Consider the following 1,115,602-nt stretch of genomic DNA (forward strand, 5'->3'; position numbering starts at 1 on the left):
AAAATTCAAAGTGGGAGGGAAGATTCAGGATGCAGAACTGTCAACCCAAAAGAGAATCCCTGAACTAGGGGCACCATCTACAGGGGAACAGACTGACGCTGACTCAGATCTGTCCTTGCACTACGCAGCTGGCATCTGTGCAAAGCATATGCAGGTTGGTTTGATGACACTTGAACACTCCCTCGTAAAAGAGTATTTCCATTTTCATTTATGCTGCCACAGTGTCCAGGAGCCCTGGGCAGAGAGCAGGAGCTCTCTGTCAGCTGCTATACAAATGCAGATGAAAAGAGACCATCTCTGCCTAAACAACCTAGAAGAAGCAGCAGATGTGTACAGATCAAACACAAGAAAACAATGAAAGCAAATGACACATTGAGACAAACGTCAGTGGACTAACAAGTTCTTTGATTTTACCCTTTGATTTTTAGCTGGAATTAAATCCAAAACAAAACCCCAACACTTGTTCTCCACTCCCTCTAACTCACAATCTCGCACATTGCTCCAAAAATCATCTTCAAAGACTTACTTCATATGACGCTTTTGTTAGTTGTGTACAGCTAAATAGTTACTCCAGTATTTATTCATTTTACTGAAGGTTAATTCTCACTTTTGGGACCTAGCTTTCTCACTTGGCTTTCATGTCTTTCATGTTCTCCTGATGGAGGCTTGGCTTCCTGACTAAGAATTTGCCTTCTAAATACATCATCATCACCCGGTATATGCTGTGGAAAATTCACTGAAATCAAGGGTAGGATGACAGTGCCCTAAAACAGGATTCTGAGTTTTTAATTTTCAGCTGTACGTACCAGCCCTTGGATTCCCAGCCAACTGGGGAAAAAACCAATCGACAACAGGTGTTTCATTTGCTAAAAGAAGTTTCAGAAATGTGTGCTTGAACTCATACAGTTGGAACTTCGTTTCTCCCATCTCCCTAAGCAAAAGCCAATTCCTTTGTCTTAAAGCATACAAACTACTCTCAAAATAAAAAACTTGATGATAGAAAAGACCAAAACAAAAGAAAAACAGGAAGAAAATAACGTGGCAATGAAGAACAAAGTAAAAGAATCTTTCCGTTAAAAATAGGTACCTGTGATCTTGTACGACACAAGGTCAGTGAATAATTCCATCGTGATGGTCACAGTTCAATCCCTGTTAGTTTACAGTCCTGAACTCTGCTGAAAAGTAAATTAACATGCCACCAATATCATTTACTCATTCACCTGCTGCTGATTTTCCCTCATGATTTGCCCGACTTCCCATCTTGTACATTTAATTGTGGTGGTTGTGATACTTGGTCACACAAAGGCTGATGCACAAACAAAACCTTGGGCCCAAAGCCAGAGCCCTGACTGCTGGTTTTGATGTGTTACAACTGCTGTGGCTCCTGAATTTTTCTCAGTTCAGTGACTGTCATTCTAGTATCTGCTCTTTATATGCCATAAAACTTGCCAGGACAGGCCTGGGAATATTTCGGTTTCATTGGCTTTGGCCCAGGCTTTCTCCTTCTTTATGGAGCAAGCAGGAGTATTTTACTTTCAAAACCTAGTTTTTATGGCTCATATTGCTTTCTAATCTTGAGGTTTTATCTTGAAGTCATAGTATACTTATACAAGTCTAATCTTGAGGTTTTATCTTGAAGTCATAGAGAGTAAAAAATAAAAATGGCAAAGACAAACATTGCATCATTTCTGCTCTTGCTTTTTTATTCAGAATCTTCCCAGATGCTCCTGTATCTCTGGCTCAGTCAAAGTCTAAATGAAAAACAAGGGATATGAAGGATATAACAGAGTCTAGTTCTCCATTTGTACTTAGCAGGATCCTGGTGGAACTTCTGAATGGTAGACACCGTTTAAAATTCTCTTTTGAGGTACTAATGCACATTAAAAAAAAACCAAAACAAAATAAGCCTCAGGTTTAGAACATCATTTCTTCTGGCTTTGCATTTTTCTTCTTTTTTTCTCATGATAGGATACCTTCTTCTTTCCTTAACACAACTGTGGAAGACATAACAATAATAATAATAATAAATAGAATGATCTGTGTTTTGTGAGTTTAGTGGCTAGCATTTGCCTAGCACTCCAAGCATTCATCAAACAGCTCCTGAGCTCTTCTAGGACATCCTTGCCCATTCAGGACATGTATGTCATCCCTCAAGTTTCACAGCTTCCTTCGGTTTAATTAACCACCATGCCTAGACAGTAACGACTATTTCCTTGTGGATGCTGTAGAGAAATAAAAGTTGCTCACAGGACTGGAGACCTCTTTCTGTATGAATAAGCTTTTGGCCCTGAAAGGAACCGATGGAAGTATGTGTGCTAGAAGCAATGCAACTTTTGCAGCAATTTCTCCATTGCAAACTACCAAGTTCAGAAAAGATTAGGTGAAATCTCTCCCACTACCCTCCTAGCCCCTACCACACCTGCCCTTTTATTCTTATTTATTTTTTTAATCTAGCAGAAAAATCATGCATGGACTACCACAGTAGGAGAGTGAGAAAGCGCTGGTATACTCTTCAGGGCTACTGCTAGACAGCATTTCTGTTCCTTACACTAAGGAGAGAGCCACTGGGCTTAAAAGATGTTTCTTGTCTTTGCTCAAATACTAAGACAGGGTACGATGTGTCATGCCTTGCGAATGCCAGACTCCCACAGACTTCTGGCTGTGTGGCTGTTAGGAACACAGCATCAGGTCCTCATAATTATTAGCATTGAAATGTGTCGGTTTTTAAACTGACCAGATAAATGATCCTAGAGAAAATAGTTCTTGGTATCTATTGTATCGGGAGATAGAAAACAGACACATTTTTAAATCGTAAAGGGGTAATCTGGGCACAGGTGACCATTTCTGCATATGCAGTTTAAATCACGGTGGCTCCTTCTTTCCGTAGCTTAGCAAGAGCCGCTATTTGCTTTCCTTTTCCCTTTTCCCCTCTCATGGCCTAATGTCCTCACACAAGAAAAACTCATATTGTGATTAACAGACCTAAGAATACATGTCCAGCACTGACGTGATCAGAAAATGTGTATTATTTGAACTGGACTGAAAAGGGCTGTGATTTTCAGAGGCAAATCCCACCACAAAAGTATGGGTGGGGAATGGCAGGACTACATTCTGTCGAAGGCATAGGAAGTCACTTATGGGATGTGCCGGGGAGCTTCTGGTTACCTGCTAACGATGGCATAGGGGCTCCTCTCCTTGCCAACATTTGCTATTTATCATATTAAGCTATAATTTAGATAACTTTCACTCTCGTGTAGTAAGTGAAACGAACTAAATGGTTGTGGAACACCTAACTAAGTTCTCTTAAACCAACTGAAATTCAGCAGCATCCTGTACCACTGTGCATCAAGCCTGGGCTAGAACCTGTACGTTCGGTACCCTGTGACCAATTAAGGGTTATGGGAAACTCTTACATAAATACCACACTATTATTTTTACAATTTTGCAGATAAAATTATGTTTTCCTCCTGTGCCTTTGAGGGTATAGATGCAACAATAATATATGCTGAGGAACAAAGAACTTTAGCCCGTTGTGTTTTTAAAAGCTAAACTTACATCTAAATCTGTTTCCATTTCCCTCTGGAACCTGAGCAGCTTTTTATGTTATATTAAACATTAGACAAATAGGGTAGATCTAATTAAAAGTTGAAGAAATATGCTTCCCTTAATTGAATTTGTTACAGTTACATTTTGCAGACCAATGTTAATCAAAGCTCCGGTTCAGAGTGGATGGATCAAGGGAATTGAGTTAACCCTTGCACGCCCTTACCTGAACACGCGACTCAGTCTGCTCTCGCCTAACAACGCCAGTTACGACGCACCGCTCAGTCGCGACTGCCCGAGGCGGGCTGCCCGCGGGCCCGCCGCAGCGGGAGGGCCGCGCACCGCAGGCTCGCTGAAAGTACCGAGTACCGGGGGGCAGCAGCAGCAGCGCCTGCCGGGGGACGACGCCGCCTCCGCTTCCCACCGCCCCGGGGCCAGCGCCGCGCCCTGCCCGGAGAACCCGGGTCACCCGACGGCCGCTGTGTCGGTGGCACAGCGCCTCGTGCCGCCCGACGTCGTCCCCGCGGCAGCCCCGGGGGCTGCGGTGCCAGCCCTGGCCGCCATGCGCGGGGATGCCCTCCTCATCCTCATCCTCCTCATCCCTCTCCTCCTCATCCTCCCCCGCCCGCCGCTGCCGTCCCCGCCCGACGGGGCGGACAGGGACCGCGCGGCCGCGGGATGGGCGAGGCCGGCGCGGCGGCTCCACCCATGCTGGGCGCCGGGCGATTGGCTGGCGGAGCCCGTCTCCCCGCCCCCCAGCCAATGAGGGCGGCGGGCCGGGGGTGATGGGCTGCCTCTCGCGGGAGGGATTCCTGGAGACGCTGCAGTGTGGCGGCGCTCCCGGCGCCGCACAGCCCCCGTGCCGCCTCCGCCTTCCCGCCCGCCTTGCCCTGCCCGGCTCTGCCCTGCCCTGCCCGCCGGCGGCCGCCGCCGCTGCTGAAACTTAACGCCCGGCGCGCCGCCAGCCCGCCGAGCGCAGGGGGCTGGGGCAGCCTGCCTACCGTGCGCGGGGGCGGTCCGCCGCGCACCCCGCCGTGCACCGCAGCCTCGCCCCGGGAGGGGCACGGGCGCGCCTGGTGCCGCCGTGGGGAGAGGCTGAAGGACGAGCCGGCTGCGCCCGCCCCGGTTGCCAGGTAAGGCAGCGCTCCGGGGCCGCCCGCCGCCGCGCCCGGGCGGTGTCGCCTCGGGCGGGGAGGCTTGCCGGGCGCGGGGGCGCCCGCTGCGCGGGCGGGGGAAGAGCACATGCTCCGGGGGCGGCCGGCGGCGCCGCCTGCCCAGCGGCTCTGCCCGCAGCTGCCGGCGGGCGGGGGCCCGCCCCCGGGGCGCTCCCGGCGGGGAGGGGGGGAGGTGGTGGTTACGGGGGGGAGGGGCTCAGACAAAGGGGGCGCCCGAGCCCCCCGCCGCCTCCGCCGCGGTGGTTCGCCACCGCCGTGCTCCGCCGTCGCCCCCCGGCTGCGGGAGCGGGGCGCCGTCCGTCCGTCCGCCCGCCTGCCCTCCATCCCTCCCCGCCGCTGCCCGGAGCCGGGGTCGAGGCGGCCGCCGGGCCAACTTGTTTCTCCGGGTTTCCCCTGGCTGCTGCCGCCGCCGCCGCCGTGCCCCCGCCCTCGGCAGGGTGGTCTGTCCCGGCGGGGGGGGGGGGCAGGGGGTACACCGGTGTGCTTTCCCCGGCCCCCGAGCGCTGACCTCTCCTCCTGCCCGCAGGGCAGCGTCTGATAATTTCTGTATCCGTTTACAAAGAGCCTTTCCTCCATTACTTAGAAGGCTGTCAAGCTAATGCCTTTTCTTTCCGTGCAATTTCATTTTGTGTCCTCGGACATTATTTCCTTCATCTTGTTTAATGCCGTTTGCCTTGCTTTGATTTCGGGTGTGTTATGGTGTGGTTCATATGCGCACACGGTATGGATAGCGGATCAGCGCTCTGTTTAAAAGTTAATTTCGCCTATCAAACTCTACTAGGTAGAGTAGTAAGAAAGTGGCGAAGAATGCTATTATTTCTTTTGTTTCCAGTCTTCTGAAATAAAGATATCAAACGATTCCCAGCTTCTGGTAGTCAGTATAGTAAGTAAATTAAATGTAGTCGTTGGAATGAGCCTTTATGGCACTTTCAACAATCTGTAATTCAATCATCTCTGATACAAGCTGCCTTTTGCTATTATTCATCAGACCCAGCTGAGTGATTTCTGTCAGATGGGAAGTGGTAGAGAGAAATCTCTAGGTAAATGTAACTGAAAAGCTTTCCAAGTGGAGTCCTAAATGAGCACAGAAAAACACTTGGCCACAATCTCGAGACAGATGTTAGCATCCAAATAAATCATTTCTTTTGATTGTCCGGGGGATGTCAAGTCTTATTTTCCTTATTTAATAGCCATTTGCGGGTGAAGAAGAAGGAGCTCTGTGTTTATTACCTTGTAAACTCAATGCAAAATGCTGTAGTGCAATAATATTTCACTGTCTCTGAAATAATATTCTCCGTACAAAGGTCAGTAGAGTAATTTTAGATACACATACATGTTGTAGACCACAACTAGACTACTAATCAGCAGCGGCGATATTGATCTTCTGAGTGGCTATGCAGTGTGCCATCCGTGTTTTGTGTTAATCTGTTACGCGCTGTTTAAACTGCTTTATTGTCCGAGAGAGTTACTTCACCCTAAGAAACGGGAGGTGATAGTTGTAGACCCAAGGGGAGACTCCTTTCCCTGGTGGGTTGACATCCAGAGTAACAGATGAGCGATTGTTTTAGGAGTCACCCTGAGAAGAGGAGGGGGGGAGCTTTTGGGTACAAGGACAAGTAGGCAGCAAACTAATTTGCTTTGTGAGGATAGGAAATGACATCTCCTGCTATGCTTAAATAAACCTGCTCAGGGAAAGTGTAAGGAGATTCCACATGTCTAGAATAGTATTTTCCTGTCTCTCTTGGAAACAAATGACCTGATTTTATGTCTTGCGTGTTGAATATGTATCTTTTTTTTTTTTTCTTCCAAGCTTTTTGGAATTGTAGTTCTATTAGTAGTGTCTGAGGGGAATATACTTTAATGTGGTCTATTACTTGACTTGTGGTATAGTTGCTCAAAATTTGCATGCATGCATGCAATTCATAAATTGAAAACTATATAGCTTAAAAACATAGTGTAGGCAGCTTGAGTGAGAAAAGATAATTTAAAAAAGAACCACAGGGCAGAAGATAATGACATACTGTAGGAAATAATCATACTCCTGCACTTGCAAAAGCATGAAATGTTCCAGTGTAGCCATTTCATACAAGCCCAATTTTCCTTCACATTAAGAGTGCCTAAGTGAGCCTTATTAATGTTTGATGCAAAAGATGCTAAATCCATTTTAAGGATTGATACTGGAATTTAAAGAGGTAGCTCACGGACAAACAGTGCAGTTCTAACACTTCCCCAGAATAAATGTGAAAAATAATCATTTACCGTGTATGCCATAGCAGCGCAAGTGGGATATAGCCTTCTCTGTAACACTGAGAGAAGCCCTTTAAAACCATAGATACAAAACAGTGTTTGATTTAACAATCTGAAACATTCTCTTACCCTAATCATAACTTAAATCAGATATAAGAGCCCAGAAGATGTTCAGCGTCAGTTAGCGTGGTAGTTGAGAAGGTGTGAGATAAGGGAAGGTTCTGTTTGTCAGAAACCTAGAGGAAAAAAAAAAAATCTATACTCTTCCAGCTAGCATGGAGAGACCGGAAACATAAAATCAATTTTTATGGTCTTTTGGCAGGGTTGGCTGTAATAAGTAAAAAGGAGCAGCAGCTTAGGGTCTTGGCAGAAGTTTTTAAGCCACTCAGCCGTTCAGAACTCAGTTAATTGATGTTTCCTCCCATGAAAATGAAGCTCATATTTAGTATATCGCAATCTTTTCTTGTCATTCAGCAGTCTGATTACAATTTTAAAAATACTTTTGTGTGAATGTGTGTGGTTTTATATTTATAGATGCATTTAAACACACAGATAAATTCTTACTGGGATCTGCGTTTGAAGTAGAGTGCACGCAACCTTGTATTGCTGCTGTGGAAGAGACATCAAAGTTTGCAATACAACTGAAAAGGACAAGAAAATATTTCTACATATCCAGAAGAAAAGCATGGAGGAATTATTACACATGAATACCATGATCTCCTTCTCTCGGCTCGTGATGCCCACATAAATGTGCAGTTTCACAAAGAGAAATACTTCGTCGTTTGATTACTTTGATTCTCAATATAATGTTTGTTTTAAACATTACTTGGTATCTAGGAAGAAGCTTAATTAGAAATACACATAAGGGAGGCTTGTTAGCCAACTATGAATTTGTGTTTACTGCTGACATTTACTGAAGATACTTGAGGTTAAAATAAAAGCGTTTGCTGGACTGAATAAACAAAGCATTATGTTGACAAATATTTTCAGGATCGTTATGTACAAATGTCCTCTTTGCTAGAGTAGGTTTTACTCCTTCCTAATACACCCCAGTAAGAGAGGGGATTAGGAAATGCTGGTTATACTGTTATATCTCTTACAGAAACACCAGATACCAAAGCAGAATGCATTAGGAGGAGGACAACTGACAAGGGCTCTTCATGATTTCCTCTGGCGAGAGGATAAGAGCAGGCTACAGGCAATCTCTTTAAGGGACTTTGTGAACTAGCAAAGTGATTTGTTTAAGCAGCGTGTGGAAAAAGTTGTCTGGTTTAAATAAAAAAAAAAATATTTTTTTTTTCCCTAAGGCATATAATGACCAAAAGCTAGATGGGAGTTGTAATAAAAATGTCTCCTTAAGTATTACTTTTGATGGATGTCTAATATGTTTTAGAGGCTGACTTTTTTTCTATTTTTTTTTTCCCCCCTCAGTGACTTAATGAATAGCACTTCATGGGTCTTCCGTTCACTATAAATGCTTATAAGAGTTGATTATTTTTCATAACCTGTTTTCTTATCACTACTAATTGGGAAGTATTTCCCCAGAACAGCAGGCACTGAACACTTCTCCTTCTTCATCCTAGAGGGAGTGATGTTGCCATCTTTTAAATTCTCAGAGATTTGCCAACTCAGGATGCCACTTCTTTTCTTGCCATCCCTAAAGATGCTAAGAGAAATGTATCAAAACACAAAGTAAATCTAGAATGTTTCCTGTGCGGTGTAGTTACCTGATAGACTACTAATATTTATATGGTTCTTCTAAATGGAACACCATACAAATTTAAAAAAGTGTCACCAGAAATTATCCAAACAAGCTATTTGTTATTTATCAATGCTGAATAATTAAATAATATAATATTTCAGGAAAATAAAATTTTATTTAGAAGTAGCTAAAAACAATTTGGTTACTTTAATGATGCTCTCTGTAAGTTTCCCAGGCATTATTCAGGATTTTTGGTAGTAGCCAAATGTACTGTAGTAGTTTTAATACTGTAGGCATGGTTGTAGTGACTAGGTGGTACAGTGCCTCAAAAACATGAGCTTATCAAATACATGAGGATACATGCCTCAGAGCTGCTCAGTGATGACTTAATGAAGTTGATTAAAAACCCATTTACAAGTTCTGTTTTGTACCTTTATCTTGAGGGTACTGTTTTTCCATGTGTGGTTGGAAAATCAGTGCATCAGTTGCAATATGGGAAAACTGGTAACCATCACCCAGCTTGGCTCAGAGACGTAAGATTGGCTGCAAACTCCCTCATCTCCACATGTTTGAATAACCATGCAGATATGGCAGCTTAAAATAATTGGAGCGCTTTTGTGGAAGGTACTGTGGAAATAAAGATTCCTTGACAAATGGTTTATCTGTTTCAGGACACTGTCTCTAACAGTAATACTTTTTCTGGAAAATGTGTACACGTACATCATTGACAGGTGGACAGTAGACCTAATTCCTTATTTGGAGCACTTAATGACCACTTGTGATGTCTAGTTTTAATCATAAATTTTTTTTTTAGTTCTTTCCAAAACTATGAAGAGTATTTCTTTTTAATCATTGATTTCTATCATCAAATCTTAGAGTTTGGAGGAATTTTTAGAAGAATATGTGACAGTTACTATTAGATTTATTTATTTTTTTTTAAATGCTAAAGGTGGTAACTCAAGGAAAACTTAGTGCAGTGGTGGTGTTTTGATAGAAGACACAATCTATTAGCGAATAGTTGAGGGTTAGAGATCGATACTGTAATACATCCCAATCAAAATAGTTTTGAAAGTGGCCTTTTTATTAAAACAGGACTCTCTCTTTCTTGTTGAAATTGTAAGCGTTGTGTTTTGACTTCACTGAGGCATTTGATTTAGCTTAGGGTGATGTTCTGATTGTAAGAAATAATACTGTAGAAGGACACCATTGTCCATGTGAACAGATTAAAATTTTTTTTACTTAATAGATTGCAGAAGAGACAGTGTGTGGGGAATTGCCATCTCCATTATCCCAACTCTATTCATTACCTTTAACAATGATCTGGAATAAACCACAAAATCCATATTCATGAGAATACTTCTGATTATTTTTTTTTGTGCCAATTTTAATAAATAAAGTTGGGAAAAGTGCTATTATAGACTGATTTCATCTGGTTTTTCATCCTACTGCATCTGGATAGGTGTTTTAACAAAGTGAACTGTTAATACATTTGCCTACTTCCAGTAAAAATACCGTGATTTCCCTCTAAAGAGTGGCTCTGAGAAAAGACTTGGGGATTACATCCAGGGAACATCATCTGTCATTTAAAGAGCAGAGAAGCCATATGCAGCTGTAAACACTGAAGTGTTGAGAGTAGGGAAGGTGCCCAACTTCAAAAAGGATGCTGGAAGACTAGAATTAGTTTAGAGAAGGGACCCAGGAGTTGCGTCATTTGGGATATGCCAGATCTGCTTTTTCATGAGACACCTAAAAGCTTACCTTTCTCTTTGGAAGGATGTGTGTGCTGAGAGCTTCCTTCACCCCCATACAGTGAAAATACTGGTATTAAATTGTGCTCTGGTGTGTAAAAGTTCACGCCGGAGCCTGGGTGGGTGTGCAAACTACAAGAACTCAGACTGGAAATAACGTATCAATTTTTTGTCTCTCGGAGTAGCAAGCATATGGCCCAGCTTACTGAGGAGGTAACACCTTTCTACTTGAAGTCTTGAGATCACTATTTCCTTTCCTTTTAACTAGACCAGGTACAAGATCCAGATTTGATGTAGAAATTGCTGGATTTCCAATTTGTGTTAATCCATGAGAACAGGGTAGATAATCAGCCGTCCTCCTGGCCTTAAAATCACCAACCCATTGAACTTGCTGCCATAAACTCGCATTGAGTCTCTAGGATTAAATCGTGTTTTTTGTAAAAGGTGTTGTGACATGTTATTCTTGCAGTGTGAAGAGGTTCTGTCTGAGCTTTTCTTAAGCCGCCCTTGTATGTTATAATTCTATTTTGTCCCACCTTACTGACAAGTAATTTCTGCTTACTTATCTAACTGGTGTTAATCTTTGAGACCTGAGTTAAAGCCCGCTGAAACTGATAACTGTTCCTTCCATTTGTTTTGTTCCTCTGACGTGTCTTAAAACCACAAATTGTGCTTGTTAATAGGAATTCTGTTGAAAAAGTGAATGCCAGTTACTCTTTCAAATGTGAGAGGACCAAGATCATGTGTCCCATCAGTATGGCCTGCCCTTAATTAGTCTACAGATGCCCATCAGTCAGACGGTACCTGAAGGACTGTGTTCTGCCAAACCTGTTCGGGACCTGGCCTTGCAAGTGGCGATCCTTGTGCCTGGCATCTGAGCCAGGGAACCTTGTCAGGCTTCTGCATTGCACCAGGATCAGCTTGTCCTGCTGAGAATCTTCTGTGTCCTCTTTCCACATGCCAAGTCATGGTTGGCTAATTGGTGGTAACACAATTGGTAACACAAGAGGTGTCTCTTGTGAGAGGGATACAGGTCTACTGAAGTGGCAAGTAAGAGTTATCTTTGAGAGGGTCCTCCCGCTGAATAGACAAAGATATGTCCTTGAGTAGTCCAGGCAAGGGTGGAAGACAAACACATTTTTGACTGGAGTGATGGTTGAATTGCAGGCTTTCTGGATCCTGAAATTAAAGTTTACCTCTTCTCTAGCAGCCCAAGTGTTTAAAGACGTGATTGTTAAACTGTTGCGTTGGATAACTTTATCTGGGACATACTAATATTTCCTCAGGAAAAGTCTCCCAGTAGATGCCTTTTTATCTTTTCTGTAGTTTTAATTTCATCATAGTTGTTTTTCATATACTAATAACAAGGACTTATCTTGCACTTGCTCTTCAGATTCAGCTTGCTTTCTTTGAGATTTCTTAGCTTACTCAGCTGCTAGTTAGAGCAGAGAAACACCAGGAAATCTCCATGTGACCTTGACAGAGGTCGGTTGCTTCTTCATGAGATGCTGTAGCTGTGTGCAAGGCCTTCACTGCTCTTGTCTTGTATATTTGTTTTATTTTTGTAAATCCTGCATAATAGGATTGAAAGGTTGTTTTCTGTATTAATGTGTATTATATTTAGTGCTCTTTTAGCTTGCTGAGAAGATGCTAAAAGTGAAAACTTCAAGAAAAATCATCTGGGACAAAAACACCTGAAGTCACGTGCTATAGTTCTTTCCTGTATCTGTTATTTTCAAAATATATGTCCACTTTTAATAATGACTTGGACCTACTTTAATATTTGATATGCAAATATTTGCTTTACAAATCGTACACTGGCTAATAATTGTGAGCTGTTTACTCTAGAAAAAATTATTCTTTATAAATATTGATGGAAGTTCTGTGTTGTTATAGGTGAGCAAGGCATAAAACTCGCTATGCAAATCAGTATTTTTAGAATAATAATAATAAATATTTTATCTCCGTATCAACTCAGACTTTTGAACTGAACACTGTTTGTCCATGTAGTTTCAATTGGCTTCCACAGCAACAAACAGGCAAATGGCAATTAAAGGTGATGAACCAGACTTCTGCAGCCACGGTAGAGGCTGTCTACACTGTTACTGAAGGGTTCAAACGTATTCCTAAAGCCAAAACCTTATTCTGCCTTTCCAGGTAGCTCATGGATATCTGTACCCATCAACAGGATTCCAAAATGTATGTATTGCATGTAGGTGAAAAGAAAAAAAATTGACACAATTTTAATGGAACTTGTTAATGTTACTCTAGGTACAGCTTTTTGAATTTCCTTTTAGTATTAACATGAAACTGTGAGCATTTAATTTCCTTTGGGTTGAAATCTGGCTCTTAGAATGGCTCTGCTCTTCAACTACTTTTATCTTAAAACGACTTGAGTTCAGTGGTGTTAACTGATTTCACAGAATAAAGCTAAATTATTTGCTGGAAGGGATTATCACCTGGCATCACTTAGTCTGTGGTGTTACTACGTTCTCCCACTTATTTCTGTGTCCTTTTTTTGTGATGAAGAAAAGTAATCTCTTCCGGGGAGGTAAAAAACCCAACCTCTTAGCATAGTTTGCAGTATTGGCTTTAGATGTTTTAAGTAGGTGAATGTGTGAATTTGAAAGAATGAACACGAGGGTGGACAGAAGGCCATAGGTGGATGCAGTGGGTACTGAGCCTAGTTGAAGACACATTCAGATTGTTATAGTTAACAAATTATTCAAGGGGGTTTTAATCTTCCTTTAGGCCAGATATTGGCTATTTCATGGGTCATTTTGGGATAAATGTATTGATTTTGAATAGCTTATAGGAGTTATGCTGATGAGGCAACGTAAGCACTTATCCTTAAACTGTGAAAAATACTAGTTCAGCCTGTTCTACTTACAGCTGTAGTGCTGGTAAGATACTTAAAGGTAGTTGCTTCAATCAGGCTTAGAGATAATTGTGGTGAATAGATTCCAAGTACAAAGTTTGAGAGGTGTGTTGTAAATGTAGAACTGTGTTTATGTCACATTGTAGTGCTTAAAAAAAAAAATAGTGGGGGAATGTACTGAAATTTTCTCACCCTTAAAGACCATTAGCAAGTCTATAGACTCTGATACTCAAGTTTTGTTTTTTTTTTAGTTTAAAGCTATTGCCCCATTATTATTGAGTGTATAAGTCTTCTGTATGCACGTGAAACTAGTAGGAGTGAAAGGAACTAAAGGATTAGTAGTGAAGTGTGCAAGTGGAGGGGCTGTATGTTGTTTAGTGATGGGCAAAAACTCTGTACATGTAGGTACCGAGATAAAGATGATGTCCTGCATAATCCATGCATAGCAGAGATGGAACCAATGTTAGCTAGTTAGTCGCAGCAAGTTAATCTAGGACTAACATGCAATTAGTATATTCACCGTAGGGGCCAATATCCTTGCAAATGTAGATACAGTCAAAGCAAGTACAATAGCTATCAGTTGCAATGGTAGTAAATAAATGGGTTTTTTCCTAGATAAGGTGCACAGAGCTAGCCTGCAATGGACACAAGCTGAAATTTTGTTTCCTGTTACAAAGCAACTGCTTCAGGCCACATTAGTTTTTCCATTGGACTTGGCCTAATATTGTACATCCAATTCTGGCTTGCTTAGACCAGAATTCTTGTTAACGTATTGCTCAGTAAATCATATTTCCTTTTATCAGATGAGCTGAATTAGATCCCAGAAATTTAGATATTTCTTTTTTTCTTCAAAGCACTTACAGTTGGAAAGCAAGATATAAAGTCATTTATTGTCACCATCATTTAGGATAGCTAGTTAGGCTTTTAAACCTATCTTGTTTTTGTAGGCTGCTTTCTTGCCTGCACACATGGGAAAAATCAAAACCAGTATTTTATTTTTTTTGGCAAACATCCTAGTGTATGATGGGCAAGTTTCTCCTTTATTCCATACGGGGGGAGGGGAAGATCCAGGGACTATCTATGGCTCACCTTTCCACATCCTCTGTTAACATGGAGCATTCCAAATGTGGGTTGTAACCGGTGACAGCTGTTTCATCAAGAGCTGCTCCATGTTTGTGAGAAGCAATGTTTGCTCTGCAGTCTCTTTAGAACAAGCCCTGACATATCTTGTAATGTGTTTATACTGTGCCTAACATAATAGGATCCAGATCTTTGACTGGGACTGTGGACTGTTGTGCAAAACAAATAGTAATTAGTCCAAATGTTAAAAAAGTGCCATTATTTAAGGGCCCCAGAGATCAACGAACAATTCATTGCTGTAACCATATCACCCTTCTCCTTCAAAGGGATTTTAATTGTATCGTGGAAACTTCATACTTAAAAATTTGAGCAGAGGTCTGTCAGGCACTCTGCTAGATAGAAGTATATTTTGCTGGTCATTAAGGCTGTACGGTTCCTACTAGGGGACTTGGACACTCAGTTTAGAGCTCTAACTAGAAACTAGGTTGAATTGCTCTTTACAACCTCTTTAACTTCACCCTAGTATAACTAATGAATTTATCAGTTTTAAATAGAAGAAAGTTTCCTGTTTCTCAGTATTCTGGTTTGCCACTTTCCAGTTGAGAACTGGGTAAACTGTTTGGCTTGCTACTGAAGAAAGCTATTTTAAGCATAATGTCATGCTCACAACTGGGATTTGAATTATTTGCAGGTGGGCTGGTACAAAGGGGCTGGATTTTAGCCTTATGTGGCCAGGAGGGAATTTATCTGGCATAAAGGAGATAAACTAGTTCCAGCTCCAGTAATACTTAAGAGACTAGCTACTTCATGCCAGAAAGCAATTTCTGAAGGTCTCTGTGATAGAGGAATTAGCAAAGTTCTGCTCCATCAGCTTCCCCTATACAGAAGCTAGTTTATCTGTCTGGAGGTTGATGTAATTATTGGAGATTTCTGCACCCCCCCTTTAAATGAGAAGATGATACAGGAGAACAACCTGTCCTACTCTGATATGTCATGGCGTTAATGGGCAAAACATATCCAAAGCCAAAACTGTAAGTGCCCAGGTAGCCTGTCTTAGAGGTAGACCTGAAGATTTCAGGTAAAGATTTTAGGATTAGCTTTTTGTGAAGTGTACAAGTGTGTACACATCAGATGGTCATTTACATTACGTAGGAGCCAATCAAAGTAGTGTCCTATTGATGTGGTAAAACATAAATCCCGTATGACAGATGGGGATCAATGGCAGAGGGAGATTAAGGATGGGATTCAACTCATTTAACTTTAAATACCCTCAGAAGGTGATTCATTTGACCTACCTTAGGCATCTGTCTTGGTGTGAGACGGACTGCTCTCTGGAGGTATCTGTTACTTTCCAGTGACTGTAAAAAATCTGGGATCAGTAGATGAGACTTAATCAGCTAATGTTTAGACACCTGACATGAGACACTTGACTCCTAAGTGATGTGCCTGAGGCCTTACTTGGGGAGCCTGTAGCAAGACTGGAAAGTGAACCCAGGTTTTCTGAATCCAAATTAATAGTGCTAATCACAATACCATCTTTTCTATGAAGAAAATTAGATCTGTGTCTAAAGCCAGTGTGTGGTGACTGTTTAAAATTGCTTTTAATAGTTGTAAATAAAAAAGTAATTGGTCCAAAGTGGGGTGGTGGTGTATTTGGAAGTACCCAATTAAAACTGAGCTCAAAGTGTTTATTTCATTGCAGTATTACTGTATGTGATTCACAGGAATGTGTCAAGCTCAGTAGTGCAGTAACTTTGTGTAAGAGACTAGATTTTAAAAGAATATTTGGAGATATACGTTTTGCAGTATAGAATAGCAAATTTGTCTGTCTGCAGAATCTGCGCAGTGCTGTCAGGAAAGACTAGACTGTCTTGAAGTAGAGTTCTTGATAATAATGAAAACTTTACCATAGGCTCCGCAGAAAGGTGGACATCTTGTCAATAAAACTGTGAATAAAGGTCCATTGTATTGGGGGTGACAATATTTTATTCATGGTTATGGACAGTTTGTTGGTCTTCTTGTCCAGTCTGGTGCTGATGAAAGTGGGCTGGCACGAAAGGAGACACCTTACATTACTGTGAATCACAACAGTTAAGAGAGATAATATTTTCTGAAACCTAAATACTAAAGCTGATATGGAGAGCGCTATCAGCTTCGCCAGGCTTTGGATCTTGCCTGAAGCACGCAGGGCACCAAGCGCGTCTGCACAAATGGTAGTGATGGAAAGAATCATGCTTAGCAAAGTACAGGAGGGCTTGTTGTGTCGCTTCTCCTCTGGTCAGCAAAGCTCTCGGAGGAGAGAGGAAAAGCAGCAGCTCAGGTGTTGCTGGAGTGTGTGCTTTCCCCCTCTGAACCGCAGTAAGTTTTGCACCTGAACGGGCATGGTGCTTTTGGGGGTCAGCTTCGTTCTTCCTTGCTTATGTCTGCACACACCTGCCCCCCCTTCCGCCTTAACGTTCTTTAATACTGTAGTTTTGGTGTGGTTTGTGACTGAGATGAAATGATGTTTTGTGAGCTGTAGTGCAGAATCTGTTTAAATAGCTTTGTGTAATTTGTATGTAGAAATTTGCTCAGATTATCCTGGCAATATGTGACACACACACCCCCCACCACCCTTAAATTCATGGTGTCACATCTCTTTACGTGGGAATGTACTGTGATGTTAAAGCTTCAGGGTGTAAAATGTTTTGGGGTGGGTTTTGTTTTGTTTTTTCCAATGAAGTGCTGTTGGAAAAAAGCAGGGGAAAAATTCTGCTATATTAAGATAAAACAGAAGCTGGTAATGTCGAGAATAAAATAGGATGTATATTTTAACCTTACAGAATTTCTTCCTCTAAAAATTGGGAATTAGCTGTTGGTTTCATAGTACTGTGTGTAGTAGGAATTGTATCTTCATGTTAGGTCCAAAACAAAATTAAATTAGATGGTCTAGAAATGATTTTTCCAGAGCACTGGATTTTTCTATCACAGCAAAATGGTTGTCTTGTTGACATCTTTGGTCATGATAATTTCTCGTTCCTTTCTATCCTCCTTTGAGTTAGCAGCTAAACATGATGTTTTTATACCTAAATCAACCTTTATAAGCTAGACATCAACTATATATAAATTCAGAACAGTACATCTAAAATCTGTCATGCTGTCAGAGTACCAGTGTTTTCTCTACGAATATGGAAATTGTCACTTATCTGCATTCTCTCCCTGCCCTACTTTCCCCCCCATATGTTGATATTCACCCATGTGAAAGAGGCCAATTATACTTTGGCCGTTGTATAAATAATGCAGAAGTTGTCCGTAGCAGAGGAAAATTTATGTTAGAAAACTGAGGGAGTGAATAAGGAAATAAAAGCACCTATTAATGAGGCAACTGATCTCTGTTTCTAATCACTTAATGTTAAAAAAAGTATTTTTTTAAAAAAAAAAAGCTTTTAGCCATTATACTTCTTCATCTGAGGACTGGCTTTAATAAAATTCCGGTTCAATCTCCCATCACAATATTTTGCTGTGCACTATTTCTATTTTCCCTTTTGATTCTTAACTTTTTTGATTTTTTTTTTTTTTTTTTTTTTTTTTTTTCCTCCCAGGCCCTGTTGGGAGCAGGCACTGGGTCTTTCCTCTCGGCCAGGAGAGGTGCTGAGTAGCGCCTGAGCTGGAGGGATGCCCTGGGATCTTGGCGAGTCTTGAAGGGAGTGTGCATCTCTTCCTCTGGCTTTATAGAAAACATTTGGAAAATACAGTGCAATCTGGAGTCAGGCTACCTTGAAAGTAAATTAATTAGGCTCATTAAAGGTGGACTCCTGAACTTCAGAGCAGCTGGGGATGGCTCTTGGTAGCTGTTGTTGGTAGAGCCAGGACCCGGACGCTTGCTGGGGCACAGGCTGGCTTGGAGTTGCTGTGAAGTTGGCCAAGCTCAATAGCACCTTGTTAGTGTGGCTTATCGATGGCCAGCTCTTTGGGGAGGTGGTCAAAGTGTGATCCCAGATGTCATACAGAATTTGTTTAACTTCTCGTCTCCTTCCTCCAATTGCTGTTTCTCTTGAGTATCATTCTGAGAGACAGAGGGAGGATGCTGTGGCCTTAAATTAAATTTCATGTAAACAACCACTTGGAGGGTCTTGCCGACCTGACAGCAGTCTTCAGTGAAACTTGGTGGGTCTGCGATGTCTCCGACTAGGGCATCAACAGCAAATGAACAACTCACTTGTTTTCCAACGGTGATGGTCTCAATGTAGTTGTTAAAAAGGATACTTACAGGGGGAGGTGAAGAAAAGCCTGCATCTTAGGTGAGGCTTAAAACAGGAGTAAAAAGGAGATAAGCAATTATCTCCTATGTGTCTTGATCAGGGAGCTGAAATTTTCCTCGTTATCTTTCCTTTTGCATGACAGAGCTGTTTGTTTCCAGATGGCTCCTACGCACATGAGGACGGGGACGCGCGTGGTCCAGTCTGTTCGGCTGCAGGGTTCTCATCAAACACAGCCCAAGGTGCTGGGCACGCTGGCCTGTTCAGAGCAGTTTGGCCCATCCTGTAGCAATTACTCTGGTGCTCTCATTTCCAGATACAAAGGCTTCAAAGCAGCATCCTTTTGTGGAAGCAAGAGATTTCAAGGTTCAGAAGCTGAAATGCAAAACTGCAGCCACCTATCGCCTTTCTATTGAAACTGAATTTATCAATGTTTCCAAATGTGTCCGCAGTACCAAAATATTTTGAACTTTTTTGTTCCAGGTGTTGATTTCAATAATCTATTTCTCTTTTCCATTCTGCTATAGCAGAGTTCTTAGTGTAACATCAGGTATGTCAGGTGAAATATGTAAATAAATATTTTTTTCACTTTTGACAAAAGTCCTCACCAGAAAGAGAGATGGTATGTAAAAATACGAAGTCTGCACCATGTGTTTAAGGATACAATGTCACTCTTGCGGAGACCTTAAACAACACTTGCTCTTTTTTTGGAACACGGAAATATAATTCTTGAATTGGTTTTACCTATGGCTGTGTTTAGGATTTGAACTGACCAGACATTTTCCCCACACTTTTCTTCCCATACATGTTCCCTTCTCTTCCATGCTTTTTAAAAAAACTGTGAGGGCAGAAAGATGGGAAATATAATTAAACACAGGTATCTGCAATGAGCTCTGGTTAGAAGGCAAATAGCACTTAACATACTGGACAAGCTAAAGGGGTGTCCTGTACATAATAAAAAAACCCCTGTCATTAATACAATAGAGAAGGTGATTAGGTATCACCTTATTGACCCTGTGTTTATCACTGATTCAGTGGGTTAATCAACCGTTCTTCAGTGATTAAAGTCTGGATTTCTGAATGTTCCTGTTGCGTTCCCCTAGAAATTGTGGTGGTGGTTGGGTAAGCCCTGAAGTCCCTACAGTAAAGCACTCATCCTGTACAGTGCTCTGTGTGTGTGTCAATCTCTGAGCATCTGGAAATCCCTCTGACAAAGTAATCTGCATAAGTGAAAGTGTAGTCCTATTACAAAACCAACCAAACAAAACCCGCCAAATCCCCCAAAAGTTCTGAAATAAAAGCATGAGGTACTGCTATCAAATGGCTCCTGTGTGTAGACTCAGTTTTGCTAGGAAGAGATCTTGGGGAAATCTTTCACCATACCAGATTATTTTTGTAAGAGAAATAGGGTATATCTGAGCTGAGAATCTCTTTAGATGACACATTATTGATATGTCTGCTTGTGAGGTTATACCAGATTAAAAGAATTCTATGAAATACTTCAAATAGCTTATTAAAAGGGCATAATTTTCTGTGGATTTTTCCCAAATAACTCTTCTAAACAATTACAGAAGCACTTACTGCTTTAGTCTAAGCGATGCTATTGAAGCCTAGCACTTCTCATTACGGTTTATTAGCAAATGTGTGGTTTTCTCAAACATTAGTCACCTGGTCGTTACTGTAGCAAGATTTTTGTCTCCAGACTTTTGTGTGGCTTAAATTTTCTGAAGTTTGTTTAGAAGCTTTCACTTGGAAATGAAAGTTGTTTTTACCTCCACTGTATTAGTGGTGTTTAAAAATAACTGTGTGTAGGTTCAGCTGGCTATCACATCAAATAGCTGCAAAGGCAAGAAGAAGTCCCATGTGGAAAACATTATCATTGGTCACATGATCTAAACGCTTTGGAGAATGCTGATTTCTTTTTTTTGACCCCTTAATACTGAATACTAGTAAAATAAAGCATTTAGAAATAATTTTCTGTTGCTTAAATAGCTTTAGTTTCTGTTCAGCAGCAGAAAACCAGTCATTACTCATCTCACTTGATGACACTGAACACTTTAGACATATCAATCTTTGTCAAAAAGAGTAGTCATTTTTAATTCTGCATATTATAAAATAGAATATAACCCTCTAAATTTTTCTTGTCCACATTTTAATTTGTACAATGCTGTTCACCATGAGTTCATTAAAACTTCCAAATTCCTATTATGCAAGTAATTGTGCCTTAAGATTACTATCCTTATTGTGGAGCAGAATGTCTTAATACCTTCTGTTGACAACTGAACAAAAACTAGGTGTACTAAAAGTATAAATAGTTCGTACTTTAAGAATGTCAAAATAGGCTGGGTTTTTTTCCCCTGCCTTTTTTCATATTTTGACTTTCTGATCTGACTTCATTGTAACATTCATAGAAATAGGTGATGGATGGGGTTGAGGGGAGCAGAGAAACTTGGAGCAATATAGAAACCTAATGCAAAATAGTATCTCCAGTTTTTACATGGAAACTTTTCAATACTGTTTCAGTAAATTGATTATTTTTTTTCTTCTGAAAATATAATTATGCTGACAATAGCAATAATCACATTACATGTAAGGAGTTCAAAGGTTACTTTCCCACAAAGAATAGAAGAAAAAAAACTGCACAGGAGTTCCTTTCCATGGTAGAAGATAGTGACATATTATTCCATTCAATTTTAGGTTGTGCTTCATTGCTTTAGAAATAGATCTACTTGGGACATATGCCCAAACTCAAGATGTGGTCAATGTGCTACTACGATTATTTCGTTGTTGAAGAGCTTTTTTTGCCAGAGAAGGAATTATCTAAGACAGATGCTACTGTGACAAACAGCTTGACACTCACTACAATAGATGCTGAAAAGTTTAATATGACAAGAATATAACAGTGTCAAGATCATAAATACTTAACAATCTTGGCCATTTTAAGCATATATGAGAGGCACTACTTGCCAGAAGATCTCCCCAATTTTTTGGGGTGAAGAACAAAACTGAATAGCTAAATGAGTACTATTTACGGAGGTCAGGATTTGTAAATGACCGATTTTGTCAGTAGTGCCCAGCTTGAAGCACGTTTGGGAAGTGCCTTGTTTTCAGCATGTGCTGGGCATGCATCCTGCTAAAATCAGCCTTTATCCACATTTGATCCAAAGCAAGGTTTAATCATATGTTAGAGAAACTACGAGACAGAGGCACTTGGAGCATATGGCTGATATGACTATAGAGAAAGTTGCCTGATGGAAAGCCTCATCCTGTGTTAGACCTATCTTCCCATCCAGGACGTCCTGGGTACTGGTCAGATGCATCCCATGTAAGGTCTTTGAGATAAGCGTAGCTGTACAGCGTAGCATGTGACTAATAGGTAAAACGCGCTTTGCTAGACCAGTACTGTGGCTTTTAGGAGTTCTTTCAAGTTGGCACTGAGCCCTTTGTCTTCTCGGTATCCGTTGAGTAGATGCATATGAAAGTATTACTATAAATTTTGATATGTCCTCAGTGTCATCTGACATAACTATCTTAAAGGTAGCTGTCTCGTCCAAGCTGTGAAGGGTGACCTGCTGTCATTAAAAGACACAGAAGAAGAGATACTTCATTGTCCCCATTTTCAGATGGCCATTTTAGGATGACGAATCATCCTTTAATGCTGGAGCTCCTCTACTGTTGCCTACAGCAGGAGCCGAAGTAGCTACTGTTGGTCTAGGAGGATGCAATGTCTGCATCAAAAAGACTCATTAATTCTCACCATTTTAGGGGGGAAAAGTTAAATGGAATTTTCGAAGTGTTCATTTAGGTAAACATTTTTGAAGAATTTCCCTAATCTATCTGTGAAAACAGGTAGATGGTATTGACTTCTGTTTAGGAAGAAGAGTTACTTGAGGGTAATTTTCATGATAAAATGCTTTGTGGAGAGTCATACTGAAAGTATAAATGGATAGTGAAATGAAGGCAATAAGGTAGTTTCTTTTTTTTTAGTTTACATGTATGTTTTGATTCGGGATTTTTATCAAATGAATATTGCTTTCTTTTATTTATGCCTCTTGGACTTTGGGTATAGTGTGTTAAGGCATGATATTGAAGATGGCTTTGAATAAGGAAAAATTCAATTTAATCAGTGCTAGTTGTAGTATAACCATTCTACTGTATCTGATTTTTTTTTTAATCTGAGCAATCTTCCTGACTTCAGTGTGTGCTTTACTTTGCTATGTCTAATCATCACTTGGAAACTTCTTTATGCAGTCTAAAACATGGACTAAGTAGATTTCTACTTACTCACTATCACAGAACACTATTGAATAAAGATGAAAAACATGTCCGTAATACATAATTGGTGATCAGGATGCATGTGTCTTGTGTCCATGTAATTTTGTCTTTATTCATACTTGTAGCTGATGTGTACTCCAGTTGGTGTTCAGGTACAGATTCTCACATGTGATATTTGGGTTCTGCAAACCTGAATGAGTTACTAAGTCTGCTAAGGAACAAATAAAAGGCAAACTGTGTGGTGACATAAAATGTTACTAAGAGGTTTCTGTTGAGTACCTTTCAGTGTCCTGCTGTTTACACGATCGCTTAATGGGATCCAGAGAGACCAGCCATTAAGCATTTTTTTTCTTCAGGTTTTGGAAGCAGGATAGCTGGTGCACCAAAACAGATTTCTGAAAATTGTATAAATTCTTGGCAGAAATCTCTTGTTCATGCTTCTTCTTTTTCTAACTGCATATATGTTACTGTGAATCCCACATATTTAAGTAATAGTGTTACTACTTTAGCTGAGTTGAATGTGCACACATGACTATATATATCTGTGTACACTATACATTGATATTGCACAGCTTGCACACGTCTGCTAATAATAATGCGTTTGTCCTGGCAGGGACATGTTTTTTCTGGCCCAGGGTATGTATTTGCTATTCTTAGGAGCCCGTGCCTTCCCTCATATTCTCTGTCATTCCATGTTTGTGGGAGAGAACTCGCAGATGCTAAATAAGCATCACTTAGCCAGGATAACTTCAGGAGTGTCCTTGAAGTACTGTCTTGGGTAGCCACACTCTTGAGCATTTAAGTATTATGCATGCAAACAATCTTTCCAGTTCTTCAGAGCTGAGTCTTTGTGTATAGAATTTTTATGGATATACAGACTTGAGGGTGAGTATGGGAATACGTGTATGTAAATATGTGTGCAAATACTGTATATTTTGAATCCTTAAGGTTAGTCTGAACATGTGTAATTGTTCTATTCAAATTATCTGTATTAACTGGCCATCAGTTAAGTTAAAAGAAAAAAGGCTAGAATAACTAATGCTTTAGAGCTGCTAAATTAATTTTTTATGCAAATAAGATGTTCTTTTAACAAAACACAATAAAATGACATGTCAAGAAGCAACTACAAAGCCTACAAATTGATGATTGTAATGCCAATGTGAAGCACCAAAAAAAATGAAGAAGCCTCTGAAGAGTTATCCCCTGCCACTTGCTATTTCTTTCCCAAACACAGATTTCCAAGCTCTTCTCCAGATCAAGTGCTGAAACCCTTTTTTGTCAATTCTGTTAGTGGAGCTTTGGAGGAGGAGGATCAGATCTCAAGTGTGAGAATACTATAAAATTCCAAAGAATAACTGTGCAACAAACTTTAATTCCCTATATGTTCCCCAAACAAAGATAAGTCCTTAGGCTTTTGTTCTTAGTGGTAACAAGCAAGCTTTGGAAAATAGTTTCAAAGATTTAAGTGATAACTTCCATTAATAGTGAAAGACTTTAAGTTAATACCTCATAATAGTTAAAGAAAACATTAAAAGAAAAAATCAACCAAAAAACCCCCAAATAGCCAACCAACTCTTTTTTTTTTTTTTTTTTTTTTTTTTTTTTTTTTGATGTCCCCGTAACAGGACACTGGTCCCTAGCAACATAGTGATGCTGGTAGAGGACATTGATTTTTTTAAGTGATCAAATAGTGAAATATTTGGACAATTGATGGTTGGGGTGGCTGTTGTTTGTTTAACCTTGTGCTCAGGTTGCTTAGTCCTGTGTCCTCAAAGAATCTTAAACACTGTGATGCGGAAAAATCATAATTATCTTGCCATTAGGCACTTGTCACCTAGTATGGGGTTTAGAAACTTAGCACAGGGCCCTTAACTCCATATACAGTGAGTTGGGCATCTCAGAGTGTGTTTTACAAAAGCTGGAATGATAATTCTCAGTGCTGCAAAATGCTGTAAAGACACTTCTGTCTTGGTGCTACCACCTAGCTCCTATCTTTGGGCTGCCTGCAAGTGTCCTCGATGACTTGGGTTTCAGCAGCCCTGAGCCCTCTTCTGAAAATAAGTGTGTATGTATCATTTCCATAAAGATATCTTTGTCTGCTCTCCTTTCCTTAGGGAAGGAAAAGACCATGGTGAATATTCCTCGTACAGTGGTCTGTGGTCTTCAAATGAGTCTTCTCCCAGAAGTAGTTCAGAATGAAGATACTTTGCTTTCCAGTCTTGTTCTTAAGATTGGTTTTTGGTTTGTTTTTTTTACATTTTTTAAGACACTGGATAAGATATGGAAGTGATCACTATTCCTTTGGTTATTAATTAAAATGGGAGATAGAGTCCTCTTACTTCCTCATCTAACCATGGTTTTGGATCAAAAATATTGCCTACAGGTGAGCACTACAGGTGCTCAAAACCTACCCTTAGGAGATAGTTAAGTCAGTGCTTAGCATAGGTGTCCCAAGCAGGGTAAGAAGGCCACCAGACAAACCTTGGTAAACAGAAGCAGCTCTGATGTATTCAGAAATTTTTAAGTTGTAGAGCTTAACTGAAGGATGTAGATGCCAAACCCTTTGGTAAAGAGATTGGGAATTGCATTCCTAACCTGTCATCCATTTCTGAAGTGGTCATATGCAGCATTAGAAATTCTTTGTGGCCTTAAGGCTATTTTTACTAAGATACCAAAAGCCATTAGTCTAGAAGAGCAAGCGAGCAAAAAGGATCTGTTGTGCATGTTTGTTCCTGAAAAGAAGAATAAATCTTAGTAGAAGTGAAGTATCTGTAAGACTTAGCAGTTTCAGCATAGAGACCAAAGAAGAGAGCTGTCAGAAACTTGAGGAAGGTTGAAGTAAATTGAACTGGGATTTAAAATGAACTTTCAGAACTGCAATATGAATAAGAAAGGGTTGAGTTAAATATATTCCCTGTCTTCTCTTCAAAAAGAAGTGCCTTACAGGTCTACATTTATTTCAATAAAGCTTGGAAGCTTTAGCCAATATAAGTCTATCAAATAGTATGCAAAAAAAAAAAAGTGATTAAAACTGTGGAATGTCATAATTTAGCAGTCAGTAGTTCTGGTGACATATGTTGTTTCTTGTCATGTTGCTCATAATTTGAGATGTTCGATATCTAGCCTTGTTATCTTGTTTTTATGAGCTACTTAAACCCTACAGATTTAATGAATCTCTCTAAACCATTCACTAGAAAGAAGCCATTTTAATGTGCCTGAGACTTACCTAATAGGAAAAAAAGTTGAAAAATTGTTTAGATCAGTCAGATTAGAATGCAGGTTCACAAAGTTAACTTTATAAAAAGCAGAATATATTATTGGTGTATGACTGACTTTCTAAAAGGTTCAATTTAACAAATACATGGGTTTGACTTCCTATCTCAATTTCTTGCTATTATGACTTTGCTGTGTACAGGTTCTTTGTAGGAAAGTTTCACAAAACCAGTTGAATATAAAGAACAGAGTTAGTGTGAGTATTTCAGGTATTTAATGTTGGCTAAATGCTATAGTAGAAAGGGGAACTAAAAATGGTGTTTGGAGACAAACTTGAAACACTGTAAGAGGGAAGAATGAAGACATGTAAAAGAAATTAAATATCTTATTAGTTGATAGCATTGCTTAAAAGGATGTTGTAGTTTTCAAGTTTGCTGGAAACCGGTATTACATGTGAACAGATAGATAAAGGACTCACAAACCTGAGGAGCAGAAGTTTAAAGTATAGGCCTTCCAGGGTGGCATCTGAACCAGCACTGAAGCTGCTCACAACTGTGGGAACATGTGAGTCTGGAGAACGGTATACAACAGATGTACCGTGTACATGATGAGTGAGGGAACGGGTGCGTGATATGACATCCAGGAGCGCAGCGTTCCCTAAGGGTGCCAGTCACCAGGGGTGTAAAAGCTGCAGCGTGGTAAGCCTTATTATGCAACAATGTAGATGAAGTGGTAAAGTCAATAGTGAAACCTGACTACTTTAAGAATATTTATCGTTGGTTTTTAAAAAAATCATGAATTAGACCTAAAATATGAAAATGACAGAAAGTTCTGTTTTAAAAATTACTTTAAGTGTTTGTGCTCTTTGAGTTGAGGACTAGAAACCCTATTACATGATGAAAAGTCATGTAGTCATGATTCATGGAGTTTAAAGGTTTCAGGGGAAAAGACCCCAACCAAGTGTTATGATTACCATACTGTATTTTAAACTTGAAACATATGTTGAATGGCATCATTTAGAAATGTAGGAATAGAGCTATAGTATATGCTTTTGCTAATCCAAAATTTGAGTGCAAGGAATAAAAACAAACTGTTTTTTCAGACTAGCCAGCTGCTATTCCTGCCCACTGCTCTAGCGGCATACAGTGCCGAGGTATGTGACTGAAATATGTCACATGAGAGTTTCAGCTAAACCGAGTTCAATTAGTAGGAGTCCCTGTATATACTGTTCACTCCCACAATTGCATATTGATCTGTTTGTGATTCTAATTCTCAGTAATGACTTTGTGCTTCTGTCGTTGCCACCTACACCTTGGCAAACTCAATGTTGCATCTGGGCACATAAAGACGACTGCTACCCAATTTCTTTTTCTTGATGTGGTAGGTTCAAAGTGAATAACTCTTCTTAAAAGTTTACTGTATTACTAGTGGCAATTACTTCTTTAAGTAAAAGCTGTATCCAGTTGTTCTGGTGGGGTCATGCATAAAACTGACATTGGGCAGTAGCTAGTTCTTAACATTTATCAATTCAGAAATCTTTGCTGTGATCTGTCAATGAATAAAAGTTGAAATAGTTATTGTAATAAGAGTAAGTTTATTAAAATAGTATAGTGTTAGTAATAATTTTGAGGTATTTCTAATGCACATGTCCAGCAAGGCTGAATTTGGTTAGTTGTCTCCATGAACTCAATAGCAAAGCACCTGAAGGAAAATGAGGACATGCCCAGGGTCTGGGAGCTATGTCCCACCAAAACAGGTAACAGCTATTCTGCCTTACTGTTCGTATATTAGTTATCTCAGGATCTGATGGTAAGCTGTCACAACAGTTCATCTTGACCAGTGACCCTGGGTATGGTAGCTGCTTATCAGTTTTCTCCTGAGCTTGAGCTTTACCAGCCAGCGTGGGGAGAGAGCCTGTCCCCGTTGTCCACCTTTAGGTGATGGCACCAACCTGGAAGCAAGTGCCATTTTTGGAGATGAGACGTTGTAGGGTAAGAGGTGAAAAGCCTGGTGAAAGGCGTTGCAATTTGGGGCAGCGAATATAAGTCAAGGAAATAGGAAGGAAAGGGGAATGGATCTGGGAGTGAGTGATGGAAAGGAAGGGATGGAGGCACTCGCCTGCTTCATTTACTACACAGTTTCCTATTACCGCAGCAAATGAAGCTGGAATTCTACTGACAGTCTACTTCACTACATAACCCAAATTAATCCCCAGAGCATCCTGTGCACTAAATGAAGCAGGATCCTGTGGAGAAAAATAGTAAAGCCTTAAAAAAAATATTAAAGACTGTTGCACTAAGGGGCTGAATTAACTTTGCACTAGCATTCTCACTTCTGGCTTTCTGTAACTTTAGAGTGCTTAGCAACTGTAGCATTATTTTAATCTGAGTTTGGGGGAGAAGAGGGTTGTGATAAATATAGACGAATTATATGCACAAATGTAGAATATGCAGGAAACATTCAACCTGCTGTATTCCTATGGAAGTACAGCTCTTCCTGACCTCATTGTGTCACTGATTTGAGGAGACAATTTGCCCACTACTTAATAATTTTTACTTTCTAAATACCCTTGGAGGGAGAAGACTCACGGACAGAAATCTAAGAAGGGGATTTCTTAGAGAGGGAGTTGTGGAAGGGAGATACTTGCAAAATAGCTGTTACAGTTACCATGAAAACGATTTCTAAATCGTAGCACATCTCTTCAAGGGTTTCATCTGAATTATGTAAATAGCTATTGCTTCCAGGTGTGTTGACCCACCTAGCAGTCTGAGAGTGAGCGCTCTTTGTGAATTATTTAATAGTTGGATTACAAATATTAATCATGAAAAGGACTGAAGCATTTTCTTAGAACACTTTTTGAATCCGAAGCTTTGTTTGCAGGTCTCTTAATGCAGCCTGGGACTGTAACTAATAGGTGCGCATGAAGAAAAACATTTCACTCTGCAGCCTTTTCCGCCCACATCTTTAGGGTTCCCAGAAATCCTGTCTGTCAGCTAAAATGATGTTAAAGTTCTACACTGCTCTAATCCAAATATGACAGAGAATAGGATTAGCAGAAGCTGTTCAAATGTGATAAATGAATAAAAATGAGTTGAAAAGCATGATATTAGTGGAATGTGACCCAATTATATATGTAAAAATATACTCAAAATAGGTCAGAAGTACTTGACTAGATGCATTCACATGCTGTTTTGAATGTGGAGTCTCTGTGTAGTCGTAATAGTATTATATAACATTTTGATATCTGTATGTTTATCTATAATGAACTCCCATAAATATATGTAATTGAAGTGAGACACTGCAGTCTGTCTCTTCCAGAATATGAGACCACATAAACCAGGACGTCAGATTCCTGCATCGATGCAGGCTTCACATCGCTGCTTCTTTCTCTTCTGTAACTCTGACAATAAAATTTCAGTAGGTAATTTATATAAATTGAGAAAATAAATTTGTTGATCTTAAAAGACCTGGGGTGCAACCGAAAGAAAAACTGAAGTTAATTCTTCCAATAATGAATTTCCCAAGAAACAAGCTTTAATACTACTTTCAGATTAATAACACAATCTCAAAGGTAGGCATAGCTTCCTAAACAGAGGTTGAATGTAACTCTTTAACTCTCTAATTGTGTTGTGAATTTTTTTATACTGAAGAAATTTAAATTAACCTGCTAATAAAGAGGCAACGTGCATGGCTTACAATTAGAAGTTGTTACCCAGTTCTCCTGGCAATATTAAGATATATTCCAATTGGCCGCTGTTTTTCTCTAATGATAATAAAGGAAATACCTGATGTGGACTGAAAAAGAGAAATGATGTTCAGATCAGATGTAACTATTTTTCATTCCCTTATTTTCTTATCATGTGAATGACCCATCTCTCTATGTTGATTAGAAAAGTCTAATTTTTTGTAATCTTAAAATTAAAATGTCTTTAGATATTTTTAGGTAACCAGAACTATTACTATTAATTGAAGACTGTGGTAAATTAGAAATTTAAAGGGCATTTGCTGGGATTTGTCTAAAAATCTGGGCTTATTTTCTTTGTTCTATAAATAAAAGTAGTCTGAAGATCAGTGTCTTTAAAATAGCCATTGAACTTAAAGTCAGAATTAGTTGAACAAGCAAGTGACCTTTTAGTGTATTATGAAGCTAGTTGAAAATGGTCTTTAAATCCTGCTTTATCTTTCTTTAGCTAAAGAAAGCTCACAATTAGAGGCTGGGTTAACTCTTTCCTCAAGCAAGGGGAGAGCAAATGAGACAGCAGTGAACAAGAGACTAGCAGTAGGGAGAAGGAGATTTATCTTGTCGATCTGCTAAAAACTGAGCAACATGAATTGCTTTTATAGATAAGACTTCTTCTAATGTAAGGAGGCTTTAAAATATTAGTACTGGTAAATTCCTGTTTCCTGTATTACAAGGTCTTTTTGAAACATTCAGAAGAAGAATATACTTTATTGTTTTATGGATGACTATTTAGGATAACTAGCTCTAGCTAAGAAACCAGACGTATATTTTAAATAAGTGTTTCATAGCTTCAATCTGACTTGGTATCATTTGAAATACTTTACCAAATGGTACAAATCTATAGGAATTCATTATCTTATCCACTGGAAATCCAGATACTAATAATGAATGGTCTTTTTCTGATGTGAATTTAGTTGACTGTAGCTAATTACAGCGGGCAGAGGTCATATGGTTTGACTGTTAATAGCCATCACACCAAATTTATGAAATGTATGTTTTAGAAGTGACTTTCTCCAGTTATACCAGGATTGGTATCTATTTTTTCAGTCGCTGAATTTGTCTCCCTAGATGTAATAACCATAGTATACTATACAGTTTTTTCTTGTGATGTGGTATCTAGGAGACATCCTCCACCAGAACAGGGGGAGTGCCAACCTGCAGTAGCTCAGCCTGGAGTGCCGTTGAACTTTCCCTCCTCCCTTCCTCCCCTGACTTTTGTGGTCCTGCCTCCTCTTATGCCATTTCTTGCTCTTCTGTGACCAGATGGTAAGTCAGTTTAAGGAACTGAGCCAACAGAAAGTGGATCCGGGAGGGGAAAAATAGTAGTTATTTTGGCTGGCTCACTGGACTTGCTCATAACCCGCTCATTTAAGCGTGAGTGCCAGTGCAAAGGAAGAGGCATGACTGCATGGCCAAGGGCAGGGAGAGGAGCAGGAGGCTGGAAGCCTTCATTTAGCTGCTGCTATGGAGCTGTACAGTGACTAGTAACTTTCTAGATGAGTTGAGGGGATAATAGCGGTCAGGATTGATTTTTCCTTGTTATGTGGTTGTGTGTGGGGAGGGAGATGGTTGTTTCTCCTTGTTGCAAATCTACATTTAGCCATTTCTGGTAGAGCAGAGTACACTTAATCTTTTAATGCTAAATTCTGTCTGTTGAAAGAGTTGATTTGGGACTTACCGTGAAAGAAGTACCTTGCATTACATTTGGGATATCACGCTTTCCCAGTTTGTCATTCCCAAATGTCTTCCCCTACATAACTGCATCTGTAAAGAATCTTGATTTTTTTTGATAGTCATTCTTCCTGTGCAATACATAGACTAATAACTTATAATTCATTAGATCAGTACATTCATCCACAGAAGTAAAGCGGATCTAGTATTCCCTTCTGTAATGTATCCTGATCATGTTATTGATCCAGGCATTAGTGTAAGGCACTAGGCAACTCAGCACTTGATGGTGCAAAACACTAATTTCAAAGGGAGTTCCAGATTTTATGCCTTAATACAATTCCTCGTAAAATTAAATACATATTCAGAAAGATGGAGGAAAACACTAAGTTCTTGCCTGTACACTGTCAAATGTCACTTCATAAAGTTTCTGATGTCAGGTGACCAATAATGAGTATGTTCACACAGTATAAATGGCCAAAGTCACTTCTGTCCACTGGTCTTTCATTTGCTTCAGTAGATAGCAGCTGAGAACTGGGATTCTTGGGTTTGGACCAGTGCACAACAGAAGAAACAGGATGGATAAATAAATAGCTTTTTATCATCAAACTTTCAGTTTCCAGTCTGTCTTCTCAGAAGAAACTTGTATGGGTCATTCCTTTATTTTACCTTGTTGTGCAAATATTAAATATTTACTCTGCTAGGAATATCAACAACTTCTAGTGACCTTCTTAGCCGAAGCTCTGCTGTGTCTGTGTTGTAGTTGGACTTGAAATCTGGCTTATGAATAATTGTTAGTGGATAGGCTTGAAATCAATGGGAATTCTGTTTCTAAAATACTCTTGCATCAAAGCCTTAGAGTTTAGCAGTTAACACTTTCTTATCATTGCATTCATGTTGCATGTGCCCCTTACTGGTATGATTTGGACTTCCTTTGCAGGTAGGCCTCTGTGTTTTGTGGTTGTTTTTATTTGGGGTGTTGGAAAAGTTGTGTTTCCCATGATCTTAATGAATGACCCCATCTTTCTGGGCCTTGCTGAGAAGGAACAAGGTAACTGAGAACCAGATAGCACCCACCAGATAGGTGGGATACATGGGAATGAGTAATCCTAAATTACTCTGTAAAACTTTGTTTTTTGGTTTGTGGAGGTTTTTTAGGGTTTTTTGGGGTGGGTTTTTTTTTTTTTTTGGATGGGGGAATCTAGAAATCTTCTTTAAGTTTAATGTGATGACATTAAAAAGTCATTACAAACTACTGAACTGGATCATTGTACCTGCTGTTGCTTCACCTGGGGAAAACTGTAATTTAGAGTTCTCTTGTCACAGATATCTCAAAATAACTGGGCATTCTTTATAATAATACTCTACACTCTACAATTTTATTTACAAGTTTTATATGACATCTGAGAACCTGACAAACACTGAATTCTAACGCCCCAACTTCAAGGTGTGATCTCTTTGTTCCATCTATGTCATGAAACCTCAGCTCCTGTGAGAGTCAGATCCACTGGTGTGTCTAGTTCCACACTCAAATGAGGCATTCAAAATCTATTATTACTTATTTAATCCTAGTTTAACGGGCTTTTTGAAGGCCATCTGGTGAATTCCTTGCAGGGTTGGGAACAGGCTCCACATTTAAGTCCAATTTCAAAGACTTTTCCACTTAGATGTTATCTCAGTGTTGAAGTATTTAACAAATATAGTGACATAAACCTTGCAAATACCTATCGGAGCAAGCAAGTACTATTAGCTGTGGTTTAACAGATGGATCATCTTAGAATGTGTTCTTTATTAGTACCACAGACAGCTTTGCTACTGTTGAGTAACTTCTCTCTGGTAAAACTGGGGATGGGGTTCACATTTTCAGCTGCTGTTCTTCTGAAGCCAAAGTTTAACTAATTGTTGAATAAGTTCTTAGTGTTCAGCCATCTAACATCTATACTGAAACTAAGGTGAGATGCTTCACTATTCAACAAATTTTTTTAAAAAATCCCCAGATTACTGAATCAAAACAGCTAAAGGTTTTCTACAGTGATTTATATATTATTATTTTTTTAGATCTTGAAACTTTTAAAACCTGACAGACCTGAAGAAAATATGTGGCTTAAAATATTATCTCCCAGTAATTTATTAAGCTAAGTTGTAGCTATTTCATCTAGTCAAGTACCTTGTCCTGCCTAAAATAAACTTTGATAATGTTACCCATCAAAAACGCTGACAGAGCTACTGGCTGCCTGGCAGTGAAAGAACTAGATCTAATAAAATGTTTCTAACACAAATAAAAGGAAAATAGGAAAAGGAGCACCTCTTCTAGGAAGAGACATTTGAGGTATGCCACAGTCTTGTTTGGTTTTGTTACTTGGTTTGTTTTCTTTTTTTACTAAAGTACTGATTTTACGCTTAAAGAATCTGAAAGAGGGGAAAGCAGGAATGTGCCTTGAGCATGTGTGGTATGGAGTTTTTTGGGGGCGGTTGTTTTTCTTCTATGTATTAAAACCCCACCACCGAGTAGTATTTTGATGCTGAATGTTTCTTCTCTGTCTGTAGTGGAAATGTAGAAACTTGGAAGGCTAAATAAAAGGGTAATTGAGCTTTGCAAAGCTAAAAAGCAACTATGATGTCATATGGGCCAGGGCATGAGAGGCGGTTGAAAATGGCTTGTGGTTTTGCTTTGTTTGTATAGCTTGTGGTGGTTTGCTGTTGTTATAGTGCCTTTTATCTCATAGACCATTTGACTGAGTGCTCGCATTGAAAGTGGTCCTTAATGGAAGATGGTGAACGTTTATCTTGCTCTGTTTGGACAGCAAGTCTCAGAAAACGGATGAGAACAATACACTGGTGGCAGTGATCGATTTAAGACTTAGGATCCTTTCTTATTTTTTATTTTTGGTAAACAAAAATGTTGACGTTATTGAAGTTTTCCTCCCTTAGACAAGGGCGGAAACAGGCACCGTAAATCCAACCTGATGTTTGGGTTGCGCTTGTGCGAGAACTCAGTTTTTCATGCAGCGGTGAAATGGGGCAGGACAGACACCTCCTCACCAGACCAACTGACCCTTTGGTGAGTGCCTCCACGTGAAGCTGATTCGTCTTCACCTTGAGGGTGAAATGTGCAGAGCCAGCAGAAGATTTGTCGTCCAAGTACTGCATAAATGCTGTTCCAAGGGCTTATGCCTTGAGCTTAGTGATTTATTTAAAATACTTTTTTTAAGTTTCATTAATGTTTTAAAACTGATGATAGATTTTTAAGACTAGGTTCATATGCAGAAATTATTAAAACTAAAACCTTCTTCCCAGTTTATAGCCTATTATTCTTATATATATATATATAAAAAAAAATGTGTATATATACACTTTTGCAGCAGTACCAGGCTGACAGACCACACTTTAAAATTCAGAAGTATACATGGGATTTGGAAACAGCATAATTCTTTTATATCTTCTTCTTTATTCCTTTCTTCTTTCCAGTATGTCGTTTCTATCTTTTCATCAGTGAAATGGGGTTGTTAAAGCATTGTTAGTAATGATATTGTTAATGCTGCTTGTTAAAACATTTTGTTCCACTCACTCACACGGAGCCAAAACAGGTTGTAGGATGAGAAAGTAACTAGAAACATGTAATTACCATCAATACTTATGTTTTCTGTCGTGTGGAAGATGGAGATCAAGCCAAAACATAATGATGTCTTCTCTGCCTCTGAAGTCCTAGGAGGTCTGGTTGCAAGGTTCCACTGAAGAGATGGGTGGTGTTATACCTGGTGTCAATTATTAGCTGTTATAACGTGTCCATTTATGGACACCGGTAGTTAGTTTCAGATACTGGATTTTAGCTCAAGGTATAATGCTTACAATCTTAATTAGGCCAGTGTTTTTACTGAGTTGGACTGAAAGTGGCATTTACTTATAGCAACTATAACGTTTAAGTGTGTGTGTGTGTGTATTTGTGATTGGAATTACAGAGAATCAGCACCGGAGATCTATAGCTCCACTGGAAGCTTTTGGGGCTTTTTATAAATAGGGGAAATCACTCACCTTTGTATCAAAGAGTAGAGGAGCCTTCCTCAAAAGTCAGCTTCTCTTTGAATGAAGAAAATACTACAGAATTTCATATTACCATTACCATACCAATAGTGAATGGCTGAGTCCTGGAGCAGGTACCAGAAGCCATGAAACCAAAGCTCTACCAGAAGGAAAATGGTAGACAGACGCTGTTCTTCACACAGCAGTTACCAGGTTCAACGCGGCTGCTGTTCTTTGCAACGCTGCTACCCCCTTCAACGTGAAAGTCATTAAAATACGCTGACTACTGTTTGACATAGAAGATAGCTTGCAAAGAGATTATCAATACTGTATCTACTTATAAGACTGTAGTTCCAGTCTCAGGTTTACAGTGCAGCCTTGAAGAACAAAAGAATGGTTACAGGTTATTAGTTCATAAATCCTCATTTGAGGCTGCATGGGCTTTTGAACTACACTTGAGACTATTCTATTTATTTTAAGTTCATTTATTTCACTCACATCTACCTTTCATCCAAACATCCTCTGACAAATTTATTTCACTTAACAGTGCATATTGTAATTTGGGCTGCTGGATTGCTGATGAATGTTTGGATTTATAAAATAATACTTTCATCTGTATCTTATTTCAGCCCATTTAAAGCCTATGTCTCAACAAACAACCCACACCTTCTTTCCAGTCAGTAAATCTGTCACTTGTCTGGAGTCTGACCTATCCTACAGAAATCTTAACTTTCTTTGTAGAGAAGAAAAGTAACATTTTGTGTGTATAGACATAAAGTATGTATAAAATAACAATTAAAATCCTTGTATGCCAAGAGGAAAGTTTTTTTTTGTGTTGTAGCACTTGAGATAGAGTTTAACTCCATCTTGAAGTCATAGGAGGCGTAGCAGTTCTGGGATGTGTTTGAAGCACATTGCATATCCTGCCCATGAAAGGAAAACAGAAAGGTATGTCATGACACAATCTTATCTCAGGTAATCTCTGAGATGGTAGCATCAGTGGTAAGAAGGGAGAGAACTATAAAACTTTAAACAAATACTTCTTAGAATTGTCTGTCAGGAAGGTCTTGTTGATGATCACTCAAGCTTTGATTTAATGAAAAGCAAATTCCAAATAAAATACTTTGTAATTATATTTTTGTGGAAGACTGATTTATCTGAGGAAAAGGAATGTTTTTGTGGCAACTTAAATTAGCTTTTCTTACTTAACTTTGAGTTCTTTGACATGATTTACAGAGTCAATTAAAATAATTGTGTAACTTACAGGTTAAGTATTATATCAATGTTTAGGAAACATGAATGTGAGCTTTGATAGAAAAGTTACACGCTGCTACTGCTAGGTTTTACTGAAGTAATTAAAATTATCAGAATAGGGATTTACTTAGGCCATGTGTAAAATGATCAAAAGTATATGCTTTTTTCCTTAGAAAAAGTAATGCATAGAGAGTTACTTTATTTGTCAGTGTCTTCACAGAGCTTTTTGTCTTCAGCCACAATAGCTGACATGTTGTGGGATTCACCTTCTTTTATAATTCTAACTTGCTATTTGAAATAGTGCATTTTTAAAGAAGTCACTGATCAGAATAACTGTTTGACAATATTGATTCATCTTGGTTTTACTTCTAGGTGGGTCTTTGAAAATGACAATCAACTTGTTTAAACAAAAAAACAAAAAAAAAAAAAAAAAAACAGACAAAACCTTTCAAAAGCACAGGGACCAGCAGGATATTAATGTCTGTAGATGATTAGCAATCAACTTGGAGAAGTAACAAATGCATCACAAAGCTCATTTATGGGGGGGAGCCTTGCAACAAAACACTTGATATGCACACCCCACAATGCTACCCAAAATGTGTTGTGAGATATAAACATCTCTTCTAATCTTTCTGCCCAAGGCTGATTTTCGTTTGGAAAGCGTAATAAAGTAGCAGAATAATTAAAACTTACAGTACAAAAGATTAAGCAACACAGGATTCTAGATTAGTTCCAGTTGTTCCAATTTCAACATCAATAACCTGCAGTAGTATCTAACTGTTCTAAAGATGAAGTATACCCTCTGAAAATCATAACAGAATTAGCCAACCAGAAAAACATTAAACTAGAGATAATTCTGGTTGCTATTTTTCACTAGGTTTCAGAATGCCAATGCTTGGGTTAGTAATAGGATACCAGAGTAGGTAATAGTGATGCTGAGGGGGCTATTAAGCTGTCACCTTTTTTTTTCCCTTGTCAGACAAAAACTTTTATTCATGTATTTATACTAATCAAGAAATGCATTTTAAAGCAATTATGCCATCTACAGAATTGTTTGTAATTATGAAGTGCATTAATCAACAGTTCTGATCTGTCTGATTAGTAATTTTTAATCATAAGCAAAGAAGAAAACACAGATGTATTGTAAATAAAAGTAATTGAACTCCATATTCTGGGTTGTGTTCTGATGTATGCGAAGAAACGCTCAGTGTGGCCTTGACTGGTTGATGGAAGATGTAAGAGCACAGTGGTTTGTCCAGGTTTTAAATGAGGTGGGCACACGCGGAAGGCTTTCAGTTAGCCACCCCTCCGTGCTGCTTCATTACTGTCCAGTCTTCCACCTAGTACGGTCAGCACTGAAATAACCTTTGATGGTGGTTACCTGAATATGTGTGTGATGGTGTTTTGTAATAAAACCACCTTAAAAAAACCCAAACCCCAAACCTTGTCTTGTCCTGTTTAAGCACCCAGTTTGAGTCGCCTTGAAACCACCTTGCAACTGGTTTCTCCTCCTTTGCAGTCAGGCTGCCTTCTCTGATTTAGGGGCGAGGGGAAACAAGTCTTTTTCGACATGTTGGTGGAGATGGACTTGGCCAAAAAGTGTATAGAGAGAATAATTTTATTTACTTTTAAAATAACTATACTTCTTTATTTTCTCACTTCCTCACACATTCCCTTAATCATCTACCATGCAATGGGAGAGAGCTATAAATAAAATGTGGTATGTTGGCTATTTATTTTAATACTTTGCTATAGTACTGGTAAATATTTAGCTTTATATTACACTTATTCTTTTTCTCAGGAAGCCTTTGAAAACAGAATTTACCCTAATCCAATGCATGTAATTTTTCTGACAGAGAATGACTTGGTAATGTCATCACATTAATAAACAGTGATTGAAAACATCCATTAGAATTCACATATCTAATGAAGATATATTTGTTTTATTTCTCTGATTATTTTAATGAATTTTGTGCTGCTTTCTGAACTGACAGCAAATATCTATTTATTTGGCTATTACTAAATACCATTCTAGAAGTTAAGTGATGTTAAGATCTAGTCTGGCAACTCCCCCATGTTCACTTGCACTGTTTTTCCACAGTTGTAAAGTAACGTAGTGAAGGCCTCTTCTAATCCCTTGTGAAGACGACGACATTCACTGAATTCAGCACAAATAGGTAAACAGTACCCAGGTCTTGACCAAAACAAGTGTCACAGTGCTTATGAGTAAGAAAATGTCAATATTGCTAACAGATTTTGATCACAATCTATCTGTATGGCATGTTTTGGAATATTGAAGGGCAATTTTGGTAACTACTTCCTCGGATCATCCCCTTGACTAAGTTGAGACAAAAGGGGAGTACGAATGGTCAGTAGCATAAAAATGCCTCAAAACCCTTATGCTTTATAACTAAACTTATTTCATAGTAGGAAAATTATCTCAGATGTATGGTTTTGATTGAGTATAAAAATGGAAGAAAGGAAAACCAAGCTATGTTTCTTTCTTAAACTGATGCATTGCTGTGTAACTTGAATTTTCTTTTCCCCTCAGTCTTTTATATAAGCACTATTTCCTTAGCACTTTACGTAGTGCTTTTCAGGTTCAAAGCCCTTTACACAAATTATTTTAATTAGCTTTCACATCTCCTCCGAGAGAGGTAAGTAAATATCATTATCCTCATTTTTACAGACAGGGACTCTCATCTGGAGAGGTTAAGTAACTTGCCCAAGGCCACAGGGGGGAATGTTGTCATAGCTGGTCCCGGAAACTCAAGAGCTGTTATATCCTCATTCCTTTACTTTGTTTGCTGGATGGCAACTTGAGTTGTTAATGGTTACTCCTGCATTACAGAATTAATGTTCTGTGATTTTTTTTGTCTCTTTGGTCTGAGTGGTAGCTTAAGCAAGGAAGAAATAAAATTTTCTATAGCTGGATTATAGCATAGTAACGCAGTCTCCCCCAACAGAAATGTCAAGTTACTTTCCTGCTATGTCTAAAATTAAGTAGGAAAGGTAGTCGGCAATGCCCGTTACAGTTTTTCCATGGGATGCTGCCCAGTCCACAGTCGCTCTGTCAGTTCAGGTCATGATATGCCTGCAGCTCTAGTTTATGGGAGATGGACAAAACGCAACCTATGGAGATTTTTCCAAGCTACCTGTGCTGGACCTCAGAAAAATACAAATACTGACAGTGTGTGCTTCCTAAGAGAACTTTTTACTTACATAAAGAAGATACAGAAGCAGGGATCGGTGAGTTTGTATTCAAGTAATTCAAAATGCCACACCGCTTTTGTTATCACGGTTTGGAGGCTATTGTACTGCGTGTCTGCAAAAAGACTTCTGTCTCTTGGTCTCATCCTCAGCTAGAGGATGTTTAAGGAGCTGAGTTTGCTGATTGAATTTTCTCATTCTTTAACTTTGTGACTAACCTTCTCTTAATGTAAAGCATGTAAGGACTCAGAAGACTAGTCAATATTATATTTTAAAAGGATATCAGATGGAAAAGAATGTGAAGGAACCTTAATACTTCAGAAATGTATTACATGTCTCTAACAGCTATACCATAACAAATGGAAATGTAGCCAAGATATATATTATGTATATAATGTTACTACAACTAGTGAGCCTTATTCTCTACAGAGAGCCACTCACTGTTAAAGTGTGCAGGATGCTGAACCTCAAGTTACCAGTAAATGGGGAAATGAGTGAACGCTTGCAGATGTCCAGTCAGACAAAGAAGTGATGGAGGACAAACGGGAAGGGGAAGGTCTTTTATGGAAGCTTCTCTGAGCAGCAGTTGTAGTGATTATGACGAGAGCTCAGACTTGGGAGAGAGCTCATGCCGTCTCTTGTCCAAACGGAGGCAGGCCTTTTCTTTGCTAACTTGAGCTTGAATTATTGTGAGATTTTTCTGTCACGCTTTCCTTGTTTCACAAGGAGAGATGTTGAACTTGAATAATTTACACACACAGAGGCACTTGCTTCTTTCTGAGATGTCTTAGATGCTGTGAGATTTCTCCATGGGGCTGCCAGGTGCTACACAAGAACCATCCGAAATCTGCACCCCACTGTAGCGGCGGGTGGGGTCCTGGGAGATGCTTGGCATACCTGAGGGTGTGGGTATGGCTGGTAGCACCCTGCGCCTCTGATTGTGTTTTCTAAGTCCTGTAAAACAATTAACAGATTGCAAACCTCTTTCTCACTTACCTTGCACAGACATTTATGCCAGAACAGAAAGATGCAAAAATGGAAGGAGCCCAAGCAAGACAGTGACATAACACGCTTTATGAATCCAAGTGAAGGAAAAAATACTGAGTGTTTTGCCAGACATTCTGGAAGCTATGTGTTCAGCATATGTGTGGCAAGAGAGATTTGATCAACTACCAACGGGGTGGCAAAATTAGTCATCAGTGGAAGTGTTAGGTAATTCTTCATGATAATGATTAAACTAATCAGTCTTTACACATAGTATGTAAAGCTTGAAAAAATAAATTGTTGTTGGCTAGCATGCTATCCCCCCTTCCTTCCAAACACACATATTCCCTTTTATACTGAGCTGTGGATTATTTTGTCTTTAAATTCAAACAAAATCTGTCCAGCAAGAATCAAATAATACGTGTTATCAGAAGCATCTTCTCCTGAACAGCTTCTCACTCTTTGGTTTTAAAACATATGCATTTATTCAAATAGCATTTGCAAGTGTCTTATTCTATTACCTATATTGAAAACATTGATCCTTTTTATTTTTTCGCAGTATGAATACAATTAATGAGCAAGGATTATCTTAAACTATTTGTGGGACCCAAAAGTAAATAGTTTCTCTGTTGTTGGATTTTACCGATTATGGGAATTAACTATACAAATTAATTATTAAAATTTCCCCTTTTCCCAACACTGGAGTCCCCCAGGTTTGGTTGCTTCTAAAGCAACATCTAGAAATTTCCTTAGTAAAACTTCAGTGATACATAATTCATTTCGTAAATATGAACTAAGGGTATCTTCCACTTTCCGTTGCCGTAGTGGCTTGCATAGCTTTCTGTGAGATTACTGCAAACAGTTCAAGACTTTTATTTACTTTTTTTCTTTTGCAAACTCTTTATTTGGCAGTATTTAGCTGGTGAATATGCCTCCGTTAGCAAGAAGCTGAAGATTTGTGTGTTAGCGGTGAAGAGGTCGGAGTGATATCATGTTCTCTGACTTCTGACCCTCTCTCTCTTCTGGCTCCATGTCGTCACTGGCAGTACAAACTGGAGTTTTGTCAGCCTCGTGTGTCCTACAGTCATATTTTAACTACTCAAAATCTATGAAACTTATTTTGTTTGAATTTTGAAACTTTAAATCTGGCCACCTGTGTAACTCCTATGTGTTTGTACCAGTATGCAGCAGAAGGAGATATACTTTTCTAGGGCTACTGGAAAAATGAAGGAGAACGTAAAATATAGAGGTGTGTGAAAGGCAAAGATTGTTTAAAAAAATGTTGAAGGGTATATTTTGGGAACAGTATAGCCTTATGCTTTGTTTTAAACAGAAAAGAGAATTTAGAAAAAAACCTATGTATTCCTGTTGTCTCCTTGCTTTGAGCTTTTTGCAGGTGGGGAGGAAGGCTTGTTGATTAGGAAAACCAGCATCTCGCTGCCAAATGCACCATCAGAATCAGAAAGAGAAGCCAGGGAGCCGCAGCAGAAAACAGAATAGTGATGATACCAAGATCAGGAGTCCTTGATAATGGATCTGTAGTTTAAATCAGAGCAAGATATAAGCTAAGATCGGAAGTCAGATACCTGCAGCAGGAGCAAACACTGGAATTGAAGGAACTAGGTGGTGAACTCATCCTGCTTCCACGTGGCAGCCTGCTGACTCCTTGGGGTAGGTCCACTTCTTGTAGGAGAAGTCACAACTATGACACCTGATTCACCCCCAAACAGACAATAATTCATTATTGTCCATGTGTGATAGGGTCTTTATAAGCCATGATACCAGACGAAATTACTGCAGGATTGCAGAAGAGAGCAATGTCCATGCAAAACCCAATTCTGGGCTACTGCATGCAGTTCTGAACAAATGCTTAGAAAAAAAAAGAAATGTTTTCAGCATTGTTCTTTCTAAAGCAAATAGTATCTTAGGACAAATAACCAAGGAGAGTAACAGGACAAAGTCGTGAAAATCGCGTTGCCATTTTCAATGCTATCTTCACTTCTCACTGAAGCATTACGTTCCTATCATGTTCACTGCTGAAGTTTAACTAAAGACTTCCTGGGAAGTCTTGTCTCTTATTTAAATCTGCCATGCTGCGTTGTTATGCTAGCTGAGTAATAGCAAAAATCTGGCTTTGAAATTGAATTGATTGTAAGCTACACAAAGGGTAATTCGATTCAGTTTTTAGTGTCTAAATATTCGTGGCATGGTAAACGATTGCATCCTTCCAGATGACATTTTCTTGGGTGGTAATACTTGAATAAAAGGTAAAGCAAGCTAACCTGACTCTGTAGTTGCTGGAATCGTCTTCCCTTTCGTTAAGGTCACTTTGTTTTAGTGCAACTGATGCTGTTCATCTTGGATAAGGCACAGGAAGACATACTCCTCCTATCACCTTACTTCAGAGGTAAAAATATCCAAAAATCTATTCATTTGCATATACAGGAGTGATGGATCAGCCAGTCACTTTTTAGACCTAAAGGACCAATCCAAATACTCTTAAAGATGGCTTGACTTTTTCCCTTGTTTTTAATGAAAAATGGATCAAACTTCAAATGAATCATTTCTGAGAGAAAAACAAAACAACTGAAAAATAGGCAAATATTATGAAATATATACTAAACTTACAAAAATGAATCATGTAGCAACAAAAGTGGGGCCTATGATTACTAGCTTTGGCAAGGAAATTGCTGTTTCTAGGAAGAGTCCAATTACTTGAACAACTCTAGTACATAAGCATAAATCTTCTTCCCCCTTTTTCTAATAGGATGGGGGAAGGTGAGGTTTCAACTTGAAGCTAGACCATAAGTAGTCTTTTAAGTAATAGTCTTCAGTTTTCTCATATAAAAACTTAATTTGGTGTGCATTATGGATGAAGTCTTACCTGCCGCAGGAATGATATCCTATGGTAATATTGGATGATAATTACACTACTGATGACTTTAAAGGGTTTACCATATGATATAGCTTTGGCGGGTAAAACTACATCTTGTAACGTGCACTAAATTAAGGTTTTATATGCATAGGGAAAGGGGAGATAGAGCTTTTTCAGTGCCTTGTTTTACAGTCTTTTGCTTCAACATAATAATCTTAATTTTTTCATGACAGTGAATTTTTCCAAACATGAAATACACAAGTTTAAATTAAGCTTCATTTATGTAGCTAAATGGTGACAAAAAGCAATTTTGAAAACCTGGTTATATGATATATCTGCAAGCTAAACTCATGCTTTTTATTAAAATGAAGTGTTTTTTTTTTTTCTTTGCAAGTAAAATTTGAGGGTTTTTAGCAGAAAGGCAGAACATGGAGCAGCATCGCACTTTATTTGAATATAAGCCAAAATACAGTCTTCAAACAGCTGGGCTCCAGACTTAAGGTACAGTTCACCTTTTACTGTGGCAGGTAAGCTAGGTACCATTTTGCAGAATAGAGATACAAGCCTATATTGATCTCAGGTGGTTCTTCTCACAATTTAGCATTCATATACCGGATAAAATTACAGAGAAGATTAATGTTAAAGCTATGAAGTCAAGCACTAAAACCTAGGCAGTGCTTATTATAATGTTGCCCAGGCAACTTTATTTCCATTATCTTCGTATGTTAGGATAGGGGTTTTTCCCCAGTACCATACAGGAATAGAAGAAACAAAGTTCTTTTTTTCTTGATCAGTGTCTCTAATCTCCAAAGATTATTCTCAGTCTTCTTGCAGTCCTCTGTGTGTCATTGTCCAGCCGAGACAGAGGACTGAAAGCTTAATATATAATTAAAGACCCACAAGAAGGCTAAATTAATGTTGTATTTTGCTCTATATGGTACAGTAAGATGCAAAACATTATTGATACAAGTATTGGAGGAAATGGATGTGGAATTCATGTTGTCATTAGTTTTATATGAGCTTTCTCCAGCAAGAATAACAGGTCAGATTTAGGATCAGCCACAGCTAGCACTTTTTAATAGCTTCAGCCTGACCAAATTTGCATGTATTTTTGTGGGTCAGTGCTTTTGACTCCTTTTCTGTATCCCCTCCTATTCTAAACAAAACCAGTGGACTGGAAAGAGAAGGTGGAAGGGGAAGGCGAGAGAATGCTAGCACTTAGAAAATTGTGTATTTATTCCTCAGCGTAGTTTTTGAAACCCAATATTTCAATTTAAAAGCTTGTTGTTTCTCTCCCACCCCCTCCCCAAAGACTGGCAGAGTAGGAGATGAAGCATAGATTATTTTAGCCCCATTGTTCAGTCTGCCAAGGCTATAAGCAACTAAACAATGACTGTCTAATTAAAAAACATTACCTAAATATAATGTGGGTGTTATGAGCTCTGTATTATCAATGATTAATCAACTAGATTAATCAACTAGATACCAGTTGACAAACTTGTTTCTTTTAAGAATGAATGTCAAAAAGAGGAGAATAGCGTAGATTCATTTAAGCCAATCCCAAAATAATATTGCTTAAGGAGAAAAAGGAAATTAAATGCCAGGTATGATTATTTTGGAAGTCATGGAAAATTGTTTATGTGACCTTACAAGTCATTTAATAATCAACGAGACTAGAGAACAGTAAATGTGTTTATTGATCGAACATTAGTAATTTAGTTTCAACACGCTGTGTTTAGGATCTGATTCATGGTGCACTAAAGTGGAAACTTTTCAATAACAGGTATGGAACCATCTGTAATAGTTGCGGAATACTTAATTTTGGTGTAGCCATTGCAGTGTTATTTCTTAAACAAATAGGTTAGTTTAACTCCATTATGTATCTTGTTCAGATGCAAAGGGGAGAATGGTTTTAGATAGCTGGTTCTTAGTCAGATGCAAAATGCAGCTGAACTTTATTACACCTGATTAGCAAAACAGCAAACGCTGAAAACTTGTGAAGAGACTGTGCCAGGATCATTAACACTGACAAGTCCTATCTTCTTGTTTCTGGCCAATCTGCAAATCTAAGGTGAGAAAGAAAGGCAATAAACCACAAAACTCCAGAGCAGTCCTGCTGGGTTTAAAAAGTACGTGTGAGGGGAAAGGGAGGAGCAGAGGACGTTGGCAAGTGTGGAAGAAGCCAGGCCTTACTCTGGCATCTTAGTGGGATGGAGAATACACAGCTGAACGCAAATACTGAAATACACTGTTGAAACAGTATCTTCTCTACGGATTTGCTTTTGTTTATAAGTAAAACAGTTTCTCCAGAGGAACGCTGTTGATGATGATTTGAGAGCCAGATTCTCGAAAAGAGACTAGCTGAAACTTTGGCTCCTTCTTACAGTGGTGGGAATAGACAGGTCACTTTGCCTAGATTATTTCTAAATTTGGAAAGCTGTGAAATTTCCTATTAAAACATGAGTCCAAAACTGTTAAGCTTATCTGAAAGACCCCCCACCCCAAACAAAACAACAAACCCAAACCACTCAGATCATGCTGGTGGGGGAAGCAATGCAGGTAGTCCTACCATTATAATAAGCCCCTGCAGTCCATGGAGCTTGGACCAGCCTTTAAATTATTATGGCCAGGTAGGCAAAATTAAGGTAACTTAATTGAATTCAGACCATAACATCTAATCACAAGGTATCTGAACTTTGGAAAAGCTGGTCTCCAGGTAAGAAATTCACACCTTAGTACATTTTGGTCACATATAGAGCAGATGAAATTGGTTACGCTATGTAGCTGGTGCTTCAAAAGCTGTTCTCAAAAACTATTTCTAGACAACATAATCCACCTGACTATGAAATGCAATAGCAGCTGTGATTTCTAATAATAATACTTTTTTCTGTACACCAGAACACATTTATGTTGACATTTAAGTATTGCTCAGCTAAGATGTTTCACAGCTTGAGGGAGAGGAAAATTTTCTCTTCCTTAACACATCATGATTCTTTTTTCTGAGTGACTAACTTCGACAACAGGGAAGGGGAAAGGACTGAGCAGCCGCAGCAGAAGGGTCACTGAAGGATGACCGTTCCAGTACAGCCTTCTTCCTCGTGTGCCGTTTTCCATTTGAGTTCCACGGCTGCTCTGTTCTGGCTTACTAATTGGCCCCAGTGCCCCATCAAGATCCCTCTCTGTGATAACTCTCCCCAGCGTCCCACATCATCGTTTGAAAGGCTGGTGCCAGCAGTCAGAGCGTTTTATCCAAATGCTGTATGTCGTTGCTTAGAGAGGCTGGTGACTCCAGGCAAGGAGAGAAAATGGTGTAAGACCTCAGTAAACCTGGCCACCACAGCACTGCCTGGCCACCTGCGGCTGGCACAGTGCTCCATCATATCTCCAGGCTCCAGAAGGTGTTTTGGAAGGCCCAAAGAGTGGCTCATGACCTTTTTGCACCCATGTGACCTCACAGAAATACTTCATTCAGAAATACAAGAAAATGTTAGGGTTTTCCCCAGTCTCTTTTGTTTATGGTCAATATTTGCCACAAAATTTTGAGTCCATAATTGATAGTGTTTGCCAATATCTGATTTCCTCGATGTACCCAATGAAATATAGTGCTTAGTGCTTTTATGTCCTTGGATAAAAAGATTCTTAGCCTGGGCATAATATGCTTCACTCTGAGAATACAACATTGAAATAACCTCACTTATTAGCTGGGGCATTTTAGGCTGATGTCAAATATGATCAATAGGCTGTACACGCTGCAAGGATGCCACCTCTCTGAACTACTCCTCAAGGAAGGGACAGTAGCAAAATGACTTCATGTCATTTCTCAGACATGAGAAATGCTCAGAGTGAGTTACGTAGACTGATCGTTACTGTGAGTTACTGCATTTATAAGCCCTTTTTAAAGTTGAGATAACAGCTCGCAGTGGCATCTGCAACTCCTCTTGATTTCCTCAGTGCACTCATAAAATCTTTGGAGAGTAACCTGTAGCACCATTCTGTTATCTACATTGAACTTGATCTGTTTTTTGTTCCAAGCTAGCAGTTACACAGTGTCGTAGGAATATCCCCAAGGCAGTGTCTGTTGGAGTTACTAGTAAAATTACATCCTTTTTTTTTTCTTTCTTTTAAACTGAGAGGATGTTTTTCAAACCTATAGCAAACGGGAGGGATAAGGAATACTTATTAGTCCCTCTTGTGCATGTGGCCCGAAAGTTTTTGTCTCCTCCTTGTGACAAAAGCTTCACATAAGCTGATAAATTAATATTGCTGAGGCCTCATTCAGCTGAAATAATGGTAGTCTGAGGTCTGATTAACTTGCACAGAGTTTGTCAGTGACCCTGACATAATTTACACCAAGGCTACGCTTTCTGGAGAGCCACCAGCAACTGTGTTTTCAAACATGTAGAGTCAATAACTCATCTTTTTTTTTTTTTTTTTTATGCCATGTTCATTTGTTGTGCACGCGTCCTGTGAACTCGTAGATGGTGTGATATAGAATACTGGGACACAAATCTCAATCTGCAGGGAGAGATTCGGTTAATCCAGACCTGCCTCCCCTCACTGCAGCAGAGCTACGGTTTGTGCGTTCCCAGCAGAATGGCAGAGGTTTTCTAAGGCCAGAAAAGCGTTTTGCAGCGTGAGCAGCTGTAGGCCGTGTCTTCTGGCGTGTGTCACTAGGAGATACATCATGCAATGCAGACATCCTACGTATGCTCAGACCGCTCCCCCCACCCCCCTTTCCTCCCCCGAGATAGGTGAGCCTTTCCGTGGAGTCTCACATCACCGCATAGGAAAGGGGAAGGTTCCTGAAAGGATGCAGACGCTTTTCCATGAGTGATTTCTGGAAAAAGTGACTAGGTAGAAATTAGTGCAATAAAATCTATATTGACTTTTTTAATTTAAATATCCCACTTCTAGCTTAAGTATTTTCATTGTCTTGTAACTCTTTAACTTCCTAGCAGGCAGTGACAGTAACGAATAGCAGTTGTCAGCCTGTTCATTTTCAAATACGTTCAAGTAAAATTTATAGGTCTGAATTAAGATGTCTTGTAAAGCTTTGAGGTTTTGACAGTTTAATGTGGAGAGGAATAAGTAGACAGTCTCAGGAAACTTGAGTGTTTTTTTTTTAAAATAGCAGCTCTGCTGTTCTTATAGATGGGTTCACTAAAGCTATTTACTAAAATGATACTAAATTTTAAGAAACAACATGATAAAGTGCATGGGTGAGGACTTTATTTCTAATCTTCTACCATGTTCTCTCATTTGGAAGAAGCTAGGAATTTTTTTCTTTTTTTTTTTTTTTTTTTACTGTATGAAAGTGTAGAATAAACAGGTGAAGCCTAACAGTATGATATTTGTCTTTATCAGATCTTTTAAGTTTTTTGGCCAGTCTCCCTGATTTTATTATTCATTGTCTGTCCCCTTTGATTTAGAGACCTACATGAATAGTTTACCTTAAAAAAATTTTTTTAAAAGCAATTTTACAGTTCTTAAATGATGTATGCACTACCAGTGTACCGGGAGGCCATTTTATAAATGCTAAATCTGCAAATGTCCTTTTTTCAGTTAGCAAAATAAAACCTGGAATGGTAAGAGCTTTAGGAAAAAAAAAAACCAAACCAGCTATTTCTTACCATGAGCTGAAAAGTTAAACATAATAATTTCCTAATTAAAATACATTTGGGCAAAATTGAGCCTCTGCCATTTTTGCAAAGCAAACTCTCTTATCACATTTTTATTTTTCTCTACCGCTAATATTTTGTCTCTGGTTGTTGACATTATCTGTGCGATGATTTTAAAAATTTGCCAGAGTTGTCACATGTGACTCTTGTTCAAACCTCATATCCGGTATTTTGTTCATGGGAAAACTGTAGGATATTGAGTCCAGGCTTAAGGAGATAAACTTTCTGTGACCCTTGCTTCCAGCTGGAACCAGCGAAGGCCTCAGGATGCATAGGTGTGAGGTCTAGGTGACTTATACCAAGCTACTTCATAAGTATGTTGCAGGCTATAGACAATTCCATGAGTCTTGCTTGGAAATCCTGAATTCTCCAAGCTGTGGCAGGGAACGGACTTGAGCTCCTCCTTCTAGTCTACGTTGCACCGTGATAAGAACCTGGAGGAGTAATAGGACAAAAAGGGCCGTGGCTGAAGGATTGTTTCCAGGTAGTTGGCGTGAGCTTTGGAAGAGTTAAGCGGGGAGGTGAGGCTACCGTGTGTTCATAACTCGCCCTGTTGTGTCTAGGTAATAGAGCACATATGGCCTTCTCTCAGGAGCCGTGGGAACAGTGGGAGAGCGTACGTGCCATATGTTCTGCTATACCTAGTCACTTGCAGGAAGTTAGGGATGATGTGGCAGCTTTAACTTATAATTTCCTTTTATTGGTGTGTGTCTCAACTTTAATGTCCTCATTTGCATAAGTTTAAATAACTATGTAAATTATAGCTTTAAAACTGACATATGGTATTTTATGTGCACATCTATCCTCTAATGTATACTTAAGGAATACAACACTTTGACTAATAGAGCCCAAATGCTGCACTAGAGACATGTTGCCTGCTTCTAGCGTTCCTACATTTTATGCCTGAAAGAAAGAAGGAAAAAAAAAAAAAAAGTCCTTTTATTCCAGGACAGTTACATTATGTAGGAGGCTGTTGAGTCTATCTGGAATTCAAACTGAACACAGTATAGCATAAACAGTGTGTCACTCCGGAGCTTAATGGTTTTAAGATGTCCAATTATTTAGATTTTTCAAAGCCCAGGTGAAACTAAAATTTCCAATGCCTGAATTGTTGAGGAGGTTATTGATATAAAATAATCATTTTGGTGCTCTTGACAAATCCTTAGTCATCTCTTTTTCACACTTGTGAAATTACAGTAGAAAGCAGTACTAATTCCTGGTATAATGCTGCATACAATTTCTACTGTGCAAAGACACAATCGTAGTAAGGGGGATTCCGTGATGTTTAGTTGATGCAACCACCTTTATTCTTTTTAAAATGGCAATTAACTATATTTAGGGTCTGCAGGACAGCTTATGCTTGTTAGATGGGATGCACTAACATCATCGAGTTGCTTTTTTTTTTTTTGTTATACGCAACCAATACCATGAATAGCTTACAAATAGGAACTAAGTACATACAACATTTATATTTTATATTCTGATGTTACAGCATTTTTTTTTTGCACGTATTATGCTATTATTCAGTTTGCTATTTCATCTCCTAATGATGCTGCTGCTGAGTAATTTCTTAAGCAATCACAGGAATGTTGCAGAAGACTTTTACAACTGACGCCTTTGCTGGAACTTCACAGTGTCTTTGTCTGTACTCCTACTGCTGATCCTGTGTAGGCTGTGAGACTCTTCGAGCTGCATCCCTTTACTGTATTATCCAGTCACTTGCAAAGCCCTAACACAATTCCCTTGGGACCCTCACAGGTTTGGCACACTGTGCGCCAGGGACCCTCGCAGTTTATCACCGTTAGTGCACCAACAGTTCTTCTGGACCAATTTGATACCAATTCTCCATCTATCCTTCACAGCGTGTGTGTGGGCACACTCTTTTGTGCTTCGGCTACTTGGAGAATAGGAGCTGGATACCTGGATGTGAAATGCTTATAAGGTGTCTATAAAATATTTATAAAAGATATGAAAGAAGTGAAAGATAGGTGATGCTAGGTCTCTTTGTTACTAAAACTAAATTGGAAAGCTCCCTCTCCTTCCCTCTCCTTCTCCCCCTTCTACCTTCTTCCAGCAGACTTGCTGTGTACTTCTGAGGTTTCTCAGCTCACCAGGAATTCTGTATTTCTGTAAGCCCTGATTGCATCCATCTTCCTGATTAATTTCCTTCTTGAAATCCTTGAGGAGATCAATGCAGATTGATATTTTCTCCCCAAACTTGTCTTTTTCTTTGATCAGCATATTTCTTAACTGCAATAAAGATCCTTCTTTTCCTTTGGAGACATAAATGCCTGATTGTTAGACACAGCGTTACTTTCTGTATTGATTAAACAGTTAACAATTCATCAACTCGATGAGAGGTAATAGTCTCCGCATATCTCCTCTTTGAGACTTAGGGCAGGATTCCAGACGAGTCATTGGAAACAATAGGAGACATTTCTGTTCATCATCTCTGCTTTTTCTTTCCTCCCTGTTCCCAGTGCTTAACTTGGGATGGGTATGGTACTGACCAAGAACTGGTTCATCCCAGTTAATAAGTTTACTTAACATGGTAATAAATGTATATAGCTTCTCATTGACAGAAGGCGTGATGATAATTAACCGCTTTGGGATGACGCTGGGTTTAGAATGACTGACATTGTACATCTTCATTTGCAGGATTCCGTGGCACTAGGATAAAGGCAAAGAAAATAGCAAGTGAAATATTTTACGTTCTTCCTTATATTAGCTGTAATGTTGTTTGCTAAACAGGTCTAGAACTTGCTGCTTAAAAATCCAGAGTGGAAGAAATGCCTGCTTGTGACTTCTATGAATGAAAACTGGCACTTTGCCCATAGGTGACACATTCTTAAATTCCATCGCGGTCCCCATACAGGGAGGGATATGCAACAACCAGTAAGTCAAAGAAAGGCCATATTAAACGCACTTACTCTATTTGTCAGATAAGAATTTCGTTTCAAGTGAATATGGTTATTTAATTTAGTAAATGTGACTATATTATTATTCATCTATGTAAAAAGTTGTAAATATAATTTGAATTTCTCAGAATATGAGTGGCAATACGGTATTTATGTGTAACATTTAATCTGACCTGTATTTGTTGTAGTAGACTGTTTCTGTACTATACTTTGATTATATTGTAAGAAGGGGACTGGGAAAAGAGGAGATGGATTATAAGTTTGACGAGAAGACTACTGACGTGTTGCTTCATGTCAGCAAAGCAACTTGTGAGCGTAAGCATTGAGCATCACAACAGTAGCATTTTCTTCAAATTCATACTATTGTAGCTGAAAAGAGAGATTGACCCAGCCTTGGTTTATTTTCCAAAGTCTGTCAAGTAATAGCATGACTATATCTGCTGAAAAATGAACGTGAATTCAAGTAGCCCCCAAGGATCTTTAGCTGTTTTTTTTGTTTTGTTTTTGGTGTTTGTTTTTTTTTCTGAAAGATTATGGCAGTGTAGTATTTTTAATTTAAGTGAGATATCTTAGTGATCTGAGAACTCGTATACCCAGAAAGCACAATAAACTAGACACTTTTCTGTGGATTGTGTTTTAAGTAAGAATCCATATTTAAGTGTTTAAAATCCAGATTATAACGACAGCATCGAGTCAATAACAAACGGTTGTTTTTCTGCTATATTCTGTAGGTATTGTAACATGATTCATCATGTGTATTCAATGTGTATATAACTTTCAGATATTATATGATGAAAGAAAACACTTGGTGTTTGTTTTGATCTAGTTTTATGATCTGTTAGTGTACCAGGCTGGTACTCAGGAGACTTGAGTTACAGTCCCAGCTCTACCACTGGCCTGGACTGACTCTGGGCAAATTACTCACCGTCTCCGTCTGTGCTGTTGAGAAAGTGGTGCGTCTCTCCCTGGTAAAATGCTTTGAGACTGACTGGTAAGTGCCACTGGAGAGTGAGTTGCTGCTGCATGTGAGCCAACACACACGTTACTGTCTTTTAGGATTAGTAGGTAGTGTAGCAAAGGGGTTACCTCTAAAATGTACCAGTTTGGGTTTTTTCCTCTATATTTACATTACCGAGTCAGTGACGTGACACTGGTATTAAGATGGACGAACAGAGATTGGTAGGTTAAGCCTGTACTCATCCAAATTATGATCAAAGTGGTGCATTGCTCTGTGTTACGCATCATCTATATTATTCCTTCTCTCTTCTTGCCCACCATCATTAAATGAGCATTTATTTTGCTTGTAGCATTAGTAAGAGGGAGGGAGCGAAAAGGCTCAGATTTGCTGTCTTTCCCATAAATAATGATATTCCTTTGATGAGGACTGAAACGATCCCTAGCCAGTTAGGTAAAGGAGTGCAGAGAAGTTTTCCCACCCTACCTTGTCCTGCGATTGCCTGTGCGTGGGAATGCCAGCTGCCGTAGGTAGATGGACAAGTAGTGCAGAAGTACGGCTTCACACATTCCTCCACATCCCTGGCCTACTTAAGCAGCCTCCTTGGGACATAAGTGGCTGGGTTGTTGATGAGCAGCTGCTTTTTCATCTTTCTGATGCAGTGGATATCCACATTGGTTCCCTGCATGGTATATGGTGTGCCTGGGCAAATTTTACCTAGGTTGTAGGTACTACATTGCAGTGTAGCCTGTGCTTTATTAATTTCAGTATTTTTTACGGTTACATTTAAAATGAGCAGAACACACTTTGATTAGGAACAAGCTTGATTAGCTCTGCCCATTATGAAGCAATCAAATGCTTTTAATTACTTCCATGACTATATGTTTGTTTGATAATATTCTTCCAAGCTGAGGCTTTTAATTGCTTCTTTAGTGGTTCATTTCTCTAGAAATGTCAGTTGTATGAATCTCTCCACTTCCCACCTCCTTGTGCTTCTACATAAATCTCTGAAGTGTGACTTCACAATGACTTGTATGTATGCCTAAGTCAATATTTTTTTTAATGGCACTAGCTTCTGCTGCCTGTTACCTTTCCTTGACAATGATTATAGAAGTACGCACTGTAAAAACCATCTGCGAGACTGCAACTAGCTTCTTTGTATCAGCTGTCCGTTGAAAGTCCCTTGTCTAGCATATGCTGCTTCCAAAGCTCTGTCTCGTGTTTTTCTTTCTGTTCTCCAGGGAAAACTCCCCTATGGAGCAACCTTCCTTTCCACTTCGGAAGCCAATGACTTGCTTGTAAACATTACAGTCTTTACGAGTACCGCTAGGAAGAAAAAACCCCAACAACAACATCTACCAAAAAGCCCTGTAATTTATCAGATGGTGTGAGACTGTGACCTTAGCTTCCTATTATTCCAGCCTTGGAGTCAACACAAAAGGTGCCACCAGGAAACGAGATCCCGACTGGCCGATTCCCACTGGTTTTGCACAGTGCTCGGTAAAGATCACTTATCATGTCACCAATTTGAAGGGACTGAGAAAACAAATTTACCCAGCCGAGAACTGTGCAAAACAGATATGACTTCTCCAGTCTTTTGAGTAGTCTTCCAGTGAGACAACCGTGTAATGGTGCAAAATTACCCCAAGTCTTGGAGTTAGATACTTCAGAAAGGGAAATCTGAATCATTCTGTCAGGGATACCTGTATCTTGAATGCTCAGCCAGTTTTGTGTATTAAGAAGTATTTCATTTAAAAGCCTGCCTGTTTTTTATGAGAAATATACCAAAAATATGTGTTTATTTTTTTCAGGTTTTGTATTTTTCAGGTCCCAAGTCTACTTGGGACAGATTCTCGTTTTTTAGCACAGGTACACTCTACTCTGTAGGTGTGCATAAATTCATCTGTTTCTCCATTCCCATACAACTTAAATGCCTGGGGATGAGCTGGGTTGATGTCTAGCTCCATTCTGGGTACACTGTTGATGTTCACCTTTCTGAGAAGAGGTCTGAGATCTGTCGTATCTGTGCTGTGCATTAGAGCATGGACAAGAAGATGCACCGATATTCTGTACCTGCCAGTTAAGAACGATGAAGTATTCCCATTCTCTCTGGTTTCCCTGCAGTGCATGTGTACAAAACCAAGAACATGTTTTACTCTGATTTTTTTTTTAAGCAATAAAATGTTCTTTGTGCTTTCATATAGATAACTTGACCAAGAGCTTAAATGAAAGAATTAAATACCTATTTATAAGAAGATCTCAAATATTAGTGCAAAGTCTTTCAGACTTCACCTTGCTCCCCTTTCAGATTTCACCTATCAAGATTTAATGAAGTGTGTGGTGTTCAGAATTACTCTAACACATTTGCAGTTTCCATTATTTTCTGTGCATGCGGAAAGTTTCTACTGGAATTCCTCTTTGTGCTTATTTTAGTCTGCTGATGGAGGGGCAAGTAATACTTAATTTCTTTGAATTAGGACGGTAACTGCTGGCGTTTGCTTAAAACGGATGCAGATTAGTTGTTACAATTTATTTTAAGTCACTCAGTCTCATCTGGGACTAATTCTGACCATGATACAGGAAAATGTCTGCTGTCAGTTGGTTGCACACTGATCCCATTTCGGATGTAACAGCGCAAATGCCCGGAGAAGGACCATTAAGTGTTCCTTCCATCGCCATCAGGGATGTATAGAAGCCCAACCATAGCTAATGTTAAGGGGGCAGGGGGAAATGAACGTTTCATTCCTATAGTGATACACACCATATAAACATTCTGAATAGAAAGATATGGGCAAGACACACTACAGCTACAAAATTCGATTAATACAAGTGTTAAAAGGAAATCTGAGATGGCTAATGCATGCATTTTCTGCTTCTGTTGCAAAGGCACTCAAGCTATTTTAGAACCTGGAGAGTTTGAGGAGCCGGATTGAGTTATAGAAGCAGACAGTACAAAAAAAGATTATCTTGGCAGTGTCTCTCTCCATGGCAAGGTGTAACAGTGGTGTAAGTTAGTAGTTCAATAAGAAATCGTATTTGTGTGATCTGGGTGTCCAGCCTAAATCATAAAAAGCATATGTGGTTTGTCTGTAATCTATAGGGTATCATCACAGTGTTGTGCTTAATCAAATTTCCTAGAAAGTGTGATTAGTTCCAGAGTACTTCGAATGTTTTCTTATTTTTTACTGAGAGCTTCACTCACTAAAGGTGGTAGCAATGTAAGAAATATGTGTAAAAATGGTGTCAAACATGAGTGCTGGAAAAAGAAGGGAGTAGAAGTAAAGCACTAAGAAATATCCCTGTGTAGTGAAAGGATGGATAGAGAAAAGAGAGAGTAAACAAGGACAGTTGGGGGGGGGTATTGCTGAGGGTCAGCACACTTTTACAGCAAAAGAGAACAGTCAGTTCTTCTAGATTGAACAAAAAATAGAAAGCAAAATTGCCCTGAAATACACTAATGAGCAGACACCAAAGCTTGAGGTTGTTTTGTGGAGAGACACTGCTTTTGACCAGTTTCTCGGGTAAAATGGGAGGGGTTTGGAACTTGCAGAACTTTTCTACTTTGATTTTTCCAGTTGTGACATTTTGGTGGAGGGAAGAAACAGTGAATGTATTTGGTTTATGAAAATTTATGAGCACCTAGAAAATAAAGACAAAATAGTGCCTCCTGTGGCCAGGAGTAAGGGCTCTCAGTGCTCTTGGAGCTAATTGAGTGCAAGCTCACTGACACAAGGAGACTTGATGGCTTCCTTGAGACTGAGAGACACGGAGTGAGTATTAATGGTGGGTAAGTGCTCTCCTAACTGCACCTTGCCTCGGCTGTTTCGTTGATGGGGTTGGGAGAGAGGAAAAAAAAAAAGGCAGGTAAAATGCTGGCAGCAGCAAAACTGGCAATGAACACAAGGTATTAAATCATTACTGGGACTTGGAATATGATTAGGGAAAGTTAATGGAAAACTAAGCCGCTGTGCCAAATGACTGTTGCTGGGTTAAAGGAGGCTAATTTGCAACACCGTAATGAAATTAGGCATGCTGCCTTCGTTTCTGACACTGAACAGTGGGGGGGGGGGGGGGGAAGTTGTGTGTGTTGTGCATTTGCGGGCCCTCAACTTCTTTGCTGGATTTGAAAGCTGGAGCGGTGCTGCCAAGCTTGAGTAACAGTGTTTCTGGTGGGCTTTGGAAGGTTACTGGGGATAGATGGGTGTGTAAGATGGACGCTGAACCCATCAGCCAAGGACCGCTGTGAAGGCGCAGGGATTAGTAAGACATTTTCTTGTCTGTCCCCTACCTTTTAAACAGAAATGATTTCCAAGAGATGTCAAGTCCTTCAGAAAAATTCAGAGGGGTAAAGATTTCACAGCCTTCTTACGGAATCTGTTTAGGCTTAGACAGCAGTTAACTGACCACTAGAAAGTTTGTCCTAACGGGAGGTCTAAATCTGCATGACTGCGATTTAAACCCTCTGCTGGATGTTCTGTCCTGAGTGAAGGTGGAAGATATTTTATCTCTCATTTTTTTGCAGGAAACAGTGCATTCTTATTGCACCTAAGTCTTGCTATCTATAAATAAGCAAGTGCTCCTTATCAATAATATTGTTTGAAACTTCACGGGAAGGAGGAGTGTTCTCTTTCGGGGTTTTTTGGGGTTTTTTTGCTATCATCTGGAAACTGTGGGTGGAATTCAACTTATCTTTTGGATATCTGCAATTACCACCATCAGACTGTGATCTAGCATCTGTTTTTAGTCAGAGGAGAGAAACGTTCGCTTCTAAAGTCAGTTCCTCTTGACCTAAAATAGCTGCCTGAACTAAGTCAAAAGAACCAGCTCTGAGTTTATTCCTTTCTGACTGTAAAGGGAGCCCGAAGTGCAGATGTCTATATTGTTCATTTGTTGATTCTTGCGCTTTACTACCCTTCAGTCCTATTTACAAAACTCCTGAGGAGCATTTTAGCTCTTTTTTATTTAATAGCCTTCATTAAATGAGCAATATTTTATATTGATTTTCCAATATATATAATACTCTTCATGTAAATAGCAGAGCAGCAAAAGCCAGCCTCTTCAGCATAGGTCATTGGACTGTAAAGAATTTAGTATTAATATATAATATGCTTTGTTGGAATACAATACAAATATAATTAGTATTATAATGCATCATATGTATGTGTGTCTGTTAAGACTTGTTTTAAGTAAAATTAGGTAATGGTCAGTATATACAATTTTGTTTATTACTAAGCTTGACCTATTGTATAATCTTCCTCAGATTTAAAGCTGCTGCTCCTAACCATCATTTCCCATCTTAAATAATAATGAAATGGCCTAAATGTTTTAAACAGTTTAAATATTTCATTAGACTTGAGTGATTATATCAGAGGAGTAACAGAGGTAGATGTTGAAGTAGAATAACTCTCTTGCAACTTCCCCAAAAGGCGAATCGCTTGACCCAGTGCACAGTTTCTCTAACAAGGGACTAATGTTTGTGTAGAACGTTTCATCTTCTTGTATGCGGATGCTCTCAGCTCTTGCTGTGTCAGATGAGTTGTTTGCCTGCTGGGTTGTACAGAAAATGTGTGTGAGTCTCTTCACAGAGACAGGTTCAAGCTAACCAGATTTTAGGATGGGAGTTAGGATAGGAGGGCTGAGGAGAACATTTCAGCTAATCATAGAATGGTTTGGGTTGGAAAGGACCTCAAAGATCACCTAGTTCCAACCCCCCTGCCATGGGCAGGGACACCCTCCACTAGACCAGGTTGCCCAAAGCCCCATCCAACCTGGCCTTGAACACTTCCAGGGATGGGGCATCCACAGCTTCTCTGGGCAACCTGTTCCAGTGCCTCACCACCCTCACAGTGAAGAATTTCTTCCTAATATCCAAGCTAAATCTACATGTTTCATTAATAAACTCCAGAAAGCAATCATGAGTTTTGCATGGCAAAGAACTGTGGTTTTCAGAGAAACATGGGTGAGATTTATGCATACGCATGGTCCGAGACACAGAGAATGTGCTGCTGGTTTTTCAGTGTCTGTGCAAAACGAGTATCGGAGCAAGAATGACAGCCAGACCAGATTATAGCTCAACAGGAACAGTGCCGGAAACTCAGTAGACTTTATGCAACTCTGTAATTTATCATACTTTTTTGTCTTTTCCAGGGAGGCTTTGTAGATCTAACTGTGTCCTTACCCACGGGCTATTGCCTAGGCAACATTCCCACTCAGAAATTACCACAAAAAATTACTTTGTGTCACGAGCATATACTTTGCATAATTTTATTTATATTCTCACTCAAATAGAATGTATTTTAGATTTTATGTATATTCCTCGCACTGAAGGTGGCATAGTATCATTTGCTTTAGGGGTCTGATTCTCTCCTTCATTATATCAGCTAGTGTAAATGGAAAAAAAATTATTTTGGTCTCATACAGAGCCACTCAAGGCTCTCTAGTACATAGATAAAAATTATATTTCCTGCCTAAAGATGAAGGGTTTGTGTCCTTGTGTGGATAAGAGAAGGGAGCGCGGGGAGGAAGGAGCAGAGCTGCGAACATCTGGCTGGAGTCCTTTCCTGCTGCCAGGGAGGTGGGAGGAGAGCGTGCCCCGGCAGCTGCTCCAGCCGCCCCGCGCTCCTTCCCAGTGCATCACCTGAGGCCTCCTGGGGCAGGCAGGGCGGCTTTCCAGGCAGAGGAGGCGTTTTCCAAGTGGGATCGGCTCTGGTTGTGTCGCTCAGGGCCTCTCGGAGTGCTGGGCGGTGAGTTCCCAGGACGAGGAGCTGGGCTGTTCGCCTCTGGCGGTGGCACTTGGCTGAGCGGTGCCGGAGGAGGCTGTCACCTGGGACGTGGACCACGCCTTGCTAGACGTGTGCAATTGCAGCCTTCTCACATGTAATTACTCTAGAAATAGATAGTTAAGTACAGGTTTGCTATACATAACGTAACGCTAAATACTAGCAATTAGCGTAACTGCCTTCTATTTGTGATATCTGGGGATACGGAATTGTATAGGCGACTGATTTTTTTTTTCTTGGTACAAAATATTCCTTTTAACAGTGTTAAGTCTGTCTTGTCTCAGTGAAACGGGTTATTTTAATTTATAATTCACTGTAATTATCAATAGCAGCAATTATGTAGGTAACAATGTAAGTTTACTTCATTGAATTCAAGATGCATGTGGATTCAAGTCCTACAGCGAATTTTTATTGTGCTTTAACTTGGTGTTTCAGACATTCCACTATTCAGTATCTTGCTTTCTGCTTTTGTATATTTAATATATGTAACTTTGACAATCTACTGCTATCAAATAAACTGAATTAGGAAAAGTCTACATACTGTTCAAATAATTTGGCTTGATGACTAGGTTAAAACCTGCAGAAAATACAGTGAGAATGCTTAAATTCTCCTTAAAATCTGTCTAATTTCTGTTTTACTCAATTTTGCACAGTGATACAAACTAAAGCCATTATTAGATAATTTCTTGGGCAATTTTCACAGTGACGACATGGTTATCTATCTTTTATTCTAGGTATGCTTTACTGTAAAACATACTCTGTAAAAAGCTTCTTTATAAACAAACCCAGAAGTATTCATTTTAAGCCCAGGTGAAGTACCAAGCACAAAAAAAATCAGAAGATATCCAAGTAAATAATATCTCTCTGGTAAAAAATGCTATTCACATGAGCACCACGTTAGCTTTTTAAAACGGAGGATCATATGTCTTCCTTGGGAACTGAATAGCTATATGAAGGTTTCATTTCCTGAGTAGTAGAGGTTTGGACCAAGGTACTTCAAATTAATCTGTATGGCCATAAATCTTGGTCTGTTGTGGAGCTCTGCCGACACAAGGGGTCTTCACTGGGGCAAAGCACAAAAAGGCAGGTTTCTTGCTTGGGAAGGAATAAGCTGTTTTATTTGAAAACCCCTGGGAACACTTAAAGTATTGAAACTTCCTTGAAGTCACTGACTTTGTACTCAGGATTTTGTATTTTAACATGCTCAACTGGTGGTACTTTAAAGAAGCAGCACACCAACAACTTCCATTTAGAACCTCTGTTCATATCCATGAATGTCTGAGCACTAAACCTAATTCTCCCCTTCCCTCCTTTTTTTGAAACAAAATTTAGAATACTGAGGAAATTAGATATAATAGGTAATGCTTATTTGAAAATTGTTGAAGTGTTACAAGGTGTAATGAAGGAGTAGCAGCCTAGATGTTCCATTTTAATTTTGAATAATCCTGGTTTTGTGCCCATTCCTTAATACACCCTGTACCTTTGACTTATGATTTAGAAAACACTCTATTTTTGTTTATCTTGGTGGATACATCTACCTTTAGGTATTACATGTAATTTTGTTAATTACATTCTGTTACCAAATATTTTGGTGCTTATAATAGCATGAAAAATACCAAATTTTTCTCTGTTAAATTTTTTTAAAGCAACCTCTGTGTCTTTAGCTTATACTCATATTGAAGTCACATTTTTTGAAAATGTTTTGGGTTTTCGTGAGGTTGACACCTATATTAAACAAAATGCTGATAGGACTTGGGGTTAATCACGCCATAGGGTGAGAGTTATCCCAGAGGAGAAGCATTTAGTTTGGGGTGCAGGGAGGTCTTGGCGGATGTTAGCAGCCACTTCTGGGTAGCGCCTCAAACAGTGTTTGCCCAGGGAGCTGCACGTTTGCAACAGCAAGGGAACAGCTGCTCTCTTTGTGTGCTTTTGCAGTTCCCTTAACAAACGGCTGATTAGAAATTGAGCAAAAAACCGATATTCAGCACAAAACAGGAAGGTGTCTTGTGTTTCTGAAGTGTGCACATGGCATGGTGAGAGGAAAAGGAGATGCAATAGGAAGAAACGTTGTCTCCCTAAAGAGATTTGGCTTTTCAGAGGCATGGAAAATCAGTCTTGCTTATATCATGGAAAGTCAGGCACTGCAACCCATCAGCAGCTTCTTGGTTTTTCTTGGGGGGAAAAAAATCAAATCAAGATCTGTAATTGCTTGGCTGAGACTGTGTTTTAGGGCCCACTGCTGTGAATTGCTATAATTAATATGACCGTTCTTTTAAAATGTTTAATTCCTTCTGTTACGTGAAGATACTCTTCGAGATGAGCACCAGTAGTTCAAGTTGGAGGTTTATTGCGAGTTCTGGTGTAAACAACACACATCAAATTAATTACTAGAGAGCTAACCTTCATCTTGTGGGTTGTTTCCAAGCATTGTCCCAGGTACTTGTGGGTTCCAGCTAAACTTTGGGGAAGCCACGGTGGTAGGTGCCTGCAGTTGGTAGGGGATGGCAACCAATTAGCCTTTATGTGGAATAGTAGGGGATGAGGTCAACGAAACAGCTGCTTTTGGCATAGGGCTTCTCCCCATTAATCCACCCAGGCAACTGATATGCCTTTTGGCAACAGAAGCAGTAGAAGATACATCCTGGTGGAAAAGAGAGGTGTGAACAAAAGCACTCTTGCTTATGAATACTAGGGATTGCTGTCATGCCTTATCTGTTCACCTTCTGCCATCACCTTTTCCTGTCAATCTCCCGTGGAAGCGGCAACACCACTTGCCTTTGTGATGGAGATGCTGTGATGACTACATTAAAAAGACAATTTAATTTTTTTTAGAAATCTTTGGTGACCCTCAGGCCATAGGCCTGCAATTAGTTGAAGAGATTTTTTCTTTGAAAACTGTTTTCATTATTGGCACTTGCGCTTTCATGCATAATCAATGGGGTCCCATTTATGTTTCAGCTGAGCCGCCTTTTGATAGGCAAGTAAGCAGCACCTTTAGTAACATGGAATAAATTGTTGGCACCCAATGCTAATTCAGAATTAGAATTATTTAAAAATAATGGCCTGTAATCCTGACTGTGACTGCACAGTCTACTTCTGTGGCACAAAAGCTATTGCAGAAAGTAGGGCAAGTGTGGAGAACGGTTTTGCAGCCCCTCTCTCGTGCCATCCCCTTCTGTGTACGAGAAGTCCTTCCTCAAAAGCCAGACCTCAGTATGAACGTAGTCCAGGCTATGTACAATGAGAGAAGACCTCAGTTCAAACAGCTGTCAGGGAGCAGGTATTAATCATGCCAATATTCAGCAAGCCATGTCCGAGAGCTTTCTTGTTCCTTTGAGCTTAATATGGATAAAGCCAGTAGAGAAAGAGAAATTGGAAAAGGTGGCTTCACTGATAAGAAAACCTACCATAAACTTTGAATTAGTGACAGTGTGTACCAGATTTGCCTCTGGAGTGTTTCATTAGTATTGTGTACTGCTTCTACTGCATGTTAGCTTTCTGCTGACATGTCACCTGCGATAACAACATCATCTGTTTAACAGGCCCGGGAAAGAAACAAATTAGTTTCCCACCATCCTAAGAAAAATGTGAACACTCAACACATTTGCAGTGTTGCCACACTCACTGGGAGTTGTTCTACGTTTATGATTTACGCATCTTTCTTAAGTAAACAAAAAAAAATATTTTTATTTGTTGTTTTTTGTTTCCCCCAAATCATATGAGAGATTGGATCAGGGAGATAAATCTCGTTCAGGAGGTGAAGCAACATACAGTAACATCATGCAACCAGCTGCTCTCTTTGTACGCTTTCCTACGTAGAGTGCTTTTGCTGAGCCCAACAAGGACAAAACCAATTAGCTGATTAGAACGTGCCAGAAATAAGAGGGAATGCTTAAGTGACAGCAGAAGTAAATGCAGTTCTCCGGTCATTTTGCTCAGTAATACCGATCTAAGGATTTCTAGGGAGATCACTGTGCAGTATATCATGTCCAAGACTATATTTATTCAACACCTTTTTTTCTAAGCTTATTTAAGAGATCTTGATGAAACTGCAATACTAAACAAGTTCAAATTTTGCAGACGAAATGGCAGGTTTTAGTAAATGGAACAGCTGAGCACTGATCAAAGTCAATACTCAAGAGCTACTTAAAGAAGGGAAGATCTAAAACTGAACTTTTTAATAGTTTTAGAGTAACATGAGATATTACTTGAAAAAATAACTATCTCATTTAAATGTAAATTTGGGGTTCAGTTATCAAAGTGATTTTTTTAATCATTCTACATTTCTAGGGATCTAGGATCAAAGTCATATATTGCACTTGCAAGCCAGCTATTCAAGAGGGCTGATGATGAGACATGAATTACCTTGAAGGTAGCGTTCAGCGCAAATACTAAAAGAATGAATGAACAGAAAGTGCATTCTGGAGGGTTCCATGTTTTAAAAATACAATTTGTACTTCTCAGCTCTCAAATGAGCTCACGAAAACTATCATTCATCAGATTCTGTCTAGACTGGTGCAGAAAAGCCCATGGGTGGGAGAGAAATTGGGAATGATGGTGGGTTTTGCACTTAGATGGTGCAAAAGCACAGCAAGGCATCCCATGACACCACTTATGTCAATGGGCATGGAGCAGGCCATACCTTGGGTAGGAGAAATGAAGGCAGTTGAGTATAAACAGAAGCATTTATAGCTCTCCCTTCGCAGGTAGCATGGTGACTGCAGCGTAGCTGTTAACACATATCCTTGAACCCTGCTAGAGCAGAATGTCTTTCGTTAAACTTGGCGCACGCATCCTGGATCTACGTGAAGCTCTGTAGGATGGATGCATCTGTAAGCCAGGTCCAAATGGTTTTTGCAAGTTTTGTGATAAAGGAGGGCGACCAACGTTTTATACGGAGCCGGCTGAGCTGAAGGCACTGAGCTGAATTCTTTTATCCCTTAATACATATAAATCCTGTGTAACTTCACTGCAGTCAGGAAGTATTGGAAAATAACTGTCATACTAATAATAAAGGCACAAGTTGGAATGCTTCTTTGTTGCAGGGCAGTATTGGAAACAGAGTATACTTGTGTATAGTCAACCAGATAATAGTTTTCTGAACGAAGTTATTTATACATAGTTGTTTATTTTTTTTCTTTTGTATTTGTGTACAAATAGTGGATCTCTGATGCTGCAATTAATGTTACCTTTCCTCATTTACATTATGCTAGGGTTGAAACAAACTCTAATTATCACTACTGGTAATGGTATATTTTCTCAGCATCTGTTTGGTTTTTGATATAGGTGGTTTATTATGGATTTACTTAAATAAATTTTAAATAACTTATAAATAAAAGAAGCAACCATTGCAATAGGCAATTGAACTAATGCATGTGCTTACGCTGAGAAGTGTACAGTTGACTTATAATATTGATGTCTAATGATAGCATATGAATTTGCAAACTAATTTTGGGAGCAGTTTACAGCCCTTTCAGTCAGGTGCCTGGAGCTGTGAGCAGCACGAGCTGGTAAAAGCTCCAAAAATATGGCAATGCAAAATGTAAAGAATGGGAAATGTACTGTTCTGTGATGGCCCAGATGCTGAGCTGGGATGATTAGCCAGGATGCTGTTCAGTCAATAGCTGTGTTACTGACTTAGCTTTGAAAATTCGTTATCAAGCATCTCCTGCGATGGCTTTCCCAGCCAGTTGTTGGCTCTTCATTTGGTCCAATAAAGAGTCCTGACCTTATCATTAAAGCAAGGACTGCCAAGGTCTTGCTGACACTTACTCCTCCTTGCTCCTCAGTCATTTCTGTTCAGACAAATGAAAAGGTTACTGCTCTTTAAATATCCTTTCACAAGGGTCTATGATAATTGAACTGTCTAAATTCATGTATCTAGTTAGATTAGACTCTTTCTTTACAAAAAATAAATACTTGACTTCTGTCAGTTCTTACCTCCTTAGGAATAAATCACACGTATGAGCCCGTTGTGGAAAGTGGCTGTTAATGAAAGAGCAGCACAGATACGCAGTAGCGTTATGAAAGTTCTTTTTCCCCTCTGTTCATTCAGACTGCATCAACTAAGTGCATCTTTTATACTATGTCTGAATAGAGTTGTAAAAAACAAAGCAAAATTATTATGCCTGCATAGTTTTATGTCTTTAAACAAGTAGGAATGTATATATATTGCGAAGAGGATAAATTATAGATTTGTGATCTGAGAAATGGAATTCTTCATGGCTGGCACTAGATGGTATTATTCCTAGGTATTTTGCTTTATTTAAGGCAGAGTTGATATTCAAGTATATGAAAATGTCACTTAGTTCAGTAATAAAATGCAGTTGAAGTGGAAAGATCACAAATGTCTCGGGGGCATGCAATAGTGAATTCCTTAAAAATAGATTGTTTTCATTGGCACATTTAGTCTATGGAAAAACAGTGTATGATTCTGTAAAAAAATACAGCTGCTCCTGAAAAATGCTCGTTGCTATATAAGGAATTTTTGAGACGTAAGATGGGTAGGATCTTCTTGGTTGCGAGCTCCAGCTCCTTACTGTTTCAAGTAGCACTTTATACTGGCCCACCTTAGGAGCTTTAAAGCATGGTGCAGCTAGTTGTTAGTCTGGGGAGGGGATGGGAGCTGCATCCATTTCTTCTATTCCAAGGCTGTTGCAGATTCTCATTGTTCTAATGTTTAGACTTTATTTTTTAATTTACAGCCTAACTTTATTCATGGCCATCTTATATTCATTCTTTCTTGTGCCAGCTGTGGCCCCTAGACTGAATAATTTTTCTTTTCTTTCACTGTTCAGTTCCCTGGCATATTTTCTCTCAGCTTCCATTTCACCAGACCAGATATGCTTAAGCACTTTTAGTCTCTTTTTGTCAGATGGATTTTCCATTTCTCTGATCACGTTGCCACCTCTTTTCTGCACCTCTTCCAATTTAAGCTTATCATTCTTTAACATGAGTGAACAGGATTCTATGGCATTAGAGATGCCAATGATTAGATTTCTCCCACATCTTGTACAATAGCATCAGTATTTCCTTCTCTCCTGAGAAATCTTTTTCGATGCAGCTTAGAGTTGCATTGTCCATATAACACTAATGACTCTTAAATCCTGTGACTGATCCTTTTCCACCTCAGTCATTTTCAGCTGATGAACTTTTGGCTTATGGAGGAAATGTTTTTATTAGTCCTTAGGGGGATGGTCTTGCCATATGTATGATAGATTTTTATTTAATTTATATTATTAGGGTTCTCAAGGCTATCAGGTTTTTTGCGTATGGATATCCTAATGCTCCTCAGTATTGATTATCTTCCCAAAAATGAATTACCATAAGATTTCACCAGTAGAGTACTGATACTTTGGCCGAGGTCATTATGAAAATAACACGATTTCTCCCAAGACTGATGATTGAGGAACTCTCTTAACAGCTTCCCTCTTGCCTGAAACTTTTCAACACTAAGCACTTTGATTTTCCCTTTAGTTAGTTTCTTATTGACCTAATATTTCTGGTATTAATCCTAATTTCCTCTAGACTGAGTTATGATTTCCCATGTGGCATCATATGAAAAATGCTTTTCTGAACTTCAGATATGTGATGTCTTTCACATTCCTAATGTCTTAACCCCCCCAGAACTTTGAAGAAATCTATTGAATTGATGTAGTGTGATCAACCTTCTCATCTTAAATTATGTCTTTAAATATACTTCCTCTGAAAACTTCCTCTAAAAAACATACACATTACTGAAAAGTGTATTGAAACCAGGCTTACTGACCATGGGGTGCTCAGATTGCTTTCTCTTCTCCTACTCTGCTGCTCTATGCAATTCTACTTTCTCCTGTGTCTATCGGACAAGATGTGGATCTTGCTACCTGAAATATCCTGTTCCTGTTCTTCCAGAATTTGGGCTGGAGGCTGTCATGTCACCCTCAACTTAATCCTCTTGAGCTTTTCTTCAGAGTTGGATCATTAACATAACTGATAATGTCTAATTTTTACTCCTGTTGTCCTTCTTCATCCCCATATTAAATATTTTCAGCATAATCCTAAATTCTGCACCATATTTACTCCCTTTCTTATTTTTTTGCTTGTATTTTATTCATATAGGTGAAAAATATTTTACTATTCATACTTAAATACACACTTTTTATCATCATCTATTTCAACTGCCATGGGAACAAGATTAGTGTATTTATTTATTGCTAATTCCACCTCATATATATGTATATATGTATATACAAAGACCAAATATTTTGGAGTAATAAAATATACTTAAATCCAACATCAGGACCCTCAAATTTTTGTCCTTCTATCCATACACAAACCTCAAAGTAACTTTTGACTTAAAATACACTGCATAAGGTTAGGCAGATACTCAAACGAGCAGCATAATTTATTTGCTCAGGTTTTAACCTACCCTAACTTGTGCCAATAAGATGAAATAATAGATTTAAAACTTCATAAAATGATCTATGTTGAAAGATGGCATTGGCTTCTCTTTTTTTGTTGCTTAAGTCAAGTTAGTGTTCAGATTAAGTGGGGTTTAGGAAGACTGAAAGGAGGAAATGGAAGATACCAGTGTGGTGGTAGTTGGGCACCTGTCCCCAAAGACAAGTTGAATGTGTGAAATCAGTAAGGAAGAAGTAAAGCACTCCGGAATGAAAACTTGTAAGTTGAACACAGAGAGCAGAAATGAATGCAAGAGGAGAAGAGAAGAAAAGAAAAAAGCCACGAGGAAGACCATCACTAGGCAGGCACGGACAGTGAAGAAGAAGAGAGCGCCAGGCAGATCAGGGGGTTTAGGTATTTCAGGGAATGACAACGGAGTTCTCCACTATGAGAAGAGCAATGACTGAAATTTCCCACTTAAAGCAAGGTGAAAAGGCAAGGTGAAAAAAGGAAGAGTAAAAAGATTTTGAGCCTGGAGGAGAAAGATGTACGCTCACTGGAGGCAACCACAGCTTCAGTGATGCAGAAAAATAGAAGACTAATACAAAGTAATACAGGGTACTAATACATTGTAATCATTCGTTCAGCTGAGAAAAGACAGTGGCAGTGCATGATTTCGGCCATGTTTGGGTTAAGTGAAAAAGTTTGAAAGGGAAAGAAAAAAAGAGTGGGAGGTCAAAGTTTAATTTGTATTTAGATTTTTTTATTTGTTTACCCACCTTTTGGTAATTTTACATTAGGGTAACTTCTGCTAACTTTCTTGACCTCCTTTGTCTGTATAATATGATTATTAATGGGGGTCTATTTTGATTTTTGGAAGGAGTACAGTACTTTTCAAGCTTACGAATAATTCAGGTACTTAATGTGTTGCATTACTTGCCATATGCTGGATCACTAATGTAATTCAGCTTGCTGTTTAAAAAAAACCAAAAAACTAACTAGTTAAATTGCTGATAGAGTTCAGTACTATGAAAAATTCCTGCTTCTTTTGCATGGATTTTGATAATAGATGCTCTAATCATACAGTGTTAGAACTCTTCAGTATCTTAATTTTACTAATATACAGCAAAGCCCAGAACTGCAGATCTCAAGAGATCATAAAGTTTCTTTTGAGGTTTCCTTTTTTTTTTTTTTTGTTTTGGTTTTTGTTAGCTATAGATGACTTCTATAATTTTTTTACTTGTATGTAAAGCAAACAAAGGTCTTGATTTGTTTGCAATCTGGTGTCTGAACTAAGATATTGATAATACCAATACCAATATACTGAATTAGTATATAAATATATATAATTGGTATATAAATATACCAAATTGGTATAAAATTGGCTGGGGTTAAATCATGACATAAACTCTGGGAATAATGCTGTTTGTTTACACCTGCATGGCCAAGAAAGGGATCATGAAAGTGTCATGGGTCACTTGGGTTGCTGAGGGCTTATGTGCATGAGTGTATGTGTGTGGGCATGCATTTGCCAAATTTCTGTTGAATAACATCTACTGTGAGAGGGCAGGATCTGGGCATATGTTTTAGAACAGAGATTGCCAATCTTTCACAAAGCCCTGCTGGCTCCTTGTTGTGGCTGGAAATCTGGTGTAACTTAGAACGGCCCTTAACTTGCTCAGGACTGCATACCATAAGCAATCCATCACGGGACCTCTTCATCCCCTTTGAAGTACCAGCTCATTCCTCCAAGCAAAAGCCAAGGAGCTGTGATAGACGTGTAGCTACTGGGTAATTACCAAGGTGAGCCACTTCTGTGTCTTCTTGAGTGGTAGAAAACAGTTCTGTAAGTTTTAGTGAAACTGAGAGTCTGATCTTCCAGATAGAACCAAACATCCTACATTTTGGGAAATAAGTGGATGAAAAGTTTAAAACAGAAGCTTAACTCTCGCGCTCGTTGGAGTACCTGATGAAGCTCCCACCTAATTCTACTGTGGGACTGCTCTAACGCCTAGTCAAGAAATGTAGATCCATCATGAGGGATGTTCAGTGTATGTAATGATAAAGACACCACTGGCAAAGAGTCCAGTCAGCAGATGGATATAATAGTAAAAGGGGGTATAAGTCCCAGAAAATCGATTTTAAAGAATGTGTAACTATTAGGTCAGTTTTGATCATAGCCAAAGTTAAACAGCTCATTTCTGCAGCCTTTTGCTTAATGCGGTTTAATCGGGTTAGTAGTACCACTGACTGCTTCAGTAAGTACAATTCGTTGCAGACACTATGGATTGAAGCTCTAAAATTAAAGTCAGGAGCCACTCTTTTGATTTTTGAAATTTTGTGGCCTCTACACAGATGAGAGAACTCAGGAAATGTGGCTCTATTCCTTGTAAACTTTGGTTTCATTCTCAGCTATTTCTTCAAAAATAAGTTCATTTTTGAAGTTTCATTTCAACAAAAAAAATAACTAGTGAAGGCTGTGAAATGTGGTGTCACAGCCTCTGTTATTAGCAAACTTTTAATATTTTTATTAGGAGAATGTATTCTCAGTAAGCGATTTGTTACTTTCATTATTTTAAGTATCTAAAGAATCCCTCTAAGGGTTAGTTAAGCTCTGAGGGGGGGGGGAAAGTGTTGCACAACAAGTGATTTCCCAGAGGAACAATAACAGCAAGTAAGAAACCCTGTCATGGTAATAGAAAGGTTTATAGCCATATGGGTCTATATGGGAGTCAACGCAAATTTGTTCTCTCATTAATCAATGGAGGTAGTAGATTTAGGTGAAAGGGAGGAAGATGCTCAGCTGACTAGATTTTCAGCTATATCAGTAGTTAAATCCATGCTAAGGAATTATATAGATGTTTAAGTGATTTAAAGAAATAGGATAAAAATACTGTTATCTCAATGGCATGCCAGTTTAATGAGTAATATTGAGAATGGTTGTAAAGAAACAATATGTAATTAAATAAATTCTCTTCACACAGCTTTAACAATGTAATTAAAACATAAATGGTATTTATGGAAAAAAAAACTTGTTAGAAACAATTACAATAGTTTTTTTATTGTATTCTTTCATTGAAAGACAAGACAGACTGGTATTCAATTTTCCTATTTTCAACTAAAATGCTATTGAGTTTTCTTATGTGGTCATTTTGCTCTTTTTCTCTTCTTGTCTATATATTTCACATTTAAATTAAGAACTTCCCCCCCAAAAAAAAGAATTGGGTCATTTTTAATTACTGTCAGCAGTTTGTTAGTTGGAATAAAGTCTACTCTGGTTTCAGTCATGGCTCCATGAAAGCTTCCAGTATTACCTGCTGCAAATAGCTTTAGTGGCAGCCCGCTGCCGCCTTCTCCAGCACAGCTCGTTGGACATCTGTGTCCTCTGCCACATAAATACAGGTGGAACATCCTGCCCCGAGATGTTCAAATTCTCGTAATATTAGTTTTGTTCTGAACATGGGTTTCAAAGAATACACAAACCTATGGCGAAATAGTGATGGGTATAAGTATATGCAAGACAGCAAATGGATCTTAAGTTATAAATTCTTATTTTCATATATTAGAATAGCCATAACAGAAGGGGTCAATGTTTTCAAATGGATACATTTAAAAATAATCTCTACACGAACATGACATTGTCACAAGTTAATATGTCACTGCTACACTGTTTTGTTTGTTTGTTTTTCTACCGCCTTGATAATTATTGTGGTGAGATGATCTGCTTATTTACTGGCAATTCTGTAGGATCATACCAGTAATTCACCTGAAATGACTGTCTTACAGGGTCTTACTGCAGAGGTTGTTTGAATGCTGATGTAGGTCATAATTAATCAATAGTGATTGTGCAAAACATAAAGCATTTATATGATGTTCATAACTGACACCTAAATTCTTCACAAGAGACAGTCTGAAATAGTAGTAAAACTTGGCCTCGCATCTCTTTGTTCTAGGCTCGTCCCATTTGATGTGCGAGCGTGCATGCCTTAAAGTAGCCTCCGAGGTGAGTTGTTCAGATGTGTCATTTGAACTGATTATAGTTTTGCATGCTCCTATGGTATATCAAAGAACAGAATACCAAAAGCAATTCTAAGTAGCGTACAGCAAAAATTGAAATACTATTCTTTCCTGATAATCTTCTCGAAGATTAGAATTTTAATGTACCAATAAATATTATTTCTTGAAATACTATTTTGAGGAGTTAATAAAGAATAAGGAGTTAATAAAGCTGTATGTGCTTATTGAAAGACTCCTGGTTTGCTTCCTTTCCATATATAAAATACAGTCTTTTTCTTAACCTTCTCCCAATGTTAAGAATGAGTGCATTTTTTTTCTCAGCTGTTTTTTACGTTTTGTCTTTACCCTTGCATTTGGATGAGTTTATAGCTTACATTCTCTGTTCTACGATTCTTACTGAACTGTCTCTGCTGGGTAGGAATTATAGTAGATTTTCCAACAGAAGTGGGACTTCTACTTAAATGTGGCAATTTCTGAAAGTAACCAGGTACTGTGTCCTGACTTTTAACTGCCAATATGTCAGTAGCATGTTTAAACTCTTTGGCTTATTGCTGAAATGGTTTTCTTTCTTTTGACCGCATATTTGCACAATTTCAAGGACGCTGAGACTCTGATCTTAACTGAACCGTGGGATTTAGCTGAAAAAAGAATGAGTATCAGTTACCGGGGGAAAATGTGGCAGAGGAGGATCTGTGATCCCATAAATACACATAAGATGAAGTAACCAATTCCCTCCTCGCTCTCTTCTTCATCCCAAAACTCAACCCACCAGCAATTAGAGGAACAGTTAAAAAAGATTCATTTAGGTCTTTGATTCCTTAAATGAACATGTGAAACCAGGTGGTTAGCAAAGTTCATTAGTGTCATTTTGTGTCAGCAATGACATAAATCTACAATACTGTGACTACAAAAAATGATCATCTATACGGTTCATTTGTAGCTCTTTTAATTCAGAGTGAGCCAAAACCTGAAATCACATGAAGATGGGGGAAAAACTTGATATATCGTAAACATTATATAGTAATATATTGTGTAAAGGTAGTTTTCTAAAACTGTATGTGCCAGGAAGAGTAACCTTGCAATTACAGAACCTGGTGATGAAGCTGATTCTGTTACCTAAGATGTTATTTTTGTTAAAAGATAGAGCTAATAGCTTTTTTTATACCCTGCTTTTAAGATTTGCTGTATTGCTTTGAATGTTACATTTTGATGGTTGCCTTTTGGAAAAAGAAATTTCTGATTGATGCTTTTAAGGGTATTGTTAAGAAATACTTGGAGGTGACCACAGCTAAAGGGAAACATATAGTAGGTTTTACTGAAGTGACTAAGCATAATAGGTGCCTGACTCCCATGAAAGTCCATGGAAATAAGGTCCTTATTCATTTAGATGCTTTTATAAACTCCATTAGGTGCTTTTGTGCATCTTTGGGCATCTGAATACCTCATCCACTGGTCTAAACAAAGAAGTGCGTGCACTGGCAACATTTACAGTGATGGAAGTCGGATATGCTTTGACTCGAATCAATGGGCTATGTTCATTTATGCCTCTGTCTGAAGATATTCTAGCTGTAATCTGTTTGGTTGCCAGCTGACGGGTAAAAAAAAAAACCCTCAACTGAAAAATTACATTTCAAGAGGACTAATAAATGTATTTTGAAGATGGGGAGACAAAAAGTAAAATTACTTCCATATGACACAAAGCTATTAGAGGTCTGATAAATCTGGATTAGTTTCAGCTATAACAATGGCTGATATTAAAGCCTTGGCCAAAAAATAGGTAATTGGAATCACACAATACAGAGCTCTTCAGTTTGGCATCAATTTCATAATACAATAAAACTTATCATTTGTAAGCTTGTCTGGTTTTCAGAAAAAGGCTGAGAACAATTTGATCTGTCCTGGTACATCAGACAATACGGTGCAGGTGGTTTAAAAACAAAACAGTTAATCAAGCAAAATTTTACTTAAACTACCTGATGATTCATCATCCAGTCTATGCACACTGTCAATTGTGCCTTTCTGAGCAATTATTTATGGAATATTTAAATAGCCTGGACAGCATGTGCAACTGCTGGGAACGCTATTTTATTATGAATTACTTCTTCAATTTGTTTCCGTTCAATATAGGCTGACAACATTGGAGTGAGTCAACCTTCTGTTTTCCTGAATGTAATGCAATATACCATTTATACTGGAAGTTAAGTTTTGCCTCCAGTATTACTTTGGCCATGTTATAATATTCCTGATGTAAACTTTGAAATGGTGTGAAAGTCAGAATTATTAATCATCTTTCCACTTCTTTTTACATACATATTATCAGAAACTCTAGAAGTTGTGTTTATGTCAGTAAGGACCACTATTAAGCTCTTACCTGCATGACTCCCATTCAAGTACAAGATTGCTTGGAAACACCAACAGAGAATATGACAGAATAGTTCCTTAGTGGGCTGGGTGTTACTTGGATTTTTTTAGAGAAATTGAAGAAATACGTAGAGTAGAAGAAAGCTGAGAGATGTCAAATACACCAAGAATGAGATTGTCAAAAACTTGACAAGCTTTGACAGGCTCTAAATTAAGGGGAAGAAATTGCAGAAAGTAGAAAGACAAAAAAAAAAAAAAAGCAGGGAGAAGGGTGATGTTACAATTATGGAAGTTATGGACACGAGGTCTTTATAGAGTTTGAGACATACCACCTGGAAGAGAGACAGTTAAGTAATTTTTCTCGTGCTGGAATTTGGAGAGTGAAACATCATGGGGATGGAAGTGAGACTGGTGGCCGCAGCGGTGACATCTAGTTTGAGCACCATGACCTCAATAGCTACATCTAACTGTATGACTAGTGCTTTCAAGGATCCTGGTTGCTTGTTCGTCGGTGTGCCTGGAAACCAGGGTGGAAATGATAGGAGAAAGAAAATGGGGAGAGACCGTTGTGTGCAGTTGGATCTCATCCTGGCAAACCGGGACACAAACTGTGATGTGTATCTGTATGGGGTCTGGCTGGGATGGAACTCACTCTCTTCATTGCAGCTCATATGGTGCTGATTTAGATTAGCGACTAAAACAGTGATAACACACCAGTGTTTTAGCTGTTGCTGAACAGTGCTTGCACAGCGTCAAGGCCTTCTGTTACTCTGCCCCCAGCAAGTAGGCTGGGGATGGGGAAGAGGCTGGGAAGGGACACAGCCAGGAGAGCTGACCCAAATGGTCCAAAGGCATATTCTGTACCTGATAATGTCATGCTCAGGAATAAAAACTGGGGGGTAGTCTTTCCAGAGCGGTTGTCGCTTGGAGGCTGCGTGAGCATTGGGCTTCTGGTGGAAGGTAGAGAGTAATCGCCTTTGCTCATTTGTGTATTCTTTCTCCCTTGTTTTTTGCTTCACTTGTTAAATTGCCTTTATCTTGACCAACGAGTGCTTCAAATTCTCTCCTTCATGCGGTGAAGTGGAGTGAGTCAGTGGCTGGTGAGTGCTTCCTTTCTGGCCAGGTTCAGCCCACCACAATATCTGAAACTTGAGAGTCCTTCTGAATCCCACTGTTTAGAGATAGCCAAAAAGCTGCCAACTGGAAATGAAGTGTTAGTGTGGGTTTATCTGTAGTTAAAATAAAAATATTTGATTGAAAATTTGAAAACAAAACAAAAAAAGTGTAATATTGATGCAAACGTAGTCTGATAAACAGATTATGTCAATGGCCATTTGGGGTTTTTTTGAAGTTTTTGAGGCACTGTGTAATTACCTTTCTGATATGATCTGTATCACTCAATATTCTGTTGGAGGTTCTCAGAAAACACTTGAGTTTATGGCACAAGTTACTTCACACCTTTTAAGCCTAATCACATAATATTGACAAAACTCAGGAAATCCTTAGAAAACTAGACTTTTCACATGTTTTTAATGGATTTTTTTGGGAGGGTATTTTTGAAGTAATTGCTTGAAGGCTTATGGAGCCATTGGTCAGGACATTTTGCTCATCACATGGGGGCTATTTCAATGAGTATGAACTTACTTTCAGCACTAAAGTCCTCAAGCGAGAGTAAATTTGTATCTGGTTATTTACTTCACTTTCACTTTTTTGAGTCTTGAGAGAAACAAAAGTATCTACAAATAAAGTCACGTCTTTCAGAATGTCTAGTCTTAACTAGAAACTTTAGTGAAAAGTAAAAGAGTATAAAACTGCATTTCACCTATACCCACGCAGAGACAATATGGACTAGTTTCCTCTCCTATTAGGCTTTTTATAGGCATTTCCTTACAGTTAAGAAAGTAGTACTTCAAAGACAAATGAAAAATGGTATCTTTACCACATCCTGGCTTGTCTGGAATTATGAACATTATAATACATTAATGTTCATTAATTTATATGCATATAATACATGTGAAAGTTAAAAATAAAAGATGCAGATTGAAAAAATACGCTGGCCTTAGACTCTTTCCTCTGCCAGTGTGGAATTAACCGTGCTGTGTATTTGGTTGAACTCATTTAAAAATCACATGTGTGTTGTAATATACGTCATTCCTGCTGAAAACCTGGATTCACTTTTTGAGTTGGCTGTGATGTTCCTATGTTTTTCTGTTTCCAAATAAATGCAACTGTAAAAACTCGTTAAGTTGCCATTGGGCAATAGGAACTTGAAGCTTAAAATGCAAAGCTCTCCCGTTCTCAAACAACTCTTTGTTGTAACTTACCGTGATATAACTGCTTTGTGTGTTCACGTATTCATTGCTTGAGTTTAGAGTTTTAGTGCATATTCTGACAAGGAAGCTTCCTGGATAGTGGATGAAAAAGAAGTGGTGATGAACTTTTCATTCATTCTAAATGCGAACACCAATTTTCAAGGGAGCTAATTAAAATCTTTATCTGATCCCTAGCTGTGAGAGAGCTCTGCCTGGATGCACGTGATTAGTTCATGCCTTTTGAGATTTCTAATTTGATTGTATTTTTTTTCTCTGGTGTTATGGATACAGCATTTTTTTATGTGCATAAGTTTTTGACAGAGGAAACAGCAACATTCCCTTTAAATATTGCAGTTGGGAAACAATGCTTTGCAAGTGGATTTTTTTTTTTTTCCTTTGTGTATTCGAGAAGAATGGTAACTCAACTCGTTAAAGCTGTTTGTAGGGGAAAATGCTTCCTTCCAACCTAACTGGCTAACAAACTATTGTTTTGAAGACAGTCCAACCTGAGCTAATGGACAGGATCTCGATAAACTGTGAGCTCCTATTGCCAAAGCTTTGTGAAGATTGTTTTGTGATCTTAAAAAGGAGATGCTGAGTTTTCTAGGTACAGAGTGGCACATTGTACATCAGCTGGATGTCGACAAAGAACATTAAACTCTTAATTTGGCATTACAGTTTGTCAGCTGGTCACATCAGTTGACTTTAATAATTGCTAATTGAGCAAATGCACAGATCTGGAAGACAGAACCTCAAAAACTTACTCTGTCAGCTTGTTAGTTTTAGGTGTTTGGGTTATTTTCACTTGTAGCATGAAAAAAAATGCTTAGTTTCCTTTTGCAGTGAGTTCTATACCTACAGATTGATCTTGTGTTTGATGTCTTTCATAAATTGAAGGTCATACTCATAGTTTAAGCTTGAAATTGTTCCTTAGTAGCAAGTAAATGAGTTGATCAGTATGGAATTGGGTTGGTAAGAGAGGTCAGAATGAGAGTTTGAGGCTAGAGCTTGCCACAATATAAGGAAATCATATAAAATTGATGTGTTCACTCTGTAGTGAACTATTGATTCTTACTTTTTGTTGCATGCTTCAGCATTCATGTGGAGGAAAAAAGTTTATAGCAAAGCAAGATGTCTGTCACAGTCTGCTTTTGCTATAGTAGAAAAATTAATGATCTGAGATGTAGCTAAAGCAAAAGAATGTTAGTAATATCTTTACATAAATGAAGTGGAAGAAGGAGGGTAATAGTTATATAGAATTGTTCAAGGCAACCAATAAGATTGGGAAGTACTTGAAATACTTTTTTTGGCTTCTGTCAGTTAAGTGACAAGAGCAAGAGTGATACTTTTGCCAGTGCAAACCAAAGTGTGCATCTGCATGTATTTATTGCCTGCTGCTTTCGTTTAGGAAGAAGAGAAAGGGACTTGAATTTACTTCCTTAAATGTGTATAACTAATATGAACAAAAATTTCAGTTCAAATTCTCCCGGGGAAAAATATCCCCAAATAGAAAGTTAAAAAAAAAAAAAAAAATCCTACTCATATCCTGCAAAGAGACTAGAAAACACATAATGAGCTTGAATATGACCTCATGTGAGGACAGCCACATTCTCTTGAAGGGTGACAATTCAAAGATGTTGGCCATATGTCACCAAGGTCAGTTTTTTACGAATATCTAGCTATGTGCTACCATATGGATACCTAAAACAACATGCAGGGGAAGAACAAATTTGCCTACATTGCAATTAGCAGATGAGACGGTTATAAGTCTTTGTGTTCACACGACTCTGCACTGCAGTCACAATATGTTCTGCACTGGCTTTACCAGGTAAGATGAAGTGGAGTTCTTCATAGTTTTTAGACCATCCTGTTGGATTCTGTGTTTACACTTTCCTGCCTTAGACAAGCATATGCCACATAAGGATATAAAATTGATGATATTATTGTTGTTGTTGTTGTTATTACCTTTTCCCTACACTATTCTGAGTAACAGGAAAGGTGGGCATGTTGAAATGATCTTGCAGATTTTAAACCCAAAGTACTAACTGTTAGGAAGGTTCGGATACATTTCACTTGTAGTATAGTGTGAAACTTTCTCATACGTGTTTTTTGAATCATGTATTTTTCTAGATGACTAAGTACTTGTACTCTAGGTGCAGTTGCACTACTGCTAATGGAATTACTATCATGGATATACCAAGTTTAAGCCATACAAATTTGTTCAGTAGAAATGGACTCACATGCAATACTGAGGATCAGTGGGTGATGCAGATGCGTCATGCACTGTTTTTCACTAATTCCTGGAATACGAAAGCATCTATTTCCTTGCCTTTGCTTATGCAAAATTATAGGTCAAATTCAGAGCATCTCTTGTTAGAACAGAATTCCCAAGAATTCAGACCAAGGATTCTTATAGCCTGGGACTTATACAGTCCAGCATCCTGTCTCCAACAAGCCATAACAGATTTCCAGAGAAGAGAAGAATAGGGTGAGAATATATCACACGTTTCTTAAATTCGCAGCCTCCACCTGTTTTCAGCTCAAGTGATTTCCTGGACCTGGTGTGGTTTGTCTAACTGTCAGTGAATCGTTCCTCCAAGTACTTGTTCAGTTTTGTAGAATCATAGAATGGTTCAGGTTGGAAGGGACCTCAAAGATCATCTAGTTTCACGCCCCCTGCCATGGGCAGGGACACCCTCCACTAGACCACGTTGCCCAAAGCCCCATCCAACCTGGCCTTGAACACTTCCAGGGATGGGGCATCCACACCTTCTCTGGGCAACCTGTTCCAGTGCCTCACCACCCTCACAGTGAAGAATTTCTTCCTAATATCCAAGCTAAATCTACCCTCTTTCAGCTTGAAGCCATTACCCCTTGTCCTGTCACTATACTCCCTGATAAACAGTCCCTCTCCATCTTTCCTGTAGGCCCCCTTTAAATACTGGAAGGAAATGCTACTTTTCCTATGTAACTTTTAAAAATTTTCTTGTACCCCCTAATATGTTTCTGAGAGTTTCATTGATCTTCCACCTATTGGATAAAGAGTAACCTTCTTTGGTTTGTTTTGCGCTTTGCTCTTACCAGCTTCCTTTATGGCTGACCGTTTTCCTATATACAAGAATATACCGAATTCTAAAATGACATCAAAGTACAGTTTGAGCCCTCTGTTTTGATATGAATTATTGCAGAAGATCACAGAAAGTCAGCTTTACAAGTGAATTTATTTACAAACAGCCTTATAGAAGGAGAATATAATGTCTACAGCAGTGACAAGATAGAAATTGTCAGTTGATACTTTTCCTCACAAAACTCTGTTGTGTATGTGATCTGTATGGACATTGTATGATATCCCTTACCCAGATTGGTAGAGAAGGTTACCAGGATGCTTGGAGACCCCGTTTGAACAGCAGCAAAATGCACTGAGATCATAAAGCCCATGTTTTTATTAGTACTGTGATAGGTACAAATATTTAACCTAAGTTACGTTAGGAAGCTACAAGGATAGTAATAGAAGCTGGCTTTTGCTGATAGTTTGCATAGCAGCCAGAATTTAAAATGGAAGGTCAGAGTGAGACCTGATACACGTAACATGGGCTGGAATGATGTCTGTGTGTTGCAGTTCTCATTTAAGGTCATTTATCATGTAGCACAAACACTAACATCTCTTGAGTTGAAGCTTAAAAATTGTGCTGCAGTGTAATTAAGAATCATTTGCAGTAAAATAAAGAGATCATCCAAATCTCTACATATGTCACCTAATAAATTTAGGTCAAGACGGACTGAAAAATCTTGCTTTGTCTACAGATGCCAGGTTTTTAGAGACTCCTGTGGTTGTTGCAGAGTGGAGATAACTTTAATATGCTTCTGAGTGAAAGAAATATTTTTTTCGTTAGTACAGGAGATAAAAGTACAGTTAGAAGTCAGTGAAAATATAAAGAAATATCATTACTGTCTTCCAGAATTAGAAGGTTTTGGGTTTTGTGGGTTTTGGTTCTTTGTTTTTGCTGAATAGTGATGCTCCATGAAATTAGTTAGTATCTTTCTATGATTCTAAAAATTCTGAACTTTAAACAAGGGAAACCAGTGCACACAATGTAGAGATACATTTTGAAAATTAGCTGAAGAGATTAAATAATTTCTGGATCTTGAACCTCTACAGTTTGTGTTGGTAATAAAAATATTCTGCACTACTAAATTGCACTGTGCACACTAAATAATAGGAGTCTGTAATAGTCAAAGATGTGGTAGGCAGGCTACAGCTGTAGCATTAGCATCAACAGTGGAATAGACTATTATATTTAGCAACAGGTGCAGATAAATTAGTTAAATAGTTTTCTGAACATTAGTTAAAATTACTTTGTTGACAGGATGTCTTTATATTGTGATCACAGGTAGTGTTTCTGCTTCTTTCAAAAACATCGAATAAGTTTTCTAGTGAAAAAGAAAAAATCTCAGCTGTCAGAAAATAAGAATCCAAAGGCATTTTAGCCTAATCATTTCTGGTAGAGGAAGGCAACAGGATGACATTGTAGAGTTGCTCTGATTGATACTTTTTCTTTCTGAATCTGCTTGTTCTTTATAACATAACTGGGGGCAATCCCATAAGTTTGCAGATGTGAATAGCCAGTGCCAGTGGGTGTTGCATGCAGAGCAGAGTTATACCTTCAGCCAAGAAATACCTCTTGAGGAGAAGCTGCCTGGTAACCCTCATTTTACCTCAAATTGTAGAAATGAACAGTTAATCTTTTCTGTGGATAGATTTTTTTTTTTCCCCAGAAAGCAATGAGAGCAAACTGATTTTATCTTCATGTTCCTGTGTTTCTGGTAGCATCCTTCATAAGTTGGTTGACCTTTCTTGATAAGAAAGCCTTTTCCTATCATCTTTTAATACCTGCTACCTTCCTTCTCTGTTTTCCCCCAAATGTTCATACTCCTGGGGAGGTCTCTGAGAACCAGACTCTTGGTGGGGAAGGCTAGTTCGTTAAAAATATACCACTAGCTTAAGTATCTTTTTATGCAATTAAAAAAGCAAGACACAAAATGCAAAAGGAAACTCCCCCCTCCATTTTGTTTGCATTTTGCATCCCTATGGAAAAACACACAAAGGTTTTCCACAGAGACTATTAGTATTCTGGCAAGCTCTCACTTGCGATCCGTAGAACCATCAAAGCGCTGACAGATGCAGTGTTATATAGAAATGCAAAGATTATATTTGTGTTTCTGCATGTATCCTGCAAAAACCCCAAACATTCAGATCTCTCCTTGCTATTCTATTCCAGCATGCTCAAACCATCTGCTTGGTTTTCCTGCTGCATTTGGTCTCATTAGTCATGTTCACATATATTTCAGGCTGCTTAATTTCATTACGCAAAGTATTATGCACTGTTCATCCAGTAAGTGAGAGTGGTTCGTTTGGCTCCCCAAGGGACTTGTAAAAAGAAGTTTTAAATCTCTAAGAAAACCTGAAAATTCTTGTTGAAACATAGATCACGTTTCACTGTTACCTTTATTAACATACCAAAACTTACCTTATTGATTGAGTTATCCGTCTTTTCCTGACTCCCAAAGGCTAACTGCTGTCTCCTTAGAAATATTTGCTTCTAACTAGGATTTTTTAACACAATTAAGATCTCGACACAAAGCTAAGTGTGATATTGGAAAGTTTCCTTTTTGGTGGAATTAATTTTACAGCCTTGTAGTGAAGTTGCCTATTCTGAACAGAACGTGCTTGTGGCTATCCCTGTGAATATCCAGTAGAATTAGCAAAATCATAAGCCTTTTAAACATCATCAGAATTCGCAGAGAAAAGAGAGATCTGTTAATGCCAAAGATGTAAAATCTCCATTTGTGGTCATTGCTGAGTGCACTCAAGCTTCTCTAAACTCCTAAGGCTGACTATGATAAACTTGAAGCATTCCCATGGTGTGAATCGATATACTTGTGTTGCAAGATGGAAAAGACAGAAAAAGAGTTTCCGTGATGGCTTTTGATAGCTCCTCTGTATGATGAGAAGGAACCAGCCTCAGCAGTGAGAGCTGGGACAGTGTTGGGAGCCAGTGGGCCGAAGAGTACCAGTATGGGAGGAGAACGCTCGGCGTTGGGCTGAGAACAGAGCGACCGAGGCTTGGTGGGCAGAGGCAATGGATTAATAGTCAACCTGGAGAATGGGAAGGGACATAAGAACTGGACAGGGAGTGGGAAACTGGGAGTGACCAGACAAAAAAGAATGAGAACTGGCAGGGAGCTCTAGGGAAGACAGATTTAATAAGGAATTGGATACCCGGACAGCAGAGGTAGAGCTGCCGACATACTGTCATTAGCATCAGCCAGTAATCCTAGCTGGAGAGAACTGAGAGTGCTTGAGAAATGAGCCGGGAAGGTAGGAAAATGGAATTCGATAGGAACTGTGCTTGGGTATATAGGAACATGCAGTATATACTATGTGCTCTAAATTAAAAAAAAAAAGGGGGGGGGGAAATTACACCCATTATTGGGTATATAAAACAAGTGGATTTTTTTATCTTGAAAAAATTTCACCATGCATGAAAATCATCATTTTAAGAATGTACTCTATGTGGTGTATAAATTGTAGAACATTCACAGAATACGAGATGTGGACCCTTTAAATTCCTTAAAAAAACCCAGCCAAGGCACTGGATAAGCATGGCTCCCCCCAAAAAATATGTGATTTAGAGACTGTCATAACGCGTCAGAAAGAGGCTGAATTAAACTTTGAGTGCTTGACATTGCAACGATGTTCTTTTATTAATGTTGTGGTTTGCACCTAATGAGTTTAATTTTACTTTGTTGTTTTGACAAAGAAATATATTCTATTCAGACAGCCACAAGGTACAAAATAATTGTCGACTGTGAAAGCCGGAACATTTTTAACCAGCTTTTCCTGGTGTTTATTTCATTAAAACCCTAGGTCCTGGAGTCATTCAAAGGATTTAGCCTTTCTTTTCTTTTCAGATGGAAAAGGGACATTGTGTGGTGGTGTAAATTCTTGTTGCTCCATGACTTTGGTGACTGTAAATTGAATGCAATGCACCTTCTGGATATGGGCTTTATTTCCTAAAAAATTAGAAAGCAAATTAAAGGTATCCGCATTTATAGAAAATTCCATTGTTTTTACTGTTGTGGTTAACAATATTGATTTCTTAGTACTGAAGTAGTGAAAAATGACAGCTTCCAAACTTTTCAAAATAATGAACTTTAGAATTATGCAGTGCTTTTGTTGCTTAAAAAAAAGTATCTTTTATTTGTAAAAATTTTTGCTGTTTTAACTATTACCAAGACCAGCAAGATGAAATGATGGTATTTCATACTAAGGAAAATAATCAAAAGTGCTACATGTAAGATACAGGGACTGAGGACAGCTTTTACAGTATACGATTAAGGTATTGGGCAAGGATTCAAGACATTTAAGGATGAGAAGGTTCCTTAAACCAGAGTCATTGTGTGACATTCAGCATATTATTTGATTTTGTGTACCTCAGCTTCCATCTGTAGGACAAATATGTTGATAGAGCTTTAGTCCTATCCTTTGCGTGTCTCAGAGATTTGATTTATGAAAATCTTAAAGATCTCTAACAGTCTTGTTCAAACAACTTCCAGCGCAGTAAGCATTCAGTCTTCACTGCAGCTTCTGGTCAGAGCTGTGGGGAAAAAAACGACATGAATTCTCTTAATTTGCCAGAATAGGAGACTCTATAGAAGAAAAATAGAAGAGCTGAGAAGGAAAAAGAAACCCCAAAATAAACCTACAGTATAATCTGAATAGTTCTATGAAATTGTTCAAGTCTAAAGATTGGATCTACTTATGTCATTTTTGCCCCTTAATGCAAACTGTTTTGAAATTTTCTGGTTGTGTATAGAGGAAGTTAAACAATGTGCAAGTATAAATCCACATCTTTTTGGTATCAAAAGACTTCACTGAGCATGCTAAGTTAAGGAACGTTGTGGGATACAGCAGTAGGAAAATACGATGTGTGTGAGATCACTACAATTCACCGTACTTGGCTCACTGATGAGATCTATAGAAATATATAATATTGAAGCACACTAAGAAAATAGTCCAAATGAGTCCATGATGAAGAAAACTTGTTCATGTATTTTTTTTCTGTGTATCTTAACAATCTGATTAACTCTCATGATAATCAACTTCTGCCAATCAGCAGCTGAGGGGCACTGAACAAGCCAAGTATAATTAAAGGAGTTTTTAAGCAGCAGTTGTTTCTGAACAAAGATGGAAAATACAGCTGCATAGGTACAGGCAAGTGTTTACATGGAATGCCTTTCTTTTAAAGGGAGAAAAGGGATTTTTTCTGAGCTCTGAAGAGACTAGAAACTGACTGATAAAGCCTTCATTCAAGATTTCCCTGTGAAAAGAAAACTGCATTGATGCCAATCATATAAGGTATTTTAAACAAACATGGATTCTGTTGCCTTCCATACCCTGTTAAATGCTTTAATGCATGGTGCTTTCCAGGAAATAAAATGAAGGTAGTAAATAATTTAAAGAAATATCTTTACCTGATACGAAGTCTATTAGATAGTGAACGTATCATTTCGTGGTAATACGTCATATTTTGTGCTGACATTAAAGATGAAAAAAAACCAGTTTAAATACATTTGTTGACTGTTCAGATAGTGGTTGTATTCCTTGCCTTCTTTCACCATCAACTTGCATTTTATCAAATCCCAAGCTGTCATGGTTCATTATCCATAGATGATCTTGAGCAGCCTTGCATCAAAAAAAAATATGCTGTGGCATCTGCCATTGTGCACCACTATACAGATCACTTCTGAGTAAGGTTTGTCTTTGATTTATACAGTCAGTAATGCTTGTTCTTATATTTTTGCATATGAATATCTTAACCAATGAAAGCTGCATATACCATGTTTCTGTGAATTTTCAGGTCGTAGATAGAGCATCTACCGTGCTTTTTATCTAAGGAGTTCCATTTGAGTTAATGCTTGTACAACTTGATCTCCACCAGGCAGTCGCATCGCTTCTGTAGTCATTTTGTAAGCTCCTGTACCAGTGATGTAGACAGCACGTTCAAATTAGCAGCTGCAATTATACTATCAATCTTGCATTCTAGATCCTATATTTTGACTTTTCTGATTTTAGTAGCCAGAAAAGACATTTATGTCATGACAGTATTAATAGAGAGCAATAATGTCCCAATACAATATATTTACTAAGGAAGTCTTTCTTTCCTGAAAGGTAATTACATTGGTAAGAGACTATTATTCTTTTTCAAAAAACAATTAGTAAAAATGCTCAGTGCTCATAGGTATTAATAAATAAAAGTCCTCTTCATTCCTCTAATTTCCATTGCTGTTTAACTATTATTGTGAGGGGAAAATGAACAGAGATTTTTTTTAGGGATATTCTGAAGTAATTTGCTGTTATTTTTTTTTTGGTGATATACCATTTGGAAATTAATTTATTATACTGCTACTGGTACTCCTTCATCTGAAAATATTTGTTTCAACAATCAACAGTGAAAATTTACTACCCATTTTAGGTTTGTTTCAGTACTTCTTGACTTGATAACTATTTGAAATTTATCGAAGAAGCTGTTTTTAGGAAATTGCATAGACATTTTTCTGAATATGTTAAATCTAAATAGCATTTCTTGCTATAGCCTAGATGGGCTGTGTTCACCTAGTAGCTTTGATGTTTTCTCCAGGGATGAGGAGAGTAAGGGAAACAATCTTGTTCTGTTAAGATTCCTTATAATTGCCAGGCTTGATGCAATTTCAGTGAAACATTACGCTAAACTCACTCCTTTTAATAGAGGAAAAGATTTTATGTATAGTTTGACGATATTTATAGGACTTCTGTTTGCATGTCATGGTTCCCATACCAATTAAGTGGTTATACTTGCAAGGGCGTCAAGGGCTTCATTTGGGTTAGAGCTTTTCATGCTTTTTCTGTTTGTGCAGATGTTTCACAGAGAGCTTGGGGAAGTGGAGATCATTTGCAGGTCGAATGAAAAGCAACAACGTATAAAGACAATGAAATGTCAGGGCAATTCTCAATGAAAGTTCACAAAAAAAGTGAAAAGCCACATGAAAATGCAAAGCAATATGTCCTTAAAGTAAATTGTCCCCACAATAAAAAACTCACTTGGAAAGAATGATACTATTCTTTTGTGTTGCAGAGCAGACTGTTGTGAGACTAACTCTCAATGTGTGACTTTAGCAGTGGCTGTCATTCTGCCCAAAGCCTACCTTTTATTTTTGGTAATAAAACACAGTACAGCTCTGTGCTGAATGTGGGAAAAGGGGAGAGCGAGTGAGAGAGAGATTGAAAAAATATTTTATTTTCTAATTCCCCTGCATCTGTTCCTGTTCCACCAAAACTTGCAAATGAATTTTGATTGAAGTAGCAGTGTGTTCATCACAGAGATAAAATTAATTTCCATCTCTGTTCACTATCATGTGTGTCTCAGTTACAGACAGTTTCTTCTGAGAATATGAAATACTGCCTATGAATGTGTCTGGGAGTAAGTCACCAATGTTATAACTCAAACTAATTTAAATGAAGGCAAATGTTTGGGGATCTGAAAGTTGAATTTCCATTTGAACAATAGCTTCAAGGGCTTGCATGCACATTTGACTGTCTCATGCCCTGAGGTGGATTGCTACTAAAGAGATTATCCACATATACCCATGAGCTACAATAAGGTTCACAGGAATGTGAAATAGAATAAAGTTGTCTGTAAGGTAAATATGAAGTGGAAAAGCAAATCAAAGCAAAATGCAGTAAGAACGAATCCAGAGAATTTAAAAAAATCCACACTAGGACTTAAGGATGCAACACCACTTGAGGATCTGATGCGCAAATCTGAACTAGAAAAGCTTCTTAATTGTCACCCAAGTCATAGAATTTGTTTGGTAGGTCTCTCAGTGTTGTTGATGTCTATATAATACATTACAAATTGGGTTAAAGGGGATACTGTAATAAACAGTCAGTAGGAAATATCTTCTGCGACTTTTTGAGTATTAGGAAGTGCTTACTGAAACACAACATTTCAGATGGTTAAGCATTAACAAGGAGTCTTCCTATTTAAAAAAATCCATTAAGTTGGCAAAAATATTCCTTTAAGTGTTTTAGATGCAATTTATCTTTAATACTACTTTCCATTTAGAAATATTTATGGTGTGTTGATTTTGGTGTTATTTTTTGCTTGTATTTGATGATAGTAAGGATGAAAGCAGTTGCTATTACTTCCACTGTAGTTGCTTTGGACATTCTAGAAATGCAGAGTGGTGCTCAGGCCAACACTGAGGGAATCTCCACAGAGCACAGAGGAAGGCTGTACGTAGTACCGGTCCAAAATCAGGAGGCCTCAGACCAACCAGTTGCAATGATCTGACCCCATTTAATTCAAGACACCATGCCAGTTGATAGCAAAACACTCATGAGTTCTTTCTCCTTTTCTTGCCCCAGCAGTATTTTGATTCTAGCCCATTTATGAAAACAAGAAATCCTGGAGTCCTCGTTTGATTCTCATGCTTGTAAAACTCCATTAACCGTGATGGAGCATGTAGGACTACAAATAAAATTCCATTTCAGTCACTGAGCTTAGCTGGTGGAAAAAACTGCTGATTAACTCTAAGATTTATGCTCAGCATACCTCAGTAAAAGAAAATATCTTATAAACTGATGTTAATATCTCCCCACAAGGTAGAGAATGTTACCCATGTGTTCTTTAAATTCTTTGAGAAAAATTATGCTTTCTCAACTTATTCCAGGGTTTGTTTTTTTGGTTTTTTTTTGTCTTTTAAATAATTTTAGTATGTTTCTATAGTTTCTGGTCAGCAAAGTCCTGTCTACTGGGAAGATATTCACATATTATCATGGGACTGTTCAAGAATCAAGGACTAAGGCATTGTTGCAATGAACACCAAAATGATGCCACAGTTTGCCAACTTGTCTCAGAGCAAAGGTTGATAGCCTGTAAACCTGTCTCTGAAAATATAACTTAATTTTTTCTGAACTAACACGTCATTCCTCATTTGAGAGCCAACATTCCACTGATAAATGAAAATCTCTAGGCTGTAGATGGGTACATCTTACCTCTTTTAACCACTTCCATCTTAAAGGCAAACCATTAAGCAACAGTGAAAATTGAATTTTACGTAGATCTGTGGTGCATGCATCCATTAAAAAGAGGGAGAACAATAAATGCCAAAATTACTTTAAATAATTTGTTGAAATTTATTAAACTGTGTATAACATCCTTAGCTGAAAGTAACTTCAACTGTCTTATACTGGTAACATAGGCTGCAATGAGATCTCTGGGTTGTGGCAATTGAGGATGAATCAGACATACGAAAGGCTTTTTTGGGGAAAATAAAATTTCACAAAGTAATATAGTTAAGTGCAGGTCTTACTCTCCCTATAAGAAAGAGAATAAAATTACTGGTGCAAAAAAGGCTTCTTTCTTCCCACAGTGCTGCATTTATTGTGTTACAGTCTAAACCAGCAGCAAATTATACATTAAGCTGTTTAAACAAAATGAGAACAATCAAACAGTCGACTCACTGAGCCAGAGGTGGTACTTGGAGTCCTTGCTGTTTCTCCCAGTCAATCTCAGCATCAGTGATGGTCAGAAAATAGATGCTCATTCTCCTGCATATGTTTCTGTGGCAGGGGGGACATGACTTTCCTTTTTGGCAGGCAGAAAAGAAACTTGGAAAAACTTAGATCTATGAACAAAATACACACCTGCAAGCACACACCATACCTGGGATGAGTATTGTGGTTTTTAACTGGTTGGATAAAAGACCCGCCAGATTACTACAGGATGAAGGCCAGAAGCTGCCAAATTTAAAACAGTTTCAAATTTAAATGGCAGTGAGAATTGTAGTGGTAGGTTCTTGCAATATTTTAGAGGGAAGAAAGAAAACACATGTAGGGCAAGACAGATGGGTAAGTTGGTAGGACATTCGTGGAGCAAATTATGTTCCAGATAACTGCTGCAAGAGGTCACACACTTTTTTTTTAAATAATGGATGCTGTCGCTTGTCAGGAAGAGGATACAAGGTTAGGTAGGCCATAAATTTAGTTTGGTTTAGAAAGTACTCTGATCCTGTCACAGGTTTGGTCAAGTAATATAGATTAAATTTCATGACAAATTGGCTCGCAAAAACCCAACAGGGTATTTCTTGCCATCTTTACATCTGAATAAATCAGGATGGACATTTTAAGAAACTCCAGTGTAAAGGTAGGGGAAGAGCTGTGATCCAAGTCTAATCTGAGGTACCTTCAAATCATGAGCCTGAAACAGTTCACGGGTGCAGTTTCATGATAGCCTAAAGCCACATTTTTGCTGGACATGATGATCTTGTGGTTTTTTGTTCCAGCACTAAAGAGTAGTTTTCAGTCACATCAGCCTTATTGCTGCTACACAGGAATACTGCAGTGATGTGCACGTGAGAAGTGGGGCAGGATCTCTCTCTTTTGGCAGCAGCAAAGCCGTAAATCAGTTTAAGCAGCTTCTGAAACCACTCCAGAACTTTGAGCCTCCACAGGGGCAGTAGGTGGTGACACCACCATTTACTTTCTATGTAGCAAATACTACTCCCTTCACTAATGGCAAGTGTGCTTAGCATTGTAATAAAGAAGGAACTTCAGTCACTTTCTATAATCGGACTACCCAAGTTTGTATAAATCAGTTTCCAAATTTGATCCCCAAGTGTGGTGGATTGACCTTGGCTGGCTGCCAGGCCCTCACCCAGCTGCGCTCTCACTTCTTAGCAGGACAAGGGGAGAAAATAAGATGGAAAAGCTAGTGGGTCGTGATAAAGACAGGGAGATTGCTTACCAGTTAATGTGATGGGCAAAAAGGACTCAACTTGGGGAAGATTGCCAATTGAAATAGATTTGGATGGTGAACGCCTTCTTCCCTTGTTCCCAGGCTCAACTTCACTTCTTCATTCCCAGCTCTTCTGCTTCCCCATACTGAGGAGTGCTGTGGTCCGTTCATAACACTTTGTCTCACACTTTTTCCGTTCTCCAGCATGGGGTCTTCCATGGGCTGTACCTCCTTCAGGGCTCCTCCACCTGCAGCAGCATGAGGTCTTCTGTGGGTTGCAGGGGACAACCTACTGCACGGATCATGGTGTGACAGAATTTTGCTTGTAAGCTTTCATACATGGCATTGAAAAGAAATTAAAATTATTTTCCTTCCTCTAAAATATTTAAAAATATTTGCCTTCCGTGTCACTCTGAATCCAAAATTTTTATGTCTGAGATACATAAAATGTGGAAAAGAGAGAAATGGGTGCCAGAGAACAGGCAAGCTCCAGACCCTGGCAGGCAGGAGGTGGATGGTCCCGTCTGCAGTCTGAGTTAGGCAGATCTGCCGTGCCCGCCTCTACTTTTGGGGCTAAAACCTCTGCTTTTGGGGCTGCCTGTTCTCCAGACCGTTGGTTAGATAAATCCTAAGATAAATTCATCCTCTGCTCTTCTCCTGCTATTTCTTTGGTAAACTGGGTGAATACCAATTCCTGCTTTATTATTTATAACTTCTGTCTCTCAGTGTCAAAAAGGTGGTGGCCCAGCCAGAGTGATACATTGTCCTTTACACTATGACAGACTGGTTGGAACTGTTGGCACAAACAACTGGTTTATTTTGTTCTCACATTAAAAAAATATGCGATATGAAACCCTGCATTTTTTTAATATATGAACTCTTATCTGAGTCTGACAGATCACATCACCATGAGAGGTCCAAAATTTGTGGATCTCTCAAAAATTTAATTATCTGGCACTTTCCAATAGCAGCTTGTCTACTACTGACATGCAGAATTTCCTTTTGTTCAAACATCTTTTGTGTGTATGTCTCCTTGATATTGATAACAGTGGCTCATCATAATGCTTATCTCCTTTTGATTCTGAACATGTAATGAAGAAGGAAAATACAAAGTAATAGCTACATGCATTAGTTAGTTAGGCAGACATCCGTCAAGTCTTTGCATCACACTTGGCTTTTCAGATATCTCAAGAAACAGAGATCATAAAAGCAGCTTTAGTGTGGCAAACATGCCCACAAAACCAAATAAATCATTGTCCAAACAAGAAATGAACCAAGGCATATCTTTCTTGTTCACTTGTGAGTTTCTTTGTTCCCTTTTCCAGACAGTTTTCTGAACAAATTGTCAATTACTAATTGCCATAGTTATCTGTCTTCATAGCTACCATAATTGGACTCTTCAAGGCATGTGAGGCTTGGGTCCATTCCCCAAATTCTCAGGGATGTGATGGGGATAGGAAGTCAATGCAAAGAGGGAAAACAGGTTGTAGTAATCTGTTGTTTACAGGTAAGAGTAGTCACCTGGAAAAAGTGTAGAATTGCAAACATGAAGAACTCTATCTCATCTCTAAAGAAATCTCTCATTAAAGAACTAGGGATATAAATACAAGCAACTGTAGACATAACTCTTGCTTTGTAGTTTCCAGTTTAAATGACTGAAAATACTGGATATTTGTATGTAGAACATGTTTATATACATGACTTTGGTCTGTACTTGTGAATAATGAAATGGGCAATAAGTACATCCTGGTGTCCTTATATGTTCATATTGCAAGTATTTGGGGTAAGATGTAAATATGTCATAGAAAAATAAGAAATTGTGATGGTGTTTCTGTTCCAATATAGGCAGTTTTATTTGTACAATATTTGTTTGCAAAACACAGTATCTTTTTTTTTTAACATACATTTCTTGATTGTACAGCGCTATATGTGCACAATGATCCTGTTACAGGGCTTTGACTTTGTAACTCTTGGTCTGAGCAGCCAGATTCAGTGCTGACTGAAGATTGCATGGAGAAACATGTATTTGTCATTAGCAGGATATCTGATTTGAGGAGAACAACAGTGGCAATCTGCTCTACATTGTGAGAAAACTGAAAGTATTTTTGGCTTTCTGATGGGCTGTCAATAGCCTTTGATAGAAGCAGTAAACAAGTTGAAGCTATGCTGTGTGCCACAGAAGAGTCTGCGCGGTGTGGCCTGCTTCTCAGGAGAAGCAGAGAGAGAAGCCAGGATTTCCTGAGCTTATCATATGATTACTTAACAGCTTGTATGAAAGAAAAAGCAAGGTGGGTACACCTTCAGTGAAAACCACGCCCCTGACGATCAGAGCACAGGTGAGGAAGATGTATACCCACTGATCAGGGATTATGTATTTTCTCTAAGCAGAGGAAGCTCATATTGGATGAGGCTTTGGGCAACCTGGTCTAGTGGCGGGTGTCCCTGCCTGTAGCATGGGGCTTGGAACTAGATGATCTTTTAGGTCCCTTCCAACCCAAACCATTCTATGATTCTATGATTCTATGATAGTGACGCAGATGAGGTCCTGCTTGTGTGGTGGCTTCCAAGCCAGTTATTATGGTATTATCAACAGGGAACCTCCTGACCAAAGTATGCAAGACTGTGCAGCTTGTACTAAAAAAAAAAAAAAAAAAAAGCTCTGAAACAAATAACTATCACTCCTCATATACCCCACACAGTGTCCCAGAGAGGACATGTCATGCACACCGTCAAGTGCCTTTTTTATGTATGCATATCTAAGAGAGGGTGGACAGGAGGATCAGTTACGGCAAGTGTCAGCACAGCTAGCAGGTGGGACAATCAAGGACATCTGGTGTATTGGCTTTTGTAAGTAAGGTTTACAGTCTACTAGAATAGTACTAAAAAAAGTTACAGAGGAAGCAGGTGGAGACAGGAGAGCAAGCTTCCATCTTGTCATGCCATTCTATCTCTGTGTTAGGAACAGATGGCTGCAGTGAAACGGGATTCCTTTCCATTCTGTAACTCTGAATGCCTTTTTTTTAAAAAAAAATTATAGTTTTTGTGGAGAAATTACCCACATAGAGGTAGAGAATGCAGCTCTACTTTTCAGGGACAGAAGAAGAGAGATATGACAGCATATGGACATCCTTAGAATGTGTGATTCATTTTGGCAGGGAAGATGCAAGCTAGCTTTACTGTGTTTTGTGAAAGACAGCTGTTACTACTTTTATTTGACAGCAGAAGTCTAACCTGCATCAGTTAGAATTTCCTTGTACTGCAGCAAATAACGGCAGTTAAATAAGATTGACAAATTGTTTCAGCACAAACTAGTTATATGTGAAGGGTGTTGGCTGCAAAATTTCATTCCACTGCTGCAGAACTATATGTAGTTCAAACACAAGGGTAGGCCTGACATATTTTTAAGCTCAAACTGATTTTGCAAATAAACCATTGTTTACCACACAGTAATGTACAGATTTTCAGAAAATCTTTTCAATCTGTCTACTGCTATGAATTCTGCCGCTTCTTTTTCCACTAGCAAACAAATGGTTATTTCTGTATTAATACGTTCCCCGTATGTCCTGCTGAAAGAGACATAGATTCAGATCATGCTACAAGTGAACAGTGTTTTAAAATGTGCATTTTATTGTCATTTATAAATACCATGGAAGGCAACCAAGGTTGCAAGTCTCTGTCCTCTGTTCTTGTGTGGAGAATGTTATATAATAAATGTGAGAAACATATATTTCATGCATGCAGCTGTACGCGTATAATGTAGGCTCACGCTTATGGCTGCTCAGGCGTGTTTGTTCTTGAGCAGCATGAGGAAGTTGGGTAGATAATGCTAACCTGCCAGTTATTCAGTCAGTTCGGTGTCGGTGAGTCTGCTGCTTCCATTGCAAATCAATACATTCTTCATAAATAGGAAGGACATGAAAGACATTATTTTGAGTTGGGTAATTTTTACATTAACTTATCCATCCTACACTTTTGCATGTCTGTGTAAGACTTCACTTACTATTTTTTACTAGCAACCTGCAATTTGATGACAGCATTAGAAAACCTCTTTTCATGTTGTTTTGTCAACAGTAACACAGGATATGCTATTAATCCAGCTTTTGGAAAAAAAATATATTTGTTGAGATTAAAAAGTTAACAGTGACACGGTAAGAGTGGCACTGTGAATAAACTGGGTTTAATAAAGCGAAAGTTGATTCAAACTCTTTTTTCCATAGAAAATATGAAAATATAAGTGTTCAAGCATACAGGTGAAGCAAGCGTTGAGGCCACATTCCGCCACAGTTGGGTGGTGGCAACAGAACTCAGCAGCCCTTCCTGGCCTTTACTACCATATTTTGAGAGGTACAGGTGCCTGGTGGAGCATCTTCTACATAGCTTGTATCTGGGGTATTCTTTTGAATCTGTAACTTCCCTGATTGGGTATTTCTTGGATTGCAAACTTTTTATAGGGAAGGAGGATGCTTTACTCATATGTAAGTGGTTTACAGTGAAATCCAGAATTTCCTTTCTCTTTTCAAATACAGGTTAGCAGTGGTTGAATTGTGTTTCACATAGGCATCACAGCCAGCCCTTCTGATCTACGCTGAGGTTTACAGACAGGATATGTGTCTACAAATTAGGAGCATAAAAGTTTCCAAAATAAGTTTTCTTAATCAAATTCAAGTGTTGTATACAGATCTTGTGAAAGGATGACACCTTGAAATACACATTGTATCCCACCTGAGAATTGTTGAGCCAACTTTTGCATGTTTGGTTATGTTAATTTTAATGGAACAGTTTTGTGGATTAAGATGCTAGCCAAACACACTAGTCACTGTCAGCAACTAATGAACTCAGTGCTTGGCTAGGACTGGAGATAAATCTGAATCTAGTTAAAATTGCAACATGATGTTCATTAGCTTCAGCAAGGGTAATTTCTGAGATAAAGTGTTGCTATCACCCAACGTGTTAAATAAGCAGTTGGGCTAAGCAGGTGGTGGGCAGAGATCAATGACTTTCCATTAAACAATAGGTAATTTCTCAGTTGGAAATTACTCACATTCCCAAAAAGGGTCGCATACCAAATTTCTTATGCTGGTTTATAGTTGTAAGAAATCTGCTGGTCAAGTATGTGCGCTCTAGAAACATGAAGAGGCAGAAAACCTTACAGACTTTTTGAAGGGTGATCCTATTTATTCTGGTATAACTCAAGGCTTCATTGGGCTTGCTGCTGCATGTACATAAGGTCTCAGCTTTACAGTGAAGTTTACCACTAAATCATTCGTGGTGATGAATGTTTCCCCAGTACTACAGCGAAGCTGTACTGCTCTAAAATGCCACCCTTACGTGTGTTATTAAGTCTATAGAAGATTGACTTCTTCATGTACTTATGTCTGCTTACCTAGGTTTTTGTGGGAAAAGGTAAAATGGATAAAGCTGCAGATATGGATACATTACTCAGCCTTTTGATTAAATCTTATACAAAACCCTCTATATAATTTGAGGAAAAAAATTCATTATCTTTGCTTTTCATTTAGCCACATCATGGCCTATTTCAGATTTAAAAACAGAAGTGTTAATGTTGGGAGTTGTTTTCCCAACATTTCTAATTTAGTTATTTCAAGTTTTACATGCTGTATTTTTTTGTTCTGTATCTCGAGCTTGATTCAGCGGTTCCTGAAGTTGTTCTTCCACTAACATGTAATCTAACAGTGGATTGATGTGAGATGACTTGAGGAGGGTCGTGTCTTGACCCTTACAATAGATGGTATCTTCCCCAAGAATGTCATGTCCAACCTGTTCATTTGACCTTGTCTGTCTTTGGTTTACCACAATGCATTGGTGTTAAAAACTGGTTGCCATTTCAGGAGCTGGCTGATGTTGTCCTCGCCTGGAGGGTAGAAAAAAACATCTGAAGAGCAGAGTGGAGGGCTGGAGGTGATTATACTTTCTGCCATCCAGTTTTTCTATCTAGCCATCACAAGTATGTGAAACTGGATAAGACCTCCTGAATTTTTAAACACAAGTGGTTGTTTATGTCTGTAAAGATTCCTGTCTTGATTTGATAGTATCTTGCACCTACCCAACAGAGTAATTTACAGAAGAGGGTAAAAACAGTCTGGTATAATGGGATATGAATGAGGGATAAGAAAAAATAGATAATTATAATAGATAAATAATAGATCGTTATTGTTTCCTGAGGGTTTTACAAATATATTCGATAAATATAGATGGGTCTAGATGGTGCCTCTACATGTTGATGCTGCTTTCTGCCAACCAATTTCTAGTCTGCTTCATGTGTAGACACTAAAGAAAAAAATGAATATAATTGTGAATTGCTGTAGGAGTGGTTTTAATATTAAAAAGGAAACAATTTTTAACCATGTTAAGATGACAATATAATTTTTTTCTCTCATGATGCCAAGCTTACCTTATCAATATTTTACTTTTTTTTAATATTGTGGTGTTTTGGTGTTTTGTTTTGTTTCATCCAAACTATGTTTTTTTTTGGGGGGGAGAGACTTTTATTCCATTTTAAAAAATGTAAGAATGTTTAATTTGCATGGATTAAGATGAATGGTAGGGTTAACCAACATGTTTGCATTAGAAAATGTCAAGGTTTTATAATTTTTCTTTAAGTAAATCTTCTCCTTTAATGTTCTACATAAAAAAAAAGAGTTCACATATTTAGGATGCAGGGCACAGTGGAAAATTTCCAAATTACTATTTTATAACTCCTGTATATATAGTATCTGTTATGCTACAAAAATGCTTAATTAAAACCACTTTAAAATACTTTCACTCTAGATGCAAATTTTTGGAAGAAATTGTATGGAAAGAGTCAGTTTCATAAGGGAATGAAACATGTCAGAGCAGTGTCCCAATAGGTTAGTTGGAGTAGTAAATTAGAACTTGTCATGCCATATGCTTTCTACTCATTTGTCATAATTTACTTTCATGAATAACTTTGTCTTGTAAGTATGGTTTTGGAGAAGGAATAGAATATATTTCTAGCTTCAAGATTGAGTATGCTGCATCTAACCCTCAAAGACTTTTCTGTCTATGCCTATTTTCGAGAGTATGCTTAGAATCTTTTTTTTTCCCCAGTAACTTCTTTGTTTGTTGATCTTCAAACTATGTGGCTCTTGAACGTCAGCTTCAAAATACAGGTGATTATACTGTAAACAATCTGATTCTGTATTTATTGAGTTGCCCTGCACTCTTGCCTCCAGCTGATTCAATTTATATTCCTTGTCAACATTAGCAGTGCATGCGGTATATAGCCTTGGTAAACACTACGTTTATGTGATGATTACATTCTCTTTGCTGCTAAATTCTTATAGGAAACTCAGAAGAATGTCATCCTTTGCCCATCGTTAGAAACCTGAGGAAAAGAGTAACAGTAATTAAAGTTCTTTATAAATCATTAATTTGTTCATTAAGATCATGTTGATGTCTCTGTGTGTATATATTTTGAACACTTCTGTAGTTGCATTTTTTTCTACGTTTGCAGAAAAAGGGTGTACGTATATATATAGAGATGTTTCCACTTCATGTACGTATGTGTGTATATATATATGTATATGCATGTGGCAATCTTTAACAGTGTGTTGATTATATAGGGATAAATCTGGTGTGCAATATTGCAGACATCATTCCTGAGATTGTATTAGAAGTTTTCTCTATGGCAACCACAGCCATAATGTATCTCACACCATATTTATAGAGTCAACAATACAGAAAACAGGTAGTGCTTAATTTTTGTGGTAGATTTCAAAACAAGTTCAGCAATGGGAGTATCCACTTCAAATAAGTGTGAAATAAAAGTACATCATTTTATAGGAGCTCACTTTTCTCTTGGATAGGCTTCACAACATTAAATAGATAGTGATAGGCTATCTAATATGGTGCTAGCATTCAGTGTACATTGAATTTTAGACTGTTCAAGCATGAAACTTAGCTTTTGAAAGTTTGAAGTGAAGAGGTGCCTACATCCAGTCTATCTATTAAGCAGCCACTCAATTTACATTTGAAAAAAAATTAAATGTGAAATATGAATCTAGTAAATTAAATAAATCTAGTATGAATCTAGCTAATTAAGATGGCTATAAAGTAAAAAATATTTTGTCTAATTTTTTTCTTTTTTAACATTGTCATTTTGTTTGCGGTGGAATGAGAACTGTTCACGTTTATGAGCAGAAAGCTCAGTAATATTTTCAGTAATATTTTCAGAGTAGGAAAGAAAGAGCCAATATTGTCTTGCATCTGCTGAGAGTTCTAGTCTCTAAAAGTATTTTACAGGTAAGGATAACTTTTTATATACTGCATGGGGCCATTCATAGTATTTTGGCAGAAGACTACAACCTAATATGAAATAAGAATAGCGGACAAAATATATGAAAAGGTTTGTGGATACAGAACTATTAGAAAGTGTTAACTAACGCACAGATAACAACAGATCCCTCGTGGTATTGCCTCCCAGTTAGAAGTGAGTGGTGTCACTCACTTTTAGAAGCATTTTTTTATTCATTTCTTTCTGTAGCAGATGATATTTCTTACTAGCAGTGCTTCTCATAGGAATGTATTTCTAATCTGATTTTGGTTTTCCTTCTCATTTATAATAATAATCTTACTTGATGGTCTGACCTTAAAACCAAGGGTTTTTTCCTTCACTCTCCCTCTTGTGTGTTCTTTTCCTTTCACTTTAACTGATTGTAGTTAATTTTTAATTTGAAGTACGAACACCTCTGTTAATGTCTGGCAGCTTCTGTTGCGAGTGCTATTAAAGATAAGACTGTGTGTGAAGAGAAAGCTTTTCAAATCCCCTACACGCTTTTTCCCTGTAGAGACAAAAGTTCTCTCTGGCTTTTGTATTTCTAAGGTAAACTCTTACCTCCCTTACTTCTGAGTATTTGTGAAGTGCCAAATACACTCCAGAACAAGTAGATGTAGAAAGTATCCATGAATTACTTCAGACTAGTATTAGAAGGTTGCTTGCTATTAGTACAATTGGAATAGTCTTCTAACACAAGCAATAATATGTTGGAGCATCATTAATCCATGAAATGGATTTTTTAGAAATTATATGAATATGTTTATGTTGGGACTAATAAAGATCACATTGTTTATGAGCAGCTTGAAAGAAGTTACAAAATGAAGCACGGAAAGAGAAATGATGATTTTGATAGGACTGTTGGATGTATAAGAAACAAGATCTGAGGAGTAGATCAGGAGAGGCTTATGACAGGTGAGCAAGAGGTGAGAAGGCAAGAAAATCATGATTACCAGGAAAGAAAGAAGTTAGACAGTGGACAGCGTTTTTCACTTTGAAGAGAAAAAGTGCTGTTTGGTTGTTCGATTTTTGTAAAGGAAGAATTTAAGTGAAGGTCAAAAGTTAATAAATGTCCTGAGCCACAGCAGAAACTTTCCTATTAATGAGGCTAAGCACAGAAGAATAGATGAGCCAGAATATGCGTAAAAGATTTAGAGAAGTCAAAGTTGTTCTGGACTAGCCATAGTAAGTTTGAGCTGCTAACAGGCCGTTTAGAGTAATGCATTGGAAACAAAGTCAAACATGCGGAACAGGGAACTGTCTGGTTGTGAAAAAGAGATGAGTCATTGACTCACAAATTATAGCTGAATCCACATAATATTCACCAGAGATAAGATTAAAAGGTAGGAGAGTACAGTACAATAGAGAAAAGAAACTATAAGGCAAAAGCTGGATGAGTGAAAACTAAACTACAGGACCACAGAAACAGGTGTTAAGAAAAGGAGTGTAGACAGTAATATGAAAGGCCGTAGAGGTTAGGATGGCAGGATTTAAGACTTGGCTAAGAATTGATCAGTGTAGTAGAAAACAATGGTAAGGAAAGAGCAGGAAAGGAGAGAATAAATAAGTCTAAATCTATTGGATTTTCTTTCAGTTAAAAGCCTGAGATCCTGAATAGGTTACAAGAGATGGTACGGTAATGGGTCCTGCTTTTCAGGGTTCAGCCATGAAAAGAAAGTTTTGAATTACCAAACAACTATTGTGTGGCTCAAGATTCAGGCATGTAATAGTCTGCTCAACCAACCAACCAACCAACCCCAGTCACTCTGACTATATTTTAGCACATGTGGAAGTTGAGGAACAATACAGATTCACCAAGTGAGTTGTCCTCCAAGTTGCCTTTGGACACGTGGAGCCAGTTTACTAGCTGGCAAATAGCAATACTGAATATTCAAGCAGCTGTGAATCCTCTTACTAGTCTTTTCACTACCTTCATATGTTCTATTGCTTCTTGTGCAACACAGAGAAGTATTGTTTCCCTTTCCTTTGGTGTATTAGTTCCTTGGTCATCTTCCTATCCTTATTTTTCATTCTGCTGCATTTATAATCTGTACAGTAGTACTTCAAGTTCACCTATGATAATTTTATTCTTCTTTCAAATACTGAACAGATTCAGAACTCCTGAAGCCTTTCATCATAAAATAACGTTTTAATCTCCAGATAAGCTCTCCAGGTCCTCTCTGTTAACGAATTGGAATGTTCTCCACTTTAGTGTCCTGAACTGCTAATGGCATTTCAAGTTCAGCGTATAAGATATGTCTATAGCTTGCATTTTGGATTTTTGTAAAAACCTTTTTTTCTTAATTACCAGCTCTGCTGCAAAAATACAAATTCTACCATCTTATTTTAGATTTTGGTTAACCAGCTATTTCTATTTTCTTTGCCTCAACAGCAGTGTTTTCTTACTAACTCAAGTAGCAAAGTCAATTCCTAGTCAAAGTCATCCATTTCTACAAATGGGTAGAACATTCTGACAACTAATAGGGCAAAAGCTAGCAAAAACTAACTAGGTTGTGCTTACAGCATGAGCTTAAACATCAGTTACTGAAAATTTTAATACCTGAATTTATTGTTACCTGCTAAATGAATATGCCTTCTGGAAAAGTTTGTCTTCAGAGCAAGAAATATTTTGAGCATGGGGAAAAGTAGCCTGTATGTAAAAGGCTGAACAGTTCAATTTGTCAAAAGATGTTTCCTTTGCAATATTCTTATTTAATTTTTGAAAAGATACTGGCCCATAACTTACTGACATAAACTTTGGTTGTGAGTTCATCAGATTTCCCTTTAATAAATCCTGCTATGTCTTTCTTTCTTGAAATTATTTCAACTCACACATTCCTCCTCCTTGCAGAATAAGCAAGTTTCTTCCATTAAGTTTGATCCTTTCTTGAATCTTGTCTATTAGAAAATTGCCTTGGCCACATTTTTTCCCATTGAAAAGGTAAATGGCTAAGTCGTTTTTATCTGCTTTGTGTTAAGGAAAGCTCAAGCTCAGAAACTAAGCCTTTAAAAATCATATACGCAGGTATTGCAAAGATTAAAACCCAGAGAAGTTAGATATAGCCTCTGACACGAGGATTTTGTTTAATGGAACCATTCTTTCTCTTGATTTAGAAATAACCCCCTTACTTAAGCACCCTGAGACCATAGTAGCCTTTTCAAACAGCTGTTAGGCATGGCTCTGTACAGATGACCATTACTGCTTTTTGCCATGTTACCTGAAACATGATATACATGTCTACGTTAGTCTTGGTTTCCTTTCACCAAATGTATACTACTTCCTATCTTAAATTTCATGCTACTATCATCGCGTAGTCTGCTTAGTCTTCCTCACTGGCAATATTTTATTTCTTACATTCTTTTATTTACAAATCGTATTCACAAAGTTTATTTAATTGATTTTAGCCAGTTTTTAATGTATTAATATGAATGATAAATAAAAATGTTACAACACATTAGAGTATTATAAACCCAAGGCTGTGCTAAGGAAGGGGTTTTATCAGCTGATAACTTTATATGGTTTATGGGAAACTAATTTGAATAGCAAATTTGGAATAGCAGCAGTTTTAATATTTTTCTATTTTTTCATTTTTTAATACTTAGGATATTTTCTTCAAAATGCATAAATAAAATCAGGAAATGTTAAGTTCTTCCTTCAGCATGTTAGCTACTCAAGTATTGTTGTTACTGCACAAGTTGGAGCGATGCCAGTGTCAAACACACTAGTGCATATCATCAAGCACCTCTCTACAAGCTCTGTGCTAATATCTGTGCTGATAACTCTACCTGTTACTGAAGCCAAGGGAGACTTGTAACTGGGATTAAAAGTGTGATGTTGGGCTTTGGGTTTTGGGTTTAGATTTGTTTGGATTTTGTTTTGTGGTTTTGGGGGTTTTTTCCACAAAAAATATGTCTGTCCTTTAAATAGCATTGTCCATATGTAAAACAGCTGTGATTTTCAGCTGAGTATCTTTTGTGCTGTTTGTAATTACAATGCTGTACAAAATGGCTGTTCCCTTTAAAATGATTTGTGATATATGAGGGTAACTTTTAAAGTAAATAGGCAGGTTTTTCAAAATCAGAATAAATTTAAATATTAGGTAACAACAGCAGTGACAGAAACATGGGCCTGTGACTGAGTTGCATGCATAAAATAAAAACTGCATTTCTAAAATTAATGAGTATTGGAGTAGATGCATTGGTCTTTGCTAGCGTGACTAGATTTTGAATTGGAAATATTCTTTACTTGAAAAAGGAAGTGTAAAATCTTGTCTTTTACTTAGATTCTGAGTTATTTTCCTTGATGGCAGTTTTTGCAATGATTCTCAAGTTTTATATTTAGGCATGTGCTTGGTGTTTTAAAGGCAGTAATCACAAGTGAAATCTGCTGCCTCTCTAACTCTATAGAAGCATAATCAATAGCTGCCAAACTTGTTGGCTAATAGCTTTCTTTTACTTTTTTACTAATTCCACTGAGGAAAACCAAAACCACTGAATGACTTTCTTTTCTCAGAAATATAAAATGTAAAAAAAATTCTTATGCAACCTCCCCTTACTCTGTTCAGAAAATTTCCTTCCCCTTTGTAATACATCTCTACCTTTTCACTTGTCTCTGCTCTCCTCTACAATTTAGTGTCACGTTTCTAATAACTGCTAAATTCCTGAGCTAAACTGTTTCTTCCTGCTCCCCTAAATAGCTTTCACTTGTTCCCTAGTATTTTAGCTTTTAGTACTTCTATTCATAAACTAATCTTAAGGGCCTAAAGAAGAACTTCTTCATTTGTCCTTTGAAATGCTCCTCAAGTTTGATTGAAATACAGTCTATTAAAATTACCCTTTTGCTGCTTCCTTCTGCTGAAAGAATTGGAAGCTCACCAACCTGGCTCAGTATTCCCAGCCCAAGTTTGACTGTGCTGTGGTTGCAGTCAAGTGCCATAATAAGTACAGCAATTTAAAGTGTTTGATGAATGTCAGTGGTATAAAAAATCAGATTTAATGTCAAAGACACTTTTTCCCAGTGTCCTGTATTTTAAGTACTGGTATTCTGGTTTAAAACCAAAAAAGACCCAGCACAGGCAGAATGCTATGGTTGAAGTCAAAGTCAAAGTATTTTGAATTAGCAGTTTTCAATGAACTTTATTCAAGTTCATTCAGGTATTTGTGATGTTCATGGAATTCTTGGAACTGATTTGGTAGAATAAAACCTTACCCTAAAAATAAGATGGAGCTTGTAGACATCTTGAAAGCAAAATTTTTAATTTTCTGTTTGTTTAGAATCTCACAATATATATTTAAACTTTTTAAAAAAAGTTTTGGGTAACCATAATAAAAATGTTTCTTCTGTAGCTCAAACTAAATTGAATTTCTGTTCCCTCCATTTTGAATTTTTATTTTTTTTTCAGTTTTGCCAGAAATTTCCATGGTGTTAGTATCCTTTCTAAGAGCTTTTCTGGTAGTTTTTTGTGATGTGACACATCCACTCTGAAACAGAAGAGCTGCATAGAAATACAGCGAGAATACGTTGAGACTGCCCAGAAGCTGCTGAAGCAATCCAGTCAAGTAGATTCCCCATGGTTTCTTTCTGCCTATCTGCTTAGTGTCCACCACATGACTTCTCTAAAACCGTGCTTTTGTTCTCCTCTCTCCCATCATCTAGTGGATCTTCCAGGTGGACACAGAACTCTGCCCCAGCCCCTCTCAGCTGGAGTATCAGCTTTCATCTCTCAGTGGGGTAAATACAGCTCACAGCAGCAGTTCAAGTGTATAGAAAAAAAAATCTCCCCTGCAGGTTTTGAACAGTTTGAACTTCAAACTCTGCTTGTGATACATATTTATTTACCTGCTTTAAAAAAAAATTGAGAATGACTTTTTATGAACTGCTTTAACCACTCAAACATATCCTCCGAAACATTCCTGTTCTCCATTGTGGATATTAAATTCTGATGCCATATTAATAATTTAATGTGACAGATGGATTAGCTGGGGGCAAAACATTTCTAGGGGATCAACTAGGGGCTACAACATTTCTAACTTTCAGCTGCTTGACTTTGCAGCTTTGACAAACCCATTGCTGAATATTTGTTTAATCTGTACGTGTGAGTCTATAAACAATTCTGCATGTTGATTGAGTAACCTATATATTAGACTAAGAGCTTCCTTTTGCTTCTCTATAAAATATAATCTCCTTAAGGTAACTAATAAATGACTGCAGTTGAACAAGTAGCTAACTTAAGTCCTGTAGTTCATTAGATGGGTAGGTAAAAGAGTTACGGGAGCCTGCAGTAACATAGCTCATCAGCATAAACATTACAAATCAAAGCATGTTACCAGTGTCTGACGGAAGTGCTGTATCTGCATTAAACAACTTGATGAATACTTACAGAATGCTGTAGTGCTGTCTCCAAGTCTATCCCCAACTGTTTTCCTTAAGCAACTTCTTCCTTGTATTGCAGCAGGGACAGAATGTGGGAAAGAATACAGAAAGGTTATTTGACTCTCTTTATTTGTGCAAAATATTTTCCTCTTTTGTACATCATTTTACTAGCAGCTATTCCACATTGGCATAAACAGAATAATCTTTTCTACCAATAACTTTACAAATTGCTTTAGAATGCCACACTTCACTGTGTAGTGACACTTGCACTCTGAGCTGCTGCAAAACCTCATTTTGTGAAACAAAACCCATGTCGCTTTACATGGCAAGGGAGTGAATACTACATTCATAGCTCATATAGAACCTGACAGTTCAAAACTAAAACAAATTATTTGGAAGGTCAACTCTCTTCTTCATTGACCTTGATATTAATAATGTTTGTGCCCTGGAATGTAAATGAAACACGTTACCAAGGTCCTTCTCCATCAAAATAAATTAACAGCTTTTTAATTTACCTATCTATGAACTCTGGTTATTTTCAAACATGTAATTTCAATCTACCTAAATCAATTTAACCAGGGACAAGGCTAGGATGTGACTCATTTGCTTCATGCCAGTGGGTAGCATTATGCTGCTAAAGGAAGAAATTCTGACAGATTTGTGTGTCTGAGAACCTTCTTGGCTATTGCCAGTTGACAAAATTTCCACAGCAGCTAATGTCCAAGCGTGGGATCCAGTGTGTGCAAAAGATCTCATCTGAGGGAGATGTACACATTATTCATGCTCAAAGCTATTGGGACAATTCCTTCCAATAATTCTTCCTTTAACCCCAAGAGATTCTTTATTTCTGATGTAGCTCTACTTTGTAACAACAAGAAGAACCCAAATTATGAAATGTAGGTATTTGTAGAAATAAAAGATGGCAATATAAAGAACTGTTCCTCAATTACCAGCAGATTAAGAAATGCAATTACATGAAGTCAGTACAGAGTCAAACTATGATACCCGTTCTCACTGCTTGACTCTACAGAGAGCAAGTTGAAAGGGATTCAGTAATTCTGAGGTGGAAGGCAGTCAGGACTTCTTGTAAAGAGCTTTCAGGCTTTCAATTAGGAAATTTATTCTTGTCTTTACCTTGTTCCATCCCTTCTTTCACGGCAGTGAGCTGGAATCCTGGCCTGAAAAACAGTACAATTTCTGTATTTGGTATCCTAAGTCAAGCTTTCCTTACGTACACTACAGTATATATATAAAACAGCAAAATATTAGCTAGGGCTGGAATATAACTATGCTATAAGGTGCAAAAATGCCAAGCAAAAAATTGCTTTTATTTTTTTGTAATCCAGCATTGCCAGAATCAGAGGTTATATATTACAAGATCAGTGTTCTTAACTGTATGCTGAAGTGAACAACTTTCTTCTTGTGTCCCCTAGTTTTTCAATAAAACTTGCATCACTTGCATCCACTTGGAAATGGAAATCAGTATGGTCATATCTGAAAGAATAGGCTAGTATATTAGGAAAAGCTATTTTACTTATGTGTTTTGAATAGATTTTTGATTCATGTCCTTTTATTAAGCAAATTCTTGAGAATGAAGACTCCTAGATGGGAAGCAAGAAAAAATATAAATGCAAGTGCTCTTGAACTCAAGCAAAAACAAATTGAATGATTCTTTGGGGTGGCTTGAGACTATGAATATGAACTGCACTTGATTTTAAGATGTGATATTATGATCCCAACATGGCCCTCAGTGAAGGACTGGTTAATGTGCAGCCTGAGTTGAGTTGTTCACTTTTCATTTTGAAGATCCAGAAGCAAAAAATAGTTATATATCTTGGCGGGTTTGATTCTGTTCCCTACCACATATTACAGGCCACAAAAAAGAGAATAATGGTTGTATTGTCACTGTTATGCAAAATCAGTTTAATGTGAACATGACCTCTAACTAGAGAAGTATGTTCGCAGACTCAGAAATGCTCCATATTGTTAGTTCTGCCTCCTGCATCCCCTTGTAGTGTACCTTTACAGTCTGTTGGCCTCTCTGGTCGCTCAAAATTGCAGGCTGATTATAATCTTTACTTCCAAGGTAGATAGTAGTCGCATGGAGCTAACAACATCAGTCTTGAAGTGCCGTGTCTGCTGAAGGAACTTCATGCTTTCAGATGTGCTGTCAGGGTGATAAATACTTGTTACCCATACTAAAATCTATTGCTTGATTAAAAAAGTAATCCATATGTTAATATATACCCGCTGTGATTTTCAAAAGGTCTAGTGGTTCAGGATGATGATCTTTTCCATGTCCAAAAATAAACCAGCATTTTTTTCTGCTGGGGAAGGGTGCTTAATATTCTGAAGTCAGGCATTTTTAAATAATTTCAGAACATAAAACCAAACTGTGAGAAATGCAAAATCATTTGTCGTCACTTGTGGTTACTGTATGGAGAACTGAACCACTTGCAGGGATAACAGTAAGTATGAACTGCAAACACTTCTGGCTTTGTAGGTTGACATTACTGACCAGAAGTCTCTCAAGTATGAATTAGGATGTTGAAGCATCCGCACTTTTACATTGCAGTAGCTGAGACATATTTTCAGTAGTATAATCATATGAAAAAAGTACTGGAACTGGAAATTGCCTCATTCTTCCTGAGTATTTGAAACCAATCAGTCGGAAAACCAGAAGAGATCAGGATGTCAAAGAGCAGGGGGAAAAATAACAGGAGAATTAAGCTGAATGAAATAATTGGGAGAGGGGTTGGAAACTGGACAGAAGATTCAAAAAGGACAACTGCATTTTGCAGCATTGTCAGGGGATGAAAATTAGAGACAAAGTGATATGGAATAGATTAAAGAATAAGAGTTTAAGAAGGATTTGACTTGGAAGCAGGAGAAAGGAAGGCAAATGGAAGAAGAAAAGTGAAGAGAAGGTAGGAAGGAGATAGAAAAGACCCAAAGGGAAGGACGATTCCTGTTGAACTGACTGAAGAAGTTCATACATCACATGATAGCAGAAGAGGCAGAGGTGAAGTGAAAACTGTATGTAAGTAGAAGGTGTGATAGTCATTAGGCCCAGAAAATAATTGTTTCTTGGCCAAGACAGAAACTGAGCTGAAGGAGGACAGAACAGTTTTGTAGTGAAAGAAATTGATTTGGTCCCATCATTTCACCCAAGGGCATTCAGACTGAACAGAAATAGGAAATGGAATTTGGAGGTTATAGGTCAGAAGAGGAATGGAGGAGGAGGAGGGATTGCAAAATATATGTTGATTGAGCTGAAAATAGTTCTATATTGTTTTAAAAGGTATCTCATATTTCATGAAATCCATCAGCTTTGTCCTGACCTCGAAACATAAATCTCTTGTAAAAACTGACCTAGCAGAGAACTAACGGGCGATTTACTTTTTGCAGCGTACAAGATGTCCTTTCAGTCCCTGAGCAGTGTTGTCAGTGCTATTAATACATTGATCTGAAAGTATTTATTTTCAACAAAATCAAAATAGAAATTACTTTGCAAGCTTCCTTTAAACAAAATCAGCCAAATTAGCTTAATAAAAAGAAAACAATTTTTTCCTATCACAACACATACAAACTTCTGTTTCTTAAAAATCAAGAAAATTAATAGCTAAGAGAGCAGAAATCTTTCATTTTTCTGTCATGAAACTGTATAAAGTGCAAAGCTAAGTATTCAAAGAAAGTGAAAGGTCTTTGGGCAATTGATAGCAATGAGGAGGATGATAATTATCCTGTAGAATCCATTCCTGCTATGGCAGTGACTAAGACTCTGCATTATGAACCAACCTTGTTTGTACAAGGGGAACATACAAACCCAAGCCAAAAAGACCATCCTTACTTCCAGCAACTTTTCAGTTAGTAGGTTAAATGCAAAGCATTCCTCAGGGCTTAAGATTTATGGTACTTCTTATCCAGTAGGTAGCTAGAGAATGAAAGCATACAAGATTGTTTAAAGTGGTGTCTGCTTTCAAATAACAATAAATTTTATAAACCTTCCATTAAAAAATCCTCATGGAATCAGTGTCAGCATTAGAAATGTACTTTCAATGTATAGCAAAAGGCATGCTGGAAGAATTGGATGAAGGAGCCATTTTATATTAAATACTACTTTATTTCTTAAACTTAAATGTTCTAGTTGTCAATGTAGTAATTTTTCAATCATTAAAGATTACTTTTTTTCAGTATCAGTTTGCACAGCTCACCAAAAGACCCCTTTGGGTATCAAAATTAGTTATGTGAAATACTTTTCATGTATTTGAATATTTACAGTTTTCATTACAGAATGTCCTTTTTTACTTAGAAAGGAATGAGAAATGACCTGATAGCAAAACCAGCCTTTTTTTTCCTAAAAGAAGTGATTTGCCAAATCTGATTCTGCTAAGGTTGAAATGAGTTTTAATGAATTTTGCTATTCTTATTGGCTTCCCTGGTATAGGGTGAGGTTTTTTCACATTTGGAATCTCTTCTTCCTTCTTTAATTCTAGAATAGAGGAACCATTTTAACTTCTTTTCATCTCTTCCCCAATTCAAGACAAATGTGAAGCAGTAGCATTTGGGAGATAAAAGGTATTTACTAGCAATGCAGTTTTGTAGGGTTTCTTTAAATTTGGTTACTAATACAGTTAGAGTTCATCTGTAGATGAAGAAAGGATTGACAAGTAGGTTTATTTTCTTGAAGATTCAAATTTAAGTATAAGAAGATAGAAGATATATCTTGTATAAGAAGATAAGATTCAAATATGTGTATACACCTGTATTATTTATTTGTATTTTATAACTCAAGTACTTTCCTATTAACACATCAGATACTTTTGCCAATGTTAATTTCAATGACAAAGAACTATGGATAGTTCTCAAATAGGGTAATAGATCATTACAGAAATAGATGAATAGGGATAATTTAGAGGTGAAAGACCACACAAAGCAATTGAGGGTATTGGAATCTGCCCTGTAATATTTATTTTCTTTTTTATAATATACCCAAATTTACTTATAATTGGCTTAAGAAAGTGGAAGACAGACTTTTTAAGAAAAGCCCAGTTACTTTTTGAAAGTTTTTTACTTTCAAAAGGTACTAATATTTCTTTGGAATAGCAAGATTAATTGTTCCAGAGCATTTTAAAATTTAACTTTTAACAACATGGGACATGGGATCATTTTTAGTTTTGGAGTTAGATGCTAGTTGAGATAAGTGTTTACTTACAATTTTAACAACATTTTGAAGAGAGAAAAAGTGAATCTCTAATCTAAAAGCACTTCTTTTTATCTCTATGATCATTAGAGAACAATGGTAAGACATTTTGTTCAACCTGAGATATCAAGGAGCGTAGTCAAAAGTTAACAATGAAACTACGTGGTGAGCCTAAGAGGCGGCACATAACCAGTACTGACATAACCAGGAGCAACGGGGTGTTCAGAGTCTCCTTAAGGAAGATCCAGGAGATGATCCAGCCTTTGTTGCATGCTAGTGTTACGGGAATTTTGTCATTTGTTTGTTTGCCTTTTACTGACATACTGGGAATGGAATTAATTTCAAGATGAGACAAAAGCATGCAGAAACTAATGTGTTTGTCTCATGTGAAAACTGTGTCTGATAGTGCAAGATAATAATAGGTGAGATAGATTACCTGTCTCAGGGCGTGCTTGGTCCATGCACAGAATTGAATTAACATGCAGCCATCAAAAATCAAAACTGTAAGCATCCCTGAGTAGCACAACAGAGCATAATTAAAATGCTGTGATTTTATGGTTGATTTATTGTCAGGAAGCATCTGGGCCTTTTCCACCAAATTTTACCATTATGGCTCTCTTCTAGCCTGACTGTGAGTACTGTTCATTGATTCAGTTATACAAACATATGTTTAACTTTGAGTACAGAAGTAGTCTCAGAGGTTTTCAGACTAGTAAAAGTAGTTGAGTATGTGCTTAAGCATCTTGCTGAGTGTCTGTCTCTCTACAAGCTATAGCTATTGTTTAGGGAATTTGGCATCTCACAGGAAAATGCCTTCTGATCATGTTAAACTGACTAAATATAAAGCAAATAGCTGTTTCTTGATCTGAGGGGAAGCATGTATGTTTAGAACTGAGCAGCAAATGAAGTTAACCTGCCAAATATAAAGCGAACAAACCAAACGTTTAGTTTACTAACTCCTTAAAAAATGAGGAGGAATATTACCTAAGGAAAGGAACAAAGAGAGCCAGTGCAAGGCACAAGGGAAGCTTTGAGATGCAGTGTTATGCCATATGAAAACTGCGCAGACCAGTTTTACTGGCTCGTGAAGCAACCCAGGTCCTCTCATTTCCACTGAGCTGAATAAAAACTCACAAAAGCTACATCGTCCCCGTAGAAGGGCAAAGCTAATACAAACAGGTCCATTTTCTCTTCCACCCCACAAACAGTAGAAAAAGACAGTAGAAAAAGTAGAAAAGTCCTACACCCCCCACTCTCCCCCCGTGCTACCCTCTGGCTATTTTCACCTAACAAATTCTTTTGTTATTGCAGAGCCTTATGAGATTTGGGTGTTCTTGAGCTCTTCTACATCCTTCCAGTGGCTTAGAGATTTATGTAGCTTTTGGCTCCTTGCATGAAAAGTGTCAAGTTGTTTCAGGGTAGTAGGGTGTGTTCTGCAACTTGTTGCCTTGGCAATGTGCAGAATATTCAAGGCCATCCTGGCCTAAGGCTTTTCCCAGGGTTGTCTGTGATTGCAGAAGGCTGCACTTGGTGACCGGGGTGATGATCCCTTCCATACTCTCGGGTGGTTCATTTCCTTGTTCTGATATAGTTCCTTGATAAGTATGAGAAGTCCTGGGGCTTTCTCATTTCATTCTTTGTCATTTCAAAGTATTGGTATCTTAGGGCTGGTTATGCAGGAAATTGTAAAGTTACACAGAATCGTCTGGCTTTACTTTAAACAAGGTAGGTTGGACTAACCAGGAGGATGAATGAGGCTGTCCCAGCCAGAAAATGTCAGATCCTCTACTTTTTTTAGTAATTCTGCTACTTTGATTCTCAGGGATGAAGTTTTTTTTCCATTCTCTACCAAAAATTTCAGACCAGCTCAGTCTTCAGGTCCAAGGACTAGCTAAGGCCAGCAGTCTGGCCAATTCACTGCTATCCCTGGAGCCCACAGAGGTTGAAATCCTTCCTGCAAGGTTCTTGACCCAGCTGAACATGACTCCGTTTTGTCTTGCCTTTCTAATCTTAAGATGGTACATGCCTTTGGCCACCCTCCTTCAAGGGGAAATCCCAACATTCTTCATAGGTTTGGTGGAACCGCCATCTCCAGTGCAGGGCTACCTGTTACCTTCAAGCGGAAAACCATGCTATATGGTACCTAAGTTTGAGTAGGTCTAACTCATGTTTTTCTGCATAGCGTTGCCTCATGGATATACTCTTGATGCACAGACAGTAACTGGCATCTGATAATTTAATTTGTTTCTGGCTCCTTCCTTATTTGAAATGAGTTAGCCACTTCATTCTGGGCACTGTAATGGAAAAAAATAGGAAGCTGTTATTTGCATATATTACATTAAATGAAAAAATTCAGACATGAAGTTTTCTATTGATATTTGGAAGACTAGTGTAAGTAAAGTGCTGTTTTTAATAAACAGGCTTGTGGTACAGAATATGCCAAATCAATATATTTAGCAGACTTCCAAAAGAGATGTTCCTGTACTCCTGCAGCACAACCTTTTGCCTCCTGCCAAGGTAATTATCACTATCAATGACAATGTCTTTCAACCTCTATTTTAGTTACATTGCTTAAGACTTCACAAGGCATCCAGGCAAAATAAAGACCTAGAACCCTGTTAAAGAACATCTCTCACTGAGTCTCTGTGTGCATTATCCAGACTGGAGCACACCATCATCCTTTCTTATTATTATGCCATAAATTACATAGTGTTTGTTACGGTTGTTATTTCAGAATGGTACACTGATCTAACTGAAGGTTTTCACACAGCCTGGGCATCAAAGGCCTCACTGGTTTTGCTCAGAGTGATATAAATCTCTTAAATGCTACTGTGGAGGCTTCTAAATTGGGATCATTTCCCCTCTTCCCTTGTGTAATTCAGGACTCTCTAGCCCAGTATCTGAGATACGGGTGATTCTTTGACAATGTATATTTTGTGATGTAATGTTGCATGACATTGTATTCTAAAGACTATACCTTTCTATATATTCAGAAATGACAACAATTAAATTTTTAATGTGTTGTTTATTCACACATTCAGTTTTATGCCCATACGGGTGTGACTGCAATGTGTTATCCAAAGTAAATATTTCTGCCTCAATCTTTTAATCATATAAAGAATATAATTTATGTCTGTCATAAGCATATGTATGGACTTTATCCAATGCTTGTTTGGTGCATTGTAGTTCGTAACCAAAAATCCCCAAATAAATCCAGAACAGCTATATGCAATAGGGTAGGAGCTTTGTTTTCTGAGGGCACTGTGTCAGGAAAGGGGGGGTTCTATGTGTGAGTGGATATAGCTTGACAAAGGCATATGCGCGTGCAAATACAGATACATGCCTATACATGTGGTAGTGTGGTTTCATTTAGGGCTACTGAACATAAAAATTCTTTATCTTCGTATTTTAATTATGTAAAACAGTAAGTGCAACTCGTAAAAAAAATAAAGGCAAAAAAAATTCTTTATGAGAATGAAACATGGAACAGTAAACAATTCAGAATTGTTACTGAATTCACTTTATTATAGTCAAGCAATCCAGCAAATATTGTCAACTGACAGAAAATACTGTTAACAGTCTTGCAGTCCTTTGGTCCTGTACTACTACTTCATCTTTGTTTAAACCACTCAGTTTAAAAGCACATTGACTTTTTGGTTGAATAATTTCTATGCCGGTGAAGAGATACTACTTTGGGATTTAGGAGGATAAATGTAGTATTAACAGTAGTGGCAGGTGAGCCACGTTAAATGTATTATCAAACACGTTGTTTCTTTGTATTACAGCCTTGCCCACAGAGTCAAATGTGATGAGCCCTCGACGGATAAATAGTGAGAGGCATTTGTAGCTTGAAAGAATTTTGTAAAACAAGATGGTACAAAAAAAATGAAGAGAGGGATCAAAATTTTCCTGTTTACAGTGCCTTATAAAAGCAATCTTAAGGTGTTAGGGCCAAAGGAGAACTTAGATTGTCCTGTAATTTAATTCTGGAAATCAAACAAAGTCCAAGAGGTGCAAACATTCAATCCCCATGGCAAACAGTAATGCAAAGGTGAAATTCTTAAAAACACTCAGGGTTGCCTTGATTCTCTCCTACTGAGGTCAGTGTTTTTATAGACATAAGCTAAGACCCAGTCCTATAGTCTGATCCTTATAAGTACTGCAGGAAATTTAAAAGTGGCAGCATTTATTCAAAATTCTGCGGACTTTAATTAATCCTCCAAGCTCCTTCATGAGTTTGATATTATTGTCTCTGCATTATTAGTAGGGAAACTGAACAGCGATGTAAACATGGTATCAGAGCAAGTCAGAGACCAATCCAGGATTACAGCTCTAGAGTTCTTGACTTCTAACCCCGTATTAGCTCTGGTAATTCCACTCGCCTCCACAGTAACAGCTTGGTATTCACTGAGGGGAAGGGTGAAACCAATAAAATAAATATTTAGTTCAACTAGTCCTCAGTTCAACTAATGTAAGATGATTTCAGGTACCTACTTTATCAGGCTTTTCATAGTCCAGCTTTAAGTTTCACATATAGCTGAACTTTACTATTTCCCTTAAAATATTTTAGACCAAAAGAAGAGAGCTTTGGTACCAGCCAATGCTTTCTTGCCCTGTTCTATGCTGTTCTGCTTGCTTACAGCGCTGGTCATGTGCCAAATAGTCTCCAAATGTCAGTCTTTCAGATACTTCCTACTCTCTTTTCAGTCTTTTTGTTTTTTAACACAGTATCTGTCTGCCTGCCTCATTTCTTTAACATCTACCTTCTGATGGTCCTCTTTGCTTTTCTTAACATTTTCAGTGATCTGTTCAAATGCTTTACTTCTTTGTATTGGCAAAGCAAAAACTGAAAACAGATGTATTTTTTCAACAGGCCAAGATAACAGTATTATCTGTAATATGCATGCAAGACAGGTAGCAGTTGAAAGACCAAAAATCACATTAGTCTTTTTTGTTATATCTCATTGCAAACTCCTATTTAGGAGAGAGCACTGGGTAAATTACAAGACAGTAGATATGGATTTTGTGTCAAGCGAGAATTGCTTTGCAGTTAGGCTAACCTAACCTCTTGGCTTCTTTTTTACCTATTCTGAGGGGTGTTGCAAGATTCAGTATGAAAGTACTTTAAAGAAGTTTCTTACCGTATGCTCAAACGAACTGTCTAGGTGCAAAGAAAGGCAAGTATCAACTCTGATGCCCATTTTAGTTTACAGAGAAGGTGCAGAAGAAGGAAGGAAAGCACATCACAAAGGAGCAAATGAAGCCAGGGCCAGAGGAGGAGATATTTGATTTCTTTGGTATTTCTTACTGGTTTCTAATCTTACACAGACTTAGTGTCTTGAATTTTCTGATGTATGGACTGAGCTTTAAGAAAACAGTTAACAAGACCATTTGATTTATTGATATATATCCATGTACCTGAATGCACCCCTAATGTTCCTGGTTGAAGCTGTCAGGTTGTTCTGTTCATAAAGCAACATTTTGCATTCTATCTTAAAATCTCCATGTATCACAGAGCTTTGCTGAAGACCGACACTGCTGTGGATTGTGTTATTGTATTCTAGGGGAATTAATTTTGCCTGAGAGCTCACACTTCAGTTATTCTTGAGACAGTACTGTAACCTTATAGGCATAATGCTGATTTTTGTCAAAAGAAAAAGAAAGTGACAGCTTTGCCAGAGTATGTTGAACATGCATATTTAATGTCACTGCAAAGCATAGATTAGAAAATTGTCTGCATACTTCATAAGTGATAGTAGAAATTGATTAAAGCAATTGATTGTACCCGGTGCAAGGAAGTATTTACGGTCATTACATTAATGCCAAAAAGCACCTGTCAGCTTCAGAAAGGGCATCTGCTGATTTGTTGACAGGCAATTTCAAGTTCTTTTTTTACAGAAACTCACATTAAGGGCTTCCTTGAACTAGATGATCTTTAACAGATATTTCCTTTTGCCAAATGCTGAAATGCAATTTTAGATACATCATGTGGTGTTTTCTTGATTTGTTTAAAATCCATGCTGAGAGGTGCTGAAACAATCATTCTGCGTAACGATGTCTGTTAATGCAGATGTCCCTTCCTATCCATGAATGCAGTTATGCTCTCATCTGTTTACCAAAGCTACATTCACATGCACCTTCCTACTCACAATATATTCCCTTACATACTCTATGTTTAAAAAAAAAAATAAAAAATCTCAAAATCTGATTAGTGAGACCTGCTAAATTCTGCATTGGATCATTCAGCAGAGAACTTCAGCATTTCAGTGCTAAGCAGCTTCCCTCTTTTGGGGTTGCTGCGAGATCTGTGGCATTATAACAGTTTGGGATAGAAAGAAGAAAGGGAAATAAATCCCCCTCCAAAGCCAGACTGACTACAGAATTGAGGATGGAATTGAAGGAAGTAGACAAAGGGGCTAGAAGAATTCTCATAACCTAACTGCATTTGCTCCCCTGAATTAGTCTAGCATAAGTTTGCTTTCTCTAGGCCCCTCCTTAGATGTCTAACACAGCGAGTTTTAAGAATATATTGCAGTAGTAGGTGTTCAGTGGCCAGGCTTGCTTTGTCAGTTAGAAAAATAGATGAGGCACATTTCGGGTAATGATGTTCTGTGTTGAGGTAGAGTGTGTCCCTGCCCCAAGATGCTGCAGCCATTTGTTATGTTTTCTTTCTAACTTTCTGCTTCTGCCTCTTCTGGGCCATGGGTAGTACAGATTGCTTTTGTTTTATAGTCTTAGCTAATGTGTTTGCAAATTGCAATGAAAGAATCTCAGAAAATTACGCTATACATCAGCTGAGACAGAACAAATGGTTTTTCCCTTCAAACTGCTCCAGTGTGCTATTTGAGTGCAAATCAGTTTTCATGAAGTGGCTAAAGTTTGGTCTGAATAAGCTATATTTCAGAGAATCTAATAATCAAAAATTAAACAGGTTTCCTCAAGATAGATAGGAAGATTAAATTAAAGGATGGTTTACATATAACATTTGGCTCTACAAAGAGGGAGAAATATTGCGATGTGGAATACTTAGCTTCATTAGCAAAAATAGCCCAATTAAAATATTTGCCATATGGGTTTTTTAGGGATTTCAAATAGACCTTTCCTGAATTTTCCTTGATTCAGAGATGCTAACATTAAATGTGACACATGAGGTGGTAATTACAAGGTAATTATTTGATTTTCACTAAATAGACATTTCCATTAGATTCCTTCTGGCAATATCTAGCTGAGGAAGTAGATTTTATAGCCAAATACAATATCAAGATGTCTTTTCTTTACTCAACAATGTAAGGAACAATAACGATAACTACCTCTTTTAATGTTGCTAGCCATCTGTACCTCGACACTCTGCAATGTCTGATGTGTTACTTTTTGATTAGGCTATCAGATTTGCTGAATGTGGACTTGATGCTTCCTTTTTTCCCTTCATGTAGACTTGCAAAACCACCACTTGCCTTTTATCCTGCTTTTTGTAATAATATCTTTGCATGTAATCTGCAAGGATTGCCTGTTAAGCTCTTCTGTCACAGCCCAGGGTGACACCTGTGATTAAAAGGTCTGCCTGAATTCCCCGGTCTCTAGGTTTTTGCTTGTAGTTTCAAGATGAAAAAAGTCATGATGCTTCAAAGTTTCATCTCTAGGACTGCAAAATCAGACGCGTTTGTCAGGCGCGTCTTTGTGTAAAGAAATGGTTTAAGATACTGAAATGATATCTCTAGATGATGTTATATAATTACGAATTTAGACCCAAATCCCAGCAGCAATAGGCTAGTTAAAACTTTTGCTGTGCCTCCATAAGTGTGGAGATGAAATTTACTTTAGATGCCAGTCCTACCGGCTTTGTTGACCAGGGAAGGAAGCCACGGTGGCCAGGGAGTGTGTTACTGTGTGCCACTAACCGTGGATAGTAGCATGGCTTAGCCACGCTACACCGGGACCTCACCTGCGCTTGCTTAGGAGCTCTGATGACTAAATGCTCTCCCTTGCACAGCCAGCCGGGCTGACCACCATTTATCTCAGGGGTATGAGACATTTCTGCTGAACTGTGCAGCTGCTGCTGAGCTGTCTTTGCAGCTTCTGAGAATCACGTTTGCAACCGTGGCCGCTTAGGTACCCACCCAGCACTTCTCACAGGCCGGTGTCATTTGTCACTCAGGGTTCACTCTGGTCACTTAGGTTTTATGTTTCTTCAGCAAGTTGTAGCCTGACTGCAAACCCCAGTTTGCATTGCTCTTGGCGTTCACGTATTTTATAGCCAGACAATGCTTCTCTCTGCTGTTTTTTTGTTTGGTTTGGTTGATTTGTTGGTGTCTGTGTGATTGCTCCTCTGTGTCTAGGCAAAAGGAGAACCACTGAAGAACCAGAAAGATCTACTGACTGGTCATCTCATTACTTTTATTGGAGGACCAGTGATACTGATCAGCGCATCTCGTTTTTACTTCTGTAGCGGCGCTCTATACTGCCCTTTCCAGGAGACACTGCTGTCTGCTGCAATGACAGTCACTGAAAAAATAATGTTCCTTACAGTACTAAATAAGAAAGACACTTGACAGTGTCAGAAGTAGACTGTGACAACTGTGACAAATGTGTGGGGTTTTTTTACTAACTGTAAGGAGGGCTAATATTCTAATATGCTGAGGAAGACAAAGAATGTGGCACAAGATGAATTCGTATTTTCCAACAGACTTTGTGATGTTTATACAACAGACTCATGATAGTAATCCATTCTTTTGACAAATGTATCAAAGACAGAAATAGCACAGTTGATTTTTTAACATAAAGAATTAGAAGGCTGCAAACATTTTTGGATTTTTTAAGTAATTGCTCATGATTTTGTCATCCTAATTGTCTACTCATAAGGTTGTAAAATATTTCCACTGATGATGGTATAACTGTTTGCTTGCTGGTTTCTTATGATAAAGTTAATTCAATGCTAAACCATAGTAGAGTGATTAGAAATAGTTTTTTGGTAAATGAATTAATAAAGTATTGTATGTTTTAAGTGGAAAGAAATCTTTAAAATCTTCAAGAATGCTTACTTCATTTACTGATCTTATTATTAATAAATTCTAGTATCTGTACAAATGATCAGTGCTTTCCGGTTTGGTTTTTAATTTTTTCATTCTTTGCTGCTGCTGACCGCAGAAAGGCACAACGTATCATCTCTTCTTGTAAAGAAAAATCTTCATTAAAGTTGATGACATTTCATTCCCTTACTAGTTTAAAATGTGATTCAACAAAAAGGAAAAACCAACTGTGACGATGAGAGTAGAGGAATTTCACACGAGGGTAAAGCAGTAGTCTTGGGATATGAAGCCCATGGATAATTACAAAGGTGAAATGGAGCAGGGAGCAGTTGGTGTAGAACAAGGGATGTTGCATCGTGGGCGCAGAGCAAGCAGTGTTAAAAATAACGTGAGGCATCATGGATAGCAGCTTCAGAAATTGATATACCTGTTTTTGTAAGATTTGTTTTGCTGCTTACTAGAAATCTGAGCAGTATGTAGGCCGTTACTTCTTGGATTAGTAAAGGAAGGGATAGGCAGTAACTTGGGTTTGTCTGTATTTAGACTTGATAGACTTACATATTTCTTTTTAATAATTTTCTTTAGGAGAATTAAAACAGCAGCATGAATAAAACTTACAGTATATGAGAGAAAGTGTGGGCTAACATTGTACCAAAGGTGAATTATCATCTTTCAGCGTACACATCCAGGTGAACCTCAGAATAAGTCTGTTTAGGATTTTCTCTTACTCTAAACATTTATCTTCAAAGGGATGCATTTAAATGGCCAGCAAATATTGAAGTTGTTGCCACTGTAAGTCTCTTTAGGGTAATATAGAAAGGTTGTTAGAACAACTGATCCATAGATTACATTGCTTAATCTGCTGAGGTGCTGATACTCAGTATCAGTTTTTATGTGTGAATTGCTTGCCCACATTAGTGCGTTTTTGTAAAGCAGAATTGAGAAATAAATTAAAAACTCCTCACTCCAAACTTCCATAACAAAAAGATCAGCAGCGTTACGTAATGTATAATCACTTCCTGCAGTGGATATTGCAGCAGGTTCTTTTGTCCTGTGACAAAAGCAATTAGATTTTGAATCTCCAAACACTGGAATGCAGCCGAGTGTGTATCGAAGGTACTGAAGTTCTTTGAAGTGTTTACAGTTAGATGGCTCGTGTTAGTTCCATAAAATACACCAGCTATTAGTGTAAAGATCTATGTTATCTTTCTGGGAAGAATTTGGGAGACTGATTAAAAACCTTCACTGTGCTTCTAAATAAATCTTGGTCTATAGCTGTAACAAACAACCTAAATATGACTTCTGAAACCAATTTTCCTAGCAACGATTTCCCTATCATTTCATACAATCCAAGAAATCTGGTCTAAATAGTGTTATGAAGCAACTCATGGAAAACTGGATTTCTTTTTTTCTAAAATGAATCAGAAGATAATGGTAGCTCTTTGTCTTTTTTTGTCTAGGAAAGCCTGAAAATATTTGGAATTAAATTTGATGAAATGCCATTGTCAGGAGTGCTGGTTGTTTCAGCTGAAGCCTTGAAAACTTTCATTTAGGAAAATGAAGTTACTCTGATATATAAAGTTTTTAGGGCTTCTTATTATTAATAAATGTTAGTAGTATTCTCATGTGTTCATATTTGCAAATGGCAAAATGTAGGCTTCATGTAAAGTCTGAAAATTCTGTTTTCTAAGAAAATGGCTTAGACACACCCAGCAATCACAAAGCAGGAATGACAGGCTATGCACTGCGAAGATTCTTCCCAGAGCAGCTCCACAGTTACTACATGGCAGATGTAGTTGAAGTGTCCCTGTATAGTGTGAACACATCCAACTTGTCTACTTTAATGGTCTGTCATATGCAAAGATTTCCTGGGAATCTGTGCCACATTTGGTGTACATCCACATTTCTGGCACATCTGACATCCCGTTTATACAGCAGAACTACAGTAGTTTCACTGTGAAATGGGTGTTAGTAGAGGAAGAGACATATATTGTCCTAGATAGATACTGAGGGGAATGCTAGTGCTGCCTGTAATTCAGATAATCCTTTGGCATTCCTGCATATGGCCAAGAGTTGTTGTAAGAACATAAGCTGAAGTTGATTCAGATACCAATTTGTGACTCTATTGTTACTGGCCCTATTATCACCATTAATAGCTTTTCTTTCATGAAAAGAGAATCTTTTAGTGCCCACTGATTCATATGATTGTTTATTGATCACGAAGTTATGATACTGACCTAAGTGTGGTTGATATTGAAATATCAGAGTGGATGGCTCTTTTAACATCAAACCGAGCGTGAGGATAAAGCAGAAGCGGGAAAAGGCTGTTGATGAGCAGCAGGAGATCTGAATCCACCAGGACTGAGAACCAAGGTGAGCAGCAAGGCATGTCCTGGCAGCGCTGGTAGGAGAAACAGAAGGTGAGAACGTGAGAGGCATCACACAGCTGGGAGAGAGATGCAGGGGAACCTGAGGAGCAGCTCACACTTACTGAGGGTTAGTAGCTACTCTTTAGCGTGTGTTTGAGTTGTGTGTAGCTGAAGCACAGTATGTCTGATGGAGGTGTGGAGTATAAGCAAGAAAAGACTAGTCAGTTTGCTATGGAAAAAGGACCGCAGAGCCTCCATGGAGTTGAAACCCTTGGATCTTTAATCTGCTAAGAACTGAAATTTTGAGGAAGCCACGAGTGAGCAGCATCTTTGAACATTAGGCAGCAGGTAGCAAGTGAAAAGAGGCCAAAAAAAGCAGCTTCATGCCAGTATTGTAAAAAGTACTCCCAGACACAAATTCTGCAGTAAGTAGAGTTCTTCCCTAAGTAGAGAAATCTGTAGAGCTGCAAACCATGTTCGACTTTAACCACGTGGGTGACAGGGTAGGGATGGCCGAACCACAGATTGAATGGCAGAGGAAGCAGGGACTAAATACCATTTTACCACTAGCGGCAACAGTGACACTGCATGTGTATTTTGCTAAACTGTAGGCTGAAATATTTAAATACTATGTGTCAAGACCTAAAAAAAGCTTGCAGTCTAGGTAATATCTGTAAACTTAAATGGCTGTCCAAATGGCAGCTCCCCAATATAGCTACTCTCTCTTTACATACTGTGCTCATGTGTATGAGCGAGGATGGGAGAATTTCTCGTGCCCCACCAGGAAAGGTGTGGTACAATCACTATCTTTTCTTTTTCATTCTATTGCTCTAAATGTCTCCCTTGTCTTAAAAAATGGCTCCTTGTCTTTGTTTGTCTTTTCTCTTTCATTGCCTGTTTCGATAGTTGTTTCCTTTTCCATAGGAAAAACAGCAGCATGCATCCATATTTATCCCTTTCCACAAACTTACTCCTTGTCCTGGATTTTCCTCCTAGTTCAAGAGGACAGAGGATCTGGTGACAAGCTCTTAGAAGGCAGAAGTTTTTGGCTTCTCTGTACACTGACATCTAATGGCAGGCACACATCTGAGAATTTACTTTTTTTTTAAAGCCTTAGGTTGTTTTAAAACCTTTTGGACAGTTGCAATCCAAAGTGTGAGAGCTGGTGAATATATTATTGTGTGGCACACACTGTGTTAATCCCAGTCTGTGTATGGTTTGAGATACTTTCCAGAAAAGGGGGCCCATAGAAGTGCTTAACTTTCCTACCACTATTTATTCCCTTATCAGACTTCTCAGGAAATTTGCAATAAGATGGCAATAAGTACTTTTTTCCTGGGTTTTTTTTTCCTGTTTTAGTTATTTGCTAGAGAACTTTTCATTCTAGGTTTCGATTTACAGAATATCAAAGACTACCGATTCATTGTTCTGCAATTAACTTGTTTGTGCAGTCACCCCTACTATGATATGTGTATCTCTTTATCAAATAATATGTGTATTGCTTTTTTACTTGTACTGTTCTCCATCATTTCTTACTGGCAAGGAGGCAGGGTGATGGGTGTGAGGGGAAGAATGCTGTCATCTAATATATGGTAACTTAGAGGAGTGCTGTTTAGGGGGTTTTTTGTGGAGGTATATTTAAAATTAGTTTCTGTTTTGTTATATTACAGGCCTGAATTCAGTCAGTAATGACCTCAATAGTGCCTGTTTTAGTGTAATCCCTGCTTGCTGACTGCTGTTCCAAGAATAAAAATTTAAGCCAAAAGATTTAATGAAATCCTTTGGGATTAGTGCTCACTGGGCTGGGGAAATTGCATATCAACCTTTTCTCTGTACTCTAACCATACGGGTTGGTATTTGAATAGGAGGGTGTCCAAGAGAGACAACTCTGAGTTCATCAATAATTTACATTTTTGTTAGTTACAAACCTGGTATTTGGGATTCTGTTGCCATAGCAATCCATCTGGGCCTGAACGGATACTGTTTTAAGTGGTGGTTGTATAGGGATTCACAGTGTGTGCTTTAAATCCCTTCTAAACTAATCCTCAGATCTGTTCTGTGACTTATTTGAGGTTTTTGACAAAATCAATGTTACTCACAGTAAAAAATTTATGCTGAGCAAATTGAGCCCAAAACTATTAGAATATGCATATGATTAAGGACGGTAAAGTTCATGATGTATGACAATTTCTGTTTCAATATGTGAAGCAATTAATAAATGCCCACAACTCCATTTTTTTCAAAATACATTTAATTTGTTGCACATTATGCAACTAGAAATTATCCAGACTCTGTACTGGTAGTTAGCTAATTTAAACTTCATAATCGAATGCTAGCCTCATTTTCCCAGATGTCAGTTCTATGTTTTACAGGATGTCAGTCTATTCATAATACTGAATAACTTCCACTTTTAATTAATCTGATATTCTCTCTTATAAATAATTCTAAAGCAGAGAATAAAATTTGAAATTCCCATTTTTGTTTTTAACACTACTGGAGTTGGGTTTTGAGGCTGCGCCGCTAAATTCAGTAGGCTAAACACCAGCTGCTTTTTGTTTGAAGTTTGGTTTATGTTTTCTCATTTTGCCACCCAAAATTTCAAAACGGTTTATTCAAATCTTCCCAGGTATGCCACATAAAGGGATGTCCTCAGGTTTGAAAGATGATTGATAAACTCCTCGGCAAACCTGGGCTAAGTTTCAGCTCTGTCAAAACCTTCTGAAACAGATTTCCAGAGCTTTTAGTTCTTCGTAACAAAAATGTTGTCCAGTTGCGCTCTCAAACTGTCACTAAACCATAATGATGATGTATTAGCAGCTCTTTATTACTCCAGAGCATAGAGATTCAGTTTGCAAAATTATTCCTCAATGTTTGAAAGGAGAGAAGAATATTCAAATAGCAGCCATATGTTCTACTAATGAGTGTTTAGGCCATAATCCTGAACAGACAAAAATTGTTTCTTCACGGAGTTTGTAAAAGATCACACGGTTCTTCCTGGCTGTAAAAATAGTAATAGAATAAAGAAACTGCAGATGGGCTAAGAAATCTTGAGAAATCTTTAATTACCATCCAACTTCCCTTTTGTCTTTTATATGACAGTTCGCAATCAGTAGTGAAGCATGTGATAGAAGGGCCTTAGTTTTGCCATGATTCTGTGATGCTAAAAAAGTTCTTTGTCACCTGTAATAAACGTAAATCTGCTCTGTTTCTGTAGGAGTTAAACACGAGTTTCCTGAGAAAAACTGCAAAGAATCCCTTCCTTGCAGTGGAGTAGGGTTTAATGTCATGAGCAAAGATGTATGTATATATGTATGTATGTATATATATTCTTAAATTCAGTGTGGCTGACTGAACTTTGTTTATTTTAGAGGCCTGGTTCTTCTACCCCAGCTTATTGGGACTGTTTCCATAATTGGTTACCACTAAAGGTAACTGGGAACAGAGAGCTTAGAATTAACTAACAAAGGCTTTGTTTTGATTGCTTTTGCATATCTTTATGACTAACCGAAGTAAAAGTTGCGGATCATTTACATGATTGCTTACCCTAAAATTACATGCCCCGAAGTGTCTTCTGTAGATACCATTTGTAAAATATAGATTACACTTCAAAGGGATATTAGAAGATGTATTCAGGCATATCAAAATGTGTTTCTGTTGATATTTCCAATGGTTTCATTAGGAAAAAAGTCTTCCCTTGCAAATATTATTGAAATGAAAATGGAGCCTTGGAAGATAGTGGCGGTATGACAGATGCTATTTGTAGCTCTGGAAATATAGTTGTCACTGCAGGGGATCTCCTGCACTGAAGACCCACAGGAGTCCATAACCAAGGGTGAACGAATTAATCTTCCAACACATCTCATAAAAAATTGCCTGTGTTTAATAGTAAGTGATAGAAACACAGTTGAATTTCTCTGGTAATTTTTTTGATCTTTCTCGAGAAATGCAAATCTTTCATGTCTATTTCTCTCTATATATTTTAGCTCTGCAAATCCTTGCAAAGAGTGCTGATACTTAGTCTCCTTGATTACTTTTGGTTTTTATTGATTGGTTTTTACTTATTTATTCCAGATCTGCATTATGTTTTTCATATGTTTCGGAAACGCTGTCTGTCAACTTCAAGGGAGCAGGCGGGCTGTCTCTGTTTGCACTTAATGAAGCACCACACTTACGGTTTTGCTTAAATTTGCTTCTCCAATCTAGCACATAACCTGTATCTTTGTTCCGTTATTTCCAATTAATACTCAGGTAAACATCCGTCTTTCCATTTTCTGTCTTCGCAGCAGAAGGAAATCGGTAATCTTCTGAAAGGCTCAGTAATAATATGACACAGCTTGACACAGACAGCTTAGAGAAACAGGGGAAGATTGAGACCATGTACCGCAGAGCAGGTGTGACTCTCTGTGGTGATTTCTCTAAGGCACTTGCAGCTACCTCAACTCAAATGCAAGATGTACACAGAGACCTGAACCAAAACCCTGGCTCTGAACCCCAGGAGAAAGGGTGGGATTAGAGTTTTTAATTGAAACCTGTCTCTGAGTGTGTCTGAATTTCAAATCGCTCCGTTTGGGAGGGTTTGAATGACAGGGAGAAGCAAAGTTTTGGTTGAATCTCTTCAAGAGGTATTTGGCCACAATAGTTTAGATTAGGTCTGTCATGGCTTGTACCAGGACATTTTATGCAGCTAATAAGAAGCACCAAGCTATGTAAGGCTGCTAAGACAATTGTCGGATGTATTACAGACTCTGGGCAAGAAGTGAGTTGATCCCACAGCTGTGTTTTACACCAGCATCTGAATTATTCTAAACCCTTTTGATATAAGGGTTTCATATCATTGTCCAGCTAACTTTGCATTGTTCATGTGCTCCACAACTCTCCACTGACATCTAGGAAATAACGAAATAGACTGTTAGGTAGAAGAGCTAATTCATGCAGTTCAAAAAATTTTAAAACTTAATAACAACATAATATTGTATGCTTTGGACTCACGGACTATATAGCCCTCAGCTCAAAGAGCTGTAATTTGTTGCCTAACAAGTTTCTTCAGTGGACTGGCATGCAAGTGATTGATTTCTGGGGTATCAGAGACACTGACAGAACTATACAGAAAGCAATATTAATTTTTTAATAAAAAAGAAGGGAAAATTAGGGTTTTTTTTTTAATGAGTTATGTTCTGAATCCTTTGCTATTTGGGTCGTGAAAGATGGTAGCCTGGTTAATTTAGAGTGAGATGCTGGATGGAATCATGATTTGCTTTTTTTTTAGAGACCAGAGTAAGGGTTGATGTGATACAGTTTGACAATTTTAGGTAACAGCAGTTTCATTTTCCTCTGACAAAGTGATGGAAAATTAAAAATACATTTACCTATCTTCGTAACCGTGCATTTGGCTCCCTTTTTTTAACTGCAACAAAATCGGTTGTCTTTGCATTTTAAGTGCCTTCACAGCTTGATCCTGCCTGCTCTTTCACGTCAATGTTGCCCTTCTTGCAACCCTTATTGCCCATCAGTCCCAATTTCCTGCAACCTTTATTCATGAAAATTGTTAACAGTAAAAATCTGCAAAACCAAGTATGCTGTGTTCCTTCAAATCCTGCCTTAAAAGCCACCTCTGTTGTGATGCCTGTAAACTGCCCAAGAAAGGCTAAGCAGCTGGTGTGCTGTGATCAGTGCTTATTATGCTAATTGTCTGCACGGAACAGTGGGAGTGAGGCATCAAACACCCCTCCGCAGCATGTCCCGCTCTGCTCCAGAAGCGGTGAGGGAGGCTGTGGAGGTACACGTTGTTTCTTCCTTAACTCCTCAGCCTAATGGGGTCATCCAGCCAAGATCTAATACAGCATGAGAATTTAATTTTGAGCAGAGGATTGCCAGCCTCACAGGTGTGAAAGCCTGTCGCCTTCCCTAAATTGGGGAGAGCTGCAGGTGCCCAGATGCTATTCAGATGCCCAGAATTTGGGATGAGGTTTCAGAAGAGATTTGTCCCCTGAGCCTGTGGATTTCCCATCTCTGCTGCTATTGTAGTACCTAAGACTGGAAACTGCCTTTGAAGGAAAAAGACCAATGTGAATTTTCTCTCCTGGACGATTTCACAAAAACCCAGGGCTTTAAATCTTGCAGTAAACCAAAACTAAATGCGAAAATGGCAAACTTTTATGGCAGAAATGAAACTAGGTAATTTATTTCCTGTAGATGATAAATGCGTGTATTTGTTTTTCTTACAGAAACGCGGAGTCCTGAATAAACAAAGAGAAGAGAGTTAAGCACACCGTCTGTATTGTGAATAGTAAGTGACCAGATTATATACTGTGAAGCTGAACACTATTTATAGTTCCATTTTTATATTTTTTCTTATTCACAGTTCTTTTAACAAGTGTACAAAATTAGTGCAGTGAGCATTTCTGCCTTTTATCCAACACAGTTTCATTTCACAGGGGTAGACTTTTATTAATCCTATAATCACCTTAGGTAAGAGGCCCAGATAATCCACACGATGTGTCTTCATCGCTGCCCATACTGAACATACTGTCTTTTTCTTCTCAGTAAAAGTGAATTGTAACACCAGAAGATACCAAGCTAAAAGTACTATTAACACTAACATTTGCTCACACCTGAAATTTTGCAGAAAAACGCTTAGGTTTTGGATCAGTGTAGTCAGATTCTGTTGGTTCAGGGCACGAGTAAGAGAGTTTTAAGGTTTTTTGTTAACCACTTAATCACTGATTAATTGTTCTGAACTGCCCTGGTCAAGAGCTGTGCTGTTCACTGTACCGTATGACCAGTCACAATGCGTGGCTGCACTGGCCTGTAATAACTACAGCTTTATAAAACATCAAGAAATTAAAACTACTTGCTGAGACAAGAACATGAGCCATGGTCATGTTGTGGATGATATTATTGATGCTGTCCTTTGAAAAAAAAAAATGCCTGGCTGCTGGTAAAGTACCAGTCATGATATAATAGAGAACAGACGCTGCTTTTATTGCCGATCCTAAGTAATGTGCCCTGGGAAACGTAGCAGGGTGTATGGGTTTACTGCATCACTGGGTATTCACAGGTGGCCAGATCCTCTGAGAACCAAAGCGGGTGAATGTGTGTTAAGGCATTTCTGTTAACAGTTCCAACAAAACAGCTCCTCTATGCTAGGTGCTAATAGAGCCTGCTTCTTTAGGGCGGAAGATTATGGACAGTAAGTAATATACAGAGAATATGTACTCTTCAGCATTGTTCTACTTATAGAATATACATTGGACAGTATACCATGCAGTAGAATTGAAGGAATTTTATTGTCATATACAAAATTTCTATTTGTTTAGCCAAACTGGTGTATGAAACAGATTAGTTTTGGGTAGAAATAAATCTTGGATATTTTTTGGCAAGCAGTAAAAATAAAACTCTTTGGTTGAAAAGATTATGTATAAATCTCAAAAGCCAAAAAATGCCGAGTATCTTTCTGGGCAACCGAGTTCAATGATGAGTTTTAACATTACGTTTAATCAGACAACATGAAAGGAAATGTGTGACATTTCACTGAAGCTGAGGGCAACATAATGCTTGTTTGAATCTGTATGGTTACTTATACAGTGTACTAAACTGTGCTATCAGTAGGCATTTTTTAGACATATAACAAATCATACATATGTTCCAGAAGATCATTAGAAAAAAAATCAGTTTTAAAAAACCTCAAAACTCTTATTTATCTATTCCTCTTTAACTTTCCATTGCTGCTTCTGTCAATCGCACTTTCCTTCCGTTTTCTCTTCTTTCCCCTCGTGACTCTTGTGGTTTATATTCCCCACATGCTATCACACCTCTCTTCACCCTTTATCTTTCCAGTCATTTACCTACACAGCTAATCTGCTCCAACTTCATAGTTTCTCCTCACATCTCCCACACAGGGCCATCTCCTCTTCCTCTTGGCAGAGCTGCATTGCAGAATGTTCCCGATCTTTGGCAAATTTTGAGCTTGCTGTTTCTAGTATCGCATAGATACTCTGCAGACCAAGAGCATTTTTGGTATTGTCGGGTAATAACACACAGAATAATGCCGTATGCCTGTATCTAAAGAATTTGCAAAGAGTTCAACATACTATGAAATGAGTCAGCTCTTGCAAATTTTATTTGATGTGCGGAAAGATACGTTGGAACTTTGGGGAGTTGTTATTTAACGCATGGGAAACCTTCAACCAAATTAATTATGCTTTCCCCCGGATCTTAAGTTTTGGCAGCAGATGACTGATTGTTACATGCATAAATATTAGCAATTTGTATAATTCAACTGATGCATGTATACAAAAAATCCAGCAGTTGTTATAAACCAGTTTGTAGAAAGTAAATTTCACTACTGCAGGCACTCAAAGATTTTCTCCTCACTTGTATAGTGGCCAGAACTCACAGGCAGCTGTTTCAAAATAGTGAGGATTTATTTATGTATAGTGAGAAAAAATTGATCAACTATTATTGGTACTCCATCACCTATAAATTCTGTCTTTCCTGCTGTCAGAAGAGGTTGACAGAACCTTCTCATAGTATCCATCAGTTAATTTTATCAGTCATGGTATTATGATTATAAAGTACAGATGATCTAACAATTAATATATAATGACTGAAATGAAACTGTACAGTAGTTAACATTTGTAATGTGTAATTTATTTAGAATAATAAATAAAATTACATTCATCTGTCATCCATCATCAATGAGGAGCAATGTTACTAACTTGATCACACTATACATTCAGCCATATAGGGAATTCATGTATGCCACCTTTGGGCGGGCTTATAACACCCTTGTGAGCTGTATGTTATTCATACACTAAGGAATAAGTCATTCTTCTGACACTGGGATTGATAAATTGTGGATCTTTGTTTTAAAATACTTCTTTTTCTTGACCTGAATTAAAAATAAAATTTAAAATTTCCAGTGCTGAGAGGCAAAAATACTGTATTCCAGATATAGGAAGAAGATAAAAGTAATAATGTTCTTATTAAGAAAGCGATAAAATAAAAGTGATAATATATGCTACATTTGGTAGATTGGAATTGTTCTCATCTTTGTTTCAAATGCAAAAGCCTTTGTCATTTGGCTTTGATATTGCAAAAGATCACAGTTGTCCTTTGTGGAGGAGGGAAAAAGTCTTGCAATACCTGTTCCAAAAAAAGGTGTCCATTGTCCTCACATAGTCAGCAGCAATCAAATTTCATCTGCCACATACTTTGGTTTATCAAATAATTGACATCTTCAGTGCCTGCTGGTTAATAACAGTTTTTTCATTATTCTTGTTTAATAAAAATAAGTTCAGGTAATGTGACATAAATTAGGAGACTGCACAAACGAAGAGCTAATACAGGAGGAGGAGGATGGCCAAACCGCGCTCTGCTGCGAGTGATGAGAGGAGGTTTGACCTGCTGGAAACGATTGTACAGGCAGTTGGACTCCACTACATGTAGAGGAGCTAAATTCATCTTAAACTTACCATTAGCTCATGAGCATACAATATTACTGTTGTTTACCCTAACATCTGTTTCAAAAGCTACCATGTTTTCTGTTTTATCATTTACCATATCATATCCGTAGGTACGTAATGTACCAGAGATGAAGTAGCTAAATGAAGGGCTCCTTGGTTTTGGAAGGGTCAGTTTTGTAAAAGTTGAATTTGTGACCCTTCAAAAAGAAATGAGCCTGTGGTTTCTGAATGTTCTCTACTAATTACAATAATCTTTACATTACGATTTCAATCTTTCATTGCAATATAGTAATCTAGAAGCAGCATGGAAGTGCCGTCATTCCCTGTGCTGCCAGGTTTTTTCATTGCCCATTAAAATTCATGTGCATATACTGCAAGCTTGGATAAAATAGTTCATTTGAGTGTTCACACTACCTGAATTCTTTAATGAGGTCTTCCCCTAAATTAGTTTCACTTTTTCTGGCCCCCTCCCCCCAGTGGAGGTGTGAACCTCTGGTAAATTATATAGTAACATTTGCATAGTGTAAAGGGTTTTTATTTTATCTCTATGTTGGTTATCATGTTAAGACTATTCAGAGTAGTATATTCTCTGTGACTCATATGCTTACAAATTTTTGTGCCTCAAAACCTCATTTTTCTTTCTTTTTACCGATCTTGTATTACAGACACAGCTTTGCATTTTTTAGTGTGAGATCTCTGACACGGATTTAGATTCTGTACTGCTTTGAGGTATGCTAGTTATGCAACCTAATTTTGCAAAATGGCTCTGTGTTTGTACTTCCCTGGGGCTTCAGTTTAGTTGTCATCTATCATTTTAGCACCGTGATTGATTACTCACCACTATTTAATTTATCTGCTGCAGCTTCTCAGCTTTTTCTTCAATTGGTAAACACATCCTTTTCTAGACACATTTTCAAATGATGTGTTTTCCAAGTGCCCCAGAAGTCATGTAATCATATTTTTCTCAGCTAGGAATTTAACCATTTAAGCCATTTAATGGTTTCAATAAATTATTGGCTTATGTGTTGTCTATTACTTGGAAGTTTTGCACTGGAAATCTGGGTTGTATTTTCCATTTTTTCAATGTTATTATATATATTTATTCTGAAGTACATGTGTATTTACCAACTTCTTCTTTGTCCACCAAAAAACAGTGAAAGAAATGAGCACCCTTTCTAAGTGTAGGAGCCAAATGCACGGGCTGATGCTGATGCAGTAGACTTTAACCACTTTACACATTAGGTTTCAAAAGCAAAATATTTATTAACTTAATTTGCTCGTTGGAATTTCACAAGCCAGCTTCAGTCAGTAGGGTTAACATGTGCTTGTTTTCTTGTCTTGTATACTGTGTTCTTGTACTGTAATTTGCTATTTTTAAACATTACATTGAATATCAACTTGGCTATGATTTTAAATCAAGCTCTTTCAGACTAACATCAAGCTTCTATTTACAAAAGGTGGGGTTTTTGCATGAAGTCACACTGTGTATACACATGGCAGCAGTCTTACACAATTACTGAGGCAGCTTCCAAGAAGCTACTATAATGAACTGCTTCTATGATCCACATATCAAAGAAGTTTTAATGTCAAATTTCCTTTTCTCCTGCAGTTTTTATTATGGCTCTATGTGTTTTTGAATGGGGAGGCTGATAATTTGTTTTGATTTTTTTTACTTTTTTGGTTACTGACTGTATTTAATATTTGTGATTAAAATCTCTCAGTAAGAAGAATTATACTGTGTCATCATAATGCAGCTTTGCTGACGTTGGTAACTGCTATTGTAGTCCTGTCTCTAAATACAATCAAACAAAATGAATAGACATCTGCAGTGTGGCGTGCTTTTGGGGAGCAGTTTGGTGTTCTTTTTTGGTGAAGGCGAGCTTTAATCAGTACTTACCTTTTGTTTGTAATTCTTAATCTCTTTACACAATCCTCTTTTAAAGACTACCGGGTTAGCTTCGGATACGTATCTTAGTAATTCCTGGTAGGTGAATTACAGCCCAGATTTCATTAGAGAATTGGAGATAGCCAGCTCTGTTGCGGTGCTGTCACTGTTCTTGTAGTGACTTATGCTTTGATTAGGAACCAAGAGGATAGACTTTCTTGTCAGCTCCGCTATTTCGCATTTATGGTACATGAAGGTTAACTCAAAAAAGTAACTAACATGATATAAGTGATTATATACATAGAGGTTAAGGTGACCCCCCCAGTATGGAGTCGGTGATAGCTAAGGAACACTATATGGCAGGTTTGGCTCCTCTCCAAGTATGAGTTCGTTCCTCAATGGTGATTTGCTTTGTTTCCTTCTTTTAAAGTTTCGCACTATAAATCTTATTATGAAGACATATAGCCATCATAAACATCAGATTTTGACAGTTTTTCATATGTGAATGAAACTCATTTAAGTAAGTTTATCCTGAAATGAGAAAGATGTGTCTTAGACCTGTTTACAATCATATCTTTAAGTTACTAGTATATTGACAACATTTGTCTCTGAAAATGCAGAGAATAGGGAATTCGGTTACCCACTTTCCCATGTAAATAATAATGTTTGGTGAAGCCACCAAAGATAGCACATAAAAATATATTTTATGATGTTAATCTGTTGTGTTTATATTGATATCTGACGTGCCTGAAAATGGGCACTGCAGAATTTTTCTTGCAATAAATAATTTTGAAAGCACAAAATTCAAAATTAAGTATATTTGGAAAAACATGATTCCTTGGATTAGGATTTTTGGGTGGGGGGATATACTTTAAAACAGCTAGAAATTAGGAGTCATTAGGGGTGCACTGGAATATATCAAATATATTAGCAATGTGTCTGCAGTGTGGTTCTGCAGCTCTGCCTTCAGCTTTGTACTGCAGGCTAAAGAGGCAAAGACATGGTTTTACTCTGAGAAGAGCCTCTGCACGAGGGCTCTTACAGCAATGTTTATTGATGTATTTCATATTCGTGACTCTTGTAGCTACGCTAATAAATGGAACAGCAGTGATTTGAGCTGAAGGCACAAGTTTTTGAACATGGTGGTCATAAAGCACATAACATATAGGCCATGTTTCCAATCTCACCAATTAAAATCTTTAGTTGAGCCATTAAAGATATTAAGGTTCTGTTTTTGCTATGAGCCATATATTTGGGAGATTTTCTCATTACTGCCCGATTTCCATGACTGCTTCAGTCCCTCCAAAATCTCAAGGTTTAGAAGCGTATTTTTTTATTGAAAGGGGAGATTTTCACACAGTCACGTGGATCCAGGAGATGGAGCTTCCAAGGCTAACACCCAAACATTTGTCTGGCAATACTGTGTAAAATGCCTGGAGGTCTCTGCTAGTACTGCACAGCAGTACACTTTCATCTTTCACATAATAGGTCTCCCAATACCTTTTCATTTCTAACAGAAGTAGTACCCAGGCTGCTTTTATACCATAAGTCTTTTTAACTCATCCTTATAAGTTGCGATGCCAAGTGAGAACATTTGTTTTAGAAAGAAGGATGAGAAAAAAGGAATAAGATGTTATTTAGACTGTGCAGCCTTAACCAGTTTGATGGGATTTTGCTCTTAGAAGTGTGTCTCAGTGTTTGAATCTTTAGTTTAAATGAAATACTTACCACCAACAGAGTTTATTTAAAGATCTAATTTTACTTCAGGGATAATAACTTTAAGAACTTTAAACTGCATTAAACCATTAGTTAATAACCCACTAGCTATTAAACTGTTAATAGTTTATCCTGCAGATAACAATGATTCCTTTTGGAGAGTTATGGTCTATTGGGCAAATATGCATTTAGAAAGGTTTTAAAATGGGAATTACATCTAAACTTTATAATTATGTACTTAGACATCTCTTAAGGAGAACAGAATCAGTGGCTTTTTATATATGAAGTCATACGCTCCTCAGAAAGTTGTAAATGTTTGCAGTACACAGCTATGCTTATAATAAGGAATTGTTACATCTCAGTTGCTGTATGGTCATAATTTTTGTATTTTCTCTGAAATTTGACTGTTTGCAGCCTCGGTGTCTGCTGCTATGACATGTCAATGTAGAGACTCCAGTTGCACTCTAGAAAACCAGTCCACATCCCAATCCTTGTGGACTAGTTCCATATCCATTCAAAAAGAATTAAGGATTCAAAACCTGACTTCCTTTAAAAAACAGTTGTTCAAAAAAAGATAGGTTACGTGTAACTTATATGAAGCCATTGTTAATGCACAAGAGCTTTGCAAGCCCTCTCTCTGTTCTATTTTCACATCTATTTTAAAGACTGTTTCCTCCAGAAGTCATAATTGTAATTTATATTAATAATCTGCTGAGTAGGCTCATTATATTAAATCACAACTAGAATTCTACTTACACTAACTGCCTCTGAAGTGGAACCAGTGATTTTAAGCATGTGGAAAGCAGGGTGATGCTATCCAACCCCATCATGGATCATATACAATGGCTTTCACAGCTTTCTGGCATTCACGAGTGTGTGACAGCTGTACTTTCCCATTCGTATGTGGGCTGTCCTTCGTGACTGATCAATAGCGAGACTTCATTTCCTCCAGTCTCTTTATGGCAGTACTAGTAGGGATCACACTGTTAATTAGAGGGAATTAGAATTAGAATTAGAGGGAAGTGTTTCTTGTACTCGTCAAGCATTTTTGGTGTGATTGTTGGAAGTTTGTTTTTCATTAATGTGTATCTCCTGTGTCACGTTTCTACTGCGCTATTCCGAAAAAGAACTTCACTTAACTAACTTTACTTCTAAGTAGTTTGGGGATCCTTTTTCCTGTTAAATTTTGCTTCACAGCTTGAGGAATGCTTATGTAGACCCTCCCCCCCACCCCCCCGCCAAAGAAAAAAAAAAAAGAATTAAAAAAAAAGAAAAGGCATGGAAGAAAATCCAGATGTCTGATACTGAAGGATCAAGGATATGTTTTCCAAGGATATGTTAATGGATATGAGCAACTTAAACCCTCTTGAGTAACTTTCCTTTTAAAAATGGATATGGTGGCACATAACAACTTTCCAGGAGGGTCGGAATTCACTCCTGTGGTGAAATTGTTAGTACTGTTACTGGCATGACAAGAACGAGCTGATACCATCCCGGTATTGCGAAGACCTTCAAGAATGACGGAACTATGTACTGCTGTTACTTAGCATTATTCTTTCAGACTCTGAGACTGTTCTGAGTATTGATTTGTCCAGCAGCACATATTTCTTAAAAGGTGCCAGTGAGTTTGTTTGATAAATGTGTTCATCAGTGCCTAATTATTTTTGAGGTATGTTAAAAGAAACTGAGATTATATCTATTGTTAAGTAACTATGGCTTTAAAAAAATTGGTTTGCTTGGTGTTTTCTAATCTTGAAAATACCTGTATAAGACAACAAATCCTACAGAGTTTCGTGGTGCATTTTTTACCAATATAAACTCTCCCTGCCTCCCCTATTCATTCTCCTGGGAAAAACCAGCAGACTTTACAAACCTGAATAATGAGATGGGGCTAGGGAAGAGGAAAGCTCTGGTGTAATTATCCTAATCTGCTACATACTACTATGACATCTAGCCCCATATTGTTTCTGATTCTCCTTTCTCCTTTGATTTATTGTTTATATTCCCATATTTCTCCCTTTACTACTGTCTTATTCGTAGCTCTACCTAAATCTTAGTTTCCCTTCTAGAGCTACCTCTTCTGGAGAAGATCCCTCATTCCCCAGTGTCACCTAATTTGTTTTCTTGTAGTTTCCGTAGTCTGCAATCTTCTTCATAACAGTGCTTTCCAAAGGGTAACAACAGGGATAAAATATGCATTCTTTCACTTACATCTCCTGGAGTGCTGTAACTAGGTTGTGACTGACCTTGCAAAGAGATACTCAGGCTGGGATGGTACCCATTTGTGTGATCAGCGATGTGTCTAGACACAGAGAAAGTACTTGCTTCTATATGTATGTTCCTTCCTCCCCATGCCCAGATATCTTACTGTCGTACTACAGAACAATGAGGGAACCTGGGGTTTGTATCTATTCGCTCTGTTTGTTTCCTTGACATAAGCTCAGAGCTCTTTGGGCGTCTCTTTATCCCACGCAGCCAATGGTCTTTGTAGCTTTGCTTCTGCTTCTTCCTTTTCTACGCACTGTGGGCATGGGGCTATGAGGTTACATAGCTTCAGATAGAACATGCGAAATTTGCTTATAGATGATACATGAACACATTATATCTCTGCCTTTTTGTTGGTTGTTAAACCCTTAGCTTTAGCGTAGAGTACTTTCTCCAAATTATCTGCCTGTAGCACGCTATGTCTGATCTGTTTGAAGAGCTTCTGTTTTCTGCTGATTAGATATTTTACTAAGAGCTCAAAAAAAAAAAAACCCCATGTTTGTGTTTTTTCCTCTTCTTCTTGCATGCATGTGTGCGTGCTCTCTTGCTTTTGCTCTCTGTCTCTCTTGCTTTTTTTTCCTCTGTTTTGCTGGAACATTATGTCCTCCATTGTCAAATAGCTTTCTCTCAGCTGAAGTTCCAATGCTGAATTGAAAAAAATCAACCAGAAGCTCTGTAAAATTACTCATTTTTACAGTGAAACTGAATATTATACATTTTGAATGAAGAAAAGAGTATTATTGAAAATACATTATTAGGCTTGTGAAAAGGAATCTCTAAGATTTAGCATATAAAACCAGAAATGTTATGATAAGATTATGAAACCTTGAGGGGTTATTTGAATGATCTGCTTGTTTCTACAGACTAAATAAAGCTCTGTTTTATTAATCCTAAGTGTCCTTTTATTTGTTGCAATATATTAAATCAGGTTTACAGCATCTCTTCAACATTAGCTTCCCACGAACTACGCCACCAAAGCGCAACTGTCAGTCAGCTGAGTGATACAGCTACAACGCTGAAAATAAATATGGACGATTAAGCGAGTTGTTATTTTTCAGAAACAGCACATCCATTCCTGTGCACTGTCAATAGGAGATTTAAAAAAATGTGTACAGGGTTCAATAAAGTGTTGAACAATCTGTGTTTACTGACTAATAAACTGATTATTGTTCAGTAAAGGAGAAGGAGACAGGTTATGAGTTATAGAGTATCGTGAACTGCATGGTGCGGGGAAAGCAGTTAACACTAGAACTGTGTGACAGTTGTGAATCATCGCTGCTTAAAACCATCATGGCTACGAGGACACATTAAAGTCTTCTCTAAGGAGTCTCTATAAAGTTGATGATTGAGATATGAATAAAGGCATTTCGATAGCGCTCAGCACCACTGTGTTGCCCGTGTGTGGCTGTCAGTGAATCAGCATGCAGCATACCTATCCCTGTATAGCCTTGCCTACTCCTACGAGTGCTTACGTTCTACTTAGCAAAATGTTGCTTCATCAGTTTTTTATCTCAGGTGTACAATATAATACAATTTCTTTAGCAGAAAGTTATGGCAGGGTAGTTGGACAATTCATTTAACAACTTGAAACTCAGCAATTCAGAATGACCGGAGCTATGTCAGTTGATCCAGTATTGTGGTGCAACCTGCCTTATGGAAGTTACTTCAAACTGGGAATTTAGAATTACTTTTCAGGAGATTTAGATAATGTTTATATGTACGCTTTTTAAGTTAATTGAAGTATAGTTACTACTTCTCATGGGAATAAGCAGGAGGAGCAGATGAACCCTGGGTTCCAGTCACAATTTTAGATGTCACAGACAAACACCCGATGCATACCAAAAAAACCCACCAAAATTGGAGAACAAGAGATGTCAGAATGTTTCTAAATAAAAGCATTGATCAGCTGTCACGTTGCTGACTTCTTCAGTTCAGTTACCGTGTTTGGACTTAGTGTGGTGCCAGTAGAAAGAAGGATTTGCTAATTTATTTTTCAGGGGCCAGAATTTTTTTTAGGCTACGTGTAGAAATAGTTATACTCAGAAAAAATAGTATGCTGTACTGGATAGAAAGAAAGAATTAGGGACTTGCAGTGATAATACAGAAGAGGAAGGACAAAAGATCTTAGTTATTTAGATTTAAAAGGGATCTCCATAGTAACTGCATTCATTTAAGATACTTAATACGTGTATTGTTACCTCTTACATCCCTGATTGGGTGAAATTTATTTGGTCGCCTAGAATTTGATGTGACTTGTACCATCGATTTATCTCAGAACGGGCAAGAGACTGAAATTAGAGAAATAAGGGTGAGCAGTGTGATACAAAGGTGATGTTCTTTGGTAAGTTAAGAGCTAATAGCAGTATATGTAAGAAAAGAAGAGGCCCAAGAATTACATTCTGAAGGCAGAATATTTATTTATTTAAGGCTGAATATTTATTTATTTACATCTGAAAGATGTAAAAAAGGTGTAATGAAAAGGATATTTGTTGCTGGTATGTTAGCTATATTGGTAAACAAGAGCAATGGCAATTTAGAGCTAGAAAAATGAAAGTACAGATTTTATCAAGATACTAGTAAGCTCCTCTAGATACCCTGATGAAAAGCTGCCGCTAGTTGTTTTTCTCTTGTGGTTGCCTTGACCTTCTGTATATTTTCTGTAGAACTTCCATCATTTTCACCCAAAATATGAGTAGCCATTTAGAAAGCTTTACATTTTTCTTCTAGATTGTGCCTGGTTAAAAAAAGTAGAAATATTTGGCAGTGACAAATGGTGTGTGATCTGTAGGCAACAGTTGTTGTACTCTGAAATGATGTAGAATGCTTTCTCAGATGTTTTCACAGTTAGATGTCTGTGGTTTATATTGATGCTTGTTCACAGATTAAATGGTTTCAAGTGTGTTTTGGATGTGCAGTTTTCGTGCGCTATTAATGAACAATTATAATTCCATTGGGTTTTTTGGAAATTGATGACAGTACAAGCCTATCACTCAATTTCAGTACCTTTATGGAGAGCATGCTGAAGCAGCTTGACTACATAAGAGAATAGACTTGACTGTCTATTATACAGATATGTTTTCCTTGGTAAGCAAAATCTTCTGTCACTTTTAAGGCTTTTTGACAGGATCATATCCACAGTTTGGTTGCCTTGTCATTTTCTGATGTTGCAGGGGCAGTGATGCTTCTCCGTTGGGTGAAATTTCCTGGCACATCACTTTTTATCCCCCTGGAACAATAAGTTCCAATACAAGACTTTCCTCCAAAGAAACATGGAGTTTTGTTGCTTTGCCTTTGGATGGGGTTTCATATATCAATATTGCTAATTACCTTACCACCTTCTGATAGGATCACCAGTAAAAATACAGTACAGTCCATAGAAAATTCAAAAGCATTTACATAGTTACTGTAAACTTATCATGTACCCTGCTTTGATTCTCTCACCTTCCTTGGTCGTGTATACCCAGTGCCTTACCAACTCATAAAAACAAGGTGGTCTCTACCTTAGCAGTTCTAAAAAATAACCTATGAAATCAATTACAGTCTTGTACAGAAAAGGCAAATGCTTTGAGTGGTGCTGAGCTACACTTCTCATGTATGAATGACAGTCTGGCAGATAGATACCTTGCTAATGAAAGAGGGGGATCTGTGGCAAGGAGTGATGCTACACAGCACATAATCTGCCGGCACAGCTCACAGTCTACAGAAATGGCCACTGGGAAAATGCTGCCTGGTATGGGGAAGTTTTGTCGATAAAGATTCCAATTCTATTTACTTTTGGCTTTTTCATGAAACTCTCATTTTCTAAGAGAAGAAGTTTTTCTCTTGCAATGGAGAATAAAGCACATTTCTATTGTAGTTAATTGTTGTTGCTAGGTAGGATGTGACTTCTAGCTAGGTAAACCTTGCTAATAAAGAAGAAGATGAGTCAGTTCTGGAGGATCTTACTCTCTTTGTTGCGATATGTGGGGGTTTTCCTCCTTGGTTGTTTTTGCATTTTTTCTTTTTTTTTCTTTTTATTTATGCTTGTTGTTATGTTTTTCTTGGTGTTATGCATCTTACTATGTATATTTTTTTATATTTAATGTTTTATTCTATGTTTATTTATTGTATTTGGATGTGCGGGTGTCTAGTAAATATTTGTTAGTGTCTATATTGTCTAACCTTATAAGCCTTGAAATTTGAGACCTTGAAAATAGCTTCAAGAATTTTTCATGATCATCGTATGTGCCAGGAGACCCTGTACTTTAAGAAACTTGGCTTTCCATCTCTCAGTCACCTCTATAAGATGGGCGGTTGCCAAACCTGTCACATCCAGAGCAGGAAGTCAGACAACACATTGTAGTCTACTTGCGTTTGCTCCTGCACTCTTCTACCACTTACACGATTTGTCTTTAGGCCTGGTTGTGGAAACTCAGCGTTTTCTCTAGTGCTTACAGTGAATAACACTTGTTATCAGGGCAAGCAATCAATTCTCCCCCGGGTTACAGTATTGCTACTTTTTAAACTAGCAGCTGAGTGTTCCTCAAGGAGAGCCCATCAGATGGCGCTTCCCCAGCGACCGAGCCTATCCGATTCCAAGTGCCGTGTGGTGCCTTTGAGATGTAATTACTAAAATGCCATCCATTTATTCCAGTGGAGTTGTTGAGATACACAGGTAAATTTTTTAGCTTTTTAATTAAAGATGCATATCTGAGGTAACCTAGCAAAAGGAGTTTGTATAATTAACTCCCTTTAGTTCACCATTCTGTCAGTTGCTGGTGATTAGTAAAGATTTCTTTTTCTAATTTCTCTAGGTGGGTGATTTAGATATCTATAATTATGGAAAAAAAGATCAGTTAATTTCCATGTCTTTTATCATGATATCTACCTGGACTTTCCAGGTCACAGTGTAGCTTAAACAAAAATATTGAAGGAATACAGAGTGGTTCACACATGGATATGTGAAACTTTGAATTTTGCCCCAAGATGACGTTTTAGCTACTGACTGTGCAGATCAAAAAATTACCTTTCCATATAAAATAGTTAAATTCTGTAGTTCTGTAGTCATCTGCAAGTGACACTTGAAAAGGTGTAGGTTTATTTTTCTAAATTTACAACTATGTTTTTTAAAAGTCTATTTACTGTAGGGCATGCTCATGGTCTCTTGAAACTTCACTACATGAAAGGGAGTGAATAATGGTCTTTAATAGAATTGGGAATAATATGTAATAGCCTTATATCAAAAATCACTATATAGTGCAGTTGTTTTCTGGACTGTGTATAATTATCCCAATTTCAGTGGGGGTAACAGGCAGCTGTGAAAATGATCAATTCTTATTGCCTACACTGTTATTTTCTATTCCACAGTAAAAGTTAAATTCATTCTTTATACCTAAATTAATATTTTATGTCAAAGCTTGAGGAACAAAGAAGGGGGTTTGCGGGGGGGGGGGGGCGGGAAGAGATGAAGTTTATATGTATAATTGAAAGCTGCACTGAAAAGGACATTTTGGTTAATGCCAGTTCCCATGGTTACTTGCAAGTAATTACGCAGTTTTAAAACCACAAAACTTTTTTTGCAGTCTTACTTCCAGGCAGATAAGTGTCCAGCAGTTAGTTATAATTAGCTATGTAAGAAGTAAATTATCAGCCTTGATCTTCAAAATTCATCTTAGCCTACATATTTTACACGTGTGCGCACTGCATTTTTATGGGCTTCACTAAGATTAGATTTCCAGGTTAGGCAATTCTGTCTGGCTTGAGTAATCTTATCAGGTCACAATCATAGTTTATCCTTGCCTCCACAAGTTTTATGGTACGCTATGAAAGCCGTTAGAGAAACAGTTACTGTTTTCTAAAACAGCTTCTATTTTACATTCAGGAGTTTTGCTCTTTTCTCTTAGGGCTTTTTTTATTGTCTACCTAATTTTATTAAACCCATTCAGATCATGGAAACCACAATGATGAAAATACAGCCTGCCATGAATATTGATCATAAGAGATCACCATTCTGTGTTTCATTAATAACAAATGTAACTTTACCTTATTAATAATAGTAGTAATATGATTGTTGTATTTGTAATACCATATTAGCATGATGTGAAAAATAAACAGATTAGATTCAACTGCCCAGGTTTTTCTAAATTAAGCAGAACTCTGCCACTGTTTTATTTGCATAGCTGCCTTACATTGCCTGCCTTAGAACTGCACAGTACGCGTCATTGCAGAATTAGGGAAGCAAAACATATAGCTTAAAAGTTATGTTGATCACAATTCTGAACTTCTGAAAAGATTTTGACACTCATGTGTGAAGCATTTTCAGATAATTTTTTGTGTTTATGTGTGTGTGTGATTTTTTTCATGTTTGCAGCATTATTTTTCTGATTTGTCAGAAATAGATATAACAAGACATGTCGTTTCATAGTAGCCCTACTGGTTTCCTGTTTGTCTTGTCATTTTTTCGTCAAAGCATTTTGGTATTGGGACAATAAATCACTATTTTTGTAATTAATACTGGTGATAAAATATTCTATTTAACCATTTTATATAATTTTATTTTTAAAGTATAATAAGCACTGAGTTTATAATTAGATTAACCTCTCTTGTCTCTTTCAGCGTAACACAGAGGTCTGGAATACACTAATAATTCACACAGCACTTTGATTATTTTATTTTCTGATTCAAAATCTTAGTATCAAACTTTCTCATTACCATGAGTCATGATGGTGAAGATGAGGGTGAACCATAAAACAATGAGGATAAGGAAATACTACTTAGTCACAATACTTGTTCCTCGTTTTGCACACTCAGAGGGGAGCTGGTATCAGCAGGTATCTGGCAAAGGAAGCAAGAGAAACGGATTGACTCTGAAACTGTGGAATCACATAATCATTGAGGTTGGAAGGGACCTCGAGAGGTCTCCCAGCCCGGCCTCCTGCTCAAAGCAGGATCAACACTTGAGTTTAGACCAGGTTGCTCAGCACTTTCTCCAGGCAAGTCTTGAAAACCCCCAAGGATGGAGTTTCTGCAGCCTCTCGGGGCAACCTGGACCAATGCTTAATTATCCTTTTGTGGAAATATTTTTCCTCACATTCAGTTAGAACTTCCAACTTTCAGTTTATGATTATTGTCTCTTGTTCTCCCACAGAGCACTTCATGTACAAATAAAAATCATTGTGGTCCATAAATACAACTGACTTAAATTAGTATTACATGCAACAGCAATAACAAAAGCCTGTCGTGTCATGTTATGATCTGAATTCATATACAAAATGTATGAATTGATGTGTATAATGTATAGAATTAAGAACAGCTTTTAAGACAAAATCCAGAAATCTTCTCAATATAAAACTTTCAAGAATGATATTTTGATTTTAAATTTTCCTTATTTAATTTTCAAATCTCTTTATTTTAGGGCAGCTTTATCAAGGTCAATATAATATCACAAACATGTGCTTTTTTCCTCTCCAGTGAAAGAGTTCCCTGGCTAAAATGCGCACAAACAGATTCGCAGAAAGATGCTCCTCTTACAGCTTCTCAGACCTGCTGCTTTATGAGAGTACAACATCTGGGCTGTATTATGAAAAATATATTTGGAATTGCCATTCAAGCAAAATGAAAGTTCTTTATCACCAATAGATCCTTTATCAGTCTGGAAAGCTTCCATTCTCAAACACTGGAAAAACAGATGTAAATCATGTTTGGAGTTTAGTCATATTAATGATCTTGAAAGGGGATTATAAGCTTTGCTGTCTTGTCAGTTCTTCAAGTAGGGGATAATAAGAGTGACCACACAGCTATGTAGAGTCCATTCCGGGGGAAAATGTGTCCTTTGTCTGTCAAAAGTCATCAGTCTTCTTATGCCTTTGTTACTAGAAGTAGCTAAGTTCATAATAAGTCTTAAATTCAAAGGCAACTTCCTCTAAAAAAAAAAAAAAAATCATCACTTTCCCTATTCTGCCTTTGTTTTTCTACATCATTCTGCTCTTCTTCACACCAAATTTCCATTGAGGAATCTTTTTATCCCATTTTCAGTATTCACTTAATGGTCTCCCATTTTTCCTTATTCTTACTTCTATGCTCAGTACTTTCTCCTTCCATCCTGTCTTGGTTCCAGTTTCTTGTTGCCACTTCCCCTTCTCCAGTCACGTTTCAGCTAAAACATGAGCATAGAGACTTACCCGTTTTGCCCCTAAAGCTGTTGTGAGCTTGAATTTTCCTGAGCATAAGAATTAGCTTGCAGACTTCCACAGAGCTGACTCAGAAAAATCTTGTTGTCTGCAAGGCTGGAACAACCAAACCCAGTTTGGGTATATGAAATTACGATACACTACATTGGGCAACAGAAATGTATTCCAGAATCCTCCATGCATTGATTGACGACTACTTGTCAAACCTAAGGCTGAAATGAAAATGAGCTTGCCACCTCAGTTCCCTTATAAATGCTACTGCATGTTTAAAGCACAGGATTTGTTCAGCTAACCAGTTGCTCTGTTGTAAATGCTTATTGTCTGTTCTGTCCATTCTGTTCCCGTTTTTACCATGGAAAGAAGAGCATCTCACTGGCGTTGGTTTCCCCTAGGTTTTTCAATGGACCATAACTCTTGCTTCTTTGCATGTATCAGGAAAGCCCAAGCCAAGGTGGAAACTGTCTTTTTCAGCTACCACTTCAACACAAGTCAAGCCATTCAAACTTGGCAGACTAAGGCCGGTTCAGGTTCAAAGGACTCATGAAGAAATGCAATATTCTTTGGTTAAGTGTCCATAATTTGAATTGGAGTTGTTTGGGTTGAAATTATACTTGGACAAATTAAATGTCTAAAATGAGCTAACAGGTTACAAATCAATACATTTTTAATGGCTTGAAAAACCTAGCCTTCAGCTTTTTATTCATGTCTGAATAAATGAAATAATAATCTGATGCAATGACTGCTACAGGTGAGAAAACACATGGAGCAGTCTCCAAAAAAATCTGAATACGTGAGTTCAGTATTGTCTAAAAGTAATGCAAGTGAATTCTGTGCTGTCATAACTTATTTCATTGTGAATTAGTGTTATTCTTCGTATGAGTAGCCACAAAGTAGAATGGAAGGTTAGTGAATATATAATAAGTATGAAAAGGCCACCAATACAGATAAGAAACTAATTTTTTGCAAAATATTCTTCGTGTTGCTGGATTTTTAAATGTCCATCCTGAATTCTGCAATTCAGACCCTGGGCCTGGGTATAACATGTCATAACAGACTGCATTATCAAGTAATGTTCTCTAGATGATTCAAAGTGTTATATTTATAAATAATGCTTTCATCATATTATAATATTTCACTATTCATTGTGGATCCAACAAGTATTCTCAATGAAAAGGACAACGGTGTTTTTAACATAGGAAGCAAAACACATTTTCAGACCTGTGCAAAAAAAATTCATTGTTCATATACTTACAGTTGTCCTTGGAAAAAGATTAAATTTGGATTGCTCTGGTGGTTGTGAACGAAAAGTGCTCTTTTTCCCATTTGGATACATTCATATAAAATTGTGGCTGAAGTGGATGGGGGGGAGAGAGAGAGAAGTTATTGCACATTTATTTTTCTGTTTCTAAAAATATGTATGCTTATATTAAATTATGTGTATGTATCTTTATGTTTGTGTATAGTGGTATGTGTAGGTTCATGTCCATAAGAATGAATACTTTCTCCCATTTTCACATTAAAACTCTGAAATAATAAGCTATAGCTATGCAATGGTGACAATACTAAAAGAAGCAGTTCTTAATATTTAGTGGCCACAAGCCAAAGTCTGGAATGGAAATAATTTATCATGAAAAAGCCTCCAACAAATTTTTCATGTATTTTTTATACAATTAATTCAATCTCATCATAATGTTGTATAATTGTAGATGCATTGTAGGTACCCACACATGGGTAGACTAAAAACTACATTGGAAAATAAGAATTGCTAGGAATAAACAAGCCTTTCCACTGGCTACAACATATGCAATTTTAGTTGCATGATCGTTTCCTAAAGTAACTGAGGCAGAGGATTCCAGAATATAAGCAAATTCAGAATGCTTGGGGAAACAGCGGATACTCAGACTTTGGTTTCATCCTCATTGTTTAGTGGGATATTTACATGTGCTATTCGAATCTTTCTCTGAAGATGGAATTATTATTTTTTTCTGTGGGCTTTTCAGTGATACTTAATGTTGTTATCTAGTAAGGGTAATGATATGGTAATTGGATAGTAAGAAACTTGCAGCACCCATGTGAAAAGAGGAAGAAGTTTTAGTTCCAATTTATAAATGGGTCAGTAAGGCACATAATGCACAGGAGTGTCCCTTCATTTTGTGTGTCCAATGAGCACAAGACCTGTAACATCTTGATTCTTTCAGAATGCTACATTTTTTGTAGCAGATAATGCATTAAAAGCCTCCCATGGAGGGACTTAAAACTGGAAGGAGGCAAGACATACTGTTAGCAGATTTCAGTTATTTGTGGAGAGCAGAAAAGTACTGAGAAACTGAGTTCAAAGCCAGATACTGGTGGGGGAGTGCCTCTATATGACATTCCTCTTTGCTTCCATTTCCACAACTGCTGATGCTTTTCTCTGAATTTCTTCCACCTATAACAGTTCTTGTCTTCTCCACACACACAGTCTTCCTTGAGTTCTTCATGCTAGTGTGCCACATCCATGTGTGCTCTTTTCTAGTCTCTATCTAGTATCTATATGTTACGGTTGCACTTGATGATCTTAAAGGTCTTTTCCAACCTAAATGATTCTGTGATTCTATCCACCTGTCTGCTCCTTCATGCTTCTGCCCCAGTTCCTTCTGTCCCTTCTCTCACCTTCCTGCCTGGGCTGTTGGGCTGGCCGTGCCCACTCACACTGCCTCCAGTCTCCATCCCTTCTCCCTATCCAGTCTCCTCGCCCAGGGTAGGTCCCAGGGCGTACAAACATACACACTGTGACCAGCCATCCCCTTAGGGGATGATTTTGACCTTCATCTGTTCCTTTCTTTCTGATTGAAAGCCAATCAAGTCTTTGTCTTTCATACTTTTTCATACTGGCTGGTTGCCTGTAAGGCTTCATATAGAAAAGATGGTCCTTTTATTCTGAGTTCCTGTATGTAGCACTGTGGCAATATTCCTAAAACTTCCTCCTGCTCTACAGTAGAAATCCTTGACCTTTCCAGTTCTTAGCTGCAACAGGTTGATTGCAGATGGAAATGTGGTGATAGGGATGTGGCTGGTGATCTTTAGTCTCTACTGCAAATAGACAAACTGAGAATATTTTTTTTTTTCTGAAGGCTCATTGATTAGACCGATTTAGACACTTCAGAGAAATCAACACATTTCTGGTGCCAGGGTGAACCTTCTGCCAGACTGGAAACAGGTGGGGAAGTAAAACTTCTTCTTGAAAGATTTGTGAGAAATTTTTTTTCCCCTAGTATTATATTTTTAATCAATTTGAGGAAGATATGCAGTGTGAAAATTTCAATGGCAAACAGATTTGGCACAGTAAACAGACTCACACAGTCAGAAGTACTGACAGCTCTTAAGAATAGGCCTGAGGTTGTTGCCTATCACACAGTGTTTAAAATAGTTTCTTCTAGATTTCTTCATATGACAAAATTCATAAGCTGTGGATTGAAGATAGACATCTTTTACAGTAAACCACTGAATTTACTTCTTTATTAAAATCAGTATATAAATCATACTCATTAAGCTGGAGGACAAAACAAGAAGAAATTCAATTATAGAATCTAATAGAGCATTGTGTTGACATTTAAATGAGTGCCATGAAAGGATAGATGAAGTATTTGTTAGACTTCCAATAAGTGACAGTTTACTTCTATTGAAGAACTTAAGCCTATTTTCATAAACTCATTTAATATTGTGCCATCTTCCTTTCTCAAATCTGGTTAGTATGTGTTTACAGCAAGCTGTTTTGCTATTTTGATTGTCAGAACCTTGGAAAATATCAAGGTCAAATATAGAATTGCAAATTAATGCAAAAATTCTTTTAATATACTGATAGATGATCTACTCCAATGTTCCTATTTTTACACTTATAATTTTTTAATTGTAAAAGAGAGAGGTGAATTTAATGAGCTGAGAATGATGGCTTTGTGTTGCTAGTTGGAGTTGGAACACTTCACTTGGGTGATATGCAGGTTTTCTCACAGAACTCTGCCAACATAATTCAGTCCAGAACTGGAAAAAAAATTACCAACCAAACTAATATTTAACACTCCTGGTCCAGTATTGGCTCAACAGACGATACCATTCACTGAACATCGTAAGTGTTGTAGGAAAGGAAGAAACAAATGAGTAGTAAGTTAATATAGGTCATAACACTCACTAGTGGGTATTTTGATAAGGCTGAAGTTAGAAGTGTTTTTATTAATGGTAGATACTAAGTCTAACAACTTTCTCTGTCCTAAGGAAAAACTCCTTTTTCCTTTTTATTTTCCAAATCTCCTCTTGAAAATTTACTATTCTGTAGAAGTGTGTTGTAGAAGATGCTGTGTTGGCTTCTTACACACATGCACACACGCACACGCTTAGTGTATTTTAAGGTATGTTTCAGTTAAGAATGTCTTTTCTGTCAAGGTAAAAATGTTTGAGTCCATGTCTGTGAGTTTTTCTCCTTTCCATATTTGAAGATACAAGTTAAATAAAATGTCTAGTTAATTATTTGGTGTCTCAAGGAGATCCTATTATGGTGTCTTTCTATATAAAAATTGTAGTTATGAATCTATGGTAATACCAAGCTATTTTCCTTTGTTAATTTTTAAACATAAAACCAAAATATTAATTAGAAAGTAACTTGAAATATGTTATCCTACAGTGGCAATTGTGTTGCAGGCTTGGACAGCATAATGTCAAAGGAGATGTGTAAGTAAATGTAAACAGACATCAGCTTGGGATTGATTTAGCAAAAATTCTTTTTGGAATATACTGACTGAAATCCTCCCAGCAGTACAAAGGCTGCAGGTAGGATAGTAGGAAGTGATAAAACTGCTGATGCATGTATCACAGAACAGTGGGAGGTTAGAAGTCAAGAGACTCAATATCAGACTCGGAACAAAGCTGGCAACATTTTGCTCCTTGTATTAGCTCCTCCTGCTCTCTTTTGTGCTCTAATTCCTGGAGACAAAAAAAAAAAAAAAGTGAGCTGTTTGACTTGTCAAAAGAATCGTCATAAATGAAAACCTGGTTTAGCAATTTGCTGTGGTGATCTTCGATTATCTTTGATTATGGGCTCTGTAGCTAAGGAAGATGAACAGCTCCACAACAATCCAAACAGTTAATCAGTGCAGCACTTTCATTTTCACCTCATCTTTTCATTTAAACCCTACATCCTTGTTTGCCATATGTGACAGTGAAGCTGGGAGGGAGAACTGTGAGAGCGTCCTCGTAATGACTGTCTGAAAGTACGGACTGTCCTCAGCCAGCAGACAGATTGAGGCTGGGCCGTCAGTCAGAATACAATTTTAAGTCAGAGACAGGATAATTTCAGACAAAATGGAGAACAAAATCACTTGGGCACAGGTCAGATGCCTTTTCCTGCTTCTCCCACAAAGAATGCACGATTTCAGTTTCCGGGTACACCTTGTGGTCTCGCCCCTCTCCTTTCCTGCTGCTCCCTTCTCCCGCAGAGCCTTTCATGCCATTTCAGTAGGGGAAGCTGCACAACAGAACTAATCTTAGCCTGCCATGACCTTAAACAATTCTGGAGGAAACACCTAGTAAGTCTGTGCTTCACTGTAGCTGGATGAATTTTACCGAATAACCTGTCTCCAGAAATACTGTGAGCCTCTGGTCTCTGTCATCAACCAACACAGTCAGCAAAAACCCAAAGGTAATTCTTCTCGACTGTTTCTGATCATGGTTAAGCTGGTTAGATCTCAGGGGAAGAAGTTAGGCCCAAATTTCTGTAGTCCCACTTCTCATGCAGGATTCAGCCTTCCTAGAATGAGAGCTCCATGAAAATGATGTAATCTAAGTTACTGTTAAATTTTTGTGATTATGTAATAGTATTAGCTACCTGATGCCATTTTGATAAAAAGTAAATATAATTAATTTTAAGTTCCATGGGGTGATTTGAAAGGATACGGTGTGGTAGCTTAATGCTGATTATTATTTATTGGAACATGAGTTTGAAGGGGCTGCATATAGTACAACACTGTTTTGTGTCCATGCATGAAGGAGTGAAGATGGGCAGGAAGGAAGAGGGAGATCAAATCTGAAATTTGACGCACCTCTTGAAATATAGCTGGGCCCTCTTTGGCTCCACACGTATGGATAAAATGTAGCACAAGAGGAGAGGTTTCCTTCAGCCTGGTTGCATTTGGGACCCACCATTACTCTCCAGAGTTGCAGGGTGGGGGCAGCAGAATAGGATTCCCAGATGGATGGGGCAGAAGAGTTGGGAAGAAGCTGTACTGGGATCTGTCACTACATCGATTATAAAGGTTGGGTCTTTCCTCTCTCTCCCCTCACCTTTCAGGAGAACACTAGCTACTGCTAAGAGAGGAAAGGGCAACAGGGAACAGAGATGAGAAAGGATTGATTTACAGGATATTTAGAAATAAGTTGTACTTTCTGAACAGTGAGAGCCTGAAGCACCACATGGACATGGTGGGTGGTGGTGGGCTGCATGGTCGAACGGTTTATACCAGACACAGGCTTTTGAATCCTCTGCTTCTCCAGCTGAATGGTTAGTCATATAAGCATTGCCACTGGTTTCAGTTGACAGGATCATGAAAAGCCACACATGAGTTGCATTTGAATTCTTGGAGCTTGGCTACTATTTAAGTCTGGGCTATCTAAAGCTAAAGCTCAGGCCAGAGGGCTTCCGTGCCAAGCCTGGAGCTCTGCGGCACTGCTCCTGTGCAGCTGAAGAAAGGCTTGTGGGTGTGGAGGCTTTCCCAAGGTACAATTGCAGAGGTGAGACTGAAGATTGAAAGAAATCATTGGTACTGAGAGCAGTTTAAGCATCTCTCTCTTTGATTTGCTCTGAAGTCGTATAGGAGAGCTTACACATCATCGCAATCCCCACACTATAACAGAGGTGTGATAACTTTTAAAGTTCAACCAAAGTTTCTCAAAGGACTTCAGGAGCTCCTGCAACTCTTCGTTGATGTGCTGGTTCAGAAGGAGCTCAGTCTCTGCCCAGAGCAGTAAGGCTGTGATCTCTTGCTGACTTGCCCTTCCTGGCTGGGCTAAATGATGTTTAGTGGCTCAGACCAAGATGTTTGGCATGGGGAGGGACAGTGCCTCTGGACTGAAGCCCTGGTCAAACATCCAGTGTCTCCATGCTCCTCCACTGACTCCAAAAGAAACAATATGTGAAACAAGATAGGGAAACCAAACTGTACGCGCTGCAGCCCAAGAAGAGAAGTACTTTTGTTGAAAAGAAACCAAAGTGATTCGTTGTTGTGCCTGTAGAAGTTGTGGAAGAAGCCTGGCCCTTCTTGACTTCCGCATACATCGTTCTCATAATGCATATTCATTCCTACCAACAGTTAGGAAAATGTAGCTACCAAACTCAGTGCTTTGAGATGTATCTACTTTTGGTTGTCCGATGTAAGACATTTTTATTCAGAACTCTGTCCAGATGCAGGAACTGTGCTCAGTAGTTGCTGGGGGGGGGGGGCAGGGGGAAGTATGTTGGAAGCACTGTTGGAGAAAAATAAGTGCTTACTGGACATTACAGTTGAATGTCAAGCTAACTGCTGGTAATTTTGTTTTCAAATTATGTCTTTTTGATGACCCAAGGCTAGTAGATTTCTCTTTTTCCCCTTCTTGTTATTTCATTAGTTCAAACCTGAAATGTGAAGTATGTTTATTAGGAAACCCGTGTGGTCACTGCTTTCAAAGGATGATGCTGACAGTGTAGCTCTTATAAACTATTTGTGTGTTGTTTTGCCTGGAATTTGGACAAGCTAGCCACTGAAGCAGAAAAAGCACAGCCAGTGTTGTCAAGTATTATTGGTGCAATGTGCCTTTATATGTGCCTGGCTGAGCAGCATCGAATGGCATTTGACATGGTTCTTTCCCAAGGCCATAGCTTACTGCATACAGCAGACTCTCAGTTAAATCCTTTTTATATTTTATATTTATACACACACATGCGTGCATTGTGTTTATAATCCATCAGGGTGATTTGCATGAATTTGTAAAATATTGCTCCACCTACGCTACTTAATTTTTTTCATTTCATATTAATAAGTCGCTTTGAAAAAATCGTGACATCTTTCCCAAAATAGTATCCTGGAGTTAAATAAGCCTCGATGCATCTATGATATACAGCAATCACAAATGGTTTCTGATGTAGTAAAAAAAGGCTTAAAATTAGTGATTTAGCAGCTGTTAAATTATACAAGTGGTTTGGATTTTTTTCTCAATTATTTCTTGGATGAAGATTTTCAGACCTGTAAGTTTGGTTTTTATGAAGCACTGAACTCTTTCTGTTAGCTATAGTTCTGAGGAAATACAAACAGCATTTGTTGTCTCTGGCCTCAATGCAAACAGAAGTCCAGCTCCATTATGTAACATGTTGTACGCAGAAATCAGGGGGAAATGCCACAGTGTGTTTAAGTAGCGTTGCTTTTGAACAAGTTGACGCTTTAACAGCATTTCTTTTTTTTTTTTTTTAAATACTACTGTCCTGTCTTATTAGGATCCTTCTGTTGAATATTTGTTTTGCAATTCATAAAAATAGTATTTCAGAGGCATAATAACTTTGATGCCCTAGATGTGCAAATTTAAAATGAAATACATGTTTGCTTCTCATATTTTACTTTTTGTACTAGTCTCCTTCTACCCCAATAAATGATGCAAAGAACAGAGGTTGGCAGTGAGAACAGGCATCTGATACAGGTGTGAAGAACTCACTATGTATTTCTGTTGTAGCTGAATTTTGACTAATCTAGACCAAATAATAGTGGCATCTTTTCTGCATGCTGTTTTTATTTTTCTGTTCACGTTAGGCTGAGATGAAAAACACCTGCCAATCCATATTGAAACGTTTGTGTTTCATTGATTGCTACCTGCAGGGACTATCCCAGTAACGACTGTGTAACAACTTGGGGGTGAAAATGATCTCTCTGTCTAGTCTTGTGTGGGATAACTCCCTACGGAGAAGAACAAAATGGCCAAAGCCTCACTGCTACTTTGCCCTAGACATGTCTTTTCAGTAAGATTTTGTTCACCATACCTCCTGCTTGCTGCTGGCAGCAAACATGGGTTTTTTTAGCCCTGGCTTATGAAATTACGGTTTTATTAAAGCCTGTGCAGTATGTTGTTAACTTGGTAAGAAAAATCTCTGCATTAACTTTTAACTCAGATAATAGCCTAGCCTGTTTTGTTTTAATTCTTCCAAAATCAAATTCCAAGGAAAGAAATATGTAATAGATTTTTTTACAAGCTAGAAATTAAGTTTAGTGGGGATATCTTGTCTGCCTGTTTAGGATTTATCATCTTGTCACCTGTTCGCTCAACTGAATTACAAGTTGGTAATCGTAAGTACACTGTTAGTATATAATACGTTGCCAATTTAATGTAGTTTCGAGAACACCACTGCTACTTGAGTCTCCCTCCTAATTTAGGCAAAATAATTCATTGTTTCCATGTTCCTTTTCTTCCCTTGAAGAGTGAAAGAGGTAAAGGAAGGGGAGAGGAGGGAAGAGGAGGAAAGGGGAAAGAGTATATGGTAGAGAAACTATTCATCAGCTGTTGTCAAATGCACAGATGTGTTGGTTTTGCGTGGCAAGGTTTTGGTAGCGGGGGGGGCTGCAGGGGTGGCTTCTGTGAGAAGCTGCTAGAAGCTTCCCCTGTGTCTGACAGAGCCAATGCCAGCCGGCTCCAAGACGGACCCGCCGCTGGCCAAGGCCAAGCCAATCAGCGCCTCTGTGATAACATATTTAAGAAAGAGAAGAAAAACAGTTAGAGAGAGCTTTTGCAGCCAGAGAGAGGAGTGAGAAGATGTAAGAACATCTGCAGACACCAAGGTCAGTGAAGAAGGAGGGGGAGGAGGTGCTCCAGGCGCCAGAGCACGATTCCCCTGCAGCCCGTGGTGAAGACCATGGTGAAGCAGGCTGTCCCCCTGCAGCCCATGGAGGAAGGATGAGGGGGTGTAGCAATTCCACCTGCAGCCCGTGGAGGACCCCACGCCAGAGCAGGTGGAGACACCTGAAGGAGGCTGTGACCCCGTGGGAAGCCCGCGCTGGAGCAAGCTCCTGGCAGGACCTGTGGATCCGTGGAGAGAGGAGCCCACGCCAGAGCAGGTTTGCTGACAGGACTTGTGACCCCGTGGGGGACCCCACGCTGGAACAGTTTGCTCCTGAAGGTCTGCACCCCGTGGAGGAGACTCATGTTGGAGAAGGTCGTGAAGGACTGTCTCCCGTGAGAGGGACCCCACGCTGGAGCAGGGGAACGATGAGAGGAGTCCTCCCCCTGAGGATGAAGAAGCGGCAGAAACACCGTGTGAGGAACTGACCGTAACCCCCACTCCCCGTCCCCCTGTGCCGCTGAGGGGGGCGGAGGTTGAAGCCGGGAGTGAAGTTGAGCCCGGGAAGATGGGAGGGGTGGGGGGAGGTGTTTTAAGATTTGGTTTTATTTCTCATTCCTCTACTCTGTTTTGCTTCATAATAAATAAGATGAATTCCCTCTCTAAGCTTGGTCTGTTTTGCTCGTGATGATAATTAGAGAATGATCTCTCCCTGTCCTTATCTCGACCCGTAAGTTTTTTTTTCATTGTACCTTTTCTCCCCATCTAATGAAAGAGGGGAGTGATAGAGCAGCTCTGGTGGGCACTTGGCCCCCAGCCAGGGTTGACCCACCACAACAGAATAAGCCACTGGATCAGAAGCAAGATTAGAAACCTATAATCTTTTTCAGTTATAGAAATATTGGAACATTGGTTCTAGAGTTAGTTAAAAATATTTCAGACACAAACTTAGTGTTCTCTTTGTAGATCCTGATAAGTATTGAAATAGAAATAATTATTCTGTAGTTTGAACTTGCTGTGGTTCAATTTTCTTTAAAAGGAGCACATACAAACGGTGCCACTGCTGAAGTTTTGTATGCAGTGTTTGCTTAAAGAAGAGGTAGTGGCTCATCCCGTCCAGAAGATACCAGCATTTCCAGGCAATCTTTATTCTAAGGATAATGACTGTTTTCAACTTCTCTTTTAACAGAAAATCATGCTTTCTGAATGCATCCTCTTAATGGCAGTTACTTTTTTCTTTTCTAGGTGATACATGTTTTATTTTCATAATTTAACCTTTCTAACTTCTAAAATTGACCAATTTAGATTGAATTCAAGCTTCACAATTCTACTTCTTTCCTTTGGGCTTCCAACATAGTAAACATGTTTCCATTGGACATATTTTGTTACTGTTTTTGTAAGTGGGCATTTGTGCATGAGAATTGTCATAACAGTTTATAAACTGCCATTGTCTCCGCTATTCCTATGAAACTGTATTTTTAAAAACAAATGGCATTATTTTGTTTTAAATTTCTCTCCCTACTCCATTGTTCCCTTCATCTGCCTGCCCCCGACCATTATGGCTTGGTCTCCACCAAGAGATGATTTCATTTTCTTTGTTTTCTAATCACTTAAGGGTTAGGCATACTTGCCAAGATGTTCAGAAAATGTAGTGATTTGTGAGTATCCTGCTTCTGAGGGTTTAAAGGAGCATGATTGTCAGCGCACACTGAACATTAGTTCTATGAAAAATAACAGCTCTTTAACATGAGTGAAATGGTGCTGACAGTCATCAGTTCAGAAAGTCGTGGATCTACCCCATTTATTGTCATTCAGGTGGAGAACTACATCATGTCAGTGGTGGCTGCTTAATGGTTTTGTAATTCTGTTGACTTCTTCTGTTCTTCTCTGAGCTAATATGCATTTTCCTAAGATGGATCTGATGTCAGAAAACGAAGACTTTTTGTAATCTCAAAATTGATGGGTTGCCACATATGATTTCAGAGTATGTGAGCAGCACAATAAACAAGATATTCTGGAGAACAATTTTGAATTGCTCTACTATATTAGTATTGATTAGTTTTGTCCTTTTGAGCTTCCCTGATATAAAGGTGGAAATAACTGCATGAAGCTCAAACCAGAAGCCACTGTCTGTGTAAGTACACTACTTAGTGGTGGTCTGCTTATGTTTAATACTTGTTTGATATCAACACAGCAATAAGATTAAATCAGGATTAGTATTCATTCCAGCTCAAAGCAGGGTCTTCAGCAACTTCCATTGATTTCAGGCTGTCATATATAACCAGAGTATTGAAGACTGCTTGCTTTAACAGTGTAAACATTTTTTCTTTCATTTCATGAAAACAGTTTATCCTAGATGACATGTAATGCGAAGTATTCTATTACTACATTCAAATATTGCCTCCCATCGAAATCCTCAAATCTGCATTGAACTGAAAATTGGAAATAATTTGCCAAAAAACCTCATCATTGCACATGTGCTATTTTAAGAATAAAAAATTATATGGAGTTCATTATTTTTTTCATTCTATAGGACCAAAGCTTAAAGTATGTGATTTCCAGGTCTGGAAACTCCTTCTAGACTTGCCCTTGTAAGTGCATAGAAATTTTAAGTAATCACTCACCCAAGAATGCATTTTTGGGAACATAAATATATTTATTATAGCAAATAATTTCTTGCATCTGAACAGTGAGTTTGGAGTGACTTATTTTTTTCTAATTTAATTTCAGTCATCAAATCTTCTATGATTCTAGAGTACCTTTTATGAAATACATTAGAGAAATAGGTCAGAAATGTAGAAATACATTGTAGAGGAATGAACTTCTATGATTAAATTTCAGGTTTGTTTTAATAACTCAGACCAAACAAAATAGAGTAAACATCATTCTTTTCATTACTGAAATTACTGAATTCATCACTGAATTAACTTTAGTATTTGTGAAATTGTAAAATGTGTAATTCTTCTCCTTTACATCTGAATATTGCAAAGCTTTTCCATCCCTATATGGATCGGCCAAGCTTAAACTTCCCTTTATACATTGCTCTGAAATAAAAGGTAAAAATACAAGAATGTAGCTACCTGAAATACTCTCATGGTAATATTTAGTGTTTGCTGGTTTTGAAATACAGCTATGAGTTTGGGAAGAATGTAAAAATCAGTCCATAAGGACATACAATTCTTTTTTGAAGGAAGTTAAAATACCTTGTTCTTTCCATTCAGGGCTGGCTTGAGTGCTGGACAGGCTACTGAGTTTTCTGCAGTTGCATTGCTTCAGGGTCTATCAACATGGGCTGGTGAAGGACTTAGAGGACTTTAGAAGCATTTCACATGTTCAGTGGGGTACCTTCATATTCCTCAAGACTTTTTATCCCTAAAAAGGGTGCGTCAGAGGATTGAGTATCAATTGCTGTTAGAGATCTGAGCATGCATCTATATATTTTGTACATCATGTTAATATTTGTATATCTTAAAAACGAAAAGGAAAAGATCACTGTAACTAAATAAGATTAGCTGTTTTATAAGGCCTTCACTTGTGTGAAGCTTATTGTTTGACCACGACTCAGAAGTGCTCTGAGACAAAGCACACTGGCTAGTGATCTCCTTTCAAATAATTACATTTGTGTTCTCTAGTGATTAACAGATGATCGTGTCGCTCTTATTTGTGAGTTCCTAATCCTCTTCATGTGTTTCGGGATTGTGTTGGGTGTCAGCAAGTACCAAGGAACTATCTTTGTGACAGAAATTTGTTCTGGACTGAGTGGATCCAGAATGTTATGTTCTGGCAGTAAACCAGAACATTACCTGTCTCATAATCAACACTGCATCCAGTAATGGCCTAAAAAAAAGGAACCAAGATCGACAACAGTAAGAAGACATGACAAGAGAAAGGGTTAAAGGCAGTCAGACCTTGTAGAGCCAATTCTGTTTGGTCTGGAAATCTTTTATACTCTACCTCGTACTTCTTGTGTGAGGATTAGACTTAGAAGTTTCTTGGGGGAAAAAAAAAAAAAGAGCAGGCTGAAGAGAAAATAGCCCCACAGAATATTGAAATTTTACTGTACGGACAGTAGGTGGATTTGTAAAGAGACTAAGAGCAAGTTGACTCATAAAATCCTCTTATCAATTAATCATTTAAAAATATTTAAATCCTGAAACATGTATGAACACTAAAATTCAGCATCTTATCCAAATTATTAATTTATCAAGTTTTCTTAGGTTAAGCCTGGTTTTGATGAACTGATTTAATATTTCAGTACATATATTTATTGCAGTATTACTCAGGTATCCCATTCAAATTTAAAATAAATATTTCATGCTGGCTTGCAGACTTAAAAATCAAGTACTAATGGAGCTGTCCATACAGTTATTACAGAAACACTAGATACTAACTGTTCAAGGATTTGGGGGAGTGCGTATTAAAGACTAAGTAAGTTCTTTAATTGAATTGAAATATATGAAACTGCTTTGATTTAAATTGCCTAGGATAGATTTTTTTTTGGTACTTTTTGAGGCTATTGCATACCATAAAATATCACTTAAAATAAACTGTAATTAAACAGTGTGGAAGAGAGTGATGAAAGGAGTTTGAAATATTTCTGATGGAAGGAAAAAAAATCTAACATTCAATGTGAAGCAACGGCAATGTTGGCAAAAAAATGATGTCTGAATGAGTCCGTAGCCCTTTTAAGCATGTGGTGATATTCACCGTTATTGCTGTTGTAATTCCATTTCACAGTAAGAAGAAGGTGGAGGTTAAAACTGCAACTTTCAGTATTTCAGAAGAAAATTATGTTAGCCTAAGTCCAAAAGTTGTTCAGCCCTGTGTATTTTCAGGGATTTCAGATGAATTATGTCATACCAGAATTACAGTTCTGAAGAGAACTGGGTTTATCGGAGCCAGGTAGAGCTGCTCCTCTGTCTCCTGTCTCTCATTATTCAAGGACAATAGTTGGACCACTCATGAGTTTCTACTGTTAGACTTAAACAAGATACTAGGTACAGTGGAAAATGTGCTTTCTAGTAAACTGCTGTAATCCACAATACTGTGGCAGTCTTCCTGTAGCTGATGTTGAGAGTGCTCTCTGTGTATCCTTCACGTGACAAAATCCATTTGGCATGTGGGATTTTTCTCTGCTGTCTGTCCTTGTGCTTTCCTTCTGGAGTGAGATACTGAGCTCTCATTAAACATGATGCTCCTTTATTTACTTGGAACCCCCACTACAAAAAGGTGGAAGCCACACGCATCAAGCTAGTTTTTCAAGTTTGCACTTTGGTGTGTTGATAACTAAATAACAGATCACCTGATGGGAGACTTTGATTGCCTGTCAAGACCAATCAGGAGTCACTGGCAGAGAAAACACTTATTCCAGCAAAGTATTTCTAGTGTAGATACGGTCGAGTAATCACAAAGACCCTCTGAGATGAAAACAGCTTCCATGCAGGGTACTGTAGTTGTTAGCAGCTAGCTTTAAAGGAATAGGCATGGAGACAGTGCTTTTGCTATGACTCATCTACCGTTCTGGGTAGATGAAAGGCTGAAGATGGACCTTCATCTTATTCTTGGCCTTACTCAGTTGAAGGCAGGGCAAAAAATACATTTTTTAAATCAAATTTACCAAGATAATGGTGATAATTGTAATGAATTACCAGAAGAAGGAAGTCAACATCTGTCTTCATCATAAGCAAAGCAGAAAGGTCACAGAGTGAACACGGAAGAAAGTTACTGCTGGCAATTTTCTTCAATCAGCACTAAAGAACAAGGTCACTTTTGAGTGGAGAACATTTGCATTTTGGATCTCCAACCAAGACCCCAAGCTGGAGGCCTGGCATTTCATACATTTATTACTCCAGAGTCACAGGAGTACCAGATTCTCTTCTTTGTTACATATGAATAGGTAAGTTTTCTCCTGAATGAAATTTCACTGTGATCTTTGTTCTTTACTGAAATTTAAAGTAAAAGGTGATTTAGGATTCTTATGATGACGCTGTGCTTGCTTTTTGTTCCAAGCCTGTTGTAAAACCAGCATAAATGTCTTTCAGCAGAAATTCAGTAGTTGGGCAGAATTTTACCTCCGCTACTGCTTAATGAAATTTGATAGTAAGCAAAGCACTCATTACAGATCAAGAGCCAATCTGTTCAAATACTATAGAGCTTGAAACAAAAAATTCAATCCCTATCTGAAAGAATTTGATGCTGAAGTACACGTGTTACAGACAAACGCTGTATTAGGACTTGCAGGAGGGTGTAGGGAGACGGTGAACTGCTTCCTCTGTGATGGTTCCCAGATCACAGGTAGCACCATGAAAGGGAGGATGGCTTCAGTCCTGCCAAGTTGCTGCATCTCTTTGTAGAGTCATGGGCAGATAAAATGGGCATCATATGGATCAAGCATGACTTGCTGGCACTTTTGGCAGCCGGCACCTACAGTGCTAATGTCGTTTTGTAATGTCATGATCCAGACCCATACAAATGACATGTAACAGGATTTGGTACCTTTGTTGCCAGTCTGTCTTTAGGATCTTTGTTATTTTATTGTTATTTTAGGACACAGATAATCAATCAAAACTTTTTTATAGTTTCTTCTACAGGGCTGCTGCCATGCGTGAAAGTTACAGTTATGTATGATTATTGAGATCTACCTTTTTGGATTACAAGAGAAGCAAGTACAAGAAAGCCACAGGATGCTGTTGCCTCTAGCAATTATTTGTTTGAACTGTCCAGGTGGAAAATTGCCTAGAGACTTCATGGTCATTTTTGCAGATTACGGCAGCCTAAAGGTGAAGGTGTGAGGTGGAATATCTTAGACTTTGTCACTGTTCCAATGCCTGTTTGCTACTGAAGACAGTTTCTTTCTTGGTGAGAAGATAGATGAAGTGGAAAAATCCATAAAGTATTCTCTATGACAACGAGAATTCTTATCAAAGGGGGGTGGTGGTAGCTAACCATTTCTGAGTGTATAGACACTACACTGCACATACTGTTAGAATGTGAGAGAGGACTAAGATGTTTGTGCAGTGGAAGCCAAAAACTTTTTTCCAGGTTAGTTATTTTTCTCTGGCTTCTGTATTAGTTTCAGAACTATTTGCATAATGGGTTTTTTTCCTGCCTGGATTAATAAAAATTACTTTTTTGGTAAAACCACAATCTGATTTGTTCAGAGAGTAAATTACAAGAACCATGTAAAGAAGGGAAATAGAGTTGGGAAAAATGTAAATGGGGAGACAAACAACTTGGACTAGAAGAAAGATATCTATTGTGAAAAGTGAATGAAATACTTTGCATTTAGGTCAGACTATTTTAACTTAAACCTAGTGTCAAAATTCAACCAGCTTTCACCAACTGTAATAAAATTTTGAAGTTTACTGTTCTGAGCTAGAGAAACATTTTTGGTTACATGGACAGAAAAACATTTGTGAAAAACATTATATAGACATTTAGAATAACAGACTGTCCCTTCTGTTATGTAATTTAGTAAATAACAACCTCAACTGATGACAACTGAAATTATCTCTCTATTATCTGCAGAACAATTTCACTATAAACAGTATTAATACAAGCTTCTGCTGATTGCCATAGCAATATGCTTCATCTTTGTTCTTTAGGTTCAGCTCTTGATGTGAAAATAGGTCAGTTTTTGTTCTCTGCTATCTATCAGCATGTGTGTCAATCAAGCAGGTGATGAGCATACACCCGTTAGGGGTTATATTTAAGATCATCAACTCGTTTCATGTAGGCTTCTAAACAGATGGTTATTCTTGGGCCCCAGAAACATTATCTGGATTTCAACCGCTGATATGTGTGAAAGAATCTGTTTATATTCACCAATCTCCTCAGCCTTCTATCTATTAAAGTTTTAAAGGCACAGATTTTATTCTATATGAACAAAGCATATGAAAAATCACTGAACTAGATTAATAAGTAATTAGTGGAATTTCCTTCAATTAAAACTGAACACACAAGCCTGCAGCCTTGCATATTGAGAACATTCTTTAAACCCAAGTAGGCACCAGTATAACTTGAGACATAGCTGTGATACAAAGTTTCCCAGCATTTATTAGTCTGATAAATTTTGAAGGTGATTTGCTTTTTATGCCTTTCTTTTCGTGCTGGTTCTTCTTAAGCTTTTCTAGGTTGTTTTCCACTGGATTTTATTAAGTTTCTCAACCATTTGGCAAATAAGAAAATAGCATTACACTCAGAACAGAAATATGCTGCCTAAATTATTTCCGGTAATGCAAATAAAATATCAGTCCTGTCATGGATTTTGCTGTGAATGAGAAACCTCGTATTTTGATTATGGATACTCCTACCATCCAGTGATCGATTTAATTTACAAAGCATGGTCCACATTTTTTGTCTCCTGATTTTATTTTTTGCCTCTCTCTCCACTAGCAGTGCAATACTCTCAAATATTATGACTACTGTTTGATTTGCTGTACCTCTTAAAAGCCATAGTCAGGATTAATGTGCATAGTTAGTCTATGTTGCTGGATGTAGTGTAATATAAAGACACCAGAGCTAGATTTAAATGAGTTATTGAGGCTACCTGGAGCAGTCTATCAAGAGAAGCATAGGTCTTTATCTGTAGTTATTTAGTCCCCTTAGCTTGATACAGACATGCTGTCAATACAATTCCTGTGAGACAACCTTATGGTTTACTTTTATGTGCATTACACATAGACGAATGCAAAAGTGTTTCTAAATTGCATATGCTACATGTATTTATTTCACTGTACATTTATTGTAAAATAATACAGCATCTTGACTGTTCATGTGAGATTTATTCTATCTAAACATCAGCCCTGAATATCAGAACTTCTCAAGCATTCCAAGTAGCAGAGGCTACTGTTACTGCTGTTCTAATGGAAATCAAATCTTCTGGTGGAAAGTAGTTAGTAATGACGACAAAATCATTATGACAGAGCACATATACCTGGAACTGTCGGAAAGAGAAATTCAGTTAAAATGCATGCTCCTAACATTAGCACTTACTCAGACAACCCTTCTGTGTGAAAAGTGTAGGTACTATGTCAAAGTCAGAAGGATAAGTCTGGGTATACAAATAAGGGATTGATACAGGACTGTATTCATAATTAAATCTACAGAGTGTTCTAGGTTGATTCTGGCAGGCAAAGAAGATGAGATTTCTCTGTTGATAGGCTAATGTTTGGGAAGCTCAGCCAAAAAAAAAAAAAAAGAGCACTTGCATGTAGAGCAAGTAAAAAATTACAGTTTTAAAATTGCATTGATGTGGGGTTTTGTTTTGGTTTTTTACTGAAATATATGTTTTGGTGTTTAAAAAAAATTTAGAATCTAGAATTTTGGGGGGTTTTGCTTTACTTAGCTAAATGAGGTTTAAATACTAAAAAACCCCCAACCCATTTCTCCGGATATTGTATCTAATTAGCCTTGCTTTTGCAATTAGGACTTTCGTCCTAGGGCAAGATAAAAGTGGTTCTCAATCACAGATGAATGGAGAGGATATTATTTCTTACCAAATGCAGAGGAACTTAATACGGTCATTGTTGGCAGAAATCAAACATACGTCGTTTGTTATAAACCTCTCAGTATTTGGGGTGAGAATATTTTTAAAGCCTCACGTCCTGGAGTTAAATTCTTTACGTGAGAGTCATTTCTCTCTTTTAAGGTAATTTTCTAGTTCTTTCTGGGAAAAAAGAAAAAGGAAACAAAACTTTTTAGTCTGTTTTTTTACAGCTCAAAATCCTTTTATGATGTGGTAAGTGATCACATGGTTACTGCTTTAAAAAAAAAAAAGTTTCAGTATGCCAGTCTCATGATTTTGAGATTCCTTAAACATAGCTTCTAAATACGTGGGGATGACAGTACAGTGCAGTTTTTCTTCTCTTCGCAAGTATTTCAGCATTCACGGTTTGAGTAGAAGTCGGGAGAGCACTGAAACTACTTGTTAAAGGACATCCTCCTAAGAAGCTTCTGCAGTGAAAGGGTTTCCTATGGCGTGTTGTGTATTTTAATAGTTAAGCTCTGCTCAAGGCAGACCACAATGTGTATTTATCATAGTACTGCTTCTTGCTATGGAATAACACTCAGATACCATACTTACACTGTAGTCAGTAAGCCATTTCTGCTTCTGGAGGATGATATCTATGTATAAGGAAGGATTCAGCACCTGAACCATTTTTTTGGTTTACTTAAATGTTGGCTTAGTGAATTGGGAGACTTATCAGTGCTGGGGTGAAAATATCCAGATCTAAGATATTATGTGGTGATAGGCTGTGAAGCTATCACTAGGAAGCTTTTCCACACTACACTACTAGAAGTTGTGGTTGATTGATGATACTTCACCCTTTACAGCTGTGAGGGATCTCTTTAATTTTCTTGTCACAAACTGAAGCTGTAAACTTTTTTCCTTCAGTAGAGTCCTGATTTCTGACTAGAAAGGAAGTTTTCATTTAAAATCCTGAAACAAAGTCAGAATGATCATTCTTTTCTTACTTTTCCTTTTTTTCCTTTGGTCAGAATGCAGGAAGATAGGGAAATGAAAACAAGAGGGATCAGCAGTCTTAAAAATGTTCACGTCTGTTATTGTTCAATTTGGATTGAGTAGAAAACAAGGTTTTACTCTAAACTAGAAGTCATTGTCCCTACAGAAGCAACAGACTATCACTTCATAAGGATTCATAGTTGTGGACTTTAAGGCAGACATTTTTCAGTGCATGGGATACATACATGAATTGGTCACCCATAGTTTCTTTCATAGTCGGTAGAGAGAAGTAGGCACTTCAGTGGCACCTCTGCTTTTGATATCTACTTTAAGAAGAGAAAACTATGCCCTAGAACTCAGCGGGTTGGTCCAATATAGTCAATACCAACTCTATAGTCCATTAACTGTAAAGATCCCCTTGGATGACTAGGTCAGATGAAAATGCCTGTATTGTTCACATCTGTGGGGAAGATAGGGACTTCTCGATTGAATTAATCACCCTGTCTTAGATGTATTTCTTACTTACAATGAGAGGAATTGTGTTCTAGGCACTATTAAATATATTGCTTAGGCTTCTATTAGTCACAGTGGTGACTAGTCCAGCTGTAAATGTCTATATGGTAGGCATCTAAAATTAAGAAAGATGAATTGTTGACTCTTCTATTGTATACTTAAGTCCTTCTGACCTCTTTGAAAATATTCATTATTTTACTGTAAGGCTTTGTAATAATAGCATTTAGCTTATTTGTCTTAATCCATTACAAAATTCTGTGGCTATTGTAGCCACTGCTGGTTCAGAATTCAGGGTACTGTTCTTGTGTTTATGTATATTGCTGTAAGTCCATAGTCCTAACTCACTTCTAGCCAAGTTTACTTCATCCTTGGCTTGTCTTGATGCTGCTTCAGTAATGTATGCTGTCATGCTATGTCCAGCACTGATTTGCTTTTAAAATCTTGCTTCTACCACATTAGAAGTGGGTATGCTTTGGAAATGGGCAAGTGTCAGGAAGATTATATTGAAATGAATTGTCCTGTTCTTTAGCATATTCAGAGCATATCTCTTCTCTTCATCTTCACCATAGATGAGAAAAAGTTCTTTTCTTTCTTTTGTTCCAAAGCATAAAGCATTGATTCTCTTTAGTCACCCCCAGAAAACATGTTTCTTACGGTGATCACCTCCTTTCTTTCCTCCGCATCTGGCTCTACTTTTCTCATTTTTCTTTTTCGTTTCCCAGAAGAATTCCACAATGTAAGGGCTTTGGTCCACAGATGTGCAATTATTTTTGACACACCAGGTAAAGTAACTTTGGCCTTATAGGCTAGACCCAGCTATCCAGTTTTTGCTCTGAGTTATCCCAAGGTTCACATTAGTGAGACACAATTTTTGTCTCAGGATGGAAGGAAGCGGGACCTGCTGCCTCCTGAGTTAACTTAGAATTTAAATGATGACATGTTAAGGTGCTAATGCCTTTTGAGTCTCTGTCTAGCTAGTATCGCTCATCAGAGTGGTAAATGAAAGAATATGCTGCTGCCTCTTGAGTAATACAAGTAACTGAGCTCACCTCCAAACTGAACGTTACTGGTTGTCTTTGTTTTAAATTTCTCCGTATGTCACTCAATATTGTTAAGCACACTTGATTCTTCAAGACTGTACAAGAAGAAGTACGAATGTACTGCTTGTGTCGATAATTGTATAGTACTGACAATTGTCGTTGAGGATGTCTTTAAGCTATCTATCCTTTTAAGAATGCATTCTGTTTGGTAATCTAGTTCATTCCCATAAAAGACATGAACTAGACTTGAGAGTCTTTCCATTAATGAGTTTTCCAGGCTGTACAGAATAGCTATTAAGATGAAAAAACTGTGACTTAGTGAGGTTAAATTAGATTTGTTACTTCTCACAACTGAACTCCCTTTCGGTAGCTGGAGCGAGCTTCTAAAGCAGATGAAAAGAATAGAGCATGAGGCACACAGCAATTTTTCATTGTTATTACAGGTGACGTATCTAAACTGGCAGTATGCTGGCATAGGAAGGGCATATAAATTAGACCAAAAGATTTCTTTAGACTTTTTCAAAAGCATCAACAGAAATAAGAAAAGGAATGAACTTCAGTGGGATGTGTGAATGAACATCTTCATCATCTTTACCTAGCTGTCTTTCAATGCCAAAGGAAAAAAAAAACTACTGGAGAGAAAAGTAGTTTTGGACCTTTGTTCTGCAGTAAGTCACAAAACAAATATGACATTCAAGGAGAATCTGTACAAACTTGCCTTAGTTCTTAATATCGTGTGCATATTACAGTCATTTTTCATTTTGAAAAGAATGAGATTACTAACGACCAATTCAAGGAAAACATTTTTCATAGTGGGCTGGTTCTTTCTGTTCCACGGGTATTACTAAAAAACTGTGGATTTCCTGCCACCTTAAGTTTCAGTAATATTAGCTCAGAAGTAAAGTTTGTTGGGTGCTAAGAACTACTAATTTCTGCTGTTGGAAGATAGACTCACTTGGCACCTTTTGGGATAATGTTTGACGGTTACAGTAGAGGACTCCTGGCAAAACTGGGCAGTGGCTAATTTAGGTACCGTCAGTGCTGTTTCACTCTTTCCTTAAATACCTAATTGTAACTGAAATGAGGCTTCTGTGGCACGAACACCTCTACAGTACTTGATACAAATGTGTAATTAGGGATCAGATAGATTTGTACAAACCAGACAATGGCTTTTGTACAGTAAATGAAGAAAGGATTTTTCCTCATCTTGTTGTTAACTTGTTATTAGGTCAGGCACACACGATCTTCATGTGCTGAACTGGTACAGTTATTGTGAAAGACCCTTCTGTCCTAATCACCTTTTCTGTGTCCTGCAAGAGGTTATAAAGGAATCTATCGTATATAGTTATGTTTTTTACCAGAGCATCTTCTGAGTATATATGGAGGCAATCTCCTTAACCTGGCAGCTTAGCCCACTGCTAGTTTCTGAAAAGGTTTTACTTTTCAGTGTATCAGACCTAGACAAGGAAGAAATTGTGTCCAAGAAAGTAGGAAAGTGCCTTCATTGCAAGTATGAAACCAGAAATCACAGCCTTGAAGCCATTCTCTTCATTTCTGCAGCATTGTCCTTTCTCCCTTTTCTCAAATCCAAGTATTTTACCAAACAAAAGGGGTAATATCTATCTTTGTTCGGTTACTGTCATAGCAGTGCTTGAAAATGATAGTGTTTGGATTGTAACTGTTCCTGATAAAGGACAGGGTGATAAATTTGTCATGGGTGAACATGAAAGTTTCACAGTAACAGTAGTAGGGTGAGAAATGCGAGACCTTGCTGCAGGTAGCCAGCCCCCACCATGTCACAGGGCATCTGCAGGCCGCTGGCCATCACTGTCACTGCCCCACAGGGCGCTCGTGGGCCTGGCGCACAGACATCGGTTTGCAGCTCTTGATCATCTTCAGCACCTTCCACCCACACAGCGTACACCTGATGTCATGGTGTACTGTGTGGGTGAGGCCATGCCAGTGACAGACAAGCTCTTGCTTAATTGAAATATTTGTTTTATTAACTAATATTAATAAGATAATGATATCTAAAACTAGTAAAGCAATAATACTCAGAGAAACTCTACCTACAACAGCCATTACAAATAATAGCACTTACACACAAACACATACCCCTCACTCACTCACAGCCTGCTAGAGGTGCATGGTGCCTATAGCCCACGCGCCAGTGACACCAGGGAAGCCGTGGACCACGCATCTATCTCAACAGGTGAGGCTCCATGCTCCCTCCTGTGAGGCCATGCCTCCACACAGCTGTCGTGCCTACAGGAGGCTGTTGCTTTGCGGTCTTCAGATGATCTTCCTAAATACCTCATGGTCTCATGAACATACTATTTGCTTTACCGTGCTGTGTTATATCACCAGCCTCCTGGTCTAAGCATGTCATGGTTTGCTGAATCAAACATCTGATCATTATTCCTTTCATCTCCTGCTGCAGTTTCTTCCTCATGTTAACTCTGAGTAGCAGTCTCCAGGCAGAGTTCACTTCTTCCTGTTACTCTGTCATCTCTGCTACCATCAGTCTTGAGAAAAACACAAGTTATTTCCTCCTGCCAGCTGCACGCCAGGTCAGACCTAGTTCTCCCTTCTTACAGCTCCGCGCTGCTGAGGTGAGTACGCTTGCCTCTGTGGGAACCCCTCCTCAGACAGCTCTGGATGAGCTTGTCAGGGGGTACCCATGCCCCGGGCTGTAGGATTCTGGGGGTGCAGGAGTGGGAGTGAAGTAAGGGATGTATTTATTTGAACATACAGTCTTACTGCCTTTGCCAGAAGGATGGGAAGTTGAGAAGGTGGATTAAATGGTTTAAAAGTGGGTTTGTTGCCACTTTACAGCCTAATGATGTTGCAAGAAGTCTCAGCAATTAACCTTACTGGGAGAATTTCAATCCATCAGTCAGTTTTTAGCCTTAGCTTTGTATCTCAGGTACTCAGAAGACAATATAGTCTCAAAGAAGAATTAGCCAGAGTTTCTGTGAAGTTCTGCAACTGGAAATCAACGTGGTAGTTAGATCTTGTTCTGACTTTTTCTATTAATACAACTTATTTTAAAAAGTAATCCATCAATCCATTTCATTCCATAGTCATAGCATCAAATTATAGCCCTTGTGTTCTCATCTGCTGTTTCATCAACACAAATGTAAACCAGCCTGATAAGATGAAATCTCACACTGCTAAGGAACTACTGCTTCCTAAGAAAAATGGAATAAAAAAACCTGGCAGTTGCATCAGTTTTCCAGGAGTGAAGAACTTTTAAACTTGTACTGAAATGCATTATAAGCAACTTTTTTCCCTGCCAAATACTTGCAGCATAGTGGCAGATTGGCTGTTGATTTACAAAATATTTTTACCCAGTTTATTTTAAAATAGAACCATAATTCTTTTCCTGTTGAGTGGCACTAAAGCAATATTACATGATGTAAGCAATTAAAAATAATTGCAAAGGCTTGAAAGCTAAATACTAACACGTAAAGGCCAAATTCTAAAGTTTTTGCTTCACTTCCTTAGACAAAATTCCTACTTGTTTCACTGCAGTTTTCACCTTGCACTTCCTTATTTAAAGCACACACAGGCCCAGATTAATAAAACAGATAATTGTTCTTTGTCTGTCATTGCATGTGGTTATCAGTGCAGTTTTATGTGTAAAATAGCCAAGCGTGAGCAAAAAGTGTTGATATGCGACTCCATATTTTGTATTTTCAATTTACCTTGCCTGCGTCCATTGTCAACTCACCGCAGAAATTCTCACCCAATATGATTAAGTTCTTTTACGAAAAGTATTGATTACTGATGCATATTTCTGATAGATCTGAAACTAACTACTTTGTTAGTGCAATATATTAGAAGAATGTTCTGTCCCTTCTCCAACAGCATCATGTTCTAGAACACTTACACATCTTGCAATGCTTTTGCAACATCTTTTCAGCCATTTTGTTTCCATAGGTCAGCTTCAGTTGCACCTCACCACGCTTCTGGAGCATGCTGATATTGGAACATGGATGGGATCAGATAGCAGTGCTGGCTTGACGTATTTTAATATATGAAGCGTGAAGGTGAAAACTGCAGTCAGCAGTGCCAGTCACATGGATGAATACTGTTGCTGAGACAGGAAAAAAATAACTAGGGCAGGGTAAACTGATCATCTGCAGTACATTTTAAAAAATCATTGTGCTCTCTCATCTTAATTTTAATGATTTGAGATCTGAGGAGTGGGATTCGTTTTGTCCAGTTGTAGATACCTATAAGTCAGCCGTGTGAGTTTACAGTATGGACCTCAGCTGGTAAGCCAGTGGAAGGACAATTCATCTTATTTTATTTCAACCTCTATTATAGGATGGGATGACTCATCTTAGAAGGGAGCTGTTACTCGCCATTGACTGTGAAGGAGCATAGTGTCTGTCAATTAAATTACGACAGAAGAACTTGCCATGCAGCTTGCTGTGTCCACCTCCTGGAAATATAAATCATATCTGAAACTCAAAATACTTAAGGGGAATACACAATTAGTTCACGGAAGTGGAAACAGCAAATGTTTTGGTGGAGTTGTATGTGCACTGGTAGTGAATCAAAACTTTAGGTTAATATTTCTAGTTAAAGATTTTATTTGTTATGGTTATCTGGTTTTCCCCAGTAAATGGTGTATGGTTTTTATATCAGGAGAAAAGGAAGATAAGATATTTTTATTCAGTTAAGCAGATGGTTCAATGAACGGGTCAGACATGCTTTTGCCCCATGGATGTATGGTATTCTGAAAAAAGATATGGGAAAATATCTGAGAAGTGTAAAAGGATTTTGCTTGATGCTGGCATATGACACCCTCATCTAGTGTAAACATTAACTACTTTTTTGCCAAACCAAGTGGAGGTGTTACTTTAAGAAAACAGGTCTTAGAAGCAAAAATCCTTCAAGATTTTATCAGGTATTTGGTAAAGTTTAATATTTAGATCACAGTGATCAATTTCCTAAAAACGTATGCCCAATAATCTCTTAAGACCATATCCATTTAATGTTTTTCGTAGAGGAAATTTCAAATAAAGATAATTAAAATTACCTTTAAAAACATTGCTATACAGATTTTGGTATCAACAAGAGATCTGGCTCCAACGTGACCTTATTCTTGTTTTTCATGGGAAGTGATTGTGCAGGTTACTGCAAAGCTGTGAGTCTGAGGGGATGGCTTTATATTTATATTAGAGCAATATCATAATTAGAGAAAAAAACCTTCTACAATCTGACATATCTTAAATTAACCTTTCAAAGTATTTTGTGGACAGGCAGGGTTCACAAATCATTTGATTTCTCACCCATTTCTTCTCTGTGGAATTTTGATAAGGGAAGTTCATTAAATAATAAAAAAAAATCTATTAGGAATTGTGTATGATGTATGCTAGTAGAAATAAAGACAAAGCTAATGTTGCTAGCACTCTATTTATGAAATCAATCATACTTATAATTTGATTTTTTCCTCATGCCTTCTCAGAATCATTTTACTCTCTTTAATTTTACTTGCTGTTCTCTGTTTTGTTATCACTGAACATTTTTCTCCTGCCCCTTTTCTGCCTTCTATTTTCAATTTCCTAAACAGATTATGAATCCAGTTAGAATCAAGGTGAACTTTTGAACTTAGTGTTCTTCAGCTGATTAGAAAATGGGCATAATAGGGAATCTCATTTTTGACAATGATTTCATGAGAGTAATTGAATAGCATCTTTCAGCTGGAGATCCCAAAGTGCTTTGTAAACGTGAGGTGGTATTATTATTGTTCAACAAATAATGGAAGAAGTGGAACAGATAAATTTAGGCATGCTTTTGAAAAATACTCACCTTTGAAGTAGGGTTCTGAGCCCTTTAGGCGCTCATATTCTAGGTCGAGCTTTACCAAGGTAACTACCTCGAAGCTCCCTCTGAACCTGCTGAGAGCTGTGGGAACTCAGTATGCCTAAAAATCAGGAAAAAAAAAGATGAGGAGAGAACAATCCCACGTTTATGGAATGAACAGATGAACTCAATATACAGGAAGTCTTCATTTTCCTGATGTTTACATTTGTCTTACCAGCTAACTTCTTCATGGTACCATTATCCTCAGATGCTGGACTATGGCATTAGAATGGCATTTCAGACACTTCCTTTTCAAGGTCTTCACCAAAGTAGTTTTCCTCAGGTCCCAGAGACCTCAGGCACACAGGAACTTTGCATCTCTGTTTTTCTTTAAAGGCATAAGGTACAAAGCATCTTGGAGAGTTTGATGGATTAAAGAAAGAATATGGCTTATTACTGAGCCATAAACATTTCACTTTACAAGAAAGAGACCTGGCTGATTTAATTAAGAAATTAAATAATGCTGTATTGGAGCTGTGATGATGCAATGGATTTGGGGTGCCCATTCAGATCAGCTTCTGTTGGGATCATTCAGAGATTATTATGTTTTCAGTTGGGACAGAAACAGAGACAATTTTAGTATTATTTTGTTTTGTATTGCCATGTAAAGTACAGTACGATGTTATAGTGCAAAGTATTTATAGGAACAGTAATGATGTCTCTCACTTTATGGTCAGAGCACTTATCCAGTTGCAATGCACCAGTTCCCATAAATCTACCATTTATCACGTTGTAACTTACAAAATACATTTACGTTCCTCCCAGAGTAGATGTGTGTCTATGTAAAGAACTAGAGCATGTAAGTCCAAAACCTTTGCAGAAAGGTTTATTGTCTGCTTAAGAGAGGAAATTTTGAAGCGATGGACAAACTAGTCTTTTTTTTGTGTGAAAAGTTAGTTAAATATTTTTGATTATTAAAGAACTCTTTGTACTTGAGGGGAGAGAGAATTTACAAAGATAATGGACAAGCTAAATTGTCCAGTAATGAAATATTTTCTTTCCATGTAATTCCTGTTGTTGTTTTATATGTTTATTCATCATTTTTAGGTGACTTGTCCGATGTGAAAAACCTTTCACTAACTGTTGTTGCTTCCCTTGTCTCTAGCTAACATCTAATAGCAAGCAATTACTTTTATTTCCAGATCGTTAGAGGAGACAACCCCCTCTTTAAAGCAGTGTTTGGCTTTGAAGGTATTAATGATGAGAGAATGCTTTTTAAAACATGAGATGCTAAACAGGGAGTCTGACCTATGTTTAATCCTCTGCCATGAGGCTGTCACAAAAAGGACTTTCTTCTGAAAGAAAAGTATTGCAGATAGTATTTAATGTTCTTTGTAAATACATTAACATTTGCATGTTGTGCCCCCCGAATTCATCAAGACATTTGTCATTGACTTCAGCAGGGTCAATATTCCTTGAATAGTGTATGTTTGGTGTAAAGAACATACATGGAATTATTCTGTGTGGCATGTGCAGCAAAATTTAAGAAACAGATTTGATTTTCCCCACCTATATCTTGTCCTCCTTTGCTCAGTATTTTATTTTTACATGCGTACTTGTAACTCCAATACCTGGCAGTGATACTTAGCTCAAGTATTACAAAGGATGTGTTTTAAGATTTAATCTACATACAAAAATAATCCTATCAAAGAGTCAAATGTGACTTGAAAATATAGAACCTGCAGGTCTGATTCAGAATGAAAAATAATTCCACCTGATTAAAAGACAGATTCAGAGTGCTTGTGTTGTATCTTGAATATTGGTGAATTTTTTGTTGCATGCTCAAGTGTCAGTGTAACCTAGAAGAAATTAGGGTAATTATTCAGAGGAAATATATCCATAAGCAGTGATAAAACCTTTTTATTGCTGTTAGTAAAAACTAAAACTAGTGGAAAATGAAAATATACTTATAATTTTTTTGGACAATATGAAACAATATTGTAGAGTTCCAGCACTTCAGTTGAAGAGCTAGATTTCACATCCGTGTTTCCACTGCAGTACTGTCTCCCCAGCACATACTCACTTGCAGCTGAGTGTTCACCCAAGTCATCTGCAGAGATCCGCACTCCTGCCCGCTGCTGTAGGGGCATCTTACCCTGCTGGTCCTCTTCTCCAGCAGTTCACCTTGTCCCACCGCAGTCACCGTGGCCCTTCGTACTGCCGGCCCACCTCTCTGTCCTTGTTTTTCTACTGCATAACTCTGACCTGCCCATTCTCTCAATGCATTCATATGGATACATTAGCGAAATGCCTTTCCAATTTGATAATTCAAGTGTAAATATTCACGTAAAAGTATTTGGTTTCAAGAAAATTTGATGGAGCCTAACTTCAAAATTTAAATTCTTAATAGATTAATTTAACTTTAAAAAACGGGTCAGAGTTTATTTACTTGCTTCCTCCAAATAATATATTGGAAAAGAATGAAAGGACACAATTTTCTTAAAGACTTTGTAAGGCATAACTAATTTTTATAGTTTCCTGTTTTTCCCTATGCAAAAAGAAAAATACATTTTGAATATTTTAATCAATTCAGTAAGGTAATATTAAATCTGCCAAAAATATAGAAGTAGAAAGCTGTCACCTTTTTGAGTGTTAATCTCCTGGTGGTAATACTTTTTAATTTTTTTTTCCACATGGTATTCTTAGTAAAAATAAAATATTCTCCCATCTGGCCTGGTTTCAACTGCTGTTACCTGTGGCAGCTTCTGAGAGTGTTTGTGTTTGGGAACATCTTTCTGTAGAACAATCCTTCAAAGGAACAATGTGTCACTCGAAGCCAAGTGCATGCAGGTGCACCTAGAAAAAGGTGTTTACTGATGTTTCTGCCTCGTCACTAACAGTTGACACTCGCATTGTGAGATTAAAAGCTTAACAGCTTAAAGCTCAAAAAATAACACATCATCAGATGAATAGACTGGGAACCAGAATGGTTCTCTAAATCTTTATATTCTTATTGTTGCCGATGGCTATATTAGCAAGTTTGCTGTTGTCAATATTCTGTTACTAGGTAATAACTGAGGGGACAAAATTTAAAGGCAGAATTGCAAGTAGTAAAGAAGTCATTAATTCAAGCAGTTGAAATCTTTTTGTATTAAAATGGAATAGTATCATACAAAAGGTCAGAAAATTATGTCAGTGAATATGTCTAAGGTTATATGTAGACTCTGCATGTGCTCTCTGTTTGATTTCCAGGGAATACTGAGGGAGGGTGCTTGAGAATACCTGTAGCAGAATAATGCTCCGTTCTTAAAAATATAACCTTGCACTTGTATGCATAGGTCTAAATCTCCAACCTAGGATAGCAATTTCTTCTGCTTACAGTTTCAGTGAAAACTGAGGGATTTCAGGATCCATTAAAAAGATTTTTGAACATCATGGAATCAGCCTATTACAGCTAATTTTTCTGTGGAATGATTGTTTATTTTTCCACCATTTGTAATGAATTCTTTACCATTTGCATTAAAAAAAATTAAATACATTGTTGACAAACTTTTGTCATTCTTGCTGCACATCATGGGACCGACATTAGTCCAAAGATTTGTCTATTAAACATACCTACCACTTGTGAATGTCACCAATTCCATGCAAAGGTAGTTGTTTCCATGGTACTGCATATCTGTTCTAAAAACTTTTCATAGAATCACAGAATGGTTTGGGTTGGAAGGGACCTTAAAGATCATCTAGTTCCAACCCCCCTGCCATGGGCAGGACACCCTCCACTAGACCACATTGCCCAAAGCCTCATCCCTGACTGTTCAGGCATTTTGAATTTGCAGACAGGAAAGACACATGGATTGTTATTGAAAGAGTTATCTTTTTCAACACATTCTCTCCAGCTGTGTGTTGCCAAGAATGTCTTGAATTTTGAAGTGCTTTCTATGCCTCTGGGACCTCTTTACTTACCATTTCTCAGTGCTAAAGGTCCAGCATGAGATACTATTTTGAACCTTCTATGAAATTCACTTATCTGGCTGTAACTTTGTGATAAATTTACTGCTATTCTGCTAGGTAGAATCTTGAAATATTTGCCTTTTTTGCTTTCATAGATAATTAGGTAAGGGTTTAGCTCTTGGGAAGGAAGAGTGTAATCTTTTGCAAAAGTAAAGAATGAGCATAGAACTGCCTGGCCTGGACTCCAGAGTTCTTGTGGAAAAGCTTCTTGGATACTGCTTTTTGTCATTAAAGTCTTTCTTCTCCCTTAAAAATATCTTTAATTATGGTTTTCTGTGGCTAACCCCTGCCACTTGTATGTTATCACATGCACATACATGTTTAGTGTTTACCAAGTTTGATCTACTTTGGTCCCATTGCTGAAGGATATTAAGCAATAATAATTCAGCCAGCATTATAGAATTGGGGCTCTGACTGAATGAATACAGAGTCTGTGACAGACAAAGAGGAGCTAAAGCCAGGAGTGTTCATAAATTCTTCTATTCTGTATGTGAGGATAAGCAGGTTGCCATACTCTTATGAAATTCTTTCTGCTCCAACAGTGACTAAGGCTACTAATGCTGGAAATCTTAAGTCAGTACATTTGGGTAACTTATATTTAAATATTTTTGAAAGATTGGCAGAACTCTCTGGATTTTTAATACTGATTTTCATTATAGCTTGGAGCACTGGGGATGTTCCAGAAGCTTGTGGGAGTTAAGGTCGTGCTAACACTTTTTTTTTTTAAATGAGTGAGATAACCTAGGTAATTATAAGCCTGTCAGTCTGACATCAGTCTCAGGCAAAATAATGGAAATGCAGGTGTGGGACTTGAATAATAAAGGACTGAACTCTGCTGAGGCAAACAATATGTTTTATAAGCACAACTGGTAAGATACAAGGAAGGTAGCTCGAGTTATAGAAGAGGGGGTGCTACCCGGGAAAAACATTTAGGTGCCATAATGGATAATAATAATAATGGATAGAGCTTAAGTTTTTCATGCAGAACATAGCCAACAAGAGCTAACGTATAAACAGGGCAATACAGAATAAAACTAAGGAGATCATTTTATCTGTTCTGCACTGTGCAGCTAGTGAATACAAAACCTAATGCTATTTTCCATTGTTCAGCAAGGATGTAGGAAACCTGAAGAAGGCTTGAAGAGTCACAAGACTCATTAGAAAATGTTCTGTATAGTGATACATTATCTTGAGGAGTTTTATTCAATTCACTTAGAAAAAAAAATCGTTAAAGGAAGACTTTATATTAATGTATAACTGTATACATGGAGAATGGAAAACTGGAAACAGAAAGCTTAAAACCTAGCAGTCAAAGATATAAACAGATTAGCAATTGAAAGTAGATGAATTCATACCATAAATAAAAAACCATGGTGACACCTCTGAAAATAGCGACCGTGAATTCTTTAAGATGGTAAGTCTATAAATCAAAGTCATGATTTTCTAAGACAGATTCTCTGCTACAAATACGAATTTCTTCTGGGAATTCCCAAGCCCTTTGTAATACTGCAGGTCAGACTGTGTGATAACAGTAGTCCCTTCTGGCTTTCTAATGTGCCTCTGTGAGTCAGCAAAGCAGGTATGGTTTGAGTTGTGCTGACAGTAATGCGTGTGGCTGTAAATGGGTCTCTGAGCACATGGTGTCGTGCTGGAATAGGCCTCTGTACAGACCCACTGGCTCATGGGGTGATGCCCTCCAATGGGCTCTTGGTCGCAAGAATAACACTGGAAAATCATACTGGTTTAGCATTGACAATAAAGCCAGTATTTTAATTTCAGCAATTTACTTGCAGAGCCAAGAATAAAGACAAATCTGGAGTTCTGTGTCCAGTTCTGGGCTCCCCAGTTCAAGACAGACAGGGTACTACTGGAGAGACTCCAGCGGAGGGCTACAAGGATGACTCGGGGACTGGAGCATCTTTCATATGAGGAAGGGCTGAGAGAGCTGGGTCTGTTTAGTCTGGAGAAGACTGAGAGGGGCTCTCATCAAATGCGTATAAATATCTAAAGGGCAGGTGTCAAGAGGATGGGGCCAGACTCTTCTCAACGGTGCCCAGTGACAGGACAAGGGGCAACGGGCACAAACTGGAACACAGGAAGTTCCATCTGAATATGAAGAAAAACTTCATTACTCTGAGGGTGACTGAGCACTGGAACAGGCTGCCCAGAGAGGTTGTGGAGTCTCCTTCTCTGGAGATATTCAAAACCCACCTGGACGTGATCCTGTGCAACCTGCTCTAGGTGATCCTGCTTTAGCAGGGGGGTTGGACTAGGTGATCTCCAGGGATCCCTTCCAACCCCTGCCATTCTGTGGTTCTGTAAATAAGAAATTTGAATCGAAGTAATGATGTGACAAGGTCTGCTTACTCTTGAAGAAGGTTTTTCAAGTATCAGTACCACCTTGCAGAAGGATAGTGTAGTGTAGTTTACTGTACTTTACTTTACTTTTACTTTACTATGACTAAGTATCTCTACAATTCTGCAGTGACCCTGCTACCAAACCTTTTCGTGTACTGTGTAAGGAATACTTGGTCATTTTACAAGACCTATTTGATGTTACCTTCCACTGTACAGTTACCAGGCTGTGGCATTTAGAATATGACATTTTCAGTCATTACTACTTATATCACTTCCAGTAAATTATTTAAAAATTATTATGAGTTCTTATTGATAACAGTACAACATTAAAGTCAAAAGTGTTACAAAGAGCAAAACTGAACACATTTTACTTTGCTTACAGAAATATTTTAGGTTATCAGAGTAAGCAAAAGGTATATTTTAGTTGAAATTAAATATTTTAATATTTTTAATTTTTAGCCTAATATTATAATGCTTTTTCTTTACAAAGGAGTTTTAAATAGTACCATTGCAAGTATCTACATAGATCTCTGAAAATGTGCGTAAACACAGAAAGATAAAGAGCTCACAGCAGCATTAAGAACAAACTACATTTTATCGTTCATGGTACAGAGATTTGCAACCATTTGCTTTAAACTACAGACTTCAAATACAGAGTGTATATTTCTGCTCCATTTAAAAAATACTTTTTTACTTTAATGTTTATTTTGTTTAATTTACCATATGACAAAACCAGAAATGCACAATGTAATGCTTGTGCCTATGTGTTTATATTGCTGTACCTTTTAAATGAATCAGAATATATTCCAAGGTATGAGTTAGCATTTTTAGGAATTTTCTTTTGCCCTGTCCTATTTTAGATCTTTGTAAGAATTCTGCAAGCGGTTAAGTGAGCACGATCTCGAAAAGACTGTGGTAAGTAAATGCGCTAAAGTGAGAAAATAACCAAGAATGTTTCAGGTTTGTATGGACTTTATTTTTCCACTCACTTTCTTGGCTCTTAAGTAAGAAAGGGTAGTTAAATGACTTGTACTATTAATGTGTCATACTAATTAAAAGGTATTTGAGCATTCTGCAGATTAGTGTTGTCCTTGATGTGAGAAAATCCATTGGGTTAGCACACTTGATTATCATTAATAGAATTTTACTTTTTATTATCTGTGTTAACTTTTTTGTGTAGAAACCTGCCACAATTAGGACTTGACTCTACTGATGTCGCTGGTGTAACGGCAGCGCTCCAGCTCTGGGGGCAGATCGAGGCCGTGCTGAAGCTGAGTGTAGGTCTGAACGTGAGGGGGACTATATTAATTCATGCCACCTGGCCCTAATGCCATCACATATGTGCGAGCTGGTGTGAGGTTTGCTCTCCCTGCTCTGCTGATAGCAACAGGCAGGAGCTATATGAAAGTGAGGAATGGGAAGGGAATTCACACTTGTCCACATCTGGTTGCTGTTGAGCTTTTTCGTACTGCTCAGGCAGGTGGACCTTATGCTTGGCCATTTTCTGCATCGATTCTAAAAATGACTTAAGATCATGTGTGTTACCACTGGCATCTTTATCTACCTTATGTACTCTGTTTACCAAACAAGAACTTAATGAAGAAGGAGCACTGCAAGAAAAAAGGAGAACCTGAAAAAGAATAGAAGATAACAAGATAATGCTTAAGAAGAAATAATCCTGCAATCTCTTGGGGGTTTTATTGTCATTATTATTACTGAATTATTACTGAATATTCCCTCCTTGATTTCAGGTTCTGCAGAAGACATACGTATAGTTGCACATGATCTCTGACTGGTTAAAAAAAAAAAAAAAAAAGAAGAACCCAAATTACTACAAAAATATCTGTAGCATAATAAAAAACTTCACCCATTCATCTAACCTTGTCTCTAAGTAGCTAACAGATTCTCTGTGGCACAAAATGGGATGATATGAGTGACAATCAGAATTGGATAGTTATTGCCTCAGTATGCAAGACTTTCTCCGGATTCCTTAGCTCTTGTTGGTGCTTCTTTTGTGAAGGAGACAGATAAAGTGTAAATTAACAGTATTTCTGATGTTTTTGTCCTAATTCCATTTCCCGATGCTGTTAGTTGAGAGGGAAGTGGGTAGGGGGTTAATGTTAACATCACCAGTCACAGCTGCAGGTCTGGCACAGGAACTATAAAACCCATGATGACTTGCCTTAGTTGAATTGTTATAGAACCCATGGAGCTGTAGGACATGCTGTAGGGCCCTGCGTTTTCTCCTCAGCTACTTGGCTTTTTTTATTAATTCTCACAAAACTCGATCTGAGCATGTAGCCTATGACAAAGCTTTTAAGGGGATATAAATGGATATCTTAGATGTATAAAGCACTATGGAAGAAAACAATGTTTTTAAGATCTCATGATAGCCATTGATAAAACACTGAAATCTTTGCCATAGACTATGATTTGAAGCTACTGGAATGGTTGAGCCATCTAGTGTACAGCAAACATGAAACCAAAACAGTGTTTCAGCTAACAACAAACTTATCTGTATCAGCAGCACAGGAAAAGCCCTTCCCTGAAGCTCTCCGAGTTGCCCCGTTTTGGTGAAAAACCACGGAGGGACAGGCTCAATTGTGGCTCTTCTTGTTATGGGATGAATGTGGTCAAGTGAGCTTATCTCCAGTCTTCTCTACTTCTCTAGCTGTAGAAGATGCAGACTGACTTCCTGACTCCCCACAATGTATATTTTATCTATAAAGACATGATACAGAGACTGCTTTGTTCACTTGAACTACAGCATGCTTCACAAAAGAGCCCCAGACTTCTGCAATATCTGTTCTATGCAAATAATTAAGATATTCTTAATCATGGCACTTCATTGTATTAATTAATTTTAAAGAGTAATTACTGTAATAAGTGGCTGCTTACTTAAGTATTATTAAAAATAAGAACGTTTGTGAGAGAAGGCTAACAAAATAATAAAATGGAGGAAGCAGAATGCAACGTAGTGAAGGCAAAAAAAGAACAGAAAAGGTTGAACACTGCAAATGACGATTGGGGTTACTTACGATACATCTTTGATTCTCAGTGGTTGATGTTTTGTTTGAGTGATAAGAAAAGTATTGAGACTGTGTAAGTTGATATAAAATTTCAACTGTGGTACATCCCAGGTGTGAGAATAAATCCACAGCTTTCTTTTCAAACAGAGCAGCCAGCAGCAACGTGCAGCGTTCTGCTCTCGTGCAAAGTGGCTGTGTTTGCTTCGTACACTTCACCGCCACGTGGCAAATCCTGATGCAGTGTCATGACATCTTAGCTCACTGTAACCCAGGTGCATCAGCACGGCCCTGGGAATGCATGGCTCTGTTCGACTTAGTATCTGGCTTCTCATATCTTTTCACTCTCCTTCCTGGCTGAATAAAAGGGAGAAAAGAGACTTCACTGAGTTTGTATCATCTCATGTTTGGTGTCTGGCGGGATGGTCCAAGCCCTTCATCTGTTTTCCTGAAGAAGTGCTGTGAGATTGCTAAGAATTACATGCAACTGGAGGGCTCAGGATAACTCTGGACAGGTGTCCACGGTGTAACGGGTGGGGAGGTTTACAGGGCATGACTCAGAATACACAAAATCCTAAGACATTTTTTACATCACTATGTATTGTTCCCGATACCAAGAAAAAGAAGTATCTCCCCATCCTCCCTTCTGTTAAACATTTGCCAATAGATATAGAAGTTATTAACATTAGTTGATACTTAATGTTATTTCTCTGTTTATTTGTCCTTCATCGATTCTGTCTGTGATCTAACAACTCCCAGCCACCAAAGTCAGGAGTATCTAGTGTCCCTGTCTCTCGTAAATCTGGGACTTCCCGTGAGCCAAGGCATTTTACTAATCCAGCAAAAAAATAAGCTAGCAGAAGAAGGTGGATAGTTTACAGCTGTACTAGTGAGTAGAATTTTTTCATAGCAGGGGAAATGGAACAACAAGGAGAATGGAAAGAGTTTATTGGGCTACATAGCCATTTTGATCTTACATATCCAAAATCATAGATCCTTTTCTCTGTTGACCCAGTTTGTCTCCTGAAAGCTATTTCCTCTCAATGCACTGTATGCCTCTCCTTCCATTTTCCACAGTTTTGGTACTACCCCCTTAAACACTAGAGGTCAAGACAGGCGCCGCAGTACAGTCAATGTATTTCCTTCTAGCAATAATTACATTTTTTTTGCATTCGTAACCAGATGTCTGGAAAATAATCACATCATTAAGAAGACACAGCTGTAGTTTTTACCAGACAAAAATAATTGTTCCTTGTTCTGGTGTCAGCTATGGGATTGCTAGTTAGAGAGTACATTTTTTAGGTTTGACCACAGGGTCAGTCTTTCGCATGCAAATGACCTGTGCTGCATCACTGAAGGAACAGGCTCTGTTTCCACGAGTTCTCTATCGAGTCCTTACATTGCTCTGTACTTTTCTACCCTTGTCTTGCATGATTTGCTAGTCCTACGGCTTACAGTTTTTATCCCTATGCATAGGAGTGTGTAGTTTCCTGAAGAAAAGAATTCCTCAACTTTTTTCATCATAAAGTACCTTGGTTTACTGTTCCTTGTGTCTGTGCATATTCATACCACTGCAACAGTGTTCAATAACTGTTAATATAAAACATAGGTGGGCTTAAATATGAAACATAGAGACAACCTCCAAAAGAGAATAAAACCAGCCAAAAATAGGCTGATGCTTTACCTCAATATAAATATTGAGGAATTATGAATTTGCTGCAAGACTGTAGTAAAACCTTCAGAATAATGTGGGGTTTGTGACTTTGATATTAAAATGGTAACGTCTCTAAGTTTTATGGCTTAAACAAAAGTTGTGCATTGTAAACGAGTGGACTAAAATCAGATCTATGCTAATTTTGTAGTAAATCTATAGTATAGCTTTGCGCTCTTTGACGCAATTTTACTTCTTCATCACTAAAGGATATCCATATTGGCATGTGTGTATGTATGTGTAATATGTGTGATGATATGGTAATAGTATATTACCTTGCCAGTACAGTTCATTATGATACACAGCCTGTGTCATTGATTTTACTTTCCTGTGTTGATGTATTTGGACGTGCAGCAGGACCCAGCTTTGCTAGAGATATGGAATTAGCATATTGTTTCTTGGGGAATGCCCTGGAATGTGCTGGAGTAGCTGCCTTGTGTGAGACGTGAGCAGCCTTGCTTGCAGAAAAGGTGAAAGTTGGTTTCAGGCAGCATGCAGTAACCCTGTGTTGCTGTGCCTGCTGTAAAACCTCAGGAAAGCTCTTCAGACTGCCGGCATTGTTGTTGAGTGAGTAGCAAGCAGCAGTGACGGGCAGGTTTGTCACCCAGCAAGTCAGTGCAAGGTCACTTTACAAAATGTTTTGGTAGAGCTTCAAACAGGGTCCGCATGGGAGGCCAGGTAAGAATCTCATCTCGCTTTGTGGCCTGAGGGTATCACCAGGGAATGAAAAGCAAACCGAAGGCCTGTCTGTTGCTTCTGTACAGAGGGTGAGGGCAGGGTGTGATGTGCTGGGGGAGGCGTGCAATGTAAATTATCTAAATTTGGTGCTTTTTTCCATAGATGTATTTATTTTCACAAGTTTATTTCAAATTTAAAGATGTGACTGACAATCTAACTGAATATTAAATCCTACCAAAAATCAACCTTGGTGTAACCAACCAAGAGAGACAGGCAACATGACTTTTTATTAATATCACATGCCAAGGAACATTGTGTCACTTGCTAAGATGAATGGCACAAAATGTTGCTTTCTGGCACAAAGCTTAGAAATGGAGAAAATTGCAATCAATCACACACAGCAACATTAGTGAAACTTGGGTGAAAAATCTAGTAGAAACCTAGGAACGTAACTGTGTAACTATCTCCCATTATTGCTCATTCAGCTCATGTGCAATCCCATTGTGAGATTTAAGTTTTATTCTCATCACACTTTTAATCAAGACTTTATTGTGAAAAGTAGAATTCCATTGAAATGTCCATGAACTGTTCCTTGAGGGCTTCTTTTCCCCCCCCCCAGTGTTTTTTCTGTCATTTATATTTGAGAATCTCTGCATGAGCATACAATGTAGCATATTTTAATATATTTATTTATGGTAGTCATGTTAGACATAGCAGGAAGTAAAAAATTTTCCTTTGACCTTGGTAATAAGAGATGATGTGCTGCAAAATTGCAAGGAACACTGGTCCATATCAACAAAGGCCATTTTACACCTAAGGTAAACCCAGCCAATGAGAACAGATTTGGGTACAACAGAATTATGGACACACAACAAAAAGCCAATCATAGAATTTGTTTATATAGTTACTTCTCAGCTGATGAGATCTTTTATTGTTGTATAAGTTATTTGAAACACATTTTGCTGTATCTACACATATACATGGCATCCTAAGCAGGTTGTGCTCCATGAAGTTTGTAGTAAATAATATTGCCAGGACCTTTTTATATCCCACATAAGGAACAGCAGCTGTGTGTGCACGTATGCCTTTCTGTGTGTTAAATCGAATGTTACATATAACACTGTCTTGTATGCTGTGTTTTCAGTATTTCTTCCTGTTTAAAAATTGTCATCACACCTAGGAGGGAAAGAAGAGCTGATACTCCATAAAAGTTGCAAACAAATAATGGTATTTTGTTTTACTTTTATTTTTTCTTCTTTAATACAGTAACTGTTTACTGATCATAGATTTTACTTTTCTTAATGAAGAAAACATCTCTGCCATTATAGTCTACTTGTGGTCAATAGCCTTGGACAGAAATCAAAGCAGTTGTCACTGATGAAACTGCAGCCACCATTTTGGCCTTTTTGTCTTGAAAAACTGAACATCACTTAGCTTTTTCTTTGTCCACAAAAAAGTAAGAACAAGAATCATAAGAGCTGGGAAAACTGAAATTAAACTGATGAGAGAAAATGCATTAAGGCTCAGACTCGCAAGGCATTTCTAAGTCTAGATGCAGTGGATTTTAATAATTCCTTAAATGCCTTTGTAAATATGGGTCATAATGGTCTGGGAGCAAAAAACTACATTTCTAGTAAAAGACATTTTGACAATTGCTGTGGAACAAATGCTGGTCTCCGTGACACCAAAAGAATCTGAAGTTACCATCTTGAATTAATTGGTTTTTACTTGGGGTTTTTTCCTTAGGGTGAATAGGAACAGCTCTTAGACTAGTAAGTGTTATTGCATTGATTACTGATTTTAATTACTCCTTAAAAAGAATGCAATGTTACAGAAAGTCGTTCATGTACAGATGAAGTTCCGATTCTCTGTCAGACCATATGTAATATACTAGGATAGATTTTGCTCTGAGTTATATATATAAGTATAAATCTGGATTAGCTCTATTGAAATCAATGTCATTTTTTCAGTTTATGTGTTTTAGCAATATTTCTGAGAAAAGAATGTGGCCTGCATGTTTTCAGATGAAAAATATAAAAGGAAACTCTAGAAGCAGCATCTAATATTTACTCCCTCATAATCTCACTTGGTTAAATTAAGTAAAGAAACAGGGGTTTATATCCTTTTAAGTATCTACTTTCATTGCTGTTAAGCTGGTTTTACAAGCACTGAGACCCAATAAAAGTGCTTTTTTCCTTCTTTCTGTATTATAGAGTTCTACAGAAGGACTTGCTTTTTCGCCCTACAGAATGTTTCTCTCATTTGAAAGTTTATTTTTTATTTATCTAATCATTTTATTTGCCTGTTCATCATTGCTGAATAACTCAGAGAAGTCTTTCACTTAATTTCCTGTGTGACATCCATCTCGTAGCCTCTACCTCCAAATCAAAGTATTTCCATTAATTTCCTTCACCGATTTGTTTATTCTGTTACAAAACAGGAGGAATCCTTGCCTATGGGAAAAGCCTATATTAAAAAACAATGAACTTTATTTTATCTGATATTTATCCTTTCCTATCCGCTTCCATACAAATTCTAGTTTACTTTGGTCATATACTGTAGGTTGCTTATAACTTTGGTTATAAGCTATGTATGAAGTGGGTGTATATGTATATAAGTTTAGCGTGGCATCCAGTGATTTCCACTGCCTCACCAAATGGGACATCAAGTTTTGAGCTGTGTCAGTCTGGCCAAGTGTAAAATAGATCCATTCATGGAAGTTTAGGGGGAACTTTTACTCCTTGTTTACAACATCATTAGTAAACACAGATTTTATTAGATGTATTCTGAGGTTTTGTTAGATGTATTCTGTGTAAAATAAGTGAATAAACATACGTATATACACATACATACATACATACATTTTTATTTTACTTATATATTTATACAAAAATACTTTTAAATATATATTCCTTTGCCTTCTAATAAGAGCCTTTCATCCACAGTTTCATTTAGCTTTTGCAGAAGACCATATGTAGCTGAAATATTGGGAGGTACTAGACTCAGGGATATGAACACTGGCAACAAAAATTTGAGGTATTTTAGCCATGTATCACCAGTCTGCAGGAACTTCTGAGTATTATTATTACCTTATTGTCTGTCTCACTTAATCATCCCCCTAACGTTTATATATAGTCTATTTTTCTCAGTTTAAAGACAATTAAGTCTGAAACAAATCTGGTTTGCATTTTGTAATATGAAATATTGTTTTATATTGAAAGATAAATTGGAAGAAAAGTATAGCAATAAAAGTTACCCTTGAAATAATATTTAATATTGTGGTATGCATAAGCTGTAATAAATAACAGTAGTCTTAAAAGTTAAGTATTGGAACAAAGAGGGAAATTGGAGGAAAACAGTAAATATTAAAGTAAAATATATTGGTCTCTGACCTTTTTTATAAAGGTCCAGATGACTATGAATTCTGAAATGTCTCTCCTAATTCTGAAAGCCGACAGATGAGAGGATTTTAAAATCTCTTTTGAAAGATCATTTGTTGGTTATACTGAGTTCTAAGAGCTTATATTTAATTTTTTTGAAAATCAGAGGCAAGGAACTCAAAAACGTTTAGACAAATGATGGAGAACCTGTCTGCTTATGGTACTATTGCATGTTGAAGAAGAGCAACGCAATTGTTATTCAAAATATGGCATGCTGCCTAGTGAGATAATGAGAATCAATGGAATATATGCTAAACTTTATAATCTCAAATTTTTTTTCATACATGAAATTTTTTGAGGGGAGAAAAATAGAAATGTGAGATTCACATGTAAAGTAAGACAGTCCCACTTAGCAAAAGCAAGGCAAGATATCAGCAGTCTGTGCATGCTGTGGGAAGGACAAAAAAGTTCTTCCTGTGGAAAGATCCATATGAAAATCTTTTTGGTGATAGAGGAGGAGGAGGAGGAAAAATTAACATCAATATTAAAGTGCAATTGGGTTGGATCAGAAGTCCTGATGATGCATCTGGGAGCAGAATAATGTAAATCACTGCAGGTATAATTATGAAGGTAATTGCAATGCAGTATAAGTAGTACCAAAAAATGAAATTAAAAAATTGCAAAGCAAATAAAATCACAAGCAGCCAAAAGACAAAAAGTTTGTGATAAATGGTTCATTTAGACCTGCAGTGCTGTGTGGGCAAAATTGGATTGCAATCACAGCCATTTCAAAAATGAAAACATTAAGAGAAAAGGAAATTGGACAGAAATGGCATGGAAATTACAGCCTTTGATCCATTTTTGAAGAACCTTTTATGAGACATCATCGTGAGTGGGCAGCAAATTCTTTCCAATCTCCTCTTAAAGCACTTGTGAAAGCTTGGAGACCATAAGACTGAAATAAACGTTTTAGTGTGGATTGTGGGAGTGTATCTCTCTCTGCTGACCTTTTTTAGCTTTTATAAGCAGCACAAATTTGCACTGAATGTTTAGTGCAATAATGTAGATTGTATATAATGTATGCAATTATATAGAACATAGCTTAGCACAATGATACAGAAAGGAAACAATATTTTTCTGTGGTAGCACTAGCCTTTCATTAATTTTCTGTAAAAATCCAGAACTATAGGTGGGAGTAAGACTGCATGTTGTCTTTAGCGATGTGTTAGATAGAACTGCAGATGGGTTTTGCAGGTTATGATTTTGAGGGCTCACTTAGTCTGGACTGGGTAAGTCTCTGTCTAAACTTGCCTCAAGTTATATTCCTGAGGAAGGCTGTGTCTTTTTCTTCTTAATAATGCATCATTTTGAACTTTCCGGGTTATCCTGCTGTCTTGAGGGAATTACGATGTCTCAATGTGAAAATTCAGTGTATAGACAGAGAAAAGAGGTAAATTGTTAGCATGAGTAAGTACTGTAATTGCCTAAGCATAGCCCAGCTCTGCACTATCTAAAATTAGATTAAGCTCTGAGGCTATAAAGCAACGATGATCATAGCCTTGTTCAATCACTATTAAAATATCTGTAATTCTGTTGTAAAACATTAATGTTTGGATGTATTTGGCAGTGCTCCTTATTAAATACCAGTAATTAAAATCAAAATACATTGGGTTAGCTGTCCCATTCTGTAAAGTCTGAGTAATTAGCTTTCAGGTAATTGGTCAGATTAGTAACTGTACATAAAATGATTATTGTCGATGAGAAGAAATATGTTACATCCTGATTTGAAGGATCATGAATGCTGTCACATAAAAGAATAAGCACACTATTTTACATTTCAGTAAACAACAGCTGGATTCTTCCAAGAGTGCTGCTTAAATCAGATTCAAGCTGCCTGAAGCAAAATCCCTGTTTATTTTCGTATTTTATTTGACTTGACTGGGCTCTGTTTTCATTAACATTTTCTGTCTGACCTTTTGAATTAGAGAACCTTTTTATTCTGCAGAAAAAGTCAACTTTTCCTTAAATTTGTGAAATTTAGAATCTCTTTTTAACTTTCTGTGGCATTTTTAAGGTGGAAAATACTTTCCATTATATCCAAGTAAAGATTTTAGGAAAAATTAATAGAAAAATAGTAAAAATGTTTACTCAAGGTGGACTGATTTTTTATTTTGGATTATTAAACAGGAGACAGAGCTATATTTTGCTGTCGTGCTGCTGCTATTATTGTTATTAATCATTCATATAGTTTATGTATAGCTGCTGTTCACATCTTAGGCAAATAAAAAATGTCATCCATGCCCTGAAGTGTTTGCAATCTAAAATCAGACAAAAGAGCAACAAAAGAGATAACAGATGATAGCGGTTGGCTCTAGGAGTGGGAGGGTTGGAAGACTATGTTGTTGTTTACCTGCTGTCCTCTTACCACTTTCAGTTTGAAATGCTTGCTTTTAACAGACTGCAGACTTGCTGAAGGTACATTCTGGCCCATCAACCAGACCATTAATGAAGATGTTAAACAGGGCTGGACCCAGTATTGACCCCTGGGGTACAACCACTGGTTAGTGGTCTCCAACTAAACTTCATACCACTGATCACCACCTTCTGTGCCTGGCTGTTCAGCCAGTTTTCAATCCATCTTACTGCCTATGCATCTAGCTCATACTTCATCAGCTTCTCTATGAGGATGTTAGAGGAGACAGTGTCGAAAGCCTTGCTGAAGTCAAAGTTGACAATAACCACTGCTCTCCCCTCATCTGCAAAACCAGGCATTTCATCATAGAAGGTTGTCGGATTGGTTAAGCATGACTTCGCCATGCTGACTACTCCCAGTCACCTTCCTGTCCTTCATGTGCCTGAAAATGGTTTCCAGGATTACCTGCTCCATCATCTTCCCAGTGATGGAGTTGAGTGTGACCAGCTTGTAGTTGCATGGGTCGTCCTTCCTGCCCTTCTTGAAGTTTGAAGTGATGTTTTCTTTCCTGAAGTCTTTGGATACTTCTCCCAGTTGCCACAATCTTTCAAAGATTATCAAGAGAAATGGCATTAGGCAGCTTCCGTCAGGACTTGTTGGTCCCATCAGGGACCATGGTCTTATGTATGTCCAGTTTGCTTAAGTATTCCCTGACCTGATGCTCTTCCACCAAGGGTACATATTCCTTGCTCCAGGCTTTCCCTTTGGCCTCCAGGGCCTGGGATTCCTGAAGGCCAGACTTGCTAGTAGAGACTGAGGTGAAGAAGGTATTTGGTACCTCAGTCTTTTCCTCATCCTGTTTTCCCTGCCACATTCTGCAGTGGGCTCACATTTTCCTTAGTCTTCCTTTTGTCACCTCTGTACTTATGGAAGCTCTTCTTGTTGTCTTTAACATCCTTTGCCAGGTTCAATTCCAGGTAGGCTTTGGCTTTCCTGACTGCATGGCTGCATGCTCAGCCAGTATCTCTATATTTCTCCCAGGTTTCCTCTCCCTGTTTCCACCTTTTGCATCCTTCCTTTTTTGTGTTCCAGTTTTGATTGTAGCTCTTTGGGCTCCATGCAAGCCTCCTGACATTTTTGTCTGGCTTCCGACTCGTTGGGATGGAGCAGTTGCAGCTCTTGCAGAGAACAGTCCCAGCTCTTGCAGCCTCTCATCATATGACAGATGCTTCAGTCCCTTAATGATCTTTGTGGACCTTCCATGGGTTTGTTCCAGTATATCCATCTCTTTTGAACTGAACTGTCCAGCACGGAACTGGACACAGAACTCCAGATGTGGTCTCACCGGTGCTTTTTTTACAGATGGTCATAGCAAGGGTTTTAAGTAATGGACATGGCAAGAACAGATTAACATGTGACTAGCACTTTCATAAGGGTATGAGGAGTAAAGTTTGCAAGAAAGAAAAGGCAATGAAGAAAAGCAGTCTGAAGAGTCAATAGAGGGAAGTCAGGGGGTAGAAAGCACAACTAATTGGAAGCAGCAAAACAGCAGAAGGATGAGATACATATATTGGGAAGGTGAGTGGGAGGGTGAGGATAAGAGGAAGTAGCTAAAGCTTGATAAAAAGTTAATTGAAGGCAATGGGAATCTTTTATGTTTATTGCAGCAAATTCTGGTTAGGGAACAGGTTGTAGAAGTGGCAGGTTGTTAGAAATAAGATACACCCTGTCTAGACTTCAAAATTCCTAAAGTTCAGCCGTAACAAGTGCCTTTGGGGCTTTGAACCTGCTTTCTTGGGTTGGTGACTGATGAATGCTTTGGTACCTCAGTGGGATGTGCTTGGAAGAGGGACTGAGTCTAATGACAGTTGTTTCAGAAGGACATTCTAATTTGCAAAGGTGGTTCTTTTAGCAGAAAAAAAACCTGCCTGGTTGTGGCTGAAGTAGATTACACAGCTGTTCCAAAGAGCGAGTATATTAGTGCATCTCTTCAGAACACAGAAAAGCTGCACAAAATGAAAATAGGGCCAAAGGGATATTTTAAATTGCCAAGTCCTCACAGGGAAGATAAAAGCCAAACTTTGATTTACTGCTTAAATTATACACATTTTTATACTGAGCCACTGAACTGTTGAGAAACTTAAATGGTCCCAGTAAGGGCAGCATGAGATTTGAGAAGGTTTATTGTATAAGAACAGCATCACATATTTTGTGTATCTGTGAGCCCTAAATTCTGGTAGGGCCACCCTTTATCCTTGCTGTCTGGGGGACTGATTGTTTGTTTTGCTTTTTATTGCCATACCTTTTTTGTGGTTGCTTTATGACTAACTTGAGATTCAGTGCTAATGTGCAAAATATATGCAAGTTATTTAGTTCTGCTGCTAGAAGCTTCTTCAACCCTAAATCTCCAAAAAGTGTTTAGATTCCATATTGAAATCTCCTTGTTAAGGAGGATGGCTGCTATGGAAATGACTAACTTGATAAAATGTCCAATGTTAGCATGTCTGTGTTTGGTCTTCATGAAATGCTGTGATAAATACCTGTTTTGTTTATTACACTTTATCGAATCCACCAACCTCTGCATAATCTTTGGATCCAAATCATGAAAAGCATATTCAACATTTAAAAAAAAAAAAGTTTCTCAAAGTTCTCGGTTTCCAAATGCCACATGCTCTGGTATATGTAAGAGTTTTGTGTAATGTGTCCAAACAGTTGGCAAGTCAGGTCCCCTGTAAACTGGAGAGGAGAGAAGGGAATGAATTCCTAAGGCTAGGAACAAATGTGATACTTGCTAGTAGTCCCTTGGCTTCCTTTCCTTCAAATCAAGAGAGTTGTTACACCATTTCTACTGAACCATTACAGTCCTATGTGATAGACATCCATAGTATCTCCAGTGTAAAATACTTTCTTCTCAAACACAAGTGTATTACCTGTAATAGGTATTAACATATCTGTCATCTGATAGCAAGTAATAGGTAAGTGGAAAATGGTTCACAGATGACAGATTGATAACTAAGGCAGTCCTGTTCAACCAAAGATTTCATATACTTACATAGGATTATGTGGCACTAGGGAATGAGGTAGATTTCCTCGGCATTTCTCAGCTTCTCATATCTGAATCTATATGAAATCATTAGAGCTTTTGAATACAAAATGGGGAATTGCTTTAGTGGTAGCCAAAAACTCCTTGTATTTTATTTGTTTTGGTTTGGGGAGGTGCTGGGAGACTGGAGTCAAATCTTTTTTTCCCATTCTTACTAAAATTTTGTTTCATGTTAAGGTTTCCTATCTTCTTTTCAAACTTCAAGAAGAAAATATGAAAAATAGATTTTATTACCATTCTGTGATATTTGTAAGGATGGTGAAGGAAGAGCTCATAAAAAGATATTTCTCAAGTTTTAGCATACTGACTTTTTCATTACCATAGCAGGTGGTCATTTTCATATAAATGAAACTTGTAAATAGCAACCCACCTTTTCACATGGATTCAATTACAGTGAATGCTTCCAAAAGCCAAATGCATGGAAAAAAACCCTTCCTTTTCATTCTCTCTCTAACCAAATAAAATGAATCTTTAAATCTTTTTTTAGATATACTGGTCATAGTCTAAATGCAATAATATATAAAATAATACTAAACTGCTTTATATTTTTTCAGGTCTTTTTTTCTTCTTTCAATTTTTCTTCTTCTTAGTTGTTACTAAAGCTGTACATAAAATAATTTAAGCCAAAGTGTTTTTTCTGTTTATATGTTTGTAAAAGTGCTTTCGGGTTTCTCACAGACTCATATTGACCTGTGCTGTAGTCTTCCCCTTTCCTCACTTAATATTCTCATGAAAATAATCCTTTTCTTTTGGGCAATCAGTATTTTGCAAGCTCCTGTCTTCTGGAAAACAAATTACAGTGCAATGCATGGTACCTCATAAACTTGCCAAGAGTTGGACTCATCTTACCTAATTTTAGATCCTTAAAAGTTAGACATCATATAAATACATTAAAAAATCGGACAAAATTGTATAATCTGTCCTCTGTGGGTGTTTCTTTCCAATCTGTTTTTTCTTCCTAGTCTGCTGTTAGCTCAGACTTCATATCTAAAGTCAAGTGAGACAAATCCCACTCTTAAAGTCCTCAGTGCCCTAAGAGGTCTGGTTAAAATGCTCATCTATTTAAGGATTATTGAAGCTACATGAAAAAGAGGCAACACACAGTACTGATTACTAATGATGTCACTATCGTGTTTGAAATGTATCACATAAGTTCATAGTATTTTATGGGGTCCATAAAAGTTCAAATAAAATATTTCCAAGTCAAATGAAATGCATCTTGGAAAAGCATTGTTCGGTGTCTGAGCAACATTTTAAATAACAATTCTTAAGCACAGAGTAGGGGATAAGAAGTACACCTTATCTCAGAAGTACAGCTTTTAACCTGCACGCCACTAGCACCAATAATGAAAATAAATACTGATTCTGGTGGGATTCCCTAGCTGAAAGGCATTTAAAGAAATCATTCTCCCAGATGAGTTTCCAAAGGCGTTATTGGCCTAGGCAACTGGAAGCGGTGTGTTGGCACAGTGCTATAGCCACTATCTTCAACTCATTAGGTTCTGCTGTAGAAAAACAGATAAAATAACATGAAGAGTTTGCACAAAATTGGTCAATTTAGCTGGGGGTCGTTATAACTCTTTAAGTCTGTCTTTGTGTCCAGCAACCTGCTGACAGACAAAGGTGGCAATTTAAATCCTTGGCATTTCAGATCCTTTTAATCACAACTGATGCAGACTTTGTCCATAAATGTCTGTTCTGTTGTATTTATTGTGATGAAGAAGGATTCTAAAGAAGTATGTATCCATTGTACTTTGGCGTAGGTGATTCCCAAGATGACCAATATGTGTAGTAATTAGATTTCAGTGTCCCTGTCAAAAGCATTGTTATTTAAATTGCTAGGCTAAACTACTGAATTCCATCCTAAACACATTTGCAAGGATACAAATGTTGGCATACATAAAAAAAGAGTGCATGATGGCTTAGTGATTCCTTTGACATACAGTTTGTATCTTTTTTAAATTACTGTTACTAAGCTCAACTGCTGATGGAAAATATGTATGCATTAATTAGTACAAGGACCGATAAGCATATTAAATCAGGCACATTATTTTTGCATATAAATTATGATATTAGGGAAGAAAGGGTGTTCAGCTGGACATAAAAGTGCTAATAGTGATTTGTAAAACAATTTTTATAATGAAAAGTTACTGAAGTTGATGATAAAAGGGAGTCTCAGAAGAAGGCATCTAGCTTTAAAGAACTAAAGAACTTTTCTCTTTCCTTGCTCTATACCATCCTTATCCTATAGCACTCCTCTTTTTTGTAGCTACTCTCTGTGTACTATTATAAACACAAGAGATTGCATCTGAGTCCTCCACCCTGGCTCTAAATAAATATTCTGCAATTTCATGCCAGGTATTTTTGGGGTACAGATTTCTTGTCTTCAGAGGCATGAATGAGCTTGTTTCAGTGCCTGTGATAGGGAGGGTCAATATTATTCTATTTTGCAGTTTCTCACTATGAACAGAACATGTAAATCTATTGTGCTTTCCAGTTAAATAACCCATAAACCAGTACTTGAACTACAGAGATAACTGTAAGTTTCTTACTCTTCTCACATAAAGATTTACTGAAAACTAAGTCATAGGCAGTTTTTGGTATTACATTAACACCATTACACATAATTCTCAGCTAACATCTTTCAAACCTTTCTATAGAACCGTAAACCAACATTGACTCGTCACTAAAGATCAATATCAATGATTTATAGGTAGTGTTTTATGAGTGGACATCATTATATTAAAACTAATAGCCAAAGATGTCAATTTGTATTTATCTGTAGATACAATTTTCAATTCAAATCACATCTCGAGCATTTTACAAATAGCACGTTACCGTTTACTTTATGGAAATCATATCTGTGTAAAAATGGCTGATTCGTGCTCTCTATACTCATCACGTGCTATGTGAATAAAGGTGACTTTTCTGAATTCTTAAATCTAAGCACACGGAAGCTACCCAAATGAGAAACCTCCTTTGAAGTAATGGTGAGAACCCAAAGCGTCCGTTCATCTCGGAAAGCTGCGTGTGTGCAGCAACTCTGAATATTATGTTGTTTACTTAAGTCTTTGTTCCTTGGCAGTCATTTGAAAATTAAACCATTTTTAACACACCAGTTTACCCTTGTGTTTCATAACCACGTCTCCTTAGTAAACACCATGAAATGACAAACTGGTGTATCAGTTCAGCTGAGATGTGAAGCACTGTAGTCTAGAAATTCCACATCTGAGGATCACCTCCATATGTCTGCCTGACAGAAAGATTATATTAAAGAGAAATATTAATGCCCCAGAAAAGCAAGATTAAAGATTAGCTATTTTATGTTTTTCTGATTCTTTGTTATTTTAGAATCCATTTTAATAAGCAAAATAAAATAATTGAAATACATATTTGTTTTAAAATAATCTGAATAATGAACATTGATAATATCCATAAGTTTTCAGAAACTATAACATATTTGGGTATATTTTGTTTTCTTTTTCATTTCCCATTGCCTGTGGTTTTTCAAAAACTGTAAATAATTTAGAGATGTCCTAGATTTAGAAAATGATGTTTTAAAAAATCTATGATTTAAAGTGTGCCTGGAAAAGGCACTTTATTATACACAGAAAATTGTTTTCTTGTTTTCGTGCTTTCATGTTAAAAGATGATTCAGGCAATATTAGACCATTAGTCTGACCTCAGTAATATACAAAGATTTAGAAATATTTTAACGAAACTGTAATTAAGGGTATGGAGGTAATGGAAGCCCACATGGAATTACAAAATATAGAGCATGCCGGACTAAATTGACCACGTTCTTTGATGAAATAGCTGTTCTTTTCTTGAGAAAGGAAGCTCAGTGAATTTTATCTACATGGACTTTCTAGCTTTTGATATGGAAGCACATTTAAAATAGGTCTTAGTTATGTTGTAAATGTGTACAAAAGCTGTAAAGTGATTAACAAGCTGTCAGAAGGGGCAAATACAATGATGAGCTGTATTTAAAGTTATTGGATAGGAAGGAGGTTATTGGCGCGATTCTCAAAGGAACGTTGGTCTTGAATGAATATTATTCTTTTACCAACTGGCCCCAGAAAATCAAAAAACTTAAGAAATTTGCTTCTGATACATATTGGAAAGTTTTGGCAGCTTGTAGAAGGAATGATACCTCGAGTAAAAAGGGTTGAGATTGAGAAGAGGATCATTAGAAACAGGTAATGTGTGTAAGTACAAAATGAAATGTAACCAGTGATAAAAAATATCTACCCTATCTGGGTTATTATCCCTTGAAAACAACAAAGAAGGAAAAAAAATCAGTTCATGGGTGACTAGAAATACTGCCATGGAAAACTGAAAGATTTCTAGGAGTTACTGCGCAAGATATTAAAGAAAAAAGGAAATGTGTTAATTTAGAAAAGCGCAGGTGAAATTCCACTCGGAATGCTATATACAGTTTTTGCCATCACTATTCCAGGGAGTTAAATCCATATTAGAGGAGACAAAGAGAAGGGTTATTAAAATGACTGGGGGAAGAGGGAAACTCATTACATAAGCAAAATCAGTTAATGATCAGATGTCGGTCACAGTTGTCTAATAGCTGAGGGTTGGACAGGGACCATGGAGGTCAGCACAGGCTGGAAAATTAATTCCAATAGATCTGAAATGGAAAACACGACTTTCATGTAGTGTTTGAATCCCTATGCTATGTTTCTATGTTCCTTAGTATTCCAGATAAGAAATTACATGATCCCAGCTTTGACAATATCTTAATTTTAGCCAATTTTTCATAAACCCGACATTAAACTTCATACATGTGTGTGTCATTAAGCAGTATCTTCATGGTCTGTCATTTTAGTAGCTCACAACAGCGAACTGTGATGCACCAAGATATCCAGCATCTAGTGAAACATACTTAGGAAGTCAATCCTTTCGTGATCCATCAAGTTCATATGAGTTCTCTGTGATAGATCGTTTCTGTGACAGAACTGAATCCAAAGTTCAAGGCTAGCATTTTCACTGCTGGATGATTTGTTTTCTGATTGCATTTATGCAACTTCATTAGTGAAAAGATAGCAGTAGAAAATCCCTGGGAGTTCAGTCTTATCCTTTCTAAGTGTTGTATTGCCTAACAGTATTATTTCAATATTTTTGTAAGGGGCTGGTCAGTACAGCACTTAGCTAAGTGTTATAGGGAAACGCTGCATTATGACTTTTTGGAAAATACCCTCTCTACTAAATAATTGCATTTCAGAATAATATTAGGCTACTTTCATATTAGGGGCCAGATTTTGGAGTAAGATGTAGTCCAGTAATTTATTTATTTAGATATTTACATTGAGCTGGGCCTCCCACATATTATTTTTGTTCAAGATTGCTTCAGGACTACAGACTCTGTTTGAATCACATTATGAAGCTCTGGAAATGCCAAATATGAGTCAATATTTGTGGTGTTTATCTGTACAACTCAAGCCAAGTCTTCTTCCAGAATGGCAAATACATCTGAAAAAAGGTTGAAATTCAGCTGGCGTAAAAGGTTATATCGGACTGAACCACTTAGGCCTGGCCTTGCTGGGGAGCTGCAGCTGGATGAAGGACAAGGAAACCCAGAAAAGGAAATAATTTCAAACAGATAATTGACCTTATTGTTCTGCTTCTCTATAGAAAGGGCCTGCGCTTTCTAAAATGCTTCCCTTCCTCTGGTGATTTGAGTTTGTTTCACAAATCTTTGAAAGTGGTATTAGCTGGGGAGCTTCCCCAGTGTTAAGTGTGTAGAGCTAGGTCTGCAAAGTCATTTATAATAGCCTAGTAATGTTAATGTGCACATCATGTGAAATATTCCGGGTATTCAGTCGTGGCACTAAATTTTCAGCAGATGTTTAAGTCATTGAAAATTGCAAATTTGGAAATGACTGCCAATTAAAAAAACCTTTCATCTATTATAATGATTGTCAATTCATGTTTGAAGAGTTGCTGGGGGGCTTTTTTTCTGTTTTGAAAAGACTCAGGATATTTGTTTTATCTAATCATCTCTTCTCTTGTCCTAATGTGTGTGGAGGTTTTATTGTCATTGCATTGTTCAGGGAATGTAGTATATAGGGAAGATTATCTGTCTTTATCTAGACATGCATTGGTATCTAAGATAGCTTGCAATTTTCCTGCGTGCCTTGAAATTTCATTCCTTCCAATTTTCCTTCTAAAGTATTGAATACAAGTTTCAACCCTGAAAGATATTTCTAGAATGATCACTGTTGTGAGTCTTTCTAAATTCTTCATTTCCCTTCAGAACTGGATCTTTTCATTTGTTCTTTCTGTGTTGTGAGTTCTCAGGCAAAGTTATTTTATTGAGCTTTCAGTGTCATTGAATTTAAGAACAGCAGCTCAGGCCTTCTGCCAAGTCGGTGTTTTGGGACTGAAATTGTCATTGTTTTTCTTTGTGGTTGAAAAAAATATGATGTTCAAACTTGAAGCCAAAGTTCTTTTTTGTAGAATAAATAATTATCTTGACACAATTTGCCATTTGTACATGTGGCATAAACTTTGTGAGAACAGAGAGCAAGATGGGTTACAGTCCTAAAGAATCCTGGTTCGGTTTCCTCAGTTTATTTCAGCAATAATTTCTCCTGGTCTTTAACTGAGAATCCCTTGTGGGGGACAAGGTTTGTATGCTGTGAACTCACTAGTCTGATACCATATTTAAGCTGGCAAGAAGCCTCATGCTTCCAGTGTTGGATGTTTTAATGGCTGGAAGCAAAATCTTTTACCCTTGATGAAATGGTATCCTGGGTTTCTGTTTATATAAGGAATTTTATCCTCATTTTTCTCCATTTCACAGTTACTATCTGGAGGATTGACTACGGCAAAAGCAACATCACGCCCTTGAATTCTAGCTAGCTGGCTGGATATTACTGTCTCATTTAGACGTTAAACCCATGTTTACCTCCAAGTTATAAAGATGTTGTGCTACACTGCTAGTCATTATAGAAAACTGAAACATCAGAGATGCTGAAATGTGAAGCAGAGGAAATGTGCTTGCTAGGAAAGTGCATCAGGCAGCATTTTAGGATTTGTCTGTTTTCACTGTGCTGCTGATTTTGCTTATTTGTTTTTATGTTCTGACTTTATCTTTCAGTATAACATTTTTATTTTATATTGGCACTTAGAGAGCTATGGATGGCAGTGTATTTGCAATATTTTGATGTAAAGATACTGGCATGGGAAATTTGGGAATAAGCTTTTCCATAATACTGTGTACAAGCCTGATAAAGTCCTTTAATTTTTCTGTGCTTCAGTTACCCACATACAAAACCAAGATAATATTTCCCTGCTGCCAGCCATACTATTCTTGCACTCACCCTACAGCAAAAAAATACTCTGAATAGTTAGGAGGGGGAACTCAGAGCATTTATTTTTAGAGGGTCGGAAGAGGGTAATCCCACAAATCCAGACTTTTAAGAAAAGGGAACATTTGCTACTTGTTTATAACTGATTTGTTGCAGTTATGTACAATGCCAGTTTGAAAAAAACCTCTAGCTTGGTTTGGCTTGGCATTTGGGTGGATATGTCACAGTATGAAATAATGAGGGCAAATTTAGATGAGTCTCTGTGCATAGCTGGACTAATGGTACTGATGCAGTCACATCTTGATTTGCCTGAACGTATAACCATTTGACTAGATAAGGATTTGCCTGTCATATGTATCAATAATCAAAGTTGGCAAGTAAGATAAAAGACTAGAGGTGTACTTTTGACAGAAAACTATTTTTGCCGTAAAATGGAAAACATATAATATGCATATTCAGTGTGGATTAAAAATATGTGTTCCTCAGAACAATCATTACACTTGTTATTGAAAGTTTGCTCTAGTTCTGATATGCAACCAAAACAAAGACCTATAATTTCAAGAGGAAACACTAACTGCAAATGAGAAATAGCTATTGTGAGTTGTTGCCTTGAAAATACCAGTGAGAAAAGTCAAGCAAGCCATGTAGGAGGATCAAATATCAAATAAAATTCAAGAGATGGGCTTGAAAATGCTGGTTTCAGTGTGTCCTTTAACACAGTGAAAACCAATTATATCATCTCCCTCATTTGCCCATCCCCGTGCCTCCCAGAAAACTAACCCCTTCCCACATCTTTTCAGTACTACACCTAGCACCTGGGGATTGAAAACAATCAGCAGGAATGCATGCGCTGGTTTGGGAGGACTGGGGAAGAAACAAAGGTTTCCAGACCACAAAGTACCTGTGGCCCCGGCTGGGTGCCTCGGGCATACGCAGGGGTGTGGGAAACCCACCGGCACGTCTTTCAGCTTCTCGCACTTCCCTGCTGCATGTTCTAATCACTGGCTGTGGGACCAGAGAGTAGAAGTATTTCAAACTTTACCGAAAAGGGCTTTGAAGTTTGTCAAATTCATCACGGGGGGGGGGGGGGGGGCATAATCTGCTTGAATTATTTTTACATGAGGAGAGAATTGCTTCCTTCTCAGCACTAGGCAATTGTAGATTGTGGGTCTCAAACATGTACAAACACACTGTCATGGTGTTTAACTGCAGGGTTTGGGTTGGAAACACTTGAGAGGAGTATTTGAACATTCCCATTGGATATTTGAGTAATACAGGATTAAGATTTTGTCTGTCTTATATATACATGTATGTATTTTTACAGCCCAAGTTTTATCATAAAGATAACTGAAAAACATCCTTTTTAATAACTGCTAGATCTAAAAAAATCTGCAAAATATAAATCATGCTGATCAATTTACATCTAGCTCTGACATCTTAACATGTCCCTCTCTCCTAACAGAAGAAGCTGGGAGGAGTCAGGTAGAGCAGAAGGGTCAGAAGAGGGTTAGAGCTGTGGTAGCTGTCTTTCCCCCCATGGCTTTGAACAGTTTTGCTGTCCTCGCTGCCTCAGTACCACCCCCCTGTAATCCTGAGCAATACCTACAGCAGAAAGATTTGCTATCTGACCACAAACGCCTGTGCTAGCCCACCTGCTTCTTACACCCTTGTCTGAAGATATGTATCTGCTGTTGGATATGTTCCTTATTGTCTAATTACATTGTCCGGTGAAACAACTAAAATATGGCAAGAGTAATTAACAAAAGAAAACAAAATCTTTTTTTGTTGTTGGTTTTTTTTTTCCTCAGCCTGCTGGGAACGTACACACAGCCACAGGCTGTAGCTGACCCACTTCTTGATAAATCGCGCAGCAAAAATGACACTGAGGCAGCTAATGCCATCTACTGACTAAAATAACACTACCACCAGGATAGTCAGCCTCAAAGGAAGCTTGCAGGGCTGGTAGCATTAAAAATAATCAGAACATTTTGTACCCCTCTTTGATTAAATATAAGCTGAGCTTGAGAAGTTAAAACAGATGCTTCAGAAATCAGGATTCATTTGTCTTAAGCTTGTTCTGCAGCAAGAAAGCTAAAATAATCTGCTGTTAGAAAAGCCTTTCAATAACCTGATTTTCAAAATTGCTGAGTCCCTTCTCTCCCATTGTCTTCAGTGAGATATGTGTCTTCTCAGAAACTCTGAAAATCCATGCTGATACTGGTTTGCTAAAGATACTTTAGATGCTGGAACTCATTTAAAACAGAAAAAAATATTGCCCTTTCTTATCCCCATTCATTGTTGCAATGAGTTATACCCAAGTGTGTTATAAAGCTGATTGTTTTCACTTCAGAGGTGAACCGGGCTTTTTATTTTTGATACCTCAATATGAAGACATAATCAGTGTTATATGTGTCTCTGCTTTATGATACCTGCAAATAACTACTTAATTTAAAATATCTTTTCCTGTGTTTATATTAACAAATATATTACTTTGATGTAATATGCAGAGAAAATTTGCATTCGAAATAAGAGCCACATTTCCTGCTAAAATCATTCACTGAGCAAGGTGGATTACATATAAGATATCAGCATCCTCCAGGTTAATAACAGAGAACATTCTCTCTAATAATGAATAATCACCTCTACACGGTAAAGCAAATCAGTGTGCTCAGCTCTTTTCTTAGACAATTAAATTATAAATCAAAGTGTCATTAAAGCAGATGAGGTACTTCAGTATGTTTTTAAGTGGGGTGGTGTCAGTTTAACTGGTGTCACGTTTCTGTGTACTGAAATACTAACACTTCTGAGGCAAAATCCAACTGATTGTGTGGAGCTTGGTGACTTCACAGAAAGAGAAGCTGCCTCTAGTCACAGCGCATCTGCGCTAGCCGCCTCTCACCCAGCAAAATCCTGACTGGATTAAAGCACTGGATCACTCTTTAGTTAGCATCCTCTGGTCTTTTTTTGTACACCGAATATCCAAAGCTGGCTTCTGGGACAGAAGGAACTTTGCAGCCATGTTGTGGTTTAACCCAGCCGGCAGCTAGAACAACCACACAGCCGTTAGCTCGCTTCTCCCCCACAGTTGGATGGGGGAGAGAATTGGCAAAAGAAAGTAAAACTCGTGGGTTGGGATAAAAACAGTTTAATAGGACAGAAAAGGAAGATAATAATAATGATAAAAGAATATTCAAAACAAGTGATGCACAGCACAATTGCTGACCACCTGCTGAATGAAGCCCAGCTAGTTCCCGAGCCGCACCCCTCCCCGGCCAACTCCCCCCAGCTTATATACCGAGCATGACGTCATATGGTATGGAATATCCCTTTGGCCAGTTTGGGTCAGCTGTCCTGGCCGTGCCCCAGGTTCTTGTGCCCTTCCTGTGGAAGGCTCACGCCTCCTCACTGGCAGGGCCTGGGAACCTGAAAAGTCCTTGACTTAACTGTAAGCACTGCTTAGCAACAACTAAAACATCGGTGTGTTATCAACATGATTCTCATCCTAAATCCAAAACACAGCACTATACCAGCTGCTAGGAAGAAAATTAACTCTATCCCAGCCGAAACCAGGACAAAGCCACTTTGTGCATTCCCTCCTATGCCACAATGGACCTGCAGCCTTTATTTATGGCCTCTGGACTGCTGCTTCACTCTGTAGCTTTAATACAGAGGCAGCTTAAAATTTTATGGAACTTTCCACAATTTATCCACTTTTCCACTTTTTCAGGTTGAAAGGACCTTTGGTCATTTTGAGGAAACAAAGTCTTTAAATGAAAAGGAACATGATGGAGGTGTCATGTGATAGGATGTGGGCTAGTATACAGGATCTAATATTTATAGTTCATGTTGTTCAGGGCATCTTCTATAGATAACAGAGTTCAAAGAATAAATGCAATTGATAGAATTCATTCCTGATTTCCACTTTCACATAATTTTAGCTTTCTGTGCCAGAATAATTTTCATTTTTATTACACTATATTAAATCTGTATGGCATTTAGCAATCTTCATTGCTGACTTTAGGTAGCCTTTGCCATGCTACCTACTACATCGTGTCAGAATAATTCTTAGTTTGACCAAAATCCCTCCATAGCCTAATTATTTACTCTTATAAATTTACTCTACCTAATATCTATCATAAATTATCCAAGTTTATGGTTATTATACCATCTTTAACTTTTAAAAGATTTCTTACTCTACTTGTGATTTTTTTCCCTTAAGTCTGTTGGGTAGTAGACATTTAAAGGCTCATAGAATTTCTGTACAATTCTCGAATTTTATTACAGGTTTTTTTGATTCTGTTTGTTATGATTGCTAATTACTTTTAAAATGTACAGTACATGTTGTGGACAGTACATCTCAGCAGTAAGCATGTTGAATACCAGAATAATAGCAATAATTTCCACTTCTAATAGCTTTCAATCTGCCTCCATCTGAGTGAGATATGTTTTGTTTTCAAAATGTCATGGACTGTACTATTTCACAGGTATTTACAAAATAGCATCTCAGATAGTCTGGAATTGGATTTCACTTTGTATGAGCAGTCAGCTTCTGTTGATCTTGGATTAAGATCTCTGGGGACTGTGAATAAATAAGGTTTACCTAAGGCCGGCTAAGAGAAGTATAATGCTATTGCAATTTGCCTAGAGTACCCTATTAAAATGATAAATTATAATTTCTGTGTTGAATTTTTAAATCATTCAAATGGCCATGTAATTTATTATTACATGCTATCTATGGTGGTTCTGAAACTCTGTGTTTGTAGTCTTTAGGAGGGGATTGCTTGTTTGCAATTTTACTTCATGGACTCAGAGAACAATTTCTGTAAAATTTACTACTCATTTCATTCCTTCTATATTGAATTGAAACTTCTTTTAGAGATTGAGGATGCATTTATTTTGAAGCCTACAAAGAAATATATCTATTTACTTATATAAATCATAATTATATGTATTTTTACCAAGATACTGTATTATATGGGAGTTTTCCTAAGCAGAAAGCATTTTTGAGACACATATACAATATCTTTGTTGGATTTGTGCGAAGTTAAAATGTTGTCTAGTGTTTGCTAGGGTTAACGTGACATTTTGGGTTTCCAGCACAGATGAGTTTTGTTCCACATTGTTCTAGCAGTTAAAGACAAAGTGTGGGGATAGGCAGAGAGGTTTTTCATTGAACTGCTTATATTGTTTTTTCTTTGTTTTATAAAGTAATTTAGATTCTATAGTCAAGTTATTTATAGTCAGAACATTTTCTGGTACTCACAGGGGACATATAGGAGAAAATATTGAAGGTCTCATGGCAGCAATATATGCAATAGACAACTCACTCTTGTTTGCTGTATCTAGGAATTTTTAAACAGCTCCATTACAAACTGCAGCATGTACAAGCATGGATATTTTATTAGTTGTTATAAACTGCGGTACTGGTTTCAGAAAAAACTGCTTAACGTTCTGTGATAATGGCTGACTGTGGAGGATGAAGATTATGCAAGGATCCTTCATAAAGAAGTTGTATTTATAAATAGAATATGAAAGCCCATTTTAAATTGCTTCATAAAATTTGATGGCTTTAAACGAACCTTTGTGCCAAACAAGCCAGTCTTCCTGTTTTCTAGAGGCATGGATTAGAGCAGGATTACTCAGTGTGTAGGAGACGTAGACCAGAAGTGGGTCACAAGGATCATACCAGCTAATGGGCAGAATCCAGCAAAAATCACCCAGTCTCTGTGACAAAGCAGAAGCCTTGAATGGGGGCGAAAAGGCTACACACCCCTTACAGCTATCCTACTCTCACTGCTTCTGCTGCAAGCCAGCACCTGCGTGGTGCTTTCTGTACCTAGCCTGCTTGCCTGTGGAGCCCGTTTCTGCCAGTTTCTGTCCATGCTGAGATGATTACCAAAACCTGCCTCCTCTAGTCACTTCAGGTTACCATACAAACTGGGGAGACAGTGAGAGGATGGGTTGGTTTTTTTTTAAGGTACTGTGAGCCGACCATGGCAGACCGAGGTAAGAACCCAGGAGACCACTGTGGGCTTGAGCACCTTGCCTTCAATGTCACCACGTGGTGCTACTGAATCCTGCATTCTTGCTGGCTGCCTACTGCGATTTCTTTAGTGATCTGTGGAAAGAAACAAAAGAGTGTTATCCTTGTTTGTCTTTCTAAGTAATATTGCTCCCTAAGAACCAGGTATTAGTGATGGAAGTGAAATGCCTTGAGGTCAGTCCACTGCTGGGGCTCCTGTGATCACCTCATTCCTAAGTCTGTATAGCTGCATGCAAGAAAAAGGAGTCAGAGTGAGACCAGGCTCCTCACCCAGGCTTGTGGAAGACTGTTCACCCTCCCTAATAGTCTGTCTGTCAATGGAAATGGACATGCTCCATCTCAGGAAGATTCAAAGGAGCCCCTGGAGGAATCTGTTGCTGTCCTTTGAGTGCTTCATGTGGACACCTTGTACATGGCATTAGACAGCAAGGAGCATGACTTCTCCTCACCTCTCTCTCCTCCCTGGCCTGGTTTCTTTTCCAAGAGGAAATCTGCCTCCCAGCACCATGGGGAGAGGAAAGGTGCTCACTGAGACTCCAAGCTGGTGGGTCTTACTATTAAAGACTGAGGCAAAGAAGGCATTAAGTACCTCATCCTTTGTCACTATGTTTCCCTCTGCACATCCAATAAAGGATGGAGATTCTCCTTAGCCCTCCTTTTGTTGCTAATGTATTTATAGAGACATTTTTATTGTCTTTTACAGCAGTAGCCAGATTAAGTTCTAGTTGGGCTTTAGCCCTTCTAATTTTCTCCCTGCATAACCTGATGACATTCCTGTGACTTCACACAGTTTTAAGGTGCCAAGTCCAAAGCTTCGTACCTTTGCCAGAAGATGGCAAAAAGTAAAAATAAATTATGATTTTTCTTTCTCCTTCTTTCACTATTGAAATATGTAAGCCAGTATATTCAACAGTATTGTGCAATAGGACAGCTCAAAACAAGACTTCACACTTTTTAAATTGAAAGATCTGTAGAATGTGTTCTAAGGATGGTGATTAAAATAACAGACCGCATGAGAGAGCCTCAGCGTTAGGTAATTTTTATTTATTCATTCCTTGCACTTTTTACTTTCCTTCCTGTGACCTTTCCTAGGACTTGTGACTCATTCTTTTGTTGCATTGTTTTCCGCTCTTCCATATTTGACCTCTTCTCTTAGAATCTGTTCTCTCCCTTTGTTCTTCTCCTTTTGTTTTTCTGTTCTCTCTCCTGAATTGCACTCAACGATCACACCTCTCTGTCTGTCACCTTCTTCCATGACTATTTTACTACCTCTAGCACTTTTTAAGTGCTTTATCCTTTGGTTTTATCCCTTGATACTTGCCCCTTACAGGATTTCCTTTTCCTTCCCCTCACAGGCGGTTTTAGGTTAGCGTTTTCCCTGCAGATTTGTCTGCCCCCCATCAGCAGTAGTACTGAATTCCCTCTGCAGTAGGAGGAACAGGAGTGGGCAGATGCTAATTCTGTCCTGAGGTAGCATCACCTGTAAAGGGGAGAAAGAAACCTGCATCTGAATTCAGCCCAGACTTTTCTTTCTCCTCTTGGTACTGCCAGCGTCAGGGGAAGGAGCTGACTTCAGAAGACTGAAATGCCAGTCTGAAACATCAATTAAGGTCAAAGAGGAACACAGCACTAGTTCTTTTAAATGTTCGCTGAGTTTAAATGTTAATATTGAGCTTTGTGAGATACGGGGTTGGGGGGATTTATAGCCTCACAGGTTTTTGATTCCATGCCCATTACTATTTAATAAGTTATTTCTCTTACAAGAAGTTGAGTTCTGCTTTTACTTTTTCTAGCATTTGATCACTACACTCCACAATCTTCTTATCCAAAGTCTTTTAATAAATATTACATAACAACAGAAGATGGTGGGAAAAGTTGTGTTCTAATGGGGTGCACTGAGTATTGGAATATTGCATTAGGCTCCACTGCTTAGCCATTACTTAGTCAAGTCTTCATTTGTTTTGTATATATTACGTGAATTTTTGTGTACCTCTTCTTTCTTCTCCAATGGAGGAAGGGAACAGTGGATAAAAATGTCTTTGCCCGGTCAGAGCAGATATGGCTGAAAAGGCATTATTTGGGAATGTCACTTCTGGATACTACCAGCCCTCGTATGTGCTTGTTCAGATGCATCCATCTCCATGTACAAACCTAAACAGACTTCTTTTTTCTTTTCTCTTTCTCTTTTTTTTTTTTTTTTTGTTAAATAAAGCTTGTCATCAAAGGGAAGGCTATGTTTAGGTCAGAAAAATGTTTAGCTTCAGGCAATAAAATTATTCTTCAGCTTTTAATGGTTATTTTCTATTCTGTCTCTTCAGTGCTTTAGAAATGCTTCATAAAGTCAGGCTCCTGAGGTGCCAGGAGCAGACACTGGGAAGGGGTTCAGCAAGCCCGGCCTAAAATAACACTTAAATGTAGGTGCATAATGAAGAGAGGATAAAGATGATCATAGGTAGCAGCTGCACAAGGCAAAACTGCATTTCACAGTAATTGTAGTGGCCTACTTGTGTCATCAGAGGTTGAGTGCCATGCATGCTCTCTGCTTTCTTCTCGGGCTCTGTTTCTCTATCAGTCTTTTGGCAATGACAGCAGATGCTCTTAGGACTAGTATGATGTGTCCAGATTAAGAAAAGAATGCTGAAAAATAGGAAAATACCTAATAAGATCACCAGGGGACTGGATAACCTGAATTTTGCAAAAAGAACAAGCTTGTTCACTCTAGCAAAAAGAAGATTAAGAGCAACATTGAAAAATATTGATGATAGAAATGCTAGCAGGGGAAAACTACTGTTGAAGCTAAAAGACAACTCTGGCCATGAATAAACTTAGACTGGAAATTAAAGGAAGCTTTCCAACCATGAGAACAATGAGATTCAGGAACAATCTTCCTGTAAGTATAGGAAGAGAAACCTCCCGAACTGAATTTAAGATTTTGAAAAATTTTTAAAAGGGACTATATGACACAGTGGAGTACTAGAATCTCACTTTAATTGCCTTATCTCCCAGCTAACTTTCACTTTGGACTACAGTCTTCAAAAATTGAAGAGTTTTTACTGTTTTTAGAATGTTTTAAGAGCATTTTTCTAAAATGCTTGTTTACACACATATGCATCATCTCTTATTAAAGATCTCCTGGTAAGCATTTTTAGTAAAAGTCTGTTTATGAAAGCATCCATTTCACCCTTTTCCTGTCCTCTGAGCTATTTCACAGGCGTTTTTTTTTTTTTTTTTTTTTTAGTTTTTCTTATGGACAAGTGGGAGGTGCTCTGTTCTACCAGTTGGAATTATTTTGGCACTTGTAAAAAAATTGACTTTTTCTACAAATAAAAAAAAAATATTTTCTCATTCATAGGATCTCACCCATCTGACACAATCAGACTGAGTTCCTTTAACACGCCAACAGTGAACTAAGCTTGCACAACTCTATGAATCAGTCCTTCTCAATACTAGCAGTTTTCATGGGCTTTATTCTTTCCCCTTTTCTTGTTTTTCAGTGTAATTGGGATGAGCATTATTTAAGCTTATCCACACGCTCCAGTAGGATGTTATGTTCCAGAGAATGAGTACTTCACTTTTGGACTGTATCTCTAACATTCTCCAGTCTGTAACTCCAGTGCATGACCCTATCTTGTCTGCCATTGTCACTGGGTTGCCCTTAATTATCTTGATATATTCAAAGACTTCCCATATGTAAAAGACTAAAATGCTGCATCATATTTTGCTTCTATGTTTTCTCTTCCATTTACATTTCTTAAAATGCCTTGGAATTTTGTCACAGTGCCTTCATACATATGCATGACATGCCACTGCAGAAGACAGAACTCTTTATTTTTAGAACTTATGAAAAATGCATCCAAACTTCAAAGATGAATTAGAAATCAAGATTTCTGATTAGATATTTTGGGATTCAAATCATATGAGACCACTAGACTGTAGACAATAAAAAGGGTGCTATTAATGTGTCTTTAAAGAGAGAAAATATCTTGCATAAATCCCAAGCAGTCTTCTAAGCATTTGGGAGACAGGAAATACAAAACATAAGCTAAAATGACAGTTTTGCTGCCTACAGTTCGTAGCTTGTGATAGTTTTAATATGATTGCATATTGTTTCTTTCCTGCCACATCACTAAAGATGTGAAGTGTCCTGGAATAATCTCTGTTCTATATATCAGAATTCACTGAAACATAAACAGAGACAAAACATGATGTAGTGTCATGATTTAAAATTTCTGTAAGCATTGTGTGCTGACATAAATAAATTTTAGGATTGAACTACTTTATTAATACATTTATAATAAATGTGACATTATTATCTACTCTTTGCTGGAAATACTTGTTTTGTCAGCTAGTGAAAATCCACTAGCAGTTTTTGTAAAGTTGGAATTTTTTTATTAACTTTCAGCTCTCACAGATATACAAATTTAAAGTCTTTGCAAATGAATGCCTTTAATTAGGAATTTAAAATGTAAATCAAATGCCACAGCCCATTGCTAATCTGTGTTTACTAAATTTTGCAGTATTTTGTATTACAAATATTTTGTCTGACTTCTCAAAAAAAAATTGACAGATTCTATTTTGAAACCTATTGTGTGTATATGTTTATTGAACTGAAATAATGGGCTACCTAGAACTAGTAGGATAAAACAAAAAAAAATTGCTGAATAGAAATTATTCTAAATTTTGAAACAGAAGCATCTTGAGATGAACAAATAGAAATGTCAGAATGGCATACCTAAAGGTAGAATTTGCAAACAGACATTAACACTGTTAATCTATATTCTTGGTACCTTTAAGTCTTATATTTTATTTTCCTGTTTTCAAGGGAAAAATCCAAGGTGATTAAATTTATGAACGTTGTAAGATCTTTGAACTATGTCCAGTGCCTACAGCTTGTGGAATTCATGAGCTTCACCATTAGAAAGTGATTCACCAGTTTTCTCTTTCAATCAATATATAATATGCCAGAGAAAGTCTCTCTTCTGTGCTTACAAACTGAACCCACCAAAAACCTCTGCTGTGCAGTTTACAAGCTGTGCACCAGAACAAAGATGTCAAAACAGAAGCTGCTTCCTTTTTTTACCAAAAAAAAAGTTTTCTTGATTCAAAACTGTCCTTCTCTGTATTGGACCAGTTCAAGAACAGATAATGTTTGTCTGCCCAGAGCTCTGCTCATTTACAAAATCTGCATATTAACTATAGTATTCACTTAGTTCTTACTCACAGTTCTCATAGCTCCTCCCAAGACAAGGAAGGTGATTACTGCTTACAAGAATCCCATTTTTAACTACTTACAGTTTATTCTCTTTAAACAGCAAAACATTTCAATCAATCAGATCTACCTGAAACATAACAAATTTGCTACAATGGGCAGTTTGAGATGTGCTCAGAAAATACTGTCATCGAGCATTCAGAACAAGAACTGTGATTATTACTGAGTGGCTAATGTGAAGAGATTATTTGCAAACATTAACTCTTCCTTTTTCCTCTGCTTTATATCCCTGCCTTACTCAATAAAAATAAAGCAAACCAACCAAACAAAATTCCACACCAGGCAATAAAAATGGAAAGTTTCATTTAAAGGAAGGGACGATAGGCAGGAACATACAAAAACCTCATGTTGTTATTAGCATTGAGTATACCAGGCACTAGGTGTGACCATTAAAATGACTTCAAAGCAATATGCAATACATTACTATAAGATGGAAGAAGCAGTTATTGTAACATCAGAAGTCAATTGAGTTGTTTAACTTCTCGGCTTCTTGAACATTATAGCCATTTTAGTATAATTAAATCAAGATGAGTTGGATGACTATTACTTTCCCATATTTACAGGGCCTAACCATGATTCATACTTTGTGTATAAAGTATGCAACAGAAATGTAGTAGATCTTGGAATATGGCCAAGCGCTGTTCCATGTTTATGAGTATACAGAAATATTGAGATTTATTATATTAAATTAATCCTATATTCTATCTAGTTTAATATAGGTTAGTACCCATCCAATATAGTATATAATGTCTGGCAGTATTTAGAATCAGATGCTTCAAACCGGCATGCAAGAAATCCTAAACCAGCTTGTAGTGGAGTAATCTGTCATATGGGAAATTACTCCTAACCCTTTACTGCTGACAGTTTGATAAGTGCATGAAGAAATGAGACTTTGTGGCTTTCCAAGGGTAGTGAAGGTAGTTTCAGAAGAGAGTGTGGGAGAAGCCTGTGTAGGTCACATTGCAGTTCACTTCCCAAAGGGTACATCCGATATCTCTCTGTTTACACTAAATAGGGTTGTTTTTTTCCTGTCTCTCATGTCTTGGGAGAGAGAGGTTCTTCGTTGTGTATGCCTAGAACGTTATCAAAGAAACTTGTTAAAATATAAAGCCAAAAGATTTTGCAGAGATTTATATTAAAAAAGTTAAAAATTGTTCCTGATAGATACCGGAGATGATACAATTTCCTTTTACTTTTTCAATACAAGTTTCCATAACAAGTGGAAGTGGTGGGCTTAAAATACAGCCAATTAAATTTTGTAGAGCATCATTAGGCTGCAATACACAAGGAGAGGAACAGGTTTGCTAAAAACCCAGTCCTTTATTTTCTATGCTATTATAATGAATTTTCTTCCACAAATCTTTTAACAGTCCTGTGTTCTAACAAGACAGCCATTTTAAATTAAAATTTCCATCACTCCTAAGCAGTTGTGACTTATGAAAAAGACCTGAAAAGAATTGGTTGTTATTGACTCCAGCTATGCTAAATGAATAGATTTATTTGCCTCTGCCGAAGCATGGGGCAGTTGAAGTTATACTCTGCAAACTGAACCACTTCCTTAGCCCATTAGATAGACACAGAGTATCAGGATCTATAAATGCATTCTATCAAATATTTATTTTGCACCACAATTAACATGCTTTGTTGCTTTTTTTTTGTTATTGTTCTAAAAGGACATTGTCTGCATCAAGGACTGTTTGAAGTCTTGTCTTCTATAACTGTGCTGACCAATTCCCGAATGTATAGGTAGAACAAGCGCTGAAGAGGAGGCATGCTTGCTGCTGAAGTTACACTGTCTTCTGAAATTGGGTAATGCAGGCTGGCAATGGCTGTTTCTATTAGGATAACAGCATACCTTAGAAGTTTTGCTGACATGTCTGCACTGCAGAGATCTGCTGGCATAGCTGTGGCCTCAGTCAGACAAGCAAAAGTGAATACAGAGAACGGAGGAAGGAAGGGACAGTTGATGAGAGGAAGGGGAGTTAAAAATAAGAAAGGGTTTTGCTGCATAGCAAGAGAATTATGAAGGTGTAGGAGGAGATTTTTTTCAAAGGCATGAATGATAGCTAAGTGCCTACATTTCACTTTCTGCTTCTGAAAATCTCCTATTAATATTACACGAAGACTGAGGTAAGATAGAGGGGAAGAATAGAGAACAGGAGAGAGAATGTCTGGAGGAGGGATCTAAAGAGAGAGGCTGAAGATGGTTAATGAAGCAGAGAAGTGTGATTCTTGGGGTAGCATGAGTCATATACCAGCATAAGGAAAAGGAGAGCGAAACAGCAGCCGTGAGCAAAGGGAAGAGAAGAGGTTAAAACCACCAAGTAAGTAGAAGAAGAAACTTAGCCTTCAAAAAAGGTACAAGTACTTTATTTAAAAAGAAACAGACGTTAATGCAGGGTGTGCTGGGGTATCAGGTGATGACAAGGAGAGTGTATGTATCCTCGCCTGCAGGTCGATGCTGCTGCAATGCACCGCAGGGTGCTGCTTCTGATTATCCAAACTGGAGGCCTGTTATGACATATTGCAGCTTCCACCAAGACTACACATGCAAATGTCAGGTCTGAATGCAGCCCTAAATGCCTTTTAGGCTAGTATGTATGTTTCAACATAATTCACAACCTTTATTATTGACCAAAATCTCATTTCACAGCAGGTATCACTTGCCCATTTTGTCACAGGATGGCTTGTCACAAGAAGTGTGAGGAAGCTTCAACAGAAAGAAGCAAACTTCACCTACTGTACCACCTTTGCCTGTCAGAAGGAATTAAATAGAAAATAAATGTACCTAACTGTCATGTTTCTAACCACTGCTCTAAATGCTAGGCTATAGTCGCTCTTGGTAAGCAAAATATAGATACCGAAGACCCCAGTATCCATTATTTCCCTGCTGTCTTACAACTGGTTTTGTAGCAAGACAAAGTGCATGCTGTTCTCTTCCTGTGTAGGCTGGATGCAGAAACTGCTGCTGCTAATACTCAGCTGAGCTGGGAAGTGGCTGTACTGTAAATCTAAAAATTCGTGATTCAAGCATTGCAAAGGACTCAGTAAAATACATAATGATCATATAACTAGAGGTTCTTGTTATTCTAGATAAAAAAGTAGAAATATAAAGGCTTCAGGAGTGTCTTTTGAGAGTTTGAGATGATAACTTAAGTGTTCTTGTGGCACAGCCATAGGTAAGTTCCCTCTGAAGTGAGCTCTGACCAGAGGACTTCATGCTGTAGGGCAGTTCTCATCAGCTGCAGTGTCTCACCTCATAGGTCCCTACATTGAATCCCATCCACTCTGTCAGCAGAAAAAGCTGCTGTGTTGAGCTATTCCAATGTCACAGGCAACAGGCATTTCTGGAAGTGTTGTGCCATCACAGTCTGCTTGGTGAAGTTGCACTAAGGGGCTGCATCACCTCCCTGAATTTTATTCCTTAAACTGTCCCCTGCTAATGATAAACTCGTGGCACTGGAATGTGGGATGAACAAATAGCTAGTGAAGCAACCACTGAGCTTTAGTCAGGAATCTGCAGACACAAAGAATGAGAAATGTTTGAGTGAGAGGTAAACAATACTTCTTGAATCCAAACTAACCAAAAAAGTGTCTTTACACAACACAAGTTTGATTAAAGTTTCACCTTGTGTGCAGGCAAAGGCATCCCAGTGCTTCAGCCCTCCTGATCCTTTTCTTCTTCTTCTACTAAAGTTACAGCCTCCAATTTGTTCCCATTAGCAACATCCACTGTCAGCCAGTGCCTGGCTGATAGTACAGTTCTTTGCTCTTTAGTATTTCTTCTACAAGAGCCGACAGTGTTTCAGAGAGATGACACTCTCCCTCTTTGGAGACAGCCAGCTGCCGCTATATTTTCTTCTCTCCCAATGGTGTATTTTGGCAGTAGATTTCCTTTGCAGCTGTGACTACAATTTGCATTTGGAGGGTATTGGTTTAGAAAGAGAAGGTATTTAACAGAGCTAACAATTATTGTTTTCAAATGGTTGGAAAGGTGATGAAAATTCCAGTCAGTGCTTGTGCTTGTGGATTAAAAACAAATATCACTCGTTGCCGTAAATGCTGCTTCTCTCTCCTACTGAGACAGCTGATAATGGCTGAAACACAGATGCCACGCTGGCCCAGGTTTCACTAGGAAGGGACTTTCGGTGGGGACTTACTTCTCACCCTGGCTCCAGGTTTGTTAAACTCTTCAAGGCAAGCTGGACTGCATGTGTGTAGGACAAGGAAGTTGCAGTTGTTCCTAACTTCCGAGGAGACACCTTGGCTTTTGGTTCTTTAGGTGCTCTGTGAACTTAAAAATGATGTTTTTGTCAAGGGCGGAAGAAAGAAAAGAGTGTTACTTCATGTGTGTGTGTGTGTGTGTTTGTTAAAAGAATTATGTAATACTCTTTTCCATTTACAGAAAAAGTATTTTTTGTCTAGGTTTAAACAATTTTAAATTATCCTATGTATTTTTTTTTTTTTTTGGCAGCAAAAATATGAATAGAATGAAGTTCAAAACTATGTTGTTTCAAGCTTTTATCTCTTCTTTTTGCTAGCAATTAATAATAAACAAACAAGAATTAGAAGCTTATAATTAAAGGTTTAGTAGTTGCTGCTCGGTTTAAAATGACCTTGAAGTGGTATTCTTCTTTTCATCTTTCTTTTTCATCTTTCTTTTCTCTTTGCTAATAGACATTCCAGCAGAGCTAATTCATCTTTTTTTTTTTTCTCCAAGGGCTTTGCTGAATTGAAGGCAAAACTTTGACTTTCGTCTCTTCATATTTATGATAATCTTTTTCTTGTTACATTCTTAACATTTTACTGCATCCACTTTCATTCCATTGTGAATGTCCCTTGTGCTCTAAGTCCAATTTTCTGCTTTTACCTCACAGTGCTTAAACTATCCATTCTATTCTGCTCTGTTTTCATCAAGAACCAGTACTTAGCAACTAGATAACAGCCTGATACTGAAGATTTCTTCTTTTCACACACTATAATACATCTTTTCTCTTCCAAAGAGATTTCTGGAGCTCATCAAATGCCCGTGCTACAGAACAATGCATCCATGTGCTTTCTCTCAAATATCTTTTCTCTTCACAGAACTTTGAAATGCTAACTTATTTATTACTCTCTTCTGAAGACAGCAAACAATTTCATCAATCATGTTGAATCCTTTTGTGCTCTCTTTTCATAATGTAGGTATAATCTCTGGAAAGCTCTCGGCTGCAAGATTTTTAGAGAAAGCCAAGGATTTCCTTAATAATTAGTGCTACGTTCATTACAGAGGACCAGGCTCTTGCAACTAGTGCTGGAATTATCATTTGATTCCAGTCCTGTGTTTACGTGTTTTCATGAAGACGAAATGCCAATGTCACAAGCAGAAACACATATCCTTAAAGGGTCTTAAAAGGTTATGCTAGCCTCCCTACATCCTCCTCCTGTTTTGGCTCAGTATCCTCATCTTTTTCCAGAGCAATACACTTTGACGTACAGATTGCAGAAGGCAAAAAACAGCTAGCAGAGGCTGGAAATGAAGTTAAAATTGTCACTTGTCTGTCCCAGGCACTTCCTTCTCTTGAGCACATGGAGCAGCAGGGAGCGTGATGTCTGCCTTGTGTCATCCTCCTTGTTGGCCAAGGTTACCAGCCAAGCAGTGGTTGCACACGACCTTGGAGGATGTGTATCTTTAGTGCTGAAGCTCCCCAACTGCAAGTCTGCTATGTCACACAGTGCTCAGCAGGCCACAGATCACATAGTAGTAAAAATACTATTTTTATCTAGAAGTTTGATAAAGATGCATAGTTGTACACCAGCCATGGTGACCTAAAAAAGTGGGAACTGAGTGCGTAACTACTTGTCTTTGTTCTGTGCTGTGTGACAACAGATAATCTTATTTTTCCATGCATATATGTTCAGTAAGTTTTTTGTTTTCATTTTTAAATGGGTCGTTGTTACAGGTTAGGGTTTGTGACCAATAAACAGTTACAATGCCACAGCTGAATATAAAGCTTCACAATAAACAAACTAGGGGAGAAACAAGAAAACTGAACAAACAAAAAAGCATTATCACATAAATCATTCAATTACGCAACATGATCATGAAAGAAAATAAGATCTGAAACAGAACAGATTTTTTTAAATTATATCAATAAGGTGTCTATACAAAGTAGAACTCTTGGCTTCTCTCATGTTCATTTGCTCACTTAAACCTGTTGTTTTTCTGCATGAATGTTAACTGTATAGCACTTAGCGTACACACAACCCTTCTCCTGATGTCCCAGTTGGACAATTAGTTCAATCGGCTAAATCTACAGGAAAACTTAGGGTGTGTGGCAGTGTGCATTAGGGTGTTTAACTGCTAGAGATCTAACTGCAATAGCAGTACCTGCTGCACTGGGTTAAAAACAAACTGTAACCATCCCATAACCAATGAGTTGTTCAGGGTGGTCCAAGTTTAATTACCAATAGGTTAAGTAAAATTTGCTCAAGTTTCCATCCACAAAAACTGAATTATCCTTCTTACAGGCTTTTGATGAACAGCACTTTCCCCCAACAAGGACTGAGTCACTGGTTTAAAACAAAGAGCACTGTACTGGGCAGAAGGAAGAAGCACTCAGAACAAAATTGGGAAAGCCAGCAATAGCAATAAATCAGCCCTGCCTATTAAGTAGGATTTCTATCTCCCTCAGGTTGTTTTGGCAATAGTGCTAACCTTAGTTGCCCTCCTGCAGCAGTAAGTGGCTAATGAGGCAGAATGGTCTATCAATCACTGCCTCAGTCAGAATGCTACTGCAGACTGTTGTCCAAATTCAGGGTAGATCCATCCCTCAGTCTAGAAGGGCATGATGCTCTGGGACTTTACCCGCCATCCTAGATGAGGCACTCAGGAGGACTGCTTTCAGAATTCAGACCAGGCATCTCAGTTGGCGTCAGTCCACCAAGTTTCTTTCAAAGCTGTGCTGAACTTCCAGATGGAAGTGGGGAATATTCATGACCCGGAAGGGTCATACCATCAGGCAGAGACATCAGACTGCTTTTGTTATCCTATTTATACAAGCAGAGCAAATCCAGGTTGTGGATTTGATTAGAGGATCCCTGATGCTGTGCCCTACTCTCTACAACCTTGGGCTGTATCATAGCTTTAGACCAAGCTTCCTATGTAATATCCAGAAGATGTGAGTACCTCAGAATGGGTTGCTCAGCAGCCAGCATGCTGAGTGAGAAGCTGCCGAATCAGCAGGGTATGCTAAAAACAGGAGTGACTCATAAATCCTCCTTCTCCTCTGAACTGTCTCCAGCACCTTCTTCCAGGTGATGTTTGTGTCCTGTCCTGAAGGGAGAGGGCATGCAAAGTCCTTTTTTTCAAAAGCTGAACAGCGATGGCTCTTCCCTTTCAGAGAAGCATAAAAGAATGGAGGCAGCAACATTGTTGTATGCCTTCTTTACCTCTGTCTTCAGTAGTAAGACCAGTTGTTCTCCAGGTACCCAGGACCCTAAGCTGGAAGACAAGGAGGAGAATGCAGCCCTCGTAGTCCAAGGGGAAATGGTTAGTGACCTACTACACCATTTGGGCACACACAAGTCTATGGGCCCAGTTGAGATCCACTGAAAGGTATTGAGAGAGCTGGCAGAAGTGCTCACCAAGCCACTTTCCATCATTTATCAGCAGTCTTGGATAACAAGAGAGGTCCCAGTTGACTGGAGGTTAGCAAATGTGACACCCATCTACAAGAAGGGCCGGAAGAAGGATCCAGGGAACTACAGGCCTGTCAGTCTGACCTCAGTGCTGGGAAAGGTTATGGAGCAGATCACCTTGAGTGCCATCACACAGCACATACAGGGCAACTAGGTGATTAAGCCCAGTCAGCATGGGTTTATGAAAGTCAGATCCTGCTTGACTAACCTGATCTCCTTCTATGACAAGGTGATCCATTTAGTGGATGAGGGAAAGGCTGTGGATGTTGTCTGCTTGGAACTTAGTAAAGCCTTTGACACTGTTTCCCACAACATTCTCCTGGAGAAACTGGTGGCTCATGGCTTGGACAGCTGTACACTTCACTGGTAAAAAAACTGGCTGGATGACTGGGCCCAAAGAGTTGCAGTGAATGGAGTTAAATCCAGTTGGCGGCCGGTTACAAGTGGTGTCCCTCAGGGCTCAGTACTGGGGCCAGTTCTCTTTAATATCTTTATCAGTGATCTGGACAAGGGGATCAAGTGCACTCTCAGTAAGTTTGCAGACAACACCAAGTTGGGTGGGAGTATTGATCTGCTTGAAGGTAGGAAGGCTCTACAGAGGGGTCTGATAGGCTGGATTGATGGGCCAAGGTGAACTGTATGAGGTTCAACAAGGCCAAGTGCCTGGTCCTGTCCTTGGGTCACGACAACCCCAGGCAATGCTACAGGCTTGAGGAAGAGTGGCTGGAAAGCTGCCTGGCAGAAAAGGACCTGGAGGTGTTGGTCACCAGCTGGCTGAATATGAGCCAGCAGTGTGCCCAGGTGGCCAAGAAAGCCAACAGCATCCTGGCTTGTGTCAGAAATAATGTAGCCAGCAGGACTAGGGAAGTGATCGTCCCCCTGTACTTGGCACTGGTGAGGCCACACCTCGAGTCCTGTGTTCAGTTTTGGGCCCCTCACTACAAAAAAGACATTGAGGTGCTGGAGCGTGTCCAAAGAAGAGCAACGAAGCTGGTGAAGGGTCTAGAGAGCACAAGTCTTATGAGGAGCAGCTGAGGGAACTGGGGCTGTTTAGCCTGGAGAAAAGGAGGCTGAGGGGAGACCTTATCGCTCTTTACAACTACCTGAAAGGAGGTTGTAGCCAGGTGGGTGTTGGTCTCTTCTCCCAAGTAACAAGCAACAGGACAAGAGGAAATGGCCTCAAGTTGCGCCAGGGGAGGTTTAGATTGGATGTTAGGAAAAATTCCTTCACCAAAAGGTTTGTCAAGCATTGGAACAAGCTGCCAGGGAAGTGGTTGAGTCACCATCCCTGGAGTTATTTAAAAGATGTGTAGATGTGGTGCTTAGGGACATGGTTTAGTGGTGGACTTGGCAGTGCTAGGTTAACAGTTGGGCTTGATGGTCTTAAGTCTTTTCCAACCAAAATGATTCTATGATTGTGTGCAAAACTCAGTGATGGGAGAAGTCACTCAATGAAGGTAACTTTAGGCTAAGGTCTGTCATCTATCCAAAGGAATTCAAAGCTACGTCATGTGAGCTTTCTCTGGTCTAGGGAAGAGATGAGAACATGGCCGCACCAAGCATGTCTGTGTGCAAAAAACCTGAAAGTTTTAAATTTATTAAAAACCCTAAATTAGCATTTGGTTCTTAACTTTATTTAAACAAAAAAATATCCAAGTAGTTTTCTTTTTTCCTTTTGCTTTGTTACTTCCTCATCTTTATTCTGAAGTTGTTTTCTCTAGTATTGCTCATGCGTGAGTTGGATAAAATATTTTTGTTGACGCGCTCCTTGCTAAATTGTTCACCTATAGAAATAATTGCAGAACAAGAAATAGTTGTAATAACAGCAGAAAGTGGTGCTTGTACTAATAAACTGCCTCAGTTTATGGTTATCAGTTGTTAAAATAATTTCAAATATGTATAAGGGCATCTTTTAAAAAGATGGCTTTCCAAAACACTGTAGGGAATGCATGATTATTAATCTCAAATTAGGATCTTTTTTTTTTCTTTTCAGTAGAAAAATGTTACAAGTTAGGAATTAATTGTCATGTAATTGATTGATAATTTTCCCTCCTGCTGTGTGCGGAAGGCTATTGGAGGATGGCATATCATTCTCAACAGGAGGAAGAAGTATCAGCCATTATGGGACAATTAGTTCCAATTTCCACTATTTTTCTTCCATGTGCTGATAATATTGCCTTCAAAGTGTAAGTACAGTAATTAACCATAAATATCAAATAACTTTTTTTTTATTATTTTTATTTTTAACTTAAAAAAACAAATCTAAATGCAAATGCTTCCTGCACCCCCCTGCTCTTCTTTCCTGGTCTGGTGACATTCATGAAACAGTGATTTTCACGTAGCTAAAATTAACAGAACCTGACACAGTCAATCAACTTACGTTCATGGTTTTGCAGTGTTGTTCCCAATTTCAGTGCCGATATGATATTGCTGAAGAAAACCCTGAAAAATCTTTTTATCAACATCACAATTTTTGAAAATTGTGTATTTCCCCCACAAACCCACCATCTGTTTACAAGAAAATTCTTGGACTCAAACTGTTGTTTGCTTTATTGACAGTGAAATCATAATGCTTAGTTAGTCACCTTATAGCAAGTATAGTAGCATATTATGGGAGGAATATACCTGTTATGTATATATACAGAGAGATATATTTGTGTACACACAGGTACTTTACATGTATCTGATTGATATCTGCGTGATGAACTACTGAGATTTTTTAAAACTAGAATGCATCTATCTAAGAAGTCTGAATCTTTTATTGCGCAGAATTTGCAAAGCTTGATCTACAAAATTCACTCATATGTGGGAATTTTTCTCATTAGTACACTTGGGTGATGCATCTTAAAGCTTTAAACCAAATACCAACTGTTTATATTTTTCTGAATGCCAGCCATGTAATTTTATTGTGGGATCTAAAAAACTAGCTGAGCTGTTTCCTTCTCCCACCTACCACCAAGTAATGCAGCCCAAATTTCATGTGCTTAGCTACAAGGATATAATCCCATGCCTTCGGCTGTAACTGCGTAATCTGCAGTAGGTTCTCAAAGATATAATCAACTGGTCTTTGAAATTTTGTTTATAATTGCATTCATGATGCAGAGGAGGAATACAATCTTATTGTATTCTCCTTGTTTTATTAGCTTTTTGATACTGCAGGTGTAACACGGAAAAAAAAACACATGATGATGAAGTTGGAATGTGGTACTCATTAAATTCAGCACATATGACTGAATATACATAGGGAGCAGATCTTTTTTCAGAAGGAAGGTGCCATTTTTATATAGTCACTTGTCAGAGTAGAATCACACTCTGAGGTGCCAGTTGTTTCACAACCTAAGTCCAAGACTTAACTAATCTGTGAGGTAGCACTGAATCGCACATCTCAGCTCCCCATATTTGGTTCCTTAGTGCTCATACCATCCTGCTTGTTGCTAATTAATGTTACTGACCCCATGGTTACTGAGTGAAGAAATTGGGACACATCGGAAATCTCAATAGAGGGAAAATTCAAAGGGGAAATAGTGAATTTTGAGCTGTGACCTACAGATACCAAAACTAGAATATTAATAGCATTTCTCCATATTATTTTACAATTTCTATAGTGTTGTTCCGTATGAATTTTACTACATCATAGTTAATCTCTATGGCACTTTACTAGTTTATAGGCTTTATTAGAGCCATTAATTGGACAGGAGCCAAATATGTGAATATAAATTGATTTTATGCAATGTACACAACAAGGTATTTATTGATATAAAGGGCTTCATTATTTGTAGGATTATTCTAAAATGATTTGGGAACAGCAAGAATTCTCTGTGGACTGTATTAGAATTTCATGCTTAAATGCAGTTGAACACTAATTTTTATATGAATTCTTTTGTCTTACACTGCTGCATAAAGGAAGTCTGGAAGTAAATACCAGGGGAGCAGAAATGCAGATTACAGCTTCAGGAAACAAGATGCAAGCATGAAAGATGACAGAATGATCATGTGGGAGGAAATTACTGTAGTTTCTTTCCTTCCCTTATTCCTATTCATAACTAGCTATTATCAAGGACCTCAGACATTTTGAAGCAGCATTTGCAGTAGTAGAGGAAGACAGAAGGGTTGAATTATACATATTCTGATTCTTTGACAGGTTTGGTAACCTCACTCCTGCTGAAACATGACAACAATGTCAACATCCAGAGAGACAGGACTGTCTCTAGCCCCATTACCTCTAAAAATCTAAAGAAATACATGACTAAGAAATATCGTATACTTAGGGGAAAATAACTTTCAGAACATGGTCATGGAAACAGGCATTTATATAGTGAATCTATGCAAGGGACTCACCACTCTTGAGTTGCTGCAGTGCTCCTTGCTCTTGATTTTTATGTTTCTCTATAAGCTGCTTTGACTCCTGTGGCTCCTGTGCGCTCTTCTGCATTGCAGGAGTGCAAGTTTGAAGTGCAGTCAAAAAATTACGGCTTTTAGCTGGAAAGAAAATAGTGTTGGCTTCACTGTTCTTGTTTAAATTAACACTGGTCTTATCAATAGCTTGAGGAGTCTGAAAATATCATTTTGCATAGCTTGATACTGCAAAATAGTGATTAGCTGTTCATAGGTTATATATCAGACTGAGGTTCTTTCTGAAAATGCCCAAGTTTCTCTTGCATAGACTGTGCAGCATGAGGTGTTTCAGAGCCCTCTGTGTTGGACAGTTCTGCCGTATTTAATAACAGGTGACCAGGAAGCTGAAAGAGAAACATGTAGACTGTGCCATGCACTGAGGGATTTGTCTTTCTCCAATGTTCACAGTGTCCATATCCCTCCCAAAGTATTCAGATGGTTTGCTGTCCACTGGGCAGGTGATTTTCTGTGACATTATATGGTTAGCTTTAAAACATGCTTAGAGATTAAATCGTACGCTGATTTCAGTGAAATAAAATGTGTTTACTGTGACAGAGATCTGGGAACTGTGCTATGCTTATTCTACATATATTCTACGTTTATTAGATATACAGTGACTTAAAAAAATGAAATAGGTTAAGAGTCCACAAAGATTTGGATATTATTTGGATATAACTCAGACTCAGATAATGGGTTTTCGGTGCAAATATTAGACTGGAAATCTTACAGTATTTCATTTTCTCATGCTTATTATTGTTGCTTTGTCTGACTATTAGAGAAGAACCTAGCTGAAATTCCTATCTATATACACAAAACTTCTGGATACCTACACTGCCAGAAGCACTTGAAACAGGAACTAAATTGAGTTAGTTTCTTTCAACTGTTTTTCTAAAAGTATTTGTTCCTATTTTAAGCAAATTCTGGAGACTGATACTGAGCTCGTGTGTAATAATAAGCAGATTTTTTACCTGGTCCAGGACTGTGCTGTAGATAATTCAGTCTAACTAGTTGTTGGCTCCCAGAATTAATAGTTTTGACTAACTGTCAAAAAATAGTTCTGCCAAGCTCTCCTCTCTGCTGTCCTGGAGTTGCAGCACTTCTGCCTGACTTGGTGTGTGACTCCTTTCCTGACCCCACACTTGCTTAAACTTGGGCTCAGACGTGCCCCCCTCCACGTAAGTGGGGACCTCATCCCTACTGACTCGCAACCTCTTGGTCCTCTTCCTATCTGCAACACCACGTTCCTCCATCCTGCTCCAGGACCAGTGATACTCCTTTGGTAGGACACACTGGCATAGTAGCCGTGGGCTTTTTGGGGGAAGATTTAGGTGCTTTATCTTGTTCGTTCAGTCAAGCCAATGAAAGTATTGATGTGGTGTTAGTAGCAAGCATTGGGAAAACAGTTTTAAAGAGCTAATGTACAGCAGGGATCTAGGAAGCGTCAACTGAATTGATGTTTCACATATGGCTGCAGGAGAAATGTCTCTCCTCCACTAAAAGAGTGATTCTGTGAGGGTTTGCTGGAACATTTCTTGTGCATCAGTAGCAGCACAGACAGGATACCTGAATTCCCCCACCCAGGTTCTTAATCAGAACTTTTTTCCCCCATGAAATGTTGAGCCTTTCATGTACCTTCTCTAAAGCAGTACTAAATCTGGATTGCATTGTAAGCCTTTGTGGTAGTGGTGAAAAGGCTGTTTTGATATGACATCTTTACCGTGACCTTCCATTCTTCTGAAAATGTAGTTACAGACCCATCTTTATAAAAAGCCAAGAAAGTCTCTTTTCTGAGCTTGTCTTTTAAAATAAATGTCCATTACCGAAGCTAGAAAGATAGTATTTCATTAATAGGAAGACGAATGAATAAAAAAATGTATTATTAACATCCCAGAATACTTAAATCTAGGAAGAGATCCTTTATTGTAGATATCTTTAGACATTCTGGTAATGTTCCCATCTCCTTAATGATGAATTAATTTCATCAAAAACAGTCTAATGGAATAGGGTAAATTTTCAGTGTGGTGTCAGACCTTTCTCTGATAAGACTGCATACTTACCCTGGACCTATCAGCACGGAAAGCCAAGTTTCTTTCTCTTTCACTGCACAGGAGCTGTAAACAAAAATGAGAGGAGCACAGCTGATGTTAACATGTGATTTTTTTTTTATTTCTTTATTGAATAAGTTTTGTGATTACATTCGAAGCTGGATGTAACTGCTGAGGTGAACATGTTTGGGATGCTGAAAAGATGAGCTGTCTGGGAAATACCATTTAATGAGCTAGATCCCAATTTACAACTTTGCAGGCTTATTGAGGTACAGTGAGCAGCTCTACTACAGTTACAGCATTAAACACTGAAAGAATGGTGACCACTACTTCTGAAAACTTACACAGTTACTCATAGTAACATTATATTTTTATGTTTTGATTAACTTAATTAATTTTAATTTTTAGCATGGCAGAAAAATTTGAGAGATAGCAAGGTAAAAGGACACTTTCCAGAAAATTTCTCATTGGGAAGGAATGATTTGTTCAGCATGGGATGTCTGACCTATTTGCTGTCCCACTCCACCCAGTTTGTATTCAGCAGATAGATAAGAGGAAGAATGAGCCAAATTAAATTGTTTGAAGTCCACCATGCAGAAGGAATGTCACCAATTTTATTTCCATGAGGTTAAGTATTCACTAAGTCCTTTAACAGCTGCTATGTATACCGGCTGTAATTTAATCCCATAGAAACCATACAAATTTGCTTTGTTGCCCTTTGAGGTTTTTTGGGGTTTTTTTTTGTTTTTTGTTTAGGTCTATCATTAATCTCCCCATGATTTGCTAGAAGATGATACGCTACTCTGAGTTTTGCTCTCATTCCATATCCTGAAAATCTCCCTTTCCTGTGAGTCACTCCTACAGCACTCTCATTAATTTTCTGACTATTCAGTTTTTCCAAAACAATTTAAAACAAGTAAAAATTTCCCATGGGATTAGTTGTCCCCCCACAAGTTGTCCACATCTTACTTTGAATATGCCAGAATGTTTGGAAAGAGAGGCTGTTACCCTTGGAACACATTCTTTCAGCTCTGATTTCCAGAGGCTACTCCATACTCTGTAACCATCCATGTCTGAAGTCTTACTCCTCTTCTTTACTTCTCTCTTAAGAGTAGTTGCTACTTTACTACTCTCTTGAGAGGCGCATTCCATCTGGATCCATACCGGCATACTAAGGCAGTCAGCCAACACTTTGTACCTCTATAAGGAAATAAATCTCTATCTTCTTATGAATCTCCAGGATGCATTTGTATATTACTCAAATGCTTCATTTTCAGAAGAAATTATGTAGAAGTTTGACCCGATAGTTGTTTTTATCAGTTTTTTTCTTGCTTAGGGATCAGTAAGGTTCTAAACCCCTGACTTCCTCAAGAGTTCAAATCATCATTTCTGGATTTTCAGTCAACGCTTGCCTGCTTTTGTATAGAGATGACAAGCATCACTGAGGGAATATAGTCTGTTCTGTGTTTTATAGAAGCATGTAAATTAAATGGTACTTTTATTTGTGACTACAAATGTACTCTTATTTATGACTGCATGTTGCACATGAAACATGTAATGTTTCATACCTAGCACTATACTCATTGTAGTGAACACTGAACTGGAAATCATAATTGAATTCTATGACATTTCATTTTTTAACCTGTAAGAAATTTTTGCTTGCAACTGCCATTTCATAAATGGCAGATAATCTGATAGTATTTTACAGATCTTTACCTTCAGCCATGCATTGCAGCATTAAAGTAACCCCTTTTATTGTAAAAGGCCAATTTAAATCTAATTATTCAGTACTCTGCAGTGTCTAATAATACCACAGTGTTTAGGCCATTATTGTGGAAAGCTGCAGCATTACAATAATAGAAGCCATCAGATGTTATCTCCATAAGTGAGTGGGCATGTGTTCTTCAGAAAATTCTTTACTGCAGAAAGCTTTTTCTGAGACAAGATTCTTTTTCAGCCCCTTCACACCGATTTCAAATATCAGGACAGTGTCATTGGCATGTAAAGGTCGCAGGCTCTGTAGCAGGTCTCGAAGCATTTGTGCATGCCTCATTAGATGGAGTGACCTCTAACTGCACTAAGACTCCACCGAGAATTCTTCCTGCAGTTCAGAGGAATACTCTGTTTTGTTATTTTTTCCTTCTTTTAAATAAATGGAAGTGTAACGCTTCACATTTGTTCTCCTAATGTATTTTCAAAATATAGCTCCAAAACTGGAAGCAAATAAATTACATTTGCCTTAATTTTTAATTAGCTGAAAGTCATCACTGCAAATTGTGTCTTCCATTACAAAATAAAATAGTCAACTGCCAGGCCTGAAATAATTAAGCAATATATTATAATTAAGCAATTTAATTTTGATTTAATTATGATATATCATACAACTTTTCTTCTGATTTAACTGACATTCACTGACAAAATGCTATAATATACAACAGCACTAATGTTTACAGCTGATGGCTCTGCGTGTTTTGCTTCATAGTATTTGGCATTCATCAGAGCATATGGAAAAAGTCTTCTAGTCTGGAATAGCTGGCACGTTATTTCATACTACACAAATTATGCACTACATGTTTTTCTCAATCGTCATTTTGGGAGGCAAGTGGGGAAATCTTCGCAGACATCGGACTGGAGCCAAAGTTCACGGATATTAACTGGAATCTTTCCATCGACTTCGGTCTGCTTTAGATAGTGAACTGCTCCCATGTTGTTCCAGGCATACAGATAAGACCGCACGCTTATGAAATATTTATGGAGCTGTATCATATACATATTCTGTGTCAACATCAACATGATTTTATATTAGGCTAGAGACTGTGAGGGCAAAGGCAGAAGCGATGGGCAGGCAGGGAATACCGCTTCATTCAGCGCTGCATCAATAAAGTTGCTGCAAAATATCCACCAAATTGCTTCTTCAGAACAAGGCCAACCCCCTATTTAGTTAAAATCTTTTTAATCGGCTGAGTGTGTTGGAGAATGGCTTCTATTCCAGACTACAAGTGTGTGCAAACCCCTGCTTAATGACAAGAATGATGAGGGTGATTTCAAAAGGTTCATTCTGCCTGCAGCCAGGTCTGCGCTTGCAGGTCTTCCTGACTGCGGGCTCGTGGAAGTAAAGTTGAAGGATGAAAAGCCAATCCTCATCTTGATTTAGTGATTCGAGCGCTCTCATTGACATCCATGCAAACAGTCACATAAGGCAGGAAAGCTCACAATTCATCATACTGCGTGCACTCAGATGCTCATATGCCCCTTTAATTTTGATGTGTTGCCTTTTTTGGGGGGATGGTGATGTTTAAATTTCTCAGCAAAAGGTCAAAGACCAAATGTCTTTTGGGGCTGAGAGCAATTGTACCCTCAGAGCAATAATGAATGTTTGTTATCTCTCAAACCCTTTCTCCCTCTGGTTTTCTGAAGAAAACCAGAATGATTATTCAGATCAGTGATATTTAGGATGCGGCAGAAAATCGGAACAATGTGTTCAAAACCAATGTAAACATTTCAGCCAGCCTTCTTGTGATAGTGAAATTACTTGGTGCATCTCATCTCACCTTCACCCCACTGGCCCAAATTTCTTTGCTTTGTAATGCACGCTCAAGGAAAGGTTTTGCAAAATACCCATTAAGCAACATGAAATTAAAAATATGCTGATATGGGATTATGTTTGAGGCAGCCTCTCAGATATTTCAATATGGCTGCATTTAGATACCCTACAGATGTCGTCGTTTCATGAATACACCAATGAGACATCTGAATAATTTAAGAGAATATTGTCAGTAGCAAATGTCACATGAAATAACTGGAAGGAAAATTGCCTTCAAAAAGTGAAGATAAAAATGGATGCAAATCAATTTCTGTTTAACATACAACTTGCTTAAATAGGAAACAATAAGTTACTACTTTGACAGGAAATCTTGAAGTGTTTTTATTATATCCTTATCACTTCATTTATTTTATATAGAAACTTTGGCTATGATCCACACCTCTGTAACTCTCGTAGAAAAATAATTCTGTAAATACACTGTGAAATTTGCACGTAGGGAGCATTTATTACCCAATTTGCTTATACTTTCAAAATTGAAGAGCAAAATGTAAATCTGCTTGAGAGTTTTACAGGAATTTTGAGGTTTCAAATTCAGCAGTTCAAAATGCAACACCATTGGAGAAGAACTCTAAGCAATGAAATGATTCTGGCTGAAATTAACCCTGCAAAAGACTTTTCTCTCTTGTCTAATAAATATTTTATGAAGAACATGAACCAATATGCTGATGCAGTCGTATTTACCCAGCAAGCGTGAGCACCAAGTGATATTCTGCCTATTTAGTCTTTTATTGATGAGAGATCCATTTCAATGATTTAATTTTATCTTGTGGGCTTTTTTTGTTTTGTTTTGTTTTTTTATTCCAACAGCTTACCCAGGGGTTAAAATGGTGAGTGAAAGTCATCATGAGGCCCTGGCAGCACCGCCAGCTACCACTGTAGCAGCAGCACCTCCAAGTAATGTCACCGAGCCAGCCAGTCCCGGAGGAGGGGGAGGAAAAGAAGATGCATTTTCTAAGTTAAAAGAGAAGTTCATGAATGAACTGAACAAAATTCCATGTAAGTAAAACTTGATTGATTAAAAAGCTTCTGTTGGCAGATTAGATTTCACTTGAAATTTTCTTCTTTGTCATTTGTTTAGACAGCATACTAAGTGTTTTCTAGTCAAAACTAGAAAAATCAGAAGGTAAACCTGGCTTTGTAAGCTCCTCAGAATTAACTGGAGTAGAAAAGATCATCAAACTCATATATGTGATTTGAGTCTACTCTTGATATCTCAGATTCTCTTGGTACTTTTTACTGATGAATTATTACTGATTCATCAAAACTGGAATGGCAGAACTTCACAGTGGCCATTGGACCAATAAGCAGAATATTTCCTCACAGTAACACTTACGGTTTCACGTTTATGACAAATGTGTGTAGGCGTATTACCTTAAAGCAAAATTTGGCCAGAACTCATAAATATTGAGAAAATAAGGAAACTGTGTATCGTTGGGGATTAGAAAATACAGAAAGAGTGGGAAAATGGCTTTTTAACAAGGAGATAGCTTTAATACATCAGTAATGTGTGAAGATAGCCATGCTTTTCCCACTCAGTAATTCTGTTAGATCAGCCATTGAACGTTGTTTGTATGAGTTCCCATACCTATGCAGAATACTGTAATAGTACCAGTGTATATTTCTGTGAAGTCAATATGGTTAAACTCAACAGGGTTCTTTTGGTCTGTGCTAGAAAGTATTGATTCAAAGCTGAGGCCTCAATTTGTTCACATTTGTAAAAAAAAAATATAAGCATTAGCTTTTTGCTGCTGTTTATGATAATACTCGGGTTCTTGAACCCGTTTGGTATGTTTTAGTACGCATTCACTGCTACTAAATATACAACTAATTCAACATTGTCAATATTGTTTCATATAATAAAGAAAAAAAATCCTTTTTGTTACTGACAGAAAAATTACCTAATGATACAAACAGATAATTTTGGCACTTTTGTAGACATGAAGGTGAAAGCTGTGTGTGTATGTGTGTTTTAATAGCAGGCATTAGAGAGACATTCAATCTTTAAGAATTTTTACTTCATAAGAATAAGTAAATGTAAAATATTTTCAGGGAAGTATTTTAACATATGTAAAAGTTTTCATTTTTAGAAGGTTATCATTTGTGTAAAGAAATGTTGTGTGACTGATAAAGACAGATAACAAATTAGAATATTAATGGATTTTTTATCTCTGAAATGGATCTTGGCAATCTGGCAGATGCAGTTTTTGCAAAATTGATAGCAAACAGCCTTGCTCTGTCACTCGAAATTCTCACTTGCAAGAATAGAGGTGTTACAGTGGTAAGAAGTCCATATGTCATTAGTTTGGTAATCTGCACAGTCCAGTGCAGACCATACTGAAATGAAATTGCCTGATGATATCATGGGAAAAACAAAAATACAAGAAGAAAAAAGAAGAGGAAAAAAGATTAGACAAGTTATTGAGGGAGAAATGGTCAGCATTTGAAATATTTGGGTTTTAATTGTTATCTCACCATGCTATGTAAATGAGGTAGATGACACTTTTATGTAGACGTTCTTTTATTTTTAAACTCTGATTTTAACATAGCAAAGGCGTGAACGGTTTCCAATATGAAGAACTCTGTAACTGGTTTGTCTAGGAAAAGGTTTGTAGATAGAATGGAACTTTGAATGCACTGCTGCATACTTTTTTAAAACAGCAATAAAAACAAGTGGGAAGCCCAATCTGGAGAATCTTTCCAGATTGGACTGAATAAAACTTTTATTTTTCTGTTCATGAAAAAAAAAGAAAAAAGAAGAAACTACTATTACAGGATGAAATTGCTTGCTGCGAAAAGTGTACTAGGCCATAAGACAACATTTATTATGAAATATATTAGAGTATCGATAAAATATACCTTATGCTGATAGTGTGACCAGAACATATTGCCTCCATTTTAGAAATCTGGACTCTTATCCAAGATCATGCAGTAGTTTTGTAGTAGAGTAGAGAAATGAACCTGGGTAGTCACAAATCCCATGCCAATTGTCTACTATCTTTCTAGAGGCTGCAGATGTAATTAGATCTTCGTAGCATCTCCATCAAATACTGGGACTGTTTAATGTGACATTCTGCTTGTATATTTATTTTTTAATTTTGCCATTGCAAGAAGAAAGTTGAAGGGGCAAGGGAGTGGGTGTGATTTTTTTAAAAATTTTTAAATATGAAATAGTGCCATTGACATGTTGGAGCATTTAATATCCCAAATAACTTTTGGTTTCTCCATTTTTCCCAATAACAAATCCTACATGAATGGACTGTAATTGACAGATCTATATGTGTTTCTCATTTATAAACTAAGACAAACAGATCAGCAAATAAGTTTAAGTAGGCTATCTCCAAAGTATTTGGGGCAGGAGAGGAGAGGAGACCTCATTGCCCTATCAGAAGACTATAGCAGTTCTTTACTATTTGTTCAGTTTATGTCAGTAGGTGTATGTCAGCGAGGTACTGTTAGCCTGTTACAAAGCTGAGAATTTAATTGTGATAGAAAAGTTGTCAGACCTTACCTCTTACAGCTGGTTGCAAATTTTGTGAGAATCTCTCCCAAAACAGAGCAGAATGTAAATCTGTTCCAACCAAATCATTTTTATAGTGCCTTTCTGGAAATTTCTTGTTGTGTGAGAGAAAGTAAAGGTGGTGAACAGGCCCCATGGGGACAGCACAGACGCTTAGGTCTAAGAACACTTCCAAGACCATGGACCACATTTTTACTCTGGTAGATTGAAGCTGAAGACCTGACCCCAAGTCTTACACCTGGCAGAGGAATGCCATAGTCAGCAAGTTGTCTAATCTTTGCAGATCAGCGACAAACCTGTTTTCTAGTTCATGTGCTTTCTCATTTAAAACTTCCAAAAGTGTTCATCCCCACATAACTGGGACGGCTTTGAAAGCTCAGTGCTTTCTGTGGGAGGATTTTTTTTTTCCAGTACTCTGTTGTCTATGTGCAAGAGCTAAATAATTAAATGTTTTAGTTGCCTCTGCCTAAGATATCTGCAGATGGAAAATAAGCCATCATGATTTAATGGCTGTATAATAGCATAGAATGTACCCGTATTGTGAAAAAACTCACCTGTAATCAATTTGGTTTGAGTGATAAAAAACTCTAGCCATAGTAGGGGCTAATTTATACATAGTCTCCTCTTTCTGGTTTTTCAGAGAAATTGCATCATATCAAGTCAAAATAGTGGACTATGTGATGACAAAAATAAAGGTACAGCAAACTACATCCAACCGAATAAATACTGTTACTTCCATGTGGCTTATAATAGAACAGTAATCTTTTTGAAATAGTATGTTTTGTAGAACACATAGAAGTCACAAGTTAAATAGTCTAGAGATACTTAACTAACTAAAAATATCAGGGTTCCCATTAAGATTTCACTTTGCAAAACTCAAAAAAAAAGGTCTGCACAATTTAAATGACACTGGTGTTTCCTCCTGTAATATATGCACCAGAGGTCTTATTTTATCGAAAAATGATTAATAGAATGAGGAACTAAAAGTTCCAAGAACAGAGGACCCATTTATATTAGTATACATTTATTACAAAAGCAGTGATGCAATATGTAAACCCAGTTAAAATTTTGATTGATAAAAGCAGAAATTCTGTTTCTTTATTGATTTGTATCTCTTTAAAGTAGAACATACCCTACCTTTTGTGGCAGGAGAGTGGAGGCTTCCAAAACCACACAAATCATTCAGAATGGTGATGTCCTAACATATTTCACTCTGGATAAAGCAAGTGGGATCATTTTATTACAATGAGTCATACAATTAAAGTGCAAAAATCCTGTAAGGTTACTGAGGCATAACTGTGAAGATTTTTTTTCTCCGTTATGTAAATCCCTGCATTTTGGTTGTGAGTGGCTGATTTGCATAATCACAGTACAGTTGTTTTTCCATAACTGCACTGTGTATAAAAGTCACTCTATCTTAATTGGTTCTTATACTTTCTATCCCAATTTATCTTTAATCTGCAGAAATTTTAAGCTGTTTACTAGAAGGAGAAAAAAGGCACCATCTCTGCTTTTACACTTTGCATTTTAAACATAGTAATTCCAACACCTGAAGAAGGGGGTAAAACAAAGCAGATAAAATGGCTCTTACACTTCTGAAAACAAAATTGCATTAAAAGACTTTATAAGATATGTCGATTCTTTCCTTCCTTCCTCTTACTGCTCTTCCATCTGGGCCTTTGTCTACAGAGTAGGAAAATACCTGCCATACATTTATAGTAAGCGAGTTCTCTCAAGACTACGGGAATGCAGGACAGCAACAGCTTTTGGGCAGAGGCTTTAAATGTCAAGATACTGATACTAACCATACAAAAATAAAACTTAACATCAATCAGCATTAGTTTATTTAATAAGCATCTTTATAAAAGCAAAGTGATTTTGATGTGTTTCCTAAGAACACATTCCTGTATGAACAGAAGACCTCGTTCTGCCAGTAAGGGAAATAAACCAGCGAAAATCCAGTAAAATCCCAGTATACATCTGACTGAATAATGGTACTCTGTTAATGCTTCTCATATAATCTTGAATAGCTGTAACACTGAATGCATTGAATCCAGGATACTATCATTACCTCCTTAATAGGAAGTTATTGCATATTTCTAATGCTCTTTGCTGTCTTACATTGTAATTGGATAAAAAATTACATTTCCATACCAACCTTATTCTGAAATGTTTGGCTGGCTTGCAACTCCATTTGGCCTCAGTAGCTGGTGCTCAAAACCTCTAAATTTGATTCATCGTGTACAACTGACTGATAACGCCCCAAATCAAGAGCTCAAAACTGTGTGATGATTCAGGCTAAAACCCCATGTTCTGTGCAGACTTCTTTCACATTCTGTTTGCAGATATTCAGAAAAAGGTTTATTTACCTCTCCTTGGCTTAGAGAATAACTGTCAAAACAAAATGGGACTGCAGGCTATAGAGGAAACTGTAATAAAAAATGTAAAAATAACTCTAAGACTGAGGTCTGGGTTAATTCTAAATAATAGCTTAGTAAGCTAGAGTACAGATTTGTAGATATATTTGGGTAAATTAGCAAATAAAATAAGTCTAGATTTATATGTTTAGCCATTTAAGTTAAAGTTTCAGCCTTCAGCAATCATCCTAGATAGACCTCATCATTTCTTTCTCCCTGCTGGTCTCTGGTTTTCTTCCCTTCTGCCATTCTTGATTGACCAGCTGAGTCTGTATTAAGAGTTCTTATTACCCTCTCTAAATGGCAATAAAGTTCATTTCTTAATTTTTCATTCTTATTTGTCATCAAGATTAGCAAGGAGATATTATTGAATTTTGTCTGTTATTAGAAAATGGAGGATTTTGTGCATGGGGTCTTTCTGAAACTTAATTTTTATTGAGCTGCCAGCTTGATCATTTACAGAAAATAAATTCAGGCTGTTCATTTCACTGCTTCTCCTAATGGTTCCTGAAGTACAAGTTTCACTGGCACAGGGAAGAGAGGGCACGTTCTTTTCTAAGTTCATAAAAAGAAGCAAAATACTGATAATATGCTTTCACATTTCAAAACCAGATTAATAGAGAGAGACAAATACCATAAAATCACAGTAAAGTTCCCAGCAATAGTTATTATTTGTATTTCCATGACACATACTGGTATTTGTCATTGCCTAAGATCTTAGGTTAGCCAGAAAAAAATGGAGTCTTTGTTTCAGAGACCTTCCTGTCTAAATATAAAGCAAGTAATAGCTGCCTGCCTGCAGAAAATGAGGACTGTATATACATATGTTCATATAGATATATATAGAGGCATGTACACACATATATTTGTCAATACAGTAAGCGGTGATGTCAACTTAGGAGCAGTCTGACATTGACAAACTCTATTTAGGTATCCTGGCAAAGATGACTTCTGAGGAGAGATTTAGAGAAGAATACAGAAAGAAGTTTCTTGATGTTTAGGAAAGTCTGAAGAACAATGCTGGAGGGAGCGGGCAGGCATAAATTCAAGTCTTCCTGTTTCCCTTCCTATCATCAAATCATTGGCAGTTGCCCATGCCAAGCAAATACATGCAGCTTTACACTGAGGAACAGGGGAAATCAGAAATAAAGATTTATTTTGGAACACAGAACAAGTACAAGAAAGAGCTATTACAGTACAATAGTAGAGGGGGGAAAATCATTATTTCTAAATACAGCAATTTAAATGCAAATCTCAGATTACTTTGTTTTCTCCCTGAGCCCCCCAGTCCCAGAGTTCAGTAATTGAATGAGAACCTCAGAATTGGTTTTTTTTTTTCCTTAAATAAAAGTTTCTAGATCACCTGCTGGTGGAGAAAAGCTTGAAAATATTGCCCACACACATCCAGAAGACACAAAAATTGTGAGACAAAAAAACCCAGTTCAACTCTGTTATTTTATAAACTCATAATATGAAAATACCTTTGTTATTTTTAGGGGTCCAGCATATTTTGAATACTTCAAATTAGGAGTCCTGAAAATACAGCTTTTAAATCCAAAGTATCTTAAATAGATGCTTGAGCTTGCATGAGCTGCTCTAGCGTGTCCCAAAAGTTCTGCTGCAGACCATAGCTTGATCCAGCACCAGCAAGCACACGTGCTCACCAGGAGGTTACACATCCCCTCCGATCAAAGCAAGCTCAACCCACACATCTGACACACACAGGTCTGAGAGAGGACCGACCCTATTCTTGCTCTGGCCATTATCATGGCTCTTTGGACAAGCCGAGGAGAAAAGGAGAAATCAGAAGAGCAGAGTCCTACAACTGGAACCAGAGCACCAGCTGCAGCACCCTCCATCCCCAGCACAGGGGGAGCCTGTCGCACGCTAAACCCATGTCCTCTTCTACAGCACCTGGAGAAGGCACTGTCACATCTGAAGGGTAATACTGTCTCTTAGCCAGAAGCACACTGGGACTGTAACCTCAGTGTCAAAGAGAATTATACATTATTGATTACATGTGTCTGAAACATCATTTTCAGAAACAGCAGTTGAGTTTGAGTTGTATAATCTGAAAGAAGGGGAAGGAGAAGCAGGTTCTCCTGTAAAATACATGGTGCTGAGAACATTTCAGCAAAATAAAAGAAAACAAAAAACCCCATTCAGATTAACTTTTACAGTCATGGGGATGAAATTCATCCATAGCAGAAACAGGGGTGAGCACCTAACTTTGGTTTGATGACAGGGTTTTAACAAGGGGTACCAGAGTACCCCCAAGGGTCTCCTCTAGCACATCACTGTGATTATTATTTTATATGTTACAACGACTCTGGTAGGTATTTTATTGCACTATAGATATGTCAAGTTGTGCCAGTGTCTTATAAATAGAGTACAGAATTCAATTTAGAAGCAGAAAACTGAACATGGTTTGCTGGCTTCTTTTCAGTACTGGGAATGTATCTTAAAATTCCATTACTTTGTGTGAGGGAAAGTGCACTAAAATTATGTTTACATGCATAAAATAAACACAATCTTTGCTAGTCTTTTTCGAACTTAGCTGCAGATGAAGTGTCTACAGAAATTACGCATTATCTGTTATAATTCAGTTTGTAATCTTGCTCTGAAAATGTTCTATAAAGAGAGTTCATGGAACGATTGTTCTGAACTTAAAATTGAGAATACATTTAAAGATTCATTCTCAGCAGCGTACTGCATGAAAGAAAAAAAGCACTTGGGACTATGGTTAATAGATTTGCTTTTAAAAAGTATGGTATAAATGGGCAATGAAAATACAGGAATTACTGTTGAGATTGATATTCCATCCTTACCTCAGCTACTTGCACCTACGCGCTGTGGCAGGCTAGAAGATATTCTCTTGCATTTTTATAAGAACCAAGGGCAGATAATGAAGCCTCTGTAATTCTGAGGCACTGTGGTAAGTTGGCACAGATGAAGAATAGAATGTCATTCTTTGTTGTTATTGTTAACTATTCTACTTAGAACTGGGTGAGTTCGCTGCTGAGAATTATCCAGACTAAAGTCTTCCCCGAGTGACTATAAATCCCTGTATGTCCATAGTATCCTTTCTTGCATTCCTTTTTATCTTTTTAGTCTTGGCTTGTATTTCAGTCAAGATCTTGAACTGGTCTAGATCTGAAAATCTCTACTTCTTCCAGAACATGCAGCCAGTTTGCAAGAGCTGCGGAGCTGGCCTCAAATCTTCAGAAGGATATTGGTATAGGTAGACTTTGCTCTGACTTCACAGAAGGAAGCTGTGCTGCTGAACTTGAATGACTGCCTCATGAAGGCCGAGTTCCAGCTGGCAGCTGAGCGAGCCATCTGCCTATTCCTGTGCAGGTTTCTGAATCTGAATCTAATCTTAATTATCAACTTCAGCAAGAGCTCCCTAATTTGCTCACAGCCCCTATATCATCTGGGGGCATGTTTCAGTACTGTAGCTGGCACTGTTGCCCTATTGCAGCAAGAGCCGCCAAAATGAAAGATGAGGTTTGTTCTTTCAAATAGGAAAGGCATTTCAACCCACATCTAAAAAGGAGCTCCAGAAATGTTCAGGGTTTCTACATGTAGCTTTTAGGAACCAGGCTCTGGGAGTCAAATTCACAAATCTGAGTTAAATGCCTTGGTTCTCATCAGAACGACACAGAAAGAGGACACACAGGTTTATCCAGAAGGAAAAACTGGAAGAGATGTGTCTGAAATGGTAGTGATCTCACAGACTTCAATATCTAGGAAGAGCCCTAGGTTAGGCCCTTATAACAGACAGATTCACAGCCTGAAAACATTTCCCTGGACTGAGAGACCTGATTTCTCTCACTTTGAGAGCGATTGGTTCACTCTCTTCTGTCAATGTGCAAGCTGATGAAGAGCAAGGGAACTCACTGGACCAGAGACCTGGCTGAAAGACAGCATATGCAATTTGCTGTGAAAAGCCGTTGGACAAAATAAGCAAAGAACACTGGCTATTTAGGGCTTTTTACTCTTTAACAAGTGTCCCACACTAGGCTACAGAGTCCGACCCCATGAATCCTGCATTTCTTTCCTAGCTGTTCCTGCAGGAAAGGCAGATCCAAGTTAGTTTGCCAGCTTGATCCCTTGATTTCCTTTAGTCTCAGGAAGATAAGGAACTTGAGTGTTTTAGGCTGCAACCTGAATGATACTCCTCAACCTTTGCTGGCAGCTACTATGTTGACAGTTCGAAGCAGCCACACAAACCATTTATTTGACACAGTGGAGTAGGGGTGGCAGTTCCTTGAAGAGGAAGGGAGAAGGAGTATCCTAAAGCTGGTGAGCTGCTAATAGGATTGCAGGTCGTTTCCACAGGAGAAGCTTTCCCCGCCTAGAGCTGTGTCAGGACCATCCTCCATATGGCTGCACCTCAGTGGGGAGGAAGCCTCCAGGACTAGGACAGGCATTAGATTTTTTTTTACTGGAAAAAGTTTATAGAAAGGCAATACATTCTTTATGTAGTCAACAATGTTGATAATACTTTTTATACCTTTCTTACAGATATTTTTATGGTCCTTCCTTACCAGAGTTCATTGAATCTTCTATTTTCCTTCTGTGTTATTTCATTTATGTATTTATTAACACTTTTCTCCTAGCCAGAACTCACATGAAAAAATTGGCACAAGCAATATATTTGCTAACCCAACATTCAGACTTGTTTCTTCTTTAGTTTTCAAGCCTCACTTCTCCCCCAAAGCCAGCTATTTTATTGTGCTTGCTAAGACCTCAGTATCCATTTTCAGCAAACTCGTGCTCTAAGCTGTAATATAGCATTTCAGGTCTCAGCCTCGGAGTCAGTTACTTGTTTGTAATATGCCATGGGTGCAGATTTACTTGCAGCATAGGCAAGGGAAGGAGGACAGAGGAAGATAAGGCAAGCTTACTATTCATAAATTTCAGTCTAGTGTAGCATTTTAGATTACAACTCGGTGATGGTAATCATTTTATAGGAAACTGTTCCAGAATACCAATTTTCTAAACTCTCTTGCCTCATGAAATATTTATTGACGAGTTTTTAGTCCTAGGACAGTGAGATGCCCAAGATGACAGAAGAAAGTATAGGGGGTGGAGAGGACTAGTGGACAAACAAGAAAGCTTAATGTTACCTAGACTCAGGGCATAACATTAATGGTGATAACAGCATGAAAATACGTCAAAATTGACTTGAGTATTCTGAAACAGCCATGCATTTATTTAACAGTGATTGTATGGTACAAAAATACTTGTGCACATTGCTTTTCTTGATATAAATATAGGTATGTAGGAAGAGACAATATGGAAGAGGGAAACTATACTATATTTTTGTATATACGTACTATATACAAAAATCTTTTTTGTATTCAGTTAATGCATTAACTGAAGTGTTTAAAATGTGCAACATCCTTGATTTGCAACAGCTCATTTATGTTAGGAACCTACTGACAGCTGGGCTTTGGTTCTGCAAAGTGCATGGGTCTGTCCAACATTGCTACTACTTGTCACTGCCACCTAGAGTAAGAAAACTGGCTATAATTTTATAATTTCATAATTATAATTACAAGAAGCATTTTTATTTTGTTGAACTGAATATTTATCCTAGTAATTCCTGGTGAAAAAGGAACAGAAAATATCTCCTCTTTAAACCACATTAGTTAAAATAATTTGTGATACCAAATCCCTGATGGCATAGCAACACTAGCTGAGCCCTGCAGTGCAGGATGAGTGCAAACTGGTGAACAAGTTTTTTCTTGTTTTCAGGGCTTTTTCTTGACTGACCTACACCACTCTGAATAACATGAGAGGCAACAGAAGTACATTCTTACTTGATAATAGCCATGCAAGTATAACCTGGGTATGCAGGCTGAGCTCAGGTACTGAAATGATACACAGCAGATTTTAGAATTCCAAAAGGTTTAATCCAGGAAAGTATTTAAATGTGTACTAACCTTTAAGCTCCTGAATAGTGCATTGAATTAAATTTGTTACACACAAATGGTTTGCAGGATCAAGACCTGTAAACACATTTCTAATGCACACTGCAATTTACCTGATGAACTGCTACATTAAGTCATATTTTAATGTAAATTAATTTTACTTTAGCTATATTTATTTTAAAAGTTTGTAACTCTACAAGTGATGTAATTTTAGAGATGTACCACACACATGTATAGTGGTAGTAGCAAATTTATTTTCAGACCTTCATAAATACCAGTGTAGTTTTTTTACCTTCCACTTCATTTTAGTAGGCTGCTTGCTGAGAGTTGTACCCTCTTTTGTCACGTGGCTTATTATCACAACACACATTTTCATGATTGTTGTCAAAAAAAGATGGCATTTAGGGCAGTTGTTTAGTTTAAATGATCAGTAGAGTGCTACTTTGAGATCATTTGGGATGGGGGGGGACTGAAATTTTCCAGTGGAAACCGTTGGAAGAATGTAATTACCTCACTTGGGATTTAGGCCAACCCTGCAAACATCCAATTTTCACAGAAGTGATTGAGGTTCTTTCCATTTAGTTTAATGAGAGTTGAATGGGGCTGTAAGGCATTACAATCCTTTTGGGAAAATCCCAGGGGATCTTTCATAACCACAAAAGCTGAGGACGTCAGTTTTATGCTCCCTCCAAAGTACAGCAGCCCTTGCATGAGCGTGTCTCCACCGCTGTTCCTCAGCATTACTGGCTCAGGGGGAAGCAGGCCACCACGGTGCAGCTTTCTGTGCCTGAGAGGGATCCAGGATACTGGCAGATGATGTTGTTCAGCTTTCTTCTGGGTTTCGGTCATCCATGAGCTTTAGTGAATTGTTCAGCTGTTTGGTGGGTGTATTGGAGTGCTGTGGCAATGAGCAGGGAGCGGATGCGATGCCTCACTAATTCCTCCCTCCTTTCAGTTTCAGCACCGAGAGGCATCTGACAGTCAGCATCAAACTACCACAGGGCTCAAGACTTTCAGTGGCCGGACCCCAGCAGTACTTTAATTCTTGCAGACAAAATTATAGGATTGCCTCCAATGCTATAGATAGTTCTCTGGGCAGATTTTTTTAACCTTTCCCCAGGTATCAGGGGGAATTACAAAGTGCTAGGAGCATACATTGTATCAGTCATGTATGCTGAGACGGATCACTTTTAATAGAGTAACAAGTGCTATAACGCCTCTGTTTCAAAGTTGGTTTTGCTTTGTTTTGGTTTTTGTAAGAGGTAAAGACAAGCTATAATACACTTACCTCAACACAGGACTTAAGTAAATTATGTCCATGCTTATAGTTGTAGGTGAGTGTACTTACTGTCCAGCTGCCAAACTTAATGAGGCTGTACCCAAATTGTGAGGATGTTGAATTACAGCAGTTCGTTAGTCATTCAGCATTGTCAGAATGAGGGTTGGGAGCCATTAGGAGACTGAAGTGTCAGTGAGGATTCTTGATGTAGCAAAGCAATACTGATATTCCCTGCTTTCCCACAATATTTTATGGGGCAAGGAAAATAAAGTGGGTTTGCATCAGTATTGTGTTTGTACTGACATTTGGGGAGTACAGAATTGAGAGCTGTAAAATATCTGTGTTCCTGTCCTGATGCTAGGCGAATTTAAAATTGACTTTTCTAAGGTAAAAAAAAAAAATAAAAATCAGTGATTCTTTCTTCAAGAAGGTGCAACATCTGCTTCCACCAGACAGATGAGCATTAATGACAGTATATGTCTTCACAATCTCCATGTCAATAGGTCAGATGTTCTGAGAATTACTATTATAGAGTATGTTGACGAGATGTATGGCTTGTAAGCATTAGAGGTCACATCTGTGATCTGAAAGTAAACGATAACCGATTTGTGACTTACAACTCCAGTTCTTCTCCCCATCTTTCATCTACTGCCTTTTCCTTACTTTTTCCTGGTTGACTCATCACCCAGCACCTTCTCCTCTCATTTACACTTTCTGCCTCACCAGGAAAAAAAAAAAAACAACACAGTTTTGCCATGCTAAGACTTTCACGGAGAATACAGATACACGAGGAAAGAGGAAAGTTAAAGCCTCTGAAATTTTTTTGACATATGGCTGAGAGAGGCATAAGGCTCCCTGCCAGTGCTAGTGTCTGCTCCATTCTCCAGGCTGTCTGCCATAGGATACTTCCGACGAAAAAGAATAAATATAAAACAATGTTTCTCTACTTTTCTCTCTACTTCATACAAAGCCAGCTAAGAAGAAGTGAAAAGCATTCAGCTAACATTTTAGCAAAGCAGACTGAATACTGATGTTTATTTTTTAGTAATTTCAAGACTAATGTACTGTAAAATGCACATTTTTTTCTTGTCACAGTGGCAGAAGTCATGAGGGTAGGACTAGCTGGTTTTTTTGCTCAAGACTAACAGGGCTCCTGTCAGTGGTTGTGCTTTACCCCATGAATATGTTGAATGTTCCTGCACTGAACCATGAACTGGAAACCTCATATCCCTGCTCAAGTGTTTTCTAACTGCTGCTAACTATGCTACTAGTTGGACAAGAAATATTTTTGGAAGGAGTCAGAAGAGAAAAGTGTATTGCATATAGCCCTGAAATGTCAGTGGCAGTCAGCAAAATTGTGCGTGACCGCAGATAAGGATCAACAACTGGGACAAGCCAGGATAAATCCCAGTATTGCCAAGTTTAGAGAGAAGCCAAAGGAAAATTGGTTATGGTGCTGGCTTCCAGTAGGTTGTTTCCTGGCATGAGCTTTCTCAAGTTGAAGATATGTGAGACCAAGTATATAAGTACTAACCACTTGCAAGGGGTATGCCTGTCAGATGCTGCTTTCCTAAAGGGATAAAAGGGCTATCAATCAAAATATAGTCTACATGTTGGCCATAATTAAAATACTTTGACTAGAGAGCTGTATCATAGGGTTTATTTTGGGGTGGTATTTTTAACTCTTCAGTGGTCAAATCTGTGGAAGCTACTGCAGAGATAGTGGTTCTCTAAGCCATCAGCAGTGAGGTAAATGGCATTTAGTTTTGCTCCAGGGAAAGATTTCTTCTTTCATCAAGTGTCACCTCTAGCATGATGTGCCTGAATAAATATAACTAGCTTCACTTAGTGAAGCTAGTTATATTTACTTTAGTGGAGTCTTCTGGGACAACACTGCCAACATAAGTTATTTATGATTTGGGATGGGTTGAATACTAGTCAGAGCACAAAAATACTACCTTCCAAGCTTATTGCATATTGCAGGTGATGGAGAGAAAAACATTGTCCTTATTAAAGGACTGTTTCACCATAACAATAAAATTTATTGGCCCGTTTTTACCTCTGCCAACTGCACTTCTCATATATTATAGTGTTCCTGTATGTAGCCATAACTTTGTCTCTGAAGCTCCATTGAAAAGGAGTATTGATGAGGTCTCCGTTTTCCTCAGCTCAAGGACAGGCTCCTCACCACCTAGCAGATCCAGGAGTTTGTGACAAGTCTGATTAGAAACACTCAAACTGTAATCTCAAAATAAGCAGAAGAGATCTACTAGTTTCTGGAAACCCTTTTTGAGATTTCACCAAATAAATCCTAATTTTGCTGTACTGCAGAGTAATCTTCTAGTATTAGTGATCAGAAAGTGAGGCAAATATTTGCAAATTTACTTCTGAGATAATTTGGGCAAATCAGTATTATTTGGCTTCATTTTCTTGGTTCTTGAAAATACAGCAAAGGCAGCACAGGGTTAAGATCCAAATTTTATTAAGTATTGTGATCACCAATATAGTCGACTTTTAAATCTAGAAGTTGTTAAAACTTTGCATCAGATGTCCTATGTTGTTTTCTAAATTAATTTCTATCTTACTGTATCTTGTATTTTATCTGTTTTTTATGTTATATAAACTACTATTCTATATTTATGGCAGCTTAAAACTCTGTGCTGATTTAAAGACAATTCACAGGTGGCTGAGCCATAAGGCCTTCATACATTATAAAAGCAGTTTGTCTTATGAGTACTATATATTGAGCAAACATAGGACAAAAGTGTGATTAAAGTAATACAAGAGTAGTAGTAAAGATAATAAATAAAAATATACAAACAATAAATAATGACTGATTAGTAAATTAAAATAATACATAATAATGAGTAAAACAAGTGAAAGCTATGTCCTTAATGCACCGTCTATACAGCCACTTGATTGTACCACACTCTAAAAGCTCCAAATTGCACTGAAATCAAAATATGATGTAAAAACAACAACATATTTGACAGTCCACTTTTCATTCCTTAGGAAATGTATGATACTGCAATACAATACGACATGAAGAAAATCTAGATCTGAATAAAATTTCCCTCGTATAAAGTTAAATGCTTTTCATTTTGAACTTATCTTCATGTTACATACTTAGGAGAAAGAAAACATTTTTTTGAAGTCTCTGTTAGCCTAAGGCTTTTTAGTGTAGTCCACAGTACTGTTAACCATCAGGGCACATATTCACAAAGGGGGATATTCATTCTGCTGCATGAGCCTCTGTGATGGCCTGTGCAGCACATAAACCTCTCCTTAATGTAGGTTTTGAATTATGAAAGATGCCTTTTGCAAGCTTCTACGAGGAGTAAATTTCACACCAGCATATAGAAAAATACCATGAAAATGACTATTCGATTAGCAATTTCAGACTGACATTTCATTTGAAAATTAGTTATGACTTACCAAAATATCCCTTTTCTATGAATCACCACACTTATCTTTCCTAGGTTAAAGGAATGCTGTCAAAAGCATGCAATGCTTTTTTCCTGTGTATTAGTAAGTCACCTCAAGACATCATCCTACAAACATTGTTCAGCATAGTTTTGCTGAAATTAATGGAACTATTTACAACTGAAAGGACTCAAATCGAAACTCTGCTTGTCTAGAAACATCAGGCAGCAAAGAAAATTACTTTAATGGGACAATTTTAAAAATTTTCATCATTTATGATTTCTTTTTGATAATAGAGCTCTCTATGTACATTTTTTCAAACAGCAGACCCAATTTTTGCTATGGGATTTATCTGTCTTACCTACTGCTCTTTTACTCAGAGGTTGTATTTTCATTCTTGGAACTAGTGGGACTACAGTGGGGCTAAAGAAGGAAAGAGAACTGCTGATGGTGTTGTCACCAATTTTATTTTGTATTAAGGATAGTTCCTAAGGCAGTATCATGAGAGGAGGAGGAACATGGCTTGTATCTTACTCAGCCTAAACAAGTTTAAACCCACATATCTCACCCCATAGAGAAGAGCGAGAGCCTATGGGCTATAGGTTATACTGCATGGAGGATGAATGCATTACTCATCCCTCTCACAGAGTCTGATAAAGAAGTCCTCCATGGGAGACCCAGGGACTCGGGAGCATTGTTCTGTGGGAGAAGTAGCTTAGCTTCTGGCTTATGTGGGGTAAATAGCTCACTGGTTATGGTACCAACCAAGAAAAGAGAAGTCTCCAGAGCTCTACTCTCAAACCTATTTCAATTTTTCATACAGTGACTGTTTCATCTAAAATGGTAGGAGGAGTCAATCTGCTGGACTTCTAGGAGAGTGTCATATCTACAGCATAGTTCTTGCATGCTCTCATTCCCTGAGCCTGCTCTAACGCAAAGTGTGGCCTGATGTATAGAATTTCCAAGGAATATAGAGCCATGCCTGTCCCATAGAGTCAAGGACATATTGGAATTCAACATTTTAGCAATCTGGTGAGCCTTGAGAAAGGGAGAAAGAAGAAAAACAATGAGATCTGAAGAACCTCTTTACCTTGCATGAATTCAGACTCATGCCAAACACTGTACCTTCATATCTTTGGCTTTCTACAAACATAGTTATTTTAGGTTGCAACAAGATCAGGACAGTTCAGACTATTTCTCGAAGGTGGGAATATGCAGAGTATCTTTGTCTACTGTAATACTTCATGGAAGTATGTTGTGATGAACTTTTCATCAAGATTTGTCTTCCTTTGACCTTCTTTCATCTGAAAATTGCTGATTTAAGCATTTTAAGATAGTTTTCTAACATGAAGTTTCTTACCTGAATTTTTGAGAGGGAAAGAAAAAAGATAAACCACAAATTTATTCTTTTACATTGGTCTCACAGCCTGTAGATTGTATGCTGGGTAGGGTAGAGAGTTATACATGTTATTTTTTTACCTCGTGGCCATTTTAGTTCTCAGTGCTAGAATCACTTATGGCAGAATTTCAATTGAGAGCAGTAAGTTTTCATACTGAATACAATGTCCACAGAATGTTTATTTGCCAGGGGAAAAAAAAGGCGGGGGGGGGGGGGGATTCTGTAATAAGAATACTTTAAAATAAATCCCTCGACAAGGCAAGGTTTTGATCATGCCTGATTTTGCTGTGGACAACAACGTAACACATTTGCAAAAGTGTTTTTTTGTAGTTGAGTTCTGCCTTAATAAGTGAGGCTGAGGGATGACTTACGGCTTCAAGCTTTTTTCTTTTTTCCAACTGTATCATTTTGCCTAATGAAAGGACATTACCTCCACCAGTTGATGTGGCCTCCATTGCTGCTGTAATGTATCTGTGGATACATTCTCACTGCTTCTGCTTCTGTGAATGAACAATTCCAAAGCAGCTACGGAGAATTTATTTGCTGATTACTCACCTGCTATTAAAGTGGTTCCAAATAAAGTGAAATGGCAGGCACATTGGCTCTTGGAAGCTCTTTCCAACTATAAAAGGAATTCTGTGTGTTCTCTGCAGTGCTCAAGCTGCTTTACAGATGCACCATATTTAATTAGATTAGTTTTAATTAGACTGCAGATGCAAAGTTGCATCTGTGTATCACTGTTAGTCTGTTTCAAGGCACTTTCAGCCGATAACAAACCACCATCTCATTTGCATTCATTGAAAAGTGTTAACCTTTTGCTTGCTGGAATAATCCTATGGAAGAACATATATAACTTAGAGATTAATGTGGTGTTATTGTCATGTGGCACCATATGCATAACGTGAAGTAGCCTAAGAGACAATCATGCAAGTGAAGAAAAAAGGAAATTGCGCTGAATAATTAATTCACTCTTAAATGAATCTTTCTGAGGATTCCATTTATACTTATTTAAATTCTTTTAGAGTACTTATTTTCCAAGACAATCTTTGCAAGCTTTGGACTTTATTGATTGCTTTTCTACCCTTAATGTTTGTTTTCTTTATGATCTTTCCATTTTTATTTCTTCATGCTTCACAGAGCACATTTTCTTTTGCTGCCTCCCCTTTCTGTTCTGAGCTTTACTCAGTTCTGAGTAGATGAAGGATTAATGGTTCATTACTGGTGATGCTACAGGTTTGAAAGAATTGTCGATTAGCTATTGCAAAGTTCTTATTAGGAGAGAGCACAGCTGCTTCTTTAGTTAATGTCAGAGTACTTCCAAGAGGAATTGAGAAGCTGGGACAGAAACCTCGCTGGACAGAAGTCATCAGGACCATGGCCATTGATTTCAGCAGACTGACTTCTAATTCCAGAAGTGATTATTTTTCCTATGCTTAGTTATGGCATTCCCTTTTAATTTTTTTTTCTCTGTTCTGGCCAAACTTGGGGTTAATCACTTCAAGTTCGATTGTATTTATATAGAGAAAGAAGCAAGAACTCTGCTGTGTACTTTTCATTTTAAGATTTGACCATTTTTTTAGCCTCTTTGATCAGTAGCAATGAAATTAATCCAATGAGAAGAATGGGATTTAATTAAATGATTTTAGTAAGTGGGATGCACTTCTGAGCAATGAGGGGATGCAGTGGTTGTTAAATAGCAATAAGAAAATGTGTCCATGTAGAGCAGCTGCTAAGGTTGACTGTAAATACTGGAGCAAAATATTACTGGAGTGGAAATATGCCAGTCTCAGGACAGAGGTATGCACTGGACATGGGGTTAGATTGACCACTCTCAAGTTTCAGTGACATTCTTTGTGATCCTGAAAGCAAGTCACAAGTCATCCTCTCCTGGCTTTCCTTCTTTAAAAGGAAAATAATACTTATGTCTGAGTATGCCAATGAGCAAATCGTCATTCAGAAAGCAACTCAAAGATAAAAAACAATGAACATGGATTGGTGTCAACCAGAGGACTGTAGATCCAAGTCTAGTATAGAACTTTTGAGTCAGACCCTGATGACCATTTACTGCAGCAAAGTCAAACAAGAACGTCGAATAATTGATTTTCAGAGCTGGTGTAAGGTTCCATTTCCTACTCTCTTCCCAATGAATAGAAGAAGACGGTAACATTTCATCACTGAGTTTTCAATATGCCCTTGAAGGGATGCTTCACTTGGTGGAGAAAGTCTGGCCTGGACGTACCTGAAGGCTCAATCTGTGCTGAGCACACTCAGTGTCAATAGGACACTGCAGAAGGAGATGGAGGAAAAGGATGCTCTTTCTGTGAATTGAGCTCATACAATTACATCCCATAGGGGATGTAAGTGCCTAGAATGTGTCTGGTTTTCATTTGGGCAGTGTAAGGCAAACCTGACACCTACTGCAGATAATCAAAGGTGGACTCTAGTACTGAGAGAGGGGATTTATTTCTTTCTGTCATATCCAGGAGAAATGTCTGACATAATTTGAGAAAAGCTTGCAGCCTGCATTCAGTATTACATGGCTGGACTTCAGACTCAGCACAGGTGGGAGTCAAGGGGTCTCAGAACGATGAAAAGCCTCCCAGCAGCAAGCCGGAGACAGGGGTTTCAAATGGAGGGTTTTCATCTGAAACCCTTAGCACATGTCTCAGAGCAGCAGACTGGTTCACCTGTCCGCTTAACACTGGGGAATGAAAATTCCCCTTCAAAGGACAGATGCCTACAGTCCTTTCTGGGGAATGGGAGTAGGAGTAGAACAAGGCTGGGTCTTCTGATGCTACACTGGTAACACAACTCGCCACTTTTTATATATTAATCTGAAAGTTGGAGTGCTCCTTCAGGAAATGGAGAGACTTAGATTAAATTCCTTCATCAAGCCAGAAGCTCTAATGTATGACAGCACTTCTAACTCATGCTGAAGTCATGGCATTGTGTAGGAAGTAATATAGGCCAAAATGAGAGGGGAGAACAGATTTCTGGTTCCCATTCTCAACACTGCTAAATTTTAGAATAAGCAACAATCACTAAATAAAATACAGAAGTTGATGAAAAGAGACTTCTTTTTCATGGTTCCTCTCTGTTCCGAAGCTTGCAGAGTCATACTTCACCTCTGCTTTAGGTCAGGTTTTAAAAAAAAGGGGGAGATAAAAATACTAGATGAGATTTTTAGGGAGAGTTGCTGTCTTAAGAGACAAACTGATAGTAGTTGCTTTTGCTGATAGCCAGTAAGATTAACAAGACAAAGAAGGCATTGGGACAAACTGCCTGTATTAATCCACACTGTATGAGAATATTTTGTGCTGCCTTCAGGATGATATGTCTACTTGTAAAACAGTTCTTTCCAGGCTTCTTTCAGATCCACATCATCCCCTAAACTATCACTATCAACTTTGGATTACAGCTTTATCGCACACTCATGGCCTAGCTGAATATAGGGCCTGACTAGAGCTCATGTAAATTAATTATTCAGGCTAATTAGCAGAAGACTGAAGCACAACATGAGAGAAAACATATTCCATGCATGTTAAATTGATAACTTCTAACATTGCTAGATAGGCAAAGTGAGAATCACAGCAACAGTTAGGAGTGTGTTATACTTGTACCTTACAGAGGTAAAGATGAAGGATACAAGAAACCATTTGCAGGTAGTATGTAGGAAATGTGGATTAAGGGATCAAATGCAGTCTGCAGCTTTGTCATTCCACAGACCTAAAGAGCTATATCTGTACATCAACCATATAATTTTGATGTAGATTTCAATGTACTAATGTGAAATTCCAGACATGTATACACAAAGGATGTGTTCTTGGTTCCTTCAGCAAACTGACCACTTTTCCAAGAGACCCAGCTTCCCTGGGCTTGTACAGGTAGCTTTTAGTGCCTCCTAGGAACGGTTTTAACTTCTTCCAGGCTGACCAAGACGTAAGAAAAATTTGAATGCCTACCATTTGCACAAAGCATTTTGGAGAGAATTGTGACCTTACCTCAATGGAACAAAGTTTCAACTTTTCTATTTATGGAGCCCAGAAAAAAGCCTCAGAGTTCTTGTCCTAAAAAGGATCATATTCCTTCTTAGGGAGCATAATTCCAGATTTGATTAGATCTATTAATGAGGTCAAATGATGCTTTTAGGCTGGTAGCTAATGTAAACCAAATCTATTTATCACTTTGGCAGTGGTTCCTGCAACAAAGTTAATGACCATTACAGCATTTATAGTTAGCCAATCAGGAATGGTGCTTTTTGTGCAAAAAGGCAGAAGTTAGTAATCAATCATCATCATCCTCATCATAATAGTGCTGCTAAATGAGCTTCTGAAAAAGAAGAACAACATGGCTATTAACCTTAACCGTACCTTGAAAATAGATTTCTTCCTACAAAGGCCACTACTGATATGTGGGTTGCAGCCTTGATAGCTTCTTGCAGCATAAAGGAGGTCGAAATACTAGGCAAGGGCACAACCCATACTTAGATTCTTTGCTTCAGTCTTTTAAAATAAAACTGAACACTTAAAAAGACAAAGGTCAAAGCCTGCTATTTTTTTCAACAGCAGGTGAAAACAACATTTTATCCAAGGGACTTGAGTTGTATAAAGTCAGTGAATAATCAAATTAAATTTCTTTTTTCTGTATTAGCAGCGCGTCTAATAACATACAGATTTCACAAAACTGTATCTTTATAATATCTTCCGATATCTTCAAGGCGACAGCCATGTGCTGGCAGAACAGAGCAGACTGCTGCAAAAGCTGTTATGCAAATTCATGCCAGAGGTATATTCTGGGGAAGTTTGGCTCAGCCTGGGAGGAGTGAGGAGAGTTGTCTTTTGGGGTGCCTCTTGAGGCAGAGGTGAGGCATGCCATGGGAATGGCTCTCTTTCCATCCTAGCACTGGGATGGGAAGAGCTGTTGGTACCTGCTCCCTCCAAATTTGCAAAGCTAATACAAATATCCCAACCAGCAACTCTGCTTAATAGATACAGGTCATGAAAACATTTTGGGTAGAATGCCTGGGGCAAGCCTGGAACCATTCAGTCCTTCAGCACATGCCCCTCAGACAGTCTGGCAGACTGCACACTGCAGAATAGCTCACCTAGCTGCCCTGGCCTGCCAGGCATGCATCATAAACCAGCTCAGCAGAGCCTGCACCTTTATGTCCCCAATCCGACAACCCAGTGTCACCCATACAACATTCTTAAAACAGCTACACCACTGCCAGTTTACTCTCTGCTCTTTCCCAAGTGGAGCAGAGTGTCACATCAGGGACAGAGTTGCCTACCAGGGATGCTCTGCTGCATACCCCTGCACAACTGAATTGATAGGCGGTTTAAGGAAAAATGCATACATACAGCTCCAGCCAGCCTCGCTTAGTCCCACCGAGGTGAGCAGAGCCAGACGGGGGTGGAATAGCACAGTCTCAACACCTACACCCTGATCTGCTGCTCTCTATGACTGACAGATGGTATGAGCCCTTGCCTGTACCGTACACCTGATCAGGCATTGCTGGCCATGAACCAAGACCAGGATTACCCAGCAATCCCAACATCCAGTTTCATCCATATTTGAGAGGACACTGGGCCAACAAAGCGTATCTTATTGATGATCTCTGTGAACATGTGCATGGCTCATGCTGTTTGCGCCTGCCAAAAACTGCTCATAAGTATTATAGGGCCATTCTTGGTGTTACAGACACCCTAGAAACAAAGATGACAGACTATGATGTGGCATGTTTCAGTTGTAGTGACTAGGGATAGGGAATTTCATCTCACACTGAGGGTTCAGCATGAAAGTGCTTGCCATGCAACCTTTTTTGTAAAAATTAGACTAGACTATATAGCCTGAAGAATTGTTGAATGTACCAAATTTTTTATTTGGGGCAATCCCACTAAAAGGTATCAGCTGGAATACCAGAGTGAACCATGGTTGAAATCCAGATTGTCTGCGGCTAACTGCTATTGCCTCAATAATGCAGTCAGCTCAGGCTCTCCTTTTGGAGGGTCCAGGCCACAGAGAGTCTCTTGGTTTCCTGTGTCCTTTGTTTCAGGGCCCAATCTTGGCCATAACCTTGGCCACTGGTGAGATATGGAGGTGCCAGGCTGGCTGGCTGGGTTCCCTCCAGAAAGAGGGCGTTTGTGTCCTAAGTGGATGGGATCCTAGGAGGAACTTGTTGAGGTGGTAGAAGGGGTCTTTAGCAAGGGTTGTGCACAAGGGAGTGCTAGGCGATGTGCTTGGACAGACTGGATCTGGTAGTGCACAAGCCTGGTGCATTCTTGTAGGCTGATGGGTGGGTGGACAAGGGCACAGCTCTTGTGAGCAGTCAGTTAGACCAAGATGGGCACATACCCACCACACAGGCTTGGGACCTTACGCTCTAAAGCCTCTCAGGCGAGACTGTCTTTTCATGTCATCTGTGTGCAATGTCTAATCTGGTGAGGCATTTCTGCTGAGTCGATGCCCTTAGGCACTACCCACACACAAATGAATGTCTATTAATAATGATAATATTTAATGAAAGAATCTTGTTCAAAGTTTTATCTGTACATTTAAAGTAACAAGCAGATATTCAGTTGATTTCACTGGGTATACACTATTGCCCTGCAAAAGAAATATGCTTTTACAAATACATTCCTGGCCCAGAAAGAAATATGGCTTCACATATTGAGAGTTACTGTCTATGTACTGCAATTGGCCTTACATACAGTAAAAATATAGTTTTTAAAAAAAGCTTTAATTCTAGCTGGAAGAAGGAGATTGTTTTTTGTTTCCTCCTTGATTGTTTTTATAATTGATTTATCACTACTACAGCTATGCAATTAAATCATTCTGGACATTAAACATGAAAAAGTTCTTGAATCTATTAGAACATTAGCCTTTCTCACTGCTTACCATACTTAAGTATGCAAATGCTTTCCTGTTGAGGCAATTAAAAAAATGAAAAACACCAACAAAGGCTGGTGTCTGAAAGTATTAATCAATTTTAGAAATTAATTGTTCCCGTGATTCTTAACTGCAGAATACATACATTTCTTGAATAAGTGGATGGCAGATACAATGCATATATATGCATATATATATATTTAGTACATTCTATGCTGTAGATGAGTCTTTTTAACCTGTCTTTATCTTACCTATCAGAGGGGGGAAAACAGGTTCATCCCAGTCCTTTTCAAGGGCTGGGTAAAAGCAGATATATGAACCTGCTTAGTATCTGTTCAAAGTCAATAATATGACTCTCCTGGGCTGTGTAATGGATAGAGGCAAAACATCAAGTCCTAAGGGAAATGGTGTCATACTTTTTATGAACAGAAAGGGTTTGATTATATACAAGGTAGAAATACTTGATGTTTTTGACATTTGGTCGAGAGACGGTAAATTTCACTTAGAATTTCACCAAAATTTTTAATAAGGTGGCAAATGAAAACCTGAACTGGCAACAAAGATGAAGAACAGGAGGATTGTAATGCGTAAGTTCATCAGGTTGGTGTGTATGAGGAGTAACTTCTGTTTACTCTGTGCTATCCCATACTTCAGTGCTTTGACTGTATGGACTCTGGATACAATATTGCTGGCTGGATAATAAAATGGCAAGAGTCACGGGGAAAAAAAGATCATTATTAAATAAGAAGTGAAAAATTATCAAAAAGTAGCACATTGTGACAAATGAAACTGAAGTTTCTTTGTTTATGCTACAGCTCTATAGTGATAAACAAAATTAAGTTTTAAGGTCCCAAACACTCTGCAAGCCTGGAACATTTTCAGAGCACAACATGTCATTACACTCTCCGTGGGACGGTAATTAGCGTGCTGACAGTAACACACCAGGTTAGGAAATGCTGTGTTTCCGTCCTTCTTTTCAGCAACATCACTGTTTTGTATGAAACGGCCATGCAGAAAATCTGGAAGCTGTCCTCTCACTGGTGCTTGGGAAGAAGCAGAGTGCAGGAGGTGCCAGTGAGATGTGTCGGAAGGATTACAGCCGTGAGGGGCCTAGCCGAGGGACTCAGGGCACCTCTGATGTACACTTGGCTTTGGTGTCACCCAGAGCGCTCGACACTAGTGATTTAGTGTGCTGGAGGGGTTCCTTCTGGGTGTGAGTTTCTGTTGCCTCTGTAGTACCAGGAGCCACGCAGCATGCACGCACCCCAGGGTGGCGCTTGAGGTGCTTCCTCTAGTGGGATCTGAGGTTGACACTGCACCCCAGGCTGCTCTCTGGTGCACTTGCTTGCAACGTGCACATGGCATCCTCCAGCACTTAGCTCCCTACACTTGCGCGGTGCATGCCTAGGACCTGCAGCATACATGAACCTTGCTGCTGGCAAACCCGTAGCAGGGACTTGTGGTGCTGGAAACACGCTCGCAGCAAATGAAGCCCCTGCTGTTTCCTGTGCACCGCATCAGTCAGTAATCTGACTGGTGTCTTCTGTATGATGGTAACCAAAGTAATTTTATTGTGTGTGTATTAATGTCTACATCCCTGCAGTTCAGATGTTATTACCTACATCTTTTATAAGACACTTTGTGATCTACTGATGAAAAGTGCTATATATGAGCCACTTTTTTTTGAGACCTTCTAAATGAATATGAAATCTCACTAAGGAATAAAACTGGTTATTACTTTCAGTGGGAACTTAGTGTATTACTCGAGTGGTTGTTAATTCTTTTAATAGTAGCTGTTCTCCTTTAAACCCTAGGCCATCATCTAATAGCATCCTGTGTTAAATTAACAAACCATTGGCTTACAGACAGATGTAGGTTCTGTAAGTTTATCTCATCAGAAATCACAAATAAGTTCCTTTTTTTAGAAGACTTTATCCCTGCATCATATTTTATAAAAAATGTGCCAGATTAGCTTGTCCTTCCTTGGCAATAGAATTTTTACATACTTTTGGAACTTAGAACATTGAACGTGTTCTATGCATGGCTAATTCTGATATGCAAGGAATGTGATTCCTGTTTTGAAAAATGAAATACAACCCTTGCCCTCATATTTGCAGGGCAAACCTGGAAAATGTGACACAAATAACATTTCCAAGTGTTCAAAAACGGAGAAGGAAGATAAAACCAGTGTTCATTGAATACAATGAATGAAATAAGTTAAGAAAATTAAATTTATCTAGACATAATTGATTTTCTCCCATCAATTTCATTACTTTTGAGTCTTATTCTCTTGATTTCTAAGTCCCAAGATTGATATGACTGGAGGTTTTTTTCCCTTTGAAAATTCCAGTTCCAAGTTAGAGGGATTTGCACAATATTTTTTTAATTGTGCTTTTTTTTGTCCTTCAGACTATCAATCAAATTTGAAGTGCAACATATTGTATATGTCACAGGAAAAGTGAAATGTGTTTTAACCACAAAATACAATTGTCCGCATGATGGAAAGCAGTCATCTCAAGCTTCTACAGATTTGTTCATCAGCATTAAATATTATCCCCATGGGTTGTTTCATCCCTTCTCAGGAAAGTATTTGGCCTCAGCTGGTGTTGGTACATACAGTTTTTGGAAAGCCTTCAGCAAACCTGTCTGGCTTCCAGGTCTGGTTGGAGGCTCCAGCTTTCTTCATCTTCCCCAGCTGCTCAGTGTGCCCAGGGCTTTCTCTGGCAATTATCTAGAGCCTAAATTCATTTATTTTATTTTAAAAGCTTTATGGCAGCAGATATATGAACTGTTAGGAAACATCCGTCTAAAAATATTATCTACTTGATTAGAAAGCGTCTTCCACCAAAGTCTTTCCTTTCCCTACTCTGTTTTCTGTAGTAAGTGACCTGGAAGTTTTGTCAGAAAGGGGAGGCTGTTTTTTTTGTCACGCTGGCTAGCGTTGCAGTCCTTCACAAGGGACATGCTGTGCAGCAGGGAGCTGGGCTGCTGGTTCCTCCTCCGGGCCGTTGCATGCCAAGTGGGGGAATATTGTTCTTTCATAGAGGGCAATGGAAGAACTGGCTGTATTTGCTGGAGGAAGGGGGAGGCAGGAGGGCTGGGAGCTGTGAGAGGGTGAGAGGAGAACCCGCAGCCCCACAGAAGCACAGCACTGCTGGGAAGGGCAGCCAGGCACCAGAGGCCACATGAGGGCCCTTCCTGAGGAGCCATGTGGAGGCTGTGCAATGGTGGTTGAGCTGAAAAGAAGCCCAAGAGAGCAGCCTTGACCAGCAGTGGCACAGCCAGCAGAGGGGAGATCTATCTTAACTCTCTTTTGCTCATACTCCATTTCTTCTTGATTTTGTAGGGAAAGGGCAGGTTAAGAAAGGAGCTATTTTCATTTTAGCATTTATACAGATGAAACCTGGCATTTGAGCTTGAAGTCCTTTGCGATCTCTCGGAGGTACTTCCTTCAAGGAGATGCCTGAGCAGCTTCGCTTCCTCGCTCTGGCTGCCTCACCGTCCCGTCTCACCTGGAAACTCCCCCACCTTGCTTTCTCCCCCATGCATCTCAACAGATGAGGGGCAGAGCAGCTGATGAGACTAAGCAGCAAGGAACTGGGGGAGACAGGGAACAAAACACGTTGGAAGGAAGGAGAGAGAGATAGCAACAGAGACAGAAATAGTTCTGCTCTGCAGAAAGAAGATAGGCTGTTGGGTAGATGTGTTTTACCATGAGAAAGAACCCTAAAAAGGTGAATTAATACCAGCAATAATAAACATAAATGACCTGCAAATTCCAATAGTAGGTGTGGGTTCACCTTCAGGTAAATATTTTAGTCATTTTATGCATTTTGACTTCCAGCTTTGGGAGCATACAGTAGGCACATCAGATTCTCAAGGAGCCCAAGCACCTTGGCTAAATTTGTAGCCATATCTAGGATTACTGCTAAATTCAATGTCAGTTTATTTGCAAAGACTGGAATGTTCAGCCATATGAAGTTTGCATAATTTTGCATTATAATGTCTAACAAAGAAGCTACAGGCAGGAGTTTATTCAATGAGTGAAGCCCATCTGATCAATGCACTTTCACAGACTGTTTTGCATGTGGGGAACTTCCACTGTCAAAACACACATCTCTTAGCTCAGTTAAAGCTTCAGTAACTTCCATAAACTATTCATAGAGATAGTCTTATGCAACTGCACATGCTCAAAAAAATAGAGAAGGGAGGGGGAATGTCAGCATGAGAGCATTCGTTAAGATATTCAGTAATGGTTCCTTCTAGTGATGGGTCAAACGTAGTGCCATTAACTTGAGCCACATAAAAAATCTGTGATAAATGTAAGAAAGTGAAAATAATGTTTTGCAAACATGCTATTAAAGCAAGATGTCATACGTAAGAGTGTTTGGGGTGGAAATGTAGCAACGTAAGCCTGAAGGCTAGTCTTTAAATCATTGGTATTTGTAAGTTTGCAGGTTTTATCTTCCTCTTTCACAAGCCATTTTACCATGTATCAGCATTTCTTTTTCTTTGCATTGATCACCTTTGTATTTCTTCTGCTGTGAATAGTGGTATCTGTTACCTGGGTCCTTGCTCTCAGTACATTTTCTTTAAGCAACTTCTAATGAAAGTCAAATTGATTCCTGGAACATGACTCCTGGGGAGTTTCTATACAGAAGGTCTGAATATGGATATATATGAGTTTTGCTTCCTGATTAGAAGCTGTAAGTGTAAAAAGCTAAGATAAAACTATGGTTTAGTAAATGAAAACTGCCAGTGCTCTCATGCTCAGGCTACCAAAGCTTTAGATTAATGCAATGCGCTTCACATACAACTATTTGGCAGTTGCAGCTTCCTGTTAAGTATCATGCCTCCTCTGAAACTTAGATTATTAATATTTATCAATTCCAACATGTCATGGGCCTCCTTTGCAGAATAATATGGCAGCTGCCATCATCTGATAGTCCTTTGCTGTCACAATTTAAATGGGGCTCCTTAATTGCTTAATTGGGAGTTGTCACTGGACAGCATTTTTGGTATGGAAGTCTTCACTTTATAATTCACCTCCTCTCTTTGGTTCTTCCTTGACCTTCCCTCTCTTTGGATTCTAAGTTAATAAAGTTTCTTCTGACATTGCACACAGAAAGGAAAGAAAATTATTAGGATGAAGGATTTTTCTCTCTTTTACAGACTGTAGCACTTTGATGCTGTTACACGTTTTTGCGGCTTCTCTCTTACTGTCTTTCCTCTGGAGTCAAATGTCCTCCGAGGCATTTGATAATTTTAGATTGTCTAATGGGAATGTCAGTTTTAGACCCAAGGCCTGTACTCTCCAAGCATTTTGTGTAAGGCCAAGTAAGGATATCTTTATATAAAGGGCATAATTTGTAGCTCTTAAATTGAATAAATCAGTAATACATCTTATCCTTTGAATCTAACATATGCAGTGGAACAAGATTTAATGACAGGTTGGGACACAAGCTATATTTAGTGCAGTGCAGTAGAAGTAAATCAGCGGAGTGAAGTAGTTGGTCGAGGACCCAGCCCCACATTGCAAACTTTGTGGGTGAATGCTTTGGATGAGGTTTGCTCCCATGGGCTGAGTGCCTTCTGCAGTTGGAGCACCATTAGGTGAACTCTGGGAGTGTATATTCCTATTGGGTCCATCATGCCCTCCCAGACTGCTGCACAACTTGAGTCCAAGCATGGTATATGGGTGAGGTCTGGAGATCTGCCTCATAAATGCACTCCTAAGCATAAACTAAAATGCTAATGTAAGTCTATCACAGCTGCTGTATTTGTGCAATGCCAGAAATGCATAAAATGACCCACAACATGGACACAACCCTGGCTGGCATTAGTGGTAGGAAGAAACAGAGAGGGATAAGAGAGCTTACAATTCTTTTAGCTGCATTCATGTCTGACTGATGTTCAGCATGAGCGAAGGATGCAAAATCAGTACCCAAAATGCCTCAATTATCAACACAGTCCTCGAACTTACTGATTTCAGTGCCCCGCTATTGCTCAGGAATAAGCCACGCGTTTAATTTTCTTTGCACTCTCCTTTTTACAGATCGGATCCATTCCTGCATTTCTGAGTAAAGTCCTAGCGCATACCCTGTTTGGATTGGATCAATGAGACTGATTGCGGACTTTATTTACTAACTATGCTACGCAGCAAATCCCCTCCTATAGATTTGTCTTTAAGAGCCTTGTAGAATCCCTGAATCACGTAGCAATTCATGGCAGCTTCTTCAAAATAAGTATTCTGTATTTGCCCACAGGAGCAGAACAAAGAAAATAGCGTTAAAATACCGAAAAGTTTACACACATATTAATTATTCTTAAACCAATAGCTTTCCTTGATCGCATAGGTAAGTATTGCTTGTTTCAAAGCACCCCCTTGTGCAGGCAGTGGGTAAGACAAGTGGTACAAGAAGCTTCTGGCTCCCTGACACCTCAAGTCACTTGGTCAGGATGTGCGTTTTTCATGTCACCCACCCTGCTTTGTCTGCCACAGAGGTCTTTTGTTCAATGGATCATTTCCAAAGACCTCCTGAGGTTACAGACTGCGCTACTGAAACTGATCAAAGTGGTTTAATATAGATGGAGGTAGTCTTCAAACTCTTAAGATTCCTTTTATCGTCCATTTAAACACTAGAAAAATGAAATTATTTGAAAATCTTGCATAAGGGTGGGTAAAGTCCAACTGGAATTAACCAATATGAATCTCCAAAGTGAGCCATCTCCAAAGAAAACTCATATACTGTTGGTAAAGTTTTTATAGATATTATTCACAGGTGGTAAAAAGACTGAAAAATTATAAGCTCTAGACTTGAGTCTTCCAAAGTGACTCATGACTTCAGCCATTTCATTCTGGCCTGTCCACCCTGAGGTGACTTTATAGAAAATTAATTTTTAAAAACTTATCTTTTTCTGGAATTCAGGCTCCTCTGGCAGTGTCATGAATTGGGAAGCACGAATATGAAAACCCTCAAAGTCTTTAGTAATTTTGGAAAATCTTGTCTGTATTATGTACAATTACTAACATTTTACATTATTTTTATAATGCCTTTAAAAGAAAAGAAACATTGCTTCAAAGCCAGTGATAACTGTATGTTTCACTTGCCTTAAGTCTAATATGTACATCCACTGATTGGGCAATCTCTGTCAGTGGCAATGTTCGCATGAGCCATCTCCTTGACAGAGAGAGTACATTTTATTGGGAAAAAAATCCTTTCCTTTTTGCTTTTTAAGATATGAATGTTGAAGTTGGTTTGGAAATGTCTGGATTTGGGGCTACTCCAAATTTTTTCCTTTATTGCTTATGCTTTGTTTAATAAAAATGGAAGCATATTTTCTTTGAGCAGATAAATAAGGAATTTTTCCTAATTCTTGGTGTCTTCCTTATTAATTTGATGATCATTTAATTGCATCACAAGAGCTATTGGGTGAAATTAAATTACAAACAGATGAGAGCAGACAATGCATTATAAAAAAGAAGCTGAGGTATCTGCAAATGTTTCAAATGCTCCCCAAGGCACCCTACATTGTTCATGCTCCAGAGAACCAAGGCGGCAGTGCCAGAATACCCCTTTAACACAACAGTTTCAGCACAAGGGCACCTGACTTCACTACCTACATAAGCTTTTCCATCTGTAGGATGCGTACGTATATATCCTATTAACACCCACATTCCCTGTCTCCTCGATTCTTTGGTTCTCCCAGCGTACCCGCGTTTGATGTGTCCCTCCTCTCTTTCTTTCCTCCCACGGTGCCATCCTGCTGGCAGAACCCCATCCCATATTCTTGCCGCTCCCCGGATTCGCTGGCATCATGCTTCAAGCACTGCTGATAAGGCAACAAAACAAATAGCTGATAAATTTGGGCACAGCATTCATTGCATATTGACATAACTCCTGTAGATTAGCTCAGATATAAAATATAGTGTTATGTAAATACCTTTTCAGATGCTAAGTGTCTAACAGACTAAGTCCACATGTGACGTTTAGAATTTAAGAAGAACACACGTTGCCTGTGAAAGGCAATGGTTTTACATTTGTGAGTGCTGGATGAAAAAAAATGAAAAATTTATAGGGGAGTCAGTTGTTCTACAAAGTGTTACCACACCAGATTTGAAGACAAAATGAAATCATTAATGCATGAAATACAGATTTGAAGTTGTGATAAGTGCAGATCTACTGCAATTTTAACTGCTGAATTGCTGCTGCTGACTCCATAAAATACATCCCATAAACAGCTGTTAATCTGTTCACTGTTTATCTTTTAACATTCATTTGTTTAGTAATCAGTTCTCATTTGTTCTACATATGGTACAGCTTCCCTTTTATAGCAGCTGCATTTAATGGACATTTGGAGGCACAAAAGTATTACAGAAATTATTGTTTAACTATTGTCCTGCACTATTTTTGTATCTGTCACCAAGGACATTTGAATATAAGTTAGAAATATGTTCATTAAATTTAGAGTAAGGAAGGCGTAGGTGCTTTGTCCTCTTCCTGAACTGGTAATTTATAGTGGAAGTTCCTATGACCATGCTTCACACTCTGCTTAGCTCCTTTAAGCAATTAGTTTTCTCTATTTATACTGCCCATTCCCTTCTGTGATTCACTGACGTCAGCATGTCAAATTTGATTCACTCTTTGGTTTTGCTCTGTATCATATTAGAGACCTTTAGGTAATGCACTGAGAGGGTATCTTACAGACCTGATAGACTGCGTGTATTTCGAGATTTTTAGAAAATTACAGTTTACAAGATTTAAAGTTTCATCTGATGTTCTGGTTAAATGGGGGGGATCAGTGGTCATTAAAGCTGATTTGTATGAAGGTAATTCCCTTCTGGAGTGCTTAAGTGTCATCTTAATTCCTTTTTTCCAGAAATTCTGATCTTTAACAAGATCATTTTATCATAGCAAGTGTTCTGTGTTATTTATTCATGCTTTAGCCATGTCCAGCATCCTGGACTGAATGAATAAATGGAACATACACTTTTCCTTATAGGAAAATAGAGGTGAGAATATAGCTATGTACTGAAACTTAGCTAGCGTTAGGGCACGATGACGAATAGGACGAATGCCCTTGGACTGGACATTCCTTTGTCCTTGGTCAGTCTTTACGGATGACCTTGACCTGCATCTGTTGCGAGGAGTCTGTGAGTCTGTCAAGTGCAGCAGTGGGCAGAGGAGACGGACTGTTCATTAAAACTGACTGCTCGGATCGGATACCGTTCCGGAAAAGGGAAAATCCCAGTCAGTTCCACCCGATTCAGCCACAATGCCAGGTGGGTTGGGGAGATGATTAAAGAAAGAAGCAAGTAATTGCGTAAATGTGCCGAGCATTTTACAGATTTGCACAGTGTAAATATTTTGGACATACTGTTTTCAGATGGTTGATTAATCAAAATAGCTACGAGTGAGTTTGATATGTGTCACCAGGCATGTAAATAGATAGATGTGTTAAATTGGCATTGTGTGTGCAAATGCTGAGTTGGGAGAAACATACAAATGATGACAGGATATTTTTAGAAACGATTTCAGGTATTTCTGCAAGGCATTTTCTTTGAAAAAGGCTTAGCTGTGTGAGAAATGCGCTTGTTTCTAAATTTAACCCTACTAACAGTTTACCACCTTCTTTTTGTGTGTGTTTCTTTTTCTCTTCCAGTGCCACCTTGGGCCTTAATAGCCATAGCCATAGTTGCAGTCCTATTAATCCTTACCTGCTGCTTTTGTCTCTGTAAGAAATGCTTGTTCAAAAAGAAGAACAAGAAGAAGGGAAAGGAGAAGGGAGGGAAGAATGCTATTAACATGAAAGATGTTAAAGATTTAGGGAAAACCATGAAAGACCAGGTAAAGTACCTCTCCTTTTCTTGAACTCTCGAGTCACATTTGAAGGTTTCTGTTTGATGTGTTTACAAAAAGTTCTGCTTGTTGCCTCAGTAGTGGCTTTGCGAAGAGGGGACTGATGGGCAGCATCTTCTCGGTGGTATCACAAAAGATGAATCTGGATGTGGCATCATTGATAAAGCAATCAGCAAATTTCCCTGCTCTGCTACAAGAAAATGAGCAGGCATATAATGACTTATCTGGAAGGGGCAAGTTTATTGTGATTATCTTAGTTGTCCCAAAAATGAACCAAATGTGTGCCAGAGAAAGAAACAACAGTATGGAAGAAAAAATGAGAAGCATAGAAACAAGGGAAAACAACGAAAAAGGAAGAGCATGGGGCATTCAACACAATGATGTTGGGAGAATTCATTTTGTACTAGAGAGGGGAAGATTAAAGATAACAGGTCACACTTGTAACTGTAAATAACTGCGTAACTTGGAGGAAAGGATTAGTATAATGCCCTTTGAGCAGAATCATTTTCATAAGGGCAAAAAACCTTGTCCTTCAGATCTGCTTCATGCAAGAGAAGCACAAGGTTGCAGGACCTAATCCTCAGGGCCATGGACTTGACTAATATGTTCCTGAAAAAAATTAAAGCCTTTTTTAACAGGGTTTTGGTATTGTCCTTCCTGGAGCAAACTGTGGAGAATAAGCAGAATGTGGAAATAAATGTGAAGTATCCATGTGTCCTCACTGTGTTGCCAGATTTCCTAAGCTAAGAAGACAAAAGGCTGTATTTTTCAGACAGAAAGTACTGGAGAGATTTGGAGATCTGCTTTGCAAAACCTCTTCAGTAGGAGCCAGCAACTGTAAAGATATTGCATGGTCAAGTCTGTGCTCCCAAGACCTCTGGTAAGGTTGAGCCAGAGCAGTACAAGAGCGCTTAGCCAGCCAGAGAGAGGATAAAAGCATAGTCAGGAATGAGCAGTTCCTTCCACAATTTGGGATCTAGTGTAGAAGAAAGCTGGTCTGAAGGCAGGTTGATTAGAAATACAAGCCAAAGCTGGGAACCCAAGGACTAGTGCCAGCTGATTGGGAACAAGATCCAAGAAGAGAAGCCTAGAACACAGTAGCTGAGGCCCATGGAGCAGTCCAGAGCAAGTGGTGAGACACCACTGTACAGTGATGGAGCAGCCACCAGTGTGGCTCATCAGCCAGTCTTAAGAGTCCTGGAACATGCTAGCATGCTTCTCCAGGCACGTAAGATGTGATAGGGGAAGAGCAAAATCAGAAGAGTGGATGAGGAAGCCTTACAAGTCTGATGATCAGCTGCAACTGCATCACATGAGTGGAGTCTGAAGAAGCTCAGATAAGAGGAGGAAAATAATGTATAAGCTTCAAAGGTATAGAGCTATCAGAGCTATTTCCATTTTCCATTATCAGACAAGAGGACACTTTTTGTTGTACTTGCTCCGTAGACATTATGGCAAGAATATAACTGAAGATCCAGTTGGTTTATTCCTGTTCATGCTACTCAATTGCAGTAGCCACTACTAAAATGTTGATTCATTAAACAGTAGTTAACTGTCATCATGTGAGTGATGAAGGAAAGAGAGAGGCTTGATTTGACACAGACCGTAAGTGCACATCACATGCTTACAGCTAATGAAGTTCACACCAGTTGCCCGTCCTAGGTGTACTCGTGTCTACGTGCTAGTAGGCAATACAAAGCAGATTTCTCTACAGCCATCCCAGATTGCCTTACTGCAAATAACAGAGTCCTGCACAGGAACAAAGAGTGAATGACTGGAGACCCTTGCATCCACATTGCAAGTGGATGCCCTTTAGCTAGTGTCCTGGTGCACAGCTTCAGCCTTGGTTCCACCTGGAGAGAAGATGCTTCATGTGCCACACTGTTGTACTGGAGTGCATGACACCAACACAAGACAAATTCACACCTGAAAACAACGTTGTCAGTACACAAAATCTAATGTAGATGCAGCTGTTCCAAGGTTAGGAAGATTAGTGAGACTGGGCTCAAGAAACAACAGAGCAGAAATTTTGAGTTCTCCCTTGAAAAAGATTTTATGCTGATTTTGTTTCCTCCATGTGATGAATGTGAAACAAACTCTTTTGCTTTAAGTACTTTGATTTAGCATTCATAGATTCCCTGTATTTGATTTATAGACTTTGTTCTGGGCTATTAATATTAAGTAATTGTGAGATATTTCCCCCTCAGCAATGCATGGAAAATCAGATCACCAGTTGTTGGGTTACCCTGGGCTACTGTTAGCCACCTTCCTCCCATTGAATCAAGAATAATTTGGAAGAACTGTTTGAATATGCTTGAGAAAAATTCCTTGAGATGTTTGTTATGTTCTACCAATGATAACAAAACTAATACTTTGTTGTAGGACGAATAATGTGCAATTTGTTGATTGATATTTATGTGGAATTTGTTCCATATCATGTAAGGCCATTGTTGTATTTACAATATATTATTAAGTGTTTTTAATTCTATTCATTAGGACCTGGATAAATGACCATGGATTCTAGGAAAATAAATATTTTAAATGCAAAATTATGTTATGTAATTAATATAGAGTTTTGTTTCTATCTTTTTTATCGGAAAATTTGATCACAAGCTGAACCCTGTGTCTCTTGTCTACAGAGAGTTCGAACTTTGAAATGTTGCATAGATAGGTATTTTAAGATGATTCCACTCAAAATATTCTATATAGTTATTTAAGCATACTTTGGCCCTATCATTTTGGGTTTTAACCAATAAGTTTTCTTTTGCACATTTAAACCTAAGGAGGGTAGGTTCTCTTATTAAGTGGATGCATCTCCAACTCTCCAGCCAAGCTTCCTCTTCACTGTCTGGGATTTCAAAAACAGGCTACTTAAATTAGCCCTTAAAATTCATACCTAGCAGTCTGATAGCGTACAGATTTTAAGTGCTTGGCATTCAAGAACTTTTACCAACTTAAATCCTAATTTGTGAAATTTTAGCTGCCTTTCCTTTTTTTTCAGTGTGACCGATTGTTTATTCTAACAGTTTAACCTTGAATTATGAGTGCAAATTTTAATATACTTAGATGAACTCAATGCAATGCTAAATGTAGAATATTTCAGTTAAGAGATTTGAATCGCTTTAGAGGCTCTGGCATAAAATAGAAAGGGGAACAAGAGTGTCTTTTAGCTCTTTAAAGAAGCAAATTTTAATGTTAAAAAAGTAATTGAAGATCAAGATGTAAATCTAATGCCATTCTAAAGGGCACCGTACAGTACCAAAGATCTGAGATGTTGTCAAAAAAACAAAAAAGCTTAGTTCAGTCATTGTTAGACCTGAACCTGCAAGTGCTAATTACCTTCTGCCTTCAGCTGAGAGTGCATAATAGCAGTTGATAGGCACTTGGCATCTTGCAAGATCCTAGTTCCCATGGCACACAAAACTTGAAAGGGAGTAGCATTTGTAAATTGAAAGTATCAGCTTCTGGAAATATAATTTCCACTGAGTCTGGTTTTGTTTGTCAAAGAGAACTTCTGACCTACATGTACTCATGCTGACCTGCACATCCATGCCAAATCATTATAGAGCCATATAGCTTGACATAGTTAAAGATCCTTTTGACATAGAGACTCAGCTCAATAGTCATACATGATAGCTAGATATTACAGAAAGTGGAATAAAATTTTGGTTACTGTTAGAATATTTGTGCTTCAAAATGTCCATTTTCCTGAACACAACTTTAAATGACAATCTGTTTATCAAATAATACAGATTATGAGCAAATGTAGCTGAGGTAAAGTGCGATATGAGTTGAAAGTAAGATTAGGTTTTCAGCCTTGAAACCCATTTCCATTGCAGGCAATGCTTACTCTTGTAAGTAGAGTATACAACTCCACCAAGGGCCACTGGGAGTGTTAGATTTCTTCTAGGGGACGCAAATTGTTAATGAGTGTACTACTGTAAAAAGGTCATTTCTCCATGGTTTTTACTAATGTTTGTGTGTGGATGTTTTAATTTTTATTTCTTCCTTCTATGTCCTCCTTATCTATGTTTTGTCTCATGACTGTTCTGGATTGTCACTTGCGGTAGGTTTATTTTGCTATTTGGACGCACCTAGTCTGAAGCTCTGATACATATAGTCTTCTGACAGCTCTGGCTCCTCAGCTGAGATTTATATGTAGTAGCTTTGATATACACATCAAGAGGCTGAACTAAATTGATTGGGTATTTTATTGGTTGGGTATATATTTGGGGGGAGGCTAGAGGAGAGCAAAAGAAAAGTTGTCATTCTTTCTGTAGTTAAAATATTAAGTCAAACTGTACTAGAAAGCTCAAGTTTAAAATTGATAGGCACATAAAAATAACTTGCTAATTTTATTTCCTTTTTGTATAAATGTCACCATCTCAAAAGCAGTATGTATTTTTCAAGTCTGAGTTTCAAAGTTTTGCTAAAATGATTGGTACCTCATGAAACTTGCTGTGGGCTTTCGCATCATCATCTCAGTAGAGTGCCCACACTTTAAGTTCTTAATGCTCCATACCAAAGTCTTTTAAGTGGTCATACTCCAGATTTCTGTTGGTGCAACTGAATTACAACTAGCACGGGTGTTTTAATGAGATCTTCCCATCACAGTTTTCATCTTTATAATTTTCCAGTCTCTGCCATGCCCCTGGTGGCTCCCACTGCTTTTTCTTTAGGGGAAAAAAAGAAAAAAAAAAAGCTAACACCCAGGTCCAGACACACAATAATAGCTGCTGATTTATTGGGTCTGAATTTAATGCACTGGTACAACAAAATTCTTACTTAAGCTCAGCCTGTGGACTGAGGAAAGGAATAGACTTAATCATTCTAGTCATGAACAGTGGCACTGAAAAATTAATAAAATTTAGCCCTATTGCTTGGAGAATAATTGTTGTAGTGGTCTGAACATTTTATTAGGTCACAAAGCATTTGTGGAGTAGGAGATTTAATAGTTCCATCCTTTCTCATTGCATGAGGCTGAAACACTGTCACTAGTGAAAGGTTTTTTGCTTACAAGGAATGTTTCTGTTAGGTGAAATAGGAGATTTGGGATCAGGTATATGTAGTACACCCTGAAGTATGAGGAATATATTCTTGGCTCTGCTGCTGACTTAGTGTGGCCTTCAGTCAGCCACCTGACTTCTCTGTATGTTTGTTTTTCCTTTACATAGGCCTTCCTTTTACATCGGGGTTATGTACTAACAGTCAGAATATTCTGATTAATGTTCATGTGTTAATAGCAGTGCAATATCAGGGTGTTATAAAGTAATATGGTATTGAGAGCTGCAATTGCACCTAACCGAACTTCAGCATATAGTGGTTTTCTTAGACTACTTCACTTTATGATTTTAGCTGTTAAACAGTAAACACCCTTGCTCTCATGGAGACAAAATAGTGAAGGAACAAGCTTTTTTAATGTCAGGTGCCCCCAAATATTTCAAAGAAGTAGTGTGTTTTGACCAGGTAGCATGAAGATGACAGCAAAAATGAAGTCAGTAAAATCCACACTGACATCCTGAGAGCCTGGATTTCACTTGAAGGAACCCAAGACTTTATTGCCAGAGATAATGCAAGAAGATCTTTTTAAGGAACAGGAGCTCTCTTGCTGGCAGTGGTCTTTTCTTCTGCAATGTGTGATCATGTGGTGGTTTGTTTTCCCAGCTGAATGCCTAGAGAATAGTGAGTGTATTTATTCCACAATGCCACCTGCCTTGGTCTCAGTATGCCAATTCCCATTTGTTGGCATCTTCAGCCTATGCTGACGTTAATGCTCACCATGGCTTATCCACAATGCAATGAGACATCCTAATTCACACTCAGAAAGACAGTGTGTACTGCAGAGCTGTTACAGTGCAGAAAATTAGTCAGAAACAATGGGGATGAGTCTTCCTTAGAAAACATGCCTGATAACTATATTGTGGCAGTCAAAATGGACTGGCTGAGTCCTGTTTGTACATTAATTCAACCTCAGGCTTGACCAATCGTCCTGCTTTTTCACCTGTCTCAGAAAGCAATGTGCAGGGTGCATAAAACTTCTTGAAAAATGTGAAAATAACATGTTTATGAAGATACAATGTTATAGATGAGTGTTTGTGTTCTGCAGGGTTTTCTGCAAAACTCTTTTGTAACTTAGATTTATACTAGACTTCAGAACCTTGAAAATACGGAGCATCAGCTGTGAACCACAAGGCTGGGCTTATTTCCATTCTGTCTCTTCCTCTCAGTCACTCTGAAGAAGACATAGGATCTTGCTTTGCATGCTTCCTGAGTTTCTTTTTCCTCCTTCTTTAAAAATATTTTTCCTGTAAAATAATTAATTTACTTCTTTTGTAACGTGTTGTACTGTTAGCATGATACGAAGATACAGATCCTACTCATTTTCTTACATGTCTTGTTTTCTATATTGAAGGTCTTGCCACTGGGAGCTTCCATAGTCAAGGACGTTTCTTTCTTGTGTTCTCTTGATTAACAGACTAAATTTTGAATTCTTTATTCAAGACCAGAGTCCGCAGGTTCCTAATGAGTGGTGTCTAGAAAGTATGCTATTATTCCCTAAATTGAGTGATCTGAATCACACTCTTGAGACATTTACCTGTATCCACTGATTATATGGAGAGCTATACTCTTATACTAAGTGCCTGAAGTTAGTGGGTATGAATAACCTACAACAGGAACAGCAGTTCATATCAACGAGGTATACATTTCAAATCCTATTGGGAATACTTAATTGTTTACTTTTTAGGCAAAGGCATTTATTCTTTACAAAATGATGAATAAAAAATATGAATATCATAATAGCCGTCAAGCATGAGAATATCAGATACTTGATAAAGCCCTGTTTAGAGCATGATCAGAGAGTGATCGTATCTCTGTTTAAGCACCTGAGCCAGAAGAACAGTTCTTTGCCAACTTTTTCTCCATATATCAATGTGGCACCCAATAAATCATGTCTGCCTATATTTAGATTAATTTTCACTGTTAAAAAGATGTAGCCCTAATTATATAGTATGACAGATTTTTCAAATAGAAATAAATGTAGTACTCAGCGTGGTCCTCCCATGTCGACGAGCCAGCTCTGTCCCAAAGCGTGCTTCCATCTGGCCCACTGCCATTCATTTGGGGAGGATGAAGAACAATTGATTGAGCAGCACGCACTGGCCAAGCAGCCTGAAGCTGCCTCCTACTCACAGCCTGCTTCTTAGCACAACCAAGCACTGCCATATGGGAAGTGGGGGCAGAGCCCACTAGTGTACTTGCAAGAGCGCTTGCTTCTTTTTGTTCATGTGTGTCCTGGTTTCGGCTGGAATACAGTTAATTTTCTTCCTAGCAGCTGTGTTTTGGATTTACGTTGAGAATAATGTTGATAACACACTGATGTTTTAGTTGTTGCCAAGCAGTCAAGGACTTCTCAGCTTCTCGTGCTGGTCTGCCAACAAGAAGGTGAGGGGTGTCTGAGAAGTTGGGAGGGGGCACAGCCAGGTCAGGTGACCCAAACTGGCCAAAGGGATATTCCATACTATATGACTCATGCTCAATATATAACAGGACGCTCAGGAACTAGCTGGCCGTTGTCTCTGGGTGGTGAGGAATTCTGCTATGCATCACTTGTTTTGTACATTCTATTATTAATTATTATTATTATTACTATTATTATTATCATCATCATCATCTTCTTATTCTTCTTATTCTTCTCCTTCCTTTTCTGTCCTATTAAATTGTCTTTCTCTCAACCCACAAGTTTTACCTTTTTCTTTTCTTTTCTTCTTCTCTCCCCCACCCCACTGGGGGGCGGGGGGGCAGTGAGCAAACAGCTGTGCGGTTGTTTTAGGTGCCTTCCGAGTTAAACCACGACAATGTGTGTGGGCCCTACATTCAAAGCAGAGCCTGACCCGCAGGGTGAACTTCCAAAATAGGCCCCTAGGCTGAGATTGGTTGCATCTTTTTTCAGCAAATAAACACTGGCTACAAGAAAAACAGATTGATTTGGGGCTTAACAGCTCCAACTCGAATATATGTATTCATGTTTTACATTGAATATCTCCAGCATTTGCTGTATTCTTCTGTTGTACCAGTACCCAAACAATTCAGTGAGCTCTTAAGCTGAACATGATGACCTCGTGTCATAGAGCTCCTAAAGAAAGCAAGTCTTTTGAATAAGCCAACAGGCCATTTAAAACCTGGATAACAAGCAAGGCAGTAATGTCACGGCATCATATGCTGGGCACAGCAGGGTCTTGCTCATTCTGTGCATCGGTGTGGCCCACTACTGGTGTGTGAGGCCAACGCTCTTACAGCAGTAATGGCAAAGTAAATTTCACAATGACGAAAGCCTGGCTCAGCCACTGGAAACCCATGCGCAACCTTCTCTTTAATTCATGGAGAGAAAGCAGATGCTGAAAGAATGAAATGTTGCTTTTCCTTCTGAGGGACTGCGATAGAGAATGTGGTACAATTGCAGGCTTTTCTGCTTTGTGATAGGGAATCAGCCAGGAATTTTTAAAGGCTTTTCTTTTCCCCTGGGTTAAAAATTGTGCAGGTCAGAATTACGGTGTTCTTGAATGTGAAAGAAATTGATAAGAGGTGCACCACCATTAGTGGGAATGCAGCCATTCCTAGGTGTGGAGGAAAAATTGCCTTTCTGATAAATTTGTTGTTGGACATGGCACAGAACATTCTCGCTACAAAATAATATTGTTTTCTTCCATTCAGCTCAGTAGGCATTGCACAAGCCTGAGGACTGGGCATCATTCACACGTTAAAAAAATATCCCCTTCACCATGTGAACAAAGGGACTGATTGATGGAGCAGGCGGAGCTGGAACTCAGAACGGCAGCATGCACTGTGCAGCAAATAAACTTAGAGGCTGCAGTCAGCGTTATGTTTTCCTTCTTAACGTCTCTCCTTCTTGCTTACTGGTAACTTGTTTCCTTAAAAATGAGGCCATATGCCACCCCATGAATGGAATGAACCCTAAAAACTCTGTTAATGAAAGTGTTTCTTTACATACGACAGTGAAAGACACTTTGCTTGCAGTCTTAAATAGCTTGTGACATGAACTAGGCATTAACAATGAGATGTGAAGGAAACTGAGACTGGAATCAAAGTGCAAAATACACCTTCGTAGGTCTTTGCATCCTCCCGGATGACTCAGCCATCATTCTTGCCTCTGCCTCGTGGTACAGGAGGCAAGGAAGTACGCATGCTGCCCCAGCAGCTTTGTATCCCGAGTCTTGTGTCAGTTTGCTTTCCTGGAGCTTCTGCACACGTGGAATCTGGAGGCAACCAGCAGACCAACTGTGCTACATCCCTTGCAGACCCCCTCGACTTCTACACGTAGTTTTGTGAGGGATTAAGTGAAAGTGTACATAAAGCTGTTTTAATCCCCAGAATCCCTCTTGTGGGTTAGGGGGGATAGTAGTGGGGTAAACCCAGGGACAGAGTGCCGGGCTTTTGGTGGAACTGAGCTGGAAGCGACGGCTGTTCACAGTATCAGGAGGCAGCGTCACTGCAGAGAGGCTTTTGTCGGCAGGGCGAATAGGAGCCAGAGGAAGCCCAGGAAATGTAAAAACCCACTGCAAGGTGTGGTGAACTGCAATTACAAGCAGTTTTGGTTTTTCTTTCCTTTTTTAATGCAAAAGATGCAACTACAAAAAAATTGAAAACGAAGCAGTTTCTTTAACAACCCAGAAGAAAAGAGGAGAGTGTAAAACCACTCTTAATTATGTTACGGAAGTAAAGAAACAACCAGCAGATTGAACTGGGGATCCCAGATTGCTGTAATTTAGCCCTGTTTGTTGTAGGAACCACTACAGAGTCGATGAGCTTGAAAACAATTAACTAAACATGGCACAGAAAAGAAAATCCTAATGCCGCATGTAGATTTATGTCTGCACCCTTGGTTGCAACTAGTTAGAGAGCTCATTCAAATATGGACCAAATGAGAGGTTGCTCAAAAATTCATTTTGTCTTCCAGGTCTAAGACGTATATTGTATATTGTGTAGCTCTGTTAAGGTCCCTGGCACAACATAACTTTTCCCACTTGCTGATTTCATTAGATGTGGATGTATCACCTTGTAATGGTTGCATTGGATTAACACCTTTTTTTTGTGTATTCCTACCCCTGCTTACATATAAGCCTACGTTTTTCAGACATTTATACATGTGTAAGAGGATATGGAGATTTCATTGTTGTGTGTTTCTGCATATGTTATGCAGAAATGAAGAAACCAATTGAGTGAACTTCATAGTAATTCCAAATTAGAAAAAATAAATCTGGTCCCCAGCACAATGCAATAATGCATTTTTATGCTGCATATTTCATGGAAAAGGCTTTTAAAACGTCATGGAATTAAAAGAAATATTAGGAAAGGAAAGGCTTATATTCCTCTGTGTCTAAATCCAGGCTTTCTGATCACAGTTGTGTCAGTTTAAGAGGCTTGAGGAAAAAGCTGGCTTATAATTAAAAATATTTTATTGTTCCTAAAACCAATAAAATATAGCTGCTTATTTTAATTGATTGTAGCAATACAACAGTAAGATCCAATATACTATGATATAGTGTGCTATAAATTGAGGGTTGCGGTACTATTACATTAAATATTGATCTTTCAGAGAATCTCAATACAAAATGAAAATCCCTACGGGGTGTTTCAAGTACTTTGAAGCAATCTAATTCTTCTTCCTCTTTGGAACTCAGCAGCTGCGTCAAACATGAGAAACTTCTGTGCTTCCTTTGACTCAGCTTCTTCTTGAAGCATTGGTGTCTAGTTTGAAAGCAAATACCTCTCTTGATGGTGAAAACTATTATGTACAGACTGCTGTAGAGATAATAATTTGTCATTTCTTCCCTCCCCCCACACCATGACCTTGGCCAAACCCGAACACCATCTCATTCTTAGTGTATCTCAATGCTTCAGTGTTTTTGAGTCAAGGTCAAGAAGAATCTTACCGCTCCTCAGCTGATGTGAATAGTGTGCAATGTTTTCCATCTGTCCTGGGAAATAGCTTTCACCTTCCAATAGGCCTCTCATAACCTGTGGAGAAGAGTTTCCCAGCCACACAGTGTTTTCTGCCTGCACTTCAAAACTCCCTTGCGAGAAGGACATTAGCTTCCCATTATATTTTCCATAGTCATAGTAAGAGCTTTTTCACATTGAGTTACCCACAGCTCTGGCATCTCCTGCATTCATCAGCTATGCAGAAGAGTATATAATTTTTCTAGAGAGCGTATGGATACGTAACTATTGCTTTGATGCAATAGTCACAAACTCTTTACACATGGAAATTAACATAAAAGGTTCTTTTTGCATTCTGCCTTTTATCCCTGAGGAATGGCTGTAGGATAGTTCCTCTCAAACAAAATAGAGGTCAAAAGTAGATGGAGCAGCAGAAAGGCCAGTACTTATCCCAGAAGCGGTGATATACTGGAGCTGTTTATCACTCTTCTGTCAGGGAGTCCTCTGCTAGGGCAATACTGAGATGATTCAGAGCAGTGGAGTTAACATCCCACTCTGAGTTATTGCTTCCTGTTGTCTCCAGGCTCAGATAAATGTGGTTGCTTTGGTTGGATTGAGTCACATCTCTTTTTTTGTCTTGATCACAAAACCTCAAGCTTATTTTTATTACCAACAAAAGCAAAGTGTTTGGCATAATCACATCATCCCATATCCTGAAAGTCCCACGTATGGTCCTGCAGGGGCTCCTGCCATAGAGCCTGTCAGTTTTGAAGTGTCATGCTGCTTGTTGTACTAAGAAAAATGTTGTGCTACAGCCAGGGATCTCACTAGCAGCTCGGCGACTAAAATGTCTCAAAATAATTTTCATTTCAGGCAGTTCAGCCTTTCCAAACAGAAATTGTTTAGTTCAAAAAGTATTACTCTTCCAAAATCACAGGTGATTCTCATCCACTACCTACGTTTCCCACTGATCTCATCCAGGTAGTCTGTAATTTATGGTTCTAGTAGAGTCCGTCATTCACTAAAATTCAGGTATTTAACTCTTAACCCGGCTCCTCAGCTTGCATAAATCAATGTTGTTGCATTGATTTCGGTTGAGCTATGGCAGCTGAATTTCTAGCTTATTTCCAAAGGTAGAGAAATAATTGCTTAATACTCTACAGTTTTGAATCTGACCTTTTGAATTTAGATCTGGCTTCTGAAAAATAACATTTTCTACCTCAGAGATCAATCTTTCCTCTTACCACACCCACGCAACTGTTGCATGGCCCCCACTGCCTTCATGGCTAAGTGAGAATGTTAATGCTTTCACATTCATTCTTTCACCAACCGCCACCAGCTGTGGGTATAGCTACTTTCCAGCCTTGCAGTCTCTTTGGATGGAGAGCTCCAGCTGCAACCTGTTGTTTAAATATGCTGTAGGTTTCTTCAGACCACCTCACATTGTGAATGAAAGAAAGAACATAACAAATCTTGCTTTTGAACTTAGTAGTCTGTTTCTGCAAGCAGAAGCTCCATATAGAAGGAACTTTCATCCAGATAGGGCTCTTTTAGATAAGCATACTGTTTACCATAACATGCAAATAACAATTCTGAATGAATGCTTGTTATTGATTCCTTGTTTTCACACTCTCAACTTTATTTTCACATTCCCCACAATTTTTCACTATTTGTCTCATCACTTTTGCCCATTTTTCAGTTCTTACTCAGGTAAGAATCTGCTGAAATAGGATCTATATAGTTAGTTACGGTTCATATGGTTTAATATTTGTATGAATTCCCTTTTCCACTGTGCAAATACTTCCGCTTTCTGGTACAGCAAAAAAGTGATTACATCATTTAGTTTTTTAATTATGTATAAAATCTAAGATAAATGCTGTGCCCTTTACAAATAGCAGGTTTTATACAACAGACAAAGCTGTAAGCGGTTCTGTATTTCTTTATTTTCATGTTTCTTTCTAAGCAAGCTAAAATCAAGTTTCAATCAATTTGGTTCAGCCAAGCTTTACAGTGAGAATGAATAAAAAGGAAATTGGTCTCGGGAGGGAGGGAAAAAGAGAAACATGCATTTGCTAATGGCATGGTGGAAACTTTGCTTCCATATTCATTCTAAATAAACATGAAAAATGTTTGGCATATGATTGTAGGAAGAACTCATCCACAGCACATGCTCTTTATCATAGTAATCCTACAGAAACATGTTGCCAATTGCCAACAATTCACAGCATGCACAACCAAGTTTGACTTGCCAAGATATTCTTAAGTTGAATGAATGGATGACTTTGCTTATTTAATAGCATGTTTGCCTCCTTGTGCCTCTTTGAGAGCCAGTGTGAGCCCAGAAGAATTTTTTGATATGGAGTTGATATTTTGTTTCTACTTTCAGGTTTTATAACAATTATTGCTTGTAATAGTCCAAGAAGCTTTCTTCCTACTTCCATTGCTTGCTTGCTGATTTATAACATCTTCTTGAGCAACCCAAATTGTACAAATATATATGTAAACTGCGTATTTGGACTTCTGCTGTCATGCTTGCTTTTAATGGCTTTAAAATAGATTTGAGAACAGTGTCTATTTTAAACTGATACTTAAGAGTTTGCCTTATTTATGAATATTACATTCCTTCTTTCTAGGCTCTTAAGGATGATGATGCTGAGACTGGGCTGACTGATGGGGAAGAGAAAGAGGAACCCAAAGAAGTGGAGAAATTAGGGAAAATCCAATATTCTTTGGACTATGACTTCCAGAACAATCAGGTTTGAAACAGCCAACCTGTAACATTTAATTTCTGTATGTGCAAGGGGACAATGAAATAATAGATTTAGTTACAGTAGATATTTCCAAAATCCTTACTGCTTGCACGGCATAAAGAGAGAAAGCAAGACTGAAGACTCATGGCAGAGGCACTACTAAACTGGTATTCAATGTACCTGAAGTTTATATTACACCTTTAATCAAAATTGAAGATGCAGTTTTATCTAATGCTTATTAATAACTTATATTAAGGCATCACCAATCAATGTCAACCCACATTATATTATGGAGTCTGCATGTAGACAGTAAAAGATGGGTTCAGCCTTCAGGTATTTAAAATGTAAGCAAACAAAAGATAAGAGGAGAAAGAGAGGGATATAAACGTAAGTTGATTCATTGTGGGTCTTTTAACGAGTTGATAAGATTGCCAGAAGTAGCTTTCTCTCACTTCATCAAGTGTGCGCTTTGCCAACTAGCTGCATCAGTTTCTATTGCTCTCCGTGAAAGTACAACTACTAGCCAAGAAAATTCTAGTTTGGAACAAAAGTAAAAAAAAAAAAGGTCTGTCCCAAAAAAACCCAGGGAGGTTGGACAAGGAGAATCTCTCTAGTCAAGGACTGATATCCTTCAGTACCCTACTCTGAAGCTGGTAAGGCCAAACTTTGGCGTACTTACCCAAGTTTTCAGTAGGAATAGGCACCATAATGTGATGTAGATCTAGAATTGACCTACTTAACAGGTCTGGCCACATCTTCAAACTCATATTTAATTCCTCCCCACCCCAGCCTCTTGCTGTGTTGTTGGGATCACTTATGTCAATTCTACCAATTCACAGCCTCCCATTAAAATGCACTGTGTTTAACTTCGGACTGAAGTACACCAACACATCTAGCTTCTTCACTTCTGCTGCACGTCGTTCAGTGAACTTGAGATTACAAATCCTGCATTTCATTTTTTGACAACTTCAGTCAGAAACACATCATTCTTCTCTATTTAGGGAAAGAAATAACTACCGAACTTAAATCCTTGTTAATTCCTATTCTTCATCTGAACAGACTTTCACATGTACTTGTGATTTATTTCCACATTCAGATTCTTTATGTGATGCTGTTCACAGAAAGCAGTACACTTATTTGTTGCAAGACAAAGAAAATAAGAGAAATTAAGAAAAATTTCTGTGTCGGCAGCAGGTTATTTACACACAGCTATGACCTGGAATAATACATAGTATTTCACTGTCTTTTCAACTGTCTTCTGACTACCGGTGCTTATTTTTCAATACAAGAGCCAAAAAGAATTTTGAAGCCTTTCAAGAACCTGTGGTTAAAGGAGCTTTTCCTCGACTCCCAGAGCAAATACCCTGGCCATCCGATGAGTCACACTGATCCCCCTTGAAATCAGTATGAAATCAGTATGAAGTGTTAGACCCTTCAGAAGCAGAAGATGTAAAGAGGGGGAAAGGAAAAGCTGCAAATGTGTTCTGACGAATGGTTTTCAGTTTCCTTAGAATACGAAAACAAACTTTCTGTGTCAATTTTGTTAAAGGAAATGTTGATTTTGTAAACTATATATTACAAAGGGAAATAGGATGGGAGAGCAACAAATTTGTAAAAGTATGTAGTTTTTAACTGAGATAATAAATTATTTGAGTTATGAATTCCTGTTTTATTTTGCTGCTCTAAACTATGTTGCAGCTTGGAATTTGTCAGAGCATAGATGATACAAAAGAGTAGAAGGATTCAGCGAGGTTAGTATAGCATGCTGGCACGAAACTGCAGACCAAAAATCTGGCTAGTATATGGCACAGGGTTAAGAATGGAGACAAGATGCCCAATGTACTCTCCAGAGCACAATGCCTCAGTTTTAGAGACAGAAATTTTAAAAGGGAATTGAATTGCTTTTCCACTCTGTTAACTAAAAGTCATAGACTTGTTTTTCACTCTTTGATGTGAAAGACTTGATGTAGGCCCTGAGCCTATCCGTGTATTTATGAACTGTTATGCATCTAGAATAAGAATGAGACAGAAAAGGAGAAGTGTTTCTTACAGCTAAAGGAAAATGTTTCATGGAGCTTAAGTCTCCTATAGGTGGGAGGGCATGCAGACCATACTGTGAATTTAAAACTGGTAAAAATTAGTTCAACTTTAGGGAATGTCTCAGAAGCCAGAAAGTTCTTTCCTAGATTGACTGTATTGTTCTCTATTCCAGTTGTTAGAGCTTCTGTTTCCAATTTTAAACAGTTCATCCCTGAGAGAAGCAAATATATTGTGACTGAAGCACTGATTTAGAAGAAAATATTCTCAGATTTCATTCCCAGTTCTTAATATCTTGTCTCCAGATTGACCTTGAAGAGTCACTTGAACGTTTACCTTAGTTCTGTGTCTATGAAACAAGATTAAAATTATTTTCTTTCTCTCAACTCCATTATGCTGATGAGGCCTAATACAGGCTAGGATGTCTAGATAACATATAACATAACATGACATAACATAACATAGCATAAGCCTTCATTTATAACATTTGAAAAATGGCCTGGGCATTTACAAGTTTCTAATATGCTTCAGTCTTATTTTTAAAAGTGTATAAGAGATTTAAGAAACTACTTTTTCTGTTTTACAATGAGATTATGGATCGTTATTAGGAATTAGTTACCAAAGGTTAGTTTTTATGGGGTATTTTTTGAAAATGCTGTCCTTAGTTTACTATCTAAACCCATTTGTATACATAGTAAGACAAGTTAAATATAAGGAAGACTGCAAGAACCATTTGTTTTCAATAAAGCTCTGCCTGAGGATTTTCATTTGATATATCACCTTTTTGTGTTTGCTTGGGGGGAAGGTTACATGTTGGGGATTTAGAATACAAATTTTGTAGTCAAAATTAGACATTCTTGATTGTTTAATAATGTGATTTCTATTCATGGTGCCCAGCATAGAAAAATAATGCACAAGAGGAGAGAGCAATTGAAAGTTATCTGATTGCAGTCTTTAAAAAGATGAAGTCTGTATTTAGCTGTAATCAGCTGCCCTTTGAAAACCTCTTTTCTGCTTAAAAACAGCCTTTGTACAGTCTGCATCTGCCATAATTGATTTTCTAAAGTCTATAGTGTTGCTTCATTTGCCTTCCTTGAAGAGGGGAAGGAGAATAGTTTTTCATAGACCAGAAATAGAGTCTGCATATGTATTTCTCTGTTTCAGTTTTTTTATAAATATCTATTTGAAATTTCATTCTGCTGTTTTTCTCTCTTTTCAGCTTCTGGTTGGGATTATTCAAGCAGCTGAGCTGCCTGCATTAGATATGGGTGGTACATCTGATCCCTACGTGAAAGTTTTCCTGCTGCCTGATAAGAAGAAGAAATATGAGACAAAAGTCCACAGAAAGACCCTTAACCCTGTTTTCAATGAGCAATTTACATTCAAGGTATTTTTTCAATAATTATTGAAAATTTTTATTTAACCACTATGTATCTCGTGCTTGGCTACAAAGTTAGACATCTTAGTTAATTGGTAACTGCATCATAGTGATTTTTTGTGATATGGAAACCTGTGATATTCAATTTTATGATGAAAATGATCTAACACAAGGTCAGACCTCAGTAGGTGTAAAAGGCATAGTTTGATTTTAGGCATTTCAGTTATTCTGATGTATGACAATCTGATCCATATTTTATGGCTGGATAAAACTTACAAGAAAGTCAGAAAACAGTGCCAGTTTGACAAATGTCTGGTAAATTTCCCAAGACCAGCATTTTCTTTAAATATCTTTGTAGTCTGATTTATGAATTTCAGTATACCATTTCTTTTCCCCGCAAAAATAAATTAAAACTGAAGGAAGGTAAATGGATGAAGGACAATATGGCAGATTAATCTTGCTAGACTTTGTCATAGCAATTCTTTGCCATGCTACTTTGCATATGAAAAGAAATCATGTCTCAGATTTAATAAGATATGAATTAAATGAATGTAACTAAGGCTTACATTGCAATATTTAAGTCATTCCAATAATATCTATCAATAGTGTTTTTCTAAAAACCTAAACTCCAGTTAAATACAATAGAGGAATACTATATAGCATGTTTCATAGGGCTTCTCCTAATATACATTCGTCTGCTGTTACTTTAGGCCTTTCTCTCTATGCCCAATCTTATAATGACAGCTCCAGATTGAAAACAGGAACAGTGAAAGACTCAGGCTATGTAATCATTCAATGAGAAAGATATCCCTGGAGGCCAGAACTACTACTGCATATATAAGCTTATTTTTTCGCTTGAAGATGTTCATAAAAATAATCTTTTGTGGGGAGTTATTTTTTTCTTGAGCTTTCCTAAGAGACTGTTTAAAAGAAAACAGAGTTATAAATTACAGATTCCTATGCAGCACACAAAAGAAAAGAAAGAACCAATAATGCTGTCATCTAAAATGAAGGCACAAATTATAAATCAGATCATCCACTCCTGGGCTATAATGTCCACTTGTTTTAAGTCACATCTTTAATATTCAAATTTTATGCCTCAGAAGAAAGTTTGCTTTCCACGCAAGACCTGACAGAGTGTTTAGGTGCATCCCAGTGTGGTGCTGACAATCCCCTGGATACTGTGGTCTGTACTCAAGAGAAAACCAACGAGGCATACCAAGTACTATCATTGTTCTGGGGGCTACAGTGCAAAAGGCAAGTGCCCATTTAACTAGTGCTGCAACTGTAATAATTCCTTGGGAATTTACATATTAACTGTAATAGTTCCTCGGGAACTACTGATAATTTCTCATTTACTTGGGCAGAACCTTACTTCTGTGACTCACTTCAGGTGGTGCACAGCTTCTGTTGGCATCCTTCCCGTCCCTCTCTTGGGCAGAGCTGCCCACCTGGCAGCCCAGGCCCATTTTGTTGCCTTCTCCCAGGGCACAGTGTGAGCTGCCTGCCTCCCTCCCGAGGAAGGGCTAATGGGAACGAGATGGGTTATGATTCTGCTGTATTGCGTCCTGAGCCCGGGACCTCATTCTTTCTCGTCTTTGGGTGGTTCCCTATATTAGTCCCCTTTTCATTTCTGTTTCCCAGCCATCCGTGGTGCCATTCCAGGGAGCAGGTGTTCATCCAGCTGTCTGAATTGTAACCCCGTACTGTGCTGCCAAAAGGAAACTGAGAAATCCTAGCTGGACTACACCAGTCTGGCAGAGGGAGGTGTTCCTTCCCAGGCCCAAAGTGGAGAAAGAGTTCATGTCTGTGCCAGAAAAACACTCCTATGTGTGTCCTGCTACTGAGGTGTCACCTGCATTAAGAGGCTGAGTATCTCTGAGCAGAGCAGAAAGCAAGGAGAGGGAGCAATCCTTCACAAGAGCTGAGGACATCCTTGGTTGTTGAGAAAGAAACTTTAGAACATTTCTCTTCTGTTTTTGAGGCTGCATAAAAATAAAAAGTGAAATTATTTAGAATTTTGCCTTCCACATACATTTTCCTTCTATAGCTTTTTAGAAGCTACAAATAATTTACAGAATCAATTTTGCTATAGTATTTACTACAATGCACGACCCTGTACCCACTGAAGCTATTGTACTCAGGAATGGAAGCTCTCAACTTGAAAAGCTGCTTTTAAACATTGTATAACATGTTATGAAAAAGGAAAAGTACTCATGTTATTAGTAAGTATTTTAAAAAGCAAGTTGAAGCCAAACAGTAACAAAAGACAAGAGGAGTCCTAGGGTTTAAACAAATCAGAACGTACAGCAGTTAAAGTCAATGATAATGCCACGCTTTCGTTTTTCTTTTTATATAGACAATTAATAGAGAAATGTTCACTGAAGCCCATGGAAACCATTTATACTTGCAGAATATATTCAAATTGACCAAGTGTTCAATATAAGTCCAAACAATTCCTAAATCAGACCTCTCCAGATAGCCACTCAAGCATAGCTTACCTGAACTGCACATCTTCATCTGAATATTAAAAATGTGACTCATAAGCATCTTAACCCACAGCATCTGTCCGAAACACATCACAACAGCTGGAGAATTAGTCAGAACTTGGCCTTCTGCCATCACAATTTCTAGCTGTACTGTGTGACTTAGAAAGCACCTTAGTGTCTACAGTGTGAAAGGTGTAATAATGAAAAATATGTCTTGGTAAGTAATAGGTAATGGTACTGTAAGAGAACTATTTAGTGTCTAATTACTTTGTGTCAGATACAGTAAGCCAGTTCTGTTTTTTTCATCAGTCTGGGAGCTACCTATTTCTGAGTGATGACAGTTGATTTATTGAGGAAAAGACACCATTGTGTGAAAAGTTCATGTGTCTTCAGTGCAAATAATTGGGCTCTCTGTTTCAGTTTCATCACCCACAAAATGATTTGAAGTAGAATGAGAAAAACCCAAGGAGTGATGAGTGAGCTGCCACATTGTTCTGTCGAGTGCCAGAGCCTGGTCTCAAAAAATACTGCATCTGGTGACTCTGAAACAAATGCACCTCATAATTTTCTCTGCAGTTCAATTTACCTGAGATGACAGCTGATAAACCAAAGAAATAGATTTGCATTGTAGTGGACTGATCTTTATTGTCTCAGATATGGAGTTTGTCATTTTCTCTTCTTTGCAGGTGCCATACTCTGAGCTGGGTGGAAAAACTTTAGTCATGGCTGTTTATGACTTTGATCGTTTCTCCAAACATGATATCATTGGGGAATATAAGGTTGCGATGAACACGGTGGACTTTGGTCACGTCACTGAGGAGTGGAGGGACTTGCAAAGTGCAGAGAAGGAAGAGGTAAGAAAAATCAGACTTTTTCTTTCCCCCCGGACACTTCTATACTCAGCTAGAGAAACAGTCAAACTAGCAACATTTTTTTTGCCGAGACAGCTCCCATCTGTTATCAGCATTTCTCAGACTTACTTCGCCTGATAAATTTTTGATAAGCATCTTTTCCAATACTCATTGAATGGTACATTCTCCTTTGCTAATCCTATTTTCAATCTTTTTGATACTTTATGCAACATATTAAGAAAGTTTTCATGAGTTTGACTTTTTCTTGAATGGATGCAGTTTGGGTACCTAGAATTTGCATTTGAATTATACGAGTGATGTGCACGTAGGCTTCTTTGTGGACCTAATAATTCTCAATATTTCCATCTCAAGGTATCTTATTGTGCATGAAGATAACGGTTAGTTTTCATTGAAATATCTTACAGTTTTATGGAGCCACTATGCAATAATATCCATTGATTAGAATTTTCATTTGACAAAGACCTTGGAATGGCATCTCACTCAAAATTAATCACCTTTTTTATTTTCCTCTCTGTGACAACATCCTGTGGGTTCATTATTTAGTAGATATAGTGCTACATGTAGACGAGACATTTTTTGGAAATACATCACTAAATTGTGTGTCCTGTGAGGTTGTTCATACTGGCACATCCACCTTTTTGCATATTATAAGACCATTTTGTACTCAATTTTACATTATTTTTCCTTTTGATTGCTAGATAATATCTGCCCACTCATAATAGTCAGAGTGCACAGTGTGCTTCAGTTCTCTGGTGGGAGAAGAAGGACTCTGAGTCTGAGTTCCTCGTTGTCTAATTTAGCTAATAAGCTGGTTTGGATTCGAACCTTAGTTTCTGTAATTAAAGGGACAATCTCTGGATGAAATCTTCCCTTTATTCAAGAGACAGAAACCTGAATATTCGATTTAGACTAGAAGTTGTGGAAAATTCAGCAGTCTTCTCAGATTTTCAAAAATGGTAGATTTCAGTCTTACCTTTTTGAGTGTTTGTAAAGACTGTATTTTTGGATGGCTTTCTTGTATGGCTTATTGATTTGAAAGCCACTGCTACATTGAGACTATTCTACCTGGCGTTGTTTCATAGTGACAGCATTTGCAGGGCTCTCTTATTGCATATAACATTGGTACCCTTGCTATATGGGGCATTTTTCTTTCACTCTTAGAGCTAAAGATGAAAATGAAAAAAAAAAAGAGAAAAAATAAGTTTGCAGTTCAACGGCCCTGTTCCTTTAAAGCCTCGGCATACCGAAAAGCTAGAAATGTGAAATCAGAGTGTATTACTCCTTCCAATCTTTATTAAGTATCAAACTGGACTTTTATTGCACTGTTGTGTGTGATATCAAAGGTTTTCATGTTTTTCTGTTGCAAAATGTATAAAAAAAGCCAAATACTACACAAAGAGGAATTGAACCTTCACCTTTTTAGTATAACTCTAAGCTTTTAGAACAAGGATATCCCCATATGTAGGTGACAGATAACATGGCATAGATTAGTCTGGGGTTTCACTTGTCTTGTGGCATAGAACATTGCCTCTTGAGTTTTCTAGCTCATGTCCACGGTGAGACCTGACTCAGTCCCTTGATTGCTTCATAAAGTTCATATCCTGCTAATACAACATGATGTTAAAGTTGCTTGAAATACAGTGTAAGCTACTTCCAAAATGTATTCTGACTTGGAAAGAATTTTTTATTAAAATAAAAGAAGGTAATTAAAAGAAATAATGCTTAAAGTATTTGGATATTAGAAGAGTATTACAATAACTTTGAATAGTTTGCAGTAGGGATGAAACCTAGATTGTACCTTATTTGTGCTTTCAGAGCCCAAGTGAACTGATACATGTGTATTTTTACATGTTTGTCATTTCTCTATGCAAATATATTTGCATGAGAGTTGTGCTAACTAGGAGAAACTAGGAGAAACTAGCCTCTGCCCTCACCTTTCTTGAAAGTCAGGTACTATATATACAGAAAAAACATTGTCAATTTGTAAAGGTTTTTTTGATAGGGCCTTTTTGAAGCTGCTACTGATGCATGGCTTTTTTTATTTATAAGAAGCTAGGCAATATCATCCTATGAAAACATCCTGAAAAACTGTGCTTGCAGCAACTCCCTAAATATTTTTTTCATAATACAGGCGGTCTTCTGTTCCTTTTTTACATCTCTATGCTCATAAGCATGCAAAGTATCCAGTAAATATGGCAAAATATCATAGCTTAGATTAGTTGGAGACTTTGTTAATCTTAGTTTTCTATATATTAGTTGTAGCTTTCCCACAACAGCCTCTGAGCTTACCGTACAAATAAAAAGTGACCCCACAGAAACCAGTTACTCAAGATGTAGGTCAGTCAAGCATATTTAATCCAAAAGGTCTTCACTTATTTTTGCTCTGTTATGGAACCTCTGCTTCTGTCATATATGTGTTGTGCCTGATTCAAAGAATTGCTTAGCCCAATTTGGAAAGGAAATCTCTACCGAGAACCAAGGGAGTCACATCTGTCAGTGGTTTGGGAGCTGTGTTTCCCAGGAAATGTCATTCACATTTCCGTATTTGACCACTGCCAAATACCTCACCATCTTCAGTATTCCAACCTCTGCTGGAATAGTTAGAGGTCCTGTCTCCATGAACCTGTTATCAGCTGACACAGCAGACGTTGCAGAATTCACAGCAGATACAGCTGCAACCAAGCAGTACCCAGGCTTCAGAATTGGCACAGTACTGCTTGTACAAAGGTTAATGTGATTTACCTGTGCCAGATGTGTGGTAACAGAACATGCTTGTTTCTTGGTACTGATGGTGAACGTGACATGGCGGTCTGGCTTACTAATTGTAAGAAAACATGATAAAAAATGAATTAAAACCTAAGCAACTGGATTTCATCCAAAAATGTATGACAAATACAATTCTATTACTACCAAAAAATCTTCTGTATACTATTCTACATGTTATAATTGCATAATGAATTTGCCCTTGAAAAGCACATCTGTATATGGTCTGCAATATTTGAGGAATGACATATTTTATTTCCTTTTTTGCCCTTACAGCACCTAGGTAAGCTTGTCAGTTCTTAACAACCTAGCACTAACTAGAGATCTAAATATGTTTGCAATTAGGATCAGATGCCACACTATCCTTAATGTTTTAATTATGACCCCTAAACAAGATATATACCAAAGCACATCAGTGGCAATTGTCGCCAGTCACTTTGAAAGAGCCATTTAGGTAGCATCAGTCAAACTAAGTATAAAAATCTTATTTTTATTTCACTTTATGTAGAATTCAGTTGATGCACATCACTGAATATACAATTTAATTAACACTGCAATCATAGAGGGCAAAATCATTTTATGAGCAGTTACTCTTCTTTTTGCTCATAAAGCTCCACTGTATTTTCCATCCTTTTTTCTAAATGGGCTTGAAATTGGTGGCAGAGGATGAAGGTTTAATGAAATATTTGAAGCTTTACCTCTCACAGCCCAGCCATTTGAATGGCATCTCTCTGACACTGCATTCTCTTCTGGGAGAGGTCTTATTAATATATTTACGTTGGTGAAGCACTTTCAAGGTACAAGACTTGATGCAAGCATTTGTTATGACTGTGAGAGGGTTTGGGGAATGTATGAGTTCGTACAATGACTGCTAAATATTGGGGAGGCCACTGCTAATGAGCTGCATACCTTGAATCCGTTTTCCCTGGCTGCTTTTAGCTCTGCTGTCCTTGTGAATATATGGAGGCGATTTATCTAGTAGTCCTTCAGTCTCATGTGACTGAGAGCATGGGAGGGAAGAATGGTAGATACTGAAAGATTATTCACTTTTACCAAGCCTGACATATAATGGTTTGGGCACAGAGTGTTAAAAAACAGATCATAGGAGTTTGCTCCTCTGTGTCATCTACCAGATGTCACTGCCATTAACTTTATCTGAGTACACACTGCATCCAATATCTGTTATCACTCCCGTACAGAAGGCCGGACAGATCTCTTCTTTGCTCACAGCAGTGTGAATCATACTGAGAGTCATCTTCTGAATACTTCAACTGATTTCCCTCCAGACATTTTGTTATATTGGCACTTAAATTGAAAACCAGTTGTAGCAAACATTCCAAGAAATTTTAGGGAATATAAGGAAGAACAGAAACAATTCTTCCCCTTGACAGCAGTGAAGAAGCAGAGCCTTATTCCATGAGGAGAAGGATCTTCAACCTGCCAGTATCCACCACCAAGAGTTCTGCAGACTGCCATCACATAAGATCTGCACTATCTATCTGATCAGGCATCCACCATGGATAGGTTACCTGATGGATGCATGCTCCTATCACAGTGAATTGTGATGGGTATATTTTGTACATGGCTTCTGAGTTGGAAGTCTGCTGGAAAACACCAGCAAGATGCACAATAGCTTCTCTCCTACATGATGCACAATCCCAAGCAGGAGAGATGCTACAGTACTGCCTTGCAGAGGGGTGAGGTGCAAGTGGTCTGCAGCCGGGGAGTGGGAGACTAATTCTGTGAAGCTTGACCTGCGCTATTCATGAGGGTTGTTCTTTCCTTCCTCTTCAAAAAATAAAAGTTGAAGAAAGGAGATGGAAAAGTGGGCCTGAAATGGGTATATTTAGGACCTTGGTATGCTTCATAGAAGTTGGAGACTGACAAAGTTAGTATTCCGTCTAGCTTATTGAATCTTCAGCGCTGAAACTTGCAGAGAGTTAAGAGGAAAGGACATTTTTACTAATGTCACTGTCAAATCACAGCAGCAAATCACTGTCATTTTCTGTTATATCAGAGATGGCCACATGATCTAATAGGCCTTTCCCATCTCTAATAATAACACTTAGTGCTTATACAGCTTTGCAGATAGCACAGTGCTTTGCAAAAGAAAGTATCATTATCCCTATGGAGATGCTGTCAGAGTGTCAGACAAATTTTAAAATGTGAGGTCTCCTTTGTTTAGCTGCATATTATACTGGATCACTGTGTTTTCTGCATGGTGTTCAAGTTTTCTCAAGTTCACTTCTTACATCAAATTGAAACTTTAAAATGTTAAATCTAAGGGAGCTTTAATTTTCAGGTTTCGTGGCAGAGTTACATACACTAAAGGCACAATGTTGAATGCATGTTCAACATCATTGTAAATACAGCATCTGTCCTGCAAAGGAACTGAATCTGTTAGTGAGACAGGTAACAAAACAGAGGTTCTTAAGTGTGAGAATAAGCAAGCCTGATTTGAAATTCTTCAGCAGTTAATTAGTTGTTTTTCATCTTGAAATTGAAGATGTTGAAATGTTGTGATTTTAAAGGTAAAACCATATGACTCAAGTAGAGCAGTTACAGTACTGTTTCAGGCTATTAGAATTATGCATTTCTTTTCTCATCTTTCATACTCAAACTGCTGACAATCCCACTCTATACCTTTGTTGAATATTATCTTTCTTAACTCCCTCTCTGGAAGAGACACCTACCTTAGGAGGTCAGAGCCATTCTTATGTTATAACAAAAAGAACATAATTGGCTTACTTGAAATCAAAAGGGAACTTGTCTTGATTCATCTCAGACTGTCTGGCTTTACAGATATTAAATTCAAATACAGAGCACAGTAGACAAGAAGGAGAAGTTCAGTGATAGTGTTAAATTCAGGCTCTGCTGGCGCCCTTCTGTTTCTCGACAGATTCATTCTGAGATCAGAAAAACTTGTATTGCTTATTTGTCAAAAACATACTTAGGACCATTTGACTTTCAAGTGTGGAAGGGCATCTTGAGCTTAAACTGTGCTGACAAAGTAGATCCTGCACTTGGTGCTAAGCATCTAATGATCCAATCACAAAATAATAATAATTATATTAATGTTGATTCTCAACAAGACATATTCCTAAAGACCTTGTAGAAAGTTACAAGGCCAAAGGAAGGAATAGTGGAGAATTCCCCATCTCTGCCTCTTAATGTTATTGTGGGGGGTTTTATTGCTCAAGTATGGGATATTTTAAAATGCTTAATAGAGGCCAGACCAGCCAAGAAGTTCAAAAGCACTGGACTTGGATGTTAAACATACGGTGGCATTTGAAAGGAATGTTCTGAATGGTGTTTTTATAGGCTTTTGAGAAAGATGCTGAGATGGATCAAAATCATCTTAGAGTTCTTCTTAAAAAGGCTTAGGCAGAATTTATATGAGATGCTGGAAGTATTCTCCATGTGCCTGCCAGTGATTCGTTCAGATAGCAGATCTATCAGTCATTTGCATGGGTTGAAGTAAATTCCAAGTGGAAGGTGCTAAAGCTACCCTGTGAAGAAATGTTTTGGATGGAAGCTGCAGAAGGAATTCCAGGGAATTCAGCTATTGTCATGGACTATTCCCAGTTATAAAGCTCTGTAATCTGAGAGGGATTGCAAATGCATCTGCAAATTGGCTGATTGGAGTGAAAGGACCACAGAACATGCTATATATGAAATTTTCCTGCATTGTTCTCCACTCGGACTTTTATGTAGTTACCTATTTTTCTGACTACCAGCATCAGTAAATGCATTATCCAGAGGCAGAAATTGCATTTCTCACTGGGATTCTAGGCAGAAGCTTTGCTGTAGTCCAGAGTAATGCCTTATTTCCCTTTCTCCCCTCCCTTGGCAAACTGACAGTGACAAAAATAATTATCTGATTGCTATTACAAACCAGGATCAGGAGCTAAGGGAAGCTGTAAGATGGCTGTATCAAAGTACTCCATCATAAATGTCACTAGAAGAACCGTCAGAACGGAGACCAGCATGTTAACAGCACAAGGAAAGAGCAGCTCTCACAATGGAGACACAGCTTTTTCTCTAAAAGACTGAGGAGTAGTATGCCACTCTGGTCTCCTTGCTTTGTTGTGCCCACTCCACGTAGAACTAAAAGATCTTGGTTTCCAGAAGCATCACAGAAAGCTGTATTTTTGAAAAGGTTAAAGACAAAGATTTAGGAATAGTGGTTCAAGAAAGAAAGGTATTAGCCATTTTCTTCATTTTTTTCCTCTGTCACCTCTTAAACACCAATTTAGACCATGTCAGGGATTACCATAGTAACCATTTAACTTCTTTTCAGATCCTGTTGTGTTTCGGTTTAGTTTAACAACGAGCTTAAATGGCATTTGAAGCACTTTGCATTGTACCTGTGATAGGAATTAGCACGAAATGCCCTTATTTTAGAGAAGTCACAGTTAGAATCTAGAACATAATACTGTATTTTCAGTTTGGTAGTATTAGGCTTTTATTGGTTTTATGCTAATATTTTTCAGAGGCAGAGTACATAAATTTAGGATGTTTTACCAGGTCTTACTTCTAGGCTAAATAGACGACAGACAGTGATAACTCGTTCCTACAGTTACCTGTTCGATTGAGTCATCAAACTCAGTCTTCCACCAAAGGCTGAAGAAATTCCTTACGTTGGCTGATGTGTAATTGGGGTGTTACAGGTGATGTAGCTGGGTAGTTTTAAAGCAATCACCCCGTTACTTCTTTCCTCTTTTTTTTCCGTGGCCTTCTGCAGCTTACTCCGTGATTGTTATCATAACTAGAGAAACACTCAGGACATGATGATTTAAATTAGATTCTAAAAACCTTTGGAAGAGCATAGCCTTTTTCTCTCGTTCACGTCTAATTCAGTCTGGGCAGAATGCTGTTGTACGAAATAATAACTTGCAGAAAAAACCCTTTTCATAGAATATCTCTGTTTCTGCATTGTATGCATTCTTCCCTTGCACGTTAATGGAGAACTGACATTTCCAGTTTTTAAGATCTTGAGGTCTACGACATACACACAGTTCTTTTTGAAGCACTGATTATGGCTAGTCTTTCACTTTCAATCACACAGATCAAAGCAAATAATATTCCTGGATGTTCATAGGTAACTCTACATCATACATTAGATTTAAAGAGATTAACAAGATAGAAGTAAATGCTTTTCTGTACCTTATCTGAGCATGCACATTTATAATGTTGGTGCTATACAATTCAAATTTTTTTAACCTCTGTCATCTAGAATTCTAATGGAGAGGAATTTTACTCCAAGAACGATGCCACTGTCTAAAGATCAAACCATTTCTCCTCTCTCTCTCTCTCTCTCTCTCTCCAGACTTCCATAGCACTGGCCACACAAAGGGAGAAAACCATAAAATGCTGACTGATCTCTCAGTTTCTTATTCTTTTAGGGTTTTTTTGTCTTTTTTTTTAACTTCTACCATCATTCTATACACCTGAGTGAGTCAGCTAATAATTAAGCTGCACCTTTTAGCCTCCACAGTCTAAAATTGCTGTTGCTTTTTAGTATCTCTGTTGAGCAGAGATCAAACTTCTGTGAATCACTCCACCTCCTCACTTCTCAGCATATTCTCACTCTGTGTGTATGTGTGTATAAGATGTAGACCTGAGTATGGAGCAGAAATACATCTTTCTTTTATGATGCATCTTCTGTGATGGAACCTTTTGTGCAGACTTCAGTTGTTTTGTGAGTGGCCTTTAATTGCATTAATGGGAATTTTTGTTTCAGATGACTGCCTGACTGTCTCGCTCACTAGATGGATGGAGTAGTACTGCAGTGCTGTAGTTGTTCTGTCCTTTCCACTGGCACAGTTTCCAGAGTAGCATTTTTTTTCTGTGGAGGGCTTGAGTATGGTCACTGGCACAGAATTACTACTCCTGCTGTCTCCTTTGAGCAGAACACAACTCACTTTGAGCTACAATCATCAGTGTGCAGATGAAATTCATTTCCGATCTCCTTTTTGAACCGAGGTATTTTCTGTAAGTGCTTCTTGCTGGCCAAGCACTAGATGAAGAGAAATACCTGAAACAGAATCCAGTGACATGGAGGCCAGGACATTTTCCTTGAGAATTATGTTTGCAATTACAATTCTAGAAATAGTGCCAAACGCAGGAGTTTCCAAACCAGAAGTGAGAAAGAGAGTTCAAAGTGTTATGTCATTGCTGCTTGATTGGCTGGATGCATTCACCTACAACAGAACAGAACAAAGAGTTTTTGCTACTTCCACTGTGACTGATAATGGCAACTAAATTTGGGAACCCTTCTCTAGTGCCTTTTTCTACTTGTGGCTCACCTTGAGTTCAAATCTCTCCTTCTTAGACAGAGACCTTGCCACAAAATCCTAACCTAAGTCATTCCCTAGATGATTACCATTATGTGGGGTTTATAACTTGCTCTTGATGCCACCAGCATAGAACATGGCACTGCAGCTTCTCAGTGGTATGGATGGCAGTGGGCAGACAGAGCCTGAGCTTCCCATTAGATCCTTAACCAATTTTAGGTGCTACTTTAAGTGCTTCTGGTAATCTTCAGAGCTACTGGGTTGTCTGGAATCTGGTTATTTTACCTTTGTTTTTCAATATCTTCTTTGATAATTGTGAAAATTAACAGGAGGATCTCTGCTGATGAGTGGAGCTCAGGCTTCAAAACTGGCAGCAGCTTATTTTCATGCGAGTGCCCTGAGGTCTGCAGCTGACATCCCCTTTCTGTTAATGCCCAGCCCAGAATTAGATAGCTGTGGATTATGCAGAAAGTGGTTTTACTCATTCAGACTTTCCCATTAATCAGTCAGGCTGAACATTAATTTTCTGTGATGTTTTAGAGCACGTAACTTTTCCAGGAGATGTGGGTCATTTGAATTAATTTTGATTACTCTAATTTTTTGCTTGTACTTATTATACAGAAAATAGGTACAACTATTGCAATTCTGTGACACAAAGTAAGAGCTGCAGTTCTTTGACAGCACATTTCTCTAACCCATGAGTTCTTTCTTGTCGTAGTAGATTTTCATCCCTGCATTTTCTTTTTCTATCACTTTTAAAATTAACTCATATATGACAATACATCAAAGCCTTCCAAAAAAACCCACCTGTAACTTCATGTGCCATCCAAATATGTGCATGCTTCTCTTTTTTTTTTTTTTTACAATGATGAGGACCGATTTGTCTCATTGCAATTTGATATAGCAAATGATGATGTTTCTCTAGATATAGAATCATACTTTTCGACATACCCTTTAAATCATTAAATCATTTAAAATCTCTTAAAAGACATGATTATTTCTGTTTGTGATGCTAAACTATTAGTTGATTTCTTAATGGAGAACTGTATGCTTTTATTTTTATCCATCAGCCTAAAGGAAAAATATGCACATTTAGTGTATTGAAAGTTTCAACTTTTAGGATTAAAAACATTAAAAAACCCCAAAATTTATATTTTCTGATATATGAGAATTGTAAATGAGAACAGATTTTAATTAAGCTGTACTAGACTTGCTGCGGCAATCATATGTTTCAGAATGACTTGAGAATATTGGCTTCCTGCTTAGATTTCAGCTGTAGAGATCTAGAGTTGGCATAAGTTCCTGCAAGCACAAACACTGGTCACGTTATGGAAGAATTTAAGGCTCTGAAACTTTCCTGTTCATATGTTCCCTGTCATGAAAACTAGCTGTTAATCAGCCCTCAAGCACAACCACTGCATATAAAGCTGTGAATATTTTGTGTATAAACATTGGGACGTGCTCCTTAGACTATTTAGCCCCCCTGTTTATTGATTTCTTGGGTTTATTGCCAGAAGGCACCACTATATGAGGTCTTACAACTCGCTGAGGATGACGGGTCTTTAAATCTGATCTGTTTGGTTTACGTTGAGCCTAGACTAGCTAACGTTAAAATTTTCTTTTTGAAAAAAATTCTCCCATTTGAAAAAAAACTTTCTTTTGTTTAGAAATACTACTGTTTCCTATCAAATTGGGTGTTTTTCTAAATGAGGTGAGGTGGTTTGTCCTAAATCTAGAGGACTCCTAGGTCTTCAAGGAACATTTTAAAGAACCTCCTATAATCAAACTCAATCTAGGAAACAGGCAGTATCCAGGAAATAGTAGTGTTCCAACTGTGCCAAGCTGGGAGGAAGATGGCACAAGGAAACTCCCTTACAAAGTTGAAAGTTAGACCTTACTTGGTTTTGGAGCAAGGAGCTAGAAACCCTCTGATTCTTAGCCCATGGCACTTTGTCCTAGCTGCATGGCCATAGCCTGCAAACTCCAAAAGCTCAGATTTCCTCATAGCATCCTGACTTTCAGCATTATCTGCATGTTTTAGTGCAAGTTCACCAAAACCAAGTCTCCCATCACACATTTTAAGATCATCTATTCAGAATTTTGTGGAAATTCCACTGGAAAATTCTGCATGAGACCTTACTGACCGAGGTTACAAAGAGAATGCAGCTGACAGTCGACCAGCATTCATTATAAGCAGCTTTGCACCTCAGCTGGAAAAATCTTAGAGGGTCTTCAAACCCCACGAGGTAGCAAGTTACTGATTTTAAGACATCAGTAGGTGGAGAAAATAACACATCCCTAGTCACTTCAGCAGTTACTCTATCTCTCTGTTAAAATATGTACTTTATTTGTTATTTGGATGTTACTGGATTCTGCTGCAAGTCATTGATTCTTGTTATGCCCTTCTTCAATAGATTCAAGCCATTTAATACATGATGCTGCCTCTTCTCTACAGTACTTATGCACTGTAATCAAGTCACTTCCAATCCTCTTTTCAAAAAGCTGCAGAAATTCATCTTTTATGTTTTTCATCATCAGGCTTTTTCTCCATTTTTCCAATAAGAGTTGTGACTTTTTTACCTTCTTTGTAGTTTTAAGCATCTTAAAAAAAAAAAAAAGTACAAAATAACTGTGTGCAATATACTTTATATCCTTGCCAGACAGGCAAAGTCACCAGCTGCTTCCACTCACTTCTACTGTTGAGTGTTTTGCACAACATTACACTAGCTAGTTGCACTTTCTCTCTGATCAACCTGTTGCAGTATTTACCATTATGATATTTTTTGTATTACTCGCTTACTTTATCAGCAGAAATGTCTTCCACATCAAGAAAAACAGCAATAGACCTTGAATTTTTTTGCATGTTTCCTTCATCAACCACATTTACAATCTTATCAAAGAGTGAATCGTTGAAAAGACCTAGTTTCCATAAAACCATGTGACTTCATATTCATTATATTGCATATCCTTTAAACCATCATTAATGCACTCTTTCATGAGTTCTTCCTTTTTTTCATGTGGGTTTGATAAAAGGCAAATGACTGATAGATACCGCCTTCATCCCATTTGGCCTTTTTTTGTGTAAGATGGGCATAACGTTAGCACCGTTCCAGTCCTCTGGAATTTCCCTTGTGGTGTAAGATTTATTAAAAATGAACATCATTGAGCCAGAGATCTCATGATAAGTGCAGTCTTCTTTCCTAGATTTTTATAGATGACTGCAGTGACCTCTTTCTTTTTACTGAAGAGATTAATGAAATTCAGTGTGTGGTACTGATTGCTATGATGACCTTTGATGAGCTGTCTTGTCTTCCTAAAGAATGTGTTAAGAGAGTTTTTCAAAGTGAAATAGCCAGGGGAAGTGTAGTAATAAAAGAGGGTTTTGCCAGTATGTATTTATCCAAAAACTTGAATATCTTTCAGTAGTTTCATAAAAATACATTTCTGAATGCTTAGTCTAAGAAGTGGATATGAGCCTGGTAAGGGTAAGTCAATACATTTGAATACATAGCACTAGTTAGAAGGAACTCATACTTGAACTGAGCACAAATATTTAACAAGCTGAATTTAAAACTTATAATTCAAGATGTTGTAGAAGGAGGCATGTATTAGTTTCTTCATTTCAACTGGAACCAAAGACAAAAATATTGAAATTATCTCAGACAGTATTTTACATATTTCTGACTTCCCTGAAACTAGGAAGCACTAGAACAAGAGTGGCTCTGAGCTTTTCTGAGGGTTTTCAGCTTGCCTCTTTTCCAGCTGCATATCCTTTACCCCATCTCATATTTTTAGGCAATTTGTATGCTCTGGAAAAATCTCCAGTACAAAAATTAGAAAAGAGGACAATGGAAGAAAATTTTCCAACTGAAAAGCAATGATACAGAAAAGGATTTCAAATCCTGCCTGTGCTTGTAGCAAATTAGCAAATCCGGTTCCTTTTCAGCTTGTAGCCCCTTCCAGGTCACCACTGTGGCTGCGGTGCAGTGAGGCTCCTGACCTGCCCCTATGGCTGAGTTGTCTTCTTATGAAAAGAAAGGCCCAGAGCAGTGTTGCATGGTGCCCTGGAAGCTGGGGAGCACGGTAAGAAGCCTCCTGTAAATTTAATGGAAACCAGTGGATACTCAGATTCTTGCCCTGTTCAGAGAAACCCTTGAGTACGTGCCAGGTCCTTGCTTGTTCTGTTTGGCCCGCTGCTAGCTAACCAGCAAATTTCTAATTTTAAAATAACCACATCGTGTACCGCCTCTTGCCTAATGGCCAATTTAGGAGATTTTGGAGGAGGCTGCTGTATTTTGTGGGGTTTGCGATTGAGGTCATGGAGGGGAGCTGGAGGTAGTGCTGGGGGATATTGTGGAGGAACATGAAAGCTGAACTGCTGTTGCAGCAAGCAAGAGATGAGAGAAAGGAGGACATATATCCACAGGAGTGGAGTGAACCAGGCGTGTAAGTGTCACTGCAAAAGGAGCCATTTATTTATAATGTAGCTGGCACTAGTACGAGGTGCAAGGTCTTTTTGTCTTGGTAGTTTGTTACAGAGGAAAGGGAAGAAGATAGCTGGCTACAAAGGTAATCCAGAAATTCCACTGAATTTCTCTTTGTAGTTCTTGCAGATCAAATAGAAATATACTGTATAGCTTCAGTAACGGAGGCACTGAATTCACCTGATAGTCTTTTGCTGGGGCTGTTGAATTTCAGCAGAGTTTACCAGCAGCCGTAGAGTATTGCTCGTTCCATCATGCCAATCATTCCCACCTACTGGTTTGTTTAGTCTGTTTGTTCTGTCTTTCCTTAATCGATACTGTATGGGCATTGTAGCAAGGACGCTGTTCATGCCAAGTTTTTAATAAAGTACTACATACAGTGGTACATCTTACAGGTATGAAATTTGTAATTGATTTGATTCTTAATTACATTTCTCTGCTGTCTACCGATCCTGTATATTTTCAGATGTATGCTGTCACTTCAATCCATAGTCTAAAGCTTTGGACTCAATTGCTTTTGGAAACTAAGACGCTCTTGGTAGTAGAAACTACATTCACTAAGCATTAAGGTGCCCATACTTACTACAAGAGATGTTTTCAAATCAAGCAAGGGTATTGTACTGTGTCTGCCTGTACCTTTTCACAGGAGGACAAGGACTTTATGTAAAGTGACTGCAATGCACATACAATATTCTAATAATTATGGAAAAGCTTTATGATTTGACTTCTCACAGTGTCTGATAAGCCAAAAAAATCTTTCAAATGTATTACATTTCCTTTTAATGTTGTACTTAGACTACTCACTAGAAGACTAGCCTTGTGACATGCTATAGTTAATAAGTTTTCCATGCTGTCAAAAGTAATAATATTAATGTGCCATTCAGTTAAATTAATTTTGTTTTGTGCACTGACCTGCATAAACGTGAGTGACATTTAGAAATATGATCAGGCAGGAGCTGAGGAGAAGCCAAGTGGCAAAATAGAGCAAGATGCAATCATTAAAGCAGAGAAGCCAGCTGCAAGCATTTGTGGGTAGGCAAAGAGTTACAGAAAACCAGGCTATGATGTTCAGGCATATGTGTTTCTTTTAATTCATTCCTCCCTTTTGCGTTTATTTAAGAAATTCATTTTCTCCTTGTTTAATTAAGAACTCGGTATGTTTGGTAGCATGGTCTCTTATTTGGAAATCAAAGAGTGTGTTTCTGCTAATCTTTGATTTCAAGTGCCTTCAGCCACAGCGTTTCTCATTTTGCAAGAACCAGCTGATTGTAATGCTTTTAAACTGATGACCGTGAAGTGTCATTTTCTACTAATAATAACAGTGTTTTCTCTTTCCATTTCCTCTGCTTTTTAGAAAGCACTAACAGAAGTGCTTTCTCTAAACAGTTAAAAATGTAATGAAGAGGACTGAAAGGAGGAAGCTGACAAAACCTGACTTGATGATTTTATAATAACATTGGCTGGTTCAAATTATTGCCCAACTTGCTTTCAAGTCCAATTTACCATTGCGTTGGAGAATATTACATAATTAGGGCAGTTAAAAGCAGTCTACTACCTTCATATGTATAAAAGTATATAAAAATAAGACGACAGAGATTTGTGAAGAATTTCTGTGTCAAGTAGTGCTGTTCAGAAGGGAAAAAAAAAGGAAAAAAAATAAGTAATTTTTATTTCCACAGAAAGATCCTGCCAGGTTCCCTTTAAGCAAAGGTAAAAAGTAGTGCTGGCATACAGAAGTTGTATCACAAAGGAGTCAGCGAGTAGGACTGTAGTAGGGAAATCAGTCAAAAGGAATATGCAATTAAACTGTTTCTTTTGGCTCTTCCTCACTCCTACTTTATACCATGACTGTACCCCTGCGGATACCACCTCCTGATGCCTTTAATAAATTCATTCCATTTGTAAGATTGTTCCCTGGCTGCTCTAAAACTTCTCCCTTTTAAAACTTACCTCATGGACCTTTGCTTCTATTTCTGTTCTCAGTTCACCTGGCATCGATCTCTTTTCCATCTCTTCTTTAGCCTGTTGTCACTGCTAGTCCCTTTTTTATGGCATCCAAAATGAGCCCTCTGGATCCCTGCCTCAAGAACCCTGTTTCTTCCAAGATCTCCTGCTGTAACCTATTTCACTTTGCTTTGCTTCTTAATTTACTTGTTATGTGGCTTGTAACCGAACACTTTACATTAACAGGAGCTTCCTTTTATGGCCAAGTTTGCACATTTGTAGAAGGTATAACCTACGAAAGTACTTCTGAAATAATGTTAGTAAAAGCAAACAGGAGAGACTTTTGATCACAGACACTCTGTACATCCGTTTTGGAAGACAAGTGGGTTATTCCTGTGAACAAAGACTGATCCTTGAATAAAAAAACCCACACAGTAGGGCACTTTTCTGTTCATATTTTATTGTTTTAGAGTATTTTCTTCAAAACTGTAGTAGGTACAGTCATGAAGAAGGTTCTTCCTTATCTCCAGAGGCATGTAGTAGCTATTTACTGCTAGCTGTATAACAGCATGGCTGCTCCGTTCATGGGCATGAAATCCTTTTAGACACCAAAGGAATTATTCTGCGTGTCAGATTAATGGTTTAGTTGTTAAAGTCCTTAAATTTATATTGACTGGGTTTATAGCTAACATTTTGCAAGTCTGAAATAGCTACTTCAGCAATCAGCCTTTTGATTGGAAAGGCTGGGGGGAAACTCTGCCTCTCCTATTTGCTTTCAGTACTTTATCCCAAAAGTAGTTCACAGACTTTGGGGTACAGTGGTACTTGGTGTGCACACATATTCATGTGATAGTCTCCAAAAGTGCTATAATAATGGGCCAACACATTAGCTCCAGCTTTTCTTTTTCTTTCCAGTTCTCCTTTGTCTTCCCTGCTACACCATCTATTTCTAGCCTATTTATGCAAACTGAGTTTTAAGAGCTTCTTGCTCACTTCCCACTCCTTTGCCTAATTGTGGCAGAATTGTCTGCATATTGTGGGGTCATCTGGTCCCTGATTTGCAAGCATAAGAGAAAAAGATTGTCTTTCTTTCCTGATTGTACCTATTGCGGGTTTGAAGTTTTCTGATTTGTTCTTGAACCATGTATTTATAAAAAATTCAATACCTTTGAAACTGGTAATGTTAGGAACAGCTGCTGTGCCAATACAATTTCAGGTTTAAAGGAAAAGGGGAAACCCAACAAACCAGTATTTCCTTTTCACAGTATGGTCCCTATTTGTCGTGAGGGATGCAGAGGAGCAATATTTTCCCAGTTGTAGATCCCAGCTATGTGTATGTGTTGCTAATTCTGCCCACTTGCTATGGTGGCCTAACTGAAAAGTCATGGCTGGTCCATGTAATCCATTTCTGCATCCATGTGATTCTGTTACTAATGTTATTGTGACACCTTTGCAGCTTAGTGTATTCGTGGCTTATGTGCCACGAGAAAGAATTTGTGGGATTTGAGATCTCCGTGTGTAGACAGAATATGATGACCTCAAAACTGTCTGAAGCCTGTGAATGTGGGAATTAGAATTAGACATTTTGTCATTACAGTTTACCTGGGTTTCCTGAATTTGGAAGACTCTAATTTAGCTTATAACCCACCTTTGTGCTGTCCCTGTTTTCTCCACAGAGTTTTAAAACATTTTATTTGGTGCAAAAACTATACAGTGAACATTATGAGCTTCCATTGTAAGTATTGATCGGTGGAAGAACATGTTCGCCCATAAACCACGTCCTATTGTGTTTCTCTCAGGCTTATGCAAATATCCACAATCAAAACCAGGTATTGAAGTTGGAAACCCACCTCACTGTGTTTATATCCTTCCTCTACTGACTATTTTGGAGTCTTAGATCCAATTAGGAAAAAGCATATTGTGCTGTGGCTCATTATTTTGGTTTTGTTTTACCAAGAGAGCTGCAAGCATCAACTTTCTCATAGTATCTTCCACAAAAATGTGGCGAATGTTTATATTAAGAAGATGGATATCACTGCTAGAGATTCTGCAGTGTGAATGAGAGTAATCTGCATAAATAGCATTTTTCTCTGTAGCTCATTAGTAGAGTGTACTGTCAAGGTAAAAATGACTACTGACAAATACAAGAAGAAACATGAGACAGGCAGGAGCCACTTAGAGTTGTCTCTAAAAAGTCCAGGTTCTCAACAGGACTTCAAATAGCCTTTTCTAAGCTGAGGAAGTGTTAGCAGTGCTGTCTATATCATTTATGTTCTGCTCCATTGCATTCTCTTTAAATGTAATGAAGTTATGAAGTTGCTTAGATGGAGAGAGTCTTTTGATTGGTGTTTAGGCATTATACATGAATAGGTTAAAGCCTATGAACCTCCCAGTTGGAAGTTTCTAACACTAACTTACAGTTTCCATCAGAGATCAAAGCAATTTACTAACATAAATTATTTATACAGAGGACTGAAAGAAATTTATAATAACAATAAGGCACCTCCATGAGATAATCACCATACCAGAAGCACTCATCTGTACCTTGTAGCCCTGCAGGGGTTTGTAATTATCTCCTGCAAACCACACCTCTAGTGATTGCTTTTTGTTGCTTCATTACAGTGCTGCCACTTGCAGTATTTTGCCTGACAAATATTTTTTAAATTAAAAAATACAAAAAAAAAAAAAAATCTTAGGAATAGAAAACTTGTGGCAGTCATGCAAAGAGGAAATGTTAAAAGTACAAGAAATATTGAAGAAATGCAGTTAACACAGATTTTAATAACAACAAAAAAGTACTAAAAGTGATTCTGTACGCATTTAAAGAGGTTCCTACACTTTTTCTTCAAGTTATTCACTGGAATGACCCCATCATCTGCTGCCATTTCCCATGGCTAGATGGTGATCTATGGAAAACCGGCTGTTTATGTGAAGCTGGCTTATTTTCCATGCTTCCTGTAGCTAAAATTACATTAAAAGAGGCTAAAATTATATTAAAAGAGGCTAAAAATGCATTAAATGCTCTCAAAAAATTACTCTTCTGTGTGGTATTTGCACAGAAGCATAATCAGATTGCAGGTGGAGAAAGGCTGGTGAGAGGTGATGGTCTCCATGGCAGTAACTGTTTGTAAAGTGCCTCCTCCAGCCTCTGCTGAAGGGCTCAGATCCTAACACCACCATTTTATGCTTACAAAACACACTCTAGTCTCAATACAAGTGAAAAAAACAAAACAAAAACAAAAAAAACCCCACCACAATCCCAAAAAAACCCCAAAACCAACCAAAGCCCAATCAAAGGAACAATTAGTAGCATGGCATTGATTTAAAAGTACCTTCCAAAATAGATGTTTAGCTAGTCTGTCAATGAGCGACATTTCTGAGGAATACAAGGGAATACAAGTTCCCGTGCTGCTACAACCAAAGCTCCTCCTAGTGAATCTAGAGGTGAGGGCATAATCCTTGAATGTCGGATGACAGGTGAATACAAAAGTCTCTAAGATGGGGGACCAAAATGAGCTTTCAAATATACCCCGTTTCAGTCTTATTCAGAGCCCCATGAATCAACCGTGCTAATTCAAACCAAGGCTCCCATCTAATAGAACAGCGACCGCCGAGACAACTGGGTGGCTGGGTGAGCTGTGATCATAATGACACAAATCAATAAGCAATTGATTTCTTCCATTCTGAACAAGCTGCAAGTGATAGATCAACTTCACCGTTAGCCTAGCCAATATGGACTTCCAAAGCTGAATGTCAAGGGAACAGGAGCATATTTTGCTGTCACCATGCCATCGCAGGCTCTGCTAGAGCCGAGCGCGAGCTATGCAGGTTGCACGGCTGAAATCTGTATTACTATGATCTGAATCTATTCTGGGATTTATAACAGTATATGCAGACAGGGAGGAATAGTAAGTCCTTCCATAGAACTGCAGTCCATGCTGTGAAAGACATCTTAGGTTATTTCAGATATGAGTTAAAAATGTAAATATTCTGATATTAGTATCTCTTCTTTTGAGCAAGGTCATAATATCGTTATAGCTCTCCTGGGTCAGATAGAGGTCTCTAAGATACTGCTCCCCAACCAGCTCCTTTCCAGCCTGAAGAGTACTAATCTACTTAGCTCTTCCTTCTGCAGAAGCTGTGTCATGTATTTGATCGTTCCTGCTGCTTTTCTTGGAATCTTTCCTAATTCTATCATATCCTTTTTGAGGTGGGGAGGACACCATAATTGCACCAGTTTTCAAGATACTGGCACATGTACATTCTGACAGCGTTTTTATACGTGATACACACATTTAACATTATGAGCTATTTTGTTGTGCTCTCTGAGCATTTCCTAATTATACATAACTGTGTGTCTTCTGTATGTTTTCTGACCATTGGTGATCACTGAGCTGATGTTTTGCAGGGAACTACCTATTATAATCCGTGGGTCTCATTCCCAAGTTGTAATAATCAATTCAGAATCTTTAACTTTATAGATTTTGCATTGTTATTGCAGTTTCTAAATGTTGGGTTTTTTTAAATTAAAAGGAACAATAACTGCATGATGCCATTCTTATATATACCACTCCAGTCTTTTGTTTGGAAAAACAAAGAATCCTGCATCCCCAAGGGAGTCTTCTGAGACAAGCCCACGCACCTTTTGATAAAGAAGGAAGGTGTAAGCTCTGAAGTATAGCTGAGTATCTGGCATGCATTCTTCAGACAGCTATACTGCAGATGCTTATCAAAACCTGGATAAAAAGTGATTGTGTGTAAGAGCTATTGAGAGGAAAAATTGCCACTGATGCTGAAAATTTGGCTTAGTGGATGAAGTTCAGTTTCTCTTAAATGACTTGGAAGCTTGAGCTCCCAGATGGAAAGGAACATTTTGGTTCCTTTTACATGGATGGTAAAGTCTTCAGGACATGGGTTGTCTTTTCTCTAGGAAATACCCACTACATCCATGAATATGTGAGCCAGTTGCTCTCAGTAGTGTTCTCCCAGCTTTTTAGGAAAGGTTCTGACTTCACCTCTTTCTCCTTGGCTCTTTAAAGCTGGTAAATTGTCATGTTCTTTTTGTTTTTGTGGTACGGGGGAAAAGGTGCATAATTCCTGCAAAAAATTACCTAATGTCTTAACAAAAAGCTTGGATATACCCCCAAAACTTTTCAACAACCAACCTTCCAATTTATTCTAAACCAACACTGGAACCAAAGAAGTATATCGTGATAGAAATGTACTTTATACTCTACAGCCAGAATAAATTGTGGAAACAGACATGTGCCATAAGAACTACTGTCTTGGAAAGAGAAACATTGCTGTCTGAAATGCTTTATCAGACTGTTCGGTATAACCTGATTCTTCTTGTCCCAAAAGCGACCTTGTTACCCCCCTAGAGAAACCGTTGTGCCCCAAAGGAAGGAGGAAAGCAGCTCAGATCATCCTAGCAGTACTCTTCTCTCTGTCATATCTGCAAGTTCAAATCTATCATTCCTCCTTTTAAAACAAAGGTCCTGTAATTCTGAACATAATTCAGCCTTTCCCTCTTGGCCAGGACGGTTAGGAAGGTACTAAGCAATGAATTGCAGAAGGTTGCATTTGGCAGGATCCCAGATGATAGGCTGCAAGGCTGAAGGCAAAACCAAATCCTTCCAGCCTTTCCTGATGTGAGGAGGGATGCTCTGTGTGCCTTCTCAGCCTATATCTGCCTTTTGGTTTTTGCCTCTCGATAGAAGACGAGTCTTTTTTTTATACTGAATGTTTTGTGCTTTGCGTTTTTTATACTTTTTGCTTTTGTGACAAAGTGTGATGAGAAAAATCCATGTTACTGTATCACAGAAAGCAGTCTAGTGGTCGCATGTGTGTGTGTGTAATTGATTTCCACTGAAATACAACCTTAAAAAAACAAAACAAAACAAAACACAAAAAACCCCAGTCATGACTTGGTTTAAAGGGCAAACAGTATTTGTGGGACCCTGGTTGTCAGGGGAGGAGTGCTGAGCGCTATAACTTATTTTACAGCCAGCACACATCTTGTCATTTGGCTCCATACAGGATAGCTGCTGGGAACTTCAGTTGCCACAATGGACTTGAGGTTATCAAGGATTTAAGCTGGGCAACTTTTGAATGTTTTGTCTAACAATAGGAGTTTGAGATGTATGTGAAGCTTTCAGAGTTGTATTTTTAAAAGGTACAAAAAATGATTAAAACACAACACTGTCTTGTTTGCTTTCACAGCAAGAAAAACTGGGTGATATCTGCTTCTCCCTCCGTTATGTGCCTACGGCTGGCAAACTGACTGTCGTCATTCTGGAGGCAAAGAACCTGAAGAAGATGGATGTCGGTGGACTATCAGGTATGTGCATGAAAATCTGCTTGTAGGTTTTACAGGCTTGTAAAGGCAGAAAAGCAACTCACTTTTTATCGGAAATCTCTTGGCTGAGAAGGTAAGGGCTCTTGTTCACTGTCTGAAAAATGCAGTTTGTGTTTTCTCAAAGTTAGGGCATGACTGAATATATCAGAACTCATTCTAGCTTAAAAAAGGGAATTTCATTATACATTGCATTTCACTGCAAGACAAAGTCTGAAGAGTTAAACAGATGACAGTGCAAGCTCTCTGTACTTTCCTTCTCTCCTGTTGCCTGGAGATAAATACAGACTCTTCAAGCAAGAGACAAAAATCTGACTACAATTCCTACAGTCTGTTTAGTCGCACGAAATGTGAGCATTTCCCCTGCAATGTTACTGATAATGCACAACAGAGGAACTCACCACAGGTCACCATGCTGACTGCTGGTTGAGGTCCTAGGATAATTGCTTCTACATTTGAAGGGCTCGGGTGTGATTGCTCCCATGCACAGTGCCGGGAGCGCTCTGCATTTACGTATACACCATCAATCAAAATGAGAGTCTTGCACTTGTGGTAGTCAGTGAGGTTGATAGGTCCAACATGCTCAGTACCTACAAATAGTCCTCGTAGTCTTTCCTCGTAGTAAGGCTATGCACACCGTGAGTGAGGTGATGGATGCCATCTCTAAGGGAGGGTGAGGTCAGCACGCATGACATCAGGGCTGTGTCTCTGTGGTGGGGCTGTGGCCCAGCGACCTGGTAGAGCTTCATGTAGGCTTCTGTTCTCTGCTGTGTCTGGAATTCTTGGACACAAATTACTGTCTAAATTGCCAATTAGCTTAGACCAAATTAAATAACAAGATGCTTTATAAAGAGAGATCTTTCCAGGAGAATTTTATTTTCTAGACCTTCTGTTTAAAAGAGACAGTTTCTACTGACCATTGAGAATGAAGATGTTTCCAGTGTAGAACTGAAAACTTTTACAGCTGTTACTAACACACAGATGATGTAACTGCTGATTTTGAATTAGCAAGTGATAAGAAAGAAGTGGTTTGCTTGTATTTTCTTATAGTCTTAGCACAGGGTAAGAGTTATATCCAAAATACACAGAGAAATGGGGACCTGCTAAAAGCAAGTCTGAAGGTTTTGTTTACCACTTTTGATGAACAGTAACAGGAGGACCTTCACAGAGTGAGGGGAAACAAAGTCTCTTACCAGTATCTTACCAGTTATCTTTTTTTTTTATTTTACTTGCTTCTAAAATCTTTCACTGTATGGCAACAGACACGATAAAGTAAAAGACATAAAAATATTGTTGTAGTCATTACCTGAATCAAGTCTAGCTTTTTCTTGTCTAAAATGGAAACTGAATTAGGAAACACCACTAATAGTTTCCCTAATGCTTGTGCTGAACCAAACGCAAATTAATGTTCTTAAGCACATTTACTTCCTAATTGTTTCCTAATGAAAGATTAGATTCTTATAATGAGGAAGCGTGGGGTTTTTTGACTGAAGTGCAACTCTTAAGAGTCAGAGCATCTATATATTTTTTTCCAAGCTTTGCGAGAAATGTGATGGATAATGGGTACTCAGCTCATAAGAAAAGAAAGAAAGGGGCAGGGGAAGCACTAATGAACTGAAGACCTTCTACAAACTTCAGATGGAAAATATAATGCATTGTGTTGGAAATAACTACGAGGAAATGAGTGGGCTTACTCTCCCCTATGTGCTTCAGCACATAGAGGACATTTAAATATATTTCTAGAGGATGACAGGTTTTGTTCTCCTTTTTTAGGGCCATGCCAAACTAGAAACATCATGTTCTCTCAGAGACAAACAAACCCAATGGGATATCATGGTTGTAGCAGGAATTCAAAAGTCGCTGACAGTGATAAATGGCAGTTAGTACAGTATTTCTGAGGCCGTAATTATAGATGAAATAATGTTGGTTTAAAGTGGATCCAGTATCTTTCATTAGGGAATTTATCTTTTGAATAAATTATGCAGAAATAACTTTTGAAATCAAGCTGAGATTCTGTTGTCATTATTCACACTAAATAATACCTACTCTCAAAGTTCAGTACCGCTAAGTGGTAATGAAGGTGACAGGATTTTATCTCAATTAGGGAACACTTTCCCCACTAGTTTTGTTATTTTGTCTAGATACTAAAATGGCTTTTTGTTTTGCAAAACTCAAAGTTTTGCATTGCAGTGGAGGTGGGAAAATGTTAACAATCAAATGTGATCTCAAACCGAATGTTACCTATGTACTCAACAGCACTTACTGTCACCAAGGGAAAGCCATTAGTGAGAGGTGAAAATTATGTAGTTGTCACATACAGGGGAAAAAAATCTTAGAAGTTTGTCAAAAATAGGCAAAAATCATTTTGTTATTCTCTCCTATTTTGGAGAAGAGGCTAGAAAAGCAGCAGACAGGCATTTTGGAAAGGGCTCTGCTTTCTCTTGCATCCAGCCTTTATGCCTCTCTGTGTAGTTTATCTGCCTTGTGGAAAGGAGGAGGAAGGCCCTGGCTCCCACAGGAGGTCTGACATAGGGCCGCCGCGCATTCGCAGCACGGCGGCGGCCGACCTTGCAGTTTCCTTCTGGCTGCTTCTCTCCACATCTTGAGTATTACTGCTGCTAGTAAATAATCTGCTATACCTTTGCACCTCAACGGCGTGGAAAGCTTTAGTGTTTATGTCATCTTTAGTCCCAGTACAAAGAACCAGTCGCTGTGGCTCAGTAGTCTTCTGCACAACTATTTAGTAATTTGTTAAAAATTGGAATGCATCCATAATTGTGGTCAATTGGCCTTAAAAACATGCTTGATTTTCAACACGTGTGTTTTATGTTTTGCAGATATAGAGCCCAGTTAAGAAAGTACCTATCCAAAGCAAGAGCAAAGTAGATTGAAAGTACTACCTTTCCTAGCATTTCTACAGGGTGAAATTCTACTGGTGAAACCTTAATCCTGCTAGTCAGTGTATATATCCCATTTAATGGTTACTACCGTTGCAAAAAAAAAAAAAAAAGCCTTTATCTCCAGTGTTTTGAACTTTTCCATAAATTTTATTAGCAGTCAAAAGCCAAGCACAAATTACTTCAGAAACAGACAATAAAAGACAACAGACTAATCATCAAATTCATTAGACTCCTTGTAACAAAACCAGATTACCCATCTGAGCAATAAACTCCCAGGTCTTAAACTTAATTGCAACATCAGGCTGTGACTAAAGCAAAGCTTGGCTCAAACGCTGGAACTGTTCAGCCTGAGCTCATCAAGTCACCACAACAAGTGGAAATCATTACTTCTGGTGAGCAAGGGCCTCTGGCAAACAATTATGCCTGTTTTAAAATGACATTTTAATTATTTAAATTATACTCAAATGCATTTTTAATGAATCTGACATCTGGCAGGTGATATGTAGGAATGTAAGCTATAAATAGATATTTTTTATTTGTCTGAATTTGGTAAACTCTGGTTACATGGTTTTATAGGTATCCTTCACCCAAAATGTCTATGAGACTTAGAAGCTTAGGTCTTACAGCAAATCAAGGGAACTTAGAGTCCCAAGTCACTGTATTGGTTGTTTTTATTTAATTTTGTTTAGATGATTTGCAAAATTGGAAGATTTCAAAACCAATTTGCAATTTAACCTCTCCAAACAGGCCATAGAGACGTAGTCTGACTAACTCCTCAATAAGGGCACAATGCAGCTCAACAGTACTGTTTAGTTCACAAGGGTCGTCCTATGAATTACGATACTTTATTGAGATTTACGATCCCTTCTGCTGCAGAAAGAGGGCAGGAATTATCTGCAGCTCCCCTATGAGATGTTCATTTAAATAAAAGTGGTAGTGATTTCAGATGTGGATTTAAATGAGTATAAAACTTTTATCTACATTCATTTTAATCTTGGGTTTTATTCATATTTTTTACTTATTTTCTAAAGAAAAAATGGTTGTTTAACCCTCAGCACATCTGACTAGCAGCTAAATGTGGTCTGTGCAATAAATATGGTGCTTCTTTTTATTACATAGGAAGAGTCCCAATAGTAATACATATTTTTGCAGGCAGTTCTGTAGATTTCCATGAATTTAGTCATACCCTCCATTTGTATTCATTTTTGTTCCTAACATGAAATAAAAGCTTTCATTTCAACTTCCAGCAGCTTTCCCTGCTTTTACCAAGCCAATTGTTGAAATAAATTACCTGAATACATTGAAAAACATTTTCCTTCTGAACCTTCAGAAGAGACTGGGTCTGGCACCAGGACAGGCTGTTGTTATGGGTACCCAGGCCCTTCAGCTTAAATGCCTTTTTTAAGAACTTCAGTGGCTGCATGTATTACTGGCAAAATAACGTTTTATATCAAAAAAGTCATGTCTTAGTGGCTGATAATTAGTATAAAACTTAACATAGCTTATTGTCTTTTCAGGATTAATTTCAGTATGGTTTATTCCTTCTAAAAATCTTTGAAAGCTAATGTGTTGGGTTTTTTTCTCTGTGTATTATTTTAGCATGCTTAGCTTTTAGTCAATCTAATTATCAGGAATGTATCCTAGTAGCAAGCGATGTACCGTCCACTTATCTCCTCAGCACTGCTGCATCTCACCACTCCTCCCAGTCAGACCCCGAGTTTCAATGGGGAGATGCCCTGGCTGGCGTGGGCTCAGGTCTTGCCTTGGAACTGTTGTCAAGTAGCAAATTTTAGAGCAGACACTAAACTTTACCTATCTCTGCCAAATTAATGCTTAGGAAGAACTGCAAGGAGGAGACGATTGGGATTGGTTCCATGTGCCCTTCCTTCTGCAGAAGGCTGTGGATACAGCCGTGAAGAGAAAGCAGCACATAATCCAGTCCATTATGTGTGAAAGCTAATCTCAATATTTATGAGTTATAAATAGAAAATACACAGCACCTCTTTGTATCTGCCAAGCAAATACTATAAATTAGAACCATCCCTGGGGACCAAATGGTGCTATAGCAGAAATAAAGCTAGTTTTCTACAATTAGACATTTATTTTAAATATTGCATTCAAATTCAAAAGGCTTGGTTCTTAGAAAAGAATTGAAAAATTAAAAATTGTTTAGAGACCAGCTCTTTGAAGACAGAGTGAATGCTCATGAATTATGCAGTCAGAGCATTCACTTTAATAACTTCATTAAAACATAAGAAACCTTAAAAGCTAGCTAACACAAATGCAATATTATGGGAAGAGAAATACACCATTAGTGCCACGGTCTTGCTATAAGCCATATTGTAAGCATAACTCAGTGAATATTAAGGGAAAAGAAAACAGCCTTATTAAAAGATGAAAGTAAAAATAAACACCACCACCACCACCACAACAGCTGCATTTGCAACTAGCCTAATCCTAAAGAATCCAACAGAGATCAGTACCAACAAATATTTTAAGATCTCTACTTACTGTGAGGATTTCTGCAACATCTAATATCCCAGTATCTCTACTGTAATACACTGGCAGAACTTCCAGCAGTAGATGGCTGCAGCAGTACATCTCGCTAACGCTTGCAAAGCGGTCTCACAGCATCACCATAAATTCGCTGTGGGTTCCTACAGTGGTGATGGGATCGGTCACCAAATCTCCATCATGTTAAAATCTTTCTCTCCTCCCTGGGAGAACATTCCTGTTGGGGACATCTTCCTTAAGACTGGATCGTAGTGAGGGGGGCTCTTGTCTGAAATGGTCCTCTTTCAGTGGATAAATAAGGTCTTAGGGACTTGTTTCTTCTAATCCCAACTCAAGCTTTTGACATCAAACCACCGTCTTCCTCAAGGTAAAAGCTGAAGAAGGCAATTCCAAAATCAACATATATTCCAAATTACGATGTATTTATCATAGAAGCCATGTTAAAGGATACATAAACTCTCATATTCCAGGGCAATTTGGAAAGTCTTATGAGGAAGCTGTCAGGTAATTGTCCATTTTGGAGTGAGTACACAATTTCCACTAAATCATATGCTACAGGCTATTGCCTGCAATAATATATTGTATTAGATGAACCATCGAATGTGGCAATTGCTACAAAGAAGCAGAGTCAAATCGTTCTGCTCTTTTTTTTTTCCTCCTGTGCTTAAAACGAGGAAAAATAGATTGTGCCTGCTGATTACCAGTGAAGTTGTACAAAACCTGTAGACATTGCTCTGAGAAACCTTCGGACAAACACTGCACTGAAAAAGTGCCTGGGCTCAGGAGGTGTTTGAACAGCTTCTTGATTTGAGAAAGGAAAGAAAGCTTATTGTATGTATACATCTCCTTATTTGTACGTGCTGATCAAAGGTACAGGAGATCAGCACCCAGCCGTGTGAACTCTGTCAGCAACAATAGCCATAATTTTCTGGCATTTCTATTGATTTCCCTCCCACCCTCCCTTCCCCAAAACAGAGAGCAGGAAGACTTCTTATTCTTTTATTTGAATAGCCACATCTAAATAATGCATTTTGTGTGCGATTGTATGCATGCTTCTTCCTGATTAAATTATAGTATGTTTTTATTTGGTTATGCAGTCCCAATGCAAGTGTAAAGATGTGTGTGTTAATTACTTATATGAAAATGAGACAGTTAATACTTTAGGTTTTCAAGCTCTACAGAATTTCATAGCAATGTGAGTGGCTGTAAAATGGATGTAAAAATACTGTAGATAGATTCTGGAGTCCTTAGGGAAATTAGGCAGTTCTCTTACAAGTAAGTTTAATTTATTTTTACTCTCTGAAAATTGCAGCCTATGTCTTTTCTTTTAATGGGTTTCAAGAAAAAAAAATCAAATATGAACTCAAAAAGAAAATGTCTTTTTTCATCTCTATAAATACAGTTTAGATCAGTGCTTAAATACTCACAGAAAGCAAGGAAAGTATAATTGAGGGTATTTCCTTTTCAGGACTGTGTCAAGTCATACAGGTTTTTAAGACAGCATGATGAGCATTTTATTAGCACTGTTAACGTGGTTGAGGTTTGATGAAGTTTGTAGGACTTTCTGAAGAAATAGAAACTTTAAATTCCAGTTTTTACATTACTTTAAATCCCACATGCATTTTTTATTTGTTTAATCCCATGTGGGCAAGAAAGATCATTAGTTTCTACTAGATCTTTATGCAGTTATTTTTTATAGGCCTCCTGACTCAGTTTCCAATGTGTAACTCCTTTGTGTGCACATCTCAATGGAAGGAAACATTTCACAAATTAGACCCTTGATCCCGATCCTCAGTTATCCCTGACGAGAGCAGGGGTTGTATACCTGTATTCCCTGTACAGGGAATTGCACGCCTCCTCTAGTACACTGTGCTGCAAATGCGTCTGTGATGACAGAGAAGTGTGTACTTCAGCGTAAGGAGAGAGAAAGGAACACAGGTGTTTCTAGTTCTTTGTCGGTATCATTGCTTTGCACGTATGTTTTATGGGTGATAGTTGTTCAAATCTGTTCACACATTTGGGAAGCGAAGCTCTCCGCTGGCAGCCGGGAGATGCTTCTCATTCAACAAAAATGGAAAAATAAGTTTTCCCATTGCCAATTCCAAAATTTATTTTCCAAAATGTTTCTAACTGAAGGTGGGAGTCAAGTCCTGCCCTCTCTTCTATTGATGCAGTTTCCCAAAAAGGTCCCATTACCCATCTCAAGGTAACAGGAGAGAAACAGAATCTTGCTGCTGATGAAGACTGAGGTGCCAACGTTGTTATTCTCATTGTGCTTTCTGTGTGTCTCAGGAGAATGATACAAATCTCAAGTGGGATTCTCTTTCCAAATATTTCATCCCTTACTTCCATGATGCTATTGATGAGGCAGAAAACCGGGCATTTGGACTTTGTTTCTTCTTTCCAGCACAGGCCACGCTGTCTTAGAGGCACTTTGTTCTGGTTGAGTCAGGCACAGGGGTTTGATTAGCTGCAAATTACCTGCCAACAAGGTGCAAAAGTGAAGCCCAGAAATGCCACTTTTCCCTTGTAAAGAAGTTTGTGTGTGATAGAGGTGAGAATTTATCTGGGTTTAGTTCCTACCTACCTTTCTTGTGCTTTTGTTTATTAGCCGTGAAAGTCAACACAGTGGGTGTCCTGTCTTCATGAGGGTCTTCTGTATCATCATTACATCTTCTTTGTAATAAACTGAATAACTGAGCTTTTCAGACATATTATTTTCAAGTGTATGTATCACTTTGTGAAACCTTCAGGTGTATTGAAGGGGAAAACAAGGCTGGGTATGAATGCAGTAGCTACACCAGCAACACCTTTATTTAGATATTTAGTTTATTTAGGACAGCTAAGATGCTAGGCAAATATTTTACAAAGCTAAAAAGAACAGAGGAATCTGGAACTCTTTTTTTTTTCTCCTCCATAACAACATGATTGGTTTTAAACTAAAAACTGTGGGGTTTTTCCTCCATTATACCATTCCTGTAGATAAGATGGTGCCAGATGTGTTTCTCTCAACTTACGGATCTATCACCAATATAATGCAATAGCAAAACTGGTAATATGAAGGGACCATCTCCTGACATTTTACGGTTGTTAGTGCAGTCACTTTAGTTCATATGAGATTAAAATTTTCTTCCTCTTCGGTTGATGAATATGTTGTTGCTCATTCCCCACATGAATTCCTTTCGTTTCTACTGAGCTGTCTTCAAGTTTACAAATAGCAACATTTTTTTACTCTCTTTAAATCAAAATAATTTATGTGGCATCCCATCACTTTAGATATTAATGTAGTATTTATTGAATAGTAAACTATACAACTCTCATTAAGGAAAGATAAAAATAAAGCACAAGTCACATGGCATCTGTCCAGTATGCGTGCCAACAGACATTTGACTGGAAAATTCAAATGCTATGTAAGACAATTGACCAACATGCAATGGGTAACATTTAGAGGTTTTCTTGCAAAACATGCCTAAAAGCAAACTTGTCATAAAGAATGCCACCCATTGCAAAGCTCAGCTGTTTTCTACTTTTTTTGTGAGGGCAGAAAGGAGGATTTATAAGCTCTGTGTTGTGAGCTTTGTCACAACATAATCTCTTTCAGATTGGCGTTTGTCGAAAACCAAATAAAGATACAGATATACATTATAAAACCGTACATGATCTAATAGTAGGCAGTACCAAATTTTAACTTCTGTCCTGTAAGTAGTGACACATGAGGATTTCAGGATCCAAATGTAATCTCAGCAGCTCAGCAGCATCTCTGTAGTAATTGCTCCAGGTTAGAGAAGTAAGGGGTTCTGTTTCATCTCATCTATCAAGCCCAATTCATGAGACCTCTTTTTCTTCAGATTCCTGATGGTATCACAGAACACTTTACATATACAAGTCTGCAGGTTAAATCCACCTTTCCATTGAAGAGAATATGATCATGTCCAGATTGAGCCTTAGTGAGAAAGCATCTCCAATTCTGTTTGAGCCTCTCCGGAAATCTTTGCAGTACAGCTGGCTCCAGTCTCATTACAACATTGTTGTGAGGTGATGCATTCCTGGAGTCAGTTCCAGGAAGCTGAGTTGAAGTCCTCAGCTCTATCAGTTGCTTCCCATCAGCAAACTATCACATGCTTGTCAACGTTGGAGGAATGCTAAAAGTAGTGATTATGACAGTGTGCAACATAATGGGTTTTTTGAGTTCAGGAGCCCTGGCTATGTAGGATGTGAAGAAATGCTTATGTAAGGATGTGACAGCATCGGCAAGTCTTGCGCTGCAAATTGTTTCAGCTGGTTGGGAGCTAAGTTAATTCAGGCTACTCCCTCATGGATAAAAAATAGAGGGGAGAATGTTTAATTAAAAAGAAGTGCATATTACTTTAAAAATAAGGTATTTGGGATCGGGATTGGGATCTGGAAAGCTGTGGGAGCAAAGGTGTTTCTGGAAGAGGTTTTTGCTGCTGTCGATCAAGCAAGCTTAAAAGGTATCGGACCAAACTCCTTCCTGGACAGTGGAAGTCAGGGACTGGCTCAGCCATTCCTGGAGACTATCCGTAGTGCCCCGTTGCTGAGGAACATCTACTTCAGGAAGTTACTGTCTGACTTCTGGTTGGGAAACCAGCACTTGACAAGAACAATCTTTGCATCTGCGGCTCTGCTCAGTCTGTGTGTCTGGCAGTCCCTGCAGGAGAGTGAGTGATTTCCTAATTGATCGAGTTCTTTGACCTGAATTAGTCAAGAAATAGACTCATGTATGAGATAGATGTTGCTTTTGTCTAATCTGGGCATGGATTGCATTACCGTTTGAATTCTTCTCACAACAAAATGGAATAGTATAAGAGAATCCACAGATGTTGCTTTTGTCTAATCTGGGCATGGATTGCATTACGGTTTGAATTCTTCTCACAACAAAATGGAATAGTATAAGAGAATCCACACCAAAGCATAGACAATAATTTTTTTTGTAAATGAAATAATTTGGACAAGCACATCTTCCACATACACCAGTGCACACTTGCCTTTGTGTAACTAATATGTCTACGATATTATGAAATACCAATTGCTATAGTGTCTAGGTATTATGGTCCTTAGCTTCAGGTTCCATGAGGTAGCAGAGGATATAGACTTGATAGCTTTTCAGCCTTGAGGTAGGTTTTGCACTGATGAAATTGCATTAAGAGTTGGCAAAAGCCCAAGGCCAACAGTAGTCCTCTAGTAATTTAAAACGTAGTTCTGTGAGCAGTGGAATTATAAGGCATGATTTCCTTTAAATTTCAGAGTGTGACTGGGTATTCTGATGTCTAATAAAATACGTGCTTCAATTGAAACTTTTTTCCACAGTTTGAACATCCATGATATCTCTTTCACACATGGTTTTTCTGGTGTGTAGTAAGAGGTGAGACCATGTTGCAGCTTTCACCTCATATAGGGATACTTAGTAGGCTCGCTCTATTCCACCTGGCTGCCTAATTTCACAAAGCTTGTAGGAATTTAATATCCTTGAGAGGCCTGTGATCCTGTCAAGTTTGATTGACACTGGCCAATACATTAAAAAGGTATGGAAAGAGGACAGTCAATCTCCAGGCTGGTACCTGCACACAAAGACGACAGAATGGTTACCTACACTGTGTTTCCTTGGGAACCCAAGCAAAAAAAAAATGTATTTTGTTTTATTGTAAATCCAGTGACAAACATGCTTTGATGATTCATATTTAAATCTATTCTCATTTTCTTGTCGTGTGGTGTTGGTGTTTCTTCCTTTCTGATCTCTGGATAAAGCAAATGAATACGTTTTTTTAAAACCTAGATAGCTGCTCCAAATCATTCCATTACTTACTCTCTAGTTTTAATTGCTTTCCATGGATAGGAGATCCTGAATCTGAATAACCTAAGCCATACCCTGATTTTAGAAAATGAATTTTGGCTTTGTTGGCTGTTGGCATCATACTTCAGCAAAGAGCACCGTCCCCAAGCATTCCATTCCAAAAGCTGCGCATTTGCATACAGGTTTGCTTTCTGCAGAGCATTCGCAGGATAAGCACTTTGGCTTTTCTTGTTTACATGCTGTTTGCTGTATTTTCTCTTTGTTTACAATTTCAGCATATTTGAATCCCGGTAGGTTAAATGGAAGGGAAGACTAGCATCATCCGCAGTGCTGCTGCCTGACCTATCCAGCACATGCATCTTGCTTTTAAAAAGCCCAGTCATTTTTCACTAGCACTTTGAGGTACATTCCAGTCTGCTTTGGCATCTGTCCAGCCCTGCATAATATCAGGCAGGGGACATCCTGTCTGAGAGAACAGATTGTTAGTTCAATTATATTCCTGAAATTGAGTTAAATTTCCATGAAATCTACTTCAAATGTGAAGAACCCTAGGGGAATGTTTGGGGTTTTTTTGTTTCTTTGACTTATATTATAGCAATCAGGCATACTAAATGAGATGCATTGTGTAAGTGCGTGTTCTGCGTGCTGTTTATGGCTGTTTATATCTCATGTGTTTGATAACAGGGTAAGTGAATTGATAGTGCTGCCATCTATAGACAAAAGAAAGTTACTGTACTCAGCTTGTTAAGAAAGGTGGAGGAGCTTGGACTTCTCTAAAATTTTCTTAATGATGTTATATTGTAACCAAAGAAAATATAGAAAAGCTCTAAGGTGCTTCTCAATATGATTAACAACAGTTCCTCATTAATGGTGATCAAATTTTATGTCACCAGCCTGGGTTTCCAAAGTATGACACAGTAATTAAACAGTCCAGTATCTTTGGGTCAGACCTGGTTACAAGTACCATCTCAGGTCCATTGCTAATCTTGCTGGACTGAGAGGTGTATTTTGCTAGTCAGGATCGTGTCTGGTAGATTGAAAAGAATGGTAGCTTTACTGTAACACATATAGCATTGCGGTCCATTTTTTGGTAAAAGGACAGATGGTGCAATTTTTCTGGCAGAGATCCAAGCATCCATATGGTATAATAGTGTTCTGTATTAATTCTAGTGTTGTTTCATTGAAAGATAATGTTCTGGTCAAATGCAAACTGTTTATGCTCAGTTTTGTATTTTTACTTTTGTTTTTCTCTGTTAATTTTTATTTATTCTCAGAAGTATAAAAGCCATCTTCTCCATCTGCCAGTTTTACCTTTCCACATACACTGAATGTTTATTTTCCTCGTTGCCTCTCAAATTGCATACATATCTTAAGAAGTGAAAACTTGTTGTATCACACAGAGTTAGATTCTGCATTCCACAACATACCAATAAGACATATTTTCAGATTGTCCCACTGATTTCCATTAGGTGACGTTTCTATTTTATCATGAAAAAGGTGATAGAACTTGGATTTTGGATTTTTTTTACATGGCCACAGAATTAGTAAAGGCTTTGGCTGTTGCTGGAGTACTCTGTGTTGTCTTGATGTTTGTTCTGCTTGCGTGTAAATGAATGCCACCTTTTTGCCTCTAGGAAACAAGGAACGTTGCCTATCATTGTGGTTTTTATTTCTTGTCAACAATTTTGATGTGAATTTTATATGGAGATAATAAAATAGTCTGAATAGCACATATTCCTAAATTATCTATCTGCGAGCCATATTAAAGAGAAAAAGCACAGCGATTAGAGTGTCTCACAAACTAATCAGAAGGAAAGAAATAAAACATATTAGTAACAGTAAATCACTTAATGACTTAATCAGGTTAGCATGATAAATAAAGGTACTTGGCAAGATGGAAAAAAAACCCACCTAAATAATTACAGTGAAAAGTATTTGAAAGAAATTGCATGCAGGCTGCCAGGAACCAGAATTTTGGGCTTCATAAAAGACACAGAGGGTTGCCACCTATGCATCACTGAAGACTGGACAAGCTAACACAGTCACATCACAGTTTTGACAATGGTCATAAACCATAAACCACTGTAGAACAGCACGAGATTTTCAGTAGCCACACTAAATCCACACAAAGTTTGCCTTTTCCTCTAGTCCTGGTAAGCCGAAGCATTAAAATTCATTCAAATTAATATTTTCAAACTTTACATCAACAGATTTCACAGCATATGCTGACATCAGACCTCCGGTTCTACTCTGTTATGGGCATGAAGCTCAATGTATTACATACTAATAAATTAAAGGCAATGAAGGGCACAACAGGCCTTACTAAAATGATCAGGAACTTCTGCTAACATTTTTATTTCAAATCAGGACCATTCATGAATTTGAACTCTAGTGGATGATAGCAGTTTTGGATTTCTTTCTTTTCCAAGCATGAATAGACCATCAGTACATTTTTATTCGTCCTCTTGCACATGCAGAAAAGTGGTATTCAGTTATTCTTGTGAGGCAGATGATTGTTAATAGACAAAATGAATAACCATATGCAAACAACTTTTCATTTAGCTGGAAGAAAATTACTAAGCAAAATAGTGAATTTTGTAGTGATATTTAAAAACAGGAGTGTAGAAATTTTGCCGCATATTTAAAAAGTCATTTATGTGTCTTGAGATACAGAATTAGAAGTCAGATGGGATTTTCAGTAGTTCTCTGAAAGGTGGTTAGTTATGTACTTTTGAAAATCCCATCCATACATTTTAAACTGTACTTTTACCAACTTTTCCTGATTCAGTCACAGAGACCAAATTTTCACTTGAATCAACAGTTCAGGGCCAAGCCTTGATAAACTGAAAGGCAGAAGGTTGGTGTCTTAGTTACATCAAAACTCTTTTACACAGCTCTGACAGCACAGATAAGCTGTTAATGTTTTTTTTTAATGAATTAGAGGACTTAAATTCAAAAAATACTTTCTAATACTTGAGGCTTCCTAGATATTTTAGGGCTTTAGCTAATGCTTACCTGAGTCTCTTAGATGTGCAGTCAATAGGGAAATGACAGACTGTATGTGAATTTAATCATCTATCTATCTGGTGACTTGGATAGCCAAATGTGAAAAGGAGCACTCTGAAGAAAAATGTGCATATTGCTCATTCCCTTGAGCTGTTTTGCCTAAAAGCTGATTCTTGGATGTCAATGAACCATATAGTGCTAAGAGATAAAAATATTTAAAGGAGAGCTTAGACTAGTAGGTACTCTTGACTTTCTAAGGCATCAAAGCAAAACAAAAGAGAAAAACTTCAGCTGTATTTGTCTGAGAAGTACCTCTAGCTTTTCTCAGGGAGTCTCTAAACATTAGTTTTCCAAATGGTTCTGCAAATGCAGTTGCATGAGGCAGTGGAGATATGGGTGGCATGGGAACATGACTAATTTACAAGTAACTTCTAAACCTTCAGAGACATCTTATTTTCTGGTTCCCACTTTAGTGTATGCTTTGTGGGTGGGCTTTAAGTCAGAACTTCCTAATGTAAAATGCTTGTATGATCCTAGCAAAGTAAAATCTCATAAACTAGAGACCTTCATCTGTCCTCATCCACCTAAGTGTCGTAACCAGTGGTTTGCAAAGTCAAGACATTTCCTGCCAGATGTCATTCTTGTCGCAGGAGCCTTTCCTTCTCATTCACTTGTGTCCAGATTCAAGAAAAGGGTTTAATTTCCTAACTAGCAGCCAAGATTATATCCTAGTGGATAGGAAATGCTCAGAGGAGGTGGAGGATCAAATTCCCTCATGCTGAGTAGGAAGAAGACCGGGGTTCCTGCTTCCCTGGTGCATGTTCGGCTCATGAAAACCTAGTCCTCAGAACCACCTTCTCTGTTTCCAGGGACAGCTACATTTTTTTACCAAGCATGCAAAGGCTGGACTTTGTGCAGAGCTCAGTCACAACCTCTCAGTCTGTCTCTGCGCTAAGCATGAGCTGAGTGTGCCAACCAGGGTGCATCCCAGAGGGATCTGAAGTATGCAGTTTTCCGTATCACTAAGTGTTTAGGAGAGCAAGGGCATCTCCACATGTTGGGTGACCAAATGACCATGTTCTGTGGGAGGTGCAGTGGTGTCATGTTGGACACTTAGAAAAAAATATTTTTCCAGAAAACACTGACAGCTCTGTCTTCTCACGTGCATGTGTAAGGTCTTTTTACATTTACTGTCTTTGGAATCCAAGATGTGTCAATGTTCCTCTGTGTGCACCTAAATGCTACATTGAGCCTTGAGGTTAACTCTTCCCAGATTTGCTAGTAACTTGTTTGACAATATGGAAGATATTTAGCTACGTTTGACCATGGAGAGCATTTCTTTGTGCCTGCCTTTGCACTCATATCATCTCCAGTGTGGGGACAGGACTGCCTCTTATCGTATAGAGCCAATGTCCAACTGAAAGGAGTCTCTTGAGTGCTACTGTGGCAGTAATAAGAATAGTAAGTCTTGAATTTCCCTCCTCCTTTCACCTGTGCTTAGATCCCTTTCTTCCCTGAGACTGTTGTATATTATTTGTATCATGACCGTACTTAATTAAGATCTCCAGTCAGTTTGATCATGCTCATGTGCCCTTAAAAATGTTACCCCAAAGCCACATAGCAGAATTTTAAATATTCTTCTTCCTTGCCATCACCTGAGCGTGAATCAGGAATATAGTGGATGAATAGGAAATGGTAAGCAGTCCTTATGAAATGCATAAAGTTGGGTATTTTCTCAAGGGGGTTAGCTTGTTTACAGTCACTGCTTGTGGTACGCAATCCTGAGAACCATTAGCCCAACACAGTTTAAAAACTCACAGCTGAAAATGCACTCTGCAGTTTTTTTATGTTCACAGAATCTGAGGTACACAATTCTCCAGTTCAAATTTGTAACAGATTTTTTTTCAAATTATCTACGTACTCAGTCTCACAGACTGAATGGAGGAGCATCTGTAGATTTCAAAGCAAATTTTGATACATCTGTAGCTGAAACTGTCTCAAGTTCCCATTGAATCAGATAATTCTTATCAGATATCCTTGAAGATGATAAGAGGATCAATGCTGTCAGCAAGTGCAAAGCAGCACAAAAATACAGTTCGGTGAAAAGCAGCTTCATTGTAATGCAAAAACCATCTCAGTGCCTCAGCCATTCTGGGAGCGCGTGTGCAAGAGTTTGAGTGATTTGAATACAGGACTCCTGATACAATAATTTTTGCCAGGCATGAGACCCAAAATGATTACTTGTCCCTGTAAGGTAAACGGACCTGCTCATCATGCAGGTCTTTGTAGAGATAATGTATACATTTGTTTGGAAGATTTAATAGTTGTGGTTGAAACACCAGGTCTGAAGCTCAAAGGTTAGGAGGGATGGTTAAGCTTTAAAATCACTTGGAAGCAGCTGATTTTAAGTTGCCATGGCAAAGGATTTTCAGACAATGAGAAGCTTTTACATTAATATCTTTGTAAGCCTTGTTGTGATAGAATTGTCTCTGTGAAGAGCAGTCTCTTTCTTGCTCCTGCTGACAGACACACTGATAAAATCATAAAGTAATTATATACTGCTATAATGATTTTGGGGTTTCTTCTTGGCAGGTTTTGCCACTGGTTTGGAGAGTCCATCTCTGGTAGATTTTATAATAAGGACCTGTATTATTCAACATTTTGTTACCGAAAAATTATCAAGCTATACCCCCTATGTTTGCAAAAGTTACCAATGTATTCAATTGTGTTAATCTATTCATTTTGACCAATAACTGAATCAAACGTATCTGCTCTTTTCCTTCTTTGATTGCATTTTTGCTTTTCTTTTTTTTACTTTGTGACTCTCATGGCTTGAGTTTTTTGCAACGTATATTTTGCAAATAGGTTCTGTGATCCTCCTTCTTTCTCCTCAGTAGCCAAAATACAGGTCTGAAACAGCGTGTCCCATTTAAGATTAGGCTGAAATAAGAAAAAGAGGTTAACGGGAGGGGGAAATTTGTGGAGAATTTTGCAGCGATTTATTCTGTTTCCCTTTTCGGAGGAGTGTAGCATCCACTCTTGTCAAGACAGTTTGGAGTTGACCTGGTTGTTGCTGGTTAAATTCAAGGTTGCTCTCCTTTTGATCGGGAGCAGAACCAGGGCCCGTTTCGGCGGTGAGCTGGCTACGGTTGGTCGCTCGCGTGCACATTGAATCTCAATGCTGAGAGGAGCGAAGGCCAGTGCTATTATTGCTGTTTATCTTTGCCAGCTGTCCCGAAGCTGACAGCTGATGCCAATGGTACTGGTGGCACATTCCGCATGGCCACCTGAGCTGGGAACGCTCGGTACCTGCATCTGTTCGCTGCCCCCTCCCAGAGTCTGGCTGCGGTCTTGGGTGTTTTGGAGACAAGTTTTCTGAGATGCCACTTTTCCTTCCGGCTGCAGAGACAGTCAGGATGCAAAAGGGGAAGTTTTCAGGCCAAAAAAGGACTGTGGGGAAAGCAGCACTGAATCTCTATAAGCACTGAATCTCTCACATTCACACCCAGTGGCACTTTGTCATACTGAAATTTAATGGGCTTCAGGACATAAAGTGAGGTGTGTTGGTTGTGACACACTTTTAATTAAGGTTTTTATAAAATTCTTTTAAATTTAATTTTTACTTGATATTGACCATTCCTTGTTTGGGATTCTGCAGGTCTGGAAAGCTTTCAGCTAGGGCTCTAATTGGAGGCTTTTCAATGTCATTACTAGTGTTGTATTACATGGGAATGAAGCTGATTCTTTTAAGTTAGCATGGTATAAACGCTTCATACACTCAGCTGCTATGCTAATGCACAGAACTGGGATCTGCATTACAATACATCATCTCCACTGTCTGCACTGCAACACAGACGGGCTATTTACTCAGTTCAGAGGCGGCAGCAGCACACGAGTAATTGGGGCCTGACAATTCTCTGTGGGTATCATTAATTTAGTGCTAGATTTTAGTCACAGGAGGTACCCAAATGCCGTAACAACATAAAAACATATTTAAACATAAACAGATTGATTGGATTACATAAACAGATTGATCAGATTAATTTCAAATCCATATATTTTAAGACATGTTATTAGTTATGTGGAAGCGTGGAGCAAACTGATGCACAGATATGGAAAAGAATACTTTGTTCCACTCAGTACAAGCTGTTAGTTGTTAACTCTTTCAAATCAGCCAAAATATTTAAGCTGAATAAAATGAATAATATAGGAAAGCTTTAGCGAGAACTGAAATAATTCACAGGCTTAATGGTGTATTTGAAGGTCCCCAAAATAAAATAGCTCTAAGTTACAAAAAAGGCAAAACTATGTTGAGAGAAGATTAAGTAATAAGTGGTGGTGGTAGGGAAGATATGAAATTAAGGATGCTGAATAGTGGGTGGGGATAAGCTCAGTTTATGTAACAAGATAATTTAGAAGCAAAATGCAAAAATAGATGGGAAACTAAGAAATAACTGCATTGCAGCTTTCGCATATTCACAGCTTTTGCAAGTCTATAATTTAAAGCATCAGTGAGGAACTATTCACCTGGTATGGGAGCACAGCAGGGCTTAAATTCTCCAATCTTTCTCCCATCATGCAACTGAAAATACACTCACCACACGACCAAAGAGCTGGTATCCCCTTCCTATCTGTTCGCATGCTGTGGACAGAAAACATTGTGGTCATACCATGAATGTGCTTGTAGTCTGGCAATGAGAGGAGCTCTGTAAGCCCGCAAGAAAACGAGTGACCAGAAGGATGGCATGCAGTTCCTGCAGACCTTGCCCTACTCCCTTCCCTCCTGAAAGACACGTGAAGACGACCTTGCAGTTGAGATTGCTGAGCTGTGAATTTCCTGGAGGGTTCAATTCAGACACTCCCCAAAGTGCAGGATGGCTTCCTGGCTTTCTTGTTGATGTCATTCTGCAAAGCCAAAGTCCTGTCTAAAGACCTTGGCTGGTTTGAGCTGGAAGCATCGGAGCTGCTATTGAGCTGAGTATGCAAGATGGCCATTTATTTGGGGGAGGGAGTCCTTTGCCTTAGAGTAAGTTTAGATTTAAAATAACTATATCCTTCTGAGAGTAGATAATGCCACTATTTTTTGAAATTGTGTAAATTTGGTTTGCATTTTCCAGAGAAATCGGTTGCAGTCCTCTCTCTTTGATATACAAAAGCAATGGATTTCTGCTGAATTGATTCTCAGAGGTAGGAAGCTATGAATGACCCCGTAGTGGTAAAGGGCGTCAGCCAAACAGGCACCTGACCAAATGACTAGAAAATATTTTTCAAAAACTTTTCAGTTGGCCAAGTGTCACTGAATCACACTAGATATATCTAAGGAAATTTGAACTGCTAGGACAGTGTTTTGGTCTGTCATGCGTACCTGAGAATACATACAACTTTACTAGATAAGAGGAACAATATTGTGAAGCTGATTATTTCATGATTTAAATGATTAATCATGTAATCTGTAAGATTTTTTGGAATACGTATATAGCAGCATACCTGTTGTTGTAAAAATAATGGAGGAGAACATAAAAGAGTGAACATGGTAGAAAAGTAATGCTAGAAGAACACCAGCTAGAATTCATAGTTATGACAAATGAAGCTGTGAGCAGAGACGTGGCTTCCAGTTTGTTACGCTCAGTGCTTTGGTCAATAATCTATAGTGTACTGCTTCTTATGTAGTAAATAAAAACCTGCAAATACTGCTTTTCTATTAGTATGCAAATCCCTTGTGTGGGAGTAATGCTTCTGCAGGAGTGGTACTGAGCAGGTGTCATCCTCCCTCACTCCCACACCGTTTCCAAATCAGAATAATTCGTAGTTCTTATAACCAAGACATCCTGGAAGAAATGAATAAACATTCCCCTCTGTACAATATTAAATTAGCATTCTGCATCTTGTATGGCCAATCCTACAAGGCATATGCACGCGTATGGGGTGAGTATAGGTATACATTGAATTAATAAACATGGATGCAGAGTTTTGTCAAGTATTGACAGTATTTCAACTTAACAACTGGAAATTTCTCATTTAGAATAAAAAAATGAAGACTGTGACTATATTACACTATAAGATTTATGTGAGATTTGTGTCATACTTCATAGTAATGTTCAGAAACCCAAGGTATGTCACTGTTCCATGGATGCTTGGTGCTCATGAGTCGGAGGAAAGCAGAACCAAAAATCATATCTATACCCATGTACTTGGTATCATACTGTACCATTATCCAACATTTAAAAAACGGTTCCATGTGGTTGCCTGTTGTGTGACAAGCAGGACTGGCTTGGAGGTAGGGAAAATGAAACTGCTCCATAGCTCAGTATATTGTTCGGTTTATACTGGAAACTTACTGCTTCTCTGAGCACCAGTAACTTGCATCTGGTAGAAACTTGCACTGTGGCTGATTGCAGGTATTTATAGGGATACTCAGAAAACCATTGCCTATTGCCAGAAACTGCAAATGCCTTCTCATCTATTTTGGTTAAAAGTGGCATGCTTTACAAAACTTTGTGCAAATCATTTTTTTAATGCTTTTTGCCTGTTTTCCTCCTTTTTATGACTTCTCCAATAATGATGCCAGTTTACATGCAATTCAATTATTTTGGATGAATCCTGTTTTTATCACTTTAGAAATTACCTTGTGAATGAAAGCATAAACCAAAATTTTTACATAAAAATACTTTGATTTTTAAGAACTTTATAGCCACCTTTTATAGTGCTAGTTTAATGTACCCCACTGTACAGTACCATCCAGAATTGGAAGTGACAAATACCTTTATCATGTTTATTCTGTTTTCATGGCGTGTGTGAAAGAAATGTGTTACTTTCTGATACACTTAAATGACATTATCCTGATTTACGCAGACAATATTTTTATTATTTTTTTGTTGGTAGAAAGGATGTTTAATACCAAAATTCTGAAATATTGTTTGGCTGTTCTTCTTTTACAACTGATTCTTATCCTCAGAGAATGATTTATGGACAGTTTGAAATATGCATATTGCATGCCCAACGTGGATTAAGCTAAGCATAGCTCTGAGAGCTGCTAATGAATGCCTGTGTTCAAGAATGCAAAATAAAATCATCTTGTCTTCCTTATACAAAAAAACAGAATCTGCAATGCAATAGTAGTTGACATTATCCTGACAGTATATATAGCCTATAATTCTTCACAACAACAATCATGTTGTTACTGTTTATTTGTGCACAGTAGTCTTGGTCATGGATCAGGCTCCAACTCGGTTAGACTGTGTAAAGAGACAGTTTATGATGGTAAACTAGCAGTGTTGTGAATACTAGCCTCCAGCTGTGAGTAAATTCTGACTTTTATGTCATGTAAATATTACCATGCTAGTTCAAGTATCAATCAGATGAAAAAAGGCAGTATGAATTTAAGGGTTTGGTTTAAAGGAGAGGATTGCTTGCCTCAAATTTATCCTTTCTACCTACCTGTTTCACTTGCAGTAGAGTGAAACTGCTAGTTACTAGATTTTATTTATTCCACCACTGAAGAAAAAATTGCATATTGTTGAGTATTTTCAGAGAAATTACCTAAACTGATATTCTGATTGTATCTTGTGAGATGGAAGAGAAAAGGAATATACATATAACATTCATAGTTTTAGGCTGTATTTGTATTGCTGCTGTTTGGGGCAGGGATTATCTGTTATTCTGTTTGTACGTGCATAGAAAATGAAACCTATTGAAAGAAACCTAATGAAAAAGACATTTCTGTATATGAATGACTAATGATAAAATATATGCAATCCCTTTATAGAATTGTATTGGTCTCAAAATGAGCCTCCAAGCAGATTTCTGAACATCAATTTGAACAGAGCATTGTTCCAGCTAATCATGTGCTGCAAAAGAAGAATCTTGAAAACAAGAGGAAAAAAAAAATCTAGTCCTGTTTAAGGAAAACGTGAGAGCTTGGTGCTAGTACTTTGAAAAGGAAAAAAAAAAATAAAGACAAAATCCACAGGTCATTAGTTCTAACATGTATATCAAGGAGAGATAGATTCAGGACAATTCCAAGCACAACTAAAAGCTGGGCAGAGAATGGATTGTGAGCAGCCCTGAGGAGAAGGATTTGGGGGTGTTGGTTGATGAAAAGCTCAACATGAGCCGGCAGTGTGCGCTTGCAGCCGAGAAAGCCAACTGTGTCCTGGGCTGCATCAAAAGAGGTGTGACCAGCAGGTCGAGGGAGGTGATCCTGCCCCTCTACTCTGCTCTTGTGAGACCCCACCTGGAGTACTGCATCCAGCTCTGGGTCCCTCAACATAAGAAGGACACGAAGCTGTTGATGTGGGTCCAGAAGAGGGCCATGAAGGTGATCAGGGGGCTGGAGGACCTCTCCTGTGAAGACAGGCTGAGAGAGTTGGGATTGTTCAGCCTGGAGAAAAGGCGGCTCCGGGGAGATCTAATTGCGGCTTACCAGTACCTGAAAGGCGCCTACAGGAAAGATGGAGAGGGACTGTTTACAAGGGCATGTAGTGATAGCATGAGGGTTAATGGCCTTAAGCTGAAGGAAGATAGATTTAGATTAGATACTAGGAAGAAATTCTTCACTGTGAGGGTGGTGAGGCACTGGAACAGGTTGCCCAGAGAAGCTGTGGATGCCGCCTCCCTGGAAGTGTTCAAGGCCAGGTTGGATGGGGCTTTGGGCAACCTGGTCTAGTGGAGGGTGGCCCTGCCCATGGCAGGGGGGTTGGAACTAGATGATCTTTGGGGTACCTTCCAACCCAAACCATTCTATGATTCTATGAGATGGCCAACAGCTAAAGTGGGGTCTTTTCATTATTTTCTATAAATGGATAAGATTTCCAAGAGAAAGACTTCCTTTTTTAGAATTATTGCAATCTTTACTTAACCTCTGAGTATAGAGAATAAGAATTTCATATTATTACATGACTAAGAGAAATGAGATTAGGAAATAGCTGAAGATTCTTTTTGTTCAGGCTGCTCTGCTTGTTGTGCCAAGCAGACCCTAGACTGCTCACCTAGGAGTGCAAAATATGTTAGAAAATGCAAGGCAACAACCTGAGCCTACATGTGGCAGATAGCTGAAGCTAGTAGCAGCATAATAGAGCACAAGAACAACTGAGACAGATAACAGTCTTGGGGCTAATGTGCTCTGGCATTGAGAATCCTCATGAACTAATGAGTATTTTAACCATTCCAAAAATACTATCATACTCTGCCCCACTTAAGCATTTTCAATGAGTATGAAAATGCTCATTTTGCTGTAACCAACATACTGTGAAAGTGTAGAAAACAACCACTAATATTTTTTCTTTGATTCTGCTAAAAGCAATGGCTCTTTTGAATATTATGATAAAGTTCAATTTTAACATCCTAAGTATTTAAATAAAATTTAAATAAAATAAGTATTTAAATAAAAGATAAATGAAACTATGTTCATGAAACATATTTTATTAATTTAGCATTTTATTATCATAGTTGTATGAGCATTATTTCTGATAGATTATGTGCTAAGAAAATTATGTCAGTATGAAATCCAGTCAGTAATATATTAGTAGATTCCTTTACAAAACGAAGATGCCATAAAATTTCCCCAAAAATGCCTACCAACAGTAATCCAAGGCAGAGTGCCTTTCTCTATGCATAGTGTGCATTTACAGTATATCTTACATACTGAAGAACATATATATCCATAGATTGTATATCCTTTTGGAAATTTGTACTGACTTTAGGCCTAAGCAGCCTTCTTATGGATTGGAAGCTGATGCTGTAAGGGTCTGAAAAGTGTATGCAGCATCCCTCATGCTTAATATTCACAAGCAGTAGATGGCAAAAACGAGGTTACAGTCTCAACAGTAAATGACTTCCCTGGTGCAAGATAAGGTAGGTGGTTTAGATGTCAGAAGGGGACATGGACTGTCCTCCTCAAGAGAGAAAGAAAGAAGGAACAAGTAAAAAGTTATTCACATATAATTGAAGACAGTACATTCCTAACATATATTTTGTTGATGTTTAGATCTGAACTAGACAAATTCTCAGGAGGGAAAATACAGTTTTCATCTCTCCTCAGTCTTTAAATTGAACTTCAGATTGCAAGATGGAAAATCATTATTAGGGAATTGGTCTAGGGATGAGCATGAACCTGATTTTCTAGTTCAACAAAAGACTTGTTCAATCATGTAGCTGTGTGTGAAGGATGATGTAGAGTGCTACTAGACTGTAAAGGCATAGGTCTATACTCATTCAGCACAGATGTAAATAATTTAGCCAGATGCAAAGCAGTGAGACCAGGTCTAAAAAAAAATGTCATCCCATTATTTTCAACAATGGAGTATGTCATGTCGCTTGTTCAAGCAGTGTTCCTGATATTTTAAATCTTGGATGATGTGTTTAAGGTCGACTTTTCAAGTTTCGACAAGTATGCTTTTTCACTTGCTGGTCTTGACATGTCTAGTGGACCTGACTATTGATCTGAATAGAAACAGGCAGACTGATTGAAAAATAAATTGAGATGTCACTAGGACATTTATCGAAGAAGAAAATATTATCATTGTTTTTGCTTAGATTAGGAAGCTGAGAGCAGAGAAAATAAACAAGGAACAAAAAAAAAAAAAGGAAAAAAGACAAAGTATGTCAGAATTATCCTAATGCAGCAGGTAGTTTTTCTGGTCTGGTGGATATACTGTGCTACAATATCTGAAGCAGTGTCCCTGTTGTGATTCATTATCACTATATAGCACTATTGGAATTAATAATAATGAAAGGCAATCATAAGCTGATGATAGAAATGGTGGTGTTCCTACATGGTTTTATAACTAACTGGCTAAATAACTGGTTTTGTGGAGATAATTCCATTATAAAGAAAACAAAGGTAACCTTTACAGATAAGTAGTTACATAATTTAGTCTGGTAGGGCATTATTGGCCCAATTCTCTGCTTATCTGAACAGATAAAATTTCACTAACGATGACGGTGATGTGCCCATTTATTCTAGCAGGGAGCTGTGCACAGTTTTAAATTATCTGATGTTGTCTGAAGTGCCTCCTTGTCTTTGCTTTGTTAGAATCAGTTTCTCACCGTTTTCTCGCTGGGGTTGCTTCAAAGGCAGCTTTGGGCAGCACAATTGGGTTTTGTGGCACAGGGACTGAGCCTGGGATCGGGACCTAGCAGGGTGCTGGCTAGCATCGAAATATGTAACACAATGTGCTCCTTATTCTTCTTTTGCGGGGGAGCACCGCATAATTTTCACTGATCAGTGGTCTTTGTCTATCGAGCACTAGCTGGGGAATTGTGTTTCCATGACCATAAATGCTATAATTGTGCCCTGCCTATACTTTATGTGTGTCACGCAGAGCTGTTAGTCAAACAAAAATCCCACTGACTCACCTCTTGCGCGTTGCCCGTGCGCTTGCTTTGCTGTTACTCGGCAGTCTCCAACAGACTCGGCCAATTCTTGTTTCTCAGTTGGTCCAAGTTTTTGTATGCAGCATTTTTAATTGCCAGGAAATCCAATCTGGGATGCCTTTTTTGTGCAAAACACAGAGTTACTTTATCACACCAGAGGAGGACTGTCAAACACTGCCTGTGGAGAGGAAATATTTATTTCCATTATACGAGAGAATGGCATGAAAATAACAATGTTTACAAAAATGTTTAAGATATCAAGACAACAGTTTAGAAAAAGGGCTGGGTTTAGGCTCCTCTGAGTTCCTCAAAATGCTTTAAGTTCCTTAAAACTTGACAGTACCAAGGTTTCTACTCCTGGGAATGAACACAGCCAGGAGAATTTTCAAACTTGGCATTTGGAGAGGATAAACTCCATTTGGAGCAGGGAACCAGATCTCCTCCTTCCCAGGAGAGTCCTCTCTACGCTAGGTTATTAGCTACTAGAGTGTAGCCATGCCCAAATTATTCCACTCTTATAAATAACTAAATATTCATTAGAGGAGGGACTTCAACCCCTTTCACCCACCTTTCAGGTAAACTTCTTAACCATTAGGTAAAATGCTCCTTCCTTACCTTTTCTTTCTGTCTCTGTCTCACTGTTTTTTTGTAAGAAAAGGCCAGATAGGTTGTGGCGCCCAAATCCATGGCCCCTTTAAATGATAAAAAAAAAATTCTAGGGGGAATGATGATGTGAAGACTAGCTAAGACATTTTCTTAAGAAATGTCAGATTTGAAACCAATCAACAGGTTTTGTTGACTCTGGGCCTGCATATGAATGGGTTGCTGTTCTTCCAATTGTATTAATTCCAATTAATTCTGCCAGGACTTATATCATGTTTTCATCTAATCCTTTGGAAGACCTATAGAGTACCACAAAGGTAGAGAGAACTTTTCCAGTTCTTAATTATAATTTTGAAAAAGTTACTGCAATCAACAGATGAAAAATCTTACCTTCTTTAAACAAAGCTGAATATATTCAGTACTGTCATTGTACAAGCTAAATCTGTGGTGACACGACTAGCTTGCAATAGCTGGGAATACTTCTATAAGGTGTTACTTTACGTAATGTAGCTCAACTATATCATTGTTCTCAATTACTAAATCAAATTTTTGTATTCTGCAATAGCTGAGTTACTGTGCTATTTTCAATTCTTAACTTGAAATGGTGAAAGCCAAGTCATTAGCGAATGCTACCGCATAAGCTAAAACTTCCAGAACCAATACAGGAAGAAAAAAGAAGACTGTATCAGTTTCAGAGATACTCATAACTATTAAGAGGTTTTTGAGTCTGCTGGATTTCTTTAAATTCTATCAAAGTACCTCAGAGCAATGAGAATGGTTGATAATATAAGTAATAAGAGAGTGATCCCAAGAGGTTTCATGTGAAAGCAGCTTCAAGTCAGAGAATATGAGCTACCGGAGCAGTCTGAAGTCCATAAATCTGGTTTGGTGTCTTTCTAAAAGATCATCTTTAGCTTGGCCAGAAGATACTATCTCGATGAAGTAATCGTTTGGTGAAATAGTGCACGTGTGCTAAAGATCAGATTGGCTGATCGCAGTGTTCCCGCTTTCCTTTTCCATGTACAATAAAATCCGATGAAAAATAAGCAACAAGGGAGCTTGTGCACTGAATTCTGGAAGGAAATGTCTTGATTCCGGTTGCAGTCATGGGTAGCCATCCGTGGAAGTCAGATGTCCTGTGCTATGAGTCGAGGCAATAAAATCATAAACTGGATATTTACTGCTCCCTCAAAGTCTCTTTAAGAGATGGATCAAATTTTTTAGAGCACAATATAAACAGATATGAGATAGTTACCTTCTACAGTCAGGAAATAAGGAGAAAGCAGAAGAAATGTGGTTAAAGTGGTCAAAATCCTTAATCCATGTTAACAAACTGGGGCAAGAAACCTGGTGTTTGTAATTGAGCATGATAAAATGCGGAGGTCCCATGAACACCGCACGTCGGGATGAGGGATACCAGACTAGCCAGGAGTCTTTGGGATAATAGTTAAGCTATAGACAGAGCCTTTTTCCCCCCTTATCTCCCTTTGTAAGGAGCAGAGGAGAGATTCTTTCCGGGTGATTCAGAGGAAGAGCATAACCCAGGTGCTGCTCTCCTCGGGACTGTGTGAGCCCAGCTCCTGAGGAGCCACAGGTCACGCACTGAGTTGTTGTTCTCCTCTATCCATTCCTCTTGCGTGCCACCCTTCTTTCACACCTGCCAGAGCTCAACGTTTGATTTTCGATAAAACCACGGCAAAGTAAACAGGCACCATCTGAGAATTACGCGGCACAGCTATTTTGCTGTGGAAACTGCAGGGAGGGTTTTTTGTGTCCAGCACTTCAAAACCCTACTTTTGTCTGATTAGTCTTCTAAATTGCTTTATTTTCTCCTCAGGAGAAAACCTAACTGATAATTGAGAAAGGAGCTTTCTATCACACTTAAAGCTGGGAGAGGGCTATAGGAAATTTAGTGATAAATCTTCTCCCAACAGTAAAAACAGTGTAACACAGACTACAGTAGTTAGAAAAATATTTATCAAAAAGGTGAGAACACCTGTGTGGATGAGTTCATGCTGACCTGATTGCAAGTCAACCAGTACAGTTCTGGTTGTTTTCCTGTGTCTGCTTTGATGTTTTACCCAGTCCAGTATGTTAGTGATGCCATCATCCTAGCTCCAAGGAGGACACATACAAGAATTTTCTGAAGACTTTATTTTGACTGATTCCTACTTCATTCAGTTCTGAAATTTTTCTGGGAGAAATGTCAGGCAAAACTACCAGTAAAAGGCCTTCCTGATGATGCTTTTAAAGCTTTTAGCACTGCATGTTGACAAGGTTTGAAATGGGAGCTAAGACAGGGAAGACGTAAGAAAAAAGGTTGCAGGTGGCTCAGTTTCAGCACATGCTGTTGGTAAGTAGAGGACAGTAGCAACGTTGCCAGTGATTCTGCCAAAATTCTTGCTCTTGGCTTAAAAGTAAATAACTTTTAAGTAGTAATAAATACATTATTCCTGATTTGAAGCTTTGGATTCTATGCTTTCAGACTTTTATTTCCAGCCGTGAGGGTTAGAGAAGTTACTTTTTATTTGAAATGCAAGCTGAGAGTCTCTCATGATAACATAATGCCGAGAAACTAAGGCTTCGAGAAATATACTCTGTATCTCAGGGATTGTGATAAAATCACAAGAGTTGGCAGCGGTGAATATTCTTAAAGTTTGCATACAGTTGATTTTGCAGTCTCACTTCTCTAATGATACAGTACTTACAGGAGCTGGTTGCTGGCTAGAATATCAATGCGAGAGTTCTTCAATGGGTTATTTCTGAAAACAGACTATTTCAGAAAATAGACCGATGCCTTAGAATAAGTTCCAGATTCTGATCCATCCTGAAAGAGAAGATGGATGCAAAAGCAAACGTAACCCCAGGAATCATAAGCAAGTAGAAAGACTTTAAAAATACATTTACAGATATATAAAAGTTACAAATTTATATGTAAAAGTATAGAGGTTTATATGATTGTTTTGCAGAGTCTTTGGCACCTAGTTTGGGGCATTATTGGGGTGTTTAACATCAGCTTTTACCTCTGACTTTCTAGTTTGTGAATGCCACAATGCACGGGCAGTTGCAAGAGACTGTCAGGAGAAAAGGATTCTGCTTACATTTTGCTGGAAAACTGTAACATTAAGATGAGCTGCACCTTGGATACAGGGCCTCAGGACAAAACACTAACTTTCACTCTCATTGAAGCAACAATTTTTTAAATTGCCTTTGCCTTCTGATTTTTTTTTTTTTAAATAAAAGACTTTATCATCGAAGGCAGCTAAAACTCTCCCCAAGCAACTTTCATCCCGGTGTATAAAGTGATTTAGAACATCCAAAAACTTCTGGACTATTGTAGCAATGTAGTAGAAAATAGGTTGTTACTTAAAGTGCCCCCAACAATTTTTCCCTAAAATGTGTTAGGTTTCTGGATAATAATAACACCCTTTTTGAAGTTAGACTGCTTGCTTTCCTTCACTTAGGAGATCAGCCATTTTTCAAAGCAAAGAAGTTTTAGCTAAAAGTTTCTAAGGTACCTAATATTGTATTCTGGCCCAGTCGATAACCACAAATGATAAAAGGTTTTCTCTCAGCCTTTGTGCTCTCCGGCTGCATTAGAAAGTGAACGAAGATATATGAGATGACACAGCAGGCTTTTTAATCCTTTAGAAATGGTTGGCAAAGTCACCTCTTTACTTACAAAAAGTAAAACATATAAAGTTGGGGCATATGGGTATTTTTTTAAAATAAATGTCAAATCTTTTTGTAATCTACTGTATTTTCGCAGTCTGGGGTTGGGTGAAGGACAATACTTTAACATGCCGAGACATGTTTATGGCAAGTTGAAAAGTTTATGAAACAAAGGCGCTGATAATTCCAGGAGAAGCAGGAAAATACAGAGCTTTTGAAAAGCTTCTGTGGGTTTTGCTTACAGCCCTGTCTGGAATTTGCTATGGTTAGAATGAGAGGGATGCTACGAAAAATAAATCTGAAATGCTGCGGTGCCGTGCATAACGTGTTGTAGGCAAATTTATATAATAGACCTCACTTTAAAGCTTCAAAGGCACTTTAAGCCTTTATTTTCTGAAAACCTAATCAAGATACCAAATGTGTGCCAGTACGACTCAGAGTTTATATTCTGTCTGATTTGAGGAAAAGTAAATTGACAGAAAATTGTAGCAGTATGAAAGCCGTTTTTTTCACATCTTTTCACTGTTTTTCTTTGCAATCTGCAACTTTTGCTCCAAACGTTGTGTTACTCCTTAGACATTATCACTTAATTGAACACTGCTTCTCTATGCGTGAGCAATATCTATGACAAATAAGTAGTAAATGTCTTGTGAAGGAAAATCTAGTGAACTTAATGCAAAGTTGGGTTGCCCTGCTTGTCTCTTTTCAAGCACTAGTATAGATACAAGTCCCATAACCTGGAATGGAAGGGAACAGGACTTCAAACCCCACCGTTCCCTTCTCCCCTTAAATTCCCACCCAGCACACCCGCTTTTCAGATCAGCCACAAACATAACCGAGAAAACAAGATGCAACTTCTTTGCTAACTCCAGCTAAAAAAGAAAAATTAACACAAATTAGCAGCAAGGTGGTTGTAGGCTGAGTTATCTAATTGCATCCTCTGGGTGCCACCACATTGCCTTTCAGAGTGATTCAGCTCTAACCACGGGGCTGTCCCAGGCCCCAGGGTGGAGTCCAGTTTCCAGGCTCCCACTGGTGATGAGTGCTTAATGGTGTGACGCCCTACAAAAGCATGATTCTGAGCTTCCGCCACTGGTTGGTGTCACGGCCCGTGAACTTCTGGGTTTCCTTCCTTTGATTTTGGGGGTGGATAAGAGTATCTTGATGCAACTTCAGCTGTGTTATACACAGGTTTTGTTTGCTAATGTTCATATCGTTTGTGGATATTTGAATAGTTAGGACTGGCTTTCAGAAAATCAACGTGCTTGGAGCTGACAACACTACGCAACTACAATGCCTTAGCAGGAAAGGAGAAAAGGTAACAATGAAATCAGTATGCTAGCGGGTGAGCACTATATAATTAGGAAACTGCGGCTTTATTCTTGTCTCAAAAGCTATAGAAAGCTATGACTATGATCCTATTTCTGCATTCCCTCAGCCATTGCTTATTTTTATACCAAGACAACATGCTGGTTGACAGAATCCTACTGATTTTCTTCCACTGAACAAATATGAGACATACATACAATCTTTTTATTGTTAGTCTACCACCCTCCACAAACCACCTCTCCTCTCAGAAGAGATGGCGATATTTCCACCTGCAAAATATGATTCCTGCCACTATCTTTACAACCCTGTGAATTAAATTCTGTGGGGAAACCACCCCATTCATTTTGGCTGTGTGAGATCAGGGATGCCACGGGAGCCAAATGGCTGAGAGCTAGAAAAAGGTGTGGACACGACAGTTTCCTGCCAATTGCAACCAAAGACAACCATTACAAGTGACATGCAAGGTTACTAAGGCTGAAATACTGTTGTTGCTCAACAATGCATCTGTCTCCCTATTTTTTCTTACTCTCCAGACTGTTTTTCTGTGAACTAGCATATGCTAAAAACAAAGCTCATCTGGATTTCAGAATAGAAACCCAGACCTTACCTATACCTTGATTTTGTTAAGCATGCTGACATGCACTGGGGTGCGTACTTGTGCAATGTGAGAGGAGGTGGACGGGTTGCGCTGTGGGCTGCTGAGGAGCAGGAGGGAACGTGGCACATCATTGCCGTAGTGTGGGGCTGGTGCGTGGGTCCAAGCATCAAACCCCGGCGGTCCTTCCTCTCTGATGGGATGACATCTGGTGCACCTGCATCTTGTGAGCATCCACCATCTCACGGCATCTGCAGTGCTGAGAGTAGAGCCGGAGAGCTTTCACAGGACAGTTTGTTACACTGAGTTTGGACTCCCAAAAGCCATGCAATAGGAGTAAGGCTTTGCCACATTTTACAGGCTACACACTAATGTGCATTGCAGATCTGGCCCTCATTCATGCACAGCAGATACAAAATCTGTAGATTTCAATCACATCTACGTGGAATTGCATGCTTTCACCAATGGCATAATGGCTTAGTTATCTTACAGACCCCCTTTAATAACAATTGCTCAGAATACATCCATGTACATATAGGGACGTGTAACAGTAAGTCCTGTGTTCTGCCTCCACACGCAAAGAGCTGAATCATTAGCAAAGCTTGTATTTCAGGTGAGATTTCCCATGGACCACAAGGCTGATCACCAGTGAAAGACTGACTACATCTACGATTAGGGGAAATCTTGGTGGAAGGGCCAGATTGGCTGTAAACTGAAATTTATGTCAATAGAGTGACAACAATTTACACTGGCTCCACTGCAGTATAATGGTGCCTTTCCAGCCAAAAAGAACGTGTTAAAAACATTTGAAGCTGATCATTGATATGTATCTTGGGATTATTTCACTCCGCAGCAAAAAAAGATATGTAAGAAACAGGGTTTGCTCATATCTGCAAATCTACTTTCAAGCTACACTTCAGTAGGAAGCACGATAAAAGGAAAAACAGATAAAGAAGCAGTCAGTCCTACTGCTTAGGATTTGGGTTTAAATTATTATTTATTTTGTTTCCTCAATCATTTTGCTTTACTCATTTGGCTGGAAGGTAAACGCGTGTTCCCTGTTGATTTATCTCCACTCAGCCAGGGGCTTTTGCTCCTCGGTTTGATTCCTAAAATGGTAGCGACAGCAGATTTTGTCTGACTTCCAGAGGGCTCCTCTCAGCTCCTGGAATGCAGCGGGGAAAGAGCCCTGCAGAGACCAACAAAGACGGTTGTTGCACTAAGACTAATAAAGACAAGAAAATGGGCTTCCCCACATGCGCTGAAATTCCTGCTTTCACTACTCTCTAAATCACCGCTTTTGTCTTACTTTATGGTAAGGCTACGAATTGTTTCCCATTACCCGGCTGAATGGTCTTTCTTGATCACATCAGAAAACATATTTTTCAATAAGTTTGGAAAACACCACTGCATCACAGTAAAGTTTTTATTATACTAGTGTACAGCTTGAAAGCATGCTGCCGCAGTATCAGTGGATTAATTATAGCACAGAGGAATAATATATTATGGGAATTGAAAAAAACCTGGGATTTCCCCTTTTATTTTGTTTTTCTTACCTATTTGATTTAACACACTGAACTTTTCAGTGCTCTGAAAAGTCTGCTGTCCGTTATGGAAGGAAACCAATTTTCTATATTTTTTTTTGCCTTTTAATAAAGTGTTCTTCAGGTAATAGACTGTCAAACTCACCAAATCTAGAAATGGCCTTTGCTGGTAATGTACCAGAATCCGAAGGATTAAATTCTTCCACCAAGCAGGGTCTCTAAAAGGTTAATATGGAGTTGGAAATTAATTTCATTCCAAATACAGAACAATAGTGTGCAGTGACATGACTTTGTGATAAGCATTTGTTAAAGGTAAATCCTCCCTAAGCCCTGCAATTGTTTTCCTTTGTGCTAATGGCAAGCTAACCGGAGGCGCTCCCTCTCTCTCTCCCTGACTCTCTCTCTCCTGAGGGTATCAGAAAGGCAAGTTTATTGTTTGCTAAATCTGGCGCTTTTTTAATTAAAAATTCAGTTCTCCTTAGGTCATTCTTTTTAGCATTTGTGATCTTCATTGCTGACAAGAGAATTTTTTGTCTGTCTGAAATCCACGAATTTAATGCTATTGCTTGCTGATGGCCATTGCTGGCATGTACATTAAACAAAAAGAATTTCAATTATTTCTTATTGCTGTTGAGTGACTGTCTTGACTTTCATTGTTCACAGGCAAAAAAAAGGGGCCTATTGTCACTTAGGTACTGACTAATGCAGAAAAGTGTTCAACAGGAGTTTCCAGAGGAAAGCTGAAGCCTGGGACTCTAGGGGAATTGATTGTTTCATGTTTGTACCAGTGATTTTTAACAGGAGTTAGGTGCCTTTCAAAATGGACCCATCTGCAACTTCAAAGACTTAGCACCTTTGAAAATCTATTCTAAATTTGGTGAACATCATTGCTTGAAAAGAGTGTTGCTTTTTGAGCTTAGTTTCACTGAAGTTATTTATATTCTCTATTATACATAGCAAGTACTGCCTTGGCTTGGAAGCAGTGTCATCCACCTTTCCTTTACTATGGCTTCAATCTCTTGATTCCAAATAAAAACACTTAACAATTTGACTCCTCTGACATCCTTCTTGCTTCTCATCTTCTAATAACCACAAACACTCAGGCATGTCTTTTCAAATATTCCTACTATAAATTCTGAAGGGCCAAAGGGTTTCTGAAATTCATGTGTGCCTTTTGGATTCTCGGGTTATTTGACTTTATTACAGATCATGATCCTTTGACTGGACTGTATCAAGATCTTGTTTCAATGGAGTAGCACACAGAAATATGCTGAGCTGCCCAGATTCAATCTGGTTTGTCAGTGAAGCACAAGATCAGATTGCTCCACCACTTTTGTACCAAATTGGATATCTGCTGTATAAATTTGTAGCAGGTAGCCAAGCTGAAAACCATCATATACCTTTGGATTTCTGATAGGTTGTGTCGCATTTGACTGCCTTTTAAGCTGAAGTGGTGTACAATAAGCGGTGAACATGTCAGTCAAATATCCATTTGTGCCGTTAAATGGCTGGGACAATTTGAAGAAGACTTTGGGTACATTGGGGCATGAGCTATTGGTCGTGTTATCAGAAATACTTCCATCTTCCACCTAATGATTCCATTCGTCAAGTTGTCTGTTCTCTTACAGCAGGACTAATGTTCTCGGTAGCAGAGCGTTCTTACTGCAGATGCTGTTGGACTCAAACGCTTGTTCTTTAGTGTACCTTGAATGTTAGCCCTTAAGTACCTCCTGGTCTTGTTCTTTTTGTAGCTTGTCTGGGATAAACAAACAAGGTAAATTGTTTGTTCTACCAAAGACCTCAGCACTTCCATAACTCTTCAGTGGGCATAATCTAGATGTTACTCTTGTCTAAGTAAAAATTTGCCTAAAGTTTCAGGTCACTGCTTCTCATTATGTGGAATCGACAGGAATGCGAGCAGGCATGCAGCCCCCCAGCCCTTCCTCTGCAAGTACCCGAATTTAAAATCTGACCTTCAGGCTTTTCAAAGCTTTTTTTTTTTTTTTGTCATACTGCAAAATAGGTTTTTACTCAGCTGTCAGTTTTGAATAACAGGTATAACTTAGCTGAACTCAGTTGAAACTGCTGATAAATTTAGCCTACATTGTAACTTCTCATGCCAAGATAGAGATGAAGATGTTGCCTATCCCAAGAAAATCTGCTTTTGATATTTTTTCCCCTGACTGTGGTTAAATTTAATCCAAAACAGAGCCAGTCTTCCCAACAATATTAGGAAACACCATCTAGAATGGTCCTTTCCATTCCCTGAGCAGATGCAGTTCTTTGCAGTATTGTGGAGGTCTCCTCGTCACCACCAGAAAGCACATCTGCTGGGCTCGTCCTTAGCCTTTGCCCCGAGCAGAGACCAGGGAAAGATTTAATGTGGCCTCAGTGTCTCAACAAGCACAAATAAACATCTGTATCATGGATTGCTTTAGGTTTCATATATGGGGTTGCTGGTGTATGTGTCAAGGCAGTAAAGACTTTGATCCTCTGAATGACGCTATAATTTGGTGCCACAAACAGCCTGTATGAATGCCCAGAATACTTTCCAAAATCCTGCTTAACAGACACTGGATGTGTTGGGAAGCAGGAGAGAGGGGGAGAAAGAGCTGTTAAGTATTTTCTCCAAGTAATTTTGAATGCTTGTTTTGTAGGCTAAGATCAACACTGCAATCATGTAGCTCCTTACTTCCATTTACCTTTTTTCCTTAAAGCTTGAATCTAACAGAAAAATAATGAAAACAAAATGCCAACTGATCTTTATATAAATATCAACTTCTCATGTAGAAAAAGTATTAGGGATATTATTTCAAACTGAGACTGAAAACTGGATGCTGATGGACTCCTTTATATACAGCCACTGATAATGAAATGTAGTTTGAAAGTTTGATATGCTCTTAAAATAAATATCAACCTTGATAAAGCATAACTAGGGTTGGTTTCTCAGCTGTGAAGAGTTTGGATCAGGCTGCTTTACTGGTAGTCACTGATGTTGTAAGACGATTTTTTTTATTCTTTCTGTACTGCAGCATTCCTGCAGTATTAGCTCTCAGTGCTATTTCTGGTTTAATCATCCAAATCAAAAAACGTATCTCTTTCACTTTGTCTAAGACTGAAAGCTTACCTGAATGGGAAAAGCAGTTTATGAAGTAGAAGCAATAGTTTTTTCTTAAAAACATCAAAATAATTTTGCAGTATATTGGTTTGCATTTTTCTGGCAACTCATATAAATATGAGCTAAGGTAATTGGGTGTTTCCTACCCTTTCTATCATACGTAGGTAAAACATCCTGTTGCTTTCCTTTTCTATTTTTGCTATCCTCTGCTTCTCCTCCCAACTCGCCCAACATTGTTTTGCACCACGAGGATATGGAATACACGGTCATAACTGGGTTTGCTGCATTTGAAAAAAAACCTCTCGCGTGTAAACAATGTGATAGTTCAATGTTTTTGATGTGAGGCAGCCTTTATCACTGCCTTTGTCTTCTTTTGAGTGTGCTGCTTCTACCCCTCTGTGGGAGAGGATGCAGATTACCCTTAAGCAGGGTATATTAGCTTTTTTCCGTGTAAAGACAATCACAACACAGTCGTATCATGCTGATGTGCAGTCAAGCTATAAAACCTTACTGTGGCAATGTTGACATGAGGAGTCTGTAGCACAAAATGTATATTCTTGCTACAGTAAATTGCTAATACACTAGTTGTTAGACCAGGTTTTGGTTTTAATAGAGTTTCTCTTTGTTTCAGGGTTGAGTAATTCCTTTAAATGAATATTGCCACTCACTCCGATGTGGTTTTCTTGATTACCCAGTAATACTGGAACTCCTATCTGTCATCCTCAAAGCAGTTTGAGATTAGGACTTGTTTTGCCTCGCACCTGCAGGGTTTGGGTTTTGGGGGTTTTGTGATGGGGGCAGGAGAAGGAGAGGGGGAGAGGAGTAACCAAAAGAGGGATATGTTTGTTATCAGTCAGCAGTTTATGAAGGAAAAAAAAAAAAGAAGTGTGAATTGTTTTCAGAGAATAAAAATGGCCATGGAATGTTGCTACCTACCTCACCTCAGTCTCTATAATGTTTGTCCTGAGTAAAGGTGTCTCGGTCATGGGAAAATATTCTTTTTCAATAGGTATCATCTATACGTCTTTCTGACTGGCATTACTTCCTTTCAGTCAATCCTTTCTATGAGCATAGCCTTTCACTACATGAAAGAAATCATATTTCTGCATTCTTCCAGTTATTTTTGGGTGTCTGTCTTTGCCCTTGTTTCTGTGTGGCATAGTGATTTTCCTCAGGACAGTCAGGCCAGCTGTTTAAGCCTGGAAGCACAGAGAAACATCCCCATGCGAACAGAAATTCTTGACTAACCAAGATTTGTAAATCCCCCTGGGTTTCTTTCAGTCAAGTCCCCTAAAATCTTAATAGTCACCAGTAGCATCACTGACTGAGATTCCTAAATTAGGTGCCTTTCCACCGTTATCCAGGACGTGGGCAAATAGCTATATGCAGTAAACATCCAGAGGAGCAGAGGTCCAAAGATGCTGATGACACAGACAAGGCGGGCGAGGGCACTCAAAGAAAGGAGACCTGGCACCCAGCCTTCGCTCCGCTGAGTAATTGAAAGGAGCACAAACAATACAACGTTCTCAGCAGAGCAGACTGAGAACCTGTTTCTCATATCTTATAACCTCGTCTCACTCTCTCGAGAGCTGAGAAATGTAGGTTCAGATCCCTTCAGCCAACAGAGAATTCTGAAGAACGTTTTCTAAATCAGCAATTAGCAATTAGCCTCTTGGCTACCAACAAAAGAGGGGTGGAGAAAAAAGTCAGGATTTAATTGCTTTATTTTGTTAAAAAAAAACCCAGATAAACCCAAAAAACCCTAAGCGGGCACAGCTGTAGGAAAACAGTGGAGACTTGAAAAGGTGAATTCCTCTCCATCACCCTTTTTCCAGGCATGTTGGGGCATCTCTGCACGCAGGTGTCTGGCCCTTCCAAACCTCAGCCTTTGCCACCCGATGCTCGCTTTTTCAGCCTGATTTTTGGATTGTGGCCTCCTCTCAGCAGTATGTGCCTCAAGAGTGAGGTAGGGCAGTTCTGCCCCGCTCCCCAAATATTCATACCCCTCTCTGCATGGCCGCCTTAGATAGCCAGCTCAGATCTGGAGGACTTCAACGTACTCGCTAACAGTTCAGTGTGATGCATCATGATGTACCCAGCTCCTGTTGTTTTCTGCTAAAACATCCACATGGTCTGCTCTTTAACCTTGGGTTGTTTGGGTTTTTCTTTATTATGTGCTTCTGCTTCTTTCTCCACTCTTCTGCCTGTCATTATTCCTCAGTCAACGTGTCCCGACCCGTTCCCCCCCCACCTCCCCCCAGTTCACTTGAGGGCCATATTTTGAATCTCTCTAAGCCTCTATGTATTGTTTTCTGGTATTTTCAATACCACCAATTTGATAAATATAAATTTAATTAATTTTTTCTTTATATCATCACAAGGCATTACATAGATTCAAACTCAACAGTCTGCTGGAATTTGCTGCCTGAAGTATTGCCAGTTTGCTTTGGTTTCTGTCTGAATTCCTGTACTGGAGAGTCTGCCTGTATCAGCAGCCCTAATTAATACTTTTCCACCATTTGATGTTAATGTCTCCCTCATCTTAGTTGCTATTGTGTTCTGTTTGTATACAAGCATGACATATTACAATATGCTTTTTTTATTTCTTCATTTGTTATGTAATATTGCATTTGTTATGTAATACTGCCCTTCTCCAGTATGTCAAAGTTTTTAAATTCCATGCTGTCTTTCCCCAACCTAACTACATTCAAACTTCACGAGCAGTCAGTTCCTCCCCTTTCGGTGCAAGGTTTACTGCTTTGATGCTCGTAGTTTCCATTTAATCACATTTACAAAGTGTTTGGTTGAGTTGCTTTGCTTTTCCACAAGATTATTCTGTGTTTACCCACAGCCAAAACTCAAGGTGCATTTTCCTGTTGGTTCAACCCACGTTTGCTGCGCTTTATAGAACTATTTGTTTTGCCTGTGAGTAACTATGCTGAAATGAACTGCTTGAATGCAAGAGAGATCAGCTGCCCTTGCTCTGGCAGTAAACTTAATCATAAGCTCATAAGCATTAATTTGTGCTGTTTTTAAATAAGTGTTTTGGCGGTGGCTTTTTTTTTTTCCCCCCAGTTTTCTGCTACTTTCCCCATCTGGCGCTGTCACGTTCATTGTTCTGTTCCATTTGGAAGCGCTGTGGGTGGAACTGCAGACTCGAGTGCTGGCTGAATAGCCCTTAGGCCACTGTGAACGTTTCTGTTTCCACTGTCAGCTCGACGTGTTCAGCAACCTCAGTTTGGGATTCTCGGGTGAGGGGATCGTTGGCTCGCTGTCGGTTTTACAGCACCTCCTCCTTCCCAAAGCTCCCTGGTTCTCCAAATTCAGCATTTCAGTAGCAGCTTGATGTGCATCTAACTGCACAACAGTGAAGAGCTGTTATTTTGAAACTGCTTTGCTACACTCTCCGTTTAACTTTTTTTGTTACAGGCAGGCTATCGTTAGTTTTTATAAATACTAACTCCTCCTTACAATCCTGTAAAGGGATTGTTAGACTCCATTATCCCTATGGGACTCTGTCTAATGTTACTGAACGTGAAGTTACAAATGTTTTCATTTATAAATTATGCAATCTTACAGCATCTTCTTTTAAAAAATGCTGATGGGAATATGTAATCCAAAATCATCTAACTTGTTACACTATGACATATAATAGGAGCAAGAAAGGGCCTGATGGGCAGTGCACCTTGTGTGTGTGGGCGAGCGCTGCATCTGTCCACCCGTGGGGCATAGATAGATGTTAACAAGTGTAATAAGAGTCTTTTTAACTAAACTGCCTGCAGCTATCAGGGCCACTCTGGCAGCCCATTTGCGCTGCTTCCAATTTCTCAACTCCATTCATGGCCAGTACGCTACTGGGTGGTGTTGGGAGAATCTCGCAGGCACACCGCTCAACCCTCAGCCCGCTTATTAAAGTGATTTTAGAAAGTGTTTTGCTGGGGTCAGGGCTGGCATAGACACTACACAGGAATCTACAGCGAATACTTTTGCTAGCCACCTTTCCCTTGTGTATTGATCAAGTACAGGCTACAGGTAAAGATTTGGCCCATGACATCAAGTAATCTACAGCCCAGTGGGGTTACGGAAACTGTGATGAGATCCCAAGTAATTAAATATGAACATTAGCTGGGGACTGGACATTATGTAGCAAACAAACTTTTTTAAAAAAATCAATAATCCTGTTCTCAAGGAAATGTGATAACAAAAAACCCACAAACCCTCTATTTTCTGCCAAGAGAATTGTTTCTAATGAGAATGTTTTCCAATATTTCCCTTGAGACATCAGCTGTTCCTTAAGAATAATGTTCCAACTTTAATTTGCTCATTTGTGGAGGAAGGTAGAAAGCCCAACAGCTTGCGTCAATGAATATAAACTATAACTTTTATGCAATCTAGAATGTACCATAGCACTTGTATTCCTTCTTAGGAATTGTACCTTATATTGTTTCTTCCCCTGATAACATGTTTTCCACCCTCCGGCTTTCCTTCCTGTTCGAAGCTTTCCATTCATCCGAAAAATACTAGTTTAGACAATCCAGGCACAATATCACTCTAAACTCATTATTTCAGAGACCTTAATTATCCCCTGTCACCCATACATGAATAAACAGAAGGGGGAAAAAAAAAAAATCAGGGCAAATTATCCATGGCTTGGACACCACAGGCATCATGTGAATCATCCCAGTCTCAGGAGAGAAGCGTTTATATGCCCACAGAGGGAGCATGTCCCATGATCCTTGGGAAAAATCAGCAAATCTGTGGGAACTCTCAGAAAGTTTGTCCTGTTTTGCTCTGCTCTCAGAGCCCTGCTGCTTTCTATAGCACAGCTGTGGCAACCGCTGCTGTCGCTCTCCGAAGGCAGAAGGAAGCACGCAGGTATTGCTGATGCTGTCAGCCTTCATCCCTGGCACAGTCTCTGTAGAAAATAAATAAAATAAACCTGTTTGCTCTATAAAATTGCTGTTCTCCCCACTGCCCGCTCCTGAAAGCCAAAAAAGCTTTGAAGGGTGTTTGCATGGACTAGGAACAGATTAAGGGTGCAAGTATTGAATCTAGCACTCCTGCTGCTCTGGTTTGGCCTTTCCTCGGCTTTCCACCCCGCTGCGCTGTTGCAGGATGAGAGCAATTATGGCTCCTTAGCATGGAACTAACGATCCACCCTGCAAGTCACCTCTGTCCTAACCGTGTTTTCAGAGCCATTTATAAGGCTGCATTTCCAAATCTGATTTTCTTCAGTTGTTGGATCAATTGCTGAGCCTTTCAGGAATTCGTTCTGCTTCCTGCAACGGAAACTCTACTGTCTGCTGACATCTTTCCTCTAAATGTCAGTGATGTGTGCTTTGGCACCGGTTTGGCATAAATTTTCTTCTGATGGGGGAAAAAACGTGCTAATTAGTACCCAGTTATCCCGAACATTTCGAAGACAAAAATACAGCTGGAGGCAATTCTGGCACCATATTTCTTCTCGGTTTCTACATTTCAGTTGAGAACACCTTCTTATTACAGTGTTTTGTCATACGAAACTTTATTCAGCTGTATCTATGACTAGTTTGTTCTGGCTCAATTTTTTTCCTATTAATCATGTTAGGCTTACTCAAGGCTTGTAGAGAGTTTTCTGTGATGGCACCGCACAGAGGTGTGTGGGATTTTTTTTCTTTAAACAGTTAGGCTCCCCCTGCACGCAGCTCAGGACTGTAATTGCGCACCCAATCAAGTCCAGTGTTAGCCCTGTATCATTTTTCAAATTTGTCAACTTTGTAGGCACTTGCTTTTCATATGTTGATTAGATTACAGAAGCCTTACAAATATTTATCAAAGACTGGCACCATCCTCATATTTGCGTTCAGAATAAACCATTGTAGTAAAACCATTCCAAGCTGGGTACTGTGTTGACATTTTTCCGCTGAAGATCTGTACACTTGAAAATTTGTGTGTTGAATTCTCTCCTACCTAGGTGGAAAATGATTTTTCATTAACTACTGATCCCTATAACAAATTTTTCATCTTAAAATCCACTGACAAGCAGTTATTCTCAAGTTCCACTTTTTCCTCAGATGTTGTCATTAGCCACGATTTTCTTGAGTTGTACTATTTTTTTTTCAGCTGTAACATTTGCTTTTTTAAAACATCTAATAATGAAGTACATCTTGTCTACAACATGATGATGATGAACTAGTTATTATTTTAAGAGGGTTTTAATTGTATATAGATGCCTCACAGTCCAAATGACTCCAGAAGTCTTTACCTGCTATTACATACCATTTCAATTACCTTTTAAATAATGTATTGGCATCTTACTGCAAACTTCAGGAAAACAAAATGTGTCAGTTGGTCCCCCAGTGCTTTTAAAGCTGTTCAGCTAGACTCCCTTGAGATGTTGTTGTAAAATCTACAATGCACAGTTATGAATTTTACATCTTTTTAGCATTCATGGCTAGACCGTTAATGAGGGAATAAATAGCAGAATTTTATTTAATCCCACACGTTGCTTAACATGAATTATTAAGCAAGGGACACACAGCCTTTCTGTCCCCTTTGGCAGGGGAGTAGTGCTGTACCCTGTAGTGCTCTGGATGCAACATCCTTTCTTCCAGATAGATGTGCAATGTCCATCCACAGATAAACACGGATGTACTGTGGATCTAAATGGCTGTTTACCTGCAAGAAATAAAACTGGAGGAAAAAACAGAGTGATGTGCACCTCTTCTAACTTGAAATTTCTTCAGTGTAACTGTTTACGTGAAAGCGAGTAGGCTGTCTTGTATCGGTGGAGAGAAATAAATATTTTGGGGCACAATTTATTTGACCAAAGACAGATACTTACTGTGGAATGAGATAACGATCCAGAGTACATCAAGAGAAATGCTTATTTATTTTCATTGGCGTCAGATGTAGACATGTCTACTTGGTCAAAAAAATTCTGCCCTTTATACCCAGGCTATGCACTTAACAGACAATTTATCATCGCTGGGCTGTAATATCAGTTCTGTCATCCTTACTAGTCTCACTTATTCAGTGAGACTATTTACATATTAAAGTATTACTCAGCATGAGTAATGGTGCCAGCACTGCAAGTAGAGAGAAGTTTCCATTAGCACTAAACCTTATCTCGGAAAAATCACTGGAGACTGGCACTTCCCAGAGGTTCTGCTTTCTTTTGATTATCCTCCTTTCTTCTAATAATTGACTCCAAGCAGTTCAGCTTCTGTTATTTGGTGGAACAGAATCTGTCTTTTTCAGAGATTTATTCATGAAGTTACTAGAAAGTCTGTGCTTGGGTATCAGATTGTCTGTGTAGATCGCAAGCAAGTAGATTATTGGAGAGTTGAGGGAGTTAGGGATAATGTCATGGGATATGGGAGAGTGTGGCTGAAGGTAATGCAGTGGTGGAGGGGGCCCTAGATGAGACCCAGAAGAACGAAGAGAGGGGAGAACTAGGTAAGACTGGGATACTTCAATAAATAGAAAGTGGATATACAATCTAATGAGGAGAAACTCAGCTAAAATTTCTAATGGCCTATCCACTTACTTGAGCTGGACACCCCATTCTGATTTGCAGAGGGTTTGTGATGAGTAAACTTATTTAATTCTCTCCTCTGAAACTAGAAAAGAAGAAACATGATTTCAGTTAGATTATATTCAGTTTGTATTTGGTTTGGCATGACAATTTTACCCTTGGATGAAAAAAAATTAGGATCTTTTATCATATGATATGTCCTCTTCTGTGCTCCATTTGGGACCTCTGCCACTGACAGTTCTGCACTACCGTGGCAATCTGGTACTGCTGGGATCTTCCCTAATAAAAACCTGGCTTTTAACTGAGCCTAACTCAAATCCCCAGCCAGACAACCATAAGAAGGTGATCAGGACATGAAAAAGAAACCACAGAAACCCAGCTTCTGGACTTTGTCCCATGGCCGTGAGGTGGTCAGATTTTGCTCTAATACCAGCATGAAGGTACAAAATCTAGAAAGTCAATAGAAACAAATCACTTAAAGTGAATGTACACGTAGACCCCAAGCATTCACATCCACTTGAATTCTAGGTTAAGAATATTTTTCTCCAAAATATGGAATGTTTATTGAGATAGGAAAATGTCTGCATCGCTATGTAAATCATTACTATACAGTTCCTTATGAGCGTATGAATAATCATCAGATCTGTATATATTGTCTGTGTGCAAGCAGAGGTCAGTAAAGGATTGACTTATATCGACTGCATTTATTTTAATAGAATTCTTCAATTCTAATCCCCTTAATAATAACGTATTACTGTACTGTTTAGCCTCCCAGCTCACTCTGGTTCCTCAGATTATATTTTAACAGCATCTTATCTCATTTCTTAACAGTATTCCACTGGCTCCTTGACTACTGAACTTCCTTACTATATATTAGCTATACCTAAAACATCATTTTGCATGTCAAAACAATTGTGCATGCTGTGTGGAGCCTCAGCAAAAGTAATAAGGTAGATGAGCTTCTCTCAAGTTCACCTACTGTTGAAGGAGTCCAGATTTACCTGTTTTACACCTTCAAAACCCTGTATGCAGCCATGTTGAACTCAGTGTTCAGAAAGAAATAGAACTTTGTTGGCTAGCATTTCTGCTCTTCACATGATACTCCTTAATTCATACATTGTGCAGCAAAAAGGAAACCTTGCAATCCCTTGTCTAGCCTCGAGCGTAAACCTACCCAGATTTAATTTCTACTTGAACTTGAGTCTTTGAGGGAGAAGGACTCTTAACCCTCTGTGACAGAGAGTTCACCACAAACACTGAGGAGCTACTCCAGCTGTTTCAGCAGCCTTACTACTAAAGTACGTGCCTATTTGTAGATTAGAATTTGTCTAGTTCCTTCTCGCAGCCATTAGATCTGATTACATCCTTGTCTGCTGGCCTGAAGAGTCCACTGCCAAAACTATACTCCCTTCAGAGGCACTGCAGACCATGATCAAATCACTCCAGTAACTTACCTGTCCTGAACTCCTAGGTCTTCCACAGTAAAGCTTATTTTGACTGCAGCAGAATGCAATTACTCTTCTCAGACACTCCAAGCCTGAATTTCGTTGCAGAGTCATAAAGCATGGTTTGTTCATAGTGACAATATTTAATTTCAGTATTAATTAATCATTCCTCTTCTGTAGCCCCATTCTTTTCTCAGGAAGGAAAGGAGAAGCCCTTTCCTTCGATAGTTTGCAATCAGGCTCTCTCAATTTATGCCACAGAAGACTTGTGGCTGGCAGGTGCTTTGTATAGCTTCTGTGAGCTCACTAGAGGGAAGGCTTGCCTCAACATACATCACAGTTCAGCTGCCTAAAGCCAAAGGAGGTTCCTACCCAAATTTTGGTGACAGTACCATACAGGTTGTTGAAAAGGATGAACTTGAGATGCTTCAAATGGTGCTTCATGGTAGGCCTAAACAGAAAAATAACTGAGCTCAGTGAAGGTACTGCTAATTAGCACCACCATGCAAGAAGAACTGCTAGTTTATTCTCTAAATGGGAACATGGCTCTTGTACCAGATTAAAGACTGATAGTGCTATTCTTTTACACAGGCAAAATATCCATTGTAAGTATAACCACTGAGATGCCACTTCACGGCAGCAGCAGCCATGAGAGTTTTGCTTGTGCAAGGAATGCCTGATTAGGTACCAAATCAGTTCTGTTCCTTAGCCACCAGAAATCATACAAAATAACAATGGGAATTCAATAGAGAGTAGCAAAACCAATTCAGAATCTATACCAATACCGTGGCCTGCACCATACTGTAGGTGCATGTAGCACTAAGGTAGAGGACTGGGATTTAAAGGGCAAAGCCCCTTCCTGCCCTGCAGTTGGTCTGTGCGGCAGACCCACGGACACTGTGCTGTGTCAGTCACAGCCCGCCGGGGATGTCAGAGGACGGGAAAACCGTGGTGCAGCTCCCGCCCAAGGAGCGATGGGAAGAGCTGCCGGGCAGTCGCAGAGCAGCCAGCTGCCCTAACCCTGTGCGCGCCATGCGTGAATTCAGCAGTGCTCATGACTCTTGGGAAAACCACCCCGCAGCCCCGTTGCCAACAAATGTTGGCAGTAAATAAATAATATTAAAGTAAAAACGTTTCCAGGATGGTTAATGAGCTACGGAACAAAGTTAGGTGGGAATTTACCCCTCCCTGGCAGCATTAAGGAGATAATGCAATAAATGATTTGTACCTTTGTTCATCAGGAACACTTTGCAGTAATACAGGAGGTTTTCTATAGTGGATATTAGGATTTTGTTTAAATACAAGCTGTTTGTTGCTAAAGGTTTTTCTTTTTTTTCATTAAGTCTTAAATTTGCAGGATTAAAATCTGCAGATAACACACTGAACTACCCTTCTTAGGTCTACTTTTTCTCTTGATTACTTAGATCCCTATGTGAAGATCCATCTGATGCAGAATGGTAAGAGGCTGAAGAAGAAAAAGACTACGATTAAAAAGAACACTCTGAATCCCTACTACAACGAGTCTTTCAGCTTTGAAGTACCATTCGAGCAAATTCAGGTAATATGTCAAACAGTGTTTTGTCTTCCCTCTGCATTCCATTTCTCAGATCTTATAAATATTTAACAGGAATCTTGTTAATTATCACGTGTGCATGCCTTCATTAGCACCTAGGTGCCAGCCCTGTGCTACATTAGATGAGTGTGACTGCTTCAAGAGGGAAATGATAAAATGCACAGTACTTAGGAAGCTTTGATTCATCAGTGAGAAATGGATAACTGACATTTTCTGTTAACAGAAATGGATTCTAAAAAAAAAAAAAAAAAATCCACAGGGAGATAGCGAAGGAATGTGCCAGCAAAAAAGTATAGGGATAAAAGAAAAGGCGTATATAGCAATTTTCCCCCAATGATTTGAACGCATTTGTGTTCCCTGTCCATTTATTGGTCCTGTTTGTTGAAAGTACTACAGCATCCCTCTTAAGTAAAACACATAATTCAGGGTTTTTTTTCAGTTATTCACTACACCGTGAAAACTTTTTGGTGATTCCTATGCTCCTTGGAAAAAGACATTTGAGAATCTCAGGAGTCAGTACTGCATTGCCTATTTTCTTGGCACCTCAGGGGAGCTCCAGAAGTTGTCCGGGTGCTACTCCTGGAGAGTCCAGCACCTAAAATTAGGGGCCTCAGAAGTCAGCACAGTGAACTGGAAGTCACCTACATTAGCAGTGGAAAATACCAGGACAAGACATCATGTCATTTTTTTCAGGGACTCAGTTACCTACCTCTGGGCTACTGGGAGGCAAATCATCTCTCACTCATAAGAGTGAGTTTTATCATGTTCTGATGTTAACTAACCTTTTCTCACAAGAGAGAAGGTCGTCTTAACCATGTCAGCAGGCATGTGGGAAACCCACATCCAATTTGCTCCCCTCCCTAAGTCAATTTTAACCTCTATTGTCAGTATCTTAGGCAAATACTCTTGTTGCCTGTGCCTGTGGCTTGTTTTGGGAGTGCAACATCACTTCTGCATATATAATAAGTATATGATTGGCCACAGAGCATCAGATCACCTGTTAGTTGGGTGGTTTGCTTGGAAAGAGAGAGTCTTTGGTCTCTGGTCTTATCTAGGTAATGTAAACCACAAACAGATCAGTTGGTACAGGCCTCCTCCATTTCTGTTAAGCCTTTACCATTAGTGTTAAACCGTTATGTTCTTTTGCTGACTTGTTAGAGCATTCATTGGCAGGGGAAGATGTACTGATTTAAATATCCTCAGAAAAGAACTGCATGTTGGCTTCCCACCCACCCCGGGGAGCTCTGTGGAGAATTTAAGCAAGACTGTAGGTTTTCTGGGTGGAGCTGAGTGTGGGAAGTGTACTTTCAGGGACCTCCCCGTTTGAATGACCACAATTAAAACAGTCTGGGAATACATCGTTTTGTGGCTTGTAAACAAAACTCCCAGGCAATATGGACATGCAGACACCTCTTGATTAGATGAGAGCATGGTACGGGGTTTGAGGCTCTGTGTCTTGGATTTTGATAGCAACTGTACTGGAGAGAAGCCCAGGAGCCAAGGCCTAACATTTCAACTAAAGCTGTGTGGTTGTTTTTTATTGACTTCGTACCAGCAAGGATAGTAAAACTAGACAAGGTAAGGCACTAGAAGTAGTGACTTGGATGCACGACTAGCCCGTTCAGGAGTTTCTTCATGCCCCACAGCACGTACAGGTGTCTGTGGACTCTAGGAATCAAAAAGGGGGAAATCCAGTGGGGCCTAATTCCCATTGATTTTAATGAAAGCCGGTCTGTGTTCTTGTGAAAAAAAATCTCATGACAAGCATCAAAGACCCAAAGGCAAAAAAAAAAGATCCATCAAATCGAGCCTCTCTGGCAATTTAGGCAGCGAATGTCTTGATTTTCAAATAGGGACAGGACTGGGGAGCTGGAATGAGCACCTCCAAGTTATCAGGTCCGAGCTTTGGCATGGTTAGGTGCGTTCTGTAGGTACTTGGCCGTTTTGCCTTCTAATCCTAAGTCAGCTTTGTAAAGGGCATATAGGCCCTTTAAAAAGTATTGCAGTTTAGCACTTTAATATTTTGAACTTTTTTGGATAATTTTATTAGAGTGAGTTTATAGCTATTTACTTCAGTATATAGCCTCAATTTAAATTCTGTAATTATGGACTTTGGTCATACGCCAATGTATTTTGGAGTTAGTTATAAAAGACTATATTTAGAGGTGATTTCATTATGGTTACTGAAGCAATTTCATCATTAGCGAAACACACTTTAAATGTTATTTAGACTTAATATGGTAAGAATCACTGTGACTTTGGGGTAATTCATGTAAAAGTCATTAAGCAAACTTTCACAGTCAAATAAAAAAAAAATAATGGTTATACAAGTTTCACAGTGGTTAGAGAGTGAAGACAAGGGAAAGTAAGCAGCTCAATAGCAGCATACCCATGTAATTTAAAATGGGCCAAACACTAACATTTTCAACAATTTAATAGTGAATATGGATTCTAGCTCCTAAGGGAAAGAAAGTGATGTCTTGAAAGGTAATGGGAGAACACCACTAGGAAGTCAAATCCTGTTGCTACAGGCAGATCAAGCATGTGTTCTGCTGTTTTCAAGACAGATTGCCTCTGTAGGTAGCAATGTCTCCAGGCCGTTTCAGTCCAAAGAGTGCCTAATCACAATGAGGAAACTGCTAATCCAAGTGTTTTTAGCAGAGGTGGTGCTTTCTACTAGCACCTGTTGGGTTTTGCAGTGCAGCTCTTCCTTTAATGTATAGTACAAAGGCAAAGAGATGCTCACATTTCTCTGTAGGGTTAAGTCAGAGACCATGAGGTGAAAATCATCTCAGAGTTAATCATCTGAGCTAGCTGTTCTTACATCTTTATAGAGCAAGGAAAAGGGTCTTTTGTTTATAGTGGTCATTGTTGTCTTATGATTAACACCAAAAAAAATCCAATAGTAACTAGCCCCCAAGCTTCTAGGTGCAGCGGCAACTTTTTTTTGTACCGTAAAATAATAGCCTCATGCTTACTTTTTATCTCTGTGATCGTACCATGCATCTAAAACACAAATGTTCACATGGGGAGGTACTATCAACATTAAAAGTGAGTATATTGCAAACGGCAGCACTGAAACATCATTTTGGTATCTAGAAATACTTGCTTTGGGATATTGCCTTTTATTGTGAGTGCTCTGGGGAGAGAGAGTCTTGAGTTTGATGTACACTTTTGTCATCAGCAACTATATAAATGCGTTAGTGCCTGTTGGAATCATCTCTTTCTCTGGCTCAGTGAATTGTACAATCATCTTGTAAGGGAATGGACTCTATAAAATAGACCTCATGAGTCTGGTCTTGCAGATATGCTTAAAAGCGTCAGTTACTTTTAAAAGATAATCCTATTACAAGTACTGAAATTAATCATTCTAGTAAGAAATCCAGATTGTACATATATTCAAAGCCTTAAATTTAAAAACCTGATGCTTGAGAATAAAAGATTTTTCTGGAAGAAATATGTTTCAGGGCATTTCTTCCTCCAGTTTGGGAAACTTGCACTGGAATAAGGGGCTGTGTGTATTTACCATGGGATAGAAAGGAATCAGGAAAAGAACTGTATGTTCATCTTTAAAAATAAAGCTCCCTAAGGAGAAGCGTTTACAGTTTAGTAAAACCAGCCCAAGGCTGTTAACGCCTTAGGTGCTGTTGGGGAGGAACACCACTCCACTGAAGGAATAGCTGTTTGTGCTCTTTTGATGAGTATTAATGACCTGATGGAGAGGAATGCAGGCATGTGCACGCAAACGCATACGCAAATGCCTGGCTTGAACATCACCTCCCAGTGTGCCCCAGTCTAAATGAGTGGAAAATTGTCTATGAGCTGTGACAGGTGAGCTCGCGCAGATTTTGTGGGAATAGTTTAACCCCGTTTGCCAAAGGTCACCGTTCCTACAGCGGAAGTGACACTCCAACACCCACTCAGTCGCAGGCAGCGCCGGTGTGTCATAGTCCCGAGCCAATGGGGTTTATACTTCTTTCCAGCTCCCTTGAGCATGCAGCTGCTTTTCTTGACTCCTATATAAATTTATATAATACACACAGTACATACATACTTGAGTGCACACACGTACACACACAGAGAGATGAGTCCACATGCATATATGTATATAGCGACTGTAAGGGCTATGTTCAGAATTTATTTGAAAATAACTGATTAGCATGCATGATGGATGGCTAAGAGTTGTTTAGAAGCAGAAAAGCAATTAACAGAATAGAGTATGAGATTGCTAACCTTAACTTGGCATAGAGCCGTTTCTGAATTTTACCTAATTTTTACTAATTTACTTAAAGAATAATGATGCGTTAAATTGCACTACGTTTGACTTAGCTTACCTTAAGATCTCACTTTTATCCCTACAAACTTCTAGTAGTCTGATTCTTTAGTAACAACAACAACAACAACAAAAATCCATAGTTTATTAATCTGTTAAAGGAAAAAAAAAAATCAACTTCAATTCACGTATGAAGCTCTTTGATGAAAAGGGGCAAATGTCGAGTTAGCAGGGAGGTTGTGAACTTAATTTTATTTGGAAGGCTCACAAGAAGCAAAGACAAAAGTTTGAATTTGGTTCTGGCTGGGGGAACCTGCTCTGGCTCTCACACACTTACCCCCTTCATGTACATGGATTCTCCATCATCATCGACTGTCCTGAGATTTATCCCTGCCCACCTTCCCCCCGCTATCACGCTCACTGGTCTCTCTCTATCTCGTTGTAGAAAGTGCAAATTGTTGTGACTGTTTTGGACTATGACAAGATTGGCAAGAACGATGCCATCGGGAAAGTCTTTGTGGGCTACAACAGCACCGGAGCGGAGCTGCGGCATTGGTCAGACATGTTGGCCAACCCCCGGCGGCCCATTGCACAGTGGCACACCTTACAGCCCGAGGAGGAGGTAGATGCCATGCTGGCAGTCAAGAAGTAAATTAAATTAAATTAAATTAAATTATGAAGAAGAAAAAGAAGAAGAAGAAGAAGCCTTTCTGCATTTGCCCACATAGTGCTCTTTAGCCAGTATCTGTAAATACCTCAGTAATATGGGTCCTTTCATTTCCAGCCATGTGTTCCTGACAGAGATCAGTTGTACTTTTAAATTCCTATTTTAATTTGCACAAATTTAAATGTAGAGAGCCCTCTAAAGGCGCTTCATTTCACCACTGCCCCCCCATCTACTCTTCTTTTAAGCAATATGATGTGTAGATAGAGCATGACAGAAATTATTTATTGTATCACACAGTTGTATATATACACCAGTATGCTGAGAATTTATTTCTAGTTTGTGTATTTGTATGTTGTAAGCGTTTCCTAATCTGTGTATATCTAGATGTTTTTAATAAGATGTTCTATTTTAAATTATGTAAATTGACTGAGATATAGGAGAGCTGATAATATATTATAGGGTAACTATTGTATCGTCTGCATTCCAGAAAAAAAATTCCAACTTGTAAGGCACTAGTAGTGTAACACTGACATCTTAAAGGACAACTTAAATCTGAGCTTTCAACTGGACCATCCTAATAACACGCTACGCGTCCACAGTGAATCTTGAAGGGGCAAATCCGATTGGGTAGACTTCTTTCACAGGCAACTTAGCATGATCTGAGCAGCTCCATGGCTGACCTCAAGGAGACGTAGCCAGAAGCCAGGATATAATTTTTTTGTATATATTCCAAAGCAAACACATAACAGACTGAAATGGCTTTAGATTGAAAGTTGAGGAAGCAGTTCCATAGGAGGCAACGGTTTCATCTAACACAAAAAGACCATTGCAGAGGTTGTGCAGGGAGGGGGGGAAGGGAGGGGGGAGACGCAGCAGTAGTGAAATGCTGCCATGAAAACAAGAGTAGCTCTCCGTTATCACCTTTATACAAAATTTGCATACTGTGAATTCCATCCACGATTTCACATTATAATGAGTTTGCACATTAGACTTTGTAACAAAATATTTTATTATACTAACTCAGATTAGAAGGAATGCAGAATATTTTTTAGACACAGCCGTGTGAGTTTATTATACAAAATAGTTTCATGGTAAACAGACAGTATTGTAATCCCATCAGAAGATGACAAAATTTAGCCATAGTTCTAAATGCACTTCAAAGTAAGCCAAAAGAGAACAGCTAGTGACCTTTTATATACTATTTATACTTAAGTTTTAATTTGTCCTTTAAAAAAAAAGTGAAAACAAAGAACAAGTTCTAGAAAACTGAAGCAACCTCTTCTGTATACTAGATGCTCGTTTCAGGAGGAGTTTTTAAATGTTTTCAATGTTACTATGTAGTAAATGGCACTATTATGAAGCTATTAGTCATTCCATAAGAGTCTTGAAAGACTGCTCTGTGTATCACTGTGACTGCCGTGTGTGCTTAGAAATGTAGTTTTCTCAGTGGATAGCAATCAATTTATTCCGTAGTGATATTGTAATAATACTGCCATTCCCTTCTACTGCACTGCCGAAGGAATGCATAGCACAAGCAGTTCTAGTTATGACGGACCAATTTAGAACTGGAGGGCTATGCAGGGGACAAGGATGCTATATTGAATGGGTTGACCACGCAGCATTTTGTCAAGCCCTGTGCAATACTCTACATTTCCAACCTCCCTCTCCCTCACCCTCTGCCGCTTTACTGTAGATAGTCATCTGATGGCTAGCCAGCATGTCATCTCAGCTTGTACCATCTCATCAAGTCATTTAGGGCATCACTTCTATCTCATGTACCGTCCTTTGAGGCCCCTTGCTTATCTTTCCAAGCTGTGAATATATTTATAATGCTTTGAAGAGTCCATCATTTTCAGCCATGCAAACTACCCCAGAAATGTGGAAACGCTATACCTTTTGGAGGGAGGCATGAGAAGTTAACCATTAATGTTCTTATCAATTGTATCTAAAAGAAATTACGGAAAACAAAGAACAGAGATGAATGTAATCAGAGAACTGTGTACTGAAAACTAAATTCCACAGTCTCCCTCGAGGTTCTGCTTCTGGGAGAGGCGTGACAGTCTGAGAGGTCAGTGCAGCAATGGCCGAGCACCGTTTTCAGTACACTGCAGGGTAAAAGAAGTAGCAAAGCAGTGGGAGGAGAATAAAAGCCTGGATCTCTCCCCACCTCCAAAAGTGAGAATAGCAAGACCCATTTTCTTTCTTTTTTTACATGAAACACGGGAAAAACACAAGTGAGACATTTTCTGATAGAAACAGGCACGCATACATGCAAAGCATCAAGCTGGAATACTTTAAAATATTAACCTTAAGGACCAAACCCCACCAAAGAGAAGAAGTAGACAGTCAGCTTTCCAGCATAAGAGCTTCATGGTCTCCAACTTTCAGTTGCTCATTCAGGATAGCTGCAGGTTCAAACTGCCAGGACTGACTCATTGTGTTAAGGTATTCTTAATGTTTTCTCTTCCTACACTGCCAGACTGAACGTCACCGTAGAACTGGTTTGTAAGGTACGATGATTCTCAGAGACTGAACCTGCCATGTGACCAAGATGACATTTTCATCCTCAAAGAAGCCACATGTACCTTTCTGACAAAGCTGTGTGAAGTATTAGAATCTGATGCTGTAGAAAGATCCTAGTTGCCTTTGTGTATATTTACTGCCTGCTTGAGTGTTTCTCTGTGTGGGTTTTCTCTGTATCTTGTAGAAATGTTTGGGGTGTTTTATCCTGCCATATCGCTCGTGGCCCGCGAGCTGACAACTTTAGCCGTATTTTACCTTCATTTTTGATGAGGTGGTTTATATTTTGTTTCACTTTGTGTAGTGACTTCCCACAGTAGAGTTTTCCAATTGTCGTTAAAATAACATACATATTACACAGATATTCAATAAAAATGTTTTATTTCCTGTTGATGTTCTAGTGTTTCTCTTTTAATCTAAAGTTTGGAAAAGACATTTCGCTCTAGGACTTTAGCACAATCATAAACTTTGAAGTATTGCAAGTGCAATAGCACAGCACTTTTTGAGGGGCTGTGAAAAGCTGCTTTCATCGGTGTGGTCCGCTGTAAGATGGTCACAGCCAGCACGGCTCCAGTAGATGAATTCTCTACCTCTATTGCAGATGAAGAACTATTACCCTGTTTTCCCAAGGAGCCTGATAATTTACCTCCAAAACCATCATTCTCTATCAAAACACGGACTAGTTTCTATTCCACAACAAAAACTTCAAGTAGTTACCTACCATCAGTACTCCTTAAGCCAACTCTGTTAGAGCCGTGGTTGAAGTTTTCATTTGGAGAGAGATGGTATATTTTAACCTGCCTTCAAGAGCTACTTCTAAGCTGGCCATAAAATCAAGCCTCTTGTAGGCTAAAGATCGTTAAATAAGAGCTTAAACTGTATAGGGGGGAAAAGGTGTGGGAGGAAGTGAATCCTCAAACAAAAAATATTGGAAAACATTGTGCTATGAAATAATTTAAGTTCCTGAACCTATGAGGAGAAACATATCAAAAACCTAACAAAAACCCCAAAACTGGTACCCATATTTGTTTTATGTAGCCATTTTCCATAGCAATCCCCACCACCCTTCCTTTTTCCCCAGTCTCAGGACAAATCTGCCCATTCCTTTCAGGAACCACACTGTGGTAATTACTGATATGCACCAGTTTAACCACAGCCCTTGCTTACACGAGGCCTTACTACAAGTTAGAGCTCATTGTAAATATTTTCAGGGTTTACCCTATTCCAACTGCTTAGAAAGTGCCCTCTTTTCTCCCAGCTATTTTTTTCTCATCTAGACCCAATGAGCACCAAAGGGACTGATGCCACTCTCAGCGAGCGAGAGCAGGCCGACATCTCCTGGTGGGCCTGGTGATTTGGAGAGCAGTTACTCTTCCAAAACTGTGAATGACTGGAATCTGTGTTCGTGGCTTTACAGATCTGCTGTGAGGTGATGCCTGCTTGGTCTGCAGGAGCTGAGGTAACACTCCTGTGGTGCAATGTAGTTCCCCATAGAACTACACATCTCATACCTACACACCTACACGTTGTGGAGGTATGAGATAATGCTGCTCCCTTCTTCGCCATCTAAGTTGTTGCATGATCAGAGCAAGCACGTATTTCCCTATGAGGAGTAGTTTGCTTAAGAGCAGACCCAAATCTATCAAAGTCAATAAATAAAAATACTTTGATCCAGGTTCTAAATGCACCAGCCATTCTTGCAGATCTTGAGAATACCAAAATGATTTGTCAATCAAAAACAGTTCTTCCAACAGGGCTAATCAGTTAAAGCCAGTCGTTACAATTAATGTAAGGAAAAATGCTTCATATAATAGCTGTTGTACTAAGTGGGAAAAAGCAGCAAAAATTACCAATTTTATTCAGCTCATTTAACCCCTAATCAACTGTCAAGAAAAACATTCTTCCCAACTGACAGACTGTTACCAAAGCAAAAGATCTACGTCTCTCGATCACTTTTTACATCATGAGTCAATGAAAATTAATTGCCTGTTAGTTATGCAAAGCAAGAATTAGAACATTATATTTTCTGATTACTGTAACAGTCAATTCCCTTATTTATTTATGCATTAGCATTTTCACTCCAGGCTGCCAGTTCAGTTTCTTATACACATACTGACCTGCTTTTCAGAACATATATCTACCAAATACCTACCAAATTCATGTCCAGCCCCTGTTTTCAGTGTCAGTTCAGACACTGTTGTTCATCCAGGCATTAAAGATAGTAGGGAAAAGGGGGTTTCTATACATACCACAAGAACTTTTACCCAGTCTTAGTTACATTTACCTTACATGCACTAAATCTTTTTATATTCTATATAGACAGTACTTTTAATATCGCACTAAAAAGTAGTTCCAAAAGTATGTGACAAACTAATACAGAGAAGACTAACTCTGTGTGGTACTTACTGACTGACACCTGCAGCAATATTTTCAGACACAAGAGCCATACGAAGAGATTTCAAGATTATGCTGTATTCAACATAAAATTCTACAAACTAGGGAATGATCTAGACATCCTTAATGGAGCATCTGAAGAGGCCAAATAGGTTGGGGAAGTGAAGACTGTTCTTCCAGGCTTTTGGGGTGAAGGTGGAGGGGGCAGGTGGCAGAGTCCTTTTATTCTCTGCATGCACTTTGCAATAGCATACTGAGATTTTGAACAGCCGTTTCAACCAAAAAAAACCCCAAACCAAAAGAAAAGAGTTTCATCTTCTGATAGAACCAATCTCATCAGTTTGACAGCTCACATTTAATTTCAGTCAACCATTTCATATCTTTGTACACTCTCTTATTACTTACAACAAGGAAAGCACACAGTAGGCGATCCACTGATGTTAGGCACCAACTGGAGCCGGCATCAGTTTTTCTCATAAAAGAGCAATGCACAAAAGTGGCAAAATACTCTCTGCTCTGCTAATCACGATTATCCCACAAGCTAGCACAAACCTCCCAAATTTTGCTCTCATTCTTCCAGAGCCCAGGGAGCTCTCCTTGTATTTATTGTATTCACATACTTGTATCTTAGCCTAGAAGATTTCATTACTCTTTCCTAAGAAGCCGCAGCGCCCACTGGCACCAAGAGGTAGTTCCAAAACCCTGACATGGATCTGTCATTGAAGAGGTCCAGATTGGGCTTAGGCTATATTTGTCTTCTCCCTTGGACCATTCATCACAAGGAGGAGGATCTCTGGCTGTAAATCCTGATTGAAAGCCTGACAGGTTGGAACCTGGAATGCAACGCTGAAGTCAATTATTTTGCACTTAGTCAGAAATGTTATCATCCACTCATTCTGTGAAAGACAGGCTCTGAGGCTCAGTAACTTGCATCCTGCTCAAGATGATAGGTTTTTTTCTTCATGAAACTGGCAATATTATTAAACCATTTTTTTTAGATAGTTTCTGTGACTTTCACAGAGTCAAACAGCTTTCATCATATATCTTCTTTCTTTCCTGTACAAGGTTGTCCCTATTGTTCACCTCACTCAAGAATTTCTAAGCCAATTCTTCAATGTTAATAATAAGTGGCTAAATTGTTTAATTGGCTTTAATTTCTTGCTTCACCAAACTTCTTAGAGTTTCGCTCACTTCTCTATAACCACGCACCATGATCTGACAGTGATTGATACAGAAAAGCCCTGATGGAAGGCTATCAAGGAGATTAAGTAATCATAGAGTGACTCACAGAGTCTTTTTCATGGATTAAAAGAAGATTAAATGGTCACATTTCAAAATAGTGTAAGATTAAGGGTGGGGTACTAAGAGGTTCATTGTTGTGGTTGAATATTTAGTTATTGATCTAGAAAACAGAGGAATGAATTGACAAAAGTTACCTATGGCATAAAATTGTTTCAGCAGGAACAGATGTAAATTATGAGGCCATCTCTAATTTCATCTATTGAGAACCAAGTACCCAGAGAGGCACTTCAACCCAAATGTTATTGATCCCCCAAATATTCCAGAGACGTTTATGAACAGTAGTACAAAAATTTCTGTAAAGGTGATCTCCAATGAGAAGAGAAGGTAGGAGAGCTGGTCAAGCCGTTAAGGAAAATGAAGGCAGAACCCCTTTCTTGTACAGGAATTGCTGACAGAAAAATAGATTTGTCTTGTCAGTAGTCTGTAAGAATGTAATGAAAGCTTATGATGAAGTGGGAGTACACAAAGGATGTTCAAATTACTGTCCTCATATACATATTTAGACTTCATATTTGTTATGTGGAATAGGTTTAATTGTAGACATACTTCACACATCCACAGAATGTGTCTACATGCCCCAGTGCAGCATTGTGCAGAAACGCCAGGATGCTTCCTGACTTCGTTAAGGGCATTTCTCCGTTACAGTGACTACTACCACTGAGATGATAGAACCCTCCATGCAAACATCTCAAAATGTTTTTCAAAGATCACACTAAGCCTTGAAAATTACCTATTGGAAAACTGGAAAATACTACCCCGTTAAAAGCTGTCATATGATCTGATATAGAGCTAAAAGCTCTCCATGGCAGCTGAATCAGGTAAGTCTTTGTAGCTCAAACACAGGGTATAAGAAGGAATTGAGAGTCCTTGGCAGGAAGAAGTTGTGAGAAGTAAATCTAAAAAGAGCCAATCTTGAGGGAAACACAAGACATTTATAGAGATTATATAAACGAACAGAAAAATAAATGCGGGGCAAATGAATAAATATGTATCCTAGCTACAGACCTCTACTATACTAGAGAAAAAGTATCTAGCTACAGATTTGTACCAGAGCAAAGATGCATCCTACTGCCTTGTGTTTAAGCCTTCCAAGTCTCCAGAAGAAAAACCTGAGAAGATTCAGGTTATCTTATCTTTGTTGATTTGCTCCTTGCCTCCAAAAAGAGCCTTTTTCCCCACACAAAGAGTTACATTTCCCACTCCAGCTCAGTCATGAGGAGAATTGGTTAATGCTCTCACTTCTTGGATTTAACGCAAACAAATAGCTGTCTGAAAAGTTTGAGCACCGTGACCATAATTAAATCTGCAGTAATTAGTAATGCAACAACAGCAAGCAAGAAAAGCAGGCAAGCTTCTCCAGCTGATGTTTTTTAAAGTACAGATAACACAGGGGAATAAATTGGCAAAAATGCAGGAAGAAAAAGAAATCACTTGCAGATCAGGGGACCACATCTTTGTCTCTTGCCACACTGCCTCAGTCCACATTGTCTTCCTTGGTTTTGTCTTTCCCCATGTCATTGTTATGCCAATGATCTCTTCTAACTAAACTTTTGATCCCATGTTTGCTACTGTTTATGTGGTATTTACTGTGTTCCCTAATCCAGCTGAGTACAAGCTCTTCTGTTGTTGATTCTTCTCACGCTTCCCTTGCTCCACTTCTGCTTAGCCAACTTTCCTTTCTAAAGTTTATTCAATCACTCTGCAACAACCGGTGCCTAACATCTTTTAGGAGCATGGGTTCAGGGAAAAACATCAAGTTGCAAAAGCCTTTGCAACCACTTAATACTTGTTCCAGTGTGTAAATTACAAAGATGCTACAGTGCTTAATCGCTTCCCACAATATAATTCCTTTCTGTACATGTGCAGTGTGAAGTATACTTTTTTCATGATCTTATTCTATACCTTATTAACAATGATGAGTCATTCCAGCACTTCAAGGAAGTGTAGTAGCACTTTTGATGGAGAAAAAATGATGGACTGGGCGACACCAAGGGCTTTTTTTTCCCTGCACCAGAAATTCTCAATCAGTTCCCACCATGACTTTCATCATCTCGAGTGCCTTCATCAAATCTCCTGTACCCCTTCCCCTAAGAGAGAGCGGACACTCTCTCTGCCTAGCACCCTGATGCAAGCCCATTTCATTATAACCAAGGTAGATGAACAATCAATATGAACTGCGTATTAGCCTCAGCCTGTCTCCTCCCAGCCTTGTTTGAAGTTGGCAGCACAAATACTTCTCCTCTGATCATATGCTAAGAGGACTGTCCCTACTCTTGAGCCGACTTAGGCCAACTCATTTTCACTCTTTAAGGCATCTCACAGGGAGCAAGCTCTTGGTCGCACTGCTATCCCACACTCACTCGCAGTTATATTAAAAAATAAAATTTATGTGATACAGAGGAGACAGCAAACATTAAACAGAATGTCAATACAGGTCAAATAAAAGTAAACTTCACTGCAGTCTAGATCTTAAAACGCATCAAAAGCATTAGCAAGTTAAAAGCATTAACTATCAGGGAACTCCTTCATTTTCCTGCTAGCCAGGCCAACTGTTTTATAGTGTCTTCACTTTCTTTTGTATGTGTGTGCATTCGTTATCTCCTGGGTGACAGCTCCATAAATCCTCTCACACTCGATATGTTCAAGGATAGATGAGGAGCTCCTTCATGACAGAATATTTCATGTCCCTGCACAATTACACAGCGTGTTCCTTGACTAGCAGCTGTTAAATACAAATATGCACGGCACACTGTATTCCTCAGCACCTCGAGAAGAGTAGGTTTCCTCCATATGTAAGCAGCAACACACCATTCCTTGCTGAGCATATTACGTGGCATATACTACACTTTCCCACTTCATTTGCACTCACGTTGTTGCCACGTTCGACTTCTTTTCCTATGGTTTGCAGCACACAGACTTCTGATCCACAATTTGGGCACCTGGGCATTACTATACCGCAAAAGCTACCTATATACATTTCAAAGCCACAGCAAAAGGCCTCAAGAACCCTAGCTTTTAACATTGCAAATCTGAAGTTACCATTGACACAATCTGCTAAGCAATCATATTATCATCATCCAAGTCATCTTATTCAAAAGCTGTCGAGATTTTCAATATCCTTAAAGGTTGCTGTGCTCTTCCTCAGAGTGAAAAAGAAAAAAAAATTAAAAAAAGAGAGAAAATATATTAATGCCATTTCCTGATCATCTCATTAAAAATATATTTCCACACTGTAGAACAGCCACTTACTGTGACATAGGTTTGTAGAGCTAGATCAGTTTTCAAAATCCTGCAAGAACTGTATCCTTTTCATCTGAACTACTTACTTAGAACATCTGAAAATATTTGATCCTGTTAATTATCTAAAACAGTTATCCATGAAGTGTATTATTTGGTCTATTAGCAGAAACATGGTCTCTTCCTTGCCATGCAACATGATTCAACACATGCGTGATAACACAGCCACACCGTACTCATCGGGGAGGGGTGGGGTGGGGAGGGAAATCCCAGCACTTTGGAAATTACTGATGTGGATACTACCATGAAATAACTGATTGTGAGTTCAAAGAAGGGCAACAAAGCTGGTGAAGGCTCTGGAGAGCACAAGTCTTATGAGGAGCACCTGAGGGAACTGGGGCTGTTTAGCCTGGAGAAAAGGAGGCTGAGGGGAGACCTTGTCGCTCTCTACAACTACCTGAAAGGAGGTTGTAGCCAGGTAGGTGTTGGTCTCTTCTCCCAAGTAACAAGCAACAGGACAAGAGGAAATGGCCTCAAGTTGTGCCAGGGGAGGTTTAGATTGGATATTAGGAAAAATTCCTTCACCGAAAGGGTTGTCAAGCACTGGAACAGGCTGCCCAGGGAAGTGGTTGAGTCACCATCCCTGGAGTTATTTAAAAGATGTGTAGATGTGGTACTTTGGGACGTGGTTTAGTGGTTGGACTTGGCAGTGCTAGGTTAATGGTTGGACTCGATTCTATGATTATTAACACATGGCTCCTGCAGACTGGAGATACAGTTTGGTGTCAGCCTGAGGTGCAATCACTGAACCCAAGGAGTTAGTGAGGAAGAGGAGCTATTTGCTTAGTTCACAGATACAGGCAGGCAGTTTTCCCACGTTAATGAGTGCAGTGCGCGTAGCAAAGACTTAAGGGTCAGGTCTTCCCCTTCACCAGAACTGCAGGGTGAAACGAGGAAGGTACTGCCAAGGGCCAGGTAAGGGCTTCAGCTTGGGCAGAACTGGATTTTGCCCCTTTTGCTTCCCCATCCTCCCTGCTTGGCGTAAAAGGCATACAAGGGAGTTTGTATGTTCACTGGTAAGCATAACAGCAAGGAGCCAGAATATCCATACTTGAGAGATGTCCAGCATTAGTCCCATCAGTCCCATGACCCCATCAGCCAGCATCTCTTGCCCACCAGCGGCACTGGAGTGTTAGCTTAACTTCCCCAAGTTTCTCACCGTTACGTCAGTGAGCGTCAGTTCATGCACAGGCATGGCTGATCCATCTTCTGTGCTGAAAGTAAACAAAAATTGGGTGAAACACTGCCTTTGTATGTATCCCACAGCTGGATGTACCCTGCATTTTCTTTTCTGCTCTACAGTCCAGGGCTGTATTTCCCAAACCTTCTCTGATCTCAGCCACAGCTGCAGCAGTTTTTTTGTTGGGCTTACCATCCTGGTTAATTGAACTTCTTGTGTGCTTCGGAGCTAATTTGCTGGCCTAACTAGCAGAACGCTACATTGTGATGATCAGCTTTTACTCCTGACTGGGGTTTTTTTTCAGGGACTCTTACGTAATTTGCTTCACATTTCTGCTACCTCTGTTTCAACATATGCAACTAGGAAACAAGAATCTTTATCTCTCTGAAAATTTGGGGAAGAGAGTTTTATAGGCAGTATGTAACAGAGTTGTATGTTAACAATACCATGAATTCCATAATGAGGAACTTTCAAACAACTGTTTTTTTCAGTGTGCTGTATAAAACTTGACCATCATATCTAAATCATTATTTCAGTAACGAGCATTATTACGCTTCTTCTGCAGGCAGAAATTCACTGCCAGTTATTTGACCTGAGGTCGGCAATACGCCACACAGGGCTGCAGCAGTGATTAGAGTTTTGGTCCTGACACAGCTCAACGTCAAGAATATCTGGACACTCTCGCTCAGCCATACAGCATCACTGAAGAGTTTTTAGAGATTTCACAAAGGTGCTTGCACTGTATCTTGTGGGAAGTCACAGTAGAAACTAGTCACCGCTACGCAGTGGTGTGGTACGTGCCACCACGCGTTTCTACCCGTAAATGGAACTACTGTTTTGAAAACCAACCGTTGTCTCTGACAAGAAATACATCCTACCACCCCCCGTAAGATTTGTGCCGAGGTAAAAAAAAGAAAAGAGTATGCCATGTGCAAGCAGTACACGCACTTCATTGCTCACTCAAGATGGATTAAGATGAGAAGCCTCTATGATTTCTGGATCTAGAGCAATGCAAAGCTAGATTGATGAATTATCTCTCCTTCACTTTCAGCTGTCAAGCTTCAACTTTTTTTTCAGTGCAGAATATTATTTCCTTATGCTTCAATCATTTTTTCCCCACATTCCTTTCTCTTAGTGCAGCTGTAGCTCCACTTTGTGGAAGATGAGGAAAGCAGAGAGTGACCCAGGTGTGTTAGCTGCAGGACTACGCAGAGTTTCTGAACCTGGCAGGGATATAAAAGATGTGGATCTTCAGCCAACGACGATTAGTGAGGACTAAGACCATTTCTCTTTTTCTCATTCTTCTTCAACTTGAAAGGCACTCAAATCAACACCTTGCTTATTTCTTCCTCCGACCTAGTTGTAAATATACAAAAAAACAACCATAAAATACAGCATGCAAAGAAATGAAGGGAAATTTATTTCATATATATATATATGTATACGCAGCCATGGAAACTGCCTGACCACAGATTCATTTTTCATAAAGAAGGAGGAAGATTTTTCAACCTATTCAGTACCCTGTTGAATATTCTGATAGAAATTAATGCATTCCATCTCTCAGGAAATTCTCCAGTTCTGGGGTTAATGCTGGAGCTGAACTGGCATGGTTTTGAGTGTCCAGAGGCTACAGTTATGAATGCTTTTAAAGGTTTTAAACAATAAGAAAAATTATATTTACAAATTCTTTTTTAAATCTGTTTTCCATACAATGGAAGAGGACTGGATTTCTGACAGGGCTACCTACTGACTGCACAGAACTGAAATGATTTTTCAAAGAAAGAGATTTGGAATAGACTTTATTTAGAAAAATGCTGGTTCTTCTGGATGCTGCAAAATCAACTTCACTTTGTAACGAGGGTGGGGATTCGGCTTAAGGAATCTGAGTATAGGTATCCACATACAGGTGTCTACAAGTGTCCCTGATGCTTAATTCTAAGTATAGACAGCAGAGATTTGGTCAATGAGAGACCAATTTCATGCACAAGGCAGCGGGTTTGTGCTTTAGGGAGAGGCACCTGAGCTCCAGTGACTGCCCGGGGAGCTCAGGCACCCGGTGCTCACGCAGAGAGCTCTAAGTGGGCACCTCAGTTTAATGCCAGTTTGAAAACAAATCTCTCCCAAACCATCCAAAGCTGCCCTCTGACAAGTTGGCCCTGCAGAAGACAGAGCATTATTCTGGCACTTAGCTTTGAAGAGATTGTGAAGCGGTTTAGGAACCCCTCTCAGTGCGGGATCTGTTCTGTGCTCCAGTGGAGCACGATCTCTTAATTGCAAGTTCATGTTATGTCAGACTGTGGCAAGAGCTGTAAAGCTTCACAAAGTGCTGGTCACGTCAATTTGATCAAAACCATGTCAGAATAATAGGAAGAGAGAGGAGCTGGATTATCCTTTTAGTAGGTGACGGCATTATCTTAGCTTTGGATTTTAGGGCCAATGATTTTAATGCCTTGTAGGCTGTACTCAAACCAGACCCAGCACAAAAAAAGTGAACCAGCTAAAGGTGCTTTGAAATGCTCGCCCATGACTCTGTTGTCTCAGTAATTTAATTCCAGGGATGACCTTATCTGAGGAGAAAGCCCCGGGTCTCTGTGAGGAGCAGAAGATAGATATGTTCTGAACAATCTTCACAAGGCATTTGAGGACTTTTCAGGCAGCCAAACAGCAAGAGGAAAAAGTAACAAGATTTTTGACATGCGGAAACTGCTGAGAAAGGTACTTCAACTTCTGCCACATGAAGCTCTGAAGACTACACGTAGCATCAAGGGATGGACACCTTGCAGGAGTGTAACATACAGCTCTGTCTGCTTGGGCTAATGCACACAGAGAGAGCATTGAAAAATCAGCGGTGGTCCATGGGAAGAAAATGAGAAAGTTGGATGCCTCAGTCATGTACATACAATCTAGGGATACGTAAAATCTTGAAGGACGGTGCAAGCAGACCTGAAGCCTTCTCATTGAGGGCCGTACAGCAGGACAGCGCTGGCACTGATGGAAACAGGGAACCGCCCACAGCTCTGGCAGGGACTGCCAGCTCGAGAAATCAGAGTTGGGAGGAGAAAGTGTTCGAAAAGATTTTGTTTACTTTAAAGAAATTCAAGGAGCGAACACAGCTAGTAAATGGCTACAGCATGTCCCAGGCCCAGGGACACCGTATCCTCAACCACGTTAAGAAGTAAGCAGGCATCTGGAGCACGAGCAGCAGCCCTTGTTTCAGGACTGCTGCCAAACACCCCACGCTAATGCTGACAGTTTCGGGCTTTAAATTCCCACCAGCTCTCCACACAGACCATTCATCTGGGGGGAGTTTCCCGAGCAGACCTCTTTTGAGAAATCATCTTTCTTTCCAGGGTTTAGCTTAACGGCAGGGAAGCGGACCATGTAAACAGTCTGAGCCTCTGAATGAAAGGAATGCAGAGAGGAATGGAGATGAAGGACTAGAATGTAATTCCTGTAAACAAAACCATCAGCTTCTTTTAAATTAAACACATACCTATCTTCCCACCGCTTTGTATATATACACATAGCAGCTCAGTAAATTCCTGGGAGATATGAGAGGCAGTGGTCTAGCATCCAAAAAACCATTGCTTTAAGCTTTATTTAAGGAAATGAAATTTGTGAGAGTCTAAAGGCTGTACTGTTATGAGGCTTTGCTGTTCCGTGACAGTAAGCTGCAAGTTAGATGCTGAATGCATTCTAAAAATTCATTACACCTTGACAATACAGTTAAAATGCATCTTATCTATTTGATACTTGGTTTAAAAACGCTTTCTCTTCCCCCACCTACCCTTTTTTTTTAAAAAAAAAGTCATCAAATTCAAGACTTCTGCAAAGGAAACCTAGAGGAATAACTGCAAATACACAATTTGTGTAAGATTTTGCATATGTAAATAAGGTGATGAAGCAGAAGACAACGACAATAATCCTGAGGGTTATGAAACCTTAGTATGACATTTTCACAAAAGCAGTTATGCTTGTCTTTAAGCTCCGGGGCCCTATGATTTTCTTCGTTAACTGCCGCACAGGCTACCGTGTAGTATGGAAACGCCACCAGAAGATGTCAGGCACGAACCGTGGACGTGGGCGGCAGGGGCCATGCCTCAACAAGCCAAACCCACGGAAATAAACACTCAACTGAAAAGCACTTGACAGGCACAGATGTCATTGCTAATACTGTGTCATTACTTCATACTTAAGGAAAATGCCAACTTGGGAAAAATAGAAAACAAAGTTTATGATGCTGTTATATCTCGAAATTAAAAGTAAAAATATCTCTCTCATCTACTCTCACTAGCTCTTTTAATACTTCAGAAGAGCAATTCCACTAAGAGCTGAACGTTTCAAACCAACATATGCACGCACACACAACCCCCACACAGCCCTGGGATCAAGCTTGACAGCTGTCTGATATGTGCTACAACAACTTCCTGAAGCTACAATTTGTGTATTAGACGTAGCAAAGTCCGTAATGACCAACTAGATTTTAAAGGAATTCATTAGGACTTTTACCCAAGAAACCCACAGCAAATTGTGTTTGACTGTTGCACCCTTTATTTCTGCAGGTTCCCTAGCAGCGTACTCAAAAGAAGATATTGATTACTAAGAATAGACCTGAGTTCAGTATATTGTAGACCTAAATGCTTATGACATTTAAGATTACAGTATTTATCTACTCTTTGGCTCTCGCTACAAAAGATTTTACTCTGGTAGGTTTTTATGACTTATTTCCTATTTCCTTATACCCATACATAATCTTTATAGAGTACTGGGATGACAAATAGAGCAAAAAACCACAAGTAACTTTTTTTTTTTTTTTTAAATTTCAAATCATAAGTGGTCTTGCAGAAACAGCAAGTACTTTACCAGGTTTAGCCTCCTATAAACTTGGTAACATGTCATGGGATGGACTGGCATGCCTTCTAGCTAGCAATTCCCAAATGGTTCAGCTTCGCATAAAACCAAGGAACACAAGAGAAGAGTTTGGATTTCAAATGAAGAGTCAGTGTCCTTTTGCAGTTCCCCAGGACAGAAGGGTTTGTGCCTTCAGCAAAAGGCTGGGTAGGGGAATAGATTTTTGGTTCAACTGTTCTTTATGAATGTAGATCTGAAGAGTTCTATCTCTAGCATTAAAAACACAATTAAAGCCAAGTTTACAGTAAGAAAGTACTGTCTTGAAAATGTTCACAGCCTTAGAAATAAGCAACAGTTACTGTTTAGCAATGAATTATGAAAATTATTTATGAATGTATACTATTTCAATTATTTTGGAAATTACTGCTCACTTTAAGGTTGAGAACAGGTGCCAGGTCCAATACTGCAACTTCATTAATGTTTTAGTTTCCTGTAACCATAACTTTGGCACTTACTGTCCATATCTCACAGAAGATTACACTTACATTAGGAAGTTTTTCCCTTGTCATTTTGTTGCACTTGAATTGAGTAAAATCAAGATAAACCACACCTAACTTGAGTCTGATTCAATCACACACCCGTATCTACCCCACGCCAAACCAGCCTGGAATTACTTAAAACCTCTACTCCATCTCTTGACCTGCAGTACTGGAATTTGTAATGGAGTTCATAAACTAACACTGCGGGTCAAGAGAAGAATGTTGAAAATGGGAGACAGCAAACAGACCGGCCAAGAGACGTGACTTCATCCAAACTCTGGCTCCCGAGGAATTCGGAGGCTGGGAGAGCAGCACGCGGTGGCCTCGCACACCTTCAGGACTCTGCTTCTAAGGACTAGGTAGAACTGTTCCATTTCATTTTGTGAAATATATTCTGTGAAGTTAAATTACATCAAGATGTTCTGTATGGGAGGAAGGACAGATGATGATTTTTTATTCCCCTTTGAATTAAATTGGCACGTGAGACACCATCTGGGTAAAACAACATGAACTCCACCTCTTCCTCCTGAGAAAAACTTGCAAAGTCTCTCTATTAAAAAGCAGTCTGCTACATTTCAATGAAGATAGCACTAGGCTCCTTTGGGTTTGGGGTTTTTTTTTTGTTGGTTTTGTTTCGCTATTTTTTCCTTTTTACATAGCTTTAGTAGTTCTAAATACCTGATGTTAAAATTAGACTAGCTCTTCTGCCTGCAAAAATACAGATGAGATATACAACAAATAATCCTGAACAGCAATTCCAAGAGACACTGCAATATATGTAACATGTAAGAAAGTAGCTTTCCAACACCTAGAGCCACCACATTCGAGTTTTCATTCAGGGTATTTTGCTGTCTTAAAGGCTTTGTGGAATGGCCTGGTCTCCAGCGAAAGAAGTCTTTCTTTCCCGTTTCAGAATGAGAATTCAAATGGAAAACTTCACTACAAATAGAGCCGGACATCTGGATCTCACCAGGTGCGTTGGTCTCTTACCGTGCCAAGGTGGGGGAGCCCTTCTGACTCGGGACGCAGCTCCCCTTTTACCGCACCTCGCACTGAGGGCAGTCACAGTCATCCCTTACTTGGGGACAGGGCTTTTCGCACCACCACCCCGTTAGCTTTGTCCCTTTCAGCCTCAGCGGCGGGGGAAGAAAGCGTGAGACGCAGGCAGCAGTTTGCCACCAGATGTTCTTCTTTTTCCTTGCCCAGGCCTCTGCTGCAGCTCTCTCGGAAATCTCTCAGCTGGCTCGTTTGCTTTCTTCTGAGAAGTGGATTGCTGAACTCGCTTCTGATTTCACTCCCCGGCTGGCTGCTTCCCACGCTGCCATTCTTTGATCCTCACCTTCCCGTCACGTATCAGCACGTGCTGCCAGGCAGTATTTCTACCCTGAGTGAGGGCCCGAGCAGCCCCAGCCCCCTCTCGACCCAGCCCAGCCCAGTACCAGGAGGAGCGTGTAGGCAAGGTCTCTGAGGAGAAGCTGTCCCTAGAAAACAGCTGATCGATACGTCTTGACTGAGAGATCTAAATACCTCTGTCTGAAAAGTAACTAGGCCGTTGAAAAGAAAAATGCTGGTTTGGGATACCTGTTGTATACGATCTGGCATGTATATAAGCCAATAATCAACTGGATAGAGATGATCCTGTTTCCTCAGCAGCAAGTCAGAGAGCAGGGCAGAGTTGTCAGATTATTATTAATTATTATTAATTGTCCAGAGAGGTCAGTGTTTCAAACAGAGTTTGAGTGATTTTAGCAGCCTGTGGTCAAGGATTTTTCTCTCCCCCACTCTTCAGCACTGCATCCAGCCTGGTCCCTCCTGGGGGCTGACATCCTTCTCTAGTCATCAAGCTGCTGAAGTAGATTTCATAAACAACTTAATACCAGTGGTTTCCCAACTATGGGCCACAAATCACATGCTCTTGATCTACAGAAAGCTGGCTAGCTCTGTCAAGCTGACTCCACTCATTTCACTTAGGAAAAGAAGGAACAAATGAGAAAAAAAAATGTACTGAAGAGAAAAACGGATTGTACAGTTGTATCTATATTAAATTAAGAGACTAGGAAAGAAAATCTTATAGAGAGACAAGCTAGAAACACAGATGCTTTCCTACTGTTGCTTTTCCATGTAAGCATTTTCTGTAATTGCTGCAGAAGTGGTTACACAATCCTGAGCAGATCCTCTATTTAACGTGGTTATATTTGGGAGGAAACTTGGGAATTAGTTTTTGTTCTTGTACAATGAAATTACTTGCGGTGAGACTGCCCTCTTCCTGGCTTTCCGACATACAGCTCTCACAGGAGGACTGCATGGTGACAAGGGAAAGTACAGGGAGACTAATTAATCTTGTGTTGCATCTGTTTTTAATTCCTAATTTAGAAATATATTAAAAACAGACTCTAGAATGGCCATCCAAAGTTCTGGGCATGTTTTCCAAAAGAGCCAGCTCTCCAATAACATTAAAACCCATTAAACCACAGTCTTAGCAAGGATCATCAAACTCACCTCTCCCCTTCTAAGAAATAACTATTTCAAATCCTTCCCCTACCATTTTACCCTAATTGGAAGAAAGGAGAAGCAATGAGAAGTGTTTACAGTGTCTAGATAGCTAAAACATTACTTCTTTTGAGTACTAAACATGAGTTATAAAACACAGAAAATGCCAGAGTTGAGGAGCTCTCGTGGAAGAACTTACACTAGCAGATCTATCGCCTTTATGGGGGGGGGGGGGGGGGGGTGGGGGTGGGGAAGGGTCCCTCTAATAAAATCAGAATCCTACAGTAGATGAGATGGGAAAGGTAAGCTCCACTTCCTTCAAATGCACCTGGCGCTATGAAGGACACGGCATTTCTCCTTCCTTTTAAAGGATGTTCTCAAAGGACCAGATACTGCCCAGGGGGGGGTTTTTTTAACACAGAGCACAGTAACCACTCCATGCTAAGATCATCCCGTGCTATTTTTTCGTTTCTCTCGCAGACCCTACACTTACTTTGCTGTGATTCAAAGGAACAGGTTATTACTGCTGGTGACACCGATTTGTAGAGCTTGCAGTGCTCTGTCCTTGCTACCGCTACTCATAGTCAAATTCCCCCTTTGCTCGGTGAAGGAAGTCCCATCGCAGCCACTCCCTTCTCTCTTCACAAACTGTCTTTCGAATTCTGGCTGGTTCTTGCAGAGTTTGCAAACTCACAGATTTCTCTGCAGCTCCACAGAACCAACCTCGCTGTCAGCCAGTATCAGAGACTCACCAGCATGGTAATTGCAAGGAATGACCTCACAGAGTACGCAGCAGTGCGCGCACACTCACAGCTGTTGCTCAGAATTTGCTACTGCTTTTGCTGATCCACCTTCATCGCCTGTGGATACTTTCTCATTTTTCTTTTTATTGCATATCACTGAGACAATTTTTAAAATTACATGTGCCAAATACACTTTCAAAATGTATCTGAACATATGTAATAAGTTTTAAGCCTTGTATTGCGACATTTACGAAACATCACACAGGCACAATAACAGCGTAAGGATTTTTTTATCAGCTGAAAACTGACAAAAGCTGTAGCCTTTAAAAGCTTATCTGCCTGAAAAGGAAGAACCTCCCAGCTCTCACCTTTCACAGCCCATAGTCTGGATGCCTTTCTAAGTTGACTGGATGCCTTTCTGGTTGACTGCTATTATTTTGCTGAGTGCTGGGACAGGCTGTCTGCTGGCAGGACGACTCCAGTCACCCTCCTCTCGCGTTTGACTTACTGTGCCCGTTTTGGTTCAAAGCCTTATTGCAACGTTCTGCTCTTTTACACTCTGAGCCCTCTTCTGTCCCTTTCTACTTCCTCTGCACCCCATAGCTATTGGTCTCCATTGCACTAAAGAAATAAAAGGAAAGGCAAAACCAGTATGCGTGAGGACTTATTTTTAAATAATAGTATTTTCCACAGGTTCAGCACAGCCTAGCTACCGTGATAACTATTTGCAGGCCAACATATCGACATTTTCTTTTCCCCTCCCAAGCCAAATATCATCATCTCATACAAATATACTCCTTGCAGGCGTACTTGCCAGCACCTCGGTCCCTACCTGCCATCCAGCCCGACCTTTGCTCCTGTTCCTGTCTCTCACCAACACACCCTAAATTCTCGCTGTGACATACAAACAAAAAAATACTGTCGCAGATCTGCAATGAAATCGAGCATCATAAAAAGTGTAGTTAAAAGGAAGGAGAAAAGGCTATACAACACACCCAGCCTTTTCCCTGAGTGTATGACACTGGATTTGAAGCAGAGACTTGCTTTCCCTCGCCTTGCACCTTCCCCTCCTAGGGGGAAGGCTTGGGATCCTCAAGCCACGTTAGTAAGAAGTGTATTCAGTCTTTGCAACTCACCAGGCAGAACATGACTCCCTTGGAACTTGTGCCAAATAAAAGTGTTTCCTTTTCTGTTTTGGAAAAAGGTCTAATATGTAGTTATATTCTGTGCTCAGTGAGATACTGTTTTATAGAGATCTGATTTCTTAAGCACCAAAAGAAATATTCTTCAGAATGTCATTTTATCTCATCTTGCAAGTGCCAAGGATACTTAACAAACTAAATAGCGTAACATTATGCAGGGGACAAAACTGGGGGGTGAAAGTTCTGCCCATGATTTCAAATATGGATGCTTTACTCAAAGTGATTTAATTATTACTCTTCTCAAAAGGTGATTAAAATTCATTAAAATCCAAAGCAATGCCTGCCAAGATCTCAAAACACTTTATTATTTTAATTCTTGCATAATGACGAGGAAAAATATGTTTTGTTTCAATCTCTCTGGTGAGGAGATATGGCATCTCGCCAGATTACAAGGAGGAAAATTCTCCTTAGTGCCAACGCCTAGTAAACAGCATCCTGCGTCTCACCGCCTCGATGCCAAACAAGGCAGCTGACAAATCAATAGCCAACTTGCTTTAAAACCTTCCTGAGTATCGGGACAAGTTGTTATTTGCAAAAGAGCAGTGGGAAAGACTGGTAAAATTTTGATAAGAGGAAGAGCAGAGCAGGAACATGACATTTTGCCAATCTGCAAATAAATGGAAGCCGATTGATCCTGTCCGGTGGGTTTTTGTATCAGCACTTGGTTAATGATACTGCCCTGAAATATGTTGGTTCAGCTGTCTCGCTGCAGCAGCTTAGTGGGCAGCACAGCACAGTGTATCATCTGGTGCATGGCCTGAGAGAGGGAAAAACCAAACACAAAAGTGCTTGCCTATAACTCTTGCTCCCTGCACAGGTACTTCGGTTGTTTGCTTTCTGCAATCACACAGCTCTGCCTGCAGCACGGGGCCAGAAGAGATTGCCAACAGATTCAAATATTGAGTATTTGGCAGCATCGATACAGGCATTTCCTGAACCCTTCAGTTAAGTGTTTTTGCCTCCATGCCATTAAAAAAAGAGTAAAACACACAGAACGCTCCCAGCTGCAGAGGTAAATAGTAATCTGCTAGGATAAACTTCCTTAGATTTAGAATATAAATGGAACTGTATTTCAGCTTAAGCACTAAAAATCTCAAGAGGTATCTTGCATAAGGCAAGAGATAACAGAAGCAAATGAAACCAAGAAAAAATACAATGACACTCTTCTACTGTAGAATCCTCAAGTAGTCAAATGAGATCTATTCGTCTTTGTTTGAAGCGTCGTAAGAAATAATTCAATGCTGGTGAAGAAAAAAGGATAGTGAAGTGACAGACCTGAAAAGCCTGAGTTTTTATTTACCTAGAGATTAGACAGAGGTACCAAAGCAAAACACCTGAGAAGCCTGCACCTGCGCTTACCCACAGAATGGACAGAGCAAAGGCATCAGCTTTATTCACCCATTTCAGCAACACACTTTTGGATAGAAGAGTTCAGTTTCTACTATGAGCACTTGTTTGACCTCTCATCTGAGCTAACACCCAATTTACAACCTCACAGTGGATCTCTATGACCCAAACTCAGAACGGCGTATTGCTCTGCGTTACAGAGGCAGCCCTGTGAACACCTGCCCATCACTGCTGCCTTTGAATCAGTGAACATTTCCACCTCTTATTAGAAATCCCAAAGAGCAATCCACTTTCTTCTACTGGTGGAGTAAGTTACGCAGTTATTGCCAGGAACAGTTTCCAAATATTGGAATACGCTCCCATGGAAGGAAGCCAGTGCAATTCTCTCTGCGCTCAACTGCCTCAGCTGAAATATTAACAACGTTCAAAAAGCCACATAAACTCAATGGACAGGTTGCCAAATAAAAAGGATGCAATTCCTACGCAGAGTTTCTCCGCCAGAGACTGCTGACAGCTGCTTAAAAGGCATCTGACTGAAGAACGTGCTTTTAGAGCTGCACTGGCCGCTTTCAAAATAAGAAGCTCCTTTCCTGAGATCCTTATCCAGTTCTGGGCTTTTCCAAGCAAGTGCACCCAGAGGAGTATCTTTCTCCTGCTGCTATGCAGATCAACCAAAAATACACATATGAAATCTCAGTGAAACAGATAAAGTTAAGAAAGTGAGTAATGAATGTTACTGAATACTAAAGAAAGTAGAAAAATGTAAATAATGTTTACTTTTACTTCATTTTTAAGTAGTCTTAGGTATTACTTATAATACAGTTAATAATCATTGCAGTTCTTGCAGGAACATGACTTTCAAGCTATCAATTTTTGGATTAAAATTTCTAGTATTAAAAAATGACATCATTACACCAGCAGCAAACTGCTAATTTTTCTAGTTAACATTTTCTATAACAAACCAGTTAATTTTTCAAACAAGTACAGCTATTTAAATGGATGTAAAGGAAGCACCCGAATACAGTTTTTCAGTTACATAAAATATCGTTCTAACCTCGTAAACATAAACCTATGATACATACATTTGTAATTATTTTAAGTGGTTTTACAAAAAACATATGAGCATCACCACTGTAGAGTAGGCACAGCAAATTACCTTGAAAAGTACTAAATGACTTCACTCAGTAACATTATAGTGAATGTGCTTTTTAAAAGATTTTTTTTATTTCACTCTGAAACACTTGCATACTACTACCTGGTATACTGCAAAGGCAGTTGTCTTTGGCTTTTCACAAATCTCTCAGCAGTTGTTGAAGACGACTTTGTTGTATTTAAATCTGCAGGATGCAGAAACAAGGCGCTCAACACAAGCAAACCACAAGTCGTCCGTAAGGTAATGATGATTTGGCAAGGGGATCCCACCACATCCTGAGAATCAGCTCTATCACATTTCTGCTAGAGATCTAAATACTTGGGGCTAGCCCTACACATTCCCAAATCAAACATCAAACATACTGATGCTACTGCAAGAGTACCACAAATTAGGTAATATTTGGAAAGCAATGTCCAAAATTTCTACCTATGCATCTACAGCCTAGCCTCATCTAGGGAAGACACGATCAAAGCTGTGATTTTAGATAGTAATTTGCATTTCTTGAAGGGTGGAAAGTCATGTTCTTTTAATTTTGAAGTATTTGTGCAAAGGTGAGCAAATGAAAGGCTGGAGATCACATTTTTATCATAAAAACACTAACTATACTGTGGTGATAACCAGAAACATTTTTCGATTTTTATAAAATAAATTATCCAGTTTCTCATTGCTTCCTTGTGAAAAATGCATGGAAAAAAAAAGCTGGAGAAAACCTAGGTTTTCTTCCTCCTTACACACCTATTCTTCTCCCTAATATTCAATACTGCACAGTCTCATTTTCTCCTTATCTTCTCCCTTTATAAATCCTAGAACCTGGACAGTGAAAATTGGAAGCAGCCAGTCTTTTTAAAATGCCACTTCTCATACAAAACCAGAACAACACAATTACAGGAGGTTTTAAGTGATATTTTATTACAAACGATAGCAAGTAGAAGCAGTTAAATGGGAAGAAAGAATGCTTCAGTTGGGAACAATTAGCATTTTCTATATAATTGCTTCAAAGAGAAATATGAGAGTTATTTCTAGAGAGTCTCAACTTGCAAAGCTTCAGTGGTTTTATTGTCCCCACCCATTAAATATAGTTGGTAGCTGGCTGTAACCACACTTACACTGTTGCAATCAAAATTTTAAACTCTAAAACGCATCATTGTTGTAACAAGCCTTCAGGCAAAAGCAGAGATTAACATTTCTGAGAGAGAAAAACAAAGATTTCATTCCAGAGGCTCTCTCAGTCTACAAAATTTGATTTCCAGAGATAAATACTAATGGAGAACGCGTCAAGATGCCAATTATCAAGCTGCAGTTTTCTCAAATATAATCTTGTGCAACAGAAAAACACCACTTTTCTTTTAAAATATGCTTTGGTTTCTTAGAAAATACCCTGGTAGAAAGAAAGGACAAGAGTTAATGCTGCTTTGTTGCATGAGATTACACAATAGCTTGTTGAATGAGCCTGTAATACCTAAATATCTTCAGATCATTTCATCAAGGGAAACCCATAAAAATTGCTTGAGTTCCTGCCCTAAAAGATTAAGCAGAGACTATCACCACATTATAAGTGCATCCTGTCGCTATTTCAGAAAGCACTGGGTTTATTAGCTGTAACACCTCAAGAAGTCAACAATGAGAAGATAAATTATAAAACTGGTTCATCTTCAACAGCATTTCTGTTTACCAGAAAAAAACAGGCAGAGTATTAGCACCAAACATGCATACATTTTCATTACCTCCCTTATTAAATTCCAGACCTCAAAACAAAGTTTGATACCTATGTTAATATTCTTAAAAATTTACATTATATTGATTAAAAATCAGCCTAGACTTGGATTATTATCTCTGCAGTATGCATAGGGCTTTTATCTTTTGTTATCCCTAACAGAGCTTTACCACATGACAAATACCCAAGTCAAAAGTGTTAATTAAAGATATTGAAGATATTAAAGATGGCACCTTTTACCTCAAAGATTCCCAAACTTACACAATTATTGCCAAAGTTTACTGTTTTAATCTCTCAGCAATTAACATCACAGATACATTTCTTGAAGAAAGCCCTAAATACAAATAAAAAAAAGGAAGAGAATCTCACTTTTCCTACCTCCTTCAATAGCAACATCCACTACAATGCCATCACTAATTACTAACCATGTTTTGCACGTTTGGGCCGAAGTACTAGAAAATGCAAGCCAGGCATTTCCAGAACTCTGCTGTTATTCTTTGAGCCCCATTTAAAGGTGGTAAGATTTCAAAGTCTTCTCTGGAGGCAGCAACTTTCCCTTAAAGAAAAGCCCTAGGAGACTTGACATTGCCTAAGAAAATGAAATGCATGGTGTAAGGGACTCCACCCATTTCCTAATCAAATATTCAAATATGTCAAGTGCTTAATATTACTTCAAATGTCTTGAGTGAAACCAGAAATTGTCAAGTCAATTTTGCTTAAACCGAGATCCCTACTGAGATAGCATCTCAAGAGAGATCTGGCTATTGGCTGTGTAATTAGACCTTCCCGCTCAAGGAAAACTAAATGAAACATAAGCATGTTTCCATACTCGAAGGGTTGTCAGCTGCCAGACTGGAAGCTCTCAGCTGCAAACCTGTAGATGTAGGTGGGAAACCACTGGACCTCCATACAGAACTGTGCTCCTTAGGACCGTTAGACACACATCAGAAGGATATCTCTGTTGCTGACTCCTGCCCAAATGCTGTCCATATGTCAGCATCGCTCTTACGTGTGGCATTCCTACAAGGTTTCCTTTTCATTTTTAATAGTTGGAGAGTAACAGCTTTTTATGGTGTAACTGGAGCATTTGATCTTCTCAATATCTACATCAATATTCCATCCCTCTCAAAACCTTGGTAAGTTCTTGGCATCCCAGAGCAACTTCCAGCAGCAGTACATTCCACGGTGGAATTATTCACCAAATGAGAAAATTTTCTCACACAAATGTTTGAGGTCTGTTTAAGAATGGAAAAAATCCAGCAAAGAATGGTTTATGGACACTGTTACACTTCACGTATACCATCTGAAGCTTCTAGCAGAACAAGGGAAACAACAAGATACCAAAAGTACAAAAGAGAAAGGAAGAGATGGACTACGAGAGAAAAAATTAGGACATCCAAAGGAGAACACACGAAGTGCTACGATCAGGTAGATGTTGCATGGCAAATCCAGTGGCTAAAGGAGAAGCACAGAACAACACTTGTGTACTTGGAGCTAAAATTTCCCAGCAAGACTGAAGAACATGAAATACCAAAGGCAAAAATTGTGGAAGGACATACCTTTGTATTTTAAAACCAAACAAAATCCGAAGGCCACTGGGCTTTCATAAAGGAAGCCAACTGCAGGAATAATAATCCTAAACCAAATTCACATAACATTTTAAAATTTACTAAGTGCAAATGCTCGTAATACCTTATCCATAAAGTAACCATGGTGTTGAATGCATGGATTCTTACGGTATTTATGTTTCAAGTTGTTTTTTAAAAACAACACTACAAATTTTATGATAAATTGCGATATAGGTATTATCTCCCTAGTCTTTAGTGATGATCCACTTGTTCTCTTTATGTGTAGTCAGCAGCAATGAATGAAAAGGAGGTTGTCTTTAATGATTCTGCCTGTGCAGGAGAAGAGAACATGTATTCACATAGAAATTTCAGAAATTAAATCTATTGCGAAGTCAATTCACTTCGTTTCTGTAGAAGTAGCACTGTAACATCCTTCATGACCTTTTCCTGGGAAGGGCTATATGTCAGCTTTGAGGTACGGGAAAAGGTCATTTCCATCGAATTGATGGAAGGGTACTCACTACATTCCCAAAGCAGAAAATTAGTGTAGTAGAAATACGCAGATTTCTCTCTTGTGTGCCTGCAAACACACACGCTTGAAGAAGTGAATCTGAATGTAAAAATAATTCTAGCAGTTCAGGTTGGGAGCTTCCCAGTATGGGTGACAAATCCAGTTAGAATTTTAGTCAGACAATATTAATTCTTCTTTAAACACAGTAAGTAGTCAGCCTGGATTAAAAAGATTTTAGTTTTATTTGGACAAAGGCACACAGTCTTTATTGTTTAACACGTATCTTTTACCTGCAACAGTAAGAACCTCAACATCATTTTTAAGCTGATACCACAAATAATATCACAACTAATCAATGTTCAAAACTAAAATGGATATTTAGTTATTTGTAGCTTAATGATGCTTCAACTTTTTAAATGCATAAAACGGATATTTAAAAAAAAAAAAAAAAGACTCCACATTATGAGACTATTTTCAGAGGAAAACTCAACTATCACAATTTTTCCAGAACAGAAAAATCACAACTAGCCCTGAACAAGAACAGTTACACCAGAAATCCAGAAATAAAAGCAAAAGGATCAAATTAACAAGGTAATGTACATCTGCTACAGTTAAGGAAAAATGGTAGACAGAGATTTGCTACAGTAAGTCAACATACTTGGAAGACCATGAATGCTACTGAAATATACATGTCAAAGCTCTTTTTGTCCTGGATACATTGAAGCAGTCCTAAAGAAATGCTTAATAACAGAAATAGATGTGCTTCTAGAAATACTAGTGTCAGTATCTTTTGCAGGTATCGACACTAGAATGACTAGCATGGAACAGATCTGTAGTGAATTTCTATATCAAACTAAATGAAAAGATCCAGAATTCATTTGTTTCATTTCTAACAAAACTTTTAAGTATAATCTTTAGCTCTTTAGTCTCAGCAGCTACAGGTACCAGCACAAATGTTTTCTTATCGTACTAAGTTTTTAAATTGTGTCTTGCAATGGTAATTTCTCCAGCTAAAATAGTTGTTTCTTATTAAAAATGTCAGACATTGGCAATCAGTAATACTGATGCAAATGGATCAACTTAACTGACATCTTCTTGAAGGGTCTGAGTTGAAGAAATACTGACACTCAATCATATGTTAATGGTATCGATAGTTATTACACATGTACTTGTTTCCCAATGATTACCTTTCCTCTTGGCTACTAATACTGATCTGTTTCAATTCAAGCTGGAAATAGCCACAAAGAACTTAGAGAAAACCATAAAATAGCTGGAGTCAGTGTAACTCTGCTGTCCTAGCAAAATGTTAAAAAGTAATTTGATCTCCAGTATTGCTTTTGGTCTCTCTTATGGTAGCAAATTTCCAAGCTGTAATGATACCAGACAAGTTGAAAGAGCTTTGATGTAGGTTAGTCGGTTGTTTCCAACATACTAACACCCCTGTATCTTTTGTAGTGCTTATGCCAATCACAAATCTTTCCACAGCTAATTCTCAGTACAGTTGAATTAAAAAAAAAAAATCTCAATAGGTTATACTTCCTACTTTGGAAGGAATTGATTTATTTCTTGTTACCTTCTTTTCTCACTCTACCAAATTCAGAGTCAATCTAACACAGAAGTAACTAATCCTCAGAGGTATAAATACAAATCTGGTAATTAACCAGTGAGAAAAACCACTCATTTGCAAATACAGACTGTACTCTTTCAGTTAATATATACATCAAGTAACAGTGAACTTAAACATGGCCATTTCATTATTTTAAAAATGAGCGAATTTGAATTTCCTTGTAAAAATTGCCAACATTTATGTATGGTCGAACTTCTTTAGGGAATAAATCCCACAAACATCAGTGCATATTATCAATGATAAAAATATTTCTGCACAATTTTATCCTTCAGCTCTGGATGTAGTATATGTTTTCTATACAACAGTGTGTGACCATAACAGGACTATCATTTTGCATTATCAAAATAGGAATTATGTGCTGTCCACTATTAAAGTACCTTGAAAAAATAATTATTTGCTTTAGTCAATGGGAGTACTTTTCTGGTTAGATTTCCTAGATGACCCAAGTTACCCAGAACACAGATGCTAGACCTAAGCGGTTTGGTATGAATTTTAAGACATGAAAGTTCAGAAACCTCCCAAAAGACTTACCCATACAGTTAATATTGCATACTAATGCACACTCCTCCTCCCAAAAGAGAAAGCCCTAGGAAATTAATTTAGCGTAGGAACATTAATACCCAGATTCATTCAGGAATCATATAGCCTTCCCAACTGAGGTGGGTTCCCCCTTACAGCAGTCTCTCTTCTTTTAAATCACACAACTGAGAGCAACCGAGGTGTTGCACTAGTGAGGACGTGGGTTAGTGAATTGCTGGTAAGGTAGCTAATTTAACTCCTTCAAATCACCTAGGATAAAAACTTATTCTATTTTTGAGCTTGACTATAAGGGTACCCTACTGAAATAAAAAGTTAATGGCAAGTAATGACTAGACAATTATTAACATTCTATGTAATCAGTTTCCCTAGAATCTAGTAAACTTCTCCCAAGAGCCTGATAATGTCAGTGATAATAAATTGTTACAGATATAGTTTTTTTCAAAAAAGCTATTTAAATCTTCCAAACTGTCAGCAGAAGTGTTATGCTTCAAGATACAATTTGTGGAAATTTTTAAAACCATGAAGAGCTTTACATTTGTATAATAACACACAACACCAATAATGTCCTGAGGTACTTTATCTGTGGGTTCCCAATAGTTCCTTTGTTCACACGTTCTGCCTGAAGCATTACTGGTTTCAAATATTTTGGAAACTTCCCTTGCCAGTACCTCTTCAAGGCAGGTTATCAGAAGTACTTCTGCCAAATATTCCTGTCAGCTGGATGTCCAAGTTAAAAAAAAAAATTCTAATTTTGGCATTACTGCTGCTAAGTTTTAGTCAATACGCAATGCAAACCAAGAAGAGGTAATATGAAGAAAAGTAATTCTTGTTTATGTTCTTTGTTGTTATTGTTCTTTGGTTTAAAATGTATGTAAAATACAGTTTATGAAATATCTTATTTACAACTTCATATTAATATCTGTGTGTTCTGCATTAACTCCTTAATGACGCTTCAGTATGTTTGACATCCCATGTCGTAAATCAGTATGTGTATTTCCTACCTAGTACACAGAGAAGGAAATCAGATGTTCTTCCAAAGAAAGTCTCATATTTATTCAGAAGGCATACATCTCAACTGATTTTTTATTACTTCAGATGTTTAATTTCATGCAACTGATAAATTAAGGGACTTCGTACCATTTGCATAATATTAAAAGAAGTATTCATTGGTGTATATCATAGTTCAGAAGACCTATACAAACCTCCCATACCATGTAAAACCCTGAATAAAGGTTTTAAGTGGTGTCCCATGAGATCTCATCCACTGTGAAGGAAAACATCAAGGCATCTTGGAATATAAGTGTCTTGAAAAATACTTTAAAGCTTTGAAAAGTTCCTCCTCATTAGAATACACAAATACAAAATAACCTATCCTATATCCAAAACAATCCAAGGTGTAGCAATAATACCTGGATTTGAAATTTAAGAAACTCTTACAGTCATTAAATATGCATTATGAAAACAATTGGCAAATATGAAAAGATGATTGTTACTATATATTAAAGTTGCCTTGAAGTTTTAAGGTAACAAAAACTATATGCATACACCCTTCTGACAACAAACTTCAAAATCGTCAAGAAAGAGCCTGACCTCTTCAACATGTTTCCATTTCTAGTGTCCTGACTCAAATGACACATACATTTATTCTGATCAGGAATGAAAAATGTGCTGTATTAAGATGAAATAAAGTACATCAAATTTCAGCCTAACAAGAATTTTAAGAAGAGAATTGTTAACTGAGGTCTGTGGTTAATGTCAAATGAAAATTTTGTCTACTATTATGTTACAGAAGAATCAGTACGCAGTCATTAACTGGATTGTAACACCTAAACAGGCACTTTTTAAACACCTTGTTAGTTTAAAATCAAGGAAGGATAAAAGGTTTTTTAAATCATTTGATGTTTCAAAAGGGCATGGATCACTCGTATGCCTCTCTACTATGTTATGTACAAAAATTCTCTCTCAGCTTAAAAAATGAAAACATCAAAAAACTCACATTGGTTATGATCACTACAAATTTTAAGATGACAGCTTTAAGTAGAAGAGTATTGCAAAAGTGTCTTTGCTAAAATGAAAGCTCCAGGCTTTGTCTGAACTCTCAACACAGCAAACACACTTACTGCCTAATAGCAAACTTGCATTTCATTGCTAAAACAAAAGCTTTAAAATAAACTGCAGTGCACAACTTCAATATGATTCTAAGAACTCATTAATGCTGATACCACAGGTGGTTTATTGGTTTGGGTTTTTTGTCTGTTTTTAATAAAACCTCCCCCTCCTGCCAGAATACTGTTATACAGGGAAAAAAAAAATGCTACTCTCTACTATTGTCAGTCTTTCAGATATGGTAAAAACCCCTCAACATACATGAGTTTTAGAGCAAGTAACCAATCTGCAAAATGTTACACATCAGTAATAAGGCATCCACTTTACAGCTGTTTAAACAAAAGAGGAAGTATTTTCCAAAATATATATTTTGGATCTGTGTAAACAAAGCTTATATGTATTGCTTCCATTCATTTCAAAAATATACAACCACATGGAGTGAAAATGATCTTGGTGCTATGAATTTTAAATTACTGTAATATTTTAAATTACTGTAATTTATGCAGATGTAATCTGAAGATACAAAACTGAAATACTTTTGAACTTACTATTTTGAAATATGTCAAGAAATTTAATTATTCTTATGTGAAAAGAAAGCTAAAAATATACCCCAAATTTGATGCCATTTCATTGAATTAAGAAGAAAGTACTATGAAAATAAACATTCATCTGGTTTCCTAACAATAAATATAAAGACAGTTATTATAACATACTGCAACACAGGAAGTATTACTATATTGACCTTAACGTTCAATCAGTAGTTTTTAAATCTTTCCTCATTGAGGCTTGAATCTTCTACCTTGTCAGCTGTCCAACAACTTTTAAGAGGGTTTTATTTTCTTGCTTCAATTGTTCGTTTTCATCTTCTATATCATCTAGATCCTGTGAAAGGAAAAAGAAAAAATAAACATTTCTCAGGACATAAGTACAAACTCTCCATCAGTAGCAGCAGGAATTTAGCATCTTAGCTCTGAAATGAAGAAGTTGGGGTTGGGAAGAATCGGTGTCACAGTAGCTACCCTTAAATCTGTTCAAACGGCCTTTTCCCACATGTTACTGTAATTACAAAATATTAATATTATATTCCCATGTATAAGCACCTTTAAATGGAAACATATAATCAAAATGTAAGCTACAGCAGGAATTAATGCATCATGAAACCAAAATAGGATGGGTGTGATTATTTTATTGGCATACACAGAGAGTGTATTAGTCAGCTATTGCCTCAGCTCCCCAGACGGTGCTTGTCTGCAACTACCCCCCTCACATATAACATCACTGGTTATTACTGCAAGAAGACTTGCTTTGGGTTTTAAATTAAGTATCAAACATTTCAGAAAAAGTACTGTCTGCCCATTTATTTATTTTCTGTGAAAAAATTTAAAAGTCAATTTGTAACTTCTGTCTAAACCACTACTGAAAGAACAGAAAACATACACAGTAAGAATAGGTGCTTAAAATAGACTGCTCCCACCCCAAATGTTCATCCTTTTCCACTAATTACCATATTTACCCAGTTCCCATTTCACTTCTTCACTTCCAAGTCTTTTCAAGCCTTTAAAGTGAAAACCCATGAACTTGGCTATTTAATGTAAACATCACTTTGGTAAAAATAATTTCACTGAAAAAAAAACCCCATGGAAGAAACAGAATGAGAACAAAAAAAACAATGAAGACACGGAAGAGTGACCTCAAGGACAGCACTTTAAGGAGGAAAATGAAAGGCAGGCAAAGGAGTAAGAACCCGGATTCTCATTCGAGGTCTTAGATGCCTTTTGACTGAAGTCTGCAAAATCCTACTGTTGCCATGCTAACTTTAACATAAACCAGTAGTAGAGAAAAGATTTTCTCTCTCATTACTTTAAGTTGTTAAGCAGTGTTTGACATACAGAGACTATTTTCCTGGTTTTTTTAGCGGAGTCATTCCAGAGGTGCATGCTAGAGATGTTGTGTTTAATCGATATCATGATTTTTAAAAGCCTCTACAGTTTGCCAAGGCAAAATCCATACCACAATACCTTTGCAATTACTCTGTTGTTTTTGTAATGTGCACTCAAGAAATTGCTAGCAGAAATTCCTCTTTGCCTCACAGAAGTAAAGCTGCATCACAGTATGAATGGCTTCCAGGAAAAGCATTTGACCACTCCAACGTAACAGATACAAGTGACTTAAAGATCCAAACATGAAAAGTTTTGATGGATAGCCACTATAAATACACTTCACTATGTAATTGTAAGAAATAAGTCTTATCTTCTCTCTTGTGCAGTTCAGATCAATAATCAGATGGAAGGGACAACACTTTTTCAATAAAATGATTTTTTTTTTAGTTCAATATACACAATACTGTGTTTTAACTTCTTGTTAACCTAGCCATCAGGTGCCTCAATTATAGCTTATCTAAAAACCTGTTTAAAATACCTGTAATTTACTCAAAATACTAAAAGTTTGTGAAATGTTTATGCTGCAAAAATAACATTCCAAAGATTACTACAAGAGTTTTGTGAATATGAGCCAGGAAAAATAACTATTGCAGTTTAAGTATCTACAGAAACAATGTACCAAGAGAAGCAGGTGTTTTTTGCCACTCTGGTATTTAAAGTTTCTTATTCAAAATTGCAACATTAACTTATGCTTATTAGTAAAAAAGACGCAAGAGCAGGAAAGCTTGGACTTCACATACCAAAGGAACCAACAACTACATGACTGACACTAATTGGATTGTAAATTCTCACTGACAGACTCTCTCCAAACACACATTTAACTGCAATGACATCTTAGTGAGGTCAGAGATGACCAAGTGTAAACCAGTTGAATTTAGCCTACAAATATTTAAATGCCTTGAGATGCCTTTCCCTTCAGACATTTGAGGTTTTTATGAAGCAACTGCCTCTTTCTTACAAAAAACATGGCAGACATACTTTTAGTGGATAACGTACTGGAGTGAAAGTGGCAGAAAGCCTTTTCTGTTTCTCAATATAAATGCAGTTCATGTTCTTTAAGTATCTTTGTGATGTACTGACTTATTTCAGTAAAATTAGATTGTTACATTAAATAAATATATTTACTTAAAATGGGAAAAAGTCTGCCAAAAAGTTTGAAGGTTCTTAGAAAAATGGTTTTTGAAGTGTAACACAAGATCTTTGCCAATGAAGGATGCATCTGTGGTTATGAACTAACTGAAACTTATAGAAAGAGCATTTCTTCAAATACGAGGGCTGAGCAGTCAGAAAACTATGCAATAAAATGGCATTTTAAAAGGTTATTTAGGCTCTTTGACTTGAAATTCTTTCCATGTCTATGCAACCTAACATGCAATAACTGCATATTTTGATTAATAAAAAAAGATGGAGAAATACCATGAATGCATAGATGGTCAAATTTAAAGACCCCTATTTAGGTTACCTACCAGCAAAACATTTTAAAAAGGTATCTGCATAAGCTCACTAAGCAAAGTTTAATCCTCAGGACATCCTTTTTTCTGAGCAGAAGGCTCTAGATCACAACTGTTCTTCCATGCAAAGCATCCAATTCTGGTGCTAGGTCTACAGAGTAACGTTCCACGAAGAACAGATGGATGTCCCAGTGCTGGCTCTCGTGATCTCAGTTATGACAATAAACCTCAGGCAAATACGACTGCCCTATTAACTGTGCTAACCTTCTATCATGGGAATCATGCAGTATTTCTGTAGCTTTTCTTAATATTCTAAGGCCTTCCTCTTTCTAAATCCACATGGATAGCAAATATAGAAGCAGTCATAAATCCAGAAGCTATTAAAAAAGAAAGTAAAGCTGCATCTGTTTCAATGGAAGCATCACTTGAGACATGGGTTCAAACTTTTTTAAGATGACAAATCATTAAGCTGGTCATAAAGTCAAAAGGCAGCTATTTCACTGTTAAGAAAACCTCAAGGGATGAAAACATAAATAACTTGCACTGCAATTAAGCTAACAAACAATGCTATAGCTATGATAAATGCTGATCTGATGGAGAAGATAGTAAGAAAATATCCTCTTCTACATTTAAGAGAGGCTACCTAGGGAGCACCGTAAGGTGGCTTTGTATATCTCATGGAACGGTACTATTGTAGCCATTTTATAATACAGAGGTTTTTGGAAGTACTATATTCTGGTTTATGTTTTCTTTCTACACAACAAGCAGAAATTGCCATCATACTTCAACACAAGCAAGGCACTGGCACTGCTTGACTTCATTGCAAATGTTCAAAGATGGTTTCTAGTCAAGACATTCGATGGATTGAATCTAGGACATCATACTTCAAATATAGCAGAAAAAAAATAATATTGTTTCTGGAACAGCAAACTTTGCAAACAGTCATGGTCCTAAAACACAAGCTTTCAGTGACTTAGGTTCTTTTGATTTGTTCTTTCCGACCTCTGGGTCAGGAAGTCAGGTGTGACCAGCAGTATTAAGTAGCTTTGCCATCCATTATGTAGAAGGAATGAACACTTACCTTGACTGTAATGAGGTCATGAGCTCAGATGTGACAGATTCTTTGCAGAACGGAAAAACGGCATAAAGACCAATTCTTCAATTAAAAGAGAAATCTCTCCTACAAATTAACTTCTAACTTTCTTTATAAAAAAAATAAAAGATACCTGTTTCAAAATAATTTCAGCTGCTTTAGTCCTCTAGATTAGTTTGCAAACTTTTGTTGTCCTCCTTTGCTACAAATGAACAGTGCAAAATGAATGTTTGCCACTTTGCACATGGAGTTATTGCCTCCTTTCACTGCTGGATTGACCAAAGGCCAGTTCTGAAATTATGTATTTTTTTCCCCTGAATTTTTATGGGCATGTCTGCACAAGACCAGTAGAAATCTATTTCCCTAGTACATCCAAGCTCTGCATCTCAGCCAGGAAGCGCAAGATGAGGTCACTAATCCGTTCTATGAAAGAGTTCCAGTCTGCCCTTAAAACTGGAACATGTTAAAATTGGTATACTCTATCATCCTCAAAACTTCTCATCCTGTCCCATTCCCAAGTACATCTCACTCTTCTACCCTCTCTTCTCCTGCCTATACACCTTGCCTGAGTGATGCTAGCCCAAGTTTCCTGCCCCGTCTTGTTCTGCCTTTACTTGGGGATCAACAATAAAGAATATGAGAATATGTGTCAGAATATAAAGCATTTACTCCCAAATCTTTCTATGATCATCTAAACTATTATTAGTAATTAAAAGCTGACTAAAATGAAATTAAACTATAATTACACAATTGAGTCTAACAAAAGTCCTGGGTAACAATTTATTGAGAAAACTGTCAAAACTCCAACTTAATTATTTCCTGGTATGCTATGTACTGACTTTGGAAAGAAGAGTCAGTACAGAACTCTTGCTTTTATAACCTTGTTCTAAAGCAACAAGATATTCAGGTACTCCAATAACAGACAACTTATGGAAGTTAATCATGACAAACAGAAGTCACTTGGAAAAAATGTAACTTACTGACATGCACCTTAAAACATTACACAAATACAAAAAAACCCCACACTTAATTCTCTTCTGACCTTGCCCAGTGGATGGTGCCTGAACCAGAGCACACAGAATGCAGAGCCTTTTATCCCCTCTTTATATAGCACCATATAAGAAAGTATGTGCTTACTCTGTTTAGTAAATCAATTTCTTCCCTCAGCTTTCCGATTAGTTCCTCTTTGTCCTGGGTCATCTTCATTAATCTCATGTTTTCCTGTCTCTCCTTTGCAAGTTCCTAAAACCAGAGTATGTAATGAAGTTTGAAAGGTAATTTTATTAAGAGATAGTTTTAAGTTATTACCATTTAAAGCAAACAAGCAAAGAAAAACCCACACCCACTTACCTATAATCCATGTTTTCAAGCCCTTAGATTTCAAGGAGCTAAAGAATCACATCCAAGAAAATATTTTACCAACAGCAAACCTGCGTGATATCTCTGATTCCAGAGATAATGTTTTAATAAATATTTAACTTAAGCATGAACCCCAAATTGAATAGGGGCCCAAAACAGAAGCAAATGTAAAGTATCAGCTTCCAAATTTGCTATATTGGGAGGGTTAGTCCTTTTAATCAGGCTTCCCCAAGTCTTAAAAAAAAAAGTAAAAAAGTAAATATGTTTTATTTTCATCTCTTCCAAAAAAGATCTACTCAAATGGTGTTTACTTGGTAACTTTCATCCATACAAAGTCAAGAATATTTGGCAAGTTATCCACAAAAATCCACTTCAGAGGAAGACAGAGAAGCCAGTAATAGATTACACAGATGACATTATTTAGCTAAATACTGCTTTAGGTGAAAAACTCAGCTTTAATGTTATTACGTTTTCCCAAAATTGTTTGCATGAAGAATGTCTAAAATAATGAAAACTTTGTTTTAAAGATGTATTTTAAATGTTTAAAACTTTAACAAACAATTGGATACCAATTAATTTTTATAATATTTCAGTACATTAAAAAACCCAAAAAAGCAGCAGATCAGAATCAGGCTTGCTAATTTTCTGAACAGCCAGTGAGCCCCTCCTTCCCCCAAGCTATTTGCCCTGTGTTGGCGTGTCACGAGGTACATACAAGAAATACGTAGAGCACTACTGGCTGTCTAAGTGTATTACCTTTACCTCAACTATTCCTCACTTATATACCAAATGAAAACTAAATGTCTGTGATTAGAAAGTTCACATTCTTCTCAGTCAGTCTGACTCTTTATACATTTTTATAGACATAACTATCTGTACTTCAAGCATTCAGCATCGTTTATATATATCATACTTGTAAATTCCCCCATGGAGTTTCAAAGGTACTTTGTTTCAGATGTGTGTCAAGCAGATGTTAGTTGGTACTTACCCTTTCAAGTTCCTCAATCCTCTTTTCCAAAGCATTACTTGGTATGGAACTGCCAGAAGAATTTGCATCCCTGCTGTATCTGCTGTAAGTTGTCCTGTCTGTTCGGGAATATCTATTTGGAGCATCGTCTTCTGGTGCTGTGCTACAAAGGCAAGAGCAAAGAAGTAACAAGAATTGCTTTCTAAAGCACTCAATAGTCAGTCTAATAAACCACAGAAAACTTACTTCACAGCTCTTGTGTTACTGAGAACTCACTAAATTCACTGCCTTGGGGAGTCAAATACTTGGATAATGCAGCTCCCATCACATAGGTAATCAACTTTAAACACATACTTATCCAATCTTATTTTTAAAGATTGAAAAGTTTTATGAATTGTGTGCATTAAAAACCAAGCTAAACAATTTTATTTTGAAAAGTAAAGTACCACTATGGAGTTTAAACCAAGCATCTTTTTAAGTAGATGAAAACATAAAGGATGAAAACATGTACACGTAAGCTTACACACAAAAACATGTGTAAGCAGCTTACACACATCAACTGACTCTCCAGGAACTATGGATATGGCCTGCAAGGAACCAGAAAGCAAACCAAAGTGAGAAAGTGATGCAGCCCAATATACTAATTGTATGCCATTTCCTAAAGTTTTACTTCAGAACTTGGATACACAGCAGTTTGTCATAATTCAGTTGGTAGACACTCACTCATTAACTGGTGATATGTTTTTTCCTCTAGATCATGTGTCTATTCCTTAAAAAAATCACTGCTGTGGAATCTTAAAAGATAAGATAACTGCAAATGCACATAAGCTAGTTTTAAAAAAGCTTATGGGTTCTCCATTATGATTGCTATGTACAAAAACAGTGCTAATCTAAAAATACATATAAGCAGCCAAGCATTTTCAAAGTCAAAAATTTAACAGTGTTCTTGCCATATTTTCTTCCTAATAGCAATGTTATTTACCTTCAATGTAGAATCTAACGAATAATTAAGAGCAACAGAGTGCCCTGCGACCAGGCAGATACAGATTTTTCCCTTCTCAATCCACCAAAACCACACTACTTTGACTTTGAAAATACATAGCTAAACGGCCAAAGACAAAAAAAAACCCAGAACAACCCTTGTTCAGTCTTCACCAGGAGAACTCGAATGGAGATACTCAAAAGCCATCTGGACATGGTCCTAGGCAACCAGCTCTAGGTGGCCCTGCGTGAGCAGGAGGGCTGGACAAGATGCCTTCCAGAGGTCCCTTCCTACTTCAACCAGTCTGTGAAATCACAGAGATGAAATATGTATATAACGGTTTTCTAGAGCTCTTAGAATGAAAAGCATGAAAACACTGAGTATCCCTACAACATTTCATTTCAAACACAGAAGAGTATATGATTCATCTGTTCACTTAACAGTGTTTTGTTTCATAACTCTAGAAAACCCCTGCTGACAACGTGCAAATCTAGATGGATACAGTGCAAATCAAAAGCAGGAGTATCTGGCTAAAGGACGTCTTTTCATGGATATAAATATTGTTTTGCTCCAGTACGTGTGAAGTTTCCAAGGCACACTGACACAATTGTAAGGAATTTTGTAGCTTAATGTTATTACCATATTTAGCACTGTTTATTCATCTAGAAGATCTTTTTTAAAAAACATTTCTAGGACCGGATATGCATGTTGCAACACAACATAAGAGAAATATTTTAGCTTAACTCTATAAATTCTAGATTGTTTAGCTTTCTGAAAGACATGTTGTTTCGTACTGTTAATGTCACAAGGATAGACACCACATAAAAAAGGCTCAATATTTCATCACTCAAAAATGAGCCCTTTTGCCAACACTGGAGTATCTCAACTCAGCTCCAGTAAGTGATCTTGGCAGATGCTCCTACAGGAAAGTTAGAATAAAGAATACCTAGATAGGAAGGGTTTCATTAATACTGAAAATTAAGACATTTTCTGTATTTTCCTTGAAACTCACACTCAAAAATCTCTTCATTTATTCCACTGGGGAGCAGACCCTACCAAACACATTCCTTTTCAGTATCAGCAAGTACAAAGGACATATCATGCAGACTTCTAGGAAATGGGATTAAAAAAAAAAACATTTAAGGAGGCATGAGACCGTAACCTAACAGAAGGAATGTGATGGATACAAAGTTCATTGTTTTAGCTGTTATAACCAATATCCAGCACACAGCAACAGCAAAAAGATAGCATCCAAGACACAGTAGGCATATCTTTTGCAAAGAATGGAATTCTAGTCACTCTGTGAGCTTTAAACAAGAAAGAAAACTTATTTAGAATAACAGTATCACTGAACTCAGTGCCTATGCATCACTAAGAGAAAATACCTATCAACCAGCCCCAACAAAGATATCTCTATGGAAATAAACCTGTATATTTTTTATATAATATATTTTATATTTATAAATATATAACAATACTACTACTACTGCTACTAATCTGTAAAAACTGAAGAGCTTTGTATACTACTAAGAAAACAAACTGGGTTTATGCCTTGTTTTGGGGGACGGGGGGGGAAACTGCATGCATGTGACAGCAGAACCTGTTCAGTTTGAGACTGCAACTGAAACCTTGCTTCCTCCACTCCTAACTGAATAAAGGTTTACAAATACTTGCAATTTGGAAGTTGCTGGATTCTCACAAAAGGTATGAAAGAAAAGAAAGCCTACTGTCAGTAGATGTACATTGGGTAACAGCAGTCATTACCACCAGAAGAAAAATGACAGGTGTCTGTAAGTTGAAAAAATTTAGAGTCACTGCTCAAGAAGGCAATTCAAAACATATTCCACTTTTTAGCAATCAAGTAACCTATGCACATGACTGTTTCAACACTTCCAGTTGAAAGAGCCACAGGAAAGAGTATTTTTAAAATTATTTTTCAAGAAGAGTATCTGAGATTGTATTTGTAGCCATATGTACACTGGATTAGAGTGCCCAACTGGACAGTAGCAAAGAATGCATCTGGACAGAAACACCCCTCACTATGGCTTCAAAAGGGCATGTTGTTTAAACAAAATTCAACTTGTTCCACTAGCTTACTTTCAATTAGCCACTATCAAAATTTCATTTTAAATGTGCATTCCTGTACTAGAATGCTGAAAACACTTCTGCAACTTAAGATGACTTGCTTTTGAAAGTTTTTTCTGGCTGTACTTAAATAAAAATCATAGAGCGAAATCAACCCACATCACAGTTTGACTACTCATACACAGAAATAGAAGTTTCGTTTTGGAACGATGTTCTAGTCATTTCTTCAAAGTAAAATCAGTTATTCACACAGAGGCAGGCTTAACAGCAATATTACTGAAAGGTGGAATAAATCTTGCACCTTCCATTGCCTCTTTGGTTCCCTCAATGTCTTCCTAAAGCACTGTCCAAACTGCAATTTCATCCAATTAAAATCACCCAGTCAAAAACAGATTTCATTGATTTCAACTACGACACATTTCTTTTTATTGCCAGAATCTTGTCACTATACTTGATTTGAAACTCCTAATTAATTATGTCACTGCAATCCAGTCAGTTGCTAACAGCTTTTTTGGAAGAATGAGCAAAAGACAGTATTTCTAAATAGGCCACCTTGGACTTCTGTTACTTCGGACTGCTCAAGCTGAGTTCGTGGCTTTCAGAGGTGAGCTAAGGAAAGGCAGTCTTGTCTTCTCTACAGCTGCACGTTCCTAGCCTCCTCCACTTTTCCTGGGTCTGGCCTTCAGGTGACTGAGTAGGAAACCATTCAAGGAGCTGATGCAGCAATCCAGAGCCCAGCTAAAGGAAGCCATCGACCTATAGCCACAGTGGCTCCCTGAAGCACCACCCTGTCCGGTTGCATGGGCACTGACTGGCACAAGGGACAGTGAGGAACTGCAGTCGGCTCAACTTAGACCATCAAAAACTTCTGCAGAAATAAACCCTAAGCGCTTCTGCTTTCTAATAAGATCGGCACTGGCTGAAAAGGGGATACAAAAGTCAAGAAAAGTATCCTGAGTGCCCCCTGTCTATTTTAAGTGTTCGTATCTGCCCAGTAGTGGTCCTAAGGTAACAAGCTAAATAGACAATGCTTCAACAGCCAACCCTCGCTGCAAAACTTCCAAACACAGGCAAGCAGGCAAGTCTGGGCATAGTATTATGAAACAGTCAGTATTTTGCAGCTGCATTGTTGTTTTTTTTTTAATTAGTGAGACCAAGGTTAGTATGATGGAATGTAAATTGTTATAGTTTAAGCCTTGCAGTAATCTAAAACCTCTGAGCAAGAGAATTTCAGCAGGGCTCTAACATTTCCTTCACAGCACCTCCAATGAATGCTCTGGAGCACAAACTTCTTCTCTTCTTGTGATCTCTTCTTCCTCATTTATTTTCCAACTCTTGCACGAATGTTAAACTTGAGTACAATGTAGTCTTTTAGAATTAGTGGGTGAGGGTCTCCGTGTTAGTGTGTAGTACTACCCTAAAAGAGGGGAAAAAACCTCTCTGACGTTTTGTCTGGAAGTCATAAAATCATACCATATTGTATTCATTTCCACTAGTAAGCAAACTTATAAGGGGAACACACCCCTGAACCACTAAGAGATTTTAATCTAACTCTTTCTGTAAACTGACCCAGCCTGATCTGTCTGATCCATGAACCATGCAAAAATCTTCAGAGTTATTTTAAATCCTGATTTGCAGGGTTTTCTTTTCAGTTTAAGACATTTCTAAAAAAAGAGCTAAATTGGTTCAAAAGCTAGTAGGCAGTCTTAAAAAATAAGCTGTTATAACAAATTCCCTGTACTAATAAAAATATTCCTATGTCCACGTACATATCTTACTTTACTGTTACTTGCAAACAAACTTTTTAGTTCACAGAACTCAAGAGAAACCTAATTTGTGTTTACACATAGATTACACTCAAATATTTCAATAAACAGAATACACTTGTCATTCTCTTGTTTGAGAAATCAGTGATGATACCAGCTATGCTGATAGCATCAGACCCGAATCATTCTTACTGACGGTAACGTGCTTGTTGCTTTAAAATAACTACCCACAAAGCAGCGCAAAAACTGGTAGACCCAGTTAACAGTAATAGAGGTTTGGAATGGCCAAGATGAGGTGTATCGCATGAAGAAAAGCTTAGGGAAAAATGAAAGATAAGGAAGTTGATATGGGCTAGCCACACATTTTAATCACATGAAGCTCACAGTCAGGACAGATGGCTGCTCACAACTCGCAAATACGCTCATGAACGTGTCCTGTGGCCTTCATGTCAGCATGACCCTAAAGATTCTGGTCACACTTTTAATAGATCTTACAGTACCACTCCAGATCACAACAGAACTATCACTTTCTTTTGAAAATATTTTATGCGGTTAATCATACAACTACAAAGGAACCTCTACACAAACTTTTGGGGTGTAAGTATGAAAATTCTTAAAGTAAATTCAGAAAACAGGCTACAATTATAGATTAAGATCCTCATCCCAAACTTTTATTTACTTTACTGCATAAGACGACAGGCTCAGTTTGTCCAAGTTAGCCAGAACAGAAGTAGAATAACACAACAGCAGCCAGAGTTCATTTGTAAACATGTCTTCCAGTCAACGGGCACTCAGTGAAACGGGTTTCTCAGCAATGTTGTACAGAGGTTTAACGATGGATTGCTGCAGCCATATAAGGCAAAGTAGCCGCTGTGTCTGATTAAACAGGTAGTAAAATCTATGCAATTCCTTGAGCCCTGGAACATACTGAGAGAACTGCAATTCCACGAGAACACACAGCACAGATCCTTCTCTGCTCTTCAGTCTCTCTTGTCCTGCTAGGCCCAGGAGGCTGGGTATCTCAATGTAGACATGAAAACAGCTATATGGGAAAGGAAAGGGAAGGTACTGGAAGCCTGGGATGGTAACAGTAACTCAAGGCTAGAAGTCAGAAGAGGACAGAGTATGGAGAGAAAGGGGCGTGGGGAGGGGGGGGGAAGGGAAGAAAGACAACACTAGGACCTCAGTGGTTAAATATAAGGATATATGAGGAAGGAGGAGAGAGAGAAAAGACTGTCTAACTGGGCTAGGAAATAGAAACCAGTGGAGAAAAACACTGAGATGAAGAGACATCAATTCTGGTAAGGAACAACTGGGGAAGAGGAAGAAAGCAAAAGAGAAGGAGCAGCAGTAGTAAAGATGAGGGAAAATGACCTGAAAATTTCTGGCAAATAATGCATCTACAATGGAGTCCCATATTTTAGGAAAACATTGGGTTTTTATTTTTTGCTGTCATATGCCTACAAATCTACTGACAGTCCTTTCCCCACCCACAAAGTACTGACCACCTGTTATCAGAGTAGGATAAGTAACAGTTTCAAATGTGATCTCAAAGTTGTTGTCCCTATGTGAGAACATGCTTTGCTCTCAGCTTTCTTTGAAAACCTAAGGGAGTACAGTCAAAACTGTTAAAAGCACATTAAGCTGAACATATTCGAGTCTTCAAGCAGCTTATGGTCTCAATTCAGCCTTTTGGCATTCACATTCCGGTTCTACGTGTAATTACAGAACAGCATTTTTGGTTTCCAAAGGACTTCTGCTGTATTTGGGACTTAAGTGAGATCTGAGGGATCTGAATGAGAATTACTGTAGAACAGGCTGTTCTCTGTTAGACCTTCCCTTACTGCAGATGTTGGAAGGGGCAAACAAGCCAAACGTTGTCAGAACAGAGAAGGACTGTGGTCCTGACTCCTTTAGCACTCACATCAGACAGTGAAAGCCACTAGGAGACATATTTTGTTCAAGTACTCTTATCTGAAAAATTACTTCAGCGGAGGTAGAAATTTTCAAATATAGAGGATCAGATACTGTTAATTTCAGCGGGCATTGTATACCTCATGGAGGCACAGTTAGAATAAAATCCACTTAGTGTTTGTGAGCACTGGGCACTGTGCTGACCTCACAGGAAAATAATCCTTTGTTTTCAAAGTGAGGTTTGAAGACTATTCTATGAGTAAGACAGATGGCAACATATGTAACAAAATATTGAACAGCAGCTCACAAGTCAGATTCCTCCTGAATGTGATGCCAGTCCTGAGGGGAAAAGTTCCCCAACAAAGAATGTACATCCTACCTATAACTAAAGCTGACTGAACAAGACTGCACAAACAAGTCTTATTTTAGCATCTTCTAGCGTTGGAGTTTCCTATTTTTGCAATGCTAATCAGAAGAATTAGCTTATGTTCAAATAAGCTGCGAATGTGATTGTGCAAACTTCTACCCCACACACAACCAAGTTTTAGCAAGTGAGTAAGGATATACAGCATGTGAACAGAGTAAAGATAAGGTTTATGAAAAGCCACAAAGCACTATGACACACACCACTAAGTATGTGGTAGATACAAATAGCAATGAAATTCTGCATGGGTACTGAAGAGAAGTGGAGACTGAACTAAAATGTGTTTGATTAATAAGAAAGTAATCATGAAATTATATAGTTATTAAGGTTGTGACAATAACTCCACCCATTGTGCAATGACAAAGTGATTTAAAAAGCCCCCATCAGCAATAAACTACTCAACTAGGTTTATGAGAACCCAGGAATATAAATATAAAAGACAGCACCACACCAAGAAATCTAAAGCATAACAGAATAGGTGGTTATTTTTTAGAATGAGGATGGTGAGGCACTGGAATGGGTTGCCCAGAGAAGCTGTGGAGGCCCCATCCCTGGAAGTGTTCAAGGCCAGGTTGGATGGGGCTTTGGGCAATCTGGTCTAGTGGAGGGTGTCCCTGCCCATGGCAGGAGGGTTGGAACTAGCTGATCTTTAAGGTCTCTTCCAACCCAAACTATGCTATGGTTCTACAGGTGAACAAGTCTGAGGGGTGGAAAATACACCAGTGAAGACGAGGTAAATGTAGGTGCTCTTTGCAGTTACTTCTACAACCAGGATATATATACACAGATGAATTAACCACCTACTCATTTTACCTGAGTAAAGGCTATCTAAAACAGAATACATTCATGTGTCAAATAAAAATATGTTTACACAAATACCTTGCTTCGGTTGACATATTTTAGACCCCATGTTACCATTACATTTTTCTAATAATTGTGACAGCTGTGTCAGTATTAATTCCACATGGGCAAAAGTTTCACACACTGGTCAGGTGCATCAAGAGCTTCTGAAATACTTTTCTGATTGAAGAATTTGAGTAATGACCAGGGTAACACTTGGCTCAAAGACAAAAAAGTAACAAACAGGACATGCTACATGTGAGCAGCATCCCCCTGCAACTGAGACAGTAGTATGACAAAACCATAGAAATTTCTTTCAATGTTACTGTGGAGAGCAACAAAATTATCTTCCTGTATTAAAATTCAGGAGATGGTGGTTCATAAATTAACTGTGAAACTACTAGCTCCTAGGTAACATGCAGTCAAGTTAGACATCTGCTTGGGAAACTGTTCTGCACTAGTAAGACCCTGCAAAATACTAGCTGAATTTATTTTAAAATAGTAACATAATAGAGGGGTTTCGATAAGTTTGCTGCATCTCTCAGGTCCTTACCCCAAAATCAGGCTATATATCTACAGTAGCAGCATGGTGGCCTCTACTACAAACACCCATTTAATCAGCTTTATTTCAGGTAGAACCGTATGCGTAAAGAAATGTGTTGTGTACAAAAATCTCATACCTTTTATACCTGCTTGAAACCATCCTGGAGGAGTCCTAAAAGAAACAGAAAGGAAAAACTAATTAACATTTTTCTTGTATTTGTACTTCCAAAATACTTTATCACTCCATAGAAAATGAAGCCTGCAGTTAAGAGCAGGAGACCCATGCCTCAACCAGCTGCTGTACAACTCTTTGTTTTGCACTACTTTGGTGTCAGGGAGAATATCAGGATTATTGTCACTGTGTTAATGCTTCTGGACATCAGCTCCAAACCCTGAAATGACAACTTCTGGTTACATCTTAAAATTGGATGCACTTGCTCTGTCCCCAGCACCCAGAACACACAGCTTACCAAACCAGTAGACACCCTGCCACCAATATGCCTTCACCACCACTACTAATACGGAAACACTTGTGCACTTTGATAGCTGTTTATCTACTCGTGCAAGAGCAGCAGAGCAAAACTGTTCCCATTCTTCGGCACCACTGCTGTCCTTCTGGACAGAATAAAAATTGAAGCCAGCAAGTAGTACAGGGTTGAGACGCAAATCCATTTTTTACGTATCAGCTGGGTCATGGTAACTACAGGTATGCTCTTGGCCATGCTAATCCAGGTGTTGCAGCCTAGCTCACCTTAGCTTCTCTCAGGCTAACTGAAGCCATCTTCTCCTGGCATTTACTATTAAGCAGCTAGGCTAGAAGTCTGTACGTGGATGTTTCATGCTCAAATGTCAGACAGCGACTTGTCAAGCTACAGTAAGTCAATTTTTAGATCATTGCTTTCTAAGCACCTGCAGAGGATTAATGCATTCTGACTACAAACTTAAAAAATACCTTGCATCTCCTTTGACTGCTATTCCAAAATTATCTTAACAACTGAAATAGTGAGAAACAGGACACATTTTAAATGAGTACACATTTTAAATACAAGTTCAATGGTGCAGAAGCTATGCATCATATTTTTTCTAGCTTAAGGTAAAGAATTTCATTACTTTTCAGATTCCCACAATGCAGTAAGAAGATGTTTTCACTAAAATCACATTTTGTTTTGGGTTGGTTTGGGTTTTTTTTAAATTTGAAAAAATCCATTATGCTTTTATTCTGACTCTGTAAAGATGGAAATGGAAACAAAAAGAACAGTGGGGAAAAGGGCTCATTTATTGTTACACAATCTCTGAAAATACATCGATGCATCATGCACAAATAAGAAAACCTGAAATACATTTGCATCAATAATACTATGCTTGTAGCTTCCCAATACCAGTCTGATCTCACAGAAAAATTAAAACATGTTTCAACTGGTAAATGATGGCTCAGATTGGAGTCAGTAAGACCACAAATATTTTTTAGGATGTTGTAAGAACATGAACCAATTATTTTATTAGTCATAGACACAACTCCCCCCAGCATCAGCAAAATATTAGTTAAAAAGTCAGGAAAGAATATTTAAGGAGTTAATGAACTAAACAATTGTCTTTACTGGAAAAATAATGGCAAAGAATGAAATTCTATCTATGACACTAACTGCAGACAAAGGAATAAATGAGTTCTCATTTATTCTCATCTCAAAACAAGATGCAAGAGAAATTCCATCTACTCGGAAAATCCTACAAAACATTACACTACCTTCATTGGTCACTGGATTAATGGCTTTGTATGTAAACAAGCTAAAAAATAGGATAAATATAATATTCTTTTATTAGAGAATATAAAGTTGACAAAAATATTTGTATTACAGAAACAAAACTTGGTCTTAAAAGTGCATTTTATTTTATGAAATATTTTCAACTCCTGTAACATGTGCTGCACTTTCCCTAGTACAAGCACAAGAACAATATTAAAGTTAAGTCAGGGAAGTTATTTAAAGAAACCCATAAAGTCATGTAAAATTGCTATTTTAACACTGATAACTATTTTATCATTGATGACAGCATCTGGAAAGTAGCAATTCACAGCTATGAAACAGCAACCTAATTTTGTCTCTAAAAGGGCAAGGAAACAGAATTTAAAATGGTATCAACTCTATTTTTAAAGTTTACTAGGGTACGTTATCTTTGAAAGGTCATGGCAGTACAGGGAGGTTTCAGAGGGCTAGAAGGAAGTAAATGACACTCCTGTCTTCAAGAAGGAAGATCCAGGGAACTACAGGCCAGTCCATCACCTCAGTTGGTGATGGAACAAATTTCAGAGGGACAAGAAGGTGAAATCAGCATGGATACACAAAGGGGAAATCATGCCTGACTGACCTGACAGCCCTCTACAACGAGATAACTGGCTTGGTGGATGAAGTGCGAGCAGATGATGTTTATCTCAGTTTTAGCAAGGCTTTCAACACCTTCCTACACAACATACGTATAGGCAAACTGCTGAAATATGGACCAGGTAAGTAGACTGTGAGGTGCGAGGAAAAGCGACTGGACTACCGGGATCAAAGGGTTATAAACAGCAGCACGGAGTCCAGGTGGACACCAGTCACTAGCAGGGGCTGATACAGGGGCCAGTACTGTTTAACGTCATCATTAATAACCTGAATGATGGAACAAAGTGCACCCTCAGCAAGTTCGCAGACTACACAAAACCTGGATAATAGGTCAAATGGCTGTGGTGCCATGCAGAGGGACATTGACAGGCTGGAAAATGGGCTAGCAGAGATGTCATGAAGTTCAAAAAAAAGGGAAATGCAAAGTCTTGCCCCTGGGGAAGAATAATGCCAAGCACCAGCACATGCTGTGGACCGGTTGGAAAGCTGCCATGCAGAAAAGGACCTGGGGGGCCTGGTGGACACCAAGCTGAACATGAGCCATCAAAGTGCTATTGCAGCAAAGAAGGCCAATGGCATTCTCAGGATGCCTTGCCAGCAGGTCAAAGAAGGTGATCCTTCCCCTCTGCTCAGCCCTGGTGAGACCATAGCCAGAGTGCTGGGTCCAGTTCCGGGCTTCTCAGGATGAGAAAGACATACTGGAGTGACAACAGCAAAGGGCCACACAGATGATTAAAGTTTGGAGCATCTGACAGATGAGGAGAAGCTGAGAGTGCTGGGAATGTTCAGCCTGGAGAAGAGCAAGCTTGAAAGATATCTTGCCAATGTGTATAAACATCTGATGGGATAAAGAAGATGGAGCCCATTGTGCCCAGAGGAAAGATGAGAGGTAACAGACAGAAACTGAAATCCAGGAAATTCAACTTAAGCGTTTCTTACTGTGAGGTTAAACACTGGAAAAGGTAGCCTAGAGAGGTTATGGAGTTTTTATCCACGGAGATAATAAAAATCCAACCGGCCACAGTCCTGAGCAATTTGCTCTAGTTGACCCTGTTTTGTCCACAAGGGTTGGACTAAAGACTTCCTGAGATCCCTTCCAGTTTTAATGATTCTGTGCTTCTGCTCTGCTCCGAGTTCTCCATCTGCATTCCTTTCTCAGTTTAGTGAGTTTAAGCGAACACACACCTAACATCTGGCAGCTTCAGAGGATTTCATCCTGCCCTCTAATATTGCTATCTAGCGACTTGCCTATCTGAGCTTTTACACAGAGGGCTGTAACAACCTGGTTTTTAGCTTTAAGACAGTCAGCAATGACTGAAAGGTGATTTGACTGATGTATGTGAAGAGATTCAAGTAGTTTCATCTAATACGTTAAGATACACATTCACTGTATATTAATATATATATACACACACACTTTCCAGTACCTGAAGGCGGCCTACAAGAAACGTGGAGAGGGACTGTTTACAAGGGCAAGTAATGACAGAACAAGGGGTAATAGTTTTAAACTGAGGGACGGTAGATTTAGATTAGACATTAGGAAGAAATTCTTCACTGTGAGGGTGGTGAGGTACTGGAACAGGTTGCCCAGAGAAGCTGTGGAGGCCCCATCCCTGGAAGTGTTCAAGGCCAGGTTGGATGAGGCTTTGGGTAACCTGGTCTAACGGAGAGTGTCCCTGCTTATGGCGGGGGGGTTGGAACTAGATGATCTTTAAAGGTCCCTTACAACCCAAATTGTTCTATGATGAGTCTATGAAATGACAGTTTTTAAAACTAAGAAAACAATTAACTAGCCCTTTGTAACAGATGTTTCTACGTTAAGTATTATTTGTTTTTATTTTTGTATTTAAAACTATGAACAACAAGTTAAAACACACACCTCATGCATAAAAACAATTTCCTCTGATAACCAAATTAATACTGCAGATTTGGTAAATTGTGGCTTTTATTATTTTGGAATCTCTAATGTAAATGCAAACCAATCATTCTTTATGGTGACAATGCAAGCACTAGGGAAATATATTATTTATCTCTGTTCTCATGTTATGAAATTTATTTTGTGTGTGTTATTTATCGAAAAGATGCTGGGAACAGCATGTATATGTAGTTATACTATAAACAGCATTATGTGTCTATTAATAAAAAAATGAATCTAAGCTTTCAAAGTATTCAAAAACTTTTAAAATGAGGCAAGCATCGCTTAGAATTTAAGATCTTGTCTCCTTTACCACTTTCAAAGAAGACTGGCAGAAAATGAGGCAGAGGAAGGAGAAAGGAGGAAGATTCCTGTTCTGCAAAGAATTAACCTAAAAGCAGATGATTAGGCATGTATATCAACACTAATTTACAAATGTTGCTAATATTCTTTAATATTTTTAAACTTTTGAGTTTTAACCTATGTTTAAAATATCTAGTAATTACTATAAAAATTAATGATTTGTCAAAACAATTGTTTATGAGCAATGAAGAGATCAGTTTATTTGCATGTCTCCCTTTAAAAAAGGAATTCTCTTTAATGTCTCCAGAAATCCTGAACAGAAGAGTAATCAGTAAAGAAGTAACCCATAACAATTACGCTAATGGTTTCCCTCATACTGGTGAATAAATATTGCTGCCAAAGACATCTAACAACATCAGTTCTTCATCCAGGGCTGAAATCAAACACTCGTTTCAATACAGTATCCAAAACACAGCTTTAAAATTACTTTTACTTCTTGCACATCATCTCTGGCAGCTTGCGTTACCTTTTAACAGTATATACTACTGCTATTAAATTATATAATAGTCTTGCTCTTGTTCCACCTCAAGTGGGAGTGCAAGACTGACATGCATCAGCATTGCTCCACGAAACTGGTCATGTCTACAAAAGTGTGTGCAGCCATGTATTAATGGATGACAGGGTGTGATTAAGTAAAAACAATCATGGAAAAAGCAAAGATTTGTCTTATTCCACATAAGCTCCTTCATCTGATTCACCACACAGCCTGACACACACACACCTGCTGCACAAAAGAAAGAGAATGTGTAAGGGCAGAAAAGGCAGCTGAGACCATTTCCATTAATGAAACTGCTTACCGCCAATTAAATTTCTGTCAAACTAGGATGTAAGCAACTTTGCTAACTCCCCTCTCTGCTCCTGGCTCATCCTGGCATTTCATCTGGCCAACAGAGAGATGACATAAACAAGCTGGTCATCAGGCTTTAAATAAATAGAGTTGTCTGTGTTTACAAGTCTCTGACAAAGATTCCCAGATGTTAAATCAACCCTACCACTATAAATCTGCTGGTTAAAAAGGACTAACATTGTTTTTAAACATGTACAAACTCTGGAGTCAGCTGGACTATGAAAACAGTTCACTGGAATCCCTTGAAAGACTACTTAAAAGTTTCACAAACAATTAAAGCAAATTGCCTGGATCAAATCAGGCTGCTAGGGTAGGCTGGTATATATACTGGCATGTAGAATACGTGCAGTTTTAGAATTTGATTATACACTAGTGTAAACTATGACTACATAATGATATTCCTGCAACATGCAATATTAAATTTTGACTGAAACTAGCCATCAAAATAGTTATTTTTTCATACGCAATCCAAAAATGGGCTTCCTACAAAGTTTCCTGTATGTTCTTCAAGTTGTGAGCAGATACAACTTCACTGCATGGAGGAAGGAGGCCTACTGCTGGGGTTTCTTGCCTTTTTACATATCAAGGAACAGGTAGATCCTATCTCCAGCCACCCAGTCAAGTTAACTCCAATCTCCTTCATGAGTCACATCTTGATTAACTACATCTACTTTCTTCTTACTTTCAGTACAGCTTTACATTGCATACCCTTTGAAATGGCAGTTACATATCTTCTGCAAAGAAAAGTTTCATTCTGATATTAAAGTGAGATAACATCTGAATGCTTGACAACTGAAAGGCAATCTGATCCTAATACGAATGAGGAATAACTGCAGGTGTGAAAAGTAGGAGAAAGAAAAATGAAATACACCTCTTCCTCCTCCCATCAAAATTCCCCGAGAGCAAGCATCTCTCAGGAGCAAGAGTCATGGAGATACCATTTACCTTCCATTCCTGATTCTGAACCACTTGAAAGTTTCTAGAGATGTTTTTCATGGAATGCAACAAATTCAACTTTGAATGGAAATGCTTTCACCACTCATTACTTCCACAGAAACCATTCTTTCCAGAAGCACTCTAAGGTGCTTTCAAGAAGCTTAAAGCAGCAATTAAAACACTCCACTACTTGCACGCCTTGTAGCTGCGCTGTTTCTAGATCACTACTTGGACAGAAGACTTATACGAACAAAACCATGCCAGGCTCCCTCCCCTTAATTCTCCTAGCTGTCAAGATTTTACGCCTATTTCTGAGATTCATTACATTTTATTTTTTCCTGGTGTGGATTTCCTAGAGATGACCTTAAACACTCTTTACTCACCCAATAAATCTCTTTTACAAGCAGTCATTCTAAAAATGAGATTTTATTTCTAGAACTGTTAAGAAAGCATGAAGTTATCACCACCTATTAATCAGTTACAAAATAAACTGAAACAGGAACCTGGTAAGATTAAACAAAAGTAAAAGATGAGCTACTGTTCTTAAATAGCCTGACAGAATTTTTTGTATTTTGATCTTCCTTTGATTTGTACTCTGCCAAGTTGGAACCAACACATTTTAAAAGAGCCTTGTTTAATTTACATTCAACTGACCTTTTTAAAACATGCCATAATGAATAAAACATAACAGAATAAAACTATGAGCAGGAAAAAGACATCCCTATATTCTGGAGATTAAAATTCAATTGCCAGAACTATTTTGATATTGTGGCACCCAGAAACTTAATTCCAGGTCAGCAATATAGAACAACCTCTTCCATGTGAAGCAGTTGATGTAGACAAGCAAGACCTAAAAAAATTGTCATCCAAGAACAGGAAGATACAATTTCTTGACCTGTGCTAAAGAGGAAATTTAAGCTTAATATACCCTGTTGTATATTTCTAGTACCTGAAGGGAGCCTACAATAAATCTGGAGAGGGACTGTTTACAAGGGCGTGTAGTGATAGGACAAGGGGTAATGGTTTTAAACTGAAGGATGGTAGATTTAGATAGTACGAATAAACTCTTTACTGTGCGGGTGGTGAGGCACTGGAATAGGTTGCCCAGACAAGCTGTGGATGTCCCCTCCCTGGAAGCATTCAAGGTCAGGTTGGATGGGGCTTTGGGCAACCTGGTCTAGTGGAGGGTGTCCTGGCCCATGGCAGGGAGGTTGGAACTAGATGATCTTTAAGGTCCTTTCCAACTCAAACCATTCTATGATTCTGTGCAGAGTAACCTAAAAATAAAGAGCACCACAAGTTACCAGTTCCCTAGACTGAATTTTCCAGGCCCTTTCATTGCAGCCCATATGAAATTCATGCATCTCAAACAGGTTCCACGCAGTCTCTTCTACCTCTTGGCTATCCAACCCCTTGGGGAGAAAAGCCGTTCAATTTGTTTTTTCAAAAGGGAAATCTGAAAACTTGTCATTCTCTGTAATGTGCATGTGTGCTTCTGGAATGTGGATGAATGATGTCCTAGGTAAAAACTATGCGGTTCTCTTCACCTGACAAAGCAGAGCCTCAATGAAGCACTGCACATCCAATATGTGCATGTGCAGAGCCTGTTCATGTGGTGGTTTGCTATTCTAGAGATCAGGAGCAACGAAGACACCCATGCAAAGAACTCCTTTTCCCAAAATTTACCAGGATCCAAGGGTATGGACCTATGAGCTTTGTCTCAGCACCAGCCTCGTTTGGCTCCTGCAGAGTGACTCAAACGTTCTTGCACGCAGCCTGCCTGGGCACTGCACCATGCAGACGCAGGCATGCCCCTTTCTGAGCCCAGCTGAGTGGGAAGCATCGTTCAAAGGCACTTGAGTGCCTCAAAGAAGAGCTGCAGCACAGGCAGCAACACTGAAATCTGCCACACAAATGCTCATTCTATTCTGACCTACTGAAATATATTCACACCATGTTCCCCTAAGTATTCTGTACTACATGCCCCATCTGTCTCTAATTACTTCACTGGATAAAATCCAGTCATTCCAACTAGTAATTACCTGTCCAAATGTGAAGAAAAAAATCAACTATATCAGTATACCAGTTATTTAACTGTGGCACAATTTTAGGTGAGACTGATTCACATTTTTAAGTTTATTATTTCTTATAGTTCACCTGTATCTCTTAATCAGCTTTAAAACAGAAGTTAATAACAGAGAATGGTAAAGGTTGGAAGGGACCTTGTATTTATATTACATACACTTAGATGTAAGTATTTCTATGCACTATCTTCTCCTGTTAAATTAGAGCATATTATTTTCATGTAGATTAACAAGCATAGTCATGTGATTTAAGAGTATAGTATGTTTACAATGTTCTAGAGGTTTCAAAATTACTACCTGTAACTTGCACAGCAAAATACAGCAAATTATTAATTACAGATGAAAATTTGCTCAGAAAAAGGAGACACCAACATGACAGAAAATTAAAGAAATACAGTGGAAATTATATTTCCACCTAGTGATCGGCCTGTTTAGTGGGCTAAAGCCCAAAGGGAAGTGTGGGGGGGGGATGGGACGACACAAACGAAAAAACACAAACAAAAAAAACCCAACAAAAAACCCACCACACAGATTGGAAAAACAAATTTAAGTCAGGGAAAAGTTAAGTGTCCTTACTTCCATTCACTTACTTAAGTGAATCTTATCTTTATTTTTTTACAGCCTCATTTACTACCTTTAATTAATTTGTAATTAATTCAAACAAGAACTAACACAGACATGCTGAAACACCTGGGTGCAAGTGATATGCATTATTCAAGTGAAGCCAAAGAAATTATGACTCATCTCCCTGTTTACACAGAGCCAGGAGGCCAAGGAGAAACACTACAAGAATGTCTAGGGAATCAAATCAGATGTCTAACAGGAAGGTAAGTGGCCTCAATTCTTACCTATGAAGAAATGTATCAAGGACATTAGGTGAGAGGAAAAAAATCAAAGAAATACTTGCAGATAAATCAAGTAACTCCCAGTCAAGTGTCATGAAGAAGAAAACAGGTCCCAAAAATAAGGTAACTGGAAATACTAAAATATATGAACAGAGATTTTTCTTTATTTGCTATTCTCTCTTTCTAAATCCAAGCAATGTCCAATACTGAAGAGCCAGAACAAGAGTTCAGGACAAGTAGTTAGGCACTCAGAACAAAAGCTATGAAGGAGCTGATTAGATCAAACTGACAAGATCTGAGGTGACTTACTGACAGAGAAGAGCTGGAAAAATTATCAGAAAGACAGTGATTATATTCAACACATGACCTTCATGGATCAGTGTTGAATAGTCATAAACTAAAACTGTAAGCTTCCTAAAATTCCCTGAAAAGAAAGGGAACTTCGAAATAGTTGCAAAAAGCTCCCAAATTCAATGTGTCAGTCAGTCATAAGCAAATAAAGAATCAATACCATTGCCAGAAACTTGAAGAACACCTCCAACACGTACGGAAAAGGTACAGGATCTAAAACACATCACTTGATGTTGAAATAGGAGAACATTTAAAAGAATATAGAATTCAGATGGGCATAAACCTTTATGGCTCAGTGAAATCAAGAAAGTTGTGTGAGGATCTTGAGTCATAGAAGAGCTAAGTCACAATATGAAACCCTCAGCTGAGACGATGACAGTGAAAACACAAACAGAATTTGCTGAACTACCTTACAGCAAGTGTAAGTATAAAATCCTGCATGGAGCTATGTGTATAGTCCCTTCACAATACACTAGCCTGTGTCCAGACACACAAACAGACAAAATACAATTTTCCAAAATTACTTTCAATAGGATTTGTCTCATACTTTACAGAGTATTATAACTTGTTCATCCTCACCTTTGAGTGCTGAGCTGCTTGTTGACTTGTCTACACAGTGGTTTGCACACCATGTACTGGAATCATAACTAGTGCTAAAACCAACTTCTTCAGTCAGACCAGTTTAAAACAATGAACCATCCTGCCCACCTCTACTAGGTGCTGGCTCCAAGAAAAGAGAAGCCCTTGTCAATCAGTTTACCAGCAGAATGGGCCTGACTGCTTCTACTAACCAAAGAGTAAATGGAGGCATACAAGCCAGAGACTGCTCTATGGCTCCAAAGCCAAGTGACACAGAGCTGCCACATCCACACTCCAAAGCACTTGACTGTGGGTCTCCTCCATGTCCCTTGTGGTGTCCCTAAGAAATAGCAATATGTAGTTTCCCCCTCAGTTAAAGGCATCTGAAATAACGTGAGGGCTGAACTACAGCCCAGAGGGGTCTTTTTATAGCACGAAACTTAGGTCTGTGCTGCACAGCCCAGTGTGTTGATTCAGGACATGCAGCTGTTTCTGAGCTAGCAACGGCTACTAATGTCCTCGTAGCACTACGCAGCAGCCAAACCTGGTGCTGTGATGTTCATACTACAAGCGAGGACTGGCTTCTGGCACATTATTCCTCAAAAAGTCCTGAGGAATGATACAGGAGAGCACTAGGTAGCATGAACCAAAACCATGCCAGAAAACCTTGCTAATAATTAAGCCATAGGCACTATCAGCAGGGCAGTGGTTGAGCTCACACCCAAGTCTTGCTCTTTTTAGCAGTATAAACTTAGACAGACTGTCTCCACTAAACAACTCTGAATTCCAGGTTCCTCCTCCCTCCTGAGGCATCACATTAATTACACCAGACTCCAATGCTGTAGAGAAGGAGGCTCCCCCCTCATCCTCACCTCACTACAAAACTGTAACATGCACCTGCTAAAAGCACAAGCACATCTGTGTAACTACCACTATGATACTCTCTTAGTACAAGTAACACAAATGTATGATCCATGTTACAAAGATGTTTGACAGCTATTGCTATGTCTATTTCTGCAGAGCTGTAGAAATTTCTGCTCATCCTTCTGCAACAGTGAGCAAGTTGTCTCCCCTCTCCACCTTGCACAAAGATCCCCTTGGTCCATGCAGGTTCTTACAGAAGAGTGTCCTCCTCCTCTGTACACACCCCACAAATACTTTTAACTTCATTATCCAGGTTTCAGACTTGTTCCTGGCATTAAAGCATTAGTAACTAAAATTCTCTCTCTAGAACAGAATAGCAGAAAAGGCCAGGAATCAGGAACATTACCATATGCTACAGAAGCTTTTGATATCAGTCAGGCTGCGTCATCTATTTGTACAAGCAGATATCCAGAGGGACCTTGACAGGCTGGAGAGGTGGGCCCATGCGAACCACATGAAGTTCAACAAGGCCAAGTGCAAGGTCCTGCACGTGGGTCAGCGCAATCCCAAGCACGACTATAGGCTGGGCGAGGAATGGATTGAAAGCAGCCCTGAGGAGAAGGACTTGGGGGTATTGATTGATGAGAAGCTCAACGTGAGCCAGCAGTGTGCGCTTGCAGCCCAGAAAGCCAACCGTGTCCCGGGCTGCATCAAAAGAAGTGTGACCAGCAGGTCAAGGGAGGTGATCCTGCCCCTCTACACTGCTCTCATGAGACCCCACCTGGAGTACTGCGTCCAGCTCTGGGGGCCCCAATACAAGAGAGACATGGAGCTGTTGGAGAGAGTCCAGAGGAGGGCCACGAAGCTGATCAGAGGGATGGAGCACCTCTCCTGTGAGGACAGGCTGAGAGAGTTGGGATTGTTCAGCCTGGAGAAAAGGCGGCTCTGGGGAGATCTAATTGCAGCTTACCAGTACCTGAAGGGGCCTACAGGAAAGATGGTGAGGGACTGTTTATCAGGGAGCGTAGTGACAGGACGAGGGGTAATGGGTTTAAGCTGAAGGAGGGTCAATTTAGATTAGATGTTAGAAAGAAATTCTTTACTGTTAGAGTGGTGAGGCACTGGAACAGGTTGCCCAGAGAGGTTGTGGAGGCCTCATCCCTGGAAGTGTTCAAGGCCAGGTTGGATGGGGCTTTGGGCAACGTGGTCTAGTGGAGGGTGTCCCTGCCCGTAGCAGGGGGGTTGGAACTAGATGATCTTTGAGGTCCCTTCCAACCCAACCATTCTATGATTCTATATGGCAGGAAGCCCCTCCTTCTTCAATAAATTTGTATTTACCCAAGGACTCTTCTTCCCAAGGAACCTCAGCTACGGTGTATCATTATATTCTACTGGATCACATTTTTTTCCCTCTCAAGAAATTTTAAGAGAAGACTGGGAGGAGATACCCACTTAGACATCATCATTTTTGACAGCTGAACGGAATTTACACATTGACTCTTTCAGAGGTAAAACAATCTTCTCAAACCAGCATTGTTAGCCGAGTTAAAAAGTGATGCCAATCCAAAAAAGAAAGCATGTGGGAAAGAAAATGAAATTGCTTCACGTGAGGCCTCTGCTGACTGCTCAAAACATTTGCTGGGAATTTGAGAAACTGCTTCCTATTCCTTACGGCCATATAAAGGCTCCAAACCAGTGTAACACCAGCTAATGCACCAGCTTATGCAATTCTGGAGCACAGCTTCATGAACTCAACAGTGAAAGAAACAAACAGTTCAGCAACAAAACAAATGCCTGTTCATACAGGCTGAGTACGTAGCAGCAGCATCTGTAGGTAAGAAAAAAGAGAAGTAAACAAATCCCCCCCAAAAATAAAATCTTAATGGAAGGATCACATCCAAAATCATAATTTACATACTTTGCTTCCCACTTGGTCTGCACAAGGATTTATAAAATACCTGAAGAGCAGGCTGTGCTGAAACCCCTGCAGTTCCTGGACACAACCGTGAATCTAAAGCAGGAGTAAGAAGCCTCCACGCTGCCTTGCCTTCACAGATACAGGTTTGATTCAGTTTTAGTTTTAATGCAGGTCCTGTGATGAATAGTTGTACGTGTGCACAGGCACACAAACCCGAGTATTCAACTGTAAGAGACTTCATGGGTACATTTAACTTCATTTGCTGGGAGTGAAATACATTCCTCAAACAAAATTTTAAGCTTAAACCACTTATCCACTAAATTGAACTCTACTGAACACAGATGTTAAAAATGTTCATAATTTTGTATTTCTTTCTAAGATAAGCTAAGTTTGCTTGTCAAAAGTAATCAAATTTCTGCTGAGAATGATCAGGCACTGAACACAAACAATGCCTTCCACAAACAAACAGAAAGATTTCTCTTTTTGATCAGTTGTTATGAAGACAAACGTTGATAACTGTGTATCAGTACTTCTCTACAGGAGGAGAAGTCAGATGACTCAAAGGAGTGATGCCCAACCTCCAAGCCTCAAGGCCACATGTTGCGGGCCAAAACGAGGCTTTGGGCAACGTGGTCTAGTGGAGGGTGTCCCTGCCCATGGCAGGGGGGTTGGAACTAGATGATCTTTGAGGTCCCTTCCAACCCAAACCATTCTATGAATTCTATAAAAACAACTTCATCTGGCTCGTAGCCAGCTTGCAGCCACCCACTTTCCCTTCGGTCTCACATTAGTAACTGCCAGCTCTCAGCTTCCCAATTTCTGAGGGGTGAAGGGGACTGCAATTTCACTTGTAAGCACTTTCCAAAAGCAGCAGTATTCAACAGGGCACACGCAATAAGAGTTGAATCAGATTTGCTGATCATGTGCAGATCCTTTGGGAACATAAACCCCACTGAACATGCATGGATCAGCAGCACTACACATAGGCACACATATAGTAAATTTGCTCACGAGAGGAGAGGAGGAGGATTTTGGCAGAGAAACCTATGCTGCTGCAACAATGTCTATTACATATCCCATTCAGCTGAAAAATCCAGACTCCACTGTTTCAAAACTCAGTTTCTATTGAAAAACACACACACAAACACAATTTAACTCAAAACTAGCAATCTCAATTTTGCAAAACCATTCAGTCTTTAAAGCCTCCAGTTATACTGGACAAGACCACCATGCAACATTAGTACTCCTAAACTACAGGGGGTGGTTGGTTTTGTTTGTTTTTTTTGTTTTTCCCCAGTCTCTAATGATAGAGACAAAAAGCATTTAAAGAACATTAAGACTGCAAAGTCAACCAGTTCAGAAAAGGTCAGACTTACGTAACTTTCATTCAAATTCTTACATGCATCATGATACTGCCTTTCCTGACATCATCACACGATGTATTTTTCCACAAGATCTCTCAGGTGGAACACAAAAGAAGAGTACTCAGTGAGTAGTGTTCAGTATTTTGCATCTGCTTGTTTTTCACAAAGTGGCCACCATGCCTTAATTCATTGCTGTTCACAAACTGCACTGAATATATGCCCATATTGTTAGAAACTAACTGGAGTTTCATAAGTGATCACGAAAGACGGAATTCCTGTGTTCCTGTTTTCCTTACACAGATCACAGGAAAAATCTGGGTCTCCCAAGCTATGCCAAGCATGGCAGATAAACATCTGAAGCACCTGGTTCATGTCATGAGCTGTACAGTGCAGCAAATTCCCTGCAACTGATGTCACATACTTTAAAAATACTGTACACACAAGACCTACTTTAGATGCAAATATATTTATTGAATTTGAAAACTTTTTAACCCCTTTTTATGGGATCCTCTTTAAACATACAGTAAAATTTCCCCATAAGTCCATTGCATTCGCTATTACCACCTAAATGCTTTGTGAATAGTAGCAACTGTTTTCATACCATATCTGTGAGATGGATCATGCTAATCAGCAAATGATTATGAGTATTATCTGCTAACTTCGGTTACCAGAATAACTGTCAAATATCAGTCTTACTATCTGATTTTGCAGAATTACGTACCACTTCATATCCTCAAACACAGCTCCTCCTAACTTACACCTTTCTGTATTTTAATCACTTTTTATTTACTTTCTTTTTAAAACAATACCAATATTATAATCACGTTATATAAAATAATACTTGGCCTAACATCTGAAGAAATATAGCATAAAAAATAAAACATGTCCTAATACATTTGGGCATGCCCTGTAGCACAACTGAATTTTTTCTATGGGCAGAAATTAACACAAAGCAACATCATGACAACAGACTAATAAAAGATGAATTATTACTCTTGAATGCACACACACAGAGTTCTTCTTTGCAAGAACTACACGAAACCTAGATGCAAAACATCTTTGAAAAGCTGTGGTCAGGTATGAATAGAAATGACTGTCATTACCACGTACTTTGGAAAGTAATTGCAAAATGATGGTGTATGACATTACAAAATAAATGCAAAATAAAAAGCCAGGAAATGCAAAATAGACAAGTATAAACTACAATATGAGTTGAGAAGCTTATTTGGTAGCATATTCTTGGCATAAGATCCAAGTATAAAACTCTGGGGAAACTTGTGTCAAGCAGGTTTTCAGCTGTGTTTCCTAATGGAGATGCACATAACATCCCTGCATTCCTCAATTTACCACACAGCTAAAAAGTCACCAGAGACTTTTAGTCCCTAACTATAAGCTTATAAGGTGCCTCTATTAAACATTTGCAGCTTTGCAACACTGGTGTACATCGCTGCTTCAGAAAATTTCAATACATTGGGTCACATCTAAAGTAAAGGATGGTATTTAAGCAATCAGAACTGCACCAGAACACTTACGTGGGAACATCTTTGGACCCCATTTCTTTTAGAAATTGCCTGCACCATTTTGGTGGAATGTTAACCTTTTTTAGAACAAAAGGTTAAAAAAAGATCAGATGCATTTTTACTTCAATTTTCATAGGCTCTTGTATGACTTATGGGTAAATGCACAAGTCATAACTAAATGGTCATGCTAATAAATCAAGTTTAGATTACTTTACCAGCCATCTAACCTATTCACTACTGAAGTTGATGATGAACCCAATCTGCTGTGGCACGATTTTCTAATTATACCTTAGGTGAATGCTGATTATGTAGACAAGAATTTCATCCTATCCTCACCTGCAATCAACTAGAAGGACTCTTTCAAAGGTACTGGGCAATTTCTACACTGAACAGAATGATCATCCAAGCATCTATCACAAGCAAAGCTCTTGCAGAGAACAAAAACCTGCATTGCTGCTACAGAGAGGAGTGAGAGCAATCCTAAGTCATGGCAATGCTATCGTGTATGCAAGACAGTGTCATGAGTTGGAAATTAGAGCAACTTCTCCTTTTGTTGTCTTGGATTATAGCTCCACAGGAATTCAGTACTAAGGTCAAGCTTTAGCCCATCTACTAATGCACATAGTTTGAATTTATTTCAAGAATATAATACAACATATAGTATAAAGACAAGGTTCAGTGCTACAAATGAAGTGACATTTTTGTCTACCAAATGTGTCTAGTGCTGTGGACTGTGACTCTGTTTAACTGTCTCAAATGTATCTTACAAAGTTGTATCTGGTATAAAATAATTTGGTAAGATTCAACTTCTTAAAATTTCTTGAATTTCTTGTTGGTGCACAATCTAAGAGCAATACGGGAACTCCAAGAAATGCCCATTACAATTCCATACACAAAACAAATTAATGGTTGGAACAAGACAATGGTTGGTGCTTTTGCCAATATGTACTTACTCAACTATTCCCACATCTTACACTTAAATGTCAAACTGTTCACAACTGATGAAGTTTTCTGCAGTGTGTTCATAGAGGGCACAGCACAACAACGAGCATTCATAGACACTACAGTATTTGAAATAAAATCTGAGCAGAAAGGAACCAAAGATAACATGAAACAAAGTATTTCAACCACCTTCCAAAGTATTGAGAATGACAGTTCTGTGTGAAAAACAGCCAGTTGTGATTTTAAGGTTTTAAGGGATGGATTAATCTTCTCAGCCTTCTCAATTTGCTCTCCAATTTTCCAAGAACACCACAAAGTAATGCAGACACCACAACATGGTATCATGCTCAGATATCACTTCTATAATGATAGAGAAGTCACGGGCTTGCCCCAAGAAGGGCACGTATTTGTGCATCTCGTCCCCTAAAATATTCCCCAAACAACAGACTTCCAGGAGACAGGTGACCATGGAATCAGCATAACCTGGATTCTTTGATGCAAAATGTAAGGCCTTGCATATGCTTATTGTTTTTTAATATTAGCATAATAGTAGCATATTTCCACCTTCTGGAATTCAGCCAGTCTTCTAAAAGACTTAAAAAAATCATCAGTAAGCTAGTAATTTTTCCAGCCAAATCTTGTAGGTTTTTTCATGCATGTTATCTTTATACCAAGTACATGTTAACATCTTCTTCAATTATGAAAAGATGTTGATTAACCTGAACATAATATCATTTCAGTCCAACTGCAAGGAAGACATTGCTATCAAATAGTTTTGTACTATTTTCAATTTTATGATCACTACTAAGCGAGAGCTAGATTTCTATAATTGCTGGACTCCACTGATTCGGTAACTTTAAAATAGTAACTTTAACTATGTTTGTCCTTAGTATTACAAATGTTTAAGCTTATTTATAACAGTTCTAAGCTTCATTACATGTAACTTATTACTCTTAGTCTACATGTCCGTACACATCGGTGAGTAGTCCACAGCACAGTGACCCACAAGCCGAGAACCACTGAATTGCAGCATTAAAAATAGGAGAAAAATCAAGCAAGGAAGTCAGAGCCAGATATAATACTTGTTTTGTGTTTGGGAGTGGATTTAGTGTTGATTCACCTGGTGAGGTGGGGCTTTCCACGCTATCTTTTGCTAAGTTCAGTAACAGCTCTGATTGTAATTGTTTTTCAATGTTTATAATGTTGCCAGACCTACCGTCTTCCCTATTTCCAATATAAAATAATGGAGAAGCTGACTTCAGCCAAGTAGTTCTACTTCAGGAAAAATACTCTCAGGTGTGGTATATTTTTAGATCTATTCTTAAACAAATCATGTATCTCCATGCTTTGGATCAAGGACTTCCAATTCAGACAGAGTTTTCAAAAATTGTGCATTTTGCCAATGAGAAGGATAACAGCAACTCCTGACAATGTGAAAATAGAACTGAAATTGGAAACAAAATGTTATTCAGCAACATATTTATCTATCATACTTTAAGTCAGTATTAACTGTCTTATTTCCTATATATCTGTCACAGTAATTATATATTTACAAATTTCATAAAATGATTAATGGAATGGACAAATCAGCGAACAACACATCTATACCTACAGAAATGTATTCTCCTTGGTAGAACTTGAATAGATATTGGTCAATGGCAACTAGAATTGATTGAATTCTTAGATCTAAAAGATAAATTCTACTTTTAAGAACAGAATTAGGCTTAAGTATTGCACAGAGTAGTCACCAAAGCTGAAGTAACACCACTGTCAAATTCTGTTCAAATTGGGCAAGTTGTAAGTCTTCTAATAAAAAGCGAGTTGACAGAGTCAGTAGTAAACTGACTAAGTCTTAGCAGCTACAACTTTCTAAAGTTCCATCTGTTTTGTACATGTGCCATCCTGGGTCTTTGCCAGATCTGAGGACTGGGACTCTCTTCTGTATTGTCAGTGACAGGACACCCCTGCTGTGCTCTGTCAACAAAGTAGTAGTGCCTGTTTGAATACGGAGGTGACAAACTTGGAACCGTGTAGGCTACAATTAATACAGACAGCCTGGTAACTAGAAACTGAGATTGTTGGTCAAGAAGAATAGAAAATATGTATTAAAAAAACGGGGCATGGGAATATAGCCAAAGTGTTATGTAATAATACAACTAGGGGAAACTAAAAGTGACGACTTTCAGAATATTTGTTGAGGAAGTGAAAACAGAGTGAACACAATAAGAGTTTAAGAAACAACTTGGAAAAAGTATAAAAACATTTCAGAATGAGGAGTCCTGCCAAAGAATCTGCAAAGACAATAGATCAAGTTATAAGAGGCGCACTCAGAGGAGGCAGTTTCTCTGCAGAAATATTTTTGTGGTGTTCATCATGGAAAAGCATGGTAAGGGTCTCACAGCAGAGCACTTACTGGAAGACTCAAAGGGTCTGTTTCAAACAGAAGCGCTGGTAGAACTTAAAAACAAATTAACAAAAGGGGGGGGGGGGGGGAAGCTAGTTGCCAGAGTAAGAAGGTATTTATCCCTTGAACTTTGAAGGAACTATTGATGTTACTGAAAAATGTAACGACTAAACTACTCTGTATAGACTGTATATAATCTCTTACTTAAAACTGTCCTAGTACTGATGGTTAACATAATCACATTTTTTAAGAAGATTCTAGAGTAGCCAAGAGAACTGTAGACCAGTAAGCTTGATATTTACACTGAATAAAGTGGTGCTAGTAAGTCTAAAACAATTAGGGAATAAGTGAGTAAACATGATATAGTGTGTAAGAGTCACCAAGGCATTTGTAAAATAATTACACTTCACAAATCTAACACAGCTTTTTAAGTGGAAAAAAAAGTCTAGAAGAGAAAGTTAGTTGGCAGCCTACTGAGGTGAAAATGGCATTCCCCAAAGCCTCTTAAAGAAATTAAGCCACACTGGAATAAGAGCTAAAGTCCTTCTGTGAATAAATCACTGGTGAAAAGACAGGAAATAATGGTGTCCCTGACAGCTTTTGCAGCGGATGGAGGAACAAAAAGAGTTCCACTGGGTCCTGTTCTGGGACCTGTGCTTTTCAACATATTTGGGAAGTAGACGTCCACAGATGCTACTCAGAACAGAAAAGATGAGGGTCAACTGTGAAAATATGCACGATTTCTGTATTGGGAGTGGCTGAGAGGTGAAACAGGAGATGAAATTTAGTGTACATAAGCACAAAGTGAGACAAAAAGGTAAACATGCTTCTAAATTTACATATGCATCAGCCTCTGAACTGGTTTTTATCACTCACAGATAACCCCAAAATGTTAAGTTAAACACACATGACAAAAATAGTAAACTCAGTGCTCAGCAGACAAACAGGCAGTTATGAGGAATTGTCAGGAAAGAAACACGCAACAAAACAAAAATCACCATTAAACCACTCTGTAACTGCATGCTGTACTGAACTCTTCAGTTCTGACTCCTGATCCCAAATAAAATATAGTCAAACTGGAAAAAGTACAGAATGTTACTGAATATCTCCTATGCAAGGAACAACTAAATAAAAGAGAATTCTTCAGCCTAGAGAAGAGGCAGCTGAGAAAGGCCGTGCTCTCTCTGAGGCATCAGCCACATAAAGAGGAAGCAGTTGTTCCCCATGTCTTCCACTGGGACACCTTGGTGAAATCACATGGAAACAGATGGCAAATGACAGGTTCACTTAAACAAAAGGAGACTGTTCTTCACATTCCAGGTAATTAAGCTGTAGAGCTCCTTGCCGTAGGCTCTTCTGAAGGTTAAATGTATCCATGAGCATATGAAACACTGGGCAAAATTTTAGAAAGAAAGTGCATCCAGATACACTAAATTCAGTGATGCCCCCTCTGGTTCAGGATATCCCGCTGGTCGTTTGAAAATTATCACCATGTGCTTGCCTTGTTGGTGTATTTTTCTCCCCATGTACGTGCTATTGCCTCTGTTAGAGGCAAGAGGCAGAGCTGGATGGATTCAGTGTGTACAGCTGTGTTTGCACATGCTGTTAGGTAACAGAAGAGAAGGTGAAACAAGACTGGCTAGAGAAACTTAAGTCCAAAAGGAAAGAACATTTGCCACAGGCCAAATAGCATGCAGGAAGGGTGTATAGAATCATAGAATCATTTAGGTTGGAAAAGACCCTTAAGATCATTAAGTCCAACCATTAACCTAACACTGCCAAGTCCATCACTAAACCATGTCCCTAAGCACCATATCTACACGTCTTTTAAATACCTCCAGGGATGGTGACTCAACCACTGGGCAGCCTGTTTCAGTGCTTGGCAACCCTTTTGGTGAAGACATTTTTTCTAATATCCAATCTAAACCTTCCCTGGCACAACTTCCTCTTGTCCTATCTCTGGCTACTTGGGTGAAGAGACCAACACCTATGTCATTACAACCTCCTTTCAGGTAGAGTATACAAAATATGTTATACAAGGCATACTTAGGGAATGTTTTAGTTTCAATACCAGAATAAGTAATTACAAGTTTGTTAATTGATGATAAATTAAATTGGGAAATCAGATAGTGATTTGAAAAGTTTACCTCCAATTAACTGAATTTTCTAAAACTACAAGTATTTTTCACTTGAATCTCCAGGATTCTCTTCCTCTTATCAAATGAGTGTTTGGCGGACATCAATACCTTTACCTCCAAAGACCCTAGAGAAACAAGGCGTTCTGATCTCAGAACCAGGTCTCAGTAGCGTTGAGTTTGGCGAATGGAACCTCATATTGGTTTTAGTAATGTGACAACTCCTGAATTTCACGTCTGTTTCTATATCACGTATAATCTACTGTTAAGTAGGAGTACAAAGAAGGTTTAAAAACCAAGTAAAATATCAAAACAAGTAAGTGTTAAGATCTCACCTGTAGTAAGTACGAGCCAGGGGTATCTGCACTGGAATTCTCATTTTGTATCGTATTCTGCTGCGTAATAGCATCCTCCTTCTTTCGCTCCTTCTGCCCTGCTTCATCATCTTCATATTCATCAAGGCTCTAAAACCAAAAATTTTCAGTTACAAGATAGTCTGTGTATGTTGCTTCACATGCTTCCCGTATTTCAGAAAATTCATGCATCAGGTAATTTTTTCAAAGATTAATTTTATATTTCAGAAAAGTTTTAATTAAATGTTTAAATGTTTTTTTTCTTTTCATAGATATTGGTATCTCCAATACAAGAATAAAGTGTGACAATTAATTGCTTTTTCTTAATCACAAAAAGAAATAATCAAATCAAGATCCAACTTGACAAAGACCTAGGCAATGTTGTCAGAGTTCAGTGTTAATCCAGCTGTGAGCAGGAGTGTGGACTATCCTCGAAGTCCCTTCCACTTGAATGATTTTACAACCTCATTTATCATAAGCAATAATTTTACCTCTACATCAGAGATTTTGAGGAAGCACAGAAAAGGAAATAAAAGAGTTAATTGTATTCTTCACTCAATAGCTGACCTTTTTTGACACAGTGGTATCTGCTGAGACTAAAGTGTCAGTCTGAATCACCATCTTAATTTTGCTTTACTTGTTTTAGGTTTTGTCTTTGCAAGTTTTCTATAGAAAATAAGCCATTTTAAAATCAGTTGGACCCTTGTTAATTACTAACAATCTACACTAACATTTTGGCTGTTCATCACAAATGTTTCGTACTAGATTTACTGAAACATTTGATTCATAAAGGATTAAATTGCTAAAGCACTGACTTCTGACAGGTAAGAGACAGGAATACTAATAACAATATTATTATCATCATCATCAGTAACACTGTCTCTGTTCTAGCTCAAAGCCACACATCATCATCATCAGTAACACTGCCTCTGTTCTAGCTCAAAGCCACGCTGAGGCCAGGGTAGAAATGTGAGGACTCAACCAGCTACATCTACATCGGTCTATTAGTTTATCAAAGCAAAAACCACAATCTCATGTTTAGAGCATCAACTTGAAGCAGACATAAAGCTCAAAAAAAAAAATAAAAAAAATCAACCATAACATCATAAGCTGTTTGTCAGCACTCTGCATTAAAACAAGAGGTGTGTGAGACCTAGCTACAAAACCACAGGGAACTAACCATTCTGAGACATCAGAAAAAGCTTCTAGGTGAATGAGCACTAGCTTGAGAAACAGAACAGGACTACAAGAGAACAAAGATGAATGTCAAATTATTTTGATGGAAGTTTCTAATACACAAAACCCAAAATACTATTCTGAGGCTGACACTGACGATCTCTGACATCACCTTATCCAAAGGATACAGAACTAGTCAAAAGCATATAATGAGAATGCTGGAATGTAGTATTTTTTAAAAAGAAAACCAGTATTATTTACTAACTGAAAATTGCACTAGTATATAAAAAACTAACTTTGGCTGCTCCAAAGCAAACACCATGGTGACAGAAGTGCTTAAAAACTGACAAACTAGAAAGGTGTATGTTTCCAAAAGCGAACATAATAAAGTGAACAGAAATGAACCAGAATAAAGCCCATTTAAATTCTCTACAGTAGCACTCATGGCAGAATCCTACTGCAATTCCACCAACATTGTAATGCAACTGCTGTAGACCTGTCTACTTCTATCTTTAAGAAAAGGCATGCTTAAAAGACTATTACAGCTAAATCATTATACATTCAAAAACATTTTCAAAAAGTGGTCTTTTCAAATAAAATAATTATAAATACAAAAATATTTAATTTGGTTCTCTCAGGTGTGTTTTTAACTGCATGTAAAAAACGCTGTCATGACATATTCTAGGAGATGATCTTTAAATCAACACCTCTACCTTTTAGAAACTGTAAATCTTAAAATTTTTGGTAAATCTGTACCCTAATTTATCCCATTAATAAACCCATATAACCCATAACCCATTCTGCAGTGACAATATAAGAAATAATGAGCCACTATGACAACAAGAAATGGAGTGATATTCAGCTCTTACAAAACCAGTCTTGTTCAGAAAGAACTATGAGGCTCACAGAAGGTCTCACGTAAACTAAGACTCACGTCACGTAGATTAAGAATGATACTGCGTTAGAAAAACAGGAAAACTTTTGGGCTGTTCTTCCAGCCTCCAAGTTGTTCATGTAAGAGAATGAAGATCCCAGATAAACTCAAAGGAAAGAGATAGTTTAACAGGATTTTGGAAGAGCAGCCTCTAGTAAGTGTAGGAGAAAACCAACTGGAAACAGAAGAGACCAGTAATCTTGACACCGCAAAAAAAGCTTTGCATTTTTAAGAATAACCTTAAGGATAAGCATAAAACTCAAATTGCAATACAGTAGGTAAAAAAGTCTTTGTAACGATTAAGTAGACAAGTGCTCCTTTCTTGACAAATTTTCTCCTTCAGATACATGCTTCTTATAAGCTTTCCAGAGACCATCAGCATTCCACAGAAATATTTTTCTCTGAATACAATTACATCTGTGAGAAAGAATGTTCTTCTCTCTTTCGATACAGTATCACCTGCTACTAACTATTCTCTTAGCAGTTTTGGATAGGAACAGAATGCCATCATCTGAGACAACATTTCCAGCCACAAAATTTTAAACTAAGCATTTTCAGTTAGGATTTGCCAGGGATGTCCACTCCCACCTCTTCCCTTCTTCTCAGGGAGGTCCAAGATCACAAAAGACTGCTAATCCATACCATCAAAAGGTATTCAACACCCCCAAATAATTCATACTTCCAAAGTTAAAGGCTTTCTTCCCAAGCACTGAACAGTTAGCTAAACAGTTCATACAAATCTAATTTAGAGCACATAACCTCTGCTTTAAAGGCTACTGGGGCTGCTCCCACTGCAGCTCCCTTCACTGGAGTAGGCCCTGCACCAGCTGGGGCCAACGCAAGTTTCAGTGGTGGGAACCACAGAAGAAGTGAAGGTTTTATTACTTGTTGCAGATGAGCATGCCGTGATAGGATGTGGGGTAATGGTTTTAAACTGAAGGAGGGTGGATTTAGATTAGATATGAGGAAGAAATTATTAATTGTGAGGGTGGCGAGGCACTGGAACAGGTTGCCCAGAGAGGTTGTGGAGGCCCCATCCCTGGAAGTGTTCGAGGCCAGGTTGGATGGGGCTTTGGGCAACCTGGTCTAATGGAGGGTGTCCCTGCCCATGGCAGGGGGGTTGGAACTAGGTGATCTTTGAGGTTCCTTCCAACCCAAAACATTCTATGATCCTATGAAGTAGAAGAGTCATGGACAGGTTGATCCTCACCATTTGCAGCTGGTGTGGCACATTTGGCTAGGGTTGCCAATGCCTTCCTGCCCTAAAGCAGATTACTGGCCACTGTCAAGGACCTTCTGTGGTTTCCCAAACACAAAGGTTACCTTCCCCTTCCAAACATAGAGACACGCACATACATGCATGCTAATTTAAACAAGGTCCATGAAATGCCTGCTGAGCACAGGTCAACATGATAACAACGATGGAATTTTAACATTTTACTGCTTTTTACTAAAGTTATTAAGTTTTGTTTCAATAACCATTAGCCTTAATAAGGAAATCCAATTTTTTTGACTCACGATGAAATAAGCTTTCTTATGCAAAATAATACTTTACATTCAATACCTTGCTTATGCACTTCTGCATCAACTTCAGTTAGACTGCTAATAATGCTATTTATATTCTAAGCTAGCTTTTAGAGTAATAAAAATCAAGAAAAGCCAAGTTTCAGTTGATAGATTAATTATTATTGAAAAATTTAAAAAGTCCAAAGTGTTGTTACAAACTTTAAAACCCATTTTTGTTCAAACTGCCCTGCAGCTGAAACTGCCTCAGCATTTCAATCAGATGGATTACTGCGTTGCTCGCATTGTAGGCTTCTCTCAAATACTCCACTTTGCTTTAAAAAAATAGTTTCATGTCATTGAAAAAGACATAAATGCAGTAATTACTTTTGCTGTCAGCACAACAGAGAAATGGACTTGTAACCACCGAGGTGTAATTCTGGCCCATTATGTAATTCTCTCTGTCCATTCCCTTCCCCCTGCTTTTTTATTTTGCTGCTAGGCACATACCATTTCAGATTCTTATTTTCCATTAAAATCATCTGAGTTTTGTATAGCAGATATTCAATGTGACATTCCCACATCTGATCTTAATATAAGGAATCCACAGAAATTCTTTAGGTTTTCTAGCATTTCAGTACATGTTTGAAGCTGTAGTATAAACATTTTTCTGTAAACCTCTAGTATGGAAAATACAAGCAGAATAAGATGCTTTCAAAAGAATCAGACTGATGAAGGAAACAGCCACAAAGATACCCCCAAATTCCAATGCACCACCAGCCTGCGGTTTAAAGAGACATCATACAAAGAACATTTCTAATGATTCACTGGCTTCTTCCTATAAACATTTGCGCATTGCTAAGAAAAAAACGACACTTGGGGAATGACTGTCTTTTCCATGAAAACAAGCCGTATTCCTACATGCAGAAGACCAGTTTCTGAGCGCACCCAAGTTACTCCTGCCACAAAAAATGGTGCTGAGTCAAAATGTCGCTATCTTCATCCCCCTTCCTGCATCAACTTGCTTTTGCCTTGCAGTTCTGCTGGCTGAGCACATATCTGAGAGCTTCCCAGTTCACATCATGAAAAGTCAGTCAGGTTAGTTTCAGCAGTTTTAATTAGCCCAGCTGATTTTGCCTGAACCAGATGGGAGCCCATTCAAACTATTTATTTTGCAGAGCTCCAGGGATGGTTGCACTACATCAGCTTTTTGAAAACGATGAGTACTTGAGATAATAAGATATTTAACCAGTATTGTAAGATGTGCAAGCAGCTATGTACTTTCAGTAAAACCCTGTGTTCAACATCACATTTGAGCAATAAATAGAATCTTGACAACACAAGCATCATCGGTTATCTTGACTTTTCTTTAGCTTCTTAACCATGCTAAAAATCTAGGAGAGGAAACAAATCTAGGCTTCCTCCCATTGCTCAAAAATTACTTTGAACAATGAATTTATTTATTTTTAAATCAATTTTACTACAACGACCTTTTCCATGTTTAGTAAAAGGTCAAAGTACACTACCACAACTTCCTATCAAGGTACTGGAAAAGTGCAAATGTTTCTATTAAATCTACACATTTCCTAAAAACTTCCACAGTAGAAATACAAGACAAGATATAAGAATTCTTTTTCACTCTGAAAAAAATGTGATGAGGCAATTAACTACCACAAAGTGCATTTTGGGAATCAACATCATTTATCCCTCAGCTGACTATTCAGAAAAGCCTGGAAAAGTTAACTGCAAATAAAAGACAATTATTTTACACATCATTTCTTTATAATCACTCTTCTCAGTGCAGCACTGAGAACCAAAGCTTTCTCTATTTACCACACACAGCTCTGATATCTGCTAAATACCATCTTCCTACCTCTCTGCACAGTACCAAACCTTTCTGTCACCACCCCAAAAGGCACAGCACAAAACAAGCAAAAATCCCAAACCTCAATGATCTGAGATTCTATTACATTTCTGCTTCGGAAACAGTTTTCAATCATAATTTTTAAACACATTGTTATTACCATGTCCAGGCAGCACCCAAAATATTTAAGTAAAATGGGTTTACAGTAATATATTTTATTTGAACAACAGTGTCATTGGAAAAATTGCATCTTTTTCACTACACAAGCCTTTCATCGGGTCTCGCTTGCTTTTCTTTACAAGTTGAAAAACATCCTTACAGAGGTGAAAAGAGCTAATATTCATAGGAACTATCTAAAACCTACAAAGAGTTTTATGGATATGGATTACCCAGTAAAAGATTTTATTTTTTCAAGAATACCTGACCTTAATGCTCACGTTAAGAGAGTCCAAAAAAGGATACTGAACTCGAACACTTTATCTGAATGATCTTTCCGCACTTCTAAAAGCCGATGTATCCAAATGGAGCGGGGTCCAATATCAACAATTAGTATGATCACAAGCATGGATTTTTAACCCAGAAAAAGAATAAAGACAGGAATCTTTGGTATCCGAGATCAAAAGACAGACGAATGCAGCCATGGGTCAGGGACCAGCAGGTGGGCCAGAGCACAGCTGACTGCAGCCATAGGACACGCCCAGCCTTGACCAAGCTGCCAACAAAGCAAACCAAAATGACGAGCGTCACTTAGAGATCAATGAGATGCACATCTTGCTCTAGAGAATTCATAGTATTCATGATTATATATCACATTTACATTTTGCTTGAAGTCTATCCTTTTCTCACCTAAAATGAGAACTTAGAAGTGCCCACTTTGTACACTCATTTATACTACAGAGCAAATACAATTTGCATTCTTTATTTCAACAGGGTAAATTTTAAAATCCACTTAGAAATGTTTCTGAAAAAAAACCCAAACCCACCACACTGGTTTGTCTGTATTAGAGCAAAATAACAAAGTATTTTGAATTCTTTTAAAGCTTGAAGTAAAACATCAACTACATCAACACCAGAATGTCAATTATCCCTCCATTAAAATAACAAAAAGCAGTTATGTTTGCAGTTTGTTATTCAGCAAAATACACTGTTTGGCCACCACTGTCTTCAAACATACCACAAGAATGAGTTCAAAAGTCAAATGTTTAACTTAAACTAATCGCCAAAAAATCCTTTATCACAAGGCTTGTCAAAAATGATTGGTGGAAATGCTAAATTTAACTACATAGTATGTGATATTAACATTAAAGTCACAGAGTAAAATGCAGCAGAATTGACTGAAGATCTTTACACAAAGTCATCAAACTGTTGACACCTGTTCCATGGGGAAATTATTATACGACTATAATAACAACTCATCCAAAAGAAGTACCAATGCCCTGCTCTTAAAAAGAAAACAAAAACCAACAGCAAACAAAGGGGCTAAGAGAAAAGCAGCCAAATCCTCTTGCTGTTGGTATGATCCCCAGGCAGTTCCAGCCCACTTGACTTGCAGAACTACAGGGCCCAGACTTCGGATACAGCACAGCTCTATATGCTGCAAGAGTGAAATTAAACATCCTCCTCCCTTTTTGAAATGTTGCTTACTGCTCTTCTTACCTCTACGTGTTCTAATCAAATTTTGCTAGTGACAACACATCTTTTCCCCCTTCTGCTGATGGTTTACATCTGGTATAGACTTAATGAAGACTACATTCTGTACACAGAAATCACTAATAGCATTGAACATGCAAATCCAAAAGTTACAGAAATGTTCCCAAAAATCACACACAGACACAAAAACAATCGTATTTTTGTTGCAAAGTGGAGTCAGTCACCAAACCCATCTCCTTAATCTCCTAATTAACATCCTGAAACGATGCATCCTACCTAATATGATGATCACAGACCAGTGGCTGAGCAGAAGACACCTGGCAAAACAAAGTTCACCTGCTTCAGCCAGGAGGAAGAGAGAGAAATGTTGAGGATATTTGTACCATTCACAGAAGAAATATTTCTCAATTTGCATCATGCCATACATGTTAGGAAACAACAACAGCAGGTTGCAAGAACTGAAAAGAGAACTCTTCCTGGATGTACAGAAAACAGGCGTCTACAGACTCAATGCCTACCTACACTGTTTTTCCTATAAAACTTGCTCCTGTATTCAACAGGATTCTTGGAGACATTGGTATCAGAGACAGTGTAAACTGCCTGAAATAGGAGCAGTTTACCCACTGGGAACAATGGCTGAACAAAAGCCCCTCAAAGAACAGTTAGATAACGGAGTTAAAATGCCTGTAACCACCACCATTTTAACTTTCATTGCCATGTACTTCTGCCAAACTAAGCAAACAGAAACAATGCTCCAAAAGAGAGAAAGATGTATTGTCATATAGATAAAGAGTGAGGACCCTTCTCTTTAAAGCCAAAAGAGCAGTGAGAGAAACAAATCCTGGAGAAAATTAGCACACTATTTTCAAAACAGAAGTGTTACTTTTAATGTGACCATGTAATACAGAAGGCATCTAATTCCTGTTTTCTTCCCTAGTACATCTGTGGTACTTCTAAAAAGAAATAAAGATGAGATCAGTATTTAAGGAATGTTCTGAAGGGAGATCAAACAGGTTAATCAGGGTACTGTATTTCTAACTATCCTATCCTCTGAAGCATGTAGTTTGCAGCAATTTATATTGTCTGAATATCGAGTTGCATTTAAAGTGGCTTTTTAAAAATGAAGTACAGTGCCTTCACAGGTTTGTGCTTTCTTACTTTCCAAGCTAATTGTCCTTTTTCTTTTTCTACCCAACTGAATCTCGTTCAGTGTTTACACACAGTGAGTGTGGGATTGGTCAAACTAAACAAAGCCAAAGAGGCTGCTGACAACCAAGGGAGCACAGACAAGCCATGACAATAGACTCAGAACCAATTCCAAGGGAAAAAGAAAACTTTGGCACAATGGTTTTTTGAGAGTTGTACTGCACTTCTCATTTGGGAGTGGGATCTTCTGAATTCGTAGGAAAACTGATAAAAATATCAACCAGGTTTTCTGCTCTCCCAGCTGTTTCTTTTTGAGTTCTAATACAAATAGCTGTTCTACCTAAACAGATAGGAGGACTCTACACTCAGCTGTGGGGTAGAAAGGGAGAGAAAGTACTGAGAAAGCACATTAAACAGGATAGGCATGTATCTAGATACTAACTATTGAATTTGACTTTCAAGGCAATAACTAAGCACTTTTGAAGCCCTCAGAACTGATGTCAGGAATAGAAAGACAGTACTGATTGAAGCCATGCAGACAAAGCACATCTGTAGTGCTGAAGTCTGCTAGGATGGCAATACCCAGAGAAGATCAAAAAAGTTTAAAGTTGCTGCTGCCGTCAATGTTCTAACTATTTCTTGGGAGAACACTTAATACCTACAAGCTAACCCCAGCAACAATGTTGTGAAGCTCTTTCCCAATCTGGACTTCTGATATCATCCTTTAGCTCTGCATTTGGAAGGAAGACCTCTTCCTCAGGGGCCTTGCCAACAATTTATTTTTTTATCAAGGTCCGAGGCTCCTGATGCAAATCTAGTCCTAGTTCTCATAGTGAAATCCCATGTCCTAACAGCATAAAAGTCTTCCATCACCAGCATTCGTACCCCTGCTTCCTATGGAAACTGCGCTTAGAAATCACAGTTCTTTTGTCCCCGTATTTTTTTGAAGTGACTAGCAACAGAAGGGAGGGGGTCCAGACAGTAATAAATAATAATAGGTTAATACTGTAAAGATATGGAAGTTGCACAATTATGTTTTTTAAATTAAGTTTGCTAAAAGTGAAAGATGCAGATTAGCTGCCACAGTAATTCAAGGGCTAGACAAAGCAGGCCAGTTACCCTTCCACCTGAGCAGTCAGCGCTGTATGCAGCCCTGAACCAGCTCAGCAGGTGTTAGACTCTTCCCATTCAAAGGCTCCGTGAGGAAATGAGGGAACTATAGGAGTGACTTACAAGTGAGGAGGAGAAAGCGTGGGAGCCAGAAAGAGCTGTGGGAAAGGATCATAGAAAGAACATGCAGCTGATGCCTGGTGAGAGGGAGCTACGCAAGTAAACTGAGATTACAGCAGCAAAAATAAGCAAGCAAGCAAAGAACACATCTGTTTCAATCGGTCTGAGAAGCAAAACTACACATTATACTTTTCTTGTGGTCTTTCTGTCACTGTCAGAGTGATCTGCCTAATTTCCCCTGCAGGACTCATCCAAAATCTTCACATTTTGATTACCAGATCTAAGACAGAGCTGGACATACTCTTCTTCCAAAAGAAAAGAGGAAACAGAACTTCAGGATGGGAGCATGCAGATAGACAATAAGCCCACAAAACAGTACCAGCAGGTTCAAGTACAGCATAGCATCTGCATATGGTGACCTCAGAACAAAGAACATGCATAGACACAAAACCAAACCAATCTAGGTGTGAGGAAATATGGCATAAGATCGTAATGGGAGGAATGAGTCACATCACACAGTTAGTTCAAAACAACTGCACTCACTGGAACCTTGCGCTCATTGCATTACTGTAACTCAATGCATAGGAGAGCTATGGTATTTCTACAGCAAATTAAACCAGAATAAAGCAGGAATCAATAAAGCAGGGAAAATGCTGGATAAATAAAAGCTTATATTCACAAGTGCAGAAAAAGTGTACAAAAAATGCAATTTTCCATTAGCTGTGTTTTTAATTGTTGAGTTATTGATACTGATAGCTATTATATTATATAGCTGTAATATTAGAAATTATATTAGCTATACAGTTACTTGCATGCAATATAGCATAAGTCTTAGCCTGGTCTTCAGCAACCAAGAAGTTCTTTGCATGGCAACAGATTCACCTTTTCAGGCCAGACAGCTCAAGCAAATCATAAGATTTCAACTTATACAGCATCTGTTTTCTTGATTGCAAACATCAACTATAACATGTGTTTCTCAACTGTAAGATAGGAATGAAGGGTATAGTCCTCTTTTGTGAAGCACTCCAAAATATATCCATTAAAGATGCTCAGGAAACTTTGTTATATGCTGATATAGATCTGCCCTGTGCTCCAGACCCGTGCATTGCTTGGTCCTGCCCTGGCAAGGGTCTCCCTCGCTGAGGCACAGGATAAAGGGGCCAGGACTCCCCTCCCCCCCATTTTCTATTGAATGTAACAAGCACATGAGTTTAAGGTTAAGACTGATACACAAATTAACATGCTTTGTCTTCTCCATGGTAACTGTTTACACGTGGTGCTTTCTGTAGACCAAAACGTGGTAAACACAAGGTAACTCAAGCTTTACCATCCCCCAGTGAAAGAAAGGTAAACAATTTTACATATCCTGTAGGTATCACAGGGTAGGAGCATTCACACCGTTACCATGGAGCAGCCCTGAGCCATTCATGTGTTCAAGCCGGCAGTGCAGAGGACAAGGAGAGGAATTAGCATGAGCTGACAACACTGGAGATGGGATTCAGAGCTCAATTCATCTCGTGCAACAACCCATCACAGCCAAATGATACTTTGAATCAAGGAAAAAAAAAAAAAAATCTGTGTTTGAGAATCTTAATGACAAAAAAACACCCCTAGACCATTCAAAGATAAAATGATGCTCCAGAAGGGGACTTTGTGTTGTACACGTTGGGGGGGGGGGGGGGGGGGGGGAACGACACCCAAACAAGAACAAAATAAATCCCCCAGCCACTGCTACACTTGCACTGCAATGCAAGCCAGGGAATGCAAGGGAGGAAGCATCCAAGGAGGAGACTGAAGATTGTGCTGTTCACGTTATTAAGACGAGCTTTTAATTTCTCAGACTACAAGCTAAACCCTGCAATAATGTCACTTGGAAAACAGAAGGCTGAGTGAGCATCTGAGGGTGAAAAGGAATGTTTTCACAGGCGCAGTTAGTAAATACCACTGGCTCCTGCAGACATTCTTCCTTAAATGGAAATTAACATTGCTTTAGGTTACAAAAAATCCCCTCTTGATATAACAGAAGTGATAGGCTAGTTATTAACCTTTTAGCACCTGCACTAAAAGGTACAAAAATCAGTAAAAAGCTATATATAGAGATTGCTTTTGGCTCAAGAACAATTTAAAACCTTTCCCCTTCACTGCCACATGATTTTCATCTGTAGATTTGGAAGAGTAAGGAATCCAAAAGTCTCTCAAACACTATAAAAAAATGTTTTTAAAAAAAAAATCTCTGCATATCTATGACTAACTGTACAAGGACACCAGACAATTTAAAGAAAGGAAACTACTCCAGATAGAATCAGAACTGAACCTTCACCCTAAAGTTGAGCCAAACTTTATTTGGACACTGAAATAACGCTGCATTACTTTGATTTTATTTTTATTTCCTATTTTTTATTTTCACATGCCCCCCTGCAATTGCATTTCCCAGCCAAGAAAACAAGACTGTTCTCCCTCCCCCCAAGATTCCTAACAAATTTAACAACGTGATGGACAAGGGCTGAGGCTCCACATCAGCTTAAATTAGCCTGCGCCCATTCACCGTACTCCAGCTCTCCCTCTTTCCTGCTCCTGCCCACGGGCATCTAGCAGCCCTCTCATCACCTCCCCCGATACTGGCAAGCCACGTCAGGGTAACTTACTAGCAGAAAGCTAACCCTATAAAAAGTGAATAGTCTTTTGTACATCTTGGTCTGGCTAACTACAGGATCAAATGAGTGCCAGGGTTGGCACAGGCAAGTCAGGTAAAAGCAATGCAGCCCGAACATGGAAAAGGTTAAACTCTCAGCAATTCAAACCAGAGAAATACTGAAGTATTCATCTAAAGCACGTACTAATGTGGAACATTATTAACTACTTTGGGATATAAATAGTGTCCCTGATAACAGTAAACACGATCTATTTTTAAGGGGAAACAAACTATTGATTCAGAATTCAGAGTTCTGACGCATGGCCAAGGTGACTCTAACATGCAGGCTGTATGGGCTACAGAACAGTTTTCCCCTTGTAATGTGCATGGCTGCTATTGCTTTAAGTAGCAACAAGAGGACTACTACAGAGCTGCAGAGCTCATCCATCCAACCACTAGAAGTTTTACCAACATGCCACATCACGGCATAGCCCCACGTTATAGGGGTAAAAAAGCCCATCTGGAGTCAAGGATAGTGGATTAACGTGCTCCTTTTTACATCTTGGCTCCACGCACAGCTGGGCCACCGTAACTGAAAGAAAACTGCAACATAAATGAGCAGGATGGAGAGACAAGGCAAGCTGGACTTGTTAACCTTGCCTTGCCACCACAAACAGCACAAACTCAGTAATACTGACAGACTGGTCAAAATAGCCCAGCCTCATCTGCTCACCCTGGAGCCTGCAACTGCCCATTCTTCTGTCCTGGCACAATGTTCACCTGTACAGGATCTGATCCCGCTGTAAATTAATTCATCAAAACCCAAAAATGTTATTTTCAGACCTGCCATTTCCCCTATTATAAAAACAGGTGTCCACACACAACAAAAGGGACAGCACAAGGACAGGAACCACTAGATCTGGCCTAACTCCTTGTGAAATTTGTAGCAAATTACCCTCTCTCTTGGCATAGATATGCCAAAAATGTCATTAAAATACGTATACTTTGTACATATAGCATTCCTCACATTAGTGATTTTTTCTGCTAACATATGCAAGTAATTTTAGGAAGAAACATCCATTGAAATCAAGACCACAAAGACTGTAACACAGCTATTACTACTGCTTTAAGTAAAATTTTCCACATTTTTTGAAATGGAACTCCTTTTTCTGAAAACAATTAAAGCTCCATTGACACTTCCATGATTTTTTTTTTTTTAATTATTGTACTTCTGACATGGATTTGTAATAAGATAAAAAGAGGGCATTGTTAATTAAGCTGTAGTAGTTTATGCCTGAAATGTAAGTCTGGCCTAGGATCTCTTCTGGCTGTAAATCTGAAAATGTGGAACAGCTCAGTTAACATTTGGCTATCTTTACTTGCATATTATGGAGTATATTACTAACTGGAGTTGGGATAAAAGGCTCTGACTATCTTCTGTAGCTGCTTTTCAATTCACGGTTTCTGTTTGCAAACTGTTTTTAAAATGTGTAGAGATATAAGTACATCTATGTGTTGTCATATCAAACACCCACAAAGGCTTTCACAGTCATTCACCAGACGGGAAATACTGTAAGAAAGGATTTCTTCCCGAAGTCCAGTTCACATTATAAACAACTTATTGGGTCAGTGACAGCAAAAAATCACCTTGCAAACAGGATGCAGACTGATTCACTTATGCATCTTATTGAACCTAATAAGATTTTGTTGCAAAGATAACAAATACATTACACAAAAAAACCAACAAACAAAAAGCCACACACAGAGAAATAGAGTAGTCTGCCTAGAAAAGCTGTCTTCATCACTGGAGATCTTAAAACACATCAGTGTCAGATAAATGTCAGGGGTAACACAGGTACAAGGGTCCTCTTGGGACACGATGACAAACTAGGTGATTCTTCAAGGTCCCCCACAGCCCTATTTTCTAGGATTTTATAACAGTATACTCCTTGCAGGAAAAGTTTCAGTGGCAACACATGTAACAAGGGTAACAAATTGCACCAAGAACATATTTCTCCCCAGCAACCTTCATGCATACATCCCACATGAACCAACTGCAGTTGCACAGCAAACTGGGAGAAGCAAGCGTAAGGAGCAAGGCAATCCTGCTGTCGCACCATCCAGTATGTACGGGAGACTGCAGCACTCTGGCTCTTCATCAGAACACATGGATGGGCACACACATCAAGAACTCCCTGACTAGAATAATCTGGGAAGGTAACAGTATTAAAAAAAAAAAAAAAAAAAAGGAAAGAAATGGAAAAGTGCCAAATTGCATTTGAGACTGTCCCACATGACATCCTTGTCTCTAAGCTGGAGAGACATGGGTTCGATGGATGGATCACTCGGTGGATAAGGAATTGGCTGGATGGTCACACTCAGAGAGTTGTGGTCAATGGCTCAATGTCCAAGTAAAGATCAGTGACGAGTGGCGTTCCTCAGGGGTTGGTACTGGGAGCAGCACTGTTCAACATCTTTGTCAGCAACATGGACAGTGGGATCGAGTGCACCCTCAGTGAATTTGCCAACGACGCCAAACTGTGTGGTGCGGTCAACACGCTGGAGGGAAGGGATGCCATCCAGAGGGACCTTGACGGGCTTGAGGAGTGGGCCCGCGCGAACCACATGAAGTTCAACAAGGCCAAGGGCAAGGTCCTGCACGTGGGTCAGCGCAATCCCAAGCACGACTATAGGCTGGGCGAGGAATGGATTGAAGGCAGCCCCGAGGAGAAGGACTTGGGGGTGTTGGTGGATGAGAAGCTCAACATGAGCCGGAAGTGTGCGCTTGCAGCCCAGAAAGCCAACCGTGTCCCGGGCTGCATCAAAAGAGGTGTGACCAGCAGGTCGAGGGAGGTGATCCTGCCCCTCTACACTGCTCTCGTGAGACCCCACCTGGAGTACTGCATCCAGCTCTGGGGGCTCCAGTACAGGAGAGACATGGAGCTGTTGGAGTGAGTCCAGAGGAGGGCCACGAAGCTGATCAGAGGGATGGAGCACCTCTCCTATGAAGACAGGCTGAGAGAGTTGGGGTTGTTCAGCCTGGAGAAAAGGCGGCTCTGGGGAGATCTAATTGCGGCTTACCAGTACCTGAAGGGGCCTACAGGAAAGATGGTGAGGGACTGTTTATGAAGGAGTGTAGTGACAGGACAAGGGGTAATGGGTTTAAGCTGAAGGAGGGTCGATTTAGATTAGATGTTAGAAAGAAATTCTTTACTGTTAGAGTGGTGCAGCACTGGAACAGGTTACTCAGAAAGGCTGCGGATGCCCCGTCCCTGGAAGCATTTAAGGCCAGGTTGGATGGGGCTTTGGGCAATCTGGTCTAGTGGAGGGTGTCCCTGCCCATGGCAGGGGGTGTGAAACTAGATGATCTTTAAGGTCCCTTCCAATTCAAACCATTCTATGATTCTATGAAAAAGTTTGCTCTACACCTGCTTTGCTCTCACACGTTCCTAATTCATCCCTGCCAAGAAAGGATGCTGGGATGACTGGAGTGTTTCCCTGAATGACAACTGCTCTTATGTCATTTCAATGTACAGACTTTTTCTTTTTTTTAAGCACAGTGTATCAGTTCTTAAATTACGTTTTTCCCTTCTTAACCTTATCCAATTGTCTGCACCATAGTATTAACTACAATTACTACTAGTCTATTGTATCTACTGAAGAAACTGTGTTCCATACCCATTTTCCCTGCCTCTTTACTCAAAATTACTACCTTTCTTACAACCTCTGCCCTCCTATTAGCACAAGCTATTCACAAGACGACTACAATAGACTTCTGTGATGAAGGTCTCAAAGATCCAATTAAAATCCTAGAAAAAGAAGATCTGCTAAATTACACTGCCTGATCTTTAGTCAAGAGAATTAAATAAAATACATCTCCCTCTAATTTACCTGGAACTGACATCTATCTAGCTAGTATCTGCTGATCTAGATTTATGCTACTGGATTTGCTTTTTAAAATTATAATCATAATTTTATATGCAAATTCTCTGAAAACTTATCCAGTATTCCAACGTTTCTTAGAAATCAGTATTAACGGACGAGAGACTACTTTGGTCAACTGCTTTCAGTGCAAGTTATCTGGACATGCTCATTTCTAAATGTTTATCCTTACTGGAGATGAACTAACTCTCTGGAAAATTCTCTTTTGACATGAATACTTACTCGTGTTTCCACCAGGCAGAAAACAGAAATATTTCTTAAACACATATTCCTAATGGCAAGCACTCTTCAATGTAACAAAATAATACCAATCTAACACAAAGGCAAACATGACTTAGATTATGACCAAATAATTGTTTGAGGAAGAAATGGCACATTCAAGTGAGATGGGATCCTCCAAATGAAATGTAGCCCTTAGCCACAGCTGTGCTACCACATTGAAATGAACTGAAATGATTCATTTAAAGTATCCAGACCGCCTGTCTGAAACAAAACAGCGCGCACGCTATCAGTAACTCTACCTTAAGTGAGAAAGGCAAGCAAGAGGCACAAAACCCAATACTAACGACATCATAGCTGATGGCTGACAATAACCCAAGTCTAAATGAGTCGGGCTCTTGCAGATCTCTCTGGCAGATGAACGCAGCTTCTACTGGGAGTGAGACAGGTCCAACGCCATCTGTAGTGGTCACAGTTCTCAGGAACAGATGCTGCTGTGCACTTCCAGAGGAACAATCTGAAAGCCACTGGCTGAACCATCTATCTGTGTGTGGAGCCAAGTGTTGGAAACATTGGGGTTTTATCCAACTACACTGGCTTTGACACATTACTTATTTATCATCTTTTTAAAAGAGACAAGAATTGCAATTTTTTGTTTTTCTTTTTAATCAATCCAACAGTTTGTTTTATTTATTACACTCCTACAGTGCTTTAATTTGTGGTTTTCTTCAAATGCCACCCTCCCCTTAGCTGCACTACTGGCAAAGCTAACCATGCTGAGCTTTTAGTTACTCAACAGTGCAGACTAAACATTTACCTCTATTTGCCACAAAGCACATGCACTATTATACTCTATTCGTAAAGACAAAATTTTAATTGAAGTATTTGTAAGGAGTGCCTATTTTGAAACACAGCTTTCAATTGCTCTGTGAAACGCTTTGGCAAGGGTATTGTGCATTCCTAGGAGGATTTAAATTGGTTTGCTGCAGAACAAAACCTGGGTTACGGATAGTAACTTGGATACAGTCACACACGCACAGAAAAAAGAGAACATTCTCATTCCTCCTGATCTTTTTCCTTGAAAACACAACCATCGACATGCAAAGTCTGTTTTAATAAGATAATGTCGGGGGGGGGGTGGTAAGTGAAAAACAGTTATTGCAATACTGTTTCTAAACCAAATTAAACCTGTTTGTAGTTCTCAAAACTACTATGGAATCTAATTTTGTAAAATCCTATGATATATGAAATTGAAGCTGCTAGTTTTAAACTGACAATGTGAAAAGATCATTTTACATTAAGGACCAGAATTGTACATCTCTATTTCAAATGCCATTCCTGATTTTTTTAAATAGAATTTGAGACATGCTTTTCTTAAAATAATTTCTTATTTGTTCATTCCAATCTCATTTCTTCCTCAGCCTATCAGTAAGGCATCAGAATAAAAACAGGTCTTAACATAAAAAAGAAACTTAAAGCAGTCTCATTAAATCTTCTCAGTATTCAGTTCCCATCTTCTAGGGAATCTTCATCTACATGATAATTAGTTTCCTGAAATCTAAGGCTTAAATGTCATTTCTTTGTGTTGTAAATTCTAATTATTCATAGTAAATAAATTAGTGATACTCTTTTATTGCTTAAAGCAATGCAGAAGCTTGAAGTAATCATACAACTGGCAAAAATTAGGAGTTCCCAAAAAAGGAAGTAAAACTTCATTCTTCACATTCCAGTAGACTTAAAAAGGGCTCCATTAACACTAACGGGGAAAGGGCCAATGACCTAGAACTTTACTCGTGGTCCGAAACTATTAATGAAGTCTGAAGAATAAAGAGTAACGGGTATTCAAAATCCAACTCCTGTGATGTAGCAGGGGAATGAATAAGCTGTGCTCTAATTTACTCTGACATGCAGCACATCATGGCTGCAGAAGCAGTATGTTAGGCCATCTTTCAGGAGTCACATTCTTGGAAAATGGCTGATTCCTGGGGAATGTCACATGACCTTTAGTTTAATAGCAAAATAGTAAAAAAAATCAAACAACTCTTCTTACACACCAGAAAAAAAAAAGGAGTTGGGGGGACGGGGAAGAACACCTTACTTAGCCTTATTTGAGAAGGAGACCATAAAATCAAATGGATTTTATGACTGCTCTAACATTATTATTGAACACTATTGAGCCTTATCCCTTTTGCAAATTTTACATTACAGATGTCACATTTATTCACTACTGGAAGACAGAGCCAACCTAGTATGCTCCTTAAGAAATTCCCTCAAACTGTCAAAGAAAAACACTTTTAGGCATCTCAATAGCCAGCTCTTGTTCCCTAGCACATGCTTTACTGATAAATAAAAACAGAACATTGACAAGCATTAGGATCACAAAATTACTTTGAACTTTCCCCAAATTGCTTTTGGGCTTCACAACTAGATAAAGCATTTTATTCACAAACAAGCCATTCCACAGCATTCTGATTACAAAGCAAGTGCAGATTTCATTTTTCTATTGTCCAAGTATAAGTTCAATATCAGTATGACTAAAGAGTCAAATCAAAATCAAAGGATGGACCTTATTTTCAACCCAGGAACAAAGAACACCACCACCACCAGAAAGTACATATTTGAGGATTCATATTGTCCACTAAGGGAAGCTTAAAAAAAAAAAAAAAAAAAAATCTCTTTGGACACATAATTGAGAATTTGACTTTCTGAAAGGAAACCAAGGAAATAAAACACCATTCCTGAAAACACCAAGCTAAGTGATGCTTCACAAACAGTAGCATCATTCAACTTCCGAAACCATCCTGTTAAAAACCCCCACGTGCATTCTATCTCTAAACATTTCTTAAAATGTTTAAGAAAGAACAAGTATTCTTCTTAAAATACTGGAGAGTAAGTATTTTTTCTTATCAGCACAAAGGCAGCAAATAACTTTTATCAAAACAAACACTATCAGAATGATTAAGATATTGGGATGGACTTGAAAAGCTATGATATTTTTCTATTGGTCAGAATAAACATTTAATGCTGGTTTTACATTCAAATTTAAACTTCAGCTATCTGTAACTGTAGAGCAGATATATTTGTGTGTGCATTCCATAATTTGCCAAGATTATGAGTCTCCTAGATGGCTGCTGCAAGCAATAGCAGAATTCTTTAAAATACTAGAAATATGTGAATACATATCTATCCAAATAAACACTGACTATTTTTGTTACTAGAAATACTTTTGGTTCTGTTAGCAATTAAAATGCTTCAGTTTAAAGAATGAGGAACAACCTAAAAAATATTTCCTACTTAGAATTACTGTATTGGACATATCCTTTCTGGATACATTTTGATTCCATCGTTGAAAGAACAGTTGAATTATTAAGCACCCTAGGCCCCTGAAACATCTGGAAAGAAAAGGATCTGAGAAAAAAATGTAAACTTTAACTAGCTTCTGAGAAAGAATTAGCGGTGGCTCAATGTGATTTTGTTTCTTTTTCTTTAAAAAAAACTCCTAACCACACTCCCTCTGATATGCTTCTGATGACCAGTAACTCCAGCAAGGAGAACCAACAAAAAGAACCTTTCCTCAGATCTGCTGCTGCTCACTGACAAGGGCAAGGACAACCAACAAAAATAATAAATAATGCCTTATACTTCCCTTACTCGTACTAAAATATGATTAAAGTACAAAATCAGAGTAATTTCTGAAATGAGGGAACCAAGTGAACAAGCAGAAAAGAAACTAGAGAGGGTCTATAGAGCAAAAGCACATGAAGAAGAGCTTTTTCAGTCTGCTGAAGAGGAAGTCAAGCAATTTAATAGCAACCTAGAACTATCTGAAGGTTAGTTACAAAGATGATGAAGCCAGGCTCCTCTTGGAAGTAGCAGATGACATACCAAAGGGCACGAAATGCATCAACTGGACACTAGGAACATTTCAGTGAGAGAGCAGTACAGCAGTACAGCACTTGACCACTGTCAAGCTACTCAGGAGACAGTGGAACTTCCATCCTTAGAGGTTTTCAAGCCTCAGCAAGACAAAGCCATGGATGACCTGATCCAGGGCTGCTGAAAGTACTGCTCTGGGACTTCCAAAGGCCTCCTTCAACCAATATTTCTATGCATTTACAGAGCCAGCAGGATTGTTTGATTTCTTTTTCATGCCCTGTCTCCCACTTCTCCCCCCAATATTGGAAATCTCAGGGTCCACTTGGCTTTTATTTTTGTTTACATTTGGGCAACAGCTGAAATTAACACTTCCTTCCTAAGGTGATTCAGGCAAAATATTCTGTGATTCAAAGCTCTGTGCAAAGAAGGATTCAGGCACAAATCCAAAGATGCATCCAAAAAAACCACGCAGAAGCACTTTGGGAAAAAAATCCAAGTAAACAAGTAATCAGATGCATTTGTAAAGAAGAATGTGTAGAAAAATTCTCCTAAAATACGCAAAGGAATAGCTTTTAAAAGCCAAGGTTTCTGGTTTTGAAACAGCCAACTGATATGCTAGTATTCATTAGGAGAATGGAGAAAGAGGGACTGTTTAAAATGCACACACTTTACCTGGATAGATGTATACTTCTTCCTGTAACATTTGCTTAGTAATTTACCCACCTCCAAAAAGCGAGCTGCCTCACCCAATCAAGTCACAACTCATATCACACACCACATGACAAAGACTGTACCTTGAGCAAGGAGTTCTGAATGCACCAAATCCAATGAAGATTAGGTTCCAATAAATTCATGATCTGATGGTTCACTGAAATCTCCCTCAGAAATCTCTGTCCTTTGCATGAACTGTTTTCTGCTGGTTTCTGGTGATGCATTCACTTACATTTCCTTCTGTCGAATATTAATTGGCTCTCTTCTTTTCTTGGCCTTCCATCATGGAATATGTAAGAGTTTTATTACTACTGAGAGCAGCAACTTTCTCAGATTTAAGGAAAAGAAGAAATGGGACTCATGGGTTAAAAGCTGTAGAGGAAAATCAACCACAAAAGATTACTTTTACCACTACTTTCTCAATAAAGAAAGAAGTTATCAACCCATATACCTGGCAACCTTGCTCATCTTCTAAAGATAAGAGACAATATGCATGCTTTTCACATAGATACTCCACAAATCCTATCGCCTGCATACAGCTGCATGATCTTCGCGAGAAGCCAAGGGAGACAGGGGTGCAGGCTTTAACTATTTGTTTTGCATGGCACTGAAATAAGCCCAATGAAGGCCATTTGAAAAGACAGGATGTACGAGTCCAGTTGTCTTTCCAGTACACATGAAAAAGACCTAGATCCATGACTGAACAACCTACAGTAATAATGATTTCACACCCATCTTTCGCCCTGATTTTGAAACACTGCTTTCCTAAGTTCCTGAGCAGGACTCCTGAGGAAAGGTGATACAAACAAAGATAATACAACAATACTACAAAATTTCATAAACAGGATTTGGATGTCTACAAAACATATTGTTTCGTGAAGTCCAAAAGGTACCTACCACCATTAAGCTAACTTACTTTTCACAATGATTTGGTGTACAGCAAGGCACATTAGGCCAACTGCATTTTCATTACAAAGTAACTTTTCAAGATGATTTTCCCAAATGCCTCACTTCGGAAAGGGCTGTTTGATGAAAACAAATAAACCTGCAGTCAACAGCTACAGTAAGCAATGCGTGTACTGACAAAGGCAGATCTATGACAGAAATTAACTGCAAATAAATATTTTATCAAAATTAGGAACCAAAGACAAAAATAATTAAAATCTTTGGCCAAATCATAGCAGCATAAAATAAAATTGGTAAAGCCTGTCTTGGGAATTAAGGCTGCCTTCAAATTAAGCTCAAGTGAAAAAGCACACAGCTCAGTGTATTTTAATTTTATTTGGTTCTCAAAACAAACTGCACTTAACCTTCCTAGCAGACATTAACATCTGGAAGTGATGTGCCCATTTCTGTTACAGTTCTCTACCACCAGGTACAGCGCTGTGATTTCCAGTGTGTAAGCTTCACAACACTTTTCCCCCTCACTAGTTACTATCAAGGGATGACTATCAAGGGACTTTTTATGGGGACTAACCAGGCAGCTGCCAAATGTCCAAAATGGGTAAGCACCAACACCAATTCCTTCTGCCTCATTACAGATAAATCTTGTAGCATGAAGTAAAGCTTAAAAAAACTAAATAATTACAAAAGTCTCCACTTTGCTTTGTAGTTCTCCTTCGGAATACTTTAAAATAGTTTAGTGGGAATTATTCCTTCTTGTTAGCTTTTGTGCAGGTTTTGGTGCAGTTGCTGATGACATACAAATGACTTAAGTCACTCCAACAGAGAAGCAAGTTGAAATATAACATGACCGTGTGAACTGAATTCCTGACAAGTTCTTGTGGATCACCTGATGGCAGCAGTGGACATCTAGCCGTATTTCAACAAGAACTGACTTAGCCACAGTGCTACCTCCAAGTCCAATATTCCCTAAAAATCAAGGGATTCAATCCAACTGCTGTGTATAAAACATTCTGACCAATAGATGAAATATTTAGAGGATAGGATTATGTTCTGAACAATAAAAAGAATCTTCTGGAGATAAATGGCTTTTTTCAAAGCTCTTAGAAATAAATCCACCTTTCAAGGACAGTTCAATCTTTTGAAGAGGATTGGTCTTGAAAGTAAAAAGCACTCATCTATAAACCCATTAAAATTATAAGCAGCAAATGCATTTAAGCAGAAAATAAGCACATTCTTGAAAAGCTTCCCAATTAAAAACAAAACAAAACAACCAAAAACTAACCATCCATGATTACACTTCCACCTATTTATGTGGTACTTTCAAAGGTGTTAAAATATTTGAACAAAAATAAGAGCAACAAAATAAACAAAAACGTTTATTTTGTTCAAAACCAAACCATTTTGCAACTAATAAACTGATTTTTAATTTTAAAACAAAATCCACACACACTTTGTCATCTCAACACTACCAGTTCTCTGATCCCTTGTAACACATTGTCTGCTCTGGCTGAAATGCATTTAAACATCTCCAAAATGTCCCCCTCTGTCTTGCCACATTCCCTTCTCCCCCTCCTCCCATTTTCAACTAATACTTTGACATTACTGGCCTCACTAAACTCAATCCTGCAAATTCCTGACATTCATGTCGTCTTAATCTGAAACGTAACTTGAGGAGATGGTTAACATTTGACCTTTGCTCTACCTCAGACATACCTGGAGACAAAAAAAAAAAGTCCAAGGCATGCAATATGCATTCACAGTCTGAAAGGCTGTTTTCTTTTCAAGTTCCCAGCACACAGTCTTTAAAAATCTCAACCCATTAAAACTTCAAAAGGTAATTTAATAAAAATTCCCCTACAAGCATAGTTCTGCATAAACATTACAAACTCATACTAAGAATGAAGATCTAAAGCAATAAATAAGAAATAAATCCCTAGAAGTATACACCCAAGAGTCATGGTGAATTTAAGAATTAAATGGCTACCACACTAATGAAAACAGTCTCATTTAATTAAATTGGATACTATGGCAGAGAATGAACAACAATAAATCATGTATTGATTATGGAAGTAGACACAGTACCTAAGAGGCTATTAAAAAAAATTAGAAACAAATTACTTAGACAAATGGGGGATCAGGTTAGGAGACAAATCAGAAATAAAAAAGCAATCTCTGCAAAAAAAAAAAAAAAAAAGGTCTATTTGCTGAACGAAGCCAAGCAAAGACCCAGATTCAGTTCCCCCTGCCCTCTTCTTTCCCCTTTAAGAAATATGTTTTAAAACAGAGTCCTAAAAATTATTCTTATTTTTTAATACACTCTCCTTCATTACATACACACACAAAAAGAATAAGGACTTTAGAAGCTTGCTAGCTGCACTTTAAATGGGTTACTCTCTTTGTTCCCCTCAGTAAGTGGGTATTTTTGTTGTTCTATTTTGGGAAAAAAGAATTACTATGAATTAAATCCTCTCAGTGATCAATGAGAAATGTACTGATATCATGTATTTTTACCTCAAATGAACTTGTTTGTGTATAAAGACTTCACATCCTTTCTCCTCTTAATTACTAGTGCATACTACGGCCAGTATCTGGCAGCGCCAGAATTTTGAGGGAAGAAAGAAGAGAAAGGGTTGGAATACCAGGGATGAACATGATTGTTTAATGAGCCAGTGTCTCTCTGCTAGGAGACAGTCCCTATTGCTGTTATCTCTATCAGCTTCAGGCATTTTGTTTGTCATACAGTTAAGGCATGACTGAACATGCCATTTTGAGATTTTTCTTGTTAAATAAAACCTGCAGCTACAACTGATTAAGGGAATGTCCTCTTACAGACATGATGTATGACACCTACAATTTTAATCATGTACTTTAAAGTAAAACTTTCTTTTGTTTTCAGGAAATTTTCACTTTCACTTACAATTGCACTTCTCAAATCAACCTCTACCAGCAGCTGCTAACTCATGAAAACACTGGCTAGAAAATTCGTAATTTTCTCAAAGCAAAATATTTTAAGGTAAAGATTTCCATAACTACAAGCCAAGTAAACTGAAAAAAAAAATGTTTTCAAACAAGCTTCCTCTATATGTAAAAAAAGGAGCAGACACAACATATTATTTAAAGTCTTCTTTGGAAGGGCTGCCTATCACAAAGAAAACATGCCCTTCCTTGTACCCGTAGCTGATTCAAAGCCAAAGCCCTCCAAATCAAATCAGCTGCACTTATTTTAGCTCAAGCTTAGATGTGGAGCTGATTTCAGAGTCGGGTGGCTATCTCCATGCACAAACATCTGTGACCTACCCCTGAATTCAAGTTTCTTTGTCTGGACAGGCTGCTTCCCATCTCACCCAGTCCACTCTTGCAGATCCCGTTCAGTATATTCAGTTCCCCAGGCCAGTACCATTCCCTCTAAGCTCACTTCTTACACCCAGTCATCTATGAAGTTCAGAGCATGCTGGCTTGCAAACAGTTCGTACATGTGAAGAGAGCTATAAAAGTATGGTCCAGGCTAAATTCCAGATATAAGGCAGTATCTGTTGCAAACACCCTTGATGGCAATCTCTCCATGGTGGTACACAAGCTCCCACTTCTATGCAATTTCTATAACCATGTCCAGATGCAAAATTAGCCCTTCCTTCAGCATCATCCAAATGTAATTGAATAACCAACAGGTATTTTGAGCTTTGATCAACTAGAAGATCCCAGTATGACATCTGAGTACTGATTTTAATTTAAAGAGGAGAAGTGACAGTCTTTCCTATGAATGCAACGCTAATTAGCAAATGCATTTCATGACTCCCCTGTCAGATACTCCCTCTCACATTTCACTAGTCTCTGTCTACTTCGTGTTGGTGATTAAAAACTATCTGCTTTTTTAGAATATATTTGTAATGTTAATGTTCTAAATTTATTATTTTAATACTAGTATCAGCAATATCTAATCTTTCTATCTAATATTTTCATTTATTTCTCATGCTTACTGCAACCCAGTCTGTTTTTTTTCTAGGATTCTTCAAAAAAAGTTTATCTGAGTCTCAGAATTATGAAGAAACCCAAAAGGCTCTATCAACACAATCTCATACACAAGTATGAGCACTGGATACAACATGCATTCAACAGACCAAAAAAACCAAAAGAAAATGAAGATAAAAATAAACCAATGGATGACATAAAAGAAAATAATATAGGAAACATTACCAAAAAAATAACAGTTTTCTTCATGTTAGGTTATTGACTAAAGTTCTGATATTCTAGCAGCAATGGGAATTTAATCTGTTCTAATCTTCTGGTTTTTCACTTTATTTACTGTGGTAAAGTATAATGATCAATGATGGCAGTTATGAAGCCAAGAACATGAGCTTGGGCACTTGAACATTTAGTAGCTTTTAGTTTCCTTGTTAATGAAACATATAACAACTGAGGATTACATTACTCAGATAAATAATCCATTCTTATACCTCTGCTTAGTGAGCTGCTTATTATTTATCATGTTCATCTTTACAGACAGTGCAACCTGTAGTCCTAAGCGAGAAGAAAATCCACGAAACTATCTCTTTGAAACTATGTCTATAGTTAGCTATCATTACTTATCATCTGTTTTTTTAAATATCAGGACATTTGTGATCTTTGTCGAAGTTCTGTAAAATATTAAGAGACAGTCACATCTTGAATTTATCCTTCAGTTTAGCCTTTTTTTGTTATTTACTACAACTTCAGTAAATCTATTTTTTTAATTAAAAAAAACCCAACTATATTTAAAGAAGGTTTTTATAGGCATATTTTAAAGGAACAGAAACACAGTTTCAGGTGTATCTTTACCATTTCATTCTGCCCAAGTGGTACAAAAGCTATTTTTTGTATTAGTCTGCTTTGAAACTTAGGTCTGTGACAGAGAGACCCCAGGCACATGAATAAATGCAAAATCTGTGCTGATTTAAAAACATAGCTGTACTTATGCAACCTAATGGCAAGTCTACTAAATGCTCTTGGAAGTGGGAAGCAACACTGACATCCAAAGGTCTGAGAGTCCGCTTGGACATCATTGCATCACATTTGCATACCCACATTTCCCAATGCTTCTACCTGGAGCCAGGTTACATCAGCATGATTGATTAACCACAAGTTCAGCAGTGCATGAGCACCATCACGGTGCTCTCATATCAACCAAAGTGGGACCTCAAAACAGAACAACAATCCTCAACCTAAACTAATACGCTGTACCAGCTTATTAAAAGCTGTAGGGATGTCTACACTCATCATAGTAGAATGGATAATTAACTGATGGCTTACAACATAGAGAATTCAGGCTTCAGATCTGTTTCCAGTCTCTCTGAGCCAGCTAGTAGTTAAGCGCTGAAAGCTTTAGAACATATAAACACGCAAATAACCTCCAAATCTTTCTAAATAAACAGAGAAAAAAAAAATTATGAAGAATCAACAAGGGAAGCAGAATAGTAGCTGGAAATATTTAATGCGTACATAAATACATTAATATACCCATTTCTAATTTCTTGGTTTGATTCTCAAACATTGCATCTTATAAAAAATGTAACACACTATGAGAAGTGGTTTCTAGTGTTGAGCTGCTTAGCAGCACCTGTGTTCAAATAGCCTCCAGGTAAGTTCGACAAAAACTGACCTGACATCTGACGAGCCCATTTTTTTTTAATTGAAAGGAAAAAGCAAACCCACAAAATGGGATTATATTAAAACACCCATTTATGTTTTAGACTAAAGATGACTGTCAGATAATGGGATGCTCCTCAGTTTCTGCCTCAGGCTGAAAATAACTCCTACATTGTGCTGTAAAAGTCAACTGCCTGAGGTGTCTTTATTTCATGCAAGATAATTACTATGCACATCATCTTTATATCTTTATGTGCACGCACTGTACAAGTTTTCTTCATTTTTAGTTTATTTCCCTTTTCACAAAGAATTACACCTTTAGGGTTTCTATGTCTTTCTAGCCATCGGAGTTCATTAAGAAGTATTAAGGACTCTGTCCTTTTTCAGTGCTTTCCATTAGTAACAAATCAAAAGAGTAGAGAAATAGGCTGAACAGGAAATTCTTTCACAGATGTGTTAGGAACAACTAAACTCTAGCTATGCCATTATTCAGAAGTGTCTGAATGCAGGCCCCTAAATATTTCACTGTCAAGTGCAGGCCCCTAATTTAATTGCGAAGTACGCTCAAAGTGACCAATTCCAATATACTTCACTGGGATGCTTTATTAGAGCATGTGGCACACCAAATACATGCCACTTAAACATCCCGCTGTAGGTCTCCAAATCTGAAAAATTATCCTATTTCTGACTTTACTAGAGTATTTAATACCTTTGTGAAAGAAACGTGACTTCTTTGTGAAAGTGCTTCATTAATGTAATATCCTTATAGTCAGACTTCCAGCAATGCTTTGCCATTGCCCACTGTAGTACAAACTTCCCTAACACCTCAGTTCTGTAATATCCTTTACAGCATGATTGCATGCTGTTCCTGTTTCTTTTTTTTTCCTCCCCAAAGCAGAAGCCTACAATTTGGTATGCTGAAACATAATGAACAAAAATGCCAAATCTGTAAACTAATAATGTAAGCTCTAAATATATCCTTTAATCTTTTCTCAGCATACTATAGCAGAAATTAACATAATTTTAAAAAAAAAAAAAAGTTTTTTGGCATGAAATACTGATGTGGAGCATCTTAATTCACCACATCTTCACTTTTTTTTCTTTAAAGGACAAACCCAAAGGACTGCTCTACAAAATTACTCTGTACATTCAGTTTTTAAATCATTCACCATGTCTCAGCATTTTACAGATGTTTGTAGCTTTTGTCTAATTGAAATGACAGTGTCATACAATTATCCTTTGAAGCACATTACACATGTAAAAAGCTAAATCTTTCATCTCTTTGAGTTAGTACATTAATTTAAATAGCACTGTTTCACATAAGGACCTGAGAGCTTTTATAGGAAGGAAAAAAATGGTAATGCTAAACATGGCTGTGTAACAGAAGTTAAGCAACTCATTTAGTACAGGTCTAGAACACAAATTGCTACAGGACCAAGCACTTCCAGGTTCCACTACACCTCCCACATTCCAAAATATCCAGATCTTTACTCAAAACACACTTCACAGAAAACTTTCAATGTGAGTACATATGAAGTTACATGACTGTTTACATAAAAGCCTACAATATTCCTGGGGGGGGGGAAGCTTTTGACTTTTTGTTCTAGAGGCAATTCTAGTAGCTGCAGCTTCAGGAAAAATTACTAATAATTAAATGGTACCTCTGAAAAGAAAACAGTCACTAAAACAGCATGAAGAACAGAGCAGACATGCAGGGAATCTTCACTGAGTTCCAGGTTACATGTGCTGAATTTGTGTTTAGAATGTACAAAAGAATGTGTGCCATAAAACATAGGATTAGGAGAGTTACTTGGTTAACTAAGGTATTAGTAAGGCATTGCCAAGTACTGTTGTCTGACCAGTGATTGATATCACTTTTGGTATTTGGCTTGTTGAAAACATGAAGATTGAAGTAATGATACCATTTCAGGTTGGATTTAGTCTACAAAAATTAGTAAGTCGCACAAGTAAAAAATACACACATTCTGCATCTCAATTTGTCATTAACACTAACTACAAGCACAACTGCTGCCAAACTTAGAACAGCTAACTTAAAACATTTTAAAAAACTAAGGCTAATAAGGCACTGGCATAGTTCTGGCTTAGCAAAGCATTGTTTAATTGATCAATAATAATAATAACGACGAATAATTCCAGCAAAGACAAAGAAGTGGGTTTATGGAAGAAATTGAGATTATACTTCACATCATTGACTAGTCTGTTTGCTGCACCTTGGAAGAATTATCCAGATTAAATTTGTTCTAAGAGCTCTGAGAGCAGACAAAGAGTTCTAAGAGCTTTCTAAATGGCTATTCATAATACATTGTTGTTTTAAGAGCTTTTTTGAAGTTAGGTTTGTTTAACAATCTGCTTCAGGGTACCAGAACATTAATTAGCTCCTAAACTTTGCAATAAAGGTCATCTTTCATAAGCTCAAAAGATCTTGAATATATTTAGTTTTTTAAATTCAGGAAAAACATATCAAATAAAAAAGTTTCATATTCCTGGCCAGAAAAAAAAATGTTCTTTAAACAAAAAATGGAGGGAGAGGGGAGAAAAGCTGTTTCGTTAACAAAAAAAAAAAAAGTAAAAAAAAATTAATTTAGCAAACAGTTTTTTGCTTGTTAATCTAAAAAAAAACCCCCAAAACCACCTTAGTATGCAAATATGTACCTAAACACTGAAGAGGACCAAAAAACGCCTGCAAATAACTCATTTCTCATTTGCTACCATCTAATTTAGCATTCACTATTAAAAACTTCTCTTTCCAATTACAAAAGATGTAGGCCAGCTTAATTTCCTTCAATGTTTAAATCAATGACCCATTCAATGACCCATATTGCATTTTTTTATTTTTCCACCACTTCAATCATTGGGAGCTAGCTTCTTACGTAGCCTTTATTCACATACAATTTGTAAACACAGGAGCCTCAGTCTCTACATGTACCAATTTTTACATACAAGCAAAAATACTTTCACAGCGACTGGCAATGCTCAAGTAATTTTCCCCTTTCTCTCCCCAGAACAAAATATAGAAATGAAGACATAAAATATACAAGAAAAACAAATGTCAACATTTTTAAGCTCAAGCCAACCGTTTATCTGGTAGAGCCTGGATACTTCTAGATGTCAGAGCACACAGATTTCTTATCTGAATTACTAAACGAGTAAGAGATTGGCTTTTGGTAACTATAGAGGACATTACAGAAGAGCAGGTTTTATAAAACAACTTGCTGGTTTGTACTGAACAACCACATGTGGTTGGTTCAGATAGTAAGATATTTATGTTTCCACTTTAAAGGTCTTTAACAAGATACTTATTTCAAAAGTCTGCCCTTACTACAAATTCTGGTAAACTAAAAGAAGCTGATTAGTGAGGTCACCTGAACTTGGCTGCACAAGAACTTACTTGTATGATGAGGATCCAGAACTTCTCATTCAAAGTAGTAGAACAGTCAGGGCCTGACTCAAACAGAACAGAAGAGCACGCAAAAATTTTCTAAACCTATCTGGATTAATAACCTACTTCCAAAAGCAAAAGCCTACAAGGGAACATGTGGTGGATATGAAAAAATCCTCATTTTCAGTTATGGTTCCACAGCGGCTAAAAAGCCAAGGTTTACATCTCTTGCACAGAGTGAGGAAAAGTACCACAGCCCTCCCCCCCGCCCAGTAAAAATAATAAATAAATAAAAATTAGAAAATGCCTCTTAACATTATGATAGCCTTGCTCTAGAATAACTAGTGAATAGGAATCATGACATGAGGCTAACAGATAGCACTTTGGGTTTTTTGGGGAGAAGAGGCGGAAATAATAATCATTAAAAGGTGGGTTATCATATATAAGGGTTCTTAGAAACGTGGACCTCACCGCCCAATGATTTTTTGTATGCTGACAGTTTACACAGGTTCAAAGGGAGACTGAATGAGTACTTGGCAGATAAATTCATTTCAATTTCTATCTATTTAGTAACCTTCATCTGATGCTGCAAGTCTTCAAGATGAAAACTGCCAAGAGACTAGAAAACTAAGTCACAGGAAATACCTGATAAGATTTCTACATTCTTTTTCCTTACTATGTGCCTGTTTACAGCCACTGTAGGAGGAGGACACCAAGCTAGGTGGCTCCTTAGTCGGACCCACTTTAATCAGTCTTATTTTCTTACAGTGTACAGAGAGGAAAAATTCAGCTAGAGCTTTACAAAGCAATTAAATGCACCTTATGTGCATACAGTGGGAAGATATTAGTCCAGATGACCATAGGTTTCAACTGAAATCCCACGTTCCTACAAACACTAAACTGCATATTGCATGGAAAATAATTCATAAAATATGCACCAGTAACTACAGCGGACAAGCAGGACATGACCTTGTTCCTACGACTCATAAAAAGAATTAGCAAGGTCAGAAAGTGCTGAGAGGAGGAACAGTGAAAGAGGGGAAATCCCAATTGCTGCCTACCACTCTGGTCTCTGGTCATTGATGTATTTGGCTTAGATATCATGTATACAGACAAACAGCAGTTATTCCACCGGTTTTTCCACATCCCAGTGCTGCAGGCATTCTGCCCAGCTATCCTGCCTCTGTGCCTCAAATTTCATTATAGCACCTCTAATTTCTGTCAAGTAAAGCTCTGCCAAAAAACCAAAAGTGTCTTTTTTCCAGTTGTCCTAAGCAGGCACCAAGTATAGAGCTGGGCTCTTTGCAGCAGTGCATGGCAGGAGACAACAGACAAAAATTTAGAGAGGAGAGTTTCTGACCAAATGAAGGGAAAACACTTTCATCATAAAGACCGTCCAACACCGGAACAGTTACCCAAAGAGGCTGTGCTGTCTTCATTCTTGGAGGTTTTCAAGACCTGACTGAATAAAGCCTTGAGCAACCAGGTTGGGTTAAAGACCTCCTGCGGTTCCTTCCAACCTTAGTAACACTTAGAATAAACGTCTACACACAGAAAGCAGGCAGTGCTGCCCCAGACTGTGCTTCTACAAGTCTCTCACCTACTAAAAAGTCTCTCACTTAGAGAGGTTCAAAACATTAGTTACCTATATGGGCTTCAGATCAAGAAAATTAATGCTATCGCATTGTTGATGAAGTACTGTGTAACACACTGTGCAAAGCACTGTGCCTAGCACATATTTTTGTTTTGTATTTTTGTTTGAAGGTGGGTGAAAGTTGAGAGTTAAGATAGGTAAAATTTGCAGTTGACATGGTGTTATTTTGTTTCTCCAAGGGTTTTTTGTTTGGTATGTTTTGGTTTTTAAGCCTACCTTCACCCAGGATGATGTTCTCATATTAGGCACCAAACCTACCTACACTTAAGATGACATGTGATTATTATGTGGTAAGACTATACGATAGAGTTGCATATGAGATTTGCAGGCCTGGAGTAAGAGACCTGAATGTTCTATCCAGTCCTTCCCAGCAACATGCAAGCAGATCAAATACAGTAAAATCCTGAAATAAAACATCAGAGTTGTGGTTTTTATTTTAATTTCCCATGACCTTGTGAAGCACGGGAAATAGTCATCCACCTACAGTCTTCGAATTGGAAAGGCTTTAAATACACAAGTCCAACTTAAAAAAGTAGCAAAAAAACCCATAAATGGGTTTGCATATATGTAATGAGTGCAAACCAGATAAAGATAGTTTTAAGAAATCAGTATAAACTTGTGTGGAACTGAACACTTATCAGTGACATTTCCGAAAGTCCCCTGTACGCTTCGAGCTACAGGAAGATTTAGAAAACAACTATGCTCTAGAGATACAATAAATTAAGAAGCATGAAAAATTTGTGCCAATAAATATTTTGCGTATCAATTCATATTATCATATTTATTTTGGAGTTGGGACCTCTCCTTGTGAAAAAGGAATCTATTTCCCACCAGCTCTTGCTACAAAAAAACCCCCTACATTTTTGACACAGGATTTTATCTTTTTTAAGTGGTACAGATAGATCTGCTCAAACTCAGTTGCCGTCAGAGATGCATGAATATTCAAGTTGCATAAAGTAACACTGAAACAGGGTAAGGTATAGTCAACAGTTGGATGGGTTTTAAGGGGATGGTTTTTTTGCTTCTCTCACATAAGAGGTGGAGGGTTATTTGTTTTGGGAGGCTTTGTGGGTTTTTTTTTTTTTACCTTCATTCTTTTGAAATAAACACATCTGGGATATATTACATTCAAAGCACAAACAGGCTGCTGGAAAGTTACAATGCAAGTCTGGAGAAATTATAAAATAATTCACAAGGCTTCTGGTGGTTTATGAATTATTGCGGAAATTAATCCATTCATAATTTTTACTCTCCTGTATCCTCAGAGAAAGTTACATCTGTGGAACTCAGTGGAGAAAGGCTGTAATTTTTTTCCAGGTTTTTTAATTAATAATAATTTATGAAAGTAGTTCTCACAAAGAGAAAAATATTGTTATAAAGACATACCCCCCAGTCTAGACAGAATCTCTCACTTTTCATTAAAAATACCCTTTTCTCCCTTTTTCAAGGGAGTATTCTTCAGTCTACTAAACCTACAGTAGAAAAATAAAAAATTAATTACAGACTAATTTACTTTTAGCTTTGGAAATTAAGAACTAGAATCAGCATTTTCACCAGAAATAGTCAAAACACAGTCAAAATGAGGAAGTCTGAAATGCATATAGTCTATAATTCTTTCCTTCTAGTAGAAAAACAAACACTGAAGTCTAATTTTATCTTAAAATATATTTTGTATTTCATCATTTATTCCAATCATCTTCCTGATGTGTTCAATAAATGAGTCTCTCAGTAATTAGTTCTGAATATTCAGGTTTGGGATAAATCAGGATCCCCAAGTTAAGGCATTTTGAAGACATGGCAATCCCAGACATTAAGGTTTTAGAAGCAGCAGCTTTGGAGTGCTTCTCCATTTATCCTTTCATTTTTTTTTTTCAACCTTCGGGGTTTACTCATTAAGTTATTATTTCCTCCACAGTCATGAATATTAGAACTTACTTTTGAAAACACAACTACAAATACTCAAGATTGCTCTTTAATCCCATTTCCTTTGGAAGACGGTTCACAGAATCACAGAACAGCAGGGGTTGGAAGGCACCTCTGGAGATCATCTAGTCCAACCCCCCTGCTAAAGCAGGATCACCTAGAGCAGGTTGCACAGGATTGCGTCCAGGTGGGTTTTGAGTATCTCCAGAGAAGGAGACTCCACACCTCTCTGGGCAGCCTGTTCCTGTGCTCGGTCACCCTCAGAGTAAAGAAGTTTTTCCTCCTACGCAGATGGAATTTCCTGTGTTCCAGTTTGTGCCTGTTGCCCCTTGTCCTGTCACTGGGCAACACTGAGAAGAGTCTGGCTCCGAGCTCTTGACACCCACCCTTCAGATATTTATAAGCATTGATGAGAGCCCCTCTCAATCTTCTCCAGACTAAACAGACCCAGCTCTCTCGGCCTTTCCTCATAAGACGGATGCTCCAGTCCCCTAATCGTCTTTGTAGCCCTCTGCTCTCCAGTAGTTCCTTGTCTGTCTTGAACTGGGAAGCCCAGAACTGGACACAGAACTCCTGATGTGGCCTCACCAAGGCAGAGTAGAGGGGGAGGATAACCTCTCGACCTGCTGGCCACACTCTTCTTATTGCACCCTAGGATACCATTGGCTGCCTTGACCATGAGGGCACATTGCTGGCTCATGGATAACTTGTCCACCAGGACAAACAGGTCCTTCTGGGCAGAGCTGCTTCCCAACCGGTCAATACCTAATCTGTACTGGTGCACGGGGTTATTCCTCCCTAGGTGCTGGACCCTACACTTATCCTTGTTGAATTTCATTAGGTTCCTCTCCACCCAACTCTCCAGCCTGTCCAGGTCTCACTGAATGGCAGCACAGACTTCTGGTGCGTCAGCCACTTTTCCCAGTTTTGTATTGCCAGCAAACTTGCTGAGGGTACACTCTGTTCCCTCGTCCAGGTCACTGATGAGTAAGTTGAACAAGACTGGACCCAGTCCTGACCCCTGGGGCACACCTCTAACTACAGGCCTCCGACTGGACTCTGCACCGCTTATTACAACCCTCTGAGCCCTGCTGTTCAGCCAGTTCTCAATCCACCTCACTGTCCACTCATCCAACCCCACTTGTAAGCTTGCTTGAGATGGTGTCAAAAGCCTTGCTGAAGTCAAGGTAGACAACATCCACTGGTCTCCCCCCATCTACCCAGCCAGTCATGCCATCACAGAAGACTATCAGATTGGTCAAGCATGATTTCCCTTTGGTGAATCCATGCTGACCACTCCTTCTTTTCCTCCACATGCTTAGAGATGACCTCCAGAATGAGCTGTTCCATCACCTTTCCAGAGGTAGCGGTGAGGATGACTGGTCTGTAGTTTCCTGGGTCCAGTTGTAAATAAGTGTTACAAGAGACAAGATAGCAAAGGTGGATTCAACCGGAGGATGAAGCCAAAACACCAATTCATTATTCATCATTCAGGATAGTTTCATTAAAATATTATAAAGTTTTAAGGGTTTAAAATATTGTTTAAATATTAACTAAATATCAAAATATCACAAGTTTTCCACAGAAAATCTATTTTAGTATTGCTCTTCCAAAGTATTAATATCTTCATCTATCTGAAACAATACAATAGAGCAACAAGGTGGACTGACCTCTTGCCATCTTTCAAACTACTTATTCTTTTGTCCTCCTACCTTGTAAAAAGCAAAATTCTTCCAGCACTTCCACTACCAAAAAGAAACTAGAAAAACCTAAACAATTTCTCTCACATAGACAATTTTAACAATTCAGATACATTAGTGTACAGAGCTCTCATATTAGGGTTTTCTGCACCAACAATTCCAGAAACTGGGAAGGTTTCCTTCTAGGATGAAGAAGGGCCTTTGGACTTGGTCACCCTGTAGTATCCTTAAAACCAAATTGGTTAATTACGGCCAACAGAAGTATACTATTAGGTGGTGGAATACTGGTTGCATCTTCAGGCTCAAAAGGTTGAAATCAATATTATAAACTTCCACTGGCAGCCAGGTAAGTGGCATCCCTCAGAGGCCAATAATATGCAACACCTTTATTAACAACCTGAACAATGGGATGGAAAGTACTCCAAGCAAGTTTGTGGCTGACACCAAAGTGGTAGGGGCTGGTTAGGAGGCTGGAAGGCAGAGCCGCTATTTATACCTGCCTCAACAGGCTGGATATACTCAGAACTTTACTAGGCAAGACTCTAAGCAGCCTGACGAAAACTGACCCCGCTTTGAGCAGGAGATTGGACCAGACAATTTGTTCAGAAATCCCTTCCAATCTATAACTGTTATGATTCTGTGCCTGTTACAGTGCAATATATTGTACACCAATACTGAAAAATCTTCAGTACACAGCTTTAAACACGTGATCAGACCTGAGCAGGTTGTCCATACTTGTCTCTTGTGATGAAGTTTCAGCTACAGTATAACCTCACAATATTATTATTCACATCTAGGATACAAGTTTAAATCTCTTGAAATTAACTTGAAGTCATTATTTTCACATTTATATGCCTGAGCCACCAGTTTCAAATAGCCAAAGCAGAAGTTTCTTTTTGATTTGTAGGAAGCCATCAACCTATCATTCAAGCAAAGCATTTCCAATTTGAGGATCAGACTAAGGCACTTTTACAAAACAACAACAATTAAATATTTTCATAGCAATTACTTGTTACCATGAAGCTACATACAAATTTTGGAAAAAATTGTCAGAGAAGTCATTTTTACCAACACTTAGCAGTGCATTCATTTCAGTGAAATAAATGGTCACATCAACACCTCCTTCCCTGTGCTTTTCTCATTTCCACTGGAAAGCAGTGGAAGATCTTTCATGTGTTTATTTCAGGGCAAAACTAGACAAACGTACAGCTGACAGGCTGTTTCTACTCTTTACCCTACAATATTTTTTCTTCCAGATTCTCTTGTCTTTGAAGTAGGAACAAACAACAATGGGATAGACAGCGTTTCAGTCTTAAGTACTAGAGAAATAGCCTAGAAAACACACAAAGAAATATTTATCTTCAGTCAGCCATCATCTACATTTATTTAGGGTTACTGGCTACATGACAGACTGGCAAGAAAAGACAGTAATTGGCAAGGCTGAATATTAACAAGCTTTCAACCCCCAATTACAACCTAAACTAAATACTTGTCTTTCTTGCTGTAGAATTCAGTACTCAACAGAAGAGGAAATACTTTACTTACATTGCATTTGTTTTCCACCTAGGAACTGTATCATTTCAGATGATTCACCCCAAAAACAGGAGAGCGAGAAAACCCAACCATACAATAATGTTTTCCAATTATACCTAACTATTAAAAGATCATTTTAAAAACCAACCTTCCCAAAACTGCACTTAGAGATAAATGCAAAGTCAAAAGAATTAGAGGGGAAATTAATGGCTTCTGATACTTATCCATGTCCTTCTCATTCCAGTAGAAATGAGTGCTGGAATTACAAAGAACTAAGTACACAAAAAAATTGGTACTTTCCAGTAGAGTCCGGTGAATTTCAGCTGTAGGTACTGGTCTACAATCTGTTTCTCTATGAAAACAGCCTTATTAAATTCAGCAAGAATAAAGTTATCCATATCAATGCTTGAAGAGAAGTTATACACCTTCCATGTATCTTTTCCACTGGAAAACTACTGCACTGCCCAGCCATATTCCAAAACAGCGTTATTCTAGAGCATAGAGACCCCAAGTTTGGAAGGTGCACATGCAGTAATTTAGAAGCTGCTACAAATATTCTGCAATTGAAAACCTTCCAGACTTCTAAGCTTATTATGTGATTTATTTGGTCAAATAGCTTACCTTACCTAGCTAAGTGTCAGGATATTAAAGTGTACTCTTAAACAAAACCAAACAAATAACAAATTGGGCATATAAGCTTATCACGTGCTAAAAAAAGATAGGAAGAAAAGAAAAAAGCATATTCCCTTTGAACAGGTATTGCCCAGAGGCTTGGTCAAAATCAGAATTCACAAAGGTATCAACAGCAAAACAAACTGATGTAAGCAATCTCAATACAATCCTTTCATCAGGAAAGGCTTGTATTGCTTCTTTCACCCTGCAACATCTGAAAGAGGACCCATAAATGGAACCATGCTAAGATGAATGTGTTTACTAGACAAAGCAAGCAGAAGGATGGCCTAAGGTATCATCCAGGTCAAATAAACATATTTCAGACTTCTGTCATAACACTAATACCACTGCATGGATGGTAAGGGTATCAGTGCTTTGAACAAACACTTAATGAGATGTTTTTTCCTCCAACATATGCAAAAAACCCCAAGTTGTTTTACAAGAAAACACACAGAGATGTTAGACAATGCAAAGACACTACCTAATATGAAGAGATGGCTAGAACTGCTCTTTCATTTAACTTAATCCTTAGATAGGGAATCACTAAGAAAGATACTGCTGAAGGCAAACTTCTGGTCAAGAGTCCAACCACTAGTACAGGATTCCACTCCTCTACTTTCCAGCCATTCAGAGGATTTAAATTCCCTTACAACATACCCAGTAATTGCTGTGCTTGACACATTTGGCATTTAAATTTTCCTTAAGGTTTTCCAACTGGAATGCAGCAACTGTCAGTCTACACAACTCAGCACGCTGGACTACTCTAGTAGCAGGAACTCATTTATTTCCCTACAGAAAGAGCTCATCAGGCTCTGTTTATGTACAACACTGAGGTTTGGTATGACACCTACTAAGTACCACATATGCAGTGACTTCTAACGAGGCAGGCATACTCCTGGCGGCAAGCCAACAGCATGGTTTCAAGAAGTCATACCTTTATTGCTGTTAATAAGAAGACAAGAGATGAACACAGACTGGCTGAACATCCTATGGAGATTCCACATTTGAATCACTTCTACCTTTTACTCTATTAGTATCTCCAGTATTTCGACACACAACAGTCTCCTGTCCCATTTATGGGAATCTGGCAGCTTCACGTGCAGAATACACAGATCCGAGTTCTTTACACCTTTTTAAATCATTCATCATCCTGTTATTAACAGAAGAATTCAGATGACTTCCACCTGGTTGGGTGAAAATGTAAACTTTGTCTATAAGCACATTAAATAAAACCCAGCTATTGAACTGTCCTTCCTAGATGGACCAAGATTTTGATTCTATATACACCTCTTTTGAAAAGGTAGCCACAAAAATAGTTGTTATTCTCCTGGTTGGGGTTCAGAAAAAAAAAAAACCTTACCCACACAGCTGTGCCAGCAGAATCCTCCAGTGTAAACAGTTACAAAAGTAAAGCTGTACTTTCACCAGTACAGCTTGTTTGGCTTGGAACAGGACAGAAGAATTACTATAACAATACAAAACATAACTCTCATCCTATATGTGGGTCCTCACAAAGCACTGTCAGTGTGGCATAACGGGAACTCTGTGTGTTTCTTGGACAGATACTAGGCAGCTGTCAATGAGAAAAATGTTACAAGTAAACTTAACACCTGCATTCAAGCGAACACCTACACCGAAAAACACTAACGTAGCTAAAAAATGGTTATAAAGCTTAATATTTAAAAAAAGGAGACTTATGTAGTAATGATAGTTACATACAATGTAGTTACCTTTCACAACCTGAAGACCTGTTACGAGGCAACAAAACCCAAATCCCACAGCACTTAATATTTAGAGTGAAATCAACTTTGAAGATTCAACAAGCTATCAAGAACCTACTTTACCACCACTGAAAAGGAAATAAAGCTTCAAGTATTTCAGAAGCCATTTTCAAAAGCCACCATTACTTAGATAAGCACTAGTGCCGAGAAGATAAAAACCAGCCTTGGCTTCTATCACAATGGCCTCTAAATAGGAAGCGTCACCACTACTTCCAACCTGTCACCATCTGTTTTCACAGCTTCCCCTATGGTTTCTGTACTGCACTGACTTCAACACAAAATATATTTAAGAGAAAACTGTTTAAGACCTAGCTCTATTGCTTTCTTATTGAAGAGAAATTAATCATTAATGAATAACGATCTGCTAACATTTTTCATGCCTATTTCAAGATAACTGAGACAACACAAACATCTACTTTCCTTATTCCACCACCTTTCATATCATGAAATTCCCCAGCTGCATTGCAACTGAAATTAGATCCTACTTCTTTGGGGTAAAAACCATTTTTGTATTCCATTTTGGGCAGAGAAGCTTCTAGGCACTATGTATTTTCTGTAGGTGCATCTTGTCAACAGTTATCCATTTTAACAGGAGATTCTGATACTCTAAAATTATCATTGTTCTCCACCACAGTGGCATGCTGATCATAAAAGGAAGATGTTTAGCATAAAATGGCAACTCCATTCAAGAGAAATACTATTTTATTGAAAAATAAGACAATAAAAACATCCAGTAAAGCTCTAAAAGACCATCTCCTGAAAAGTAATTTTAAAACATACACCATGCAGAGCTACAAGTGCCAAGTGGTTCAATTCAGTGTGTACTACTACCAAGTCTCTATGTGTAGCACAGTACAGCTACACCTAGCACCTAATGAGAAAGACAGCAAGAAACTTGAGTGTTGTAGATTTTGAACTTGATTATTCCAACAAGTCATCATCTACATTGCAGCCTTTTTTTGTCCAAGAACTTCACCCGTGTTGAATCAGTGCTTTAAAATATTTTCTCATGAATAAATAGATAAATGAAAAACAGTACAAGTGAATACTCTGCAAAACATTCAGGGGAAAGTAGTTACTCACATTTGAGACTGGACACAGTTTTTGAAGCTGTCCACCACCAAGAATGCTCTAGCGTTCCCTAGTTAAATAATTCTTAGGAATGCATGTGGTAATGATTAAAAACATTTAAGAAATGTGAAATACTGAAAAGAGATAGCTTTGCATAAGTACATGCCAGTCAAAAATGCAATACTTTAACAAATTTCCCCAATAATGCCTTGTACAACAGATATTTAAGTTTATTAAAATTTGCCCCTGAAAGTGTGATGGAATGCTGGTTACAAAAGTGATTAGTATAAAGATACAAGAAGTTTCCAAGAAGTGCCAACACATGGTGACAAGCAGCAAAATTATTAGGCCCTCAGAAATATGGGAACGGGTGAGAACTTGCTTCTCAATGCCTAGATATATTAACCTTAATAAATAAGCCACCCTTAACAACACCCTTACAGTAGAAACTACAGTAGCAAATTCACACATGATATTCTAATGGTAGCTGAGCGAGGAATGTTTTCCTGGAAAGCAAAGCATATTTTGAGCAATACTTAAACAAAACAAATAAAAACCAAACCCACCAAACTAGCAAACCCCAAACCACATCACCCAAAAAACACCAAAGGAACACTAGTTCAGATAACCAGTTCAAAGAACTAGGCCATTGGTCTCAAAGAACAAAAAGAAACCCACCTCCCAAAAACAACCAAGCAAAAAAGAAAAGATGATGACTGGGGATGTGGTACACAGCAATGGCCCCTAAAACATGATGTCGTACAATGCTTGCAGCAATGTGCAAAACCATTATTAACTGGGCTAGGACTAGTTTACTTAGGGAAGTAAAGATACAACATTTTAAGAGTTCCTATAAAAGCACAGGGGACAGGCATTTAGGGGGCTTTGTACAGAACAAACAAACTGCAGTCTAGGAAGCCTGAAATGCTCTTAAGTCAGAGAATTAAAGAACTCACTTGTATTCCTCACTTTCCAAAGCACAAATGTTGAAGACCTATGCCAAAACACTTCACCTCAAACTTAAAACTACGCAAGTAATTATTCTCAAAAAACACAATTGTAAAGATTTCTGCTGTTCCTAGAACTCATTCCTCATCTTCCGATACCTTCTCGCATGAAAGTGTCTCCTGTGAAAATGCCTAGGATGTCACAAAATAAGAGATTAGTGACTTCAGATATGGAGAAGATGAAATCATGTTGCTTTAGAAACAACGATCTTACCTTCCAGAGTTATTTTAATAATCTATAATGTTAACCAAATGAAGAACTACAAGTTTTTTCTACAGTAATAGTGGTCATCTTTATTAGTGCAAAATTGTAGACTAAAATCTAGTTTTGTTCAAAGTTTCCTGTGGCCTGTCTTATTAACTGCAAAAAAGCTAAAGACTCAGTTATCATTCTTCTGAATTCCTCTAGGAGTACTATAAATCAATGCCAGATTTTTATACTAGTAGCAAACCACAGAGGACAGTGGTGTTGGCTGATAAAAATATCTTCCTCTGCCTTCAAAAAAATGCTCTTTAAACCACTACATTTTTTCCAGCACAGGAAATTCTTTTGAATTCCAAACTGAATAATATTTACACCTGAACATCTATTCAGAACTGATAAATCAGTTTTCTTTCATTACTCTTGTTTTGACCATACTTTAACAGGCATGCATCTCTGTTTGATGTTCCAAAAGCCCTAGAACTTACCCTCTGCCAACAAGAGACATTAAAAAAAAAAAAAAAAAGACACAGGTCATGACAGGTCTAATTTATTTAGAATAAATGGCACCCCCTCTGTTTCGATGCCGCACTGAAACGACCAGAGTATATGCCTCCGACTGCATGCAGGCCTTCATGCTTTTCCAGGCAGTGTAGGGAGAAAGCTTCACCCCCGCAGCTAGCCCACGCGAGAAGCCCAGGCACGGGCGAGGAGCGCTCAGGAGAATGGCACCGGGGCGCACGGCTGCAGCCCCCGCCGGCTGAGCCCCCCTACCCGCACCGGGAGCTCCCCAGCCCCTGTGGGCGCGCTCCGGCCGGCAGCGCCTCCGGCGCGGCTCAGGTGCGGCGGCGGCCGCCCCCCATCCCCACGGGCTCACCTCGGCGGCCGGGATGTTCACCACACCTGTCGACCTCCTCTTCTCCCTCAGCTTCCTCTTCTCGATCTGCCCCTTCCCCTTCCTGGCGCTGGGGCCCGAGCTCTTTCCCTTGGCGGCCAGCTTCTCCTCGCCCTCGGGGGACCCCGGCGCGGTGGCGGGAGGGGGCTTGGCGGCAGGCTCTGCCCCCCGGCCCCCGGCGAGGGCCGGCGGCGGCTCCTTGGTGGGGGCGGCCCGGCCCAAGGCGGCGCTGGGGAGGCCGATGCAGTTGACAGCCCCGCCGACGGGGGGCGCCGCGCGGTCAGGAGGGGCGGCCGGGCTGCCGGGGGGCAGGTTGTTGTTCAGCTCGGCTGAGGAGGCGCCCCCCGCGGGCCTGGTCTCTGCCCCAGCGGCTACCCCCGGGGCCGGCGGCGCCTGCTTCGCCCGCATCTTCTCCCGCTTGGCTTTCCACTCCTCCAGAAAGTCCGTGGTGCTGCCCCCGGCGCTGCGATAGCCGCCAGTCGCCATGTTCCCGGCGGGCTGGACGGCGAGAGCGCCCCACCAGCACCTCCGCCGCCGCCCGCCCTGAGGCGGCTCTGGTGCCGCCCGGAGAGGAGCGGTCCCGGCGGGGCGGGCGGGAGAGGCGGGGGCGGGGAGAGAGACTCAGAGAAGCACAAACACCCTGGAGAGAAACAAAAGGGGAGACGTGAACCGTCCCGCAGCGCTGCCCGCCCTCGTCCCGCCGCCCCGCCAGCTCCCCGGGAAGACCCCTAACCCCGGGGACGAGTCTCCATCACCGCCCGCCCTCACACGCCGAGCTCCCGCGGCTCGAACCGCGCCGCCTGGCCGCAGCGCAGCACCTCGCGCGGGCTCCCCTCACCCCTCAGCGCGGGGCCGCCCGGAGGTGCCCGCCTCCCCCGCTCGCCGACGGCCCGACGCCCGCACTCCCGCGCGGCCACGACGCCCGCACTCCCGCCGCGGCCACGACGCCCGCGAAGCGCCGTCCCTCGCCCCCGGGGCCAGAGCGTGTGCCATCCCCCCGACGCCAGCTTGCCTGCCCAGGGACCGTGTTCCCGCGCTGGGCGGGGCGGGGCGGAGGCGGCCGGCGCTCACCTCCCGCCCGGCGGGGCCGTAGCTCGGGCGCTCCCCAGCGCCGGAGGCACCAGGTGAGCGGCACCGCCTCCCGCTGTCCCGGAAGGAGCGGCGCGGCCCCGAGGCTTCCCGAGCTCCCCCTCTCTCCCTCCCCTTTCCCCATCGCGGGGCGGACAGAGCCGAAGCCAGGGCGGAAACTGCCGAGATGGCCTCAACAATGGGGTGAGGGCGGGGAGGCCCCGCCCGGCCCGGTGCGCTGCGTGCCGCGACCTGACCGCGCCGGGTGCCGGCCCGCCGCGGGGCCCCGCCGCTGCCACCGCTCCGCCACCTGCCCCGGGCAGTGCCGGCACGGGAGGGGACACGGACCCTCCTCCGCTCTCGACGAGCGGCAATGCGGGCGGGAGGGGACGAGGGGCGCCGCCAACCCGCCTCAGGCCGCACGCTCGCTTCCCGGGCAGCTTTAAGGGACGGCGGGCGGGGGCTGCCAGAGCCCAGCCATGAGGGGCCGGAGGAGGCGGTCTGGTGTCACCCCCCCCACACACACACACACAGACCCGCGGGGGGCTCCGCCAAACCTGTCCCGCACCTGCCGGAAAGCCTCCGGCGAGGGGGGCTGAGGAGCCCGCCGCGCCCTGCCGGCACACCCGGCGAGGGGCCGCCTAATCGCGGGGCAGGTGCCCGGGGGTCGGCCCTCGGGCAGTGCGGCTCCCCGGCACCGCCGGCGGCTGTCACCAGCGGCAAGGCAAGAAGCCGTGTGTAAAACCCGGCTCGGTCAGGCTTTGGCTTCGGCTGTCATTAGGGAAGCGCCGGTTTGGCCTGAAAAGGTGGTGACTGCCACTGCTCTGGCTTCGTCGTTGAAGGGAGTCGATGCACGGTGGGAAGAGCCTTGAAGTTAATTGCTCCCGCAGCATAATAACTTCCACTCTTCTGCGGCTGCGGTGGGCAGACCGGAGTTAGTGGAGCTCGCTCCCGCAGGCGGAAGGTTGGGAAAGAGCCTGTGTTTTCGGGATGTTGCAAGAAACAAGGATTCAAGGCGTTTCCGCCAGTCATGCTGCAAAGGCTTGAAAGATGTCTTGTTTATAAATAATACAGCCTTCAGTGTGGGGATCTAACTTGGTTAAATACTAGGAAAAATGAACAAGCGCGGAATGTAATGGTAGGATGCAGTATCCATTAAACAGCTTGTGTAGGTGATCAAATGGCTGAACCTGCACGGCAAACTCGGCTTTTTTGGTTTTGCTGAATTCACTAAGTCTTAACAGTACCTCAAAATTGATCATGGTATTTTTGGAAATCGCTGCTTTCAATAGATTTGTGGCTTGCGTAACCCTGGTTTATGAGGGGTATGCTGAAGGAAATGCAGGGGTGTATTGGTGCTACCTTTCCAGCAGGCTCAGGACAAGATACAAGCTTACGTCAGAGGCAGAGGAAATCCATCCAGCCTGGGCTTACATAGCTGGGAGCATGTTCTCTCCTCTCTCTCACCTTTTCGTCACCATTTTTCTCTCTGATTCAGCCCTGAATTTGTCCGCCTGGTTAATAGGAGTTCAGAATATAAACTTTGCAAAAGTTTCTGGCTTCCTTTTACAGAAAAAAAACCCCAAATGCTACAGATACAGATAAAAAATACCTAGCAAAATGGGGCCCCAAATACCTGGCACGAGACTCTCTGCACCCTGCAGTGTAAATAACAGGCTAAGTCTATGTAACCACTTTCACCTTAGGTGTATGTCTCTACCCTGTTCTCTTCCACAGCAGTGGGGACTGTCTCACCCTACCAACCTTCTCTGCCCTTCTGGTGATCGTTCATTTACTTGTACTTTTCACTTCACTCATACTTGATTTCTACTCTGGTTGGGGTTTAGGGTTTGGGGTTTTTTGGTGCGGCAGTTGGTTTTGAAGGGGTGTTTTAATGTTTGTATATATGGAAGTTAAGGTACCAGGATCCTCAGTGCAGACAAAAGCTCTTCTCTTTCAGGCCAAGGGAAAATCCCAAAACAAAACCAGCTAGTTGTTCTGTGTTATACTGGAAAGCTGTAAATAGGCAGAAGAATAGATGGTGAAAACACAGTTCTCTAGTAGCTCTACTCTTCAATACTCAGTAATACAAAATTAGTAAAGGTGGTCATATTCCTATTTGCAGATCAAGCACTTAACAAAAAGTTGACCAAAAAGAAGTTTTGACTAAGCACTCTTCTGAAAAAACATTCTTACCTGCAGTCTTATCTGTAGAGTTTTTAAGTTAGAAAACTACTTGATGGTGTTTTTAGAAAAGAGTTTAGAAAAAGGATCCTTTATGTGAATTCTGGTCTGTCTTTCCCATTCTTTTTTTTTTCCTTTGATATGATAAAGCACTTATCTTGAGAGAACCATGTAACTGTGACACCACCAGTATTTCACCCCTCACTATTACACCCCATGAGCAGCACAGAGTCAGATTAGAAAGTCGTTACTTATAGTATCTTGTGTACACGGAGAAATAGAGGAATGCATTTTAGTTCTTCGGATGCCCTCTGTTCTCTGTTACCCCAGGTCTCCCCAGCCACTGCCCAGCGTTAGCTGCATCTACCATTGCTGTTGGATTATTTTTTTCCCTCTAATCTTCTATAAAAAACATTGTGGGTTTTTTTTAGTGCCAAAAAGGCTTACAGTCTGTTATATATTAACAGAAGTTATGTTGTGGTGAGTGAGGTTGGGCTTAAGTGCCCAATACAAAAATGCTGACTGTCAGATGTTTGCATCTCAATAAGGTTGTCTGTGCTGGAGAGCTTTCAGGGATAAAGTCCCAAATAGTTTAAGTATCACGCTGCATGTTTTCCTCTGCCACAACGGAGAACAGCTTAATAGCTTGCAAACATTTTTAGAACAGCACTTTTTTCTTACCAAAAAATCTTGAGGATATTCTTAAGGCCTAGAAATACAATTCATTTTATTAGCTACATTTTAAGCTGGCATAATGACAAGGGTCCCTAATCCTTAAGATACTAGGGTTTATATATTCATTATTTTGGAATGAGACTCTCCCCTAGAGCTAAAATTACCACCAGGATTGGGTAGGATGATCTTGATCTCCTTTGCCAGGAAAAAACAAAACACTTCATTTTTCAATTTAGAATAAACCCCATCATTTATTCTTAAAATCTTGAGGAAATGAAGTGCCTTTTGGATTTCGGCACTTTAAAGCTGGTTCCTTTGTAAAGGGTTTCAAGCTCTTTAAGATTTTGTAATTTCTTCTAGAGATTCAACCAAATTATCCAACCTTAATCAGGTTCTGTGTACAAGTTTAGCTGAGTCATAATCTTCTCTGAAGTGGCAGTTTTCAAGGGCAGAAAAATAAAATAATGAACACAATAACATATTATTGGCTGAGGAAATGAAGGACAACATCCAAATTCCTGCCTGACGTCTATTCGCTCATTACCATCGGGCTCCAAGCTTAGCAGATGTTTGTTATACCCACTGCTGCTGGTGTCCTCTCCACTGAAACATTCCCTTCCTCTCACACTCTTCAGCATCTCTGGAAGCTCTCTCTGAAGGCTCTGTTGAGATTACTGGACTTGCCTGCCTGTCTCACACACACATTACTCTTCCCTCCACTCCGGACTTCACCCCGCCTCTGCCCATCTCACCCCAACTTCCATGAAACACTTTCGTGCAGTGCACCTATCTTCTGCTTCCCCTATCTGATGCCTTTTCAAGTCCGTTCAGTCAGCAAGGTTCATGTTTCTTCTCCCAATACAAACTTTTTCAGTCGCATAATTGTTCTACCTGCTTTATCACTCTTGCTTTATTGAACTAGGTTTATTAAGCTCGCTGTGGTGCTGTCCCATTAAATCTGCCCTCTCTGCTGCTTTAAATTTCACCTGCTGGATAATCCTCACACCCATCACTGTACCTCGACTAACCTGCTTATTTCTGCACTCCTGCCATAAATGCTGTTGCTTAAAATTGCTGTGACTCAGTGAAATCTTACTGCCATCTTTTTGCAGAAATACCTGTTCCTCTTTTTATCCCTAAAATTTCAAAAACCTCTCTTTAAACCTTTCACATTTAACTTACCTGTAATCTTCCTGTAAAATCCCCACTTATGCTCCATGACATTTCTAATGTCAAATTTCTCCCTAAAAGTAAAATAATCCTCAAACACATCACTACTATCCCTTTTGACTCTTCCTTTTAACCTTTTCTCACTAATGCTTTCCAAGCTGATGCTCTGCTGTCCTGCAGCAATTCTTCTCCTCTCTCCGACCACTCCTGCTGACCTAGACCATGTGCCTAGGATGAGACAAAACTTAGTGAAACATACTTTGCAAGTGTCTTCCTCCTTGCACTCTTTTGTTATTCCCAGTTACATCGTTAACAGAACATTTAATATCTCTGTCAGACACAGTCAAAAGAGTTTAAAAAATGAGGTGGCACTCTGTAGTCTTGACCACTGGCCTCTTTCCCATGACTTCAGAAGATCATTTGTAGCAGATCCCAGTGAAGCTGTGAATTGTAATGTGGAGATGCTGGTAGTGTCATTTCTGGACAGTGAAGTGATTGCACATTTTGTCTCTAACCAACTTCCTTTTTTTTTAAGTATGTAGAGGGAAGGGGTTTTTTTTCTGTTTACATCTGTACTGTTTGCTTTTCAGATTTTCTCAGTCTTCAGTTTATCTCCTCTTACCTGCCAAATGCCGTTATCTCTTGGTCTTGATTGTTCTTGTATTTTTGTCTAAATGTGGATAAACTGCTACCCCTTGCACTTTAGTACCACTTTTTTGCTACTTCTGAGCTATGCATGCTATCTAAGTCTGAGAGGCTTAGCCTATCATCATGGATTTTTATTTCCTCAACTTTTCTTCCAGAAATTAATTAAATTATTCTTCCTCGCCACCCCCCCCCCCCCCCCCCCCCCCCCCCCCGAGCTTGGTGCCACAGCGCTAACCTTCTGGCAAGGTTTTCCTCTGTAAAGTTCTAACAATTATGTTCTAGTCACTGTAGTCAGTGGTTTAACTGGATTACCTTCTTATGGTTTGTGCTTGGAAATTCATACAAATCTGACAATCCCACTTTTACTAAAACACCAGTTTTATCCTATTTTCTGTGCTACTGAATTGGCTGTTTAAGACTTCTTTTTTTTTTTTCAGGTGCTAGGGCCTGATTTGAAATCTTGCATATAAATAGAACAGAGCCTTGTGAAATATCTGGCTTTATCAGCACGCATTAGCATTCACGATCAATCCTAGAGTCCATCTTCTAGTCTGGTTTCTGTGTGTGTTTTACCATTCTTGAACTCTGCTATCATTTGACCAAAAATAACTACGTCGTTTCTTGGAACTAGTTTGGTTTGACAGACAAACTAGTATTGTTACTTGCAGCAAAGTTCATTCGTCTAGCTGATGGAGGGAGTGCGGCGTGGAAAGGAAAAAAACCCCAACAAATTCACAGAAAGAAGTTTGCTTGATTTTTTTCAAATATTTCATCTTATAGTATGAGAAATGAATGCAGAGATTGCCATCTGTCTCCAGCTGGCAGTTGTTGGATGAGAATGCCAGTGGGGATGGGAATGGATTCAGTGTCTGTGCAGATGACTTCAAAGGCATGATAAGCACGTTTTCTGCCACAATTCACAGTCTCGCTCTGTAAGGTGGTCTGTTCCTGCTTCTGTTCTGCACTGTGGGAGGGTACAGACCGATGACTCGACTTACCTTACTACTCCTTGCTATTTGTGATGAAGTTCAGTCAGCATAGCTTTGAAACAGTTTATTGAGCAACCATGCTACCTCTTTTTCTGCCCCAATAGGTACTCTCTAGGGCCAGATTTGAACAGTGAACTGGGATAGTATGCCCTAGAGCAACCTGTTGAGGAGTAGGGATGAAAAACAGACCTGGAGTCAAAACGTTACACAGTGAGGTATAAGAAGGTAGAGAAAAAACGACGCTCACAAGCCTGACAGTGCTTGGGAGAGAAGGGAGGAAAGGGTGGATACTATAAGGCAGGCTATAAATATGCTTGAGGACCAGTATGCAAAAGGCATGGAAGTAAATCCCCAATAGCAAATCAGTAGGGCCACGATATGATCAAAAGAAGCGCTTGGAGGAGACAGGTTTTCCATTACGGCCCCCACTTCTGTGTTCACTGTGAAGGAACCTAGGGACTATCTCACAGTGGAGGTCTTCATTACAGAGGATCCATCGAAATCAAAGTACTGGAAGGAAACAGAACAAATTGAGAAAGTGAAAGATAACAACTTGCCAAACTAAGTGGCAGTGCTAAAGCAGCAGATGAAACTCAGTGTAGATAAATGTAAAGTGACTTACATTGGGGAAAATTTTCTAAGGTAACATCCTAGACATCCTTGAGAAAGTGCTGAGTCTGTCAAACTAAAATGCTCCTGCAGAATGTCCCCTCTGCCTGACAGTAAGAATAGCAGAGAGCGTAACGCAGAGGAATTGGATCTGTCTGTACGCTGGCTCGTGAGTCTAGCCTCCACGCTTGCCCTTTTGGGAAAGAACAGCTTTCAGACAGAGGTGCCTCTGGTATCTTTGTATTCCTCCATGAAGGACAGCGAGTTCATGTAGTCTTCCAGATGTAAGCTAGCCTTGGGTGTTTTCTGGGGCATGTCTTTGTGCCACCTTGTCCTCTAGAGTCTGAGTTCTTGGGGATACCCTACGTGGGCAGTTGGGCTGCCACCATCTTAGCTACTGGAGTAGCCACCAGGTTGTCAAGCTGATGTGCCACCTAAGATACTGTCTATCGCCTTGGCAATGAAGAGCTGGCTGTACCTATCTGTAGGACAGAAATAATATTGTAGGTTTAAGTTACCCTTGAGATAACCTTAAGTTATCTGAATAACACTACCTTTGTTGCTTTTTATATTTATGGCATATGTCCAGCACCTATGGAGCCTATTAATTCTTCTTAAAGACAGCATCCTTTGGCCACGCTCACCTCTATAACTAACTCTCATTACAGTTTAAAACACGGTTGAACAGATTTTGGTCCACACCAAAGACAATTAGGTTCCTGTCTTTCTGGATCTCCAAATGTAAGCACACAAATAATTAGAAACCAAATCCAGCGGTTACTGGCTCATTGTTAGTCCATGTCTTGTTGGTACTGGTGGCAACTTGTAACGCTTCAGGGCTGTTGGTTTGGGGGTTTTTTTGACCAATACAAAGTCAGTAAAAATGAATTAGGTCTCTTGATTCTCACTGAGTACCTCTTGGTTAAACTGTTGTACCTGCATCCTTTTCATCTAACCTCACACAGGTGACGAGCTGCACACAGTAGAAAAGTGCAGCGGGCACAAAACTATGTCCCAAGAGAATCATAGCTAAGGCTGACTGATCTCCTCAGAGAGCTGACTAAGAAACTTGGCCTTCGCTGACATGCAGCAGGTGATGCATGCAGAATTTAGCGTGATGGCTTTTTACAATGCTTTGTTTGAGCTCTCTGTTCATTTGGCGATTATTTTTCTCCTGCACCACAGTATTCCTAGGGTCTACTGTGTTTCATACGACTGACCGTAACGAAGTTGCCTTGTGAAAGGAATCAGGCAGATATTTCAGGAATTTAGTCCTGGTTATTAGTAGCAATCATCTGGAAGTGTCCAAAACAAACACAAACAGCAATCAATCAATGGCCGTGACATATCAGTGAGTGTAAGCAGAGGAGGGGGAAGCACTTGGAAGAGTTCAGAGTCAGTGTGTATGAAACCAAACAAAGGGAGAGAATAGCTTAAAGAACATAAAAATTAAAATATACTTCCTATCGTTAAAATTATGTTGATGTTTTATATTATGAAATTTATTTCAGTAATACATGGCCATGCTGCAAACATCTAGGATGAAAGCTTGGGACTGGATTTTTGTGTGAACAATTGGAACAAAATCTATGTGCCTATAATGTATCTGTGCTATATAAACAAACATGGACAGTGCTTAAAAACAAACTGTGTTTTGCTCGCAATAGACATTATTTGCTGTTTCAACACGAAAACTGCCAAGGTATTTAAGATGACAAGCTTTAAATACATATTGAAAAGATGTTTTAAGTTAAAAAGTTACTTGAAAGATGACAAACTGCATACCTCATCCTTTGTGTACAAGCAAACCCACAGCCGATGCTCAGCGCATAGTATTTATTCCCAAAGTAGGCATTAGGACCCAACAGGTCCACCTTCTGTATTTGCTTTATTGTTGGACATTCAAAAAGGATGAAAGGAAATTAATGAAGAAATAGTGAATGTCCATTTGCCTGCAAACACCTCGATGGGTTGAAAACAAGGGAAGAAGCGTAAGACCTTTCACTGCTTTCACCCTGAAACTGTTTAGGGAGAAGGAGCAAAATAGGAAGGAGGCCTATAGAAAATAGCGCTGATTCCTGAGGAGGGGAATAACTGGATGAAGTGGGAACAGGTGACTTTAGAGTGTGCTTAGTTTATGGTAAAACCACCCCCTTGGATTAGAGAGAAACAAGAGTAGGTGGGAACTAAATGGCTGGGTAGAGACATTCCCACTGAGTAAAGATTAGATTATCAGTGGAAAAAAAAAAAGATTCAGTGGTCAGGAAAAGATTAATGGGGTCTTTGAAACCGTTAGGGATGTGTGCTTCTGAGGAGCTCGGGATAAGGCAGTGCGAGGAGAGGGGGAGCGGGAGGTGAGGAACAGAGGTGGAGGGAGAGCATGCGAAGCGTCAAGACTGCTGAGTTGTGGAGAGAGGAGTTGTGGACAGTAGAGAAGTCAGTAGAAGATACAACTGTAGAGCAATTAGCTCAGGAAGAAGTGACCAGTGGTTAGGTCTGAAGGGGGAGTGAAACAGGAGAGAGAACCAGCAGATGAGTAGAAAATGCCAGAAGCAAGCAGAAGGAGGGGAGATGGGCTGAGTGAGTGTAGTGACAGGACAAGGGGTAATGGGTTTAAGCTGAAGGAGGGTCGATTTAGATTAGATGTTAGAAAGAAATTCTTTACCGTTAAGAGTGGTGACGCACTGGAACAGGTTGCCCAGAGAGGTTGTGGAGGCCCCATCCCTGGAAGTGTTCAAGGCCAGGTTGGATGGGGCTTTGGGCAACGTGGTCTAGTGGAGGGTGTCCCTGCCCATGGCAGGGGGGTTGGAACTAGATGATCTTTGAGGTCTCTTCCAACCCAAACCATTCTCTGGTTCTATGATTCTAAGGGGCAGAAATAGGCAGCATGTCCCAGAAGGGGAGACATGCAGAGAGAAATGCAGGGAACTGAATGTCCAAGGAGGGTCTTGGTGATCTGGGTGGCACACAGGAGTGACCGAGAAGACACAGCCGAGATGAGCAGAAGACGGAGGGAGCCTGTTCTCTCCAGCAGCTGTGGCATGTCAGTAAGCTTGTAGTGACTTGTTAGTAAAATAGGAAGGGAGTTCATACAGTCAGTGTCTGCGTGTAGCAATTCTGAGTGCCACTCCCCAGACACGGGGAAATTCAGAGTGCTCAAGGTCCCCAGGGGAAGCAGCTTCTGGGGTCTTTCGGTTATTGTGGCTATCACCCTGAAGAACAGGGAACATAATTAGACCTCAAGGGCCTGTCTTGCACAGAAAATCATTACATATGGTGGCTTGGAAACAGGGCAGAAGCCTATCCATGCAGAGCTGAGGAGAAAAGGTTGAGGAGACTGGAGAAGGATGTGGGTGTGCATGGTGTGCTGCACACGCTTGCAAGGCGGTGAGCAGGCAGGAGAGATTGAAGGGGGCAAAGGGAGGACTACAAGGACCTCGCAGCGGAGGGAGCGCTCTGGTTACAAAACGAAGCAACATGTAGTGATCATATTGAAAGGGGGTTGAGCAAGAAGGAATTAACCAGGGTTTTGGCATTTCAGCCAAGTTCAGTGCTGCTATGAACTGCTGGCTTGACGACTTCTGATATGGAGGATTATTTTTCTTTGCTTTTCCTCTCTCTCAGCTGTAGCAGAGCCGTCCAGGGGTGCTTGGTAAGCATCTCCTCCTAGTCTGTAAGTCTCTTGACACAGTACGGGAGTGCTCTCTGTGCAGCAGCGGGGTCCTGCCTGCACCCACCGATGGATGTGCTCCCCCAGACCCACTGGCCAGCCCTCCTTGGGTTACAGTTTGCCTCCCGACGGGATGGATTTCAGCTCACCGGCCAAGCCAAGAGCTCGCGCTGCCAGTCCCAGGGAGTTAAAAGTGTGCAGCTCCTTTTGCAGGCTTTCGGTACGAGATGATACTTACTTAGGAGGAGTCCTTGCTGCATTCAGGCTAACTCAGCGCATCCCTTGTGTCTCAATTAATTTGTGATCGCTGTTCTCTCCCACCCTTCATCTGTCACACTAGAACTGGCTCAGCTTACAGCAGAGGCAGAATTTCCTCGAGTCGCTGTCGTTTGAGCCATTCCTACGTACCGAGGAGGAAAAACAGCGGCAGAAACCATGCTGCCCTCCCAGGCAAACCCCGGCCGGGTCTCAGAGGCCGTTCCCCGCTGCCTGGGTCAGAGCCGCCCGGGGAGAAGCTGCCGCAGCCCGGGGAGAAGCTGCCGCAGCCCGGGAGCAGCCCGGGAGCAGCGAAGCCGACTGGTGCCACCTCCCGGCTCAGCCGCCCGCCAGCGAGGTCGGGGCTGCTTCCACGGGCTGAAAACCGATCTGGGTGTCATTGTTTCTAGGCAGAAACTGGTAAAGTAATATTAGTACTTCGGTCCCTAAGTAGCATTGCTTCCCCCCCCCCCCGCCCCCCCGGCCTTGTCGTTTGGAATGGAGTTGCCCCTTTTTTTTTTATGCACGGGACTAAAGGAGCGTTAGAAGAGCCCGTACTGAAAGCTCTCTTATTTTCATAGAGTGCTGGCATTTTATACAAGGGGAGCTGAGGATGAGTTACTAGGCCATTTGCTTAACATAATGCAGCACCTATAGCCACGGATTAAGTGGGAGGAAAGAACTTAGTGTAATTTGCTGCTTTTCATGAAGCTGAAAATAGAGGTGTGCTGATAACAGTCGGGGAATCACACCCACAGTATCAGCAGTTGATGTAAATGTGGATTTTTAAACAAACTCACTTTTTCATTAAATCTTCTTTCTGGGCAGTGACTAGACTGCGTATCTACATGTGTATTTTGTGTAAATTTTGTGTAAATGCATATTTTGTACCAGCTGATACAATGAAGTCATGCTCTTTTCTTTGGAAGACTTGGGGTGCAGCTCTGGTAACCACTCACAGAAAGCAGCAGCTTTAGTCGAGCTGTAATGTAGCAGGCCCCCCCCCCGGTCAGGCCTGTCTTTTTTTGAGGTTGAGACACATCACTGAAACAGGGGTGTATCATGTAGACACGAATGAGGGCAAGGAGGCTATTGCCTGTTTTGTTTTGGGGGGAGATGAGGGGCAGGGGAAGGCGCAGCAGGCAGCGGTGCAGGCAGCCGGGATGCACAGCACAGCGGGATCTGCAGCAGCTTCTTCCTGCGCTGGTTTGCTAAAAGAGGAATTCAGCCCAGCGGGTCTCTGCTCGAAGGACTCTGTAGTGGAACAGGTGGAGCGCAGAAGGACATCACTGAGGAAAGAGGTTCTTCTCACTCACCACCACCCGTGGGTTTTTTTTTTCTCCAGCAAATAAAACAAAGGGAAAAGACCACACTGGAAGATGAATTGTGCTGTCTTGGCCAACTACTTCTGCTAAGCTTTAATCAGTTTGCAAAACAGACGTGTAGAACCCAGGTAAGGAGGGTGAAATAATTAGTTGGAATGTGGGGCTTTTGTCCCAGTGGTAATTATCCCTGGGCCAGATCAGAAACATTAGACATCCAACAGGTGATGTTTTTAGAGGAGAAAACTGAACAGTTCCTCCTTTCTCTAAAGGCTACATACTTTTCCTATCTAATCTGTAATACAAAACGGGGAGGTGCTGACACAAGCAAGAACAGCCGATGACTTCATCAGTGTGGCAGCAGCTCTCCCTTTAAAGCGTGAGCAAATCAGCGTCGGTTTGGGAGGTTTTGTTTTGAATTCTGCCTTCTGTGCAGGAACCTGCAGTCACCTTCGGGACTGTTCTAGTCTGACTTTACATCTATGCCGAGGCAGAGCACACCACTACTTGCTATCACTCTCTAACAACCCTCAACTGCTGCTCTTGCAATCAAAAATGTAAAGCAAGTAACTCCAGTCACCAGCATTTTTTACCTTTGTTATTAGTGGCTTTGACCTAAGAACTCGAGGAAGCTGAATCACCGTAGCTAAATGTTAACACTGTGTACATAATCATGAACAGCGAGAACTTCTGAAAAACTTAAGCAAATCCTTTCTTCTGTCCCCCAGCAGGCAGAGTGGCTGTTCCTGAATGGGGAAAAACCCTGGGATTTCAGAGAGGTGACCAGCAGAGCTGCAACAAAACTGTTTCAAGATTTAAAGCAGGTGGGAAAGCAACCCTCTGCAATGCAGTTGCAATTGTTGCTCTACCCTCTTTAAAAATAGGCTCCACAAAAAATTCTATAATGTTTGTACAGCTATGGAGTTTTTCTTTTTTAAACTGTACATTATGTAGTGAATTTGTGTCATGTTTTACTCTGACAGTCCTTCAGATTGTAGCTGGAAATTAAATTTCATCTATAAAGCATATGAACTTCTCAGTTGCACAATTAGTGTCAAAATTACCTACTGCTCACACTGCGTCGTGTCAAGCTAGAGCAGCTGAAGCTGCCAGTAAAGGGGGAAAAGTGACTCTCAGCGTTACCCAAAGCGTGGCTGCCTGCGCCTTCCGGACTGGCCAGGCTCGAGGCCGCAGCTGCCAGCAGCCCCTGGCAGCCCTGGCTCGCCCCACGGAGCGGCTGGCGCCCTGCGGGGAGGCCCAGCTGGAGCTCCCGGGACCTGTGGGCGCAGCCTGGCAGGTTTGGCCACGTCCGTTTATGCTTCTGCCACAAGCAACATGACAAACGGGTGCGGGTTCCTTCCCAGAGGAGCTGGTGTGCTACGCAGGTGGGTAAAACCTCAAGATGCCCATCAAAGAACTGTAAAGTGCCAGCTGTGGAGTCAAGCCGCCTCCAGGGTCACCCAGATCAAGCATGAGTCAGTGCAATGACTAGTTTCATGATCACTTAATTTAAAAAGAAATAAAAATACCTCCTCCGAGCAGTACTACAAACCAGCAGCAAGGTGTAATTCATACTGTCAGTAGCTTTGGACAATTTTTCTCAGGAGCTCGGATGCAACGGGGCCCTGAGCTCTGACTTGCGACCAGTTTTGTTCTGACACGTCCCCTCTTTCTCCATGTCAACTGTTCACTTTCTGACACGGCAGTGCCTTTCCAAGCCTGGCATCGTGGCAACATTTCCTTCTCGCTGCCTGCTTTTTTTGGTGTAATTTCCTGTCTGCTGTCATCCGGTTGTTTCTGGCATTAAGTGGTGCCCTTAGTCTTGGCTATAAACCTCAGGCTAAGTCTTCTGAACGATAAAGGTTAAGGAAATAATGAAAATTTCTCCCTTGACGCACATCTCCTAAAGCAGGTATCTTTAGCTCCCCAAAAGCATGCTTTTCTCCTCTTCTGTGAGATGACAGGTAAATGGTCATAAAAGGAAATGAGAACACTTCTTCTATGACAACACACTTGCTCTTAAAAGACGACCAAACGGACAGTGACTAGGACTATTGAACAGGTAAGATAAATACTCTGTGGTTTAACACTTATCTGAGCACAACCCAAAGTTAGCAGGGAAGGCATTTCTCAAGGAGAGAAACACCGAGACTCGCATTTTCTACTTGCTGCTGGGCAAACAAATGCACTGACTTATGGAGTATGGATTGTAACTGCTCTTCTTGGAACCTAGCAAGGGAGTAGCATGAGTCTGAAAAAGGTATGGAGGAGGAATTGGGGAGGCCCAGAGGGAATTGTTAATGATGAGGGAGATGAGGTGGGGGATAAAAAAAAAAGAAGTTCCAGCTCCAGTCTCTTGTCTTGTGGGTAACTGCTACTGTTTGGAGCCATTACATCAGGCAGCCCCTACACAGCCGCACTGCCACCACCCTGCCTGCGCTCTGCTGCCTGCGCTCTGCTGCCTGCGCTCTGCTGCCTGCGCTCTGCTGCCTGCGCTCTGCTGCCTGCGCTCTGCTGCCTGCGCTCTGCTGCCTGCGCTCTGCTGCCTGCGCTGCTTTCCCACCCACTGCCACTCCTCCTCTGCAGGCTATGGCTGGCTCTGGGCATGCCCTTTGCCTCTTGGCTGTCTGGCGCCAGCCACTTCCATGTGTATTTGGTGTTAATTCTGGGACATAAAGATCTCTTCCTGCACTGGGACGAGTCCCCTGGAAAGAGAAGTTGCTGCTTTGAATTACTATTTAAGTTGTCAGTTGCTTAAGGAAGCATGCCAGAGTCAGCAGCCAGCAAGAACAGATTTCTCGTATGCAAACTGTAGCCTAAATAATGAAATAGTCTTCCACTACCTGTTTTTGTCTCCACGGTAGCTGGGTTTTCTGGGGATGCGTTTGATCTGCAACACCATTGGTACAATTTGACGGTGACACAAGTTTAGCAGTTGCTTTGTGAGATTCGGTTAAGATCCCGTAAAAAATGGTTCTCAGATTCTGCACACAGACAGGTTTATGTAAAATATATAAACATTTGTCCAAGTTGTTACAGGTTGCATAAATATGCATTTTTACTGTTGCATTTACAGATGTGCATGTACAATGATGTGCAAATAATCACAATTTGATTACAATCTTTGAAAGGTACTTGAACTTTGCATCCAAGTAATGCAATGAATGAAAAATGCCCACCGAAGAATTTAAATAGCAAACATAACATCCTTTAAATTCGTAACAAATTTCAATGTCTTCTCAGTAAAACTTTCACACATTTAAAATAGTTTGTATTCGTTTTATTTGTATATGTCAAAATACATTTTTTTTTCCAAAATAGTGGGTTTTGCAACTAGTTTCATGCAGATACAAGGTCTGCTCAGTACTACCAATAAAATCAATATAGCACAGTAGCCATTCATTTTTTAGATATAAAGAATAAATAACCTAAATATAAAACACTAAAATATTAGAAACACGTATTTAATCATTCACAGGCACCCAAACTTTACCAAATATAATCCAGAATATGCCTAACTCTTTTGTAACAGAACTCAATACGTTGCAGCCATTCAATTCTTTATTTTATGTTAGCGTAAGACAATGGAAGTCCCTACGGTTCAGACCCACCTCTCATACAGATCAATTACAATAAGATACCTCAAACTATCTGTGTACCTTTAAAATCAAGAATCCTGAGCTTGGTAGTAAGAGCATAACCTTACATCTTCAAAAAACCAATCAACAGAGGACATCATGTCTTCCTTCCCAAAACATATCCCACCCCCGTAAAACTCCCTGCCCCCCCCGCCCCCCCCCTCCCAAGTAGGCAGTAGAACACAATGACCTTTTTAAATGAAGGGGTACAAATTCACATTTAGTATAGTATACAATATAATCAATAATACAATAGCTACTACAAGCTTTACAATGTACAATTTGTTTTAATGGCTGATCTGTTCAGTGGTTTTAGGCAAGAAACGATGTGCCAATAGGATGTCATATTTTGAATGGTTTAGTGAAAATATAAAAGCTGTTTCTAACAAAAGCGATCTTCACTTAAGTACTGGTTTTGTTTTTAAAGGCCACTGAAATGTATAAAATGGTCTGACAGGATGGTGTTATCAAATCGGATGCCTTCTCACATGGCAACAACAGTGCATATAAACATTAATGTGAGTGTAATGGGTTATGTTTTTCAAATGATTTAGTACATTACTTTGGCTAGCACAACAGTTTTGGACAGCACTCAGATAAATACAGGTATGTGAAATGTAGTGAAGCAGTTATATTTATGCAATTTTATTATGGTGAACACTATCAAATGAAAAAAAAAAGGGGAGGAAAAGATAATAAAGTATTTTATATAGTTTAGACCTTTTGTAAAGATAGGGCTCCATACAATGTACAATGTCTAAATTCTTTATACCATAAAAATTAATGAACTTTGTTAAACACACTATTCTGGAGTAGCCTAATTTGCATTAACAGACATTTGCAATAGGGAAATATATTCAAGCATGCCACGTGGTGGTCTGAAAAATCAAACCAGTACACATTTATATATACAGCATCACTCAGTACCTGCTCAAATGAATGTGACGATTACAGGATCTAACGTCTTTCACTACAAACTTTTTTTTTTTTTTAAAGTGACCAATAAAGGCAGAAAACAGGACTCTTAAAATATTTCTAGTTTCAACTGACTTTTAAAGCATTTTGTATAGGAAATAAATGCATATTGCACAAACAGTGAAAGCAAATGTTCCACCAAACATCTCTGTTCCAGGTGGTTGGACAATACAACTCTAGGTAGCTACACAAATATGTAATTTAAAAGGGTGTGTGGTCTCTGCAAATGGTAAAGCTGTGAAAACACTGTACAAGAAAATCTGGTACATGAATAATTAGAAGGGAGCACAAAAATCCAAACTTAAGATTTAAAGAAAAACTGAGTATAGAAAAAAACTGGGAATTGTGGCACAACAAAAACATTATTGAGTAACTGTCTTCTGTGAGAGCTGAAAGCTTTTGATGATGTAAAAGTGTTTATGTACAACTAAGGCTTACTGGTTAAATATCTGAGGCGTATCTGGCCTTGAACACTTTCCTTATTATGCTGTAGCTGTAAACAAGATTTCTCAGTCATTTTATCTTCTCAGCAGCTGCATTTTAACAGAAACAATGATCTTGATACAAAAAAACACACAGGTAAGAGGGCGTTTGGCAGGATATCTGAAAATGACAGTCTCCAAGGGATCTTCCCACACTTCCAGTGACTGCCATACTGTGGTCCACTGGAGTTACTAGTGATGTGCAATACCGTTATTTGCTGCTGTCGTAAACCCTTTATTTGGAAAGTTTGCTTATAACTCTGATCAAGGCCCCATTTTCATCTTTTAGCCTCTGGTTGTCTGCCTTCAGGTCTGGTAGCATCTATGAGAAATGAAACACAATGGTTATTTGCTGTTATACCCCGTGTAAAAGCAGCAAGACTAGGCAAGCACTGAGGATAAAAAACTTTATTTAGCTTAAGCATCTCTCCCCCTGTATCAGCAGTTCAGAAAAATCGCATCCTTTAGGAGTTGTCATTTGCTTGGATTAGATGCACCAAATCTTGGTAGTGCAAATGACAAGCCTCTAACAAAAGCATTTACAGTAGTGTGAGGAAACTACTTAAATGCTTCAAATTTCAGTGCAAAACAAAACAAAACAAAGTTAATTACCAACAATTTAAAGAGGCTGGTCTATACCACACTTGCAGTTTCAAAAGAACATGCTGTGGCTAAGCACATCTACCACTGTGCTCTTGGATGACTTCATCCTGATCAGATACAGTGTGATTCAGCTTGTTAGCTCATAGCGTTAATCTTCCAACCACTTCCAAACTTGTGTCGAGGCACACATCCTATCATTTGAGCTAATATCCCTGAATAGCTTGGTTCACACAAGATCAGATCATTGAAAGAGATCCCCGAGACGCCAGGCTGCACACTCGGGCCTACAGGTTAGGAGATGGCAAGTTAAGGTTGCCACAGGAGGTGGGTGACACACAAGCACAAAAGCTGGAAGGCAGAAGCCAAGTGAGGTGAGAGTTGGACAAGATCAGACAGGAAAGAAGGACAAGTCAGCGCACAGAGGTTTGGACTGCGAGAATATCACTTGTCAGAGAAGCCAGAAGTCATCTCAGCAGTTCTCCACATCTGCATTCACACACTGATAACAACCCACCTGTAATACTCATGGCTAAATTATGTGTATGGTTTCTAGCAGCAGGTTTACACAGGAGGTAACAGCCTATTCCTGCAGAGCGGTTACTCAGCAACCTCAGGTGCAAGTGCATGCAAAAGGTCTAAGTCCAGCTGGTGACCGATGTAACAACTACTGCATAATTTTTCATGATGACATTTCCTTGCTGCTAGTTTTGCTTTCATTTTATTCAAACAAAATTATACTTTCAACCCATTATATTCAGAAAATAGTAACAGAACAGAAAAAACGGAGAAGTTTAAAAATGCAGTTAATTAACTGTGCATTACACTAGAGGCTTCATTTACCCTTTTCCTCTGAAGAATTCCTGTCCACATTCAGCTCACCAAAGAGCAGACCCTCTCACAGAGTAAAACACGATGGTGCACTGAAGATGACTGAGGTTATAGGATCTCTACTTTATTTAGCTGCCAATATCAGAATACGTGAAATGAAAACGACAGGAGATCGTAAGAGGAAAAAAGGTGGCCTCCACAGTTAGAGTAAGTAAAAATCGTTCTGCTAACGTGGGTTCCAACTCTGCTCTATGGTGGAGCTTACAGCAAGCCCCCTGAAAGCGAGCTCTTCACAGAGTCAGAGGGAAGCTTCCATTATATTCAACCGAGAGCTGTGCTCTGAACAGAAAATGCTGTAAAATGCTGATTACTTTCAAAAATCACGCCAAGGTGTTTGAAATTGGGCAACACAAATAATAATTTTGGCAATTTTCAAGTATTATCTGTGTTAAGTTTTCTAAGTTGTAAAAACCAGCTACTGTTGTCTGGGATACACGTGCTCATACCCAGGTAACAGGCGTGTGTACCGTGCATTTGTGCGTGCACCTGTAATATTAGGATAAACCTGGGGCTGTTCTATGACATGTATCTGCAAAACAATGACAGCCATTAGTTCAGGGAAGGAAACTAACACCTTTCCTTCCTCCTTTTTGTTCTGTTACGGTCTTCATATCAAAGATCCTGGGTGAAACCACAACAGCCTTCATCTAGCTATGCACAAGGAAGCAAGAGAGCCTGGTTTTGTTCTTGTTACTTGTGTATCTTAGCAAGTGTGTCAGGTGCACCTTCAATGGAACCTCAAAGTCAACTTCACAGTTCGCTTTCAGCTCACTGACTAGGGACTTGCAGCCAATAATGCTTAATTACACACAGGCAGACCCACAGACCGGTATATTTTCTGGTGAGCTATTTTAACAACAGAGCCGCTGTTCACATTTAGAGCTTTAACATAATCCAGTACCATTACATGGCTGCAAATCTCTGTAGATGGACTTTTAATCCTGGTTAAACTAACAGGTAGAATATGTATTAAGAAAATATTTTCTCTTTTGTTGTGAGCCTGCTAAAGAATAAAGGAAGACTGGTAGGAGACAAAAGCAGTTATGAGTAACAGGAGATTGATCAGGAAGGATAAGCTCACGTAACCTAAAATACTTCTGCTTCCCATCTATACTAATCCCCACATACTTTAAACCTAGCCAAAGACATTTGTACAATATTCTTGGAGCAGTGCATTCCTATGGTACTGTCCTGGTTTCAGCTGAGATAGAGTTAATTTTCTTTCTAGCAGATGGTATAGTGCTGTGTTTTGGATTTAGGATGACAATAATGTTAGTAACAACACTGATGTTTTAGTTATTGCTAGGTAGTTTGTTGCGTCTACACCAAGTCAAGGACTTTTCAGCTTCTCAGTGTGCCCTGCCAGGTGCACAAGAAGCTGGGAGAGCACAGCCAGGACAGCTGACCCGGACTGGCCAAAAGGATATTCCCTGCCATAGAACAGCATGGTCCATATGTAACTGGGGAAGCGAGCCGGGAGGTGGGATCGCTGCTTGGAAACAGACTGGGCATAGGGTTGGTTTATTTTCCTTTCACATGCGGTGAGCAACTGCATTTGTGCATCACTTGTATTATTGTTATTACTATTATTATTCTCTTCCTTTGTTATCCTATTAAACTGTCTTTATCTCAGCCCACAAGTTTTACCTTTCTTTTTCTTTTCGATTCTCTCCTCATCCCACTGCGGGGGAGGGAGTGAGCGAGCAGCTGTGTGGTTGTTTTAGCTGCCGGCCAGGTTAAACCACGACAGGTACTCAAACTTCTCATGAGGTGACACCACACACCTTTAATGTAGAGAGGCAGGGAAAAAAAGCTTTGCAGCAAATCCAGTAAAATTAGTTAGATACTGTACTTAACACTTTCAATTCCAATTTGCTTCTCACTAAATTAGCAAAGTGTCTTCCTGTGATGAGACCCTTGAATAAGATTACAAATGCACTATTTTGCCTATCTGTTTTATATGACTAACTAGTAACTTTGCAGTGCTGTAGGTGAGCAAATAATTATTCAATAATCACCTGACATGTGTGGAGCCAACTCAGATCTGTACAGTAGTAATAATGACTGTGTTTGCTGGAAGATTTAACAGTTTTTACATACAAAACAACTTTGTAAGTTAAGATTATAAAAAGCTCAAGAACTGTTAAGATACCTGTTCAGCTTAATCAGGCACACTGCTATGGTTAAGCTACCATCATAACATCAAGCCTCCCTGCTGTGTTTCCATTGCTTTTCTTTTGCTAGCCTAGCTGCTCGAGCACCACAATTATCTGCTGTTGAAAACTCCCCCTACAAAAAGGAATACTGAATAGATTTCCATGGGTTGACACCCTGAACTGGCTTACCATGGTTAAAGGAATGCCAGTGCTAGCAAAAAAAGATGGTATGGACGTGTGGCTGAGGACAGCAGTCAGCAGATTAGCTCAGCTAATGTGTTGAAAAACCACATTGTTGGCTGAAGCTGATGTAAGACAGGCTGCCCTAAAGGGACAGCGTTCCCTTCGCACGCAGCTGTATCCTCCTGCTGCTTTCTGCATGTTGGTTCAGTGATTCAACAACACTGGAGTGAGATGGCTCAAGTAATAGAAAGAATAAAGGGATTTGTTTTCAGCCAGGTCAGTGAGCTGACTCGACTTGCTCAGCAAGGGTTAACACAAGGGAAGGTTGAGGAATGCAGGGCCTGGACCAGGAACAACCTTTCTATCCACATCCTATTGTTATATCAACTCCAGGAAGACACAAAGCCAAAGGATAAACCTTCTTTATTTCATGTCTCTTAGTGGCGAAAACCTGAGATCGGACTCTGAGCAGAATGAAAAAATATACGGTCATTGCCTTGCCTCTAAGCGGAAGGGGGACAGGCGAGGGGAAGCAGTTTAGCAAGAGTCACTGTGCAGAAGAATTTTTTTTTTTTTTTTTACCTACACATCTTAAAAGCTCACTGAAACCTCCAGCCTATACAGTTTTTATATAAGAGGAAGAAGAAAGTCATACAGAATTGGAATGAAACCACATTTTTTTCCTCATAGAAGTTTTGAGCCTTCCGTGGGTTTCTGAAACAGCCCTGCAATAACACTAAGGACAACAAACTGGCATTTTTTTTTTCCAAGAACAAACTCAAAACAGTTCATACCTTTAACAGAAGGGGAGTGAACCAGATGACCTAGTATGTACAAACCAATCTGACACACTAGGCAGACTTTTTGTGTCTGTGTTTGTACAGACCTTGCATGATAAGATTCTGATCCACAACTGGAATGCCTGCATATATAGCAATATAAATCAATAACCTTAACTCAGTGCTAAAACTGGGTATGTTAAGCTGTCTAAATAAAAATAAGGATTAGCCAGAACCACACAGGAAGTTAATATCTGAAAACATTAATTGACTTGAAACTCTGATACATTTTTAAAGGAAAGACTTTGGTCCCCTCTAAACACTAAAACACACAAATTAAGAAAAAAAGCTGCTAATGCAAGTGTTCAGGAATGCACAGTACTGAACCCCCTTCTCATTCTTTAGTTGAGACTAGATTTGTATCAATTCTATGCACTTCAATCATACCGCAGTAAGAAAGCTCTATTCTTAATTTCAATTTGTCAGAAAACTAGAGGCAAATCTATTTGAGCATTTACTCAAACTTCAAAACAAGGGAGTGACTTCAGTGTACCCTAGTGCAAACTCAAACCCTTTCAATTGTTGCCAAGGTCTTAACATGTCAAAGGTCTCCTGGATCATGGCCCATTTATCTTCAAGTCAGGGAGGACAAGCTTCAGTGCTAGTAAGGACAAATACCACACCATACCAATGCATCTGCGACACCTGTAGTTGCTACGCTGGACACCATGCTTTAGCCACACTTCCATAACCGAGCAGTGGTAAGTCAGTTTCTGGCACACAAGTGTTAATAGTAAAATTCTACCCAAGCACAAACTGAATGTCAACACCTGCCTGGCTACACAAAGAAGGAAGAAATTACGAGTCCACAGAGCGCAGTTGCCTACAGGACCCTGACAGCTTGGCAACCACTCGGGTCAAGGCCCTATTCTCAGTCACCAGTCGCTCATTTATGTGTCTCAAAGATTGAATCTGCTTTATTTGTTGCAGGTTCTGCAGGAATCAAAGAAATAGGAGTGAAAATGAGAAAAAAAAACCCATGTATATTATGTATAAAAGAACTAGAGATGAGCAGAATCGAAAGAAAACTTAAAAGAAACAGTCCTGTTTAAAGTAGGTAAGTCGCTGTGAAAGGAAAGTATCAAACAAGTGGCACATTCTTGAAAAGCAGTCTAAGAACCAGCAGTGATTAGTCACAGCTTTCCAAAACAGTTCAGGATACATTAACAATGAGAGCTATTCCTGGAATTCTTTACTTAACATCCTAATTGCACAAACGAAATCTCCTATTCAAAAGTCTGTAAATAATGACACATTTAACACATACTTTTACACAGCAGTGCAACAAATGATAGGAAGAGTATTTAATCTTTAATTCAAAACTTTTACATATTGCTTGCTGAAAGTAAGCTTTTGAAAAAAGGCTATATATTTGCATTCTCTATTTTTCGCAGAAGCCCAATCTTCTCTGACAGGAATTGACAGATTGATGTGAGAAGCTCACATCCTGTCTTCCACTCTCAGACACAATTATTTTTCTCCACCATAGTTTGCTTTCTACACATTTCACTTCTAAAGACCCCTCAAGGAACCGCACAGACATTGTGTCCTCCCTTAAGGTGAACTCTCTTGGCCTGAACCCAAGGGAGCTAGAGGCATGGTGGTTTCCTTCTGCATACATCTGCTTGCCAGCTTCAATTATTTCAACAAATCTTTGTGCATGGATTTGAATGAAAAATACTTGGAAGTTAATGCCATTTCCAAGCACCAGAGGGAGCTCAAAAATGAGCTTGAAAGGAAACTTTTTATTAATTCAATGACAAATACCAAACATCAACATAGTGGTACTTCTTTAAAATTTTGGAGTGCGACAATGTTTTCTATTTCATCATGTTCCACTAGTTTTCTAGTCATGCTTTAATTCTATCAGTTTGGTTGACCCTGTCCAATATTACATCCAAGGACATGATACACATCAAACCTGCCAAATTTCTCACCCTTCTTAATCATATCAGAGGACTTAACATTGATAAACCAGAAAATGAGAAAAGTCATACCATGACTGGTTTGAAAAAAAGAAAGAAGCCAGAAATGTATTAAAAAAGTGTCCTCCTTCTGAGATTCAGTTTATACATAGTTGAAAAAAAAATGGAAATCAGTACATGTGATAAATGGTACTTATTTGTCAATGTGTGAAATCTACCCACTGCTTTTTGTTAAGTAAAAACTGATTCTTATTCAGTCTATACAAGCGAAAGTTTTGATATTGGTGACATGCTGTCTAATGCATAATTTAAAGAGCATGAGATAAAGATTGAAGCAACATTTAACACTTAAATATCTATGGAATCATGTGCTACCATTATTTTTAATATGGTAGCATACATACAGAGTATCACATCAAAAACATAGATTGCAATTCCACCTTGACTACATCAAGATATGTTTCCCTCCAACCATCTCTGAATATTTCTCGTTAGCTAGTATCTTACAGAAGCATAAGTCCCAGTGCCTTCTTAGAAGTCCCACATGTATGGCAGCTTACGCCGGTGTAACAGCTTCGCTACAAGCTACGTGACATGAGAGATTTTGAAATGCAGCTATAACTTAGTTATTTGCTAATGAAATTATAGAGACCACTAATACTGCCAGATTACACGTTGCCCTGACACGGTCACACGCTTTGTTATTAATAGTTTGATGTGTATTAGTTTACTTACTTTCAGTTCCTCTTCCATTTCAGATATCCTTCTTTCTAGAGCTCTTCTTTCCTAAATCAAAAGATGTGTGTTAACACTGAACAATACAATTTAAAAAAAATTACTGCTTGTAAATACTGTGGTAACAGTGAAATACTTCAAATTTCAAAGATCATACAACCAAAAGCATAGTGTGGACAGGAAACTTGTGATGGCAGTGATATATAGAAATTCTGTCAATATGGAATTTTGGTATCTGAGGAGGAAGAGATACAGAAATGTACATCAAGACCTACAAAATATACCCCTTCCTTTACACAAATTTAGGCAGGTTGTAAGTACCATTTTTTTGGATTTATTTTTCAAGAGCTAGGCTTCTGTAATAGCTTAATATACAAGAAATGCAGAAAATTATCAGAAACAAACAAGAATATTACAAGAAATAAGCACAAAAGCATAAGCTTTCATAGACAAGCAAATGTAGCTGAAACATCTGTCTCAGCTCAGTGGGGTCTGCCCACACTATAAACTGCAACGTAGCGTAGATATGCCCAAATTCACATTACAGGAGTTCAGCTGAGTACCAAAGAAATCTAGCTACGTAAGACCACCTGCTTCTTGAGCAACTGCTTCCTGAGTATTTTCTGCATTTCCAGTATAGTTTTCTTTTCTTTTTTTTTTTCTTTTTACCTGAGAAGCAGGAGAAATTGTCCTTTGTAGAGAACTTCAGGTCCTTTTGATTACCCTGATGACGGTACCCAAGCTAGCTTATTGAAAGTTAGCTTAGGGTTCTGTATACTATGCTGCAATCTGCAGTGCAGACACACTACCGTATTTGTAAATGACATTTCGTTTCAACCTAATTTTCAACACATCTGACAGATGAATAGCTAATGCAATAGACTTCAAGGGTTTACAGCTTGATTGCTTGCTTTCCTGTGTCAGACAATGCAGTGTGTCTCATTTAAAAGCAGCTGCGGTTATCAGTACTCTACATTCAGATTTTTCCAAAGTGTGAAAGGCAAAAGCAACAGATTATTGCGAAGTGGACATATGCATCTGCATACAACAGTGTTACGCAAACAGCAAGCAGCATTGACTGAAGTGTGTAAAACTTTGGTTAGATCATACCGCCCAGTAGATACTGACTCTTGCCGGTCACCTTTCAGATATAAATCATTTGAATTTAGTTTAATCATAGTGCAGTTATACCCCAACATTTTCCCATTTTAGCAAACAACTTTAAAGGTTTATCAAAGTAACAGATTACTGCAGTTGTTAGTACTTAATGTACTCAACTCCTTTGAGTTAAGACTTTTCCCATAACGATACTGACTGATAGTAATGGGCATAGTAAGTACCAGCGAGTTAACTGCAGTAAGCAAGTGACTAACAAAAAAAACCCCACACCATCTTACATTACTTAGAATTGTATCGGCTTTGCAGAACAACATATATTATCAGTGCTCTTATATTAAGCAATATTTGACAATTCCTGTGATTACCAAGAGATGAATGATCGAATAAATCTCAAAATTTCAGATGGCTAAAAATCGTTAGCCCTTTTGATGCATTTGCTTAACTAGCAAGTTGAGCCTGTTTAAGAACAACTATTAACAATAAAAGCCAATTAAATAAAATCCTTACTTCATTAACTCTGTATACTTCACATTATATAAAAGCAGCATTTAAATGGACTGGCCCAGATATAAGGTTTATTGTAAAAAAAATACTGTTCCGATTAGATGAAGCTATGCTTCTCTTTTTCCTGAGCTGCTTACTCTTTTACGAACTGGCTTGAGGAACGCCAACAAAATAACACACTGCACTTTCCCTGGGAAGATCTGCCAGTATTATTTGATTACTCCCTGGACTCAAAGAAGGGGTTTGAAATTTATGCAGTCTAAAATTTTATTATATACTTCAACAACTCTGTAAGGTATGCCAAGGAATATTTGCAACCCTCAAAATGAAAAAAATCCATCCTAGTCTCTCAGCTTATAAAATACAACAGCTCATTTGTATTTATCAAAGCAACTAGGAACCATAGTCTTGGTGCAGTAAGACTGAGGTACAGAGATATACACAGACGAAAAATTAACCCCAGTTATTTTATATATAATTATTAAGAAGTAAACCCAGATGTATATACCTACATATATTTGTAAACTCAGTAATACCAAAAAATTACTTCTCCACAACCCACGTTCCCAGATGATTAATTCTGAATTTGGGGAAAACTGGTTAACGGTAACTACAATTCTGAATTCTGATTCAGACTGAAACCTTTGAGTTTTATTATCACATCATGTGAAATTCTGCAAAGGACTTTTAGCATACTTTTCAGAGCAACAGGTCGTTAATGAAACCCTTATTTTTGCCTATGTATTGCTGGGACCTTGCATCTGTGATCTGATCTGTACCCCCGTCCCCATGGAAATAGCCCCTCTCTCGTAAACAGTTCTCAAATGGACAATATTGACAATGCATCACCAAATCACATCATGGAAACCCACTTCTGAAGGCTGAGTTCAAATAAAATTCAAAGCCAGTATTTTCTGAATTTTATTACTATGCAATTCTAGATTTAATAAATGTTCCCATCTTCTTTACTGTAAAGGTATGTTTCAGCTTGAAAATGTCATAGTTCAAAGATGCCTTCAGGATTTTGTCTGCCAGCCTTTTATTTCTTCCAATTTATTCTCACCACTTTCCTGTTCCCCTCCCCTTTTCTCTATGTAACTTATATAAACATCTTCAGTTTTCTATTTCATTTTAGTGAAGTCGTATACTTGGAAAAGTATACTTAAGAAAAGCTCTACGATTTGTTTCTATGTTTTACATTTATATTGTTACATTACACATTAAAAAGGTGTCTTTAAAACTAAAGACCCACAATCTGAACTGAATTTGGTAAGTTTATTTCTAGAGATGTAGTCTGTTGATGACTAGCAGCTGAGAATCCTGCTTCATTCATTTTCAAAGTGAAAGTAACTCCAGATTTTAACAACAGCAAGGGAAATACAATGACAAATAAATTCCTGTTTTAAATTCTTGTCTGAAAAGAAGTTTATAAAAGGAACATCTCCCAAATCTTGTGTAAATCATATTTCAGCCACACAGCATTATCACTAACTTTAGTACCAATACATTTACGAAGAGTAACATTTCTGAATGACATTTTGCTGTTGGACTAAATGTCTTTACAAAAAAAAGATGCAAAAATTTCTAAAATAGCCAGTTGTTTCAATGCAATGGCCTATTGTGGGAAAAGCAAAGCAGTAATTTAAAATGGAAATAATGTCTAGCTATGCAGCACGGAATGCTCTGCAGTATGGAACCTATATAGTAATGGACGCCGCTAAGTCTATGAAATAATTAAATGTTCTCTTGTGAGGCCACGATAGCAAGCAAGAAACCAATTAAAGCTGCTGCTGAAACTTTTCTACTGATGAAATCACTGTCTACAGCAGGATGCCAAAAAATCACGACAAGGTGCAAAAAGGCCGCTGCAATTATCTGGAGAGATTATTAAGATAAAGATAATAGAACTTCAGAAGTGCCTGAGAGCATTTCTACATCTCCATGTGCTCCTATAAAATCTACCAAGTGATTGTTTATACACCAGACAGGTTTGTAGAACTAAAAATTGTTTTCTAAACCTCATATACTGGAAAATAGACATAAAAGGCTAGTGAATGTTAAGTTTACCAGGAATAAATAAATCTATACCACATCACTTATTACTGTCAAAGTCCATTTAGTTTTCTTCCTGTTTAAGTATCTAATGTGTCATTCCAGGATGAGAGGAGAATTGAACATGTGGATGGGGTCATGAAGGAAGCCAGGACCACAACAAAACCAACGTAGTTTGCTTTACATTGCTGTGGAACTGAAGTTTTATAGGGATGAATTTTACACTAGCATGAAACTACAGTCTAAAATTATCAAGTGTCAAACTTCTGAAATAATTCCTGTAATCTATCTCATATCTGAATGTATTACATGACTCCTTTTCCATTCCATTTAGGGTTGTCTCTGATCCTGATGCCCCTCTTCCTCCCTGCCCCAGTATCATATTCCCTCTGGAAAATGTTACAGTACAAGCCAAGAGACAGATTATAATTAATTTTATATCATTAACAGGTTTGAGGTCTCATGTCTGTGAGGTAGAAACAGCTACTTCATTACTAACAGTAACTGGTAAAACAACACGCATGCCTCTGGAAAGCTCTGAGGAAATGAAAGTCTCTGAATGTTGGAAATGCATTAGAAGATGAGATGCTCTGAATCTGCTTAACCCTCTGGAGTGCCAACATTGTTTTGGATGAGATGGAACAAGCGGCAGATCCCTGTAGGGCAGTGGGGTTTAGAACCTGGTTATCATGAACAAACAGGCAACCTGAAGGCAATTCTTGTGAGTAATTCCAGCTCACAGTATCTCACGTTCATTGCCACTTTGAAACCTAAAATCCTCAAATCTTCTAAAAAATGCAAGTTATAAGGCAGGCTTCTGTTCCCACTAAAATATATCGAAGCCAGGGGTTGCAAAACAAACTAAACCAAAGCCTGAACTGAAGTACTTAAGAGATCTTTGGCAGAAACTCACCCTTTTTTCCATTTCCAAGAGTGATCTGTCAGCAAATCTTTCTTGTCTCTGAAACCAAAATTAATAAAGACATTAGTACTTGTTCTTAAATAACATAAAACTGAGGAGAAACAACTCAATTGGACATTTTTGTATTTGTCCGAAGTATGTCTTCAAAAGCATTTTAAAGTGTGTTCAGGCAAGTAACACTGAAATGAAGAATAAAGAAGAATGAACTGGATTTATCATGCACTTCCTCTGTGACCATCCCCAAGTAATTTAATCACTACATAGCCTTTGGCAAATAGAAGCAATATAGTACTTCTATCTAAAAGCATTACAAAACAAACATCGTTTTAATGTACTTCACTGATATTTACAGGGTGGACATGGAAGACACTTAAGTACCTACACACAGGTAAATCGTGGCAAACGTGATCTGAGAATAGGAAACATTCTTTCTACAGCCATTTAAGATGAATTTAACTTTTGTGTACATATCTGGTATTACCGTACGCAGCACTGTTTATCTGCCAGCAGTTATCAGTAAATGGAGTGCACTATTTGCTCTTCAGTTCTAAGATAAAGCTATCTAACCAGCCAGGAAGAACTGGCAGGTTATGCCGATCTGCCAGCAGGTTTATGAATTAATCAATCAATCCCGACTGGCAGTTTGACTATAAGCTTAACAGTGTAGAAAGTGTTTATCCCTGCCCTGCAAAGAAGTTACAGATACACGCTGGCAAGAACCACTACTACTTAAATAGGCAGGAGGCAGTCTCACACATTTTGTTCACAGCTGAAGACCAGAATCCTGTGCTCTTTTCTCTTTAGAAGCAGAGAGGTACTCTTCTTCTCTCCCATCTTTGGACAAGAAACAAAGCTGATGCCTAGTAAAGAGCAGCCCATATCCTGGGGTGCTTCTAGTTTGCTATCTACCTTGTCAGCTACGTACAGGCCTTTTTGTTTAATACAAACCTGAGTGGTCTTCTCCAACTGTAGCTTAAGATCTGTAAGTTCCATGTTGGTATCATGTAACTGTGCTTTCAGTTTTTCATTTTCAGCTAGAATCTGTTCATAAAGCTAAGAGAAAATATTCATTTAAAAAAACACCAAATAATAATTCAGTGATATTAGCTGATAAATTTCAAAACCATGATTGAGCTGCCTGTAAAATGAACACATTAATAGTCTAAGAAATAAAAATCAGTTATAGAATTTTAAAGATGTTTACAATTAGCAAGTTTTTAAAGAACTGTTACCAACTATTTCTAGAAACAAGCAACTTTGCATAGGGAGCACTTAACTTACCTTACACATATTAAAAAAAATACTTGCCACTTTTTTTTGCTTCGGACTTCACAGATCAGACACCACAGTAAACTTTTCGAGAAACTCCTCCTCTATTTTAAAGCAAGATCTAAACAAATTTTTACATCATATGTATGTAAGCTAGCAAACATATGCAGGGCTTCACATATGTATAAAGCAGTTTTAATGATAGAATCAACTAAAAAAATAATATGATAGTATATGTCATAAAAATGGATCTTGGCTCCTCTGGATTTCTCCGTTGCATTGAAGAGAAAAGTGCGAATGCCCGAAGCTGTTTTGCCATGTGTGTTTTCCCGCACTGTGGTGGTTGCTCTGCTCCTCCATTCAGCTGAGTTGCTTTAAGCAGCATTTGTGATGCAATGTGAGATTATTTCCAGACAATTTATGAAAAATAATAATAATAAAGTTCTATTTTCACACCAAAGTTATTGGACGAGATACCTTCTTAAAATCAGTGCTATCTTCTTTTTCTAGTCTACTGCAGTACGGTTTTCGATCTTCAAGGTAACTCTGTGATCCCGATCGCCCCTGCGCTGAATCATAACGATCACCTGAAGACACGCTGAGGGATGCCGTATCATATCTGCAACAGAAGAGTTCTTATTTTTCTTTGCCCTTGTGTTCAAACTGAGACCACTCACTGTATCAAACGTTGCAAATTTGCTGTTACCCAGCTGAAAACAACAAGATGCAATTCTGTATTTTAGTTAAGCCACTGTCTTCTAATTTGATGCAAATTTAATTTTTACATTCCCTCAGTACTTCTAGATTTTCTGTGTGAAAATGTTTTCAAATTGCTCAGTCTGCCAAATAAGTCCCTGCCTTGTATGCAGAGAAATCTTTTAAATTAAAATATTTAATTCAAGCAAATATTTACATGTCTTAAAGGACTTTACATTAGCTTAGATACTTTAATTCTTCTTTATTTATAAAGATGACCCATTTTTAAAAAAATTATTACTTTAATTAAAGGGTTTAAAAAAAGTAATGTCTAAAATATCAGCCTAGATGAATTCTCCAAGTTTCATTCCAGAAACCAAGGAGATTTCAAAACTATTTGTTGTGAATTCCAGTATTTCAACAGAAGCAGTTTATGAAACAAATTGTCAGCAAAGTCTTTATCCTATTAATCACTAAATTACAACGAGTATTAATAAAGGTTAGAGTAATTGCACACTGTAGCTTTACAACCATATTTCATTCAAGTGTTAAATATCATTAACACCTTTTAAAGTTCAACCCAGCTGACTACTGGGGTTAAGCTGAATTTGCACATAAAGAACTTAAAATGAGAATACGTGAACAAAAAGTCTAACAATTTTAAATTAATTTAAATTGCACATACCTTGAAAGGCTATCACTCTGAGGTGGGGAGGGGTAAAAAGAGAGAAAAACAATAGATCAAGTCAATAATTTAAGTAAATAAAATACATAACAATCTGTTAACAAGTATAGCTAAACAGTTATGTTAAATGCATACGCTGTCCAACAGTATGTATTATTTGAACATTGTCAAGCTTCAATTTTGTTATGTCTGGAACAGAAAAGAAATATGTGCTAGAATGTGCTTGCCAAAATATGATTTAATAGGACGTTAACATTACACTCTATAAGTCTGGACTGTCCTAAACATTGGAGTCATTTCAGCAGTCGGTGCATTCTGTGATTTGCCTGCCTGTTATCAAAGGCATCAGAACGGTGTTCCCTGAATTCCCTATTCCTTTTTCCTCTTCTCTAACATAAGCAATAATGTTTTGAAAGGTCACCATAACAATGGCTTCAGCTCAAAATAATAATATAAAATACATGAACATAATTTCAACAGAGTTTGATGGGAAACAAACTACTATACCACAACATAATGAAGTATTTATTAGACTTAATCTAAAAGACATAATTTAATTTTTTCTGTTACTTTCATTCACTCATTCATTCATTCCAGGTGAATCCACAGGCACAAAGTTCACTCACTTTACTTGACAAGCGTAATTTAATTAGAAGTGATGACGTAAGAGTGAGGGAGTGCCCTCTAAGCATTACATCAGTCATACAAACCTTTTTCCCCTCTGGGTGGTCAATACAGATTCATCATTTATTCCAACTATATTAATCCTGAGTGAAGACATTTCAGACAAGAAACTCTACTGGTGTATCATCACCTGGACATCCTCCATCGTTATTTACCTAGCAGCAGCTGAAGCCTTCCCGAGGTGCTTTTTTTGGGGAGTGGTGTGGTTGGTTTGGTTTCCTTTTTTAGAAGGAAACTATTTTTTCAACTCGCATAGAGGAAAATAGCCACAGTCTCCACAACATACTCAATTACCCCTTTGACAGTTTTAGGTGCATTTACTACGCATAAGATACCAAAAGTACGTGCTGTAGCTAACCACTGCTAATAAAACATTGTTATTTTCTGTTTAAGAGCACGAATAATGCTGAGAATTCAAGATATTTTGTAGAAAATGTCACAGTTAGGTGGCACACACCTATACATGGATAGTTTTTTAAGCTACTGGCCACAAGAAGATTAACTTCCACATAAGTATGAGACTTATCTTGCATTATTGTATGTTTAAGTAAGATCAGTGTGAGATTACAGAATTCCACCATGTAATCAATGACCTACAAAAATCCCTTTTCCACTGCTTTCTTCTCACCTCAACAAAACAGAGGAAGCTTTGTCTGTAAAGACTTTACCTTGAAGGAATGCTGTATACAGAAAAATGCTAAGCCAATCCTTTTAACCTTTACCTACAATGTAGGACAGCCACCACAAGAAATAAACCATTCCTACATTGTTTCTTAACAAATACGCTTTCTAAAGGCTGTTTTTCTTTGCTTCTAGTGGACTCCCCATGGTGCCGTGGGAATGTGAAAACCTCCCAGATCTCCATTGCCCTGCTGCACTATAGCTTCCAAAACGGAAAGGCAAGTTATTAAGTCACACACGGACCATCTTAGAAACAAAATTTTCCAGCTACGCAGGGGGACAACAAATGAACTGGTGAGGTAAGACAGCACTCATTACTAGAGGCAGGAAAACACAGACGCAGCCCATTCCCGTTCTCCTGGCTGAGGTGGGGACCTGTGAAGCCGGACAAGGACTCCGTAAATCTTCAGAGAAGTGTACATCAGCGGTTTCCATTCCCTGAAAGCTGCAAAGCCCTGCTTCTGCCACTCAAGCACCATCCAGCCTCCACGCCTCTCTGAAAGAACAGCACATTTCTCAGGCACATGCCTGTTCTTGTTCCCCTCACTTTTCACAAAACATGTTTAGGGGTTTTTTTAAGCACAGTCTTAGCTATTTTCTTTCTTTATTTTCATCTTCCATTTCTGTCAGTTCAGCTCAGTCAGAATTTTTGACATTTGACGAAAAAAAATTGTGAAAATGTGTAAGTCTACACACTTTGCATAAAGCTTGAGGAGAAATTATGCAAACACAGATATCCCTGTGCACCCAAATCATGAGATGGATGTTCTTCGTACAGTGACAGAACTGAACAGACTGAGCAGACAGTTACATTGGCAGGACATGAGCAGTAATGAAAAAATTAAAACATACGTATCCTTACCTATGCAACCTGAAATAACACTTACTTCTAACCCTATGCCATCAGTCAGTACAGATCATGAGGGTACCCCGAAAGAAACTATGTATTTGAAAATGTACACTACATTTCTAGACAGGCACATTACATTTTAGTGAGGTTAGGATAATTACTAGTAAAGGCGGTAAAATATCCAAGTCAGGTGGAATTTTCTGTACCGTTAAAAATGAGTGTTTCTGTAAAACTGCCACAGCAGTGAAACAGAGAAACAAAATTTGAGTACAGCATTTAATCAACACCATTAATGCCAGTTTCTCATGTTTACTCCTACAGAATTAGAAGACCTAATAACATTTATTATCCTAATATTGCTAGCTTTCACCTTTCAGAAGTCACATATCTGATCTCTAGCAAAAGAAAATTTTGATCCATTTAATTATAACCTAATCACAGTTGCAGTATCTACTCTTTTTTTTTTTTTTTTTAAAATACCTCATACTGAAAAACAAGCTTCACGGAAACACTTTCTTACTTAGAAACCTACAGCTGCCAAAGTGATCTTTCAGGTTCCTTATTTTTAAACGGCTATCCTACAACTTATTTCTACGACTATTCTTCTAGCAGGAACACCAATTTCCTTTAAGTAACGTGGCATTTTTTGTGTGAATTGAAGAAATTCTCAGCTCTCAACATTAAAAAGCCTAAATAAAATTTCATTAGAACAATCTCCAACTGTTAAAGTGCTTAGCAAAGTCTGACTTCTCTTTAACAGCTCTCCTTTATGGACAAATGATCAGCTGAGTAGTGAAAAGACCATTCTGAAGAACAAGAAAGCACAAGCTGAAATCTTACAAGACAGTTGTTTCAAAGACCTCTGAGATGAATAAGATATTTTTTCTGGTTCCTTAAAGATTTCAGGCTAGAAATTATTGTGTGTAAGGTCTTATTTGTAGCATGCACCAAATGCATGGTACAAGCTTGTACAATGTGCAAGCTTGTTCTTGACCTCCTCTCTCCAGTTTCAATTCTTCCATTACCACCAAAGCCCTGGGAAGTTTATAGTTACCATGTTCTACCTCTGGCTTGTAGCTTCACCAAGCAAAAAAACCAACAGCAGCACCACATAACGGAGTAACAGAGAATTTCAGTATTTCCAAAGTTTCTGTCTTCTGAATAGCAGTATATCAAATAATCAGCACGACTGAGAAAGCATAAATATTCCCTCAATGTTAGTCGCTCATTATAATTCTAGTTGATTAATCTTTTTCCTTTTCTCTTCCTAGAACCTAAAAGGATTTATAAGCAAATAATGATGAATTTCTACAATAAAGCATTCAAGATTTGTGTCCAAGTGAAAGTAGATTTAGCAACTGCAAAAAGGAAAGTGCAATTTCTTTAGGCATCTTAAAAATGAAAAATACACTTTTTGCCATGGATTTGGGAACAAATTGCCTATTAGAATGTTCAAGACCTATTCCACTGTTATTTTTCTAAGGTGGCAAAACACTGCATTGTCAAAAGTAATATATTTACTTCTCAGTTTATCATTGATAAATGCTAAATAGTTGTTTATCAGAGTGGAAGTTACTTTAAATCTACATAATGTTTTAAATCTGATAAGCTGTATGCAAAGCAAATACGAAATATGAAAACAATGACATCATTATATACCCATTTTAAGATATCTCATAGTTAACAGGATTATAATAATTACAAGACTAGGACGTTTTCCACAATTTTGATACTATACTGGAAATTCCTTAGTAGGTCTGACAACATTTGAAAAGAAAACTTAAACCCACATGAAATACTTATTTTTATATTCAACTCGCTTTCACTCTGTTTTCATATTTTCTGCAGCTGATGTGACAAAAGAGCTTATATCAACAAAGCAAAATCAATTTATGTAGCTAGGTGACAGTGAACTTGGTCCACGCATTCAATTTAATTCAGAGCTCTCCATGAACTCAAATCTGATATTATACTGATTTATAATGAAAGCAAACTACCAAAGTCTTTTGTAGAAAGTATACAGGCCAGGAGAATGTTTTGACTCCTAATTCAAGCCATGATTAAGGAAACCAATTCTACGCTTCTCCACCATCCCACCCCAACACCCCCACTCTTTTAATCATAGATCATATTCATAATTTTGGGCCTGACTTACCACTATTTCACTGTAGTTTTATATGAGTCTAATTCTATCAGAAGCACCACATGCACATTCTACCAAAATGAATTTCTAAAGAACAGAATTCAGAGTAATTACAGATCTAAGGATATAGGACTACGCATTTATGTTAATGTGACACGGAAATAAAAAATACAGCAAACCAAAATGGCACAGAATGAATCTCTCAACTAAAATATTTAAGGAATGTGTAATGGAAGCTTTTACAAAAAGGAGAGAAATATTGCTTGAGTTTTATGCCTCAGTAACGAACCTGATTCTGTAGTGTGTTACTGCAGGGTTTGGGTCAAAAGGTTTACCTTCTGCTAAACCATTTTATAGTACAACTTAAGTCACTACTTCCCTTTTAACCCCTCTTCATCCCGCTGTCAGCACCATGCCATTCATAAAGACTTCTTCCTTCAAATCAAGCCTATTATACTGTTTTCCACTGACTTTTTAACAAAACTAGTAATACCGAATGAGGACGTTCAGAAATCCATTTTCTTCAATGGAGAAATCAGGTACATTGTGCCCTTCAACCTTCTATGTTTCATTATATTAACTTCTCATATTATTTGTTAATTACATTATTGACAGCACTGGGTTTAATTTCAAAAGTCTTTAATTAGTGTGCATAAGTCACCGGACAGAATTTATCTGAAAATAACAGAGCAGATGGAACAAAGGCAAAGATTTTTGCAAGACAGAGGCTGAAAGCTCCCTCCAATAGCTTGCTGCAACATGTCCCTGACCTATGTATCAGAAATTTCACCTACATTTTCTGGATGTTAATTCTATCATAATCAGAATGGAAGAGAAAAACATCACGTTTAGCCGTTGTTAATACATTAAAAATTGTTATTAAAGCCTGCAAAGGAAATGGCACTGAACCATAGCCACAAGTTATGAATCAGAAAGCACTCCCAAGAACTCTACCATATGTACTCTTTTAAATGAATCCAACTGCAACAGAAATTTCACAATCAAGATGTATCTGTTAGAAAGTTAATAAATTATCCTTTTGAAATTACCTGAGTTTCTTTCTTATTTGTTCCTTCCTCTGAATCAGACTGATGTTCCTGTTCATTTTCATCACTCTGGTGAAAGAAGTGGGAGAGGAAAAACAATTAAACTGTTGAAAGCTTACTGAGATTTTAAGGCATTCTAGTCTTTCAATATGAAAATCTAAGAGCAGTAGAATTCTACCTAACTAAAATGTACAGAGAGTATACGGGATATATGATGAAAATTCTCAGACAAGTACCTATTTTCAGTACTAGACAGAGAGGAAACAGACCTTGCATTTGGCACATGAAAATCTCGCTTTTACAAAATTACACACTGATCCCATGACAAAGAAAAGGGAAAGGGAATCAGCTGAAACATCAGCTATAACCCTCTAATCTGACAGCAGTTCTTTCAGGTGTAAGTAAATGGCTACTTGTAATGTGCCACATAATGAGTCTCATTCTTACAGCTTTGGTATGCAATAGAAAAGAATTGTTCAATGATTATTTTTTTTGATTGATTAATTCCTATTAAGTTACGGTTATTACAGTATTCTAGAATTCTTTTTAGTATTATCAACAGAACTTAGACTCAATTTTTATTTTATTCCTGAAAGTTTCAAAACAGAGAATATATTAACTTGAACAAGCATCAGTGTTTCCAGAACAATTAGTTATGTACTGTATTACTCTAGCTAAGGCTACAAATCAGCAGTAGCAATCGTTTACTTACATCATGAGTCCAAAAAGAAACTCCTGTAGATCGTCGTTTTTCTCTTGGTCGCCGCCTTTCCCTTATAGACTTAGGCTGTGACTTATCTTCTTCTTTTTCTTCCTCTTTTTTGCCCCCTTCTGTTAATAACAACTTACTTATTCATTTAACTATGACACAATCTAATTTTCTGAAAATTTTCTGAAATACATCTCAGTCTTTAAAATGCTTACAATTAACTTTTTTACCTGAAATAAATTCGCTAAAGAACTTCTTACCACATACAGCGTTTGCTGTAATATACAGTCCTCGGAATATAGCTCTAAAATACCGTAAATAGTGTTCCAATTCCTGAACAGCAACTGCAAAATACTAATTCCATCTCAGCCACTAAACAAAATGTTTCAATGTAACAGTCATACACTCTGAATTGGACTTAAAATTCAATTTTCAAAACTGTCATGCAATAATTCAAACAACATCAGTGTCAGTAAATGTCTAAAAATACAAAATAAGAGAAGACAATTCTTCACCATTCTTCATCAAATAAGGGTTTTTTTCTTACATCAAGAATTCTGTATTTAAAAAAAAAACTTTTAAAAGTCTGTGAAGTCCTCCTTAGAGTACCCCTTTTCATCACAGTCCTCTCCATTTTTGCTCTAAGGAAGAATAAAATGGGATGTCCTAGATGAAATTAATACTATATTACAGATTTCCTTTTTCTTCAAAAGAAATGCAATTGCAATTCAAAACCGACATAATACCTCAGGATTGTGTTTGCTCCCCTGTATGTTTACTGTTTACAAGTCATTTGTACCAAAAAAATAAATAAATAAGCAAACCTGCCCAAACCAAAGTTATTTACCTATTATCATGCAGTCTATTCAGTCTGCTGTTCTTTTATTAAGGAAAGAAACCACAGATTTGAGTTCAGATCGAAGCATCACCAATAACTTAACTTTACCATCACTGGTCTTCAGAGGTAAATAAACATTTCAGTGTGAAGCAAGAATTAAAAAGAAAAGAAGGAAATACATATATTCATGGTGAAGATATACCTTTCCTACTTAAACAAATGATGATTTTACCTCTGGGCTTTCAGACAGTAATGTATTTCTCCTCCTAAAGTCATAATTTGAAAAAAACCCTGCTGTAGCTTATATTTATCTGTGAAAATCTTTTCCATAGAACAGTCTAGAAAGAGTTTCCTAGAGTAAGCATGCATTACTGAAGAATCTTAATCCAAATTTCAGTTCTGGATACAGGACAGAAGGAAAAAAATCAGAAAGCATATCACTGAAGCTTAGCCCCGATAACTTCCTCAGAAAATACCAATCTAGGGAACATGGCAATACTGCTGTACACTTCATGGAGATTTGATCAATGGATCATTTAATCTGAACCTCTGTATAACAAAATCATCAATTTTAATCAGTAATCCTATTCAAATTACTGATCAATAACTTGACTTGAAGTATTTCTCCCAAATAACTGTGGCATGCCTCCGAGAGAGAACAGGTAATCACACTGTATGTCAAAAGCCTCCTCCCTTTGACAGGCAACTACTCAGGCACAACATCTCTGAGAATTGTAGCAGGTGATTCACATTTGAAATGAGGGCAAAAATTCCATGACATCAGAGAAAAGCTTCTGACCTCTGAACCAGGCATCTAATCCTCATCTTAAGATTAAATAAACCACTTAAGTATCTAGAAGTATGGTTCCATTAAATACTCTGAACTACAGCTGGAAATATCCCCTTCCCTTTGTTTTCAGCTGCTCGTGAAACCCAGACGGGTCCTTAAAGCATTACAGCATCGTTCCAGTCCTTCAGTGTGGAAGGACTGAAACAAACCCCCAGATATTTAGCAATTATTTAATCAAGTAAAATTCCTCCTCAATACCTGCAACTATTTAAACTCTGAAATGTGGTATTATAGTTGCTGTGTTAAAGCAGAAACGAGAGCATTATGTGGATACTGACGGCAGTGTATTTGACATTTCTATGACCCACCAATGGAAAACACAGATTCACATATTAAACAGCTGCAAAACGCTACCAAGTACAGAAAATCTTTTTTCCTCTCTATAGGTAAGTTTTGGAATTTCTTACAGAAGATGGGAGTAAGAAACATCCCCAAGTGGTCTTACATATTGCACCCCATTTTGAACTATCTTTAGAAACATAAGCTGCCCTTTGTCAACTAAAACAAACAAAAAAACCCTTCACAAACAGTACTCCTACCTCTCTCACCTTCCTTTGTTCCACTCCGAGAATAGGCAGAAGTTATACCTATAAGGCTGTTTGGTCTGTTTAGTTGACTTGAAGTTGAAAGAGAGCTAGTGGAGGTGGAGAGCGAAGAGGTGGATGATGATGAAGTTGAAGTTGAAGTTGGTCTATAGCGATGATATGGCTATTCAGCAGAAAAATGTCACAATTAATCTACCAAGATTAAACAAATATAAACCACAGGATATTAAAGCATTTAAATATAGAAGTAATTCTTATAGTAGTACCCAAATTAAAATATTATAGTTGGACTTAAGATTCATGTAATTTCTCTACCTAAAGAGACCCATCATGAAAATACCTCTTCAGCAGTTCGGGAATATCTTTGTCTATAATCATCATCTTTAGTTTCAGATTCTTTCTTTTCTTCTTGTTTTTCTTTGTCTTGCTTTTCTTTCTCTTCTTTTTCTTTTTCTTCATTTTCCTGTTCTCTGGTTCGCGTGGGACGACTTCTTCCTATAGTTTTTTCAGCTTCTTGAAGATCTGTCAGTGTTACACCCTATGAAAACAGCGGTCAGCAAACAACGTTTCAGTATATCCCTTGTATCAATGTAGAGGATCACATTACATAAATACATATTTTAAAGACAAAATTCAGCTTAAGAAAATTAATTCTATCCATTAAGAAATAAATGTTACCTATATATTCTACCTGTAAGCTTTTTTTCTCGTATCTTAAAACCAAACATCCCCTCTTTGATTAGTGGCAAGTGTTTGCTGTAATGGGATCTACCACAGATTCTCCAGCAATACAATTTTCAGTTGACCTCGTACATACAGATCACGCAGAAAATCATACAGAAATCATTTAAGAACCCACTACATCCTTCCAATATCATCATAAGCATACTAAATATTTTTGAAAGAACCCTGAAAATACAATACTTATAAAATTTTCAGAAATGTTGATACTTTACAAATTCACTCACTGCAACTGGATTTTTAGGTCAACAACACATATGAAACTCCATTGACAGCACCAGAGAAAGTTGCAACTCATTTCTTATTTCCTTGTTATTCTGAGGCTAAAAACTAGTTTTGAAATAAGCTCAGAAAGCAAAAAATTTTTTGAAGACAGCTTTTCTCTACTGCACCTTTCAGCTGATGTATTGTAGTGAGATACTGGTCAAAACACTTCATAACCTATTCTTCAAAGTTCACTTTGCAGCTTATCAGTTATTTAATTGCTTTTTGTGTTGATAATGTTTTAATACAGTAGTTCCTGATAGCTTCTTCACTGTAAATATTCAACAATAGTTAGCTTGTGGTTTGACCATCTCTCAGGGCTCTGAATTAGTATCAAGAGGTAAAAAAGAACTCCAGTAAGATAAAGTTGTATCAAGCAGCGTGGATCTCTCAATAGGAAAGGTAACCAGAAATATTTGAAGGGTTTAAAACTGCAAAAATTTGAAAGTAACATCAGTAAAGAATGGAGATACCGACTTGGCCTTAAAGCAGGTAAGGATGATGACTGAAGTATTTCTTTGTGCTGTTTTATTCAGGGACTATTTGATGATTACTCTCAGTTTGCCAGCAGACACAAGACACACTCCAGGGGATAGTGGTTGGTAATTGCTCCACTGCCCAAGGAATGTTCAAGCACCATTTAGAGATAATCTATTTTGCCACTGTCACATCCTTCCCTATGTTAGGACTGCACTGGTTGCAATTCAGTATGAGGTAGTTCTGACAGAAATTGGGAAGAACCACCGAATATATCAGTATGTAAACTAAGAGAAATGCTGAAAGGAGACATGCAGTTAGATTCTAGATTATTAGCAAGTAACAAAACCCTCCTCCTTAGTACTCTTCTGTGTCCACAGAAACTAGGATGAATGTGTTTTTTTCTGTGCCATGGATCTTATTAGCTATCCATATGTTGGTCAGCTCAATCACATTATCTTCAACAGTCCATGCACAGAAAAAAAAGACTTAGAAATGGAAGTAAATACAGTACGCTACTCCTATTTCTCAAGTATTAAATCTTCAGCCAGAAGCATACAGCTGTTAGTTCTTGCAGAATTCAAAGTCTTAGATTTAAACATTTACATAACTTCAGATTCAATTACTTGAGTAAGCCATTTTACCATAATGCAATCAAAAACTTCCTTTCAGTGGAGGAGTCTGTGCTTTCAAATTTGTATTAAATCACTCTTCAGGGATTAGAAAAAGCAACTTTCAGTACACAATGAAGGGTTCTAAAGCTTTCAGGGAAGAAAGGGGAAAAAAAGAGGCTTTATTTCACCTGGTACAAATTGTTTTATACCAGGAAGACCCATCAGTTTATTCGGAGCTTTACTGGGAAATTAAAAATTCACTGTAGTCAGGGAGCTACATGGGTCTGTTTCCATAAATATAGAAGCTTTAATAAAACTATACCTGTGTAGATCTTCTAGACTGTCTTGCTTGCCTGGATCTAGCTTTTCTTTGGGACTCTGACTCTTCATCCCGTACTGGAGTGAGGTATGATCTAAAGAGTTAATTACAAACAAAATTGGCAAACGGTAATTTTTGTACAAATGTATTAAATGCTCAGGAAAAAAACCCACCCACAACACAATATGACTGAAAACCAAAGCACTTAGGAAAAAATCTTCAACTATATAAGATGGATTACATTTTAGGCATTTCATCGATCGCATACTGATGTACTCATCAAGATAGCAGCCTTGGAACTCAATTAAAATGCATAAGTGTTTTCCTACTTAATTTGGATTTTTTTTAACCTTTTTCTCTAACTATAACTTAAGCTTTTTTGGTATTTCACTAGTCTACTAACATAGGAGTAGAAGACCTCAGAGATTCAGCCAGTTACAGATTTATACATAAAATGCGCGCGCGTGTGTGTATTAACTTTTAACATAACTTGTAGGCTTTTATTAAAAGCTAAATGTACTGCTAATGCAGAAAACCTAATTATACCATCTATTGTACCAGAGATTAAAAATCCTTGAGGAGGTGGTCACCATATTTTCACATGAATCATCCATGCTTTGAGTAATCTAACTCCTTTTGAAAAAAACTGGGCTTAAAAATAAATCCTCATGAAACCCACAAAAATCCTGCAAAGTAAAAGCAGGTAATTGTAATCAAAGCTACTGAAGTAGACACAGAAGGCCTGGACTCTTTAAAGAAATTCTCTAATCCAGGTTAATTGGTGTTACAAAAAAAAAAAAAAAATATACTTACACATGCATAAATGTATAGATTTGTATGTATATAACATATATATGTATGTATATAACATGCATGTATATATGCATGCATGTAAAACCATCACGAAAGAACGTAAGTTTTTAATGCATTTGCTAATTTTCTATTACAGAATATCTCAGAATGCTGTTATAGTTTAACTTGTTTTTAAATCCTTAGATTAGCTAAAAATTAGAAAAATTGGAAGAAGCAAAATCAGAAGGTTGCTAAAAGGTTGCTTTAAACACAAAACCTCTCTGAGCGTCCTTAGATCATAAAATTAGCTGCATTCACAGTAGCATCAGATTCTGTAATATTTTCTGATTTTCTATATTTTTAAATGTCATTAGTTAAGAGTAATTGGCGAATGATTCAGTAATTGGCTAGTGGTTATGTTTCAAAAGCCATCACCTATTAATATTTAAATCATTTATCTATGGAAAGAGCAGTTCTTTGGTCACCTAATTATACATTTGTTAGCCTTAGCACATACTAAAAACAGTTCTAAAAGAATTCTAAGTGTTAAAAATAAACTTCATTTACACAGACTTATGGATTACTAACCATGTTCTATACTAAACAAATTACCCTCAAAACACAGGAAAATATTTACAACTAGCTGCTATACCTACCAATGTAGAAACATCTCCTGTCTTATGACACATCTTAAAAAAAAATCTACTATATTAATTTGATTTCCCTATCCTGTTCTCTTGCAAATCCCATTTTTGATAGACTTTCCATTCCCCTAGAGCCCTAGGCCCTTTCTATATTAGGAAAAGGGTGCCTGTTAGCTGCTAATAAGACCTGAAATATTAACTACCTAGGAGGTTTTGATTGCAGAGCAGGTATAATCTTTAGAGCTTGAAAATTGCTACAAATTACTCCATATAACTTGCTCTTTAGTAACTGGTGTACATAATCCTACCTTCCAGTAAATCTGAAATACCTTAAACCTCACTGAGGGAAAAAGAAAACTCTCAGCTTGCCAGGTGCGCACTACAGGCACTGTCAGAGTAGGATGTGCCCTTCCCTGGCATCCCTTGTGCATGCCATGCAGGTTACCTATCCAGTATTATTCACGATACAAAGATTTAAAGATTCAAATTTGTCATTCTCTTCCCTGTTTCTCTAAACCAATTCTAAAAATTAGATAAAGATTATAGCTTCTTCAGCTATTCCAAAAGTATGCACCTTTACATGCTTCATTACTAAAAGTAGTTTATAATGTCTTTACTTTTCAAATATTCTTTGAAATATTATTTCAAACATAATTTCTAAATACATACTTTCAGTCTATAAATGCAGATTAACCAACTTCATTTCTTAAGCAAATATTTAGCATATAGTATTTCATATACAGACAAGTTTTTCATGTGCATACAAACATACAGATGCACATATGTATCTGTATATATACAGACAGGCATGTGCTGATATTTAGAGCACTACCTTCCCACATGCACACAGTAATTATTCCAGTTTTGCTGATTGCTAAGATTTAATGGATATTTTAATATGCCATCAAGAACGCACCTGCAACAGTGTATTACACAATTGGCCCGGAGTCAGATAAAAACAAGGAATTTCAGGCCAACTGCAGGCATCGAAAATGTATGTAGTATATGCGCATTAGTATACACACACTAGTGAGCAAACGAGACGGCAAAAGCGTTAATGCTAAACTTCCTTGCTTTTCTAGCTCATATAAGACTGAAATAGCATTTGCACTTTAAAATTGAAACTACTTTTGAAAAAAGATACGTTTTGTTGGTTTTGCTTTTGATTTGTCAGGTTCAGTCAAATTTCACTAAGGAAAATGCAGATTCTGACTACGGTTGTTACTGAAATGGGTTGTAAGCACTTGTGGGCACCTCCTGAATCACTGTGGGGAATTAAAAAAAATAATAAATCCCTATTTCACAGAAGTTATTTCATCTCAATTTTGGGTATTAAAGAAAGACTATGGAAAACAGACTATCCTAAAAAGGTCGAAAGCTATAAGGAATGTTGTTGCTGCCTTAAGTGTATTAAAAGAATGCAGGTTTCTTCTGTAACAACAAACAGCTTCATTACCTCCATGAACGTACAGTGGTACACACATTTGGCACTGATACAGGAGTTATATTTCAAAATTACTACAGGAGCAACACAGAAATCTGAACTTACATTTCAGCGAAAAGGTTAAAGGATAAACATTTATAAACATCCAGAAGAACCACCCAGGGAAAGCTAACAGGAATTAACAACCTTGTGAACTCTTATTTTTGCTTCCATAAATAGCATTTAACAACTCTTTACAGAAACATAAATATGCAATCTTAACTCATCCTCCGTGTAACTGTAACAGAAAACCCACCATATTCTTCAAATAAGACTTACATCCACTTCGTACTCATTCTTCATACTGAATAACTCTTAAACCATTGTATTTACAAGTGTATATTATGTTTCAAGTAGAAGAGACCCTAAATGATGCAATAAAATAAACAGAATGTGTTGGGTTCAATACTCTTTTCTCATTAGTGCCAGGCACACAAAATGACTGAAAAAATGCTACGTTGTAACGTATTAGCATACCGCCAGGGGCACAGTAGCTCAATCAGCAGCACTGTACTTGTAGTAAGTGATTAATTATTGATTTTCTTATTTTTAATCCAGTCTTTTTACATCGTTCCATTACAGATATTTTTAAGAGGACTCATTTAATCTATTAACAGAAATACAAATATGAAAACACCACATATTGAAAGAGAACCAAAGGCCAGTCAAAAATATACAATATCAAAGTTTAAATTTCACGAATGGTCTCTACCAGTACCATGCTCTCACATAAACTGAGGCACGTAGCTAGTTGTTTCAATACACAACAAGCAAACAATGCTGCTTTACATAGTCTACTATCCAAATTTGTGGTAACCACCAACACATTCCTTTAAATAAGAAAAAAATAATATAACTTTTGAATAAGAGCAACATTACTCTTAGGACCTTTACACACCTCCGTCTCTCCCTGACCTCTGATGTTGAGGACACAGTGCCAGAAGTAGCTGTAGTCATGGCTGTGGTAGTGGTTGTAGCATTTACAACAGATGGTGCAACAGGAACGGTCACTGCTGTAGGAACACTGTCCTTTTCTTTCTCAGTACTATCCTCAGCCCACAAACGATTTGAGGTACTACAGCATAACAAGCAGCAACACAAAAAAAGAGAAAAGGAAACAGCTAAACAATGAAAGCACTTTACTAAACAACTAATAACATGTAAATTGAGGGATGGATTTTTTTAAAAGCGAACTGAGAAATATCTCTACTATGAAAGCTCAACTTGAGCTATTAAATTGAATAAATTAAGAATTGAGCAGTTCACAATAACTGAACTTTTATTCTTCACGCCCTTCTAACAATAGATTTATTCTTTTATGCCACCATGGCTGTCACTTTACAGTAGAAAGCCATTCACAATTTTTGAGCCAAATTGTGTAAAATTAAAACAAATTTAACGGGAAAGTGAAAAAATCCAGAACCCCAGGATCTACTAAACAAGAACGCATGCACATACATAAGCACACAGTAGACCTGACAAAAAAAAGGGAAAAAAAGAAGTGTGCTGGTGCCATTACCTGCTTTGTACACCTGCTGAAGTAGAACCCGTTGTACTCTTTGTAGTAGTGTTTGCGCTGGCAGGCAGTGTTTTCTGAAGACCAGCAGAAGAGGTAACTGTTGATGCAGTACTTGGAACATTAGAACTAATCAAATCATCTTGTCTTCTACCAAAGGAGCCACTGAAGGAGAGACATGTACAATGAGTGTACTAGATTACTCATCTTTGCTCCTGAAAATATCACAAAGCTGTGAATGATCCATTAAATTCCTGCCCATGTATTCTGAGTCTCAGTTGAGTCTCAAAAACTTCTGAGGCAAAAGAAGCATTTCCAAAAGCCATTTTCTTCACTATTTTCTTGACTAGAACTTTCAATTTATGACTTCAGAGGGCAGCAGAAGTGTCCCTTAGTCTCGAACCATTTCTCCGCAAGAAGAGCAGATAAAGAATGGAATCTCACTGGTTTATGTATGACTGTCTTGATCGCATCTACTGAAGTATTCACGTAGGGCCCCTAATGTCCCATTTTTAAGCTGCTGTTTCACCCACACTGAATACCTCAGAAAATGCAGGATTTTATTCCACAGCTTGTCAGAAAAGAAAATGTCATCAATATCACTCCTCTTAAAATTTTCAACCAATTAAATGTACTGCTTATTTTTAAAAAAAACTTTAATCATTCCCAGAAAGATTAACCTCCCACTCATGCTCTTCTCTTGCTCTTCAAGTTGCAAAGAAGATCCAGTGGTTTCCACATTTTTATTCACTGGTTCTGGCTAAACAAATTTTGCATTACCAAGCCAGGATGTTTGCCCATGACTAAACCTCAGAATCCACAGCTACGACAGACAGAGCATCATATTACTAACTGCAAAAGATTTAAGGAAAGATGCTTCTTTGTCATTCTGCAATTGACCATTTTTTCTATTACTATCAATTCTAAAATGATAAAGAAAAAATAATTGTACAAGAACAACTAAGGAAATACACCATTAAAGCACCATGTGCAATTTTAAAGTGATGAGTACATTTTTTTTGAAGACGGGAGCATAAATATTGATAAAAGCTAACATGCAAAGATTTTTCTTATGCATCAACTGTTGATATTTTCCATCTGGAACAGGAAACCTGTGCAACATCTTTCCTACGCCTGAAGTCAGGAACATTGAGTTTTCTTTTTAAGGCAGGAGGTTAACAAAGATGTAAGATGCGTTATGCTGTATGAAACAGCCAGACTACATGCCAGTGATAACATCAATGTCGAGACAAAAAAAAAAAGTTAAGTACCTATCACCATGTACATCATCAGCACAGATCAACATTCAGCTTAGCTACCTGAACGACAATATTTTCTTTTGATCTACTCGTTTTCGATATTTATTGCTCCACTAATTCCAATGAAGAACTTTACTCAAACAGCTACACTGAAACTACACAATGGAGTACAGTTAATCATGTATATGTTTGCAGGATACGATTCCTTATGAGAAAATCCTGCAAGATAAGAATCACACACACCTGAAAACTATTTTCATATTAATCATCATTTCCTTGCAGTCAAGTTAGTTTTACGTATGCGTTCTACGATGCTCGTACTCCAGGCAGGTGTGGCTACAATCTACCATTATGGAGAGCAGCCCAAGACCTCCGATACTGTCATGCAAACCCAAAATTCAACAGAGACAATGTTTTTCTCCTTTTCAGACATCAAGCAGAATATCTTCTATTCCAACGTTTAAAATAGTTATCTTTGGCTACTGAACTAATCTGGAGTCAAATGAATCTCAAACTGCAATAAACAATAGGAAAAAGGAAGCATATAATATTAATTATAGCAGTTGCTGCAACACTCTAAGCTAGTAAAAATGGTATATAGCTTTAAAATCACCACAAGTGTGAGTACATACTTCACCATTATCCTGAACAACATTTTAACATGTCACCATTCAATTTTAAACTGTCCTTACAAAGTGATTGAGTATCTAATTTGTTTCTTTAAATTAGTAAGCTTATTTTGATAAAAAAAGAGACAAGAGAAAAATCCCATACCTTCTTTGATAACTTGTGTTTAATGATGTAGGACCTTCATTCAAACTGTTTTTCTTGACATCTTCCTCCCATTTTCTCCTGGTGTAGGAACTGCCACCACGTATTGAGCTAGCAGACGAGTCCCTGTAAAAAAACATTTTATCAAAGTCATATTAAAGAAGGTTGTTCTTGATGCGAGCTGAAAAGGAGGTTCAAATTAAAGATTAAAGCCCTGGATAACACACTTAAAATAAACATAAACATGCGGAACAGCATAAAATTTCCTGTCTGGACAATTATTTTCAAGCTGCTGTGGAAAAACACTGCATTCATACCGACACTGTTAGAAACATAATAGAAAAGTAGCGTCAAAAGAAAAACTGCTAAAGAGGATTTAATCAACATGAAATCAACCATCAGCTTTTATCTGTGACCATTGCTGGCTTTGTTTTTCTCAAAAAAGGAAAAAGAGGATTTTCTATCTGCTCCTGACATTATCCAGTGCAGTAAAGGGAAAAGTACTGGTTTTTTTTAGAAATTGATTTCATGGGGTTTTTTTCATTCTTGGATGGTATGAGAAGTTCAAAAGCTGACTAGCCTTTAGAACTCATGATACTGTAGACTAGTGTAAACAGGCCTGCAGTAGCCATTCCTGAGTGGCCTGTCACGTATCACTAGCTGACATTACTTTAGTCATAAGGAATTTCCAGCCTGTTGCTGCAGTTTATAGCAGAAAGAAATAACCTTGCAAAAAATCTACTTAGAAAAACTACCCTGAGATGCCAAAAACTGAATTTCTAAAAAAAAAAAAAAAAAATCAGCTCAAGGTTTGAAGTAAAGTTCATATAAAAGGAAGAAAAAAAAAGTCTTTCACAAAACGATACATAAAAGGAAATCAGGTGTGCGAGGGAAAATAAATCAAAATTTTGTAAAACTGTATTTTACGTTCAGATACCTTTGGCCTTCAGAATGTATCTCTTTTTGCACAAAACTCTATGCTAGCACTTCTGCATCAGAAACAACTTTAGAAAAGGATCAAACACAAGCGAGTGCAGCATTATCTCTTACCACCAAAGAGAAACACAAAATCTCATATATCATCTACCACAGAAAGGACCTGCTGCATGACAATTTTTTAATAATTAATGAAAGTTTCTCTTTGCCAGCAGTTTTGCTGTACCATTGGCTACTCGACCGAGGCTGGATGCCTGAGATTTGTTACTCTAGAAGCCCAGCTGGGATTCATCTTGAAAGTCCTTTCCATTACTCACAGTAGGATGTTAGCTGGATTACACTACATCATCGATAAGCCAGATGAGCAGGTGTTCAGACAGGTAGAACAAGAACTCAGCACTAAGATAAGCAACAAGGACAGAGATCTGGGACAAAGGCAGAAACCTTAATAATTTATTAAGGCACCTGTGAGGCAGGTGGTTAAATTCTAAATGTAGAGAAGGTCAGACTAAATGTCAAAAATCTCTTACGGCTTCAAGTAAGCTGGGTTGTCTGCCACATCATACACTAGGCAAAGTATTGGTGCTGACACAGGCTGGTCTAAAAGTAGGCTTCATCTCTGGTACACCAAGGAATACAGAAAGTTCTCAGGTCAACTGTTTGATCAGCGCTGGGACTAACAAGACTGATGACCCCAGTTCACCCGATGCACATGAGGAAAAATATGCTATTGGAACTGTGTCCATGAATAAGCCATGATGGTTAAGACTGGCACATCAAGGACACAAATAAACCTCAACACTGAAGCAAAATTTAATCCCTTTGTTACAAGCAGTAACAGCTTCTAAGAAATAAAAATGTAATGAAATATTTATCCCAATCTTAAGGTAACATCTGGTTAAGACACTTGGAGAACAAGAGTTTTTGAGAAGAGCTCAAAAGAATAAAAATTAAAATAATAATAATCATCATCATCTCTCTTAGAAACAACCCAAAACTCAGCCTCAAAGAATACAGTACTCCAGAGAATGATAAGCACAAACAGAAACTACAAACTGCCCTGTTAGAGAAATACAGATTTAAAAAATCTGGCCAAGTAACATGAGAGATGCTAACAAACTAAGCTGAACTTTAGGGGAGCGTGAGAGCTGGAATATCGCTGTTTCAAAACAGAATTTGTCACCCAGAGACTAAACTTAGGCAACAGCATTCTGCAAGCATAAGAAAAGCTAGTATTTATCTTGCATTTGTGCAGAAATGAACCATTTTCAAAGGTAGCAACAGAGTAGCTCCTCTTCAGACATAAGGAGATTTATCAGTCTTACAGACAATGACTGTAATAGCACATTTTGAGCAATGAGAGGATTTTCAGTTCAGGTCACCTAATATCCAGCTATCTAGGTAGGACCCAATGGAAATGACATTCGGGACTTCTAAGTTTTGTATTATGCATTCTATATTAACTCAAGAAAATGTCTGAGCAGAACCTCAATAAAGGAGAGAAGTGAAAAAAGGGAAGGTTCTGACAATGTAAATATGCCATCAAAGTACCCCAAATCCTAACAAGGAGCAAGCCTATGCACCTGAACTTTTTGTTTTATACTGAAAGCTACAGAAGAAATATCAGCAAAGAAAGTAAAAATCTCCAAAAGAAGATGAAAGGTCAACATGTACACTAGAAAAACAGAATTGCTTTTGTAACTTAACTATGATTTTTGTAAATCATTGCTGCTCCACGATACAGTTTTAAGCAAAGACTGTAAGAAACACAGCATTTTATTATTATCAGAAGTAATAATGGAGCCCAGTAGCAGCACTCCATGGCTCAAGACAAAGCAGTAAAATGCTTTTAGCATCCTTCAATAACTTAAAGTTTATGACTTCGTATTTTGGATTTTAATTTTTTCTCTCCCAAGAAGACAACACTCATTGTCCAGTTCTGCTCTTGTCATAAAATAATTTGCATTTTAAGAAGGGTGGTTATAATGTACAAGATCAAAACCCTTCAGGAATTGGATTAGCCTACAGACTAACATAATCTATAGAGCAGGATAATGCTATGAATTAGCATTGTCTTAAAATCTGTAAGTTTGTCAGCCACTCTAAAAATCAAGTAATTTTATATTTAACAGAAATTGTAACTTCAGAGTCACCTGTTTTCTTTTTCATCAATGTCAGAGGTACTGGCCAGTCGTCTTGGTATTGTAGGTGCAACATATGCAAGTCGAGTTCCTTTTCCATCTTTCTCCTAAAAGACATGTATTTTTTAAGCGTTACTATTATTGATTATACTGCTATTGGCTGGAAAATCATCATTATGACAACTTCAGCTGTATTTAGTGTGACCTGATTATACAACTGAGTTTTAAGCTTTAGACTATAATAGGAAAAGGAAACTGTATGTTTTCATTCCAGTGATGCAAATGACCTGATTTCTCTTTTTTCTGCTTTACTGCAGTGCAGTACAATTCTAACTCTGACTACTGAAAGCAACTGGTTTAGTATTTTTATAGAGTAGAATAGGGCACGGCATGATTCTTAATCCTGAAAACATTTGAACGTTTGTACTTGAAACAGAACCACAAGTTCTATACTGTTCAGTTACCTGTTCCAAATTAGTCCTTCACTTGGTTTAGTATTCATGTTTAATTATAGACCTAAATGTTTGTAAATAAAAAAATGACTATGGAATACAAGAAGAGACTCCTTTTCTGTAAGATTCTTTCAACATCACTCTCCAAGTGATGCTGAAACTATCAAAGCTCTGATCTCCCTTAACTGTAAAAACTACTACTAGCATTGCAAGTCTCAAAAAGGGAAAAGCCCCAGACCTATGTATGTATCAGGTCACCAGGCAATGAAGGTGCACACTACACTTTTCAAGAGACTCCACAGAAGCTGCATAATTCAACTTTTAGGAATTTTGGTGAACACCACATGTGTCAAACAGTCTACAGAGAACTTCTTACTTCTACAATACATCATAATCATCTATTCTAAGTAAGGTAGATCAGTTTCTCAAAATGTTTCACACTGAAAATGATTACCTTTTCTTTGTTGTCCAATGAGGAGGAAAGTCTAGGACTTGAAGCAGAACGCATAACACCTGCAGAGTCCTTTTCTTTCTGAGCTTCTTTGGAAGCAGTAATCTCTGCAAGTGCACCATAACTACCAGTTTTTCTAAGACCTAACCTCCACGAAGCAGGAGATTCATCTTTCCTCTCTTCATCTTTGGGAGAAACCTTGGTTGTAGATGTTGGAAACTATAAAACACATGTAAATAAATTTATATTATTAATTTACATTACCTGTGGTAATTCATGCTCCTTGCGGAGGTCTGGGAACACAACTGTTTTTAGTAATCACAGAAGTGTTGAATTCATAGGGGAGTTGTGGTGAGAGACAACCTATGCACTCTTCTCTTAAATTAGTTAATGAGATAAGAAATGTAAGACTGGTCAAGGTATACTACTCCTTTATAAGTTAGCTTAGAAAAACCCACACTTTGTAATACACACTGTGATCATGAGATGCAAACTTAAAAACATGCAAATCCAGTATCAACATTTTGATTAAATATGTTATTTTGCAACCTGTAGTACACAAACCTGTGCACACCAGAACCTCACCATAGTTTTTTCACCCTTATTGGGCACAAGAACAATGCCAGTTTTGCGCAAGCCCTGCCTCCATGATGCAGGATCTACTGACTCCATGACAGGCATGATAGGAGGAATGAAATCATACTGAAGCCAATTAAGACAAGACAAAGATGAAGATTGAAAGAATCGAAAATAGAAACAAAAGGTTGTTTTAAAACCACATAGTTTGTTCCTACATTTATGTTATGCAGCTCTTCATTACAGCACAAAATACCAAAAAGCAGTAAGAGACTTAACAACTTAGTAACAGATGCTTATTAAACACAACACAGCATGTTTAGCTAATTCAGAGACAGAATTACAGTTTGCAGAGAAGAGGACAGCAAAGCCTGTTGACCTAACAAGGTCTATGGCCTAAATCCTCATATGATTGAGAGTACTGGAAGATTCATACTAATATACTCTTATCTTCTTATCATATTTCATTCAATCACATCCCATGCTGGCTTAGCTATCAAACCCATACCTTCACTCCCAAACTCGCCCTATTTCAGTACCCTCAGACAGAAAGCAGCATTACTGAATGACATATAGACTAACCCAAATTCAAGCCTAGTACACTGCATCTGCACCACTTGTGAGCAACATACGGTTTGGCCATCTATGGTGTAAAAGCAGAAAGGCAGCTGCAGTAGCACAGATGGTGCAAACCTGAAAAGGCAGGTGCAAGATCACATATAAAGTGCTGTTTTCCCTTCATTAGTAAAAACAGTTTAAAGCCTTTTTGTTCATTGATATGAGCTGCAACTGCTTCTCTAGGTCACAAATACATGCTGTGTTACAAGATGATCAGTCTTGATATAAATGTGCATTTATTTTGTAGCTACAGATTTTGATCACACCCCAGTTAGCAACAATTTGGTAACACCCTATTGCTGAAAGTCATATACCTTAAAAAGGATTTTGCATAATATGAAATCAATTGATTGGAAGGGACATGCTAGGAAACTTTTGACTTCAAGATGAAGGTCAGACAATTACATGAAAAAATGAAGTGTTTGAAGAGTTAAATCTTAGAATCTCCAGCGTGCAAAGATAATGAAGTGCAGTAAAAAAATTGGGTGAGAGCACATCAGTTAAACGGCCCAACTGTCACAAATGCTTGTATTACTAAGTGATTTAAAAAAATAAACTACGTAAAGTAGGTCTATTTCCTTGCAGTAAAATTCACACTATATATTTAAATTCACTCCAGTTAGGCACAGTCAGCAAACCAGCAATTACTCACAACGTCTTCCCTCTCTCATGCATTTGCTATGGTTTATGTGGAGAACTTGTGGCTCTTGAGTTCTGCACAGCTCCTGAGCAATGCAAATGCAGCTTCCATGACAGAGAACCTTAATTTTCTTATTGAGCCAGCAGGAACTGTTTAGATTAATGCCACAAAATTACCCTGGAATCTAGCTGTCACAGCCACAATGCTCAGCGAGGGGAAACAGTAGTCATTCCTGCCGGTGAGCCATGCCCACAATTCCCCTTTTGCTGTCATGGTTTTTTTGAGATCAATCTTGTGGACATCAGTCACAATGATTTTTGTAAAGCAGCTCTTGGGATCAGGAAGGTTGGCCCAACCCTATTGTACAGTATCACATAATATGATGCAGATGGGCAATATATTCCCTGCATCCGTTACATTAAAGTATACTTTCTAAGATGAATCACCATTAGGTTCTATTGTGAGTATGAAAGTATCACTCCAATAAGCTCCTGGGAGCTAAATAAAATACCATTACCCCAGCAATATGTCTTCTCTTTCTACTGTGACTTCAATATATCATGGCTACCATTTCTCCTGAACATGCTTTTCAGAAGCATCAGTAGAGGGTTACACTTTGACTATGATGTGTATAGAAAAGCTGTAATGATTGGCAAATGAAACCTTACTGGCTTACTATCCATTGTGCTTTGACATTTTAAAGGTTTGACTTGTACCACCTTCTGACTATGCATTATTATCTACTGCAAATTTTTTTCTGTAGGCATACATATTTTCCCTTTGACAAGCAAAACTTAAATTCATTCCAATTAACTTTCCACATCAAGCTGTAAAAAGCTTCCTGCATGCAATATGGCTTTGCTAGGTGTGTTTTTGAGTTGTGCACTGATTAAATCATGTGTCCTAATTCTCCAGCTCTTCCATGAGGTCGTAACCATATTGAAATCAGGGTTGGGACCTACAGTACTTTCTACTTCTTATTTCAGGTATCATTTTCAACTTCTGTGCCTAAGCACTAGCTGACTACTCCTGAAAGTACCTAAGTCACGCCTGCCTCCCTTGTCTTAATCTTAACTGCATCACAAATATAGCCACAGAGACAGAATAGAACTGTAGTTTCTAAAAATTCTGGAGGAGTCTGGCATAGAAAAGACTTTCAAAAGATGAAGTTTAGCTTCAGAAAAACAAGACCTCCACTCACTGTGCAACAGATTTTTCCTTTTTTTAAAAGGATCTTATGTTCATCTGTTTCATAGTTCTGTATTTTAGATCCCTGTTTAGAATCAAAACCATTCAAAAATTTAAACAAATGAACAGTTTCTACAGAAAAACACAAAATATTTTAGGAATCTGTGCCTATTTTCATCAATTCACTGGATAACCCAATCTACTTTTTACACAAGAATCAAAACACATGCTTACACAGAAGAACACAAATCTAAAATCATGAGAAAGGTATTTTATTTTACCTTCTTAACAGGTGATGTAGGTGCCCCTTGGCCACCGGCTACTGAAGGCGCTGTCACAGCTACCGATGCCGATTGTGTACTTGTAGTATTTGCGTTATTAGTTACAGCTGCCAAGGTTTTGGTCTTATCTGCAAAATAGTTATGAGAGTTTAATTTTAATTTTTCACTCACAATTTCTTCACTTCTACAACACAGAGTTGAATTTCTTTTGAAGAAATTCGACAGTCAACTTTTTGAACAGTATTTTTTATTTCTCAGTGTTTTCCCTCCTCACCCCCAATCTGTATCTTAGGTCCATCTTTCTTCCATAACAGCCATGCACATAACTTTTTTTTTGTGTGTGTGTTATTCAGCAAGTGTTAAACACTCAGAGATGCAAAGACACAGACCCACAGAATCATTTGGGTTGAAAGTGACCTCAGGAGGTCACCTAATTCAACCTCCTACTCAAAGTAGGGTCAATATTGAGTACAAACCAGGTTGCCAGGGCTTTGATGAATCAGGTCTTGAAAACCTCTGAGACAGATTCCACAGCCTCTCCAGACAGCCTATATTTTAGCAGATGTCTAATGACCATAAAAAATTAACAGCAGGAGGTATGTTGGCATGTAATAGTTAATTTGAACTACAGAAGATGCTAATACAAAGTAAAACATTTATTTTGGATAACTGTGTATGTTGAGTGCAAAGAAATAATTAACTGCACAGAGAACCCAGCCAGGGATTCTGGTCACTAGAATAAGCTGAGGCAGGGACTTGCTTTCCAGAGCTCTGACTTCCGATTTGCTTCATTCCATCTTTGTCCCTTGTTTTTCCTGCCTAAGTTTCACTGTCTACCTAATCTACTCCCTTCTGCTTTGTCCTTCCTGCCCACATTTCTTCCTCTGTCCCTTTGTCCGTGTACCTTAACCCCTCTTACACAAACATCCAGAAAGTGTCACGGTTGTGGTACAACTGTTGTCGCTGCACTTGCTTGAGCTTCATAATCTTACACTTCACTTCTGTTTCACCTATTCAAATTGCACATTCTTTGGAGTAGGATGCTACATCCTATCTGTGCAGTATGGAGCAATGCGGGGTTCAATCCCCATTGGTTTTGGCCCTACTATAAACATACCTTTAAGTCTACACTACCCATACAGCAGAGGAGCAGTTAATTTAGAAAGTATGCAATGTTTTCATACAGCATTCTCGCTCTAACATTCAAATTCCACCAATTTATGGTTTCCAATCTATGATTGGAAATCGTGTTATTAATGGTATTGCTGTTACACACTTGGTTTAGTTATGGACATAGTTGAACAGAAGCTATGAATAATTATTTATGCAGTAAATATACAACCATTGAAAAATCAGCTTACATGACTAACTGTGCATTTAACGGAAAGTTCTTTTTAAATGCAAGTGAAAATAAATGGTGGTAAACTTCTAGGTCATGGTGATAAAAAGTTCAATAGGGCAATGCAGACTGACAGTAGGATTTGAGATGATGTACAGACAGATCTGCTGGAAATGTGCAAATTAATGATATACAGCTTTAAAATATACAGAAAAAGTTATCAGGAGTGAAAGCATGTAAGGAGAAAAATGGATTTTTCACAACTGTATTCTGAAATTATTTCAAGAACAGCAAGAACATAGTTGTATGCACGATCAAGCTAATATTGACTAACTTTCAAAAAATATTAAGCTATCTCAAAGTTAGTTAAAACACCTGAACGGCTGAAAATTTTATTTTTCAGCTTGTTTCTCTGTCCTTTATTGATGCTAGCTTCATATGCATATTTCCCTTCTTGGTCTTACAGATAGAAATGTATTTATTTTTAAACTGTATTTTCACATAATCAATGAACCACAATGTAAGTTTTAGATAAACATTTCAAATATCCCAATAGATTAGAAATCACAGTTTCCAGTACTTCAGAATATTGAACACTGCTAAAATATTTTACAATCAGAATGTTCTTTATAATCTTAAAATTTTTCACTAGAAAACTACCTTAAGCTGAATAACGGGAAAAAAAGGGAAAGTACAAGCTTGGAACTTAGAGATGCAGCTCTACAGGGAAAAGCTTAGTCTAGCTTGCCAAATAAAGTATGATAAAGCCTTGTTGATATTAAAAAACCCAAAGTTTACATAAATTAATTCTTGTGTCACAGTCAAATTTTCCTGGCACAAACTATCTACTGGTAACGAAGAGAACACAGTTACCAGAGTCATAAAGTTCAGGAGACATTACAGTTAGCTCAGTGCCTGAGAAATTACTACATGTTATACATTACAAGTGTTTTAAGTTTATCAAAGCTCAGTCTCTGAAAATAAGGGATGCAAGTATACTAAGGTGAAAGACTAATTACAAAGCTTGACAGCTTAACAATGAAATGCTGGTTTATTTGAAAATACAAAAATAATTAAACCATAATAGATAGTTCAGTTTCACAATTTATTTTTATTTCTGCCTATGTTAGATATTTATGATGTATTGGTTAGCTCTAAGATCCCTCCTTAGGGTTATCTCTTCAGGTGAAGAAATTAGAAAGAATGTTTTAAAATGAGAACTGACAGCTCACCAAAAAGGGTTACTTATGTTAAAAAGCGGAAGTATAAAATATCAAGAAGAGATTTCTAATGACATCTATGTCTAACTATTGTACTGCTGCACTGTAATTCTAAAATTCTTTATTAGGATTGAACATACATCTTTAAAACACTGATTGCCTAACATCTGTTTTCTGATTTGTAAGAAAAAGATGCTACGCTGTTCTTAGATTACTACTTGCTTTAAGACTTTGATAATTGTTCAAGAAAAAACCCACATAAATTCCCTTGAAGAGAGAAGTACAGAACAATGTGTTTCTTTGCATACAACTTTTCAAAGAACATTCCTCTTGAAATGAAGTTGTTTATGAAATAACTGTTAACATTAAAACAGCACCTTTAAAAGTTTATTTCAGTACACACTGAAAATATATGCACCGTTACTTTATGAATACCTGAATAAAGACTGCCAGATTAATTGGTAATTACAAGAACAAAAGAGAATGTTTGCACTTCTGCTGTTCCCATCTTTACACCAGTTCCACAAGCAAACACTGCTCAAGCAAACACTGCTATGAAGCCTTCATTTCTGATTTGATCTTCTAACTTCTTCAATGTTTTCTGACATGCTACTTCAGTCTTACATTATTCCAACTATTTAGTTAAAAATATCAATTATTAAGAAGCCAGTCAAATAAGTAAGTTAATAGCTTTAACCTAAACAGCTACCAGTAAAGACATCTGTTTGATATCTCTGCTATGACCTGACTTTAGACATATATATATTTGCTTTAAAATGATTGCAAGTTTAGTGAAATGCAAAGAATAAGTGAAACTTAAGATACTTAACTCCGTATAATGTGATATTAAATAAGTAATTTTATCAAGTAAAAACTTAAAGAAAGACAATACTCCAAACAACGTACCCGTCTCTGCTTCGGACTCTGAGTCGTCATCCTCTTCCTCTTCACTAGAACAACTGGACTCATCCTTCTTTCCCTCTTCTTCCTCATCTGCTTTTTCTTGCTCCAGAGACTCTATACTAGATGCATTCTTTTCTTGCTCCATAATCAATGTCTCCTTACTGAGTTTGAAAAGAAAAACACTTACTAAGTCCTGAAAAATTTACTAATACTGGTTGAGTAGGACTTTGTAAAGTTATCTTTTTTAAGAGCTTATCATTTTTCCTAGTTTACTTACTTTTTGAATGTTTTCTGTGTCTGATTATTATCCATGTTGGCTGTGGATTCAATTAGGGGAGATTTCTTTTCCCGTTTTTCACTATGAAGCTTCAAAACATACAGAATGATGCAGTTAAATTGATAGAATGGTATCAGTGTGACAAAATTACCAATGGAGGGAAATCTTCTCTAACTACTACAAACATTAGAATATGTATACGCTTTTAAAATGTTAAAGTTCAAAATTCTAAAATCTCAGAAACTGTTATTCCAAGTAAGTTGCTTATTGTTGATGCTTCAGATCATAAAATGCCCAGTGGACAAGGCAAGTAGAAGAGCACCTTCTTTCTTCCAACGCTTTTTGGTCACCATAATTGACAAGTAAGGGCATAAAAGATCTTTTGACATGACTCTGGCATTACCTGAATTGAAACTCAAAATCAAACCTTTGTTTTTAAACTATATGCTGCTCTGAGCTGTATACCATAATCAAAGTATAACATATATATACATATCTTTATATGCAAAAGGCCTACCAGATTCTGCTTCTTTTGTAATTCTTCTAAATATCCTAGAATATCTTCATCTGCCACATCAAATGCTGTCTGCCCCTGGAGAAGGGGAAGAAGTAAAAGACCATAATTGTACAACAGAATTCAAATATAACAGATTACAATGCCTTATCACATGATGATACAGGTAAGGAGCACATTCAGAGAGAGAAATTAGAAAGTATAAGCCAAGCTCTATTACAAACTGTTAGTCTGTCAGTAGTTGAAAACGATTTTGCAGTATTACTTTTTTTATTTGAAACAGCAATGTCTATACCTGATGAGTAAACACCTTTTTCAAGAGATAAAATCATGACTTCAATAAAATTTTGCTGTCCTTTGAAGGAAAAAAGCTATCAATAAAAAGTAAAGTAGATTGAAAGAACATGATTCTCACAATATTAGTTCCAAACAACTATTCCAATGGCAGTTGTATGGATGGATCCTAAGCAGTTCAGCTTGCTTTTTTTAAAGTTTAAATTATTTAAGCAAGCTACACTAAATTTAAGTAATCATACATTCACATTTTTACAGTATAACTTCATTTACATTTTATATTTCATTTTAGAAAAGATCTGCTACAACCATTTGTACTTATCTTCCCTTAGTGCATGATCTCCATGGGACATGTACTTGAATAAACAGATCATCATGTGATTCATTAACACAGAGTAACGCTGTCAGCTGGAATTTCTTCAGCTTGCCATATCTTACATCTACATAGTCACTGCAGTTCTCAACTAGACCAGATGCCCACAGGACGTGAGATTCTATCTTTCAGGTCTGAATTGGTAAAGATTTCAAAAATTCCCTTTCTTCATCTCTACTTGAAGACGAGAAGAGCTGAAGCTCACACAGATTCACAAAGAAAGGCTAATTTACTTTGATAGTGCAATATAATGCTTTGTATTTGGAAATTTGCATTCAAATACAAAAAGGCTGGAATCCAGGCAAAGGCCTAGATCCACTGGCATAAATGCAGCTGCATCAACACGCTGGGTGGACACACTGAAATGTTGGGAGGATCATGACAAGATCAGTCACATAAGTACTTCTGTACAATAACCAGCAATAAAGACAGAGCTGTCATTTAAAACTGGTCACAGCAGCTTATAAAGATAATTAAAGGTGTTCATATTTGTCTCTGCTTATTTCAGCTTCTTGAAATGTTAACCGAAGGCAAACATATTGCTAATTACACTATGAAGGCTATCTTAACTGGTTAGAAAGGATGGACCTTCAAACCACTAATTTTCACATCCATAAAACTTCTGACCACACAGCAGAAGCACGTGCACCTTTCAACAAGCATTACCCAAAACAGCTTGAGGTCCTCTGACATTTGAACTATTCCATTTAGTATAACACAGCACTAACCTGGAAACTAAACAACAAAATTATCTCAAGTTTATATTTGCATTATGACTACAGTTCTTAATCTGGCCTTCTATTTTTAGGTAGCTATTAAGTGGGTTTATTTCCAAAAAATATGAGTTACACCTACCTTGACCACAAAAAATCACTTTGCAAAAAACTGTTGTAGTTGGAAGGTTATATCTAAACCCAATCCATAAAAGTTAATATCTGAAGTCAAGTGCCTGAACAATAATGGCAGAGTTCTCTGAGATGCTAAGCACCTACAATTGAAACCAAATCCAGAGGAGTTTTCAATCTTCATATCTCCAAAAGCAAAAATGCTTACTAGCTTACTTAAGAACACAACAGGCAAAACTTTCCTAGCTTGCACAGACCAGCCCATGCACCGAATCTGCATATTTCCCTTATTTATTTTAAAAAGTTTATGAAAAAATTCAATGAAGAATCCATTTAAAAAGTTGGGCAGGTAATTTACATACACAATATTGACAGAAATTGGAAACAGATCAGAATCTATCTGTAAAACATACTGCAAAGAGAAGAAAGAGAGCTTCAGTACTTACACAGTTGAATGAAAAGTTTTGGATCCTCTGATGCCCATGTGAATCATGAGTATGTTTATATCTGTTGGGAGCAAGACCTTGCAAAGCCAGCAAGCTACACAGGCCTTTGCGTAGAAGTCGAGGAAATATAGCTTAGGAAGCATAATTCAAGTTATGTCTAGGGAGTCCAGAGATGCCTACAAGCTTCCTCCAGCGCACCCAAACCAGCGTATAATGATAACTCTTTAGTATGCCAACACAAGCTGATTTTAAGAGTAGAAACACTACCCACAGGCATCATCATTGTCCTCAGTGATCAAATGAAAGCCTGTATGCAATCCTTCAAGTCACTAATTTTGTACCTCTGAAATGTCAATAAACCCATTCTATTTGAATTTCTGTGTCAAAGATTACATGGATCATTTAATACAGAACTAACCATAAAGTGGGCCTAGAAATTAATTTAGACAATCAGAGAATTTAGTTTTGAACACAAACATGCTGTTTTGACAAAGCATGCATTATATAAAGCTCCACGTACAGTAAACAGCAGTTTATCATTACTTTTCTTACCCTGGCTTCTAAAGTCACTTTAGAGACCAGAACTTTGTATCTTGACAAGGATTACATAAAAATCCTACCACTTTGTTGACAGCCTCCATATCACATAGGTTTTCCACTAAAATGCGACATGCTTCTTCTTTACCCCAGTGAGCAGCAGCATGAAGTGGTGTCCAGCCATCATAATCTTTAATATTTACATCGTAGTGAGCCTGTATTAAAAGCCTAAAGAAATTAAAAGAATTAGATCTTGACACTGCTGACAGGGATAAATAAATTGTCATAAAATCATAAAATTATTCTACAATAATACCCTTCTTTTTCATCATGCATATTTTAGCTGGGCTATTGGCAACTGATTCATTTTATTTCCTCACAGAAACATCATTGTTCAGTAGGTATACATATTTTTAAGGAAAATTCAAGAAAAATAGCCTTTTCCATTTTCTTTATTCACTACCTCTTTATCCAAAGTCCATTGTTTCTATAGAGTCAGATATTTTTCTCTATGTGTGCAGTAACAGAGAAAAGCCCTTTTAAGGAAAGGAGAGCTGTAAAACATCAAAAGTTGTTAGATATAATTGTTTGAAGCTTGCATCTCCTCCTGTCATTAACATTTGATGTTGTAACAATGTAGTGTTTACGTGCTTCAATTGCTCTCCAAGAGGGAGCAGAGCTCCTTAAACAGAGACATGCTTTTCTGTCTGCATTCAACGCTCAAATTCCGCACGGTTCTGATGTGTCAAAGTGACAACAGACATTTAACCTGACAAAGAGTTTTATGTAAAGGGCTATCAGCTCTCTGAAGCGCTGTCCATAATTATTAAAAATCACATAACTGTGAAGTATTCTTCCCCCAAAATTCTCTCTGTTTCTCAAGAGCCGATATAGTAATATCCTCCAATGAGTCAACTTTCACACATGCTCAGCTGCAAAGTCTTGCATCCTACACAGAGCACACATTTTTGATAATTTGACACCATCATGAAAATTGCCTGCACATATTTCCCCCCCCCTTAGGAAAAGTACATGGACTGGACTACAAAAAGAACACTAATTCAAAGCGTTAAAAAAACCCCGTTATAGATAAAACTCCCTTACTCCCCTTTATTCGAAAATAAAAATTATTCTTTTCCAACAGAATAATTTCTCTTCATCATGTTGAAGCATCAGGGGTTTTTGAAGCAGAACTCCCATTCAGTAAATTGTGTGTAATGGTTGTAACGATTAAAAAAGCTCTGTCATTCAACTCCTGTGTTGACAAAGCATTACAAGGCTCTGCAGACCTTAAAGGTAGCAATGCTTACACAGTCAGGGTGTGTGCTCATTTTCATTCATGTTACAATATGTAACTGTTCCTACTACTGCTAAAGCAGTCAAATACATTTACAATCACAGTAAAGTATTATTAAGTATGTTTTACTTCAATAAAAGCAGAGCTTTGATAAAAAACAAATTAAACCTCTCTTATAGTATATACTTGTATTAATGAAAAGCTACCTGTGAATTAGGGGACACCAAAAGCCTGAAGCTTTCCACAAAAGATTTCAAGAGTCATGATTTTAAACAACAAAATCAAAAAAGTAAAATTAAATTCTCTGTTCATTAGGTCTAAAAATCTTTAGTCTGGATTACAAACTCTGATTTATGTAGGCAAATAACTATGGTGTCTTGAAAATATGCATCAACCAGAATGCTAGCTGGCATTTTAAAAAAGGTATTAAGCTTGTTTACGCAGTTGGCTTTTGAAACATGGCAAGTTTTTTGTCAACTTTCTTCCTTTAAATAAGTGTTCAGGCTCCATATGTACACTGTGATGACAATGTAGAAAGCTAACAGCATCATGATTTATGAGTGCTTGAAAACATAAAATCAAGCTTTGAGGGAAAGTTCTGGAGATTGTTATTGTCCAAGATACAACCCCTAAAAGTCAGAAGTGTCCAATATTATCAATTCCAAGCAGCATTACATCAACGAGACAATCAGATATGAAAAATTTCCATTTAAACTACACTTACTTTAAGACTTCTGTATAGCCCTTAGCAGCAGCTACATGAAGTGCTGTACCACCAGATTTTGCATGTCTGACATCATTTATATGGCCACTGTTGAGCCATTGTCTTGCATCTCGTAGCATTATTCGTTCTTCTTCTTTTCGAGCTGCCTCTATATCAACCCCTAATTCAGACAGGGAGCGGGAGAGGGGAAGAGAGGACACAAAATATTTTAGTTCCAATACTTCAATTCAATTATGTAACAAATCTTATACCATGTTTATGTGATACAATACAATAACAGCTAAACAACATGAATAATGTACATAGTTAGATATTAATATCTTTTTTTAAGATGAATCCCAAGAGGTTATGGAAACATCCATTATGGCATGGCACTTCGCATGCACAATGCAGTTTTTTTCCAAAAGAAGGGGGGGGGGGGGGAAGCTACTAAAACTGACTCCTAAATTTTAAGAATATCTACCATCACAGTAATCACTGAAGCGACCTCTTAAAAAAAGACAAAAATTGTGTTTTAATCTTCTAAGCACCAAAATATAAGTCTGGTTCAATGTATCTGTAGAAAGTAGAAAACAGCTACGATTCTTTTACAAGGAGATATCTATGGGAAGAGACACAGCCCAGCTTCTCAACATTGATGATAAGAAAGATGGAGCTTATTTTTTATACTTTCTGAAGAATTTCTGTTTTTTCTTCTGTCACTGTGAAACACAAACCTTAAAATAGCCAAGCCTTTGGAAATTTCCCTTCATATCTCAGGTAAAAAAAAACCCAAAACCTTTAATAGTACTTCTCACAAAAAATTATCATACATTGATGAAAAGGTGGGAATGTAATATAACATTTACAAGTATACACATCAGGTTAAACAGATTTAAAACAAACCCCAGACCCTTAATAGACAAAGCAAAGCATGTATTTGCAAACATTTTTAAATCACTACCACATGGAATAATCTAAAGAACGTAGCACGAAAGAGGTCTTGAAGAGAACTATGCATAAGCATTGCTCCATCTATGCTGACTGAACGGTGACAACTTTGTGAGGAAAAGGGACTTAGGGTCATCAAGAGCACAAATTGTATCTAATAGAAAATCAGTGGGCCAACCTTCAGCAAAATTATTTTATGTGTATGATTTGTCTAATCTTAGACACGGGTATGCAGGAAGTTGGGAAATATGTTCTTCTGTCTTCTGCATTTTTAATTTCTCGTGGAGCAAAGCATTAACTTGGACATAATAAAAACAAGTGAAATCTAGAAACAGGTACTGACTTACTAGATAAAACCATAAACCTCAACAGTAGTCCTTGTAGCCTATAAAATAGAAGTCAAGATGATTTTTAAAACACTTGACAGATGCTCCTTGACTCATACCTAATTCTGCCTTCTTTCAGCATTTCCTGCTGAAGCTTCATCTGTCTCCAAACCGTTTTTCTCCAGCAAACTTGTTTCTATCACAAAACTCTCCTAACTGTCCAACTAATCAAAGCACAACAATATAAAGCAAACCGCAAACAAGACTATGTAAAGCTAAAACATCTCTTTTCAAAACTACGCTACATAATTAATTATTTTTAATTAGTTTGCAAAGTCTTTATAATGAACAGCAATTTCAGGCTCTAATGTCTTCAAAGAAACTGTGAAATCCTTTACAGAGTGAATGCATCCCTAGAATGTGGAAACCAAATGAAATCCAACTTGACTGTTGCCCATTTAGACATGCAGCAGAAACTGAGCTAAGGGATGAAGTGGCCTTCATTAAAGAAATGATTAATATCACAAAATGAAATAGTGATGTTCCTATGTAGTGCAATGCATCATTCTACTGTGCAAAACGTTATAAAAGAGATTATAATAAAACAGATTTATCAAGCTTTTATCAATCCACTGGCAACTAGAAAGCCAGAGCAACAAACTGGCAAACTGAAAGCAATTGTATTGGCTCTGCTGAAATACCCTTGAGGTGGTGGCTAGCAGACTGATAAGTCTATTACGTTACATATGAATTAGTATTTCACAGATGCTGCAATTCCCCAATTATAGAGCAAGAGAACCCTTGAAAATGACATGCCCAAATCAAAATTTCCTGAAATGCAGAAGGAAGGAATGGAATTATTACATGCTTTTGGAAAGATAACATGTCATTTGTTCGGTTTGTGGTAGCATATGACAGTGCTACAACACAGTTCACTTTTTTAAAAATTATTTTTCCGTCAATTCATATCACTACAGATATTCCCTGTGTACAAATAAAAAAAAAAATAATTAAAAAAGCAAAAACAAAACACAAAGAAAGATCAGTTGGAGAAAATATTCTGCTCACTAAGTAAATCTGGTAAAACTTTATGCTAAGGACAGATGAAAAGATAAAAGTTTACTAAGTATCTTAAAATAACTTAGGCAGGTTATACATTAAATTTTCTAAGCAGTTGCCTGAACTCCTAGACTTCATCAACTAAACCAATCATTTCAGTCTTGGCAATTTAATAAAAATGAATAGAATTACATTTTATCAGAAACTGATGAAAACCCATAATCTGGAATCTAAGTCTGCAAGAAGCAGGAAGATACAAATGACCGTTGAAGCACTAAGCAGAAGAAAAAGCTAATATGTACTTGTTTGAAAGAAGCTGTGGTTAAAAATTAAATACATGGAAGTTTCTAAAACTGTCTCTCTCAAGACAACCCATGACTAAAATCTGAACAGAGATTAAATTTTACATATCTAATAATCTTTATAACTCTAACAGATATGAAGAATGAAAACCAGGAAATTTGAATCAATAACATATTGATAATCACATATTCTCATTCCTCCAGAAAGCTCCTACATACTGATGTGTGAACTACTGCAAACTGTAACTTCCTCGGGCCTTTGCATCTGCTTGCCTTTCAGAATGACACAGCACTGCAGATCAGCAGATCCTGGGAAAAGAATTCTCTAGAGTACAGTCATTTACATGTCACTATTGCCTGTAAAACACTACCACAAATAAATATACACCATATACATCATCTGTTAGTCACATTTATGTCCATCCCCTTGTTGCATGCCTGAGGTCTAACTGTGAATCCTTATCATCATGAGTAACCTTCTCCACCTGAAGAATCCGATGTAAATTCCTATCAGCGTAAAACCGTTCATTTGTGTGGCTGGTTGTTTGAGACACTTTTGTATAAAGGAAGAACAGAGAAAAAGTTCCTCCCAAACCATGACCTTGAACTTCTAATGATTAATGTCTAAGCATACTTTCCAGGTACGCCTAAAGGCCCAGAAAATTATATCAAAATAGCAATGCTTTTGCAGAAAAAGTAACTAATACTGAATATAGATGTCTGTCAATATCACCAACAATTCAATTTCTGAAGCCCAAACAAGATATAATGGATACAGAGGACTAATGGCTTCATCAATACATTATTTTACAAGACAATAAATTTCTGATCATATTTCAGCAGAAGAAAGTACGAGAATCTTGCCAATCTAAACAAAACATCCCATGAAAATGGGAATTAAACTTTGTGTCACAGAAAAAAACCCTGCTCTCCGCAATAAGCTAAATCCAATTCCCCTTATCAACTACAGAAAACAGCCTTTCTTACACCTTGTACGGACCTTTCTCCTGGCTTTTGTTTTCCAGACTCTATTAATACAGTAGGGAAAAAGAAAATGCTGGGCACAGACTTCAAACACTTTCTCCATACGGCCCATAGATGGCAATGCGCTGCCTCCCAGCGCCACTTCAGCCGGGGTATTCGCTCACCCCACCAGTACGCTTCACCTCTCTGGCAGCCTAACAACTTCTTAAATCATTAATAATTTATTGCTACATGCTTTCGTTACTTTTTTTTTTTCCCCCGATCAACAAGCGTTATTCAACAGTTCCAAACAGGTTTGAAAAGAGTGTGCCGTTCAGTGAGCATTTAATGAAATTCAGCGTGAATTCAAATGCTGAATCATTGTTTCAGGACTCCTCAGCCATATAAAGGCATGTTTTATAGATACTGCATGGAAGATCAACCCACTTTTTGCTTCATGTAGTGAATGTTTATATACAAATGTAATAGTTTGCATTTTATTCACATAAACAAAGCTGAGTTAAATAATACATCCGAGAGAGTCTCGTTACATTTACCTATAATTAAGAATGAGGAACATTTGCTTCTCGTTGGAAAAGGAGAAGTGATCTCTCTGATAGTTACTGAATAGCTACCATGCTGTATCATGAACTCCTGATTCACCTCACGTCACCTCTCCCCACTAACTCACCTCCCGAGAATGTTTCCTATAATTCAAAATAACTGCTTAAGCAGTTAAAAATAATTTTAAGAGGACATCTGATGATAAACAGCTAAAAAACCGCTTCAAACCATTACATTTAACCCTACTCGAGACCCGAGGAGAGGCAACATTTAAAACTGGACAGGGCTAGCCAGGACTAAAGCCCCAGCTCTCTCTCAAGTCCACTGGTTTTCATCAGTGCAAAATAAAACTTTACACTACTGGCTAAAGACAGCTTCCACAATTATCATATGTTGAACCAGTGCAGAGCAGAAACATATGGGATCATATCGAGAAAATTTAATTAATATTTTTAATGAAGGTAAAGAATTACGTGGATTGCAGTGGCACCTGTATACATGGGATTGGCCCGTGATAAATGTATCAGCCATATGGAGAAACAACATAACAAGTCCTAGGAGAAGTTTTTTGTGTAACACACAAAACAGTTAAAACACATGGCATGCAAAGAGAATAGTTGTTCAGCACTACTTTGGAATAATTTCCATAAAACACCTAGTGTTGCTGTTTGTGCAGTGTTCGCAACTGTGTCAGAAAAATCTTTATACCTTGCCTGAGCATGAATGTAATTTATCTTCTCACGAAGTATAAAACTAAACTAGGTTTTAAGCTTAAAAAAATAATTAAGCCAATAATTCCCCTTTGAAAATAAGGGTAGAAAAATGCTTTCCTTACTATTGGAGCACTATGGCCTCAAGTGATGGGATAGCTAGGCCATTACTGCAGACTTACTGCACAGTCCATTATATCAACAGGGTCCCTGCTCTACGCTCAGCAGGACACAGGTGGCCTTGTCTGGGGATCCGTGGCCCACACACAAGGACACATGAAACCAAGGTCACAGTTTAGAAGTGTTGCCCATGGAGATCAGAATAACTGAAGAAAGGTAGATATTGGATACTAATACTATAAAAGCTCTCTTCTTTCATGTCCAGCACTCCTTACAACAGAACTTGTAAAGCAAGATTATTGATTTGGATCACTGACCATCTCCTCTCTAGACAGGTCAGATTTTGGACACTGAATGCTAAAATAGAATGAGCAAACACTGTAGATCCTTCTTTTTATTAAGCCTGTAATATTAAGACGACCTGAATTATGTTTCATTCTATAATCTATTTCTGTTAATTTAGTGTCTCCAGAGGTTCCCATTTTCTGTCCTGTAGTTAGACATGTCCTTAAAATATAACTGAATACCTGTAAAAATTGGGCATAAGTTGAAACAAACTGATAATCTGTGGAAGGCTGAATATTTGCACAACTGGAGGGCTCTCTTTGAACTTTTCCTATAGAGACTGAAGGTCTGCAAAAGCAGCAAAAAGGGAGAGCTAACACGGTGATTCTCCTCAGGTTTCTAACAGAAATAAACATCAAATGTCATCACTGAAACATATCTGAAATCACAATAAACTCAGCTGATCTTTCCAGGCAATCTTTTGCCACCAAATGATTCTGACTGCTGATGCCGACATATAGGAAGCCATACTCACGGCATTAACTAAGCAACACAAAAATGAAACTATAACAAATGTAGGAATAAATACACATGAAAAGTTTGCAAGGCAAGAATGTTACAGAAAATGTCTACTTAATATTCATGCTGCACGTTTCACCTACACCAAGGTAAGCTTTTTTGGCACCCAAGTTTGTTTATTTTCAAAATAAATAGGTTGATGTTCTACTACCGGTAACACTGAGAGAGGGCTGATCGTTCCACAGACCTCACAGTTAACTTGCATTATCAAAACTGGGGCACTGCTTTATTTTATACAAGGAGCAATGCTAAAGCTGGAGGGGTAATTGCATTCAGCCACACGTATAGTCAAAGATGAAACTGTCACAATGCATCAGTGTTAATTCCACATTAAGATAAACAATTAAGTGCCTATTTTAGAGCTATTACAACACACACACAGTTAAGCACTTTCCAAGTGATCATGATAATGGCTAAATAATTGTTCTGTATATAATATTAACTTTATATGCAAGTTAAGGATGCCATCAAAACCACATGATTAAAACCTTATTGCTGAGACAACAGTCTCGTGATTTAGTAAAATACACACTACAAGTTCATATCCAGATACATGTCCTTTCTATTTCGTTCTCATCCACAATCATTAAACATTTCCTATGATTTCATCCCTGTAGGTAAAAGCCCTGAGTTCTTACACCTTCAAAGACAAATTCAGAAGGAGGGATGCTACATGCCTTCTTCTTTGCTTCTGTGAAAATGAAACTCCTAAGTGGTCTAATGGCAAAACAAACTAGGTAGAATAGATATATATAAATGCATTCATATAGATATGTGTGTGTGTAAAAATATATACATATATATATAAAAAATAAAATAATATCATAAAACCATAGAATGGTTTGGGTTGGAAGAGACCTCAAAGATCATCTAGTTCCAACCCCCCTGCCATGGGCAGGGACACCCTCCACTAGACCACGTTGCCCAAAGCCTCATCCAACCTGGCCTTGAACACTTCCAGGGAGGGGGCACCCACAACCTCTCTGGGCAACCTGTTCCAGTGCCTCACCATCCTCACAGTAAAGAATTTCTTCCTAGTATCTAATCTAAATACTGGAAGGTTGCTGTAAGGTCACCCCGGAGCCCATTCTTCTCCAGGCTGAACAATCCCAACTCTCTCAGCCTGTCTTCATAGGAGAGGTGCTCCAGCCCTCTGATTAGCTTTGTGGCCCTCCTCTGGACTCACTTCAACAGGTTCATGCCGTTCTTATGTTGGGGCCCCCCAGAGCTGGATGCAGTACTCCAGGTGGGGTCTCATGAGAGCAGAGTAGAGGGGCAGAATCACCTCCCTCAATCTGCTGCTCACACTTTCTTTGATACAGCCCAGGATAGGTCTGCTTTTCTGGGTCACGTTGAGCTTCTTGTCCAGCAGCACCCCTAAGTCCTTCTCCTCAGGGCTGCTCTCAATCCATTCCCTGCCCAACCTATGCTTGTGCTTTGGATTGCATATACATATAGGCTACATATATATACCATAGGCTTTAGTGTCCTGTTAAGACCAGGAAGGCAGAAATGCTGTCAGGGATGTTCACACTCTTCAGGACAGCATCCAGTTCCAGTTCTCCAGGGAGGAAGGTCAAACCACTCTGAATCACAGCCCTAGCAAGTTTTTTCTCACCTGACATGGCGCTTCAACCAATGTATTTCTCAAATCATCTGAGAAAGACTAATCTTCTGAAAATCCTAGCACCGATAGTTTATTGCAAGCTTTAAATATTAAATATGTAAACCACACCGAAATTTTCAGTGAATTGTGGAATTTAGTTTAGGTTGTCAATGCTAATTTTACAATTAGGTTGTTCAAAATAACTGAACTTGCAAAAGAATAAAAATTAGCATGTAATGTTGAATCTCTGCATTGTAAAGCTGTACATAAAAAACACCACATAACAAATAATTTATTATTTTTTTTTAAAAGGAGTAACATAAATAAGAGATTTTGGAAGAGTTCTTTTCCCAAATAATGTCAATTTTATGAAGAACTGCTACAGTCAATTAGTATAGCACATCAGTAAAATCAAATGTTTCAGAAAACAACTTTAAAGAATTTAGGCTGAAGCACATGCCAGAAACAACTGTCCGGCAAAGGCTGACAATACTGTTAGAAAACAGAACAACTGTATTTTTTCCAGACTAATTGAAACAGAAAAAATGGTTGTACAGACAAAAAAAAAAAATATTTGTAACTATCTAATCTGCTCTTTGTGTGTAAACTATAAGAACTGTTAATCAAAATTCTGTTAATACTACCAAATAACTGAATCAAAGCCTTTGTCAAATCTACAGTCTACTTCTGTGTATCAGTATGTATCTCTCATTTCCCAGCACAGCACGTCATCCACTTTCTTTTTACCATTTGCTTTGGGCATTAAAAGGGTTTAACCATACAAATTAAATCAGGGCAAAGCCTGCAGCAATTACTAGTTTACTGTTAAAACATGTAAATATGTCCTAGAGATATTTATTCAACACTACAAAAAACCCTAACATTTTCACAGTGGAAGAAGCCTTTTAAGAAGAAGGCATGGGTCTAGAAGTAATGGAGAAGCAGACCCCCTAACACGCCCCCCACAAAGGCTCCATCTTCACTCTGAATGTCATCTTCCTTCGATATATAACTCAGATCACATCGCCCCAGTTTTTGTATGGGGACTTATGGGATAGCAGTGTATTTCTATCGTACTTAAGATGGTCACTTAGCAACAACTGAATATTCTTTCCTGTGGGGAATGAAAACAACAGAAACTTTTAAAGACATTTCACTGGAAAACCCACCTGAGTATTGGAACATGGAAAACAGCAGTGTAAGGAGGGGGGAAAAAAGCAGGGAAAAACGAATCAAAATGCTTTTTTCAAAGGCCAATTTCTCTTGTAAAGACACCACTGCCAGTACTAGCCATTTTCTAGAAGCAAGGTGCATAAATTTAGGGTATACATTTTTAAACAATACTGTCAAAATCTGATACCTGTCCATTAACTGTTACATGAATGATCACCTATATAGTGCTCTCAGAAGAATACACAAAATGGGGAGGAACTTAAAGGTTCAGGATAGGTTCTCAGGCCTAAACCAAGTACAAGCTAAGACTCCTTAGCCCAAGAAGTAGTGTCAGACATTTGGCACTGTAGAAGGGCATTCAAAAGGTCAGAATTAGACACAAAGGGTGATTTATGGGATACAGTATAGTTGTTTACTCTTAGTTATTCTCGGCTTTCTTGTAGCCAACGGAAATAAAATTACCTTAGGGCTGGATCCACCTCATCCTAAAACTGACATCTGAGTCATGCTAAAAGCGCCTACTTCTGTTTAAGGCAGGAATCTCTTTCAACATAGTCTAAAGCTGGGATATAGAAGTAACCCAGATGCACTGAATACCATCCATGGTAGCTGAATACCACCTAAATTTTAAGTGAATACAAGAATTCAATCAACACCTACGTTCAATACTTCTGACCTCTTTCTTCACAAGAGGCTGGGCTGAGTAAAAACACCTAGAAGACAGCTTGAACACTGTACACTGTATGGACAATACTCGTTAGAAAATAAATTGAGTGACTCTAAAATTCCTAATTTAGCGTAAGTTTTCAAAATATATTTAGTGTCCAATAACCAAAATCAGCCTTCCACATTGAAAATTACCTTGTCTATTTACTTCATTCTGAAGCAGCTCTTCCATTGCCTCTTCTTCAGCAATATCTAATGGAGTGTCTCCTTCACTATTTACAGCTCCTACATGTGCTCCTTGACTAATTAAATACCTGCCAATAGAAAAAGAAAACCAAACTGTAAGCAACATAATAAAGCTAATGCAAAAAAAAATAGCAGCCACTAGGATATCATATGCAATGGGTATATACATGCACACATACAATTAATATGAACAACTGTATTGGGTATAATAAACCTCATGACTGTCTACGATCCCGGAATATCTGTATGTCTTTTCATCATAATAACCATGAATACAAAGAGCTCTCTGTTTGCTCTCCCGTTTGCCACAAAGACTCCTGACATGTTTAAATACATACTTGCAAGAACTGAAAGAAGAAAATGGTTAGATGATGAACAAAAGCAAACACAAGGTAAACAGGGGTTAAAACATCGATTCCCATGAGCTCCTCATATTAAGCCACTCTTCCTAGCACTTTGCAATTCGGTGGCACATTATGTTTCTGCATTTTGCCAGAATGATAACTCCTGGCCTCTGAGGGAGCTTCATAAAGTTAATAAAACCAGAATCACCTCTGCTCCTAAGTATTCATAAGGTCAGCATTTGGTAGGGAAAGAGGCGAGGAGGAGAAAGGAAGCAGTACTTTACACTCTATTCCAACCCCACTGTTTTCTTAAAGTACTACTGTCTCAGGACTCAACAATCCACATTCAGTGGAAGTTATTGCTGAATTTCCAGTTAAGTCAAAAGGATCAGTTCCAACAATAAGTCACAAAAGGATTAAATTATTTCATTGCATTAAACTATAAGCCTAAAAAGTTATCGAGAACCTACAGCTTAATGTATAGTCTAAGTAGACAATGAACAATAACCAAAACATCAATACAGATCAGTCTTACGCCTTCTGACCATAACACTTCCACTTCCCTAACAAATTCAACACTTTGAGCCACAACAGGACTCAACACAAGCAAAAAATTGCAAACGTACCTCCTGCCTTGCAGAGCTTAATTTACACTTTCCATATATTTGAGAAAAAAAATAATCAGGAAGTACTCAGACTTGAAGAACTAGTTATCGATCTGGTAACAGGTGTATGAAACCAAAAGTGCTTTCTTAACCTTGCTATTGCAGAAAGCCAAATGATGGAGGAGCCAACCCCAAAATTAATCCAACAGTAATACAAATGCTTTAAAGTATTTCTGCTTAACTACTGGCAATTAACAATAACAGACTCCAGATCTAGGATCATATTTTCCTTATCTTAAATAAAGATAACTTGAATAACTCAGCATCAAGTACTCTCATACATTTCTATTTTTTAATGTATGATTTAAACAGCACTTGTTATTAAACCTCTGTAAGTACGTCAAGAAGAGGTAAGAACTGACAGATCACAAAATGGAAATTAATTCCCAGAAGTGTAACCATATCTCCTGGGATATGCATCATCATTGCCACCACTAGCTTTGATGCTGGTATGCAGTGCTGGTTTTATATCGTTCCTCTTAAAAGAGTGGCGCTGTGACTCTTATCTCTCTCCAGTTCAAAGATTTAACTTCTGCAGGAATGAAAAACTAATAAAAAGTAACAACATTTTTCAACAATACAGTTGTACTGTTTCAACTGTGACATAGCCTTCCAGGTTACAGATCAGATAATTGCTTATGCAGGGTGTCTGCTAAACAGGCAAAACCAGCAGAAGCCAACTTTCTTACAAAGTCAAATGTTGATTCAAAAATCAAAGTCAGCCACTGACAAACATATCTTTATAAAAAATCCAAAGTCAACATTCATATTCTTTGAATCTGTTTTTTCCAATACAGTCATGAAAAAAGTGATGCTTAAAAAAAATCTGATTTTTACCTGTTTCCACATAATGCCTAAAGGGAAAAACTAAGCTACTTTTGTAAGGAAATTACATTATCTCATTGAAGTGGTTGTATTTGGTCAACGAGGTCAATAACTTACAGACATGATAAAAGGAGCAATGCATAAGAAAGTGTAAGGAATGAACAAAAGCCTACAGCAGCATTTCAGAAAGCTTTTATTCAGATACATGAACAGCTTCATGATGAAATGATCCTTTAAAGTAGACTCCAAAAATGAAGCTGCTTACAGACCAAAATCAGATCAGCAGAGCTGGAGAGATTAGTAGGGCTGGAGAACTAGAATTATCTGAGTTCCCCCTTGCACGTGCTTACAGGGCTTTGGTTTTCCTGGGTCAGCAAAGAAAGAGTGGGTGAACCTGCCCTGAGTTCACAGGGTTTAAAGTCATGAGAGAAGGAAAATAAAGATGAAAGGCAGCACGCTCCTTGCCAGGAACATGAGAACAGTCCTTTCCCAACCCTCCTTCACCTACTCCAACTAGGCGTCCCCTCTGCTATCCTCATCAAAAAATTAACAGTGATCCCCTCGAGTAAATTAATAGTGAAAGAGCAATACTCAGTACAAACCAAATTATTCAAAATCCAACTATTTTAAAGACACCTTTTAAGCCTGGTAATGAAATCCATCTTCGTTCTCTTTTCCACATCATTCAGTAACAATGACCATGTCCTGAAAAAGTTCACACATCTGTTTATCTTCATTTACAGTAGAAGTAGTTTCAGCAAAGCAATGACAGGGTTCAGATGGTGCATGAAGTCACCCTGGTGCCTACAGGATCACAGCTTTTACTAGGAAACCTAGCGCTACCAAGGGAAAGGAGAGCAATCATTTCAGACACATAGGTAACTTGACTCTGCATCACATACACAAAGGGAACAGATTTGGTAAACAAGACCAAGAGAATGATGCTCTGAGCTTATAAGGCATAAATGAGCAGAAGCCAGTATCAGAATAATTCTAAAAATCAGAAGGTTTTGTTGGTTTTTTTTTAAAAATACTTTCCAAACATACTGTACTTCAACCTAAATGTTAATTAAAACTTATGGTATGACTTCAAATATGGGCGTATTTGACATTTCAGTTATTCTGGTACCATATACTAAAATCTGCACATGCAACAGTGTATTATTGTGTGTAGGTATATACACATATTTTAAACATCATCCATGTTTTGAAAGAAAAAAACAACGCAGAAACTCAAATAATTAATTGTATTTTATTTTTATTAAGTAGCTGTTACCTTCATCTTGAAATTTCATCTTTCTAAAGCAAGTAAATGTAATGTAACTTTCATTTCCTCAGCTGATATTTAATTGATACAGCTACATGTATGCAGTGAAAAAGAAATTAGAACTGTGTAATAAAAAGTCCATAACCATGTCCTTTGACAGCACTTCTAGAAAAAGGGGCTTTTTGCAAACTTGGACGCAGTGGAAAAGTAAAACCATATAGGACTCCCACCACTACCTACTTAGAAAACCTTTTGGTATAGCACTTACATTTTGTGTCTTTTGTAATTCACTTGTTGCAAAATGGCCATGTTCAACAGACAGCTACAGAAGAGTAATTTGGAAAATCCGATCATAATTTATATAATATTCTGGTAGGTTCTCATTCAAAATGTAAATAAATGAGAAGGAAACAGTAGCTTCAGCCATACCATGCTTATTTTTGGAGCTAAAGCTTTCAAGTGTTGATGCTGAAGCTAAAGGTACCTCTTTTAGACACTCCTGTGGTCTAAGTATAGAGAATTGCAAGTATCCCAGGAATATTAAGAAAGACAAGAACAGGAAAACAAAATAAAGTTGTTCCTGATACTTTTGCCCTGATGTTTCCATGACAAGCATTACGCAGTCTGGGTAAGACTGGAACAACAAGTTCGCTTGTGATACCATTGTTTTATGAAGGCAAAAATGCTTCTATTTGAAATTTGTCTTTTAGGAATCACTGCTGTATATTCCTCAATAGCTATTACAGACTGAAATTAACAGCCTTGAAAAAAAAAAACAGGAAACATTTATTTTCTATAATTATTATGAAACCCAGATTCTCTCCCATCATTTTATGAAAAATACATTTCAATATCTTTCATAAAGGGTTGGGATCTCTGTATCTCTGAGACAGTAAATAACAACCCTCTGAGATTACTGCACAAAAGTCCACCCCAAAACCAAGCTCAGGAACTGGAAGTTAAAAATTTTAACTATCAACCTGGCCTACACTCTGAATTAAAAAAAACAAACCAACAAAAAAACCCTTATAGCTGACTTGTGTGTGTGTGTGTAAGTCTATTAACAAAATGCATGTAAAGACACAACGTAAATGGAGTGGAAGACACCTCTCTCTGAAGACTTATATATAAACTTGAGTCTTATTTGTGAATTGAGAACTTAAGAATCTGGAAGACACTCAAACTTTGGCTTTACTAAAGTTTGTCAGCGCAGACAAGAAGATACGCTGCAGATAAGACTTTAATATTATTTATCTCGGCAAGAGAAAGAGGGGCATATGTTTACATTCGAACCTTGCCCCAGTTCCCAATATCTGGAAACAAGTTTGCGAAGTCATTAGGGATATAATTAACTTTAAGTGCTCGCTGAACCTGAAGGTCACCAAAAGGGTGGCAAGCACAAGGCAGGGCAGAGAAGCGGCTGCTGAATTGATTCAGTTCCTTTAAAATTGCTTATTCAGCTCGTTGGAGACTCACTAGCGACAGCAAGAGGTCCCTTGAGACTAGTCTGAAGACTGGACAGCAGTCTCTAACTCCTAAAACGTGAGGAGAGGGACCCTCCTAGAAGATCTCCTGCTGCATAGTGGTTCAACGTGTTGTACATACATTTAAAATAAATATGTTCAGTGTGTCCTTCCAGGGAAACAAGGCTTAATTGCTAGCAGGGGCACAAACCAACAGCACAACCCGTCTCCCAACAGCTTTTAACTAATTAGCAATTTCAGCTAAACCCAGCTGGTTTGTTTTTTGGTTTTTTTTTTTAGATCCATAAATGGTGGAGTTCAAATTAATTCCATGAGTGTCTTAACTAAAGGATAATAGGGAGCCAAAAGGCAGAAAAAGTGTCACTGTGTTCATGCAGCTGTGCAAGCTGTCACTTGAAGAAACAATGAAAAAACAATCTCCCCCACAGTCCACAGGATGTAAAAAACCAAATTAAAAATTTACACATTTTTGGAATATGTATTTTAATTGCCTTCTTTTAAAATACCTTTCAGAATTATTTCAGTGATTTTTTTAAAAAAATATAAAGTATCGATACACTTTTAAGTGTACAACTTTGTAAATCATCAAAATTACTAATAAAAAGACATCCATAATAAATCCAGCCAAACAATTAGACTTTCAAGAGATACTTAACTAATAAAAAAAAAAGAAATTTTAACATTGTTCTTTCCAATTTTATTTTTTTAAAGTTGAAGTACACTAAAACTGTAACACCTGATCCTTTTCAGACCTTCTATTGGTTTGAGTGTCTGGGAATATTTCTTTAAATATTTTCTCACTGCAGAAGAGTTTTACTTCAAATTTAAATTCTGTTGTTATTAACTCAGACAGAAGTAGAAATGCTACCTCAAGCTCTCTAGGTGTTCTCAAAAATGTTTTTAGTTTGGGTCTGGTTTTGGTTTTGGGTTGTTGTTGCTGGGTTTTTTTGGTGGTTGGTTGGGGTTGTTTTGTTTCGTTTTTTAAATTTGCAGAAAAAATAATACTTAAAGGCCAGGCAAGCAAATGCATAACTACCTACATATACAACATATCTAGAGACAAAATTACAGCTTCTAATTGATTCTTTAATTTTTAAGGTGCACTTCTTAAAATAACATATTAAAGAAAGGCCTAGCCTTAAATCTTAAATAATACAAACTTGAAGCAAACACAATGGCATTAGAATAACACTGTGCTAAATTCTGTTGTGGTACACAGTACTCATATGCCCTGTGTCAGTGGGCAAGTTTCAAGGAAAATATACAGTCAGATGAATACAAAAGAACAGCCAGTACCCAGCTGCCCCTCAAATACTCTCCCATGCACCCTCACGCTGTCACGCTCTTTATTATTAAAGACATTATTCAAAACCCATATAAATGTAATGATAGAAAGTCACAATTCCACTGGTTTTGAAATAAATACTGTAACCCTTGAAAGCATTTGGTGGAGAGCGTTAAACTGTGTGCAACACGGGGCAGGTGGCTGGGAGGTCTCGCAAGGCAGGAGGAGTCCTGGCTGCCTGGGCAGGGGGCACCCTGCACAGCACCCCGCTCTGCACAACAGAGCATCTCCTCATCCTCTTCAGCGACAACCTCCCTTATCCTCCTTTCTCCACAGCTGAGACACTCCTGCAGTTGTCTTTTCTCCGGAATCTATGATTTACAGAAGAAAATGAAGGCTCCACGTTCAACACTGGAAGCAAAACCGTACAAATTGAACTGGGCCAAGAATACTTTCTCCTGCATGGTTTTAAGATCAATGTAGAATAAATCAAATGACTTGAAAATCAATTAAATCAAACTCATAGGGATGTCTTACTCAGGCACTCTGCAAAATGCCATCCCACGCTGTCAGTCGCTGCTGTGCCTCAACCTTCTGCCTCTAAATGTTTAGAACTGAATGGAGACTGACATAAGAAGACAGGCTTCTATGATGGCATTTAAATTAAAATCAAATCATGACAAAACTCAGGCACTTTCAAGGCTATGTGTCTTTGCAAATTCCAGAAGATTCTCACTGACATCTTTCTCTCCTGGAAAAAAAATGCTGCAGCACTTTCTAAATAGGAATGCTCCCCCTATGAGTCTCAGCCAGCAGCCACACAAAACACCAAGTTAAATAAGGCCAATTAGGATTATTTGGCAAAACTAGATAATTATTGCTCCTGGAATACGTAAGTGATGATTTTAAGACAGCTGATATCAATATGAGATCTGAGGTGAATTTATGATTTCCTCCTGCAGAACATAAAAGTGACATTTCAGATAGCTAGAGATGTTTAAAAAAAAGAATAAAAAAAAATACTTGAGTAACAAATGGCCAAAAGATTTTAAGCAAATGAGAAGGGACATTTCTTTTCAATTTTCACCAGTCTAATCCAGATTTCAGCATTTTTTTTTTTTTTCCTAAATTGTGGACCGGTTTGAAAAGACTTTTTTCTATCCCTCAATATGCAAGAGCTCCTCCAGAGAGCAACAAATCCAGCTTCTGATTCTCCCTCGTGAAGCTGTTATGAAAGGCATTGTGGACAGACACACATCTTGCTTCCAAATTGTCAAATACTCCCAAAGCTACCAAAGTAGTATGCCACAGACTTGAGGAAAAAAAAATACCCCTATGCAAACAGTACTTTGTATCAATTCTAAATACTGTACCTACATGAAAAACATCTTTACGTTTATGAAGCCAACACTCCATTACATACCAACACACCACTGAGCTGGCTGCCCCTAGCCTCCACTGCAACTTGCACACCCAAGGAAGCGCAGTAACTAGAATCACATCTGTTTTCCTTCTCGGTATGCGGGAATACAGAAGAAACAGCGTAGATAACAGTATCTGGTTAATCTTAGTCCTCCTGTGTTCCAAGAAACCTCTGGAAAAAAGCCAGCTCGAGAAATATTTGTACGTAGACGGCCACCTAAACATTAACAGTGCAAAGATGGAACAGGAAAAATTCCTACTCGTGGCGTATGAAAAGCAACTAAGCCTTTATATTTTACCTTATCCATAGAGAGGAAAGATATATGAGAGGTGGCAGAGCCATGCTTAGGTGAAAGTAAACAGTGACTAAGAAGAGGAAAGTAGAAAACATGAAGAGAGCTATACAGGAAACATATGCTAAAATCTATTTACAAAAAAAAAAAAAAAAAGGCGGCAAAGGAGAAAAAAAAAGACAAAGGAGGAAAAAAAAAAAGAAGAAATGGACCCTGGTAATGCCAGGATGAATACAGGATAAAAAATTCAGCAGGAAAGAAATAAAGCAAAACAAAGAGTATTTTTAAAGTGCATATCAAATGCTAACTTCGCTATGCACTTTGTGAACAAGTGTTTCTCTCCTTTACCTTGAAGTCTACACCCTGTAGTGCAAAAATGAAGTTTGAGTTTGAAAAATATCTTGTTGCAGCTGCAGAAGAGCACATACAGTACATACAGTAACTCTAGCTCACTACACTCTCGGTGCTCAGGATGCTTTCCTGTAGCAAGTCTCCATGAATTTGTGGTGATTTACAGAAGTGTCATCACAGTGAATACTTGGGATTGAGTTACACTGGTTGAAAAGACAAGGTAACTACAGCATGGAGGCAGAAACAGAGGAGGAAGGAAAACCATGCTGCTGCCCACCTTCCTCAGCTAATTTCTCACCAACAAGAGGGGATCACACCACTAGCTCATTGTCCCTCCTGCCTTGTGCCAAGAGTAGCATTGCTATAATTGGCTATAGTAGCACCACAAATTCTGATTTTTTAACTGCTGCTTTCTATATCAGTGGAAGTTATTAGTATGGATCTAACTTAGCAAGCTTATTTTCCTCCAACAGCCATGTGTTGGCATTTATATCAGAAAAATTTAAACCAGGATCATTCTTTTATTGTGCTTAAACAGATATTAGCATAGATATAATCACTACATCACAGAACTTATCTTGTTTGTAATTATATTACACAATAATATAGAGACAAATCTCTCTACGAAGCAACATTACTATCACAGTGCAGCTTTTAGCATCACCCAGTAGTACTGAACTCGGTCTCACCCCTCATTAGGTATCAGCAATCTGCAATACATAGCAGTTGTTTACCTGTCCAGTCCACTTTGAACTTCCTTGAGAACACATTTCTTCCAAAAGAAACTCTTACTCTTTATGCAAATTTGATAAGCAGTACCTCATTTGTAATCAAGAGGTTTCAAGTAATTCCTTTTGTACTCTTTTTTCCTGCCATACCTGCTGTTTATGAAAAACCAACATTTTGGTGTCTTAGTATCTGAATTGTATCCAAACAACTCACTGTCATCAACGCAAAGCAGCCTTATGTCTCCAAAGATACCACATGATATTTATACAGATTTCAGAAGAATTCAAGCAGATTTTATCCTGCCTTAGTCAGGGATAAGACTAGAAAAATACACACAAATTAGGATCATTTGCACCAAAATGACGTAGTTTAGGATATCCAACAAAAGACACAGCTGTAAGAAAGGATAAGTAGGTCGTAAGTTGCTTTAGTGTCATTAGAAAGTCTACTGTATGTGACAGAATAGGGTCAAACTCACAATAGAGAAAAATGCTTAAGAAAAAGCTGAAAGAAAATAAAAACTGAGATGCACAGAAGTGATAATCTACACCACACCCATGCTTCCTCCTAGAAAACAACACTCAAAACCAACTTTATTGTGAATTATTTTTATATCAGTTAATTGAATAAATACTGTATTCAATATCTAATGACACTAATAATTCCATAGATTCCACAGTCTAAGAAGAATCTACCACTGCTTCTCTCCAAAACAGCAGTTTTGAATTAGTTGATGAGGCCCTCATAAGTGACAGTATGCCATATGTACCAAGCACTTGCTCAATTCAAAACCTGATTGCTCATGTATCTAGAGCTGCTCTCCCATGTTCCAGTCATATCTAGAAAAAAGGAGTCGATCAGTGGCAACGGGCAGTTACAAGCCGTAGCCAGGAGGGACCTGATGTGTTATGTTTCTCGGGAGACTACCCGAGCTCCCAGGCTTCCGTATGTATCACTCTTCCATATGTCTTCTCTTCCATATGTATCACATTTGACTTCAAAATTCATAGGTAAGATACCTACTTTAAATTGTTCTCAGGATACCAATAAAACCAATGCTCTGTGATAAACGAGTAAGATATTTCCTATGTACTTCACTTCTCAAAGTAGGATGGGTTTTTTTAGACATGAGCTGCACTTTCAAATTCTTTTTCAGCCAAAAATTACAGTGCTCTGAGCTTTATATTGGGCATCAGTCCCTTGAATTTTCATTAGATCCAATGAACTGCTAAAGCATATTAAAAGAAAAAAAAGATACTTTCCACTAAATCATATGTCCCTGAAGAAGATATCTCTGAACTTAAAGTCTAGTAGATTCAGCTTTACAAGAACAGAATACTTACTAAAGAATATGTAGGGTAACAAGTGGAGATGCACACAGTAACCTGATCTGAAGAAGGCAGCTATAGAGCACACACTGTCTTTGTGCATCCTAGAGTGACCAGCTCTCCTAGACTCCCTCATTTGAGCAAACAGGTATCAAATCAGTGAGGTTGTATAACTTCTTCTAACCCATCAACCATATCTTACTGTGTATTTCTGCCAGCTGGTTTTTATCCAAACATCAGATCACAGCTACACAGTAGAAAAGATTAAGTTCTACTACATAATGACATGATTTTAGAAAGGGAGTTTCACCATCAACTTGAACAACTTAATTAGTGTTTCATTATTCTTAGGATGTACATACATGCAGCAAAAACACGTTGAAAACAGTACACTGCCACAATACATCTTTATAAGAAAATGCTAACGGATACTAGCTCACTGATCTTCTCCAGGTTGCTCCATTATTTTCTATAATGGAATTTAGCTTTATCCTCACAGATATCTAACCGATGTTTGGAGGAAAAGGAACTTTTACGTTGCTGATAAAGAATGAGCACTACACTTTGATTTGAGGGGGGGAGATAAGAGACTACCATATTAGCATATTTTCTCTCCCAATCTGGTCTTCTGAAAAGAAACAAGGCAGCAAATAGAAATGAATTAACTTAAACTTCTGATGAATTAACTTAATCTTCCAAAGCCTGCAGTGACCTTTCCACAGCTCTCAAAATAAACATTGCATCTTTACCAGTGTGAACATATAAGAAGTCAGTCATTCTTCTAGAAGAGCTGTTCTTCTTTGGCTGGGAATAAATTTTCTTTCCCTGCTTTTATTTTGTCACATGGTTTGTTTTAGAATATATCCTTCTGAAGTCCTCTTCTCATTTTCTGAGTTGTATTTTTGCTCCTTTTTCTTTTTAATTCTACTCCTCCAGTTAACATTTCCTTGTGTCATTTACAGTAACATCTTGAATCCTGACAAAAACATTCATTTACCTTGTAGCATCTCTATCAGACCAAACCTCGTATCAGTTTGCACAATCAGTTTGTATGTGGTTTACATCACACCACCAACTTCACCTCGTCATTCGCAAATCCAAACTTCTGATTATCCTCCAAAGATCCATTTCTGACTGCATCACTAATTACATCACTTCATACTCAGTTAGTTAAAACCATAGCTGGGAACAAAGATAAAGGAGATGGGAGCCAACCCTGACATTTTTATCAGTCTGCTTTGCCTAAATGTCTTGCTCTTCTAGGATTATAATGGGTTACAGTAAAAGAGTTTAGATGAAAAACACTCCAGTAAGTAATAGCTCTGGATGATCAAGTTATTAAAACTTGGAGAGAAATGGATTAGAAACAACTGCTTTGACACATATTTTGTGGCACCGCCACCCTCAGATACCGTGGAAGAACACTGAACAGTACTAGCTGGTTCAGGCTCATGAAGTGGGAGATGAAGGAGAGGACTCCACCTTAGCACAGGCAGCTCTCTGCAGCCAGGGTTCTGATCAGAGGTACAAGCTATGTCTGAAAAGCAGCCCAGACTTTTTTTTTTTATACCCACATTATCTATGCCAACAGCTGCTGGCAAGCCAGATCAGCTCACTGATCCAAAAGAGAATGAACCCTCCAAACCCCCTGAAGGCTGGTCTTAAGCTAACAGGTCCCACACTGTTGTGTGATCATTAGATAATGCTAGAAAGGGTGTACCAAAGGAGAGAAGGGAATGCCTGCCTATTTCTGCAGTAGTCTCAAGTTAGATCACATTACGCATATTGTGAAACCACACTGAATTCCCTTTGCTAGCTGCTGCCAGATGAGCACTGGTCCCGTCCTTGTACCACAGGCAGGAATCACTACCACCCAGCACCCGCAGCAGTCCCTGCAAGGCAATTAGACTTATAAGTAAACCACCTATCACTGAACATCTGTGTATTCAACTATAGGTTTGCAGACCGTCTCTCACTCCTCCGCATGATCACTCAATTTAGTCTTAAGGGACTGCTACTAAAATAGAGAGATCCTGGGACAACGACTTGCTGAGGCTTCAGCAAACTAGTTTGGCTGGGTTCACTTTCAGGTGTCTGCAGTCTGGAAAAACAGATGGGCGTCAGCAGCAAGGCAGTGGTTACACACAAACCTTTTAAAGTCTGCTTTAAATATTAAGGGAAGGAGGGGATACAACATAGGAAACTGGGCAGGAAGGAAAGCGGGTGAGCTGGGGTTTAGAGCAGCAGAGTTGGTCGAGCTGCTGTTCTTTTCCTAAATGAACTGAGTGAGGAGGCTCTGAACTTAAAAAGTTATTCTAACTGTAATTATATGCTTCAGCCTTTAAAACCTGTAAAATAAAGGTGTATTTTGAAACTGTGCTAAGTCTTATGGTCTATGTGTAACTACGTGTACTAAACATGCCTCCCAAACATAAAAGCAACCATATATCCATTGAACATCTAACCTGTCTCCAAAAGTGAGCACATCTTCAAGAAGAATAAAACCAGGGCAAATCCATGCTATGTTTCTTGTAATACCTTTCCAATCTCCAACTACTTTCATGGATTTTCTGAGCCAGATCCCATTTGTATGTATGCATTCTGCATTTGGATTTTTTTATGTTTCCATCCTCATCCCTGGAACTCATGAGAAATTTTAGTATCTACAGCAACATTTGGCAAACTGTTACTCAGATGTAGTACCCACTGCATGAAGGTATAAACTCTTTCTTCCCTCAGCAGGCATCTCCCTCCCCTAGTTTGTGGCGTTGGGTTTTTTGGGTGTTGTTTTTTGTTTGGTTGGGGTTTTTTTTTTTGCACAAAAGTGTAACTGTCACTGACTTCCAAGTTATTTTTGAAAAATGTTTTTCTTACACTTGCTGGAAGATGCAACTTCTTTCATTCTGGGGAAAATGAAAAAGCATGCGTATTTAAGCAGTAAAACTGTATTGTAGTCTTTAAATACTTGCAAACAAGCTTCAAAATACATCAACTATGCACTCAGAACTAGGTGTGGTACAAAGTCCACAAGAAAATAAATTTTTAACACAAACTTTAATTCTTGAACAGAAAAGAAATTTCTACTATTTTAGATTTATTTCAGATTAATCAGGTACAATACAGAGCAGAGAGAAATAAAAAAGCAAGTATTTTAAAATTCTGTTTCTTAAATGCCACTTTGCAATATTTTTTCTCCTCTATTAACATCTTTTGCATTCTAAAAAGGTATTTGTTTATTCTGTGACACTGAAATAATATACAAGCTTTTAAACTGTAGAAGAGATCTATCAGATTAAAAAAATCATTATATACACCCATATAGTTTTACAAAGGTAAATTTAAGGGTCCTACCCCTTAAATACCATCTTAATGCACAGAAAATTTCTGTTGAAGTCCTCCTGCATTAAAGTTTATTTCCACGTAACTATAATTTTTCAAAGCATTTGATGCTGACTTTTTAATTCATACTAACACGTTGGAGAAAAAAGGTTCCTTTCTGTAAAGCTTTCTGTATATGAAAAAATGGAGAAGAATAGAAAAAGAGAACATTCTATAGAAATTCCACCGGTTCTGGCAAGTTTGAAGAACTTTAATTTAAAACACGTTCATATTACGATTACTTGTAAGCTAATTCACATGATCATAAACTAGATGATCACTAACTTAAGTAGGCAATTCTAAAATTAAACTATTCAAAGAATTTCCAGTAAGCTGAAGCACTGCCACCATTTACAGATCTCAGAAACAACAATGGAAACAAAAGGAGCAGCTGCCTTCCACAGCAGAGTTTTTGCACAAGCTCCATCTGCAACCAGCTGACACTTTATTTCACACTAAACTATGTTCTCTTGCTGTATTTCACCTGAAGTCGGCTTCTACAAGACTAACATTTCTTAAATTGGAAGATGCATTTTTTAGAGGAGACGGGAAGCATATTCAAGAGAAGGTGGCTGTTCCAAAGGAGCGGAAAACTGAAATGGGACAGGAGACTGTGCTGGGGGAGGATGCCATAGGACTGGTGAACACAGCGGAGAGTGATGGGGACAGGGAATACACCTGCAGTGAGAAGCCCTTGGGCCAGACAGCGCAGTTAGCTAAAGCAAAATAAAAATGCCAACAAGTGAGGGCCATGCCACAAATTCACTCAGCCCATTAGCAATTAGCATGGGACCAGTGCCAAAACATGGCTGAAGTGGTGGCTCCCTGAGATAGCCAGTTTTTTCAGAGAAGCTCCCTACCACAAACACATCCTGTACATCTCCCCCATCTCCCACATGAGTGCACTCACTCAGGAACATGTCAGGTAGCAGCAGGTGCAACTTAAGAAGAATAGGTATAATAGAGAGCAAGAGAGAGAGAGAGAGAATCAGGTGTTCAGTGAAAGCACAGCGAGATGGGAAGGTTCCTGCATTGAAAGGAAGCCCTAAGAAGACTTAAGATGGCAGCACAGGAAGCAGAAATAGACTGCTGCATCTCCAATCTGAGCAGCTCTACAAAGCTGAGCAAGAGACAGTTTCACGGGAGAATGAGAAAGGGAAGCACAGGTCAGACTCCCCCCAGCCCTTCGTTAACAAAGTTAGGAAACACCAGAACCCATTCCCTGACTGTCTTCTCTCTTGCACCTTGCAAGAACACAGGAAATGAACAGAAGATGTTCTGTTCAAAAATGCTAGCCCATATCATATAGGACAGAAAGATGACAAGCTATTAGCTGTAATCTTTTCAGAAATATATATATATAAGCTCTAATTTACCCAAATTAAAAGCTCCCTTCCACGAACCAGGAAATGCGCTAAAAATGAAACATACCAGATTCAGCCACAGCCACAAACACACACACATTCTCATGCTTCCCAAGAAAGATGCATCCTCACTAAAGCAGATGGTGGACTCAGCGGGTACTATGGGCCAAATAAAGATCAAATGTCTAACCTCTGGTAATTTATTTTATCATCCTTTTGTCTTCCCCCAGTTTTGCTGCAGCTGCAAATTCTGCTGTCAGTTTTGTAAATAACTTGAAGCTGAGATCCTGGAGAAGCAGTTTGAAGAAAACATAAACTCTACGGGCCTCATCAGATGTAAATATTGCTCCACTCGGGTCAGGTTATCCTTCTCAGCTGTGTGTGGAAATTTATTTCAACAGCTTATCTTCAAAACTCCTTGCACCTTAAAAACACTGCTTCTAACACGTTAGATGTCCCACATCCCACAGGACTATATTCCAATCATATAGAAAATATGCAGGCAGGTCCTGTCCCAGTCTGAGAGAATAAAAAATGGGTAACAGTCTTCAGCAATATTACAGATCTCAGATACTCAAGTCAATAGTGAAAAGCTGTCTTGTGGACAAGGGACATCGGTCTTTCTTCCCTGAACATCTGCCTACATGAGGCTGTAATGCCAAGCCAAGAACATTTATTCAACTTTTTCCTATTGGGGAAAAAAGGCAGGTGTTTTACCACCACTAAACTGAAGAAAGGCTTATATTATCTCAGTTTGTAGGGAAATTCTTGTCATAGACTAGCCAACAAGTAAACGCTTCCAGCATGCATGCAAGGGAGATTACAGCATCAAACATCTGCATAGTGTAGAAAGGTAGATTGCAGAAGTTAGCAGTCACGCAGTGTCCCAGTTATAAAAAGGATATACAAAGCACTTCACTCTATGAACACCCAAAAAAAAAAATTTTCCCAGTGAAAACGACATACAAGCATCTCCAGAATTTTTCCTTTCCCATAAGACTCAAGCAATTAAACCTCTCAAACTCACAGAACTGATCAATAAATGATCTCCTCAGCCTACAATTTCCATCTTTTGCCGCTGTAATAAGTACAGTAACATAATTACATGATAAAATACTACTTTATATTTTATCCAAGTCTTACGCTGGATCAGACATCGCACTGAGTTTAGCAGAATTAATTAAGCTTGTGTTTACCCAAAGGGTCTTTAGAAAGACACTATTACCTTCTGTACTACAAGAACAGTGTGCTGAAAAACATATGCCATGTATTTTCTCAAATCAGTCATTACTTCAGGTTAAAACAGACAACTTCTGGAAAAAAATTGACTTTAGCATATCCTTCAGTGGCCCTCAACAGGCTTCAAGAATAACAACAAAACCACTCCTGGAATTTAGTACTGAGTAAGCTTTAACTAATACCATAACAGGCATCTAACTTCTAAGACTTTGCTCCAAAGCCAAAATAATTAGCAAAAGTCACCACTTCATACCACACCTGAAAAACAAAAGTTTTCAGACTGGAAATACAATTGCAAAATTAATCTCCTACACATAGGCTTATCCCAGGATAATGTTTCAGGCTACTAATAATACGTAAATTTGAACTTTCTCTCAGTGCCTCCTCCCGTAACAACCTTTCTAAAGAAGAAAATAATTTAAAAAAATCATTTGACAGTCATGAACGGTCTTAAATGTTTACATCTTACAGCTACCTAAGATACAATGTAAGAAAGCTAGAAAGAGAAAATGTAATGCACTAACAGTTACGCACACAGCATGCTTCACAACCAACACACAATATAAAGCATCCTCTCTCACTACATGTCCCAGAGGCAACCAGAAAGACAATTTATGAATGCCATCTGCTTCTAGTGCCCCTCTAGCAATGTATTAGCAAAATACGTGTATTTCAAAAATAAAGGAAAAAGTCTTACTCTGCTATATCAAGATATCCACAGGAAGCAGCTGCGTGTAGAGGTATCCAGCCTTCATTATCTGGTTGATTAATATTTGCTCCATTTTCCACCAGAAATTTCACCATATCTACGTTATCATCTATACAAGCCTATAAAGAAAGAAAGATTTAAGAAATAAGTTCATATTAAAGTTGTTATACAATACTGTGCATCTTTAAGCAACATCTTCAGGACAAAAGGTAAGTATTTTCAGGTCTGATGAGGGAGTAGGGTTTATTTGTTGCGGTTTGACAGGAAGAATTTGAGAGAAAAGCAGCAGGTGTTACAGATTTGTAAAAAAAAAATACTTAAATAAATGAATTCAAACAGAGTTTAACAAAACCAACAAATATGATTTCCTCAGGTAAATTTGTTCCCGTTTTCTGAGAAGCCATTTACAATCCCCACTGCAACCTTGTTCTCCAGCACAAAGCGGTTCCCTTTATAATGCCCCTAGGCCCTCGCTCCATCACAGGCCCCGTTCAGCCACTCGAGTGGCTATTACGGTTGAAAAAAACCAGCTACACCATGAAGTAGAATTGTTGTGACCAAGAGATGGGGAGCAGTTTGGAAAACAATACCATAACATGGTTTCAATTATAACGCAGTTGCCACTGAGAAGTATGGAAGGGGATGCTACGTTGCATTTCAACACCCCCCTGCTGTTTTCTACTGCAGCATATTCTATTCCACCATACATCTTTTAACAGTCTATTAATCACCGCTGTTTATAAACTCAAGTATCAATTTGGCACATTGCACAAATATTATCATTTGTGCACATCTCTTAATTACCAAGCAAACAGCATTGCCCACATGCAGAACTACTGCCGTTCTCCAGATCTCCATCTTGACTGGCTCCTATTTTGCCTTTCTTCTCTGTGTTTGAGTATTTTTCTCACAGGGTGCTCAGTGAGTTTACTTGCCAACTTCCATACTGCTGCCCTTAAAAGGGCAGAGCAACAGAGAGAAAAGTCCGTCTGCATTTCAGGACAGTAAGGACTCAAAACCAGCTAGACCCCACAAGACTGGTATTAATTTTTTAGCTTAATAAATCAACAATACTACATAACCAGAAGGCTGAAATGAGAACTTTTACTGCTGGGCTCCTAAATCCTTCTAGAGAATTATGCCTCTAATTAAATGCAATTAAGGTTTAAATTTTATTTTTCAGATTACTTCTACAGCATTAAAGACTGAAAATTATATACTGCTTTATTACAGAAAAAACCCTCAGATTCCCTTATTTAAGCTATTGTGCCTTCCAAGATGAATCCCAAAGCTTTCCTCCATTCTGTAGCGCTGAGGCAACAGCTACACTGTGTGGGAGATGTGTGGCTGCCCCATTTAACCAGCCAAACAAAAACAGCAACAAATTATCCCTCTTTGACCCCATTTGCTTCAGCTAGGTAGGAACTTAAGGCTTTGTTTAGAATGTAACGCTGAACTGTTTAAACAACGAGTCTCATCTGGACTTGTTAATCCATAAACTTGCAGCTAGACTGCAACTAGACTGCAGTACACTGCTTGCATTATTTTTCAGTTAAAAACAAAAACACATTCTTGAGTGAAATAATTCCTAAATCTTCCTACCTTTTCAGGTATTCTTGAACACTTTCTTCCTAAAGGATTTTTTTCAATTATCTTTTTAGTCATATCCATCTTTAAAAGCAGCCAGTCTTTCAATAAAGTAATTTATGAACATACTCCAACAATAAAGAATACAAATTCCTCAAGCATATTGTTTTCAATTTCTTCCACTTATCATCAATGTACAATGCTTATATGCTAGTAACAAGCTCTGAGAGGAAAGAATCGGCTCTCTTTGCAAGGCATTTTGTTGCTTAAATGAAAAGGAACTAAATGCAAGACAACATAGCTCAGGAGGAAAACAAATTCAAAAAAACAGATATTTACACTTAACAGAAACATTAACCCACCCAATATTTCACACATGCCATATATCCAGTTCTCCTGGATATCCAATTTGCCTGACCATTGAGATCTTATGCATGTCATAACATTCATCAGTTTATTATAAGGAAAATAAATTTCTACCAGAAAACTTTGAAACCACCTAAGCATTTTAAAATACAGATCTTTTAATATTACATTTCAATACGCTGCATACTCATGTATCTTAAAATCCTCTAAAATTCATAATGTGTGAAAAAAGGACCTCTTAAATTGATTAGCACTATTCAAAAAAAAAAAAAAGCCAGACCATCTGGTTGTGACACAACCCAACACAGAACAATCCTTGCCCGTTTTTCAAGTATACATAAGAAAAACTGGCAAGACATACTCATAAAAATACTGTTGCTAAGTGAATCAAAAGCTTACATATGCAGCACATTAAAAGACATATGACTAAGTGGCTAAAAATATTTGACCAAATTTGGGCAGTTTATTGTGCCATACATGGCAAGAATCAGGAGAGCTCAAATACACTTCTCGTGTATTATCAGAGATTGCACATTCATGACAAGCAAAGATAAACAATCTGTGAGATTATACATATTAGGATGATAAAAGAGTAACTATTAAGATAATAAAAGAATTTACTTGCATATGCAAATGGCAGAGTACTGGCATTACTAGTGATCACGTTTGTGAGGTTTAAATAATGTTCCTCATAACTTATTATACAATCTGAACAACTGTTCTAACAATTTTATTATGTAACAACAGGAGCCACAGAAGCTGAAGTTGATGAAAGGGAAGACAGTTGTATAATTTTAAAAATACGACCTTTGAGTTTCTTTAAACACAGAATACTTAAAAATGAGCCTTGTACCTGAAATATTTTACAGAAAACCCACTGTGGCCTCCAAGGTTATTACCTATCTTAAGGTGAAGACAAGCAAATGCAATTGATCCTACTGCTAAAGAACACATATATAATACATCCTATTTCTTCTTGTCCCCTTTTTCCCCGTAACAGCTCCACAGGCATGTGTTTGATGGACCCTATCATTCTCAGCACTTTCCATATGAAAGACACCTCTGCCTATCAGCAGGTACCTTAAGTCAGCAAGCCAAGAAACAAATGTTATAAAAGAAATTTTATCTCAACGTTTTTCCATTTCTACTCCGCTTGTCATTGTGCTATCTTCGTAGTCACTTCTAAAAGCGATATTTATCAAGTGCCAGAAGTGCCTCTGTTGCTAAAGACTGACATCTGAACCCCAAAAGGAAAGCTTGTCAGAACAGTATGATAAACTTAAAGAAACAGCCTCCAAAAAGTCTGCCCTTCTAGATCTCAACCTGGAAGTTATTACAAAGGAAAAAGCACTATACGTGCAAGATGTAAATATAAGAGTTCCACTGATGTTACAGTGACTCAAATAGATGAATTCCCATGATGACTTCTGTCCCAGTCTCTGCACAGAGGACAGACAGCCACAGGCCTTCCTCTTCCATGTTTGCTACAATCCTTCCACGTAGGATTAATCTCAGTTCTTGGCATTTATTTCCCCATCCCCCGTCTCTCCCTTCACAGACCTTAATTCCCACCTAGAGCCTCAGTTACCACTTGCTGAAACTTGGTGGCTGTCCTAAAGGTCTTTCCGAGTGCTTGCTACCTACCACATCTGCAGAGCACACACACCAGCCAGGTCCTGGGGCAAGGAGAAGATCATGGGAGCTCACACTCCAAGATTCCCTTCATCCCATGCACTGGTTCTGTCTCTCAACCCCGTTCCCAGCCTCCACAAACAAACTGGTAGACAGGCAGCATTTCTGCATGAAGCACTCATTACCCTGCCAAATTTGATGGAAGTTAGCCAATGGGCCCCAAACAGAACAACAGCTGGACAGTGCAATCATATAAGCCTCATTTCCTTTGGGAACTAATTTAGAAACTAGGCTAATTAGTCATAAAGGAAGCAAAACAAAGTTGATACTACAAAGTCTGCTTACCTTTTCTGATAAGAACAGAGATGAAATCTCAAAGGAAGTATATTAAGGTCCAGGAAAGAAAACCGCTTTCTATTTGTACAACAACCTGAAACCTGGACTGCAAAGACCAGCAAAGATCAACAGCGCCTGGCTCCCACACAGACCAACCCTAGGTAGGTCCAAGGTGTCCTGGAAACAACATGCCTATGTTAAGTCAAACAACATTTTAAATTTTTCCCAAAAATACATCCTGATCATAACCAGATGCCTGCTGAACATGCTAGGTTTTAACTGTATTCACCATGACTTTGTTTCCCAGTGCAAGTGGCGTGTGATCTAGCTGGCTCTGGTTACTATCAGGTGTTAAGTACATAGGTGAAGGGTAGACCTAAGTTAGTAAGTAACCTTAAAAATAGATAGCTTTAAAAGAGATATCTAGAGTGCTTGGTCCCTCAGTGAGTAACCACCCAAAGAATTCAGCAGACAGTACTCCTCCCCAAAAAGACAGGAAAAACAGGTTGTTTTTTTTTTTTTTTTAAATCAGAAATCTTGTAGGGAAAGAGGCAATCAATCAGTTAGACTACTGTCTCATATACATGCAGCAAAGCTATACAGTATGTTCTTACATTGGACTACAATTTTTAATGTTTTTAATCAATGATGAGATCTAGTAAGGTCATAAGATCTAATGAGGTTTAGATGTGCGATTTTTTTAACAATATTTTCTAGAAAGAGATTAAAACCTTCCGTTTACTGTTATCTGATTAGTATCCTGATCTATTCCACAAATTAAGATATTTTGCCTCTAATAGCAAAAAATAAACATTTTATATTTAACTTCTGTCATCACATTTCATTTTTCCTTATTTACTCTTAGTACAGAAAAAAGTAAAAAATATGAACAGAGAATAATACATTAAACTTAAAGGGATAAAACAAGCCAAATAACCATTTTGAATTCCTGTGGGAATGCTGGAAATAAGACCTCATGCAGTGGCCTGGAGAACAGTTTACCCCTTCCTTTGATTTATCCAGTGAACCAAGTCCAGTGAGTCCAAAGGAACTACACAGGACATTAACATCTTTGTTAATGTACCCGAGAATCAAGTTAAGAGAGGGCATCCACACCTAGCAGCAGAGCTGGTTAAAAGTGGTTCCTGTTCTCCTCAACCTGGATTGCTTGTTCCCTTTGCCATCACATACCACACCCTTATAGCTATGCCGACACACTTTGCAGAACTGGCTCTAAAGTGGATCAGAAAAGCAATTAGAATTTAAAATGAAGTAAAATAAGAAAAGGAAGGCAATACACCATTATCTTTATCTGAGTAAAGCAGAATTATTTGGTTATACTAAAATGTTTTTTATATTCAGAGAAGAAGCCTTGTTCTGAAATTCATCTTCATGTCCTAATTCCACTATCAGAGAAACAAGATTCTGTTTTACTGTGAAATTTCACCCATTACAAACCATGTGCTAAAGCTTCTTGTTTCAAACTGACACTTCTCAAAGGACACATTTCTAAATTTGCAACCACTCTCACTTTTAAATTTACAACACATTTTAGCCTACTTTCTTGTTTGTACAGACTTCCTCAGGAAATCACATTCCTCGCTCTGTCTACCTGGCTGTCCTCCCTCCCTCAGCAATTTCAACTGACATTGAGGCAGGAATAGAGGTTGAAGAGAATTAAATTCACTACTTGTCATGAAAAGGTGGTTAGAGTCCTCTGAAATAATACTGCCACAGAGCAGCTGACAGCGTGAATTCAACTGTTAACACTTCTACCTGGGTCCTCTCACGGGCCCTCCAGTGAGCTCCGCACTGCCAGGTAATCCCTGCAGTCTGAACACCAGTCTCAGTCTGTAACAATTTTTGCCCTCATGAGGAAAGGTTTTGTTAGGATAGAGGACATCACAGTTCACTAGTCACACTGTTTAAGAACATCTTCTGCTCATCTTCACTCTCTTCGGGGGAAAAGAAAAAAAGAATAAGCTTACATATTGCAATTCTTAATTTTATGTTTTTCTTTCAAAAAAACACTAACTGAGAAGGTATTAAAAGAAATTTGGTCAAAAGATCCAAAGCAAGCTCGGGCAACACTTTTCACTTTCAGTAGGTCACATATTTATGCTGTACATTAGTTAAGAAAGCAGCACAAACACGTGACGTGACAGTAAGGTGTACGAAATGAAAACATAACCCATATCTAACTTCCAAGCTACAGATTTCAGGTAACCTGGCACTTACAGCCACTAGAACAAAGGAAGAATTTTTTTTTTGCACCTTAAATTTGTTCGCAGGTCATTAATTCAATGTTTTTGTACAAAGTATAACATCTTCAGAGTCTAATATTAGTAATGACAATGTCCTAAGACTCACTGAGTATTTGGGAACACTTCCAGGATAAAGCGCAATAAGAATAACCAAAAAATTAGGTCATGAAATATTAGTGTTAATTACATTTATTTACTATTTAAGGAATCACTATAAAAGCATGTATTTTACATTTGCTGAGTATTCTTTTTAATATAGTACATAAAGGGCGGAAAGGCTGCTGTGGATGTTCATGTTTATGGTAAGAAACAGGACAGTTTTGGTGTCGTAACAGAACTTCGGGCACTAATCTGGTGTTACAAATGACAAATGTTGCTCAATTATGAAATTAAGTATAATCTTTCCACTGTTCATTTAGCCAACCCACAAGTCACAGCTTCCATTTTTCAGTGAGCTTGGGTAATACTGGATATCTCCTAAAACAAAATGTAGTTTTAGGACTGAACATTCTACTTTTAAAAAGAATACTTAATGGTAAAAATGGAACATTTTACTGTACAAATATTCTTGATAAACTAGTAATATTTCCCTTTTGCTACACTAGCTTTATTTTAACTTGTTTGTAAATACTGTGTGTATGATGCATGTGTGTGGTATTTTCAGTTAAGAACAGCCTACTACTTAAAATCCTGCAGAGAGAGTCCATACAAAACTGTTAAAATGATAGTTGCCATATCCCATAACTCAAATTAACAAATCATTTCAAGAGCATTGCATTGCTTCTGCAAGTTCCGGCAGTTTCAAGTTTACTGTTTGTATTTCTCTCATCCCAGAATATGAGTCAATCTTGGCATAAATTTCAATGTCAAACCCTTTCCCCCACTGCAGGGCAGCAAACTTTTCTCTGGAGAAATTTCTTGGAAACATTTCACTTAGTGCAGAAAATGCAGATCCTTTTAGGCACCTGCAAAAGCAGGTGGGCAAGACACTTTCTCCTAAGGAGAAAACACTACTTGAGGCTGATGCAACGTTTCATGTCCATTCAAGTCTCACAGGGAAGGAACGCAGAGACTATTGAAACCAAGCATCCATTAACCATCATTACTTAATTCGAATGCTGCAGAGCTGTCAAACTTTGACAAAAATAGACAAATCGTTCCAGAACTCAAACTTCTCTTGCTATTAATTCCACTTCATGTAAACACCTTGTCATATGGATGAGTATATCTCAATAGAAGCTGACTTCGATTTTATTTCAGCTCCAAGAGGTGGAAAAAAACAGGAGCCACATGAAGCCGATAATTGTTTAGCTCAAATATTCAGTAAGACCATAATGTAATTTCTATGCTGCAATTTTGCCTTGTTTTCTCTGTTACACTGAACTACTAAATTAATTACATGCCCTTAAGCTTTGCTAGTTTGTAATTTATAGTTTGTAATTTATAGTTAAGCCTGTAAATTTAATTAAGGGCACAATTCATGAAAAACACCAAAATCTATCACTGTTGAGACTGCTATAATCTACGTGTTATAAAACTCATTTCATACAGACTTCCCACTATTTAAACTCTAATGAATGCTTAAGCATAGTTCTTAATCAGAACTGTAATAGAATACATATATTTAAGTGGTTTTAGCATGTTTCAAGTAGATAGAATTATTCTTGTCCTCTAATCTCCTGCTGAGATAAAAAAGGGGAAGAGTATAGTTGGCCATAACATGTTATTTACCATAACCAGAGATGCTACCACTCCTGTTAGCAATCCCAGCAATGGATCAAGACACGCTCTGACAGACATTATACGGACAAAACAACCCAGTCTAATGCCTGCTTTCCTGTTTTTGTTAAAAAAACCACCCAAAACTCAACTATTCCAGGCCACCTAGTACTACACACAAATCTACCTTCAAATAAATGTTTTTCTTTTTTAGCTGCGTGCAAATCTATTTTCAGATAACTTAAAAGTTAGCTCTTAATTCAAACTATCATATGAAATGTTTAGTATTAAACTTTAATGGTATTCATTTATTTTAACTCAAAGAAAAATCTCAAGACAATCTGCCAAAAAAAAAAAAAAGTGGAAAAAATCTGCCACAAAAACTCAAACAATCCTGGAAAAATTAGATGTCATGGAAAAAAAAATGTTAGCCCTTACAAAATTATTTTAGAAGAGATCAAACCCAACAGCATTCAAAGACTAAAATACTGATACTGGAGTAGATCTATTTGCCTGAATGCCCTTTTTTCTCCAGGCTCAACATATTGACATGAAGTTGGTGAAGATACTGGGCACGAAGGACTCTATGAAGCAACCTTTGCCTAAACTTCACACAAATGAGACTCTCCCTTACACTTGTGGTATTAAGCATCTGAGAAACAACTTCTGCTGCTCTTTCTGGTTTCTTTCAATTTGAAAACAAAACTAGTACATTCTGTGGAACAACATCACTTGCTTTTAAATGTAGATTCAGGTTTCTTAGTCAGCTTTATAATCACACTGCAGGTGAAATAGCATGAGTTTACTGAGCAAAACAGAGAAATGAAGATCTGACTGACAGCGTGGTATTAAAGCTAGTACAATGTACAAATTCACAAGCTGTCTTGAACCCTGAAGGCTTAGCCAGGTAGGTACGTACAAATTACATATGACAGATTCACATTTTAGCTACACGTTGTTGAAACTTAAGCCGTTTGTCCAGGAGCACCAAATCTGTGAATTTAGGAGTTAAATCCAGAACTGAATTTCAGACTCATTCATTTCACAAACAGCTTTCTCACTCTTCTGGCCTCTGCCTTCGTTGTTTGCTTTCTGAGGCAATTTCAACAGTTGTGGCTGACACTCCATGCTCAATAGCACACAGACATACAGCTCTCCACATCTACCTCATGACAGGTACGGAAGCAGTCTTTATTCATTGAAAAGAAATGTTTTTGAGGAGTAAACAAAATTTTCATACTGTAAAAATACAGTGCCATTATACAGCTATGCTTTCATTAAGCATTTACTGTTATAATTTTGGCAGACAGTGATTAGTTTTCATAGTCACACAATGTGTAAATATTAAATTTGAGAAGGGGAAGGCAGTGTCATATAGTATATGTATTGCTGTTCCAGTCAAATTTAAGAATATGCCAAGCATATTTCAGATACTTAAATTATTTCGTGAGTTAACATAATCTGATTTTACCATATGGACAACTAAACAAGTTCATGTGCCAAAGCAGCTTTTCAATTTAGAGTACCTAACATAGTGATACCCTCTGATACATGCTCTTAACCAAATTAATCATCTAGTAAAACAAAAAGACATCAAGAAAACTTAGTAGAAAAATCTGTTTACATAAACAAACAGGTTTGTTCACATTTATGTTCCTTGTATTTAATTTCAACCACATGTACCACGTTTCCCTTTTTTTCCTGTGCTTCTGACTATCACCTCTATACAGCTCTGAGTTCTTCTGAGAGGAAAACTGCGCTGCCTTGGAAGAAAGCAAACCTGACCACATCTATCAGCGCTCCGCTGTGAACCCTTATGAGCTACGTTAGTGATCTGCTTGTCAACTGATGCTTAATCTTCTGCTTTAGCAGGATCTAGGGGAAGTTTTCATTGCTTTCTAATTTTAGCCAAGTGAAGTGGCAAACTTGAGTAGAATAAAAGTAGTAACATTGATTTAGTAAAAACAATAATAACCCTTCATCCTATCAAGGGACAAAATTATACAGGTTGACAGAGCATACAGAACTAACCAAGACAGACTTTCTGCATGCTCACTTTCCTACTACACATTACTGTTGACAGTAAAAAGCAACTTTAAAAGAAGAAACCAAGACTACAGGTACAAAAAACGCAGGAAGACACTCAAATTTGCAACTACCCACCTATGAATGCTTCATTCAATTAGCACTTGCCATGTGTGGTTTTATCTTCATCATTATAGAATATATTAGAAGTAAAAGCATATTTCTAGTAAGCTGGTAAGGCTGGTATTGTTCTCCCTAAGTAGAGGAATCTATGTAAATAAACAACTAATTTGTATAATTCAATTTAACAGAATAAAAAAGTACACGTGAAGTACAAATGATACATCAGTTAGATTTATATACATTTTACATGTAAAAAATTAATATAATCATGTCATACCTGGATGGAAACACGAACTAAATTATAAGTAAAAGTAGCATTTTTAATTGCTTAAACACTAATCAATTACCTTAAATGTGGCAAATACATTAATCAAAACTGCATTTTGTACACAAAACCAGTTAAAGAAAGGTAGTACTACATATAAAGAGGAAACTTAACTAATTGTTTCTTATCATTTTTCCATAAGGAAAGAAAATATTGCTACTCCTACTTTCTGTTCCTAGCCTGGGAAAAGCTATCCTTCTCTAATATAAATCCCAGTAAATTTATCAATTTATGATCAAATTTAGGATTCACTGAATTGACTAGATAAATTGGAAAGCATTTTCAGCTCTTCAAAAATGCTACTAAGTCTTGAAGTTGACTTAGGTTGCAAGTCAGCAGGTTCCAAATGAAAGAGGAATACTCTGGCAGACTAACATTTTAGCAGAAATCCAAGGACTGTCTAAAAAGGAATTAAACAGTTTTGGTAAAATTATCCAAAAGCAAATGAACCGAACTTGTTACAGTAAATACCAAACAGTTGCTCTTTCTTAAAACTGTAATTTTTAATACAGATTTTGTCTATTCAGATGGTAACAAGGTGAGAAACCTGCAGCTCCAGTCCCCACAACCCTGCAAGGTCAGACACCACCTTTGCCAGGTGTACCCGAAGTAACACCTCAGTGCTGCTCCTCAGGGCAGCCCTAGCTCTGAAACAGAAAAAACAGACACCTCAATAAACCTCCAGGATAACCCTGTTAGCTTTTTAAACATCTAAAGACAGCACAGCATGTTTTGCACCCATCAGTAACGTATATGCATTTTAACTTCACTTTTCAACAGACAAACCAAGAAGCTCTCCAATTTTCCTTTTTAGAAAAGACTGGCTGTGGTACACACATATATACAAAACTACATTTTAAAATAGCTCAATTTATTTCTGACTTCAGAAATATATTCAGCATAAAACCTAAAGAAACTGGGACCTGGTTTGCTTTCTGTTCTGCTGAAAGTTTGGAGGAATTACTCAGGGGAGGATGTAAGGTATAGACTTATAGACTTATAGACTATAGAATGCTAAAAAATTCAGCATCAAGTAATTTCCATATATATTTTCATATTCCACACTGGAGGCAGACACACAGCATCACTTGGAACAACCTGTCCAAAGCCTTTTTTCTCATTTAATGTGCACAAATATCACCGTGATCCCTAAAAAGATAAGGTACTTGCACCAGACAAAGGTCACCAAGACTCAAATAAATCCTCTGCAAGGATAAGATCAACTCAAACTACACCTAAAGCCAAAATTCAAGTCAGACTAGGCACTTCAGGAATCCCTTCAAAGTTAAATGAGGGTGTACTCACGCTGTGCCTTTGCTAAATTTGCTAAACAATCTTCCAAAATAACTTAGATGAAATTCATTGCCATGTTTTTGTGTAGTTAACAAAACTGTTTGTACAAACAAGGAGATTATAATCAAATGTACTACAAGCCTCTGTCAAGTATAAAGAATAAGAAAAAGTATTGAACACCAAACTCCCTCTCTCTCAAAGGCTAGCTATGCAGCAGTTCATCTACACGGATATGGTTTGCAACTTCTAAAAAAGGCGGTTTTGCCACAGTGTAACTTAATACTCTACGTTCAATAGGCTAGCTACATCGTGCAACTTGCCAAGCAAACCCTCGCTGGCTGGAAGGAAGGGGAAACCTGCTCTCACTTGTGTGTGCTTCCTCTGCCCCGACGGCAATCCCAGTCCCACCTTCAACAGCTGTCTTTCGACTGTATCCAAATTTTTCCACCAGCACAAGAAAACAACCATGAGTACTTCTTAACAGAGACATCTAACAATTTATCTCCGGCCACAAACGTAAAAACAACATCCACTTTGTGAACTTTCTCTCTCCCAAACGAGCACGACAGAAGTACCAGCTTTGACATCGGACTCCCTCGAGTCTATCTAAACAGGAAATACTTTGGTACAGTTGTCCCATTAGAAACTCATTATAACAGAGTAACAAAGAAACTGCAAGTAATCACAAGTTCCTAGGAAACTGCTTACATCCCAATTACATTAAAAAAAAGGACAGGAAGGCAACAGCCAACAAGTAAAATAATCTTAATTTATACAGACTCATCTACAACAGTATATACTACTATATATACACAACACATGGCACTTTAAAAAGGCCAATTTTCAAGTCTTTTTTTTTTTCTTTTAATAGGTATCACATGGACCAGAAGCTACTGTTGTACAAAGCAATTTGATTAGGAAGTTACAGTAATAGGGATAAAGCAAAGGAAGGGCAGCAAGTAAAATGTTTAACAAATAAAACTGTGAAACTCAATATAAAATCAGAATTTTAAAAATGGGTATAAATCAGTATAAACTTTAAGTAACAGAGAGTAGAAATTTGGAAAGGAAAGCTATGAACATCAGTGAAAAAACACAGTTGGCAGGGGCACAAATACCAAGATATTTCTTAAATACATTAAGAATGGTGGAAAAACTGCCAGTGATATAGGGCATATACATGAATAATATAGGATAGAACCCGTCAACAAATACCTCTGCTTTGGGTTTTGAAAGAAGCAGAAAGTTCTATTTGTCTTGCATAATGAGGATTATATACTACCTTCCAGCCTACTAGTAATAAAGAAAAATGCTAAAACCCCGCCGACCACTATTTAACTCAGAAGATCTTGGTAATACAAATCACAAGTATGCTTAGGCAGGTCTCTAGCCACTATGCAAGAACTTAAGGCAGCTTTGTCTGCCAATATTTATTTTCTAAACGGGTCTTGAAATACCTGGGAAACAGCAGAGGGTTGTTAACCCTACACCAGCACGACAAAGTAGTAACACAGATGCCTAAACAAGTTAGCCTGTCAGCCATACTGGATAAAAGAATTAAACAACACACACCAAAAAAAAATCCATGTGACAGATATCAAGATAAGTGAGGTTCATTAGGCTTGTTAGCAGGAAGGCAATACCGTGCCAGTACAGTTATATTGCTTCAAAGCCTTGCTCAGCTTCACCAACAGCACCACTGCTTTTTTGCACCATGAGGCCAGGCCTGATCAATGCTGAAGGACCCCAACCGACACACACTCCTAAGATCTGGGGCACCAGCAAACACAGTTTTGAACCAACATGGGTCCACCAAGGCTTTTTAGGCTTGTAGCCTTGACAGATGAAAGTTGACTCCACACAGGGCAACTGTTCATAAATGTTCATGAAAGCTTATTAGCAAAGACACTGTAGGCGCTGAACCTGAACAGGCTTCTCCATCAGAGGACATCTTTAAGCATGTCCCCCCCAACCTGAATTAAACAGTCTTCTCTCTTTTTTTAACCATAGTAGCCCCTCATCACACCAAGTATCAAAGAATAACTCAATCATTTTGGCACACAGTGCATGAAAAGCCAGCAGAAATCAAGTATTTTTGAGAAGCCCGTCTCTAGACTGTATCTGCAACCAGCATTATTGTTCTCCTCACGGCATTAAAGGGGAAAGCAAACCAGACTCCTCAAGTTCATATTTATTCTGGTACAGGAGGAAAGGAAGCAACAGCTGCTTCTTCAAATTGCTCCATGTGCTCCACTACCATCAATGTCTCCAGACTCAGTCTGGCACATTTGTACACTGTGAGTCACACTACACCACCTTCATCACTGCCTCCAAACAGTAGGACAGTACATCTGCAGCATCTCAGGTGGCAGGACTTAAGGACTCTCCAAATCACAGCTGGGGTCACTGCCGATTCTGTGTGACACGACTTGCACTGCCTGAAGAGGTTGCACCTGCCATCCCCAAATTCTCTGCAAACACCTCAGGAAGAGCTTACAAAAAGGGCAAGGATAGAACTGTATTATCCACATCATCTACTGAGCCTTAGGTGCTCATAAACCAAGTTCCTTTTGTGTGTAAAGGTAAACCTGTAGTAAGTCTAGTAACCTCTAAATCTTCCACTTCTCACTACCATTTTGAAGAGTAATTTTATCCACTAAAGCAAGCAACAGGAAAATACTGTATTTAGATGAACCATTGTCACCTATAGCATACGTGCCAAAATCAGCTCAGCACTTGTGTCATCTGCTCTTTTGCTAGAGCACAAGGAATTCATACATTCTTACGCATGCTGCAGCAGTTCAACTCTAGCAGGACATCAGTCCTGCAAGCCAGATTGTGGAAGCCCAGACATCAGTTTCAAGGAGAAAAGGCACTAAAAAAACTTGTCAGAAAATCAAAATACTTCTTAAAAAAGGTTAAGTACTTATGCTCGCTATTTCATTAACAGTGAAGCCTTCCCTTGAGTCAAAGTAAGTCGACATATGTCTTCCACTGTCTTTAGCAGCACATAATATCACTTTTAAGAAGTCAGCAGAAGATACCTTTGGTAAAAGTTCTTCTAGTCAAATGCTGATCAAAATACACACTTAAGAAAGTATTCTAATTGAGCGTGTAAGATCTTCTTCCCCTGCTACACTTGATTTTAAGCAGTTATACAAAAACAATATCCCAGCTGATAATAACTGGACTTTCTCCTGAATATTCTGCATTAGAATCTCTGACATTCAGGAGATTACAATGTTTCTAAGTACTAATAAATACCATCCCTATTGGATAATTTTCATTTCTATGTTTCAAGATGAGTTTTAAGCAATATTCTGTTCCCTGCAGGAGGTAGTGTTATAAAACCAGCAAAACCCTAACTCCTGCTAATCACTCAGGACATGATTCTACAGGAGCTCACTATTGACAAACAGGGAGGTCCCAATCTCCCTCCTCACTCTCAACAGCACACTCCCAAAAGCATTTGTCAGACTCCCCATTAGCCAATGCAACTCACCAGCAAGGCAGAAACAACCCTTTCTCCCTCCCCACCCATTGAAATAAATAAATAAAAAAACCAGGAGGGAAAGAAAACAGCATGGTGGGAGGAAGATGCAAGACCACACCCTTTCAAAGCAGTAAAGTACAGTATTGGCTTAGTCGCACCTGGAGCGGCAGCTACTTCTGACTTTCCTTCTCAGAAAGGATTCTGAAGAAACAGGTAAACACCAACATTTCTAATTATGTAGTAACTCATTTGTGTTGACTTCTAACTTCTGAGAGATTGCTGACACCTTTGAATTGCATCAGGACAGAAAATGCGCCGGCCTTCTCTTTACCAGGACTCTTTCAGCTTGAAAGAAATAAGGACCCAGAAGCTTAGCTGACCTTAGCAGTATGCACGTCGCCATGAAATTAATCATAGATGTTTTAAAGTCTGCTTCTTGTACATCAGACTGCTAGTTAAAGATGATTATTATCAAAGAGCACAAAAATGAAAGCCTGGTTGAAAAGCACACTGGCTTCAAGGTCAGTCATAGCAATGCGAGTGACTTTACTGACTGCATTTTCCCCACAAATACGTAAGAACAAGTGCTATAGTAAACGGGTGGGAAAACACAAAAAAATGAAAGAGATTTGATTATATGGAGAAAGCCTATACACTGCCTGAGCATGAGGAAAGTCTACGCGCTGCAAAGTTTTGGCAGGTAACCATTTAGTGGCCCTGGCAGGGACAGCGCAGCAGCAAGGGCAGAGGTAGGGTTTAACAGGGAAGACTTCCAAGTTTCCCCACTTCAGACAAACAAAGGCCCATCTGGCTTTCTCTACTGTTCAGTCATTCACCATTCATGCTGCACACTGAAAGCTTCTGCAACGCAAATAGTTGTCAAAACTGGTTCTCACTTTATTTTCATGAAAGATCTATCCATCTGGCTAGGGGCTACGCTCCAAATACCTGGGCGGGCACAGTGAGGAATTGCCTCTATATCCATCAGAAAAAAGAAACCCACTCCCTGACATGCCAGAAGACTACCTTCGCTGCCTTGAGCTTGCTTTTTCTCCTCTATGGTGCATACCTCCACAAGAATTCCTGGAGGGGAAAGCTGTTCTGCCAGCTTAATTTACACTATTAAATTAGCCAAAACGTGCTTAAGCTTTATGCTTCTCTAAGGACTCTACTTTTACATTAAACATTAATTTATGCACAGAGTTATATATAAGCAATAGTAATGCCGTACAGCCACATATACCAGGACTAGGTTATGCTTTAATTAATGCTGCCTAAGCCAAAGCAACTGGCCCCACAAGCATATGACCTGTGTACTGTCCTACATGATCTCTATTACCCTGTGGCCAAAGGAACTTGCTTCATTCAATGTATGAGAAGATCAGTGCTTTCACAATGTATAGCTATTCAAAATTATGGATTTTTCTTCACTGTTGAGTGTTCAGCTGTATTACTAAAATCTTGTTCCAAATGGAACTCATTTTCTTCTACCTATCAGCACTTACCACCACTTAGGTGCTTAAGCAGAATTTTCATAAAACCTCCACCACAAAAGTTACCATTTTACAGATGGTAAACAGACAAAAAGGTCAACATAAGGCATATTCCCTGATTTAACCATACAATTTGAAATAACATGGAACTGAGGTTTTAGGACATAAACCATTTCATACATCTAAAGAAAAGCTTCCTTTCGTTACACTTACAGCCACAAGTGCATAATGTTTCTACAGATTTCCCTGCAGTTTCCTACCCCATATACCATTTTCTTCTTTTTGCCCCCACTGATCAAGCAGAAGTCCCACGTGCAACAGCATCTTTTATCAGATGTCCTAAACTAGCCCAAGAGTAAATCCTCTATACAGGCCCTATAATCTAGGTATGATGACATAATAGAGCATTAAAAGGTTAATGCGTCTTAAGTCCAAGTACAGATTTCACAGGCAACATTAATTACCTGATATCCAATACACCAACACCCGAGTTCCATTATTTCAGTATTCCCATTATCAGTCTTTCTTTCCCACTTCCTTTTCCACACCAACATTTAATTTTCCTCTCAGTTGCATCCTGACAGCCAGCCCACATCTGACAGCTCACTTTTGCCTCCACTCTTCTGACTCACTCCTACATCCCTACTCTATTTTTGCATCTTACAGCTTCCTCCTCTGTGCTAGTGGAGGCAAAGAGGTCACAGCACAGATAGTACTAGCGTGTCTCTAAATGATTTTAGAAGTCCACAGCAACCTACTCTCTCTACTGCTTCCATGCTCTGAATTACCATATTCAAAATTAATTGAGATATCACTGTACAGGACTGCAGTTTTTCTTTAAGTCGTGGCAAATTCTGTTGGATATCAGCTTTCTCTGAAGCACTCTTCTGGTGAATCTGAAAATGTTTGAATAAAGGAGTTCTGAAAAATCCTAAATAGCCTCCAAAATGCTAGAATATTAAAAACACAGATCCATCCAAGCAGATTTTCTCTTTGCTTCTCCCAATCTGATTAAGTATACAAACATGCAGCTGTCATTTTGCAGCTACAATTGAGAGAATGCCCTACCACTGTGGCAAACCCAACCCTGACTGGCTGATGAAAAAAGATAGTACCATCCTTCCTTCCAGCTCTTAGCTGAAAATAATAAGAGAACAGACTTTGCAGAGATCCATACTTTTGATCAAAGGTATGGACTATCTTCCAGAAAAAGAACTCAATAGGCCAGAACTCTTCAGCCTAGAACAACATGACTTTGATGACCATCTAATAAAGGACTACAAAATTATGAGTAATATGGAGAAAGTAAACAGGAATCAGCTGTTCACCCTTTCTGCTAATACAAGGAGCTGAAGTCATTACACGAAGCTAGCAAGAGCTGAGACCAAAAAGACATCAAAAAACAAAAGCTGCTTTTTCAAAAGCTGATTGGAATGCCCCATATCAGCAGAAGCAGAGATGACTTCTTACTGAGCTCAGTAGATTGGCCTTTGCTTTTTACACAAATCAGGCACTACAGCTATGTGATTAACTGAAACAGTCCTAAAGGCCTTCGGCAGCCCAGATATAGAAAAAAACTCTCTTCACTGCAAGTCAAATCAATACTATCGCATTTTTACTGCATACTACTCTCATCACAGTGGGGAAGTGACAAAGTGCTCTGTTTTTTCTTTTCTGCAATAGAAAATATGTTGTGTTTTTCATCAGTATTCCAAATAAAGGTACTGACGTTCTTGTGTTCTCGGTTTATCATGCTTCTTGTAAAACAGGATTCTGTGTATCTGAATAAAGAGATATGACTAAGTTTAACAGTCTAGCCTCTCATTCAGGAGGGCTTTTTAAAGTATAGGTATATAAGTTACCACAAGGAGAATTACAGTAAAGCTTACGTGCATCCTAATATTTGAGAGTAAATACAGGGTAGCTTACCTCACTGCAAACATAGTCATTTTCAATGACTGGTACTACCATACTCAGATGCTCTTTCCAGAGGAACCTGAACGAGATCTCTCTGAAGTAATCCCTTAATATGCAAGCCTCAACAGGTGCTTATTTAAACTGTTAGCATCTGTTCAAGCAGTTAATAAACAGGTCAAACACACAGGGAAAAAGAGCATGCTGGATTCTGTCGATTAAACTTTGTTTATAACAGCTACAGGAATTATCACCAGTTTACAACAAGCTTGGTTGGGTAAAGGCACAACGGCTTATCTGATGGCAAAAGTTCATTATGCAACAAAGCTGTATTATCAATGTGCTACTATTCTTTATTAAATTAGCATTAAATCTTTAGTATACAGTCACTGCCACAAAAGGAATTTCTTCTACTAGCTACACAGGCTCTTGCCACATTTTTAGTTTTAATAATTAGCTACTGTGCTACTGAAGGAGGCCAAGAAAGAGGGTATTATAGACAAAGCTAAAGCCAGCTGGGCTGTTTTGTGGGGTTTTTTTTGTTGGATGGCTGCCTTCATTTCACTGAAACACTACAAAGCAAGTTGACCATATAAGGCACTGGGATTCCCATGGAAAATGCTAACACAAATCAGATCCATGCAGTCTTTTTCGTTGATACATTATAGTTAATACAAACATTTGCAGTACATTTTTAAAAGACGCTTCAGAATTACATCTTACAGATATAGCATTATTTTTGCCTTAACTGAGTTCACGCAAGTAGCCTTCCAGAAGAATCTACAGCATAACATTCAACTGAATACATTTACTAGGTAATATTAGACTAGATCAACTTCAAAATTGCAGGCAGCATTGATAAACACAACGTCCTTGATTTTGGTGCAAATGAAAAGTAACAGAAAAGCCTAATTCACAATTCAGGGGCCTGACAGCAAATGAATCTCCCTGCCAGCCGCTGGCTGCAGCCTGCATTTATCAGAGGCAGCAACTTGCTGCATGGAAAGATTATTTGTAGCCTAGATTCCAACAAGAATAACTCTAACGAGCAAGGGCTTATAAGGAGATGGTAATACACAGTCTACAGAGAAAGGGCAGGGAGAACTGGAGAAAGCACCATTCTTGAACAGGCGGGGGTGCGAAATACAGAGGACTGCAGGGCTTCCAATTCAGAAGGGCAGGGGAGCTTTCCAGACAATGGAAGGATAACATAGTGAGTCACAAAGAAGGGGCAAGAAAGAAATATATACGGACTTTAAGGATAGACAAACAAATACAGGAATACAAAAAAGCCCTAGTTAGAGGTATGTGCCAGCATGACGGCAGTATCTTCCTAACTGTAGGATTTATTTTTCAGAAGGAATCAAGTACTTAAATGTTAGGAAGCAACACTTCTAACACACTACCAAAATTACTAGAGAACTGCCATTCCTCTCAGATCCTCCCTTCACTTACTATTTGTGTTCATTAAAAGATTAATTAATTAATTAAATACAGGTTTAGTTATGAACTTCACAACATGAATTAATGCTTTATGAGAACTCTACTTTGCCAGTACATTGTACAGTTTGGTCAACACTACGTTTCCTTTTCAAACAGATATCCAAACCTCACAGTGTTCTGTATACCAGACTACCCAATCTGTTAAATTAACTAGGACATTTGCACCTGCTTTAGCTGGGACTAGCATAGAATTCTTCAATCAGCACAGTCTGTTGGTTCATAAGGATGAAAAATGTGTCTGTAGTTAAATACAATCTGAACAGAATTATTCCTGCCAATAAATTCCAGCTGCTGCCAGGTGCAGCTGCCTGCTTGCACCTCAGAGAATACACTCCATCTAACATAGACCCTAACCTCTGTAAAATAATACTCAGCAATGTTTGAAAGCATCCCTGTTTCCTCATTACTATATGCACTGGTTGCCTGTACGACACGGGCTTGTATAGCATGATGCTGGAAGCTGGTATTTTCAGTACAGAATTCTACACCTAAAAATTCCCTTCCGCTAACAGAGAAGTGAAATGTCAGATTGTTGCTAGCTTGTCTATCATGGGAATCAGATATGTCCAAGTGAAACAATGTGCAGTAATAACAAATAGTAATCAGTTTCAGTCACCAACAACTCTATCTATTAAATACTTCTTAAACGCTTCTTAAATACTTAAATGCTTCCTCCATTGCATATGGCTTACACTATTCGTCTTTAATGGCAGTTTTGGGATTCCCTCTGCCACGACCCAACTGCTTACAAACTGAATGACAATGCCACTGAATTATTAGCTACTATTCCAATCACTCACATCAAAGAATCTGTAAAATGACAGGTAGTGAGATCAACTATAAATACATATAAATATATATAAATATAAAAAAAAAATATATAAATATATCCTCCATAAAAATGCATGGGTTTCAGATTAATGTAACCATTTTCATTATATTGTCTACAAAAGCCTGACTTTTTCCTGCCAAGTACACTGGAAAATTATGTTAACTGTCAATAAACACACCACTCGCTCTAATGCCTAACCAGCTATCACATTACTATGGCACTGCTGCACATAACAATTCCTGTATCTGAAAACAAAAGTAAACTTCAAAGATATTTCTTAGATTTTACATCCTCTAGGTTTGCTCTCATTTTTTTTTTTTAAATTTCCTGAGGAAAAGAGGAAGACTATGTTTCACTAACCTCAATGTTTGAATTTTATGTAATCATTAACTGGCATTTTTAGTTAAGGCAACAGACAGGGTTCTGATTTGGAAAAGCAAAACCATTTACAAAAGGATGAACCTTCTATTCTAAGTACAACACTGATTTATATTTGTATGCATAACCAGAATACAAAAGCCATAAATGCAAACAACTCTCTGATCATTGAGAACTTCAAGCACAGACTTCCAATGACTGAAAGAACACATGGGTTTTTTTCCTCAACGCAAATAAACAGATTCAAATAAACAGATTCAGAACGGGATGCGTTAATAAAATAAAAAGTTTATTCAGAGAGACAGTCCTCAAGCTTTGAGATGGAACATAAAAGCAGCAAGATTCAGAAATCTGGCTTCTTTCTGCAGAAAGGCTAGTTTGGGCATCTGAAGAACAAACTCTTCAAGTTCTAAATTTATGAGGCAGGTGGGACGCACATCTTTGAGCAAGATTTCACCTATAGATTTAATACTTATGAATGGCTCTATGATCTTCTAAGCATTAAGCTTTAGAAAGGATTAACAAATCCACTGCTTGCTTCTCTCAGAAGACACTTATTTAATACACTCTACCCTAGTGAGGGGATCTTCTCACAGTCATTTAATATAAAATGATGGCTGTCATGTTAAGTCAGAACAGAACTTTCTGTTAAGAGACAATTTTCCTATTAAACTATATAGATACATACATGTCGATCTCCTGAAAATGCCTCTTCTATTCCAGTTGAGGTGTGAGTTACTGGCACAAGTCTCAAAAATCAGTAAGTCCAGACGCTCCAGGAATAATCTTTCACTTAGTTCCGCACCCTGCCCACCCTGATGGACTTGAAGATTTTGTTCATAACTAAAGAGAAGTTAACCACATAGCATGGTTTCACACTTAAGTTCAGTACAGAAGTCCAACATCAAAATCTAATTATCAGGAAACAAAGATCATTCTGGACCAATACAGACAGAAAAATAAGCCTAGAGAATCTTTTCTGGGCCAGATGTCTACAAACTTAAAGTCTCTATTTTGCCTCATATATATATATTTTTAATATTTTTTTTAAAAGTGCTATGTTTAAGATAGTCTTAAATTTCATAGTCACTGAGGTTTATATGATGAATAGCATAAGCAATTACACTAATTAAAAAAAAGTAGAAAAAGAAGTAGTGTGTAGCCAAACAGGACCCATAATTGGCTTTATTACAGAAATTAAGTACACGTGTGACCATAGTATAAATACACACAGAGAAGAGAGATGCCAGCTACATTCGTGTGTAAGATGAAATTTTGGTCCGTTTTTAGATTCGCTCCCAACGCTAACCACCTTTGAAACCTACGTGTCACACTACGAATCAGAGCCATGTCTATTCAAGTTCAGAATTCATTTGGCTATTACTCCCCCAAATTAAAAAAGATCCCTTAAGGAGCTGTAAAGCATTTAGATTTATGTGATTTTATCCACAGAGGAGAGAGCTAAGACTTCAGTTCTCAAGATCTTATCATTGCGTTGTCCTGAGCAGTAATTTAATGGACTGCTCAATTAGTTCTTATACCAATATTTTAGAAGTTACTGCACTCCAACTGCAAAGCTCATCTACCACATGACTTGCCAAGTGGACGAACTAAACACAAGAGTGAATAAGTACAGGAACATACAGGGGCTGTCACCTAGTAAGTACTGTACTTAAGTAGGCACTTAGTCTATATTGGTCTATAATAACGACAGCACTGTAGTTCAGAGTATCTACCTCTCTAACTATCTAAAATAAATGTCTTAGTTCAGAAAAAAATTATCATTATACCAAGCTACTTCAGATAACTTTATAGTAGCTACAACTATATTTCTGTTCTACAGGATATCAGTTTGCTAGAAGCATGTTGTATGTGGCCTGGGACTCAAAAAGCCATGCATATGGGCTCTCCTTAGAAGAAATGTCAAAGGAAGTGTTCTCATTCCATTCCTATGGGCATCCCAGAGATTGCCTCTGTGGCAGCTGGGATGGTGAGCTTTCATTTGGAAGGACTGCATTCAGTATTAGGACGCTTTGAGAATCCGGCAAAGTTATTTTCTAACAGTCCTGCACTAAATATGTAACATCAGATTTAACACTGAAGCAATATAGCATTAATACACTGCTGGCCTTCAGAACGGCACAGAAAATACCTACTGCTCTGCTGAGGACTAACTCTTGTTAGATCAAATTTGGTTAGGTAAAAAACACAGCACAACTATAGCATGCTGCAGACGTATGAATACCAAGAGCAGGCCACAGTCCTCTGCAATGGGCTAATAGGCAAGAGGGAAAGGGAAAAGAGATTGCAGGTGAGATTTTGCCTTTCCAAGTTAGTCTGGGCTATAGATTACGTTCTTCCCATGGAAATAACTAATGTCTGAGAAAGAACAGGTTGCTAAAACAGCTGAGTACTTTGCACTTAAATATCTTAAGCTGCACTGTACAAGGAGTGGGGTTCTACACAGACAACAGCTGATGCTGCACAGTCACTCCGAACTTTTTATCCAGTCACGAGCAGTCATTAGCTTTAAATCAGTTCACATCTTGCCCCTTCCTCATTCCCCTCCTGCTGCCTGGGAAGCGTGAGAGGAGAAGGTTACTGATTATAAACAAAATTCAGCCCAGCACTCTTTATGATCACTTGGGAAAAGAATGGAAATTCAGGTCAGGGTAAAACAAGAGTATATACCCTTCTTAGTTTAATAAGTGACAATTTAGAAGCCTTAAGCCTTGCAAGGTCACAAAGAATAATAAGCACTCCTGTTTCAAAATCTACAAACAGCTGACCTTGATCACATGCTAGAGCACTGCTCATCCTCATTTTTATCACAAAGTTGCATCTCACAACTGTGGAGGACAGTTGTGAAAGAAGATGATGGTGCAGAATTCAGATGTCGCTTTCTGAGGTCAAAGCGAAGAAAAGGTCAGATCCAAACTAGTTGAATCCAAATACTCAGTCACTTTCTGGACAAGAAGCTTCCAGTAACTTTGCAATTGTTCTTTGTATCTTCATACAACACCATATTGTTGATATATTCATCAATAAAATAGCATGTGTATAGATTTGCATTAAAATTAATGTAGATGTTTAGTTTCAGAAGAAAAGGCTTTGTTTTAAGATGGTTACGTGAATCAATCCTCTCAGGCCTAACAAAAAGCAACAGGACATCGGGGACACCAGGAGCAGCAGGAGCACACTCATGAATGAATGAGTTTATTATTCAAGTAGAAGAAATAGCTGACTTGTGTCAAACTCAAAGTTCCCCCACATGAAGATGGCAAGCAAAACCAGTGGTGAGACAGAAGACACTTGCACCACCTTGTCACTCTCGAGGTTTGTGTTTAACAACACTATTCCAAAAGCAGAGTATATAATTATCCAGTAGACCAGAAAAAAATACTTTGATATTGTCGGCAGTAAAACAGGTTTAGGTATTACCATAGAAGGTTCCTTCTGCTAAGCAACTTATTTAGTTAAAACAGATGCAAACTGTGTGCTCAGATAAGAGTTGTTTATTTTCTAGAGATGGGGAAAACAATGTCTTTACAAACTGCAAAATTGCACTGAAGTTATAGCTATAGTTTTGGAGAATCTAGAATGATTTTAAATGTGTGCATTGACAAAAGGATGCTCCAAGTAGACCAAGAAAGGGCTGTAGAGTTTGGCCCCAGCTGGGCTAGCCTTATGGATAATTCTACTAAAGATGTGGCATTTACAGGCATTCAAGTGTTTCCAGGTATAGAAGCAACATCCAGTTCCTGAGTCTGTGCTCACTACTGTCTAAGGCAGAACCCTATCAAGACTTGTAAATAAATAAATCATTGTTTCTTAGACAAGTATTGATAATTGAGGTTTTCAGATGAAGGTGTCAGACACAGATTAATAGTGTTCTTAGAAGAATGATTAGTAATGTTTGGTTAAAAAGTATCAAGTGTAACTTCAATGAATTTTATCCCAAAGACGACAACAAAAAAGGATGAATTGTATTTATTTTCCTCCTGTTTTAAATCACTGCATTCAGGTGATTATAGATTCTTGCAATGAGACTAGAAAACGTTGATGGACTCAAACGTGGCCAATGCCTACAAAGGTAACCCAAAGCCCTTACTTCAGAACTTCCCCATTCTTATTTGGAAAGCTAATGCTATCTAGGGAAGAAGTCTACGCATGCTTGTGCCTTGAGCCACCTACATAATACAGACATGATTCATGCAGGAGCCAACATCACCATAGAGTGGATGTGGGAAAGGAAAAGGAGTGGAAAACTGAGAATTATCACCTTGAAAGAGTGATTAAGAAGTTTAAGTTGTGTTTAATTTTCACTTCCTCTTGGGAAACCAGGTGACAAAGCCAGTTTTCTGTAATTTAGAGCTCATTTGGATGTCAAAACTAGGAGTTAGTTCCTCCCATGTTATAAGCATGTTTAGGGAACACTGAGGTAATGAAAAGTGTCTATAAAATAAACGTCTACCCAATTGCAACATGTATTACAACATAAGTTCCAGGTATTGTTTTGGTAGGTACCTGCTACATGTCTAGCAATACAGAGTATAACATCACAGGAAACAACTAGGTAGGTTAAGCAGTTTGGGCAAAGGTACAGTTAGAACAGCTTGAATTAGACAAGAATCCAAGGAAAGAAGCACCTTATTTTTAATTTGATTAATACGATTCTTTATGTGAGACATCTGTGAACTAGCCTCACTCATAACTATGAAGTAATGAATCCCTAATTACAGCAATCTTCCCTATTAATGCTTAATATTTAAAATTAGCCTGTACTTAAGGTCTTGAACTGAAGATATGAGGTATAAATGAAGGTTAAATGTGAAACTGCAATACATGATTTGTCTTGCTCATAAGGAAATGGCTTATTTCATTTGAGATTTATTTGATCTACTTCTGAGAACTCTGGCATATAGACACAGAAACAGAGAAGCTGAACAGTTGATGGCTCTCGTGTCACCAGCAGCCTCCTCATTACTCCTCCTAAGAAGCATGCACTTACTGAGACAACCAGCAGACAACCAAACTGGCACCATCCTTACTCTTCAGGTGATATTCTGAAGTGTGCAGCATGAGTTTCCTCAGATAAATTGTACCTTAATCTCAGATGACTGCACTTGCATTGGCTTATGGTTCTTGATATACAGTCATAATTGACCCACCCTAGAATACCAGTGTGACATCTGTTTGGCAAAACTGGGAAATTTTAGTAAAACTATACATGAACACTATGACTGAAGCACTTGTGTAACTGGAAAACCATCAGAATAGACTGATCTTCAACCTAGTTTATGAAGTGATTAAACTTAGCTTCTGTTTTAAGGATTACTGTTTGCCTTTCAGTTAATTTCTGTTCTGAACTTGTACTGAGTCATTTTTTCCATTACTGCAAGCTACTTTGTTTTTATTGGATGCTTTCAGTCTAAGCATGTTCAGAACACCACAGCTTCAGAACGATGGTTAAAGCAAGATAAAATTTGCTGAAATTAACAATTAAAGTTAGCTTGAAGGAAGAGTTACAACCCATCTATTTAAAATAGTAATCTGTACAATACTTCAATACTAAAATACAAAATCTAACCCATTCCTTCTCTGTCATCAAGTAACACATAGTATCAGTTTTGTCACCTTTTGGATGGTTTTCAGGGAGCCAACATTTGGATTTTTTTTTTTTATCACCAGGAATGTTAACTTACACCGTCACAGCTGCTAGAATGTAATCAACTGTGCAGTTTTAATTTATTGCTTTAGGATCTTGGCTTTATATAAATGAAAACTTAAACTACAAACTGTTGAAAGAGAGATCCTCTGCTTTGTTGCATTACAAATAAAGTCTCTGAACAGAAAGACTGTACATTTCTCTAATAGCTACTGTATTAAATACATGCATACGCTATTACAACAAACTTTGCAGTTTACAGGATCAGATAATTTCACATATGTGACAGCATTCCAGTTTTCAGAGAAAAATATGTTTAAAAGTTGGAGTAAAATTGCCCTAAAGAAATTCAGAGTAATTATTCCTTCCCAACTATTCTAATTAAATTCATTGGATAGGGGAAAAAACCACCACAAAACAAAAACCAAACAGTATAGAAACAGTGGACAATTTTATTTTTTTTTTGCTGCCAGTATTATAGTGGTTTTCAATTTGCAGATACAAATACAAATGAAGTACAATCTACCTTTGAGAGAATAGTATAAGTCAAAAACTTATTTTCCTTCAACAAAAAATTGACATTAAAATGCAAGCTAGCATGATTTTATGTATTTGATTGTATTCTTCGCCCCCAAACTTCATATACATCTTCCACTATGATGCATTGTAGAGCACGAAGGACGTCTTCAGAGGTCCGTACAGAGCCTAGCACAAGTGAAGCCACAGTTTCGTTAGGACTTTTTGCCAGGTCTGTATGTCAGGCAGATCATGGGAGAAAAGCTATTGGACACAGCAGGTATCACATAACTCCCTGTATTACTCTAACACCTAGGAGCTCTAGAAACAGACCAGGATCTCCAGAAGAATATGTATCCACATCTGTGGAGCCATTCAGGTTTTCTGGAAAAGGTTTCTGCTTCAATGGCTAAAAATCTGCCCAAGTGTAGCAAAAACCAGGAGAGTTTCCAAAAAAGGCGGGGGTGGTGTGGAAAATAGATGAGCATTAATTAGCAAGCCACCAGAAGTCCTGAACTCCACAAACAATACTGCTGAAGAACTATCCTGGGCATCTAAATTTCTGCATCCAAATCTAAGAACAATTATTCAAAGGAGGCAATCTAAACCATGCTCTCATTAAAAAAACCCCGCTGTTCAAACTTATTTCTCATCAAGACAGTGCCCCACACCTCACCTCTTACTCACCTACTCACATTTGTCACTTTTTTTTTTTAAAGTTAAAAGCCAATCTAAGGAATAGATTGCTGCAAACTCTAGAAAGGTAATACAAGATAACCTATATATTTAATGCTGCATAAGTAAGTGAATATCTATTTAAGAACTTCATTTTACATTGCTGCTTTGTGGAACAAAGAATACCTTGCTGTAACAAAACTTGTTACTCTCTTTTCACATCAAATCTTTTCTGTTCACTATGCCATTGTCATTCCTCCTCTCCACTAGTTTCTCTGCTTCCTACACGATGCTTTTCGGGAACTAAGGCCACTTAAGATGAGTGCAATTTCTGTCCAGACTAACTTAGCAGTAGGTGGGAAGATAACACATGCCTACGTACCTGCCAAAGAAATAAGCTCTTAGATACGGGAATAGGTTAAGCAAAGACATATCCCTTCTCAGACTGAAGCCTGCATTTAGACTGGAGAGAAACTCCTTTCTTGGACTGACTGAAACAGGAAAGATCATGGCACAAACTACCAAGGTCAATATAATATCAAACTGCATTCTAAAACTGTCTGTCTGCTCAATGTACATATTTAAAAGAAGAGCAGAGCAAAGATCATCTTACACCTCCTGGTAACCTTGGGGAGAAAAAAAAAGAGGCCAACTAGAATACAGCAGGAAACAGAAGATTGTTTGGTACCCAACTGCAGTAAGTTATCAGTCTCCACATATTTACTTGCCTTCCATGCCCAAGGACTTGAAGTTAGAATTCCTTAGACCCTATAAATCAAAAGCCACATAAATCAGATTAAAGAGTTGTTTTTTGGTTTGGATTTTTTTTTTTTTATACGAAGTAGAAGACAGCCCTCCCATTTTTATTTCACTGCTAAGTACTCAAAGGTGAAGCAAACATCTTCCAGATACTTTAGTGGTAGAAGCACTACAGCCTTCCACTAGGCACTCAACAGCCAGCATCTAAAAGGTGCTTCATATACTTTAAACACAGCTCACCTCATAACAGAAAGTAGAATGTTCAGCGTGTCTACTGCTTGAGAGCTGAATCAGGAAGGTTGTGAAACCCATGCAACAGCAGCTTCTTATTTTGAAAAAAAGTCATCTACTGGGCCTTGAAGATAATTTTAAGTAAACCACAGCTCTACTTTGTCTTTCACCCTCTTAACGGTCCTCCAAAACAGCGCTTCCACCAAAAAGAATTCCTAGTCTGTCCTGGCTGCTGGGAAAGGTTTGTAATGATCCTGCACATGTACGCCATTGTATTAGGTTTTTTAGAGCCTCAGGGCACAACTACAAGAGCCTCCTTTCTTTAAAGGCAATGTTTGAATATAGGTACCACGATTGCAGTTTAAGGAAGCTGAGTCATTTTTCTTCTAGTTTATGTAGGACTCTTGGGAACACATTAGCAGAACTGTTTGGTAGTTTGCCTGCAAATATTCCCAGCTCTGCTTTTGCTTACAAAGTCAGATTTTTTTCAAAAACAAGACTTGTAGTGCTAGTTGCAAGTCTCCATCAAAACCGGAGATATACAGCAAGCTTTCATGCAATACTGAGAATTTCTGTATCAGTTAGATGATGGTTTTGTAAGTTTAAATAAGTAGTCCCCTGGGAACAGCACAGAACGCTAGCAATAGTAGTAATACAACTTCACCCAGTTTTTTGTTTTTAATTTCAAAAGCTAAACCAAGGATGGAACAGTAAACCTTCCATCTAGGCAAGAACATTTATACTGAGCCACAGTGGAGCACAGATTCATGGAAGTGTCATTTATAAGCATGTAGTTTCTGACTTCTACTTTTAATAGCCCTTTCAGTTCAGCAGTTCCACGCCAACCTCTCAGACCGCAGGTAATCAGAGTCACTGCTGCACGCGTAGGAAAACACGCACACAAAGTTGTCAAACTATCCTAGTTTCCTGCCTGTAAGAGCTGACTAAATGCAAATCAACAAGAACTGCCTGAAACCGCAACCATAGAAGTAAAGGTTGGGGGGATAGCAAGTGCTTGTTGGTTTTGGGGAGGAAAGAGAAAGCTAGGGAAGGTGAGGATTATGAAGAATTATTTTAAAAAAAACCAAACAACTTTGGGTATTAAGCAGTGTCCTCATACAAATACTTGCTGGCTTCACAGAAAAGGTCTTTGAATCATAGACTGAAAGCAAGTGGCAAATACTGGAATCAACTGTCATTTGGTTGTTGAACAGAACAGCAAAGTTATAAATTTGCCTTAGTATTTGCCTCCTGGAATTCACAGCTGCTTGGCTCCAATTTCCATCTGCAAGATGAATAATTTCCATTTTAGGAGACCAACTTGCAGGAGGTCAGAGCAATCTGGCTATCCTTGATTACACATCTTGGTTAGTTACAAGCTGAAGGATCTGCTTGTGCCAGTACAGGCACAAAATATAATCTACATTCAAAGCAACTGTACTAGAACTTCAGTGGCTAAGGTAGAAGTTGCACTACACTTTACTATTGAGATTTAGCTACTGAGAATTTAACATCTGCTCCCAGAAGTTTTAGCTCAAGTGTGGGATGAAATTACAAAGTCAACAATCCCGTATCACAGTAATGGTGGATAAGCATTTTGGCTTTGTGCATTCAAACACATTTTAACTATTTATTTTATAGCTGAAGAGTACTGTCAACCAGCTAAGCACCTGTACTGTTCATTAATCAAGGCTGCCAAATCTCTCATAAAAACAGTATGAAGGCCTAGTAGTAACATGGAGATACTACAGGTAAATTACATCACTACTACACACCTGAAGGTTCTAGAGCACACCTGCCTATTCAACCCTGAAATCAAGGGATGCCATGAGAGACAGTAAACTACATCTCCTCCTAATACCTGCAAAGAAAGCTACTCAATGTTAAGAATTATTAACTATAGATGTAGTTTACACTACATTTATGTAGTGTGAGGGGAGAAAATATATACACTTACACTAAAACCATCACAATAGCTTGTTTTAAAAATACACTACCACTCTTTGGGCTAGAAACTGAAGTTCTTTAAGTGGAATAAAAAGATCAGAAAGTCAGATGCCTCCAAATACTTTTAAAACTAGACAAACAATCAAAATCACTATGAGTTTGCTCTTACCAACAACCTCTTGATGCTTGCTGACAAAGGGTGTATCTGTTGCAAAAATATAACTTTTCTTCTCCGCAGATGCTTATAACTACAGCATCTTCTGCACAAGTTTTTCAGTGAGCTTTACTTCATATTGCATCTCCTACAGCCTTTACCGTAACCAGTCCAAGCTGACATTTTGCACTCTGTCATTCAGCAAAATGCAGCACTTCAATTCTTGCTTTTGCGGACATCAGCTGTGACAGAAGCAAACAGATAAACCTGATGACAAGACAAAAGCCTCAGGTTAAGAAGGCCTCAGAATACACATTCAAAATCAAGATAGCAAAGTAGCCAGAACTATTGGCTGAACTGCAGAAACAAACATCTTGTTGGCTAAAGGGAGGATTCTCTTGGCATGATGGACCAGTCCATTTAGCCAGTAACTTCCTGCCTAATTTTATTTTTTGGTTTAGACAGTGTGCCAACCTGAAGGTGTAATTTTACAAATTAAGTGCTGTTCTCATCCCCTCCACTCCCACAAAGCAGATAGTGTAAATTAATTCCAGCAGGCCACCAACAGTTTGCTACTCACCCTTCATGTATCAACACAATCTCCTAAGCAGCAATTTACCTTCATTCAGCATCCCCTTCTAAATTGGCAACAGTATTATTGTTTTATGACTGAAGTGTTTCAGGGAAGGAGGGAATCACATTTTCCTCCAAGAGACTAACAGCTTCTTGCAATATTCACTGAAATGGATAATAACTTTTTTCCAAGCATTGTGTTATCATGGAGTCAGGTTCCACCAATTGATAAAACTCACTGAAGTATCTGGAACTTTAAGTCTTACTTGAGAAATCAAGAAAATTGCAGAAAACCCACACGCCACATTGTGCCTAAAGTGGGCAAATTATCTGTATCTTAACATAAGAACTTAGGAAAAATTCTCACATGCAACTTCTAAAGCCAGAGAGTTACTAAAATTGGACTTCACCCAGAAATATTTGAGATTAAGAAGTAAATAGCCTAACAGTCATCAATATTATCAGCAAATCAAGATTCACTGGAAGTGCCAGAAGCATTTCACAATCTACACACTGAGACTGAAAAGCAAGAGTTCACAGAAATCTTTGATTCATGTAATTGGCTTTACAGGAACAACTCCTCATGTTCTGCTATTCCTTGCATTAAGCAGAGTTAAAACATTCCAGAGAGAAATTTATAGTGCAATCATGGGTGTGGGGGGATGGGGTGTCATCTTGGGTATCCTCATGACCTCACAACAAGCACAGGATATTTACATCTCTATCTCAATAGTTGTTGATACTACTGAAGAAAGGAAACAAATCCGCAAGAGCCCTTTCTTGGAGGAAAAAACCCAAAGTAGGGCATATGCTGGGTTTCCATAAGCATCAGCACCTTGTTCAACTCGCTACAGATGCAAACTTGAATTCAGAGCCTACTTTTATAACTCTAAAAGCACAAATAACTAACCAGTGATGCTTATTTATTAAAAGTTGAGGCAAAATAATTTGACTGCCAAGATCGTGTTTCTATAACACAACCAGAGCATGGAGACAGGACGACAGAAAAAAGAAGAGAAAAAAGGTGAAATTTACCTAGATTAAAAAGAACCAAACCTACCTCTATCACTGTTCTATCTTATGATCAGGGGAATATTTTCTACTTTGTCTTTCCCTGTGCCCACCTTTGCCTCGGTCAAAGAGCTTCTTCAAAGAGCAACTTAAGCAACTGTATGACGTAATATGGGTCTCATGAATCAGACAGCTACCAAAGATAAGTACAGAAGTATATTGATAAAAAGTTAGTGATATCATTCCTAGTTAAGTGACACTCCTCAGTTTTACAGCCTATCACATGAGCTCAACTGCCAAACATCTGAAGCTAGATTTAAAACCATCTTTGTTTTTAAAATTTAAGGATCTGGCTTAAGGTTTAAATGGGTTTAACATCCAAATAATATTTGTAGTTTAAGCTGCAATAAAGCAGTCCAAATCAGTTGACTCAGGCTGTTATTTAAATTCTGCATAAATACCTTCCAAGTATTAAAAGAATACAAAGCATGCTATCAAACACATTATCAGCAGTGAATGAAACATGACAAAGGAAAACTAACAAGAAAAAAACACCAAGAAAATTCTCCCATATTTAAGTCATTTAACCTGGCTATAAAAAAATATTAGGTAATTACAGAGAAGAAATGAAAAGTGCTCAAAATCCTAGAAGAAATAAATTAAGACAGCAAAGCCTTCCCAAACACAGTCACAAGAGTTTGTCTTGAAAAGACTAAGAACTTGTTACTATATGTGCAGGTAAGCAAACAGCTGCTGAGATACAAAGTCCCTGGAGGATGTCCAAAAAAGGGGATATTACACATCAGCTGTTCAAGCAAACACTTGAGTCATATCTCTGTGTAGTTGATGATAAGCTATGTCACTGGAGGATCTACAGCTCTGATGCCAACAAGGCATCTTAACAGAAAGTTACTTTTAGTCTTTTATTGGAATCCCCATAGTTCACATGCCTTCAACTTTTACTGATGCTTTTTATTTATACATCACATTTTGAAAAAAATAAACTTAAATGGAAAAGTATCATTAATAAGATTACTACCACGTAAGTTTTTCCATGCCAGAATTTCCTTGTTTTCATGTTTTAATTCAGCATATACACCTGACATGACAGGTCATTTACTCTAAAAAAGAATGCCGAACAATTAATAGCATCAACAGCTTTTAAAATCCACTGTCTTATTAATCAAGTATTTTGTTTTAGGCAGCTTTTCTGGCTTTTGTGAAGTTTTTATAAGTCAAACTGGAGTTGATACCCAGCAGGTGACCTTCCCTCAGGAACTGCTCCGTACGCATCCAGAAATATTCCCTTATTTCCATGTTCCTTCTGCCAGAGAACCTGTTAGGTTCTAGAAAGCTATGGTAATTTGTTCACAGGTACAGCAACTCTCACATGGGTGGGATTCTTGCAGCAAAAATAGATGACAGCTCCAGGCACATTTAAATTTATTTCAATCCTTCACAAAAATGTCATACAGTCAATACATCTGCTACACCAAAATACAAAACTTCACCCAATGCAGCATGCCTTCCTCATTGAGTTGTGTGTACATTTTTTTTTTCTTTCCTCTGTTGCACTGAACATGCAGATGAACATCTTCTCAGGTTACTGTACCATTCCTGCCTCAGTGACAGAATGGACAATTACGCTAGAATTGAGAGAAAATTCAAGTCACCAAATGGTTACAGTAGGCTTATTGGAGTTTCAATAGGAAATCTGTAATTGTAGGCAGAAATTGGGAGGTTCTGAAGTCTAGTTAATGGCATTTTGCATCAGGAACTGGGAATTACTATGGCATTCTGGACCCAGCACACTTCTTAAACCGGACAAACTGAGTTCATATGTGTAAGTCTCAACTAGTAGATACAAAACAAGGCAACTACTTAAAGTGACTGGCTCATCAGTTATAGGCCTCCAATCTTCTTACCAAACATAACCAGGTACTGAATGTTGTAGCTGCTACTTAAGTTTCATGTTTACTTTACACGATCTTTATGATTTGTAAACTGAAAATGCTGATTAAGAAAAAAACTCAGAACTCCAATAGCCAGTTTACTGAAGAACTGTATTAAACAGTACTCAAAATCATACTAAATATTTGTACTAGTCTCTAATAATACTCATTCAGGGTGGTAGTTTTTCTTGAAGTGAGAAAGGAAATTACATGTTCAAGCATGAAGTTCTTACTGAAGGCAATAAGACATTTAAATACTTTGGGGAAGACTCTAGCTTTCAAGAGGACCAAAACCAACAGACTAAACCTGAATACTAGCTAACCTGTAACTAGCAAGAAGATAAACAGTCCTCTCAGGCATGTTAAGACAGTACCACAGTCACCTAGCACTTCAAGCCTACGACCCATGTTTCTCCAAAACAGAGTTTCCATCATGTGTGGTATACTCAGACCTATCAATATAGCATAGCTTCATTTTTCTAGGGACTCTGCGGAAAAGTACCGTTTTAGAATTTAGATACACTGGATGGACTCTAGCAATTAAGATTTTTATTTAAATATAAAAACCAGTATCTCAAGCTGCCACAAAAGAATTGCATGATAAAAAAAGCAAAGGGACAGCTAAATGGAAATCGGTGCTTCCTCCCAATGACATAAATACCTTCTCCTGCACATTCCTCTTCATGAAAATGGAAGAGTTACATCTGACAGGCCGGTACTACCAAAAAGAAGCAGAAGTAATCTACACCACACCATCACATAAAGCAAGTATCTAACACTAAATATTTCTTCCCCCCAATTAACGGTAGTCAACTAGCTACAGCTATCACTATATGAAGCTCAGTCTCCTCTATGAGGAGAAAAAGGAAAAAATGCCTAATCTGCATTTAGCTTTTTTAAAGTAACCTCATCATAAGACAGCATTGTCTTTAACATTGCTTAGACACTAGAACAGCACATGGATTCCAAACTCAGCCTTATGAAATTAGATTATCATTGCTATTCATTAGTGCAATGCTAGGCCATTAGCAAGGAATTAGTCAGGAATTACTAGTTTTAAGTGAAGGATAACTACATATAGAGGTTAGCACTAGGATAATCTAATTCAAGAACCACTCTCTAGAGAGAATTAGGGAAAGGATAAAATCCTCCCCACCTGTCATCCTGCTTTCAGAAAAGCAAGTAATACCTCTTTTAAACAAGAATTCCTATGAACAAGCAGCCAGAGGTTGCCTATGTTTCCATACTTCACATCAGTATTTACAGCTGCATCCAGCACTGGTAGGTGTTGCCAAAGCATGAGTTTCTCAAGACAGCCTCTTCCTGGATCCCAATTGCAGCTCCTCTAACTTAGGTTTTTCTTTTCACAAGCTATTACAATCTATAAATTGATTTAGATCCCCCCCCATTTTACATTCACGATGTTTATACCTGGAGCAATTTGTGTACCAAAATGAAAAGCAGCAAGTGCAAAATTTCTAGTAGTATTTATTTGCAACAGTCAAGTCTTTTAAGAAAGAGTATAGAAGGTATTCTAAAAATCCAAATGCCACTTGAGCTTGCAAACAGAGCTGTAATTACAATTGACACTTTTTTACTGTATTATGGAGTACAGCATCATCTTCAATTGCTGAGAAAACAATTGGAAGAGAGCTCCCCCACTCCCGCATCATCTTAAATGGGTCAGTAACTGATAAGACATTTTTACAAAATATGCAATGTATCTTCTGGCATTCACACTAAGTTGTTCTGTAGTTTCCTTTGAAATGGTAGTTTTTAAATCACCACTGCTATATTTACCTACAGCTATAGGTAAAATTTGTTTATACAATAGCTTCATGAGCTTTCTTCAAAGTCACATTTGACCGATCAAGCCAAAGCCAGGTGACTGTGGATAAGATATGACATTGCAAATTGCAGGTAGAAATACGAACAAATTATTTCACGTAAAACCAAGTCTGAGGGCAGCTCAAATAAAACAGAGGACAATCATAGGCTTGTCAGTGGCCTTCTTCAATATTTTGCAAGTATACTACAAGCATTAAGCACAAGAGCCACTAGATCTGTTGTTACTCCTTTACAGAGATGGGGAAAGTTGTTTCTCTTCCCAAGCATATAAATACCCAATATGCACTATGACATAGAAGTATTAGCATCCAATACCACTATTGCACGCATACAAGTGTAGCTATAGAGACACAAATGCCAAGCATTTGGCTAGGTTGTCTGCAAGCAAGTGGAAAATAAGTGACCAGAAAGCCACATCCAGATTCACAAAAACCCACTGACAGCCACAGTGCTAGCACAACCCACCCTCTCTGCTCTGCTATATTCAGAAGCCAAGAAACTGACATTACACAAAAATTCTTCTTTCAGAGATAAAGCATTAAACTTATTTTCCACCAAACAGGAGGCAAAGTACAGACGCCTCATGAAAAAAATCTTTATCATTGGGACCTAAAATAATTCAAGTTGCAGTAGTTGAACAAAATAAAAGTGGAGCATTTTGTGAGGTTTGGCAAGCTTTTTAAAAACATTGTTTTGTATAGTTTGATAGAAACAAGATTATTACTTAACAATAGGAGTCTCAATTTGGCCAACAGGCACAATGCTGTCACCCCAATCTTCACTCTTCACTTTGATTAAAACCTAAGGCAACTCATTTTTGCCCAAGTTCGCAGCAAGCTCAGCGCCTAAAGCACCAGCCTGGATTGATTTCAAAACATTTCCAAAGAACAGGTTACTAAAGTAAGTTTAAGAGTTGTTGACTTTTTGTAACTAGATAAAAAAATAACTTCATGCTGCAACCACAGTAAGCAGGGTTACTTATATTTTATAGAATACAGGATAGGTAGTCAGAATTAAGACTGGGAAATAATACCAATAGCTTTGGATTATTTTGTCTCTGGGATGGGGGGGGCACACTTTTGGAAAACTCCTATTGATTTCATTAAGGTTATTCACTTAATTAAACCTACTCATTCAAGTATAATTGCATATGTTCGTGAACATACTGCAAGCAACAACACTTTTGTTAAAACTTGGGACAATATGCTTTGCAGCTTTAAAATAACAAATTTTCCGCTTCAATAACGGAAGCATAGGTTTTCAGTCAAGAACACTGTAGCAAATTTCAGGACATTAGTAAGCCAAAAGTTTCAAAGCTAGAAGTCAGAGATGGTATTTTGGTTGCAAAAAGGGCCCACAAGGATCCCAGATTTGACAGAGGAATGTGGCTTCTCAGTGAAAGCTTCATCCAAGTTGAGCATTTCAGAAGGTGGTATTGACCACATGAATACATCAGTGTATACACCTGTCAGCTGCATTCATCTTTGTTACCAGAGGGAGATACTGTTGTTTCCCTTAGACAAATACTCAATTTGAGTGTGAAATTTTAAGAAAAATACTGTTAGGTAAGTTGATCCTATAAGTTTGAAGCAGAACTATTAACAAACAGGTTTTGCGTTGCTAACATTCATCTTAATCATTCTGTGAAAGAACCAAAGAAATAACAGGAAAATGAAAGCCACATGAAAAGCACTGTATACATATTTTTCAGATACACAACACAAGGCCAAGATTTACATGTTATCTCCTGATGTACAAGAAACCCCAAATACTCAAGTGCTTATACAGAAGATGCTTCAGTTACTCTCCAGCTTCACTATCAGGATGGTAAAACACAACAGCAAAACTAAGTAAATAATCACCCCAGAACTAAAACTTGCATAGTAATCACCACTGGCTGGCTAACTGTTCACATCACAGCAAGCCGTCATAATTTTAACTCAAGACCCTGAATTACAATCATAACATGGGAAAATAAAATCAAAGGATATTTCAGACTGATCTTTAAAAAAAAATTTAAAAAATTTTAAAAATATATCAGTTAGACTTGGCCCCTGACAGAATTTTTTAGAGCTGGAAGCACTTCTAACAACCACAGCTTACAGATATTTTAGTATCAAATTAGATGGTTATGTGCTAGTTATAGACCAAATGTAAAATTAAAGTATTCAGAAGTTACAGTAGTACAAAAATGTTTACTTGCAGCCTTCAAGGACAAACCTAATTCTGTGTGTAGGCCCAAAATGAGGCAGCATTTGCTGGTCAACTTTTTTTCAGGAGTTTCATCCCCTTATTAAAGCCAACTCCACTCTTCGCTCAGTTTAACAGACCTTTAGAAGCCATTAGTCCAAGAAATATATTGCTAATGGGATAAGTGCTTACACCACTCAGGCATAAATGGGAAACAGTCTTGTTCAAAGACTTCATCATATTGCTCTAATTTTGGTTTTGTGAATGAGTCGTCAAAGATTCAGCGTTTCCAGGATAAGCACAGTGGCCGATTTGGCATTCTCAAAAAAACGAACTGAAACAGAAAAGCTGGGTACCAGGTCTTGTCAAAACAAAACCTTTAAAAAAAGTAACATGCAGAAATGCTCACCACCACCCCCAAGTGTACCCTGATCATCTTCTGCCTTCTTGTTCTATCCTTACAGTCTTGAAGTTACTAGAAAGGAAACAGCTGAGGAATGCTGCCACTCTTATGCCATGCTTTCCATTGACTGTCATTTCAGGAATGCACACAGGAAAGTAAAGCAGCCTGGAATGTCTCCACCCATCCAGCAGCATCAGAAGCTGTCCAGCTTACCGACGAGTCCACCGCCTTGCAGCTGCATTCCAGTTTGCATTTTTACAGTTGCCCAGATCAATGAAGAAATGTATACTGTTAAGCACTGATATAACATTTGTTAGGTATGTGTCCTCATACTTTGCATATCCTATATGCATATACTCTACATTGATACTACACTATGGCAGTAACAAGGTATAAAATTTACAATTTCTTGGTTGCAAGAGTCCCAGAAGGGCCATGCTATAGTTGTCCTAAACTACCACCACATTTCTTTCAGAGCATATTAGTTTATCTAAGTCTAACTCGTCTGAATATATTCTTGGATAAAATTTAAGTATTTGCTAGAACACACGCATGTTCCTCAATTTCACATCCTGTCAGTCCGGCCCCAGAAGTCACAATTACACAGAAAGAAGCAAGCAATTTGCTGGGCTCTCAATTTTTGAGAATACTGCAATAAGGGTTTTACTAGCCCAAGTAACAACTTTGAGAAAGAGATCAAGTGAGAGTACAAGCAAAGGGATAAACAAGTAAAGAGCTGGCCAAGAGCCTGTCAAACCATCTGTTCCAACTAAAATTTAGCATATACCCTTAAGCCTGGAATACAGATCCTCAGAAGACCTAAGTTGTTTCTCTACTAATGATACTAATGACTGCTGCCTCCTAGCCTCAGATTTAGCTAACAAACTGAAACTTAGTAATTTGGTAGAAAATAACACACTTGCTACAATGCCAAGATCAAAAAGGCCTCAAATCAAGCGTCTTCACATCGATTTTACTATATGGTAAGAATAGATGTGCATTTGTACAAGTGCTTTTGAAGACTTCTCATGAAAAAGTATTCTAACAATACCAAGAATATACCAGAATACATAGAAAAACCATAGCTAAATCTTTAGCATAAAAGCAGCATTAATGTTACAGTGAAATTCATAGCTATAGACCAGCAGAAATTATCCTTGAATACTGGCATCAGCAAATGAATACCAAAGCCCTACCAGCTGAATTCATCCTTACATTTAACATAGAACTCTCTCAATGACTAACCAAGTTTAAGAAATCTGTCAGTTATACTAATATGGAAACTTGTTTTAAATACTTGAAATAATTACTATATGCTAGAATTCAGTTGGGTTATTCTATTTGTGCACAAGAAATATCCATAGCAATGAAAACTGCTATGTAACCAGACATAGAAATCCCAGGTTCAAACTTGACAGACTCTGAAGAGTCCAAGACACACATGGAGATAATAAACCTAAAAGATGAAAAGACTTTTACTTGTTTTTATTATAAAACACCAAGCTGAACACAATTCTTTTGAATGCAGTATTTAAGTTTCCATGGTTATACTTAAAACATATTACGAAGGATCACTTTTCCTCCCCTCTTCTTGCCTCCATTTTGAAGGGTAAAATAATCTTAGATGACAAGATCAGTAGGAAGTTAACAAGTACTTATTGTAGAATCTGAACCTAGCTACTGTAACTACGGAGAGAAAGATCTATAGCCCACACAAGAACCAACTGCTATTACAAAGGAGATTTTAAACAAATATGCCTCTAGTCCAATCATAGAGTGAAGTCAACATTACTTATTTCAGGGCTCATTTTCTCTGTGCTTTGTTGTACAGATAGAGAATTAAAAAAAAAAATCAGGATAATAGAATACAAGCTGAGCAAATGACTCCAAAACTCTCAGTTGCATATCATCTACGAGATCATTAGGGGGTTCAGTGAGTGGGAGGTTGTTTCTTTTCCAAACAAATTTAGGCATCAGGTTCATAAATGAGTACAAATGTTTCTGTCTGAAAGGAAGTTCTCTTTTGGACTTGATAGTCTTGAAAAATTAACAAGTCTACCATACACATCAATATTTTCACTCTCCAAAAGAGGCAGTGCAGAAGTCATAGCTAGGAGGATACTAACATAACTTTGAGCTATTTCCATACCTTCCTTACCCTTGGTTGTTGGGTGCTGCTGCTATGAGGCAAACACCCTAGAGATTTAAGACTGCAGCAACCTGTTCTTTGCTCTTATGACTTGACATGCTCCGCATGCTGTGGCCCCAGCTCAAATACGTGACCCATGTTATCATTCGTCAAAAAGGATCCCGACAGTGCAGCCTTAATGACCTCTATCAAGTTCTAAGGCAAAGGGATCCAGTACTGGTAGACTTTATGTTCCTTTTTCATTACTCCTTGCTGTTTGAATGGATGCTGTAACAAGGATGACAGTTGATGCCAACCGTAACAATACCCTTTACCATATCAAGTACTATGAGCGTGCCACCAGGAGTCTTGACAGAATTTTTCAGATAAACTATTACTCAAACTCCCACATAGGAAGGTACTTCTTAACCAGAAATAAATCCCATAGAACTCACAGGAACTATTACGACAGCAATAACTGTCCCTAATCTGCTAGGAAAAAAAAAGTTCTCAGTAAAACACACTTGTGAAGAGTTTATCAGCATCTTAATCACTACTGAGGGATCAACGCAGCAAAGTCCTACAGTAGTGGCATCAAATCAAAATGTCTATTTAATACTGCTATGCCTGCAAACTAATATATAACATGGGTAAGAGTCTCACCTTGATATTCAGGAAAACACTGATATTTGCAACAGAGAGATAGCCTTTGGGGAACTTGGCTTAATTAAACTGTACTTGTCCTGGATAAAAGAAAGAGCACATGAATCCTTCATTAAGGATTAGGAGCGTCTCTTGCTGTTCAGCCTTCACCAATGACAACACCTACAGTACTCCATGAGCCTCATGCACAAACAGCTAAGATAATTTCCTTTATCTTACCTCCAAAGCAGTATGTCTCCAGAAAGAAGCAAGATCAAAACAGCAGGACATGCTCCTTTCATGTTATGTGGTGGAATTAGGCCACAGCACCCACCTTCCTCACCCAGAGAGAATGAGGCCAAAAACCAGGTTACCACCTCCTAAATCTAAGCAGCCTCAAGAAAAAGGGCAGCAAAAAAGCAGGCTGCATAAACTGCCATACCTAAGCACAGCCTAATCTCAGCCACCTTCTTTATCAGGGGCGTGCAGGTACTCCACAGCACATACCCTGTGCTCCCAGGGGAGCACCCTGCACAGGAAATCCAGCCCTCCAGGAAACTGGTCACATCATCGTCCCTCCCCACCACTCGCAGCCTTCCAGTGGCGCTGCCCAGAAAGGGTGGGCTCCTCTTTCCTGTACAAAGCTCTACATAACTTTTAGACAAACCACCTTCAGTCACTTGAGCAATGAATTCCAATCAGAGCTAGTGAATCAAGTCCTCTTTCATGGAAGGCAAGGAAAGAGAGGAAGAGAAAGTCCAAACTCTGAGGAAGGATAGTGCTAAGCTTTCAGGATGACAGAATTGAATTCCACTCCGAATAAATATGTTTTCCCTAAGAGGGACCAGGTTTTATTGAAAACAGTATATAGCTTCTTCTTAACATTATTTCAGAACACACCACTTTTCCACCTCTCTGCAGAAACTATTAATCTGTGAGGTCACAGCTCACCTCTGGGCTTTGTTTCTCTCAAGTGCTCCACACATTCAAGTGTTAAGGCAGATTAGAAAAGCTGCACTATGTGTAAGTCAGATCTCATCCTGTGTGACAACTGTCTGGGAATGCAATATTTAAAAACAATCAACTTCAACTTCCACTGAATTAACGGAGCAGACATTGTTAATTTAAGGTCTAATTTAAAAGTAAGTTTTCTAGTCTTACAGACATATACACACAACATGTATATAATGCAGGATATTGCAGCAGAGTAGTATGTATTCTTCTGCAATATCCTACATTGCATATATCTCCCATAGATAGAAAAATGGTATACCCAGTTTTGTCCTTTCTGCTGAAGGCCTAACCTGAATGTATGCTAAAATAAGTTCTTAAAGAGAACGAGATTTGAACGCAACATTACATACAGGAATAATAATCATCATCTAACAACAATTTTTTCCCCTTCTGCCAGATCTTTAATTCAAAGAAATTTAATTGCACTGTCCTCAGATACAATGCACTCAAGTCCACTCATTTATGCACACACAAATATAAAACAAAAGCACTCACTGGCAATGTCAAGAGTTGAAGGAAGTACCTGCATATATACTCCTCCCCTTCCTCCTCTGAGCTACCAGGCCATTTGTAATCTTCTCTTTCCCATATGCATTAAGAGAAACAATTCTACTTAAAGCTTTCTGATGGTGATGGCATTCTACCCTACCAATATAGGAAAAGTTTAGCTAATGGCTTTAGTAACAAAGCTGGATGCTCCATTAAAGACCAGTTCATCAGAATTTCAGGATTAATGGCACTTTCCCCTCAGCACTTTCCCCTCAGCACTTCAAACCACCTGGGCTGTGAAAAAGAAAACACAGCTTAAGTCTCTTCCTATAACTATCATATCTAACAGGAAAAACAAAGGCTGATTAGTATATTAAATATTTAATTCTATTGCTATTTCAAACACATGCATTTGTTCTCAATAACCACAAAAAAAGATGCAAGACAAAAAGGACAAGTCAAAAATGTACAGTCACTTTATCTTTGCTGAGATAAATTTATTCCTGTGAAGCAGTAAAGTCTTCATGGGATCTGACGGACAACACAAAAAAACAACCAAGGAAACAAACAAAAAACCCACAAAGCAACACCAAACATCACAGTCTTAAACACAACAAGGCGGACTTCAACACAGTTGACATCAGTCAGTCCAAACAAACTCTGTCAGGAAGAATGACAAATTTTTTTGAAGAGTTTCCTTTGGGAACAGATACAGCTTTGTTCCATGTCACAGCCAAATCTGATTAAATGAATTCATGTCATAGACCGCATTACATATGATTCGCACCTTTTATATAGCATATTAGAGGAAAATAAGTTTTACTGATAATAATGAAGTGGAACCATTTAGAATTGGTCATGGGCAGGGATTTGTTATATGTCTTTTTTTTTTTTTAAATAGCAACAGGCAACATTCATCTACTGTACTGCCTCAAGAGAATTATAACTTCACAACTGATTTCCTTCTTTGCTTTTAATATCACAAAACCAGAAAAGTCTCTTTGGTATCACTACAGAAAGTGAAGAGGAGAGTAAGCAAGAGGTTTAGCAATGATGTAAATCTTCACCTCTATTCCCTTAGACTTTGCCCTTCCAAATTGCAAGCTGACTATAGTTAAAAAGAAGGGGAGAATAAGCTCAGAATGATCTTGTTGAAAGCTTTGTTGTGTATAGTATCAAAAACATTTTGAAAATGCCATCTGGACTTCATAAAGAGAGATAATACCATTCATCTCTTATTCTAACAATAGAGTTAAACCTAACGTCATCCTTTCCTACCAATCACTGGAGTACACTAACTTGTAGACTCAACCATCTAACCAGTTAAGGTATGACAGAGCTCCCTGGAAGCATGAAGCAATCGTAACTTGATTAGAGAAGAATAAATACATAAAACCTTGCTATGAAGTGACAGGCCAGCCTGAAGTCAGGTAGCTGTGCTGCAGTAACATGCTGACAGGCTTAACCACAACACACATTCATTCTTCCAGTTCAGTTCACAACTGAAAGTAAACCAATACCCTTTACAGGGAGGCAAGTGACAACTTACAAACAGGAAATAGAGCAAAGAGTACTAGAATTTTACATCTTATGTTTAGGAGGGGATTCTATCCAGTACTATGGGGCAACTTAGGTATTTGTAGAGCCTCGCATCCTTAAAAAAATCTATACGGGATGAATAAAATGCATTAAACAAAAGCGAGGTGCCAAATTTAGGTAGAGCACTATGTACCAACGACATCCTAATTACCTCACCTAATGATTCTGGGAAGATTTCTGCTTGATCAACTTACATCTCATAATCATTACGATTTTTTTTTAAACCACTGAACAACTTCTAAACTTAAGAACAAGAAGCTAGCCTGTCAGAGATGATTTTTTGCTTTTTGGATATCCAGTGAATCTAATATTGTATGAAAGCTTTTGGCCTTCTAGAGAAACAAAAACTATTCAGGCAAACCCGCATTATCTCCGGATTGCCACAGCCTTTCCTTATTTGGCTAACGTTTTGAGATTCCAATCAGACTGCTATGAAGTTCAACATGCACAAAGCATCCATTTTGAGGAAACTTCACAGCCACTTTCCCTTCCATTCCCCCCCTGCCCCAAGTGAAAGTTATCTCCCTCAGCACCAACCCCCCTCCCACATACCCACACCAGAACAAAGCAATATGGATTCGGGGTTTTTTTTACTGCTCTCCAACGCACGAAAGAAAAATGTAAAAGCCCTGCTCCCCTTAAAGTTCAGCTTTCACGCTGCGGCAGAAGCCATCCTAGAAAAAGCGAGCAGCCTGTTACTGATACACGCTTCTATATTAGGAACAAAACACTGGTTCCCCTTAGAAACCGGAGAGAAATAGATGATCCGTCTCTCCACACGCCCGCCCGCACACACGAGCGGGGTTTAATCGGCTCAACTGCTGCGAAACCGGGGAGACGGGGGAAGCAGGAAACTGCTACCGGGATCCCGGGCGAGAGACAGCCGGGGGAAGCGCCCCCGAGGCGGGCCCGCCTCCCTCACCTGCCGGCCACCACCCCTCCGCCGGGGGGCACCTGCCCACTGCCCCCGGCTGCCTCCCAGACAACACGGGGCAGGGCCCGCTCCCCCGGTCCCTCCCGAGGGAGGCGCTGCCAAGAGGGGAAGCGAGGCGAGCGGGGAAAGCGAAAGAGGGTCACCGGCACCGAAGGAGAGGCCCAACCACCCCTTTCCGACGGCCTGCCTGCGGGGAGGGGGCACAGCCTCTCGCCCCTCCAGCCCAGGGACTCGGGCCGCTCCCCCGCGGCCCCCTCCGGCCGCCCGGCCGCCCCCCCAGTCTGACCCCGGTCGCCACCGCCTACCGCCCCGAGGTCCCAGCCCCTCCCCGCCCCGACACCCCCCAGCGGAGGGGAGAGCAGCCGCCTCCGGCCCCTTCCTCCTCCACCTCCTCCCGGGGGAGCACTTCACCGGCTGGCCTCGCCCCCCCCCCCCCCCGCCTTCCTTGCCTGCCCAAGCCCCGGTCCCGCCGCCGCGCTCGGCCAGGCAGCACCCGGCCGGCGGCAACGGCTCCGCACCGACCTGGTGGAGCGCGGTGAGCCCGTCCACATTGGCGTAGTTGATGTCGGCGCCCCGCTCCAGCAGCCGCAGCACCTCCTCGGTGTCCCCGCTGGAGCAGGCGGCCAGGAAGACGGCGCCGTCGTCGAACTTCACCTTGGTCTTTTTGCGCTTGACCACGGGTGGCTCCAGGTCGGTCTCGGAGCCGATCCAGCGCTTCAGCTGCTCGTTCCGCTTCTGCTTGGCGTCCGCCATCTTCATACCCCGCTCCTGCCTGGCCCCCTTAGCTAACGCCGCACCGAGGATAGACTATATACCGCCAGTATCCCACAGCGCACCGCGGCCCGCACTCGCCCTCGCTCGCTCACCCACCCAGATGGAAAGCGCAGGGCGGGAGCGAACCGGAGGGGCGGGGCGGCCGCAACGTCGTTAGCATAACCCCGCGAGATTTCCTGGCGCCGAGGAGGCGGGGTTGGGAGGAGCGGGGGGGGGAAATCGCTGCGGGAGGGCGGGGCGTAGAGGGGCGTGGCGGGCGGCGTCACTGGCGGGCGCGGGGTAGCGGGCCGGGCGGCGGCGTGCCCGGCGGGGGCGGGGTGGCAGCGGGGGCCGGGCGGGGGAGTGCCGCTGCCGCCGCCTGTGTTGTGACTGGGGCGAGGCCGTCTCGGTTTGCCTCATCCCGGGCCCGTGAGTTCAGGAGTTCAGCCGAAGGGTCACCGGCTTCCCTTGCCCCGCCGGGGCGGAAATCCCCGCGACCGCAGGGGAAGAGCCGGGCCGAGAGGCGTCCGGCGGTGCGGCCCCGCACGGCGCCCGCTGCCAGCCCGAGCCGAGCCTCGGGAGCGGCCGGGACACCAGCCTTCTTCCGCTGCGACTTGCGTCTGCTGCCAGCGCTGAAGAACCATGCTCAAAAAGCCATGAGGGCCTTGCCAGTCAGACGGCCATCGCGAAGGGTCACCGGGGACATACTTCCCCAAAAGGAAGCCTGTGGGGAGGGAGAACGGTGTGGCTTATTGGGGCGTCTGGCGTAGGCCTTAAAGCCCTAAACCTAAGCCAGGCTTTGGGCCTTCGGCTCCCGGGGGCTTGTGCGGCTGGAAGCAGGGTGGTCCTCCGCCTCTGTCGGGCAGCTTCGTTCAAGGTGCTGCCTGTCCCTGCCAGCCACCTGTGCCACGCCGGCAACATCAGCGTTTCCGAGGCCTTGGCAAACAGGGCAAAGGCAGCCGCTTGGAGGGAAGAAGGAAAGAGCCAGGGCGGCTCACTGAGGATCCTTTCTTGTGGGAGGCTAGACGTATCCGCGTTTGGGCGGCTTGCTGTGCAAAAGCACCATCTCCCATTTGCCCAGATGCTTCTGCGTGGCAGTGGACAAATCCCTGTGCTTATTGTCCCTGTTACTTAAAGTTCACTGCCATTATCTGAAAACCTGGGGCAGGACATCCATCTTTTCTGTAGGGAGAGAACAAGCAGTTACAAAGCATACCGCATTGGAAGATACAAAGACTAAAATGTATTCATTCGGACTTGTGACTTCTAGGAACCAAGCTACTATATGTAGTACATTTTTTTCCATGCATAGTATGTTTTCTTTAGCTAAAAGCAATATGTATTTTGTTTTAAATTGAATCATCTCTGGGGATAAAATGTGGTTTTAAACTTACTGGAAAAAAAGGTTTATTTTCAACTAATTATAGGAAACAAAGTATAGTTTGAGAGGGTCACCAAACCTCATACACTTCAAATGTGAATGGTTTGTTCTTTTCTAATTATAATGTCTCCTTCTTATGGTGGGCAGTCTCACAGCCTATTCAGGCTTTTTATATCCATTTTTATTGATAAAAATGTCAGCAGCATTTTGCAAGGAGTAGTAGTTGTAAGTTACCTATAGCAATGTGTTGTTCTTAATGCCTTTCAGAACAGATTTTCATCTGGAGATATTTGCATAGTATCCATCAGATTCACTCGTACAGCAATGTGTGACATACAATGCACTGACAATTTGCAGGCACAAAGTGATTGTGAATGAAAGACGACATCTTGTAGTCAAGATGAAGGATTTGCCAGAGAAAGATTTGCAGTCTAAGTAGGTGGATGAATGATTACCTGGCACCTAATTTATACCTTCCCTTTGACAGTCTGTGTGACTATCCAGAGGTACAGTTTAGGCTCCTCGGTTTGCAAGTATGGCTGACTCTGCGTAATGCACTTCAGAAGCAGTCTTTGCAGTGTTTATTACTCACACAGGTGATTGAGCTGTGCTTTGGTGTAGTGCTGGTACCATCAGCCCAGTGTGGACAGTTATCAGATGGGAGCCTGGCTGCATCAACTGACTCATGTCTAAGGGGGGGAATTTGCGCAGGCTCCAGCTGCCTGCTGTCATCTTGTCCCCATAGGTAAACTTCCTTGGGGACAGACTCTCAATGCAGCGCCATTTCCTAAGGAGTTGAAAACTATAACCCAGAAAGGTTGAGGGAGGTGATGCTGCCCCTCTACTTTGCTCTCATGAGACCCCACCTGGAGTACTGCATCCAGCTCTGGGGGCTCCAGTACAGGAGAGACATGGAGCTGTTGGAGCGAGTCCAGAGGAGGGCCACGAAGCTGATCAGAGGGCTGGAGCACCTCTCCTATGAGGACAGGCTGAGAGAGTTGGGGTTGTTCAGCCTGGAGAAAAGGCGGCTCCGGGGAGATCTAATTGCAGCTTACCAGTATCTGAAGGGGGCCTACAGGAAAGATGGTGAGGGACTGTTTATCAGGGAGTGTAGTGACAGGACAAGGGGTAATGGGTTTAAACTAAAACAGGGTAGGTTTAGATTAGATGTTAGAAAGAAATTCTTCACTGTGAGGGTGGTGAGGCACTGGAACAGGTTGCCCAGAGAGGCTGTGGATGCCCCATCCCTGGAAGTGTTTAAGGCCAGGTTGGATGAGGCTTTGGGCAACCTGGTCTAGTGGAGGGTGTCCCTGCCCATGGCAGGGGGGGTTGGAACTGGATGATCTTTGAGGTCCCTTCCAACTCAAGCCATTCTATGATTCTATGAAAAAGGTAACGCAAGATAAAAGCTGAGTCCTCCTTCCCCAGATGTGTCTGATATTTTACATGTACCTTCCCCAACATGCTGTTTCTCTCAGTTGACTGTCTGCAAATTTGACTCTTCAAAGAATGTAATACACTGATTTCAGCAAGCAAGATTTAAATCAAGTGCTTTATTGGATGCAAAGTAATTCTAGGCAAATTGATAGGCACTTACTCAAAATGCACTTTCCTAGGAATTTCAGTGTTATGGAGCATGATTTTAGGTTTCCTTCAGAGCTCCAGTCCCCTCTCCTTGACTTCATTCCTCCAGCTCAGCTTTTTCTTTCTGGTCATGGATCCTCCTTTAAATCCTTTAACTCACTCTTCTTGGCTTGTTGGTGAAATGCAGAGGTTCTACAGCTCAGAAAGCATGCCCCTTTCTCTTCTTGAGTATCATAGTATCTGGTTTTAAAGACCAGATCTAATACTTCCCTTTGGTTCCTTTCTCCAGAGCATTTTTCACTCATTCAGCTCCAGCTTTTCAGAGAACTTCAGCAAATACTTTTCCTTACACTGCAGCTATTTGTATGTTTTACATTCTTGACTTTATTTTTCCTTGACTTTTTCATTTTTTTGGCTTGCACCTCATTCGGGAGTTATGTTTGAGGTTTTTTACAGACTCCACAGGCAACATAGAATTCATTTGTGCATCCAGCTGAAATTCAGATATTCCATATATAGAGAGTATATATGCCTTTCCCTTATAGCTGTGGTGGTCCTTGCATGGGATCTAGCAAAGGACATGGTCTTCCTTAAGCAAAAAGTAGAGCTGTCATTCATGTAAAGTGGTTAATCTCTGCAATTGTTCACTTTTTCTGTATTCACTAAAATTCAGAACAAGAAGGGAAGAATGGTAATAATAATAATTCTTAAAACTAATTTTTAATTTCTGTATTTTTCCTATCTCACATCTCACATAAAAGTTTATGACTTTAATAGCAAAGGCGTACTGGGCCATATTCTTTACCCCATCCTACCAGCTCGATGTCATTCAATGTCATTGTAAAAACAGTGTAGTTGAGAGGAGATGAGACCATGTACAGCTTCTTATTTAGTACTAATTGAGATAAATATATACAATTACCAATAATATTTGCTGCAGAAATCTGATATTCTTTTCCAATTACCTACCTGAGCACAGAGGGTAAAATTCATCTGTGCAGAGGATTAGACCAAACCCTATATATTAAAGCTCTCTTCTTTGAAAATCTTCTTGACAGTGAGTACAAAATTTGTCCTCAAACAGTCATTACTGCAAGACATTATCACAAGATTGAATTAGATAACTGCATAAGTGTGCATGTGTGTTTACAATAATAACAGTATGCTAACAAGAGACACTTACCGGTTTAGGTACCTGATGTGTGCGGCTTAAGGACACACTAGATAGACCTAGTTTTATCAGGCTGTTCTGATGTATCTCTACCAGACTACTTAACACACTAGATGTGCTGTAAAATCCTTTGTTTGCGTGTGTATACATAGCACTGAAGATGATTGAATATGTAATTTTCCACATACAAATACTAGCACTGAATTCAGTAGGACTACTTTTCTCTAGATGTAACCATGTAAACATTTGCAGAGATAGCATCTATGTGTGTGTATTTTTTGGTTAATTTAATGTCAGGCTTCAAGTGATCAATAGAATGATTTAGCAATGAGATTGTTATCAGTGTGCTTTCTGGTTTTCCATTTTTTCTTAAAAGCATTACAACCATTGTTCAAAGCTATTTCACACAGGCTTCTGGACCACAGAAGTACACAGATGAAGCTTTTGCACTACCCAAAATAGTCTGCTTCTGGGATGTAGGATTTTTGTTCTGACCTCCTAAGGATAATTGTTGTCTTGTCTTTCATCTTGAACAGCAACTGACACAGTGTGGCTTCTAAAAATCTTGTCCTAACATTTTTCTCTCCCCGGTGAAGAAAACTAATATATCAGAGTTAATTTCATCAACTCCAGCTCTGGGAAAAATTGATAATTTGAAGAGATAGTGAACAAATACTGTATATATTGACACAAAGCTTTTTAATAAATCTTCCAGATTTTTATAAAGAGTCATGGCTTGTAAAAAGAGAGATTGGATAAGAAAATATAAAAACCTTTTTCAACATGAAAAGGCCATGACAGAGATATTTATCATAAGAATAAGGCATTTTTTTCATTTTTTTTTATTCAATAGTCATAGTCCTTTCTATTTTTAAATCTGATGTATTCTCTACTCTGATTGTGTGACAAACCCACACAAGTAACACTGAAAACTCTGGTACGTTCCTTATCCAGAAAAAGGAGATAAGAAGACAATGCACAAAATGCTATCAGAATTTTAAAGTAAATTATATAAGAAGCAGGCTTCTCACTCTTTGATTTTGTCAGTTCTGGGTAAGATTCTTACACAGAAACCCAGCATTTCAAGGTGGGTTACTTCTTGATGCTGCATAATCCTGAGTCACCAAAACCAAAACTAAAACTACCATAGCAACCAGGGCACATATTTATAAACTATGCAGCTCTGGACCAGATTTGCAATGGTGTATTCTCCCAGCATCTTTCGTGAGCTTTACACAGATTGCTGTCTCCATATTCTTGGATGGCAATGCAAGCTAACATTTAAACTTGATTCATATAGAGATTCTCTGACATACTTCTTGTGTACCCATCTGTTAAATGGGCATTCTTTCTACTGACAATTTCAGTAGTGCATGGGTTAAGCTAAAAATAGTTGTCTTGGCTAGTGAAAAGTAATGCCATGTCCTTTAGAAGTAGGGAAATACACTTATTTATAAAATTGACTTTATAAACCCATTTTTACTTTCAATTAAATTTAAGTTTTCCCTAGTCACTCCACGAAAAAACAGAACTGAGGTGTATGTTGTGTAACAGAAATACAGGCTCTCTGTTTCTATTCAGTCTCTGCAGTCCTGGGAAAGCTGCACGTGTATGGGTGTAGACATGGTGTTAGACACGCTGCCGTGACAGTTGTCCGTTTTGGCCTCTTGTTGTTGAGAACAAGTATCTTTGCTTTATTCTGTTGTCCAAAAGGCCACATAATCTTACAGTAGCTTTTATGAACCTCTGCTCAGCATTTCATAGAATCATGGAATATAATCATAGAATGGTTTGGGTTGGAAGGGACCTCAAAAATCATCTAATTCAGGTAAAGTGTTTCTTTTCCACTGTTGTGTGTGGCTCAAGTCAAGAAGCGTACTGTTGAAACACGTGATTTAAATACTGAGGGGGAAGGGAATGACCTGTCCTTCTGAAATGCATGCAAGATGTTCCCTGTGAGCTGCATTGTGAACATATCACAGCTGAGAAGCATACTTCCAGGGCTGCAGGAGGACAATTTGGACAAAGAGAAATGAAAGACACCCTATTCTAGCTTCTCACTCACAATGCAAATACACATACACTCAATGGCTATTGACAGCTGTGACACTTCATTTTCTGCCTTTCTCCTACCAGAAGGTATATGAATTTCCTTTTAAAATATTTGTTTTGGAATATGAAAGTGTCCAAGTTAGTTAGAGAAAACTTGGAGTTTAAAAATACTAAAATCTAAGTGTGGTCAAACAACTGGTTTGGGGTGGATTTTGGGCATCTGGGAGTATGCCCTGCTGCTCATGGTGCCTACAGGCTCTATTTTCATGAGCCAGCAGAGCATATGACATAGCTGCATGCTCACATCATGTTTAGTCTTAGCAATGGAGTAACATAAGTAACACACCTGTATCACTGACAAAAATAATAATGTCATCCTTTGGCCTATTCAGGCAGCCATTAAAAGGAAAACCAAGTGGTTTTCTTTAAAAGAGAACTGGCTGATAGAGTACACTGATGCTTATTTATTAGAATAATCATAAAGACCTGTTTCCCTGAACACAAGAGAAACAAGCAACTGAAAGCAGTTTCCTTGCTCAGAAATAACTTCCCCCCCCCAAAAAAAAAACCCACACCAAAAGCTTCCACTATTGCTTTTCTGTCCCCTGTATTTGTTACTAGCCCTGTGTTTGCTACACAGTTACATCATCTGTAGGTAACTCCTTGGGCTACAGGTTAACAGATCAGACTTTGTCCAGAGCCATCAAGTGACTCCTTTGGTGGCCTCCTATTGTTCCTTAGCCCAAGTCCATAAAGAAATTGAATTGCTTCATCCTGTCAGTTTAAAAGAAGGGTGACTTAATTGAGACAATTAAGCTGAGGCAATATTTATCTGTGGCAACCACTAATGTAACACTATGGTAGTCTAGAAGCTTTACCATCTGTATCATGAATGGACAGAGATGTACACTTCAGAATCTTCTTAAATGGTTTCTAGTTTGACAAGCTTATGACTTTCAGCCCTCATCTAACGAAATCGCATTTCCTAACTATTCCCAAATTGGGGTGCCTGCCTGCAACTCCACTATTCTGTCATCACGGTAACTCAAAGGCCCCATTGAGAAGGGATCTGTAAAAATCCTTTTCCTTTAGCATATGTTTCTTCCCACAAAAGCATGATTTAGTCACTTAGCGTAAGATGAAAAAACAGCTGTAACTTCTAGATCTTAGCCAAATTTTTTTCTTTCCTTAAACATTTTGTATTTATAACATAGCCTTCCCTTTGCCTGAGAGAGAAAGGCATCTCTTCCAGCATTTTCTCAGAGTCCTAGACTGAGGTTTCACTGGATAACGGAGGCAATCAGGCAGGTTACTGCCATGGAAGGCCGGTCCTCCTGCCTCTGTACTGCCCATTCCTTACCGCCGGATGCACAGACACCATTCCTGACCTTTCCCCAGGCTTTGGTGTTCATTTGACACCCAAATGAGTTGTCTGCGCTGGCAGCCTATTTACTTCTTGGCTTGGCAAGCTTTCTGTTGGTCTCGCAAACTGACCAGACTCATTAAAGGGAGGTTTCCAAAAGAGATGGGAGTGTGTGGCCAGGCCTGGGGAAGGATAGGGTTGCTCTCCTCAGAAGCAGGGAGATGTTATATAGTCTCAACCATCACACGAAATCTCACCCGTAGTTATATCTGTGACCATTAAGTCATTATTTTTCCTCTCTGGGAAGGTTTCTTTAATGGTTTGGTGTCCTTTGGCCCTAGGTTCTGGCTTGTGGGAAATAAATGAGCTGACTTGAGTAAGGCATGCAAGCACTGCCAAATTAATTCCCCACACTCCTTGACCCACCATTTTGTCTTCTCTGTGGAGGTAATGGATCTGTCTTTGTTTCACTTTCTATTTGTTTCCACGTGGCAGCTAGCAAATAGGATTCTGTGTATACACGGCAGTGAGTGGAGGGCTAGATAATTTTCATGTTAAAGAATTAAAAATAACTTTCTCATTCCTGGCAGTCGTTTTAAAAAGCAGCAATCTTGAGAGGCCACGCTTAGCACACGCTCCATCCTGGGAGTAGAGCAAGAGCAGCATGAAGCAAGCCAGGACCCCAGCAGAAGCTCACCCCCAGGCGTGTTTGGGTCGTGGTCACTTCCCTGCATGCAACAGGGGTATAGCTACTTCTTTATGATTATGAAACAGTCCTGATGATACACTTTTACTTCAAGCACTAATTGAAGTCTAAAACACTGGTTTTGCTGAGATCAGACGCTTGGCTCCAGGTTGCATTAAGCATTCCTTGATTTGTATTTTTATTTATGTGCATTTTGTTGCTCTTTCCCTCTAATGAAACTGGCTCAAGAAAGTAAGGGCTTGTCCTAGGAAAGTTCTACATTACACTTATTTTAAGATAGATGGGTGGGTCAATAGATGTGAAATGGCATTATTTCAACTAGATTAATAACAATAAAATTAACTTTCTACTTGTGTATAAAATTATAGTTTAAAGATACAATTTTAAAATTGAATTGTTTTGATTATTTTGATTATTAATGTTTTGATTACTTGTTTAGGACTGTGAGCTGATAGGTAGAATAACTAAAAGGAAGCTGGAACATTTCTGTGTCTGAATCTTGACTCTACATGGGGTATATAACTCAAAGTTCTTAATTTTGCATTTCTGACCTCAGTTTGTATTTAAACCTCAAGAGCTAAATAAATAATTTTTATCACATTAATTAGAAGCTTTCCACTCCCAATGTTCACAATTTAAGATTTAAAATATTCAAATTAAAGCTTTAATAAAGATATAAAATTCTGCTGGAGGTAAAGCACCCAATGCTGCAGCTTCTTTTGCAGTGGGAACTTTGATTGAGCAAGGAGCACTCAGAAAAAAACACAAACACTTTTGTGTGTTAGAAAACACTTGAGAGATTTCTGTGTTTGTGTTACAGGCCTGTGGGCTCCTATATTTCAAAAACTTAAGTTTTACATAATTTTGAAATTGTGCATAATACTAAATCTTATGATCTTGATAAAGTCACAGTGTTACTCCCAGGAAAATTAATGGCAAACGATTACTTCAAAAGGAGAAGGGTCTGGCCCTACTCTCTCATCACTTTGCATTTAGATAAGACTGGAGAAGAGGCCTAACTACTATAGAAAAAGAATCCATTTAAAAAAATTAATCAAGTACCATATCAATGTCTTCTTTCTTAAAAAATAGCTAATCTGTACTTAAAATTCAAAGTCACTGCTTTTCTGCATCGCATATTTCAGAAGATCCTTACTTTCAAAGAGACACCAGGCAGTTCCCCGCACAAAACAGGAATATCCTGCAACCATAGCCTACATGCAATCACTGTCACATAACATCACACTTCTCTGCAGCAGCAGTAAGCACGAAGGAAAACACATTTCTTGATATTTGATACCCAAAATATTTGCAGTGGTTTTAATGACAATTTCTTCTAGAAGTATAATAATCATACAGGTGATACATACATAGCTCATATTAGATACTTTCTCTGATTAGAGAATGTCTAGATGCATTAATTTATTTTTATTTAAAAAAGTCAAGGCTCAATTTAGGAACTTCTACTTGTTTTAATGAGTTTGTATTAGCTCCCACTAATATCTCACTCAACCCCACTGGAGTTACTTACGCAAGTAAATGATTTTCAGTATAAATTCAAAAATCTGAAATTTAATTATGCGTTAACTTATGTTATACAACACACAGACGATTTCCAGCCCGACTTTTTATTCAGGTGAAACATAGTATAGCAGGTCCGGAATTGCATTCCCCTGTTGTATAACATTCCCACAGTAAGGAGATGAGGATTGTGCCTCAAAGCAGCAATTACCCCATGCGGTCCTCATACATAGAGAGATAATGCTAAATAGAACGTAAAGCATGCTGTTTGCCCATACAGTGTTAAATGAGCTCCATACCATAATCAAAACATAGTTAAACAAAGCCAGGCAGTTACCTAGGAACAAAAGCACAAAAGTCTCTGTCTCTATCACATGCCTGAAGGCGTTTATGGTCAGATCCCGCCACTGTTGCTCACTTTGTGCAGTACTCGTGAGCGGTGCCATTGAGGTACTAGGGTATTAGAAATGATTCGGAAGTTAATAAATGCTTCATTTGCTTTTAAAACTGCCATAAAATAGGCACCATTTAGATTCAATATTTGCTTTAATGAGTGTTGCTGGCTTGGGTACAAGCTATGCAAGCACAGAGCTCAGACTAAACTGCAAAATTCTGGTAGTCTAAATTAAATCTAGCCTAACTTAGTTTACACTTGAGCTTTATGCAGCTCTGGGTACGCTGCTACCAGTAGCAAAGGTAGTTTTAAGCTAGGTCAAGCACATCTTTGTGGCATCTTCTATATCTGTTGATGTTTCATCTGCAGGCATGGAAGTTACACAGGATCAAATCATCAGCTGGTGTAAACTTATTGTAACTACACTGGATGAAGACCTGAACTTCAAATTTTAGTACTTTAGGTGTAAGATTTGTGTTTCACTTATGGAAATACGTATTTTGAGAAAGTTCAGACTAATTCTACTGAAACAAATAGAGATACCTAATTCAAAAAAGTGTGCTTGAGACTAGAATTTGATTGATACCCAAATGTAGTGAAATACAGTTGCTATGCCTCACCCGAATGGCATGGTGAACATAGATAATGCTCTCAGGTAAGCTAAAACCAGCTTTTTGATGAGACAAGTTTAATAGAAATCTTCCTGCCTTGGCCCCCTCTGACCCACAAGGTAGATTTCTGTCTCCCTGTGTGTCACGAGGGATGCTGTTCAACATCTGGGCAAACATTTGAGACATCTACACATTCTGTCTCTGTTTAGCATTTGAATCTACTCTGTACCCTAAAAGTTAGTATAGGTTTACACAGTATGTCTAACTGAGCATGTATAGACAGAGGTGGAGTCAGTTTGTCTGTGCTCCAAGCTGCTGTGTATCTTGTCTGGAAATAACAGAGCTCTTCCTTTCAGGTAATGTAGGTGTACAGCTCCTAGACCAAAGGTAGCTTGTTTCTGCCCAGGTTGGAGCGCTAGCAAAACAAGCTGCTGTCTGTGTGCACCTGTCCGCGTAGACTGTTATGACGGCACATGGGTGTTGCAGGCCTCATAGTGAGGCCCCGGGCTGGAGTCTGGGTGGAGCCAGGAGCCAGGTGATGTAATTAAGGCAATCTGAAATCAAGAACCAGAGAGAGACATATAATACTCATTAGCCTAACAGAGCAAGGCAAGCATACAGTTGGAGGTAGGGTTTGGTACCAAGAAGCCAGTGAGCTTGTACACACCTTGACAAGAACAGAGCTAAACGTCAGATGGATCTGGGAAACCTGGGAGTGCAATTCATGAGGTGGGCCCAGGAGAAGGAGCAGACAGAGCAGCAGCAAGGACAGGTGCCTTGGGCCAGAACCACAACTGAACAGGCAGCAGATGCGAGCTGGATCCTGAATGGTGAAACCAAAGACAACAACAGAGGCCAGGCCTAGAGGCAAGCCAGAGAACAGAGTTCAAGCCACTGTACTTGTTCTCAGGACATCTTTTGTGCATACACCTATCTACCAACATCTAATGACATCTTTCTGCTGGCTACAACACCTGTTTTGGAAGCCAGGTCCACTTTCTGAGGGCACAGCACCCAATGACTGGCTGCTTGAGGGAAGAGTCATCTTCCTTGGCTAGTCATTGCATAGTCATACCTAGAAGGGACTGCATTTATTAATTTTAATGAAGTTAGAGCAGGACTGTAGAGAAATCTGTGGAACATTTGTTTCCACACAGTATTAATCAATGTAATGAGGTGCAATCATGTCCCATTGAAACCTATATGGCCTAGTAGGTATGCATATGTTTACATGTACACTTATTAAGTAAGCATATACTTATTAAGGCCTCTACTCCAATATAAGCAGGAGCCTTAATTTTTAAGGGGATGAAAGGATGTAATAAACAGTGGAACTGGGCATTTCAATACCTGCAGGGCTGAAGGTGGTGCAAGAAGATGGGTTAGCTTTCTGGCATGTGTGTCAGTCATTATAACAAGACATTTTGCTGCAGTGGTGTGTACATCTTTGCACAGTACCTGTGAAATGACTTCAGGAGATTAATGCTATATAAATTATGATATTTATATTAATCTAACCAAAGAGGTACAACAACAACTACGTCTGTAGCACCCATTGCTCTCATGCAGTGCAACAGAACTGGATGCAAGTCTTTTTCCCTTGGTGTATCTGCTTCTAGCTGGAAAGCTGTGAAGCTTACATATGCATGTGAGAAGCTGGGCTTCCGCCAAAGTGCCATTTGACACTATGCCAGCTTTCGGCCCTTCAAAAACAAAAAAGCTTTTGGCCTTTGCCATTTAGGCAGTGCACCAGTTCATCCCCAGCTTACCTTTAGACTTATAAACTGTTAGTAAGAAGAATTACTGTCAGCAATGAGATGGGCTTTTCAGGATGGGATGTTCTTACATAAGTGTACATGAGAAATTCTAAGTAAAGGGAGTTAGCCTACTTGCTGAATAATCCACATTTGCTAGTTTTTGTCAAATATGTTCCTCAAACAGCATTTTCTTCTTCCAGTGACATACACGATTGTAAAATGCACTCACAGTATCTTCTGGATTTGTTGACAGTGATCTTCATTTATCCCAGGGGGAAAAAAAAAGCAACAATTTAAAGTAATTTTCATATTTCTGGCACGTTAAATAAGAAAATGAAAAAGGTAATGTCATATCTTACATAATATTCAGGATATGTATTCAAAGCAAATGTGAGGTTTCTGGTGCATTGTGTTTTTCAGATGACTTTATCATGTCCCACTAAACAGACTGTAATCATGTATTGAGCTTGGTCTAGCTGGAAGGTTCAGCAAGTCTTTGCTTTTCAAAGCAGGTGCTCTTCTGTTTGCTGTTTATCAAGCAGTTTAAAAAAGAAAATTTTATAAAGCTTTAAGATTACTTTCCTCTGGTTCTACCACCTAAAATTCTATTCCATCAGATTTAAGGATCACATGGGTTTCTCATGAAACAATTATGTTTATTTTCAATGTCACGCTGTACAAAAATAATTGATTTTCCATCATTTTTAATGCACTAAAATGCATTAATTCATTATTTTAATACACTGTTACATTATAGAGGTCCTAATTCTGTTGACACTAGGTTTGATTATCTGTTGTTATGTGTTAGAGAGTGTTTCCACAGTCTGAGTTTGGTCATCAAAGTCAGGTGATCAGAGTTGCCCTCCAGAAAGGTCTGTCTCTTTCCAGTCACTGTAGAGTCCAAGGAGACTGCTCTCCTAAGATGGGTGCCTGAAGTCAGGCAGCATTAACATCTCCCACAAAATGCAAGTGCAAAGTAGAATTAAAGGACTGGGCTTCTGTTGGGATAATTTTAAACATTCCTGTTGCATTTTCTTTGCACACCTGTAAATGGCTGGACAGTGAATCAAGCTCTTTCAAGTACGTGTCAGCCTGCAAAGAGTCTTATTGCCTATATGCAACTGATATGAGCAAAGGAAGCAGAATCCAAAGACTCATCTTGCAAAAAAACACCTGTAAGAAGTAATTATTATTCACAACTTTAGCTACAGCTCTTCTTTTCCACCGCTTTCACTGTTGATCCCATGCTTTGTAGATCTGTTTTGGAAATGTGTGTCATTACAGAACCTGAGTCCCTGTTCAACACTCAGTGATCAGCTGCACACTACTGCATGTTAGGATCATGGTCGCATCTACCTCAACAAGCAATTCAATGCAATAGGAGCAGATCAGCAGCTGGAAATGGCTGGCACCGAGTCCTGCATTTATATTCTGTATGTATGGGCATCTTACCTTAGATCGGATTTACTGTGCTGCTTGAACTATTTCTAGGTTTATATTGTGGGTGGTGCCTACCATACATGGGGATCAAAATCCTTCTGCCCTAATTAGGCTTGGAGCGCAGTAGATATACTTTTGGAGTGAAAGTTACAGTTTCATTTCCCCCAGAAGGAATATCTTTTGTATGCATCAAACCCACTCTGCACACCAAGCCAACACACAGTGACTGGGTATAATCAGAAGATTCATTTCAAACACTCACTGCTATTCCGAACAAAAACCCTGCTGGAGATGCGGCTTCTGGGTACTGAAGACTGTGACTCCTCCTGCTCCACTGTAAATCAATGACCAAATCCTCAGCAGGATCAGGACCACTGCCTTTAATTAAAGTGCACATAATATGAGTGCAGATCTGGGCGATGAACTACATCACTCTGCTATTTCGGCACTGCTAAAGCTTGTACTTAGAACAATGGAAAACAATTGGAGAATTGCAGTTTTTCACTTTATTTTGTTACATGACATTCATTTGTGTATAGTGTATAGTGGTCCCTTCCAACCCAAACCATTCTATGATTCTATGATTCTATGACATGAACCAGCTATTCTGGGTCTTACATGCAGGAAGAATTCACTTTTCTTTTAAAGAACTGAGGGTAGATGCTTGTTATAATTTTTTAGAAGCAAATAAGACATTACACAAGTTACTGTGAATATGTGAATGATAATAATCTAAAAACTTGTATTTCATTAAATATGCTCCTAATACATCACCCTTACTCTTCATACATTTGTAGTATTTCAGAACAATTTGCTGCTGTCCCAAGGCATGAACCTTTTGGTCTGACAATGAGAGCATTTAATCTCCAGCTCACTTTAAATAGATTCTTCCAGCTCAAAACAGAGAGGTCTTGCAACAAAAGTATGTGTTAATGCCATAGTGATGAATGATTTAAAAGAGGTTATTCAACTTGGCTACTAATAAAAGTTATTTTCCTGTAACTTTAAAATTTTAATGTAAATAATAAAAACACCTGGTCCTTGTTCAGCCTCTGTAGCATTTGATGACTGCTTTATGAAAGCTATCATGTCTATTAAATCCTTTGGAAGAAGCTAAAAAATTCAGGTTAAAAATCTGTTATCTCAAAAGCTCTGGTTTTACAAAAAAAAAAAGAGAAAAAAAAAAGAAAAGAAAAAGAAAAAAAAAGAGTTTACTGAGAACTTCTATAGAAGAGTAAAAAAAGTAAAATGGAAGACACGCAAAAGAAGGCTTATTTCAAAATAACTCAAGTTAGTAGTAAAATGTAAAATTTCTGAGGTTTTAGAAAATCAGGTGTAAACTAAGATAACCCAGAGTTGCCAAGTTTATTTAGAAACAGCATCCATATAATAAGTATAATTTGAAGAGTGTTCAGAAGCACTGAGGATGCTGTAAAATGATTCAGAGTCTAGTTTTCTCTACCACATTTTCCTTAGATAATATATATGAGGTGTTCAAGGGAGGTATGATAAAAGTAATACCCCTTTTTACTGGTAGTTAGTGTCCTAAATCTGTTAAAATATTAATACTATAGTAACTGGCAGTAGAGGAAGATCTTGCTTTAGACTATAATGCATGGAGGTGCTTGCTCACTGCAGAGATTTGGATGTTTCTCTTCAGAAAGAGCTAGAAAAGTATTTTTGGTGTCTTTGGTGTAACAAAGTGTTTCCAGCATTCCAGAGACAAGTTGTATTTCAGAGGGCTCTGTTAAGGAAAATGTCTCTGGGTGAAAAACAATTACTTATAAAGAAACTGTTGCTGAGGAGGTATTGTATATGCCTTTAGTGCAGAGAAGCCTCAATTGCTTCCATGGAGTTATGGCAATAGTGACTCAAAATGATTCAGCAATTGCTGTTGCATAATAAGGAGAGATGAAGAATAATTAAAAAAAAAAAAAAAAAAAAAAGACCATTATTTGAGCTGACTTCCATAGATTTAAATTTTAGTAACTATTTCAGATGGGTTTGTGGATTAAATCTGTCTTTATTGAATGATGAAGAGTAAAATTAGAGAAGGTTGCAAAAATTGCTATTATGTTGGTATGTCTTTGCTGATAATTAGTGTGGACTTTGTATTTGCCCTGAAAGCCAGCCATAATCACTCTTCCAGCTCAGCCCTCTGATGCCTTCCAGCCTGGCCACTCTGTTGAACTGGGACATGAGATACACTCTGCCTTCCCTTGTTTCATAAGCCAACCCTTTGGCTCTCAGGCATTTAGGGACCTAGAGAAAGGCAACGAAAAAATTATCTGTGAGTTGCATGGGTGAAAGAGATCCTTAAGGCTGATCCTGAGCAATGGCTATATAAACTGAGATATGAAGACAAGTTTCCAGATAGATGGAATTAATGTACCAGAGTTTGTAGGCTGTAGACTGCAAACAGTAGAAGCAGAAAGATATCTTGTCAATTTGATTGTCAGCAGCCTGTTTGCATGCATAACTATAGTTTCTGTGGTATGGTGATGAGTTAAGATTGGCATATTTTAGTAGATGTCATCAGAATAATGATGAAGACTGCTAACATTTAGCAAATCTGATGTGCTTACTGTTAAATATAGGTAGGCAAGGTCTATTCACCATGATTTTACCAGTAGAGCTACCCCTGGTTTGGCATTTACTTCCATGTTGCAATCTGAAGTCTGGTTGATAAAATCTCAAATGTTTGCTGATTAAATAAAACTAGCTGACATGTATTTGCTTTTGATCCTTTTCCATTAGTGCACGCCTGGATGCTGCACTAATCCTCAGTGAAAGCAGTCCTTCACCAACGATGCCTATGTTCCTACAACTAGGACTGTTCCTGTTGCTGACTTGAACTCCATGGCCCAAAGTCACAGTGATTACATCTCAATGCCCTCCTTTCCCTCCATTATAATTCCCAGTGTGTTTTTAAAATGCATCTTCCCCAGTATTTCTACCTCTAAAGCATAAAGGTATGACTTGGTGCAGACCTAAAAAAAAAAAGCCGTTCCAAGTCTAGGTCCTCGACTTTCTCAGGAAAGAAGGAAAGAAGCCCTGAACTTCCTCAGTCCATGTGGAGAAAAATCACTGATAAGCTTGGCTATAGAACAACCCCAGGAATAACAATGAAACTCTGGCAGAATTATCACTGTGCAATATCCCATAGCACAGGTCCTTGATCCCTTTCAGTTTATTCCATTGAGCCTTTGGCACCCTGACAAGCCAAATATCAGTCCGAATCACAAGTATAGTCAGTTATCTCGTCACCATTGAGATCCAGCAGTCTACTAGTCACGTCCTTCATATATTCATTATACTGGGATTTGCTGAACTGTCCTGAATGAGCCATCTAAAGCAAATTAAATACTTCTAAGAATATCGTTATGGAAAACTTTAAAGAGTTTTCTTATTTGAAGTTTTGCCCTTGCTCATCTACTTCACAATGGCCTTCCTGTCCTATACTTGAAAAGCAAGTATAGAAAATTACTTGGAAGAAAGAAGAAATAGAAAAAAGGAGGACATGAATTCTAACTTGGTCAAGAGTGTGAGGAAGCTAAAAAGTGAAGGGATTATATTTTCAAGAGAGGACAGAAGAACCAGAAGGTCGTTCAGGAAGCATACAAGATGTTTTGCAGCCCTTCAGATACCAAAAGAGTGTATTACAAACCATTAGGACGCAGAAAATGCTAAAACTTACATGCCAGCAGGTACCGGATGGTTTTGTGATCTAGGTCACAGCCATCTTCTGCCCCATGATAACATGTTGTGGCCAAACCAGGTCTTATCACTTGACCACAGTGTACACTGAAGGGAATGATACTCTAATCTGTGGTTCATGTAAGAATGGTCAGTACCTTGAACTCTCTGCACACAGCTTAAATCTTCATAGAAATACATGTTTGCTGTTAAATCTTATGTAGATTATGATTTACTTTGGCTTTCAAAACTGACATATTCATTTAAAATCAGCAGTTCATTTAAAGTCTATATGCAAGCCAACTACAATGACACAAATTAGCACAAAGCAGATATTCCTGTGATTCTGACATACTGTCAAAGTATGCCCTTAAGGCCTCCTTCAGGTGCACATCTCCACAGTCTGCTCTGATAATTGCCTTTGTGTCTGGCAGTTCAAAATCAGCAGAGGTATTTCTGTCCCTACCCATTTTTCTGGTAACATTTTCCTTTTTACTTTACAAATATACTGGAAAATGTAACATTCAAATATCATAACAAAAATATTTTGGCTTACTTAGACACAGTCTGATTATGAGGCATTTCCAGCATCAGTCTACATTACACAGTCTAACTAATACACATTAAACAGTTATTTTGCATGGTGATGCAAAATGTTCAGGCAATGCTCACATCCTTCTTTGCATCCCAGTGGCTCCACCATGAATAGGAAAAACAGGTGATTCCTCAGGAAGCTGTTAGTCTGGCAACAATACCAATGTGAATGTGCCAGTCTAGGAAGATGTCCCCTCTTGGACTTGCAAAAAGCTAAAAAAAAATATCCTTTCATTCTGAGGACTTATCATGGACCTCCCCAGCCAGTTGTGTTCACAGTAATGGTATATCCTCAATGATCCAATAACATGTTCGCAACCCTGGCAAATTAGCTCTTTTTCTCTCGTTGGCAAAGTAAAGAGGAGGTTGTGGGTGGCGAAGTTGGGATATTACTTCCCTCTAAAGCACAGTTTGGGAGGCAAATTCCATTGTGTTCTTCTGTTACTTTCCCTATATTGCCCATGGTCACAACACCATGCAGACTTGGTAGCTTTGCAGTCTGGGATGAAATGCCTTAGATCTTCCAGCTTCCACACGGTTGCTGAAAAAACAAATAATAGTCTTCAGCAGTGTAAGCGTCATCCCTTTTTCCTCCATCAAAGCTCTCATCATTCACTGGATGCCAGGCTGGAGGGCTGGGGCTGAACTCTCCAAAAGAGTTGTCTTCCATAGCCCGTCCCCTCCTGGTGATCGTCAGGGCTTATATGGCAGTTCAGCCTCACTTCTCATTACTTGTTTTGCAATCCCTGTAGCTTACCAAGTGTAGGTGTTATTTAAATGCCAGTAACATTCAGGAACTAATTTATTGTCCACTCCAGTTATTCTCACTGCTTTACAACCAGTCATTTTAGTAATTGTTGAAATTCTGCAAATAATAATAAAACAAAACAAAACAAACTGGTGTTCTACATCTCTAATACCAAAACATCTACTGACCTGCATACCATCTGTATTTCTATGCAAATTAAGGAAGAGAATGAATCATAGGATCATAGAATAATTTTGGTTGGAAAAGACCTTTAAGATCATTAAGTCCAACCGTTAACCTAGCACTGCCAAGTCCACCACTAAACCATGTCCCTAAGCACCACATCTACACGTCTTTTAAATACCTCCAGGGATGGTGACTCAACCACTTCTCTGGGAAGCTTGTTCCAATGATTTATAACCCTTTCAGTGAAGAGATTTTTCCTAATATCCAATCTAAAGCTTCCCTGGTGCAACTTGAGGCCATTTCCTCTTGTCCTAGCCATGACATGAAAAAGAATATGGATATTACAGAGGAAATTAAAAATAAAAGGCAGGAGAAGGGAAGATTATAGGAAGTGTAGGCTGGTATGTAAGAGCTTTTCCCCATAAGTCCCATCACAAACCTAAAAAAGGGATTTTGGACTCACAGCACAGCGCTAAGCTGCAGCATCATGGCAGGCAGTGCGGTGAGGGAGGCAGGGGCATGTCACCGTGCAGGGTTCCCCGGGGAAGGCCACCATGGGCGAAAGCACTGGCTGTTCATCCCGTCTATCCAAACTGTGGTGCTGGCAGCTGCGTGCCAGAACTAACCCCGGCACGTCCTTGTGCCGACACGACCCTGAGTTTTTGAAAATAAGCCAACTATACGTAGCTCCTCTTCGCTGTGTCTGAGAACCTGAGCTCCGCCGTAGCAAAGAGAAGGTGTTAAAACAAGTACTTCACTACAATATCCATATGGTTTCTCTCCAAAGTACATCTGCAACTGCCGCTTGCTCGTACATGCAGTGTTGGCCTTGTAGGCCTCAGGGCAGAGTTAAGGCTGTGTTTCAGAAGTGGATGTGTTTCACCTCTGTACTTCCTACGTTTTAGGAGCGCAAGTTTCTGCCATTTTAATGATTCATTTCCTACTTTTTAGAGATTTAATTCCTCCAAGGGCAAGGCTGGTAGGTAGCTCAGGGAGTGTTCCTGTACAGCCAGGAGCTGTACAGCTGCTGCTGACTGCCCCAAATGGCTATGGCAGTCCAACTTGGAAAAGTGAATTTTTATATGGCTTATGATAATTTTTTATCGTAACATTTGCTTCTAGGGCAGTTTCTCTGTGTGCTCAGTTTGAAGCACATGAGGTCAGCATGGGAAGTGTCTGAGCCACAGTCTGAGCTCCTATTGTGGTTAAGAACATGTTAGCAACAACATAGTGATTTCTAAACGCGTATTTTGGGGGAAAAGCATAATTCTGAAAATCAAACTAAACTTGTCCGCTTAAGCTTCTCCAGCATTAGCCACATCAAATTTCAAGAGCAACAGGAACAAGAAAAGCTTTTTATTTCACTCAAAATTGCCATCTTTGAACAGTAAGTACCATTCCGTCTTTATAGAGATTATTGGAGCAGCAGTGTTGAGTTTGAAGAAAATAAGTTCAGGCCACAGACTGTTGTCTTTAAGAGGAATGGAAATCTTCTGGAAGAATTTAAATTACATCAATTTAAAATTGGCAGTGAAAACATATTCATAAGTCAAGATAATCTTTGCAAAACATTGGAGCACCAACTTATTTTACAATGCTTGTCCTGCAGTTAAGGAAAGTTTGTGATTTTTAACCAAAACCAGAAAGAAGGAATAAAACGCTGGTTTGCAGGAGACCTTCTGCTTGCAGAGGCAAATGTGGCAGCCATTATGCACTTAGCATTAATCACACTCTGTTTTGGTACTAGTTACGCTGAAGACCGGGATGTTGGCCAAGGTATTGGGGTTATTCCCCTTTTCTTTACAAAATATGCCCTGAAATCTTCAACTTCCAGAAACCCTAGGTCTGGAAGAGCCACAAATTGAGAGATGAAGCCACAAATTGTTCAGACTTCTGTCCACAGCATCCGAAGAGGAGATTTGAACATGACCTCTCGGCCCAGGGGCGAGAGGGCCACAGTCTGACCCACGCTGACCCCTGTCCCCACTGCTCTTGCTGCCCAACAGCCCTGCCTCCACTCTCAGTGCCACGTTCTGATCTCCAGGATGCAGCACTTGGTCCTGCTCTATATGGACTAAGTCTTCTTTTTCTATACCGTTACAAGAACAGCTTTTTAAAAGGTTAAAGGTTGCTCTAAGCCCACTGTTAAGAACTGGTGAAATGGATAAATAAATCAGAATTAATCAAAGGGAAGAAATCAATTTTATAGTGGATGTGGATAAAGGCAATGAAGCCTTGGCTATTTTACATCATAAACTAGAAAATTAATTACTCAATGGGTAGAGCAATGTTTCGGTACATGATTAGACAGACAGACTTCAAGAAACAAAAGGAATAAAAAACTTCTGGTATTGGTGGCTGAAAAGAACATACCTTTCATATTCCAGAAAGGCCCTAAAGAAATTTCATATAACATATACCACTCATTCACAACTGAAAAGTGTTTCTATCTTAGCTATCTCTAGAGCCATATTATCCACCTATATGTGGATAATTTTTTTCATGTTGATGTGAACAGAAAGTGAAAATATTGTTCAATCTATGTATGCATTTATCTTATGAAAGGGAAAAGATACAGTCAGGTAGATTGGATGGATGAATGGTTGGATGGATGGTGGGCTAGATACACACACACACACACACACAAGCACCCCACAAGAATAACTGAAAAAGAATGAATGATGGAGCTGAAGCTGGATGTGTCAGTAGGCCTTAGCATACACTTAGAATATACTTTGACAGATTTCAAAAATAGAGTTGGAATTGTGAGACAGAACATCTGTGATAGAAAATCCTTTTAAACTCTTAGGTTTGCATGTAGGGGCAAATGTTTTCCCTGGGGCAAAACCTGAACAAACAGAAGATGTGCAGGTGTCAGGGTGGGGCTACAATGATAATCCCCAAGGGCCATTGCATGTCTGTTCCACAAATACTATGTTTTTAGGATTACAGCTGGTTAAAAAACTTCCATCAAGATAAATTCTCTCCAAGAGAAACTGCCCCTATGATAAGAGACTTCTGTGAGAATGATCCATTTTTGCTGATTTTTTTTTTTTTTAACATGGTTTCAAAAGTAGTTTCAGCTAAAAAAACATTTCCTGACCATCTTGACTCAGGAATTCACATGGCTGCAGGCTGCCTGTGCAAGGCAGGGTGACCTTTAGAGCAGCCTAATCCCAGACTGGGCTGGTTCCCACCCCCTCCTGCTCCACAGAGCCCTGGCTAAGGCTGTGACAGTGCAAGTCTGGTTTAGCTCCGCTTGGCACCTGGAGATGAGATCTGTGGAATATGCCGATTTGACTCGAGCTATTATCCAGAGCTAGACTCTGAGTTACCTTGTTTTTCTTGCTGTTTTAACCTGTTAGTTAAGTGACCTTAGCTGTTAGAGAGGCGCTTCTTTTTCCCGTGTAGACATGCCGTAAACAGAGTAGCAAGTTACCCTGTCAGTAACTGCATGATACTGTTACGATCATGCAATTGCTTTCAAGAGCAATTAATTTTAGGAAAGCACTTAACGTGTTTACATGCATCTTATAATACAGTTTTGACATGGAAACAAGGAGGAGCCAACATCTTATAACCAGCTCTTTGTTGACATAAATACAATCACTAAAAAACTGAGAACTCCTGGTTAGGGTGCCACTGAATGGACTCCTACAGACCCTCCCCTGTTGGAGTATAAACTTCTGTTGGAAATACATAGCAATATTTGTCTTTGTTACATGGCTGCTACAGAGGTTTCCTCCTACTGGAGGTCTCCTCCTACCTGTAACCCTCTTTCCTGAAAGACATCCAAGTGGACCTTCCACCATGAAGTTTACCTGAATGGCAGACGAACAGGGAAAGGTAACTCCACTGAAGAAAGCTATGGAGTAATTCACCAAGGTAATGTAAGTAGGAGTTAAAACGCTATGAGGAAACCTTTAAGTAACAGCCATTGAGAAATCAGACTCACATTTTTCTGTAGCACTACTGAGGTCAATGGATTTGCTTCAGATTTATGCTTATATGAAAGCAGACTCCTTTCGCTTAAAAAATGACAGTCATAGCCCTGATAAATATATATGAACAAAGATGTTTCATAATAAAGATCTCATGTTGGTAGCCCTGCCTTTATGTTAGAGCACAGATCTTAACTGAAGCTGTAGAGGAATGCATAAAGTTAGCTGTCTTACTTGCGGTGTTATAGGCCATCCTAGAGCAAGGTCAGACTCACAGTTATGCATTAGTATGATTTGTTATGAAAAGTGGCATTTAAATATTTAAATGTACCAGGTTCTATGTGTTTAATTTCATTGTTTAATCATTGCATAGTTTCCCAACTAAGTAGTAGCTGGCACAGAGTGGTGGGCTGCTCTTTATTTATGTGCTGCCACAGCTTTCCAGAGCCTTTCAGTGTTGGTGAGGCACTTCAGCTATACATTATTCCTTTTTTGCTCTTGAAGCTGTACATCAAGGTATACAGGATATTAGCAAACTTTTCTTGCATGGAACATGGTAAAAAAAAGATATCCCTGTATATATTCAGTAGTACCTACACAGAAATCCTTGCTCTTTCAGAGTGCAGCTGTAACTCCATAGTTAATGTCTCATGCCAAGAGTGAAGCACGCAGTAGATATATATCTTACTGATAATAACAGGAGTTGCATACATTTAAATGCCTTGCCCCATGCTAAAGATGCACTTTGAGGCATTCAAACAACATTTATCAGGCTGTAGCTATGGTATAAGATAATGGGCTACAGCAAAAACCATAGATGGCATCCTAGCTGTCTTGTTGTATATGCTAACAAACCTAACATCACATGTTTTATACAAAATAGGCATCCTCACTGAAGGAATGGGATTGCCTGCTAGGGATTGCAGCCATGCTGATGTCCAATTTAAACACGCAGGAGATTAAACAATTGAGATCAAAATGTAAAACCAGAAATGTTTATATCAGTATTGCTGAGCACCAAAAGCATAATAAAATGAAGTCGTAGATGCTCCTACATTTAAGTTTACTATGAAGTTTACAAAACAAAAGCCCCAAGCTGGAGGGATGTAAAGTCCAAATAAATGGAGGCAGGGGGGAAAGACAGAATATGATTCAAGACAGACACAAGAAAAGAAAGTAAAACATTGTAATGTAAACATGTAACAAGCATTTGGAAGTAAGCTACTTGAAAATCAGTGCTAAGCAGTGGGGCTTTGAATATTTATTCAAATATTTATTTCTGTTTCTGCTTTCCCTACATGCTCAGTGAAAGACTGTTCAACAGGATGTCTTCCGCTGGAGCTGGACATAGTGGTGCTGAGGTGATGTAGGGTATATATCTCTGTGTTTGCAGGCATAGGTTCCTCTGTGTGTAGTGCCTGCCCTGCAAAAAGCTCCTAAGCAAGCTCTCTTTTTTACCAAGAAGGTTACTCTAGCTTTCCAGAGGAAAATATGAAAAAAACCCCCCAAAACCCAAACAACCAATCCACCCTGAAACCCAACCCCCTTGTGCTTTGTGTTTTGGACAACTGTTTATTAGCATAGTGGTGCAAGCTAGATTTACTCTTGCAGTATTGGCATTTGATCATTTTAGGACTGTTGCATGCATTTGGCTAATAAAAGAGATATTTAAAAATTTATTAATTAATAATTTCAAATGTGCTCCTAAAACTTACATGAATTTATGTTGTAATTCTGTCTCCAACATTCCCTAAGTTTATGTCACCAGAAGAGCCCCCACGAGGAATTAAAGGCATCTCATGCACAGTTCACATAAGGACAAGTCCTTTCCTTTCGTCCCAGTGAATCCTTGATTGCACTGTAACTAATGCTGCATAGTTTTCTATAAACTCCATGCACAGGCACAAGATTTGGGTAGGGCCAGGGCTTGTTTTCCCACAAAAGTTGTGGGTTTGTTAGTTGATACAAGCCAGATTAAAGCAGGGGTTAGACTGTCCACAGATATGTCAATTAAAAAAAACACATCGTGAGCACAATTTGTTGTTAAACTGGTACATATCTTGACTGAACTGGCCTCCAGTTTTGGCTTTGCAAGAGAGTGTTTATGCAGAGGGAGAGCTCTTTGCAAAGCTGTGCACACAGGCTTGTCTATCCATATTCAAGGCATATACAACCTTAGATGGAATGAAATTTATTTTTATCCGGGAAGATGGAACTGCCCTGTGAGTGCACAGCAACATGGTTACAGCTGCATCAGGCACACATGCAGGTGGTACTAATGGGGAGCCACTCTCCCCCTATTTCCATTGAAAATGTACCACTGGAATGTATACCTTATAAATTTACTGATATTTGCCACCACACGGATAACATAAATAGCAAAAAAATATTTTATTTTTTTTAAAACCAGGCTGTTATTAAAGATCTCACAGACTATGCTTGCAACTGGTGTATTCAACTATTGTGAAGATGATAACCTTTGTTTTGGCAGTGGCCTCTTCTCTGCCTAAACATTATGAAGAATTAAAAGTATATGGTCATAGAAAACAATGTCAGTAAAATGATGTTTCATTATTGTCCATGTTCTCTTTAAAAACAGCATAAAAAGTAATTATAAACCCCAAGTTGTCCAGCCCCTGGTGACCTAGCAGTCCCTATATCCTGCAAACATTGTCCTCAGAAACTTTCTTCCAAAGACGGAGAGTTCTGGTTTAGATTAGATTGCCTAGTCCTGCAGCTCACAACAGCCCTACTGAAAACAATTAAGTAATTTATGCTTAGAAGCAACTGTGACCTTATCCAGACAAATACCTTCCCATTATTAGGACAAAAGAGATGGTATGTTATTTTGCTTTCTCTAATATTATCTAGGAAAGTGGTATTTTTTTTAAATTATGGGAAATCAACTAAAAAATAATGTGTTGTCTGGCAACAAAGAAAACAGACACAAACAAAAGAGAAAGGGAGTGATAATTCTGCTTTTGATATTGTGTATTTCTATCTTCAGGTAAGCTCAGTAAAACTGAAACAACAAACAAGTTAAAATGAACTGGCAAATCAACCTCCCAACAGTGAATTGATACCAGCGTTCTGGGTCAGTCCAAATGTTGGAGGTTTTTTTCAATTTCAAAAGCATCTGAGATTCATTAAGTTCTTCTAAGGATAGTTAACTTTATAATTCAATCTTTTAAATTTAATCATTAACTTACAGAACAAGCATCCATTATTTTCCCCTTCAGCCAATTTTTGCTCTTGAATGAAAAGATTTTAACTTTTAGATTTTTTTGAAGCTGTGCAATGAAAAATGGTCATCCCAGAATGATGGATATACTGATGAGTTATGTGATTTTCTGCAAAACTTAGTATTTGTATAGAAATATATAATTTATATCATGATAATATGCTAAATGTCACAGTCAAGCTATTAATAACAATGCTGATATAAACAAGTTCCACATTTAACTTTCCAATATACAAACAGAAAAAACAGTAATGAAAGGAGAAAATAACGATGTTGAAAACACAGGAATCAGTTAAGATTGACTGAAGTCAGTGGTGGTTATAGCCATGATATTAAAAGGAAAGTGTTAAGGCTGAGCCCAAAGGCTAAGTGTAGTGACAGGTCCACACTGCTCACTCACTGGCGTGCTCCTGGAGATACCTATATATTATGTTTGAAGGAAACCATCAGTTATGCCCCGTGCTTTAAATTATACTCAAGCATGTTCTTTTCTGCAATGCAGAGAAGCTCTACTTGTGCTTGGCTCAGCCACCTTCAAGCACCTGTCTGCCACTGCAGTGGTCACTACTGGACAGGAGGGATGGTCAAGGTTGGCACCCAGCGGAGTCCCAACCAGCACTGACTGCTGCAGCGTCAGGTGGGATTGCTGGGCAGGCCACGCTCAGGACTCTGAGACCCACAGAGCTGGGTCTTGGGCATCTCTGGATTGCAGAAAGGTCTCGAGACAATGTAGAGACAGTGTAAAAATATGTATGTGCTGTCCTCGGTGAGGGGTGAGGACACAGACACAGAACTCTATTCAGCAAGGAAGAGTAGTGCCGTTTTGATCTGTTTTGGTAACCTCAGAAGTCGTGGCTGTTTTGAAGGTACTGTGAATTCAGGAAGTGCACATACAACCTCCTTCCTCCTCCCCTGCTCCCACACACATTTACTCCTACATATGCAGAAAACAAACAAAAAAATATATTCAGAATAGCAACGAGGAAAGAATCTTCTGTGTGTTTGCACCGCAACTTCAATAGGGGTGGAGTGAGCTCCTACAAAATGAGCCCTGGAGAGACTCGGCCTTGCTGTGTTCAATTCTGGAGCATGCCCAGCACACAGGGTGAGCAGCACTTGCTCTTGCACACGTATTACAGAACTATATCTGAATGAGACTATTCAGGCCAAGGAGAAAATGTTCAGTGCTCATACCAAACCTCTCTAACTTGTTCAATTTTGACTTAGCCAAGACATTTAGCAACACTTCAAGTTTTGGAAAAGAAGTGGCAAGGGATGTTAATCACATAAAATCATTATTTTTTGCTGGAGCACCTCAGAATCTCTCACATGAACTTAGTCTTAGGAATACACTATGTTTAAAGAAATTCATGACATCATAGAATAAAATATTTTCACCTGCATGTTGTCATGCCATAGACCCATCTACAGCAAATAGACCTGGTGGAAATGTGTCAGGAAAGCTGAACGGACATCTAACTAGATATTCAGAGAATTAAAATTTTAAATAAGCTGTCATTAACCATGACTTTTTTGAAATTCGTCATCAGTCTGGGTGTTGTCAGCAGCTGTGTAACCACCGTATTAAAAGAAACAAATTTAGCAAATTGTACCCAGCCAATTAAGAATGTTACCAATGCCTCATCTAAAACAGCAGTAACAGATGTCTAAAAATCGTGTAACTATCTGAACAACAGCAAATAGGAGGACTTTGAAGACCTGACATTGTCTTTGAATGAGAAATATATTTGAGCTATGAAAGCTGTTGAGTTGCAAGAAGGCCATGTCAGAAGTAACTAGTGAATGGACTAATTTTTTTTATCATTGGTACTTGTGGTGTGGGATTTGGCATCCCTGTACAACACCCTTCAGTCAGAGAACTAAATCCCCGACTGTTGCACTGATTACAGTATGTCTTGAGATTGCAGATTTGCCTATTCTGCAACTGCTAGGACAGTGGCTGAAAGCAATATTTTTCAGTGTGCTGCAACTGAACTGTGAAATGGAGGTCAAAGAATGGATTAAAAGATGCAGTAGCAATGTTAGGAACTTCCTTTCTCTATTGAAGCAAATGACACAGTCTGCTCTGGTACATCACGATCAAAGTTAATGGCTTTTTTCATGCTGTTGCAACCAACTAGCATAACGAACAAATGCAAGGCATCTGAGACAGTTAAGAGGTGGATCATGTGCATGTTTCCAATTTCACTAATTTGTTGTGTTCCGAAAGTTTTTTACAACATCTTTTTTTGCATACAAGAAGCCATAGCTGATGCCACTAAAGATCTTCCCGGTTTTGTAAAACAAAGAATATATTTATTAGAGGCAGAACAATGAATTCCATTTTTTGTCTATCTTGCCAGTATGAAACAAATGTGATTATGATAATGATCCAACAACATTCACTTCCTCACTCTGGTGATTAACATATAAAGACACTGTTCACGTTGCTTTTCAGCTATATTATTTAGGTTCCAATGTAACTCATACACCATCATTTTCACATAGGCAACCTAACCAGGACACTAAAAACTATGGCCTCATATCTATCTTTACTGAATTTAGCAACTATTTAAGCAATATTTTAGTAGTTTTTATCTAGAGGCCAAAAAATAATTATTGCAAAGAAAAGTCCACTGGCTTGAAAATAAAACTTAGAGGAAGTATAGAATAGTCCAGATTGCTGTAACCTACATATCTTAAGTAAAATTTAATTTTGCTTTTGCCATAAAAATGAGGTTTTGGCAAAAGCAAGCCCAAATAAGAGATATCCTAGTCTGTCTCTGTGCATCCTGAGAGGATAGCAAAGCAAGGAGTAAGGAGTAGCAGCAGGAATTGTCAAGAATAATTTGTCTATCTAATTTCCTTTATAACAAGGTAATGGGCCTTGCAGACTGACGATTGAGTCAATGAAGCACAAAATAAATTAATCAGAAGAACATAAGAGATGAGGAATAACGAGATTGGGTCAGACCAAAGAGTCCACTTAGCCCAGTATCCTATCTCGGACAAGGGCCAAAGCAGTAGTTTATGGAAGAATATAAAACCAGGGCAAACCCATAATGATGCATCTTTGTTATATTCTTAATTTTCTCAGCACTCTATGGCTGAGGGGTGAGATGAGCAAGAGGTGACATCTTTATCTCTGCTTCTTTAGTGATCTCTTTCTTCCAGAAATGCATCTAATTGTTTTTTGAACCCATCTAATATTTTGGCATCAACAACATGCTGTTGTAGGTTGTGTTTTGTCTTCTTTGTGTCTCATAATTTGAGTCCCCCCTGTTTCTTGTGTTATGGTGAATGGTAATTTTCTGCTTACCTTCTCCACACTACTCATGGTTATATAGATTACTGTATTCACCCCCAGCATCTCAAACCTGACTCTTTGGTCTCTTCTTGGATGGAAACTGTTCCATACCTTTCATCTCTCTCTTTGGTCAGCATGTAACTGTTCCAGTTCTCCTGTGTCCTGCCTGAGGTAGAAGAAGGGGACAATTCAAGAGGTGGGTTTACCACGGACTTAAACTATAGCATAACAGCGTTTTCTTGATTTGTTGTTGGCTTCCTTGCCTTGATTTGCTTTTTTGCACTCGTTTGCTTGACTGCCACTGAGCTGATATTTTCATAGAACCATCTAATATAACTCCAAGATCCCTAGAGATTACTAGGCCATAATATTAAGTCACTGTGCATACAAACTGTCTGGTTTTCCTCCTGTGCATCATTTTGCATTTATTAACATCATCTACCATTTTATTGTGCAAGAACACAGTGTCAGATGATAGTTTTTATTTTACTTTCTTTCTTTTTTTGGTTTTTTTTTTTTTTTTTTTTTTTTTGCAGATAGTTTTTCTTTTACTACCCTGAATAATTTTAGCCAGTAAACTTTGTCACCTTATTCTCTTTCCTTTTCAAGGTCATATATAAATCTGTTTCACAACAGAAGTCCTAGCACACGTCCCTGTGGAAAACCATTGGTGAACTCCCTCTGTTGTAAAAGCTGAACATTTATTTGCAATCATGGTTTCCTATCTTTTCACCCATTATTAATGTATGTGAATAGAGAGTTAAGTTTCTTTAAGAGGTTTTGCGAGGAGCGTTAATACCCTTTGTAAATAAATCAGAGCCCCTCCTGGACACACATTGAGTTGTGACCTTCAGAGAAGACTAAAAGACTTCTGAGGTATGAATTCCCTCTGCAAAAGTTGTTGTATATCTGCTCATTGACTTGATTTTAATTATTGCCTTTTCACATTTATGCAGTTCAGGAATGAGACATAAAAGTCACATCTGCCAGAAGTGATATACATAGAGCTAATCCTGTCTTGGGAGAGGGGTATAGATATAAGATAAGGAGATTTTCAGTCCTACACCTCTATACTCAGCCATCAAAAAAAAAACCAACAAAAAAAACAACAAACCAACAAAAACCAAACAAAAAAACCCCACAAAACAACCAACAAAACAAAAAAAACCCCACCCAAAAAACCCCAGAATATATTAACTTCTAACTTAGGAGGAGTGTTGAAGAGTTGCTTTATATAGCCTCCATAAAAAAAGGAGCACCCTTCAACCTCCCCGGAAAAAGATCCGTAAATTCCCAAATCAGTGGAATTAGGTCTGGATGTGCTTTACAGTTCAAATACGCTGTGCCTGACACTGCTGCTACTTGAACTCACTCTTTCAGACACTACCAGACTGACTTCAGTAGCTGACTCTTTGCTATTCAGGGTATGATAAACAAACTGGGATGGGACCTATTGCTGCATATGGACAGTATTATGGAGCACAGCATCAGCTAAGTTATCTAGTGTCATTGCATATATTCAAGAGAGAATCTGGAAAATAAGCCATAAAAATTATTTCATTACCAAAAAAATAGAAGAGCATGGTGTTTATTGTCCACAGCCAATCCAGTGGAGAAAATCTGCCAGGGAGATTATTCAAATACATTTTAGAAAAGACTGAAATGGAAATGTAGCAGGCTGAATATGCCTAAAATTCCCAGAAAACAGTTCCAAGTCATACCCTGTGCACTTCTGAGCCTTAGGACCATGACAGAAGAAGATGGAATTTTTTGGTTTCTGTGATCATTTTAGGAGTGGGAAATGATATGAGCAGAACGTGCAAAAATATTTTTTACAAGTTGCTCCAGGGAACATAAGAAACCAAACAATGTTTCTTGCTTTACTACGGTATGTTCCTTGCACAGGAAAGGTCCTATTATTATGGCACATTGTTTATCATCTTTATATTGAAAGAGAAATTTAACGGTTTAATTTTCCCTCTCCAGCCATATAATCCTAGAAACAATACAAGCCTTTAAGCCTGTCTTACTGTCTGCCTCCTGAAGAGTGGCCTGTGGCACCTCCTGAGAGCCACTGGATTTCAGCGCTGGTTCAGAGCCCACCGCTGCCCCTGCCCATGGTGACAGAGAACTCGCTGCTGTAAATGGATTCAGCAGTGCAAAGATTGGGGGAAGCTGTATCCCTTTGTTTTTCATTCCCCCCCTAAGGGCAATTTGTTCTAATTAGTGCCTCAGCTAGCAATTATTGCTGCACAGTGCTCTGACTTATTTCTGTCTGAACCAGCTGACTCAAAATCAGAGAATCTGACGTGTGACGTAATATATACCCTGGCCTAGCGCCCTTGCCATACAGAAGGCTCCTTGCCAGGGCTTGTGGCAGTGCTCTCTGGAACAGGTCTTTCCTCACCATCAGACTTGGTTCTCTCTTCCATGGATACACAGGAATCATTTTAAATGATAGCCTTCCCCTGCTGAGAGGATATATATAGACGATGCATATGAACAAAACAACAAAAATGTGTATGAATTATTTTGTTGTTGTTGTTGTTACTGCTTTGTCTGGCCTGGGTGCTGAGCCCTCCTCCCAGATGGGTCTCTCGCCAGCTCCAGCGACCGGCAGTGCTGGAGGGAGCACGGTGCCGCGCAGCACAGGGGTGTGGGAGTCCCACTCACGGCATGTACCAGCTCCACTTGTTTTGTCCTGTTTCCCAATGAACGACAAACCCACCCCAGAGAGTTTGTCACAGCTGGTTTTGTCACATATTTAAAAATCAAGATACATCAGTACACACAGCTAGCTATTTCACCCAAAAAGCTTCATGTGAATATAAAATTGTAATGAAGTCATGGAGAAAGAGTCTTGCCAGAACTTTCTTTGATGTGTTTCACTTTTCTGACATTGGACAGTTTATTTAAAGGAAGAGACCATGTGCTGGTGGAGAGCTAATCGTGGTTAGTAATCTATTCCATACAAATAATCATGAAAAAATAGATGACAGAAATTCAGCTGCTCATCTTCCATTATTGCCTGAAACTGTGCAATACGGCAAAATTTAATTTCCCGAAGGTACATTTGCCTATAATTTCTTTGGCTACTAGATCGTGCAAAATATCTTTAAACATTATCAAGCAATGCCCCATTAGCTGAATTACAGTGTCTTCATGTTCCTACCATTCTCATAAATATTTGCTAAGAAAAGTTATTAAAGAAGACACAGCTGACTGAATCTTATAGCTTTCATTTATGAAAAGGTAAACAATATTCCCTTAATGGTCTATACAAAACCCCTTTTTTAGGGAGTTTATGCTAAGATTAATTTTTTTTTTCCCATTCCTGTGACTCTTAGTGAGGTGAGCTGCTGGCAAGCATGAACTTACTCCCTACAGACTTATTAGCAAACAAGTCTCCAAATGCAAAGTGCACCCCAGAACTCCCTGAGGTTAACGGAGAGACTGCCATTAAATTCAACAGGCTTTGAGTCAATTAATCCAAAGAATAAGTTACGTTTTGCTGGCCACACTAGGATAGATTTGGATCTGGATTCCTCAGGCTGTGTTTTGAATGGAAACACCATAGGCTTCAATTAGAAGAATGGCTTCCACCAACATAAAATTCAACAGTAGCAGAGGGTTTCTGTTTTCAGGGCACTAGAGAGTCTTAAAGCTCAAGTTTTAATCTGGTATGATCACAAGCGATCATATAACGCATACAGACTATGGCAAGTTTCATGGAATTCCTAGTAATTACTGTTAGATGGGATAAGACTGCCTGATCCTGCGTTCCCTCCATGATTATATCTGCATCTACATCTTTTAAGACCTCGTGATGCCTACAGTCATAGTTAAAGCAGTACATTTCCTAATTAGGCATCACTTTGCTCTCCCAGTTCTGGGATAATATCTGGCAAGTGGTTAACGGGCTACACGAAACTTTAGAGTAGGGAATACATAGGAGGTCCATTAGGAGAGCCATCTCAAACTGCACACTGCCTCCTAGCAACTGGCTGGAGAATGTGTTTAGTAACGAGTCAGAAGGAAGGGTCCAATATGTACCGACACCACTTTACACAGCACTGTATATTTTTCTCGGAGGCTTCCCAGTCAAGTACAGGCTTAGCTCAACCTTGCTCAGCTTGGGAACCACAAAGGCAGCGTAAGTCATTATGGTATTGGTTCAGGGTAAATTTGTCAAAATATAACATCTTTGTGTGCTGTTTACCTCAGTGGAACGGCAACACGTTTGACTATTTAGCTCGGCCTTGACTAAAGCCAACAACTGACAGTATATATTCTTACTCTGTTACATGAATAAAGTCAATAGCTTGTAGGAGAAAATTAGCGATAGATATTAAGGCAAGTGATAGTTCAGAAAGAAAAAGATTTCTAAAAGTAGTTGCTCTTATACTAAAAATCTGAGGATTTCATCAAGACAGCTTTGTTTTCAATGCTTTTCGTATACAAATGATAGACAATGGCTATGGCCTAGATTTTTAATTAACGTTTCCTACATCTATTTCATATGCTTGCATTTGGATCAAATTTTCTGCGCATCGCTAGAATTTTAGATAGATAGATGCCATAAGAGCATTTAAATAGGGAGATGATGAGTCCCATTGGCAGCTCTTTTCACTGCATGAAGAATGAATACTGCTACATACAATAAATGTTATCAAATATGTAACTTTAAAATAAGATAATAAATACTGTTCTTTATTTTTAACATGTGTATATGCCTTGTATCAGTGATAAAGCAAGAATTACCTGCTGGATTGGAACCTAATTTATAGACCCAAACCTAAAATCAATATGGCATCTATAGTTCTCAGGTTTATTTAGAAGCGAGTATTTGGGAGATCTGTGGAATCCAGTCCAATCTTCAAATCCATAGTGCAATTGGAAATTTTCATTTGGCTTTCTGTGCCTTTTCACCCCAGATCAAGTGTGATGATTCTCTCTTGATTAAAGCCTTCTTAGCAACTGAGAAGACAAGAGCTGGACCATGCAAGGGTTTCCACATTGCAGGTGTGTCAGTCACTTCAGTGTGACTATTTGTGGAGTAATACAGTTCATGTGGTGTGTAAATACAGAATGATATGGCCCTCTATTCATTTATAAAACCAAACCAATCAAATGGATAATAGGACTTTAATAAACACCCCTCTCAACATTTTCCTTCTAGCAAGAAATTATGAAGTTTGATATGCAGTTTTCTGGTCCCAGGGGAGGCACCAACTAAGCTATCTCAAAAGAAATTACATTGTTATCATACAGGTTGTTTGTTGTGGCAAGCAAGCAGATGTTAGTCAACTACCAGAATAATAAGGCTTTGATATAATTATCTGATCTAGAACTGCAATAGACACAAGGAATGCTGTAGAGGTGGTTTACCGCAGATTCAGTCCAGGTATTCACAGAGAAATTTGAGTTTAGTGAGCTGGAGGTCTAGTACATTCATTGCTCACCATGCATTTATAATTATTTAGGCTTACATGACTGACGTTAGGAGTGACTGTATATATTTTAGTATTTAAGATAATCTCCTATACTGAAAATACTTCACAGCAACTGTTTTAACAATGTATTGCTGTTAACCTTGTAGGAGTCTGGCTTAGTTTCTAGCCAGTCTGCTTCTCTGGATCACCTGAGTTTCTTTTAAGTGATACCATCATTTTAATTTGAAGTCACGTTAGGCTTCTTGTTAAAGAGAAACTTGGAAGTTAAGATGGAGTTTTTTCACTCCCCAGAAGAGGCTGATTCCTGCGACTAGCCAGCAGTTGTAGCTTGATCCCTAGCCCACATGTGGCCAGAGAAACATGCTGCATCTGGTCTAAGTAAATTCTTACAGTTTTCCAAAGTAGATTGCTCCTGACCAAGACCTTAAACCATCTCACAAGTATTAACTCTTTTTTTTACATGTGGTTTCTGATCTAGGGCAGACAAATGGCTTTTTTATCACTTTGAATGAAATCATCTACTTGAACCAAGGGAAGAGCTGTTGGGGGACAGAGTAAAGCTCTCCAGGTTGATGGCATGGTGACTTGTGCCAGGCACAGTGGCAGTGCTGAGAGCTGATGACACCTTTAAAGAAAGATTCTGCTCCTAAATGCTGGGAAAAGGCAATTCTGTAACAGGTAGGCAGAGTACAGAGGGGGTTCCTTGTCTTTCGTGATTGTCCTAGCCAGATGAAAAGCATTTCTGGCCTAGAAATGCCCTCTACGGTGACATTCTAAGTCAGGACCCTCCACTTAGATTACAGGGAACCTAAAAATAGGGCTTCAGAATGGCTGATGGAAATGCCAAAAGGTAGATTTATCTACACTGTTCCTGCCATTGCACTCATGCGTTCTGAAATGGACATTAGCTTTTTGGTATCTGCTAGGTCAAATCTTGAACAAAAGAAGAGGACATTATTGAAGACATAAGTTCTTGAGCCAACGTCAGAGGCATGTTTGGTGACAGCGCACTCGGGTCAGAGAAATGAGGTCTTGAGGTTGGTTCTGATTCATAGTGGGAAACTTTCAGCTGGTCTAGTCACGCAGGGATCAAAACTAGCTCTTAGTCCTCTGCTGGTTAATGAAATAAATGGCAGGAGGGCACAAGACTCCCAAAATATATGGGAACGTCAGTACCATGTTGTACATCAATAAGTTCCTGCAGTTGCTGTGTTTGTACAGGACATTGTGAAAGCATACAGAAGTCAGAGAATATTCAGGTCAGATACTGTTCCCAGTGTTGCACTTAAAGTCCCTGGGAAATTGGTGATGACAAGCAATAGTCTGAGGAGATAGGACTCTCTTCAGCTCCGTTAAGTGAGCAGGCTCACAGCTCATAGCAGAAGTTTGATCCTGACCGTCAGAAGGAGATGTAAATGAGAATTAGTCCTTTATCTGTTTGGTTCCCCAGCAGTATGGCTCTTCTGATCACCCGGCTGAAAGTGAGAGAAGGGTCTCACGTACAAAAATCTGAATTAGTCCATACATTCCTGTAGAAGATAAGAAGAGATAGGAGCAACCTTTACCTAAAAACTATTTGGTACTACTCTAAAGCAGTGATGCACCTTAAAGTAGCTCCTTACCATTCTCCATTAACTTTCTCAAAGTTGAAACATTGGATAAATATTAAAAACTTTACCCAAATTATTCATATAATTTTCTTCAAAGAGGGTGGTGCTGCTCAAAATCAAGAAGCCTGGCACCACTCTTCACAGATGAAAAAACATATTCCATTTGGAGCATGGGTCCCTGAGGACTGTCAGGTATCATATATTCATGCAACCCTCTGGGCTCATTTGTTTACTTATTTGGGTAGTTCAGCTTACAGCCATGGAGCAAAAGCAAATACAAAGCAACTTAAGTAGTCAATTATATACAACATTAAAATCAAACAGATGTATACAAAATAGAGAACTTAAATGTACGTAATCGTCTTTACCAAACGCAACAAATAACAGGAGATACCATCCAGGTAACAATTATCTGGTTCAGTTAAATTACATATTATAGCAGCTTCAAATTTCTTTAAACTAATTACAAAGGTGATGATATAATGTGCCTGTGATGCTGTTGTCACTGAAGATTGCTGTTGCAATAATACAGTTCTTACTTTTTCCTCTCTTTCATTTTATAAATGTGAAGTAGGCAGGAGTAAATAATTTCTCTAAGTAATACAGAGTCTGTGGAAGAAATTGGGTTACTTCTCTGATGCCATCATAACATAGTAACAAGTAAATGTTATTATGCAAAATATGTTGCTAAATGCCTAGATGCTTCTCCATGAGAACCATATTCTGCTTAAATGACAGAAATATTACCTATGCTATTTCTTCTATAACGTATGCAATAATACAAAAGGCTTTGGTTTGACAATGCGATTATAAGACAAAAATACCTGATGAAGAAGGAAAAATTATACCTGCGAATACTGGTAAATGTCTAAATGTGAGAATGCATTTTAGAGCTCCGGATGCTTTAGACTATGGACACCCTTCCTTAGTTTTGCGCTGGTGACTGCTTTGTGACTGCACAACAATCGCATTTAATGCCTATGAGGGTAAACAGAATTGCCTTGATGTGTATGGCACCAAGATAGTTTGTCTAGACTGTAAAAGCTGCATGAATCTACATTTAAGATGTTTGCCTAGTTACAAACGTAAAACCCTTAAGCACATGTGTTCAGAAGGCATAAATCATGCAAAAGCTGTTTGGGCTTGTATCAGTACATTACCATATTAAACTACATGAACTTTTGGGCTGGTTGTACCATCATATCCACTCCCGTAAAAGACAAATTAAGAAAAGTACCCTCCGTCACCAAAGAGGTGATCCCTAACTGCGCGTGTGTTCCTTGTACAGAGTAAATCACTAATGATTTGCTTAAAACAAATGCATTTTGCTTTGCCTTGAAATGGATCAGGAATACATGGTTTCAACTCTTCTCATGCAGACATGGCCTAAATAATAAAAACCTCATAAACTGTGTCATGGTCTTTGCAGGACTTCTGCAGTGTTTGTCATTTGGAAACCCGGCCTAATATGTAAAGCTCCTATCCAGATAGGTCTCAGCCAGCTCACATCTAAGTTTTGTTTTCATCCTCTCAAGACAGGGGGAAATTACAGAGTTGTCATTGGCATATAAAGTTTCCAAAATAAGAGGCTGCCCATGTATGCCGTCAATGTTCAGACCCACGTTACCATTTAATTTACCGTCATGAACAAAGAATATTCCATGAGGCGGAAAACGGAGTCTCACTTCTCGTTGTGCAAGCTGCTGACAGTTCGGAGGAAATCCAGATGCATTTGCATGGAGTAAACTTCTGTAAACATGTTCTGCACTCCAGCAAAGAAATAAATGTCAAGGTAAGCTTGGCAAGCAACAGAAAAGGATGAGTCATATTTCTCCAGTTTCATTCCAAAGATGCTATCTTTCACCTTCCTCAGGACTGTAGTCACAAGACTGACAATGTTTCTGTTCCTTTATGGGAAACAATATTCAAACACTGTGCGTAAATGATTTAATGGAGCCCCACAGTCATTTTTCACACATACTTTGTTTTCATTACCAAAATCTGGAAGGAATAAGTTTCCATATGCAGTAATCAATGTGCAATTACCTATCATCTAAAATGTTTATAAGTCAATCCTCATCCACACTTTTAGCTGATATATTAAAATATATAGGATGAAGTCATTTTATGAAAGGCTTCTTGTTAAGTAATTAATGGAAAATGTTATATCCATTTTGCAAAAGAAGAAACTGAGGCATCATCCCTCAGACCACACTTCCAAGCAATCATTACCTTTGAGTTGTTTAACTTCTGATTAACCAAATTGACACGTCTTGGAAACCCATTTTCAAGACTGCTATGCACTTGTTTCAATTAAAGTCAACAGGATCTGTATGCATCTAGCAGGTCTGAAATTCAGGCCAACTACTCAGAAATCAAGGAATTAGGAATGAAAGGCCACTTTTGAAAAGATTTGCACAAGATCACACGTGATGTCTGGGACACAGCCCAGAACTAAACTCAGTCCCCTAGCTCACAGTCCAGGGAATTAACAGAGTAATTATCATTCGTGCTAATGCTACTGATTAGTAAGTGTTTTCCTAAAAGAAGCATAGAAAGTACTTCTGTCTGGCTCATCCCTATTCCCTACTGGTCTGTTAATCCGACTGTACCTAATTAATGTGTTTTCTCTGGAATGATTAATTATTCTCACTTTAGTGAACAAAAGTCAGTACATGATACAAATATTGTGATATTAAATGGAGAACCCAGCAGTTTATAAAAGGTTTTCAGCTGAGTTCATCAGTGGTTTATGCTAATCAGATCTCTCAGGTGCAACTTTAAGTATGACATATTCCTTCCCTCTCATGACCTAAGGTGTTGCCATTTCTTTCTTCAATTAAATTTTTAAAAAACTAAATACATAGGAGAGTTTAATGTTTACAAAAACAATGCAATTTGAATATTTACATGCCTAATATCCCTGGATGGTGACTTTTTTCATACTATCGAGGTAAGGTTTTTAGATAAAGAGATTCCAGATAGCTGTTTATTAAAAATTACATTTATTCTTGGCCTTATTCTCCTACTACTACTCATGCAAATACTAATCCTTGAAAATGCAGTGGAAATGTTCTAATGACATGGTGTTATTCTGCATGATTAGCATTGCAGAATATAGCTAGGTTCATTTTTTTGGTGGTAAATTTCTACCTAATCCAGATGATATAATCCAGATTATATCTGGATTATAAAAGCATTTGTGGTCTGTTGAATTCACCATCAGGCTGGAGATTTCTAAGCATGTCATCTTAAGGCAATGTAAGTATAAATAAAGCTTGTCATTTGCAAGGGAGATGGAAGCTCTGCTTTAATGCATTCTTGATTATTGCTTACGTACATCAATATGTATGCTGATGCACAGAGCAGACACTTATTTCCGTGCCAATGAACAACAGCAAACCTATTTTGAAAAGGCAAAGTCACCACATTTTCTTTCAGTTCTGCCTGTTGTCATAGCTAACTGCAAGAAAGAGAAGTATCCTGAAAATCCGTTTGGTAATCTTATGGCAAGCGTCTTCAAGCTAGTGACAGAAACATTTCCAATACATGCATCTTGGAGTTACTGCTTTAGAAATCTCCCATTATCAGGTTTCTATATATGGGAGTGAGTTCTGGTTCCTCTTGGTTATGAAGAAATCAGAAAGATTTCTTACAGCATTGACCCTGTGAGCTTCAGTTTTACCATTCTCAGACTCTGTAAGTAAGTAGAGATGTGCAGGAGAGAAACACTAAAAGTGAGAGTAGCAATTTCGGTTCAGAGAAGCTCTGATCTTATCTGCATGGATTTGTTCAACTTTGCTTTATCCACACTTAGCGATGTGGTTAGCTTTGCCTGTGCACATCCATTGAAGTGACTGGGGTGACAGGACCCCAGGAAACTATCAGCCCCTGTGTGATAACAGCCAAATACGATCTTCCCTTACATCTTCTGTCCCTCATCACCTTCTCCCCCAGCCTACTGTCACATATCTCTTCCTTTGCATTTCCATAAGTCGGTTGCTATCAGTTTCCTGCTTCCTGCCACTCTCCCTCATAGTATCTTTATCTTTGTTTTTTAACCATCAGAAGAAACAGATAAGCACATTAGACCTGTCAAATCCACACATACTGCGTAGTCATACCCTGTAATCATGAGATGTGTTTACTATGTCCTCCCTCTGTACCTTTTCCCCAGTTACTCAATCTCAGATCAGACTTTCAGGGTGGAACTCACCTCTCCTGACTTCAGACACGAACCCCTGAGCCAGCCTCCCATCGTCCTGCCTTATAATAACGGAAAAAAACAGGGGCTTGGAGACATGATTCACCTCATGCATTTTAGATTCCTACCTTTGGATGAAACTACTTGAATCTTGGAGGACCCTCTTTCATTCCACTGACTAGAAGGGTAGCCTAGATAACTAGCTCAACAGCTGATAGCCCCATTTGAGATACTGACACTTGGTCAGACAGATCTATAATCTGGAAGCCAAAGGGAATTTGAAACGGGGAGGCAGTGAAAACCACAGTTCCAGCTCTAAACAGAAAAAAAACCCAAAACAATTTAGAGTTGGCAGTACCAAACAACTGTCTACTGTTGTATGTTTTTCACAGAATTGACCTTTTTAAGTTGGCAATTTGTACATTGCGCATAAAACAAAGTTTCAGCAAAATCCAAATCAACAGAGACTGTAATCCCCAAAATGATCTGGTAGAAAAATCTTTTACACTACAAGTTTGGCTCCATGCTTTAGATGTAACAGCTGCCACTCTTCATCCAGTTTCTGAACACTCAGGATTGGATTTATGGCCCTACAAGCATGGAGGTGAGGAATCATAAGAAAAATAAGCACAATGATTCACATGAAAAGTATGTGCCAAATAAATCCTTAAATCATTTTATGCAGCCTGTCATTCAAACATATTTGACTGTCGTCCAAATTGTTGACATTGTCTTTCATAAAGAAAAAATCTGTTTATTTTTAGGATAATTGGAAAAGCAACAGATTATCTTCAAATTAATGAATAGGTCAAGTTGGTTTTATAAGCTTAATAATATTTTCCATTGTCCCTCCCTCCCTCCTTAACACCTATCTTCATTGCCTAATCATTCACATACTTTATTTTTTTGCATTTGGGTGAGTCATAAAGTGCACATTACGATGATAAATATATCATCTCTTCTTCCTCTTAGTGTTAACTCAGCGACATGATTCACGCCATAAACCTATTTTACTCATTCTATCCTTTGTTGTTCATAACCTTCAGTCTGTTAACATCAACAGTACTGCTGGAATCATATGTTTTTACTTAAAAGCTAACATAAAGGTTTTGTCTGCTTTACATTTTTTAAATTCAATCATCTGGCATGATTTTTTTTTCTATTACATTAGTTATTCACGTGAAATCGCAAATGTTATTGTAATGCAAGCTGAAGAAACCTTACATATGAAGGTGATATTTCTCTATCCGATGCTATTTAACTGATTTATTTGAGTGAATTAAATATTGTAAAATATATTTGAGAAGCTCATTCTTTATTTTAAAGCATAGGCCACAATTTCAAGCTCAGCTGGGATTGCTTTTCAGTGCCATGTTAGAAAATTGATGCGCCCTCTGTTTGTGGCCCAAATAGCGTCATATTTGGGGCTTTCTTGCCCAGCCCCAGAGACTATACCTATATTCACGCCATCCCTGAAACTCAGAGTATGTACTTCGCTTCTCTGATTTCATGTGAATAACAAATGAATTTGTAATAGTTCTGAGACTATAGTGGTCGATGATCCTGACTGAGAGCAATTATGTGTGTGTCATTAAAGCAACGTCTAGCTGAGACGTAATATTCTAAAGATAGTAATACATCATAATGTGTGCTTGTGACTGAATAGTAAAGGAATATAAGATCTTCCTTAAGAGGAAGTTATTGGAAAGTTAAACAAAAAAGCAACACTATATGAGTTGTTTTCTATGCAATCCTTTCAGAAACGTGAGGCTCCATCTTGAAATTGAATCACTGATTCACCACGTTTGTGAGCTCAGAGGAAGACGACAGAATGATTAGAAGTTGCTGGTTAGTGATGAGGTGGAGAGAAAATAGTGAGGTCTTTTGAACTGAACACAAAAGCACAGCCACACACACACTGTGGGAGTCTCCAAAAGCAGAAAGATAACCTTTTTCAGCTTTCAGCCTTAGAAAAGCCAAACAAGTGCAGAGACTGTTTCTTGTAGCTACAGCGGGTGCTTTTTTTTCTGAAAACAGATCAGTTCAAATAAAATATTTTGTCCAGTGATAACCAATAGCTGATGGCCTGCCTTTCCATTCAGGACCGAATTACATGCCAGATTTGTTTGGAAGGGGCTTTGCAGGGAAGTGATGTGGGAGTATGTGCTATGAAGTCATTAAGAGATGGGGCGAGCAAGAAGGGGCAGGTGGGGAGTGATGGCAGAGGAGATTGGGAAGCTTCCTAAACTGGCTTCTCCCTGGTAAAGCTTTATCTGTTGCTCCAATGGGACAAGACCTACTGAATGCAAATTTCTTAAGGTAACCAGATTGAATAGCCCTAGACCATTTCTTGGTCCAGTGATGTCTTTTTCACTCATGCAAATGGAAATCTTTGCTCTTTAAATGTCTTATTTGACCATGGATCTTTGAACATCTTTGGTAGCCACTTCGTTCATGATGTTTAAACATCAATAAAACTTAATTTTCCATTTTCATTTAAGGATGGAAGTTGGAGTAAGTTTTGACATAATTCAAATTTCTATGACCAATTTTAATATTAAGACTAAACAAGGAAGTAATGTACTACTTGCAAAGCTCCTTTCCTTGGAAATCTGGTTTATAGCATAATGTTGAAGAAAGAGACCAGGACTATCTAAACATTCACTGTCCTGTTTCCTATGGTTATCAGCTGACAACTAGTGTATGCTCATTACGGAATGGTTAGTTGTATGGTACAGCTTACATATCTGGAGCTTTTTTTCTTTTTTTTTTTTTTTTTTTTTTTTTCCCCCTTTCAGGATGATCACTGCCTGCTTAGCCTGGCTTCAGAATAGCGCAGCATGCAAAAGCAGCTATTTCCATTTTCCATACCTACAAGTAAACCTGCCCCTGCAACGCCTGGCCAGCCTGTCCCACACCCACCCGTTCCATGGCGGGCTGTGCCTCCATCCATCCCTCCCTCCCCAGGTGGAGACGTGGCGTTCTCCCACCCACGGCCCCGGCTCCTCCGGCACTCAGCCACCGCTCCGCAGCAGGTCTGACTGGATCTGACATCTGCCAGTGACTGCCCTTCAGCAGCCCGCCCCGAGAAGGTAAGCACGGTGACTGAGAAAGGCTTCTCCCAAGCAAAATATGGCTTATTTGTAGGAACAGAGCACTACACTTGGTGAGAAAAATATTAATGTAAGACAAGACAATGTCTCACTTGAAAGGTAGGCAGGCCTAACACTTCCTTGGATGCCCCTTTCTGGATGGAAATGCCTCTGAAGAACTTCACTTTTCTTAGCTTCAGGCAGCCCCTCTGTTTTCTGCGTCCATGAGCTCCTCTTGCCAAGCTCATCTGGTGAAGAAACAAATGAATTGCCCTGCTTCATGTACTCCATGCTGCACATCAGCACGAGAGGACTCCCTGTTTCTAAAATTGAACTGTCTCGTTAACAACAGCCTCATTTACTGGGAGACTGAGCTAGCAAATCAGATGCACATGACTTACCTGTCTGTGCTGCCTCCAAGCTCTGCCTTCCTGCAACACGTGCTCTTCCCTCCGAGTTCACTGCACGTAATTTCATCTGTAAGTACTCATAGATGGCTGGCTATTTACTTTTATGCTGCTTATTGCACTGGGAATCTGTGGAAAACTCTTGAAATTATTGTCTCCTGGCTGCTTTGACAGACCATGCCATGAGAAAGGGACATGTAATATTCAAAAAGATGATGAAGTGTCTCCCAAGATCTCTATAGTTGATTTTATAACTGCTTAGAAATCTTCTTGGTTTTTGTTTCATTTCATAGAATCATAGCACCATAGAATGGTTTGGGTTGGAAGGGACCTCAAGTATCACCTAGTCCCAACCCCCCTGCCATGGGCAGGGACACTCTCCACTAGACCATGTTGCCCAAAGCCCCATCCAACCTGGCCTTGAACACTTTCAGGGAGGGGGCATCCACAGCTTCTCTGGGCAACCTGTTCCAGTGCCTCACCACTGTCATTGTGAAGAATTTCTTCCTAATATCTAATCTAAATCTACCCTCTTTCACTTTAAAGCCATTACCCCTTGTTCTATCACTAGATGCCCTTATAAACTGTCCCTCTCCAGCTTTATTAGTTGGCAACAGATCAATTATTCTATAATGTGCACTCAGAGAGTAATCTGGAAAGTATTCACAGATGCAGATGAACCTTTTTAAAGTATTGTGTGTGTAGATATGTAATAAAATCAAAACTGCTACTTCATTTTGTGTGTTTGAAAATTCTGCACATTAAACATGAATGGCATTATCTAAAGATATAATCTAGGGATTTCTTTTTCATAAAAGCAGTGACTATTATCTTGGTTCAGGAAGTAATTTAAATGCTTCAGAATATAGGCTATCTTTTGACTATAGAAAAAATGGGTGGGACAAATATTTGCTGCATCTTGTATTACTTGTAGGGAATAATTGCTTTCCTTGTGTCATTGCAACTGATATAAACATGTTATTGCTTGCTTGTTGGCATACAGGTTAGAAATAAACATTATCTATTTAATATATGCCCTTACTGCTATCCAATGAATTAAAGAGTTACTGTCAGCTTTCAGGCTATGAGTTAAATCTCAGCCCCAAAAATGTCAGTGGGAGGTTTGCCATTACATTAATTGGGACCAGGATTTCACTCAATGAGTATTTCTTGGAGAAGACCTTAAATACTGTATTAAAAATCAAATGAGAGAATTCTCAACTTACAAGTATGTAAGGCATTCATTTCTGTCCTAATGTAAAATGACTTGGTCAATACCCAGAGGCAGTTAAATTAAGCTTGGTTAGAGCTTTTACTTGCTGCTAAAAATTCAGCAACTCACATCTAGAATAGATTTTGTTTTCACTAAGAGAGAAACAGACTCCAGATATTTAGCTTGTGACATAGCTATGATTTATTTTAGACCATGCATCAGTCTCTAGTAGATGGCTTAAGCTGCCAATGTCAAAGGCTGGTTGTCTTAGAAGCCCTTCTAATTGTGCTAGAAGGTTATGCATCAAGTTACGCATAATTGTGCATAAGGTTCTGTGGACGGCACAACACACAGGCATTTTTCCTGACAAAACAGATGACTACATTAGCCAAGGATTTCTGTCTTAAAAAGCAACTTGTTTCTTCAGTGACAGCTGATCAGTAGCGCTCTTTAGCTGAAGAAATTCAATTGCCACTTGACAGCATGAAGATTAGTAACTTCTTAATACACCCAACAACAGCGTCTTGAATTTGGAGCTTACATCAAAAATACTATAGCCTATGTGTACTACACAATAATACACAACATTTCACAGATGCTATTCCTCTAACCATTAGGCTTTCAAATGGAGCAGGATGAAAATAATACAAGCTCACTACATAAAAATACAGTCTTGCTATTTCTGTGTAAACTTTTCAACACAAAAGCCAGCTCGGATCATCGGAGTGGTGAAGAGAGTGTTCAGTGCAGCACCCAGGCTGTGCAAAACCGGCTTTAAGCCAACTTTATTTTCTTCTGGTTGTGGAACCCTGTTGGGGCTGGTGTATAGCAGAGAGTTTAAAGGCTAGCGTAGATGCCAGCAGTCTCAAAAGGGCTATTTTAGTAGCCAGGATTATTGGGGCATAAAGGAACCACAAAGCCCTTGCTCTCTGGCTGCCTTGTGCCAATAACACGCAGCGAGGGACCGACAGAAGATGCTTATAGCATATGAGGTTTTCGCTCCTCAGGGAATCTCTTCATGACCGACTCCTCTGGGATCCCAGTCAGGCAGATCTGCCCTGATTTACCAGCACACTGATGTTATAGTTTTGGGGAGACAGCTGAAGTGCTGCAGATTACATTTTAAAGACGTGATGCTGACAAATTAAGTTCAAAGTCTTAGCAGGGCCCTTCCAAGTGGCAGCTCTCCAGGGCTGGACAGTTATAGCAGTAACTTCTATAAATCTTTTCAGAAGCTCCTTGGGCTTCAAATACTTCCAACATTTCGTCATTCCCTTTAAACAGGGAAAATTGCCCAATCCCTTTTTGGAGGCCAGCATAATTATACTCTCAGAAAATAATAATAATAACAACAAAGTTTAAAACCTAGAACACTGTGGTTCACACCACGTGACAGAATTAGTTAATTCTCACAGTAAAAACTGGCAAAAATGTTAATACAATGGCTGTCTTAGATACATTCCTGTAAAATTATGTTCATGCAAAGAAGTGCAAAAAGAGCTTTTAAGAGATTTGTTTGGGGCTTTTCTTTGTAGTAGAGTAGTTTAATTTCAGCTATAAAATCTCTGCCAAGCCATGTACATGTCTCGCTGTACAGCGTGCATTTCTTTATTTAAACATGTCCCAAACAAAATCACCTGGACAAAATGTTTGTGTTGCTTTACATCTACTGCCTTTTCCTCCATCATGTTTGCTTGCTACTGCTGTCCCTGTTAATTAGCATTCTGGAATATTTTGGAGGAAAAAAATGTGAATGCAAGTGTCAAAGTCTCTCCCATCTACAGCAATAAAACTGACCACATTATAACAGCCAAAAGCTCACAGGACTGCTCAGAGACAGTATGAGCTGTAAGCTCATACAGCTGGATACCTCCATGAATGATTCAAATAAAGTATCACTTGACTAAAAATGAAAACTCTGCAGTGAACTCAAATTTTACAGTAAAGCCTCCAATGAAGGCATGCTTTTTTTCTGCCATGACTGAAGTCATCGTGATAAAATGTAGCATCCATCCTCACATACTATACATATAACAAAAAAACCCCAAACCCCAACCAAAAAAATCCAAAAGAAAACAAAAGAAATCAGATGATAGAACCTGGGACAACTTTACATGGCTTCAAAGGAAGAAGAGGATCAAACTGGTGAAGATTCAAAAAGAAAATGAAAGGAAATATCAGTCTGCAAATTGAGCAAGTGCGATGCACTGTGTTTGGACCCTGTTATGTTTCAGACTCTCAGAATACCTTCACTTGGCAAGGCACTACACTGCCATTCACTCTTAATTTATTTTTTACACCGATGCATAATGAAGGTGATTTTGGTGTTCACACAATGTCTTAATTGATTTAATTCATCTGACATAAAGTCCTCTCCATTTCCTACATGGAAAAAAGGAAACAGAGCTAGTGCCATTTACACCATCCTAATTGAATACTCATATAAATGAGCTGCTGGATTTATACCAAGTTTTCAGGAAGGTGAAAATCACAGAAAAGAGGAGATCAAAGGACTACTGCATGTAAGAGACTTCTCCTAAAGCATAAATGTTGCAAGTTCATAATTTCAGTTTCATAATTGCAACATCTTAAATGCAAAGCATATGGGAACCGGAGGATGGAGCTGAGGAGGGGGATACCTCTGCGAAGCAAACGTGGGTGGTGGCCTTGCAGGGAGAAGAGCAGCAGTAGCAAAGAGCAGGGCCAAACCAGAAGGGATTAAATTGCCTTGATTTTAATAAGCGATTAATTATATATTGGGGTGGGCTCTTTTGTCAGTGAAGAAATTGTATGAGTTCCTATGAACTAAAAAATGCATGTTTAACAAAGTCTCAGCATGGCTTGCACAGTACCTTAAAAAACAAAGCCTGTGTTTACAAGAGGAATACTCAGAGAGCCAAGGCATAAGGCCTGTGAGGAAAAAGGAGCTTTGCCTGCTACAGTGCTTAAATACTGAATCATTTCCAGTATTCTGTGCCAGACAATCATTCCGATGCATGTAAGTTGTACCAGCATGATCTGATACGTCAAGAGGCAAGCAGGTTACATCAGTCGTCGTGATCTTATCAGAACACAAAACCCGTGTCTCTTTCTTTGTCTTCAATGCATCATTTCCGAAACTATTTTTTCTCGTGTTCTCTTCCCAGATGAACTTTTCCATTTATTGCCTGCTAATTCCTCAATGCAATTAACGTGTCCCAGCGTAATTCCTTTAGTTCATTACCTGCCGCCTGAGCATAACCCCAGAATTTGTTTAGCTGTTGTTCTAATAGCCTGAAGGCTATTTCAGTCACTAAGAGAGCAAGTCAGTTGCCTAACTTGGGTGCTGGATGCTATTTGAGAAGCTCTGGGGTATCTAAGCCACCCATCAGAGCTGATAACACAAGATCCGTGGGAGACCTACACCCTCACCGAGTGGCAGGTAGAGACGAGGGCAGATGACCTTTGGTTCGTGTGAAGTTACACAAGATGCCTACATTTGGGTAACTGGATTGAGCCTCAACAGCTGATCATAAACATATTATTGTGCCGTGGAAGGTTCAGCTTAAATATAAACCAATATTTTCATGCCTGTTTTAATTTTTCCTGGTGCTGTACATCTCTTCTTGCAGTCTGCTCTCCAAAAAGCAATTCACAAGTAATTATGCTCTACCTGATCTCTAGCTCTTGTAAAGTAACCTCAAGTACAGGAAGCTAGAATAACGTTCAGAAGTAAATTATTATTTACACATTTATTCATTTGCCATATTAAACATATGCATCATTCAGTTTCTAAACTTGGGTTTCAGTAGCCATAGAAACTGAAGAAGACTAAAAATGGCATCACTTGTTTCCTTTTCATTTACTGATCTTGAAAAGAATTCCTGAATCTGCAGTCCTGTATTGTATTTCATGCACAATTGCTTCCAATCTAATTTTATGTCAAATACTGTATATAACTTTAAAAAAACATTATCAGGTACCTCATATTTTAGCATTTCATATTAAAACTGAAGCAGTGGTTCGACTGTGGCACTATTTCATTGCATTTTAAAAAAATTTCTTTCCCTGGTGTCTCTGTCCACTTTATGAGTAGATGTTTTCATATACTGTGTTCCTACTTTATAGTCCTACCGGTTTTCATTGCTTGCTACATACCCTTCTTGGCTGCTGCTGAGAATGATGTTTGCAGGAGGAAATAGATGGCAAAGTACTGATGCTAGAAAAATACTAAGCACCTCAAAGCTGTTCCTATGGCAACTGAGGCCTACGGAAGTACTAGAACATACATGAAACCTCATGTAGTTTTCAAGCATGGCATTTTTGCAATTGCTGATCATTATAAAAATACCATATTATACCTTTTTTTTTTTTTCTGTTAAACTTCCTAGACATACATGAAAATGTATTTTTAGGAACAGACTTCTTTTGATATCATGACTAATTCATTATTTAATTATGCTTTTGGGATGTCAATTGCCATACCGCATTACTACTAGATTTACAAAATCGAATCACATTAATATTAAAAAAAGGTGTTAGTCATACATTTTCAAGTAAGTTATCTTGAATAACCTAAGTTTTTTAATGAACTGTAAGCACCTAGGATTAAAAACCTCCTTTTTTGTTTTCCTAACAGTTTTATACATATATAAATCTAGTTAAAACATTAACCTTGTATTTATTTTCCTGTGTGTACTGCCTCCACTTTCTGTAGCAGTCATTGCAATAGATTAGAAAGTCCTGGTCTGGTCTAGGAGCCTGATGCGAAACTCAAGGTTTGCCACTTATGCCTGGTGTATGTCCGACCGAGCTCCCCGTCTCTGCCCGGGGCTGGTTTTGAGGTGCTGTAAAGCCCTCACACCAGGGCGCAGCCTGGTCCTGCTTGTGGGTCCTACCTGGTCCAGACGGGACAAAGCAGCCAGAGCAGGGTGATCAGCAGTTCTGTTTGCTACGAGGTAATGTCTTCCTTCACTAACACACCTCCTTGCATACACAGCATTTAAATACACAGAAAAATAACCATATGACAAACCATAGGGATGATCCAGGCTGAGGGTGATCAGTCCTTGCTCCAGTGGTAGCTGGAGTCTTAGCAGCAGCAACTGTGATAGCACCCATGTGCATATGGTTTTCCTGTAGATGCATCACTGGTGCCTGGAAGTTTGAGCCTGTTCCAACTAACCTCTACATGGACAAGGGTATGTGACTACAGCCCCGTGGTTCGGCCATACTGCCGTCTGTCCAGATCCCACTGGCTCACTCCCTGTGAACCATCCAGCGGCGTGGTCAGTGAGAGGCACTTCTCTTATGGGTCAGGTGAAGGGAATGTTCCACATTAATCCATTTCCAGAAGTGTATTTCCCTCTGTGCTCTCATGAGATTTGCTGTTTTCCAACACAATAGATCTTTGCTCTGCATCTTTAGCTTTTCTGTGCACCAAGCCTTTATAATCGAGGCAAGTTAAAAAAAAAGTTTCTCTTACGCTTCAGTTGGTCCCTTGTCCTAGGCTATTTCCACCTCAACAGCCAACTACTAAAATTTAACATTCAAATTCTTCCTGGGAAATACAGGCAAGAGTCTCGTCAGTAAAAATGCATATCCATGCAAGGAGCTTCATGATACAATGATTTTAAGGCAATAATTACTTGCTAGCGTTCTTCTTTCTCAGCCACCAAAGAATTCACCATCAACAGGGTCTTTAAGGCTTTCTCCTAGGAATGTCTTTTACTAATATAATTCAAATATAAGAAAGGAACAGAACAATCCATCATCTTGCATCACTGGGTTCCTTGAAATGATATTTCAGGCTGTGTTTCTGTCTGGCCTCCTACTTGATCCTGAGTGGGGGCCTACAGTCACCTCCAATGTGATCGAAGAGGCCATGTACATACCATTGTGTTCACTGAATACCCCACAGGAAGGGAGACCTAGATTAAGGTCTCACACAGAACCATCCCTGCTTTTGGGTATTTTCCTTACAAGCCATTTTACCACTGTTGTCGTTATCCTCAGTTACCATGATACGACACAGAGGAATGGGTAATCCTCAGAGAGATTTGTCTGGAAATCAGAAAGTAGAAGACACCAAGTACCATCCTCTACTATCATAAGCACTGCATCAGAAATGTATCTGTATGTAAAACATAAAAGACCTTAAAAATCAAGGTTTTCTTTTATAAGTGTAAAGCAAAAGTGACATCCAGTGGCCTGCAAACCCAGACAGATTGTTTGGAGTTCGTATTACAAAAGCACTGCAGAACTTTTCAAGGCAATTGCATCTTTGCTGACTTCCATGAATTTGCTCTTCAGTAGCCTCTTTTATAAAGTTATAATTTGAGTTAAAAAATACAATCATTGTGCTAGAACAAATTTGATTTGAACACATAAGGTTCTCAATAACACGACAGTGAATAAGAAAACATTTAAAGATTGCATATAAGGTCAAGAAGGCGAAACGTTAACTTCACAAGGATTTGAATACTACGTTCTGGACATTGAACCTATGGAATGCTTTATAATTGCTTTCTATAATTAGATCAACGCAAATGTAGACATTTTATAGGCAATTTTATAAATGTGAGTAAATAATGATCTTGATAAGATGTGCCTTCTGGCTAAACATTTCCCAGACCACTCTGCAAATAGGTCCTGATTCCCACAATGTGCTAATCATCTCCTAGGATGTGATAAAGCCCCACGGGAAACAAGGTCCTTCTGCGAGGAGGGAACCATGCAGCAAACCAACAGTTCTAGGCAAAATTGGCAGAGCCACTCCAATGCAAACACGCTGATAGGAGGGAACCTAAACCCCCATGGAAAGGAGTGAAGAGCATCAGCACCCTGAAACCAGGGCAGGCAGGGAAGCACTAGGCTATGACATTTTGCAAACCCAACCTATTTTGTAATGTGCTCTTGACCTGTGAGACTGATTTCAGATGGACAAACCTGCCCATATAACTCTGCTAATACACTTCTGTCCAGAACTGCTCACAGAGTTTTTTTCTATGAAAATACTAGACATAAGCAGTTTTCAGTTGCTGGACTTCTGCCTTCTGGTACTAAAGGCTATCAATACACACAGTAAATCCCAGATAATAAATGGGAGAACACAAAGGAAAAAAATACAACCAAAAGATGGTTGTACACACAAGGAAATGAACAGGAAGAGATGATAATCAAAAACAGAGGAGCAAGAGGCATTGTAAAGGAGGAAAGCCTACACAGCTGCTTTGCCATCTTTCCTGGAGCAACCACTAGTAACAGGAAGACTATACAAACACCACCACAGACTCACCTTTTTCTCTTAGTAAACCAAAACATGGTAGCCACGTTTACTCACGCAGCTCTCTCTCTCTCTGAGTTCTCCAGTCATCACATTGGAGACAGTTTCAAAGGCCAGTAGACTGTCACATCAATTTTCACTTGGGATTCAAATTTACCTTAATGAGAAGACCTGTCTGTATTCAATAACATTTAAAATCAGTTGAAGAAAAGTTAGTAAAACACTGACTTTTTTGAGTTATTTCAGGGGCAAGAGGGTCTAGAATAGACACATTTTGAACAGTGACAATCTGGATCTGGAAAGACTGCCAGTCAAAAATCACATGAAAGGAGCGTGGTAAGAAAGTGAGAGAAGTCCCTTCAGAACAGCTAAAGAAATATAAATATCTTTGATCCTTCCAGCTGGTGCCTCTTTAGCAGAAACACTCAGAGGACTTGGAAAGCAGCTGAAGTGGTGCTAGTGGCTCCTTTCCTGACTCTGGGGGTAACAGGAGACTGAGATTGCAATGGTTCTTCGCAGTCGCCCCTGCAGTCACATCTGCTGAACAAGAAGTGCATTTGATGAGGGATTGGTACTTTTCCATTAAAAAAACCAAAACAAATCAGAGTTCCCTCTCTATTGACACAGCAGTCAGGCACCTCTGTAATCAACCTTTCCGCCAATGGATAGTCTTGTTTGGGTTTCTTTCATTGGCAATACAAAGCTAAAAGAGGAAAGAGTTTAACTAGGACACAGCCACCAAATCTGGCAGTGTTCCCTTTGAATATTTTTCTAAGGATTTTGTCCATACGAGTTCTGAATGCAAATGCCAAATGACATTCAGCAAAAAAAGATTAAGCTGATTGATAAAACCGTGCAGCAGGTTTTTTCTACTATTTTGGCTGCCCATGGTACGCAAATTACATTACACTTTTTGCTTGATTAAAATGAAAGGAAGTAGAAGTAGGTACTAGCCTTCCTTTTTAATTAAACTGACTAAAAAGGATCATCTACGTGTTTGTCCTTTCATTTCATATTTCACTAGCCAAATGGGTTCTCGAAAGAGCTGTGCTGCGAGATAGGATATCTCTAATGAGGTAGCAATTTTTTTTCAGGTATCTACTCACTTTATCTGGATGCTTCATTGTTAATAGTCTCCTCTGCCCGGGCAGCTGTGCCTATGATAGCAGAACAACATGTTCCCTCCAGTGCAGCGTGTGGAGTTATTTCATGTCCAACCAGAGATAAAATGTAAGCTACTCGAAAGGAACTTCCAAATCACCCAGTAAAAGGAAACTGCAGAGAGACAAGCTGCTGGCAAGAAGAGAGATGAAAGGGTTATGTTAAGGACTTATTGACCATATTTCTCTTTCATCAGGCCAGATTATGCAATCTGCCAGGTGCAGAATACTTGCAGTTTCTAAGAGCTGAGTAAGCAATACAGATATGTGCGGAGCGAATACCTTCATTTAAATGACACGCTGGGAAAACAAAGTCATTTTGCATGGAGGTCAGGATGTGGACAGAACAGGTGGCAGAGGCAGATATTTTGAAATGGTTCTTCCACATTTTGGAGTATGCAAGGGAAAAGATTTAATCTGCATTGTTACAGGGGTCAGTGGATATTTCCCTTCCTTATTTAGACATATTTACTGAAAAGGGAGTGAGACCACCTGGTAATATATTTTTCAACTTAAGTATTCCTGCAGGACAGGGCTGTGTGGAGCTGGAGACTGGCCCCGCTGCGGCGTCACTGGAGCAGGGACTGATGTTGCCAGGGGGCTAACATGGGGTGCTGGGCTGTGAGCAGGCTGGGGCAAGCCCTGGGGAGGGGTCAGGGACCCCTAAAATAAAGAAACAGTTTGCACTGGATGCCAAACTTTCAGTTAGCTACATTTAAATGAGGTTAATCCCCCATAGCAGATGTAGGCTTACTCTGTCTAACGCTTCAGGATGAACTTTATCAGGCGATGTTCTCACTAGCTGATTTGGGAATCTTAAACTTACTTAAGTGCTTGTGTTTTCTTTACCCTAGGCCTTTGTCACTTGGGTGATTTGTGCTGGCCATCTGGTAGCAGATGTCCTTTGCAGAGAGTTCTGCAGCAAAAAGGCATTAAACACTTTAGCCTTCTCAGCATCATCTGTTTAGATCTTTCCTCCCCTCGGCGCAGCAGACCAAAGCTTTCTCAGCCTTCCTCTTACTATTAGTGCAATTACAGAAGGATTTCCTGTGTTACTCCTTACAGCTATGGCCTTTCTGCTTTCCCCCTCCCTAACAGCGTGTTGCTCTCTTACTGTTGCAGCCACGCTGGGGTTTTTGGCATCCTTCTGCAGCCGGGTGGGTAACAGCCTTCCGCAGCAGTGGCCTGCTCTCCCATCCTCCTGTCTCCCAGCTCATTTGTTTCCCTCTGACTTTACCTATCACCCTCTGAGGTTGGTGAAATCTGTTTATTTTGAGTATCTATTGCCTCATACTGTTCCTCTTTTCAGAAAATAGGGAACTCCGCAACTTCAGAAACAGCCCAGGCTGTCCCCATCGTGATCTCTAAACTTGTTGAATAGTTAATCCTGGTGTATTATTTTTCCAAGTACTCCAAGCACTTCATTACCACTCCTGTCCTTTGGACGTTGAAATGTAAAAGCACTCAGAAATAAAAATAAACTTCACGTCTGCTGCTTTTGTGTGCTGCAACAGTTGTTCGCTGATGTGTTAGCATATGAAGAGGGCAGAAAAATTTCTTCCGTTTTTAAAAAATGTAAGTTGCCCTTGGTACAAAAGACTCACAGTTCAAAGACAGAGAAAACTACAGCTCTCAGGTCTTGCATTCTAATTGAGCAATCTGTTGGAAACATGAAAACTGCAGACAGCTTTTAAAGAAGTTGTTTGTACTTTTGTTTTGATTCTCTTTAAAACTGCACAATAAATTAAATCTAAAGGATCTCACTCACATTCCAATGAAACCAATGGAGAATTTCTTGCACTCATTAATGGATTTTAGCTATGACTGAAAGGATGGAATAAAACAAGATGTTCAATATTTTAAGTTAAATCTCAATAATCAGAATTGGGAGGGATAATTTTAATTGTTTGTTTATATCTATATTATTATGTTTATGATTACCATCTCTTATTTTGTTGGCTTTATAAGAAGCAGAGAGTGTTCTTTAAAAAACCCAGAATTAATGATCATGTGCAGGGATCTTGTAAAATGTGGACTAAAACATCCCTCTAAACCACAAATAATAGTGTTTTAGCATTAGCTTTAGCTTCACTGTCTAATTCATACTGCTTTAAAAGCTTAACAAAGAAATAAAAAATTATGATAAACAACAAATTACCAAACTATTGGTGCAATTCTGTACAAGCATTGTTCAGAGCTAGGAAAAGATGAAAAACAATGGAGGAAGTAGAGGAGTATTATGTCTTGTTTATTTTCCTCTCTTCATGGGCAAGGTGGAAAAATACAAAAGATGTTCAGAAGAGAAGACAAAGCAACATTTTTATCTCCTGCTTTTCATTTTCTCAGTCAAAAAAGAATTACAAGGAAAATGTGGACTGAGATCCCCAAAACCCTGAGCAAAATTTGGGTGAGTATTTCTAAGTGCAAAAGCATGCTTTTCAAAAATCAGTATTTTGATGAAAATGAAACTATATCAGTATTTTTATGAAAGGAAGATCTTTGAAATGACAACACTGACCAGAAGCAGAAGTTAGAAATAACTTCTATATGCCATAAACTGTTTGCATCTGTGGATGTGCAATGGCAGCATTAAGTATTTCCAGATTTTTGCTTGTTTATTTTGGGGAATTCTTTGCAAATGGAACTTGCACCATTCTGGGCAAAGATGAGGCAAGGTATGGTCCGGGATGCCCCCAAAAACTGTTTTGTCCATCACTGGAGAGAGACGCAGCATTTATAAAAGGCAAAGTAACAGGCTGGTAAGGATTTTGCTCAGAAACTGCAGAGCGATGAAGCGTGAGAGAGGTGTGCTTATTTCAACAGATCTTGATTTAAAGCAGAGAGAAGTGGGTGGCTGAGCAGCCCGGCACCTATTCCCCACGGCAGCGAGGGGAGCTGCGTGCCGTGCGGTGTGTTGGCATTCCAGCTCCTGCTCCAGGACAAAAGGAGCTTTCATTTAAACTGAGAGGTATTGAGTAACGAGCCTCCCCACAACACAACAAACTGAACACAACTGTCTCAAGCCAGGCTCTATTAAAGCATGGGAAATTTGCCACGGCCCCGTGATTTATCATTTTAATTGGAATAAGACAGATTCCATCAACGATTACGGAGCAGAGCAGCAAGAAGTGTACGTTTTTCTTTAGCAGCTGTTATTATGCAGGATAGAGAGAGAGCTAAGGTAGGGGCAAACCTCATTTTCAGTGTAAACAGATATCCATCACATCTGTAGAAGACATGTGCAGGAGAAGAAGGGAAACAGTATCTTTCAGATACAACCAATACCAAAGAAGCAAAATCATGCCTTTTCCAAAGCCCTTGTATGGCTACAGCCAGCCTTCCTTAACTCTTACAAATTCCTGTGCTAGTGCTACAGTAACTTCCCTCCACTTGGCATATTTGAACAAGAGCTTTCAGAGTCATTCTTCAACCTTCCCAGGTGCTGCTCATTTAAAGTTTCTTTTTCTAGGCGGTAAGTTAAGTAGGGATCAATGAGAACCACCATCAAGCAGGAAAAAATGGAATGCAGCTTAGCATGCCTGATTATAGATCTGGTATTTTCACTACGTTAAATTAAGGATTTTAATATTGTGCCTCAATGCTGATATAAAAGACCATAATAATTAAGTTTAAGGTTATAATTTTAATCAATAAATATCACAGCCTACTGGTTATTTTTTCCAATGTCTCATAGCCTTTGTGGAAATGCACATTATTGAGCAGAGGAGGAAAATACTTAAAGCAGGTTAATTTTTCAGGCAAGCTGCTTTTCTGTTGACAAAAAGATCTCTAATGATCCACTGTTTCCTAAACTGAAGATCGCTATTCTGTCCTCCGAATACATACTGATTTCAGAGCAGACAATGTAAGATTAGGGACCTGGCCATCAGAGTACAATACCAAACTATGTCTGGAGGATAGGCTTTCACTTTAGGACACAGGGAGATGTATGTATCTCTAAAGGTAATCTGAAAAATACCTGGCAGATATTCACCTAGAAATGCCCGCAATGGTCAACAATGGTCAAAAGCCAACTTAAAAAAAAAAAAAAAAAAAAAAAAAAAAAGAAGACTGTGTCATCATGATCCAAATCTGAGTAGTGTGATCAGTTTGGGCAGGCAGTGGTACAAATGTCTTAGAGGTGAACAACAGATACTGGCTAGTTCCTGTGTGAAAACACTGTATGGATCAAATTTTTCACCTTGGGAAAGATGCGTGTGAAAAAGACATGCTGGGAACCTACAAAAATCATGGCTGAATAGAATCATGACTCATTATTTCTTATGATAATGGACATCCAATGAAATTGGTAGACAGCAAACATTTTTAATTTTTTTAACTTAATGTAGAAGTAACTGACCTGCAGAATTTGGACTTAGGAGTACAAATTAGTTAAGAAAAATAGGTGAGATGATAAATTCATGGAGTCCAAAGCTGCCTATTAAACAGGATAGTCCATGTGCAGCTTATATTGGAGGAAGAGCTAATTGCTAGCTGTTCACTGGATAGGTCAGGAAAGGGAGGAAATTTGTTGGTTCATGCCTTTTCATCCATTTTTTTTTTCTCTCAAGCAACAGTTGTTGGAAATAGGATTCTGAACTGTTTCATTAGCTATACATGAGTTGAAAATAAGAAGTTAAATATATAGATTTAAAGCACTACAGAAAAAGCACATTTGTATTTTCATTACAGTTAAGAGTGCTCACACAGCTCAGCTGATGAGCTGTCATTTTTGAGTGATGAACCATGTCTACTTTTGATTGTCATCCCGTATCCTTCACTGTTGTAGTGCAAGAAAGACTAAATTTTAGTTCTCAAAGCTAAACTTGTTGCCTAGTCCACAATAACAGTAAACACATAATCAAGACTATTTCAGTGAAACAAATGGGTTTTGATTAAATAATGTCATGCAGAAATGCCAGACAAATTGAAACACCGTTTCCCAGAGCTGCATTCCCCTCTCATCCTGGTAGAGACTGAATCTGAGTGTGTAATATATCATAATTAAATCCATTTCTGTTAAGCATTTCATCAAAAATAGTCAGTGTTAAACAGTAGGCTAAAGGGTAGGATGCTGACAGTTGGTGTCGTGGCTTTGCTAAGTAGGAAAGCAGGAAATTGCCAGACCTCCCTTTTTTCACATCTCTCCCATGCACAGGGGACAGAGAAGAGGTATCTTTTTCCCACGGAAAAAAACAACTTAAATTCTAAACTACCTCCTACACTTCCCTGGAGGGAAGAGGGGCCCAAGAAAGCTGGTTAGTATTCAAGGATCACCTCCTCCAAGCTCAGGAGCGATGCATCCCATCAAACAGGAAGTCAGGCAAAAATGCCAGGAGGCCTGCATGGCTGAACAAGGAGCTCTGGATCAAATTCAAACACAAAAAGGAAGCCAACAGAGAGTGGACACAAGGGCAGGTAGCCTGGGAAGAATACAGAGAAACTGTCCGAGCAGCCAGGGATCAGATTAGGAAAGCTCAAGTCCTGACAGAATTAAATCTGAGCAGGGACGTCAAGGGCAACAAGAAAAGCTTCTATAGGTATGTTAGTGATAAAAGGAAGACTAGAGAAAATGTGGGCCCTCTCTGGAATAAAACAGGAGACCTGGTTATCCAGAATATGGAGAAGGCTGAAGTACTCAATGGCTTTATTGCCTCAGTCTTCACTAGCAAGTGCTTGAGCCACACCACCCAAGTCACAGATAGGCAGGGACTGGGAAAAGGAAGAACCGCCCACTGTAGGAGAAGATCAGGTTCAAGACCATCTAAGGAACCTGAAGGTGCACAAGTCCATGGGACCTGATGAGATGCATCCGCGGGTTCTGAGGAACTGGTGGATGAAGTGACTGAGACACTCTCCATCATATTTGAGAAGTCCTGGCAGTCCAGTCAATTTCCCACCAACTGGAAAAGAGGAAACATAACCCTCATTTTTAAAAAGGGAAAAAAGGAAGACCTGGGGAACTCAGGCCAGTCAGTCTCACCTCCATGCCCAGCAAGATCATGGAGCAGGTCCTCCTGGAAACTACGCTCAGGCACATGGAAAATAAGGAGGTGTTTGGTGACAGACAACACGGCTTCACTAAGGGCAAATTGTGCCTGTCAAATTTGGTGGCCTTCTATGATGGGGTTACAGTGTTGGCGGATAAGAGCAACTGATGTCATCTGCCTGGACTTGTGCAAAGCATTTGCCATGACATCCTTGTCTCTGAATTGGAGAGACATGGATTTGACAGATGGACCACTTGGTAGATGAGGAATTAGCTGGATGGTCGCACTCAAAGAGTTGTGGTCAAAGGCTTGATGTCCAAGTGGAGACCAGTGACGAGTGGCGTTCCTCAGGGGTCAGTACTGGAACTGGCGCTGTTTAACATATTTAACATATTTCGGCGACATGGACAGCGGGATTGAGTGCACTCATCCAGTCTGCTGATGACACCAGGCTGAGTGGTGTGGTCGACATGCTGGAGGGAAGGGATCCCATCCAGGGGGACCTTGACAGACTGGAGAGGTGGGTCTGTGTGAACCACATGAAGTTCAACAAGGCCAAGGGCAACGTCCTGCACATGGGTTGGGCATTCCCAAGTGCAACTACAGGCTGAGCAGAGAATGGATGGAGACCAGCCCTGAGGAGAAGGACTTGGGGGTGTTGGTTGATGAAAAGCTTAACATGACCCAGCAATGTGCTCTTGCAGCCCAGAAAGCCAACCATTTCCTGGGCTGCATCAAAAGAAGTGTGACCAGCAGGTCAAGGGAGGGGATTCTGCCCCTCTACTCCACTCTAATGAGACCCCACCTGGAGTACTGGGTCCAGCTCTGCGGCCCCTGACATAAGAAGGACACGGAGCTGTTGGAGCAAGTCCAGAGGAGGGTCACGAAGATGGCCAAAGGCCTGGAGCACCTCTCCTATGAAGACAGGCTGAGAGAGTTGAGGTTGTTCAGCCTGTAGAAGAGAAGGTTCAGCCTTCCAGTACCTGAAGGGGGCCTACAAGAAAGCCAGAGAGCGACTGTTTACAAGGGCATGTAGTGATAGGATGAAGGGTGATGGCTTTAAACTGAAGGAGGGTATAATTAGGTTAGATATCAGGAAGAAATTCTTCACTGTGAGGGTGGTGAGGCACTGGAACAGGTTGCCCAGAGAAGCTGTGGAGGCCCCGTCCCTGGAAGTGTTCAAGGACAGGCTGGATGGGGCTTTGGGCAGCCTGGTCTAGTGGAGAGTGTCCCTGCCCATGGCAGGGGGGTTGGAACTAGATGATCTTTAAGGTCCATTCCAACCCAAACCACTCTATGATTCTATGACTTTCCTGTGAGTTAAAACTCCAAGTGCATCCTGACCAGCTCTTGGCTCCTCACAGTTACCCACTATCAACTCAGAAATCTGCAGCCCATTAAGAAAGCACAATTTGAGGACAGCCCAAAGTCAAGTGAATTAAAATGATGATAAATATCGCAAGGAATATAATTTTAATTCAATAAAGCCATTTTGTTTTTATTCAGTGCTTTAGCAGAGTTTCCATTCTGAGATGCCAGAGAAACAGTAAAAAAATGGAAAAGTCAGGGAGAGCTTACTTTAAAATACAGTGCACCTTGGTTTGAGCATTTCTGGTCTTCTCTTCAAAACCTAACTCTGCAAACAGCATGCGAGTGTAACATGTGGTTCGAGAAAAAAGCTAAATAAAAATAAAAATCTATCACATCAATCTCTGTTTCAGGAAGTGATGCAAGCAAAGTCTGCAGCAAAGTGTGCCTCCCAGAAATACTCTGCCACCCACAGCATTGTGTAACTCCTTTAGCATGAAACACAGTTGGGCTTAGCTACTGTTAGCACCAGTTAATTGCACCCTGTGCAACCTCGCTGAAAGTTAAAAAACCAACAAACAGCTGATGTTATTTCCCTGCCTCTGCGAAAGTGGGTCTGATTAAACTCCTGTTACAAAGCCCTACAACAGCAGAAACAAGTCTTGCAGTTTCTGAGAGGAAAATTGCCTGCTCCACATCCCACTGAAGTGAATGGAAAGGCTGGTTTGCTTGAGAGCTGTTCGTGTTTTGGGTCTCACCTCTTTCGCACCACTGGTGCTTCTCTAAATTCAACTTGGTTGGGTTTGTTTCATTTCTCTTATTTTCTCTCCCATCAGCTAATTTTCTTTTTGTTCCTTTCCAGTCACAGTTTCCAAAACTGAATAAACAAGGGAAATATACGGTCAGGTGACAAAACTCAACACCTGACAGTTACTTTTAGGCAACACTGATGCAACAATTGCAGCTGATAAATGACTATATTACATAATTTTTAATTTAGCTGCATATAGTTTTGCATATAGAGCATCTCACTGCATTACCTCAAACCTGATACCTTCTATGCGTAACTACACGGACTTTCTACCGGCAGAGTAATGGCTGCCTCAAAACTATTGCAGAAGCAAAGTGGAACTAGAAGAGAGCACATTATTTGTCGTTGCTTATCCTGCTCTCAGGATATTCGGTTGTGTTTTTCAGTTGCCCTGTTCCTGTGAAGCCACAGCTTCCCACCGCCGCTGCAGAAACGGTTCATCTGCTATTGCTCTCTCGCTTTCTGAGCAGGGCTGGTGGCAAGAAGCCACAATTGCTCCCTGTGTTTATCTCTCCCCATCTCACAGCCCTGACAGAGCGAGTCTATTTGGATAGCAAGAAGCTGTGGTAACTAAGCAGCCACAAAATCTAAAAGGGACGTTTCCCAGCTACTTGCACTGCTAAGAGTAAGCGCAAAACAAGTCCTTTATAACAGAACAAGTATATTTTTTTAATGTGAATGGACTGAGGAAAAGGAATAGCAGGTTTTATGTGGGTGCTTTACTTACATAATCTTAAACTAAATCTTCCTGCTTTAGCATAAAAACTCTTCTCCTTCCTATAGCATAAAAACTCTTCTCCTTCCTAGAGACAGCTTTCACTAACGAGAATATTAGCAGTAACTTCAAATTCCTGTTACAATCTCTACATAATTCATCTTGAGCCTTTCTGTGGGTAGTTTAGAACCCTGCACAGCCCATGTCCCCTGTTTCTCTAGAAAGTAGCTCCCATTTCCTTAGGGAATAACAAAATGCCTGCCTTTATGGAACAGCCAGACCCACTTAACCCCTTCCTGGCATATTTAACACCTCACCTCCAGAAGAGGCATTGGAAGCAAATACTGCCACATAGTTACCGAAAACATTTGAAGGGGTAGCTTTATAATGCAAGCTTCAAACCCAGACCTCAGCTTTCCCAAAGGAGGCAGTGCTTAGATCTAGGACTTTGGTTCAAGGTCGGCTGTGGAGCGGGGAGAGGCAGGAGCAGACTTGGAGCAGAGACCCGGACCAGCATTGCTCCTGGACCAGCCTCCTCTGCTCAGACCACTTCTGTTATTTTCAATTTTTAAACAAACAATGCTAGTGACCACAACGTTCTCCATGAAAAACTAACAAAATGGCCATGAGACTGCTAGTAGTGAAGTTATTCTTCTATTTCCAGATGGGTTACTAGAAGCAAAGGCAAAATTTTACATCAGCGGTGCTCCTTAAAAGTAAGATTTGATCCTAAAAGCATCACAACAGATTTCAGGGTTTTTTCTGCTCATGCACAGCCAAACACTCACAGGTTTGGCAAGGTCAGGGTACAATTTTTATGCTTCAAACACCATTATCTTCAGTGGACTTGCATTATAAACAATGAAAAGTACATTTTAAAGAGGAAGGGACTATTCCTGCAAAGGTAAACTCTGTCTAAACTCTGGGTACGCCTGTCCTAGGGACATCCTGCAGCCAGCGTGGCCCAGCTGGGCCAGAGACATGCTCAGCCTCTGCACGGCCTGGGGGCTGCTCTGAGGAGGTGTTTGTGCAGCCTTAGTTTTTCCAACTGATGATAGGCAAGATTTCCTGGTGCATTCTGGCTGCCTTTTACTGCTTCAGGGATGCAAAGCAGTCATAAAGTTTAATTGCCTAATTAAGCAGGCTTTACAGTTGCTTTGCATTGCTGGAGTGCCACAAAGCAGATTGAACAAACTAGTGAAGCTGGCCCTTTTTTTTTTTTTTTTTTTTTTTGTCAGAAAAACGTGAAATACATGAGCTAATGTAACCTACATGCAGAGGTGGGTATAGCTTGTACAGGAAGGCACGTGTTTCAGTGTTGCGGAACGAGTTACAAGGGAGAACCTTAATCCCTCTGGTTCTCCTTACGAGATGGCAGAGGGAGCCCTGGGCGTGCAAGTAAAGCTGGCACAGCCAGAGCTCTGTCAGGGCTGTGAGATGGAGGGGGAAACAGAGTGGCTGGGGCTTCCTGCCACCCTCCTGGGGCAGCAGAAACAACCTTTTGAGAACAAATCATGGGAAAAGGGAAAAAAAGAAAGGCATATGAGCATCAATGACGATTTGCAAATGGAGGAGTGGAGTTCGGTGAAGGCGGCAGTAGGTGAGGGCTCAGAGTAGCTGAGCCTGCAGCTCTGCCTCTCACCGCCTGCTCGTGCTTTCCCAAGTCCCTTCCGCAGCCCCACAGCTTTTCTCCCCACCCACTGTTGGCGGGTTCCTGTTTCTTTTCAAGCCTCTTGGTTGTGGGGTGACGCCGGATGCACGTGCCTAAGGAGAGGAGGACAGCAAACACTTTAGGGTGGTGGAGGCCTCTAGAGACGATTTCACTACAAATAAATACTACCGTTATCTAAATACCAGCAGGCATCTCAGTGTAAGTGGCTTCATGTTCAAGAAAGCTGCCTGATTACTTCCAGATTAATATTTTTTTGTATTTAACAAAACAGTTTGCTGACAATATAAACAATTGGCTAGAGCGGTGCTTCTCAAACTGTCAGCTGCAGCTACCAGAGCAGCCATGGGAGAGTTCAAAAGGACTGAAGTTCACAAAAAGTTAATCAATTCACAATATTTTTGTACTAAAATGCCAACAATTTAAGGCAGTAAACATTCCTCTTGATAAGCAGGTGGTATCCAGGGCTTGCAGGATTTTCATGGAAACAGACAAATCAAAAAGAAAGCCATGCTTGCAAAAACAAAATAATCAAAAATTGTGAAGTGGATGCCATTACCAGCCCTGAGCTCAGTCCCTGTGGGATGCTGCCCGTTTGCTGAGGCCCTGCCTGCACTGGGGTCACCTTCAGCTCCTGGCTCATTCCACTTCGAGGAGCAGCCCCGCTCCTATTGCTCCCTGACAAAGTCGGCCTGAGAGACGTTGTTTGGGATCCACGTCAAAGTTTATTACAACATTTTTTCAAGCATTATTTTTCAGTTAGTGAAACTAATGTAAATCAGCTGATTTCCAGTCGTTCTTTAGTAGGGATTAGTAGAGATGAATTTGAGTTAGTGCAAACACACTTTAGCTTGCCCCCCATGTAATGATGGGGTTTGAGGTGCGGTTCTCGCTCGGTGGTGATGGAAAAGCTAAGGGAGCTTTAGCATTCACCCCCACGGCAGCTGGCAGTAATGCCGACCCGGTGTGATCACCCTTCCACAGCGAAGGGCGCTCACAGCCACGCAGGGCTGCGCGCTAGCCTGGCTTCGCCCGCCCCATCCCCTGCCACCCACCCACACTTAGATCAGCACCGAGTCTGTTCCAGGCTTGTCACAGTCCTCTGACAAAGTGGAGAGAAAGAGATAAAGGATAAGGAGTGAACTAGCAAGGAGGGAAGAGATGGAAGGAATACATATGTAGAGTGGGAAAGGGATGAATAGATCACTGAGTGAAAAAAACATGCTACTGCAGTTTTTGGAAGTGTTTGACAAAGCTTTCAGTAACAAGCACTTCTACAGGAGCTTGAACAGATGACAGAGTTGCAAAGGTCACTTTAAGTGAACTGGTTTAAAATCTAGCTCAAATTAGAAGGGCTGGAGGTCTGATCACTAGATAGTTATGCAACGGTCACATGTGAAACCATCAGTTGGTCCTTATAGTGTAGTTCGAGTGGTATGAGCTGGCACTGTAGGACATGTAAGCCCTCTGTTTGACCTAAACCCTCTGCCCAGCCTTTTCTCTGGAGAGTTTATGCAGGAACAGCAGAAAGACAGTGCATTTTGAGATTACTTTCTCATTCTCAGAACAGCCCATAAAGTGGATGTTCAGGAACGAATAACTACATATATTCTTTACAGCAGAGTTACATTGCTTGGACCAGAGCTACCTATTGACCAGATGTCCCATTGTTACTTAGGGATGTACACCAACAAAATTTGAAATCCAAACATGCAGACATTAATAGGGACCTAGAGACTTTAGACAAAATGTGCATTGCAAACTCTAAGCAGAGAAGTTTGCACTGACGCTGCTTTATATAAAGCTACAGTTACCAAATGGCCACATTTTGCGAGCAATGAATAAAGGCGCAGAATTAAAATTAAATCAGGAAGACTGATGGGAACTGTGCGGCTTCTGATGCTGAAGGCAAGGGCTCTGTGTGTGTTCAGTCAGAACTATTGGTTAGTTTGTTTAAGTCTTTGTATTCAGAGGATTTGATAATTGCATAGAGGCAATTCATGCATGCACAGGCTCAGATCACACAGAGACAAGATGGTCTTTTTTTTCTTTTTCCACAAATGATGGTTTGACTCTTTGTGCTGTTGAAAGGCAAGTATCCTGTCAAGCTCATATAACTAACTGCAAAAAATTACGTTCAAAATGATAAATCGCTGTATCACATTTTAATATTTTATTGAAGCATGATTAAAATTATTTCTATTACATGTGAACTGTATGAATGATGTTTTAAAAACTAATACAATATGGAAAACCTCAAGTGTTCTATTATTTTAATTAAAAAGGTATAAACACCAAATACATTAAAATCCAACTCCTAAAGATTTGAAACCTCATGCTGTCTATGGATAAAAAAAAAAATTATATCAGCTCCATATGATGTAGCAAACATACATAATTATCATTAAACTGGGATGGAAGACTGTGAAAAGTTATGTTGATGGCTTATCTATCTAAAATGTCACTGACCATGGAATGGAATTACATGGTAGAGATTATATGGGACTTTTTTGTGAAAATACTTTAACTCTTAAAATAAACAAGTAGCAACAGAGTCCAGAATGCACAATAAACAGACTTGAAGAGCTTTTAACTCTAATCTTAAAAAAAAAAAAAAAAAAAAAAGGAAAAGAAAAAGTGGTTATATAAGAGTAACAGCTCAGAGTATCTTTAAATCCAATGGAATACATTCTTTCAGTACTTAACACTGCATTTGTCCCAAGCACAGCCTTGGCCTATCTGTGAGATACTTGACCTGTTTGCTTTCAGCCCCTACCAAATAATGGATTTGCTAGAGCAGAGAGGGCTACTCCCCTCGATAAGGAGAGCACGCTAGAGGGAAAATAAATGTTCCAAAGGCTTCCAGTGATAATGAACAGAAGTCCTGTTTTCAAAAGTTACAGATACTTGAAACAGTCTAATCTAATTAACTTTCAATTAGATATAGACTATGAATCGATGTCATTCTGCAAACAGAACTCAGGCTCCTAAGTTACTTAAAGATGGAGGTTTTTTATTCCTTTGGGAGTCAGGTACCTAAATGCCATATACATTTTAAACATTTTTTAAACCTGGGGCTCATTTCCCATCTAACTACTGATTTCTGTGTGGTATAAAATCACCAGAGTTTGTATTTCCATACTCATATTACTCTCCAAACTCCTTCATTTGACAGGACCTTGCAAAGTTGCATCAACAGTATCTTCAACTGTGTAAAGACTACAGGCAACTATCATAGAATTATAGAATCATTCAGATGATTGAGAAAGACCTTTAAGACCATCAACTCCAGCCGTTAACCTAGCACTGCCAAGTCCACCACTAAACCATGTCCCAAAGCACCACATCTATGCGTCTTTTAAATACCTCCAGGGATGGGGACTCAACTGCATTCCCTGTTCCAGTGCTTGACAACTCCTTCAGTGAAGAAATTTTTCCTAATATCCAATCTAAACCTCCCCTGGCACAACTTGAGGCCATTTCCTCTCATCCTATCACTTGTTACTTGGGGAGAAGAGACCAGCACCCACCTGGCTACAACCAGGTAGCTGTAGAGAGCAATAAGGTCTCCCCTCAGCCTCCTTTTCTCCAGGCTAAACAGCCCCAGTTCCCTCAGCCGCTCCTCACAAGACTAGTGCTCTCTAGACCCTTCACCAGCTTCGTTGCCCTTCTCTGGACATGTTCCAGCACCTCAATGTTTTTCTTGTAGTGAGGGGCCCAAAACTGAACACAGTATTTGAAGTGCGACACACTGTCTGAGGTGCAATGATGATCACTGTGGGAGGACTATTGCTCACTGTTCTGAGTAGTATCTTCATTTGATGCTATATGGTTGATACACAATATTTTTATTCTTGATGAAGAAAACATGCCAAACTAGGGGATTCCCATGGAGCCCAAAGCAGCACCTGACCTACAGAAGTGAAACAACGTCCAAGGTGCCTATCAGAGCACAAAGGGTCACGTACAAGCATGCGTATCTCACACTGTGAGAGGTGTCTTGCTTTGGCAAGGCATTGTTGTTTCTCCAGTGTCCATTCAATGTCTGTATTCAATAACTAGAGGAAAATTCTACTTCATTTCTTTTACAGTTTGAAACATATATGGGTCTCCTATACCGTAGGGAAACTATAATTTCTGTGCTGTTGTGCTCAGTGGTTGGTTTAGCTTTTTTTTTTTCCAGCTCAGTTTTTTCTCATATTGAGATACTGTACTTTTTCCTTGATTTCGATTGCCATAAAATTAGTCATTTTGATTTTTAAAAATACATTTTCCTTTTGTTCTAGTTCATAAATGCAATGCTAGTGCCATCATTTCTACGATATTTATTTTGGAAAGATAATACTGTCCAGGAAAAATCATCAAGTTATCTTTCTAATGTTTAGATCAGTCTGACACTTTTGCTACCAGTGAAATCTTGTATCTGCTCTGTAGTTTGTGAATCTCCATAGCTCTACTGAGCTGTCATAACCCTTAAAGAACACTTTTATAAAACCAATAGCTGAACAAGAATATGGATAAGATGAAATTTTCAGCAAACTTGAAATTTGGATGGAATGTAAATAGGAAGAGAGTCCAGAATGGATCTCTGTTGAAGAAGTGTTTACTATTTAGGTAGAATTCTTCATAAGGAATGGTTGATAAAAGTTCATGCATCTGTTTTTTTAAACTACATTAAGAAAGTCACCAAAGCAATTTTTTTGCTTCTTAATCTGCTAACCACAATATATGTGTCAGCCACACCTATGTTAAGATTGTGGAAATACACTTTCCTGAAATACTTTTTTCTCACATCAGCAAAAAGCTATAGGTAGCACCATCAGGAAAAAAAAAAAAATCTGGGTCAAAAGCTCCTGTGAAATTATGACATAAACACTCAAAAAAGAGTTGCGTTAAGACATTATAGATGATAAGCTGCTATGACTGCTGTGTTGCTGGAGGCTACTGCCTGAGCAGTAGTAGTGTACGGTTTTAGCCCAAGATGTTAACTTTGCGTTGAAATAATCTGGAATCCACCTATTGTTTGCTATTCTGGCAGAGAACTGACCCCCCCAGACAGGGCAATGGTTTCTTGGAGCGGCTGAAGCACAGCTGGACAAGTACAGATGACAAATCACAAAACAACATTTCAAGGGACCTTGAGATTTTAACAGGTTTTGATGAAGCAGCATTTAAAAGAGAAGGAAAAGTCGGTATGCGTACACTTTATAGTTAAGACAAATGTACTTTCTGGGTTTGCAGTAAAACTAAAACCAAAAGACTAGAAGGTCAGTGTGGTTAACTTGATACTGACAAGGAGAGTTAGTTCCTAGTTGAAACCCATCAGTAACAGCCTATAGTCTCTCTCTTACTTTCATCTATCATCTGGCCAACTCCTGTGTTACATTTTGTCTTCCTTAGACTCTAAATTCTTCTGAGGACTGGATCTTCCTATGCAATTTTATGACATGTAACAAAAGCTGCTCATAATCCTCACTAAAGCCTTTGGATGCGACTGCAGTAAAAAGAAGAAACACCATGTACAAGAGCAGCCAGCAACTATCCCAATGATGTAATTATGGTGATATTTCTATCGAAAAGAAAATGGACTACTTGATGAGACTTACATTTGTATGAATGTTCCAGTCCATCATCATAGGACACGTATATAATTCTTCTACTTTGTGTGCGAAGCCTTCTCTAGAAGAACAAAGTACCTCACTAAATGTGAACTTTGTCTGCATAAATAAAACCATCTGGTTTGCTGTCTAACCATCTGGTTTGTCTAAAGTTTATAGTCTCCTGAGTGTTATTCACAGGCCCGCATATGATCAAGCCTCCACAGACATTTTTTATTTGGTAAAAGCTTTCCCACAGCACTTTTTTTTTTTTGTTGTTTGTTTTTGATCTTGTAAAAAATGTCATTTTAATACATGTGTTGTAATACTGCATGTGTTTGTGTTTCTGTGAACTGCGTGTAGATCTCCTAGTGGGTAGTTATTACGGGCTAGATTCTCTTGGGAACAGTGGAGGAAAGAACTACAAAAGAGCCGTTTGGAGATACCAGATCCTACGACTTCTTCACCGCTGTCCCTGAACAAAGGGCTAGGTGAGAGCGGACAGATTACTTTAAAATGCATTGGCTATTAACATGTAACAAGGCACTGAGAATTGACCTCTGTCTCGGTTCAAGAGCTACAGCTAGTAACAGGTAACAACCACTTTGTCAGTCCTACACCAGATGGGGACTTTGCTGCGTTCGACAATTCCATGATTCCTGGCACATAGAGTGTCCAGATAACCTAGCCATAGTCAGCCCTGTGTGAATAAAATGTATTATTATTTTCCCTTAATGCTACAAGCTGGACAGTCACTATGTTTCTGCTCGCTCTCTCTGCTTCATAAACACAAGATTTTCCATCCGGAGCCCATACAAAGCCTTGCCAAAAGGGTTCATTCTCCTTCAGAGTTCAACTGCTCCAGTTTCTGGAGAAAATGTCTCAGTTCTCTGGTAGGTCAGTAAGCACATAACAGTTCATGAGCTCTGATACTTCTGCCTTATCTGCCCTCTTACCACAGGCAGTGGAAAATGTTCACTTGAAACAACAAACAGATTCAAAATCCGAAATAGAAATGACCTCAGTAGAGATTAATATAACTTCACAGAAACCTACCTCTTTCTGCTCTAGACCACGACTGATGTTTCAGAAAATTAAGCACGAGCATAATTAATAGTCTATTTCTGCAGTCAATAACAATAATCACACCTTTTCATCTACCTAGAAGATAAAAACTTTCTGTATGTGTTACATCAAAAGTGAGATTTGAAGAGAAATGTAGACCTACAGATCATGGAGTGCAGTATCATATTTGTAATCTGACCGTAACTAAACCAAGTGAGGCAAAACCTCCATCTTTTAAAGATGTGCAAAATAGATGTCCGTTTCTGCAGTCACTCTTCCCCAGATTCCTTTGTCATAGAAAATAGAAAGGATCCTGACAGCCTGCGGAAGCTAAGACCCAGGACAACTCCTCTCTCTGCAGAAGAGTTGAGAGAGGGCAGCTGGATCCCACTGGACCCCGCTGTGTTTAGTTTCTAAAAAAGGGAACTAAACGAAGAAGCAGCCTCCAGGGGCAGCAAAATACAGCAGGAAGCTTGGAGATGCCGTTCTGTTCTAAAAAAATAAATTGTTTCATGTACGTGATTCTATTTACTTGTTAGCTTATTTGTGTAGCTTGGGGGTATGGGGTTGTTGCCCAGTTGGCTTCTTACAACTTTGATTCCTGTTGACATATGAAAGTGTGAGTGTATGAGCTCACATGCACATACTTAAGAGCAGCTTCTCTGGATGTACAGAGGAGTTTTAAGAAATTCTAATTTACTGCCAATAAATTTCACTAAAGCCTTGTATACTGCAAGAGAGGTCGAACACAGATTAAGTCAATTCCAAATCTGAGCCCTAGATTTTTAGATTTTATCCTTTAATATATGGACAGATTCTAAAATGAGCAGTTAAGACACTATCACTTTCCGGCTAAACTATGTGACCAGGTAATATGAATTTCCAGCCATTGTAAATAGGATGTATATTGTAAATTTAAGTCACAACATTTTTCAGATTCCAGCAACAAGTCAGGTAACAGAGCTAAAACAATGGCCTTAATGTCTGTCTACATGTTCATATCTAAGATAGGCTTTGTATTTCTTTTGTTTATTGTACTGAAAGAGCTATCCCATTCACTCAAAACTAAAATCAAGACAATCACTAATTGTGATTTTTCCCAAGTAGCAATGCTAAGAGGGGTTCCTGAGTAAACCTTTTGTATTGCTGATTCTTTACAGTCAATGAATTTCAGTGAATATGACTATCACTGTGTTGATTTCTGCATTACAAATTGGCTTTTGTTTTCAATCTACATGTGACACTAACATTTATAATCTGCAAATGGGAGTCAGTATTCACACCATAATGATATGGATATAATCCATATCATTATATTCCAGAGCTTATGTTACAGAGCTTCCTTAGAGTAGGATAATTAAACCAAAAATTTTGCTTTAGATTTTAAATATTTTGTTAGGAAAAAATATTTATTAATATGAAAAACTTGTGTGATCCTTATTTGCTTTCAGAACATATTTCCAAGAGCTGGGAAGATTTGTTTTCTGGCATGCATCAAACATTTTTCCATTGGTCACAGCATTCTTGCACTAATTGAGTTTAGAAAACTCTTCAGCTGCTGCCTGGATGAATACGATCTGTGAAAAGCAAGCATCAGAAATAATGGGATCCATTAGCTAATTACACTTTATCATCAAACACGCATCAGTTGCAAAATGTAATATGAGAATTACTTTCTGGTATCCTAGATCTTTCAGATTGTAAGAGCTGCCACAGAAAAAGCACATGCCTTCTTTCCTAAAATACTTCATGCTTCTCAGTGAAGGAACCCACTGATCCACTGATTTTCAAGAGGTATAAATCTGTACAAGACAGAAGCCTTCTGAAGCGTATAGAGATGATTTTGCTGTCTGAAGTAAAAACTTCAGGGAATATGCTTTGTTTGTCATGCATGAAATATGAACAGATCTTTTCCCTGGTCAAAATTATCCACTCTGCTTATAAAACACAACCCTACAATGTACAATTCAATTGCAAATTGGGGCATTTTGGTAGAAGGCATGGATTTTTTTAAATACGATTATGGACTATGAAGAATAAATGTTTCTTCGTATTTCCCCTAAATGCCCCTTTACAACAATTTTTTTTAAATTTTCTATGGCAGTGTACACAGAAGTAACTGACCATATTTTGCCATAGCTCTCACCTTTCTATTAATGTTTCGGCTATTACATGAGGAAGATAATCTCACTAAAATTCTCACACTATTTTTCCATGGTGAGCATTTTCTCTCTTTCTCATAGGAGGAAATTTAGAGTCACATTACAGCTGGCCTTGTTAACATATTGACCTTGACTCTGTTGCCTTACACTCTCAGTAGCTGCATACTTCTGCGTTAAGTGGAAGCTAAAATGCTGTTCTCTTGGAATGTTTAACTTTTGAACTTACATGTGAATTTGATTTGAAAGATGACTATTTTCAAGTGGAGAACCAACATCATGATTTCACAGGGAAGTCCAGTCACTTGCTATTTTAAATTCCAAACTACATAAAATCCCAGAAAAAAACACCCCATACAAACACATAAATAGCAAAAATCTTCAATAGATTTGACTCCTGCATAGGAACGCCAAATAAAATCTGTTAGCATTCAAGTAACAAATAAGCATATGTTTAAAATTCACTGACTGCACTACATCAGCCTGACAGTATTGGTGGGCAGCAGACTGACACCCAGGTTCTGTACTGCAGTCTCCCATATGCTCCACACCAGCACATTTCCAAATGAATATAAAATGCTGCACTGCTCAGCCCAGCTCACTGACTCCGCTTACTCCCCCTTTGCCCATCTCCTGCCCATTCCTTCCCTTCCAGCCCTCCTCCCCATGGAGCCACGTTACCTACACAACGTGTGCGCTCCTGTCGCAAAGTGAGGAACCAATTGGAGATGAGGTTAGAAATATTCCCCTATAGCACGATATACGCTCTGCTGCCGTACCCTAGCTGTTTCCAGCAAACCGACAGAGCAGCGGTGCATGCGCCGGGTCTGTGGGAGGAGAGTAGGTCACACAGCACCTTACACCACAGCCTGCAATGAGGCCAAAGCAGCTCCAGTGGAGGAGGTCAGGCAGTGAGAGACTCTCAATCCTTTAAAGCCTCACTAAACGCCCATGTAAAAGATTCAGTAGTTGTAAGATACTTCTAAGTATAAAGATGCACAAGAGATCATCTGTTAGTATGATACAGAATCACTGTGAAATCAAGGACTTGAGTCAAATCCAAATATAAAATAATACAAATGCCCTATCAAGATGGGTTCAAACCTGCCAGTTTTCTCTTGAAATGCTGCTTCTGGTAAGAGTGGTTTACCAGCAAATATGCCTTACTTTCTCTGGGCCTGATAACTCACTGTTTTGCATTCTATGTAACTCTTCACACTGGTGCAAAGTTAAGGTTATAAAAAAAGGTTGCCAAACAAGTGCCTCACCTTCCACAGGTGCAATTATTTTACAAATAAAAAGGAAGCAAAGACAAAAGTCTGTAGGTGGTGCTTGGAGATTCTTACAATGTTATTCTTTGTGAAATGAGAAATACATTACCATTTTAAAGTATTCTGTCCTCAGTACAACTAAGTAGGGACATTGTTAGTGCTTGGAATTTTCTTCAAAGTATGTTATCTTTTTTTTTCATTCTGTATCTTTTGTTGCTTTTATATATGGTGATATTTATGATCTAGTTCTCTCTTCCCATGTTACAGCCTAATTTCCGCGGTAGGTGGTTTCTAAACGCCTTTTAGCTCCTATCCCATTTTTTGTACTGTGAAGCAAAGGAAACAAGCAGCACAAAGCCTTTGACCTCATCTTCCAGGCAACGCTATCAATATATGTTGGCTATCTTATTTTGCTAACAGAAAACAGAAAGATACATATGTGTAGGCATATCACTGGGTTTTATGCACAGGCTCTTCTAGGCTGAACATTTCCAGTTCCAGGAAGAGCACACGGCAAATGAACACCCAAATGAGGATGAATGTTTAGAACCCAAAGAAAGCATGCTCCCAAAATGTAAGCTTTATACAAGCAGACATTTGAAACCCCCCCATGTAATGGTGTACTTGGTATTAGAACACAGGTCTTCATCAGCAGAGCTCAAATAATGCCCACAAAAGGAGCAGATTTAGATTTGCTTTCTTTTGTACTAAAAATGCCCTGAACACCCAACAAAACTCAGATCCTAATGGCTCACCTTTGGGTTGATCATAAGTCTTAGTCGAATCTTTTTGTCTAACTGGGTTAATTAGGTATTACATTTTCTTTTTTTCACCTAAATAAAGGGTTTATATTGTGTAATATTTCAGCTCCTGCAGCTGCTTTCATTATGCAAGTAAAAGATCTCTCTTATACAGAGCCACCTATTTTCACCAAGTATGCACAAACTAAACTGGTTTTGAAATTTCCATTTTTCTATGAAAACTAACTGAAATTGGACAAAGATTTGGTGACCATTCCCCTTGCCCCAATGATGGGGAAAGTGGATGATAGACATGTGTGACTGCATAAACACTGTTCCTTAGGAAACAGCCTTAAAAAAAAAAAAAAAATCACTTTTCAGGTCACATGTTAAAGCTTTGTACAATTGAGGGTTTGAGATGTGCTAAGTCTTACACATTCTGCACAGTACTATTCACTTGAATAGAACTAATCACTCAAATTGCATAAAGCTAAGTGCTTGTTTAAATCCTCACATGACTGATGACTAATGTTCAGTATTTAAAATCCTGTCCAAAGACAAAGGAACTGATTGTTTCATTTCAGCAGTCAACTCTCTAATTAATCATAGTCATTTAAATCTCCATCGTTTAAAATATCTAAGAAGCAAGACCTTGCTTCATCGATAGATTCTGCTTTTGTCCTTCTGGAAAATTTTGCATACTAAATACCAAGCCATAGAAGTAAAATATTTTTAGTCTGCAAGTAGCTTAAATTCCATGTTTTATGAGATACTAAAGAAGGAAAACAAAGATAAAAGCTGAAATTGATGGTGCTCCGTGGATGTCCTGAACCTAAGGAAAACTCCTTGACTTGATCTTAAACATAACAGTCATTATTTAAGCGGGTATAAAGAATTGCCAGAATATGCCTCGGTGTACAATGCTACAATAGAATACAGGGTTTAATGCTTCATCTTCTCCAGCAGTTTACCAATCTTTAAAACTAAAAAAGCTATGTAGTTTGTATTGCTGCATCTCAAGGAGGCCCAAAGAGCGACTGTAAGCCTTTCGGGGAAGGCATAGTTTTGTTCTCTTTATACCAGAACCCCAGCCAGGTGCTGCTCGTGACTGGGATACCCAACAGTGGGTACGCTATGGTGTCAGCACTAGGTGTTTCATAACTGAAGAAAACGCCTCTCACAGGCTGTGCATCTTCTCTATCGCTCTCAGTAAGCCCTTCAAGCTGCTGTAGTCCACGCCAGAGCTCGGGCAGTGAGTGACCTCCCCCTGCCTCCCATTCCAACCTCACCCGTTTGAGCACGGGCCGTGCCTCTCCCGGGGCGCTGGGCCACTCACCGGGAGGCGGCGTGCAGGCGTTCGGCCTCCTCCGGGCGGCGCCCGGGCTCCCTGCCGGGCAGAGGCAGCCGCGTCCCGCTTCCGAGCGGCGGGAAATCCCCTGCGGACAGGCCCCAGAGCAGCAGCATGAAGCCCGCACAAGGTGGATTCTGCGGGGGGGGGGGGGCGGGCAACGCCTGCCCAGCGCTCACCGAGTCTAAGGGGACTCTATCCCCTTACCTCACAAGGACAAAGTGAGGTAATTCTGTGTGCGGCGAAACTAACTCTAAAAAAACCCCAACCAACACACAGAGCAAAACGGGGAAGGGGAAAAGACGGGGTAAGCCTACACCACCGTACCGCGGTCGAAGCAGGGAGCCTTACAAAAGGTCCGGTCCACCCCGTTCAACCCTCCCCCCCCCAGCGCCTATCAAGCCCCTGGGCCGGCCGCAGGGCCCGCGCCTCTCTGCCAGCGGGGAGGCGGCAGACGCAACCCCTCCAGAAGCCAGCGAGACAGTAGGCGCGGTCCCTCCGCCGTGCCTCGCCAGCGGCCTGCCTGGCTCGGCCCTCCCCGGGCCGCGGCGCAGAGTCTCCGGCCAGCAGGGGCCGAGGGACGGCGGTTAACGGAGGCCGCCAGCCCGCGCTCCCCAGCCCGCCCAGCTCCTGGGCTGCCGCAAAGCGCGGCTGGGCGAGGGATGGGCGGACGGACGCACACTCCGTCGTGCTGCCGGAAGACGGCGTTGCGCTTTGCGGCCGGGCTGCCCCTGAGAAGAGGCTGGGAAGCCCCATTCGGCCTTTTCCTGGTGCCGCAGCCGAGAGGAGGGTGAGTGTCCGGGGAGCTCCAGCTCCCGCTGCCCGCTCGTGTGCTTTCCCCTGGCAGCGCTAACACTGCCTCTCTCTTTCTTGCAGGAGGAGTCATGCCGGCCAAGGGTCCCCTGCAGAGCGTCCAGGTCTTCGGACGGAAGGTGAGGCCGGCGTGCCGCGGCCTGCTCCGTCCCCTCGCTCTCGGGCTGGGCCGCGCCCTGTGGCCTTACGCGCTCGGGGTTCTTCGGCCCCAGCTCGGGAGCAGCGGAGCCGGCTTCTCGCTAGGGCCGTGTGGCGGGGCTGGTGCGCGGGAGCGCCCGCGGTGGCGAGGCCTGCTCGGCAGTCCACGTGTCCTGCTCCGCCGGTGCCGGAGCGCGCCGTGTCCCCGGGGCCCTGCGGGAGTCGGGGGGAAAGGTTTTTTGCGCTCTTAAGGAGTGGGCCCGGGTCTTCTGGGTCGGAGCTCTGCTCTCTCTCTCTCTCGGGAGCGGCCGCCGCTGTCGTCCCCAGGCCATCGGGGCCTGGCTTATCATTGCCGGTGTCCGAGAGCCGTGTTATGCGGTGGTGGTGGTAAGATAAAGTTCGAGCTGCTGGGATTCAGTGGCTCGAATAATTTTAGGCAACAGGTTCTTGTGAGGAAATGAACCACAAAAATACCGTGTTGCAGAATGGAGAGGGTATCTTTACCTCATTTATAACTGAATCTTATAACTATATAGTATTTACTACTATAAACTAAATATAATTTTATTAAGATGGTGCCTTAATACTATGAGTCAGTACCTGGGAATGATCCTGTGTTGCTTAGTGTAAGAAGTTAATCTTGAGCATAAAACTAAGATGTTTAGATTGTTAAATAGAAATTCCTTTCATGCTTTCATGCTGCTAGTGCAAAAATGAAATGCTGTACTAATACACAGTTGGATTTTTAGAAAACAGCAACTGCAGTTGCCCACTGCAAGAGAGGAAATGGCCTCATAAAAGTGAATGGAAGACCTCTGGAAATGATTGAGCCCAGAACCCTGCAGTATAAAGTAAGCATCCACCCAGCTTCTCTCTTCCCCCCATGCCTTGATGTTAAAACACCTTTATAAGTGTAATTGCTTGGGGATGGAGAAGACTTGCTTGTCTTACTGACAGTACTAAATTTTTGGTTGTGGGTTACCTGATTACCTGAAATGTAGATGCTGTTAGGAAAATTCAGAAAACTGTCCTATGATTGCCTTGTTGGGAAGGGTGGGCTTTTTGCTTAACTGGATTCATGTATGTTACTGTAACTGTGTGAAGTATTTTCAGCACTTCACATCTATTTTTTAAATTGAAACAGGTGACTTAAAGCCCTCCTTTTTTAAAATTGTTTAGGACTTAATAAAGTAGCTCTTTGAGCACTGCTGAGGGAATGTAAAACTGACTAGATAACCATAAAATGTAACAAGTAGTGGAGAAAACCACCTATACACATTACTTCAGATCTTCAATTTTAATAAACTTGATTTATTTTTCTGGTGTAGTTATGGCATTCTACTTAAACTGTTCCCTCTTAATTCCCATGTGCAGCATATGCTTTGATATTAAGATTTCTGAAACTTAAAAAAATAAATTCAAGTTTTAAGTAAATTTATTTTATGACAGCACTAGTAGGTAGGTGTCAAAGAACTTTGCAAGAATTGTCCTTAATTTGAGTCTGTGCTTGTAAAATCAAGGCCTCCTTTTTCAGAACATTCAGTAACTTCACATCTGGTAAACCTACAAGCTCTAATCCTTGTTGTTTCTGACCACAAATTAATTTTCTTTATGTGTTTTGTTTCCCAGCTGCTTGAACCTGTCCTCCTCCTGGGGAAGGAACGGTTTGCTGGTGTTGACATCAGAGTCCGTGTAAAGGGTGGTGGCCACGTAGCACAAATCTATGGTATGATTTTTGGTGGGATCTCTGGTGTGGCCTAGAACAGGTCAAGCCACATATTTAAGAGGCTTAAGTTTAGAATAGTAACTTGTGCATCTCGATGTTCTGTTTCTTTTTCTACTGAGCAAAAGTAGTTTTTCCTGAAGACGTACTGTTACATTTAATGTGCAAAACTGTAACATATGGAGTAAGTTTAATGAAGTAAATTGATGACATTGTGAGGAAATATGAGGAAACAATCTTTGTGTCTTGCAGTGTGACAGGACAATTCAAGTGCAGCTGAGCATGGACATTTTGGGAGGGGAAAAGGGGATTTATCATGAGAAATTATACCTTTAGTTGTAAACGTCCATGTTGTTCAGAAGCATCTTTCGGCTGACTGGCAAAGCTAGGCAGTTTTTTCCCCAGCAGAGAACATTGAGAACGTATTTGCATTAGTTAGCCTTTGACAGAGTTGCTCTTTACAAAATAATAATTTGTTGTGCTGTTTCAGTTTGCGTATGGGTTAATGAAGTGGAGCTGAAGCTGCATAAAGAGCAGAGACGTGTTTCAGTCTCAACGTTGTTTGCATTTGATTTTCATCAAAATCCTGCTCTAGATGTTCTGACAGATAACAGCCTAACATCATCTTCACAGTTACTCCCATAGTCCCCATTTGAGTTCTGGTTACTGTGCTACAGGCTTGTTTTATTGAGGCATGCCAGAAGAACTGCTTGTACTGTCCAGTTGTCCCTTTTGCCTCCTTAGTCTTTGAATGCACTGATCACTTTTATCCTTGTTGAAAAGTACAGACATTTCAGAGAACTGTGCTTCTAAGGATTTTGAAAGTTGACCTCTTGTAGGTAGAAGATGAACCTACATTAGTACTCGGGAGAGAAGGTGATGGAGACTGCCCTTGTGCGGTTCCTCGGCTAGCTGACAGTTGTCAAATCGGCAAGTGAACTGTGGGTGGCCTCTTGGCACAGATTTCTTCAGACTTGCCAAAGTAAAGGTCACGTGGAGTACGTGGGAGGGGAGATTAAGGAGGGAAAGGACAATCTGGCAGAAAACAAGACGGCAAGTTTCTCAGATAACTTGCACTTTGAGTTGAAGTTTTAAATACCTTTGCAATTCTTACTGATCCATTATCTTTTTTTCTTTAACAGCTATCCGTCAAGCTATTTCCAAAGCATTGGTGGCTTACTATCAAAAATGTAAGTTGTTTTGATTGTTGTATTATCCTTAGGTGGAAATGTATGGCTTCTGGTAGTTTTGGTGCAAAAAACGTTAATAGGGATTTGTTCCATGTGAAACTTCTTAAACTGAAGATTTTTATTTTTGAAACAGATGTTGATGAAGCTTCCAAGAAAGAGATCAAGGATATTCTCATCCAGTACGATAGGACTCTGCTGGTTGCAGATCCTCGCCGTTGTGAATCCAAGAAATTTGGAGGACCTGGTGCTCGTGCGCGCTACCAGAAGTCTTACCGTTAAAATTGTTCTCCAGTCATGTGATGATCATTGAACATAAAGAGAATTTGATAAATTTTGTGTTTCTAAATTGCATTTTTCTGTGTGGGCAAACAGATTTTTTTCACTGTGCGTTAACCTAAGATTGATACATAAATCGATGGGTAAAAGTAAAATCAGAGGACAATTTTGTTATCCCTTCGCAGTAAGTCAGTCTAGATAGATAGGGTCTTGGGAATAAATAAAAGCTTTCTCCTGTTGATGAAGGTGTGGTTATCAGAATGTAAAGAAGGCTTACATCCTATAATTTGGTGGGTACATGCAGCAGTGTAGCAGTTGATTAAAGCAGAATTCAATCTTTTCCGTTCTGGTAAACCTAAACAAAGATGAACCCTTTCCCTTACCTGGATGGCCACTCTTCCTGGTGTGGAACCGACGAGAGTATCCCATGTTCTTCCCCCGGGTAAATAATCTGTCTCAGCCTGGTAACAGACTTAGTTCATAGTGCATAGAGTGTGGATCTGATTCCTAGCTGGTGACGTTCTGTGTTGTGTTACGTGACTCGCGTTGGTGTGCTGCCCTGCTGTAATGCAGCACATGGAGCAGCTTGCTGCATACTCTTCAGTGCTGGCAGTTTGTGTTCCTTGTGTATTCACCTGAAATACCATGCTGAGAGTCAAGTTCCCAAGACCACTATGGAATATTGTATGGCAATGAGCATTGTCCCTCTGTTTGAACTGCTTTTGTTTGTGCTTGCTTGGTGGTTAGTGGCAAGGAATTTACCCCCTGGGGCTAGAGTGGGTATTCAGGCAGCTGTTATAACATTTTGATTTAAACTTCATGTTGTCAAAACCAGGTAATTATGGGGACAGGGGAGGGAAGTTTATTGAACTCTTGCCATACCAGATAATACAGAGGCAGAGTTTTTGGGATTAGTATGTCTAAATGTAGGAAACTTTCTTGTTTCAAAAATAGTATTTTGTAACTGTAAAACAGGAAAAGGATTTTGTGTTACAAATAAGATTGGGTCTAAATGGTTCATCCTTCCGCCGCACGTTCACGCAATACAAGCACAGAGGGATGCAGACCTGGAGAAAACAATAAATGATTTAATAAAAAGAAGAATCCCTGTGAAAGTCAGGCAATTGCTTATGTCATGAGCTAGGTGCGGCAATTTGAAGATCTTAGTGGAAAAAACCTGGAGTTGAAAATACAGCAGTAGTTTTCAAAGATCTAGCTCAGGTGTTTCAAACACAAAAAGAAATCTTGAAACCGAAGATTTTCATTGTGGAAGTGATCTACCAGGGACAAAAACGATGAGTAAAGTTCTGAGTAAGACATGGGATGTGCCAACAAAAGGCTGTTGGAAAGGTTAATTCTGTCCCTTGGAAGAGATGTGAGTAATTGAGGCCTTGGGCGTGAGCTGACCTGACAGGCACGGGAGCAGCCCTGGACTGTTGTTTCCTGTCTCTGAAAACCAGTTTGGAGAGGAACTGGAAGAACTGTTGGAGAGCCAAGGAACTGAGAGCCTAGCTTCTGCTGGATTGCTCTCTCAGCCTGGTAGTTTTGTGTCTATTGTACACTTGTATGTCAATACTGAAATTGTTATGGGAGCACCCTGACACTTGAGATTTTTGTTGAGTTTTCTATTAGTGTATTTTTTTTCTCACTTGTTGAATGGTAGGTCATTTCAGTGTATCCACTTAACACAAAGTTAAACCAGCTGCCTTTGTGAGTTGGGTTGGGGAATTGGAAAGAATAGTACAGTTTTGCCCTTTTTCCCTAGTTTAGGGGGAAAGTGGCTTTTTATAAACGTTGATATTTGTTGTGATGTCTCTGCTTTTTCTGTAGAAAGGCATTTAAGCCATCTTCACTGAAGTGTAGTTATTCAGGAGTTAAACATGCAACTTGAACAAATTCCTTCTGAAACGGAATTCTCTGTCTCCCATTTTAGCTGTCAGTGTTTGCCACATAATACTGCGTTACGTGACCTGAATAGAAGTAGAACACTTACTCAAACCCCTCATGCTCCCATTGAAATGGAGGGGACTGTTGTGTATTCTGTCACCAATTTACATACCAGGATTTTTTTTGTTTTAGACTAAGTGAACAAGATATTCTATTCCAGAGGTTTGCTGTGTCTTTGGCAAGATGCATGCTTTACTTACCTCAGTCCCTCCCTTTCTGCACCCTCAGATCTGACCCATTTCTTGTCCGGTGAGTTTCTCAGAGTTTCTACCTTGTAGTACAGTTGCTCAGAAATTATTCTAGCTCCTGGGCTGCTGAAAACTGATTTTCTGCATCCTAGCCTGGCTTTCTAAGGAAAAGATGCTATGCAGGGCTAGCTTCAAATTTGATTACTTGAATTCCTATGAGTTTTGTGAAAACTGGCATCTTGATAGATGTTAATTAGCTTCAGCTGAGGAAAAATAAGCCTTTTAGTTTGGCTTGTGTGGTGACTGAAAAGCAGCGGCTCACTCATTGCTTAGGAAATGTGTATTGGCCTGCCAGTTGGCACATATGTACCCTATGCTGTGGCTTGTCCAAAACTGATTCTTGCCTAGCTGTTGGAGCAGTGGGATGCAGGGAAGGAGAGAGGACACTCTGGTGTGAAAGTCAGGGAGGCAGGTGGAGATAGAATACCTAAGGCCAGTAACCTTAGGGGTGGATTTCACAGTCACGGGGAAACCTGATGTATTAGTTTTTCTACCCACAGAACAGTCCGTAACAATTGGGGATTTTTGTTTTGCTGTTCTTTCATGGAAAGGCTGAAAATAAAACTCACGTTGCTACTAACATATCCAGAGATGATATCTGCATATCATTTCTTCAACCAAAAGGCTCTTAGCGTAATAAAAATTCTTTCTGAACTGAACTCTGATCCTATAAAAATGCCCTATTAATCTCATCAAGTGATGTCATTCCCACAGACTTGCTTTCTAAATGAGAAATGTTCGTGGAATTAGGTTGGTGTCTGCCTGGGTGGCTGAACGTTTTTATTCCGAACAGTTACTGACTGATCACCCACTAGAGGGCTTAACTTCACTGGGGAAGCGTAACTACCGTGGAGTTCGAAGGCGTAAGGAGAAAACCTGTTAATAGAAATGTTTCCTTTCCCAATGTCTTGACTCTGCAGGGATGGCAATCGAGCTCTTGTCATTGAGCATCTGCTCTGGCCAGAGACACACTTCCACAGGGAAATAGTAACAATTTGATCTTCAAGCCCCTCGCGAGGTTCTTGAGCAGCTGGGGAGGTGGTTCTTGGAACAGAAGGAATAACCTCATATTGTCCAGCTCCTTCCTTAGTTTCACTGATGTCAGTCCTTAGGAAGATCAGGTGCACACATCAAAATGTGGCCTCACTTGAATTCTTCGTTGAAAATACCAGTTCAATGAAGGCTGGAGTGGGAGCTCTAAAAAAGTACCATGCTTTGTTAATGACGACAGCGGATCCAATTCTGAACCAGGGCAAGCTTGTACCTCTGGCACTGAAGGCAGTTATTTTCTCACCCATTGTTTATAATCCTGATAAAGTGTGTAACCTGTATAGAAAATTAAGTCCTCTCAAATGTTGGGAAATTTGGGGGAAATTAATTTTGCCTGTAATATGCATATATATTAAAATTGAAATGCTTAAATTTTATTTTTAAAGAAAAATCTGTAATTTAAAAATGTGACACTAGCATTTTTAAGTATGAGCCAGTGTGCTCTGTATTGTGTTTGTTTTCTTACAAAAATGATTCTTTTCTAATGCATTTTTTTCTGTTCAAATTTTTCAGAAGTCCCAATCTATGAGTATTCTACTACTTGTGTAGATAATGTGTGGTGTTGTCTCGATATAATTTGATCCCATTTTTTTAAATCTCTTTCTTAATATAGTCCTCTGAGTTACAGTTCAGTGTACTTGGCCGAATAATTCTTTTTCCTTATTAGCTAACATCCTTCATGTGCTTGGGTCTGTGCTGTTTCCTACCCTGCCTTGAGCAGACATACCCAGACCTAATGAAGCCTATTGCTCTCTAACTTTTACAAAGTCCCTTTGCAGCTGATGAGGCTTGACCTACTCTTTAAATATTAGAAGTTAAACAACTGTGAAATGCTAACATGCACCAAATATTCCTTCAACTTTGCTATAGAAAAATTGTAAAAAAAAAAAAAAAGGCTATTTTTGATAGCTTCTGTTAAACCAAAAGAGTTCATTTATATTAATAGCAAGATTTATTTATGAAGCTGCATATGAAGCATGGTGTGAAATGTGGTCTCGAGGAAGGGAAGAATCCCAGATCAGATTTCTCAGAAGAGTTTGAAGCAGTTTCTAAACCAGATTTACGTTGAAAGTAAGGTAACACAGAGCCTGGTAATAGAATTTGGAAGCTCTAATGCTTGGGTTCATCTCACCTTGAGAGCAACCTAAGGCATTGTCCTCTAAGAGTAGGTTTATGAGAGGATGAAATGTTGAGTAGCCACTGCCCCTTCCTATAAGATAGGTGCCCGCATAATAGTTCGCAGTCTGTGAGTATGACTACATCAGTGTGCTAATTTGGATCAGGAACTCACTTCTGTTGCTTCTGTTTGCAGTTTGGAGTGCTTTTGGACCACATGGAGCAGATGAAACTAAGCTGTGAGATGCAGTCCAGCTGCATGGCACCAGCCCACAGCTAGTCAGAAGTGAAAACAAAGCAAAAAACCTCTTGAAATGTGAATTAGGTGAATGTCAGCTTCTCAGATCCAACAATAACAAAACTAATTCTTAAGAAGTACTCCAAACACAATGTAGTGTTGTAATGTATATCAGTTTGCAATAAATGTCCTTGCACCGCCAGTGATCCTGAACCTCATGAGTTCTGCTGGCTGCTGGGTAGACACGGGGGTTTGTCTTTGTGGTTGGAGAGGTTGCGTGTTTTCCTTCACATTCTCTTCTAATCCAGCTGGGGAGCGGGGAACAGAAGGGTCTAGAAGAAATGATGAGAGAACTTTTTACCTGAGACAGGCCATCAATTTCTACGTTTTATTTTGTCCAAACCCACCTTCTGTAGCGTGCTCAGACGTCTCACAAAGCACTTCCTAGAAGAGTGGAGGGTTAGGCAAAAGATAGGCTTTGCAAAATAAAATGAGTATTAGCAGTTTCAATTAGTAGTATATGTGTCTTTAAAGCCGCGCTTTTTTAATGATTCTGTTAATGTTAGGGCAAAGCAGGTAAGATTTTTATATTTTAAAATCTGATCATTTTTAATTTTGATGAAATTATATTTTTATCTTTTAATGAAAATTAGAAACAAAGCCTATTGGCCCCATTGACTTCTTTCTCCTTTTTGCTAATATGAAATTTTCATAACATGTTTTATTGAAAATGAAATATAATTATCCTCTGGGAAGCCGCCTTTTGTGATATAAACAAATTAGACACAAAAATGTATCTAAAATATTCTTAAAAATCCAAGTGTATTAAGGGAAGTTCATGTGTCTTCTTTTAGAACAGATAAGGAACATTAATATCTTAATCTTTAAAATCATCTGGTTATAATTCATACAGTAGCATCATTGTAGCATCTTGCAAAAATATTTCACTGTAATAAGCAGCAAAGGGCAGTACTCAGCGCAAGCCTCAAAGCACACAAAGGTGTGTGACGACTGAAGGAACTCTCAAACCATCATGACATGGCAACATTTCGATGTCATTGTCTCCTGTGTTATAAAGGGCTGATTCAATTCAACAGAGGAGTAATACTCGCAGATCTAGTGAAAGTGTAACTAATACAGACTCTGCTGAGGAGTTACCATGCATTACTAATGAGAGACATGCAGCCAGAAAGTTGTATGCAACACTTGCAAAGCTCCTGAAGCTGTACGTAGCTGCCAAGCTTGATGCCTCCTTTTCTTTTCCTTTCTTGCATTGCATTATTTTAAATAATGTATCCAACTATCTAACTTTTAAAGGATTTAAACACACTGTAGAAATACATAGTTCTAAGATGCCATCGTAATCAAAGCCATTAATTTGCGTAAATTTCCTATTACTAAGTTATACTGAAATGAACATTGCGGGAAAGCTCAGTTTAATGATACCGTGGAGTATATTCTTGCTTCATTCGCTGCTGTCCTCTTTGCAAGGTAAGAAATTTATTCTGTTTTTGTACTAATATTAACTTTAAAAAATATTCTTCTAAGTATTTTAATATTACAGTTCCTTCTTGTTCTGTCATTAAAAAGGAATTTTTTTTGACTCTTGCAGGAATTCATAAATAAAATAATAGTTTTTTAACAGGTTATATATCACCATTTTCTCTCTCAGGTGTAGAAACTAAAATATAGCTCTTTTTTTTTTTTCCCAAAAGATACATTTTTATGTCTGAATTTATTACAAAACAATTATTTAGGAATGAAATTTAAATTTTTTGGCTTTCTTGCCATTTTTGCCAGATAAGCAAGCATCTAATGATTTTCAATGATGTGGTACGATTTTGTTTGAACAGACTGCACCTGCGGTTAGTTTAAGCATTTTTAGAATCTATGTAATGCAAATGGATCTTGTAGATAGCTTTCTTGCAGCGATTATGAAGATATCTAAGGCAATATGAGAAAGAAGGGTTTGTTTTCTTTTGTTTTTAAAGCATGGACTCTAGAGCATTTTAAATTATTAACAATTGAGTCTTACAAGTAACATTCAGAAAATGATTATAGGTAACCACCCTAGAAGTTTGATTCTGGAAATCTCTGAGCACCTCTTGTATTTTATCAATTTTGTTCTCAGCCTCTGAAGAACTATGAACTCTTTGCTCTTTTTCATGGTAGCATGTACCAGAATGGAGGCTATGGAAACTTGCAGGTGATGAGTACTTGAGAGAATCCAGCCCTCGGGAAGGAAAGCATGTAGTGCTACATCACTTGGAAACAAAAAGTTTGTGTAAAGATGCCCTGGAAAACTTAGGGTCATTACAGAACAAAATTCAATAGTCTTGTTTAAAACTTGACAAACTGTTGTTTGCCAAGTGCAGAGTGAAGCTGTAGAAAAAAACATTTAACTTGGTGACTTTTTAATCTACAGGATCTTACTGCAAGCTTTCTCTTTTGAGAAGAACTTCCAGGTAAGTTTTTATTCCTTATTTGTCAAGTCCTACAAACAAAACAAGAATGAGTAAGCATTTTGCAGTGCAAGTTAGTAAGCAAAACATAGCCTTGAATTTGACATGTAAGATGTCATGTACACGTACGTTGGATGTAAAACACATTTTCAGAATGTTTACAACTCTTTTCAAAGAATTTACGTAAAGGGCATGGGTCCTCTGTTTGAAAAATGGAGGTCCTTATGAAAAATGATACTTCTATGATCTTGAGAAAGCTTAGAGGAATAATGGAATGAAACCAGGATGAGATCATGATTTCATGACTGGAAAAATACATTAAATGAATATCCTTCTGCAGTTTTAATTGCATGATAAAATCCTAGCTGCTATTTGAAGCACAGAAAAGTAAGTGCTATACAGCCTTAAAATAAACATCTTCAATACAAGTTTTCATGTAGAAGCTGAAATCCAAACAAAACCCAAACTAGGGAATGTTCCTGATCCCATTGAATTAAATGGGAACTATGCCATCAATTTCAATGGAAGCATCCAGTCAGATGTAGCTTTGGATATCCAATGACCTCTAATACATCTAGCGAACACACAATGCACATCAAATGATGTGCCATCTTGGACTGTTGATAAAACTAAGTATGTTTTATAGTTTGATGCCCTTGTTTCTAAACCTAATCACAAATTTAAGTCAGCTACAGCTGGAGAGTCATCTCTTGCTATTAAAAGTACCATCACATTATATTCAAATAACACTTGGGGGAACTCACAGCCACTCACACGCAGCATCAAGTAAATATGAAGCTGCTTTACAATTTTGTATCCTGTCATATAAGCCTATTTTGCCTACTTACATCTCCCCTGCAAGCCCCAAGTACCTCCCTGTTGAAGCAGAGATCGGAGAGCTCCCCAATTCTGTAAAATGAGACCATAAAAAGAAAAAAAAGAATCACCTTTTTAAATGTTAACCCAAGAAAGACCTCTTTGATAAAGTGATGGTAATCAGAGAGAAACACTTCTCTCTGGGGAGCTGCTTATTCAGGTTGCTCCGGGGACCTTTGATTATACAAGATCCTTTTTGTTTTCTTCCAGAAATGAGTTTAATGCAACTCGACAGAAAAGAGATCTCGTAACAGCTGAGGTAGGTTATACCTCCAAAAGTGGGAGGGAGGGGAAGCTTTCTCCCTTTTCTGCTCCGGGCCGTTGCTGCCCTTACAAAGGATCCTTTGTGGGGAGAAGGGCCACGGTAACAAGAGGACAGTGAGGAGGAGCAGCTACTCCCTACCTGCTCCCCCCCCCCGCCTCAGCCTGCGGCTTCATGCCTTCATTCACTCTCAGCAAAGCCCTGGGGGGGTGACCCACCCTGACGAGCCGACTGACGCACACCATGAGAAATAAACCTGTGACGCCTCCATCTTTTGTGAGAGCGAACAGAGAGCCCTGGAAAGCTGTTAGTGTTTAGTGAGAGGCACAATGGTGGTGCCACCGGCAAGGCTCCCTCCTGCATGTGGTGCAGTGGTGGTTCCGGCCTGGCTCCAGCCCGGCCCGGCCCTGGTTCCCACCGTCCTGGCCCACCACTGCCTCAACGCTGCATCCCGGAGATGTTGTGCTGAAATTTAATAGTAAACAGGGGAATCTTGTTCCTGCACTGGTACATGTCTCAGGCTACGGAAGCCCAAGCAAGGGTTATAACCCCAGTTGATGGGGGGCAGGCACGAAGCCCAAGGCGGTCTCTGCTCACGGTCTTGCAGGAAGCCTGCAGCCAAACCACAGATTATTTTCTCCGAGTCCATTTGAGATCTTCATGCCTCCTGACTGAGTCGGAGCATAGCTGGTATGAAACGCTGTGCTAAGGCGGATCGAGCCTCTGAGGGAAACGGGCCCTCAGGACTGACAGTGCCCCAGGAGGGCCTTCCACAGGAAAGTGCTGTTGCAGCAAGGATGGTCTGCCTTCCTAAAATACCGCAAGGCTAAAAAAAAACCTGCTTTCCTGAGAAGGATGGCTCAGAGTAACTGTCAGGGGAAGTGGAAATGGGTCTTGACATGCAGGGAGGGAAAGGATCCTCTCCGGCTAGTGATGGGCCATGGGGACCAGGAATAGTTTTGGTGCGGGGGCCTTCCAGGTGGTGATCTGATGAAGTCCATTTCAGGTTGATTTTAGACAGATTGTGCTACTTGGATGCATCCCACAAAATATTTTCAGCTGGAAAAGGGGCGGTTTTATGTCACTGTACGAGGCACTAGTGAGACTTAAACTAGTTCCTTGCATAGTGCCATTCACTTTGACATCCATTAGTTCAAACTCCAGACATGGAGAATGGCTGGCAGGAGGAGGGAAGAAAGAAATTAGCTTACAAGCGAAGACTTAAACAATTTGTTTTGCTTAGTCATGCAGCTGAAGGCTGGCGTATATGTCTGTGGGGAGCACAGAAGGGTGACTTTTCTCATAGAATATCAGAGAGGGAATAAATAAAACCACAGGGAAGAAGAGCTATTTAAGCAAAGGGCCAAGCTTTATAAAACAAAAGGATTTAAACTGGCCATGAATAAATGTAAGAGGGAAATACCTAACTACCCAGCACTTCACCCTGGTAAACTTTCCAATCAGACTAGTGGGGGCAAAAACCCTGGAGTGCTTTCAGCCTGCAATGGGATCAGCTCTTAAAAGGGACAATGCGACGTGACAAACTGCAGTAGCAGAGCGCTGGGTCAGGTCCAGGGCTTCCTTATAGTCTGATGCTCCCCAGTTCCTCAACAAGACAGGAAACAGATCAAACAGATCCACCTCCTCTGTTGTTTGGGATAAACCAAAAAGCAATTCTGAAGGATCTCAAGCAGGACATGAAATCCATCACAGCTGGAGTGGCCACAATGGGATAATCAGGATGTAGCACAGAGCATGAGTTAGGGGAGAGAAGGAAATGGAGCGTTATCGCATCTGCAAGCTCTCCAGCTATTGGTATTTGAAGTGAAAAGCGCAGGAGTGCTCTCCACCCCCTCACTCTTCTTCCCAAATGTAAATGGAAAACTCCGCTGGTGGAGCCCCATTTGTTCGTTGGCACCGGCAATGCAGAGGACATCTGGTGGTGATCTCTTGGTGCAGCTGTATCATTCCTCGTCCCCCCGAAAGCCGTGCTTCCCCTTCCTATGGTGCTGGCTGCCATGATCACTGCCTTCCCCACCATCCCAGGCTGTGGATCCTTCCTGCAGTGGCCATGGCAGTGCCATGTGCTAGCCAAGTTCCAAGTTACTCTTCCGGATTAAAATAACCCTCAAAATCCTAACCTGGTGTTAGGCTGCAATGCCTCAGGCTTGTATCAGCTCATTTGTAAAGTGCAAACACCCTGGTTTTGCTTTTATGTTTCTCTGATAGATTCGATCTGCCTCTCCTCAGTCGCACCTTCATGGGGCCTTGACATGGAGTCCACCAGGAGGTCAGTACTGTGCTCCACAGCTGCGGGAGGAGAGATGCTCCTGAGAATGCTGCCTTCCTACCAGCTCTCCTGCGTTACTGTGCCTTGTGGAAACCCTCCTCATTATGTGCCCTACAAAACTCATTTTCTCATTTTATCCATGTTAAATCATGGAAAATTCCTGTTAAAACTGTACTTTCAAAATAATGCCTTACAACCAAATCTGAACAGCTAGCTAAGCCAATCCTTTGATTATTTTTAGAGTTTAGTTCCATTGCAATTTTTCTTTGCTGCCACTTTTTCTGGCCTTGGCAGAGGATGCAAGTGTATCTCAGAGGCGTGTAACTGGTTATGTGAAGGGACAGCAGTGCTCAGGCAATGAGTATGCAGCTGTTCCTGGAGGGTTTTAAGCATTGTACAAACACGTAAAGCAGGTTCAAGTTGCAGAAGCTGTTTTGCAGAAAAGTTCATTGTATGCAACAAACTTTGGTATCCTTGGACAATACATATGCCTGGGTAGATGCTTTCTGTTGTGTTTTTCAATGTAAATAAATATAGGTAATTTTACAGCTCACAATTCTAACAACAAAGAAGTTTTCCACATTGGTGCTGTTCCATAAACAGTATTTTCTGCCTTGTCAGTATTTTCAGAGTATCTGTGCATATCTGGAAGGCAATTCTTAAATGGGAAAAATTCAAAACTGAGCATGGAAAGGAGTTTTCTCAGTGAAGGGGGATGTTCCAAACCATTGGTAACTTCTTGTGCTCTACTGTAAAGGTCCTATTTGTTGCCATTTAATGTTACTAGTAGGTTTACCATGGCTTCATTGGGATTGGAAGGATCTGTTTATTTCATTTACTTCCTGCTTTTTGCAATGTTTTTTTAGTCTCTGTCAGCAAGATTGTAAGCGTTTGTATCTAGGGTTTTAATCTTCCCCCAAGAAGGAGAGCAACTATCTGCAAAACTTCATGAAATTTTGCTTTGGAACTATCTTTCTTCTCCACTTTTTGGGGAATTATGATTTAAACCCACCTTGGCGAATGGTTAGTAGATGACAGTGAGGTCTTAGCTTCCAAACAGACTATAAAACCCTTTAATGAAACTGCTTTTGGAAACAATTACTAATTATAACATAAAACAAGCCATTCCCATGGAAACTTAAGTCTCTGACTCCAGTCACCTCTTAAGCAGAAATAACCTTTTAACTGACTTTTTTTTTTTTTTTTTTTTTTTAGCATGGGTGGAAGGTTAGTTATAATTGGTTTTGATGCTGTAAATTATACATTCTGGACTGTTCATAAGCTGAATGTACCCTTTGCTGTAATGCTTAGGAGGGAGGAGATGAACATATGTATAAATTGTGCTGAATTTGGTCAATTAGAATAATCTGTGTCCTGTCCCAGCAGGACTGGGATTTGGTTTCTTTACATGGGAACTTGACCTTTTGTTTGCTGGGAGGAGGTTGACCTTTTGCTCCTTTGTTAGTTTACAAGTCTCAAACCAAACGAGAGAGAACCTTGCTTCTCTTTTAACCAAGGAACACAAAAGATAAAATTAAGTACATGTTAAAAACTGGAGATTGTTGTTGGTTAATTTTCTTAGCTAATATAACTGCTTATGATTTAACAATAAACAGATTTAATGGAGGTCTCGCAGCCTGTTTGCAAAATACTGTATCCACTAAAAGGCTGCTATGCTTGCTTACAGGTTCATGTCCTCAGGAGTGCCTTAATGGAGCAGCCTGCACAGAGGCAGGTGCCTGTGACTGTCAGTTATTTCAAGCTCAAGGAAGCAGGTGCCAAATTGGTAAGTTCGGGGCCAAAAGAGTCAAGTTTCAGCTTCAAGCGAGATTTAAGGTGCAGGTTTTAAAAACAATACTCTTAACAGCACATTTGTGATTCCTCTGTAGCAGGACTGCCATTCCACTAGTAGCTAAGAGGATTAAAATGATATGTGTTAGGGATATATATAGAGCAACATCAGGAATGCCTACACTTTAGCACTTGCGCTGTAATGATACATAGATACCATAACAGATAGATCACTGTCTAGTACATCAGTAGCTAGCCAGCATTTTTCTAGTTAGCTGAACAACCAAAAAGTCACTGAATTTTTTCTAACAAACAGTGACTTATTGCAATTAAAATTACCAACTGTTTCAATGCACCGGTTTCTGGAATCTGCTGTGTGTAGAGTTCAACAAGAATTGCCTTCCAGGATCTGCAGTAGATCTAAATCCCCTTGCCTTTACTTATAATTAAAATGTCTCCACTGAAGCAAATTAAAAACTTATAATGATCACACGTGACTAAAACTGCAGCCTAAAGATTAAAGCAAAAGTACTGACTAAATAAAGTCAGTTGAAGAAATTTGAAGAATATTGAAGAAATGAGGCTATTTTTTGTCCTTGCTGTGTATTTCCTTTATAAGTTCTTGTTTCCTTTCTGAGCTTTTACTTTTGTAGATGCCTGTGATGCCTGTCAATTTTTGATTACCATGCTTGTTGTAAACTCAGTGTGTTCTCTGCAGTACCTAACACTGGTAAGGACCGAGATGGGATTTGCAAATCGTGGGGACAGTATCACTTTGAAACATTTGATGGCATCTACTACTATTTCCCGGGAAATTGCTCCTATATTTTTGCAAAAGACTGCAGTACTCCGGAACCCCAGTACACTGTTTGGGTAAGTATGTGAGCATACGCTAGAAATAACACACTGAGCATTCCTGTATTACAGGACTTATTTAAAATAAGTAGAGAGACAATAAATGGATCAAACCATTGCATTGCTTACTTAAATATAAAACTATGCTGCTGGAAAATGTCTAAGACTATGTGCAGTAACTCAAAACACTGATGAAATGATAATCAACAGAGTCAGTAAATTAAAAATAGTATTTCTTACTCCCCCTATCCTAAAAAGGATCTCTGATCTCTCCTTTCTGGGAGAAAAAGTGGGTCTTAAAACAGACCTTGGAAACTTCAATAAATAGTAGCTGTCAGACTGTAAAAAAATGGAGTTGCTGAGTAAAGTGCAAACAGCTATCACCTGCCTGATAGCTGGGCACCCGAGTGTACTGGACCCCAATTCACAGCCATCAGCACGCTACAGGGAGCTGCCTCCCTGACCCACAGAAAACTCTCTCCCCTCTGGTGATTTGCATTCTAATTTTGGATTACCTCTACGTCATGCAGAGAAGATTAACAGCTCAAAAGTCTTCATCTTGACCTATGTATGGAAGGCACTCTTTTTAGTAATTTCCTCAAATTGCTGAGTATCCATGGTTAATGACTTTGAGTCAGGGAGGGTTCAAACCTATACCCTCTTTGAAGGAAGCTGCCCTATTTATCAGGCTATTGGTTACTGTTGGGAGAGGATATGAGCTCATTATGTTCCTGTTTACACAATGGTTGGGATTTGGTGCTGATTGGGCAGAGGAGAGGCTACAAGTCGGGTCTGAATTCTGAGTCCTGGAGGTCACAGTGCTTGCAGGGACAAGGGCAGACCTAGATGCTGATTTCTGCTACAGAGACTAGTTTTCATTTATAAACACATGATCTTCTCTGCCCCCTGATAATAGCATCTAGTGAAGATAAATCTGCCATTAAAACTGCCATTTCTGTTCACACAGGTTATAGACAGATGCCGTTACATCTGCCTTCCATAATTTCATTTTTAATTCTTTGGATTCTGTGTGCAGCTATGATCTTTTAGGAGTTTTCAGAAAATTCTGTAGCAAAGCCCAAGATTATATAAAAATCTAGAATCAATATTTCAGTGGATTCCAGTTGCTCTGGAAAGAGACAAACTACCATTCAATTGCTGGAACAAATGTCATGTTTTGCTAAAAACTGAAAATGTTTACTCAGAAAAGTCATAAGTAATGTTGAAGCACTGCAGTCACTACAGGCTGGCCAACAGAGTGCCAAGAACCTTTCCAAATCCCCACATTATGGTCCTTCTGGCTTTAATAATCCACCTCTCTAGAGAAGAAGAAAACACCGGAATTATTTTGTTTTTCCTTGATTGTGTTTCTGTCTTGGGCTAGGTTTTACATAGAAACCATCTGTCAATACTAGTAACGTTTATGATATCTTTAATTATGATTATCTTTATACATGTAAAAACTCTAATGCTTTTTCTGGTTTGGTTTCTTTCACTCAAAATGTTTCAAAGAAACAGTAACTGGTTCCTACTTCCAGGATTAAGTGTCAGTTTAGGAAGATTAATTCAAATCCATGTTAGCACTGTATGTGTTTACCAACAGATCTTTTCTACAAAAATGAGAGCTCATTACTTTTATAGCCTCCATTACTACATTGGCAAAATGTTTCCCAGTTACTAATCTATTTAGCTTCATAGCACTGCCAAGTAAACTGGTAATGCAACTCCCATCCTCCTCAGAGAACAATGACGCACACAGTCATAGGAGTCATATTTGAGCTATCTGAAGTCTGCCTACATTTTAGTTTAGGTAATGACGGGTATCTAAGATTCACAACACATTCCCCTGCCTCTCAGTGGTGTCTAAAATCAGCTTACTGGCTTTTGAAGCACCGTAGTCTAGGGCATCCCACAGGTTTGGGTGGCTCAGCTCCACTGAGATTCATGAAAGTTGTTGAAGTTTTGCTCAAGTCCTTGGAGTAGGTATGTGCTTAAAACTCACTTAGAATACGTGAGTATAATTCAAAACTGTGTAGAAGTTAATTGGTTAGAGCACATGCATAGAAAGTTGGACATCTAGATTCCTGTCATCAGTCAGAGTAAATCTGAACCCACGGTTTTCAAGTCCTGAGAGCACACCCTGGCCGGCGAAAGCTGTGTGGTCTCTGGGGACAAAGAGCTTCCTGCAGGAGTTGTGCTCTGCCATGCTGAAGGCTGAGAATGCAACGGAAATTTGACTTCAAGGGTAGCCTCCTTTTTGCCAAACTGTAAAAAGGAAGAACACTGGCTTATCATGCCTTTTCAAACATCTGATTATACATTTTTTATGCGAGATCTACTTCACTGCCATAAAACTGTAGACACGCTGAGATAGGACTTGCATGGTTTTCACTTCTGGAAGCATGCATCTGAGATCTAACACCTCCCTCTGGTAGCGCGCAGTCATGGATGTTACACATTGCCTACATCTGGAACACGCAGTTTTGCAAATCTCTTTCTGGCTGACTGAAACTTGTATTTCCATTGCTGGGTTCAAACTAGAGAAGCTGATATGCGATTCAATCCAATACCCTGGCTCACTATGCTATGTGGGTGTAATGGGGAGAGGCAGACTTCAGAAAAGTCTGCCCTTCTCCATTAGCAGGGCTGGAAAGCCAGTGCGAAACGGATTTTAACAGATCCATGTAAGTTAGATGCCTGCAGTAATCTGTAGGAGTACTCCAAAATCTCAACAAATCCTGAGTGGTTCAGGAAGACATGTTGTAGTTCAGCTGGTGCCAGCCTCTGCTGGCATGGAGAACGCTGGTATTGTGCTGAGGTTTTGTATTGCTTTGTAGTCCCCTCTTATAGATCAGATCTCTAGAAACAGAGCAATAGGGGTGTCTCCTCAGCACAAATAACAAACTCCTATGTTGACAGTTATAAGCTAGCTTACTACAGTGTCTCTGAAGTTCATCTATGTAAAATACCTGAGTATTTCATCCAGTATTTAAACTACTGCCTTGTGATGCTTTGTGGTATTAAACAGTTGCTGTATTTCTCAGTAGTATTGGGTAGTGTGAACTTCTAGTTTTGCATAGCTTTGTAATTGTGACTTTTTTATATTCTAAGTATTTATTTGTAAACCTCTTTCAGTGATTGGTGCATAGAAATATATGACTTTATGAAAAATCGCTTGAAATTATTGAGAACAAACATTTGTTCTTATTGTGTATATATTTTTCCCCTCTAAGGTTCATAACAGTCCTCACTGTTACGGTTCGGTATATAACTGTCAGAGGTCCGTCAGCTTATTTTTTTCAAACCAAGAAGAAATAATTATTTCAGGACATGAAGTAAGAAAAGATGGAACCAGGTAAGTGTTCTAATGGTGGGTTTTAACATTTTATTGTAAAAGATAGTGTGGAGTTTCAGAAATTGATGCTTCTTACATCAGTCAGAGAAAATAAGTTGATATATATCTTTACTGATCCCTTGCTGTTCTCTGTTGGGGGTGATAGAGCTCTAGTGTGAGCAGATGTAATTGCGCTGAGTAATACCCATCCCTACTTTTTATAGACAAAGTCTGCATCAGACAGTTCTAGCTAATCCTTGGTGCATCCTGATACCATTTTGAACACGGCAGTCATTATTTATTCTTAGTAGCTATACTTAATGTAAGGCATAATCTTCTTCTAGACAAGTCTGAATTGGTTGAATCAATGATCTTAAGTCCCCTTTGCCCTTCTGGGGCAAAAACTCCACAAAACATCTCTGAGATATATCAAAATCCCAAATTTACCTTTTTTTTTCTTTTTTTTTTAATAAGTAAAAAGATGAGTGCAAGGCTATCATAAGTATGTTTTACTGGTTGATAAAGCACAGAAAATTTCAAAGAGTTGTTAAGGAGATCTTTCCATCCCCTTTGATGTAATGCTATAGCCATTAGCATCTGAGACTCATAGCTACAGTGATACTGTTCATCTCAACAGAAGCAATTTTGGAAGATTAGGATTAGATCCATGCTGCAATATTATTGTCCAGAGGTCTTTGGCCAAAGGAGGAAGATATACAATATTTTGATCAATAGTGTTTTCTGTATCGTTAAGTTCCTCCATTTGCAGATGTCTAACCCAGTGCTGAGAAGGGCTGCTAGTGGTCATAGTGTCACATAGCTCACCGTGCAATGCAGCATGCTCATGAAGTCATGTATTCCTCAGCGTGCCAGTGCTGGGCTTTGAAGATGACGATTCATTAATTTCAGGCTTCTAAGTGGTAAAACTGATAGGTGTATACAGCAGAAAAACATTCAGTTTTGATGGTTATTATAGAGAAGTAAACAGAAGAAAAGATAGTAAAAACATGATGAGGAATTGAATGGAAGTGACTGTATACACCTGGGAAAAAGGGCTTAGTGAGTTAGAAGGTGATGCTCTATGTGGTATTTTTCTAGCACTAACCTCATCTCATCCTGAGATCTTTGAAGCAGGTTGTTTATTTTTCCAGATTAACATTGCCTCAGACAGTTGGAAATGCTTTCCTTGAGAGACTGGCTGACTATATTCTGGTGAAGACTACCTTTGGTTTTTCTCTTGCTTGGGATGGAAATTCTGGTATTTACATTAAGCTTACAGAAGATCATAAGGGAAAACCTTGTGGCCTCTGTGGAAATTTTAATGGCAATAAATATGATGACCTGATACTGCAAAATAGTAAGTAAATAGCTTAGAAATACACCCTTACCTTGTATGAACAGCTTCCATGTTCAGTTTAAATATAAACTGTAAAAAGGCAGAGTCCTGTTTCAGTTATTCCAGTAGAAAATAGAATATCTGCTCTAGTCTTCCTCATCATTAAAGATGCTAAGGGAAAAAGTCCTAGTTCAAGACAGTATTTATGTGTATGTTTAAGCCTTTTCTTGTTTAGCAAAGCACTTGGAGTATGTTTATCTTAGCTGATGAAAGTGCCTTCAAATAATAAATAAATAAACAAATGCTTGTGGTTTTCTCTATGTTTAAGGAGGGAGAAGGAGAGAAAAGCCAAAATATTAATATTTGGAAAAAGCACGATCTTGAGTCATTAGTTTATATGAGCATCATAAAAATGCTAGTTGAAATATGTACATTTCAAAGCTGTTGCCAGGGAGTTCCTTGTATCTCTTTCTTGCTATGGTGTATTACGGGCCTCCGACTACCCTGTAGGATGAGGAGTTGCCTGATGCCATGTCTGAGGCAGAGATAATTTGCTAAGCTGGCAGAATATTCTGTAGTCTATGTAGGAAATACTCTATAGGGACTTTCTTTCTACTTGCAACTAATATGAAAAAAAAAAAGAAAAAAGAAAAAAGAACAAGCTTGAGAATATGAGGAATATTTTTCTCAGGCTTTGATAAAAACAAAGATAGGACAGTTTTACTGTTACCATTAATTGCATAATTACCATTATGGCCCTGCATATTCTTAAGTCACAAAACTTATCTCACTGTAACTTTTTTCCCCTCCTCTGTTTTTCCTGATATTTTATGGTTGATAGTGGAGCTTTTTGACTTTCTAAGGGAAGGAAGACACAGTGTACCTATCTTTGTATAGCCTTTAAAAATCTCCCCAATATAAATTTCTCATACCTCTTCTGGCATGAGAGCAGTAAGTTCCCTGTTTCATGCATTAACTTCTGCACACCAGAGGGTAGTACATTGCATAACTGGTTAAAACTGGCCATCTGTAATAATGGAGAAAAATGGAGTTTGGAGGAGATAATAAATTCATGCAATCTCTAAAAGATGGTAATTTCAGCATCTTTTAATGTATCAGCTGTTATAAAAGACTTCCAGCTCTTAGATTTCTTCATTTCCAGAGCTACATTTCTTCAACATCATTATTTCTTCTAGCATTTTTCTTTATCGGAAATGATAGTATTATTGTAGTGTACAATCAAGAGCACTATGAATCATTTTAACCTTGAACCAATTGTATAACATGGTGTCTTAACTGTGTGCAAATACAAAGCACAAAGTTCTGATATCTTCACAGGAACAGACTGCTAATTCAAATTACTTCCAAGCTGCAACATTTTTCTAAGTGTTTCCAAATCTTATAAATTATTTGGGATGATTATTTATCTCCCTCAGCTAAACTGCTTCCCCCAATAGTGTAAGGGAAGCTCTTACATCTACCCTGAGTCTTCCAGAGTCTTAATGGTCTCTATTTGCAATGCCCCAAATAAATAAATTGCTGTAATATTCCATTTCAAAGCACAGTTTAAAAACAAACTCCTTTTCTGTTTCCTTATCTTTATCTTTAATGGCATCTTTGTATTGCTTTAATATACAAGGCTGTATCTTTTTAAAGAACTGTTTCAAGGACAGCTATTTTCTTTTGTGGCATTTTTTGAGGACTTAGAATTTTTTTTCAAGCCATGTCAAAATGTAAATAAAATATTTTTAATGGCTTTGCAGAAGCAGAATTATGTAAACAGATTTACCTCTAGTTCAAACCCCCACTTTTTATGTTTGGGAAGGCTTTTCTGCATAAAGAACTATTCTGTCAGAGCGGATGGAATGTTTTAAGTCTCCCTGGCTCTTAAGTAAAATAGGCTGGTGGTTAGGATCCTGTCTTTGACTATTTGTGGAGATCCAAGTACAAATATCTGATTAGTGTGCTTTGGGACTTTCCACATTGCGGTGTCAAACTTTGTACATCTTGTGCTAGAAGTAGTTAGATTAAGTTTTGGATAGTAAAGCTCTGTGAAAAAAAAACTGTAGCTGATTTCATTTCAATACCCTGTCTCCTAACCATGCATAGATATAGATGACTGTAGCATAGATGCCAATTACTGTAAGGTTCTTCAAGTTGGAGGCAATATACCCTTTTTAACATAAAGAACATAGAGAAAATGTAATATTTAGTTCTTGCTGCAAAAATATGGAAATTTTGTGTCTGTTTCTTTACTGCCAACCTTCTTGTATGTTCATGTGTCTTCCTTAGCCTGTTGCCATGACTTCCAGTCATGCATCTCGTTCATTAATTCTCCCACGCTCATGCTGTGAGGAGAGCTGGGCTTGTAGTGGTGTGTTTGTTGTAGGGCTTTTCTGCAGCAAGGGAAAAGGAGGGAGATAATAGTGCTAACTGACCTTTGTGAAACATGATGAAAGCTTTAATTGTTTTAAAGAAAGGTATTTTCCTTAAGTATTCAATGCATTCCGCTTGTGCTTATTTGTATATTTGTTATAAAATAGTCAGTGATTGCACTTAAAAAAACCCCAACCAACAGCTTGTCATATATTTTTCAATCTTTTCATTTAAATGTTGTATAAAATTAGAAAAGAAAAATAACATTTTTCCACACTGCCCGTACTCTGAACATATCTGTAACTGAGTGTTTTCATGCAGTAGGTGAATATACAGAAGACATTGCTGAATTTGCAAATAGCTGGGCTGTGCAAACCTCAGATGATGTAGCTTGTGTACCTACTGCCTCAGATTTTTCTAGTCCTTGCTCAGCTGATGCAGAATCCACTGAGGTAAATTAATCATGTTTTATTACATATATATATAAAAAATATATATATTCTTAATCTTCACTGCCTAGTGATGGTACAAGAATCTAGCAATATACACTGTGTTGAAAAAAGCCTTAAATGCATTGAGGCTTTGAGAAAGGGAAGATTCATATCAGTGTTGCTAGGGAATGTCTGAAGATCTTCAGATGTTTAGCTTAAAAGTGCAAAGGCTCAGATAGGATGTGCCAAGTGGCACAGGTCTGCTGGCAGAGCTCTTCACTGCTGCATTAAACTTGGGTTCAGTTTCCAGTCCTGGCATCTTACACCTCATTATTTTGGAAATTGTGAAATACTGCAGAAGTAACATGCTCAGCTCCTGTATTGACACAAAATGTGCCCTTTTTTTTGGTCATTTCACACTCTTTCATCCCAGCTGGTTTAGGAGCAGCATGCAATCAAGCCAGCCTAGGCAGGGAGGACAAATTTTAGGAAGAATATTAAAGGAGACATAATAATAAATTGAGACTGTGAGATTCTCAAATTTCAGTGGGGATATAAAGGACCCTAGATTAGGGAAGCAAAACAAAAAAGAATTATGCTTATTAAGAAAGTATTTACTAACTGTCATTTACTGATTCTCCTTAATGCACAGGACATATTCTTCAAGTGCCAAATATTCCTACAGTTTCCTTTTCTCAGCTGTCATGAAAGCATAGATCCATATTCCTATATTTCTAGCTGTATGAATGATCTTTGCAGGTAAGACTGGAATTCTTGTATATTTATTTTTAGTGCATGAAATGAATGAGACCAGAACTAAGCAGCACTGAGTGAAGTCAGGAGGAACCAAGTTCAAAGCAAAGAGATGAGGTTTCTCAGTGAATGATTTAGTGCGGAAACAAAGGGCACAGAAACAGCCTGCCAAGGGATATGTTGATTGCTAAAGCTTTACATGGATTCAAGGAAATACTAGACAAATACATAAAAGAGAAATCCATCGAGAATCAATACAGACAAAAGAGGAGCTGCTAATCACAAAATCCCTGAAACCTTTATCTGGAGGTCCTGAATCAAAAATATATGGAACTGATATTAGGGGGAAATATCAATGATACTGAAGGAGCTGACCATTTGTCTGACACAGTTGGACTGGTTTTATGAGCAACCACTACAGTTCAAATTAGTAGAATTTTTCAAAATTGTTTTATTTATGTAAGTTCAGAGTTGTCAAAAGAAATTCAACTCTCATTGGCTTTGGTGGGAGCTACATCCCCTCAGCTGCTGGCATTATATACAACCTGGTATTTTCCCCTTAGCTCTCCAGACTCCTGTTTAGTTCTTGTCATTCAAGTTAAACTCGTGCTCCAGAGTATAACTGAATAGATGACTGAGTAATGTACCATTTCCTTTTTAGTAAGGTTTTTAAATTAAGTAGTAATTGTCATAAATAGCAGGATTTTTTACCAGATACTATTATGGCCTTCTCAGATTATCATGAATTTAATCAAAAATATATAGAAATGATCACAAGACTAAAAGTAAGAATCACTCAGTATAACCCATTACAAATTGTTAGTTAATTTTTGATGAATTTTTAATTTTCTGCTTTACCACAAAGTCAAGATGGAAGAATTTGTAAGCAAATCTCCAAAGTGTGCTTCCTGAAGGTTATGATCTGTACATTGATTTCACTCAGAGAAGAGATGAGTTGCTTCTGTATGGTCTCGTTGTAACTCAGGAGTTTATTGTGACTTTTTCGTAGCAAAAGAAGAATAATGAAAAACAAATTTCCAAATGTGATATTGAATCAGTGTCATGGTGGTAAGGCAGATTTGATTTTTGTCAACATGCATATGTGTGTTGATGTAAATTGTGTGAATGTTAAAAACCTTGAAGGAAGTTTCTATGTCTCAGAACCTCATTAATTTAGGCTTATTTTGTTTATAAAAGAGACCTCTCTTCTTGTGGCTTAGTGTCAGTTTATGAAGTTTTTTTGTGGGGCCATAGTATATGCCAAGTATTCTTTCCATTAAGACCCATTTAATTGGATTAGATAAGGAGAGCTGGAGACACTCTGATCACTGTAACAAAGAGTATAGTGGTGTTTGATTTGATAACAGATGTGTTGAAAGCAGAATACAAACACAGTATAATATATGCTTAAGACCATTAATTTTGGAAGCATGATCTTGTGTGCTGAAAGACAAACTCAGCTCATCTGTCACAGTCATGCTCATAATAGAAATGTTGATTTGAATAGTTCATTTTGGCATCAAATCCTCCACAGTAAGTGATGGGAGTTGTTGGACTTTCACAGTAACAAAAGGTTGGTGGTATCTTGCCTTATGTCACATCTGAAAAAAATTTGATCTTACCTAAAGACTGATGAATGTCTCCTTACTTGAATCTGGCAAAAGTTCATTGTACAGCTTCTTCTGCATAGACTAAGGCAGAGATAATGTTTTTGCCCAAGGTTGTGGTGTAAATCCCTGAGCCTGTCTGCAGTATTCAGTGGATAATGCTTCTGGCACCGAGCACTTCAGCACAAGGTCAGGAGTCCACCAACAGTGTTCTTCTCACCTAAGTTCAAGGACTGACAAGCAATTGGAAACTTGAACTTGTTACTTGGACCAGAATGTCCTTTATCAGTGTAGGTCAGAGTTTCCACGTCATGCAGGAGGGAGAGGGCCTGAGACGTGGATCTTCAGACTGTTGAGTTGTCCAATGTCTTCAAGACAAGGTCATGTTTCTCTTTCACCATAAGTAGCATTTATCTTTTTTTGTAATAAATTAGTGGTTTTGTTCATTGTGGTAATATTAAAATGAAATAACATTTTGTGAGATCAAATGATAAAAACACAACAGTATATTCAGTATAGCTTGTTGCTTTTCATAGTTTTCACTGTGTGCTGTTATGACTGATTGGTGTCAGCTATGTGTGGAGTATCCTGTGCAGTGTTCCATGGCAGAGATTTGAAGATGGGATTTGAGTTCCTTGATTACTCTCTTGTTTTATCATTTCAGAGTGGATGATGATGAAACATACTGCAGGGCGGTGACAGAGTATACTAGAGCATGCTCTCATGCTGGGTCCCCAGTGCGGGACTGGAGGGATGACTTTCCTGCCTGTAGTAAGACTCTTTAATATAAAGCCTACTATGTGACCTTTGAGATACCCATGTATTTATTTCAAATAATTCCATCTTGACAACAGTTGTCACTATAGGACTCAAACCTGATACTGAAGTAATCAGCCAGCTTCACTATTGCTGGTGAACAATGAAGTCAATGACTTGCTATAGGAATATTTTAATTCCATTGTGATCTGATCTAGATCCATACAAAATTCATGTTTCACAAATGGCTTGAAACGTCACATGTGCTTATCATGTTCTAGGAAAAAGAACAAACATCTGTGGAGATCTGATGTTGTCCCTCTTCCCATATGACCTTTCAGTCTCTAGTGGCCCTATAACAGAATTAATACAGTTAATCCAGCTTCTTCTAGTTATCACCACCACCCATCCATTGCAGTTCAGTCTCATGCACAAGACTTTGAACTAGCTGAGATATGAGCACAAGTTCTCCTGTCACAGAAACTGTAACTTCTTTTGGAGGGGTGATGTAAGAATTTGGTAAAGAAAGACTTACTTACTGATGAGAGATTCACCACAGTTCATCAGTTAACACTTCTCCAAACAATCCATTGTACCTGATCTGAATAATTACCTACATCAGAAGCGCTGCACAACTGTTTATTTGAGAGAGGGGGGTTCTCCAGTATGGGAAAAGAAATTACACTAACATTCAATGTACCATGTATTTTTTCTAGCTGACAAGTGTGAAGACAGCTTTGTACATCGTGACTGTATCAGTTGTTGTCCACCAACCTGCACATTTGAAAAAGATTGTCTTGGCAGCAACCTACACTGCTTAGATGGCTGTTACTGTCCAGATGGTAAGTACTGTCAATTTTACGTGGAAATATATGTGTAAAGCTAATAACCAACGTCATAATAAAGTTGTCTAGACTGTGCTTAAAGTTAAAGCCTGAAAATATGAATATTATAAATTCTGCTCTAGCTGTTTTTATTCTCACTGTGATTCTTCCTTTTATTGTGTTCTAAAGATTTCTCTAGAGTAAAAAAGTGGCTCAGAATGAAATATCCATTAAAATCTGGAGCCATCACTAATGCTTACTACAATAAGATATTGCATAGATCTAATCCACTTTATCTGAATTATTCGAAAATCTATTGAGGTTGGGTTTTTTTAAACAGAATGCATCTTATGCTCTGTACAAGAAAACAAACTTCCTGAGACCTGTACTCAGTAGAAATTAGGGATTGGACTATGACCAGCCCTGTTCTAGAAGGAGTAAAGATTATGTCATCTCAGAATCTTCTCATTTTTGAGTCTGTACAGTTTTACATGCTTAAGGCAGACATTTTTCATAAAGCAGCTATTCAGGGTGACAACTGCTTTGAGAGAGCTTCACTGTTGGTCAGTCTGAGCTCTCTGCACTCCCTGGGTGACTCTTTTTGCTTGTCCCCGGTTAAGACTGGTGAGATCACCTTCTGGCAGATTTGAATGTTTGAGTCAGATGGGGGAAGAGCAGTGATTCGGAGTTTGTTAATTTGTTTTTTTATCTTGTTTATTAACTTCCCTCCCAATAGGTCTCATTATGGAAAATGGAACTTGTATCTCTGTATCAAACTGTCCTTGTATTTATCATGGAACTGCCTTCCCTGTAGGCTCAAAAATTGAACAAGAATGCAGCAACTGGTATGTGAACGCCTCAGGTCTGTGTTTCCTCTCTCTCTGACTGCTGCCAATAGTTAGTTTAACATCATAGTCACACTTACATTTTAAGGAATAGTTAGTATCTATGTTTTACAGTCTGGGTCCTGTGTATCACTAAAATACACAGGCTATTCTATGGAAAGGGTGAATGCAAGACATTAATTAGCTCAAAGCTGTTCTTTTTGCTAAAGATCAGAACATTGAACTTTTGTGTTTTGTGATTTTTCTTTTTAGTATTTGTATCGGTGGCATTTGGAACTGCACTGATCATGATTGCCCAGGTATCTGTATTTCATTACTCTTTTCCCTCCTCAGTGAATGTAAGGGATAAACTCTTCAGAAGAGAACAGAACCAAATAACATCCAAGGGCTTGGGATACTAATTTAAGAAGCAAAATTAAGCAGATGGATGTTGAGAGTAGCAGTGGGCCACCTGGGGTGAAGCTGTTAACTGCCTGACCATACTTATCTTACCTTTTCTGATTTGCTTCCCTAACTCCATGTGTTACATCCACCTCTTGTCTTCTATCTCTTGTTTACACTTTGTGTTCTTTGGAGCAGGCAGCTTATTTCTACCACCTGTGCAGTACCAAGCACAAGTATAAGGTGCAATTGTAATGCAAATAATAAGAAAAACATTATTCTGATACTCAGTGTGCTGTATTTTCTCCCTTGTAACAGCACTTCATGTTTGGATAATGATTCTTGTCTTTAAAGATTACATGTCTCTGTAATGAGTTACTCAGAGGAACACGAGTTGGGTAGAAAAACTCCCTTGATAGTTCTTTGTCTTAGACAAGATTATATTATGAAACTTGTGAAAGAGAGAAATTTTAACAAATTAAGGAGCCCCCTCGGAATGAGGTAATAAACAAGGCTTAACAGTTACAAAGCAAGGCTTGGCAGAGTGGATCTGTAGTGTAAAACAGTTCACACTGAGAACCACTCCCTATGTCTTGTGTGTGTTGTGTGCATGTGGGGGGGTTAATTATGACTATTCTAGTCAGGTCCTAGGGACTGAACGCCTGTTAGTAGTAGGAGCAGGTTAGATGTGCTCCCACAGAGCACCTCCTGCAGTAGTTGCAGCCAAAATGAATCTAGTTCATTCATGTGCTCTGACACTGCCCCATGGTGTGAATGAAAGTGCAGTAAGTGGGGATGCGTTGGAGACTAGCTTCAACAGTGCACTCCTAATCTAAACTGAAAAACAATATAGATGTGCCCTAAGGACAGACACCTGCAGCCTCTCCATACCTGTGGTAACAAGCAGTGCCACAGTACCTAGAAGGAAGGAGAAAGAAGTTTGTCCTCTTTCATACTCAGTCATGCCAAAAGATGATGAGGATGAAGATTCAAGGAAACTTCAGAGTTGTAATAAAGATATAACTTTTGTATTTTAGAGTATCTGATGGAAATAGGTGTATATAACATTTTATTTCAAAATGCCGTAATAGCTAGATAGATTAAAGTTAGTCTGAATTATGTGCTTAGAAATAAGGAGAAAGTTTCTTATCGATCTCTCTTCCATCATTTACAGAATAATGATACATTTTTATGCAAGTGAACATTCTTGTTTATCCTTTTTCTCTCAAGCTGAGTGCTCCATCACAGGTAGCTCTCATTTCACAACATTTGATGGACGTCATTTTACCTTTCTCGGGATTTGCCAGTACATTTTGGTAAAAGGCACTGGGAAAAACAAATTCACAATCACTTTACAGAAAGCACCTTGTGGACAGGTAAGTCACATTTTTGTAGAGCATTCACAACAAACATGGCCATCCATATTTCAGGCAATCTTGTAAAAGGTTCTACTGTAAGCTACTGGGTTATGTTTAACAAACAATATAAATTACAGCTTTTTTGTAAGCCGTTGTATTGCTACATGCTATATTGCCCTTTGTAAAATCAATTGCATCTTTAGAGGGAAAAAGTCCAAAGAGTTATTAATTTATGCACATTAAACAACTATATACATCTTTGGTTATGGTACAAACAGATGTATTAGGCTTTAGAAAAGCTCTTGTTGGCAGCACTGAACAGGTTTAATACACTGCTAGTTAGGCAAGAGATTTTTTTTTTTTGAGCTTTAGATTTTTATTTGATATGTTATAGCATATTTAATTTGTTGGAACAATGCCTTTTAGAAACCTGTTGAAGAGACTAGCCACCACACATATTTGGTTGAAAGTGTTTTGGCAGGTATCCAATAACAGTCTTTAAGAATAGAAGTACTTATAAAAAGTACTTATCTGTGAGACTGGATTTAATGATGTTATTAGTCCCCTAGGTTCTCAGAAGAAGGGGTTCAGAGATTATGACTCACAGCTGCCTGTGTGCTGAGGGCTGGGATGCCTAAACTCATCAGCAGGGAGTGATGCACCGAAGCTGCCCTACTATGGGACTGCCTCTCATGTTCCTTCAAAAGCTAAACTATGAGCTGGTGCCTCTGCTTTTTTTGTAAGCACCTCCTACTCCTACATAGGTGGTGAGAGTCCTGTTTCTGCATTTCAGGTGGCTTCAAGCATGAAATGGTTGGTTAGGTAGCCACTGAGAGACAAGGAAATGACCCTTAGCACAACTCTAGGCACCTTGGAAAGTTTCTGGGTGAAAACAGGGGCCCCGGGGAGCATAAGATGCTAGGTTTAACCCGGTTATGTGTCACCTTTTGTCTTGTACTTAGGTTCATAAATTCTGCCTGGATAGCACTCTAAAATGATGGGTGTGAGTTAGTTTATAAGTCACCATTTTTTGATAGTCAGATATTTATAAATTCTGGTTGTATAGTTCTGGAGAAATTATATCCTTTTGGTCTGCAGTCAGAGATCATGACTATGTTTCAAGATGAGAAGCGCCTTCATGTGTGTAATAGTTTCTTTCTCCTGCATTGCTGTATTTGGGCTCTGGTTGCACCAGCTTGATATATACTCTTGCTCGAACACTGGTTAACCCAGTAATGAGGAGTACACAGGATGGCCATGCAAGTATGAACCCAGCATCAGTATTTGAGGACTCTGTCCACTCACTACTAGACTGCCACAATAACTAAAATACATTCTCCTTGCTCTTAAATGCATATGCAATGTATTATTATGTTCTACATACAATTTCATGTGCTCTGTTTAAATGCTTTGAGTGATAGTTTACAACTGATTTAATTGATGACAGTTCTGGTATTTCCATTCTATACAACTGTTTTTTTCCCTTGTTTGTTTTTGCTTTCCATGGTAATAGTAATGTCTTTGTTGGTTTCTGATGGTGAAACTTGTTTCCTCTTAGAACTTTGACCATGCCTGCATTGAGTCTATAACACTAGTTCTTGAAGATGATGTGAGCAAACAAGTAACTCTCACGAGATATGGTCAAGTCCAAACTGGCCCTAACCAAGTTTTTAACCTTAATGGTAAGAAGTACATGGAGTAGAATTTTACCAGGGTTTACATTCTTTCTTTTATATGCTCCAAAGCTTTTTAATAATATCTGTCTATGAAAAAGGAATTTCTTCAAAAATGGCTTATGAAATGTACAATAACTTACTTCTTATAACCTTAGTAATGGTTATAGAAATGTACTCATTATCCTGTGAAGCAGAATCTTTCATTATGTCCTCATTTCTTTTAATTTCTTATCTTGCAGAGTACCTAGAAACTCCATTCATTTTGTTTGTGTTTAGGGGGGAGGAGGTAAGAAAAAGAAGGGAGGTGAAGAGAGATTGGAAATCATCTTGGTGCTAAGGTTAAGGTGTAGCTTGACTAAAGCTTTTTGGAATAAATGGCATGGAATAGAATGCATGTGCTCTATGTGATCTATGTTGCTTTCAGTGCTGACTTATGTTGTGATTTCAGGCAGGTTACTTCACCTTTTTGGGAAAGATAGTAAAATAAATCAACCTTAAAAGGATATTATAAAATGAAGCACTGAAGGCGGAAATGATATTTCTAAATTTCTTATCTTACAGTGATCAGTAGTAAATTCTTACTGGATTTTTAGTCTCTTTCTGAAAGAGTAAAATGGGAGTTCCTCTTTCCTTTCCCAGTCTCTGGCAAAACAGAGTTTAGGGAGTTCTGTGCTGCTGGTTGCGGCTATGTCTTTTCTTCATTGAATTTGTCCAGTCACAGTTCTGCTTTTGACATTCACAGCTTCCTATGGCAATGACTTTCATAGCTCAGTTATACTTTATGTTGTCAGCTCTGCTTCATAATTTAATTGATAATTTCATTTTATGTCTTTTGAATCAGTCCCTATTCACTTTCTTGTCTCTTTCCATAGTCTGTGACAAATATAATCTATGACAAATATTTTGGTGTCACCTTCTTGATAATTGGGTGTATCTAGTAAGTCTTATCCACTAAGGACATCTTTAAGCTCACATAAGCATTTTGTCTGCCTCTTCTCAGTTTATGAACCTAAGTGTATGCGTGTGTGCGTGCACAGAGGCTGCTTGTGAAGGTAGATCTGCTTTAAGCCTGCAGCTGCAAGTAGCCCAACAATGTGTAGCAAATGAATGCTGTGACTGTGAAATTTCCATTTCCTTGCATAATGGATTTGCTGGGAAGGAAAGCTGGGAATTTGATAGGGCCTTAGTTCACATACAGTCTAAGGAAGGAACTATACTGATGTCATATCAATAGTAGTAAGAGACAACCTTCTATCTAAAGATCACAATACACTTTACAGACATCTGTTAATTAATTTTATAACATCCCTGGAGACTGAGAAACAAGTGGTTTCTTGTCTTGTCTTCTCATTGCCAGAGGCATGCTTTCTTCTAAAAAAAAAAAAAAAAAAGGAATGTGAGAGTGGTTTCTGGATAACTCACAGGTACAGAAAGGCGAGAGATTTTTTACTGTCAACAGTAGTTGCAATTCCTGATTTGTGTTGCTAATGAAAAAGATATGTAGTCTCATAAGTTCACATGGAGAATGCATGAGGTTATTTGGCTGCAGGTGAGGTTATGCATAGTTTCTCATTTTATTTCTGAGTTTTCAAAATCTCTTTTGTTTAAGGGGTAACTAATAGAACCTGGAAGTTGGATTTCAGTGACACTGTTTTTCTTTTTCTTTTGCTATGTGCAGGGGCTATTGAAATTCAGAATATATCTTCTTTCTTTGTTCAACTGAAAACTAGTTTTGGTTTGAAGATACTGTTTGCTAAAGATGGAGAGAGGATCTATGTTCAAGTTGATGTTGGCTGGAAGAGAAGAACATTAGGACTATGTGGAACATACAATGGGAATTTAAGAGATGATTTTCTGTAAGTTGCATATTGTACATTTACACTGTGTTTAATAACAAGTGAAAAGTTTTGTTGAATGTAATCATCTGATTATTTCATTTTATTAACATACTCATACTTTATTAAACTAATCAATATAAAATCTCTTAATTAAAATGTTAGTCATTTTTTAAAATATGAAACCTATAAATTTAGCTAAGTCATTCGAAGATGTTTAGCTAAGTAATTCTGGAAAACTACCATATTATTTATAGAAGTTATTGGATGATGATATTGCTTGAATGTACTTATTTTTACTCCCTGCTGCTCCTTTATCATCAGAATAAATACCTCAGAGTAAAAGCACTGACAAAAAGAATGGATGATAATACTAGTATCATCCTCACCTGCTTAACACTTGATTTTTGATTTTTGATGACTTGATTTTTTTCCCCCACATCAAATTTTAATGGAACAACATGTAATTCTGAACCACAGGAATAGTTTAATTAGAAGGGCACACTTTTCTTAATCTTTTACTTAATTTTCTGTGAAGTTCCTCAAGCGATAATATCACAAAACTTTTCTGGCAATAATAAATGCTTTTGAAATACTTGGTGAAAAACAGCATCAAAATGCAAACAGCCCCTCTCTAGAACACTGAAATTAGCTAACAGGTCAAATTTTTGACATTTCACTGAATGCATGTACTTGAATAAAGGCCAAATTCTCCTCTCATTAATGCCTCCTCCAACTGATTTCAGAGTGCTTGAATTAAGCGTAAGTGAGGGCAGACTTTGAGTGTAAGAATAATTTTGCATGAGTAAAATGTTGAAGAAAAAACTTCACATGCCCTCTCTTCTTTTATACCTCACAGATGGAATTTTTTTTGACATGTTGAATGTTCAATGTGACTATACTCTCAGGTTTTTTAATGTAATTGCGTCCTCACCCATGTAGTCCATAAGGTCAGCAGGACGCTTGCAGTGTTGATCTTTTCCTTTTCAGTTCTCCAGTAGGGATGATAGAAGGGACCCCACAACTTCATGCCAATGCATGGAAGGTTTCTTCAGCTTGTTCTGTGCCTATCAATATTCCTGTGGTTGATCCCTGCAACGTTAATCAGCAAAATGGTATGTTTTCACATGGGATTCTGGAATTAACTGTATCTTATTATTATGGGACATTTTTTGTTTTCTCTGTGAATGAGTTGCACATACAGGTATTTCAACTTCAGTTTTAGATGTGCACTCTTTCTTTCCTTTTTCTTTTTTGGCAAAGACCATTCTTTCCATACATTTAGCATGTAAAATGAACTAAAAGTCCTTCATAAATACAAGCCAGGTGATCATATAATGCTGGGTTTACTGGCCACGAGTCCTAAATTCTGCTGTCTAGTATACATGTAGAGTGCTAGGCAGAACATTGTCTGTAGTCCTGTAAATATGCCAGTCAAGAAGAATGATGTGATGCACATTCTTAGATTGACAAAGAAAGCACAGGAGATAGTGTTATGCTGAGAAGGTGTTCAGATCAAAAGTCCTGTCTCTGGCTTCTTCATGCTTGTAGCATTAAAAGTTTCCTTATCCTCCATCTATGCTCTCTGACACAAACTGATGCAAACAACCTAAGATCCATGAATTTGTTCAAATTCCTGAGTAAAGATTTAGTTTTGGTTGGCTGATGTACCTATGTTTTGTGTTGAACTTTCACTGTCTCCATGTTGCTGTTCTTTTCAATCAATGAAGACAATGGGCAGACAGTAGTTGCCAATTCTGACAATGTTTGTAATGTTTCAGACATAAGGCCTCACTAAGGATATGGGATTTGGCCATATTTAGAGCCTGTGGGAGCAAGCCTAGAATAACCATAAACCTTTAAGAATCTGAGGCATTCTAAGACTTGTTGTGCCTTCAGCATTGGCTGTCTTCTGAAGCAGTACATCTCTGCCAAGTTAACTCTCCCCAAGATACCTCATGCCTCATCTGCAGTTCTGTGCTTCCTCAGTGAAGGTGGAGTTTGACATAAATGTAAGCTGCTTAGAACAGGAGAGTGTACTACCTGACCTTCTGAGGTCCCTTCCAGCCTGAATTTTCCTGTGATCCTGTAATCATCACTGGAAAAACAGTCCCTGAGTAAGTGTTCCTGGCCCATGCTACCACCTGTGCTGAGCCAGCACAAGCATTTTTCCGGGTCTGTGATGATCTTAATCTTATGAAAGAAATTATTTTTTTGTTTATTTACTTATTTTGTCAGGTTACTTTTTAACCAAGTCAAGTTCACTCCTTGAATCTAATTTACTGAGAGACTCTAGAAATCCTTGTGTCAGTGTGTGTACGTGGGAATGAACAGGGAGGATGAAGGGTAGGGACACTCTTTCAGCAGCAAAATTGGCTTAAATATGATCTATGCGATGTTGTTCCTGAGATATTCCATCTCTTGTGGTGGTAGTACACTTCAGTGGTAGGAGGAGGGTCTGTTGACACTAGAAGGTATACGGCCAGCTTGGGACTTGCATGACTTCAAGCTCCAGTTTGCAATGCTTCCTGAATCCACATGCCAAGAAATATATGACCATTGCTGATTTCAAAGCTAAATGAAACATAAGGTAGGAAAAAACATATTCCAAGCTTTCGAGGACTCTTCCGTTTTGAAATATAATATTTTGCCATTTAAGTTTCCTGCACAACTAGAGGAAGGCATAACTGTTTTTATATAGTTATCTTAAATGGAGTTTATTGTTGAGGGAATTGCTTACAGTTTTAAACTGTAGAACTTTGCAGAAAGACATTGTATGCAAGGTTTTATTGCACAACTGGCTATATTTGGTTTTAATATTCTGTGCTATTCATTTGACTAACTTATATTAAAATGGATCTGGCTAAAACGATGTCACCTTCTCTTAGCTGGGTATGCATCTCACTGTGATATCATCAATCAAGAAGTTTTTGCTCCCTGCCATGCCTACATCAGTCCAGGATTATACTACCAGCTATGCCGCTTTGACGCGTGCAAATGTGGAAGCAGCTGTTTGTGTAATGCTTTGGCACACTACGCTTACATCTGTGGCAAGCACGGGGTTGTCGTTGATTTCAGAGCTCATATTTCTTACTGTGGTGAGTAACGTTTGTAGAACAGAGTATCTTTCAGAAACGTGTAAAATTCTACAAATATCATTTGCTCCACAGAATACAGAGATTGACCTTTTTTTTGCTGGAAACTAGAATTGTTTAATGACATACTCAGGGGAGAATGCTAATAGCCTTTATGTTAGACATCTGAGTTGAGGACCCTGAGCTGCCTCACAGACCGTGTCTGTCCCTTTCTGTTGGCTACAGAGAGAATTTAAATTTCTGACTCTGAACCCTAAGTCATATGGAAGCCCCTATTAGGGTAAAGTAGTCAGGGAGTGGCAGGAGCAGGGCTGTTCCCTAAGGGAAGGCAAGCCAGGGTGGCAGGGACTCCCCAGGGTGGGCAGCGTAGGGTGAGCAGTGACGTGCCAAGTAGGATATAGCAACGATTTAAAACAAGGCATTTCTAAACTGTAGGGTAATGCCTCAACCTCAAATGGACCATTCTTCCTCTCTTGGAAGCCTGAATTACTAGATAGACACACCCACCACACACACACACACATACACTTAACATATATGAAGAATAGACCCCTACTGCTTAAAAAATATAAAATTCCAGCCACAGAATTGTCTAACATAAGCCCACCTGAATCTAAACATTTCTAACTTAAGAACTTGGTAAAATAATAGCATATTTTTCTCATGCCTTTTAACTCACCCCAGTGCAGCAAGAGACCTTTTGCCTTGATGTTTTTCACTGCCATGATATACTGCTTTGTTTTCTATTTTTCACATTTTAAGAGGATGTTGTTCTCCCTTCTCTCTCCCTCTCTCTCCTCCAGCTGTGATGTGTCACAGTGGTATGCTTTATCATCAGTGCTCTTCTTTTTGTAAACACTCCTGTGCTTCACTTTCTATGGCAAATATCTGTGGTGATGACTGTGCAGAAGGATGTAATTGTCCTGATGGGAAATATTTTGAAGAGTCGGTCAACTTTTGTGTATCAATGTAAGTCATAAGAAAATAGAATATACGCGCAGGCACATTTCCCTCTTCCCAGCAAGATTTAAAGTAGTTTTCCTGCTGTTTCCCTCAAGTGTAGACTGCCTAAACAGGATAGCAAGCAATATGTGAAGACTTAATATTCTTTTGTACTAATCAATAGTGGCGCCTCATCTGCTACTGTGTGTACGGCCATCTACTGCACTTCAGAGTAGATATGTCACACTGCTTTAGAGAAGGGTGATGAAACTTTTTTTAATTCATGGGAAAGCATTTTCACATGAAAACCTTGTTTTTAACACTTAAGAAAAAAATGAGAAAAAAATCTAGTAGCAGTCCATAAAGTCAGGGATAGTATGGAGAGAGTGGCTAGGAGCATCTTTATTCTGTCTCACAATGCAAACCCCTACAGTTAAATGAAAGAAAATGATCAATGAAAGGAAATGGCTTTTGTACATTGTGTACCAAAATTTTACAGCTTACTACCATGGGGAGTTACTGAGTTCAGGTACTGAATTAAAAAATGGAATGACTATTTGCATGAATTTCAAGATTATACAGAATTATTGCTGTTCGTAGTGACATACATTTTGGAAAGATCAGTAAAGTTCATACTGTAGGGATAAAAATTGTTTCAAACTAGTAAAGAGTGTGAGGTAACTTGGCATTCCCATATTTTTGCATGGTTTCTAGGGAATTCTGTTGCTACTTCTGTCCCATCTGGGTCTTATCGCAGACATAGTTAATGGATAGTTCCTCTGTCCCATGATTTTGAAAGCATTTTGAAAGGGAACTACATGTTCCATAACTAGGAATAAAAGCTCCTTTGTATAAGACTAATGCACAGAAACAGCAAATGAATAATAAGGAGATTGAGGAACATCCTGGCTTTGTTGAAGACAGTAGGAGTTTTGCCACAGCCTGCAATACAGTCAGAGTGTCATCTTTTAGTTTTTGCCTTTAGAAGTATATTGTAAATATAAAGATTGAGTTAATGAATTATAAGGACTGCTTATCGTAATAGCTCGATAAATGGATTGCCCTTAAATCCCATTTCATCTTGCTTTTGTATCTACATGCACAAATATTCTTTTAACAGATCTGCCTGTCGTTGTCATTACAAGGGCAAAGCCCTCCAGCCTGGAGAAATCCTCCCTACACCAACAGGCTCCTGGTAGGTTTGAATGCCAAGAGTTTTATCTTTCATGTATCACAGTTTGGATGCTACTCAAGAGCCTTGAGAATTTTTTCACATAGAATGAAGGTCTATTGTATCAAGATTTTATTTTTGTTACATGCTTAGTAAAAGGGAGCCTAATATAAATTGGATTACATACCTGCTTATTTTAGCAATAGGATACCTGGAAAATTCTGTAAGCCAGGGACTAAAGAGTATCTCAAAACACACGCATAGAGGTTGCAGTCCTGTTCTTAGATCTGGGGGCATTATGATAGAAATATGAGGCTGGTTTCAGAAGAATAAACAATATGATTCTGTTTTGGAAAGTCTTTCAAACAAAGGCCTGCAGAGAGCTATATTTGTGTCGTTTTGTATTATTAATTCATGATGGAATCCTGACCTCACTGAAACAAGTGGGGAAACCTCCTAGATTTCCTGGTAAAACTTGGAACTTCTTGTTCATTTTACAAGAAATGTTCTCAACCTGCTGATTTAAAATCATGTCTGTGAGTTGAGTGTCAAGGTTAATTCTTGCTGAGCTCTTATAGTTGTTACAACTGAAGCTTGGTAATCATGTAGTTCAAGAGGTGAGAGTAGGGGCTTCATTTTTCTGCCATTGCTATGCCTCTGCAATACTTTGTTTTTTTCACAATTTTTTTAAAGGAAAAAATGAGGACTATGTTTATTGTCAAATGTGTTTTTCTGCAATTCTGTATTTTATCATAAAAATAATCAAGCTGTGTATCCTAATGTCTATGCAACAGGAAAATTGCATACTGTATCCTTCCATATTCACCAAGGCAGATAAGGTTCTGTGTTACACTGCCAGCATCCTGAATCACGTGGTCCTACGTTCCCACAGAGGCTGATATGCCCAACTTCTTTTTTATTTCAGTGAAAGTTAGGCAATTAAATAATACATAAACACCTTTGTGAGTTTGGGCTCCCATTACAGATCAGCAGTTAGAAAACACCAACAAAACGTTGGTCAGAACTCATGCTTTTGGATTTTAATCCTCTTCTTTCTCCTGATTTTTCTTGTTTAAATTGGGTTAAGTTGTATTATCTTTTTTAACATGGTGGCTGCAAAACTTTTCCCCCTTGAATAAAGATGAGTTTGCTTTTCTTTTTCAGTCAGTGTTTGAATGGAACAGTGAAATGTATTGAAGCCACTACAGAAAATACAGGTATTTTACAGTCTTGTCTCATATTGCAGTTGTGCAGAGAAAGTTTTTGACATTGCATAGTCATTTGGTTTTCTCCTCATATGTATTTTCAGTATGAGATACTTAACAGCATGACAAATTTAAAATAGGAAGTTAGGAGCACAAGTTGTCTTGTTTTTTTTTCTTTTTCCTTTTTCTGTAGCACAAGTTGTACTACTAAGTCACTTGGGAAATTAAAAAAATAAATAATTACATATGAGGTGTAGGTCAATATGTTCTCATGGGAAAACCTAAAATTAGGCTCTCTATCTATATTTAGGAAGCCTTAAGATCTTGATTTCTATAAAGTAAATTTTTAATGAATTTCTAATGGATTCAGAAGGGACTTCAGTACACTGAACATTATACCACTTCTGAAGATTCTGTCTACCTAAGGCATAATTACTCCATCTTTAAGAATGGGATGTGTATCAGATCTAGATCCAGATGCTTAATATCAAGTTCTGGCCTTTTTTTTTTAACGTTAAAACATATATTAATTTTATATCTCTGAAATGCAAATGAATTTATAGACTTTTATTCAGATTGTATTCTTATGCGTACTGTAATGCAGGCTAACTGTGCATTAAAATAGATTGTGAACAAAAACAAATAGAAAACCTTCAGTGTAAAAGAGCAGCGGCTCTCATTTAACCTACATTTTGCATTTGAAGTTCACATATGCCCTGAAGGAAAAATCTACTATGACTGCAGATCTCCTGTGCCTGGATTACCAGCAGCAGGAGTGAATTGTGGGATCTCTTGTGCGAACCTTGCCATGAACTTCTCCTGTGTCCCCTCACCACCCTGTGCAAGTGGCTGCATTTGCCCCCCTGGGTAAGCTTTGGCAGAACAATCTGGAGCACAAACCATATATGTGTTTTTCACAGTTTAAGTCTGCATTTTTTCTTTTTTTTTTTTCTTTTTAAATTCCAGTGGTATCACACCTCTAATTTTGAAGCTATTGTTCTATAAATTTTTGCAGATATACTGTCACAGTGTACAGGCCAACTCTTTCTTTTGTGTCTGGGGACCCTTTTCTTCTTCCTGCTGGTGTGAGGCTCCATGCTATCAGGCTTCCTCAGTTGGAGTCCCACAGTTTCTCCATCCTGATACCACTATCCTATGAGATACCCAGCTTGCTACCAGTCCAATTGACTGCTATGTGGGACTCTCTGGACAGAAGATGACTCCCACCACTTGCACAGTGTAGTTTATTTGAGTGTAGAAGCAAACATGACAAAAAATTCATAATGTAAACCATCTGTGTTCCTGCTTACTGCCCAAGTAATTGTCCCAGCTAGACTTCTACTCAAGTTTACAGTACTGATGCCCTACCTGGGGAAGGGGGGAGGGCAGTGCAGGATGGATCCTGCCCTCTTCATTCTCTCTGCCTTTCTGAACTCAGCCAAATTTTTTGTTTTCTCAGCTTGTGTATTTGGATTTGGTGCCCAGAAACAGTCTACTGAGCTTTGCAGGGGTCAAATCAAAGTACAAAAGCTAAACACATTTGTTGTGAAGTTTGTGTCAGGATCAACCACCACTCCCTCCATCTGTTCCCATTGCCTCCCCTTATACCTGCTGTGTGCATTTTCAGATTTGAAGAGTCAAATATGCCATGCAAATTGCTGCAATTTGACCTTAGGTCGAGTGCTCCCTGTTTTTTCTCAACATTGGATTTTATTTCACTCTATGTGTAGCCAATGTCCCCTGACAGTACATCAGTTGTGCACAGATCAGAGTGTAATGAGACTGCCAGAATTCCCCTTCCAGCAACTTGCGATGTTCATAGATGACTAAGCACTGGTGAAAGACAGACTTCAGGCATAGCTAAGATTTCACTAGTTGTTCTTGCCTGGTATTCTGTAGTCTTCTACAACCTCTGCTCAACTGAGGAGTTCGCTTTCAAAATCGTTAGTGTTATAGGAATAAACGATTATTTTTAACACAAAAATGCATGAATCTGTACAAGGCATCATATAAAAACTAGTATTTTTTTACTGAAATGTCACCATGATATTTGCATTAACTTAAACTAGCAGCATTGTTATGAATGTTCATTTGAAAATTTGAAATAACTAAAATATAATTTAAAAACCAGAGTTAAAGCCCTGCTCTCACAGTCAAGTAATATTATACCATTTCATACTGAATATGTTACTTGATTATTTTCTGAATGATAAACTGTGGAAGGGCTACAGACAAGCCAAATCCCAAGTTTCTGTCAAATAATGGAGTAAAATACATGCATTATTTTGTTAAGTAAGAGAATAAAAATTTGCTATTAGATAGAAAAGTAAATGTGTAGCATTTAGTGCAGTTCGTACCATCATTGGTGTTAAATTGTATTTCTGGAGCCATTATGCCTTTCAGGCTCATGGTTCTGAGAAGTGAGTATGGTTTTTAGCTAGGAAGGGGCCAACAGTTATCTTAAAAATTGGGTTCAGAAGTTCTCTTTTTTATACAAGAAAATGTTAAGCATATACCTCATGATATTAAATCTATATGGACAAGTTATGAAAGCCTTGTTATGAGAAGATTTACTGTTATGTCATTTTTTTATTCTCTTAAGATGCTGTTCTCTGTTTCTCCTTTTCCACTTTATTTCTACTACTACCCATTGTTTAACCCAATGACCTAACCTTTTGGGGTGGGATCTGGAATCCTCCTGGAGACTGGCACCTTATTCTAGCATCCTGGGTGTTTATGGTGCTTGCAAAGTAAAGCAATTTGTGTGTGGTATTGAAAATCTCAACTCATGACAGGATCGACTTTAGTATGCAAAAAATGGTCCTCTTAAAGAAAAATGGTTTACTTTTTCTACTGTTAAAATTCTTGCACAGCAGCTTGTGGTTCTTTTAGTCAGCAGTTAAAGAGGTCACAAAGAATAGGAAACACTGAGTTTCTGGTATGCTATAAAAATTGAATAGAATAGCTTAAAATTTCATGAGGAAGTGAGTTGAGAATGACAGTAAATTCATCACCCAAAGATACACTGAAAGTCACCCTAACACTGAGCTGGAGATGTAAGAGGGTAAGTTGAATTACAGAAGTACAGAGGAGTAGTGTGGAAAGGGACCTCATGGGGCTAAGTTATTCTCCTGCCCTTAGGTAGCATCAGCAATACCTATGTTATCCTTGGCAGATATTTAACTTCCATTGACAGAGACTCTGAATGACCTTCCCAAGCCATCCATTCTAGTGCTTTGCTATCTTCAATGATTTTTCTGAACGCTTGACTCCTTTACTTATAACCAATTAATCTTTAGTGGACCAGTAATTATAGGGAGAAGAAAACTCTAATCTGTGTATTCCTTTTATCTTCAAGTGAAGCGATCTCAAGATAATACTTTGAAAAAACATCTCTTTGTACTCTTAACCATGTGTTGCAATGACAACTGCAGGAATTGCTCCCCTAAAGAGCAACATTGGGAGTGTCAGTAATTTTTTTTTTTTTTTTTTTTTTTTAAAGTGAATGTTGCTAAGCAGATGGAAATGAGGAGATAGCGAAAAGTGGTTAACCACATCTCTGGTCACTTATTCACAATCTAATTAGATTTTCCACTTTTTGCATTAAATGCCACTGTTTTGTCTTAACCTTCTTAGTTGTTTCCACTTCCCCAGGGTAGGCAGGTAACCTCCACACCGCCCTTCTTAAACTGTGTTTCTTTTGTCCTGCTAACTCTGCAATAGCTAGCATAGCCCAGCTCACTATCCTGTGCTCTGAACAGGACGGTTGCTGCTCTGCGCAGAGGAGCAGGCACATCAGTCCAGCTGCTTCCCTGGGACAAGAGGACAAGGGAGCAGCAGAGAGGGATGGGTAGCCCAGCTGCAGCCTCAGCAGCATGCACAACACACAGATGCTCTGCAGTTTGCAGGGAGGAGTACCTACACTACCTGTGCTCTTGCATAGGAGCTGCTGCCTCACACCAACATACTCCTTTCGAGGTAGAAGGAGAGCTGCACCTGTGAGCTTTGCAAGATCTCCAGCTGTGCAAAGAAGAAATCATTTGATTCGGGCAGCTTTTGCTGCTGAAACAATTAGCCTTGGCTGAATGGAAGACTGGTTGCCCTTGGCAGGGTTTAGACAATACACTACACATTCAGTTATGTTGATCTACTTGTGAATTTTGGCTTTCATCTTAATAATTCTTTTATTTTAAAGGATGGCTGAGCATAGAGGGAAATGTTATATTCCTGACAGTTGTCCGTGCACCTGGAAAGACAGGGAATTTCTGTCAGGAGAAGTGATAGCTACACCATGTTACACCTGGTGAGTGACATGCATTTCGCATACTTCCAAATCATCTGGATCTAGCCACAAAGTGAATCTGATACAGAAAACGTGTTGAGTGCATTGAAAATCAAAAATTTATATGCTTGTTTATAGAGAGTTACAGGATATATCTTTTATTAGGCTCACTAATAGACTTGGAAGACTAGGCAGACTTTTGGGTGAGTGCTTTTTCAGGTCTGAAAAAGAAGCAGATTATATCCAAATTAAAAAGCAGTCAAGAACAAATGCTTGATTCCACACGTATCAGTTAATCTCTGAAAGAAAAGACATTTGGCATTTCGAGAATAGAATATCATGAAAGACAACCAAGGAAAAAAAAGTGAAATTGAATGTATGACAGTGGGAAATAGTCTGTGCCTTTGAGAACTGGACTGTTTGCAGTGTAAGTTACCTGTCAGCATGAGTGACTGTATAGGAAGAAGATGGGCAATTAAAAAAAAAAAAAAAAAAGGCATTAGAATTGGAAAATGAGCTAGCACTCAGCATCTTTTTTAAGGACCCTTACCTGACTCATATTGAGGCAAAAGAGTTTTTCATCCATTATAATTTTCTAGCCAAAATATCTATCTTCAGTTAAGTATGTATTTAATAATAGTTAAAAAAGTTTGGCATGGCAGCTTTTAATCAACTAAAAACTTCACTGGCAAATTGATTGAGCTTATACACTTACACAAGCAAAACTAGAAGCTGTCAGTACTACCTTTATACAAATTCATGTAAATCACTGAATGTAGCTGACAGGAAAAGTAATCCCACAAAATATCAGCATTTCTTAAACTCATTTTGCACTTGTCTGATACCCTGAAATCTTACAGGTAGTAACCGGAGGTCTTTTGCATTGAATATGTTCAGATTTTTATCAAAATTTCTTGAGGGAAAAAAAATAATTGATGTTTTACAAATTAGTGTGTTGTGGCATGATGTCTTATCTATGCTGGAGGCAATGATGGAAACATTTACATAAGCCATAAAAATTTGAAGATTTTGCACTCGTTTCTTATGCATTTTTATTGTACATATGTGCTGATGGGAAAAAGCTCAACACTTTTCTGCTATGGCGTGACCAATAACTTCAGAAGCAATCCACAGAATAGATCTGTGTTTCATAGTCTGAGAATTTTCTTCCTTTCATGAATTTCTGCATGATTTGAAATAAAGAACCCAAGAAAGCTTCTTCTTGAAATTAAAACGACTCTGCTATGAGAAGATACTGATTGTTAATTTTCCTTACAGTGTTTGTCGAAGAGGGATATTCAATTGCACTAGTTACCCCTGTCCTGCTGTATGCACTATTTATGGAGATCGGCATTATTATACCTTTGATGGATTGGAGTATGATTATGTCAGTGACTGCCAAGTTTACCTGCTAAAGGTAGGAGGATTGTTCATACATTTTCATGTGTCCAAGTGAAAGCTTTTGTCAGAAGGCAAGTATTTTGAATATCAGGAGATGATCTATAGAAACAAACATTAAGAAAACAAGTGCAGAACAGATGTGTCTGAAAGGAAGAATCGGTAACTGACATTTTGTGCTCAGCCATTTGAAAATGGTACATGGGTATGTCCTTACATATCTATGTGGTCTAGAGAAAAATACAAAACAACATCTTTCGTTCTGCCTTAACCATGCTTTCATCACAATGAGCAAAGAATAAGACTGCAGAAAGTGTTCTAGAACTAGGTATAGTCTATAGATTTATTTGATAATTATCAATAAACTCTGCTTGGCAGAGGGTTAATGACAACCTCTGATGCTGCTTGGAATCCTTCCTGAATGTGATCTGCATCAGATCTGGAGTGTATGTGTATAACAATATCAAACACAATGATTTCATCATTCAACAATGAAATCCTTCATTGAGATTGTTTGGCAATTGCATACTAATGTTCCTCATAGCACACATTTACAGTACATTGCTAGCCTTTTTTGTTTAAAAATACCATTACTGACATTTAGAAATATATTCTATTACTAACAACTCTATTGTTTATTATCATTGTTGCTATTATTAAGACTAAGAGTCTGTCTTCTGAGTTACAGTAATGTGTTTAGAAGAATATTAATTTTCTGTCAACCGTGACTGTCTAACGTTAAGAAAAAACAAGGTTTCTCAACAAAGACTACTGCAAATAGTTTATTTCATGTATGCTTTAGTTGAGTATTCACAGCTGTGAAATAAAATAGATTGGTTCCAGATTTTTTTCTTTGTTAAAAAAAAAAAAAAAAGAGAGGTTTGCTAAAGATAATATCTCATAGCAAACTCCTGCCATGTATCATATTGTCTTACAAAAAGAGCTCTTACTCTTAGAGGTATGTGAACATTTGCACAAACCTTCCTCCTTTAAGATGCAAAAAATAGGGGTTATTTTAACTGTAAAATCATCTTGCCTATATAATGAGGTAGAAAGGTGGGTTGGAGTTTCTTAATTGTTATGATATCCAGCCAGAGAGGTGTGTAAGACAAATCTGTGCTGCTTTTTGAAACTTCAATATGATACTGGAATGTTTTGCTTTTACAATCAAATGTCACCTGCCATTCTACTGCATGAGAAATTACCTAACTGGAAACAAACCACGAGGAACATTTGAAGTCCAAGAATAAAGTTGGCAACCACATAATTATGTGGCGCTCTGCCAACAGACCTTTCTTCAGGTGAACATGATGACACAAATGATGAAATGCTGCCTACGTAGATCTGCTTTACAGACTTTCAGACTTTTTTCAGCTTTTCAAACTGCTTTTTTCCCTATACTTAGCTAATGTGAGAAAGTATGGCCTAATTTGTTCATATTTTTTCTTTTCTCTTGAGTATATGGAAAAATTTTCTGATCTATATTGAAGAACTGGTTATTACAAATTAGGCACTGCATAATTCATAGTTTTGTCTGTAACAGATGATGTATCTGTGGGCTCATTTTTGACTGTGAAACGTGTGGAGAAGCTTTCAGAAAAAATAAAAAAGAAACAAAGGATGGGATCATATGGCATATGCCCAAGAGCTTTGAGGGAACTAAACCACAGAACTGATGAACTATGTGATGTGCAATCCTGGAATCAGAAGAATGGAAAATGGCAGTATAACCAAATATTTTAAAAGGACTCCATGGCTGAATTTGGCAGGAACAGAGCAATATGTCTGATTTACATATGATGGAAATTAATAGAAATTATAACAAAGAGAAATTACAATTGAGGAAGAGTTGAACTCTGTTTTTTGTAAAAGAAATTCATGCATGATGAATCTTCTGAGTTATTCCATGAAGACAATAAACATATGGATGAGAATGATCAGGCCAATATGTGGTATTTTAGCTTAAAGACCTTTTGGAGACAGATTTCAACAAATATTTTTTAGAGACTAGACTCTCATAGGATGAGAGTAAAGATTCTTTGAGACATGAATTAAAAATTAGAAGTTAAAAGATGGAAATAAATGGCCTTTTTTTGGAATGGAGAAATCCCAGTGACATCCCACAGATACTCATGCTGACACCTGCATTCAGCATCTTCAGAAACAATTTTGAAAAGGTGGTGTGAGGATTGAGGTGGAGTATGCTGATGGTAAAGAATCAGTCTGAACAGCTGAAACAAAGATGAACCACCAAAAGGTTCAGAAGATTTTATGGCAGAAAACGCTGCATGATAAAATGGAGGATGAAATTCAACAAAGAAATATGCAAATCAGTGAACAGAAAAAATAACTGTAACTATGCTACCATGAAGATAGGCACTAAATTAACTACTACTATACAGGAGAGGAATTTTATGTGAGAAAAATATATCAAATGGATGTAATTGGCATCTTTCTAGTGGCAGCCTGAATTAATCCAAAGTGTCATCCATTCTCCGGTTTCACATATGCTTTTATTTGCATGTACACAGTTACACCACAGGTGTACCACATACATGCGCACAGTTGTACTACATATCTATGTGGTTAAACTACATTATATGTGCAGAGATAATAGCATGATGAGGCTGCTCTTTTTTGAAATAGACTTTGTTGTTCCTAGAGCAGAGGTTTTCATGGCTGTCTCCTCATAATCATCCTCCTCTACGTTGTGGCCATGTGCAGTGACATTTTTTAATAGTAGTATCAGAGTAATATAATGAGTCTCCCTTGAGCTACTCTTTGTTCAGAAGGTAGACAAGAGAGCCCTGTCTCTTATAGGCTGTTCTCCAACTAAACAAGTCAGATGAAACGTGGGAAAGTATATGTAGTTGCAAAAGTTTACATGCCTTGCCTAACACCTTGGCAGGTACAGCTGTCCAGGGCAGTCTGCCACCTAAACTATGCTACTTTTTCTACAAACCAACTGTTGGGGGTTTTTTTTCAGTAGTTTTTTTTTTTTTTTTTTAAAAAAAACAAACCCCAAACCCTTAAATCATAGACGCATAGAATGGTGTGGACTGGAAGAGACCTTTAAAGATCATCTAGTCCACACACCCTACACCCCCCCACCATGGGGATTATGTGCTTCATGTTCTCCACCTGTAAGGTATTACAGAATATCATAGATTTAGTAGCTGCTAATACACAATCCATTGACTTAATGGTTGTTTGCAGTGCTGTTACAAGGCTGATTTTTATGGGTAACATGTTCAAGGCTCACCAAACACCTGAAATCTAAACAGCTGAAGGGGTTGTAATACTGGATATACAACACTGTAATAACTTTGTCCTTTCCCTTTCACTAATCTTTTTCCTGTGAGAAGTGGACCGCTTTGTCTCTGCTATCTTATATACTCTAAACAAAGGTATTGTAGCAGTGCAATAAGGGAAATGATAACAATAAATTTGCTGGCATCCCAGATGTAGAACTGAGTGCAAGAATTATAATCTGAATCCCATGTCCCCAGAGGCATGATAATGCAGTTCCTATCCACGTTACCAGCCCTCACTGTTTGATTTGACTGTTAGCCTCCCTAAATGTGATCTGTTTGAACAGTTCTTTAATTTGTCCCTGTATTGCACTGTACCAAAGAAGTCATCCTTACCTTTTACCATGTTTTTAATAGGATCTCTTGTGCTCTTAGGGGAGAAAAATCAGGTATCAACTTTCAGCTAATTATGAAACTTCAAACTTTGTTTTCAACATCAGTATCATCTGTCAGGCTTTTTTGTTTAAGATAACAGTAGGTGTATGAAAAAGCCTTTTATAATTAGTTCAACAGATATATCCATTGGTCAGAAAATGACCAAAAAAAGATTTAATGCAGCAATTAAGAAAATTAGGGTAGTAATGTCTCCTGAAATTATAATTTCATCTTTTTCAACAAATTAGGAGTTATATTACACAGTGAGAAGTCCCTGTATGGATAAATGACATTCACAGAGAAGACATCAATATTTGCTTCTGACATTTTAAAACCTCAGTAATTTCAAAGGAAAAAAAAGAAAGATCTTAGCAGACCAACTCATTTATGTTTTATCACTGTGGATCATGTAAACACTTCATTTTAGCCAATCTGAATATTGATGAATTTAAGCCAACCAATTTCTTAATTAAAAGATTTAAATAGCTTGCTTGCTTCCATTTTCTTGCTTATCTTCTGCCTTTGATGATGTTACATTCTTTCCCTAATCAAATGGTGTTATTTTTCTAGCAAACATTTACTGTGTGTTGTCTGTTTCGTCTGCTTGCCTGTTTCTTAGACTTCTGTTTTTATAGTAAAATTGTTGTCTTTCTATCACACATGCTGGCCTTTTTCTATCTTTGTGGTGATTTTCAGTCCTGCAGTTCAGTGCATTTATTAAGGCTTGTAGGGTCAGTGCCCTTGGAGCCCCACAGACTTGTTCTCTTCTGAGAAGCAGAATTATATTTTCTCTGATTTGGGGGAGTCTCCAAGCAAGAGTTTAGAGGCATAGTCTGCCCATCAGAATATCCTTGAATGACAGGAAGCTCCATTGTAATGCTTATCTGCCTTTTAAAAAACAAAAAGAAAACCTGAAGTCTTTCCATTAACTTTAGTAGGTTGTCCATAAGGTCCTACAGCCAAGAAAGGCAAGGACTGTTTTATTCCCGTATCCTGAAAGATGGAGGTCAGCAGAACTAAGCCCTCATCCTCAAATATTCACATTTTTTGGACTAGTCCTAACTTTAAGGTATCATCTGATAAAAAAATTTTCACTTCTTGTCATCTGACATGAGGGTTTCGACCATTTTAAAGTCACCTTTTTAATCTTTTTGATGCAACCACGAAGGCTCCTTTAAAGCCAAAGTTATCTCCAGATTTAGCATGTTGGAGGATTATAAAAGCAACAACCAGACATCTGATCAAATAATTGAACTGTTATGCCAATTAGAAGTGCACATGTAACTCTTTTGGGTCAGGAGACACCACATGAGAGCCCATTTGTTAAGGCAAAGGTTCATTTAACAAAACATGCATGATCTGGTGAACCGGTACTACAGTTTCCCAAATGATTACCCTATTGATGGGCAGTCTCCAGTGTTACATACCTGGTCTGCTTGGGGAATACAGCAAGGGAGCTCTTTTCTTCCACATCCCTTCTTTTGTAATCTGAGGCAAGTTCAAAGCTCTTAGTTTATGATGCTTTTACTCGAGTGCTTAATACAGAAGTTGGTTGATGCACGGATAATCTTTTACCCATTACTTGCTGATATATTTATCGTGATTGGTAAATTTGTTAAATGATGACTGGGCATAAGCTGGAGCAATCACACACAAAGCAACAATTCTTCAGTTACTCATTTGTCACATCTGAGGAGGTAGAAGTAGCCTTTATCCCATTTCCCCTTACTGAATATCTGTAATTTTTTAGTGCAGCTTTTTTCAAAATCATTTGTGCCAGGTAGCCAGTCTATAGATTCATGAAGTTGGCAAACCTATAGAATGAAATAGTATTTTGTATTTTCTCTCTGTAAAATTAATTCTGCTTGCTATTAGTCACCTATGGAGGACTAAAGCGGCAGGTTCATGGTTAATCAACATTGTCAAGCTGACTGTTCAAATGACAAACATTTTCTTTTAATAGACTCTGAAGATTTTAATGGGAAAGTAAATAACATTGAATTTGAAATTACAAATGTCTTAAATTGAAAACCTGACTAAAATTAATTTTCATCTATTCAGGGAATAAACTGTAACATGGGGTTCCAATCAGAATGCCTTTAATTTTTTAATTAACATATCTAATCCTCAAAGCCACATTCCAGCAAATAGTTTCATGAGTAAGCGATGTGTCAAAATATGTCCACCTAAAACACTTGTCAAATAATTTATAGCAACAGTAACTGTGTAGAAATAATGATGTGTTTCTTGACAATTTGCGTGCAAATTTGTGTCCAAAAAAAGAGAGACTACATTTCAGTGAAAATATTATTTACTGTGAATAGTTTGCCATGCTCTAGTTGCAAAGAATACCATCAGTTTGCTTTTCGTCAGTCCCATGATTTTAGAGGACACCTTTCTGGATGCTGTCTTTTTTCTTGGTCTCTGGAAGTCCTATAAGGATCAGTAGCAAGCTCCTTGTGGGAGACATCACTTTCCATCCTTGTCTTCATCTGAGAAGCACAGTGCTCAGATAGTGTTGGCTTGTACCTGTTTTTCCATTTATTCTACCCCTTCTGTAAGCAAAAGATTTGATTATAGTTGGCAATGGATTTATTCTCTGGTTCCATTTTCTCCAGATCAATGATTTCAGACTCAATTACCTCTACATGCCTTTTCGTCTCCATCACCTGATTCTCCATACCATTAAATTATGCAGTGAATGAATCACTTTTATTCTCCAACAAAGCAAAGATCTCTTTCAATTTGTGCACATTAGCATGGAGGGCTTCCAGGAAAGGCTTGGGGAAAAGTTTCTTGCCATGAGAATGGCAATTTGGAGGCCGTGTGTGTATGGTGTGACTCAGAAGTTGGATCCTTTTTCTGAGGACCTTGCCATTTAGCGACCACACAGCTTGAAGCAAGTGACCTTTTCACCTTGAATTTCTGCTTTCGGGTTAATGTTCAGCGTCCAACAGCCTTTTGGCTATACTGACTCTAAAATGTTATAATCTGATGGCTGCCCGAAAAGGCAGTTCACTGTAAGAATGTTCACTGAGTTGGACAACCTCTGGTGGGTACAGCTTTGTGGACTGTTGATGCCCATCTTCTAATGATACAGCAGTAAAAGATGAGCAAAAACCAGCATCATTGCTGTTTCGGGAAGCTGTACGGTATGTTGGCAGCAGTAAACTGAAAGCCTTTTGCTGTGTTTGACACGGGAGGATGCTCAGGCTAGTCACCTCGAGGTGCTGCTTAGAGTTTGTGGCCTCTGGGTGTTGTCCGTGAGCAATGAGAACTGTGAATTAAATTGACTCTGGTTTAGGTCAGGATATGAGTATTTTTGTTTCTGAATGCATAGAAATGAAACTTCAGCAGTGTAAATGAACACATTTAACATTCGTTATAGTTATACTTAAAAAAATAAGAGGTTTGTGTAAGTTACAGCTTTCTAGCTCCTGCCATCATTTGCTGGAGCTCAGAAAAGGCAAATTTATCACCACTATGTCTTGTCCTTTTTTTCCCTGTTATGTTGTGCTTTTTTCATTGCAACCAACAATGATAAAATAATGATATTTATCATGCACTTATTAATAAAACAATACTAATAGGTCTCATATAAATACCTGTTTAGATATGTGCTGCTGATTTGTGATTCAGAATAGTTCGTGTTGCAGAATGTGTCACTTGGAAACAAATACTTGAATGTTCCCAAATCCTTAATCTTCAGAATATCTCATTTTTAATTAGAAAGGATTGCAGTAATGTGACCTGTGCAAAAGCCAAATCTGATACACAAGCAGGCAAAGCTAAGTAAATGAAACAAAAGAAAATCTGCTTTAAATGATCTTTTCTTAAACCTTTTAATATAGTTCTCTTAAAAAGTAAAAAAGAAAAACAAAACCTTTCCAGTGATCTCTGATTAATCAACTTTTTCAAAACTAAGAAATGTTGACTTAGAACTTGGTTTTGAAGTAAATCAAGTAAAATGTTCCCTGTCATGTACTTTTCATTATTAGCAGTAGATTTTTAATAGAATTTTGAATTAAAAAAATATTGTTGACAAAGCCTCAGAACACCCAACAACTCTATATTGCCATAAAATCTACTACAAAACCCCTATGTATAATAAAGAAAATAGGATATAATGATTTATTTTTCCTATTGCTTGTATACATACACACAGGTACTTGTAATGCATCTTTCTCAAGAGTTGTTGAGAGTTTATTCTGCCTGAGGTATGTCCTTTTGGGAAGTAATTTTTAAAGAAATAGGAAAGAGTTATCGTGGATGCATTAGCAGATGTCTGGAAGTTGTCTGAGGGTGAGTCAGTAGCTGGAATAATCTTACTCCCTTTGAATTTGCATCAGTGAATGTATGTTGCATATTGAATTTGCATCAATCATGTTGCTGCTCTTCCATTTCTACTCAACTGTGCTACAATGCTAGAAATGTGTCATCTCCTACAGGTGTATTGCAAGTTTCTTTGCCATATTTTAAGTGAAAATAATCACATAATCTGCAGCTCTGTAGAAGATGCTGAGGAAAAGATAATTTATGTGCATGTGTGTGCGCATAAGCAATTTAGCTCTTAGGTTCTTAGTTCCTAAATGTGGTATCTTTTTAAAAATATTTGTATAGAAATGCATAACATCAATGGAAAAAGAAGTAGTATTACTATTCCTTTTCTCCCTCCTCTAAGAGCATCACTTACTTTCCTATAATACTGTTTCCAACTTTCACGTGGATGTCCTTCCAAACTGAGACAGTGCGTATCAGTGCCATCTGCTGACTCCAAGCAATATTGCTCCAATGTTTGAGTATCTATGGGGAAAAGCTTTTGATGATACAAATTTGTACAGGATGCAAAAGCAGGGATTAAATAAAGTTACACAGAGTATATATATATATAATTTTCAAATGGTACAGAAGAAATTATCATACTAGCAAAACGAAAAAAGCCTTCTAATAGGAGATGCTTCTTGGTGTAAATTGTGAATGAGTTTTGCACAATTAATGTGTTTTCACTGATCAACTGGAGATCAAGCCCCATAAAATGGCACAAGAAACTAACAGAGCAAGATCATGGCAGGTGCCAAGGAGTTTATCTGGTTTCCAAAAACACTTAAATATTTATGCCTAAATGCTCACTAAATTTGGGCTAAGATGCTTTACTTCTCCTAGGATCAAGCTCACTAGAGCTAACAGTTTCAAAAGTTAAGTTCCTTCAGAAGTAACGGAGAGCCCAATAAACAACCACAAAACTAATTCTGAGTTTCTATAAAATTTTCTGAAAGGTTAAGTCTGAACAGAGCTAATGGTATCTCTCAAAAAATATGCAGGAAGGAGAAAGCAAATTCTACTTTTTAAACTACTGTATAATTTTTTTCAGTACTTTTAGAGATTTTTGCATTTGTTTGTGCATCTGAGAACCTCTAAAGAGTCATTAAAACAAAAAGAAAATAGGACTGATCTATCTCTATCCAGTTCCCAGTACGTCCCTAGATGCTTTTATGGCCACTCTAGTTTGCAAGTTAGTGTATTGTAGGGAACAAAGCAAAACAAAAAAAATAGTGAGGAAGTCAGACTATTGAGAATGGAAAAGCATGAACAGTTAGAGAGATTTTAATGAAACTTTCAAAGATAAATACAGCCACTTTTAAATTGTCTTCTCCCAGGCTGCATTTTGACTATGTAAGCACACTGCACAGTGTTGTTATTGGTTGACAGCGATATAAAATTTCTAATGGGATATTGAAATAAAGTTACTAATAAAAATAAACCCTAGCATTCCCAAGCACAACTTAAAAAAAAAAAATAACGGAAAGAAGTGCTTTGCTTTTTCAGCTAGGAAGAAATATGGAAAAAAAGTGCAGCGAAGTCTAGAAAAAGAATGTCCTGAGAAGCAGGACTGACAATGAGCTTTTGACTGACTGCCCAGAGCTGTGACTCTGTCTTTCCTGTTGCTTGGCAACTCCATGTTATCACAAAGAAACTGATATTAAGTTGGAACAGGCTGGATATGGTAATTTACGTGGGAAGATACTCTTGCAGTGGGAAAACCATTTTATTTCTAGTTTCTGTCAGCGTAAGTAGGTTTCACATGATGAACTGTAGTACATCCCCTGCTGGGTGCATTTTACCTAAAAAGGTAAAGAGTGACTCTGCCTTGGAAAAAGACTGTGCAGAAAAAAAAAAGAAAACTAACAAACCCCCCACCTTATTATTCATTAGACCTGCTCCTAGTGTCTACTCAGACATTTCTTCCACCAGTAGTGACAAAAGCTTGTTTTCCTACCTGTGTGGATTAGAGAGATGGAACTCAATCATTATCATTTACACTATCACAGTCCCTAAGAGCTGCCGAGATTTGCTCGAGACCTTGCTGTCTTATACAAGCATTAAAAGATGATCCTCACTTTATCTAAATAATCCCTGTTTTATCTTTTGTGTTGGCAATAGTTAAGTGCTAAGTTTCAATTGCACTTTATTTTTTCCCTGCTGAAAGTAGAGGCTGTGGATACAGCAGTTGCAGAATAATTTGAAGACCAGGATAGAAACCATCATTCAACTTTGAATTTGGCTGGTGCTGTACGGGTAGGAAAAGACCCAATTTTTATTGAGGTGTATGACGAGAATGGCAAGGGCATGTATATAAAGCAAATCTTATTGTGAAAGCTGTGAGCCACAAGAGATACATAAACCATAATGGTGTTTTTATATTTGGGTTTAGGTCTAAGATTTAATTAGAAAGAGAGAAAGCACAGAAGACTCAGGGTTTAATGCAAAACCCTTTTTCTTAAATGTCTGGTTTACTCATAGCTCTACTGAACCACCACCACTGTCTCTCTGCGATTCCATCCTGCATCATTTCTAGTAATTTAACACCAACACGCAGTCCTACAAGTAAGGAAGTACTTCACATGTCTTCAGGACTCCCTGTTCTGGCTTTGGTCAGCAAAACACTCCCTGTCTCCAGGCTCCTCTCTACTGCAGAGTTAACTTGAAATATAACTCAACTTTTGCCCTTGGCTCAAATCCCAGCCATACACAAAAACTTCTGACTTGAGTATGTTGATGCTGTTCAGCTGAAGGGATTGGCCTGGACTGTCAGAAGGCACAGGCAGCAGCTTCAATTAGCATAGCTAATACAGCCACCCGTCGCTGCTCCAAGAACTTGTCTTCATTGCCAAAAAAGGTGTATTTTTACTGTGGGATAATTAGCCTGAATTAACTATCCTTATTTAAAATAAAGCCCTCCATCTCTTTCCTTAAAGTGAAGAGATTGCTTCCTTATTAACTCAGAGTGTTCGCCTTTGCTGAGGCTAAGCTAACTGAAGAGGTATGAACTCTGCAATGAAAACAGCCCACAGTGTCCTAGGCGTCAAATAGACCCACGGACTGCAAGCAAAGTCCTTTTCTGAACGGACTCATGGCAGGGAGGTAGCTTCTTTGCTCACTTTTCATTTGGCCAGCACAGAATGTATCAGCTTGCATCGTATCTACCAAACTAATGAGTTTGTCTCCTTTTTAATTTACCACATCACCTCCAATAAATCAAAAAATGCTCTGGGCTGTTATCTGACTTGGAGGGGAATAATTACTGGACTGACTCCACTAGCAAGCCTGGCTTAATTAAAACACAGTGTATTTCCCAAAAAGGTAGTGAGCAATTTTATTCTGAGTGCAACCTAAAACAACTTTACAAAAGAACGGAACGCATGAACTCTGCTTTACCGTGAAGCTTCCAGTACTTTTAAACTGAGTTCTCCTGCTAAATCATGAAGAGCTGATTTCGTACACCCCCTTACCACTAGAAGCTAGTGGCTAACTTTACCCACCTTAACCGTTGTCTTCCAAGCTTATGGCTAACACATACCCCCTGTTTCTTAAGCCCTGGCACTAGGGTAACATAAAGTTTGCAGGGAGCAAACCTTATGTTCATTGCATTTGTTCACGCTTGCTGTAGAGTGTTTTCTATGCCAAGCAGCAGCATCCTCTGGCTTGTGGGCCATGCCAAACTAAGGGCAGCAAAGCTGTAGCACCTCCTCTGTGTGGCAACAAAAATACCTCTACACTTTCCATCATCTAGGGCTGGTTGTTGTTTTTTTAAAAAAAACCTGAAAGTGTTCTTTAAACAGTTTGGTCTCTATGATTTTTATTAAGAAAAAAATAGCTGCTTCCTGTAGCACCCGTATTTTCTGTATGCAATGTTTCTCACTGGTGAGGAAAAATTGCTGATACAGTTTTTTATTATTCGATTCTGATGAGCACAGAATAAATAAGGGTACAAACGTGAGACAGGCAAGGATTAGTTAGAAGTGTGTACCCAGCACCTTTCAGGGGTACACTGACCAAGGGAGCAAAGATGTGGGGAGAGATGTTGTGGGCACAAACCAGGGCAAGGGATCCCTCCCATTGTGGCCAAGTGGAGCTCTCCAAGAGAATTGCTGGGTGCCAAGGGGACTGGGGAACTGCTGAAAGCCACCATTCCCATCTTGCCCACTGTGCCCATTAGCACCTGCCATTAGTTTCAGCTAGTCATAGGCTCAGAGAGTGTTTAAAGGAGGGTGGGAGTAAGAAGAGAAGTTCAAACATCTTTTTGTTTCCAGCGTCTCATATAAGACTTGATGACTCAGCAGGTGAGATATATAGCTTGCCACCTCCAAGATTTTTATTTCATATCTCTCCCAGGTTTGTAATAACTGTAGGACTGAATTTGATCAAAAATTAAACTGGATTCAGAAGCACTGTTATTGGCTTATATTAATGTTTTAAAGGTAACTCTCTCAAGTTTTTTCTATAGTTATGGCTTGTTGTTGACTTGCAAGGATTGGTACAGAAATGAATTAAAAGGTAAATTAAAATAAGAAATAATAAGAGTAATTCAACTTTATTTTTGTTTGTGGTAGTTTTATCAACTCTGAAAATATAGTTGGTTTCCTTTGTTCCAGTACCAATCCTAGCATGGGGAATTACTAGGTACGTGTGCATTTCCCTCAGGGTACAGAAGAACCACAGAAGCTGTAGATCAATAAACAGACATGTTGAGCCAAGGTGCAAAAGTGATTTTATGTGCCTAGAATGCAAAACTAATTTACAGGCTGGAGAGCCAACAGATATGGGATTGGGAAGGCACTAAATTTGAATTTTCGGCACTAAAACACCAGCAAATCAAAAGACCACAGAGTAGACAAAGCTTCTAAATGTTAAAGAAAACAAAACCAAAAACATAAACATCAGCAGAAAGCTTTGCCTTCTCCAACAACATTGAGTTTGACTCATGGATTTGTGAATTTTTATGAGTGGTGGTATAAAAATTGTTCTATCTACTACTGACAGATGGTAGGTTTCTTGGTTTTAAAAACATGAAAACAGCTTGATCTCATGTACCTTGGTTTAAAAATAAAGCTCTTTTTATAGCATGTCTCAATTTTGACAACATTTTGTGCAGTAAATATTGGATTCCACATATGAGCACATTTTAAAAGCCTAAAGCAGACTCTTATTTTAGGAATAGGCTGATTCTCTGAGTTTGTGAAGTCCTCAGAAAGCGGACTTACAGCTGAACGTAATGGCTCTTTGTGTTTAACTCCAAAGTTTCAGTCGGTTGTGGGTTCAGCTTTTGATTTAAAAATGCGTTTCCTTAGTTGGTAGCTTTCTTGAATTTAATTTCAAAGACATGTAAATACTAACTTATCCATCTTTTTGTGATGGTAAGCCTGGAATAAATCTGCAGGAGTGAAATGCAATTGAATCTATAAGTAAAATTATTTCTTTTTCATATTGCAGAGCACAGATAACTCAAATATATCTATAATTGCTCAGAACAAAAAGTGCTTTGACAATGATATTGTTTGCTCAAAGAATGTTTTCATCACTGTTGGAGACACTGAGATTTATTTTAGTGAACCTTCTGAGAAGCAGGTTAGTTATTTTCTTTCCTTTTCGGGTTGCCCTTTAAGATAAGCATGGTAAAGTTACAACTCTAAAGGAGCATGTTTTTGGAAAATGTCTCTCGGTCTGAGTTAAAGTAGTACAAGTGCCTAGGCCTGGATAAAGTAGCAGGTCCCAGGAAAAACCTTATTCTTTCATTGTTTTTTTCAAGTTCTATTTGTCCTACAAAGACAACTGCTCACAAGCCTCAAGCAGGCAAAGCATATTGACATTTCTTTGTTTCTTTCCACTTGGGTTTGAAAGGGAAACCAAAGTACAAAATCAAAGCAGCTTGAATTATTGAAAAGACAAAATATCAAAGTATTAAAGAACATTTCTAGTAATATCATTGATCCAGCTATATGCTAAAGTATTCTTCAGTATACACTTTGTTATTAATTGGTTGCATACCTTTGCAGAATTACTGTATTAGATCTTAATAAATATTCATTTCTGTCAGAAGACCTTAAGAAGACATGAAAACAAATCTAACTATCAGCTTTGGAAGGCTGGATATTATACTGTGATACACTTTCCAGAACAGGACATTACAATTCTGTGGGATAAGAAGACAATGATGCATGTTAAAGTTGGACCTCGATGGAAGGTGAGCCAAAATAAAAGCCTGAGATTTTGTGTAGCGCTCTGTGTGGCTAATGTGATCTCTTATTGAATAACTGTGAGTGTCTTTTCTTCATGACTAACTTTCCCAGGGATATATCTGTTTATCACAGTGTTCAGCTGGTAGCATTTCTCAGGTAAGAAGAGATGGAGAATGTGATTTAATGGCTGGACTCCTGAAGAGAAGGGGTGGTTCCTACATGCACGTTTACTCTGTTGCTCCACACATTGCAACCTGGCAGATATGCAGTGATTCAGATCTGACTCAGTTATTTTGGGGGTGGGAAGAGAGGGTTAGTTCTGAGTTATCCAGTTCACTGCATGTTTTCATGATTACTGAAACCAATGGAAAAGAAGTTTTCATCTCTAGCGACATGGAAGACAGGAGGTTTATAGCACAGATTGGATTAGGCTGATGATGGAACTGCACCCTGAGATATAATAGAGGCTGCTGAAATGAACAGATGGAGTCACATCTTGGGTTTAAATTAAGACCACAAGATACAGGAAAGGATCTAGGCAAAACCTGACATTTAAACCTAGTAAGTATACTGTGACAGGGTTCAGCCATGATGCAGGGAAGAATGAGGCTCCTTCTCTTGCCAGTTGCTCTTCTCTGTTCCATTCCTACATCATCATCTGCCTTGGTGTCTCTGCAACTCAGTCTTTGGGTGCTGGCAGAGCAATCTTATCTGCACATTTGATAAGTACATTCCTGCTCCGTCTCATCTATGAACACACATATTGAGACGGGGCTCTTTCCAGTAAAAGAAAAGAAAGCACTCTATGCCAGAATACAATATCAGATTTTTTGAAGTGTAAGTCAAAGTTACAATGACCATCCAATCTGGTTTTAAAGCAACATTATTATAGGCTTTTCTCCCAATAGCCATAAAATGCTTACTTCACATATAAGCTGATTTATCAGCCATCAGTACACATGGTGAAAAAAATATCTTCTGTTTTTGAGTAAGCTAGCAGGGACCTGAGTCCCAGGTCGCACGCAGGGACTCAAATACTTCAAGCTCACTCTGTTTCCAGTGACTGTTTCTTCCAGAGGCTCCAGTTCAGTAAGATAATGTCTGCAGCAGACCTTAAGGAAAAATAATTCATTAGATTGAGCCACAACACTCTAGAAATCCAACTCTACATTTTACTGTTGTGCAGAAATATCTTTTTCTCTATGTATGTATATGTGTACGCATGTATATATGCATCACATCACCTTTTCAATCAGGAGCACATGCCCCAAGACAAGAAAGTTGCAGCTGTCTCTTTTGTAACTGCTAGTACAAATGTTCTTGCTATTGTGAGCTAAAATTAGATGCAGCAAGTTTTAATGACAACAACTAGTCAGGCTTCACAATCATGAGGTAATTCACCTGAACTTTTGACTTCTGGACTGGATGTACGACTAAGCTTTCAGAAAAAATATAACTAGATTCCAGTCCCTTTTCACAAGCAGACAGTAAGAACAGATTATTTGCAGTATGGAACTAGAAGCATAGCACAGTGTCAGATGTTTTCAAAGTATAAGTCAGAGTTGCATTCACCTTTTTCAGTTTAAGAATGTCTTATTCCATGTATGTCATTTGTACAAATTATTGACTGTCAGTATATGTAAAATAATAATCCTTCTCTTTTAGGGTAAACTGGCAGGTTTGTGCGGAAACTTTGACAAATATACTTCAAATGATCTGACTACATCAAACAACATGGAGGTGAGAAATGCACAGGTGTTTGGAGACAGCTGGGTATTAGGGCAGGTAAGTCCTGTGTCCAGTGAAAATTTAGAAAAAAAAGGATGATAATTTCAATTAATAAATGAACATGTTATAAGCACATGATGTACAGGGATTTTCTAAACTCATGGTCAGTGCATAAGAGGACATTTTAATTTTTATGTCTGTAGATATGACATGCATTAATAATGTCTTAGATCATAGGAAACATACACTGAATTTAAAAGAAACCAAACAATCTCTTTAGGGAAGAATATATTTTTCCCTGTATAAGCTAATTATCATAGCTGAACCTGAACATTGGGAAAAAAGGTCTGGAAAAGAGTTTCTTTCTGAACATGGAAAAAAAATTGGTGATTTTTTTTTTAGTTGCAGTTTGTAAACAGAACAAACTGACAAAGTAGCAGTGGTTGAAGGGGTGAGACTTAAAAGGCTCAGAACAGCAACAGGCACAACCCAGTATGGAAACTTGGTTTCTGAGGAGAAGGGAAGAGGCTGTAGAGAGTGGATGACCACAACTGTGTTTTTTTAACACAGGAGAATGGGTATTTTATGAATTTGTGCTAAGAAGATGTAAGGTTTTATAGCCTTGTGAACCTCCTGAAAAATCAGTATTTGTAAAGCACTCCCTTAGGATGTTTGTGAGAACCAGTTTTTAATCTGTTCTCTCCTTGACCCACAGCAGGAAATTGAACCAAAATCTCACCTCATGAAAGAATGTGATACCTATTCTGCTTTGGAGTAAAGATTTTGATTCTTCCCTCCCTCAATATCTCCCTTTGGATCTATTTTACTCTACATAAAATGTTTAAATTGTGTAAGCAAGCAAGGCAAATGTGTAGCGTTGGTGGTTATACTGCTCATCTAGAAGGTGATACATAAAGAAATGTGTAAATACTTTGTATGAAGCATATGAATTTTTCTTTTTCAATTTATCAGTTCAGTGGCTGCTTTAAAAAAAGTGTGTAGTGTTTGCATAGCACGTTAACTTCTAGGATGTTATGACCTTTGCTTATGCAGCCCAAACTTGCACTTGCCTTCTTGTAGCCATATATATATATATATATATATTTGTAAAATCTCATGTAATCTTCTGATCTCTGTGGCTTCCAGAACACTCAGAATCTGAGTTCAATATTGACCTCACAGGCAGCCTACACGCAGCCAGACTTGACAGTTCATCTGCCTCTGTAGTAGGCATTAGGGATTTTTTCAGAAAGGACCTTTGGCCTTCGTAGAGACGAATCCTGGTCATCTTTTCTGCAAAATCCAAATACTGTAAAGGAGTATTTGATAGCTGGAGGCTTAGAACCCAACTCTGCTACTGGCAATCGTGCTTGCATTGGCGCTGTGAAGCGTGGGATGCTTCCAGGATTTCTCCCTCCTGGGAGTGGCAGCACGTCCCCCTGTGGCGGTGTCTGAGCATCTGCACAGGAAGGCAGCATAGGTGGGTGACTGCACTGTAGCTGAGGCTGTGTCGGGACACCCCAACACTGCCTACGGGTCCATCATTACGCCCTCCTGGGCTTCCCTGCTGCACCAGGAGAGTATGGTTTTGGATGAACTCATGTTTTCTGAGCCAAGTGTCATTTTGTTATATTTTTTTGTGCGTTTGTTTTCCATCTTAAAGAGAGACTTTAAGAGACGGAGTTCTATCTATCTCAGCCATTTTTTGAGTTATCACGATGATCTTTGACTCTATATTTTTTTATGGGTTGCTCTCTTCCTACTGCTGCTTCTTTATTTGAACTTACAGGGCTGAAGCCATCTGTAGTGTGACTCCATTTAAAGTCAGTGCAAAACTACCAGGGATGGATTTGGACCATGTATTTGTTTGTGATGTTACAGTTGGTTGCTCTGGTAATGATTATAATGTGTCACAAAGAAAACATTTTGTCTTTATGTGCTGAGCAGACAGCAGGAACATTTTAGTACTTCAGAACAAAACACAAAGATTCTTTTTTGTGCAAATGTTTTCAATTATAGCAACAAATCAGGGAAAGGGTAAGATGAAGAAAATAGCATTTAAACTTTCTTTGTGTTTTCTGAGTATACAGGTATTGAATTATACGATACTATAGTGTACCTGAGTCCATGGTAAACAGACTTTCCTGTAAAATCTTTGTGGTGTTTTTGCTTGTTTTTAAGTGCAAGAGCCCAAATGAAACACTAAGACCATGTGAGATACATCAGAGCAAGTTCCCTTATGCCAAAAAGGAATGCTCAATTTTATACAGTGATATTTTTGCACCTTGTCGCAATGTGGTAAGTGTATTAAATATCCAAGATGTGCTTTCATGTAGGAAAATATTAAAATTCCACTAATTAATTTCTTTTTGCCATTCTCCTCTGTCTGAATGCCGTAGAGGATATGGAGTATCCTGCAAGTATCTCTATGTGGGTGGGCTATGTTTGTGCAGAGCTCCTTGCTCCTTTCAAGACTGGAGCCTAAATGTAATAGTGATAACTGGGAGCCATGAGTTAGTAGACTGGATAACCAAGGTTCTGTTCTTTTATTTATATAGATAACTAAATTTTTAAGGCTTTTATATATATTGCAGGATTCTAAAATAAGCATTTGTGTAATGTGCCTACAGCTTATCTCAAATCATTTGATTTTGTTAACTGTCCAGCTCAATATAGAAAGAAATATGAGAGAGAGAGATTTCAGCTTCAGAGCTATCAGTATTTTTAATTAGCTGACAGCTTACCATCTGCTTTTTATCAAGACTCTGAGGTTTGGTGTCCTTGTTTTTCCAATACCTGGCTGAGCCTGGAACTTGAGTAACAAGAATGTCCTTAAGTTCAGTCTCGACAAGATGGGGACAACAATAGCTTGTGTGGGAATGTTTTATTCCATTTTAGTCCACCCCTCATCACTGCAAGACATGTTCTACACATTTTTCCCTATTTCTGATTTTAGCCTCCCAAAGATATTTAGTGATCGAAGGTGCTTCTTTACACCTGTGCAAGCAAGAACCACTACAACATTTCATCTCAGTCTCTTATTTTATTTATGACTATTAATACTAAATGAGATCATTAGATGTCCCAGCTGAACGTCCTGACTTTCAGGATTGAAGTTTGATATCAACATGGTTAGGAATTTGCCTGAGGAGGAGGGTGCAGTAGCTTAACCCAAGAGATTTGTTAATGTTGACTTTAGTTACTATGTGAAGAATTTTTTCAGCATGTGCCTGAGAACATAGTGATGAGTGTATTTTCAAAGTGGAAAGTAATAAATAAAAATGGAACTTTTGAGTTTTTAAGGAGCTGTATTATTACAACTCCTAAAGAAATATGATTTCTCTTGAACATTCATTTTCTATATCTTAACCATGTCGTGATTAAAATTTGCAAACATTATGCCAAAAATTTAGCATAATTATATTAAAAATGCATGTCAGGTGCAATACATGTAATTTAATTAGTAGTCATATTTTCACATACACATATCCATATTGTATGGGACAGCCTGTAAAGCAAACATCTTTCAGGTGTTTTTACAACCTATTCATCAGCATGTCAAAACACAGCTCTTACAAATGTAATGTAAAGTGACCTCCTACCAAGGATATCTGCAGCTGACTGCATGGGTGGGGAAGCGAGTACCAAGGAAAAAAGCCCAAGCAGAGACTGACACTGGGGGAAGGAACAGAAAGTGTAGATGTGAGTTTCAGGACATGCTTGGAGCAGCGCTCTTACAGTTGTTCCTGCTGTGCGGGTGGTGGAGGATCCTACTGTGCATGGAGGCAAGCTCCTGCCCATGGAACAGGCGGCCTCAGAGTTGAGCTGAGGCTGGAAAACCCCGTTTTCAGGGACACAAAATCTTGCATGTCTGGCTGGCAGTGACCAATGGATTGCAGATGCCCAGCTAAGCGCTGAACTCAACGGGGGCTGAAGAGCTTCAACACTCGCAGAAAAAAAAGTCTTCCTCATAACTCCTGAACTCAGCAGGAGTTTTGACCCAAGGCTCCCAGTTTTTCACAACAGCTAGATGCTGCTGACCCATGGAGAGATGCTGTCCTGCAGACACGAGAAAGAGGTTGAGCTCTTTGGAGCCAATCTGTTGTTTGGTGGCCCCTGCAAAGCTGTTACGGCCATTTTCAATGGAGCTAATACTCATGCCCTCACCCCAGTGGTATCCCTGTTTTCAAAATAAGAAAAAGAATGAAAGCAAAATAGCATCTCTCTCCACTGAAGGCAGAAAAAGCAGTCTTCGTATCCCTGCCAGCTTCTAGCAACCGCCAGCTGAGAAGCTGTCTCTGTGTTAGATAAGTGCTCCTTTGTTACTGTGATGGTATTTCTGTAATCTGATGTGCGCCATTTGAGTGCTCTACAACTGAGCTAAACCAGAGTCTAAACTGAAGAAAAGCATTGCTTTAAACATTCCATGTGTTTAGTAAGAACACTGTTTTGGAAATGTTGCTCAACATTACAAAAAAAGATGATTAAACCCCAAGAAATCGTGTATCATCAGGTAAAACCACGAAATAATGTGATAGGGTTTTAGAGTGAGGACATGGGTTTCTGGTCTAATGAAGGTTTGCGGGCAAAGTATATTAAAATCTTGGTAAATGCAAAATGTCACCAGCATGCTCAAGCTTTCTTTCCTTGACCAAAACCTCCTCTACAAATTATTCCTTTAATTACTAGATAATGAGAGCTGCAGCTCTGAATTTGTTGTTGTTCGTGGATGATAGGATGACTATAGATGGCAGTATTTGCCTTATCAAAACAGAACTGCCAGTTTCAATATACTCTCCAGTATCGATGAACAGCAAGTGTGTGGACAGACATACTTGTTAACAGTCACTGATTAAAATTTTCTCTTGGCCTGTAACATAGGTACAAGCTGATCATTCGAAGCATAGTTTTTGTACAGGAATATACTCAAACCTTAGAAAATACCTTATTTTTGTATTAAAATCTTTCAGTCGATCCAGAGGTAGCAGTCCTGATAACAGTGCAACAGGAATTTGTACAGCTCATGCAATTAAGTCACCAGCCCTTTTTTTTTTTCTTCTTTTTTTTCCCCCAGATTGATGTGACTTCTTTTGTCAAAAACTGTCACACAGATACATGCAACTGCAATCTTGGCGGAGACTGTGAGTGCTTGTGTACCAGTATTGCAGCTTATGCCCATAAGTGCTGCCAGCAAGGAGCAGCAATTCACTGGCGATCTCCTTCACTCTGTGGTAGGTACCTGGGCTGGCCTCGCATCGGAGCTCATCTTTGAGGCATCTTTGGCCTTTTGCTGTCCAATAGTACAAATATGACAGAAGCAGGTGGATAATAAATGTACTTCCTTACATTTTTCAAGCTGTCTGTGTGTTAGCTGTTAGTCTTCTACACCCAGATTTGCTGTCTTACTGAAGAGGACCAGCTGTGTTCAGGATGTGCCAGTGGGAAGACTGTTGGAAAGGCACTGGTACACCTGATCTGGGGTATCTCCAGTGTTATGTGTAGAGCTGCAAAGAGATTCAGTCTGTTCTACTTTTCATTGACAGCAAGAAGGGTTCTTGGCTGTAGAATAATTCAAGCTTTAGGTCTGCTGTCCTGGCACATCTATTTAAATACAGCTGAATAAAAGCCTAAGGAAATAAAGTCACTGACTGAAATACATTATGGGAAATGAAATGTCCTCTGAAAAAAGTGAATTTTACATTTTTAGGATGTAGATATGTATAGATTCTGTTGTTACTGTGTAATAATAATGTGCTTGTTTTCTTTTTCTTTTAGCTTATGACTGTGAATATTACAATCAAGGTATGTAGTATTTGATATTACTGTCTTTGATTCATCCTCATGTTTATATACCTTGCTGAATACACTTATTCTTCATGTTTTCTAGCATAGAATCATAGAGTGGTTTAGGTTGGAAGGGACCTCAAAGATCATCTAGTTCCAACCCCCCTGCCATGGGCAGGCACACCCTCCACTAGACCACGTTGCCCAAAGCCTCATCCAACCTGACCTTGAACACTTCCAGGGAGGGGGCCTCCTCAACATCTCTGGGCACCCTGTTCCAGTGTCTCACCACCCCCATAGTAAAGAATTTCTTCCTTATATCTAATCTAAATCTACCCTTGTTCAGCTTAAGGCCATTGCCCCTTGTCCTACCACTACTTTCCCTTGTAAACAGTCCATCTCTTTCCCAAGCCCCCAAGCTTTCTTGTAGGCCCCCTTCAGGTAGTGGAATGCTGCAAGCATACTAGCTAGCTATATGCTAGAAACAAATCTGTACTCCCTGATTCCAAAATGGAATCTATTTTTATAAAGCATTTAGTTGCAGATAATTCCCCACACTGACCACTCTGGAATATGGAAGGCATCTTTGAGGTACTATTCTATCATCTTTTGTCCACTATGATGCTATTTTGAGATATATATTTCTCCTCCTCTCACTTTTTTTGTTTCTCTTTTAAAAACCAAATACCCAAGAGAAACTTGTCTTATATCAGTTCATTCAGACTAACCCTGGAAGAAAATACAGTTTGGTAACTTCTCTCTTTCACAGGTTAGAATGATTGTTTTTTTGTAGTCCTGATTTGGGTATGTGAGTTTAATGAGCAAGTTAGCAAAGCAAGTCCCCATGGGCCTTTCTACTCTATGTCCAGGGACAGCGGTGGCATGGAAACAAACATTGTAGTTGTGAGCAAAACAACACATCTGCCATCTCAGATGAAACACAATACAGTGCACACTGCAAATAAAACCCTTTGGAGCTTGTGCTGAGAAGAATGTCAGCTGCAGCAGCATTGGAGGTTATCTCTTTTCTGTTCTCCTCACTGCCTAGGGTAGGATTGCATAGCCACAATCCCTCAAGCTCACTGGACCTTCAAATCCATTAGAAAGGAGAGGTGACTTGTATGAGCAGCCTGGAGTATTTTATGTCATTTTGTGACATATTCCTTGTCTATTTAATATCATATCATTATACTGACTTTTTCTTCCCTCCTGTTCTGCTATGGATATCTAAAAGATTGTTTTTCTGTGCAATATCTCTATTACCTGAGATTTGTCCTATATAAATGCCAAAGGACAATCCTACATGGGCAAGGAATTCAAATACTGACACATTAGTGTGCATCTTAGAAGGTTATACATGGTTATTACCATTTGAATTTTCACCTCACTGAACTAATTGCCTTTGGCACAGGGAAATTAAAGTCCTTTTCTCCAAAAATGAATGGTGTGGATATAATGTATTTCTGATGATATTGAGTTAAGATTAATTAGAACAATAATTAATGTGGTATTATTTCTAAAAAAAAAAAACCCTCATAAATTTTATGAACATTTGTCACACTATGCAATTATCTTCTAGGTTTTCATTCTGAAAGTCGCTTCCTTTGTTTTATTTTTCCTTCTTTCATTGACATATAAAAGAGATTGCTCTGGTTCAATTAAAAACTCAACTGAATTAATTGATGATCTTTTTCTTTGACTTGGTGTACGTAGTTTTAACATGTTTCTGTTTTTAATGGGTGAAGGTCAGTGGCCCAGCTGTGTTGAATGATCTTAGTAATCCCTAATGTCTTAATAACCTCTTCACATGCAATGTGAAGGTGAATTAATGCACGATGCAGCATATCTTGGCAGTCAGGGAGAAGCTCTAGAAAGATGTTAGCCTGTGCTTCTACTCTAAATTTTAGAACTGGGACCTATTATGTTTTGAAATGGATACATTATAGGATGTTATACACAAATTTCACAAGTGTTGTACTGTAAAGAACAGTTCCTTAGAATGACAGTGGTATTCATTTAACAAACTTAATTCCTGTGGCATCCCGTCTTATATTTGGATAGTGTGCATGTGCTTTGTGGGGAGCAAGATACTGAAAAGGAAGGGAAACTTGACTACATGCAATGATATGAATGTGACTTTTGATATATCTTCTTCAGCAACTTGCATTCTATAATGAGCACCATACAGAGATGTTTTTTTTCTCCTCCAAGGAGTCTGGCCCAGTACAGTAGCAGCATGGAGATGTTGCTAGGTATAGCTGACTTTCCATAATTTATTTGCCATAGGGAATTTTGTCTTATTTAAAAAGTAGTAAGGTGTACTGGTTTTAGCTCGGATAGAGTTAATTTTCTTCATATAGTTAGCATGGTGATATATTTTGGATTTGTGATGAAAACAATGTTGATAACACAACCTTGTTTTAGCTACTGCTTACATAGCGTCAAGGCCTTTCCTGGTTCTCACATCATCCCACCAATGAGTAGGCTGCGGGTGCACAAGATGTTGGGAGGGGACACAGCTGGGACAGCTGACCCCAACTGACCAAAAGGATATTGCAGAACATATGATGTCATGCTCAGCAATAAAAACTTGGAGGGGGGTGTGTCCAAAGTTTGCTGGGGCTGGCATTGCTCTGGATCCAGCTGGGCATCAATTGGCTGGTGGTAAACAATTGGGGGGTTTTTGCATCACTTTTCTTGGTATTGTTTTCCATTGTTTCTTTTTCTTTTATTTTCTTTTTCTTTTCTTGTCTTTCTTTTCTTTTCTTTTTTTTTTTTTTTTAACTTATTAAACTGTCTTTATCTTAACCCATGAGGTTTTTTTCAGTTCTTCCCCTCTGATTCTCTTGGGGGCTAGTGAGCGAGTGGCTGTGTGGTGCTTAGCTGCCTACCAGAGTTAAAGTCAAGGATGGCGTTATGCATGTTTCCACCACCAAGTGCCAGCAAAACACCTTTTGGGACTAGGATGGCTCCTCTGATTCTTTTTGTTCTGCGTGATGTCAAACTGTTGAATCTTTATGGAAACTTTATCAATTACAGCTCACTCCTGCTTTTGCTCAAGTCATAGGCAAAATATCTGTTGATATGTAGGGATAAACATTAAATGATTTAGAATAAAGAGTCTTTACGATAAATTGTCTCGCCACTTCTTTAAAAGTGGTCATTTTGTGGCAAGCTTGTGGGCTTCATGTGCGTATGAGCTCCACCATAGTTTCCAGTAGTTATTTTCATGCTGTTTTCTTGAGAAATTGGTGTTTAACTTCTAGCTGAGCCAAATCTCATTATTATGAGAATTCCTTCCCTCTTGGAAGAGTCGTCTTTGAAAGGAACTGTCTTAGGCTGGGAAAGGGGTTCAGTCTTTTCACTGTGAGGATTAAAAGCTTTCACAAAACTCACACATTTTGTTTATTACTTACAAGGTAAGGTTTTAGAAGTATGCTGCTCTTGGTTCTTTCAGTGGGATATAGTGACAGAGATGAATGCTGTTGTAGCTGGATGTATCCCTGTGAGCCTTTCCAGCCCAGCAGAAATAGCTCCAGGGGTTTGCTGCAGGGCATGGTTAGGCCAGCACCGTTTTGGCAGTGGTACTAGTTGAAGCTGTAGTCACTGTTATATTGGCATGAGCTTTTGAATGATGATGTGGTGAACCAGACTGGAAAAATTAGCTAGTTATTTTTCAGCTGGATCACTTCACTGCTGAAGCACTTAGGATAGCATAATAAATGGGGCAGTAGGGGGGCAGAAGTAAGTGGTTTGTGGGAGAGGATGGAGTAGACAACTGCTTAAGCAATGTTGCTGCCAAAAGTTGAATTACAGCCTTATAATTTGAAATCTGGTTGGTTTTTTTTTTTTTTTTAGAATTGCCTGGTAGATCTTAGAGTAGCTTCAGTGTCTCTTTGGGCAGTAATATTAAAGTTTCTCTGTTGATTTTTCAGAGTATAGAAATAAGGACATGTAAAAGACTAAATACCATAAAAAAGGAGCTCAGATTGCTTTCTTGTACAGGTCATTTTGTGAAGGTAGCTACCCACACCTTTTGTGCTCGCTTTGTATCTGTTGCATTCTGGGCAGCAAGCAAAGATAAGAGAGTACATTGAACAAACAGATACAGACCTACTGCAGCATAATACCTTGAGGCATTGAGCTGTAGTTCCAAATTTATTTGATTTCAGGTATGGTGAAATATTTAAGGTAATATATTATGTCAACTAAGACTTAAGTTTTCTATGTTATGCAAGCAGGATTTTTTTTTTTTTTTCCTATTTGATTTTTCTTCCTTTAGGTCTTGGTGAAGGACCCTATATTTTGGCAAGTTATGGAGAGAATGACACAATTATAGGAGCTAATGTATCCAGTAGAAGGATATTTCCCCTGCCTAGAACTGGAGCATATGGAAATGTATTTTTCAGCTTCATGATAACTCCAGGTCTTTTCAAAGATAAAGATTTATGTAAGTGTTCTCATCAGTTTTGCTAACGGCAATGCATATTTTTCAAACTATATGAATAATTTTTGCTGCATGTTCTACATTTCCTAAAATAGTCTAAATATTTTTAGTTATTGGAGTGAGTATGAAGTGGCCAATTTCAAAACTGAGTGTTCTACTTTTGAGGAGAAATACTGATTTTTTTAAAGTTTTACTAAACAATATTGAAAAACCTTGCTGCCAGCTTTAAAGCTGACTTTTCAAAGATTGTTTTAGAAATGTTGCAAACTAAAAGTGAATAGAAGTTCTCTGTGAAAAAAAATTAATTAGTTTGTATAACTGGAAACTGGAAAATTTTGCACATGTATCTAGCAAGTATCAGCACTGAAGGTGAATGCAAGAAATATTTGTCTCCAGTAAAATCACTTCTGCTTTATCTTTTCTTCTTTATTGTGACTTTTGGTAGACTATAACATGTGCAACTTGGAAAAACCAACCTGCCTCCTGCATTGTTATTGAGTAGCATCTCCATACAATGTAGAAGGAAGTTTCTTAGGTGAATAGCTATTCCTAAGCTCTATTTTTCACTTATCACATACTGATCTGAACTATACAGCCAAAAATAAATGTTTAAATATTTTTCCTTTCTTCACATATATTGGGTTTGTGCCAATTAAGTCAATACAGATTTTGTCATTGCTTTCTCACAAATTTACTTTGTTGAAAAAATCCCAAACTCTCAAGAATCAACATAGAGAAGGGCTGTTTTCACAGTAAAATTTGGAACTATATTCACAACCAGTTGACAATTTTGCAGTGGAAAAATTAAGGGTTTAGATACGATTTTGAAATGAGAAAGTACAAGAAAAATCAGTTCAGTCTTGTACATCTCCAACTGATATAAATTGTAAAAAAATATGCAGTACACAGGTAGTTTTCCTATCTGTGAGGAATGAGATAGTATTCATATAGATTAAAGACACTTCAAGATTTTATTCAAGTTGACAACAAAATGTGAAGTCAGTCTTGTTCTAAGTTTTTAAATTGTCAGAGAATTTTCTTCACTTTTGATTTCTGGCATGGGTAGAGCAAACAGAGGATTGAATCTTCAATTTGGCCACAGGTTTTCTTACTGTATTTCTGGATGTGACCGAATGTAAAAAAAAGCCTGACCTCAAGGTAGAGTCAAGCGTGTTCCTACAATACTTGCGTGATGTAATTTACTAATGAAATTTTGGTATAGCTGAACTGTCAGGCATTTTTCTGAATTTGAGAAAAAACTGTCCCAATTTGAGTAAGTCCCAATTTGAGACTGTTTGTGAATCATTTCAAAGGCTTGTAGCAGCAGGCTGAACGTAGTTTTGATCTAGCTGATTAGCTCTCTGGTGGCTCTTAGACCCTGCATTTCAAACTTTTTTTTGGTGTTACATAAAAGGGAAATATTTTTTGTGAAAAGCAGTTGTTTAAAAGGAGCCAATATGTAGACTGTAATCTCACTTTTAGGTTGTTTTCTGTGAAAATGTTACTATGGTTTTTTTTCTTTTTTCTTTTGTGGAAGCTCTATCTCTTGTTTCCCTTGAATCTGCCGAAAGACCAAACTACTTCCTCTATGTGCACAACAATGAAACCGTTGGCTTGGAACACTGGCAGGCAAGAGCCTCCTTTCGGAGAAGAGCTACCTTCTTCCACCACCAGGGCCTCTGGAGTCCAGGGCTCAGTGCCTTTGAACTTCACAGTAAAAAAGGCTTTTTCATCATTCTCACCTCGTCCGGTGTTAAAGTGGCAAAGTATGATGATTCAGAAGAATTCAAACGTTTGAGTAGCTTTAGTATTGAAGGTAAATATTGCATAATTCCCAGAGATAAGTATGGGGTTTTTTCTGCTTGCCTTCAGAGCGCTTGTCTTTCATCAGCAATAGTAACAAATATTTTTTATCTTATTTTTAATTACTATTCTGTCTTTGTCTTCCATCCTGCCTCCAAATGCTATTATTTTCTAATTTTTGCAGATATGATGATCACTTTATCTTTGAGCTACATTCTCATTATTTTACTCTTTCAGAATGAATGTGGCATGTCACAGAGAGATGCATGTTAATGTCCTATTAGTGAGCTCTAGATATCTATTCTTTTAAATGAATGGGGTAACTGTATTGCTCCTGCAGCCAACAGTATCTTCACTATGTTTAATTGATTTTTAAGTTTATTAAACAGAGTATGTTGTAAAAGTGAGTAGCTGTTTGTATCTTTGAAGCTTCACTGTCTTTTAACTTGATTGAATTTTAAATACTTGAAACTGAAAATGAACAAAATCTCACCTATTTGAAAGTTCTCGAGAATTTCTCTACTTTGTTTTCATTTATTAATTTTTGTGAAAAACCTTAATGTACATTATAGAAAAGACTAGAAATGTATAGTTTATTGACTACACAATCAATAAATAATACCTTTTCTTTTTTTCTCAGAACTTGATGCATCTGTGCCTTACAGAAGGATGTGTGAATGGCGATATGAATCTTGTGCTAATCCTTGTGTTAAAACATGTAGCGATCCTGAAGGACTAGCATGTAAATTCCTTCCTCCGTAAGTCAAATTAAGCTCAGTATTGCTGCTGTGTCGTTTTTTGTAATATGCTTACCATATGCTTTCTGAAAATTACTGCAGCTGCAATAGCCATTCATTTTTACTCGATCTAGATTTCAGTATCACTCATCAGCAACTCTCACAAGTCATGTGAAAACATTTGTAACAAGCCTCTCATTTCCCATGGTATATATTCCTGTTTACATGTGATCTTTCAACACAAGAATAAGAGGGCTTGTATTTAGCCCAGGGGACTAGCTTCTGGTAGTGGTTAAGTAGAAATCTATTAAATTAAATGAAGGCTGTTCCCTTCTATGGATTTATATTCACACCTTAAACCATATTGACATTCCATGATGCTGTAAATGACTACATCTTTCTGGTGTTTATATGACAAGAGATCAAAAATTGTAGGAATACTAAGGGTAGACTACGCCCTCTCCTGTAAGAGGAGGGAACTTTATACTAAGAGATGCTCATCGGCATGAAGCAAGGGATTTCACACTGCTGATGTTATCTTGTTACTTAGTAACAAGATTTCCTGTCTCCACTAATCTCCCTTAGCCATCTATGGAACCACAACAAACTAAAAGGAAAAATGCCTAAAAACTCAAGGCACAAAATGTGGTGGAAAAGAAATGATATTTTGAATTTCAGTCTACCTCCCTAGGCATATGCAGTTTATGATTAGGAATATTACTAATATTTCTAATTTTCTCTGTTGGTATTCTTAGCTTTTTCTATATGGGCACACTGGTTGTTAATGTCATGATTTTCTTATGAAAAATACCCTAAAAATGAAAAAGCAGGGGAACATATGGACTTGTCTGCACTCTTATATGCTGAAAGCGCACAAGAATGAGACTTTCTATGGAGTCGGTCTAAATATTTTAATGTCTCAAATTAACATATCTGGGTAAAACAGCGGTCCTGTAGTGAAGGTCTTCGTCCTGTGGGAATCCTTTCTGCTTAGAGATCTGAACTTCCATCTGGTTGTGGAAGCAGAATGGTCCAAAGCTATCATGTTCATCAGCCTAAGCAAATTGCTTATTAACAATTTAGAAACAGAATTGTGCTATTCAATGTCTTATTGACCTTAAAATGCCTCAAAATGCTGTATTTACCATTACACTGTAAAGTTCTCAGAAATCTGATGGGGAAGACATTCAGATGTTTCATTTTGATGAAATGAAATAATTTAATCAATCACTAGCCCTTGTTCTCCTGGGGGACTTCAACTTACCAGATGTATGGTGGAAATACAATACAGCAGAAAGGAAACTGTCTAAGAGGTTCCTGGAGTGTGTGGAAGATCACTTCCTTACACAGCTGGTGAGTGAGCCAGCTAGTGAAGGTGCCCCACTAGACCTGTTGTTTATGAACAGAGAAGGACTTGTGGGTGATGTGATGGTTGGAGGCCATCTTGGACATAGCGATCATGAAATAATAGAGTTTTTGATTCTTGGAGAAGTAAGAAGGGGGGTCAGCAGAACTGCCACCTTGGACTTCCAGAGGGCAGACTTTGGCCTGTTTAAGATACTGGTTGACAGGGTCCCTTGGGAGGCAGTCCTGAAGGGGAAAGGAGTCGAGGAAGGCTGGACATTCTTCAAGAAGGAAATCTTAAATGTGCAGGAGCAGGCTGTCCCTATGTGCCAAAAGATGACCAGTGGGGAAGACAAGCCTGGCTGAACAGAAAGCTTTGTCTGGAACTCGGGAAAAAAAGGGGAATTTATGACCTTTGGAAGAAGAGGCAAGCAACTCAGGAGGACTACAAGGATGTCATGAGGTTGTGTGGGGAGAAAATTACAAGGGCCAAAGCCCCCTAGAACTTAATCTGGCTACTGCTGTAAAAGACAATAAAAAATGTTTCTACAAATACATTAGCAACAAAAGGAGGACTAAGGAGAATCTCCATCCTTTATTGAATGTGAGGGGGAAGCATAGTGACAAAGGATGAGGAAAAGTCTGAGGTACTTAATGCCTTCTTTGCCTCAGTCTTTAACAGTAAGACCAGTTGTTTTCCAGGTACCCAGCACCCTAAGCTGGAAGACAGGGACAGGGAGCAGAATGAAGCCCCCATAATCCAAGGGGAAATGGTTAGCGACCTCCTACACCATTTAGACACACACAAGTCTATGGGCCCAGTTGGGATCCACCCAAGGGTACTGAGGGAGCTGGCAGAAGTGCTCACCAAGCCACTTTCCATCATTTATCAGCAGTCCTGGATAACCAGGGAGGTCCCACTTGACTGGAAGTTAGCAAATGTGATGCCCGTCTACAAGAAGGGCCAGAAAGAGGATCCAGGGAACTGCAGGCCAGTCAGTCTGACCTCAGTGCTAGGTAAGCTTATGGAGCAGATCACCTTGAATGCCATTACATGGCATGTACAGGACAACCAGGTAATCAGGCTCAGTCAGCATGGGTTTATGAAAGGCAGATCCTGCTTGACTAACCTGATCTACTTCTATGACAAGGTGATCCACTTAGTGGATGAGGGAAAGGCTGTGGATGTTGTCTACTCAGACTTTAGTAAAGCTTTTGACACTGTTTCCCACAGCATTCTCCTGGAGAAACTGGCTGCTCATGCCTTGGATGGGCATACACTTCGCTGGGTAAAAAACTGGCTGGATGGCTGGGCCCAAAGAGTTGTGGTGAATGGAGTTAAATCCAATCGGTGGCTGATCACAAGTGCTGGGGCCAGTTTTGTTTAGTATCTTTATCAGTGATCTGGATGAGGGGATTGAGTGCACCCTCAGTAAGTTTACAAACAACACCAAGTTGGGAGAGACTGTTGATCTGCTTGAGGGTAGGAAGGCTCTACAGAGGGATCCGCACAGGCTGGATCGATGGGCTGAGGCCAAATGGATGAGGTTCAACAAGGCTTAGTGCTGAGTCCTGCACTTGGGTCACAACAACCCCAGGCAGCCCTACAGTCTTGGGGATGAGTGACTGGAAAGCTGCCCAGCAGAAAAGGACCCGGGGGTGTTGGTCAACAGCCAGATGAACATGAGCCAGCAGTGTGCCCAGGTGGCCAAGGCGGCCAACAGCATCCTGACATCTACTAGAAGCAGTATGGCCAGCAGGACTGGGGAAGTGATCGCCTCCCTCTACTCAGCACTAGGGAGGCCACACCTCAAGTACTGTGTTCAGTTTTGGGCCCCTCACTACCAGAAGGACATTGAGGTGCTGGAGCGTGTCCAAAGAAGGACAACAAAGCTGGTGAAGGGTCTAGAGACCACAAGTCTTATGAGGAGCAGCTGAGAGAACTGGGGTTGCTTAGCCTGGAGAAAAGGAGGCTGAGGGGAGACCTTATTGCTCTTTACAACTACCTGAAAGGAGGTTGTAGCCAGGTGGGTGTCGGTCTCGTCTCCCAAGTAACAAGTGATAGGACAAGAGGAAATGGCCTCAAGTTGCGCCAGGGGAGGTTTAGATTGGATATTAGGAAAAATTTCTTCACTGAAAGGGTTGTCAGGCATTGGAACAGGCTGCCCAGGGAAGTGGTTGAGTCCCCATCCCTGGAGGTATTTTAAAGGCGTGTAGATGTGGTGCTTAGGGACATGGTTTAGTGGTGGACTTGGCAGTGTCAAGTTTACTGTTGGACTCAATGATCTTCAGGGTCTTTTCCAACCTAAATGATTCAATGATCCTATGATTCTAAAATTAATTTATATTTCTACTGTAGCTTTAGAATTAACTATAAAATATTTTGAAGGGTTGAAGGATGCTTGCCATACTGTCCAAAAAACATGATCCTTGATGAGGTCACACTTAAATGTGTTTATCCAGAAGACTGTAAGTATATTTTATTATATTGGTCTAATCTTATCAATAACTCTAGAGATCCCAGGAAATGTTTTAATCAAATGTACATTGTTGGTTTTTATTAAATGCTTTACCAGAACATCTTTATATTGAAGAATGTCTCTCTGGGACATAGACTCCATTCCCAGTCATCCAAAATACATCTCCTACATCCAAACAAGCCATATCTAAAGTTGAATTCTTTCATTTCTTTAAATGTGTGTTAAAGTCAGCCTTTTGTGATGGTGTTATACTCATCACAAGTATATTTTACTATATGCTGCTAGTATATAATATGTATATGAGAGAAAGTTCCCAAATGGAAGAAATATTTCTGTGGCAAAAAGTTCAGACTTTTCAATTGATGAGCCACCACTAACAAATTCAGTACATCTATTTCATAACTTCTGCTGTGTGAAGATACCACATTATTTGCTTATTTTGGGGATACAGTATTCTTTTAACATAACAATTACAGTTTAATGCTGTCTCTTATTTTATTTTACAAGTTTTGAATTAAATACATTATGTTTGATATTTGCTAGTGCAAAGTTATCTCATATAGTATACTACCTTTCAAAGATATAAAAGATAACATATTCTATACTATATCTATTCCAAGTATTTTACTATTTTCAATTTACTAAATTTTGCATGGAATTCCCGTGTTGCTTCAAAACTGCTCTGCAAAATCAAGGTTTTCACTAACAATAAAAAATTAACTACTCCATTTTTAAAGAAAATTAGAAAACTTCTTGAGTCAGCTGAGTTCCTCAAAGTCATCAGGCAACAAGGAACCACTGGCACGTTATCTTCTCAGCAAAATGATGCTTTGATTTGCTAATATTTAAATGGGACTTGAGTAGAGATAGATGTTGCTGTTTTGCTTTACCAAAAATCCATAAAAGACAGTGAAACATGCATTTTTCCTTTTAGGCATACGTGTGACACCTACAGAATCAGCAATTGGAACAAAACCTTCATTGCTAATTTCTCATATGGGTGCTTCCACGGAAAGATTTCCTCAGACACCTCCTTTACTTGAAACTTCAGGGACTGAGTCAACTCATACCAGTGTGACATCCAAAATAACCATGAAGGCAAACACAACTTTAAGGGGAATGAATATGTCGGCACAGTCCATTACAGACTTTTATTCATCGGAAGCCTCTAATGCAGCTGCCTATTCAACTTTTTCATTACCAAGTACAGTGCAGCCTTCTGATGTACTTCACAGCACAGCCTGCCCTACTGTCCTTTCCAAACTCACTTCTTCAACAGATTTTCCAACTGCTTTTCAAGCCTCAGCAGTAATATCACATACTGTCAGTTCTACTGCATCTATAACTTTACCCATTACAATAGCAACTCCAACAACCCTGCTCAGTGCAAATCCTCTTCCAACAGGTTCTGCATTATTAACATCCACTTCCCTAGTGGTGGTTCCATTTCCACTTGAAACATCAACCACTCAGCTAGGAACTGTTCCCCCTACCTCAGCATTAACAACTTTAACCTCCAAGCCATCTTTTGTCACTTCTGAGCTGCCTGCAGGGATTGGGAAGAGTAGGAGTCCTTCAGTAAGTCATTCTAAGGGAGCAGCAGCAGTATCCTCTGAAGTGTCTTTTTCTGCCTTTCTGGCTGACAGAGCAACTTTCACAAGACCTGTATTTCTTCTAGGTTCACAGTTGACACTAAGGACATCTACTTCTCCCATCTCTACTTTGTCTGTTGTTAGAACTAGGTCTGGCGTCAGTCAAACTGCAGTTCGCCGAACACCCATTTCTGCACTGACTTCAACTGCTCTTCAAATTCCTATGGCTACTAGATTTGCTAGCTTTGAGACAAGTTTTCCTCAATTAATCACAGCTTTATATTTTGAAACAGCAAAACTCTTGTCTAAAACTTCTCTGATATCATTAAATGCAACTTCTTTAGCTAGCTTTTCTCCAAAGCCATTTTTATCTTCAGTGGAAATTTCAGCGACTGTTCGCAAGCAGACATCTCCATTAATAAAAGGCAGTATTTCTTCTGCTTTGCCCATAATGACTGTGTCTTCACCTCAAGTTGCTTCTCAAATCCCTATAAACACTTCATTGGGTCCTCCTGTAACATGCACAGTATCTGTACCCAGGCATTCTCTGATTACCTCCCTGAAGCCCAAAGCTATGGCAGATGTCGCTGTTGCCTCCAAAAGTCTTCATAAAGTGCCTTCCACTGCTTCCACTCTTCTAGTCAATCCAAAATTCTCTGATATGTCTATAGCAAGTAAAGCCTCAGCAGAAAATAAATACATAATGCCCACTGATTCCTTTTCAGTGTCATCCATTCCTAAAAAGCCAAAGAAATCCATTATGTCTACAGTCTTCCCTCTTAGGACATTGGTATTACCTCTAAATGTGACATTAATAACCACTTCAGAAATTAGAGAGTACCCAAGCAGTTCACATACAGAATTGAAAACTGGCCCTGTGGCACTTTCATTCAGGCACTTGCATTCCTAAAGATCCTTCTCTTACAAGTTCATCATCTTGTTATCAACATCAGTACCATCTTATGTGACATTCGATACTATAAGTTCTTTATTGATTCCCATGTTCAGTAGGACATCATCATTAACACAAAATATAACTGCTACCCAAACACCAGTTTCATCTCTAGATACACAAGAAACCTCAAAAAGTCCAGTAACAGACTTTGCAACTTCTTCTGTAGATTTTTCTACATTCACTTTAAACATAAGCCCTTCTACCAGCCTTTCAGGAGCGCTAAAAACATCTATTATTATAATGCCCTCTTTACTAATGCCTACAACTCCTGAAGCCACTTTAGAAAGCCAGTCCAGCAGGGTCTCTGTGTCTTCACCTCCTCCTAAGACCATTCGTATCTCTACTGTTTCTCTAGGAAAACAGAGTTCTTCGGTAAGCTCAGAAGAAGATGGAACAATATCAGGCAAATCAGCTGGAATCATCACTCAATCCACTACACCAATGGTCACAAACACAACAGTGAATGCTACATCCTTAAAAGCACCTTATATTTTTGCAAAAATACCACCTAGCTCTTCAGCCAGTGTATTAGCTGCTTCTGGCACTACCGTAGCGTCTAGTATTACTACAAAAACCAATGCTTCTTTTGTTGCTGATTTGGAATTTTATATGGCTTCAGCTTCAGTTCCTACCACCATAGAAACACCCATGCATGTGTCACACAAATCTTTATTTACATCTGCAGCAACTCAAGCTTCACAGAGCGCTAAAGAAACTCCAAAGATGATGATCATGAAAATAACTGGTACTACAAGTCCATTATCACGGACAAAGAGTACCTCATTTACAGCTTCAGAAGTTAAACATGCAACTTCATTTGAAAGAACTGTGGATATTTTAGAAAGTGGTCAGACTTCACATGAGCAAAGAAATGCTACCAAGACAAAATCAACCACAACTGAGAAATCTTTCCTGCCTTATTTGACAGTATCTGCAGTTCAGAGTTTGCCTTTTTCAAGAAATACAACCTCAGTAAAAAATCTCTCTCTTTCTGGAGTTCCAGATGTAATGACATCAGATTGGTCCAAAATCCCAACACAAAAACCCATTAAACCTTATTTCAGTTTAACAGAGCCCACAGAACTGCAGACCAGAGCTATAATAGTTTTATCTCATTCTAGTGGTGGAACAGCTTTGCCTGTGGAAACACAAACTACTCTGGCAAGCACAGAAACAATGTCAGCTATAGCTGAAAAGACTTCCTTTGGTACAATGGTGCATACACTGATGTCTACATCTTCTGAATGTGTGGTATGATCAGTTTTACTTGCTCATATGTGTTAAAATATATGCTTTTCAGTCCATTCTGTTACACTATGTATATAATACCAGAGATTTTAAATATCTCCTATTTTTTTTTATTTCTATTTTAAAAAACTCAGTTATTCTTAGAGGATTGTTGTGTAGTTGCTCTTACACTGCCCTGGTACATTCTGCAACTTGGATGTATTGCTCTGGAAAAAAATGGCTTTTAAAGCTATGTGCTGATTCTAGATAGCAAAATATATTTCTGAGGTGCAGAAAAAGCCCTTACTCATGGAATTTTGGGGTTTCTGCATAATCTCACCCTGTCTTTCTTTATTCTGTTTGTTTCTTTGTCATATGGTTTTAAATGATGGGAATGCATGATTCTGTATTTAAAATGCTTCAGATTATTACTGAATATACTATGTAGCCTCAATGCACAACACTTTAGATAGAGTATTCCACCAAAGCTAGATGGAACAGGAAGGGTGTGGGTGAATGGATGGGCATCATTATCACCTGTTGCAATATCACAAAAGCAATTCATTCCAAAATAGCTGATGAGGGCTCACATAGATACGCTGATTCTGTCTCAGAGCAGGGCAATGAACAAGTGATCACTTAGACTTCATAAGGGCAATGAATGTAAAATTGTTTCTTGTTGTTTTTTCCTTATATGACAGCCAAGATACCTTGAACCTGTTGACAAATGTAGCCAGTATGTATGTGTAAATATGGGTTGGATGTTATACAACCTTTCAAGGAACTGCCCTAAGGATGTGCAGAAGCCAGACTGCGGTTTTCGAGGAATGCCAGTTCAAGTTAACACTGATAGTTGTTGCCCAGAATGGGAATGTCCCTGTAAGTCACTGTTTTATTTTTAAATACAACATAGAGCCTTGATCTGTAAATTTCAAGTAATAAAGTAAGGGTTTGTTACAGTCGGAATATGAGGTTGAATACTGGAATGAACTTAAAAGAGCTGTTCATCAGCAAAACAGAATGAAATACAATGAATATTTCGGTATCTTTGAATTAACATTCAAAAGAGTCAACATATTTTGTTTTGAATGAAAACATTGAAAGGAAATCTGCAACATGAACATCAACATTTTCCAGCTGAGACTTTACGGAATTTCTATCAGTAGAAATGTTGAGATTTCAACATTCTGTGAAGAAAACAAATTAAGTACTGGCATTTTCTGAAAGACAGAACCCCCAAATTTCAGTTAACTCTAACTGCAGTTTTTACTCATATTTAGAAACTGTAGAAACTGGCAGATGACTGTCTGCCAAGGGAAAAAAAGACTAAAGAGAACGCATATTAAAAACCTTGCTGCGTTACTGAAAGCAATATCACACTTTTAAATATTTGTCTCAAGATAGGACAGATCAGTCCCTTCTTGTCAGCATCTCAAAAATATGTACATTTTAATGCATATATTTTATCTGACAATGTACAGATTCATTGACCTTGCCCATAAAACATTGACTTAAGTGAAAATTTTCACCAATTTCAAATTCCTCCCCTATCATAGACACATAGGGGCAGGTTAAGGTATTTCAACTGAGTAACGTAAGATTCTTGCATCTGCTTATGGCTCAGTATGCTGTTTGCAGAACAAGGTCATCAATATATTATAGAATCATAGAATCATAGAACTGTTTTGGTTGGAAAAGACCCTGAAGATCATTGAGTCCAACAGTAAACTTGACACTGCCAAGTCCACCACTAAACCATGTCCCTAAGCACCACATCTACACGCCTTTAAAATACCTCCAGGGATGGGGACTCAACCACTTCCCTGGGCAGCCTGCTCCAGTGCTTGACAACCCTTTCGGTGAAGGAATTTTTCCTAATATCCAATCTAAACCTCCCCTGGCGCAACTTGAGGCCATTTCCTCTTGTCCTATCACTTGTTACTTGGGAGACGAGACCGACACCCACCTGGCTACAACCTCCTTTCAGATAGTTGTAAAGAGCGATAAGGTCTCCCCTCAGCCTCCTTTTCTCCAGGCTAAGCAACCCCAGTTCTCTCAGCTGCTCCTCATAAGACTTGTGGTCTCCAGACCCTTCACCAGCTTTGTTGTCCTTCTTTGGACACGCTCCAGCACCTCAATGTCCTTCTTGTAGTGAGGGGCCCAAAACTGAACACAGTACTTGAGGTGTGGCCTCCCTAGTGCTGAGTAGAGGGAGGCGATCACTTCCCCAGTCCTGCTGGCCATACTGCTTCTAGTAGATGTCAGGATGCTGTTGGCCGCCTTGGCCACCTGGGCACACCGCTGGCTCATGTTCATCTGGCTGTTGACCAACACCCCCGGGTCCTTTTCTGCTGGGCAGCTTTCCAGTCACTCATCCCCAAGACTGTAGGGCTGCCTGGGGTTGTTGTGACCCAAGTGCAGGACTCAGCACTAAGCCTTGTTGAACCTCATCCATTTGGCCTCAGCCCATCGATCCAGCCTGTCCAGACCTCTCTATAATGAATGTATATTTATATGAACATATATAATACAACTTATATATGAATGTATCTCATATGAAAGCAAATATGGCTAAAACTGAGTTTTTAGAAATGCCTTGTATTCAGTTTTGTGGTAACCTCATTAAATGACAGTTCTTTTTTAGGTCAATGTTCTATACTATCTGAACTGAGTGTTATTACATTCGATGGAAACAACATAGCCCTCTGTAATATGGCTTCCTATATTTTAGTCAAGCTACCAGGAGAAATTATTGTTGCTCATATTGAAAAATGTCCTGCTAATCAGGTAAGATTCTTGCATTTCTACAATAATTGTTATAGTTTCTAGGACTTTTGTGTTATAGGTATGAAACTGAAAAAATATATCACTTAAAACTTTCAGATAAAATCTGTGCCCATTGAAAAATGACAAGTTATTTAATTTTCAAGAAGCATGTTTCATCATGCTCTCTAGATAAAAGAATTTTATCTCGGTAAAATAGTAATTGTTATATTATAAGGAAATTCAAATGTAGGTTCCTTTTAAATTATCAGGGGTGACATAACTTCTGAATAACTTCAGCGTCTCCAGCCACAAATCTTCTTGAGGCCCTGAATTTATGCTTTACAATATGATTAAAATACTAAAATATTTTGAATAGTCACAAAAATCTTTTGTAGTTATTTTAGGAAGGTGTCAATGAGTTTGAGATTAGTATGATGAGTTTTTCTTTGTAATTGTCTAACTCTCTGCATTGCCTACAGAGAGGATCCAGCCACTTTGTTTTTAGACTGCCAGTTTAGGTCACGTCAGTCTCATCCTTAGAGTCTGTGCATAATTTTCCTTTGCATTGTCCATAGTCCTAATTTATGCAACCCTAGAACAACTGGATTCTATTTCCATCTTTGATTTGTGGATAAACAAGTTCCTGATGAGGAACTTCATCAAGCTTCTTTCCTTCCCATCCCTGTTTGGTCTCTTATCTACTCTCACTGGGTAACTGAACAATTGATTTTTAAGTCCCGAGTCTTACATTGGTTTAGAAGTTTTCTTTTAAATTGCTGTCTTCACAGTTACTTGGTTGCAGTCTAAAGGTGTGAACGCAGCTCACATATAGGCAGATGAGCTTTAGAAGTCTGTAGCTGTAGTTCTTTAAGAAATATTTTTTGAAAGGGCTTTGCAGCGTATGCTGAATCTTGTGACACTGGTAATGAGTTGCTCTCAATGTTAAACCTGTTTAGTTAAAAGCCAGCAAAGGTATGGTATATACAAACTGCAATCTTGTGCAGAAAGATGACTTGTTAAAATAGTAGTTTTATCAAAGTTAGGGCACAGGATTTTATTGGCATGACCATTGTATTTCTATGTATTTTTAATTCAACATGTTCAGGTGATTGTGTTCTCTTTTCTGTATTACCCACGTAAAATCAAGTTTCTAAAAATAGTTCATAGAAAGGTGCACTACATAAACTAGGAAATGTGTATTTTTTATTATTTGTAAGGAATATATTAGATTAGTTTAATTATTAAGCTGATTGTAGAAGAACTTCAAACACGAACAAAACAGTCAATTTATTTTTGCCAAATAAGAATGCTGCTGAATATCATTACACTTCTAATCTATTTTTTAATGTTTTCCAGAGTGCAAATTCAATAAGAAAACTAGTGAGTACTTTTTTCTTTTACTACTTATAAAATACATTAATATTAGGCATATTGAAAAAAATCCCTATAGCACTGGTACAGAATTAGAAAAACAACAGTAATCATAGAATCATAGAGTGGTTTTGGTTGGAAGGAACCTCAAAGATCATCTAGTTCCAAATCCCCTGCCATGGGCAGGGACACCCTCCACTAGATCACGTTGCCCAAAGCCCCATCCAACCTGGCCTTGAAGACTTCCAGGGATGGGGCATCCACAACCTCTCTGGGCAACCTGTTCCAGTGCCTCACCATCCTCACAGTAAAGAATTTCTTTCTAACATCTAATCTAAACCTACCCTGTTTTAGTTTAAACCCATTACCCCTTGTCCTGTCACTACACTCCCTGATAAACAGTCCCTCACCATCTTTCCTGTAGGCCCCTTCAGGTACTGGAAGGCCGCAATTAGGTCTCCCCAGAGCCTTCTCTTCTCCAGGCTGAACAATCCCAACTCTCTCAGCCTGTCCTCACAGGAGAGGTGCTCCAGCCCTCTGATCAACTTCGTGGCCCTCCTCTGGACTCGCTCCAACAGCTCCATGTCTCTCCTGTACTGGGGCCCCCAGAGCTGGATACAATACTCCGGTTGGGGGTCTCATGAGAGAGGAGTAGAGGGGCAGGATCACCTCCCTTGACCTGCTGGGCACCCTGTTCTGGTGTCTCACCACCCTCACAGTGAAGAATTTCTTCCTAATATCTAATCTGTATCTACCCTCTTTCACTTGAAAACCATTACCCCTTGTCCTATCACTGCAATAGTAACTAAATTGTATTGTATTTAAGTATCGTATCACTACAATAGTAACTAAACTTGTTTGTCACTTTTCTTTCAAGGTTCCCCCTGCAAGCACTTCAGGGCTCTGTTTTAAGAAATTAAATGTAACGACACAGACATATAAATTACTTATCAATCGTTTAGCAAGAAAAGTAAGTATATATCACCAGTATATAGCATGTGTACACTTAAAAGATAGCTGGAGAGCTAGTCTGTTGTAGAATGCAATAGATCAGACTTACAGTGAATGTACTACAGGATTAGGATTACCTCTGCAGTTCAGGTTCCCAGTAATTCATGGTGTGCCAGAAGCAAAAAATATACATTTCTGATACCATCTTTCACTTATATGTCATTTATCCAAAATAACACTTCAACGTTTTCTGAGATTTTAAAGAAGCTGCAAAAGTCATTTATACTTGAGACTGTATTTCCAGATAACCTAGAACCAAACAGAAATGTTCCAAGACGTGATAAATACTTAAGCTGCCTTTCCTGCTAGTCAATAACAGGTCAGAACAGATAACTTTGAATAATTGGGATGAGGGGGTTTTTTTTGTTTTATCATATGATATGTGATAAATAAGATTTATTACTTCCTTAATTAGAAAAGATTTCTGTATTATTATTTTTTATCTTGCCTACTTCATTTGCAGTTATAGGAAATGGCACTGATGGCAAGCTCTGTGATTTAAGCACTGTGACTGTTATATGTGGCAGAGACTGTAAAAATATCTTTTGCTATAAGATGTACAGACAGATAAAATACATCTTCGCAATCTGTTTTTACCCCTAAAATGTATTATTTGGTTTATTTTAGGTAGTCGTGGATGCTGTAATTCAATCATTACCATTTTCAAAAGAAGGACTGAGTATTCAGGATACTGGTGCAATGTACGTCATCAATACCCCAGCTGGTATTAGCATCAAGTGGGCTCACGTTACAGGCATCATAGATATACAGTACGGATTACACTCCAACACATCGATGAAGACAGAAGGACTTTGTGGTGAGGCTATGGTGGCAGCTTTTTTCTTATTTGATAATTTCCCATTTAAAATTTACATCTCCCTTTTGGGTCTGTGACCTGCTGACCCTATAGCTCTCCTTGTGACCCCTACTAACTACACTGACAATCCTATTTGAGGTGGTATTGTGAATTTCTATTAATTGATAATAATAAATCAGTAATTCTGTTTGAAAGCACTGCTTCCTAATAAAGTCGTTTTTCAGAGCACATAATAATCAGTACATTGTATCTAATTAACTTTTAAAAAATGTACTCATCTCTGCCTGTGTTTAAGAATATTGTTGAAGTCAAGTAGAGAAAAGGGGAAAATTTTCAATGGAGAAGTGGCTGCTGAAGAAGTTCAGGTAGTAACTATATTTCAGTGATTATGGGAGAAGACAATAACTGTCAGATGTTAGCAGTGGCAGCTTATTGCTATGCAAATACTGCTAAAAGATGTGTCTTGGGAAAGGCCCAAGTCTCCTGAGGATGGTGAATCCAAATTCAGACCTCTTAAGATTGGATCTAGGGTCCAAAACTGTGCTGAGGTGTCTCAGACTTAAATTACAATGACAGTAAATTTAGCATGTTTCAGTCTTCCCTGGTAGCCTTTTTATACCTCTGCCAGTATGAATTATATGGAAAAGTGTAAGCAGGTATTTTAGAGTTATTTTCATTCTATCATAAATGTTCATTTTCTGGTGCATTGTAATTTTACAGAATCTACCCCATATTGAACAGGAAAATGAACTTTTATAATCTTTTAAACTGCTCTTAGTTTTAAAAGCAAACCAAACAATTTAGATATGGTTTAGATATACATATAAACAAATTAAGTATTTAAACTCACTTGCTATATTCTGCTTGAACAAAAGGAAAGTTCTCCTAGATCTAGTGACAGCAGGCGAATGCCAGCCCTGTATCTTTTCCCACTATCATGCCATCTTCTCTATGCACGCTGACAAAGGCTGGGATGACATGAGATCAGATGTAGGAATCATAGAATCACAGAATCATAGAATGGTTTGGGTTGGACGGGACCTCAAAGATCATCTAGTTCCAACCCCCCTGCCATGGGCAGGGACACTCTCCACTAGACCATGTTGCCCAAAGCCTCATCCAACCTGGCCTTAAACACTTCCAGGGACCGGGCATCCACAACCACTTTGGGCAACCTGTTCCAGTGCCTCACCACTTTAACAGTAAAGATTTTCTTTCTAACATCTAATCTAAATCTACCCTCCTTCAGCTTAAACCCATTACCCCTTGTCCTGTCACTACCCTCCCTGATAAACAGTCCCTCACCATCTTTCCTGTAGGCCCCCTTCAGATACTGGTAAGCTGCAATTAGATCTCCCTGGAGCCTTCTTTTCTCCAGGCTGAACAATCCCAACTCTCTCAGCTTGTCCTCATAGGAGAGGTGTTCCAGCCCTCTGATCAGCTTCGTGGCCCTCCTCTGGACTCGCTCCAACAGCTCCATGTCTCTCTTGTACTGGGGCCCCCAGAGCTGGATGCAGTACTCCAGGTGGGGTCTCATGAGAGCAGTGTAGAGGGGCAGGATCACCTCCCTCGACCTGCTGGTCACGCTTCTTTTGATGCAGCACAGGACACGGTTGGCTTTCTGGGCTGCAAGCGCACACTGCCCGCTCATGTTGAGCTAGAAGGATTATAGAATAGTTACTCTTTGTGCCATGAAAAGAAAGAAAGAGGAAGACTGCAGACAACCCCAACCTCCACTGTAAAGTGCTGCTCTACCTGATATTTTGCAGTAAAGTCTGAAGCCTCCTTTAGTGCTTCTTTCCTATTTTCTGCTGTTTGTTCCAGTCCATGATTCTCCTATCCTCTCCTTCTCATACTGAAAAAACCTGAGGGACTATGTGGTAAATTTGCTTTATTTTTATTGATTCTGCAATTCTGTAATGCCAGTACAGTTTGTGGGATGGTATTAGGACAGCAGCAAGAAGCAGAAGTGTTAAGAATACCGGAAAGCAGTGCTACTGTCAAATGCTTCCTATCATGCAAATACCATCTTCTATATTTCTCCATGCTCTATAACAGAGCATACAGAGACAATAACAGAGCCTGGCACGCCAAGCTAGCCTAGTTCTAACAAGAGACCCTGGAGAGTATCAGGATGGAGGGCTGAAAGCATGAAGGCCAAGGACTTACAGTGTGGATAGAAACGAAGAAGGGAAGTGAAAAAAGGATATAGGAACTTTGGTTGATCAGTCGCTGGGACGTAAAACACTATTATGAAGATTCAAATTCTGGCATTAATGACTTGTTATGTGGTTGTAGGAAGTATATGTTTTCATTGATGAATTAACTGAATACATACAATAATGAATTCAGCTAGCCAATGGATGTCAGGGGTTTGAGTGAGGCCCTTTTTTTCAGTGGTTTTGTATTAATAAATTAAGAAAAACATTTTCTCTAGAGAAAGCAAGTTTTTCATCGAAAGATTCCTTTCATAACTTCTTGCATTTAGAATGTTCAATTAGATTTCAAATAGTGTCAAATCATCAGTGATGTGTAGTTAATTTGAGAGCCATCTACATTTACTCCTATGGAGCTGATTGCTATTCAGTAGAATGAGATCAGAGTCTGGTGCCATGAATTTGCTACACTCAACAGCACATTTTGGTAACAGTTTTTCTCAAAAGTTAATTCATTACTGGGAAAAACATCCTTACTTGTATTGTATGATCTGCTTGTTTTGCTAAACCATTGAGCTGACAACTAAAATGACAAATAGAAAGTTGGAACTAGAGTGGACATATAGCTGCTTTCATTTAAAATATCAGATGACTAAGTCTCACAGGTGAGCCTGTTGCAGTGTTAATCTTACCTTATGAAGCGCACTTTTCTTTCCCAAAGGAAGTATTATGACATGTTTGTTCATGCTGTGAATGTGATGTTCTGTCTCCAGGGGTGTGTAATGGAGACCCTACTGATGACCTGAAAATGCAAAACAGGACTATAATTACAAATATGGAGGAAATTGAAATGTTCATTAAGAGTTGGGAAATTGAGAAATCACTTGATGTAACAACCAGGAGGCCAGTAAAAAACTGTACTGATGATAACTGCACATACTGTATAGAACTGTTAAACAGAAGCATTTTCGTCCCTTGTCACAAAAAAGTGAGTACGAAAATCAGAGAAATTCCAGGTGCAAATTAAATAAAAGATGTATAGTTAAGAAAAAAGTGAGAGCTATGCACATTTTTTGTTTTGCTTATTTTCATGAGTTGACAACTGGATGGGTGGCTTTAATACCTCTGTCATGTTGGCTTTAATACTTTTGTAATGTTGTTCATTGTAAACACACATCTATATGGATCCTGGTGCTATTATGCTGTTTCTTAAATTATTGAGTAGGCAAAGCTCAAAGAAAGACACCAGATCATCATCTCAACACAAACGCATTCCAAAAGAGTTATTTTTAATAAATGCTTGGCACTGGTCACTAGAACTGAAAGCCTTGTGCTTCTGCTGCATACAACAGCAACTCATGCAGTTTGAGATTAATCGGACTAAAAAAAAATTCTAGTTAAACTTTGCCAGAGTCAGTATCACATTGATAATTTGGTAGCATTTCTTACAGATATCCTTATCATTTGTTTCTGGACACAGTATTTTCTGCAGGGAATACAGCTGTGGCATGCAGGCTACCACTAGAGGTGGGAAATGGGAATGGGAAATGAGGAAGCCTCAAATCTCTGAGGTCTGATATACTTTCCACTTAATTGAAAATAAAAAGGATTATTTACTCAAGTGGCCCTTTCTTCCTCAGAGATAGATGCGTCCAGATTCCTGATTCACTTCTTGCTGTTCTGCCTTTCCACCCTCAGTTTGTGTTGTGTTACTTTTCGGTTTTCATCACAGACAAATGCTGTTAAAGGTATTGCAGGCAGTTGAGTCCCTTCCTTCAAACTCCCAAGACCTCTCCTCACTTTCCCCAGGTAGAAAAAAGTGAAGGGAGTTCTTCTGAAAGGAAAGGGTTAAAGAGATTTAAACAAAAATATTAAAAATATTAATAGATATTTGCCACGGAAACTTAATGGGAGGGAGCAGTGGTAAGGAGTTTGGAATCAAGAAGGGAGAGTAGCACCAGTGGGTAGCAGGATACTTTTCATAATTATTTTAACATATCTCATTTTAAAATAATTAAAGGAATGTGAATGGTCAGAACTCCTATTTCGTATATACTTCCAGGAGAACTCTCATAGCCTCAGATACAATGCAATTGCTTCTTTTCCTGGTTTATAGCAAAACCTGACATAGCATCAAAATTGGTAAGCACTTGGTTCATCCATTATGAAATTTGTTTTCTTTCATATACCTGGTGGTGGCAGAGCCAGAGGGGATGGAGTGTACTGTGCACTTCACAGCCATGAAGCAACTGGGCAAGGATAGGTAACAGAGTCATCAATGTAAAGAACTTTATGGCAGAAGTGAGTGCTTGAAGATTTGCTGAAACCACAGGGAGAGCTGGGCTGCAGCACAGTAGTGAACATGCAGAATGAAACAGAATCTGACTTTCCTCACCTTGTTATAAGCTTATGCAGAGAAAAACAACAGAAATAAGATAGGTTGGACCACCTGCATTTAGACGCAGTAACATAGGCAATTGGGTCGTACAGACACAGAAACAGAGCACTCGGTAATTGTTCACATCAGGAATTTGTAGGTGTAGCAGCACTGTTTAGCTGAGATTGTTGACTTTTAGCTGACAGGGCTAAAGTGCAAAAGTTCTTGTATGTAGTGTGACAGTCTCATTAGGACTGTGTTCTGTGCCTACTAATGAGCTTAAAAAATTCTGGCAGTTTAAGTTTTGCAGAATGAGTGTTCTGAAAAAAAATAAAAAATATTTTTTACTTTAGACTGTATTATTTCTTGTAATTAATAATTTATTTTAATTACAGAAAGCTCGTCTACTTGTTAATTCTGAATTACGATATGTTTCTAGGTGTCACCACAGGAGTTTTGTGAGAAGATGTGGATTAATAGTACTTATTTTTGGAATTATGAGTGTGATGCACTTTCTGCATATGTGACTTTATGCAACAAGCACAACATCTGCATTAAATGGAGGACACCTGATTACTGTTGTAAGCAGATAGCCATGTTCTATACCCCAATGTGGCTTTATACTGCTGCAGTGTTTAGTGATGAGTTAAAAATACATTTCTTTCTATTGTTATTGGAAGTAACATCTCATTGTACCACAGCATTAGTAAATCAGGGTACAAATTCTAAAGATGTATTGGTTTAGTCAAAGTGTCCTGAATCAATTTTAATCTTGATTGAATGAGTTGTTTACCTAAAGCACTGTTAAAAATATAAATGTATGCTTTCTAGGATACACTACTCACTTGTTCTTACTAACTGTTTATCCAATGAAATGCTGAAAAAATAACAGCAGCAATCAATGTCCTATTTTTATGACTTGCAGCATTGAGTTGTCCTGAGGGCAAGGAATACCAGCCTTGTGTGCAACCCTGTGAAGCCAAGACATGTTTGAATAAATGGTTCTATGAAGATTCTTCCTGTTCCTATTTAAGGGAAGACTGTGTGTGTAAAAATGGCACTATTCTGCATAGAATGGACTCTGACCTCTGTATACCAGAAGAAAAATGTAGTAAGTGCAGCAGGACAGAGTGGTTTTGCAGTTATGATATTAACCACAGCTCAGTGTAAGTTCTCACAGCTCAGTTTAAGTTCTGTGTCAGCCCTCAGTAAGTTTGAATCTGGTACAGCTCCCTTCCACAGAGCTTAGTTTTATCTCAAGCTACAGCAGTTTGAGTGTTCAGTTCGCTTGGATTCAAGACCCAGTGCTGATGTACTTCTGTTGGGGAAAAATTATGGTCATTCTTCCGTAGCTCCCAGACTTTCTTTCCTGGAGTTCTCAGGAAGGAATAGCATGAGCAGGTTCTTTCCCTTACACTCAGTATTTATTTTCACGCATAGAAACGCTTTTGTTCATTTGGGGGTTTTAAGATCATCACCTTTTCTTGGATTCCTTGATCATAATGCTCCACAGCGCTCTTATTTTATGCAATAATTTTATATAATTCATAGCTGCTTGTGGGAAATCTGTGCTCTCTACTTGTTGAAGGGATATAATGTTTTTTCTCTCAGCATGTACAGATAACAAAGGACAACCCCGCTCTGCTGGGGAGATCTGGAATGGGTCCATGAGAGGCTGTTGCATGTACAACTGTTTAGAAAATGGAAGCGTTGTTGCTGTAGAACCTGAATGCAACGAGGATCCACCACCAGTCTGTGAAAGGGAAGGGGAAGTTATCGTCCATGTCATCGAAGAGAGAGCTTGCTGTCCAAAGAAAGTTTGTGGTATGTACCACACTTGTTTTCAGTAACAGAAGCATAAGGTAAGTGCTTGACATTCAATGGCAGATGACAATCCTTAGACAGGGCTCAAGATAATGTTTTTCAGAAGTGATTTTTAGGTACTTGTGGCTGGTTGGGCCAGCAAAGGAGGCTTCTTTTCTTGCTAAGAACTGACTCACTGAAATAATTTGTTTTCTCAAAAGTCCACTAGTGATGCAAAACTTCTGTTAAAAAATGGATTTTTAAGCTCTTGGGTGGAATTTCAAAAGAAATTGATAACTACTCGATGATAGAAATACCTTGGTAATTGGGGCTGTCATCAGAGCCTGTTTGCTTTTCTTACTAGTGCTTTGGTGTCAACAGCTGTGTCCTCTGACCTACTGCTGTTTCCCGGAAGCAGTATTCTGTGACCCAATCACAGAATACCAATATTCTGTCTAGCAATGGTTTTTAGAAAAAACAATAAGCTTATTGTTCCTAAAATGTTAAGCCAAAGATATACTTATTTCTTCATAACATCTTCAAGGAAAATGAGAAGAAATAGTCCATCTGATATGGTGCTTTTGCTTATTAGTTAGATACCTGTAACTGACATTGTATTGTCAATTTGTTTAGGGAATATTTTCACTGGGACATTTTAGTTGACTTCATGTGTAGCAAGGAGAGCAATTAAATACCTGCTTTAAGAGGGATGTAACTTGTGCTTGCACAGTGCCACATGAACGGAGCTATACCAGCCCTGGGTTGAGCTTGGAGGTCTATGTGATGGTATGGAGTGCACTTTAAGCTGACTTGGTCTACTCTTAGTTTGAGGTTCTCTATACTAGATGGTATGAATATCTTGACCTATAGGAACTACACTTGTATCTGTCAAAATTGATTGTGTTTTATCCCACAGAATGTAACATGTCATTGTGTGACGCCATTATTCCAACATGCAAACCCAATGAAAAATTAGTAGTAGGCTACAACCCCTTGTCCTGCTGTCCACAGTACCGATGTGGTAAGTGAAATACACAAACACAGTTACTGGGACATTTGCCACGCTTGTATTATGTGCTGTAAGAAAATTTCCCTTACAAGTTGTTTTGATTGTTAACAGAATGGGACATTGTAAATAGCACAGGCAATGATTTTTTTTCACACTCTCCAATATTTTTTTGTGTTTTGTGTTACTTTTGATTTACAGTCAGCTGGGGGTATTTTGTTTTACTAAGGAGATGAAGAATATCTTTTCTTTATCTTTTTAGTATTGTTCCTGTGACTCTTTTTAAAATACTGTTTATTCCACATCCTGCAGAATGCAATCCTTCAGTTTGTTTGAATGCTTCCCAGCTGGACTGCAGAGAAGATCAATTTATTGTTGAAGCAAAACAAGATGATCCCTGTTGTTTCTCTTATCTCTGTGGTAGGAAGCCTCTAATATTTTTATGGATAACTAAGGAATAGTTAAGTATTTACAGAAACAGTTTATAGTTCTAAATCTAATAACTTAAGCCAGGAATTCTTGGAGAGTTCAGTGAGACTTCACACAGGTCAGACTGACTGGAGCATGAATTATTCTTGGGTTTTGGGATCCTTTATTTCCAACATAATTTTGAACATCATACTTGAACTTTGTTATGTATTTATATTTGAATGTGAATCTGTAAAAGTTCTGTTATCCAAGTAACAAACGTAATATGACTTGTTCTATAGTCTATTAAATAGAATTCACATGTACTAACTTTTTAATATTTAAAACTTTGTAAATGTCTGATTTTTTTAAATTTAGTTTGTGAGTCCTGTATTGAGCCTGTTCCTTTGTGTAATGAAGGGGAAATTCTCACTGTAGACCTTAATACCATACATTACTGTTGTCCTCATTACTACTGTGGTGAGTATAACTGTTGTCAGTTCAATACATTACCAAATTTAGTAAAAATGACAGAGAATGTGTGTGTGTGTGTAGATTTTGCTGATTCATCATTTAGGGTAGGCTTCAGATAGATATTAAGAGATCTAAATGAGGGTTTCTGCGTTTGAGGTGGGTTCAAAGTTCTTGGTATACTCAGTGGTGGCCTAACCAACCCAGTCAATGGAGTCTGGAGAGGTTATTTAGTTCACCAGACAGTACATAGCTACTTTCAGGGTGATCTAAATACTGATATATTAATGTGGAACTGAATCTTATCCTTGGAGTATAAATATACAATTGTTCATATATTAAAACACCTGTAATAAAACAGCTTCCATGTTGTTATTCCTCTGATGCACCATTTTTAGGCAGTTTCTTTGCAGTGTTAGCTTTTAGGGGAAGGAGTAGGCCCAGGGTTTCAAATACTGCTGGGTTGACTACTATTCAAAAATGAGCAGCCAGAAGAAAAATATTTGCAGTGTAACGTAGTCACTTTGCTATCCTTATAAAACACAGAAATTGTGCTGTATGTCCTTAACTAACGTCTATATGCGTAACTGCTTAATTTAGATCAATGGAGTATTCCTGCATTAACTCCTGTCCTATTACAGTCTATGGGTAATTTCAATTATTTAAATTGTTTTCCAGTACGTTTGGAACTTAGTGATTTTACTTCAGGTGGTTCCACATTTTGGTCTTTTCCTTTTCCTAGCACTTGCACTCACGTGAAAGTTTCTGCAGAGGCTTTTGTTGCTGGTTTTGCCAACTTCTAGCAGCTAGAAAGTTAGCATGTGGTCTTTTTTCAGAGTCCCAGTAAGCCTCCTCTGATAAAACAGGCAAATATTCTCTTATTAAAGTCATCCCAGAAGGGCAGTTTCTCCCTGTTATCTTACAGAAACGTGCTTTACAACAAAGCTGAGATGAAAAAAAAAAGCATATTTTTCCAAAAGCTGTGATTTTAGTTGTCTTTGGTACTTGTTATCAGCTTGAGTCACTCTGAAGTAGGAAAAATATGAAATGATTGCTGTGTGATGTTTTCTGAAAATTTAAACTTGTTCTAAGGCAACCAAAAGTACTTTTGAAAATCTTGGTTTATTTTTCAGTTCCAAGTATAATTGAGATGCTTAAGAAACACAATGAAAAATTATAAAAAATGTCATTCTTTTTAGTTTATCAAGAGAAATATAAGCTGGAAAATCCAAAGGACATTTGAGTAAATTCTCATATCTGTTTTTTCCCTCCATTTAGTTTGTGATGAAAATCTTTGTTCTGAGCCTCCTATGAATTGCACAGATGACATGACACTTGTGAAGGAAAAAATACCTGGGCAGTGTTGTCCAGAATGGCACTGTGGTAATTATTATTTTATTCCTTAGTCACTGCTGTTAACAAAAGCTAACAATTAGCTAACTGACTAATATGCTTTTCTTGTTCTCTTCTCAGAATGTAGCTGTGAAAATGCTACTATGCTGACCTGTAAACTGGTAAGCACTGTCCTTTAGATATTTTTATTAATAGTGTTCAGCCCTATTATACCTCCCTTTCCATTCCTTGCTTCAATCAGTTGTAAAGGGTAATAAGGCTGGGACTCTGCCTCAGTCCCCAGCTCAAGCATGTAACTCCATCAAGTTTCTGCACAGCGCTGTAAACTATTCCCTGGGGAAATTTCACTTTCTGTGTTTTAAGATGTCAAAAGAAGAAAAGCAACTGTAATATTATTCTGTTCAATGTTGACTCAAAACAATATGCTGGGAAGTTCTTCCATGTAAATAATTCCTAATTGTTTTTAATAATTAGTGAGGGATGAGCTTTATGATCATATGTATCATCTGAGAAATGTGTTGTTAATCATTTATGCTTTTTGTTAAAATGTTTTAACATTATTGAATTTAGCTGATATGAGAAGTTATAAATATTTTGCTCCTCACATACTTTCTCATAATAGGGACTGTGAACTGGAAAATAATTATGAATGAATGTTCAAACTGCCATTATTACCATAGTGACAGGGATATTTTCCCTATCAAATACCTGTAGCTTGTCCTTCTCTTTCCCTTCTGTGAAGACTGCATAATGTGAAGTCTAAACAGGAGTTGCAAATTTGAATAGTTTTCACCTGTCTTTTGGAAGAAAATTCACAGAAGCCAGTCTTTTGCTAATATGTTTATTATTGAAATAACTTTGTATCTCAGGAAAAATTGCTGTTTAACCACTCTGCTGTTTATATGCATTCGTAGAGAAAATGAAGTGCTTTGCTCCTGTTTAAAGAGATAAATACATTGAATAACTCTGAACATTGCAATTTTTCTCTTTTATGAAAGAAAGGGTGGAAGTGATGAAAGTAATATTTTACATTTTTAGAGAAAAACTGTCTGTTTAGCACTACATTTAATTGTGCATGACTTTGCAAACTCTTTTATCTTTTTATACTCAGGGAGAAGTTAAAAAAATAGATAGTAGTGTTGACAGTGCTTGTGGATGCACTCACTACATTTGTGGTAACTTTTTCATATTCCTATCTGTTTGGTTTAGTTTTTAGTAAAAAGGGCATGTAAAGAAAGCAGAAATAGGACCATAATAACCTTCTCAAACATAAACGCTCTTTTATCTTGATTTTATGGGTGTCTACCTAGTTATGCAATTATGCTCTCTTTTCTGAATATGATGCTTTGTCTGCTAACCCATGCATTTTGTGTCTGTTCTGGCGGGGCGTAGGAGTGTTGTAAAACTGCCCCTGGTTTCAGAGTCAGGTACTGTCTCTCTGGTGAAAGGCAGGTAGGAGGCAGGTTGTGAACCTTAGCCGAGTGTGAGCAGTGTGACTGCTCCTAGTCCACTGTTGAGCACAAATGAGACCACATCTCGCATCACAGCAACAGGCCTGTCAAGCCAGCACGAGGGTTAGATGCCCAGTCTTCATTCAGATCAGACCTCTGCTCCCTTCCCCCACTCGGCTACCCCGTGCAGACTGTTTCAGCTGTACTGTGCATGGGGGTGCTTGAGGTACGCTGTGATCCTGACTGCAGCCCAGGCTAAACTGCCTCCAGGAGCAAAGCACACACTTTACTGTACATTACTGTCCCACAGGTGGTTGTAGACATACTAGTTTAATTGACAGAAAAGCTACATTTTGTGATGTGCAGAATAATTCATGTGTACTAAGCCCGATGTTAAATACTAGAACTCTTTAAAAATAAGAACAACAGATTTTTTTTTTTGCTTCCATAGTAGGAACACTATCAGTTTTAGGCACTTTTGCATTTTGTAGCATTTTCTTAAGTTCAATTATACCTCCTCCCTCCCCTGTTTAGTAACTAAAACCACAAACCAATCAAGTCTAAAAGTCAGAAAACTTTTGCAGAGCATAAGATTTTGCCCTACTTTTGTCTTCAGTGATTCTGTTAATTTGGTTGATGAATTTTTTTCCCCCTCTGGTAACATTTATTTCTTTTGGTGTTAGAGAAGGATGATGTGTGCATCTTCCAAGAGGTCACAGTACTGAATCCTGGACAGTCAGTGATTCAGCACTTGGATGGAGACCTTTGTTACACTGTACAGTGTTTACAAGAAAAAGATCAGAACACAGGATACAATGCTATGCATTTTACAATGGTGAACTGTTCTCAGCAATGTGAAGCTGTGAGTATTCTTAAAATATCGGAATGATGCAATTTGTGAACACAACTACACAATTAGGATAAAAGTCAAAGCGAAGAATTTTGCTAGTCCTGTTTGCTCAGCAAGAATTTGTGAACTTAACAGTGATGATGTATATTTTGTGTCTCCAGGATTATTTTGAGAGGCAATTTCTAGCAGCATACGTAAGCATATCCATCCATCCATCCTTCCATCCGTATATTCTCATGGTATTTTTAATTTTAGAAATCAATGAATTTTCATATAGTGTATATTTAAAAAATACTTTTTTTTTCTTTCCTTTCTTTCCAGCATCAAATATATATTCCTTCCTCCAGTCACCAGGCTTGTTGTGGTACCTGTCAAAATGTGTCCTGCCCTGTTCATACCGAGAATGGAACACTAATTGCGTATGAGGTAAGTGCCTCTGGACAGAGATAGAAAATAACTTTAGTGATACAATAAACAGGTGTCTGACAGTCACTTCTTAGTTAACTCGTGCTGTGAGTCTTGTTTCCTACCTCCTTACTGCTGGTTACACACTTAGGGACTATTTATGGTATAAGATAGGAAAAAAGTATGTTTGTTTACAGACCTGCCATTTCATAATAGGTGAGTCACAGAATCATAGGATCATAGAATGTTTTGGGTTGGACGGGACCTCAAAGATCATCTAGTTCCAACCCCCCCTGCCATGGGCAGGGACACCCTCCACTAGACCGGGTTGCCCAAAGCCCCATCCAACATGACCTTAAACACTTCCAGGGATGGGGCATCCACAGCTTCTCTATGCAATCTGTGCCAGTGCCTCACCACCCTCGTCGTGAAGAATTTCTTCCTAATTTCTAATCTAAATCTACCCCGTTTTAGTTTAAACCCATTACCCCTTGTCCTGTCACTACCCTCCCTGATAAACAGTGCCTCACCATCTTTCCTGTAGGCCCCTTCAGGTACTGGTAAGCCGCAATTAGATCTCCCCGGAGCCTTCTCTTCTCCAGGCTGAACAATCCCAACTCTCTCAGCGTGTCCTCACAGGAGAGGTGCTCCAGCCCTCTGATCAGCTTCGTGGCCCTCCTCTGGACTCGCTCCAACAGCTCCATGTCTCTCTTGTACTGGGGCCCCCAGAGCTGGATGCAGTACTCCAGGTGGGGTCTCACAAGAGCTGAGTAGAGGGGCAGGATCACCTCCCTCGACCTGCTGGTCACACCTCTTTTGATGCAGCCCAGGACACGGTTGGCTTTCTGGGCTGCAAGCGCACACTGCCGGCTCATGTTGAGCTTCTCATCAGCCAACACCCCCAAGTCCTTCTCCTCAGGGCTGCTTTCAATCCATTCTCCGCCCAGCCTGTAGCTGTGCTTGGGATTGTCCTGATCAGTGTGCAGGACCTTGCCCTTGGCCTTGTTGAACTTCATGAGGTTCACACAGGCCCACCTCTCCAGCCTGTCAAGGTCCCTCTGTATGGCGTCCCTTCCCTCCAGCGTGTTGACTGCACCACACAGCTTCGTGTCAGCAAACTTGCTGAGGGTGCACTTGATCCCACCTTATTTCATTTTATTGGTTGTAATATTTTCTACAGAGGTATGCAAATGTCATGATTTACTTAAGGCTGAATGTGCTGTAAGTACAGGGTAGGGTTCAAATTGTAACTCTAAGTCATATACTGTGATTTAGATGATTTGGGAGCTTCTGAGTTCACATTAGGACTCCTACGTCACCCTCTTCCCAGGGCCATTCTTCATTCTAGTTTCTGCAGAAAGGAAGTGTGCAAACTGAAGCACTGGGGTTCAGGATCCTGAGGGCGTGTTCCAGCATCCACATACAAGGAAATTTAGATATGGCCAACACTTGGTTCATTCTTCCCATGGCTCTTGGAGCAAAAGAAACTATCAGAATTTTTTGCTGGCAGAGAGCCCTTTTGTTCTGCACTATGACAGCTATGCTGAGCAGCATGTTGGGTACTAGACCCATGGATGCAGGGAGGAGTAGCCACTGGTAGTACCTTTGCCGCCTATGAGTGGTCTGCAACAAACTTCCCACTCCAGTAGGTACGATAGCATGAGGGCACCACTTCTACAGACATTTGAGGTTGGAGCTATAAAGCTGAAATGTTTTGTTCTTCCTGACAATGGTTTTGGTTTATATATTCAGGAAGGAAGCACCTGGAGCTCCAACTGCACCAACTACAAGTGTGCAAAGACTGCTGTGGGGGCTATCATACTGGGATCAAGTGTTGTCTGTCCTCCTTTTAATGACACTGAGTGTACAAAGGTTTGTACTTTGGGTGAGGTAAGTGACAGTAACTGATCTAGAGTTTGGTTTACACTGGAAAATGCATGCATACCTCATGCACTGTTTGTAAACTGAAAAAAATGGTAAGTAAAAACATGTAAGTGAGCAATTTACAGTCTTTTTTTCTAATATTCCTGTTTGCTTTTTGACCGACAAAATATCTGTGAGGAGTATGGAAGTTTGTTTTGGGTCTTAATGACGACTGGTTTTAAAGTATTGTGGAATAGGAATCACACTTGAGATACCACTATAAAGTGCTAATCACTATGTCTTACCTTAGCTTGGAATAACACTTTTCCAAGTTTGTAGTACATATACACTAAATAAATTGGATCAAGGAATTCAGAAATGCTGCAGATTAAAGTGGGCTATATTAAAAATACCTTAAGCTGTGCAAAGATGACAAAGATGACAGAGTAACACTATTATCTCTTAAATTAAACTTTATATAACATAACAAAAATATCTATCATACAAGAAAGCGTATCTACCTACATCAGATATCTAAAAATGTAGATTTGGCATACCCATATAAACTGGTTTGAAGAATGTGGATGCTTCATGTTCATTACACATTTGTTTACAATTTTAATTTCGAATTTAATACTTCTCTATACTACCTCTTATAATTCTTGCACTTGGTGTACACCATATATTTAACATAAGCTACAAATAATAATAAAATAAATATCCACATAGAGAGGGTAAGTACCTTTGCTGCCTTGACTACAGATTATAAATTTAGCACAAGTCCTACTTATCCATTGAATTTGTTTAAAAAAGTCCTTATCTCTTCCAGTGCTGAAGAAGGCATTCTGTCTAAAATTAATGCTTGTTCTACTTTGACTTTATGCTTGAGTGCCTTCCTTGGAACCCTTTTGTCTATTAGGATCTTTCCTTAGTAATAATGGTTAAGATTTTAAAGAATGGAGCCCTAAAATTAACTTCCTGACTTAGTCTGACCTGTCTTACCGAGATACTGAGCATAGACTTGAGCCAGTAGCCAAGGAGAAAGTTCTTCTGACAGCCAGCTCAGGATAATTTAGAAATATAGATTTAAGAGCTGAGTTTAAGTGCTCATTTAGGAAGTTCTTGAACAACCTATTCAGTATTTTTTCTGTAATGGGATAAAAAATGCATGCTATCATGAAAAGATGGAAGCTTAAAAATGTCTTTTGTCTGTTGTTACTGTAAGAGTGCTGGTTATGTTCAGTTGTCTGTTTGATATGCAGTTCTGGGCTATACACTAAAATTGTGGGCGTGTTTCTTGCTTGCAACCGTTCTGTCAGATTCTGACAGCCTCTCTGTCTCTCTCTCTCCCTCTCATGTTATCTTTCAATTTCAAAAGGACATTTTCTTCACTTTCATACATTTCTACTTTCTAGCTAACGAGCAACTTTAGAAGAAATCAATAACAAAGACTATAATTGAGAAAAAGAATTGAGCACACCTGAAATTCTGCAGTTAATGTTCTCTTTCAAAAGTGTGTATATACACATATATATATTTAATGCTGTAAAGAGCTACTTATTAGGTGTTAATTTCCTCCTTGGCATATCAACAGTGTAAATACTTTTACATCATCAGCAAAGTTGGATACATTAATTTTTTAAACTATCCTAATAAATCTCAGTGGTGGGGAAATTGATGGTAGTGGATGATACAAAAAGATGCTCATAGAAACTAAAAGTGGTTTATTCAAAGGAGACCAGATCAGATCAGATAAGCAGCGACGAGTTCATTTTCATGTGAAAGAATTTGTGAACCAAATCTTCAGCTGATCATATCTGTGTAATTCATTTGATTTCAGTGGTACTATTTTTAATTAGTTGGACATCTTTAAAACATGGAATGTCTTGAGATACAATTCACCTTTGCATTGAACACAGTCTTTTTTCATATATTCTCCTTTTATTTTCCTAGAATGGAGGAATTGTGCAGACATATAATGATGGCTGCTGCAAGACCTGTAAGTGATGAAGGCTGCAATACGTGCTAGTTTGGCTTCGGTTTGGAAGGCTTGTTTTTTTAACCTCAGTTGCTGGGACATAAAGAAGGAAAAAGCATGCAGTCCCCCCACAAATCACATAAAATTGTAATAGTTACCTAACTACTCCTATTAAAAGGTCTTGCTTCATTTGGCTGCTGACTTGGTGATTTCTAACATTATTGTTCTGGAGTATAACCAAATCTCTCCATCTGTGGAAGATGAAAAGTTATCTCAATTAAAATAATGAAAACATTCTCTTTATTGCTAAGCTGATTCTAAAATATTGCCTATATGATTTTCACCATAAAAAAATCAGGATTTTCTCCTCTAAAATTGATTCCTAATTCGATGACGTTTTGAAATACATCTCCAAACATACTAATTTATTCTGTATCACTAGTATGTATTTTCTAGAGCCAAAATACTGGAATATATATTTTTTTTAAAATCTCAAATGAGGAAAAGTTATACTGATGTTAGCAACCTTTATATAAAATTAGCTTTTTAATACCTGGGAATACATTCACATTTTCTGAGTGTGTAACTTTAAAATATGATTAATTGTGATGCAAGCTTATATAAAAGTTTCATAATTTATGCAAATTTAAAAGTTGATTGAGAACAAACTGATTTTCTCTGTAGTTTTGACTGGGAAAGGTTTTATTATCAAGGTATATAATTATGTATACATAGAACTAAAACACTTTTGTGTAAAACAAATTGTGTAGAGCAAGAACTTGTTGAATGCCACAGAAAATCCCCCCCCCCTTCTTTTTGGCCTTTTTTGTGTTCGTTAGACTTAAAATATATAAGCAAATTAGTATTTGGAATTTTTTTAGACAAAACTTTACTTGATAGTATTGAATAGGAAGTCACAGACTCATAACGATATATTGCACAGTTATTAAATAAAATTCAGAAGTGCAATGTATTGTAAATTACTTGGTGATATAAGGGAAAATATTTGTTTTTATCAAATACAGAACCACACTCAAGTTTCCAAGTTACGTAAAGCTTTGAAAGTGAACTGCAAGTATTGTTGTTCTATTGTACCCAAAACATAGAAAATAAAAGCGATTTTAATACAACAGATTACTTTTTTAAATAAGAATCAGCAGAGAAAAGTAACACACCAGAATTGTGCTAAAATCTTATTAATTGATATTCTTTCTCTAATGTGATAAGCTATGTTGAAAAATATTTAATAAACCCCCCCAAATTAGGTTGGATTTATTTAGAAAATTAGTCTAAAGAATTAATGGCTCCTGGTTTTCTGTTGACCAGGACGATTTATTATTTTGGCTGTATTCTGTGGCCTCAGGAAATGCAACGTTATACTTCAGAAATACTTGCTGAGGTGGCTGCTAAAACCCCAGATATAATTCATACAATTATATGCTCTTTTATTTTTACATTGTTTTATGTTTAACTGAAAGCATGTGCCCTGTGGTGAAGCAGTTAAAAAGAGTACTTATAAATAGAGCTTGCAACACCTTGGGGTTTTAATGGGAACAAATAATCTTTCTGAAAGAGCTTGATTCAGTGCATGCAAAGTGAGTGCATATATTTAATTCTTACCTTGCCATAGAGAGACTCATTGCAAAAGTTTGGTTTACAAGGAAGCATCATTCCAGTTTTGTGTTAACCAGGAGAGTAACAAAGTTTAGGCCATCTTTAGTGGGACCTAAAGTAGCTGCAGAGTTTCTAAATTTGGAAGACTATCAGGAAAGCTTGTCATCTTTTGCTAAAAGAAAAATTGCAGTTGGCAGTGTAAGAATTAATGAAATGTCATTTATATAAAAATGTTTTTATTTCATGAGAAACTTATATTCCTAATGATTCTGCCAGGTTCTGGATTGGGTCTATTACCCTTTGCCATTAGTCCAGTAGTGCCTACTGATAGTATTAATTGTGAACCAGGTATTATTTTTAATAATATATTTTCTTTTTTTTAATAATAGCGTAAGCACTGCTTGATATATGCATATAGCTGTCATCACCATTAAATGTTACCATGCAGTTAATGGTACCGGGCCTGATACTGAGAGATGCTGATCCCCTGTTGGCCTCCCAGATCAGTGGTTTTCTAAAGCCTGGTTAGGGTTCACTGCTCAGCACCTGTCAGAATTAGGTTCATCCACTGATGGTATATGCCGCTGATGGTTCTTCCTCCTGTTCATCTCTGAAATTGGTTTTGATACGTGAACTTACTGTACAGAGTAGTTGTAATAAGAAATGTTACTTTAAAAATATCATCATCCTGAATACTGTTATCAAGAGATTTTAAATCTGATCCCAGGTCTCTGAATTTAATGACTGAACTGTTTTTGCCTTACATTAGAGCAAGAGTGTGCATTACTGCCTGGTCTCACCTTTGCAGATATGGATTTATACTGTATTTCTTCTTTGTCACAAACAACGTTTTAAAAAATTATGAAAATACTGGGGAAGGAAAAACATACAACTACAATCACATGTTAATAAATACTCTTTACACCACAAATTACAGAATGTTACAGAACTGTTACATTAAGACCGTAATTCTTTGCTTTTAATGGTAGGTAAGTCACAGAAACTCCTTACTCAAATAAGGAGTGAGTACCAAAAGCACACCTGATACTGACTGCAGATCTTCCTGACAGTCGAAGGTGGGAGAGAGAAAAGTATAGCAGCAGAGTTTTCATTAGACATCAGCATCTCATATGCTGAAATGTCTTAGATCTCTCTCTCTGACTTGTAGAAGTACAAAGATTGCATTATCTACACATATTCATGCTGGCAAGCTCTTGCTGATGGAAATATCACAGCCCTTCTTTTTCTTAAGCGTTGCTGAGGAAGGAAAACCCAGATGCTGTAGGCTAACTGCTTCGATCCTACAGTGATCTGCTAGTTCAGTAACAATCTTGTCTGATCATGCAATGTGCAGATTAAAATGTAGCTGTACTCTGCAGCCAGCCTAATTTTTAATTACCCACTGGAGCTGTGGTTGCAGAATATCTTGGTGACTCAGAGCTCATTTATCTTATGAACGTGCTCATAACCTTCTGGGGAAAAGTTGTTCTTTTTGTGTACACTCAACCATGAGGGCATGTGCTGAAGCTGGAGAAACTCTGCTGAATACTGCTTATTATTTTATGTGCTGGATGTCCAGAATGGCACCATAGTAAAACTAATAGATGATTTTGATGGGAAGTGAAATAGTAGATCTAAATAACTGCTGTGACACAGATAGTAATAACAGTCTGATATGGAGTGCAGCATTAAAGATTGTATATTTAATTGTTTCAGTATTATATAATGATTTTTATTATATTAAAAATGGCTTTATTTTTCAAATAGAAGAAAAAACTTCCTATCAATATCTCCCAGAATGTACTTAAAAATGTAGTATTTCCCTAATCTTAGATCCATCTGCTGACTCAGTGCTACACGCTTCAGTTCTTGTGGTAAAAACTGCCCCATGTTTAGCAAATATATGCATCTGTCTCTTTCAAAGCTTCCTTGAGGAATTGAAATTGTATAGTTCTATTTAAACTGTAAAGATACAAAATGTCGTCAAGGTTGTAATCACATTCACAGCTTTTCTTTCTCAAATGTTAAATTCTGAAAATTTTCTAAAATGCAGAATCAAAATCTTATTTACAGTCAATATTCCTATTAAAACAGAATTAATTCTAATACTGTTCAAAATTGCTTGAGACATCTTTTTTCTAATTGCTTATATTTGTCTTGCCACATATGCAATTTAAAATCATATTAATATTTTAATATTTATAAAATCTGTATAGCTTAATGGGCCACTTGATGCCCCATATGTGCCAGCTATAAAATCGATAATTCTGCACAGGAAGTATTTATTAATACATAAGATTTTTTTTCTAAAAAAATATTTAATTATGGAAGTAATAGTTTCAATGTGTACGTTAATGAAAACAAAGTATAATTATTAAAATTGTTTTAATAGATTAACTTTTTAAGTAGCAAGTACAATATGAAAATATGTATTGATTCAGTACGCATTTTCTGTATTTTATCAGGCAAAAAGGAAGAAAGGATTTGCCAGAAAATGACAATCAGGACAACCATAAGAAAAAATGACTGCATAAGTCAAAGCCCGGTAAGCATATAGGATCTGTGTTTGATGCTGGGCCTATGGCATACCCAATCAAGTATTAAGAAGTGGGTTATAGCTATCAACGAGCAATAAAAAATGCTGCTATCTTCTCAAAAGCAGACCTTTGACCCTAGGGATGTTATCCTTCTTGTAAATGGAATTAAATTAGATGTTCCTATGGCTGAAAGACTGAGCCCTCCTACCTGGAAAAACTTCAGATTTCAAATGAAAAGTATACATCATAATTGCTTGTAACTAACAGAGGCATTGAACAGTTCACCATGAAATATCCCACTCTAAAAGAGTAGAAATGCTTCCACTTAGGTGGAAGCATGATGGTAGCACTGCTGCATTCCTCTCTGAAGACCTTTACTCTCTGGGTGTCTCCTCCTCCACATAGCTTGTGTCTCCATATCGTAAATTCATGATCCCATTTATTTATGGGTCTGCTTAAGACATCTTATTTCTCAGCTTTGGTGTAGCCCCACCTACAAAACCCAGGTAATCTAGTGCTCAGAGGAGAAGCAATCGACACAGTATCTTGAGACTTCCAGAAGGCCTCTGGTAAGATTCTGTTGAAGAGCCTAAACAGTCATGAGGGAAGAGGCAAAATATCATCACTGATTGAAAGCTGACCAGGTTAATTTCCATCCTGATAGAAGGTCAACAGTGACATGCCCAAAGTTTAATAGCAGAAGTAAGAGTGTGTGGTGTATTTATCTAGTTTTAGGAGACAGGTTGGTAATGAGAGAGTATAAATATGTAGATGAAATTACAGTTATTTGCCATACTTAAGAGGAGAGAAAACTGCGGAGACCTTCACAGTTACTTCAACAACCTAGGTTAAGGGACAGCAATATGACAAAATAAAGACATGGTGTTGACTAAAGCAAAGAATATTAGAAAGAAAGATTCAGCCAAACCTCATAGGTTTTTGAGCTAGTTGCAAAGGACCTTGCCCTTGCATCCAGTTCTGTGAAAACCTCTGTTAAATGCTCTCCTGCAGACAGACAGGCTAACAAATAGTTATGACATTTAGGGAATAGGATAGGGAGTGGAAACAAACACATTCTAGTGTCTCTTACAAGCCAGTGGTGCAATACTATTGGGGGTGTTCTCTGCAGTTATGGTCCCTCCTCATTCCTGCAGAAATAGAGAGGGTTCAGAGAAGAGCAACAAGAATGTTGGCCAGGTCATTCTATGAATGGCCCAACAAATGAAGCCTTCCTTTTTATGACTTTCTATTGTAGATTCTTGGTCTTTCCTTCCCTCTCTACTCACCACCCAAAAAGACCCACCCCCATCCCACTCCCTCTGTATTACAACCCTCGTTCCCCAGTATCTTCTTGTTCCCCATTTACTTGATGGCTGCCCACCATTCCCACAGTTCAGATTCCCTTACCTTTCACCCAGAAGTACCTCCTGATTTTTGTGTCCTCAAAATCTCTCCAGCTCCCCCACTGGAGAGACCCTGGCACTCTTTCAGTCGTGTGATTTTGGCCCATCAAATGGCGGTTCAGCTATGGCTGGTTTGGAACTACATATGCGTCCTTTGGCCAGATTAATGCTGTCAAACTTTGGATAGGGCTGAGTATGATTACATTTAATTAATTAATACCTGAGATTATTAGGGCTTAGGACAATGTCTTTCTTCTCCTGTCAAATTTCAGGAAAGCTGTAAGAGTAACCTTTTGGTCTAATTAGTTTGGATATGGCCCATTTGTTCACAGACTGGAAGGCAGTGGACCAAATCATCTTTCATACACCTCACTTACTTGCATAAGAAATCATTTAAAACTATCACAAAAAGAACGAGATCTAGTATAGCCATTCTCGATTTCCCAGCATATCAACTCTACTTAAGTTTTAATTCAAAAGTATCGATTTCTTTTCTGTCAGAGTATCAACTAAGAAAACTCTTCACGTAATGTAAGAGTGAGAGAAAGCTTTGCTCTGCTGAAGTCTAGAGCACAAATAATTTTATAGCCAGTCTCTGCTCGTGCTGGTTTGTTACTGCATCTACTTTTTGGATATATTTGTTACAGTGGTAACACAGCTAATATTGGTGTGCCCTTAGTCACAAGCAGCATGAATAAGAAAGGGAAAAGCTTTTGCACTCATATGCTTTTTGTCTTGAATCTTCAAGGAGAAGGATAGATTTTCCTTTGTTTTGCATAGAAGAATTTCATTTTTCAGCAGTGAACATGAAAAGAGCATGAATTTAGCTATGCTGTTTTGAAGTTATTAATTAGTAAACTAGAAACTCGATTTTGGTATCCACAGCACAACATTTTGCTCAAGGTTAAGACAGAATACATGATTAAACAACCCCAAAAAAGTTTAATTAAAAAAAAGATTATTAAAAATGTGTCTACACTTAGAATGAATGAATTTTAGAAGATAAAATAAATTTTAAGACCAGAGTCCTTTTCAAATGTAAAAATGGATTTTAATCACAAAGAAGTTTGAAATGTAATTTCTTTATAACACAATTTGAGATGTCTAATTTCAGTTCTTATTCTACTCATAGATAAATGTGGCTTCTTGTGATGGAAAATGCCCATCTGCAACAATTTTTAATGTCAATATTGATAGCCATTTAAGATTCTGTAAATGTTGTCGAGAAAATGGAACACGAAATCTGACTGTGCCACTACGCTGCTCAGGAAATGGCACTGAAATTATGTACGTCATTCAAGAGCCTATAGACTGCTCATGCCAATGGAACTGAACATCACTGTGGAAAAGATTTAATCTGAAGAATTAAAATGCATTTCCTTTCATCAGATTCTATTTTTTGACCTTGGATGGCTGTAGTACTCTGCAGGGAAAAAAAGCCCACATGTCCTCAATTATGCTTTATAATGTAACTTCTCAAAAATTTAGCAAAGATGTTGTTGTTCGTTGTTCTTCAAATGTTCTTTTTAAATATCAGTATCTATAGAAATAAAAATATAAATCCTTTTGAACAAGGCATAATTTAGGTATCATTTATTTCTACTCAGTGTCTTTCCTATGAGCTGTTGAAAGCTGGTTAATGGCTGTGTTTCCAGTGTTTTAAAATTTTGGATTGTGGCTACCTATCAAAGTTCAGAATTACTTGGTGGTTCTCTTCCTTTCACTCAGAAACTTCCAGTTAAGAACCATCACTGGTCCCATGTTTAAATGGGAAAGAAGCAGATTATGGTTTTGGGAATGACTGAAATAATTTATTAAAAAAAAATAGTGGGTTCAAATGAAACATCTTTTGTCCTTTAAGCTGTTGTCAATGACTGGACTCTGCTTACACTGTAAGTCACTGAGAAACACCATGACTCTGGTCTGTAAGTACCTGTAGTAAATATCCTGAGCATATAGTAGAATCATAATAATATCTTTAAACCTTAGACATTTATTTAATTTATATATATATTATAAATACAAAGCATGACTAGGCAATGGCTGAAGAATTCAAGCTCTTGTGCCTTTATTAAAAATATCTAAAAGCTCTTTCTGATATGAAGCCTTCTATTTTATATCCATTTTTCAGTTTTCACAAATAAGAAGAAATTTGCTGTCTACTAGCCGTATTATAAGATTCTATGTATATATGTATTTATTAAAAAGACAGGATACTGCACATTTTAACTATTCATAATGGGTTTATTCCTTTGTCTTCCAGTTTGAAGATTTGTGTTCAGTATATTTTTATAAAATACATTAAAATTGTTTGTTTTTTTAATAAATATTGAGATTTGGACTATTGACTGAATTTAGGATTCATAATTTTTGAGTCCAGGAGAAAAAAATCCAGGTAAAATATATGTTTTTAAGGGCTTAGGTGAGCTATTCATGTTCAATCAGGCTGTGAATGACCATGATTCAGCACCTTAAGCTGAATATACTTTCTCTTTTATTAAACATACTATATAATCTTATCTTATAAATTTAGGATACAATTTTAGGCTCGTTTTTAGAAGATTACTTTGCTTTGTAAACCCACTGAATGAAACTGGTTTAAATGATGACAGTATTTTCCTTATCATGGAAATTGTTTCAGAATTAAAATTCTTGTCTGAAAGTTTGAAAACTTTTTAACAAACAATTTTTATTTCAAGGTGTCATCATTTAATTACAAAAAGGTGGGATTATCACATTGGTTTACACAATGAAAAATAACCAATATAAAATTTAAAACCCCTTAAAATCTAAGGCTATTTTGCTACTTTGTGTGACAAATCTTTAAATGTTTGCTGTATTCAGTTTGATGGCTTATAAATCAAAAATAGCATATACAGTGAAATCTGTCTTTACTAACAAGACTCTCGTGTACTCATCCATCTCCTTAATAATAGTGACGTGGTTTAAAAATTAAAGACTAATTCATTGTATTATCAGTAAAATATTTAAGCAATACAAAGAAATAGTGATCACCTAGTGATCAAAATGAAGTGCCGTTTTGAGAAAGCATACGCTTCATTTGCACGTTCTTATGATCTGTATGGCAGATATTTCAAGTTGTGTTATATACTAGCGCCTAGGACCAAGATATTCTCTGATACTGCTGTTGGAATTTGTGTACAGAAACTTTTCATGCAGAAATGGAAATTAAATCATAGTCAAAGCCTTAAAGATTGTGTACTCATACAGCAAATTGAAAGGACAACTTTAAAAAGAAAAATACATCCTTAGGGCCTTTTGATTTATTAACATAGAGATAGGAACCCTATGTTTGCATCAAGAGAGTTTGGCCCAAAACCTCTTAATTATTTTAGTGTTTGATAAAATACTACAAGATAGCATTTTTCCATATAATGACTGAACACTTGACGTGTTTTGATTGAAGAGCTGTGCTTTTTATAAGCACTGTTCTTTCCTAAGATTTAGCACTGTATTTGTAATTAAAGAGAAATTAATAAATATTATTTTGCAGACTGATAATAAATCTGTGTTGATGCAATTAATTTACGTGTGCCACTAAAGATCAACGATAATGCAAGATCTTGGACAAACCTGGAAATTATAAAAGCAGTTATGCTTAAAATTAACTCCATGATAACCTGGAATAGGAAAAATGGTATTAAAAGATCTTTTTCCCACTTCCCCAATTTGGTTTTTTTTAAGTGCAACAATCAGTAGGAACTGTGTCAGCATCCTCCTTGAAATCCACAGCACGATCTTACATCTTGAGTGGAGTTGGATATGGTGTAAGATTGCCTTTCATTTTACAATTAAACTTCAAATTCAGGCGGCATTGCCTGGTCAGAAAGTGAACATTTATGAAAAGCTGTGAACCATTTTCTGGACAGCCATCCACCCCCACTACCTCCACGCAGGTGACACTGACATAATGTGGTATGTTCTATGTCATGTGAACTAGCCCTCGCAGGCCTTGCAGCGGATAGCAGGTTTGAGCGAGCACGCAGTGTGGCGGGACCTTTCTGATCAAAGTATTTGATCAGAACTTAAATGGAAATGTAAATGCAGTTCGTGGTTCTGTCTCAGTTTCCCCATCTCCAACTCTGCATTCCTGCCTCAACCCCCGGCCTCGAACTGTGTGTAACCCTGTCTGCCCAGGCCTCTTGTGAGCTTTCTTTTACAAAGAAAGCTGATCCAATTCACACCTAACCTCGTTAAATACCAAAATTAATTAGTTTGTTTATTACTGACTGAAAGAGCTTTCATATCCAAAGAGTTCCCTCCCTTCTACCTCCTCTGAAACTTGAATAATTTCTACTCCCCTAAAAGAAATGTGGCTAGGAATGCATGCCTCTCAAACTCCCACGCTGCCACCGGAAAATGCGAGGCACTGGGGAGAAGCTGTGTGCACAGCGGAGCGCACGCCTTACGCTGCAGTCCTGCCGTGCCCCGTCGCTTCCCCCATCCCTACCCGCCTGCACTTCTCCTTCGTTCCTACAGTGCCACTGCTCTGTTCCCATACTGGCACTTGCAAAAGGAATTCCACAGTAAAAAGGCTGACTCATAAAACCACGCAAATTTTTTTTAGGGATTAATGTAAATATATCTCTAGATAGCAACTGAACATGCCTCTATAAAATAGTAGGGTTTTGGCCATATTATTTATAGTATATGACTTTTATAATTCCATTGCCTTATTACCAGGTCATTCATTAAGACCAATTTTTGCCGCAATATGCAATTAGAATTTGAAGCATAGCTTTTAATATTGGGTTTAAGCCACTTACTGTCTGCTTTCATTAATAAAATCCAAGACCTGGAATACAGCTATACAGGCAACTAATATTCTCATTTTTAGCGAGCCAATCTGTATACTAAACGTTGAAAGTAAAACCTAAGAAGACATTTGCATGATTTATTAGTTTTCCATATTGCAGGCAGACATCTTCCCAAATACATGCATCTGTGTATCGGTGAAGAAGCTGTTAGCACCGAGGTCTTTGTTACTAGTTTCTTCTGAGAGCAGGATCAGGCCTGAAGTACGGTGTTGGAGCGAGTTACGAGCCACATGATATACAGAAAGGTGGTGGTGTTTACAGGAACACACGCCAGGGTGACAAGCAGTCACTGTGCTGTTGGCAGTGCTTAAGCAGTCACAAAAGAATTTACAGGACAAATCCAATTTCCAAATATTACAGAGAATCACCTTTGTGTAAAAACTTACTGCCAAATAAATGTGTAGGTACCAATCAGGAATACTGTGGCAGTGGGAAACACTGACTTGAACTGATTTTTTCAAGTTCTGTCCCATCAAATCCTTTTCCAGAGGCTACTTGAGGTTATGCAGCTGGTGTAATCATGTGTGGGTGCATGTCCTATGGTAAAATCCCACAGGCGCGTGTTCTAGTACAGGGGACAAAACATACACGAGTTGTCACACAAAGCCATCACAATATAGTGATCATGGAGGGGCAGCATGAAGGCTGAAAATTTTTATAGTTACAGTGGGCTATTGGTACTGTATTTCCTAGATCAGGTTGGATTTCACACTCCCAACCATTCTGGGGAATATATTTTCAAAAAACATTCATGACGTGAATGTAAAATCTTTTGAGGGAAAGACTTCAGCACTTAACACTAATGCAAAAGAAAAAAGGCTTTTATTGAGGAAAGGTTATGGTCGAGAGGGTCTGTATGTAACACTGTGCATTAAATTCTAACTTTTCTTTAAATGCCAAGTGGAATGTGCAAGCTGCCTATAGAACAAGGAACCTTGAAAAATCATCTATCCATTATCATTAACAAGTCCCCCCAGTTTAGGGCGGAAAGGCATATTCAGAGCTGAACAACGAACTCCAGCAAAGGTAAATACGATTCATTGACCAGTTCTTGGCAGCCACATACTGACCATTTTAGAACTGCCTTTTCTTGCCTATTTTGAAAAATAATTCTATATATAGACCAATTAGGTGGCCTTATGCTTATCAAAATCAGTGGTAAGAGATTCCCTAACATCAGAGATTTTGGAATCTCACTCAAAGTAGATGATAGTCTGAAAAAAAGGTCTTATACAAGTAGTTTCTACTTTCGCAAGTAGTTTTTGTATGAAGAATGGGGGGGAACTTGAAGCATTTCTTTTGTACTGATGTTGCATTCTGGAGAAAACCAATAGTGAATGAAGCTAAAACTTAATCACTGGAAATGCTGAATAAGAGGAAAGTGGTTATGTTTTGGGGAGTGTTCTTTTGATTAAGGTGGAATGTGCCACGCACACTTTATTTAATGAGGTTAAAAAAGAGACGGCTCCTGCTGTTGTCTTGAAAATTGCCCCATTAATAAACCCTCCCTTTGTGCTTGTTGATTACAAAATGCCCTGGGGAAAAAAAAAAAAAAAAAAGAAAAAAAAAGGTATGTCTGCTTTGTAGAATATCTGAACAGGCAGCAGCTTACTTTGGGCATTGACAGCTAAAATAACATTCGGGTGATACACCCACGCACACTCTGTGTGTTTCTCAGAGAGAGACTGACTCCATGTTCTGAGATCAGGGGTTTTGTTGCAGCAGCTTCTGATTTACTACGTCTGTCTTTGAGCCTGGGTAACATAAAAGCTCCAAAATGGTATTTTTTTTCTGGTGAGATTAAGCCTGCCTTGTTTACTCAAAGTTCTAAATACAGCTCTAATTAAAAATCGTATTCCTTATTTCACGATTCAAAGCTCAGTTGGATACAGGCTTTAGGAAAAATGAGGAACACCTCAACTGAAGAACAGTGACAAGACAGAAATAATGTATTATGTGATGATAGCACCTAAGAAAATACGTAGTAAATAATATGAGCGCTGCTCATTTTTTTGGTACATATTATACAGTGGCACTAATTTTTATTTATTCTACAATTACTTTGGAAATAATTGGTAAACAATTTTTATCAGCTTATTAAACTGACTTAATTTCAAAGAGCACAGTGGGAAACTAATTTTCTATTAAAAAGGTTAATTCGGGGAAGGGTTTGGCACTGGGAATTATATTGAGGTAAGTTTCCTTCTGAATTCACTGCTGCAAATCTGGCCAAAGGTGAATGTCACACAAAGTTTTCGTCTGAGCTGAGACTTTGGGAAATGAATCAGTGGCCCTACTGCTATGTATTCTTGTCTAATTATTTGTTTATAGATGCTTACACTGCTAACTTTGTGAGGGACCTCTGTACAGAGGCCAACAGCTTGATAAGGAGAATCAGAAAATCTGCCCCAAGGAGGTAAATGAGGATCTTTACAGTGACCTCAGCAGGGAGACATTGTCACTGTCTGTTTCTCCTCTGGGGCTAATGTCTGTTTTACAGTAGGGATACTCACTGATGAGGGAACTGGTGTCATACTGGGGAGTAACTATATGGGTTCTGAGACCAACTGTATTCCTCAGAGATCTGATTTAACCCTTTTTCACGCAAAACCTTGAATGCAAAAATGTCTGTTAAGAGTCTAGCTAGTTAAAAGGATACAACATGGTACTTCATGCTAGTTGCTTCGATTGTATTTGTTACTAATACTCCCCATAGATGTACTCTGCAATGCCGGTTATGCCTAACTGGGAAGCATTTACTAAAATTAAACCCAGTACTCCTGGGAGTGACTTTAATATTTTGCACGTATTTACTTATAAACTCCCAAAGACATCGCTGTTACACGTAAAAAAAGAGTTGATGAACACCCGCCCGTAGTGAATTTAGGACGGGTCGGCATGCCAGTGCGGTTAACAAACCACCGAAATGGGCTAGCGGCGCTCATCAGCCGGTCCGCTCCACCGCAAAGCGCCACAGCTCCTCACACTAAGGCCAGCCTCCGGCCCCCGGCCCCCAACACCCCTTTCGCCTTCCAGTGTTTCCTTCCAGCCCCGTAATTTTGTAGCAATAGTTCCGACTGTGAGTTCCTATATACATCTATCTTAGCATGCCAGCAATTTTTAATTTTAACGAAGTCTCTGCAGTGCTGGGCTCTCGGTGGCCCTGCAAGGCGGCAGGCCGCGCTGCGCCGCCGCTCTTCCCCTCACGCCGACCCGACCCGCGGCCGGCGGAGACCTCAGCCTCGGGGCCGACCTGGCGAGCCCCGGGAAGCGGAGTTGCACCTCAGGGAGCAGGAAATAAGCGGGAAGGTTCGGGTTTGAACCCCCGCGACGGCTCCGCTGGGCGTGAGGGAACCCGAGGGCCGGCAGCCGGCCGCACGGCGCTGCCAGCAGCCCAGCGGAACCCGCTGCTTCCCGTTCCCACCTTAACCGGCAGCCGGGGAAAGGGCAGGAAAGGCCAGAACAAATGGGGGGTTGCGGAGAGAAAGCGAGGAGGGGCAGAAGAAAACAGCCATAGCCGAACCGCAGCCCGCGCGCAGCCGCAAGTCAGTGTCTGTCCCGTCCGGCGAAGGGGGTGCGTCGTCTCCCGTCACAGGGAGGGCCTGTGGGGCGGCGGCGAGTGGGGGCGGCCCCTCCGCTCCAGCCTGCTCGGCTCTGGGCTCCGCAGCCAGGCGCTGCGCCCCGCCGGAGAGAAGGGCCCTCGTCAGGATGGGGTGCTTTAAAGTCGGGGTGTGGGGCCTGCCGCGGGGGGGGGACTGGCAGGAGAGAGCGGCAGCCTCACATGCCCAGCTCTTGCTGGTGCTGAAGGACTTCTCCCGTCAATTGCGTGCTGTAGTTACTAACTAGAAATTTAAGAAGTCCTCTAATAAGTAGATTGTATGCGAGTTAGGAAGTTTACAGCCTCTGCTTTTACATTGAGAAGTAGGATTTTTTATTTTCTGTAAGCAATTTTAGACTTGCTCATGCAGTTCCTGGTGCTATACTGGTGTGCACCTGTCTTTCGATGAGCAAATTTAACAGAAATTATCAGAAACTTACACTGTTTATATTTATTCCTCTTGAGCACCCTAGCAAGACATATCAATGAGTGCTGCAGGCGTCCTTAGTACTTCCACAGAAAAGAGTTTTAAGTCTAATTTTGAACACAGACAAATGGGCATCTTGCTAGAAATGGGTACTGTACAACCAGAGTCTGTTGAAGAAAGTGCAAGGGGTTACGCAGGTTTCTGTGAATTTCGATCCAGTAATCACTAGTAAAACTTAAAAAAAGCTTTTTTTTTTTTTTTTTACACTGAGGGGGTTTTAGGTGACTAATGAACAGCCAGCACATCCACAGTTCAGTGAAGTTGAAGGATGACCTTCTGATCTCCGGAAACTTTATATGAAGCCTGGGAAGAGGCAGGGCCAGAGGGAAGACTCAAATCTCGGGTGCGCCATTGGCTGCTGCTGTATCTGTGTGAAGTATAAATACGTGTATTAGTTTCTCTCTTCTTACATCTTAGATATCTTAAAATGATTTTGTTTTGAAGCTGCTGTGATTCAAACATATAAGAGGCACGGAGACGATAACGTTTCTTTCTCTATGGATCAAGCAATTCTGCTGCTGCTTTTACTAAAATACTTGTTTAAGGTAGGAAAAATATTCCCTTTTTTGAAGGTGGATAGCTATTCTAATTTAATGTTGAAAATTGATGGTTCGTGAGTTGGACTGCTTTTTTGTCATTCAGCAGTCACAGGGAGCTTTCAGTTATTGCTACTGAGCATTCCCAGTCTTCCTTCTGTTTAAATTGTTGGAAGCTCTTTTGAGATCCTTAATCTGCTTTATTGCCTGCTGCTTCTGGTTTAATGTTCCCCAGAAGAAGTAAGAGATCCCAGCATCTTTAAGTCTTAAGCTAGTCCGTACTGCTGTGTAAATTGTCACCTTTTGAACACTGTGGAGACATGCATGGTGATGCTGGAAATTCAAGGTCATTTGGACACCCAGGAGTATACTCTGGCTATGCCTTTAGGAAGTGTGCTTCTGCGAGAAGTGTTTTACTTTCTGATCCCAAACTACCATTTGTGTGTTAGCCCTTTGTGTTTAATTTGACTGTTATTGAAAGAACCATGTACATAGGAACATGTATCTTTCTGCTTCATTTTCTAGTATACTTTGCAATAGTCTTGTCCATATTTATCTATATTTAGTTTTTGAATGTGTAGTCTTTATTTTACACGTAGCTTAACGTACTTGGCAGCAGAGGTGGTTTCAAAGCTCTGTCAATTACTGGTACAAATACCACTCCCTTTTGGGATAGAGCCGTGTATTTGGAGTGAAATGCTGCTGTGGTACCCAGCCTCCTGTTATGTACCTGGAGACTCTCCAGATAGTGTCCAGTTGCACTGGCCAATTTTGAGCTTGAGAACAAGTACTTTTTGTGGAAGTCATCATGCAGCAGTCTGTGATCTACCTTAGTCAGGGAAGTTTCCTGGCAGTTGCAGAGTAGTCGAGTTGGCTCTTAAGGGTGGTGGTATGGGGTGAAATAAACACTTCAGTGAGTTCAGTATCATAGCTCCAACAGTGGCAAAAAGCAGATACTTGGGGAGTGCTGTAAAAATAGCATAATATGACAATGACCTACACCATGTTATTTTCCCACCAGTTACAGCTTATAGCACTTGAGAAGGATGTAATTGCAGCACATTTACACTACATTGTGAGCTTCAGTGTAGTTCTCTTCTGTGAACTTGTCCAGCCTCCTCTGAAGCCAATCAAAACTTTTAGTACTTTTAAGCTTTGTCAGATAAACTATTTATTTTGTGAAGAACTGCCTCTTTTTGTTTGCTTTGAATCTGGAGCATACCAACTACATTTCATCCTTCACAGTTTCTGTACTTGAAGAGAAAATGAAAAATCAATCTCTGCTCACTTCTTCTGGCTACTTAAGATTTTATAGATCTCTGTTTTATTTCCCCTCAAGTGCCTCTTTTTCAGACTGAGAAACCTACTTGAGTCATACACTGAGAGGCAGTCGATAATAGAAGTCAATAACTGTTTGTTGTTTAGGTCTCCTGGCTGGTGTGTAGCTAGCCTGAAGATAGATTTGAACTGTAGCTCTTTGTGGTCAATTTAATATTTTTTTTTAAATTGCTGGAAAAAGGGACATTCTAAATCTCTCTCGTCAGATATAAGTATGGTAAAATTTCTGTGTATACTTGCAAATATAATTCTTGGTTTTAGGTCTGGGAGTATGTATTTATGTACAGTAAAATGGCAGACAACATTGCTGATACTGGAAAACTATTTAAAATTATTAACTCATTTATTGAAAAAGATACATTTTTTTATTATCTCTAAAAGCAGATTTTCACACCCTTCAGATTGTCTGGATGCGATTGTTTTCAGGAAACTCAAGCCATCAATTAAAACCCTGCTACTTCTCCTGGAAGAGTGTTCCTTCAACACTTCTGTGTATGACATCAATATTAGTCTAGTATGTCAATTCGGGGGCTTCCAGGAGGTGGTATTTACCCACTTATAAAGGGTTTATAGAGGTTAAAGGCTTTATAATCTTTATAAAAGTTTATACTTTAAAAAGTATGATCTAAACTCTCACCATTAAGATCTTAACAGATTTATAGTTATGTTAGTTTGTCATTAGTTAAAGGAAGTTACCTTAAACCAAACTGAGTTCCAGAGTATGTTGTATTAAAAAAAATAGAAGAGAGCTGAGTGTCTTTGCTCTTTATGTGGTTTTTGTTTGTTTGTTTGTTTGTTTTGTGTGTGTGGTAAGTTGCTTTATAGGACAACACAAAGTAATATAATAATAAAAATCCTAACTTTTATTTTAGTGTACTAGGGTTCCTATTTCATTTTTGTTTTGTTTTTTTTTTAACTACATTTTGAGTTCCTTGCTAAATGATGGCATTTATTTGTCATCCCAATTCAAAATATAAAAACGGAACTTAAAAGACAGAATTGCAATCTTTTACTAAATGTTATGTGGTAGGAATTGGCATCACATCCCCCAATTTCTCTGAATTTTGGAGGTGTGATTCAGGTTTATATTCTTTTAGACGGAAGCAACCTGTAAGTTTCTTGTTCGAAATGAAATTCCAACATAGTAGGAACCTACTTCTTTAAAGAGCTAAGCCAAAGCTCCTCAAAGGCAGGGACAGTTATTAAAAAGGTAGTGTCACAAATACAAAAGACTTGCATCTAGAATGAGTTGACCTCTGTAAGAAGTTGAAATGCTGAAGAAAATTTGTACTACCCTGTCTAAATTGAATTGGTGGGGAGATGTTTATTAAATTATTTCCTTACCTCTTTAACGTTGCTGCTTCTTATTCTGGGATACTTGGAAGCTGTGAAAGTGATGCCACTAAAGTCTTTACCATGTAATGTGAGAATAGAACTGAGACCTCCAACTCCTGACTGACTGCTAACTGGGACTGCATATGTACCTTGGCAGTGAAATCTCTGACCTCATTTCTAAAATGATGACAGATTTCTCTTTTCCTAGTAGGGTGTGTTTGGGTCAGCTGGCATGGTTTGGCCACCTCTGGAGAGAGAAAGAAAATAGAACCTATACTTGCAGAACTTGTAAAAAATTATGAAGCCACTGTGTGTAACACAGTAGGGCTGGTAATACTGGTCCATATAAAAACTGTTGCTAGCTGAAAAGTTCTAGGTATAAGTAGTTAAAATTGACAGAATTTAATTATTTAGTTAGAGGTACATTTTCTGCATTTTCTACTAAGTTGCATTCACGTATGTTTCTGTTACAGGGTTCAGAGAGTCTGGACTGTGACCAAGTGAAAAAGCCTGCTAGAGTAGTTTTGATGGAGTGGACTGAATTGCCCAAAGGAGAGGATCCTGACTATTACATTGTAACATACCAGCAAGCAGATGCTTCCAGTCAAAAAGTAAATTTTGTCAATCTAAGCGATAAGTTATTCCAAATGTATTTAAGCTGTAGGTGCCAGTAGTTAATGGCATTGTGTGTTTGTCTAAAAAAAAAAAAAAAGTAAAATAGCAAATAAAGTTTGGAAAAATTGTACTGAATTCTGTAATTTGTGTCATTTCTGTGCACTCTTACAGAGTCCTATTGAAGCCAGTGGGACTTAAAAGACCCTTGGATATCCTGGTTGAATAAAGATAGATAGGCATATGTTCAAAGTTAAGAATGTGCAAGTTCTTCAGAGTACTGTGGTTTGAAGGAGGAGTCTAACTTCTCCAGGAGAGGCACAGACATGACCCCCCAGATCTCTCTGGGAGGGTGTTGTTCTTATTTTGAGCACAGGATGTTCTGGAACTTAAAGAAAATGTGGGAATTTTAATATGAAGGTGTTTGTTAATAGTTTGATTTCTAAAAGGTTTTCTTTTAAATGCATTGGGTATTTTGCAGTTTAACTGCAGCCCAAAGTTTGACGTGCTGCAATATAAGCTACCCTTTTAAAAACTTCATAGATGATTTATGAATTGTATTTTTATTATTTTCACTATATCCAGAAATTCTTTTAACTTGCAGAATGTAAGAAACATTTCTAAAGTTGAACAGAAACCTGTCAGTACTACAATTCTGCTTGAGGAAAATAAGAAGTATGATATTACTATAGAATCCCTAAAAAATGGTCGAATCATAAGGGTAAAATCATTTACGACACGTAAGTAGGGTAGCACAAAAATATTTTGGTATCGTTATCGTTAGTCTAATACTGAATATTGAAGAAGTAGGGGTTGAAATCCTGAGCTTACTCATGTATGTAGAAACTTTGCATGAATGCATATTTTCAGTCATGAAGAGTAGAAGGAATAATTTCATGTAACTTGTTTGGACAGTGTAACAATTCTGCAATATGGGACTGATGTAAAAGTTTGGGAGATTTGTAAATGTTGCAGGCTATACTACAGTAATTCTAGAAGAGGACTATTGAGAAAGTTATTTAAAGCCTGGAAATTTCATATCAACGTAGGGTTGTGATTGTTTGTCTTACATAGATCAAATATCTTGGTTAAATATTAAATATTTTTGTTTCCACTTTATGACACCCCCTCTTTAAAAATGGTTATTGAGTAGCTTGAAGATCTTAGTATTGTGAGTAAATAGGGCAGACTTTTAGTGTAAGGATTTGTGAGTCTAGCCACTGAACTTATAAAAACATCATTTATAGCTCTAAATCTGTTCAGGACCACCAGTCCCACCAATTACTAGGGCTTTCTAATTTTAATTTTGTTAATTGCTTTAAAATAGTTTATAGCATTACTTTTGTACACATTATACGCTCATGCTAGCTTTGCAATACAGTCTAGGATCTGAATACAAACATCATTGGGAAAAATACATAGGAAGTTGAAAACATTGTAGCAGCCATTGACTCTGCTGAAACTTAGTACGTTTAGCAAGCTACAGGAAATAATTCATGGTTATGGTACTAATGTGTTACTGTACTTGACATCTGTTACTTAACTGATATTCTAGCAAAGCATGTACTTCTACAATTGAATACTCCTTAAACTGTGCACTTAACTTTTATTTCTGGTTGCTTCAGACATAGATTTACATACCATAACAATAAAAAAGACAATGACTTTCTTGCTTAGTAAGACATTTTCTGTTTTCACACTACCTTTCTTTCCCTCCTGTGTGTATCCCTCATCACTTCTTAAAAGAAAAAAAGATATTAATGCAATAAAACTTTGAGCTAATTATTCTGTTGTGATAAAGACAATATTTATTTTTTCTTGGTCTACTAGGTGGAATTTCAGAAACTGACATCAAAATATTTGTGACAGCTACTACAGTGTCTTTTAATTGGAGTACAATGACCAAAGAATTTTCAGTTTCAGTTTCACTGAATGATACTTCTCAGATTATAAAAAACCCCAGTGGATTTTTTGTATGGAATAATTTGACACCTGCCACCTTATATACATTTAAGTTTGTATTTGAACAATTACATCTGGAATTTATAAATGTGTCCCAATCACTGGATGTTCAAGCTGAAACAGGTATATATTAGAGTTTGTTGTAGTCACAGGGAATGCAAGGGAATGTAGTCACAGGGAATTTCATATTTTCTAGAGGAGTTAAGAGTAAATTGTAAAAAGCCTGTATTCCATTTTGCAGTTTTTAATAGAAGTGGATGGTTTCATTTCTAAAAAGCTGAAAGAAATTGAATGTTAATGTCATAAGCTATTTCTAATTAATATTTCTTAGTATTTTTAGGAGCAAGAACTAAAATTTGTATATGCAAATATTTTAAGCTGTGAATGTTGAAGTTTAGCATTGTGATTATTGGAGTGTATGGATAGAATTTGCTATATAGTTTCAATGAAAAGGCAGGGAAAATCCTGAATTTGGTAAGGATTTGAAACAGTTTTGCCAGCATTCAAAGTGATGGTTTTGTGCTGCTGAGTGGCTAACCTAGCTATGGTGTTTTGTTAGAAGTGCTGTGAAGGAGGCAGGATTCTGAGGATGTTATGGCTTGATTGTATAACTTCATTACTTTAACTGTGCTACTCTGATAGTGCAAATTAAAATCTTTACAATTAGGAACACACAAAAAAGTATTATATAGGCTCAAGTTCAAGGAAATAATTATTGTCTTAAACTCAGGGAACTATTAAAACACAATGATTTGTTAACTTCAATTTTAAGTTTTAAAATTGAACCATCAAAAATTAAGCTTAAAGAATTAACTTTTTGCTAGAGTAGGATAAAAATTAATGGGTCTTTTTTTTTTTGCTTCGGTGGGTTGTAATTGATACTCTTTTAATTCAGTCAATCAGATTTTTTAAGACACTCAGGATTTTGAAGGAGTGTTGATACATAATTACTGAATTTTTGGGGGTTTTCAATTGTGAATTAATTAAATGTTATCATCATCAAAATGTCTGTGTAATTATAAAAAAATCTTAAACTGTACCACTGCCATGAATGGTACAGAGTATCTTTAAAATCCTGTCCTTGTTCATCTCTAGGCACCTGTTCCCAAGGGTGGGTGGCATTCCAAAGCAGCTGCTATCGCATGGGTAAGGAGAGCAAGCCGTGGAAGGTGGCACAACAAATCTGTGAAACATCTTCACAAGGGGCGCATCTTCTTGACATAGGGAGTAAAGAAGAACATGGTTTTATTTTGTCTTATCTCCAGACAATTAGTCAAATAATCATGTTGTGGACGGGTCTTAATGACCTAAAGGTCAGTCTATTTTATCTTCTTTGCTATTACATACATGGAAGCAGGAGAATTTTGATATATAGAGCACAATTCTTTGGAATAAAAAATGCTAAACAGTAAGTTGGTTATTTGTTTGTATAGTTATTAGTAGTTAGAAGAGGAATAATTATTTTTTCCTATTTAGAAATACTGAAAATATTTAGCAGCCCATAGCTGGGAGAAAAAGATGTAGTTTATACATAACATAACCTGTTTAATTTTTCTATTTTTGTGAGTACTTCACAGGGATATTGTTTTGCCTGTAGGTGGTGCTGCATCACCAGATTTTAAATCTTCTATATTTACATAACTATGGATATCAAAGTCTGGGGTTGACTTTCTCAGTTTTGATGCAGGTCTGAAATGTTGACTACTGAGCTTAGTAAGGTCTGTCCAGTGTAGATGCTCGATAGTCCAGTGGAAGAAGGGATTGGAGCAAAGTATTTTTTCGTAAAAAGTTTCCTGTTCCTCATATTTGGGATATGAGGGTTCTTAATGCCAGCTCAGTTGTTATTAAATGACTCACTGTGGTGTGGTGTGTGGTTTGGGAACAGCAACAGAGATCATAGAATCATAGAATCAGAATAGTTTGGGTTGGAAGAGACCTCAAAGATCATCTAGTTCCAACCCCCCTGCCATGGGCAGGGAAACCCTCCACTGGACCATGTTGCCCAAAGCCTCATCCAGCCTGGCCTTGAACACTTCCAGGGATGGGGCATCGACAACTTCTCTGGGCAACCTCTTCAAGTGCTTCATCACCCTCATAGTAAAGAATTTCTTCCTAATATCTAATGTAAATCCTCCTTCAGCTTAAAGCCATTACACGTTGTCCTATCACTACAGTCCCTCTCCAGCTTTCTTGTGGGCCCCTGTTAGGTACTAGAAGATGCTTCAAGGTCTCCCCGGAGCCTTCTCTTCTCCAGGCTGAACAACACCAAGTCTCAGCCTGTCTTCACAGGAGACATGGTCCAGCCCTCTCATCATCTTTGTGACCCTCCTCTGGACTCGCTCCAACAGCTCCATGTCTTTCTTGTACTTGGGGCCCCAGAGCTGGACGCAGTACTCCAGGTGGGGTCTCATGACAGTAGAGTAGAGGGGCAGAATCACCTCTCTCAACCTGCTGGTCACGCTTCTTTTCATGCAGCCCAGGACACGGTTGGCTTTCTGCGCTGCAAGCGCACACTGCCGGCTCATGTTGAACTTCTCATCAATCAACACCCCCAAGTTCTTCTCCTCAGGGCTGCTCTTAGTCCATTCTCCACCCAGCCCATAGTAGTGCTTGGGATTGCCCTGACTCATGTGCAGGACCTTGCAGATAAATACAAGTATTGGGAAAGCTCTCGGAAAGATGGAGGCACTCTGCCAGAAATGTGGGATCCAGTCTTCCTGTGATTAGGCTTAGTGAGAACTTCTTTCGTGGTAAGTGTCAGAAGGTTGGGAGGAGGCCACTGTTTTTTGGTTTGGAAAATCTACACTCTGAAATTTAATTTTAATATTGTTTCGGTCAAATTAATTTTAAATTATGTGAAAAACAGTAAAAACAAAGTAAATTTTATTTGTAGGGCAGGAGGTAAGTGGTAAACATGTAGACACAAAATTTGTTTTCTGCAGACTCTATTAAATAACTTAATGGGGCTACACAAAGTCGGAGAGGGATAACATGCAAACTGAGGAAACACAAACGTGTGTAGGTTTGTGGTTAGACAAGCACTCTAACCTTCTTGGTTAGCAAAGCACCAGTAATATATGCACTTTACATGTAATATTGTTTTATTTCTGTAATTTTTACACCATAGTGTTATTATTTGTAACCAACTTGGTATTTTAGAAATAAGGTAGTATTTGTAAGAGGCTGCCAGAAATAGATGTCCCATGAAAGCATAATATTTTTGCATGTTGGAAAGAGTGCTAGAAAGGTGGGGTTTGTTTTTTTTTTAAACTCTGATTACACAGAAAAGAGTTAATTGCCAGTTTGGAATTTGACTGTTAGTCAACTGTTTAATCATTACGTGCATTTTTATGTTTGTGGGAGTGAGTCAGTTAAACGAACTAGATGAGTACTTTGTTTTAAGAGTAGCAAATAATAATAAAATAATGCTTGTTTTTCAAGTACTTTTTTCCTAAATATTTGTACTTAATTAGCATGTTCAAGTACTGTATGAACAGGTTACAATCCTTTTAGGTGTCATTTTTTCATTTGCTCTCATGACAACTCCAAAATGTACTTGCACCAAATTGTACTTACCCCAGGAGTTCAAAGATCATGGGACATACATGCTAGGAATTGCAGGACTTGTTTAAAATCTGAGATAAAAAATACAGATTCAATTGTTTTTGCTTTCTCTTTCATATTTGATCCATCTGGGAGTTACATTTCTGTTTTGAATTTTTTTCTCCCAGTACACATAGGACTTGAAATATTGTATGAAAAAAAGTTGAGAGTATAACCTGCTCAGAAGATTTCAGCAGCCTTAGGAAAACTACCAAGCACTGTGGCACCCATAAAAATTGGCAACGTTGTGAGCAGGATTACTTCTGTAGCATTTGTATTCTCTTTAACCCTATTTTGATCTGTATCTCCATTCAAACCCTTCCTGACGAGGGTGAGCGTTCTTGTGAAAAGACAACAAGGACCCTGGAGATGTAGGTCAGTGCTCTGGAGCACTTTGGTGGTGCCCTCACATCTGTCCTGACACTCTGTGCAGTTCTTCAGAGTTCGGAAGTGGAAAAGGTAGCCAAAGACTCTTCACTGAGGTTTCTCTTACAAGCTCTTCTACAGAGGTTTATATCATAGTACTATTTTGTGGCTTCCTGTGCTTGTAGTTAATTCTGGTGCCCAGGAAGACCAGTATAAGAAAAAGATATACATTGATCTACATAGTCTTTTTGAATTGACAGGCTAGATGCACAAGTCCTCCTGGAAGTTAAGTTGAATTATTTCATATGGTTGGAAATCTTCTTTACTCTCTTGGGAAAATGAAAGACATCACAGTATTTTATTTGATTTTTTTCAGTTGAGTGAATGAATTGAAAAAATAGGCTTGGTCTCAACAAACATGATTTTTTGTTGTTTTCTCAGAGAAATGGAAAAAATATCTTTTTTTTCTCCTCCCTCTCCCCCCCCCCTTTGAATATCTTTAACAAAATGGAAAAGCAATTGAAGTTTTAAAATTATGGTGGTATCTCAACTTTTCTTCATTACAGTACTTAAAGCATTAACTTAGATTCTAGGCCCACAGATTTGCTATGCCTGAAAGCAGTTATGCTAGTATACCTCCTGAGAGGACTCAATGTAATGAATAAATGCATTGGGTTTTTTATCAATCCCCTGTAGTTGTTAGTATGTGTTAGTGCAGTGCAGACTGAAACCTGTATCCCACTAGAGAGGTCTGTATTGCAATGCTGTGAACATATTCTATAAGCATCTTTCCTTCAAAATACCACATCATTGTCCCAATCTAGTATTTGTAGGGCTCTGCTGGAGAAACTGAAAGTACCTCAAAGTTTAGAAGCTTGGAGTCAGGGGTGAGCAAGTGTCCTAACTGCTGAGCTACCAGCAAATAGGAGAAAGGGGAGAAGACAGCACTTCCGCATCTGATTGTGAATCTAGCCCTGGATTTTTTCCAGCTAAACTATTTTTGCTTTCAGATCAAATTTATAAATATTTTTGACTGACTGATTATTTTTTTTTAACATCAATAACATTTTTAGAAAATTATCCATCCATGATTATTAGATTATTTGATTAATAGTGATTTTTAAAAGATTGTTTATAATGATCAAACAATCTACATTAGCCTTATGTGGCTTATATTACATTATATTATATTGTATTGTATTATATCATATTCTTATAATGTAATAGAAGGGATAGAATTTTACACTGAAATATATTCCTATATAATTAATTTGTATAAATGAAGTATGTAAATTTTGGATGTTTAGGAAATACACTTGCAGTAAGGAAAGCCTTAATCAATATAATGTAAAAATACATGGGGGTTTTATTTCATTTTTTTCAATGTAGGAAGAAGGTCAGCTCTTGTGGACGGATGGATCTCCTTATCTTCTAAAGGCTGGTATCTCAACTTTGTCAATGATACCAGAAAATGAAACCGACTGCTATGCCCTTCAGAGGGATCCGACTGGTCCGGACTATTTCTTCACAGGATTTTTCTGCTATATACAGCTACCATATATTTGTGAATACAAATGTAACTATATTTCTTCCAGTCTTTTTCTTTTTTTTTAAAAAGCCTTTCCCCGATTATGTTTATCTTTGAAGATACAAATATAAAATGAAAAAGGTTTTCATGATTTTCAATGATTTTTTTTCATTTTTGGTGTTCTTTTTCAGTACCTCTGGTACCAGAAAACTTCACGTTTAGCGTGCGTGATGTCAAGACAACTGAAGCTGTATTTATGTGGAGTGATACGGACATGTGGCTTAAGTCAGGCTTTGAACTTACAATTAAGTACTATTTTGATCAATGGAAACCATACATTCTGAACTTGCCTGTGAATACAACTCAAACAAAAATTATGCAGTTGTCTCCTGGCCTTTGCTATAGTTTTTTATTAGCAGCAAGGAACCCAGAAGGGGCACAGACTATCTTAAGTCCAATTCTGAAGGTAGAAACAAGTAAGTTACAAAAATAAATATCAGTAATAACCAGATAATCATACACTTTTAATATTTTTCTTTTAATTACCCTATTCCATTTGTTGATATTTTGTCTGAAACTATAAATAACTCTGAACATGAATTCTGAATCCAGGACTGACCAGTTGGTAGAGTGGATTCCAACATCCTCATTTTGCTTTTGTGCTAAAATGCTTTATTGGAATTGGTGAGGAAAAACTCAGGAGTTTTCAGTGGCCACAAGCAGAAAGCCAGCTACAAATTCTGATTCTATGATGAAGCATATTTTAAACTTTATTCTTACCATAATTTTGCTCACAGAATTCCTACTGATGTAGGAAAGCTGGATGTCAGAGTAGCAGTAAGTTATTTTTTGGCCATGCTGATGCAATGTGGAAGCATTCCAATCTGAAGGAAAAGATTTTGTTGGACTAAACAGAGATATCCCTATATATCTGCAGGAAAGATTAAAACAAGCTTTATGGTACATTGCGTTTTGACCCACTCCATGATGCAGTATGGCAGGCATAAGAAAAACTCATGAACCAACTCACTTGTGTTTAGTAAAATCTAGCTGAAAGAAGCCAAATGAAGCCTGCCAGTTGGTAAAGATGAAAAATGCCTTTGCATCTAAAGGTAGTCCAAATATGAGACAGAGGTCCATTTTCTTAAAGTCAGAAAAAATACTGGTTTTTCTTTAGGGGAAAGAATGGTTCCTTTTCTCCAGCAAGTACATTTTGTGTAGTTCACTTCTTTGTGCTGCTCGAGTGTACTTGAAAGTCCTTCCTACTCCTGTGCCTATCAGCCTCTCTGCTCCCTAGTCAGATGGTTTGGGTTTTGTATGTAAGAGCTTGTAATGCAAGTTGCCTCTATAATGGAGAAAAAAAAATATTTCTGCTTTCTCCTATAAGAAGCAAATATGTTTTTTGACCTCAGAAATCAGCTTTTCAGCTGCAACATTTCTATCTACATTGCTGTCCTTTCCAGATATTAGACTCATGACTGAATTGTTGAGAGGTGCAGGAAACGTATGAAGAACTATTTTAAAATGATTGATAAAAATAGTGTGCATTGCACACTCTGAAATTCAGTAGATTTTGCCATTTAATTGATTGGGACCAGGTTTTAACCAACATGTCATTTTAACCAACTCATGTCATTTGTCTTAGATGATGTTTCTAATCTGAGTGAAGTACAAGAGAGAGGACCTGAGTGAGGAGACTGAGTTCTGCATAAAGAGCTAGGTGATTCCAAAAAACCTCAGTTGGAGAGTAGGAGTATTCTCTTGCATGTCAGTATTAGATATCCTATCAAAGTTGCTTTGTTTGATTTGCTCTGATATTATTTAACATCTATGTAAGTAACTGTGCACTGTTAGCTTTTCAGGCTGTATTTTTTTTTTCTAAAAGTTATTAGGAAAAGCCATCAGAAGCTATTATCCTATTTTTATTCCTAATCTTGTTCAATAGGACCATCGCACTCCCAGAAGTTAGAGGCTACATATGTTTCATCTGGAGAAATACATTTAAAGTGGAAGCCTCCACAACATTCATCCAGTGCTTCTTTTCATTACTACCTCCTCAACATTTTGGATACTGAAACCAACATTTGGGAACAGTTAGCAGTTGAAAAAAGCAAGACTTCAATGGTAGTAGGAAATGTAAAACCATATCATCAGTATCAGGTGTATTTACAGAATGTAGCAGAAAAAGGAACTCTAAGCTGCCATGAGAAGCCTATATTAATCACAACAGGTGATGCATCCATTTTCTGGAGGTTTTATTTTACTAGACAGAGTGTAAATTGACAATACAAGGCCATGTAAAAAAATTTTAAGGCCAAGTACAGATTGTGGTTTGTTGGAATGTATTGGGCGAAAATCGGGGGAATTATTTTCTGTATATTTTGTTTACTGATTCTAACCTTGAGAACCTTCCAAAAGAGTGAACATACCTATCCCCTTATTTAATTATTCACTTACTTACTTAGTGCACATTAATATGTGCTAAAGAAGTGATATCCTATTTGATAAATATTTGTGGTTTGTATATTTAGTTTTAGCAAAGTAGAAACATTGCTATGATGTCTCAAATTATGTAGGTGAAGACAGATAAATCTTTTTTCTAATTATAGATACTGTGATTGTGTCATCTTTGTTACTCTATTTATCCAATGGAAGGAAATATGCTTGTAAAGTAAGTCCCTGTTTGTTATGAGAAAACAGAAGCAGAATCTGCCTGTAACAGGTAGTTGTCTACAAACTATTTTAAGAAATTATTAAATCAATTAGTAGTTTTAAAATAATGAAATTTTTAGAAGCAAAAATAAACCAAAAGGCATTATTGGGAAATGATTGTAAATTGATAGTAAGTTTGATGTGGGGCTTTATACTGACATCTTTTTCTTTGATCAAGCTGTCAGTCCACCTACAGCTGTTTATATACACCCAGAGGATGTCCAAGAAGAGAGCGTAATTCTTCACTGGAAGCTGCCACCAGAGGGTCAGGAATCCTACATTCAAGTGAAACCTAATGCAGACATAGGTGAAACTAAGAAGTTTTTACTAAACAATACAGAAGAATTCAAGGTTGATCTCCTAATTCCTGGAATGGCTTATGAAATAGCAGTGGCAAGTGTGAAAAATGGAAATATGAGTGAACTGAAGACCATTCAATGCACTTTAAGTAAGACATCTTTTAATAGTAGGAACTACAGACTATGATACACACAACATCAGTACCATTATCGTGACTATCATCTAACAGTTTTGGTAGCTCAAGTCGATTTGCTTAATAGCCAAGGATCAAAACTAGGATATGAAATGTATTGATCCAATGCTAACTGTTAACAGCAAAGTAGATGTTGTTAACTTTCAGAGAGGGTGCAGCCTTTGGAAACACATTGTTAGTACTGATAACTGCAATGAGGACCATAGTTGGGAATCCTGTTCCCACTGACAGAAGAAATTGGGCAAATCATTGATTTGCATTGAAATAGGAAAATATTGAAATGGTTGAAACAGATTATTTGTTTTTGGAGATGCATTAGTTGTTCTGTGAACTGTGAGAAAGGAATTACCCTATTATTCATGAGAGGGTGCTGGGAATGGACTTTAAGAGTTAGAAGTAGTAGTAGCTGAAAGGTAAAAGATTTACATTGTTTATGAAAAGGTCTTTCCTGTTAGTCCTATTTACCAAGAAGTTGAAGTGCTTTTGGCACAGTATAAATTTTTTGTATGTGTGAAAGTAATGGGCAGGATTCACTTACTTATACATGTGGTATGTAAAGGCTGCAGCTGTCAGGTTATAGATATATAAAATGCTGTGTTGTAATTTTTTTCCTGAATGATTACAGTATTTTGGAGGGTAGTAGGCTTAGTTTTTTCAGAATTTTTTATATAGGATTAGATTTAATACCTCAGTCAAGACATACATGACAGAAAATTCTAGATGGGATTTTTCACAGCTGTCAGAGCCAACTGTAAGGGAAGAAAACTAAACATGTCAATATTGCATCCATCAAATGTATCACATCCTCCATGCTCATCTCCCTGTCCACATCTACATTTCTGTATTTTTTTAGCTATCCTGACTTACCTTCTCGATGCGGTTGTGGTTGAAAAGGTAATTCATTGATAGCTTTGGAAGCCTAACTTGCTTTGATTCATAAACTATTTGTCAAATGCTTCAGGATTCCAGTAATAAACACCTAAAAAAGGTCAGGTTGTTTATTGTTTCTGAGAAATGCCATGTTTTATTGTGGTAGCTATTCATTTGCACTGGGCAAGCATATTTCTCAGGCCAGTTGCTTTACACTTATTGTGTGTTTTTAATTTAATTTATTTTCAACTGATTTAACATGTGGCGATTTTTTTTCTTCTTTTAGAGCCCAAGCCTGTTCAGATTGTAGTTCCTTATGTGCTTCATAGCAATGCTGTGGTATTGTTTGTTCGCATGCCTGATACTGGAGTGTTTGATGGCATATATGTTACAAGTAAAGGAGGACCTAATGTGACATTCATTTTGAAAAGTGATGGTAAAGTAACAATTGAAAACCTTACTGCAGGAACAGAATATGATTTCTGCGTCTCCACAAAAAGTGGAAAAATGTTGAGCTCCTTTTACCATGTATCTGGTGTAAAAACATGTGAGTATTTTAAGTTTATACCTATAAAATTGCACAATATTAAATTTCTATTTGTTAACTCTTTTAACTTTATTTTTATTTCAGTGCAGTAGAAAAGACAGGCTATTTAAAAATCACCTTGATACATCTGTGTAAGCAATTAATAATTATACTCACACTAGCTGGTTTTTAGACCAGATTATAATGATCCCTTATAATTTCTAAACTTTCTAAATTGTGTTTTTTATATCAAGTCTGTAAAATGTCTAGCAAGTATGTCAGGAATTGTTGTCCTTTTGGGAAACAAGACACATTTTGACCATTTAATTGAGCCAAGAAGATGAGTATCAATGGAGTTACTTCTGTGTCTGGAAATTGAAGTTTTGAAAATGGAAGTTTTTTCCTCCCACTGCATCTTTAAGCAAATAATAAAAGCATTGACATTCCCATTTTTCAAGATAATAAATTCAATAAGAAAGACATCAAAAATGTGTTACGGGAAGGGGACTCCTTCTAACAAGGCCTTTAAAAAAGGAATTCTAATAAGAACTTAAGAACTGCTGAAATTGTTTTGACTTTCCTTTTTTTATTATAATTATACTTCTAGAAGTTTTTCTTTTCCTGTTTTATTATTTTCATTTGAAATTCTTTTGTGCTCTGTTTCTTTCAGACTAGAAATGTTATAAAAGGAAAAATTAAGATAGGATAAAATGAAGCAAGGAAGAGTGAAGTGGAGAATGAGGGCAAGACAGAAAAATTCTTCACCAAATAGTGAAAACCTTGAAAGCTGATTTTTCTTAAAATATAGTTTTAATAAAAACTTGGGTTTTAATTGATCTTATGAAAGCATTTCCTAAATTTAGTGTGAAACTGCCGTAGAAATCCTAGTCTGGGATTCTTTCTGGGGCCCCAAAATCTTGGAAGAAAAAAACCCTGACTCCTCACATGTATACAGTTTTTCTTAGAAAAAAATGTAAATTTTGGTACATTCCAGTGAGCAACAGCTGTGGTGGGGATGAAAGAGATGCAGAGAAGAGTGGAAGCTCCTCTGTAATGTGATCTGAATTGTATTATACAAGGTTATACTAATTAGGGATAAAGTGTATTTGTTTTGCATGGTCTACCCAGTTTTGCAGAGCTGTTTGACAAAATTTAGGTACATTCTGAGCACTCTGGTGGTGGTATTGGAGTGATTAACTTAATTCTGGAGGACTTTCCCACCTATGCATGCCAGCTCTATCCTCAGGGAGAAATGCATGTTCAGCTCTGCCTAATTTTAAGATAAACAAGCAAGCAATTCTCTTTAAATTGTGGCAGTATTACCTCTTTGTTCTTTCTCCATTTTTCTATTTTGGAACGTCTGTGTGTTTGCATGCTGGAGATCAGATTTTGCCCTCTGTTTGAATCTGTTTTGTCTTTGCTTTTCTGTCTCCAAAGGAGATATAAAAAGTGTAGGACGGACCAAAGTCTCAGATTGTTTTATGTCCTTCTGTAGGTCTGGCAGCTCCACTCAATGTACGAGAAGGTAACGTTACAGACACTTCAATACAGCTTGCTTGGGACCGTGCTGATGGAGATTTTCAGCAATATGAAGTTACATGTACAAATTGTGCAAGGGCTTTCAGGGTATGTTTTTTAAAAGACCACTTGTGTATGGGCAATGCAATTATTTTTCAAAGTCTTCTATTAAGTAATTGGAGGTTATATTAAAAGCTATATCTCCCATTAAAATATGTGGAGGTACCATTTACATATGATAAGCTAATTTTGCAAGCAGTTCTGTGAAAGCTGTATTTGGTTTTCTAGGTCCAGAAGGTCAAGCAAGAAACAGCAGAGTTTTCCAGCCTTACTCCTGGTAAGCTGTACAACTTTACAATTCGGACAGAAAAGGAAGGTTTCAGGGACAGTATTTTTGTGACAAAGGAAATAGAGACAGGTGAGACCACAATGTTGTCATATTCAACATTCGTTTTACTCCATCTATATGTCTTGCTTTCTTCTTGAATTTTATTTTTGTCTCAAATAGACAAAAGTAATTCAATCATCTTCACAATTTTCTCTTTATTCTCTTTCGTTGTTACTTTCCTTATTCTTTGGCTGCTTGTGTCCTTTAAGAATTTGAATATGGTTACAGTGTACAATGAACTGCCATCGTTAAGTTCATAATGACTCAAGCAGGTGTACCGTACAGTAACTGATGCTTGCACACTGTCTGGCTATCAAAATCACAGAAAACAAAGTCTTTTTTCTTAGACTTCTCTTTAATGTTTGATTTCTCACTTCAATGCTGAGTTTGAACACACTTAGTTGTTCAGAGCTAAATTATTTTTATGATATTCTCTCATTGGCCTCTCCTTAGATCAGGACTAAATTTAGGGTTTTCTTCATTTTGTTCTACTTTGGGTTAGGACATTTGATTCTCAGCTGCATAGTTCTGTTCTGTTCTGTTTCTTCTCCTAGCTGCTAGTGGCTTCCTTCCATTATACGTTTAAAACCCATTTTTTCATTGTTACTTTTTTCCTTTCTTAATTAAGAAAAATTTATTCCAGTGAAACTACATTAAAAGGGAGGTCAAAGTCTCTGAGCTGCTCTCTGTCTCCATTCTCAGCCGGAGAGGGGAGCAGGACAAGGCTGTTGATGCTGTCTGTGTTCGTGTGAGTACTCTGAGTGTTTGTCTGTGATCTGTGTGGCCGGCCACGTTTATGTGTATGTATGTGGTGTATCTGTGTGCTCTGTGTACAGGTGTCTGCTGGGAATACAGCTTCAGCCTTGTTGCTGGCTGGACCTGGGGACATGACCTCAGGCTGTTGGATCTGGCATGTTCCTCTAACAGGTCCCTAATGTGAAAAATTAAAGTTTTGTAGATGCAATAGAAAAGGTTCATAGGAGGGCAGCAACCATGATCAAAAGTATGTAGTGTTTTGCATTTAAGGAACCACGGAGCTTAAACTGATACAAGAACAATGATGTAGTGTAAAATCATTTGTGAGAGGAAAAGTCACGGAGAGGTAATTATGGAGCGAGTAAGAAATAATAATTCACTGACATTTCCTGTACAAGAACTAAGGACTTGAAACTAGAAGAGAGCAAGTAGAAAACAAGCAAAAGGAAATGGTCGTATATTAAATTTATAGATAAGTTACAGAACTTCTGGCCACATGATATTTTGTGTGATGATTGTGGTCATAGGTTCAAGTGGAGACTGAAGACATTCATAAAAGAGAAATCTTTTGCGGTTTACTAAATTCACAGAAATCACCTTTGGCTCAGGAAATCCTTGGGCTGCAAACTGCAGTCTGGGAGATTACTGAAGGGGATTATCACTCCATGTAAGTCTTGCTTTTCTGTAGACATACACTTTTGGCCACTGTTGAATACAAAATACTGTGCTAGTGGGGACTTTGGTCTCAGCCCAATATGTTACTTCTTATACTGACATTTCTTTTCTTGAGGAATTGTCCATTTTTTAGGAACTCCATGTCAGTGATGTCAGAACTGCACTAAGTAGCATTACAGAGCAGCAACCAGTTTGGCTCTGGATCTTGTGGGTAACTGAAGTCCCTATGCACATTACCACAGTGATATTATCTATGTATCCTTGAGATAAGCAAGGGCATGACATAAATTTTCTGGAGTTTTCATTGCATTTTGATGACATGAGTCCTGCCATAAAGTAATGTATTTAAATTGTATTTTAAAAGCAATGCATTTTTTTTATTGTCACACAGTACCAAGTGCAGTTAAATATCTGAACCACAGCAGAGACTCTCAATCAATAACTGTTACCTGGCCACCAGCCCAAAACATGTTTGATGGATATGTTATTTCAATAAACAGTAAGGTCTTCAATGAGGAGAAAATGTTACCTTCCAGTGTAAGGTATGAGGATTACATTTAAAAAAATAATTGACATGAACTCAAAACAGATGCTTCACTGTATATTTAAAATAAGTAGCCTGCAATGTTAGTTATATGTGATACAGAGTTGATGTTTTAGTTGATATACATTACTATAGTCATGTGAAAAAAAGATCATTTTAAGAACTGTATCTTTTAAGAAATTACAAATTTCATATGACTGTTGTGCAAAGAAGAGCAAACAAAATACTGCACTGGAGTGAGCACGAGTAGAACCTGTGTGTTATTCTGCATGCTTAATCTGTTAAGACTTTCTAGTACTTGAACTTGCTGTGAACCCTAGTGTGATGCATCCTATTTAAGATTTTATCATACTAAAATAGGTTTTGACTGACAGCATGTACATATGTATACACCCATTGTGTGTAAATAATATCTGTTAATACTATAAAGAATTAACATATGAAGATACACGTGTTTCTAAAATCCTAAAGAATACAATCTCTGTTTTAAATCTGTTTAGAATGTACAAATTTGAGAGTCTTCTGCCAGGCACTGATTTCTTAATCAGTATTGTGACAACAAATGGATTAAAAAGAAGTCACCTCACGATCCTCAAGATTAGCACCTGTAGGTTCACGGTTTATCAATAACTTTTCATGATTTCAGATAATTAGGGTTGTTACATGTTAAGGTATTGTCTAAGAAAAAACTATTCCTTATTAAATCAATGCACCTTAACAATGGCTAGATTAATGTATATATGCCTTTGTTTTCAATCTAAACATCCTTGAAAGTTACTAAGTAAAAGCTTTTAAAATACAAACAAGTTTCCTCTGTAGTTAATGGATTCTGCCAGTAACTGAATCAACAGTAATATTATGTTATAATATAATATAACTTAATATATCATATATTGTTATTTACTATTATAAATAATATTATGTTTCCCATAAAAATTTACATTTATTTTATTTCTGATTCTATTGCTAATATGTAGAGGTGAATTTAATTTATTTTATATTCTTAAGTAAAAAATGAAATCTGCTTCTACACTGAACTATAAAATAATGAATTACAGCAGTGTCTTCTGTAGATATTAATGTCCTTCAAATTAATATAGATTATTTTTATATTAAATTTTGCATCCACTCCTGTCTTTACCTCAGATCCTGATCCACCATCAGATGTACAGGTGTTTGGGCAAGAAGAAAATACAGTCTATTTTTCTTGGAAACTACCAAGAGGAGGATTTGATATGTTTCAGGTGAGATAAGAATGGCAAGAAACCAATGTAATCCTTTACACCTTTTTTTTTTTTTTAAATTTCTCAGTGAAATTATCATCCTGTATGTACTGCAAACTCAACAATTAATATTTGTCTTTATAACCCACATAAATATGGAAATTTATGGAAAGCAGGGAAATACTGCTATGGGGGAAGCTCGGCTAAATACATATTTCGTATTACATAACAATTTTTTTAAAAGATTATAAAATTGTGCTTTTAAAAGCTTTCAAAAACTGACTTTTCAGCTAGAGTGCAATGAAAAAGAAGATTAGAGGTTAGGGGTTGAATGCAACTGCAATGTAATCTTTTTTTCTTACCTTTCCAAATTTGTAATACAAATTAATTTCATTAAACTGCAAAATAAAAAATTCATTCTATATAGAAGTATCTAAATGTTTTGTTTAGAAAGTTGCAGAATAAAACTTTTTTTTTTTTTTTTTAATGAAGCAACTTACAAGCCAAAACTGCAAATATTTGATACCTCCTGTACCCTTCCGGCCTTGGGCACTGGATAGTTTAGGGATTTCCTGAGTGATAGGTTGAAACTGGACATACATAAGAAAAACAGTGACTGTTTTTCCTGAATTTGTTTAATCCTTTATACTTCAAATTTTTTTTTGTGCCCTGTTTGAAAGAGTACACTTTTTTCTTTTTATTTTAAACCTGGTATTCTTTAGGTTCTTGCGGTATTAGAACTAGCTAGTACTTCCCTATTCACCTCTACCTTTCATAATTTTATAAGCTTTAATTTCTCAATTGTCTTTTGTGCAATATTCTTGTGTGGAAGCTGTTCTATAGCTCTTTTTTTTTTTTTCCTTTAATTTTTCTAAGCCTTTGATATCCTTCTTGAGATCAGGTGCTCACCTAGGATGTAGGTGCACAATAGAGTTATCAAAAGATTATTAGTGTTTTCTGTTTTGCTTCTTATTCCTTTCCTAGGCAATAACATGCTGTCTACCTTTCTGACTACTGTCAGACTTTTTAATAAACCTCTTCTGTGGACAAACCAATTTAAGATAGCTCAATTCGACTCAAAATTCATAGCTGATTAATAATGATTCAGTGTTGGGCACATCCTTGACCATCAAAACAAATAATTCAGTTACTGTTTCTCATATGGGCTTGTCTGTACTGAGTGTTCCCTTTGTACTTTGGTCAGCTAGTGGCCTCCCCAACACCCTGATAAGCTTATTGTGTGTTTAAATTATTGTTTTCATTAGTTGTCATACCATTTTCAGTTTGCTCTTCGGTCTCTTTTGGCCTGCTGATGTGTGTTTCTACTCTGCTCTGCTTCCTTGTGCTTCTTAAGGTGGCTTGCATGAATTAGACAAGTTTATAGTTTTTATTTTTCTTGTTCTGACATGATCTCCAGTTGTAAAGGGTATCTTTTATTTAAGTAATCCTCTTCACTGTTCAAATGGTTTTGCTATTTCTACATTCCCTCTACAAACTTTCTGAGTGGTGTATTATGTATTAAAGTTTCATTTCAATGTTTTTCATACCACGATGCTTTTGGGTGCTCCTCATAATTTCCTTTTAATTTGCTCAATCATGTTAAAGTATTTCTCCTTTTCTAATTAAATGTCACTATGCTGGATTTTTTTGTTCTATTCTTACAAAGAAGGTGAGTACTAATATTTCATGGTTGGTATACAGAGTGGCTCTTCAGCATTTGTAGTTTGAACCACATCCTTTGCAACACTTACCACAAAATCTAGAGTTATTTCTGTTTTTTCAGTTCTCTGGTCAGAAACAATCCACTGTGGCATCTGAATGCTTCGTCTGTGGATCATGTTTCACTATGACATTCAGCCAGTCTCTCTTTTGTATCCTGGCTTATGAAGTCTGTCTTGTATTATTATTTGCATTTTGTAGTCACGGTCACGTGGTCAATAAAACTTTGTGATAGTAAACTGTTCTTTAAACTTGTCATTTGAATCAATAACAATTTCAGGCAATAGTCTTGTATGGTTAACTTACTTGACTAGGATATTCTTTAGTATGTAGCACTACCCTAAGACAAAGTATTTTGCTATAATGGTCTTACACAGTCTATACCCCAATATTACAGCGTCCAATTCTTTTCCTCCCTCTTCCCCATGACTTTGATTATATCCTTACCTAAAACTTGAAATCTGAGTATTCTTAGTATAATTTCTTGACATTTCTTCTCTCTTCATTAGTGTAAAGCTGCATTGATCTGAATGAGTAAGAGTAGCCAGTTAACCTACCACAACACAATTTGCTTGATGTAGCCTGGAGCATTTTTACAAATTTGAAAATCAAATTCAATTATCTCATTCATGTTTTGAACCAGTTCAGATATACTTTTGTGGGGATCAGGTTATTTTTACCATCCTGTGGAAAGTAATTGTCATCTGTAATATTGATCTTTATGGCACAGTATTATTGTTCGGCATCTCATAGAGCGAACAGCCACATTAGACAGTGCTTTGTCTGAATAAATGAGCTTATCTTTAAATCTTTAATGAGAAAGGCTTCAGTAGACTGGTTGCTTAGTAAGGTGCACCTGCATAAAAGGGATCATTTTACTAATCATTTAAAATTAATTATCCCAGCTCACCGACTTTCTATGCAATATATTGTAGCAAAGAGTGCACAAAAGGTACTTTCCTAACTTGTTTGTACTAGATGTAAATCTTTAATCTATAGCTTTTCTTCTAGCATTTTGCACTGCTGTAATTCTACTAAGGTGATGACAGTCGCCAAGATTTAGTGTGTATTAACAGGTACTGTGCTGGTAAAATATACAGAGGGGAATTGGATCGTTCCTCCCCAAATGAATAGCAACTGAACCCAAGCACTTTCAGGTCACTGCCATGTGTAGAATATCCCTCTTCTGTTGGAGGAAATAACGGATGGCAGGACAGGACACACTAATGTAGACAGTTGCAAACCTTCTTGATCTCTTAATACTAACTGCCACGCCTGAGAAACTCATGTGTGCGTGCTGGAGATGTCTGTCTAGAGCCCTCCTCTGCAGGGCGGATGCAGTGTGCATCTTGCCTTTCACTAGTGCAGATATGAAACAGTCTGCAGTAACATTTTCATGTGTCCACAGAAAGGACTATCACAGGAATTTTTTTTCTCACCTTAGAGTTATCTGGGAGGTCAGAAGGAATCCTTACAGCCTTTAGGAGTTAAGTGCCCAAATTTCAATTACTTGGTATCTATCATCTCCAGCACTTTTATTTTCTGCAGGGGCTCTAAACAAGTGAGTTTTCAAGGTATACCAGTGAGCAGAGTTGAGTGGCTGATTTCTTGGGACTCCAGAATCTCAGGTCTGAACAGTGCGTAGGTGTTTTTTGGTTGGTTAGTTTTGTTTGATTTTGTTTATTTTTGGGGCTTTTTATTACAAGAAAGATACAGAGATTTCAAAGTGTCTCCACTTTAGAATAAAAAAAAATTTATCTCATCCTGTTGATTAATCCTTAGACTGCTCTTCTACCCCTTGGCTATTCTCATTCTTTCTATCTTGTAGTTAATTGTACAGCTGGTCAGTACAGCTGTGTGACTGAGCAGTCAGAGTACACTTTATTATCCTTCCTCCAAGAGCAAAAACATGTCACCTGTAAACCACGACTTAAGTTTGCTTCCTCCAAATACTTTTGAAGATTATAGTAACCGCTTTCACCACTGGGCTATTAAGGAATCTTAGAGTAAGTAGTGTATCATCAACCTTGTGGAACATAATATAAAGCTTAAGCCATATTCTTGATTTTTTTTTTTCCTTTAAAATGTGGAAAATATTGAAATTTTTTTACATAAACAGGTAGTTGAAATCTCTGAATGTTGCTTTTGTGAAGTGAAATAGTCTGATATCAGAAATTATTTTTATTCCATAGCTTTCATATTATCTGATGAATAATGAAAAGCTGCTTACCAGAACTGTTTATGACAGCAGAGCTGTAGTGAAAAACCTGGCCCCTGGGACAGAGTACTTTTTTCAGTTAAGGACAGTTAAAGGCTTGGATTCCTCTGTGGCTGTGGAGAAAAAAGTCATCACAAGTAAGGAAATACATTATAACTTGTCTTTTTTTTTTTCTTTTTGAAAAACAGTCAATGTTCAGAGACATTTAAATCATTGTATGTAAGTAACTCAAAAGGGTCACACAGTTCAAAAAGAAACTTTAACTTTGGGGGGGCAAGTTCTGCTTCCTCATATGATAGTTATTTAAACAGGAGTCTTGTAAGTAACTCACTGAGTATGAAGACATAGCTGCAGATACCCATTTGAAAAAAGGTGGACTCACAAAATTCTTCCAGCTCTAGCAGAATAAGATTTTACCAGAATAGCATCCTATACTTTAGGAATTACCTTGCATCTTGTTTACAATTGTTTCGGCATCTCTTAAATTCTTGCAAGCCCATGGTCTAAGATTGGAGGATTGCTCCTGTACAAGGCCACAGAATGCTTAAAAGAGTAAGAGGAATTGTATTTCCAGAAAATTCACCTGTATCTTGCACTCATTTCCTGTCTCTGAGCAAACATGAATTTTCCAATGTTCCTGTGATACAGTGTAAAAAGAGAAGGGTTTTGTTTGTGGCAGAAATTTGAAGGAAAAGATCTATATTGTATTCTGGACTGTCAAAGCAGATAAAGAGCAGCTAAGTGTAGTCAGAAAATAAATCAACTCCCAGATTTATACACATGCATGTCATAGACCTCATCCTTCTTTGATGGATTTTCTGTCGTTTGTTTGGACTACAACTCCTTAACCCAGTTGGTAGTCAAGGAGGCTCTGCACTTAGTTATTCAAAGATGACTGAATCTCTGAAAAAACCCAGATCTAGTCCTGCAGATTCTTGTCAATGAAAAGTGCAGCAGAATCATCATCATCATGTTCCTGATGTTGGAACTAGATGATATTTAAGGTCCCTTCCAACCCAAACCATTCCATGATTGTATTCCATGATGTATTTTAGAAAACTTTTAACTGAATAAAATCTCTAATTCTGTCTACAAAGTGTTCCATTCTCATCCTGTTTCACCAGTGAGCAATGTTAGTGTTCTTATAGAAGATCTGACAAGTCTGGAATTTTCTTCCATAAATTACATAGTGCACACAGGAGGTACATCCCCAGGTTTTTCGCTGTGCAACATAATGGCACCGTTTACTATGTATCCATACAAACATACTTCTAAAATTTGTATGAGTATTTCATGATGCTATGAACCCTCAAATCATTTAAATAAAACCCATTTATTTTTTTAAATGGTATTTTTCTTATATTTTAAGAACTATGCATTATTTTTTTCTTTATTAATCTGAATAATTTTTACTGTAGAACCAGCTGGGATATGCGGTCTGGCATTAAAAATGGTAAATACTTCCTCTGCAACTTTAATGTGGAATCCAACCAAGACTAACTTCAGTTCTTATAAAGCATCTTTATCAAACAACACCTTTATAAACAAGTTCAGGATTCCAGGAGCACTGACTGACTTCAGTGTTACAGACCTGACTGCTGGGAGCATTTATAATTTCACACTGCAAAGACTAAGAGGAAATATTGAAGGAGCTTCTGCTTTCATTGAAATTGTAACAGGTCTGTATGGTTTCTTGCTTTCTTTCCTTGCCAGTCAATGGTAGCTGTCAATAACAGTGCACATTTAGCTTTGTACATCTCACTTTGTAGAATAACGTTGAAATTTCAAGAGATCTTGCATGTAATAGTTTTCTGTGGTTGTGGACATACATTACCCATGCCCTATTTAAACTGCATCTGGTGATATGCTACCAGAAACATAATTTCTTTAGCTGTGCTGCGTTTCTTTTGACCATTTTTAGTATTTTCATTATTTTTCAGGTCTTATCCTGCAAAGAGTTATGCACGAGCTTTTTACCTTATCTGATTTCAGTAGGGTTTTGCAGTGAGTGAAGTTAAACAAGTTAACAAATGTTTGTAGATTTAAGGCTTTAGATTGTAAACTACTCCATTCAAGGACTGTTTCTTCTTAGATTTGTGATTAAAACTTAGTAAGGTAAAATCTCAATCTCGACACATGTGTCTGCAGTTTACTGTAATGTAATAATGGAAAATACAGATGAAATTTAAAGAGCAGAAAGATGCACTAGAACTACCTCAACCAATTTCTTTTATTACTTTCTTATACTACTTTTTATAGGGTTTATTGTGGCAATGACATGGTGGTATGAGAGAGACCTGAGAAGTGTTGGAAGTTGTCATTGACTGACTACTTTGACCAAATGTCATGACATTTCTATGTATGCTTTTGGGATCAGTGCTTGACAAACTGTTGGTGCTTCTACCTTAGTCAGGGGGACTGAAGCAAGAGGTCAAAGAGAGCCTTTAAAATAAAGCGACATAGGGGTGAAAATCCTTACATTTGTTTTGAGGTAAAGTCTTGAGGGTAAAATTAATAAGAAAAAATCTTACATGTCTTTTAAAGTTTAAAGTAGGACTGCAATGCTATAAAGCTTTAATTACAATTAGTATTTTTTTCCAATGCAGGGAAGATTTAAGTCAGTTTGGTTGATCTAATTGTGCTTCCTTTTACTTAAATGTATTAGATTACATTGCGATGTTAAGCCTGCTGGTTTATAACGGTTAATTTTTGGAAAAAATAACGTGTATTTTGCACTCCGTATTCACTAATGTATCTACTCGACCTCAACTAATGTTCAATCCACTCACTCAGAATATATATTGCCGATATTAAGTAGCATTTTTGTAGGTGGAATTGTGAAATTTACAGCAAAGTGTTCTGACTATGCTTTACACAAATATACTGGCTATATACTTTATACAAATATGCCCACCACTGCTGGTAAGAAATGTGCGTGCATGTACATGAAACAGAGAGGACTGTAGAAGAGCAGGTGCAATGAGGCTCGAGTGAACCACACACATATGCATTCCCTGATGATGTGGTTAAATCTGCAGAAGGGTAGAACTGAGGCCTTTTTTTCAGCATCATTGGGAAGGGTAATTCTCAGTCATGGGATAATAGTAGGAAGAGCATTAGCTTCATGGGACTAAATTTCTCTTTCCACGAGGACATTTTTACACTCTACTGCTGCGTCAGAAGTAATTAAGCTGAGGTAAAGAGATGACCTTAAGTATTGTGATAACTGTACACTCAGAGATTAACCATGGGTCTGTATAAAAAAACCTCTGTAAGCATAAAATCCAGCTTTAAAGGAAGTTGAGATCCATGGAAATAATAGTACTGATGATAGCAGTAGGACTTAAAATTTATAAAAATATACTAAAAGGAAGAAATTACACTCTCAGTTGCACTTGCACACCAGCACATATATATTTTTTTTGTTCTGTTAGTATTAAAATAAAGCAACAAGTTAAAAATCTTACATATAAGACAAATATAGACTGAACATAAAATCTGAAGGTAATATTTGGATATATTAGTATTTCAGACAGACTGATAGCAAAACTGGTGTAATCTGTTTGAAATGATTCTGCAAATTTGGATAGTCAATGTAAAGAGTTCATGAAAGATATATAATCTCAGCAGATTTACAGTAAATAAGAAAGGAGTGGAGCTCTTTCAGGATACAATAATATGATATTCAGGCTGCACGGTACGATATTAATGTATAAGCAGTACACGAAGATTTAGTCTGAGTTCTGAAGAACCACGTTAGTAAGGCAGACAGAGGACTGAGTGCAAGGGTAGTGGTGAATCTCAAATGTGATGAATAGCATCACTGACTGGGCTTGCTCTGGGAAATAAACATAGGGACAGTTGTTAGCTGTGCATCTTTCCAAAGTAGAAAGGAGACAGATGCACATGGCTACGGATTGCACACGTGGATAAATTATACAATATTAAAGGTAGATAATGTTTTAATGAGCTATTGAAGCTAAAATCGGATTCATTTTTAGGCTTTGAGTGGATGATACAGATTTAAAAGTGCAGTTAAGGGCAGAAGAAAGTGAAATGGTGTGACAGGTTTGGCTTTAATAAAAGGAGTAAACCATCCAAATTTAGTGGACTTAACTCACTAGAATTCATGGAATTACAGGGATTCTAAATATAGGAAGAGTATAAGAGTTAACTACCCTGTGGCTAGCAAAAGAACAAGCAACAGCTGTATGTTGGATTTTAACAATAGCCCTCCTTATGACAGTAGCAGTGCTAGCTTTAAGCTTGAGGACAGCAGTAACGCCAGGACTGTGCAGAGATTCTTTGTTAGTGGAACACTGAGCAGAGACACTTGAGCGTGCTCTCTGCAAATGGGGATGTCCGCACTGCATAGTTGGGAGGTTATCAACCAAGTCTCAGAGGTAGTATAGCAGCTGTAGCATAATGTACTGCTATATCCAGGCTAATCAGCAATCATCCTTCATGCAGCAAGTACACTGTTCCTGGATGCTTTTATATTCAGCTGTACCTTCTAATATGTTTGTAAAGGGGGCTATTGAAGTTAATGTTTTTTATTCCCCAATTCTCTTTCAGAACCTGCAAAGCCAGAAGGGCTTAAATTCTTCAATGTTTCATCATATTCTTTTTCACTGTATTGGAGACTACCATATGGACATGTAGACAGATTTCACGTGGATCTTGCTCCTGATCAGGGTTCTGTTGTTATCCTAGATCTTGGACTTAGGGAGTATCAAGTATGTGCTTTTATTACAGGACTTGCATGGCCACCTTTTCCTTATGCACTGTGCTGATGAGGAATTCAAGCTTGCCTAGTTAGCTATTTGATGCAAATATGAATATGAAAGTATTAATGAAAAATTGGTGAGAACAAATTTCAACATCCAGAGTTTGTTACGTAACAACACGTAGTGAATTTAAGTCTGCTAGAAGGATACAGCCAGTCATCCAAGGGTTCATGAATAGTTTAACAAAGGAAGGGCAGAGCTATTGAGTAATACAGACTCATTAATTGTGTACTTGCCAGGAAGATCTGTGCTTAAATCATTAATGCAGGCAACATTTCACTGCTAAGCCATCAAAAAGAAATAGGAGCACTTTTTGATTCCGCTGTCTGGAAAATACAATAATATTAACAGAAATAATGGTTGTTCTGGTTGGTTTGCTTTTGCTTTTTATTGGAACTGCAAAGATACAGGTATTTTATATAAATGCTTGCTAAAAAGTTGTTAATTATGTTTATTTCAAAAGATGAGCTACCTTAAGGGTGAGAAACTTGTAAGCTTTTCAGGCTGCTTTTGTGTTTATTCGTTAAAAAAAAAAATTATAATGCTTCATATTTACTTTGATAACGATGATGATACAGAAAAACCTCTATAGATGCACTGACAGGTGATTCTGTGATAACATTAGTAATTAATTTTGTTGTTCTTTAATATTGAATGTTATACAAATCTTATGGAGAGTAGTTAAATAAGATGGCAAAATACTGTACCGTAGCTAACAGATGTAAACTACTATCTTTACTGTTGTAAATACTGTTGTATTTCTAAAAACTCATTAACGGATCACTTCCAGCAATGCAGTACTTAAACTTTTGGGTTTGTTGTTTGTTTGTTTGATTTTTTTCATTTCCATGGTTCTTGGTAAAAGACTTAAATAAATCTATGTCCTATTTCAGGCTGATATTTCTAATACTATTCCTGGAACAACATACAATGTTACAGTTTCTACAGTTTCTTCTTCACTCTACAGTTCACCTGCAAGTAGAACAGTGACAACAAATGTGACAAGTGAGTTAATAATGACTGATGAAATTTTGTTGATTTTTTTAACTATGCTTTTTTGAATTTATTATATGCACAGTAGTATCTGAGAAATGATAATGAGTTTTGAACAGTCATTAGAATTTTTCATCTTCTTTAATCATTAAAAAATACACTTGAGTCTAAGGTATCCTATGAAAGCATGAGAGTTTCTCTGTCAGATAATTTTAAGAAGCAGCCCTGGATGTGAGTTGTAGTTCTATTCGTCCATTAGCTTGGCTATTTAAAAAAAAAAAAAAAAAGAAAAGAAAAAAAGAAAAAAAAAGGAAAAAAAAAGAAAAAAAAAGCACAAAGGACAACAATTTATAAACTTTCAGAAAATTTGCTATTGTGTCATGTAGTAATATCCATACCCCAATTTATATGTATAGTGGTAGACTTCAGAGAGATTTCAAAAAAATGTAGCCATATCAGACATGTTTTGTGAGGGAGTGCAGTTTGGTTTTGAATGGTTTTAGGAAAAGGAACTGAAATTACACATAATAGAATATCTCAAATATTAAATTGGCATTAAACTCTGTTTTGTCCATGAAGATCTTGAGCATTACATTTTTTACATTCTTATAGAAGATTGTTCCTGGTGTTCCAAAATTCATTTAATCATTTTTGTAACAGGACTCTAGCCAGAAAAAAAAAACTTTTTATTCAACAGTACATCACCTGGTGTTCCAAAATTCATTTAATCATTTTTGTAACAGGACTCTAGCCAGAAAAAAAAAGCTTTTTATTCAACAGTACATCATTAGCTTTCAGTAGTTATACCGTTTTATGTTGGCAGATGATTTAATTTCTTTACAGAAGCTGTGAAGGTGTCTCCATTATCTGGAAACTTAATTAAAAATTATTTTTTATGTGTGTGCATGTGTGTGTCTGTATATATAAAACAACTACTTTTTTTTTTTTTTTTAAGATCCTGGACCCCCTGTGTTCCTTGCAGGTGAAAGAGTGGGCTCTGCTGGGATTCTGCTGTCGTGGAATACACCACTGCATCCCAATGGGAGAATTGTCTCCTATATTGTTAAATATAAAGAGGTCTGCCCGTGGATGCAAACAGCTTATACACAGGTCACAACAAAGCCAGATAGTTTGGAAGTTCTTCTTACCAGTCTCAACCCTGGAACAACTTATGAAATTACGGTAAAAGCTTTATGAATGCCTTTTAGTGTTTTGAATTCCAATTTCTTGTAAATTGTGTGAGTTTATGGTAGGTCCATATAGTGTTTTCTGAAGGACTGCCAATTACTGTTGCCATATAACAAAATACATCAGCCAGGTATTTGTTTACAGTAGTGGTTTTTAAATCCACTTTAAATAATTTACAACCAAAATCATACTAAAATGTAGTTTCTTCTATTGATATTCTTATTGACATATGGCATTATGTGGTAAAAAGTAAAAAGCAAAGGGTAGAATTTTCAAAAACATCTAAATCCTTCTTCATCTTCATTGAGATTTAATCTTTTGAATCACTGGTACACTTTTGATATTACATATAGATTTCTAAATCATTTCTAAACAGATCCAGAAAAGCATGTGAGTACATACTTCTTTTTTTTTATTGTAAACTTAATTGGTTTAAGGAGTTTTCTTGCCTAAATATCTGTTTAGATATACCCTGTAAGCACCTTAGCCTGGTTTCCCTAAGCCTGGGAGTTTTACCTAGTTTTATCTCCTGAAATAAAAAATGTCATACTTTTCCATTCTTTTTCCATAGATTTTACTGCCTAGATATTCACAGTGAATCTACCACCAAAATCAGTAGATGTATTTTCGTGACTTGTATATGTGGAATTTGTTTACATTGAGATTAGGCACGCCTGATCCATCTCCGAATGCTTCAACAATAGATGACTTCAGGTGGACAGAAATGAACTGCAGTCCTCTTGGTAATATTTGCCAAGCAGTTCTTCACCTGACTTACTCTTCCGTAAGAACCTTGGAGAGGTGCTTCTTTTCAATATCAAGAATGAAATGATGTGTTTGATTTCTTTCATTCCATATCATGTAACTTCATACAGTGCAAAGCTATAAAAAAATATTGAAGTTGACCAGACTAGGAATAGGGCTGTGCAGTGATTCTTTGTAAAGGTTTGTGTGTGTGTGTGTGTGTGTGTAAAAAAGTAAAAATGTACTTATGTCTGCCATTGTGGGAAAGTTGCTCACTGTGAATCTAGTTGCGATGACCATGCTGATAAAAGCCAGTATATCCACAGCTGGAGAAATGTTTATCCTTTGATCTCCTGCCTCCAGTCATCTGTTAAAAAAAAAAAAAAAAAAAAAACCACAAAAAAAGTTACTATTTGAGAAAAGTATTATCACTTGGTCTCTAAGCAGATTAATCTCCTCAGACAAATGAAGTTATTAAGAGAATTCAATTTGCAATTCTGGGTACCTCAGTAGCACTTGTGTGGGGTTCACCATTAAAAGTTTTGCAAATTCTATTCTTTGCTCCATATATGAATCTTCCCTGGGCAAATTGTGGGACATTTAAAATTATTTGTTTTACTTAGCAATAATTTGCCCTTTGTTAATATATATGGGAGGCAATCCTTCCCATTGCTGGTGCCTGAAACATTGATCTTAGAGCAGAATTTGACTCAGGAAAGTGACTTTGTGACCCAACAACCTCTGCCTAGCAGGGACCACATGGCTTTTCTCATGAGCGAATAAAAGTCTGTTGCCAAGCTAAGGGTTGTTACGTTACCTACTGCTTTGGTGGGCGCCTTGACCGCCTGACCCATGAGCAACCTCACAGATTCAATAACAACTCAGGTGGAAACACTTTTTCTGTCTCACAGACATGACCAAAAAGAAACATTAAATGTTTTCCTTCTCTTGAGCAATTTCTTGTGGTTCTTTGGTTAATTTTTGGAGTCTGTTGTGTCACTTATAAGTAGCTCTTGATTTTTGCATAGGTAAAAGTTCTTTATTGTTTTAGGGTACTTGGCTTGGTCCTTCTGTGAAATTCTTTCTGGTAAATACTGTGACAGTACAGCTCAACAGAGCTTATAAGCTTTGAATATGGGTTTCCAATCTCTTTATAACAGCCTGGTCTTAATTTCTTTACATTTAATGAAAAAAACATTTGTAAAGAAATAGCCATTACAAGTGATAATTCATTAAATGTTGGAGAACATTGGATAATTTTGAACATCTGATCACTGATAATTTTGTAAAAATATGCACTCAAGATTTTTTTTCTAGACTTAAATAATTAGTGGCAACATACTTCAAAGCATAAAAATTAATACATCCAAATGTGAGCTGCAGCTACTTGAACTTTGGATAGTACTGTGTTATCTGCATAGTAAACTTGTCCTTTTTAAATATTTCCAAGCTTTTTTTCTGTAATGGCTCTTTTTGGCAGTGATCTCTAGAAGCTAACTGTACATCGTGTAAGCATTTATTTTGATTTCTCTTTGAAGATTATTGGGCTGTGTAGCTGACACCTTTTACTATTTTTGCATACTTATGTCATAGTAACTCTGAAACTACACATATCCAATGGGAGTTTCCATGTCTGTCTTAATGCTAATGTTCCTTTCTGGACCCTTTCTACAATATGTACTTTAAGATGAGATAACAAAAAAGCAGTGTTCAGGTGAGGACATACCTTTAGATTTGTATTATGTAATTTTAATACTGTCAGAATTTTCTGATTGCTTGTCAACCCCCTGAAGATCTCCATGTGATTTCCTCAGCTATTGCAATTACTGTAGAAGTCCTCAATGCTTAAGGACGTTTCAAGTCGTTCTCTCTGTGACACAGAAGTAGGTAGGGCTGGCTGGAGTCATGAGATGTGCATGCATGGGGAGAGGGTGTTTACATGGCTTACGAAGGAGCTGGCCAGTGATACAGATTCTTCACCAAGCAGAGCATGCACTGCATTAGGAAGTGGTCATAGGCATATGCATCCCTTTACATCCTAGATTAAGTCTTCTGTGTTACCTCATATTTCTTTGCTGTAGTTTGTCTGCCGTGGCTTAGTGCTTTTGTTTAAATAGCTTCACAGTCTTCTGAAAGATGTACAGTTTAGTCCAGAGATGTGATTAGAATGGTTTTCCTTTCTGACCTGCTGGCTCCTTCCATTCTCTTTGCCCTTCGTTATCCGCTGCGTGCTGTCACTTCCACTATGACCCACACATAGTTTTGCACATCTGCCCCTTCTCACCCCACTTTCCCCACAGTCTGCACTCTCTGCTCCCTCAGCACCACTGCCATACCTTTGTTCCCTGACACTGGCAGGAGGGGATGGCTCTACCAGCTTTAACCTGGCTGGAGAGCTTTTCGCGTTGCTTCTTTCACACACTGCTCATCATCACTGCTGGAATTTTGCTCATTTTACTTTTTGTTGTCTCTGTCACTTCTTTTCAAAATAAGGAGTCAGACTTAATTCCTCTTTCTTTGTAAGCATTGCATGCCATGGCCCATCACTGAGTCAAACTGTCAGTAAGTCTATATTGCAGAGCAAATAGTGTCCTTGTTGATCTCCATAGATTCTACCAAAGTCTCAATGTACTGCCCTTCCGCGGGAAGACTCTGCGAGCATCGAGGCACATCCACCATAAAGTGCATCCACAGTTCCCTGACCTGTTGTCTCTCTGTCAAAAGACATGCTTTCTTTGGGTTTCTGCTCTGAGGGAGGTTGACCTCCACTTGCTGTCCTTCAGGAGTTCAAGAAATAAAAGAGAACCTGTTTTACTTTTTACTCTTTTAAGTTATAGTACAAGTGAAATAGGAATGAGGAAGCTGGTTTAACTGAATCGTGTAAGGAAAAGGGGTGTTACTGATGTTATTCTTGCTGTTGACTTTAGCATAAAATAGGAACTCAGCACTTTTGAAGTGTGGATATTCACACATGGTTTTCTCAATTTCTTACACTGTTTCATAATCTTTCCATTTTATTTTTTCACATTTACATGTTGAGTATAAAATAAACAATACAGCTATAAAAAGCATGTTCATCTGTATATTTATAGTTTAATAGCTATAAGGTGCATCTCTGTGTATCCTTAAGATTTTCATAGTCCCTGAAACTATATATCCTATAGATTCTCTAATGTGGCTTTTTTTTCCTGTAGGTTGCTGCTGAGAACAGTGCTGGTGTTGGAATATTTAGCGATCCTTTTCTTTTTCAGACTGCAGAAAGTGGTAATTTTAATAAAGCTGCTAATTATTTTAATTAAAGATGCTCTATTTTGTTCAAATAATGTATCCATGGCACATTTCATGCTTGAACAAATTCTGATGCATTTAGAACAATATCTTAATTCTTTTCTTTTTCTCTCAGTGAAAAAGGTGCATTTTGTCCTATTTGCTAGTAACAGCATTTAGGGTGTGTGCACATAGGGATTTCTAATATGCGAATCTGTTTCTGTTGGGGTTTTCCTATGCTAGTTCCTAGTAGGCTGCTTCCAGAAAGCAAGGTCACAGGAGAGCAGAGCTACCTCTCAAGTGGACCCATCTGCTGTTGCCTGCAGCAGTACTAGGAGACAAACTTTGTTGTGGGATCAGCTCTGGCATTGCCTACTTATGTCAAGCCATGTTTGCTTAGTGCTGGAATCAAGTGCCTTCTCTACAAAGCCCAGCACAGAATGTATTTTACTAAGCGTTTACTTCTTAATTCTTGAGGAAAAAAAAAAAAGAGGCTGAAATGAAAATTCTACTTGATGGTTTTGAAGATTAAACAATTATAATTATAGTCTGAATTTGCATAATCTTTATTAATTTAGTGTTTGTAGTCTTGCTTACACTCCAGGAGCAGTTGGGCCTCGGCTGAAGAGCCTGGCACCTGGACAGTTACGTTGGGGTGAACAAGTCTTAGTGGAATATAGAATTTGTGCTGCCCCCATCATGGCAGTGATCATCCCTTTGTGCTTAGGACTCCTGGTTGGTTTCCGTAGCTGTGCAAACTGCAAAGTGCCACATCTCAGTTAATGGCAGGAAATCCTCACTCTGCATCAGGTTTCTGGGATAACACAATGAGTAATGAAACAACATATAAGAATGGGTCGTAAACTTGCTGTGTGGAGCTATGCAAAATCATTGTTTTTAACATTCTTTGTGTGTTATTGTTGGTAGAAAACCTTATTTCTGTGACCTTTATTTACTTATGTTTGACAGAAACATCAATGTTTCTCCATATGAGAACATGAGCTTTTTAGTTTTTGATGCATTTCTGCTTACATTTTGTTAAAGCTAGTATTCCTTATTATAAATGTAATCTGAAGGTTTCTTCAAATTCTAGGTGAGAGTTCTGTGTCACTGGTACTACATTTATACTTTTACCTTCTCAACTTTTTCTTTTTTTAACTCTTGCTTTGATGGTTAAAGAAACCCCAACATCTTGATCAACATGAAGAAGTACAGTTTAAAGTAGGAAAGTTAGAAGATAGAATTATTGAAATATAAAAGCTGTAGTCTGGGAGGAGGGGGAAGGGGGTGGAAGGTCTGTAAGAGATTCAGCAAGGCCTAAGCAAGACTCAAATATGAGGCTTGGAGGATCGGTCTCAATTCAGCTGTGGAAGATCTGTAATTGTGGACACTTGTATATGTGTATATTTTTAAGTCAGCATAACCCTTTTCTCCTCAGTACTAAGGCAGGAACTTCTACTGCCTGTGCCATACAGACAGGACTAGGAGAGAGCTACAATGCTCTAATTCTCAGGAAGGTTCATATAGCTTGTAAAATCTCATTTAGAGGCTGCATCCCATTGCTTTGTGTTGTGATTCATACAGATGCTCTGACAAAAGAATCTGGAAACTGTCACTGATACAAAAAACAACATTTCTGTAGTAATATGAATATTCAAATTAAATTGAGCTATTTAAAGCTACCAAAAATCTATATCCAGCTCAAAAGATGACACAGACAAAGTGAAATAAAACACCTGATGCTGTCATATGCTCTTAAACAAACAGAAGTGAGCAAAAATTTGCTACTTCTGACATGGTAGATGAGTTGCTTCTAAGAAGAATATTTTTAAGTTGACCACATCAATTACTATATTATTATGAGACTGAAATAATTATATTTCTCACTTAAACTAGATTGGAGAAGAGCTGGTTGCATATCAGCTACTTTACATGTGTTTGTGAATGGTTGTTATTTATTTGCTTCAGATTTTGGAAGCTAGAAATGGCATTACAAAACAAAATGGGATATTTTTTTCCAGTGCTGAGAAGAAAAGTATGTCTCATTGCTTTTGTTTGTTTTGTTTTCAAGCTCCAGGTAAAGTAGTGAATCTCACAGTTGAAGCCTTAAATTATTCAGCTGTAAATCTGATCTGGTTTCTCCCTCGGCAACCAAATGGAAAGATAACTAGTTTCAAGATTAGTGTGAAACATGCAAGAAGTGGAATTGTAGTGAAAGATGTCTTGGTTAAAGTAGAGGACCTTCTGTCTGGGAGGTTACCAGAATGTAATGTAAGTGCTATAAACCTTTTAAATTAGAAATAGACTCAAGATGCAGAATATAGTTTTACATTTGAATTTTGAGACATAAAAACTTGAGAGACTTGCTTTTCAGAAGAATCCCAAATACTTTACAAACTTAGGCCCAAGGCAGGATATAATGGTTGAAGAAAAACCTTTCTGGAATATTTTAAATGGAATACTTTTCCTTGAAAAGCTCAGTTTAATCTGTAAAGTAAAAGTGTTAAGAAAGGGTCAATTTGGTGTCCTTTTAATGGAAAATGATGAAATAGATAATTTTGAATTTCTTTCTTTTTTTATTTTTGTTTTTTACACCAGAATTTACAGTTGTGTTGGTTGTTTTTTTTTTCTGGACAGTGCAGACATAGTGTAATGTTAATATTATTATTATAGATAATATGATAACACTTTTTATATTTTAAATGCATGCTTTATTCTGTGTATCAAATTTCAACATTATTTACATACTTTTCATATCAAAATAAGACCCACTATTAGCAGAGTGATTTTTTAAAAAAATGTTTGTAGTTTGAGTTGTTCTTAAAATAAGCATTATTTGAAAGGTTTCTGATTTTTGAATATTCATTGGATTCAGACCTGTAACCAATGCATACCTTTCAGAATTTCTTGAAGAAAATTATCTTTTCCAGTGTGTATTCTCCTTTTCCTCTTTATTCTGAGCAGAATTGTGATTACCTAGATGTCATATTGCCTAACTTTTTTTTTTTTCCATTTTTTTTCCCCCAAAATGCTAGACTTAGTATTTTAATGAAAAGGGCAGTTTTAAATTGTAAAAATTTTCAGGACTTTGGTTTCAGATTTTATTTGGAAGATCATCTTAGACATTATGAACTTTCCCAACATCGGGCTGATTTAATTCAGCACTGAGAAGAGAGACTGCCACTGACTGAATCATAAGCATCGGTTATCATAATGTCTAGCAGTTTTTCAGAGGTGTCTCCTGACAGTATGGATTATGAAACCCCTATCTGGTCTTATTCATTATATAGGGATATATGTATGCTATATATTTATATATACATACATACATATAAGATACATGTGATGTAGAAGGACCTCACTAGCGGACTGTTTTTTTAAGGGAGAGACTGAATGGTGAAAATGGAATCTGGGAATAATTAAATGAATCCTAGAGAGTTGCTTCTGCTTGGTCAGATTTGAGAACTTTTGGGATAAGGCAGGAAATACTGTCACAAATAGGATGTACTAGCAATGTCAGCTATTGAAACGATAACCTAAATTTGGAGAATTGAAGTATTAAAAGGAGAACCAATTTGGGGTAATTTTATTTCAAAGGTGGTCTGCCTTTTTTGATCTACATATGTTTACAATTATAGATTATAGATGTAGCTTATCATGTTTCATATTTTGTCTTTATAGGATAACAGTGAATCCTTTTTGTGGAGTACTACCACTCCTTCAACTACTTTTGGCAAATCCACAATTCCTTCACGGACTACAGTTACACCAAGTACAGAAGCACCAAGTCAAATGAGCTCGGTTTGGAATGAACCAATTAGTTTTGTTGTAACTAACCTCAGGCCGTATACCACCTATCTTTTTGAAGTCTCTGCAGTTACCACGGAAGCAGGTTATATTGATAGTGCAATTGTCCGGACACCAGAATCAGGTATATACTGCTTTCACATGGAAATAAAGTTGTCAGATTTATATGAAAAGTTTGAAGTTATGTTGCAAGATTCTTCAGTCTGAATCTGTGTTTATCTGTATCATGCTCTTTTATTTACATAATTGCTTCATTTTACCTGATGGAATCAACTGAAGTGTATGTAACTATTAGTATATTTACAATGTACAGTGAGTGGGAGTTCAGTTATTACTAAAAGTCGAAGATACCAAAGCATGATCAGGACAGATCAAATTTTATGAAAACCTGAGGATAATTTAAGAATGCAATTAATGGCACAATGGAAGGAGAATTAAAAATACAGATGAAGGGAAAAGGTGTCAGGCACAGTATTTTAAAAGTATGCATGTTGTGTACATAGCAATGCACTTAAAGCTTCTTTGCCTTTGTGGAAAAATAAGCAGTACAACGAAGAGTTCTGTCCCAGGGTTCTTCAATCTGGACCTACTGCAGAAAGTTGTTCAGTGCTGAAGGAATCTTTAAACACTAGGAAAGCTGATTTTGGGATTACCTGCAAGGCACTGAGAAGTTAGAATTGGAAACAAAGGTTGTCCAGGAGCAGGAGTTTTATAATGGCTTATAGTAGTGGGCAACATTATTAATAGAGCCATACCAAAAAGGTGTTCTAGAGGAATGTTATTCTGGCTTTCTGTTTGCAAGTACATCGTTCTTTTGCCTGACACAGTTTGATGTGACTGGGTTCCCCTTTCGTACATCCAGATTTCATAGCACTGTTCAGATGAAAATAAATTTGATTCCTTCCTAGCACTGTTCGTTTGAATTGCTTTGCTAAAATTAAAATATGCTTATTTTGCTGTTCTGTTTAGGGTTAATGAAGTTTTGGACAGTTTCTGTTCTAGTGATCTCAGGGTTAATTTCCAGGGTTTTTTTTCCCCCTGTTAACATCCTAGGATAGGTGCTCTGCTAATAAGAAAACTCTGGAAAGTGATGAAAAGCTTATGCAGTGGGGTTTAGTTCTGCCAAATACGTAGAAATATGTCAGCTGTTTGAAAGATAAGATCTTAAGTCCTTGCATACTGGGTGCCTGTACATCCAAGGTTCATCCATTAAAGCACGGTCTGGGAAAAGAGAAGTTGGCTTACTGGTCAGCGTGGGTAGGTATGTGGTGTGCATGGAGCCACAGGCAGTCAGGCCTCATGGCCCAAGCCTCAGGAAGTCCTTCCTCTTAGCAGCACACTGGTACACCCAATCTTCTGGATCCATCTCTAGTAGATCTTCACCTTATGAGCATTCTGGTGCTTGTTAAAATGCTCCTCTGTGAGTCCTGCATGCCTGCACGCCAAGGGACCTGTCTGGAGACTGGCTGTTGACTGGTGATTTGTTAGGAAGGCATTATGAGTTAATAGATGTTTTGCCTCATTATTTCTATTTTCTTACCTTTCATTTGCTTCAGTGGGAAAGATGTTTTTACGTGCTAAAGTTTGTATGTATCTGTATAGCCTGTATAATAAAATAATGATTTAGGAGTGTTGCTTTGCAATTACTGTAACAGGTTCCCCCTCCAATATCAAGCACCATCATCCAGTCTCTCTGTAATTACTAAAATCCACTTCCCTTCTCCAAATGTCTTGGTTCTTACAAGAATCTCTTTAGTGTCACACTAACCACCCCCACCAAGTTACCAGTTTCCCATTATGGCCAAAACCTCACATTCCAATCCTCCACTGGAGTGTCTGAGGTGAGGCTTGAGGGAGAGGAATTGATGGATTATAGTTTGTGGTAGCAGGTGGGAAGATGGAGAGCGCATTTATTTCAGACATCACTTTCCTGCTCACACAGGAGCATGACACAGAGTTGTTGTCATGTCCATTTCACCACACAGATGAAGGTGATATATGTCCCTACTGTATAGCTCACTGATGTTCCATTTTAAAATGCTGCAAATTATTTCTATCCTATTCCAACCAGAATTTTCTGAGCCATGCTGAACCTCTCCTGGGGTCTTGACAAAGATGATATTTTCCTTACTTTGATTTTTGAAAAAAGGGCTACTTCTTTAAAGTATTTTAAAATGCCTCATTATATGTATTTATTGAAGGCTCAGCATGCAAATATTTCCTTTGCTGGGATGGCTGTCAAGGGGAGGATAGTTCTACAAAGAGAAAAAGATTCAAACCTTGAAAAAAAAAGTGGACTCTTAAGATGATACTTCAGAATTATGTGCAATTGTAGCTGATGCAATTTGCATAACTAAGAATGATTAAGTAGTCATTAATGTATAGCATATCTTTTAGGAATGGTAGGATTTTTCATTTCTTTCATTTGTACATTAGGTTTTACAAAAGATGATAGAGTTTTATGTTAGTTAACTTGCATATTTGTTTACAGGATCAGTCTCTATCTCCATATTGGCTGAAATCTCACACATGACATACCAAGACCTGATTTTCATAGAAATTTATATCAAGCAGTTCCCATAAATTTGCTTGCATATGCAGCATTTTTGAAAATCAGGTTTGTTTTTACTCTATATGAATGTAAAAAGTTCCACCTCCTTTAGGTGTCTTTGGATTCAGATTTTCATCTCAATAATAATCTGTCATTGACTTATCGATGCAGTGAGGTATGCTTTAGAAAGGACAGGGATCAGATTCCATAATCACTTGAGTATTGGATTCATTTAATTTATGTGAATAATTTATTGAAAATAGAAAATTGCTCAAGTATGCAATGTTTTTGCAAGCTTAATTGATTCCAGGCTTATGTTTTAGGATAGTAAAGTATATCATTAGTGCTGTCGGAATCTTAAATATGAAGTATTGTCTATATGAAAAAAGAACCTGTTGAAGGAAGAAAATGTACCCAATGTGAGCTCTGTCTTGCTGAGTCTCACAATCATATTTGAGCATCTTCTGTATGTAATCTATATCATGATGAAGTCCGTGCTAAACTTGGTAGAATCCCTGCCACCTCTGTCTTTTAAGGATTATTTGCGTCCTACCAGCTCTCTTGATACCTTTGTGAGATTTACCTTAAAAAAGAAATGAAATAAAAATAAGTCATTTTAATGAGATGATGTGCTTTTAATGTAGCTTCCCTTCAGGATATGTAATGTTTATGTTTAAAATGAATTGTCTGATATGTAGTTCTTGGAAATCCTAATATAAATTATTTTATGTTCAAAGACTTTTTCCAATATTGTTTAAGTTCCAGAAGATCCACCACAAAATTTTGCCAAAAGCAACATCACAGCAAAGTCTTTCTCAGTGATGTGGGACCCACCAACCATAGTAACAGGAAGGTTTAGTTACAGAGTTGAGCTGTATGGACCATCTGGTAAGTCTGAATTGATGGTTTTATTTCTTTTTCTTTTTTTGTGATTATTGCCTTACACTTGCATTCTTAGTGTCCCTGCCAGTCAAGATGAATATTTGAAAGCAGTGCTACGTATCCTTTTCACTATTAGGCTTTTTAATAGTTTTTAGATCACTTTTAAGGGATAAGTCTGTCCATCATGAGGAAGAGTACACAATGAAATTCACATTAGATATTCTTAATGGAGAAAACCAGCTTTCCTCACTCTTTTAGAGATAACAGGCTAAGCTCACAGCTGAATTAGGGTGCTTATATATCCAAATCATCCTGTACCTTACTTTTACTCTTTTCTCTTTCTGTTAAAGATTTCTGAAGGATTTTCATTCCCATAAAGTAGACAGTCAACTGTATGAGTCTGTTGTGGAATTTTTGTGGCTTTTTTTAGCTCGGACACGTATGTTTAAAGAAGTTATGTAACTGCATGTAGTTAAGTAGAGAAGTAAATGAGCTGTATACTAGTGTTTTTTATATGACCACACAGGAGAAGCAATAGAAATTAATTTATAAACAACCCCTCCACACACACTTCTTAAAATCCATGTCTTCTTGAGATGGTTTTGGGGGATTTTTTCAAGCATTCAGTATTATTTCCCGTGAGGTTGACGCCAAACTAGCTTTTTCACAAATAAATTTTGCTTTTCTTTGTTCATCATCCTGGAAAGTAGCTATATTTAGTATAAGCAAATAATGGAATATTTTTATTTTTGAGCTAGAATCTCTTCATTTTTCATTCCAGGTCATATTCTGGATAACAGCACAAAAGATCATAAGTTCGTATTTAGTAATCTTGTGCCGTTTACAATATATGATGTGTATGTCGGTGCTGAGACAAGTGCTGGGCTGGGGCCAAAGACTAACCTTACAGTTTTCACGCCTGCAGATGGTAAGTAAGCATAAAAAAGTGAAGTAAATAGGCTGTACACAATAACTGGTTTCAGTTTTCCCTTCAAAGCCTTTGCGGTAATTGCAAAGGAAAGAATGGGTGTGTTGTAAGAGACTTACAGGAGAGGGATAATAAGCTAATGAAATAAATTAGCTGAACATTTATTATGTAGATTTATTTCACCTTTTTTTTTTTTTTTAGTTCATACACTGTCGCTAAATTTACTTGCTATCAGATGCCTTCAGGGACTGTGAAAGAAACATCGTTTCTGACTGAATGAAAGCAGTTATTTTTAGGTACGGTAATTAAGTTGCAGGGCCCCCCCTTGTCCGTTAGATGGCAGCAAATGGAAGAGAAAGAACAGCACAGGATTTCTCCCACGACTGGTTTGTTGAGCCCCAATGTTTCTTATTAAACATCTTGTTTGACTAATTTTCACCAAATCCAAGGCCCCACACCATTTTCTAATGGAGCCACTTTACTGGGGACCATAGGTCTGAGGCAGCGCCAACGTTGAGATCTTGTCCTGGGGCAATCAAGTGGTTGGTTCTGTCCCAGAGCCATCTCCTCTGTCGTTTGAGAACTTTGGCTCCCAATAGTCCGCTCACCAGGTGAGAGCCTTTTGCTCATTAGAAATGCAGTTTTATCTTACATGTGTGTGAGATTGTGCAGGATTATGGATCTGCGGCTGAGAACGCAACCAGAAAAATTCGAGAATCAGTATGTAATAGGCAAGCAGTTTCAAAATGGTTATTTTTGTGTTGTGTTTATGCCACACAGCACAAATTTAGAAAACCTCTCAATCAGTGATTGCTGCAATGCTTGCTGTCAAGGTGTAACAGCATGAGGAACACCTATCCTTATTTATCATATTCTTTCCTGAAGTATCCTAAGTATCTGCTTTTGTCAGCTCTCAGAGACAATTTCCAGAGATGGCCTCCCTCAGTACAGCCATGCTGATCTTCTGTCTAAACTCACCATCAGAAGCCAAAGGGGATTTTGGTGGTGGTGGGTTTTTTTTAGAATGACATAGAATGTCTCATTTTAATGCCAAATCAGCAAACCTTCATTATGCAAGTAATACCAAGTATGTCTTTTTCTGTGGTATATTAGGACAAAAATATTTTTCATATCAAATCTGAATATCATTCTATTGAATATAAATGTTTCTGGTCTCTGGCAGTCCTATGTAAAGTACAGTATCATACAGTACAGTATGAAATGAACAAGATGTATCATGTTAAATTTTTTAAAGTTTTTTTATTTCACTTTTGTATGTTTTTGATAAATTTAGAATTAAGCTTTCATTTTCAATAGACTTCCTTACAGTAAACTAGCAAAGGTCTTCTTGCTTCCAGTGCACTGACTTTGGCAGAGCTATCCTGAATCACATTTTCTTAGGATTTGACCATATTTGTACATATGCCATATATGTCAAAAACCTGTGTGCATATTTTTAGAACTGTAACTTGTTTGCTAAAAAAACCCCCATGTGAAGTAACTCTCTACCTGCACAGAAGCAACGCAAAGGCTATGAAGTTTGGTTAAATGCCTATTGTACTTTGCACGCAGTGCTGAGAAAGCTTGTAATAATCGAAGAAGTTTAATTAAATCAAGTTTCTTCTTGAAAATTTAGTCCCAGGTACTGTATCAGATTTACATCTAGCAGAAGTGGAAGCCACATATATAAAAATTGTTTGGAGGAAGCCACAACAACCAAATGGAATCATTACCCAGTATAGAGTTAAAGTACACATGCAGGAAACAGAGGTGACTCTGGAAAACAGTATTCTCAAAGGAAAAAATAAGGTATTAATTTTTTTTTAATATGGATTTCTTTGCTAGATTGAATTTGCTTCTCTACCTTATCTGATAGCTACAGAATGTGGAATTAGCCACCACAGATGAGTTGTCAATGCTTTTAAAAGCCACCTTCCTCACCCCACCCTCTTTCTCTGGCTGGGTTTTAAAGACATTCCAATAATGCTGTTTCCACAACATGAAAACAATAAATAATCCTGGTGGAATGATCCAGACTTTCTTAGCTACTGAAGGCAGGAAGCCATAGCCCACAGTCTTATCCTTTCTAGCCTTTAAGTTATTTGCGGCATAGGGTAACCTAACAGTAAGAGTACAGATTTAGGTGTCTAGATCGCTACATAGCCACTCAGGCAAACTCCTAGAAGATGCGGGTATGAATTCTGAGAAGTGAATTCAAGATAAGTCTCCCAAGGCTGGTCAAGTGCTCTGCTTGCAAGACAAACACCTCTAGAGTTTCTGCCCCATTTGTATCCTTGAATTTACATGTCTGATACTACATGCTTAACTGCATGCTATGGTTGTATATTAAGGATAATTGTGCACGTCTACCAGATCAAATCTTTTCAGAGATTTATGCTGTCAGTCAGTCTAGCTTCTGGATTTTGGGTGCTGATATGCTCTACATGCATAGATGGGGCAGCTCTGAGCATGCAGCACAGAACTATAGACCCCTAGCAAACGTTCAGCTCAGGATTGAGGGCTTTCTGAGGTAGGGCTTTTTGGTCTTAATTTTGAACATAGGAGCCCAAAGTCTAAATAATTCCTTTTTTAGACAGCAATGTCTTTCGCTGGATCTGACACAGAATCTGTTTTTGATGTAGACCGCAATGAAGGAGTTTGCTTTCAAGTTGAATGACATACATTACATAGAGCCCTGGAGCCAAACATTAAATAAGAAGTAAGGGGGGAAAAAAATGAGGATAATGATCCATTCATTAAAACAAGCAGGCGTCCTTGGAAAATGAAAGTATATAACTCTATAATTAAAGATTGTATCATAGTGCAGACAGAAAAAATGAAAATTGTCTGCACAGACATGTTTTAATGATAGGATTTCCTAATTTTTGAGTTCCTAGTTTAGCATCATTGCTGCTTTATTATAGTTTATTGGATGTAATTTTCTAATTAAAAACCAAACCAAACCATAACAAGCATTACTTTATTTAGAACCCCATTGACCCAAGGTTAAAGCATCTACAGGATTTGAACTGTTGGATCCAGAGTGCTAGCAGTACTCAATAACTAGTAGCAAGAAAAAACTATTATAAGTGGAAGATCCCCAGAGGCAAAGAGTATTTCCACACCGGTTACTATTTTCCTTTATAATGTTGGTGAAGATGAGGCATATATAGCTTTTACCTGTTGGTACATAGGTGAGATGATTGATTCTGTATCTCTGCCTGTGGTTAATCCCCCCTAGTTGCAGCAGTAAAAAAGCTGCTTTGCCCTCTCTCCATCCAGAGGCTGTAGGGAGAGAGCTAATGTGTATTAGTTACATCACTGTAAAAGCATCTCTTTCTGGCAGTGAAGTGGGCCATATGTGTGAGTGGGGAGTGTTCACAGATGACAGCAGAACAATTTAGAGACACTGGAGTCCTGGATTTGGTCCCAGATTCTGAAGGGGCATAATGATCTAGTGCTTACACACCAGTTTGTACCTATGCTCTAGGCTGTCTCTCTTTTCTCTTCTGCTTTTGTTGTTCCTCTCTTTGTAGTTCTTGCTCCCCTTATATCTACTGCCATCCCTTTCCAACATTTGTCTTTTGTCCCTTCTGTCCTATGGACCTCTGTATCACTTACCTCCCTTTCACTCTCCCTTTTCACATATATACTTGCTTATTTTCCCTCTCCCCTTTATTTCATTAGCTTCTGGTTTTCTCCTTCTCCCCTTATTGCCTCTCAGAGGTCTAGTCAACCTTTTATTCCATTTCTTCAGGGCCTAGTAGGGGCATCTGAAGCACTCTTGTTTTCAGTGCCTGCAACCCTGTTTCAGAACATGCTTGGTACAGATGGAATCTCCCAAACTCAGACGTGTCTATTCAATATAACTCCAAGGATATAGCATTAAAGGCCTTGCTCTAAAATTACCACTTTACTATAAAACCCATATTTTAAGAAATAAAAAGAATGTCGTGTTTGTTTAAACAATAAAAATTAATAAAAGGTTGTAGGCTACTGGCAGCTGAGCTTTTTCATGAGAAATATTGTATTTTGCAAAGTTAATTATTTTTATAATGAAAGATAATGTTTGTATACCAACATTTATATATAGTGTGTGTATATATGCACAAATATATAAACACTATTTCTATATTATATATAAATTTAATTAAATAATTCAGTGATTATGAGGTTTGTGATTTATTTTTATATTTATAATTCTAGTATTTGATTGATTCTTTGGAACCATACATGACAAATGAAAACATCAAGCCATCTCCCACTTGGAATTCAATGGAAATAGCCAATGAATTATATGAAGGTTCAGCTGAAATGTTTCCCAGCATTCAGACAGCTTCCCCAGTAATATTTACAAGTGTATCTGGTGATAATTTGCCTGCTATAGATGGAGCTGCAGAATTACATTCTGCATTGGGTAAGATATTTTAGGATATCTTTCTATCTGCTCCTTTGCTCCAAAGGACCCCCATCACTGTCCCAGATATGATCTTTAGCACATGGTTCAAGCAAATTATGAATGGGTCATTTGCTGGAGTCGGATTTTTTTACTACCAAATAACCTTCTGAAGCAAATGGGAATGCCACACAGGCGGGAACTAGCCCCTTGTCACCCAGCTGACCTTGTTCCTAGTGAAAGGAGCACCCGAAAGCCATCAGCCAAGCTGCATAGACAATCAGTTATTACAGTTGCCAAAGCAGGTGTGATTGTCAGGGATTAACATATCTCCAAGCCCTTCAGAGACCTTGATTTCTCTAAGCCTTTTGACTAATAGGTTTCCAAATGTCAGTGAAGGTAAATAGGTCAAAAAGTTACAACTTTGCTATATGGGTGACAAACAGGTGGAGATGACCCCCATGACATGGTGATGTCATTAGTGTGTACACTTGTTCTGTATTATCAATGGACCAGTGTTTCTTTACCAAGTATGGATATTTACAAATCATTAAGCAGGCCTCAGCTGACAGGCAGGGACTTAAAATACCACTCCAAATTTTTACAGTGAATTTTAAACAGTGAATTCTCCAACAGTAGGGAGAAAGTCAAGTTTTTATTTTTTTATTAAAGAAGTCACTGAATTCCTCCATATAAACCAGTATCTAAAACCAGAATTTAATCCATTAGTTTAAATTACAGTGGATCTTTTCTGTACTATTTAATCCTGAAGAATCTTCTTTGTCATACAGAGAAATGTACAGTGCTTTAAATGTGAATCTTCTTTTTATGGCCTTGTACTGCTTGAGGTATTGAGTTGCTAAAAGATGTCTTTCTTGCTGAAAAATTTATTTCAGATAGCATCTGATGTAGTCTAGCGTACAAGTATTATTTTATAGTAGTTATTATAGTAGTTAAAGCTGTTGACAGCCAAATTTTCAGCAGGGTCTGCTGATTTTTAGATGCCTCCATTTTAATGCCGGTCCTGAAAAACTCTGAGCCTGACACTCAGATAAGTGAAGCACCCACACTTTTTCATGTTGCAGTGGCATAATGCCTGCTTTGTAACAGATGATTTTGACTAGCACAGTTGGATTGTGGCTGACTTTGAACTTTATTTCAGATGCACTAAAAACTCTTTGTGGGCATGTATGACTTCTTCATTCTGCTGACCACAACTCTTCTGCTAAAAATACTAGTGTGAAGGGATCCGTGAGAGGAGCCATTTCAAGTATAGTTATTATAGCACCGTTGGGAGGGCAAGGAAGAGGGAATCTGTTTCTCTCAATTAAAAAAAAATTAAAAAAAAAAAATTAAAAGCTCCATCAACCTAGGAGCCATGGTTCTGAAGTCACTGGAGAAACTAGGCCATATGCAAATATATCTCTTCCTAGTTCCTTGGAGATTTCTCTCAATTTTTTTTTTTTTTTTTGAGATACCTGTCAGTATAAACCTCACGGGTTTAGTTCTTGCCTATTCATTCTTTCACCTAGGCCAAACTATCTGTTGTACACATGAAAATGGACCTATAATAGCCTCTTCTTGATTCAGTTAAGAGGCAGAGTGTAAACTTTTCTTTAGATTTTTGTAATTGCCATGGAAGTTGAGTCTTTTGTAATAAAATAGTTCCAAGTCACCATGTCAAAGTGAGTTTCGAATGCAAAAGAAAATAAAAGAGTTTACAAGTAAGTAACTATTTCTCTCCATTTAATCACAGATAATCAGTATACCATTAACATTTTGGCTGAAGAACTGTCATATGTTATAAAGGGCCTCATACCTTTCACAGACTACACAATCAGTGTGTCTGCTTTCACTGCTGTTGGAGAAGGACCACCATCAGTTCTGACAGTCAGGACATGTGAACAAGGTAAAGTGTTGTAATTCTGATACTACCAAAGTTAACATGCATGACTTCTTTCGCTGAACTTTTAAATTTTTTTTAATAATTTATTGGCTTTACTGTTATATTTTTCTGGTTTTGTTTAAGTTCCAAGCTCAGTACAAAATATATCTTACAAGAATATTAGCTCCTCCTCTGTTTTGCTGTATTGGGATCCTCCAGCAAATCCCAATGGGAAAATCATTCATTATACTGTTTATGCGATGGAACTGGATACAGAAAGAACATTCCACACAACCACTTCAAACAACAGCTTACTTATGACAGGTACAGTGTCATTTGATTAAAAAAAATAATTTGCAAATACATTATATAAAATTATTTTTTCCAACTTTATGTAATGTAGCCATTTGCAAGGTAGATGGACAAAATCTCCCCCATCAACACATATCCACACAGAGAGAACACCACCACGTGTAAAAGCAAGGTTGGGACACTATTGACAGACTTCTCTACTGTGGAGGGGTATGTAGGGAATGTGAGATGGGAGGAGAGGACTAGGTAAGACGAGCAGTAATTTGTGAAATGTGCCAATTAGTAATTTGTGAAAGGTAATGAGTAGTAATTTGTGAAAAGGATTTTCTTTTCTTTTTCAGACTAGGATTTTTTTCACAGTATTTGTCTGACATTAATAATAATTTTCTTTTTTAAGGTGGTAATTTCAATAGCAATTGAAGAAAATGCATTCCCCATGGGGTTTCAGGCATCTATTTATGCTAATCAGAGTAATACATACAGAATAAAACCACATATTTGGATGTACGCATATGCATCCTTTGTTTTGATAAATAAATTCTTAAGCCTATTTACAGAGTTGAAGCTGGTTGACTTATTTCAAAATCTGTTGATTTGACTGAGTGCTTATTTGGCTCTCCCCACATATATGGTATTATACATATTCTGTCTTTTAGGTGACAAATGTGTGTCAAAACCTCTTAGAACAGTAACCATTTTTATAGTTTTATAAGTAGCTATAAGGAAAAAATATGTTTTAAAAGTCAACAGTCTTTTTTTATTACTTAATCTTTTCAGGTTTAAAAAAGTACACAAATTATAAAATGAGAGTCGCAGCCTCTACCACAATTGGAGAAAGTGCTTTATCTGAAGAGAATGATGTTTTCGTGAGAACCCTTGAAGACGGTAAATACATTGTTTGCAATGATGATTTGGTTTCTGTACTGAAGTTTGTGTTTCTTCAGAAGACTGGGCACATACATAAGGAGGGGAATAAAGTATACAAATAAAATCAATGTTTGTTGAAATTATTAGTCTGCTATCAGTCAGTGACTTCATTCAGTCCATTTTTAGGTAAGTGCTAGAAATAATGATGAAAGCTGCAGCATGAATACCAATCAACTAATTTCAACTCTGATTGATAGACAAATGGGAAGAAAGCTGCATGGCTGAGGTTCCTTCACTGAAAACAATGTGTCCCTAGGCACCATTTAAACCACAGTCAATTCTCTTTGGGACTCCAGCTTCTCTCTCTCTCTCTCTCTCTTTTTTTTTTTATGTTATATGGAAATTAGATTGAAGCATCTGGAAATAAGAGCTTTCAACAATTCAGAGGCCATATTGCTGTCTATAAGGTTTTTTTATACTGAATGATATTATATGCAGTTGTTTTTGTACAGGTTTGGGGCTTTATGCATTTTAAGACCAATCAATAGTTTTAATGTAGGGTATAATACTACCTTTGCAGGGTATAATACTAGCTTATGAAGATTTCTGAATCTTCCTTGCTTGCTTGCAAGGCAGTCTCCACCCATGAAGGCACAGGGGCAGTAGCTGGAGTTGCCACTGGCCTCTGCAAAGAGAACACGGGAATTTGATTTACAGAGCAGAGTCATCAGTATTAAACCTTGATCTTTTCTCATTTATATCAGGTTTATATTTTCACTGGTTTCAGCAAAGTTATTTCCAGTTTTTACCAAAGTAATAAAGAAGGTAATTGTCCAGTTGACATTTCTCTCTCTCATTGCCAAATATGCTACAATATAGGAAAAATAATTAAGGAGGAATAAAAGAGAGCAAAGGATTACAGGATTAAAAATCATGGGGATTTATGAAGCTTAGATGATATGAATAACCAATCAACCAAAATATCAAATTAAACAGTGAAACTTAAAGTGCTCGTAAATTTTTTAAAGGTTGCATGCTTCTATGCTGTTAGTCTTTGCAGAGAAAAGGCATATCACAAGAACAGAACATTACCTAAATATCTCTTTCACTGAAATTTGTTCAGAGTGGAGTTTCAGGCCAGCAGTTCATCCATTGGTAAGAGATGTGTGCAAGCCTTGAGGAAACTAATGAGAAAACCACCAATAATTCCTGCCTTTTTTTAAGGCTATGTGTAATTACTCTTTTCTTCTTGTTGTTCTTTAGTTTTCCTGAGGTAATTCAGATTGAGATTCATGTCTGCTAACTTTAGTCAACCTAGGAGTGAAAACTTGTTTGACTTGAAAAGAAAGATACCTCCAAATAAAAGTTCACTACATCTGTCTTAGATAACTTATAGTAGGATGGAAGACACTAGGCTGTTGCATTTAAATATTTTACCATACCAGATAAAGTGCAAAATGCATTTGAACTGAAAATTAAGCTTCTTCACGTGGAAAATATCCATGTGGGCAGTTTTGTCATACAGAGAGTAGTGATCTGTTACAGTTAACACTTCTCATTCATGGGCTCAGAAATCAGGAATGAAAGTGATTTGTGAGACCTTTAGGACAAAAAAATTCATGATAAATTCTGAAATATATGGATATAGGTATTTCTGCACAAACTGAATCACATAGTCCTGGGTTCTTAGTACATTTTATTAAATTTTAAAACCAGATTATTTCAGGGGTGAAGTGATGAAGCCTTCAGAGGAATCAAGGTTGACATTCAAAGCTGATTTTATTCATAAGTGCAGCCCACTCACTCCTTCAACACTTCCATGTGTTATTAGCTCATTGGAGTCACATGAACTCAGATGTTGCCAGTAGATTTAGCCAACACAATACCCTGGAGCTAGACTTTTTTTGTGCATGACCTTCACACCAGTGCATGCGAGATTTACCCTGGGGTCTTCATGGTCATCAATTAGCAGCTGTATCAGTAAACTAAAGGGAATTTAGTTACAGTGCATATAGTCCCTTTCTTGGTTCAGTGGTTGGCTGTGTGAAATAAAATGGGTGGTTATTTAAGAAGAAAGCAGTAAGATGGCATTCAGCTAAATTTAAAGGACTTGAATTTGAGGAATACAGTGAGAGGATTCAAGGATCAGTCTGCATGAGAGCAGTAGACAGAAGACATTTTTTACTTAATAAATGCAGTTTTGGATAGATCTGTAAGTGGATGAGAAAAGAAATTCCAGAAAAGCTAAAGTGTCTGGGATGCAAAAAGATGCCTGGTTTTATGAGTGGAAAAGAAGACATATTGAAATTAACTTAGATAAAAAGTGGTAAGGCTTTAAGATGGAGAGTGAGTGAGTGAGTGAGTGAGTGACTGACTGACTGACTGAGTGTAGCCCTTTTGGTAGAGTTAGCTAATCTAAATGTTAGGATCCAATAGGTTTATGACATCAGCCCTATATTCAATTAATTGAAAGTCTCAGAGGGTTGGTTTTTTTTCTCTCTTTGATTTCTGTATTGCAGAACCAGACTCCCCACCCCAAAATGTAGAGTTAATAAATGTAACTGCAACAGAAATAAATCTGAGATGGTTACCACCTGAGCAGCCTAATGGTCTCATAACTCACTTTGAAGTTCTGTACAGTGATTCCAATGATTTATTTATTAAAAATGCCTCATCTACAAGTATATCACTAAGTGAAATGAAGCCATATACCCTCTACAACATCTCTGTAAGGGCATTCACCAGACTCGGCCATGGGAATCAGTCATCTTCCCCACTTCTGGTGAGAACTTTGGAAACTGGTGAGTATATATTTTTTTTAAAAAAATGTAAATTTTCCATGACCTTTGATGACCAGGAGATCAGGTTAATCATTTTAAAAGTATGTATTTGCTTTGCAAAGCATCAAGTTTGAACCCTGTTTTCTCTTATATATACAAAGCAAAAGTAAGGAAATAGTAAGGAAGATTAAGAGGGAAAGAAAACAGTAGGGAGTTTTATGACTGATGGACTTCATATATTTTGCTATTTGTCCTTGAAGATTCCTTGTGTCTTGCAGGAAAATAATTTTTTGTAGGAAAGGAGGGGTTTCAAAAATGAGTGCAATTTGGATTCAAGTTATGAACTGAAATTTTATAAGAATTCAATCCTAATGGTTAAAAAAATCAGAATTCACAGATAAGTGCTATTTTGTAGCAGACAAAGTGGTTTATGTTACTAGAAATATTTTGGAGAAGGTACAGATAAAACAAAATAGCAAAGGATTAGAGTAGATGAAGTTTATCCAAGAAAGGAAAGTAAATTTAGAGGTGAGGATTGGGAATGGTGAGCATTAAGGAGGTGTAACAAAGCATAGGAAGAGACTTGAAATAAATAAATAGCTGTAAGGTAAGACAAGGTAGGGAAAGGAATTTAAAATATCAACAGAGGGTCATTAAAATTTCAGTGGAGCTAAACAGGAGAGGTATTGGAGAAAAAACTGAGGATAATGGTTTTCATGGAGGAACAGATGTTTATATTAAGCTGTAGACTCAGGAATGAAAGGTGGCTGGGGAGACAGACATGAAGATTAGTTTCCTTTAGGACTCAGTCATATCCAGGTAACACTGGTATGATGATCATCCTTTTTGGGGGGGCTTTTGCCATCTTCACCAATTTGCTACTTTGGACAACTATAGACTTTATCTATTCCTAGAGCTAGCCCTGGAACTAAGCATGCTCTCCTTATCACATTTTTCTCAGTAAGGAAAGACATGCACATACTGATGTCTTTCAGAAGGAGCAGGGAGATGCTCTGGCTCCTTGATTGTTAAGACACAGTGGAATCACTATGAGCTCCTCCTCCTTGTTTCTGAAATGAACTTTGATTTTTCCTGTGTGAAGTAGTTATGGTCTAGGCCTGCCTAACAAGTCAAGCTGTTAAGGAATGGGGACACAAACACCTAGTTCTTACATTGCATTGAACAGTAGTCACAAGCACCGAGCTAGCTCTTGAAAGACATCACGCTACTTTTGAGGATTTTTTTTTTTTGGTCAGATAGCATAGGTATGTAGACACCTGTCCAACTGATGCAATGTCCTTAGAAAATAACCTTTTTTATTGCTCTCTTTAGCTTAGACATCCATATTTTGTCTAAGTTGTATTATAAGGCAGTTAGTTCTTAGTGCCTAACTCCCCTGATGCTCAGAAAACAAATTTGAATTCCAGCTGCCTGTGATAGAGATGAGAAGCTGCAAAAACATCTTCTGAGATGAGAAGAATAAAACCAAGGGAGAATCTGGAGAATAGAGCATTTAGAGTGAAACACTAGCTATTAATGGGCTGGTGTGTTTGAAGAGCTCTTGGGAGTTCTCCGTTACCATTCTACCATGAAATTAGGCAGAATTCACTGTGTCTCACGGCATTTATCCCCTTTCTGGATATTGCTTAGGCAGAAATTATTTGAATGCAGAGTTTCAGCAAATGTCAGTACATTTATAAGAATGTTTAGGGCATCCTAAAAACATATCCATGCCTTACTTGACCTTTTGGGCAAATTGTGCTATCATTGTATCATCATAGAATCATAGAATGGTTTGGGTTGGGAAAGGATCTTAAAGGTCATCTAGTTCCAACCCCCCTGCCATGGGCAGGGGCACCCGCCACTAGACCAGGTCGCCAGACTGTATAATTATGATTTTCTGGAATAAGACATATTATGCTATCAGACCCAAGTTTGGGTAATGGAAAAAATACCTGTGTATTTGTTTGGGGACAGACAGACACAGGCACCCAAAACCAAATTGTCATGATGCAGCAAGGGCCAGCTGCTCTTGAAGGGACAGGCAGCCAAGAGCCAAGAGGGTCCCTGGGCCAGCAGGGCAGGGGCCTCACTGGCCAGGACTTGTCCCGCCAACCTCCAGGGCAGGTCTGGGGGATGGCAGCCAGGCGCAGTACAGAGTCCAGATTGCCAAACACTCCATGTTGATGAGGCTGGTCTGAGGTCAAGCCAGGAAAGTGAGTTAGCCGGTTCAGTGACACTAACCAAGTCAGACGCAGCCCAGTGACCAGCTGTGCGGGTCTGTAGTGATGAGGCCAAGCTGAGGTCTGGCTGTAATGTCAGGCTGTAAGTCAGGGACTAGATCACCAGGTCTGTGGCCAAGCACAGCCATGGCAGTGATGCAGCAGGAGATGTAGCTCAGACAGAGATAAAGCACAAAAGCCCCAGCTGAAGGCAGCTCCCAGAGGCCAGTGGTCAGCCCTGGCTGCAGCCTCACTGCAGCATTGCGTGGGAGCATGTCACCAGCGAGGAGGAGGCAGCCCTTGGCTACCCTATTGCTAAGCTGGCCCTGAGCCCCAGCAGCCATACCTCTGGGAGAGGGGATGCTCTCAGGGCCCTTACAGCTATATGTTAGGCTCCCTTTGTTTTTCCATACAAGTATTCATACAGTTTGTATAGATCACCCAGGGAAAAGGAAGAAAATGCAGGTTGCTGGTACAAAGTGTAATTATGGCAGCACAACATGGAAAATCTAACAACAGCTAACTTGGAGGGTTGCAGTGATAGTTATGGAGTGTTAGAAGGAAAGTTTAGTGTCATGCTCCATACTTTTTTATCTGGCACGTTAAGATTATTTTCATCAATTATTTAAAGAAAAAAAAAATATGCATGCCTTGTTGTTACAGTGTGTGTGTCTCATGTGGTTTTGATCTTCCAGTTCAGCCTCTTTTAAAATTTATTTTGTACAAAAAATAGGATAAAAATCCAAATGTTTACAATGTGTTTCATTTAAACCAGTTTAAGAAAATGCTTAACAAATCAATGAAACTGACTGAAATCTTCTATGAGTCTAAAATTTGTCTTCTAGTTCCTGATTCTGCACCAGAAAACATAACCTATAGGAACATCTCATCCATGGAAATTGAATTATCATTTTTTCCACCATCCATTCCCAATGGAATCATACAGACCTACACAATATATCTCAAGAGGACTAATGGAACTGAGCAAAGAGTCATAAACACTACTCTTCTGATGCTACGTATTACAGGCCAGTATATAATGATCTGGAACTTAGGGCAACTGTAAATTGTTCTGAGAAGGGATCAGCAGACTGATGCAGATCAATTAGTTCGTTGGTTGGACATGATCCTTCTTGTTCTTACATAAAAAGATATGCTATATATGCATATATACATATATGCTACCTGTTCAACTGAAACCAGGATATTCCCTTTCTACTCACCTTTGCATCTTTTTCTGTGTTCTGTCATTATTACTGAGGCATGACACAGCAGTTAATGCTGGGACTTCAGTACCTTAATCAGTAAATTCTCAGAGTACAGCCAAGGACAAACTGTAAAAGCATTCTAGGAATATGAAGTATAAACTCAGTTAGGGCTTTGCTCCTTCTTTTGTTCATGAAGAATACTTTGCGTTCAAGTTTTCCTCATGATTATTTCAGTCTCTAAAGACACAGATCAGTGTGATGGGCCTATTCAGCATTTCAAAACTACTACGGTCCATTAAAACACCTAATTTAGCCCACGAAATGGTTGGTTTACTGAATTCTTCTTCTTTATTTAGATTTAAAGAAATATACAGAATATACTGTAGAAGTGTCTGCTAGTACCACAATGGGGGAGGGCCTTCGTAGTGCTCCTCTGCATATACTGACTGATGAAGATGGTAAGTCAGAACAGAAGTTGCAATGCATCATTGTTTGCCTGTGGTTCGAAACTAATCTTACACTTCATATAAAATATGTGTAGGTTTTATATACTTTTTTGCAATTATATCTCCATATTGATATCTGAATCTATCTATCCACACACATACACATCTGTCTATCTATCTGTCTGTCTATCTATCTATCATCTCTCTATCTATCTAGTATTTAATATATTTATCAGTACAAGCTATGTGAAATGGCAAAATTGCTGTGTATGGCCATTTGGTCTTACCAATAACTTATGTAGTTGAGGAATCTTAGTTAACTAATATTATTTTAATCGAATACACAACATGGTAGAATTAAATACTGTGTTTGGTTCTGCAGACATGGGAGAGCTGGAGAAATGGAAAACCACCAAAAGGTAGCTTGAATGGTCCAGGGACGTTTCTGGTTCTTTTGTTTGGAGATTTTTTGATTCTTCTAAACAGATGCATGTACAGATATATAAATACAGAAGTAGAATTATTAATATCATGAAAAAGCTCAAAGTCCATCATCTATAGCACTGGAGTTACAAATTGAGCAGGCAGGTGTTCTGCACTGCAGGCTGAGAGTAGAACATAGTCATTGCATCCCCTGTTAATTAGTACAGTAGGTCACAAATCAGCAGAGGAATCTTAAACTGATATTTGTACTTTCAGTACCCAATTTAGTTGTGGGAAGTTATTGGTCTCCTCCATATTTTCTGGAGGGAGAATTCTGAAAAAATTCAAAGCAGAATCTTAACTTAGGTGCTGTAACTCACATTTTGGAGGAGCCTATGTCTGTCTGTCTCTATTGCTTAGGGAGGAGGTCTCTGAGAACCTAGACTAAAGCGGCATTGACACAAACATCCCACCAAACATTCCCAAATTAAGTCTCTTTTCATGTCTTAGGGAGCACTGACTTGCCTAAGATCCAGCTTTTGATGATAATGGATCTTTCCAAATCTCTAAGATGTTGATGGGCTTACATTCACACCGTCAGTAATAAACCTTTGCTCAAGAGTAATGTTGCTGGAGCACACTGGGAACAGCAAACTTGGATAAATCCATATTTTGCATAGAGTATTTTTATTTAAAGCAATGTAGATTCTGTTCTTAAGCAAAAAATATCCTCTGAATAAGAACTATAGAATGAACCAGACCTGCCAAATATGCAAGACATTCACAGTATGACAGACCTTTTATTATATAGCCACTGAGGATAATATAACAAGTAAAACACTAAATACAGCTGTCACTATTTTTTCGCTAGTAAATACAGACATTCACTGAAATCAGTGAGCTTTTGTTCATGAAAAATATTTTTTCCTTAAATGTAGAGTTCTAAAACCTTTATGCCAACTTTTGAGATAGTGAAGGAACTTTTGAAAGAAAGAATAACAACTGAAAAACAGCAATATTCATAATACACCACATGTACTTTATTCTCAGGAACACAGTGTTCCAAGGTTCAGACCAAATGTTTCATAGATTTGCTAATAGCTATGCTCATATTCTCAATTTCCATGCATGACTACAGCTATGACCTGAATTTTTAGTCCATGATGCTCTTTGGTTTAATTTGAGATAAACAAAAGTAATTCTAATATTACTACATAGTGATACCTATATCTGCGAAGAAAGATAAAGATTTTCTTCTCAATAACATGCTAACACAAGGCAGTATCACTTATTGATACATAGGTATATTTTCCCTCAGTAATATTTATATAAACTTTAGAGTAATTCAGTTAGAACAAAATCAAACATGGTCTAACATTGTCATTTACTTACAGTGTTTCCCTACACAGTTGTGATACAGTGTCATGTAGAGTTCATATTAAAATTAATTTTAAGGGTCTCGGTCCATGCCTATCTTTATATTTGCCCTTGTGACATGTTAAATATATGAATGTGGTCCTTATTTGATGGAGTGAATAGATTTTACCGCTGCCTAGTATCCCACATTTTTATCATCTCTCAATGCTATGCTTATCCAATTTTCCACCTCTTAGTGCTTTGTATAATTCTTTACAGCACCTCTTTTTCCTCAGGGGAACTATTTTGCTGTATTTTACATTTGTTCATACCTATAAAGCTCTTGCTTTTATTAGAAGAGGAAGAAAAGTATTACAGCAATGTACTTGGATGGTAGGTGAATCACTGTGACCTACCCGTTGTTCTGTTTTCTCATGAAGTACTTTTTCCATTGAATCACAGAAACAGATGTTCTAACACCACCATGCAAAATCTTCTTTTATCATCTGTCAGGAAAAGGAAAAGAAGCTGTGCCTTAACATTAGTTGATAGATACTGTACCAGTGTACTACAAAGTTCACTTTCCATCACAAATAATTAAAAACCTATTTAAGGATGCTACATATCCCACTGATCTTAGCTGTTTAACAAGATGTTGTGTCCTATTCTCTCATTTTATAGCTCCAAGTTCTCCTCCAGAATCCCTCTCCGTAAAACAGTTGTCGGGTGTCACTGTGAAGTTGTCATGGAAACCTCCACTGGAGCCAAATGGAATTATCCTCTATTACACAGTTTACGTCTGGTAAGATTTTCTGGAAATAGTTCTGAGGATAAATATTAATCTGTAACCTATCAGGAATGTTAGGTTTTTCTTACACAATGTGTTGATTACACGTTTTTGGAGAACTAATATTCATCCAGCACTTAAAAAACTAGCCTTTTGTATATACAAATTCAGACATAATGTAGTAGCTGAAAATTGGGGCATTAAATATTTTGTAAGCATGTTCAACATTTTTCTAAAGGTTATATTACGGTAAATGAATTCAAGTTTAAATTAGAACATGGTGACTATTTTCATTATATCTGGATTAGGCCTATTGTAAGGCAGAGCACAAACCTATGCTAAATTGTCAAGGAGATTTGAAATCGGCTTAAAAGAGAGAAATATTGCTTCCTTTCGTAGGAAGTTTGTAAGAGCAATGTTAAGAGTCTTTGTACGTGCTATCCATTATGTCTGCTGTTATATTTTATATTTATCATATTCATAGCAAACAACTATTTTTAACAGATATTTTTCATTTACTGTGTGGGTTTTTTTCTATCTGCCCTTTTTTTTCCCCTAATTCTGTCTTTTTCTGCCATCTCTCTTGGGATCTTTCTTCACCTTTAAAAAAAACGGAGTTTTGTCACTATAGAACTTGCAGCTTCTGTCCTATTCTCTGCATAACATAGTTTGGGCTACTGATGTGGCATTTTTTCAAAGATCCATGTATAACTTCTACTGGGAGTGAAAAGATTTTGTTATTAATCACTTTTAATATATCACATTTATGCTGTACCATTTTATTGCCACTACTAAGGTGCAGGAAGCAAATGCTAACGTGCACCTGATGAGATGTGAACCAGATGTGCAAATCAGCAGTCTTTATAGACACACTACTATTGAGCTAACATTTATTATTTTAATGCTACTTGACAATTTGGGGATAGAGTTTGGCCTCAGTTCCTATTGATTTTTTTTTTTTTTTTAAATTCTAGCTTCTAGTTGAGTTGGTGATAAAGTGGAGTGAGCTCTTCTTTCCAGAAAAGTTAAATTTGGGTTGTCTTGTTACTTCTACTGTATTGGCAAGGTTAGGTGCTCTTTAACCACACAAAACATTAAAGACTATCCTGTAGCTAGGGAAGAGTTACTTCACGATAAGGATTATGGATTTGATACAGGCTGTGTTCAAAGACTTGAGGTTATTCAACTTTTTATACTTATATTGCCTTAAAGCTTACTGCTTTTGTTATTCTGACAAATGAATTAGTAAGAATTATTTAAAAACTGTTAATTGATCCATCTTTCCAAATATTTGAATTTAGCAACCACATAACTTTATGCAGTAAGCCTTGTCCTTTTTCCTTCCATATTCTCCTTGCTCTGTCTTATCTGTCCTTACTGTGCCATATCTAAAATTAGAGAGGCATTAGGTATCATCTTGAGGGAAGGGCATTGGAGAAAAACTCCCATTGCCTTCAAAGGGGCCACAACTTCTCTCCTTCCTTGGAGGTTTTGGGTTTGGGGGGGGGGGCGTTGTGGGGGTTTTTTGTGGGGGGAGGGAGAGGGGGCAGAATTTTAAGTACTTAACAGAATTTTCTATACAATTTCATAAGATGCATTGGAGGGTGAGATTTGACAAGGCAAACTGTTGTGCCATAATTGCTGTTCTTGGGAAGCATTTAATATATTTTGGGGGAAACTGTTAATCCCAGAGCCTCTCAATAAAGCAGAAAGAGGAAGGTTAATACAGACGTTAAATAAATGTTCCTTCTCTTAAATATATTGCAACAGTCATAGAGAATTTGGTAACCTTTCCTTAATGGACTGAGAACAAGGATCCACAACTACTAGAATAGAAAGGGTAGTATCTGTAACATTTTCGTTGTTATTATCTTTCATGGAATTTGTCCCAGGACAAGGTGGTTTTGGGTGGTAGCAGGAAGCAAAGCAACTTTCCGCATGCTTTGAGTCTGCAAACTCATACTCCCCGAGTCTGCATTTCTAGAGTATTAAAGGCATATTAACAAAAATGCTGAAATAGTATATAGCTATTGTCTTTTGGCATTATCCTGTTCAGCAATTTTTTTTGTGATATATTTACTGACTAGATCTACTTTGAGGTACAGGTTTTTAACAATATATGGTACCTGTCTTTGTCAAGTGAAAGTGTGCAATTTCTTAGAACCTCTTTTGTACAGGTTTCTGAAAGATCTCATTTAAAACTTAATAATACTGTTCTTCATTAAAATTCCTGGGCTTAGCTTATTTTGCTAGATACTTTCTCATTGTCTGTGAAGACTGCACTCACTTTGATCAGTGTTTTCTTATTTTGATTGCAATCTCAGTTGTTTCTAAACAGAATATCAACTTTTCTTGAAACACCCCAAGCTTTTTGTCTTCTTCCTAACTATGCCTGATTGTGGAAACATTTTTTGGCAAATAAGATATTATAAGAATGCAATTACTCAGAATGGAAGTGTTTGCAACACTAAGCTGTGGATCTAACTCTTACTTAAATTAAAACAAGCTACTTTTTCCATACTAAGACTATATTGGGCAAAGATCCAGGAAAATACATCTTTTCTTTGTATAGAATTTGGTAACTGCAGCTGCAACCTTTTGTATCTCTTTACTGAGTATTCAAAATGTCAGAAGTTTGGGGAAAATGTAAATGTTGTTAATTTTCTCTGTTACCAAGAACGTTTCCCACATCAAGAGACATTCCACTTAAAATCTGACAAGGATAGGAGAATTTAGTTTATTCATTCTCATGCATTTTCTCATTCCAATTGTTTGTTAATGTAACTTTATTTCAGGGGTATCAGATGGTGATCTTTGTTAACAGGACATTCATTATCAAGGGATGAAAATCAACCCATCTAATAATTTTGAATCAGCCTTTCCCTTTTCTTTTTCTTAGAATTAGAACTCTTTCTCTTGTTTGTAAAGACCTCCACAGTGACTCCTGGAGCAAGATATTTGGGTTTAGTTGTCAAATTATCATCCCTGTACAAAATCCCATTAAAGGCACAGGGAACTCGCTCATACAGAAATCTCTGCAGGAATAGAACATTAGCTAGCTTTTTTTCCTGCTATTTTTTCATAAAATATTACATTAATTTAATGAGGAATATCAGACTTTTAAAACTCAAGTTAGTTATTTCTGTATCTTATTTTACTTTCTGATAATCATTTCATACCTATGCTAATACCAGCGTTTTATTAATGTTACATCTTGTAGTCTTTCTAGGCGGGTTTTGACCTGACTAGAGTTCCATTCTGATCCCCTGCTACATTCCACCAGAATTAACTCAGCACCAGCTAATTCCTGTTCCATATCATCTTCTATTATTCCATTTATAACTTCAGCCTTCTGACCAATTTCACAGAGTCACAGTAGGGCATGCTCCCTGCTATAATCTTTTTATATTTCGCTATTCCTGTCCAGGCAGACAGTTTAGTTATGCCCTACTGTGTCCTTCCCAAGGGTACCACAGAACCATTTAATAGCATTTACTAGATGGACATGTTCCTCCTTGATATTCCATATAATCATTATCTTTACTGCTGTAATTTAGAAATATATTTCTGTTGGGGTTTTGTTTGTTTGTTTTTTTAAAGCAAAATTAAGAGCCCTGTTGTGATGCAACAGTGCAAAAGCGAGCTTTTCAACATAAAAGACAAAAGTTATCCCAGTCTTTTTTTAAAGCCTAAAATATTTGTATTTACCGCAATACTGCATTTTTCAATTTTATATCATATGCCATAGTTGTATACATACAGAAATGGTGTGTATATATAATTAATAAAATACTTTTTCTTTAGGAATAAAATGTCAAAAAGGAGTGTTAATGTAACAGAAACATCACTGCAGTTCACAGACCTGGAAAATAACTATGAGTATAGCGCTTACCTAACAGCAAGTACAAGATTTGGAGATGGCAACATAAAAAGTGATACTATAATATTCAGAACTTCTGAAGGAGGTAAGCTTATATATACTATGAATCTTCAATTTCATTCAGCCTTAAATTTCTGTCAGCCTTATTTAAGTTAATAAAGCTACTGAAGTAGAAATGGCATTTCTCTGGTCAAGAAGATACATTCTACCTGTCTCTGTGTGTGTGTACACGTATATATGGCTCTATAAAATTATGATGAGTATTTCTGCTAATTTACTGAGCAAAACTTTGCATTTCCCTTTGAGACAGGTAAGATATTAAAATAATAAAATTTTAAATTTTGAAATAAATCAAATTATTTTATAATATATTTTAATAGCGCTTTTCTTTATCTTGCTGTGACACAACTTGTGATAGGAAAAATACTCTGTAGAGTCTGTCTTACAAGTCTGAAATGGTTTTAATTTGAAAATGAAATCAGTAAGTGTACACTGATTTGTTTATTCTAGTTTAATGATGTTATACTTCCAACATTGTAGATAACTTTTATGAATGATCATACTATATACTGTGCTTTGAAAGTCATTCAGTTTAATTATTGTTTCTGGTTTTCCCATCAATTATATTGCTACAATCTGTTTCAAAATGGATAGTATGTAGGCATATTTGAGAATCATCCTGCATGGATAAACTGACTTCCCAACACACAATCCCTGGCAGGATTAGCTTCTATATCCAAGCCATCCTTCAAAAGACTGTTGGAATCATCAGGTTGTAGGTATTCCCAGTCTTTGCTATTGAAGCTGCTGTGGAAATATGAACTGACTTTTCAGGGCAGGATTTTTTAGGAACTGATCCTGGAGTTCCTCCTCCAATTAATATTTCACTATTTTATACAAACTAGAACAGCACAAAGCAAAAGAGATAACTTAGGGTGTTTAGTACTCTACTACATGATGTATAGAACACTTGGGTGGTGAGAAATATGGATTTAAATTTTCTTAAGCTGACTTAAGGAACTGAATTTGAGACTCCTACATCACTGTGCTACTGAGAAGGACTATATGCTGCTATTCTTTACAGGAAAGGAGGAGAGGCTAATTGAAGAAGAATTACAGAGTCCTCCTTGCACGTTTAATAGGCTGAGGAAAGAGGAAAAAACAGAAATTATCATATTTTCCAAGTTTAAGTATCTGGTTTACCTACCTGAGTAGGGAGCCTAAATTCTGTTTATAATCAGCAAAGACACAACAAGGCTTTTAATTTAGGTTTTCTGAAAAAAAGTCCTTTTTTTTTCCTATTAACTATATATGGAGCATAGAGGCTTAACTCAGTCAACTTCTATGTCTGCAAATCAGAGTTTCCATGTGCCCAAACCAGTAAGTACAGGACAAACTCTATAGGAAAAGGTCATCTGTTTACAAATGCAGCTAAATACAAATGTGTCTGAAAAAAGAAGGAGTCTAAAAATTTATTTACATCTACTATTTTATTTGACCATTTCCAGAAGCAGTTTTTATACCATAATCAGAAATACATTTAATTTGACATAGGATGTTGTGGATGTTTCTTGGGCGCTCTAACATACAAAATCTTGAGTTAGATATGCTAAAACTTAACATTTTTCCAGCACCAAGTGATCCACCGAAAGACGTTGTGTACAGAAACCTTACTTCCACATCAATAACGCTATTCTGGTCTCCTCCTCAAAAGCCTAATGGAAATATACTGTACTACTCAGTTTATTTCAAAAATAATTCAGGAATATTCATACAGGTAAGCTTATTTTTATATTCTTTTTTGGTAGAATTCATTAAAGATGAAATCAGTTTTATAGTTATCCATATATTGTTTTTTCACAATATATTGTTTTATCACAAGGCAGGTTTTTTAACTTATAAACATAGAAGCACATCTTGTAATCATATGTGTTGTGTTGTGCATCTCATTGGACATTCATATCATTAAGCATTAAAGCAAATAGGTTTTGTGTAATCTGTATTGCAAAGTTTATATGTACATGCATATACACACACATACATGTAATATATATGCACAACATATATAGAGAGACACAAACCCCATTATATTCATTGCACTCTTTATTAGTCTATACTATCAATTTGAATAAATTTCTGTAACAGTTTTGGTTTTACTTTTTAATGCATGTTTATACAGTACTGAAAATAAGAAGATATTGATATCAAGTAGTGAATACATTATTATTTCTTTTTTTTGTTACTCTCAAAAGGAAATTACTGTTTAGTATATTGAAACAAAGATATTGAGATTCCTAAGTTAAAGCATAAAAGACAAATAAGATTTTATTTATAATTTTTTGGTGATCTGCACATTTCCACATAGGTTTTTTTTTGCTACTTTCATCCTTAATTACGCACCACATTTATTAATTGTATATATAGTTTTTCTGTTCTCCTTTCTAAGAATCTATTATGATACAGAAATATAATAAGAAATAAGCTTCCTTCACAGGTTTTTGGTTACTAGCTTTACACATATGGAAGAAAAGAAAGAAATATAAAGTCATGAAGAAACTAATGCATGAAAAGTTACATCTACTGCATAACTTTATGCTCAAGATATGTCTAGTGTGAGGTATGCATGTGTTTGAGGATAGCTGGAAAAAAATATTCACAAATTTTACAAATACCTGGTACAGAATCATTGCTGACATACTTCAGTGTATACACTTCTCTGACTTCTGTGAAGCTGTGTGCTTGCCAGGCTCTGTCTGCATAGTTTCAGATGCAAGCAGGACCATGCCATGAATTCACATTCTGATGAGACTAAAGTTAGGGCTACAGTTCAGAGCTTCAGCCTCTGCTTGCACACGCTGCTAGACCAACAGCATTTTTCTTAGCCCTGGAGAAACCTTAACACCAGAGCATTACCTGAACTAGTCCATGCTATGAAGAGTGTCTACATTTATGTAATTATTGGACAACTGAAGCAGTTTTAGAGGAGAACTACAGACTTGGGCTACTCCTGCCTTTAGGAAGGTGGAACTCTGAGCTGAATAAGTGAAGTGAAACCGATACACTGAGAGCTATAATCCCTCTGGATGTGCCCAGGACTCCGGAAATGAAGGAGCAAGATAGGGAAGATGGAGCGCAGTAGCATTGCCCCAACAAGGTGAGGGTCCAGTTTCATTATCATGTAGTGTAGTTGGGCAAGGACAGGATGGTGGCATGGGTGGAAGTTACCACTACTTTGGCATATTATGCGGTGGACAGCAGAAGATCGCTGACAGTAGCTCCACTTCTAGGTGTGGAAACTACCGTTTTCAACCTTTCAGCTTTGATTTTTAACCCATCCCTCAGCAGAAAGCTATGAGAAGATAGGTTTCAGCTGCTGCTACATCTGCCTCTTAGTGGCCATGGGAGATCATCTTTAATCTCTCAAATCATGATCCACTCCTAATCTGTCTGCTCCCCTTAACTCCCTCTGCCCTTCACATGCCTCTCTGTTCACTATCTGGCATGGCAACTGCTGTATCTACGTTGCACTCCTATTCTGTACCTTGGCATTCCTGTGGGTGCAAGGTAGATTTCAAACAGGAAAAAAAACCAATTCTCCCCTGTTCCTTTCTGTCAGATGTTTTATATTACTCTGTACAACAAAGGAAGGCATGTGTGAAAGCCAGCCTGATCTATATTTTATATATATATATATGACATATACAGACAGTTGTAAGCTGTATGACTGCATGCACACATACAGCTTACAACTGTCTGTAACTTAGAAGTATAACCATGTAGTTGCAGGGTCTGTTGGTAAGTTTTGTATTGCACACATTTGGAAAGACATAATCTTTGGTTGGAATATTATGTATCTAGGCCACCATTCTGCTTATGTTTATCTGAACTATATTTTCAGTTTGGGAAATGATATAGGAGAACTAAAAAAATAGATGATCTTTCACATTTCTAGGAACTCCACCTGCTCAGACTTCTGCTGTAGGCAACCATTTGCTGCCAGTCTTTCATCTGCTTCTTTGTCAGGACATAACAACAGGGGTCTAAGTCTTAAAGCATATCTTCTAGATGCCTGAAAAATCATCCCAACTGAAGTATCTCAAGAAAATTAACATCTTCCAATGCTGTCATAATCTGAAATAGATATAAAAGTCATACTAAAACTACTACTATTCTGTTGTCTCAAGTTCTCGCTTCTCCTCACATGTTCTGAAACTCCTCAGGCATATTAAAGCCCAATGAATACAAAGTACTGATTACAAACAGCAGTGTTAAAAGCAGAAAGATAGTAGCTGCAGAGTAAAGCATTTTGTTTAGGGGGGGGAAAGTAAAAGACCTGAGATAAAGGATGCAGTTTACTCCTTAGCATGATGCAGAAACTTGCAGGAAAAATAGTTTTCCTTTAAAAAGAAAAAAAAGTTACATACCTCATAGGGCAGAAAAATAATGTATAGTTTCTTTGCTTTGCAGGTCTACATGAAAAATCGCACTGCGGCTGTCCAGTCAGAAGGCCTGCGATGCTCAGACCTAGGATTCAGAACCAGAACAGCAGAAGGAAAAATTTAGTGATGGAGATTAGATTTGAGGATTTTGGTATACGAGTGGGCTGTTTCTATGGGGATGCTGACAGGTTGTAAAAGAAAAAGTGTCAGAGAGGGAGGAATGACTGGTAACCAAATAGAAGAAACCATCACTTGCACTAGGCTAAGTTCAAGTCCAACTTTATCTTTGATCTTCTGCTGCCATAGATCTAGGGAAAATGCTATTTTTTGGTTTATGATCACCACTCTGCCCTAGGGCAGTAAAGATATGACATATTCTGACCAAGAGCACTTCCTACATAGATGACATGGCACTGTACCTCTTGTTCACATCACTTCTCTGTGATGCTGCCGGATTCCTACAGTTCGAGCTTCCGCTATTTGCAATAGCAGCTTTGCAAATTTTGTTCTGTGGTTTCCTGACATGATGCTTGAAGCAATCATACGGACTTGAATAAATGCTTTTATTTAATCTCTCTACACTTGTGTTTTTTAGCAAGAAAGTGGGAAAGGTGCTAATTACAAATATAGATTTATGCTTGGAGAAAGTTCTCCAGTGTAGGAATTTCAGTACAGATGACAACTGTCCTGCTCTGCCAAACCAGACAGGAGAACCAGGAGCTAAGTAGAGAAAAAAAACCCACTGCCCTTCTGGAGACTGAACATTAGACCTCCAAATCATCCAACCCCTGTACTTCAAGCCAACTTAAGTGAACATGACTGGATACAGTTCAGAGTGAAAATCAGTTTGGCCTGCCCTTGGGATGCAAGCAATGTAGTATATCAACTTAACAATCAAACATATCTTTCACCAGAATGAGCAACATAGGGATAAAAGGGGAACTTCCCTAAATACACTGCAATTTTTTCAGAAGATAGCCTCAGAATGGTACAGCATACAAAAAGCAAATATCGTTGCTTAGTTTGGTGTATGTGACGCTCCTTGAGGGATGGCTTGGATTAGCCCTCACAGTGTCACCACTCTCACCTGATTGCCAGAGTCAAGTATGCAATACTCTTAACTCAAAACAGCAGTGCAATACACGGAACCCAAAGAAGGAAACAGAACAGGGAAAAATGGTTCACAGTGAAGAACGGGAGCACTGTGTTGTCTGTATACAACTAATTACATCTTTATGCCTCTAGAAATTCGTGCTGCTTCCTGGGGCGAAGAAGATACTACTTTCTTTTGACACTTTCATGGCCTGTGTGTATTGCTTACACTTAGCTGCTTTTAATAATCTGATACTTTGCTATGTCAAAACTTCTTTCATGTATGGATGAAGAAGGGGACAGAAGGAAGAATTTCTTCAGCTGTAGCCAAAGATCCTAAGCTGTTTGCTTTCATCTGCAGCCATGGTTAATTGTAAAACTTCCTATAGTGTTCTATCCCTAGGGTACAATTAGTGCAAGTTTCATCTTTTCTCAGTTTGTACCCACACAGTTCTTCCTGCTCACCCTTACTCTTAATTATGTGTTCATTCTTTTCTAATATTTTGCCATATCAGAAGTTTGAGGTAGTCCCCAGTCCTTGGGCTCCTCAAAATAAGGGGACTACCTCTTAAACAGTTTTTGTTGAACCACCAAAAAGCCTGTTATAGTGTTCATGTTGGTTCATTGACTCCTTAACTGCCAGACAGCTGACTAAATTGTGAAGGTATGCTTTTTAAACTAAGAGCTGGATTTTCCCTTGTTCATACCAATAAATTCCCTTTAAATCTAGAATCAAAACTTGATGTGGCATCTTTAAATTTTAGCTTGAAAACTCAGAATTATTTAAGGTATGTATTAATCTTATTATTAGATATTATTATCAATTACTAATTATTAATAATTACAATATCTAATAATAATAACAGGATAGTTCTGGGTCAGAAAGTATTTTCTTTCATACTGTGCTTGAGCATCAAAAAGTTTAATTAAATACCTTAGAATTTAATCCTCTCTTTCCTGTACCTTACCCTACCCAAGTGTAAAGCAAAGCTCTTCCCAGCCTTTTTTAGTTAGTTATGTGAAGATAGTGAGAGCTTTCACCTATGTTTAGAAGAAAGTAATATATTAAGGTGGAATTTCTTAGTATTTTGACTGATGTTGACTTAATCTAATCTTTCAGACAAACCTAATGGTGTGCTTTAAGGCTGTTAATAGGAGTGGATATAGAAATTTATATCGCCAATTTGTGCAGCTTTTTTCTTGCATTCAAAACAAAGGCTTACATTTTCATTGCCAAAAAACCTGTTTACTTATTTATGTTATGTGAGCACTAGTGACTGTAGGCAAAACTAGTTCTTCAGATATTGGTATAAAAATCTCAGGGACATGAGTGAGAATATCACCTATTGTTTTCTGCAGAAATAAAATAATTTTGCCTGTACAAAAAAAACAGTGAATTGTTACGTTAGATATATAAATTGATATGTATTGGTGACAGACTTCAAGATTGTATATTATCAATTTGCACAGTACTGAGTCAACTGTTTGGTAGAGTGTTTCACAGTGACTTCTTCAGTAGGAACTTTCCTTAAGAGAAATATAACCCATTTTTTAGTATGTCTGTGTTTATATGTGGATTTCTGAATTTAAATATGCAAACATGACAGTCACCTTTCTTCTGATTCAGTTAGTCTGCTATCACAGCCTCTCTTTTTTTAGGAAAGCATTTAATTTAATGCCAGCTTTGATTTTAAGGTAATGGAGGGTGCAAATCAGATGTAACACCAAAAACAGTGAGCAGGCCAAATAACTGGAATGTGTACTAGGCAATTCATCAGGGGGTTGGACAAAATCCATCTCACCATGAAAATGTTGCTATGTAGAAAAATTAGGAGGACTTCTATGGTCCTGAGAAGTGCTTCCCATGCCACCTGCTCAACAGGGCAATGTGGCTGCTGGAGAGGAATGATACTAACTGAATCAGAAGCAAAGCTGTGACTTCCTACCCAATGCTGGAGCAGAATATGCTTATGGGGTACAGGACCTCTCAACACTTTTCAAATCATAAACCAACTGCTTTGGATCATCTAAGTCAGGTTCCCATAAAGCAGTGGGTGATTTGACACATTCAGTTATGTGGTACAGCTGACCTTACATAAATAATTTGAATTTATATTTTTTTTCTCCTTTTCATTATCATTCAAAATGTTTGATTCCAAACAGGAATAGCCTCCTCAGAGGGACTGATCTAGAGCACTAACCTATTGCAACAGTCACAGTTTTAGTGGAATTGTTTTTATATAGTTCAAAAGAAAGTGGTACTGTCTTTTTGTTAGCAAGTAACTGCACAAGGAAAAGAAATTCTGTCAGTTCCTTCAGTTTAACACAATTCACTGGGTATAGATGTTTGCATTAGAAATAGTGGCATGATTTTAACGGAAAAAACAACTAACAAAAGGAACAGTTTATCAAGTGTTGCAGTGAGGTCTCTGCTAATGCAAGTTTTGAATTAAAAATCAGACAATTTTCTGTAAGATCTACTCTCAAAAATGGAATAAAGTGAGAGAAGTCCTTTGATTTGCTTCATGCCGATCAGGCAAGGCAATCACATGTGTCATCATGTAATCTATGAACAATTAGCAGATGATACTTTTTGTTGTTTTCAATATGGACAAACACATTGCAATATTCCAGATTTAATGTGTTTTAAAAAAAGATGGATTGGCATTCAACAACTACAAACAGGAGGAGCCAAGTATGTACTCTGTAATACTTACAAGGAATAACAATAAACATCATACAATAAATTACTTGAGTATTTCTGTAAAAATCAGGACTAATTAGGAGCCAAAATGTAGGTTTATGTCCCCTGAACACTATGGTGAATTGTATCTGTTGGTGGCGGTGATGGCTAAATGGGAAACTAGAAACAGAAATCAAAGAATAAATAACATTTTCAGTGACAACACTTTTTTTTTTTCTTTAGAATTTCACGAGTTATGGTAATGACAGCGATGCCAGTATGCCCCAGTCTGCAGTTCTGGATGACTTGGCAAAATACAGCCATTATACACTATGGTTAACTGCAAGCACAGCTTTTGGAGATGGAAACAAAACCAGTCAAATAATAGATGTGTATACGGATCAGGATAGTAAGTTAATAACTTTTTAAATGTTCGGTGTATATCAGTGCTTCCATTTATTAAATATTCTCTAACTTTTAAAATTTTTTACTGTTATGGTGGCAAAGTTAAAAAAAATCCATTCAGTACTGTTTTTTGAACACTACAGTATTTTTCTTGGCAAGGAAGACATTTTGATCTGACTCTTTGCTTTATAATACTAAGGTAGTTCACAAGCTTCTTCTTTGGATACAAGCAATAAAAATATTGTCTTAAACCATCATTAAGAGCTTTTTATTAATCAAATTAAAAATGGATGATTATTCATATATACCTTCACAATATTTTGCTTTCAATAGTGAAGCATAAATTATTTTAAAGGTTGTACAAAATATTGCAAATGAGATTTACAAACTAATCATACTTTGGGCATTTATTTCTGTTTCGGTTTTGGATTCTTTATTACTGTAATCCATGCATTTATTTTTTGCTTATTATCTCTCATAGTCCCAGATGGTTCTGTTGAAAATCTGGTCTATCAAAACATTTCCTCATCTTCTGTAAATGTAAGCTGGCTTCCACCATCCCAGCCAAATGGCTTAGTCTTCTTTCATGTTTCTCTAAGTTTATTGCAACTGGGAACCAAGAAGATATTGTCTTTACTTACTTACAACACAAGCCTAATTTTTGACAATCTGGAGAAATATACTGATTACATTCTGAAAATCACACCAGCCACTGATAAAGGATCTTCTGAACTGCATGCTCTAAGTCTGCATATAAGAACTGATGAAGATGGTAAGATAAGTATATTTTATTAATTCCTAAGGAAATGTAGAAAAAAAACCCAAATAGCTTTTTAAAAGAAAAAAAGATCATTGTGTTTATTTTTCTCATGTTACTTAAAGCTTTTTTGTTATACGACACAAACAACTGCTACACATTTCTGTGTTGTAACCATGAAACAGACTCTTCCACTCAAAGCACAACTTTAACTGATAGCTATAAGACATCTTTCATTGTAACTCTCATTTTTCTGAGGTTATCCTTGGTTTTCTCTTTCTTATTTCTTCCTGTAGTACCAGAATCAGCACCTATAATCAAAACATTTTCCAATCTTTCAACTACCTCAGTTATGCTTTCATGGGACCCTCCTGTTAAGCCAAGTGGTATTATAATAAGTTATGATTTAAACTTATTTGGGCCAGAAAGGAATAACTCATTCTCTACCACCAATAATTTCATCATCTTGGAAGACCTTCTACCATTCACATTATACAGCATTTATGCAGCTGCAAGAACAATAAAAGGGCTTGGTCCATCTGCCGTGCTTCAGTTCTACACAGATGAGTCAGGTGAGCAAATTCAATTGTAACCAACTTCGAATTTTTGACCTTTGAAAGTTTGCCAAGTGTCAGGGATTTTGAAGCAAGCAACAATACCTTTCTCTTCATCCCCCCATGTAATTGAAAAATGATAAAACATGGAAATATTTCTGACACATTCTTAGGTCTCCTTTACATGGACCTCCGCTCACCTGCATGGTAAATGGCATATCTTGTAAATAGATACTGAGTTGTGCTCAATCTATGATGTAGGATGTGAATACTACACATTCCAGTAGTATTTGTAATACGACTTTTGTTAAATGTCTTAATTCTGACAATGGAAATGTTTAAGTGATTAATTACTTAGGTCTCTAAGAATATCTGTTGTTGAGTAAACATGTATTCCTGATTAATGGAATTTGTTTCATGCCAAAAAGAAAGAAAAAGATTAAAATAGCGATGAAGTACTGTTTGTTGAGTTCAGATAAAAGTGGTAACAAATGTACATATGTTCTCCTGCTTCTCATAAGTGTTGGGTTTTGCCAGGATTATTTATAATTTGGAACTCAAGAGCATTTCTCTTTTGCAGTGCCATTATCTCCACCCCAGAATTTAACCATTACCAACTACACTGCAGATTCTGTGTGGCTAAAATGGGATCCCAGTCCTCAGCCAAATGGTGTTATTATGAGATATAATTTTAAGATTTATGAAAACAACACTGAAAAAATATTTTATCAGGTATGTTTATAATTAACAGTGTTTAATTTCTTTTTAGCAGATAAATTTTTTTTCATGCTTTAGGAACAAAATATATGACAAATATTTTAAATATCTGATATGGTCCTAGAATTATGAAGCTCCTTTAAATTCCTATTTGTTCAGAGAGTTTACTTACCCTCCCACCATGCCTGTAATTCAATTTTTAAAATTAGATAGAAAAAAATTTTGTGTCTAATTTGATTTGAGCTTCTAGTATTTCATTAATGATGTACATTATTAATCTGTAGTTCATATTTCAGTGTAAGTGGGATGTTAGAAAATGACAGAAGTTACTTGTATTGTGGCTACCTTTGCTTAGCTATTTAGTATCTGTGGACTTTCAAGATTCAAAAAGACAGACAGATATTCCAAGTAATCTTGAAAAATGATTAAAAACCGTTTAGAGTTTTGCATTTTTTTGTTTTTACAGAATAAGAATAACTGAATAAATTTGAACTGAAATAGATGCTATAAAACAATATACAAAAATTGATCAAGGCATTTCTAGCTGCTTAAATCTGGTTGCTTGGACGGCATCAAGAAATGTGCCATGAACTGTAATGGCTGCAAGCTGAGGCCAGGATTGCATCTCAAGCTTAGAAACTATTTAGTGAGTTCTGTTCACCCGAGACACTTGTAAAAGCTGCAGGGGAAAGGCATTGCTGCTGTGTGCTATGAGATTAAGACATGTAGTGTACGGTAAGTGTGGGACAGTGGGGAGCTCCATTAGTCTAGCTCCCTCGGCAATACAGTCCTTATTGCAGAGACTTAGTGTGCAAGGAAAGTGCTAGTGCTGTTGTTAAGCGTATGCATTGTGAAAATCAGTCCCCATGGGGTGGCCTACTGTGCTCCCCCTTATACAGTCTGCTGTTATTGCCCATTGTGGAATGAAGTGCTGTCATCATCCCAGTGTCTTCCATAATCCTTGGAACAGGAGGAGCACAATGCACATACAGAAGAGGAAGAGTGTTTTCTACAGCCAGGTGTTTTTGGAAACACATTCTATGGGTGCTCACAGAGGCCACCAAAGATTCCCCACTGTCCATCAGAGGTAGACTCAAACTCAATGAGACTACAGAAACTGGCTAGAGTGCTTGAATACATCTGCTATGCCCTACATTTCTTTATGTTTTATAATGTTACGTGGGCAAGAAACTAGATTTAGGTTGTGACAGCAAGACAGGCAGAGCAATTTATATATAAATATTGTAGTTAGTAATCATAATTCTCTGATAACTTGGATTCCACAAAATGTTCACCAGGTTTTCTTGCTGAAATTCAGCTCTTTCCCCACTGCTATTATAGTCTTCTCAATGTTTGCACAAAATATACTTTGCATGCTCTGTGAAAAACAGCTACCAGGAACTGAACTGTGTTTTTTAGCTTTTTTTGAAGCTCTTCATCAGTCTGTGTCTGGCTCAGGTAAAGTAAAAGAAATGAGAAGCTATAACCCATGACCTCTTCCACTGTAGAGGTGTAGTAAGGAAGTAGAAGGTGAGAGGGGGATGATGTGGTGGTGTGGAGGTGACAGGAGTTTTCAGTATTGGTTAAAAAAGGCGTATGTGGAGCTAATCTATTCTAACAACGCTATGCTAATTATGCCACCATCCTTTGGCATATCTCCCTCACAAGCCACAGTGAAAGAGGGAGAGGAGAAAGGAAAGGAAGAATTTGACCCTGCATTCTTTTTCATTGAGCTCAGGGACTACTTTCACTGAAAGCTGCTCAGAGTAGAGGAGGCAAGACTATGGTTCTAAATCTTCTGTTCATTTCAGCAGGTTCAAGGTGAGGCCCACAATGTTTAAATAGATTAATTGCTTACTAATAATTTTTCCTTTCTTAAGAACATTTCAGGTTCAAGACATGAGGCAAACCTTGTTGGATTACAACCGTTCAGCCCCTATTTTATCAGTGTCTCTGCATTTACCAAGCTTGGGAATGGCAATCAGTTCAGTAATGCTGTCCACTTTACAACAATGGAATCAGGTTAGACATGACTTTTTCTAAGCTGCAGTTCTTTTTATATATATTTTCCTTGTATGGCTGAACAACAGTCTTCCTCTTCTCTCCAAAGAAGACGTAACATAACACTGTCTCATTGTCTTCTGCCTGTGTAATGCCGATTCACATTCCTGCTGTACCGGATAGGCTGGGTTTGAAGTTTGATGTCGGAAGTGTAGAATTAGAAATGTCTTCATCTGAAATGAGAGGCTTATATGGCTACTATAAATCTATTAATAGCATCACAGATAAAGGGAGGAAAATTAGATAGATATCAGTCTTTGCAGATCAAAGTGATAATTCAGATCCCTGTGAAAATAACTGAAACTTTAGCAGTATCAAAAGCAGCTGGACAAAAGATTGGCAAATGAACTGGAAATTGTATTAAACAAATACAAATTTTTAACATTTTTTTATAATTTATTTTAGGAAGGGAAACTAGGCACTAATTAAATATCCTAGTTGGTTAGATCTTATTCTGCCTGACAACTGGGGAGGACTACACAATATAGTATGGCTTAATTAATTAATTATGTACAGTTTTGTCTTGTGGCTTCTACATGTCTCTTGAAGTTGCAGATTGTTTCAAAATGAAAAATTGTATCATCACATGAAAGTGAATATTCAACATTCACTGAAAAGAGCCCAGGAGCTCTCTGGGTTTGTAAAACTGGCCTCTGTGCAAAACTGTAGCTCCTTCACCAGGTCAGAACAATCCCCAGGCTCATGTACGTTATAAGGTCTGTCAGTCAGGGGACAGCATGGGTTAAGGGGCTGTGTCTGAACTCCAAGGTTCCTTTATATTGACTGCAAAAGGAGCAGACAAGGTACTGAAAGATCCCATATGGTGATTACAGTTTTTCAAGACCACACTTCCAGTGAAATACTCTTTCCAGAGCTGATAAAACAGGGGTTCTGGGGAAAATTACGCTGTTTATTGTACCCAGCAGTTACAACACTGTGAAAAATCACTATCACTGAACTGATTCAGGGTGGCTATTGGATCCCTGCAGCTGGAGGTTGTCCTGCCCAAGAGCCATGGTCATCCATCCGTTGTCTCATTTCATCACTGATATTCCATACTCATGGTACTTTCTTCAGAAGTTCTGGAGAAACATTGCCCACAGGAGTGCAGTCTAGTCATTTTAGTTTTTTCTCAGATTTTATGCTCAGCTAGTTGCAGCATTGTTTCCTTTCCCACCAATCCAGATTTTGGGCAATTGCTGGATCAGTTCCTCTTTGAGTTCATTTAAGGATTCTGCCTCTAGTCTTTATTAAAAGTGCCAGTTAATCTTTCTTCTGCAGATGCTGCTTTTTAAAAAAAGATTTTTCTTTGAACTGTGAAAAGAAAATTAATAATTTTAAAGAGATTCATTTACCTCTGTGCAGTGATAATGAACATGTTTCACACTATTTCTGGTACCTCGCTGATGGTCTTTTCACTCCTTTATGGATTCCTGGACATGTTTCAATAGAGGAAGTAGGTTGCAGCACCCCTCACTATGTATTCATTTTCTCTTAGCTGATACAGCCAGCATTTTAGCCCTTTCTGAGATACTTTAATTCATTGTTCTATTTATTTCACCAATTGCTCACAGATAGTTGCTCTATTTTCAGCACAAGTATAATATATGCTACCTTCTATTACATTTTTATGAGAATTTAAAAAAAATTTTCCTGCTGGAATCAGCAAGGAAATGGGGAACAGTAAGGTAAAAGCATCGATATGACAGCTCTGAAACCTGCCCAGTGGCTTCTGTGCAGGTCGTACCTCTGCTGAAAGGACAGAGATATGATACAGTGCCTAAAAGAAACAAAGCTAACATTAATAAGCAAGTTCTGCTGTTGATATTGTTGTGGGATATGTGTATGGGTTTCACACTACTGTGTATGTTTTACTACACTTTGATTAAAAAAACATGCAGAAAATATGAGCAGATGTGAAAATAAAATTGGAGCACACAACTAGACAAAAGTCAGATAGATGGCCTCTTCTGTTTCAAGTACCAGCGTCAGTCATGCTCAGTAGTTGGAAATGGACCGTCTAATGAGGACAAAGACACATTTTTGTTCTCTCAATTTTATTTTTTTTTTACAGTATCATTTTTTCTGCTACTGGAATGTTTAACCCTTGCTATGACGGCTGGGTCTACTTCTCTGACTATGTTGTTCTGTAATTACCATTTTTATTATGTGTGAATGTTAATCTTTGGTGCACATGTATCTTTTAAGTACCAGATGCTGTCCAGAATGTTCATTGTATTGCAACGAGTTGGGAATCAATCCTAGTGCAGTGGGACCCTCCTGCTTCATCCAACGGTGTGATTACTCATTACATCATAACAGTTGAAGGAAATTCTACAAATGTTTCATCTTATGATACTTTGCATAATTTTAGAAATCTGCTTTCCAATATTACTTATCAATTTAAAATAAAAGCTGCAACATCTGCTGGTGATGGTGAAGAACAGATATGCAATGCCAAAACGCTTCCAGAAAAAGGTAACAAATTGTTCAAGTTAATTCTTTTGTTTAATTGAAATGATGGCTATGAAACAAGCAGGCTTGCAATACCTGCTTCAATTCAGGCAGCTAAATCCTTTAATGTTTAAATTTCATGCTAGTTGTGGATGAGGAGAAATAGGGCTTCCTCTTTCTCCTGTTCTAGAATGCACTTGGTAATGAGAATAGAATTAATTGCCATTTAGAAAAGCACAGAGGGAGTACCTTTTTCTATGTTGAGAACAATAAAGCTGTACAGAATTTGTGCAATTAAGAAGCGTTTAACTTCTTTAAGGAGACTTTCATCATAACTCTCGATGAATAGGATTTTTTAACAAAGAAAATTGTGAGCTAAATCCAAAGAAGAATGTAGGCAGGTTTTTTTGGCATTGGAGTAAACAATTGTCACCTAAAATCTATCTTTCTTTCTCTCTCCATGCACACTTCATACTTCACCTAATCCTGGCTGTGCTTTCGTCTGGCACCTGAAACTTCCTTATGCACTCGGAGCTTAAACTCTGTGCAAAATAGTGTTGCTTCTGTGTAAATAGCTATGTGCCTGGCTTCTAAACGGGAAGTGGAGAGGAGCCGAATGCCTAATCCAGGAAGTAAATGCCTGTTTCAGTTCTCTTCCCCAGTCAGGGGCGATTTCTACTCTTGGGATTGGTTCTCTTGGTTTTGGTTGTGGTTTGTTTTTGTTTTTTTCTTCTCAGTGATAGTTCAGTATAACAACAAAAAATAATGTTCAGCAAGCAGGATCCAGAACAAGACTTCACCTTACCACTGAATTACAGGAGCAATTACTGCATTTAGTTCCTATTGCTGTTTCATCTTCAGTGACATTAATTTATGCAGTGGAGTTGAGGAGGTCTTTTAATTCATAACATCTGGCTCATTAGGAAACTTGGGGGTAGGATGGGGAGGGCACAACTGTATCCCTTGATGTTTAGGAACCAAACCTAACTTTCATAATACTTTTATTACTAAGTTATTGAATAACTTAAAAGATGAGTGGCATTCACACATTTATTTCAACTGAAAGAGTGAGTTCTGCTCAGTTCTGTCAAATAATAGATAGAAGAGTCTATCAGTGATGGATTCTAGGTTCTGGATGACAAGTGGAGGGGGGCAGCTCTAGATTTCTTCTTGGTAGCTTCCTGAGCAGCATGTACCTCTTTAGGTTCAGCCTTTGGATCTCTCCTATTCACAAACCCTTAGTGCCCCACTCAGCTTTGATTTCCACGCTTCTTAAAATTAGACGTGTATGTCTGAATGAATCTAGACCATGTCTGTATCATCGGTTGAACTACTACTGCTTTGGTTCCAGATCAAATGGCTGAGGTCCAAATGTGGATAAACAGAGCAGTCCCTTGCAGGCGTAATGCAGCCAACAATGTGAAAATAGCCAGGGTTGTCCTTTGATGACAGCCCGTCCTCATAATATGGTCCATCCCACTAGAGCCTGGCCACATCCCCTATTTGAACAATGAGGTGGTGCATTCATACCTGTTTCTGGTAAAAATGCACTCTCTGAATTGGCTTCATGAGCAACAACAGCCCCCTTAACAAATTCTGCCATTTTCTGATCCCTGATGGTCCCCTCTGGTCCAGCTCTTTGGCATTTTAGACTTCTGCCTGGGTCATCTGCCCTCAGGAACTTCTGTCCATCAATAGTGTTCAAAGTCTGCTTCTAAAGGAAGCATTGTTTAAATATTAGAGATGAGGATAGCATTGGGTGGAAATACTGTAGTGAGCTTAACTGCTGAACGTCGACGTGTGCAAGTGTGCACCTAAGTACACTTCTCAAGTGCAGTTGTAACTCTCCACTCCTTCTTTTAAATCAGGGCTGCTGAACAGCCAGACCTGACTCAGAGCTCAAGTAAAACTGAAACAGGGGATGGGTGTGCAGACAGGTGGGCCGGTGCACAATTAAAACTGGACTCATCCCAAACCCGAAGATTTTGGAGATAGTCTTATAGGAGGCATAGAATCATAGAATCATAGAATGGTTAGGATTGGAAGGGACCTCAAAGATCATCTAGTTCCAACCCCCCTGCTGCGGGCAGGGACACCCTCCACTAGACCACGTTGCCCAAAGCCTCATCCAACCTGGTCTTAAACACTTCCAGGGACTGGGCATCCACAACCTCTCTGGGCAACCTGTTCCAGTGCCTCACCACTCTAACAGTAAAGAATTTCTTTCTAACATCTAATCTAAATCGACCCTCCTTCAGCTTAAACCCATTACCCCTTGTCCTGTCACTACACTCCCTCATAAACAGTCCCTCACCATCTTTCTGGTAGGCCCCTTCAGGTACTGGTAAGCCGCAATTAGGTCTCCCCGGAGCCACCTTTTCTCCAGGCTGAACAATCCCAACTCTCTCAGCCTGTTCTCATAGGAGAGGTGCTCCAGCCCTCTGATCAGCTTCGTGGCCCTCCTCTGGACTCGCTCCAACAGCTCCATGTCTCTCCTGTACTGGGGCCCCCAGAGCTGGATGCAGTACTCCAGGTGGGGTCTCACAAGAGCTGAGTAGAGGGGCAGAATCACCTCCCTCGACCTGCTGGTCACACCTCTTTTGATGCAGCCCAGGACACAGTTGGCTTTCTGGGCTACAAGCGCACACTTCCGGCTCATGTTGAGCTTCTCATCAATCAATACCCCCAAGTCCTTCTCCTCGGGTCTGCTTTCAATCCATTCCTTGCCCAGCCTATAGTCATGCTTGGGATTGTCCCGATCAGTGTGCAGGACCTTGCCCTTGGCCTTGTTGAACTTCATGAGGTTCGCACAGGCCCACCTCTCCAGCCTGTCAAGGTCCCTCTGGACAGCATCCCTTCCCTCCAGTGTGTTGACCACATCACACAGCTTGGAGGCATGTTACCCTCCGGTACAGAGGAGACCAGGAGGCTTCCTAGGTACCTCTCTTGGAGGAGCGAGGAAAGGCTTCTAGTAGTGTTAAAGAAGCCTAGCACCTGGGAAAGTTAATAGTTGGGATTTCTGAAAAATTTTTGATTGTCTATTAATTAGTATTTACAGAAAGCCTGGAGAAGCTGTGGATGTGGTATCAGTCTGGGCTTGGGAGACAGACTGCTAGTCTGTTGTGGTCTATGTTACATAGAATTGTACTAGCAGGAGACAAAAAACCACTTTATTTTGTAACAACATGTGGCTTATGTGTCTTATGACTGGGAGTTTTCCTAAGGATTTATTCTACAATACATGTATTTTTTGACACATACACTGCACAGACCCTTTCTTAGCATTGGCTTACATGCTGTTGCTTAGTCATATTTACAACAAATTATTAGGACATTTCCTTAACTGTGCATTTGCATGAATTGTTTTGTGGTGACTGGATACTAGGAATTGGAGAGTCATGGTTGGGAATGGAAACAGTTTTATAGCTGTTGTCAGCTTCTTATTTATGATGGTCTAAGATTAGTCACAGAATATGTAGCCAGCACTGAGTCACTGACAATGCATTTATTTCTGACATAAAGTGAAATCGAATTTGGCTCAGTGTCTCACTGCATAGTGTTTGACCTTTACATTCTTAGCAAGATTATTTGCCTTTTTTTTTTTTTTAGGTATATTTGTTCATATCTGGGTACAATTAAACATGAATCATGGAGATCAAATTTATGAGGAGATTAGTAGTGTTTTGTGTCTAATCTAGCTCCATTGTCATGGTAAACCACTTCTGCTGGGCTGCAGTATGTTATAAAAACTATTGACTTTGTAGTGGTAATATTACTTTGTGTTTAAATATATTATACAGGGTATGTGAGATAATATAGCAAGTACACATGCATACATTATTTAGGATTTTATGACTGAATAGCTATCCTTGGATTATTTTCATGAAAATGCACATTTTAAAAAGAAATTTCATTAAGGTTGAGTGAGCTTTTAGAAGGGAGAGACATAAAATGGTAGGAAACATCTCCAAAAAGCAGACTAAAGCTGTAAAGATTCAGTTAACTCACAAGTCTGGGACAAGTATAATAGTCATTTAGTTAAGAATAAAAATAAGATAATTAAAAAGCCCCTTGGGGGGTTCAAAGCATGAATAATCAAAAGAAAACTGCTGCTGCTTTCAATTTTTTTAAGTTATATTTTTCTTCTCTGAAAATATTGATTATAGTATTAAGACATGCAGGTAATTTTTTCCCTCCTTACTGCTAGTCCTACATAATATTGTAAGTGACCACAGAGTCTTGGAACAGGTTGAGGCACCCCTTGTACTGCCATGACAGTCCTTACCATTTGTTTTCTACTAAACAGATATTCATTGATAACTTACATTTTAAAAGAAATATGGCAAGGAGTTTGTCCAGGAAACATTTTTTAATTTAATCTGTGCTTAATTTTGCTGGCCAATACTAACTTGTAGCTATACACAGATGTGTTGTACATGACGGAGAGTAGTGCCTTAAAGGATTGGTAATGGGAAAGTTTCTTAGGTCTTTTGGTGTGGAGGTAGCAAATTAATATCATTTGTTGTTACTTGTGCATAAAATGACTTTACTCTCTGCACAGGGGAACCTTTAAAGATTCTGAGTTTGTACCTCCATGATGGAGGTGCCCATTGGAAAATGTGGACCTTGTTTTCATCCAGGCCTGTGAAGAGCACATAATGTAGCATGGGCTTAAAGCCTTCTTCATATCCAATGAAATGCTCTGTTTCCTTCACCATAAATCTTTTTCTTAGGACATGGCAGCTCATGGCAGCTCTGAGTTGGAGTTACATGAATTTCCTCGTTTTAACTTGTGAAGAGAACTACAGACGACCGTAACGCACTGGAAGAAATATTTAAGTCCGTACCCTAAAGCAGTCCTTAGGGCCCCAAGCATGATGTGCAGTGCAGTGTGCAGTGCATTGTGTTGGGCTGGTTAGCCAGAGGAATCAACCTACTGCAGAGCCACAGCATTGGAAATGGAAGAGCTTCCATGTCCCGTCACTACTACTGAAAAGAGCAGTGTGTTTCACATGTTCAGTCAATGCTGCAAGTTCATGTTTCCAAACTGTATTAAAGTAAAAGCATCCAAAAAATTGCAGAGTGAGTAATGACTACGAATCTTTGCAATACTTCTTTCCAAGATGGCTGAAAATGATTTTTTTAACCAGATTTCTATTTTCTTAATGTAATGTGGATTTATTTTTTTTTTCAGATTTTCTGAGTAGTTGGTATGTCCAAATGTCAGTTAATGGCTTTGATGTTTATGACAAATCTTCACTAGACAAATGCAATGATCCCTTTGTTGCTGCCAATAAAATTGCATTGAAGTTATTTTTGTAAGCAGGTAGATAAAAATAGAAAAATTATATAGTGTAGGATGAAAGAAATATTTTTTTAAGGACTAGGTCAACTCTAGATTAATGTAAAAAAAATGGTTGTGCCATATACATACAAAGCTGACATTGAAAGCATTTACAGTTAAAAAAAAGAAAATATTTGCTGAAAAGTAGACAGTGGTCCCATTTGTCAGAAAGCTGAGGATTCTTATTTAATTTTAGACTGGAATACTAACAGCTTTTCACTACTTTTCGAAGCTTAGCTTCAAGGTATGCATTTCTTCTTAGATTTGTAGGATTTGATTTTTCAGTGCTTAGACTCCGTAGTTAGAGATTGATTTTTCTAATGTGCTAAGGACTAAGAGACACAGTCCAAGGAAGCTTTTTTAAGACGTGTTCTCAACTGTGCAATTTCCTTTAAAGCATGTCTGATAATATCAGTCCCATGTCATGGGAAAAAGAGTCTACAGGTTTTTTTATTTTTATGTTAGTAAAATTTGGGACCTATTTGTGATGTCCTTGTTCATACTGAGCAGGACTTTATATCATGATGAGTCCCCCCGAAATTAGCAGTCTATACTAGGGTACTATTTGGTATGATCAGTGATATCAACTTAACCCAGAGAACTTGTTTGGGTAACTAAACTTTCAAAAACGAATAGAGATAATTAATAAAGAATATTCGTTTTCTTTTCAGATTCCTCTATTTTCTGAAGACTCTTTTGCTGTGTGCCCACTGCTATCTGTTCTACTTTGCTCTTCATTTTCATCCTATTGATGCTCTTAATACCACCCAACTGACTTCTAGGCTGCCGCTGTTCTTTTAATCCAAACTCCAGCTACAAGCAGCTGTTCTGTAGGCAGACTTTTTTTTATTAACTTCGTTAGGAACTATGCCATATCATATTACCGTCTTCTGTTCCCGGCCCGCGCAGCTGTAGTTGTTGCTCTCCACAGAAGTCTTTACAGAAAGCCATAACTTCTCTCTTTTCTCAGTAGATTTTTTTTGTGTGTGTGTCCTTTACTGCCCTTAGGTTATCTTTGCATTGTACGATTTTTCTACCGAGTGTTTCTGTTGATTTAAACCAGTTGCACTGGCACAGTTCAACTTGACCGGAGTCTTAACACAGTTCTGGTGCTTTTTCTACCAGGAATTTCCTTTCATTTAGGTTCTCAAATAAAAACTTAATCTCAGAGCAGTCCACCAGCTTTGGAAAGGCTGGTTAGCATTGCAGCCAGATAAGCGTGGGGAACCAGGGCCAAGATCTGTGAAAGTAACTTCTATTTAGGTGCTTAGCTTCCTGTCAACTTCAGTGGGAGTTCAGGCACGTAAATAGGTTTTAGGAGCTTAAAATCCCATGTGGATCTGGCTTCAGGGACTTTTCGTTGGAGTTTGGCCATCATATGAACAATGGTGGATGAACCTGAAAATACGTCATTCCTCCTCCAGTCCAGAAACTGAATTCACCAGCATTTCATGGTCAGCTTCTCTCCCAGCTCGCTGGCTGGCTTTCAGAAACTGAATTAAAAGCTATTATATGGAAAACGATAGAGTACATTGCACCAAAAATGTCACACTTTGAAAAACTCCCTACTCCCAGAGCTAGCTGAGTTATAGCAAATGCAATATAATTCAATAGGGAAGGACCATTAGATGTATGATGATGAGACTTAAGGGGGCCTACCTGTGATTCCTGGTAAATTTAAAGATGAGATTAGCACTAGAATGCCAACTAGCTAATCAGAGCACAATTCTAGATAATTAGTGTCCTATACCACCACAAAGACAGCTGTTTTCATGCCTTTTTGGAAAACCAGGAAGAATAATCAAGTTCCTGTTAGGAACATATCAAAACAGCAGTGTATAAGAGCAGACACATAAGTGTTTCTTACAGTTCCAATTTAATCTGAAAGAATAATTGACAAAGATGCAATTTTTGGCTTTAATTGTTTTTAGTGTGAACAGTGATCACTTCATCATAGTTGAGTCATGTTTAGAAAATTTAAACAAGCTGCATGATTACTCTAGGAAGCATGGAATGGTTTGTTCAAATCAGTACCATCTGTGGACAGAAAAAGTTGGGGGGGAATTTTAGTCATTCTTGAGGAATGGAAATCTGATTCTCCATGCTAGAGTAATTGTAATCCTCTTTGTATCTGTAACCCAATAGCATAGTTGTCTTGAAATTGTCTCATTGAACACAATCATCAAATGCAAGAGACAGTGTGCCACTGGGTGTCACTGCGCCTCACCATGGCCCCCGGAGCAAACCTCTTTGATTTGCTCTGGATTCAAATCACATCTTTTCATTTGTTCTAATGCAAGATTACATTTATATTTGATTTGACTATGTAAGCAATGAGATAAAATGGACTAGATTTTAAACTGACTAATGTTTGAGGCTCTGATTCCATTTTCGAGGTCTGTCTAGGCACTGCTGACACTTTCTTTTGTGGGTTAGAAATATTTGTTTATATGAGTCTTAGTAAACTGGAAATGATGACATAAAAGAAGAATAAAAGCTTTTGTATGAAAGAAGAAGTACTTGTCTAATCTGTCTGTTATTATGATATCTGAAAGTTTATCTTTCAAAATGGTGGTTTTCATGTAGTGTTACTCATCGGGATAATCACGGATACCATCTTCAGCCTTGTGAGGGTAGTGTGTGTGGGCTCCCTCTGCAACCAGTTGTAAAAGGACAGAAGGAAAAAGAAACATCATTTTTCTGCCCTCCATTCTTTTCTCCGCTCTCCGGGAGTTTGTCTCTTTCCACCAGATACAAGGAGAGCTCGTGGAGGTTAGCTTTATTAGACTTTTGTTGGTCTGTGTGAGAGCCCACAAATCAGAGCCACTGCTATTTTTCCTGATATAATTTCTAGCTCTGTGAAACTGCCAAGCGTCTGTTCTATCTTTACTGCAACACTGCTAGATCTCAATTCTTTTTGATGACATCACCCGTGTTGAAACTGGGGGAACAGGGTACTCTCCTTGAGAAGGAAAGCCCACTGTGCTGGCTAGAACATGGGCACTGCTCTTTTTGCCTCTGACTAGCCTCTTTTACCTGCCTTGGTTTAGGTGCAGAGACTGCAGCTGTGCCAGCCACAGCTCTACCAGCTGCACATTTGAGCAAGTGAAGGTATATATTTCTACTTTCTTCTTGGCACCCAGCAAGCAACCAGTTACTGTCTACTTTATTCCAAGTCCCTGTTTCAGTATTTGATCATCTTTATTTTAAATTGGAGTATAGTCCAATAATCAGTTTTCAGTAGATGGAAGTTGGTAATGGTAGACTAAGAGGCATTAGAGCCAGTAGTTTCCATCTCCATGTTGCATACTTTCACACTTTTATTCCAAACCTGCCAATGCTGGCTGTTCTTATCACAGCAAGGGTTCCTGGAGTCGTGTGCCTGGGAAGGTGAGGTCATATTCCTTATCAAAAAAAGAGTAAGCCTCTCTGAATGAGAAGGAAGAGAATTGTATTTTCTTAAATTCTTTAAATTTTGATCTGTTCTGATGTCTTTGGAACTGCTGACTCTTAATTTTTTAATTCCTGGAATATATTGTATTGTGTCTTAAAAATACTTTTAAGTCAAGTTCAGAGTGAGACTGGGTGGTAACTTTTATTTCACTCAAATAGTTTTATCCATTCTATCCCACATTTTATCATCGTCATAATTGAGTGTGTACGATTCATATTCTTTGCGGTATCTTAACAGATATAAATAGCTTATATTACAATAGAGTAGAGGAATTTTTAATGAGAAATGCAGACTTTTTAAAGTAACTATTGAACATTTATCTACCTTTATTTTCCATTAACTGATGGTCAAACTAAGCCTTTTTCTTGTCATTTATACAAGTGGCAAATATGGTTTATAGGGGTATTATGAAAATATTGCAGTGTTTATTTTTTTTGAAAGTGGACAGAGTATTTAATCTCCAAAACTGTGATCAAGCAAGAAGGTTAATGCCTGTTTTGCATTTATTTACTACTTCCTTTAATTCTCTTCTCTTCATGCTAATAGCAACAGAGCAAAACAACTTTAATTTTAATCATATGGAGTATGGTGATGAAAGTTGGCTGTAGCAAAGACTTCTTTCTTAGACAGTTTGCTCTTGTTCTGTGTCTGGTTAGTGTGTGGCAGGGTGGGAGCATATGGGGCTATTGCATGCAGCTATGTTGTGTACGCGTGCGTGAGAGCTGAGCGGAAGGGCAGGGGAAGCTTCGCCCACAGTTCCTGTGCCTGGCCCCTCTCCTGCAGATTCCACCTGCTTTGGGCTCATTTAAAGGGAATTTGAATTTCTCAACCTTTTCATTGTCACAGCTTGGCTTGACTCAGAATTTACATTCCTCGCTAAATATTCATATTTAGTGGAGAGGCTTCAGCTTGTTACATTATGATGATTTTTGATAAACATATTGTTGCAGATGAAAGCAGGGATCAGATATTCCCACAAGGCTGGAAAAAAATGGAGGCGTTTCTCTTTCTTCCCCAGTAACATTGGTCTGGGATCCTTTTGTTCTTTATGTAAGCCTTGGGGGTTCTTCAATTTCAGTTTGAGGATGTATCATGTGTTTTTCTTTTACCAGCGGTACTTCTTCCCCCAAAGACTCTAAAGTACTCTTTAAAGCTAAGTGCACAAAATGATTTCTGAGCTGATTTCTCTGCCCAGTTTTTGCCAGAGAGAGTATTAGTATTATCTTACAAAGTCTTAGAGATAATATTAGCTTACTGTATGACTATGTGATATAGCACAAAACCATGTGTTGCATCCAGGCTGCTAGAGCTGAGAGTATACTCTTGGCTTAATATAGTTATGGTTAAATGTGTGTGCATGTGTGTATGTGTATGTATGTACATCCATGCACTACTTCTGTCTCCATGCACATGAATATAACCTGTGTATACCCATGTATATGTATGTATATAAATACATGGAAGCAAAGTTTATGGGAAGTTTCATTTTTTGCTTTGTATTGCCATATTATTTAGCTCTTCCTGTTGAGTTCTTTTAATTTGTTGCTTACCGAACAGCTTGTAAAGCATTTATATAAAGATAGACGTACTGTATGTATTGATACTTTCCATTCAGAAGGTGAAACAGGACACTTACGAAACCTTGAAGTGTTGGTTGAGGATTTCATATGTTACCAAGAGAGGGACAAATGAGTATTTCTAAGCAAGAGGTGAGGAATACCAGTTAGCAAGAGCAATAAAAGATGCTATGGGTAGGCCAAAAATAACTTTGCTTGATATTCCCTCCCCCAGTTGAGACATAGCCCCAAATGTAGCAACAGCAATGTCACACCTCTCAAAGCTGTCTCTGCATGCCACACCTAAAAGTATTTTTCTTTATTTCAAAAGCTATAGTAAATGTATGCCACCTATATATTCATGGTGTGGTTTACACCAATGGAATTACTCCTTATTAGGCATGTGAAATTGAATCATGGTCTTTAGATATGCTTATTAAAATATTTTTTAAACACTGGATAAAAGGGTTATAGTTGCAATCACTTTTCATTAAAATGAAGATATCTTACAAGTGTTTTCATTTGTAGTTCCCAGTGCTCCCAGGGATATTGTTTTTTCCAATGTGCAGTCAACAAGTGTGACCTTGAATTGGAGATCACCAAAATCTATCCTTGGCTACTTCCAAAACTACAAGATTACCACACAGCTACAGTCCATCCACTGCAGTGACTGGGAGACTAAGGAATGTATTGAATATGAGATGCATCGATATTTATATGAAAATGTGGTGGATGACTGGATAGAAGAGACAGTGTATGGACTTAAAAAATACAGATGGTACAGATTTGCAGTTGCTGCCAGTACGAATGTTGGTTATGGCAGTTCTTCACCTTGGATTTCTACGCAAACACTTCCTGGCTGTAAGTAAGGTTATTTGCCATGTGTCATATTGCTATAACAATGTCACCCAAATAAGCAAGAACACTTGGTAGAAGTTATTTCTTCATAGACCTATAATATTAAGTTAATAAGGATTACTCTTCACATATGAAATAGCATGATATAAATCATGTGTTAGGTATGCATACTTGACACTGCTTCAGATTTTAATGCCTTTTGTATGCTCTACTATATTTACTGCTTACCTAACAGCATTTTCATTCCTTGGCCCTAATCCACATCTAGAATTGGTAAATCTGAATTTTGGCTATTTTGTGTTGATATGCCATTTTCAATACATCTTCACATGCAGAGTATGTCAATGAAAAGTTGTCCTTTTTAAATTATTTGACTAAGAGTCTGTTCTCTAACATAGTAACACTTTCCTGAAATTCTGCTGTACGTTCCTGGCAATAGAATTTAAGCAAAAGTTTCAGAGGAATTAAGATTTCTTTCCAACACCATATCTACCTAAAGAGCTTACAAATCAGAGTAGCCATGTGACACCTAAGGACTGCCATGACACATATTAGGATTGTCACACCTCAACTGAGGATTTTGGTTTCCAAGTAAGAGAAGAGTTAGCTGTCACAGATAATCATCACTAGGCATTTAAGATAAGGGGACGTGAAACATGAATTATTTAGGAAGTTGTTATGGGGACATATGACCCTCCCAGTCTGCAGCCAGAGCACATCTGAGATCCAGCCTCTGGCCTGTGTAGAGCAACTGAGAACCACCATGAGTGGCCTAAGCCACAGCTCTTTCACTCCTTTCCCCTTTCAAAGTAATCATAATAAAGATACCAAGGCCTTAAACAGCTGTGTACCAAGAACTGTTCAATGCTGCACATAGTTACTTTGTTCCACTCATGTTTTTACAGTCATGTGATGTGAATTCAGGAGGGTTTTATATAATGCTCCTCATAGTACCTGTGCACTCTCTGTACAGTGATATCTATCTTAGATAGCTCACAGTTTGTTTACTAGGTAAGGAATTGTTGTCTTCATTTGCAGATGAGAAATTGCAATAGAGAAATTCTAAGCCCCAAAGGGCAAAGAGATTTGAACATCGTGGTACTGAACGTCACAACAGCCCATTTATCACATAAAGCGCAGAAGCAGTCCTTTGGACTGAGAAGTACTGGAATCAGCTGCAGAGTCATTCTCACGTGCACTTACTTTCTTTGCCCAGTGGTTCTTATAGGGATGCTATGCCTGTAAATTAATGCAATATTTTAAATTAAAGTGAAAAAAAACAACCCAGGTGGAGCAGAAAATAGCTAACAGAAGTTGTGCAACTCCTGAGCCAGCAGCTCTGGGGAGATTAGATAGATAGATCTCAGCTGCTGATATATGCAAATACTTATCTTCAAAAAATTGTTGCTGAGTTTAGGAAAGTTAGAGATTTAAACTAGACAGAGAGGTAGATAATGAAAACATATATAATCACATAAACTTAGGATCCTCTTTATGATTTCCTCTCTGGACAGTGATAATTTGGTTTAAGAGAGAACTAGTTTCCTATCAGTCCCACTGAGGAGATGGTAGTTAAAAGTATAAAAATCTCATTAGGCTGCCCAAGCCATTTGCATACCAATACAGTGTCATTCTCAGCAGTGGGTCCTCTGTGTGCTCTATTAGCTAGTTTAACAAATGGTGGTGGGGTAGAAGTTAAAAAAATTCCACCATTTCTCCCAGCCCAAGCATGTGGGGCTGCTAGCCTGTGTCCCTGGTGAGGGAAGTGGGCAGCAACAAATTTCCTGTGAACTAAATCAGTGACAGATCAAGAGATGAGCTGCCTATAAAACACACCACCGTGGAGTCAAGGAAGCATGGGCACTATTCCAGATATCATGGCTGGGTGCCGGTCTTTTTCCTGGGGTAATGGCCATCAGCTGAGGAGGGAAAAAGAGGAAGGCGACATGTCACAGCTGAGTAGCCAGCTGGCAGTTTTGGCGTGCTTCAGCAGCACTGGGAGCCTCCCTGAGCAGTTGTTGATCTTTAGCAAGGGCAGGTCTCTAGCTACCTGACCTCATACTTTGCAAAGACTAGTCTTTAGAAATATTGTGAAATATTTCTAAAAAAATTTAGAATTTTGCAAAGGGTAGTGCCCATAGCAGGGAAGAGAAATTCAGGATGCGCAAAACAGATCCAGCACTCTGGGCAGCCTTGCGGAGTGTATCCAGAGAACAGGTGTCGATCCCCCTCTCCTTTCCCTCGCGGACTGGGCCAAGCATCCTCTGGATTAGCCTGCTGGTACACAGCCAATATACATGGTCTGTTAGGGCTTAAGGGTGCTTAGCTGCTATGTCAAATAGCCTGAGTACTTAGCCCATAAAATCAATGGGAGTTGTGTTTGCAGATTTGAGGGCAGAAGTTAGCCACTGTTTCTGATTTTCAAGAAATGCCTCTGTAAGACATTGCTTCTGCCAAAGGGCAAGTTACCTTGGTTGTGAAATAATAGTCAAATCGTTTTTCTTCAGAAATAATTGGGTTCTCAGAAAATTTTGTTTCTCTCAACCCTAAAGAAAATACTATAGTTCTTACATTCAGAAACTTACTGCATTTAAGCTGAAAACTCAGTTCCCAGAATATAAGGAGATGAAACTTCAACAGCAGCAAAAAATTTCATAACAGAAACCCTAAATATTCTTTAAATTTACAAGTGCTGAATATTTGACTGTTGTGTTAAAGCAGAAATACCTAAAAGTTCTGAATATCTAGTTACTAAGGTGAGGATCTTAGCTATTTCAGCTGTTCATTATGAAGGTAAATTTAAGGCTGCAGGAATTCTTTTTAAGATTCTTTAACTCATTTGCAAGTTTCAAAAAAAAAAAAAATAATGGCTGCATTCTGTATGAAAATTGTTATAATGCTACTCTGTGGAAAATGTTACAGGTTGTTTAATACAGTCCGGTTCTCACATCACACAGATAAACTATTCAGCCTTCTGTCCTGCAGATTATTCTCACAGGAATTGTCCTACTGTCTCATAAAGTAGTTTGACGGCACTGTTGTTGCTTAGCTGATGGATTACCCAAGAGCCAAATCTACTCTGCAAGACGAAATATTTTCAACATAAGCTAGATTTATATAGTTACCAGTGCAGAAGATCACAGAGTTGTGTCACAGTAAGGGAAAGGGCAAGAAATATTTTCCGTAGCTGGGGAAACTTTGTTCCCTCATCCCTGTGCTTACCCCAAGTTTCACTTTTACATTTATAAGGAGAATAAGATTAGCCAAACTCATGCTTTCTAAGAGAAAAATCACTTTGGAGGGTCAGTGTTAGGTGGAAAATGAATGGCAATGAGATCACTGGCCTCATTTTGCACCTCGTACAGTCGCACAACGCGATGCTTTTTGGTGAACTGCCAAGTCTCCCAATACCAGCATATACTGAGATACAAAGGAAAATCCCAGATGTTTGAATGTCCCATGAAAGCTAGGACATAGATGCATGGGGCAGAGGGTTATGCTTCTCTTTTCAGCACCTTCTTTCCAATCCCTGCTGATGCCCAGTTGGCTTGGTATACTTAAATAAATGTTTCTGTATGGTGGAAAGCAGTAACATTGCATCTGTTGTTGTATGCCCTTTCTTCTGGGAGGTTTTGCCTGAGAGAGGTTTTTGGTTTTCTTTGTTCCTTTCATTCTCTCTGAACTAAATATTGGAAAGTAAATACGGCCTAATATCGATAGAAATGTTTAAATATAGGTAAAAGTAACCTAGGTGATTATAAAATTACATAACTGAACCTCACAGTTAATTTATGTTGGGAAAAAGAAAAAAGGGCTGGTCTTAACCAAACTGGCAAGCATGAATTTCTGTTAGAAGACTGGAGTATTCAGTCTTATTTTTGAGGATTATGCTAAATGATGGGCTATCCAGACTTATCTTCCAGCTAACACACTTAACTCCTGCCTTAGCATCGGGACACAGATGGATGGGAAAGATGACCCTGACCTCCATAAGACCCACATTCCTGTGCAAGGATAGAAGCATGATAATCAGGAAATGATGGTTATTAGTTACAGAAAATGCATTATTGTGAAAACCAGGAGAAAAGTGCTTATGAGAGGAAGTGATTGGATTATGGGGGAATGAGAGAATAAGACTAGGTCATTTCTACTGAGTAAATTGCTGTGATTTATAAGAGAAAGGGTATAGTGATATCATGGCCTCGTATTGACTAGATTCATTTCACAAACAAACCTAAATCAGAACGTGGCAGTTACCCACTGAAGCAAACAGTTTTTAAGAAGATGGGTTTTGCAAGGCATGAGACATCTTAGACACGTTTCATTTTCTAGTTTTCTTTCTAATTATACAGGTTATTTCAGAAAATATTCCTTAATTTCAGTATCATTCAGTTAATAACTGATATTGTACTTTTCATGATGAAAATAAATGAGGTATTAACATTTAGATTTAACTTAGATAAATATTTTACATACAGCATAGTCAATTAGAATTTTCTTGCAAAGATCTAAAAATGTGTCAAATATAAACTGCATATGGAAATTATCCATAGAAATAACTTCAGGTGGGATAATTTGTAGATTAGATTATGCTTTAAAATTATTGCACACAAATTTTTAAAATTATTTCATTGTCTAATGCACAAACCTAAATTGGCTTCTGAAAAAAAAATGAGGGATTAAATGCTCCATTAATGCTATAAAAAAGTAATGGAAAATGGTCTTTGGAAACTCAGTTGGTTTGGAAACTAAGACTTGAGAAGCTATATATATCATTTTATACTATTTTTCAGAAATTTCAGCTGATAATAAAGGTAATACCACTGCCAAAGTTACTGAAAGCATTGTTCACCCTAAAAGACACTCTTTGAGCAACAAGTCTGACACACATTACCTGCAAAATAAGCTTAATTTGCGCTAATTCTAGTTTTTAGGGCACGTATTTGCCCTTGTATTTTGTTGTATCTGTTCTAGCACTCCACTCAACAGCCAGCCTTCTCTGAGCAGTCTCCTCTTTCATCACCCTTCATGTGTTTTCATACTTCATTCAGTTACACTCTTCATTCAGTTGTTCCATGCTATTCAGTATTTTTGGGGACTGCTTCCAATGGTTGAATTTGATCCTGCTTACAAAGTCTAGTATATTCCTGCTAATCCCAGCACAGCAATCTACCTCCTATATCCAACACCCTAAACTCTTCATAGCACCTTATCAACTCCCAAATCTTCCTCTTTCATTCTGCAACCATAGTGGAAAATTTTTACTTTTTCAGTGCAAAATTTTATAACTTCTCCTCATTAATATATCACACATAATTTCAATAGTTACATACCTCTTTCCATGCTTTTTTTTTTTCCTTTTCCTAACGTGTTTTCTACCTAAAAAACTAAGTAGCCTTGTATATACTTCAATTTTCCTCATTAAGCCGTCTTACCTTGTGGTTAAAGGTCAAAAAATACATACTCATGCATAATCATTGTTGAGAAAAGAGATTGCATCTTCTGATTAGGATAGGTATGATCATATTTATATTTTTTTTTATAACAGACTGTTCACTGGTTTGTGTTAATCATAGTTGTATTTTTGGGGGCAGATTAAAAAAAAAAAGTTACCATGGAGCCAAGTTCTGGCATTATCTACAAATCTGTCGTTGCTTCTGTAACAGGGTGTTCACTGATATGTATCACAGTTGTCGGTTTTTTGTAGCAGACCCAATAAAAAAGGCACCATGGACCCAAGTTCTGGCATTATCTACAAATCTGTTGTCACTATTCCAAATTTTATTTTCCTGAAATTTACCACAGTCGTTATGAAAAAGTAACACCACTTAATGAAAACTGCTGTTCTTATGATTTCATTAATTTCTTATTCATGAATAAGAAATAACTAGGTTAATTCACATATCACCTTGACAAAAGGAAATCTTAGGAAAATCCTGTTTCTTAATGTGAACATTACAATTCCTATCACTTTTTTTTGCATGTGTTTTCCAGAGTTTCTCAACATGTTAAGAATAAGTTGAAAATTTTTTTTTTCTATATAAAATTATTTGTACTAGTACTAGTACTAGTACTTTCCAACATTGCTGGAAATTTTTTTCTGGGATGCAGAATGCCTTGTGTTTTCACAATTTCTTGTTCTTTGAATGATTTGTTTGACATAAACAAATATATTATGCTTGCCTATTTGTCCAAATAGTCGTATATATATGTTTTGCTTGTGTCATGTAAAATGCATATAAATAACTTATAAATAAAAGACCCTGTAATTTCAATTTAAGATGAAGTTGTAGGCAGTTCATACTCTAGAAAAACTGTAGTAATTGCAATGAAAAATGTGTTTCTAAATCACACTGTAGGTTTTATATGTGAGAAAGAAAAAATATTTAAGCAGTGTATAATAGTAAATGTGTGAAAAAGTTTTATTTTCAAATTGAAAAATAATCTCTACTGGCCACTAAAATTACTGATTTGGTGGTGGTGAACTTCTTTGACCATGATTCATGTACATATTTTTTTCTACAGCTCCAGACAGTCCTCCAGAAAATGTGACTGTATTGGCTACATCTCCTCACAGTATTAATATCAGCTGGAGTGAACCTGTCATCATTACTGGACCAACATGCTACCTCATAGACATTACCTCAGTAAGGCAACTCTGTTTTATTGTTGGTAGTTATACAGATGTTTGGTGATATAAATACTACAGCAGATGTTCTTATAGAAATTACAAGACAAACATAAACTGGATTGAAAAATGATATGACTGTATCTATTTCCACATAAATACCACATAAGAATTAATTGTACATTTATAAATTTCTTAATGGGGGATAAATTAATTACTTGGTATTAAAAAATGTGTGCTAATAAGAGACCTTGGAGAAAAAAAATGTAGTTATAAATGTATACAGGAAAACAGTAGCTGAGCTTTGCAGAGGTGTACCTCCTTCTAACAATGATGCTGCTGTTTACCAGTAAAAATAATAATGCTTTCTTTTTTCTTCAAAGTAAGGAAAAGTTCATTGTCATGATTTTATAAACCAGAGTGAAGAGCCTCACCGAAGGAAGTGACTTGTACAAAGTTACACCGCATCAGAGGGCAAACTTTAAAGCCAAACTAGATTTCCCACTTTCCTCTTAGTGCTCTGTCCATCAGATTAGCTGTATTTTGGTAGCACAGCAATAACACTTCTTTCTCCTTGATCTTTATAAGCAAAAAAAAAGCTGACATAAGAGAAAAGCTCTAGTGGCCTTTCTCTTTTCATCCTCTACTACCCTTATAATAAACCTCATTTCCTGCCCTGTGGCAAGATATGAAACTTTCTAAGTTCGAGCACATGAGAAGTTTTAAGTAGGATATGCGTTCTCTGTTCTTCCAGACAGGGCTATCAGTGAAAATGGGAAGCCGTTTACCACACTTTACCCAGGAAAGCTTGCTATTTGCAGCTTCAAAAATCTTGAATCAGTCTGTTAGAAATAGGAAAGAAAATCAAAGACTACTTCAAACTATTTAAAGACTTTAAATAGAAAGTTTTTTCAGTTTTCTGAGAAGAGGGTAAGACTACTATGTTTTTATTTTAAATGTTCCTGAATTGGTCATAAGAATTACAGATATGCTAAAATATTAATGTTGAGATTTTTGTACAATCAAAATTTCTAAGGAGATCAGTAAAAAAATACGAAATATTTTAAGGTCCTCAGTAAAGTTACAAGAGAGAGTCATGCGTAGTCCTGCTATTTTCTCTTCCTCTAACTTCATTGTACACTATGTACAGTGCAATCTGTTCAGTTCTGAACACAGTTACCACAGCAGTAGTGTGAAGGATGTACAATAACAAGGGGAATACTAACAGGGAAGGAACAGTTCCTTGGCCCATTGGGTAGGTCTCTAGAAACTACATAACAATTTTTATTTCTCCTTTACTAGAGAAAACTTTTTCATCGTGATAAGTTCCTGCGACTTTTGACTAAACAGCATTATAGTGCATCAACAGAAAAAAAAAGTCTTTTAATTCTTTTGATAAAACTTCCAACTTCAATTTTCAAAGCTTGATTTTTTGTATGTAATATTTAATCAATTTGTATTTAAACAATTTCTCCTCTGATAGTTCCTAAATTATACATAGTGATTCCACATTATGAAAATGTTTTAAATACCTTATCAATATAAGTTACAGTAAAATTCCTAAAGTAAGGTTTCATGTGAGCCTGCCAGAATTTGGAAGAAACTTAAAAATCTGTTTTACAGGTTCAGTTTGGACGGCTTTGGTTTTGTTTTTACAAAGTGTTTTTTTTTTTTTAAAATCTATTTCAGATATCTAACTTTATTTGTAGGGATTCCTTGTAATCGGATGTTGTCTGTCTAATGATCAGTAACTACAGGAGTCCGTTCTGTAGATAATCATCTTAGTAGACAAATCTATTCTTTTTAAAGGCCAATAAAGCTGTCACAATCTTTTTACAGTGAAAATTTGACTATATATTTTATTGTCCCAGTGGAAAAATTTTTTATGAAGAATCCAAACTCCACAAACTCCTATATGTATTACTTACTCATTTTAGTTCTCAACTGAGTATCTTTAAGGATTTATAAAAATAGGTTCACAGAACAGAATAATTTCAGATTTCTACTCTGTCATGTCTTTATTCTTAAAAGGTAGCAATTAGTATTTATTAGTGAATGTATAAGGGTTCTGTTTAAATTGCTAGGATGTTCCTTGCAGTTTTATAGATCAAAAAAACTAGGAAGTACTCCATCCTTATTATTCCTCCAGGTCATATTTTAGTTTGTCTTGCTGCCTACTATAATTAGAAGTAGTCCGGAATAAAATATTACTGAAAATGAGTAAGGAAGATGGAACTGAGCCATTAAACTTCAGGAAGAATAGAAATAAATTTAACAATGTAGTACTGTGATTGCATTTTAGCTCTTGTATACATATTTGTATGCCAGATTTTTGATAGTCAAATAAAAAAAAAGTGTTTCAGGTCTTCATGGCCATCCCAGGAAATGAATGTCTGTTTAGTCCATCAGAAAGTTTAGTTCAGGTTAATTCTCAGTGGGGATAGATGCATATCTGTCAAATAAAAGGTATGCTTGAACTATTCTAATGTTTTAGCAGCTGCATTTAATACAGATTTCATCCAGTGGGAAAACTACTGTACAGCTACCTAATCCTCTTTTCAAATTACACACTGAAGAAACAATAATGAAAACATCATTAACTGAAGTAGTGGGAATAGACATAAAAAGAATTTTGTAAATGATACTTGATCAAACACTAGAAAAGCTCCCATTTTTTCCTTTTTCTCCTTTTTTAAGATAACATTAGAATTTATTAATCTGATATAAAACCCAACACTGTAGATTTTTCTACAGAACTACAGATTATTTGAGATGTATGGATGATAGGGATCCCAAGAAGTAATCCAGTCCATATCCTGCTCTAACACAGAAACAAGTGTATTTAGAGTCTTCCTCACAAATGATTCATTATCCTGTTCTTAAAAATTTCCACTGATGAAAATTGCTCAGCAACCCTTGATAGATTGTTCTAGTTTTTAACTAATCTTAGTCATAGTTTTAGTTACATATATAGGTATATCATCACAGTTTTTGTAATATTTAATTCTAATCTTTTTTTGGTAGAAATAAAATTCCTATTTGTTTTCATGAACACTAGAAACAATGGATTATCTTCAATTTATTAGCATTCTTTTTTATATTTTGAAGTTATTATTATGTCTTCCACCATCCTCCCTTTTCTAGATTGAACAATTATTTCTACTTTCCAGCTTTTCTAGTAAGAGAATAACTCCCTCCCCACTGTCTTATAAGTAGTGTTTCTATTAATATATCCCAAGAGGAATTGCACTTTCTATAGTCATATCAACATTATATATTGCTGCCCAATTTTCTTTTTGTTTTTGTATTCCAAACAATTTTATGCTACATAGCTGCTCGTCTTCTGGATCTCTGCCTAGTTTGATTCCCATTTCAGGTCACTGCAGCTCCCCTGGCCCGGTGTCTACCAGTTGGTTCATGTTTGCCTGGTGGAAGACAGTGCCAAGCAAACAGCCCATTTCCTTAATCCCATACTACATGAAATGCTAAAGCGGCAACACATGGGTGAGATGGGAGTGTACTCCTCTGTGCAGCTTTCTAGTCTTGGTAGTTAGAGACTTATTGTGAACACTTCTGTGTAAATGGTTAGAAAAGTGGAAAGATGAAAGCTAAATAAGGTGTTCAAATAATAATGTCCTGCTTTTGGCTGTTTCAAGTCTTGTAACATTTTTTTTTTTTTTTTTTACAGGTAGATAATGACAATTATAAAGCTCAGTTTCTGAAGACAAATGATGAGGGTAAAGTCTTAGAAATTTCTGATTTGAAAGCATTTACAAGGTATTCTGTAGTAATCATTGCCTTTACGGGGGACGTTAATGCTGCACTCATTGAAGGCAAGGCTAGTTCTCCAGTAATTGTCTCTACTTTTGAAGCAGGTTTGTATTTTTGTCTACTTTTTATATGGATCAAATGTTACAGTTTTTCTTTCATCTGACAAATAAATGGGAGTTTTGAACACATGGTGCACTTTTAATGCAGATTTGTTCTCACAATATTTTTTATTTAATATTTTAAAAGGTAGCAGTCAAAAAAAGTGATGGTGATAATAAATACTAAAATTTACCTTTAGTAATTCAGAGATCTTAACTTGCTCCATGTAAAATATGGAAGCACAGCCATCTAGATTACTTCTATAGTCAATGAAGAGAGTTCCTATCTATATTAGCATGCCTAAGATACCTGTCTTAGGAAGGGATGACTCTTCCCTGTGGAGGTGCCTGTTTCCCTTAAGAGACTATTGAAAAATCTATACAACATCCCTGGTCTTGATGCAAAATTTAAACATACAAAATTTAAGTGAACTGAATCCTAATGCTTATAAAGGGTACCTGTACTGATTTGAGGACACAATCTGTGTATTCTGAGTGGAAGGAGGTTGCTAGTGAAGGGCTACAGGGATCTGTGCTTGAGTCAGTGGTTCCACAGACCCAAAACAATCTGGAGAGTGAGGTAGATACTAAGGTGACAAAAGTTGCTGATGCTATTAAGTTAGTCAGATAAATAATACTGAGAGATCAGAGTGAGGAACTGTGTGAGGACCTCAGGACATCAAGAGGCGACGTTACAGAAAAGTAGATAGCATTTGCTTAGGAAAATATTAAGAGATGTGCATGGAGAAAATATAGTCCTAGGTTTACATACATAATTCCTGGTTATGTTCTATCTACTATCTTTGCCAGTTTTTAATTGTTCATTAAGGTTATTTAAACAAACAAACAAACAACAAAAAAAATTTCTGAAAAGATACTGAAGTTTTGTTTCGTTCAAACTAATTATCAACTATGTATAAACTAGAATTGCCTTATCTCTACTGAGGTTAGCTGCAGGTCAGCTTTTTTAGCTATATACTCAAGTTAATTTCAGATTTAGACATACTACACAGTGATTGTATTTATCATTTATCTTTCCTTTGATGTAAGAAAATCCAGTGTCCCTAATGATATGATATGATATGATATGATATGATATGATATATGTGCATATATAGATATCTTTCTAATCCTTTAATATACTAAATTCTAAGGTTTTCCTGACCTGTTTATACCCCTGGAGGCTGATATAGTCTTTTACTGTGGAAAAATGAATGAAGATTAAATTAGGTAGTAGCCAGGTCTGTCCTGTGAGGTATCTTTTTTGGTAGCCCTTTCTCTTATGTAAAAACGTGATACATTAAGAGGTGCAGTAACTTTAGAGAAGAACAGTTATTTTTTCCATCTCATCTCGTCTCAACTGGTTTGTACAGTCTAGCATATGGCTGAGTTAGGACCAATTCACATAGACATACTCCAGAGAAACCTGAGTAAGCATTTGTTGGCTGGTGTAAAGAAAACTGGAATTGGCTGAGGGAATGTGTTTACCTTCAGTTGCTTGATTTCACTGTTTAGAGGTCATGCTACATACTTCTCTGTGCAGGTAGAGCAATAAATACTTAGCTGCCTGGAAAGAATGTTACAGCCTTTTCTTTCAGCTAGGGACATTGGGAAAATGATTTATACCTTTGCTGTCTTGAGAATAAGCTACTGGAATAAGCGTTTGACATAAAACTGTCTTTGGGAAAAATACATGTTGTGTTTGTGTCTGGGCATTAGCTAGTGGAAAGTTTTTTTCCTAAAGTTATCTGCGATAAGCAGAGACTTGTAGGACCATGGTGGCTTGTTTATGTGTTGGGAGGGAGCTTGCTGTTGACAGAGGGCTTTCAGAAAGGGCTACTCTAGACTAACGCTTGTTTCTTGCTTGTCAGCCTATGCAAGGATTTGTTTACCCTGGTTGTATTTCAAGGTATAATGATGTCTTCAGGCTTTCTGAGTAGAAAATCTGAAGAAAATTTTCTGAGCAGAGACTACTGAGGGTTATCTAATAATTATTTTTAATATTTGCAGCATGAAATGCTATCATTAAGAGTAGTATTTCACTAAATATTTAACTTGTCATTGTCTCCATAAATATTTACATATACAGTAAGTATTTGAGATCTTTTAATTAAAACAGAAAATGCCAATGAAATAATACTGATATGCAAAAATGTAATTTGTAATTTTTCAGGTTTTACTCTAATAGCAATAGTAGTAAACTGATTAAGTGGATCATTGAAATATTTATTTCAGTGCCTGAAGACCCACCTAACAACATAACATTTCAGAAGATACCAGATGAAGTAACAAAGTTCCAAGTAACATTTGTGCCACCATCTGAACCAAATGGAAATATTCAGGTGTATCAAGCTATGGTGTACAATGAAGATGACCCCGCTGCCATCCGGATCCACAACCTTAGTGTCATTGATAAAACAGATCAGTCAGTCACTGCCATGATTGAAGGACTAAAAGGAGGACATACCTATAATGTCAGCGTAAGAACTGATACTTTTTCTTTGGATTTTTTCTTTGATATGAGTGAGAGGTTAGTCTGAAGAGGGAACACAAACTTAGGCTGAATATGAGATTTTCATGCTGGCAATGTCAGCTGGAGTCTGAAGAGAGACAAGTCTGAGGAACGAGGGCAGCAATGAAGAGGGTGGAGGGAGTAGGAGCAGGACACGTCACTGGTGGTTAGCTTTGTACTCTGGACCACTGGTTCATGTGCAAGCAAAGCATGCTGTGACACATCATCACAGGTACAAGACTAAATCTCTCCCTTAATTCCACCACTTGCATTGCTCATTTGGCTCGGATGAAGGGTCCAGGTCAGCAAGGGGAGCTTGCTACAAGTATGTGCATGAAGTCCTTTCAAATAAGCAGAGACTAGGACATGTGAGGAGGTGACATAATTGTTTAAGTGGGGTTGGTTTTCTCCTTTTTGTAAGAAAGACCTACATTGCAAGCAATAACGTGTTACTATACTTAGGACTGTAAAGAAATACGAAGTAAGTTCTAGCAAAGTATGAATGACATAAGGAGTGTTTCAGCATTCATTGTTACTTCAAATATATCCAGATTTGGGCAAGTTGGAGCTATTACAAATAATCATTAAAACAAGTGTTTGTTTTTTTAAGGTGTATGCAATTAATGGTGCTGGTGCAGGGCCAAAAATTCAATTGAAAATAACCATGGATATCAAAGGTATGTCTCATGCAGTGCCCTTTATCTGAAATCTCTAAAAATCCTGAAGAAATTGCTGTTCTACCTGTGAGTACACAGCAGAGTGCCTTTGTCTATTATTTAGAGGCTGCATAAGGTAGGAACAGGAACACATAACTGATAGCCTTGAGTTGCAGTGCTCAAGTTTGCTGCGTGTCACTGACCATTTACTATTCATATCTGAACGATACTGTAAACCATGTGCACACTCAGAGAAGTAATCATATTGACTTCAGTATTTTAGTTACCATCAGCAAACAGCTTAGAAGAGTATCACAGAGGTATAGCTAAGTATACAGTATCACAGTTGTGGAAATAAGTACAATCATTGAAATTCTTTGAAAAACTAAGACTTTTTACTGTTTTCTCTTTTAATTGAAAACTGATATGCAGAGGCATTTATCAGAATAAAGTTTTTAGAGGCTTAAGGCATTAAGTAGAACATTAAGTAATCTCTGAAAATATGCTGAAGATTTGTCTTGCATAACACAGCAATGTATCTGAACAAAGTACTTGTAGTGAAAACGTTTTCAAACAAAACTCTGTGGTATATCTTTGTTTAAAAACAGAACCACCACGACCTAAAAAGAAACCAGCACCAGTTTATGATACCAATGGGGCGTTACTCGTCACAGCTACAACAATTACAATCAGAATGCCGATATGTTATTACAGTGATGATCACGGCCCTATCAAGATGATACAAGTTCTTGTTGTGGAAGCTGGAGGTAGAATTTTATAAGTTCTCTTGAAAATTGTTTTCAGGGTTTTTAAATTTTTTTTTAATTTTCATGCTGTTTGTCTTTTCTCTTTTACTTCTTTTCTTGGGTCTCAGTAATTTCACATTAGAAAATAGCTAACAGTCATTTTAGCTGTGGCAACAGTACTAAGAGCAAAGTATCTTTCACAATATATGTGGGCTGGGTACTGGATTTTGGGAACACTTGCCAACAAAGAGTCATCCATACTGTTTGAAGTCACCAATATTATTCTGGCCTATTGTTATCAATACATTTTCTTTATTTCCTATTTCCTTGAAGAACATTTGGCATTTTTGAAAGGTAAATAAATGTGAAACTTTTTTTTTTCCCAAGGCTTTTCTTCTTTTGGTATTAGCGTTGCCTGTAAAAGAATGCAGTCATGTGCAGTTGATATTTCCATTTCATAACGGGGGCAGAGGGATTTATATAAATCCCTTCTGTAGACTGTGGGTTAGAATGTGTATTCCTTTGTACAGACTGGTGAACATTTACTTATATGAACAGTGCCATGATACTTTTTTGAGTAATTGCCTACCATTGTGAGTGGGAGTTTCATGATAGGACATCATGTGTTCAGGCTTACCTAAGAAGGACAAATTCCAGGTATTTAATTCCCCTGTTTTGCTTGCTTTCAAAGTATAGAAATAAAGCATTCACATTAAGTGAATTCACATGAAGTCTCTCATCTTTTTCTCAATTTTGCATTTGAGCACTAGTCCTACAGACATTTACTTCATAGCTACTGCTGTGAAGATTCCCTTGAACTGATAGATATGCAAATACTGTGTTAAGCAACATTTTGAAGATTTTTCTCCTGAGTTGGTGGGTACTGAACACTTATGGAAATCTAGTAATTTCGTTTATGAAACAGTCTACTGTCTTTAGAGTAAATGCTTTTTAACTGTCTTTCCTAGCCATGTTCAGTTTCAAAGTGAAGTGACTTGCATAACTGATATCCTCTACAGGCAGAGCTCATGTGCAAGACTGCCCCTGAAATTTTCTAGTTGTGATTCTGTTGACTTACTTACTCTGAGTTAGCAAAATATAGATAGTGTGGATAATAAAGAAATTTGGGTTCAAGTGCAAATACGCTTATAGACTTAGTTGTGTAATGGCACCGCTAGCATGCTAAACTCTTAAAAAAAATAATTTCCTATATAACTTCTTTAATTACAGTCTGGTTAGAATGTCAATTTTTTCTGATTATTTCTTTTCTTGACAATAGCTCAGCATGATGGGAATGTTACTAAGTGGTATGATGCCTACTTCAACAGACCAAGGCCATATTTTACAAATGAAGGCTTTCCAAACCCGCCATGTATAGAAGGAAAAGAAGATCTGAGTGGCAAAGAAGAGATATACGTCATAGGTGCTGATGCTACATGTATGATACCAGGCAGTCAAGACAAAATATGTAATGGCCCACTGAAACCAAGAAAGCAGTACCTGTAAGTACATTTGTCTCTATGTTTGTCTAAGAGAAAGATTTAAGTGAAATATACTTTTATACAAACATACAAAACAAGTAGTTCAATTATAAAAATGTGGAGATTGAAATGATCTTCATGTGTCTTAATTTTAAACTTTTTGGCTGAATCATAAATATGGGAGATTAATTTTTTTTAAATGTTTCAGGCAACAAAATATGCCTACTGACTTCCTAAATTAATAAGCCCAGATTTGACATAAATAATTCATATAGTTTGATTGAGTCCTTGATGTCACTTTTGCAGGTGAATAATGATTCCAGTTTATATTATACTAAAACTGGAAAAACAGATTTTAGCTTCTAAATTAAGTGCTGTTTAAGGAAATGCACATAAACTTTTATTTCATTATTTTTCTTGGTTTTATTTTATAGATTTAAGTTCAGAGCAACTAACGTTAAAGGACAGTTTACAGATTCTGACTATTCTGACCCTGTCAAAACTTTAGGTAAGGAGAGTGTAATTTATTAAAGTATTTCTCTATTTCCAAAGAATCTAGACAATTCCATGTTTCTTTTTAGTAGACTGGTTTCCCTGAGGTAAATAATCTCTATTTTTGTTGGACCTAGCTTAACCAGAATGGTTGATGCCTGGGGAGGGAACATATCCATTCCCTTATATGTCTTTTTGAGCATGTCAAGAGGTCTTACCTCAGCCTGGACTGTTAAAGAAAAAAGCTGTATTGACAAAGTTCATTAGAAGAGATTCAGTTATAAGAATGAAAATACAATTTTGCCAGGATAGGTCTCGATTGGTGAACTGCCAGAAGCTATACTGTTTGTGCAGTTTCCCTCTCGGGTGGATGTAAAGATTTTCCAATGAGCCTAGTATAGGAAACCTCTCAGTTGCAGATCATTCCTTCTAGTGGCAACTCATCTGAGGACATGACCTTTTAGTCCTTCATCCTTTAGATGCAAACAAAGCTCTGCATTAATTAATAAATGTATATTGTCTAATGGAACTCATCTGGTTCTGTTGTCACTGGGCAATAGTCCAGCTGTTATGGGGTCTCAATCCAGCATAAATTTCTCCATGACAGAGTTGATCTACCCCCAAAATTGGGAATGAAGACTATTGAAGCAGATTGCAATAAGATCTGTAAGTTATTTTAATATATTGGTACGCCAAAACTTACTTAGCTAAGCATTAGCCCTGACTTTCTGAAAAGGGATCCCAAGACAACTGGATGAGTACCCAGAAGAATTTTAGTGGGCACATATTTTTCAGCTGGCATTCATCTTCTGTGATATGAGCTCCCTTATTCATTTAGTCCATGTTAGAAATTTGTTACATGATCTGATACTGAAGATCTTGAAATGCAAATTCACTACCTGTATATTCTGAAAGGATCTGGCACTATTTCTCTAGCTCTGAGTGTTTTAAAAGTGCCACACAAAAGTTGTCTTTATATGTTCTGAGTTTAAAAGTTCTAAGCCAATGAAGCAAATAGCTTGCCCAGTGAGGGAAAGACTACATGTCCAATCAGGAAAAACAAGTTTACTAGAAATGAGTCTGTATCCAGTCCTCCGGGCAACTTTGTCCTTTCTAACAGAAAACTCTGCAATGCTTAAAGAAATCATCAAGGGACAAAAAAAAGAGAAATTATACTTGTAGGAGGCAGATACTGTAATTAACTTGCTTCTGTATTGTTACTGAAAACTTGTGACACTTTCTCCTTTGGTGTAGATCATAAAGAAGCAAGACCTGTTTGTATGCTCAATAAAATGTAATAGGAAACAAAAATAGCCCTGATAAATTCCTCAGATATCCGTGACTCGTGATACCCATATTCCAGTGCCTTTGCTGAAGTTTAACATCAAGCACTGCTTTTAAAATGAGCACTACAGCAAACTCTTGTCTGGCCTTAACTTCTCAATTTCATAGTCTATCCAACAAGAAACAAAACTTAAGTGGACAGAAAAGTAACACTTCCTTCTATGCTTTCTTACAAAAGTGTTGTGAAATCAACATCAAATTGATATATCACAAGTGATGCAGGTACTGCAGTTGAGTGGCTTTGAAGATACAGCACCGGCAATGCCATTACCAATGTCATATTAAGTGAATAAAGGAAGATAGATTCTTTCAGACACATTTTTCCTTGAGACATATAATCTGAGGAACTTTGCCCAAGTGTTTTTTTGTAGAACATGCTTTGGTTATATGAACTTCAGACTTGCTCCTGAAGCATAACCCAGAAAGCATACCAGAAAGATCAACAGCTCTTTGGTATCTTTGTGATCAATGACTTCTATTGCACTTGTAACAACAGTATCTTTTCAGAAGAAATTTATGCTGCCTGAAATCAGAATTGCAGTTTCATTTTGCAGTAATGATCTTCTTTTGTAATAATCACTGAAATTCGTGGTTTTCCAACATGATATTTTCTTTTTAGTAGATAAAATAATAATTTGAATTTTGGCAGAGGTATTCATGTCTAGATTATTTCAGTTTCTAAATCTACTTGTAGAATAGTAAGTCTTTGATCTGGAAAACCAGAAAGCTAACTTTATATCTGTGGAATTTCATACTGCATGTTAAATATGTTTGAAGGAGAAAAAAATATGGAAAACTTATGAGAGAGTTCTCTGTGACAGGCATCAGATGTTCTTGTTAAACAAGAGGAATTTTGCTAGGGAGGAACACTGAAGCAGAATTTATTGGAATACACAGCTGCAATAATGGTTTTTAATTATAGTAAAGGATACATTTTAATATGGCCCTCCCACTCGACAATACTTGGAGTACCATAACTCTCCGCTTGAGCTGGAGAAGTGGAGTTTCTTCCTCATAACTCATGACTGACATTGCAAAAGTAATGTCCATACTGCAATCAAAGGTCAGGATTTTTCCAGGAGATAATTAAGATGTGGTGACAAATACTGTTTAAACTTCTAGTACATCAAGACAGCTTATAACCTTTTCATAAACTCTGATAGCTGGTTCAGCAAATCATTGTGGGGCAGCTGGTAGTCCTGTGTAAGTGTAGCCTTTTTCCATGTGAAATACAAAGTTGATGAGACAGGAAGTACTCAAAATGGGGTTTCCTGACATTGCATTTTGCATAGAAACCCACCTTATGATATTCCATTATTACAGTTTGTTCTCATCATGTATTGAGTGGCAGCTCCTCAAAATTATACATGATGTCAGGACTGCATGCTAGTTTTATAATTCCTATTCTTCCTACTATGCCAAATCTGTTTTGTGTCCTTCCCTTTGCCCATGATCATCTTTACAGACATCTAATCCTTCCCTGTTGCAAAGAAGTAAGAGAAAATGTATTTTTTTATTCTTGGTGGGTATTCTGTCAGCACTGTTTTGTTTAATAACATTGTACTTGTTTAATAGATGCTTGGACTGGTTAACTGTAGCATTTAACATTGACTTCACTGTTCACTGGAATATAGATAGAACTGTTGTAGAGGGCCTCAGGAGATTCTTCTGTTCTTCTTCCACATTACTAAGATTAGTACCTTATCACAGAAATTAGTGAGTGGCAGGGACTTGTTAATTCTTCTTCTCTTTGCAACAATTGTCTGTATACTTGCTTTTCTTCTCTGTTGGCTTCCCTTGGCCTAAATTGTTCTTACCTTGTAGGTTTCAGTGTTGCACCTGAGACTTTACTAATGCGGTGGAAGACTTATTTCAGGTGTTTTGGAAACTATACTTAATTCTGTGCATCACAAGATTATGTCTATCATTTCATGTAGGCATGGTATTGCCTATTCATGTTGTTTGTGGTCCACAATAATCTCACACTTTCTTCTGATAAATTGCTACCTAACCTACTGTTTAATATGCTGTATTATTGTACCTGATTATTCCTGCCTACGTGTAGAACCATACACTTGATCTTACGAAATTGCATCCTACTGTTTTAAGACTTTTTTTTCAGCTAAATCAGGATTATTTTGAATTTTAATCATGTTCTCCAATGCAAATGCAGTACAGATCATCTGCAATATACTCTTTAATGCAAAAATCAGGGCATTTTGAGAGAAACAAAGCCAGGACTTCAGTGTTTCCCAGTGTGTTCATGGGAGGATGTTGTCCCTTGAGTAGGAAATCTCACTTTCATATGGCAGGAAGCAGGACATTTTTCTGTCCTTCCTGGAGGCTGGACAGCAGCTAGATTTTCTACAGTGGATCAGCAAGTGGAGGTGAATGTCAGCATAGGTGAAAAATACTAGCAGTAGTAATCAATCCCTTGCTACTCTTGTTTTCACTGTATGCCTAAGGAAAAAAGAGGCTGAGGTTTTTGAGATAAGAACAGGATTATCAGGAAGGGTGGAAAATTAAATGACTCTCAGAAATTTAGCACGAAAGAGGTTGAAAAAGAGAAACTACTAGTCTAAATTGCCTCTCAATGAGCCTTCATTCTCACCCAGAAGGACTAATTAGAATACCAGCAGCTTTACCTCTTTATCAAAAATATCTTTATGATAACTTCTTACTTGCTGGTGGTTATTTCTAACAATATCACCAGTTCCTACATAAATAAAGAGCATGAGTTAATGGTCAGTGAGGCAGAGTAATCCAGACAGTTCAGAGCCGATCACTAGGTGGGTTCCTTCAGCACCCTGAGAAGAGTATCTCCAAAAAGCATCTTTTATTTTGTACCTGTGAGTGATGGCTGCAAACCTCATAGCTTTAGAGTCGTGGTTCTTCCTTTTCCACTTCTGGAGTCTGATTCTTTCTAGCTGATAGAGGAGTGTGTCTGTTCTTGGCTGCATGGGGGCTGAAGCAGGACCTCAGCTCAGGCTACTCTTCAGACTGATGTTACTGCAGTATAGACCTACCTTAACCTGTTTAGCAGGTAAACCTGAAAAGCACAAGCGGATGGCTGCAAATACGGATGTAGACATATACTATTAGAATTATGTATTACATAGTTCAGCAATGCTTTGGAACCTTTAAATAGTTTCTGGTTTTGTTAATATTTTTCTTTCCTTTCTTTGACTGACACAAAACGGATGCAGTTGTATTGAGAAAAAAGTGCCTGTTTCTCATCACTCCCTGATTTCACCCTGTCAGAAATGTAAAAATTATAACTAATCTATGAAGTATTAGATTTTCACTTTCTGTTGCAGGCGAAGGACTGTCAGGAAGATCTGTAGAAGTTATCCTTGCTGTTACTTTGTGTATACTTTCAGTTGTTCTTTTGGTGGCTGCAGTATATGCTTTTGCAAGGTGAGATTTATGTATCCTTACCATACCATGTTTGCAAACACTCAAAAATGTTTTAATGATGAGTTGAAACAGATCTATAAATGGAACCAAGCTGTCATTTCAAAATGTGTTGCATTTTCCTTTTTTTTTTTTCTCTTGTATGTAGAAACTTAGGGAAGGACTCACAAAGGCTAGCTTTAGCTGTTGGGGCTAACCTCCATAGAAGAAGGAGAAAAACAAGCTTCTCCAGAGGGTAAATCAGAGCGGTAGCCTATCTTACCCTTTCAGAGTCACTTCTCTATTGAGTTGAGGTGAGAATACAGATCAGAATGTCAGTTGTCTGAAGTTAGCGTGATGGCTAGCCCTGTTGACATCTTGATACGAAGTAAATACTCTAAATTCTGTATTCTCTCTTACTAATAAATTTATCAATTAAACATATGTAAGTCTCACATGTGAAAGAGAAATTGACCTCTAATTCAAATTGTGAACAAAATGCCCATGTAAAGAAACAGACTGGGTACTGCATACATGATGTTACTTTGCTCATTCACCAGAAGTTCTGTTTTTCCTCAGCTGCATCATTCAGGCATTGCCAAAGAATTTATGTAGGAAAACTAAAAGAATATACAGGCTAGATTCTTTCCATGTAAATTTTAGACAATGTAACTGTTGGATTTGACTAAATTACACTGGATGGGAGAGCAGAATAAAGGCCCAGGAAGGATTTCTGGCAACCATTTTTCAGTTTCAGCTTGTCTAATCAAAGTATTGACATATGTGTCCTTAAATCTTTTGCTTGTTTATTTTTCACTATTATTTTCTGTTTAGAATTCGGCAAAAGCAAAAAGAGGGAGGCACATACTCCCCACGAGATGCTGAGATTATTGACACTAAGTTTAAACTGGATCAGTTGATCACAGTGGCAGACCTGGAGCTGAAGGATGAGAGATTTACACGGTAAGCATACTCCTTAGGCAAAACAGTAGTCCAAAGGGGCTGTAGCCATGACCCCTCTCTGACCTTTGCTTGTTTGGAAGTGTTTGTGCTGTTCTTATTTACACAGGTCACTGAGATCCTCTTTCAAAGAATGACCTCCATCCTCAAGACACTTCTCACTAGCTTTTAGAAAATCACTTAATCTTCAGCTCTTTTTACAACAAGATAAAGATCTAAGTGCAAATCACTGTTTAATTGTATTAGCAAAAAAGGGCTACATATTTTTAAACATGTAGAATTTCTGAGGTTTTTTGATGGCCCAGTGTTCTGTGTAGGCTGCAAACCTACATAAGCATTTTGAAAAAGTCAAACTCCCGGAAGTCCCGGTCAGCTAATTCAAGAACAAATCTGTCATTGTTTAATTGACATTTACAAAGCATTTTTTTCACAAACAGATTTGCATAACATCTGGGTTTCCATGGAGCTCAGCACACTGGCGATTCTGACATCTACTCCTTTAAGGTGTATGCAGCAATTCCAAGCTATTCGTATTTTCTGTCCAACAAATGATCGTCAGAGATATTTATCAGAGGGAAATCTCTCTGACTGCCAGAAATAGGGATATTATTCACTGAATAAATATAATGATGATTCTCAATAATATACGACATCCAACTGAGTTAGAAATGTTTGGTGAACATTCTTTACCCACCTGTATTTTCCCTGCTGTGTCAGATGAAACACTGTGGTAGACAGTCTCCTTAAAGATGAGAAGCCTAAAATAGTCTTGCCCTGGCAGTCAGGCATCCTACTGTTGCAGACTAGGAATAGCTGGAGGATGAAAGGTTGTAGCTGTTGACCTGTTTTGTTTAAGTGTGTATATGTCTATGTGTGTGGTACAGAGTAAGTTGATTGCATGTACAAACCTGTTCAAAATAGCACACACAGGAATGGCTGCTCGTAACAGATGAGAAAACATACTACGTATCATCTGGGAATTGTTGACATAATGGATGTGGTATGTTCTGTTTGGGGCACATGTCATTCAGATAGCTTTGCTAGTACCTGCTAATAACAGTGGAAAACATTCCCTGGAGACAGAACCATTGTCGATGCACTGCAATAACTGTGACTCGTATAAATGATCTTGATGGATCTTCAAAATGGCCTTGTTTCCAAACTGTTAGCTGAATAAGAATGGTATTAATTTTGTTTATATACTAAAGTGTTAATGGGTTTTACTTCCAGATACTCTTCATTTTTCTTTAGACGCAAGGAGATATTTGTCATCCAGTAAGTTTTTGTATTATTGAAGCAACATGGTGTGTTTTCCATTCTGTTCTCTTAACATCTGTGCTACCATACTATATTGAATTGATAGTTAATCACGATGAAATGTTAGTCTTCACAGCTATACTGATGACAAACAGTGGTATTTGTCATCATGAAATCCTGTTTATTTTTAGTCCCTAATGTTAAGATACAACAGTTCTACAATTATTTTTAAATAAATCAGGCCAATTTTTACATAGAAATTATAACATGTTATTACAATACAGCACTGATATATACAATCTATCCTTGAAGCAAATGTAGTGCAAATGTAACATAAGAAACATGCTGTTTCTTTCCTTTGGCAGCATGTATGTACTTAAGAGAAGTTATCTATTTTTTCTAAACTGCCTTTTCTACTCGTACTGCAGCTGTTTTGTACTATACCACTACAATCTCAGCAACATAGCCCTGCAGTCAAATCCTTTATCAGTTTGCGGAGTACTATTCTGCAACTTTTCTTTCTAAATTATGTGCCATTTGGATTTGTACAGTCTCAGACTCTACAGGGTAATTGCAAACTGTAATATTTCGTACTTATGTGCACTTCATTATGTGATTTATGCACAGGAAGGCTTTTACTGATGAGTGCTTCAGCAGTTTTTGTTACATCATCCCCTATTTTAATGAGTCAGTCTCACATTTTGGTTTGCAGTTTGTCATGTCCTTCCACCTGTATTTTTCTCTTTCCTCCTTCCCCACTCCTTTAATGGCCAAAAGCAAAGACTCTGCTCTTCATCCATTCTTGTAAGGTACAGGATGCAGCTGTTAAATTTTGGATTATTATTTTTCAAACAGTAGCTGCACTGAAGCTACAGCAGGCTCCTTCCCTAGGTCCATTGTTGGACATTGCAACAAATTGTGGTAGTTTGAAGTGCAGGCACTAACTGAGAGCTCCTCAGGAAAGGATTCATGCCATCTTTTTAACCGGAAGTCAGTAAACATGTTGTGGGACCCTGCTAGATAATATACATGTAGTAATGAAGGGCTGGATATTCTTTATCTGCTCAAAACTTTTAGTTTATTATGTTTTGGGGTTGGGGGTTTTTTTTAGCTTTAAAGATTGTTTCAGTATGTGTAAGATTCTTTTCTGGATAATGTCAGTGGCCAAAAGAGAGATTTTAGGTGTCTCTAATGCCGTCTTTCATTCTGCTACATCATTCCTGGTAATGATGAGCTATATTAAGAAGCTGGCAGATGCATGGCAGCATGCACCAAGGCAGCTTACTGCAAAACAATGTCTAAAATATTTCTGCTGCCTGTTTTCAAACTTCCACAGTTACACCACGAAAGAACTTTTGTACCTGTTGCCTTTGTGAAATAGCTATATAGAAGTCAATCATAGTCCCAGTTCTTGTGTTGTCCTTATCATTCTCATGATTTTTGCTTAAAGCAGTGCCATGTTAACATGTTAAATTATTGTAGTACATGTTGGTGACTGCAGTGTAACTTTTGCAAATTTACCATCCATTTGGAATGGCACTGTGCATCACTGCATCTTCATAACCTACTGCCATACGTTGGCTGCATTTAGTCAGCTGTCTATCATCTCAGCTGTGTTTGCAAAGCTTGCTGTGTTGCACAATGCTGTTTTCAGTTGGTGGCATCTTGTAATTGTATGAGGAAAACATAGGTGGGCAGACTCCTTTTCTAGGCTGCCTTGTTTGTATTTCTTGGACAGCAGTAAATCAGCTGAAATCTGGCCCAACTAAGTATGCTTTCTACCCTGAAAGGGCGATGGGGAGTTTGTGTGAAAATCTTAGGTGATAAAAGAGCAGTCTAGATTTTTTTTTGTGCCTACTAATTGTCCCATTCAGTGCTCATTTGAAGGAGATGCTTTGGAAACCAAGTGTTCTGTCATTTCTCAGCGAGCATGTTATTTATGATGTTAGCTACTATAAATCAGTAAAGGCATGGACTTGCAGCTGACACAGTTCATCCACAGAACCAAGATACTCTAGCCTGCTCCATGAGATCCTTCCTGACTGTCTCTCATACATTGTTTCTTCAGACATTCTCTCATATTTAGTGGATTGTGGCCTATGATCTTGGCTCATATTCTCAGAAACTTTGTGCAGCTAGTATCACATAAGAAATAAAAAGAAATAGAAAAAGGTTTTCCTGTTCTGTAAGAATATGACTGGAAATATTTTTTATCATTCTCAGCAGATCAAAAATTCAAAAGCTTGAAAAGTTTAATTAATAAAAACTCAGCGAATATTAGTATAGATTAGATTAATCAAAACATTTTATGTCATGCATTTTTATAACCTTTTAATCATGAATTATTTTGCATTACAAAAGTCACTTTAAATAGAAAAAAACCATCAAATTTAAAAGTACCAACATCCCATTTTTCTAATTTTGAAACTTTTGGGGGGGTCAATATTTTTTTTCAAATCAGGAAATTCATGTCAAATCCCAGTTCCCAGTAGCAATTTTTTGACATAATGGTCATCAGGGGAAAACAAACAAACAAACAAAAAACTTTAGTGCCTGAAAATTACTAATACTGGCTGAAATCTATACTCTCTCAGCAAGTCTTTGTTTTTTTTCACATTTATTAACGGGATGTAGCTTCTGAGGGCATGCAGGAATTGTGTCCTACTGAATTAAGTGGAAAATGAGATCTACTTTATAAAGCCAAAATGCTAACTTTGGATGTTTGGGACATACATTGATCTCCATGATCATGGAGATGATATGAGACAGGCAATAACAGGAAAAAACAATCCTTGTTTAAAACATGTATAGCACATCAGTGTAAACTGGATTAAACATTGGTTCATTAGTTATCCTGAATATACATATACTGGAGCGTCTCATCGCTTACTTTTTGTAACATGTCCATAGGGTTTGCCAGGTGACTTTTCAAAGCATACATTCATCTGTTGTGAATAGACTCTATCAATAAATTTTCAGGGCTCACCGAGTTTGGCAAGAGACAAATAGCTCATCCCTGTTCCAGGTGCTTACCTGGGAAAGAACTTCCCTGGCACCCTACTTTTGCAGTGGTTTCTGCAGCAAGGATAAAGCCATGTAGGTCTCTGTTTCTTAAAACCTTTCCTTGAGAAGTTGCACTTTGTGGTGGACACTTGGGGCTTTTGTTTCATTCCATATGAGGCAGCTTGTCAAGCAAATGGGCCACAGATTCAGAATGGAATGGAATGGAATAGAATAGAACAGAACAGAACAGAACAGAACAGTTTTCAGTTGGAAGGGACCTACAATGATCATCTAGTCCAACTGCCTGACCACTTCAGGGCTGTCGAAAAGTTACAGCATGTTGTTAAGGGCACTGTCCAAATGCCTCCTAAACACTGACAGGCTTGGGGCATTGACCACCTCTCCAGGAAGCCCGTTCCAGCCTCTTGGTAAAGAAATGCTTCCTAATTGTCATGGTTTAACCTGGCAGCCAAAACCAGGGCACTAATGTGAAACCAGGACACTAAACCTCCCCTGACACAGCTTTGAACCATTCCCACGTGTCCTGTTACTGGATACCCAGGAGAAGAGCTCAGCACCTCCCTCTCCACTTCCCCTCCTCAGAAACCTGCAGAGAGCAATGAAGTTGACCCTCAGCTTCCTTTTCTCCAAACTAGACAAGCCCAAAGTCCTTAGCTGCTCCTCACAGGACATTCCTTCCAGCCCTGTCACCAGCTTTGTTGCCTTTCTCTGGATGCATTCAAGGACCTTCCCATCCTTCCTAAATTGTGGGGCCCAGAGCGGCACACGGTACTCCAGGTGAGGCCACACCAACGCTGAATACAGTGGGATAATCCCCTCTTTTGGCTGGCTGGTTAAGCTGTGTTTGATGCACCCCAGAATGCGGTTTGCCCTCTGGGCTGCCAGGGCACACTGCTGATGCATAGTGAGCCTGCTACCAACCAGCACCCCCAGACCCCTTTCTGCAGGGCTGCTCTCCAGCCACTCCTCTCCCAATTTATACTTGTTCCTGGCATTACTCTGTCCCAGGTGCAGAATCTGACATTAGACTTGTTAAATTTCATCCCATGAATCATTGCCCAATGCTCCAATCTCTCCAGATCCCTTTGCAAGGCATCTTGTCCCTCGGGAGAGTCACCAGTAGCTCCCAGTTTGGTATCATCAGCAAACTTGCTAATGGTTCATTCAACTCCCGTCTCGAAATTATTGATAAATATATTGAACAGAATTGACCCCAGAATTGAGCCCTGAGGAACGCCACAGGTGACCAATCACCAGCCAGATGTAGCCCCATTCACTCATCTCTTTGAGCTCTGCCCTTCAGCCAGATCTTCACTCAGCACACCATGAACTCATTCATACCACAGCTGGGCAATTTGTCCAGAAGGATGCTGTGAGGGACAGTATCAAAAGCCTTACTAAAATCCAGAAAAATTACATCCACCACCTTCCCTTCATCCACCAGGTGGGTGACCTTATCATTCTATCAAATTAGTTAAACAGGACTTTCCCTTTGTGAACTCATGTTGACTGCCTGATGACTGCATTATGCTTTAAATGCCTTTCAACAGTACCCAGTATAATCTTCTCCATAATATTTCCAGGAACTCAGGTTAGACTAACAGGTCTGTAGTTCCCTGGGTCTTCCCTCATGCCCTTCCTGTAAATTGGAATAATATTGGTTAGCTTCCAGTCAGTAGGGCCCTCCCTAGACTTGCAAGACCTTTGGCAGATGGTCAAGAGGGGTCCTGCTGTAACATCCACTAGCTCCTTCAGCACTCTGGGATGAATCTCATCGGGCCCCATGGACTTGTGAACATTTTACTGATGTAGCTGGTCTCTTACAATTTCAGTGCCCAGGAAATATTTCTGAATTACAGACACTGTAACCCTTGCAAATACCAGGCAATTAGAACTCTATATTGAAAAATATTGTATATAAAATTCTTGTGTGGTCTCACCTTTCCTATATATTATGCATTCACTAGGTGTCTATATTCAAAGTAACACGTCTGCACATATATTACTTTCTCTAGATCAGCCTGTTTCTTCTTTCTTTGAGTGGGGATAGGCATGGCTCCTACCTTACCTTTTTCTTCAACAAGTTTCCCTTTAGTAATCAGCTATCAAAAATGGGCTTTCTGAGCTTTGTATCCCAGGAGTACAAGGTTTATGAATGTACATGTCCTGGTACAATGGAAGAAATGAGCATGTGTTCTCTTTCCTTAGGCCTTTAATATTTAGGAAGGGTTAAGCTCCATATTGCTTTCAATTAACTTGCTAAAAATTAATTCCTCTGTTGTTCCTAGGAAGTGTCAATGGTGCTTATGAGTTAAGCCTTTTGCCTACATACTCATTTCTGTTGTTTTCTATTTGGACGAAGTTTTAATTCCCTGTGGATTTCAGATGATTGACCCAGAGAGAAAGTCGAGTCTGTGTGACAATATGGTCTTCAGTTACCACTGCCAACACAAATAAATGGCTTCTTTCTAGCTCTATCATAAGTAATCTGAGTGGGATTCAGATTTTTGATAGACTTCAAAAAATCCCACACATGAAACAATACACTGTTTTAAAAGAAAATCAGATTTAAGGCAATAAAGCATTCTTTATCTTAGAGAATGTTTTTCTTTCCTAGTTTCAAAGTCAGACAAGTGGGAATCTGGAATTGTCCTGCTGAAATAGGGAAATTTGCAACTTCATGGTTTTGATTGTGCTTATCAAGATCTAGTGATATCTATATTCTGATGTTTTATACAAAAGACTAGGAAATGTGGAGAACAAGATTACAGGTAGACAAATATTTGTTCATTGATTAAATACTGTCAGATTATTACTACATATTCCAAGTCAAGAGACTTGGAAAAAATACAGATTTTTGACGGTGCTGAAACTGAGCATAGCTGTAAGTCTGTAGGGAGCATACAAAATTCATTCCTTCTGAAGATTCTTACACAAAAAACCCAAAGCCTTTGCCACTGTCTTCAAGTGGCAAGTCTTAATTCTCATAAAAGCATTTAAATGAAATCACCTTATTTTCTGAGCTGCCAAGCCACTGCAATGTGAACTTGCTATCAACAGCACTGTAAGACTTCAGTAGTTCTAAAAATCAAGTTCTTCACTTAAATGCCCACAAATAGGTTAAAGCATCAAACTGTAGGTGCCTTATTTCTTTAAAAATGTTTAGTGCTTGTGAAAGGCAATATATGATTATGCTTTTAAAAAACTCATCATTAATATTAAAAATTAACTAGAAAGCAACATACACAACACTGTTTAGTTAATTTCCTGTGCTATTTCAGTGCTTTACTTCTCTTCTTTGAGTGAAAGTAAAGAAAGGAAATATTGTTGAGTAAGGTTGTGTTAATGGTGCTGTGTGTCACCTATATTCTTTGCTGTTGGATCCACGTACCTTCAGCACTGAAGCACTAAACGACATACCCAGGCTGCTTATGTATAGCATAGATGTCATTTTTATTCCCTAATGACCAAATTGCATTTTCTTACTGCAAATTAGGTGCAGTAAGCTCATAATTGCTATTAGTTTGAGAGGAGGAAAGCCAACAGTATTTTAAAAATTACTGGGATGTCAACTGGGAGATGACTGATGAAGATAGGTGAATTCAAAGGAAAAACGTGTGTGATTTCTTTGCAGAGACTGCTTATACTTTTTTTTTTCCCTGAAAAAAAAGGCCTAAAAAAGGGTTACTTTCTGCTCAAAGACAAATCTATTTGTGTGCAGTACATTGGCACAGCTATTAAGAATACTTTTTCTTCAGGAAACTTTAGCTCTGTAATGTTGCCAATATTACTAGAAGGTAGTTTCAGCTGCCATGTAACGCAAACAACATACATGATACAACAAGCACTAGCTAGATATTTAAACATTCTGAATAAATAGAGTTGCATGCTTATTATTATGTTGTCTTACTGCCTTCTTTTTCATTCTAAAGCTCTCCTTCACTTGTCCTAGTAAGCACATCGAGTTTGAGCCTTTTTCTGTGAATTCTTACACTTCTTTTTAGTCCAGTGAGACTGACCCAACTTTTTCATAGCCACTTTGCTTTGTTTGAAGAGAATTGTCATAAGAATGTATGTATCACAAAGGCATCTTTACTAGCTTTGAAATTAACTTCTCTGATGCTTAATAATTAATGTTTCAGCAATTTTATTAATCTCATTTTATTATGTAATTTAAAATTTAAATATTTAAGAGTAATTTCATAAACCAAATTATTTTTAAAGCAAATTTTTGTCTTTTCTACTAAAATTATGGCAGCAGTAGACATTTGTATTTGTATTATAGAATAGTTTTTGTAATATTTGCATGTAAGAATGTATCATTTTTCGAGAGACAGACACATAAAAGGTATACTTAGAGTTTTTTGAAGGGGAAAGTTATCTTTTAAACTGTATTACTCCAAACTTTTTTGTTTGGTCTTTCAGACAACCTTTGTGAGTCTGAGTGCACAAAGTTTGGCTTCTAAATCTGTAATGCTCAGACATTCTGAAAATGGGTTCAGAGGTGATGATGATGACCAAGTTACACGGATATCTGAAAGTCCCCTGAATATAGATGCTCATGTAACATCTTCATGAAACCTGCTGTGGGATCAAGTTAAAAGATTTTTAATATGTAGCACAGTTTTAAAAATCACCATGCACCAGAAACAGCCAGAAACATGTGAAAATGTGCATGAAAACAGGCACTCATTTTTGAAATCTTTAGAAAAACAGCCATAGCTGTTTGGCTTTTGTAGAAGCACACCAATAGCATGATTCATCTGTGACTTATTTTAGATATCTGCTTACAATGAGATGAAATCACACCTATTTCTCTTCATTGATTATAAAAAGAATCTTAGAGTGACTAGCTCAGAAATAGCTGTCTGTGTTCAGTCAGATGAATCCTGTCCTTACGCTCTGAAATGGCCCTTAGAAGAATGATATTGAGTACATAGTGTAAAATAAAGCCTGTCAATGTATATGAAGTGGTGTGCTGAAGTATAGATTTCCCAGGGCCATATGAGCCCAGAGCACTGCAAAATGATTTGAAGAGAACGATAGAAAGTGTAACTAACAAATGTGTATCTGCCAATACCTGAGATGATAAAAACTAAGCAAGACAATCACCCAAGATATCTGACATATAATAGTGTTTGAATCCATGAGAGAAATAACTCTGGCTCTTTAGTTACTTGAGTATTTAATCTAAAACCTATTAACATGCACAATATTGGTTAACCCTCAGCTTGCTACATTTAACAAAAATCTCTGTTGCAGGTTACTTAGTTATAGAAAATCCATCAAGTAAGTTGATTAAAGATTTTTATATTGTGGTCATCGGTGAGTCTCAATGTGTGGTTCCCTCCTCTATGTTTAGTAGAAAAAAACTCCAGGCTGCGTATAAATCATAAAAGCATGACTAATTGCATGGTAACTGGAGAAATGCTTTCTCTCTCTCTGGGGTGAAGCCTGCATGTCTGTGTTTTAGCTTGGGAAGTAATACAGGGATATTTAAACTCCTCGGGGTTTAAAAACCATGTCATTATGAGAGTGAGGTCACTGCAATATTTTATATGTCTAAAACCTTGCAATGTATAAAATGTTTTCTGTGCGACAAAGAAGTATTATGTACTTTAGAATGCAATGATAACTTTACAAATTTCCATTAATGTCAAAACCTCACCTTGGAATGCTGTTACCTATAAAAACAATCTTACCCTGCAGTACTGTTAACATTAGCAACGTTAAAAATTTGGTGAGGGGGAACAACAAGGGAAGAAAACACTTCTATTTTAAGTGACTGAAAACAAGCCAAGTAAGCATAGTGTAAGCAATTTATAATTTTCTGCCTATAAGTATCAGTTTCTATTGAACTGAAAAGCATTGTTTATTTATAAACTGCAGTTAAATAAGAATAGAAAGAATGGCAAAGAAATTCCCTATAAGTTTTTAATTCTCCTGTCATTACTTTCAGGCCAATAAGCAAGAAATCCTTCCTACAACATGTTGAAGAGCTTTGCACAAACAACAACCTAAAGTTTCAGGAAGAATTTTCGGTATGTTGCTAGCAGTTGTCACAACATCGCAAGACCTTCAGTCGTTTCATGTGTCACATTTCATGTCCATTTTAAGCAGGCAAGGCCGTGAAAGACTCTGGCCTTGATAATCAATACCCAATTACCAGGTTGATTGTTTAGAAAGTAATATTACACTGATTTGGATTCTGCAGTCTACACTGCAACCTGATCAGAATTATTCACCTAACTGTCAGCAAAAGATGATCTTCTTTAGACTCTGATCTTTGCAAGAACACCATAATATTTATGCTTTTACAGAGACATATGTAGTTTACCTGAGAACAGTTTATTTAGAAATAGTTTTCTAACATATATACAGGTATATTTAACTGCTTTAAATAAGTTCATTTTCCTGAGTGATGATGACCCTGAAAACACAGCTGACATTTATTCTGTGAAATGTTCAGACCCCCACCATACTGCCATGGAACTCAGAAGTATTTTTCTTTCATAGGTTTCAATGCGGAAAGTAAAAAGTTTGTGCATGGTACTTTGCTTTTTGTTCCTCTACAAATAACAGGTCATACTTGTCATGCTCTTGAGAATAGCCTCCATGTGAATAGCCTCCATCTCCTTATGTGAGTAGATGAACACAGCAAGCCTGTCTTTCTTTCTGAAAAGAGACCAGCTTTCAAAATACACATTAGATATAATGCATATATTCTTTCAAAATTAAGTCTCAAAGTTTTCACTATTTTCATTAAGTAACATTTTTATGGCTATCATTTTTTTTCTCAATATCTTCTTGTTATTTCAGAATCTTTATCATCATCATTTTTTACACATACAGTCATTTGTCCTCACAAAAATAATTTGTCTGTCTCCAGTGACTTTATTATTTTGGATTTATAGATTTACCATGAATTGCTTACCAGTTGGATTAACAAAAATGAAGACTCAACAATTGGCTTTTCTTCTGCTAGATTATAATATTTCAGTCTCTGAGGGAAAACCAACAAAAGTGTGAAAAGATTAATGGTATTTCCTACAGCTTTTTTGTTATGCTCCTTAGGTAAAATTGGTCTGGATTTAATAATAAAAAGCACCATAAAATTCTCTGAGCAATAAAGTAAGGAGAACTTCTTTTTTCCAAGAGAAGTGTTATTTCACTTGAACAAGAGTGATTATAGTTATATTTTGCATGACTGAACAGATGAAAAGTTTTACTAGCAATAACATTTTCACATATTAACGTTCATCACTGGAAAGTTTCTAGTATTACTTTCTTTAGGTGTGACCCACATTGGGTAAGCCTTACAGCACTGTAACGCCTTAAAACTTAAGCAACAGTGTTTTATCAAATCAAAATCTTGGCAATGCATTTCAAATTTAGAGAAATACAAGTAGCTGAGGCCTCATTCAACTAAATTATAAGTCAACTTATAATCAACAGGTTTATATGTTGTTTGCACTTCCATTTTTGTTTCTCTCTGAGCTTCAGCTTCCCTGTTTCAGAGTGTAGTGGTATCTTCCCAGATGACTTGTCCAAGGGCAGGCAGAATTGCAGGATAGGTCCAGTCCTGATACAGAGTATATCTATAGTATCTGTAGCACCTGACTTATCAGATGAATAGGATTGATGATGCACTTGAAATGACATCAGAAATGACAATGCACAGAAACAGGCAATGCACACAACAAACAAACAGACCTCATGACCTGCATTGTTTCCATCCACATTCATCATTTTAGTTTCACATAAATGACTCAAGACTCCTACAATGTGTGTAGGAGAGATGACCTCAAGATATAAACCCATGGAACATTATATCTGAAGCACATAACTGAAAGCATAGTGTTGAGCTTCCTTGAGCTCTCTGGCCATCTCTGTACTAGTAAATTCAAGTATACCAGGAACTGGACATGAGAATATAATAATTTACACTAAAAACTGTTAGTATATGCCGTGCCTTAAATTTGGACTGTTTCAGCTAGCAATCTTCTTGGACAATTCCAAGATATGTTTTGATAGGTAAAGTAGTCTAGGGAACATTTACAATAGGCAATTTGTAGACAACAAACCTGTTTTGGAGTTTTCTAGCATGCATGTGGCTCTTTCCATTTCATTTTGTTATGGAATCCAGTGACATTCCTGGTCTCATCTAATTTGCTGGATTGACCAAGCTGCTGTGCCTGGAGATCTCCAGGGTTCAATCTTGGTCCACATGTGAACATGATCTGTGTGTAAACATCATGAGAAGAGAATCTGGACCCCAGAATGGCTCTGGATCCTGGAATGGATCTGGATCCATGTCTTGTCAGAAAACACAAGTTTAAAGAAACCATAGGGAGCCACAGTAACTGATGGTGGGTAACACCTAGCCAATATTCAAACTTACAACTTTCCAGATAATTCATGTATCTCTCAATACCTTTGGGAAATCAAGTTTTTCTATTAACTGACAAATTATTGAAACAGAAATACTTCTATAAGTGTTTTATGCTAAGTTCTGTTCATGAATAAAAAAGTGAAATACTTCCAAATGTCACCACAGTACCATAAAATTACTACAGTAAACAAAGTGCAAATTAATTATTTCAAAATTTTATGAATCTGCAAAGAAATGTGGTTTCTATGACAAATTGTTATTGAATCTGGGTATCCAAATAGTCTTTTCCCAATTCTGAAGACAGTAGTTTAGACTGAAATCCATACTGATGCAGAGAATTTGTATGAGGCTTTTAAGCACTTGTTCAGATATGGAAGCATCGTGACAAAAATAACATAATCTGCTTCTCTATTTCCTCTCTACTACAAAGTACTGTACAACAGTGCTATTTCTACACTAGTTAACTGGCAAGCTAAGACTCGGAGTGAGGCAAATGAGGCAAGTTAAAGTTCACATGACATGCACAGGATATGGGATCCCATGGCTCATAGCACCTGCAAAATACCAAAGGCATTTCATCTATATGTTCTTCATTCACGCAAAATTCAGTGACAGAAATTTTGTGGGAAGGTTTCAGCTTTCTGAATGAGAGGAATTTTAACATCTTCACCCTTAGCTGTGTTTTACTGTTCTTATCAAATCCTGACAGGAATGCAAAGAAGTCACTCTGCTGTGTCTGAAAACAGGGATCTTTCTCTAGGTTCAGTTATTGGACTGGGGCTTTACTTCTCCAAGGGATTATTGAGACAAAAGGTAGAGGCAACTGAATAGGTAAAAGAAACGTGCCTTGAGTATGGCAGAGGTTGATTCAAAGACAAGATTTTAAAATAATGAGTTCCTTTAAAGATATTTTTCTACAGTATGTTACAGTTCTTCCTTTAGTTTTTTATTTACTTCATGTCTGTTAACCATGTGTTTTAATTCTTTAGCATATGGATATAAATGTAAAGTCAGCTATTCTTTATAAGGTGAATGTCAGAAAGTCAGAAACTTTTTTTTTTTAGAGGGGGCATAATCATAGACTTTTCATCCCTAGGAAACATAGATATTTAGAGAGATTTTGAAGGGCATGGATGGGATCTAGTCCCTTGTTAATTTTCAAAGGGAGATGAGCATCTAGTTGTTCTCTGCAATTCTTCCCCTAATTCTTTCCCCAAGGAAATATGTGTCAGACCTAGGAAGAGAAGTCAGGTCCCTTGTCTGAAAGTCCTTTGCTTTCATTGTGAAACCACCTTTCCCCTCCTGTTCAGAAGCACCTGCAGTTATATTATCGAGGATATAATTACAGAAGTGAAGTAGTCCTCATGCTTCAGGCCACAGGATTTTTGTCAGATGGTGAAAGAAACAAATTTCTTATGGGATAACATTGCATATAATACAGTTCAAGGGTTTTGAGGTCTCTTTTATATGTCAGACATTATCCGTTGTACAAAATAGGACATCAGATTGGATGAATTATTGACTTGGTTTATTACATCAGTTTTTAAATTATCTCATTTTGCTAGTGCTCATATTAAATTATGCTTAATATTTGAAGCCATCAAATAAGGCTGATTCAAAATATTTGAATTGGCAATGAAAGAAAAACACTGGAATAAAAACACTCCTTTTTTTCTATTTTTTCATTCAGCACAAGCAGCAAAATTTTGTATTGTACTCATACAAAGCAATAAATAGATCTCTTCATTTGTATCTTAGCTAGATGTTGAAATAGACTTGCTTATAACATTTGTCAAACAAAGGCAAAATATGCTACAGTTAATGTAGTTATTAACTTAGAAATTCTGGCAAAATTCTGTCTTTTCTGAGTTTTCTATTCTCTTATCACCACTATGAGATCATCACATTAATACATTTTCTCCATTAACAAGTAATGAAGTTGTCTCCACTCTTTTACTCAGCTTTGGAAATTGTACCTATTTATATACACAAACACCGCCATCAAATAAGTTCCTCAGTATGAATGATTTATCCATCTCTGCCCTTCAGGAATAGAACTAATGCCCAGTTATGAAACTGCAGTACAACCCGAAATAACTCTTCCCACCCCTTTCACAAACAGTCCCGTGAACAATAGCTAATTGCCAGTTGTCTCAACTTAATTAAATTCTCATCAGCTCTCATGCTGTGGCAAGAACTCTCCCAAGCTACAGAAGTCAGGAAAAGGCATTATTCAAGAGTAAGGCTGCATCAGTAGAGCATGGTAACCAAGCATGTGACTTCATGAGAAGACAGAAAAGAACTACAAAAGGTGATAGGCTGACTTTATCCAGACTTGTAAAGGTGAAAGTTCATGTAAGCTTTAATTGTTCAACTTGACAGCATTATCTGCAGTGCTGCATTTAACGTTGCGGGTGTAACTGGGGCTGACAGTGAAGTGGAATGCTCTGTAATGCTTCCAGCTGTTCTTAGAAATGCACTCTGTTGCAGAACAAAAGAATTCTTCTTCTTACTGGATGATTGTGTCATTTATTATATTCACTGAAGGTGACATGCAAAGGTTTGCCAATGAACATTTATTCCTCTACAGGAACTTCCCAAGTTTCTTGAAGACCTTGCTTCAACTGATGCTGATCTGCCTTGGAACAGGTCTAAGAATCGTTTCGCAAACATAAAGCCATGTATGTGTGTTTTCTGATCAACTCCTCTGTTTTGCTCTCTACCTTTGATAGTGCAGTATATATTTGGAATGCAACTGTATTTTTGTTTGATCTGCCTTTGAAATGGCAGCACAATCATGTCCACATTATGAAATAATTTTCTGTCAAGTAATCTGTCTTTTCATTGTGTTTTTTTAAAGACAGTTTTATTTGCAAGTAGCTTTCAACTTGCTCTCACAAGCTTTAATATGCAGGTGCAAGAAACTGTAGCTTCAATAGTTTCTTAGCTTTGTAATTCAAGCCATGTAGCAAACTCTTTAACATTCTTCCTCCCTTTTTTTTCCCTTTAGTGAGAAGTAATTTTTTTAAACATATAAAATCCACATGTTTGTGCATTCAGCTACTTCAGGAGACTGAGCATGCTTTCTTGTGGATATATGTACATGTGCTGCAAAGGTTCCACAGAAGATCAGAGTGACTGTATGATAACTTATAAGCCAGGGCTAGATTTTATCACAGGAGACAGGAGTCTGTCTCTCTGTACTCAACACTGCTTCATTTTTCAGTTAATAAGACAAGAAATGTCATTATTATTTTAGGCATTAGCTGTGATGTGAGATGGGGAGCATGGCATTCCTTGGTTAATAATGCTACATTCTGTGCTATTAACTTTTCAGAGCAGCTGTTCCTGCTATCTACTGCCTTGTTCAAGATATACTCTAAGTTACAGTCACTAAAAATTTATATTCGTGACACACAATAAAATATAAACAGATAAGTTTCATAAATCTTTAAGTTTGTATTCTCTTTATTTTTACTAAATTGAGGACCAAATGTTTGGTTTCAGCATTTACTTATTCACAGATGACATTTTTCCTGAGTTTTGTCATTTCTGCATACATACCATGGGCCCAAATCGGAAACCTCCAATCATTTTTTATTTTTTTTTTCCCTGTAATAATGAGCTTACCTTATGTAAAAGAAGTAAAAGAATGTAAAAGTGCCAGGATCTCACTCAAATCTATGACCTGGGCAGCAAGTATATAGGAAAGACTGTCAGACCCCTGACCCTGCTGTCTGATTCACACGGAGGTTGTCTGTGCTAGAACAGCATGGCTTTAAGTACACGGGCTACATTTAGGCAGAGGATCCTCCCATACATATGTCAAATTGGAGGTTTTGGCATGATCACCATTTTAATTAAAAAGTATTATATTGAAATATGTCTGGAACATTAAAAGATGACCATACAGTAATGGAAATTGGTTAAATTCCCTTTGTAATTAGTGTTCTACTATGTCAAGTACTGTTAGATTAGCAACAATAACAGTATTTTTGATTTCTTAGCACTCCAGGATCACTTGTTACATGTGTCTATAATTTTTGAACAAATATTTTAATTAACTAGACTTTATTTCCATGATAGATAATAACAATAGAGTAAAGCTGATGCCTGACGCTGGTATTCCTGGATCTGACTACATTAATGCCAGTTACGTGTCTGTAAGTCGAGAGTCTCTCACATTTTTACTGTATTTGTTTTCTGGTAGAAGAGAGAGTCAAAAAATAACTTGTAAGAAGAACAGGATTCTAATTTTTCTTCCATTCACTACAGCTACTGTTGCCATGGCATTGTTCAAATGACTCCTGTGGCATTGAACATGATTAGTTAAAAATATAAATTATCCCATATCCATTGCTAAGCAATGATTTTCAGTAGTAAGCAAAACTATGTCCAGCAAATTACTTTCTATAAATTGTCTCATACCATTATCATTAAAGACAATAGTGAAACTCCCACTGAGGTCAATTGTTTAGACAGTTATTATCCGATCTCTTAGTTCAGGAGTTGGAGCTCTTGTGTATGAACAGGACAATGTAAAGATAACTGAACTGAGAAGTTTCATAGAAATGGCTAATAATTTTGGTGAGTGGGATTAGTATGCCCCTTATTTTGTGAAAGTTATGATGAAGGAAAATGCAAATAGGCTTCTTGAATAAGAAACTAATACTGTACTTCTCATCCTCACCTTTCCTCCTACACCTTCCATTTTCTGACTGTGTTCTCAGTAAATTCTTCATCTATATTTTTGTCTCATTTTCGTCCTGTTGAAGCTCAAAGTGTGACTTATAATTATGCATTTAATTTGTTGTAGCAGTGGCCAGTAGTCTCACTTGAGGTCAAGACTTCATTTGCAGTAAGACCTATTCAAACACATAGCAAGACATGCAGACTGTAGTCTAAACAGATGATACAATGGCAAGTAGAAATAGTTATTTCCTTTTATTTTCTTTTTATGGAATGTCCTAGTTCTGACAGCAGATAGGAAGAGCCGTGCTGTGTTGCTGAGACTATACACAGAACCATTGAGAAGGAGACCAGACAGTTTGGAGCATGGCCGAGTCTTTACCCTTCCTAACTGACATGCCAAGGCTTAGGCAGGGAACACTAACAGCAACTTCCAAAATGCTGCAGCAAAAGTCAGCTGCAGAGAGTGTTCCCTGCTGAGATTTTGCATCTCTTTACTGCACACAGGCATCTCACTTTAGGTCACTGTCCATCAGTGAATAGACAACTGTAATGTTACCATTTCTCAGGGATAAAGCTTTGCCCTTTATATGCTCTCACTTTCCATATTTGTGGAAGTGTAAATATATACATGCATATAGCTGTAAATATACAATATGTGTGTGTATATTTACATACCTATTTGCCTAGGTGTATACACATATTCATACATATAAAGAGAGGGAAATAGAGGTCTTGTATATAGTTTTAATAAATGGGAACTTTGCTGCTACTTTTATTTTCATTGGTTAAACAAGAAAAAGTCAGTAACTGAACTGTGAGCTTTGCATCCCTGAGTTATAGTTTCTCACCTCACTCTTAAACTAGGGAGGATTAACATAGTTTCTCACTGCCACCTGTTCTGTGTATTATAGATGGAGTAACAGGCAGCTGTGAATTATAGGGCTATAATTCCAACAAGGAGCTTCGATGGTGCTATAAACCACTGTGTCTGTTGTTTTGACCAATCAGCAGAACTCTGTGATATTATAGACTGCTAGCTCTACAGCATAAATTTATTGCTATTATTGCTGTTGTTGTTATTTTAGCCTTTCGGTATTACATAAGAGTTCCTGTAGGGTACGCTTACTTTCTTTGAGGAAACAGATCCATGAGAGCCCAGGCACTGACAGCATTTACACAGATTTTTTTCAACAAACTTCCTTCTCCCCAAGTTTTACATCAATTTATAAATGAACTAAACCGCAGAAGCCAACATTAATATAAAAGACAACCTCTACAGTAGGTTTCTCAAAGACTATTTATCAGAGATCATTTGTTTAAGCTCCCTCCCTAAGTTACAGCAGATCCCTGACAATCACTGGGAGGAAAGGGTCATCAGTGTGGTGTATAGCTTGCCCTAGCTCTCAGACTGCTCCTTAGTTGTTTCCCTGGCTCTGCTGCTCCTTCACACTATTTAATTCTACTTTCTTGGCCACCTCCTGACATAGTTCTTGGTGGCCTCTGGCTGGATCTACAGTAAGGCTAATTCAAAGGCTTAGATATTTTTAAATGGGAATTACTGACCTGATGTCCCTGTAGTTTCTCTGCTAAATGCATTTCTATTAGGATGACATTTCCCAAACTTTATTAGAGCATTGTTTCACAGCTGACTTACACGGTGAAGAAAATGCCACTATTTCCTTAGGTTTCCAAGGCCATCTACCATGCAATGATTAGCCAGGCCTATGCTAAGTCATTTAGTACGTCTGACAAGGTTTTAGCCTTGTACACGATAGCTACAGGCACAACTGTGAGTCACGTGCAAACTCTTTTTTTCTTTGCCAACCATAATGTGTTAAATATTTTCTTTTTCTTAGGGTTATTTATGTCCAAATGAATTTATTGCAACTCAGGGACCATTACCAGGAACAGTGGGCGATTTCTGGAGAATGGTATGGGAGACAAGAGCGAAAACACTTGTGATGCTCACACAATGTTTTGAAAAAGGACGGGTATGTTACTAGTGTACCAATTAACAGCATTTGATATAATTGGAAATTCTGTGTGTAGTTTCTGTCAACACTATAATATGATCATTGTTAATTAGTAATCATCTCCTTGCAGATAAGATGTCATCAGTACTGGCCAGAAGATAATAAACCAGTGACTGTGTTTGGGGATATTGTGATTACTAAATTGATGGAAGATATTCAAATAGACTGGACCATCAGAGATCTAAAAATTGAAAGGGTAAGCCAGAACTGGAAGCTGATTGAATAAAACCCATCCAATGCCCCAAAGAATATCAGATGTGCTCCATCCCACCCAACTACCCCTCAGTATTCTTCTTTTAATCTTTTAATGCGTATGCACTCTACTGCCTCGTTTTTCTGTATTTGGGTTTATTTTTCTGAGAATTTTCTCCAGTTTCTGTCACAAAGAGCGCAGATATTTATCCGACATGCTATGAAAGGCCTATCAAGGTTACTGAACCTCTGATCTAGTGGGAGGTGAAGTTTTTATTTGGACACCTCAGTTGTCTCTTCTAGAAAGGAGCAATCCTAACCATTCTGGGATCAGACAAATCCCTTTGCATTTCTCTCTCTCAGATTAAAGGGCAAGATTCTCTGGTGCAGTGCAGCTGTTTTGCATTGTACCATCAGCCGTACTGGCCTCCACCCCCAGGAGACTCACCCAATATAAATGCGAATCATCAGTATTACTCCCACTCTTTGTGCTGGGAAGGGGGTTGGGGGGTACAGCACAGATGTTCATCTTTGTCATGATCCACAACTATAGTTTCCACTATAATGGAAAAATGAGCACCCAGCATTAAGTCAGACCAGGAGGTAGGCTCAGAAAGCAACCTGGGCATAATGACCCAAGATAAAGTCAGCCTTCTTTTGCACTCCCAACATTGACCTGTGTTGTAGGAAGTGCAGCTAGATCCTAGGACCTGAACTCAGCTATCCAAATGCATGCATCACCATCCTGTGGCATATGCACGTAACAAAAGGAACACAGCAGTTAGGGGATTGTCTCAGTGGTTGCCCCATAAGGATATGTTGTGCACATAGTACAGGACAATTGAACATTTTAAAATGAGTGAGAGAAGATAAACTTTTTCCCAGCTATAATAAGACATAGAGTAAACAAGACTGGAAGAGGGACTATTTAGAGTAAAATGCATGCCAGCAAAATGAGAAGGGAAGGGAAGGGGGAAAGAAGGAAAAAGAAAAGAAGGAAAGGAGGACAAAAAATAAAATAAAGAGAAAAGAAAAGAAAAGAAAAGAAAAGAAAAGAAAAGAAAAGAAAAGAAAAGAAAAGAAAAGAAAAGAAAAGAAAAGAAAAGAAAAGAAAAGAAAAGAAAAGAAAAGAAAGAAAAGGAAAGGAGAAAAGAAAAAGGAAAGAAAAGCCGAATTAAGTGATCCATTTACTATAGGTGAACTGCACAAGAAGCCGTGTCCTTTATAAGCATGTTATTAAATGTGCCCTATTTAAGATTGTACTTCATCTTCCATTCACAAATAGATGCATTCTTGATGATCTTCCGGTGAAGGTGAAAAGCATATGTGAGACCAGTCATTCACGATTATTGCCATATTGGATTCCCAATCATTCTTCTCTTGTTTTTATGTTGATCAGTTTTTAAAATATAGACCCAAAGTAGTTGCCACACATAATTTTTCACAGTTGTTCAGCGTTTCTTGCAATATGAAAAGAGCAAGTTGCTTGTTCAAAATAAATTAAAAAAAAAAAGAAGGAACTGGTTCATTACACAACAGTTGATTAAACTGTGATACTCCTTGCTGCAAGATACTGTGCATTCTAAAAAGTTACAGGGCTTTATAAAGTCTGGGTAAATTAGTAGACAAAAATTCTGACAAGTACTATTAAATTTCAAAATACCATCTCTGACTGAGGCAGTTCACAAGTCACAAACTATTGAGAATGGAAAGGATATTCTATGGAACTGTAGATACCTTGTTGTCATGTTTTATAACTTTCCCTAAGATTTTTCCTTGGCTACTGTTGGAAACAGGATATTGATCTAGACAGGCCTTTGGCATGATTCTGTGCTTTTATTCTTCCATCCCTCATAGTTAATGTAGATATCAGATCATGACCTGCTTTTTTTTTTGAGTTACTATTACCGCTGCTCTGAGAGGGCATCAAACACTTAGAAAATATATCTGTGTTTACCAGCATATGTGTGTGTGCTTTATATATCTGTATATATAAATGTATATATACACATATATAAACGTATATCTGTATATATACAACGTATGTGTATTTGCTTTCACTACATTAGACCAATCTTAGAATGTTTGTTTTTTCCTAAATAAATTTGTCATCCCAGTTCACTAAACTTGTAAATGAGCTATAGAAACTTCAATCTGTAATCTACAAATTACATTGATATAGTGACTGAGGCCAAATGGAGAGTGACTGCTGAAGTCATTAATACTTCCTGAAAGATGGACTTGGTGCTATCTCGCAAAACACCTGCCATAAGATCTGTGCACAATAAATTATCCCTTGATGCAAGTACATCTTATAATTATTATGCTATTCTGACTTTCTTTTTTACATGAAATTGCTGAGAAGGTTATATATAGCTTACTGGATCTTCTGTCACATTTCTTCTGCAAAAACTGCCTCATTTAATACTTTTCAGCATGGAGACTGCATGATGGTGCGGCAGTGTAACTTTACTTCTTGGCCAGAACATGGAGTCCCCGAAACTACTGCACCCATTATCCACTTTGTAAAACTTATCCGTGCAAGTCGAGCACATGATAATACACCAATGGTGGTTCACTGCAGGTAAGCAGATTCACCACATCAGCATTTAGTATCTTAGAATTTCAAGTGCATATGAATGCTCAGGGAAGTTGCCAGAAGAACAATGAAATCTGAATGCACTGGTATGGTTCTAGTATGGACGGCAGTGAAGGTTTCTTTAGCAGTGCTCCTTAGTCCTTTCTAGGAGGTAAAATGCCACCAAAGTGTGTCTGTTCTTCCATTTGTGGAAATCCCATTGAGATGATGTCAGTGAAATAGTCACTTCAACAAAAGGAAGAACCTATTCAGGAGCCACAGAGAATGACAAATAGGAATAAGGGTTTACATATGCCAGATTTCAAGCTTGGATGCCTGTAAACAGCTAAAATCTGTATTTAGGCTCTTAAATAAATGATCTGGTGGTTAGAGGTGTTCAGCTGTCATAGTTCCCATTGATTTCATACTCAACAGCCTTAAACTGCTATTTCAAAGAGTAGGTGTGTGGGGAAGGCTAAGTCTTCAGGGAAGTGGTGAGTGTGTCTGCATTTTATATGCAGGTTGGTGTTCCCACTGAATGAGTGGGCACACTCCAGAATAATGCTCAGAACTCAGAGGTCTGCAATTGATTCTTTGCCTCATTCTCACTCAGTGTGAGCCTGGAAATATGTGGAAGGAAAAGCTGGGTTTGGTGCCACTACTCTCCTCCCTAACTGTCCAGTTTATCATTCATGGGAGTTCTTTTTGTTTGTCCTCAGTGTCCTACAGGTGCCACCCACAATGGGTGATAAAGCCTCATTTTATTTGATATCATTTTCATTGACAGTTTGACATTTCCCTCTACTGCAGGGTCCAGAGAGACGATCACAGGAGAGAACTACACGGTCTTCATGTTTTGAGGACCCTCGTGCTCTCTGGGGCCCCTCTGCAGTGAATCCTATCCCCTTTTCACCACACAGATACGTAAAGGGGCCACCATGGGCTAGATACTCCTCCTGTGCTCAAATTCCCAATGGTTATAAAGCAGCACTATGTGTTCTCATATCCAGAAAACTCATTCATTACTTTCTGCTCAGTAGTTCGTGCAGGTTCAAGAGAGTTTTGCTATACGTTTCCTGGTTATCTGCAGTGATATACCCTGCATTGATTACACCAACTGCAGAGAAGTCTGATAGTGATTTTGAGAAAATCCTGTTCATTTTCAAACCTTTAAATAAAAGAACACTAGCTACCAGCATGTCTTGCACACTCATCCTCCTTTTCAAAGTATTTTCTTTTAAATATTTTGCTAGATCCCATGTTGTATTGTCTCAAATACCAAAAGCATCACAGAATCCAGGTGTGATTTCACAAAATCTTGTGATTTTTTTTTTCTTTGTATTAATGAGCTCTAGAAAATTCACAGAAAAGCTGTAGGATCATTTTTTCCACTTATATAGGTTTGGTTTGGTTTAGTTTTATCTCATTTTTCTGATGCAATCCCCTGTAAAATCAAAATCAGAACATAACTCAAATCCAGAGTTCACTTGATCCCATTCAGCAAGGAGACACGCACACACACACACAAGTAAATATTGAAAAAGATTTAATTTTTTCTGAAAATGTTTTCTTTTCACAATAAACTTAATTTAACCAAAATATTGTAAGAAAATATTTTATACTAAAAAAAACCCCATTAAAATATATTTTATCTTATGTATTATGTTTTCAGTGCTGGTGTTGGAAGAACAGGTGTTTATATTGCACTTGACCATTTAACCCAACATGTAAATGACCATGATTTTGTGGATATCTATGGACTTGTAGCTGAGTTAAGAAGTGAAAGAATGTGTATGGTCCAGAATCTGGTAAGATTTATATATTTATCTATTCTACAGTCCTGTTGTTAAAAAGTTAATCATCTGATCATCTGATCTCCTACAAAACAAGACTAGAAAGCTCGTAACAATCAGCTAACACATTTTCTACCAAATCCTGCTTCTGTTTGGATTTCAAGCATTTTGCAAATGTCTGGTTTGTATCTGGTTAAGTATATTTGGCCAGCAAAGTCTTGACAAGTGCTGAAAAGAGTGGTGAGATATTTAGCTTTTAGAACACAAATCATAATTTCTCAGACTTTGAGAAAGTTCATTTCAAGTTTTGGGTGAAGAACAGTTGTTAAATAAAAAAAGGATTTGCTCATACACTACTTAATTTGACTTTATTTACTACTTAACTGTATTTTTTGCTGTATGTATATGCAGTATAGTCCTCCAAACTTTTAAATATTCATACACCTTTGACCTCATTAAAGATTCCTTGATTCTTTTTAAATTGCTTCAAATAAAACACATATGGATAGAATTAAGGACATACTTCAGAGTTTGCAAAATCAAGGTAATGGTGAGTTCGGGGTCTAAAAAAGTGCATTTCTGGCAGACTTATTGAGTAAGGATATAAGTTAGTGACGACCTGCTGGTAAGGAAGACATCTGCTGTATCTGGAGATCTGGGTATATGTACAAGAGTAATAGCAGAATTTAAAGCTGATCCTAAATGCCCAGTGGAATGGAAATCCAGCTGTATTTGCGTAAGGCTTCTGGCATAAGCCTCCTGCAGGCCAGACCTAACCCAAGGCTGCTGCCTGAAGCCTTTGAGTCTACAGCTACAGCAAGTCTTACCAACTTCTCAGTATGGGTAAGCAGCTTCAGGACGAACTTCCACATGACTAATGGATTTAAACTGATTTTAATGTAAGGAGACTTTTTCCATTAGGAATGCAATTCTGCTGTTCTGTATCCTGTCAGAATGTACAAAAAGTGTGTCAGAATATGCAAGAAGTGGTTAACCTCTCTGCAGCAACTGCACTTCAGAAGTGAGACATTCTGGTGATAGTCTGTGATGCTGTTTCTTTTAAGGTGCTGTCTGATTACCACTTGCTTTCAACTGAAGTCTTGAGGCAGCTAAACAATTGCCAGGACTTTCCTGTGATGAAATAAATTCTGGGAATATTTCTTTTGGTTGTTCTTTTACACTTTTGACTAGAAATAGAATCATCTGAAAATAGGACAAAGGCTGGAAGACAATTTAGTGGGAGCAGCCCCAAAATAAAATCTTAAAACTGTGACACATTTTATAAGATCAGTGTACATTTTTAAAATTTGCACTATTTTTGTGTATCTCTTCATTTGCATATTTTGGCAGAAGCTAGGGAAAGATGTGCCCAAATGCAGTAGAAGATGATGGTCTCATAGTTCTGATTTCCAAACAGATCAAGTATTGATCTATATGCTAACTGCAAAATCCTGAGACAGATTGTTCTCTCTCCAGGTCATTTCTAGCTCATGTTTGCAAGATTAAAAAAGGCAGATCAGCAACAAAACTTGCCCAAAGGGAACCAAATCTTGTGAAGTTTTATGGCAGATTCAGTAGTCAAGCTATTCTGACAGCTCTGTTATAAAACACTGTTTAGTAGTCTATGATTTAGACACTATGTGATCAGCACAGAAGATATGAAGAGAGAAGCAATTCCTCCCCAGAACTCAGTTTAGAGATCCCTCTGTCAAACTGTCTGTAAGATCTATGAGTAAAAAAAACCCCAAAACCCGATTGCTCTCAAATTAGTTTTCCTTTTGCCCCTGAGTCGCTCTCTGTTATGGTTGCAAAGGGGCACAGAATGGCCCACATCTGTGCCATTAGACTCCTCTGTGGTTACCACTCTCCTCACAAGCTCTCTATGGGGAATGACCCATAGTCTGAAGTAGCTCCTGAAACACACCTGGAAATTATTCAAGATAGTGCTGGTTCATGTGGGTCAAAACAATGCAAGGGACCATCCAAACAATTTGAAGTAGTTTGGATGATCAAGTTCCACTGGCTGGCAATGTACCCAGCCACTGTTTAGTTCCCTAATGTAGATATAATTTCAATATCCTGGTACTCTGCCTGGTGGCCCACACGTTACCAAGGCCTGCCCATGGACTACATGTAAAGTGCACCACCTAATCTTTAGTGAACTTTTTTATTCCTTCTCCCACTTCCAATCATAAAAAGACTCTCAAATAATTAAGAATGTCATTAATTCTAAGTGGGAAAATAACTTGTCACACATGCATTCCCCAGGTATCCTGCTTCACTCTCCCTTGCCAAACCCAGAAATATTTTTATGGCTACATGCTCGCAAGTAGCTGTATGAATGCAAGAGATCATGGAGCTTTCAGAGTCTGCCTTCTGAATTGGAATAACCAATCTAAACTCCACTGAAACTTAAGACCTTCGTTCTAGAAATCCCTATCTGTCCAGTGGGTCTGTTACAGTTTGTCATCTTGCCAAGTAAAGTGCAAAGGCTAGTTTGAAGTAATGCCACGCTATTGCTTCAGTAAGCAAGCTATTGAAAAGCATAATGGTACTGTGTACGTCAGGGTCTGGTTTAATTACCCATGGCTCTGGAGCTGTGACCCTAAAACATACCCATGTAAACAAATTTCTCTTATAAATCTGAGACACTTGAATTAAAGATTGACGGCAGTTCTGAAACAAAATAGCAATTATTGAGCAGAAAAAAATACAATAATGTATTTGCCTGTGCAAAAATCAAGGAAGTTAAAGTTATTTTGGTCATCTCCATCTGTGGAGACATTCGAAACACATCTGGACAAGGTCCTGGGCTTTAATTGACTCAGCTTGAGCAGTGGAGGTTGCACTAGGTGATCTCAAGAGGTCTCTTCTAATCTGAATGTATCTGTGACTCTGTGATCTGGCTCTTTTTCTGCATCTACATACACAGTACTTCTCCTATGTGCAGATACGCTTAATCCATTTATTTTCTTTGTTTTCATTCTTTTATTTCATTCTTTATTTCATTGTTACATTGCTTTATTTTGTTCTTGTCTTTTCAGCAATCATTACCCAGAGTTACTTTATGTCCTTGGAAGTGTCAAATTAACTTTAGTTCCCCACACTTTCCACTATAGTCTATTAGAAATAATGCTACGGTTCAAGAAGTATGACTAAAAATAATGTGGTTTTTTGCTCTTAGCATTTACTTGAACTTCTGCATTTGAGTGCACCCTGCTGGTTTTCTGCATGCTAGAGAGAGGAAAATTTTGTTATCTAAATATTACATTCGTGTGGTTCAGTTTCTGTAGTCTGAATCTAGAGCCAAAAGTAATCAAATGTCTTTTAATAGAACAAACCTTTACAGAAAATTGTGGAACAGCCTATTAGTCTCAGTTATGATTAGGCTAATTTCATATATCTTGCTAGTCATAAAGATTAACGTTTTGACAATTTTTAATGCATTATGAATGAACACAGATCACGCACATATGATACAGTCATTGAAGTATTGAGATTTGCTGAGTTAAACTGCAGTTACTTTGAGAATATCTAGATAAAAAAAAATTAACAGTTTTTTGGTATTAGAAGTGCATTTTTATTCTAATCAAGTGTCTTTAAATTCACATCTTACAGGCACAATATATATTTTTGCATCAGTGTGTATTGGATCTATTGACAAGCAAGGGAAGTAGTCAGCCTGTATGTTTTGTAAATTATTCAGCACTGCAGAAGATGGACTCTCTGGATGCCATGGAAGGTAAGGAGATACAGATTGTCTTAAATATTTTTTTTCAGAGCAGGTGCATTGACTCATCCAGACTAAGAAACAGAAACAAATACTTTGACATGAAATTTTTGGCTTCAGAAGTGTAATTTTCTAGCATTTTGCTGCCCTTTCATCTCCCTCATGGTAATACTCATTGCTCAAGCTTTCCACTTTTTTCTCTGCAAGATCTTTTAAATTCGGACGAAACAGATATCTGCCATTAGTTACTATTTGTTTACAGTGTAGGTTAATGTAATGTATCTCTTTCTTTTGCAGGTGATGTGGAGCTTGAATGGGAAGAAACTACCATGTAAACACTAAGACTAAATATTAAAGATAATGAGATTTTGAAAGTCCAAGTCATATTTTTCTAAGCACAGGGGCCAAAACGAATTCCCCTATTTTGATGATTAAAACAAACACAGATGATCGAAATAGTTTTTCTTTTATCAATGTGCCTTCATAAATATGTTAAAAGTATTTTATTCAGCTCACTGAGCAATAATGGAGTACTTCTGCGCTGACTGCACTTCTGGTGTTATATAAGTACTGCATTCAGTATGTATTTAAATAGAAAGTGTGTTTGAACATATTCCTTTTTTTCCGTTTATCTTTGTAAAAGATGAAAAATGAGCCAAATACGATGTAAAAATTTCATATTCCCATTGAACTTATTTTGGTGTGAATTTGCTGTGTTCTTTGTGTTTTGGTTTTAAGTAAAAGCTACAGTTCCTTGAATCATTCTTGCTACATTGGTTTCAATGTTGTCAGCTCTTGCAGATTAATTCCAACACCATCACAATGATCTTTACCTAAATCTATGTTCTTGAGTTTTGAATCTTTTTTTACGAGTGGTAGCATATCAGCTTATGATCCTGAACAGCTGAAGAGTCACCTTCTGACATTGGGAGGATTTTTTCAGCTTTTACACAGCACACAGTAGCTCTTCAGGGACACTTGGGGCTATTTAAGCTATCTTATAATCAGTGGGTTGTTTTTTTAAATATACAATGCTGATTGCACATGTTCAGTGCTGAAGAAAGTATTTTACATTCCTGCTACTTTTTCAAGCAGATAAAGTAAAACTATACATTTATTATATAGTATAATGCAGGTTAGATTGACTTGAGTAATAGAATGTTTATAATTCATTCACATTTCTTGAATATAACACTGTTCAGTATTTTGAAAAGTTACTCAAAATTTAATAACAATATTTTTTATAACACAGAGCTGTCAAGTAAAAAAGTCATTGCTCCTTCCTCAGGTTTTGCAAAATCACCGTAGACACTGAAAAGTATGGGAACTAATATTTGGAGATTTAATAAAAGGAAACATCTTCCACTCCCCCTGATTAACATTATCAGAAATAGATCTGAAATGGGGATGAAAGAAGCACGAAGCTCTTATCTGAGAAGCAAAGCAAAAACTGATAGAGTAGGAAGACTAGAGACATAATTAAGCTGTGTGCCATGGTTTTACATGGAAGTGACAGAATTCAGTTGATATTATTGGGGGAAAGGGTGGATTGCGAAGTTTTTCTCAGCGTAAAGAACTGTATAATTCTGGTTAATACTAAAGCTGTGACCTTAATCTGAGATGCAAAGCATAATAGCAAAGAGACTTTGAAGCTGCCATCTTATATTCTGTTTAGACAGAAGAAATCCATAGCCTTATTGAGGCACCAAGCTCAGGGAACTCAGACAAACCTCTTTAGCACCTTGAAGGATGTATGCGTGTGGGTGTGTCTGTGCGCACACGCTCCAAACAGAATAGTACATGAACAAAACTTTCCATCTCTCACTGAAGCTACCAGACAGATAATACTATACAGTATGTAACCTGATAGTTTTCATAAGGAAATGACGGTAGGTGTTTGATGTCTCTTTAGAAGCTGGCAAGGATGGTGCAGCGACCACCCTTTGTAATTTAGCAGAAAGTGCCAATATCAAAAAATGAAAATCAAAAGACAGCATTTAAGGAGATGGAAATGGTCTACAGAGATATTTTGGGCAATCTGTCTTTCAGGAAGACTGACGGTATTGTAAACATCACCTGTCGAGCTAAAAAGAAAACAATGCCTTTTAAAGCTGGATAGAGAGAGAGAGGTGATGTCCACAGCTGTTCAAGTCTCTGGCAAAGCATTCGGTACAGCTCTAGTTTCATTTGATTCCTATGAAACATGTGTTCTTCATTTATTATACATGCACTTTAAAGTATTCTGACAAATTGATTATAGGGACTTACAGATGTTTTTCATGATTTGTATTTGTACTTGGTAGCAGTACATGCAGCACTGTGATAAATTGACATTAGAGAGTCATAATCTTGTATAATCTTATATCCACAATGGTGGAATATCTGTATATGTGTCATTCTCTTTCGATTGGAGGAAAAAACTAAGAAGCCTTATGCAACTTAAGGATTAACTCCAGACGTTCCAAACGTGTTTACGTGTTTTCCATTTTATAAAATAGTTAATGATGACGATTCCTACATCCTCCTTTAGGGGACCTGCCTGTGCTCAAACACTACATTCAGTAGCACGCTCGTCTGACAATTTAGTAAGATACTAGAAAAAACTAAGAAGGAATTTCTTTTTCCGTAGAGGCAAAGTGAAAAACTGAAAAGTAATTCAAGTAGTTTATTGTACAACTTGATGTAAGCAATCTAATAAATGCTACCTTGACACATTTTGTATTGTCTTTAGGGTAAAAGCCAATATTCAGCAGAAACTGACCATAACTCATAAGATACATGGTCAGGGAAAGAAGTATATCCCATCAATTGTCTCCATGAACTGGTTTTCAGTATAAATACAGCAGTAGTTCACCAACCTTCAGGTGTGCCTGCCAATGATTTACAAGGATAGGGGAGCATCTGTATGTCGGGAGATCCCCCAGACCTCTGTTCAGTCGTGAAGAAAGAATTTCCACACAGTCTCTTGTCTTCCAGCCCTCCTTCCCGTATGCAGTGACACCTATGGTGGTGCTACTGACAGAACTGGAGAGCTGGAGGCAAGCAGAATTTGTCCAATTGCTATTTTTAGAATATATATATGTGTGTGTATATATATGTGTGTGTGTGTATATATATATTTTAAAAAAACAGCACACCATTTTAATTTTTAATGTTGGCACTCAATTTTTTACAGATTCTTGGTGCTACTAATATAGCAAGAGTGCACTCCATCAAAATTAGAAACTGAATGAATAAAAACTGGGAAAGAATACACAAATTCTATAGGATGATTACAATTGTATTGAAATTAGGTCATACTGTATTAAATTATTTGGGCAATTTCTATAGAGACTGATATATCTCCATATATAGAAGAAACAGTCTTTACGTATGTATTTATAGCCAGTTCTGCTGGATATCATTAGAAGAGGCTACTGTCAGTACCCTCAAAAACTGATCTGTTCTATTTACAAAAGTAATAAAAAGACAGCAGAACAGCACATTCATGTTGAATTTAAAGCGCTTTTTTTATACTGTTAAAGAAGTTGATAATAATAATTCTGCATTCAAACGTGTGCTTTTACTGTATACATGGAGCTATTCAGTAATTTAATTCCATAACATTATGTGAAAGATTAATAACATGTATTAATCTGTGTAACACCATCTGTGTACTGCTGCAATACCAAGTGTGCTCGTACGCAGTTACTAAGATGAAGCAGCAATGAGCAATGAATTGATCATAGTTCATACTAAGGCAACATGGCAGTGCGCTTTCCTGGTTGCATACAGAAATTGCAAAACCTCCTAGATGTGGACATGAATTTGCAGAGATTCAGGACACAAAGCCCTGTGAGGTCTGTGGGCAGAAGAGGCTTTTTTCTGAAAATATTTTGACAGCTAGTTAAAATAAAACTTGAAAAGTACCTGTTTCAGAGTTTGTATTACATGTATGTTAAGCATTACACAAGATCATTGTCTATCCATGGAAATAAAGAAACAATAAACAGATCCAAATTATTTTTTAAGAATTATGAAAAGAAACCAATTAGCCCTCTGTTTTAGGGGATATACATATGGTAATAATGAATTTGGGGTTGTTTCACATTTAAGCTACATGCCCACTCAGTGCTGCAAAACCTGCACTGCACTGAGTGCAGTAGGCTGTGACTGGAAGCTGTTGAGACACAGTGTTGGACATACCTTTGTCAGTTTTGATTCTAAGGAACTGAGTCAGAGGAAATTATTGAAAGATGTTCCACTGTTTCGCCACTTTTCCATGACATGTCACCGCTCTATGTGGTGCTGAAATGACAAGTCCTCCCAACATTGTTCTTCATGTTTTGTTCTGTTTTCTAATGCTGTATTGCTTGTCTGTATGTGACTATATTAGAAGGAATTGTAAACAGTAATGTGGATCATCTGAATTCAAACACTGCAGGCATGACCTACAGGCACGTATCAGTCTCAGGTAAGGTGAGTAGTGGTCTTGCTTCAAACCTTCCATCTATCCCTTTCCCTGTGAGTCAATTTCCAGATGACATCACGGAATATCAGCTGCATTTTTGCGCTGGCTCTTGCCCAGAATACATTTTCTGCCCTGTCCTCTATGTGGCTACGGTTACGATGTTTGAGACAAGTGCGAACCTACTTTTGTGCTGATCTCAGAGCTGAACTGTGGTATCAGTTGCACATCTTTGCAGCATAGGCACTGTATGCAGTTGTAAGGATAAAGTGGCTTCCTATCCAGAAGTTCTCCCTAATGCTATAATAAATTCTGATACAAATTTTAGCACCAGTCATTGTTCAGTGTCAGTTGAAGACAGTGAGATGGATCCAATGTTTGATATTTTGCACGGCGATTCTCTTTTCTCGATAACTTTTCCCAAATGATGCTGAACTAATTACTTAATTATTTGTTCTCACAGCTCCCTTATCATGTAGGGCCTTTCTCAGATTCCACTATGTAAAGAAAACTGAAAATCAATGGCTTTTCAGCAGTGAATGACAATGTCTATGATACATTTTACAGATCCTACATCATCAGGCAAAGTTTGGGATGAAGTTGTGCCTCTGTATTTCAGTTGAAAGACAATGTTTAGAACGTTTCAGTTATATTTGGATCATCTTACTCTGCTTGTTGAGTGCTGTTACCAGGGTGATCTTTTTGTGGGATGACAGCTGCACCCAGCTCTCCACTGTAATCATGAATAAACCATTCCAGTACTCTTTACAGTCAATAATGACCTGAAGGAAATTTTACAAGGATGTTCCTAAAATATTTTGCAGGAGATGGAGTTATGAATGATATAAAAAGAATATCTGGATACTGGAAACCTAATATGCAGCTAAAGCTCTACCATTCACAGTTGCATTCCATGAAGCTTGCTGAGCAGGAAGTGTGTCCTAGAACACACAGAGCATATTTGGGATAACGTGATACAACCTTTGAGCGGAGTACTGCAAGATACGGGGTGCTCTTGCCATCCATGCAGGAATGCACTTAAATAAGCTTTGCTGTAAAATGACCCTGAAAAACACAAATACAGGAAACACCTATGACAGCGGATAACAACTTTGTGATTCAAGTTAGTGCTAGGAACCAAAGGACTGTAGTCAATTCTTTCACTCATCTTAAATATATAAACAAATATTTTGGCACCACAAGCCTAGAACATGGGCAGACGGGGTACAAACAGAGAAGAGGATTTTCTTCCACTAATGGAAGCATAAGCAGCAAAGTAATTAAACATGCATGTCTCTCTCTCTCTCCCCCCTTCAGTCTGCTGTCTATATGTGTTCACCAGTTGAGGATAATTGCAGATACATGAAATTTATGCACTTTTAATTTGATTAATATATTGGTAATCCCTTTCTCAGAATCCAGCATAGAACAGCTCTGTGCCATTTTATTTACCAGTCTTCTGTTGACATTCACGACAGGTCCATTTAACTACTTTCCTTACAGAATTCTGCTAATTCTGTGTCAGTATTACAAAGACAATACAAATAGTGTGAATTTGAGCTTGCATATTATGCACAGAATCCTTGTATGAGCTGCAGTAACATAACACTGCACTTCAGGCACGGGCAAGGAATTGACCTGAGGAGACTGACTGCCTAGCATGTAATCTTACTCCGCTCTGAGAACAGGATAGTTATCTGACAAGGCACTGTCCCAGGCTGGGAGTCCAGAAAATGTTCCCTGAGCTGACTGACATTTATATGTAGGATTTTAATCTCAATTTTTCTCTGCTAAGGATAAATAAGAAAATGCAGAGCTAGCATTGTCACTGAAACCTTTACTTATCATCGTGCAGCTAGTTAAAATTTTATATGTAGTGTAATGAGGCAAACATATACCCCTTTCCAATCTGGACATTGTACCTTGAAAACTAAAGATCACTAATCATCTGTTATGTCTTATGTTCTTCTTTGGTGTAATACCTTGATAAGGCCTAGATCAGCATTCTACATCTTCCTATATATTAGAGTTGAATTAATCTTGCCTATAATTTTAGCTATATAATAATTACCCATCCAGTCCAAGCCAACCATCTCCCATTTTCAATGGGGAGACATGGACACACAGAGAGGACAGCTCATGCTAGATCTAGAACAAATGGCTAAGAGAGGCACACCTATACAGAAGTGAATTTACTTTGTATCTCTGTCCTGTGGCTATAGGAGTTTATAAAACTCAACTATCTGCCAAATACTGTATTCTGTGAATTTCAGCAGAGGAAAGCTTCTGAAGAAAGTGTATCCTGTGTAGCAAATGTACAACTTAGTTTAGCTTCAGTAGCAAATGGAGCATCTATGCAAATACACCATGTAATTCTTTGTCGAAATCCCTAGGCAGAGTAAGTCACAGGAACTCATCTTTGCTACTTAGGACACTGAGAAGCAAAACATCTCATTTAATTGGTATTGATAGTAATTAAGCTTACAAAGACAGACCATCTTCTTCATGGTTTGCATTCAAGGTTTTGACACATTTCTCTTTTTTATATCTTTTTTTTTCTCTTTCAAAATGGGAATTTTGAAATATTGATTTTAGAATAGTTACAGGTTGTTTTAGGAAAATATTGAGCTGACCTGATAAAACAGCCATAAGAAGGATGCTTTGATAAAAAATGTTCTATAATAATGACCATATTATTGCACGTCCTCAAAAATATACCTACTTCCTGTGGGGTAGCCATTATTGTAAGAATATATCTACTAAAATACTGTACACTAAGAATGTGACTGAATGCTCAAGACAGCAGATACATTTACACTTCTAGAATTTTCCCATTCTTTTTGCCTTTACAATTCTTCTTATCCTTTACTGGCACTCCTAAGAAGGTTTTGGGGACATATCAGGTTGCTGGTTAATAGAGATTAATTGTGTCAGCTATACTAACTCTGTACAGAATTTAATGAGACAAACATTCCTCTCCTGCATACTGGTGTGCTCTCTCTGAAACCAGAAGGGATCCCTGACATCACTACCACAGCCAACTGGCAGTCAGGGAAACATGGTCCTGTGCTAGTGTGGGAGAAAATCTGTGTGTAGTTCCAAGTTTTCACAAACTTTGCATGTCTGAAACAAATCACTTAATTTCTGTGTATCTCAACTCTCTATGCCAAAAAAGAGAGAAAAAAAAATTATATTAAATCTTTTTTCCTAACATTTCTGTGTCTTATCTATTTATATTTGGAATCTCTGTGGGAAGAGGAAGTTCTCCCAAAATGTCTTTGCCGACCTCCTATCACAACTAAAAATACTTTCAAAGTAATAAATTCTTTCTCCTATCAACATCATCCCAAAACAAGCAAATGGCTAGTAGATTGTCAAGAGCCGCTATGGACAGCATCACTGCCACACAATGCTCATGCTTTGTTTTGCTTTCATCATCCCTTCCGTTCTCTCATCTTGACAATAAAGAACTAGTGATAGGCAGCGGCTCTCAATATGGAGGGCATTAGCTAAGAGAGCATTTGCAGAGAGCTAACTTCTTTATAGAAAGGTTCCAAATGAGCACCCTTGTCACAAAAGGCATCTTCATTCTTATTCAGTCTTTGGGCAAAAATTTCTTGACTCTGGAATAATAGAAAAATGACAACAATTAACTTAAGACACCAACGTTTTTTCTAACTTGCCATCCCTGTTTTGATATACCAGTTCCACACATCCTTTATCACACACGCATGCACAAGCAGATACTGAAGCTCTTGAAAGTAAAGGCACATCTTAGTCAGGTCGGGTGTGACTGGCTTGCTTTAGGTTAATAAAGGGAAGCATGACTTGGGTTAATAGTTGTCATGACCATTAAGTCTTGATCTACAGATAGAATCGATTCTGATTAAAAAAAAAAGAACTTGCAAGAGGTCAGACTGAAGCTTTCCTTTTTTGAACATGCACTGGAACAAGTGGCAAGTTGCTCTAACAGAGCTGTGAAATACTTTGGGCCTGCATATTATCTGGTTCTCCAAAACCAGGAAAAATGTTCAGCAGGGTCTTGTAAGGAGACTTTGTGAAATATAAAATTGCTACAACAGCTGAAAGAAGGAGAATGCTTCTATTGAGAGAAAACTAATGAACAAGTGTCAAAATTGACAGTTGGTGTCAGTTCCAGAAGGATTTGAAACTTAGACATTAGCTTGAAGAAACCGTGTTAATAGAGCCAATATCTGTATGAAAAGAACCTTGTACTTAACAAAAATCCATTGTAAACAACATGTTTGACACAGCATGTATTAAAATGCTTAGGAGAAAAGAATAGTGTATTAATTAAATATAGAAACACTATATTCCACTGAGATTCAACACCATATGATGCATTGTCTTTTTTCCTGAGAAAGGAATTCTGACATAAGTCACATTTCAGCATTTTGATGAACCTTGGTAAAAATGTCATCTTTCCGAAGAAGTAAATGTGTGAGAAAGCCCTTATGGTTTTATTTCTAAGAGGTTACACATTCAATTAAACAAGACTTTCTATTACTACTTTAAAATAATTCTTTATGTTCTATATGGAATATTTTCAATCACCTTTAGGAAATCAAGAGAATATATACTGTAGAACTATGTATAGTTCTTCTTAGGAAAGAACTGCAAAAATAATTTTAGGCTTTGTATTTCAGTAGAGGCTAGCCCTGTGTTGCACACAGCTTACATACAATTCAAATAAAGCTTCCATGCCAAAGAAATATCACATGACTGGCAATGAGGGTCTGCTGGCATTGCTGGGAAATCCAAACCCCTGACTCTGGGAGGAAGTGAGCCAGTGGAAGTGAGGCCAACATCATCAAAATAGCCCAGACACTCAGCCCAGTCCTGTTTCACAATGGAGCAGTGAGATCACAGGGCAACCGGTGCCATCTCCTGCATGCAAGCCTTTCCAAATGCATGCTCTTCTCCTGCTTGTCTGTATACTGGAAACACTTGTGGCTCTTGGGCGCAGGGTTTTCAGTGTACAAACCAGACAGTGTATAGACCAGACAGATTACAACCCACTCCATGTTCCATGAACAGTGTGAAGGTTTGTTTTTGTTTGGGATCTTTTTGTGTGTCTCTGAAGGTGAAAGAGAGAGGTGTTGAAAAAGGAGTAATGACACAAAATAGGAGTTGGCTTGTGCTAGAGAATTTCAAGGACATTTAAGTGTTACGGTGCTTAACTCTTGGACATCCTCTTGTCCAGCAGAATCCTTAGCTGACAAGTGCCCAAACTCAAAGCATGTAGAAAAACAGCCACTTAAGAAAGGCACTCAGAAATTATGAACAGGGCTTAGGAGACAACAAGGACTGATGATGCAGACAATAAGTGGCAAAGCGTACATGCCCACGCAGCTGTATGATTGTCACACTCTTCAGTTAGGGAATCACCATCTAATTATCATTTAATTCTTGTCTAATTCAATTGGAATTCCCAATTCTGATTTCCCCTTCTAAAAAGAATCCAGGAGTAAATCTCTAGGCTTGTATTTTAAGCACTCAAATAATAGGTAGGAGACACTGGTTTATTTTCATCTTCTGCTTGATTCAGAAGAGGGATCTGTTTATCTTTGTTTATCACATCTCAGGCAAATATGTTGATCTCTGGGCTAAGGCTGCCAGGGAATTACATGTGTGCTATCTGTCTTGCCCCAGTAGTCGACACTTTCAAGAATATTCAAATATTCATTCAGAAAGAGATGTAGCCTGAGGGGGGCAGGCTCTCACATGAAATGTGGAAGGCAGCTGTTCAAACAGTCAAGTACAGTATTAAAAAAAATTACAGGAGCCTGATTGGATCGTCTCCATCCCTGCAAGAGCTCTGATACCTAGGCTGCCTTTCTTTTTTCCATCCTTTATTCTCCTGTTATCCCAAACAAGGTAGAATTCTTTCTAATAGGGAACAATGACAGCATAGTTCATAGCAAAATAAGGAAAAAAAAAATTTTAGGAAGTCCCATAGTCTGAAATATTTTTCTTGAAGCCTACATCACTCCTAACAGAGGTTTACATAGCTGCTGCTCTGCAACTAAGCCAGTCTGGTGGGTTTCCTTCCATCAGGAGGCTTACCTAAATCTGCCTTGTTATAACTAGTTGCATGTATTTTTTTCTACTTACATAATCACCAGCATCAGTTTACTCTGTTCCTCTTTGCAGCAATCGTTTACTGTTTGCTTAATCACTGCTAGCACTTTCTCTGGACTTTTCTATTCTCTAGTCTATACCACCACATTCATTCGATGTTTACTTTGACAATGTTTCTAAGCCTCTCATCATTATTGTTCCCATTCTGTTTTCTGCAGTTGTACCAGCCCTATCTGTTTTGAGATGCAGTGCACTACCTGAAAATGGGCACAGAATTACAGCTGCCTAGAGCAGGACATAAGGACTACCTCATGTGCTGCCTGTCAGTTTGTATGCCATAGTGAGATGTGTGGGTTTTTTCTCAACAGCATGACATATGTTCATTTTACGATTCACTGTAGCCAACAGTTTCCTTCTTTTGTAGAATTACCACCTACCTAGTTACTCAGTCTGTATTTCTGCAGTGATCTGGCTTGCATAAGTGCTCATTTGTGCCCTTGTCCTCATCAAATTGAAACCTGTTACAGACCATATTTCTGATTCATCACAATCAGTTTTGAAATCTAAGCATGTCCTCCAACAAGCTGATAATTCACACCATCTCTGTGATACCTGCAAACCTGATGCGCATATTCTCTATTCCATCATCCAAGTTATTAATTAAAACATGAGTTCCCAGAGCAGAACCCTGGGAAGTCCCTCATTTGAGATTTCTACTTTGATTAGTTTCCAAGGAGTTTAATACCCATGAGAGTCATCATATGAGGATGTCATGTGAAGCTGTATTAAAAAAACTTCATTAAAATCAAGTAAGTGACTTCTGCTTATCCTATAACCACAAGAATCATTCTCCTGCCATGGTAGGACAATAAATTGATTTGGCACAGCTTAGTCTTGGAGATATTTTAACAGGAACAAGAATACCACACATTGGCATTGTTCACCCCTTTGTATTCTTCCAGGTGCACACAAATATGGTATCACTTTCCAGTATTTTCACAGAAATTTAGGTTGAACTCCTTATCTACAAGTCCCTCTTTCCTTCTGTTTAAGAATATGCATTACATTTCCAATCTATTCCGCAATCTCACTCACTCTCCACAAGTTCTCAAAGAGATCGGGAAATGGCACTGAGATCAGTTCAGCCAATTCTCTAAGTACACGGAGGCCAGACCAGTTCTAACACATAAGTTAATCTAATTATTTTACCTCTTGGCTTTCCTGTCCCGTCCTGACTCTTTCCTCTTTTCTTACTAGTGCTAATAATTGTGTTAACTAGCTAAATGCACTTCATCTTTTCATTGTCATTTGAATTGACAGAGGCATTAAGCACAGCATCATCTGTTAATGGCTTTCTCTCTGTTCAGGACCCCTTAGTTCTCTTGCTATTGCAACATTTAATGAAAGTTTCTTCTTACTTTGTATGTCTTTTGATAGTGATTTCTTGCTTGGTCATTTGCCTTTCTGATTTTGTCCTAACATTTGTCCTTTCCTTTCTTAGCATCCAGCCTTAGTTCTGCCTTTTTTCTTTTTTTTTTTTTGCCTTTTTTTTTTTAATCTTGTTCATGACTGCTCTTCCTCAGCTTTAGATCAGAATATTAGTATAATTTAGGCTGGAAAGGACCTGTGGAGGTTATCTAGCCCAGGGCCAACTTCAAAGTTTGATCAGGTTACTCAGGGTCTTGCACTGTTAAGTTGCCATTTATCTTGTGGTTTCACTAAGAGGTAAGTACAGTCTTGTCAAGAAGAATGACATTCTGATAAATCCTACATAAAATGCCCCTGGCTAAGTTGTGTTCAAGGTCCAATCTAGAAAGTGTGTTTTGGGTAGATCTGTGCTAGGTCCTGTCAATATGGCAGGCAGAAACACATTAAAAATAATGCAACTAGCTGCTCTGCTGTGCCAACAGTGAGGGATTTCTGCGTATGTCCAGAATATGATGTTTAGATACCTCTGGAACTTTCCTCAAGAAAAATGTGGCACGTGTACTTTTCAGACATCTCTAAGGTTTTGCAGCAAGGCCTGAAAATTTGCATTGTGAATTTAGGGACCCAAAGTGGGGCAGAGGCACTTAAGTCCCACGTGGAATCAGGCCCTTGATGGCACTACTGCTAATTGGCATGTGACATTTCCTAATGTCTCTTGGCAGCTCTGAGACCCTTCTCATGGCTAGTCCAAGAAGGATTATCTATCTAGGTTTCCCTTCACTGGTCTGTCCTTTGGGACCTGCAAGCACTATCGGATGTAAGTAATTACAAAAAATACTTTGGGAGGTGAGACACTATTGAGATGTTCAGAAAGGGATTAGATGGAGTCATGGGCAACACGTCTGTAAACAGATACTAACAGAACTAGGCAGACATGTGCCCTATAACATCCCTGAATAGACAGTTCTCAGTTCTGGAGAAGTACAAATGGAATGGATGAGCAGAAGTGGCCAGGCTCATATGCACTTTCTAAATGGTCAGAATATTCTAATAGATGGGCTGACTCAGTAGGGAATTTCTCACATATTAAGTATTTCTTACATGTGACTTATTTTTTTCCATTGTACTAAAAGTTAGAAGAGTCACTTACACTAATCTGTTAACTATTTCTGTAAGCTTACTGTGTCAAAGAACAAGTATGTGGATGATGGACATAGGCTATATATAAGACAGGTCTGATGACTCTGATCTGATAATTGTTGAAGGAAGCCACTTGGTTCAGCTCAATAGTTTCTATCACATATGAATTCTTGTGGCAAAAAAGAATGTAAGGATGGCTGAGATTACCCAGTCTGTTCCTGCTAGTACTACACTGCTTCAGGTACGACAGAGTTAAGATCAGATCGATCTGAACTAAGATGCCATCTTGCTGGACTGATGCTTGTAAACTGGGCAGGAGTGCTATGTAGGACAATGAGAACTTGACAAGTCTTATCATGCAATCTCTTTCAAGAATACCTGTAGTGCATTTCTGGTTGTCTTCACCATGGTTTGGCAGACTACTTGCTGGGATCAGCAGTGTGCAATGACAGTTCAAATGAAAAAGCTGTTGGGGTAACTTGGACTCATCAGACAGAAATAAATTCAGTTGTCTGCTACTATTAAGTTGCAAACGAATGATGAAGAATTCATGTTACTACCTCAGATGTTTGTGATTAAAATAACCTCAAGATATTTCAAACCAAAAACTATCACAGTCAGAAAGCTAATTCCTTGCAAGGGCCTGGTACAGTTGATAAAACCATTCTGTGTCATGGCTCACTGGGAAATTTTGAGGCTCTTGAAGAGTTACATTAAGTAGTTTGACTAATGTTAGTCTTATTTACAACTCTCTATGTACTAGTGTCAGTTTGAGTTACAGGCATGACTGTTGGTCTGTGCATGCATGCAGTTCTTCAATGTGCCGTAACAGATGACTCAGTAACTTTTTTCAGAAATAAAAACACAGTTAAAATTTCTTTTTTATTAGATCACATTGGTGAGGAAAAAATTGTTTGATCACTTCAGGCAGTTTTTCTATTGATCATCAAATTATCGATTGAATTTCAGTTCAGGGACACTGTGAGCACACAGTTATCATCAGTCAGAGAAGGTCACACATCTCAAGAAAGTGACATTGATTTTTCCCCAATCTCGTATTTTCTCCTCTTACTTCAGATACATGACTTTATGAGCAGCTTAAAATTTCCCAAAAACACTTAGCAAGTTCACAGCTAGCTGAACCCAGCATCAGGACATAATCACAGTACTGAACAGTTGGAATTCTGGAAAACAAGTTTATATGAAGTGTTACAAAATTCCTGGAACCATCATCAAATTTGAGATGCTTGACTGAGAAAGCTCCCCAACTGGAGGTGATAATCCGAGCATCTGCAGACTCTTTATAAACTGTTGCTGCTGCCTGTGTAAAATCAAATTCTGCAAAGACACATCTTCTACCTGGTAAGACAGCTAATTATAAGCAGTGATGAGGCACTGATGCTACGTGAGTGTGCTCACACACTACCTTTCAGCTTGTATAAGGAATAATACATTTTGTAAAGATGGAGCCAATTGTGTGATCACCTTAATAACTCCTTGTTCTGTGAAATACTCAGATCTAGCATCAGCTGACTCAAGACAAAAGGTGTATATATACAAGTCTTTCTGTAAATTGACATGACTTTTGGATCCAAATGGAGCAACACTGATGATCTAGAAACTTCAGAGGCCTCTCATCTCCAAAAGCAATTTCAATTAATTAGTTATTAATGAGTTGGCAATCTTCACTAACAACATTGACAGATTGGATGTTGATTCCTAATTCTCTTGTAACAGTGAAAAGTGATTTCCTTGGAAAGAAATGTAGAAAAAGTTTATCCTGGTTTCTCATAATATGAATTTCTTACCATAATGACCTTGAAGGTTAGCAGATCATGCAGCTTGGAAAATGCAAAAATAAAAGGTTGAGTCTTCATGGACAATCAGCATCAGAGACAACTTCTGTCTTACCCATGTTACTGCTAATGATCATTCTTGTAAACATTTCAGAGCCTTTACATTCTTCACTGTGTACCTTCTAAATATGACAAATCTTCTCTATCCTATTGTTAAATACTTGTTTGATGCTTTCAGATGAGGATCTTTGTTAGGTGATTCTGTTTCATACTGTTGAGTGGGCTCAACTGACTGTAGGAACACGACTTGGAATCTTTAAATTGATATAAAACCCGCTGGTGCTGACCTCCACAGCCAAAGCAGAAATTTGGATGATTTTGTATTGCCCAGTGAATGTTAATGTGGTTGAGTTTTCAGTGTTTGCACCAATGACTCTATCACTGATAGCCAAATTCCTGATTATGATGACCAATTCAGTTTTCTTCTTTTCCTGTAGTAGTTTGCAGACTGGTAGTCACTTCTGAAATACAAGTTCTGTCTTGCATACCTTTTATTTAATTCAACAGATCCCAACTCCTCAAAGGAAGACATGGTTTACTGATGACAGCAACGTGAATGCAAGAAAAAAGCAATCTGTGATTAGACTTGCACCCTGAAGACTGCCTCCCTGCTGTAAGCACAACTGCTCTCATTACCTCTGCTCACTATTGAATTTGCAACTTGCTAATTACTGTGGCTGCAAGTAACCAGTTCTGAAGGAAAAGAAAGATAAGGTGCAGTTACATGAACTGGTAAATGTCATGCTCTGAACTCATCTGGTTTTAACATGTCCCTTTTCATATACCATCTAGGTTCAGAAACCATGTACAGGCATTACTGAAAAGCTAGTGCTGTTCCACTATTGCTGTCTCAAGCTGAAGGCAGCAGTTCCAATACAAAGTTTTTACAATTAATTGTATTCTCGTCAAATGACATTTGTAATCTATAATTAGTCATCTCATTTAAACGCCAAGCTTTTTAGAAGTCCAAAGCACTCAGCAGCTCCCATAGAACAGAATGTGCCTAGGCTACTATGTATGGAGCTATCAAAATAAAATGAATTGATTATTTGTCATTTGGAGCTTGGAGTTAATCTGGGAACTGCTGGTGCACAAATACTTCTGTCCTATTTTTCAGTTATTGTATAGTAATCAATAATACTTCAAAGTAATACTTTGTAATTGTAATGCTTAGCACTTCCAGCCAAACATTTCTATTAGCCTGCTGTAATACACAAATGTTTTTTAAAAATAATGACACTGCAGGTCAACAGATTCTGTTATAAGCCAGCTGTTTCACACTTCACAACAAAAATATTTTCTCACTATTTTCTCTAAGTCTAAACATAGCTGTATGTTGTCCAGTTACCAGTTTCAGAACGTAGATCTAAGATTGCTTTTGCAGGGATTCTTTATCTAATCAGAATAGATTGTGTGTGCTTCTTCTAAACTTTTCCTGTGCTTAATTATCAAATCATTTCCCCAAAAAACATAATTAGTACACTTTCTCCAAGAATCCAAGCACTTGCATCAATTCAGTTGCTTATTCAGTTGCTTATTTTGATGATTTCTGCAGGCAGAGAGGGCATCTGGCAATCTTTTAGTGTACGTAGTTTCTCTGAAATGTTCTCCAGAGTGGTCTGGTGAAAAATGAAATACAGGCATTTTGTGAGCACGGTTTTGTGAAGTCTAACTAGAATGAGAAGGGTAAGACTCATTTTGTCATGCAGAGTTTCTGAATACTATCCCCTTTTCATTCCTGTCTTGTGTCTTACATGCCAGATGAATTGCATGGGGAAGGAAGACTGTGAGCTCAGCCAAGGTTCTTTCCATATCTTGACAAATTTCGTGTTCTTTTTCAGGATGTCCATAAGACTCCTTTGTACTTCTGGAACATCACAAGGGTGTTTTAACATGGTACAGAACTAGTGGTCAGAGCCAGCTACTTAGTTCAAAAATCTTAAACAACAAATTTGGAGATTTTCTTTGCACCACATACCCATGGCATGTTCAAGAGACCATGTTATAAATCTAGATCCCAGTGTACTTGAAAGAACACATTTTTGAGCCTTCAGGAATCTCAAAGCAAGTATAATCTTAGTATATAAACATGCAGAAGTTATTGAGCAAAAGAGAAGTGAAGGAGTACAATATAGACTGCTGTATTTCTTGCACTGACAGATCACAGGTAACCAACCTTGTTTACAAGCATGTACCTTAAAAGGACACACAGACGAATAACAGAATGACCTTCACAGCCTAAAACAGTTTTGCAGCTGTGCAGCAGGTTCCAATAACAACATGATACAATATATGTTGGATTCAAGGTCATTATTGCTATTTAATACAGAGCAAATTTCATTCCGGAAGCCTTTCTCTCAATGGCTTCTATTTTCCAAAAGCAGCAGCTATTTTCCTTTTGAAAGCCCACGTAGATGAGATACCTGGGGATTCTGTATTAACATTTTCTCTAGTCCCAGATATATTATACAGAATTTGCTTTTTAAGTTTGAAGGTGATACAGACTGTCATGTTTGAGGACTCACATCACTGTAACTGAAGGGATTAGGAAGAAACTTCTCTGTTGAAACCTCTTCAGAGCATCCTGTATCTTCCTGTACTGGCCTTTCTCAGAAAATACAGATGACAGATTTGGCGGACAGCAGTGTGACAAGTAACTTCTGGCACGTTGAACACTTCATGCCTATATCTGATGGGAGACAAAACTTTAAGGACTTTTGAGGTATCTTCTAGGTGGACAACTGACTAGGTTATCACCAGGAAGGGACAGAAGTACCTTTGTCTTTCAATGATTAGAAGCCAGCACATGCAGGAGACTGTAAGTGACACAAAAGGACCCCAAAACACACCAACTAGAGTACCAGCCCAAACCAAGTGGAGATGGTAAGAAGAAATTAGAATGAATAATGAAAATGTTTGAAGATCAGTGAATTCTTACGGGGAAAGGCAGATCTGTGAAAACAATTTTTCTTGCTACAACGCAGAAAGAGAGGGAGAAAATAGGAAATGTTGTTAAGAATGAATATACAAACTTTTTTTTAAACTTTTTTTTACTTTTTTTTTTTCATTAAAGCCCAGTAAGGCCCAATCTACAGCAATCAAAAGACTTGTGGAAAGCTACACAGAGAAAGGAATCTGACTGATGCTTGGAAAAGGAATGGTCACATATCAGACTACCCAAAGTACATGTTGTGAACATTACATTCAAATCAGTCAGGAACATATTTATGGAAATTAAGATGGTGCATACATGCTTTTCAAAGATGAGACTGACTCAGCAAAGCTAATCGTTGTACCTAAGCAAGAACTTGGAGGACAACACTTAGGACATAGCAATTATCTCTGATAAAGCAGAAGATGTGACAGGACAGCAAAACCAACATTCTATATTTACCATATACTGTAAAAGATTGATGGCATGCCACCCAAGGGCTCTCAAGCAAGTCATAATAAGACACAAGCTTTATTTCTTCATTTAAGAGCAATGTAGAATGTGGAAAGCAAGAGGTAACGATGATACATGGAGAACAAAACCTCGAAATACAAATCATGTAAAGTGTACAAAGTACCACTCATGGTTAAATCAACACTTTTTTCAAAATTATGAGCTTTGCCCACAAAGGCAGAAGAACACTGAAAAGAAAATGAAAAAAAAATTGAAATTACAGACAACAGAGAAAATAAGAAAATATATAAAATCTCATGAAGAATAGGGAATTCTATAGGGCTATGACATGATTGCATTACTTCCAACTGTGTAGTTACATTTTGGCAACAGTAATACCTCAAGAGATTCCCATTTCAGTTGTTTCTGCATTTTAAATCCACACGTGCATGGAATAATTGAGGACTGAATTAATGCAGCACCAGGAAATAAGTCAAGACCAACTAATGCCTGCATTTGACTACAGCTTATTAACTTTATCTTAATCATCCAATGCTATTTATCTATAATCAAATGGCTCATTAAACTGACACACCCATATGTCAGAGAGCTAACACCAGGAAACCAAAAGAATATTTGGCTATGGATGATGAAACAGTTGAGTACAATTTATGTATAAAAAGCAATCATTTGGCATAATCATTTCATGGTTTTGTGATGTGCTGTTTTAAACAATTCTGATGTTATTGCTGAGGAGGGAGTTGTCTACATCCATTACCTTCACTGTATCTTCAGAGCTTCCACTTCGAAGCCACTATCATTCTAATTTTCCATGAAGATCCATGGCTCTGCAAAAATCCCTTGTGAGCCCCAGAAAAGTAAGCTGTCATTTTTCCACAGTCTGAGCACTAAGCTCTCTTTCTGTCCACAGACAGCAGGGATGTGATTAGCCGGAGTGTTGAATGCAGAAACTAGCTCTCCACACACCCTTTCCTTCCTTTCACTTGCAGAATTAAAATGAATTATTTATTTTAATTAGTAGTAGTGACTATGGTTTAACTATTGCCCTTTTAGGTTTAGATGTCACAGTCATCATGTTCTGAAACTACATAATGTTAAAATGCACTCTACACTTCCAACAGTTGGTAGTGTAATCAGACAAATAAGTGTATTACTGTAAAAATGACCTTTCATGTAATTACAAAGATGTGATGGCAAAAATATGATTGTATAGAACATGATGTGTCTTGTACTCATGCGACATTTCAGGTCCCCCATTTTTTGCCTAATCACAAGTAGAAGGCATCTGTCATTATTACTACCTTTCTTTCTGCAAGGAATGCCTGCTTGTGGATAAAACCATGGAAAATGCTTGTCCCAGCCAGCAACTGTGCAGCAGGCCTCTGGTTTCTGATTGGCACTCCCTCCTCCCCAGGAAAACGTCTTGTAGTAAAATAAATGTGTTTGTGCAGTGGTGACTATTTGTCACCGTAGACCCTGACACAGGCATTAAAGCATCTGCCATTTAGAACTGTGTCTCATAACTGCCCAACATGAGAGCTGCAATGAAATTCTACCTTACCATATTGAACTAGAGAAGTCTGTTTAGTTAGCAAGGTTGCACCTCTCAGATACTAACAGGACTGTAACTGATATGAACACTAAAGTCCATATCCAATCAAAGGAAAACAGCAATAATTTGGAACAGCTATACAGCCAAGGCCTCTGTGAATAAGAATTTTTAAATCTTCCCCTACAAAGACCGTAAAATTACACAAAGTTGTCTTTTCCAGGTTTCTACCTTTCCGGCTTCCTAGCTCCAGAGCATATACTGTACCATTCACTACTCCACTTGCCAAAATTGCATTTGAGGGATGGTTGCTCCCACATGCTTTTAACTTCTCTGAAATGGCACGTACTTATACACAAGCACTGACATGCACAGTACACACGCTTCCTCCGGTCGGTTCCTAAATCTCCAGCGAGACTGCATGTGACAGTGTGGATGTACAAACAGAAAAATTTCCTTGGACAAGAAGAATTTGAACAGGGTCAATTAAACAACAGAGTCTAGGTAAGCAAAAGTCAGCTGATAGTCTAACAACATATATAAATGAAAATCAAGAATTAATGCTGGTCCGTGTTACCCTACACACCTCTGTGAAATTCAGACATTTTAGGGCAAGAAGAGATAATGAAGTTCAGCTAAGAAGGGCTCCTACATACCACAAGCCATGAAGTTCCAGATGTTCTGTTCCTGTAGCAGGAATTATGCTTCCACGAATGTCAGTGTAAGTTCTTTTGCTTAAACTTCCCATAGGTCATTGTCAGCATAAGAAATACTGGTCCCCCATAGAGTCTTCACTGCTCAAACTTTCAAGAAAACTCATGGAAGCTCTCTGATCTCTGCTCACCAAACATTTCTGTAGTAAGTTGTAGATTCAGGGATAGATACATTTTCTTTGTCAGATCAGCTATCTTTTGTGCACCAACTTCCCCCTTACAGTTTCCACATCTCTCAGCCATTTCAAACATCTTTAAAAAGTAAATATATCAAGTAAATATATCTCAATCCTTCCCTTCTGAAGGGAAAGGAGAGATAAAGTGTCTCAACCTCCTTAATTTTTGCAATCCTTGGCATAATATACTATTTCAGGCAGCAAATCTCACAGTGCAGCAACATGTCAAGGTTTTCTCTAGTTCTTCCCAATGACCTGTGAGTATGAATACATTAGCAGATAGTACAGGTGCATCAGGAGCAGAGCTATAGAAAGTGGCAGTTCGGAAGACCTAGCACCCACTGCACATTTCAGGGTGCCTTTCAGCTTAGTTTCTCCTTAGCAGAACCCAGATGACACACTCTGAGTGCACCCTGTGTCAAAAGTATCAAAAGCGCAGTAAGTGGGGGCTATTCAGAGATTTGCTCCGCAAGGGCATTCCTGACAAATTAAAGTCAGAATGTAAACTCATCCTGGGTGACTATTTGAGTGTATCTCTTGACACATCGGGAGGAATGGCAGACAATTAACCCTCTAATAGCTTAGACTGGTGTCCTAACTATGTAACACACAGGTTACAAGTGACAAGAAAACATGGATATTGACACATATCCCCAGACATGCCACCTACCCTTACCTGAATACACTACCAAACTCAGGTGAGAAGGTCTTCTGTGACAATTGGAACTGACAGAGAACAGGACAGGAGTAAGAGCATAGATTTTTTCTGTAGCAAAGATGTACTCTAAGTGGTTGTCTTGAGACTATAATGAGGACAGTGTATCATTTTTTTTCTGTTGAGAAATTAGATGAAAACATGCTAAAATTTTAAAAGGAGGTGTTATTGTTCCTGTGAAAAAAGGACATGTTAGAAATATCAGTAGAAGATATCAAGTCAAATGTTAGAGGGATTTCAGAAACTTGTTGAAACACAAGTTTTGAAGAATATAAACTGTTTGAAAAAGACAGAAATAAAGGTGGAAGAACAGCATTGTGTGTTAACAATAAAATATGTTGAAAGGGAAAGTTTCTACTAAGAAAGATACGTTAAACATAAGTGTAAAAGGAAAAAAAGGAGAGTGGGAACGTGAATAGAAAAATCTCCATACTTTAAGTGCAAAAACCCTCCGAGAACCCCAGTATGTCCACAGCTGGGCCTACACCAATAACGTGCACTTCAGAAATCTGCAAAAAGCAACTTAAGAATCATTACCTGGCAGCCAAGGTATCTAACCATCTCTCAAATCAAGGGGAGTACTGTACGAGTAGAATAGGGCTACAAGCTGAAAGACAAGCTGAAAATCTCACCTTCGCCTCGGTGCCCTTTCAGAGTGCCGCAGAGGAGTGGATATGCCTGATCCCCACTGATTACCAATGTCATGGCAAAGAAGTGGTGAAGAGATCAAAGATTAAAAAACTACAATCCCTGTGGCTGGAAGGATCTTGAGGAGAGTGAAGGAGGAAAAGGAGGTATTTGGAGTGGTATGCAGTGCTATGTGGGTTCTAAATAACAAAATATTTCTCTAGAATTCGGGACTGAACCTCTGCTTAAACCATAAGGTGTCAAGAGTGACCTAGGCAGTTCCAGGCTCATTATTCAACCACAATTACCCAGAAAAGTTTATGTAGAAAAGGGAATTTGGATGGATCGAAGTTCTGGAGATTAACCATGACTTAAAATGCAGTGACTCTTGGATTTTGACCACTTACTCAATTTACCACTCACTGACTTACTGAAATACTGCTTTGGTAGAACAACAGACTTTATAAACCACTGAAATACAGTACATCTCATATTTTACTTGTGTAAAGTTATACTGACAGTACATTTTCAATAGAGCACCACAGTATTCTGGTAGAAGCAGTAACAACCGAATAAAGAACTGGCCTCACAGACTGAGAGTGAGTTTTTCTGTAAGGGGCTATAAAAGCTGACTGAAGTTACAAGTGGAGTTCAGCCGTGATCCTCCTTCCAATTCTATGTCCAGTTGTTCTTATTCACGTGCTTTTCCTTCCTCTTATGTCTTTGTGCTTATATCTAACATGATCTGGAATGCAAGGCATGAAGAGAAAAAAGACCAGCACCAACTTTTGAATCCTCCACTTGATCCACGTTTGTAATGGAGAACACCGCCGAGGACATTTTGTTCAAATGTGCTAGGGTTGTTTGCTAGCTGTGTTATGTTCCCCAAAGAGCTAGAATGGGAGATGCAGTGTGACAGCTATAGCAAAATTCAAGTTGCTTATGTGATGGGGAAATTGGCTGACTTTATTAAAATTAAAATTCAGTGACAGTTGATAGGAGTTTTGCTTGTTAAAGGGCTAACTATGCTGTGCCCCACATTACTGTGAGGAACCAAATCTGTTTACTCTAGCACTAAGTGCTGGAAAGAAAAAACTTACTTTGTTTCCTGTTTAAAAAAAAAAAAATCTGTTGACAGCAGAAGGAGCATCTGGCGCCTAAACTTCCAGTTTCTCAACTCCCTAAGTCCAGTTAACACTCTCAAAAGGACAAAAACAATTTGGTAATTATATTTCTCCCTTAAACTAAGTTTTAATCACCTTACCAGTAGATTGATCTCACCTCTGTCTTGTTCCAAACATTCCCAGAGCAGTAGTGAAGAAACTAAAGATTAAAAGAAAAAAATTACTGTAGTAAATGTGCAAATGTTTTAAATAATCAACAGACTTATGATTTTTCTTTTTTTTTTATTACTACCACATTAATGGTATGGGACAAACATCCCTGTGGGACTCCAAAGCATGTAATGCCAAGGAGTGGCTCCTCCCTGTATAGTAAGCAAATTAAATGAGAAACACAAGGGATGGGTAAAGGTCAACATTATATCCCTTTTTAAAGGTAGAAAATTAAATCACGGGGAAATTAAGTGACTGGTCAAAGGTCAAACAGAAAGCAACTTGCAAAGCATGGAAACTGAAAAACTGTGTCTTATGTTCAGCTCCTTAACTGCAAGACTACCCTTTCCTTAATTTGAAGAGGAAAAAAATCTCAGTGCTGGAATATTAATATCAAAATTAGTTTCGCTGAGAACAGTCTGAATTTCTCTGTCTCATCCAAAACTGAATATTGTTCTGCCTCATTAAAGCAGAAATGAGATCCATTCCAACAACACTGATTTGGTCAAAACAAAATCACAACTATTCTTTAAGATTTTTGACTGCAAAAAATTGGTTTGCAATCAGTTTTGCAGAAACAGTCAAGTGAATGATCAATTTCATTGTAGTTTTTAGAAATGAACAAAAAATGCAACAGTTCCCTTCAGAAAGAATGAAGTTAGAAGCTACATTTGAGAGATATTGAGGTATTCCAGGGGCTTCGTCCACTCTTCATATATTACCGTGAGTTTGTATGAAAAAGCATACACATATATGTATGTTACATATATATATACACACATATATGCACACACAGAAATATACTTACTTATCCACATACTTATACATAGATACATGTGTGTCTATAGATGTGGACACATACATATATATGCATATACACATATATACGTGTACATAGAGAAATTACATGGGATTAAAGGAACACAAGGCAGTCCAGGGAGGGAAAGAGGCAAACAGGTCATTTTCCCATACCTTCTCCTTCTTGATGTAAGAGAAAACTACACATGATGTGACATTACAGGATACGCTAACAGAGAGTGATCACAAGCTCCATTTCTGTCTCAGGGGCTAGGAAGCTCTATATGCCTTGCCAGGCCCAAGGGATTAAACTGCAGTTACACTGAATGCCTGGGTTTTGCTTACCCTAACCACTGTCAAGGACAGGGACTTTCTGGAGAGCCTCATCAGACTGTAACCCAGTCACCTGGAATCACTCCTGTCACCTCATGGGTAACAGGGGAAAGTTCAGCTTAAAAGACTTAAGCTGGGGTGCAATAACCGTGGGTGCTTCGGCACCGCAGCAAGGCTCTGCCTTGGCAACCTTCCCTGTGTGTGGAGGAACAGTGAGCTTGGCTCCTAACCTTGGGCTGGCCCGAGTGGCTTGGGTCACAGGAATGGCATGCTTCAAGGGAGGAGGCGGAGAGAATAGCAGGGGCTTCTTCTGAAAATATTAACCCATCTATTTGGAGAGTGATGGCTGCCTTTGAAATCTCTCCTTATAGATCTATACTTAGCACCGGGGCAAGGAGTGTGCGCTGGGGGGTGTGAGGGGTGGGCTGGGGGAGGGCTCCCTGTGAAGCCCCGTGTCTTTGTCCTCCCATCGTGCCGCCGCAGGCTCGGCAGCGGGGACGGGGCCTCCCGCTGCACCCGGACATGGCTCCCGAGCCCCCACCTCGCATCCCTTTGCTGCACCCGGAGCTCATGGGATTCTGGAGGGCTGGGGGGGGAACCTGGATTGTATTTTTCTTTTTTGCTTGTTCCCCCCCCCCTTTTTTTTTTTTAATTTGCCTCCCTCCCCTTGTGCCCCCCCCCTCCCCCTTCTAAATAGGAGATGTTCTCAGGACAGCGCCCAGGAGACTGGCTGGAATCAGTTTTGGAGGGTGATGCACCGCGACAGCTAAAAGTTGGATAGGGTTTCAGCAGCTCCTATATAAAGCAGGGGGGGACTTATGTCACTGCACTAATTAAATTCCATCTGGGTTGTTCCTCAGGGTGTTTTTGAGCCTGGCACCCAACTCAAGCAGGCAGAGAGGCCGAGGGACAGCATGATGATGGACCTTTTTGAAACTGGCTCCTATTTCTTCTACTTGGATGGGGAGAATGGAGCCCTGCAGCAGCTGGAGATGGCCGAGGGATCCCCGCTGTACCCAGGCAGCGATGGTACCTTGTCCCCCTGTCAGGACCAAATGCCGCCAGAGGCCGGCAGTGACAGCAGCGGAGAGGAGCATGTGCTGGCACCCCCGGGACTACAACCCCCTCATTGCCCCGGCCAGTGTTTGATCTGGGCTTGTAAAACTTGCAAGAGAAAGTCAGCCCCCACGGACAGACGGAAAGCAGCCACCCTGCGGGAGAGGAGGAGACTGAAGAAGATCAACGAAGCCTTCGAGGCTCTGAAAAGGCGGACTGTGGCAAACCCCAATCAGAGGCTACCCAAGGTGGAAATCCTGAGGAGCGCCATCAGCTACATCGAGAGGCTGCAGGACCTCTTGCACAGGCTGGATCAGCAGGAGAAAATGCAGGAGATCGGGGGGGACCCCTTCAGCTTCAGCCCCAAGCAGGGAAATGTAAGCACTGCCGCTTGATTCCTCCCGCCGCCCTGGCATCCAGCTGCGAAACCGCCGCTCCCGCACCCTCCCCTCCTCCTCGGCAGGGCCTCTGCGGCGGCCCGGGCGGCCGGGCAGGTTCGCGGGAGCGGAAAGGGCTCCTCGAGGAACCTGCGAGCTCCTCGGATCTCCGGCGGGCAGCCAGCCCGTCCCGGGGAGCCGCGGTCCACCTTACTAATACCCGTCCTCTCCCCGTGTCTCCCCCCGCCGCCCCCGTGTGTGTGTGTGCCGCAGATCCCCAGTTCAGACTTCCTGAGCACCTGCAGCTCCGACTGGCAAAGCGTTTCTGACCATTCCCGAGCCCTAGGAGTCAGCCCCAAGGAAGGTAACTCGCACCGCGGCCGCCGTCCTCCGTGTGCGCCGCGGAGCGGTCGCCGCTGCCGCTGCCGGGCCCTGCTGACTCGCCGCCCCGCTGCTGCGCGCCCATCCCTTGCCCTAACGGTCGCAGTCCCTAACGGTCGCGACCGCCAACGGTCTCTCACCCTCCGGCACCGGGGCTCTCCGCCTGCCGGGAGCCCTGCGCCGCAGGCCCGGCGAGGAGGAACGGTTTGCTTTTTAATCCCTTTTCTCTCGTTGCGCAGGAGGCTCCATCGTCGAGTCGTCGGCCTCCAGCAGCCTTCGCTGTCTCTCTTCCATTGTGGACAGTATTTCTTCCGACGAGCCCAAACTACCCAGCGTGGAGGAAGTGGTGGAGAAATAAATCCGGTTGCTCTGGTAGTATAGTTAAAGGAGATGGAGCCCCCACCCCCTTCCCTCTAAACTAAGTAATGAAGCAAATTAACACAGTGGAAAGCCCAGGCAGGGGCCTTGTTAAGGTCGAGTCAAGGTACACCTACCCCAAAGAAAATGGCTCTCACTGACTCGAGCCAAACAGACTTTCCCCCTTTTTCTTTCCTTTTTTTTTTTCCCCTGAGTTTTGTTTTCTTTAAATTGTGTTGCATAGACCACCCCTCCTTTTTTTTTTTTTTTTTTAATTTAAAATACTTACCTATGTACTGGTGATCCGCTTTGTCTGAGACTCACCGGAAAGTTCATTCCTGTCTGAGTGAAGCCGTTGGTTGCATTTCGTCTTAGTCGTATTTAAAGAGTTCCCACCTCGTTTCGTTCCTGTAAATAATTTTAGTACTATCTTTACTTTTGTAAACATAACAAATATATATTTAAATGGTGGAATGTGATATTGTATATAAGAACAGACGGATTTCTTGGATTGTAAAATAAAGCTCTTTGTGTTACAGTGTTTCCCCCCCACCACCTCCTAATTCAATAATAACCCGATCCCAGAGTTAAAACCCGCCACTGACTTCAGCGAGACCAAGACCTGAAGAGTCAAACGTGTAGCCGAGACACGACCCGTGTGACTGGGGGGCAGCTCTCAGGACAGATTTTTCCTTCGTTTTCTCCTCTAAGGAGCGTCTCTCCTTATTTAGGACCGCATGTTCATGACTCCCCCAAAATGTCCGACAGTGCCGCTTGCATAGCTCGCCAGGCAGGGACGCTGCTTCGGCCTTGTCCTGCACATGGTGGGCGAGCTTAGGGGAATAGCAAAGAGCTCCCCTGCGGTCCGGGAGAAAAGAAGCTGAGCGCGTCTCACCTTTTCTTCTCGGCACCGGAGGACTTGAACCCAAGCCTTGTTTGCGGCAAAATTGATGGGCCTGCTACCCTGACGAGGCAGCACAAGGCTGGGACAGGAGCCCGCTCCCTTGGGGGCTGTGGGCTGTGATTTCTTCCCAGGAAAGGTAACTCCCCTTGGACTTCCTTGAGCCCGAGGGAGAAGAGAATGGGGTCCCTCAGGGAGGAAAGAGTTAAGCGGCCGAAAAGGGGTTGGGGGAGGAGGGGGGTAACAACATATGAAGCCTTTCACTCAGTGATGTAAAAAAACACAGCCTCTCTGAGGATGGTGGAGCGGAGCTGTTCACATCAGAGCATTACGGTTTGTAACAGATTGTTCATACCCCGGGAAAGGGCGACCACCGGGAAACAGAACACACTGCCCTACACACACACACGGGGCTCGCCAGAGAGCTGACAAAAGCAAAGGGACGCTACTTCAACTCTGCCCGCGGGCGCTCTCCTCGTCAGCTTTAACCCTTGATTTATTTTTTGTTTTTGTTTTTTGAAGGGTCACAGCCACGTTTCTGGAAGGTCTCGCCCTTCGCGGCCGGCACTAGCACGGGTACGTCCGTCTGAAGGGGAAGCTCCTGAGAGAGGCGGCCCTGAGAGCTGGCTCTCCCATCGCTGTGCCCTCCTTCCTCCCTTTTTGTGCCACCGCGGCCAAACTGGTTTTTAAAAAGGTTAAGTACTCGCTCTGATTGCTCTCTGCTGAGATACTGTGTTGTAAAGAGTAATTGCGGCGGCACAGGGCGGTGGCAACGTGGTGATAGGACAGTTTCCCCCATTCTTCTCGTTTCAAATACCCCCCTTTGCCTTGGGGAACTCTCGGGCGCTTCAGAAAGCGGCGCTTCGGGGAACGCGGATTCTTGCGTGTAACTGCATTTTAGCGAAAAAGCGAAGATGCTATAGTTTGCTTCTGTAGCGAAGGGACTTGCTCAGCAGCAGAGTGTGTCAGATCGGGTTAGCAGTCGTCTCTTTCCTTAATAACTTGTTCCGATCCCCGCCGGGTCAGGCAGAAGGGCTACAGGCAGCTCATTCACTACGCCTGATGCAGCACCGGCCGAACGAAGCCCCGCAGGACCCGCTTCCCGCAGCAGGGCAGGAGCGGTTGTTGGGCACCCCGAAACCACCGTGTCACGCCAGCACCCCGCCATCCTGCTGTCAGGTTTGCCCTCAGCCCCGCATTAACCTCAACGAACTCGCCCGTCCGCCTGGCAGGACCCCTACGGCAGGGTCTCCTCCAGCAGCGGGGTAACTTGAGCGATTGTTTGGAATAAGTTTGCCTAAAGGAAGGGGGGTTTTCATTAAATAAAGAAAATACCTCCCGAAGAGACTCTCCGTGACCCCCGCGGCTGCGACTGATATGCCGGGCTTCCCAGTGAAGGTCCTCAGTGTGTCTGCAATTAAAATGTTTGTGTTTGATATTAATAACGATAATCTTTACCTAAGTCCCCAGCCAAAGCAAACAGGGCCCTGGAATCACAAATCAAAGGGTAATAACTGGGTAAGGACAAGAGGTTTGTGATTTAATCAAGTCTTTTTCCGGAGTCATCGAAGTTTTTACACCAATGCAAGTGCCCCCTCCCGCTCCCTCCGCCCCGCTGCAGTTTATTTAACACGAGAGACATGGTCTGGAGCGCTGCTCCCGGAAAGCTGAACACCGGCTTCCCTCTCCTCCACCTGCTCGCTCCCCCAGGAGAGCAGGGGTGCGGGAGCGGTGTGGCCGCCTCAGCGGTGCGGGGTGCCCGGCCCGGCAGCGCACCGCCGCCCGCCCTAGCTGCCTGCGGGGCCAGGAGCGCCCCGCTGCGCCGGCTGCACACGGGGAAGCGATGGGTGAGGGGAGACGGGGTGTCCGCAGTGCCACTGCCTTGTCACCGCACTTTTCTGAAGTGACGCCATCGAGAGTTTAAAGCCCATTTTTTATTGTGCGTCTGGATTTTCGTCCATAAAACCGCCTGAAACTCGGAGAAGGGAGGCGGGCAGCCGGCAACGGGCTTTATTTTCTGAGGTCGAAGGCAAGGCGGGCAGGCGTCGACCCAGCAGCTATTTCCACGGGGAAAATTCCTGCTTGGATCGTTGCTGCCTTGGGGAACCCGTACAATTTTTCCAGAGTGTCCACCTTTCTGTTGAGAAAGAGCTGGGGAATGGGAGTGGGGGGCAGGGGAGGGAGGAGGTTGAATAATTGAACCATGTGCTCGCTGGGACGTCCCTCCGATAGCAGGAACTAGCAACTTTTCCCAGTCTCAAGGCTGCTAAAAACCCCCTCGTGTTCCTTTGATCTCTCCTGGGAGTCCCAGAGTGTCAGCAGAGGCCAATGCCTTCTTCAGCTGTCTTCTATACAAATCCCTCTGGCAGGTACTAATGTGTTTACTTAGGTGCGCACGGTTCCCAGCGCTGGGGGGAACCAAACGTTTCTCACACGGCTGGAAGAGCCCGGCCCCACCAGCCCAACTGGGAAACAGTTTTGCTGGCGGGGCGGCTCGGAGGAGCCCTCGCCGCCGGCACCGGCACCCACCGACCGCGGGAGGGGAGAGGCGAGGGGCAAAGGCGGCCCTGAGCGACGCGGCTGCGGCTTCCCTTGTGTCGGCCGTCGCCGTCCCCGCACGAACCATTAAATAAAATGCATCCCTAAATAACGCTGTCGCTGCCGGTTACCGTCCTGCACCGGGGCCCGGGCGTTCACTCCGGCGAGGCCGGCGGTCCGCGGGGGATCCGCGCAGTGCTTTGAGGAGGTGCGGGGGCGCGCTGAGGGCGCTCCGCGGGCCCGGGGCGGCGGTGGGGGATCGAACCCCCGCGGGCACGACGGGGCGCGCTCAGGTGGGTCCCAAACACCTCTCACCCCCTCCCACCCCCCGGGCCGGTGACTTATGGTTTCGGTCGGATTTTCTATGCTTAAATAGAAATGCATGGGGCTTGGAAAAAGATTGCACGCTCTGGAAATGGTCCCCACATGGGATTGAATCCCTCCAGAAATAGGTGCGGCACGGGAGGTGCTGTGGAGCGGGGAGGGTTGGGGTGAGGAACACCATTTAAAGAGGTCCCGACACATTCACCGTTTTCTCCCGACCCAGCCACAGCAGCAGACGGTGTCTGGTGCTCAGGCTGTTCCCGCTTTTAGGACTTGAGCCTCCTGAAATGCAGCACTAGCCCCCGCGCCCCCCCCCCCTCCCCCCCCCAGCAGCCTCATTAGCCAGCCTTGTAGTTTGTGTTTTCTCTCCCCTTTCTTTAGTTCCACTCGTCTACTGCACTTTTGCAAATTTGTTTTGAGATCACTTTACCAGAGGAGCCGGGGGCTCTTAAGGGATACTAATTACAGATATTTTTTTTCTTCCTGAGTGACAGGGTCTTCCATCCTTTCTTCTCCTTCCCCCAGAACATTCAAGGAAAAAGGAAACAAATGTTCCCAGGTCCTCAAAGACTTTTGGGAAAAGGCATGTTTCTTACCAACCCCAGCCCCGCTGGATTAGGAGTTAAAAGTTGCGAGCTAAAGCTCTGCACGCCAGGAGAGCGGGACCCAGGAGGTTGGCATTGTGCACCGGGAGATCCACAGTGCATGCTTGGACAGAAACCGCTGAAAGGTGATCAGAACTGCAACCGGCACTTTAAAGATCAAGTTTATTTGTGCACAAAGCATAAATCTGTAAACAGGTCTATTTTAGCCAGCGTAAACGTGGTAAATCAAATTGTGTCTGTGTGTCCGTGTGTGCGTGCACGCCACAGCCGAGTGAAGAGTTCAAGTTACTGCCGAGCAGAACCCCTCCCGACGGACGGGTGCTTAGGAAAACAATAGGGAGCTGCCCTGTTTCAGACGTGGCCCAGCGAAACAGCAACCTGCACCTCGGAGTGGCAGAAGCCTGAAATTCTGAGCTTTCTCATTTCTGTAACTTTACTCCTTTATCAACTCTCAGCTTTTCCTACAGTATTCATTTCAAAGGGGGCTCCCCCCGTTTATGGCCCCAAATAAACCGAAAGGGTGCAGACGTCGCCTTCCCCAACCTTTAGATAATTATGCATTTGCTCTTAGGAAGAAGAATGTGTGCATGGGGGGGCGGGGGGGGGGTTAATATTTTTTTTTTTAAAGGAAAAGTTTTAGCCTAAGAGTGGAGATCCGCCTTTTGGGTGGGTTGGGGAGAGGGGACAAGGAGCATATGGGGTGTCTGCAGCCCCATCCCCAGCCACAGCTGCCGGCCGCTCCTCGCCGCGCCCGGGCGGATCGGGAAGCTTCCCAGCGGTGTGCGCTTGTGCAAGGCACCTCTCTACGGAGGTGTTCCCTACCCGCCTTGAGCGGCTCCGTGAGACAACCGGATCGCCGTGCCCTCCGCATTACCTCTTCCTGAAGAGAGGCTAACTGAAGACGCCTTTTTCCTGGGCGCACAGACCGGCTCCGTAGCGTTTGACCTGCTGCTGGGTCACTTGTTCTCCGTTTGAGTTAACCTAGGTCACATAATTTTATTCCCAGGTAGGGAAGGTTTCCTTTGCCTTCTCATAATATTTTCCTCAACTACAAAAGCCACCTGGATGAAACCAAAGGATTCCTGCGCGTTAGCAAATGCCTGTTAAATGGCTTCATTACCACTCTAATGACCCTTGCACCGCTCCGCTCAGCTACTGCTGCGGCTGGAGCTCTGCGAAGCTTTTGTCCCCGACTTGTGTAAAGTTACTTAGGGATTGCGGGGTTAGAAATTTTACACTTCCAGGAGGGGTTTGTTGCACTGGCAGCTGGGACGCATCTGTAACGGTACGAGTTTGCCTGAAAGCAGAAAATTAGCAAGCCCAAAGCACTGCTCAACTGTTGTGTCTCTAGCAGCACCGGGTCACACGAGTAGGAGAAGGAATGGGAAGGGGATTTGTCTCGGAGCAAACACGTACACTTTTCTTTGTGAGTACTTTCCCCCGTGACCTGATCCGACAGCACTAAAATCTGGGTTCCCCCCCCTCCTCGTCTCTCCTGGCCACACGTAGCTGTGCATTTTTGTCCTCTACTTTGTAAATCTGAACGGTTGGTGACATAGCTTTAATTACAGGACAAAGCGCTCCCCAAGATAAACGAACAAATCTTAGGTCTGAAAAGAGGGGTAAATTGTTTCGGGTTAGACCTGGACTGTGGGGAATAAAAATACGCAAGTAGACACTGTAGGTCCTACGGGGGGGGGGGGGTCTGCGTTAATTCTCCCGTGGGGAGAGCCGATGTGCCTCCTGCTGCAGCCTGTGATGGGAGATGGGAACACAGGGACGAGGAACGACTCTGTAGGAAATGTCAGTGGTTCGTGCGCGTCCACCGCCCGTCTTTCTCTTTCCATACCAAAACTGCAAATTCCCATACTTGGCTGAAACTTCGGAGACGTCGCAACCAGTTCTGGGGAGGTCATTCATTACAGAAGTGCCCAGCTCACGGCTCTCCAAAGGAGCGGTGCGGAGCAAATTGTCTCCTGGGGACTGGAGGGGGCTTGCCCAGACAGCCCCCGGCGGGGATGTGGTGGGATATGCTAATAAAGACTGGCCGCTGCGGACCAGCCTCCCTTTACATGTGTGTATATATAAGGGCCCCCCGCATCAGCCAAAGGACACTTCGTCTCAGGTCGCTAATTACTGAGGAAATTGCCCCAGCGCGCTGCAGAGCGCCTCGCCGAGAGCCGGTGGCTGCCGTCCCACACTGACGCCTCCGCTGCAAGGATGGAGGTGATGGACAGCTGCCAGTTCTCCCCCTCCGAGCTCTTCTATGACAGCTCCTGCCTCTCCTCCCCGGAGGGTGAGTTCCCCGAGGATTTTGAGCCCAGGGACCTGCCTGCCTTCGGCGTCCACAAGCCCCCCGAGCCCGCCTGCTCCGAGGAAGAGGAGCATGTCCGAGCTCCCACTGGCCACCACCAGGCCGGCCACTGCCTCATGTGGGCTTGCAAAGCCTGCAAGAGAAAATCCACCACAATGGACCGGCGGAAAGCGGCCACCATGAGGGAGAGGAGGAGGCTGAAGAAAGTGAACCAGGCGTTTGAGACCCTGAAGAGGTGCACCACTGCCAACCCCAACCAAAGACTCCCCAAAGTGGAGATCCTGAGAAACGCCATCAGATACATCGAGAGCCTCCAGGAGCTCTTGAGGGAACAGGTAGAAAACTACTATCACCTGCCGGGACAGAGCTGCTCCGAACCGACCAGCCCCACTTCCAGCTGCTCTGATGGGATGGTAAGAGAGAAGCAGGAGCGATGGGGCCGTGGGGACCCCAGGAAGGCCCGTGGGCAGGTCCCCCTCGGCCCAGCGTTGTGGGACCAGTCCCAAGGGTGTGGAACCGGCCGAATGCAGCCGAACATCAGGAAAAGGCAGACGATTTAGGTTAAAACAGGTCCCTTCTCAGATTTAACGCTGAGCATGCACATGGGCTTTCCGGGAATGCATGGGGGAACGGTAACGCTGCCAGAGGGCACCCAGCAAGCGCCCCAGCCCCCGGGGGCTCGTATTCCCCTCCCTCTCCCCCTTAGCGCGAAGCAGCAGAGGGATAAGGCGTGGGGCGGGGGGGGAGACGGGGAAGGCGCTGCCCAGAGGCAGCCTGGCCGGGGAGCTGCTGCCCCGCTCCCCCGTGGGCGCCGGCTCCCTCCCCGCCGGGCTTTAAAGCACCTTCCCTCCGGGGGAAGCGTCCCACTGGCCCCCGGGGAGGGGGGCGGCGGCCGGGCCGGCACTCGCCCCTCGCTGTCTTGCAGGCCGACTGCGGCAGCCCCGTCTGGTCGGCGAGAGGCAGCAGCTTCGACGCCGTCTACTGCTCCGAGATGGCCCACGGTAAGCCCGACCCGCCGGCAGCCGCGGGCGCGGAGGGTGGAGGCGGGGGCCGGGGGTGCCGCCCCGCTCCCCGCGGCACTTGGGGGGGGGGCAGCGCGAGACCCCGCTGTAACGCGCTGCCGTGTCCTTCCCCCCCCCCCTTCCCACCCGCCCCGGTCCCCCGGCCGCAGGGTATGTCGCCGAGCAGAGCAGCGCCCTGTCCAGCCTGGACTGCCTCTCCAGCATCGTGGACCGCCTCTCCCCGGCGGAGGAGTCGGGGCTGCCCCTCCGCGACGCCGACTCCCTCTCGCCCAGCGCCAGCATCGACTCGGGTCCGGGGACGCCCGGGACGCCGCCGCCCCGACGGACCTACCAAGCGCTATGAGGGGTCCGGAGGGGCCGGCACCCCGCGCCTGCCGCCGCCTCCGGGGCCGCTCTCCTCTCCCAGCCGCCTCCTGCGAACGCTTCTCGGGCGAGAGGGGCAGCCCCAAGCGCCGCTTGGCCGCCGCCTCCCTCCGGGGCTGGGGGCAAAGCGCCCCGCCGGGCCCCGGCCCGGGGTCCCCCGGGGCACACAGACCCTGGGGCTCGGGACACATGCGCTACCCTGGAAACCCCGCTGCAAATAAAACGTGCTGTAAGAGAGCTCTCTAGCCTGATGTTCTTTAAGTGCATTCTCTGGTATTGGGGGGGGACAGCGAGCCCTGGCTGCGGGGTGCCCGCCGGCATCTGTGTTTGGTCCCAGCCCAGGCTCGGTCACCCCCGGCTCCTGCCCGCACCGAGATCTGCCTCGTCGCGGCAGTCCTGGGCCGGGAGATGCTGCGTCTTGCCGGGATGGGGCCTGGGAGCCTGTTTCTCCCATCACCAGTGGGTGTTATTCTGAGGCGGCTCATGGAGGAACGAAAATGCGGAGGGTCAAATTCTCCATTCTTCTCCTGCTATGGGCAGAGTTTCCTTTATCTTCTGCAAGAGTAAAAGTAATATTTCACAGTTGTCTTCCTTTTTAATGTTTGGTTTGGGGTTTTTTTTTGTTTGTTTTGTTTTATTTTCTCCCCTGGAAAAGCCCTTGTTTCTTTGGGTATGAAGACTGAACACATATTTCAGGATTTGGCCCTAAAATTGCATGGTGGGTCTCCTCTGTAAAATAACTGCACGATCTAACCGTGATACCCTGTTGGGGAATTTTGCTGTCAGTCACTCTCAGTGCTCTTGCAGAGACAAATTTAGTAGAGTTAGTAAGAACAAACCACAAGTATCTCTTTCACAATCCACAAGGTACATTTCGCAATATTCAGAAATCACTATAGATCTGTTTGCTCCTAACACTTTTGGTCCCATCAGCCAGGATGAAAATTCATGACTCTGCATGGGTCTAGAAATAGCCAGGTCAAGTATTCATGAGCTTCAGAGTGAACAATTATTTCCTTTCAGGTGCTAAATCTAACCATGAAAAATTTCCAGCCCTTTGCACTTCTCTAGTTGTAATCCAAAACTTTTCTAACCCCCACAAAAAAAGAGATGAGATGGAGAGATGGGCTCCTTCAGTGCATCCAGAAAAGTCTCCTATGATAAACACTCTGCGTGGGAAGGGATATACAGTTCGCTAGTGTGTGATAAGGATGTATTTGCCATTTGTGTTTATGTTGTTAGCAATAGGTGTCCAAGGGGCCTGGAAGTGGCATTTCACCTCTGATAAATCTTTCACTTGAACCCAGCCCAGCTTTGTCATGTCACCAAAAGTTACCACCTGACTGCTCTTTGGCAGTGTCTCTGAACTGCGGATGAAGGAAGACTGGCTTAGGGATCGCCCTGTCTTCGCAGTGCACTGAGGGGCCTTGCCCTCCCCCAAAGGGCTACAGACAAAGTGAGGTGGCACCTACCTGTCCGAGCTGCTCAGCTGGGCAGCTGGCAGCTGTGCTTCTGACACAGGGCAAGGCCAGCCTCCCCACCACCCCCACCACCCCCCACTTCCCTCAAAATCACTTTCTGCCCTTGCTGTGTAACCTTGAGGTAAGTGTTTTCTTTCCTGCAGAGTAATTCAGGAGGAGCCTTTTCCAGAATGGGCTTTCTGTGTATATAGATAGGTCCCAAGCGATCATCGAGTAGAAAAAGCTTGAAAACCCTGGACTGAGGTCATGCAGATGTACAAACAGGGTATTTGCACACTCTTGTCATTACAGATGCTTCAGGAGTATGCAAGTGCCTTAACTCAAACAGTCTTTCTTGGTTACGGGCGATCATTTCCTGAGCCTTCTGTTCATAGAAATCCTTATGCAAGACTGTGAACGTCACTGCTTTTATTCACGATTTCTCACACGTTGCTGCAGCGCTGCAGTGCTCGCTTCTCTCAACCAAAATACCGTCCCAAGGATACTGCTTATGGCCAGGATCTAATACAGTGCAGATCACTTGCGATGATGGTTTAAAATGAGCTAAGCTGGAGAACTTTCAGCATTTCATTCTGCACCTTGGCAAGCGATCGCCTGTGAAGTATGCAGAGTAACACTAGCAAATCACATGTTGGTAATGTACACCTCTCTTTGGCTGGCGGACATTTTAAGAGTTGCAAAAAGGTCAATACTTCTGAGAAGTGGTGTTTCAGAGACTGAGAAGTATCCCGTCTGTGGGATGTTTGTCCACAGCCTCCTCAATCCTACTAGATTAGATTACAATCTGAGGGTTTCATTCTACTCATCTAGAAAACAAACTCTTAATTACAGGACATCTATAAACAAAGCTCCCATGAGCCGAAATGTTCTGTAATCCTCGGAAGGAGTGGAAGTTAACACCATCAAACCACCTTTAGCCTGTGGATTGGGAAGAACAGGGTGTAAAAGGCTGCTGCCTTGGGAGATGGGCTGTTGGGATCAGATTTTGCATATTCGGTAATAATACTAAGTGGAACTGAAAAGAAAGATTTGTATTCTACATGAATCACCTTCGTTTAAGGAAGGCTGTGTCCACAAATACATGAGAAAATTATGGTCTAGAAAACCTGAGCTCCATCTCTCTCAACTCCTACTACCCGACCGAGTGCTGCAGCCTCTGGCACACAGTGACCTCGCAGGCAGGCAGGTGGAGGGATGCCTCGTAGTGTCAGAACAACATAACACAGACGCAGCAAGTTTTCTATCGCTCACGGCAATGAAGGGCGTAATTCTGTGCAATTTTAAAAACAACATTAATTTTTTATTTTAATTTTACCTCTGAAAATTGTGCTTTCTCAGCTTATATTCTGAGGGAGGCAGCTGTGCTTTTGTGTGGGGGTGCATGTGCTCGAAGACCTTCTTGTATGTTTTACCTTTCATTGAGAAATCAAGCAGAGATCTTCAGTGAAATACATATTTTAAACTCAGATCAAAAGGCTGCACTAAAAAACTAACATAGGAGAGATCTCTTCAATATAACATCAGGAAAATTTCAACTCAAGGAAGGAAGAGATCTAACGTACACTTTGCAAAACAAATTTCATCACAAGGTTTTTAGTCACTTATATCTTTTTATAATGCAGATCATTTGAGTTTGTGTATTGTCTCCAAGTAGGAAAAATCCTGCTTGCATTGTGTTTTTATTCTGAGTTCCTTGTGTGGAAAACCACTCATTTTCCCTGTAGGAAAAGGCCTTTCTTGTCCTGTGGTAAGGCTTAAAAATGATAAACTTTTAGTAATTTGTTCTTGGAGGATGAAGAGGTCTTCATTCATACTGTTTGCCAAAATATGCCTAGGAACACCCAAAATTCATGGCTGTGTTTTGGGGGAAATTCAGCATCTTTGCCTTCCCAGCTCAGCCTGCCTGTTGGAAGCAGTCGGACGTAACCACAGCAGGCAGCTGACTTCTCCCCACCCCAGACCTGCTCCCTCCCCTTCTCCTCCTCTGCAGAGCCCTTGACTCGCTCATCACTTCTTGCTCCTCTCAGCTGGACATTGGGGTCCCACAGGAGGACCTGCAGCTGGCCAGCCGATCACTGCTGACCTTTGGCAGGCTCTGCACGGGCTATCAGCCTTACAGCTGGCCACAACTGCCTTCCTGGCAACTAAAGACCTAGTGAGCTTGGCCAGCTGGAGACTGGGCTGGGATCCTGCTGGCTAATTTGACCCTGTGTGAGGGATGGAGGAGTTCACCCCCAAAATGTGGAGGGGGCAAGCAGTGCATCTGTTCACCCGCTGCCCCAGGGCATCAGGTCCAGGCTCCTCCTGCCGCCAACTGAATTAGTGGAATGAGTAAAAAAGAGACTGCAGAGCTGTTTTTCTTGTGCTTTATTTGAGTTTTCTGTTGAGTATTAGCTTGGGCTTCACTAGTGCCCTTCTTTGCCCTCACTACATCTCATGCCCTTCTCTCCATTCAGTCCAAGAGATAAACCCATCCACCAGACCACAGCTGGACAGAGGGAGTTATTCCCCTTCCCGAACACACTGTGATATGTTTTCTCTTCATTCAGCAGGTGCCCCGCATGCCTTCCTCCAGGAGGTTATGCATCCTGGATGCTCATGGACCTCATGCCAAACCCACTGTACTGCAGAGTCCAGCTACTTTCTCTGCTTTCTGCTCCCCAGACCAGTTGATAGGCACCATCCAGTCCTGGTGTCCGGCTTAATTTTGAGCATTAGTAACATTTATGGACTGCCTGGCAATCTGCTGGAAGATGTTCGTGGCTCTGATGCCAAAAGCGTTGCTCAGCTGTGCTTAAAGAAGGTGATAGTGGGCATGATATATGAGGGTCAGCAAGCTCAGGGAGATCAGAAAGGTAGCTCAGTGTCTGCATTAAATCGAGTGCATTTGAATCTGATACTCTCTGAGAGGCCTTCAAAGCTGGAGTAGCAGCAGAGGAATAAATGTTTTTCTCTTTATTTCTCTGATCTTCTGTGAATATATGCTTTTGAACTGATATTATTTTCTGTTTTAAAAATCCATATAGCATGTATGCTAAGTAAAAATTAAATCCTACAAAGAAACCCTAAAAGCTTTAGCTCTGATTTTTTTTTTTTTTCTAAAGTGTCAAATCCTACTGCTTGCAGTGGGACACAGCTACCCAAGTAGGGACTCAGGAACCCAGCAAAGGTCTGGCTGGAGTATAAAACTCAAGCTGGTGTGCCTATAATACCTTATAGTGAGCTAAAATGTGGATTAAATCAAGTTTGAATTCAGCTCATTGCCTTTGATTCCACAGAATTTATTAAATTAATAAATTAATGACTCCTTAATTAACAGTGAGCAAACAATAACTTTGATTATATCTGTGTATAGCTCAGTGTAAAGGCCTCATTAGCAAATGCACCACTGCTCCAGCAAAGAGGTTCATTTTTTTTGGTAAATGAAAGTATTTGAATCTGCTGAAAACTCATTCTGTTCCCCTCGTTTCCATGTTTTAAGTAACCATATATGCAAGATGTTGTGGGTTTCTTTTCTTTTTTCTTTACTGGCATGAAAAATGCTAGATTTTTTTTGGTTTTCTTGTCCACTTTGTGATGCTTAGAAGAAATAGAAAGACAAACAGTATTTCTATTTCTAAAAGTATGTATTTCTACAATTGCTCTTTTGGACCATCCTCAAATTGAGCTAATAGTGCAATTCTGAATCTCACTGCCTGAGTGCTTTGAAAAGCAGAGCAGGAAATGTCCCTGCTGGCCATGCTGAAGGTCCATCCAAAGTATATATCTGAAATCCTTTCCTCAAATTTAAGGCTTATGTGTAGATTTGTAAACACCTTTATAGACAGTAGAGATCACAGCAAAAATTCTTGCTTAGATTTAACTGAATTATCTCAGTGACTTGAAAAACTAGCTTTAAAAACATTAGAATCTCTCAGAGGTGGCTGGAGTAGAGTTAGTCAGGCATCTAATGCATGTACTGATAGGACAAGGGGTAATGGCTTTAAACTGAAGGAGGGTGGATTTAGGTTAGATCGCAGGAAGAAATTCTTCACTGTGAGGGTGGTGAGGCACTGAAACAGGTTGCCCAGAGAGGTTGTGGATGCCCCATCCCTGGAAGCGTTCAAGGCCAGGTTGGATGGGGCTTTGGGCAGCCTGGTCTAGTGGAGGGTGTCCCTGCCCATGGCAGGGGGGTTGGAACTAGATGATCTTTGAGGTCCCTTCCAACCCAAACCATTCTTTGATCCTGTGATCTGGGAGGTGGCTGCCTTTGTCCGGTCCTCACTGTCACGATTCTCTCCCTGTTGGATAGTATCAAGCTGTCATTAGGAGCAGACCACCAAAGTCCCTTCTCCCCTGGGTGCACACTTGCCGAAGGCTGTCATTCTGTTCCTATGACTCCTATGTTTCATTAAAGTTGCATCTCAAATAAGCAGCTGGGAGTCCTTCAGGCCTCTTTTTCTCAGGTATATAATGCTGTGAACTCCCAAATGTGAACTGTTTAGCTGCAAAGCTTCTGCAAATGGGTGAGCACCATCTTTCTGGGTACCTGCAGGACCTCAGTAGTGAGGACTTGAGCAGCACCTAAGTAGTAAGATTTGAGCTTATAATCCCAACGTGATTAAATGAGGACTTTTTGGGCCTCATCCTGAGTTTAAGTATCCACCCTCGTCTTCCTTGCAGACTCTATGAGATTGTCCACCTGGTCATGGTGTAGCGTAGGAGTTCGTTCCTGTTGTGCAACTGGCCAAGGAAGACACATCCCATGCAGGTGTCTCAAGCAGTGGGAAAGGGGACACCTCAGTAATCTGAAGCTGTTTGATTGCTGGAAAAATGGGTGGCTTAACACCCAGTCTGGGAGAAAGTGACTGTCTCATAAATTGAGAATTCCCTTTTGAAGATGAACCCGGTGACAGGAAAAAGGGCTCCTGCTGAAGCCGGAAAGGTACGCACTGACAGCTGGAAAGGCCATTGTCACACAGTTGTATATGCGGCTGCTCAGTATGGAGTAAAGGGATTGTGACTCTAGGCAACTGGGAAAAAGTTTAATAACTCCAAAATCCCCCATGCCGAGCATGCAGTAGAGGAGAAACCAAGTAAACAAGGGCCGAGACAGCTGTATGCTACCAGTGCCTGAAATGCACATTTTTCACAGGGTACGAATTTCTCACATGTTTATCGCCTGGGTGAAATACAAAAATGACTGAACTTTGAAATGTGAAACTTGTTATTTCTAAACTTCCTAATAAGTAGGACAGTGAAAGCGCCTTTTAGAAAAGTGCTCGTGAAATCGGACTTCTCAAGCAGAAGTGGTCTGCTCTGAGGGGTGTCCTGACCATGTCTGCCTCCCACAGCCCATGTCCCCACTTCTCTCTTTTCTGTGGAAGATAAGGACTATGAGAAAAAAAATATATCTGTTTTGGTGTATAGTCTTGCTTTAATACATTGTTTCAGCAAGACCATACTTCCCTATGTTCCTATTTATAAAATGAATAGTCCTATTTTTATTACAGCTTTTTATTCTCCAGTTTTTCAATCTATAAAAAGTTTTATTATTTATATACAATGTACTTGGTTACATGAATGAGTTTGAATGCCATTTTGGTTTAATATCTATGGAAATGAATCTTTACCTTCACGTAAACTTTCTTTTAATCAGAAATAGTGTATTATAAAGTACAGCTAGACAGCTAAGCTTATTCTTGCCGCAACTCCACTGAAACCCCTGGAGTTTCACCAGGAACAGATTTGGGCCAGAAGGCCTAGAATATAGTTACAATACATTCATTTTCTCATGCCTCAGAAACGGACTGTTTATGTGCCAAGCTGTAAAGTGATATTCACGATGACTGAAGCCTGAACAACATTAAAATATCCAGATCCTCTGCTCCAAATCCTCTGGTATCCGAAACTGTTCCTTTCTTTTCAAAAGGAGGGGGCTACCGCTGCTGAGGGTAAACAAGGGCAGGGGCACAGCTTTAGTACTCAAGCTGAAATAAGGACCAGCCTAGCTAATACTAAGACTTAACTGCAGAGAGCCTGTGGCTAAGGGTGCTGCCCCAACCCACCAGCTCTGCCTCCCTGCTCCCGCGGCAGAAGCTTCCCGGGCTGATCCTGTCAGCTCAGCAATCCTTGGGAAATTTGCTGCGCTGCCCCCCCAAAAAACCCCTTTATGAGAGGAATTTTTCTTTAAATGAAAAGTGCTGTGGAAAATTGCTTTTTATTGCAATTATAATGGATACAGCGGTTCACACAGCTTACAGCGTGCTTGAGAGCCAGGGCCCACGCTTTGTTCACACACTACGGAATATCAAGTACAGTTATGTTTTCTGTTTTATTTGGCCATGATTTCCAGAAGTAGGAGCTTGAAATTATACTCACGATAACTGCTGTGATTTTTCAACGGTCTTGAGTGCCAATCAGCTCTTACTGAATACCAGGATAGGTAGTAAGTGCAAGGAATTCTTGAAGAACTTTTGCTCTGGAGCTTAATTTTTTTTTTTTTTTAATTTAGCCCATCTGTATAGTTAAAAATAGAGTATAGTCAGAGAGAAAATTTTGCTGGACATATGACAAAACCATTCATTTTTTAAAAACAAATTTTAGATTCATTAAAAAGAAATCAGTGTGTATAAGATCTTAGAGCAAGATACAACCAAGTTTATTTTTACATCCTTTTGAACCAGTGGAAATACCTATGCATAAGCATACTTTATATACACAAGTTTTAGGAAGCTCAAGGCTTAAAAATAAAGGCGAGGAGATCCTTCTTTATAATTTGAGGGAAAGAAGAAAAACAGTATATAAGTATTACCAGATTATTTATGTAAACTGACATAGGACTACTTTTTTTGGAGATTGGTCATCCTATGCTTGACTGAGTCCTCAACCCCCAATTAATTTTTATTATATATAATCCAGGTATGTCAGATGTAGATGTTCGTAGTGTCTCTGGCAAAGCCTTTCCACAGTAGCTTTGCTATCATATTGCTGCAGGCAACTGTTTTGGAAAGCTCGGGAGCTTCACTGGAGAAGTTAGAGGCTCACAGCAGACAGTAGCTCTGCAAGGGTGAGGTTCTGCATCTTTTATGCACCTGAAGAGCTCTGTTCGATTCTGATCTTGAAGGTTGCTTGGTCAAAAAGCTCTGAGCAACACCTGCAACTCTTCTTCCTCAAATTCCAGAAAGAAATGTGCTTGGCAGATATTTTGTGTTGTATGAATGCTTTTAAGTTCCTGTTTCTTATTTCCTTTAGAAAAAGAGAAAAACAGTGTACAACCTGGTTGAAAATACGAGTTATCTGAGAATTGCCTGCATTGTAAGAATTAGAGCAGCGAATGAGCATTGCTTGAACGCTAAACAGTCCTCAGGCTTGGCCGAACCTTCCATCTCACACAACGTGAAGTCGCTGAGCTGCTCCACACAAGGCGGTCTTCCCTGCTGTCGCCCTGTAGTGAATGCACACCAGGGATGGGGATTTCCAGCTGCAGCATTTCAGTCTGCTTGGAATATGCCCATGCTGCCTTTTAAAATATCCCAGGAGACCTACTACACCCCACACACCGTATCCTGTGGGTCAGCACAGTGCCAAGATGGTGGGCTCCACTCCAAGGACTACGCACAGCGGTGTTTTCTGCCCGGATAATTCAAAAATTTCTGATGACATGCACGGTCAGACGGGACTCGGCCAGGTCCTGAGCTGATGTCGGTGCTGTTCAGCGTGGCAGACCGGCAGACATGGGCTTTAATTTAGGGCTGGAAGTAGGGAGAAAAGCTTGTGGATTAATTTCGACACTGTAATTCTCCCACTACAATTAAATGAAATGAAGCAATTGGTAAGAGAATGGAAAAAAAAAAATCCCAATCCATACTGAAAGCATATGCTGTACATCCCAGCCAAATGTGACTCAAATAGCTGTAGCCTGAAAATTGGAATTTATAAGCATAACACTGATCCAGCAGAAAATATAATGCACCGATACTTATAAAATTAAAAATTATTTAGCAGCACCAGGACATGAGTACTATAATGTATTTTCTTTTGCTCTTAATAGAAGTGCCTACCTTCAAGTGATGTTCTACACTTGTGTGAGGTTTCACTCCCTCTGACTTCTCCAGAGAAGGCTGCTGCAGCTGAGGCCCTTTTGGGTGCAGGAATTCAAAGCTGAAGGATCCTTTTTTCCAGTGGGACCATTCTTTTTATAAAGCTCTGTGTGTGTGCTGGAAAAGCAATTTGTTTTGTCACTAACGTGGGATAAAGCATCATTATGCTACTCAGCTGTCACTGGGGAGGATTTGGAAATGGAAGTCTATTTTGGGGCCAGTAGTAGTTCTAATCATGGCAAAAATCTTTCTAGTCTGAATAAAAAAAATTAGTGCAGGACAAGGTCTGATTTTTTTTCTGAAAAGTTCTGAAATTTAAGGGACAGATTTTCTAAAGAATGTAGGATTTTTTAAAAATGCTGTTTCTCTAAAATATTGCAGTGCAGAATTTTAAATATTTGACTTAAAAAAACCCAAACCACTGTGCTATTTAAAGCATTGAAATCCATACGAGTTAGGCACTTTGGAAAATCCTATGGCAAATGAAGGCTCAAATTCTCCAGTGGGATTAGGAGTTTATATATATTTGTGAATCAGACTCCAAGCCGCAAGGGGGGGTTTAGGGATCCCCAGTGCCAAGTGCATTACCTAACTTCACAGAACGCTGTAAATACGGGAAATTCACAACATACAGTGAGGCACCTGGGCCCCAGTGTAATGTCTGGGAATACATTATGCAAAGCAGAGCTCTGCCTAAATAGCAAGAACTTGATGAAGAACAAATCTCACTTAAATGTCTTAATCTGGATTGGCATATAGCATCTTCCCCAGTCAGGATTTTTCTTTCATCTGCCTCAGCCCTTCATTTCACGGTCTAAGCAGGAATAAACACTTAATTTACAAAGTAGAAGGGGAGTGTGAAGTTGTTCTTTTATTAAAAAGGTTGTCACTTAGAGCACTCACTCATGATGAGTGAAGATGAGTTGGTGCCCTTTTATTGATGGGAGTGCTTTGATTAGGAGAGAAGAGGTGGTTTAGGGCATGGTGTCTTCAGCGCGTATTTGAGCTGCTGCACTCCACGGACAAAACCAGGTTGTCCGTCCTGCAGCTCACAGGATGACTTTGGCTTCTCAGAAATTTAATTTGCCCCTAAATCAGCTTCCTGCTTCCCTCCTCCCCAGGTTGTAGGATGGATGAATTGTGTGGCATGTGATACTCTTTTCCTGAAGGGCTATGTGGGATCTTTTCTTTGTCATGTGGCTGGAAGCACAGCTAGTTAATGGCTAAACTGCTGGTGTTCTCCATCCTGCAAGGAGAGCACGTCCAGCCCTGTCACAAGGCCGCTCATGTATGCTTGGGCATGTGATGGGACCAGTCTGCTCAGCCTGACTTTCATGTGTGTCCCTTGTGTGATGAGACATATATTTTGGTCACAGAGGAGGCATACTTCCCATTGTGCAGAACAGGCAGGGTTAGGACTTACAGCCCATGAAAACCTCCTCACCAGGCTGTGCAGATATCCCAGACCAAGAGCTTTGTGACCACTGGGCTGCTGCAGAAGGTGGATCTTTTCATGGATGCTGAGCTGGGAACTGGAGCCTCTGCAGCAGGAATGGCCTGGGAGGGAGTATGAGCAGTAGTAACAGGGAGGTCTTAATCCACCACAACTGTTTGCTAAGTGACTTGGGTAAATATTTCTAGACCTCCTTGCTTTCTAGAGGGAGTCTTCTTGCTAAACCTGATCCTCTTAGGCCAAGCTGGAGCTCTAGGATGATTGCAGCAAGGCTTCTGATAAATATCAAGTGTACATACTGAAACAGCAATGTATAATTACTTATTCTCTGCCTTTGTCAAGTATTGGAGGATGTCTCTCTCCAGTGGTGACCATGTACTTTGAATAGTCATGTCCAAGGAAGATGAACAGGTTTGCTTATTACATATAGCTGCTGCAGCAACCCAGTTCATTGAATGAGAAACGGAGAAAGAGAAATCTATGTTACCTACAGGTATTTGTAATCTCTGTTGTTGAATTGTATGATGACTATATGGGGAGCAGGTTAATGAACTGAGGATGAAATGGCATCAGCAGTTAGCTCAGGCTGGAGCATGTTATTGTGTTATGTCTTTTACTGAGAAAATCCAGCTGCAAAGCGCAGTGTTGCTGGGTCATGCTGTAAGGACTGGGGAGCGCCCTGGGATCCTGCAGCAGAGCACAGCATGTAGTGGTCTTCTTTCCAATGCTCAAGAAATTGCTGGCTTGAATACCCTCAGAATGAATGAGTGTGGGGACAGCTGCTCATGAGGTAATGCTGAAGGCTACAGCAATGCCCAGGCAGGTATTTTTGTCCTCTCTCTGCACCATAGTCTGTGTGATGAGCCAGCAGTGTGCCCTTGTGGCCAAGAAGGCCAATGGTATCCTGGGGTGCATTAAGAAGAGTGTGGCCAGCAGATCAAGGGAGGTTATCCTCCCCCCTCTACTCTGCCCTGGTGAGGCCACATCTGGATGACATGTCCAGTTCTGGGCTCCCCAGTTCAAGAGAGACAGGGAACTACTGGACAGAGTCCAGCAAAGGGCTACAAAGATGATTAAGACTCTTGAGCATCTCTCGTATGAAGAAAGGCTGAGAGAGCTGGGTCTCTTTAGTCTGGAGAAGACTGAGAGGGGCTCTCATCAATGCTTATAAATATCTGAAGGGCAGGTGTCAAGAGGATGGGGCCAGACTCTTCTCAATAGTGCCCAGTGACAGGACAAGGGGCAACGGGCACAAACTGGAACACAGGAAGTTCCATCTGAACACGAGGAAAAACTTCTTTACTCTGAGGGTGACAGAGCACTGGAACAGGCTGCCCAGAGAGGTTGTGGAGTCTCCTTCTCTGGAGATACTCAAAACCCGCCTGGATGCGATCCTGTGTGACCGGCTCTAGGTGATCTTGTGTTAGCAGGGGGGTTGGACTAGATGATCTCCAGAGGTGCCTTCCAACCCCTCCCAATGTATGAATCTGTGAATCTCTAATTTGGCATGATTCCCCACATACCTATACTTTTCTGGCACCAGCATTTGTCACCCTCCCCCCTCTTTTTTTTTTTTTAACCTGTATCTTTTAAAATCCTGTCATGAAGTGAGGTAAAGTGGTGGCAGTCACCCATGTCAGATTCCTGGGATTTTGCATGCTGAAGGATGCTAAAGCAGCAAGGTCAGTCTTGCAGTACACAGGATGCTCTAACTGCTTATCCTGCTTGTACCTACTTATCTCTTCCCCCAAAGGAAAAACTGTTTGAAAAGTATACACTGCCTTAATAAATCCATCTGCTATTACTAATGCATGACAAAGAGCCAGGCTGCTGCTTACACTTTTCAGAAGTTGTTGTGATGTGGAGTGACAGCAAAATGCACAAAACAATTTTCCATCTGAGTCACTGGAGAAATGGATTAATGAATGTGGATGCTGTCCTCATGGGTTTTAACTGAGCCCTTTTTTCTGCTGCTTTCCTATCTTCTCAATTATAAATTATGCTGATACACCAAATGGTACCATCTTTCCAAATTATTGTTCCCTCCACAGTCCTACTTTGAGATTTTAGACTTCATCAGATTAAATTGTCCTTTAATATAATTCTCACATTTTCCAGGACTTTGTTCTGCAGAATTAAGAATTATGTTGGAGTAAAGATGGGCAGAACTAAGTTCATTATATGGCTCCATTCTAGCTAGGCAACGTCTGCATCTACAAAGAAATTACCAGTCAAAATCAACCCCACAAATTATAGGAATATTTGAAACAAACAAAAAAACAACCCCAAACTTGGCTGTTTAGATTGTGTTTTAAAACTGCAAACAGGAAATCAGTTAATAAGGGACACTTTTCAGGGAACTACAAAAAGGCACAGAATTCTTTTTAAAAGTAGAACATTAAAGGGCATAGAGTGTCAAACCCCACCCTTGAGATGTCCCAGACTGCCCTGACTGCTTGACTTGCTGCAGCCTGTTAAACTGTAATTTATCAATTTAAGAATTCATATTTGTAACTTGAGTCATGTCATTGATAAAGCTGTGGTCAGCCCTTCTAAAATTGTCATCCCCAATCTGACTTTGCAGTCAAACTTTCATCAACTGCCTGTTCCCATCCCCTTTGGGATTTACTGATCCCATGCCAGGCTATTAAACAAACATCTTTGTAAGATATAGAGTAGTTGTCCACAGCAGAAATGCTCAACAAGGAGGAGTTTTTTTGATGCAACCATCCATCTGCTGGGCTGTGTAATAGTAGTACAGGGTAAATCATGCCACACCTGCAACTATAGTCACACAAGGGGTAAAGTGGGTATGATCATGGGACTGCAGTGGCCACTTGCCTCTTTTGGGGAAGCGGGTGATGTTGGAGCTTCTGTGGTTGGGATTCAGGGTCACCAAGGAGGGTGAAACAAGGTGAAATGAGAAAAGGTGCTGTCAGGAAGAAAAGACTTCCAGAAATGTCCTCATGGAAACTGAAGCACTGGTAAATGTTGTTACCCTCAGGGTTATTGACATCTGAGGGATTACCCTGAAAAAAATCTGTTTTGGTCTTAAATGGTTAAAAGGAAGGGTTTCCCTAGCTCCTACAATGCCTTTGGAATCTAGTCCTTGGATCTTGCTTCTACTTATAGGCACTTGAATATCTTAGAAAATCTGTCTCTAAGAGCTCAATTCAATAGGACATTTCTGTGCATGGCCACCTTTTGATGGCATGGACCCCCTGGTGAAGCCAAGGGCATGCATTATAAATCCAGGTGTGTGGTTGTGTACCTTGGGCTGTAGATGGCAATCATTTCTTCTGTTTTTGAGTACCATACATTGCAATGAAGTTTTGATCTGTGATTGTACCTTTAAGAGATAATCAGTACCTAATAAATAATAGCACTTTAAAAGTGCTAAAAAACCACTGTTAGTCATATGCTGATTGCATAAGTGTAATTTTGTCACCTTTTTTTATAGTATCTTAAAATCTGTACATGAAGGGTTTCTGTGACAATTTGCTATTGTATCTAGTTTTATACTGGTGAACTTTCTGCAGAATGATTTATGAAGTTACGTACCATCTGCTACAAATTTTGGTAAAATTAATTTATCCTGCCTAGAGATGGTTAACATTTTCAGTATGAAGTTGGTTTCTGCAGTGTTTTCTTTTAGCAAAAGGCAGGTGGTGCTTCAAACACTCAGGGAATGGATTTCAGGCATAATTTGGACTTATCTTTTTAGAGGATTTGGGGATCTAGTTGTAAAATACAGCACTGGATCACCATTTCATGAGCAAATGGTTCTCCAGACACAGATCCTGTTCACTTGCTTTTGATTCTCTTTGAAGGATCACAAATTCATTATCTTAAAGATATAGAAGGACTGCAGCTCTACAGGAAAACAGGCAGTGTTTGGCCTCAGGACAAGTACACGGGACAGAAGGGAGGATTAAACATTGTGTGGACACGGCAGCCGTACAGGGCAGCACATATATATGAGCAGTAAGAAAGCGCGTGCGTGCAGCAAGCAGAGCATACTGGGAAATAACATGCCTGCCGGGCTGAGGAGCCACCTGGCACTGTAGCAGGTTGCTAACAGTGAGTTATGGTCTTACGTGGTAAATGTGGTGAGGTTGTGGTTTAACTCGGCCGGCAGCTAAAACAACCACACAGCCCTTCGCTCACTCCCCACCCTGCAGCGGGATGGGGGAGAGAATCAGAAAAAAAAAAGGCAAAACTCGTGGGTTGAGATAAAGACAGTTTAACAGGACAGAAAAGGGTGATGATGATGATGATAATAATAATAATAATAACAACAACAACATCATCAACAACAACCACCAAAGATGTTGGTGATGATAATAATAACAATAATAACAATAATAATGATAAAAGATACAAAACAAGTGATGCACCAGCACAATTGCTCACCACCTGCAGACCACCAATGCCCAGCTAGTTCCTGAGCTGCGGCTCAGCCCCTAAACAGCTTTCCCTCAGTTATATACTGAGCATGACATCATAGGATATGGAATATCCCTTTGGCCAGTTTGGGTCAGCTGTCCTGGCCGTGCCCCATCCCAGCCTCTTCTGTACGCCCAGCCTCCTCACTGGTGGGACAGTGTGAGAAGCTGAAAAGTCCTTGACTCGGTGTAAACATTGCCTAGCAACAACCGAAACATCAGTGTGTTATCAACATTATTCTCATCCTAAATCCAAAACACAGCACTATACCCGCTACTAGGAAGAAAATTAACTCTATATCCCAGCTGAAACCAGGACAAGGGGTTGCATTTTTTTCGTCATTCCTATTAGTTCTTCTCAGAGCAATTGTTAGAAGGCATCAGGCAAGCAGTTAAAGTAAATTAAATCTTTTTTTAGCAATATAAACATATGTTTTGCTCAAGTTTTAATGAAATAATGTCTTTGTTTTTTTGGCCATATGTGTCTCTTAGTCTCTTTGTAAGACTGAACTCTGCTTGTTGGGGTTTTGTTGTTAGTGTTGCTTTGCAAATAAAAAAAAAAAGGGAAATACTCATTACACAAAACAAAATGTCTGTAAAATACAGGGAGCTATTGTGTTTACTACATGGTTTGCCTTTTTTAAAAATAAATCTTCCTTTTCATATACTCTGGGAAACTATAAGGTGACTCAGTCGCAGGCGGAGAGCCTTCCTAAAAAGGAGGAGGACAGCAGTGGCAGGGAGGGACAGATCCTCTCTGAGGCTGTCATGTCCGCTGCTAAGGTTAGAGACAAAAATTGCTCTGCCTGGCAAATGAGCAAAGAAAGTATTTTTTCCAGCTTCTTAGAAAACAGAAATAGGGAAAATATGAAATTAATTTGATATTAAACAATGAATATATTGTTTAGGAATTGGAAACTTAAGTCCAACCTCCCACTTGAAGCAGAGCAAGGCAGGAATTACCATGTTGGTGGGTACCAGCCACTCCCTACACAAAATTCAGAGATGTTCAGTGTCCTGCGATGTCCTGGTGTGTTCAGATCTTTGGCCAAGCCTCAATGCCTCTGGAAGCTCTTACATCACTTTTTCCTCCACCTTTTTTTTTTTTTTTGTGTTCTGTTGTTGTTCTTCTTTATATGTATATAGCTGAGTAAGCCCTAAAAAGCCCATAAAACTTTCGCAGTTGTTAGAACAGCGGTTCAGTACATGACATGCAGTCTCAGTGCTTTGAGATCTCTGGCTGCCAGAGTGACCAGTACTATTTTGTTACCTGCACTCTGCTTTTTTTCCCCCATGCTCTACAAATGCCACAGTACTGCACTTATCTTAAAAAGCATCTATAACATAATTCATGAGCCTGACCTCTGTTTTCAGAAGTGGTCTGTCTGGACTCTCTGCTTTAATAAATTATGTATTTAACTAAGCCACAGGTTGAGAACCACAAAAGGTGCAGGTAGATAAAATGGGATTTAAATACCAAAGTATGAGAATCTGCAACGTTGATTCTCAAAACTCGCTTCAGCCCTTGCCTAACCTTGGCAATACCTAAAGTCCCCATGCCTACCTCCAAGCACCATCTTATGCACGTCCAGACGAAACTCAGTTTTGCGAGGTATAAGTAGCAACAGCCTTGAGTGGATCACCTGAACCCCCTCTGCCAGCAGCTCTCAAATTTGAGAAGGGATGTGTAACCTACCTGAAGGAGGGAAGAAGTAAAATAAAAGCCCACAATCTTTTTATATAAACCCCTCAAATTCTACTGCAATCAGAAATTGAAGCACCATCCATTCCAACAAAACTCTAGAGCTAACAGAAGTAAAAGGTTAGTTTTCACAGTGGAGTCACTAGTGAAGTCCTGCAGGGATCTGCACTGTATAACGTATTCATGGAAAAAAGATGTGACTACCAAGGAGAAAAAGTTTGATGATGTTAATAAATCAGGATAATAAATAATAAATCAGGACTGTCTTTAAGAGCTGCAGAAGGACTTCATGGAACTCAGTGACTGGCTGTTATAATGGCAGATGAAAGTCAGTTTTGGTAAATGTAAAATGATGCACATGGAGAAAAAACGCTGCTAACTTCACATGTAAAATCATGGATTGTCTTACCAATTGCTACTCAGGGAAGAGATCTGAGATTCATATAATAAATGGTATTTGGTATTGTGGAGAAAGAGATAATGAGCAATCAGAAAATATCACTATGCTATTATACAAATCTCAGTGTGCCCTCAGACTATATGGGCACCTCTAGTATTCCCATCAGAAGACTTTAGTACCGGCATGGGAAATGTTTCATGGCAAGGTAACAAATGTAATCAAAGATTCCCAAATGGCTTCTCTACAAGGAATGTAGGTTGTAGAGTAACCTCGGACTTGTGCTTTATTTTTAATTCTTACCATTTATCCAACATTGGAGGACTGATGACTCAAGGAAGATGCAGTTCTATATTAAATGACCTGGATGAAAGGGCATAATAAAGGCCCATGAGTGGCATGGGAAGGCAGAGGGAGAATGATTGTTTAATGTCTGTCCCAGCAGAGCAACCATAGGGTACCAAATTAACAAAAAGAAAAAAAAAGTTGGTTCAAAACAAAAGGAAATGGTTCTTCACACTGTGTGTAAGTGAATTGTGAAACTTTGTGGCAGGATAGGTGGTTGCTGAATACACTGGCTTCAAAAAGCCCCTAGAAAAATTCATCAAGGGCTACTAAATACAAGGACACATGTTTTTGGTTCAAGAAGCTTCTAAGGAAGCTCCACATTTCTGGAAGCTGAAAGAGAGCTACAGGGGAGCTCACTGCAATGCTTGCCCCATCTTCTGCTCTTCGGAGGTGGATCACAAAGCTCCTAGCTCTGGTTTCAACTGGTGTGGTCCCTCTGATCTTTAATATTCTGTTCTCCTGAAACCAATGAAAGATGTATCACCAGATGGTCTTATAGCCAGGTAGCATGCAAGTTCCTAGAATTACATCCATAGCAGTTGTTGATTCAATAACACCTGCATGTTACAGACAACATACAGACATAGGTCTTTGTCTCAGTTATTGCCCATTCACTTCATGCAGCCAGAGAGTTTGATTGGCTTCTGTGCACTAATCTTCGGCAGTTACTGCCCCAGTGATAAATGTTTTTGTGCTCATCAGCCAGATTGCATTAGTAGCATCAAAAGTTTAGGCTTCCTGTTTGATCTATTCATCCAGGTTCCCTCTGCAGTGAATGAAGAAAAAGAGTCATTTCCTATTAACAATATTCAGAGATGGGAGAGATGCAATTACCCAATGTAGTTTCTGCAGTGGCAGGTTGGGAATAGGATGTTTCTACACACAAACCAAGAAACCACAGTATTTTCAACGGGGAAGGTGAGAGAAAGGTTTCATGCTGCACGCAGAAACCTGTTAAAGCTGTGGTGGGAATAAAGACTTGCAATGCAGAGGGGAGAGGGATGGAGGAGGATGATTAGAAAATTCTTCTGCTGTCTTCATTGGCGAAAAAAAAGTATTACATTGTGTCAGTAACCCTTACACAGATGAGGTGAATCATCCCTCGGAGATAATTGTTCCCTCCATTAACTGCAGAGGCTCAAGTTTGGCTTAAAACAGAAACCTCTATTTTAGAGAGGTTAGCTGCAATTAATCGCACCTTCACCAACACTGGCTTCTGAAAAAAATAACGGCAGGTGTTCTGACTGACTCCTGAGTCACTTCAGCCACTTCAACAGTTACTTTTACAGCACAGAGAAATCTGTCAAATCTTCATCTGATTTGACATTTGGAAGTATTCTTTTTTTTCCTTCCTATTTTTTCCCCAGCTTTGAAGATTGTCATTCTTTGACTCTTGGCTTGCAGAGCAAATTTGCTTTAAGATTGCACTCATCTCCTTAGTAAGCCAGATCGGTATTACTCCTGAGTAGCTGAGCTGAATAATTTACTAAAGGCAAGATGACTGCTTCTAAATCGTGCTTCAGAGGTGTACTAATTGTGATGCAGATAGCTGCCAAGGGTTCATTAGTTCAGCAAAGAATCTGGTTGGAAAGTCTTCAGTATCTCATGAAAATCACTTGCACTTGCATTTGAGCCAGACTTATTTGTCACATCCTTGCTCCATTCAGATTTAAGCTAATCGTCCTAGACTTAGCCAGGGACACAGGGAAGAAACCAGTCTCGGCCACACCAGCCTCAGTGGAAGACTTGTTTACAGATGACAGCAGATTAATATTTGAGGCTTTCAGGCAATCGACATACTTTTTGTCAAAATATGGTTTTGGCCTCACTTAGCCTTAAAGTTGTTTGACTTTAAATTTGGCAAACAGTTCTGTAGTCACACCGGCCAATTCCAGGATGAGCACAGGCCTTGCTTTACCCCTCTTTGTCCAAGATTGTAACCCTTATCAGAGGAAGTGGCTTTCTAACAGAACTGGAGAATTTAGGCTGCTGTTAAGCCCCATACTCAGAACATGAAGACTGAACAGGAGATCTGTTCAGGAGGCCCTTGCCTCCCTCCCAGGTGCTGTCTTTGCACCTTGTATTTCATGGAAAAAAAAAAGTGAAGGTTGGGACTTTACCACTGGAGCTTGCCAAAGGTAGGACCCTTTTATCGTCCTGGCTGCCCTCCTCTGGCGATGTCCTTTTCTCTTTCAAACACTGGTGGCAGTTTTCTGAGGCTGCCTGTCAAGCTGGTGCTCCTTGGATATTGCCTTCTTCCAACTCTTTCAGAGAGGAAGCTGCCTGAGAAGATAAACTGTGGCATACAAACTATAGATCCTAGTTCGTTTTCCCTACTGAAAAAAAGGAAAACTTTAAAATACCTGCATACTTAAGCTAAATAGCAAACCCTTGGTTAGAGTTTGGGGAGAAAGAGGGAAAAAAATTATAAAGTGTCTAGAAGGGGAGAAATAAAATGCCTCTACAGCTAGCCCATAGATACAGCTGGATCTAATGATCTGGGACTGTGTTTGGGTGCCACTCTGAGGAAGGTAGTGCCAGGCAGCGGTAAAGACTGTTAGCATCTTTGAGAAAATCACAGCTTCAAGGAAAACCCAATTGGCTGACTATCTTTGGCAAATTGTCCCTGAAAGCAGAGCAGCTGCTGCAGTGTGAGATTCATGACTTGCGTCAAAGTGTTACTGCACCTGGTTCACATGGCTCTCTTCAGCAAGGCACGAAGACATGTGCTTCGTGTTTCAGTTACTTCAATGCGGGCAATACACTTGCCTAATGGTGCTTTGTGTAATTTTTCTCATCAGCACATGTATGATCTTCAGCAGCAGCAGGTGTAGTATTATCAGACCCTGGCTGTGTGCAGTCCTCTAATCATATTAAGCAATATTTACAGTAACCATAGAATTCTTACCCAGGTAAGAATATTGCTTTTATTGCTGCTGCTGTCCTATTGCTCTTTGCCATTCTGAGTAGGCAGAGAATTCGCTCACGTGGTATTATTGCACATGTTAAACGGAGCATTTTTTGAACTGTCCATTCACTGTGAAATGTGTGGAAATATGCTGAATGGGTGTTGCCGACATCTGCGCATATCTGCTTTTTAATACTAGTAGAAAAAGAACTGCACAGCAATGACACTGGAACGGGCAGCTAAAGATGCTATGAGCATCGTTTTACACTAGGCGTCCCCCTTAGCGTATTTATTCAACTGAGAGCTGTACAGTGCCACTGCCCAGTCGAACGGAGTCAAATACAGGGAAGGACAGCTAGATATATTCACATGATGGAGCTGTATAATTGCTATCTATGCAGAGGAAACAAATCTAACACGTCTTGGAACAAATTATTGAAATTGTTGATTCGGTGCAATACAGAAGAGCGGAGACAAATATTGCTACAAAAGAGCTGGTCAGCACCTACATTTCAGTCTGAGTTAATTGATGCCAAATTTATGTTTTCCTTCAGGGGCACTGAGACCCAATGATAAATAGTTTAACTTCTTTCTGTCAACATTACAGACAGGATAAACACAACATGCCCAAAAGTGAGGCTCAAAAGGTGGTGCTGGCATGTTCAGTTCTGCACCTGAAGCATGAAGCTATTATTAGAGAAATTAATAGTTTTCTGCATGTTTGGTCCTTAACAGGCTTCTCGTTGCCTATTGTTGAAAACTTATTTTAAATAGAATTTTGAAACCATTGGTTCCTGGATGTCTTTTTATAACACAAACATTTCCAGACTGGATAGCTGAAGGCTCTAACTCTCTGTCAGGATATTGCCAGGGGTTGGTTCCGTATTTCCGTCTCTGGAATCCCAGACAGACGTGCCTGCATGCCAGATATGCTGGGTCTTCTTCATCTGTGCAACTCACAGTCAGTGTGTGCACAGTAACTCTGAACTATGGCAGGTGTGTGAATTCACTGTGCATCAAGCAGGTCTAGATGTCCATCAATTCCAGACAAGGAGCTGTTGTTTCAGCCAGTCCGAGGAGCGTGTATCAGTGTCATTGCACATACTGTCCTGGTTCTGGCTAGGATAGAGTTAATTTTCACAAGGAGCCAGGACAGGTGAGCCAAGCTGGCCAGGGGCTATTCCATACCATGTGACGTCATGCTCACCATAAAAGGGGGCTAGTCAGGGAAGGGGGGTTCGACGTGGCTCCGGCAAGGGCTGAGCGTCCAGTCAGTCGGTCGGTCTTCGGGTGGGTAAATTGCTTTCTGTTATCACCCATTGTGAATATTCCATTGTTAGTGCTGCTGTTGTTGTTTCCCTCTCCCTTGCTATCCCAGTAACCTGCCCTTACCCCAACCCTCGAGGCTTTGCTGTTGTTTTTCCATTCTCCTCCCCATCCCGCCGGGGGAGGGGTGAGCGAGCAGCACGTGGTGCTCAGCTGCCAGCTGGGGCTAAACTACGTCATATACCCTGACAAAAAAATTTTCAAGAATTGCCTACCATTTTTCTACCCCCTCAATTTTTTTCCCCCCTCCTGTATTCTTCACAGGTAGTTAAATTATTTTGTGTGAGGGAAGCAAGACAGCTGACTGTGGTGGCCATGAGAGGGCAGCTAAAGGATACGGAGCGCAAGTGAAGTAGAAGAGCACTCCAGGAGGTGGACCTGGCAAAGCCTAAATGCCATAGCTGGCTGAGGAGATTGCATGTGGTCAAGAAGTGTCACTGCGCAGCTAAGCAAAAACTCACATGAAGGAAGGGGAGGGGAATACTGCAGTGGTGGAGTTGGAAAAGCTTTGTGGTGATACTTGGGCTCTAGTTAAAGGGAGAAAAAAAGTGGTGGGATTAGATAGGAGTAGACTTGGGATAGGAGAGAGAAGATCAGTGGGAGCAGTATCTCTGAGAGTTACTCTCACCCAAAGTGGACTTGCCCTTATCCACCGAATGGTTCATGGCTACCTTAACATGGCAATCCTTAACACAGGCTTCTTCCCACGCTGTTTCTCATTTTAGCTAGGCATCTTGCCTTATTACCAAAACCTGCTATTAGAGAAGTGGCTTGTCCTCCCAACACAGAAAAGCAACTTGTTTAGAGAAAAAATAATATACTGCATTCCCGGAGAAGTTTTCATGCATGTGAGAAAAATTGTGTCATCTCCTTTCTGTAGCATCGCACTGGCTACTCTCTGTACTTCAATAGTTATACTTTGTGTTTGTCTTTCACATTTCTTTCATTTCAATGGAAATTTTAGAGAAGTGGCTTCTGGGATACAGTTGTTAACTGGACCAGTTTACAAGCAAATCCCAGGCTCCTGGCTGGATTATTACAAGTGCAATGGTTGGTCTGGTTTGAGATGTCAAAATGAAAAGGTTGGTCAAGATTTACAGCTTCAGGTTTAACACCCAGTTTTCCTTGAAATAAACATCAGTTTGTGGGTCTAAAAAAACATGCCCACTCTGAGGAAACATACTGACAATTGCAGGTGGGGAGGAACTGTAATCTGACTAATGAGGAAACTCTCTGTAGCACTGAGATGTGTTTGGGTGCGACCTTTCTGCAGACAGAACCCAGCTCCATCCAAGCCTCGGAGACAGGAAGGCAGGAGGAAGCAAAGGAAGAGGTATTCATCTACCCTATCAGCTCTTTATGGTTTTGATAAAAGTAAGTGCAATTGGTGAATCATAGACTTCCCTTTTGGTGAGATGAGTTGATAAGAGTGAAACTAACTATAAGAAAGTAAATTAAAAGCAGATCAGACATTAAATCCCTGTGGGATTTTTTTTTTTTCTCTTGGATTTTGGCTGTTCCTCATAGAACTCTTGTTGGAGATATGGACAGTGGGGTTGAGCGCACCCTCAGCAAGTTTGCTGATGACACCAGGCTGTGTTGTGGTCACCACACTGGAAGAAGGGATGCCATCCAGAGGGACCTTGACAGGCTTCAGAGGTGGCTCTGTGTGAACCACGTGAAGTTCAACAAGGTGAAGGGCAAGGTCCTGCACATAGATCGGGACAATCCCAAGCACAGCTACAGGCTGGGTGGAGAATGGATTAAGAGCAGCACTGAGGAGAAGGACTTGGGGGTGTTGGCTGATGAGAAGCTCAACATGAGCCAGCAATGTGGACTTGCAGCCCAGAAAGCCAACGATATCCTGGGCTGCATCAAAAGAAGCATGACCAGCAGGTCGAGGGAGGTGATTCTCCCCCTCTGCTCTGTTCTCATGAGACCTCACCTGGAGTACTGCATCCAGCTCTGGGGCCTCAACATAACAAGGACGTGGAGCTGTTGGGGCAAGTCCAGAGGAGGGCCACAAAGGTGATCAGAGGGCTGGAGCACCTCTCCTATGAGGACAGGCTGAGAGAGTTGGGGTTGTTTAGCCTGGAGAAGAGAAGGCTCCGGGGTGACCTTAGAGCAGCCTTCCAGTACCTAAAGGGGGCATGCAGCAAAGCTGGAGGGAGACGTTACAAGGGCATGTAGTGACAGAACAAGGAGTAATGGGTTTAAGCTGAAGTAAGGTAGATTTAGACTAGATATTAGGAAGAAATTCTTCACTGTGAGGGTAGTGATGCACTGGCACAGGTTGCCCAGACAAGCTGTGGATGTCCCCTCCCTGGAAGCATTCAAGGCCAGGTTGGATGGGGCTTTGGGCAACCTGGTCTAGTGAAGGGTGTCCCTGCCTATGGCAGGGGGGTTGGAACTAGATGGTCTTTAATGTCCTTTCCAACCCAAACCATTCTATGGTTCTATGACCATCTGCTTTTGTAATCCTTGTACTTAACCCCAGGCAGCTGCAGGCTTCTATATTTGAGAACTGGTCAAGTTTTGCTGTAACTGGTGTCACAAATTCCTATGTTGGAAGTTTGATGGCTTTCATTTTTGTGCATCTGTCACCAAAAGTCAAAAGCAATTGTTCATCTTTTTGGCTGCAGCTACTGTACAACACACACACTAGCCCAGTGTTATGGGTGGCAGTAGACAGTAGAGACTTCTGCTATCAGCATTCACAGACTGAAGCTTGTTGTAGTCTGGTCCTGTATACCCACGACCAAAGCATTGTGCTAATGATACCTGTGCTGAGCTCTTAAATTTCTTACAATGTTTCAGGACAGACAGCTGTAGCAACAGGAGCTGCCTTACAAAACAGATCAGGTGTAAGGCCTGTTAGTCATCTGAGCTATGTGAGTAGAGGTTTTAGACCAGGGAATTCAAACACTGGTGGCCGGACATTTATTTATTTATTTACTAGGACGCTGTGTGTGAGTGAAGCAACCCCAAAGACATTACTTCCAGCTAGTAATTTAGGCTGTTTAGTCAGTGGCTCTGCTTATAAACCCTTTTATGGGCTGCCTTACCCTGTTTTAAGATAGATGTCAGAGGCAGGCGGAATAAATCACATTCTAGAGATGCCTCTAACCGTTGACCGAGGAAACAATCAGCGTAAGCTCAGCCTCTTGCTGTTAGACAGCTGAAGGTAGAGGCAGTGAATCCATCAAACACGTATCTAAATCTTTTTGCCAGTTGAGAGTGCAAGACTGCATTTGCTTCATGGAGAAGCAGGGTGAGCGCGGGTCTGCTTGCAAGACTGTTTGAACACATCCCTAATTTGTCCTGACCTTCTCATGGACAAGCCTAATGGGCTGTATTTCTCATCAGACATGCATCACAGCAGGCAGCACATTCTTACAAATTGTCCCAGAATACTCTCTGGGTTTGAAACTTGTTTTGTTTTAGTGAATGCTGAATATGGAAATGGTCTCGCTAAGGCTTCTGCAGGGACAGTACTACTGCTGATAATTCTCTGCTTACATAGGCAAGGATGCCCTTAGCTCTTCTAGACACAGTTCTGCATTAGGAGATGGTTTTGTCAGTTTTATTACCCGCTTTTCAGAAAGATTCAGAAAGAATCGCTACTTTCTGAAACAGTCTCTCATCCTGTAATGAAATACATCTTCTATTTTAACTATTTTAAATTCTGAAATTATGCTTAAATCCCTGTGTTATTTCAAACAGGCAAAACCACCGTTCTTATTTAGCATTTTTTTTATTCTAGGAACCTTGTTTGTACATGAGATTTTATTTTGATTTAGAACTCTAAAATCCCTAAAATTAGTAGCTCAATAAACAGTTTCTTCTCCTCCAAATGTGGCATATAATTTTGCGTCTTCTGCAAGAGTTCCCAAAGGTGCCTAAGTCAGATTGGAAGCTTGGCTATGATAAACACATACAAAAGGTACAAGTTCTGCATTATTATTCACTAGGGAACTGTAGGTAGATTTTTATGTCAGTTATTCCACTCATGGGCATTCACTGACCTTTCATCTATGATTTGTCACTGTAGAATGAAAAGAGGAAAATGCAACCTGGTGAGCTTTTCGCTTTATTAAGGGCTATGAAATCCTTCGGTCCCCTATAAAGTGCCAGTCGGATTTGATGTCACAAACATCAACTTCAGTAAGTAAATGCCACCAACCCTGAATCTCTGTTATAATATCTTACACCTGGATCATTCGCATAAGTGAACACGATGCAAGAGCTTGTAAAAATCACATGGCACCCCTTTGGTTACTGTAACAGAGACAGAAAAGACTTCTTGGATCTCCTACCTTAGTTTGCTGCCAGTGCGGAGAAACTTGAGGGAGCCTTAAGGGTAAATGGGACCAATAAAACTCAGTAAGTTGACTGAACGAGTATCAATTCAGTGTGGTGAAACAGCAAATGCCAGGAGACCAATCAGTTAAAATATGATGCACAAGTACCGGCAGACCTTTGCGTGGAAAGTGTTCCTCTCCCTGAGCTTCTTTTAGGTCCTAATTCAGCGGTGCACGTGTGTGGAAGTGCCGTACTGCATCAGGATCAAAGACATTTAAATCACAAATGAAAAGCCTGTCTACAACTAAATGCAAACAATAGGTTTAGGGACACGGATTATTCTGTGATTAAGTGGCTATATGTTTTATTGATCAGTAAGGGGCATGAAAAGTGACCCTTAAAAAGTTATTTCTTCCTGCTTCCACTTCAGATTCATCATTGACAGTTGTATTTTACTTATATTTTTCTTTGTCTCATTGTTAAATGTTGGCAAAGACTAGAATGTTAATTTTAGTGTGTATAAATAATTTATTGAATAATAATATATGAAAATGACTTTGATATGCTTCTCTATATGAATGACATTCTATTATTGAAATTTATTAATCAGCACATTCCACTCCATCAAACCTAAATTTTTTGAGGAAGAGGAGGGGAGGAGGTGGAGAGGCGGTTTGGAAAAATGCAGTACAGTGGGCTGACTAAATCTGAATGCTTGGTCTCTGAAAATATAGATATCAGTGTAATTCAAATCATACTGATGAGATACAGAACAGTTATATGCAGTCATAATAACAATTTATATATCGTCAATATTAATAGCAGTGTCTGTTTGAGAATACAGTTTTAAAATAGGTCCATACAATTTTATTAAGTATAAAAAGACACCGTGCAGAGCACAATACAATATATTTCATCTCTAACTCTGGTAGTTCTCAGACTCCGCTGTCGTAATTGATATTGTCACCAATGACCACTGGATAGAATTACTTCTCTATATAAAATGAGGCTTCTCTGGATGAATTCATACTGTTTGGTTTTAAAAATACAGTAATCCTTTCAATGGCTACTTACACTAATCAAACACTGCCAAGACTATTGGCTAGCCTGCGTTTGGTTTCTAACCTAAGCTATGATACTGCCCATTTCCCCTGTTTTGCTTTGCCTCTCTCTGTTTGAGAGTACATCCTTTAAAATATTGTTTCTGACTTTGTTCCAAGTTCACAACCAGGACACTGGTTCAGACCATTTCTACATTCCTCACGTTACTAAACTTTCACTGACATCAGCTGGAGTTTTCAACATGCAAGGACTGTAGGGTTCTCCCCTAAGCTCCTTTTCTCCCCCAGTCTTTTCTAATGAAAACATGCTGAAAATGATTATTTTTTAGAATTTGGGAGTTCCGTTTTCTTATTTTCTAGAAAGTAGATGACATTTATAGCCTTTCAGCTTTGACTATTTTCTTTGGAAAAGCAGACATGTAAACTTAAGAACTTAGTTAAATATTTTGTTTGCACATTTGGTTTGATTAAAAAAAAAAGTCAGAACTCTTAACTTCAAATTGATTTAAATGATAATGTGCGAGTCTAAAAGAAACAACTTACACTTCCTCCTCTCTAAAATATATTAACATTAGACTGGAAAATAAATTAAAAAATACAGAAAAGCCAAGATTATGCTATCACAGTAATATCTGCCAAAGCTTGGTCTTTTGCTAACATTAGCTTACTACATTTGCAATACATGCTAAGAAAAGACCCTACTTCTCTAACAGGTACATTCAGACAATATATATTTTATGGAATAAATATATAATATATCCAGTTATAGATTTCTGAATAGTAACTATAATAGATACAAGCAATACCTACGTTTAAAAATACAGTTCTAGGATTCCCTAACTTTACTACTAATAAAATTAAAATTGACCTAAAACTTTCTCACTCTGTTGATGCATAATAAAATATATGGAAACACCAAGAGTAAAAAGCCAATTGCTTCTACAAATGGAATACTTTATAAATATAGTAAATTGCTATTTCCAGAGGGAAAATTGAAGATTATAAACAGGAAGTTAGGTTAAAACAGCTCTACAATATATAGTACAAAGTGGCTATGAAGCGTGATGTATGAGTTTGTCTGCGGCAAAATTTTGAACTGATGTAGTTGTTCATTTCTGGAGATAACTGTAGAGAAAGATTCTGTCCCCAAAAGCAGCCAATCTTGATCTCCTTAAAACAAAACTTTCGCTGACTAGAGAAAGCCAACTGGCCAATTTGTCTGAGTAAGGAGTGCAAGATTAGATCAAACAGAATTATTTGGAAGCCCTGGACTTCTCTGTTTCGTAGGGTTTACCTATCATGCTGTTCTCATTAGGAATACAGTCACAGAAATGCTATGTAACTGTGACTGCTGTGTGCGGAAAAGCCTTATCATGAAGGTACCCTCCCTATAGGTGTCTTAACTACATTATTCTTGTACTGCACATTCTCCAGATGAATTCTGTTTCATGTTCCTGTAGTTGTTTCCCTTTGCTGGAATACTGAAGTACAGCTCTGGTTGCTTGATTACTGAACTCTGGATCGAGGCTTTTTTTTTCTTGAGAATAACCTAGAATTAAAGAAACATTTCTGAGAGCAAGCACAAGGAATCAAGAAATTAAGTTGCTGGCTGTCTTTGCCTGCCTTTCTTCCCTTTCAGTTTAAAGAAAAATTTAAAATCAGTAAAAATACCTTAATTGCTAATGAAAAGATTTAGGTAACTGAAAAAATGAAAAACTTCATGTGAGACTGTGCCATTTGTATGCTCGTCTCCTATAACGGTCCTATTTTACACAGAAACCAAAAACTTACTTCATGAAATACTATTGTTTATACGTCCTGCCTGAGTTGAGGCCCTGAGGTGGGATTCACCTCCCACTCAGAGCCTTTGTTTGCATCAACAAAGCTGGAATTCTGATGGTCACGGGATGGGACAGGGGTCTACAAAGTGAGTGTTTTCCCCTAAATATCAACAGAGGTAAGTGTCAGCATTAATAATGATGAAACCGTCACCGGGAGCTTCAGTTTCTGACCATCTGGGGACTTTCTGGGTCACTTGTAGACTCTCACTGGTACAAACACGCTGTTCTGGGAACACCTGGTATGAAACGTGGAGGATTGGGATGTAGGTCATTGGGACATGCTTCCTACTTGATTTCATTTGGGCAAATGGAGCATATCTATAAACGTATTCATGTCACAAACTCTCACTAATTTCAGAAAAACTGAATATATGGAGAATATACCTCACATACCATGTGTTTTGACTACACTGGGAAACTTGCGAGCCTCTCAGAAGCTATTATAATATTGAATGTCAGTCAAGAGTGAATGAAATATACTTCCTACCAAAGCGGAGGTGAGAAGTAAGCACTTGTGGGTTCCCTGCAGAGGAACCACGGAGTGAAGTTTGGGTTCCCTGTAGCAGGGAAAGGACTAGGAAGACTTTTCTTCACGAACCAGAAGCAAATCTTGATGTTCTGCTGCACACTGGTAACAGACTAGTTGAAAATACATTAAACTGTGTCTAAATCTGGTAGCATATTCTTACTTGTTATAAATGCTCTGGTTTTTAATTAAAAAATGTTCCCAGGAAGTAACAGACTTATGCAGTCTTGCTTGCAGGTAAGCCCAAGTTGCATAGTGGCTATTGATTGCGAGGTTATTAGTGGGAAATTTGCTCCAAAATTTGTCAGGGCCTCGCACCTATTTTCAAAATGCATTTTTAGTGAGACAGACCAAATGTACCAAAGAACGAGCTCTGAGCATCCTCCCGGCAGTATGTGCTTGCCAGGGCCCCAAGGGCACTACCAGCCCTGGCTGTCCCTGAGCCCTCCCTGGGCTCCCCCCACCCTGTCACTGGCCCAGGACCCCATGTCAGCCCCCACCAAGACTCTCACCTACCCAGCCCACAGCCCAGGACCCCATGTCAGCCCCCAGAGCCCCCACCCCAGCAATGCCTCAGCAGGGCCGGTCTCCAGCTCCCCACAGCCCTGCCCCGCCTGGCCATGGGCCCCACCAAGCCAGGCCCACCTGGCGGCCCATGTCCAGGCCCATCCCTAGGGAGGTGCCTGATGCCCAGGGCTGGGGCTGCCCCGGTGCCCCCCCCCCAGGCTGCCCTGCTCCCAGCTGGGGCTGGGACAGGCCCTGGGCCCAGGCACTGCCCTGACGGACCCCTGGCTCCCAGGGAGCTGCTGTCCCAGGCGGGGTGCCATCAGTGGGCTTTAGGGAAGACCAATGAATCCTCTCACCTACGACATATGGTTTTGCTGTGTAGTTTGCTGCTGTTGCTGCTGCTGAATGAGCAATTGCTGCTGTTGCCGGCGCCGGGCTGTTCTCAGTTTTTCGAAGCGAGCCTCCATCTCCTCCAGTACCTTGGGAGTGTAGCGTACCACCAGCTTGACGCTGTCCTTCGCTGCCTTCAGCAGCTCCACCGCCTTCTCATGGTGCTCTCCTTCCACGCTCTGGGAGCAGGGAGAACAGATTTAATAACAAAAATGCTGCTTTGATCTAGAGCTCTGTCCTCTTTTTCATACAGAAAGGCTATCGGGGTTTTAGGAAGTTTCTACACCTTACAGAGGGAAAGTGTTGAGTAAGATTTATGCGCTGCTGGGAATGTATTCATTTTCGTATTTTAAATAACCCAAATCTGGTTTAGGTTGCATTACAAACCTAATTTTCGATCTGTGTGAAAAGGAGGGGAAATACTCAACAAGCTTCGTGCAAACAAAAATCATGTTAAAAAAACCCCAAACCCTGCAGTAAAAACCCAAACAATTTGCCAGATACAAACCCCCAAATCCTATTTCAATGTTGATAAGAAATGAAGAAATTGCAAGTTTGAAATGGCAATTCCTTTCTTACGCCCTGGCCCCGTTTGGATCCCGCAGGGAACGACATGCGGTGATGAAGCAGTGGCTGAGCCGCAGGCGAAGGAGCGTGCCTGCTGCTCCCGGGGACAACCTGCCTCCCAGAGAGTTAATGGCACTGCTCACGCGTTTAATGTTTATGTGATACGGGTTCTCTATTGGAAATAAACTAGTCTTTATTTGGTTAGTTGTAAGCAATCAAACACTAGCACCTGAAACATTGCAAGTTCTTGCTGAAGGAATATATATTTTCCCTCCCTTTCTGGAAAATGGTTTACAGTAAGATGATATCTGCTGTGAAATCAAAAGTATGCCCGAAAGGGCTCAAGCTCTGATTTCTATGCTAACATTGTTTGAAACAGTAAATCTCCAAAAGGGGGAGGTGACTCAGCTGTGAAAAGAGTATTTAATTTCTACCATGAAGTGGACTGACCGGAGTGCTTTTCAGGCATGTGGATTGTTTCACACTTTAAGAGAAGAGAGACATTTTCTAATGGTTTATGATTGCCCACATGTGTTGTAGGACATATTCCAACAAACAAAAGTATCTCTGCACAGAAAAAGAAAGACCGCACAACTGAGGTCTTCACATGCATTTTGGACCATTTAAAAAATAAGCAATTTTCTTCCCACATAAAATAAATCAAAGTTTTACTACATGCTGTGTTTTAAAACTCTTATGTATACCATGCTATTTAAAATGAAACTATACCAATAGGCCTCCAAAGAGAAGCAGCAGCATTCAAAATATTTGAAGTTCAATTCATGCTAAAAGAATAACAGCATCGTTATAGCAACTGTCAGAAGAAAATTCTTTCTATTTTCATCTCTCCTATTTGACTGAGTAGCATTGTGCAAGAACAGTGAATAAGAATTACTTCTGCTGTGGCACACCATGAGCTAGAAATAATGATATAAAGGTTTCAAAAAGAGGACACAATACACTTCTACGAAAATAACGTAAACACAATTCAAGCTTATCACCTTGCTGTTTATCTTCCTGTCTCCTGTTAAATATTCTTCAACATATTAATCCAAATAATTATTTCATGTCTGGGTCAACTGACTGGACTCTACAGAAGTTTCTACAGAAATGTTAAGATGCTTTGAAAATATTAATGAAACTTACAGAAATAATGAATGTCATTTCAGGTGCTGAAGTGATTACCAGAGAAAGAGGAAACCTTGAAATAAATGTATATTTGATTGTTGAGAGAAATAAGTAACTTAGCGTTTTGAACTGTATGTTCATGAAATTCCTCCAGTAGGTCTCCTATTCACAGATTCACAGATTCATAGATTGGTAGGGGTTGTTCAAAGATTCAAAGATCTTCAAGAAAATTCATGATCTGTGATGTCCAGATTTGTTAGAAATTGTGATTGGGACAAATCTGCTGAACAAGCACTGCTACCCAATAGTAATTTGAAGAAAAAAGAGTTTCCTTACAAATATTTGAAAAAGAGGAAATTGTTGTTGCATAAGAAACAGTGGATGTATCCAATGCTCCAAAGAGAGCTAAAATATAAAGCTATAGATGCGCAGTGTGTTTTGTGAAATTACTTTAATGAACAAGTCACAGATACAAATTAAAACCTATTCCCCATGTTCCCTGTCCCATAATTGCTCAATATTAGAAGAAGCGATCATTCAGCAGATACTGTAACTAGCTATCTTTTATAACTCATTGCTTTGTGACACAGTGGTACTGGCTTTTGTAAACACACTTCGTACCTTAAGAGGAACTGTATAAAACTTGGCATTGTTTTGTATTTCATTTTCTGTCTGTGAATTGTGGTCAGTGTGACGTGGTATGGGCATTCAGAGAAAACGACACTCTCGTGATCAGTCTTGCTGTGGGACAGTATGGACTTAGAACAGGCTATGAAGAAAAATTGTAAGCTCCCACATGAAGTAGCTAAAATATTCATCTGCTTTCAGAGTTGGATGGTTCGAATGGATACCAATAAGCAATTGTGATGTATCTGTTCTTTAGGGGAATAACAAAATGGTGTACTTCATACAACTTAGTAACCTGCATTTAATTCATGATCGCCTGTTTCCTTTCACATTTGCCTCTGGCCTTGTTCTTCCAGTTTGTAGCCAGTGTTTCTATCCAGGTCAATGGAAAACTCCCATTGATTTGAATAGCAATGATACAGATTAAGCCTAAAGCTGTGAACCACAACCAAAGGGGAAAATAACAACGGCAAAGGAAAAGAGTGCTGCTTAATACCAGTCCTACTCTCCCAATGTACCTAACTCAGGTCTTAAAGTCTTCAGCTGCTATTATGATTGCTACACTTGCTCTTAACACCTTCATTGCTGCTTGCAGTCATATTTCCAAGGCATTGCAAATGCTTTACCTGTGCTAGCAGTAGCTGCACAACTTAAATAAAAGAGCCCCTTGGAGTAGGGAAAAGACCTTTTACCAGCAAAGAAAGTTGTTTTGCTGTTTGATTTCTTTTGCCTCTGCAAATGTCTGAGGCTGTGCTGGCGAATGACTCCTGCTGGTATCGGTCACACGCGCACAAGGGATTTTGCTGACTTGATTACACTGGTTGGGGACATTGCGAGGATCTGACACTCATGTTACTTTAGAACTGCCCACCAAACATGGGATTTAATAAATTTGTTTTGGAATTTTTATCTTTATTTAACATGTAATTTTTGATTATGTATATTTATATATACTTACGTCTGTATTTCCCTTATTGCATTGGCAGATTGTATCAAAAAAAGAGATGCAAAACACCTTAGAGACAAGAACAGTTCAAAGAACTGCAGATATGGTGTGGGGAAACACTAACCATTACTGTATCTAGGCTCATAGACTTGTCATAAATAGAAAAAAATCCCACTCTTTTGCAGACAGAAAAGAGAATCTGCTTGATGATACCCCACAAGGTGAGAAACTGAGAAGACTATTTCTATTAGCTATCTGTAAGCAAATGCCTGGGTGAGAAATTAGCCATTATAAACTTATTTTGCATCTCTGTTATCTGACTCACACCAGGTATCTGACAAATGCAGAATCTTTGCCAGATATGAACAGCCACCTGCAAGTGCCTTTGCTGAGCCATCTGCAGGGCTTACGGTTTTCAATTTCCTTTACTTTTAGGGGGTGTGGGACAAAACTATGTAACAAAACCCCCAGCCTAATGAGAAAATACTTTTTTTAACATCCGGTGAAACAGCTCAAGGAACAGTCATCCCAGTCATGCTGGGATAACGAATCTGGATTCTGAACACACAGATCTAATTTTATGTTGATAATTATGAAGTTGGATAACTACCAACTTCTGAGCACAAACAAGTTACAGATATTTCATTTTCATTTCATGTTCCACTGCTGAGCCGTCTGTTGTATTATACATACTGTGTATTATTTGCTTTTCTCCAGCTAAATTGAGAGAAGCACAGAGTGAACTAGTCCCACTGAACAATGTTAAATTTAGACCTTTTCCCTCCTGTCTCAAGCTGTCTGCAAACAAATTACCACTTCTATAATTTTTGCCTTTTTATGAATTATATTGTATGGGCTTAATGCAGCCAAAGATTGTTTTATGAACAGTTGCTCTTAGGCATTATTTCAAGTATGCAACAGCAATTCAAACTTCAAATTCTGTTGTTTAGACTCTGAAAACAAAAACATTTCTGTTGCATCTCTGAATCAACTTTTGCGGTGCCTACATGCAATTGGGAATTTTGTATCGTGGTTTTTTGCTACATTAGCTTATTCTAGAGCACATTCATGAAATTTTTTGAACAGAGTATCATGAAATACAGGTGGCAACAGAGTCAAATTCAATATATCTTGACATCTGAAGGTTCACCACTTTCCTCCATGGTACTTGCCTAGACACTGCTGACAGTAAAACGATTGTTCAAGACCCATCCATCAATTAGTGAATATAAACTCTTTTCATCTGCCTTTTATTCACCTGTTGAAAGAAGTGATGAACAACAAGAAAACTATTTGATCTACTTCAAATCGGTGAAGTTCAGCCAATCTACTTATTAAATGTTCAGTTGGTTTCTTTTTCCCTGAGACTAAATGATCTTTTCAGTGAGCTTTCTTTTTTTTTTTTTGTTCTGTTATCTTTTCTTTCTTACTGTGTACTGGGGCAAGCAAGCTTCCAGACCTATTATTTTTCTTTTGAGAACATGATGGTTGATGGAAGAAATGGTAAAAAGTCTGTCTGAAGTGTTGCACTGATATTTTGTTTCAGAGAAGGGGAATAGCTATTGTTGAGGGAGACAGATGACAACATGAAAGCATACAGAAAACAGCATTTTTTTCATTCTTTATGGGCTTGCAACAAAGAGGAAATTTAAGTTGGATAGTCCTATATTTATGACTGGATTCAGGAATTGCTTCTACATGCCTTTGGTGCATTTAAATACGAGGTTTAGATGGAGGTTTTGCATGAAAAAGGATTATGTTTTCATTAAAAGAAGTGTAGGGTTATATGAATGAGTACGCTTACCTTTTCAGTACTTTACATTCCCTTGTAAAAGGGAACAAAAAGCAAAAGGAAAGGCATGTCATGTAGTTGGAGCCTTATTTTTCCTCTCTATTCCAACAGCCCTTTAATTTTTACTTCCATACTGACAGTCACAGTGAAAGTACCGCAAAACACTCCACCCTGAAGTATTGAGTTACATGAAAACCGACTATGTCAAAAATGTACTTTTTACTGAAAATACATGCTCCCTGTATGTGTACATTTGTACAGCTGATTTCTCTGACAAATATATCATAGCTGGATGAATGTCACGTCACTGAAACAAATCTGGAATGTACCTTCCATTGCAAATCATCTCCAAATGTGCTTACCAAATTTCATTTATGTGTTCAAATGCTCTGAAGGTCACAAGACTACATGCGTGCCACTGAGGCATCACTGTGCTTGGAAAGGGCTGTGCACCTCAGAGGCTACGAGTGTAAGCACGACAAAGTCTGTTATTACGCTTCTACTGCAAAACAAATTTGCAGAATTATCAATTAAGAAAGACATAGCTTCCCTGGAAATTAAGCATGTGGTATGGATTTAAAATGAAGCTCTTCAAGCACCCTTCATTACAACAGAAGTTGTAGTAGCACAAAGTTGTCGATGCAGCTTTGCCTCACTGCACCACAAATGCAGACTGAAGGTCTCTCACAGAGCTAATTCTTTTTGTTTTATGCGGCTGCATTTTAAATCACGGTATTAGAACAGCTGTGAAAAATGAAAATCCAGATGAAAATGAAAGCTCTATCAAATTTCCACATACCACTCCATTAACCGAAAGCAGCTGGTCGCCCCGTTTGAGCCCTCCATGCCTTTCCGCCACTCCTCCAGGAATGATGCGAGAAATATAAATAGGTGAATTCTGTTCCTTTCCTCCCATGACATTAAAGCCCAGGCCTTCATCAGTCTTTGGCAGCTCCACAACTCGCGGGTGTGAATGGCCTTCGCTTGCAGCAAAAGCAGCAACTGTTGCCTGGAAGAAAAAGACAAGTGATTTGGCTATGTAGGGAGAACACTGACATACACTCTGTTGTTCATTTGCAGGAAAAATCTATTCCTGTGAAAACATGTCAGTATCTTACTCTGATTTTTTCTGATCGTCTGAAAGCATCTTAAAAAAACTAAGTTCCATGCCAATGCTTTTGAAATAAAGGAATAAGCAGAGGAATAGAGAGTTTAGGTGACTTGTCAAAGATAACGCAGAAAGTTAGCAGCAGAGCCAGAAGTAGGCACCGGGAAGCCTGACTGCGTGGTGGTGAACACTTATGATCACTAGCGCATTTCTTCTTTGCCTTTTCACAGGGAGAAAATTTATTACTCTGGGATAAGACACTGTGATCTCTACTGCATTCCTAGTTGAAATAAAGTGGATCAATTGAATTGTTAGCTGTCTGCTCTGCTTTTGGAGGTATGGAATTGGTTATTTTATTCTTTGGGCACAGAAAAAACCCTAAAAGGATATTCTTATTTTAAAAAGTTGAAGGTATAATCTTCATGAAATCGCACAAACTAAATAACTCCTGGAACAGGAATATGAGTTTTTACAATATAATTGGATCAAAACTTTATTTAAAAGTTTAATTTTAAGACAATGGATTTATAAATAAATTAGAAAAATCCCAGACTGTTAATCTTACTCTGGCAAAAAAACCAACCCATGTAACAAACTGTAAAGCTTGCATCCAGAAAAATATTACATCTTATATTTCATTTGTCATTACAAGTATTTTCCTACTTATAGATCTCAGTAAATCATTAAAGGAACATTTAAGAAAATCTTTTATCCTTTTCAACGTGTGTTTGTAGTCCAAATTGCTCAAACAATTCTGCATTACGGTAATGTTTTTTTGAGCATTCTAATAATGCTTATGCTTAATAGAAGCTAGTGGATGATGTGGAATAATGGATCATTCTCAGTTACATGTTTTTGCACATGCAGACCTTGTCATCATGCATACATTTTACATCAGACATGAATGCACTAGGAGAATGCAATGCAGACAGCCCAGAAATAACCAGGAAATATTGCGATATTGAAACATTGCTCTGTAACCCTGCTGTTCTATATGAATAAGAAATGAGAATGGCAAACACTAATTGTATTTCTCTCCATTAACTACAGCAAAATTTCTATGTTTTTACCTGCAGTGTAGATAAATCAGGATCTCATATAGACATTTCTCCTTAAAGTAGCATAGACCTTACAAATTTACATTGTCCATTAAGTTTCAATTAGAAGAAGGTGAAAATCAGAAGAACAGCCTACAGAATGGAACGTTCTACTTAGTAAGGAAAATACACTGCAATTTAGTGCATATTAGGTTATTTGCTGGCTACTATCCAGCTTGCTTCTCTAAAATATTGTAGACATAATTTTGTAACACACTCCCAACCTTCATCATCTGATACAGCTGTAAATGAAAGCCTCTTAACACAAATACATATGGTAAGATCTTAGTTCCATTAACATTTCAGGGAGTTTTGTCACTAACTTCATAGGAGTGGGACCATAAAGAAATATTTCTAAAAAAGATTTATGGCTTTTGCAGGTTTACCTGTTTTGCATAGTACCTGCTATACCACCCAGAAGACAGTGTTGAGTACAAAATGGTAATGGGAAAAAGAAAGCCATGGTGGACCTCTCTGTTTGGAAGCATCTATCTTTGTGCATATTATGAAAATACAGAGCATATTTCATACTGGCACACAGAATGGGTTCTTTCATGGTTGTGTGAATTCTCTTAGAAAATTATCATTTTAGTAGCAGCAGTAATGTAGCTGTCATGGTCTAAGGATATGAGAAAGGCAGGTCCACATGGGCAAAGAGACAATATGTTTTATTAAAACAGGTAATGCATCAGAAAAAAAATGGGCTTGCATTTGGCTGTGGAGTCTCTTGATCAGGCCATTTTTGTCACTGTTCATCCTTACCGCTTGCTCAGTACCTATAGTTCCCACTAGTTAAAGTGGAGTTTTGACTGTTTAGTTTCTATCTCCCAAAACATTGTGTCCTCTCTGGATGAGCTGTATGGGAAAACAGTCTATTAAAATATTGGTTGCTGCAGGCAGACTTCTACAGAATGAACCAGTAGATTTGCTTTTGCAAAGCAACTTTTCAAAAAGCATCAATTTCCATAAAATCATTCTCTTTTCTTAAGCTACAGAAGCAGCATAAAGGTTGAAATTTTCCATTATGATTGTTACCTGGGAAGTAGCACTGGTTCTAGACTCTGGGCTGCCACTGATGTCTAAATTTTCTTACAGTGTACACACGAATACCTGAAACACACACGCGCACAGTCAATTACTAGGTCACTTTGGTAACACGTATTTCAACAGTTGCACGTATCCTACCTTTGCAGTGGCCCTGGCTCGGAATTCGGGGCAGCCATTAACAGTTATGGTTTCATGCATGTATTGATACACCTAAAATATTCATGAAAATAAAATGAAGTTAATTATAGAAGTAAAACAAGGACTTTATATTAACCTAGACAGGACAGTCCCATTCCCTCATAAGACTATGTTTCATTAATGCTGCACTCATGCAATTACATAGTCAAGTGTCTGCTAAACTTGTGCATGCTTAGGTTTTCAGAGAACATCAATCTATGTTTCTCATGACACTTTGCAAACTTAACTGCACATTTTCCAACACAATTCCTTTCCCATCACTGGCATGTCATTTCCCAAAACCAGGACAGTTAGGTTCTATGTTATCAAAAATTGGTGTCTCCAGGCACTGATCTGAATGCAAATGACCCGAACTGATTTGTCATAGCCTCCAACAATGGCTTCTTTGTCCTCTGAAATTTCCGATAAACTAAAGATTTAGGAGACTGATGTTAAAAAATATGTATTGCTCAGCATACAGGTGCTGCAGAATGGAAGTGAAAGTTAAATTTTGGAGAAATGTCACAGTACTGGTTTCCATAGCTAGGAATGGTGAAAAGAGTTGGCAGTCTGGTAGGTCAGATGAGGCCAATGGGTAAGATAATCCTTTAGAAAGGAATTGTAATTTAAATGGCATAAAATTAGCATTGCCAATATGTACAACTTTCTGTTTGTTGTTCTTTTCTGGTATACACTCTTGGTCAACTTTCTCTGGTCCTTAACTCTCCCTTTTAAACATCTTCAGTAAGGAGAAAGCAAAAGGTTCTCTCACTGCCTTTGTTCTCTAGATTTGTCACACTCTGAGATGAAAAATATCAAAAATGCCTTGATACTAGCCAGTTATTTTGAAAGCAAACTTAAAAAAAAATTTATATACAACATATGAAAATATTTTTTGAAAGACAAAGTTGAATGCAAAAACCTTAAACATTTTATTTAGTTTTCTTATAGAACAACCAAACCTAAAAAAAAGTTCTTATATGCCACTGATTTACTCTGGGCATTTTCTTGACCTACTTCATCAGGAATTTTGTCTTTTCATGTGCTTTATGTTTCAGGTTGCATTCCTCAGAGAGAACCTTTGCTTGTAAAGTATATTAGCTTTTACAGCAATCTCTTTCTTAGGGTCCTTGAGGAGTGCAGATTCAATTGTACTTCCCAAAATATATTTACTTTTCACTGATTTGGTGATACTTTAGCAGGAGTGCCAAAACTTCCCTCTTTGGTAATGTAAATGTTACTTTGGCAGAGCAGGTGTCAGATCCTGGACTTCATTGACCTATAAAGAATGGCTTGTCCCATTGATAGGCAAAACTTCCCCATGCCTCTGTCCTGACAACTTGTTATACAGTATCATAAAGATGTCTCTCTCCCTACTAAGCCTCTTATTATAAAACCTACACACTAACATATTGCTACAAACATGTAGGTGGAATTAAGATGTGTGGCTCATTTCTGATCTCAGTGGAGAGACACAGTGGTAATCAAACACTCTGGAGTAGCGAAATGCTGGGGGTGACTGATCCCCAAACCTTTTTTGAGGGATATCATACACAAGGGAAAGGCAAAAAAAAGAAAGGAGATAATAAATACAATCCACTTTAGAGATCTAAAATATGCTAAACACTTTCAAAGCACAGCAAAAAAGCTTATTTGTCTTGTATATCGTCAGCACATAAGACCTTCTAGGGCTTAATTCAGAAAAACTGGGACCAGTGAAGAAAACTGAGACAAGAGGAGTTGGCCAAAAAGTTTCCTCCTTTCTATGTCTGAAATAAAATCTTGCTTCCATTGGTAAAATTGACATTGAACTCAGCAGAGGCCATGATTTTACCCTCAATTTTAAAATTATGGAAAAAGAAAGCTCTTACATAGCCTCTAAATGATCTGTGGTTTGTTCTATCTGTTTGTACGGGATGATGCCATCATAAAAATGGGTTGAGTCTACATACACAGCATTATCCTGCACAGATCAGTTCAATGTTTATGGTGTTATGTCGTAGGACATTCTATAACAACAACTAATACATTATATAAGAAAAATACTGTGTAATTGCAGTAATGAATCATTAAATATGTGTTACTTCAAAACCCATACTGTATTGAACCACTGATAATGCTGTATCTGCAGGTTCCCCTTAATCTTAATGCATGAGACCTGATTGTATGTATCATTTTTACTTGCACAGCTATAAATGTTGTGTCTGACTATAATGTCTAAAAGCATATATTTGATTATTGAACTATTATGACATTAAATTGTTTTGAAAACAGGTCACTATTTCAGATATAGGAACAGTTTAATAAGAAGTTCTTTAAAATATTCATTACTAAGGTAGAATATCACAAAGGTGAGCCGATAATGATACATTCACATGATTATTGGTTAGATTTGATGCCATGTAATTCCATATTGTCTGGATCCTACCGGTATGTAGCTGGTAGGCTTCATAACATCCAATATCTTGGTAATTAATTTATACACTGGTGAAAGAACAAACCACTAGTGTGTGATTAAACTAATATGTTAAAAAGGAATCAATTGACTCAAAAACTTGCAAAAAATGTGATCAATAATGTCATATAATCCTTGTGTTAATTTGTAAATTCTCAGTGATAATGGATTTAAAATGGTGTTCAGCAGTTATCAGTAATCATGGTATCTATAACACAGTTCTTAGGAAAAGAAGCCTTGCATGTCAAATCTCACTCTCTAGAAGCAACAGATGTGACCGGTCTTGAATATCTGCTTGAGGCATTTGTAAATCTAATTCTCCTATTTGACTGTTACATAATGTTTAATGTAATTTAAGAAAGATAAAGTATACATCTATATGACTTTCTTCTTATTAAGTCAGTTTAACAACCAAACACAGATTAACTGTACCTGTTCCAAGTCGCCTAAACTCTTTGTAGGGTTCAGATCCAATCATTGCTCATCCTAGCAATGCACAGAAAGCACACTGAAGTGCATAAATAATCATTGTTTGCCTGTAGCCACACTAACCTCTTTATCCATGCTGTTCTCAGTACCACCTTAGCCATGATTTGTGCACAACGAACCCATTCTGCTGCCTCTTCTATGGACACACAGCAGATAAACTGAAAATGCTCTTTGTTTTCAAACTAAATAAGGTGGCATTTAAATCCTCCTGGAGTGGAATAGAGCTTTTTGTTCAATCCATTCTACATGACAAGTAATTGAAATAGTTTTATAAAATCTTTCTTTTCAGTGCCTACAACTACCTGTACATCTGATTACATTTTTAACATACAGAGATTCTCCTGAATCTAACCATGTCATCCTTAAGACGTCCTTACAAGATCTTCTGTAGATTTCCTTATTTGGACAAAGTATCACTCAGTACAGAAGATGACAAAGGTGCAGAATTTAATTATAAGTATTTGAAAAGCTCCTTTGGGGTATTTACTAAAGAAGTCTTTTAAAACAGTGACCTTTGTGGCCATGACAGATGAATCATTCTGAAAGAACTCACTGTGTAATACGAATGAGTTGAAGAAAGACAATTAACATATCACTGAATCACAGACTGGTTGAGGTTGGAAGGGACCTCTGGAGGTTATCTCATCCAACATCGTTGCTCAAGCAGATTGCCCAGGACAGTATCTAGACCTTTACTATATGTTACTTATTTGAAAAAGAGTTACATATCTATTTTTGTATGTACACCTATTTCTTTTCAGAGTGTCTGAAAGACTACATGAGTGTTTAGTAATATTATTTGCTGACAGACTCCATACATAGTCTGATGGTCTAATGCCTAGGGAAAAGAGTTTCCACAATTCATTCATAATACAGATTAAATTACGGGTGAAATGTCAATGTTTCAAGACGCAAAGCTGCTGCTGTAAGGTGAATGGTAATGTTTCATGTAATTTTCCCCCACAGCGATTTCTACCAAGATTGTAAATGTCCGTACGCTGAATGTTCATCGGGTAAAAGTGTGCTGCAGACAGGGGTTTGTTCACACAGGTCTCATTTGTGCTGTGGAGCTAGACGACTCGGCTTTGTTTTCTCTTTCCTGTAGTGCAAAGAATACAACGCTCCCATCAAGAAATACTCCTGAAAGCACAAATATAGACCTCAGATTTTTCCAGCTTCTGCAGGTAGTCTTCTCAGACACCATTATCGAAAGTTATTCTCCCATAGTACTCAAAAAATACAAAAAGAGTGAGAAGGAAAATTACATCTAGAAAATCTGAACTTGGAAGTGTACTCCTTGTACTGTGGCAGCTCTTGCTGGCATAGAGAAATGTACATTTTATTACTTCTCCCAGCAGGAGCTCTGGTGAGTCAGATGCAGCAGGTATTACCGTTATGACGATGGTCCTCATCCCCACGCATTCAGTTGGGAGGCAAAGCAGCTGGTTTAGCATTACTGAAGCACAGGCTGCCTTACAGGTATTTTAGGAGCTAGCTCCTTAACAGAAATTACTCCATACGGAGTCATCACAAAGCAGCACATACTGGGCTGGCCTATTTAAGTCAATGCAAAGCTTTAGGAGGAGGTCCAGGAATAACAGTGCAGTTAGCAGCCTGTTTTATAAAGGTGGCTAGAAGCAGCATTCTGTTTATGACCTGAATGATGCAGCATCTTTTCTGCTGAATTCTACAAGTTACAATTTAATTAAACAGATTTTGTCCCATTAACTTCTGTAAGAGGTATTCAGTACTTCCTCCCTTGATGAAATATGTAATTCTAAGTGCAACTGTACCTACAATAATGATGCTCAACAGACTTAAGGACAACTCGGTCTAAACACCAGAAGGGAAGAGGTGTGAGGCAGAAATCATTTTACAGCAATGAACAAGTGTTCAAAAAACCCCATAAACAAAACCCAAGACAGAGTACCTTGCAATTTAGACCTGTGAAGTAGCAGGCCCAGATAAACTTCTCTGAGATTTCTAAGTGAGAAAGTAACCTTTCTGAAAATGTTGGGGGGTTCTTAGCACATGAGATAACATATGTAAGAAGTAGTAATCAGCTGTGTTTCCACAGTGCTTGCAGTACGATAATATATAAAAAGACATAAAGTCTTCCTTCAAGAAATCACAACCTAAGCGCGTGCCAAAGGTAAGCAGGTTAAAGGGTGGAATGAAGAAGCAACCTGCAAAGACATTGATAAGTGATGTTTAACACATATATTGGCATCATCTAAGTTTAGTTTCTTTAGTTTGTCTACCGTATTTTTTTGCTGTTTCAATGCGGAAAGGAATTGTTTATCTGTTTTTGGAAGAAGTCCTTCAAGGAAGGGAAGACAGAAGCCTGACAGACAGTACAGAGGGGACAGTTAGTGTGAGAATAACCAGTGCAAGGAAGATACAATTGGATTCACTGCATTTATGTAGTCATGCCAATGGAACAGTATACGTGTGTGCATCCTTGCAGAACTGAGGCTAAGCTATAGAAGAGAAATTGTTATTTACTTACACCTCAGTATGATGCTTCTGACATCAACTACACCGAATCCCTGCCTTCCTAATTGCATTCCTATGTTGGAAAGGATGAAGTAAATATTTCTCCCTTCTAAGATGTCAAGTGGAAAGGAATATCTCAATCAGTCTTTTACCACGGTGAGAAGAGCTCATGTGTGTGTATGTGCTTTATTCAGCATAGCTGCTGGCCTCTCTCCTCCCCTCCTCCCAAAATCTGCAGCTGATTCTCATACCTTCAGCATCCTTCTGACCCACACGCCATCTCATTTGGGGTGTGTGGTCCAGTCCTCGGGGCAGGAGGATGCCTGCTCTTGTAACAGGGAGGAGTTACAGTGCAAAGGTACACTGAAGAGCTGCTGACCTCCACTGCAGTGCCTGTGAATGCCTTGTTTCTGAGGGCAAACTTCCACCTGCAGCACAAACCAGTTGTGTCTTCCCCCCCATACACTTTGTTTTCATCATTTTTAGCTCTTCATATTCTGTTTGGCATTTTTCCCTTCCCTGCAGCCTCTTACCTGTATTTTCCATTCTTAATTCAATACATGTATGTCTGTGGAGGGGAATGCATTAGTTGGTATGCTTGGACAGACCCCTCGCTGAGTTGTACTTCAGCACTCAATTTGGATCATACTTCTACCACATCAGTGGGCAAAGATGTTTTAACTACTACAAAGATCAGGAGGGACTCTGGTCACCCTTAAGCTCTTGTACATATGGAACCTCATTGGTAATTTCTGCACTGATTATATTTTTTGGTTGAACTACAGAGCCTTTAGAAAGGTCTGTGAATTTCAAGCCTCCAGCTTGTGTAGGAAATTGGTCAGCTGGTTAACAGCATTTCCATGAAAAATGGATTATTTCTAACATAAATTTGTCCAATTTCAAGTTATAACTGTTGGATGTAATTTGGTCTTTTTCGTCTCTTTTGGTAATCTTTCCTTCTTCTCCACTGAAAGTATTTGGAGGTCTTTGTCTCATTGTGGATATCTACACCCTTTATGACAAGGTTGTCGAGATTTCAAACAGCATTTGCTTTTCTACAAAAAAACCCTGCAAACCCACCTAATTGTCCATTTAAGATGACACGTGAACAGATGAACATATAAAAGAAGGAAAACAAGTCAAACACAACCAAAAGCATATGTAAGTAGTGTGGAGGTATGCAGCTTACCAGACCACCCTTCCTCTTTAATAATTAATTTTACCTCTGTAACCTTACTCAAGTTCAAAACCAATGTAGTGAAGCACTTCCATTCAGCCACAAACCTGTGACAGCTCAATGAAAACGGAAAATCTCTAATGACAGTGTGTTTATCTTTAGTTTTGCATCTCTTGTATATCAAGCGGAATTTCTGGTTTTGTGTCTGTGTTCTGCTTTTTAAATTCTCTCATGTGATTAGCATGCTCAGCAAAGCACAGATACATCATAAAAGCATATTTCCCCCACCAGAGCTACAGCCTCTAGCTAAATCCTAAACACGGTCACACACCATAGCCCAGAAGACAGTAGTTCCATGGGGCAAGTTGAAAGCAGGTTGATTTTTCTTTTCTATCTACCAAGTTGAATAAAAAAATATTTGTTAATACTGTTTTTCATTGTGTTAATAGCTACTTTTATCTTTGGTAGTTAATTAAAAAAAATGAGGAAGGGACTATTCCGGATGACTGAAGACAATTTGCCAAGACTGTCTTTCTAAATCACAGTCCTTGCAGAGGACATTGACAACCTCAGAAAACCACTGGCTGTGGAAGAACACCATGAATGCCACCTACATACACTGCTACTTCAAGGTTACGATAAACTTAGATTCTTCAATGAGATTGCTTGAGCAAATGAATCACAAAGGACTATTTTGTTATGGGTTTGATTAATCCCGACAGAAGTAGAGTTAGGCAGTCCTGCACCCATGTTCACGCTGTATTCTGTACATCATCTTCATCTGTCCCTGAGAGCAACCTGACAAAAGGTCGTCTTTTGTCAATGTCAAAAGAACAAGATATGGATGTCTGTGAGCACAGTGAGGTTGAAATGGTTGAAAAGTACCTTTGAGGGGAAGGCATGTGCTATGTTATAGGTCTTACTGGAAGTACCAAAAAGTCTATATTACATAAGCTATTTTCTGCAGCTACTGAATTTGGACACTCATAGTAAAAGCTGCTTTGTGACAACTAGTCTGTATTAATGAGCTATTTATATCTGACAGAATGTGGTCATTCAAGGTTGCTGGCATTCTGAATATTTTTACATGATAAGCTTTCATTAGCCTGTGAGCAGTTACATGTTTGCATCAGGAAAACGGTTAGAGTCTATTTTCAAAACCCAAACATCTGTATCATTTTCACAATTGTCGTAAAAATTCCTTTCCATGAAGTAACACTGCATGGATGTTGCCAATCTGCAGCAGGGAAGTTAACCCATTAAAAAGCTCAAACCTGTAAATGAAACTCATTCTCATTTAACAACCTGAGGAGATGAGACAGTTTTAATTTCAGAACATGTGGAAGAAATACTATGAAAGTTGGCTTTTACATTTTCATAGAGGATATTTTATTTAAAAGTTTCGTTCTTCAGGGGATGGGGGTTAAGGAGGAAACTAGGTCAGTCTTACCAAAGTGAAAAAACCGATCCAAATCTTGATGCATTATTAAGCTGTCCTTAGGCAGTAGGGAAAAAACAGTACAGGCCTGAAACATTGTTAAAAATAAATTAAGTATAATCACTGTAAGGGTATAATATTTTAATTTAGGGTGGAATACTTTATGGAGGCTCCAGTTAAAATGCCAAAATATCTCTTGCTCCAACATTTTTTCATTTTTCATGTGGAAAAGGATAGTGCTCACTCTGCTCTGACAGTATCTGTGTTGATGTCTGAAAGCTGAACCAAGTTTTGGTCCCTGAGTTCATGCCATATGAGGCTGCGCTTGTCCAAGAAACAACCCAACAGGGGTTACACGCCGGGGCCAGAATCTCCTTCCTCCCTTCTGCGTGAGCAGAAGAACATAGCAGATGTACCAGGAAATGCATGCTGTCACATCCTCTGCACATATTGGATGAGTCAGTTGAAACAGTCCTGGTGTTGCTGTTAGGACACACAAGACCTCTATGTGCCCCCTCTTCTTCCCTCCAATGTCGATTCTGTCTGGAAACATCACTCCGACACTGTAAAGTCAAGAGGAAGTTGCTTGGCACCTTCTTAAGAATAATGAAAAACAGACTTCTATTTGCAAAAAAAAATTACCTCTGTGAGGAACAATAAAAATATGATTGGATCATTTAGTTTATTTCATGTCCCCACTATGATCTGGCGTCTTTGAAAACAATGTTATAGGTGTCTCAGAAATTGCATGCTTTGCAATCACTAAACCTTACTAAACTGTCATAGAAATCTCTTTTGCTGCTTCTACTGCAATATACTGGGATCAAAAGAAATAGCAACCTGTGTGATTAGTTAATTCCCATAAGACCACTTGGAATTCATAGCTTATAATTTAAAACTTTTTTAGACCTCACTGCCAGTTATTTTTGAGTTCAAAAATAAGCCAAGCATTAATAAACACTAATTTCCTCCACTTGATCATTAAGTCTGTATATGCTGTTGGGGCTGTCATATGCAATAGTCATATTCGAAACTTTAAGAGATTTGGCAAAACCTTGCCAAAATCAGCACCTGGATGAAAGCTAATATAACCTGAGTCTGTCACACGTGTTTATCTCAAGTGTTCCTATTGAGATGAGAAGGCAGGGAGAAGGAAGGAAACTGCTGATGTTTCTTGTTTTAAATACCAACAAAAAATGTAGCTAAAATGGAGTTTTGAAACAGTTTTATAATTTCTTTTCTTTTCTGAAGGCACAATTAAAAATGGAGATGGAGCATTTCACAGGAGTCTCATCAGTGACATCAGTTAAGCAGAAGCAGGGGGATACTGAGGCTCCATCAAGGCAGAAACAGTGGTACAGTGGCTTCCAACAAGCCATCAGCAAAAATATTCCTCGACAGATCACCTGATTTCTCTCAAGAGGAAGAAGCAAGCTTGAGATGAACTGTAGCAGAGGCTATTCTGTTTATTCTGAAGAGTTTAATGTAATCTAATAGGATACTGCAACAATAAACTAAAATAATAGTGTGAGGAAAACAAAAAAGATGAGATGAGAGATGCATCACCCACATTCCACTGGAGTCACCTTCTGCAGCACACACAACTGCAGCCATGTGCAGAGCTAAGAACATCACCAGCGAGTTTTAGTAACTATGGTACAGCAATCCAGATAAGCTGTGCTATGAACAAGATATGTCATTGCTTTGATTCTATACATTGCAGGACTCTTGCAGCACTAAAATGTTTGTCTTTCAGACCTCGCTGCCAGTTAATTTTAAGTTCAAAAACAAGCCTTTTGTGAGAGGCACAACTACGCAAGCAGAACACAAATGTGAGTAGATATACAGCCATCAGCCAATTCTGAAAATTGATCTTTAATCAAAACCAATGGGAGAAAGCACTGATTAAAGACCAATGATATGGTCTGGCCCCAGATTCTGGGGTAGTACATCTGTGAAATCAATGTATTTAGCTGTAGGCAGCTAAAAAAAAGTGACAACAGCAGCTGTTTTAAATCTCCTGCAGTGAAGTCATGGAAGTCGTTGGGACTTAGTAATTGTACAGAGGCTTAATAATGCCTTCTCTCAGATAATGCTCGGGCAGCTTGGTAAATTCATATAATTGCCATTAATGAAGGCCATCTGCTGAGTGACAAGGTAATCATTCCAAAAGTTCTCATTCATGCCATCCAGGGCTTGCAAGCAACACAGAAATGCTTCCATCATTTATGGTAAAGTGGCAAATGAAACTTCATTGTTTTTCAAAATTTGCCTAATTTCTGGTTACATTCACTCTAAAAAAATAGCACATATTTGAACACAGTAGGGTAATTTAAAAAAAAATATTTTCTGTGCTAACAAGCTTTTCGCTGAACTTTCTAAATGCCTAATACAGCATCATGGCAAGACAAAAAGCAGGCAGCCCATCCTTTGAAATTTTTTTTTTCTGTCTTAATTTACATACATTACAAATCCTTCTCTCAACTCATTATTATAGATACAGTATTTGTAACCAGCAGAGGGAAAGCAAAACTTGGTAAAACATGAAAACATTACTACTTTGCCATACCATCATCTTTGAATGACCCCACGCTTCTCCTGGGCTGCATCAAAAGAAGCATGACCAGCAGGTCGAGGGAGGTGATTCTACCCCTCTGCTCAGCTCTGGTGAAGACCCCACCTGGAGTACTGCATCCAGCTCTGGGGGCCCCAGTACAGGAGAGACATGGAGCTGTTGGACCGAGTCCAGAGGAGGGCCACGAAGCTGATCGGAGGGATGGAGCACCTCTCCTGTGAGGACAGGCTGAGAGAGTTGGGATTGTTCAGCCTGGAGAAGAGAAGGTTCTGGGGAGACCTTATTGCAGCCTTCCAGTACTTAAAGGGGGTTTATAAGAAAGATGGGGACAAACTTTTTAGCAGGGCTTGTTGTGATAGGACAAGGGATAATGGTTTTAAACTAAAAGAGGGTAGATTTAGACTAGATATAAGGAAGAAATTTTTTATAATGAGGGTGGTGAAACACTGGAACAGGTTGCCCAGAAAGATGCCTCATCCCTGGAAACTTTCAAGGGGTCTGAGCAACCTGATCTAGTTGAAGATGTCCCTGCTCATTGTAAGGGGGTTCGAACTAGATGACCTTTAAAGGTCCTTTCCAACCCAAACCATTCCATGATTTTATGATTCTAAGTAATGCCCTTTCCAAACAGTGATTGAGGTACTGATTTAGTGGAAATTTTAATCATTATTTTATGTGGCATTTCATTGCTGAGACACTGGTAATGGAAAAGGGATGAAAAGGTACAGCAGAAGATCCTTGCAAATGCTACACAGCCCCAGAATTCAGGTAAGTGTACTGGTTCAACAGACGTTATAATCCATCCCAATATCTGAAAAAAGATAAAATGCTAATACTTTACAATTAGCATCCAGAAATGTAAATTTTAATACAAAGGTACAAATCAATCCGTGCATAAGCATGTGAAAATCTGAAATAATTTGGTCAATTTGCACAATTCCATATTTGCTGCTGCATGAGTGCTACTACTGAATTAATGGTGCAGTAATTCTGAATAAGATATCTGGAATACCAGAACAAGGTATAACAAGGTATCAGATTAGCATAAGGAGAACTTTGCTTCCCAGCCAGTCTAATGGGGCATCATGGTAATACAACCATACTGCTTTTATAACCTGAGTTACAAATCTGAGCTAATAAATCTTGCTCGCTTTCCTCATATGAGTTGTCCTATTGCCCTTTTGTTTACTAATTGCCTTATTAGTAACTCCAACATACCACTTTTGCTTAATCCTGACCAACACCTCAGTTTGCCTGGGTAAATGTGACAGTAGGGGACTTTAGATGTCAGGCTCCTACTGACCCTTAACCACAGTTCTGTGCTGTGAATTATAGCACTACATTTTCTCTCTATATGTATTTTTTTTCAAAGTTGCATCTTATAATTTAAAAACTTCAAATTTGGGCTCACCCTGTGGAGATGAGAGACTGACTGGAGTTGTATTTGTCCTCCTGCAACAAACATTCAGCTCCCATTGAAAAGAAAGAGTAATGCAGGGCAGGAAATGAACTCTGGGGCTGCCCTTCGTGTCAACCAAGAGAGTTTGGCCTGGTGAACGTCTATTTTTACAGGGAATGGGATTCATCAGGCAAACAATGGAACTCTGCTTTCAGAGGCTAGATCTGGGAGGTGGAGGAACAGCATTGTATTGCAAACTGAACAAACAGATCTTTAGATTCTTGAAACACAATGAAACCAGGACTTTAAATGACTCCTACATTAAAATCCTAAATGAATAATTTTAGTAAAAGAATTAATGATAAGTTTCATCTGAGTCCAGCTAATACCCATATTGTTATCTTTAGTACAGCCCTTTAAAATGTACTACACCACCACACTGGGATATATGAAGGGTTCTAGACAGCTCTCTGCTGTCACACACTGCATCACAGTAACGTAATGAGCACAGTATCACCAAATTCAGCCTTCACCACCCAGCAGCTGCCTTCTGGTTCCTTAATATTTGCAAAGGCATATATCAGGGTTAATAATGAAAAGCACAGGTAGGCAGCTTGAGGAAATGACCAGATAATAACACATTGCATATCAGCAGCACTGGGATTCCAGCCATTTAGATTGCTAAGGCACGAAAATGAAAATTATTAATTAAAGGAAATTATTCCAATATACCAACTAGGCTCGTTTAACTATCCTACCTAGCATATAGAGAAACTATGTTTTTAATATTATACAACATAATCAAATATATCTCTAAAGTAACTGGGGGACATCCAGACCTCATCAGAAATGGGGCAGTGTTTTGCCACTGCCATTTTTTTGCCTGTAAGTCACTAGTGGTCTTTAAATGTTCAGAATGCTCAGCCCACAAGATAATTTCATAGTAAATTTAAAAGTTTTAAACTACTGTGGTGGGTTGACCCTGGCTGAGGGCCAGGTGCCCACCAGAGCCGCTCTATCACTCCCCTCCTTCATTAGACAGGGGAGAAAAAGTACAACAAAAAAAAAGCTCATGGGTTGAGATAAGGACAGGGAGAGATCACTCACTAATTATCATCACGAGCAAAAGAGACTGAACTTAGAGAGGGAATTCATCTAATTTATTACTAGGCAAAACAGAGTAGAGGAATGAGAAATAAAACCAAATCTTAAAACACCTCCCCCCACCCCTCCCATCTTCCCGGGCTCAACTTCACTCCCGGCTTCAACCTCCGCCCCCCCTCAGCGGCACAGGGGGACGGGGAGTGGGGGTTACGGTCAGTTCCTCACGCAGTGTTTCTGCCGCTTCTTCATCCTCAGGGGGAGGACTCCTCTCATTGTTCCCCTGCTCCAGCATGGAGTCCCTCTCACGGGAGAAAGTCCTTCACGAACTGCTCCAGTGTGAGTCTCCTCCACGGGGTGCAGACCTTCAGGAGCAAACTGCTCCAGCGTGGGTCCCCCACGGGGTCACAAGTCCTGTCAGCAAACCTGCTCTGGCGTGGGCTCCTCTCTCCATGGGTCCACAGGTCCTGCCAGGAGCTTGCTCCAGCGTGGGCTTCCCACGGGGTCACAGCCTCCTTCAGGTGTCTCCACCTGCTCCGGCGTGGGGTCCTCCACGGGCTGCAGGTGGAATCTCTACACCCCCTCATCCTTCCTCCATGGGCTGCAGGGGGACAGCCTGCTTCACCATGGTCTTCACCACGGGCTGCAGGGGGATCTCTGCTCCGGCACCTGGAGCACCTCCTGCCCCTCCTTCTGCACTGACCTTGGTGTCTGCAGAGTTTCTTACATCTTCTCACTCCTCTCTCTGGCTGCAAAAGCTCTCTCTAACTGTTTTTGTCTTTCTTAAATATGTTATCACAGAGGCACTGATTGGCTTGGCCTTGGCCAGCGGCGGGTCCATCTTGGAGCCGGCTGGCATTGGCTCTGTCAGACACAAGGGAAGCTTCTAGCAGCTTCTCACAGAAGCCACCCCCGTAACCCCCCCACTACCAAAACCTTGCCACGCAAACCCAACACAACTACTGAAGTAGAAACCAATCTATTTTCAAAGACAACATGCTGTTCTACGGACTAATTTTGTACAAAACACACAACGGTAGAGTATTTTGTGTTGACTGCTCCTCCTTTTAAGAAATGATTGTCAGCGGCTCAGTCCTGCAAAAGTGCTCTTTTGTGATGACCTGATATTTTGGTGGGGGTCGTAAGATAACAGAATGAAATAATGGTTATTTTTGTGTGTCTGTTTGCCACACCACATTTTTATAAAGACTTTCTGATCTGATTACTCCCGGTATTGATAAATGTTTCACCACAGGTATTTACCAGTCAGATTTTCTTTTAAATAAGACCCACACAGAAAAAGATTAGATTTAATCTTGAAATGGAAAATGGAGTTGCAAAAGAAGGCTGGGAGGGAAGTGAGATACACCTGAATTTTACATATTTAACATACTGAAACAGAATCTTGAGAATCAACTTGAAAGAAAACTTCTGCTTATCAGGAGATGCATGGGTTTATCAAGCTGTATCATTACTCTCCTGGCATTTCAGTACCAATTACCAGATGTTAACAGTAAATGACATTCCCATAATCTGCTAAGGCATGCCACATTTTCTTCTTGATGATTCACCCTGTTTTCCTCAACTGTTTATTCTATCTTCTGTGCTTACTGCTCTTTAAGGTTTCTTGCCAGACCAGAAGTTCACCTTATCTTACTGTTCTTATAACTTCCTTTTTACTGACTTACAACAATTAAAGTCACTTTATCAATTCAGGTTGCCTAGTTTTATGTTGCACATGAATATACCTTCTCAGTAGTTCAATTATGCGTTCACTTTCACAGCCTTGCCCTTCATCTATTCCAGTAACCTCCTGGGATTCAGAAGACTATAACAAAGCAACAGTTTTGAATAAACAGCAAAAACACATGGAAGGGTAAAGGACTTAATGGTATAATGGACAAGATTCATGTATATTTTGCCAGGTGACAAGGCTATAGAAGGCTAATTAATCTTCATGTAGGTAAGGTCATTTAAAAACAGAATTAATTGTTTTTTTCAAAACTCAATTTTAATGTGACCAGACTTCGGTTAACTTGTTTTCTGGTCTAGGGGTCTTTAGGTGAAAAGGAAATACTGAGGCCATTACATACTTCAATTACTTCCATTATTTTCAGAGCTAATACGTATTCTTGCCTAGTGCCAGACAGAATATTTCAGTTGGTGGTACTTATATTTAGCTAAGTGAGACCATTAATCACCATTTCCTGACATAGCATCCTAGAAAAATGCCAAAGTACTTCTATTTAAATTTCATTCACTCAGTCACTTTAAAAAGATCTTATTTCTATGAGATATTAATACAGGGATTTGAACTGGTGGCTTGATTTACTAAATAAGTTCCCATAAATACAATTCATTAGAGCCATTTAACAGATTCCTACACGTTATGTTGGAATGTATGTCATCTAATAAAATATCTCATACTTTTAAAGGTTAATTGATTGGACAAGCGTCTGCTTCGCTGGGTAAAAAAACTGTCTGGATGGCTGGACCCAAAGAGTTGTGAATGGAGTTACATCCATTTGGTGGCCAGTCACAAGTGGTGTTCCCCAGGGCTCAGTACTGGGGCCAGTTCTCTTTAATATCTTTATCAATGATCTGGATGAGGGGATCGAGAGCACTCTCAGTAAGTTTGCAGATGACACCAAGCCGGGTGGGAGTAGTGATCTGCTTGAGGGTAGGAAGGCTCTACAGAGGGATCCGCACAGGCTGGATTGATGGGACAATGGCACATGTATGAGGTTCAACAAAGCTCAGTGCTGGGTCCTGCACTTGGGTCACAACAACCCCAGGCAATGCTACAGGCTTGGGGAAGAGTGGCTGGAAAGCTGCCCAGTGGAAAAGGACAGGCAGCTGAACATGAACAGGCAGTTGGTTGACAGGCAGCTGAACATGAGCCAGCAGTGTGCCCAGGTGGCCAAGAAGGCCAACAGCATCCTGGCTTGTATCAGAAACAGTGTGGCCAGCAGGACTAGGGAAGGGATTGTCCCCCTGTAATTGGCACTGGTGAGGCCACACCTCAAGTACTGTGTTCAGTTTTGGGCCCCTCACTACAAGAAAAACATTGAGGTGCTGGAGTGTGTCCAGAGAAGGGCAATGAAGCTGGTGAAGGGTCTAGAGAACAGGTCTTATGAGGAGCGGCTGAGGGAACTGGGGTTGTTTAGCCTGGAGAAAAGGAGGCTGAGGGGAGACCTTATTGCTCTCTACAGCTACCCGAAAGGAGGTTGTAGCCAGGTGGGGGTTGGTCTCTTCTCCCAAGTAACAAGCAATAGGACAACAGGAAACGGCCCCAAGTTGCACCAGGGGAGGTTTAGATTGGGTACTAGGAAAAAATTCCTTCACCAAAAGGGTTATCCAGCATTGGAACAGGCTGCCCAGGAAGTGATTGAGTCACCATCCCTGGAGGTATTTAAAAGACTCTTAGATGTGGTGCTTAGGGACATGGTTTAGTGGTTGGACTTGGCAGTGGTAGGTTAATGGTTGGACTTGATGATCTTAAAGGTCTTTTCTGATCAAAATGATTCTATGATTCTATCACAAAAGTGGCCTCCTGCTTCTATAGTTAAAGAATTCCTACTTGTAGAAGGGACAAGTCATATTCAATCAGTACTGTGTGGATTATATTTTATCTTTGATCCTTCCACCTGCACTCACCCCAATACTGAGTTTTCCTGGATGTATTTTAACATTCAAACTCACTGGATAGTTAAGTGTCTATAATTTCTTAGACTGTGTCCTGGTTTCAGCTGAGAGGATTGATTTTTCTTCATAGTAGCTAGTGTGGGGATACGTTTTGGATTTGTGCTGGAGACAGCATTGATAATATAGAGATGTTTTTGTTCTATGGACTTATTGTTGAGCAGTGTTTACACGGGGCCAAGGCCTTTTCTGCTTCTTGCACTGCCCTGCCAGCGGGACGGCTGGGGGTGGACAAGAAGTTGGGAGGAGACACAGACAGGACAGGTGACCCAAACTGACCAAAGGGATATTCCATACTATATGACGTCATGCTCAGTTTATAAGGAGCTTGGGGGAAGAGAGAGGTGGGGGCAGCGGCGTTCCGAGCAATGGCGTTTGTCTTCCCAAGTAACCGTTACGCGTGACAGAGCCCTGCTTTCCTGGGGATGGCTGAACACCTGCCTGCCCATGGGAAGTGGTGAATGAATTCCTTGCTTTGCTTTGCTTGTGTGTGCGGCTTTTGCTTTACCTATTAAACTGTCTTTATCTCAACCCATGAGTTTTCTCACTTTAACTTTTCTAATTCTCTTCCCCATCCTGATGGGGGGGGGGGAGTTGAACGAGCGGCTGTGTGGTGCTCAGCTGCCCGCTGGGGTAAAACCACGACAGACTGGAAAATAAAATGTTTCTTTTCCAAAGCTCCCCCATTATGGAGTTTACAGGACTACAGGAGTCAGCCTTAACCTCTTTTACTAGCTTTTCTGATGAAAGTAAGTTAGGCTTAGATCTTGCATTACAATGAACGCACCACAATGCAGATCCGAATCTCTGCATACATACAATAAGCAGCCTTTTCCAGACTTTGCATACTAATACAAAGCCTGCCACTGCTCCTCATCCCATTTCGATTACTCCTACCTACTGCTCACACTCGGTCTGCTTCACTGCTTTCTCCAGGAAGGCTCCTGTGTTCAAAACAACTCCCACTTTTCTCATTACTTCCAACTGACTGTCCTGCCTTTTTCTGTAAGGTCAACAACTTTTCTCCTCTAGTCTATGCAGGTGCTAAGAGGGGGAATTAAGAGCTAGTTGCCGCACTCTTGCATACTTGGGATAAGAGAAGATAAACAATGGGAGGGAGCTTTTGCAGGGAGATTTCTGTCTAGCCTCAACTATCTCAAGCTCATACACGCTCAGAAAAAACTGTGCTCTTCAATAAAGTAGCCGTCAGTCTTTCATAAACTGCAGCGTGCATGAAGGATGTGCAAGAAGGGCATCCCCAATTAATGGCAAGACCCAGCTCAGATATCTTCCAAGCCCTTGCTGCAGTGCTTGGAGATGTCTAACAAGTGACCAAAATATTCCATGCTTTTATTAGTCTTTTTAAAAAAAGTAAGAAATTATTTTCTGCAATTTTCCAACAACTCTTCAACTGGTGGGAAAAAAGAGAGATACAGTTGAAATATTTGCCAAGAGATTACTGTAAGTAACTGAAAAGAGGAGCCACATGTTGGACAATCTTAAGTACTAGCAATGTATATATGTCAATTCTCCCACTCTCCCAAAATGAAGATTTGTTACTGGGCCTGTTATATTTGAAATTTCTTCTAAGAAAATATTTACATACATAGTGGTGAATGGCATTAATAATTGGTTTGGGTATAGAAATTGTGTTCTCTGATAGTGATAGATAAGTTATATTATATATTAAAACTTTTAAAAGAAATAAATGGCTTTGTTTATGAAGTGGCAGAACTCATCTAACTGCTCTTTCATCATCACTCAATTCTTGTGTAACAACTAGCTCCAGGCTTCTTAAAGTGACTATTATTTGGTTGTAAGAATCTAACAGTAATTAGATTGTCTGTCATGTGCAGGTTGTCTTTACACAACACTCTATAAAGACCTTTTGTGCCACTGAGATGATTTTGTCAAAGCCTACTTTAAGTTCACTGAACTGCAAGTGCATTTGTCTAAGCTATTTTCCTACTTCCTAGGCTCTGTACCTGTTTCAACAAGCTTTGTGTTTGCTCCTGCTAAGACTATTTTCCAGAGATTAATATAAATTTGGTAAGATTTCACTGATGATGCTGCAAATATTGAAAATTGCCTTTAACAACTGGAGTACCAGGCTCTGCTATCTGGAAAAAAAAAAAAAACCAACAACCCCCAAACAAACAAACCCCCACAACTTTTCAATGCTCTGTGGTCAATTAAAGAAACATTTAGTTGTTTAAATGAAAGCACTAGTGAGAATATCAGCTTTTCAGGGTACATAGTGCCATTATTTATTGTCATGGAACACTCTTCCCTTTAAAAAGCCTTGAAAACTGCCATTTAATTAAGTGGAAGACCCTGTTTCTCACACTATATTCCATAAAACAAAGTGTGTGTTGCATTTTGCTTATTAAACTAATGTCTGTTCCTCTCTTTTTTCCTTCCAGCCACCCAGCAGTCCACTCAATCAACATGCTGCTGTTGCCTAGTTATCAGGAGTTCAATCCTGCTACCATTGAGGGAACATTAGATTCCCCATTGATTTCAGTGAGGGAGGATTAGTTCCAGGCAGTAGATTGATAAACTGAAACAGAAGTTCTTGCAGATTTTCTGCTGAAAAGACGTTGCCTTCATTAGGGCATTTAGAGCTGCTTCTATCTGGCAGGCTAGCAGTGCTCACTTTGGTAGGTAAGAAGTCTGACACAATGTCGTATTAATTCATAGTTTCTGTCTAAGGAACTTCTAACAGAAGTATCTATAATTTAACTGGTTTAGAGATCCTGGTTGTATGCATGTAGGAAGGTGGGTGCTTCTTCTCCAGCTTGACTAGAAGAAAACAATCATCATTTATCTATTGTTGGGCAGAGCTTAGAAAGGCCCTGACCATGGCTGGCAGGGTAATGATCACAGGTCTTAGCAATCTGACAAGGATTTCTGACACGTTGAGCAGGGCCCACTGGGACCTGACCACTGACTTCAACGGCAAGATTCCTGTCAGCTTCAGTTAACTTCAGTGCTTGCACCGTTTGTCTCTCGCTGCAGTCTGATTTTATCACCACATCCCTATCACACACCTGAGCTCAGGGAGGCATTTAAGCTTGCGCTGACCCAACTTGGCATGTCCCCATATCCCAGCACAGTGCTGTACAGGTTAGCACAGACCCTGAAACAGCATGAGCAGAATACTAAAGTACTAATTAATCACCCTTTCTCCTCAGCAAGGCTAATTGCCTCAGGCTTGATGCCTTGCTGACGCAACTGTTCTGTGCCTGCTTGTCAGTAAGTTCAGCATTCTGCATGGTAGCAGGCAGCTACAGACACATCTCACATCCATCATCCTTTATACAAGGTACTCCTGCTTCTCCAGCACTGAAAGGCAAACACATTTTTCTTTTCAGAAGAGGGGTGTTATTCTGAGAAATAACTAAATATCTCAGTTTCATACCTCTCTGATAGCTGTACAAAACTCACTCTGCAGAACCTTCTTCAGGGACTGTAGCTTGTGTACTGGTACTTCTCCAGATTCTTGCAGTTTCTCCAGTAACTCAATTGCTCTTGCTACATCTGAGTGGGGAAAAAACAGAACACAGATCAGTATAAACAGTGACTAGTAAGTTACTAAAAGGGGCACACTGATGGTGATTTTAAATTTAAAATCAGCTTTAGCAACACATACTGTATTAATCTTGTGTTATACCAGCCTCAGATAGATAATAACACTGCTGTTCAGAGATCCAAATCCCTAAGTATGGACAAACCACGCATGTACACGTACAACAGACACACACAAAGAGGTACAGTCTTAGTTGCAAACATTCTTTGGAACAAAGCTGCCAGTTCAAAGCAGCTAAACCATATTAGCAGGCCTAAAATATTTCTTACTTGCATATGAGAACGCAGCACAGGAACAGTGTCCTGGTTCTGGGTAGGATAGAGTTAATTTCACAAGGAGCCAGGACAGGTGACCCAAGCTGGCCAGGGGCTATTCCATACCATGTGACGTCATGCTCACCATAAAAGGGGGCTAGTCGGGGAGGGGGGGTTCGGCACTGCTCCGGGACAGTCTGAGTGTGGGCTCAGCATCCGGTCGGTCGGTCGGTCGTCGATTGGGTAAACTGCCTTCTGTTATCACCCATTGCGAATATTCCATTGTTAGTGCTGCTGTTGTTGTTTCCCTCTCCCTTGCTATCCCAGTAAACTGTCCTTACCCCAACCCACAAGGCTTTGCCTTTTCCTTCCCGTTCTCCTCCCCATCCCGCCGTGGGAGGGGTGACCGAGCGGCGCGTGGTGCTGAACCATGTCAAACAGTGTGGGGCCCACTTTCAGAAAGTCTGAGAGAATGAAGCTGAGTCCTTATGAAAGCACCCTCAGGATGACAACCCAAGAAAGACATTTGATCTTATCTTCTCATAAATCTAACTATCAACTACTGATAAAGTCTTTATAAAGGCAAGTAAAAGTCTGCTAAGGAAGAATAGGAAGTCTGCTAGAGAAGAGTAAATGTGTAAGGCTCTAATCTACATCTCTAAAGACCTGATCTGCTACACAAAACCCATATGACCTACAGAAATATATGGAGTAATATTTTTGGTGGCCTGAATACTCCTTAAGGATCTGTGTATTGTCAAGGGAAAGATCAAAGTGTCTCCGATGAGCAGTCCAGAGGGCTTAAGTGAGTAGCCATACTGAGTTGTGAGTAGGAATCTGGTCCAGCTGAACAGTGCCCTCACCCTCACTCTCATAACATTTTTTTTCTTTAACACTAGTTCCTAATTTACACAGCCCTAGCCCCAACCCCCCCGCCCCGCTCTGAACCTATGAGATGCCCAACAGCCCTTTATGGCTGGAGACACAGGGGCACAAGAAATAGCGGCTGGTCTCACGGAGGCCATCCTAGTCAAGCAAGGGACACACTGACTTACACGCAGGACTGAACTGAGCAATACATATCCTGGTCAGTCTTCAGGATGATAGAGCTTATACAGAGGGTTTTCTCTTCCTGTGTCATTTAATGCTACCTTGCAGCTTTTCCTGCAAATTTACTGGTATAATTGAACTTGGCAATGCTGTTGTCTTGACTATGTGGTCATTGTCACATCTTCTAGCATCTTTTGCATAGCTACCAGAGCCACTACTGGCCAGTTACACCACTCTACTAAAAATAGGTCTGTATCCTAGTGATGAAATGATTGCATAGTACTAAATGATAAAACAGTATTTGAGGCATTTTAATTATGTGATTTAACTGCACAGAAAAGAAATAAATACCCTCCCCCCCAACCACACAACTCCAAACTGACTACAATGGCTAGAAGCAACCTTATATAATTCTTTCCGATGACAAAGATTGTACTGTTTGTGACTGGGAGATTATGCTAATTGAAACAGTTCTTACAGTCCTTGGCTTGTAGCTGAGCTATACTGACCAGATGTCTTATACAACAAAGACAAGAGAAGTTTTCTGACAATAGAAGAGATATAACAGTAGATGAGCTGCAGCAGGAATAAAATAATAATCACATATTTGCATTTATAAGAAAGTAATTATTATCCAGCTGCATCAGTGTTAGGAAAAAAGATGACACCTCAAATAATTTACAATTTTATTGAGAGGTAGGCAACTGGTCAGCATGGTAGATTGTGCCACAGTAGATTAACACCCAAGTAATTCTCAAGCTTTTTTTTTATAGACACCTGCCAAAAGATAGCTCCAAGTGTGAGAGGAAGCATGGCACAAAGCACATAGTTTCTTTCAGAAGGATGTTTCCGCCTACTGGTCTGTAGTTTGCAATGCAGAGCAGTCTTGGAGCTCATGAACTTTCCGATTAAACTAACCCTAACCCTAGTTCAAAGACCTGTGCTTTTGCTCCAAGCAGTGCTTCAACTGCCAGTTGGCATCTAGTCCATGTTACTAGATCACAGCTAGTCTGAAATAACACCTCTGCACAACATGCACAAAGTGGGCGTGAGGTCCTCAGCACCACCTCTTTTGCTTTCCTCATCTATCCGCTTCTTCACATTACCTGCTGGTATAGACATCGCCAATGTCATTCAAAAGGGATCATCTGAGAGACAGAGACCTCAGCATGATGGGAAAGAGAAGGTCTGGATTAGTGATGAAGGTTTGTGAGCTGCATATACAGAGACAGCAGTTGAAGCTGTATTTGCAAATAAAAAGGGAAGAGACGATGTGGAGGTGTACCAGGCAAGATCTCTCTAAAGCACTTATGATTAGAAAGCTAAGAGGAGATCTGGGAAATAATAAGGCCATGAAAACCAAGAAAAAAATTAGATTCTAGAAAGAAGAATATGACTGATGGCAGCTGATATGTCAAAGAGGATGGTTTTGAGATTTAAGAATAGGTAAGCATACTCTTTAGCAAGAACCATTTCAATGGAATGCGAAAGAGTGGCAATGCATTAAATAAAATATGATGCAATATACAAACATGATTTTTAATGTTCTCAATAATAACAATGTCACAATGATTTTCTAACCAAACTGTCAAATCATTTACCTTGGAATTTTTCTTTTAAAGTCTGTATCTGCCACCCAAGACTTGCAGTTAGATAAATACTCACACTCTCCAATTACTAGTACCAGTTTATGCAAACTGGTATGTCAGACATCACAAAGCAATTAGATGATTTATTTAGAAGATGCTTCAACAGCCTACCATACTAGATCAGATAAGGCCTTTGAAATTCATATGATACATGATACCTATTCAGATATTCTAAATCAGACTGAGGTCTTCCCCAGTGCCAGTTCAGGTAAGTTGCGAACTGTCTTTCCCTCTCACCAGCTATACTTGTAGGTCAGTGCCACAGATGACAGATTGGTTACTATTTTGCAGCTGCTTAGAAGTTTCATCACCACACCTGAAAATTCTGTGAATCACCTTACGTTTGCTATGGTCCTGAACTAAATGATATTCAGTGAAAAATCTGTACTGATTGAGAAATCTGTTCTGATCCAGAAGGAAACATAAATAGCTTTAGGTACATTAATCGATCTAAAAGAGTTACGTACAGATCTAAACATTTCTCTAGGGCACAGACCAGACTCTAGATGATAATTAATCACTTCTGAAGTGACGAGTGTTACAATACAAATGATAAATTCATATTCTAGTTGAAAAGCTTCTAGTTGAAAAGTCTGGCATGGGTGTTCAGCACGTAGTCTCACAGGCAAAACTGGGCACTAAATTGTCATTTGCCAATACTAGATTACTTAACTTTGTGATTCAGAAGTGGTTTGGAGTAGAGAAAAAGCAGAATACCCCAAGACCATTCTCATTTTCCACACTTCAAAATTTATCCAACATGGTAAAATGCATGAATGCTGTTGCCCAAGTTCTTGCTTTGATTTATTATTCACCTATCCTATCTGTTAACAATAAAGAGTCTTTTTTCCTCTTGTCACAATTAGGCCCATAGTTTGCTCAATTTGGCAATGACTTGTGGGATATTGCTCAGGGTAGAGAGAATATAGAATAATGAAGAGCTTCATGGGATAAAATTACACAATGAAAATGAGGCATGTGTTCAGGGCCAAAGCTGTTTGTTACCAGCTGATGCTTTGTCAGGAGCACAATACGGTACAAACCAGAAGATTTTGAGCAGACTAAAAATATATAAATGTAAGTGTTAAAACATGATCTCATGAAATAGGCTGTATTTCCTTCCATTAATAACTCTGAAGGCGAGACTTGAAAGAACAATTGCTTTAGGACAGGTTAAAAAGTGAAATTTATCAGTGCATGAGAACTTAGGTGATGCAATAGGCTTTTTGCTGATGGTTCACTCAAGGTGAGTTCCAGCTAAAACTGAAGTGCGTGCTTGCTCAAAGAACTGATATGACTGGCAATGAGGAAGATTTCAAAGTTATGTTGAAAAAAAGTATATAGCAGGGAATCCGCCCCTGTTGAAGTCGATTAGAGTATTGTTATATGTTTGAGCAGGACTGGCATTCCTCTGCTGGGATACTTGTCCCCAGTCCTCCTTAGATTACAAACGTAGTTAGCTTTGCTTGTAAACATTATCACCAAGGAACTGTTCTTAAATACCATTTCTTACACACTTATGTAAAGTGAAAATTGATGAACAGAGTGTATGTGTGTATTTATATTGATATATGTAAAAAAAAATTCTGGGAATTATGATAAAAACAGTTAAGTTCTATGTAAATAAAACACCCTTGCTTTTTAGTTCTGATTTGTCCTTCCTTTAAGCAGAGATATTTTTTAAACACAACTTCTGAAAAGCATTGTTTTGTCTATTATCAAGCATTTTCCAAAATACGAACTCCATTATACTAACATTAAACTCATGCTAATGTCATTGAAATCTATCCTCATTTCCTACATTCGTATCCCACAGAAACTGATGGGAATTTTGAGTAACAATGGGGGTAGAATTACTCCTCTGTATTCTATGATGCATACACTTTAAGAAGAATATTATTTTCCCCTTATTATATCTATCTCTAACCACATCTCTTTTTTTATACCATTTTTTAACATTCACTCCCCTTTTTGTCTTCTCATCATCATGCTTGCCTACAGCCTTTCAGGAAATAATACTGTTTCAGTGTGGTGGGTCACGTTATCAGTGAAACACAGAGAAGGCAGGGGGCTGTGGGTGGGTGGAACGTGTTTTATCAAGTGCACTCATCAAAAGAAAAGCCTGACTCTCAGAAAAAAAATCTCATTTCAAGTGTTCTTTCTGTATTTTCATTTGAATGAAGTTTCATTTGCATTGCTAGTAGGACACAAGCAGGAGGTTACTATACAAACCCTAAGAAAGAGAGGAATCTCTAGAACATAGAACTAGCAAGATACCATACTGTGATACAAGTGGAACCTTCCCATGAAATACTAAATGAAACTGAGTCATGTATACATGACCATATAGCACACTGCAGTTGAATAAAACGGTCATCGTGCTTAGTTATCACTTTGTTCTGTCATATACTGTTTTCACTTGCTGATTTTTGTTCAAACAGCTACCAATGCACAACACAGACTGATCTGTTTAATTTGCTGGATGTGCTGAAAAGTAAATGCTGTTTCCAATTCTTTGCAATGCAGCTTTTGCAACTCAAAAGCAAATTATGAATCCACAGAAAGAATTCTGGCTGATCTGAACTTGGTGTTCTTTCACATTACTGTTAAAATTGGATAGACCAGGCTCCAGCATTCTGTGAAAGTTGTTCAGCTTGCGGTTTCTCTCTGGTAGATTTTGTGCAGGGTTTATGTTTGTTTCAATTTAGTCAGATAGGTTAAAAATTATTAGGAAAAATGTAGCAAATTATTTTAGCATGCTGAACGCTTCCCATTTGATACTAGAGTGACTCCTGAAGAAGAATGTACTTGCATGCTTTATACTGCAAAATGTGAAAACTGTTGCATGTCTGTGAGTGTCTAATCTTCCTCTCTTGTGCTAGTCTATCAGTTAAATATTGGTGTGCAGACCTTAAAATAAATATATTATCCTCTGACTTAAGAGACTATTAGGCAATTTAATAGCAGCTACAATGCTGTGTAATACTAGTTTGAATTCAAACAGTAATTACTCAGAAACATAGTATTTCTGTACTCCGATAACTACTCTAGAATCATGTTGTTGGGTTGCTCCCAAAGCCAAAATATGGTCATCACTTCTTTATTAACAAGATATTAGAGAACAGGCTTCCCATCTTCTTGAGGTCCTTCTACTGTCTCATTCACGTTAATTCTGTAGACCTTCACTGCACTGGAATGCTGGCTACTAGCAAAAGTAAATGTGCTGCGTAAACACCACCCTTCGGTACATCAAAGAGGTGGAACATCACTACAAATTGACAGCAAGGATACTTAGTAAGTCTCTAAAATATTCACTAGCTTCACCATGGCATTACAGAATAATAATCCTGGCAATTTGCAAGCTCTGTTCCGTCGTGCTTGAAGACCTTTAATCAGGCTGAAGGTGAAGAATTTGCATGATATAACAGGTCCTTATAATTGCAGCAGTTTTTCATTCCTCCAGTACTTTTGTTCGGGTTTAGTTATTCCTTTAAGCTCAGGAGAATACATTCCGGAATTCTTAATGTTATTCTGTCAACTTTTTATCATAATTCCCAAAGCCTGCATGGGATGCTTTATTATATTTAGCAATCTTCTCCAAACACTATCAAATGACAGCAGGTAATCAATGGTTGGGCAATCAGAATTCCATGGTGATTAGCAAAGTTCATTCATAATTCATAGCCAGTAGCCCTAGCACATTGTATCAAACTATTTATGTGACTTCATGGTTAAAGCACCAGCCTTGGAAAATTTTCAGCGTGTATCTTTTGAAAATTTTCTGTATTAGTAGAGCACTGTTGTCAGTTGCTGTGTTGTACAACATGGTGATTCTTACTCTGGTATCAAATACCAGACTGCCCACTATGCTTCCATTCACCTCTTTGGTTCCTTACTACCAGCACAGTGCTCTCCTAATATACAATAGCTATCCCATTAATTTAATATATTTACTTAGTCTCATCTGGAGAGTTCAGAAAAATCGAGGTAAAGTGCAGCCTCTTTTGCCCACTTAAGTTAGTATGTTTGTCTTACCTAAAATTTCATGCTAATCGGTAAGCATAAAGGTGTACCTCACCACGGTAAATCAGACTCAATGTGCAGGGAGTGATGAGCTAAGCTGTTAGAATACGGCAATATTATTCAACGCTTTACAGTGTGTATCTGTGAGGTCTATTCAAATTAATTACAGAAGAAGAATAATACCAGTGCTTTCATACTCTAGTATGATATGGGTAGTAGTTACAGATTTACTGCAGTGCCACTTTACACTCCTGCGGTTAAACATTACTATGAATGCACAAGCAAATACAACAAAGCACAACCATACAGAACTCTCATGATTCATCTTGTGGTGAGGGTTTCAACTCGCCACACTTCTGATGTAGACCTCGACAGCTCAGCGACTCACCCTAGGCTGCCGTTACAGTCAATGAAGAAAAACAGACACTTTGAGGCTACAATTCATCTGACCTATTTTAGATGAGATGAATCACGCTCTGGGAGTGCCTGTTCCCTTTGTTGACTATAAAGGGAGACTAGATGATTAGCTCAGATGTAAATGCCTGCATCCTACATATTAGACATCTACATCAGTATGATGAAACCCACTCTTACTGTCCAGATATATAGTGAATGACTCATGCAAATTTGCCTCCATGTGGTCCAGGAGACACCGTATTTCAGAACAGTGTTGTTAGCAGGCAGGCCAATGTATTTGTTAGTTAAAGCTTTTAAAAATGCCTTAACCAATGATTTTATGGATTTTTTCTTCTTAATGTATGAGAAAAATCAACCATGAAATACGATTCAGTATATCTCTGTCTCATTTTGCCTGATGTGAAACAACTGTTCCCAATGACATAAGTGGCATATCCCCACGGGTTTCTACATATGTTCCCCCACTGCCTGGGGCAGGCTCATTTCCTTTGGCTACTTATTGAACCATTTTTTGGTCTATATGTTTCTATATGTTTGAGCTGCACCCAGGTTCTGTCTGCCTCTAGCTTCTCAAGCACACTATGGGCATCCACGTTCTCTGCTTCACTCCATTTCTCAGACACAGAGCCTGTGACCTAGCCGTTGCACACCCCAAGGCAGTGTTATATACATGAGTTTTCCCAGCAGCTTTAGCAGGAACACCTGAATATGACAGCAAAGGTCTGAGATGTTTTGCAAAACGACTTACAGAAAGGATGCTGTTTATTTGCAGGGAAAACAGTGCCACCTGTGATCCAAATACAGACAGTGAACTGTGTGGAGATTCCTCCATCCAGCATCCTCAACACCACACAAGTCCTTCAGGGCACTCTTCAGCAATTTTGCTGTTTCAGACATTCTGCCTGAAATACTGAAACACTGCCGGTTCAGGCACACTGCTCCTGAATACTCTGCTTAGCTTGTTCAAACCCAACATTCAAAAAGTTCCCTTAAATGAACAAACATGCTCATCTATGTTCTCTGAACCTCACAATGTCTACAATGTCTTAAGTAATCTCCCCCCATTCCCGCTCTCCTAAGTTTTCACTAGTGATTTCTAGTCTTCTCCTCAGCTAGGGATTTTCTTAGCCTTAACCGACCATGAAGGCCAACTGGAAGAACTGGATTTGCTTTACTTTGGTCAATCTTCTTAGCATATTCATTACTGTACATAGGTAGAGCCAGTCCTCAATTTTTTTCCTTGAAGACTTCATATAACTGATATAAGTCAGTTCCGGGAGTGTAGTGATAGGACAAGGGGTAATGGGTTTGAACTAAAAGAGGGTAGATTTAGATTAGGTATTAGGAAGAAATTCTTCACTGTGAGGGTGGTGAGGCACTGGCACAGGTTGCCTAGAGAAGCTGTGGATGCCCCCTCCCTGGAAGTGTTCAAGGCCAGGTTGGATGGGGCTTTGGGCAACCTGGTCTAGAGGAGGGTGTCCCTGCCCATGGCAGGGGGGTTGGAACTAGACGGGCTTTGAGGTTCCTTCCAACCGAAACCATTCTATGAAGTCACAGGAGCCTCTTTGTCAGCAATTTTCAGCATTTTGTTTGTGCATGTGTTTGTGTGAGAGATCAATCTACAGAGTTCCTTAAACTATTAAGAGCTCATCAGATACTTAGAGAAAGTGGCTTGGTACTGTCACATTTCCATTGTTGCTTTTTAAAGGAGTAACAATAAATCACAAAACAGTAAAGACTGAATTAATGGGGAATTCAAGATTGTTTCAATCAGTGGCTTAATTCAAGGCTTGAAGAGCAACAATGTAGCTCAGAATTTTCAAAGATGGGCATTTAAAATTAACCTCAAAACCTAATTGTTTTTATATATAATACAAAATTATATTAAAATATACTGTAAATATATATAAATTATATATAGTAATTTATATGTCATATGATTTATAGATAATTTTTATTCTTCCAAATTATTAGTTTCATTGCAATTTCTAAAGCAATCAGGATGAGGGGGTGCATAAATATGAATTCGAAGATTTTCACCAGAAGATTTTGCCATCTGTGTGAAACCAAGAAATTACAGATAAACCAACCCTTTACATTTAACAGCACTCACTGCTTTTGTATAGAAGGCATTGAACATCGCATCGGTGTGAAAATAAGTTATCAAATTATCCTTTAAGAGAAAAGATTAAAAAGTAAAGCTGAAAATGCAAAGAATAGAAAACCATTGAAAATGATGGTATTTTCTAATACAGTACTTAAAACAATGCCATGATTTTTCCCCTGCATTAGCTGTGGAGAAAAGGAAAGGGAATGCAAAATTCCTTTTTCTTTTTTCCTTTGTATGTAGTTTTGTCTTTACATTGCTTAATCGTACCTGCTCTCTGTGATCATAGCTAGCCACTCCCTGCTGAATGGAGCAGATGAGACATGATTCAGGTCCTTTTTTTGATCAGGGACAGTCACAAATATGATACTAAAAGACAACAGGTTTTTTAAAGTTTATTTGGTATTCAAATAAATTTATATATAATGAACATATATTAATTGCTTAAATAAAAAATTTAACCCTTGTTTCCTGCAGGAAGCAGGATATTTTGTACTTTCAGACTTAGTGTTATTTATTTTAATCCTCAGTCTTTCTGTAAGTATTTTTTTAAAAAAGAGAGATCTCAGATGTTTAAAGCAGCTATGTGCCTACACAGGACATGCAAAATGGTGTTCTGACTTCCTGAAATGACAAAAATAAAATCCTTTGAAGCAAAGCTATAACTCCCTGAGATATTTGGTATGGTGAATACACGTGGCCTTAATGACTTAAATTCCTACAAGTTGAACTATGTGAAAGCAAGGAAGCTGTCCTACTGCCTCCTGTAGCCATAGATACCTTGTAAAGAGATGCCTTGATAACTCTCCACCAGCCTCATCTGTCTCGTGATCACAACATCGCTTGATCTTGTAGGATCAGTTCTGCCTCAGCAGACACCACTCACCATGCTGGAGTGGAGCTGCTTTAAACACCAGACAAAAGCACACTGGACACTTTGCTGAAACTGCAAACGTAAACACTTTAGAGGTTCTGATCCCAGATTAAAAGAAAAAAAAAGCTGGTACATTAACATACCTCAAGGACCCTACTTAACAGAATATTTGCTTTTGTGTTTTAAACCACAAGTATATAGAGAAAAATATTAAAATCAGTGAAGGAATTAAACATTTGACTAAGCTAGAGAAGCAGAAAACAGAAATAATTACAAGCAAGAAGCTTGCCTGAACAAAGCAAAACAGGATGAAAATCAACACACTTTTCTCTTTCTTAGCTGAAATCCATTCTCTCGCTCCCCTGCCTAAGCCAAAGCAAGTATTTATGCATCCTATGTGCACATCACAAAACAAAAGTATTGGCCATATGGGCAACCTCATGCCTTTCCCACACCGATACTTTCAGCGTGTTTTTAGTTTGCATCAGAGAGATTTTTGTTGGCAGGGAAGAAGACAGGAAGAGGGAAAAAAAGGCCCCAACAGGTGTCTCGCAAAGGGAGGTACGGTTAACTTAGGGATGCTAATTCTCCTTCACAACAGGCACCATGTTTGAGCCAAAGCAGTAACTCTCACTTTCGTCCCTGCTCGTATGTCATTACTAGAGTCTCCCGCTGCCTCTCCTCAGTTCTTATCTCTCCAGCTAATCTTAGTCTTAAACCTTTTTCTGTTATTACCAGAAAGATGAGAAAGATGGCTGTGGGCTACTGGCAACTGTACATAGTGACAATACAAATTGTCACTTGAAGTCTTGCATCACAATTTTATCTTCTGTTTTTCTAGGTAGTCTGAGACTCCGGTGAGACAACAGCAAAAAGATGGCATTTGTGCAATACAATGGATGCAACATAGTCGTTATGTACGCATACCTAACATGACTTTATCTGTAGGCTCAGGTAACAAGAAGAGAGTTAATATTCTTTCTTCAATTTTAGCGGATTTAAAGATATTGCTTTTTGCAGAATGAATCCCTCTGGTAGCTGGCTACATACTAGTCATTTCTCAGGGAAGGGAAAAACCCTGTTCTTTGAAAGTGTGTAGGTGAAAAGCTACAACAGCAAGAAGAAAGCAATATAAATAAAATCCTTTGTTAATAAATCCCTGCAAAACTAGGCAGTTCAGATATGCTGCTGGTAGATGTCAACAACTGACCACTGTTAACTTTCAACTTTGAAACAAATACGACCTTAGAAGAAAGCCTATGTGACTATGTTGAATTGCTGCTGCAAGTTATGAACAAAACTGAAACAGAAAACCGCTGTGAGCACCTTTGCAGTGCTGTCGCTGGTGTCCTACATGTTGAATGACGCTGAGAACAGAAGCAGGAGAACTGGAACTCATCTCAGGTTGCAGCCTGATTTCACAAGGTGTCTAACTAAGATACGAGGGGCACACCTGGCATACTTTGACATGGTTGTACTGTTAGGATGCAAAAGGTGCTGTATAAATTGGTAGAAACTCCAGAGATATTGCTATCGGGTTACAAGACTATCAGGCTACAGAGGGGATCAGACATACAACCACCTCTTTTTCCAGAGACTGCTTCATAGATTTTAAAGCCATCATGCCCTCTTCAAGTTTCTCTGGTCTGGCTTCCTATAACAAGGAACAGCTATATTATCCTTTTGATCCTGTGCTGATTCAATAAATACCATTTGACAAAAACACTGCTGCCAAATCTACTGAAAAGTGAAGAGATGATGGTAAATAAACTTCTGAGGGCTTAAGGCTGCTGCTGATGGCTGTGGTCACCCACCTAATCTATTTCAAGTACATTCCTCCCCAACGCTTAACTGATTGTAGAGGGATTGATACCTTAAGGTCTAGGAGATTTACGCTTTTACAGAAAACATGGTTGAAGAAGAAAATTAAAGAATTAGTGGATGTGGAGGATTAGTGATTAAACATGGGCTTTTATTGAAAAGAACCAGTAAAAATCTAATTTTGGTTCAGAAGAAATAAATTAAGAGCCTATTTTTGGCAACACTCTTCCTTATACAATTATCCATGTTTATACAGAAACAATTAAAATCAATTCTTTGATGTTCTGTGTATTCAGGGATACTTCATTGTTTCATCTTTTAAATAATAAAGAACAATCCTCATCCGATCTCTTCTCGACACACAGTTTTCTAATCAAGATTTTTTTCTCTCTTTTTCTTACAATTGTTAGTAAAGTAGCACTAGGGTAACAAAACATTATGAGAAGCTGTATACATTCCCTGGTAACGCAGCTGAGTTGCATTTGAGAAATTTGGAGTTTATTTAACCACTCCGTTTTAGACTCTGGTGAGACAAGTTCTCAAATACATACATACATCTCCCTCTGAATTTAACATATCTAAGATTCAAGCTTGTCATTTAAATACTGAACAAAACATTGTTAGTATGTAAATGTGCATTTCTGAATCAAATCTTCTCATCTGAATAAAGAATTAACAGTTGAATGTTTCTCATTCAGAGGCTGACTCTCCAGCAAATATCTCAAAAGAAGATTAAGCTGACTGAGATTAACTTTGAAAATGCTAGGATTTATACATACATGTACAGTTTACAGCACATTAGTAAGTATTATTTTTTAAATGTCAAAAATGCATCATGTGAAACAAATTAACTGTGCAGGATGGCAGACAGACATAAATTTACAGTTACTGGCTTCTCAAAACACTATCATCTGCCTTTTCTTGGTTTCCTCTTAAATCCTCATCTTCTCATTATTTGTGCTTCTAATGAGTAACTAAAATCAGTAGTTTTACATAACTCATATTTTGAATTCTATTGCATTACCTACAAGGGAACATTATGAATAACACAAACATAGGTCAGCCAAATGCTTGTATTTGTATCTTTTTGCACTTGCATAAATGTCATCGATGTTAAGGAGAGCTGTACATGTACGTGTTCTGAAACGGAGAACTCAAAGGACAAACTATCCTCTGCACAAAGCTGATTACTTCAGTAAGTTGTCACATTTTTTTAAAAAGTTTCTGTCTGATAACATCATCAAAGGTCCAACTCAAGCGATAGGATGGAATTAAGCAAATTGTTTACTTACAATTACATTAAGAGGTTAATCCTTTTTTTCTGTAGTTACACAAATGTCTCTCGGACATCAGTGTGAAACTGAAGTTTGTAGGATCCAGCATAGGGATGTTATTTATAAAACAAGTCCCTCTTTTTCAACATTATCTGTAGATAGAGAGTATACATTTACTACATACAAAAATAGCATCCCTTGTGTTTTCTAATCATTCACACTCTCGCAACTTGTTGCAAATAGTGAATCCCACACTGGTGCAGGGGTTTGTCAAAGCCTCCATCTACTTCACTCAGCTGGAGGAGCAGGTCCGCTTTCAAGGATCAGAACCAGGACACATACAGATGAGCTAGGCTTACCACTTTGCTCTACACAGGATAAATTCAGGTAGATTAAACCAATTACTTCACTGCTACCATGTCTAAAGAATATTTTCAGCCTGACAGAGCAGGAGGAACAGAAGGTCCCTGCACAGCTATCGGTTGGCCATGAGCCTGGTTACTCTTTCAAAGGTGCCCCACAAACATTTCCTAACCACACATTCGGCTTCTGCAGATACACCTTGTTATCAGTTACGTGTTTCTGAAGGAAACATGACTGGAAATTTAAGATATTCCCCCTCTACACTCCACAAAGATGACTTGATGTGAAAAGATGCCACTAGTTTTGTAGAAGACGTTTCCATGTATCTGTCTGCAGGCACAGCTCTCTGACGACCAGCAGCACCTGGGTCCTGCAGCACCTGCTGCACCCTGAAGACGATACGATGAACTTTAATTCATTTCCACCCTCTGTGCCCCTCAATTTCCACATCACCATGAGTTGCTCTGCACCGGAGGACAGGGCCCTCTCGGGGAGGGCGAGGCCAGCCAAAGGGATGTGCTCCTGCAGGCGCCCGGCCCACCCAGGCACATCCAGCCTAGAGCAGAGCTCCTGTGCCGCCATGTGCCCCTGCACCTCCTTAGGTCAGGCCTGCACTGTCAAAGGCATTTAAGCTGGACATGTGCATTTAACTTTTCAAACCATGTTTTTTTTACACCACTTATGAAAACCAAAGATGACAACTGCTTCTACTCCAGCTCCAGAGCTGCAGGAGGCACGGCTCAACCACACACTTCACTCACCAACACTTCATCTGCACGAATCCTCGCAAAATGTCCCAGTCACCACCCATAAATCACCATCTCAATCCCCTTATCTTAATCCATCCCTTCATAAAAATACATTAAAAAACCTGCAAATAAATGTTGACACACTGATGTAAAAAAAAACCTCAAACATTTCAGTCTGTGACCAGAATTGGCACTTTTTTTATGTTCCTACAAACAATAGACCTTTTTTTCCTTGGAAGAATGAATTTGGTTATTCCTATGTCCTCAGTTGGCATACCAAACAAAGAAATATTGGACTTAAAGTCTGTGGTATTTGCAGAAGTACTTTTCTATTTTATCAGGCTAGGCTGAAGAACAAGAGAAGAGATCCCGGTGACAGACAGGGAGCCAGGCGGGGAGCAGCGCATCGTTTAGCACTGCTCCAAGGGCCTCACCCCGCTCGAGACAGACCTGCCCTTATGCTACTCCTCTGTCAAGGACTGTATTTCACACTTTATGAATCTGGTTGTCTCTTCCTGATGAGTATATTATATTTTTTTCCCAAGATAATATACATTATACTAATATATGCACAGTCTTATGTTTAATACAGTTTCTGTTACATACATATATATGGGCACAGACAGGGAAAAATCCCCATTTATGAAGGCTATGAGAATGTAATGAGAAGAAAAATGACAGGAAGAGGAGAGGAGGAAGGAAGGAGTACTCCTCTAGCAAATAACAATGTATATTAATGGTCAGGCACCATTCGGTATCACAGCTGACAGAGTTTCTCTGTCACCTGTCACAGCTGATGGCGATTCCAAGCCTATTCGTACTCCTACTTATCACTGAACATCATGCTTTATAAAGGATTTTCAGGAAGTTTCGGGACATCCACTCCACTGGAAAAATATTTGTTTGAATTTATAAAAGACCAACAGAGCTCAGTTACGCATTACAGCCCAACAGCAAGAAGTCTTTCCAGTTTCCAAGGATATATTTGAAAGCAAGAGAAATTTGGTTGTCAATAGCCAATAGCTATGACCTTGTTATAAAACTTCACAGGGATTAAAATATCAGTACTGTATATTCAGTCTATTCAAATTTCTTCTTTCATCCTCAGTCACATGAAGAACTGAAACCATCAGTGACATGAATAGTAACTATATAAGGAAAAACGTAATAGGGCATGGATTATTAACAAAAGGCAGTTGAAAGCCCCCCTTCACATGAAAAGATATTCCCTTGCTCTTAATCATGAGATGGTCTTTGTATGAGCTAATTGTATATCTTCAAAAACAAGAAGAACTTTTGAAAAGTGCCCTTTTAAAGCTGCCACTTTCATCGTCCTATGCAGAGAGGAGCAGGACTGAGGTTTTGCAGCAATCTGAGCAAATACACAGTCAGCTTTCTTTCAGAGCAGATTTTCATCTTGGAGGAAAGAGCAAAAGTAAAATTCTAAGTAAGATAAGCTTTATGAAAAAATTGCCAGACATTTAGCAAAATAAAAAAGTTTAGATAGAGTGGAACATCTATTATGCATAGCTAGAAAGACGTCTGCTTCAATTTGCAGGCCTCCATATGACCACTCCTAGAATGAGTGCCAGGGGAAGCACAGAAATCTATTTCCTCCCAACGCATTTCTGGGAGCATAATGGTACTTGCAGAGAACGCTTCCATCAGACCGTGCTAACACATCCTTTAAGTGATCACACCCACAACAAGCTTCCTTTAACTTCTGATTGCTCACAATGTGTACCTGTGGCACACAGGAACTCACGGGAGGTCCTCAGAGAATTGCTGGCTGGAAGAGATGGCACCGCACTTGGAGAAGAGCAGAACACATACGCAGCGTTTGGGACAACATCAAGCTGGTGAGGTGGCAACGGTCATGGGACAGCGGATGAACAGAGGATTAGAGGAGGAAATTGGGTTGCTGAACAGTGAAAATGGTTAAGGGTTACAGGCAATGCACAGAGCGATGGAGTTAACAGGGCTGAGTTTGACAAGAACTGGACAACAGAAGATGGCACGTGAGGGAGACATGGTGCTCTGGATAATAAAGGGGAAGGCAGCAACTGCTGGTCACAGGGCAGGCTGAGGCAACGCCTCTGTGGAAGACAAAGGACATTGAGAAGAGAAGCAAAAGCAGCGCTGCCCGTCCCATGCAGAGAAGGACGAGATGCAAGATGTGACGAGTGGTATTGCCAATTCAAACAAATACTGTTGGAAAATGCCAACTAACTGCAATCAAAGCTGTCTGTAATCAAAATCAGTGTCAAACAAGTTCTTACTAAAGAAATACATGTGGAAAGAGTAAAAAATAATTGTATAGGTGTTTTTAAACATTTCTCTTTTTGCTTAGAGTGACTGCTTTGATTTTTTTTAATGGAGGTAAATTAAGCTGGGAACATACTTAAAAATCCATAACCTTCAACATAAAATGAAAGAAGAAAAAAAAAAAATCCCAGCCTTACTTTTTTGCTTGTTATTTTATGAAACGTAGCACAGTAACTTTTCGTTTCAACCTATAACAACGTACAGTTTTCAAAATCTCTACCATCAACTCTCAATTGGCCTAAAAAAATCCCCCACTTAGCTCTGATGGGCACTGGGGATTGCTGATGGGGTGGTATTGATTCAGGATGTAAGGCATTTTCAATAAAGATAGGAAGGGTGCACATGTTTTTACAGAGAAAACTTACATAGCTGATGCCCGGCAGCTGGCTCGTTCCCCTTCCAGAGCTCCCAAATGCTAGGACCATCCTCCCTAAGCTCCCCACATGTAGCTCCACTGCTTTACATTTTCTCCCTCAGTCACTGATTCCTTCCCCTCCTCCCAGCAGAGCACCACGCAAAGGTCAGGCAAAAGCCTTTGAGATTAAATTGTAAGTGATTAAAATTTCCATTATTTTGTGAACTTGTTCCACATATTAAAGAGCCCTAATGGAACTTGCACACATTTGTGCAGGTAGAAAGGCACATGATGACAGGAATTAAGGAAATTAATTCCTGTGCTTTGGACTGAAGTAATCTTCCAGAATGTAATTGGCTTTCAATCATTCACACACAACATGCCCTTCACCTTTAAATGGTAATTCATTTTACCATACAGGTTTTGAATTCCATTTACGTCAGGCTTTAGGAAAGGTCCCATAAATGTTTTGTCCAGAAGGAGACTCCATCAGAGTGTAATTCAGATTTCTGATGTATGTATCCATATGATGTTTTATCGTTTCTGTGACTCTTAGCAGGGGTAAATGCAGAACACTCCTGGACAGAGATCAAGCAGCAATTCCCCTCGCCTTTCCTGAAACACTCGCTATTTTCTCGCTGCGCTGAGCTCTCCATGGGACATGGCAAAGTGGATATTGAGTGCACAAGACTTTTCAGGGCCGCGCCAAGATCACAGCAGAGCTGTGCAAAGCAGAGTGACAGTAAACATAGCTGCGTCTGCTTTAATAAAAGCAACAGAAATCTGGAAAATCTCACCATGTAGCACTTTCCTTTTTCCATGGCTGTGAAATAAAGACTACAGAGGAAATATCTGGAAGCACTGGGCTTGGTCCAGTTGCTTCTGGGGTTGCTTCAGCCCACCCTCTTCAGTTGACATAGGAGCAACATGTTATAGGTGATGAAGCATATCCCTCTGACAAAATGGCCTTCTGCAGGCCAGGTGTAGTATTTAAATCTATTTCTTCTTGTCTGTATTTTCCTTTTACACGTCACATCCTATCATTCTGTGATGTTTTATCTCACTCGCACCAATATCAGCCCTGGCTGACAACCAGGGAGACTGTAGTTGGCACCCTTGCCAAATGCTTAGGCATATCCTGGACACAGACAACAGATGCTTATATTTAAATTGGGACTAATTTGCATTTTTGTGTATTGTGGATTTTTCAAAGCATAGTTTTAGTAATGAAAAGGAATGTGTAATTCTGAAATAGTAATACTTTCCTTTGAAAAGCCAGGTTTGCTAATGGATTGCCATCTGTTCAACCCTTTGCCAGGAAATAGATTTGTCCTGCTTACTGAAAACAGTATTAGGGTGAAACTGTAGATTACACAGTGGATTTCTGAGCAGTTTAATTTAAAGTGTATGCTAGCACATAGAATCATAGAATGGTTTGGGTTGGAAGGGATCTTCTTATTTCAGTAAAAATAACTTTAGAGTCTCCTTTTCTTCTAATGTTGGAATTTAAACCACCCAGCAAACTGTATTTAGAGTACTTTGTGGGCTGTTTTGCTCCCATGTTGGTCCCAGAAAAGGTGCCTACGGCTCCTTTAGCATTTTGAAACCGAGTTCATCAGGTTTCTTTTGCATAGGATTTACAGCAAGAAGCTCTCTATCTTGCTTTGAAATCCTATCTTAATCCTCTGGGTAAAAAACATTTAAAAAACCAAGGCACTGGCCTCAATCATGCTTTCAAGAGTACAAGATTTATACGTGCTGGGATCCTCTTGGAGCCTCTGGATGCAAGTTAGGAAGAAGGACACCACGGCAATTCAGGATGCTAAATCAGGAACCACTGGACCTCTCGAACTGATGGAGCCAAAGGAGCAAACCAAATCAGAACAGTAAGTTACTCTCCTCCGTAACCCACAGAAATTTAGTAACATTTCTGCTGAGCCTTATGACAGATGCAAATACACTGTGAGGAAGAGGTCCAATTTTTACACACTGGAGTCAAAATTTGAATTTTAACATAACTTCAAGATTTCAGCACCCTCTTACATTACCTCGGTAAGGTTACTGACACAGTCTTATGGATAGCAAAACACCAATCGCTCTCTCTACCCGGACCGTGCAGTTGTCTACAGGAATACGCAGACGCACCGTTTTGTAGGGTAACATCATTAACGCCAGCTAACAGACAAATTGCAGTCACTGCTCTCTTCCCCGCACCACCCCCGGCCGCCAGCCCCCAAAATCGCCTCATTTTGCCAACAAACGAGGTCTCCCGGGGAGGTGCGAGCTCCCAACTCGCTGCCGGGAGCGGCCGGCCGGAGCCGCTGCCCCCACCACAGAGCGACCCACGCCGAGCCACCTGCGGGGGCGGCGGAGCGGGGGCCCTCAGCGCCGAGCCCCGGGGACGGGCGACCAAGGGGGTAGCCCCGCTGGGCGGAGGCGGCGGAGAGTCCCTGAGGAGCATCCCCGAGGAGCGTCCCCGACGCCCGGCTCAGCGGCGCGGAGCGGAGCGCTGGCCACGGAGCCACATCCCGCGCCTGCGGCACCGCCGCGCTCCCGCCGGCGGGATGGCAGCCCTACCCCCGCCCGGACAAAGTTTCATTTCCTCCATTTCATCCCTTCTCCTGCCTCCCACCTGAGCCCCGCGGGGAGGCGCCTCCCCACCGCCCTCCGCCACAGCCGGCTGCGCCGGTACCACGCACCGCGGGGCCGGGAGAGCCGCCGCGGCAGCGCTCGCCGCCCGCCGCGCTGGGGTTGCGGGGGAAGACCCGGCGCTTCGCCGCGGCGGCTCCCCGGGCAGGGCACGGGGAGCCGGGGCGTCCGGGGCGGCGCGATCGGGGAGCGGCGGCGGGGCGGGTAGCGACGGCAGCCGCGCTTACCTCTGTCCAGCGTGAGCGGCTGGACCGCTGTCAGTGTCGCCATGTCTGCGGCGGGGCTGGAGCCCGAGTGACGCGCGGCTCCGGCACCGGCGTGGAGTGCGGGGAAGGGCGGGGAGGAGGCTGGCAGGGAGAGGGGGCGGAGGAGGAGGGTGGCTCCGTGGGAGGAGGAGGCGAGCGGGGTGGAGAGGGTGCCCAGGGGAGGGCGGCTCGTCGCAGACGGGGCGCCGCGATGCTGCGGGCGCAGGGCGGCCCGGCGGGCCCCGGCGCGGGCTGCCGGCATCTCTGCGCCTCCGGAGCCGGGCCTGGCGGGAGGCCTCCGCCTCACCGTGCTCGCCTCAGGGCGGAGTCCCGGGGCCCGCAGCTCGGAGGTGCCGGGGCGGCCCGGGCCGTGCGCGGGGGTGGGGGGCGGGTCGCCGCCGGTCCTACCACCCCGGGGGTGCCGCAGCGGCCGGCGGAGCGAGAGAGAGGGGTGAGGGCGGGGAGGTCCGCAGCGCCGCGGGGCGGGGAGGACGCGCGGGGGGCCGGATCCGGCGGCCGGGCCTCGCCTGGGCCGGGGGCGGTGGGGCGGGCCGTGCCGCCCCGTCCCGGGGCTGGGAATCTGGTCAGCGGCGAGGGGGGCGGTGTGTATGGGTGGGGCGCTGCTTTGAGGGCTGGGAAGGTACCTGCGAAGCCGGGAGAGGAGGTACCTGGCCCCCGTGCAGGGCCTCGGCCGAAGAGATGTGTCCCTTTTGGATGGACCAAACCGTCGGTCTCACCTTCGGTCCAGCCATCACCTCTTTCCTAACTGCTGGGTGCATCCTGGCCATCCTCGAGAAATCCAACGTCCTCTCATAAAGCACAGCCAGCATGTCTCCACAGCGTGGGGTTCAGTCCTCACCTATGCAGAGGAAGAGGTTGGTCACGGAAGTGTGGTGGCCACCTCGTGCAAATCAGCTGCAGCTTGTGTGAGCTTGGAGGCCTTCGCAGAAGACCATCCGTGAAGGTGGAGTGTCACGCTAGAGCTCTGTGGGGTTTGCTGGCAGCCCTCTGGTTGCCTACCCTTGTCCTTCACATGAAGTGAAAGGAACCTTGTCAGCTGCCCTCCAAGAAAGGTGTGGCAGAGTCCCACAGAGTCTCTGCTGCCTTCCAGAGGAATGACTGAGCAAAGAATGGCGTCCTCTTTGACTGTTGCCCTGTGTAGTACCTGCCATCTTGTGTTTGCCCAAGGAGCAACACGGTGACGCGGTGGAGCATCACTCTGAACGGGAAGGTAGCGTTCATCTCCTAACCCATCCAGATCTGACAAACCCCAGGGGACTTGAAAGTACGGCAGTTCAAGATTGCACATTAATAAAAGCTTTCAACTGCAAGGGTATTTAAGCACTAGTACAGATAATTAGGGAAGCTGTGGAAATTTTGCCATTAAAATTCTTCAGAGCAGATTAAAAATACATTTGGCCGGTTTAAAATTAGAGAAGTTTAAATAATATATGAACCACCCACTTCTTCTGATAAACTGAATTCAGCACAAATTTGTCTAATTAATAAACAATAAACAGTAGCCCATTTGAGTATCTTGACAAGAAAATGTTTCAATTGGCTAACACAGCAAAGTCAAGAAATCAGTTCCTGGCAAGCAGTCAGCTTTTAAAATCAAAATTAACATAAGGATTTTTATTATGCAGATTTTATGTACTTGCATAGCAGCTGGATTGACATAAAGTGTAACAGCTCCTCTTAAGTAGTCACATTACTGTATATTGGATTCATAGTCCCGAACAGAGAAGAAGTACACATTTGGAACTATAACAACCTAATGTGACAACTCTCAAACTGTTATGACACTTCAAAAAATCTATTACGGATATAAAAGTGTGTTTAAATAATATTAAAAGCAAGGTGCCAAGTTAATTAGCCAACCAGGTTGCTTTTCATATAGGACTTCATAACCCTCAGACTTGCTTTTTTAAACTGCCATCTTGCGAACAGACATTTTGAAACAAAATACAGTTCTTGTGGTAACTTTTTAATCAATAAATACGCAGTGTTAATGCCAAATAGATAACTTTTTAGAAACATATAACTTTAGAAAAATCAATGTTTGGGCTTGACCAGGGTGCCTGTGGAAAGCAATAAGCTTATTCTGCGTTTATCTGGGTTTTATCTACCACTCGTCAGATTTTGTGTGCTCTGCTGCATGGGCTAATTGGCACTTGGAGGAGCGACCTGAATGGGAGTATTAGCTGCACTCAAGGAAGATGAAAACCAGCATTTGCTGAAATTAAACATTTCCTAATCAGCATAGCTGCATAGTTAATGCTGGAGAACATTAAAGACCTAGCCGAGGAATACTTTAAGCAGCTGAACTGGGAAAATTGCAGAAGTTGTCCAGCTGAATTCAGCAACTGGAGAAAGGGGGGTGGAATGAGGCAGGGAGCCGTGCAGTAGCTCTTGCTTTCCAGCACTGATTCCCAGGAGAAATAGCGGGCTCTCGTCGTAAAAGTTAGCAGTCAGAGAGAATGAGTGCCAGCCAGCCTGCTGTCTTGGAAGGTGGTCCTTGGACGGAAGGACCAGGTGCTTTAGACAGAAACAACTGGTCTGACTGCCAGTCCTCTTGTTGATTCCTTGGGCTGCTTTGGAGCTTTAAATTCAGTATCACATGATGTTTACTGAACTAATGAAACTAGACTGAATTAACAGATTTTATATTGCATGGGCTGGAAACTGTCTTACTGACACATCTTCAACATGTAGTCAGAGAACAAGGCTATTGCTAATAGTATGCCTGGAAACTTTTTCTGGCTAAATTTTTAAACAAAATTTAGTTTTGTTCAAAGATCTAAAATGTGGATATAGAGGCTTCAGTGACTATGCTTTTAGATAACACAGGGTATACAAAAAAAAGTCACCCCGAAAGTGAGTAGACCTTGAAACAAGTTGGTCAGAGAGGCTATGAAATCTTCATTCTTCAAGATTTTCAAACCTGACTGGGAAAGCACCAAGCAACCTGCTCTTACTGTGAAGTTAGCCCTGCTTTGAGCAAGAGGTTGGACTGAGATCCTTTTCAACCTAAATTATTCTATGGTTCTGTAATAAACTGTCCAAATTGCTGGTAAGAATTCTCTGAATAGCTAGATTAAATTGTTACATTTTAAAAGTAACTTGTTTTAATGCCACTGCAAGCAAGCGACAAAGAATGCAATGGTTACTTCCAGGACTGGAGATTGCTTTTGGGAGGGGTGTTCTTATGTATCAGTCTCAGCGTTAAGTTCCTGGTGTGATGTTCCAGAAAGTGCTAATGTGATCTTTGAATATGTAAAAAGAGAAATGCCAAATAGAACCAGGGAAATGATCTTTCTTGTGTACTTAGCATCCATAAAACAACTGACTGGAATACTGTGTCTAGATGTGGTGTTTGCCTTTCAAGATGGAAAATCAGCTTTGACATGAGGTTTAAGGACCTCAGTCAAACCTATCAAAGAAAAGGGTAAGAAGGAACTAAATCACAGGTCCATGTATATAGAAGAGGCATAATAGTGGAGGGATTTATAGTCTTTAAATTTATAGTCTTATGACAGAAGGTGATCCCGTGACTGCAAGTTTAACAAATTCAGCCTTGAGTAAGATGTACTGTTCTAGCAATAAGGATAACATAGGGACCAATTACTCACTATTGCTTGAAATCAGAGGTCTTTCTAAAAGGCTTGCTTTGATCTAACTTCTAAAGAAAAATAGAATGGCTGAGGTATTCAGGAGGTTAGATGAGATAATGATTATGATCTATTACTCTCATGACTTTCATGACCTTTTGGCTTCCCTCAAGAATTGGTGCTACAAGGGCCAGAGAATTATTTCCACACAGCACAGCACAGTGCAATGCAGAAAAACCCACCACAGCTCTGAACGCACTTATTGGCTGCCAGAGGAGCACATCTCCCCTTGTTCTACGCTTTGCGTGGGATCATTAACTAAGATGCTGTCCCGTGACTGGTTTACTGTGGTAAATGCAGCTATTCACTTCAGTACCAGAGTCACCGCTAACAGAGGTGGAAGCCCTGTTTCTGGTGGCTGCAGAGGTGTGTGGCAAGAGGCCAAACCACAGTGGCACAGCTAAATGTGTGTTTGAGTTATGCAGCACAGTGTTATGCCTTTTAGCCATATTCTGGATATTGGTCGTTGGACTAAATGTCTTGTCAGGGTTGCATTTCACTTTGTGTACTTGCATGTGGGTTCCTGCCTACCTTTCCCATGAAATTTGTTTGCTGCAGGACTCTTCACGTCCAGCTTTACATTGGAAGGTTTGTTGGGCAGGTGCTTTATTTCATCACGAGGCTACAAAATAGATAATCTGTATTATCTGCTATAGTTATATCTTGTTTATGCCCCTTTTTGTTAAATGCAATGCATTACTCCACAGCTTTTTTATCAACCCGATGGCCCTGGGTAATGGAGTTAAATCTTTAACAAAACCAGAAAAAAAAGAAATTATTTTTAAAGACCAAATTGGTTTAAGTGTTTGGGAAAGAAGCAATTGGAGTATCTACAAAAAGTAATCCATTACACGATATTAGAATGTCAAATCAGTCCCATAGGGAAGTTTGCACTCTGTTTGCAGGATGATCAGCTCTATCAGTTGTTCGCCCATCAAAGACAGTTTGATTGTGTTTGCACATTGCATGAAACTCCAGGTTATTTCAGAGAAGACTGCAAGTACAGAGAACTTTCAATACCCTAGATCACACCTTAGGACTGATTGAGAACAGGCATTCAGCCTTCTCTCTTTTTTGTCTTGACCATTAACTTCACTTGTGCCTTGCACTTCAACACAACTAAAAGCAGAGATTGCAGTAGTGTTGTAATGCAGGCTGTGAATTTTCAGAAGACTGAAGATTTTTGTCATCATTCGGATTTGATTTTTGACTGGCGTTTTACATCTACTGGGGAAAGAATCCTTCCTTTTTTAAAATCCATTGGTTATTTCCATGCAGTTTCCATGGCAGAACTTGCTATTTGAGACATCTAATGGTTTAACACCAGTTTGTTTATCAAGCAAAGAACTGCATCGGTTTCCCATAAGAAATGTGATTTAGTGCTTTCTGAGAATTCTATGCATTACTCACATGTACAGTTCATTTTGTCCCAGGAGACCCATGCCGTCTCAAATAATATTTCAGGTGAGCTGGAAGATTCTTCTATGGGTGCACAGGTGCGTGTAGTTCAGTACTTTTCCATTGTACTACCCTGTAGCACAGGACTGTACTTCCCTATGGGACTCATTTGACATTCTAATATCGTGTAATGGATTACTTTTTGTAGATACTCCAATTGCTTCTTTCCCAAACACTTAAACCAATTTGGTCTTTAAAAATAATTTCTTTTTTTTCTGGTTTTGTTAAAGATTTAACTCCAGTTGACAACAGGGAGAAAAGGATCAAGCTTTGCTGAAATTCTCCGTGGGCTCCATTGAAATTCAGGTGGAGGGTTAACTCAGTCCAGTGACTTTCAACCTATGGTCTAAGTCTACGCACTCTTTCTAAAAATAACTACTGCAAAAGCTAAGAAAAGCAAGTCTGTTGCTGGTGGGCTTATGTTTTCTGATTGGGAAAGTGGGGTGTGTCCTGGCGGGGAGGGTCCACCCTTTTTTTTAGGCAGGGAGGCAGTTTAAAAGCAGTTACAAATCAGACCTTCAAGCCATGATCACCTTTGGATATCCTTGAAATCTGAAACTTGAATCTATTTCCCTTTGTTATCATGACTTATTTCAACTATTTTAAGGAGTGGGTCTCGACTTAAAGTTTGTCAGTACTGAGGACCTTTGAGAAGAGTGTAAATTACCCTCTGTGAGGCCACAGACATCTTCAGTTAGCTAGTTTAATGCTAGTTCAGGCTTTGTCTGCAAGCACTGTACCTATAATCTTAACAGACCCCTAATACATTAATTCACGCAGTGTTTTTAGTTATTTGAACAACTGAACAAAAGCATTGATTTGCCCTCTTCACAGACCAGCATAATGAATTATCCACCTACCTTCTTTGTCCAGTCTGTTAATACACATATTGGATAGAATTTTTGGATCAATGTGATTTCTTAACAAGAATCCTTTGAGTCAACCCCCACCCAAAAAAAACCCCAACTAGACATGTCCATGGAAATATGTTTATTGATTGTACTTCACTGGGTTTCTTATTGTTTCTGTCAAAACATCCCTATACAGAATGATGGCAGAGAAAGAATATGTGGTCGTGAAATAGATACTTACCTTTAAAGGAAGTTAAAGCAGCAGAACGTATAATTTTAAATAGTTTTAGAATCAGTGGTGAACTAGTGATAGCTACAAGGAGGTGCATAGTCAAGTATGTAGGCATAGGGAAAAAAAGAAGAGCAAGGACAAACCACAATTCCATAAAATTGCCACAGCTAATTGATATGGGAGTGTTAACAGTGCAACAGATAACACTGGCTATCAGCCTTGTATTTCCTGAAATTGTTAGTCCTATGTTAATTTTCATGTGAGATCAGTGACATTATGATATGCATCTGAAAATGGGTGGGACCTTGATTGCAAGGAGTTATTGTAATTAACTCTGATTTTAGTATACTCTGTAAGTACCTTTTTAAGCCATAAAAATTAAAATATGATTAAAAAGCCCTTTTGGGATCTAGAGTGACTTTTCAAATTTTAATTGGGAAGTGAAGAAAAGCAGGCTGCTTGCCAAGCATATAGACATATGAGGTTTAAGTTAAGCTTAAGTATTATCTAAAATCATCAATTACCTGATTAAGCTACACAGATAACTAGGTTTGTCAGTCTGAGGATTAAAAAGCACCAACAAACCGGTGAAGAATAAAAACCTGACAACTTGGAGAAAAAGTATTGTGACTAAAATGAAACTCAGCAGTATTTCTGTTTCAGTCCTGCTTTTTATAAAAAAAGGGGAAACATTAATTTTATTTTAGCTTTCAGAAGACAGATAATGATTGTACTGAAGCTTTCCTCTGCTTTTTTAGTGACATGCTCACAAGAGGTGACAGTATTTAAGTACTTCTGGAGACCAGAATGTCAGGGCTACTGATGATTTTTGTTGACAGTAATACTTTGTCTTCAGAAGGAAAGAGAGTCAAGGGGAAATATGATTAAGTTGTTTTGATCTAAGAAGCAGTTTAATGGTCATCCCCGCATCTCCAATCAACATCACTTCAGAGTTGATCTGTGTGACATTGTGAACAATTAAATCACATCTGGTCACTGCAATGCAGTCACGCTCACTTGCCAAGTTATTCTATTTCCTTGTGTATCCCAGAGGCAAAACCAACTTCAGGGCATGTGTGGGTTTTAGATGCGTACAGATACTGATACAGCTGCGTGTAGTCCCAGTATTTTAGTAAACTTGTTTGTCTAGAGGCAGTTTGAAGTCTTAGTTCCGGAGCCTGCAAGACTAATCCTGCAAACATCTGAGCATACTCTTATTTTGCTCTCACAGCAAACTTCCTTGCTTCAGTGCAGTTAACTAATGTAAGAACACGTGCCTGAGTCAGTTCAGAATCTAATTAAATGACATATACAATATTTTTCTCATGGACGGCCTTCAGGGAAGCCTGAAATGTACAGATTTAAGGTTCTTGGCTGATTTTTTTGATAACTTGTTTTTAATATTCAGAGGAATATTTCCTCTTGACACTGTACTAACAGTATTCTCCAACACATGCTGTTGTCCATCTGCTCAGAGCCCTCAGATGACACCATTCTGGTAAATTTGCTCTCCATTCACATTCAAAGCCATCAAATTTGCCTTCAAGTTGACCCATGTTCTGTTCCAGGCCAGAGAACAAATTCTCAATTTTTTCCACTCTAATGGCTGCCGCACTGTCAACAGTTTATATCTAACTTTTCAAAGAAAAACTATTTAAAGAAATAGACCAATACTGCTAGCATTAACACCAGGTCACAGGGGTCTTCTGCCCTGCTTTCTCCACAGCCACTGATGAGGAACAAGGCCCACTGTGGCAGCACTCCTGTCACATCAGCAGCTATCATCAAACAACGAGCCTCCAATTTTTCTCCAGGTCTGTCTTAGTCGCTGCAGGGATGGTCAGAACTATCTCGCCTAGTCAGTGAGCCTGTAAGTGCTTCATACTGAAGCTCTGTTGGATGGTACCATCTCCCTGCATTGGTACAGGAAGTCTCTTTTTGTTGCATCTCTTTGCCTAGTCAAGGAAATTCCTCTCATGGATGTATAGTTAATTGTGCCCTACGAGCAGCCCTTGGAGGCAGCGGCTCTCAGCATAGTGACTGCTAGACAGTTGCCAGCTTGTTCCTGATGATAATTCACGTGAGGGCATCCCAGGCTGCACACTGTTTGTATCTCCCCCAAGAATATACTCAGTCTGGCAGTGATTCACAGGCCTCTTTAGCATCTTTCCAGCAATGTCCTTCTGCTGTGACCTGCTGTGAAACTCTAGATGCCTGACACTACCTATATTGAGACACAGGAGACAAGGCAGTCACTCCTGAGTTGGTGAATGTTTTGTGAGTTGGAGAATTGTACTGGACTCAAGTGCAGGCATAGGGACCAACTTAGCTTTACCTTGTGGTCTGTTCCCTGCAGCAGCACAGGAGGGTATCTTTGCCGGAGAGTGAGGCGGCAGGGCGGGGAGAGAGAAATTAACAGACAGAAATCATGTCCTGGCTTGATTCTGCTCTGCTTATTTTTTCTGAATCCGACTTTGTCTTTTGACTTAAGTAATTTTTTTTTTTTTTTTGTACAATGCCCTCCTGGACCTTTATCCTGGCCAGTATATGCACTTCACGTACTGAATTGCCCTAGATGTGTTGAGGATCTGCCCTAAGTGGTTGATTACATATTACATTATGCAAAGATAGCTGAGTCTATTTCTGCTGGTCCAGCCATGAAGCTAATAAAATTAGCTAATAAAATCAGCAAAGGAGCAGCACTGATTATATGGCAGGGGAATGAATCCTCATAATCCTCGAAAGGATTTGTCAGAGGAAAAGCAGAAATGCTGCTGATCTTTATTTTTGCCTTTTTTTTACCTGGAAAATTTCATACCCTGACAGCATGTCTTTCATATCTAGCTCTTGTCCAGTATGCTTCCTGCAGTTACACTTGCATTTCACTCATCTGCACCGGTTGAATACATTTAGTTTCCCTGTTCAAGATCCTCTCCATAGACACACCCATTGACCTCTTCTGCTATCTGCCAGTGAGTACTGGAGGTGCACCACCAAAAACGTGGCAGATTGAGGCCCCACCTGCAATGACATCCAGCTACAAGAGACCTGGATCAGCCTAATAGTGTTACTATAGCCTATTACTGCAGTTCTTCCTATTGTCATGTGAGCTGCTCTTTTTATCACGTGATGATATCTCACGTGCTAGAGGAGAGGGAAGAACGTGATAAGTCTGGGTGATCAGAATAAGTTTGGGTCCAGCAGCTCTACCTCCTTTCTCCAGATCCAGTTTGGCTGTGCCAGCTGGGGAATGTCCCCTGACCTTCCCCACCATTCTGAATGTCTAACCAGAATGGAGCATGACACCTGGACGATGTCTGTCATTTACTAAGACTGAACAAATAAGCTTTGCTGAACCCAAGAGGACTTCATAGGGTTGAGCATCTCTGTGTTGCACTCTCCAGTGCTGTGTGAGAAGCCTGCACGGGCAGTTAGGACCTGACTTGGTTATGCATCACTAAGGCAATGTCAGTGGATTTCAGATGTGGAGAACTGGGTATTAGAACACTGGACAGCCCAGACACTGAGGACAATAGCAAGAGAAGGGCACTGCTATCAGCAGGCTGTGGGATGGGAATTCACTAGACTTGTCATTTTTCCCTTTGCTCTCTGCCTGCAAAAGGTCTCAGTTTTGCACTTTATTCATTTTTTTCTCCTCCTGAAGCGAGACTGAACAGACTATTTTGAGCTTGATTTCTCTGGCAGCAAGAAGGGAAACTCTTTATCTTACAGATGGGCCAGTAAGAGATTTAAAGTCTGTTTTCTTTTTTCCCTCCGGAGATACCTGTGGATTCTTAGTATCCATACAAAAGAAAAGCTGTGTCTGTTTTCCTTGCTTGTGAGGGATTTTGGAGCTGTCTTTATGTAAAACTGTAACCTGGCTGTACTCCAGGGTATTTCCAAGAGAACAAGACTATTATTATGAACAGATAACGATTTCAGAAGAGCAGGGGATTTCAGGATCTTGATTCAAATTCACCTTCTGGTGCGGGATTAGAACCATAAGGTGTGGAGCTGGAAGGATTTTCCCCTCTATATCCAGACCTTGCAATACTATCCCCCATGAATTATGTGTGTTTGACATTTTCACTCTGTGTAGCTGTTGAAGGAGAAGCTTTTCCCACAACACACTGCTCATCTTCCAGGCTGATAATGTAGAAGCAGAGCTGGCTTCAAGCATAACCAACTTGGGCAACAAAATAAAGAGAGCAGCACACAGCGCATCCCTGCCCTACAGCTGCCTTCCTGAACCCTGCCATCATGCTGAAGGTAAGGAGTCCCTGCTTTGCAGGGAACACTGCCGTGCAGCCAGAGACAGCAGTCCTGATGGGGCTCTGACAGTCCCTATCTGTGTTGTATGACAAAATGCTGTCTTCTGGCAGGGTAGATCCTTCCTTTGTTTAGTAGGAGAAGAAAGTGTAGGACCTCATCACCTACACACAGACCCTGCAAGTGTTCCTGGCCACTTGGACTTGCACTGGCTCACTCCACTTCTGCTAGTGCTGTAAAACTGAATTCTATTGCAACGCTGAGGGCAGGAGACACCAAAATTCAAAATTTTTCAGCTGTGAGCAAGCTCTGTATTGAAGGAAATGGCTTGATACAGTGTCACATGGTAGCCAGTATATAGTCATACCGTAAGGCAGAGTTGAGCTGCAGTGGGACTCCTTGCTTTTAGTTCTCATTAGGAACATCCTAAAATTAAAGGAGAATGTCCCTAAAAAAAATGGGAGAGCCTGCAGAAGTAATGAAGCAAGCTAAACTTTTGTGTCACAGATCATAAAGGCTCCTCAGCTGGTCCTGGCTGAGGAGCCTGAGAAGTAGTAATACCCTCTTTGCTCTATGAGATGACACCTTTTCACTTCCTGAGACCATTCTGCTCAAAATTCCTGTGTTGACTGGCTTTCCCCTTTGAAAGGGATTCCCACCAGGAAGGAAGATGACTATTAACTATCTCCTTCTCTTTCTGCTGAACCATGTTTCTGGGCTGAGGAGTAGAATGGTCTACAGCTGGTCTGGGCATTTGATACAAGATTTGATAAAACAGGTCTGTGTAAAACCTTGAAACGTTCTGCAGGTTGGAAAGTGGCTATGATTCAGAAGGTCTGGCAACAACAAGTGAGCTTAAAAACAAACACTTTCTTATAAAAAAGTCAATTTTTAATCGGTTTTTGTGTCACAGTAAATATCCCTTGGCTAGCTCTGTCAAGTCTGATGACTTGATGCAGTAAGACTGTCTCTCTGGAGACAGACTGTGAAAGTTTGATCCTGCCCCCCCCAGTGTCTTTGCTAGTCATGCTATTATTCTTTGCTTCCCCCACTTCCGTTAAAATACCATGTTCGATACACCTAGAGGTCCCAACATTACCATTCTTAATGCATGTGTTAGTATTTCTGATAAAAGCTAAAGGCTATTTACATCTATAACTCTGCTACAGTGTATTCAGTAGAGTATTTAAGTGGATTTTGTGCTGTGAGACTGGCCGGCTAAGGGACTTTGGTAATAATAAGTACGGAAAATGCTTTTTAAATGTATTTCTATGGCATTCAACCCCTGAGAAATGTCTAAAACCACTTGCAGTGACACATGCAGGAACTGAGTCTCTTTGTACATGCATACTCACCAAATGAATTGCGGTGAGGCATGAAGGGTATTTTAGGATCCAGTGCTGCAAGATACTGAGCTGTGCTAATTCCCTGGAAAGTTGAGTATGGAAAAGCTTCCATGGAGAACTCTTGGGCTTTTGCACTTGCATTATTCAAAGCCACTCCTCCTGTTCCCCCATGCAAACACAAATTACATGGAGTGTAGCTAAAGAAAACACAATGGCCTTTATTTTCCAGGCTAGCTAAACAAAACAGCATTGTGGACAAGCGAAGAACAGTTAGCCTTTATGCTGAGCATAGCAAGTTTGCTTTAAGACATAATTTATGAATTGCATTCATTAGTTTATGGGGTTGATGTTATTAGTAATGAATTAGATTATTAGCATCCACAAGGCCAGAAGAACTGAAGAAATCCAGGAGACGGGGCAAAGCAAAGATGTGTTTTGCTCATCATTGAGTTGGTTAATATTTCAATACAGAGATGGTCAATACTCTAGGGCAAAGCAGAACTGCAGGTGTTGAGAATCTCCTGGGTGAGGCCTCCATCACCAGCTGCTAGGCATTTTAAAGACATTACTTCATTTTTCACTAACCCCAAACCAAAATGTAGCTGGCACTGGAAGGCATTTTAGCTTTGCATCACTGGGAATTAAAAAAAGAGAAAAACGATTGTTTTGTTCATACCAAAATGAATGTTGTGGAGCCCGTCTAAGCCAAGCTTCAATTATCTTAAAAATGGGAATTTAAACATTTCTACCAGTGCTATGTCAGGATACTGCAGGCAGTAAACAATATTCATTGGGGACTTAGTTTCAGTCATATAGAACAGCATAAACAAAGATGGGCATATTCCAGATGTTAGATGTAGCAATTTAAAAGGGAAAGGGTTCTCACCCCCGTTTTTATTAAGACTACTTTCCTAATATAATGAAGTAATTTCAGGAAGTGGGATTATGAGTCAGCTACAAAGCTGGCCTTGTTGCTTAGATATATGCAGAATATAAATATTGTAAAGCTTTAGAGAACAGATGGCCAGAGGTTTCAGAAATGACAAATACCAGCTTTCTGCTTTGGACTGGTCAGTGTTAGGCCTAGAGGTCACATTCAAGCTGCTGGAAGTTTTCCTCCAATATTTGGATCGAGCATGAATCTTGAGCCTCATAGGGCTTCCTGTAAGGATCCACCCTTGGTCACTCAGCGATCCAACGGCATGCCATGACTGTCTGGTTACAGGAAAGCATTGCTGCAGAGGGCTCCAGCATATCACTAGCAAAGGATTGAGACAGCTGTACTGAGATGAATTTTGCTTACTTTGGACGTTTGTTTCTATTGGAATTGCAGGAATGAGGCTTGGTTATCTTGACTGTCTGCATCGCTGTGTTGATGATAGATCACACTTCATTACAACCTTCTGATTACTCGTACTTGTTTTTTCTTTTCCTGACTGATTTATGGGGATCAAGAAACATTGAATGAATCCGAAAGGATTTTTTGGGTGCAGACAGACTTAAAATATGACAGGAGAGATCATCAATAGTGGAGGATGTTTCAATGGAAGCAAATTCTTCAGAACTATTTCCTCTTCTCTTACTCCTCTCCAAACACAGCAGAGCTTCAGCTTTAGCCAACTTGCTGCAACATTTGAGACTGACAGACTTTAGGAAGTATCAAGAAGCGCAAATTGTACTGCTGTCTTCACATAGCTTATGGGAAGCAAGGAATAGCTATGCGAACTCCTGTGTATTTCATCCTGTCAGCAGTCTGACTAAGTTCCAAAAATGTGGAACTAGTTGGGGGAAAGTTGAGCAAAGACTTAGGAAACTGTGTGGATGAGAGTTTTTGAGGTGAAGGGATCACTCAGGGTTCATTCTGAGAGGATATGAGTAATTTCTGAAGTCTCCCAGAGAAAAAAGAGAAGTATCTTCTGCCTTGTTATAGCAAAAATTGCAAGAAAATGCTTGTGGGGCTTTAATTATCTTTGGAGTGTCTGTTAGCAGCACACATCTGCTCATAATCTCAGGCAATAGCAGACTGATTTGGTATATGCACCTTTAAAGCATATTTCATGTTTGGAGCCTTTTAGCACTGGATGATGTCATCTTACATGCTGCTTGTGACAGCAGCTACCTGAATTGGTGTGTTTTCTTTCATGCTCTGATCTGTTTTCCATAGGCAAGAGAGACTCATCATAATTAGAAATTTAAGTCACTGCTCTCACTAACCACTCACAGGATTAGAAAAGACAGCAACAAAGACATCAATTACTTAACCATAATTTACTTTATTGTGTCCAGAATAACTAACTACAAAGAAAATGTCATTTCTTTTTCAGTAACACACAGAATAATTTATGCATTGCATTTGAAGTATGTGAACTGCAATGATAAGTTAACATAAATATTCAGCATTTGAGGAGCCAGGAATCTCAGCAAAGAAACAAACTCCGTCCTTACCTCACTGCCTGTTATCAGTTCTCTTTGCTGGGTCACTGCTGCTATTCTTGGTGATTGGCAGAGCAGGCTGTGAGGCTGACTGTCAGCAAAAGGGCATGAATTATATTATCACCTCCCTTTCTTACAGATCCCTTCATCATTTATATCTTAGTTTTTAATGTTATTAGGCCTGATGTTTTTCTCTTCTCCAGATCTTGTTACTTTGGCACACTGTATCACAATGTCTACCCCCTTAACATAAGGATATATATATATACAAATTTCTTTAAAATACATATATAAGTAATAAAAATTATTTCTGTAAGTTTGAAAATGGCAGCTATACTTTTCTTCCTTTTAATCTGTGATGGTGGATTGATGCAATTTATCTTTCTTCCAGCCATTCACCCCTTTGCAATCTCAAACTGTCTCAATCTGTTCCCAATCTATTGCACCTGAGTTACAGAATAGGTGCTTGAAGTCCACCAACTTGTTACACTCAAAATCTTGTTATGGGAAAAAGGGAGGACCTCATAGGCAAAGACAAGAAGACCTTATTGTTAATCTAATCAAAATCTTAACAATCTAATCAGCAAGGTATCAGCACCCCAGGTCTTTTCGTAGAATGATTATGATGCTGATGTTAATGGCTACTTTGTCCTCACTCCTGGGCTCATTTTCATGTGTTTGCTAACACACACTACACCTTGCTTTTTCTTTATTAATCTGCAATGTGGCATTACATCTGGATTTGCAATATATGTTGTGGTTTACATATGCTGGATATGCATAAGCTCTGTGAAGCCTAACACTGCTTTTGCACAACTCCCAAGGTTGCATTCCTTCAATAACCAGTAGTCGACTGCTGGTGAGTTGTTTATAGCCCTGCGGCCTCCAGTATTATCCTCTGCCCACACTTTCAAGGTCCCTGCTGTCATCTCATGCTTGTATTCTTGCATATTACATTATTGTAGCATAAATAGTAGTTCACCCCCTGCAGTAGCTATTCATTATTATCATCTATTAGTTAGAAAAATACATGAGAAATATATGAGAGTATTTCACCACACAATTGTACAATTGTTGCACCAGGAAAGGTTTAGATTGTATATTAAAAAAAAAATTTCTTCACTGGGAGGGTTGTCAAGTATTGGAACAGGCTGCCCAGGAAGTAGTTGAGTGACCATCCCTGGAGGTATTTAAAAGACACGTAGATGTGGTGCTTATGGACATGGTTTAGTGGCAGACTTGGCAGTGTTAGGTTTGCAGTGGGACTTGATGATCTTAAGGGTCTTTTCCAACCTAAGTGATTCTATGATTCTACGAAATCTTAGCAAAAACTAAAAGAATAGTAGTCATGTGGTTGTTCAATAATTGCTGTTACAGCTAAAGAAACTAAAATATGGCTCCAGACGATCCAGGACAAGACCTAAGCCTCATAAGACCTGAGGTCTGTGTCAGTAGCTTACCATGATGACTGTGGTCTACAAGCAGGGGGAATCCCATGTTTCATGGACTACAAGGCTGCAGATCTGCTCCCAGAGGTTGAGAATAGAGCCACAAGGGAATCATATGCTAGTCCAGGAAGATAACAGTGGTATTTGGGCATCATGAAATGCTTAAAGTCCCAGCTCTGCTGAACCTTTCGGGTGCCCAAGCCTCTTATAGTTATCCTGAACGTGGCTGTATGTTTGCTGGTGCTGCCTGGCTGCTCAGAAGATGTCTGAGACCCGAGAGAGATCTCAGATCAGGTGTGGGTCGACCTCTTGCTTTCCCGGGTCCAGCCCTGCATGTGTTTTGAGAATATCTACCAGACTGGGCGTCAGGCCAAAGACAGGTGAGAAAATCCAGTTTAGGATGTGGGGAGGACTGACTGGATAGTTCTCTCTGTATGTTACAGGACTGCATATGTGGACCTAATTCCTGCATGGTTTTAAATCGCATTTAATCTGCCATTTGTGAACTTCTTCCCTGATTGTAGAAGTCTTTTATAACAAAGATCACAGCTATTCTAAAATGCTTGGATCATAAAATAACTGGATCTCTTGCTCAGTGTGTTGGGATGTTATTTCACAGTGTAAGGTGGATCTTGCATGAGGTTGTACGTGGTACATTGGTTGTGGTTGTACAGGTTAATGTGTTCTTTCTCAAATGGTAAAGCAACGTACAAAAGACTGAAATGGGTTCTAATTTTCTTTCAAATGTAATTTTTTCATTAATATATATTTATTAAAATTAATAACATGCTGTTAGTAATGAGCTATTTCATTTTTAGTGCTTGATAACTTTCCTCAGCTTTCAATATGACTTACAAAAGTAAGGATCAAATATGCTGCTTTTCCTTTTATTGTCAATTCTAGAAATAGAAGTTTGGTAGGTTTAGCTTTTCTGTATTCATTGAGTATAGGTCCCTCTAAGACCTGAACTACGATTCAGTTCTTGTTATGAGGGAGCAAAATGTCATTTCCTTATTGGTTCTATTTATATTATGGCCTCATAACAAGAAGTTGTATTAATTATTGTGATTTTTTAATCTTGGATATTTCAGGTTTTTTCTTTAAACTAAAGGAACTTGTAATATGAAACCTCTTTATGCTGTTTCTGCTTAACATTCAGATCCTGCCTGATCATTTCCTGGCAGAATTTATTATAATATTAAAAATGAGTGTTTTTTTAGGTTATTAATATAATCAAAGCGAAGTAGCAAACATCTGAAGAAAACCTTTTGATAACAGGGAATTTTATGATAAGAGGATGAGTCCTATGTATGTTTGCATGACTCTGAAATAAATAGTAATAAATTGCTAGTAAGCTTCTCTCTTGAATATATCAAAATTTTGTGTTCCATCAAATATTTCTCTCATATAGAACTAATGTAATAAAGAACATCAGTTCACCACAGACAGGTTGATGCAGTATGTATTCAAACATAAAACATTGACAGATGTAATCTGAAATATATAAAACTCTAATTTTACCCATTGCTATATTTTCTCACACATTGCTGATAAAGTTTTATCTCAGTGATCTAAATTTGATAAAAATCAGCAAAGCATTATTGAGAGTTCTGAAGGTACCTGTCAGCTTGAGTGTTTGCAGATGGCAGTAGGATATTGAAACCCTTATCCATCATTTGAGAATGGTGCACATCATGACCATTTTCTGGGCACTTATTAAATGACATAGATGCCTGACAGCAGTCTTCAAAGAAAAAAGTCCCAGTGTTTGTTTTTCAGATCATTTACTTCCTTAGAATTGCGTAACACTCACAGGGCTTCCTTTGGTGGTTCTTTGTGGTAAAGGTTAAGCTTTCTTTGTACACAAGACATATTGTATTTTACTTGTTTATTTACATGGTAATCTTGCAACCCTTTTTAAATTGCGTCCAGGAATTACTAAGAGACCTGTGCTGGGCTAGGCAAGTGTGGAAGAGAAGATATTCAAACTCAAGTAAGTACAGGATTTTCTGGATCAGCAGAAAAAAATAATCTTACAGGCCTCTGATAGACCATTCCTTGAAGTTCAAGAAGCATGGTTAAATAGAAACAGCTGCTGGAGAGTGTATATACCTGAAGATGATTTAAGTAGTCACTGGCATGAATCTTCTCTAAAATTAAGAAATCCAAGAGGCAAATGTCAGGAAAAATGTCTTTACAGAAGGAGAGACAAAGGAAATGATATGCACGGTTGGCATGAGCACTGGGTAAGAAAATAAAATTACTTCTCCAGATAAGGAGAGATTTACAAGGACCATAGCTGTCTGTCAGATGAGAACCTAATGGCAGCATAAAGGAAAGTTCCAACAGTGAAAAGTATAGTGCTGAATTATTCAACAAAGACTTAAACCCTATGGTAACATAGAGCAAGCTTAAACTCTGCATAAAATGATACTAAATTCAGCATAACTGGGGTCTTCTGAATATCTCTTTCCTGTATGAAATATAGATGTGTACACGCACAGAGTTACACATAATAGGTGAATATACCACACAGTCTGGTTTATGAAAATAATTGCTGTCAGTGTATCTAGTACAGTAATTGAAAAAGAAATTCTGAAATACTGGTCCTAAGATCTGGAAGTACCAAAACAATGTCTTACTTATGCCACTTTTGCTATGCAGAAAGTGCTGGTATAGTTTGAAGTGCGAAGTATTGTATAGTGGCACATTTCTCCTGTACTCAGTATTGTGTCCAGTTCTGGGCTCCCCAGTAGATGACAGACATGGACATACTGGAGAGAGTCCAGTGAAGAGCCACTAAGATGATTAAGGGACTGGAGCATCTCTCCCATGAGGGAAAGGCTGAGGCTGTTCGGCCTGGAGAAAAGGTGTCTCAGGGGGGATCTCGTCATGAAGGGAGGATGTAAAGACGACAAGCCAGACTCTTTTCAGTGGTGCCTGGTGACAGGACCAGAGGTAAACTGAAACACAGAAGGTTCCCTCTGAACATCAGGAAACACTTTTTTACTGTAGGAATGTGTGCTGGTTTTGGCTGGGATAGAATTAATTTTCTTCACAATAGCTAGTATGGGGCTGTGCTTTGGATTCGTGCTGAAAACAGTGTTGATAATATAGAGATGTTTTCATTAGTGTTGAGCAGTGCTTACACAGCATCAAGGCCTTTTCTGCTTCTCACCCCAGCCCACCAGTGAGTAGGCTGGGGGTACACTAGAAGTTGGGAGCGGATACAGCTGGGACAGCTGACCCCAGGCTGGCCAGAGGGATATTCCATACCATATGATGTCATGCTCAGCATATAAAGCTGGGGGAAGAAGGAGGGGGTGGGGGGAACATTCGGAGTTATGGTGTTTGTCTTCCGAGTAACTGTTACACGTGACGGAGCCCTGCTTTCCTGGAGATGGGGTTAAACCAAGACAAGGTGATGGAGCACTGGCACAGGTTGCTGTCATGGTTTAACCCCAGCCAGCAGCTAAGGCCCACACAGCCACTCACTCACTCCCCCTCAGTGGGATGGGGGAGAGAATCAGAAGACAGAAAGTGAGAAAACTTGTGGGTTGATATAAAGAGTTTAATAAGTAAAGCAAAAGCTGCACACGCAAGCAAAGCAAGATGAGGAATTCATTCACCACTTCCCATGGGCAGGCAGGTGTTCAGCCATCTCCATGAAAGCAGGGCTCCATCACATGTAACAGTCACTTGGGAAGACAAACACCATCACTCTGAATGCTGCTGTTGCCCCCTCCCACTGCCATCCTTCCTCTTTTACAAGGGAAAAATAGCTCTATCTCAGTTGAAACCAGGACAGTTGCCCAGAGAAATTGTGGAGTCTCCATCCTTGCAGATATTCAAAAGCCACCTGAACACGGTTCTGGGCAACCACCTCTAGAACGCCCTTGCTTGAGCAGGGGGTTGAACCAGATGCTCACTAGAGGTCTCTTCCAATCTCAACTGGCCTGTGATTCTACCAGTTAAGCATAGCTATAAGTACATATCTGTGAATCTGCATATATCGCCCTGCAGAGTATGTTAATAGCACTGCTAATGCAAATTTGACTAGTTTTGCACTGCTGAAGACACAAAGAGCATTCAAAGGAAGACTTCACAATTGGTAGTCATGAATTATGAAGAGGATGCAGTGTAATTTAATACATACACTAGGAGTGTTTTGAAGGACATTTATATGTGATTACATGAGAGAACAAGTAAGAGGAGAGATGTCTGATGTTTTTTAACTTTCTAAACAAGGCAAAACAAGAAATTATATTAGAAGATGACAATAAAATCATTGCATTAGAAGACATCCATTTGAAGAAAAAATATTATTCATGCAGTCAACAGTCTTACTGATTTGTCATCTAACCTTTAAATAACTAGATTATGGTATATTCAGCAATGGGCTTCTGAAGTCGATAAGGCCTTCAGAAACCATGGTAATTTTCCTGAACTGTGAAAGAGACACACCTACCTGTCTTTATTATTAATAGGCATTTGCATGTCTAATCTCTTGCATTGTGCTGAGATTTCACTCTACTGGACTGGCAAAGTGTAAAAAATGTTATTCTGGAAGAAGGATTCAAAGGTTGGTCTGGTAACTCAACTAAATTCTCAGTTTCTGAGTAATAGGCTCAGCCTGATCCCAAAGGCTGCATTTCAATCTTTTGATTAGCAGAGCTTGAGAGCACTTCTTGGCTGGCAAATTAAGTCACCATGGAGCAAACTTTGTGTTCTGACTCATAAATGCTCTTTGCAAATATCATTAACAGGCTTTGGAATAAATCCCGCCTTTGCTTTTTTGTTGCATTTTTTTTAACCCCAAAAAGGATTTAGCATAACAAGACATTTTGTACACGTTATCAGTTGTTTGATGTGGATAATTTCTTATGGGATGCAACCATCATGCTACATCAGGTCAGCTTTTTTGAATAAATTTCTAAATTTAGAAAAATTGTGTGCACTAGAAAGGTTAGTTTTCAACGTCTTTTTTCATTTATGATATCGGACAACTGCAAATCTGCTGACCTAAGTAATGCAGGGAGACCTGAATACTGCACTGGAGACCTGTGCCATAGGCAACACTATTTATGGCACACACTAAGTTTAGAAACCTAACAGTATCAAACACAATCAAACTACATAATGAACACAATTAAAGGTGAATGCTGTAGGACTGACAGATTGGTAGTGTTAAACACATGCAAATCCCTGCCTGCTTCATTATGTTCTATACAACTGCTAAGTCATATGGAAAAAACCAATTCTGTTTAAAAGCACCTCTTGTCATCACAAATCCAAGGATAACTTTGCAAATTCCGGGAAATAAAGAATGAAGCACTTGTAGAGATAAACACCATAATTAATATTTATTATAGAGAATGAGTAAAGTAGTAAAAGAAAAAAGCTACTCCTGAAAATAAAGCACTACTTTCATGCTGGGAGTTACGAATTTCATTAATTTCCTGTCAGGATTTTATTTTTGTAGTACTCATTTTTACTTAGGAGTGGGTGGCTCTTCAGATGAACAGCTGAAACAATTTAACTGAGAACCTTGAGCTGGAAATTTCAAGTGTAAACTACAAAAGAGGTTGTTAAGGAGCAAGAGTTCACCAGAAGTGCTGCTTTGACACACAACCCCTCTGAATTCAGGGCAGTCGAGTTTTTTCTCTGTGGTGAGCGCCTTGTTTTGTTTCTAAAGGAAAAACCAGGAAAAAAAATCAGATGGAGATGGTAGTTACACACAGGTTAGGCCTCTAGCTCCTTTTGACACTGTAATTATTCACACAAATTGTCTTTGTTAACCTGTGCGGTCAGGAAGATAGGGTTGCAGTCTATCGTGAGTACTACTGTGAACTGTCACCTTACACACTCAAGTTGGGTGACTGTAGCGGGAAAATGGCAATCCTGATCAGTAGCTGAAGGAAAACAAAAAATAAAAAGAACAGGCAAAAGGAATGACATATACTTCCAATTACAGCAGCTTAATCTTCCTGTTTAGAAGGCTGGAACGGCCTTTTCATAATAGTAATGTTAGGTGGAGACCACTCCAGTCATACTGGACATACTTGTCTGCTGCCAAACTAAATAAAGCAAAGTAGGAAAGCAGCCTTGCTTTCCGGGCTTCCAGGAGAAAGACAGAGACATTTCCTATAACATGCTCAGGGATTCTCCTGTCTTCATTTCCCATCTTGCTTGTATTCATCCTCTCTTTTTATGGGTGTCTACATACAAATGAAATTTTTTAAAAAAATCTAGCTGGTTATTTAAAAATGCCTATCATGCAAAAAATACAGATAAAATAATTTTATTTACTTTTTATTTTTTCTTGAAATTCAGCATCTGTAATGTGTTTCTTTTCTTTATCACAGAATCACTTCTGCTTTTGTTTGATATTGTCTCAAAGCTATTTATTGTTCACTGGAGTAGTAATCAAGGTCTGACTGCATTTGTATTAACATGGAACTGATAGGAAAGAGAGAATTTAGTATACGATCTGCTCATTGCACTAAATGTTACTACCTTTGCTATCCATAGAAAATGCTGTTTCCTTACAGCCTTTCACACTGTCATTCTCCCTACCCTTAACAGCCTCTGTAAATGGGAAAGCAGAGGCTTCTGTTTACTAGAAATGCATTCTGGTGATGCTCAGACATAGAAATGGCCTTTGTGTCCACTCAGTCCCCCTGTTACTGTGTATGTTACGTGGATTATAATGCTGCGCTCTCCTTTATATGTCTGTTTCATATTGCTCTTGTGTTGGGTTTGCATGGCAAGGTTTTGGTAGCGGGGGGGCTACAGGGGTGGCTTCTGTGAGAAGCTGCTAGAAGCTTCCCCTGTGTCTGACAGAGCCAATGCCAGCCGGCTCCAAGATGGACCCGCCGCTGGCCAAGGCCAAGCCAATCACCACCTCTGTGATAACATATTTAAGAAGGGAAAAAACAAGTTAGAGGGAGCTTTTGCAGCCGGAGAAAGGAGTGAGAAGATGTAAGAAACTCTGCAGACACCAAGGACAGTGAAGAAGGAGGGGGAGGAGGTGCTCCAGGCGCCGGAGCAGAGATCCCCCTGCAGCCCGTGGGGAAGACCATGGTGAAGCAGGCTGTCCCCCTGCAGCCCATGGAGGGAGGATGAGGGGGTGTAGAGATTCCACCTGCAGCCCGTGGAGGACCCCACGCCAGAGCAGGTGGAGGCACCTGAAGGAGGCTGTGGCCCTTGGGAAGCCCGCGCTGGAGCAAGCTCCTGGCAGGACCTGTGGACCCGTGGAGAGAGGAGCCCACACTAGAGCAGGTTTGCTGACGGGACTCGTGGGGGACCCACACTGGAACAGTTTGCTCCTGAAGGTCTGCACCCCGCAGAAGAGACCCACACTGGAGCAGTTCGTGAAGGACTTTTTCCCGTGGGAGAGACTCACGCTGGAGAAGTTCATGAAGGACTGTCTCCCGTGAGAGGGACTCCATGCTGGAGCAGGGGAACAATGAGAGGAGTCCTCCCCCTGAGGATGAAGAAGCAGCAGAAACAACGTGTGATGAACTGACCGTAACCCCTACTCCCCTTCCCCCTGTGCCGCTGGGGGGGGCGGAGGTTGAAGCCGGGAGTGAAGTTGAGCCCGGGAAGATGGGAGGGGTGGGGGGAGGTGTTTTAACATTTCATTTTATTTCTCATTCCTCTACTCTGTTTTGCCTAGTAATAAATTAGATGAATTCCCTCTCTAAGTTCAGTCTCTTTTGCTCGTGATGATAATTAGTGAGTGATCTCTCCCTGTCCTTATCTTGACCCATGAGCTTTTCGTTGCACTTTTTCTCCCCTGCCTAGTGAACGAGGGGAGTGATAGAGCAGCTCTGGTGGGCACCTGGCCCCCAGCCAGGGTCAACCCACCACACTTTCTAAGAATTTCAGAGGAAAAGCTGAGTAGCTGAGTAAACATTTTTGTCAGTACTAAGCTACTTGCTGCAACATCCTAAGAGATGCTTTCAGAGATACTGTATTGGCTTTTTCTTGGTTTGCGCAATCTGATGAGAAAGACTCGCCAAGGATAGGCTAGTATGAGGCCCAAAGTAGGAAAATTTGGCCTTTTGCAATGGGCAATGTTCCTTTCATATCATCCTGCCATGACTAGAACTCAACACCTTAGAAGTGTGAAAGTGAAGTGAATATTTCATCTCAGTCCAGGTCTGGTTCTGAAATAAAGAAGGTGTATACATCACTTGCTATTCTGTAGTAGCCATTTTGGGTTTGATACTTCTTGACTATAACTCTAATAACATTGGTTTGCAGAGTTTTCTCAATGAATAGAGATATTCCTGCTGTAATGTATGTGATCACCTACATAATATTGGCTAAATCACCTGGAACTGCTATAGACATGTCACACACAAGATCTTAGGCTTACAAGACTCAAAACAGCACTCAAGGAAATACAGAAGAGCCAGAAAATAAAAAGCAAAAAGGATCGCAGGTTTCTAAGAATGGGTATGCTTTCTGACTTAATGCAAACAGTGAAAATCTGTGGCACAAAATTCTAAACTAAGATCTAACCAAGTTCAAACTGAGATCTAAAAACAGAGACAAGAAATGCATTATTTGGAAATTCTCTGTTTCTACTCAAGGAATACAGCAAATCTTTGCTTACTGGACCCTTTTGCAAAAGAATGCATGAAATCATTTGAAAGATTGATAGGTTGACATACAGATAGATAACTATGCACTGATACAGAAATTTCAGTGAGTTCTCTATTGGCAGTAATAGGAATGAACTGAAAGCCATTATATGTGGTTCTCAGAAGTGAAAAGTAAGATAAAGAGCATTTTCTGATAGTAATTTGGGTATTTTTGAACTCACAGAACTAGTACTAGTAATTGAATTAGAAACAAAATAATTGTAATTGCTGTCCTTGAAAATTGTCCAAAACAGTCAGATCTTTGAAGCACAAGAGGAAAATATATTGTCAATACTTGAGGCAAACTCTGGCATATAATGCACTTTCATGCCCTTTCATCTTTATGATTGAAGATTTTTCTAAATAAAAATGAAGTCAGCTACGGTGATTGTGGAAGCCCTATCGAATGCCTCTGGGTCAAGATCAGAGGCGTCATCTCCAAGAGGAATCTGACAGTAGGCATCTGCTACCGACCTCCAAACCAAGACGATAAGGCCAATGAAACAATATTTGGGTCACTTAAGCAAGCTTTGGGTCAACAGAACCTGGTTCTTATGGGTGACTTCAATTACCTGGACATTTGTAGGAAGAACAATACAGCAGCTCACGTGTCATTCATTAAGTTCCTGGAATGTGTACAGGACTGTTTCCTCATACAAATGTCAGATGTGCCAACCAGGAATAAGGCACTGCTGGACTTGCTACTCACAAACCAAGAAAACCTGCTTTGTAATATCTCTGTTAGTGGCAGCCTTGGTTGCAGTGATCACAATATTGTGGAATCTGGGATCCTGCTGAGCATGCTGAAGGTTTTAGATTTTAGAAGAGCAAACTTCACCTTACTTAGAGCTCAGTTGGGAAGGATTCCGTGGGAAGCTTCCATGGAGGATAAAGGACCTAGCAAGTGCTGGGAGTTTTTCAAGAATGTTCTCCTAGAAGCACAAAAAACATTCATCCCCTTTAAAGGTAGGGGAAGTAGACCCCCTTGGCTTAATTGCAAGCTTCTGAGTCTGCTCAAAACCAAAGAGAAGTGTACCAGAGATGGAAAAGCAGACGAGTACCTGTTGAGAAATATAATGCATTGCCAGGGCACTCAGAGATGCAGTTAGAAAAGCAAAAGCAAAAGCCAGAGATGTCAAAAACTACAAGAAAGGGTTCTTCAGGTATGTAAACAATAAGCAGAAGCAGAAGGATAATACTGGTCCACCGTTAAACAGGAGAGGTGAATTAGTCACCAACAAGACTGAATAGGCAGAGGTTCTCAACTCTTTCTTTACCTCTGTCTTTTCCAGCACTGTTGGGCCCCAGGCCTTGGGAACAAAAATCTAGGTCGATGCAAACACAGACTCACCATCAATGAAGGAAGAGTTGGTGTGTGAACTATCACAGGAACTTGACCCCTGCAAATTGATGAGCCCTGACATTATCCACCTGAGGGTAAGAGAGTTGGCTGATGTCATTGCAAGGCTGCTCTCCATAATCTTTGAGAAGTCATGGACATTGGGGGATGTCCCAGAAGACTGGAAGAAGGGTAATGTCACCCCCATCTACAAGAAGGGCTTAAAGGAGGATGCAGGAAAGTATAGGCCCATCAGTCTTACTTCAGTCCCCGGGAAAGTTGTGGAATGGATCCTCTTGGGGGCTATCACAAGTCAAATGAAGCACGCGATTGGGAAAAGCCAGCATGGATTCACCAAGAGCAAATCGCGCTTGACAAACCCGATCGCCTTCTATGACAAAGTAACCTGCTCAGTTGATGTGGGGCAATCAGTGGACATTGTCTACCTGTAATAGGTGGCAAGTCCAAAGGAGAGCCATGAAGATGATGAGAGGGCTGGAGCACCTCTCCTATGAGGACAGGCTGAGAGAGTTGGGATTGTTCAGCCTCTAGAAAAGGCAGCTCCAGGGAGACCTTAGAGCAGCCTTCCAGTACCTGAAGAAAGCTGGAGAGGGACTGTTTACAAGGGCATATAGTGATAGGACAAGGGGTAGTGGCTTTAAGCTGAAGGAGAGTAGTTTTAGATTAGATATTAGGAAGAAATGCTTTACTGTGGGGGTGGTGATGCACTGGAACAGGTTGCCCAGAGAGGCTGTGGATGCCCCATCCCTGGAAGTGTTCAAGGCCAGGTTGGATGGGGCTTTGGGCAACCTGGTCTAGTGGAGGGTGTCCCTGCCCGCAGCAGAGGGGTTGGAACTAGATGATCTTTAAGGTCCCTTCCAACTCAAACCATTCTGTGATTCTATGATTGCATGATGATTTCTCCAAGGCTTTCAATACAGTTTCTCACAGTCTCTTCCTAGAGAAACTGATGCATTATGGTCTAGACAAGTGGTCTGGGCAGTGGGCGGGGAACTGGCTGACAGTTCAGAGGTAAATAGCTCCTTTTCAAACTGGCTACCTGTCACAAGTGGGGTCCCCCAGGGATTGATATGGGGCCCAATGCTGTTTAATATTGTCTTGGTTTTGGCTGAGATAGAGTTAATTTTCTTTCTAGTAGCTGGTATAGTGCTGTGGTTTGGATTTAGGATGAGAATACTGTTGATAACACACAGATATTTTCAGTTGTTGCTAGGTAGTTGTAGTGTCTATGCTGAGTCAAAGACTTTTTGGCTTCTCACACCCTGCCAGGTGCAGAAGAAGATGGGAGAGCACAGCTAAGGCAGCTGACTCAGATTGGCCAAAGGGATACTCCATACCATATAACATCACGCTCTGCATAGAACTGGGGAAGTGAGCTGGGAGGTGGGATCACTGCTCAGACACAGACTGGGCATTGGGGTTTTTTTGCATGTGATGAGCAATTCCATTTGTGCCTCACTTGTTCTATGTATGTATATGTATATATATATGTATATATTTACAACAACAACTAAAACAATCATCATCATCATCATTTTCTTCCTTTGTTATCCTATTAAATTGTCTTTATCTCAACCCATGAGTTTGTTTTTTTCCATTCTCCTCCCTCATCCCCTTGCAGGGGGACAGTAAGCGAGCAGCTGCGTGGTGCTTAGTAACCAGCTGGGGTTAAACCATGACAAATATCTTCATAAGGGATCTGGATGATGGGATCAAGTATACCCTGATGAAGTTTGCCAAAGCTGAAGTTGATACCAAACTGAGTGGGGAAACAGACACTTCAGAAGGGAGAGCCACCCTGCAGAAAGACCTGGATAGGCTGGAAGAGTGGGCTAACAAGCACCTTATGAAGTTCAACAAGGACAAGTGTAAGGACTTGCACCTGGGAAAACATAATCCAGGAATGCAGAACAGGATGGGATCTATCCATCTGGGGAGCAGCTCTATGGAAAGGGACCTGGATGAATCCTGGTGGACAAGCTCAATGTGAGTGAACAGTGTGCTGCAGTGGCAAAGCAAGCCAACAGGATGCTGGGTTCCATCAACAAGAGCATCACCAGCACAGATAAAGATGTCATTATCCCACTTTACTCAGCACTTGTCAGGCCACACCTGGAATACTGTGTTCAGCTTTGGTCCTCACTACACAAAAAAGATGTGGACAGGCTGGAGAGAGTTCAGGGAGGGCCACCAGGTTGATCAAAGGACTGGGAAGCCTGCCACACGAGGAAAGGCTGAGAGAACTGGGTTTGTTCAGCCTTGGGAAAAGAAGGCTTAGGGGAGATCTCATCACCATGTTTCAGTATTTAAAGTAGCTACAAAGAAGATGGAGACTCCTTTTTTACAAGGAGTCAAATGGAAAAGACGAGGGGTAATGGGTGCAAGTTACTCCTGGGGGGATTCCAACTGGACACAAGACAACTTTTCACAATGAGAACAATCAGCCATTGGAATAATCTCCCCAGGGAAGTGGTGGATTCCCCAACAGAGAACTCTTAAGATTCAGCTGGACAGGGTGCTGGGCCATCTTGTCTAGACTCTGCTTTTGCCAAGAAAGGTTGGACCAGATGATCCTTGAGGTCCCTTCCAACCTGGTATTCTCTGATTCTGTGATTCTATGATTCTATGATTGCAGTGGAAGAATGAATTTAATGCAAAATTTTAAATTTCCTGCATTTATACATTTTTATAGCCTCATATTGAGTTTATGATCTGTTGTGCTCCATTGTTGGGAGCTGCCAGACCCAGAAGTAAGGAAATACTATCTCTGAATAAAGCAACCTTTAATATTTCAGGGATCTGTGTAAGATGATTATTTTTTTGGAGCTCTTCACTGTGAGACAATCTTCAGAAATCCTAGAAATTAAATAACTTGATGTCTTCAGATCATTAAAGGGAGTTATGGTGGGGATAGAAGCACCCAACTGTTGATCTGGAGCTGAAAAAATCTGCCTGTATCATTGTAGATTTGTCTAGACAAATGGATGAGTAAGCGTTTGGTGTGAGGTACTGAGTTATCTAGCACTTGTCAGCAGCCATGAAACTTCTCCCTTTAATATGTTAGCAAGGAATATTACTTTTTGTTCATCGTGAATATACTTCCTATTGAGGCTGACCTCATAACTGTAGCTTAGATTGAAAATGTTCCCTGAACAGTTGGAAAAAGGTTGGCTTTGCTGCCCTGAATAGGCACTGCTTAAAATGTTTCTCTTCCACATGCAGGCTGAAAAGCAGGCACAACTGAGCTTGATGAGAGTCTTTCCATGAGTATAGTGTGCAAGCTGAAAAAAAGTATGTAGTGGAAATTTTAAATGGAAATTTTAGGAACTATTACGCACTTTGCCCAGTGGTCTCCTTGAGCCTTTCTTTTCATCTTTGCATCATCTACACACTTCCATTTTCCTTTTTTGTTTCAGTGAGAGAACAGAAGGGTCTTGACTGAGTTGTAAAATCTTGCAGCTTTACATTTGTGTGGCAGCGCTTGAGTACTTTAAAAGACGATTTAATGTTAGCTCTAGGTGCTTGAAGTGGAAATACCCATCTTTAGGGAGAAATAGTTTCATTTCATTTTAATTTCAAAACAAATGAATATCATTTAGTCAGTCCCCTTTCAACATTCCTTATATCATTACTACATCATATTGCCTTGGACTTGGGCATAGTAGACTGAAATTCTTTTTGATGTGCATTGCGGTGTTTGAAATTCTTTCTTTCAGTGAGTGAATGAAAATTCAGTACTTGCTTGTTTGCTTGTTTTGCAGAAACTTGCTTTCCTGATAGTCTTCTAGTATGATGCCAGAAATCAGCTAAAGGTTATCTTAGCACTGCAAAATATTTAAGAAATTCAGGTGTTTGAGTATTAGTAAGATAAACTGACTGAATATAGAAACAGCAGAATGAAGTAACTCAACTTACTGTGGTTTTGATTGAAAGATACTATCCTGTGCTTGAATTTTCTCATTAAAAATACCCAGTCTGTACGAGTCTGCCACTTTTGCATAAATCCCACAGAGCAGTGATAACAGCAAATACATTAGACTGCCCTTTCAGCCTACACCCCATGTTAGCCACCAAAATCCTTTTGTGGGTCTGTGCTACTGCTCCTGTCTGAAGGTTCTCTTTCACTCACCTGTATTTGATGCCTATATGGTCAAATAGAGCTTAAGCTCTTTGTGGAAAGCCTCCGCAATGAAACATGAATAGATTTTGAGGGAGAAAATCTGTGTTACAATTCCATTTTCTGTTTTTCCAGCTGAGAACATCTATAAGCAATACTCTTGTTGGTGCTATTACAGACACCTGGGTTCAAAACAACCTATCTTGCTTGTCCTGCTTTTCTCCCTTATGCTTTTGATTTTAATAACTTGTATTCCTGCATGGACAATAGTGATACTGAGGTTGCAAAACGTTTTCTGCTTTAAAAGCTGATTTCAGATAATGATATTGTGACTCATTAGCTTTTGGGTTGTAATTTTCTATTTCTGGTTTCTAAGCAAAGAAGAATCTTGTCAGTCTGCATTGAAGCAGCTCAATTATTTTTCAGTCAAGACCATGTATAGAAAAAATAGTGTCCCAAACCACAAAAATCCTTCTAGTCTTCAACAGGTGCTACCTGGGGAGACCAATGTACTATCACAGTGTGAATATGATAACTGTATGAGACTGTTGAAAATACAGAAATGAGCTTTCTGTTGGGGTTCCTTTTTTCCCAGTTCTTTAGCAAAACTGGAGACATCCACCTAAAGAGTGTTATGGTTGAGAGGTATGTGCAGCAAGGTGAACAATGAAATATCTGGTCCTCAGGCCAGCTATAATTCCATCATGCTGCTCTACAGAAGTGGATGAAAGGGTTCCTTGTGCTGTTAGTGTTTCTTGCCACAGAAAGAGCTCTCAGATCAGGTGCAGTGGGCAGCAGTTTTATTGCTGCATCTTTCATTGTAGTCATGGAGCTACTGGAGATGTATAGGTGTGTGGACGGGCAGAACTGAGATGAAGTATCAAAAAACTGGCTTTGCAGAGCATGTGAAAAACAGACATATTATAGGACTTTTTCCATCCTGGAAAAATTGTTCTTATGAAGGGGTGAGAATGAAATGGATCCTTAACAAGATAGGTGTTTTCTTTCATTTTCAACACCTATTACCTACCTTTATATTCTGAGAGTGTACACAGGAGCATCTAAGTAACCTACTTAAACTATCCATTCTTTTCTATATTTCTAACAATTTTCTTTCATTCCTTTTTCTTTGAATTATAAAATTCACATCTTTTTAGTAGTACGTCATATGGCACTTTGCATTCATTTCTAGTATCTTTTGCTGCTGATGATATTGCAGATGAAGGTGTATGCTTTAATTTATATAATGCCATTTCATTCTTAGAATTTTCTTTAATATTTTCTATGTATTTTTATACGTTAGTAGAATACATGCTGACATTGTTTCCTGATTCTACTAAATACATGTTGAGACCTAAGCTGCAGGACCCTTGCCACTACAATCAAGCAGAAAAACAAAAACAAAAACAAAACCCTATTCCATTCCTTATCTCACCTTGCAATTGATTAAAGAATCACACATGCTTCTTTTCCATTTTCTGTTTGTGTAAGTTTTCTGACATCTTTTTCAACAGCAGAAGTTCAATGGCTAATACACAAATCTACACCCAATAAGAACAAACTTTGAGCCTGTTTCTGTAATGCTTATCCTCTCAGCAGTACTACATAATTTGCTGGACAAATCCACATTTCCTCTGTTTGACATAAAGATTGTCCTTGTATTTTGCAAAATTACAGAGATGTCATTTCTTATGATTTTATTTACTGCAGTACCTGACAATCTCTAAGTGCTAAACTAAACAGAGAACCCATATTCTGAACTTTAAAAACAAGAATAACATTTGTAATCCTATTACCAGGACAACTGATTACTTTTACCTGAATCTCTAACCAGTCTTATGCCTCTGAAAGGACAGAAACTTAATGCAGCTCAAGACAGTAAGAGAGCAAGTGAATTCTTTCTTAGTCTAGCTGAATACTTATTTTGATTTCTTTTTTGTCACTACAAAGCAAAAAGAAAAAAATGCATATGCTTCTGAATCCTTCACCCTACCACAGTAAACACACTGGGAAAAAGTGATAAATATGAAAGTGTATTTTCTGATTTTTCTCTACAGGCGGGGAAGACTGTCCCATGCATGTGTTTGATGAGATAAAAGCGTTGTGGATGAAGGTGATGCCAGGCTTTTTCCTAGGAGATGCTTCAGGAGGTTCTATTATGCTTACTCATGTTAGGTGAATGAATAAGAGCATTATGAATGGGAGGCCATGGCAGCTTCTGAAAAGTTGGCTTGGGTGCTCACATAGAGTATTATTTTGATAAAACTAGACAAATAGTTTGAAATCGACAGTGCAAACCCAAGTGTCCTTCATTACATTAGGAGCCTTGCAGAAGACATTGTATTTGAGAAGTTAGTGGTCTTTACCAGGCCATGTCTGCCCTGTTGGGCAGCCCACAGGTTAGCATGAGCAGCTGCTGCTGTAAGGAAATCTGCTGGAGTGCCCCATACCGGCCTGTACTGCATGCTGGTGGATGTGAGGACAGAGATAACAGTCCAGCCTGTCAGGAGAAGATGCATGCTGGTGCAGAACATTCACATTTGTAAACAAAATCCTACTTTCAAACAGGGAATGGAAAATAATTGACCACTCAAAAGAATCAGACTATGATATTGATGCAAAGAAGAATGGAAAAAAGTCATGGATGATAAATATTTTGCTTTGCTTGATACAAGGAAGTAGTCCTCTCTGCTCATCTGAAATGCTGTAACTATTTTAGATACACATACAAACTGAAGAGAGTTCAAAACAGGGCAACAAGAATAAAAGGATTATAAAACAAGAAAGCAGGTTGAAAGAGTTGGACTGCTTTAGTCCTGAAAGCAGAAACCTGTGAGAGGACATAAGAGCTATCTTCACATATGTGGACAGTTGTTCCAATGAAGATAGCAGTCATACATTCTGTATGTCTGCTAGCACGGTGAACAATAATGAGCTCAGCTTGCCGTAAAGAAGTTGTATGTAGGATATGAGGGAAAGCTCATTAGCTATGGAGAACAGGAGGGGAGCACTGGGGTAAATCGTGGAGCCAGTGTTGGTGGACGTTCTGCAGAGCAGTCTGACAAGCCGTGTCTCAGGTCCAGGCACACTCAGTAGTTTTTGTGGTGAAGGGACAGGCAACTTCCTGAGGTCTTGGTTGTTATTACACTTCTGTGCTTAAGATTTCCCTCCCCCAAGGCTCTGGATTGCAGTGTTGTATGTAGCAGGGAGCAAAAGGGAAAAGCTAGCATACCAGAATACATAAACTGCAGCAACAGTCCCGTTATTCTGTAGAGTACTACATCCACTGTTCCCAGGAGGGAAACTGAGACACTTCAAGCAATTCTTGTCTTTACTGTCCTACCCTAATTCTCAGGAAATGTCTGTGATGGGAAGGAAATAAATATATTTTATATTAAAATATACATTCTTAACAAATTATAGTTCAGCAAATGAAATAAACAGTGAAGATGAATATTAAACCAGGTTAGTTTTGAATGAAGAATAATATATTTGAATTGTCTGAGTTCTAGTACTTGCATTCTTAATGGAGGGATTCAGTCATTATATATGCATTTTTGGGCGTTGTGTTTCTATCTTAGGTTTTTCCATAGCAAGACTATCCAATGTTTTGTCAAAAAACCTCAACCAAACCAAACCAGAATAACCTTCCCAACCCCTCCAAAAATCCCACCTACATTTCAGTGTGATGGAATTGTTAGGAAACTTGAAAATGAGACTAACAAAAATCAAGAGGGTCAGTTTTTGCTGATGAGTGTTTAGGCATCACAAGTGAATCAGAAGGTGTGAACCACTGCATCTCTGTTCCAGAAAGATTTTTAGAAAATATTGTTTGAATCTGACAGATATTTCTGCTATGCTGTACTCATAAAATAAGGCAAAAAGCATAAATAACTAGAAAATAGGGCATCTTGCTATTTTTCTGATGACCTTAAATAAAACTTTTCTGACACTTGTCTCTGTAAAAAGAACATGGAGACAGTGCAGCATGGAAGTTTATAATTAGAACAAATAAGTCACCAGCAAAACATAATACACAAGAATTAGAAAAAAAAAAAAAAACAACCAAAAACCAGGAAGAAAACAAATAAGAATTTGTCCAAAACTGCTGAATAGAAATGAAGTACAGTATTATGAAGTCTTTGACTTTGTCTTTTCTTTCTTTAATGATTCGAAAAAATATTCTCAAATAATTTCTCTATTACTTTTCTTGTAATATCCAGTCTTTCTGGATAATGGAGTATATTTTAGAAATAAGCAAAGGCTATTTTTTATTTGTTTTCCTCCTTAATGCTGTACTATATTAAAAAAATCTGCGGCCTTAAATTAAAATTTCATTTTTTTAAAGTGATTATACCATTAGTTTTAGAGAAAAAGAAGTAAATTTTTGAGGCTTGAGTTTTGACAACTCTGTGAATAAGTAGCAGCAATATCAAAGCAGCAGACCACTCCATCCTTAGAAACACTTCAAGAATTTCAAATGAGAAAAACAGTATCTCAAAAGTTTTTATTCTTTTAAAATGCGAATAAATGAAAATCTAATTAGAGATGTATGGTTTGTTGACACTTCTTATTTCAGAGTTAGGGTTTATGCTATTTTTAAATGAAAATCTTAAATAATGCCTGGTCTTTGTGATAACTTCATTTTTTCATAAGGAGAATGCTGATTATACTTGTATTGATTTGGTATACGCAACACTACTATAAAGTACATGACAGTTTTCTATTGAAAATAGGAAAGGAAAAGAGCATTTTTATATCATTAAAAATGTTGCAAACTAATTTTGATAGAAATTTGTATATGACAATTTTTAAAAAGGATCTACAGCTGTACCGCATTTACTTTTAAAAAGAGCTAGTCCAAATCCCTTCCTGTATCCTGATTACCCTAAATAGCAAGGATTGAAGGTTCTGCGAGCAAGGATGTTACGGTGTTTCTACTCCCCTCTGCCCACCATACCTGCATCCTATCCTTGTTCTGAATCAAATCTAGTATATTTATTTCACTGATTTGAAAATAGACTCTATGGATCATTTACTGGTGTAGGATGACCCTATACTTCTGTAGGCAAGACTCTCATTGATGCAAATGAGCAAGGCCAAAATCACAGGTAACCTACCTGTGTGTCTCTGCTCTACAGGTAGATCAAATGCAGGTCCTGTAACTGGCAGTAGCACTATGGTAGCTGGGAAGCTGCTGAACCCCCACGTGGGCATCCAACAGCTGATACTAGTTGCCCTAAGACCTTACTACTCAGTTCTGTCCCAGCCCTTAGTGGAGCGAAGGGCCCTATGATCCTCACTCACCCATGTGCCACCCTGTGTTTTCTCTCCTCAGATCTCCAAGATACAAAGTATACATTTTATGATTAATCGACCATAAATGTTTTGGTTTGTGGTTCAGAAAGGTTCACGCATTCATTAGAGGTGCTCATATCAAAGCTATCATGGGAATCAGGAATTTTTAACTGAGACAATGCAATGTATTGCTGTGAAGTGATGCAGGATGCTCAAAGAAAAAAAACAACAGGAGATCTAATTTGGTGAGAAAGGCACAATAACATCTCATTTTCGCAGTGGCAGAACTCTACAAAGCATTATCCTATATACTGATAGTGCTTTGGTCATAAAAGTGAGCAAGCTGGAATTCATTAATAGTTTTGACCATTAGTAATGAGTGGTAGAAAGTGGAGCTCTCTTGGCTAGCACAGTGCATCCTATTTATTGCTGGTATTGCTGGAGAAGTCAGTTAGTGCCTTGGAAAGTGCTCAGCTTTTAAGTTGGGTCTGAGAGATGAAAGACTATGACCTCCGATTGCTTATATTATGGAGAGATGTGAACTTTTTGCAGCTATGACCTCCACAGAAGTCTTGTGTTTACTCACTACTAGGATTCGCCTTACATTTGAATGCCATGTCCAAAGTAGAAAAAGAGATTACTTTTTGTAGATGGGCAGGCTTTGCATTTCTTATGTTTGGATTAAATGATATCTTGCAGATACTAGCCAAAAGTAAGCTTGATTACATAAATAGTCTCCTGTCCACATCACTTCATCAGGGCTTTTTTAGAAATAATAAATGTTTCAATGATAGCCTACAAAAATGTCATGTAGAAAAAAACAGCAGCAGATGATTTAATGTGAGTGAAATAATTGCCATGATTGGCTACAAAGCTATCTTAATATAACATTCAATTTTGCAGTTTAGCATTTCCCTCACAAATAGGAATCAAATTGCATCAGCTCAGATACTAAAATCATAGATTGCAACAAAAAAGTAATTTCTACAAAGAAGTTTTGAAGTTTATCTTTCTATTTGAAAGTGTGTTTCAGAAAAAAGATCTATTTCTGATTGTGCTAATTTTCATTGTAGTTGGACAGATTTTTGTGTACATGCTGAAGGGTGACTAAATAAGCAGTTAATTTCTTCTCCTTTCTTTGCTCTTAGGAAGGGGAGTCAGATATGCTGCCTCTGATTGCCTCTTGTTCATGTTTGCACAAGATTCACCAAGTTTCTTCTCTGTATCGGTACAACTCAATATATGCAATTATCTATTCTTTTAATTACTGACTTCTTGAGCTTCAACTGCATGACTTGTCAGAAAAAGTTCCATTTCTCACTTCTTTTCCACTTTCTTTTGTTCTTCCATCAGAACTAGTTGGGATCATCATCTCTCTTGTTTCTTGCATTGTTACCAACACTAGGGCAGCTATCAAATGCTTTGTTACTGCAAAGCGTGCTGGTTGATATAAATCCACTTTACTATTAGCAAGCAAGAGGAAAGTGGATAATATCACAGGAAGAAACTGCCTTTTGTTTTCAGTCTCCTTTTAAAGAACTGTACTGAAATACGGCTTTTATTCACTAGTATTGTAATTCATGTTAAGCAAGTAACAGAAAATGCACGCTCTCAAATTAACAGCTGTTTTGTCTTTTGTTTGTCAACCAGAAAAGTATTTCTTAAGAAATAAGAAAACAAACCAGTACATTCAAGTCCTTAAATTATTTTCGCAGTGTGCCTTTCTACGTTGTACATTTGAGCAGTGACTGAGCTCCAGTTGGCCAGTAATGCATTTAGCTGTGGTTCATGGCCTTGGGTAGCACTTCTGTGGTGTTACAGAGAGGAGGTTGGCACGTACCACAAAAGCCTTTCAATACCTTATCTTAACATTTTATGTGAAGCCACAGTCTGAAGTTCAAAACTCCTGTAACATGTTCAGAAAGAAATTCAGCATGGCGTTTTCTGTGACAAACGATTTCTGGAATTTCACATGACAGACCAGACCTTGGGCAGGCAAGTGGAATTCCCTTCAGATGATGATAAAGCAGAAGGTATGCTCCAAGATGCACTTAGTGCATTTCAGCTGTTAATAGCAATTTAATGCTTGGGACCAGATTAAAGGGAATCCAAAGTAACAATTCTTTAAAAAATGTGTATTTTAGCCATTAAGGTTCCCAGCACCAACTTTTTCCTTTATATATATATCCATTCCCATTGTGCCCCATGACTTGTTAATTTAAATATAACCTCTATTGCCCAAGAGAGGTTGTCCTAGAAACTATTGTAATAATGCATTGCAATTTGGGATATTTTTCTGTGTAGCCCTTCACACATCTTATGGCTAGTTGCTACCCTATAATTAAAACACTTGTTATTATAGGTTATGTTTATGATTTCTCATGTGACTTATAAATATCCATTTAATATCTGTTAAAAATTTCAGATGAGAAATAGAAAATAATTTTGGAGTGAAGCTTCTTGTAGAAGTATTCCTGGGCTGTGCAAGAAGAAGACTTTGTTCTCGTGACACTCATCGTATTCTGACTATTTTTCACTTCCTGCTATTTAATACAGCTGGTTCCGAGAAAAGCGATGGATCTGCCGTCTAGCTTGCAACTGAATCTTCTTGACCTAGACTATTTGTTGATTGTATTAAATGCATGCAGAAGCAAAAGCCAATTAATATGACAACTGAGAAGTCATTTGTCATTACAGTTATCCCCAAGTTTGGCTGCATTGTCATGAGTAGTGTGGAAGGAAGGGGAAAATCGTATCTCAGAAAGCACTACTGGTATAAAACCAGCATGAAGATAGAAAGCAAAGCAGCCAGAGTTGTCTTAACTTTTAGCATGAACTTATTCTAATAGTCTTGATGTCAGTGGCTCACAGTAATTAGGGCAAAGAAACTCAGGATGTTGAAAGCTGTAGATAGAGGGCACAGTGATCGCCACGCTGCTGCACAGAGGCAATGGTTAATAACTCAGATATTACTAATTGAACTGAAAACACTTTCAAGGGAGATGATAACTGTCAAGACTGCATTTTATAGAGGAACAGGCTAAAGCACAGAGCTTAAATGACTCGCTAGCAGCTCCATGGTAAACACTGGTCTCTTGAGTGCTATCAAGTGTCTGTTCATTATGCTACCATGTCTCTTCTGGAGTTCTCCAGAGGCTTACTACAGTGTAGGAATCCATGGCAAAATTGTTAGATATAAGTGTGGTAATAAAAAACTTTTCAGGAGTGCATCTTACACATTTCTTTTCATAACCACTTCCAACAATGGTAAGGACCCCTGGGGCTAAACATCTTTGCATTCCCCTATACAATGGAAGAACTCCTTCAAAAGTCATTCACCTGGGTTTGGATGAGGGGGAAATATCAGAAATTCAAAAGCATGGTAGATGTATGACATTCCTCCATGGACTTGTATTAGCTTGCTAGCAATTTTGTGAGAATAATTCAGCTTGTAGACTCTATGGCCCTGGATTCATTTTGTGTGGCTATATATAGCAGTCCTGCAGTGGCAATAGGTGGAAGTCACACCCCCGCAGTCAGCTTTCTTCCACAACTAGAAAACTGGCATTCTGTTCTGAAAGCTTCTTTTCGCAGAGACCTTAACTTTTTGGGGGGGACCGTCAAGGGATCACTGTACAAATGCTGTACAAATCCAGCCTGTAAATTACCCAGAAAATGGGGTGGTGGGTAGGACCTTCGATGTTGTACTTTTCTGATGCTAAGCTTTGGCTATCCTGCCTCTGCTATACTTCTATCTCTGGAGCAACACGAGTTTTTCTGGATCTACCTAAAATGGGAGGTGACAGATTACATGCCACATGTCTCATTACTTAAACTGATTTTCTTTATGTTCACTTACCTGAGTTATTTTTGTTGGATCAATATAATGATGATGTGGAATAAAGGCCTTTCTCTGCTGCCTCTAGATGCATAAATATACAAACCCTTATTATTGGTCAGAAAAGATGTGGTGCAAGTAGCACACTAGATCTTGTATCAGATTGAAGTGATAGGCAAAACTTCCGTTTTTTCTTCCAGCTTTCCATGGCATCGTTTCTTCAGATGCACAATGCCAGCCTCTGCTGTGCAAGGGAGAAAGAAGCATTCAGTAGCCCAGGACAAGGGACAGGGTAGCCTCAATCTCTGAAGGATTAGAGAATGAGACAAAGAGCCTTTGCAAATAAGAAGAGATAGGCAATGACATCAGCAGATGGTGGATGAGAATGTATAGGTGATTTCATTCTGTTCATTCTTCTTCATTTGCAAAATTGTGGGTCAAAAGGAAACAGGAGAAACTGCACTGAATTTAAGAAGAGCTGAAGATACAGCATGCACTGTGAAGCTTTTTGCCTAACAGTCAGTGGAGATAAACTTTACATTTCAAAGACAGCAGGATGAGAGGCCAGATTAACAGTGGAGGAAGTGAAAAGAAAAAGGTTTTGAGCCTTCAGTAATGCACGATCAGAAGATAGCATATTTAACATACTTTAGAAGCCAATTGCAGGATACTTTGTGGCACTACTGAGATCAGAGAAGACTTCAGGAATCCTAGAGGAGAGTAGAAATAGAAAAAAAACTTCAAGAAAACTCAAAATCCTGTAGGTGAGTGAGAGAAGGAATTAAATGTGAAATATAAACCACTGGTGTCAATATGTAGATTTTAGTTTTGTGGCAAATTGAAGATTCTGATTTTGTATTTTTAGCCAAAAAATGTTATTGAGCTCTGTGAAAACACAGTTAGATAAAATGTTGTGAAGATTAATTATAAATTTAGCACTGGGAGGAACAATAAACATGTTTTACCAAAAGAAATAAGTAGCTAAGTAAAATCTGTGTTTTCCTGAATAAAAACAATTGAAGCAAACAAATGATGGGATTATGCATCTAATCCAAACATGAATATGGCAAGATTGGATTTCATTGCGGCAGTTGTTCATTTTCAACAGGAGTCATCATGACGAAACAGCTGAATTTTCTGAAAGTCAAAACGTGAACTAGAAGAGCCTGCTAATACATGGAGCTGTTACATTTAAAAGATTCCTGGTAGGGGCAACCATCTCAGTTTCAGGGTGTGCTTTATTGAAGTGCTTAGCTACAGTGTGCTTCATTTAGAAAGACATTAGGTAAGGAGATACTGTACAATTAGGGATATAGGTATCCTATTAAAATGAGGTACATCATGGGAGGACTGTCTATTATCATAGGCTTGGATGATATGTTTTAGCTAGAGGCTTACATTAGTATTCAGGCACTTCTTTTATATTTTTCCTGTTTTTACAGTGCTATCCCCTTGAAACTCATTAAACCTTTTTCTGCAGTAGCTAGCCACTCAGGCATGAATAATCTAAGGGGTAAACAGAATATTGTTATAAATACACAAGTGTCCATTACAAGAAGTAGTAAATTTAAAGATGATTAAAAAGCAACAACAAAGCACAAATACCCTCTCAAGCAGAGACAGCTATATCATAACCAGTATGTGTTTTTCTTGTAAAGGATTCATTAGAACATAAGTCTTAGAATTGAATGAAATAGATAACTCAGCCTGATTAATGAGCTACCATTAATCATCTCTAGAGCACAAGTTCAAAAACATAAAAGATGATTTATCTGTTATTGGTTTGTGCTTTATTTAATCATGAGATCCATGCAAAACAGGTGTAAAAATGCTGTACTGTGTATGAATAGGACACATGCTAACATGACTATGTTGTACACCTTTTTATAAGGCTGTCGAGAGTTCCAGTTCAACAGACTATCTAAACATACATCCCTCTATTTAAAACTCCTCAGGTTCAATTGACTGAAGTGCAACTACAGAAGGTCTATACAGGTTTAAAAAACTTTAAAAAAGTTTGAGATGTCTAAATCAATGTTTAGGTAGATGAGGCAATTAACTCCAAACCCACAGTCCGAAATTCCTCTGTTTAAAGGCTGGGGGAACGCTGCAGGTGGTGTAATTTGCAAAGTGAACCAAGCACCTCCAAGCACTGTGTCTCACATGCATTAGTGTGTCTTTTGTGGGCAAGGCAGTAGGTGCGGAATGGCTTTGTCCCTTTTCCCTTTTGTGGATTTTATATAAAACCCATAGTATAAACCCAGAAATCTCCTCTAAGCACAACAGAGTTCTATCCCAAAGAATATCAAGGCATGCAAAAATGCCATGAGGCCTGCGTGGATGAACAGGGAACTCCTGGCCACTTCAAAACACAAAAAGGAAGCATACAGAGGGTGGTAAAAAGGACGAGTAATGTGGGAGGAATACAGAAACATTGTCCGAGCATCCAGGGATGAAGTTTGGAAAGCTAAAGCCCAAATGTAATTGAATGTGGCCAGGGATGTCAAAGACAATAAGAAGGGCTTCTCTAAGTACGTAAGTAACAAAAGGAAGACTAGGGAAAATGTGGGCCCATTGCTCAACAAGACAGGGGACCTGGTTACACAGGGCATGGAAAGGGCTGAGGTACTAAACGCCTTCTTTGTCTCAGTCTTTACGACCTGCCTTCAGGAGTCCCAGGTCCCAGACACCACAGGAAAAGTCTGGAGCAAGGAAGATGTACTTGGTGGAAGAGGATCAGGTCAGAGAATACATATGCAAACTGGACATATGTAAGTCCATGGGCCCTGATGGGATGCACCCACAAATGCTGAGGGAGCTGACTGATTTCATTGTAAGGCCACTCTCAATAATCTTTCATCAGTCATGGCAACTGGGAGAAGTGTCTGAAGACTGGAAGAAATCAAACATCACTCCTATCTTCAAGAAGGACAAGAAGGAGGACCCAGGGAACTACAGGGTGGTCAGTCTCACCTCCATCCCTGGGAAGGTAATGAAACCACTTCCGGGGTCATCAAGGACAAGAAAATCACCAGGAGTAATCAGCATGGCTTCAGCGATGGGAACTCATCCTTGACCAACTTGATAAACTTCTATGATGAAATGACTGGCCTGGTAGACAAGGGGTTAGCAGTCAATATTGTCTACCTGGATGTCAGTAATGCATTTGACACTGTCTCTCATAAGATCCTCACAGACAAGCTGTTGATGGCTGAAAGGGCTGAATAAGCAGACAGTGAGGTGGCTTGACAACTGGATGAATGGTTGAGCCCAGAGGGTGGTGATCAATGACACCACAGGATGTTACTGGAGGCCAGTAACTAACTAACTAGCAGTGAACCCCAGGGGTCAATACATCTTCATTAGTGGTCTGGATGATGGAGCAGAACGTACCCTCAGCAAGTTTTTGGATGACACCAAACCAGGAGGAATGGCTGATGTGCCAGAGGGTTGGGCTGCCATCTGGAGGGACCTGAAAAAAAAAAAAAAAAGAGACATGGACATTCTGAAGAGAGTCCAACGAAGGACCGCTAAGATGATTAAGAAGATGGAACATCTCTCTGATGAGGAAAGGCTGGGAGAACTGGGACTGTTGGGCCTGAAGAAGAGAAGACTTAGGGGCAATCTCATCCATTTATATAAATACCTGAGGGAAGAGTGTATAGAGAATGCAGCCAGGTTTTTTTCAGTGGTGCCCAGTGACAGGACAAGAGCCAATGGACACAAACCTCAGGAAAAACTTTTCTAATGTGAAGGTGACTGAACACTGACACATCACTGGAGATATTCAAAAGCCATCTGGACATAGTTCTGGTCTACTGGCCTTGCTTGAGCAGGGGGGTTGGTCCAGTTTACCTCCAGAGGTCCCTTCCAACCTCAACCATGTTGTAATTCTGTGAAATAACCCTGAGACCTAAGCCTGGAATGCAAACCCAGCTCCTATCTCCAAGTGACTGTTCTATACTTGGACAACAAAATGAGGCTTCTTCTTCCTTCTGTCCCGATTCCCCTTCGCATTGCACAGGTTAGCTATGGCAATTAGGAGAGAGGAGATGTGGGCTGGAGCTGTGGTGACTGACACCACCCCTTCCTTGTTTCTTAGAAGAGCTCCTGGATGATGTGCACTGACAGAATGCACACTGGTACGCGAAACTGCAAGAAGTGCTCACAGTGAAAATGCAGAAAAGCACCTTATGTGTGGTTTGTGATTTGATTTTGGAGCACAAGCTGCAAGTCTGAACTTGTGGTCTGAATTTGGATCATAAGCCACAAGTAATTGCACGTAGGTAAAGCAACTCTATACAAGCTGACCTCAGAGCTGAGGATCTCGCTAGCTCAGTGACATCCTCCCGGCCAGGGATGCTTGACTGTATGACACTGTCAGTCACCTTAATTGCAATCATGAGTTTTATTTGTGCTATTATGGTATTTATCACCGTTAAGTTTTTACAAACTTTTATCCATGAATATCTGTGTAAGGTTAGATCTAACATAGCAGCTATTAGAGAATATTTAGACGCTTAATAAACATACATTTATTGGCAATCCTGGTATTTGATTGGATTAATTCTTTACCTACTGGAACCCAGCAGGTACTATTCTTTTACCTCCTATTTTCAAACATTATTTTGTGGACGTTAGTTTGGTATTGTATGTACACCTGCTTTGCATAGTTGGGCAGAAGTAGGACAGTTGAGGAGGAATCTGGGTATTGCACTGAGCCTATAATCACCTCACTGGAAGGCAACCCGTATTTGTTTCCTCGGCAGTCTGAACCCTTGCCAACGTATAACCCCTCAGAGTAGTAAGGTTATGACAGGAGCCACTTCAGACTGACAAAGGACCGCTTTAGTTATTTTAGATTTACAGAAATTCAGGCTTCTTTAGTTGACAAAGATTTTACTTCATACTTATATCTTTACTTTCTTCAGACCACCACAACAACAAAACAAGCTCCTACAGAGAGCCAAAGGGAAACAATGAGTAGAAATCTATATCTGAGTTCCCTTTCCCTCCCTGCACCCAGGTCAAGGTTATGGCTTGATGCTGACATTGTTTTTTGACCCTCACATCTTGTCTTGAAAAATCAATGTGTGCAGAAGTTCTTTCAAGTAACCAAAGAGGCCTCGCTGTTTGCTGTTAACGGTGGAAGAGGAGGAGGTGGAATTACTGTCTGCAGCCTGGGTTGTATCTGATTAGCCTGCTCATACAGCAGGAGATATAGTTAGGGAGCAGTTCAGATGCCCAAGTTAGGTTACCTAGTGTCTTTGAGAAGGGTCTGGGTATCTCCATGCTTTCGGTGTCATCAGTAACCACACTGGGCAATGTGGTAGCATAGCTTATGGTGCCTCAGGGCTTTCTCTGATTACTCTCTTGAATTTAGGTGCAGAGGTTCTGCCTAAATATTTATTTGGATACATAACTAAATGCTTTCTTAGACATAAGCTTTCCTGTTTGATTTTGGCTAAGGAGAAGTGCCCGAATTGTTTTAGTTTGTGATGGTTGTAAATTGGGAAAAAAATCATTATGGCTAGTGGAGGTCTATTCATATAACACTGGAGTAGTTAATGCTTTACTTTACTTTACCCTAGTGTAAATGTGGTTCTAATGCATACTAACTTGCAGGGTTACTGAGAAAATAAATTCATTAATGTTTATAGGATGGTTATGGTCCTCAAATGAAGGCATTCATAATGCAAAGTTATTATCTAAGAGAACTTTGACATTTAAAATTCAGCTGGCAATACTTTGACATGTCAAATATCAGTTAATTTTGAATATATGGAAAGTGTTCAGAGACATATTCAAGTCTTCCTATTTTTCCCTGCTCTGCAATGATGACCGTTTGCAATACATCAAAAGTCAGAGCTCCAGAAGTGAAATTGACTCATGGAAACCAAAAAAAGAAGAAAACAATGCCTTTTTTCCCCCTCATTAAAACATGCTTTTGCAAAATTCATAGATCTAGAGGTAACCTTGCAAAAATTCTAAAAGCCTTGAAAATGTATGCAAAAATATTCAGCATATGAAGAGGAAGGATTTTTTTTTCCAAAATACCATCATTGAAATTACAATGGAATTATCAGGAACCTTTTTACTGAGGAGTAAGGCTGAGGATAATGATTGTTTTTCAGCTGTTTAGTCTAGGCAAGCCTTTTGCTTGAATTGGCACTACAGGTATTGAGAAATCAGAGGGGATTTATCCTTACCCTAACTCATCCTTGATCTGACAACTGAAAATAACTCTATTGGTTTATATTGAGACTGTGATTGTGTTTGGAGCTGACAGGAAAATAAGACTGTTACTGCCACAAATTATCAGAAAAGTTTATGAAGAACTTTTGTTTCTCTGATTAACTTTATTTTAAATGAATATAGTTCTTTAAATTAATCCATATGTTTTACTATCCTTTTTGTTTAGTCAGGCTGTTTCATTACTAAAATGTAAATAAATGTGTATGATTGGAATGTTTTCCCATACATAGGGATTCTTGGGTCTGAAGATTTTAAGACTGGTAACAAACTAGTTAGTGATGGTACAGAAAACCATTCTGCAATTGTCCTAGAAAAGTTAACCTATAGATGTGTGTGCTCTTAGCTTTGGAAGGAGAGATGATTTAGTATTCATCATTTGTCCTAGTGTTGAAAACAATTCATTATAATTTATCTACTGTCATGTCTATGTCAATGCCAGAGTAAGAGGAGGTAGGTTTTTAGCTTTTGTTTTCTGGATTTACCTATACTTAAACTAAAAGGAAAGAAGACACTTAGTAGCAAACCATAAATGGTGTAAAAAGGGAGCAAATATTGTTATTGGGAAAATAGAATCCCGTGAGTTCATTTTTCAATAAATGTTATCTGTCAAGAAAATGGGTCAACTTTTTGGAGCTGAATTTTACAGAGGATGCCATCTGGCTTTTCCAATTGTTACAAGGAAGAATGGTGTTTTGTTTGTTTGTTTGGTATGAAATACCATAGTGTTCTCTAGAGGGAGAGACATCCTTCAGGGTGGCTCTTTACAAGAAAAGAGACTTTTTTAAGATATCAAAGTATTAACTGCATATAAAAAAGTTTTTCGGCTGTTAATGAGTCCATGTCAAATTTTTATGTGAGATGAAAAACAAATCTATTTAAAAAGTAAGGACTCAGCTTTTACTCAAAGATTATTTTTTTTTTTTTTGTATTCACCATGAGATGTAAAGTCTGGACATCGCTTTTGCTGGCTGAATATTCCCAGAGGTCAAGAAGTCAAACTTTGGACTCTGGTTTCTAGAGACCATTATACATGGACACAACAATTTAAATGGGCCATTTAGGGTTTGACAGCAAATAAAGCAATCTGTTTGGGTATAGCCCATAAGACGTGGCTATAACATTCTAACAAATTCCAAACCTCACATTGGATGCTTAAGATGCACTCTGTAATGCCCATCTAAATATTTCACACAAATATTCATGAATCCAGTCTTCTCAAAGGCTGTGATAACAACTACATGGCTTAAGAAGAGTCCACTAGAGATCTAGACCTTCAAATGAATGGAAAATGTAGCCTCTACTATTAAGTTGCACAGTAAAATATCATTTGTTATATAATTCCAAATACATACACTGGATAACTGAACAAGAACCAGCTAAGTGTCCTTTAGATTTAAAAGTAACCCAGCTATTCCAGTGAGCAGAAAAATTCAGTATAAGACCCCTAAAGCTATTACTGAAAAATAAATCCTGAAGATCCAATACTGTGCACTATCTAAAACACGTACCTAGAAGTCATTCACTGCTTTCCCTTAACAGGAGTGAGCAAATATTTGAACATGCAGTGCGCATGTTGACATTCCCTCCTTTGACCCTGAAAAAGCAGAACTGTATAGGTACTTTGAGTAAACTTCAGCATGCTTGGAGAAGGAAAAATTGGACATCTGTGATAAGGCAAATGACCAGGTTTCAATTTGGGATGTCTGTCTCATTGAATACCACTTCTATGATACTGATTTGACAGAGAAATTACCTTTCCTGCCTTTTTCCAGTTCCAGAGAGCTTACTTAAACAGATTATCTGATGGCAGAAGATTCTTCACTGCCTTTTACCTTGAATTTCTCCTTGATGTGTGAAAAGTAGGATAAGTGTCCATGAATCTCATACTCATTTTACACTAGTATAAATGCTATAGAGACTGCAAATTAATAAAAAACCCCAGTATCTTGAGGGAGGGCATGTAGCCTCTGCTCCATTACAATGAATGACTTTTGGCCTCTAGATTTAGGGAGTCTATAAAATTTTACCTTGCAATCTAAAATCCCCATAGCCATGAAATTTAATTCTGGAATTGTATTTCCGACACAAATGTAATGTATTCCGGTGCAAATGTAAATGTCTGGCAGCCTAGTTAAGCACCATAAGAGAGTAAGGCCATGAGAAAATGTGGACTTGAATGTACAACTGAATGTTTTTGCACATATGGTTTTGCTGCTGGCTTTCCAGTAAGAGTTTTTCTGCTCCATATAATGATTCTTGGGCCTGAATTCATGCCTATTTTTCTTCTTTAGATTCTTCCAGAATCATCTGCCATACTAATTTGCAAGATGAGCTACAGAAAAAGCTATTTCCAGAGATTATTACTGATGTTATTTGGGGCAAACTGAGTGACAGTTACTATTTCTTCCCTAAGCTGCTGTGAAATTTCATCCATTCTTCATCAGTCTGAGCTGCTCAAAACTGGGATCATTCAAGAAATTCACAGAATTATTTGTTGTATGGCTCTGGATGAACTTGCATTCTTAAAAATAGAGCACACATTAATAAATGACAGTTGTAATGAAATATGCTATTGACTTTGCGCTTAGTCAATTTAGGTGTTAATTTCTGGTTTGCTTGCATGATAATTCTGCAGATGAACTAAATCAGCACATTGCCACAGTGTTTGAACATTAGCTTTTCTTGTCATGCGGTGAATATAGGTTTGTAGTGGAATAAGGATCATGAAATATGTCACAAGGACAAATTCCAGCAACTGTTGAGAATGGGATTGCGAGAATGAAACTTTGGGAGACAACCAGAAATGGAGCAGACTAAGCCAACATCAGTTATACAAAATCAGGCCCTTCAGTATATGTTAATATGCTGAGCCATAATTTGCCATGGACCAGGCTCCTAGGCAAGTTTGCTGCCTTTCCAATATGGCTGATAGCTTCTTGCAGAGGGATGTGACAGGCAACAAGATAAATACTAAAGCTCTGCCAACTAACTCCATGCTCCTAGGAGAAACCTAGGAGTCTTTAGCCCAGCCAATAATGCAAGTTCTGCACTCCATGTACTCAGAGCTCTCGTGTGAATCGCGGAGCTCTGAGTATGAAAGCAGCTCAGTACTAGATTTTAGGCATTGTTTTGAAAATCTCAAGCATATGTCTTTTTCTCCTTTTCCTTTTCCTTTTTTTCCTTTTCCTTATTTTCTTTTTCTTTCCATCTTTAGCTACATACAAGCCCTAGCCCCCTCACCCTCCCTGATCCCTTCAAGATAGAAGACAGAATCTCTCTACCTTAGATGCAGGCAAGTCTGGATATTCTGGGAAAAATTAGCTTTCCTTTTTTATCTTAGGCAAAGGAAGTTCCAAATAGGACTCAGAGTCATTGCAGTTTTTAAGCATAGGTTTCCTCCAGTAGTGGCTAACTTCTTCATACTTCCTGAGCTGTATTTTCAATTTGAGAAGGTGTTGCTAATAAGAAATATTGATATAACAGATAATTTTAAAATGACTTTATTTTTATTCCAATAGTGACATTAACATTTAGATTGAGGTCTAACGGACTCTTTTGTAGCTATGTGAAAAAGACAACTTTCTGGGTAAAAAACCAGTTGCGAAATCCATGGTTACTTTTTGTTATCAAGTTCAAAAGGTATATCAATACGAATGCCAGTGCCTGAAGTCCTTTTGTCCCCTTCAAAGAATATATATTGAATGTTGAACATTTCGTAATAACAGTGCTTGTGCCTGTGATGGTTCTGATGCAGTGATCTGGAAAATGGTGGTAGAGGCATATCACAGAAATAGGAATAGCTTTGGATAAAGCAGCAGATTTTACTCTTGTAGAGACAAATAATCAATAATCTGCAATTTCAGGAAGCTGGGCAGCTCAGTGACATGAATTAACTAAAAGTCAAAGTTCAATGACAGTCTTTTTATAAAATTACATCATTAAGTTGATAAGTTCAATCCACAACAGCAGAAATACAAAGCAGAAGCTAAAATTCTACTTGTCCTCTGTGGAACTTACCATGGACTTTTCCTCCAGCATGCCTAAATACTGAAGGACATACCATAAATTCTGCTTTTGCATGAAACTATTTTGCTTTCATGTGCTTGATTTGTAATGTGGTGTGTTGTTTTTTTTAGTGTTTGGTTTTTTTTTTAAATTAAGAAATCCTCGTTATCTGTCTGGTTTTGTTTCTCACATTTTCAAATTCTTCTAAGAACTTAAAAGTATGAAAGTTCATTGCCCAGCAGAGTTTTATCAAAGCTGTCTGAACATCTGACTCAGATTTAGCAAGGTCTCATGTGAATAAAACTACTTGAATAAAGCTGAGCATATGCCCAAGAAGATTTCTGAAAGAGAACTTAGATCTGGAAAAATATGAATGAAATACAGGTTGTCCTGGACTGTAAGACCTCTTTGGGGAGGAATAAAATGATAACATCAGTAATAATTGATACTAAAATCACATTTTCATCCCAGAGGATCTCTAACTCATTCTCACCTGCACTGAGTCAGACTTTCATTTCAGCACTTTCCAGAAGTCTGCAAAAAGTGGCTTCTGCCTGCAGAGGCAGATATTTTAGCATTTTTATAAGTTCTCATCGTTTTGTCTCCCAGCACACTACACACTCATTTCCAAAAGACAGAAATAAACAGAAGGTCATGAATTCCCAGCACTTCAGTGGGCAGAGAGATGATCCACCATGGAGACACTGATTTCAGCACTGCAACAGTGTGCTGCAAAAACTAAGTATACCTAAGACCTCTAACATGAAGGCATCAGTCAAACAAAGAAGAATGGTGAGTACAGGTATTTCTGTGGGTTTCTTTCTTTGTTTTGGTTTTGTTTGCTTGTTTTGTTTTGTTTTTCCCTATGACCAGACTTACTATTGCAGAACAAACCACTAACAATAGTCAAAATATCTACTTGAAAAGTTCTATCAAAATAAGTATTTTTTCAAGTAATAATGTAATTATTTTGAATCCTGTACAAGATTTTTAGTGGATTTCAAGTAAAGCTGTGATACATTTAATATTCTAAGATTGAATATTAAACTGGAAGAATAATTATGTCTACTTATGTACCTTAGAAGGTGCTGGTTACTATTGTTACTTCCACCACCTTTCAGGAAAATGGAAAAGTTTATTTTGACTTGAACTTAACTCTGCAACTACTGCATATTGTAGAAAACTGTGACTGCCTCTATTTTTTAGACATCAACTGTATACACGACTGTGAAACTTATCTGTACAAGACTGGCATTTCTTTGGGATAGATACAGTCTAAGATTTGGACAAAAGTTGGTATAGAACCATAGCAAAGTGATTTAACATATCTACTAATTCTTTAACTGCAGCTTTACTTTGTGCTTACAAAAGGACTGTAACTGAAATTTGAATTACCAAAGTCTGGAATACTTGTACACTAGAACAGTCAGAGCATTTCATATACAGGAGATGATATTTATAATACTTTTCTGCTAATCTTTTTTCAACATGCATGCCTTATATTAAAGGATACAGTTGCTGAAAAAAATGCTTTTTTAAACAAAAGAAAGGCTTCAGATTAATTATTTTGCAATTGCAGAAGGACCCAGCCCATGTTTCACTGTTTGTTCTTTGCTAGATCTATGCCTAGAAACATACATGTGTTTTTCAATGAAGTCTACAGCTACACGGGTAATTGCTACACACATCACTTGACATTTCTTCAAAATTCTTCTCTGAGTGTGAATTTCAGGAGCATCAAGTTTTGCAAAAAAAGAAAAAATCCTTAGAGAGAAAATTCATCAGTTCAGAAATCTGCTATAATAGCATGTGTAAGTGAACCTTAAATTGCTAGCATGCCACTGGGAGAACTAGCAATCCCTTCTTTACCCTTTTAGCGATCAGTATGGGCTGTGATTAGTTTAATTAACAAAGTATGTTCCACAGATACTCATTAGAAACATTCCTTCAGGAAACAGGTATTAGGATGTTAGCTAAAATAGGAACTAAATGCACTTCATGTTCTGATTAAGTTCATTTGTATCCCCTACACCCCTGGTGTATCATTTCTAGTAGGACGTATATTCAAAATGAATACCAGAGTGTTTAGTGTTGCAATGTCAATTCCTTTGCCAAATGCTTACACCTTCACATTAAACACACATTATGGACAGAGCAGAAAAATGGTTAGCGTTGCTCTTCAACACCACAAGAAATATTAGGCATCACCAGACATAACCCATTAGGTGTTTAAATCTCAGGATACTTCTTTCAGTGTTAGTGCCTACAACTAACATGTCACAGAATACACACAGTTAAATACTTCAACTAGCCTGGCCTTGACAGTGTTCTCCCCAGTAGAGAAGAGGGAGATGTTGTTCCAGCTCAGAAACAGATTGCTATCACCACCCAGAAGCTGGTGGCATCCAATTGCTATATGTCCCTTCCTAACTAGATGGGGCATCAAAGTGTTGGTGATCCAAAGAAGGTAACTTGTAAGGCAATTAATATGAAGGGTTACTCCTTGGGAGTGGACATAATGTACCTCTAACAAGTTGTTTTGGGGGAGTGGGCTTCACAAATTGGGCCGAGGCAATTGATACCTCTCGTTGAGTCCAGCAGTTGCACACCTCAGGTAGACAGTCATTGCACTGTATTCAGCCACATAGTGGGCTTGTGAACACCCTCAAGTCTAAGACTGTGTGTGCCGATTTCTGAGCAGGCACCAACAAAATTAATCATGTTTCCATAACAATTTTCAGTCAGAACGGTTCTTTTAAGTCAAAATTGGCCTAGCCATCATAAAGGTAGGAAATAAAAGCTACAATTCCGGGAATATTTAAAAAATGCTAAGATTAACTATGCGCGACCTGATCGGGAAGTTGTGTTCTTCAGGCATGTTTGTTCAATGCATGCAATACTACCAGGCATCCAGCAACAGCATCCGAGTTCTGGGCTGTGACGGTGTCACGGTGTTTACAGTCTCTGCAAGCTTCTCTCTTGTGGTGGGTTGATCCTGGCTGGAGGCCAGGTCCCCACCAAAGCCGCTCTGTCACTCCCCTCCTCAGCTGGGCAGGGGAGAGAAAATATAACGAAAGGCTCATGGGTCAAGGTAAGGACAGGGAGAGATCGCTCACCCATTACTGTCATGGGCAAAACAGACTCAACTCAGGGAAATGAATCTAATTTATTATCAATCAAATAAAAGTCAAGTAATAAGAAATAACCCCAAATCTTAAAAACACCTTCCCCCCCACCTGTCCCTTCTTCCTGGGCTTAACTTCACTCCTGATTTCTCTACCTCCTCCCCCCAAATGGCGCAGGGGGACAGGGAATGGGGGTTGTGGTCAGTTCATCACACGTTGTCTCTGCTGCTCCTTCCTCCTCAAGGGGAGGACTCCTCACACTCTTTCCTTGCTCCAGCATGGGGTCCCTTCCACAGGAAACAGTCCTCCACAAACTTCTCCAACGTGGGTCCTTCTCACAGCCGGCAGTTCTTCACGAACTGCTCCAGCGTGGGTCTCTTCCATGGAGTCACAAGTCCCGTCAGCAAACCTGCTCCAGTGTGGGCTCCTCTCTCTCCACAGGGCCACAGGTCCTGCCAGGAGCCTGCTCCAGCGTGGGCTTCCCACAGGGTCACAGCCTCCTTCGGGCATCCACCTGCTCCAGCATGGGGTTCTCCATGGGCTGCAGGTAGATATCTGCTCCACCACTAACCTCCATGTGCTGCAGGGGAATCCCTGCTCCGGTGCCTGGAGTACCTCCTCCCCCTCCTTCTTCACTGACCTTGGTGTCTGCGGAGTTGTTCCTCTCATATCTTCTCACGCCTCTCTCCAGCTCCAAAATACTGCTCCTAGTTTTTTTTCCTTCTTAAATATGTTATCCCAGAGGTGCTACCACATGGCTGATGCGCTTGGCCTTGGCCAGCAGCGGGTCCATCTTGGAGCCGGCTGGCATTGGCTGAATCAGACATGGGGGAAGCTTCTAGCAGCTTCTCACAGAAGCCACCCCTGTAGCCCCCCTGCTACCAAAACCTTGCCATGCAAACCCAATATGCCTCTTTATTTATTTTTTAAATTTTGGCTGGTTGACTCTATTGACAGCAATTATCCTGTCACAGTGGTGAAAGTATTTGAGAATTATTTTTTTTTTGAGAAATGTATTTTTTATTTTCTTGCTTTGTTGGTATGCTGTAGCCTTTACCTTGCAGTAGGAAAGTTTTCATAAAATGTCCACTTAGTCCTTCCAGTGTTTTAGGTTTTAGGGGTATTAACTTCTTTCTAGAAATAAGTCGCTGATCCTTAACTTGGACATTTTGGAAACTGCATTATGCTACTCAGGGCTGTATGTTACTGTGGCACTGACAAGGAGGAAAGAAAGGTGAATTGCAGCGCAGCTCAGGACAAGTAGTTCATACAGCTGGGCAATGCTAATAGCCTCTGTCACCTAATTATATTTGCCTCAGAAACAGAAGCAGCAACCAGTCTTTATGCTGAAAGACTAGTAGTGATTTTGAAGGTGACCTAAAAGTTCTGATAAACTTGAACTCTGAGCCAAACCCTCCACTTTTTTTTTTTTTTTTTGAGCCAGGATAAGAAATTGATTTCATGTATTAAAGCTACTGTAGTGGGTAAACAGTCTAGTTCTTCTCATCCCCTTACTCCTTTACTCATAACGTGATATATTGTTATGATCCTATTGCACTAATTCAACAATTGTCAGGTAACAGATCCCTAAGTTAACCGTGAATATAAAACACATTATAGAGTTCTTCTTAGCCATATAACATTTTTTATAATGTGATTGCAGGAAGAATTTCCTGAGAGACT

At 38.8% G+C, this 1,115,602-nt stretch overlaps 10 protein-coding genes across 32 annotated transcripts; 6 read left to right on the forward strand and 4 right to left on the reverse strand.

Annotated features, from left to right (window-relative positions):
* Positions 1-1,649: 1,649 nt before the first annotated feature.
* On the reverse strand, positions 1,650-11,384 carry NAGS (N-acetylglutamate synthase). Its single transcript, XM_075742839.1, has 4 exons — positions 11,220-11,384; positions 9,975-9,987; positions 3,770-4,479; positions 1,650-1,994 (listed from the first exon to the last, which is right to left on the reverse strand). The coding sequence occupies exons 1-4, from the start codon at positions 11,382-11,384 to the stop codon at positions 1,986-1,988; spliced, it is 897 nt and encodes a 298-aa protein (XP_075598954.1). The 3' UTR covers positions 1,650-1,985.
* On the forward strand, positions 4,336-362,474 carry SYT1 (synaptotagmin 1). Of its 7 annotated transcripts, none has more exons than XM_075747487.1 (11): positions 4,336-4,676; positions 85,564-85,673; positions 128,602-128,663; positions 231,382-231,570; positions 265,100-265,284; positions 278,889-279,011; positions 282,262-282,429; positions 285,596-285,763; positions 307,491-307,608; positions 354,475-354,608; positions 359,342-362,474. In XM_075747487.1, the coding sequence occupies exons 4-11, from the start codon at positions 231,399-231,401 to the stop codon at positions 359,546-359,548; spliced, it is 1,275 nt and encodes a 424-aa protein (XP_075603602.1). In that variant the 5' UTR covers positions 4,336-4,676; positions 85,564-85,673; positions 128,602-128,663; positions 231,382-231,398; the 3' UTR covers positions 359,549-362,474. The 7 variants fall into 7 exon arrangements, with proteins under 7 accessions (XP_075603602.1, XP_075603591.1, XP_075603631.1 ...); XM_075747516.1 differs by having other exon boundaries at positions 4,363-4,676; positions 278,898-279,011; XM_075747476.1 differs by lacking the exon at positions 85,564-85,673 and having other exon boundaries at positions 4,343-4,676.
* A 6,970-nt stretch (positions 362,475-369,444) lies between these two features.
* Positions 369,445-690,542, forward strand: RPS16 (ribosomal protein S16). 3 transcript variants are annotated; one of them, XM_075747541.1, is made up of 6 exons: positions 369,445-369,450; positions 687,223-687,279; positions 688,048-688,149; positions 688,928-689,024; positions 690,164-690,211; positions 690,345-690,542. In XM_075747541.1, exons 2-6 carry the CDS (start codon positions 687,232-687,234, stop codon positions 690,488-690,490), a joined length of 441 nt encoding a protein of 146 aa, XP_075603656.1. In that variant the 5' UTR covers positions 369,445-369,450; positions 687,223-687,231; the 3' UTR covers positions 690,491-690,542. The 3 variants fall into 3 exon arrangements, with proteins under 3 accessions (XP_075603656.1, XP_075603673.1, XP_075603663.1); XM_075747558.1 differs by lacking the exon at positions 369,445-369,450 and adding an exon at positions 435,936-435,940; XM_075747548.1 differs by lacking the exon at positions 369,445-369,450 and adding an exon at positions 687,011-687,137 and having other exon boundaries at positions 687,224-687,279.
* Positions 386,598-472,220, reverse strand: PAWR (pro-apoptotic WT1 regulator). The gene is given in 7 exon segments (XM_075747568.1): positions 386,598-391,529; positions 396,269-396,373; positions 397,479-397,620; positions 406,149-406,183; positions 427,792-427,920; positions 471,041-471,698; positions 471,897-472,220. Coding segments are annotated over 7 exon segments (1,311 nt in total). The 5' UTR covers positions 472,052-472,220; the 3' UTR covers positions 386,598-391,442.
* Positions 486,914-609,716, reverse strand: PPP1R12A (protein phosphatase 1 regulatory subunit 12A). 5 transcript variants are annotated; one of them, XM_075747422.1, is made up of 26 exons: positions 609,348-609,708; positions 562,798-562,928; positions 546,076-546,194; positions 536,598-536,757; positions 534,660-534,804; positions 532,085-532,159; positions 531,568-531,656; positions 531,294-531,451; positions 527,829-527,956; positions 524,529-524,744; positions 523,635-523,729; positions 520,549-520,671; positions 518,519-518,680; positions 517,898-518,074; positions 514,084-514,174; positions 512,006-512,203; positions 511,660-511,828; positions 509,436-509,554; positions 508,727-508,792; positions 503,320-503,336; positions 502,416-502,557; positions 501,618-501,722; positions 500,661-500,708; positions 496,073-496,123; positions 494,187-494,345; positions 486,914-489,065 (listed from the first exon to the last, which is right to left on the reverse strand). In XM_075747422.1, the coding sequence occupies exons 1-25, from the start codon at positions 609,582-609,584 to the stop codon at positions 494,211-494,213; spliced, it is 3,156 nt and encodes a 1,051-aa protein (XP_075603537.1). In that variant the 5' UTR covers positions 609,585-609,708; the 3' UTR covers positions 486,914-489,065; positions 494,187-494,210. The 5 variants fall into 5 exon arrangements, with proteins under 5 accessions (XP_075603537.1, XP_075603564.1, XP_075603546.1 ...); XM_075747449.1 differs by lacking the exon at positions 517,898-518,074 and having other exon boundaries at positions 609,348-609,716; XM_075747431.1 differs by lacking the exon at positions 494,187-494,345.
* A 5,956-nt stretch (positions 690,543-696,498) lies between the features above and the next one.
* Positions 696,499-798,742, forward strand: OTOGL (otogelin like). Its single transcript, XM_075742845.1, has 58 exons — positions 696,499-696,577; positions 697,512-697,551; positions 698,635-698,683; positions 700,916-700,976; positions 702,664-702,762; positions 703,486-703,640; positions 706,856-706,977; positions 708,108-708,313; positions 710,990-711,120; positions 711,752-711,858; positions 714,124-714,230; positions 714,932-715,057; positions 715,776-715,884; positions 716,137-716,183; positions 717,496-717,641; positions 719,182-719,305; positions 720,978-721,155; positions 722,125-722,249; positions 724,023-724,232; positions 725,033-725,198; positions 726,292-726,366; positions 727,507-727,559; positions 728,252-728,414; positions 731,743-731,850; positions 733,108-733,246; positions 746,685-746,819; positions 747,289-747,435; positions 749,096-749,215; positions 751,340-751,456; positions 754,233-754,389; positions 754,934-754,960; positions 759,225-759,392; positions 760,927-761,205; positions 761,833-761,950; positions 765,663-765,742; positions 766,688-768,182; positions 768,258-769,551; positions 770,229-770,406; positions 772,172-772,314; positions 773,650-773,673; positions 774,542-774,634; positions 775,303-775,492; positions 778,422-778,636; positions 780,465-780,606; positions 780,951-781,136; positions 781,637-781,849; positions 782,745-782,849; positions 783,147-783,254; positions 783,621-783,722; positions 784,992-785,096; positions 785,187-785,227; positions 786,178-786,241; positions 787,201-787,379; positions 787,689-787,793; positions 789,525-789,644; positions 791,589-791,634; positions 795,693-795,772; positions 798,300-798,742. Exons 1-58 carry the CDS (start codon positions 696,499-696,501, stop codon positions 798,498-798,500), a joined length of 9,702 nt encoding a protein of 3,233 aa, XP_075598960.1. The 3' UTR covers positions 798,501-798,742.
* A 6,788-nt stretch (positions 798,743-805,530) lies between these two features.
* On the forward strand, positions 805,531-951,681 carry PTPRQ (protein tyrosine phosphatase receptor type Q). Of its 10 annotated transcripts, XM_075747610.1 has the most exons (65): positions 805,531-805,579; positions 806,312-806,433; positions 806,535-806,635; positions 809,773-809,910; positions 810,516-810,651; positions 811,742-811,996; positions 812,969-813,186; positions 817,232-817,418; positions 817,562-817,846; positions 819,316-819,600; positions 820,261-820,530; positions 821,732-821,992; positions 823,467-823,597; positions 823,778-823,907; positions 825,700-825,850; positions 826,353-826,459; positions 826,999-827,096; positions 830,987-831,149; positions 832,431-832,691; positions 835,588-835,748; positions 836,693-836,804; positions 837,748-837,974; positions 841,919-841,988; positions 844,063-844,262; positions 845,673-845,922; positions 849,109-849,237; positions 850,013-850,159; positions 851,796-851,968; positions 854,366-854,576; positions 856,312-856,464; positions 856,585-856,764; positions 857,530-857,637; positions 860,139-860,420; positions 863,467-863,649; positions 864,186-864,287; positions 866,736-866,856; positions 870,646-870,806; positions 872,353-872,498; positions 879,179-879,344; positions 879,822-880,112; positions 880,394-880,669; positions 881,232-881,383; positions 883,249-883,390; positions 885,638-885,907; positions 896,766-897,098; positions 903,621-903,742; positions 907,412-907,598; positions 909,828-910,072; positions 910,715-910,781; positions 911,369-911,527; positions 912,786-913,008; positions 913,422-913,495; positions 918,141-918,240; positions 919,051-919,179; positions 920,407-920,451; positions 928,720-928,746; positions 929,417-929,498; positions 934,440-934,530; positions 935,936-936,012; positions 938,398-938,532; positions 938,645-938,770; positions 941,202-941,350; positions 943,017-943,152; positions 946,756-946,879; positions 947,165-951,681. In XM_075747610.1, the coding sequence occupies exons 3-65, from the start codon at positions 806,588-806,590 to the stop codon at positions 947,200-947,202; spliced, it is 10,206 nt and encodes a 3,401-aa protein (XP_075603725.1). In that variant the 5' UTR covers positions 805,531-805,579; positions 806,312-806,433; positions 806,535-806,587; the 3' UTR covers positions 947,203-951,681. The 10 variants fall into 10 exon arrangements, with proteins under 10 accessions (XP_075603725.1, XP_075603733.1, XP_075603793.1 ...); XM_075747618.1 differs by lacking the exon at positions 805,531-805,579 and having other exon boundaries at positions 805,759-806,433; XM_075747625.1 differs by lacking the exons at positions 805,531-805,579; positions 806,312-806,433; positions 928,720-928,746 and having other exon boundaries at positions 806,486-806,635.
* A 19,597-nt stretch (positions 951,682-971,278) lies between these two features.
* On the forward strand, positions 971,279-974,200 carry MYF6 (myogenic factor 6). Its single transcript, XM_075747596.1, has 3 exons — positions 971,279-972,924; positions 973,198-973,288; positions 973,545-974,200. Exons 1-3 carry the CDS (start codon positions 972,406-972,408, stop codon positions 973,661-973,663), a joined length of 729 nt encoding a protein of 242 aa, XP_075603711.1. The 5' UTR covers positions 971,279-972,405; the 3' UTR covers positions 973,664-974,200.
* A 5,050-nt stretch (positions 974,201-979,250) lies between these two features.
* MYF5 (myogenic factor 5) lies at positions 979,251-981,966 on the forward strand. The gene is made up of 3 exons (XM_075747582.1): positions 979,251-980,757; positions 981,270-981,345; positions 981,516-981,966. Exons 1-3 carry the CDS (start codon positions 980,251-980,253, stop codon positions 981,707-981,709), a joined length of 777 nt encoding a protein of 258 aa, XP_075603697.1. The 5' UTR covers positions 979,251-980,250; the 3' UTR covers positions 981,710-981,966.
* A 26,714-nt stretch (positions 981,967-1,008,680) lies between these two features.
* LIN7A (lin-7 cell polarity scaffold A) lies at positions 1,008,681-1,062,018 on the reverse strand. Of its 2 annotated transcripts, XM_075747706.1 has the most exons (7): positions 1,061,545-1,061,608; positions 1,054,934-1,055,028; positions 1,041,240-1,041,358; positions 1,020,948-1,021,019; positions 1,018,357-1,018,566; positions 1,012,464-1,012,676; positions 1,008,681-1,010,782 (listed from the first exon to the last, which is right to left on the reverse strand). In XM_075747706.1, the coding sequence occupies exons 2-6, from the start codon at positions 1,054,983-1,054,985 to the stop codon at positions 1,012,464-1,012,466; spliced, it is 666 nt and encodes a 221-aa protein (XP_075603821.1). In that variant the 5' UTR covers positions 1,054,986-1,055,028; positions 1,061,545-1,061,608; the 3' UTR covers positions 1,008,681-1,010,782. The 2 variants fall into 2 exon arrangements, with proteins under 2 accessions (XP_075603821.1, XP_075603812.1); XM_075747697.1 differs by lacking the exon at positions 1,054,934-1,055,028 and having other exon boundaries at positions 1,061,545-1,062,018.
* Positions 1,062,019-1,115,602: the final 53,584 nt, after the last annotated feature.

Source organism: Balearica regulorum, chromosome 1 (genome assembly GCF_011004875.1).
Source record: "Balearica regulorum gibbericeps isolate bBalReg1 chromosome 1, bBalReg1.pri, whole genome shotgun sequence".
NCBI lineage: Eukaryota > Metazoa > Chordata > Aves > Gruiformes > Gruidae > Balearica > Balearica regulorum.

Bases quoted from the DNA above. Each gene is read 5' to 3' on its own strand.
- NAGS (XM_075742839.1), bottom strand. From the start codon at position 11,384: ATGACTTGGCATGTGGAAAGAGGACACAGAAGATTCTCAGCAGGACAA.
- SYT1 (XM_075747487.1), top strand. From the start codon at position 231,399: ATGGTGAGTGAAAGTCATCATGAGGCCCTGGCAGCACCGCCAGCTACC. The intron at 279,012-282,261 runs GTTTGAAACAGC...CTCTCTTTTCAG, and splicing joins ATGACTTCCAGAACAATCAG to CTTCTGGTTGGGATTATTCA. The intron at 282,430-285,595 runs GTATTTTTTCAA...TCTTCTTTGCAG, and splicing joins ATGAGCAATTTACATTCAAG to GTGCCATACTCTGAGCTGGG.
- PPP1R12A (XM_075747422.1), bottom strand. From the start codon at position 609,584: ATGAAGATGGCGGACGCCAAGCAGAAGCGGAACGAGCAGCTGAAGCGC. The intron at 531,657-532,084 runs GTAGGCCTTTTG...TATGTTTTGAAG, and splicing joins TACAAAAGAAGCAGAATCTG to CTTCATAGTGAAAAACGGGA. The intron at 508,793-509,435 runs GTAAGTAAACGA...TTCTTTCACCAG, and splicing joins TTTCTTTTTGGACTCATGAT to AGTGATGAAAATGAACAGGA.
- RPS16 (XM_075747541.1), top strand. From the start codon at position 687,232: ATGCCGGCCAAGGGTCCCCTGCAGAGCGTCCAGGTCTTCGGACGGAAG. The intron at 687,280-688,047 runs GTGAGGCCGGCG...TTGGATTTTTAG, and splicing joins TCCAGGTCTTCGGACGGAAG to AAAACAGCAACTGCAGTTGC. The intron at 689,025-690,163 runs GTATGATTTTTG...TTTCTTTAACAG, and splicing joins CCACGTAGCACAAATCTATG to CTATCCGTCAAGCTATTTCC.
- OTOGL (XM_075742845.1), top strand. From the start codon at position 696,499: ATGAACATTGCGGGAAAGCTCAGTTTAATGATACCGTGGAGTATATTC. The intron at 726,367-727,506 runs GTAGGTTTGAAT...TTTCTTTTTCAG, and splicing joins CCTACACCAACAGGCTCCTG to TCAGTGTTTGAATGGAACAG. The intron at 751,457-754,232 runs GTAAGTGTATTA...TTTTTCCCCCAG, and splicing joins TTGCACCTTGTCGCAATGTG to ATTGATGTGACTTCTTTTGT.
- PTPRQ (XM_075747610.1), top strand. From the start codon at position 806,588: ATGGATCAAGCAATTCTGCTGCTGCTTTTACTAAAATACTTGTTTAAG. The intron at 817,419-817,561 runs GTAACTATATTT...GTTCTTTTTCAG, and splicing joins ATATATTTGTGAATACAAAT to TACCTCTGGTACCAGAAAAC. The intron at 844,263-845,672 runs GTAAGTGCTATA...TTGTCTTTATAG, and splicing joins GGAGGTTACCAGAATGTAAT to GATAACAGTGAATCCTTTTT.
- MYF6 (XM_075747596.1), top strand. From the start codon at position 972,406: ATGATGATGGACCTTTTTGAAACTGGCTCCTATTTCTTCTACTTGGAT. The intron at 972,925-973,197 runs GTAAGCACTGCC...TGTGTGCCGCAG, and splicing joins TCAGCCCCAAGCAGGGAAAT to ATCCCCAGTTCAGACTTCCT. The intron at 973,289-973,544 runs GTAACTCGCACC...CTCGTTGCGCAG, and splicing joins AGGAGTCAGCCCCAAGGAAG to GAGGCTCCATCGTCGAGTCG.
- MYF5 (XM_075747582.1), top strand. From the start codon at position 980,251: ATGGAGGTGATGGACAGCTGCCAGTTCTCCCCCTCCGAGCTCTTCTAT. The intron at 980,758-981,269 runs GTAAGAGAGAAG...GCTGTCTTGCAG, and splicing joins CCAGCTGCTCTGATGGGATG to GCCGACTGCGGCAGCCCCGT. The intron at 981,346-981,515 runs GTAAGCCCGACC...CCCCGGCCGCAG, and splicing joins CTGCTCCGAGATGGCCCACG to GGTATGTCGCCGAGCAGAGC.
- LIN7A (XM_075747697.1), bottom strand. From the start codon at position 1,061,824: ATGCCGGCAGCCCGCGCCGGGGCCCGCCGGGCCGCCCTGCGCCCGCAG. The intron at 1,021,020-1,041,239 runs GTATGAAACTGA...TGAATATTTTAG, and splicing joins TTTGTACAGCTATCAGAGAG to GTGTATCAATACATGCATGA. The intron at 1,012,677-1,018,356 runs GTATGTGGAAAT...CCCTGCTCCCAG, and splicing joins TGCTTTCGGTTAATGGAGTG to AGCGTGGAAGGAGAGCACCA.